The following is a 1,115,470-nucleotide window of genomic DNA, read 5'->3' on the forward strand; positions in this document are numbered from 1 at the left end:
TACCAAAACAGAGATATAGATCAATGGAACAGAGCAGAGCCCTCAGAATTAATGCTGCATATCTACAACTATCTGATCTTTGACAAACCTGACAAAAACAAGAAATGGGGAAAGGATTCCCTATTTAATAAATGGTGCTGAGAAAACTGGCTAGCCATATGTAGAAAGCTGAAACTGGATCCCTTCCTTACACCTTATACAAAAATTAATTCAAGATGGATTAAAGACTTACATGTTAGACCCAAAACCATAAAAACCCTAGAAGAAAACCTAGGCAATACCATTCAGGACATAGGCATGGGCAAGGACTTCATGTCTAAAATGCCAAAAGCAATGGCAACAGAAGCCAAAATTGACAAATGGGATCTAATTAAACTAAAGAGCTTCTGCACAGCAAAAGAAACCACCATCAGAGTGAACAGGCAACCTACAGAATGGGAGAAAATTTTTGCAACCTACTCACCTGACAAAGGGCTAATATCCAGAATCTACAATGAACTGAAACAAATTTACAAGAAAAAAACAAACAACCCCATCAAAAAGTGGGCGAAGGATATGAACAGATACTTCTCAAAAGAAGACATTTATGCAGCCAAAAAACACATGAAAAAATGTTCATCATTACTGGCCATCAGAGAAGAGATACCATCTCACACCAGTTAGAATGGCAATCATTAAAAAGTCAGGAAACAACAGGTGCTGGAGAGGATGTGGAGAAATAGGAACACTTTTACACTGTTGGTGGGACTGTAAACTAGTTCAACCATTGTGGAAGTCGGTGTGGCAATTCCTCAGGGATCTAGAACTAGAAATACCATTTGACCCAGCCATCCCATTACTGGATATATACCCAAAGGACTATAAATCATGCTGCTATAAAGACACATGCACACGTATGTTTATTGTGGCACTATTCACAATAGCAAAGACTTGGAACCAACCCAAATGTCCAACAATGATAGACTGGATTAAGAAAATGTGGCACATATACACCATGGAATACTATGCAGCCATAAAAAATGATGAGTTCATGTCCTTTGTAGGGACATGGATGAAGCTGGAAGCCATCATTCTCAGCAAACCATCGCAAGGACAAAAAACCAAACACCGCATGTTCTCACTCATAGGTGGGAATTGAACAATGAGAACACATGGACATAGGAAGGGGAACATCACATACCGGGGACTGTTGTAGGGTGGGGGGAGGGGGGAGGGAATAGCATTAAGAGATATACCTAATACTAAATGATGAGCTAATGGGTGCAGCACACCAACACGGCACATGTATACATACGTAACAAACCTGCACGTTGTGCACATGTTCCCTAAAACTTAAAGTATCATAATAATAATAAAAGTGGGTAAATACTTGCCTTAAATCATCAACAAGTGAGAAAACAATGGAAAGCAACATAGCTAGAAATGTAGAGAGCATGATACCCACTAAAAAATTATTATCATCATTATTATGCCAGCTTCAGATTACTAAAGTTTTGCACTGTGAAAAACCAAACTTAAAGATTTCTGAGTTCAGTCTCTGTGATGTAGCAAGGAGGAAAGTGGAGCAGAGGAATTTAGTATCAGAAAAATAAACTTTGGAGTCAGATGGGTTCAAATCATGATCTATTAGCTGTGTCATACTCTAATATTACTACAGTTAGTATCAGTTGCCTCACTTGTTTAAGAAAAATAGTTCTTTTCTCATGATGATGAAACAAAAAGAACTGGAGTAATCACATCTCTTGTTGTGCACCCTGATTTTTCTTGTCCATGTAGTTTAGATTGGACTATATCCAGCCTATCCACGGGGAATGGTCAGATGGACCATGCCTAAACCAATCACTGCTCTTCATGGCTTTGGCCATGATTATTGGATCAGGTGTGGGTGGATAACCCAACTTGATTCAACAACAACCCAAATGCTCAGTGATAAAGAGGCCCTCTCATCTTCTTTCTGTTGCTTCTGGAGGAAGGTACTCTGTAAGCTTGAAACTGCAACTACCATCTCATCATCTCAATTGAAGAGCCTGCCTGACATGGAGGCAATGGGAGCAGTCAGGGAAGCAGAGCTGGGAGATTCCGGGGTATTTCTTCCAAATGACCCATTTGAGCCCCTGGATCCAGCCATTCATTCTAAGAGTCAGCTCTTCACTAGTGTTTTCAGTTACATGAACCAATAAATTGCTTCCCATTTTTAAAAAGATATTTTGAGTTGCATTTCTTTTATTTGCAACAACAAAAAAGGAACAATTAACAGAGTAATTGGACTCAAGAGTGGGCTAGTAAAAGTTACAAACCCTAATAAGGAGAATGAATTTATCACTGGAAGTCCATAGGGACCCCTCCGTTCATGGCTGGGAATTTATCCTTTCATATCACACATGTAAGTGAATCACATAAGTTCATTTATACTCTGGGACTGGGACTATGCACCTACAGAGGCTAGAGTGTTAAGTGACTCTGTGAGGAATAAAACAAAAGAAAACTGCAAATGCTATCTTCTGGCTCTGTCTGCCAGTCTTCAATAAGGTTACATTGTTTTAAATCCCCTTAGTGCAGAACCAAAATGGAAGCCATTAAGGTCAGTTTTGAGAACACTGAAGCCTAAAGCTTCGAGAACAGAAAATCCTGGTGAAAGCTTTATATCCATGTAGTTATGTGAAAGAGAAGAACTAAAAGTGGCAGGTACAAGTCTGTGGTTCAATTCTCAGTTTCTAAGAGGATGCACTGCCTCCATGCCCCCCTGGTCCTGGGGGTCCCCCAACTTTACCTTGCATAGCCATTTGGTGCTTGCAGGAAAGCCTTCTTCTAAATCCCAGTAACAAAAGTTTTGTCTTCATTATTACTGCCCTTACCAGGTCCTGGAAGACAGGTACAGATCATTCTGTGGTCCACTTTGAACACGATGAAAACAGGACAAGAGAAGTGCAAGGAACCTATTTCCCCTCGGGAATTCAGTCAGGAGCCCACAGAAGAACTATGCCTAAGGGGGTATGCAATACCCACATGTGCCCCAGACATTCATGCTGAATCACAAATGAGTTTGCAATGAAGATACTTAAAATAAGTTCCCTGTAGCATCCAATGAGAGGAGGAAACAAAACTGTATAGTAAAAAGCAGCATAATTTCATGCTCAATTACGGCCAACCTTGAGAACAAAGCAGATTAAATGTTCTAATCCAACAAAGGAGATTTTTCAAAAGAACTTTAATAGTGAAACACGATGACTGACATCTCTCATACTTTTACCTTCAAAAATTTGCTTTCATTGGAAAGTTGACTGGCAGGATAATCAAGAACTAGTTAGAATCACTAACCATTGCCCATATGATGTGGGAGTCCCTTCACCGTCCCCACCAGAATTGCTTGTTCTCTTATGGTGGTATATTATAATACAAGTCATATCACAGAATTGAATGTGCACTTTACTTCTGCCCAACCCCAGGGAATGGTCAGCAGAAAGGATTAAGAGTTATGTTAAGGGGCTTAGCGCTGGTCCTTTGGAGGTGTGAGCATAGCTTGTTTAGCTTTTTCAGAGAGCTGAGGGAGAGAAAACACAGAGAAAAACACAGAGCTGAGGGAGAGAAACACAGAGAAAATTCTGCAGTTCTCTTCTTATCTCCTTGCTCTAGGGGTCCCACTTCCCATCATGCTGTGTGTCTTCCCCTGTGGTGGTGTACAAGATCAAGCAACTTCGTTTTTCCAGAACTATTATACTGCACCTTTGTTTTCAATTTATTCCTTTTTGTGAAAATCTGACTTTAATAATACAGGCTTTCAGTGCTGAAAGGATCCAGGAAAATCACTTGATACCAATGCACCTTCTTTTGCACTGTTGTTCAGCTTTGGAGGGCTGAACCAGCTTTGTGCAAGGCTGCAGAGCTGGGCCTGGAGTCCAGGTACTTTGTGAAATCAGCTCACTGTAATTTGCGCCCTGCCTCTGTGACCCTCTGTGACCTCCTGCTGCAACTGTCTTTAATAATCATGCTGAGGTGTCCCTTAACACTAGAAAAGGGGCATGCTGCTTTCCCACCAGGAAGTGTCCACTCATGCTCTCAAGGCAAGGAGGCGCCCAGGCTTCCAACCTGTGCTGAGGACTCTGGATCAAGAGAGGGGACCGGAACCAGGCCCACTCAATTCATGTAGCTGCTGCTTAGGGGAGCAGTCTGTGTAGGTCTGCATGGAGAAGAGTCAACCCCAGACCCCTGTCCTGAAGGGCTCATCAAATAAGGGAATCTTGTTTGCTGGGAGTCTTTCCAGAGAAATCCGACAGAGGTCAGTGGATCCTTTGACGCTTCCCATTGACTTTCCTCAGTGAAGCGAAGGAGATGGATCAACAGTGGGCGGGGAGATGCTTCCAGGCCTGTAGAACCTGATATTCAGCCCAGCCAGCCACCGGGAGACCCCTTTGGTTACCATGGAAACAGCTGCAGGAAGCCAAAGAGTAGATGGAATCCTTTAACTCAGTTTAAATGCAAATTCTGTGGGTAATTAAGTGGCAAACCACACTAAGAACATTATGGGAGATATACAGTCACTGGAAAGGTAATAAATGCCTGCCTTGAAATGGATATAATAAAAAATTTGACAGTTTGTCTCAGCAAGAAATTTTGTCTTTAAAACACCTCAACCTTTTCTACTTCCCCCTCCAGTTTTTGAAATTGTCATCTAGGTTTTAGAAAAAAAATACTAAAAATTCAGGCCTGCAATGCTTTTAAAACTCTCCTCATTAGCAGGTGTCTCCTATCTCCTCCACAGCTCTCACTGGAACTTTTCATGAGCTGGAGTTCCATGGACATTTCAGCTTCAATTTTCATGTTGTTTTTGAGGAATCAATTGGTTTGAATGGGAAAATGTTCTCTTCCGTTCGTCCTTCCTCAGACTTGTGCCTTAGGGTGAGCATGCACATGGAATCCTCAATTAATAGGCTCGGGGGGGTGCTCAGCCTTGTTCTTGAGAAACCCCACCTCCACCCCCAAACCGCCCTAACTCGCCTCCACAGGCCTCCGGTACTTTCCCAAGTAATTGAAAGTTTCCCCTCAATAAGCCCAAGCAGGAGCAGAAGAAAGAGTCTAATCAGGGTATATTCTGGCTGGGAATTAAAACTTCCACGATGTGCGCCCCTCCAGATGAACGGTCTGAATTAGGTCTGAAATGGCAGCAGGCTAGGCCTATGTGGCTGTACTTGAAAAAGTGGGCAGCTCCTTAACTAGAGTTTCATTGCTTTTTTACTGCTTTTTGACGCCTATGCACCTAATGAGGGGCTCTTCTCTCTGAGTGGCAGGGACTGTGATTGTGAGAGCACAGATTTCTGCAGAGTGGATCCCGCCCCCACACGCCTCAACTCCACAGCGCTCTACAGGTGTGATCCTTGCTGCCCCTTAGGCCTTTCCCAAGGAAGACCATGGCCTGACTGTGCCTTTTTTACATTATTAAGCCCACATTTTTTTTTAAACCAAGCTCTGCTTTCTGAGCTAAAATCCCACATTTTAAATTTCATATATTGAAGCAGGCCGCTTTAGAGCAGTCATAGAGTCCAGCTGAAAAGGTTGGGTTTTTAAAGGTGAATAAAATGATGGCGATGGAGAGAAGAGATTTTTTTTTAACTCCCTCCTTAGAAATCTCATTGCTTCTCTCTGCATAATTAAAATTTAAAAGGAGTCATAGGAGCTAAGAACTAGATGGGCTATTAGAATTTATCTAGCTGTGGTTTCTTAATTTAGGGCCCATATATTAGTGTCAAGATAATCATAAACACCTTGAAAAGTAGGATGCTGCCTGTTGCTGACATCAGGAGCTAAAATGGATCCATAACATTAAAAAATAAAAAGATGAGGAACTACTGCTCTATTATGACATCTAGTGCAAACAGGTGGTCCCCATTTATGAACTGTTGGATGAATGAATAACTAAAACTGTGTGATTAAGACTTCACTAATTCTCCTCCTATGCCTCTACATGTTCTGCTTCTACTTTTTCCTCTAGCGCCATCTCCTCCATCTATTTTTCTATTGGGCAGATTAACACATTCATTAACGAAAAGAGTGGGGGAAAGGCAAAATGGCAAATAAACAGAACTGGAAATAGGGATGTTGTTTCGGCATGTCATGTATGTCCTATAAACATACTCTCATCCACAGGGCATCTGACCCACTGTAGCTGGGAGAGTCCATGCAATCAAGGATGAAAGATTGTTGGTACAATCCTCAGGGCTGACCTCAGCAGAGATGTTTCCTGGCTGGGTGCGGTGGCTCACACCTGTAATCCCAGCACTTTGGGAGGCCAAGGTGGGTGAATCACCAGGTCAAGAGATCGAGACCATCCTGGCCAACATGGTGAAACCCCATCTTTACTAAAAATGCAAAAATTATCTGGGCATGGTGGTGCACACCTGCAGTCCCAACTACTTGGGAGGCTGAGGCAGGAAAATACCTTGAACCTGGGAGGTAGATGTTGCAGTGAGCCGAGATCACACCACTGCACTCCAGCCTGGCAACAGAGCAAGACTCCATCTCAAAAAAAAAAAAAAAAAAGATGTTTCCTTCCCCATAATTACCAAATGACGGCTTGAAATCATAGATGTCCCAATGTTAATGCATCTTAAAACCATCTAGGAAAAAAAAAACGGTTCTGGATAAGTAAATAAAATAGAAGTTAATGAAAACTGGCACCTTGTGTGGAGACTTCACGACAAGGGCTACATCCTAAAGCCCACCTGACCCTCTATAGCTTAGCATGCAGATGAGGATGGGATAGCCAAGGGAGAAGCTACGGTTTGCAGGTGAAAGCTCTTACTCCTGGGACCCCAAATAACTCATAAAATCCTCATGAAGAAAGACTGACCCAAAACTAGGTAAAGGAAATGGAGAGCAGCTCTGGGAATGACATTCTACCACCCTCGCAGGTGAGAGATAAATTGACCTTTGAGAGATGAGTGTTTCCAGTTACAGTGGATCAGAAACCAATGAAACTCCCAACCTTTATTTAGGCATAGATTCCCCCAATTTTACTTCTGCTTTGGTTTTGTCAACTGTCAGATGAGGATACTGTTATTTTATTTGTTGGTTTGTTTTGTGGACCAGATAAAATAACGCAGGGAGAGGGCCTTGAGTCTAGCACTTAATGGGTGCTAAATACTCACTAGAGAGCAGTCCACCTCATTCTTTGCCTGGTTGTCCCGAAATAACGCCCCCAAACATCATCAGAAACCATGTTTGGGATGGATTGTTTTTAGACTAGGCAGACCCTCTGGTGGCTCCAATTATATTAAGAGGATTTTATTTTTATGACACAAATTAATTTTCAATTGCCTCTACTTGTAGATAAACTAGTAAAAATAATTCTGAAGAGATGGCAGAATCAGATGAATAACAAGGAATCTATTCCCCTTAATGCTTATCATTATTACTATTAAATCATCCAACTCAAGGAGTTCCTAACAGCAGCAGCAGCAATGAAAGGGAACAACCAGGGCTCCCAGGAATGGAAGTCCCACAGCATTTTTTCCTTTCTGCCACACCACTCCCAGCACACTAGGGAGCTGTTTCTGTATTCGGCCATGGCTCTTGTTTGATAGCAGTGATATGCTCCCTCGCCTGTTATGTGCTATAGCCAAGGATGCAGGAGACCATCTAAGAGGACCAAGGCCCCTGGGGCAGGTTTCAGGAGCAGCTCACCATACTCATTCCCCTATGATCTAAGTAGAGGTCCTTGGTGCAACCGGACAGACATCTCTGTGTCTCTCTCCTCAAGTCTCCCAGAGCCTTTCTTTCCAGTCCCCGTCCCAGGTAGTATCTACACTTAAACAGATGAACAAAAAGGACCTAAGCCTCTACCTGTTCTGCTTCTATTCAGGGTGGGGTGTAGGAGAAAGAGAAAAATGGGACCTCCTCATAGACTTTTCCTTTAGGACTAGATCCATGTCGGCTGGGCACGAACTTTAGATGTACCTCTTTAAGATAACTAGAAAAAAGTGATGATCAGCATATCGGAAAGTACAAAATCCTGTTGCTTATTAGCAAAATGTGAAAGCACAGACGCCACAGCCAATCAAATAAAAATGATGTTGGAATAAGTAAAATGCGACTCTTCAGAGAATCAAACTGGTGACATAAAAGATAAACTTAAAGAAAACAGTCTACAGACAGCCCCCTACATCACCCTAAATCCCCCTATCTTCTCTGGTCCCCTGCATGGTGGACAAGCCACTGTGAAAGCCCTATTGTTCTGGGGATTCACATGGGTCTTCTTTTGTTTTGTTTGAGATGAAGTCTTGCTCTATTGCCCAGGCTGGAGTGCAGTGGAACAATCTTGGCTCACTGCACCCTCCACCTCCCAGGTAAAAGCAATTCTCCCTGCTTCCGCCTCCTGAGTAGCTGGGATTACAGGCACCTGCCACCATGCCCAGCTAATTTTTGTATTTTTTAGTAGAAACGGGGTTTCACCATGTTGGTCAGGCTGGTCTTGAACTCCTGACCTCAGGTGATCCACCTGCCTCAGCCTCCCAAAGTGTTGAGATTACAGGTGTGAGCCACCATGCCCAGCTGCATGTATCTTTTTACTATTGATATCCTGAATGGCCAACAATATACCTTATCTTTCAATCTCCAGTGTCTGGAAGTGTCTCTAGTGGGTAGGGATGTTTGGGGACTGTTTATTGAATGAGTTAAAAAATTCCCAAATAAAATAAATGAGTGGATTAGGAAATGAATGGCAAGACGGAACATAGAGAATCAGACCCTGATGGTCAGTATCCCCAAAGATGGACATTAATAATTACAGATCTAATGGAAGAAAACTTGGAAGAACTGAAAAAAAATATTAAAGGGATCTGAGATAAGAAATTGAGTGGGATCATCACATGTTCAACAGAGTTAATAATAAGAACATATGCCAAGGCATATCCTAGAGGGAGGGAGAGGAGCTTTCAATTTCAAAGATAAAACTCCTTCAAGCTTTTAAGTCAAAAAGCCAAAAAGAAAAAATATATATCTTACATGCTATCCTTTAAAAAGATTCTTTGACTTACAAGAATAAAACCCTGAGTGTTCCTGATTCAAAATAGAAGAAAATGGAGCAGCTCATGTTACAGACAGGGAAGATTTTAAGAAGAGATTGTCTTTGTTTTGGCATCAACTATTATCACTGGGAGGATCAGTACTCCCCTATAGAACAGTGTCTTCAAAGGCTCCAGCAAACATGGCTGAGGACCACTTTTCATAGCCTCTGTGGGAGAATGTGGTTCCCAAGGCACCTTGTCACACCTCTAGAACTCTGGGGTCCCATTAAATCACCAACTGTCCCATAGAGTACAGGATCCACAGCTGTACTGAAAATAGTTAACACTGTAGGTCTAAACTGCTATCTTTGGAAAGGCAAGGTAAGTCCCCGGCTAGTGTCTAGGAACTTAGAGTTCAGAGGGTTCCCATCACTCCTTGATAAGAGTGGCTCACTACACCTAAGCTGTTTTTTTCAAACAATGTCATTTATGCTGAACACTTGCTTTACTTCTGAAGTCTGGAGTTTTGGTGCATTCTAGGTAGAGGCTGCCTACATGACTGGCTCCCAGTAAAAGCCCTGGGTGCTCAGTCTCTAATGAGCTTTCCTAACGGCCAACATCACTTACCTGTTACTGGAGGAATTGAGTACATCCTGCATGATTCCAATGAGGGAAGATTATTGAAGGTTGAACTTCATCCCATGTGCTTTTCCCATTTGCTGACTTTGTTTTGTATCCTTTGATTGTAATAAATTATAGCTATGAATACCACTATATGTTTAATCACTGTATCACACAGATTATTCTAACTGTCATCATCCAGGCAAATATAATAACCTTTTAGAGTAATTGTCTCTATGGAATTCTACAGGCAGACAAGCTGGAGACCAGTGTGGTAAAAAATGGAGGAACGAGGAGAAGACCATCTCTGGGTCCCAAGACTATCATGTCTATCTTTGGCAAGAGAAAGGCCTGGAGATGATTCTGGAAAGCTTCATTGACATGTCAAATAGATGCTCAATATTCTTCTTGAGCACCCCACTGTCCTGCCAGGTCCTTGCCCATTCCTGCTGGGATGATAAAGAGCTTTATAGACCCTATAAAACACAGACATTTTTTTCCAGCTGTGCCATCTGGTTGTTTTTCTTTTTACAAACAGTCAGCAGAAAGACTCATCTGTTGAGACATAGATGTAGCAGTGTATGTGTGTTTGTGTGTGGGTGTGCATGCTCATCTCTTTATGCATTGGGCAGAGAAGTCTAATTATTGCTATGGCAGAGGAATGCATGGTGAAAGCATTCTGAAACATATGGGAAAGATTAAGACTCAGATGTTCCCCAAAGTGCATGTACACCAGCATCAGAAGCCCATCAGCCTCAGCCTTCTGCTGCCCCACCACCTCTGCTCTGACCTCCCTAAGGGGCTAGCTTTGCTCTTGTTCTGAAAGCAAATCAAGGGCAGCCCCGAGATTACCGGTAGTAGAACACACTGCACCCATGCCTTTGCAAGTCAAAGCTGGGTGCTCTGCTGATGAGAAAAGCTGTTGCCATTGGGATGGTGAAAAACATCGTGCCCGACTCTTGCAATCAACTGGCCATTATAATTTCATACTCTATGAGCACTTCTGCTGCCAATATCTGCCTATCAATGGGAACTGAGGCAACAGTTTTTTCTTAGAAATCTAATATTACAGATTCAAGAGGCTATCTTGTCTATCGCTCTGGGTTTGCGTATATATCTGAAGTATCTCTGAAATATCCAAAATATTTATCTGGATATAGAATAGATACTCAATAATGGTAACTGCTTTTCTGTTGGTCTCCAAGGAAGGCAGTTATTCTTCTACAATCATTCAATTGATATCAAGTATTATTGAACTTTCACTGCATATACAGATACTCTACTGGTCATCATTAGATAGTTCTCCAAAGAACAGAGATTCAGAGAGTCTTGTAAAGATTACAGCAATTAAGTGGAAAGATCATGGTTTGCTCCTTGGGCCACTGGACTGCAAACCTCTTTTCTTTCCCCTAGATTAGGATTTCTCCACTTCAGCACCGTTGACATTGTGGGCCAGATAATTCTTTGTGGCAAGCCCTGTCCTGTGCATTGTAGGATGTTTAGTGTTATCCCTGGCTGATACCAGTTGCAGCCGTCTAGTTATGGAACCCAAAGAGATCCCTAGACATCCTCAAATATCCTCAGGAAGGGGTGGAAAATCTCCTACCCTCCCACCTTCTGTTGAGAAACACTGCCCTGTAGCAAGCTGCCTGTGAAGCTTTGCTACTCAAAGTGTGGTTTGCTTCTCAAAGTATGCTACTCAAAGTGACCAGAAGCTTCAGCATCAGCATCACCCAAAACCTTGTTAAAAACAAATGCAGAATCTCACACCTCTTCTCAGGCCTACTGAGTCAGAACTGACATTTAAACAGGAGCTTCAAGGTGATCCATATGCATATTCAAGTTTGCAAAATACTGTTCCCTGGTATCTTGTGGTCACAGTTGTTCCTCACAGATTTTCCCAGACAAATTCAGGTTCTGAAAGTGAGAGGTCTAGCAAACTGCTCATGAAGTGAATCACATTCTTTCAATTACATTGTTCACTAGATTTTTGTTGAAATATTATAAATTTTTTTTATTTTACTTTAAGTTCTGGGATACATGTGCAGAATGTTCAGCTTTGTTACATAGGTATATATGTGCCACGGTGGTTTGCTGTACCTATCAACCCGTCTTCTAGGTTTTAAGCCCTGTGACCACTACGTATTTGTCCTAATGCTGTCTTTCCCCTTGCCCCCGGCCCCCAACAGGCCCCAGTGTGTGATGTTCCCCTCCTTGTGTCCATGTTCCATGTGTTCTCATTGTTCAACTCCCACTGCCACGGTATTTTCTTAAAAGCTAACTCCTGGGATAGGACCACCACTAGGATCCTAGGCTTTTTTTTTTTTTTTTTTTTTTTTTCGGAGACAAAGTCTTGCTTTGTTGCCCAGGCTGGAGTACAGTGGCGCGATCTCAGCTCACTGCAAGCTCCGCCTCCCAGGTTCACGCCCTTCTCCTGCCTCAGCCTCCCGAGTAGCTGGGACTACAGGCACCTGCCACCACGCCCGGCTAATTTTTTGTATTTTTAGTAGAGACGGGGTTTCACCGTGTTAGCCAGGATGGTCTCAATCTCCTGACCTCATGATCCGCCCACCTCGGCCTCCCAAAGTGCTGGGATTACAGGCATGAGCCACCGCGCCCAGCCGGGTCCTAGGCTTTAATTTGTGCATCCATTCATTCATTCATTGATTCTTGCTGAGGAAGTGCATTGTGCAGAGCACTGGGGATAAGGGATGCACGGAGCCTGGGTTGCCAACTGGAAGCCCATTCTGCAACTGCACTTTCTATGAGAGCCCGCATGGATCTCAGCTTCTGGACACAGATGCATCTGCTGTTCTCTGAGCTCAGCTAATGTTCACAGTCCATGCACTTCTGAGAACACAAACTGAACTCACTGTACCCGCATAGAATCAGCAGTGTAGGACCCCGCCACTGCATGGGAAGGGGATCTTGACTTTCAAGCTTTCTGTTGATTTATTTGAAATGTTTGATGAGGGCCAGCCAATAGCCTTAAGGTGAATGACTGTCTGATTCACAATGAGGAATGCTGAGTTAATCATACAGTGCTCTAGAAAAAGAGTAGTGGGGAGGGTTTGAGTTTGGAAATCAGGGTTATTCCCTTTTCCCTATCAGCAATTTCACAGAAGTTGTTTAAGCATGTCAGTTAAACGTTGGAATGTTTTTCAAATGAAACCTACAATAAGGAGGGGAGAACTGTGCCCTTAGCATCATAAGGCCAGGGTTGAAAAGAATTATGAACAAAGACTAGAGTAGATGGTATTTAAAATTCAATTAATTCTCATAAAAATGAATATTTTCATGCACAGCCCACTTTGAAAGTTCTCCCACTCCCTATCACCACCACCAATTTACCTGTCTGGAGATCATTCAAAGCCAACAGAACTGAGACCAGAGCCCATTCTCTCCTGGCCACCAGCAGAAACCGAGTAGAGAATAAACTCTCAGGCTATGAACCTTATAAGAGGACCTGAGAACTGGACTGAACTCTTCTCATGAAGTGGGAGGTATATGGCTTCCCAGGGCACTAGGAGGCAGGATCACCACACAGGGAGGGCTTAAAGGAAGAGGAACACAGAAAGAGAGAAGAAAATGAAAAGATTCATAGAAGTAGGGGGCAGAGTCCCAGGAGGATGGTGGTGAAGTGTTTTGCACCTTAGGAAGTTCAAGAGAAAGAGAGACCAGGGAGCCGTGAGCCTTCTACTCACACGCACAGACAGAATACTCACCCTGTATGGCTTTGAACACAGTTCTCTTCCCATATTTTCAGTCAAGACTGGTCTGACTTCCCTTGTGGATTAAGTATGTTTTCACTTCAAGATAGGTGGGAGAGTGGGAGAGGTATTTCTTTTTCTTTTTCTTTTTTTTTGAGATGGAGTCTCACTGTGATGCCCCAGCTGGAGTGCAGTGGTACAATCTCAGCTCACTGCAACCTCCACCTCCCGGATTCAAGTGATTCTCCTGCCCTAGCCTCTAGAGTAGCTGGGACTACAAGCACGCACCACCATGCTCAGCTAATTTTTGTATTTTTGGTAGGGACAGGGTTTCACCATATTGGTCAGGCTGGTCTTGAACTCCTGACTTCAAGTCATCTGCCCACCTCAGCCTCCCAAAGTGTTAGGATTACAGGCGTGAGCCCCTGCGCCTGGCTGGGAAAGGTATTTCTTAGAATGGCAGAAGAACAAGTCCATCCCACGATCATCCAATATATTGGATGATATCATACTCAGGAACCAATATGCATGGTGAGCTTTGATTTTATATATAAATCTAATTTTATATATTTATATATGAGTATACATATAAATATGTATATACTCAAAATGAATCTGTATTGTGTAACAAAATCTAATAAATAGAGAAGACATTTAAAATTAATTGCTGGACTCCCAAGTTAAAATTCCATTAAAAGTATCAATAATGTATCAATTTTTCAATTGCTGATTTAGACTGGTAAACATTTCATTGTCTTTCCTCAAAATTCAGGAAGAAGAAATGATGTTGTAATTTTCTTCATAAAACACAATATAATCTGTGCACATGCAATTTAGCAGACCAAATTTTATGAAAATTGATGACGATTAGCCAAGGACATTCTATCAGTGAAAAACAACAACAACAACAAAAAGATTGACTACCTGCATGCCAGGTTCTATAGTTAGCATTAAGAATGCAAATGTGAGAAAAGTTACAGCCCCATCTGGAGGGGGCATGATATTATGGGAAAGATTACAATGGGACGTGTCCATTCTGACACGTGTTCTGTACTCTCACAGAGGTTCAAGAGGTGTCACTGGCACCAGAAGCCCTCCATCCTCAACCCCACATGTTGGTGGTAAGGGCCCTGGAGAGTCTTTGGTCATGCAGAGATGATACAGACCAGTTTTATTTGTTTTGGTTCTCTCTGTTTGTTTGAACTTCACAGTACTCACTGTTATCATGGGAGCAGAGTGAGTCATGGCTCAAGTTTAGCTCAGAGTGGTACATTTTAGCCAAGCTTGTGTGTGTGTGATATATGTGTGTATATACATATTTACTAATATATAGTTTATATATGGGTGTATATATACTTTGTGTATATATGTATATTTACATATATGTACATATATAATACACATGTATTCATCTATATATTCATCCCATGATATATGTGTATATATATGTATAAAATCACACACCCATCATGAGATGTAGATATTAAAATAATGCAAGAATATACATATATATGTATAAATGTATGAGTAAATACACACACACACACTCTCACACATATGTACATCCCCTTCCCCTTCCAGTTGTACAATTCCCTCCTGATTGAGATTTCTACTATTATTTTAATACCCACACGCCATGGTGGGTCACTGGGGCATCATCCAGATGGGCAGTAGAGGTGAGCCTGAAACGTAAACTTTACCCCACCATTTGACAAGTTGTCTGTGCTCAGAACCTCATCTGGGATCTAATTTGCTAAACTGAAGGCCTTAGGCATTTTTGTAATGCAGCATATGGCCAAAAGAAATCAGGTTCTTTTTTTTTTTTTTTCAGTTGAATAAGGCTAAGAAGAGGAACTCACCCAAATTGAACATCAGTACATGAGAGGAGGATAAAAAAAATCCAAAGCTGTGCTTGCAACCTAGGCACAGAGAGGTGTAGACAAAGCCTCTGACACAAGGCGCTCTGATGACCACCAGGGGCATTCTTTAATGCGCAGGCAAATGAAGAATGATGCAGGGCTGTGCCAGAGCCTCATCAAAGGCAGAGGTATGCCAGGCACTGAGCTTCAGCACAGAGACTAGCAGAGCTTCCCTACATCTCTCTGGAGCCCTCTCAGCATGGAAACATTGCAATGGGATGAGAGGAAAGAATGTAATTGTACCTCAAAAGAGGTGACAGTTACAGGTAGGGGCTGTGATCCCTGGAACAGATTGCCCAATAAAAGCAAAGGCAGATTTCAAGTTGTCTGATCCTGAAAATTAGAAAAGTACATGACTTAGCTGATATCACTCTTTTTTCTCCCATTCACCTCTGGTGGCCTCAGAAAGCCCATAACCTCTAATGTAGTTTTCTTTTCCAAAATTTCTCCAGTTTCACCCCGACCTTCTTCCACACCACCCTTCCTACTAGCTCCTGGCTCACCTAGTGCAGTACGAGTAGTGCTGGAATCATCCTCTCCACATTGGGGTCAGTCTTTCAATCATCTTCCTTAGAATTGTCCCTTTTATCTGTTCCTTCTGCCCCAAACCCTGGTAACATTGCCCGATAACTGAAGTTCCCATGCAACTTTTGAGTTTTGTCCATGACTAGTGGGCATAGAAGGAGATTTTCTATTTGGTGGCCAAGTTTGCTGACAAGATCAGCTGCCTTTAGCATTTGTACGGGACTTTAATGAGTAAGGAGGGATGTGTTGTGTGGAGAAAGGAAGAAGGGCTTCCAGGCAGAGGAAGCAGTGTGCACAAAGGCACAGAGATACAGAGAGGGCACCAGGGATGGAGGCAGCATGAGTAACACTGAGGAGACAGAGCACAGTATGCATGGGGAGACAGTGGGTGATGTGTCTGTAAAGTTATGGCATCATAAAGAAAAGTTATGACATCATGAAGAAAAGCCACCCTGGGAGCAAAGCAAGTTAGGGTTGTAAGAGACATTTCTGAGATTAAAGCAGCCAGATCTATGATGGGGTGGGTACGGGTGGTTAAAGAGAAACAGAACGTGAGAATGACTCATGAGACTATTAAACTGACTTAACTGAAATTTTAAAAAAGGGGGAAATACCAACTACGATGCACCCCCCCCACCCCCACCACACCATGTTTTAATGCTACTCAAGGTCTATGGCTGGGAAAGGCCACTTGTTTTTCTTCAGTTAATGCTGAGACTGTTTGTCTGCCAGAGGTAAGAATGTCCTGCTTGGTCAAAGAACATGCTAGGATTTTGGAAAAACAGAGGAATGGTTTATCTTCCGAGAGAATAGACCTAGATTCTGATACGCTATATGCTATTCCACCAGATCTGGGGAAAATTACAGTAAAACCTTTTTTTTTTTTAGAATTATCATGGGATATTTAACATTAACCAAGTCCCCTAGTTACGCTGAATGTGTCCACTGGGCCTGACATGGACTTCTTGCATGGGAAGCGTACATGAAGTCAGGCCAAGTTGTCCAGCTGCATTGGCAATGGCTGGCCAGGAAAGGCCAGGCTGGATCCCATTTCATTTGGGCATTTCGCGCCAGGCTGTTGTCCCGTCTGCAAAGGGGCTGCTGGCAAGAAGCATCCCCAAACACTCAGTTGCAAGGATATAAATTTCAGTGAGCCTTTTCAATATTCATGCAATTACCCCGGAAAGCACATTTGACATTTCATAAATACAGCAGAATATTTAGCATTTGTCTCTCCCTCTCTGCTACCTAAGCATACATGGGAAAATATTCCCCAGAGACCCTGCTGTCTGAAATGGCAACAGTTATTGAATCCATAAATTTGATGGATCAAAGTCTTCCTTCTTCATCCCTTTTGTAATTTATAAATGAAAGTGTGACCATATAAATAAGGTGGCAGGGTGTCCTTCCTCATGGAGCACAACCAGCCATTTCTTGCAACAGGCCAGCCTCCCGCCAGCTCTGCCTGCAGCTTTAATCCTTCACGTTTGAGTCTCCAAAGTGAGCTCACAAACCAATAGACCCCACACAGACCTGTGCCATGGCATGGGGGCCTGAGTGTGGAGGCCCCAGACACCCAGGCAGCAGTAGACAGTGCCAACGACAGGCTTGTGTTCCTGCCTCAGAGCCACCGAACACGATTTCAGTTTCCCAAGGACTCTGGGGGCTCTGCAGATGGATTGAGAGAACTCTGGGGCCTTGCACACAGCCCTCCCCATCCTCCCACAACCCACACAGGCTCAGGAATAAAAACTGCAGCTCTTCAGCAGCTCACCTGAGGGTGTATCAATGAGAGAAGCAAACCACCTTGCTTGACCCAAGCCTGGCCTTTGTGAGCCAGCGCTGAAGATAGAGCTTCTGTATCAGAACAGCCCATCTCACAGCTGCCCTGTGGCATCCCAAACATAGGCCAGATCTTCATGGACCTGGCTCCTCTCCCCAGGCAGGAAAGTAGTATCTCTCCTGTGTGCCTGACATGAAACAAGGTCCTCCTCTGCCACCAATAGGCTTATGAAGATAAATAAGTAATGCATATTTTTCTCTAAAAGAAGGAACAGGAGCCGTTTTCCATACATGAGGCAATAAGGCTGACCTACCTGAGAGTTATTTTCAGAGCTATGTAGCGAATTATTTTGACTTTTTTCAATATTAGAGATGAATTCTTAATGTGTAAAATGTGTGTTTATATACATGCATGCATACATACATATATAATATGTGTATGTATGCATACATACATGTACATATAATATGTGTATGTATGCATCTGTGGATATATGTGTGTGTCTAATAGTGTGGTGTATCTGAGATCAAGTTGATATATGTTCATGAATGTGTATATTAAAGATTATATGTATAATATATGAATGAGCATAAATGTTAATGCTATCCACAGATGTGTATAAAATTATTGTGTGTATTGGTATTTAAAACTGGTATTGGTATTGGTAAACACGACTGGTATTGGTATGTGCTTGTATATATGCAATAATGTAATGTGTATAGGAATGCATATATGCACACACGCATTCATATGAATGAATATGTGTACGTGAGTCTATGTAAGCGTAGTTTAAATGTAGTTTATATTTAGTTTGAATTTCTCTATAGCAAAATATGTGTCGGGCACTGTATTTTACATATATTAGTTTATTTTCACATCTTTAAAAATCTATAATTACTTTCATTTTAACTGATGCAGAAAGTTACTGTCAGAGAGAGAATGGTTTGTTCAGGATCCCACAGGCGGCAAAAGGCAAAGTGGAGATTAAATCCTTGGTCTGACACACTGTAGATAGACAGGGCTCCTAATATATATGTATATACACAAATATTCACATATGTTGTGTAGGTATGTGGGGTAGGGGTGTGCATGTGCACATATGTATGAAAGGGGTCTCCTGTGCAGGGTCTATGTGCACAGGATTCACCTGCATGCATATGTAGTCTAAGCCACCTCCTCTCATTGATCCATTTATTTTCCCGAAAGCCCTTTCTTCACCATCAGTCTCTTCACAGGATGATTGTCTATCTGTGACCCTTTGGCCCTTTTAAGTGCTGCTGCAACAGCAGATAACCAGATATGGGACCAGCCACTTTGGCAAGGCCACCTAATGCATCTAGTATGTTCAAGAGACCTGCAGAGCCAGGGGTTAGGAGGACCTGTGGTGCTGAGTGGCTCCAAAGTAGGCCCATCAGATTTCTCCAGTTCATGAAGAAAGTGGGCACCTTCAAGTGGAATGTCTTCATAAGGTCCCAAACGAGTTGCTAATCATAAAATGGGGACTGCTGTGTCTTCCACTCAAAGTAGCTGATGGAAGAAAGCCAGAGAAGATAAAAGTGTCTGGCATACAGCTATACAGATGCAGCGCTTTAAAAGTGTCCTCTCCTTGCTGTGGAGACACAGTACACTGCAGTAGTGCTGGCCAACAGGCAGGTGGATGTTTTACTATTCATCTTCTTTCTTTGAAACCATTACATTTTGCACACATGAGTTCACTTCCAGCCTGCATCTCCCTCTTTGGGAACTGCCCATAGTGCAGCAGCAGAGGCCCTGCAGCCATGTGGACACCATGTGATCTGCCTCCACTCAGAGACAAATGATTGGAGGAAGGGGAGCCTCCCACAGTAACACCAGTGAGATTCAGGCTCCAGGAACCTGGACTGAGGTGGAGGGGCTCTTGCAGGCTTCTGGAGCCCATTGGAACTGAGAGCCTCACTAGAGCAGGACTGAGGCACCCCTGGCATGCTGGGGTGAAGGAAGTTGTTTATAAAGGAAAACAAAAAATTTAGCTGGAAGAAACAGAATCAAGATACCATGTGGCCCCTAGAAGACAAGCAATGACCTTGCTTCTTAAATTTTCATTTCCATGTTCATTCCCTCCCAGACCTGGCTGTTACTCCTCAGGTTCCTTCAGGTAACTGCTATGTCCTTCCAAAAGCACCTCCCTTTTGCTTATAATATTCTGGATGCATTTCTATTCCTGTATTTTGCTTATAATATTCTGGGTGCTTTTCTGTTCAGTGATGCCTGAATTTTAAATGCTCAGCTGTGTCTGAGGCACTGAGTGTTCTAGAACATTCCTGCCACCCCTTTCACTGTTTTGACATTCCTATGATCTTAGTCTTTTTCACTAAGACTAGTTTATAGTCTTTATAGTCTTAGTGAAAAAGAGGCTGGAAAAAAACTCAAAAGGTTGGGATATCCTAATATCACCAAGTAAGAAAGGTGGCCCTGAACATTTATGATACATTGAAAGCCCCCAATTCAAAATATCCTCCTAATCAGCCATCCTTGTTTCTCCTGAAGATGTAGTATCTGCACATAGGATTCTAAAAAGACATTATACATGCAAATATCATGGGTGACATATGACATACACATGTAGCCAAGGGTGACAGCTGGCATCTCTCTGTTCCTTAATATTTAAATAAAATTGGTTCAAAAGTATATGCTTTTCTGTTCTGAAGTTTCATATTTGCCCATTCTTTGTGATTTCCCAGGGACTTCCTTTATTATGTCACCCAGTTTCTGCTCTCTGCTTATATTGATGCTCCCCTCCTTTGGTGATTGTCTTAATCTCTCACCTGGAACCCAGGCCCTGTCCCTTGATTTCTGGAAAACACCATTCCTGCAGACATTTTGGATTTGCAGCTGCTTTTCCTGAAGAGGCTCAGCAGTGTTGCTTAGCAAACAACCTAAAACTGAACCACACATACCTCGTCCTTTTCTCAGCAGCCTTGGAACGCCCTTTCCCCTGCACCCACAACTGTGCCAATCCCTCTGAGCAGGACAATACCTCCTGCTGCTCCCTTCTCCCACTATCTCACCTGCTTCTCCTCTGCCCTGCATCAATCTCCTTCTCTCCCACCCACGCTTCCCCCTTAATTCCTCTAAGCATGAACATTTAGCTTTCTTTGATAAACCCCCAACCCACTCAGACAATCCCCACGGGGCCTCCAATCATATCCATAAAGTCCCATTAAGGCTTGTTTTTAAACAAGCACAATTCTCTCCCTGAGTGGAATTCTGCTCCCAACATCCAAAATAACATTATTTCCCTCCCCCTTACACAGGCAGCTGAAGGAAACAAGACCCTCTTGAAGAGCTCGGGGACCTCCTTCTGTCCCCAGTCTCTTTTTCAGCTCTGTCCCAACACCTCTCTCCTGACAGCCTGCCTGCCCTTCTGCCCAGCTTCTCTCCATGTCGGCCTACAACAGCCTGGCTCCTTCCTGCAGGCCCTTCCTTCTTCCTGGAAGACCTGCCCTTTTCAGCTGTGAAATTCCCCTTCATCCTTCTAAACTCAACTCAAAAACTGCCTTATCTTGAGACTCCTCTCCCAATTCCCTGAACCCAAGAGGAATTAGACACTGCTGTCCCTGGGCTTTCTCAGACCTCTGTTTTCATGACAGGAGCAATTGCCCCTGTGGACAACAACATGCTCATACCAGCACCTTCCCCTTCCCAACAAGGAAACTTTTCAGTAGAGGCCAGGTCTTTTCCATCCCTCTATCTTTGTCATGAGAGATGACAAGTAATTACTTCTCTGATAGTGTCACATAAACAGATGTATAAATGAAGAACAGGTGACATTTATTTAATCACTCCCACCACCATATGTCAAGCAGTATTCTAGGCACCTGATAATGTATTCAGTTGTTTGAGTACCTATGTGTACTTCCTTACCACAACACTACAAGGCAGGAGAGAGCATTAGGTGTTTTTTATACCTGTATCATGGGACTCATCAATGTTGAGTTTATATAGAATCATCCAGGTAGAAAGGGCTGGAGCTGAAACCTGAACCCAGCCTAGAATCCTAACAATTATAGTGGACTCTGAAAGAAATGAAATTTTTTAAGGTCAAGGGGAAGAAAATGAAGGGTTTCTTCATGAACAGTGGTTTTAGGTTCATACAAAAGACATTTACTAGGGAACCATATTGATACTGTGCTAGAATCAAAAGGCACAAAGACACCTGTACCTTACTATATCTGTGACTATAGCTGTGACTACTATAGCTGTGACTTACTATAGCTGTGACTGTTGTAGCTGTGACTTACTATAGCTGTGACTGTTAGGTGCTCCGGAGCCAAATAACTTTAGTGGGAATTCCTGACCTGTCTTTCAACTGAGGTAAGAAGCACCTGTCATAAATACTCAGGACTCCATAAAGTACAACCATTTTTAATCTCACTGCTGTGTAACATAATGTCAGGAACACACACACACACACACACACACACACACACAATAATTACAGTCAGGCCTGGTAAATGCCACAGCTCTGTAGACTAATCTGAGGCCAATGGTTGTTACAGGAACTTGGGAACTTGAGGTATGCCTTGGCCATCCAGACAGGTCAGTAACCAGAGTGCTTTGGCCGTAGCCACAAAACAGAAGGATAAGCTCAGAATCATGATTGTGGGCCCCTGGCCCTGCTGAACTGGCCAGGTTGGGAGGAAGCTGACCCTTTCTCTAACACTTTAATGGCATGTGAATTATGTTCTCTTTGCCAAAAGAAGTGTTAGTCTCTTTGCTAAAATCACACTCTAAAGCTCTCATAAAAAAGATTCTAGTTCCATAAGCTAATATTGACATAAGGACAACGAGAAGCATATGCAAAGAGAGTTTATTTGAACCCGTGGGAACAAATGTTTCCTGCTCTCACTCATTAGAAACATCAGCAGTAGCCAATGTGGAGTTCCTTTCATGTATGTACAAGGAGAACAGGAGCATGCAGATGAGAGCACACATGAAGACAAGGGAAAGGACACTACTCTGGATAAAGCTGATCATGTTTTTGAGCCTTTTCTAAATAGTACTGATAATATATGATTGTATTAGTTAGCTATTGCTGCATAACAAAGCACAGCAAAATTAATGACCTAAATAGCACTCATATAGAATTTCTCAGGCAACAAGAAGATGGCTGGGTCATCAGCTTGAACCCAGCTCATGCATCTGTGGTCAGCTGGCCAGTTGTCTGGGGTTTGCTCATCTACAGTGACCTCAGCTGGAATGACTGTTCTGCTCTGGGTGGTTTTTCATTTTCCAGCAGGTTAATCCAGGCTTGTTCTCATGGTCATGGTAAGAGTTCAAGAGAAAAGGTGGAAACATGCAAGGTCTTTTGAGGTGTGGAACTAACACACTGTCAGCTCTATCACTTTCTTTTTCCTAAAACAAGCCACCAGGCCAGTCCAGATTTCTGGGGCAGGGAAGTAAATGTCGTCTCCTGATGGGAGAAGCAGAGGTCACTTGGCAAAAAATTTTCTACCCTGCTCAACAGTAACATGGTGAGAAATTAACTAACATTTGTTGAATGTTGAAGACTCACTATTACCTAGTTATTTTTTATCTCCACTTTTATGATGAGGGAACTAAAATTTAGGAAAGCAACTTGGCCAGGACCGGAAAGCTGGAAAGTAAAAGAGCTGAGGTTTGAAACAAGCCTGTGCCTTTTCTGTTTCACCAAATAGGCCTGACAGCTCTCTGTGCTCTTTAATATTGATGTAAAGAAGCAGGCATGCTTGACTTTGGGTGTTCACAAGGGATGTGTGACAGGAGGGAGGATTAGCCGAGACGCTGGGGAATAGGCAGTGTCCAGGCAAACAGGCTGGCACAATAGAAAGAAAAACGGCTTTGGAGTTAGACACTCCTGGGTCCAAACAGCTATAAATCTGTTTCCTCATTTGCAAGATGGTGATAGCAGCCCCCTTCTCACAAGACTGTGTGAAGAATAAATATGCTCTGAGCTACCTGGTTTCAGATGCAGGACCTATCACTGGCTGGGTGTTTGACCTCAGATAGGTCATTCTGCTTCCTTGAGCCTTGGTTTACTTATCTGTAGAATGGGCCTATCAAGGGTCCTTGTCTTATAGAGTTATTGTGAGGATTAAATGAATTCACTTCTGCAGAACATTTAGAATGCCTGACATGTAGTGATATATAATAATCAACATGCAAATATGCCTGTGCATTTACAGTGCCTTAGAGACAAAGGCAGTCATACAAGGCCAGTGTGCTGAACTCCATCGACGATCCGACAAAGGATTTGCTATGGAGTGAGCACTTCATAAATTGCACCTCCGCATATAGGGGCTGAGGGGCCTGACAGAATCAGATCTAGAGACAAACTCTGACTTCAGGTCCTGTTTGAGGAGTCAGTGCTTCTGTCCAACTCAGAGGGAAGCAATGGAAATGGGTTTCAAAGCCATTTTATGTGCAGGTACTCAGAGAGAACTTGCTCTTCCAGAGATAGAATTGTCATGCTTTTGGAAGGCACACAGCCCAGAGGGCTGTCATGTGTAGTTGAAAAGTAGGGAGATAAAAGCATTATCAGGGAGAAAACTAGTCATTTTACAGTCACACATACATACACAAATATGCACACATACATACACACATATACACATATACATATGCACACTCACATTTCTATCTGGATAGTTGATGGTATTTGAGTGGAAAATATACCAAAAGAAATAAATAGGCTGAAGTGTATCCAACCCTCAAAATTCATGTGCCAAAATACTCATCCCCAATGTCTCAGAATGTGACCATATTTGGAAAGAAGGCTTTTAAAGAGGTAATTAATGGGAAAGTAAAACGAGGTCATATAGATGGGCCCTAATCTAATACGACTGGTGTCCTTAGAGGAAGAGGAGATGAGGACACAGACATACACAGAAGGAAGACCATGTGAAGACACAGGGAGAAGGTGGCCATCTTCAAGCCAACGAGAGATGCCTCAGGAGGAGCCAACCCTGCTGACACCCTGATCTCAGCCCTTCAGCCTCCAGGGGTACAAGAGAATGAATTTCTGCTGCTTCAGCCACTGTCTGTGGAACTTGGTTATGGGAGACTAATACAGTCAATAATTGGCCATTGACTTTATATAAAATGTCAATAAAAGAATGTGGGACTCCTAGACCTAGTTTGTTTTCCCCAGGCCAGGAGAGCTGTGAATTATTATTTTTAATTGTTGCATAATAATTGCCCATATGTATGGGCATGTGTGATATTTTGTTACATGCATAGAACATGTCATGATCAAGTCAGGGTATTTAGAATATCCATCTCCTCAAGCATTTATCATTTCTGTGGAGCTGTGGACTCTTCATGAAAAGTATGGAGGGGCTGGCCTGCAGAACCAGGGGCCAGGGTAGGGGGAGAGCTGGAGACACACTCCCATCCTTCTCCCCACACAAAGTCCTTTGGACACAACCATGCCGCTCTGGTTGAACCCTTATTTCTAGGACCCTCCCCAGTCTGTGTTCATGGTCAGCTTTGGCCTCAGCCCATGCCCTGGATTTTCCACTGTGGCATCCTGCTCCTCCCACACCTGCCTTCCCTCTCTCCTCCCGCGGGACTCACTCAAATCTGACTGAGAGACTACTGTGTGCCACCCCCTGCTGTCTCTGCATCTCCCTACTTTTGGGTCTGAAGAAGTGTGAGGACAGAGTATTATGTGCACACCCATAATGCCTGCCGAGTCTTCAGGGTCCCTTGGCTTGTAACTCACTTCACATGAATATGAACAAGTTGATATTTTTAAGGTTAATGACCCAGTTGCTTATGAGACAGGCAGGGTTTGAAATTAAGCAGCTCATATGAACCGGAAGCCTGTGAAACAACCTTTATTATGCGGCTCGGCAGTATCTGAGAAAACTAATTCATCCTTTGGCACCGATACAACCATCCAAGACTCGTGTTCTCCAGCTAATTTACACTTTGGAAAAAAATTCCCCAAGTCTTCTCACTTCAGCAAGTGTCTCACGTTTTTTTTTTTAATTTAATTGTGTACATCAGGACTCAACTGGTTGCAGTTGCTGAAAGTAAGCTTAGCTTACTTACCTATAGGGCAATAGAAATAAATTGCCCTAAACAGAATGGGCGGCAGTGAACAATATTCAGCAACTATGCTGATTTACAACACAGATAAAAATTGTCCTTTTTTCACCAGTCATAATTAACATTGGCAGGTTTTCAATTATACTACAAGTAGCATATCGTCTATTTTCTCATTTCTTCTTAATTTTAAGAGGCTGTGATTTTTCCATCTTTTTGCACATCTCCTCACTCTTGTCAGTCCACTTTCCTGTCTGTAAGATGGGTCCTGAGCTAATGCAGCCACCCCAAAAAGTGAAAATTAAAAATCCAAACTGAGTTCTGTCAAATACCAACTCTGTACAGGATTGGGCCTCGCCGGCTACCTGCTGTTTCCTAATGAAGAGGAGCATGCTGAATTTTACCTCCCTATTTGATGGTCTATTTTTTTCCTTTTAAAAATTGTTTTATTATTTAAAAATAACAATAATGCATAGTAGTTCTACCATATTCTAAAATTCAGAGTTATAAAAATATTATTGAATCTTCTCCCCATCTCCTAATCCCACCTGAGTTAAACAGCATTTGCAGTGTCTATCCTTGCCTTTCTCTCTAATCATATGAAGATAGATGATAGATAGATAAATAGATAAATAATAGATAGATATGCACATAAAAGCCTTTTTCATTTTTAATTGTTTTACAGAAGTGTGATGATGCTATTCACATGACTGAACCCTTTGATTTTTGTAGTCAATGACTGCTAAATCCCTCTGACCCACAAACATGCACCTCATTTTTCCCTTTTAACTGTAGCATAAAATTTGATAGTAAGAATGTTCTGTGGCTTAATCAACCATTCCCCTCTGGTAGATATTTAGGTTGTTTTTTTTATCTCTGTGCTTTCTCTTTTGAATACTGCAAACATTACTGTGATAAATGTTGTACTCATGTTTGTAATATCACCTTCCAAAAGGTCAACATATATAGATACTTTCAGCTGCACTCTGTACACTGATATTATTTTCCTTAAAAGTTACAGCAATTTACAGTTAATCAGCAATGTGTTCTTCATATCTTATTTCACTTAGCTATTATCTATCTAAACAACATATCAAGAGTGGGAGTCCTTGACATATTCAGGAAAGTGACCTTTCGTGCTACATGCAATTTGGATTTTCAGCTACCTATGAATGCCTCGAAATTTTCTTTTCACTTAATTTCACTTTTGTTCTTTCACTTGCAAGAGACTTGATTAATACATCATATATTTTGCCATACATAGTATTTTTATTATAAGTTTTCTTCTCTAAAGTATGCCCTCATCCAAAAATTGTACAATTATTCTCCTAAATTTTCATTTAGATTTTCATTTGTTGGGAAGTTTTTTTTTCCTCCATTGGCTTTAGATATAAGCACGCTAAAAGGTTAAGATTTTCTTGATAGCAGGGAGGCATTAGGAATGTTTACACATCTGTATCATCCTCAATGCCCTCTACTCAGTGTTTCACAAAAGAAGGGCTCAGGAGACATCTGTTTAAGAAAAGAAAGGAGAAAAGATTGAAAGAAGAAAGGAAGAAAAGGAAGAAAAAAATGGAAGGAAAGAAGGAAGAAGAAAAGAATGAAGGAAAAAGGGAAGGAAGGAAGGAAGGAAGGAAAGTTTCCCTAGAAAAGAAGGAAAAAAGATGAAAACATGTTTATAATCTTTTAGGAAAAAAACATTTTTCTATATTACCCAAGATGGTGATGTTAGTCCCTGGGTCTTTCATAACTCTTGTATTTGTTAAGATTTAAGATTTTCTCCTTTTTTCCTTGCTTTCTTCTATATTTTTTTCCTTTCTTTTCTTCAACAAGTATTCCTGAGTGGCCTCTACTGATGGTGACTATTCTTCTATATTCTCACTTCCCTCTTCAGAAGTTCTGGCATGCGGGTCACACATATTTGAGTTTAAAATCCTTGATCAATCACCTACAAGCTGGTTTTCCTTGGAAAAGTAGTCTGGCATCCCTGGGCTTGTTCCACCCACCTGTAAAATGTGGCTAATTGGCACCACCCTTACAGATCAGTCATGGGACTTCATTGGGATTACAGGGCAAAGGCCCTGACCCAGGAGGTGCAATACAGATGGCCCTAGGCTGACTTTGTTCAATTAGTCCTGCCCCCAGATTTCCTTTGACTGCCCCATTCTAACACATTGGGAAAAAGAGGAAACACCGGGCCCTGGGGATGTTCTCGCACATCTCACCTCCTTTTCCCCTCTCCTCTCACACCTCATGTGTGTTGGAGCCCACAGCGTGCCAGGGACCAAGCTGCTTTCTTCTGTGTCATGGATTGCCACATAGGATTTGCCATCCCTTCATGTTTTCTGGGTCATAGAACTCCTTGAGAAATCGACGAATGCTTTAGATCCTGTCCTCAGGAAAAAAATAAATATAAACGCCTCCATTACTATGTAATTTCTGTGTCACAGACACCCCATAGAGGATCCATCCTTAGACCTCAGTTAACGGCCTGGATCTGGAAAGTGGTGGCTTCAAACAAATCCAGCCCCTGCATCCTCCAGAGATCACAGCTGACATAGAATGTATGTGTCTGCGGCAGGCAGCCATGTGTGCATCAGCCAGCAGCCTCCCCATCAGCACCCTACAGTGGAATTGTGGGGCTTCCCCCAACAGCGTGAGTGGTAATGCCCATGGTGGGCTTGGCAGAGGTGACTGCCCATTCTCCATCAGCCAGGCCTGGACAGGGGTGGAGGGAGAAGGGAAGGTGCCCAGAGAGTTTCACATGTTTTTTCTCTCTTATGCTTACTTGGCAGTTTGTCAGTTAGTAAGGAAAAATGAAAAGTGGCTATCTTATTTAAGTGACTATATTATTTAACCCCCATAACAGCCCTGAATGAGCTTGTTATCATTCTTCCAGATTAGGGATGGAGGTGTCTGGGAGAGGATATGACTTGGTTGAGGTAACATCAATAGCAAGAGGTGGAAGGGATCATATCCATGCCCAAAGCCCGTGCTTTAATATTCCAGTGTGGTTTAGTCAAATCCAGACTGCTGCATGTTCTAGGACTCAACAATCTAATAAAATTAAGAAGCTAACCAAAGAGAAGAAAGGAGCCACCCACCCTCAGGAGCAGTTTTCTAAACATCTAGGGACATATCCAGAGGACCCAATGTTAAGGCAACACAAAAGAGGCCTTACTGACCACGAAGACTCTAGAGGCAAGGATCTAAATGAATGAAACTGAGTGTGACCTTGGGGAAAAGTCTCAATGAATCTCATTACAGACACAACGGTGCCTGTCCAAGTTCAATCAGACAAGTATTGGTGTGCGACTTCCCTCCCAGAGCCAGACCTGTGCTGGTGCTAGGGATAGAAGGATAAATAACACATGGTCCTGGTCTCCAAAGGGCTCACAGACTCACAAGAGGAAGATAAGTGCAATGCAAAGTAAGAAGGTGTCTGCAAGATGCTGCAGGGGGTAAAGAGAGAAAGTAATTGTGCTAAAGAGTGGTAAAAATCCCCTACAAGATGTTAATATGACAGCTGGGTATTTTCAAAAATGTAGCAGTTTGCCGTGCTTAGAAAAGAAAAAGGGAGAGACATTCCAGGCAAAGGAAAGATCATGAAAATGAATAGCTTATGCATTAGTAACAACATGTCTAAAATGTCAGTGGCTTATCACAACAAAGATTTTCATCAGTTGTAGATCCACATCTTCAAGGAGAGTCTGGGATGGGGTTGGCAGCCTGGATGCTGCTCCACACCACGATTAAGGGACCTAGGCTGAGTGGATGACCTCCAAGGTCACAGGCCAGGAAGAGTCTGGACAAAGAGAAACAGCTGTTAATAACTCAGCCCAGAAGTGACACACTTTATTCTCACTCTTCTTCATTGGCTAGAGCTAGTCATTGAACCCCACCTAACTGCAAGGGCACTGGAAAATGTTTTCTTCCTAGAGAGCAGAGCCACAACCCAGTGAACACTGGCTGTGTCTTATGAAGTTTTGGGAAAACGTGACTAGTGGGATTTGTTGGATCATGGTTATATGTTGTGTGCATACCAGGACAGTGTGTGCTTAATACATGTTTTAGAATCTTTTTTTGTCCATGCTTTCTGCAAACCAATTTACCCTGATAATTAGGAAAGGGTCATATATGTTTGTATAAGAAATGAGCAGCCGAGTGTGGTGGGTGGCTCACGCCTGTAATCCCAACACTTTGGGAGGCCAGAGGCGGTTGGATCACCTGAGGTCAGGAGTTTGAGACCAGCCTGGCCAACATGGTGAAACCCTATCTCTACTAAAAATAGAAAAATTAGCCAGGTGTGGTGGCACATGCCTGTAGTCCCAGCTACTCAGGAGGATGAGGCAGGAGAATCGTTTGAACCTGGGAGGCGGAGGTTGCAGTGAACTATCATGCCACTGCACTCCAGCCTGGGCGACAGAGTGAGACTCTGTCTCAAAAAAAAAAAAAAAAAAAAAAAGAAAGAAAGAAAGAAATTAGCAAAAACTAAATATTCTCTTTCATGTTCACAGACCCTCCAAAATCAAGAAAATATTTCAAGGAAATGACACGTGGAGAGGACATGCAGGACAAGTGATGAGAATAATCTTGTTCTGAAAAACCCTTGTTCTGAAGACAAGCTTGCTAAATGCTTGGAAACCTGGTTTCCAAACAGCACCTCTGACTGATGTCTGGAAATCATCCTACCCTCTCTGAATCTTGCAATAGGCTTCTCCAACTGACATCTTTCACTGCATCATGAGGTAGTAGCTCCTCTGAGTCACTTCCCAGCTGGGACTGGGTTTGCTCAGCCCAGCCACTCTGCCTCTCCCACCCCTCCTGCAGCACCACCATTACCCACTTTTTTTTTTTTTCTGGTTTCTGTAGAGCAGCCTGGTCCCTCATAGACTCGAATTCTCTCACCACCAAGACACTGGGCTAAGCAAGCTCTCTCCTGGCCTGCAGCACCTTGGTATTCTCAGCCTCACACTTGAGGGCATTTTTATTCTTTTCTTTGCAGTCATTTTGTCTTTTCACTGGAACTTATCTTCCCTGCTTCTCAAGTCAAGAGTGGTACCATAAGAAAACCATGCCTTGTTTCTGCCAGCCTCAGCTCTAAGCAACTCCCACCTGAACCGCTGCAAGAACCTCCCAACCATCCCCTCCACACCTAGGCATGCACTTTCTAATCTATTTTCTATACCTCAGCTACAACCAAAGCCACAGAACACAGCAGCTAAAGGTGCAGCCTTCAGAATCACCCCAAGTTCTAGCTATTTCGCTTCTTTCAGCCTTCCTATCTGCAAAGTAGGGATGATCATTAGATTTACCTTGTTCAATGGTTGTGATTGCTAAATGCAACAATGTGCAGGGTACTCAGCAAAGTTGCTACCACAGTGCAAGTGCTCCATATATTTTACCTATCATTATCATCATCTTCAACATCATTACCATTGCAGACCCCATGTGCTTAGAATTGGCCCAGCTTCTCCTGGCAACTGGACAGAGAACAGCATGAACCACCATGGCTTCTTGCACCACACTTCGAAAAAGGAAATATTATTGCTCCAAGATCCTGCCCACAAGACCCACACTGGCATGTCAGTGAGACTGTGATCATCATTGTGGGCACCATCATAGTTGCATAACAACAATTGGCCATTGGATTGCACAATATGGCACAGAGAGCCACCTCTAGGGAGTCTGAAACCCCATGTCCATGATTGAAGGTGATTTTGAGATGTGGGAAGAGCAAGCAGGTATCAATGATGAAATCTAGGTGCTCAGAAACAGGGCAGGCAAAACAATTGCATGAACCCACAAACCTCCACAGTGTCTGTAATGTGTAGTCCACTTTTGTGGCACTACATTTTATCTCAGAGATACAACTAATCTCAGTCTCTTTATCTGCCAAGTTTCCTGAATCCTTCTTTCCAGGATGAATAAATTTCCTGGCAAAACAAGACCCAGGGGAAAGTTTTGAATCCATATAATAATATATCACTGCATTTGTCACGAACTCTTGATTCAACAGAACTGATTTTGTGCGCTTAGTCCTTGCCCTGGGGATAGAACATGAACAAGAGAGAAAGGGGCCTGCTCTCATGGTCTTATCCTTTAGCAAGAGAGATAATAAACAGGTAAAGACATAAATAAATAATAGACCTTCGGAGGATGGTAAGATCTACAGATAAAAATATAACAGGGTAATGAGCTAGAGAAGGTTAGAGAAAGGGAGGATTGCTGGGAAGATGGAAGGGGCTGCATGTGGCCACTGGGAAGATGTAAACATTTGTAACCAGGTCTGTTGTGCATGGAACAAGGACACACAAACAGGGTAGTATGGAGAAAGGACAAAGTGACATGTGCTGGCACCAAGAAGGAGCTCCAGAAATGATGGGTGTTATGTTAGAATCTACTGGGTGTCATCAAGGGTGACCCAGGTACAGATCCTCTGGACTCGGGGGGAAAAAGAGCCAGACAATTAGACAAATTGGAGGCACCCCTTCCCAGGAGACGGCCCTTTTGAGCAAGCTGCCAGTGACTGTCCCCTACATTCAGAGATGCTGCTGCCTGAGCTGCCAGGTTTCAAATGCAAAGGGCTGGCTGGGAATCAAGAGGCCCTTCTTCTCACGTTAAAGCGTAGCAGTCTGTTCTGTTCTCCTGTCATGTCATAAATAAAGGAGCCTTGATCTCATAAAATGGGCATCTCTGGCTTTGTTGTAAGTGAAGTGCCTGAGGACAGATGATTGTAGCTGCACAGGATAACTGAACATAGAGGAATGCGACCACCTCAGTGTACCAGGGAGTGCTCTAGAGAGGAGTAGCCAGCAGCCTCCAGGGTGCTCCAGAAACCTACATGAAAACGACCAGGCCAGAACATCTGGTGAGGTCAGAGCTGAGTCCATGCACCTCAGAGCTTTTGTTCTTCCTGACTAATTGTGCTCCTGCTGGTGTCACAGATCAGAGAAGAGGTGCCAGGGACATGGGGTACAGGAAGCACAGGTTAACTAGAGCACATTCGCACACAAGCACAAGAAAAGCAATTAGGAAAGGCCAGCAGGCGATCCACCTGGCCTTCAGCCTCTTCTCTCGGTGTCTTCCCAGGGTCTGGGAAAGGTTTGCCTGTTTCCTGTGAACTGAATCACAGGCAGCTCTAAAGGCAGGGAGACCCCTGAAATGCCTGACTGAGATTCTGGGAGGAGATTCTTAAAAGTGAGTGTCAGCATTAATAGCTCAGTGTGATTCTCTTCTCAGGAAAATGTTCACAAATTTCATTTTGCTCTCAAAAGGACCGATGGCCCCCAAAAACCTTCAGAGACAGAGCTCTTACGACTTTACTGTGCCAGATGTCATCCCAAGTCCAGAAACCATGTCTCAGGGGAGGAATCTTTTTACTGAAGGGGCATGAAGAGGGGAAAGAACACTGGCCCTGGGTCCAGCATTGTATCAGCTGCTTCACATCCAGCATCTAATGCAGTTGCCCCATCTAATGCTCAAGCTGTAACGCTACCTTAGTTTCTCCAATTAACAGATGAGAGGGCCAAAGCTCCAAGTAGTTGGGCAGGTTGCCCAGGATGGATGCATACGTAGAAGATAGAACAACCCAGAGTGGTGTGATTCCAAACCATGCTTTCTCCATTGCATCACAGTGATCTTTAAGATCACCAGCAGAGTGGACTGGGACTTCAGGGTAAGATCACATCAAGATATCAAGTCCAGAGAGGCCAACCCCACACCGTTCACATGATCTCTGAAACAATTTTCAAGAACAGCACTGTGAATTCAACTCGACACTCTTCCATCAAGCAAGGACGGAAAACTCCAAATGACTGCAAGACAAGAGCTCCCAGGAAACACAGAATTCCAGAGCAGATTCTTCTTTTGAAGTTTCTGTGAATAAAATCTCATAATCAGGTGGGGCTTTGAGCTGCCCTCTCCTTAAAGGTAACTTCCAGCCCTGTGGTTCTAGATTGGGTTCCGACTCAGTGTGGGGATTTTTTTTTTTTTTTTTTTTTTTTTTTTTGAGATGGAATCTCACCCTGTCGCCCAGGCTGGAGTGCAGTGGCGCGAACTTGGCTCACTGCAAGCTCCGCCTCCCAGGTTCATGCTAGTCTCCTGTCTCAGCCTCCTGAGTAACTGGGACTACAGGTGCCCGCCACAATGCTCGGCTAATTTTTGTATTTTTAGTGGAGACAGGGTTTCACCATGTTAGCCAGGATGGTCTTGATCTCCTGACCTCATAATCTGCCCGCCTTGGCCTCCCAAAGTGCTGGGATTACAGGCGTGAGCCACCACACCTGGCCAGTGTGGGGGTTTTTTAAACATGTAAGTGCCTGGGTGGGTCAGTGAATAACATTCCTGCTGGCATAAGATTCTAGCAAAATTAAGACCTTTAAGAGTATAGCTTTTATCTCATTCAAATCCCATTTTCACAGATAGGAGAACTGGGGCAGAACTGGCAAACAACCTATCCAATGTTGTACCGTTTTTGGTGCCTGGAGTTGGCCAAGCTGGAAGTCAGATCTAGCTTTGACTTGTTCAGTGGGAAGGACTTCTTCCTTTTTGCATGCCTTACTTTCTCATACCATTTCCTGGCTCTGAGGGAAAGCTAGAGTGTCTTGTTTCACAGTTCAGTGTTATCTCTGCACTTACAACAAAGTACTGTGGAAAGAGCATGGCCTGGAAGTCCCAACAGTCTGGAATGAAGTTTTCTCTGCCAAGGCTGTCCACTGATCCGACCCTCAGTCTCTTCCTATGGTAATGGGAAAAAACAATGTCTATGATATAGGGTAGTTGTAAGGAGACAATGAGATCAAGCACACAGAGCACTTAATAGGTCCTCAATGGATGTTAGGTATCTCTTATAATATTCCAACATCAATTGTGACTGCAGCTCAGCCGGCAGGGCCAGCTTATAGTTTGTGACACTGCACTGCTGGCCCCAAGTGGAATTCCTTGCCCTTGGGCTGGTCACGTGCTCTTCCCTTGCCAGTTGCTCTTTAAGAGGAACCAATTTCGCACTTCCAGATAGATCCACACTCCAAATTGTGTTTGTTTTAAAATAATGAATAGTGGCATTATTATCCTCACTGCTCTCTGGGGAACTCTGTGCCAAATGTACGTCTTTTGCATTAGTAGAGCTTCACTGCAGCAGATAAATGGGCCAGCGCCTGAGCTCAAATGCACGGAAGCAAGGAAGACCCACCCCGCCTGTCTCCCACCTCTCTCGGTGAAACCTTCCCAGATGGCTGCCAGAAAGGCTTCAGATTCTTGGGGAAGCAGTCAAATGTTTCAGCAGCCATTTGACAAGTCTGTCATCCTCCTGCCTCTCCCTGACTCTCAGATGATGTCCATAGAGAATGGAGCTGTTGAGGAAGCCAGAAAGGAACTGAGGAAGTGACAAATAGATTCTTGTATAAAACAAACCAACAAAAATTTTATGGGTGCATTGAATGCCAGGTAAGCTCAAGATGCTCAAATGAGATATGGTTATTTCCAGTGATGTCAGCAATGAAATCCCTGATCAGAGCAATCATAAGCCAGGGGAGTCCTGGTTCAGCCAAGTTGCTTTTCCTTTTGTGATCTGGAACAAGATGCTACATCTCTTTGTTCTCTTGATAGTGAGGAATACATGAGGCTCACCATGAGACTTCTGTTGCTTTTTATTATTATCATTTATTTGCTTTTTTTTTTTTTTTTTTTTAGATGGAGTCTTGCTCTGTCGCCAGGCTGGAGTGCAGTGGTGCAATCTCAGCTCACTGCAACCTCCACCTCCCAGGTTCAAGTGATTCTCCTGCCTCAGCCTCCCGAGTAGCTGGGACTATAAGCACGCACAACCATACCCAGCTAATTTTTGTATTTTTAGTAGAGGCAGGGTTTCCCCATGTTGACCAAGATGATCTCAATCCCTTGACCTCGTGACCCACCCGCCTCAGCCTCCCAAAGTGCAGGCGTGAGCCACCGCACCCGGCCTTCTGTTGCTTTTAAGAGAGGAAATAGAGGCTCTTCTTCTTGCTTCCTAGTCCTTCCCCTTGGGTGGGTGAAGGTGAGAATCATCTACCATTAGTCTGGTAGGACAGGCCTGCCCAGTATGTGTGGTCCTATGCTGAGTTCAGGTCTCTGTGTTGAATGCCATCTTCCCTGCCACACTGAAAAGGAAGATTTGGCTGGGACAGGTCTGAGCCCATCATAAGGGTGGCAAAACAGAAAATCCATTCAGTTAATGCTTCTGATGATACAGAGGCTTCCAATGCACACTTTTTGACCCACACATTTATGTTCAGTACAATTACACACAGTCATAGAGCTAACTTGGCTGGCTGAAGGAAGAAGACACCCATCACACAACTTTAAATGTGAGAGAAGTCAAAGCTTTTTATACAAAAATACCTTCTCCATTCCCACACTAAGCCTCCTGGAGCACCATCTTGTAATATTGGCTACATGAGGTTTTTTGTTTTGTTTTGTTTCTTTAATTCTGGGATTATATTTTACAATTTTATCTTTGCCTTATATTTGTTAAAGACACTAATTTGTTTAAAGTAAGCATGTAATGTCTATAAATTCTATGACCCTCTTTTCAATTTCTTTGTGTTTTTGATGTATCAGGAGACTCAAAAATAGAAGTGCCTTGGATCTCTGTCAACCTCTAAGGGGTCCCATGGGAGTGTGCCTCTCCTCCTTCCTCTCAATTGCATTCCCCAGCATCTGTCTCCTGTGAGAGATGCTTCCCATCTCTGGCATTCTACTCTACTTCATCCTGTGTGTGACCGCCCCAGAACTGTGGAATGGAGTTCCAAGACACAGAGGTAGGTTTTCAGGTGGAGGTGGTAAGAGCAGGTGACCCGCCCAAGGTCAGGAATCTCCTTAAATTCTGACGAACATTCTGCACTTGTTCACCATAGTTGATCAGAGCTGTGCTAGGAATAAAGTGCTGCTTCGCTTGGCTTTTTGCTCTGCACACATATTTCCCGGGAGGCCCTTGCAGGGAAAGGTGACTTGTCAATGGCATCTACAGCGATTTGATTGTTCTTGGATCCCCTTGTCAAATATCACCAGAATATCAGCTGGAGATCTCCAAATAGCCCCACAGCCAGCATAGTGCCAACTATAACATGATCAACATTTTGCATCTATTCAAAATTCCCAATAAAAGGCCCACTCACCAAGCAGAGGGATTCTGAGGATGCAGAACAGAGCTTCTGCTGGTCTCTGCCTTAATTATCATCTGTCCCATGTCAGACATCAGTGCACAGAAACAGAGCTTCATCCACCTAATGAGACCCATGAGCCAGAAACTTTGGGCTGATGATGTGTCCTTGAGCCTCTTGCCTTTAATTTACTTTCCTTTACTTGTGGCTCCTGGGCTGTGAGACGCTTCTTGATGCCAGTGTCTTGACTCATACACTGAGATTATCTCTGCCTGAGCATCTCTCTCAAGTCTGTTCTGTTCTGCAATAGCTGGAGACTGAAGGTGAGGCAGGTTTCTCTAGTTTCTCAATCTCAGAAATGAGACATGACCCAGGTTCCCCCATGCAATCCTGAGCCGGGGGCTGGCAGAACCCCCAGTGCCAATTTGAATACAGGAGCCCAGAGTCCCTTCAGGACTGTTATCCACCCCTCCATTCTTGCTGAGAATCTCCCTCCCTTCAGCCATCCCGGACTCTAACACACAAGATTTAGATGAAATTTGAAGAGAGAAGTCAAAGCTTTTTATGTATAAATGCCTTCTCCATCCCCACACCAAGCCTCCAAGTCTCTCTGTGTTGTGCCATCTTTCTGGAGAGGCAGTGAAAGGGATACACTACTTCCACATTAGCCTACAATACCCACTAGTAGACCCTGTATACCAGTAGGAGTGATAACAACAGATTCCTCGAACTCGTTGCTCTCAAATACTAGCAAGCCTCAGAATCACAAGTGGGCCCTCCTCACTCAGAGATTCTGATTCCATATATTGGGGTTGGGCCTGAGAATCTGCATCTCTTAAAAGTTCCCAGGTATCCCTAATGCTGCTGGTCTAGGCTCATGTGAAAACTACCACTGGAATTCACTTCAGGACAGCATTGCACTGCACATCGAAAGCCATCGAGGGCTAACCCATCTCTCTCCATTTCAGACTACTTTCGTTGTGCTTCTTTCCAGAGACTTTGGCCTTTCACTGTAACAACTCCTCAGAAATGCTACTTACTTGCCCCAGTGCCATGACTTAGGACCTCTCTCAACTACTTTTCTCTTCCCTATAAATAACACCAGCATGGTCTGCAGAGCCAAAGTGGAATGGGCAGCTTTATGTGCCAGGCTGAGGGAGTGCTCTTTCTGGGGAGTTGCTTAACCACAGTCTGTCTCAGCCAAGAGCTGGGATTCCACTTCCCCAGAGATCTAGTTGTTTCATTCACTCAGCAGCCTCTTGCCTTGTCTAGTCTTATTTCCCAGAGAAGCTCCCTTTTCTGGACTGCCAATCAAATATTGCCATGTTCTCTCAATCCCAGAAAGAATCAAAATAGCCTTTGGGGAATTTCATCCATATAGGAAAACAGTGAAGTTTGGGCAAAAAAGAGATTATGTGACCCAAGTATATTATCCTGCCACTAGTAGTAGACATCTCTGAGTTCCAACAGCTATAGGAGAAAGAAGGACTCAGCCATGGGTTTGATTCCATTTGATTCCACCATCATTTACTAAGCAATCTCCATGTGCTGACAACTGTGGCATTCTAGAGATGCCTTCTAACTGTTGCCCAAGAAGTTCATAAGAAGGACAATACTGACAGCTCCCAGTACCATTACTGCAGGGCTCAGCAGCATCAGAAATTGCTTGCACATAGCCCACCCACCCTTACCATCAAAAGAGTTTGCTGGGTTCTACGTGCCAGACCCTGCATTAGGATACCCTCCAGTCTCCTAATGGGGCTTCGTATTGGACAAACTCAAACCGAAGCCAGGCAGCAAAGGAACCCATCAATACAATCCATATAGTTGAGCCCCTAGCCTCACAGAGCAGGGTGAAGAAGGGTTGGAAATAGGGTGAGAGAGGCAAATGGAAGATGCCCAGCGCATTTTCCAAAGAGTGAAACTGCATTTGAGAGAAAGGGGGCCCTGTGGGCAGGCATTTAACCCCGGATGGGAAGGTGGGGAGGGGTGGCTAACACAAAAAAATTCAGAAAACCCTAAAAATGGCTACGAACTGAATATCCCTAATATGCTTTCAAACTAAAGAAGTTCTGGCTACAAACTTGAAAGCTCATAAGGCACAAAATGACTCAACTCTTATTATGGGAGGAACTTGACTTTCATATTCAATATCGAAAAATAGAAGAGGGGCACATTAATTGAGAAGATAGACAGGGGATCTCATAAGGGTTTAGAAGGGTATTAGCATTTTCTTTGAGTCTAGAAGAAAAGGGAAGCAATTCAATAGAAAAAAGGTCATATGTAGGATAATCTGAATAAAGGCATGAAATCAGAAAAATAAGAGTGTATTCAAGTATTGATGAATTTCCAGGAACAGGGCAATGCACAGTATGCTGGCAGGAAAATGTGGTCAGATTCATATGAAAAAGTAGACTGGTGCCAAATCAGAAATACTTTGGAATGGCAGACAAAGAACAGACTGCTACGTATGCAGCCGGGCATGTTCGAAAGGAGAGTAGCTTGCTCAGTCCAAGATGCGCGTGGCACTAACCTGCCAGGTAATTCAGCTGCAGGACGGATTAGAGGACACTGAGGGCAGATGGAGAAGGCCAGTCAAGAGGCACACAGTAAAGATGGAAAATGGCTATGGACAGTGGGAGGGGGAGAAAGGAGTAGCTGCAAAATATGTTATAAGCTTAGCAACAAACACATGGACATCTAGACATCACGGTGAGTGGAGAGGGAGAACCAAGTGTGCCTCTGAAATTTCTCCACTATCTTCCTATGAAGATGTTTCTGCCATTCACCATGATTATTTGGGATGAGGCTGGGGGGTAATTCAGTTGTAGAAGTTACTGTAGGACATCCAAGTTTCAATGCTATATCTGGTAGCTGAGAGTATAGATCTGATGTGGGAAACTACAATGAGGTGCTGGGTTTTAAAACAGGGTGAAAATTGAGGCAAGAATTAGAGTCAGGGACCATTTAAGAAAAGAGATTTGCCTTGCCCAAAGTTGAGCTAGGAAGATGGGAGCTGGGAGCTGTCTGGCTTTTGCCACCATATTGTCAACCATGATCCCCTAGGTTTACTCCACCCCAGCCACACTGGACAGCATGCTGCCCCTACACATCACTCCTTCTCACTGCAGACATGTCACTCTTTCCTGCCACAGTGCCCTCATACTTGCTACTCACTCTGCCTGGAATATTCTCTTCTAAACATTGTCATACCACTTGCTCTATAACTTTAGGTGTCTGATCAAATGTCACCTCTCCAGTAAGGCCGTTTAAGACCAGTCTTTCTATAATAGGTCCTTTCCTCCAAAACACTCTTGAGCCCCTCACTCTGGTGTATATTTTATCAAAACACTTCTCACTAGTTGAAATCAAACTACACATATATAATGTGTGTGTGTGTGTGTGTGTGTGTAAAGGTCCAGGAAGGCAGGAACTTAATGCATTTCTGTGCCCCTAGAGCCTAAAAAAAAAATCTAGCATAGAAAAGGTATTTCTCAATAAATGTCTATTGAATGAATGTGTCAACTGCAGAATGATGAGGTTTATAAATTTGGAAAGGAGAGCTTTATTTCTCATAAAGCTTTGCAGCCTGCAGGGTGGCCTTTCTGACAACCTGTGTAGCACAGCTTCTGGTAGGAAGCCAGAAACAGATACTTAAAGGGAGGGACAGGGGAAGCGGGAATGCATGCTGAACGGGGTGGCTGAATATGCATATTTAATAAGCTATAGAAGGAGTTATTAGTATTCATGAAAGGAGAAACGTGCCCATGTTCAATTGAACTTTATGCCTCTTAATGGGACCCCTATACAAAAAATGGTGTTAGCATGATCTGAGGGTGGAGTTGTCAGTCCTCTAATGTCAAAAGATGAAACAGAGGACAAAAAAACCCTCACTACATATTCTTAGTGGACTAGCCAGAACAACTCCGTGGTGGGTGGTCTCTTATCAGACAAAACAGGAGGGGCAGTGTCAGGCAATTAATTGAAATCAGTAGGGAAGTCTTCTGAATGGGCTGGTCTCTGTTATGCCCTTAGGGAAGAAAGCCTAATCGTGGTTAGTGAAGGAGGGGAGATAATAAGGTGTCAAACATCCTTATCCCTTCATGGCTGAGAACTCAGTTTTCAAGGTTACTCTGTGGTTCCCTTGGCCAAGAGATGGTCTGTTCATTCAGTTGGGGGCTTAGAATTTTATTTTCAGTTTATAAATTAATAAATAAATGAATGAGGTGTGAGATACAGTAATGCTATAGAAATGTTGTGAAGGCAGGATTCCAGGAAACATGAGCTACAGAGGAAGAGCTATTATGGATAAGGTGGCATTTGGGGTGATTCTCAGAAACAGGGATGAATATCCCATTTGCACAGGGAAAAAAAGTATGGAGTTTGGCAAATGTGTGGGCCCTTCATAGAAAATAAAAGGCACATGTCAATGTGTACAGACATTTTATTCCTGAATGGCCTACTTCTACTTCATTGTGGTCAAAACGGGCCTGTCATTTCTGAAAGCAGGGGCCTATGGCTGAGGACATAGTTCTGGGGTCAGGCCAGCTTGTGCTTCATAGCCACACTCTGCCACTTACCAAACTTTGCAAATCAATTACCCTCTCTGACCCTAGTTTACTTCCTCAAGTAATTAAGATGATAAATCTAGTTTCCAGCATTGCCCTAAATGTGCAAACTAGAAAACATATGTAAATCACCAGGACTTAGAATGTGCTCAAGAAAACTCAGTTATTTCCTTGACCCCAGCTTTCCTAACTGGCCTAGACTAGGACTAGGTTTTTTTTTTGTTTTTTGTTTTTTGGAAATTGTGCTGACATTATTTTATTCTCAGTAATTTCTTGAAACTTCAGGGTTAGATCTAAAGATTAGTATTGTCTCCGTCAGCTGCCCCAGGGTGACGGCTGTGTTTTAATGGAGTCACATTTCTCCACAGAGTGCCCTGAGGGGCTATAACTTGGGGCCGTCATCAGCCCTGGCAGCTCCTTGTGACCTTGGGTAGAAAGGAGGACATGAGGTTCCCTTGGGCCAGCCCCGTACACAGGGAATCAGATGACAGGAGGCCAGCCTGGCTTTGCTTCCTGCCAGCAAGTCTGCCTCCAGCATCCATCCTCTCCCCACAGACCAAATGTGCGGCAGTGGGAAAATGTTCCCACAGAACCATGCAGGCCCTTGGGCAAAAAGCTGATCCCATTACCCATCAGTCTTCATTATAATGAGAAATTAGAGCTGGGAAGGTCCCACAGGGTGCCTGGAACTGCCTCCTTTCCTTTGCTGCAAAGGGTCACTCCCACAATCAGCCTGCAGCAACCGCTTCTCAGAGAATAACAGATATTTTCATGAAAAAGTCCATTTAAAGGAATCCAGCTCCAGTCCCCTTCCTTGGTTTCCTCTATCACTTTCTGCTATTTAATTGAGTCACTTGAAAGAGACCAATGCAAACACCAGTATCACTTCTAGTTGTGAGGTCAGACAACTAGCCCCCACCATAGAACTCAGGAAAATGCATATCCAAATTGCTGGTCCCCTCGGAGAATTTGACCCTCTAATATGGCAGAAACTCCTTCTATCTCTTACCTTTCTGAGCACTGGAGAAAATCAACGACTGTTCTCTAAGTGGGGTTCAGAATCGCTGGAGAACTTGGTAGAAATGCAAATTCTTGGACCCTAGTCTAACCTACTGGATCCAAAGTTCTGAGGGAGAAGTTGAGCCATCTGTGTTTTTGCAAGCCTTCCAGTTGACACTTCTGCACACTCAGAACCACTAGTCTAGAAATCTCGGCTCTTTGCAAAGACAGTAGTACTCTAGGAGATGCCTGGTATGGGGACAGAAGAAAAGAGGGAAAGGTTCATAGAGAAGGATGAGACCTGTCCTCAGTGGCTGAGAACTGGCAGACCCAAGACAGGCCAGCTCAAGAGGTCTCTGAAGCCCACTTGTTGCAGGTCTACCCAGAATGACCTCAGAAAGGAGGTGACTCTGGCAACCTTGGTCTAAGTCACAGCGAATTTCTTGACATTCTGGTGGTCCTAACTTTCAGGGTGGTAATTCATGATTCAATATCACCCTTGTGATGATCTTCATTAACACAGAAGCTAGAAAGAAATTATTTAGGCAGATAGTGAGGGTAAGAGAGTCCTTGATAAGATTTCCTTTTAATAAAAAGCAGCCCCCAAATCGTTTCTTTTGTAACAAAAAGCAGCCTGAGAAATCAAGCTGCAAGCATAAATAAGCAAGCAAAAATGCCGGCAGCTGTGCCAATAGAAAAGGGATATATGGAAGCCAGGTTTATTCAACATGAGGTTCCCTCATTCTTTTTCTTTGTCACCGTGTGTGGTAAAAAAGCAGACAACATGGCGCCGGCCAGGTAGTGACCCTATCTGCATAATACAAGATTAGGCTGGGATGGCCAGCTTCTTCACACGCTATGCAAACAGCACACCTGGTCCAACCAATCTTTTGGGCCCTGTGTAAATCAGACACTGCCTCCTCAAGCTCGTCTATGAAACCCCATGCATTTCACCACAAAACCGGAAGACCCACTCGGGATCCCCTCTCTCTCTCGGGAGAGAGAATTTTTCTCTTCTCTTTTCTCTCGCCTATTAAACCTCCACTCTTAAACTCACTTCTTGTGTGTCTGCATCCTCGATTTCCTTTGCGTGAGACGACGAACCTCAAATATTTACCACAGACAATGATGCCACTTCATCATGTTCCCAGCGCTGCACTACCAGATGATGGGAGGGGGCAGTGGAAAGTCCTAACTATCCCAGCCCTGACATTTACTTGGGCTTTCCCTTTGATTGTTTTAAGCTCTTTCTGCCTACATTTTCTTTGGTCTTAGCTCAGTCAAGACACTAAAGTATCTTAATCTCTCCTTTTACCTGTTCTATACGTTCTCTTCCTTTTTCAGAAGAAGAAAACAAAAATTAATATTTATTTAATATCTATAGATACTTTGCATTTTACTAAGCCAATGAAATACATCCCATTTAATGCCCAGATAACCCTGTTAGGCAGGCATAATTATTCGATTATGTTTAAATGAAGTAACTGAGGTTCCAGGAAGTCATTATTTGAATAAGGAGCCTGCCTAGTATGAGATGGAACTGTGTGTGACTCTACTTCCCTCTCCAAGTCTTTCCCTTAAGCACGAGCTTCTTTTTTATATTGGGAAATTTACTGTGTACACAAGGGTAAATAAATAAATCATGTAAGTTCACTGCATTAAACAAGACTAATTTATTTTGCAATAACAAATGTCTACATCTCACTAGCTTAGCACATAAATTATAGTTTTTCACTTACATGAAGTTCACTACAGGTCCAGAGGTTCTCCAGGGCACTCCCTTTCAGCAGAGACCCAAGAGGTCCAGGCTGTCTCCATCTTCTGTTTCAGTCAACATGACAGGGAAAAGATCTCAGGGAGATCATATGATAGTTTTTACCATCTCCGTCTGGGAGTGATGCTCCTCACGTCCCTTCACATTTTATTGACTAGAACTGAAGTTATGGGTTCCCCTAAAGGCAAGCAGGCTGGAAATGTGGAACTCTACGTACCCTGCAAGAGAACAAGTTTTAGTGAACACAGAGCATATATTCTGGCAAGCATGGCTTAAAGAAAATAGTAAAATCAATATACATATACCTACCACTCAGCTTGACAAATTCTACAGTATCAGAGAAGCCCATATGTGCCTTACCCATTGCACCACCCTCTCATAGCAAAGTTCTGTCTTAAATTTTGTGTTAACCATTCCATTCCTCCTTTGTAAATAGAACCGAACACTTGCTTGTATTTTTTTTTAAAAATATGTACAGAGTTCCTGTTCTTGAACTTTATATAAACAGAATCATAATGTATATATTTTTCTTTGGCTCAATATTATGTTTTTGAGATTTATTCACACTGCAACATGTAACTTTAGTTCATTTATTTTCACTAATGCCCAGTATTTTATTGAGTGAATGTACCAACATTTTCTATTCTACTGTTTATGTAAAATAGAAACTCCATTTGTTTGCTAATATGAATAATGTTGCTCTGAATATTTGTGTAAGTATCTTCTCACGAACTTTCTCAAGAGCATTTTAGGGCATATACTGATGGAATAAATTGCTAAGTTATAAGATATTCTCATTTTAAGTTTCACTACAAAATGACAGACTGTTTATCCATAAACAGAATTGGACAATAAGCAGTGTTGATGAGGATGTACAGCAACAGAGACTCTCATCTTCCTAAGTTCAGTGGGAGCAAATGTTGGTAAAATCACTTTGGAAAACAGTGAGTAAATGAGTCCCATGTTCAGAAACAATGTTGTTTGGGACAAAAGGATAATATTCTGTAAGTTTTTCATTGGTGATGCTGGCAGAAACGTTAAGATATTAAGGCAATTTCATATCCAAGGCAGAAGGCCCTCCAGTGAGCACAAACACATCCCCAATGGAAGTCCTTTCATGATGGAAGAGGTCATTGCAATCAACCTGCCACTAAGTAGCTGGTTGATTCCCCTGTAGAGTGTGACTGTATTGGGGGTACAATGTTGTTCTCTATCATTGGCTGGTAGACACACACACACAAAGTTGTCTGGGTTGGTATTGGCCAGGGAGAACCTATGAGGTTTAGCCCATAAATATTGTTCATTCCTGCTGCTCTGGCTGCCACTTCAACTCTTGAGTTCCGTAAACAACTATTTTAGCGGCTAAGGAAAGATGTTGACTACATCCACAATTTTGTCATTTTGACAACCTGATTACTGAGGATTTCCCTAGTGTGGATTCTCTTTGGTGTGAATTCACACAAACAACTATCTTCCAATTAGGGCCAATTTTGTGAGATTCACACATACATCTCTTTTTCCAGAACTCCTTGTCACTAATTCTCAAATCTTGTCATTCCAAGTCACTGGTCATTAGACGTAACCGTTAGCCATTGCCCATGAATCAGCACACATGGATACCTCTATTTCTTCTCTTAATCAAAGTGAGCAAACAAATTTACTGACCATAGTCTTGCCCAGTGATAAAATATACTTTCCCCACTGCAATTGATGGCTACCCCGGATTGGGGCTATAAAATTGGCTCATGTAAGCATATTATCATACCCATCTATAAATCAAGACTAAAATATTTGGTCACAGGGAACTCTCCCCGTTAAGTGGAAAATGTGAGTTGAAAGAGTAGTGTCGATGCAACATAAGTGAATGCCATGAAAATCTTGTTTCATTCAGGATCTGCTTCAGCCTGATTTCACATAAACTATTTCCAGGTGCTAATCAAGTACTTCAGAACATCATAGCGGCCAAGTGCAGTGGCTCACGCCTGTAATCCCAACACTTTGGGAGGCTGAAGCAGAAGAATCACTTGAGCCCATGAGTTTGAGGCCAGCCTGGGCAACACAGTAAGACCCTGTCTCTATAAAAAATGAAAAATGAAATAAAAAAAGAAAAGCATAATCTGATTAAGGTTTTTGACCAGGTGTGATGGCTCATGCCTATAATACAAGCACTTGGGAAGGCCAAAGTAGAAGGATCACTTAAGCCTAGGAGTTCAAGACCAGCCTGGGCAACATAGTGCACCTGTGGTCCCAACTACTTGGGAGACTGAGGTGGGAGAATCACTTGAGCCCAGGAGTTTGAGACCAGCATGGGCAACATAGTACAACCCTATTGCTACAAAAAATCTAAAACTAAAAACTAAAAAAAGGTTTTAGCCCAAGTGCAATGGCTGACACCTGTAATTCCAGCCCTTTGGGAGGCTGAAGTGGGAGGATTACCTAAGCACAGCAGTTTGAGTCCAGCCTGGGCATAGTAAGATCTTGCCTCAAAAAAAAAAAAAAAAAAAAAGAGAAAGTAAAGAAAAGAATTGGGCATGGTGGCATGTACCAGTGGTCCCAACTACTTAGGAAACTGAGGCAGGAGAATCATTTGAATCACTTGAGCCCAGGAGATCAATGCTGCAGTGACACATGATCCTGCCACTGCACTCCAGCCTGAGCAACAAAGCAAGATTCCGTCTCAAAAAAAAAAAAATTGCAAGCATTACACTGTGATGGATTATATAGCAAGAGTCTCATTATCATATATACAATTACTACTAGGTTCCAGAAAAAACAAAACAAAACAAAAAAAAGAAACATTTTTTCCAAAGAAAAATACTTGATGAGTGACATGAGCAAAATGGTAAAGTTGGTAGCTACACGCTTTTTTGCCTCCACAGAAACATTGAAAACTAAGCAGAAACTGTAAGATCCACATTTGTTGGAGCTCTTAAAAAATAGTTAAAAGTTTACAGAAACTAAGCAAATGCTGAATAAACAAAGAGATAACTTCAAAATAGTAGAAAAACATCATAGTATTTTTACTTGACCTTGTAAACCCTCCCAGTTTAGAGGTGGTCTTGAAGACAACAACCTGCATTTCCAGGAGGGGACCCTGGTTTATGCTTCCAGAAGGAGCAAAGAAGACCTTTTTACGAGTTATTGTATTTGTATTCTAAAATTCCTGGGAGTTACCTGAAGAACTTATACAAGGCACTCATTTCTGTTTGGCCTAATTCAGAACTTACACAAGATAGAAAAGTCACAGGCAGTGCTAGAAAATGTAAAATGAAGGAAAGACTTGCAGTCACCTGAGATAAAGATTAAGACACAAAATTGAGACACATAGTAGATCACCTAAAGTCTGTAGGAAGATCTGGGGAGGAAGTTTTTTGGGAGATGGGGGGGATTAGGACAGCATTTCTGGACCTGCCCTGGGCTAGAGGGGGGCCCACTGCCATAAAGGATGAATCCCAGACCAGGCCTACAAACTGGCTTAAGAGACCTTGGGCCTTAAGGGGACATCAGTGGTAGTCTGTCTGGAAGTTCTCCTTGTGGGCCTGTGGTGGTGGTGGCCATGGGGTGAGCCTCCTCTGCATTTGGAAAGGAGAAGGAAGAGTGGGAAGGACTGCATCTTGTGGTCTGTGAACCAGCTCAGCTGCAGTACCATAGAACACCAGGTAGACTTGTAATGTTTTTGACTCTAGTTGCTGACTCCTGAATTGCACCTCTGGACACACCCATGACCTGGGGGAACCCATCACCCTCAAGGGAAATACACTGGCCTGGCTGGCTTTGCAACCTGCTGATTATAGAGCCCCAGGGCCTTGAGAGAAAATTGGCAGTAGCCAGAGAGTGGTTATAGCAGGCATTGGACAAGACCCAGTGCTGTGCCGGCTTTGGGTCTGACCCAGCACAGTCACAGTGGCAGTGACCACAGGGGCGCTTGTGTCACTCCATACTCAGCTTTAGTTGGCTGAGGAGAGGGAGAGAGAGAGAGAGAGATCTTTGTTTGGGAGAAAATAAGGGTTGAGGACAAGAGTTACTGCCTGGTAATCCAGAGAATTCTCCCAGATCTTGTCCAATACCATCAAGGTGACACCTCAAATAGTCTGTAAAAACTATAGTTTACTGGGCTTGGGGTACCCCCTAAAGTAGATACAGCTTAGATCACAACACCCAAGTTGTTTTGAATGTCTGGGAAGCCTTCCCAAGAAGGACAGGTACAATCTCCAACAGTGAAGACTAAAATAAATACCTAACTCTTGAATGCCCAGACACAGATGAACAACTACAAGTATCAAGACATTCCAGGAAATAAACTAAATAAGTCACCAGGGACCAATCTTGGAGAAACAGAGATATGTGACCTTTCAGACAGAATTTAAAATAGTTGTGTTGAGGCAACTCAAAGAAATTCAAGATAATACAGAGAAGAATTTCAGAATTCTATCAGAAAATTTTAACAAAGAGAATGACATAATTTAAAAGAATCGAGCAGAAATTCTGGAGCTGAAAAATGCAGTTGACATACTGAAGAACACATCGGAGTCCTTCCTTTAATACCAGAACTCATCAAGCAGAAGAAAGAATTAGTGACCTTGAAGACTGGCTGTTTAAAAATACACAGTCACAGGAGACAAAAGACAAAAGAATAAAAAACAATGAAGTATGCCTACAGGATCGAGAAAATGGCCTAAAAATGGCAAATCTAAGAGTGATTGGCCTTAAAGAAGAAGTAGAGAAGAAAATAGGGGTAGAAAGCTTATTCAGGGAGATAATAACAGAAAACATTCCAAACCTAGAGAAAAATACCAATATTGAAGAACAAGAAGGTTATAGAACATCAAGCTGATTTAACCCAAAGAAGACTAGCTCAAGTCATTTAATAATTAAAGGTCAAGGATAAAGAAAAAATCTTAAAAGCAGCAAGAGAAAAGAAACAAATAACATACAATGGATATTCAATACATCTGGCAGAAGACTCTTCAGTGAAAATCTTACAGGCCAGGAGACAGTGGCATGACATATTTAAGTGCTAAAGAAAAAAACTTGTATCCTAGAGTAGCATATCTGGCAAAAATATCTTTTAAACATGAAGGGGAAATAAAGACTTTACCAGACAAACAAAAGTTGAGGAACTTTATTCCCAGACCTGTCCTACAAGAAATGCTAAAAGGAGTACTTCAAGTAGGAAAAAAAGGACATTAATGAAGCAAAAAGTAATCATTTGAAGGTACAAAACTCAACAGTAATAGTAAATACCAGTGAGTATTATATTATAACACTGTAATTGTGGTGTGTAAACTTCTATTATCCTAAGTAGAATGTCCAAATGATGAACCAATTAAAAATACCACAACTTTTCAAGACATAGACAGTATAATAAGATCTAAACAGAAGCAAAAAATAAATAAATAAAAGTGGGAGTAAAATGCTTTAAAGCTTAGAGGCTTTATTAGTTTTCTTTTTGCTTCTTTGTTTATGTAAACAATGTTAAATAGTTTTCAGTTTAAAATAATTGGTTATAAGATAGTACTTGCAAGACTCATGGTCACCTGAAACCAAAAAGCATACAACAAATCTACAAAAAATAATAGGCAAGAAACTAAATCATATCACCAGAGAAAATTGCATTCACTAACGGAAGACAGGAAGGAATGAAAGAAGAAAGAGCATACCACAAAATACCCATAATACAAATATCAAAATGTCAGAAGCAAGTCCTTACTTACCAATAATAACATTGAATGTAAATGGACTAAAATCCCTGATAAAAAGACATAGATTGGGTGAATGGATGAAAAAACAGGACCCATTGATTTGTTATCTACAAGAAACACACTTCACCTATAAAGACACACATAGACTGTAAATAAAAAGATGAAAAAAAGATGTTCCATACCAATGGAAACCAAGAAAGAGCAGGAATAGCTACACTTAAATCAGACAAAATTAATTTCAAGGCAAAACCTATAAGAAGAGACTGTCACTTTATAACAGTAAAAGGGTAAATTCAGCAACGGGATACAACAATTTTAAATGTATATGCATCCAACACTGGAGTACCCAGATACATAAAGCAAATATTACTACAGCAAAAGAGATACATAGACCTCAATAAAATAAAAGCTGGATACTTTGACACCCCACTTTCAGCATTGTACAGAATCTTCTAGAGATAAAATCAACACAGAAACATCAAACTTCATTTGACTACAGACCAAATGGATCTAATAGATATTTACAGAACATTTCATCGAACAACTACAGAATACACAGTTTTTTCCTCAGTATATGGATCATTCTTAAGGATAGACCATATGTTACATCACAAAATAAGTCTTTAAATATTCAAAAAATTGAAATAATATCAAGCATCTTCTTTGATCACAGTGGAATAAAACTAGAAATCAGTAACAAAGGGAATTTTGGAAACTATACATACATGGAAATTAAACAATATGTCTCCGAATTACCAGTGGGAATGAAGAAATTAAAAAGAAAAGTTTCCTGAAACAAATTACAGTGGAAACACAACATACCAAATCCTGTGTGGTACATCCAAATCAGTACTAAGAGGGATATTTATAGCTATAAGTACCTACGTCAAAAAAGAGTAAATAATCTAATGATGCATCACAAAGAACTAAAAAAAGTAATAGCAAACCAAACCCAAAATTAGTAAAAGAAAAGAAGTAATATCTACCAGATGTACAAAGAGCTGGTACCATTCTTACTGAAACTATTCCAGAAAGTGAGGAGGGAGTCCTCCCTAACTTATTCTATGAAGCCAATGTCATCCTGACACAAACTGGGCAGAGACACGACAAAATAAAATTTTAGGCCAATATCTTTAATGAACATCGATGCAAAAATCTTCAACAAAATACTTGCACATCAAATCCAGCAAGACATCAAAAAGTTAATTCACCATGATCAAGTAGGCATCATCCCCAGGATGCAAGTTTGCCTCAACATACACAAATCAGTAAATGTGATTCGTCACATAAACAGAACTAGAGACAAAAACCACATGATTATCTCAATAGAAACAGAAAAGGCTTTTGATAAAGTTCAATATCTCCTCAGGTTAAAAACTATCAAGAAGCTAGATATTGAAGGAACATATCTTAAATTAGTAAGAGCCTCCTACAACAAACTCACAGCCAATATCATACTGAATGCGGAAAAGCTGGACTTATTCCCCTTGAAAACTGGCCCAAGATAATGATGCCCTCTCTCACCACTCTTATTCAGCATAGTATTAGAAGTCCCGGCAAAATAAATCAGGCAAGAAAAAGAAATAAAGACCATCTAAATAGGAAGAGAGGAAGTCAAACTATCCCCATTTGCAGATGACATAATTTTATGTCAAAGCTCCTTCAGCTGATAAACAATTTCAGCAAAGTTGCAGGATACAAATTCAATGCACAAAAATTACTAGCATTTTTATACATCGACAACAGCCAAGCCAAAAGCCAAATCAAGAATGCAATCCCATTCACAATTGCCACAAAACAATAAAATACCTGGGAATACAGCTAACCAAGGAGGTGAAAGATCTCTACAATGAGAATTACAAAACACTGATCAAAGAAATCAGAGAAGACACAAACAAATGGAAAAACATTCCATGCTCATGGATAGGAAGAATCAATATCATTAAAATGGCTATACTGCCCAAAGCATTTTACTGATTCAATGTTATTTCTATCAAACTACCAATAATATTCTTCGCAGAGCTATAAAAAATTATTTTAAAATTCATATGGAATCAGTCAGAATGAATATTATTAAAAAGTCAAAATATAACAGATGCTGGAGGGGTTGCAAAGACAATGGAACACTTATACACTGTTGGTGGCAGCATAAATTAGTTCAGTCATTATGGAAAGCAGTGTGGCAATTCTTCAAAGAGCTAAAAACAGAACTACAATTCGACCCAGCCATCCAATTACTGGAAATATACCCAAAGGAATATAAATCATTTAAACATAAACAAACATTCAGGCAAATATTGAAAGGATCCTGAATAGCCAAGGCAATCCTAAGCAAAAAGAACAAAGCTGGAGGCATCACATTACCTGACTTCACACTATACTACAGGGCTACAGTAAACAAAACAGCATGGTACTGGTAGAAAAACAGACACATAGTTCAATGATAAAGAATAGAGAGCCCAGAAACAAGGCTGCATACCTACAACCATCTGATCTTTGACAAAGATGACAAAAACAAGCAATGGGGAAAGGACTCCTTATTCAATAAATGGTGCTGGGATAACTGGCTAGCCATATACAGAAGGTTGAAATTAAACCCCTTTGTTACACCATGTACAAAAATCAACCCAAGATGGATTAAAAGACTTAAATGTAAAACCCAAAACCATAAAAACCCTGGAAGACAACCTAGACAATAACATTCTGGACATAGGAATGGGCAAAAAATTCGTGATGAAGACACCAAAAGCAATCACAACCAAAGAACAAAGTTCACAATTGGTGTCTAAACTTAAGAACTTTTGCACAGAAAAAGAAACTATCAAACAACCTACAGAATGGGAGAAAATTTTTGTAAACTATGCATCTGACAAATGTCTACTATCCAGCATCTATAAAGAACTTAAACAAATTTACATGAAGACAACAAACAATATTATTAAAAAGTGGGCAAAGGACATGAAGAGACACTTTCAAAAGAAGACATGCATGTGGCCAACAAGCATATGAGGAAGAATTTAATATCACTGACCATTAGAGAAAAGCAATTGAAAACCACAAGATACCATCTCACACCAGTCCTAATGAATATTATTAAAAAGTCATAATATAACAGATGCTGGGGAGGTTACAAAGCAAGTGGAACATTTACACAGTTGGTGGCAGTGTAAATTAGTCTAACAGTTGTGGAAAGCAGTGTAATGATTCTTCAAAGAGCTAAAAGCAGAACTACCATTCAACCCAGCAATCCCATTACTGGAAATATACCCAAAGGAATATAAATCATTCTAACATAAACACACATGCACAAAAATGTTCATTGCGGCACTATTCACAGTAGCAGAGACATAAAACCAACCCAAATGTCTATCAATGACAGATTGGATAAAGACAATGTGATACCTAAACACCAAGGAATACTATTCAGCCATAAAAAAGAACAAGATTAAGTCTATTGCAAGATCATGGATGAAGCTGGAGGCCATTATCCTTAGCAAACTAATGCAGGAACAGAAAACCAAATACCAGATGTTCTCACTTATACTTGGGAGATAAATGATGAGAATTCATGGGCACAAAGAGGGGAACAATAGTCACTAGGGTGCACTTCAGGGTAGAGGGTGGGAGGAGGGAAGAGGATTATTTAAAAAAAAAAACATTGGGTATTAGGCTTATTACCTGGGTGACAAAATAATCTGTACAATAAGCCCCTATCACACAAGTTTATCTATATAACAAACCTGCAATGTACCCGTGAACCTAAAAGTTATAAAATAAATATTTGAAAATAAGTGCTGAAAAGGAGAAAAAAATAAATAAAAATAAGGATTGGTTAAGTTAAAAATAATAAGGATCAGAGCAGAAATAAATGAATTTGAAATGAAGAGAACAATGTAAAAGATCAATGAAACAAAAAGTTTGATTTTTGTAACATTAAACAAAACTAACAAACCTTTAGCCATACTGAGAAAAAAAAAAAGAAGATCCAAAGAAAAAAGCAGAGATGAAAAAGCAGACCTTACAACTGATATTGCACAAATTGAAAAAAATCACCAACTTTGAGCAACTATATGCCCCAAAATTGGAAAATCTAGAAGAAATAGACACATTCCTTGATACATACAACCTACCAAGATTGAACCAGCAAGAAATCCAAAACCTGAACACACTAATAACAAGTAAGGAGATAGAGCCATAATAAAAAATCTCCCAGTAAAGAAAAGCCTGGGTTCCAACGACTTCACTGCTGAATTCTACCAAACATCTAAAGAATTTATACCAATCCTACTCAAACCATTTCAAAAAATAAGGGAGGCAGAAATATTTCCAAATTCATTCATCCTATGAACCCATTATTCCCCTGATACTAAAACCAGACAAAGACACATAAAAAACAAACAAAACTACAGCCCAATATCTCTTATAAATATTGATGTAAAAATCTTCAACAAAAACTACTAGCAAACGAAATTCAATAATATATTAAAAAGAACATGCATCGTGATCAAGTGGAATTTATCCCTAGGATGTAAATTTATTTTTAAAAAAGATGTAGTATCTGAACTGGGCATGGTGGCATGTGCCTGTAGCCCTAGCTACTCAGGAGGCTGAGGCAGAGGATCTTTTGAGCCCAAGAATTTGAGGTTGCAGTAATCTATGATCATACCACTGTACTGAAAGTTGCAAGAGAAAAGCAACTCATCACACACAAGGAATTGTTAATAAAATTAACAGTCAATTTTACAAAAAAAAAAAACCTAAGGAGATAAGAAGTTAGTGAGAAAATATATTTAAAATGCTAAAAGAAAAAAAACGAAGCTGTCAAAAAAGAATGTGATTGTCAACAAAATTATTCCTCAAAAAATGAAGGAGAAATTAAGACATTCCCATATAAACTGAAATTGAGGGAGGTTGTTACCAGCCAATCTGCAAGACCTTTTAGGTATGCTAAAAGAAACCTTTAAGATAAAAATAAATGAACAATATACAGTAACTCAAAGATATATGAAGATATAAATATCTTTGGTAAAGGTAACTACAAAGCTAACGTTAAAGTCAATAATTTTACATTTTTGGTTTGCAACTCCACATTTTATATTCTACATGATGTAAAAGTAGATGTATAAAATAATTAGAAATTGATATATTAAACACATAATGTATAAAGACATAATATGTTACAACAACACAGAAGGGGACAGTGCTAGATGGAAGCAGATATTTTGCATGTTATTCAAGCTCTCTTGGTATAAACCAGATTGTTATAAATTTGAGATGTTTGATGTAATCTGCTACTGTTAATCAAAATTGTAAGCCACGGTAACCACTAAAAAATATTTAAAATATATATACAACAGAAGTGAGAAGAGTATCTAAATGGTACATTGCCAAAAATGGAACAAACACAAAAGAAGTTGAAAATTGAGCAAATGAGGAAAAATAGAGCTATAAGATATACAGAAAGGAAATAGAAAAATAGCAGAAGTCTTTTCTTAATTATTTTGTGTACAAATGGATTAAATTCTGCAATCAAATTGTAAAGCTTGGTAGAATGAATTTTTTAAAATCTTACTATTATTCAAAGTGATCTACAGATTCAATATGATCCCTATCAAAATTTCAACAGCCATTTGTACAGAAATGAAAAATCTAACCCTCAAATTTATACGAAATTTCAAAGGGCCACAAGTAGCCAAAACAGTCTTGAAAAATGCTCCACATTATTATCCATTAGGGAACTGCAAGCTAAAACTATAAAGAAGTACTACTTCATAGTCATTAGCTATAATTTAAAACAAAGAAAATAGCATAAAGAAAATGTGGCACACATACACCATGGAATACTATGCAGCCATAAAAAATGACGAGTTCATGTCCTTTCTAGGGACATGAATGAAGCTGGAAACCATCATTCTCAGCAAACTATCTCAAGGACAAAAAGCCAAACACCACATGTTCTCACTCATAGGTGGGAATTGAACAATGAGAACACTTGGATACAGGAAGCAGAACATCACACACTGGGGCTTGTTGTGGGGTGGGGGGAGGGTGGAGGGATAGCATTAGGAGATATACCTAATGTAAATGATGAGTTAATGGGTGCAGCACACCAACATGGCACATGTATACATATGTAATAAACCTGCACGTTGTGCACATGTACCCTAGAACTTAAAGTATAATAAAAAAAAAAAAATATATATATATATAAAGAAAAGAAAATAGCATGGATGTTGGAAATACTGGAATCATACATTGCTTCTGCAAATGTAAGATGATTCAGTTATTGTTGTCAATATTTTGGCAGTTTTCCAAAAAGGTAAACGTAAGATAACTATACAATCCTGCAAGTCTACTCCTGGGTGCATACCCAAAACAACTAAAGAGGGACTCAAACAAGCTTATGTACATGCATGTTTATAGCATCACTCAGGTGGAAATAGCTCATATGTCCCTCAATGGATGAATGGTTAAACAAATTTTGATTTATTCATTCAATGAAATATTGTTCTGCCATCAAAAGGGAATTAATTAATCATACATGCTACAACATAGATGGACCTTGAAATTATAATGCTAAATAAGGAAGTCAGACACAAAAGTTCTGAAATATTGTATGATTCCATTTATATGAAATTTACATAATTGATAATCCATAGAGACAGAATGCAAGTAGATGGTTGCTAGTGGGTGTGGGAAATAGGATGAAGAGAAACTGCTTAATGGGTAAGGGGTTTTGTTTTAGAATTACATAAATGTTTTAGAACTAAAGAGAACTGTTGGTATTACAATATTGTTAACATACTAAATGTCACTGAATTGTTCATTTTAAAATGATGGATTTTGTTATGTGAATTTTACTTCATTAATGTGTAAAGGAAAGGGAGGATAGTTGTCTATAGAAGACACACCTTTGCTCCAAAATCCTAATGACTTTGTGCTGTAATTCTACTATGGTCTGCCAAGAGGTCCATATAGCATCCTCAAGGATCAAAGACACTTCAAGTTCCATTGGATTTGCTACTTTGTAAGATACCAGTGGCAAGACAGGAGCCCAGCCCTGCTGCAGGACTTGTTTTGCTCTATGTTCCTCTGAACACCAGTGGATTTATGGGTTACTTATTAAATGGTTTAAAACAGACACTCAAATGTAATATACATGGCCTCCATAATCCAAAACAGCCCACACAAAATGGCTTGGAGTCTCTTTCCATGGACATGAGCAACATATCCTTCATTTTGGAGAAAATAACACAAATGTCACAGACCACTGGATCTCTGAAAACTTCAACCATGTGTCAGGTCTCCATTTTCACTGGGTTTGCTCCCCATTCCCTGGCCTTTGTTTAAATTCTACAGTGGGTACTATAATGACACCCTTGATCAGATAAAAGAAGACAAATTTGAATAAGCTTTAGCAGCAACTTCAAAAGTTACCAATCTCTACAAATGATGCCTATAGATTGATTTAATGCATTTACTGCAAAAGTTACATTTATATAATTTATATAATAAAATATGACTTTTCACTTAGATCAAATGACTGCTTTTCTTCTTTTTTTTTTTTTTTTGAGACAGAGTCTTGCTTTGTCGCCCAGGCTGGAGTGCAGTGGCGCAATCTCGGCTCACAGCAAGCTCCGCCTCCCGGGTTCACACCATTCTCCAGCCTCAGCCTCCCGAGTAGCTGGGACTGCCGGCACCCGCTACCACACCCAGCTAATTTTTTTTGTATTTTTAGTAGAGATGGGGTTTCACTGTGTTAGCCAGGATGAGGATGGTCTCGTTCTCCTGACCTCGTGATCCACCCACCTCGGCCTCCCAAAGTGCTCGGATTATAGGCGTGAGCCACCACGCCCGTCCAAATGACTGCTTTTCTAATTTCACTTATATTTGATTTCAACATTTCTTCTGAATATATGAAGAGTGAGGAAAAGTTGTTAACAAGTTGATTTAAATATCAGAAGGAAGATTTTACAAATAGTTAAATGAAGTGAGACTTTTATAAGTTCTATCAGATGCTTCAAACAAAAAATTGAGGTAACTCCAATAACAGGTCAGATTTTAGTCCACTTAGAGAATCTAAATAAAGTGGTTATAAGTTCCTTTTATTGAAGGAGAAACATATGATGTTATTGTAAATACAATTTTAAGTTCAGCTAAAAAATTCAATTTTGAGAATTAATTTGTTGGGCAGTAAAAATACAAATGAAAATTTTAGTGAAGCACAGCCTTATATTCTTTTGCAAAAAGAACAATTTTACTAAATTAATGGACCTATGTAATAAAAATGTACTTGGAATTGTTTATAGTACACACATAATTTCTAATTGCTCTCAAACAAGCATCAGTATTCTAAAGATGCAAATACAAAGCATAGCCAAAATATATCGATATGTGCATATATACAGAGAAACTGAATGACAATTAGCCTGACAAAAATACTGACTACAAAAATTCAGCTATGGCAGCACATTCTTTCACTCTGTGTTGCTTGATATCAGTCAAATTTTAGAAATGTATAAGCCTTTGAAGAAGTACTTTGTAAAACAACTTAAATGTCCTACAAAGGTATTGGACATTGTTCAGATAAGTTTTCTAAATCTTTCATGCGTTTTATTAAAAATCAGCTGTAAATCATTAGGCAGCATATTCAATAAATAGAGGGCAAAAGAATCAACTTTTGCACTTTCAAAAATTTGAAACTTTTGAAAGCAAAGCTTACAAACAGAAAGACATTTAAATTTAATTCTTCAAAAGAAAAAATGAAACAAAAAATTAAGCAAGAAGAATTCAAATAGTGTTCAAGATTTTTAAAAATTCTATAATTATGCTTTCAAATATCTCAGTTGTGGGGATAATTTTTTTAGTAAAGATTCTATTTTTATTTCAATAGGTTGATATTCAGCAACAGAGCAGAATGAAATCGAGATGACCTCTGGCTTTACAGCATCTGAATTTGATAAAACAGTCAAAAGAATTATAATTGCAAATAACCTATTTGATGAGATTTTGGTTACAAAACTATTTTTCAAAGAAAAGTACACTTGACAGAGGCCAAATAACAGTCCTTTGAAAATATATTATCTAAAATAGATACCAAATTTGATACAAAAATAGAATTATGACTAACCTCCATTTAGCAGTATTTTCTCTGAAATTATAAAGTTTCTCACCACTTGTAAAGAGAGAGTACTTTTTCATTTAAAAAAATTATGGTCTATAAAGAAAGATTAATTGAAAATGTCAACAGTTTGAAATGTTTTACTTATAAAAGGCAACTTTGAAAACTTTCTAGACATTTTATTATTAAAATATTTAATAAGTACATATTAAAAATAAAATCTTCTGAAAAATACCTATGACACAGGTAAGCTACAAAATTCATGAGGATACAAGAGTATTTGTCAAGAATAAAATTTTTTTGTTTCTTGTAATTTTAGATAATCAATAAAAAGTTTATTTTATGTTGCTTTAATGTATACAAAAACACATTATTAAGTTTTAGAAAAAGTTACAGAAAATCATTATAAAGACTCATTTTACACATCTACCAATACAATAAATTCAATTTATTAATCAATCGATAAATATTTCAAAATGATATAATTTTAATTCCATAAATTATATGGTCAGCCTATCACCTTCCTTAACCCTGACCCATTTATGCCTAATTCCTGACCTAGAGCTAGCAATCACAGGGTGCCAAAAATGGATCACCATGTTATCTCTAATGCCCACTAAACAAATATAAATAAATACACATTATGAGGAATAATATAACTTGGAGGTTAAGAGAATGGATTCTGGAGCCATATGAGGTCTGTGGTTCCAGAATTGCTATTCTGTAGCTGCCTGACCTTGCTTTAATTTCTTCATCTGTAAATGAAAATGATAGTCATAGCCTTGTCATGGCAATCAAATGAGTCAATATATGTACTTACAGCAGTGTAGACCTAATAAGAACATAATTATATCTTTTTTAATCTTATTTTTGCAATCTAAGTAGTAGTGAATTATTACAACTTCACTAGAATTCTGTTATCCACAATTTTCCTTCCATTTTCATTGATGTCCCCAAGTCCCTTGTTCTGAGCAACTTGAATTCCACTACCTACCTTCCCTTCTCTGTATCCCTATCCTTATTTCCATTCATACTGTATCTAATTCCTTTCATATTTCAGCCTGTCTTGTGGCAAACCAATCTTAAGTCCTGACTTTCTCTTTGCTCAATTTGCCAAACATAGCACATCAGCAGTAAGGACATTTCTGAATGCAATTCATCAACAGATTAGGTGGTGTTGCGATAAATCAAAATTTCCAGATTAGATTTCCAGAGCCTCAAAGGGAAACTCGGACGGGTTTCTCTTGCCACTGGTCCCTAAGGTAGAACACAATAGATTTATGGATGGTGTCATCTTCAACATGTCCACCAGATTACAGTCCAGTAGTTCTCTTGTTTGGCTTGAATCCATTGGCTGTACTAATTACTGAGATGGCTTTATGTGTGATCATGCCAAACAGCATCTTTGTTTGGATTTAGAGTTCTAGCAAAAAGGAAGCAAGAATGGCTTCTAGCCCAGAGATGATTTGCAAAAATACAAAGCAACCAAAAGGAGCAGAAAAATGACTCGCCAGAAATTTCAAACAAATGCTTCCCTCTAATAACATTTACTGGTGAAACAAACACAGAATAGGATGACAGTGCTTGGCTTGTAGGCAAAATTTTGGCTTAGTGTTTTTAGCCAAATTTCCATGTAACTTAAAGAGCTTAAGTTTTCCTGGGTGCCAAAAAGTGAAATCTCATCCACATTCCAAATCCTAGGGGCCTCTGGATAAAGGTAATTGAATCATAAATGACACGTAATTTCATGAAGATAAAGTCTGAATGAAGCAGAGATTGTTTCCTCCAAAAAACGAATTATGAGAAATACAATAACAAATTCTTTCTCCTCTCTTCCCACATGTTTCTGCCATGCTTGTTTTATCTGTGTTCAATATATTTACCTGATAGCTAATTGGCATCCTTCTCCTCTTCTCCTCCTTATGCTAGATCCGCACTCCGTATTGGGAATGAACCACCTACTTCTCCTACTGCTTGGCTTGATACTATGACTCTGTGATCTTCCCCCAACCACAGACATTGGTCATATTACCTCTCAGTTCCAGATATGATGCTACAACTCTTTTTTTTCCACATTTGTGCATCCACCCAACTCTCTCCATGACACCAAAGTAGGGAAAACATCCTCCTATCCTGTAGAGTCTTCCTTGTGAAGAAGGCTCTCATTAGGCCATAAATGGGGCTACCATGTACTTCATCGAATCTAATCTTTTGGGCTCAATCTCCATTACACTCAGCAAACTAGACTAAAAATTTCCCCTTTCCTCCAATAATCAACCATTGTCCTAGTACCAAGCTTACATGCAATATCTCCATCTTGCTTTGACCATGCATTCCACAATAATTTCCTGAGAACTTACCTTGTGCCCTGCCCTGAGTTACAAGCTGAATGCAGATATAAAAGTTTCTGACCTTGTTTGTATTTGTTTTCTAGGCTACTATTAAAAAAAAAAAAGTACCACAAACCAGATGGCTTAAAGCAACAGAAATTTGTGACTCACAGTTCTGGAGGCCAGAAATTCAAAATCAAGGTGTCAGCAGGTTAGTTCTTTCTGAAAGCCCTGAGAGAGCACCTCTTTCATGTCTCTCATGTAGCTCCTGAGAGTTGCTAGCTAATTATATCTGCAAAAATCCTTTTCAAAATAAGATCACATTCAGAGGTTCTGGGTGGACATGTGTCACACCATTCAACCCGGTACACTTTTCTTAAGAAATTCATAGTCTAGTGGTAGATAGAGATAATTAAAGAATAAACTACCACCCAGTTTAATGTGAGGTTTGAGAATGATAAGCTACTATGCTATAGAAGTACAAAGGAGAAACATCTAACTAGCTTGGGATTAGGAAAAATCTCTCCTATGGATTCTATGTCCTTCAATGAGGGTAGAAGGATAAATAAAAATCAGGTAGGGCAGGAGGATATAGAAAGGTTACCAGGATGTATTAATCCCCCAACAGGTGTTGGAGACCATGAATCTAAAGTAGCACCCATTTCTAGGTTTGTCTTATGTTCTCTAGATATACCAAGCAGTCACAATGCAAGAGAAAAGGAAGGCATATATTTGTATTTACCCAAGCTCATGGTATTAGGGAGGGGAAGAGAGAGAAGGAGATGAGGCTATTGGTGAGAATATAGAAAAAGAAGTGAACCTGAGAAGACATCGATAGATAGAACAGCATGGAAAATTGAGGGTCTTCTGCCTTATTAAACTGAAAGATGAGGTGAGGCATCTAGATGGCAGAAGACATAGAACTTCATGTTCAGAGCGTAGTAAGTTCCAGAAGTAGAAAGATCCTAGGTGTCAGGAAGTTGGATGGATATTTCTGCATGTGACCTAAAGTAAAATCAGGTCTTAGGGTAGGGTAGAAGGCTAGACTAGGTGCCCAAATTGCTTGAATTGTAATATGTGACCAAACGAATAGTAGAAAGGGAGAATTAGAAAGTTTTATGGTTGGATGTCATCAGCTTTGATAACCATTATAGTTGCTAATATTTATTAAGTGTCTTCTAAGAGCCAGGTATGGATATATATGTTAATTTAATTTTTGAAATATCTATATGGGTATATGCATATCTACCATTATTTACTTCAATTTACTGGTGAGCACTATAAGAATGAGTCAAATAACTGTTCAGTAAGTGGTATAGCAGCATTTTATTCAGGCCATCCAACCCCTGGTGGTTTTGCACACTTAATTACTACCTAAGATGAGGGGTATGGTTTATTTGGGTTCAGAGAAATAATTTGGAATGGGCAGTGAGGGCTTCCTACCTCGGAATGAGCATCTGCTGATGAAGACTGCCATAAATCATCATCAGCAGGGTATGTGGAACGTTAGTTTTATCACATAGAGGCAAGACTCAGTGAGGACTTTGATGATGGGCATGTGCTGGTTTAACATATAGCAAGACCTTAAAGGCTCCAGTGCTAGAGGAAGCGCAACAGTGTGAAGGTGGATTTTGGAAGCAGAAACTCTAAAACAATATGGAGTTAAGAGAAGATGTGCATTTTATTATAGAATAAAAAGTTGCAAGAATATGAGGCAGAAAATTTTGGCTAGTTCTAGGATTTCACAAAAGAATCTGGATAGAGCTGTTTACCACCATGATGGATTATAACCCAGTGAGCTATCAGAGGCTTGGTGATGCCACTAGACAAGGCATCATGTTGAGCATCTTTGCACAATGCACAATCTTTATGCTGCCAGGTTCACCGTGATATATTTATATTTATAATAAATTTTATCTTAGATTCTCTCTGGGCTACAGATCAAAATTTTAAAAAGGTAAGTCTCTACTCCATTTCGAGGCTGCTTGTTGACTGGTCTGGTCATTCTTTGTCTTTGTCATTGGGTGATCAGCTAAGTTTGGTGGTGGAAAACATACACCAGGCTTGCAGGTAGCTGAGGCTTGCTGGGGCCAGGGATTATCCTCCAAGCTGCCATTCTGAGCATGGCAACCCAGATCTTATTCATTCAACAGATGCAGTGCTGCAGATTCTGTGTGAATTCAAAGAAAGGAGGACTCAAACAAGAGGTAATAGACTTGTGGGATTTCAGATATTGATCACATCCTTGTCCAAGTGGAGAAAAATTTTCTACATCAGATCCCAGTGAATGAGCTCATCATAATACTGTGAAATCAAGACTTCCAAATCCGTTAAACCGGAAAACCTCAAATCTAAACAGACATTCAAAGCCACTCAAGACGCAGACAAAAGCACTATCTGCCGGAGTATACAGGCTACCAACTTGATAACAATTATGCATCCATACATATACACGTGCACATATGTGCATGAGTGTGCACACATACACACACATAAGAAAAGTGATTCATCTGGTCTAATGCAGGAGAAGGAAAACCCTTAGCATGATGCTAAATACAGAAGTAATAATAAAGTTAGAAAATCCCCACTTGTACTACAACTAGTGAATGAATATTTCATGGGGAAAAGGATACTTACATAGTCTCAAAGTTTCTTCCCACAATTTATTTTTTTACAAAAGGGAAAAAAATAATAATTTCACAATTGAGAAACCTGGTGAATTACCATGTTAAACAAGTGATTAAAGTTAATATAACTAATATTGGGTAATCTAGAATCATATGATATTTGATATAAATGCATTGAGAAGTATACAATATTGCTCCTGTTCCACAAGTGACAAGTAATAATAAAAGCATAAATAAATAAAATGAGAAGACATCAGACAAACACAAATTGATGGACATTCTAACACTGTGCCTGCAGTGTTAGAATATTCATATTAAAGGAGACTGAAGATTCATGACAATTAAATGCAATGCTTTTAATATTGGATTACTAAACTGAGAAAATAACTATACAAAGGACATTATGGGGAAAATGGGCAAGTCACTTAACCATTCTGTGTCTCATTTTTCTAAACTGACAAAGGGGGCTAAACCTATTCATCTCCAAAAGTTATTAGTGCATGAAATGAGATATCTTTGTGAAGTATGTAGCACAGTTCTGAGCATAATAAATATCTAATATATACTCACTGATAGCTTTCTTATTCACCATAGTCCCCTTTCTCCACTCCGTTATTTATTCTTACTTTGTAGTTGGGCTGATTCTGACAATGTTATTTATTTTTGCCACCTAATTGTAGCCTTTTGGGTAACTTTTGCAACTGCCCAATGCCAAGTTGTAATAAGTCAGCTTCTGGCCTTTGCTTTCTCTTCTACCTGCTTATAGTGTCTGTGTGTGAGTGCGTCTGAGGGTCTGAGCCTTCTCTCCTGATATTACCTACATTTGTTCTCAAATGTCACTGTCTGAGTAATACTTTCCCTGACTATCTGCCAGAGTATGATGACTACATTTACATGGAAATCTACATTTACATGGAAATCTACAACTACTCAGCAATTTCTAACCTCCTTCATTTTTCCTTATAATATGCATACTTTAACATACAACAGGCATTTACTTGATTGTTTTACTTGGTTATTTTCTGTCTTCCCCTCATTGGAATGTAACCTCCAGGAGGGCAGGATATTTTGGCTGTTCTTATTTGATATATCTCAAGCATCTGGAACAGAATTGACACTTCAAAGATGCCTGTTGAAGGGATCATAAAGGCATTTATGAAAGGCATTCATAAATACTTGTCAATGAATGAGTTTTTCTCATTTACCTGGGAGGTGCCTTCTCCTTTCTTAGATGAGGTGTGCATATGACACACATGGCAGCCACTGTGTGCCAAAGTGGGAATTTATGGCCATTATTTAGGTTAATTAGTATTTCTCAAACTGAGTTTCACAAAGAAGAACTCAGAAGTTTATGAATTCATGTAGAACTAAAAAGATGAATTCTCTAAGATTGTATTGGAGTAATTATAGAAATGAGAGTGAAAATTTGGGACATGTGAAATATAAGGAAATGAAACTTATCCAGAGAGTTTCTTGCCAAAAAAAAAAGATTAGATTACCTTGTTACACAGAAAAATGGGGCCACATGACAGAGTCCCCATTCAGAAACTAGGAATAAAAGGAAAACAGAAATAAAGGTATTTTAAGTGAATGTGAGGAGAAGTAAGTGTCCAATTATACCTAATAATTTAGGGTGTCACCATAACAAGTTTCTAAATATTTCAAAAATTACACTATATTGAATGTATACTTTTAAAGAAAAGTATGAATTAACTTTTTTCATGCCAAGAAAATGCTCATTCACAATTATAAAATTAAACTCAAAAAAGCATATTTTGGTAAGGACAGTTAACATGAGATCTATCTGGTTAACAATATTTTAAGTGTCTAATGAATTATTTTTTACTATAGGGACAATGTTGTGCAGCAGCTCTCCAGAGCTTATTTATCTTGCTTAACTAAAACTTTATACCCATTGATTAGAAACTCCCTATTAACTCTTCCCCCAGTTCCTGGCAATGACCACCACTCCCTGATTCTATTAATTTGACTATTTTAGATACCTCAGAGTAGGGTAATCACACAATATATGTCTTTCTGTGGCTGACTTATTTCACTTATCATTATGTTCTCAAAGTTCATCCATGTTGTTGCATATTGCAGAATTTCCTTTTTTAAAGGCTGAATGGTACTGTATTTTATGTATATAACACATTTTCTTTACTCACTTATTTGTCAACAGACAATAAAGTTTCACAACTTCATTGTAAATAAATATGCAATAAATATGAGTGCTAATATCTCTTCAAGACACTAATTTCAATTATTTGGACAGATACCCAGAAATGAAACTGTTGTATTATATAGTAGTTCTATTTTTTAGTTTTTCCATAAACCTCCATACTGTTTTATGTAGTAGCTGTACTAATTTACATTCCCGCCAATTGTGTGCAAGTGTTTCCGATTCTCTGTGTCCTTACCGGCATCTATTGTTTTTTGTCTTTTTAATAATAGCCATTCTTTGATAATAGCTATCCTGACAGTTATGAGGTGATACCTCATTGCAGCTTGGATTTGCATTTTCCTGATAATTAGTGATGTTGAGCATCCTTCATATATCTGTTGGGCAGTTGTATATCTTCTTGGGGTAAGTTCATAGCCCATTGTTTAACCTGGTTATACCTGTTACTTTACTATTGAGTTCCAGGAGTTTCTTATATATTTTGGATAATAAATCATTATCGGAAATATGATTTGCAATTTTTTCCCATTCTGTGGGTGTTCTTTTCATTCCATTTATTGATTTATTTTCTCTAGGGAAGCTTTTTAGTTTGACATAGCCCCACTTATTTATTTTTGGTTTTGTTCTTTGTCTTTTATTGTATTATTCGTGAAATAATTGCTGAGACCAATGACATGAAGTTTTTTCCCTATACTTTCTTATAGTATCATTATAGTTTCAGGTGTTATGTTTGAGTTTTTAATCCATTTTGAATTGATTTTCTTGTGTGTATGATGTAAAATAAGATTCAATTCCATTCTTTTGCATGTGGAAATCCAGTTTTCCCAGTGTCTTTTGTTGAAGAGACTGTCCTTTCTCCATTGTATATTCTTGGCAGCCTTGTCAAAGATCAGTCGATTGTATGCATGGATTTATATCTGGGGCCTCTATTTTATTCTTTGTTTTATATGTCTGTGCTTATGCCAGTAGCATACGCTTTGGTTACTGTTGCTTTGTAGTTTATTTTTTAAAATCAGGCCATGTGTTGTCTTCTACTTTGGTATTTCTCAAGATTCATTGGCTATTTATGCTCTTTAAGGATGCCATATTAATTGTAAAACTTTTTTAAATGTCTATAAAACAGTCACTGGGATTCTGATAGCAATTGCATTAAATCTGTAGATTGCTTTAGTGAATATGAATATTTTTACAATATTAAGTCTTTTAGTTCATAAAACTTTATTCCTAGGCATTTAATTCTTTTGAAGCTATTGTAATAGGACTTTTTCTTAATTTCCTTTTCAGATAGTTCATTGTTAGTGTATAAAGACACACAAAAAGTTGTTTGTTGATTTTGTATTCCGCAACTTTATCGAATTCTTCATAAGCTCTGACATTTTTTGTGGAATATATATATATATATAGTATATATATATTATATATATACACACATATATATATATATATACTATATATACATATAAAATTATCTGCAAGTATGGACAATTTCACTTCTTCCTTTTCAATTAGAATGTCTCTTAAATTTTTTCTTGTCTAATTGCCCTGGCAAAGACTTCCAGTACTATGTTGAATTGATATGGCAAGAGTGAATATCCTCTCCTTGTGGCTGATTTTGGAGCAAAGGCTTTTAGTCTTTCACTGTTGAGCATTATATTAATTGTGAACTCTTCATATATGACCTTCATTACTTTAAGGTTTTTCCTTCTATGCCTAATTATTACAAGTTTTTTTAATAATGAAAGGATATTAAATTTTGTCAAATGACAAAATACATTTTTCTGCATTTATTGATATAATCATGTGACTTTTATCTTTTATTCTGTTATCTTAGTTAGTCTACCTAATAGTTTGTCAATTTTGTCTTTAAAAAAACTCTTAGTTTCATTTACTTTTAAATTGTTTTTCTTTTTTAGACATTTTTATTTGTTCACATCTATGGTTTTCTTTTCTATTTTCTATTTTATTTATTTTTACTGTAAATTTTGTTATTTCTTATAATAGCATAAGAAGTATGAAACTCATTAATAGTGAATATATTAACAAACATGGAATACTTTCTACTATAATGGTGGTGGTTAAATAACTTTTAATTATATTATTAAAGTTAAAAGACAAAAGTATTACAAATAAGCATAACTATAAATATGTTAAAAGACACACAATATAAGTAGATGTAAATTATAACAATAATAACATAAACAGTGAGAAGAAGAGAAGTTAAAGTGTAGTCTTTGCATGTGACTGAATTTAAGTTGTTGTCAGCTTCAAACAGTCTGTTACAAATATGCCATTTTATATAATCCCCAAAGTAACTGCACACACAAAAATACCTATAGATGTTACACACAAGAAAAAGAGAAAAGAATCAAAGTATAACAATATGTAAATGAACAAAACACAAAGATGACAGTGAGAGGAAAAGGCAGGCAAAAGAACTATTTGACTAATGGAAAACAGCTAACAAAATGACAATGGTAAATTCTTCTCTATTGATAATTACTTTAAATGTTAATGGTTTGAACTACTTAATCAAAAGGTATAGAATGGATAAATAAATTAATAAACAAGACCCAACTATATGCTGCCTACAAAAGACTTACTTCACTAAGGACATGCATAAACTAAAAGTAAATAGATGAAAAAAGATGTCCCATGCAAATGAAAACCAAAATAGAAGAGGGGCAGCCATACTTAGATAAAATAATCTGTTTGTTAAAAATTGTGACAAAAGAAAAGAATGTTATTATATGTTGGTAAAGAGGTCAATTCATCAAATGTTTATACAAACATTTGTCTGTCTATCTATCATCTATATTTATCTATCTATCTATCTATCTATCTATCTATCTATCTGCAACCAACTTTGGAGAATCTAAACATATAAAGCAAATATTAACAGATCTGAAGGGAGAAATAGATAGCAATAGAGTAATAGTAGATGACTTCAATGCCTCACTTTAAATAATGGAAATATTATACAGATAGAAAATAAAGAAACAATGGACTTGTAATATACCTTAGAACAAATACACCTGACAGACATAAAATAAGTCTTCACTCCACATCAACTTTAAGTAAAATTACATGCAGTATGCTATAGGAACTTGACTTTTTTAATATTAATTAGCTTAGGGTAAAATTGATTTCATTATACAATCCACTGTTTTACTTAAAATCAGTTTCCAAGAACCTATCGATAACTTGGAATGAGGACTTAACTCTATACAGAAAATTTCTTTCAATAGCAGCAGAGTAAACATTCTTTTCAAGCATACGTGAAACATTTTCCAGGATAGATCATATGTTAGGTCAGAAAACAAGTCTTAACAAATTTAAGAAGATTGAAATCATATGAAGCATTTTTTCTGAGCACAATGGTATGAAACTAGAAATAAATGACAGCAAGGACAAAGCCAGAAAAATTACAAATATGTGGAAATTAAACAACACCCTGCTGAACAACAAATAACTCAAATAAGAAATTAAAAGCAAAATAAGAAAATATCTTGAGACAAATAAAAATGGAAACAAAATATATGAGATATACAGCAAAAGCAGGTTTTTTTTCAACTTTTATTTTAGAATCAGGGTACACGTGCAGATTTGTTACAAAGGTATAATTCATGATGCTGAGGCTCAGAGTATGATTGAATCCATCACCCAGGTAGTAAGCATAGTACCCAAGAAGTCGTTTTTCACCTTTTGCTCCCTTCCCTGTCTCCACCTCTAGCAGGCCCTTCTATTGTTCACATCATTATGTCCATGTGTACCCAAAGTTTAGCTCCCACCTATAAGTGAGAGCATGTGGTATTTGGTTTTCTGTTTCTATGTTAGTTCACTTAGAATAATGACTTCCAGCTACATCCATGTTGCTGCAAAGGACAAGGTTTTGTTCTTTTTTATGGCTGCATAGTATTCCCTGGCGTATATATACAGCATTTTCTTTATCCAGTCCATTTTTTATTTTTTATTTTTTTGAGACGGAGTCCCGCTCTGTCGCCCAGGCTGGAGTGAGTGCAGTGGCGCTATCTCTGCTCACTGCAAGCTCCGCCTCCCAGGTTCAGCCATTCTCCCGCCTCAGCCTCCTGAGTAGCTGGGACTACAGGCGCCTGCCACTGCGCCTGGCTAATTTTTTGTATTTTTAGTAGAGACGGGGTTTCACCGTGTTAGCCAGGATGGTCTCGATCTCCTGACCTCGTGATCCGCCCGCGTCAGCCTCCCAAAGTGCTGGGATTACAGACTTGAGCCACTGCGCCCGGCCTATCCAGTCCACTATTGATAGGCACCTGGGTTGATTCCATGTTTTAGCCATTGTGAATAGTGCTGTAATAAACACAAAGGTGCATGTGTCCTTTAGGTAAAACAATTTATTTTTCTTTGAATTTATACCCCGTAATGGGATTGCTGGATCAGATCGTAGTTCAACTCTTAGTTCTGTGAGAAATCTTCAAACTGTTCTCCACAATAGCCAGATTAATTTACATTTCCACTAACAGCGTGTAAGTGTCTCCTTTACTCCATAACCTCATTAACATCTGTTATTTTTTTTACTTTGTAACAAAAGCCATTCTGATTTGTGTAAGATATTATCTCATTATGGTTTTGATTTGCATTTATCTGATAATTAGTGACGATGAACATTTTTTTCATATCTTTGTTTGCCACTTCTATATCTTCTTTCAAGAAATATCTGTTCATATAGTTTGCCTAAATTTTAATAGGGCTATTTGTTTTAACAAAAGCCATTTTCAAAGGAAAGTGTATAATAACGAATGTCTACATTATAAAAAAGTAAGATGTCAAATACACAAGCTAAATTTAACTTCAAAAAAGTAGAAATAGAACACACTAAGCCCAAAATTAGTAAAAGGAAGGAAATAACAATCATAGAAGAAATAAATGAAAGAGAGACTAGAAAAACAACAGAAAAAAATATGTAAAAAGAAGAGCTGGTTTTTTGAAAATGTAAACAAAACTGATCAACTCTTAGCTAAATAGAAAAAAAGATATAAAACATTCAAATAAACAAAATCAGGAATGAAAGAGGAGATATTACAATTGATGCCACAGAAATACAAAGGATCCTAAGAGACTACTTATGAGTAATTATAAGTCAACAAATTGAATAACCTGAAAAGAAATGTATAATTTCCTACATACATGCAACCCAAGTTTAAATCATGAAGGCATAGATGTCTGAAGAGATTAATAATGAGTAAAAAGATTGAATAAGTAATGAAAAATCTCCCAACAAAGAAAAATTCAGGACTAGATGCCTTCGCTAGTAAATTTTACCAAACATTTAAAGAAAAATTAACACCAATCCTTTCCAAACTTCTCCAAAAAACTGAAGAGGAGGGAACACTTCAAATTTTATTTCATTAGGCCAGCATTACAGTAATACCAAAGCCAGACAAGAATACTATAAGAGAAGAAAATTATAGGCCGATATTCTTAATGAGCATAAATGCAAAAAATCCTCAACAAAATACTAGTAACTGAATTCAAGGTATATTAAAAGGATCTTACACCATGATCAAGTGGGATTTCTCTCTGGGATGTAATAATGGTTCAATATATGCAAATCACTAATCTTGATACATTGTATTAACAAAATGAAGGAAAAAATAAATATAATAATCTCAATAGATGCAGAAAAAACATTTGACAAATTCAACATCCTTTCACGATAAAAGCTCTCAACAAATTAAGTATAGAAGTAAATTACCTCAACTTCAACATAGTAAAGGCCATATGTGACACTCCACGCAGTTACCATATTCAATGGTGACAAGCTGAAAGATTTTCATGTAAGATCAAGAACAAAACAAGGGTGTCTACTTTCACCACATCTATTCAACATAGCACTGGAAGTCCTAACTAGGGTAATGGGGCAAAAAAGAAATAAAAGGCATCCAAATAAGAAAGGAAGAAATAAAATTGCCCTTGTTAGCAAATGACATTATCATATGTACAGAAAACTCCAGATTCCATTTTTTAAAAAACTGTAAAAACTAACACATGGATTCAGTAAGCTTGCATGATAACAAATCAACCAGCAAAAATAGTTGTATTTATACATACTAAAAACAAACTACTCCCCCCACCAAAAAATTAAGAAAACAGTCACGTTTACAATTACATCAAAAAGCATAAAATACTTAGGAATAAATCTAACTTAGGAGGTGAAAGATCTTACACTGAAAAATATGAAACATTATTGAAAAAAATTGAAGGCACAAATGAATGAAAAGTTATTTTGTGCTTATGAATTAAGAAGAATTAATATTCCTAAAAGTTATTACCACCAAAGCAATCTACAGAGTCAATGAAATCCATGTCAAATTACAATGGCATTTTTCATATAAATAGAAAAACAATCCTAAAATTCACCTGGAACCACTAAAGATCCCAAATAGCTAAAGCAATCTTGAGCAAGAAGAATGGAGCAGGAGGCATTACATGTCCTGATTTCAAAATATGATACATAGCTATAGTAATCAAAACACTATGGTTCTGGCACAAAAACAGACACATAGAGCAATGGAATAGAATCCTCTTGACATACATAGTCAATTAATTTTTAACAAAGGTGCCAAGCATACACAATGGAGAAAGGATAATCTTCAATCAATAATATTGGAAAAACTGGATATCCACATACAAAAGAATAAAATTAGACCCTACTTTACAATATACATAAAAAATTACTCAAAATTGATTAAAGACTTAAATGAAAGACTTGAAACTGTAAAACTCTTAGGAGAAAACTCCTTTACGTTGGTCTTGACAATAGTTTTTTAAATTTGATTCCAAAAGCACAGACAGCAGAAGCATAAGTGAACAAGTGGGGCTACATCAAACTAAAAAGGTTTTGCATAGTAAAGCAAACAACTAACAAAATGAACAGCCAACCCTTGGAATGAGATAACATATTTGTAAACCATATTTGATAAGGGCTTAATATCCAAAATATATAAGGTACTCATACATCTCCGTATCTATAAATGTATAAAACTGGATTAAAGAACAATTAATGAACCTTAATAGACCTTTTTTTTTCCAAAGGAAACTTACAAATGGCCAATAGGTGTATGAAAAGATGCTCAACATCATTAATCATCAGGAAAATCTAAATTAAAATCACAATGCGATATCACCCCACCTGTTAGAATTGCTCTTATCAAGAACAGAAAAAGAGGTTGGAGGAAGGAAAAAAAGGGGGTATAAGAATAGCCACCATTGATTTTGACCCTTTGGTCAAAAGATACAAACTTTCTTTTATAAGATGAATAAGTATTGGATATCTAATGTATAGCATGGTGACTATAGCTAACAATAATGTATCATATACTTGAGCTTTGCTAAGAGTAGAGATCTCAGATATTATCAGCAGAAAAAATAAATATGGTAACTATGTGACATGATGGATATGTTAATTACCTTGACTGTGATAGTTATTTCACAATGTACATATATCAAAATATGTTTTATACCTTAAATATATATAATTTTTGTCCATCTTCCCTCAATAAACCTGAAAAAATACTCTATGCAAAATCAAAAACATACAAAATGGCAAAAGTAAATTATTTTTTATCAATAATTATTTTAAATGTAAATGAATTAAACTCCTCAATCAAAAGACAGACTGAATGGATAAGAAACAAACAAACAAGGCCCTACAAGAAATTCACTTTTGATTTGAAGATGCATATAGGCTGAAAGTGAAGAGATGAAAAAAAGATATTTCATTTGAATGATAACCAAAAAGAACAATGGTGGCTATTCATATGTCAGACAAAAGAGACCTTTGAAACTGTCACAAGAGACAAAGAAGAACATTGTATAATAATAGTAGGGTCAATTTACCAGGAAAACATGGCAATTATAAATATATATGCATCCAACATCAGAGCACCCAAGTATGTAAAGCAAACATTGACAGAACTGAAAGGAGAAATAGGCAGCAATATAATAATAGGAGGCTTCAAAACCCCACTTTCAATAATGAACAGAAATTCCAGACAGAAGATCAACAAGGAAACAGAGGATTTGAATAACTCTATAGACCAAATGGACCTAACAGGCATATACAGAACATTCCACCCAACAGTGGCAGAATACACATCGTTCTCAGGTGCACATAGACCTTTCTCCAGGATAGATCATGTGTTAAGACACAAAACAAGTCTTAACTAACTTAAGAAGATTTAAATTATATCAAGTATCTTTTCTGACCACAATGGAATAAAACTAGAAATCAATAACAGTAGACAAACTAGAAAATTCACAAATAAGTAAAAATTAGACAGTATACTTTTGAACAACTATTGGGTTAAGAAAGAAATAAAAAATAAATTTGAAAATACAGCAACACAAATCAAAATGAAACACAATATATCAAAATTTATGGGATATGACAAAAGTAGTACTATGAGGGACGTTCACAGCAATAAACACTTACATTAATAGAGTAAAAATATCTCAAATAAACAACTAAGTTTCCATTTCAAAGAGGTAGAAAAAGAAGAACAAACTAAGACACAATTAAACTCTGGGAAATTTTTCCCATTGCAGGAAAGTTTATAAATCATAGTCCACATACATCTGGAATCCGCTCACTAGATAAATTGATGTTTTGGTGCTAACACCAAGAACAGTCTATCTTTTTTTTTTTTTTTTTTTTGTATTTTTCTCTTCTATGAGCCTCTAGATAGCAGGAAATCTCCACTATGATGTTTGATTGATATTAGCAATGTAAATCTAGATTATACCTGCACTGTGTTCCAGAAGCAACATTTTTATCAAAAACTAGAGATTTTCTTGTGTTTTCTACACTTTTTGTTATACAAACGCTGATTTTTATGTGATTTTGTGGGATCATCACAAATATGGGGCAAATAAGGGTCTAAAGATGGATAACTCAGCTTCAGAAATGCTAGTATCACACAGTGTTCATTATACCACTTTTCCCAGTGTTTTCTGTTGAACAATATGGATAGACTTAATGTGGAATGAAAACAGAATCGTGGATAAACCGTCTGATAAGGGGAAAATTTGACCTTAAAATTAAATTTAATTAATGGCCCTGTCTAACCCATTTCAGAGTTTCCTGGAGGTGAGAGATTCATATCTGAGCTTTCCACCTCTAATGAGGAGCGGCTTCATGAAGGAACGGACGGGATTGCTCCAGAAGGTCATTGATTTTCAGCCTCTAAAAGGACAACTGTAATCCTGGTTGATCTTAACTCTCAAATTTAATAAAATCAGTTTAAATATTTTAGACAGTGTCAGGGGAGATCCAGTATTTCTGTGTGTTCACTTTGTCCATGGAAAAAGGATTTTATTTTACTACTCAGGAGGAGAAAACATTGTAGTGAAAAATTTCAGCTTGTCTCTGCACTCTTACAAATTTTCTCTTTCCATACTTAGAGTCCAGGATACTCACTAGGTTTGAATGAGCACTTAATTTGCCTCAAAAATGGAATCAGATTTCTCCTTCTCTCACTTCCTGATATCTAGGCCTCTTACAAGGATGTTGGACTCTTTGCTTTCTCAATCCATGCACTAAAACCAGGGCAAGTCTCTGCCCCTCGCACCCCCCTTCATAGGAGAGAGAACTGTTGGCCCTATCTTGGTTTCAGTTACCTAGAACTCCTGTATTTCAAGATTACAGGCACATCCTGGAAACATATTAGTCAGATAGGTATCTGTGCTTTTTGTTTTTACCCATTAGTACTCAAGAGAGAAGGCGGAGTATCTTTGTCACTCCCTCCCAACTTCAACAAAAGCAATTCTATAATTTAAGCTTCCAGAGATTCCAAATAAAAATTAGCTATGCAACAGTATTTTAATATAGAAACACATCCCCATAGAGATGAGCTTTGTCTTCTGTGAAGACATGGAGAGAAAGCAGGGGAGGACCTGAGGAGGGGCTGCTGGAAGGGAAGGAGACGGGTCAGGAAGCCTATTTTTTAGAGAGGGTAGTGCTGCATCATCCCGGCTGGGCCAGCCCTGGAGGGAGGTACGTGGGCTGGCTGTAGAATTAATTGAATTTCACAACTTGCCTCACATTCCTGCTGACACAAAGTGCCTTGTAAGGAGGGAGGCATCACAGGATGCCAACACAATGGCAAGACCAAGGTTGGGCACTGCTGTGAGCCTTTCTTTATACAACTCCTGGCTCAAAATAGCTTGCCTGTTAGCACCCCAGCTGAGAATCCCCACTGGCAAGGGAAGAAGAAGTGTGCCGTCTCTAAGATACAGCTGGCCCTCTGCTCTGAGATGAAGCCCTGGACCTGCAGAAGCCCTTCCCCTCTCAGAGCCCTAGAGGCCTCACCTATATAGAAGGTATTCTGACAACATGAATTTTAAGTTCCTTCCAGCTGTGACACTGCATTCATCTAATGATCTGAGAATCAACTCAAGACCTCTTTTAGCAACAGTTCCCCAGCTTCATTCATGTGCAGAATCAGTGTATACTTAGGACCCAAGCTCCCTGCCTTACTTCTCCCTTAGATATTAACCAAGGGCAGAACAGAGTTTTGCACCAGGCACCCTACAAGTCTTCACAAAGGTCACCATATGCAGTCTTCACAGCAATATTGTAAGGGATTAAGGTTGAGTCTCATTTTTTTAATAAGGAGATAACAGCTTACAGAATTTGGGAGGCTTGACCAATGCCAATAAATTTGTAAACAAAAGAGTTAGAATGTAAGTGTAAACTCTACAACTCCAGTGCAAGAGTCTGTTTCCACAACTCTTCTACTCACATAAACCTGAATTGCTTCTGTGACCCTTCCCTGTCCCGTGGCACTGCCTTTCTCAGTACCTGGCATAACATTGTTACTAAATACATGTTTATTACTGAATGGCTGTCTAAATGAATCTATGATTTATCGGGTTAAATATATTAGAGCATTTGATCAGTAAGCGGAAGCATTATTGCAAATAACATTTCTTGCCAACAAATTCTGATTTATCAAATAATATTTCTAAGAATACTCCTGCACGACCTTCACTTATTCATGTATTCATGCATTCAAAAAATGGCACCTACAAGACGCTAGGCACTATGCCAGAGGTTGGTTCAAAGAAGAAATACTCCCAGAATACATAGCACAAACTGTCTTGTGGGAGGACAGCCTAAATAAAATGAATATGCAATTACAATGTGGATATGTGCTGTGAGGGAAAGTTGCCCTCAGAGCTGAGAATGTGCCCTGGGGAGTCAGAGTGTGCTTTCCTGCATACTTGGCAATTCCACTGAGATTTACAGGATATATAGTATTAGCCACGTGAGGGAGGCTGAGAGTATAATCATTTTATGCAGCAGACAGCATGGGCAGAGGTGCTCCAGTAGGATGAACAGTGGTCCACTATGTGAACAGAAAGAAGGCTCTGGAGGCTGAGATGAGCCTGACAACGTGCTGACACCCATAACTCACAGAGGACAGAGATAGCTTCTAATACTCATACCTGAAAAGCTTCTCATACTTATGCTCATCTGGACCTACTTCAAGCATCCTTTCTCTGGAGAGCTGATTTTTTTAAAGGCCAATCACTCCATTCATGGCCTGCAGCTCACGCCCACCATCTTCAAATATTTCAACATTTTTAGTTTTTTCTGGGTTCAGCCTCATTGATATCCCTTTCTCTTTTGCAGAATTACCATTAGTATATAAACATACTCTAATATCTCCTATCTAAAAGAAAGAAGAAAAATTTCCATTAATGCTTTTATTTCCTTAACATCTGCCATACAGTTGCTCCCCTTCCTTCCTTCCTTCCTTCCTCTTTCTTTCCTTTCTTTCTCTTTCTTTCTTTTCTTGCTTCCTTGCTTTCTTGATTTCTTCCTTGTTTTCTTGCTTTCTTTCTTGTTTTGAGACTGGGTCTTGCTCCATCACCCAGGCTGGAGTGCAGTGGCCCGATCTTGGCCCACTGTAGCCTTGACCTCTCTGGGCTCAGGTTATCCTCCAACCTCAGTCTCCCAAGTAACAGAGACCACTGGTGCATGCCACCACACCCAACTAATTTTTGTACTTTTTTATAGAGATGGGGTTTTGCCATGTTGTGCAGGCTGGTCTTGAACTCCTGGGCTCAATAATCCTCCCACCTTGGCCTCCCAAAGTGCTAGGATTACAGGTGTGAGGCACTGTACCTGGCTTCTCTTTCTTTTTATAAATAAAATTCATTATAAATTTGTCTTCATAAGCAGTTTCTCATGTCCCATTCTCTTTCTTTCTCTCTCTCTCTGTATGTCTGTCTCTGTCACACACACACGCGCGCGCGTTTTTAAAATTGGGAAATATTACACACATTTAGAAAAAGGCAACAACCAATTAATTGTCACCCAGGACGAAAATAGAACAATAGAACAGTGTCAGCTCTCAGAAGCCCTCCCTCTGCCCTTCCCAGTTCTCTCCACTTCAAAATTAATCACTATTCTTAATTTTACTTGTGCACTTTCTTACTTTGCTTTGTAGTTTTTACCACCTATGCATGCATTCTTAAATGCTATAGTTTAGCTTACCTGGTATTGCCTGATGTTTTAAATTTGCATAAACGTAACCATATGGTAGGAAATTATTTGTATTTAGCGTCTTTCTATCAGCATCATGTTTGTGGGAGTTATCCATGTTATTGCACAAAGCTGTAATTTATACATTTTTACTGATGAAAAGTCTTGCATTATATGAACATGCCTCTCTCTCCATTCTATTTCTGAAAAACGTTGGATTATTTCCAATTTAGGGTTCTTATAAATAATGCTGTAATGAACACCCTTGCACACATCTGTTAGTACATATCTGTAGACATTCATTTTGGATGTATGTAGGTGTGAAAGTGAGGGATCACAGACTTTACATACATTCAACTTTCATAGATAATAAAAAATGTTTTTCAAAATATTTATACCTACTTACATATCTACTGAGAGTGTTTGAAGAGTGCCTGTTGTTCCACATTATATTTGTCAGGACTTAGAATCATTACTCTTTTTTCTGTTAGTCATTCTGGTGGTGAAATGTTGTATTGCCTGTTATTTAAATTTGCATTTCTTTGATTACTATCTAAACTTCTAAAAATAAATTTATTTGCCAATTGGACACATACTTTGGTAACGTGCTTGTTCAGATCTCTTGTACATTTTTCTATTCGACAGTCTTTTTTTAATGAATTTGCTAAGAGTAGTTTTACATTCTGTATATGAGCTCAGCAGTGGTTAGATGGGCTGCAAATATATTCTCCCACACTGTAGCTCACTATTTTTGTTTCTTAATATTGCCTTTTGTAAATAACAGTGTTTAATTATAATATAATGCCATTTTACAACATTTTCCTTTTTACTAAATATGTATGTCTTATTTTAAATAGGTTTTTTGACACCAAGGTTATGAGCGTATTTGTATATATTATCTTCTAGAAGGCTTACCATTTTACAATTCATATGTAGATTTGCAGCTCCCCTGAAATTTATTTTTGTGCTAAGTACAATTTCGTTTTTGTTCATTTGCATATTCGGTTGACCCAGCACCCTTTATTAAAAAATGTTTTCTTTTCCTACTGTTCTATAATTCTTCTTTTGTTTAAAGAAACTGACAATTTATAAGTAGGAATAAATCTGGGCTGTTTATCATTTCTTTGGTCTATATGTATGCCTTTATAATAATACCATAATGCATTATGTATGATATTTGGGACAGAATTCTTTATAAATATTCTTTTTCAGATCAAGGTGATTCTGTTTTATTCCTATTTTGCTAAGACATCAAAGATGAATAAATGTTAAATTTTATCAACATTTTTGCATCTGTTGAAATGATCGTAGAATATTTCTTAGTCTGTTAGCATGGTAAATCACATTATTTGATTTTTTAATATTTAAACCACCTGGAATTAACCCAACATGGGCGTGAAGATTCATACTTTTCATATATGTTATGAGCTATATTTGCAGAAATATAGCTATATATTGCAGAAATATAGGCCTTTTGGATCTTTCTTCTTCAAGAATGAGATTGTACTTTATTTTTCATTAACCTAAGGTACATGTCAAATTGGAATATTAAGGTTATTCTGGACACAGATAACAAACACAGTAGTAATCCTTGTGTCTCTTTTGGAAAAATCTTATTCTAAATAACAGAAAGAAAGCTTTTAACCATTGTTATTATTTTTGCCTAAATATTACTAGAATTTTCTAAGGACATTCCATGTAAGTATTAACTTTTCTTTGTTGGAAGGTTTTAAATTGCAGGACTCATCTGTCTTAACATTTAGAGGACTCTTGATTGTTTTTCTTTCATCAACTTTAGCATTTTCTTTTTCTAGATATTTTACAATTTAGTCTACATTTTAAAATTTGTTATAATAACAAGTCATCACATATTCTTATTATCTAGTGTTTTGGCATTTATATCAACACTTCTTTTCGTTATTAAAAGCAAACCTTCGAGTCTTCTGTTTTGTTGTCAGAGTCTTAACAATTTTGTTAATCTTTTCAAAAAAAAACTTTTAACTTTTTAATCCCTTCCCTGCGTGTATTTCAATTTACTTATTTTCACTTGTCTCTTTATCATTTCCTTCTCTAAGCTTTATGTGAGTTTCACTTGTTTTACTCTTTCTTTCTTTCTTTCTGACATGGATGCTTAGGTCACCAGTTTTTCAGCTTTTATTCTTTTATGATATTTGCATTTTATATTTTACATTTATCTTTAATTATGTGTTGCTTATAGTCCAAAAGTTTGATATATGACAGTTTAATTATCATTCAGCTCAAATAATTTCTAATTATATTTGATCTCTATGTAGAAGCATACATTCAAAACCATGCTTCTTAATTTTTAGACAAATGGGAACATCTTAGTTATTTTTCTGTTATTGAGTTCTGGCTTAATATCACTGTGGTCAATGAGCCTACTCTGTAGAATGTCACTCCTTTGAAATTTATTGAGATTTCCTTTATGGCCCAGCATGTGGTCAATGTTGGTAAATGTTCCATGTGTACTTGAAAATAATGTTTATTCTGTATTTGTTGGGTGCAGTGTTCTATATGTTGCATATTCTGTCACATGTGCTGATTATTTTGTTTAAATCTTTTTTATCCTTACTGATTATTTTGCCTGCTTGTTTTATCAGTTACTGAGAGATGAAAGTTGAAATTTTGAATATGGTTTGGGTTATCCTATTTCTCTCTTTACTTCCGTCAGTCTTTGCATTAAATTCAAAGCTCTAATAGTAGGAGCATACACATTAGAATTGATAATTGAACTTCTGGCATGATGAAATGTCAATCTCTAACTGAATATCTCCAGATCTGACCATTCTCTTGAACTCCACACTCATCCATCCAATTGCTCACTCAATAGCTCCACTTGATGGCCTAGTGAGCTTTCAAAATATCACATATCTGAAACAGATGTCCTGATTATCTTTCTTAAACTCTTAACTTTCTTAAACTTCCTCCAGATTTCCTTCTTTCAATAAATAGCACTACCATTTCTCCACTTACTCAAACCATAAACTTAGAAATACTTCATGATGTCCCTCTTTCCCTCAAGCTTTTCAAGGCCTTATACTGTGGCCTGCAAAGCTCTACATGATCTGACATTTTGTCTTCTACCTTGTTTTGTGTTGTTCTCCTGTAATACTATATTCTACTACATTACCTTTTTCAAGTTTCCATAGTCTTTTCCAACACAGGATATTTGCACACACTATTCTGTATACATGGACTTCTCTTGCCTCTGTCACGCAACAGCATTATTTTTCTTCTTTAAAAGAAAGCCCTCAGAATGGACCTTCTTGTCCACTTGGGTTTTTTAATCATCTCATTATCTCATTGGCTCCCATTATTGTCAATATACCTTGAAATTATTTTATATGTCTTTTTCTTTGATTTTGCTTGTTTCTCCCAGTAGAAATAGCTTCTTAACAAAAGAATTGCATTTTATTTGCTGTTTTCTGTACCTCCATTGGCTTGAATAATGCTTCATACAGAGAAAGCTCTCAACAGATAACTGTTAAATGAAAAAACCAACAAATGGTTAAAAGTCCTTTTAAAACGTTGAGTCTTATTGTAATAAGGAGGAAAATTTTGAAGGCAGTAAAATTGCAGAGGGTTTGACATGATCTTTTTACATTTTGAAAAGATTATTCTGGCTGATGTGTGGAGAATGTTTCAGAGGAAAGCAAGCATGAATGTATGAAAGCCAGTCCACATAAGAATTGCTGTCCACGTAACCTAGGTTTATGATAGTTAAGATGGAGAGAACCTTTGGTGTGAGGGAGAAACTGGTTGTTAAAGAATGACAGTTACATTTTTTCTTTTTTTCTTTTTATTATACTTTAAGTTTTAGGGTACATGTGCACAACGTGCAGGTTTGTTACATATGTATACATGTGCCATGCTGGGGTGCTGTACCCATTAACTCATCATTTACATTAGGTATCTCCTAATGCTATCCCTCCCCCATTCACTCACCCTACGACAGGCTCCAGTGTGTGATGTTCCCCACCATGTGTCCAAGTGTTCTCATTGTTCAATTCCCACCTATGAGTGAGAACATGCGGTGTTTGGTTTTCTCTCCTTGCGATAGTTTGCTCAGAATGATGGTTTCTAGCTTCATCCATGTCCCTACAAAGGACATGAACTCATCCTTTTTATGGCTGCATAGTATTCCATGGTGTATATGTGCCACATTTTCTTAATCCAGTCTATCACTGATGGACATTTAGGTTGGTTCCAAGTCTTTGCTATTGTGAATAGTGCCACAATAAACATACGTGTTCATGTGTCTTTATAGTAGCATGATTTATAATCCTTTGTGTATATACCCAGTAATGGGATTGCTGGGTCAAATGGTATTTTTAGTTCTAGACCCTTGAGGAATCGCCGCACTGTCTTCCACAATGGTTGAACTAGTTCACACTCCCACCAACAGTGTAAAATTGTTCCTATTTCTCCACATCCTCTCCAGCATCTGTTGTTTCCTGACTTTTTAATGATCACCATTCTAACTGGTGTGAGATGGTATCTCATTGTGGTTTTGATTTGCATTTCTCAGATGACCAGTGATGATGAGGATTTCTTCATGTGTTTGTTGGTTGCATACATTTCTTTTTTTGAGAAGTGTCTCTTCATATCCTTTGCCCACTTTTTGATGGGGTTGTTTGATTTTTTCTTGTAAATTTGTTTAAGTTTATTGTAGATTCTGGATATTAGCCCTTTGTCAGATGGGTAGATTGCAAAAATTTTCTCCCATTCTGTAGGTTGCATGTTCACTCTGACAGTAATGTCTTTTGCTGTGCAGAAGCTCTTTAGTTTATTTAGACCCTATTTGTCTACTTTGACTTTTGTTGCCATTGCTTTTGGTGTTTTAGTCATGATGTCCTTGCCCATACCTATGTCCTGAATGGTATTGCCTAGGTTTTCTTCTAGGGTTTTTATGGTTTTAAGTTTAACGTTTAAGTCTCTAATCCATCTTGAATTAATTTTTGTATAAGGTGTAAGGAAGGGATCCAGTTTCAGCTTTCTACATATAGCTAGCCAGTTTTCCCAGCACCATTTATTAAATAGGGAATCTTTTCCCCATTTCTTGTTTTTGTCAGGTTTGTCAAAGATCAGATGGTTGTAGATGTGTGGTGTTATTTCTGAGGCCTCTGTTCTATTCCATTGGTCTATATCTCTGTTTTGGTACCAGTACCATGCTGTTTTGGTGACTGTAGCCTTGTAGTATAGTCTGAAGTCAGGTAGCGTGATGCCTCCAGCTTTGTTCTTTTCCCTTAGGATTGTCTTGGTAATGCAGGCTCTTTTTTGGTTCCATATAAACTTTAAAGTAGTTTTTTTTTTCCGATTCTCTGAAGAAAGTCATTGGTAGCTTGATGGGGATGGCATTAAATCTATCAATTACCTTTGACAGTATGGCCATTTTAACAATGTTGATTCTTCCTATCCATGAGCATGGAACGTTCTTCCATTTGTTTGTGTTCTCTTTTATTTCATTGATCAGTGGTTTATAGCTCTCCTTGAAGTGGTCCTTCACATCCCTTGTAAGTTGGATTCCTAGGTATTTTATTCTCCTTGTAGCAATTGTGAATGGGAGTTCACTCATGATTTGGCCCTTGTTTGTCTGCTATTTGTGTATAGGAATTCTTGTGATTTTCGCAGATTGATTTTGTGTCCTGAGATTTTGCTGAAGTTGCTTATCAGCTTAAGGAGACTTTGGGCTGAGGCCATGGGGTTTTCTAAATATACAATCATGTCATCTTCAAACAGGGACAATTTGACTTCCTCTTTTCCTAATTGAATACCCTTTATTTCTTTCTCTTGCCTGATTGACCTGGCCAGAACTTCCAACACTATGTTGAATAGGATGGTGAGAGAGGGCATCCCTGTCTTGTGCCAGTTTTCAAAGGGAATGCTTCCAGTTTCTGCCCATTCAGTATGATATTGGCTGTGAGTTCGTCATAAATAGCTCTTATTATTTTGAGATACATTCCATCAATACCTAATTTATCGAGAGTTTTTAGCATGAAGTGCTGTTGAATTTTGTTGAAGGCGTTTTCTGCATCTATTGAGATAATTATGTGGTTTTTATCTTTGGCTTTTTATGTGATGGATTACGTTTATTGATTTGCATATGTTGAACCAGCCTTGCATCCCAGGGATGAAACCAACTTGATCATGGTGGATAAGCTTTTTGATGTGCTGCTGGATTTGGTTTGTCAGCATTTTATTGAGGATTTTTGCATAGATGTTCGTCAGAGATATTGGTCTAAAATTCTCTTTTTTTGTTGTGTCTCTACCAGGCTTTGGTATCAGGATGATGTTGGCCTCAAAAAATGAGTGAGGGAGGATTCCCTCTTTGTCTATTGATTGGAATTGTTTCAGAAGGAATGGTACCAGCTCTTCTTTGTACCTCTGGAAGAATTCGGCTGTGAATCCATCTGGTCCTGGACTTTTTTTGGTTTGTAAGCTATTAATTATTGCCTCAATTTCAGAGCCTGTTATTGGTCTATTCAGGGATTCAACTTCTTCCTGGTTTAGTCTTGGGAGGGTGTATGTGTCCAGGAATTTAGCCATTTCTTCTAGAATTTCTAGTTTATTTGTGTAGAGGTGTTTATAGTATTCTCTGATGGTAGTTTGTATTTCTGAGGGATCAGTGGTGATATCCCCTTTATCATTTTTTATTGTGTCTATTTGATTCTTCTCTTTTCTTCTTTATTAGTCTTGCTAGTCGTCTATCAGTTTTGTTGATTTTTTCAAAAAACCAGCTCCTGGATTCATTGATTTTTTGAAGGGTTTTTTTGTGTCTCTCTCTCCTTCAGTTCTGCTCTGATCTTAGTTATTTCTTGTCTTCTGCTAGCTTTTGAATTTGTTTGCTCTTGCTTCTCTAGGCCTTTTAATTGTGAAGTTAGGGTATCGATTTTAGATCTTTCCTGCTTTCTCTTGTGGGCATTTAGTGCTATAAATTTCCCTCTACACACTGCTTTAAATGTGTCCCAGAGATTCTGATACATTGTGCCTTTGTTCTCATTGGTTTCAAAGAATATCTTTATTTCTGCCTTCATTTCATTACTTACCCACTAGTCGTTCAGGAGCAGGTTGTTCAGTTTCCATGTAGTTGTGTGGTTTTGCGTCTAAGTTGCTTAATCCTGAGTTCTAATTTGATTGCACTGTGGTCTGAGAGACAGTTTGTTGTGATTTCTGTTCTTTTACATTTGCTGAGGCGTGCTTTACTTCCAACTATGTGGTCAATTTTGGAATAAGTGCAATGTGGTGCTGAGAAGAATGTATATTCTGTTGATTTGGAGTGGAGAGTTCTGTAGATGTCTATTAGGTCTGCTTGGTGCAGAGCTGATTTCAAGTCCTGGATATCCTTGTTACCCTTCTGTCTCATTGATCTGTCTAATATTGACAGTGGGGTGTTAAAGTCTCCCATTATTATTGTGTGGGAGTCTAAGTCTCTTTCTAGGTCTCTAAGGACTTGCTTTATGAATCTGGGTGCTCCTGTATTGGGTGCATATATATTTAGGATAGTTAGCCCTTCTTGTTGAATTGATCCCTTTACCATTATGCAATGGCCTTCTTTGTCTCTTTTGATCTTTGTTGGTTTAAAGTCTGTTTATCAGAGACTAGGATTGCAACCCCTGCTTTTTTTTTTTTTTTTTTTTTTGCTTTTCCATTTTGCTTTCCATTTGCTTTATTTTGAGCCTATGTGTGTCTCTGCACATGAGATGGGTCTCCTGAATACAGCACACTGTTTGTTCTTGACTCTTTATCCAATTTGCCAGTCTGTGTCTTTTAATTAGTGCATTTAGCCCATTTACGTTTAAGATTAATATTGTTATGTGTGAATTTGATCCTGTCATTATGATGTTAGCTGGTTATTTTGCCCATTAGTTGATGCAGTTTCTTCCTAGCATCGATGGTCTTTACAATTTGGCATGTTTTTGCAATGGCTGCTACCAGTTGTTCCTTTCCATGTTTAGTGCTTCCTTCAGGAGCTCTTGTAAAGCAGGCTTGGTGGTGACAAAATCTCTCAGCATTTGCTTGTCTGTAAAGGATTTTATTTCTCCTTCACTTATGACGCTTAGTTTGGCTGGATATGAAATTCTGGGTTGAAAATTCTTTTCTTTAAGAATGTTGAATATTGCCCCCCACTTCTTGTTTGTAGGGTTTCTGCTGAGAGATCCACTGTTAGTCTGATGGGCTTCCCTTTGTTGGTAACCCGACCTTTCTCTCTGGCTGCCCTTAACAGTTTTTCCTTCATTTCAGCCTTGGTGAATCTGACAATTGTGTGTCTTGCGGTTGCTCTTCTCGAGGAGTATCTTTGTGGTGTTCCCTGTATTTTCTGAATTTGAATGTTGGCCTGCCTTGCTAGGTTGGGGAAGTTTTCCTGGATAATATCCTGAAGAGTGTTTTCCAGCTTGGTTCCATTCTCTCTGTCACTTTCAGGTACACCAATCAAACATAGATTTGGTCTTTTCACATAGTCCCATATTTCTTGGAGGCTTTGTCCCTTTCTTTTTACTCTTTTTTCTCTAAACTTCTTGCTTCATTTCATTCATTTGATCTTCAGTCACTGATACCCTTTCTGCCACTTGATCAAATCGGCTACTGAAGTTTATGCATGCATCATGTAGTTCTTATACCATGGTTTTCAGCTCCATGAGGTCATTTAAGGTCTTCTCTACACTGTTTATTCTAGTTAGCCATTTGTCTAATATTTTTTCAAGGTTTTTAGCTTCCTTGTGATGAGTTCAAACACCCTCCTTTAGCTCAGAGAAGTTTGTTATTACTGACCTTCTGAAGCCTACCTCTGTCAACTCGTCAAAGTCATTCTCCGTACAGCTTTGCTCCATTGCTGGCGAGGAGCTGTGATCCTTTGGAGGAGAAGAGATGCTCTGGTTTTTGGAATTTTCAGCTTTTCTGCTCTGGTTTCTCCCCATCTTTGTGATTTTATCTGCCTTTGGTCTTTGATGATGGTGACCTACAGGTAGGATTTTGGTGTGGATGTCCTTTTTGCTGATCTTGATGTTATTCCTTTCTGTTTGTTAGTCTTCCTTCTAACAGTCTGGTCCCTCAGTTGCAGGTCTGTTCAAGTTTGCTGGAGCTCTACTCCAGACCCTGTTGCCTGGGTATCACCAGCAGAGGGTGCAGAACAGCAAATATTACAGAACAGCAAATATTGCTGCCTGATCCTTCCTCTGGAAGCTTCATCTCAGAGGGGCACCCAACTGTATGAGATGTCAGTCAGCTCCTACTTGGAGGTGTCTCCCAGTTAGGCTACACGGGGGTCTGGGACCCACTTGAGGAGGCAGTCTATCTGTTCTCAGAGCTCAAACACCATTCTGGGAGAACCACTGCTCTCTTCAGAGCTGTCAGACAGGGACGTTTAAGTCTGCAGAAGTTTCTGCTGCCTTTTGTTCAGCTATGCCCTGCCCCCAGAGATGGAGTCTACAGAGGCAGGCAGGCCTCACTGAGCTGCGGTGAGCTCCACCCAGTTAGAGCTTCCAGGCCACTTTGTTTACCTACTCAAGCCTCAGCAATGGCAGACGCCCCTCCCCCAGCCAGGCTGCCGCCTCACAGCTCAATCTTGGCCTGCTGCGCTAGCAGTCAACAAGGCTCCATGGGCTGGGGACCTGCCGAGCCAGGTGCAGGATATAATCTCCTGGTGTGCCGTTTGCTAAGACCATTGGAAAAGCACAGTATTTGGTTGGCAGTGTCCCGATTTTCCAGCTACAGTATGTCACGACTTCCCTTGGCTCAGAAAGGGAAATCCCCAGATCCCTTGCACTTCCCGGGTGAGGCGATGCCCTGCCCTGCTTTGGCTTGCCCTCCATGGGCTGCACCCACTGTCCAACCAGTCCCAATGAGATGAACCAGGTACCTCATTTGGAAATGCAGAAATCACCCATCTTCTGTGTTGACCATGCTGGGAGCTGCAGACTGCTGTTCCTATTCAGCCATCTTGGAACTGGCTCCCTACATTTTTTTCTTTATGCAACTGAATGCTTATGCTTACTCTAAGGTAAGGAACACTGGGAGAGACTACTATTGGAAGGGAAGACTGTAAGTTTCAACTTGGAGATACTGAGTCTGAGGTATCTAAGAGATGCCCAAGGGAAAAAATGAAACAGGAAATAGGAGATTGGTCATACTTAAGTGGCCACATGTTTAGGTTTATTTCAGACAGTAAAGTTTATGCCAATTGTGCCAGTGAAATACAATTTATAGTGCCTTCCCCCACTCCTAAAATTAGTTCTTTAGGTATATGGCATCAGAACTTGATCAGAGCTGAAGACATATTTGGTAGTCTTCTGCATCTGAATTTAAGTACTGGGAATAGATTTTGTTACTTAAGGAGACAGCATCAAGTGAGAAAAGAAAAGAATCAAGGACGACGGCTTTAAAATTCCAATAACAATATTGAGAACATTGAGTCTACAAAGGAGGTAAAGATATGCCTAGTTTTGTGGAAAGACAAAAAAAGAGATAATAATTTCTACATGTTTCTGTAAAAAATAGCAAATGGCTCTAAGTTGACAGAGCCTTGATAAAAATTAAAATTGATAAATGATATTAATATGTTTGATTCTAAGATCCTCCCATCTCTTCCAAAATATTAGTTTCTGAGGCAGCACTGGTATATCACTAGAAGAGAGGAATCAAAACATGGTAAAAAGGAGAGAAAAGGCCAAGAAGGAGCAATGTTGATTGCTGCGCCAGGAAGGAGATCTAGTCATTCTATTTGGTGAAGCAGATTGTAAGGAGGTTTGGACAGATGTAAATTTCAAGCTGGAAATACTCCAGACCATCTCCAGAGCCACAGGACATCCACAACATGTACAATAATGCCAGGGACACAGCCGAATCTTTATGAATAGTGTCAATTGAGAAGCTAATTTATTTGCTTGGCACCTAATTCTTCTGTGTTTTCATACCAATTGTGGCAGGCAGAATAATGGACCCTCAAAGTTGCCCCCATCCTAATTCCCCAACCTGTGAATACCTTACACAGCAAATGGAATTTTGGATACGTGATTAGGTTAAGAAAATTGAGATGGGAAGGTTACTCTGCATGATCTGAGTGGGACTAATACAATCACGAGAATCTTTACAAGAGGATGGTAGGAGTATCAGGGTAAGAGACAGATTCGAAGATGCTAGTCAGCTGCCTTTGAAAAATAGAGGAAGAGACCCTGAGCCAAGGAATGTGAATGGCATCTAGAAGCTGGAAAAGATAAGGACAGGGATTCTTCCCTAGAGCCTCCAGAAGGAGCACAGCTTGGTTTGGCACCTTGGTTTTAGCTCAGTAAGACTCATTTGGAACTTTTGGCTTCCAGAAATGTAAGAGAATAAATCCATGCTGTGTTAGGGCATTACGCTTGTGGTAATTTATTACAATAGCAATAGAAAATGAACCTATCAACACACCCGGGAATGTAAACTGATAAGCACTTTTTCATGCTCTGAAATCAGAAGCAATGAATTCTTTTCAGAAAACTCTTTTCAAGTATTTAAGTTTCTGCATGCTAACTGGGACTGAGTCTCAGAAGATGACACAGGCAAATATTTACACACAAATTTAGATTTTTAAACCAATAATGAATGGAAAATTTGATTCCACAAAAGAATTACTTACCTTGAATCACATAGCCAGGCATTGATAAATTAGCAGTAGAATCCAAGTCGCCTTAAATCCCCACCAGTGCATATAGTTTCCTACTGACTTTTATTTACTGAACCTGTGTACGTTCTTCTAAATCAACTAAACACAGTTCACTTTGAAAGGAATGTTTCATTCCTCTGTAGAACTACTGGTTTATAATTTATATTGTAGGGTAAAACAATAGTTAAAAGGTATAGCCCATGGCATAGAGAAATTTCTATTCATTTATTCAGTCACTCATTTAATCCATAATTCATTTATTTATTCATTCAACATCATGCAAGTGTGAGGGGCTACGATATGCCAGACACTGCTATAGAGACTGGACATAATGTTGACTAGGACAGACAAGAGTTCTATTATCACAGAATTTTTATTCTAGGAGGAAAAGACAGATAATAAACACCCAAAGTAAATAATAAGCTGCCAACTAATGATAATGGCCGTATTGTGATAGGCGTACCGGAGGTCTGGAGTGGTCACAAGAGTCTCTCTAAGGAGATAATATTTAAGTTTATGCCTAAATGAACAGAAAAATCCAGACACAGGAAATAACATTTTAGGTAGAAGAAATAACAATAGCCACAGGGAGCTGTGTGGTCCCATGGATTTAATTTGCGTTACGGACTGCAATGTACTGAGTAAGACAGACATGTCTGTAAATTATGGTTTTATTACAAATTGGATATGTCATCGCAGGTAAGTTATTTATCTGAGACTCAACTTCTTTATCTCTAAAATGGGGTTATTAAACATACTCCAGTGAGTTGTGGTAAAGAATAAATTAGATAGTATTTGTGGACGTGCTTAGCATATAGTAGAAAGCTCAATGCATTGTATACTTTTTTCCTTTGAAAGAGAAGGCACATAATGCTTACTCTGGCACAATTCTTATTTCAAAGAGATCCTCTTAAAACATTCAAATGGATATAGGGGAGTGGAGTCAGAGGAAAAGATCCGGGGGAATTGCAGTCTATTCACAGCTGAGAGAAGAGAGTGAATGGTGCGATTGGGTGGTAGTCAGTCATGCTGAAGAAACATCTCCAATCAAGGAGAGAAAGGTTCAAAATAAAATACAGTGAATAGAAAATAGCGGGTTGTGCTGATCTGGTGGTGAAAATCACAGAATTTGGACATCACTCAACTCCAATTCATCAGTTTAAAAGCAATGTCCTTCCTTTGATTATTTTCCCAAACCAGCTAATTAAAAATGTCTTTGCCCAGTGAGAGACCATGATTGACAACAACCATCTCTTAAAGCTACAACTATTTAACAGTGTGTTTCCTTTATTCTAACATTTGCACTTATAATGGATGAGTTGTCATCACTGTGAAATTATCTGAGCACAACCTAGTGTATGTTGCAATGCCCTCCCTTGTCTCTCTGGGATAGTAAGCAGCAAGCCCTTACTGGTGAGCAGGCTGAGGTCAGCCACGGCAGAGTTGGGGCTAATGGCTCAATACCAACAGCTCACAATGTTGCTTGTCAAGCACCATTAGGAGGCACAGTCCCAGGGCTAGCTGCAGGAAACTCAACAGTCATTCCTAGGAGTAGTGCCCAGAGCAGTTCCCTGGAGAAGCCCAAGAAATCCAGGCTCCGAGGGGGCAAATGGAAATGTTATTAAATGTCTGTCTTGTGTCAGATCCTCCTCAGGGGACTATGAAGAATGCAAAATTCAGCAAGCATTCAGCATTTCTATGCTTTCTTTTCTTAAAGTTCAGACTTCTTTATCTCATGATCACTACTCAACCAATACAATCTATCTTCCATTACCACCACTCACCAAAACCGATCTCCCTAATGCCAAACAGAGTGCCCACATCTCAGATGCCTACAAAGGCAAGGTGTTGACCTTCTTACCACCGTCCTCTCCCTTGGACAATATGATAAACAAAATATCATTTTCTTGCTACTTCTTTGTTATGTATTAGTCTCCATTTCTAGGTGTTTGCCTTTACCTGGCCATTAGATATGTTGGTCTCCAAACAAGAATTTTGAGTCTCTTCTATTCTATCTTTGCATGCTCCTCCTGACAACACAAACATGACCATGGAACCAGTCACCAACCAAATGTTGAACACCCATTCTGGCAGAAACATTTGTGCCACCTCAAAATTCACAGACGTGCATGGGTTGTGAATAGACAAATGAGCATGGGTTTTTTCTCTTGACAGCTCAGGACGTCAAAGAGACACTACATCAGCTGTCCATCTTGCAACCTAAACACAGACTATACAAAGGGGATTATAATAAGTCTAGAGGCATTTTATCTAAATCTCCAACTTATTTGCAAATACTTTAGCAATTTTATAATTTGAATCAACATAAGTCCTGATCCCATGATAAGAAAAAGCACATGTAACTCACACATCAATTGGCATTTCCTGGCCTTTTGATACCTTGTTAAGATCATCTAGAATCTTCATTCAATATTTTGTGGAATATTAACTTTCTCAGAGATTGTTTTTAAATACATAAGAGACCAAGGCTTTCATGACAGCCTTTACCTAGTTTCATTACTTTCTCTCTCTTTTCTTTTTTTTTTTTTTTTTTTTGAGACAGAATCTCACTCTATCACTCAGGCTGGAGTGCAGTGGCACCATCTCCTCTCACTGCAACCTCTGCTTCCCAAATGCAAGTGATTCTAGTGCCTCAGCCTCCCAAGTAGGTGGGATTACAGGGATGCTCCACCACACCCGGCTAATTTTTGTATTTTTAGTAGAGACAGCGTTTCACCTTGTTGGCCAGGCTGGTCTCAAGCCCGTGACCTCAGCTTCCCAAAGTGCTGGGATTACAGATGTGAGTTACTGTGCCCAGCCAATTACTTACTCTTTCTATAAATGTTGTTTCTAGTTTCACAGCATGGTGTTGTGAAAAACAATCACTTAGATTTTACTCTCTCTCCTCTCTTCTCTCTCACACACACACACAGGCACACGCACACCACAAACTTACACACATCTTCATTCTTAGATACAGACTTCACTGACAGTTGTGTCTGTTTGAGTGTGTGATGAGCTTTACAAATGTTGGTTGTAGATGAGAATAAGGAGACTAAGAAAAGTTTTAACCCAGCAGCAGTGCAAAACAATAGACATCTTTATTCTTAAATTTTCTTCTCTTTGGTATTTCTTATCCAGATGAGATATCATAGGCCAGTGTCTCCTTGATTCTCTCCACTAAGAATAACTATAACTGCTGAAAATAATGCAAGAAGCACTCAACAAGAACTCTAAAGCATATAAAGAGAAAGGCATACTGGTGAGGGAACCCAGAACCGGAAGAGCAATCTACTGGCAGGGAAAACTTCAGTCCCCCTACCCCACCCAACAAAGGAAAGCAATCCAGGCTTAATTTCTTCCAGCCCTCATCTTAACAGCAGAGAGCAGCCCAGGTAGGATCATTCTTCTGCTGGGTTGAACGGGGGTCCCTCTGACAACAATGGTTGTCACTTTCTGAGTCATTATTATGCCTTGATGCAGACTGAGTACCTGGTGAGGGAAAGCAAGTGACCTTGTAAACGTCACAAACTGGGTACTTTGTGTGCAGCAAATTATTCCAGTTATAGCTGCATGCAGAAAGAGCACTGAAAGACAGTGGGGAAGGAGTCAGACTTCAAGTGATGCATCTGTTTATCTACCTTCACTTAAGGATACGTGGCTAAATGGGTAAATCGCTACTGATTCAAGGGCAGTGGCTAATAATTTGGCCAACTGGTTAGGACAAGTGAGGATACTTGTTTCCTAAATGCAAGGTATACTCTGCAAAGGAGGCTTTCCCATATCCGATAGGCAAGATAGTTCACTGCATGGATAACAAACCTCTTTCCTTAGCTATCCTTTTACTTGATTGATGGGTCCATGAGTAAAGTGGCTATGGTGCACTGACGGAAAGTAAGCACAGGTCTAACGACTTGAATTTCCCTTCACCAAAGCTGATCTGGCTTCTACACTTGCTGACTACCCAGTCTGCCAACAGCACCACCCAGTGCTGGGCCCCTGATCCAGCACCTTTCGCTATCAGTTATCAAATTCATTAGATCCCTTCCATTATGAAGGGAGCAGGGGAACAGGCTTTATCTTCACAAGAAGAGACATGTATTCTGGATATGGATCTGTCTTCCCCATTTGAAATGCTCCTTCCAATACAGCCTTTTACAGTGTCATATATGGTCCCTTCGTAGCATTATTTCTGACCAAGGACTTTTTTTTTTTTACAGCAATATAAGTTTGCCGATGAACTCGTGCCCATGAAATTATCTGCTCAAATAACATACTCTATCACCCAGAAGCAGCTGGTCTGATAGAATGGCAGAATGCCTGACTGAACACTTAGTTTAGGTGCCAACATCCTGTAAGTGAGGACTGCTGCCTGTAGGATGTGACATACACTCTGAACCAGCAGCCAAAATATGTTGTTGCTTCTCCCATCCCCACACAACATGGATCCAGTACCTACCCAAGGGGTACTACCTATCAATCCATTTGACTTGCAACCTAGTGACCTGAGATCTTCCAGGTGCAGAGGTCTTTATTTCCAAAGGAAAAACGCTGCCACAGGATGCTTACCAACAATTCCATTGAGTTGGAAGTTGAGGTCGTCTTCTGGACACCCTGTGCTCTTCAGGCCACTGTACTTCTAGGTGGAGAATGGGGTAGTGTTCCTAACTGGAGTTATTTATACCAATTAACATATGAGCAATGGTATACTTCTACCAAATAAAATGGAAGGTAAACTGTCTGGAATAGTCAGTGTGTATATCTGGAACCTAGGGGCATGACTGGAGCACCCATATCTAGGAGTAAAAGTTAATAGAAGGCAACAGCAATCCAGCAGAGACAGGTCTACTGAGAGCTCACACTTTTATTTAAATGGCAGGTTTACATTACCCCACCAGATAAAGAATCCCAACCAGACAAGGTGCTGGCCGGGGTAAAAGAGAACTTGAAATGTGTTTTAGAAGAAGAAACTCCAGCCCATGACCAGACACAGAAATGAAGACTGTAGCCACTATGCACATTTTTGTTAAATATATCAGTATGTATCCATCCACTATTTATTTTCTACTTTTCTCCTTCCCCTGTTATTTCCAGTGAGGGAATACCTGGTGCTTATGTTTACATTTCACTTCCCAGGCCAAAATCTCATACCAGGCCACATCTAGAACGAACAGGGAAGATGGTCTATTACCTGCAGATGGGAGGTGCCGAGATGGGCGCAGTGGATGAGAGGACGTTTTGTATCCTCTTGTGCCTCCTGAAGTTGCTGTTGTATGCAAGTTAAACAAAGGTAGAGTGTAAGAATAGCAGCTGAGAGGTGCTGTGGTGGACCCTGCAAGTCACATCTGTGTGCTTTCAGACCCATTCATAACCAGAGTTCAGAAAGGAAGCAAGGAGAAAGGATGGGAACAGGGTCAGGAAGAAGCAGAGCTATGGACAGACAGAAGGAAAGTTTTCAAACATAGGACATGGACTGAGGAGAAAGGGCCAGGGTTTAAATTTCAGTAAGATTTTCAGGGCAGAATGAGACTTCCGGCAACTAAGCCAAGAATGCATACGTCAGTCCAGGCAGAAGACTCAGATCCCTCTTTTTAGACAACTATGACTGACATTCTAAGCTAGATAGACAATAAATACCAGAAAGAAGCATGGTGTGTGATGGGGTGAGGTGGAGAAGGCTTGGCACAGTGGGAGGTGGCTGTAGGGAGGGTGTCATCATGGTGGGATGGAGAAAGAATGGAATTGGGGTCACGTAGGTCTAGAATGGAGTTAAAAGCAGCCACTCTGTTGTTGCTTACCTTACTTGCCTGCATTCTGTCTTATTCATGTTCAGATGGGCTCAATGGTGTGTGAGTAAAAACGAAGTATTGGGTATAAATACTGTGCAACTGCTGGCTCATGATATTAAAACATAGGTGAGAATTGGCATGATGATGGGTGACAATAGTAGGACTGCCTTAGCAAGACCAGGACTCTTGCCCTGCAAATCCAAGCACTTAAGTACAAAGGAAGAGGGATGGGGCACCATAGGTAAAAAAGAGAGACGCTGAAGAACAGACACGAGCTCACAGACAAGGATCAAAATAGCAAGAAATAGTGGAGAGAATTTCAGAGGCAAAGTTAGTTTCATTTAAAGATAAACTGCAGCCCCAGGGTATGCATAGATAAAGTGCTACCAAATGATATCAAATTCACAGAAAATATGAAAATCAAACACTTGGAAGAAAAAAAATAACAAAGGAAACTGACTTTCTCATACTATATAGCACAGAGCTTCCCAGCCCAAGCAAGGGAAATAGACTAGGGGAAAAAAGATCCAAAAAGACAGTGGGGAGAATAACACTCAATAGGACTGTCCAGAAAGAAAGATGAAATGTGTTACACGAGTCTTGAGCACAGGGCAGTTGTTTGCTTGAGATTTTCCCTGCTCTGGGGTAGCAGCTAAATGCATGGCCACAAGGATTCCTGGGCCTTGAGTTTGTGTTGGTAGAGCATGTTATTAGCTCTAAGAAATAAGGAAAGCTCCTAGAGCAACTACTCAGTCTTCAGAAATGGTCAAATGGAAAGAAAGTGTTTAAAGCTCCCTTTTACACAGTCATGGATCACATCCACTGTGCTCTTTGCAATGATTCCACTCACAGCATTAGGCATACACAAATTTCTCCCAAAAATAAACAGTCGCTGAGCTCCTATTGTTTGCCTGGTCCCATAGCCCTGCAGGGAGGAAGGGAGACTTAGAGAAAGCCACTGTACTCAATGAGCACACTGACTGAAAGAAAAATGTGACCAGTACTTAAATATACATAACAAAAAGTAGAAAGGGATAGCCCTCCTGCAGACAAGGGGAATAGTATTATTATTTTGTGAGCTCCTAGTGCATCTCAGGCTGCCTGGAACTTACTTCCCTTTGCAGATTCAGCTTGAGAGGCTGTTAGCTCTGTCTTGCAATCTAGACTCTATACTCATCCCTTGAAATCTTGCAGCTTTGCCATTGCATCCATATGCCCCAGCATCATCCAGTCTATAATCAGATTTTACACTGGTCCTTCATCCTGGAGTGATATTGCAAGTATCACCCAGCAGACCTAGCACTGTGTTAATAGGGGTTTGAATCCAGTCCTAAATGAACTTTTTAAATCTTTCTTCAGCCATGGCACATACAGCTTTATATAAGCCACAGCCTCAGGACAGGGTCTACAGCATCTCTTTCAGCCGTCTTGCTCAGATTCAAAGACGCTGCCTTTACCCTTGTTTCATGCACCCTGCTGGCTCAGGACCTGTACCCCAGGCTTGTGGGGTCTATTTGGTTCCCATGATCCTCCAGATGTCACACTCCAAGCTGCCTCTGCCTGCTTCCAGAAGCAGAGCTCAGTAGGGTTCAACTTCTGCTCAGCTCACTACAGAGGCTTCAGTTATGCTCTGGGCTCCCCAAGAGGTTCCTCTTGTTTGTGAGCACAGCTCATCTATCATTGCTGTGTTTAGCGCAAAGGGAAGTTCACTGCATGAACTCCCACTGCCATTCTGATCAGTGGTCTAGGTCACCTCGTTTAATCTCCACAATGCTCTGGAGAGGTCAGGAATGCCATAAATCATAGACTAGACTTCATATAAAAATTATTAAAATAAAAGAACCCACAGTCAGTTGGCCATGTTGAAAGAAGGAGGAGTTAATATCTGCATTTTACCAATAAACAAATTGGATCAAAAAATTATAACCTGACTATGCTTCTAGTAAGGTTAGAACAGAAACTTGACCCCATATCTGTTGAGTCCCAGAGCCTGTAAATGATGTTGCTTTAGTGTTTGGGGGAGCAAGAATTTATCCATCCATATGCACAAGGAGCTTATCAGTCCTCAAAAAGTAAGGAATGACAGCTTTTTAGACAGGGTGAACCAAAATGGGAAAAGTTCTGGATATCAGAAATACTAGATATATTCTCAAAAACGGCCAGTTCTCCAAACTAAAGCATTCTTCCTCCAGTTATCAGGCAGTGAATGCATCTACCCCGTCAATTCTAATAAATTTACAACTAGTATTGTGTACTACTACATGCCAACCACTAGGTACTGAGAATGCAAAAGATGATTAAATTTTGTCCTGTCTGTAAGGATCCCACAGACTGATAAAAGAAAAAGATATTTTAACAAAAATACTCACTAGTGTTTTTATGTTATGATAGCTAAAAGGCCAGGGTATATTAGAAGCACAGAGAAGAACATTATCAATGCTACTTAGATAAAAGAGAAGTCTTCAAAGAAGAGTTGACATTTGAGCTGGTTCCTGAAAAGTGTGTAGGATTGCAAGAAGTGCAAAGGGTGCAGGATCGGGGAATAGCGGAGGCAAAGGCCAATGGTATGAAACAGATTATGCTTCTTTCAGGAATGGTAAGTGGTCTTATTGGTCAGATCCCTTCTCTTGCCCAGGTGCAAAGACAGAGTAGGGAGAGAGAAAAAAAGGAACAGGTTCAAGCTGGAGGAGTAGTTTGGGGCTCATCTCCCACAGACTGAGTCCCAGCTGAAGCTACAGCTCAGGATGCGTTAGGAATCCCCAGGTCTGAAGCAGGCAAAATCTGTGGCTGAAGGTACAATGATACCACTCTCCAGTTGATCCCAGGCTTATTGCCAGCATCATCCAAGAGAGCTCACTCAGCTGTGTGTATATGCTACCTGACACAGAAACTACAACACTCCTTTCTCCAACTACTCATCCGTGTCTCCACAGAGTTTCAGAGCTACTGCCTTGTTTTCCTCGTCCCATTAAACAGAACTATGGGAAGAGGTGGCTTGTAACGAATGATCTCACACCACAGAGCTATCAAAGCACAGTATTTTGTCCTGGAGACTTGCCACACAAGCAGCAAGCCATCCAACTCTGCTTCACTCCAGGCAAAGGGTAAGGTGAGGACCTGCAGAGAGGGGACTCAGGAGCTGACACAAGCCAGAAGAAGGGCCTGGCAAGGAGAAAGATTTAAGAAGGTGTCGGGGAGAGGGTGGAGTGGAGAGATGAGAAAGACAGATGAGTTCTTCTTTTGGTTTTCTGTTTGTTTTCAAACTATTTACTTCTAATACCAATTGTTTTGTCATTTTTCTTTCAGTCTAGGTCAACAAATATTTACCCAACCCAAACCCAAATCCAAGGACTAGGCTGAGAGTTGGAATTCAAAACAGAAAAGGCATAAACTCTATTCTCATGGAACTCATAATCTAATAAGGAATAGAGTCTCTCAATGTAGCACATTAATAAAATATTATAAGTGCAACAATAGAATTAAGCAAGGAGGCAGAGGGGATGTGTAAAAGAGAAGCCTCAAGAACCAGGGCAAGGCTTATTAGGGGAGTTGGCCCCTGAACTAAATATTTAAAGATAGGTGGGAAGTATTTTTCATATTAATAACATAATTGATAATGAAAACTGCTCCAATAGACATGTAATGAAGTGTTTATGTTGAATAACACTGCATCAATGCAAATATAACAACTGCTATTATGCTGGGAGAAATTAATAAAACCATAATCAAGTCAGGAAACTAAGTCAATTATCTAAACTTTAGACAGATCAAATAGACAACCATAAATGGGTTTTAGGAAAACAATAATATAATAAATAAAGTTAATTTGCTAGATATATATGTTTTGTATTTCACAATCTTTTTAAAATGACTCTGGAATATTGAAAAGAAATAAAACATAAGATTACATTCTAAACACACACAGACCCTTAATTCAATCTAAAAGCTAAAATTATATTAAAATGAAACACAAATTAGAATACCTTTTTGAGTCTTTGTAAATATCAATAAAACAAAATTCTGATAGTGTTAACTAAGGGGCAAAAACAAAAAATAATCAACACTGGGATGATAAGTGCACCCAGCTATAGATATGATTGACTAATATTTTAAGAATTTTATAAATATGTTCATAAGGAATATTGGCCTATTTCTGTCCATTTATATTCTATGCAATTATTCCTATCCATTCGGTTGAAGTCTACAATCTTGCTATTTGTTTTCTTTTTATTATTATTATTATTATACTTTAAGTTTTAGGGTACATGTGCACAATGTACAGGTTAGTTACATGTGTATACATGTGCCATGCTGGCGTGCTGCACCCATTAACTCGTCATTTAGCATTAGGTATATCTCCTAAAGCTATCCCTCCCCCCTCCCCCCACCCCACAACAGTCCCCAGAGTGTGATGTTCCCCTTCCTGTGTCCATGTGTTCTCATTGTTCAATTCCCACCTATGAGTGAGAATATGAGGTGTTTGGTTTTTTGTTCTTGCAATAGTTTACTGAGAATGATGATTTCCAATTTCATCCATGTCCCTACAAAGGACATGAACTCATCATTTTTTATGGCTACATAGTATTCCATGGTGTATATGTGCCACATTTTCTTGATCCAGTCTATCATTGTTGGACATTTGGGTTGGTTCTAAGTCTTTGCTATTGTGAATAGTGCTGCAATAAACATATGTGTGCATGTGTCTTCATAGCAGCATGATTTATAGTCCTTTGGGTATATACCCAGTAATGGGATGGCTGGGTCAAATGGTATTTCTAGTTCTAGATCCCTGAGGGATCGCCACACTGACTTCCACAAGGGTTGAACTAGTTTACAGTCCCATCAACAGTGTAAAAGTGTTCCTATTTCTCCACATCCTCTCCAGCACCTGTTGTTTCCTGACTTTTTAATGATTGCCATTCTAACTGGTGTGAGATAGTATCTCATTGTGGTTTTGATTTGCATTTCTCTGATGGCCAGTGATGGTGAGCATTTTTTCATGTGTTTTTTGGCTGCATAAATGTCTTCTTTTGAGAAGTGTCTGTTCATGTCCTTCACCCACTTTTTGATGGGGTTGTTTGTTTTTTTCTTGAAAATTTGTTTGAGTTCATTGTAGATTCTGGATATTAGCCCTTTGTCAGATGAGTAGGTTGCGAAAATTTTCTCCCGTTCTGTAGGTTGCCTGTACACTCTGATGGTAGTTTCTTTTGCTGTGCAGAAGCTCTTTAGTTTAATTAGATCCCATTTGTCAATTTTGGCTTTTGTTGCCATTGCTTTTGGTGTTTTAGACATGAAGTCCTTGCTCATGCCTATGACCTGAATGGTAATGCCTAGGTTTTCTTCTAGGGTTTTTATGGTTTTAGGTCTAACATTTAAGTCTTTAATCCATCTCGAATTAATTTTTGTATAAGGTGTAAGGAAGGGATCCAGTTTCAGCTTTCTACATATGGCTAGCCAGTTTTCCCGGCACCATTTATTAAATAGGGAAAACTTTCCCCATTGCTTGTTTTTCTCAGGTTTGTCAAAGATCAGATAGTTGTAGATACGCGGCGTTATTTCTGAGGGCTCTGTTCTGTTCCATTGATCTATATCTCTGTTTTGGTACCAGTACCATGCTGTTTTGGTGACTGTAGCCTTGTAGTATAGTTTGAAGTCAGGTAGTGTGATGCCTCCAGCTTTGTTCTTTTGGCTTAGGATTGACTTGGTGATATGGGCTTTTTTTTGGTTCCATATAAACTTTAAAGTAGTTTTTTCCAATTCTGTGAAGAAAGTCATTGGTATCTTGATGGGGATAGCATTGAATCTATAAATTACCTTGGGCAGTATGGCCATTTTCACAATATTGATTCTTCCTAGCCATGAGCATGGAATGTTCTTCCATTTCTTTGTATCCTCTTTTATTTCATTGAGCAGTGGTTTGTAGTTCTCCTTGAAGAGGTCCAATTAAAAGAACTAGAAAAGCAAGAGCAACCACATTCAAAAGCTAGCAGAAGGCAAGAAATAACTAAAATCAGAGCAGAACTGAAGTATGAAATAGAGACACAAAAAAACCCTTCAAAAATTAATGAATTCAGAAGCTGGTTTTTTGAAAGAATCAACAAAATTGATAGACTGCTAGCAAGACTAATAAAGAAGAAAAGAGAGAAGAATCAAATAGACGCAATAAAAAATGATAAAGGGGATATCACCATTGATCCCACAGAAATACAAACTACCATCAGAGAATACTACAAACACCTCTATGCAAATAAACTAGAAAATCTAGAAGAAATGGATAAATTCCTCGACACATACAACCTCCCAAGACTAAACCAGGAAGAAGTTGAATCTCTGAATAGACCAATAACAGGCTCTGAAATTGTGGCAATAATCAATAGCTTACCAACCAAAAAGAGTCCAGGACCAGATGGATTCACAGCTGAATTCTACCAGAGGTACAAGGAGGAACTGGTACCATTCTTTCTGAAACTATTCCAATCAATAGAAAAGGAGGGAATCCTCCCTAACTCATTTGATGAGGCCAGCATCATCCTGATACCAAAGCTGGGCAGAGACACAACCAAAAAAGAGAATTTTAGACCAATATCCTTGATGAACATTGATGCAAAAATCCTCAATAAAATGCTGGCAAACCAAATCCAGCAGCACATCAAAAAGCTTATCCACCATGATCAAGTGGGCTTCATCCCTGGGACGCAAGGCTGGTTCAATATATGCAAATCAATAAATGTAATCCAGCATATAAACAGAACCAAAGACAAAAACCACATGATTATCTCAATAGAAGCAGAAAAGGCCTTTGACAAAATTCAACAACCCTTCATGCTAAAAACCCTCAATAAATTAGGTATTGATGGGACGTATCTCAAAATAATAAGAGCTATCTATGACAAACCCACTGCCAATATCATACTGAATGGGCAAAAACTGGAAGCATTCCCTTTGAAAATTGGCACAAGACAGGGATGCCCTCTCTCACCACTCCTATTCAACATAGTGTTGGAAGTTCTGGCCAGGGCAATTAGGCAGGAGAAGGAAATAAAGGGCATTCAATTAGGAAAAGAGGAAGTCAAATTGTCCCTGTTTGCAGATGACATGATTGTATATCTAGAAAACCCCATTGTCTCAGCCCAAAATCTCCTTAAGCTGATAAGCAACTTCAGCAAAGTCTCAGGATACAAAATCAATGTACAAAAATCACAAGCATTCTTATACACCAATAACAGAGAAACAGAGAGCCAAATCATGAGTGAACTCCCATTCACAATTGCTTCAAAGAGAATAAAATACCTAGGAATCCAACTTACGAGGGACGTGAAGGACCTCTTGCTATTTGTTTTCCATTTTTGTCTTTTGTTTTTGTTCTTCTGTTGATGTTTTCTTGCTTTTTTTTGGGGGGGGGGTTGGAGGTGGGTGATACTCGAACACAATCACATATTTTATGTCGTCTATTAACTTCTCATCAATATCTCTTTCATTATTTTTTATAGTTGCTCTAGGGCTAATAATCTGTACTTAATTTCCAGTAGCCAGACAGATTAATGTTTCCACTTCACACCTGACACTTTCCTCTTCTGATGCTTCCACTTTCCACTATGCTCTTCACACCTCCCACTTATCACTTTTCAAATGTAATAATTAAAAAGCAGTAAAGTTATATGTACATAACCCCTTTCTTTAGTGCTATTGTGCCACTTTTTATTTCTACACCATAATCCTACTTTATGATGTTAATATTTTGTGGTAAACAGTTATTATTTATAGAAATTATAAGCAGCAAAATGAATAGCTTTTTATGTGTAACTACTTCTTTTCAATTTTTGTTGCTTTCTTTTGCTTCCTAGATATCTGAATTTCCGTCTGATATCATTTTTCTTCAACCTTAAGAACATTTTGAATTTCTTCCATTGCAAGTCTGCTAGTAGCAAATTCTCTCAGTTTTATTTATCAGATGTCTTTATTAGCCCTTCATTTTTAGATGTTATTTTTAGTTTGTATAGAATTCTGAGTTGACTGACACCACCACCACCCCAGCACATTAAGGATGTCATTGCATTGTACCCTGGCCTGCTCTCTTCCTGATGAGAAGTTATTGGTCATTCTCCTCTTTGCTTTCCTGTATATAATGTGACTTTTTTTCACTGGATACTTTAAATATCTTCTCTTTCTCTTAGGTTTTCAGTAGGTTGACTATAATACACCTTGAAGCAGTTTTCTCTGTATTTATTCTGCTAGGAGTTCATTAAGCTTCTTATATCTGTAAGTCAATGTTTCTCATCACAGTTTGTAACTTTTCAGTTATTGTATTTCAAGCATTTTTGTATCATTATTCATCTAGTCTCCTTATAGAAATCCTATTTACACACATCAGACCATATTATATTGACTCACATAACCCTGAGGCTCTGTTGATAGTTTTTTCTACCTTTATTTTATCTCTTCTTTGGATTAGATTATTTCTTTAGATTTTGAGTCAAGTTTGATTCCTCAATTTTTCTCTACCTTCAATCTGCTGATCTGACCATGCAATAAATTTTTCCTGCAATGAATTCCTAAATGTGTATTTTGTTATTTGTCATAGTTTCCATTCCTCTTAGGTGATTTCTGAATGCCTTATTCATTAATATAATATTTTATTTTATTCCTTAAACATATTTCTTTATGTTCTTCCAGCACTTTATAGTAGCTGTTTTACATTGTGTGTGTGTGTGTGTGTGTGTGTGTGTGTGTGTGTGTGTGTGTGTGTTTCTGCTAAGTCCATATTAAAGACCATCTTGTGGTCAATCTCTATTGACTTTTTTCCCCCATGACTAGTTTTATCTATGTTCAGCAATTTTTGATTTCCTACTAGACATTGCTGTGTAGAGTTGTATGGACTTTGGATTCTGTCATCTTTTTCTAAAGAGTGTTGGCTTTTGTTCTAGTAAGTAGTTTACTTCTTGCTCACCTTGCAACTGAGTAAGTTTTCTTACATCTTATTATGGAAGATCTGTTGAAAAGCAGTTCTGTTTTCATGTCCTCTTTAACATGGCAAGATTCAACTTCCAAACACTGTCTCTTTTTCAGAATCTTGTTAAAGTTTGTTTTCAGACTTTTTAAAGAGAAATAAAATAAAACTTACTAAAAATTTAATCTTTCCTTATAAGGAGTAGTAGTCCATTCTCACACTGCTAATAAAGACATACTTGAGACTGAGTAATTTATAAAGGAAAGAGGTTTAATGGACTCACAGTTCTACATGGCTGGGGAGGCCTCACAATCATAGTGGAAGGCAAAGGAAGAGCAAAGGCACGTCTTACATCGCAGCAGGCAAGAGAGCATGTGCAGGGGAACTGCCCTTTATAAAACCATCAGATCTCATAAGACTTATTCACTATCCTGAGAACAGAAAGTGGAAAACCTGCCCCCATGATTCAGTTACCTCCCACCAGGTCCTACCCAGGATATGTGGGGATTACGGGAGCTACAATTCAAGATGAGATTGGGGTGGGGGGAAACAGCCAAACCATATCATAAGGGAAAGCCTAAAGATGTCTTAAGTGGATATCTCCAACATCCCTGAGCACTGCTTGAGCTCTAGTATCTGTTCCGTTCTCCATCCTATAACAGCTACATCTTCTAAGTTTCTCATTAAACTTGTACAGCCCTGGGTCCTTGTCAAGGACTCATGGAGACTCATGAGGAAACCTCTGTCCAGCTCTCTATCCTCTAGTGCCTGCCTATTAAATTCCAGCAACTTTGGTTTTCTCAAACCCTAATATCTACCTCCTCTGATCAGTGATGCTGCTGTTCTTTGCTTGGACTCCAGCTCACTACACAGCCATCAGAAAACTGTCCCCCAGGCAGAAACCTGAGGCCATGATGGGGATTACCGAATGAATTGCCCTTTTTTCCCAGTAACTGCCATACTGTTTTCAATAATGGTTGTGCCATTTCACACCCCTGCTAGTAGCAAACAAAGCTTTCAATTCTCCACATGACTTACCAACATTTTTTCAATTAAGTGAACATTTTAACTATGTTCATTATATCTTTCCCCTCCATTGCTTAAAATTCTTTGGCAATTTCCTACTGTACTCAGCAAAAGAACTAGACATTGACTATCAGGTCTTGGTCAAGCCCCTATCTGCCTCTCCAGCTATGGGATTTTATGAGGCTTCCTAGAACCTGGAAACTTTTTACCTCAGAATATTTGCACCGCCAGATTTTTGGATTTCAACTTCCTCAACTTTTCATGTAACTATTTCAATTAAAACTTTGAAATCTGATACAAAGTAAGATGATGTCAATGTTATTGAATATTCATCTGGAAGTGGAACTCAGTGTTATCAAGATCAAAAATAAGAGTTGTAAATATTAGAAAGAAGGAAGTGGCCAGGCCCAGTGGCTCATGCCTGTAATCCCAGCACTTTGGGAGGCTGAGGCAGGTGGATCACCTGAGGTCAGGAGTTAGAGACCAGCCTGGCCAACATGGTGAAACTCTGTCTCTACTAAAAATACAAAAATTAGCCCGACGTGGTCATGGGAGCCTGTAATCCCAGCTACTGGGGAGGCTGAGGCAAGAGAATCACTTGAACCCGGGAGGTGGAGGTTGCAGTGAGCTGAGATAGTGTCACTGCACTCCAGCCTGGGCGACAGAGCAAGACTCCATCTCAAAAAAAAAAAAAAAAAAAAAAAAGAAGGAAGAATGCTAACCAACATTACTTTACAGTGGGATGGGATTAACTTACCCCCTTTTTCTTAGAAAAATAGGTTAATAATCAAGATTCTATGCTCTGAAGTTAGCACTTTGGTTAAAATCCTGGTGTGCCACTTACTTGCCCTGCCACATTGGTAACTCAATCACTCCAAGTCTCAATGGCAATAAAATGTGTAATTTACTTTGCTCAGGGCCTAGCAACCAAGTAGGAATTTAGTAAATGTGAACTATTATCTTTTTGAATAATGTTTCTAGTATAAGCTTTTGTTTTGTGTATAAGAAGAAAGCCTATTAAAAACAAATATGCCAAAACAAAGAACGCAGACTGAATGATCTTATATTTTAATCTTGTCTGCTATAATCTTGTCTGCTGCAATCTGCCGTCTCTTCCTTGAGTCTTCTGTTTCCATCAGGGCTTCATTTTTTAATAGCACTGAATCTGAAAGATAACAACAGTAATTATAGGGGAGAAAACTGAGGCATAGCAAGGAGAAGGGCTTGTTAGTGTTAACCTGCTGTCACTGGAAGAGCTCTGATCTGAAACTGGGTCTGTTCTATGTTGTTCACTCTGCCAAGTGGCCTGTGAACTAGGGAAGGGTGTTGCCCTTGCTTCTCTCCTTATCCTCAATACCTGTGTGGTCTGAAAGACTGAAATAGATACTGCTTTATCAACTAAGACAGGCCCTAAGGTTAAGAAAACAAAAGTTACCCATGGATCGAGCATTCAGGGCCCAGCTGGTATGGCAAATTTCTAAATTCCTATGACCACAAGAAAAAAATCACACCCTCACAAAACTCCCCAGCAATAGGAGCTGTCAGGCTGATTTGCAACCCAGGCCGCTACACATCTGATTGGACAGACCACCAGCCTTACAAACATTCTTTTCTGATAAGTAATTGCAGAACTTAAACCATTTGCAGCAGCTCATAGAGGCTGCGCACAAATTGTCTTTGTGTCTTATAATTCACCTTTGATGTGAAGAGCCAAATTCCACCCCATTTCAATGCTAAAACCCTGCCCTAAAGTGAACATGGAATGTATGATACGTACTGGTTTACCCGTTATGCATGCACTTGGCTTCTCTCATAAATATGTATAGCTTTCTCCCAAATCTGCTGAATATGTATGATACTGGCCCTCTGAGCCATAAAACCCAACCTGTCCTTCCACTCTTCAAAGAGAAAGTAGCTTTAGTACCAGCCATAGAAAGTGTCTTCCCAGTTTGCAAACTGCTACTGCCAATAATTTCTACTATCCATCCTGGTGGTCTTTTGAATGACAGCTGCTACCTTCCTAGTGTCTTGTCCTCAGTACCCAGATAGTGACCTAAAAGAAAGGAGGGATGCATGCACAGGAAGAAAGGAGGGAGAAAGGACAAAAGGAAGAAGTTTTCACAAACCTATTCAGTCATGTTACTAGTGTGATTATATTGAATTCTTTGCCTTTTCTTCCTCAGTGGCAATTCTTAAAATAACCTAAACCTATGATCCATGAAACTGAGAAAGAAATGAGATCAGAGGTAATCTGATTTTCCCCAGACTCCCTTTTCTATTGTCTCTGAGGCAATTGGGAACAACTGAGAGACTGTTCCATGTAGAGGAAATGAAGTGTGTTCTGTCAGACACAACATGTGTGCTTTGTGACAGGCCTGTGTTTAAAGCAAGTGTCGTCAAAGTTTCTGGGAAGTATTTAGTCTCAGATCTTCTCTCCAGCTCCAACATCAGGACAGCCACACCTCTGTGTTGCTTTGTCCCCCTCTTCCTCACCACATGTATCCCATGCAGCTGAAGAAAGACTTTTCTATCAGACAGAATGGGCTAAGTAATTAGCAGGAGTCTTTGAGTAGCCAGACAATGACAACGTTAGCCTGAATTGTTTAGATAAATTAGGGCATGGGTAAAACCTGAATTCATAACAATAGAGACTCCCAAGAAGGTGCTTAGAAGAAACCAGTCACTAGGTTTTGCTGTGGTGAGATGGGGCAGCCAGTGCTCTGCTTTACTGAGGTAAAAGTGTGAGTTTGTGTATCTGTGCCTACAAATATGTGAGGCATGTGTGTTTGAGTGTGGGGCAGTGTGTGTGTGTGTGTGTGAGGGTTTGGGGAGAGAAACAAGAAGAAGAATATACCAGCAGAAGATGCAAAATCTTTCCCTCCCTTTCTTGTCCATATTCAATGAGTAGTTCTAGAATATTCTGGAATGGGAGCTGTCAGAGGGGAAGCACATGTTGACTGTTACTCTCATTAATTGAGGCTTGTATTCAGTTCTGCTGGAAAAGAAAGCTCCATCCTTGAAGGACTGACAATCCCTCAGATAAAACGCCCAAAACTGCTGGTATTCAGCTATTAGTGAGCTGCCAATGATAGTAAAAACAATAAAAAAGATGAATTAAGAGCCCTGTGGGCATTGAACTGGTCAAATGGGTGTTTTCTGAGATGGGAAAGAGTTTGGACAAGCAGAGAGTGGCAGAAAGGAGAGGGTTCCTGGGCATTGAACATGAGCCACATGTGCTTGTGGTGGGGAATAGACAGACAGGGAAGTGGAGGGCAGGTGGGCTCCCAGACCTTCCAGGCCAGGGGGCTGCTGAAGGAGGCACAGGTAGGAAGAGGATGGGGAAATGGGAGATGGGGTATACAGGAACTTCATGCGGTTCCACACTTTTAGATTTTAGACTCATTCTGCAAGGTGGAGCATTTCTTCTTTAAACCTTGATGGCACAGTGACAGATGTTTTAAAAATGTACTTTCATTTAATTTTTTCCATGCCCCTGGATGGCAGGTATTATTATTCCCATTTTACAAATAAGGGACCAGAAAAGGTGGAAGGAGGTTAGGAAACATGTCTATGGTCTATTCAAAACCTGTAAACATTTTATTTTTTTTTCTTTTTGTTTCTATCACATCACCTCTGTCTGAAAAACCTCTCCTGCTGCTAGTCTCCTTGTCACATAAAGCAATCCGAGCTTAGACCTTGGTTCCCCAGTCTATGAAGAATGGATACTGATTTGGTGGGAGGAGTTTGTAAGAGCCCATTTTGCCCCAGAGTTCAAGGCATCCCAGGTGGGGACAAGGGGGGAAGACTCAGTTAGCATGTATCACTAAAACATAAAAATTGAAGTTCATTCTTGTATTCCACACACACTGATTTGTCGGTTTCTGTGTGCTAGAACATGGTCATTTGAGTGCAGAAATTGTCCCCTCAGATCTCAGCTGTGTTGATAACTGTGTGAGCATGTGTAATTTTCTCAACATCTTCTGAGCTTCAGTTTCTTAATCAGGTAAATAGGGATAATTGTACTGACTTAAAACAGCGGTATTAAGAATCAAGTGAAATGAGCTTTCTGTTCTTTTGTATAAAGAAAACAACAATCTTTCCCTCCTATTGGCTGATCTCCATGAATCTGTGTCAGTCTGTTGTTAATGCAAGGGCAAAGGGAACAGTTTGCCTTCGTCCTCTGAAAGTACGCTGAAAAATAAACTGACAAAAGGCATATTAATAAGAGAAAAGGCATATAAATTTATTAACATGTACAGGGGGGAATCACAGGGTAATCACCCAAAAAAGCCAGTGTAGTATAAGAGCTTATGCATCCTTCTTCACACAAGAGGGAACAGATGGAAAATGTAGACAATTCTTTTGAGGAGCAGTCAATCATTAGAAAGAATGAATGGACCCAGGCAGAGGGAGTCAGACACTACTAGAATGGGAGAGGTGGCACTGTACAGGGACAAAGGTTGTTTTATTTTGCAGATAAAGTCCTCCAGGTTATCACTTGGAGCTGCTCTCAGAAAAGCAGATGATGTCTGGGTGTGGTGACGACTTACAGTCTCTTCTCTTCTCAGGTGGTTGATCTTCCCTGGTTATTTGATGAGATTCTTAGGGAGGAAGTCTTAAGACAATTGCATTACTTTTGGAAAGAAGTTTTGTTAATCATATAAGGAAATTCCAGAGACACTCCCTCCCAAGTGCTTCAGAGAAAAGGGTGAGAGAGACAGGGAGGTGTGGAAAAGATCAGAGAGAGACCATAGTTCTGAGGTTTATTTCTGAGTCCTTTCAATTCTCAAAAGCAATCAGCATACCCAAGCACTATATTTTGGGAAATTGTTTTGTGCACCCTAACAGTAACATAAAAAGAGCCCTATCCTGGTGGGTTCTGCTGGTCCAGTTCTCTGCAAAGTAAAAACGAGTATATCCATGTCTGCCAACCCTTGTATCTCTGAGAGAGATGCAGATGCACTCACAGTGAGATCTGATGACTGAGCGCTTATTCAGAATCCAGAATCACTTTTGAATTACAGGCAATGCTCATGCACTCTGAAGGTTGGTGTCTGGTAGGAGGGTGCCAGATTGGCAGACATACAGAACAGAAATGTTCAGAATGCCCACATATTTCCTCTTGAAGAGGAAGCCAGGCCCATGACATCATGCCCTCCTGTGCCACTAGGAGCCTAACACCACTGGCCGAGTGAATCAGGAATAGTCACTTAGAGTCACTAATAGGTGACAACCTCCAACCACATTCTGCCACAGGTCAGGGATACAGAGCTCTGTCCAGTGTCAAAGGAAAATATAATTGCCTATGGAAGAGGCAAGCAAATATCCTCTTCCTAACCCCAGAGGGGCCATCCTTTCTACACTTAGAACATCTGAGTTTAGAGGAAGTAGCTTTGTGAGTGGAGGGAAGCTGAAGAAGGAAAGGTTTTCTCCAGAAGTCCGGAGTGCTTCCTCTGAGATAAAAGCAAAGAAAGAGGGGGATGGGCCAGAAACCAAAGCTAGTGGGGGTGACTCAGCAGGATGTGTCAGCTATGAGACCCAGAGAACAATGTGTGCAAGGCCTGTGGAAACAAGTCTTTACCAGGACTGCTAGGAAGTCCTACAGAACCTCTCTCCACACTCTGAAAAGACTACTGTCCCCCTAGCCATGACTGGGGTTAGGAGGGCTCAGGCTGTGGTGAGGGTACATAATGGTGACTGCTGAGCAATGGAGATGTTACATGACCACCAGTCTCATTTGCTCAGTGTGCAGTAACAGACCAATACACTGAAACAGCAGGAGTTACAGCAGAGAAAGAGTTTCATAATCCATTGGGCAGCCAAATGAAGAGACAGGAAGAACCTCAAATCTGCCTCCCTGAGGGGTTTTGGGCTAGGGTTTTAAAGGGAATTGTGGAGAGAAAGGGGCTGGAAGATTGTGATCACCATTTGGTCAGGGTTAGGGGGTGAAATCATCAGGATGTAGCAACAACTGCATTCTTCAGTTGAGTGAGCTCCTTGGTGGGGACCTTCAGGTTAGCTAACATTGGTACTTTCACTGGAATATGAGTTCTGAAAAATAACTTAAATGGAAAACTTGACATTTCTCAATGATAAAGATGTTATCTATAGGAGCAACTAAGGAAAGTTAGTGCTTTGTGACCTGGTCTGTGACTTACGGGAAGTAAGTGACTATAAGCAAGTGGGCCAAAGGGTGTGCTGGTTAACCGTTACGTTGAGCTGTAATTGTATTCCAGGCGTCTACTTTTGTCAAAACACCTGGCAATTGATTTTACTAATTTTATGAGGATGGCTTCAGAACTAACTGGGCACATGTATTTTCTCATTAAATTTCACACTAATGTTGAAAAGAGGTGGTGAGGCTTCAAAGTCAGAAACTGACCCAGAATTAGGCGTGCTGTAGATACTCAATAAATATTCCTTGAATGGAAAAATTGGATTATTCTCAGTTGGGGTTCAGGCTCAAATGGTTGCCAGGTAGTGTTTTACTCCAATGGCCAGAATCTAAGTTGGCATGGGCTTGTGTCAGGGCTCAATGAGCCTGGAGGTGAGTCCAGGTTGTGACCAAGATCCAGGCTTAGTCTAGGATCTTGGCTGTGTCTGAAGCCAGGCTGAGATCAAACTGAGGGATTATCAGATTTGTGCTTCAGGATCTTCCTCCCACCACTTGGAGTCTGTCCTCGGGATTTGCGGTTCATCTTCCCCATGCCTCCTCCTTGCTCACCTCAGAGTTGGCATCTGTATCACTGTACCCAAGTCTCCTACATGCTTTCTCCTTCATTGCAGACCCTGGGCTCCCTGGGGTCCTCAGTGATATGCCCTGACTCATGCTCAATACAGACAAGACTCTGCACCAGAATGGCAACACCAGGATGATACGGGAGGCTGCCAGGTGATACAGGCCACCACATCTTGGATAGGCCATGGTATTCACATGTAAAGATGTGCGACTTTGAACAACAACAAGAGAGAACCTTGGGATATGGAAGCACCCACAATTAAAGTACAGGCAATTGAATTTCAGTTAAGCTTAACTGCAATTAAGCTGTCAGACTATCAAAATGGACCAGAAAGGCAATATTGAGTGGGTCTTTTTCCCAGTCCTCTTATGGACATGTCCTGGTGGCCTACAGGGATGGACGGTGCAGGGGGAGGCATGGGTAGTGGGCTTCCCACAGCATGATCCACTTCTCTGTTGGCTCATTTTCATTTTCTTTACCAAAGACACACAAAAAGAATTCAAAACTACCGTGACCCAAATGTGTAACATACGGTGCAATTAGTAAGAGTGCATTAAGAACCAAATTGGTCCTCCACTGCCACTTTTCTGATAATGAGAGGGAGGAAAGACTAGGAAAACAATTGCAAAGCAAATAGCTGAGACACAGTGCTAGCTTCCCTGAGGAGGAAGGCTCTCAGAATGGGCTCAGTCTCTGGATCCAGGGACACTTCTTGGAGAGAAAAAAAAAAAATCCTTTCTAGAAAACAGTATTTCTGGAAATAAACTTGACAGTATGGAACAAACATCCTAAAAATGTCTAAGACCATTGTTCCACTAAGTTCACTCCTAGCGATTTATTGTAAGGCAATAACAAAAAATGTAAACTGAGATTTATTTCAACATTAATCATAACAGTGAAAACTTAGAAAAAAACTTGAAGGAACAGCAATATGGGAATAGTTACGGAAATTATGATAGAGACAAACAATGGAAAATTATATCACCATCAAAAATTATGCATACAGAGAATCCTTAATAACCCAGGGTGATGCTTCTGACAGAATTGTTAAACCAATCACAGCACATAAATCTAAAAGTGCAGTGTAATCTCCATTGTTTTATCTACCAGTTTGTGTCTTCATCTAGCTTAAAAACTCACTGTAAATACATAACAGTGATAAATAGTGGTTATTGCTAGACATTGAGCTCTGGAATGAGTTAAACAGTGTTTTTGTTATTTCATGTATCTTGCAAATGATTTCCAAAGGGTATGTAATGCTTTGATAAGCTGAGAAAAAAAATTGCATCCTTTGGAATAAAAAAATACATCTCTTCCTCAGCCTCATATTTCTCCCATACGAAGTAAAGCTGCCTTTGAGACCAAGGGCTCTGGACTTTTTCTCTGTAAACAATGCTCTTCTTAGCTCCCAGAAAGAAGAATTCTGACACCCCATAATGCAGACTCTTGGAGGCTCTCCAGCCTTAGCTCAGGGATCATTCTTTGCCTTTAAATACCAGCTCACCTGTCCATTCAAAGCAGTTTCTTGCAGGATGGTCAGAACCAGCAAGATGAAGATCAGGTGGCAAAATGTCTCTTTTGAAAGTGTTTTCTTAATCTCATAATAGGGACTGAAGAAATTACGGTTGCAACCAGGATCTCCTAATGCCTTGTTACACAATGTGTGGTCCCTGGGCCCTTAGCATCAGCCTCAGCCAGGAGCTTGTTTGATATACAAATGTGTGGGCCTCACCCAGACCTACTACTGAATTGGAGTCTGTATTTAACAAAATCTGCAGGTGACTCTTAAACACATTATTACAGTTTGGAAAATGCTGTTCTATAAGTTAGGTTTGCAACAATCTGGTATAATACAACAAGCACAAGATGATAAGGCAGGGCACCTAGTCGTTGGTCCCAGCTCTATAATAGAAAAACTAAATGACCTTGAAAAGCTGGATGCCCTTGCCTGAGCCATCTATGTGCATATCTAGATTTTAGTCTCCACATCTGAAAAATGGGATTAATAAAATTTCTCCATGATAGGGTTTGGACGGATCAAATTTAGTGGTGTAAATAACCTTAGTGCTACATGGAACAGAATAAGAATTAAATTATTTTTGTCATCATTAGCATAATTATACATGACAGTTGTAAGGATCAAATGAGATAATGAATATGCAAACCTTCTACAGATGTAAGAGATTCTTACACAGATGTGAAGAGAAATTATTTTACAGATGTTAGGGATCATTCTCATCCAGAAAGCCAACTATGAAAGAACACTTGGGAAAAAGAGTGAAAATGTAGGCTCTCCTGGGAGAATTTTGATTCCATGGGCTCAATCTCAGAGAGAGAATCAGCAAAAGTAGGGTAGACCGGGTGGGGTAAGTTTTTACAAATGCACAGCTTCCTTCATTATTCTCAGTTCCCTCCCACTCAGGGAGGAGAAAAATGACACCCTTATTAGGAGAGTTAGGGGAAGTTTTAGAGCACCCGCCCTTTTACTCTCCCAGGCACCAAATCAGACAATCCCTCACCCCTGAGGCTGCTGGTGAATAATCTTTGCAAATTTTTTCCCATTTTCAGATGTTAGGAAGCTCTGCCTGTATGCCCTTGAACTAGGAGGAAGGAAAGCCTGCACTTCACACAAGCTGTGTCAGCTGTCAAGCAAAGCGGCCAAATGTCCTGGATAGGGAAATTCATAAAAGTTTTCAGAAATGGCTCGAATTACCTTAGCCTTGAACAAAAGCAGCAGGAAGGTATCCTAGGGAGGGAAGGGGAGCTTGAAAGGTGCAGAACAGACTGGGCCAAAGTTGGGGAAAGTGTATGTAAAGCTTTACATTAAAGGAGCAGAAATAGAAACCTATGGGAAATAACCAGTGTTCTTCCTTTAGACTTGGTTCTGGACCTTGTACACAAAATCCCAAATTCATTAATGAGAGTCCTGGTGAAGAGGTTAAAATAAAGCAAATTGACTCTACTGAACTTGGTCCTTACATTTCCAAATTCCTGGTGATGCCACAAGGATTGATTTTCTAGACAAGATCTGATTTGATTTTGTTCAGTGCTGCACCCAGCAGATGCTTTAAATGTGCATCTTGCCTGATCAGTCCCTGACGTCAGACCTGCTGTCTATGCCTTCCTCTCTCTGTTAAGTGACCACGTTGAAACTGCCTTTGCAAAATTATGAATGAGACAGTGAAAGAGATCTAAACTAACCAACTCCATCTTGCTTCTAACCTTTAAGCTGTCCTTCTTCATTCCTGTGCATAGACTGAACTAACTTTGGGAGGAACTTAGTTTATAGTTTAAAACAAAGACAATAATAGCCATTTCCAAAATCAAGCTGCCTTCTTGCCTAGGGACTAGGTTGCCTTTATAGGACTAACAAATTAGGCACAAGATTAGAAGTGATGGTTTAAGAGCCACACAGCTGGAAGCTACAAGATTCTGACCCTCTCTAAGCTGCTCCTAAGCTCAGTGCTTAGGATATTTTGCTCACCCTGCATTTGATGGATAAGCTGTCACCACCCAGATCAATAAAATGGCTCAACTGATCTTGTGGCCCCCACTCAGGAACTGACTCAGTGCAAGAGGACAGCTTCAGTTCCCTATGATTTCATCTCCTACCTGACCAGCCAGTGCTCCTGACTCATGGACTTCCCCTCACCCACCAAGTTGTCCTTAAAAACTGATAGCTGAATGCTCAGGGAGACTGATTTGAGTAATAATAAAACTCTGTTCTCCCACACAGCCAGCTCTGTGTGACTTACTCTTTATTGCAATCCCCTTCTTGATAAATTGGCTCTTTCTAGGCAGTGGGCAAGGTGAACCCGTTGGGCAGTTACAGTATTTTTTCCTGGCCTCCCTCACACCCCTGACTTTTTCTGTGATTCTTTTTATTTGGTCGGCCTCAGGCTGACCTGGTATCTTCTAGAGTTCCATAATCTACTCTCCAACAGAGGTGGTAAACTCAAACGCCTTGAGGGCAGGAAAGGAAGATGAATGTGTTAAAGGAGCAGAGTGGAATAGGGAGTGGTCTGGAGTAGGAAAAACTGAACCTTGTATGTTCTGCTAAAAAGGTTTCAGGTTTCTTTTACTGAAATCATCGTCCAGGCCAGATTTATCCACTTCCAATGTCTGGCCACTGTGCCCTCCAAATGTCCATCGCCAGTGTTTGAGTCAAGATCCTACCTGTCTCAAAAAGGAAGCCATGTTTGGATTTCTGCCAAGGTTAGTGAGGTCCTAGGGGCCAGAAAGTTCATCAGGACCTGAAATGCAGTCATTTGTCTGACCCTTCTCCACTTTATTGGCCCTTGGGCTGTACTATTTCAGGTCCCATCCAGACTTTTTCTTGACCTCAGCTGGGTTTCCTGGGCTTGTCTGGGTTTTCTGGCAATGTCTGGGGATCAAGGAAAACCTAGTCCCAAAGTCACATGCATGAACCACGTGTGGCAGATGTCTGCAGTGTTTCCCATCACATCCTGTGGCCTGTCTCTCATTTTGGGCCAACCACAGTGGTTAGCTTCATGCAAGCTTATCCTTACCCTACAGGGACAATGCCTAACTTCAAGCAGGAGCCGGCATCTGTCAGCTTTGCTTCTCTGCCAGCACCTTGTTGGGCACCATGGTTATCTGCCCAGCCCTTGTGTGAGCACAGCCTGAAGCACCTAGGAATTAGATGGACCTTTCTGTCTCTATCTTATGCTTTGTTCTCACACATCAGTCAGCCACATCTGAGCTTCCCAATCTGTCCCTTAGAATATCACACTCAAACGCATATGCTCTGTCCTTCACTTCTTCCCTATCCACCTGGATGATTCCTGTGTATTTTTCACACCTCCACTCATGCTTTGACTCCTTTGAAGAGCCTTTCATCATTCCCCTACCCACTTCTATCTCTGTTAGGTCCTTCCTCTGTGTTTACATTTCTTTTCTGAATTTTGCCAACATAGAAGTACTTATCATTTTTTCTTATAATTGTAGAGGAGAAAACATAATTTATTTCCTTTCTTAAGTTCTAGTTTTGGTTACCACATACTAGTCAGAATTTTAATTCTTAACCTTAATTCATAGTGAAAATCTAAGCAGTAAACAATTTTTAACTCAGTCACATACTAACAATTTGTGAATACATATTTTATAATTCTCAGAAACATAAGCTTTCTAATGGAGTCATTTTTCAGTGGAACAGGACGTACTTACTAATAGGTCTAGATATCTTTTGTTTCTCTGAAATAAGAAGCCTAAAGTAAAAAAGTTTACACTCATTTTTAGTAATATCTTAGCAATATATCTTATTTGGAAATGATCTAGATAGTCAATGAATATCAATTATTTAATTTAGCTTAGCAAAAAACTCTAAGGGTATAGTTACTAAAAGATTTGAGAGACTTTTTAAAGTAAACATTAAAAAATTATAATTATTTTTAAAATTTTACTTATAAACTTTTATTTAAATCTATTTTATTTAATTTTAACAATTATGTTTGGAAAATTTTATGAGACTTTAGGCAACTCTGATCATCATCTCAAGTTAAATTTTCTATTAATCATTTTTGTTTTATTATATGTTAGATTAGGCAAGTATCAGAAAAGCAAGAACCTGAAAGCTAAACATATGAATATTTTGCTGATAAACTCAGAAGACATAGTTATTTTTATTAAACCAATAATATTAAACTAGTCTTATTTACCCTTATTTACCCCAAATGATTTACTCAAGTCACATGAACTGGAAAAATATTTGGGCTTATTTATTTAATTTATGAGCACTCATTTATCTTTAAGTTAATTTGGTATCATGTAGAAAATATACAAACATATGTATAGACATATACATACATGTAGATACAACATACAACCTACAAATGTACACATGCATGCATATAAAAGCCAGATAAATCACAGAGTTCAATGTAAAAGAATATAAAGCTTTACAGCTGACAGGAACCTGTCCATTCACAACTCTTGGGGTTCCGGGAGGAAAAACAGAGGTTCCTCCCCAAAAGAGGAGCCTGTGGTGCCTTTTCTGTTTTCCTCCCAGGATCCCAGCGCTGTTAGAAATCTTTTTTAGGTCTACAGTATTGCAATCTTTCCTCTTGCAACATTGTGGGTGGCACGAGGAAAGAAGGACAGACAGAAGTAAATGGAAGAACAAGTCTTAGAGGCAAAAATTACATCAACAAGAGGAGAAACAGACAGAAGAAGTGCATATAGTTGTCATAGAGAAGAAGGGTGTCTTAAAAATATATGCATATACATATAGCCTAAATATCAGCTTTTAATTAAGGTGACTTTTGACTATAGAGCTCTTAAAATCTTTTTATCAAATTTTAGCTGGGCAAATAGCAAACATTGCTGTTTCTTGCCTTTTCCTTTCTTAAATTTACATAAAGAAAGAGTCTTGGAGGTGGGGTATATTTGTTTATTAGAGGTCTAGTGCAATCACTGTTTAAAACTCTTTGTCTTTAAAACGTTTTAATAAACTGTTTCTTTTGTTTTTCTAAGTATGTGGTTCCATTGAGCTTAGGAAAGAAGACTAAAAAAAACAAACAAAAAAGTTCCTATTATGCTCTAAATGTAAGCCAAAATTTAAATCAAAGGTATACCTTGATTGTTTAAAATGAGTAATTTTAGAAATGTTTCTCTCCTGAGCTAAAGGTACCCACTGAGGAAAGGAATTTTGTGGTTGGTTCAAAGCACTTTAACTCTATTTCAAATCCTATCTCAGTTGGAATGCTGCTTATCTAATTCCCTAGACATTTCAAAGTCATGGTTAAGATTTACATCTCCTGGAGACTAAGAAGAATCCCTTAAAAAAAATACTTCTAGATACAAAAGTCCCAATTTCCAAAGTAAACCTACTATAATTGTTACTTAAAATCAGTAAGTCTTTTTATGGCTTATAACCAGACACAAAAATTACATCCCCAAAGAGGATGCAAAAATGCAATCCCCTTCAAGATCTGAAGTTTTTCCAAAGATGGCCTAAGAAAGTAAAGGCCTTTATTATTAGCAAGGCAATGAAGGTTGAGACAATTAAGACAAATCCTGAGAGCCAGCACATTTAGACAAACAGACATTTTGGGCCCAGTGGGACTCCCAGCTGGCTACCTGACATAAGCCAGACAATTTATGCCCTCAAGGTGGCACAGACCACAGAAAAAATTTGCTGCTTACAAAGCCAAGCTTCCCAAGAAATAAAACAAGATGAAAGAAGAATCTTGCTGTGATCCTCCTATGACAAACCACTCAGAAAGTCAGAGACGAGGAAAACAAAGATCATCCTTACAAAACTAAAGATCAATAACCAAATAGGTACTTAAACAAATCTACAAGAGTCACAGATTCAAAGAATTAATTTTATTATTATTTGTAAATGTTTTCCTCCTATCAATCTGAACCTGGAAAGGGAAGGATGAGGAAAATTTTTTACCTTCTTTCTTGGCCAGGTACAACAGATAGAGACCTGAGAGAAGCTGACCTTGGTGAGAAATCTTACTCTTTGCTGCTGCAACTGCCAGGTCTCCCAGGATTTCACCTATAGGTCCTGCAGCAGTCAGGGTGTCTCTGTGGCCCCATCTTGGGTGCCAAATTGTAAAGGAGGAAACATAATTTCTGTCCTTTCCCTTTTTAGATTCTTAAAGAGATGCTGTTGAGACACTCTCCTGAAAACAAAAGTCAGATTAAACAAGTGAGGAAAACAAGCAGAAGTTTATTAACACGTGCTGTACCCATGATGCTCCTGATGAGACCTTTCCTAAGGTCTCAGTTCAAAAGTATTTCTTTCTCAAGGCAGTGGCTTAGGGTCCTTGCTTAAATAATATTTTAACAAACAGCCATAAATCCTACATAGTGACAAGAAAAAGAAGAAAGCATCTTCAGGCTTCCAAAAGGTGGGAAAATATGGGAAGGTAAATTGATGGGGAGAGTGAAATCTGCTCCTAGATCCTCTGGTGCCATTGTCTATGGGCTCTGTCTCTGAGTGTGTTGTTGTGTTCTCTTCGGCAGCACAAGTACTAAAATTGGAACAATACAGAGAAGGTTAGTATGGCCCTTGTGCAAGGATAACACAAAATAAAAAAGCAATAAAGAAGTAAAAGTCTAGTTTAAATTTAAAAAATATATGTATTTTTTTTAAAAAAGAAAGTGTGTTGTAAAGGAGCTTGTCCTTAGGTGGGAAAAGCAGAGAGGAGGGGCAGAGTCTACCTCTGTGTTTTAAACTTTTAACTTTAATTAAAATCCCCAGCATGTTAGAGAGGCATATTTTGCTTATAATTCCTCTTTCTCTCACACATGTATTGAAGGCTCTGTAAAGGATGGAAGACTTGTCAATCATCTCTGTGTTTGCATTCACAGTGTGTGACAAACAACTGGAACTGAGTAAATATTTGTTGGATGAATAAGTGAACACATGAATGTGTGGTTTACAGTATGCTCAGTATCCTACTGGCACCAAATATAACCTTTTGCATAAGACCAGTATCAAAATTAGTAAATACTTCATGGGAATTTATTTGCCACATAGAAATCATTTAATAAATGCCAAACCCTTATTTGAACTACAAAAAGAAAAAAAAAATCACTCAAGAGGGTGAGGGAAATGAATATAAATTTAACAAACCTGACCATAAGGGTTTTAATTATTTAATGATTTAATGAGTCCGAGAGTGGGTGAGTGCATGACTGATTGCTTCATAGAACCCATGGGGTTATGAGAAAGGACCAGAGTTAGCTACAGACCAATACTGTTAATTTGAGAAATACTTAGGGGGTGCCTACCTAATGCCAGGTGAAGTATATAGTAAGACGGAGCTTATGATGAATAGCTCAGTATTCACCAAGCTGTAATTACTTTGGAACGTAAAAGAATGTTTACCTGGTTTGAATAAAATTTAAAACTTTAAATAGTATCCTAAAGGGTAAAATTAGAATTTAGGGCAATTGGAGATCCTAGCAATGTATGTTCTCTACTTCCACCTTAGGTTTTGATTGAAGACACGCTACTCGCACCTAATGTCTCTCTGGATCAATTGAATCCTAAGTCTAACCATTAAGGATAACTATGAAAACTAATTATTAGGACCAATATCAATTTTATTAATGTATATAGGAGGAGAGGGTATCAAAGCACTTAGGAATCTTTTAGCCAAAATCTTGAATTTGTTGCAGCCCAGTCTGAGCCCTAAGGTCCCTGTGACAAAGGTAGAATTGCTCTTGCTCTAACGTTGATTTTGTTACTTCTCATCACTGGTCCACCTTTGCAGATGTCTGGAGAGCCAGCTTTATAACAGAAATGTCATGAGCTTTGGAACCAAACTGAGTCTGCCCTTTATTTAAATGTTTCATAAACTTGAACAAATTGGCTCTAATCTTGGAACCTTGGTTTATTTACCTGAAACGTCAGGGAAAATTGTACCTCGTGCAGAATTTAATGAGGTCATAGTCAAGTAGGCCTGGCATGGTCCTGAAAGCAGAGGACTGACAAAGGGTCCCCCTTTTCTCTTCCTCAGAATCAAGAGCCTTGCTGTTAGGATTTTTCACCTTAACTCCTGAGTTTCTTGATACTTCTCCCTCTCTGCTCCCCTGGTCAAAAGTTCAATGTTAGTAATCATTAAGAGGCAAAGTAGTTGGGAGAAAAGAACCCAAAGGCAAGAATTCCTTGTCTCTTCTTTGTACTTCTAAGGTCTCCTGAGCTGCAGTTTCCTACCTGAGCTAAATGTGGCTTGAAAGGATGTTGGGTGTAGATTCTGGAATTTTCATGTCCGGTTATGTAAAATGAAAAAATCTGAAATGGATGTGGAAATGTCCATTTGCTATTATTATAATCTCACACTTTATCTTCATTTCTGATTGCTATTTAGTCAGCAATAGCTTAGAACATTTCAGCTTTCAGTATCTTCCTCTGTTAAGCAAGTAATGATCTGTAAACAAACACTGCACTAAGTGCTCTTTAAAGGGAACTTTTCACTCTTTTGTGATGTAAAGAATCTTTTATGGCACAAATGAGTACACCTTCTAATTTAGTTTTTAAAAGTAGGATATTTGGGGACTCCATTTACCTATTCTATTTAGAACTTAATTAAAAGTGAAAGAATGTGTATTACTTTTCTTCTGTTAGTGTAAAAAATTACTAGAGGTTGGCTGGGCATGGTGGCTCATGCCTGTAATCCCAACACTTAGGGAGGCCAAGGCGGGCGGATCATCTGAGGTCGGGAGTTTGAGACCAGCCTGACCAACATGGAGAAACCCTATTTCTACTAAAAATACAAAATTAGCCGGGCATGGTGGTGCAGGCCTGTAATTCCAGCTACTCAGGAGGCTGAGGCAGGAGAATCACTTGAACCTGGGAGGCAGAGGTTGCGGTGAGTCGAGATCATGCCACTGCACTCCAGCCTGGGCAACAAGAATGAAACTCAGTCTAAATAAATAAATAAAGTAATTAATTAAAAATAAAAAATAAATTGCTAGAGGTTTAGCAGGACACAACTTATTTTCCTTATCTCACACTTTTATGAGTCAGAAGTCCAGTTCAGGAGGGCTCTACTAGGTTCTATACTCAGAGTCTCACAGGACAGAAACCAAGATGTGAGCAAGCTGGGCCCTTTTGTGGAGGCTCTGGGAGATAAATAGTTTTTAGTCTTATTCAGGGTGTTGGTATAATTTAGCTCCTGTGGTGATGGGACTGAGGTCCTCCTTTCCCTGTTGGCTGGCAGCTGGGGCCACTCTGTGCCCCTAGACACTGCCCACATTCCTTCTCATATGCTCACCTCCATCTTCATACCAGCAACAGTGCTTTGAGGTCTTTCTTTTTACATCTAACGTTGCCTTCTGCTTTCTACTCCTGTTAAAGAAAAAATTATTCAATGCCACTTATTAAAGCACATTAATGCAGACTTTATTCGGGGCCATCGCAACAGATATGGGGACTGCAGCAATGAGTTTTCTAACGAAGAGAGATTGGACTCATCTTTGAATACAACATGGGCAAGCGGGAATTTATAGCCAGAGAGCAGGGTGGGAACAGTGGATGAAAAATTATGAACAGGAAACATCAGGGGTAAGGGAAATTCTGGATGAACTGACCTAACAAGATTCTTGCTGAAGACAGTCCAGGATGTTCAGACATCACCTGGGAGATGGTGGAGGATGAGGAGTCCAGTCAGATATCGAGGGTGAGGAGTTCTTGCTAAATTCACTAAGCAGGGTTCTTGCTAAAAGTGGATTTTATAAGGAAGTGCATAGATGGGCCTGGGAGAAGATTCAAGAGACTGACTAATGTTTGGTCAAGCAAAGAAACTCTGTCACACCAGAGAAAGCTTTGTGCATTTCAGGACTTATGGTTAGATTGGGTCAACCCAAATAATCTCCCTTTTTCAAGATCACCTGTACTATATAACATAACAGAGCCATGGCAATAATATCTTTTCATAGTCACAGGTTCCAGCATGGAATCTTGAGTGCCATTTTTAGAAATTCTGTCCACCACAGGTACATCTCTACAGAAAAATAGTTTTCCGCTCTGTCTCCTCCTTCACGTACCATTCTCCTGAGCGTTCTTCAGAAGGATACTGATATCCCTAGGCAAGGAATCCTGGGAAGTTGAATAAAAGTAGACAAAGTAACAGAAGCAGAGGAGACATCAGATAAAAACTGGGATTTCTCAGCAATTTTCTTGAGTTAACATCATTGAAAAATAGGAGCTTCTGAGGTTGAACCAAACCCAAGTTCTGAAGTATCTCACTAAGACTGAAGAGGAATGTATACCAACTCATAGTTTCCTTGAATTAGACAGAATAATTTCACTGAGCTGCTAGATTATATAATAAAGTCTGCCAAGCCCCATTTGATTAGAGTGAGCACTCACCATTTGTCCATGGACTGTTAGATTGATAAGTGATACCAAACCAGGCTTATTCTGCCCACACACAGCAAGCCAATCACTGATATGAGTTTTACAAAAGGGAGTTTATTCATGAGGCAGCCAAGTGAGGAAATGGGAGAACATGTCTCCAGTACATCTCCCTGAAGATGGGGTTTTAGCGATATTTATGGGATAGAGGATTAAGGTGGTCCAGGCATGGGGAAAAGTGATTGGCAGTGGGGAAAGATGATGTAATCGATGGTCTTTGCAAGTGTAGCTGGGGGTCATGACTCTTCATAGGACGCATGTTCATTAGCATGATCTGAGGAAGGAGTTTTGTCCCTCTAATGCCAAAAGATAACCTTTTAGGCATTTCTGCAGGCCCAGTTGAAGGGTCGGTGGTCTCAATCAGTTGAAACCAGACAAGAGCTGTCCCCCAGCTCCCAAAAAACAAGTTAAAGCAACCGTTACCATAGTGACATACACATCAGATATATTATCTGTAAGGAAGCTAGTGAGAGTTGAGTTACGTATTGTTTGGCTACATGACTTTTAGCTATAAGGGTTTAAGATCAACTAGAAGTAAGCAGTTAAAAGCAAGCAAGGCAGGTTAATTTTGGCTAGCTTAATCAGGTCAGCCTTCAGTTTCACAAGGACAAGAGTACACAGTTATTGAGAAGACTGATAGGCAAGAAAGTTCTTAATTAAAACAAGATGTTAATTTCTTTATAGATTGATTTATATTTTTTCTTAATTACCCATTTATATTAAACTATATAACACAGTTTGTCATAGCTAAAGGTGAAAAAATTCATTAAAATCTTCCATGTGCTGTGGGCAAACAATACCTTCACAAAACACAGGATGAAAAGTATCTAGGCCATCATTCCTGACTGTACTCATTCATTTTTCAGTAAGTGCTGAGCACTTACCATGTGTCAGACACTGATGTGGGTATGAGAGAGACAGCAAAGAACAGAATGTGCCCAGATCCTGTCTTCACGAGATTTACATTCCAGGGCCCTGAAAAGTGCGCTGCTGCACAGGTGCTCCTGGGCATGAGAAGCAAAGCTGCTTCCTGCAGAATAGTGACTCTGCAAGAGCAGAGCCCAAGGCAGACACCCATCTCATGCCTGAGATCATGTGTCAGGGCCAGAGCTTGGTCAGAGTGAAGATTAAAAACGAGCTACTATCCCTGGTATACGTAAGAAGTGATTTATTGGCCTCCTGCAAATTCCAGAGTCCACCCGAGCCTGTTCTGGGAAAGTGGATACGTTCAAACAGGAAGACTTAACCTAGAGACTCCAAGGTTTATCTAGGGGATATAGGCACTCCATATCATTTAAAATATGTAACAAAATTTTTCTTTCATAGGACTTTGGGTAAGATAGTGCAATTTGAGCACAGGGTTTAACTGCCTTTCTCTCTATTAATTCCATTGGAAAGATTGATAGGTAATAAAAACAGGGGAAATTTTCATCAGGCCTGTGTTTCTATCAAAAGTGAAAAAAATAAACTGAGGGATTTCTAAATTATACCTTATTTCCATCCAGGGGGAAATAAAGAGGCATGACTGAACCTCCAGAGGGGCATCAATAGGCTGATAAGGCATAGTCAAAAAGAGCATTTGTTCATATACAAACCTCACAGTGAGTTTGGAATAGCTTCCTGGCTGATTGGGATTTGCAGATGCCCAGAGAATGTACTGATGAAGGAACAGTTGTGAAGTGCCATTGTGAGCAGAGCCCAGGAGGGAGAAGAATAAAGAAAGCCCCTGCCCCCAGGAAGAAAGCACATTTGCTCTTCTGAGACTGGAGTATGTCCCCAAGAGGGAGGTTAAAAAAAAAAACCTCTCCATAGTTACCGCAATAGAAAGGGCAAGGACAGGAGGCAACATCAGCCTCGGGCAGCTCTTTTTCTTCTTGACATGGGCAGCCAGTATTTAAAAACAACTGCACTAAGTTCCCTCAGGCTCATGAGCTTGGAGAAAGCAGCCAGTGCAGCCAGCCCAGACTCGTCCTTGATATAGTTAATGGCAACAGAAGCTATCACCCAGCACACACTGCATATATCTCGTTTTTGTCCCATTTAACAGATTATAAAACTGAAGCACACACACACAAAAACTTCCCTGTAGTACAAAGTTACAGAGCTAGGATTCTAAACACAACAATTAGATAAGGTATCATTTAGAAATCCCTAATAGTGAGTTATAGAGCTAGGATTCTAAACAGAGCAATTAGACTGCAGAGGCCAAATTCTTACTGATTATATCATATTACCTCTTTCAGGAAGAATGTTGGGCAATGCTATGACTTTTAGCCAGGTACAAGCAGAAGTGATTGAACAAAGCTGGCTGCATGCTACTCCCCAGTCGAAGATAATGAAGGGGAATATGTTACCCCAAAATATTCCACTTTGGTTTATGGATAATTTTGAGCTGAAGGCAATTGCGAATCAACAGATGCAGAAGGAAGCCTTCTTGGAGCTTCCCTTATCTGACTAAAAGCAGAAACTTCTGAGAAATGAGGACCACCATAAATCCTTTCTCCAGGGAAGTTTTATGGTCACGAAAAAGATGGAAAGTCAGCACCAAGATGAGTCTGCCCAAACCTCCCTAAAATAACACTTATCTTCTGTTAGTTCTGTCATATATTTACCTTCACATAATTTACTGCCCCTAAAAGCCCAAAACTCCCCTTTCCTTTATGTAGTCACTTCCCCACAATTTTTCACCTTTTGTTTAAATGGTATATAACTTTACAATTCTACCCAATACTTTGGGTTTTCCTTGCTTGTTGCTGTTTTGCTGTTTTTGTAAAACCCTATACTTGTAAAAATATTAACATCAATAATATTTGTATGTTTTTTCTCCTGTTAATTTGTCTTTTGTCAGCTTAATTTGCATACCCCAACCACTAAACCCAAGAGAGTAGAGGAAAAGGGGAAAGTGTTTATTTTTTTCTCCGCTACAATAGGAAGAATCACGGAGATGATACAATCCTGAAAGAATTTCACAAGGTGGTAGCTTCCTCCCCATTCTTCTCGAGCTGAAAAATTACAAAAACATACCTTTCCTTGCCCCCTTGTGTGAACTGCAAGGATTTGGTTAGAGATCATCATAATTTTCTTTTCTTTTTTTTGAGATGGGGTCTTGCTTTGTTGCCCAAGCTGGAGTGCAATGGCACGATCTCAGCGCACTGCAACCTCTGCCTCCCAGTTTCAAACCATTCTGCTGCCTCAGCCTCCCAAGTAGCTGGGACTACAGGCATGTGCCACCATGCCTGGCTAATTTTTGTATTTTTATTAGAGACGGGGTTTCACCATGTTGTCTGGGCTGGTCCTGAACTACTGACCTCAGGTGATCTGCCCATCTCGGCCTCTCAAATATCATAATTTTCTAATGGATTTCATATTAGTTACCATTTTGCTGACAGACAATACCAGCTAATTTCAGAATTTGGGCTCTAATGGTGAGCAAACCTAGGGAAATCGCACTTCTTGGGAAGATAGTACTGGAGAGTTAAGAAGAGAATCTCTGCCTGTGTCTGGTGTTTTAAACAAGGGAAGTGGCAATCCCAGATGGGGAGGAGAGTGTTCACCAAGGGTCATACTCACTTGATCACGGCAGTGTGTTTTCTGATGCCACCTGGGAGGGCACTGGCAAATGGAAATGTGGAGGGATATATGGGATCTAAACTTTAATCATGAGGGTGAGACAAACACATCTGGTCTCCATTGCCCAAGGAGGAAACAGAATGGATAGAGACAAGAATGCAGGGGCAATGACCCTTCCTGGCTCTCAAAAGCAAGGTATCCGCAGCCAAGCTGTTTCTGGGATAAAAGGAGAGATCAGAACTGAACCACCCCTGGGTTCAAGTGCCTGCTTCCTGTTTATTGCAAGAGTAAACTACAGCAGTTGCTGAGTCACAGACTATTCCGTCACATGGAGATTATTGTTACCTATCTACTGCATTGGTAGAATTTCATAGGAATAAAATGTAATGGGTATGTCAGCCTGGCAAGTGCTCGTCATGGACACACAGACTCATTCTTATGCTCACCTATCCCTGTTTATTCTCCACACATTAGCACAACACCTAATGTAAACTTTTAAAATCATGAACAGATTAATGCAGTTTCCCCATTTCAACCCTTCAATGACTTGCTATCACCCAGAGAACAAATTCACCCTTTTCCCCACAGTCTACATGGTCTGCCCATGGCTGATGTTCCAACCTCATCTTTAGCACCCACCCCCCACCCCCGCTTTGTCTCCTGGGCTTCAGTCCCACTAATGGATCACTGCCACTTCACTTGCCAAGAGTAAGCATAACCAGGGCCTTTGCATGTGCTGTTCCTTCTTACTCAAAGCCCTTCTCCAGATATTTACATGGTTCATTCCCTCAGTTCATTAAGGTCTCTGCTCAAAGGACATGTCTCAGAACATGCTTCCCTGGTTTATCAAAAATAACCATCTTTTATGCTTGATCTCCTTACCCAACTTCAGTCTCCTTCTGAAACATTACATTATATATTTATTTATTCATCTTTTGTCTGTTTTTTGTAACACACCATGGGTTCCAGTCCTCTCTATTCCAATGCCCAAATCAGTGCTGGCACATAGATAATAAATGTAAGTGATCTTTGCCTTCCTGCTTTCATTCCCTATCCTCTCTGAATGAGACTACAGAATCTCATTCAGAATATATGAGAATCAGAGTTGTATTTTTATAACTAAAGGAGTCTTGCTCCCTCTCCTACTATTATAGGCACCACCACCTTCGCCTATGAAACCCACATTAAGAGTGCATTCTCTGTTCACTTCCTCTTCTGTGTCCTTACAGCATGGAGCTTCCTGAGCTCTGCAACCACGTCCTCTGCTAGGGGGAAGCTGGAAGGAATCAATTGCTCCCCGGAACTGCCTGCTTCATCTTCAGATCTCCTGCTGCATCTCTCTAGTAAGTGCCTAAGCGCAGCTGTGTGCTCTGCAGCCAATGGCTGGTATCCTTATAGGCACCTGGAAAGCTTTATGAGCCTTTATGGCACTCGATACATAATAAATAATAATATACTCCAAGATGATCATTCTATGACTGCTGCTATAATGAACCATTCAGGGGGAAGTAATAACCATGAGCAAATAGAAAAGCAAACAAAGAAACAATATGTTTTGCTGGACCTAAAATGAATCTAGGAACACAGAGAGATTCATCAGAAATTGAAATATTTTGTTGACAAAGGCATGGAGATAATAGGTGTGTTTAAATGTGCCTTTTTCTGAACAGCTCCACTGTGGTCTGCCAGCACACTGTTCTCCTGACCTCACACTCATGGAGGTGGCACAGGGGGACAGGGGAAGAGAGGAGACAAGCGTGGTCTCCTCGTCATAGTTTGTGACCTGAAGCCATGAGTCCAGTGAAAGCTAGTTTTTCTCTGACTCCAACAGGCCAGCAGTTGGGCTCTCAGAAATGAACAATAATGAGGTATGTGATCCTTTAACAGAACCTAGTCAATAAATATATCCTATACTACAATAACTCTTTTTTCAGCTCCTGTACTGGTCAGAGGGACTTGAGGTACAGTGTTTTACAGTCCTTGTCCCATTGAAGGAATATTGCTGATGTCTGAATGTTTAATAGCAATAAAACACAAGGTGCCAAAGATCGGATTCTGTTAAAAACTAATGGCTATACTGTATAATTCCATTTATAGAGCAACCTTGAAATGAAAAAGTTACAATAATGGAGAACAGATCAATGGTTACCAGGGGTTAGAATCAGAGGAAGAGTGTGATTATACAGATATAGCAGCATGAGGGAGTTTTTTTGTAGTGCTGGAAGAGTTCTATATCTTGATTGTGGTGGTGTCAACAGAAATTTATACATGTGAAATTCCACAGTACTGCATATCATCATCAACATCACCACCACCAACAAAAGCTGATAAAAGTCAAATAATTCCTATGGTTTAATTAATAGTGTTGTAACACTACCGATTTTCTGGTTTTGAAAATGTTACTCTTGTATATAAGATGTTGTCATTGGGGAAAGCTAGGGAAAGTACACACAGGAACCTCCAGTATTATTTTTGCAACTTCTGTGAGTCTTAAATTAGTTCAAAATAAAAATTTGAAAAAAATGCAAAAAAAAAAAAAAAAAAAAACCCTAATGGATATATTCCAGTTCTGTGTCCTTTGGAGTAACTATGTTTTTGTTGTCTTTCCCATTGCTGTGACTACACAATCAGGAGAGAATATATGGAGGAGATATTTTAGGACAATGAAAAGCAAATAGTAGCAAATGGGTTGGAAAGAAGACCAGAATTCAAAGCATCACCACATGGTGGTGAGTTTATGCATTTTTTCCCTATGTTATCCTCTAGGCTGAATGCAATTCAAACTGAAACCAAGAGGTGGTCATTGGCACAAACAGAGAGGCCTCCAGGAAAAACTCTCCCATTCTGGCTCCAGGAGGTGAGAAAGGAACTCTGAAATCTCAAAAGGAATGTGGAAATCCTCTGTTGTCAATGTTGTGTTGCTGTTGTTTATCCTCCAAGTAATATCACAGCAGTAGTGGCAGAAGCCTCGCTATTCAGTGGGGTTGGGAACCCAGGAGTGTAGAGAGAGCTACCATTGCCTTTTTCCTCATATATCATCCTTCCACTTGACCCCAGACAAAATGTAGTCATGGAAGTGCATGGCAGGGCAGAAAAAATAAAGTCACAACACTTTCTCTGGAGGACCAAAAAGAGGAGTGCTAGGGACCCTTTGGAGTCTGTAAAAAGCCACTGGATATACTTTACCTGAGAGACTGTGAAAAGGGAGGACACCAAGAAGACATCCCCCATAAAGTAGTTTAAGAAATCCTGGGTTCACTTTCAGTCTGCACATGCGTGGATCTGATTCTACTGAGCATATAAAGATTTAGAGGACAGAACTAATAACGAGATCATTGACCAAGTCTCAAATCCACCACAGGGTGGCACACATGTGGGCAAAATCTGAATAGCACTGTGAGGCACTGAGCAGTGAACTGAGATTGAATTCACAGCCCACAGAAGGCAAGTTGAAACTTGTAGTCTGAACTTATTCAGGTTGCCTTGCCACTAAGAGAACCATATCAACATTTGCCATAGAATTTAGATAAGAACCAGAGTACAAAACATAATATTCAAAATATCCAGGAATTAAGCCAAAATTACTTGCCATGGGAAAAAAAAAAACCACAAGAAACTTTCAGTTTGCATGAGAAAAGACAATTAACAGTCACAAATGTCAAGATGACACAGATGTTGGAATTACCTGATAAAGACTGCAGAGCATCTATTATTCGAAGGGCCTGAGAAGCAATAGTAAACACTCTTGAAAAAAATGGAAAAACGGAAGGTCAACAAATAAATAACATATAAAAAGAAGAATCAAATAGAAATTTTAGAACTGAGAAGTATAGTAACCAAAATGTAAAACTCACTGGATGGGCCTATTAGCAAAAACAGAGAGGGAAAAAATGAAGAGAGCCCCAGAGATCTGTGTGACAATAATAAAAGATTAAAATGCATGTCATTGGAATTTTAGAAATAAAGGAGAATCTTCATAAATATAATAGGCTATTTTCCTCTTCTCTAGTTTTTAAAATTTATTACATGTTTGAAGCAAAAATTATAACATTCATCTGATAACGTTTTTAATGTAAGTTGTTGTAATATGAAAACTATAACGTAAAGGAAGGAAGGTAAGGGGACCTATGTGATGTTAAGTTTTCTATATAATGTACTAAAATTCTTAGAAGTTTACAAAAAAAGAAAGTGTATATATTTTAATTATAAGAGCAGCCAGTAATAAACAGATGAAGTAAAAACCATAATAGATCAATTAAAACAGAATAAAAGAAACTTAAATGTCACTCAATGAAAACAAAAAAGGAGAAACAAATGACAAATAGAAGTGACAGAAAGCAGACAATGAAATAGTAGAGTTAAATACAAATCTGTTAATAATAATCTTAAACACAGCAATTAAGAGAAATTTTCAGAATGGATTTTTAAAAATTACTCAACTATACGCTGTCTACAATAAACTCACTTCAAAGATAACAAAATAGGTAAATGAAAAGAAAAAGGATAGACAATTATGTCCCATGCAAACATTAACCCACAAAAGCCTGATTGGCTATACTAATATGAGAAAAGGATAGTTCAGAGCAGAGAAAATTACAGGGAGTCCTTGCATATGAAATAACAATAACAATCCTACATGCATGTGTATTTAACAACAGAGCTTAAATATGCAAAACTGACAGAAATTAAAGGACAAATACAAACATTTGTGATTATATTAGGAGATTTCAATATATCACTTAGTAATATAGAGAACTAGAAGGCAGATAGTCAGCAAGGACATTGAAGAATTGAATAAAACTATCAACCAATTGCATATAATTGATGTTTACAGAACACTACACTCAATGACAGCAGAATACCCATTCTTTTTAAGTCCACATGGTACATTTACCAGGATACTCCATAACCTGAATCATTTAAAAAACTTTATGAAGTTTAAAATAATTAAACTCTACAATGTTCTCAGACTTTCATGGAATTAAACTAGACATCAATAATAGAAAGATGACTGAAAAATCAGCAAACATCTGCATATTACCTACCCCACTTTAAAATAATCTGTGAGTCAAAGAGAAAGTTCCAAGATAAATTAGAAAAAAAATAGAACTTAAAGAAAATAAAAGCACAAATAGATCAAAGATGTTGTGTACAGTTAAGGAAGTGATTAGACTGAAATTCACAGCAATAAATGCATTTATTAATTAGGAAAGAAGAAAGTTCTTAAATCAATATTCTATGCTTCTAACTTAAAAAATAAGAAACAGAGCAAAATAAATTCAAAGCAAGTTTAAAGAAGAAAAGAGTAAAGATAAGAGTAAAGATAAAAGATAAGAGTAAAAAATTTTTTGTTTAATTCAGACAACAAATATTAAGTATCAATGAAAGTAAAAGCTGGTTCTTTGAAATAATAAATGAAATGGATAAATATCAAGATTGTTAAAAAAAGAGAAAATATATAAATTACCAACAGTAAAAATGAAAGAGGTGCTCTCACTAAAAATGACATACATGTAAGAAGAATAGAGAGTGAATAGCCAGCTCAACTCTATGCACTCTCTTCAATAATTTATCTGAAATGATACAATTCCTCAAAAACTGTAAACTACAAATTCAGACAAGATGAAATAGACAAATCTTCTTACATATATTAAATAATTCGAATTTGTAGCTCAAGAGTCTCCTGAAAAAGAAATTCCAATCTCTGATGATTTCCCAGTGTAGTTATATCAAATATTTTAAAAAATAACATCAGGTGTCGAAAATGTCTTTCAAATAATAGAATAAAAATTTTGTCTACATAATTTCATGAAGCCTGCATCACTCTGTACCAAAACTAAAGCAGGACAGTAGAAAAAAATGAAAACTACAGACCAATATCTTGCATTAAAAGATGCAAGAATTGTCAACAAAATATTATTAAATTTAATGAAGCTACATAAAAATCATCATAATGACAATGATAATCCACCATGATCAAATGGAATTCATCCCAGTAAAATATGACTTGGTTCAATGTTCGAATAGCAATCAATGTGATCCATCACATTTAGAGTTCGAAGAAGAAAAAATACATTATCAGATCAATTGATGAAGAAAAATAATTTGACAAAATTGAGCATTCATTTATGATAAAAATTCTTTGCAAACCAGGAACCGAAAGGAACTTCCTCAATTTGATAAAAGGTATCTACAAACAAAATCTACAGCTACTATCATACTTAATAATGAAAGTGTGAATGTTTTCTTCTTCAGATTAGGAAAAACAAGGAATCCTTTCTCACTATCCCTATTCAACATAGTACTGGAACTTTTAGCCAATGCAATAGGCAAGAAACAGAAATTATTTTTTAGAAATAAATTAGACATGAATAAATAAAACTGTCTTTATTCACGGGGACATGCTTGTCTGTATAGAAAATCCCAAAGAACAAAGATCAAAAACAAATAACAGATGTTGGAGAGCATGCAGAGAAAGGGAGTGCTTATACACTGTTGGTGGGAATGTAATTTAGTACAGCCACTTTAGCAAACAGTATGGAGACTCCTCAAAGAACAAAAAATAGAACTACCATTTGATCCAGCCATCTCATCATTAGGTATCTACCCAAAGGAAAAGCAATCATTATATCAAAAAGGTATCTGCACCTATGTTTATTCTAGCACTATTCACAATAGCAAAGATATGGAATCAACTTAAGTATCCATTAAAGGATGATTGGATAAAGAAACTGTTGTATGTATATACAATGGAATACTATTCATCCATAAAAAGAATGAAATTATATCTTTTTGCAGCAATATGAATAGAACTGGAGGCCATTAAGTAAAACAAGTCAGTAACAGAAAGACAAATACCACATGTTCTCACTTCTAACTGGGAGCTAAATAATGCGTACACATGGGCACAGGGTGTGGAATGATAGAAAATTGAGACTTAGAAAAGTGAGGAACTAGGAGGACATGGACAATAAGAAATAACTTAATGGGTACAATATATGTTATTCAGGTGATGGATACACTAAAAGCCCCGACTTCACCACTAATCTATCCATGTAACAAAATTACACTTGTACCCCATAAATGCATACAAGTAAAAAATGTCTAAAATAACAAAGTTGACAAGGTTGCAAAAAGTAAGTCAATACTGAAAAATTAACCATTTTTTATATACTAACAATGTACAATTAAAACCAGAAATTAAAACAAAAACAATACCATTTATAATAACTCCAATAACAATGGAAACACTTTGGCATAAATCTGGAAGAAAATCAAATGGAGAATCTGTATGTTGAAAACTATAAAGTACTGTTGAAAGAAATTAAAGAAGACCTAAATAAATGAAGAGACCTACCATATTCAGGCATTACAAGATTTAATATAGGAAAGATATTAATTCTTCCCAATTTGATCTGTAAATGAATTCAGTACTAACCAAAATTTCAGCAGAATATTTTGTATAGACAAGCTGATTCTAAAATTTATGAGGAAAGGCAAAGAAATTTGAATAACTAGAGTAATTTTGCAAAAGAAATATAAATTCATTCTGAGAAATCATACTGTCCAATTTTAATAATTACTATAAATCAAGTAATCAAGTAATCAAAACTATGTACTATTGGTAAGGATCAAACATGTAGATCAATGCAACAGAGTAGTGTCCAGAAATTAACCCACACAAGTGTGGCCAATTTATATTTCACAAAGCTACAAAAGCAATTCAATGAATACAAGTATCCTTTTCAACAAATGATGATAGAACAATTTGACATACACAGACAAGAAAATAAACCTTAACCTACATCTCATACCTCATATAAAAACTATCTCTGAATTGATCATACCTCTAAATGTAAAGTGCAAAACTAAAAATTTAGGAGAAACTCTTCAGGACCTAGGGCTATGCAAAGAATTAGAATTCTTAGATATGACAACAAAAGCCTGAAACATAAAAGAAAAAAATGATAAATGGGGTTTCGTCAAACTTAACAAACTTTGCTCTGCACAAGACATTATCAGAAGGATGAAAAGACAAGCTGCAGACTGAGAGAATATATTTACAATTTACATATCTGACAAAAGACATGTACCGGTAGTAAATAAAGAACTCTGAAAACTTGACAGTGAAAAAACAAACAACACATTTTTTCCCAATGGGCACAAGATGTTGACAGACACTTCACCAAAGAAAAAACATGGATGTCAAATAATCACAGGCAAATATGTTCAACATCATCAGTGACTAAATGAAAAATTAGGATCGTGATGAAATATCACTGCCACATACTGAATGTCCAGACTATACACTACTGTCAATATCAACTCCTGTCAATGATGTGGAGCTTCTGGAACTCTTGCACATTGCTAATAAGAATGTAAGATGCTGCAGCTGCTGTGAAAAATGGCTTCTTTAGTAGCCTCTTCTAAAGTAATCATATGCTTATCATATGGCTTAGCAGCTCACTCCTGGGTATTGACTCTACAGAAATGAAAACTTATGTTAACACACAAAAATCTATACAGGGATACTTATATGTCTTTATTACTAATTGATCAAAACTAGAAATAACCCAAATGTTTCTCAATTAGAAAACAAATAAACAAATAGTGACACATTCATACAGCGTGGGTATCCCTCAGCCATAACAAGAAACAATCACTGATACACGCAAGAACATGGATAAATCTCAAAAGCATCATGCTGAGTGATGCAAGCCAGTCTCAAAAAGTCATGTATTATATGATTTCATTCATACAGTAGTCCCCAGAAAAAAAAAAAAAAAACTATCATGATGAAAACAGATCAGTGGTTGTCAGAGGCTGTGTGTGAGTGAGAGGTGGCATATAAAGAGTTTGCATGAGGGAATTGTTTTAGAATAATAGAATGGTTGTGTATGTTAATTATGGTGGTGGTTACATAGATCTACACATGTATTCAAATTCATAGAAATGACAGTAGTAAAGACAGTGTGGTACGGACAAAAAAAAAAAAAAAAAAAAAAAAAAAAAAAGACCGATCAATGGAGCAGAATAGAGAACCCAGAAATAATTCACATAAACATAGCCTACTGATCTTTGACAAAAGAGCAAAGACAATTCAATGGAGAAAGGACAGTCTTTTCAACAAATGGTGGTGAAACAACTGGACAGCCACATACCAAAAAAAATGAATCTAGACACAGGCCTTATACCTTGCACAAACATTAACTCAAAATGAATCGAAGACCTAAATGCAAAACTATAAAACTTCTAGAGAATAACATATGAAAAAATCTAGGTGACCTTGGGTTTGGTGAGTTTTTAGATATAACACAAAAGCACAATCCATGAAGAGAAACTGGATAAGCTGAACTTCATTAAAATTAAGAACTTCTGCTCTGTCAAAGACACTGTTAGGAGAATGACTGAGAAAAAAACAATTGCCTATCAGCTATCCAATGGCTAGTATACAAAATATGCAAAGAACTCTTAAACTTCAAAAATAAGAAAGCAAACAACTCAACTAAAATGGGCAAAAGATCTGAACAAGTAATTCACCAAAGATTTACAGATAGCATACAAAAAGATACTCAACAACACGTCATTAGTTAATTACAAATTAAAATAACAATGATAAACCATTGCTCACCTATCAGAACAGCTAAAATTTTAAACTCTGACAACATCCAATGCTCACATGGACATGGAGCAACAGAAACATTCATTCCTTGATAGTGGGATTTGCAAAATGATTCAGCATTTTGGAAGACAGTCTGGTGATTTCTGACAAAGCTAAACATCATTTTACCATACAATCCAGCAATCACCAAGTAAATTTACCCAAATTATTTGAAAACTGATGTCCCACAAAAACCTGCATACAGACATTTATAGCAGCTGTATTTAGAACTGTCAAATCTTAGAAGCAGCCAAGGCATTCTTCAATAAGTGAATGGATACACTATGATACATCCATACAATGGAATATTATTCAGATTTTTTTATATGAGCCATCAAGCCACAAAAAAGACATAGAATAATCTTAAATGCATAGTACTAAGTTAATGAAGTCAGTCTGCAAAGGCCATATTCTGTACAATTTTAACTATATGACTTCAAATTAGAAAAAACTATAGAGGCAATAAAGAGATGAAGGGTTGCTAGGAAAAGGGTGGATGAGAAGAAGGTAGGCATGAGTAGGTGGAGCCCGGGGGACTTTTAAGGCAGTGAAACTATTCTGTATGATATCGTAATGGTAGATACATAACATTTATATTTGTCAACACCCATAGTACTGTGTAACACAAAGTGTAAACCCTAATGTAAAATATGGAATTTAATTAATAATAATATACCAATATTGGTTCATTAACGATAACAAGTGTACCACATGAATGCAAGATGTTAACTGTGTGCAGGGTATGGGGGAGAGGAGTAGTATATGGAAACTCAACTTTCTGCTCAATTTTTCTGTAAATGTAAAGCTGCTTTAAAAATAATGTATATTAATTTTAAAAGCATAGAACTGTACACTCTGAAAGAAAAACTCTACTGATAATTTCAAAAACAAACTGAAAATAAAAGCAACCTAGGTGTATAATAACAGGTGAAAGTTTATATGTGCACACAGAAAAATCCACTCGTTCATCATTCAACAAATATTTATTTAGATCTCCGTGGACTCTTTATGTCATAGTAAAGTAAAACATACATGCTCAGGATATTACCGTTTTTTCTTCTTCTTCTAAGAAAGAAGTTAATTACTTCTTTCAGTTAATTAATTCTTCTTCAGTTAATTACTGTTGCTTAATCTGTATCTCTTGCAACTCTCCAGTCTGTGGAACTGTTTTCCTTCTTTCATAGTCAGCTTAGGTTTTCTGGCTGAGCATTTTCTTCACTCTCTTGCTGCTACCCTTGCCTCACTTATCCTCTTGCCAAACTCGTGTGATATGTGTGCTGTCATTCACCTATTTTCCATCTTCGCCTTCTCACATAGCTCAATGAGCGCTGTGGGAGAAAGCCCCGAAGCAGCCCTTGGCATGGTGGTCACTGCATCAACTCTGACTTCAAAGAGGCGCACAGCACTAAGCAGTATTCCTCTTCTATCTTTCTTGAAAGATTTTACTTCGCAATTGTGATTTTTAAATTTCTCCATTTAAAAATAATAGCTGATCCCACCACCCTGTTTGCTCTCAGCAGTTAAGCTTTTGTCACAAGTAAAATAGGAGTTGTCCCATGAGCTCTACCAACAATTTCCACTCTAAACTGACAAACGTAGACTCATCCTGATTCATTGCTCTTTGTTACTGCCTGTTAAAATGGAAAGCTTCTTCCTCAAGGAGTGTTCTTGCTTTCTTGGGACCTCATCCTATCAATTATTTCGCCATGATTTGCTCTACTATTGTCAAAAAATCTCTGTCTACAAACTTTTCCTTAAAAGCATTCATACTTTATTAAATCTTTCCCAGCTTTGGAAGAAAAAAAAAAACTTCAAATAAACATTAGAGCTTACCTCCTATCTCAATAAGGGAAACCTTATCGAGAGCCCTTTTCATTTCTCACTTTCTATTCACTTCCTGATTCCAGTCATCTGATTCTTTGCCATGCAGCCATAAAATTGTATTCAAAAAGATACTAATGCTTTCTTTAATACCAAATCTAATTGACACATTTTTATCTTTATTTTCCTTGATCTTTGATCGGCATCTAAAATTTTCTTCCCTTGGTTTCTGTGACTTCATGCTCTGTTCTCTTCCTCATTTTTTTGTTTGCTCTTTCACAGACTCCATTGTCAGCTTTTGTTCTTTTATATTTCATTTATATGTTGGTCTTCATACTGTACACATAGTCCCTGAACAACTTCTTTCTTTCATTCTTACAGATCCGATTATGTATCTTAACTCCAGAAGTCTCACTCTTGAATTTGCTTTATAACCAACCCCCATCAGCATCCTCTACTTATATTTCCAAGAATACCTTAGAATTGAAATGAAAATCAAAACTCTTTATCTTCTCCCCTTCTTCAATAGTTTCTGCTTTAATTGTCTATCCAATTATCTAAACCAGAATCCTGGGATCTAGCCCTAACATATTCCTCTAATGCCTCATATCCAATCAATTTCCAAGCCCTCTTGGTTTCATCATCCAAACATCTCTTGAATGCGATATGTTACTCTGCAATGTCAATCACAGCCTAAGTCAAACTATCATCATATCTCATATAAATTATGAATTTTGTCTTTTAACTGGTCTCCTGGCTTCAACTTTGTTTGCCTCTGGTATATTTTTTCACACAGCAACCAGGGTTATCTTTCTCAAGCAGAGTTCCGATTAGATCACTCCTATGCTTAAAATAATTCAATGGCTCTTCTGGTATTTAAGCTAAAATATCATCTCCTTAGCAGAGCTCACACTCTTTCACAATTTGACCCCCATCGAACTCTACTGACTCAGCTTTCATCACTTCCCATCCACACTCTATTTCCCAATCAATCTGAACCATGTGCAATTTCCAGGATGCACACAGTTCTATCTCATGTCTACAGGTTCTATCTCAATGCCCTATTCTCAAAGAATGGAACACTCTTGAACTTTTTTTGCCATGCTATCTTCTATTTATTCTTTAATTCTCAGTTCAGATACCATCTACCCTAGATATCTTTTTCTGGGTAAGGACTGCCACAGTACTCTGTATTTATTTCTATCACAGCGCTTGTCCCACTATTGTAATAATTGGTTACTTGCCTACTCTTACACTAGTGGAACTTCTTGAGGGCAAATTTAAAATGCTGCGCCTAATTGATCTCCATGTTGCTGTCCAGACCCACAGACGATCAAGGAATGTTTAAAGAAGGAAGTTAGAAAATCAGAAAGAAAGGAAGAAAAGAAAGAAGGAAGGGAGAAAGGGAGAGAGGGAGAGAGGGAGAGAGGGAAAGGATGAAGAAAAAAAAAAAGGAAAGCAAAGAAGGAAGTACATGCCCTTTAAGATTACAGCTATGTAAAGGTGCATCATACTAACAGATATTTTGTTCCGGGTATGAGATTATGGGTGATTCACTCCTAGTTATGAAACTGTGTTTAAAGTTGTTACATTGTTTCAATAATTAAAATGTTACTGATTTTTGTTCTACAAGTATGTGACAGGTACTCCTGGTATGACAGAGACTGCTCTCTGTTCTTCAAAAGGTGTTTCTTCTTCTTCTTCTTCTAGGCGCAGGCCTAGACTGGGTTTCATAGCCTTCCTCTCTGCCAGTAGGGCCATAGGACCAAGTTCCAGCAAAGAGACTATGAACAGTAGTGACATGTACCACTTCAGGATTTGATCCTCAAATTCCTCTCACAGTGATCCTCTGCTCTTTCTTCCTGTCTGGAAGGTGGCCAGAGAGAGCATCATGAACCTAAAGGAGGGGAGAAATACAATTTAAAAAAGTCCAAGTCCTTGAGTGATTGCTTGAAAAGTCTCCCTACCAGAAACACTCGATTGGGCTTTATTTGGGTGAGATTGAGTTTCTATGGGGTGAAATTATTGAAGTTTGAGAATTTATCTATATGGCAGTTAAGCTAAAGTACTATACTTGGTGAACAGTTTAACATGGAACCACCTAGATACTGAGATGACCTTGATTTATAATTGGCTTGTTGTAGAGCACATGGGAAGCTGATATCACCAAAGCTGATTCCTACAGCTATGGAAGGATAAAATTTATCAGTTAGTAAAAATAATTCTATCACGAACAGTTTGAATGTAAGGGAATACTAGATACAATATTGTCCATCCCTCCATATTACACGTGGGAACTCGGAGGTGCAGAAAGGGAAAGCTGAGTCATGTGTTGCTAAGTCACGCTCTGCTTTCAACTTTCCCAACCACATGTCAGGATGCCTTGTCTGGGACAACTCACAGTTCATTGATTGTCCAGATAGCAACATGTGTGCTCTGGCTGCCTAGACGTGACACTCCTTTTCAAGCCTCCATGGGCACTCTTCCTGAAACTGCCTCTGTGGTTGAGGAGGATCACCTTCTCAGAGAGAGGAGAATAGTTCTTTGACGAAGAGCATTCAAGGAGCTGAAATTCCCTGCTAGAACATTTAGAACACTTAGTCCTCAGCCAAGAGGGTTCTTGTGACCTTGGACTAAGAGCAAACTTGCTTAACCAGATATGAAAAAATAAAATAAAATAGTATGAGGTAAAAATGAATTAATTAATTTTGTTATATTGTATTTTAAAATTTCTGTTTAGTAAAGAATGCTGTCGATTTTATTAACCAATGACAGACTGGGAGGTGATTGTGGAAAGATATAATCCCTTATTCATTTCTGGTAGAAGTGCAAAATGAGATGCCATTTGGGGCTATCTGATTTAGAAATATCTGGGAGTGTGCATGGAAGTTACATATGTGCACACTCTATGATTCATCCATATCACAAAGAAAATTTCTGCATAGGTCTACAAGAGGTTGAGTAGAAGAACAGAAGGCATTCAACTGTCCATTGCTAGAAGAATAAAAGTCAAATGGGAAGGATGAATACTGTAATAAAATGGATCACTGAGAATTTATCAGAACATTGATGATCTGCATAGTACAACATAAATAAATAGAAAACAAGCAAGCAAATCACTGAGGGAATTAAGTATAAAACTAAGCTGTATATTTTGTGTAAACAGATATATGTGTGTATGTATACATATCCACATATATATCTGCATATAATGTACACTTAAAAACATACAAAATAGCATAAGATTATTTTTCCTTTTTGTCAATAAAATGTTCAGGCATAGAAAAATATACATCATTTAACCAAAAACTTATAAATGTTTCCCTTGGTTTAAAAAATAAAACATTTCAAATAAAATTCAACCCCATAAGTAATTGAACATTAAACCTCCAAGAACATATTCTCTTATCTCTGGCAAGAGTTTAAAATTAGTCTGCCCTTGCTTATACTTTTATGCTCCTCCTACATATGTATTTGTGCAGAAACAATATACAGTATTATTTTATATGTTTAAAGCTTTCTAAAAAAGATATCATACTGCATGAATCCTTTTGCAACCAGCTTGATTTATTTAACTTTGTGTTTTTGAGTTTTCTCTCTGTTGTTGTTTGTACATCCAGTATGTTTATTTGACTGTACAGTATTTCATTGTGTGAATATACTACCTAGTACTTTCCTTGTCATCATGGGCAGATCATTTCAATTTTTTGACATTACAAGTCATTTTGAAATGAGCATTTTTGTATATGTCTTCTTGTTCACATGTGTATGAATTCACCTATGGTATAATACTAAATCTGAAATTCCTATAACAGTAGTGTTTGCATTTATCTAGATATTGTCAAATGATTCTCCAAAGTGGTGACTCCAATTATATTCTCACTGCTACCGCATGGATGTACCTGCGGTACATCCTTTTTCTTTACTGACATCTCTGCTAACATGTGGCACATTCAGATAATATTGTTAGTTGTTGCCTTATAAAATTTATTTATCTGATGAATACGAGAAGTCTTCTGAGGTTGAGAATCTTAACATGTATTTATTTACTCTTTGGGGTTTACTTCTTCATATCTTTTTTTTTGTTTTTCAATTTTCATCTATTTTCTTATTGATTTATAGTAATTCTATATACACTACTGAATGCTAATTCTTTGTCAGTTTTGTGCACAGCAAATATGCTTCCTGATCTGTGGGTTATCTTTTCCATTTGTTTGTATTTTTGATGCAGAATATTTTTAATTAAAAGTTTGAAATCCATCTTTTCTTTATGTTCACGTGGTTCTTGATGTATTTGAAAAAGCATTCTCCAATATCGAGGTCATAAAGATATTTGCTATATTTTCTGCTAAACATTTTAAAATTTTACTTTTTACAATTACATCTTTAACCGACTGGAATTGATCTGTTTTTACAGTATAAAGATGGGATTCAATTTTTTTTTCATATGGATAAGCTACTATGTCAGAACCTTTTACTGGAATGATCCCTTCTTCCCAACTGCTTTGTAATGCCAGCTCTGTTGCACGTCAATTTTCCATCTGATCAATATGTTTTCATTGTCTACCATGTATTCAACTGTGTTCTAAGCACTAGTTACGTATCAGTAACAAAATAATTACACCTGATTCTCATTCTGCATTTCCATCCTGTTTCTTAGAGTTGATATCACTATGTCTAAAACACTGTTTAATGACTATAAGGTTTATTTGGTCATGTTATCTAATAAAAAAGTTCCTCTCCTCTTATTCCTCTTTTTTTCAAATTATTCTGCCATTCTTGCTGCTCTTATCAAAATACACATATACCTAAAATATTAATATATATGAGTACAAATATAATTTCTATAACAAACCTGTGTCTTAGGTTGCTTTCCCCAAAAGCAGAGCCTGAGAAGAATTCTTGTTGAAGTGCTTCTCTTAAGAAAAGAAGAATGAGAGAAGCAAGAAGCAAGGTAGATGGAATACTATCCAGCTGTAAAAAAGAATGAAATCATGTCCTTTGCAGCAACATGGATGTAGCTGGAGGTCATTATCCTAAGCAAATTATTAACACAGTGACAGAAAACCAAAATACAGCATGTTCTCACTTATAAGTATGAGCTAAATATTGGGTACTCATGGACATAGACTTGGGAACAATAGACACTGGGGACTACTAGAGGAGGGAGGTAGAAGTGGGGGCAAGGGGCAAAAAACCAATTGTTGTGTACTTTGCTCACTAACTGGTGACAGGATCATTGGTACCACAAACCTCAGCATCACACAATATACCCCTGTAACAAATCTGCACATGTACTCCCTGAATATAAAATAAAAGTTGAAATTATTGTTTTAAAGAAGCAAGGTAGGGGTATCTCTCATACAGCTAAGGGCAATAATTCAGTAAAGGGGATTATCGGGGGTCTTACCAGTCAACATTCACGGCAGCTAGGGGATGTGGTGGGGCACCTGCATTATCCACCATAATCTGTAGCACTATTTTTTAAGAATAAAAATATGCTCCAAAACATGTAGATTTTACACACTATGGATAACCTGATGGGAGAGAGATGGAGTTAGAAATAGGTGAAAATTAAAAAAAAAAAAAACTAAAAGAATTTTCCTCTAGATTGTTGAATGATGAAGTTCTATTGCCCATTTCTGTATCTGTGACACAATAAAATATTGATATAAATAAATACGTAGTGATGAAAAAAATACACAATTCCATCCCCAAACACACTCTTACCCTTTAAAAACACTGCTTTGCCAAAACTGAGAAAGCCTTGTGAATAGCTATGGTCTATAATTTAGGAGGTTTTTGTTGAGCTTTTGTAAGTCTCTACTAATGAGTCAGTGTTCAGCCACTGTTCAGTTGTAGCTTTTAATTGCAAACTTTGGGACACTCTAAATTAGGGGTATATGAAGCCAAATTCACTAAAACCCAATGCATGCTGATGGGCTTAGTTATTTTTTCCCAGTGTGGACTTATGCTCAGCCTCAACTCTTACGTATATTTGCATTGTGAAGAAGAAAAAATTTTGCATTTTGATTTATTGATGCTTAAGTCCAAGGCACATTGTTTGCTAAGGCTTGCCTGATATTGAGGCTGTCTCAGGAGTAGTATTTTTATATGCTTGCTATCTTGCAAACAGAATAAAATTTATGTTACACAGTTTAACCATTTTGTCTTGTTTCCTGATCATCCAAATGCATAGTTACCTTACTATAATATCCAGGCTAATATTGTTATCCTCACTACCTCACTTGAAACACACAAATCAGACTCCAGTCTAACTTTTATAAAGGTAGACTAGAATCAGGAGTCCAACAATATTGTGGAAGCAGTTAGCATACATCTCTATCACAATGCAGCATCCAGTATCCAGTACACAACATACTGCAATATCCAATGCAGTATTTTAATGTCTAAAAGAAAAGGAAATCTAGAAACCATGAGTAAAATTAATGAAACAATAAGCCCTATAGATGTCTCTGTAGAAGTCTGGTGTGATAGCATGAAAGACTCAGACCTCAGAGGGAAGGGCTGGGGGTCTTGGTGCTGCCTCAGAAAGAGAACACTTAGCTTTTGGCTTGAATTTACCAGAGGATGAGCTGAGCAGCTCTGCTCAGAATCAGAATCATAGAAGGATTGTACCTAAGTGATAGGAAGAAGAGAATACTTACACTCTCTCCCCAGGACAATGAGAAATGAAAAGTAAACATGCTTCTGCCTAGGGCTTTGGGTGGGTAAAAATGTCTTCTATATCTCCTGTGGAATTAAACTCATAAACTGCTTCATGTATGCAAATGAAATCAAAAGTTTGTCTAATCCTATGAATAAAAAATAATTCACAAATAAAAAAAGGTTAAATCTAGCTCCAAACTGTTGAAACTCGTAGGCTATCTAATAAAAATAAATCAAAGCTATTCATATTAACAATTATAAAAATTAGAATATATAATATTTCTATAGACAAAAATAGCCTCTGCTGAAGATGTGCTTACATAAAATAAGATAATAATCTACCATGAGAGTCAGAAGACATAACAAACTGAAAATTAAATCGAAAAAGGAAGCACAAAGGAAGTATATGAAGAAAATCAATATGAGATCAAATTAATTAAATAAAAAACAAAATATGATCAAGAGGATTGACAACAAAAATTTATACTTTAAATAGAATTCAAAATTGATTTAAAAATTTGTTAATGCTAATGAATAGAAAAAAGAGAGGACAAATTTCCAAAATCAGAAATAAAAAATAAAAAGACATCAAATTTAAAAATAAAGGATATTATGGTCAACTTTTGGAAAATAAATGTAAAAATTTGAATAAAATCAAAAAGTCTTAAAAAATTATTACAACTGACCTAAGATCAAAGAAAACATAAATTGTCCTTTCTCTATTAAAAAACTGCATTCTTAAAAAAACACATAAAAACCTCTTCACAAATAAAAGAGCAGTTTCAGATGGCTTCAAAGCACAAGATTGGCAAACTTTAATAAAAGAATAACACCAAGCTTATAAAAATATTTCTAAAGAAGTAAAAAAAGTCAGAGCACTGACTATTTTATTTTAAGAAACCAGAGTTAACATGGTATTTAAACATGATGAAGGAATTATAAGAAAAGAAATGTACTGGACAATCCACGTATAAAAAAAATGAAAACTCTTAAAGATAATATTTGTTAAAAAGTCAGTAATACATACAAATTATAACATACTACGTCCAATTTAGGTTTATTTCTGGATTGCAATTTGCTTCAGTTTTCAAAAATTAATCAACATAATATATCTTGTTAATGGAATAAGGGATAAAAGTTTATTATCTCAATAAATACCTAAGTATAATTTGATAAAATTCAACCTCTATTGATGACAAAAATTAAAAAGAATTTGAAAATCTAGAATACAAGATTTTTCTTAATCTTTTAAAAAAAATCATCTGGTGTTTTAGCAACCAGAATGTTAACTCTCGTGTGTCCAATCAATTTTATACTGATTTTACCACATTTCTGTGTGATAAAATAAGGAAAGGAAATGAAAACAAATGTATATGAATCAGAAAGTGACAAATAAAACTAATTATTTGTAGATAATATGGAATTTTAAAGTATAATGACTAATTGCAAAATCTATGAAGAATAGAGTAGGAAAATAAATTTCATGATATTCCTATAATGGAATATTACATGACTAGACAAAATGAATGAACTAAGACTTTACATAAAAACAGAGTTGATTCTTTTATAAATACATTGTTGAGTAAATAAACCAGACATAAGAAAGTCTGTATAATTCTGTCTATAAAATTTCAAAAGTTGGCAGGACTAACTTGTGATGGTAAAAGTCTGGATAGTGGTATAATTGAGGAAAAAGAAAAGTGTAATGATTGAGAGGGGACATGAAGGAGGATCATGGGTTCTAGTAACATTTCTCGGAAAATGCAGTGATCATGCCAATCTGTTCATTTATAATTATTCACAAGGTATATTCTTATCATTTGTGTACTTTTCTGTATAATAGAATATGTTTTTAATTTTTTGAGTTTATAATCAAACAAGTCACAGAACAGATATTAGAATACTACTTTCTGTATAAGAAAGGATGAGAAATTAATACCTATTTATGTAATCTATCTACACACACAAAACAGGAAGCAATGCACAATTGTTATTTTTAAGAGAACAGAGTTAAAACAAAATTCTCACAGTATAATTTTTATACACTTTTGATTTTGAACCAAAAAAAATTTCACATATTTAAAAATAGACTTGAAAAAGTAAGCCTTAAAAATAAAAAAATCAACTGAAACAGACTTTCTTCTTTTGTTAGTATTTAGAAAATAGAACAAAACCATTGTTTGTACACTATCAACCAAAACAAACTGGTTAAGCAAAAAAAATTGTAGGTTTTATTTTTTTTTCACCAAAGCCTATCAGAAACTTATGAATGCAAATACACTGCATTCCAGAAAAAAAGATAAACATATTATGGAATAAAAGAGACCGATGGCTCACAGGGAAGTGTGAAGAGGAAAATTTCATCACTGGTGAGTTTTAAGAGAAACTGTAAGAACTTTTACAAACTTGCCAGGGCCCAGCGTGAGCCTGCATGATGGTGTGAAATTCTGAGGCACCTGGGCTGCAGAACAAGTCTGCCCCACACACCAATTCTTTCCCAAGTGTCTTCACTGAGTGCTCTTGGGTAGTGTGTGTCAGTGGCAATGCAGGGCAGTTGCTGAGATGCCATTGAGGTGCATGGACCCTCCCCCAAGGGCAAGGCAAGAATACTCCATAAGCAGAGAGGCAGGAAGGGAGCTGAGAGACATGGATTTATCAAGGCAGCCAGGCTTTCAACAACTGAACAGCTGAGAGCAGAGAAAGAGCTGGGAGAAACTATAGTTGGATATTTCACACTCCTCTCTGAGTAATTGATAGAATAAGTGTATAAAAAAGTAGCAAAATACAGAATTTGAAAAACATTGTCATGGAATTTGACCTAAGTGGTATTTACAGAACACTTCACCTCAAAACTGCAGAATACCCATTATTTTCAATTGCATATAGAGCAGTCACCAAGATAGACCAATATTCTGGGTCACAAAGCAAGTTTTAATCAATATAAAAGAATGGAATCATGTAGAATATATATATTCTCCCACCTCATTGCAAACCAAAAATAAAATGCTAAGCCCCCTACCCCAGCCATATGAATGGATGCCTCCTCTAGGCCAAAGACATTCCAAATTTAACCTAAAAAATTTGTTCAGGCCATGATAGAAGGGGCAGTTGGACATGCTTCATTATACCCTCCCCAGTTTTGCAATTCAGGAAAAGCCAGCCAGCATTAACATCAACACATATCTTAAATCTGATCAGACAATCTATTCTCTTTGAAGCCTGCTACTTGGAGGCTTCATCTGCATGATAAAAACTTGTTCTCCACAACCCCTTGTCATAACCAAGATATTCCTTTCTATTGATAATAACTCTTTCAACCAACTGCCAATCAGAAAATTTTTGAATCCACCTATGATCTGGAAGCTCCCACAAATCCCCACACCCCACCAGATTGGTTAGATCTAGAAGTTGTCCCACCTTTCTAGATTGAGCCAATATAAATCTTACATGTATTTGATTGATGTCTAATTTCTCCCTAAAATGTATAAAACTAGGCTGTGCCACAACCACCTTGGGCACATGTTCTCAGGATCTCCTGAGAGTTGTGTCACAGGTCATTGGTCACTCATACTTGGCTCAGAATAAATCTCTTCAAATATTTTACAGAGTTTGACTCTTTTGTAGACAATAAGGATTTTAAATAAGAAATCAGTGGCATTAAGGTATCCAGAAAATTCCCAAATATTTGACAATTTAGTAATACCACTTTAAATAACACATCAAACAGGGAATTAAAAAAATTAAAAAGTATTTCAGCCTAAGTTATAACTAAAACACGACATATCTAATTGTGCGGCTCATAGCTAAAGAAGTGCTTAGAGGAAATTAAATGGCTTTAAATGATTGTATTAGAAAATAATAAAGGTCTCAACCAAATTACCTTAGTTTCCAACTTGAGAAACTAGAAGTAAAGCAAATTAAATCAAAAATAAGTAGAAAAAATTAATAAATGTTGGAATCAATAGAAAAATGACATAAAAAATTGATAACTCAAAACTTTGAAAATAATAAAAAAATTAGTCAAAATCCAGCAATATTAGTTAAGATACAGTGAGAAAATGCAAATATCTAACAACAGAAATAAAATAAGAAACATAATTATAAATTTACCAACATTGAAAAGATAATAAGGGAATAGCATGAAGAATTTAATGATAATAAATTCTTTGACATAAATTAAGTGAACAAAGCCTTGAAGAGTAAAACTTACCACAGTTGATACAAGAAGAAATATAAAATAAAAAAATCCCAATATTTACTAAAAAATTCAACTCATACTAAAAAATATTTCCACAAAGAATATCCTAGGCCCAGATGATTTTTTTAACAATTCCATGAAATTTTGAGAGAGATAATGTGAATTCTAAACAAATGTTTTCAGAATAAATCAAAAATTCTGCACAATTTTTTGTAGTACTAAAAAGGAGTAAATGGTTATTCTAACATATTTTGTGAAACTCATAAAATACTGATATTAGTACCTGACAAAGACATTGGAAGAAAAAGTTACAGATCAATATCTCTCATGAACATGGACATAAAATCCTTCATAAAATGTTAGTAAACCTTTCCCAGCAATACATAAAAAGAATAATAAGTCATGACCAAATAGAATTTCTCTCAGGAATGCAAGGTTGTTTTAACATCTGTGAATCAGGCAATGTAATTCACCACATCACCAGAATGAAGAGAAAAAAATGATCACTTCAGTAAATGCAAAAAATCATTTGATTAAATTTACAGCCCCTTCATAATAGCTTTCAGGAAACCAGGAACATAAAAGAAATTCCTCATTCTGAATAAAGGACATTTACAAAACAAAACAAAACAAAAAAACATCTAGCTAACATCATTCTTAATGGTAGAATATTGAATGATTTTCCACTAAAATCAGAAAAAAGAACATATCTACTCCTTAGTTTGCATTCAGTGTTGTACTGGAAGTCCAAACTATTGAAAAAATAAAGAAGGAAGGAAAGAAGGGAAAAGGAAATAAAGATTGGTTGGGAAAAAAAGAAATAAAACGTTGACTGTTATTACTTGTAATAATGACTGTGTATGTAAAATACTCAATGAAATCTACTAAAAATCTACTAGAAGTTAAAATTACATTTAGCAATTTTACAAGAGGCAATGTCAATATACAAAAACCAATTATATTTTTAATACTAACAAATAATTGGCAAAAAGTTATCAATAATATAACTGTATTATGTAAAATAGGAAAAAATAAGTAATATTCAAGTCTCATAAATTGAAGACTATAAAATGTTGACTATAAAATATAACTTAAAAGTTAATATTATATCACTTTGCCATCAATATGAGAGCCTTATTTTGATATAGTTTGATATTTATCCTTGTCCTTTGCACTGTTATTGCCTATATATATATATATATATATATATATATATATATATATATGCATACACACACACATACACACATACATACACACAGGTATATAATTATTGCTTTAGAAGTTATGTCTTCTAAAGAAATTAAGAGAAAAAAATTATATGGGCTGTCATATTTCTCCATATGTTTTTTTATTTCCTGGGCTCTTTATCTCTTTCTGTTAATCTGAATTTCCATATGGTATCAATTCTTTGCAGTCTGAAGCAATTTCTGTAGCTTTTTGTGTGAAGACATGTAAAGACAAATTCTCGCAATTTCTTTCCCTGGAAATATTTTTATGCTGTTCTGATACTGAAGAATAGTTTTTCTAGTTGTATAACTTGTGTGTGTGTGTGTTTGTGTGTGTGCACTTATACACCCATGTACATTTCCTAGCACTTTAAAGGTGGTCTTTTTCTATCTTCTGGCCTCCATTGTTTCTTCTCACAAGTCAGCTGTCATTGAAATTGTTTCCTTGCATGTAATGTACATTTTTTTCTGGCTGCTTTACAGGATATTCAATCTCTCTCTTTCTCTCTTTCTCTCTTTCTGTCTTTCTCCCTCTCTCTCTCTCCCTCTCTCCTTCTTCCTCTCTCTCTCCCTCTCTCTCTCTTTCTCTCCCTACCCAATCTCTCTCTTTTTTGCAGCTGGACTATGATCTGAATAGATGTGGTATATTTATCCTGCTCCTTAGTACTTGTCATTCTGAGGAGTCAACTGATTAACTAAAAGCTCAGGATTTTCAACAGGATCCTTTCACTCTAGCTGTTTGAACCACTCCCTTTGACTCTGGCCATTACATAGCCAAAGAAATCTCTATTCAACCCACAGTTGCCCAGCAACTTTTGTCTACCTGACTGTGTTTCTGCATATCAGCAATGTAGTATTTGGCCAAAACCTTGAGACCTGCTGCTGATTTTTGAAGTTCCTTCTCTACACAGCTACCTTTTCTCCAGTACCCTGCTTTGCTGTCTCTAGCTGCCTCGAACTTTCAGATCCTCTGATTTCTGTAATCTCAGTTCCTCTAAGCCCCTAAACTTTCCTAGATCGCTACATCCCTGCAAAGCAGTGCAGAGTGCCCCTCTGCAAAATGCCAGGGCAATCACAGGGCTCACCTCATGTGTTTCCGTCTATCTCAGGAAGCATATTGCTGTGTTGCAATGTGATTCCATAATCTAGAAGCTTTGCCTAATATACTTCTTTCCAATTTTTAATATTTATTTACAGCAAGAGGGATTATCTGGTACCAATTGCTCTGTTATAGCAGAAGGAGAACTTTACAAATTTTTGTTTTTCAAGTTTTTAAACATTCAGAAATTGTGAAAGAATATTAATAATTGTTAGCACTTTTCTACTTCTAAAAAATTCTTTTCGTGTACAATTTTTTACAATGACATTTTAAAATAAGTTGCAGGCATAATAATAATTCACTCGTAAATGCTTATATATTTCCTCTGAATAAGGACCTTTTCCAACATAACTGTAATACCTTTATTATAGTTAAAATTAATAATAATCCCATAGTAACATATAATATGCATTCTATATTCAGATTTACCCATTTGCCTTCAAATTGTCCCTGTAACTGATTTAATTGTTTGGGAATTACAGAAAGGCCTTGTTTTACTGATTTAATTATTTATTCCGGATCCAAGGCCCAATCAAGGCTCACGCATTACAATGCATTTGTTCTTATTTTTCTATGATCTCTTTTAAACTAGAATAGTTTATTGTTTATTGTTTGTTTATTTGTTTCCTTTTAAAGAGTCAGGTTACAGTCTTCTAATTGAATTTTCCACAATTTGGACTTTTCTGATTGTTTACTGATGCTATTGCTCAAAGCATTCCTCTATTTCTGAATTTCAATTAAATTTAACCTTAGGGCTAATGATTTATTTAGATTAAGATTAGATATTTTTGTCAAGAATACATCATAGGTGATATCATAACTTCAAATAACATCTTATCAGAAGTCAAAAATGCCAGGATGTTTCACCATAAAGGATGCTAGTTTGGATCATTTGCTTAATGTAGTTAACACCATCTCTCCATTTTAAGATAATATTTTTCCCTTTATAATCAGTAAGTAACTGAGCAATAATATGTGTCACTGTGAATTTTTTTTCCAAAAACATTTCACCCACGGGTTTTTGTACCCATTGCTAGTATTTTCTCGAGTAAGTTTTTATATTAGGAATTGCAAATTCATGATTTTTAAATTATACATTGATTAGCTATCATTTTTGTAAATACTTTTTAAAATTCCCCATAATTTCTATACTTAGAGAAATTGAAAGCTATTGAATAAGAATTAGAAAAATGTCATTTTAAAAATCAGCATTTACAGGTCATTTGTCCCTTTTGGAGGTATCATATATAAAATTGTAAGGTTGGGTGTTATGAGGCCAAGGGGAAAGTTCCACTTAGCCCTCCTAAAGTTTGCTGAAAAATCAACTTGCAAACACATTTGTCTGATCATAGTTTTCTATGACACAGGAGCCTTCAGAAAAAAGGGCCAAAGATACAGGGAAATTGTCCATTTTTGTGGTTAGGTTTCACAAAATGTGGACAGCTGTGTAGAAATATAACTGGACTAAAAGGGTATGATCTAATGCTAAGAGCCTGAATGGGGAGGCAAGGCCTGTCTGTCTAGATTCTTCTGGGCCTCTCTGCACAGCATTTCTTCCTTCAAGGCATGGGGCAGGACCTTCTCTGGAATGGGGTCTTATGACTTACAGTGAAACATGGTAGATCACATAATTTCTTCATAGGCAGTTTTTACACAGAAAGGCGGAGGGAAAATTAGAGTAATATTTCTAGGTTTCACAGCTGGCTTTGAGGAAAAGAGGTTCTGATTTCTATGTCCCACCTCGGGGAGGAAGGATTCTGGCTTCCATGGCTAGCCTCGGGGGAGAATGAGGGGCCAGAGGTCAGGGAGAGACCTGTGCTTCTGAGGCTGCTTCTAAGGCCTTCATTTTGGGAGTTTGTTTCCTGAGTCCCAGCAGTGTCAAGGTCAGGCCAGTCTGGCTGGAGTTTCCTTCCTCAAAGGTGAGCTGGTAGCTCCAGGCCTCTGAAGCTCCAAGAGCCATTGCCCGGGTCTCTCCCATGGTCTCTGCACTTCCCATGGAGCTGGTTCTGGAGAGGGCCTTTCCTTGTTAATTTGGTTAAAAATGGCCAATTTCCCAGTGGGGACATGTGGGCTTCTGGTTGCAGTGGAGACTAAGGGGTATGTATCCCCAACTGACTAAATGCTTGCCAACCAGCTTCTGTAAAAGCAGATTTCATACCCAAGGGCACCTTGTCTTTTCGGGGCTGATTATCCTCTTTCAAGCCAAGGAGAAATAATCCCTGACAAGCACTCATGAGCATAGCTGCAGCACATCCTGTTCCATTTTATCTTTGCCTTATTTGCTTGGAGTGGTCAATTCCCTCCTTAACAGAAATTGAGAGGAATCAATACCTTCCTTCTTAAAACCAAAACAAAAAACAAAATATCAGGTAAAAAGGTCAGCTCTTCTGAAAATTACTCAGCACCCTGAAGCTCAGACAGCTTAAACTGGGGGAATGTCATCCTCAGCCATTTTTCCAGGCAGAAGGGACTCACCTGTTACTGTGAGCGAGGTGTGTAATGAGGCTTGGAGGAAAAGGGACAAGGAGCTAAAATTATAAAGCATTTTCTCTGAACTTGTTTGCACTGAAGCATCTCCTTTAATAGTCATTTGCAATATTCTTATTATTTGTCTTGCTTTAAAAATTAAAAAAAAGAGAGAAATTGTTGACAGACCAGGTCACTCGTCCCAAGTTATATGGCTGGAAGGCAGTGGAGTTACATTTGAAAATCAGTTAGCAGAGATAAGGGGCAGTGGGACTTCCAACCCTAGATTTTTCACAGCCCCACTGACAAAGACATTCTTTCAGCTCTGTCTAACTCCTTACCCCTACCACCTGGTTTTCAAATGTAATGCCACTGCCTTCCAGCCATATAACTTGAGACAACTGACCTGATTGCTCAATAATTTCTCTTTTTTTCTTATTTTTAAAACAAGATAAATAAAAAGAATATTGCAGGTGACTATTAAACAAGACGTTACAGTACAAACAATTTCAGAGAGAATGCTCTATGATCTTAGTTCCTTGTCCCTTTTCCTCCAAACCTCATTATACATTTCACTCACAGTAACCATACAAAAGAGAAATCCCTATTCCTACTTCATATTTAAGGATACCATGGCTGAGAGAGCTAATTGCCTACAGTGACAGGCACTAAGTCACCTTGCCCTCTCTCCTGACCCTTGTCATGAGCCTCTGATGGACTCTGCACTGTTAACTCATTCCCAACTTACTACCTACTGAGGTATTTTCCAGAAGTAGGACCACCAGTGCTAAAACCAGGGCAGTCTAGGGCAAACTAAGATGGCTTTTCACCCTAAATTCCCCCTCCTGGACGAAACTATTATTCCTTTTTTTGTTTATTTTTTTCTTGCTGAGAGGGCATCACATTTACTCTACTGGTTTATCTCAATTAAGTCCTTATTCTCCCCAGAGATAATCCCTGCTACCTTCATACACTCCATCCTGATACCATCTTTGTGTCCTCCTGGTCCTCAGCCATGGTCTCATTTAATTTTGGGTTGTTTAAGCCAAAGAGGAAGATGGATATTTTTCCTGACACGTAGCAATCTCCTGTTAGATTCAAGACTGATTGACCTTGCTCTTTGATCTTCTTGAAACTTGTTTTCCCCAGCTTTGTTAAGGTATAATTGGCAGATAAATGCATAAGGAAAATACGACATATGTGTACAATGGTATACTATTCAGCCTTAAAAAGGAAGGAAATCTTGTCATTCGCAAAAACATGGATGAACCTGGAAGCTATGCTAAGTGAAGTAAGCTAGGCACAGAAAGATCAATACCACATGGCTCACTTACATATGCAATCTGAAATTATGCTCTGTATGATTCCTCTTCATGAGAGGTTTCAAACCCAGGGGATCACGCACCCTAGCAATATGCATCATTACTATCCTGATAGGCTTTGGGCCCCTGAATACTCAGTGCTCTGCTCTGACGTTCCAGAATCTCACTTTGGTCTGGGACATTCCACACATCGGTGGACTGTCAGGCTATATGTCATTTGCTCAGATTTACTAATAAACCCTGAACAACAACAACAAAAAAACCCAACACTGGAAGAACACACAGCACACACACACACACACACACACACACACACACACACAAAAGAAAGGAGAAAGAAAAAGAAAGAAAGAAAGAGTGAGAGAAAAAGAAAGAAAAGAAAGAAAGAAAGAAAGAAAAGAAAGAAAGAAAGAAAGAAAGAAAGAAAGAAAGAAAGAAAGAAAGAAAGAAAGAAAGAAAAAGAAAGAAAGAAAGAAAGAAAGAGAAAGAGAGAAAGAAAGAGAAAGAAAGAAGAAAAACCTACTAGCGGTACATGGAGCATGTGGGTCTTATATTTCGTATCAGCTGGGTTCCTGTCACTTTGTGTGATTTTAGACAAGGCATTTACTTCGAGTCTAGTTCTCCTTGCTATAAGAGGGAGTAATGATTAAATGATTTGCTCTCAGGAACAACTTAGAATAGTACCTGCGATACAACAGGTGCTTACTAACACCTAACTTCCTTTTTTCTGTTAAGCTGAGAACCATGACTTTTCTTCCCCAGAACTTGCAGGCTGTGATGGGCACACAGAAGTGGGTTTTACTGGATTTCCAGCAGGATTGGATGGGCCCTCCTGGTACGGATGCAGTTGGTGCCTGTAGGGCCAGCATGAATGCCATCTTGTAGAAGCCAGAGTGTCTCAATTTCTTGTGCAAGATACGTGGTGACCAGACACCCCTGGGAAGAACCCAGAGTCACTCCCAAGTCCACCCGAGTCCTCACTGACTACATAGTGCTGAATGCAAACATGGGTACTAATTGAATAAAGCTTCCTCAGGATCAATATGGCTTCACTCCAAGTAAGCCTACTATTTAAATAAGTGAAACAAAATGCTACTTACTGGCCTCTGCTATTTATCTCCTAATTACGAGCATATTTGGCTGACTCAAAACCAATTTATGTGTAGAAGTCAAACAAAAAGGTCTCATTACTAAAACCTGGACATCCTTTTATGCAAATGAAGTGCTATGATATACAAGGATTTACTATGAACAAACAAAGCTGAACTTGGATGCACATGTGCTTCCAGTCAAAAGAAGTTCCCAACTGGGTAGAGCCCTGGACTGCCTTTGCTATGTGTCTTTTGTGGAGAGGGAAGCCAACAGCACCATCTCCAGCCTGCAGCCTGGCACACACAACAGCAATGGAGGCAGAGCAAGGATATTACACTTGATCTTAGCCAAAAGACTGAGAAGTGATAGAGAGCAAGAATATTGTTGTCCACCAAAACAGCCATGTGAATGGCCCTTCCCAATCCCTGGTCTTAGTTGCAAAATCTTCTCTACTCGAAAACCCTGCACATCTGCACATTTTCAGCCACTCACAGTCACAGCCACATTCTGAGGTCATATGTATCATAAAAGTATAAATATCCACCTACTCCTAGAGAGCTTACCATGTTCTATACTGTGCTAAGTGCTTTATGTGCACTACTACATTGAATTCTCACTACAAGCTTTTGACATAGGAACTATTATTATCTCCACTTTATAGATTAGGCAATTGAGTTCCAAGTTCACACAGCTAATAACTAAGAAACAAGACTTATACACAGATGTGTCTAACATCAAGGTATGTGTTTATATCAGTTGCACAATACGTTTCTTTTCTACAGTCTCTGTTTAACCTTTCAATGTCTGACTAAAGTGTGTCCCTTCACCTGTCCCAATAAAACTGCCCTGATGTGAGCTCACGGAGAACTCCAGCCTTCCAGTCCTGCTCTGTCTTTCCAGCCCATCAAACCCAGACCAGCTTCACTTCTTTCCTATCAACCTGGCGGCTGTTATCAATCATTTCAACTACGTGTTTACTAACTCCCTCAATTCCCCTGATCCCTTAATCTTTTTCTGCACAGGTTCTCATGATGTACAGGTCTGGATTAATACAATCACCTGTTTTTCCCTTTGCGGCCCAGGGAACATGGAGGCCATTGGACAAAATCTGCTACATGTGTTTGAATTCAACCTTTGTGGAGCTTTCAGTCTCACTGCAAACCCTTTATCCTGCTCAAGTTGTCTCTCTTTCCTCTTCCCTGCAGTGATGGCTCTCAGCCTTGTCTTTGTCTTCAGGCTCCCCACCAGGCCCCTGCCCTCATTCTCTCAGCTGATGAATAAGTGGTCTGTGTTGCTGGGAAAATTGAGATCCTTAAGGGTGAACTCCTTCAACTTTTCTCTGAAAATATCCCTTTATCTTCCCTCATTTTTTCCCCACCTGTTGCCAAGATTTCAGATATCACAGTTTTCAACAAGACCTTGCTTTGTCAAAAAGCCTCACCCAAACCTGTGTTGCCACTGAGTGTCCACTGTGTCTTTATGTTTACCATCCAATGTTCCATCGTTCCTCTCCTGAGTCCCCTACAACCTCCCTATGGCCCCTCTGGGAAGAGTCCACTCCTTTTAATGGAAATTGGAAGTTGCTGATAGTGCTTATCATACCTCCTTCTGAAACATCCTCCTCCCTTGATTTCTGTGATAACACACTCTTAATGTTTGGGTGGCTACTTGGGGTATTCCCTTTGACCCTTTTCTTACTCCACTCTCTCTTCACTGAATAGATTTCATCCAAAGACATGAATGCAAATACCATCCATACTCTGATGATTCCAAAATCAATTTCCGAATCTCAGATCTTAACTGAAAACTAGAGATGTGTACTTATATGGCAAAAATGATGTGCCAAGAAATAAACCCAGGCTCCTCCTTCTAAACCTAGTTTTTTGGGGGTAATCCTTGTTTTAAAGACATTAAATTTGATCGAATTACCCAAGGTAGAAACCTAAGAATTATATTTTAAGCCAGGAATGGTGGCTCATGCCTATAATCCCAGTGCTTTGGGAGGCTGAGACAGGAGGATTGCTTAGGCCAGGAGTTCAAGATCAGCCTGGGCAATGTAGCAAGACCCCATGTCTACAAAAAATAAAAAATAAATATCACATTTTATGTCTTCTTTTCAATTGCTCTCATACATATGCCCAATTGATATTAAATCCCACTGATTTAATTTCACTTATTAATTCACTCAAAAATATTTATTTGAAATTTCCTCCATGTGAAGTAAGTAATTTCAGCTGTAATAATGCACAGTGCCAGGGACACCATGCATTAGGTACAACATAATGACCCTGTGAGTCATGGTGCTACGCCATGACTATAATAATAAAGATAATAGGGATATAGATATAATAATAAGGATAATAATAGGTAATAGGGCCTGCCCTTATGGCTCTTAAAATGTACTGTAGGGACATGACCATAAACAAGATCAGCATCAAACAAGTGAAAAATTGCAAGAAAACATCAGAAAATGATGATTGAGCCAGGAACTGAAGAATGAGGGAAAGAGAAAGAATTGAATAGAAGTCAAATGGCTCCTGCACATAGTACTGTAGGCAAATGCCTCAGGCAGGAGCATCATGGGGCATAATTGCCACCAAAAGACCAGTGTGGCTGAAGCAGAAATTGGAGGAAAACTGTGCAAAATGAGACTGGAAATTAGGAGGAAAGCAGACCATGCAGAGCCTAGACCACATAAAGGAGCTATGTCTTTGTCTGTTCTAACAGCATTGGCAAGACAGTGAAAGCATTTGCAGATATTCAGCATGAGAGAGAGAAAAAGAAAAGCGAATTTGAATTTTGAAAAATTTTACTCTGGTCACAGTGTGGCAACCAGCTTGGTGAGGAGCAAGGGTCGAGGCAGGAGAATGTTGAGGCAGCAATGGCAATATCTCTGGCAGAAGGGGTGGTGGTCTCTTGAATGAGTAGGAAGGCAACTGGGCAGAAGACAGGTGGATGGGTTGGTGAGTTATTTAGGAGATAAAATCAACACAATGAAGTGTTGACTATGGAAGATTAAGGAGAAGAGGACATCATGTCAGGTTCCTGGCTTTTCTAAGTGGACGGATGATGGTCTCCTTCACTGACTTGGAGAATAGAAAAAGAAGATTATGCGATGGAGGACAGCACTGGGGACTGTATCTTAATTTCAATTTTGAACATATTGGTTTGCAGGGACTTTCAGCCTTCCAAGAAGAGATATGGATTACAAGTTTGAAACTCAGAGGAAGATGATGCTGCATATGAACGCGTGTACTGTCTGTATATAGATGATAAGTGATGTCATAATGTAGATGAGAATGTCTAGGGAGAAAAACTTGAGTGAACTGAGAAGACAGACAGCCCGTGACCAAATTCTGAGAACTCCAACCATTCACTGGTTGAGTGGAAGAGAACAAGCTCAGAAAATAAATGGAGAAAACATGGTAGGAGGAGCAGAAGAAAAATGAGGAGAATGCTGTCTCATGGAAGACAAGGTAAGAGAGCATTGCAAGAAGCAGAGAGTGATTATCAGGACCAAAGGTGCTGAGAATTCAAGAAAGAGGTCATATGGGAATACCTCTATTCAGTAGAGCTACTTGGATGTGGAATTATGAGAATGTAAGCCACAGTAGAGTGGTTAAGAAATAATGTAAAATGAAGAAATAAGATTTTCTTTAAGAAGCTCAATAAAAGAAGAGAGGAAGCGGAGCAATAGCTGGGGGAATGAGATTAGGATTTTATGTGTATTTAATGGAAATGGTTTGAACAAATTAAAGGCTAATAGACAAATCTAGTTAACAGAAGGAATCTATGTATAAGGAAAAAATAATTAATACCTGTTTCATTGCTCCTGGGAAAGTAAGAGTGGATAGGATCTGGTTTCCAGGATGAGATGTGGCTTTAATCCCAGAAGAAAGTCTACTTTATTATTACAGCAAAAAAAGGGGGCGATATTGAGGACAGATGCAGGTCATTCATATATTTATAATTGGGGAGATAAGTAAATTCTCATTTGAAAACTTTTACTTTATTTTTTATTTTTCTGTAAAGTGGATATGAACTGACAAAAACCAATCCTAAAAAAGCACATAAGGTATATGATTTCATCTATATAACATGCTAGAAATGATAAAATGATGAGAATGAACAACAGATTAGTGGTTGCCAGAGGCTAAGGAGAAGCAGAGGGAAGTGGGTGTGACTATACAACAGCAACATGAAGCATCATGTCGTGATAAAAATATACTTTATCTCGGCTGTATTCATGTCAGTATCCTGGATTTGATATTATGCTACAACTTCACAAGATGTTATCATTGGCAAAAACCGAGTAAAGAGTACAGGGAAATTCTCTTATTACAACTCCATGTGAATATGTAAGTATCTCAAAATAAAAAAGTTTAATTAAAAAATGTTGAGTAAAGGAGAGGAGGCGTGTTTATGCATTTAAAAAGTGTGAACAGTTTCTGGGGAAAGTAAAGAAAGAATTGGCCAAAAAGTCCTAGTGAGATTTCCAGGTCTCTTAGAGATTGGCAACCATGAATTTACAAGGACAGCAATCAATCTGTTCTGCTGTGTAGCTTTCATCACCTGCACTCCACCATCTGGGGATAAGAATAGAGAAAACAGGTGGTTGGGTTGTTCAGGATACGGGTGCACCAAGCCAGTGCAATAACAACAGCAAGAAATGAAGGACAATTTTTCTCAGATCCATGTCTGTCCTTTCCATCCTCCCTGCTGGTGCTTTGGTTTAGAATCGTGCTTTTGTATCTCCCTCCTCAACATGTTCAAGCTCTTTCCTGGGCTACTCCCACACCAGCATTGTAATTTAAACAGCTTATCCTTCAAATTCTTGGGCCCAGAAGTGACAACAACTGCAACTATGCCTTCATAGCTTCTTATACATTAGTATATTTTATTTATCAGTGTTCTCTAGAGAAACAGAGCCAAAAGATTGTGTGTATAGATAGATAGACAGATAGACAGAGAAACAGAGAAAGAGAGAGGGGACGGAGGGTTGTGGGGGAGGGACAGAGAGAGAAGAGAGAGAGAGAAGGAGAGAGATGTATTCGTTTATGTATTTTAGGGAATTGGTGCACATGGTATGGACCCCAGCAAGTCCCCCTCTGCAGGTCAGGTGGGGATCCAGGGAAGATGCTGGAGACCATGTTACAGCTCCAATCCAAAGGGACTCTGAAGGTAAAATACCCTCCTTTCGGGAAAACTCAGTTTTTTTTCTTAACACCTTCAATTGATTGAATGAAGCTAACCCTTAGTACAGAGGTTAATCTGATGTTCTCAAAAATCTATTGATTTAAATGCTAATTTCATCTAAAAATGATACCTTCACAGCAACATGTAGACTAGTGTTTGACCAAATACCTGGGCATCACGATCCTAGCTAAGTCAACACAAAAAAATTAACCATCACATCCATTATAACTAGAGTGATCACACCATTCATCATTCTAATGGAAGTTATTAATAATTGTTAGAACAATAAGCACAAACTGGGGCTGTCTCTGGCAAACCAGGACATAAGACCATCTTCATTACAGTCTCATCACAATGTGTTTTGATAGCTCCATGGGAGTTCCCATGGATCTCTGTGTCCCTAGAAAAAGTTGGTGCCCTGCACACTGTTGTATTCGAGAAATGTTGACGGCCCCTCCTGGCCTATCTTGGTTTTTATTTGTCTGTGGTCTGTCCTTACCACATAGTCCATTCCAGGTACTCCCACCCATCTGAAATCTCTCGGGTTTATCCAGAAGAGGATAGATTCATATTTTGTTAGCCTCTGCTGGCACATCTGAAATGCCTGAAAAGGAATAGTACCCAAAAACAAAAAGAGAAGAAACTATTATCTTCAACTTAAGTGTACACAGGACATGTCCCTGGGCTCAAGAGTAGCTGCCATTGGGCTGATGGCCACTCCACTTGGGCCCTGATCTGAGCAGGGTCTGAGAATCACACTCAGTCCTAAGACCCATAACTTGGGGTACCTGTATCCTGCCTTGGCATTGTTCCAGGCCTGCTTAGTTCTCAGTATTCTGGGTGTCCCTTCTCTCCCAGCTTTTAGGTCTTGGCAGGGACATCTCCGTAGCTAAGAACCTCTACCCCTCTACACTGCAGAATCTTTGTATAATCCTGAGTTCTGTTCTGCTAGTTCTATTCTGATCAAATTGCCTCTTCCTGAAAGCAGGAACTCTGGATCATCACCAAGTCCCAGACTGAAAAACCCACCTAGAACCTAAATTCCTTTGACAGATATGCATAGCTCTTGGAAATCACTCACTGTGAGTGCAGAGAACTGCCGCCAAGCCCCACGGGCAGGTTCCTGCTACTGCTGGCATGTGGCCATGTCATATTGCTGATTCTAGTTTCCTGTGTCATTGCACTATGCCCATCAGCCACAGATGCATCCAAGACTGGCTACTGCCTCCCAGCTTATTTGAGTTTGCTTTTCTGCTCACTGGGAACCTGTAGGCCCTGCCTCAGGGTCTGTTTGCATTGTCATATGTAGACTTGCTATGTGCTCAGTTCCAACACCAGTTCTTGGACTCTGCCATACTATGTTTTCTGCCCTCAGTAACTAAAAACCTCCCAATCCATTTAGTCTAGGGTTTGTCCTCCCATTTTGTGCAGCTGCAGGGAGAATGTTTAGTGCAGTAGTTAAGAACAAAGATGTGAGGACCAGACTGACCTAGGTTGCTCTGCGGTCTTAAGCAGGTTACACAAAATCTCCTACTCTCCATCATCTGATCTCACAGTTTTATTGTGAGGATTAAATGATGGAACACGTGCAAAGAGTTTGACATGATGCCTGTTACTGAGTCAGCCCTCAGCATACAAGCCTAATACAGGGTTTGAAATCTGGCCCTAGTGTTCTGCCATTCACCTCCTCTGGGTGGTAATATGCTGGCTAATGTTTTATAATCAGCTCTCTGAGTAAAACAAGGCTCTGATTTATAGTGCTTGCTGATTTCCATGGTGTAAATATTCCCATCATGGCCAATTTCATGGTGCTAATGTGATGTTACTGAACACAGAGTTGAGAAAAGATACACACAAGAGGTTTTCATGAGCTGGTAAGAGCAGGACGCAGCACACCAGTGACATTGGAGCTACACTGGCCCAGTGCTTATGCTCTGACCTGGATCTTTTATGAGGAACTCATTTCTGGCTCATGCTCAAGAAGCTGTCTCTCCGTGATGTATTAAAGAGCGGTCTCCTTCACATTCTTGGGAGTGATGCTGGATAAAGCATGTAGTCATTTCATCTCTTCAAATAAGATATTACAGATGATTCTGATCTGCTGAGATGCAGCAGCCTCTTCAATTGCAGCCAAGGGTCAGCTCATGATATTGATGGTAAGGACTGCCCTTCTGGGAACTTTCCAGAGTTCTCTACAGCACCTCTGCTTATTTCATTGGTTGCTATGAACACCTGCCTGAAACTTTTACTTCTTACAAGAAGTGGCCCCAGGACTCTCATTTCTGTCTATTAATACCAATACTTCCAAGAGCAACAACTAGAAAAGCTGAATGAAATGAAAGTAACATTTGTTTGCAGGTATTAGGGAGCTACTGAATAACCAAGAGTTAAAGGCCACAGTCTTGTGAGGAACTGCATGAGGCTTTTCCTATTGGTCATTGCCACTTTGATGTCTATCATGGAGATAAGTGCCTGCCAGAAAATGGAGAAGAACCCAACAAAGAATCAGCAGCTAAGCAGCGCTCTCCATGTATCACGAAAGTGGGGAAACGAAGGCTGGAGTCTGGACCAATCAAGGCAACCCAATCTTGAGGAACCCAAATCCTGGATAGTGAAATGGGGATATTAAGATGAGAGCCACACTGTGTGCCAGTCTTCCTATTGAGGGATTAGGCTATTTGTAAGTTGTTTAGGAAAAAAGACTAAGAAGCAGAGGAATAAAGACACTAAAATGATGAGTAGAGTTTTTGGCCATTTCACTATGCTGGGGAGAAAAAATATGGAGATGAGAATAAGTCATAAAAAGGGGTGTTGGTAAACATAACAGGTGTTCAGGTGTGATCCCTGAAGGGCTACAGTTTACTAGTGGGGATAAAACAGAAGTGAAACAGGAAATTTTCCTGGACCCCTTCATGGGTGGGAACTAGAATGTGGGTGCTGGAGCTAGCCAGTGGCTTCAGAGGCTTCACTCACTGGGATCCACTGCATTCCACCCCTTGTGAGAGGAGCAGTGCAGCTGAGCTTGTGCAGGAAGGAGCCAGGGCAAGTGCTTCTGGGCACTGTCAGGAGCAAAATGCTGTGCGGGGCCCATGGCAGCATCTATGGGAGAGTACCCACTATCCCCAAAGCCCCAGAAGGAGTGTTACAGGCAGTGCTCTTTCAGCTTTATCATCCACAGATGGCTTAAATGATTAACAGCTTAGTGGACGCTCTGCCTTTTTGCAAGGGTAGAGGGTCAGCGTGACAGCCTTCTGTATCTTGAGCTCTTGTTCAGCATCCAGGAAAAATCAGGTCACATGAATGAATTGAAGGATAGCAAATGTGGGGGATTTTATTGCCTATGGAAGTGGCTCTTAGTGGGAAGAGGAGTTGGAAAGGGGATGGAGTGGGAAGGTATTCTTCCCCTGAAGTCCCACCATCAAGCTGTCCCTCTGAAGTCAAACTGCTTCTCTCCAACATTCAGCCACTTCCTCTCTTCTCCCCTTCTCTGCTCTCTGCCAGTGGAGCTTGGAGTTTTTATGGGTACCAGGATGGAGTGCAGGGCAGTCCAGGTGTGGCTTTGGAAAAGGCAACATTCGAGCAGGAAAACGGGCATGTAAAGTTCTCACTTTGGGCTGTGGTTCCAGGCTTGAGGATGGGGCCCTCGCCAGAGACCCCACCCTTTTCTGCCTAGAATTTCTCTGCTTCCTGTCCCTATCAGAAGTAGTCAAAATCTTTTAAGAAGTGAAACCAGCCTGTAATCCCAGAACTTTGGGAGGCCAAGGTGGGCAGATCACCTGAGGTCGGGAGTTCGAGACCAGCCTGACCAACATGGAGAAACCTTGTCTCAACTAAAAATACAAAATTAGCCAGGCGTGGTGGCTCATGCCTGTAATCCCAGCTACTTGGGAGGCTGAGGCAGGAGAATCAGTTGAACCCATGAGGCAGAGGTTGCAGTGAGGCGAGATCGCACCATTGAACTCCAGCCTGGGTAACAAGAGCAAAACTCCATCTCAAAAAAAAAAAAAAAAGAAAAAAAAGAAAGAAAGAAAGAAAGAAAAGAAAAGAAATGAAAGCAGGCTCAAGTCAGTTCCATTCCTGAATAATTGAGATTATCTTTCTTGTTCTAGTTGCCCGCTATATGATAGAGTAAATTATCTCTGGGAAAAGAGAATGCGGTTCTGAGCCTACATAGTGTTTCATACACAATATCTGATGCTCCATAAAATATTACCGAGCATTTTTTAAAGCCTCTTCTGGATTCTAGACCTGCATGTAAGGAGCTTTGAGGTCTTCACTAACAACAAGTAAACAAAAGAAAAATACATAAACTGAAAAATCAACTCTTCTTAGATCTGTCATAAACGTAAGGTCACAGGATAAACCTCCTCCCCAAAAATAAGAGAGACACACGAGCGTATACAGAGAATCACAACTTGCCAGAACAGAGACCCACAAGCAGAAACCTCTGTGGGAACAAATACTGGGGCAGGAAAACCCAAACTGTAACTGGTGAATTGCTGAAAGCTCAGTGTGGATGAATCTGAGAGTTAGAAACTCCAGTGGGGGCAGGCATACAGAGGCCCCTCACTTTTTATGAGTTTTACTTCCAGGAGCTCTCTCAGGTTCTCAAAGTGAGTATCAGAGAAAACTTTCCTCATGTATTTGAAAATAGAAGGGAGAAGTAACCATTATGAAATATGCCAAAGCATTCTGTTCTTAAAAAGGCCTGTGGTCAATAAAAAATATCTTACCAAAGCCTACTCTTTTGTGGTTTTAACAGAGCCTAACCAACCTGGAGAAAGAGAAAGACCCAACTCTAGCCCACTCTAGTCAACCTGTCCTACCTGGAGCAGGGGTCAGGGAGACTGAGAAGCCCTTGTGAAGTTCATATTCAAGGGGCATAGGATCACAAAAGGACGAAAGCCTAATAATCACAGAGTGATAGAACACTTCACCTGCCCACCACATTACTAAAGATCTGTTATCAGAATTCCTTTTACTGAGTATGTCAGTCAGGCTTACGACAAAAAGTCACAATATATACTAAAGGCAAAATACAAAAAAAAACAACAACAACAAAAAACAGTTTGAAGAGACAGAACAAATATCAGAACCAGACTCATATATTTCAGACATGTTGGAGTTATCAGGCCGAGAATTTGGAACTATCCTTAATAAGCTAAAGGCTCTAATGGAAAAAGTAGAAAATACGCAAAGCAGAGGTAAAATGTAAGCAGAGAGATGGAAATTTTAAGAAATATTCAAAAAGAAATGATATAAATCAAAAACATTGTAACAAGAAGAATACCTTTGATAGAGTAATTCGTAGACTGGATATGGCTGAGGAATGAATCTCTGAGCTTGGGCATATGTCAACAGAAACTTCTAAAACTGAAAATCAAAGAGAAAAACATGAAAAAATAGAACATAATATCCAAGAACTGTGGGACAACTACAAATGATGTAACAAATGCTTAATGGGAATATACGAAGAAGAAATAAAGAAACATAAAATACTTGAAGTAATGACTGAGAATATTCCCCAATTAATGTCAGACACCAAATCACAAGTCCAGGAAGTTCAGAGAACACCAAACAGAATAACACGACCCTGCTTCTGAAATGAAGAATCAAAACAAGACAAAAATACACTACACCTAGAAAATTTATATTCAAACTGTGGGAAATCAAAAATTAAAAAGTCTTAAAAATAAGACAAATGTAAAAAACATCTTACTCATAAAGGTTCAAGGATAAGGATTACGGCCGGGCGTGGTGGCTCACGCCTGTAATCCCAGCACTTTGGGAGGCTGAAGCAGGCAGATCACAGGGTCAGGAGATCGAGACCATCCTGGCTAACAGGGTAAAACCCTGTCTCTACTAAAAATACAAAAGAAAATTAGCCAGGCATGGTGGCACACGCCTGTAGTCCCAGCTACACAGGAGGCTGAGGCAGGAGAATCGCTTGAACCTGGGAGGTGGAGGCTGCAATGAGCCGAGATCACGCCACTGCACTCCAGCCTGCTGACAAAGCGAGACTCCCTATTAAAAAAAAAAAATTACGTCTGATTTCTCAGAAAAACTTCAAGCAATAGAATGAAGTAAAATATTTAAAGTGTTGGAAGAAAAAACACTAGCCTGGAACTCTGTGGGTTGCAAAATTATCCTTTAAAAGTGAAGGAAAAATAAAAATATTCTCATACAAACAAAACTTGAGGAAATTTGTTGCCAGTAGACCTGCCATGAAAGAAATGTTAAAAGAAGCTCTTCAGAAAGAAAGAAAATGATATAGGTCAGAAACTCAGATCTACATAAACAAAGGAAGATCACTGGAGAACGAACAGTAAAGATAAAATAAAAACTTCTATTTTTCTTGTTCTTAATTGTTCTAACACGTAACAGTTTGTTCCAAATAATAGCAACAATTTTTTAATGATTATAGCTTATGTATAAGTGAAATGAATAAGGGCAATGATTCAAAGAACAAGAAGGAACAATTAGGAATATTTTGTTATTATAAGGTACTTGCACTGCCTGTGAAGTGGTATAATATTTCCACTTTCAAGTGGACCTGGATTAGTTGTAAATATATATTGCAAACTCCAGGGCAACCACTAGGAAAAAAAAAAGAAGTATAAATTATATGCTAAGAAAGGAGAGAAAATAGAATTATATAAAATGCTCAAGTGAAGCCACAAAAGACTGAAAAGTAAAAAATAAAAACAAAGGCAATAAATAGAAAAGTTATTAATCCAACTATATTAATAATCATTTCAAACATGAAATATCTAAATACACAATTAAAAAATTGTGAGAGTGGATCAAAATTCCACAAGAAACCCACTTTAAATATAAAGAAACATATAGATTAGAAGAAATGGAGAAAGGTATATCATGCTAACACTAATCAAAACGAAAAGGAAGAAGCTGCATTAATATTAAACAGAACAGACTTGACAGCAAGGAATATAATCAGGGATCAAGAGGGGTAAACATAAAGGGATAGATTTACAATAATATACAACAATCCTTAACGGGTGTGTACCTAAAATGAGAGCATCAAAATATGTAAGGCAAAAACTGATAGAACTTCAAAGAGAAGTAGATGAATCCACTATTATATTTGTAGACTTTAGCACTCCTTTATCAGAAATGGACAAATCCAGCAGGCAGCAAATAACTAAGGACATAGTCGAACTCAACAGCTCCATCAATCAACTTGATATAATTCACATCTATAGACTACTTCATCCAATAAAAGTATAGTACAAATTCTTTTTAAGCTCATGCAAAATATTTACCAAGATAGATCAATATTCTTGGCCATAAAAAAACAACAATTTTTTTTTTTTTTTTTTTGAGATGGAGTCTCGCTCTGTCCCCCAGGCTGGAGTGCAGTGGCGCGATCTCAGCTCATTGCAAGCTCCTCCTCCCAGGTTCACGCCATTCTCCTGCCTCAACCTCCCGAGTATCTGGGACTACAGGCGCTCGCCACCACGCCCGGCTATTTTTTTTGTATTTTTAGTAGAGACGGGGTTTCACCGTGTTAGCCAGGATGGTCTCGATCTCCTGACCTCGTGATCCGCCCGTCTTGGCCTCCCAAAGTGCTGGGATTACAGGCATGAGCCACCGCACCTGGCCCAAATTTTTTAAAAATAGAAATCATACGATGTTTTCTCTCAGAACAAAATAGAATTAAACTAGAAAACAATAATAAAGGTAGGTGAAAAATCCCCAAATACTTAGCAATTAAGCAATGCATTTCTAAATAACATATTGGTGAGTGAAAAAAATCTGAAGAGAAATTTAGAAATATTTTGAACTAAACAAAAATAAACAGTTCATCAAGAATTGTGGGATGCAGCAAAAGCAGTGCTTTGAGAGAAATTTGGAGCAGTCACTGTATATATACTTTTGTAAAAAGAAATATCTAAAGTGAATAATCTATGCTTCCACTTTAGAAAAGTGGAAAAAGAAGAGTAAATTAAATCCAACGTAAGTAGAAGAAAGAAATAATAAAAATTAAAGCAGAAATAAATGAAATTTAAAGCAGGAAATCAATAGAGAAAATGAACAAATCCAAAAGCTGGTTCTTTGAAAGATGAATAAAATTTATAAAACTCTAGTCTGCTTACCAAAGGAAAAAAAGAAGACAAAAATTTCTAATATCAGAAATGAAGAAGAGACATCAGTACAGATCTTATGAACATTAAAAGGATAATAAAAATACTATGAATAACTCAACACCTACAAATTTTATTATTTAGATAAAATAGAACAGAAAGGCACATGTGCCAAAACTCATACAAGAAAAAGTAGGCAATCTGAATACACCTATATCTACTAAATAATTTGAATCAAAAATTAATAACCTTTCAAAATCCAAAGCATCAAACCCAGATGGGTTCATTGATCAATTCTACCAAACATTTAAAGAAAAAAATTACAATTTCTACAATCTCTTCCAGAAGATAAAAGCAGAGGACAAACTTCCTAATTCATTCTGTGAGGCCACCATTACCCTAATACCAAAACCAAAGACATTTTACAAGAAAATAAAGGTACAGGCCAATATTTCTAATGAACAAATATGCAGAAAATCTCAACAAAATATTTGCAAATTGAATCCAATAAAAAAATTATACATCATGACCAAGTGTCATTTATCCCAGGTATGAAATGCTAGTTCATTCTATCAAAAGACTAAACAACAGCAACAAAAAGTTCATGATTATATCAATAAATGCAGGAAAAGTACATTTTAAAAAACTTGATGCCTATTCATAATTAAAACTCATGGCACACTAGAAATAGAAGAAAATTTCTCAACTAGATAAAAAAAAAACTACAAGAACCTATAACTAAAATTTTACTTCATGGTGAGAAATTAGAACGTTTCCCACTAAGATCAGGAAAAAGATGAGTATATCTCCTCTTACCATTCCTTTTCAAAGTGTTAAAACTATGCAATAAGCAAGATAATGCAGTAACACAAGAAAAGGAAATAAAAAGTATACGGATTGGGAAGAAAGATATAAAACTCTTTCATAGGTGGCAGATTTCTTTATGTTGAAAATCTGAAATAACCAACAACAGAACTCCCAAAACTCAAAAGCAATTATAGAAAGCCTTCAGATATAAGGTTAATATACAAATTAAATTGACTTTCTATATGTCAACAATAAATGGAATTTGACATTAAAACCACAATACCATCTACAGTAGTGCCAAAAATATTAAATTACTTGGCATAAATCTAGCAAAATATTACAAGATCTATATAAAAAATGAAAAACTTTGATGAAATAAATCAAAGAACCAGATAAATAGAAAGATATTCTATGTTCATGGATAGAAACACTCAATATTGTCAAGGTATCAGTTCTTCACAACTTGATCAATAGACTAAATACAGTCTCAACCAAAATCCCAGTAGTTATTTTGTGGATATCAACAAAATGATTCTAAAGTTTATATGAAGAAGCAAAAGACCCAGAATAGCCAACACAACATTGCAAATGAACAAAGTCAGAGAACTGATACTATCAGACTTTAAGACTTACTATGAAGCTACAATGCAGTATTAGCAAAAGAACAGACAAGTAGATCAATGGAAAAGAATATAGAGCCCAGAAGTAGAACCACATAAATAAAGTCAACTAAATTTTGATATAGAACCAAAGGTAACGCAATGAAGAAAGATACTCTTTTCAACAAATGTTCTGGAACAACTGAAAATCCACATGCAAAAAAAAAAAAAAAAACCCACAAAGAATTTAGACAGAGACCTTATACCCTCACAAAAATTAACTCAAAAGAAACCATAGACCTAAATGCAAAGTACACAACTATAAAACTTCCACAAGATATCATAGGAGAAAATCTACATGACCTTGAGTATGATGATGGCTTTTTAGACACAACAGCAAAGGCAAAATCTATGAAATAAAAACCCAATAAGGTGACTGCATTAAAATTAAAAATTTCTGCTCTGCTGAAGACACTGTCAAGAGCATGAGAAGACAACCACAGACTGGGAGAATATATTTTCAACAGACATATCTGATAAAAAGATTATTATCAAAAATATACAAAGAACTCTTATATTCAACAATAAAAAATCAAACAACTCAATTTAAAACATGGGCAAAAGACCTGAACAGACACTTCATCAAAGAAAACATACAGATATCAAATAAGCATATAAAAAGATGCTCCACATCATATGCCATTAGGGAACTGCAAATTAAAACAAAGAGATAGCACAACTATCTTTTAGAATGGACAAAGTCCGAAACAGTGATAGTATCAAATGAGAAGCAATAGGAACTTTCATTTATTGATGGTGAATACAGTCACTTTGGAAGACAGTTTGGTAATTTCTGACAAATTCGGTAAATTGTGACAAACACAGTCTTATTATCCAAACCACCAATTGCGCTTTTAGGTATTTACCCAAATGATTTAAAAACTTAATGGCCACCAAAAACCTACAAATGGATATTTGTAGCAGCTTTATTTGTAATTCTTAAAAGTGTTTTTTCAGGCAGAAGAAAAATATCTCAGAAAGAAACAGAGACATAGAGGAAGAAATAAACAGACACAGAAAAAAATAAATATATTGAAAAGCCCAAATGATTCCTTACTGTATGTAACAATAGTTAAAAAATTATTATTGAAGTTTTGTTGAAAATATATGTAAAATTACAATTATAAAAAATGGAATGGGTTAAATGAAGTTAAGGTGTTTTAAGATCCCGATTTTGTCTTGGACATGGTAAAATATATATTTATATCTATAGGATAATCCCTTTAAGAATATAAAAATGTACAACCAACAAGCTAACAGAGAGAGGATACTGAATAACAAAGCATTATTTTAACTACTAAGAAGGCAAAAAGGGGATAATTAAAATAGAACAAGAGGGAAAAATAGAAAAAAAGACTATAGATCTAAATCCAAATACATCAGCAATTATGTTGAATGTGAATGCACTAATTAAATATTTTAAACACCGTATTAAAACACACACACATACGGACACACACGCAGAGCCTCAAACTGCTTTCAAATGTCGCACCTTAAATATAAGAACACAGAAAAGTTGAAAGTAAGAAATGGAAAGGTATTAATTTTTTCAAAGTTTATCTGTGGATTCAATGCAGTTTTGGCCAAAATCTCAAGAGTAATTTTCCAGAAAATAGCATGATGTTTTAAAATTTATGTGTAAATGCAAAGGACTGACTCACATAACCAGATAATCAAGATTGATGACAAAGTTACATCAACTAAGACAGTAGGACGTTAGTGCAAAAACAGACAAATGGATCAACAGAATATGATAATGAAAACAGGCCTACACACATAAGATCACTATATTCATGATAAATCTGATGCTGCAGTGTAATGAGAAAGGGACTTTTTTCTATAAATGATTCTGTAATAAACAAATGTCCATATTAAAAACATGTTATAACCTCTTTCTGATATCATACTAAAAAATTGATTCCAGGCAGCTTGCAGATGTAAATGTAAAGGCAAAACAAACATCAACACAAAACACCCAGAAGAAAACAAAAGAATATCTTTGTGGCCTGGTTTAGGCAGTTTTCAGAAACAGGACATATCTAACACCGAAGGAAAAAAAAAAAAGTTGAAAATGAACTTACATTTAAATTAACAACTTCTGTTCATCAAAAGATACCACAAAGAAAGTGAAAAGGTAAACCATGCTATGGAAGAAAAGAGACAGCTCACAAAAGCAATATACAAATCGGCATATGTAAAATGCGCAATCTCATTAATCATCAGTAAATGCAAATTAAAATCACAATTAAGTGTACCACATTCCCACTAGAATGGCTGAAAATTAAAATATATGATAGCACAGGTGTTAATGAGGATGTGGGACAACTGCAGCTCTCAAACACTGCAGGTCAACTGCATAAATCAGTACAACTATTTCTGAAAACTGTTTAGCAGTATCTACATAAAATTGAACACATGCATACTTGTGACCCAGCAAACCAACAGAAAAGCATACATAAATTCACCCAACATGTCCAAAAAATGTTTATTGGGATACTGCTTGTTATAACCCAAAACGAACACAAATCAAAAGTCTATTGACAGTAGAATGCATAAATTGTGGCATATTCATACAAAGAAATCCTGTAAAACAATGAAATGAACTTCATGCAGAAACATAAAGTCCCTAAAGCCAGTGTTGAATTAAAAAAAAAAAATAGAAAAAAGTATAATTGATTCTATCTCAACGTATATCTAAAATAGATGAAATTAATCAACGGTTCTAGAATTTATAGTACTGATTACCTTCAGAGTTCCAGAGTTGTCAACTGAGGAAGTATACAAGAGGAAATTCTATTCTCATTTTGGGTTAGGGCCTACACAAGAGCACTCACACTGTTAAAATTAACCAACCTCTATACTTATGATTTGTGCACCTTTCTAAGTAAATTTTATAATTTTCTGAACAAGTATATTATAAAACTGTGACCTTGTAATTGGGCCTTCCATGACCATTTTCCTGTACTGCTAATGGTCATCATTACTGAGCACTTGCTGTATGTCAGCCACTGGCACTAGGTACTTTAGTCCGAGTTTTCTTTTCTTTTCTTTTCCTTTTCTTTTCTTTCTTTCTTTCTTTTTTTTTTTTTTTTTTTCCGAGATGGTGTTTTGCTGTTGTTGCCCAGGCTGCAATGTGATGGTGCAACCTCGGCTCATTGCAACCTCCACCTCTGGGGTTCAAGCAATTCTCCTGCCTCAGCCTCTCGAGTAGCTGGGATTACAGGTGCCCACCACCACACCTGGCTATTTTTTTGTATTTTTAGTAGAGACATGGTTTCCCCATGTTGGCCAGGCTGGTCTCGACATCAGGTGATTCACCCGCCTTGGCCTCCCAAAGGGCTGGGATTACAGGCGTGAGCCACCATGCCCAGCCTCCCGGTTTTCTTAGTTCATTATTCAAAATAAAATTGCTGCTCACGTTGTTTAGATTTCATAGATATGGAAGCTGATGCTCAGAGAAGTTAAGGGACTTACTCATGGTCATGTAACTAAAAACCTCCCTCCAAAATCACACCTTTCTGATTCCAACACTGACTCCTGTGTAATTCTGTGCCTTAGTATTCTTTAGGGATCCATTCAGAATAGTGGCCTCCCACAGCCAAATTAGAATTATGCAGGATACATTCACACTACCCCAACTGCAAAAAGGCTAACTAGTGTTTTCTCCCTGAATGCCACACCCTCCACACTGCCTGTCCTCACCTGCAAGCTTGCAGTCCTTGGTGGCTGAGACCAAGATCTGGGGAGGTGACCCTCTGTCTGATGTGTCTTGTGTCGCCATCTTCGGAACATGTGGGGCAATTCAGGGCAGAAAAAGCATGAGCTTTATTTAGGCTGACAGACAAGATGAATGGCCTTGAGCAAACCACTCAACTACCCTAAGTCTCATTTTCTGCATTTATCAAAAAGAGATTTCTTTAATTTTCCAGGGGGAGAAGGAATTAATTCTCCTGGGACATGCTAGGCATATGATCCATGTGAATTCCTTTTCTTTCCCCTCTCGACTCCCCTAGAGGAAATATATTTTATTTCTTCCCTGCCCCACACCCATTTTCCATCTTTCTCTACTCTGCCTCAGTGGACTCCCTTGCCATCTGCTCTAGGGATTGGCAGGAGATTCGCTGGCAGGAGACCAGTGAAGTCAGAGTATGCACTCCCGCAGCTGGCTGCTTGTAGAGTCACCATTGAATGGCTTATCTCTGGAGCTGGGCTCAGCTCCTGTCAGGCAGTCCTGACCGTAGTTAGAACATGTGCTCCCTCCTTCCACCTTGTTGGGCCATCCGTGGGTAAGGGTGTGCTCACTTTTTAACAGAAGTGAGGGCTGCTGTTACTGCCAGCTCCCAGTGGGAGAGTGAGACCCAATACACTCAGGCTTCTCCACTATGGAAGAAAAGAGACAGCTCACAAAAGCAATATGCACATAAGCATGTGTAAAAGGCTCAATCTCATTAATCATCAGTTCTCCTTGTGACTTTGCTTTGCCTGTGCACATCTTTCCAAATAGTCTCTCTCCCCAAATTTCTCAGTTTCCCTGTGCCATCTCTTTCTTACCATGCAGGATCCTTACTGACATAGCAGCTCACTGGGTCATTTTCTCTAGAATACAACAAGCACCTTCTATGTGAGATTACTTAGCCTAGCCAGATGACAAGTTGCCAACAAAAGAAGATTCAACTACCTTTGGGCTTCGGGCCTAAGGTAGAGGCAGAAGCTAAAAAAAAGCAGACATGATGGAATAGATGTAAAATAATCCCAGCACATACACAGCTCATTGCTTCAGGTGTGTGCATTTATTTCCCCCATAAAACACAAGGGGTTGGATGCTACCTGAAAAGCACAGGGCCATCACCCCAGGAACCTCTGAAGGTCTTTGTTTTTTGAACTATATGGCCATAAACCTTACCTCTCAAACTATATTCTGGAGGATGCATAGATATCTCCACCAGCTTTGGAGAGCTAGTTTCGCTGAAGTTTGCTTCTTTTCGGCTGCACTTCATCATGAGCATGTCTGAAAGTCAGGAGCTGAGAGGGCACTGACTGAGCCTCTCACAATCAAATCACTCCTCTCTAGGTAAGCCAGGCTGCTTTTCATTTGCTTTCTGATAACAATCAGAGTGATTACCTGAGAGGGTCTCGGGAACAGAAGTGAGGGCTGCTGTTACAGCCAGCTTCCAGTGGGAGAGTGAGACCCAATGCAAGCATTCCAGTTCTAGGGACGAAAATGGAAATGCTTCCTTCCTCTGTCTCAGCTGACAAGCTGGAAGGAAGTGGTCTGTACGTGAATGTTACAAATGAGATGGGTGACTAAGCTAAAAGCCTGAGCAGTTCACACCAAGAGGCAGGATGCTGTAGGTGTGCAAATCACAAGAGCTGCTATTTATAAGAGTGTGTTTGTGCAGGTACCTTACCCACATTATCACTGATCTTCAAAACAGCTCAGGACTCAGAATCCATTCTACAGGTGAGGGGGAGAAAGAAGGCTCAGAGACATTGGTAATAGGATCAAGGATACCCATCTAGTGAGTGGCAAAGAACAGATTTTTAAGCCAGATCTGTCTTTTCCTACTCTGATCTACTGAATCAGCACTAGGCCATGCTGTTTTGCAGGAAAAAAAGTAATTTGCCACAAAGCAAAAGGAAGCATGGCTTTGCTTGTCAAGAGCCAGCTCTGGTCTTTGGGAACTGTATAGGTTCTGCAAGAGGCTCAGCTGGCAGAAGAGGGGAGCTTATGAACTGGGAAAACATCATTTCAGCAATCATGAATCACACATATAGCTCTGTGAATTCATTCTTATCACTTCAAATCCAAAATCATACAACTGTAAAGTCCAGAGCCAAAATGCAAAAGCAGGTCTCACTTATTTTATTGCCATAGCATTTGTCTAGCATTTGTCTCCATCTAAGGTGCACGAATCCCTTCTCCCTGCACCCCTTGCCCAGGGAGCTAGGCCTAGGAGAACAGAGGAAATGTGGATATATCCCAGGCAGGGCACTGACCCTTCCCATCCAAGAAAGCCACAGGGAGGTAAGGGGTTGAAAGCAGGAGGCAAGGTGAAAGGAACCCTCTCTACTTAATGCCAGGGAAACAAGCATGAGAGCTTCAGGGGAAGACAGACCAGCCAAAATCCTCTGAAGGAAGATGTGAGCGAGGGAGGTCTCTGAGCAGGTCGACTTCACCACTGAAGTGCAAGCGAGAGGATGCTGGAGGGTGGTGGATTGTCAAGTGGCAGGGCACAGGCGCCAAGCTGGAATAGTAAACACAGTGGTGGGGAGTGGATCAGGTAATACTGGAGCATTTAGAACCAAGATCAGCCCAGGGACTGAGTGTGGAGACAGCCAATTCCCTGCCAGTCTATTATTTCTGAAGGAAGAGCTTGAATAAGTTTATTTCACCCATTTTTTTTTTGCTTGCCTCAAATTAAGGATGGGTAAAGCAGTTCTAAGGACTGCAAAGCTGTGTTGTGGGAAGCAACTCCCAATTGCAGCTTTTTTTTATGATTACTAACTATGGAATTTTCACCAAATAGAAGATATAGGTATTATTGTCACTAATATAAGAATGAAACAGAGAGACTCAAAGAAGTAAAAAGGAATGTGCTCAAGATGTCACCTCCAATAATGGCCAGACATAGGAATCCAGTCCAGACCTGGCCAGTTTTAGTGTTCTTTCCTTTGACTTATCTTGAGCACTTTCCTGGGTGCCAGGATCAGGTCACCAGCCCTACCCTGTTGCCCATGTATCTCATGGTGCCCACGGTGCCCTGCCAGTGGGATTTTCCCACCTCCTCTTAGTCAAAGCCACAACGCCCCCATCTGCAATGCATTTTCTACACTCCCTCCTCGGCTACTGTTCTGCTTTTCACCTCAGATGAGCATCAAAATAAGATTGCACCTAAACACTCACCTTGGAAGAGTGAGATGCAGAGGCTTGCCTGACTCACAACTCTTAACGGAAGTGGCTTAGAGCTTTTATACGAGAATTTTAGGAATATGTGGAAGATATGAACCAGGTTCCTGGAAAAAAGGCACATACACACATGCATACACACATGCACAAGCAATTTGGCAGATAATTTTTGGAGGTTTTCAGGCACCTCTGAGGTCTATCAAGGGACTTTGGTGAAGGAATTCCTGCCCGGGGGAGAATCCTAAAACTCTTTAGAGCACTAGTTAGTCTCAGAGTTTCCCTTAGCTTGATGCACACTTTACCTTCGGCAGAAGGAGGATATGCCTCTTGGGGAGTCTAGGGGAGGAAGGAGATATCCATAAAGGAACAGCCCAGCTTCTGAGTAAGCCTGACAGACTGATGCCCTGCCTGGCTTAGGCAACTTCAGGGGAGCAGATATCCAGCCCAACTCTGTGGTTACAAATGACCCTGTTAGCCCAGCCTACCTACAGCCACTGCAGGGGTGCACAAGCAGATACTCACCGACTGCCCTGAAGCCACTGGAGAGAAGGCAGCAGATGTGGAGGCTGAGGTACCTGATAGGCTGGTGACAGGGAAGGTCAGCACAGGTGCAGCAGCTGAGGCACAGTGGGTATGCTCTCTGGGAGGGAGAGCCAGCTGTACTGGCAGGAGTACTCACTAAGGACTCAGATAGACAAGAAAGTGAATCCCAGCACTGTCTCTCACCAGCTTTGGAACCATGTCTTTTTGAGTTTCAGTTTTCCTATCTATAAATCTATTTATAATATTTTTTTACCTTGCATGGCTGATCTGAGAATAAGAGAGTGTTTGTATGTGAGGGGTATAGCACAGTCTCTCAAACAGCACACCTGATCAAGAAACGGTCACTGATACGGATGATAATGGGTTTTCTTATTAGGAAGCAGGATGTTTTGGAGAATGCTTGGGGCTTCTTTGCATATTTCAGGGATTCTGGTTGCAAGTCAGGATTTTAGAGCAAGGGACTGATGACACAGGAGGGTTTGGTGAGCACACCAGGCAGCTTTGCAGACAGCAGGCCGCATTGCAGGAGGTGCTCCTCCCTCCTCGGCAGCTGATTGCAGAGCACCGCTTGGCTGATTGTTGTATTGAGACTGTGCACTGGGCAGGGAAGCCCTGAAACAGCCTCTTTTCTCCCCTGGGTTCTGTTTCTGATGAGCCTATCTCCATTTGCTTATGTCACCCAAGCGCATTGCCATGTGCTTTAAAACTCTACATGCATGTGCCTGATATGGTGACTGTGTTTGCATGGACTTCGGTGTTTGTGCATGAACATGTACATATGTGTATATGTGTCTGTGTATACTTATTTTAGATGTACAAGTCTCCATATGTTGGTGAATATTTTGTTTTCCTCTGAGTTTGGACACCCCTGAGCCCCTGGCAACTGTCTACTTGAATCTGCCAGCAACTGAGCTCTCCTTGGGTCACATTTGGTTGCTCACCCTAAGTAATCCAGATCTATCTAGTGCCCTATCTTGCAGATCCCAGCCATTGGCCATTGTAAACTTCTGTGCCCATCTTTTTTGTTTTTTGTTTTTCCTGCAGACAGAATTTCTATTATCTTTTGAGCTCAGTGCTCAATGTCAAGTTCAGAGGTGAGACAATAAAGACAATAAATGCTGGCAGGGGAGGGATGATCAGACATTACAGACAATTGTCCCTTCCTCTTTTGTAGGAGGTGACTATTAGCTCACCTGATTTATCTGGAATAGGTTCACTTCTCTCATAAGTAATCTCCTCTGACTAAATACCACCACTGAGAGACAAAAAAAAAAAAAAAAAAAGACAATGATTAAAGTTATTGGCATAGAAGAGGGTTATTTATGTGCAGTTTCTTGGTACAAAGGGTGAGGATAATAAGAATAAACAGTTTTATTAAAAACAACTAATGGCATAAAAGAATATTTTAGATACAAAAATGTTACATTAGGAACAGAAATGCTGCCTCTTTTATTGTGTCCACAGCAAGGAAAGGTCAGTTAAAATTGTCTGGAGCTTTTATCTCATTTACTTTTGCCAAGGCTAGGAGTACAAAACAAGGCTCTAGTTAAGACACAGATGCTAATTCATGAGCAGATACTTTTGGGAGTGAAAGTTTCCTGAAAACGAAGCTGGAGGCACTCAATTAAGTGACCCCTTCACCTTGGGAGCAGAAGGTCACATAGAGACCTGAGTTATCCGTTAGACCTTGCCCATCTCTGTTATTTAATAATATTTAAAATATGTTTAATATTTCAATTTTTTATATTTCTATCATCTATTATTAAATGGAATGACTTTTAAATGAAAACGCACAGGCCATAGACTGCGTCCCTCCATGTCCTCGTGGCCTTTAGGACCACTGGTCTTTTCTTCTTTAATGTGTCTGCTTCTCCTTTAGAACTTGAAAAGACAAACATTAGGTATGGAATTAGTTTTACCTTGGCACTATTCGGGGGATTTCTGATTTAGGAACTAGGCAGCTTCTTCTTAAGAAAACAGCCCTTTGTGGTTCCCTGCAGCTGCTCCTGTCCACCCATCTGCTCACAGAATCCAGCGGTGTCTGTTGCCCGCCCCTCAGCCCCAGTCTGAGGAGTGGCCCCAACGTGGAGAAGCCTGTCCTTGGTGCAGGGCAGAAGAACTAGGGCTGGGCATCCTCCTTTTGGTTTCTAGAAGAAGAAATTTTGATCATGTCAGACAGCCTCCTCAGATCAGCTTTACTGAGCTTGAGGCCGACAGCGGGGCTGTCCCCCACAAAGTCACTGAAGCCAGGGGACTTTTTCAGAGGTCGGCTGAAAAGCACACACATCTGGGGGTGGAAGATCAGGTTGATGGCTTGAGGCCTGTAGGATGACTGAGGGCATAAGATGTTCATTGGAGAAAGGTCTCCACAGATCCTGTAAGGGCCAAATTTTGAGAAGCCAAGCTGGGGGTCCAGCCAAGCTGTGCTCCACCAGGAATGACAGTCCCTTAGCTCTGAGACCTAAGCACAGGGAAGCAACTTATCTGAGGTCAGGGTGAGTGCAGAGATGAGAGTGGCAGCACAGTCAGCTGACAATTAAAGGGGTGTTCATTCCTCCAGGCCATGGGAGCACTTCTCTACGCATGATGATGACCCAGTTCTCTCCTAAGACACTTCCAAGAACGTAATATTTTAAAGAACACTGTTAGGTTAACCAAAAATTAGACTTGCTCCTCAGCCTGTCCCTCACACTGTCCCCTGGTTGGTTTCAGGGAACTCTGGATATGCACTGGGTGAGGAGGGCCTGCCCCCACCTCCAGGCATATCTGAGACCCCCTTGAGGAGAGGAGTTTTCCTCATGACTGTCCCTGCTGATAGCACAGAATTTACTTCATGATCTCAGCATGCCCAGAAACAAGCAGACAGTATTTCTTCACCCCAGAGAATAAGAGCATAGGGAGCAAAGACAAGATTTATTATTAAACAACTTTAATCCAAATGCTGATTATTATTTGCAGTGTCTGAAGGCACAAAATATACCTAAAATGTATGGAATAGTCTAAACAGAGTTATAAATCCAAAGAGCAAAGCATGAAAAAAAGATACATTCTGAGCTGACACAGAAATCTGAGTTGGGAAGTTTTTTTTTTTCCTAGAGAACTTGCTTGAATATCAATCATTTCCCCTCATGCCAAGGGTAGAAAATTCTAAAAAAAAAAAAAAATATATATATATATATATAAACATGGTGAAGAATAACACCATGAGGTGTTAAGGATTTTGTATAAGCAGAATACTTCTCTTGAAGATGCTGGTCTCTCTCTCTCTCTCTCTCTCTCTCACACACACACACACACACAAACACACACACACAGGCGCACAAACACATCCTCCATCTCCCTCTCTTTCCTCCTTGACACTCATTCTAAGCAGAACCATCCAAGAAGACATCCAAGCTATACCCCAGAAGACAGGCCATCTCAGGGGGCAATGAGGAAACAGAGTTGGTGTGAGATAAGGCAGTGAGACCAGAGTTTGATTAAAAAAATAGAGAGATATATATGTGAAAAATTGACCATTCAGGGCAGGGCCCCCAACGTGCTGATGGAAAACAAAGCCTGCTCTTCCTCGGGGTCATGGTAGCCCACCTAGGCTTCTCTGAGCATGCCTGGCTCCAAGGTCCACATGCTCTGATTGGAGAAATGTCAATGGATTGCCTAGGTAGCACGAATATCAGACCATTCTCAGCATCCAGCAATAAATAACATAATTATAAACACTCTCTTCCCCACAGTGCTTTTAGCTGACTGTGTGATTTGGCCGTTCTTTACTGCTCAATCATGTCACTAGGGACTTTAGGAAAGAAATCAATCCTGGGCTAGTTATCACCCTCATAAATACATCTCTCTAGAAACTCTACAAGGCTATAGAAGAAGCAATCAATAGGACTTTGTATTTCTCCATGATCACAGAACCAGGCTCTCAGCTCCCTGATTACTGCTGGCTGTGGGAGCTCCACCTCCTTCAGTGACAGATGTGGGCTGTGTATTCCATTCTGACGGGTCTGGAGATCAGACTAACCTTTGTCTTTAGGAGAGGAACTGAAGTGACACAACTCAGATTCCCCCAGTTCCACTCCTAATGGTTCTTTCCCTGATTCTGTAGTTTAGTTGCCTCAGAAAGGGCAACTGAAGGAGGGGGCGCTGTTAGGTGGTCCTAGGCTTAGAAAACTGGGCTTCCCTGCAGCTGTACCTGCACAGGGATAGGCCTGGAAATCTCAGAGGTTATCAGATGCCTGAGTGGGGAGGGCCCCTGCTCTGGGTTGGATTGCTGCTTGAAGAGGACTCCAGGTCTGGTCTGGAGAGGGTCGTAAAGGTGGAAGGGAGAGTTTGTGCTGGAGCCAGCCCTGTTTGTTGGACTGCCTGCAGGATTTATGACCCAGAGATAGGCCTTTACTTTTGGGGCTACAAGCAACTTCCCTGGTGGATGGGAGTTACACTTATGCTTCTCACCTAAGGCGCAAGGCAAGGCTTCCTCCTACCCAAATAAACATGGTCTCTTTTCTCTATTTCTCAGCATGCCCCATCACCTGGAGTACTGGTCCACCCACCTGGGCACCTCCCCCAACTCTTACTAACAGAGTCCGTTTGCCTGACACCACAAAGCTTCTACTCCCTGCATCTATGGCCTCACTTCCTTCTCTCACCTGGGACCATGGGTCCAAACCCAAGGGAATATTCTTCCTCTACCTGGCCTTTTGTTCCACCACCTCACCTGGTCCATGCAACTAACCCCACCTCGCAACTCCCTGCCCCCATGGACCTTCTTCCAGACCAACCCCACCTCCGCCCAGTCTCCCTGAGGAAACGATGGAGTCTGCCCTCCTTCCCCCAATATTCTATCACTTTTTGATTCTTCTAATTTTGAAAAGAAAATGAAAAACAAGGCCAACAGTATGATATGAGAACAGCTCAGTATCAAAGCCCTCAATTACCTCACTATGGGTAATTGTCAGCTTCTCTCGGGCCCATGGGGCAGAGGCACACTGCAACACACACAGCGGTGACTAACTCGTCCCGCAAGATCCAAGACAGGACAGGATAGCCCTGAGTCCAGGGCACCTCCTCAGCCCCAGGCTACCCAGAACAGCCGATCACCCTACAGCACAGCAACCCAGTGGGCCAGCCCAATGCGGGCTCCAAACTCACTCTTTATCAAGCTGAGGGACTAAAAGGGACGAGGTGCCAGGAGCAAAGAAATGGGGCAGCAAGCTGTGGGACAAGGCAGCGAGTGGCATGTGGGGTTCCTCGTCTTCCCTTCTCCCCCAGCAGAGAGGGGCTCCTTATCTGGTCGCCCCTCCTGCCCTCAGAAAGGCCCAGGAATGGGGGGGCTCCTTTGGCACTTCAGAATGATCACAAGTAATTTGCCTTTTTATTCATATAGAACAAAATTTACAAAGTCATTCATACAGTTTTTGTGTTTTTTTACTGACTTCGAAAATTGGGAATATTCAAAATACACTTTTACCCCACTCCATTCTGTCATTATTTACACATATGTACAAGAAAAATGAAAGAGTCTCTGTGTATGTGTGTGTGTGCGAGTGTGTGTGGTTTGTGTTGTTGTTTTCTTGTATTAAAAAGCTCTGCTGGTCGGGTGGGTGGGAGGGTGGGCAGGAGGGCAGGCGGCGCAGTCAGATGGAGGTCCCGTGGGAGGTGTCCAGAGCCTCTGGAAGGACGCCTCCAGGCACGGGCTGGAAGGACATGGGGATGGGGGTCTTCACCGGGCTCTGCCGGAACAGCCCCCCGTTGGGTGACCTGTGTTTGCACTGCATGGAGGGCATGGTCGCCGAGCTGCTCAGCGGCAGCGGCAGGTTGCTGCTGGGCCCTGATGAGAGTGTCCGGCTGGTGCCATGGCTGCTCTGCTCTGGCAGAAAGGTGCTGACCGAGAGCTGGGTGTTCTGGTACTCCCGTGTCGGCTCCAAGGTCTGGGTGGGAGCCAGGCCCCCCATCTCCAGGGCCGAGAGCTCAATCGACGCTGGGGAAATCTGCTTGTGAGCAATGTCTTCATCCATGAGGCTGTTCATGCGCCGGTGGACCTGCTCCAAGTTCACTTCTTTGTCCTGGAGGGAAGGCATAGGAAGGTCAGGTGGAGCCCTAACAGTGAGTCAAGGCTGGCTTGCTACAGCTCTGGATGTCTGTAGTCACCAGGCCTGGTCAGCCTGTTGGGCTGTGGGCGAGTATCCCTTTCATGTGGCTCCCACCTCCCCTCAATTATATGGCCAACCCTCAGTTATCTGGAGAAGCCAGGGGGGAGACATGATCCCTATGTAGCAAAGAAGATGCCATCAACAGGCCTTGGCTGCATCCTGCCTTGCCTCTGTACTCAGTTTAGAGTCACTGCCATACCCAGAACCAACCCTTAGGACAAGATGCTTTCAAGAGCAGGCAGAGACAGGAGAAGAAGTCCCACAGGAATAAAGGAAATAGTCCTTGAGCCCCTAAGGTGTCCCATGAATTTGCCACTTAGAGTTCAAGATGATGAAAAGACTTTGTATGATCATCCCCACCTTGCACAAAAGGAGGCTCAGGCTCAGGAAGGTTCAATGATTCATCAGAGTCACAGGACCATCAGTGTTAGAGGCAGCTTGGAGGCCTGGAGCCAGAGAGAAGCCCTGCCTCACCCAGTGACCTGTGTCCTCCCTGTGCAATCTCTTCAGGCAGCCCAAGGAGGGGGACATATCCCTGTCTGGAAGGGCAAGGGGGCGTGGGTTCCTGGGTGGAGATTGTGAGGAATGGGACTTCCCCAGGGTCAGCTGACCCTCCTGGTTTCATGAGGGTTCAAGGCTATCTAAGTGGGTGATCTCACACCTGATACTGTCTCACCACAGTGGGTGATATCACAGGAAATTACTTGGCTTGTTTATTTGCTTAAGAAAGAAAACAAAACAGAACAAATATTGTTCCTTTCAAATAACTTGATGATTTCCCTACAATGTCAGAATAATTAAAGGCAGACAAACTGCCTGAAAGCTCAAGGAAGACGTCATCTCCTTCCTTGGCTTCCCCGCTGTGAGGTGGGCACAGGACCTGGTGCTCAGCAGAGGAGCCATATGAGCTTCCCGGTGAGGTTGAGGCTGCAGGGACTTTGTAAGCAGCATGGGTGCTGATGCGCCAGGGAATGTGGTGACCTTTCCCTCACCTCAAACTCCTAGAGAAATACAGTCCCAAAGCTCAGCTCCCAGGCCACCCTGCAGGTGGTCTCATGTTGGCATCTTGTATTGGAGAAAGGAACCCATCCCCTGTCCACCTTGCAGGGGAGTTAGAAATATTAAGAAATGTAGAAGCCCTGAATATGCCTTCAGAAGGAAAAAGAAGGAATCACATGAATCTAAGAGCCATTCCAGTGACTGCTTTGAGCTTCTGTGGGGACAGTGGGAGAGGATTTCCACCCCCAGAAGTTCAACTGAATGATAGGCATGAGCCCTGACCAGATGAGTGCATGAATCACAGGGCTAACCCCCACAAAGGGTCAACTCAGTGTTCCTCAAGCAAGGAGGTGAAGTGCTCTGCAGTTCACTCCTTGCCTCAATGTCCCCTGGCATATAGAAGGTGGGACCACTGCTCTCTCCGCACCTTTATGAGTTCATGGTTGGCACACATGGTTTGGCTTCTGATGAGACACCTGCTGTCAGTCCTAGAATCTTTCCCAGGACAAGAAAACTGACAACACCCATAGGACAACTGACAAGTCATTCCAGGGCAGGAGGAAATCAAGACAGCCAACTAGTTTGAGAATAGAGGATGCTATGGGATGTGGCTCGCTGTCATAGGTGAAAATGACATCAGAAACCATTGGCACAGCCTCACAGGCACAGTCACAACTTCAGTGATCTGAAGCCCACCCACACAAGCAGAGCTCAGCTCATTCGTGCTGGGAGACCATCTCTGAGTTAGGGTCACCTCTGCATGGCAAGTGTCGTCGGGAAATTGTGGGAACTGGCTGGAGAATGCCAGGCTTCTACTTGTCCCAGCTAAATTATTCATGAAATGTTTATGCTGACTCCTTCAAAGGTTTGTAAAATATAGAGCAAACCAAATTCAAGTTATTTTCCTAATTACCTTACACCATGGTGGAGCCAGTTCTGTTCAACTTTGCTACTTTTTGTGTATTCTATTTTATTTGCTTTGTTTTCATTTTTGCATGTAAGACTACTTTAGGAATATTTTATAACCGTTATACAGTGTGTTAGTGGCTTAGCGCCACTCAGCATCAATGATCTTTTCCCAAGGAAGTCTATGGTTTATTGCTTTTAGGGAGTTACTATCCCCACCGGATAACAGTTTGACAGACTATCAAGAGACAGGTTACCTAACGAAGAGACAGGACCATGATCCAAATAAGGACAGTAAGACTGAAGCTGAATCCGGAACAAAGAGACAGAGAGACAGAAAGCAGCAGGTGCTTCATCTGCTGCAGCAGTGGGACTCTGCCAAACTTTCTTTTCCACAGCCATCCTCCTAGTGTTCTGGGCCTCCAGACAAGCCCTGACTCTTGCCCAGCATCAAGCCTGCATCTCTAGCATTCTTGGGGCTGCTATGAGCTCCTGTTAAACTGTGGATACAGTGTCATCTGTATTAGCCAGAATCAGTGCTACAATCGTTTTGGCGAATATTTGTATCTATAAGGCATGTTCATTTCAAAATGTATGAAGGGCACAAAACAAGTACCAGGGAGTCTGGAAGCTGAAGTAGTTGAGAAAGAAATTCAGGTACTTTTAGGGTTTAATAAGATAACCTTCTCTCTTCTTTGCAGCTAGCAAAGCTTGGAGAAGCCTGAACAAGCTGGTCACCCTCACTGTCAAAGACTTTCATTTCCACGGAAGGGAAACTGATGACCTGGGACCATTGGAAGAACTAGTTAGTAATTAATCAGTTGCATAATCTTCCCTTATCCTCTTTTCTAATTTCCCTTCAGGACTTTAAGGACCCCTTTGAAGATGAAAAGAAAGAAAGTTTGAGTGGACTCAATTAAAGTGGGAAGCAGGTGTCTAGGTTCCAGGGCTGCTCAACTCTGGATTCTGGCAGTTGATAGAGGGCCTGGCCTTTTTTCTCAGTCAATTGAGCACTAGCCCAGGGTGTTCAGGAGATGCTCCCATTTTGTTAGAGTTTGGAGAGAGGGAAAGCTTAACTTCCTGTCCAAGAAGAAAGCCACAGGGAGGTAGGAGGTTGGAAGTAAGGGACAAGGTGAAAGAACTCTCTCTATTTAATGCCAGGGAAACAAACATGGGAGCTTCGGGGAAGACAGACCAGCCAAAATTCTCTGAAGGAAGATGTAAGTGAGGGAAGTCTCTGAGCTGGATGACTTCACCACTGAAGTGCAAGTGAGAGAACACTGGAGCATGGTGGATTGTCAAGTGCCAAGCTGGAATAGTAAACGTGGTGGTGGGGAGTGGATCCGGTAATAATGGAGCATTTAGAATCAAGGCCAGCCCTCAGACTGAATGTGGAGATAACTAGTTCTCTGCCAGTCTATTATTTCTGAAGAAAGAGCTTGACTAAGTTTATTTTACTCACATTTTTTTTTGCTTGTCTCAAATCAAGTATGGATGAAGCAGTTCTAAGGACTGCAAAGCTGCGCAGCGGGAACCAACTCCCTACTGCAGTTATCATTCGCCTTTAAAGTCTCCGTGTCAAGACACACAGAAAGTGTCTACACCAAATGGACAAACGTTCCAGGGGGTTTCCTTCCCAACTGCTTATTAAGAAATCCATCCTCTTCACATCAGTGGGACTTCATTCTACTCAAATTCCATCAATTCCCAATAGCTCCAACACGAGGACAAACCCTAGGAGATGAGGGTGCCATCTCAAGTCTCTTATTTTGGTTATTTAACTGAATAAGAAAATGTGTATAACTGCAGCAAATGACTCCTATCTTTCCTGGAAAACAAACGCAGCCATTTGCTGTGTCTCACAATGTGTCCTTTAAGTCGCCTGCTCCTGCTGCTGTCTGTGGGAGCCAGAGCTGAGGTGCGCAGGACAGACCGCCTGGTTTGGAAACCTTGGAAGCATGGTCTGCTTGTATTACCTGGGGTCATAGATTTAGCACTCATAAAGTCATGTCTGTCTGTTCCTTCTGTGTCTCCAGCCAAGGAAAGAGGAGACAGGAGTAATCAGCCTACTCAAGGAAAGAGGCAGGAGTGATTTGAATAATTATCTATCTTTTAGACAAAATACTGCATTCTATTATGTTATGCAAATTCAAATAATGGGCTTTTTTATGTGAACTACATCCGTTTACATCCTCATTATCCCAAGGTTTCGGTATTCGGCCAGGTAATGACAGCTGTGAAAACAGACTTGGAAACTTACTGCTATCTTCATTAATTTACTGTAGGTAACTGACCTAGTCAAACATCCCTGAATATGATATAAAATTCACAGACTGTGTTTACCCGTGAATCCGGCTGAATTCCAGCTCTGCGTTTCTCATCCCATATTAAACATGACGACAGATGCACCAACAGAGGTTACTGGGGAACCTCTCCCAGGCATTGTCTTGCAGAGATAAAGTTCTGTAATTAAGCTGCTGTTCACCAATGTGGAAATAATACAGTGTATTGGAAAACGGTAATTAACTAAACTATCATCTTTGTAACAGCCTGTTACACATGGGACTCCTTAGAACAGACTTTGCTTGGAGTCCAACAGCTCTTATTGTAAGTTGGGCAGGAACAAAAATGGGGATGAGGAACTTCCCCCTGACTGAGCTGGCTGTTGGTGGCATTATCCTATTACCACTGACACCAATCAGGTGCTAAATGGGACCCAAGGGCTGGGAGAAATGCTACCAACACAATCTTCAGTGTTGTTCCCAAGACTTACCCAACCCCAACGGGCCGGGCTAGGGGTCTGAGAGTATTGGCTGGGTAAGGACAAAGGAGCTCAAGTACGTAAGTGAAATGGTCTCAGGAGATGGTGGGCAGTTTTTCAAAGCATCAGGAGAAAGAGTTCTGATCAGTTCAATAGCAGATGTTTTAGGGAGGGCAATGAGAGCGAACCGACAATGACTTCACATCGTGGGTGGTAGCAGCAGGTGCACCGAGGAATGACTGAGGCTAGGGGTAAGGCAGCTTGCTGAAGCTCAGGCAATTCCACAGTAAGTGGAAGGTCAGGACGAGAACTCACATCTACCAGGTTCCCAAACCTGGGCTCTTTCCTTTTCCTTTTTTTTTTTTTTTTGTTTGTTTGTTTGAGACAGGGTCTCCCTCTGTCACCCAGGCTAGAGTGCAGTGGCCCAATCTCGGCTCACTGCAGCCTTGAACTCCTGGGCTCAAGCAATCCTCTTGCCTCAGCCTCCTGAGTAGCTCGGACTACAGTCACATACCATCTCACCTGGCTAATTAAAAAAAAATTGTAGAGACTGGGGTCTAGCTTTTTTTGCCCAAGCTGGTCTCCAACTCCTGGCTTCAAGCAATTCTGCCTTGGCTTCCCAAAGTGCTGGGATTATAGGCATGCGCCACTACACCCAGCCCAAAACCTGGGCTCTTTTCCATGACACCAGTGTGTCAAGAAATTCATCCTCCCCATACCAGTGAGACTTCATTCTACTCAAATTTCATTACCCCCGTAGCTCCTTACCTTGGAATGTTGGCATAAATCAGTGGTTTTCATCCTTGGCTGGATATCAGAAGCACAGGTGGAGATTTTAGAAATTATGGCAGTCCAGATCTCCCTAATATGACCCTTTGGGAAACAGGGCCCAAGCATCTGTATTTCTAAAAAGCCCCAGAATTAATCACCTCTGACATGCAGCCAGAATTAAAAGCCATTGATCCAGGTGCAATGATTACACAACAATTTAACATTAGTAATGTCTTCTTTACGGGAGTCTTGACTAGTTCATTCATTCAATAAACGTGTTTGAGCTCCTACTACCAGATGAGCTAATGTTCTTGGTAAAGCATCTATCTTGGTCCCTGGCACATAGAAAGTGCTCAATACTTGAATTATATTCATCACCCCTTAATAAGAGCTTCCACTGTTCCAGAGAGAAGGCACATTGATGGCAATGCAGAGGTGAGGAGGCACTGGTGGATCTGAAGCAGAGACAGGCAGGTAAACCATTACTGGCAATGTGGAGCATACCCAGCAAGGGGGGCTGCTAGTGGTGGCAGCAAGCAGGGGAGGCTTTGCCAAGTGATCTGGTTTTGAGATACACAGCGGTGTATGGTAAATGTTCCATGGCTTCTCACTGGAGGCCGTGGGCTGAAACATGCACACTCACTATTCTTACTCTCATGCTAAGCCATTTGCTCCTGAGCATAGTTCTCAGGCCAGGCTGTTTCCAGCAGAAGGGAGAGACTGAGGTTCAGATAATGTAAATGTGTAGCCAGAAGCCAGGATCCAGGAGCCTGGCCCTGGGTAGAGCACTGAGTCACAACCTTCACTCCCAAGTCCTCTGGAAAATGCTACCTCGGAACCCAATGGGCTCATGCACATACCCAGAGGAAAGGACAGTGCCCTGGCCTTTTGACAAGCTTGCGCCTGGGAGGCAGCAGGGGTACAGAGGTAGACACATCATTCACATCCCATCTCTACCCTTCTCACTTCTGAGAGGGATTTCATCAGGGATAAGGATGCCTTCTTCAACTACTGAAGAGGGCTAACAAGATTGCTCAGCACAGGAAAGGAGCCCTAAGGTGTCACTTGTCTCTCCCATATTCCTCATTGCCTAGCCCAGGACCTTTGGATAGAGTAGCCCCTTGGCCACCAACAACCAAGCGTGTCTCTGGGCCAGGCACATCTTTAATTCACTTTATATGCCTTCCCTTGTTGAATCCTCAGTGCAACGCTGTGGGTTGGCATAAATGAAGAAGAAAAATGTGCAGACTGGCAAACTCTTTACATGCAGTTGAAGAAGACATCAAAGGAGTGGAGGCAAGAAAGGGTGTGGAGTTGAAGAAGTGAGGGCCCCTGGGATCTAATCTTTCACAGTGGGTTGGGGCATGCAGACAGAGGCTGCCCACAGCCAGAACAGAGGGGCCATCTGCTTCTCTGTCCCCTGCTGCCCGGCCACCCTGGCCTCAGCCAGCTCCTGTGTGCGATGGAAACCGGGCCAGGGGAGGGCAGGCAAGGCAGAAAGCAACAAGAATTCCAAACTCTGAGCCCAGTGATGGATGACTCATCCCTCACTCCTCATGTCGTCTCCCATTTGTGCAGTTCTCATCTTTATTTCATGAATATTTTATTCTCAGAGCAATGGCTCCACATCCCCCATAAATCTAGCGAGTGGCTCTTTACTGCATCCATGGAGTTTGGTGCATTCACCTGCATTGGGTAACTACATAATCGTCTGATTCCTTAGAAAAAATATGAGCTGAAATCTACATGAATATTAAGGGGTTGAAAGCACATTACTACTCTTCTTCAAGTAAGTGTCTAAACTGTGACGACATCCTAGAGCAAGCCATTAAGCACAACTTGGGCTCCACCCAAAGACAGGTTTCTGGCTCTTAAGAAATATGGCCAATGCCTCAAAATGAAACATTCAAAGATTAACCAGACACTCTCACCTAATTGCAAATGCTGCCCCATAAAACACAGGCAACCAGTAGCACAAAGTAGTTCCGGATTAAATACCATCATTATTTTTTGAAGGTTTTAAGAATATGCTTCTAAAAGACTGTCGTTTTGAGCCGTTTCCTGCCTATTCCCTGCATGATAAAGTCAAAACCTCTCAGTCTGGCATTTAAGTCCTTCGGAGCAGGCCCCGTATCCTTCCCCAGCCTCCCCTGCCAGCATCTCCTTCCTCACGTTGACACTTCAGCCCTTGAGCTCCAGGAGGTATGATGACTTTGTTCACCTCCAGCTGTTCACCCTGCCCAAAATGCAACTTCCTATCTCATCTTTAGTACCAGGGTTTGTATCAATGCTTCAAAGCTCAGTTCTAACAGCTCTGAGCCCCAAGTAGTCTTCAATAACCAGCACCCCTAACCCCTCTGACCCCACCATGCCCTGGCTGGGCTGGATGTCCTCGGTGCTTTTGTGATACCTGCTGATCACTGCAGTACAGCCTGCTCAATGAGTGGAGACTGCTGGGCCCAGCTCTCTGCCACATCTGTGCATGAGGAAGTAAGCTCCCTGAAGGCAGGGGCCAGGTCTCTATAGGCAGGCTTATTAAAGGAAGAAAGGGAGAGAGGGAAGAAGGAAGGGAGACATTGCATTTGAAATTTGGAAACCCATAAAAATATGAAAAAGATGGAACATTTCCATGCAACCCTTCTTAGCAACACCAGAAGGGGTTGGAGGACAGGCAGCTGCTGTGCTTTTCCAACCTGCCTCTCTCCATGTGTCCTCATTCCTATCTGGAAGCAGGTTGGCAACAGGGGCAGGAAGTCCCACATTCTGGAAGCAGGGCTAATGTATTCATCATTTCATAACTGAGATCCTGGACTTATGCAGAAGCCAGAATAAAAGGTAGGATGTTTTACCGGCAAGAAAGGAGCTGTTCCTCACAGCTAGGTTATCCCTTGGTCTCCTGGTCTCTCCATTTTTTTCTCTTTTCTTTTCTGTCTTCCTATCTATGTCTCTTTAACAATCACCAGTCTCTCTCTCTCTTTCTCTGTCTCTCTCACACACATAGACCACAACAATTAACTGTGGGTGGTCCAGGCTGAAATTGTCCAAACCGTCACTAAACTAGGCATTGTGAAGGGACAAAGCTAAAAGCAGACAATGACTTCCCATCCAAAGGACAAGCTCTCCCTGCATGTGGCTCACAGATGATAGGCTAGAGGCTGGGGCTGAGCCTGAACCTGTGTCTCCAGGCCCCCACCCTTGCCCACAGCTGCCCAGGAAGACAAATTCCTGACAGTGCAATTTTCATCCACCTGGAGACCCTCCCCTGCTCCGCTGACACAAGGGGCCTTTGCACAGAGGAAACCAGGTTGAAGACTTAGGGAAAACAAGCAAAATCCAAAACAAACAACACGGAGCGGGTGCAACGTGTGCCAATTTGGGGGCCTGGTCTTTCCCATCCTTCTCATCCTTCTTGGTTCTACTGGGGGTGGCTTTGGGGCCACCCCATCACAGCTGCCTACTGATGCTTCTGTGCATAGAGACCTGGGTGGTAACAAGCAGGTGAAGGGTGCACACTGGTCATGGCGTGGAGGGGCTGACATGATGAGGAGAGGTCAGATATGTGTAGCCCTTCCTTACAACTGCTAGTCAGAATAATTCACTGTCCCTCCCACTGACTTCTTTATACAAAATTTTCCAGTAGCCAAAGAAGCTTGGGACAGAACCATCAACTATTCCTTTCAGGGCCTTTTCCTCAAAGGTCTGTCTTCCTTCCCTTCTGAGCTCCAGGGGTGATAGGACAGCCACTGAGGCTGCAGCTGGCCCCAGCTTCACATTCCCTTACATGGAGATACACAGAAGGCCAGAGAGGAAGACAGATATCCCCGAACATTGCAGATGTACTGAGTTAAGCAGTGTCCTTCCAGGGAAGAGACAGCATAAGGACAGAGAGCTCACTACCTGGTATAATGCAGAGTCCTGTAAGGAGCGAGGGACGCCCACCCCTGTCCTCACCCCTGACCTGCCAGGAATGCCCTTATGGACCAATGAATGGAGGGTGCGATGTGGCCAGACACCCAGGCCACACACATGGTGGACCCAGCCTTGCTGTCCAGAGGTGCCAAATCCCTTCCCCAAATCAGTCTGAGAAGAGCCCGCCGGCTCTTACCTCCTCCTGGCTGTTTTTCTTTCCTGTCCCAGTTTATTTTTTGTGCCCCTTGGACCTTCTACCTCTGAAACCATTTAATGAACTGCCCTGTACTATCTGAGCCTCCAGTAAAAACAAAAACAGACAAAAAACAAAACAAAACAGAAGTGCTTTTGGGTTTGATGCAGGTTGCTTTACCACTTCCTGTTTGAGGTTTATATCCATCTGCACCCACAGAGTCTCTAAGCAGAGCTGTGGTTCTAGACATAGCTGAGGTCTATGTGGCAGAGAGTGACAGCCCCACGGATGGTGTGGCTGGGCATGTGGAGTTTCTGCTGGCAAAGCATCACCACCAAATGACACTACTTTCCACCCTTCCGTAGGGCAAAGGTCTCCGGGGGACCTTGGTGAAGGCTTTATTTCAGAAAAAAAAAAAAATTTAAAAAAGAGCTTGCAGAACACAAACCCAGTAAGAAGGAAGTGTGGAGGGGCAGAATCAGTTTGCAGTTGGCACACATGGGGAGAAATGTGTGCCCAGAACCCGGAGTGTGGACAGAGCTAGTGTCCCCCAGGCTGGGTGCACCCAGGAGGGACAGGGGCAAGGCTGGGCCCTGCAAGCAGGAGGAATATAGGGAGAAAGGAGTGCTGGGAGGGACAGGGATCCCCTGATGCGCTGGGAGAGCAGCGCCCTGTGTCCCTTGGTGAGAAGTAAAAGAGAATCAGGAAGGAATGGGCTCCTCTCTTACCCTACAGGTGGTCTCTCCAGGTCAGGGTGGAGGCACATGGGCGGGGCAGGGTAGGGAAGGGCTCTCTGGCGCTGCCCACGCTGTACCTGCTCTATAGATAAATACAGGACTTTAGTGGCTAAGGCTGGTACTGCAGCACTTTGTTCAAGCATGAAAACATCCCCTACATTTCTTCTCTAGTTTTAAAAACAAAATAAAACAATAACAAAATCCCCCAATATAAAACACTGCTGCCTCCAGACAAGATGACTCAGGTAAATACTAACTAGAAACAACCTGCCCTCCCAATGGCCCAGTGTGACACTCCTGCCTCTAGGCTGTGAAAGGGAGGGCAGGCCCCAGGGTGCTGACCTCCTTGGGGGTCTCCTGGTGGCACCGGTTGCTGTTCCACCACAACTCCAGGGCAGCCACCAGGCAGGCCAGGAGCAGGCCAATGGCCAGGATGCAGAAGACCCCGGCGAAGCTGTGCAGCTTGAGGGATTTGCCGTCGGCCTGGGCGCTGGCATGGCTGGTGAGGTCACAGCGGCCCATGTGCGGCCACCACTTCTGCTTCAGCACATCCAGGTCCCCTGTGTCCTGCAGCTCCAGGATCCTGTAAGACACAATCAAGGTGAGCTATAGCCACTGACGTCATCAACTCAGCCACCGGGGCCCTGGCCCCTGCCCCACCATGCTGGCCCCACCACAGACAACATTGAGCCATCCTAGCAGCTTTCTGCCTTAGCTCTTCTCTTCCCAGTCTACTCTCCACACTGCAGGTAAAGTGTTATTCCCAAAACGCACATTAGGTTTTGTCACTCCCCTCCCCAACAGCCCCTCTGCCCTCTCCCACCCTATTCCACTGCCCAAGGATAAAGTCTAACAGCAAATCACATAAGGCCCATTACATGGATTCTGTGGCAAGAGCTCAAGATAAAACTAGGAAATAGACATGAAAGAGGCAAACATTTAGGTTGTGGATTTAGGATATTCCTGATCATGAAAATGCTTTCTTTTGAGCTTTCATTACTATATCCTAAGTCTCTCCCACTGGGATTCACCAAATTATTCTTACAGTCATTTGATTTGAGGATCTTCTGTGCTTTGCCTAGTATGATGTTCAGCACTACTAAGCTTATGGTCTAGAGATACAATCACTGACCCTAAAAAAATTAGCTCAATCAAAGTGCAGGCAGAGCTGTGATTTAAAAAAATGAATCAAAGTAGAGGTTCCAGGAAACACCACATGGTGAGTGCTGTCCACTGGAGGACTAGAGAAACCCTCACTAAGGAGCTAACATGTAAGGGGAAGCTTGAAGGATGACTAATTATAAAACAGCTCACATGGGTCTAGCATGTTCTAGTGCCAAGGAGTATCCTCCATGCTTGGCAAATAGTGTTGAATCCTCATTTGCATGCCAGTCCTTTGAGATGGTTATTCCTATTTTCCCATTTTACAGAGAAGGAAATCAAGGCACAGAGAGGTGAAATGTCTTGCCAAAAGTCATTATGAGGCTGCCAGGGTTGGCTTTCAACTTGGGGGAGGAAGAAACTTCCTAAGACTAAAACCCCATGTGAAAGTCATGTCTGGGGTAGCACTTAGCACATTTAAGAAGCAGAAAAATGGCCAGTGAGACTATTGGGTGATATGGGAGCAGGCATTAGGTGAGGACAGGGAAGAAGGCAGAGCCCAGAACACAGGCTCTGAGGGGGCATGAGAGGCAGTTTCGATTTCATCATGTGTGCAATGGTGGGACAACCCATGCTGCTTCTATACTCCCCATTGTGGTTTTCTTTGGTTGTGGTATTTTGTCTGTAACCCAGAAGTCTTAACAGAGAGCCAGTGGTAGCTGGTAGTACCCAGACCCCAAACACCCAAGCTTTCATTGGGGAGTGGAGCTCTTTAAGCCTGATCCATGGTGATATTTTCGACTGATATCATCAGTAGAGGTCCCTCTGAGTTCTCTGGGTATGTGTCGTTAGAGAGCAACAGTTGTTTATAGCCAGGAAAAATTCACTGCCCACTGGACAGTTGTGTGATCTCTACCCTGGACCTGCATTCCAGGTCAGCTGTGACCACAAACATGAGGTCTTGCTCAATTCCCACACATGGGCTTGTGTCTGGTGGAGACAAGAGCCACAACCCTGAGGGGGTCCCAAGATGTGTCAGCATCATGGGTCCAGTACAGCATGGCCTCCTGATGGCTGGGAATGGCCTGGCTCAGTGCAAAGATTGGCTTTGGAGGCACCAGACCTCACCTGGACCAGGGACTTGCTCCTACTAAAGATCAGTGTTCTCATCTTTGCAACATAAACTGTTGACCGCCACTTAGATGAGCAGACCCTTCAGGACAGGAGCTGTGGGTTACTCTGTTTTCCCTGAGCAAGCACAGTGGCTGGTACCACTAAGGCTGTCTGTTGTGTCAATAAATGTGTGAATGTACTAATGAGTAATGAAAACTTGACTAAGATGGCTGTGGTTAGATATTGATATAATGTCCTTTAAGTGCTTAGGGCACTGATCAGCATGTAAGACACAGAATGTGGCTGTGCATTCAGTGACTTAGTTGTTAAGATACATGTGCATTTATATGGTTTGGGGTCATGCTTAGATTGCCCCAGAACACTACAGACCTCTCTCATGGCACACCACATGGTGAACTGGACAGCCGCAGTGTTGCACCACCTCATATGGATCATGTCGGGCCAACTCCGTGGCTACATGTCTGCCTGTTCACTGGCCTTAATAAGTCTCTGCTGGTAGGGGTGAGGAGGCTGAGCCTCCTGGCAGTTGCAGGAACCTCAGGGACAGATAGGCAGGACCTCAGGGCCTTTGAGGATGTCAGCAGTTGAAAAACTAGCTAGCTATGGATAGACAGTAGAGCTTCGTGTTCATGGATATCCATTCAAATCCAGGCTTGGAGCCTCTCAAATTTAGCTCTCTCATCACTAAAGCCTGAGGTTATAATAAATGTACCTACCTCACAGGATATTGCGACAAAATGAGAAGAGGGAACACATACAGACCGTTAGCTCGAGATCCAGCCAGTAATCAGAGCTCCATAAAAGCTGGTTAGTAGTTGTCAGCCTGATGGCCACATTGACCAGTAGCCTTATCCTGCCAGCACTGACATGAGCGACCTTTTATAGAGAACACAGTAGGAGCTGATCATATTACACTGTTTGAATCCTCATAACAGCCTGCAAAGTGGTTCTTATTATGTCTATTTTACATCTCAAAGACCTAAAGCTCAGAATCTAGATGACTTGCCCACTGTTGTAATTAGAAAGTGGTGATGCTGCTCATCAGAGCTGGGTCATTCTGACCCAGGAGGCCATGCTCTTTCCAGAACAGCAGGCTGTTCTTCCGGGGCCAGCTTCTGGCCCAGGGGATGGTGAGGCTCTGGCCAGATGGTGGTTGTGGGGTCAGATCCCCACTCCTCCGCTCATTAGGCAGATCCTGTGCAATGTCAGGCAAGTTGCTTAATTTTGCTGACCTTCTCTTCTTCCTGCTCCCTATAATTGTATGCATTTTTTATACCCAATCTTATCCCAGAATGATAGTAAGGCAATTTATACGAAAGCATAACATAAAACAAAAAACCTAAACAAACAAAGGAAATTTAAGTATGGAAGGGACAGAGGAAAGCTAAAACAAGTCACGGGTACAAAATGACTTTGAAAATGAGGCTAAACTAATGCACACCATAATAATCCATACTCTCGCTTACGAGGAAGCCAGAGGGATAATAGCCACTTCCTGAAGCCAGTTGTTCTATTTTCCAGACAGATATAATTGCAGGTGCTTTTTTTCATTCAATAGCTGTGGAGCCTGCTACACAGTAGGTGCTCAATAAATGGCTATTAAGTTGCTAAACATTTATTGAATGCCCCAACTGCATGCTGTGGTCTGCAAGCCTGTTTATAGCACATAAGCCCTACCACACACACACATACATCTACATCCTGTCCTCTGCCAAAGCAAAGGAGCATATCTTTATTGAAGGAAATAGTTTAGTTCCCAGGATGAAGGGGAAGACAGTTATAGCAGTTCCACATAAGGCTGGGACCTGTCATTTATACTAGAACCTGTTTTCTGCAAATGGCATCAGGCATTGCTCTCAGGACCTATCCCTTCATTCCTCTGAAGCTAGAGGCAGCTCACAGTTCTGCATGCACCATACAACAAAGCCCCCCCCCCCTTTTATTTTTTTTGAGAACAGGGTCACGTTTTGTCACACAGGCTAGAGTGCAGTGACATGATCTCAGCTCACTGCAATCTCCACCTCCTGGGTTCAAGCAATTTTCATGCCTCAGCCTCCCAAGTAGCTGGGATTACAAATGTGTGCCACCACATCCACCTAATTTTTTGCATTTTTAGTAGAGACAGGGTTTTGCTATGTTGGTCTGGCTGGTCTTGAACTCCTGGCCTCACGTGATCTGCCCGCCTCAGCCTCCCAAAGTGCTGGGAGCCACTGCACCCAGCCCAACAGAACCTTTTAAAGAACCACTGGCATCAGTAAGTTGGCAACCTGAGGTCTGAGTGTCCCCACTCAAGGGATAATTCCAGCCCAGGAGGAACTGTACCCTACAGGAAGATGAGGAAACTGTGGGAAGCCAGCACAGGCCACTGGTGACATTTCCTTATAATCACAGAGCACATGCCTTCTGATGAAAGCAAATAGTAATCAATCACTACTTGCCAAAATGACATGGAAACTGGACTAGCCACATTTGATTATGGTGACTATTGGAGTCAGGAGAGCAACCCATGGGGTCTCTGTTGGGAGGTTTCACACAGGGACCTCACGGTCAGTGAGTGGACAGGTAGTGGGCAGGCCTGTTTCAGAAAGCCTGGTCTCTGGAAACACACACCCCATGTTGGCCCTGGCCCTGGTCCTCTGAAGCCACACAAAGGACATCTCACTCCTTCTGCCCCCAGCAAGGCTTACGATATTGGAGGTGGGCAGCCACACCCCTCCCCACTCATCTCCACCTTCTCCAGGTTGAGTATTCTCAGGTTCTGCTCTGACCTAATGGGAGCCCCCTCTGCTCTGACTCCATTCAGCAGTCCAGCCAAGACCCGGGTTCCTGGACTAATGTCTGCTGCCTCTTCTCTCCAGTGTGTCAGTGTTCACTTCAGCAGACTCTCAGGAGCCATCTGAGCAGTGTGAGCACACGGGGACTCTAACCTTTCCTCGCTGGGGCCCCTGTGCTTCCATGAGCGCTGCCTTGGGGTACATGAGCAGTCTTGGTGCTGCTGCTGTGTTGGCCCCATGGGCTCTCTTACCATCTGTTCTAGAGAGATGCTCAGAGGTTGATGGTCTGTGGAATCATCCTGAGCCTCCCATTTCGGAAAACCAACTGGTGCGAACCTCAAGAACACCAACGTGTTATAAATCCTGGAGAGAAGCCATTCTTTCTTCATGCATTTAATCTGAGCAATTGATAAATCACTACTCCTCCTTCCCTCTTGTCATCTCTCTCTGCTCCAGAGAGCAGAGGGAGGAAAAGAATGTATACTTGATTAAATTTAAGGGAAAACCCAAAAGCCTCATTTACCTTAATTAGCCCTACTCTTTTCCTTAGTTTTGCAAAGAAGCCACTGAATGGACTGGTTGCAGGCCCTCCTCCTCAGCCTTCCCTTGGTGGGGCTGAGGTCCAGGTACTCATGAGCAGAAGGGCACAATCTGGACATCTAGAGTGTGAGAGAAGGGAGGTCGTGGTGCTTGGAGATCCAGCAGCCACATGGGCATAGCACTAGGGCTCAAGAGACCTGGATTCTACTCCCAGCTCTGCCAGCAGCTGGCTCAGCAACCCAGATATCCTAGTTGCCCTCTGAACTGCAGGATGTTAAAGAAATGGTTTATGAGGACTCTCACGTCTCCAAATAGAAGTTCCTTAGTACTGAAATTCATGCATTAATCAGTCAATGAGTGTTGCCCCTGAGCCTGGCACGATGCCAGCCTTTCCATTCAGATGCTTCTGCCTCATTTTGGATTTGGGTGGACTCTGGCAGAGCCTGCCCCAGGGCTTCTGCACTAGGCTCTGCAGATTCATCCCTTCACCCAGCAAAATGCCCTTCACAGATATGTGCAAGAAGATGGCCCAAGGCTTAGACACCTTGGCGACAGGAGCCCCTGTTTGCAGGCTGACTACTGGACAAAGGCCACTGAACTACCCATGCCCCACTTCCACCCTTCCTGGCTAAGGCCACATCCCTTCCCTGCCCCAGCAGACAGCATCTCCTTGGACCAGGAAAGTTCTGCCCTACAATCAGAGGCCCCATACAGCCACGTGCAAATAAATATGGAGACATTCTGCTTCTCTGACTCTACTTTTTTAAAGTCTCCACATTGACTACTGCCACATTACAGGTACATTTCTCTTTAAAAGTGATTAGTAGGCCCTTATCAGATCCTGCTAATTATTCATTTTTCTGGCTAACTCCTCCTCATTCTTCCAGCTTCAGGGGTGTCCCCTCCTCTGGGAAGTTCTCCCAGATATCCTGGGTCTGGTGAGATGCCGTTTTCTCCCTGCCTCTACCCTAGCATCCTGAAGACGTCCTTGCCATGTGCTAATATGCCCTAGGCTGGCATTACCTGCTCCTATCAGAGATCCCACAGAGACTCTGAGCCTTCCTGGCAGGGACCATATACTTCCACAGGGTCTGAGGGTAGGGGAGGAGGAAGCAGTGGGACATAGTATGTGCTTGGGAAAATATGACGAACAAAGATGTTTGCATTGGCTCTTATCTTCTAAGAGGTTATTCTCCTACCCTTGACCACTAGAGTCCTGAGGCAGCGGTAGTTACCTTGCTGCCCAAGCCTACCTCTGGGAGAAGAGGTCCCTGTAGGGGCTGCCATGCTGCAGGGCAATCCCGTAACCCTTGCTGCTGATGCTGTTGCCGATGACAGTCACCGAGCAGTCGTCATCCGTCAGGGCTGCGTATTCCACCACGGCCACATCCCACAGGAAGGCGTAGTTCCCCTTCTTTGCCTGAAAGATCAAAATTACCATGAAGTCAGGCAGTCCTGGCCAGCTGTGTCAGCTTTGATTGGTGAGCCATCTTGATGGTGGGATTTGAGGGACCCATCCTCAATGGTCTTCCTACCCACCAGACAGCACAGCAACTCTGCTACTGTTTTCTGGCCTACAAATGCCAGCATTGGTTGAGGCCACTCACTTTGACTAGACATAAAAGGTGCGCAGGCCAGCCACAAAACATCTCATGGAGAGGGGAAGGGCAGAGGAGCTAGAGGTGGGCTCTAAGACGAGCTTCCTGGTCACAGTGCTATGGGCCTATGTCTCAGATTAGAGGGCTCAGCCATGGAAAGTGCAGAAAATCTAGTGCCAGGTGACTGAGATTCTGAGATCAGAAATGTTGGGGAGAATAATATTTGGGGATGAGGAATAGGGGAGAATAGAACTGTGGCATATCTTACCCACTGATATTTCTACTTAGAACTTGTCTGAGCTCTGCTTAGGGTGAATGTGGAAAATAGCCCTGAATTCAGTGCTGCGGAGTAATGGTGACTTAATATCAAGCACAAGCACATGTCTAGAGCCCCCTGTGCATGAGGAAAAATCCATTAGGGACAGGGCTTGACTGTTATGGTGCCACGCCAGGCTTCTGCCACTTGTCTTTTACTGCCCACATATGAAGGTATGCACATGCCTGCACACACCCCTACACATGTACACACATGCCTGTACACACATGCCTGCACACAAACACACCTGTGCACACGCACATACATGTGTAATAAGCACACATATATGCACCCATAAATATGTGTGCACATATGCATGCACACACTCACATGCATATATGTTTGTACACACACATAAACATATATATGCACACACAGGTGCAGGTTTCTGGTGTCACTATCTCCACATCAGTGCAGTGGTGGCAGATTCTTCCATCAGGAACTTGCCTGCAGCGACAGCTAAAGCCCTACTCTGTCGCACTCATCCACAGCAGAGGTTCTCTTCTATCCTGAACAACAATTCTAACTTTGCCTGGAGTTTGGGCACTCGGAGGGAATGCAAGCTGCTTTACTTTCTGGAAGGAGATGCAAACCTGACACTGCCACCTGGCCATCTTAAAACAAAGTAGAATGTTCTTAATGCAGCAAAGTGCCTGCCTTTAATGCTATAGTGAGCACACAGACACCCCTTTGCCGCTTCTTTCCTTTTTACCATGGCTTGCACCAGATGATGGGGGCCTCATTATGGGCTTAGTGACAGCACTGAAACATCACAGACAATAATAGGTCATGCTAGCAAGCTACAGGCTTCTTGGCATTGTTGAGGACATTGTCCCTGGCTCCTGCCTTTGTTCAGTTGAGTCTTCATGTCCACTGAGACTTTCCAAAGAGTGTCGTAGCTACTTAGATGAAGTTAGTCAAGATTTTATTTCTTTCAAGACCCCAAGTGCTCATGGCCCAAGACAGCTTATTTCCTTGTCAGAAGTTCTCCATTAGAAGGATTTGTGGGCAGAGTGTGACCTCCTGCAGTGGGAAGAGCCTGTTCCCAGACATTCAGACAATTTTGCCCAACGACCTTGTAAGAAATGACACACACCTGTGCCACTCATTGACTTTCACCTCGAGGAGCAATCCAAATATTACACCAAGGCTTCAGTCCTCAGCCAATCCAATTTCAGAAGTCCTAAAGGACTTTGACCCAGGTTGCAAAATTACACACATCTCTCTCCTTCCTTGTAGGAAGATAACAATCCTATAAATTTTTCCTGCTGGCAAACAAGTTTTCTCACAAAAAGATAGACATTTTCAACCTCTTAGTAACCAAGTTTCTCAGCAAAATGTTGACTTATGACCTAATATTTGGCTTTAGTCAGACTTTGGAGCATTTCACATCCATGCTTGCAATTCAACATGACAATCAGACATTGTTATTTCTATGATTTCAAAAGGGTATGTCACGTTGAGGGAAAAATTAAGATAAAGGTTTGTTTCTACATTTCAAGTGATGCTCCAAGAATGAAAACAAAATATGCTGGCTTAGAGAGAATGGAAAGGGACTCCAAGGAAAGCCTGATGTGGCCACTCTAATGGGGCACTTGGCTTCCTTCAAGCCATTTGGGCATTTGTGACTCAGTTTGGGCTCAGGGACAGGTGAGCACAGCTGCATGAAAGCACCCACATTTATAGTCCTGCTGGCCTAAGCTGAGAAAGAGGGAACATCCAGAAGGGATGCTGGCAATGGCTCAGCCTCAAATCCCTGCTAACCAGGAAGGAAGTCCGGAGGAGACAGTAGGAGCTGCCTTCTGGACCTACTGAACACTCCATCTCCCCATTTGCCTATTTGTAAACAGGGACTAAGTTCATCATTATATTTATTTTTTCTTTTTTTTAAAAAAAATATAGACAGTCTTGCTATGTTGCCCAGGCTGAACTTGAACTCCTGGGCTCAAGCAATAGTCCTTCTTCAGCATCTTGAGTTGCTGGGACTACAGGTTCACGCCACTATGCCAGGCTGCCAATATATTTCTTGTGTCTGCTTGAGGAAGCATGTGGCTGGATCCTGAATCTGTCTGAAAATGCCAAAGCAGGAGCACCTGGAGAGGGTGCTATCCCACATTTTGTGATGGGAGCTGGAGGTAGGCTCTAGGATGAGCTTTCTCATCATGGCATGGGCTTATGTCTCAGATCGAGGGGCTCACCTTTGGAGACGGCAGAAAATCTAATGCCAGGGGATTGCAATTCTATGGAAATGTAGGGGAGTATAACAGTGTGGAGATGAGAAAGAGGGGAGGATGGACTGTGGTAAATCTTACCCATTTGATATTTCTACTTAGAACTTGACTGAGCCCTGCTTAAGGTGAACACAGGAAATGGCCTTGACTTCAGTGCCTCCAAGAACTGGTAACAATATCCAGCACAAGTACATGCCTAGAGCTCCCTGTGCATGGGGAAGAACACTTTATGGACAGGACCCTGACAGGGCCAAATCAGAAGCTCCAATAGTGGCAGGACAGGCCAGATTCTAGCTCTGTCCTTAGGAAATACCCTCCATTCCTAAATGTCGTCTTCACTTCCTTGGCATCCTAGAGCTTCCTCAGCCTTTCTCTTTCAACTCCATGCTGAGTAAAAGGCAGTGCTGAGGCTTTCTTTGGGTCCCCAAATTCATTTATTTCCAGAACTTTCTGGACTTGCAGACATCTCCCCAGTTTCCAGTGTGTCACAGAGCCTGTCTGAGACATAAGGCTTCTTAGGTCTGACCATACTGTCAGGAACATTGCAGACACCAGCTCTAAGAAGTTAAAATATCCCACCCATCATGGCCCTGTTGTCTTTATACAGACCCTCTTCTTGTTTCCTTGCAGAATGAGCTCCATCCTGCCCCACAAAAACTCTAAGCTTTGCTTCCTCCTTGTAGGGTCAGAATCAGTTTTCCACGTGGCCCCAAATAATGATGAATTCACCCCCTTATTCTGTGCTACTTATCCACAGGTCTGGCTTCCCCACTACGGGGGGCTGGGGGGAGGACACCAAATATATCAAGCATCTGCCTCCAGGACAGCCAAGCAACTCCTCTCTTCCCTGCCCCTCCTGTTGCAAGTTCACCCTCCTCCTTCCTTGAGTCTCAGCATTTCCTCCAATCCCACTCCTAGGTTCAGACCCCTCCTCTGTGGGTGCAACCTCTTATCTAGCCTCTAGTTCTATCAGGAAAGCATGTCTACCCCTTTCTTGCCTTGCTCCATCCCTTCATTTCCATTTCAGAGATCTTTCACATTAGGAAGCATTTGTCATTTCCTATTTATATTAACTCTTTTCTGTTGAGGATGTTTTTCAGGCTCTGGAAAGGACAGAGCATCAGCAGGAATCTAGCTTCCTTTCAACCTTGTGCTGTGGTCTGGTGCTTGTAGAGGGAGGAGGATGAACCCAGCCATCTCCTTGCAGGTGTCCCAGAGTCCCTTGACCAAGTGTCACAACAGATATTTAGATCTGCTATTTTTTGCCACTTCCTATTCAAACCAACTCCTTCTTCCTGTATCTCCCAGTACTGTCTTGTCCCTACTTACAGGTGGCTGTGGGGAGTTGAGGAGGATAATGTCTGAGAACAGGCATGATAGGTGGTGAGCTGTTTGCAAATAGATTATTGGCATTTATCTCATAATGCCTAAAAGATAAAAGGGATGCCACTGATTTGAGTTCTGCTATTAAAATAAAACAAAAACAAACACTGTATTTCACCTTTCAATGGGTTAAATTACCTTTATCTGGCCTGGCTAGTCCATTTATAATATGAAATGCATTCTGAATTTCCAATCGCTGACTTACCATGGATCAATGCCTTAGCATAAGGCTGGTGGAAACTTAGGCTGGAGACAAGGCTGTGGATACAGCCAAGCTTACTCCAAGCCTTGAGCTGTCTGCAGAGCCTAGGTGGGCATAGACACCCAACACTCCAGGCCCTTTTGACCCCACAGAGCCCTTCAGGACTAGATACGGAGTCCTGGGACTCCAGCCCCCACGTTTCTTCCAGGAGCTATGAAACGTATTTGCAGATCATCTAAGAAAGTAGAGGTCTGAAAACTAATATGTGTAAGTGGCCAAATTACATTTCTAGCGGTTTCTTAAAAAATTGATAATATCTAGTGGTAAAGAAACTGTGAAAAAAATGTGCGTAATCCTTCATGGCTACCGGCACCACAAAATGATGCAATCCTTTGGAGAGTAATACAATAATACAGAACACAAATGTTTAAAGCTGCTCATGTCTTTCACCTTTGCAAGTTGGGAATTTCACCGAAAAAGTAACCTAAATATATCTAAAATGCATGACAAATATTCTAAATTAAGAGTTGACTCTAAAGTAAACATAAGGTTTAAATATTTACTATTAGGGAAATAACAATAAATTATGATTCATAAATGTGATAGCATTTTATGTAACAGATAGTAATATAAAGACTTTACAAAAACACTATATATTTATATATAGACATATATATGAATACTTAAGGAAAGTGGCAGAAATAATAGGATGAACAGATTATTATTGATAGATACGGTATTATTACTGTTGTGTGTACATGTGAAATGTAATATTCTAAAAGATTGATCATCACCTAATAGAGTGGGATAAGTGATAATTTTCTAAACAAGTGGGTGAAAGTGTTGTGTTTATTTAACCTTGTTTCACAGTTTGTTCTATCATGCATGACACAGACAACTAATCCAATCTGCATACCCTGTGTGCCCCTGGCTCCACTGGAGCAGTGCCCTGGCCCATCAACAGGACACAAAGGCCTGGGAGAGCTCTCAGACCTCTCCAGGACACTGGCTCCCTGATAATACCCAAGCACTTGGGAAAATCTCCTTGACATTTTTGGCCTACTTCTAAACATTTTACTTCATTTCATTCTCCGCTTTTCCTAAAAGAAAAGTAAACAAACAAACATGGTCCAGACAAAAAAAGAATAGATGCAGGAACTTTAGTGAAAGGAGGAAGAATATCTTGGCATGAGAAAAAGTCAAAGGCATGTGAGCATCCATCCCTGGGATGCCAGGACAACAGCAGCTAGAGAGACCACCCAGCCTTGTCCCCCAGCAAACACCTTAGCAAGCAGATTCCCTTCTCAGTCTACCTGCTCCCTGGGTTGTTGCAAAAGGAAAAAAATTGACATGGTGAGGGAGTCTGGCTCTAACACTTACAGCATCCTCCCTAACATTTAGCAGAATATGATTGGCCTCTATTTGCTGGAGGAAGGTTGGGCTCTATAAAAGAAGCCACAAGTGAGCTGATTGGATGACTTGCTTGTGTTCCATGACTTCACACTGGCAGTAAAATGAGATGGCATTGCCTTTTGTTGCTCCACTGATTCCACCCCTTTTGGAACTCACTTGGAGCACAACCTTTCAGAGACATCAGCCTTTAAGGCAAGAACCTCATTACGCTATTCCATTCCATCCTAACTGCTTTGGAAAGGGACAAGCAACCACACTGCTCCCCCCAAATGAGAATGCTGGTGCTGCAAACATCAGTCAGAAATGCTATCTGAAAGGAAGCACAGAAGGAAGACAGGTGCCTGTAGTGCCAGGTGCAGGGTAGGTGTGGGGCACCCACTGGGTACCAAGGCCTTCAGAAACCTGATCCCTTTTTTATCCATATAATACTTCTCGAGGGCAGAAGATTCCACCCCATTTACAGACAAAAAGACTGAGGCTCCAAAAAATTAAATGACGTGTCCCAAACAAGCCTGAATTATGAACAGTGGAGCCATGTCAACCTGAGTTACATCTGGCTCCAAAGAAGTCTGTGCTGTCTCCTCTGCCCTGGTTAGACTTATGAAGTATGGACTGGGGAAAATTCACCTACTGTCTTTGCTCTTGGACCACTTCCTAGGGGACATTGCTGGTGACAGACCACACACAAATGGCAATGCCTGTCTTTCCCTAGCTTTAGAAACAAAAGTGTTTCATGGAGTCACTGAAACTCTGGAAGAAGGGAGGACATGGGGTCTGCCCCTTCTCTGTACATCAGGGACTCTTTGGAAACCTGACACATTCTCATGTACATTCACCATCCATGCAGAGTGCATTTTGCCTCTGCTTGCAGCCACCATTTATCCTAACGAAGCAGAGTTCAGCCTTTTCAAGCATCCCAAGTCTTAGTTCCTATAGTCACGTTCATTCAATGGCAACACATTACCACATGCAGCCTGAACCCTGGCTACAGTGTTACCTGTATTATGTATGTACCATGCCAAATTGTAAGATTCAACAGTAAAAACCCAGACCATCTGCAGAGAAAAAGACAATTTTGCAATCGGCTGGTGGGAGTGTGGCTGGCGTGATATTTCTGGAATGGCAATTTGGTGGGGAGAATTGAATGTTTTTAAAATGTGTACATGCAGCGATTCTACCCGTGGGATTTATCCTAAGGAATTATTCAATTTTCAAAAAATGTTTGCATAGAGATTTTTTCAGGGCTACACTGTTTAAACTAGTCAGAAGTTGGAAGCAACCTAAATGCTCAATAATTGGGAATCAGATAGGTGAATGATAGTATTAGATGGTGGAACATTATGTTACCATTAATATGGTGCTTTAAAAGAGCATTGATTGTTAAGGGAAATTTCCATGGGAAAAAAAAGAGGCACCCCTGAGCTATGAACCAGCCTGGGTTACTGAGTCCAACTGTATGAGTTTAAATGCTAGCTCCACGCTTGCTGCCTGTGCAGACAAGTTGTTTAACATCTCTGAGTCTCAGTTCCACTGGATAAACTGGTCCCTACTTCACAGAGTCCTGATGAGGATTAAATTCCTCAATATGTGTGATGTGCTCAGGATCTTGCTTGACATATGGTAAACGCTAAATAAATAATAATCTATCTTATATTGTTTAGTGGAAAAAGAACCTGTTACACTAGAGTATTGACATTGTGACCGCCTCTTAAATTATTATGTAAAACTTTATGTTTGTGAAGAATCAAAAATAAGTGCCAAATACAAGCCATGGTCATCTTTGGGAGGTGCCATCATGGGTGGCTTTTGTTGGTTTTGAACATCTCTGTGTTGCCTATGTTTCCTGCAGCTCAGCAAGCCTCACCTTTTGTGATTACGGATATCGAGGCTCGGCCTCCTTCCTTCTGCACAGTGCAGCAGAAAAAGCAGGGTGCCCATTGTCACAGCCCAGCTCTCCAGTGACCCTACTGTCTCAGGGGCTAAGAATTGTTTCCTAAAAGGAAGGTTGGGAGTGGGAAATTCCCGAAGGCAAAACACTGTACCTGGTACAGCATGAGGGCTCAACGCGAGTTCCGTTTCCTGCTCCTTCCTTCAGTTCCCAGATGGTCAGGAGATCCATCTGTCAGCTGTGATTGAAGCATTTTTCCTCCACCTACTCCCCTCCTGCCAGTCACTCCCCCACCTTCACCAAGTCAGCAACACACTCTGTGTGAGTAAGCAGTGTGTGTGCATGAGTGTGTGCATGCAGAAGAGTGTGAGCGTGTGTGTGTGTGCATGAGAATTGTGTATGTGCATATGTGTAAGTGTGAGGGAGATGTGTGTGTATAGATGTGTCCATGTGGATGCACGTGAGAATGTATGGGTGGGTGAGTGTGTGTGCATTCAATAATACATGTTAGTGTCTATAGGTATGTATTTATGTGTATGTGTGCATGGGAATGTGTGTGTGTATGGGTGTGTGAGTGTGTGCATGTTGGAATAATATATGTGCAGGTATGACTGTGTATGTGTGTGAATGTATGTGAGGATGTGAGAATTATGTGAGTGTGTACATGTGTAAGTGTGAGGGAATGTGTGTGTGTGAAGGTGTGTGTATATGTATGTGAGAATTGTATAAATGTGTGTAGGTTGATGAGTGTGTTTATGTGTGAGTGTATGAGTATGTGTATTATCGTGAGCACCATTGCCCCCAGGGAGGCAGCAGAGAAGAGGACTCAGGTACCAAGCTGCTGGAGAACCATGAAGGGTTCAGAAAAAGTGGACCTTCAGCTGGAGATAAAGAGCCCATCTCTAAAGAGAGAACAATGGAGAAAGGTGATGCAGAATCAAAATGATGTGAGGCTGTGAGGCAGACCATTGGTGGGCCCAGCTAGGAGGTTGTCAGGAAACCTGCTACCCAAAGAATGAAAGGTAAAGACTTTTTATCCAGATCAGACTCTGGACCAGCAAAAGGAGGCAAACCAGGACAGGCTCAGTCGGGGGACAAGAGATTGCAGCTGAACTCTCCACAAATACTGAAAAAGCTGCTTTCCTGAGGGTCCACAGGGTGCAAAGTTAATTTGGCTCCTGGCTGCAGCCCAGAGTGAATAGAATGGGAGTGGACAATGAGTTGACACAACCAAAGGGGAGCAAGGCCATCTAGCAGTGGGAAGGCCTCTGGCTTGTGTGGCATGCAGAGCACAGACATGAGGGCAGCCCTTAGCTTTGTCATGAAAGTCCCAGAGAGGCGGCCCATGACCTGGGCAGGACAACCGAGAAGATGGAGGTGTTCCCAGGCTACAACAGTAGGACATGGCTCCTGATGGCCAGGCCCCAGGATTTCTGCAAATGATTGCCTGTCTCATCCTGGTATTCCTGTGTCCTAGAGTAACATAGTCAATAGTGAGGAGGACAGCAGTGGATAGAGAGAATGAGAGTAATTTTGCATCTCAAAAAGGCCACCAATCCCTTTTTTTCCATGAGTTCCTTTTCTTTGTTAGAAAATTTGTACGAATTTAAAGGGTACAAGTGCAGTTTTGTTGCATGGATGTATTGCATAGTAGTGAAGTCTGGGATTTTATTGTAACCATCACCCAAACAGCCTATATTGTACCCTTCATGTAATTTCTCATCCCTTACCCCCATCCCACCCTCCCACCTTTCCAAGTCTCTAATGTCTATTATTCCACACTCGATGTCCAGGTGTACACATTATTTAGCTCCCACTTAAAAGTGAGAACATGTGGTATTTGATTTTCTGTTTCTGAATTATTTCACTTAAGAGAGTGACCTCCAGTTCCATCCACGATACTGCAAAAGACATTATTTTATTTTTGTTAATGGCTGAATAATATTCCTTTGCATAAATATACATATATATCACATTTTCTTTATCCAATCAACAGATTGATTTCATATCTTTGCTATTGTGAATAGAGCTGCTATAAACATATAACTACAGTTATCTTTTTGATATAATTTTCTTTGAATAGATACCCAGTAGTGAGATTGCTGGGTAGTTCTATGTTTAGTTTTTTGGGAAATCTACATACTGTTTTCCATAGAAGTTGTAGTAATTTACACTCCCACCAGCATTGTAGAAGCATTCCCTTTTCTCTGCATCCTCACTAACATCTGTTATTTTTTGTCATTTTAATAATAGCCATTCTGACTGGTGTAAGTGATATCTCACTGTCGGTCTAATTAGCATTTCTCTGATGACTAGTGATGTTGTGCATTTTTTTCATATGCTTGTTGGCCATTTGTATGTCTTTGTTTGAAAAATGTCTACTCATGTCCTTTGCCCACTTTTTAATGGAGGGACAGATAGCCAGAATTTGTAAGACACTCAAACAACTCAACAACAGCAACAATAGCAGAAATGCCTTTTCTCTTATGTTATCTGCCCTTTGATTTTTTAACTTCCTTTATAGAGTCTTCAATCCCACTTCACAGACAGCACGGCATGGTATGTTGGCAAGAACAAGGGTTTGGAGACAGGTGGACCAAGTCTTTCTTTAGCATCCTTGGCCAGCTATCTAAGCCCTCTGAGCTGAATGCCCTCACCTAGAAGACAGGAATAGCATGCCCACCTCACACACTTGTCACAGGAAAAGACAGTGTGGAAAGTGCCTGGTGCATTGAAGAAACGCAGACAACAACACGTTATTCTCATGGTCATGACAATCATTACCAGCATTACCTTACAGCTTAAAGTTTGGATCCTGATAACAACGCGAGTGCCTTGGAATAAATAGCACGTGAAATTGTCCTCAACCATCAGCCTAGTAAATTAGAAAAACTGTTAGACTAGGCTGGGTCACAGTCTTGGCCCAATTATTCATTTCATATCAATTTATAAAAATGGAAGAGGGGCACAGGTGGTCCTTCAAGTCTTCTCCAGATCTGGTATTCTCAAAGTCTATGCTATAGACTAGTGATTCTCAAAGTGTGTTTTCTGGCCAAGCAGCATCAGCTCACTGAAGAACTTATAAGAAATGTAAATTATCAGGTCCCATCCCAAGACCCACCAAATAAGAGACTCTTGGAACGAGGTCCAAAATGCTATGTTTTAATAACCTTTACAGGTGATCCTGATGCATGCTAAAGTCAAGATGTAATGACTTAGACCTCTGGGTCAAATAATTTCTGATCTTCTCTTGAACACAGGTTTATAAAGGGAGATAGTATTAAAGCTCTAGGGTGTTGAATTGGAGTACTGAATGGAAGAAGGGAAACCATAGAGTTGAGAGACCAAGGCTACTAAAAACAAATTTTAAAGGAAAGTCACACTGAATATCTTCCTGAAAAGAACTCTACTTTATGCTTTACCAGCTATTCTCTTCCCTTACCATCAATTCTGTTCCCTGAATTTCTTAGAAAGTTCAGGATAAACTTCCATAGTCCAAATTGTGTACATTTTCCACCCAGGGAAATTGAGGCTCAAAAAGAACCAAGGCCACAGAATTTGCTATTGGCAGAGCTTCAGTTCCTCCTCAGATCTCCTTGACTGCAAATTGCCTTCCTCTCTGTCACATCAAAAGTTTAATATCAGTAGCCCCAAACAGCCACATTGAGCCCCCTGACCATCCTGTCCTCATGCTGGTTTTTTCCCCTCTTCTGCTGCCAGATTCTTGTCAAGCTTTTGTTAATGACATCTGCCTCCAGCATCTGACCCTGTGGAGACATTATGGCTGCATTCCCTTTTGGGGCCTCCAGCACTTTGGGGAGGAATAGTTTTGTTTATTGAGCAAAAAATTGTCCTAGTAAAATAAGGTTTCTTATATTTTCAAGAAAAAAAGAAGCTGGTTTGGTATAAAGGAAAAAGAAAAGTCCTAAGTTGGAAAAATCAATGCCTCTTTTCTCAAAATCTGCAATTGTACACTATCAACAAAACTAGGGACTATAAACAACCTTGTCAGTAGGGCAAAGGGACACATTGATTTTCAATGATTTGTCAAAATTTTAAATTGTCCAAAGACCATGATAAACAATAATCTAATCTGAGTTATTCCATGGGAAAAATTAAGAATGACCTAAAAGAAAGAGCAAATTGGTGTGCCTGGATACAAAATAGATTACAAAGGGAAAAGAATACAGAATGAAGAATGCCATCCCAGGAAATTGAAACAACTTAAGAATACATGAATTCAGGTTACACAGATGACAAGCATACATGTGGTCAAATAGCCCATAAAGCACAGGAAGAGGACTGTGCAGATACTCCCTGTGTGCCATGTAAACACATATGCACACACACACACACACACACACACACACAAGAATGTAAGCTTGACCATGCATGTCCTGTTTGCTCCCCTAGCATGATGTCTGGCATAGAGTTGGTGCTAAGTAAATATGTGTAAAGTGATTGAATAAAAGATGAAAGGATGGCAAGTAGAATCTGGGAAGCCAGGAACCTTGGTCTTGGCTTGACTGAGCTGCTGAATGGGGCACATCCTGTTTGCCCCTCCAGGTCTGCCCTCCACCCTTTTCCACCCTGAAGTCTCTTCCAGAGGCTTCACAGACAGCATCAATGGGCACCCTTGGCCTCAGTTTCTAAAATTCAAGAATAAATAAAATACTAACAAAACAACAATCATGACAATAAGCACCATTTGTTCAAGCAAATGTTCTCAAATTCAGAAGCCATAAGGATCACCTGGAGGGCATTTTAAAACACAGACTGCTAACCTCCCTGTTGCCCAGCTTCTAATTCTTAGATCTGGAGTAGAGTCCAAGAAGGTACATTTCTAACAAGTTCCCACATGATGCTGGCGGTGTTGGAACAAGGCCCACCCTTTGAGAACTACACTGTTAACATATACTTTTTAAGGTTTTTTTGTTGTTTTGAGATGGAGTCTTGCTCTGCTGCCCAGGCTCACTGCAACCTCCACCTCCCAGGAACAAGTGGTTCTCGTGCCTCAGCCTCCCGAGTAGCTGGGACTACAGACATGTGCCACCACACCGGGCTAATTTTGGTATTTTTTAAAAATTATTTTATTTGAAGGTGTGGGATACATGTGCAAGATGTGCAGGTTTGTTACATAGGTAAACGTGTGCCATGGTGGTTTGCCACACCTATCAACCCATTACCTAGGTATTAAGCCTCACATGCATTAACTATTTATTCTGATGCCATCCCTCCATCCCCCAATAGGCCCCAGTGTGTGTTGTTCCCTTCCCTGTGTCCATGTGTTCTCATTGTTCAGCTCCCACTTATGAGTGAGAACATGCAGTGTTTGGTTTTCTGTTCCTGTGTTAGTTTGCTGAAGATAATGGCTTCCAGCTTCCTCCGTGTCCCTGAAAAGGACATAATCTTGTTCCTTTTTATGGCTGTAGAGTATTCCATGGTGTATTAATTTTTGCATTTTTAGTAGAGATGAGGTTTCACCATGTTGTCCAGGCTGGTCTTGAACTCCTGACCTCAAGTGATCCTCCCGCCTCAGCCTCCCAAAGTGCTGAGATTACAGGTGTGAGCCACCATGGCTGGCTCTTTCACATCACTTCTAATCTTTACAATAACTCTGATAAGACTTGGTATTATTATTCTTATTATTCAGGAGCCCATTAATTTTCCCAAGATCTCACAGCTGGTAAAAGATGGATACGAGAGCCAAATCCAGTTCTTTCAGACCCAAATCACATTCTCCATTCACTATGCTATGTTGCCTTTAACGGAGCGTTTGACTTTACTGAAACAAAGTTTGAGACCCATGAAACTGTACCCTGAGGCCAAGGTGGCTTTGCTGTCTGAAGCAGCTTCCTCTTAAAGTCTCTTTAGCCATAAAGGGTTGCTGGGAACTGGCAACACGAACTGTGCTGTGAGGATAGAGAAGCAAAATTGCATGCTATCCCAATTAATATTAACGAACATCCCTTCATGTGCTGGGAGACTGTCTCCAGGGGCTTATGTGGAAGAGCCTCATCCTCTAACTCCATTTGTGGCTAAGTATTCCTTTATAGCCTTTGCTAAAATGTCAGAGCTCACACAACAGCCTTGGAGCACTTTGAGGAGCTACAAAAGAGGTCACATTCTGACCAAAAAGATACAAATAGACTCTCACTCCTCACAGCTGAACAAGCTGTGGGCTCTACCTGTTGGAATTTACAGCTTTGTAAAGTCAAAAGAACCATAAAAGTTTACTGGTAGAGGGCTGGGCGAGGTGGCTCACATCTGTAATCCCAGCACTTTGGGAGGCTGAGGTGGGCGGATCACCTGAGGTCAGGAGTTCAAGATCAGCCTGACTAACATGGAGAAACCCTGTCTCTACTAAAAACACAAAATTAGCCAGGCGTGGTGGTGCATGCCTATAATCCCAGCTACTTGGGAGGCTGAGGCAGGAGAATTGCTTGAACCCAGGAGGCGGAGGTGGCGGTGAGCCAAGATTGCACATTGCATGGTAGCCTGGGCAACAAGAGCGAAACTCCATCTGAAAAAAAAAAAAAAAGTTTACCAGTAGAGGGGCTTTATAGGGGTAGTGGGGGAATTCCTGCACAGCCCTGATGGGGCACCTCTCTCTCTCTCTCTCTCTCTCTCTCTCTCTCTCTCTCTCTCACACACACACACACACACACACAGACTACAATTTCAAAATATAGGACCCAGAGCAAATCTTAATATCCTCATGTTGTAGAGTGAGGAGACCTATCAGCTGTTTATTGGAACACCCCATCCCGGTGGAAACCACTACTTCTACTCAAATATGTTTTATCTTATTGATGATGACAAGATAATGATGACAATGATAATAACAGTAGTAATAACAAAAAGACACAAAAATGGTAGAAAGAGACAGCTAATTTTCAGGAAAATAATTTAGTTTTTTGAGTTTTGCATTCCTTATTTGCAAAATGGAAACACGCCACAAAAGGTCCTCAATGGTGAAGATAAAGTGCATAAGCACAATGCCACACATATTAATTTCTTTGTGAATGTTATTTTCTTCATTTTCTCTTCCCTCTTGCTCCTGAATAAACATTATGCCAATAAAGTGGAAATAAAAATAAGCTAAACAAAAATTGCCAACAATCTGGCTGACATGATAAATCAAAATTATTTTCATCAGAAATTTCTTCTTGATTTTAATGTAATCAAATAACAAAACAATTCAGTTCAAAATGTAAAAACTTAAGTCATAAAACCCAAAGCAATAATATTCAATGGAACAAACAGAATGGAATCAGCCCACATTTACAGCCAGCACTAAGGTGAAGCGTATCAGACCTGGGTACAAAGCAAATTACAGGGCAGAGGAAATCTGAAAAAAAAAAAAAAAAAAAAAAAAAAAAAAAAAAAAATCAGATTTAAGAGAAGTCAACATCCTCCCACTTCCTCTAATAAGAAGTTTGAAAATAATCAAGGTTAGCATGGTGGCATGGATATTGGTTTGATTCCAGAGCTTACTCTATCAAATTATAAAAATCGTAAAAGAAAGTAATTGAAGAATTCATAATGAGATTTGCTTGGCAATGCTCAAAACCCAAAGCAGAATAATTTAATAAGGGAGGCACAGTGGGGGCTTTCCTTGACATTTGGACTGTATTATCCCAAACCAATCATCACCAAACAGAATTAAACAGCAAGGAGTTATAAAGGGGCCAACTCAGTCAATTGTATGGCAACTGGCTCTAGTAAGACTGACTCTGCCACCCAGGCCCAGGGCAGAGGACCCCCTGCCCTCCCCTGCCCCCTCCTTGCCCTTACTGCAAGTGGACCCCAGCAATTTTGCTGCTCACTCATGTTTAAGAAAGATGCATATGAATGCTATTTCTATCCACTCTCATTTCTTACTCATTGAACATTTACTTTGATTTTTGAAAGGTTAAGAGACATTGAGTAAGTGCTTTATCCATGCCTACCTCTGCCCTCAGCCAGCCCTGAGGACAAATAAATAAAAGGCAGGCCTCACTCTAGAGAAGCCCCAAGTCTAGCAGGGCTGTGACAGAGCAGGGCACTGAGGGTTGGATGGCATCTGGTGAGGCTGCACTCTGGGATGCACTGTGTGGTAAGGGGAAAGGGAAAGCCCAGGGAAGGCTCAGGAGACGTTAATGCTTCTGTTATGGCCTGAGGGATAACCAGGAACCAGCCTGGCAGGCAGAGAAAGAGACTGGTGCTCCAAGCAGTGTGGGGGAGCTGAAGTTTCATTCTGATCACGAGTTCCTTCCATTTCTGCAGACTGTCACGGGGTAACGACAAGGGCGCTGGAGTGAGAAGAGTTCAATACTGACTCAAGCTTGATTGTCAGCAAGTCCCTTGCCCTCTTGGAACTTCAGTTTCCTCATTAATGAACTGGTTGTGCTGAAGCACAATAGACTTGATGCATAGGAGAAACTTAACCTCACACCTGATCCATGCCAGGTTTCTCTCATGGTAGCTGTTGTGATTAAATTAATCTCCTGATTGTCCAAACATTGACATAAGGCCCCAGTGGAGGAAAGGAAGACCCCGGGTAAAATAAGAAAGGATACAAAAATCTTTTACTTTTGAAATAATATACTGTCCCAAGTCGGTTTTTGTCTTCTCTTCTAACTCAGTTTTAGGAGGAAAAGTGTCATGTCCACTTTTACATATTAACTGAGTTCAGCACTAGTAAATGAGTTGATGAATAAATGAATGAATAAATGGATAAAAGACAAAATACTTCACAGAGTAAATCACTGCAGAAATCTATATTTAAGGAAGAAATTTACATGTCCATCACTTCTGATTATTGAACAACCACAGACCGCTAAACATTCATGATCTTATTCAATTTCCCCAATTAGCCACAGTTTATAATGGCAACGCTCAGGAAAAAAAGATTGAAAAGAAAATGATTGCTGTTCCACTGTAGTCCCCAGAATTATAAAGCAAAATAAAGCAAAAATACATGCATACACAAATACCTATGTACAAATATAAACAGAAAAAGGAACAAAAAATCACAATGAAAGATATGAGAAAGTAGAAAAATACTAATTTATTTTTTAAATCTTAAGATAAATCACAAGGAGTTGATGAAAAAAAATCCACTGACAAATAAATATTCTTTTGATCCCAAAACTAATAATGTAATTCATTCAAAGCCCTGCTTTTGGTGATATTCAGTAATACTTCATCAAGGGCTTTAAATGTTTATATCCTTTTTGGCACCATAATTCTACTTTTGAGAATTAGACCTACAGAAATAAATGTAGTAACTGAAAAACATTAGGCATAAAGATGTTCATTACAATGTTATTTATAACTGTAAATAACTGGAAATGACCCAAATGGCAATCAAGAAGGGAATGTTTAAATAAAATTTTTACATCAATTTACATCTATTTGATAAAATACTAGTCACTAATTTTTATAAAGTTTTACCACATTGTCAGAAAAATCTTTTTTATAAAGTTTTACCACATTGTCAGAAAAATGCAGGATGAAATATTTTTATAGCATTATAATTATATAAAACGTTTGTAGAAATTCTAAAAAGACTAGACAGAAATATACAAGAGGATTCTTGGAACTGCATTTAGGTGGTGAAAAAAGAAATATTTTAAACTTTTCTTAATGGGAACTTATTGCATGTAAATCATAAATGTATAACCTAAAGATTTCCTCTCAAAACTGCTTATTATTTTAAAAGTTGATATGGACTGGGGGAGATTTGAGTGGATCTGCCGTTGGGTGGACTGCAGAGTCAAAGCATGTGAAAAAGGTTTAGGCACATTTTAATTGGTCAAGGCCTATAGAACTCAGGAGGCTGAAGCCCAAGACCATGGGAGGCATATTGAAGACAGCAACTGTGAAGCAGTGAAAAGACCACTGCCCTCATTCTCCTACAAGGAAGCTACACATTTAGTAGAAATAAACTACTGCTAAAGCTACACATTTAGTAGAAATAAATGTGGGTTTTGTTCACATGGAGTTCAACTGCTTTTTCCTGCCTCTCTAATTTCCTTTATCTTCCTGTACCTTTTATTTCTTGCTTGCCATTTTGCTCTCACATTCTCACACTTTTATCTTCAAATCAGAAAAGGAGTTGAGGCTTATAGATTATAAAATATGTGTTCCTAACATGACTATCTTGGATAGCTTCTTCTAACTTCACTAAGCAGAATGTATCCCCGCTCTGGGCATCCATATTCTTTCCCACATTAAATCAATTGCAGCCATTTGCTGTCCTCTAGAACTTAATTCCTTGACAAAAAGATTAAGTCTGGGACTTCATATTTTGAACTAGGTGATAATGAATACACAACATATAAAAATTCACAGGGTGGGGTTAAAACAGTGTTTAGAGGGAAGTTTATAGCTCTAATACTTATATTAGGAAAGAAAACAAGTGTAAAATTAATGATATAAGTTTTAACATTAAGAAGCTAGAAGAGGTAAGATAAAATTATAACCAAAGTAAAATAAGAAGAAAATATTTTATGCACAAAAAAGTTGAAATCAATAAAATATAAAAACAACAGTGAAAATCAGTGAAGACAAAAGTTGGTATTTTTGAACAGAAAAACCATGCTCATAGATTGGAAGATTCAGTATTATAAAAATATAAGTTTTCCCTGAAATGATCCTTATATTAAATGTAATAACGATCAAAATCTCAACAGGCATTTTTGAAGAAATTGACAAAATGATTCTAAAATTCAAGTGGAAATGTAAAGAATCTGAAATTGCCCAATCTTGTAAAAGAAGAACGAAGTTGAAGGACTTACAATACCTGACTTAAGGAATTATTTTAAAACTTCAATAATCAAGATTTTTTTATTGGCATAAGAATAGTTATATGGATCAATGGAACAGAATAGAGAGTCCAGAAATAGACCAACACATACATGGCCAGTTGACTGTCAATCAAGGCATGTAGTCAATTGATTAAATACAAATTATTTTAATAATGGTGATAGGTCAATAGAATAAAATGAATAGGCAAGTTACAGACTAAGAATTATATTTATAGTACTTATATTTGATCAAGGACTTCTATCCAGAATACATAAATTAATGAATATAAATCAGCAATGAGAAGATGGAAAACTCAATAAATATTAACAAAAGACTTAAGCACACATTTTATGAAAGAAGATACATGGATGGCCAATAAGCACATGAAAAAATGCTCAGCATCACTAGTCCCCAAAGAGAAGCAAATTAAAATAATAATCAGATTTCTGTTCATACCCACTAAATTGGCTGCAACCAAAAATACTGGCAACACTAATGCAGGATAGGACATTCAGCAACTGAGACTTACAAGTATATAAGGAGTATATTACCAGAGGTGATGCAAAGTAGCATAACCACATAGGAGGTAGTTAGACAGTTTCATAATGACCCAGGAATTTCACCCTTTCAAATTTAGCAAAGAAAAATGGAGACATATTTCAACAAAGTACTTGTATAATATTGTTCATATTGTCATATTTATGGTAGCCCTGAATTGGCAACAACTACAATATATGTTAATTGGAGAATAAATAAACAAATCAAGGTTTATTCATACAATAGAATATCATTCCCACACACACAAAAAAAGAAGTACTGATATGCACAACTCCATGAGTAAATCTCATATACATTTTGTTGGGTGAAAGAATGAAACACAAATACATATATTCTGTATGATTCCATTTATATTAACTACAAGAGCAGGTAAATTTAATGTGTGGTGCTAGAAATCTGCAAGCGGTTGTCTCTGCAGATGAGGAGAAGTGTAAAAAGTGACAAAAGAAAAGTTTTGCAGGTAATGGAAATAGGTATCTTGTTTTGGGTGATTATTACAGAATTGCATAAATTGTCTAAACTCATGAAATAGACACTATATGTGTATTTCAATTACACTTCATAAAAGACTAAAGGCTGTTGCCTTTTTAAAAAATCTTTTTCACGGTGGCTCACGCCTGTAATCCCAGCACTTTGGGAGGCCGAGGCAGGCAGATCACCTGAGGTCGGGAGTTTGAGACCAGCCTGGCCAACATGGAGAAACTCCATCTCTACTAAAAATACAAAATTAGCTGGGCATGGTGGCACATGCCTGTAATCCCCGCTACTTGGGAGGCTGAGGCAGGAGAATCGCTTGAACCTGGGAGGCGGAGGTTGCGGTGAGCTGAGATCACCATTGCACTCCAGCCTGAGCAACAAGAGCAAAACTCCATTTCAGAAATAAATAAATAAATAAAATCTTTTTCTAACATATAGTAGATGCTAAGATAGTTTGCTGATGCCTGCTGAACATATACCTTGTGCTACAATCGACACTGGATGCTTTAGACCCTATACATTGGTATACTTGCAACTAATCTGGACAGACCTTCCGCAAGTATCACAGATGGTACAGAAAGGTGAACACTTGTTCAAAGCCACAGACTAGATGGAGCATAACATTTAAACACACATTTTCTAACTCCTAAAAGGAAGATGCTACTCAAACTACATTTCTTGAATGGATGAGTAAGTTCATAAATGAATGAATAAAGAGAAGATAGCATCCAAGTTGCAAAATAGATATAGGGTCTTTTGAGCAGGTACAAAAGATATAGAGATGAATGATTATCCAATGTGAGTGGCTGAGAGGGAAGGAGGCTTACAAAATCCCCAATCCATACTCACGTGGAAGCAGAGAAAGAACAGAATTTCTTGGATCATGGCTACAAGGGCTCTTGCTGTTATAGAGAGCAGTATTTTTGCTTTGCACTACACAGGGCTATCTAGTCTACATCCCCTTCCATATCTTGGTCAAACTCTCTTGATCTTTGAATCTAGCATCCCAAAAGTGCACAGAAGTGCCCACCCATATAAGCCTCGCCCTACTTCTCAGTAGGAATTTCCAGCATGCCATGGAACCAGGAGCTGCCACATATGAGGCCAACTTCCTCACCTTGCCCTTTCCAAATGAAGGGTTATCTGGGTGCCAAAGTTCCTGATCCTACTGTGGAAGACTGCCATCCTTCTAGGGATCAGCTTCTCTGCCACAGGTGTAGTCCCTGACACTAAGCAGAGATTGTGTGCAATGAGAGCAACCCTGTTACAGAGCAGAAAGGAAGAGAAAGCGAATAAATGTTGGTGCTAAGAGGTGATGCCCACATGCAATCTAGTGCAAGAGCAAGCATTAGACCAGGAGTGGAAATAAGATTTGCGGGCCCATTTTCTTCCTGCATTTGCATTCACACTTTATGACTTCAGCTATATTTACTGACAGAAAAACACCACCTTTTGTTACCACCAAATGCTGGCCTAAAAAGATACTTCCCTCTGAAAAATACTATCTCCAGCCACAGGGTCTGAAACAAGCTACTCATCTATTTATTCAAAGGACTGAATAAGCTGTGAAGATTGACATTTAAACTATTAACGCTATATTCTACTTGACAGTGTTATTAAATATTAGGTCTGATTTATGGAAAGGCTTAATCAACTGGTGATCCAGGTCAGCCCTGGCACTGGGCAGAAATTGGGTTATGCTGGATGTTGCTTGATGAAGTTGATCAAGCTAAAGAAAAAAAATCCCATCAGCAATATTAAAGTCTGACTTCATGTGATGAAGTTATTATCATATAAATTTGAACCATTTGCCAGGCCAATTCTGCATCTCCAAGTTTCTGTAATGGATATTTTAATAGTTTGAAAATCAAAAGATAAAGTCACAGACTTCAATAACCTTTGCTATGACACATGGAAGGAGCAGTATGGCTGCTAAACATGGAAGTCAGGCATATATCTTGCCACTTTGGTGTCAGAGAGGGAAGGAAATAGAGGCACAAGCAAAATGTACACAAGGGGGTGGAAACACATTGAGGTGTAGAAAAGACGAGATTACCACCCCATGGGAAGAGGCACGAGTGGAATGAGGTTTTGGTGACCATGCCACTAATTACTCACATCTGTGTGAACCTTAGCCAAGTCACTTAGTTTCTCTGAGGCTCAGGTCCAGTTTCTACATCTTGGAGATAATAATCAAGTAGTCGGTTTCAGATGAAAGTATGAATGCATGTAAATGATCTGGCCCAGTGCCTGGGATGTAGAGATTGCTCAATAGATTTCAGAGGGAGGCCAGGCCAGACCAGCAGTAAAGCTGGGTCTCAGCGCAGTGAGGGAGAAGTTTCCAGGCCACCAGAGACAGACCTAGAGGACAAAAAGGGGCAGAGCCCGGATGCTATTCAACGGTGCAGAGCTGGATGATGCACTACTAGAGGCACCTATGAGCTGTTAAATGGTGCAGAGCTGCAGCAGGAGCTTCTTAGCAGAGATGCCTGTGCACTATTTGATTATATAGAGTTAGAGGATATGCTCCCTACTAATGGTGCCTGTGTGCTATGAGATGATGCACAGCTACAGGCAATGTCCCTGGGTTGCCCCTGTCCAGACCAGGAGTCCTCAAACTTTTTCTATAAAGGGCCAGATAATAGATATTTTAGGCTTTGTGGGCCACATATCTTTATCACAACTACTCAACTCTGCTGAAATAGCAGGAAAGCAGCCATAAACAGCATGTAAATAAATGAGTTGGGCTGTTGTCCAATAAACCTTTATAAAAACAAGCTGTAGGTCAGATTTGACCAGGAGTCAGAGTTTGCCAATCCTTGGTCTAGTCTTTCCTTAGGCCTGATAAGTGCATGTGGCTGAGAGAAACGGAAGCAGCCTCTCTCCTCTCTCTTTGTGACACATCTTTCAGGACCAGGAAAATCTTCTCCCTTACAGAAGGTTATCAAGAGACAAGCCTGACAGGAACCCTGGAGCTATTTCTCTTGTCCCTTCCACCATGAAATCTAAAGGGGGTAACCTGCTAACTGATGACAGGAATCTTGTCTCCGATTTATCTGCCTCTGCTCAGTCAGACAGCAAACAGATGACTCATTCAGGAACAATCCTGTATTTATTGAGACTTACTGGGTGCCAGGCAGGTTTGTTGTGAAAATGGTGTGTTGTCGTCTCTTAATAAATAAAAATTCCCTCCTGTTCCAAATTCTTTCATCTTTGCCTCATCAAAGCCTGACAAGGTCTCACTTGTCCTTATCTTAGTGGCCACTGGCATGGTAAATCCTTTATTTGCATCTTTTGCTACTGATTTTTTAACATTATTGTATTCATGAGTAAGACTCTATTTCCAGAGGGTTAGTGATTTCCTAAGTGCCACCAATGGACAAGGAGTAGCTAGAAAAATAAGGAAGTGTTTCTCTAATGACTCATCTCCAGGTTTATTACCCTCCAGAGGCTCAATGATGTGTATTGGCATGAAGGAGTGGATCTCAGAGGCGAGCCAACCATGACATAACCCTTCTCCAGTTCTGATACCGTGGACAAGTGATCACTCTAAACAATTCCCCACCTAAATTGGTTTCATGTCATTAAAAGCCTTAGGACTCCCAAGGAGAAAATAACAGCATACCATCCATACCAACCTCCTTGACTTTTGCAGCAATTAGACATTGCTCCACTACCAAACACTCCCTGAAAATGGAGCTGAGTCATCAAGGAGCAACTGAAAATCAGAAGTGTGATTATCTGTCAATTGCTAAAGAAGTTTCCAGGAGAAGCCCCTCGGTGGGCTTCTCCTCACCTTTGCCAGGCTGCCTACACTGCATGGCAGCAGACTCTGTTTGGGATTTGGAGAGGCTGTTCCTCCCTGAATACTAGGCCCATAATACCCTACTTGCTGGATTTGTTCTGTAGTTTCTGGATTCAAGTCGTCATCCTCACTTAGGGCACAGCCATCTCCAGACTGGTCTGCTCTCTGGGCTCAGGGATTCACAAGGTTACTGAAGCCATAGTCTGGGGGCAGGGAGCAGAGGGGCCGCTCCATAGGAGTAGGGAAGAAGACAGATTTCAGACAAGCATTTAAGTCCAGTAGTCATCCAAACAGGCACACGAAGAAGGAGGATTTGAGAGTAAATCTGAGCTTTTCTTCCACTAAAAAAAATGCAGCACACTTCATTGTCTGACAATACTATAAACTCACTTTTATGACACTAGTTATAAAACCCTTAACATTTGTCTAGTGCTGGCAGTCAGTTTTTTTTTTCTTAGAGATCCAAATGCAAGAGAGAGATTTGTGATCCCAAAGCCAGCTTGGGGTTCATAAAATGAAGGTACCATAAAACTAATCCATCTTATGTACTAACAAAGATTAAATTCTATACCATGAAGTGATAGGCATTGATAAGAAATCCTTTGTTTGCATCGTTTGCTACTGATTTTTTAACATTGTTGTATTCATGAGTAAGACTAAATATCACCAGACGGTGAGTGGTTTCCTAAGTGCCGCCAATGGACAAGGGGTAGCTAGAACAATGATGAGGTGTTTCTCTAATGACTCATCTCCAGGTTTATCACCAACCAGAGGGCTCAGTGGTGTGTGTTGGCCTTTCTGAGGCATAAGCAGGCACATGTCGCCTGCAAAGAGGGAAGGGGTGGGTACTTGTGAGGAGCCCAGCACTGCCTTGCTTGGTCTGGACTTACGCATTTGGAAGAGTAGGGAGGTGAGCAGAATGAGATTAATGACAACCTTTGCTTCAGGATACCCATACATTTCTCCAGGAATGGCTCACTTTTTGAATTAACTCATTAACTAATTTTCTAAAATCTCCTGCTAATCTAAACCTAACACCAACTCTGACTTACCAACAATGTCCTTCTCTCTTCTCTGCTGCTCTGGCTCTCCCACCTGTAGCAACCACTGTGGTGAATCTTGTATTTTATCATTGCTTTGGATGTGTATGTGTATATTTTATACATTTTTAAGAGGGTATAATATTCTGTGTTACCTTCTATTAGTTGACCCGTATGAAATTGCCTTAATGTTTTATTTTACTCAATATTATTCTGCTAAGATTCATCCATTTCATTGTAGACAACATCTTTCTTTATATTGTTAATGGTCATTTGGATGGTTTCCAGGGTTTTGGTTCTACAGGAAGTGCTACTATGGCCTTTCTTGTCTCCAAAAGTGCATGTGGACATTTATTTTGGGTGGATACATTGGAGTGTAATTGCTGGGCCATACAGTATGTAAGTGTCCCATTTTATAAGAGAATGCTAAGCTCTTCTCCAAAGTGATTGTACTGAGCACACCCCCATCAGCAATTAACCAACTGTTACTCCACGTCTTCTTCACCGCCTCTCATTTTGTGCCAAACTAATTGGTGTAAAATGATATAATCTTTATGGTCCTGATTTGTATTTCACAGATCACTAATAATTTTGAACATCTCTTCATTTGATTACTGGCCATTTGTGTTGCCTCTTCTGTGGAAGGCCTGTGCAAGCCTCTTGCCAGTTTTCTATTAAGTTGTTTGAGCTTTTCTTATTAATATATTCTTGACAGTAATCTTGCATTGGTTATATGTATTGTAAACATCCCCTCCCAGTGTGTGACCTACCTTTCTATTTTATTTAAAGTGGCTTGTAATGAATAGAACTTTAACAAAGTCAAAAGTAGCTATCTTTTTTTTTTCTAAGCAGTGCTTTTTTTTTTAGCATTATGCAATGAATCTTCTTAAGACCCTGTGTGGATGACAGTATTGGCTCTCTCTGAGAGTCAAAGAAAGCCAGGAAAGGGAACGCGAAGGCCATTTGGCCCAGGCCTCACATGCACAAAAGGCCTTAAATCAACATTGTGTTCATTATCTTCAAATGAGGTCACCTACAGCCACAAAGATTCACTGTCAGGGGTGAAAGAAGATCCTGCAGCTTAAGGCTAGAGCATCATCCTTTGCAGTGCAGTGAGAACTACGAGGTTTTAATAAATCTTGTAAGCATGAGAATAGCACAGTTACACTGCATTCTATTGTTATTGTCAAAGTATCACTTTGTTAAATCTAAACATTCAAAATTTATCATGATATGTATTTTCAGATCATTTAAGTCTCTAAGGAGACCACCAAATGGAAAGTTGCCCAGGTCTTTCTCAAATCCAAGAGTTCCCAAACAAGGAGAATGGTGTGCTCCATTTCACAATGTTGGTAACTTACGAAACTGGAATTCACACCTAAATATGTCAAGCTCCAGAGCCTAGACATCTTCTGCTGTTCAATGTGGCTAAATGGCAATGAAAAATCATCCTGAGCATGGGATCCTGTACAAGTCATCCTGTGCACGACCATCTTCCCAGTGGGCCTCACTCTACATGGCACCACAGCTAGGTGCCCCAGCCTGTCATGGGATAGAGGCTGCACTCTGCCTGATGCCCATGTGTTTCCAAAGCAAAGGGGGACTCAGGCCTCTCTCCCTTGACCCCTCTGGGGCACATCAGGGAGGGGCTGGCAGATTGCTGAGGACCATGAAGGGCAGGGCGGTGGGCTTTACTGGCCCCAGAGCTTGCCCCAGGCTGTCCTGACATCCACTGCTCTCTGCAGGAAGGCCAAGAAGTCACTGGAGTGGCTGGGGGGGCAGCACAGGGATGAGTGTGTGTGTGTGTGTGTGTGTGTGTGGCAAGGTGTTAGTGTGCCTGTGAGGGTATGCATGAGGAGACTCCACAGAGGTGGCAGGATGGGTCTGGGAGGGAAAGGATGGGAGGAGACACTGAGGCAGCCAGTCTGCTCAGAGAGGCAGCGGTCCTGGCCAGGGGGCTGTACATGTCTCTCGCCCCATTCTCTAATGACCTCAGGACAGTAGCCATTGCATGTGGGGTTCACTGGACAGGAGGACCCCACCACCAGCAGCAAAATCATAACACCTGCCTTCATCCCACCACATTCTTCTTCATTGACCTCCAAGGGCTCTACAGCTGCACGTGTTGGATAAATGCCAGTTCCCCAGCTTGTAACCCAAGGAGTCATGAGTCAGAGCCACCCGATCCTCAGCTGTATAAGAGGATAATGCTGAATTCGAGTCATTGTGGGAAATTGACTGAAACAAATGAGCAACATCTAACAGTGCTGAAGAGCATCATGGCCTTTCTCCTCCCTTCCTCCCTCTGGCACTGGTATCTTCCCATCTGGCCTCCTAAGGCTTTGCCCGGTAAGGCTCTCTGCCCTTATCCCCATCTCTGAGGTACAACTCTTCTCACAGTACGGCCCCAGAGATGAGTCCAGGCCACCTGGCTGACCCTTACCCCCTTTCCCCGTATGCAGACTTCCTCAACCAGACCCCCAAGCTAACCACAGTGGGCCCACCCTCTCCCCAACACCCTCCCTTCACTCCTGCAACTCTCGCTTGGCACTCTGCTACTGCTTTTGCCAATTGTTCTCACCTCGGGTGGACAGGCCTCTCTGTGTCACCCTCCTATGAGCCCATGAGGAGGGTGGGCCAAAAGTCAGGCTTAATCTGCCTGCTCCTCCCCAGCCAGCACCACTCTACAAAGTTGGAAGGTCCATAAGAAGCAGAGCAGCTGCTTCTGAAAGGGCATCCACCTAAAGAACGTGTGCGATGGATCGCCTTGCAGGTAACAGGGCTGCTCAGAGGCAGATGCCCCTGGAGGTGTCTCCCACCTGGGGGCTGACCACCCCGTGGCCCTGTTACAGTGCACGTGCCCAAGCGCCAGCTCCTGCCTACCTTCCTGATGCCTTCTGAAGGACTGGACACGCAGTTGTCAGCCCCTCCGTTCTTGCTGATGGTCCGCCAGAGTTCAGCAAACGTGCTGTCCTGCTCCAGGGGGTTGGTGCCCTTGGCTCGGAAGTACTCATATACAGCAGAATCCCGGACAGTGCCATAAGACATTTCCACTTGTTTGGACAGGTCCTGGAAAGTCCTGAAATGCAGAAAGGCAGCGAGGCATGAGTACATGCTGTGCATTGCACACTGCAAGGATACAAATGGGCTGCAAGGCCCTTCTGAACTCCAAGCCCGGCATGGCCCACTATCCACATTCTTCATTCCCCATCCCCCAAAGTTCAAGTCCTTCAGCCCAGAGTGGGACTTGCAGCGCCTCATTCAATTACAGGTGTGTTTTCTCAGTGCAGATTAATTCAATAAGATGACTGGGCACCTAAAACCAGGTTCTTTACTGAACTGGAGGGATAAAAGGATGAGTAAGACATGATTCCTGCCTTCAAGGAGTTTATAGTCCAGCTATAGAAGCAAACATATAGACAGAGAATCATAGTATCAAAGAGTCAGGGCAACATGGGAGGCTGTATGCTGCGGATCTCCAACTCAGACGCCTGCAGAGGCTGGGCAGGAAAGAGGCCTATGTTGGCAAGATGAACGATAATGATGGCTGGCCTGTGACACTCAGAGACAGCATGAGGAAGAAACGCACTCAGAGACCAACTGACTCAGGGTAAATTAAGAGGCATCCCCTCCAAAGCTTGCAGCTGTGCTGGGGTCTAGCCAAGTATTGACTTCGAATGCTCCCCTCCCCATGACCTCCTCAACCAATTTGGTCTTTGAAAAAATAAAAAAATTGGATTTTTATATCTCTCCTGATTTTAAAATGTTGATAATTATTTAAAAGATGATGAAAAAAACAAAGCACTTCTGAGGGCCTTGGGTTTGCTCTCCTTAGAGGAGTGGCAGGTGGCTCCAGCCAGGTGCACATTTGAGGGGGGATTTCACAAGGAACGGCCATCAGCAGCCCAAGAGCAGACTTCTGAGCTAGGGGCAGAGGAGGAGACTCCTCTGGGGAAGGACAAATAGTCACAGCAGGAAGGACCAGTCGCTATGAAGATTTTACTTGCCTCAGAAGAGCGTACTTGGCTCAGCGTGTTGACAGAACGTCATGTACCAAACAGAATTGCAAAATAAAAAAAGCCCAGTGGGGAGCCAGCCTCTCTCTCCAGGTTCCAACTTGATCACTCTTTACTTATTTCTCTTCTAGAAATCTCAGTCTCTCCTCTTTAACAACCCACATCATCATCCCTCCCTCTCTCTGAGTCACCATTTCCACAGGAAGAGCCAGTCTTCTCAACTGGATCTACACAACCCTCCATCTTCCGGTCTCATCTCTGGCTGTTCTCCCCACCTGCACACAGAACCATAGCCAACCTTGAAATGAGAAATCCCACACACTCCCCATCCATGGCACCAGGCCACAGTGCTCCCTCTGCCTGGAATCCCTTTATCTCCCTCCTCTAACAACACCTCTACAAGCCCGTTGAAAATCCAACAGCCAACAGCTGCCTCTTTCCTTGGGGAGCCATCCGCACCCCAGCCTCCCTGTGCCCTCTCCACACCTTGTGGGCTTCTATGGCAGCATGAGCTCACCGGGACTTCAGAGGGCCATGTGCCAGAGCAGAGACAAGCAAGGGCTCTGGAGTCCAATTGCCTACCTTGCCTGTCTGTCCCCCACAACCAACACTGTGGTCCAGAAAAGTTAGTTAACTTATCCGTGCCTCAGTTTCCAAATATTTTAATAATGGAGATAGAAGCAGAGCCTGTAGCAGAGGATTGCTATGAGGATTAAATGGGATTTGTGTTCAGCTCTCAGAGCAGTTCCTGATGGTAACCAGTAGTGATTATTCTGGGTCCCCAGTAGACTATAAGAATTTGGAGGAATGGAGCTGAAGGAGCCCCATTTTTGCATCCACTGCCCTGGACCAACGCTGACAGCAGCCTCCCCGGCCAGCACACAGAAGGCCCAGCTGTGGATGCCTCCCCTTGCTTCGGAGACACATGCCACAGCACTCCTTAGGTCCCTGCTATGTGGCCCAGAAACAGAGCTCAGTATTCGTTTCAATACATTACAGATGAAAGGAAACATAAAATAACAAATTCGATGAAGAAATCTTTCTAATTATTGTTCATTATTTATATCTAATTGAAGCAAGATGTTCCTTTGCCTGAAGGGCCCCAAGGGTTGTAACTCTGCCGTAATTTGCCTGTAATGAAAGGAGGGGGATCTTTTTTTTTTTCCACATTTTTAAAATTTTTTCTCATGGTAATACAAACAAACACGAGGCTTTGATGAATGAGAAACATCAGGATAAATTATACAGTTGAGTCTAAATACTGAGCTGCTCTAAATTGCTGCAGTTTTCATGAGTGTGGAATGAATGGGTAACTGCCAGGGATCTCCAAACACTGTTTCATCCCCACATTTGAAATGGAGATTTTCTCTCTCCACTTGGTATTATTCATTAAGGCGCCCACGGCCAGAGGCTCAGGGAACGTCTCTGGTTAACAAGCAGGCAGCCCAAATGTTTATGGCTTCATGTTCATTTCTGTTTTAGTAGACCTCACTGTTCCCACCCCAAAATGCCACCCCCATCTTCTTTGAATCTTACTGCTCAGACCCACGGCCACAGCTTTCATCCATCCATCACCTCTAATAGCCACAAATTTGTGCAGAGGAATCTCTCCCATCTCAGACATGCACTCGATCTTTCAACAAAGGTTTCCAGGCTCACTAATGCCCAGCACAGGGGGCACTACCATCTTATTCCAGGGTGAATAAACTTATGGAAGGCTATCTGGGGTGTTGAACACAAGGGCCCAACTATTCATCCACCAAAGCCATCATCTCCCTGAGGAAGTCATCCTCTTGTCACAGCACCCAGTTTTGGAGGGGACACACAGGGAGGAATAAAGGAGAATGGGGACAGCCAGGCATCCAGACTGCCAAGCCAACAGTGGTAGTCAGTGGAAGACAGATGTTGAAGTCAGATAGGACGCCCATTCTAGCAAGTGAGGGAGGCTTCACCAGGAGGAGGCTGTGTTATCAGCACACTCAATTTAGAACTTTTCTGAAGTCAGTCTCTTCAGCAACAACTGCTACAAAGTGTCCAGGTACCCCCACCACAGAGAGATGAAGGAGACGTGCCTATCACAGGTGTGGTCTCTATTAACCTCACATGCACGATGCAACTTGCTGATGTCATTCAACCAGTTATTTCACCAACAGTTCCTGAATGTCTACTAGGTAAGGCACAGTGCACACCAAGCAAGGAATACATGGCAGGCATCATCAAGGGGCGAGTGATCAGAGAAGTAAAGCAACAGTGACCAAACAATATGAGATATATTAAAATACAGGTCTGTATGGGGGATCCCAGAAGCACAGAGAAGTAGCTAACCCATGGGTAGGAGCTAAAGAAATGCTTCCTAGAAGAGGGAACATTAAGCTGAGTCAGAAAGGGTGAGTAGAGGCAGCGAGATGGAGAACCAAGGGGTAGAATGTTCCTGGAAGAGAAGATATTACCTGAGAAGGCATTTGGGTAATGAAAACACATGGCTTATTCTGGACACATACCAGGGAGCAATTCACATCAGCCAAAAATATGTAGGTGATGGAATTTGACAGTCCTGGGTGTGGATGCTGCTTTGAATGCCTTCACTGTTTGACATAGACCAGTAGCTCTCAAAGTGTGATCCTCAGAGCTGCAGTGTCAGTAGCACCTGGGGCCTTATGAGAAATGCAAATCCTTGGGCCCCACTCCAGACATACTGAGTCAGAAACTCTGAAGGTGGTGCTCAGCAGTCTATGTTTCCACAACCCTCCAGGTGATTCTGATGCATGCAAGCTCCAGAACCATGGACTGGGGCAAGTTCTATAATCTCTGAAGCCTTAGATTTCATAACTCATACCCAACTCACAGGGTTGTTGAAGATTAATGATCACAGACATATACCTGGTACACAGTTAATGTTTAATAAATGCTAGCCCTTCTAGTAGACTGCTTATCAGTAGTTCAAATGGTTGGAACACTGTGCTCATGTGAAGGAGTCATGGGTAACAGGCCAGAGTAGTCACACCCAGATGGAAGCAAGCATGGGCAAGCCGCATGTCTAAGCTTCCAGGCTCATGTGATTGGAGCCTATCTCCTCAACTGCCCATCTGTCTCCCCAGTGAGAAGCCTATGGCCCATCTTGTTTCCATCTTGCTGCCAAGGTACATGCAAATGCTCCCCCATCAGCCCCCAGTCTACTGCCTTGTCAACAACACACTTTAGGCACTCAGGATACCTAAAAGGATGACTTGCAGAAGTCTGAACCCAGGATGAGCATAGAGACACCAAAACTCCTCTGGCAGGCAATCTGGACTTTTGCTTTGTGGGTCGTCATAGTAACAGCCTAGCAGAGGCTACCCTGGGAAAGTAATGAACTCCTAGGCAAGGAACTGCTCAGGAAGAACGGCCTCAAAAGCATCAGCCCCAGGCTGCCTGCCAGAGTCTGCACTGGCTCATGAAATGTCATGGTGCAAGCATGTGTATCACTTGAGCCTCACTTCTGTTTGCTGCCTATCTTCTTACTTCAACTTTTGATAATATTTTGTGTTGGAATCCTCCCCTGACAAAGCCTACCCTCTCCTCCAATCTTACGTTTAAACCAATATCTTCTACTCAAGTGTGTCCTACCAAAAGTGGATTTGGGACCAATGCAAGCTGTTTCTCTGTATCTCCTGACCTGGATTACCGATTTTTGAAATTTCCACATGCTGAAAGCATAGCTGATACCTTTGAGCACATCAGATTGTCTTGCAAAAGGACTTTGTAAGCATCCCTTGCCTCTGAGAACACTGTCCTCTAATTAAACATGCACCTCTAGGGAAGACCCACCATGCATCCTTCAGCTGTGGCCGAGGATATTCTCCCCAGCTTGGTACCACCTCCTGTCCTCCCCACACCTTTCTCCGTAAATCAATCTTACTATTTCCTAGATATATGTTCATTAACAAAGAGATAAATGTGTTTGCAGTATGAGAAAAATCAATAATACAGAATTTATAAATACATCTTTGCATGTTACAAAAATATTTACATTGGCAATGGAGATAAACACTTGTAACAAGAGCAGAATCAATATTCAGTATACGTAAAACGGATTTCAACAACGGTGGGGATGTCATAAGCATGGGCCTGATACATGTGGATCTGGAAGTCCTATTATTCTTCCTTAAGGAGAAGAGAATGTGGTGGAGTGGCTCAAAAGACACGGGAGGGTGGGGATATCCATCCTGGTGACTTGAAACTTTCATAGCTACAGCCTACAGATGCCTTTACTATCATTCCAGCAGTCTTGATTTTCTATCTCATGTTTGGCTCTACAAGAGATGATGCTGCAATCATCAAAGCAATCTGGAGTGCCTGGATAGGGCTCCACAACTGGCTTCCAGAGGGCACCATGACCCACCCTGCTGCACACTGATAAGCCTCTCCTGGGTTTCTTCCCCAGCGCCCCCCAGCCTCTCTAATCTGTCACCCATGCAGGGGAAGGCTTCCTAGGTGTCTTCCTTCTTTCATTCACTCGTCATTCAAAAAACCCTATTTCCTGTGCATCTGTCTGCATTAGACAGTGCTCTATGTCTGGGGATAGGGCAAGAATGGCACAAAGTTCCTACTTTTGTGGATTTTACATAGTTGAGATGAGACAAAGAAACAAACATCAATGACAACAGCAACAATACAATAACTAGGTAATGCCAGGGTCAGCAAACTTTCTGGAAAGGGACAGATAGTGCCTATGTGGTCTCTGAGGGCCACACAAGACTCAGTCACATATTCTTTGCTTTTGTTTTTGTTTTGTTTTCCAACGCTTTAAAATGTTTTTAAAAAGGAAAAGCAGTCTTGACTTGCAGGCTGTGACAAAGCAGGCTGCAGGCCCTCTGAAGGCCTGTGGGGCATCGTCAGCTGACCCCTGCTGCTATGTAACAAGTGATGAAAAATGCTATGAAGATTAATAAAGCAGAGCAAGGGTGAGCCAAAATGATGGAGGCATTGATTACATAAAGTAGCCAGGGTGGATTTTGAGCCATTGGAGTTGACATCTAGGGCATGTGTTTCTCTAGTATGTCCTCGCACTGGACTAAGAGGAGCAGAGAGGAATGAACTCGCAGAGGATGGGGCTGAGGCCTGCTGGGGCTGTCCTGCCAAGGAGCTGAGACAGGGTGGCCAAGGAGCCAGCTTATGAGCCTCTCCTACCTTGCAACATTTACCTGGGGACCTTCCAGGAAGCCTAGGAAAGGGGATGCTGGGGTGTACACAGGAGCTGTGGTTAGAATACTGTCTCCGCCAAAACTCATATTGAAACTTAATACCCAATGTGGCAGTATTGAGAGGTGGGACCTTTAAAAGGTGATTGGATCATGAAGACTCTGTCTTGATGAATGGATTAACCCAATCATGGACTAATCAGTCATCATGGGAGGGGAGATGGTATTTTTATAAGGAGAAGAAGAGAGGCTTTAGCTGGGATGCGAGTAGGCTTGGGCCCCCGTCCGTGTGATGCGCTGCACCACCACATGACACTGAAGGGAGAAGGTGCACACCAAATGCAGCTGCTAGACCTTGGACTTCTCAGCCTCCAGAACTGTAAGAAATAAATGCCCTTTTTAAAAAAAATAAACTACCCAGTTTAAGGTATTCTGTTATAAGCAAGAAAAAAAAGACTAAGAAAACAGTTCTCCTTTGTATCCAAAGCCTAGTCGGTGTGATTCTGAGTAGTGAGCAGAGGGACTGCAGATCCAAACACTGTATGAGGACACTTAGTGACCCACAGGGTGAGGGTTGCAGAGCCCACAGCAGGAAAATGCACGCTTCCATAGGTCACAGAGCCCTTCTTCAAACCTATGCCTGAAAGCCAGCCTCGGAGGGCCAGCTGAGGTGTCCTCCCTCCTCACCTTCCTTCCCTCCATGGCGTTTTCTCTCCAAATCCCACTTCTTCAATTGCTATTGAAATTAAAAGACACCCAAAATAAACTGCTAAAAACTCAAAGCATTTGTATATATTTACATACTTGTAAAAAGTAACAATTAATAAATGTAAATAAATATAAAAACAAAAGTAAAAGGGATAAGCAGTGAATGCCTGCAAGACTTCCACTTCTTACAAACACATTTTTGTAAAATTTGCATTTTTATTACGTTATAAATAAAAAATGTGATCTGAACGATTTTAAATATCCTGCTGCTGCCCAAGCATCAGTTCTGGGCCTTGGGAACTGAGCTCTGTGCTCTCTTCTATCCTCTATGTCCACCCTTCCTCCTGGGTTAGCCTCCCATCAGCCAAGATCCATTGAGAGGCAGGAGGTCTCTCTACCAGCCCTATCAAACACCCTGTCCACCAGCCATGAGGAGGCTGTGATAGTTGTATCTTCAGTCCCTACAGCAAGACAAACATGTGAGACTAATTCAAAGTGGTCCGAGGCCATCCCAGGCACTCAGGGCCCATCAGTACTGAGGCTCCCACACCAAGGCAGGCTGGAGTTTCCTCACTTCTGCACCTTCTGCCTGGATTCAACCCAGGCCTGGTGCCCTGGTCCCAAATCAGACTGTGAATTCCTAAACATAGGCATATGTTATATGTGTTTCTGATTTGCCAAACTCAGCCTAGATCCTGTATGTAAGTAGAGCTCAGTAATAGGAGCTGTGAAAATCATCCTGATGAGGTCAAATAACTGTGGGCCAGGTGCTAAGCCAAGTCAGGAGCTCAATGTCCACACTATTCACTAGGTTAGTTCTGGGGCTTCTATTTCCCCCAGCAAAGGAGGCTTAGTGTAGAGCCTTCAGTGCTTCAGTGCTGCCTCCTCCAGCTCTTCTTGGCTACCCTGCTTTTGGTGTGCCAGCCTGGAAGACCTCTTGCACACTCAGGCCTCCAAGTCTTCACTCAGGTTCATTGCCTGCCTTCTCTGCTGTGCCCTGACTAAAACCTACCCACCCTGAAGGAATCAGCTCAGCTGTCATGTCGTATTGAAAGAGTGGATCCATGCCCACTGGATCCAAGTCCCTGTGTGTTCTGGGCTTGGTCCTATCCTAATGTTTTCCCTTTTAAGCTTCCTGTGCTGTCTGCCCACCTCAACCTTGAGCTCCCCCAGGGAATGGACTCTGTGTCCATCTCTGAATTTCTATCACCCCACATACAGTCTGACAGACATTAGGAGCTGAGTTCATGTTTTCTGGAAGAATGAACTCTGTTTCAAAACAATTTTGTGTTTAGAACTGAATGGCTGAATATGGCTGGGAGAAGATCCAAGCTAAACACCAGCATGGTGATTCTAACTTTAGAATCATGACCACTAGCCTCCAGGAGACCCTTAAAGCTGCTTGAGATCTTCTAAATCTCCCTGTGCACTTCCTCCTCCCACGCTCTCAGATGACTCTCAGACAATGAGGCTGCTTCTTTTTTCCTAAGAAGGGAGAAGCCATCAGTGGAGAACTTTGCTTTTCTAGAGAACTCCCTTCTCGAAAACTAGTGAATAGTTGCCTTCCATCCTTTTAAAATGACAGCTTTGTTTTTACTCCTATGCATGTCTAACTCTGTTTGTCTCCTAGATCCCAGACATTCTTGCCTTCTCAAAGTACATTGCTCTTCCAGTTGTCACCTCTACCTTCCTCACCATGAAATTATTTCTCTCTGCAGATCATTTCCATTGGCTTGAAAATACATACATACATCTTCTCTCTCTCAAAAAAAAAAAAAGTCCTGTGAGATGACATCCTCCTCCAACCACCCTTCCAGCTCTTCTTCCGGAGAGTTATCTATGATTACTGCCTCCATTACCCTCTTCCCGTTTCTCAGGAACCTGGCTTACTCCAGTTTTCATCCCTCTGCTGATCTGAAACAACTTTCATCAAGGTCATTAATGATCTCCCAAATACAGTGGCCAATTCTCAGTCTTCACATCCCTCCAACCAGTAGCATTTGACAGGTAGCACTCTCCTAGATGCCCTTCCTTCATTTGGCTTCCAGAAATCACTCTTGCTCAGTCCTCCTCCCACCTTGGAGGACCTCCTTATCCATTTCCTAATTCTTCTTTCTGTTCTCAGACTCTGAATTTTGGAATCTTCCAGGGGTCAGACCACTGATCCCTGGGTTGCAGGACTTTTGCCACAATCTCATCATGTCAGTTGTCTGTAGATGCATCTATACATTGATGACTGTAGTGGGACACACCAGCCCTGACCTACCTCATCCACTCCTGGCAATCACCCGTCTGACCACTTCATTTGGATGGCTAATAGATCTTCACACTAAACATGCTCAAACTTGAGCTCTTAAATCACTAACCCCTAAACCATGCCTGCTCTTCCTCTAGTTCTCCCATGTCAATCAAACACTGCTCTATTCTTTGAGATGCTGTAGCCAAGAGCCTTGAAATCACTACTGACCCTTCTCTTTCTTATGTATCGCACATACAAATTTCAGCATTTCCTATCTCTTCTATCAAGATACATCTAGAATCAGATCACTTATCATGACCTTCACTCTGCATCTTATCTGGACATTGAGATAGTCTCTCTAAGAATCTCCTTGCTTCCACCTTTAACCCCTACAGCTATTCCCTAGGAAGGCCAAGCAGAGTGATCCTTTAAAAATCTGTGCCAGATCATGTCACCTCATCATTCAAAGCCCTCCAATGACTTCTTGACTCCAAAGTCAAAGTGTGCATCCAAAGTCCTCACATGGCCTGAAAGGTCCTATGTTATCTGGACCCCAATACATCTGCTCTCGCCGTACCAGCCTCCCTGCCCTCCCACCTTGGGGTTTCTGTGGTTGTTTCTTAACCTTATCCTGGTTTACTCTTCCCTCAGATTTGTAATTGGCTCACTCTTTCAGTGTCTAGGTCGAATCAAATGTTACCTTCTCCAGGACGCCTTTGCTGACAATCTTTTACAAAACACAGCACCCCTTACATTATATGATAAAAATACAAAAAAAAATCACAACTTGACATATATGGCTGCTTAATGTTAGTTCCCCTCCCAGAATAGGACTTGGCTGTTTGTTTTTTTGCTGTATCACCAGTGCCTACAACTTGAGTGACCAATCACCCCAGTTTGCTTGGGAACTAGAGATTTCCTGGATGCAGGACTTTCAGTACTCCAGATAAGTTCTAGCCAAATTGTGATAATATGACCCCTACCTACAATAGTGACCAGCTCATGGTAGACACTCTAATGAACATAGGTTATATGTATGAATCATATATGAATGAGTTGGCCTTTAAAAATATCTAGATTTGATATTCTGTTGGAAAAGTCTTCATCTTGGGTTGACTAGTCTCCCTTCAGGACAACTGTGAGTCAATCATCTGCAGAGAAGCAGGCCTAGTAATAGTTTGAGGTGCTTGAACCAAAGAACTGTGGCCCTGAGCCAGGAGGCACAGCACAAAGCTACGTGGGTCCAGGCTGCCCAGGAACAGATTGCCAAGGAGTCTGGGAATCAGATCTAGTTCTTTGGGCTCCATCCTCAGGGTGCTGAAACTTCATGATCCAGGTTCTTTGTGGGTGCAGTGGAAATCAGCATCCACCAATTGGGAGAATTCTCCTGGGATACAGCCGTTTTCTGCTCCCCTGGCTCCTGTGTGCCTGCCATTCCATGGGAGTCCTGCCAGCCAGCAGGACCTGCATGCCAAGAACATGGCTAGCTCTCAGCTCTCAACACCCGCAAATATTTGCTGCCACAAATCAAGACAAAAGCAGGATGCACCATTAACCTTTAATATATCAGTGCTGGGGCTCTTAATCAATTATGAGGCTGTCACAAATGTGTCTGAAATGCAAATCAGGGCAGCAGCCCTTCGGGAGGCTGTGAAGGTGCCTTCTTCCCCTTCTGGCACAGCCTGTGTCATCCTGTGCTCCAGACAAACAGCCTGAGTCTCTTCTCTCCCTGCTAATATTAGTTTTCACCATCTTTCCTTCCCTCTTCTCCTTCCTTTCAAATGTCTGTCTGAACCCTCTAGTGTGTCAGCTTCTCCAGCAGTCACTTGATATACCAGAAGAAAGATACAATGAGACTAACTTCCAGACCCTCTGCTAACACTTGCTTTATACTGCTTCATTGAACCCTGGCAATAGCCCCTTCATAAAGTTATTATTTCTACCCCCCTCATTTTACAGATTAAAAAATCAAGGCTTCAGGAGATTAAGGAATTTATGGAAGGTCACAGAAGCAGCAAGTACAAGAGCTGTCTTCATACTCAGGACTGCTTGATACAAAAACCTGTCCATATTAGTATCATCCTATGGTGATATTAAGTAGCTCATAGCTAAGTGAGGAGGGCGAACAGGCACATGGATCATTAGAAACATCATGCAAAACACGGTGCTAGAATGAAGCACAGAGTCATGGGAACATGAAGTTGAACCTGTCCCAGCTTAGCAGACAAGGAACTGGGACTGTGGGCAAAGAGGGAGGGTTCATGGGAAGGGTGAGGCTGAGGCTGAGGCTTAAGGAGAAACAGGAAATGGACATATAGAAGAGAGAAATAAAAAAATGTTCTGGGCAAAGATAACATTGCATTGTTTAAATCACGGATGTGTGTGAGAAAGAGAAATCTTCTGGTAGCTAATAACAGTTTACTAGGAGACAGCAGAAATGGTATATTACTAAGCACTAAGAATAGGATTGCAGGACAATTGTCCATAAAATACTTAGAGGATTGTTATAACTGAGTTTTTGTGGAAGTGCAAAGATAATGGAAAAATGATAAGCTATCGATGTTCCCTAGACAATTATGGGGCTGGAGAATGTGTGAGCTGAGTGGGTGGAGACATTCTATACTGTGGACAGTTAAGGAAGCCACTGCAGAAAGTATGTCACACATATTTTAGAATGCAGAGCTGAGAAGCAGCTATGAATCCATGTGCTTGCACATGTGTGTGCATGCATAAATGTGCACACCTGTTCCGGCCTGGGTGTGTTCATGTAAGAGTGTATACTCAAGGGCCCCAGGGCAGGAAGAAGAGAGGAAAGATGGAGGAGAGTGCTGCTGGAGGGCCAGGACAATTGGATGAGGGTATGCCATTTGCTATGACTAACTTTAAAATAGAGGAGTGGTTGTGAGTTCCTCAGTGGTTGGATGGGGACCCCAAAGGAGGTGGACTCATGTGGCTGAGAACCCAACCAAAGCAGCTGGTGAAGGAATCACAGCACACAAGACATCTGCCTGCCTGAGTTTGTTTGTGGATCTGAGCAGTCAGCACTCATGGTGCAAGAAAACAGACTGAGGCTCTTCCCTTGTGGGACAGCTGGAGGGAAAATACTAGCACACATGGGCCAGTGATTGAACAATGCAAAACCAGCTGTAATTAAATGTGAAGCTATAAGATGCTAGCCGTTCTGAATCAGTTTGCAGAAAAATCACATTAGCAAGGATATAGACTCTGATGGGAAGTTTAGGAAAGGGAATTGGGAGGAGAAGGTGTGCTCTATCATTGATGAGTCTTGTCTGAGTTCAGAGAATGGGAGGATTCCTACTCTGTGCCATGTGCTGTTACATGGGCTAGCGCATTTCATCCTCAGAACCACCCTCTGTGATAAGCTATTCTTCCCACCTTATGGATAAGGAAATTATGAAGTTTTTGAAGCTGGTCCATGCCAGAGCCAAGTTGAGCTTGTTGAGCTGTTGATGCTAAGCTGTTCCAGGCCTGGATCTCCAAGATGCCTGAGCTATCTTCCCAAACCAGCTCCAATTAGGGATGATGTCCATGCCATGGAATGTTTGGTTACAGCTGTTTTTATCTTGGACACCATTTCGCTTGTGGCACCATTAGCAATGCCAGGTGCCAGCCACACCACCCCAAGAGCTCCACATGCCACATAACTTTCACCTGGCATGCTCTCTGGCCAGTGACAGAGACTATCTGCTGCAGGTGCCTGCAATGCCTGGGGGGCATCAATGGGAGCCCACCTATGCCCCAGTTAGGACCAGGATACTGGCAGGATAGAGCATGGTCCTGTTTTTTGTTCTTTGAGGTAATTATTCATCCCATTGACTTTTTAGGGTTCAGGCAAGACACTCAGGATAACTCTGCCAGTATTCAACAGTGTTTGTCCAATGGGAGCAAAACATCCCGCTACAGAACACCAGATACACCACCATGGAAAGGTTGTTGGAAAGTACACAGATGGACACAAACATCTGGGGATATCCAAACATATCCAGACCTGGTGCCAGTCCCTCTTTCATGGGATCCTTGTGACAGCCCTGGGAGAACAGTCCTAATTCTTAGGACTCTGGGAGGTAAGGTGAATTCCCCAGAGAATTAGAGACTCATACCAATTTATGCAGGACCCTACAGTGGATCATGAGCAGAGCTGATCACGTATGCCAGGCTGTTCTGGCTGAAGTCTGGTTCTAAACATCAAACCTCTTAAGCAGAGGAAACAAGGGAAGCAACACAGTGCAGTTCAGATGCTATCACACCAGGAGTCCAGGGCCTGGATTCTGGACCCTGCCCAGGGAACATGGCACTTCCTTGCTTTTAGGAGAACTCATGCTGGAGTGGCAGGGCAGGGAAGGAGTTCAGAACCTAGGCAATGGAGTCAGAGTGTGCTTTCAAATATCACTCTACGTCTTGCTAGCTCTGTGGCCGTGGATAAGCTACCTAACCTCTCTGTGCTTCAGTGTTCTCATCTACACAACAGGAATATTCATGGATTGAGTGAATTCAAGCAGAGCACTAAGCATAATGCCAGTCTGTGGGAAGCATCCATTAAGTGTTAGCTATCGTTATGAGCTTCAGTTTCTCCAATGATTAAATGAGAGAATGATGCTACGTCAGTGCTTGTAAACTGCCAACCTGCATGGCCAGTCAAGAAGTGGCTGGTTTGGCTAGCCTCCTGTTTGCCTGCTTTGAATCTGCATTTTTTTTTTTTTTTAGCCCGGGCCTGTGATTTCTGGGTCATCACAGTCTCAGCACTCTGGTCTTAGACCGACATTTACATTCTCTGCTTAGCCCTGTAAACACTGTGACAGAAACCCGCTGGACAAGATGATCCGTCAGGCCTTTTCCTGCTGTGATATTTCATGATTCTATGGCCTGGGCTGGAACTATAAGACTTACTTTGTTTAGGATTCTCTCTTCCAGAAAAGCAGCATCATGCACTTTTTTCTCTGAAACACAGCTGTTTTCTCTGAAAACTAGAATCTCATTTTGCAGTGTCTGTTGAGACTCAGAGCTACCACAGGGAGGATCTCACAGAGAACAGACCTCTAATGATTAAAATGTAGTGTGCTCAGACACCAGGAGCTTTGCCTCTGCAGAGTGCTGGCAGCCACCTCCTCAGAAGCAGGGACCCAGGGAGCTTGTCCCCAAGTCACACCAAGGCTACAGCCACAATGCACCCAGTGGGGCAAAGCAAAACAACCACCTTCAAAGGCACTAGCTCAGGTCACTATGGGCTTTTCTGACTCTTAACAACATAATAATGTCCCCACAGTGCCTCGGGATGAAAGGTAATGCACAAAATTTAGCCACAAACCCAAAGCAAAGCCAATGTCTTCCTCCGTGGGAGAAGAGAGACTTCCAGCAGGAAAAGCCAATGATTAATTTTAGGTGGAAGCTGCTTGCCATTCTTCAAGAGAAATGAGCATTCCAAGGGAACCCTCAAAGGACTGTATTATTCCAAGATGGTGCTCTCTTTGCCTGCTGTCTCTCTAGACTACTAGGTCTGCCAAAAACAAGGTTCTCCCTGGAATGGTTTCCTTCTGCCATGTTCACAGGGCATCCAGGCCAGGTAGGAGGAACACAGCCACCTGTGTTTCCTGGATTCAGAGCCGGGCACATCAGGACCAGGCTGTACCTGAATCTTTGCACTGAAATCCCAAGAGTCACTCAGCAGATGTTGCATCCTGATTTGTTTGAGTGGATGAATGATGTATAAGACACACATCTCACTGCCTCATCTGTGTTTTACTCTCCTTTCTCCTATTCCAGAGACAGTAGTCAGGTCAACAAACAGGGATACCTACAGGTCTCTGTACAGGTATTTCTGATGTTCCTTCATGGGTTTGGCTAAACAGGCTGGAAAAGTAAAAGCAAAAGGACCAGAGGGTGCTTGGCTTGAGGAGACCCCCAGGTAGGAGAGGGCTCCAACGCCAGGATAGGGGGCTTCAGGGACCACATGACTGCAGTGAAAGGAGCCGCTGGGCCAGCAACGCGGCTGTGGGTGGAGCCATCTCAGCCGAACCCTGCCTCCCTCCGCCCTGCACACTGGATCCCCAGCTCCCTCCGTAATACTCCTCCCCACCCACAAGGCCAATGCCAACCGGAGAGAGGCTCCCTTCTCCTTCCAAACCATAGGGCTCCTCTCCCAGGGAAGAAGCCATGTTCCCCCATGCCTGAACTGAGCCTTGTATGACATTTTTCCTGATGCCAGGGCCTAATGGGTAATGTGGCCTACCAGAAGAGGGCTGCACTGTGTCGTAGGAAGCACCATATCCACCATGCCGCCATGAAAAGGTTCTCTGTGTGAGGTTGGGATGAATTCTGACCATGAAGCTGTCTGGACAAGCCGTTCATGGGTCCCCACTCTCCTCAGGATGAAGGGACCCCTCCAGATCTGACTCTTTAGGCCTCGAAGGACTTGTCCCACTTAGTCCTCCAGCAGCCGCTCCGATACTTTATGTTCTGTCCTGTGCAAGATTTTGTTTCCCAAGCCCACAGTGCTCTCTCCTGCCTCTGGTCCCTCTCGTATGCCACATGGAACAGTTCTCCTTCCTAAACATGCGGACAACTCCTCACATTCCACATCTTGGGGAACACATCACTACCTTCAAAATTCTGTTCAAGACATTTCCCCTGTGATGGGTTGGAATGCATCCCCCCAAAGTAAATATGTGGCATCCTAACCCCTAGTACCTATAAATTTGATCTCACTTGGGGAGTCCTTATCAGAGGTCATCAAGTTAAATGAGGTCATTAGAGTGGCCCTACTCCAGTACCACGAGTGTCCTTATAAAAAGGAGAAATTTCTACACAGATACCTACACAGGCAGAATGCCATGTGTAAAATGAAGGCAGAGAGCAGGGTAATGCATCTACAAGCCAAAGAACACCAAAATTGCCAGCCACTGTCAAACGCTGGGGGAGAGGTGAGAACAGATTCTCCCTCACAGCCCTCAGAAGAAATCAGCTCTGCCCACATTTTGATCTTAGACTTTCAGCCTCCAGAACTGTGAGACAATAAATGTTGTCTAAACCACTCAGTTTGTGACACTTTGTTCACAGTACCCCTAAGAAACTAATACAGCCCCCATGTGCCCTGACAATCACAGAAACTTCCCTAATCATGGTACTCGTCTTGCTGTGCTGTACTGAGTCACTTCTCTGCCTGCTCCTCTGAATTGCCAACTGCCACTCCATGAAGGTGGAGACCATGCTTTCTCACCCACTTTTTATCTCCAGAGCCTGACACAATGTTAGGTGCATGACAGGAGCAAATGATCTCTTTATTATAGAAATGTAAGAATAAATGAGTGAATAAATGAATAGGATGATTTCTGGTCATAGACAACTGTTGCAACATGGTCATTATGTTGGTTACAAGGTAATGTTACTGTAGCACTGTTACTCCACCAATGCCCAGCCCAATCCAGGTATTGAATGTGCTCTATACTCCCTGCTGGATGAATAAATGAATAGATGAGTCAATTAACCTGTAAAGAGACACCTCCCAGAGTATAAAAGGCACAGTGTCCTTTCCAGCATGATTTCATTCCTGGCGCCATGCTTCTTGAGGGGAACCTTGCCATATGGAATAGTCACTCAATGTTGATGTGCAGCAGAGCATGACATGAAGGCACTGAGAGGCCCGGGAGGGAGCTTTTGACTGGGAGTCAGAGGATCATAACCTCCTTGGGCAATTAGTCTGAGAGTCAACATGTGAGAGCCTCCAGTAAGAAGAGTCATGCTTTAAAAGAATGCCTACTATGTGCCAAGCTCTGGGTAGAATCCTCATGAAACCCATGAAGGGCAAGTATGAGCATCTCTATTGTCCAATGAGGAACCCAGGCATATGAGATAGGTGACTTGTCTGTGGTCCTGTAGCCAGTAAGGGGCAGCAAAGATTTCTGCCTAGCAGTGCCTACCTCAAAATGCTCTTCCCTTAGAATCAGAGAATTACTTTAAGACTAACCTTACATCTCAGACTTTTCCATCTCTGTTTCCAGTTTTTTATCTTTTGTAATGTCTGAATGTATTTATGTCTTATTATCCTGCATGGTTTGAGGAAGCATTGTCAACGTACCAGCCAAAATTAGCTGTGCTTGGAGAACACAAGCAATGAGCTCAGTCTCTTCACTGACAGCCGAGCTTGAAGCCACAGGCATGGGTACCTTGGAAGTGGCAGTGGCAGCAATATTAGAATCTGAGGTTTCATTTCGCACAAAGGAAATGAAATCCAGGAGGGCGCAATAGGTCCCCTCTCTACTTGAAGTCTTTCCTTTCAACTTTTCAACAGGAATGTTTTATTGAGTGATGTATGTTAATGACAAGCATTGGATTTGATTCAAATAAGCTTACATTTGAATCCAAGTTTTGCTTCACACTAGGTATGTTAACTGTTTTCTGCCTCAGTTTCCTCATAAGCAATCAGAACTTAATGTGGTAAAAATTAAATGATGTAATTTGTGGAAAGCACTTAGGCAGTTTCTAGTACAGAATATATTGTATAACACAGTATATATTCACACACAGATTATACAGTATACACTGTATATTAAAATGCAAGTAATTCCTCAATAAATGATACGTCATTATTAGAACTATTATTATTAGTGCTACTGTTGTTGTTAAGGTAATTTCCCTTACAGGGTTGGGGAACCAGGTGTGACTGATATTTAAGTAGACTCCTTCTCTATTGGACAAATATATTCCAGTTTCCTTTCCACACAAGCAAACCCCAACAGCCCCAGGGTCACACCTGGGCAGTGACTAGCCCACCACACATGTTTACAGCTGTGGGGTTCAGGATGAAGGGCGTCAACCTACAGATCCAAAGTCCTCTAAAGAGCTACCCTGGTCCACCCTCCCATGTTTCCCTCCTTCTTCCCATGATCCTAAAGGGTTAACATGATAATTAAAGCATGGGATCCTAATTCTTATTATATTAATTAAACTGAAAACTGCAGATGGTGTTTAATAACAACTTAGTCCCAGCAGGTTCCAGGCACTTTACCTAAATCAAACATATCATAAAGCTGGCATGAGACTCACAGAGTCTGGCCCTGCCACATCTGGCCAGGGACACATGTTTTCACCTAGAGCAAAAGGAACATACCATCTCTATTACTTATGCAGATGTGGTCTTAAATTGCTTGACAGTCTAATTCCACCCCACCATCTTCTGGAGCCAAAAATAAAGGAGTATTGATTGCAAAGATTAATAACAGAGCTTAAGAAGGAAAATGGTGCAAAACACCTTTTTTCTCTCCCTTCGTGATATAAACGCCTGCCACCCCTGCAACCTAATTTTGTCACCCAGCACACGGGAGTGTATTAATTAAAGTGACACCAAGGACAGGAAAATCTGAGCTCTTGGGGTGATGACTGGAAATACATAAATATGCATCTCCAAGCTGTCTCGGGAAGGGAGGCACGTTGCCAGGCAAGATCAGCATAATTCCACCAAGGCGAGGGTGGAGAGGAGTGTGCACAGCTTGCACAGCTCACCCCTGGAGGTCAAGGCACTTATTCTGGCAAATGTCTCCTAAACCCAAAGAAAGAAACTAGACAAAGAGCAAATATGTGATTTTTCTACCTGGTTTGTAAAGAACTACACCACCACTTTTGTAAACGTCCTCTGATATGGTCTGGAGGGAGCTAATATGAAATGAATATTTATTATGCACTAAATTTCCAGACTATACTGACAGAGATAGAGTGGTGCCATTTTATAGGCAAGGACACTGAGGCCCAGCATGGTTAGTCAATGTCTCAGCCAGTATTGAAAACCAGGTTTGACTAAAACCACACCCCTACACTGATCTGCTGAAACAGAAAGCATGAAAGAACAGGGTGAAATGAACAGATGTTTCTCAGGGGCCAGCTCTAGAACAGTTCTCCTGGAGGGTGTGGATAGGGACCTCCCTCCAGGGTCAGCATGTCCTTTGAAAGGGCCATTTCTTGCTGCCATCCCTCCCACTGGCAGAGGGTGCACTGGGACTTTGATGCCTCTCCCCAGCGGGGGCAGGTACCTGCAACCTTGGGTGGAGAAGTAAGAGATTTAGTTGAGGTTGGCTTGTAAGGCATGAGGGGATGGGGGATGATTTTAGAGGTGCTCATTTTACACTTTTATTTAGGTGAACTTCACTGTAGTCAATAAACCAGTTTCAAGAGCCAACTGTACTTTGTGACTGATTTCGGTTACTACAGGGGACGTGACTTCAACTCATCCCGAGCTTCCCCACTGTCATCATTACCTGTTGGGCATCTCCACCTGGACATCTATGGGCATCTAACACTTACGTAGTCTCAACTGGACCTTGTTCTGCCTACCCAAGCTGGCTCCTCCCCCATACAGCTCACATCAGGTGCAGGTGTCCCCATCCACCCAGGTCTCGCACTAACACCTGGGCTGCCTTGCCCCTCACTCTGGCCTTTCTCCCACCTGTCATATTCCAACAGGCCTGACCGAGTTGAGCCCCACAATATTTCGCAGATCTCCCTACTCCTCCAACATCAGTGCTACTGCCCTAGTTTAGGAAATGCAGAGAACATTCATTAGGCTGTAAAGAGAGGGAACTAAGCAGAGGCAGAGAGGAGCAGACACACAGAAGAGAACCCAGGATCACTGATAACAGCAAAGTAGTGAAGACCTCGCTCTCTGCGGTTATGTGATTGACGTGACTGTCTCCAGTGTAAATCTGCACCCACATCTAGCACATGGGAAGCCCGTCTATTCTTTATCTGCTCTTCTTCCTGGGAAAAATTTCCCCCGCATCCTCTGGGACTTTCAGGTAGAGGCAGGCATTCTGATATGTAGCAACTCTTTCTAAAATCACACACACACAGAGAGAGAGAGAGAGAGAGAGAGAGAGAGACGAACAATGTCTTTTATTTGTTAGCCTACTCCCCTAGTAGGCTGTTTTAAAAAAAAAGAATAAACACAAACAATAGAAGATTATTAGTGAGTTCTTACTCTGTGTAGGGCAGTGTTATCAGTATTTACAGAAAAACCCTTTTAGGTTGTCCCTATTATTATTCTCAGTCTACAGAGGAGGAATCTGGAGCCCAGAAGGTTAATTAGCTTGCCCAAAGTCACATGTCCATTCAATATCGGATCCAGCATGTGAGCACAGGCTGTCTGGCTCCTGCACATGGACTCCTAACCGTGCTCCTGCACTTTAAGTTCATGAAGACATGCAACAGGTCTGGCTTCTTCCCCAGTGTGCCCCCAGAACTGAGCACAGCCCCTAGCACATGGTAGGTGGTCAAGAAAAACTTTGTGAGTGAATGAGTGGATGAGTCCAGCCTGTTCGTGTATATCATTGCTTTAAACCCTGATAACTGGTCTAGTAGTATTCTGTTCCCAGCTGTCTGACTAGGCTTCCCCGCTCTGCAGGAAATGACAGCTCCCCTTGCCCTCCATTTCTATGGATTCATGCTGAGCCAGTGCTCTCCCTGGAGGGCACCCACCATTCCCCATCCCTAAGCCCTAGGCAAAGGCCAGCCATGCAGAATCACATACCATCTCACCTGCTGAGTTCTCCCCTTTGTCAGAGGAAAATCCCCGGCTAACCTGCTGTGTACTGTGGCTGTTGTTATTATGAGATAAGGTGCATTAGCCATGTGAGGGCATTGGCACGTGCATTCCACAGCCTGTCAGACACAGGAGACTGGGGATGCTTCCACAGGGAGGCTCGGAGAGGGATCCCAGGGAAGGAAATGCAGTCTCAACCTGGCCCTTCCTGGCCAAAAACAAAAACCAGAGTAAAAGAAAGAAATGCACATAGACAACAGTCAGATTCATTCCATATGTGAGCAACGGAGCATGTGCCTCTGACTCTGTGTGTGTTTGTGTGTATATGTGTGGTTGGCTACCCTTGTGGGCATCTGTGGGCTGATGTGTGTCCTCTCTGTGTGGAGCTCTGAAGTGGAAGCAGGAAAATGTGCCTATTCTTGACTCCAAATCAAATTTGTCCTGCTTTTCTTAGTGTGTGGAGCCAAGAGAAGCCACTTCTGAGATGTTCTTTAGACGCTACTGTTTAAGGTGAGAGTTTGAACTAAGTTGTCAATAAGCTCACAAACTGTCAGAGTGGGAGGCAAGTTTAGAAATCTTCTTATAAAATCCCTTCATTTTATAGACCTAAAAAATGAGACCCAGAAAGCAGTCACTTTCCAAGGACACACAGCTAATGAGTCTGCCAGGACTCTGCCCACACTCAGTGGACTTTGCACAATGCCTGAGGGACTGCTAGAAAACCTGCCATTGCTTAAAGGAAGAATTTATCTCACAGTTCAGCAATGGCAGTAAGACACTGCTTCTAAAGGCAGGTCACCAATATTCAGGCTCTACGCTGCACATCAAAAAGTCACATTGGTTGCTGTGTTCTCAACAGCTCATGATCCTTCCTGTGAGTCCTCTAAGTCAGGACAATGGAGTGTGCTCAAGGGGTCCAGATCACAGGAAGACAGAGAGAAAAAAAGTGACCTGCAGGACACATTGGCAACCACTGTGGACTTGCACTGGCAAAGCCAGGTGTTTGAAAAACATTATCCAAGTTAGAAATCCCCTTGGTTCCACCAGAGGATGACACATGGGCTAATCACAGGGTTCCCCATTCTAGGCCTGAGTAAGCATGTGGCCCAAACCAGGCCTGACTTGTCTTCCATGTCCAACGGCTATTTCATAACCATTACCCAAATGCAGGGCACCGTCTTCTCTGTTGATTCCACCAAGCCCACTCCAAATGGGCAGTGGGTTAAGTAAGTAGGGGTGGAGGATGATGGGAGTTTCCTATTTATTGAGGGGCCCCCATGAGCCAGGCAATGTGTAGAGCACTTTACAGAGAGCATCTCTTCATAATCACCACCTATGGGGAAGTCAATATTATATCACAGAGGAGTGAACTGGGAATCTGAGAGGGCTCCAAGGGCCCCTTTGGGGTCATGAGGATGGGCATAAAAGGCAGATGATTTCAAATGTGGACAAGTTGGCTGGGAAAATTAGAAGCAAAATACGTCTACAGAGAGTGGAGTTCACACTTTCTGAAGCCCCTGGCTTCCTCCTCCATACCCACACCCTCACCCTGGCTCCGGACCCATTTTTCATCCATGACTTCCTCTTGAATCTCGTTTGACTCCCAGCCCCGCTTCTCATGACTTGCCCTGCTCTGTAGGTCCTGATTTGGCCCATCCTTAGATCAGGCTGTCTAGGGAAGGACTGCTAGCTCCCATCCCCAGACGGATCTTATCCTGAGGCCCCCTTCTGTGTCCTGCTCCAACTGGAAGCCACCTTTAATATTTTAATTCCATGCAGTAACTTAGATTACTAAAATGGAAGCTCTTTCAACCAAGTTTACTGTTTAACATCTGAGCCTGAAGTATCAGCAATCAGTGAATGGAGCTTAGGGAAAGTAGACTGCTCTGGCTTGATTCTGCTTTTCATGCAGCATCATATTCTGCTGTGTTTTGGCTTACAGTGAGGAACACTGACACACCTGCATCATAACAAGGTATTTTGTTTTCTTTAAAAATGTGGTACAAATATGTTTTTCTAGTTAGTTTATTGAATTGTCTTTCTTGACTTTTTTATTCAGAAATACATATTTATGATTTTTCAAAAATAGTTCATTAATAAATACATCTGGGAAATGCTGGACACGACAGCCCTTCTTGGAGACTTATGGTTCATAATAACACAGGAAAGACTGAAAAGCCCTTTAAAGAAAACTTTCAACTTTCTTTCACCCATCTTTTTCCATCTTCAGAAAACAGAGCTACTAGGAATCCACTTGGAAAATGATGTTGTGTAGACGATTCAAAGACCAAAATGCTCTGAAATGGGCACCAATGCTGAGACTTGCATTAGAAACAGAGCAGTGAGGATTCTGCCTGCCCCCTGAATGGGATTTCAATGGGCTTTTTAAACAAGCCCACTGTATTTCTATCTTGAATAATTAGCTGAAGGAACACTGCTTTTCAAGAAAAGGAGACCAGGGAAGAAAGATACCTCAGAAAAAGGGTCAGAAATGATATCAGAAGTTTAAAATGGCACCTAGACCCAAACAAACATGAAGGCACAGTCTCTTTTGTCTATAAAGACAAAATTGAGGATGACTGCAAGGGGGAGAAGAAACTGCGAGTTGCTTGAAGCCCCCTCATCTCAGGCCCTCCATCTTCATCTCCTGCTCGTGGCCAACTGGCTTCTGTTCCCACCCTTCAGCCCACAGGGTCCTCCATCTTGCTGGGTGGGTCACTAGACTACACAGACCACCACCTCTGGAAACTGCCCTGACCTACATGCCCAACTTGACAATGCTTGACCATGGTTCACCTCTTCATTTTCATTGCTTATTGCAAATTCTCTTCCCTCTGCTTTGCCTATGTGCATCCAGTCATAGATGGTTTGCCACTCCTCCCTTAACCTCTGGCCTTCTTACTTGCATAGGGCTGAGATAAGCGCCTCCAGGATGCCAAAACAGAAATCTCCTGCTCTGAGAATGCCATCAGGCAATCCTCTTTTTCTAAAACCAGCTCACCTCCTGACTTCCCTATGTCCTATGAGGACACTGCCACCCTCAATCCCCCAAATATAAAGTCTTAGTACTCTTTAATCCTTTCTTTTCCTACCTTTGCCTTGTTAAGTCAACAGAACTCTACTGCCAACACCCTCCTTTCTTTTCATTTCTACTGACACTCTCAGCTCAGTTTCTTTCCCTGTCATCTGACTATGGTAGCACAGGCTTGCCACCTTTTACTGCACTTTGCAGTTATTGTGTTTCTTACAAATTGAAGACCTGTGGCAAACCTGTGTCAAGCAAGTCTATCAGTGCCATTTTCCAATAGCATGTGCTCACTTCATGTCTCCATCACATTTTGGTAATTCTCACAATATTTCAAACTTTTAAAATTATTACTATTATTATTATTATATCTGTTACAGTGATCTATGATCAGTGATTTTTGATGTTACTATTGTGATTCTTTGGGGGCCACAAACTGCCCTTATAAGATGGTGAAGTTCATCAGTAAATGTTGTGTATGTTCTGACTGCTCCACTGACCAGCCGTTCCCTCATCTCTCTCTCTCTCTCCTCAGGCCTCCCTATTCCCCAACACACAACAATATTGAAATTAGGTGATTAATAATCTTAAAATGGCCTGATTGAGTGAAAGGAAGAGTTGTACATCTCTCATTCTTGATGAAAATCTAGAAATGATTACACTTAGTGAGGAAGGGATGTTGAAAGCCAAGAGAGGCCTCTTAGCCAGTCAGCCAAGTTGTGAATGCAAAGGAAAAGTTCTTGAAGAAAACTAAAAGTGAAACTCCAGTGAACATATGAATTATAAGAAAGCAAAAGAGCCTTATTACTGATATGGAGAAAGTTTTAGTGGTCTGAATAGAAGATCAACAGGACATTCCCTTAAGCTAAAGCCTAATCCAGATCAATGCCCCAACTCTCTTCAATTTTAACGAAGGCTGAGAGAGGTGAGGAAACTGTAGGAAAAAAAGTTGGAAGCTAGCAGAGGTTGGTTCATGAGGTTTAAGGAATGAAGCTGTCTCCATAACATAACAGTGCAAGGTGAAGCAGCAAGTGCTGATGGAGCAGCAAGTCATCCAGAAGATCTAGCTAAGATCATTGATATAAGTGGCTATACCAAATAACCAATTTTCAGTGTAGATGCAATGGCCTTCTATTGGAAGAAAACACCTTCAAAGCTTTGAAGAGCAGGTTGATTTCTTGTTAGAAACTAGTGCAGCTCATGACTTTATGTTGAAACTAATGCTCAGCAACCATTCTGAAAAGCCTAGGACCCTTAAGAATTATGTTCAATCTACTATTTCTGTGCTTTGTTTTTGGATGGAGTCTTCCTCTGTGGCCAGGCCGGAGTGCAGTGGTGCAATCTTGGCTCACTGCAACCTCCACCTCCCGGGTTCAAGCGATTCTCCTGTCTCTGCCTCCTGAGTAGCTGGGACTACAGGTGCCCACCACCATGCCCAGCTAAGTTTTGTATTTTCAGTTGAGATTGGGTTTCACCATGTTGGTCAGGATGGTCTTGATCTCTTGACCTCATGATCTGCCCACCTCAGCCTCCCAAAGTGCTGGGATAACAGGCATGAGCCCCCACGCCCGGCCTCTGTGCTCTGTAAATGGAACAACAAGGCCTGTGTGATAGCACATCTGTTTACAGCATGGCTTACTGAATATTTTAAGCCCACTGTTGAGACCTACTGCTCAGGAAAAAAAAAAAGATTCCTTTCAAAATATTATTGCTCATTGACAAGCACCTGGCTACCCAAGAACTCTGATGAAGACGTACAAGGGGATTAATGTTGTCTTCATGCCTGTTATTACAACATCCATTCTGCAGCCCATGGATCAAGGTATAATTTTGACTTTCAAGTTTTATCATTTAAGAAATACACTTCATAAGGCTGTAGCTGCCATAGATAGTGATTCTTCTGATGGATCTGGGCAAAGTAAATTGAAACCTTCTGAAAAGGATTCACCATTCTAGGTGCCATTCAGAATACTTGTAATTCATGAGAGGAGGTCAAAATATCAACATAAACAGGAGTTGGCAAGAAATTGATTCCAACCCTGATGGATGACTTTGAGAGGTTCAAGACTTCAGTGGAGGAAGTAACTGCATATGTGGTAGAAATAGCAAGAGAACTAGAATTAGAAAGGGAGCCTGAAGATGAGACTGAATTGCTGCAATGTCATGATCGAACTTAAATGGGTGAACATTTGTTTCTTACAGATGAGCAAAGAAAGTGGCTTCTTGAGATAGAATATACTCCTGGTGAAAATACTATGAACATTGTTGAAATGACAACAAAAGGTTTAGAATATTCCATACATATAGTTGATGAAGAAGTGGCAAGGTTTGAGAAGTGTGACTCCAACGTTCACAGAAGTTCTACTGTGAGTAAAATGGTACCAAACAACATCACATGCTACAGAGAATTCTTTCATGAAAAGAAGAGTCAATTGATGTGGCAAGTTTCACTGTTGTCTCATTTTAAGAAACTGCCACAGCCACTCCTACCTTTAGCAATACCACTCTGATCAGTCAGGAGACATCAACTTTGAGGCAAACCCTCCACCAGCAAAAAGATTACAACTCACTGAAGGCTCAGGTGGGGGTTAGTACTTTTGAGCATAAGGTACTTTAAAATTAAAGTATGTATATTTTTTAGACATAATGCTATTGAATACTTAATAGACTACAGTATAATATAAACATAACTTTTATATGCACTGGAAAACCAAAAAATTCCTGCGACTTTATTTATTGCAATATTCACTTTATTGAGATGATCTGGACTTGAACAAATTCCTCTCAGATCACTCTTCTCGATTAATAGATCCATTTTTTTAACCTTAGGTTAAAATGAGTTTGCTCATCTTTCACTTTTTCCACCTTTCTCTACCTGACATAGCAGGTTTAGATGGGACCAGTTTATTGCAATATTCACTTTATTAAGATGATCTGGACTTGAGCAAATTCCTCTCAGATCACTCTTCTTAATTAATGGATCCATTTTTTTAACCTTAGGTTAAAATGAGTTTGCTGGTCTTTCACTTTTTCCACCTTTCTCTACTTGACATAGTAGGTTTAGATGTGGCCAGTTCAGATGCAATGTCCTTTGTGTTTCCTTCTATCCATATTTCCAACGGGATGGGTAAGCTTGCTTTTCTCTCTGGGCTTCTTCTTTGGCTTGTGTGCTGTGACTTGCCCAAGAGTTACAAAGCTGTGGGCTCATATGTTCTCCCCCTGTGTTCGCCTAGGGAACAAAGCCTGCCTCTTTCTCCATTTGGTTCTAGATGTCCCATAGAAAGCCCCCCTCAGAACGGGTGCCCAAGAAATGTGTGTTAAGAAGAAATCCGATGAATAAGAACAGCTTCAACATACCCCACTGCACATCTCAAAGTTCAAGACAGAAAAATTACAACAGTCTTATTTGAGAGATTAATGGATTAGAAAAGCTTATATTATATCTTTTGTGACATTTTAGAATATTCCAGGGATCATCATATAGATTACATTGATTGATCAAGATGACTATCCTATGAAATCAACTGCAATTAACTATCCTCATTTGAAAGATGAGGATCTGGAGGCTCTGAGAGGTTAAGGGTTATTCAAGATCACATAGTTAATATTTTGTGGTGCCATATCACCTGTTCTTTCTGTCACACAACTTAGTACAAGAGAAGTTAAGAGTGAAAATTGCAGGTTTTTTTTTTTTTTGGTGTGCAGCATAAATCCATCCATAGCAGAGTCAAATGGATTACCTGACACTGACATGCCCAGTGTATGCTAATGAGAAGCTCAATCATTATTAATGCAAATTATAACCAAAGACTCACTATGTCCTTTATCTCAGGAGGAGACATATGTAGGACAAACTCTGGGCATGAAGCTCAGAAATTTAGAGTATCGTTCTGCTTAAACTGCTCATATATTCCATTGGAGTTTATTGGAAATTATTTTTTAGGGCTCATTTCTGGGTTCACGTTCAGTGCACTATCAATAGCTTCACAGCTGTTTTGGAGAAGATAAGAGACCGTCCATCAGGTTCAATGCTGCTGGTTTGTGTCATTTCCTCTTAGGAAAACATTTCCTCTTAGGAAAATTGCCCAGAAAAAAAGAAACCTATTCCCAGGGAAAGTTTTAAGAAATTATTCATACTCTTGGAGGGTCTAGAAGATACCTAGTGATGCTGTCTGCTCTGGAGCTGCACACACGTGAGCTATGCAGCCAGGAGGGATTGATGAGGCACATTAGGGCTAGCAATGAACTCTGCATGATAAGTCTAGAATGGCAGTGCCCTTCTCCTCTCCTTTCTTTTCCCTCCACCCACCAGCTATTCCAGATCCTCCTAGGCTAAAGGACAATGAAGATCTCAGCCTGGGGCAAAATAATGCAGGAGGAGCTTGAACCTACCACAGGGATCCAGGATGACTCCTGGTGAGAAAGGCTGCTTTCAGGAATGACAGACATCTTACGTGTATCACTTGGGGAATTCATTGATTCAGTCCTTCAGACTATGCCTCAAGTTCCTTAAGGGAGGTATCTGAGAAAATGACAAAGCAAGCTACTTAAAATGTGTTCATGTGGTGGAAAATGAGCTCGTACCTTTCTTCCCATCTTTATCTCTCTCAAACAGAGGGAGATCATAAACACAATGAATTCAACATTCAAACTTCAGAGAGAAGAATAATGTTCTTTCAATGTCCAGCAGGACCCCTGGTATAAAATTGCCATGCAGCCTGGTGTGACATTAACCCACATAGACTAAATTGGAGGCATCAGCTTCAGGTGTTCATGAGAAGGACAGGTTTGCTTTTTGACAGATTAGGCAAAGTCATAGGGCAGGGGTGGTGTCCATGTTGCTTTGGGTGTTCCATGCATTTTGTGAGGGCTGGGACCTGCATGTGAAGATGTAATTGGAAACTGAAGATTCAGTCAGGCCCTGGGGTCAGAATCCCCAAGGCCTTTGGCAAATTCTGCCTCCTGTCCTGCCTGTGTGACCAAGTGGTTTTCGCTAAAAAGGCTGTGCAATGCCACAGGGATCACCTCCAGCAAGGAGATTTTCATGGCAGCAAAGAACATGGATATATCTTGAGTTTCTTCTTATGGAAGGGAGGTCAACCAGACCTGTAGTGGATACTTTTAGTGTTTCACCTCGAATCTTTTTTGGAAGGTTGAGCCTGTTCCTTCTGTGAGTGCCAGCAGCTAATGGGGCAAGGACACTGCCCTCCATGGAGGGACCTGCCTCCCCTGGAGATGACCCCCATCTTATCTCTTCCGCAGCCCACAGCCAGCAACTGACTCACATGGGAATGTCAAAGGCAGCCTCTTTGCCTCAGGGTGGGATCAAATCTGTGGGGCCACTTGGAATCCAGAGTTCTTGCGGGATCAGGCTGGAGCTAGTTTCCACCTGATACCATATTCTTGCTTAGCACGTTTTCCCTGCCTCACTCTATTTCCCTCATTCTGCTTCTCCTGAGGTTCCCCCTCCACCCAAGAAACCATTTGTGCTAGAGTCCTCAGCTTAAGTTCTGTTTGTAGGAATCCCAACTACAGGCAAGAAAGCTTCGCAGTCAAACACACCACAATGGAGACGCAGCTTCCAATGAGCCTGCCCTAGCCCTAGAACAGCAAAGGGAAGCTGGGAAGCCATGGACTTTCAAGTTGCAGAAAGCAATGAGGCACAGCACTGAGCACCTTGGAAGCACCCAATAAATCCTGGAGGTCTGACTTGATTGATAAAGCTCCATATTTTCACATGCTTGGTTATTTGCACGTCAACATTTCTGTTCTCCTCTAAGTCCTCAGGGACCAGTCTCTGCAAGGACAATTAATTTCACTTGCTTACCAGATTTAAGCACAATTAGTCACTGGGTTTGCCATTAGTTAATGGCAGGCAGAGCTAGCAGAACCATCATTTTTATGTTTGGGGTAGTAATAAAATAAATAAGGCCTTAAGAGAAAACCTGACCCTACAGTGGCTGCTGTTTGCAGATGAGCTGAGAAATTAATTTTTCAGCCCCTGTATTTGGACTGAAGATTCTAAACTCTCTTGATGATTTGGGAATGTGTGACAGAGCTCCTCTGATAAACTCAAAATGGGGCAAACTGATCCCCAAAACAGCCAGAGCCTCCTTAGTGTTAAGCCTGGAATCTATTTCTAAAACAAAATCTCAAGGGCCAAACTATTCAACAGGATAAGAGATAAAGTGGGACTCAGGTAGGTAAGTTTTAATTAAGACCAGGGTCTGGGTATGAGGGCTGCTGGCAGGCCAATAATGCACACCCAGCCAGCATGCCTGGCACACAGTGGCCAGCAAGCAGTGGGAAAAGGGACAGGCATGAGGCATCCTTGTGATTCAGTTGAGGGGGAGTAGGGATCAGAGCTCACTTAGTTCCTGGATGCATCAATATGGGGAATTGAGAAGAGAGAAAGGAAAGAGAAACAGTAACTTCAATGGAGCACCTATCATGTGCTAGATACATTCATATAGTTGTCTCTATTAACCTTTTCAACAGCGTTGTGAAGAAGGGATTGATATTTCTATCTAAAAGCCAGGGGAAACAAAGCTGAGAAGATACAAACCTACATCAGATGAATACCCAAGTCTACATGATTTTCAGCCCACCAAGGTTGTACTCTCAATACTTTTCTGGAATTGTAGTTAGATGGGACCTTCCCTGGAGAGAATGGAGTCGTAAGTTTGACCGGAGTCTCCCCTACGAAGTAGTGTTTATGAGCTGAGCAGTGAGTGAAAAGAGGAGTGTTGAAGGAAAATAACCTCTAAGAATATTCACGGAAGTGAGAAAAGCATGCACAATGGGGGGAGGTGAAGAGAGACACGCTCCATTTTGTAGCCTGGTGAGATTAAAGGGAAGTGAGTTCATAGAGTGTATCTTGAGACACTAGGGACAGACATGGTGCCAGAAACGCCCCAGACACCAAGAAAGCACCTGTGTCTACAGAAGAAGGGATTTAACTGGCACATGTACAGGCAGGATGCTGTATCTCATTCTTTAGTGACTTGGCACTAAAAAGGCAGGAATCTCATTTCTTCACCACCAGCATTCTGCCCCCAACAACCCTCAGACTCTAAGTTGGCCAAAGCTAAGGCAAGACATGGGGTGGCCTTCCTGGCTCCCTAAGAAGCATTTCAATTGAGGCCTCAGTTGAGCAGGAAGGTCAGGGTTCTGCTGGGAGGAAAGGGGAATGATCACCTTCCTGCTCGACAAGGTGCCCCAGGAGAAAACCTCAACTGGGATGCTTCAGCAGAGGAGTGATTTTTTGTTGTTGTTGATATCCTGAAGGAAAAGACCAAAGGCTGGACATAATTCCCTAATCTCTCCTCCACCGGCCTCTTTCAAAGACACATTCAAAGAGAATTCTAGCTCTGGGCTGTGGTTCTCTTCAGCCCTTTCTCATGCCCTAGGAGCAGAAATTGTTAACTGGGAAGAGTGGACTTCCCCAAGGTCCAATACCCAAAGATGAGGTCTAAAACTTGGCTGCTGTAGTTGGTGGCCCAGGGAGAGGTCCCATCCCCTCATGTGGTCTCTGCACCATATCTCTTCTCTACTTGAGTCTCAACATTATTTTCATTTTCTCTAGTCTCCTTAGAGACTTTGCCCCATACATCAGCCCTTCTTTACCTTGCCTCTGGCTACCCTCTGTCTAAAGACATGATAAGGTCCACCTCATCCTAAAATAATTACTGTAACATCCAGATCTCCCTGGACACCTCCCTTAGCTCTGCCACCACCGCCTCTACAATCCTCTTCTCTCCCCTTCCTCTCACCATTAAAGTTCTCAATAATAATATGCCCTCACTTCTGCAACTTTGGTTTGTACTCCTTGTAATTTAAATTGCACCCTGAGCATGCAACTAAATTTTTCTCTCAATGGATAAAGGAGAGGGAACTAAACTCAGCCAAGTCCCACGCTGCTGCTTAACATGCATTATTATAGGTAATCTACACCTGACATAAAACAGACTCTCAAACAACACTGATGATTTAATTTGTCATTTAATCCAGTACTCTTTCTAGCTTCACATGCCCCATCACATCTAGGGATAGAACATTCTTCTGCCATAACTACCATGGCAGTAATTCTCAGTGGTGGTGGGAGGCAGAGTTTCAGAAGCCTCCAGGGAATTCTGCTTATCAACCCCAGACAGACACATCCTTGAAATACCTACTCATTGGAATAGCACAGCATCTCAGCTCCCAGGCTTCTGACCAAGCTCCCAAACCATGGATCTCTCTCATCTTCCTCTGCCATACCTAAAATATGACTCCTGTCGAAGGCTTTGTCTGAGCCCTCCTGATTTCTCAGTCTACAGTATATCCAGTAGGAATTCACTAACTCCCACAATGAAGAATGCATATTTTTGCAGCAGACTTTGAAGGCTCTGAGTTTAGCAGCCCTGACTTTTCCCCGACCAACAGGAGCACATTTCCAGCTGTTCCTCAACCCAACCTAAATGGATCTGGGGAGGCCTGCTGGAGGAGGGAACAATTGAATTGACACTTGCAGGACAGATACAGATATCAATGCCCTGGAGAAGCAGAGGACTAGGGTTTTCCAGGCAGAAGGAACAAGGATGCAGAATATAGGATATGGAGGTAGGGAGCCCTGGTCTGTTAGACTAAATGTCTTACTGGCAGGAGAATGGAAGTGGATGAGGCAAGAATGTTTCCAGAGAAAATACCATCCTGCTAGCTGAGAAGAAGCAACAAGAAGCTAGTGATAAAACCAAGGCAGAAAGTATTTAAAAACCAACATCAGGACCCATGACAAACCATCTGTAACAGTCAGTGGGGGGATATTAACACACTCCAGCGCCTGCCCTGAGGCAGCCCCACCCCCTGCAAGATGCAGCATGATAGAATTATGCAGGCAGTGACCATGATGGGCCTAGGGAGAGGTGGTGGCCAGTGAGTGCAGGCAGTCACGGAAAGAGTCCTGAGGCCGTGGGCAGGGCATCTCAGGCTCCTATGCATGCAGCACAGTCCCACGTCAGGCCTATACTAACAACCTGCTCCTGCTTTTGATGCCCAAGGCTTCCTCCAGCCATTCCAAGGAAGCCCTGGAGTTCCTGCAAAATACTGAAGGGTAAACATGAGTACAGAATAAGTGTGTGTGCAGTGGCAGGAGGTGCAGAATGAGGCTGCAGGCAGACCCAGAAGGGCCCAGCTTAACACCCTTTGCCCTCCTCCTCTTTCCAGGTCACCTCCCACCAGTGTCCAACTCCACCAGTAACCCTCTGCTGTATTTCCTTCCTCCATTCCAGCTGCCCCTGGCGACTACACCCTCACTCCTTCCCTAGCCCAGGAGTCTACAGCTTCCTTCTCCAGCCTATTCACGCAGCTCATCTTCCCAAAGTGCCACATGATCATGGCCAACTCCTGATGGAAACTCTCATCCATCTGCCATTCAGCATAGAAATCCCTGACCTAAAAAATAGCAGATGCTGGTAAGGATGCAGAGAAAAGGGAACGCGTATACATCATTGGTGGGATGTAAATTAGCACAAGCCCTATGGAAAACAGAATGGAGATTTCTCAAAGAACTAAAAATAAGACTACCACTTGATCTAGCAATCCCACTACTGGGTATCTACCAAAGGAAAAGAAGTCATTATATCAAAAAGATATGTGCACTCATGCTCATGTTTATCACAGTACTACTCACAATAGCAAAGATACGGAACCAATCTAAATGCCCATCAACACGGGCATTATCTTTGACCAGATAAAGAAAATGTGGTACATATACACCAGGAACTACTACTCAGCCATAAAAAATAATAAAATCACTTTTGCAGCAATGTGGATGGAACTGGAGGTCATTATCCTAAGCGGAATAACTCAGAAATAGAAAGCCAAATACCACATGCTCTCACTTACAAGTGAGAGCTAAATAGTGTGTACACATGGGCATAGAAAGTAGAATACCAGACACTGGAGACTCAGAAGGGTGGCACGGGGCTGAGGGAGGAGAAATTACCTTATGGGTACTATGTATTCTATTTGGGTGATGACTACACTAAAAACCCAGACTTCGTCACTACGCAATATATCCATGCATCAAAACTGCACTTGTACTCTCTCAATCTATAAAAGTAAAATTTAAAAAAGAAAGAAATCCCTAATCTCGTATTGCAGGCCCTCCATGATGTGGCCCAATCTCATGTTCAAGTTGGCTCCCCCCATGAGCCCTGTTCTCCACCTAATCTAAACCCAGGAAAAGAGCAAAGGAACTCTGAATCGGGTTCTCTGGCACCTTTTTCATGTCCAACATTGCACCAACATTTTAAAATGTATTATCTATTTTTTTCTAATTCAAACAACACCTATGAAGCAGATATTAGTATTCTTCATTTGTTTCTAGAAAAATAACAAAGAAAAGAAATAGGTTTGGAAAAGTTAGGTTGCCCAAAGTTTATTAATTCTCAAGGCTGGAGCTCAGACCTTTGTCTGACAGTCTCCACATCTTCTCTTCTTTCCCACGACCCGAGGCTTCCCCAGAGTTCACTGTGGGTCCCCACCCAGGTTTACCCCACATGCACTGCCTCTTAACCTGGAATGCTCCATGCACTGTCACTTTCTAAATCTTGCACCTTCTTCACAGCCCAGCCCCTTTCTGCCACCGCAGCTGAGGGTAATTATTCCCTCCACACCACCTTCAGCCCACGCACCTGACACATCACTCCAGGTTGTTCTGCTGGCATTTCCGCATCTCTCTCACTTCCCATATTAAACAGCAAGCTGCCCGATGGAGGGTCTTTTGCAAGGACCACAGTATATGGCCTGCCCTCCCCAGACATGCTCAGCGCAGTGTCTGTGCAGAGTGGATGCTCAACCAGAGTTGAACCAATGCTGGGGTACCTCAGGCAATTCACCCAACATGTGCACTCAGTTTCTTCCCCGGCACAGCACATGCACCAGCAAACACTGAGAGAGCACCTGTCCCACCCCTCATGTCTTGGAGTGTTCACTGGGTGGGGCAAGCAGCAGACAGCAACAGATCCTGGATAATAAGAACAAGAAAGACAGACATGCCTTCTCAGAACCAGCTGGCTTCTCTGCAGCAAGGGACAAGGGTCCCAGGGAAGGCCTTGCAGATGGAAGGAAAAGGCAACACGCTGATATGAGAAGGGTATAGAGATAAGTCCCAAGACCAGATCTTCCAAGAGCTGTCATATAACAGTGAGAAGTCTCTTCATTTCCTAGATCCTCTGTTTCCTTCAGTGAAATGGAAAAAAATGCAATCCCCACATTCCAGAGAGTTGGGAAGATGATATGAGATTTGTTTGTAAGACACTTACTATAGAGTCTAGTGCAGTGTGCAGCAATTATGGTCTATGATTAGTAGACCATAGACCTGGTCATAGACCATATGCCTGTTCAACAACAGGCCCTCCAAAAATAGGTAAATACATAAATGAATAAAAAGCCCTGATTTCTGTGGTGTCATTACTCCCACCATAGACAACTTTACCCTAGCAATGTGATGTCACTGAATTGTCACCAGCCAGCAGCACATCACTGCTTGCAGATCACAAAAAATTGCCAACTCACTTTGCCACTCTCTCCACCTCCCTATAAACACAGACAAACATCTTTGGTAGGTGGAAAAATAAGCTAACAGCTGTAATTTCCAACTAGGGTGTGGAGAGGAGATGGAGGCCTCAGACACCCTTCTCCAATGGAGGCCAAGGCCTTCCACAGGCCTGCCTGTGTGGCCTCAGCAACACAGCCTTGGGCAGATTGAGTCCCTGTATCTGATGTGCAGCCAAGCTCCTGGAATGTAGCTGCTTGGAAAGAATCACAAGCCTGCCTGTTGTGAGAATCCTCTTTAGATGTGCAAGAAGATTCGCCTTCTGGCATCCCTCCCCAGGGAAGATGGCACATGGCTAGGAAGCCTTTCATTTGTGGTCAGTTTTCACTTTCCAAGGATGTGAAGAACATCCTACATTTCTACTTTTGTTGTTGTTGTTTTTGTTTTTCAATCAGTACTTAAGTGATACCCAATTCCCATGGTGACAGCCTGGGCCAGTAGCCCTCGCACTCAGCTTACCATCACTCTCAGATACACAGAAATTATAACAGAGCTTCCTTCTCTGTCTGTCTGAAACTTACTCACCAAGAGAGACCTCACTTTCTAGCAAGTTCTAGAGGCTTGTTATAGGCATGCAGAGAAAAAAAATAGAAACATAAAATTTCACTGGACAAAAATGAAGATGATTATCTCTTACAGGTGGTTTGAGGAATGTGTGAGTGTCAAAGTGAATAGGGAGAACTCCATGTCTCTCTCAGTGACAATATGCCAAAACAATTGACGAGATCTCTATGCCTTAAGAGTGGAAATTTTTAAAATAGTGCTCTGAAAAAGAAAATAGAAATGAATCTTCACAATACTGTTTTAGAGCTCTTAGATTTGGCATGGGACATAGGCAATGCCTTGAGGACTGGTGAGCTGAAACATGGCACTGTGGGACATACAAAGGTCATGAAGTCAACTTTGAAGCAAACTGTTTTTCTCCTTTCCTCATTAAAAGCAGCAGTTGTAAAGAAAATTGCCATGAAATCCTTGTAACTTTAGCTTTTCATGCTCACTGGCCATGAACTGCATTGAAGAACTCTGGTAAAATCTGACCTGAGAATAAAATAGAAAACTTAAATATTCCTATAACTATTAAGAAAAACTAAATCCATATTTTGAAACCTTTCTACATTGAAAACTTTTGGCCCAGATAGCTTCACTGTAGTGTTCTACCAATTATTTAAGAATGAAATATTTCCAGTCTTCAACACACTCTTACAGATAATAATAGACAATGAAGGTTTTCCCTGTGATAAAGAGTGTCTAACTGCTCATCTATTTTCTCTCGCTGGGCACAAAGGAACACTACATTCCACAACCTTTCTGGCAGTTAGATTACAGCCATGTGACTAGATGCAAATTAATAAAATATGGGCAAAAATTATGTATAAAAATTCCAGAACAGGCCATAAAGTGTTATTTCCCTTTACGTGGAAACTTCAGAAACCATCCATTTAATATGGGAGCCTCACAATATGTGCAGATTCTGAATATCTTAGTCATTTTTATGCCAAGGGGGCAACCTAAACTATAATGGACTATGAAGCAAGTCAGAATTAATTGTGTTAAGATATTTTGGCATTTAATTGTTACCACAAAATAGCTTAGACTAACTTGACAAATATACATGCCCCTAAAACAATGTATACCACTATCATAACTTTCATAACAAAATCTGATAAAGGTGATAAAAGAATGAAAAACTACCAGCCAAACTTGCTTGTAAATATAGAGATAAAAACCCTAAACAAAATATTAAGAAAATTAATATAGCAATTGTAACCTGAGTTTCTTTCAGAAATGCAAAGTTGGTTTAAAATTAGAACTATCTATGTAATTTGTTATATTCATATATTAAAGTAGAAAAAACTATAATCATCTTCACAGATATAGAAAAAGCATTTTATAAAATGTAATATTCATCTTAAGGGAAAGAAAATCCTCTTAGCTTCATAGAAATGAAAGAATTTCTTAACTTAGTAATGGATATCTGTAAAACATATTAAACATCATCCTAAATGGCAAAATACTAAAAGCTTTTCCTTTGAGAGAAGAAACAAAATGCATAAGTCCACCATACTATTTAGCTCAGGCTGCCATAATACAATATCATAGACTGGGTGGCTTAAATAACTGCAATTTATTTTCTCACAGTTCTGGAGGCTGGAAGTCCAAGATCAGGGTGCTAGCCTGGTGGGGTTCTGGTGAAGGTTCACTTTTGGCTTGCAGACTGCCATATCTTCACTGTATCCCACATGAGAGAAATCTCTTTCTCTTCTTACAAGGCCACAGTCATTTTGCATTAGGGCTCCAGCCATATGACCTCATTTAATCTCAATTACTTCCTAAAGACTCTGTCTCCAGATATTTACCACACTAGGGGTTAGGGCTTCATCAGATGAGTTTTGGGGAGAGATGTAATTCAGTCTACAGCACCCATGATAGCTTTTATTCAACATTGTACTGGAGGTATTATTTCTTTCATTAAAAGGGGGATAAAATGCTAAAGATTGTAACAAGATCATGATTTTCGCAAATGATATGACTGTGCACACAGAAATTCCAGGAGAATTTATAGTTAAGTTATTAAAATTAATAAGCCTATTCAGAAAAGTAACTGGATTTAAAATCAATACACAAAATCAATTGTTTTTCCATACACCAGCTATATAAATGTAAAACATAAAGTAAAATTTACAAGATATCATGAAAATGTCAAATGCCTTGTAATAAATCTAACACAAGGTGTCTATATCTTTACAGTAAAAACATGAGATAAGTTAAATTGAGAAAAAGAATGCTTCAATAAATAGACTACCAATTACATGGGTCAGAAAACTCAGTATTATAATGATGTAATTTATTTCCAAGTCAATCTGTAAATTCAATATAATGAAACTATCTATGGTAATTTTTGGTAAAACTTAAAACACTGATCCAAAAACATATATGGAAATGAAAAGATCCAAGAGTAACCAAAATACTCTTAGAGACAAACTAGGTTGGAGACGTGGATATAATAGTTACATAGATTTACTAGGAAGTTAAATAAATTAAAACAGTTTGGTATTTTACAGAGATAGACAGACCAAAGGGAGAGAAATAGTAATTCTAGAAACATGCCTACATACTTTATTTATGACAAAGATGACACTGTGCTGAAGGAAAGCAGTAATTTTCTGATAGGATAGCAATATAGTGTATAGAAAATGTAGCAGAAATAAATATACTATTCATATTAACAATACAGATGTTATGATACATAGTGATGTATTTAATAAAAATGTGCAAGACCTTTATTGAAAAACAATATAAAAGTAACTAAAGAAAAAAAAACTAAATGGAAAGATAGATATACTATGTTCATGAATAGAAAAACCCATCGCATAAAGGTGCCAATTATCCCCAAGTCTATTTTGATCTTGTTTATGTGAAATATAAGAAGCTGATTTTCAATACATATAAAAGAATAATGCTTCAAGGAAGTTCTGGAAAAAATAAAAAAGATAAGTGTGACAAGCACAAAAGTATTATAGTGCACAGGGAAAAACAAATAGATCACTGGAGGAGAAAAGAATGCCCAGAAGGAGTCTCAGTTACATACACAGCCTGCTTATGTGATTGAAGAGATACTGGAAATCAGTGGAGATTGTCAAAGTCCATGGACTTTACAGCACAAAAAGTAAACTTGAATGCATACTTGAGCCAGTGATTCTATTTCAAGGTATGCATTACAAAGAACACATCCATGTGTTGTTCACAAGACATGTATAGGAATGCACACTGTAGCACTGTCAATATTGGCATACTGGCAAAATATTGAAACAATCCAAATGCCAGTGGTGAATAGATAAACATGATATGGTTGTATAGTTAAAATAAACTTTACTATATGGTATCTAAATAAATGGACTAGTCCTATATGTACCAAATGTTGATTTTAAAAGGCAATACATAGAAGATTTCCTACTATTTGTAAATTAGATACAGTTCAATACTACTTATACACATTCTGAAGATATTAAAAGTAAGATGATACATATATTAAATATATTTCTGATCTAAAATATCAAAGATATTAAGAAATTAAGAGATAAAATATTTAAAATAATCCTATATTTTATTTACAGATGCATATTATATATATTTTTGTTTGTTATATTACTTTTAATTTTTTTCACATTAAAGTGTTTTCTACAAAACATACAAAGATAGTTAATGAGATGTGAACTATGATAAAAAATACAGGTATTGAACAAGCACTGAATCTGTTTACACATAGGACCTAATATTTATCAACTCTGGATGATTATGGTTACAAAGAAGAAATATACATTCATAATTTTTGTAACATAAATATAACACCAAACAAAAAATGGAAAGTAATACTTAGGGAAATAGGAAGCTACTTGTTTATGTGTATAATAATCTTATCTTCCACAGTGGAGATTAAAATACTTGAACCCGATAGTTGAAAGTACTGCAACTTCTTCAGTTTTTCAGATGTGACTTTATAAGTACAGAATAACTTAGGATAATTTAGGAACCAATATTTCTTGTAATAAAAAATATTCAAACTTCAGCAATATCTTTAGTTTTACTTCTATTCATTGTTCCTCAAAGTCAAGTAAAAAAAAAAGTAATGATTTTATTAAGAACAGGTTTATAAGATGACACTATTTTATTCTCTAGATTACCTCTCTCTATCCATCCAAAAATAGGCAGAGCCAGACACCTGAAATGGTTTTCTCCAAACTGAAAATATTAATTACTTGGAGAGAGGGAAACATGTTAGTAATTGTTATTTTTTAAAATTTGAATTTGTATGGTAAGAATAAAAATATTTGCAAAAAAATAATGTAACCAGGACCAGGCACGGTGGATCATGCCTGTCATCACAGCACTTTGGGAGGCTGAGGCAGGAGGGTTGCTGGAGCCCAGGAGATTGAGGCTGCAATGAGCTAAGATGGCGTCACTGTACTCCAGCCTGGGTGACAGAGCAAGACTCTGTCTCAAATACCAAAAAAAAAGAAAAAATAGTACAATAATTATATTACAAAATATTTAAGGCAATAAAGTACAACATGGCAGAAACAGAGAGTATGAGACGAGGGATTTTAAAAAGAACACAAACGAAGTGGGAAAAGTTCAAGAACAATTTAAGGAAGAGCAGGCTTTCACCTGGAGGAAATATGAAATTTCAAAAAACAAACAAACAAATTGAGGAACTGAATGTGTGTTTTGGGGGAGAGGGGCTAACCTGAAAATAACTGGTTCACTGAGAGTGAAATGACTGTGTTTAAAAGTGTGGGGAATACAGTATATGATTTCAAATGAGGGAGTTGGCTGTGATTGCTGGTATGAGAATAGTGCTGGGAAATCCCAGGAAAATAGGATTGTTCAGTCTATTAAGTCAAAACAGATTCACAGAGGAGGGAGCACAGGTTATTGAATGGAAAATTCAAGTTTTCCAGGAAGATGAAGTGAGTAAAGTATTCCAGGATAGAAAAGTAAAACAACAAATGCAAAAGCACAGAAAGGAGACAACTTGTGATTGAAACATCAGGTGAGTGAGAAGGACTGGGAAGGGGGAAGCCGTGAAGGCAGGCAAGGCTGTCACATCATTGCCTTTGGTGTCTACTGCAGCAGCTTGGACTTCTCACAGGAGATCACAACAGACTTTCTCTTGGGGAGAAAAGGGGCTGCTGGGAAATAACTTGATTAGTCATTAAAAAGATACTCAGAAGGTATTGGGTGAATTTTTTAAAAAGAGACACGGCTGGAGTGCAGTGGCACAATCACAGCTCACTGCAGCCTTGGACTCTTGGCCTCAAGTGACCCACATGCCCCAGCCTCCCAAAGTGCTTGAATTACAGGCACGGGCCATCACACATGACCTAGAAATGGATAGATTTAAACACCCCCCAAAGCAGGAAGGAAGCTATCTAGGTGTGTGAACACCTGCTTCAAAAATGAAACAAAGAGGAGACTTTGAGGCATATTTATGAGGCATTCTGCATCTCTAGATGGCAAACGATGTCCTGTGGGAAACAAGGACAGGCTGGGGTTAAGGGTGAATGAGTGGCCAGGTGGATGGTGGTGCTCTTCCACTAATGAATAATGTTGGTAGAATGGTTTAGGGTCGCGCTAATGAGCTCAGTGTTGAACAAGTTGAGCCTATGTATCTGGCCTGGACCAGGACCCCACATGTCACACCTTCAGCATTTGGTGGTAATTGAAGCCTTCGGAGTGGGTGACACTGCTCAGGAACCACAGAGAATGGGCTAAGCAGGGAGCAGGATGTGTAAGCCTGGAAATACACATCCCCTGTCCTGTACTTAAGTGGCTGATTATTTTCAGGCAGCTTGTCAGGTTTCATTTATCCTCTTGGTTTTAGCACTTTGTTCCACCCCGTTGATATCATTTAGAATTTTGATTCTATCAGTCAACATATTAACCATCCCAGGCTTTTCAGTTTAAAATGTCTCCGTCGAGCACGCACAACTCTCCCAACTTCCTAATACAATAATCATAAAAATGATAAAATATCACACCATCATTCAAAAAATTACAACTTTGTAGAATAGCAAATGTGCCATTTCTTTATAAGCATTTTGGAACTGGTACAGATAGGCTAATAAGGAAAGAGCCAGGAACAAAAAGTCAACAAGATAAGATGTAAATGGGAATGGTTAATAGAATGAATTGCAAGGGAAAAATTGAAATTGCTCAAATGAATCCACATGGAAAGTAGAGAAAACAGGATAAATTGTAAGAAGGACACATTTCAAAAACTAGCTCTGAATCCAGAATAAAATAACAAAGAAATGGAAAAAAAAAAAGCAATAATAAAAGGTCTATAGTTATAGAGGCTAGAGAACACAGCACCACCCTCAAAAACATTCAGAAGTTGCTGATATACATGCAAACAACTATAGTAAATATTATTAAACAAAGCTATAATTGGAAAAAAATCCTCAAATACAACAAAAACCAAAAGATAGCATGGCAATTGAAAGAAGCCACCACATTCCAAGGAAAACCAATGGAAAGAAACAAATATTACTGGTACCCATGCTAACAAAAACCTGTCAAAAAATCCTGTAGGAATATTATTTTTAAAAGGAGGAGGAAGGACACATTCAAAGGAAGAAAAATAACTCAGGTCATTTCTCTCTTGTGAAGTCTTACATGGTAGAGAATATAAACTTGAATTCTACCAGTCAAGTTATTCTTCATATGTAGAGAACCAGAAATGAAACAAATCTTCAGAAATGTAGGAGTTTAGAAAATAAAATATCTATGTCCTTTTGTTGAAATATCTAGTGAAAGCACAATTCAACCAATCAAGAGTTAAACTGACAGTAAGAACCTAAATGCAGAAAAGCTGTATGTAAAATGATTCTCAGATTTTCCAAAAAAGATATCAGAAGGAATAACACCCAACTTATCAACATTATCTTATGGAGAAAGGTTTTAATACACCACATCTATTTGAACTGGCTATGAATTAAATCTGCAATAAAATAATATGTTAAAATATAGTCTTATATTTTTGTACTTTGATTTGTGCATTTTTCTTTTGCTTAGATTTAATTGTCTTTAAAGAATATGTACTTTTATAGCAATAAAATTTACATAAAATATATACATCCTTAAAATTGTATATTATCTGTGAAATTGATTAGTATGTCTTTGCTCTCTTAATCTAAGCCTGATTACTGTTGAATACAATGGTTCTAAGGTCAGCACTTTATGACATTCAACTAAGCAATAATCTGCCAAGTTAACCCAAATATATTTTATTAATGCACTAGGGCAGTTTTTAACCAATTACAAATCTATTTATTCATGTGCCACATTTTCCTTTTTATCCACAGGATCACTATCTAAGACCACCAAACAATGTACTGCTGAAATCAAGACATACCAGGTCTATGAATTATTCTGATTTGCCAGTCTAAAAAGTCTATCAAAAACAAACAAAAACAAATTGAAAGAGGTTAGCCTAACTCAAGATGATCTGTTCTTCGGGAATTGGTACCACCTTCTAGGGATCACTTTTTCCTTTCTAAGTGTTCACAGATCTTCTTCCAAATAAATCATTTGTAAATGTTGGCACAGTTGCACATCAAATTCACTGGCATATCAAATAAAAAAATTCAATAATTCAATGGTTTCTCAAAAAGTTAGATATAAAACCATCTCTGATACTCTAATAAGCCATTCTGATTTTCAAATATTATCAGCAGTGCAGACACACACACACACACACACATTGTTCCAGAGTCTTGGAATAGTTTTCTAATTGAATCTGGAAGCAGGCTTTTACAAGGCATTAAGGGAAAGATAGATTTATTCATTTATTGAGGACCAAGTGAATGCCAACACAATGCTGAATCATATGATGTCTAATTTAATTAATTGACATAATCCACCACTGAACTAGTTAATTCTATTTTGGAGGTGAGAAAGCTAAGACTGAGATCCATAAAGTGACCATCTAAAATCACACAGCCAGCAAGCCACTGTGCTAACACACAAAAAAATGAACCAATGGTTTTTACATGACAGCAGTGATTCTGCTTCACATTATTGTCTGTTAATGCCACCCAGTATTCCTTAAACACTGACCTCCTCTGCCAACGAGAGTTTAGAAAGCAATTCTGCCATAACTTTTGTTTTCTTTAGCATTTTTCACCAATTGAAGTTCATTCTTTCACTTGGCCCTATTTACACACACTTTTGAGTGAATATCCATGTTTTGTTTTATTATTCTGTGCATTACCTCTCAATTTCCTTGCTTGTCTCTTACCCCTCTGATTCCCCAGATCCTCGTAGTGAGCCCCTGGCATCTGCCTGCTGTCCCTCCTCACTGAGATAATTTGTGATTAGACCACTCACACTGCATGATTTAAAGACTTTCCCCTCTTCAATCATAGCTGTGGACCTCAAAATGTTCCTTTTTCTGAAAAATTTGGAATTCTGCTTACCTGAAGAATTAACTAACTACCAAGTTGTGCCTAACTCTGCCTTCTAGTTCGCATCTATTACAATCAATTTCAATAAGACAGTTTCTCTTTCTCCCAAATTTCCCACTACTTGCATTATCAACAAATTATTTTCTTTCCCTCATTTTTAAAATGTGAACAGCTCTGCATGGCCCCAAATGTGCCATACATATTCTGGCTGTTTTCCAAGACACTTGCCCTGGGCTTGTCAGAAGATTGATGGGTCCACAGTCACTGAACACCAAAAGCAATGACCAGCTCATCTAAACTACCTTGTTTCCACCTCAGAGGTTTCTGCAGTCGGGGTCCCACTGCACACTGGGAGACTGTCACTGTAGCCCTCTCGATAGTTCTACATCACACTGTGCAATGAGCTGCCAATGGGGCAGCTTGTTCTCAGCAGCAGTTATCCTTCTTGGTGGTTTCGTCAGTAGCTCCATTTATGCAGCTTTCTCTCTACATCTATTCTTTTCTTCTCACAGCTTTCACAGTATGTTTTCATTATTATTTATTCACCTACTGGCTCTAGGAGATCTGAGTCTCTCAAGCTCCACTGTCCGTTCATTTATGAATTTACCCAACCCTACTATGTGCTAAGCTGAGTGCCAAGCCATTTGTTTAGCATGGAGAACTATAAAATGAATGGAACACAGTTTTTACACTCAGTGAAGGCACAGTTTAATGAAAGACAGAACTTATAAATGAAGAGTAAAAATTCAATTAAATAAGTTCAGTGATAGAAACAAAAGGAGAGGATGGGTGCAGTGGCTCATAGCTACAGTCCCAGCACTTTGGGAGGCTGAGGTGGGTGGATTGCGTGACCCCAGGAGTTTGAGGCCAGTCTGGGAAACATGGCAAAATCTCATCTCTATAAAAAAATGCAAAAATTAGCCAGTTGTGATGGCGTGTGCCTGTGGTCCCAGCTACACAGGAGGGAGGCTGAGGTGGGAGAATAACTTGAGCCCGGGAGGCAGAGGTTGCAGTGAGCCAAGATTGTGCCACTGCACTCCAGCCTGTGCGACAGAGTGAGACCCTGTTAAAAAAAAAAAAAAAGAAGAAGAAGAAGAAAGAAACACAAGGAGGACAAATAAATAGTCAAATTTCCAATTAAAGAAGTTATATAGGAGCTGTCATAGAAAATCATAAGAAAAAACCTACAAAATAAACAAAACTGAATCCTGAAAAATTCAAACACTTGACTAACAAGCTACAGGAAGTAACTGTACTTTGAGATATTCCCCAAGGCCTAGCATTTGAGACATCACAGAACATGCATGTAGCTGTAAAGGTAAGGCTGTAAAGGTGGCTATGATCAAGTGAAGATGCTTTGCTAAGAAAGCTGAATTTTAATCTGAACACTAGAACTACTAGAGATGAATAAGCGATGACTGACCTTATCAGAATTTATTTTACAAAGAATTTTGTACTTACAATATGGAGAAAGATTTGAGGGAGTGAAAAGAGGAGAGAAAAAGGTAAGTCAGGAGGTTGGTATAATAAACTAAGTAGTCATCAAGATAATAAACTAAGTAGTCATCAAGACATAGAAATCACATGTATTTGAGAGATTTAGGGGGTAGAATGGATAGACTCTATTAACAGAGTAGTTCTGGGGTGTATGGAGCAAGTGGATATTTAGAATTATCCCAGTTTCTGCTTAGTCAATAAAATATTTGGGGAGACGGAGAGTGAGATACATAGGTAGAACATAGAGACTTTTTGTACAGTGAAACTATTATGTATAATACCATAAAGATGGATATATGTCATTATATATTTATCAAAAGCAATAGAACATACAGCACAAAAAGTGAGTCTTAAGTAAACTAAGACCTTAAGTTAATAATAAGGTATCAGTATTGGCTCATCAACTGTAACAAATGTGCTACACAAAGATGTTAATAATATACTACAAGGCTATAGTAAAAAAAAACAGCAGGGTACTGGTATAAAAATAAATACACAGGTCAATGAAACAGAATAGAGAACATGGAAATAAAGCCACATATCTACATCCAACTGATCTTTAGCAAAGTCAACAAAAACATGCACTGGGGAAAGGGGACACTTTTCAATAAATAGTGTGGGGAAAATTGGATTGCCATATGCAAAAGAATGAAGTTGGACCCTTATCTTTCACCATATACAAAAATCAACTCAAGATGAATCAAAGACTTACATGTAAGACTGAAACTACAGAAATACTAGAAGAAAACCAAGGGCAAACCAGACATTGATCTAGGCAAATAATTTATGTCTAAGACCGCAAATGCGTAAGCAACAAAATCAAAAGTAGACAAATGGGAATTAACTAAAAAGTTTCTGCAAAGCTAAAGAAGTAGTCAACATTGTGAACAGACAACATGCAAAATGGGAGAAAATAAATATTTGCAAAACATGCATTCAATAGGAGACTGATATCCAGAATTTACAAAGAACTCAAATTACTCAACAACAAAGCAAAGAACCTCATTAAAAAGTGGGTAAAGGAAATGAACAAACACTTTTCAAAAGGAAACATACCAACGATCAACAAACCTGAAAAAATGCTCAACATCACCGATTATCAGAGAAATGTAAATTAAACCTACAGTGAGTTACCATCTTACACCAATCAGAATGGCTATTACTAAAATGACAAATGTAACATGTTGGGGAGCATGTGGAGAAAAGGGAACACTTATACACTGTTGGAAGGAATGTAAATTAATTAGTACAACATCTATGGAAAACTGTATGGAGATTTCTCAAAGAACTAAGGATAGAACTACCATTTGATCCCACTACTGAATATCTAACCAACGGAAAACAAATCACTATATCAGAAAGATAACTGTTCACTGCAGCACTGTTCACAATAGCAAAAATATGAAATCAACTTAAATGTCCATCAACTGGTAACTAGATAAAGAAAATGTGGTGTGTATATATATATATATATATATATATATATATATATATATATATATATATATAATGGAATATTATTCAGCCATAAAAAAGAATAAAATCATATATTTTGCGGTAACACTGATGGAAACAGAGGATATTACCGTAAGTGAAATAACTCAGAAACACAAAGTCAAATTCCTCATATTCATTTTAGTTATAAGTGGGAAGTAAATGATAGGTACACATGGACAAAGAGAGTGAAATAATAGACACTAGAGAGAGACTTGGAAAAGTGGGAGGGTGGGAGGGAGGTGACAATGAGAAATTACTTAATGGGTACAATGTACATTATTTGAGTGATGGTAAGACTAAAAGCCCAGACTTCACCACTACACAAGATAGCCATGTAACAAAGCTGCACTTGTACCCCTTAAATTAATACAAATAAAAAATAATAACAATAGAGGAAAGTGGAGGGAAGAGAAGATGAATATATGAGAACTCTACTACTTTCCAGTCAATTTTTCTGTAAACCTAAAACTGTTTAAAAAAATAAAGTCTACTAAATTTTTAAAAACATAGAAGATAAGAGAAATACTAATTTGGGACTTTCCAGCACCTTGAATATGTCAACTTTAGGTTAGTCCTCAATGAGAGTCATCTTTTCAACAGTCTATAGAGTAAGCCTGTGGAAATGCTGTCTCTTGCCTTCCTTAAGAACTCAGCGTCTACTGCAGAAGGCTGGACTCAATGCCCTTGATGTTTCTTTGACAACCAGATGCTGTAGTTCTGGATGTGACATGAGAGAAGTGGGTATGCACCCATCATGGGAGTTATACAACTTGCTTGCCCCTTTGGAACCTAGCTTTCCTGAATTATATAATTCTCACTACTATATTGTGTATGCATAAGCCTGAACAGGAATACAAATTTTACAGCCAGGTTGTGCATATGGATGACTTATCACAGCTATAAAATGTGGATGCTATCAATTCATGAATCTCACTGTTCAAAGTGAAACAGTACATAAACTGCAGACTGCATTTCACACAATTCTAATGGATCTCTGGATACAGGAGGAATAGAAGAATAAAAAGAAGTAAAAAATCAAAAGATGTGGAATATCTCCAATTTGACCTTAAGAAAAAGATGTCCTGTCAACGCTTTGCCCAGTAGGATACTGATGTGTATGATGGACATAAACAATTGTCCTCAATCTAAAAATAAATAAGAAAAACCAAAACCAACCAACCAAACAAACAAAAAAAACAAGCCAGCTGCTCTTTGCATGGCAGAGCTGTAAAGAGCATGTAACCCAAGGAATAGGGAGCACAAAATACATGAATTCAGAATTTATAAGAGACATTCGTGGCTTCCTAGCTATTATGGACACAGCTCAGGGATGCATAATTTGTCACCTCCCAAGGGTGTTTATTCATCTTCAGACATGTCTGACACCAAGAAGGGACTTTATTTTATCCACTGAGCTAAGCTTTATCTTGAACTATTCTACCCAGTGTTCCTAATTCTTTATATATGGACCATAAAGCACAAGTCTGCCTTTAGTAATTAAGTAATCCAATTAACATATGTATAGGGTATATATACTGTCAGGCACTGTGCTAAGCATTGGTTCTACAATAGGGGAAATACAAATTCAGTCCTTAGATCCATGGATTTTATTGCCTATAGATATGAGTGCATGTTAAACAAAAGTAAGCACATAAGTACATAATTGCACAGTGTAATAATTGCTATGAAATAAAAGTATAGGGTCTATGACATTAAAAAAAATAGAGAAAGGTGATTTAAATTAAGGTGTATCTAGGAAGGCCATTCTGAGGAGGTGACCTTTGAGAAGGATGAGTGAAATTGGCTAGGTAAAAAAGCAGAGAGAAAGGTGCTCTAAAAATATGGACTAACTTACATGAAGAAGAGCAGAAAACTATTCATGATGTTCAAGGAGCATACAGAAGCTACTGGGAGATGAAATTAAATACACCTAGACAGAGACAGCGCATGCCGAATTTCCATTTTCTCTTATTTTTCTTGGTTAGTCTTGCTTGGGGTTTAATACCTTTATTAAAATTACCAAATAACCAACTTTAAGCTTTGCTAATTTTCGATGTTATTATATATATTCTAATTTTTTCTTTCAGATTACATTGAACTAAACTTGTCTTTATTTTTCTCTCCTCTTAGGAAGGAAACTAAGAATCCTGAATTTAAGCAAAACTCTTTTTTTGTTTCTAATATAGGCATTTAAAGCTATAAACTTTCCTTTAAGCACTATTTTAGCTGTATTAGATAAACATTTAGCTAATACTTTAGCTAAATATTTATTATTGATAATATTTAGCTAATACTTCAGTAATATTTTAGCTACATTATGTTAGTTATATTTCCTGTGAAGTTTCTAGATTGTTTATTTTTATTGATTTTTAAAGTAATTAATTGTAGGGATAGAACATGTTATGTATGATTTTACTCTTTAAATTTACTGAGATTTAATTCTATGGCTCAAAAACTGGTTATTCTTGGTGAATGTTTCATGCACACTAAAAAACTGCATATTCTGCAATTTTGGGGTATAGCGTTCCATAAATGTCAATTATGTCAAGTTAGCTGAGGGTATTGTACAGATTTATAAAGCCTTAATAGTTTTTTGTTTACTTGCTGTATGAGTTTTTAAGAGAATTAAGTTAAATTTTGACTATATTAGATTTTTCTACTTATTCCACTAGATTTGTCAGATTTTACCTCATAAACTTTGTTGCTCCATTTTGTGCATAAATATTTAGACATGTTTTCTCTCTGGTGAATTTGTTCCTTTTATTATTATGCAATGACCCTCTATCCTCTGTAATACTCTATGGCATAAAGTCCATTCTGTCTGATATTGATATAGCCTCACCAGCTTTCTTATGCTTACTGTTTACATGGTATATCTTTACCTTCTCTCTCAATGTATCTGTGTCTCTTTGTGTTTAAAATGCTTACATACAGCATATTTTTCCCATTTTATAGTTATTAATAATGAGAAGACTGGTCCTGTTCCTTTATCATAACAGGGAAGACCTGTTCCTTTATTATAACATGTAGAGAAATTTACACAATTTCTTTTTCATGAGTCCCATTAATATGAACCACCTTCCTTTACAAGTTTATGGTGGCCTGAAGGCAAGAACTGATATGTAGCTCCGTTAAAATGTATTTTGTTAGATGCAGCCAATCACTTCAGGCTATTGAAATTTTATAGATCATTTTTTTTCTAACCAGAGGCACTGCTTTCCAAAAATTAATGTGGATTAAAAACACTTAGAGATCTAGTCATATACGGATTCTGATCCAGGATATCTGAGGTGAGGTCTGAGACTTCACTTATGCCAGCGATGCTGGTCTATATGGTCCACTTTGAATAGCAAGGATTTACAGTACCCACTAACTTGCAAAGAGTCATTCAGATTGTCTATGTCCGAAGTTACTAACTTGAATGGCTTGATGGTGTACGGTGAGTATGTGAGGGTATAAAGTCAGCAGGTGACAAAAAATAAAAAAACGAATAATACCAAGGGTAATCTGGAGAGTGCAGGTACCACCGAAAATATCAAATTTACAAATTTAAAACATTGTGCTGTCAAAAAACCAAGGATGTCAGATAAATTCAGATCATATCCAACTGTTTATGATTCCTGTTCAATGTCACTACCCACATATCAATTAAAAGAATGAAAGGCTCACATGCAAAACGGCAATGATCCATGTATAAACAGAATTTAAGTTCAGTCTCCAAAGACTGATTTATCCACAGTAGCCCTGCCCAATTCATATTTTCCACACTTTATCCACAAATACATCTTTTAAGACCTTGACACAGGTGTTATTAAAAATCCATACATATTTCTGTTTATCATAAAATGTTCACTTATCAATGGGCATTCAAGTATCCACCATGTTTTTTCAACCTGATAGCTCATTTTTTTTCTTTTTAGCACTGAATCATATTCCATTGTCTGGATGTACCAGAGTTGATGTATCCATTCACCTGTTAGAAGATACCTTAGTTGCTTCCAAGTTTTGAAAATTATAAATAAAGCAGCTATAAACATTTATGTAAAGATTTTTGTGTGGGCATATATTCTTAATTCTTTGGGCTAAATACCAGAAGAGTAACTGCTGTATTATATGGTAACTGTATGCTGTGTTTTGTAAGAAACTGCGAACTGTCTGCCAAAGTGGCCATAACAGCAATGAATAAGACCTTTTGTTGCTTCATGTCCTCACCAGCATTTGGTGCTATTGGCGTCTTGGATTGTGGCCATGTTAATAGGTGTGTAGTGGTATTCCACTGTTGTTTTAATTTGCATTCCCTAATGACGTGATGTTGAGCATCTTCTCATGTTTGTTTGCCATCTGTAAATCTTTGATAAGGTGTCTGTTCAGAATTTTTGCCCAATTTTTAAACAGGTGGTTGGTATTTTTTTCATAGTTGAATTTTTTTGTTTGTTTGTTTTGGGGTTTTGTTTTGTTTTGTTTTTTGTTTTGTTTTTTTGAGATAGAGTCTCACTCTGTGGCCCAGGCTGGAGTGCAGTGCTGTGATCTCAGCTCACTGCAACCTCCGCCTCCCAGGTTCAAGCAATTCTCCTGCCTCAGCTTTCCCAGTAGCTGGAATCACAAGCATGCACCACCACACCTGGCTAATTTTTGTATTTTTAGTAACTATGGGGTTTTGCAATGTTGGCCAGGGCTGGTCTCGAGCTCCTGACCTTAGGTGATCCTCCCGCCTCGGCCTCCTAAAGTGTTGGGACTATAGGCATGAGCCACTGTGCCCAGCCTAATTGTTGAGTTTTAAGAGTTCTTTGTATATGTTGGATAACAGTCATTTATCTTACATGTGTTTTGCAAAGATTTTCCCCCAGTCTGTGACCTGTCTTCTTGTTCCCTTAACAATGTCTTTCACAGAAGTGTTAAATTTTAATAAATTCCAACTTAACAATGTTTTATTTTATGGATCATGCTTTCGATCTTGTATTAAAGAAGTCACCACCAAACCCACGGTCATCTAAATTTTCAGTTTATTAAAAGACTTTTAAAAATAATAATACAAAATTAAAAATCAGAGGCTTATAGTAAATTTTCTATTAATAAAGTTTATTTCTTTACATTGAGATAATTGGAAGGAATTCTACCTCAGGATAAATTAGGCTTCTGGTGAATTCAGTCTTTTTATTTTCTCCTCTGAATCTGTGCAGATTTGTGGACACAAGACAAATCTCTAATTATAGATTGCCTATCTTTCCTTAGTTTAACGCAATAATTTATCTGTTCAAAGTATTCGCTTATTTTAGTTTACAAATGTGATGTTTCCAGTGAAAATATGAGCAAACATCTTAAATTGCAGTTTATACCAACATGCCTATTTTACATATATGGAAACTAAACATCAGAATAGTTTCTAATGCCATCCAGCTATGTGGTGACAATTTCAAAATGGAGCTGCCTACTTCCTAGACTACAATCTTCTCTCCCACATCACCCAGGCATGCTGGCGTTCTTCAGCCCAGGACTCCAAATCTCAGAGCTGTTCCTTTGACTATGAAGGACTTTTTCAACAACCGTAATGATAATATCTAGCAGATGTATGGCCCTTTCTATGTGCCAGGTAACTTTATAAACTCTAACATAGATAATCTTCCCAATAAGCCTGTGAGATAGTTGCTATTCTTATCCCTACATATAGATAATAAAAGAGAAAAACAGACAGGTTAAGTGATTTTCCAAGATTACACAGGTAGTAAGTGAGAGAGAAAGGATTTGAAACCAGTCAGTCAATCTCCTGTGTCTATGCTCATGACAACTATGCCTTGTTGTCTTTCTTAGTCATGCCACTGTCCTCCTGCCTTCCAACCTGAGCCTCTGGGCCAAATATGATCTTTCTGAATGTAGGATGCTACTCACATAGGATTTTTAAACAAAGTATTTCCTAAATGCAAACATTAATGGGTTTAATGATGCATTTCCTAAAGGCACTATTAAAAGGTGCCTGTAGTGTTCAACCTCATGCCAATGCTGCCTTTTTCAAATGACTCTGCTGTCATCATTATAGCAGGTAAACATCTATTAGTAATTGTAAAGGAAATGAAAGTAATTACAGCAGCTTGAGACTGCTTAGTGAACAAAAATGAGATATTCCCTCCTCAATGAACATACCTCATACTCAACCCCAAAGAAAAAGGTAAAAATTGCTTAATGTAATTGATAAGTGAATCTCTGCTCTTTAGAAGCAGAGATTTAGATTTCAGTTCTCTTGGATGCTGGCATTGTCCATGTCTTTTAAGGAATGTATAGATTCCTAAGACTAAGACAGTAATGATGAACATTTATATGGACAGGGTGGATTGCAATCATTATTGAATGGTTTTATATTAGGTTGAAAATTTATAAGTTGAAGATAACTAAGAAAATATGTTTATAAAGAGAGAACAGATATTCATCCTTACTCTTTTCAGATACCTACTGAAATGAACAGGCCATTTTTTAAAATCTGGGGCATCATGTATCATGAACCAGGGAAGGCTGCTACCTACTTATTTAAACTCTTTGGGAGGTTTCTAGGGGAGAAGGAAAAAATTAATGGGATACAGCAATGGGAGATTCAAATTCTTCTCACTTTGAAAATGCATCATCTCCGTGGATTTCTTCTTATATTTACAGAGACAAAGTAATTCAGAGCAGTAACAACGGAAAATGCCTAGGTTCCTCACAGCTCTGCTGGGTACAGTATGCAGAAACCCTCATTTACCAGCATTTTTCTCTGAACAATAGTAATTTGTCAGTAAATAGCAGAGAATATGGACGCCAAGAAAAAAAAAAGGTTACAAAAAGTTACACAGTGGTTTCTCTTACTGTTGTTGAGGCTGTATCAATCCGAATGCTAGAAAATGAAACTTTGTCACTGGGGCAAAAAACTCAAAAGAAAAAATTCCACTAAGGCACAGTTTTGATAATGGGGATTTAAATTTATATCACAGTCTCCACCTGTACTCACAAGCCCAGGTTAAGACTTGAAAGGGTGATTCTAACTGCATCCAGATGTACTATTAGGAAATCCAAAGAGAATCAACCCACCTGTTTATGGAAAGAGCTCTCCACATTCAAGGAAGAGTAAACTAAACAAAAACTGATTATTCTAAAGGAAGTAACTCAGGAATGAAAAACCAAACATCATATGTTCTCACTGATATGTGAGAGCTAAGCTATGAGGAGGAAAAACATAAGAATGATACAATGGACCAGGGGACTTGGGGGCAAGGGTGGGAAGGGGTCAAGGGATAGTAAAGTGCAGTGTATACCGCTCGGGAGACAGGTACACCAAAATCTCACTAATCACCACTAAAGAACTTACTTATGTAACCAAACACCACCTGTTCCCCAACAACCAATGGGGAAAAGTACATGAAGATATTTCCAAATTAGAAAACAACAACAATATGGAGACATAAAGGAAGATATCATTATGAAAGAAATAATACATAAATATATTTACATAATATTGTGTTAAAGATACTAAAGAATATATTGTTAGAAAAGCATATGCTAAGGAAAACAAAGCCAAAATTTTAAAAATACTATAATTTACTACAGCAAGGACTCTTTATAACAAAACTATAAAATGAAATCCATAAAACATTGGCTGAGAAATGAAAGAAGTACTAGCAGAGTCAAAGCAAGAAAGAATGAAGGGGAAATAAAAATATATAAGTAGAACTTATATAGTCATTAATATTGCTAAAAGGCATGTGAAAACTAAAGAAAATCTAATCTGAAATATGAAAGACAAACCAAGGAACTCCCCAGAATGAGCAGGAAAAGGAAATGAATTGAAAATGATCAGAGAATGTGACAGATGTGGAGTAATCATAATACCAACATATGAAAAATCAATGTTCCTGTAAACAACATGCAAATAAATGGGATATAAATAATAAGGAAATATTTAATAGATGACAAAATTATTGAACTAAAGTGCAAGTTTCTGTTTGCATATACAAAGACCTCACTGAATCCTGAGAAAAATTAATGGCATATCAACCAACTCCGGAAGTTTTTAAGTTGAAAGACATTAGTAAGGATAACTACAAAGGAGAAAGCACAAGAGAGGAGAAAAAAGTGGAAGAGGAAGACGGACAACAGAAAAAGGAAAAGGAGAACAAAAAGAGAAGAAGAAAAAGAGCAGTATGAGGATAAACGGAGGCAGAGAGGAGAGATGAGAAAAAAGTGGAAAAGGAAGGGGAGGAAAAGAAGGAAGAAAGAGAAAAACAGGCATGTGGTAAGTGAGAAGAAAAAAGGGGAGGAGAAGGAGAAGGAAAAGAGGAGGAAGACGGTGAAAAGGAAAGAAAGAGGAAGAAGGGGAGCATAAGGAAAAAGAAGATGAAAAAATGAACCAGACAGAAGGAGAAAGGAGGAGGAAATAAGGAGATGAAGAAAAGAGGGGAGAAGAGAGAAAGTTGTGAGGGGGTAAGAGAGAAAGTAAAAGAGGAGAGGAAAATCAATAGGTGAAAGTTTCTCCATTGTATGACACACAGGAAGAAGGCAATCGAGCAAATTCTAAACAATATTAGAGAGGAAAGCTGTGACACAAGAATATTATATACAGATATGTTTTAATTAATGTATAAAGGCAACAGAAAATGTTCTCAGATATGCTGTCTCAGAAATCATACTACTTATTATATTGCTCAAAAAGCTACTCCAGCTGATAAAAAATCCATCAAAATAAAGAAATGAACAGCGGCTAAATCATAGTATAAAGAAACATTCAACAATCATTAAAACAATTGGAGCATAGAATTCAGTCTTAATTGTAACTATAGATATGGATGGGAAAAAATAAAAGAATGTGAAAGGCAAATATATATCTTAGAGACGCCATATAGGATGTTAAGAAGAAAAAAGGAAACATAGTAAACTGGGTCGAAGATTCTGTAAACAAAGATTAAGTAGGAGGAAGAAGGAGAGGAGGAAAAAAGGTATTTTAGTATTACCTTACATAAGGAGAGATATGAATATATAGTTTCACTGTTAATTCTGAAAGAGAAATGGAGTTGCATGTATTTTTAAGCCTAAAGAAAACCACTGGAGATTAAAAGAAAATGCTTAACTTCAGGTAGGAGGTAACTATAGTAATAATAATGGTAACAGAATGCTAAACACCATAAAAAATTTGAAATGCACAAGTGGACATGAGAAAAATAAAATCATATATTTATATTATAATAACTATCGATAGTTAAAAATTCTCCTTTAAAATACAAGATTACAATTTGGCATGTTTTTGCAGTGGCTGGTACTGGTTGTTCCTTTCCATGTTTAGTGCTTCTTTCAGGAACTCTTTAGGGCAGGGCTGGTGGTGACAAAATCTCTCAGCATTTGCTTGTCTGTAAAGTATTTTATTTCTCCTTCACTTATGAAGCTTAGTTTGGCTGGATATGAAATTCTGGGTTGAAAATTATTTTCTTTAAGAATGTTGAATATTGCATAAACTAATGAGCAAAATAACCAGCTAACATCATAATGACAGGATCAAATTCACACATAACAATATTAACCTTAAATGAAATGGGCTAAATGCTCCAATTAAAAGACACAGACTGGCAAATTGGATAAAGAGTCAAGACCCATCAGTGTGCTGTATTCAGGAAACCCATCTCACGTGCAAAGACACACACAGGCTCAAAATAAAAGGATGGAGAAGGATCTACCAAGCAAGTGGAAAACAAAAAAGGGCAGGGGTTGCAATCCTAGTCTCTGATAAAACAGACTTTAAACCAACAAAGATCAAAAGAGACAAAGAAGGCCATTACATAATGGTAAAGGGATCAATTCAACAAGAAGAGCTAACTATCCTAAATATATATGCACCCAATACAGGAGTACCCAGATTCATAAAGCAAGTCCTTAGAGACCTAGAAAGAGACTTAGACTCCCACACAATAATAATGGGATACTTTAACATCCCACTGTCAACATTAGACAGATCAACAAGACAGAAAGTTAACAAGGATATCCAGGAATTGAACTCAGCTCTGCACCAAGTGGACCTAATAGACATCTACAGAACTCTCCACCCCAAATTAACAGAATATACATTCTTTTCAGCAACACATCACACCTATTCAAAAATTGACCACATAGTTGGAAGTAAGGCACGCCTCAGCAAATGTAAAAGAACAGAAATTATAACAAACTATCTTTCAGACCACAGTGCAATCAAACTAGAACTCAGGATTAAGAAACTTACTCAAAACCGCTCAACTACATGGAAACTGAAAAACCTGCTCCTGAATGACTACTGGGTACATAACGAAAGGAAGGCAGAAATAAAGATGTTCTTTGAAACCAGTGAGAACAAAGACACAACATACCAGAATCTCTGGGACACATTCAAAGCAGTGTGTAGAGGGAAATTTATAGCACTAAATACCCACAAGAGAAAGCAGGAAAGATCTAAAATTGACAACCTAACATCACAATTAAAAGAACTAGAGAAGCGAGAGCAAACACATTCAAAAGCTAACAGAAGGCAAGAAATAACTAAGATCAGAGCAGAACTGAAGGAAATAGAGACACAAAAAACCCTTCAAAAAATTAATGAATCCAGGAGCTGGTTGTTTGAAAAGATCAACAAAATTGATAGACTCCTAGCAAGACTAATAAAGAAGAAAAGAGAGAAGAATCAAATAGATGCAATGAAAAATGATAAAGGGGATATCACAGAAATACAAACTACCATCAGAGAATACTATAAACACCTCTACACAAATAAACTAGAAAATCTGGAAGAAATGGATAAATTCCTCGAAACATACACTCTCCCAAGACTAAACCAGGAAGAAGTTGAATCTCTGAATAGACCAATAACAGCCTCTGAAATTGAGGCAATAATTAATAGCTTACCAACCAAAAAAAGTCCAGGACCAGATGGATTCACAGCCGAATTCTACCACAGGTACAAGGAGGAGCTGGTACCATTCCTTCTGAAACTATTCCAACCAATAGAAAAGGAGGGAATCTTCCCTAACTCGTTTTATGAGGCCAGCATCATCCTGATACCAAGCCTGGTAGAGAAACAACAAAAACAGAGAATTTTAGACCAATATCCCTGATGAACATCGATGCAAAAATCCTCAATAAAATATTGGCAAACCGAATCCAGCAGCACATCAAAAAGCTTACCCACCATGAGCCACCACTTGGGCTTCATCCCTGGGATGCAAGGCTGGTTAAACATATGCAAATAAATAAATGTAATCCAGCATATAAACAGAACCAAAGACAAAAACCACATGATTATCCCAATAGATGCAGAAAAGGCCTTCAATAAACTTCAACAGCATTTCATGCTAAAAACTCTCAATAAATTAGGTATTGATGGGACGTATCTCAAAATAATAAGAGCTATTTATGACAAACCCACAGTCAATATCATACTGAATGGGCAAAAACTGGAAGCATTCCCTTTGAAAACTGGCACAAGACAGGGATGCCCTCTCTCACCACTCCTATTTAACATAGTGTTGGAAGTTCTGGCCAGGGCAATCAGGCAGGAGAAAGAAATAAAGGGTATTAAATCAGGAAAAGAGGAAGTCAAATTGTCCCTGTTTGCAGATGACATGATTGTGTATCTAGAAAACCGCATCGTCTCAGCCCAAAATCTCCTTAAGCTGATAAGCAACTTCAGCAAAGTCTCAGGATACAAAATCAATGTGCAAAAATCATAAGCATTCTTACACACCAATAACAGACAAACAGAGAGCCAAATCATGAGTGAACTCCCATTCACAATTGCTTCAAAGAGAATAAAATACCTAGGAATCCAACTTACAAGGGATGTGAAGGACCTCTTCAGGAAGAACTACAAACCACTGCTCAGTGAATAAAAGAGGATACAAACAAATGGAAGAACATGCCATGCTCATGGGTAGGAAGAATCAATATCGTGAAAATGGCCATACTGCCCAAGGTAATTTATAGATTCAATGCCATCCCCATCAAGCTACCAATGACTTTCTTCACAGAATTGGAAAAAACTACTTTAAAGTTCATATGGAACCAAAAAAGAGCCCGCATTGCCAAGTCAATCCTAAGCCAAAAGAACAAAGCTGGAGGCATCATGCTACCTGACTTCAAACAATACTACAAGGCTACAGTCACCAAAACAGCATGGTACTGGTACCAAAACAGAGATATAGATCAATGGAACAGAACAGAGCCCTCAGAAATAATGCCACATATCTACAACTGTCTGATCTTTGACAAACCTGACAAAAACAAGTAATGGGGAAAGGATTCCCTATTTAATAAATGGTGCTGGGAAAACTGGCTAGCCATATGTAGAAAGCTGAAATTGGATCCCTTCCTTACACCTTATACTAAAATTAATTCAAGATGGATTAAAGACTTAAATGTTAGACCTAAAACCATAAAAACCCTAGAAGAAAACCTAGGCAATACCAATCAGGACATAGGCATGGACAAGGACTTCATGTCTAAAACACCAAAAGCAATGACAACAAAAGCCAAAATTGACAAATGGGATCTAATTAAACTAAATAGCTTCTGCACAGCAAAAGAAACTACCATCAGAGTGAACAGGCAACCTACAAAATGGGAGAAAACTTTTGCAATCTACTCATCTGACAAAGGGCTAACATCCAGAATCTACTATGAACTCAAACAAATTTACAAGAAAAAAAAACAAACAATCCCATCAAAAAGTGGGCTAAAGGATATGAACAGACACTTCTCAAAAGAAGACATTTATGCAGCCAACAGACACATGAAAAAATGCTCATCACTGGCCATCAGAGAAATGCAAATCAAAACCACAATGAGATACCATCTCACACCAGTTAGAATGGCAATCATTAAAAAGTCAGGAAACAACAGGTGCTGGAGAGGATGTGGAGAAATAGGAACACTTTTACACTGTTGGTGGGACTGTAAACTAGTTCAGCCATTGTGGAAGTCAGTGTGGCCATTCTTCAGGGATCTAGAACTAGAAGTACCATTTGACCCACCTATCCCATTACTGGGTATATACCCAAAGGATTATAAATCATGCTGCTACAAAGACACATGCACACGTAATTTTATTGCGGCACTATTCACAATAGCAAAGACTTGGAACCAACCCAAATGTCCAACAATGATAGACTGGATTAAGGAAATGTGGCACATATACACCATGGAATACTCTGCAGCCATAAAAAATGATGAGTTCATGTCCTTTGTAGGGACATGAATGAAGCTGGAAACCATCATTCTCAGCAAACTGTTGCAAGGACAAAAAACCAAACATCACATGTTCTCACTCATAGGTGGGAATTGAACAATGAGAACACATGGACACAGGAAGGGGAACATCACACACTGGGGCCTGTTGTGGGGTCGGGGGTGTGGGGAGGGATAGCATTAGGAGATATACCTAATGTTAAATGACGAGTTAATGAGTGCAGCACACCAACATGGCACATGTGTATATATATAACAAACCTGCACGTTGTGCACGTGTACCCTAAAACTTAAAGTATAATAAAAAAAAAAAAAAAAAACACAAGATTAGCCTATAATCCCCAGCACTTTGGGAGGCCGAGGTGGGCGGATCACGAGGTCAGGAGATCGAGACCAACCTGGCTAACACAGTGAAACCCCATCTCAACTAAAAATATGAAAAATTAGCCAGGCGTGGTGGTGGGCGCCTGTAGTCCTAGCTACTCGGGAGGCTGAGGCAGGAGAATGGCGTGAGCCCAGGAGGCGGAGCTTGCAGTGAGCCGAGATTGTGCCACTGCACTCCAGCCTGGGGCACAAAGCAAGACTCTGTCTCAAAAAAAAAAAAAATACAAGATTAATAAAATGGGATCAGAAATACAATACATGCTGATTCCAAGAGAAATACCTAAAGCACAATGATTCAAATATGACAAATACTTTTCAGGTAAACTCATAAGAATAGTAATCAAAAAGTGTCACACCAATATTCAATAAAGTAGATTTAAGGTATACAATGTTAAATTGGAAAATGATCATTTCATATTGGCAAAATATTGAGCCCTAATGAAGTTGTGGCTTACATAAGTGCATAAAGCAAAACTTAAGAGAAGATGGCCAAGCATGTGCCCAATTCAGTGTTGTGTATGTGTCTGGGTAACACATACACCCATTGCAGTCAGTCACTTGTTTGCAGAAGCAATTTTCAGAAAGGTTGTAATGAACAAAATGTTTCAGATATTTTGGAGGATAGACTGTGCAGTGACCTCCACATATGAAATAGGAAACCCTCCAGATTACAGGGAGGAAAATTGCATGAAGAAGCATGGTATGCCCATGAATCACATGGCTCAGCAGATTATCAAAGAAGACTTTACCACATTTGATTATATACCATATATCAATGAAAGCAACTTGAGAGATTTGAATAGAAAATTTCCTCAAGTTAAAAACTGCAAAGCTAAAATTGAACTACTTGGGTGCTATGATTCACCAAAACAACTTGTTATTGAAAACCCCTGTTAAGGGAATGACCCTGACTTTGAGATGGTATACCAGCAATGTGTCAGGTGCTGCAGAGCATTCTTGGAAAAGGCCCACCGAGGCTGGGCTTATGCCCTGCTGCAGCCAACAGTGACAAGACCCCACCTGAGGTTCTGCATTTCTCAGTCAGTGTGCTAAAGTGCAATAATGTTCTACAGCTTGATACCCCAGCTCTTCCTTCAGTTGACTTACTGTTTCTTATCTTAAAAAATAATTGTAGATGGAAATCAGTTGTGTTTGGCTGAACAATAAATAAAAATATTTGATTCAGACAGTTTATGGGGTATATTAAGCATTCTTGGACTAGTTGAACCTTTCACTTTGGCCCAATTACAAGACTAGTGGAACATACAACATATAGGGCAATAAATTAAAGCAAAATAAAGTAAAACATCACTTGAAGACCTATGTAACATCTAAGCCCATCAAGACTTAGAGAATTTAGTCTACCTCTTCAATTAATTTGTGTGAATAGCTTGATGAAGGACAAGTGCCCTCCACTCACCTACGCTGTCTCTCTCTTTTAGCCCATGGAGCTCATAGTCTGGATTAGAATTATTTTAATTCACTCACACCGATAGTGCACAATTGTATATTTAAAAGATAAGAAAGAGAGGAAAATGTATTAAATCAATATTTGGCACTTTTCATACCTCTTAATTTTTGTCTAGGTTATTTCATGAGGAGGAATATAGACCATAGCTAAACCAGAATAGAAGTATTCCTCTTTGCTGTTCTATATGTCTGTTGAGTGATATGTCTATATTTACATCCACATGTAACCCAAATGTCAAATACAAATTTACTTAGGTGATAAAAAACAATTTAAAAGTTGAAAAAAAATACCACAAAACATTGCTAAAAAGAAATTAAAGGCACAAATAAATAGACATCTTATGCTAATGGATTGGAAGACTTAATATTTTAAGATGGCAATACTGTTCAGAATGATCTACTAATTCAATGCAATCTCTAACAAAATTCCAATGACATTTTTTGTAGAAATAAAAAAAACTAAAATTGGTACAAGATTTCAAGGGACCCCCAAATAGCCAAAACGTCTTGGAAAAAAACACAATTGAAGGTCTCACATTTTATGATTTCCAAATGTAATTCAAAGCTATGATAATAAAAAACAATGTAGTATTGGTAGGAAGACAGATATATAGACCAGTGGAATAGACTAGTGATCCCTGAAATAAACCCTCTTGGGTATGGTCAAATGATTTTCGATGAGGGTGCCAAGACAATTCAAAGAAGAAAGGATAGTCTTTCAACAAATCGTAATGGGAAAACTGGATATCCACATGCAGAAAAATGCAGCTGTACCCTTGCCTTACACCATACACAAAAATTAACTCAAACTGGCTCAAAGATTTAAATTTAACACTAAAATCATAAAACTCCCAGAAGAAAACATAGAGGAAAGCTTTATGACGTTAGATTTGGCAATGAATATTATACCTAAAGTACAGGCAACAAGAGACAAAGGGATAATCTGGACTTCAACAAAATTAAAAACTTTTCTGCATCAAAAGACACTATCAGCAGAGTGAAAAGGCAACCTGCTAATAGAAAAATATTTGTAAATCATATATATGATAATGGATTAATATCTGGAATGTATAAAGAACCCCTTCAACTTAATAACAAAGAAAACCCATAAATGATTCAATTAAAAATAGACAAAGAACTTGAATAACATTTCTCCAAAGGAGATATGCAAATTTGACAATAAACACATACAAATGCACAAAATTTTAAATTGTGGAAATGCAAACCATAACCACAATGAGATGCTACTTCACATCCATTGAAATGGCTATTTAAAAAAACAGACAAACAAACAAAAAGCAGATAACAACAAGTGTCGGCAACAATTTGGAGAAATTGGATTTCTTGTGCATTGCTGGTGGGAATGTAAAATGATGCAGCTGCTGTAGAAAACTGTATGGTTATTCTTCAAAAAAATTAAACATAGGATTACCATATGATCCAGCAATTTTACTTCTGGGTATATACACCGAAGAATTAAAAGCAGGCATTGAACAGGTATTTGTACACCCATGTTTATAACGGCAGTATTTACAACAGCTAAAATGTGAAAGCAATCCAAGATTCCACTGATAGATGAATGGATAAATAAAATATGATATATACATTCAATGTGATATTATTCAGCCTTAAAAAGGAAGGATATTCTTACACAAGCTACAACATGGATGAATCTTGAAACCAAGAAAGTGAAATGGAAATAAGCCATTCATAAAAAACAATTGCCATATAATGCTATTAATATGAGGTACCTAGAGTAGTCAAATTTATACAGACAGAAAATAGAATGGTGGTTTCCAGCATCCAGAGAAAATGGGAAATTAGTTCTTTCATAGGTACAGATTATTAGTTATGCAAGATGAAGTTTTCTGGAGATAGATGGTAATGTTGATTGTGACAATGTGAATATACTTAGTGCCACTAAACTATACATTTAGAAATTCTTAAAATAATAGGTTTTATGTTATGTATATTTTACCAATAAAAATTTAAATCAGAATAAACACATAATTTAGTAATATCTTCTAATACCTAAAGTTGTTCTTAAAACTTGTGAAGTTTATTCAACAAGTAAAAAAATAACAAATTTAAAACTAAATATAGAAGATTATCTACTGAATCAATTAAAAGTATTAAAATTAACTCCTAAAAAAGAGCACATCAAACAGTTTTATAAAAGAATTAAGGTCAGGGTGTAGGTGGAACAGAACTATATAAGAGCATAACTTTTGTATATTATTGAACTAAAGTTGGTATTAATCCAACACAAATTGTTATTAAGATGTTAATTGTAGTGTCCTGTGCAACTACTAAGAATATAATAATAATAATACATATGATGTGTGTACATATACATATATATATCAAGGGAGTTAAAATGGTAAAGAAAAAATATCCATTTAACACAAAAGAAGGCAGTAACAGAAAACATGAGGAACACAAATGATGTAAGTCATATAGAAATCAAATAGCAAAATGGTAGAGCTAAGTCCTTTCTTAGAAATTATATTAAATATAAGTGGATTAAACATTTACTTAAAAGTAGAGATTAGCATAATGATTTAAAAAACATGATCCAACTATATGCTCTGTACAGGTGCCTCACTGTGGATTCAGACAAGCACACTGAAAGAAAAAAGATGGAAAAAGATATTCCATGCAAGTGGTGATAGAATAGGTTGACTATACTTATATCCAACAAAATAGACACATGTGTACATATACACATATGCACTCAACATTACAACACATAAATATGTTATGTAAATTTTGACAAAACTGAAGGGAGAAATAGCGATACAAGAATACTTGGGGACATCAATGCCCCACTTTCAACAATGGAAAGATCATCCAGGCAGAAAGTCAATAAGTAAAAGCAGACTTGCACAACAATATAGACCAGATGGACCTAACAAACATATACAGAACATTCCATCCAATAACCACAGAATACACATTCTTTTTCAACTTTCATGGAACATTCTCCAGGATATATTACCTGTTAGACCACAAAACAAGTTTAACAAATTTAAGAAGACTGAAATCATATCAAGTATCTTCACCAGCCACAATGCTATGAAACTAGAAATCAATAACCGGAGGAAAATAAGAAAATTTATAAAATGTGGAAATTAAACACATCCCTGAAACAACAAGTAGATCATAGAAAAAATCAAAAGGGATACTAAAAAAAATTCTTGAGGCAAATAAAAATGGAAACACAAACATACCAAAAATAATAGGATGCAGCAAGAGCCCCTCTAAGAAGGAAGTTAATGTTGATTAAAACTACATTAAAAAAGAAACCTTTTAAATATTCTAACTTTATATCTCAAGGAACTACAAAAAGAAGAACAAACGAAGCCCAAAGTTAGCAGAAAGAGGAAAATAATAAAGATCGGGGCAGAAATAAATAAAATAGAGACTAGAAAGACACTACCAAAGGTCAATGAAACTAAGATTGGCTTTTTTGGAAAGATAAACAAAATTGGAAAACCTTTAGCTAGACTAAGAAAAAGGTGGGAAGTTTCAAAGAAAAAAAATTATAAATGAAAAAGAAGCAACCAATACCACAGAAATAGAAAGGGTCATAAGAGAACACTATAAACAATTTTTCAACAGCAAACTGAATAATTTCGAAGAAATGGATAAATTTCTAGAAACGTACAACCTACTGAGACTGATTGCTGAAGAAATAGAAAATCTGAGCATACTAATAGTGGGTAATAAGATTGAAACAGTAATCAGAAACCTCCCAAGAAAGAAAAATGCCAATCCTTCTCAAACACTTCCAAAAAAATTGAAGGGAACACTTTCAAACTCATTTTACAAGACCACCATTACACCTTTATATCAAAGCCTGACAAGGAATCTTCAAGAAAAGAAAACTACAGGCTAATATCCCAGATGAGCATAGATGTGCAAATCTTCAACAAAATGCTAACAAACCTAATTCAATAGCACATTAAAAAAAAAAAAAACATATCCCATGATCAAGTGGAACTTACCCCCAGGATGCAAGAATGGCTTAACATACAAAAATCAAGATATGAGATACACTACATTAACAAAATGAGGGAAACAAATTATATATTCATCTCAAAAGATGTAGAAAAATCATTAGAGAAAATTTAACATCTTTCATGATAAAAATTTTCAGCAAATTAAGACTAAATGTCATGTACCTTAACATCATAAAGGCTATATATGAAGCCTATGGCTAACATCATACTCAGCAGTAAAAAGCTAAAAGCATTTCCTGCAAGATCAGGAACAAAACAAGGGTGCCCACTCTCACCATATCTATTCAACATAGAACTGGAAGGCATGGTCAGAACAATTAGGCAATACAAAGAAATAAAAGATAAAGAAAATGTGATACATATACACCACGGAATACTATGCAGCCATAAAAAAGAAGAAGATAATATTCTTTGCAGCAACATGGATAGAGCTAAAGGCCATTATTCGAAGCAAACTAACAGAGGAACAGAAAACTAAATACCACATGTTTTTACTTATAAATGGAAGTTAAACAACAAGAACACATGGATAGATACGAGAGGAACAACAGAACTGGGACCTATTTGAGGGTGGAGGTTAGGAGGAAGGAGCGTATCAGAAAAAAATGGCTATCAAGTACTATGTTTATCTGAGTGATGAAATTATCTGTACATCAAACCCCCATGACATACAGTTTATCTATAAACAAACCTGTACATGTACCCCGAACCTAAAAGTTTTTTTTTAAAAAAAGAAATAAAAGACATTCAAATCAGAGAGAAAGAAGTAAAACTGCATATATTTGCAGATGACGTGATCTATAAAGAAAATCCTTGACCTCACCAAACAAATGCAGGAACTAATAATAGTGCAGTAAATTTGCAGGATACAAAATAAACATACAAAAATCAGGAATATTTCTATAAACTAACAACAACGTATTTGCAAACAAATCAAAAAACAATTCTATTTAAAATAGCATAAAAATAAAATTCTGGTGTATAAATTACACCAAGGAGGTGAAAAATCTGTATGCCATGCTGTAAACTATAAAACATTGGTGAAAAAACTGAAGAAGACACAAATAAATGGAAAGATGTCCTATATTCATGGATTGGAAAAATTAATACTATTAATATGTTAATACCACCCAAAGTGATCTATAGATTTGGTATAACCCCTACCAAAATACCAATGACATTCTTCACAGAAATGGAAAAAAAATCGTAAAATTCCTGTGACCACAAAAGTCCTCTGAATACCAATGCAATCTTAAACAAGAGAAGCAAATCTGAAGACATCACACTACCTGATTTCGAAATACAGTATAGAGTATAGTAATTAAAACAATATAGTATTGGCATAAAAACAGATATATAGACGAATGAAAGAGAATACAGCCTAGAAATAAATTCACACATTTACAGTCAATTGATCTTTGACAAAGTTGCAAAGAACACACAATGGGGAAGACAGTCTCTTTAGTAAATGATGTTGGAGAAACTGAATATCTGCACACAAAAGAATGAAAATAGACTCTTATTTCACACCATACACAAAAATCAACTCAAAATAAATTAAAAACTTAAATGTAAGAGCTGAAGCTGTAAAACTTCCAGAAGAAAAAAAGCTTTTTGACATTGGTCTGGGGCGTGATTTTTTGGATGTGACCCAAAAGCACAGGCAACAAAAGCAACAATAGATAAATGGGACTGAATCAAATTTTAAAATCCTACACATAGCAAAGTAAACAATCTACAAAGTGAAGAGACAACTTGCAAAATGACAGAAAATCAAATAATGTGCTAATATCCAAAATATATAAGGAAATCAAAAACTCACTAACCACAAAACAAATAGTTTAATTTAAAAATGGGCAAGGACCTGAATAGACATTTCTCAAAAGAAGACATATAAATGACCAAAAGATATACGAAAAAATATTCAACATAACTAATCATCAGGGAAATACAAATGAAAACTACAATGAGGTATCACCTTACACCTGTTAGAATGGCTATGATAAAAAAAAGACAAAAGATAACAAGTGATGATGAGAATATGGAAAACAGTATGGCAATTTCTCAAAAACTTAAATATAGAAGTACCGTATGATCCAGTGATCCTACTTCTTAATACAGAGCCAAAGAAGATGAAATCAGTATCTTGAAGAGATATTTGTCTGCACTACCATGTTCATTGCAGCATTATTAGAAATTGGCAAGATATAGAACTAACCTTTTTTTTTTTTTCTTTTGAGACGGAGTCTAACTCTATTGCCCAGGCTGGAGTGCAGTGGCATGATCTCGGCTCACTGCAACCTCCACCTCTCAGGTTCAAGTGATTCTCCTGCCTCAGCCTCCTGAGTAGCTGGGATCACAGGTGCCCGCCACCATGCCTGGCTGCTTTTTGTATTTTTACTAGAGACTGGGTTTCACCATGTTTGCCAGGCTGGTCTTGAACTCCTGACCTCAGGTGATTCACCAGTCTCAGCCTCCCAAAGTGCTCGATTACAGGCGTGAGACACTGCACCCAGCCAGAATCAACCTAACTTTTTATCTGCAAATAATTGGACATTATTGTCCCTTTGTAGGGACATGGATGAAGCTGGAAACCATCATTCTGAGCAAACTATCGCAAGGACAAAAAAAACAAACACCGCATGTTCTCACTCATAGGTGGGAATTGAACAATGAGAACACATGGACACAGGAAGGGCAACATCACACACCGGGGACTGTTGTGGGGTGGGCGGAGGCGGGAGGGATAGCATTGGGAGATATACCTAATGCTAAATGACGAGTTAATGGGTGCAGCACACCAACATGGCACATGTATACATATGTAACAAACCTGCACGTTGTGCACATGTACCCTAAAACTTAAAGTATAATAATAATAAAATAAAATAAAAAAGAAAATGTGATATATTATATATGTACATATATAACGTATATAAATGTGATTATATATTATATATACACATATACAATGTACATAATGTAATTATTTGTATATATTATATATACATATATAATATATAAATGTGATACATTATATATAATTAATATATACAATATATAAATAAAATATATTTCCATTGTGACAACATGGGTGAACCTAGAGGATATTATGTTACGTTAACTCAAATATTATATTATGTTAACTCAAATAAGCTAGGCACAGAAAGACACATACTGAATGCTCTCACTTATATTTGGAATCTAAAGAGTCAAACTCATAGAAGCGGAGAGTTTATTGGTTGCCAGAGAATGGTGGTTGCCAGGGACTGGAGTGTGGGGGAATTATGAGCTTTTTGTCAAAGAGTACAGAATTTCAGTTAGGTATGATGAATAAGATCTGGAGATATAATGTACAGCATGGTGCTATAGTTAATAAAATTGTGTTATACATTTGAGATTGGCTAAAACAGCAGATCTTAAATATTCTCATCACATGCAAAAAACTGATAACTGTGTGAGGTAACAGATATGTTACTTAGCTTCATTTTAGTAATCATTTCGTAGTGCACATGCAAACGGTATATTCAATGGAAGAAGAACAGTCTTTTCAACAAATAGTGCTGGAGGAATTAAGTGTCTGTATTAGTTTGTTTTCATGCTGCTGATAAAGACATACCTGAAACTGGGAACAAAAAAAAAAAAGGTTTAATTGGACTTAAAGTTCCAAATGGCTGGGGAGGCCTCAGAATCATGATGGGAGGCAAAAGGCTCTTCTTACATGGCGTAGGCAAGAGAAAATGAGGGAGAAGCAAAAGCAGAAAGCCCTGATAAACCCATCAGATCTCGTGAGACTATTCGCTATCACAAGAATAGCATGGGAAAGGCCGGCCCCCATGATTCAATTACCTCTCCCTGGATCCCTCCTGGGAATTCTGGGAGATACAATTCAAGCTGAGATTTGGATGGAGGCAGAGCCAAACCATATTATTCCATTCCTGGCCCCTCCAAATGTCATGTCCTCACATTTCAAAAGGAATCATGCCTTCCCAACAATCCTCCAAAGTCTTAACTCATTTCAGCATTAATCCAAAAGTTCACAGTCCAAAGTCTCATCTGAGACAAGGCAAGTCCCTTCCACTCATGAGCCTGTAAAATCAAAAGCAAGCTAGTTACTTCCTAGATACAATGGAGATACAGGTATTGGGTAAATACAGCCATTCTAAATGGGAGAAATTGGCCACAACAAAGGGGTTACAGGGCCCATGCAAGTCCGAAATCCAGTGGGCAGTCAGATTTTAAGCTCCAAAATGATCTTTGACTCCAGGTCTCACATCCAAGACACACTGATGCAAAAGGTTGGTTTCCATGGTCTTGGGCAACTCCGCCCCTGTGGCTTTGCAGGGTACAGCCTCCCTCATGGCTGCTTTCATGGGCTGGCATTGAGTGTCTGTGGCTTTTCCAGGCACACGGTGCAAGCTGTTAGTGGATTTACCATTCTGTGGTCAGGAGGATGGTGGCCCTCTTCTCACAGCTCCGCTAGGCAGTGCCCCAGTAGGGACTCTGTGTAGGGACTCCACATGACACATTTCCCTTCCGCATTGCCCTAGCAGAGGTTCTCCATGAGGGCCTCGCTTCTGAAGCAAACTTTTGCCTGGGCATCCAGGCATTTCTACACATCTTCTGAAATCTAGGCAAAGGTTCTCAAACCTCAACTCCTGACTCCTTGATTTCCACATATGGAGTCCACACCCCAGTAGGGACTCCAACCCCACATTTCCCTTCCACACTGCCCTAGCAGAGGTTCTCCATGAGGGCCTTGCCCCCGCAGCAAACTTCTGCCTGGGCATCCAGGCGTTTCTATACATCTTCTGAAATCTAGGCAGAGGTTCCTGAACCTCAATTCTTCACTTCTGTGCACCTGCAGGCTCAACACCACGTGAAAGCTGCCAAGGCTTGGGGCTTCCACCCTCTGAAGCCACAGCCCAAGCTCTGTGTTGGCCCCTTTCAGCCATGGTGGGAGCATTTGGGACACAGGGCACAAAGTCCCTAGGTTGCACACAGCACAGGGACCTAGGGCCCAGCCCATGACACCACATTTTGCTCCTGGGCCTCTGGGCCTGTGATGGGAGGGGCTGCCATGAAGGTCTCTGACATGGCCTGGAGACATTTTCCCCACGGTCTTGGGGATTAACAGTAGGCTCCTTGCTACTTGTGCAAATTTCTGCAGCTGGCTTGAATTTCTCCTCAAAACATGGGTGTTTCTTTTCTACTGCTTTGTCAGGCAGCAAATTTTCTGAATTTTTATGCTGTTTTCCTTTTAAAATGGAATGCTTTTAACAGCACCCAAGTCACCTCTTGAATGCTTTGCTGCTTAGAAATTTCCTCCACCAGATGCCCTAAATCATCTCTCTCAAGTTCAAAGTTTCACAAATCTCTAGGGCAGGGGCGAAATGCCGCTAGTCTCTTTGCTAAAACATAACAAGAGTCACCTTTGCTCCAGTTCCCGATAAGTTCCTCATCTCCACTTGAGACCACCTCAGCCTGGACCTTATTGTTTGTTTCACTATCAGCATTTTTGTCAAAGCCATTCAACAAGTCTCTAGGAGGTTCCAAACTTTCCCACATTTTTCTGTCTTCTTCTGAGCCGTCCAAACTGTTCCAACCTCTGCCTGTTACCCAATTCCAAAGTCGCTTCTACATTTTTGGGTATCTTTTCAGCAATGCCCCTCATTCAGTACCAATTTACTGTATTAGTTTGTTTTCACACTGCTGATAAAGACATACCCAAAACTGGGAACAAAAAAAAAGTTTTAATTGGACTTACAGTTTCACATGGATGGGGAAGCCTCAGAATCATGGTGGGAGGTGAAAGGCTCTTCTTACATGGTGGTGGCAAGAGAAAATGAGGAAGAAGCAAAAGCAGAAACCCCTGATAAACCCACATCAGATCTCGTGAGACTTATGCACTGTCATGAGAATAGCACAGGAAAGACAGGCCCCTATGATTCAATTACCTCTCCCTGGGTCCCTCCCACAACACGTGGGAATTCTGGGAAATATAATTCAGGTTGAGATTCGGGTGGGGGCACAGCCAAACCATATCAGTATCCATAGACTGAAAAAAAAGCCCTCAGCCTATGCCTCAAACTTCATACAGAAATTCACTCAAAATTGATTGTGGAATGAAATGTAAAATGTAAAAATATAAAAATGTTAGGAATTTTAAAACAAGAGAAAATCTTAAGGATCTCTGGATAGACAAAGACTTAACATCAAAAGAATGATCCGTGAAAGAACAAATTTCTAAATTTGACCTCATCAAAATTAAAACATTTTCTCAGTGAAAGACCCTGTTTACATCAAAATATCATGTTGTATACTGTAAATTTTTATTTGTCAATAATACCTCAAAAAGAAAAAATAAATAAATAAACTTAGCAAAAGATCAGGATAATAGTAAATGGTTACTTGCTTTATCAATGTTTTTGAGGAAAATATTTAGCCAACTAATTATTGAGCTGGGTTCAAACTCAGTCCACTATTAGAGTCACTGATACTTTGTTATTTATTAATTATTAAATGGGAAAATTTTAATTAATTGTGTTCTGTTAATTTTTCAGTTAGTCGATTTGCTCTGAATACAATTCTGAAATCCTTTAGGTGATAATTTTGAAAATAACAAAAAATACAAATGAGAAAAAATTTATATATATAGATGCACGTCCTAGAATAGCTAAAATAATGCTAACAAAGAAGATTAAAATGGGAGGAATCACTCTACCCTATAGTAAGGCTTACGCTATAGCTACTGTAATCATGATAGTATGGTGTTGGCAAAGGGACAATCACATATAACAATGGAACAGAATAGACAATTTAGATACATACAAATATGTCCAACTGTTTTCTCACAAAATACAAAAGCAATTCCATGGAGGACGGATAGCCTTTTCAACAAATAGTATTAAAGCTATTGGGCATCCATAGACCAAAACAAACAGACAAAAAAAAAAAAGAAAGAAAGAAAGAAAAGAAAAGAAGAGAAAAAAAAACCCCAAAACTCTCAACCTAAACCTCAAACTTTATAAAATTATCTCAAAATTGATTGTGGACTGAATTGTAAAATGCAAACGTTTTCAGTAAAAAATAAAAGTAGAAAATCTTCGGGGTCTCAGGCTAGGAAAAGACTTGACATCAAAAGCGTGATTCGTGAAATAAATAATTCTCTAAATTGAACCTCATCAAAATTAAAACCTTTTCATGGTGAAAAGACAAGAGTTTGAAAAGACAAGCTATAGAGTGGCAGCAAATATTTGCTGACCGCATATCTGACAAAGAACTAGTGTCTAAAATATATGAAGAACTTTCAAAACTCAAAAGTAATAAGCAATCCATTTAGAAAAGATAAAAACAGATATTTTATTGAAGGGGATATATACATAGCAAATAAGCACAAAAAAAGGTGTGCAACATCATTAGTCATTCAGGAATTGCAAAATAAAACCACAATGAAGTATGACTCCACACCTATCAGAATGGTAAAATGAAAAATAATGGCAACACCAAATGTCAGGAAAGATGCAGAGAAACTGGATTATTCTTACATCACTGGCAGAAATATAAAATGATACAGACACGCTGGAAAGCAGTTTGATACTTTCTTACAATACCCAACATGAACTTGCCATATGATCCAGCAATTGCACTCTTGGGTGTTTATCACATGTAAATGAAAACTCATGTTCATGCAAAAACCTGCACGCAAATGTTCATGGCAGCTTTTTTCATAATTGCCAAGAATTGGAAGCAACCCAGATGTCCTCCAATGGGGGAATAGTTAGACAAACTGTGGTATATGTGATATTACTCATATGTGGTATATGTGATATAATCAAAGCAGTGAACTACTAATACACATGAAAACGTGGACGAATCTCTAAGGAATTATGTTGAGTAAAAAAACCAAAGCCAAAAGGCATTATTCCATTTATATCACATACTGAAATGACAAAATTTTAGAGATGGAGTACAATTAATGGTTGCCAGAGTTGGGGACAGAGTGTCAGGGGAAGAAATGTGAAAAATATTTGGGTGGTTATAAAAGGACAACACAAAGGATCCTTGTGGTGATAGATCTGTTCAGTATTTTTACTGTGGTGCAGATACACAAGTTTATAAGTGATAAAATAGTATAGACCCGAATGCACACATACATATACACAGACACACAGAGAGATGAGTACAAGAGGGGAACAGTGAATAAAATCAGTCAACTGTATCAGTGTCAATACCCTGGTTTTGATATAATATTAGACTTTTGCAAAATGTTACCATTGAGAAAAGTGGGTAAAGGATCCCAGGAGACCTCTCTGCATTATTTCTTACAACTACATATGAATCTATAATTATCTCAATAAAAATGTCAATTTAATAAAGATATTAGACAATATCATACTGAATCTTGAATCCTAGGCAAGGAGTTTAAACTCTTTTCAATAGCTAGTTGAGACCCATAGAGGCTGGTTGAGTATGGACGACTTGATTAAGAGCTATGGATCAAAAGAACCAATATGATGACAGTGAGTGTGATGAATTAAAGGGATGTTACTAAAGGCAGTGAGTCAAAAAACCATAATCAGCGATCAAGTTAGAGGCAATATTGAAGCCAATATTGTACCCAATGAAGTGTACAACAGATCCATGCCTATGACCACTTCAACAACCACACATCCAACCAAATTCACTCTGTCCAAGTTCTTTTTTTTGTAATTTACACTATTTTTGGGAATCTGATCATAAAATACAGTCACTTCCAAGAGTTATTTCGCTATATTGAGCTCATTCTTTTATGCCATAATCTTAACATTTTGTAAACATGAAGACACATTTTTAGTCTTGGTTTCAATAATTTTATAATCATATAAATGTGCATGAAATATGTTTTCTACTTATTGTGGCAATTGGCATTTTTGAAAAAAATTATTTTAAGGTGTTCGAAGATTGAAAAAAGCATATATTAGACTTCTGGTTTAAATTAATTTTAACTAAATATTTATAAAATTTTGATTAAATAAGTTTGTAATCAATGTTTAAATGTCTGAGAAAATGTAATTTGTTAATTGATTTCTTAGCTTTGTAGCCAGCATTAAATTTTCAGGAAATATTATTTAATGAATTTATACATTTATGTAATTGTGCCTGAGATAAAATACAACAGGAGTGAAGCTCTTCTCCATGCACTAAAGATTCCAGGAGACCATCAGTTTGCAGATCAGGGCTCTCTCCATCATACCACACTGCCCTGGAAAGGTTTACATCCTCTTTAAAGCCTCTCTGAGCTGCTGGCTCCAGATCAAGGAGGAATAGGCTTACCTTATGGGGTTGTCCATCCTGGACACTGTGAGGAAGGCAGCAAGGTTGGCTGTGTAGGAGGAGCACACAATGAGCGTGAAGAGCCACCAGCTGCCCATCACGATGCGCATGGCCATGGAGTTCACGGAAGATTCGCCACCTGCGGGAGGCAGACAAAGTGGATTGGCCAGTGGCTTCTGCTCTCCCTCCTATCCCCAGGGAGGTGTTCTGCCCTGCAGCCAGGCACACAGGCCATCACTCGTGATGGGCTGGAACCAGGGAGGTGACTGTCAGCTGGGTCTGGGCATCTGTGCCAATTCTGGGATAGGATCCTAAAACCATGGATCTTGGACAAGGGCAGAGGACCACAAAATATGAAAAAGTTAGGACTGGGCTTCTAGTGGTGCGAAGGTTGTCAAAACACCAAGGGTTGGGGTCTGAATATCAAAATCTTTCAGTTAGAAGATTCTACCTCACAGTGGTAAGAACTTCTAGGGCTGCAGCCTTATGTAAGATCCCTTTCCAATTTCAAATTCATATATAGCAGACTCGGGAATTCTGTAAATATAGAAATAACTCCTACTACATGGAGGGATCCCTGGCTTTCTTTTAAACCTGAGAAATGAGATGTCCCATATCACTTTTATTAGTATTCAGCCCTCATTAGATGGCTTTTCTTCCCCCAGAATTCTCAGAAATCAGGGCATGAGACTTTTAGTTAGAAGTTTAGCCTCTTTGAGGCCAATTATTTCTCCTTGGTCTCTAAAGTGTTAGGAGAAGAGAGCTTCTCACTGCTTATTCTCCTTACATAACCTCACAAAGCATTTGCCATGGTGCAAACAGGATGAAGACTCACATTAGAAACTTTGCAATTTGTTGCTCCAGTCAAAATGGCACAATCCTATAACTCACTAGTGGATAGAAGTACCATCCAGACCCCTCAGAGGTAGGAGAATTTGTACCTCAAGAATGGCTGAAGTACTGCTTAAATGATTGCAATACAATTGGGATTTTTTTTCCCCATTAAGTCATCAAATTTAAGCAAGATTCACAGTTTCATTGACAACCTCATGTGCATAGCAATCACTTTAATGTAGGAGGAGAGAAAAGTGCAAAGCAGGACTCCAAAGTTAATTTTATCTAAAGTGGAGAATCAGGAATTGAAGTTGAGCTCCTTATTGTTGTTTCATTTAATTTCTCTCTGATATTATTCAGAGAAATTGGGTGCAGCATGACATTTGTACTGTCCTAGAGATTAAGTAAAATTGCATTTGGAATGACTTTGGTAAAATGCACCTGAGAACTTTGCCAATGGATAAGTTCTTCCAGGCCCCTAGAGCTATTCAATGATCAGGAAACCAGAAAGGTACCTTGCTGTACGAAGGCTCCATAGACAATCCAGATGGCGCTGTGCAGAGTGGCAGAAGCTGACGGCCTGGGCTGGGCAGCACTCTGAGCCCTCACAGCCTGTATCCTGTTCAACACAAATATCAGCACACCAACCACAGGGATGGCTGCTGCAATGCAGGCCCACACAGCGAAATCAAATGGAGCAAAGAGGGAGAAGATGCTGATTTTCTCCTCGGGCTTCTTAATTAGAATCCCCACTGAATAGTCCATGTACCGCTTGCTGAAGTCCACAACGCTCTCCCTCTCTGGGGTGATGGTGATGGCAGAGATGGCCAAGTCTGCTCTCTGAAAGGCAAAGCCATCTCATTTAGACGGCAGTCCTCAGCTTACTGCTGGGTTCTGCCCTGGGTCAAGGTCCACCCTCTGTCCTTTGAGTTGCTCTGTTCAGAGGAATGGATTTGAGAGCTGGCACCCTGAGAGTCTGAATATTATAAGGAAAATCCAACACTAAGTTGTCTGTTACTATTTCCTTCACCTTACAAGTCTCTCTCTTCTAAAAACTTCAGGAAACTGCTTCTACAGAAAAGAGCCGAGTAAAGTATCTTCATTTCTCTACGAATTATAGTTTATCTTCACTTTGTTGTTTTCCTACCAAACTTTAGCTATCTTCTTTTTATTTTCCCTATGTTTCCCTCTACCCTCCACCAAGAAGGCCCTTCTATCTTCTAGGCCTGTGTGCATCCTCCCTACATGTTAAGACCAGAGGCACACTCCATTTCTTCATCACACCTCTCAGACTCTATTATCCCACATTGATCTTTCTCTTTTCTAAAACACTTCAGAAGTTATATGGTGAGTTCTACAACTATGTTAGACCTCATTAACATATTAGCCAGTGAGTGTTTCATATGTAGACTTCATGCCAGAGAGTAAAATACTGAAAGAATAAAGGGGTCATATATTTATTTCTATCTTCCACCACCCTTAATTCATGGCTTGCAAACCCACAGGTTTATTCTTCCATGGTAAAGCCATGGTGTGAAGAATCTCTCTGGATGTGCCCTACTATGACCTTAAAATTACCTCCCAAGATGTTTGCTTTCCAAAATGGGCTTCATTTTAAAAACAGACAGAAACCCCATTAAGATGGATCCAGACTGTGAGGAGAAAACTGCCAAGTTTGGGGCGATTACGGGTTTCATGTCCGGATGGGTGGATGCCAGGTGACAATGGGGCTTAGGGTCCTCCTTTAGTCACAAGAGCACTGAAAGGCAGTCATCATAATGATCTGGCCTCTTGACCCTCAAAGTGGGAGGCATCAGCAGAACTAGTTTCTTTTAGAATGACCAATAGTGACAACTGATTCAACCTCCAAGCTCAAACTGAGGAAACACACGTGGAAGGATTTTTTCAAGGTTTAATATGTAGGCTAGGGACAGATATACTCATGTCCTAAACAGAAATCTAATACTATACCTTGAGTAAAGGCAGCAAATAGGAAGTGACCCTATCAACACTCTCCTCTTACACTTGTCACACTGGCATCTCTGGTTCTTGCCTCTCTTCTAAAAACTCTAGCATCCAGGGACAATTTTTAGGATTAGGAAAGTTTGGAGCATATTTAAGGGCTTAAAAAGAGATTTAATGGAGCAGGATAGGCTTACAAGACAAAATGAAGGGAAACTAATTTATGAAGCAAGGTTCAAAGGAGGCACAAAGGAATCAACTCATGACACAGGTGGAGGGGTTGTCCTGTGACAGTGGGACAGACTGACAGGGGACAGGGGACACTCCCTTCTGTGGGAGATGGCAGGTGCCTGCAGATGTAAATTTCATAGGAATTAGAGGTACAATTTTATGCCCCAAAATCTCAGTTTATTTCCCCAATATAGAAGTACAATCATTTTTTTTTTTTTAGTTGGGAAGGATAGAAGATTCTTAGGTAGCTCAAGAAGAAAGGTAAACTTTTTAAACGGTCTCTGAGAGACATAGCCAAGGAGCCCAACAAAGGACAAGTTAAAAGATTCTGGCAGTACTGAAGGGCCCAGCTGATTTTGGAGACCACACAGGGTTTCTAAAGCAATCTGGACAGATTCACAATTTCCTTCTCTAATTTAGTGTAGCAACCTGGATTTCAGAGTGAAGAGGATAGATAATAGAATCCATTCAGGCTTAGGATGCAACAAAAAAATTAAGAACAGAGGGAGTCACAAGGGATGAAGGGAGGAGGGGTTTGTCTGGCCACCCATAGAGGACGCAGTATCAGAAAGGCACAGAAGCTGCAGAGAAGGATGGGCCTCAAATACACACACTACGTGGAAAGAACCAGACACAAAAGACCACATCTTGTGTGACTCCATTTACACAAAATGTTCACTGAAGCAACTCTATATAAGATAGAAAGTAGATTAATGGTTGCCTAGGGCTGGGGGTGGGAATGGCATTAACTATAAGTAGGTATGAAAGATATCAATGGCGTGACGGAAGTATTCTAAAACCAGATTATAATGAAGGTTGCACAACCCGGTATCTTTACTAAAAATCATTGAATTGTATATCTAAAATGGATAAATTTTATAGTATGTGAATTTATCACAGTAAAGGTGTTTCTGAAAAAGATTAATAGAAATCGGACGAATGACAAGCCTAGTGTCTGCCTTTACAGATTTAAAAAGCAAAGGGCCTGTGCTGTGAGAGTAAAAGTTCAAAAGAGTCAGAAGGACAACTTGTTGTGGTCATGCAGTGGGCTAGTGATGGTGACATGTAAGATGCTAACAAGATGCATGGGGGTGAACACTGGAGTGGAGTACAGCAAAGGTCCCTGGAGGCGAGGAGGTCAAAGTATTGGGAGTCCAGGGTTGTCCACAGGGATGTCAGAAATTGTCAGAATGGTGGCAGGAGAAATAATGGAGATGGAGGATTTGAGTCAGATGCCACCATGATAAATAATCATGGGGAAATGACCCAGTGTCATGAGATGACAAGAATGGGGACATGGTAAGTTGGCCTCATGCCACGAGTTTCAATGAAGATGCAGTTTCTACGGGAGGGAAGAAGAGTACAATTTAAATAAGTATGAGGACCTGGGGGATGCCACACCATCAACACATAGCAATGTAGACATACACACATATGTATGAATATCTAACCTGTGGTCTATAAGGGATAGGAGAATGAGCACTCATCAGTACCCCTGGTGGGAACTAGGTTTCTGCTTCACCCTAAACGTAGGGTAGGTTCCTTGAAGGGTGTGCTACAGAGTAGGCACAGTGGATGATAGACTTCAAAGGAATGACAGCAATGGGCAGGGAGGTAACATAGAGTGTCAGAGACGAGGAGATACAAGAGCAGAAATGGATGTAGCAGGGGATTTGAAGACAAAAGAGCCTTTGTGTGGGGAGAATGGTAACTGTGGTCTGTTTAGCTGGTCCCAAGGTTTCCACTGTGCAATTGGTCAAGTTTAGATATTACCCCAGAGGAAGACTAGGGTGCCCCTCCCCCTGGATCTGCTATGGGGACCTACCTTGCTGATGAGCTCCCCGATCATCCCGTTCCAGGAGGTGTTATGGAGCTGGTGACCGTACCTGCCATCAGGGGCTTGGTAAATCTCATATTTAAAGCCCAGAGCCTTGGCCAGTGCATCCAGGACATCTATGGAGAACCCTTTGTAGCGCTTGGGCTGTCCTAGGATGTTCTCAGCCACCATCACGAAAGGCTCTTCCTGAGGACAACAGAATGAAGGTTCTCCAATTAAATAACAGGTTCATCAACACATATTTCCAGTGTAATGTTAGAGAGAAAGATCTGATTAGAACATTTGCAGTTCCCCAATTTAGGACTTCAGGCTCAACTTCTCTGCCTTTTTCTAAAAGCAGTTTATGGACACTCAAGGAACAGTGCACAGGATGATCACTCCAATCAGTAGGTCCATACAGAGGAGTGGAGATTCATTTGTCCCGTGTCATCCCAGGCTCTGCCCCAACCCCTAGTTCCCTGAATAACATGGTTTGTTTTCCTTCCTCCGTTTGTAACATCCATGCAGAGCTAGGACTGTATCCTTAGAATATGCCAAAATTATATGAGGCCCACATAAGAAACATGCAACTTCTCATCCAGGATAGTAAGTGGCGATAAAGCTCTGTGACATTAGGTTGAGAGAAAAAGCATTATATCTACAGGCTATACTAGAAAGTGGATATGGATATGGATTAACTGACCAAGGCCAGACCAGAAGCCAAAGGGTAGGACAGAATTCAAACCCAGAGTTCCTAGTTCAAAGCCATGCCATGCTCACACCTGCACATGTTGTGCTATGCCACATGTGAGCGAGGTGGTCATCTGAAAAATGTCTTGGCACTCCCTACCATTCCCCTTCCTTCTTGTGTGAAACTGAACAAGGGGCCTTTGGCAAACAGCTCCAGGGAGTATAGCTCATTAATTTAGTTGTGTTGGGAAATAGGGTGTAAAGCTTATCTGTGGTGTGCAAACAGAGAATGCAGAAATACTGTTGCCAAAGGTTTCTAAGCCAAGGGAATGCTAGTGTCTGCTGGGAGAGAGGGGACGTTTGGGCACGTGTGACTCAGCCAATAAGAGGCAAGTCTATAATGTCTCCTGCAGTTTTTATAAAAATGTGAAAAAAGCAATTGAAAGGAAGATGCTTTTAAAGTCTCTTACAAATGCAAAAGTCTATGATTCCAGGACATCCATGCAGAAAAGTTGCAACTACCGAATGGTCTTCATTCTGAACTTGTGTCACTGTCACATGAGCCCATCACTGGTGTTGGGTGCTAAGAGAATGTCCTCCTCCAGCATCTATCTTGGGGTTCTGGCTACCAGAACAACTCTCCTAAGGACCAGTAGTGGGTCAAGATCCATTTTACATCCAAGAACAAATGGAGCAGCTTGGCCCCCTCTGGTCCTCAGAGGAAGCTGTGAATGAGAAGTCCTTTTCTAGAGCAGCTCAGGGACTTCCTTTGGAAGGCACAGAGGTCCTGGGGCAGAAACTTCAATCTCACTCTTCCTTTCATTATTCATACAATTATTTGAATGAAAGGCCTTATGAAAGCTCACAATACTCCTCAAGATTCTCTTCTCCCCAAACCCAGCATTAAACAGAAAGCAGCCTCTGATTCAACAGCCTGGATGGTGTAGCTCGCTCCCAGAATGTCCCCATGATCCTACCAAGACAGTCACCACTTTAAGAGTCAATCCTTGGAGGCGGCTGCCCATGGGCCTCTCTTGCAAGCTGCCATTCAAGCCCTTCTCTGAGTCCCATGTCGCCAACTGTGAAGGAAAAATAAAGATTGTGAGGGATGGAACTGGCACCCGTGCACACCATAGGACCTCGGCTCCTACACTGGGATCCTGAATTAGGCAGGTAGGTGAACAGTAGTCCCCTGGAGTTCCCAGAGACCCAGAGCCATTTTAAAACCCTAAAGAGAATAGATATATGGTAGACAGAGTTACATGTCCTCCTTCAGCTCGCCTGGATCTCTATAGAGCTCAGCACAGCCCTAAAATGAAACCAACTGGTGAGAACTTGTCTCTAGAACAAATGTTTATGTCCAGTTTTATTCTGTTCACCCACAGAGGCCATGTCACTGTGATGCCTGCAAAATACCCTCTTTCTTTAATTACTCCTTTGACTTGCCCAGGCCACAAGGCCCTTGAGTTCAGCCATTGCTCCCTCCATGGGTAGGATGAAGCTCAGCAGTAAAGCAAGTAGCAAACACTCAAGTGTACAGCTTGTCTTGCACCCCGGTGCCTATGGCAAGCAGGGTCAAGAGCTTCCTGCCTGTTTTCACTGTGGTGCCAGCTCCCTCATTTTCCTTGACAGGCAGGTAGAGGCTAATGGCAGAGTAAATGTGCTCTGAATCTGCTACATTCTCTTAAGCCTGCAGAGTATATCCAATAGCCAGAGGCATCTCTGATAGTCACCCTAAGGTGGTCAAGGAGAACCTACCTTGGCTCAGAAACAATGAGGAGACACAGTTGTTCATGAGACTGCTTCCCCTCCCTGCATCCTTGCAGGGTCTATACAACGACAAAACTTTTGTCTGGGAAACGATTCTCGACTATTAATGGGGAAGACATAACAAAATGCAGATACCCAGCCCCATCTCAAGTCAACTAAATCAGGATCTCAGGGCCTGAGCATAGGAAGTGTTAATGCCTCCTGAGTGCTCCTGATACTGCAGCCAATGTCGAGAACCCCTGCTCTTCTAGGTCACTGGGCCTCCAACTTGGCTGCATATTAGTATCTTTTAAGGGGGCTTTATAATGAAGTGTACTGAAAGTTGGGCCTTACCCCCAGAGCCTCTTATTTAATTGGTCTGTAGTGGACTAGAGATGGATATTTTAGCTCCCCAGGTGATTCTAATGCACAGCCAGAATTGTGAACCACTGCTGTAGATTAAAGCCATGATGCTCAAACTATGATATCCACACAAATCACCCAGGGATTTTGTATGCACTTTCTGATTCTGGGGCCTGAGATTATTCATGTCTAACAAGCTCCCAGGTGATGCTGCTGCTGCTGCTGCTAATCCATGGACCACAATTTAAATAGCAGGGGGCTAAAGGGTCAAACTGCCACAGGCAGTATATACTGTTGTCAGGGAAAATCCATAAGACCCCCTAGTTAACCTGAAGAGAAGAAGAACTCCAGTGGAAAAGTGCTACTGGGGGCCCTAAAGTAAAGAATGCTTCTACTCTGTCAGCATTTCCCATGGTCCTGACATCTGCAGCAGGGTCTGCACACTAAGCCCTGACTATAAGGCCATAGAACCTGAGGAGTCATTCCTCCTGGAAGAGACAACAACTCTGAGATGTAAAACCATCAGAATAAGAGATGGAGTTCTAGAGTCAGTTTTAAAGAAACCTGGAATTTCCTGTTGTCACCTTGGACATGATACCCACCAAGACCCACTCCATCCTGAATAATAGGGTGCCTTGGTGTGATGAATAAATAAATTAGTAAAAAACATGGCCATGTACCCCAAAGAACCACCCACCGCCACCACCACTAATTAATTTGGGGGCATTGAGATAAAGAACAAGTGAAGATCTACCCAAAATTCTGCTTAAAGACCTCGAAGATACCAAAATACCACACTTTGGGTAATGATACAGTTAAAAAAAAAAAAAGCAAAAATCATGGCTATTTCTCCATTGGACCTTAAAAAATAGGCTGAGAGCTGTGGCTTATGCCTGCAATCCCAGCATTTCGGGAGGCCAAGGTGGGTGGATCGCTTGAGTCCAGGAGTTCAAAACCAGCCTGGGCAATGTGGTGAAATACTGCCTCTATAAAAAATAAAAATAAATTAGCCAGTGTGGTGGCATACTCCTGTAGTCCCAGCTATTTGGGAGGCTGAGGTAGGAGGATCAATTGAGACCAGGAGGTCAAGACTGCAGGGAGCCACAATTGTGCCACTGCACTCCAGCCTGGGCAACAGAGTGAGACCCTGACAAAAAAAAAAAAAAGAAGAAGAAGGAAGGAAGGAAGGGAGGGAGGGAGGGAGGAAGAAAGGGAGGGAGGAAGGGATAAAGAAAGGGAGGTAGGGAGGGAGGGAGAAAGAAAGAGAAAGAAAGAAAGAGAGAGAGAGAAGGGAAGGGAAGGGAAAGGAAAAAGGAAAAAGGAAAGGAAAGGAAGAAATTGCATTAAGATACAGAATTGGTTCCTACAGCTGGATTAAAATGCTTGTCAGAGGGAAGAGGACAAATTCAGACAAATGGGGTCAAGGGGTTGATTGCCTCTATTCTTTGGATGTTCTACTATGGACTCACTGGGGCAGGAGTGGATATTTATTTGGGGTGCCTGCATCTGCACTCCCATAACTGCTTAGCCCAGGTGCTGGAGCTGCTTAGCCCTGATGTGTGTCCTGCTACTTCTCCTGGGTGTAGGTGGAGTTATAGAGGTCTTCTTGACCATCCCAATGGCTCACAGAGTCATAACAGAAGACATCTTGTCCTAATGATGATGTGACCATTCCAGGCACTCAATACTCTTATCCTGCACCAGGACCCAGATTCGTAACATCTGCTGCCAAACCTTCCTGGTACGGTGAAGGGGCATCTTAATTCTCTACTGTCTTGGCTTGGATGAGTGTTTGGAATGGAGCTCTGTGCATCTTGATCAACAAGGCTTTACCTGTCTTTCTACTGGGATTATAATCAGAAATTAGAATGGAGGATGGAGGCAGGAAGAAACAGTTGGGATGAAGCCCTGAACATCATTCTCTGCTTCTGGCTCACTGCTTGGCTCCAGGATGCACCACCTCAGTCCCCCTAGACCTTTGCAACAGCTTTCTCATTGGTTTCGCTGCTCTCAGCCTCTCTTATAGCACATCCTTCAACAGGCAAGTGGGTACCCTTACAACAAATAAACTCAAATATGAACTATATTAATTAAAATATTCTAATGAATTCCTTTTTCTTACAGAATAAATCCTAAGACTTTTCAGCTTGGCCTAAAAGAAAAGCCTTCCTCATCCAGAGCCAATCCTGACTCTCAACCTCACTTTAGTTTATGTAGTTACAGTACACTAAAATCCCCAAAATCCCTCCTTCTTTCTCAGGCACACCACATTCCCTCCTGATATTTGTATCTAGTTTTTCTCTGCCTGGAATGCCCTTTCTCCTCTTCTGGGTCTGGTAAACTCTTACTTGTTTGTTGAAATAAGATTTCACTTTAGAATAGTTTTAGATTTACAGAAAAGTTGTAGATATTGTACACAGAATGTCAATAGATCCATAAGCCAGTTTTTCCCATTAAGACATAACATTAGAATGACACATTTATCACAACTAATGAATGTTCAGCCCAATATCCATGATTTATGCAAATCTGCAATAGAAATGAAATAGAAGGACCTCCAGTTCCTTCTACTCTTGGCATAAGTCAGTGAGTCAGCTGTGGCATTGGGGTTTCTTGCCATGTTCTCTGGGGTCAAAACTCTGTCTTCATAAGCTGTCTAGAGCCTCAGGCTCTTGGGCTAGACCTGGCCTTGCTCATTCCCATCTCAGGATCTCCAACCTTGCCTCGAATTCCAGGCTCTCCTCTCCAACATTAACTTCTGTAACTGGAGAAGAAGATGGGAACTTGGAGGTGTGAACTTAGCAGATGTTCATGAGTCAGTAGACCTATGTTCTAATTGTTGTCACCACTTACCTGAGTGACCTCAGATAGCACTTGACAGCACAATGCTTGAAACATAGAAAGAGTCAACAAATATTTTTGTATACAAAAAAATACAGAAAAATGTGTTGAGATTACAGGCGTGAGCCACTGTGCCCAGCTGATTCTATTTTCTTATCTATGAAATGGGAAATAAAAATCTTCCTTGCCTACAAATTGAGGGGCTGTTCAAAGAAGAAAATAACTTTGAAACAGTCTATTATAAAATAGCTTAATTAAGAATCACAAAGTAAAGAACCAGGATATAAAACTGTATACAATATGACCTCAATTATGTTTTTTTAAAAGCAGTGGTAAAAACGGGAGAAGACACGTTAAAATGTGATACGTGGATATATGTGTTACATATAGGTGATGGAATTATAAGTAATCATTATTACCTTCTTTATCCTCTTCCTGATTTTAACAGGATTTTCACTAATAGGAAGTAAAATAAGCTTTTGATAAAAATAACTAGCATAGATGATTAAGCAATATCCTATCACATGCACTTGTACGACTCAAAACTGCATGATAGGGGAGCAATTGGAGTCAAATTACCTGTCAGTATGTCAAGGCCAATCTGAGAGTCAGAACCCAATAAATCAGTGCTTTGGCTGTAAGGAATTTTGGTCTAGGGGTGCTTTATCTCCTAGAGGGGGCATATGGCTAGTTTGGCCAGCACAGCATCTCATATTCTAGGATCTCTCCAAGATGGTGGGAGCTCTGTAAACTGTTGAGTTGGGAGATAGGAAGTGGCCACAGCTGAGGCCCAGATCCATGAAGATAAGCAATCCAAGTAATCTTTCTCTGCTGAGAAAGAGGAGCAGCTTCAAATCATTTTAGTTAATATTCAGACAACCTTAATACGAGAAGGCCATGTAAATTAAAATGGAATTTCATGAAGGAAAAAAAATTCTTCCAAGCCTATTATCATGCTTCTCTCTTTATCTAAAAGTGGTTAGGAATTAAAAGTATTTTTGTTTTGTTTTGCTTTAATACAGACTTCTGTCTCCCTGGCCTTTAGGCATCCTGTACCCTGATAAAGCAAGAAAAAAAATACTTCAAAGCAAAAAATCAAAATTCTGCCTTTCAAACACATCAAAGTTCAACTATGTTCCAGGATTCAGGATCCTTCATATTGGGTAGGAAACTTTATTATTCCCTCACATCAGACAGAAGCCAAGTGCCCCAGGCTGAGTGAATCTCCCCATTTCCACAAAACTGTGTGATCTTGCCCAAATCTTAAGACAAGAGTGGTAAACCTCCATCATTACTGGTCAAGGCCATCCGTCTGCAATCCAAAATATAAGGCCAGAACATAGAAAAGCACGGTTCACAAGAAATAATCCAGTGGAATTTTTTTTATGTAAATGAAGGCTTTAAATGGATCACCAGCCTTGTAGTCACCCAAGATTAGGAGAGACATGCATCCCTCCCCCATCCTGAGGGGGTCTGGCGCTCGCCACTCTGAATGCTCAGGAAAATGTTTCAGTCAATAAAAGCCAAACGAGGCCGATGGGCTTGATAAGTGGGAAGCCAGAAAAAGCTTTCATCCAAAGAAGTCCCAACACTTAGTCATACAGCTCCAGACCATTTCATTTGTACATGAGTGAGTCTACTCTGACTTCCCCTTGTATTTTGCAGACAGAATTTTGTTTACAGGATCGATGAATTTATGGCCGCACACACCCACTTTTGACAGCTGACCTGTCAAGATCAGTGCCTGAAAAACTAATTTCCAGCACTATTAAACAAAACAAGTACTGCTGCTATTTGATAAGACAGCTACGGTTTTCATTCATTGCTGAGATCTGCTCTACCCAAACCAGAAATGTGGATGGAGCCAGAGGTTATAGCACAATCATCACTTGAAAGGAGATATATGGCCTCAAAATCTGATTATGACAAACAACTGTGCAAGAGATCAGCCAATTGGAGAATATATTTCACAAACCACTGGTCTCAGGAAAATATATTTCCCAAGTCAACCAGGATGTTCTTCAAGTTAGTGTTTCTGAGTTGTAAGATGTGGGCATTTGGGACTCTGTGGCCCTGTCCTTAATAAATGCAGGGTTATTAACCCTAAATGGGACAGGCATCCTTTGGAAGATTGGGCTTTGTGTTCTGTAGACTAGTTATAAAGGTGTCTTAAAGTGTCATTCTCTTTTCATGGGGAGGAAGAATAGAAACGGGTGGCAATCTTACTGTTTTACAGCCCAGAGACAAAATATAACCAATTTCATATAGAGAGCATTGTAAATTCCTGCGAAGGGAAGGAGAGAGGAAGGGAGGAAGGAAGGAGGGATGGAGGGATGCAGGGAAGGAAAGAAGGAAGGGAGGAAGGAAGGAAGGAAGGAAGGAGAGAAGGATGGAGGGAGGGAAGGAGGGAAAGGGAGGAAGCAAGAGAAGGAAGGAAGGAGAGAAGGCAGGAGGGAGAGAAGGAGGGAGAAAGTGAAGAAGGGAGAGAGGGAGAAAGGGAGGGAGGGAGCAAGGGAAGGAAGGAGGGAGGGAGGGAAGGAGGGAAGTAGGGAGGGAGAAAGGAAAGAAGGAAGGAGAGAGGGAAGGAAGGAGAGAAGGAAGGAAGGAAGGAGAGAAGGAAGGAACGAAGGAGGGAGGGAGAAAGGAAGGAGAGAAGGAAGGAAGGAGGGAGGGAGGGACACAGGAAGAAAGGAAGGAAGGAGGGAAGGAAGGAAGGAAGCAAAGAAGGAGGGAAGGAAGGAGAGAAGGAGGGAAGGAAGGAGAGAAGGAAGGAAGGAGAGAAGGAGGGAGGAGGGGAGAGAGGGAGAAAGAGAGGGAGAGAAGGAAGAAAGAGGAAGGAAGGAAAAAAGGAAGGAATGAAGGAAATAACCCCAAATCTCATGCTTAATAATATCCAACAAGACAATGGATCAATAAGCTACACTGTCACAATTTTACAGCTCAGTTGGTAAGCTTGTCTCAAGGTAGTATTGGAAGGCAAAAGGTGAAGATTTTATGGCCATGTCTATCAGACCTCATCTGAAATCCCATAAGAGCTATGTTCTCATCAACCAGTGACTGCCATGATCTGAGTGCAGATGGCCCCAGCCTCAATGATGATGGCCATAGTGGGTCTGTCATTATGTCAGTGCATGGGCTTTTCTAAAACAATAAGTCATCTACTAGGGTTTTTTTTCTTTGTTTACTTCTATTGGAAAGCAAATGGGCTCAGAGTATGTTTCAAAGGATCACAGCCTTAAATAGGGGTAAGGTGAAAGGGAACTCACTATCTTGAATCAGCTTGATTTGGACATTCGGCCAGCACTGATATCAGATAATCCATTGCAAGCCTTAACCTTCAGCTAAATGCAGGAACAACATGTTTAGATACAAACACAGCACCTTGGAAGGAGAGTGTGAACATCTGAGGGTAGAATATTAATATTGGTAGCCAGGATTCCTGAAGTAAGGTATAACTTGAGAGGTCATTTTGGGAATCCCAGCATATCAGAGCCAATGAACCTGGGCCTTGGAGGGTATGAGTCACAGGAGTTGGCAGTCAGAACCTAGTTAATACACCCACTGAGGAAGAGGCTAGGACCACTCTTGAACATCTCAGGCATGTGTATAGGAAGGAGTGATTATCGCTGTCTGAGATGGAGAGAATTGAGAGTATCCATCTCAGTTAGGACCTTTGCACAAGGAATTGAGCCTTTGGTGAAAGACATACTTTCTTAAAAACAAGTCCTAGAAGGATGTGTGTTAAGTGTCCAGAGGACAGAGCTGTAAGAAACTAAAAGAAGAGTGAAATGGAAAGGAGAGCTATCATATACAGGGGCTTTTGAAAAACCTTTAGCAAGGATGGGGAAAAGATACTTCCCAGTGGTGCTGGAGAGAAAGGCAATGAAAACCAGCAGAAATACCTTCTGCACTGGCAAGAGATCAGTCATAATGAAGGCAATGGAAATGCTCAAGCTCTAGCTTCTACTACCTTAAAGCCCAGGCCACAATGGTCTCAGTGGGCTCACACAGGATAAAAGGACTGACCAACTCCAATAATGCCATCAGTGGAGACTTTTGTCATATTAAGAGCAAGGATGGAGGCAGGCAGTTCCACTTCTGCTTAAGATATAGAAAGGAGCGAGAGGATTTTTGAACAACAACAACAGTAAAGCCAGATATATATATATATATATATATATATATAAACATATATGGTTATATATATATATATATAACATACATGTTTATATATATATAACCATGTATTATATTCATATATATACAACCATATATATATGTATAACCATACATATATACATATATATAAAGTTAGCCTATAAGAAACTTGCAATTGCAAAACCACCCTTTGAACTGAATTTCAAATGGTACAAAACCACTCCAAGGAGAGACAGGATGCAAGAAGTGTTTCTGCTCTATGGCAGAGCATGGATCAAAAGCAGGTGGTAGTTATTAAAGTGGGTAAGAAGAAAAAACCCTGGAATTTTAACAATCTTAAAGGTCAGATGTGGGCCAGCAGGACAGTCAGGATCCCCGGGCCCTAGACTCAAGGGAGGCCACATCTACTCATCAGCTCTTCTCCACCAAACCTCCACTGGATGGAGCAGGAAAAAGAAAAATATAAGCTACCATCCAAAAGTTATAGGAAAATATCAAAGATGTGTGTACCCAATAAAGGATATGTATCAGGTATACATAAAGAAAACTTACAAACAACTCATTTTTAAAAATACAGAAAGGACTTATTTTTCCAAAGAGGAAGACATGTGATAGGCCAATATGCACATGAAAACATACATGCTCCATATCATGAGTCATCAGGGAACTGCAAAGTAAGGTCACAAGGCAGTACACTAAACCTCACTAGAATGGCTAAAATCAAAGACTGATGTTACCAAGTGTCACTGAGAATCTGGCAGGCAAAATCTGCAGCCACATTGGAAGACACTTCGGCAATTTCCTATAAAGTTAAACATATGATGTTAAGCCCAGCAATTCCACTCCTAGACATTACATAAGGGAGATGTAAACCGTGTCCATACAAAGGTCCATATGTGAATGTTCATTGAAGCTTTATTCATAATAGCCAAAAAATTGAAACTCTCCAAATGTGGATCAGCTGGTGAATAGATAAACAAAGTGTGAGATATTTACACAACAGAGTACTACTCAGCAATAAAAAGCAACAAGCAACTGACACACACAACAACATGGATAAAGCTCAAAAGCATTACGCCAAGTGAATGAAGCCAGACATAGGAGACTGCGTGCTTTACGATGCTGTTAATATGGCATTCTCGCAAAGGCAATATTATAGGTACTGAAAATAGATCAATGTTTGTCTGGAGGTGGGGATGGGAGAAGGGTATCAAATGCAAAGAGGAAGGTGGGACATTTGGGGCTAATGGAAGTGTTCTATATTTTGAATGGCCTGGTGCTTACATTACCATATACATTTGTCAGAGCTGATCAAACACCATATACCTCAAATGGATAGATTTATTGCACATACTAAATAAACCATATGGTTTATTTAGATACAAGTATGTGCAATAAATCCAGCCATCTGAAATCATTATGTATAAAATCATTATATATATATATGGCACATACTTGTATTTAAATATAGTTAAGGTTTATTTAGATACAAATATGTGCCATACACACAAACACACACACACATACAATGATTTGTTAAATGATGGGCCATGTGCTGAGGAGGTAGGTAGTGGCACTAACCTGTCACATGACTAAACGATGACCTATTGGCAAGGATGATAAGAGAAAATGATTGCCAAAATAACATTATGGCCGGGCACAGTGGCTCATGCCTGTAATCCTAACAACTTGTGAGGCTAAGGCAAGAGAATCACTTGAGCCCAGGAGATTGAGACCAACCCAGGCAACATGGCAAGACTCCATCTCTAAAAATAAACAAATAAAAAAAACAGCCAGGCATTGTGTCATGCACCTGTAGTCCCAGATACTCAGGAAGTTGAGGTGGGAGGATCACTTGAGCCCAGGAGTTCCAGTCTGCAGTGAGCCATGATTGAGCCACTGTACTCAAGCCTGGGTGACAGAGTAAGACTTCAACTCAACTCAAAACAAAACAAAACAAAACAAAAATAACATTATGATCAATTTTAGTACTCTCAGGTGACTGTGCTTTAATTACATGGAGCTAGATGGTATCAAGTGGCCAAAAAATTATCGATCTCAAAGAACTAGATGCATCATTGTAAGGGTTTAGGAAGAATATAAGTACAGTTTTAACTGCAAATAGCTCCATGGTGTGTGGGGGGAAAAATAGATTACATAACATTATATATAGTATGATCCAACTTTTTAAAAGCTTATTTCTTTTTGTGAGATGGTGCACATATAAGCTTAAGCTCAAAGGTAGTTATAAGTAGCTGTTTCTGGCATTGGGTAGAGCAATGGGATTATAAGGAATGTTCATCTCTTGCACTACACTGTACTATAAGGTTTGAACTGTTTTACCTAGAGGAAGCATTGTTTTTATAATCAGAAGAAAAATGATAAAGCAATTTTCATTTTGAAACTGCAGTGCAATCTAGCTTATGACTGTAATGTTGATTTCGTACCTCTCTTTAATTGTTTCAGGTGTATTGGTTTTTTTCTCTCTAAATAAACTGCAAGTTCCAGCAAAGGCATTCTCTATAGTGGGACAAGCCAGGCTGGAATTCTGTTTCTTCCACAGATGAGCTTGGGGACCTTCGGCAAATTGTGAACTGGTCATATTTGTTCTCTGGGCTCAAGTGTCTTCATGTGTTGCAAGTTCCATCAGATATTAGTTATTGTTATTAATAATATGATCTCTCCTCTTAAGTCTCTATTATGCTCAGGCTCATACTAGCAGATTAAGAGATTCTTGTTGGTTTTAATTGACCCGAATTAATGACCCTATGTACACTATACCTCAGTCTGAAGTCTGACAAGACACTTCTGACAGTCAATTCTATGAGTTCTTACATAGAAAAAAGTGGCAGGTGTCTCCCATTACACTCTCTCAAACTCTGGACTGGCTCCTCTCTCTGGAACATCGTTCCCTTCCTTTGTCCTCTGCCTCCTACTCATCCTTTCAATATCATTCTAGAGATTTTTCCTTGTACCTCCAGGAAGTACAAGGTAGTTATAAGTAGCTGTCTCCCTTGGGTGAGCCCATGATATCCTGACCATACCCCTGTGGAAATGCCTTTCATAATATATTAAAATTTTACATCTATCTGTTCACAAATACACTGTACTTTTTTTTTTTTTGCAATGGAGTCTCGCTCTGTCACCCAGGCTGGAGTGCAGTGGCACGATCTTAGCTCACTGCAAACTTTGCCTCCCCAGTTCAAGCAATTCTCCTGCCTCAGCCTCCCGAGTAGCTGGGATTACAGGTGTGTGCCACCACACCTGGCTAATTTTTGTATATTTTTAGTAGTGACTGCGTTTCACCATGTTAACCAGGCTGTTCTCGAACTCCTGACCCCAGGTGATCCACCCACCTCAGCCTTCCAAAGTGCTGGGATTACAGGTGAGCCACTGCGCCCAGCCCACATAACTTTTTGTTAAGGCAGAGACCATCTCTTCTTCATTTTGATTTGCTCAATAAAATCTTGTTTGAAAAACTAATAATATTGATCATCTTCTGGGTGCTTCCTCATTAAATGGCTGGAATTTCATTCTTTTCTTAGACTCAGGGTCCCAGATTATGCCTCATATTTGAAGCTCTGCAAAAGGTTTTCTCACTCAGTGCTGATTTACTTAGAGTGGTTGAAAGTTCCTGGGTTGGATTTTGTCTTTTGCATGATTTTGTGTTGGAAACTTACTTTAAGACTTCTAGTCATGGTAAAGTATTTGAATAATAAATATATATTTTTTTAAACTCGCTTGATATGTCTTTACCACTAGGCCCCTGTTAGTGTGTGGTCAGTGGGCCAGGAGCATTGCAGCATGTCTCCATCCCACATCTACTGAATTAGTTTCTGCATTTTGACAAGAGTCCCAGAAGAACATAGGCACAGTAAAGTCGGAGAAGAACAGTTTCTATATCAGGGTACCATCATTTTTTGCTTGGGACCTTTATGAGCTGCCTTAACTATCCTTCAGTTTCTTTTTTATGCACTCCCTATCTAAGCCTCCCTCAATCCAGCTGCCAGGTTTCTCTTTTTCTTTAAGAAAATTGCTTTATTTCATTCTTCTCAAAATTCTCAAGTGGTTTTCAACTACAGTTGGGTCCTCCTTTTCATGGCCTGTAAGACTCACCAAGACCTGATCCATGTCTGCCTTTAACCCCAACCATCACACTTTCTACCTCGCTCACTACACCCCACCGACACTGGCCACCTTTCACTTTCTCTTTCAAGCCAAGGTCCTTCCTGATTAGGAACTTTGTGTATATCCTTCACGTTCCCAATAAATCTTATCTCTGACATTCACATCTCATGGTTGGCTCTTTCTCATCTGGTGGGTCTTGCCTGATGAGGTTTAATCTTGATAAAGGCCTTCTCAGGTTCAATCTTCCTAAGTATTTTAATATTTTTAAACACAAGACCTTGCTATTTTCTTCATACTTCTCAAATATTGAAACTGTGAAAAGCACCTTCCACGATAGGGAGGATGTCTATTTTGCTCACCAGCATCCACTAAACATCTGACACACTTTCTGGCACGTGGCATGCACTTAACAAATTATTTGTTGAATCAGGAAATAAATTAAAGAACTAGTTGATGGATAGTTCTTTAACTATTCCATAAAGGACCATGTTTACCATACAGTAAATATTTTAAGTTGTCTGGGCCATATGGTCTCTGTGGTCAACTACTCCACACATTGAGTAGTGGAGTTGGGTTCTAGTAGACTTTACTTAGAAATTAAGCGGCAGGCTGCATTGGGCCCAAGGGCCATAGTTCGTTAATTCCTGAATGTTGATACCTTTATTATATTGTTCCCACTGCCTAGAATGTTCTTGCTTCAATTACATATTTAAAAGCACTACCTTTCTTTCAAGGTTCAATTGTCACTTTAAAAAAATTGTTTAATTGCCCTGTTTTCAGGAAACCCCATTTTATCTCTCCAACTAGAAGTGACAGATCCTCCTGCATCTTTAACGCATTATGCTTACCCATTTTCACGGCACTGATCACATTCATATTTCCCTGACAGTTCCTGCAGCAGATTGTATTTTCTAAAGATGGTTGTGACAATATTCCCCATCCCACATGCTCTTCTGTAATGTGACTTCTCCACCTCCTATCAGGAAGAGAAGTCTAATTACTCTTCCTTTAAATCTGGGCTGAATCTGATGCTGTATGTCTTTGGGACTAGGTCAGAAAGGGCCATACAGTGTCTGCTTAGTTCTCTTGAGATACTTGCTCTAGGACAAAGCTTTTCAACCTGACACTATTGGCATTTGGGGCCAGATAATTATTTGTGGGTTGGGTGTGGGGGCTATTCTGTGCATTGCAGGATGTTTAGTGGCATCCTTGACCTCTGCCAACTAGATGCCAGTAGTGCCTCTCCCCCGACTCCCCGGCCCCCCACCAGTGTGATAACCAAAAATATCTCCAGACATTGCCAAAAACCCTTGGAGGATAGAATTATGCAGCCCCCCCCCCCACCACCCATTGAGAACCAATTATCTAGGAGAATCCAGCTGCCCGCAAAAAGTACAGTAACCCTGAGACCACCATGCTGGAGAGACCACCTGTGGGTCCCACATGGATCCCATATGTGTCCAGCCTTCCAATCACCTCTGCCAAAGCACTAGACATGTGAGTGAATCCATCTTAGACCCTTAAGACAGGTGCATAAACTAGCTGAGTGTCATTGAGTGACTTTAGTTAACATTAGAAGAATCCCAAAGACAAGCCCTGACCAAATTTCTGACATACAGAATCCATTAGACATTTATAAATTATTATTTTACAAAATTTGGGGTTGTCATGCAGTAATAGTAACTTGAAAAGAAGTTGGTCCTGGAAATACAGTGTTACAATAAAAAAATATAAAATATGTGGAATTGGCTTTGAGACTGTGTCTAGGAAGGAAGATAGGAGAACCTTAAGGAGACTTTTAGTGGAACCAAAACTCAAGAAAACTACTGTAGGAGTTTAGGGGAAAATATTGGAAGCTGAAAAAGAAGCTACTTTTGTTATTAGGTTGATGAGAAAGTAATTGTGGTTTCTGCCATTAAAGTCATGGTAAAAGCCACAATTAATTTTGCACGAACCTAATATCTAGTGGCAGAAAATTTTAGAAATTTTTCACATGCAGTAATATGGAAAGTAGAAAATCTATTTAATAAACTGGTGAATCTAACTACTGAAGTGTCCAGGCAGAAATTTGAATGATCCTTTGGTTTCTCTTAATTGCATGTCATAATGCATGCATAGGTGCATAGATAGTTCATAGATTAAGTAAAGAAGGGATTCTGTTTTCAAGCAGAATTTAAATAAAGTATATAGAAGATAGAAGCCAAGATTTGTTGGATTCAAAAATAAAATATTTTTTATTCTCAGTGTTTTCTAGCAGAAAATTCCAAAATAAGAGAGGTTCTCAATGCAAAGATCAACTCCTGCAGACTAGCCAGAAAATGTGGACCCATGAAATGAAGGGTATACCTGTAAACCCTTTCTTAAGACTTCATACATATTTAAAATGCTGCCTTGAAGACTTCTCAGAAAGACAAAAGACCTTCTATAGTCTTAAAGATGTACCTCACAGACCTTCTCTGTTAGACAACAGAAATTCTAAAAATCCCTAGGAGCCTGTTTGGGAATTCAAGCTAAAGAAGAGACTGTCAGAAATATTTGCAAGTGTGGCTTTTATCTAATGTGGTCAACAACTGATAAGCTTAATTTTAAAACCCACACAATTTTTAAAATGGAACAGAACAGAGCCCTCAGAAATAACGCTGCATATCTACAACTATCTGATCTTTGACAAACCTGAGAAAAACAAGCAATGGGGAAAGGATTCCCTATTTAATAAATGGTGCTGGGAAAACTGGCTAGCCATATGTAGAAAGCTGAAACTGGATCCCTTCCTTACACCTTATACAAAAATCAATTCAAGATGGATTAAAGATTTAAACGTTAGACCTAAAACCATAAAAACCCTAGAAGAAAACCTAGGCATTACCATTCAGGACATAGGCACGGGCAAGGACTTCATGTCCAAAACACCAAAAGCAATGGCAACAAAAGCCAAAATTGACAAATGGGATCTAATTAAACTCAAGAGCTTCTGCACAGCAAAAGAAACTACCATCAGAGTGAACAGGCAACCTACAACATGGGAGAAAATTTTCGCAACCTACTCATCTGACAAAGGGCTAATATCCAGAATCTACAATGAACTCAAACAAATTTACAAGAAAAAAACAAACAACCCATCAAAAAGTGGGCGAAGGTATATGAACAGACACTTCTCAAAAGAAGACATTTATGCAGCCAAAAGACACATGAAAAAATGCTCATCATCACTGGCCATCAGAGAAATGCAAATCAAAACCACTATGAGATATCATCTCACACCAGTTAGAATGGCAATCATTAAAAAGTCAGGAAACAACAGGTGCTGGAGAGGATGTGGAGAAATAGGAACACTTTTACACTGTTGGTGGGACTGTAAACTAGTTCAACCATTGTGGAAGTCAGTGTGGCGATTCCTCAGGGATCTAGAACTAGAAATACCATTTGACCCAGCCATCCCATTACTGGGTATATACCCAAATGACTATAAATCATGCTGCTATAAAGACACATGCACACGTATGTTTATTGCAGCATTATTCACAATAGCAAAGACTTGGAACCAACCCAAATGTCCAACAATGATAGACTGGATTAAGAAAATGTGGCACATATACACCATGGAATACTATGCAGCCATAAAAAATGATGAGTTCATGTCCTTTGTAGGGACATGGATGAAATTGGAAACCATCATTCTCAGTAAACTATCGCAAGAACGAAAAACCAAACACCGCATATTCTCACTCATAGGTGGGAATTGAACAATGAGATCACATGGACACAGGAAGGGGAATATCACACTCTGGGGACGGTGGTGGGGTCGAAGGAGAGGGGAGGGATAGCATTGGGAGATATACCTAATGCTAGATGACACGTTAGTGGGTGCAGCGCACCAGCATGGCACATGTATACATATGTAACTAACCTGCACAATGTGCACATGTACCCTAAAACTTAAAGTATAATTAAAAAAAAAAAAAAAAGTAATTGTAGTGTCACAAACATGACCAGGTTAGACAAAATGGGTTAGAGACAATGCAGAATAAGAGAGACATTTAGATCCCTGAAGTATGGGAAGGAAATCAGCTGCAAAAAGAATCTACATTTTTTTCTCTCAAAAAGTAAGGATGATTTGGGAAGAATCAAGAGCTCAAAGAGTAGAGTGAAGAAACAAAGAAGCAGTAACAAGTTTTAATTGAGGAGTTAACGACATGAGACATGAATAGCTGGATATGAAAATTGGTATTGACCAGTGATCACTATGTGCTTTCCAACTACTCCTCCTTACAAATGGTAATCCTTATTGCAGTTATCCTATCACTGCCTTACCTTCATATATTGATTGCAAGGGAGTTATATCATTTGTCTCTTTGGATTTAGGTATTCAGGTTGAAAACCATACTTGGGGAGATGTATCCAAGAATCTGTACTCAAAGAGCTTCATCTGTACCTCAACCTGACTTAGATGATAAGATCCTAGACTTTGGGTCAATGGCCTAAATGGTACGAGTCTTTGGGGTCCTTTAGAGAGGGAGTTGAGAGTATTTTTTCCATTCGAGAGGGGTGTGAACCATTATAGCCATCAGAAGCAGGATAGCAGGTTGCATGTTCCAAGTCTAGCAATAACATCATCCTATGCTCTTCTAGAAAGTGACCTTGTCGCTTCCACATTTACATACAAAGCCTAACCTCACCCCTCTCCCTTCAATATTGATTGGTTTTATTTGTAATTTCTAATTGTTGTGGAGGTGACATTTTGTGACTTCTGAGTCTACATTCTAAATGGCCTTCAATTTCCACTTATGACCGTTGCACTGGGGCAAGCCAGCCACCATATAAGAGATTCAACAGCTTGAGATCAGCATGCTGAAGAGGCTACATGTAGATGTCCTGGAAGATAGTTCCAGATGATCTCAGTCTTTCAGTAACTCCCACCAAGGTACCAGGCATGCAAGTGAAGCCCTCTTGAACCCTCCTGAGTACAGCTAAGTGACCTCAGTTAAAGTCACCCATCCAATCCTGCAGAATCTATGATATATAATAAAATAAAACATGATGAATATTATATAAAATAATATAATAAAATTATTGCTCTCTTAAGCTGTTAAATGTTGGGGTCATTTGTTAATGCATCAATAATAACAGTTTCTCATGCATTTGCCTTTATGCTCATCTTAAAAGCCTGGGCTGGTTTATTCCTCTCTGTATTCCCACATCATCTAAAATGCTGCCTCCCATACAGTAGGTGAACTTGTTTACATTCAACAAAGTATTGTCACACATAATATCTCATTTGAGTGTCACCAACACTTTGTGAGTTAAACAGAACAGAAATTTTTATCCTCAATTTTGCTGGTGGAGAGACTTGAGGCTCAGAACGGTTAGGTGATTTGTGTCAATTAAATAATCCAGAGAGCCTGTAAACTCAGAACTTCTGAATCAAAGCCCATGGGGTTTTCCTCACAAAATGCTTCCTATGCACATAGCAGTGACTGTATAGGCATTTCGTTATTTAATGGAGGAAGAAATAAAGGAAAGGCAAGCAGGAGAGAAGAAGGAATAAAAGAGAAAAATGTTCCAAAGGTGGTTAACTTCCACAGTGATGAAATCTCATCTGGACTGGGACTGCTGATGAAGCCCAGAACTTTGACACAATCCTGAGGTCAGCATTTTGCAAGCTTCCATTCCCCTTACATCTTATTTGACATTCTGGGAGCCAGATCATTGCACTGGCACAACCTAGAAACCTCATAGGGCTCAGGCCTCCTTCCTCCTGCCCCTTCCTCTTAGCCCCATACTATAGAGGTTTCTCCAACTGCACAGAAGGAAAATGACTCTCATTCACCCCCAGCACCAGAGTCAAAGAGTTATTCTTACCCAGAAAATGGATATAAGCATAACAATAATAAAGCCTACACCAGAAAGTGATTAGTCTATGTAACCTGGGAGTGATATTAGGCAATAGGAACCAAGAGACAGAGATTTTGAAAGCATTTTCTGTTACGGGATAGCAGAAGCCTTGAGCCCAGATGATCTAGCTACCAAGACAGTGTAAGGGGTAAAAGATGGGTCTTCCCATATCTAATTTTACCTTTCATAGTCCGTAATCAGAAGGTGAATAGTACTTGCTTTCAGTACCAGTAAGTCTTCTTTAGTTTATACATGTAACTCAGATATGAAGATAACCAAATAAATCACCTTTCTTTCTACAACAGTTAAAAGAGAAAATGATCAGTACATTACTTTGTAAGATTAGAGGGGACTCTGTTTCTGATAAGCTTGAAGGCTGTGTTCAGGGAAATGAGTCATAGGAGTGAGGTGCACCTGCCCACCGTGACTGTGTACATCTCAAGGTCGGCAGCCAAGAGTGTCTGCCTCTATGTGGCCTCCAAAGACCCTGGGCTCAGACATTCAAACATTCAGTAAGAACATCTGCAACTGAACTGAAAGAAATGGAATGGAATGGAGTAGAACATTCACATAATTCCACACTGATTGAGAAGCAGTACAGTATAGTGTAATGTGCTTCCACTAAAAAACCTGAGGCTCAAGGGTGAGATTGCCTGAGAAACATCATGTGACCTTAGTCAATTCATGTGACTATCCTATGTTTCACTGTCATCCCCTGAAAACCAGGAGCAGAAGTTCTTAATATCTAACCTCTTCACCAGTGAAATCATATGGGTAAAAGAGGGTTGAGAGCTATAAAACTGACCAAAAATTGATATCGTATTAGCAATATTAAAATAATTATTATCTTTGGCAGAATGAATTTGGGCAGACTTCAGTTTGAATCCTACCTCAATCACATACTAATTATGGCTTTAAGGAAGCTAATTAACCCTTTTTAGCCTCAAGTTTTGTTTCCTTAAATTAGAACACATATTAACATTGATAGCAGGTCCTCGTGAATTTCAATCTTCATCAATGCTCTAATCGCTTTGAAATTTATATTTCTATATCAGGTTTCTTCCCTGAGCTCCAGACTGAAATGGCCAGGCTCCAGCTTGACATCTCCACTTGAATACCTAATAGACAACTCAGAGTCAAAAATTTCAAATATACAACCTTCCATCCCAAAACTCCTCAAACACATCACACACTAATCTTTTATTTTCCAAATATTCCATCATCTCAGTTACAAACACCTTTATCTACCTCATTACTTAAGCCAAAGATTTCAGAGTCATCCTTGATTTCACCTTGCACACAAAAGCCATCTGCTAGCCATGTTTACTCTACTTCAGAACTCTATCCAGAAACTGCACCATATCTATTACTACCTCCCAAATCCCAGCCACCATTATCACCTGGATCACTGAAACTGCTTTGTAACAGATATCCCTATTTTTACTCGGGCCTCAAGGTGACAGGCAGTTACTATTCATCAAATATCAATATGTTCTTCTAAATTTCTCAGCTTCATTCCAGTGAGTTTGGGGCCATGTGCCTGAGTTCTAACAAATGGGAATGTTAGCAATGGGGTCTCTTGCTTCTGGCTCAGAGCACTTAAGAGCCTGTGTGCTTATCCTTCCATCTCTTCTTTAGTGGCAGCCATATAGTTCACAAGTTGATGGGGTAGAATAACAGGATAGATGTTGCCTGGATCCCTGAGTCACTGCATGGAGAAGACATTCCCTAGAGAAACACCTGGCCACATCAGGCTTTCTGTGAACAAGAAATAAACCTCTATTGCATTAAGCCTCTAAAAATAACAGTCTAGCCTATCCTGACCATAATACATCCCCTACATAGGACACAGAGTGACATTCCAGAAACATAAATCATGTTATACTACTCCTTCATTTAAAATGTTCCCTTGGCACCCATTTAAAATAAGATCCAAATTCCCAAGCATAACCTACAACATTCTATACGATCTGACCACTGCCTAGCTAATAATATCCTATCACTTCCTCCTAGTAATCTAAAACAGCCACACTGGCCCACTTTCTGTTCCTCAGACAGTCCAAAACTATTCCCAGTTTAGAGCCTTTGTACATGCTCTCCTTCTGGAAACATTTTCACCCTAGAACTACTCTTAATAGACTTCTTGCATTAGTCAGTTATCATTTTCCCTAAAGGGATTCCTTATCATCCTAAGTAGACTCCCCTACTAAGTCCTTCTCTGTCCTGTATTCCTATTGTAGTTTTCAATAGTATTCATAACTATATAAAATGATCCAACTTATTTTATTATTTAGTTTCTAAACTTTTATAGATTTCTTGTCTATCTCCCCTCACTGGAATATAAGCTGCATGAGGACAGAGTATTGTTTGACCTATTTTCAGCAGGTCCTTCAGCACTTATTAAAATGCCTGGCACAGAGCAGGCACTCAATAAAAATGAATGATTATTACTATCATTACCATAAATTATAAAGATATGCATACCTATTTTTACAGTTAGCTGAATTCCAACAGGAGCATCTATTCTTAGGTGACTAGGGTGTAGATCTGGAAGAATCTTAATACATGATCATACAGCGCTCTCCCTCAACAAAAATTCAGAGAAGATTCAGCTGTGCTCAAAAGCACACAACTCTTCTGACCCATCACCAGGGAAGAATTTGGTCACCTGATCATCAGCTGTGATTGGCTGAAAGATATGATTACTCCTATTTTAAGAGCAAGGCTTCTGCCCAACCTCATAGGCAGAACAACTTGCAATGTAAAATGTGAATAATTGAAAGGAAAGAAAACCAGAGCAAATACTTTCACAAAGAGAATAAGTAATTAGCTAGCAAGCATGGAAATATGTCCAATCTAATAACATAAAAAGCAAGTTGTCATGTTATGCTATTTCTACTTCGATTTTTGCTTATAAAATATTTTTAAAATGAAATACCTAGCAATGATATCTAGAAATGAGCACAATGACAATACAGGGTAAACTGATACTCTGTGGAAGGTAACATAGCACTATGCATCAAAAGCCTAACAAATATATCTCTTGATCAGTAATTTAAATTCCAGGGAACTATCCTAGGGAAGGACTCCTATAGCTTAATGACAGAAACAAAAGTAATGCACAAAGATGATCATCAGAGAACTAAACATAATGGCCAAAACAAACAAAAAAGGAAACTACCCAAAATCCAATTATATGAGAATTGTAAAGTAGTTACGGTCCACCTCCTGGATATAACAGTAGGCAGCATTAAAAATAATGATCAGAGATTGTATTAACATTAGAAAATATTATGACCCACAATGTTGGATAGTAATTGAATAGGAATCTTGTAACAGTTGAAGAAATGTTCAGGTTGATAGAAATAGAATGTGTTGGATAGGTGGGCCCAGAGGGGGCTCTGGGAGAAAAGGACATGAGATGAGGGAGATTCTAGGTGTTTACATTCTTGCAATCTCAGGAGAGAAGAGAGCCATGAATGTATAAGAATCTAACTAAACGGAGCAGAAAGTCTGGCTGAGCCAGAATTTCGAAGGCACCTCTTCTGGTTGCCCTGGTTACAGGCCCCCTTCTCTTGGTAGTGTTATTATAAATGACACAAGTCACATGCAAATGAAATGAGCAGATATTAGGGTAGCGCCAGGTTGGCTCTAAGAAGCTTTGCCTTGGGACCAGATTTCAAGAAGAGTTTGAGAAGGGTTTGCACAGGAGACAAAGGTGATATTAGAAAGAAAGCATCACATCCAAGATAAGAAAAGACTGCTGCTGAAAGCTTGAGAAAATCATGTCTTCTGCAATCCCATTGAGATAGCCCTCATCACATCAATGGGTCCACATGGCTTCCCTTGTTCAGTCTGGTCCCTTTCGTCACATGGAAGAGGAAGCCTCAGGACCAAAACTTAGTAGAGCTCAATCTCCCCAGTGGCTTTTGAGGGCCCGTATAGGTAAAAGGTGGGGAATGAAAACTATATTATTTAAAAAAGAAAAACATATATTCTTATTACAACCATATACACATTTAATATTATACATGTGTGCACACATATATGTATGGTATGTGGCATGAAGATATATAATAGACAGATCCAAAAATTAATGATTTAAGTAAAAAAATTATTGTTAAATTTATTTAAAATTTAATGCATTTAAAAAACTTTCCATAATGAGCTTGATGTGCTTTTATAATGAGCAAAATTAAGTATGATTTTAAATAAAGTGAAATTTTAAATAATTTTATGCAAGCCCAGGGTTGTGAACTTGCTATGGCCAAGTCAATGACTAGCTGAAAGTAACCATCCCCATATTTCTGCTAGTCAGCCTACTCTGACTAGTCAGGTTAGAGCCACATCTGCCTTCCCAAAATGGCCTTTCTTTAATCCACATTATTTAATGAAGCTTGGAATAGACAAACTGTAGAAAGAGTCGATGACCCTCTTGAGTGTATCTTTATGAGCCTTGTAATTGGTATAAGACCAAAGCACATACAATCTCAGCTCTCCGGCCCTTTATGAGTTAGAATTGGTGGGAAACACATCCCAGAGCTGGCCCTGAGTTCACAGTCTTGGAGACACACTCAAACTGGAGAAAGTCCAGAAATGATGACTTGCACTCACAAGGTAAAATTTGAGACATGACTGACTACCTTTGTGATGTGGAAGGCCTTGGAGGTGACCTCATGCCAAGGTCAAAACATTTCCTGTACATGACCCCTGTGAAAAAATGCTAAGCCTCACACCAATATACGACTGCTTATTTACAAATGATATACATATATATACTAACATATTGTGTATATTACAAAATAGATATAAAATGGAATTTTGACAAGTGGAGATACAGATAAATTTTGTTAAATGTCTTGCCTGACTTGAGAGATCATATTGTAATTAATGAATATTTCAAGACCCAATATATACTTATGGCAAGGTTCATTATTAACCACTATAAATTTGATTTGATATTTTAAATATTCTATTGCTAACTTGGAATTTTTAACCAATTTCCTGTAATACCAGAATATACTGTTATTTTTTCTACCTCATAATATGGCTGACAAGGAGCTGAGACTGAGAGTTAAAGAAATGTCCACTCATCCATTTTCATATTGTAAGCTATGTTTGCCTTTATTAATATTTTCAATCTGTCCATTACTAAAAGGTAACTTTTAAGTTTTTTTCAAATTCCTCTAAGGGTTATTTTAGTTAAAAATCAATATTATACATAAATTCCCTACCAGGTGGATATAAATTATAATACATTACAGCTTATAGAAATCAAATAAAAACTTAGGGCATTCTGGCAAACCATCTGTGTTCTGAAATCCTACTTTTCCCTCGGGTATCTCATGTCCCACACTTCAGTGCTGCTGAGAGTGTGATCCACAGATCGGTGCCAGCCTTCAAACTCTTCCTAGTCTTCAATGAGATAAGCAGAGAAATCAAAAGTGTTTATAAACATCTAGCAATTTCACAGATTACACTATGTCATCTGATTTAACTAGAAGAGGGAGGGACTTGTATTCTGTGTATCTTTAATGTTTTAGAAATTCATTTTATTATACTCTATAAAAATATGGGTTGGTGGAAGATTGAAAATTAAAATAAGTGGTCCTTTACTGCAAATAGTTGAGAAGCACTGCCATGTGTGGCACATGGGCAGACTGACATGTAGACAGTGAGGGCACTGTCAAGCACACAGCAGGCAAGGCCAGGACCAAGGCCTAAATGATTCGGCTGGTAAAGAGATGACAAGCCACTTAAGGATTCAGAGAGTTTATTACTTATATGGACAGAGAGAGGAAGAATAGCCAAACATGCCCACTCCCTGTGTCTTCCTACATGCCAGAAAAGATGACACTAAAACCAAAGGGTCTTGGTGACTGTAACTCCAGCTGTGAGATATCCCATTGCTGGGGAGCCAATTCTAGACTTTATCTGGTCTAAATTACTATAACTTCAGTTGTGGGATACTCCATTGCTGAGAAGCCAATTCTAGACTTCACTTAAGCACTTTTATAGCCTACAGCTATGTCCTGATAGGTGTAGGGCAGAAAGCCTCACACCTCATGAAGTGTAATGAAAAACTGTCTCAGGACAGCCTCCCACGGGGAATAGGAAGGGGAGTGGGAGATGGCCTCATAGCAGCTCCTCAGAGGCCTCCCTTCTTCTTGTGTTCCGGAAGGATTGCAAGGTGATACACCAAGACTTTCATTAGCTGTAGTTTAAGCCTTTGCTTGTATGGCCCTTCTGGACACATACAAGGTCATCAGGCAATCATGGCAAAGCCATTCCCCTATAAGCACCAGTGCTAATGCACATAGCAAATATTGTAAAGCTTAAATTCTTTTCTTAAGTTTTAAGAAAAAAAAACTAAAAAGAAATTTCTAATTTTATCCTCCATCACCCAGTGATGTGACAATTTCACTCATGAGAGCACTGATCTTGTGAAATCTTCATACAAAGCCAGAAATCACATGCCACCAGCCTAAATGACTACCCAGACACTCAACAGATGGGGGGAGGGGACTCACTTCCATCAGAAATGTCATTTTTCAAATGTGGGCAATAGTTCACAGAGTTGTTTCTTCTATCAAAGCATCAATATATTCAGTAATTAAACAAGCATTTATTGAAGGCTGCCACATGCCAGAAACTGACAGGCACAGGTCACAGAAATGAAGTATAGATCCTGTCCTAGAGAAATGTCTGGTCTAGAAGGGAGAAAGATAGAATAAAAGAAAGTAATTAAAATCATGAGTTACATATGAGAAAAAGGTTTGTAGAATGCACTGAGGAGAAACAGAGAAAAGAGTGATCCTCTGAGCATATGAGACTAGGGAAAGGTATGACAAAGAGAGTGAGATATGATTAAAGTTAAAGAGTGAATAGAATTTCCCCAAACAGAGACTTACATAAAGCTCATTACTGATCAAAGAAAGAGCATATGAAAAGCAATGGTGGTAAAAAGAGAGCATACTATGCTCAGAGATACTCTTTTCCCCAAAAACTTCTCATTTCCTTGACTTACATCCAGTGGGCCAAGAGAAAGACAACAAGGCATAATAAATAGAGGCTGGGTTTGGGGGTCAAACTTTGGTTCAAATTCTAGTTCCTCCCCTTGCAGACTGTGTGACCTTGGGCAGGAAACTCTTTGATTCTATTTCTTCACCCACAAAATAATGGAATTAATGCCTACCTACCTTAAAAAGTTATTTATAGGATTAAGAGTAGGCTGCATATAAAATGACTGGCATATTGGAGGTACTAAATTTATTTTTATCATTGTTACAATTTTTCTTAAAGAGCTTGGGATGCTTTTGAATCAGCCTAGTCTTTCTGGTACAGGATGGCCCTCTTGGAATATGAAGCAGCCCGATCATGAGCCTGTGGGTTTTTAGTCTTTTCTTCTCCCTAGTTCCCCCCACTATTCCTTATGAAGCCTGTTTTGGCCGGCCCTTTTTCATAGGCTAGTAGAGGGGCTGCTAGAAAGGGTCCTAGGACTCCAGGCCTGGTCAAACTTGCGCAAGCATTTCAGTTACCTATTGAAGCAAAACAAACCACCCCCAAACCTAATGGCTTCAAGCAGCCACAATGTATTATTTCTAACAGTTCAATGAGCTAATGGAGCCTGCTCCTGGGATTTCATTCAGCTGGAAGATCAATAGGTCCTGGGTTCAGCTGAGCCGGCTGAGATGACTTGGCCTTTCTCTCCACGTGGTTTCCGTCCTTGGTTCTTCAGCGCCTGCCCAGTTCAGGATGGCGTCCAAGGGAACAAAACAGAAGCTGCGTGGTCTCTTGAGGCTCCAGAACTTCTGCAACGTCACTTCTGCCACATGCTAGTGGTCAAAGCAAGTCGCAGGAGTGCCAGGATTCCCAGAGTAAAGCAAAGGACTCTTCTGAAAGGTAAGAGCATCAAATTCACATTGCCAAGGAGGGCGCTCATGCTCTGCTGGCGTGAGAGCGTGAGAAAACCTGAGGCAGCTGGTACCACTCTCACTTCTCAGCCCTTGAAGTGGCACTTCCGCTCGGGCACCCCTGGGCACTCTGCTGGGGCCATAAGCACACGTGTTGGGGCCCTGACACCCTTGCCCAAGAACCCCATTTCCTGGTGACCTAGATGGAAAAGGTCTGGAACAAACTTGAATTACACAGGCCTCTCCCCTGACCCCTGAACTTCCCTCATCTCATCCCTAAAACAAGGAGGTGGGACTCATACCTATCAGAGCCCTTCCCACAGGCCAAAGACATGTTGAGACCCTGCCATGCGCTGGACGCCACTGGTAACAGCTCAGGAACCTTCTCTCACTGTGGTCATCTCTCTCCTACCCTCAGCACCCATTCTCCTTCAACCCCCACCCACATGCAATAGTCCTCCCTTATCTGAGGGGGATACATTATGTTCCAATACCCCCCCTAGTGGGAGCCTGAAACCACAAATAGTACCGAACCCAATTGCCATCAACTGGAACACGTTTCTGTTCATGTTCTTCTCCCATAAATTTAATCCCCTTTTCATCTTAACTAAGCACTTATCATGCACTGTGGCCGTAAATTTGCAGTTTGAGCTGTGAAGAATAAATTTCTTTTTCCTTCTTCACAATTTCATGGATAGAAGATTCGTTCTCGCCGTAGATCTTAGCAACCTCAGCATACAACTTTTTTCTTTCCTTATTATGTCTAGAGCTTTCACCTTTTCACTTAAAGGAAGCACTTTATGGCCTCTCTGTGGCATATCTGAATTGCCAGCAGCACTAATCTTGTACTTTGGGACCATTATTAAGTCAAATAAGGGTTACTTGAACACAAGCATTGAAATCCTAAGACAGACAATCTGATAACCAAGACAGGTACAAAGTGACCGACTGGTAGGCATTATCTACAGTGTGAATACGCTGGACAAAGGGATGATTCATGTCCTAGGTAGGATGGAGCCAGATGGAGTGAGACTTCATCACGTTACTTAAAACAGCACTGCAGTCTAAAACTTACAAATTGTTTATTTCTGGAATTTACCATTTAATATTTTGGGGCCATAGTTGATTGGTTGACTGTGGGTAACTGAAACCATGAAAACTGAAACCGCAAATAAGGGAATACTACTGTATAGACACAGGCATTTGGCCCTCTGTCCATTTGTCACTTACACTGAGCTAACAGTTTTATAGGTTATGCCAGGTATTGCTCTGAGCACTGTACCAATATAAACTCCTCTAATCCTCAAGACAACCTAATGAGGTAGGCACCATTACTGATTCCCTGTACAATGCGGAGACTGAGGCAAAGTGTAGTTTTATAGCTTAAGGATTAATGACCGCCTTTTGGATGAAAATGTTCTCATAGTCTGTCAGCTGCTTTTGTATAGCCCCTCCAAGGATCTACCTTCTAAAATGTACCTGAGTTAAGCATAGGATCTAAGGCATGGTAAGCAAACCAAGCCAACAGGGGGCAAACTTGGGGCGGCAGGGTTCACCCACTCAGCAGATGCTCCTCTACTGAGCTCAGGCACAGCCTCAATGCCTTCAACTCCCCTTCAAGGTTCTACTACCTAATCTCGCTTGGAAGAACAAGCCTCTCACTGAGGAACACCTTCCTGGTCATTATCTGTGGATGAGAAGGAAAGTTTTCCCTATGGCCCAACCCAAGCCGAATGCTTATATGGCTACTGCTGCTGCTGTTGTGAGAACTGTCTTCAGGATGCTGAGAGGATCTGATGCCCAATCTGCACATGGGTGGAGTGAGGGCAGAAAATTCTCCCATCTGTCCATTCTGGGAGTTGGCATGCACAAGAAAACAGACATAATGATCTCTGATCAGGGAGGCAATAAGAGACCACCAAATCTGGGTGGTCTTACAAACATTCAAAGCATCCACAGGATTGTGACTGACATTGTTGTTAAGGGAAAGTGGGAAGAAGCTCACTTTGAGCAGAGTTCAGCAGCATCCTGAATAATGTGACAGAGCCTACTGGGGGACACTAAAGACGAGGAACAGGAGCTGAAGTTGGTCCATGTACTATGTATGGTGGTTGAGCTGAACCAGGTCAAATTCTAGCTCCATCCAAACACACTGTGTGAACCTAAGGATCTTACTGAAATCTCCAAGCCTGCTTTTGCAACTCCAAGGTGGGGACAGTCATTCCTACCTGCTATAAGATTCAATGATAAGCCAACTAAAAAGGGTCTGGTACATTCTTGGAGTTCAGTAAATATTGCAGCATGCTGCTACACTGGCAAGTATTCTAAGGGAAGTGTAAGCTCCAACCAGAACAGAAAGGCCAGGTAGGCAGGGGCCAGGAATTTTATATCGTAACACTCCTGGCACAGCCTCACACAGGCTGACCTTCCTTGGACATTGAGGCAGTCCTTGCAGATACACCAACAGAGGGAGTAGAGCATGGTGGTTAGAGTGCTCCTCTGCACTCCCACTCCTTGATTCCATTTCTGCATCTGTTACTATCTAGCTATAGCATTTGAGGAAAGTTTTATGGCCTCTTTGAACTTCAGATTTTTCATCTGTAAAGTGAAATCTATAACCATTTTAATTATCTTTTGCTGCATTATCAAATAATTGCAAAACTTAGTAGCTTACAACAACAATCACTTTCACTTGTTTTATTTATTTGCTCACTCTTTTGCAGTTTGGACAGAGTTTGACAACAGCTCATCTCTGCTCCATGTGCCATCAGCCAGGGAAAACCACTAGGGGTGGGCAATTTCTTTCCAAGTTGACTTCACTCACATGGCTGGCAAGTTGGTGGGGCTGTGGTTTAGGAGCTCATCAGAGGGTAATTGTTGAGGCCTCAGTTTTCCTCCACATAGCTTCTCCTCATTGTTGAGCCTGGTAGCTTCAGGGTTTTCAAACTTTTTACATGGCATCTGGGTTTCTCCAGAGGGCAAAGTGCAGACTGCCAGGGATCATAAGCACTGTCTCATAGTGTCTCACCATCAGTTCTACCATATCCTGTGGATTAAAGCAGGTATAGCCCTGCCCAAATTCAAGGGTAGGGTACTGCAAAAGTGCGTGGGTACTGGGAGGTATGATTTGATGGGGACCATCAGAATAGTAGCTCACCACAGCCTATCTTCCTCATAGGGCTATGGATAGGATTAAATGTACTAGAGCATCTATGGCACTTGTCAAGTTGTGAGTGACCTGCTAGTACTGAAAGGCAGCACAGTGGAGAGCCTCCCACTATAAGCTGGTGGAACAGACTCCAGACAAGCTGCTCCATTCTCACTGCTCACTAGAGGACAAGCTGCTTAACCCCTGTGTGGTTCGAATTCTTCATCTATTAATATAAAACAGAGATAATAATAGCACTTGCCTTGTAGAATTGTTGTGAGGATTAAATAAGCTGATGTTTGTAAAGTGTTTAAAACCATGCCTAGGACATAGTAAACATGATGGAGATCCCTGCCATTATTATAATCCTAATCAGAGCCAACTCCAGTCTCTGAGTCTTGGTCATGAATCAAGTCCCTGGCATCAACACTTCCCATGAAGCAAAGTGATGACTACAGAGGTGTTGTCTTCCACCTTGTTCCTGGCTGCCCCTTGAGGTCACTGAGGGCCTTTCCCTCTCCCTGCAACCCTGGTGCTCCTTTCCAGGCATCCCAGTATGATGGACCATAGACATTTACTGTTGGATTCTGGACCAGTCCTTGGGCAGCTGCACCCTTAAAACCCTAGAGTCTGGTCAGGTGCTGAATGCAGCTGCTCTTGGGAAAAGACCTGGAGCCCCACTCAAGCTGATCCCCACCACTCTGTCTTACTGAAAAGGATCACACTTGTTGTCTTCTTTTGACTTTATGAACAACCAACTCCCTCTTGGAATATATCTCTCTGACTTTTCCTTGACTGATCAGTGCATGGAAACAACTCTCACTAATCAGAGAGAACTGTCCTCCTGGGTGGTAAAAGGCGATTTGCACAGTGATTGGAAAATAATATTTTTTTATATCTAATCCATAATTAGGTCTTGGAGAAACAAATTAAGTGAAGGCGAAATCATGTTTCTTTAAAGCATGAATACTGATCTGCATAATTATGTACATTTAATGGTTTTAATTTCCAAGGGAAACTATTTTTAAAATGAGTTCGGAAAATGTATTTTTCCCTTCAATTCTATGTCTATAAAGTTAAGTCCCCAGGCTTGATACTGCATTGACCCAACCTGAAATCCTAGCTAATTAGTGATGACATTTTAAACCTAATACAGCAAAAGTATCTTCCACCTCTGAGGGCATCCTGCCATGCCAGGTAAAGAATAAATGCAAGAAAGAGAATCCCCAAAGTGTGGTGCCTGGGGACTTGCTCTCTCTCGCCCCATATCACCATTACATTCTCAAGTCTCCAGGCCTAAGTCTTCTCAGTGGGGCTCTTGATGGTAACAGTTGTGTTATTATGAATATATAAGACAGCATTCTGACATCCATTTTTGTTAGTAGCACCCTATTTTACCTCAGTGAGAGGTGGTGTCATAACAGGAAACTTGCAGTCAGACAGCCCTGCTGACTTAAGTTTGTTTAGGCACGAATAAGATACATGAAAAGTGCTGACCATCAGTTGTTTTTGACCTATATAAATGGCAATTTTATATTGTTCAGCTTTATTAGATGCCTGACATATGGCAAGAACTCAGTAGATTTTAGGTGTTATTATTATTGTCATTGGCCTGATTTGTGCAACTCACTGTAAGTGGAAATAGTGCTACTGCCTACTTTCTAGGTTGTTGGGAAAATTAGATTAAAGTAGATAAGATAATGTGTCTGTCACTCCCCCTGGCACACAAGCCAGTTTCAAAACAATTTAGCTCCTTCTTTTTGCCCATTTTGGGTTTCCACCATTCATTTTCTGCCAGGTAAACTATAACAACTCAACAGAAGTCACAAAGAGCCCTGCATCCTTTAATCATCAAGCCTTTCAGTGTCTTGGAAAAACATATGAGACTGGTCACACACACACAGTATTGGCTAGTGAGACAGAAGTCAACAATGTCAACAATAAGTATACATTTGCAACACGTTCTATAGTGTCTCAAGCACAATTTCCTCAATTTTCCTGTTTTATCTTCCCTAAGGGCTCCAGAAAGTGAGAATTATGCCTGGATTTCCTGTTCAGTAGCCATTCTGCTCTACTGCAGCAATTTGAGGTTCCCTGGCTTTGGTAAAATGTTGTTGCCAGAGCATCAGCAGGGCCATCAAACTTTACCCAAAGCACCAAGATTCTCAGATGATAACACAGGTCAGAAGGCATTTCGTCAAAGTGGACAAATCTGCACTCACACCCATGAGCTGTGGCTTCAGCACCATGCACTGAGAACCCAATAACAGCACCTCTAACCTGAAGTTAAAGCCTTTGGTTTTTCAGTCCTTGATGAATTCTTGGCCAGCTCTTCAAAAAACAAAAAGGCTCTGAGCTCAGCTGAGCAAATTAAAAAGTAACTTTTTACGGGTATCCCAGGAAGAAGGAAGCACTTGCCATGCACTATTTCAATTTTTCCACTCAACAGTGCCTGCCTCCAGTTTTACAATTCTCAATGAGCTCCAAAGAAGCTAACCAGTTAGCTCCTGGTCATATATCAAGTGTCATGTGTTAAACACTAATGGTTTTATCTCACGTCCCCAAACCAAAGATAGCAGCTTTAGAAACAGCTTGTTTGGGCTTCAGCACAATTAGGGATGTGTAGAGAGGAGAAATTGACTCCTGGAGTTCTTTCCAGTTTCTGATCACCCATTCAAACAAGTATTTACTGAGCCCTTTCTATGCAGGTGCTGCATTGGGGACTAGAGAGCCAATGCTAAGCCAAGGACAAGGTCACTGCTCTCACAGTGCCCACGGTGTGCAGAGGTAACAGGCATACAAATTAGCAATTACACCGTTGTGCTGTGCAAGTAAGTGCAGGGCAGCCAACCTAACCCAGCATCATCAGGGGAGGCCCCTAAAGAAGAGGCAATGACAAGGAGTTCTAAACGGTGCTAGCCAGCTTAAGGGAGGAAGCTGGGATAGAGGCCAGGAGACAGATAAAACCACTATGGGTCCCCAGTTGGTCAGCATCCAACAGAACACACTCTGAACACTTTAGGGTGCAAATTGCCATGGTGGCCCCTCTGTCTGCCAGACAGTCCCTATGCCATGCTCCCCCCACACCCCCCAAAACACACACACACTTTCAAAGTCTCATTTGGCGGTTTACTGGATTATTCCAAACCATTCTGCAATTCAGAATTGTGAAGCTACCACAGGAACAGAAAACAAAAGAAATGCTTAAGACAGGGAAACATTGTTATCAGCCTACTTGAAATGTAGTTTGCTCCTCTCCAATATGTTGAAAACATTGAAAAGCCTTCCCAAATATCTCAAACATCTGCTGAGTGGGCCAAATACTTCCTCCCATTTGCTCCACCCACAGTCGCTGTATCCATCATGCTTCAGATTAAGTGACACTCAATTACAACATGTACAATTTTGCACCGCATTCCTCTATCAAGGGCTCATGCTGGAGCAGTCCTTTCCCCACTGTCTCCTGGGTGTGCACAGTGATGTCGATGAAATGCATATGCATGATAATTAAATTTGACATAATTACTTTTCCAAATGATCACTGACACTCCATTGTTCCAAAAGGACTAATCCTCAGAGCTTCCAAACCCAGTCTGGAAATTTCTGGATCTAAATGAGATTTCAAATAATGTAATTTATAATAACCAAGATCCCCAATGAACATTTTAATATATTCTTTCTTTGTTACAGTCATTTGATGGTAAATCCAACTGAATTAGAATTCTCCTAGGGTGTAGAGCTTCCTGTCTGGGGGTGCCAGCTGGGATGTCCCAGACATTCTACTGTGGACCTTGAATTTGTGAGTTGCTCCCCAGTCTGCCCCAATGTGGGAACTGTGCCTCAATCAGCTTTCTCCTTTCAGATAAGCCCTAGACTGCTGCGTGTGCCAGAGAGAGGGCAAAAGGCTGCCAGCTCCCTATCCCTACCTGCTGACCAAAAAAGCGACAGAGGCTTTCACAGACATGAGAAACCAGGAAGAGAGAGGGCAATGGGGAAGAGAAGAAAGTCCCCCTGTCTTGAAGTCGTAACAATGCACAAGTGATCAACTCAGTTTGGAGCGTGGGAAGAAGTGAGTGCCTGTTGTGAGCCAGGTGACTTGTCAGGTGCCTGATACACATTTGCTCACTGATTTAGCAGAATCATCCTAGGAGACAGACAGGAGGCCCCTGAGTAGCCTCAGGGTTAAAACCTAGTCCAAAGTCACAGCTAGGATTTGCAACTATGTGTATAAGACTACAAACCCCACACTATTTCTGGCAACTGGGAAACTGCAGCAGAGCACAGCATCCAGGGATAATGGAGGGGTGGACAGCAAACAGGCAAAGTCCTCCTGTGGTCAGAGCAAGAGTGACGTCCTTCTCCAGAAACTGAGACTTCATTTCTGGGAGAATGGGCATGGAGGACTAGAGTCTTGGTCTTTTTGCCAGTGACCCCAAGTCAGCTGCCCACCTTGCAGTCCTCATCTCATTTTCTTAATTTTCCTACTTGTGCTCTCTGTATTTTACATCTTGGAATAAAGGAAGGCACACCCATCTGCCCAAGGATGCCCACTGAGATAACAGGTCCCAGATACATTTTCTCTTACGAGGAAGAGCAAGCAATACCATCAACTTTTGTGAGGCTGTGAGAGGGCAGGCTGTAGGGGGACCCTTTTGTTCTTCCTCTCACCAAAGCCCCTGGCACACTGATGTCTGACACTCCATTTTCTCATCATACTCTATCCCACTACCTTCTGATTTACATAATGCAACTTATCTCAGGAAATGTTTTCCAAATCCTATGTTGATTTCTCATAACTGTGACAATTTATCTGGTTAGGAAAACTTCAAGTGACAAAACATGACCTGCAGACATCACCAACATGGGTCTCATTTGTAATGCACATTTTTACCTTACTCACTGGAAATGGACAGCACAAATGGCACTCACATGGTGATGCAGGTATCCCTCCTATTTTTAAGCAGTGTCCTCTGCATTTGTTAGAATCATCAGTAGACAGATTTGAGTATGTATAACATTTATTAACTGTAACATTAGCTCTGACATTTCAGTTTAATCAGTGTTACTACAGACAAGTGAAGTAATTCTCTTCTACTCGCACATAAACAGTATTATCTTTTCCTTTCCAAAAGGTACCAATTCATGATCTAAGGCACTTGGGAAATAATTTCATCTCTGTGTGGGGAGGCAGATGAAAAAAATCCAGCAAAGTCTCTGAGAGACTCCATTTAAAGATTAAATAATAGATAAATTACAGATGAGGCCACAGAGAAGGAGCCCTCTGGAGACTGCTGGATTTTTCAATATTAGTTCTTAATAAAAGCCAAAGAGATGCGTTTTCTGCCTGTAAAACTCCAGTTTGTTCAGGAACAGGATGATGAGCCCCTGAAGTGGTGAGTCTTTCCATGAAGAGTGACAGGAGGTGACCAAAATGCTCAGTAAATCCTTCCCAGGCCAAGGGGCAACTGTGTTCAATAATCAGAGGGATCCAGTTTCATTCTAGGCTGCCAAGCACTGACTTCCCTGCAAAGTGATGGTTCTCAAAGGGCAGCACAGAATCCCCCCGAGGAGTGGAATTTTAAGTAGGGGCACATCTGGCAAATGAACTCACCACAGGGCCTCAGGATAAATTCAGAGCCTTCAAATGGCCCCGCATAGCACTTTTTGGTAGCATTCACAAGTCCTCAGTGAAGCCCAAAGTGGGCAGAGAGAGTAAGCCCAGAATGGACAAGGTTCCCCTGGTCCCTTTAAGAACCAGTCATCTTGATGTGGGGAAAGTCAGCCACCTGGGCTGCTGCAGGTGAACCCCGTGCCCTGCAGGGGTCCAGCACAATACAGGGCCCAGGAAATGATGGTTAGACACAGGCACATGTTCTAAAGTTATCCGAAAGCCTCACAAACACATGTGGGCTTTATTTCTGAGTCTAAGTTAGTAAACCCATGACTTCAAGTTTATCTTCCTCTCCACTAAGTTAGTACCTTCATGTCACTCTCAAAAAACAGCTGTTTGTGAAGCTACAGTTTACTCTGCACATAGCTTGCATTGTGTTTAACATTGCATGCATGTCAGCCATAGTACAGGCCCATACACAATTCAAGGAAAAGAGAATGGGAAAATTGAAAACAAAACTCAGGGTTACTTAATTTAAAATTCCACTTGTCTGAAAATAGAAAGGGTCATCAGACTATATAACAGAAATGCAGCAGGGATTTTTCTTTGCCCCAAAGAGGACAAAGCAAGTGGTTAGATGGTTTCTTTGAGGATTCCAGTACATCTTTATACCTGATATTTATTTAGAATTTAGGATGGTTGCAGGTGCTGAAAAGAGTAACTGATGTATGAATATATCCCATTTAATCCTCAAAACAACCCCATAATTTTGTATTATGTTGTATTATCTCAATTTTCAAGCAGATGAAACTGAGGCTCATAGAAGTTGAATAACTAGTCCATGGTCACACAGCAAGAAAATGGGTCAACTAGGACATGGTATTTGCTTCTGAATTCCATGTGTAAGTGATCATGATTACCCTTAGAAAGCTCTGCATCCAGAGGGAGATTTAGCTGCACGGGCTGGCTTAGGCCTCAAGACCCTCCTGTTGCTCTGGCAATGCTGATTATCAGGGAAGGTCCTAGCAATGTGTTCCCATGTGTCTCCAGTTTAGTAATATTTGAAAAAGTAGGATACAAGTTGAGCACCTCTAATCTGAAAATGCAAAATCCAAAATGCTCCAAAATGTGAAACATTTTGAGCATTGACATGACACAAATGGAAAATTCTATACCTGACCTCATGTAACACATTGCTGTCAAAATGCAGTCAAAATTTTGTTTCATGCAGAAAATTATTTATGATATTCTATAAAATTACCTTCAGGCCATGCATATAAGGTGTATGTGAAACATAAATGAATCTCATGTTTAGACTTAGGTCCCATCCCCAAGATATCACATTATTTATATGCAAATATTCCCAAATCAGAAAAAATCAGAAATCCAAAACACTTCTGGTCCCAAGCATTTCGGATAAAGAACACTCAATCTGAACTTAACTGGAATCAATTCAGACCACTGTTCCACCCAACTTCCTGTTAGCCACACTTTTTCTTGTATCTACTGCTGTAGGATCCACTGTCAGAAATTTTAGGAAGCTAAGTTTTGGGTCTGAGTTTAGTGGGATACTTTCCCATGGTCTAGTTTCACTTCCATGCATAGAAAACATATTGCTGGCTGCCAGAGGGGGACGATTTTAACTGCTGTCATGCTGACTCAACTGGTCTCATACCACAGAGGTGCACAGGTGAGGTTGTGTCGTGGCAGTACATGTGCTGCAGCCCTGGCATCACAAGTATGTGGTGGTAGAGGAGAAACAAGGTTTGAAATAAACCAAGTAAGAAGCCAGCCATGGAAAAATCTTCCAAATCTTCCACCTCACAAAAGAAACTTGGAAGGGTTTCCTTAAATTTGACAATAGGGACTGGGCACAGTGGCTCACGCCTATAATCCCAGCACTTTGAGAGACTGAGGCGTGAGGACTGCATAAGCCCAAGAGTTCGAGACCAGCTTGGGCAATGTGGTGAAACCCCATTTCTATAGAAAATTTAAAAATTAGCCTGGTGGGGTGGCATGTGCCTGTTGTCACAGTTACTTAGGAGGCTGAAGTGGGAGGATCAATTGAACCCAGGAGGTTGAGGCTGCATTGAGCTGTGCTCACCCCACTGCACTCCACTCTGGGAAACAGAGCGAGATTTGTCTAAAAAAAAATGACAATAGTTTTAAATTTACAACACATTACCAATGATAAGAAACCAAACAAAACTTTTCTAAACAACTACTAATAAAAAACTTTCAATCAACCATACCAGAGGAAAGATGAAATAATCTTGCTCTTCTCTCTATGGGACATTAAATTCAAAAGGATTATCATATGAGGAGAGGATCAAAGAGTAGCCAAAAATGACAGGGGAGAAATTATTATGGAACTGTGTGAAAGGCAGATGATTGTGTGTGTGTGTGTGTGTGTGTGTGTGTGTGTGTGTGTGTATGATTTTGTTGTATCTGTCAGGTTTTTCATGTTTTTTAGTATATTTTATTATAATTTTTTCTCATTAAATATTCACTTTCATACCTGATTTTACATTCACAATTTCATATTCTTTTCCTTAAAGTAAAACCTTTGAAACTGCATACACTTCAAGTCTTAGAAAGCCTGGATCTGCCCTGCCTGTGTGTAACTAGAGGGGAAGAGCCTTCCTCTGTATATGCCAAGAATATATCCATGCCCCTCTTGTTTCCTGTAGTCAAATCCACGTCTGTCATTGTCAAATTCCAATAAGGTTTATAATTTCTTGGGAATGAACATTAGCGCATTTGGCAGAGTTATTCCCAGAACTCGAGATCAGGAGAAGCTGGGCCACTCAGGCACAGCTATTTGTCTTATGAAAGTTGTAGCTAATATTTCCCTTTTTACTTTGACCGCTAGGAAATGTAGAGCCAAGTTGGCGAAATGTAGCAATTGTATAAACTCATATAAGTTACACTTCTATGAGCCTATCCTCCTCCCACACCATCACCCCCAATCCTATCCCCAACTTTATTAATTTCTTGTCCTCCATTACCCAGGCTGCAATTCCACCAGTTATTTTTTTCTGATCCATTTTTGGGTGTGTTAGCTGACTCAAGTTCTTTACTGAATCATATTCATTAAAAATTCAAATAATTTAAATAGCATATCTAATATACAAGCAGCATGCTTATTTTTATGATGGGAAAAAGAACTTTGTTAAATGAATAGATAGACAAATACGACCTGAAAGTTCTGAGTCATTTTCATTTTGCTGAAGTTTTGGGCCTGTTGTTAATCATTCCATGGGCAAGAGTCACTGGGTCAGGGAGATGGAAAAGGGGCAAGGAGGAATTCAAGGGAAAGCGGTGGGCATTTCTTCAGTTGTCTTTTTGTCTTTTCATATGCTTGACAGCTGGCAATTTCCTCTGACTTCATGCACACACTTCCCAAATGTGGCTCCTATTCCACCTTTGATATTTCTTTTGGCTGCTGCACCCATCCCGTCCTGATGCAGAATCATTTGGCAGAAGTTGAAAAGCATGAGATGTTTGTTGAGAGCTCTCTGCTCACAAAAGGCTATGGCTGGTGCCACAGCTATAGTGACTACACAGGCACATTAGACACATTGAGCCTTTACATTGCTGTTTGCAGAAAAAAATCCTGTTGACAAGGGATGCAAACCACAAAAGCTTGGAAAGCAAAATCACAGAGTTAAGAGATGCATAGTAATCCCCAAACAGAACAGGAAATGCAAACCCCAGAGACTTTGGTGGAAAGTTTTCTCACCTTCCCAGGAAATCCCGAGCTAAAATCGATTAAAAGGAAATGAAAGCTGAGAATGTTTTTTCCATGACCAACCCCTAAGGAAGTGTGGAAAATATGAAGTATTCAATAAATGGTGTTGGAATAACTGGATGACCATCTGGAAAAATATTAAGTGGAATCCATTTTTCACACAACACACAATACACCAGGATGAATTCCAAAAAATCAAGGATTTAAACACATCAAATTGAAACTATAAAATTTCTAGAAGGTAACATTGAAAAATTATTTAAAATGTAGAGAGCATAAAAGAAGAAAATAGTAATTGGACTACGTGAAAACCTTCCAAGTGGTAAAAAAAAAATGATAATAACAAAAAGAAAATCCAAAAGACAAACAATATTCTGATGAAAATATTGGCAATGTCCAATGCAAAGGGTAATCTCTTTGATGTATAAAACTCCTATAAATAAACAAGAAAGGCACAGATCAACAATTCAGTTTTTAATCTGGAAAAATTATAAGACTAGCCATTAACAGAAAAGGAAAACAAATGCCTCTAAAACATTTGAAAAGATACACAGCCTCATACAGGATAAAGAAAAATACATTTTTCAATTATTCTGTGTTACCATTTTTCACCTAACAGGTTGGCAAAAATCCCAGTTTGGTAAAGCACTGCAGTAACAAGGCTATAAGGAAATTGGAACCCCAATGCATTGTTGACAGATATAGAAATTGACCCAACATCTGTGGAGGCAACTTGGCAATATTTAGCAAAGTCACAAACACACATATACAAATCCTTGTAACCAGTAATTATATTTTTAGGTATTTTTCTTAAAGTTATTCTCACACACTTGTGAATTAATATATGGTCAAAGTCATTTATTCAATACTCTTTTCAGAAGATTGGAAATAGCTTAAATGTCCATCAATTGGGTGTTGGTAAAATAAATCATGCTCTATTCACTCAAAGGAAAGTATTGTACTTGTAAACAAACAAAAAGACTATAGTAATGTACCTGTAAAAAAAAGAATCAAGAAGTTCTTTCTGAACTAATATGAAAATAACTGCAAGAAAAATGGTGAAGAGGCCATGGAATATTATGCAGCCATAAAAAGGGAATAAAATCATGTCCTTTGCAGCAACATGGGTGCAGCTGGAGGCCATTATCCTAAGCAAATTAATACCAGAACAGAAGACCAAATACTGCATGTTCTCACTCATAAGTGGGAGATAAATGTGGGGTACACATGAATATAAAGATGGCAGGAGCTGGAGCCAAGATGGCTGAATAGGAACAGCTCCGGTCTACAGCTCCCAGCGTGAGCGACACAGAAGACGGGTGATTTCTGCATTTCCATCTGGGGTACCGGGTTCATCTCACTAGGGAGTGCCAGACAGTGGGTGCAGGACAGTGGGTGCAGCACACCATGTGCGAGCCGAAGCAGGGCGAGGCATTGCCTCACTCGGAAGTGCAAGGGGTCAGGGAGTTCCCTTTCCGAGTCAAAGAAAGGGGTAACAGACGGCACCTGGGAAATCGGGTCACACCCACCCCAATACTGTGCTTTTCCAACGGGCTTAAAAAATGGCACACCAGGAGATTATATCCTGCACCTGGCTCGGAGGGTCCTACACCCACGGAGTCTCGCTGATTGCTAACAAAGCAGTCTGAGATCAAACTGCAAGGCGGCAGTGAGGCTGGGGGAGGGGCGCCTGCCATTGCCCAGGCTTGCTTAGGTAAACAAAGCAGCAGGGAAGCTCCAACTGGGTGGAGCCCACCACAGCTCAAGGAGGCCTGCCTGCCTCTGTAGGCTCCACCTCTGGGGGCAGGGCACAGACAAACAAAAACACGGCAGTAACCTCTGCAGACTTAAATGTCCCTGTCTGACAGCTTTGAAGAGAGCAGTGGTTCTCCCAGCATGCAGCTGGAGATCTGAGAACGGGCAGACTGCCTCCTCAAGTGGGACCCTAACCCCTGACCCCTGAGCAGCCTAACTGAGAGGCACCCCCCAGTAGGGGCAGACTGACACCTCACACGGCCGGGTACTCCTCTGAAACAAAACTTCCAGAGGAACGATCGGACAGCAGCATTCGCGGTTCACGAAAATCTGCTGTTCTGCAGCCACCGCTGCTGGTACCCAGGCAAACAGGGTCTGGAGTGGACCTCTAGCAAACTCCAACACACTGGCAGCTGAGGGTCCTGTCTGTTAGAAGGAAAACTAACAAACAGAAAGGACATCCACACCAAAAACCCATCTATACATCACCATCATCAAAGACGAAAAGTAGATAAAACCACAAAGATGGGGAAAAAAAAGAGCAGAAAAACTGGAAACTAAAAAGCAGAGCACCTCTCCTCCTCCAAAGGAATGCAGCTCCTCATGAGCAACGGAACAAAGCTGGACGGAGAATGCCTTTGACAAGTTGAGAGAAGAAGGCTTCAGACGATCAAACTACTCCTAGCTACAGGAGGAAATTCAAACCAAAGGCAAAGAAGTTGAAAACTTTGAAAAAAACTTAGACGAATGTATAACTAGAATAACCAATACAGAGAAGTGCTTAAAGGAACTGATGGAGCTGAAAGCCAAGGCTCGAGAACTACGTGAAGAATGCAGAAGCCTCGGGAGCCGATGCGATCAACTAGAAGAAAGGGTATCAGTGATGGAAGATGAAATGAATGAAATGAAGTGAGAAGGGAAGTTTAGAGAAAAAAGAATAAAAAGAAACGAACAAAGCCTCCAAGAAATATGGGACTATGTGAAAAGACCAAATCTACGTCTGATTGGTGTACCTGAAAGTGACGGGGAGAATGGAACCAAGATGGAAAACACTCTGCAGGGTATTATCCAGGAGAACCCCAGCCTAGCAAGGCAGGCCAACATTCAGATTCAGGAAATACAGAGAACGCCACAAAGATACTCCTCGAGAAGAGCAACTCCAACACACATAATTGTCAGATTCACCAAAGTTGAAATGAAGGAAAAAATGTTAAGGGCAGCCAGAGAGAAAGGTCGGGTTACCCACAAAGGGAAGCCCATCAGACTAACATCGGATCTCTCGGCAGAAACTCTACAAGCCAGAAGAGAGTGGGGGCCAATATTCAACACTCTTAAGGAAAAGAATTTTCAACCCAGAATTTCATATCCAGCCAAACTAAGATTCATAAGTGAAGGAGAAATAAAATACTTTACAGACAAGCAAATGCTGAGAGATTTTGTCACCACGAGGCCTGCCCTGAAAGAGCTCCTGAAGGAAGCACTAAACATGGAAAGGAACAACCGGTACCAGCCACTGCAAAATCATGCCAAATTGTAAAGACCATCGAGGCTAGGAAGAAACTGCATCAACTAACGAGCAAAATAACCAGCTAACATCATAATGACAGGATCAAATTCACACATAACAATATTAACTTTAAATGTAAATGGACTAAATGCTCCAATTAAAAGACACAGACTGGCAAATTGGATAAAGAGTCAAGACCCATCAGTGTGCTGTATTCAGGAAACCCATCTCATGTGCAGAGACACAAATAGGCTCAAAATAAAAGGATAGAGGAAGATCTACCAAGCAAATGGAAAACAAAAAAAGGCAGGGGTTGCAATCCTAGTCTCTGATAAACAGACTTTAAACCAGCAAATATCAAAAGAGACAAAGGCGGCCATTACATAATGGTAAAGGGATCAATTCAACAAGAAGAGCTAACTATCCTAAATATATATGCACCCAATACAGGAGTACCCAGATTCATAAAGCAAGTCCTGAGTGACCTACAAAGAGACTTAGACTCCCACACAATAACAGTGGGAGACTTTAACACCCCACTGTCAACATTAGACAGATCAACGAGACAGAAAGTTAACAAGGATACCCAGGAATTGAACTTAGCTCTGCACCAAGTGGACCTAATAGACATCTACAGAACTCTCCACCCCAAATCAACAGAATATACATTCTTTTCAGCACCACACCACACCTATTCCAAAATTGACCACATAGTTGGAAGGAGAGCTCTCCTCAGCAAATGTAAAAGATAAGAAATCATAACAAACTGTCTCTCAGACCACAGTGCAATCAAACTAGAACTCAGGATTAAGAAACTCACTCAAAACCACTCAACTACATGGAAACTGAACAACCTGCTCCTGAATGACTACTGGGTACATAACGAAATGAAGGCAGAAATAAAGATGTTCTTTGAAACCAACAAGAACAAAGACACAACATACGAGAATCTCTGGGACACATTCAAAGCAGTGTGTAGAGGGAAATTTATAGCACTAAATGCCCACAAGAGAAAGCAGGAAAGATCCAAAATTGACACCCTAATGTCACAATTAAAAGAACTAGAAAAGCAAGAGCAAACACATTCAAAAGCTAGCAGAAGGCAAGAAATAACTAAAATCAGAGCAGAACTGAAGGAAATAGAGACACAAAAAACCCTTCAAAAAATTAATGAATCCAGGAGCTGGTTTTTTGAAAGGATCAACAAAACTGATAGACTGCTAGCAAGACTAATAAAGAAGAAAAGAGAGAAGAAGCAAATAGACGCAATAAAAAATGATAAAAGGGATATCACCACCGATCCCACAGAAATACAAACTACCATCAGAGAATACTATAAACACCTCTACGCAAATAAACTAGAAAATCTAGAAGAAATGGATAAATTCCTCGACACATACACCCTCCCAAGACTAAACTAGGAAGAAGTTGAATCTCTGAATAGACCAATAGCAGGCTCTGAAATTGGGGCAATAATCAATAGCTTATCAACCAAAAAGAGTCCAGGACCAGAAGGATTCACAGCCGAATTCTACCACAGGTACAGGGAGGAACTGGTACCATTCCTTCTGAAACTATTCCAATCAATAGAAAAAGAGGGAATCCTCCCTAACTCATTTTATGAGGCCAGCATCATCCTGATACCAAAGCCGGGCAGAGACAAAACCAAAAAAGACAATTTTAGACCAATATCCTTGATGAACATTGATGCAAAAATCCTCAATAAAATACTGGCAAACCGAATCCAGCAGCACATCAAAAACCTTATCCACCATGATCAAGTGGGCTTCATCCCTGGGATGCCAGGCTGGTTCAATATACACAAATCAATAAATGTAATCCAGCATATAAACAGAACCAAAGACAAAAACCACATGATTATCTCAATAGATGCAGAAAAGGCCTTTGACAAAATTCAACAACCCTTCATGCTAAAAACTCTCAATAAATTAGGTATTGATGGGATGTATCTCAAAATAATAAGAGCTATCTATGACAAGCCCACAGCCAATATCATACTGAATGGGCAAAAACTGGAAGCATTCCCTTTGAAAACTGGCACAAGACAGGGATGCCCCCTCTCACCACTCCTATTCAACATAGTGTTGGAAGTTCTGGCCAGGGCAATTAGGCAAGAGAAGGAAATAAAGGTTATTCAATTAGGAAAAGAGGAAGTCAAATTGTCCCTGTTTGCAGATGACATGATTGTATATCTAGAAAACCCCATTGTCTCAGCCCAAAATCTCCTTAAGCTGATAAGCAACTTCAGCAAAGTCTCAGGATACAAAATCAATGTACAAAAATCACAAGCATTCTTAAATACCAATAACAGGCAAACAGAGAGCCAAATCATGAGTGAACTCTCATTTACAATTGCTTCAAAGAGAATAAAATACCTAGGAATCCAACTTACAAGGAACGTGAAGGACCTCTTCAAGGAGAACTACAAACCACTGCTCAATGAAATGAAAGAGGATACAAAGAAATGGAAGAACATTCCATGCTCATGGCTAGGAAGAATCAATATCATGAAAATGGCCATACTGCCCAAGGTAATTTATAGATTCAATGCCATTCCCATCAAGCTACCAATGACTTTCTTCACAGATTTGGAAAAGACTACTTCAAAGTTCATATGGAACCAAAAGAGAGCCCGCATCGCCAAGTCAATCCTAAGCCAAAAGAACAAAGCTGTAGGCATCACGCTATCTGACTTCAAACTATACTACAAGGCTACAGTCACCAAAACAGCATGGTACTGGTACCAAAACAGAGATAGCGATCAATGGAACAGAACAGAGCCCTCAGAAATAACGCCGCATATCTACAACTATCTGATCTTTGACAAACCTGAGAAAAACAAGCAATGGGGAAAGGATTCCCTATTTAATAAATGGTGCTGGGAAAACTGGCTAGCCATATGTAGAAGGCTGAAACTGGATCCCTTCCTTACACCTTATACAAAAATTAATTCAAGATGGATTAAAGACTTAAATGTTAGACCTAAAACCATAAAAACCCTAGAAGAAAACCTAGGCATTACCATTCAGGACATAGGCATGGGCAAGAACTTCATGTCTAAAACACCAAAAGCAATGGCAACAAAAGCCAAAATTGACAAATGGAATCTAATTAAACTAAAGAGCTTCTGCACAGCAAAAGAAACTACCATCAGAGTGAACAGGCAACCTACAACATGGGAGAAAATTTTCGCAACCTACTCATCTGACAAAGGGCTAATATCCAGAATCTACAATGAACTCAAACAAATTTACAAGAAGAAAACAAACAACCCTATTAAAAAGTGGGCAAAGGACATGAACAGACACTTCTGAAAAGAAGACATTTATGCAGCCAAAAAACACATGAAAAAATGCTCACCATCACTGGCCATCAGAGAAATGCAAATCAAAACCACAATGAGATACCATCTCACACCAGTTAGAATGGCAATCATTAAAAAGTCAGGAAACAACAGGTGCTGGAGAGGATGTGGAGAAATAGGAACACTTTTACACTGTTGGTGGGACCGTAAACTAGTTCAACCATTGTGGAAGTCAGTGTGGCGATTCCTCAGGGATCTAGAACTAGAAATACCATTTGACCCAGCCATCCCATTACTGGGTATATACCCAAAGGACTATAAATCATGCTGCTATAAAGACACATGCAGACGTATGTTTATTGAGGCACTATTCACAATAGCAAAGACTTGGAACCAACCCAAATGTCCATCAATGATAGACTGGATTAAGAAAATGTGGCACATATACACCATGGAATACTATGCAGCCATAAAAAATGATGAGTTCATGTCCTTTGTAGGGATATGGATGAAAGTGGAAATCATCATTCTCAGTAAACTATCACAAGAACAAAAAACCAAACACCACATATTCTCACTCATAGGTGGGAATTGAACAATGAGAACACATGGACACAGGAAGGGGAACATCACACTGTGGGGACTGTTGTGGGGTCGGGGGAGGGAGGAGGGATAGCTTTAGGAGATATACGTGATGCTAAATGATGAGTTAATGGGTGCAGTACACCAGCATGGCACATGTATACATATGTAACTAACCTGCACATTGTGCACATGTACCCTAAAATCTTAAAGTATAATAATAATAAAATAAAATTTAAAAAAAAGATGGCAACAATAGACACTGGGGACTCCTAGAGGAGGAAGGGAGGGGAGAGTGGCAAGTGTTGCAGAACTAACTATTGGGTACTATGCTCACTACCTAGGTAATGAGATCCATCGTAGCCCAAACTTCAGCATCACACAATATAACCATGTAAGAAACCTGCACCTATACCCCCCGAATCTAAAATAATAGTTGAAATCATTTAAAAATTTTAAATTTTTTGTAAAAGAATATTGTTGAAAAGGGGGTTGAGAAATATCTATTCCAATTTATTTGGTTTAAAGAACTGTATATGAGAAAATAACAACATTAGGCATCTCTTCAGGCAGGGTGGAAGTGAGGACTAAACACAAAAGAGTCACTCTCTTTGTGGGTGGGGAGCAGGACTTTCACTATATAATAGTTTTGTTCAAATTTTTGCACCACATGAATATATAATATAATCAAATAGTTTAACAATCAAAACAGATTTAACCTAATGAATTTTTTTAAATATATGTAACTGAGATCAGAAAAAAAAAACATACTCAAAAAAGCATTGGTGGTCTCATTAGTTAGCCAGATGGTCTAGTTAGAAGCCATGCACTGAAGAGACTTGGGTTTGTGTCCCAACCTAGGCACAACACCTCCACGTTCTTAACTACGATGCCCTTGCCTGCTGGAGGAAATGGTTGGTGTAAGGCCTTTGCTGCTCCAAGAGAAGACTACAAAGATAAGCAAGCAGCTCTTGATGTTATGGGCCCAGGAATAAGCACTTCACCTATGCAATGTCAAATAAAAATTAATCCTAAAAACAACCCTTTTTATAAGGGACAGAAGTGAGGCTCAGATCAATTTCATGCTTTCCACAACAAAGAACGTAGAGCAGACAATTGATAGCAGAGAAAAATATAAAAGGTTACTAAATAAATATGAAATACTCTCCCACCTTCTCCACTTAGGAGAAAAATAGAAACACACGCAAGACAGTGCCAGGGTCCTGGCTGGGGCAGAGCTGAGGTCACCTCTCCAGGGAAGTGGCAAGAACTGGGGTGGCCTGTGTTGAGACCTCCACATAGCCAGCAGCCGAGGGGAGGCAGCAGAAGGGGAGATCACTGCTTGGAAGCCACACCTTAGAATGGAGGACTCTACCAAGCGCAGCGACCGCAGCCCTAACTCAGATTGTCAAGCCTCTATGTCAACAAGCAAATGCTACCGGTGATCCAGGTGCCCAACATCCTCTGCCAACGCAGAGGAGGTTGGCCTGCAAGGGCACTGGCTCTCTGAACTGAGTAAAGTGAGGCAGGGATGAAGCTAACAGCCATGTTCTGGCATAGTCCTCAAATCTCTGCTGTGTCCACTGAATCTCAAGTCTGCTAGTCCTTGTGTGGCTTGCTCACTAGCCAAGCTTTCTGGGGACACAGGGAGGCAGAAAGCAGACCACAGTGAGAGGCTAGCAAAGAAATGCATTTGCTACCTATAGCTACAACAAACTGTGGTATTGGCAGCTGAAATCATTATCTGGATAAAAACAAACAGCAAATTTGACAATAAAATGCATTACTTCCCAGTGTAATGGGAAAGGGTCCTATATCAGCACAAACCTCCACCTTCCTCTCTAATTCTCCAACCTAATGTATAATTACAGCTGGGCACCTTCTCCTCTGGCCTACCAACCATGCCCTCTGCCCTAATAAGTGGGCATCTAAATCAGGGAGGTGGGGATGTTCCCAGAATTAGCAGTGGGCAAAGGCCAATGCTACAAAAACCTGGGGTCCACTCTCTCCCCTGGGCCCTCCTTTCTCCCAGCCTGTAATATTTCCAGAAGAGCTTTGCCTACCTCCAGCCTACTGTCCACTCAACAAATCCATTCATATCTTCTAGGAGTCCCCATAATGCCTGTCAACTTTGCTGAACATTGGTATCCTTGGAAGACTTTAAAATAGACTGATGCCTGGCTCCCACACCTGGGCTTATGATTTAAGTAGAATGGGGTAGGACCTGGGCACTGGGATTTTTAAGAGCTTCCAGGTGATTCTAACATACAGCAAGGACTGGAGACCCATGTCATATTGTTGTCTTGTTTTGTTTCTTTGAAGTTCTCATCATGTGTCTTCATAGAAATTACAATCTAATGGAGAAAACAGCCATGATTTCATGTAAAAGGAAATTGCCAATTTACTTGCTTTTTGCCTACTAAAGAGACTTCTCAACTGGTCATAGCTCAGGATAGGAGGATGAACTGACCATGGGACTCTCCCAGTTTTCGCAGTGAAAGTCCTACCTCCCAGGAAATTCCTTAGTCCTGGGCAAATGAGGAATGTTGGTTACCACAGCCAAGGACACAACATCACTCAGCAGTGATAGACAGGCATTCAGCAATCATCAGACACTCTTGTACGCAGAAATTTAGTCCTAATTAAAACTAGGGGGATGATATTGAGGAAAGAATAAATCCACACCCCAAATGTATTTCTGTACATGGTCTATCATCTCAAGACTCATTAATTAACAATTCTTGGGCATCTTGGTGTCAGGTTCTGTTGTCCATGGGATCTGTTGGAAGACACTATGTTCTGTTGTGGAATTCAAGAGATAAATAAAAGATGAAGCTGGAATCAATGGGACTAGAACTACATGGACGAGAAAAGGGGTTCTGAGGAGCACACACAGGGAGCATTGGCACTGGCCCTGGAGGGGCTCTGGAAGTGTCAGAGCAGCTGTGAGAGCTCAGGGGCATGAGATGAACCCGTGTCTGGCACACCTGCTAGACAAGCAGAAACTCCAGTGGGAATCATGATGGGGACCAGGGCCATGCAGTGACAAGGTGAGGAACAGGTGGCTCAGCAAGGTAAGAGGTAGGCCAGAGCAGGGGTTGAGAGGTGGGGACAGCATTGAATGAAGTGTCACTGGGAATGAAATGCCACTCCAGGGCTAGGTTGTCAGGAACCATGTGGTATTCACCCCCAAAAAATAATTCATTGTGCTTCCCTTTTCTGCTCATCATTATAGCGCCCCAGGATAGTGTGATAAGCAAAAAGATACAGTTCCTGACCTCGGAAAACTCACTTTCTAGTGCATGGGAAGAGGAAAAAACAAAACAATTTCAGGGCAAGGAGACAAGTTTGACCTGTGTGCTGTGCTGATGATTTGTATTTTAACTTACACTCAACAGAAAACCAAGAATTCCCAGCAGTAAAAACAACATAGCAAGGTGTTTTAGAGAAACTTCTGAGACAGAAAAAGTATACAAAAAGCCTTCAAAGCTTCTGAGCCAGCTTCCTGAACACCCAGCCTGGAGGCAGATAGTACAGGTCAGACCCTATTTCCAGTCTGCCATGCTGTGGGATCCTGGGTGAGCTATGCCTCCCTTCTGCAAAATGGGGCCAATATCAGTGCTTAATCATGGAAGACCAGACAGATATAGCTGGGAAGAGTGTGGAATAAAGACAGCATCTCCAGGAAATAATAATATTTAGAGGAGGATGAAGGAGAAGAAAGCAGCTATGAAGTCTGAGAAGCAGCCAAGCCTTTAAACAAAAAACAGTTCTGGAAATGATTTAAGTTGTCATTTTTCAAAATGTCTTCAGTGAAGTTAAATACTTTTATTTCTTCATGCTGTTCATGCAACCAAGCTGCTGTTGGAGAAAAGTTGGGTGAAAAAGCTCTGCTGCCTGTCAAGGAAGGAAAATGTAGCTCGGAAGCCCCGGCCCAGGAGGACCTTGTCGAATTTGCTGCTGTTTCTCAGTCTACGAAGGCCTCCAGGCAAACACATAAAGCACATCAAATGGGAACAAGACTCAATTTTTGTTCCCCTGCTTCACTCTACTGGAAAAATCCAAAACCTGCCTTAGGAGAGTGAAATCTCTCTAACTTGATGGGAGTCTTCTCAGTTCTCCTGCCAGGGTTTCATCCCTACCATGTAGTGTAGGCATCAGATGCTCACTGAGTACCCACTGGCTACTGCATGCCAGGCCCTGTGCTCCCAGCAGACATCACCACTCCCAGATGTTTCAGAAGGACAGACACCCAGGTAACGATAGACTCCTTTGCAAATCAGAAAGGACAGGCTCAACTGATCCTCTCCCGGCCCAGGCTGGGCTTTTCTGTTTTAATCAAAATATGTTGAATACCAGAAAGATTGGACAGCATTTGACAGCATTATCCACTCTACAAGCAGAAATGTGACGAGGTTAATTACATCATCTAAAGAGGTCCTAACTGCCCCTTCCAGGCATGTTCTATGAGTTTGCCCCTGAATGAGCAGTCACTAATACCTCCTAATCTCACACAACAGGCACTGGCAATGCAGCCCTGTGGAGATGAAGACGGAAAGGGAAAAGGAAAGTTACACATGGAAATGATGGGTGCTTTCTACGAAGGCACCATGTGCAGGGAAGCAGTCCTTTGCATTTGGACCTGGTTGGCTTTGCATGCTAGCAGAGTCTGTGGGATGTTGGAAAGATGCCTGCCGGAGAAAGGGAAGGGGTAAATGACTAGGGCAGGTGCAGCACCATGCAGATTCTCCATCCCATCTTCTTTCCAGGCACTAGCCCATGTCATGTGCTCCCTTAAGGCTCAGCAGTGCCAAGTCAAGATTGGATGAAATAAAAGGGGCAGAGCAGCTCTACCTCGCACCATGCTTGGCATTGGGAGGACATCTTGAGATCGTTGTCTAATCCCAGCCCTAGAGCATCAGAGCAAATTTACCAGAGAGGAGAGGAGGATCTGCGAGGCCACTGTCCACTCAGAGCCTTGCTGCCATGGGCACTGCAGTCCAGATAGACCAGAACCACAGCCATCAGCAGCTGGGATTCAGAACATGCCCAGATGCAATGGCCACCACATCCCCCACAGATTTACAAACCCAGGCCTACCTGGAGGAGGTAGAGGAGGAAGTGGGGCTGGAGTGAGAAGAACTGGTATAATCTGGTGTTACAGAGAGCCCTGTTTCTCATCCTGCACCACGGGGCAGAAGTCCTGTTTCTCCTAATTACTATTCTGTGACCTTGAGCACATTACTTAACCTCACTCAGCCTCAGCTCCCCCATCACTAGGATGTGGATGATAATCCCTCCTATGGGGCTGCTGCTTACCAGTACTGAGCCGATGTTTTCGAAATGCCTGGCACACCATGGGCCTCATACAAGGTTAGTTATGACAATGGCACTTCTGAGCCAGCTTCCTGAACACCCAGCCTGGAGGCAGATAGTACAGGTCAGACCCTATTTCCACTCTGCCATGCTGTGGGATCCTGGGTGAGCTACGCCTCCCTTCTGTAAAATGGGGTCAATATCAATGCTTAATCATGGAAGTCAAGTCACAGTGGTGTTCTGAGGATTAAATTAGGCATTTGATGCAAAGCCATTCAAAAACTTCCTGGCACATAGTGTTTTATAAATAGTTGTTGCTATTATAATTGCACAAGTGTGGTCTTGTAAAGAGAGACCAGAAAATGCCCTGCTTGGCCCAGGGGTGTGTCCATGGTGAACACCAGAGTGCTTGGAAACCCAGTTTCCAAAGGAGGGCCAAGCAGCCACTGGGCTCAGGAGCCCACTCCTGGGAAGGAATGATTTTCTCTATTACATGAAGTTTCCTCCAATCTCTACAGAGTTTTGGAGGGCTCGCCTGATCTCCCCAACCAGAAGGGGAAATGAAGTAGGTGCTTCTAGGATTAAAAGCTGGCATTTGAATCTCTGCTCACAGATGGAAAGTAAAAGTAGCAGAACCCAATTTTAAAAAATCAATATCAAATTAAGGATAATTTTTCCTCTGCTAGAAGGAGACTAAAGCTAATTCCCCTGGACTTCTGAGTCATAATATCATTTGGGGAAGAACATTTCCCTTCAAATATTGAGACATCTCTGCGTGCTCCCACTATGCCACATAAGCATGATTAGCTCCATCAGAAATTAATCCTTTGTTCCCTGAAATCCATATAGTTACTTTTTTGTAGTATGTTTCTGACAAATGAATAATCTACTTTTGTAAAATACAACATTATTGATTACATGAGCTGCAGTATAGCAGTGGCTGGCCAGTTGCAAACGTGGTGGTTGAGATGATAAAATGCCTGTGTGATGCTGGAGCGTAGGTAACAAGTGGGTGACTGAGGGTCAAACTTTCAGACCACAGCATGTGACTCAGGAAATGCTAACTCATTCCCTCAAGCCTCCTGAGTAAAATCTGTATTTAAAGAGCATCTACTACATGGCTGGCCTCATGTTGGGCATTTTACACAGAGGACAGTGTTATATAAGCCTGTGAAGTAAGTATCATGGCCTTCAATTTCCAATGAAGAAAGAGAGATATATTGTACATTTGAAAAAAAAAAAAACCAAAAACTAGTTCAAGATCACACAGTCAGTAACTTGCTGGGCCTGGATTTATACACAAAAATGTCTGGGCTTAGAATCCATCATCTTAATCACTAGGCCCTGACAAGCTCTTCCAGACCTCAATGGTTATTTAGGAGGCCAGGAATTCTCAACAGTTTAACATTGGTTTGATCTATTTTTGTTAGTCTTTTTTGTCAAAATTAATCTTCCTAAAGGCAAAAAATTTAAAGTTTAATTACAATAAATCCAAATTAATGTTCTCATAATAATTTCATAACATTTTTAAAATGTTTACAAAGCCAGCCAGGTCTGGGAGCTACTGCAATTAGCCCAAAATCACAATAACAGCAATAATACCAATTACGACACTTAACAACTGACCCTCAGACAAGAAATGTGAGTGCACATGCACACACACACACACACACGCACTTACACAGTAATCAGAATCCACATTGTAACATCATGCAAGGAAAATGTTTGGAAAATTGACAATCAATGCCTTTTATGAGATCTCTGTAGGACGGGCAGTATCATTGTCTACTGACAGCTTGAAAACAGAATTTCTTCATTCATTCAACAAATGTTTATTGAGCATGCCAGGCCCTGTTCTAAACCTTGGGGACCCAGCAATTAAAAAAACAAGTAAAAATCACTGCTGTCTTATATGTTACAATTTAGTGAAGGTAGTCTAATACAGGTGTTATATGGGATGAGCAATGGGAAGTGTTAGAGTTGAAATGTTAAGTGAACAAAAGAATCTCATTGAAGAAGAGTTATTTGAGTAAAAACCTTGAAAGATTGGGGGCAGTAAGGCAAATGAGTATCAGGGGAAGGGCATTCTGGGCTGAGGGAGCAGCGAGTGCAAAGGCCCTGACGTAGATGCATGCCTGGTGGGCATAAAATGAGTGCAATACTGCCAGGGCAGCTGCTGTGGAGCCAGGGATGTCACAGGGGACTGGGTCACATGGGCCTCAGAGACTATTCTAGAAAAGATTCAAGTACAAATTAGTGTACGTGCACGTCTAAATCTTCTTCCAGGAGGAATTTTGGGCAGCTGACCCAGTTAATTGCAATAAAAGACACACATTGACATGGGATCAAAAGAAGAAAGAAAATGAATAAGGATGGAAATAAACTACAGCCAGAACGGCACTAGAAATGCCTAAAAAGATGATCTCTCCACGTCTCCAACAGCTGGGCCTCATTTTTCTTCTCAGCCTCCTAGGAGTCACAGTTGGCACAAACAGGGAAATGCTATTCATCACCAAATGCACCATCCCCAGAGAATAAGTGCCAACAACTCAATCTGAGGGATTAAAACTGTTTTTGGCATTGTAATTAGAAAAGACTGTCTCCCGGGGGATCATATATCCAGACTCTGTGAAGCAAAGTGGACAACAGCATCGCTAGCAGCACCCTTGCAATGAAGGCGACAAGAAGCTTCCCAGACCCTGTTTCTTAGGTAAAGTGCAAGGTGCTCAAACCAGTTCTGCCAAGGGTGCAGAGAGGGCTGGGCATCTGAAGGCGCTACTCTCTGACAGAGAGACTGACCACACACAGGTTTATAATATCAAGAAGTGGGGCAAGACCTCTCATCCTTCATGTAATCCTCACCGAATGGAGTTCCTCGAATCTGATTTTATGGACAGAAAGATAGACAGTGAGCTCAGGACTGTCGTGGCATTGCCCAGAAACCCACTGAATATAGCTCTTGTGGTTGCCAGGGGAGGACTAACCTCTGAGGATTCACAGAAAATAAACCAGAATGAAAATGACATACCTTTGTAGGAGCCAAGGATCTTGCTAAAAACACTTCGTCCTTGTGTCATGAGGTGAGCTGAGGATTACCACTGGTGGGAACAGGGATCACTTTAGAAAACTGCCACGAGTCTGCTTCAGTGCACAGACAAATAGGCAATCAGGGACCTGCCCAAAACTCCCTCTCATCCAGCATGGCCAGAATTGTTTTACTCCAAAAAAATATATAAAGCTGTTGTCACCAGAAGCTTACTTGAGCCAAAATAAAACCTCCCAAGAGTACCCAGAGAAGAGCATTCTTTGAGATAGCCTGGCCACTCCCAGGATGCTGCATGTCATGTGGGGGTTATTGGTTAGTTGAGGTTGGGAGATATCGCTGGCATCAGGGGGCCCAGGGCCTTTTAAGAACAAGAGCATGTAATGTTCAGCTTCTTCGTGATTTCCTAGGTGGGGCTGTGATGTAACCACTCTCCAACATGTCAAACCTTCAGCAAAATCTGCTACAGATTAAAAAGGAGCTGGGGAACATCTTGCAAAGGAAATAATGTAAATATTAAGAAAACTGAAACATGGACCTTCTCTTGCAAGAATTATTTTGAGGGTCTAAACAGGAATCATCTAGCTCAAGATGTTAAAAGCATGCCAGATGTAAATTAAAGAACTTTTACTTTCAATAGTGGGGTCTTTGCTCATCTCTGAGGCTCTGACTACATAAACCAATCCTCAAGCCCATAAACACTCCACAGCATGCACCTCAGGTGTGTCCAGGAGGCTAATGGGTAGTACAGACCTCTAGACAGAGGATCAGAGGCCACAGAGGACAATGGGTCAAGGGAGTTCTTCCTAGGGGACAGAACTAGAGTCTGTCCGGGGCACTCTGTCCACCGCCATGGCTAATGTGCTCATGGGGCTTCCCAGGAATTCAGCAACGCCCTGAATGATGGCCGTGCATCTCCCTTTCCCCCTTCTACCAAGTGGGATGCTTACTGCATTTATCCTGTCCCAATTCTAGGACCGTGTCTGGTGTGCTTTGGGAGCATGGACTGCAGACAACCGTGAGCATCAGTTTGCTTGTCTAAGCTCCTGAGTCACAGTACAGCAAGGAGCCCATCTTAAGCTGATGGAGTCCAGAAGTTCTGGGCTTTTGAATGGATCTAGAGGCTGGGTGGGATTTGAAGGTTGTCTGCTTTAAGGACGAGGTGTGCATGCTCTATGTGAGCGAAAATAAATGAAACATTTGGTAAACACAAGGGCTAACTATGGAATAGTGTTTTCACTGGTTATCAAGATTCCTTTTTTTTCTCTGAGCACACAATTGGACTGCATTTTCAGCCTCACTTTCCTGTCCCCATGGCCATGTGACTGAGTTCTGCTCAATGAGATGTGACAGGTGACACTTCTAAGTCTGGCTACACAATTGCAGAGGAGATCCCCGATGCTCTCCCTTGTATGTAGATAGCATAATGTCACCCAGCATGGCTTCTGAACCAGTCATTTGATCTGGGGCCTGGCCTGACTGAGAGGCGCATGCACATGCACACACTTGTGCACCCTAGCAATCAGGAACACTCATTTTGGATTTTACACGAATGAGAAATAAACTGGAACGGGATGGAAATGCTTTTAAACTTACAGGCTAAATATTCAGGTAAGGAATTCACTATGCTGGTCTCTGAACACTCCAAACCTTCACTGAAATTCTGCTGTTGCAGCAGCCCTGTGTTAGAAGCTCCTTTACAAATCAAAGGAAAAGAGTTTGGTTCCACAGTGGTTCAGAGCAAAGCAGAGGAAACAGACCCACAGCAGGAAGCAAAATAATCATAAGATGAATTCCACGGACGCGGAAAGAGACAAGAAAAGTGGGGACTAGGAAGGGGCTTCCCTGAGAATGACCACAGCTCTGCCGTGGCAGGCTTTGGGTTCCCCTCCATAAGCTGGATGAAATCTCAAGCTGTTTTTAAATATTGAAGGGATCATGACTTCTGGAGTCTAAGGCTTCTAGGCTAGACTGAAATATCTGTCTCCTCCAGTCGCCAAGGACAGGCACTGACTTCCTTTTTCAGTGTTCCAGGGACCTAGTAAATTCAGTAAAGCAGCCTCATTGGACTTCATGGTGAAGCCCCGGTAATAAATGGTTTACACCCAACTTTACCACCACAGCCATCTCCACCCCCAGACTCCCAAACCTGAAATCAGGAACTTTATGTGACTCAGGATAAAACCAAAGACAGATTGGCTCTCCTCCACCAGAAGAACAGGCAACAGCAGCCCAAAGTGCATTAAACAAATGCACACACACACATACCCCCACACCCACACACTACACACACCCCACAGACACACACACATCACACGCACACACCACATACACACACGTGTACATACCATACCCACACACTACACAGACACACACACGTACACATACTATACACATACACATACACATGCACATACCACAGACACATACACACCATATACATACATATGCACACACAATCTCTAGCCCAGCTACATCATGCTGTATAAAATGAATTTTTTTCATGATATTCCCCCAAGTAGTTATCTTTCCAAATTACAGAGGCAGTGAGACCTGATTCATGAAGGGAAAGCTGCCTGAATCAATAGCCAGCCTAAGTGACACGATATGATTTTAGTGTGATTTCTACATCATTCACCAAGCACTCATTAGGCACCAACCACACACCAGACACTGCACTTGGCATCTGAGAAACTGGGCGCTGAGGGCATGATCCCTGTTCCCAAAAGGGTTTGTAGCAGCTGCCATGCTGGCTCTAGGATTCAAGATAACCTGTTCCGAGGGAAGTCACTAAACTCTAGCATTGATGTGACAACCCCTGCTCTTTCCTGGTTGCTCAGTGGTCCACCCCCTGCAGGCATGCCGGACTCCACAGGGCAGCAGGGTGCCTCAGGAGGGCAGCAAAGGGCTGGAGAGGAGCACATTGGAACCACGTGGGCCCGCAAGGCATAGCTTTCTCCCCGACATCCCTCCCACCCTGCTGCCTCACCCAGGGGCTTATTTCTATTGGCAATCTCAGTAGTGCACATCCACATTTAGATAAGCGGCACTAAAATAAAATGGACTGTAATTATTGTTATAGATTACAGTAATTACAGATGGGAAAGGGCCGATTAGATTAGCATGCCCCACCCCCCGCCAGGACCCGGCTGATAGGAAGGAGATTTGTGCAGAAGGCAATGAACCTGCTGCGAGTGTTGGGTGTCACTATGGCCTCCCAGGGCCCAGGCTGCAAAGGGCAGGGCGTGGAGGAGGGGTGGTGGGAGGGAGAAGCTTTCAACCTGAAAATAAACCAGCCATTAAGAAATGGGGCCTCTCTCCAGCCTGCCTGGAGGTCACACCTGTGAGAGCTGGGGGCAGAGCCATGGCTGGGGCTTGCCCCAGGGCTCCCCCTCTGCCTCCCAGCTGCCATCCACCATCTCCCATCAATGCCTTGCAGCCCTGGTTAGAGCACAGCACCCATGGAAGACGACTGTGACATTGAGTGAGTTACTTATACACTCTCTGAGCCTTGTTCCCATTGGTAGCTGAAGAGACCATTCCCATTCATGCAGTGTGGTGGTGAGATCACAGACATAGTGAATCCAGGACAGTCCTGGAAGGGTTTGGTAAATGTGCCTGCCCCTGCCCTGGCCACTCCCAGGTATCCAGTTGGGCCTACTGGTGCTGACATCCTCATTGCCTGGATCTGAACACTCTGTCCTCAGGTCCATCTTGGCCATGCACTCTGCTTTTTCCTCTGAGTCTGCTGTCCACCTGGACCCAGTTCATAAGAGGTCCTGTGGGTGAAGCTAGCGGCCTGAGTAGCTCCTGCCATGTCCTGGGGCTGGGCACCCACCTCCCTGCTGGATTTGAAAAATGTAGGCCTCATTCCTCTCACTCATCCCTCCCACAGGAACTGGAGCTCTGCTTTGAATCCTGGGAGGGAACAACAAGGGGCTGATGTCGTGGGTGTCTCCTGCCCAGCCAGCTCCATTTCCCTTCCAAGAGCCTGCCCAGCTCTGTGACATCCACTGCTTCTGAGACACACAGGACCACCCACTCGTGTGGACCACAGTGGAGCCAGGTAAATCCTCAGCTCAGCACACTGCCCAGTTGCATCCCCACCATCACCCAGCCGGCCTAAATGGGTGGGTCTGCTGCCAAGCCCACCCCGCCTTGCCCCTCTCTGCTGCTGTGCCCTGCTGTCATCTGACAGCCAGGGGCCCCCACACCACCAGCCACTCCCTCTCTCCGGTTTCTTTCTACTCCCGATGCTTCTGCTCCTGGGACTGAGAAGGTCCCCAGTGGCTCACAGAATCCATTTCCAAATCCCTCCCCAGGGTCTGGCCCTGGTTCCGCTCTTTGCTCTTGTCTCCTGTTACCCCTGCAAAATACTGAGCACATCACAAGGATCTGCTAACTCATCGGTCACCCTCTGGAGACTATAAACTTCACAAAAAAAAAAAGAAAAGAAAAGAAAAAGAAGTTATTTTGCCTTTTAATTACCCCTTAGCAGAATGTCTGACACACAGCAGACACCAATTAAGAGCTGATGAATGAGGGGGAAAAAAAATCAGGAATTATTGACTGCCTAGATGCTTGCCAGCCTTTTCCTTTCATGGTTTGCTCTTTCTCTGTGGGAGAAACTTTTCTTATAAAACATGGCCAAGGCAGGGAGGCGCAGTGAGCCTGGCCAGAAGAGGCTCACGGTTGTCCGCAGTCCATGCTCCCAAAGCACACTTTGGAAGCCCCTCTATTCCTACTTAGCACTTAATTATTATGTTTAGGTGTGTTCTTTCTTATGGTCTTGTCTCCCCTAAAGAGTGGGGTCCCCATTAAAGCAGGGATGAGTCTGTCTGCCCACGGTCTTATCTGTAACATCAACCAATGTGGCTGGCCCACAGTGGGGCCAGTGAAGTTTTCTTGGCCAACCTCATGAATTTACTCCACAGTGACAGGCAAACCCTAATTGTCCCACACATAAGTCATTACCCACAGACTTTTTCAGGCCTGAGTAGAGGTCTGGGAAGTCTCGTCATCTTCTGGGTCACTGATTTATTCTTCCGTTAGGAAAGTCTTGCACTGTGAAATGGGACCTGTTTGCCTCCTCACTGTGGCTAGTTGGAGGTGCACAGGCACATATGGAGTGTCTGGAGCTGACCTCTAGCAACTAATCAAGTCCTTCGCAGATGAGTTGCTGAGCACCAGACTGCACCAGCCAGGAGGGCTTTCAGCTGCTTTGGAGATGTCAGCCCAAGTTAGGACTTGGCTGAGAAATAAAACTAAGCTAGAGAACTCGGGGTCAGTGGGAGGTAGGGTGGGTACATGCATTTGTATACTTAGCTTTCCACCAGTTTCATCTTGCATCTCTGCCCTCATTTTCTCTTTGCCCTAATTTCCCCCATTTCTTGATTAAGAGGGAAAAAAAACAAAAGATACCTCCCATTGTACATTAAGTGTTTCTGTAAACTGTCAGAAATCCTTTTCGGGAAGGAGGCAGAATATAAATAAGTAAATATAAATAAATAAATGAGCTTTGTCTTCTTCCCCCAGGGTGCCCCCTCTGCTTGGATTCAGGTCATCTACATGTCTATTTATGATCTATTTTCAAATTTCAGGATTGTGACTGTGTAAGCAGGAACCACAGAGCTGGCTCTGGAGCCAAGACACCTGCCAAAGCTGACACTGCACAGAGTACCGCCATCCGTGTGCAGGCTGGTGCCCACCCAGAGGGCCCTGGGGAAGATGCCAGAGCAGCCGCAGTGTGGAGAGGACCTGTGAGCACTCCAGACTGGGCAGCACTATCCAGGAGAATCATGGATAATATAGAGGTGTCTCTCTCCCTGGGTCTCAGCTTGAATTTATAGAACATGGCAGCTTGGAAGAAAGACCACCTCTTAGGGTGAAAATGGGTCTCAAAGCTCCCTGTGCAGTGCCCAGATCCAAGTATGCTTCCTATTATTAAACAGCCCCTCTGGTGACACAGGCAGGCTTCAGAGGATGCCCTTTCAGCTGTAGCTTTATGAATTCCTTTGCCACAATTAAAGCAGCAAACACTTTCAGGTTTCACAGCTGAGAGGAAGGAACCAGGCTGGCTTCAGAACTGCCCATGGATGGGACAATCCCCCAGGAACCCAGGAGATTTAGGGGCCTCACAGTCAGGGTAGCAGAGGCCAAGAGCAGGGGGTGGGTCCTGAACATCCCCACACTGTGGCACTGTGATCTCATTCAATGCAAACCTACAGTCCAAACACAAGTGCAGTTTGCAAGTCTGAGTGATCAGGCCCTGGGACCCTCTGGCTTCCCCCAGGCTGAAGAGCCCCAAGTTCTGCAGTGGCAGCACCCGCCCTCATGGCTCTTGGCATCCACACCTGCTCTTCCATCTCCGGAGAGCCCTCTCCCTTTTCCTGACTCTGCCTCTGGCCTCAGCTTAGATTTACTTTGTCTGGAAGCTTTTCCCAGTGGGCAATTCATCCTCCTCCAGCCAGGCTGGGACCACTGCTGCATGTTCCTGGGTCCACCCACCTCTCCTATCACAGCGCTCCAGCATGACTGAGCCTGTCCACCAAAGCGGGTGAGGGCCAGCCCCAGATGTGGGAGGACAAGGCTGTGTTTCCCTTCGTCCCCTGTCATTCCCCAGCACCTGAATCCATGACTGGCAGATACCAGGAACTCAATAAATATAGACGGAACAAGAGAATGATTAAATGAGATGACACAGAGGCTGCCAAGCCCCAGCAGTTTGTCACTAGGCAATTGTCCTCAGGGGACCTGGCTCCACACCCAGAGGCCATTTCAGGCCTTGGGAAAGGGAAACTGGAAAGAAACAAACAAGGTCTGCATCTGTGAGGAGACTGCAGGACAGGCAGATGATGAAGGAGATTCAGAGTGGGGCAAAAGGATGTTTCTATCAAAGGAAGGTCCTGTCTGGGCAGAGGGAGTGGGGGGAAGGGTGTGGAGTTCAGGCCATGTCAGTATGGGGCACCAGGGGATGCTGGGGTCACTAGGTTTGGGGCAGGCCCTGTCCTGAGTCAGACCAGGAGCCTCCTGGCAGGGAGCAGCCAGGCCCTTGGTCCCCTCGCCTTCTGTCTGGGTCAGGTGCATATGAGAATGGTCACCTCCCTGCTCTATGATTGGGCATCTGAGACAGAGAACAGCAGTGGCTGACTGTGCAGGGCCACCCGGCTTCTCAACCACCCGCTCCTCACAACCTCTCAAGTGCCTTGACCAAGCCCTTGTCCTGGCTGCACAGGACCCTCTCTCCCCAGCTCCTCTGCTCTTTAGAGACCAGGCACAGCCCCGCTCTCTCTGAGCAGAGTAGAGAAACTTGCTGGGATTTGGTTCTAGCCTTCCTGAGGGCCTGGGGGCAACACACTCTACTGCCTCCATGGTTATCTACTCCCCTTCTAATCCTGCCTTTCCCAGAGACAACGAGTGACTTCATCCCTAGCGATGGCCACCCATGGTGACAGAAGCACACCAGACAGGCAGTGACACCCAATATCGATACCCACCTGGCAGCTCAGGTCCGAGCAGAACACAGATGTCCTCAGATAAGAGCATTTCAGGGAGCCCACAGACGACGTGACTGAGTCCAGGTTGGCCCCCAAATCCAACAGGAGGCCAAGCAAGGCAGAAACTGTGTTGTGGTTTCCAGCCACACCCAGGCCATGAAAGATGCCCCATGGCGAGATGGAGCACAGGACCTGAAGGCAGAGGCCAAAACCCTGACTGGCGCAATGCAGATCTTAGAAGAATTTTCTGAAAGTTCCCTTCCATTTTGAATCCTGAAAATTATGGAGAGATACACATCCAGGACAAAGTGAATCAAAAACTTGGAAAGAGAGAACTCACCAATTCTCACAGAAGCCAAGGACGGCCCCAGCAAGCTCCTGACCCTGGTCCCCAGTCCCTCCCTACACTTTCTGAAACAGGGAGCCAGCTCTCTTTGAAGGTGAATGATAACCAGAAAGAAAGTGACAATATATATATGAACAGAATGTCCCCAAATCATGAGTAAGGGAGGGAGAAGCCAGCATGGGGAGAAAAGCAGATAAAGAAAATGTAACAATCGATCACAAGGAATTATCTCTTAGGGGAAAAAAGATTAATAGTTCAGGCAAATATTCTCCCCAGTCTCAAAAAAGTTACAGAGAACATGGTCTCTTGAAGGAAAAAGAAATCTAAGAAGAGATACAAGAGTTCAAAGAAGAGATTATAAAACAACAGACAGAGATGAAAAGCAAATAGTTCAGCTTAGGGAAGAGACAAAGCCAGGGGACCCTGGGCTTTTGTGCAGGGGGCATAGGGAGAGGGCTGGGCTGTGGTCCAATGGGGAAGATGCAGTGTCAGAAATAAGAGAAGCAGCTGAGTCCCTGGGGCCCCCAGGCAGGAGGCCAGGGAGCCAGTCCAAAAGAGTGTCCTCACCTTAGGTTCTGGAAGCCTAAGTGTATTCATGAGCTAGTGCATAACTTAAGTTATCTACCCAAGCTGGCCAAACCACAGAGCATGGCTTTCCCCAAATCCTCCTGCCACAGGCCTGGGACCTCAGCCTCCCTGAAACCATCATCTACACCATTGAAGGATTATGCCTCAACTGCCAGTGCCACCAGAGATCCGCCCTGATGCTCGAAGCTCCTGACGGTGGCAGCAGTCGCAGCCACAGCAGCAGGAAGAAACAAGTTGTAGCTGTCAGCTCTAAAATGCAGACAGTGTTGTCCCCATCTCTGGATGATGCCACAGCACTTGGGGCCTCAAATAAATCCTGTATTCATATTTCCACCAGTGGAGGGAGCCCTGGCGAGGTGCCTTTCAATATTTTTAAAATGATTTTCACTCTTGGCTGCACTTCATAAGTCATCAGACACTGGAAGCCAGAATCCTCTTTCTTGCTGGAATGATTTGTTCTCTGGCAGGATATAGGGTTTATGACTCTGGAGGAATCCAGCTTGAGATCTGAGCTGAGAGGTGCCGAAGGCCTCAGGATCCTGGTCTCTCTCTTTCCACTCCTCACAATGCTGGCTAAATGAAGTGACTGCTGCAGCTCTGTCCAAGCACCCAGATCCATGGGGCAGGTTCAAAGGCAGGGCCACTCCAGACCTCTCAGGAAGCTGTGTTCTTCCTCTCAAGCTCGAAGCCTCTTCCTCCTGGTATCCCAGTGGAATGATGGAAATGACACCCAGAGTCCTGCAGGGAGTAGGCCACAATGACCCTTATTCTGAGTTCCCGTCAGAGTACTTACAGGGCTCTGAGAAGGTGGGCCAGCAGAGCAGACAGAGAAGTGTCAGCAGGAGCACTTGCCTGTCACAATGATGGCAGTGAGGAAGGCATGAAACATTTCAGATTAAGTCAGATGCCTACTCCGATGTCATCAGTACCTGCTTCAGGGCTCTGCCACACCCTTGTCCCATCCCTCCCTTAGCTTTTTCATGATACAACTTCTGGCAAGTGCCACATATTAGCTCCAGAGTGCAGGCATGCCTCCTTTCTGGAGCTCAACACTCTCGATGGGCTTTGAAGCCTTTCCACGTCCAATTTCCATCTTCCTCTCCCAAAGGGTTCCATGATCCAGCCATGCGAAATCCACTGCCTCAACCAGAAGCAACTCCTGGCACTTCCATGTGCACTCCTTGAGTGGCATCCTGCAGGGACTCTGCTGGTGCATCTTCTGCTGGATCCTTAGCCTGCCCCCACCTAGCAGCTGCTGTCCATCCAGCAGCACAGGTGTGCTCTCCGCAATCAAGCTGCACTTGAACCTCCACTAAGCAATCACTTTCTCTTCTGGAGTCTCTTACCCAGCTCCTCTTACATGCATTGTCTGTCAGTGATCTCAATTTTAAGCTCTTGGAGACAAAGACCATATTTCTTACTCATAACTTTATCTGCATAACCCAGCCCAGGCCTGGAAGAAGGTCAGGAAAGACATGACTGGAGGAATCCAGTTCTGCCCTTGGACCAACAGCTATCATGTGAGTTTTCCAGCCTCTTCAGGGTCTGATGGTCTCTGCAGGGCTTCACCATTTGGCATCTCTGCTACGCTCACTGATAGTAACATTTACAAGGTACGGCACATACAAAATACTCCACAAATGATAGCTATTACTACCATGGTAAAGGTAATGAAAACTATATGAAAAAATAAAAGCATTATTATAGTGAGAATCAATCAACAGTGGGAAGGAAAACTCACTGGTCTTAGGTTGAATGATTTAACCTGGCATTTTCTAAAATGAACTCTGCAGAGCATTCCTGGGATAGTCCTGGGTCCTACCAGGAATGACAACAAGAACAAAAGCCCTGCATTAAATGAATTTAGGAAGAAAAACTGGAAACAACAGAATTAAACAGATTTCTTTACTACAGACTTTTAATATGCTAATGTGTATTGTGAATCATGATAAGATAGATTTAACATGCAGCATTTCCCATACTTAGTTCTCTCCGGGGTCTTTCCTTCAAGAAGCATCTCCTTGAAGGACAGCATCTCCGAGCACACTTTTGGAAATGCTGAATTAATCTCTCTGTCAGAACAGGTGTTTCAATGGATTGTTTTTACCCAAATGAAGGCTGTAGATTTTCCACTGCTGAGGTTATTTGGTTAGCCTCTACCCAGCCTGCCATAATGATTTAAATATCAACTCTGTTATCCATCATTTTAGCTGCTTAATATGATCAGTAACCTAATCATTTATATGATTTATAACATAGGACAAAAACAAGCACAGCTATTTCCGTCCCTGAGATTGAATCTCAGAGCATCGGTGCTAAAGAGAAAATGTGTGTCAGGCAGTGAATGTTTTCAGGATCATGTTCACAATAAAGTCAATAATGAATTTTATAAGTGTGTTTCTAATCATGCTCTTGAATGAAAGCCAGTGACATCACACCAAAAATATTTGATTAAATGGATCTTCACAGAGGAAAGCAATTCTCCACTGGAAGAATCTTGCTGATTATAAACGTTAGTGTCCAAAGGATTGACAGATTGAATAGCTGTCAGGTAATCTACTAAAAGTGTTGTTTCTCTCAATCTACCTTTGATGGGGGTTAAGTAATGGCAATGGCAAATTCAAAGTTTTACTTCTAAGCCAGTGCCTGCGGTGCAGCCAGTAGTATTTACCACTGGGTGCTAATAGACCCAAGTGATGTAAAGGCAGCTGATGTGGAGATAAGACCCTGCATTTGCCTCCTGTAATCATAAGACAGTATAGCCATGCCCTTGAGGTCAAACACTGATGTAGAAGTGTGAAGCTGACATACTGCCAAGTGATTGCTTTTCCTGCCTGAAAGACACAGCAAATTCAAGGTGGATTACTTACCAACCTCTTGCACTATTTACATAGGTCTCCAGTTGAAAATGGCAGATGACACATTCTCCCCCAACTTCTAACTAAATATTTATAAAGACACAGAAATGATGAAAATATAGAAAAAAGATGAAGACAATACTGACAGTCATCCCACTGTAAATATTAGGAATTTCCCTTGAATATAGGTAGATGGATATGGATCGAGAAATATAATCACTGGACTACCTATGCTTTTGTTCAAAAGACAGGACAGCCTCGCCACTCTGAATCACCACAGAAGGATATTCTAACATCATTCATTCCTTCTTTGCTTGTTCTTGAAATTGGAGGCCCAAGGTTTATGTCAAATTGAATAGTACATAGCAATTCCTCTACTGTGTGCTTCCTGTTCCTGGGGCAGCCAGACCATTTTCTGCATCTCCCCAAACATATGACAGCAAAAGATTCTAAAAGGTGTTCTGCAGCATGTCAGTCTTACAAGACGCACCTCAGAGAGCTTCATCTAGTCCTATCTCAAAAAGCCACAGTCATCAAAGGCTCTCAGAAGCCATTTAGTAAACAATCCTGTAATGATTTTGTTTAATTCAATATTTCTTAAATGCACTTGAATACAAGGCATTTTTATTTTTCATTTATCATCTATACACATCCTGAAGAACTAGTGTTCCCTGAAACATATTTTCAGAAAATGCTCTAAATTAATTTAGGGAAAACAATTACCAGGAAACAGGAAGACAGAAAACAGGAAGTGGAGGAGAAAGGAGACAGGCAACGGCACGTCGAATCCTGGCACCCATAATGCCCACCAGCAAAGCACATTTGGCCAAGACAGATTACAAAGAATCTCAACATCTTACAGCAGGGCTTGCAGTTGCTTGCTGAGCAATCTAGAGAAAGTGACCATGGGTAGAACAATGCACACAACAGTAAACAACATCTTCCAAATGATTCAGAGGACATGTTTATAATGAAACTGTTATGAAGAACTGAAGGAAGAAAACAGACTGAGATGGAGAGTCACAGGAAGAGACAGAAAAAATGACAAGCTGAGCTTAAAAGGGGAGCTGGGGAGTTAAGGGAGGGTTGCAAACAAAACCAAACCTCTAATCCCAGCATTGGAATTGACGAAGAAAAGACTGGATCAGTCATGGGAAGCCTTCTCTTCCTGACAATGTGAAAGGAATGGTCAGAGATAGCAATGACAAGGACAAGGGGAATGGTGTGGAGAGAATAGAGAATAAAGATCAAAGCTGGAATCACAGATAATTCTGGGAAAACTAATGCACAAACCAGAAAACCCACAAAACTTTGACAGGCTCAAAGAAGACACCATTGGAGAAATACTTTTGAATTTCAAAATAATCAACTGTAAGCCAAAGGGACTTATCACACTCTAAACAAAGTTCTTAAAATAAACCTAGACATATTGTGATTAAAATATTAATTGGACAAAGAATACATACTATAACAAATTCTTACAGAGAAAAAATGGTATTAACTAAAAATCTGCTTTATTTCAGACCTTCCATTTTATACCCTAGAAACAACAACAGAAAGGAGTAAATGTCTCCAACTTATGTAATGCCACAAGAAGTGCATTCCGGACTAAGAAGCCCATTGCAAGATATAAAAGGCTCAGAAATAATCAAAAGTGGCTTGCTTGGAAAAACAGCGTGAATATATAATCTAGCCACTCTGAAAATTAAGAGATCTAGATGGGCAAATCATGGTAGAAAAGCAATGACTTTGAACACTGAAATAATTTAAGCTCATAGTTAAAATGATCTAACTCAAAAAAAAAAAAGAGCAAATAACCTTTCAGAACAATTTGACATCAGACTTTTCAAGAGCAACAGAAGCATTAGTTTCAATAAGACAATGGAGTAAGGTATTTTAAGGCATTTTAAGTAAAAGAACATTAAATCTGAAATTTTATATCCAGACAAATTGCCTTTCAAACGTCATAAAAATATTTTCAGACATACAAGGAAGGCTTCATTGGTTTTGTCTAACAATGACCCATTTTAGAAAGACTTTGTGATAAAGTATCCAAATAAGAAAAGAAACAAACCTAACAAATGCTGCAGGAGATACATGAAGTAGGAGTGATAAAATACCTGGAAAATTTTATTTTGTCTTTTAAAAGGCTAAGAGCACTCCCAAATGGAAAGGATAAAGTGTATATATAAGAAACCAAAATGGGAATGAAAGAGAATAGCAGGATGATATGGTATGAAGCTGTTAAATTTCTTATTATTGAAAAAGAGTTTTTTAAAAAACCTCAAAACACTGGATAATTTAAATCAAAATTTCAAATTTCCTTTTTTTTTAATTTCAACTTTTATTTTTAGATATATGGGGTATGTGTGCAGGTTTGTTACATGGGTATTGAGCTCACTACTCGGGTACTGAGTATAGTACACAATTGTTGGTTTTTCAATTCACATCCTCTTCACCACCTACCAACTCTAGTAGTCCACAGTGTCTATTATTTATTTCTGTACTTATTTTTATTTTATTTTATTTATTTACTTTTTTGAGACCAAGTTTTGCTCTTATTGCCCAGGCTGGAGTGCAATGGTGCAATCTCAGCTCACTGCAACCTCCACCTCCCGTGTTCAAGTGATTCTCCTGCCTCAGCCTCCTGAGCAGCTGGGATTACAGGCATATGCCACCACACCCACTGGGGGCTAAATCTGTATTTTTTTTTTTTTTTTTTTTTAGTAGAGATGGGGTTTCTCCATGTTGGTCAGGCTGGTCTCTAACTCCCAACCTCAGGTGATCCACCCGCCTTGGCCTCTCAGAGTGCTGGGATTACGGTGTGAGCCACCACGCCCAGCCCACAGTGTCTATTACAACACATGTTTCTTTCCATCTGTGCTCAATGTTTAGCTCCCACTTATACATGAGAATATGCAGTATTTGGTTTTCTGTTCCTGTGTTAGTTCACTTAGCATTATAGCCTCCAGCTTCATCCATATTGTTGCAAATGACATGATTTCATTCTTTTTTATAGTTGCATAGCATTCCATGGCCAATGAAATACTTTTTAGTGGTGCATAGTATTCCACAGTATATACATATACCACGTTTATCCAATCCACCATTGATGGGTACCTGGTTGATTCCATGTCTTTTCTGTTGTGAATACATGGTGATGACCATATGAGTACGTGTCTTTTGAGTACAATGATCTATTTTCCTTTGCGTATATACCCAGCAATGGGATTGCTGAGTTGAATGGTAGCTCTATTTTAAGTTCTTAACAATCACAATAAATATTATTGTCAGTTTGAAGGCAGTGATTGGAAAAAATATCTGCTATGTCTTCTTTGCAAATTTTGCTTTAAGGAGGCTGAGGCTTTAAGAGTGAAGGTAATAAGAAGAGATATGCAAAGCAATTCTAATAAAAAGAAAAACTAAGTCACTATCAGACAATATAGAAATTAAGGCAAAACAGTATAGAGAATATATAGACAGTAGTGGAATTGTCGGATTATATGGTAGTTCTATTTGTAGTTTTTTGAGGAAACACCAAACTGTTTTCCATAGTGGTTGTACTATTTACCTTTCCACCAACAGGGTAAAATAATTTCACTTTCTACTCATCCTCACCAGCATTTGTTATGTTTTTTTTGTAATAGCCATTCTAACTGGAGTGAGGTGATATCTCACTATGGTTTTGATTTGCATTTCCCTGGTGATTAGTGATGAGCATTTTTCATATACATACTGTCTCTTTGCATATCTTCTGAGAAGTTCATATTAAGATCTCTTGTTCATTTTTAAATCAGATTTTTTTTTGTTATTGAGTTGTTGAGCTTCTTGTATATTCTGCATATTAACCCCTTGTCAGATGCATAGTTTATAAATATTTATTTTCTCCTATTCTGCAGGTTGTCTCTTCACTGTTGATTGTTTCCTTTGCTGTGCAGCTTTTTAGTTTGATTTAATCTCATTAGTCTATTTTTGTATTTGTTGTCTTTTTTTTGAGGTCTTACATAAAAAGTTATTGCCTAGACCAATGTCATGAAGTGTTTCTCCCATATTTTTTTCTGGTAGTTTCATAGTTTGGGGGTCTAACATTTTAGTATTTAATCTATTTTGAGTTGATTTTTATAAGAGATAAGGGTCTATTTTCATTCTTCTGCATGTAGATATTCAGGTTTTCCAGCATCATTATTGAGAAGACTACTTTTTCTAATGTCTGCTCTTGGCACCTTTATGAAAACCAGTTGGCTGTAAATGTGTGTATTTATTTCTGGGCTCTCTCTTTTGTTTAATTGGTCTACATGTCCATGTCTACATTGGTACCAACCTGTTTGGTTACTATTGCTTTGGGGTATACTTTGAAGTCAGAAAGTGTAATGCCTCCAGCTTTGTTCTTTTTGTTTAAGATTGCTTTTGCTATCTGGGATCTTTTGTAGCTCCATACAAAGTTTAGAACTGTTTTCTTCTATATATGAAAAATGATTATGTTGAAGGAATATCTGCACTCCTATGTTTATCTATGCTTATTACAACACTACTCACAATAACTAAGATATAGAATCAACCTAAGTGCCTACCAATGGATGAATAGATTTTTAAAATGTGTTATACATACAACACAACATAATATTACTTAGCGATAAAAAAGACTTAAATCTTGTCATTTTCAACAAAATGGATGAACCTAGAGGACATTACGTTAACCCAAATAAGCCAAGCACAGGAAAAATGTCACATGGTCTCACTCGTGGAATCTTAAAAAAGCCAATCTCATAGGAGTAGAGAGTAGAATAGTGGTTACCAAAGTTGGGAGAGTAGTGGGGAGGTGGAGAAGGGCAGAGGTTGTTTATTGGGTATAAAATTAGTTAAAGAGGAGTAATGACTTCTGGTGCTCAGTTGCATAGTAGGGTGACTACAGTTAAAGATAGTGTGTTGTATATTTCAAAATAGCTAGAAGAGGGAAGTTTGAATGTTCTCATCACAAAGAAATGACAAATGTTTGAGGTAATTAATATGCTAATTATGCTGATTTGATTATTATACAATGTATATATGTATCAAAACATCACACTGTACCCTATAAACATGCACAATTATTATGTGTCAATTAAAAGACAAAATTAAAAAGTATAGGGAATATAGAAAATCACTACAGAATGTTGAAAGCATTTAATGAATCAAAAACACATATCTAATTCATGCATGTCTAAACAAGTATGTGCCTAATAAATTAGTCACAAGATATACACATATAGAATTACAAAAAAAAAAACTCTAAAACTCTATTAAGTGAGTAATTTCTAAGGAACTTCCTCATTGGTCAAGCAAACCAATGGCCAAAATTATAGAAGATGTGAACAACACAATTTAATGAGCATATAGTTGCGTATCAGACAATATAAAAACACACATCATTCTCAGGCATTTATAATACAGTCCCGAAACTGGATTACATACTAAACAAGAACAAACTATGTTCTTAACCAAAGGTTACAAGATAGAAACAAAAACATAAGATATTGTTACATAGAGAAAAATTTTAAAGTACTTGTAAATAACTCCAAGATCATAGAAAAATCCATAATGGATAGTTCAAAACCATCTAGAACTATAACAACAACAAAACCCCAAAACGATGACCACATAGCTAAATTTATAGAATATAGCAAAAGTGGTAATTCGAGGAAAATATTTAACTTCCAATTCTTATATTAGAAGAGAAGCAAAACCTAAGAATCTATAAAGAGAGTAACATTAATTTCAAAAATATACAAGGAAGGAGATAAGGACAGAAATTAACACAATTATTTATTTACTTAATAAATCTTTATATATTACTTTCTATGTGTCAGGCAGCACGAGTGCTTTGCAGTTATTAACTCTTCTAATCATCATAACAACCTATGAGGTGGATATAATTCCCACTTTACAGAGATAGAAACGGAAGCACAGAGAGTTTAAGTAATTAACACAGAACCACACAGCTAGTAATTGCTGGAGCCAGAATCTGGCTACAGAGTTTGAGCTGTTTCGTTAAAATAGAAAGACTCCAATATACATAAAAGTCAATTATTTAAAAAGAATAATAAAATAGGCAAACCTCTGGGATTATTGATTTGGAGAGAGAGAGAAATAAAGAGTGACAACAAACAAACAATATTATGATTTAAAAAGTGACATAATTAACAACAGAGTAAAAACTAAAATATGAGAGAATATTATTAATTCCTTTATGCTAATAACTTTTAGAAGTTAGAAAATTTGTTTGTTAAAGTTAATGTAAAATAATTCAATAAGAAATAAAACATGAAAATTCTGTTAGCTTTTGAAAAAAATTAAAAGAATTAAAGGTTTTCCCACAAAGAAGTTCTTAACATTTTCATAGGCAATTTTTACTAAATTTACAAGATGCATGTTCTTTTTAGAAATATAAGCAAAAGGAGCATACTGTAACTCGTCTTATAAATCCACTATAATTTTGATCTGAAAAGAAATAAAAATTATTCAAGAAGAAAATTTTACAGGACTATTCATTTTATTTGTCAATATAAATGTAAAATGTCTAAATAAAAGTGTTAAAAATCTTTAAAACAAATTCTAAATAACTAAATACAACAGAATTTATGAATTTTGTTAAACAAATTAATAGAGAAAACCCATGTCATCACCTCACAGAGACAAAGAAAACTTTCCATAATATTTAATATCTTATTTATGATAAAATTATATTAGGAATGGAAAGAAAGTGCTTTATTTTGATAAAAGGGATCTACAAAGTACATTTAATAAACATAACCATAAGTGGGAAAATGTAAAGCAACTGCTTTAAAATCAGAACATAAAATGATGTTCAATATTAACAAATCTATTCAACATTATACTACATGTTCTAGAATATACAATTATAGGGAAAAAAACCTAAGAATTAGATATGTGAAATTAAGAGATATTATTTTCAGATTACGTGTTTATATATAAAACAAACAAAAATAATCTTGAGAAAAACTATTAGCTATAAGAGATGAATTTAGATAAACAAATATAAAATCTCTCTATAAATGTTACTTGTTTTTCTATACACCAAACAATTAGAGAAAACATCTTTAAAGGACAGCATTTACAATAGCAAATAAATCTAACAAAAATGTGCAACATCTGTAAGAGGAAGTTATAAAAATTACTGAAAGTCATTAAAGAATTTTAAAATGAACTGTTAACCCATGATCAAGGAAAACAAGACATAATATGGTAAGGATATCAACTGTCGCTGAAATTGTTCTATACAGCCAAAGAAATGCTAATCAAAAAAGCAACATTTCACAAGGAACTTGGAGGGAATAAAGAGCCAAGAATAGCTAAGACATTTCTGAAGAAGAACTGGGAGAGAGAACCCAACTTAACAGATAATATGATTTATATGATTTATTATTAAGCCATAGAAATTAAGATAGTTCAGTATTGGTACAGTGATAGATCAACTGACCATCACAATAAAATAGAGAACCCAGAAGCAGACCCACATATATATGAATATGAAAATTTGCCTATAGAAAACAGGAGGCATGATAAATCATTAGGCAAAGGACTACTGGATAAATAGAACTGTGGTAAAATGCTTATTCGTAACCTTTTAAAAATGAAATTGTATGCCAACTCATATTATGCACAAAATTTATCTCCACATAGATTCAGATCTTATCTTTAAAAGGAAAAAAAATTAAATTTTAATAGGAAGAACTCCTAATCCTGGTCATAACAGAGGAACTGGTACTAGCACTTCCACCAATAAATAACTTAAAAGCAGAAATAAATATACAAAAAAAAACTGTTTTCAAACACTGGACAAGAGGCAGGGCAGAACTGTGACCGTTGAGAGAAGAGAGACAGATGAAGAGAGTCCTGCAATCTCACCAGAACTCCAAGCATCCAAGCAGAATAAACACACACACACACACACACACACACACACACACACACACACACACACCAAGGAACATTCAAATCAAATTGCTTATTTGCAGGATCTAAAAATCAAAACAATTGAACTCATGGAGACAGAGAGTAATTGGTACTAGCACTTCCACCATAAATAAAAACAGGAATAAATATACAATAAAAATTGTTTTCCAACACTGGACAAGAGGTTGGTTGCCAGAAGGGTGGTTACCAGAGGCTGGGAAGGGTAGTTGGAGGGTAAGTGGAAGGTGGGGATGGTTAATGGGTACAAAACATATAGTTAAAAGAATGAGTAAGAGCTATTATTTGATAGCAAAACAGTGTGACTATAGACAATAATAACTTAACTGTATATTTAAAAATAACTAAAAGAGTATAATTGGATTGATTTGTAACACAAAAGATAAATGTTTGAGAGGATGGATACATTCCCCATGATGTAATTATTTCACAGTGCATGCCTGTATCAAAACATCTCATGTATCCTATAAATATATACACCTATTATGTACCCACTAAAAATACGATTAATTTATTTTTAAAAACCCCACATACAAACTTAACCTAACTGACATTTATGGAACACCACATCCAACAACTTCAGTGCAAATGAACTACTCACCTAGATTAACTATTGTTTTTCTATCAGACAAGTCTCAATAACTTTAAAACAACTAAAATCAAGCAGAAAATATTCTGTGACCAAAACAAAATTAATTAATAAATTAATAACAAAAGCATTTTCAAAAAAAAAGCTCTAAATAAAGAAATTTAAGCAACATATGTGAAAATAACCAATTGGTCAAAAAACTGTAATGAAAATTAGAAAATATATTTTTAGATTTTAATTTTTGTGGGTACATGGTAAGTGTATATATTTGTGGGTTACATCAGATGTTTTGATACAAGCATCAATACATAATAATCACATCAGAGTCAATGGGGTATCCATCACCTCACACATTTATACTTTTTGTTATATTTTGAGCTAAAAAATAATGCACACTCAAATAGCAAAGTTTATGGGACACAGTCAAAGCAGTATTTATTTAAAAAGTTATAGTTCTGAATATTTATATTTTTTTAAAAGAGAAAGGTATACAGTCACTAACCCAAGCTTTCAATTAAGGAGCTAAGAAGAACAAAGTAAGCACAAAATAAATAGAATTAATGGAACACTAAATAGGGGATATCAATGAAATTGAAAAAAAACAGAAAATATATAAAGACAAAAATTCATTCTTGACAGTAACAATAAAAATTGATAAAACCCTATTTAGACTAGTTAAGGAAGAAAAAAATGAAAAAAAAGCATAAATTACCCATCTAGGGAGTAAAAGACAGGGTATCACTACTGATTCTACGAACATGAAAATGATAATAAAAGACTGCTATAAATAATATGCCAATGAATTTGAAAAAATAAAGTGAAAAAAAAAGTTTTGAGATCCAAATGACCAAAACTGACATTAGAAGAACTAAGAATTCTAAATAGACCTGTAACAATTAAAGATATTGAATTCATAATTCAAAAGCCTCATACAAAGAAAATACAGGTCTACATGGCTTTACACAACCATATGGGAACAAACAATACCAATTTCACACAAACAACTTCAGACAGAACAGGGGAAAGGGTACTTCCTAACTCATTTTATATGACCAATGTTATACTCATTCAAAATCAAAGACATTACAAGAAAAAAATCATAGATTAATACCCTTCATCATAATAAATCTAATTCACTTATATATAAAAAAGATATAGCATTATGACTATGTACGTATTTGTCATAGAATTGCAAGGTTGTTTTACCTTTCAAAAAAAATCAGTCAATATAATTCACTCCTCATTAACAGAATAAGGCAACAAATTACCATAACAATCACAGTAAAAATTGTATTACATTCAAAGCTGAATTATGGTAAATGCCTCAGCAACAAAAAAACTGGATAAAGCCCATGTTCAAAAAAACCTTCATTTCACAACATGCTTAATAATAAAACCTGAATACTTTCTAATTAAGTTTGGGGACAAGGATGTCAGCTCTTACCACATCTTTCCAACATTATAGTAAAGGTACAAAAGAAAAAACCACAGAATGAAAAGAAAAGAAAATGAAGGAAAAAAGAGGATGGGAGGAGAGAGAAGGGAGAAAAGGAAGGAAGAAGTTGACTGCCCTTTTGGTCATATATCTAAAAAATGCAAAGAAGATAAGAAAAATATACTAGAATATAGGAACATACTATACATAATATATAGGAATATAATAATAAAATATAGAAATAAAATTCTAGATCTAATACATATTTAACAAGTTCACAGGATACAAAAACCTGGTATCTGTCTACACACCATTAGTTAGCCACTGAAAAATGAAATTTAAAACAACTTTTGAAACAGTGTACAAAACATAAACTACATAATACTAAATTTAATAAGATATATGCAAGGGCTGTGTACTAAAAAACTATTGATGAGAAAAATAAAATAAAACCTAAATAAATGAAAAGATTTGGCATGTTCATGAGTGAAAGACTCAATATTGTTAAGATGTCCAATAAACCCTAAATTGGTCAAAAGATTTAACAATCCCCCCCAAAAAATCCCAGATGTTTTCAGACAATTTGACTCTAAGAAATTATGTGATTCTAAAAATTTAAAGGACTAAGAATAGACAAAATAATGTTTACCAAGGCAGTAAAAGTGAAGAATTTACATCATGTGACTATAAAGCTTCAGTAATGAAGAAGGTGTGGTATTAGCTTAAAGATAAGTGTATTTTAAAAACTAAACAGACTAGAGAGTCTGGAAAAAGATCCACATATACATGCTGAATGCATTTTCAACAAAGATCCCAAAGTAATAAATTAGGGCAAGAAATGCCTTTTCAATAATTAGATATCATATGATAAATAAATAGGTAAATAAATACCTTGATACCTCCCTCACAACACATACAAAACAATAATTCAAAATCAATCATAGCCAGAAAAGTAAAACATAAAACTATAAAATTTTAGACAAAAACATAGGGAAAAATATTTGTGACTTTGGGATGGACAAAGTTTTTTTAATAGGAAACAAAAAGCCATAAAAGAAAGATTGATAAATTGGACCCCATAACTATCATGCTTTAAAAAAAAAAAAGTCCATTAAGGAAAAGACAAGCAAGCTATGGTCTGGGAGAAAATATTCACAATACATACACCTAATTAATGAATGGTATCCAGAATATTGAAGAAATTATATAACTCAATCAAAGAAGACAAGCAATCCAATGTTTTAAATGGGCAAAAGATTTGAATAGACACTTCACAAAAGAACACATTAAGAGTTACCAACAAGCACATGAAATGATGCTCAATATTATTAGTCTTTATAGAAGAATTTGAAAACACAAATACCACTATATGCCCACCAGAATGACAAAAATTAACACAGTCATGCCAAGTGTTGGTAAGAAAGTGGAGCAACTGGAAATTCCATATATTTCTGGTGAGAATACAAAAGGATATAGCCAATTTGGAAAACAGTTCAGCAATTTCTTAGACTGTGTTCTTAGACTATGGCTAGACATTTATCATAACCCTAGATATTTAATTAAGACAAATTAAAGCATACGTCCCCATCCACACAAATAATTGCATGTGAATGTTCTCAGAAGCTGGATTTATGATAACCCAAGTTTGGAAAAAAAAACAAATTTTCATAAAATTGTGATAATATTCATATAATGAAATGCCACTCAAATAAAAAGGAACAATTCAATAAAAAGGAATAAACAAAACAACGTGGAAAACTCAAAAACATTAGGCTAATTAAAAGAAAATTGATATAAAAGATGACTGTGTACTTTATTTGTATGTTCTAGAATAGATAATATTTATAGTGACAGAAATCAAAAACTTGCCTACAATGAAGGGGGCATTCAATTCAAAAGGGGAATGGGAGAACTTTTTAGTGTCATGGAAAGGTTCTAGTGCTTAAATAGGGTGGTGGTTACCTGTATGAACATATTTATCATTACTAATCTAATCATGCAATCAAAATGGGTGCACTTTAATATTTGTAAATTACATCTCAACAGATTTTTTTAAACTTTACAAAATGTAAGAATATATATTTTACCTTGGATTCAGACAAATAGTACTGCTTTTAAAAGTAAAAAAAAAATCTTGGTTTATTAACTGTAAAGAAAAATAATCTTGGGCTGGGCATAGTGGCTTATGTTTGTAATCTCAGCACTTTGGGAGGCTGAGGTGGGTGGATCATCTGAGGTCAGGAGTTTGAGACCAGCCTGGCCAACATGGCAAAACACCATCTCTACTAAAAATACAAAAATTAGCCAGGTGTGGTGGCGCGCACCTGTAGTCTCAGCTACTCGGGAGGCAGAAGCAGGAGAATCACTTGAACCCAGGAGGCAGAGGTTGCAGTGAGCTGAGATCACGCCACTGCACTCTGGTCTGGATGGCAGGGCAAGATTCCATCTCCTCAAATAAAAAAAAAAAAGGAAAGAAAAAGAATCTTGATTTATTAAGATTAAGAATTAGTAATTTTAGACACCTTAAAAATATGGAGGGAAGAATGATACGAATATATGAAAGATAATCATGTGACTTAAAATCAAAAAGTTAGAAGTTTCAGAAACTACATGAAGAACTCTCATTAATCAGTTAGAAAGAGATAAATATTCCCGTAGAAAAAATGAGAAATGGAAATGAATATTAACTGGAAAAAAACATATGTTAAATTAACATATGAAGAGCTGCTCAGTTTTCATAGTGATCAGGGATATGCAAAACATGATCAAAATGTGATACTATTTTACATTCTCTCGAGTGGCATAAATAAGAAGCCTAAAAAATAGTAAGGGGTGAAGAAGATGAGGATCAGTGGAATATTGTATTCACTGCTGGAAGTATAATTAATATAACCACATTGGAAAACAAATAGATATTATAAGTTGATTTTTTAAGTTTATTATTCACAAGACTCAGGAATTCCATTTCTGTACATAGTCAAGAGAAACTCTTGTACATCAGTAATATAAATTAAACAACATAGTTGCACATATAATAAACTTTATTAACATAACAGTGTTGAGTTTAAAAGTAAAGCCCAGGAGATACCTTTATTTGAAAGTTCAAATCTATTTAAACTGAACAACACTTCAGGGAAATGGCATGAATAAATATATAATAGAATCATAAAAATAAGGGAAGTTCCCATAGTAAATAATTATAAAATCTATCAAAATGTAGAAAATAACTGATTTCAGGCCTTAGATATAAACAATTACAAGGTTACTCCTGCAATAACAAGAAAAACATGGCAGGAGGCCCATATTCACACCAGACATTATTACCTGCAGATATTTTTAAATCAGTTTTGCATGGAAATCAAACACAAGCACGGAATGAGAGTCTCACTAGGTGAAGGGAATAGAAATAAGAGTTTGTGGTACCAAGGTGAGAAAAATTTGTGAAGTATGTTAAGAGAAAGGAACAATTTGAAATTAAAAAGAAGTCCAAAATATCTCTGTAAAAATTGCAAACTCTTGGATGACTCCTATGACACGTAACTAGCTTGCAAAAAGTCTAAGATGATGTCACTGACCAACTAGGAAAATGGAGAAATTAGCACATATTTCAGAGGTCACAAAGTTCTGGAAATACGTTAAACTTTAGGCCCAGGCAAAGTATAAACATCTCGATGAATAAATGTCAATGACTTTTAAGTGACACATAAGGGAGGTTATGCCTTCAGTGCAAGCATGATCTAAGTAAGAGTGAGGAAAAGGCTAAAATAGAATCCCACAACAAATTGAAAATCATACCTCAATAGGACCAAGATGATTTGTTAGCAACAAAAATGACTTTTAGTATAGCATTTTACAATAATCAGACAAAACTAACATAAACCAAAGATGGTACAACGTATCTCCCACAATGTCCAGGAAACGTAAAAATGTACTATTACACATATTAAAAAACAGAAAATGACTGATAATCAAGAGATAAAATAGTCAATAGAATTAAGACCTTAAAAGGTAAAGATATTGAGTGAACAGACCAGCATTTAAAAATAAATATTATGTCTATATTATGCTTGTATGTCAAAGAAAACAGAGGAAATGAGAGACAACCTGAATGAAAAGTTAAAAAATTTGAACAAATAATTTAAATCCACAAAAAATTATAAATACAGTCGAGAATTGTAAAATAAAATATAAAATCGAATATTCACTAAATCAGAATAAAATGGACCGGACACAGCAGAAGACGTGACTCGTTAACCTATAAATATGTTTATACCCAATATTCAACTGATTCACAGAGAAAAAAATAAAATGAGGAAAAAAACAGAGCATAAAAGATACAAGTTCCTGTTAAAAATGTCTAATAAATGTTTAATTGTTGTCTCAAAAGAAGAGAAAGTATCACAACTTAAATTATTAAATTTAATAAAACACATCAAACCAATCCCTCAATAACTTCAGTAGGATAAAAGTAATAAAAGCCACACCTACTTAAACACATTATAGTCATACTCCCAAAACCACACCTACCTAAACACATTATAAACATACTCCCAAAACTCAAACACAGAGAAAATTTTAAAAGCAGCTAGACAAAAAAGTATGTTCCTTTAAAAGGAGCAGCAATAGGATGGATGACTTTCAGAACAAAAATCTGCCTAGACAAAAGGAGTGCTATCAGCAAGATGGGTAATTAGAAAGACCTGCCACACATTTCTCCTTATAAAAAAGGACCAAGTAAGTAAATTAACAACTAAAACTTTTACTGAAACTTCAGAGGGAAAGTGCTGAAGTGTAACAAAGGAGTAGTGAAGTCATTTCAGTGTTCAGAGACTCAAGAGGGTAGCAGAGAGGGGAGCAAGGCACCCTCCCTCTGCTGAACCATCTCTCTTATTGAGATCAGCTCAGAGTGGAGGGACTTCTTCCTGTGGGAAAGGGAAAGCAGAGGACCTGCAGCAGCCCTCACTGCCACTATAGCCCCCCTGTAGTCTTTACTACAGAAGAATCCCACAGTCTTCACAATCCCTCAGCTCAGTCTGGGAGCTGTCTGGAATTCACATGGCTGCTTTTCACTGGATTAGGAGCACAAGTTTTGTACTTCCATTATCCAATTACCCAAGCTGCTGGGGTGTGGTGCCATCTTAAAACCAGAGCCACTACTGGAGTGTGCTCTGCCCTGGGGGCCAGTAGCAACTTTGGGCCTCCAACCATGGGATTCCACCATCTTTCCACCCACATGGGTGGCTGTAACACCATGACCCCAGCTGCTGGGGTGTGGTGCCATCTTAAAACCAGAGCCACTACTGGAGTGTGCTCTGCCCTGGGGGCCAGTAGCAACTTTGGGCCTCCAACCATGGGATTCCACCATCTCTCCACCCACATGGGTGGCTGTAACACCATGACCCCAGCTGCTCAGAGCCTGGGCCCAGGAATGGCCCTTGCTCCCTTACCACACTGCAGGTAAGCCATCCTGGGTCAGCTGAACTGCTGTGCACCCATGTCCCTGGCCAGATAAACAGTCCAGCAGACCTGACCCTGGCTAGACACACCCTTGAGCTGCTAAGCAGCTGTGGCCAGAGTTGGAGAAACAGTCTAGCAGACCTGACTCTAGCAGAGAAGGCCCCAAAGCAGATGAGCAGCTGTGTGCCTGAGTCATGGTAAGAGAAACACTCCAGCAGACCCATTCCAGGCAGACCTGGCCTTAAGCTGACCTAACTACCATGCACCCTCACTCCCAACTGGAGATGAAGCCAGGCAAACCTGCCCCGGCCGACATGCCCCTAAGCTCCCAAGCATCTGCATCATCATATTCCCCATCAGAAAAACAGCCTGGTGGACCTGCCCCAGGCAGACATATGCCTGAACTGGCTTAGTGGCTATGCACCCATTACCCTGACCACAGAAATAGCTGAGTAGACCCAACCCTGGCAGACCCACTCCAAGCCAGCCAAACAGGCATGACTCATGTCTCCAGTTGGAGTAATAACCCAGAGACCCTGACCCCGGTGAGCCAGTCCCCAAGCCAGCTGACTCATCCTGAGCACCTGCACCCAAAGTCCAAAAAACATCCTGGTGGCACAAACCTTAGTGAACCAGCCCTCAAGTTGGCTGATCCACTGTGTTCATGCATACACCCTAGCCTGAGAAACACTTCAGCAAGCCCACCCCTGAAGAAGCTGTGTCATCACCACCACAAATCCTCACAACCTAGGCCACTGAGGCACTATCAAACATCACTAACATGGATTACATCTGAAGAAACTGCACTACTTTATGTACCAAGAACCAAAGTCAGTACATCCCAGCCAATCGACATATAAAAACCCATCTATAGGAATAAGGCTTTTCCTATGAAACCTATTCTATAAAATTGGAAGAGGCTACTATTCCCTCAGGTGCATAAATATCAATGTAAGGACACAGCAAACTTGAGAAAGCAAGGAAACATGACACCTCCAAAGTAACACAATAATTTTGCAGTAATAGACCCCAAATCAAAGGAAATATACAAAATGCCAGTGAGATACAAGATAATATAAATAAACGATTCAATTAAATTAGGAAGCCAACTTAGTATCTGCATTAAAAATTAAACAAGAGATAGATATTATTTTTAAAAAGAACCAAACAAAAATTCTAGACCTGAAAAACTTAATGAATGGAATAAAAAATACAATCAAGAGCTTCAACAACAGACGAGACCAAGCAAAAGAAAGAATTTCTAAACTTCAAGACAGATCTTTTGAAATAACAAAAGCAGACAAAAAAAGAGAAAGAACAAATAAAGAAAGCCTACAGAATTTATGGAAAACCATTAAGTGAATAACTATTTGCATTATGAGCAATCAGAAGGTGAAGAGAAGGGAAGAGGTGAGGAAAACATTTTTGATAAAATAATAGCAGAAAACTTCCCAAGTCTAGAAAGAGAGAGATGGACATCCAGGTCCAGAAAGCTCAAAGGACCCCAAATAGATTAAACACAAACACATCCTCTCCCACGTACATTAGAGCTAATCATCAATCAAAGACAAAGAGAGCATTCTAAAAGCAGCAAGAGAAAAACAGCAAGTCAGGTATAAGAGAATTCCAATTAGACCAACAGTAGGTTTCTCAGAAGAAATCTTACAGGCCAGAAAAGAATGGAATAATTTATAGAAAGTGCTGAAAGAAAAACATACTGCCAGTCAAGAACTAGGCAAAACTGTTATTTAGAAAGGAGGGAGAAATAAAGTCTTTCCCAGATAAGCAAAAACTACAGGAATGATTCACAACTTTACTGGTGTTAAAAGAAATGATTAAGGGAGTCCTACATCTGGAAGTGAAAAGATGATAACTACCATCATGAAAACACACAAAATTACAAAAATCATAGTTAGAACAGATACACAAAGGAGAAAGAGAAAAAAAATCAAACCTTACTATGACATGAGAATAAGATTACATACATAAAGTATTAAAATAAAGAAAATTACAAACCTGGAACTTGATAACCTGTGGAAATGTGCTTCAAAAAATGATGATCAGGGTGTATGTACAAAGGTGACATATATGTTGTGATAATGGCAGTGATGTATAGTGGCTGTAAAAGCCCTCTTGGAGATAGCAATGATTAGCATTTTATTATTTTTTAAACCTCTTAATTTACTTAAAAGACATAACTGGAATTCCAATTCCGCTAGGCTGGTAGGAATCCATTACAGCCCAGCCCTTCTGCTAGTTGGAGCTATAATTTCTGGAAAAAAATGCAGAAAATAATTACCTGAGGACTCTAAAGTGTGAGGTAATGCAGGCAGATTGTGAATGAAAGTCAAAACTAAACAAGCAAACAGAAGTTCTCTCTCTCTCTCTCTCTCTCCCTCCCCCCAATCTCTCTCTTTCACTACATATTTGTGTGTGTCTATATATACATATATATGTGTATGTATGTGTATTAATATGTGTATATCTGTGTGTATATTATATATATATACACACACATATGTGTGTATATATATATTCCCCTGCTCTCTTTCAACTTAAGAGGGCTCTTGCTGTGTATCAGCATGGTGGTAATGGCAGCATTGGTACCTAAAGTTAGCATGGAAACTCATGTATTGCTTTATATTTGGTGAACTTGAATAGAACAATAGAAACAATTCAATCTGAAGAGAAAAGAAGGGGGAAAAGATTGAAAAAGAAAGATCAGAGCCTCTAGGACTCTACATTAAATGGTTTAATTGATGTGCCATTGGAGCCCCAGAAGAAGAGAAAAACATTTTCATGCAAAAATATTTAAAGCAGTAATTATAGAAAACATTCCAAATTTGATAAAATATATATATATATAAATTACGGATTCAAGACAGTCAGTGAACTCCAAAAAGTATAAGCACAAAGAAAACCATGTCTACATACATCTTAATCAAATTGCTGAAAACAAAATAAAAGGAAAAATCCTGAAAGCAGCCAGAAGAAAACAACACATTATACACAGGGGAAGCAGGATTGGAATCACCATTGATTTCTCATCAGAGGATATGGAAGTCAGAATAAAGTGGAACAACATCTTTAAAATGTGAAACGCTGAAAAAAAAAAAAGAACTGTCAAACCAGAATTTTATATCCTATAAAAATATCCTTCAAGAACAAATGAAACTTACAATCTTCTCACAAGAAGAAAAACAAATAGAAGTTTTACAGCAGGCCTACAATATTAAAAATGTTTTTTAAAATTTGCTTTAAAACATTTTTTAAAAACTTATGTTTAAAAAAATTCAAGGTAAACAATACCAGAGGGAAACTTGCATCTTCAGAAATTAAAGAATAAAATAAATAGTAAATATCTAGGCTATTTTCTTATATCTTAAGTACTTTTAAATGTGTGCAACTGAATGTTGAAATAAAAAATTATATCATCTGTTAGATCTTTCAGTGTATGCAGATATATATGACATCTATAATGCAAAATAGCATAGGGGTAAGGGAGGAGAGTTATAGGGACCTCCATGCTAGAAATTTTCTAAAGTTTACATAAAGTGATACAATATTAATGCTACGTAAATCCCTTAAATATTGACAGAAAATACATACCCAAAATGTAAATAAATAAAATGAAATATTTTTAAAAATTTAAATAATTCAAAAAAGGCAAGAAAAAGGATATGGAGACTGAACAACCAAAAAATTAATAAGAAAATTGTAGACATAAACCCAACTCTATCAATAATTACACAAAATTATACAATGTGCCAAACACTCCAATTTAAAGGCAGATATTGATAGAGTGGACAAAAAGCAATACCCTGCCATGGGCTGCATATACAAGCAACAATTTAAATATAAATGCCAGGCAGATTGAAAATAAATGGATGGATAATTATGCAACTTATGTAATGTTGTGAAATGTAGCCAAAGCAGGACTTAGAGGGAAATGTGTAGAATTAAATGCTATGTTAAAGAAAGAATAAAGATATAAAATAAATAACCTAAGTTTCTAACTTAAGTAATTAGAGAAAGAATAAATTAAAGCTAAAACAAGCAATAGAAGGAAAATAATAAAGGTAAAAGCAGAAATGATTGAAGTTAAAAACAGAAAAACAACAGAGAAAAATCAATGAAACTAAAAGATAGTGTCTTTGAAAAGATGAGTAAGATTGATAAACCTCTAGTCAGTCTGTCCAAGTAATGAATAGAAATAACACAAACTACTAACATCTGGAATTAAAATAGGACATTACTACATACTTTTAAATGATATTAACGGAATACCATTAATAATTCTATGTCTATAAATTAAACAACTTTGATGAAAATAATCAATACCTTGAAACATACAAACTACTATAAACTACTTAAGAAGAAATAGATAATGAGATAACCCTCATATCTATTAAAGTTATTAAATTTGTAGTTAAAAACCTTTCAAAAGGCCCTTATAGTTTCACTGATGGATCAGGAAGAAATAATACCAATTCTGCACAATTTCTTCTAGAAAACAGAAGAGGAGAGAATATTTACCAACTCTTTTTATGAGGTCAGCATTATGCTCATACCAAAACCAAATGGTCATTACAGAAAAACTGGAGACCAACAGTTCATGTGAACATAGATGCAAAATTGTCAGCAAAATACCAGCAAACTGAAAGGAGCCACATATAAAAAAGATAATACATCATGACCAAGTGATGTTCATGCCCAAAATGCAAAACTGCTTTCACATACAAAAATCAATTGCTGGAATTCGCCATATGATCACACTGAAAACCTGAGAGAAAAAAATCATAATCATCTCCATGAACCATTCAACAAAATTCAACATCTATTCATGATAAAAACTCTCAAGGAACTAAGAACAGAAGGAAACTTCCACGACTTAATAAAAGACATCTTTTTAAAAATCTGCAATAATATCTCATTTAATGAAAGACACTGAATGCTTTCTCCCTAAGAGTGGGAACGAGGAAGGAATGCCTTATTTCACAATTCCTAATCACCATCATATTGGAAGGCATGTAATAAGACAATAAAAATAAACAAAAGAAATACAAGAAATATAGATTGGAAAGAAATAAATAGAACTGTCTTTATTCACAGATAAAATGATTCTCTATGTAGAAAAAACTAAACAATTATATTAAAATCTACTAGTAAGTAGTAAGTTAGTAAACTAATAAGTAAGTTTAACAAGGTCACCAGATACAAACTCAAATTGGACCACAGACTTAAATGTAAAACTTTAAAACTTCTAGAATAAAACATAAAGAGAAAAATCTTCTTGAACTTAGGTTTCTAGAAGGTTTACATATGACACCAAAATCACAATACACCAAAAAAATGTAATTTGAAATTTATCAAAATTTAAGTACTGATTCTTCTGCAAAAATACACTATTAAGTAATGAAAAGGCAAGTCAGAGATGGGGAAAGATATTTTAAAACTCTTATCTAATGAACACCTTCTATTAAGAATACATCTATAGAAAATTAATACTTCAACAATAAAGCAAAACAACTCCTTTTTTGTAAAAAAAAGCTTACATCATTAGTCATTAGTTAAATGCAAATTAACACCTCAATTAGGTACTACTATATATTTATTAGAATGGCTAAATTTAAAAAAATATATATTATGATAATAAATTGGCAGCACCAAATGCTGGCAAAAATGTGGAGCAAAAAGAACATGAATTCATTGTTGGTGGAAATGCAAAATTATACAGCCACTTTGATAAAAAGTTTGGCAGTTTCTTATGAAAATAAATTATCTACTTATGACATGACCCATCAATTCTACTTCAAGGTATACATCCAAATGAATTAAAACTTACTTTTACATAAATATCTTTACAAAAATTTTGATAATGCCCTTATTCAGAATTGCCAAAAAGTGAAAATAATCAAGATGTCCTTCAAGAGTTGAATGGATAAACAAACCCTGGTACATCCAATGATGGAATACTATTTAGCAAGAAAATGAAGAAACAAATTACAGAACAGCATAAATGAATCTTAAATAGATTTTGCTAAGTGAAAGAAGACAGACCCCAAAGGCTACATACATATCATGTAACTCACTTATAAAATTCTTGTAAAGTCAACCTATAGAGACAAAAATTTGACTAGTGGTTGGTTGCCTGGCTGGTTTTTAAGGATGTGGGGTTGAATAGAAAGAAGCCACACAAGACAATTTTTAGGGTGATGGAACTATTCCACATGTTACCATGTTGGTGGATACATGACACTGTGCATTTGTCAAAATCTATAAAACCGCACACCACAAAAGTAAACTTTATTGTATAATTTTTTCATGCTTTTTGTTATCATTATTATTTTAACGTTTATTTGAGGTTCGGGTGTACATGTGCAGGTTTGTTATATAGGTAAACTGTGTGTCAAAGGGATTTGGTGTTCAAATAATTTCATCATCCAGGTAATAAGTATAGTACCTGATAGGTATTTTTCTCTGATCCTCTCCCTCCTTCCACTCTTCACCCTCAAGTAGACCCCAGAATCTGTTGTTCCCCTCCTAGCAGCCATGTGTTCTCATTGTTTAGCTCCCACTTATAACTGAGAACATGCAGCATTTGATATTCTATTTCTGTGTTAGTTTCCTTAGGACAATGGCTTCCAGCTCTATGTTGCTGCAAAGGACCTGATCTCATTATTTTTTATGGCTGGATAGTATTTCATGGTATATATGTACCACATTTACTTTATCCAGTCTGCCATTGATGGGCATTTAGGTTGATTCCATGTCTTTGCTATTTTGAATGGTGCTGCAACAAACACACACATGCATGCATCTTTATGGTAGAATGATTTATATTCCTCTGGGTATATATCCAGTAATGGGATTGCCGGGTCGAATGGTAATTCTGTTTTAAGTTCTATGCCTGTAATCCCAGCACTTTGGGAGGCCAAAGTGAGAGAACTGCTTGGGTCCAGGAGTTCCAGACCAGCCTGGGAAACACAGTGAGACCCATCTCTACAAAAAATACAAAATTAGCCCAGCATGGTGGCATGTCCCTATGGTCCCAGCTACTCAAGAGGCTGAGGTAGGAGGAGAGCCTGAGCCCAAGAGGTCAAGGCTGCAGTGGGCCATATTTGTGCCACTGCACTCCAGCCTGGATGACAGAGCAAGACTCTATCTCAATAATAACAACATTAAAAAAAATTATAGCCAGAATGTCAAAAGATTCCAGGATGGAAAGTTGGCTATAAAAAATAAATTTCAGAAGGCCAGGTGCAGTGGCTCACGCCTGTAATCCCAGCACTTTGGGAGGCCGAGGCAGATGGATCACGAGGTCAAGAGATCAAGACCAGCCTGGCCAACATGGTGAAACCCCATCTCTACTAAAAATACAAAAATTAGCCAGGAGTGTGGCATGTGCCTGTAATCCCAGCTACTTAGGAGGCTGAGGCAGGAGAATCGCTTGAACCCAGGAGGCAGAGGTTGCAGTGAGCCGAGATCTTGCCACTGCCCTCCAGCCTGAGTGACAAAACAAGACTCCGTCTCAGAAAAAAAAAAGAATTTCATTGTAGCACAAATGAAAGGCATAACCTCACTGAAGGCAGTGGGGGAAAGGGAGTTGACCTAAGTAGCTTTTGGAAACAGTGATTTGCTTGGATACTCTGAACCTAAATACCAAAAGAATTGTATTTAAATGCTGTTCTTTAGTTGGTAAATTTGGTTCTCACATGCATGCTGATTAGCAGTTCTGATACTCCATGTATCCAAAGGTTGGACAAATAAGTAAATAATTTGTAGATAATGGAAGCCAACTTTCTCACTGTCAAAGAGTGAAGTAACAAATAAGTAAAAAGAGAAGACTAGAATGAATCCTTCCTGATGGATGAGTTAGAAATCATGATTATTTATACATACATGTATGTGTGTTTATATCTACCTATGTTTCCATCTATTTGTATCTACAAATATACATCTACACACACACATGGATGGATGAATGGATAGATAGACAGACAGACAGAAATAGAGATGTGTGTGCATACATGAGTTAATACACATGCATATACTTCCTCACTTTGTCCATTAAAAGGTCCAAGAAGCAGTGATAGCTCAGTAAAAGCAGATACATTAATCACCCATATTTTAGTTTCTAAATACCACTGAAATAAGCCAGATACCAATAAAATAAGCCAGAGCTCCTTGGAGACATGGCTAATTCTAGGTCAGAGGCAAGGAAAATACAAGATGGGAACAGAGCATCTTATAGCATGAGAAAATAAAGAAGTCCTCAAAAAGGATGAGGGAGGCATGTCCAAAGGAGATAGGAGGCTACTTGACACAGTTCCCAGTAACCAAAGCCAGAAAAATGTAGCAATAGTAATTTTTTTTTTTTGACAGAGTCTCATTTTGTCGCCCAGGCTGGAGTGCAGTGGCACAATCTTGGCTCACTGCAACCTCTGCCTCCCCTGTTCAAGCGAGTCTCGTGCCTCAGCCTCCTGAGTAGCTGGGACTATAGGCACATGCCACCACACCTGGATAATTTTTTTGTATTTTTTAGCAAAGACAGGGGTTCGCCATGTTGACCAGGCTGGTCTCAAACTCCTGAGCTTGAGTGATCCGCCCGCCTCAGCCTCCCAAAGTGCTGGGATTACAGGAGTGAGCCACCATGTCCTGCACAATAGTATTTGATTATAACTCAAAGATTGGCATAAAAAAATCCATGAGTTCATACTGATATAATGCATGTTTGAACAAATAAATAAATGGGAGGGAGGGGAAGAGTCAAATCCTCATTACGTAAGAATTCCAAGTAAAGTAAGAGGAACAAGGGAAACATCAAATCACCACAAAAAGCACAACAGCAACAATTGCTGCATGCAGGATTCGCTGATAAACGCTAAAATTAGTGGGAAAAAATTAAAGGAGAAATAAGATATTTGCACCGTTTCAAAGCATATTCCCCCAGAAGTTTATTAATTATTGTGATTTTGACAAGTACCCACAACTTTTTGTTACTCCCCACACCAAGTGATGAATGTTAACTCCCCTTTCCTCAACATCTCAACATGATCTGGACTTAGTAACTTGCTTCTAATAAATATCATATGACAAAAACTAGTAACTTTACATTGGGGAAACCTCACAGACACCACCTTAAACAGGCAATCAAGGTTAACATCATATGGATATCATGTATCCCCTGATATGATACAATGAGAAGGGTACCAGGTGGTGTTCTTCCCCAAAATTCATAACCTCCGTCTAATCATAAGAAAACTTCTGGCCAGACATGGTGGTTCATGCATGTAATCTAATCCTAGCACTTTGGGAGGCAGAGGCAGGCGGATCACTTGAGGTCAAGAGTTCGAGACCAGCCTGGCCAACACGGTGAAACCCTGTCTCTACTAAAAATACAAAAATTAGCCAGCCATGGTGGTGGGCACCTGTAATCCCAGCTACTCGAGAGGCTGAGGCAGGAGAATCACTTGAACCCAGGAGGTGAAGGTTGCAGTGAGCCAAGATCACACCATTGCACTCTAGCCTGGGCGAAAAGAGCAAAACTGTCAAGAAAGAAAGAGAGAATGAGAGAGAGAGAGGGAGGGAGGAAGGGAGAGAAAGAGAGAGGAAGGAAGGAAGGAAGGAAGGAAGGAAGGAAGGAAGGAAGGAAGGAAGGAAGGAAGGAAGGCAGGCAGGCAGGCAGGCAGGCAGGCAGGCAGGCAGGCAGGAAGGCAGGTAGGCAGGCAGGCAGGCAGGAAGGAAGGGAGGAAGGAAAGAAAGAAGGGAGAAAGAAAGAAACAGAAAGAAAGAAAGAAAGAAAGAAAGAAAGAGAAAAGAAAAGAAAACTTCTGATACACTCAAAATGAGGAGCTTTCTACAAAATACCTGATAAATACTCTTCAAAATTGACAAGGTCTTTAAAAAAAGAAAGAAACTAACAATTTGTTATAGATTGGAGGAGGAAAGAGCCACGATGACTAACTGCTATGTGGATTCCTGGAAAAGATCCTGAAAAAGGAAAAGAACATTAGTAGGAAAACAGGCAAAATCATAATAAAGTCCATAGTTTACTTCATATGTCTAGTGTTCCACTATTGGGACGCTAAGGATGTGGGAGTTCTTCATATCCTACTGCTCAAGGTCATCGCCAAGGTCTGATTTTTCAAATTCAAAAAACTGCAACCTCAGGAATAAATGGGTTAATATATTATTCCAAGGTTAATTTCCCAGATTCGATATATTTATAATTATTGTGTGAGATGTTAAAAATAAAGGAATTTGAGGGAAGTACATCAAATAATTATTTGTGCTGTCTTTTCAAATTCTAAAATTATTTTTTTAATTATAAAAGCCACAACAAGATACCACTATTATACCATTATACCATTTATAATGGCTAAAAATTTTTAAACTTATCTATACTACACGGAGGCAAGGCTGTAGAAGAATTGAAATGTTAATACATTGCTGAAGGAAATTAAAAATCAAATATGCAGTGTGGAAAACAGCATGGACGTTTCTTTAAAAATTAAGCATCAACAATATGACCCAACCATTCTGCCTTTTTGATATTCATTCAAGGGAAATATAAATATATATCCACATGAAGACATTTTTTACACAAATGCTTGTATCAGCTTTATTAAAAATAGCCAAAATCTAGAAACAATGCAAATGCTCATCAACGGATAAGCAGATAAAGAAATATGGTTTTCCCATATAATGAAATTACTCAACAATAAAAAGAAAAGACCTCTTAACAAACATTAACAGTGTAGATTAGTCTCAAAATCACATTCTAGAAGAAAGAGTAAAAAAAAAGCAAATTATATATTATATTTACATAAAATTATAGGAAACACCAAATAAACCATTGTAACAGAAAACAGATCAGGCTGGGCACGGTGGCTCATGCCTGTAATCCCAGCACTTTGGGAGGCCGAAATGGGCAGATCATTTGAGGTCAGGAGTTGGAGCCCAGCAGACCAACATGGTGAAACCCCATCTCTACTAAAAATACAAAAATTAGCTGGGCATGGTGGCAGGTGCGTGTAATCCCAGCTACTCAGGAGGCTGAGGCAGAAGAATCACTTGAACCCGGGAGGCAGAGGTTGCAGTGAGCTGAGATTGTGCCACTGCACTCCAGCCTGGGTGACAGAGCAAGACTTCATCTCAAAAAAAAAAAAAAAAAAAAAAAAAAAAAGAAAACAGATCAATAGTTGACTGTGGGTGGTGTTAGAGGGAGACATGGATTGCAAAGAAGTACAGGCAAATTTGAGGGTGATCCAAATAATTGTTTATCTTGATCGTAACAAAAATTTGGGTGTCTGTATGCATATATATATGTATATGTGTATATATCCTGAAAATTATTAAAATGTGCCAAGTCAATCCTAAGCCAAAAGAACAAAGCTGGAGGCATCACGCTACCTGACTTCAAACTTTACTACAAGGCTACAGTAACCAAAACAGCATGGTACTGGTACCAAAACAGACATGTAGACCAATGGAACAGAACAGAGCCCTCAGAAATAATACCACACATCTACAACCATCTGATCTTTGACAAACCTGACAAAAACAAGAAATGGGGAAAGGATTCCCTATTTAATAAATGGTGCTGGGAACACTGGCTAGCCATAAGTAGAAAGCTGAAACTGGATCCCTTCCTTACACCTTATACAAAAATTAATTCAAGATGGATCAAAGACTTAAACGTTAGACCTAAAACCATAAAAACCCTAGAAGAAAACCTAGGCATTACCATTCAGGACATAGGCATGGGCAAGGACTTCATGTCTAAAACACCAAAAGCAATGGCAACAAAAGCCAAAATTGACAAATGGGATCTAATTAAACTAAAGAGCTTCTGCACAGCAAAACAAACTACCATCAGAGTGAACAGGCAACCTACAGAATGGGAGAAAATTTTTGCAATCTACTCATCTGACAAAGGGCTACTATCCAGAATCTACAAAGAACTCAAACAAATTTACAAGAAAAAAACAAACAACCCCATCAAAAAGTGGGCTAAGGATATGAACAGACACTTCTCAAAAGAAGACATTTATGCAGCCAACAGACACATGAAAAAATGCTCATCATCACTGGCCATCAGAGAAATGCAAATCAAAACCACAATGAGATACCATCTCACACCAGTTAGAATGGCAATCATTAAAAAGTCAGGAAACAACAAGTGCTGGAGAGGATGTGGAGAAATAGGAACACTTTTACACCATTGGTGGGACTGTAAACTAGTTCAACCATTGTGGAAGTCGGTGTGGCGATTCCTCAGGGATCTGGAACTAGAAATACCATTTGACCCAGCCATCCCATTACTGGGTATATACCCAAAAGATTATAAATCATGCTGCTATAAAGACACATGCACACGTATGTTTATTGCGGCACTATTCACAATAGCAAAGACTTGGAAACAACCCAAATGTCCAACAATGATAGATTGGATTAAGAAAATGTGGCACATATACACCATGGAATACCATGCAGCCATAAAAAATGTTGTGTTCACATCCTTTGTAGGGACATGGATGAAGCTAGAAACCATCATTCTCAGCAAACTATTGCAAGGACAAAAAACCAAACACCATATGTTCTCACTCATAGGTGGGAACTGAATAATGAGAACACCTGGACACAGGAAGGGGAACATCACACACCAGGGCCTGTCATGAGTTGCGGGGAGGGGGTAGGGATAGCATTAGGAGATATACCTAATGTAAATGACAAGTTAATGGGTGCAGCACACCAACATGGCACATGTATACATATGTAACAAATCTGCACGTTGTGCAAATGTACCCTAGAACTTAAAGTATAATAAAAAAAGAAAAAAAAAGTACATTGTCAAAATCTCAATTATTTTACTTCAATCATCTCTCAGTAAAGTTGCTAAAAGTCACTGAAATATACACTTGAAATGGGTGCATTGTGATTTGTAAAATATGACTCAATCAAGTTATTGAAAAATCCATGATATGTTCAAGAAACTTTTTTAAATTACAAAAAAGAGAAAAATAAAGATAATTTGAGAAATAATTAGAATCTAATTAAAATATATATAAACAAAAATAAACAGAAAATTAAAAATGCATAATGACTAAAACCAAAGAGGGGGTAAAACAGTAACATGTGGGTCATGCTTAAAAGCTCCAATGTGTATAATTAGCATTTCAGAGAGAAGAGAGGGAATTCACCAAAAGCAATATAAGATTAAATACAAACTGAGAATTGTCCAATACTGATAATATATTTAAATGCAAATAATTAAATAATTCTGTGAATATCAAGCTTGAGAAATGAAAAAAAACTATATCTAAATACAGTAAGACTACTGAAAACTTTAAAACAGTCAGGGGAAAAAATGTTACCATTTTACTTTCAAATGAGAAATGATAAGACTGACAGTCCCAGGAATGATGGAATCAAGAAGAAAGTAGAATAATACCTTTTAAAGTTATAAAAGAAAAATAACTACTAGCTTAAAATTCCACACCCAGTAAAAATAACCATCATCAATGAGTGCTGGAAAAAATATATTTTCAAAAGAATACTGAGAGAATCCACTGGGCACCAATAAACCTGCATTGAAAGAAACACTAAAGAAAGTTCCTTGGGTAGGAAAGGATCCCAGAGAAAAGTAGAAAGGACTAAGAACAATTGAAAAATTAAGTGTGTGAATAAGTATAACTAAATAGTGATTAAATGATCATTATTCAAAAAATAGCAATGTATTAAGGGTTTTAAAATATGCACAATGAAAGTATATTACAACAATAAAGCAAAAGAGGAAAAGACTTAAAAAGAGTTGATTTTGTTTGTTTGTTTGTTTGTTTGTTTGTTTTTTGAGATGGAGTCTTGCCTTGTCGCAAGAGTACGATCCGGCGAGAGACTGGAGTGCAGTGGTGCGATCTTGGCTCACTGCAACCTCCACCTCCCGGGTTCAAGTGATTCTCTTGCCTCAGCTTCCCATGTAGCTGGGATTACAGACTCACACCACCACACCTAGTTAATTTTTGTATTTCTAGTAGAGATGGTGCTTCACCATGTTGGCCAGGCTAGTCTCGAATTCCTGGCCTTAAGTGATCTGCCCGCCTTGGCCTCCCAAGGTGCTGGCATTACAGGCATGTGCCACCATGCCCAGCCCTTTTTGGTTGTTTTTTAATTCATTTTTTCACATTTTTGAAAATTGCAATAGCTTTTCAGGTACAAGTGGTTTCTGGTTACATGGAGAATTGTATAGCTGTGAATCTCAGATTTTAGTGCATCTGTTACCCAAGTAGTGTACATTGTACCCAATATATAGTTTTTTATCCCTCACCACCCCCCCACCACCAACCTTCCAGTCTTCTGAGTCTCCAATATCTATTATACCTCTCTGTATGCCTTTGCATACACATAGTTTAGCTCCCACTTATAATTGAGAATGTATATTTGGTTTTCCATTTCTGAGTTAACTTCACTTAGAATAATGTCATCCAGATCCATTGAAGTTGCTGCAAAAGACATTATTTTATTCTCTTTTATGGCTCAGTAGTATGCCACACTATATATATACCACATTTTCTTTACCCACTCATCAGTTGATGGATACTTAGGTTGGTTCCATATCTTTGCAAATTGTGTTGCAATAAACATGTGTGAAGGTGTCTTTTTGATGTGATGACTTCTTTCCCTTTGGAAAAAAAATCCAGACATGGGATTGCTAGATTGAATGATAGGTCTACTTTTAGTTTTTTGAGAAATGCCCATATTGTTTTCCATATAGGTTGTACTAATTTACATTCCCACCAGCAGTGTGTGTTTCCTTTTCACCACATCCATGCCAACATCTGTTGCTTTTGACTTTTTAATAACAGCCATTCTGGCTGGGGTAAGGTGATATTTCGCTGTGGTTTTAATTTGCATTTCTCTGATGATTAGTGATGTTGAGCATTTTTTCATGTTTGTTGGCCATTTGTGTATCTTCTTTTGAAAAGTGTCTATTCATGTCATTTGTCCATTTTCTGATGGGATTGTTTTTTTTTTTCTTGCTGATTTATTTGAGCTTCTTGTAGATTCTGGATATTAGTCATTTGTCAGATGCATCATTTGCAAATATTTTCTCCCATTCTGTGGTTTGTGTGTTTACTCTGATTATTCTTTTGCTGTGCAGAAGCATTTGAATTTAATTATGTTAAAATAGGCTAATACTGAAACTTTTCAGTGTTAGTGTGGAAAAGGTAAAAGAATAATTTATGCTAGATTGTAATGAGTCAAATGTATTAGTTAATCTCTAGGGAATTCACTAAAGGAATAGCAAAAGGTAACAAGTTAATACAGGGGGCAAAAGAACTAATTTTTTAAATGGTCAATCAAAAATATGGTAAGAGAGAAATGCAATAGAAAACATAATCACAAAAAGAGAATGGAAAAAATAGTAAAAAACAACTGGACAAAAAATATGTGTGTAATGCACAGAATATTGATTCACAAACTGATTATCAATAACTTATATTTTCAAATATATATAAATTTAAGTTATGAAAGAGAAAACAGAATAATATTCTTCAATAAATTAAGGTAAAAAAGAAGAGGAAAAAAAGATAAAATAACAAATAAAAAAGAGAAAAGTGATAACCATAAACCCAAATAAATCAGTCACTATATTGACTGTAAGTAGATAAATACCCGCAATCAGGCTAGGCGCGTTGGCTCACGCCTGTAATCCCAACAATTTAGGAGGCTGAGGCGGGTGGATCACCTGAGGTCGGGTGTTCCAGACCAGCCTGACCAACATGGAGAAACCACCCTCATCTCTACTAAAAAAAAAATACAAAATTAGCTGGGCATGGTGGCACATGCCTGCAATCCCAGCTACTCGGGAGGCTAAGGCAGGAGAATCGCTTGAACCCTGGAGGCGAAGGTTGCGGTGAGCCGAGATCGCGCCACTGCACTCCAGCCTGGGCGACAGAGCGAGACTCCGTCAAAAACAAAACAAAACAAAACAAAACCCAAGCAAAAGTCTAGAATTGTCAGATTAGATTTGATTTTTAAAAACCAATAAAATGACTAGCATCCCCAATGACATAACTTCAGACTAAAAAGAAGGGAAAATCCCTGTGAACATGTTCACAGATGCCAGCAACTGTGACCCTCCCCCGTCCCCCACCCTGTTGTTGCGGGCGTAAGCATGTGCCGGAATGCTGTTACTCCATTTGTGCCAGTGCCCCACACTTGCCAACACATGCACCCTGCCACATTCACCCTGCCACACTGCACCCTACACCCTGCCACACTGCTGTGGCTACTGGCAGGCACAAGTGAGCAAGGATCCTGCTGCCACCATTTAAATGAAGCACTCTGGCCAGCATCTCCCATCAGATCATTGGGCCAACAGAATGGGAACACCTCAGTTCCTCCAGCACAGCAGGTTCCTAACTTCAAGGGGCCAGAGAACAAAGCTGGGGGCCTGGCACCAAGCCTCAAGAGTTAGAGCAGGCAGCCCAGGAGTGCTGAGCTGGGGCTTGATCCCCTAAAATCTTCCCGAAATAAAGCTAGTTGACTGAACCCACATTATGCCACAATCAAACCCCCAAGGGCATCAAAGAAAATGAAAGCAAAAAATCTCATTCAAAGGACAACTTCAAAGATTGAAGGAATATGAGTCCACACAGTTGAGAAAGAACCAGTGCAAGAACTCTAGCAACTCAAAAAGCCAGAGTATCCTCTTACCTCTTAATGACTGCACTGGTTCGCCAGCAATGGTTCTTAATGAGGCTGTAATGGCTGAAATGACAGACATAGAATTCAGAATATGGATAGGAATGAAGATTATTGAGATTCAGGAGAAAGCTGAAACCCAATTCAAGGAGTCTAAGGAATACAATAGAATGATATGGGAGCTGAAAAATGAAGTGGCCATTTGAAGAAGAACCAAATTCATCAGATAGAGCTAAAAAACTCACTTTGAGAATTTCATAATACCATCACAAGTATCAACAGCAGAATTGACCAAGCTGAGGAAAGAATCTCAGAGCTCGAAAAAAAAACAATTCTCTTAATTAAATCAGTCAGACAAAGACAGACAGACAGAGAGAGAATTAAAAAGAATGAACAAAACCTCTGATAAATATGAGAAAATGTGAAGAGACCAAATCTATGACTCATAGGCCAAATCTATGACTTGGAGTCACTGAAAGAGAGGAAGAGAAAGCAAGCAACTTGGAAAGCGAATTTGAGGATACTGTCCATGAAGGTATCTAACCTTGCTAGAAAAATGCAGGGACTGCGATTTTAACTTCAGACCAAACAGACTAAGCCAACAATGGTTAAAAAAAAAAAAAAGATGAAGAACGGCATTACATAAATGGTAAGGGGTTCGATTCAACAAGAAGACCTAACTATTCTAAATATATATGCATCAAACCCAGAAGCACCAAGGTCTTCTAAGACCTTGAAAAGAGACTGAGATAATCACATAATAATAATGGGATAGATCAACAGCCCACTTATAGTATTCGACAGATCGTCAAGGCAGAAAACTAATGAAGACATTCAGGACTTGAACTTGGCACTCAACAAAATGGACCTAACAGATATCTACAGAAATCTCCATTCAAAAACAAAAGAATATACATACTTCTCATTTGCACATGGCACATACTCTGAAATTGACTACACAATCAGCTATAAAACAATTCTCAGCAAATTAAAAAAAAATGAAATCATACCAAACACAACATTCAACCACAGTGCAATAAAAATAGAAATCAATACTAAGAAAATCATTCAAAAACCATACAATTACATGGAATTTAAACAACCTGCTCCCGAATGCCATTTGGGCAAACAATGAAATTAAGCAACAAATCAAGAAATGATTTGAAACTAATGAAAATAAATATATAACATAGCAGACAGAATCTCTGGGACACAGCTAAAGCAGTGGTAAGAGGAAAATTTATAGTGCTGAATCCCACATCAAAAAGTTAGAAAGATCTCGAATGAACAACCTAACATCATACCTAGAGAAATGAGAAAAGAAAAGAGATCAAAACAACTCCAAAGGGAGTAGTAAACAAGAAATAACCAAAATCAGAGCTGCACTGAATGAAACCGAGATGTGAAAAACCATACAGAAGATCAACAAATCCAGGAGTTCATTATTTCAAAGAATAAATAAGATTGATAGATCACTATCTAGTCTAATAAAGGAAAAAAGAGAGAAGAGCCAAATAAACACAGTCAGAAATGACAAAGAGAACATTACTACTGAACTGAAATGCAAAAAAAAACCCAGTGACAACAACCCTTAGAGACTACTCTGAACACCTCTGTGCACACAAACTAGAAAACCTAGAAAAAAATGAATAAATTCCTGGAAACATACAACCTCCCAAAATTGAACCAGGAAGTAATGGAATCCTTGAACAGACTAAAAATTAGTTACAAAATTGAATCAGTAATAAAAAGCCTACCAACCAGAAAAAGCCCAGGACTAGATGGATTAACAGCTGAATTCCACCAGGTGTATAAAGAAGAGCTGGTAATATTGCTACTGAAACTATTCCAAAAAATTGAGGAGGAGGGACTCTTTCCTAACTTATTCTATGAGGCTGGCATCATTCTAATACCAAAACCTAGCAGAGACACAACAAAAACAGAAAACATCAGGCCAATATCATTGATGAACATAGATGCAAAAATCCTCAGCAAAATACTAGCAAACTGAATCCAGCAACATATCAAAAAGCGAATCCACCACAAATGGGTAGGCTTTATCTCTGGGATGCCAGGTTAGTTCAGCATATACAAATTAATGTGATTCGTCACATAAACAGAACTAAAAACAAAAGCCACATGATTATCTCAATAAATGTAGAAAAGGTTTTGATAAAATGGAACATTCCTTAATGTTAAAAACCCTCAACAAACTAGGCATTAAAATAACATACCTCAAAAAAAAAAGTCATATATAACAAACCCAGGGCCAACATCATACTGAACAGGCAAAAGCTGGAAGCATTCCGCTGAGAACCAAAACAAGACAAGGATGCCCATTATCATGACTCCTATTCAACACAGTATTGGAAATCCTAGCCAGAGCAATCAGCAAGAGAAAGAAATAAAGGGCATCCCAATAGCAAGAGATTGGAAGTCAAACTATCTCTGTTTGTGGATGATTAATTCTATACCTAGAAAACCCCATAGTCTCTCCCAAATGTTCCTTGATCTGATAGTCAATTTCTGCAAAGTTTTAGGATACAAAATCAATACACAAAAATCCGTAGCATTTCTATACAACAACAATGTCCAAGTGGAGAGCCAAATTAAGAACACAATTCCATTCAAAATATCCCCCAAAAGAATAAAATACCTAGAAATAAAGCTAACTAAAGAGGTGAAAGATTTCTACAATGAGAATTATAAAACACAACCCAAAGAAATCCAAGATGACACAAACAAACAGAAAAATATCCTATGCTCATAGATAGGAAGAATCAATATTGTTAAAATGGCCATACTGATGCCATGCTACTGTGCAATTTACAGATGCAATGCTATCCCTATTGAACTACCAATGGCATTCTTCACAGAATTGGAAAAAACTATTTTACAATTCATATGGAACCAAAAAGAGCCCAAATAACCAAAGCAATCCTAAGCAAAAAGAACAAAGCTGGAGGCATCACATTACCTGACTTCAAACTATACTACAAGGCTACAGTAGCCAGAACAGCATGGTACTCAAACAAAAAGAGACACATAGACCAATGGAACAGAATAAAGAGCCCAGAAAGAAAGCCATACACCTGCAACTATCTGATCTTTGACAAAGTAAACAGAAACAAGCAATGGGGGAGGGCCTTCCTATTCAATAAATGGTGCTGGGATAACTGGCTAGTCATAGGCAGAAGACTGAAACTGGACCCCTTCCTTACATCATATTTAAAAAATTAACTCAAGATGAATTAAAGACTTAAATGTAAAACCAAAAACTAAAATCACTGGAAAACAACCTAGGAAATACAATTCTGGACATAGACCCTGGCAAAGATTTCACAAAAAAGACACCAAAAGCAATTGCAACATAAACAAAAATTGACAAAGGAGACCTCAGTAAACTAAGGAGCTTCTGCACAGCAAAAGAAACTATCAACAGAGTAAACAGACAACTTACAGAGTGGGAGAAAAATTTTGCAAACTATGCAAACTATGCATCCAATAAAGGTCTAATATCCAGAATCTGTAAGGAACTTAAATGAATTTACAAGCAAAAGACAACCCCATTAAAAAGTGGGAAAAGGACATGAACAGACACTTCAAAAGATGATATGCACATAGCTAACAAGCATATGAAAAAGTGTTACATATCACTAATCATTTAAAAAATGCAAATCAAAACTATAATGATGTACCACCTCACACCAGTCAGAATAGCTATTATTAAAAAATAAAATAATAACAGATGTTCGTGAGGTTGTGGAGAAAAACAAATGCTTCTACACTGCTGGTGTAATGTAAATTAGCTCAGCCATTGCGGAAAGTAGTGTGGCGACTTCTCAAAAATTAAAACAAAATTACTATTTCACCCAGCAATTTCGTTATTGGGTATATATCCAAAGGAATATAAATCATTCTATTATAAAGACACATACACATGTAGGTTCACTGCTGAACTATTTACAATGGCAGACATGAAGTCAACATTAATGCCCATCAATGGTAAACTGGATAAAGTAAATGTGGTACATATACACCATGGAATACTATGTAGCTATAAAAAAAAAATGAGATCATGTCCTTTGCAGAAAATTAGATGGAGATGGAGGCCATTTTCCTAAGCAAACTAACACAAGAACAGAAAACAAAATACTATGTGTTCTCACTTATAAGTGGAAGCTAAACATTGAGTACAAATGGACACTTGAGTACATGAGGGTGGAGGGTGGGAGGGAGAGGATTGAAAAGCTACCTATCAGGTACTATGCTAATTACCTGGGTGATGAAATAATCTGTACACCAAACCCCCATGACATGCAACTTACCTATATAACAAACCTGCATATATACCCCTGAAGCTAAAATAAGTTTTATAAGATATAAAATAAAAATAAGAAAAAAATAGGTAAATCCACAACCACAATATGAAACAATAAAATGAGATACCGTCTTTTCAAGGGCACATGAAATATTTACCTCTATGGTGGTCATATAGTAAGCCAAGATAATATTTAAAGAGCCAAAATCATTTACAAATTTGCTGATCACAGTGAAAATAAGTTAGAAACTATTAAATGACTAACCAAAAAAACGACTAGAAAAACTTCTATGCTTGGAAAATAAGCAATATGCCTCTAATAAACCCTGGGTCAAAAACAATTTTGTTTAGTAAATGAAATAATGTTTGAGCTGGATAACATTGAAAGTAAAATATGTCAAAATATACGGAATTCAGCTAAAACAGTACTGTAAAGTAAATTCATAGCTTTAAATGAAAGAAAAATAAACACAAAAATAAATTATCTAACCACACATAGCAAGAAGCCAGAAAAAAGAACAAATCATAATAAAATATATTGGAAAATAAAATAAATAAGAACAAAGATTAATAAAAATTTTAAACAAAACAAAGTAATAAGGCCAAAATTTGTTTTTTGAAAAGAATAAAGGGATGAAAACAACAAAAATCAGGGTAAGAAAACAATTTTTTTTGTGCCATGATATTTGACAATTTAGATGAAGTGGAAATACTTATTGAAAATCACATCTTAACAAACTGACTCAAGAAATAATATAAAATCTAAATGTATATACTAGCATGTGTGTGTAAATATACATATTCAATGACAGTTTGCTTCACTAGTGAATTATTCTGAACATTTAAGAAAGAAGTTGCAGCAACTTCATACAAACTCGTTCAGAAATAGAGAAAAATACACACTTTTTATCTCATTATAAGAGCCCCAGCATTCAATAGTCTTAATAATAAGACTATTGAATACTAAAACTGAAAAGGACATTGCCACATAAGAAAATTTCAGACAAATTCTCCATGAACATAAAGAAATTATTAACAAAATGTTAGAAAATCAAATGTGATACACAACAAGGATAATAAATTATTACTAAGCATAATTTGAGCAATGAAAAATGGCTCAACTTCCAAAAACCCATCAGTGTGAGAGTTTCTGAAGAAGATGATGTAGACTCATTTCTCCCTGCTCTTCTCTGCTATGTACAACTACAAACACTGGAAATAATGCAAAAGGCAATGAAAGGAGAATTCTGAAAGATGGGAAGAGGAAGACAAAATAGTAATGGAACTCAGCGCTAGAGGAAAAACATAGTGACAGGGTGTCTTACGGCCCCCAACAACATAAAAAATGCAACAAACACAGACCTAGAATTTTCTAAATTCCAACCAAGCAACAGAAGATGGTCCGGGTAGGCTCATTCTTCTCCCAGCCAGACCAGACAAGCAATACCAAAAGGACAATCAATCAGAAGTCCTGCTGAAAAGAAATGGCCCAGCCCTAGAAGCACTACCCTTCCACACTAACTACCCTCCACACCAACCTGGGACTCCCCTGAACCACCATGAGAAACCAGGCACCAAGAGCAGCACTGGCAAGGAGATCTCATCATTATTGGACACAGCCCAGGAATCCTCTCTGTCATTGAGGGTCCAAGACTCCACACCCCCACTGAGAGATACTCAGGCAGCTGGGCAGGACCAGCAAGGGTGATTCCACCTAGCCCATAAAAACTCTTCATCCCTATAGGCTGGAATCTTTTCTCCTCCACCCAGTGTCAGCAGGTGGCATTGGCAAGGGGGATCCTGCCACAAGCAGTCCCCAGCCAGGGAAGTGCCCTCCTTTCCCTAGAGGCAGGATAGTCTTGTCACAAGTGCCCTGCCTGGGAAGTGTTCCTCATTCTCACAGGCCATTCTTCAACTACAGAAACCAGGCGGCCCAGCCTGGAAAATCCCTGTCATACTTCTTGGGAATCACAAAGAAAGATCAGAGGAAGCCCCAACAGCACCAGATAAACTAAGTAGACCAAAATAGTACCACAAAATAACACCAGCTCCTAAAATTAAGTAGTCACTGAAAGCACAGCAGATAAAAGTAGGCCAGACATGTGTGCTAAAACTAACCAGGATATAACTCCCAACAAAAAAAAAAAAAAAAGATTTAAGCAGAACACACAGCTTCCTAAGACAATATCACAATGTTCAAGATATAATCAAGAACTAGGAAAACCACAACTTGAATAAGAAAAAATGATCAACTGATGCTAAGACCAGGATGGATCAGATGTTTTAATTATCTGACTATAATTTTAAATAAATAATCATAAAAATGCTTCAACAAGCAATTACAAATTCTCTTGAAACAAAAGGTAGAAAATCTCATCAAAGGACAAGAAGATATAGAATAGAACTAAATGGAAATTATGGAATTGAAATATAGAATAACTAAAACGAAACACTCACTGGATGAAATCAATCATAGTGTTTAGATAATAGAGGATACAGTCAGCAAACTGGAGAACAGATGAATAAAATGTACCCAATGTGACAAACAGAGAGAAAACAGATTGATAAAGAAATGAACAGAGCCTCAAGGGTGTATGGGACAATAACAAGAGATCCAACGCCAACATTAATTCCACTGAAATTCCAGAAAGCGAAGAGAAAGAGACTGAGGCTGAAAGACTATTCAAATAAATAATGATTAGCAGTTTGACAAATTTCGTGGAAGATGTAAACCTGGAAATTCAAGAAGAATTCAAACAAGATAAGCCCAAATAAATCCATGTCAAGACATATCATAATAAAACTTCTGAAAACTAAATTTTTTAAAAGAAATCTTGAAAGCACCTAGAAAGAAACTACCCAGAAGAATACAAAACTACAGTGAATTGAGAATATGAAACTATGGTAATCAGTAGAAAATGGCATAACACATTTAAATTCCTGAAAGAAAAGAACTCTCAACCATAAATTCTGTCTGTCTTTCTGACATAAAGAGGAAATAAAGACATTCTCAGATGAAGGAAGACCAAAAGAATATGTGCCTAGAAGACCAATCCTTCGAGACTGGATAAATAACATTTACTAAGCAAAAAGAAAATAAAAGCATTATTGGAGCTTTAGGAAGTAAAAACAACAGAAATATGAGTATATACTATCCTTCTTCTTCTGAGTTTTATAAATTTATTTGATAATTGAAACAGAAACTATAACACCATTTGATACTCAGGACAATGACATTTAAAAGTATGAAAGGTAAAGGTACCTAAATGGAAGTAAGATTTCTACACTTCACTCAAAGTGGCAAAATGTTAACACCAATAAACTGATAAGTCACATATGTGTATTGTAATAGTCAGAGCAACCACTAAGAAAACTACACAGAGATATACACTAAGAGAAACAGAAAAATTAAAAACAGAGGAAATAAACAATTATGATTTAGCACTTACTTAAATGCTAAAACAACAATACTTATCTTAAGGATGTAAATATGCCAATTAAAAGGCAAAAATGGGAAGAATAGATTTTTTAAAAATCCAACTAAATGCTGTTTGCAAAAAAAAAGTTACTTCAAAGGCAATAACATGGTGGGTTAATGTCAAAAAATTCAAAAATATACCATGCAGACATTAATTTTTAAAAAGTAGGAGTGACTATATTAATATCAGGTAAATAAAATCAACAGAGATAAAGAGGGACATTACAAAATTTTAAAAGGAAAAATCCATCAGGAAGACATAATGATCCTAAATGTGTATGCTCCAAACAACAGATCTTCAAAATGCATGAAGAAAAAACTGATAAAGCTGAGAAGAAAAATAGACAAGTCCATAATTATAGTTGGGGACATCAACAACCCCATCTCGGCATCTGATAGAACCAATAGATTAACAAGGATATTGAAACTCTGAACAACACAATTGATATGGTTTGGCTGTGTCCCCACCCAAATCTCACCTTGAATTGTAATAATCCCCACATGCCAAGGGTGGGGCCAGGTGAAGATAATTGAACGATGGGGGCAATTTCCCCATACTGTTCTCATGGTAGTGAGTAAGTCTCATGAGATCTGATGATTTTATAAATGGGACTTCCCCTGCACAATCTCCCTTGCTGACCGCCAGGTAAGACGTGATATTGCTCCTCCTTTGCCTTCCATCATGATTGTGAGGCCTACCCAGTCATGTGGAACTGTGAGTCAATCAATTAAACCTCTTTCCTTTAAAAATTACTCAGTCTTGGGTATGTCTTTATTAGCAGTGTGAGAACAGACTAATACAACAATCAACCAATAATATCTAATTGACACATATAGAACATTTATCCCAATATCAGCAGAATATACATCTTTTCAAGTTCCACTGATTATTCACAAAGATAGATCATATCCTAAACAATAAAGAGACTTCAATGAATTTTAAAGAACTGATATCATACAGAGTATGTTATCTGATTATAATGGAATCAGACTAGAATTCAATAAGAGAAAAACAAAAGGATGATCCTTAAACATGTGGAAAGTAACAATAAAGTTTTAACCTAAGCCATAAATCAAATAGTAAATTTCAAAGGAAATTCTTAGAAAATATATAGAACTGAATATAAATGAAATGCAACATATTAAATTATGTAAAATGCAGCCAAAATAGTTCTAATAGGAAAATTTATAGCACTAAAAGCTTATATTAGAAAAACATAAATGTCTCAAATAATCTAAGGTTCTACTTCAAGGAGTAAAAAAAAGCAAAATAAATTCAAAGCAAGCAGAAATAAAAGATGAGAGCAGAAATTAATAAAATTGAAAATAGAAATATAATTTTTAAAATGAAACAAAATATTGTTCTTCAAAAAATCAATAAAGGAGGGGAGGACAAGATGACCAACTAGATGTAGACAAGTGGAATAGCTCCCATGGAGGGATGGAAATGACTGGTATGCTTTTAACAGATCTTCAGAGGGAAGGCACCGAGAGTGGATGGAGGAAAGACACACAAGCTAGATTGAAGAGGGAGAAAACTGTTAACCCCACAAGGGCTACTGAGCCCTGGGATTCATTTTTGACCTACAACAGCTCTAGGGGAATGGATGAATTGAACTGGCAAGAAGCAACCCACTCTCACCACAGGCCTCTGGATTCCAGGCAGGAGAGGACCCCTTGACCATCACGGACACTTGAGATAGCAGGGATAGCTGATTAGAGAAGTGGTGGGGCAGCAGCCAGCTGATGTAGAGTATAGAGGCTTTGGTATAGGTGCAGCTGTAGTGGAGCATGGCCAGGTACAGCTATCTCCCTAGGCTCAACTTCCTCCTAAATAAGAGACTTTAGCTTTAGGGGAACTGTCAGACTTGATCTCTGTAGGGTGGTCTTGCACATCAAACAGGACTGGTCCAACCTGAGCACTCCTTGGCCTGCTTACCTCTCCTGGGGCCCCAGCATCACCATGCCTGCTTATAAGGCAGCGTCAGGTGCCCTGGTGGCACACACCATAGCTTCTGCACCAGAGGACCAAGCCCGACAGGTGGAGAGCTCCAATGAAGTGGCTCCTGTGGCTGCACACCAGCCCACATGCCACCTCCCCATATTGCAGCTTCCCCTGAGCCCACAGCAACTCCACACATCACATTGTTAGCATGTGTCTGCACAGGTGGGTTTTGCTTTACTTGCCCTGCCAGCATGTGGGAGTGCAGTTTGTCTCCCCACCCCCACCACCGACTGTCACTGCAGACAGAGCCTTCGTGGCACACAGCCAGGAAGCCCTGCCTCCACTAGTGTCCCATACTTGTGCTAATGCTGCACAGAGAACAAAGGATCCTCCCACAACCTGAGCAATCACTAGCTTATGGGGGCACAGAGAAAGCACCCAGACCTATGCCAGCCAGCACCTTGTCCCAAACCAACTCCACCTCCAGCACAACAGTGCACATAGTCTCCATCAGGGTTCCTCCTACTACCAGCTGCCTTGCCTCTGCCACTATGGTGAATGCCCACAGTGAGGCTGGCACCCCTGCCCATGCTAACACTCTGTTGCAGCTGTCGCACCTTGGCATCCCCAGCACAGTGGACTCCAAACCTCTAGGAGTCAGAGAACAAAGTTGGGGCCCAATACAAGTTCTCCAGAGTTAGAGCATGCAGTCCAGGAGTTGGGAGCTGAGCACTGGCCCCTGAAAATCTCCCAGAAATAAAGCAAGTTAGTGAATCCACCTTATACTACAATCAAGTCCTCAGAGTCATCGAATAGGACAAAAGGAGAAAAAAAAAAAACCATCCAGAGGTCAGCAACCTCAAAGATTGAAGTTAGATAAGCCCACAAAGATGAGAAAGAATCAGCACAAGAATGCTGAAAACTCAAAGCCAGAGTGTCTTCTTTCCTCCAAATGACCGCATCATCTCTCCAGCAAGGGTTCAGAACCAGACTGAGGCTAAGGTGACTGAAATGACAGAAATAGAATTCAGAATATGGATAAGAACAAAGCTCACGAAGCTACAGGAGTAGGTTGAAACCCAACGTAAGGAAGGTAAAAATCATGATAATATATTGCAGGAACTGACAGACAAAATAACCAGTTTACAGAAGAACATAACTGACCTTATAGAGCTGAAAAAACACTACAAGAATTTCATAATGCAATCACAAGTATTAATAGCAGAAGACAAAAGGTGGAAAGAATCTCAAAGTCTAAAGACTGCCTTTCTGAAATAAGACAGGCAGACAAAAACAGAGAAAAATGAATAAAAAGAAATGAACAAAACCATCAAGAAATATGGGATTATGTAAAGAGACCAAACCTATGACTGACTTGTGTACCTGAAAGAGATGCAGAGAATGGAACCAACTTGGTAAATATATTCCAGGATATCATCCATGAGAACTTCCCCAACCTAGCTAGAGAGGTTAACATTCAAATTCAGGAAATGTAGAGAACCCCAGTCAGATAGTTCACAAGAAGATCATCCCCAATACACATAATCATCAGATTCTCCAAGGTTAAAATGAAAGAAAAAATGTTAAAGGTAGCTAGAGGAACAGACCAGGTCACCAACAAGGGAAGCTCATCAAACTAACTACAGACCTCTCAGCTGAAATCCTACAAGCCAGAAGAAATTGAGCACTGATATTCAACATTCTTAAAGAAAGAAATTCCAACCCAGAATTTCATATCCAGCCAAACTAAGCTTCATTAGCAAAGGAGCATTTTCAGATAAGAAAATGCTGAGGGAATTTGTTACCACCAGAACTTCCTTACAAGAGCTCTTGAAGGAAGCACTAAATATGGAAAAAAATACTTACCAGCTACTACAAAAATACACTGAAGTACACAGACCAGTGACACTATAAAGCAACCACACAAACAAGTCTGCATAATAACCAGCTAACATAATGATGACAAGATCAAATCCACACATATCAATAATAACCTTAAATATAAATGATCTAAATGCCCACAATTAAGCACAAGTGGCAAGCTGGATAAAGAACCAAGATCCATTGTTATGCTGTCTTCAAGAGACCCATCTCACATGCAGTGACACACATAGGCTCAAAATAAAGAAAGGAAAAAAATCTACCAAGCAAATGGGAAACAGAAAAAAGCAGAGGTTGTAATCCTTGTCTCTGACAAAACAGACTTTAAATCAATAAAGATAAAAAAAGACAAAGAAGTACATTGCATAATGGTAAAGTGTTCAATTCGGTGAGAAGATCTAACTATCCTAAATATATATCCATCCAACACAGGATCACCAAGATTCATAAAGCAAGTTCTTAGAGACATTCAAAGAGACTCAGACTCCCACACAATAATAGTGGGAGACTTTAACACCCCACTGACAATATTAGACAGAGCACTGAGAGAGGAAATTAAGATATTCAAGACCTGAACTCAGCACTGGATCAAATAGAACTTATGGATATCTACAGACCTCTCTACCCAAAAACAACAGAATAAACATCTTCTCATTGCCACATGGCACATATTTTACAATTGATCACATAATCCAAAGTAAAACACTCATCAGCCAATGCAAAAGAACCAAAATTATAACAGTCTCTCATACCACAGTGTAATTAAATTAGAAATCAAGACAAAGAAATTCACTCCAAAGCCTCCAATTACATGGATCATATGAATGACTTTCTGGTAAATAATAATATTAAAGCAGAAATCAAGAAGTTATTTGAAGCTAATAAAACAAAGACACAATGTACCAGAATCTCTCAGACATAACTAAGGCAGTGTTAACGTGAAATTTATAGCACTAAATGCCCACATGAAAAGGTTAGAAAGATCTCAAGTTAACAACCTAACATCACAACTAAAAGAACTAGAGAACCAAAAGCAAACAGATCTCAAAGCTAGCAGAAGGAAAGAAATAACCAAAATCAAAGCTAAACTGAAGGAAAACCATTCAAAAGATCAATGAATCCAGGAGCTGGTTTTGTGAAAAAAATAAAATAAAATAGATAGACTGCCAGTTAGACAAATAAGAAAACAGAGAAAATTCAAATAAACACAACCAGAAATAAAAGCAGCATATTACCATTGACTCCACAGAAATACAAACAACCATCAGAGAATATTATGAATATTTCTAGGCATATAAGCTAGAAAATCTAGAAGAAATTGATAAATTCGTGTCACATACACCCTCCCAAGACTGCACCACGAAGAAACTGAAACCCTGAACAGACTAATAATGAGCTCTGAAATTGAGGCCATAATAAATAGCCTACCGACCCCAAAAGCCTAAGACCAGAGAGATTCACAGCTGAATTCTACCTGAGGTACTAAGAAGAGCTGGTACTATTCCTACTGAAACTGTTCTAAAAAATTGAGGAGGAGAAGGGACTCCTCCCTATCTCATTCTATGAGGCCAGCATCATCTTGATACCAAAACCTGGCAGAGATACAACCAAATAAGAAAAGTTGAGACCAATATCCTTGAACCTCAAAATAATAAGAGCCATATGTAAAAAACCCACAGCCATCATCATACTGAATAGGCAAAGGCTGGAAGCATTCCCCTTGAAAACTGGCACAAGACAAGGATGCGCTCTCTCACCACTTCTATTCAACATAGTATTAGAATCCCTGGCCAGGGCAATCAGACAAGAGAAAGAAATAAAGTGCATCCAAATAGGAGGAGGAGAAGTTAAACTATCCCTGTTTGCAGATGATATGATCCTATATTTAGAAAACCACATAGACTCTGATCAAAAGTTTCTTAAACTGATAAAGAACTTCAGCAAAGTCTTAGGGTACAAAAATCAATGTGCAAAAATCACTAGCATTCTTATACATCAACCACTGTAAAGCAGAGAGCACAATCAAGAACATACTCCCATTCACAATTGCCACAAAAAGAATAAAATACCAAGGAATACAGCTAACCAAGGAAGTGAAAGATCTCTACAAAGAGAACTACAAAACACTTCTCACAGAAATCAGAGATGACATTAACAAATGAAAAAAACATTCATGCTCATGGATAGAAAGAATCAATATTGTTAAAATGGCCATACTGGCCAAAGCAATTTATAGATTCAATGTTATTCCTATTAACCTACTATTGAGATTCTTCACAGAACTAGAAGAAAACATTTTAAAATTCATATGGAACCAAAAAATAGCCTGAATAGCCAAGGCAATCCTAAGCAAAAAGAACAAAGCTGGAGGTATCAGGGTACCCTACTTCAAACCATACTATACAGCTACAGTAACCAAATCAGCATGGTACTGGTACAAAAACAGACATCTATACCAAAAGAACAGAAAAGAAAACCCACAAATAAGTCCACACACATACAACTACCTGATCTTCAACAAACCTGACAAAAACAAGCAATAGGGAAAATTCCCTCTTCAATAAATGGTGCTGGAATAACTGGCTAGCCATATGCAGATTGAAACTGGACTCCTTCCTTTCACCATACACAAAAATTAACTCAATATGGATTAAAAATTTATATGTAAAGCCCCAAACTACAAAAACTCTCTAAGACAACCTAGGCAATATCATTCAGGACATAGGTATGAACAAAGATTTCATGACAAAGAGGCCAAAAGCAATTGCAACAAAAGCAAAAATTGACAAATGGGATCTAATTAAACTAAAGAGCTCCTGCAAAGCAAAAGAAACTACCAATAGGGTAAACTGACAACCTACAGAATGAGATAAAATTTTTGCAAACTATGCATCTCACAAAGGCCTAATATTTAGTATCTATAAGGAACTTAAACAAATTTATCAAAAAGAAAACATTAAAAAGTGGGCAAAGAACATGAACAGATGCTTTTCAAAAGAAGACATACAGGTAGCCAAAAATAATATGAAAAAAAGCTCAACATCACTGATCATTAAAGAAATGCAAATTAAAAGCACAATGAGATACCATCTCACACCAATCAAAATGGCTATTATGAAAAAGTCAAAAATAACAGATGATGGCAAGGTTATGGAGAAAAGGGAACACTTATATACTGTTAGTAGGGGTGTAAATTAGTTCAACCATTGTGGAAGACAGTGTAGCAATTCTTCAAAGACTTAAAGAAAGACATACTATTCAACCCAGTAATCCCATTACTGGGTATATACCCCAAGAGTATAAATTGTCCTATTGTAAAAACACATGCATGTGTATGTTCACTACAGCACAATTCACAATATCAAAGACATGGAATTAACCTAAATGCCCATCAATGCTAGACTGGATAAAGAAAATGTGGTACATATATACCCTAGAATACTATGCAGCCACAAAAAAGAACAAGATCATGTCCCTTGCAAGGACATGGTTGGAGCTGGAGGCCATTATCCTTAGCAGAATAGAAACAGAAAATCAAATACTGCATGTTCTCACTTATAAGTGGCAGTCAAATGATGAGAACACATGGACACATAGATGGAAACACACACTGAGGCCTATTGGAGAGCAGAGGATGGGATGAGGGAGAAGAGCAGAAAAATATCTAATGGGTACTAGGCTTAATACCTGGGTGATGAGATAATCTGTACAACAAACCCCCATGACACACATTTACGTATGTAACAAGCCTAAACATGTATTCCTGAACTTAAAATAAAAATTTAAAAAATCAATAAAAGTGATAAACCTCTAACAAGACTAACAAAAATAATAATAAAGAAAAGACAAATCACAAATGTCAGGAATAACACAAGAGATACTATTACAGATGCTATAGCCATTTGAACAATAAAAGAAAATACAAACAACATTACACTCATAAATTTGACAAGTTAGAAGAAATGACCAATTATTTCCTACAAACTACCAGAAGTCAACCATGATGAAATAGATAATCTGAATATCCCAATAACCGTTAGAGAAATTTAATTTGTAATTTAAGAGCTCCTGTAAAAGAAATCCCCAGACTATAATGATTTTACTAGAGGATTATATCAAACATTTAAACAATTAAAACCAAATTCTACAAATCTCTTCCAAAAGATGAAAAACAAGTGTGTTCCTACATATTTTATGAGGCTAATACTACCCTGATGCCTAAAGCAGATATGATAGTACAACAGCGAAAAAACAAAAACAAAAACAAAACAAAAAAAACCCCTACACCTCAATATTCTCATGAACTCAGAATAGCAATATCCCCCATAACGCCTTAGCAAATACAATCCAACAATGTGTAAAACGTTTTGGTAATCAAGACAGGGTCATAAAGATAGGCACATTGATCAATGGGATAGACTAGAGAACCCAGAAATAGACCCACACAAATATGCCAAAATGATTTATGGCAAAGGTCCAAAAGCAATTCAATGGAGGATGGACTGTCTTTTAAACAAATGGTGATGAGGCAATTGGATACCTATAGGGAAAAAAAAATGAACTTCAACCTAAACTTCACAATGTCTAAAATAATTAATTCAAAATGGATTATAGACTTAAATATAAAATATGAAAATATCAAACTTTAAAAAAATAGGAAAAAATCTTTGGAATATAGGGATAGGCAAAGAATTCTTAGACTTGACACCAAAATCATGATATATAAAAGGAAAAATTGATACACTTAGCCTCATTAAAATGTAAAACTTTAGCTTTGCAAAAAATCCTCAACAGAAAAGGAAAAGCCAAATACAAATTGCAATAAAATGATTGCAAACTATATATCCAATAAGAGACTAGTATCTAGAATATATAAAGAATTCTCAAAACTCAACAGTACAATATAAGCAATCGTCTTAGAAAAACAGGCAAAAGACTTGGACAGACATTTCACTGAAGAGGGTATCCAGATGGCAAATAGGCAAACATGCACATAAAAAACATTCAACACCACTGACCATCAGTGAAGTGCAAATTAAAGCCACAATAAGATATCTCCATGCAATTATTAAATAAAAAATAGTGATATCACAAAATGCAGGTGAGGATGTAGAGGCATTTTCTTATGCATTTCATGGCTGAAGTATAAAATGGTACAGCTACTCTGGAAAACAGTTTGGCTGTAATTTTTTTTTAACACTACACATGTAATTACCATATGACACAGCAATTGCACTCTTGGGCATTTATCCCAGAAAACCTGTACACAAATGCTCATAGTGGCTTTATTCATAACTGCCCTAACTGCAAATAATTCAGATGTTCTTCAGTGGGTGAATGGTTAAACAAATAGTGAGGCATCCATTCTTCGAAATAATACTCAACTATAAAAGAGAGAAACTCTTGACACATGCAACAACTTGGATGGAACCTCTAGAAAATTGTGCCATTTTTTTCTAGAGTTAGAAAAAGCCAATAAAAATTATAATACTGTGTGATTCAACATATATAATATTTTTTAAATGACAAAATTTTAGAAATGTAGAATAGAAAATATTATGGTTATCAGGAGGTAGGAACAAGAAGGGCAGGGAGGTATGAGTTAGGTCCATGTGGTCATAAAAGAGAAAATGGGGAAGGAATCTTCTTGGTAACAAAACTATTCTGTGTGTTGGATGTGGTAGGGGATATATCAGCTCAGACAGGAAAATACTGAATACAACTAAATACACACACACACACACACACACACACACACACACACACACACACACAAATGAAACTGGGAAAATGTGGATCTGAATGAGATCCATAGCTTGTATCAATGTCAGTATCCTTATTGTGTTATTGCATAACAGTATCGCAAGATGTTATCATTGGGGAAACTAAATAAAGGGTATGCTGGATCTCTCTATACTATTTATTAAAACTGCATGTAAATCTATACCAACTCAAAATAAAAATTTAATTATAAAATATTCTGAAAAGGAAGAGAAATTAGATGGTATCAAACTTAGCAAATATTGGAATATACTATAAAATAATAATAACAGCATGGTATGGTATTGGTGCAATAAAGAGAAATGAGCACCAACAAAAAGGAATACATCAACATAATTTATCATATTAACAGGAAAGAGCAAGAATAAAAATTATATAATTATCTTGATAGATGCAAAATAGCCTTTAAATAAATGTAACACTCATTCTTGATAACACTATTAGTAGACTAGGAATTCAAGGGAATTGTCTTAATCTGAAAAAAGAACATCAACCAAAATTATGTAGTAAACATATTAAAGAATAAATTATTATAAATTATCTTCTGATATCAAGAACAAAATAAAGATGTCCACTGTTATTACATCTATTTAACTTGAACTAAAGACCCTAACTAATGCAACAAGACAGGAGAAAGAAATAAAAAAAAAACAATTAGAAATGCAAATATAGAAGTTTTATTAGTCATAGATGACATGATTGTGTATACAGAAAATCTAAAATAATCTAAACTAGCAAATACAGTTAGTTCACTAGAAATAAGTTTGATATGCAAACCCAATTCTATTTCTATATACACACAGTAACAAGTAGAAAAATCAATTTGAAATTTACTACATATAATAATAAATCAATATCCAGGAATAAATCAAACAAAAGTTATTCAAATCTCTACAGTGAAAGCTACAAAACTTTACTGAGAGAAATTGAAGAAGCCATAAATAAATTGAGGGGTATACTATATTCATGAATTAGGTTACTCAATATTGGTAAGACATTAACACTTCCCAAATTGATCAAGAGTCAAGGCAATCTCAGTCAAAATCCCAAATTTTTTTGTGGAAAATAAAAATCTAATTTTAAAATGTATAAGAAAATACAAAGAGTCAAGAATCACCAAGTCTGTCTTGAAAAATAAGTATGAAGCTTGCTCAGGTTTTCCTCCACCTCCTGACTGACCCTGTGGCCCTGTCTAGTGTGCTTCGCATGCCCCTCTGGGGAACTGTAACAACCTATCTTTTCAATGGCAGTCGTCCCCTGATTTGTTGGCCTCTCTATACCTGTATGATAATAAAACTTTCCTTGTAAAACCCAATAATGAATTATCTAAAACTACATACAACAATAATGATGAATCTTACTAACATAATGTTGAGCAAAAGAAGTACGATACAAAAGAGTATGGAACATTTGATATCACTGATATCAAGTTAAAAACAGGAAAAACCTAATTAAGGGCATTAGATATCAAAACTGGTTCCATTTGGTGGGTGTGGTGATGAAAGGGGTGCACAGGGGAGAGCTCTGAGGGTGCTGGTGATGTTCTTTGATGTGAGTGTTGTCTGTATGTACATGTTCACTTTTGAAAATTCACTGTGATTCACGTAAGATTTAGAAATTTTTCTGTATAAGGGTTACACTTCAGTTTATATTAGTAAAACCACTAAGAATTCAGTCACAACTATATTCAGAATAAAACAAGGCATTCCAAAACAAGAAAGAATAAAAATAAAATCTACCACCTCATATAAAAAGTTTTTTAAAATAGCAATAAAATTGGCCAGGTGCAGTAGCTCACACCTATAATCCCAGTACTTTGGGAGACTGAGGGGGCAGATCACTTGAGGCTAGGAGTTTGAAATCAGCGTCACCAGGATGGTGAAACTCCATCTCTACTAAAATCAGCCAGGCATAGTGGCATGTGCCTATAGTCCCAGCTACTCGTGGGCCTGCGGCACAAGAATCACTTGAACACAGGAGGCAGAGGTTGCAGTGAGCCATGATTGTGCCACTGCACTCCAGCCTGGGCAACAGAGTGAGACTGTGTCTCGAAAAGTAATAAATAAATAAGAATAAAACAATTATTATGCAGCAGGCAGACAGAAAAAAAATACAAAACATGATTAAACAAATTAGACCTAGTTCTTTGAAAAAAAATCAATAGAAAAAACTGCTGTCAAGTCTAATCAAAAAATAAAGCAAGACAACACAAATATGTAATAATAGGAATGAAGAGGGAGATATGTCAACAGCTCAGTATTTTTTAAATTGTTTACAAGTACTATATAGAGCTGTAAGTAATGAATTTGAAAATTCCAGTGAACTGCAAGATTTTCAGTGAAGCAGATTGCTAAAAATGATTAAATGAAATGTAGAAACCAGGAAATAAAGTTTCCAAGATACAAAAGTAATATCTCCAAAACCAGCAGCTAGCCCAGAAAATTGTACAGTCAAATTCTTTCCAGCGTTCAAGAGCTCTGCCTATGCAAGTACAAAAGAATGAGCAATTTCTTTCCCATGTTATGAAAAGAGCACAAGCCTAACACAAGCTGAACACAAGCATCTGAGAGAGAAATTCTGCCAATGTTACCTACGCATCTAGCAGGAAACCCTCACCTGCTATAACAAAAAAACAAAATGATATAAAATAACACAGTAAGCCAGGACCAATTTCTAGGAAAGGGCTCTTCACTTACAGAATGGAGACACACAGAAAAGATACTCTTCTTCTACTTACTGCTATCTTTCTGGGTATGACAGTTTGAACTGCCATAGTCATTCTGAAATTATGAGAAAAATTAAGACTATGCCCTGAGAATAGCCAAGTTGAGATATGAAAAAGACCTGGGCCTTTGGGCTCAGCAGGAGTGTCTGAATTGGCCAACCCTGAAGCCTTCCTAGTTGCAGTCCTCTTTAATGTGAAATAGTAAGTCTTCCTTATTGTTTAATCCACTTAAGGTGGACATTCTGTTATCTGAAGCCACCACATTCTGAAAATGTACAAATGTGAATTAAATTAAAGCTCAGAGAAAAAAGAAAAATGATTAATAATTTCTAAAAATCAATGAGGAGATATGCAAATTTATATAGCTTATAATAAAATGTGATATTCAAGTCAATAGGGAAATGAAGGTCTGCTGTATAAATGGTAGTAGAAAGCATTTAGTGGAAAAATGTAAAAGCTAGGCCATCATGTCACAATTTATCCCAAATCCATCCCAGTTAGATGGTAGATTTTGTTGAAAAAAAAAAATCAAGCCACAAAAATAACTGGAAGAAAGTATGAGTAAACAGTATCTACTTTGTGAATTGGGTATAAGTTCCTAAAAAACACAAATATAAGAAAATGCAAATGAATAATCTAATTATTTGACCACATATATTTTTTAATGTCTGTATGTGAAAATATTTTTAAATTCAAAGGCAAACTATTTATTGGAACAAAATATTGAACACAAATAACTATCAATTCCTTTCTGAAAGAGAGGTTATATAAGTTTACAATGTGCAAAGAACCTGAGGTATAATTTACAAAAATGTGAAATACAAATGACCAATAATTATACTTTAAAATGTACAATCTCACAAGAAATGCAAATTTAGTATATCACTTTTTCATCTTGCTGCCAAACTAGCAAAAATGTTTAATATATATCAACCATATTTTTTAGCATGTGATATAACATAGACTTTATATACTACTCATGGATGTGAAAGTTATTAGGCCTTTCTATAATCAATTTGAAAATATGTATCATGTACATCAGGAGCCTAAAAGAATTATTATTCTTGTTCTGGTAATTCTACTTCTTAAAAAATATAGTATGGAAATAAATATAGATATAATTAAAATTGTATGTATTTTAGATGTTTATGACAGCACTATTCTATAATAATGTGGTGAAAATACCTAAATATTCATCAGATAGGAAGATGAAATAAATGATGGCTGCCTGTAAGTTGAGTAATGTATTTCCACTGAAAAAATCATAGTTGTAAAGCATAGTTAAAGAAATGAGGAGATATTCCCAATATAACATTTAGTAGGAAGGTCAGGATATAAAATGTATTACAATAAAGAGCAATTTGATAAATATACATATCATGATCTCTATGTATGAAGGGAGAAGAAACAACAAGAAAATACAACAGAAACATTAACAGTATTTAATTCTTGGTTTAAAGATTGTAGCTGACTTTTACGTTCTTCTTTTCATTTATCTGTGTTTCCTGAACATTCTACCCTTAATGGGTATGTATTGATAAAAACACTACCTAAAATGAAATACTTGATTGCATCTTTTCCTTATTCCTTTACTGGGATGAAGCAGCAGTGTTTGTTTCAGTTCTCGGCTCTGTCAAAAATAGTTCTGCACAAGGGTTCAGAACGGTTGACATTTTACTTTGAAAATACACTGGAAGAATGTTAATCCATGAAGAGACTCAAGTTTATTTCTCTTCTGCGACTCACTGTGCACAGCTGGAAGTCTCTATGGGAGCAGCTTAATAGAGACACTGCACAGTCCTCAGACTAGATCCTCCCAGCCCCACCTCCACCCATATCCCCCTCCTCACTGCTGTGCCCACTTCCCAGGCTCCTAGCACCAACTGCTGGAGCCACCAGGTAAAGGTAGCTTCTACTTCATTACGAGTTAGCCTTTTCAACCTGGCTTCACCTCTTACAACTTCTGAACCCGAGAATTTGGGGCAATTTGTAACACTGCATAGCAGATCTGCACGAGGATGTTAATGATGCACTTTCAAGCTCAGGGAGGACTGGGGTCCTATGGCGTGGCAATCCCTGCACAAAGAGCAGTTATTACTCAGTGAATTATCAGCAGACACAAGGCTCTCCCAGGGATGCAACATCAAGGGGGGCATTTGATTCCCATCCAAAGCCAGCTTTTATGAAGAATCAAAATTGACAGAGAAGTTAGAAGAAGCGTCTTAAACTAGTAAAGGAGAATGAGGCCCTTCCATTTCCCTGGGAAATCGCTGGAACAGGGAGGCTGAGCCAAGGGCAGTGGTGGAAATTTCAATTCAGCAGGCTCCCAGCCAACAGGAAGGGACTGTGATGCCCTAATGCTGGCTGGGGAAGGTTGGAGCAGAAAGTGAGCTGAAGAGGAGACAGGGAGTCACAGAACTGCATCGCCTCAAGTTCAGAAATGATGTTCTGGGTCCTCTGCCAAGCCCCCTCACTCCCAGGAAATCTGCCTTCCAAGCCCAGCACAGCATCATGCTTGCTGGTGCTATGCATCTCCCCAGTCTCTGGGCCTCTGTTTCCTAAACTTAGCTGTGCAGACCCCAATTCCCCACCTATTGCAACCAGCACATGTGCTTCTATGACTGTTTAATACATTTGGGTCCCAGCAAGATCCTGCTTGACCAGACTTTGTAGGGCCAGAGTAAAGCTTGACCCCCTGGACAAAATACTCCTTCAGCCTCTCTTGGTCCTAACTTGATTCTAGAAAGGAGAAGAAAACAGCTGTGTTGTCTCACACCACATCAGGGTCTCCCTCATCCAGGATGCAAGGCATAAAACAAAGCCACAGGCTGCCCAGATGCTCCTGTCTACCTCCCCCACCCTCCTGCCCAAGGACAGCTGCTGCCCTCCACTGAGCCACTGAATCGGGTGGATGCCACCCACGGAAAATGAGGTTCAAAGGGCCTGCGAGCAGTTGGCAATTCTCCCAGGGTTTTCCTGCACAAGGGACCCGGAGATAGTGGAAGAGAATGAGTTGCCTACACCAGTGCCATTAGGATGGAGAAAGGCGAACAGCTTCAGCAATCAGGTCATGGAGAAATGTTTCCTCTGGGCTATAACTAGTGCTCCTATCCAGGCAAGTCATGCTTGTGGAGGAAAAAAAAGACAACCATGTTTTTCTTCTTGCAATGATTACACCAACACCAAAACAGCCCTGAAAATAAAATCTTATCAGAGGTGAAGTTCCACAGATCCCTCTCAGCCCTTGGTCTTTATATGGAGTGGACATCTGCTGCCAGGCATAGAAGGGGAGTTTGGCACTGCCCTGGCACACAGGGCTGAGTGATCCCAGCTGCACCAGCTCAAGGCTGCAAGAGGGAGCCTCCCATCTCTGGCCTTGGCTTTGGAGCTATAGTCTAGGGCACTGTCAGGCTGGAGGCTGTGTTTTAGGCCTTCCTGTGCCTCTCTGCTCTTGTGGAGTCTGAGATAGATACGCTCAGAGAAAACACACAGTCCCATTTGCCCAAAGCTGATGCCCTGTGCCATATGAGCATGCTCTCACTGCCAAGTGCTGCACAGTGTCATTACACTGACTGACCCCTCCATCCAACAATTAGGCTCATATTACCTGTAACTTTCCTCTGAAGAAACAAAGGTTCAGAAAAGGGAAGTTGTGCAAAAACTCAGGAGAGGCAGAGCCAGGAGCAAAGCAAAGGCCCAGGTCAATGAGACAACATACGTACAATGCACTTTTGGATACTGTGGATGCTTAACAGTTCCTGCCCGCTCCCTACACCCAGCAGCTTCCCACACACACCACCTTTGGAAACTTAACTACAGGTGGCCCTGACAGATCTGTCAGAGCTCAATCATGAGCTAAGGACATTTACATGGACACGTTCATGGAATCCTCTTTTGGAGATTCCTGTCTGAACAAAGAGAAACAAAGCCAAGTAGAAATTTGTGGAGGTCCTGTTACAGTTCTGAGCCCTGAAAAAAACATGACACCAACAGGATAAAAGAAGCATATACCACCCCCCACCCCCAAGACAAATGTCAGGCCAATGCCTGTGAGAGCTGGAAGAGTTTCCAGCAAACCTTTCCCCTGGTGGCAGACCCATGCCAGACAGCTCCAAGTACAAAACAGACAATTAATATTTTGCTTGTAGTTACACAGCAAGCTGATGATATAGACCTTTGATTTTTCCATACAAAGCTCACTCACTAAAAACGCACTTCCTGGATGAGATAATTGAATTAGTATTTGTCCAGCACCCTGCAGTTGAAAGGCGATCACCCACTCCTTCCCTCCAATGAAGGGGCTGAGTAATCTACAGTCTCTTGATGCCACTTAATCTAAAATGTCTGGGTGACTCACCATCCCTGAGATTTCCCTCCAGGGTATTTAAGAAAATATCTTGCTACTTAATTTAAATGATTCCTCTTGGTTTAAGTCTGAAAGAAACTGTTTTGTCTGTGTCTGGTTTTGTTCATATATGACATATATAATCTTTGCAGGGAATGCTGCCCCTGCCCAGCATCACAGGATCTAGGAGTCTGCCCAGTCGGCTCCTCTAGCAGCTGTGTACCTTGCATGGCCAAGAGAGCTGCGACTCCTTGGACTCTGACCTTGGGCACTCCTTAGATGACTGATCTTGGCACTGTTTTGGTGTGGCTCAGGACCCTACCCTCAAATTTGCCACCCATCCTCAATTTTTTTCTCCCTTATGTGAATGTCCTTTATTTTTAAGTTACCCCGATTTCCCAGCCCCACCCTTCACAGCCCCGTCTCCCACCCGAAACTACCACTCAGCTCTGCCTCCAAATGCTGCCCTACCCCCATGATACGGTCCTAATCCCTTCTCCTTGGTTCATCTGAAACTCCCTGGACTTGCTTTAATGCACCCTAGGCCTGAATCACAAACATTTGCTACAGTAAATCCCACTCCCTGCTTTCCAGATAACTTCCCCTTAGCAGCGATAAGCTGCTAGGCAGACAGATAACAACCAGGATATGCAGTTATTAAGGGCAGATTTTAAAATGACAAAAAGATACATTTTAAAATAAAGCCGACTTGAAAATCAGCTTCCCTTCCAACTCAATTACATTCAGGCCTCCTGCTCAAAGCTTCTTATATTGAGAGATGCCAGCTCCCACTGGCTTCAGGGTTTTTGAGGCGCATTGCCTTGGCAACGTGGAAGGTCCAGACACCTGAAACAGGAAGTGGAGGACATAGTGCCTCCCCCTCTCTCAGGCACCTGAGGTGGCCAGCCTGGCGCCAGGCACAGGACTGGAGGGTCAGCTGCTTGAGACAAGGCAGGGACCTCCACAGCCAGCATTCCCACCAAAAGAAGTAGGTGGGAGACGGAAGGAGCTGGCAGGCAGGACCTAACTTCAAAATAAGACTTGGGGATGAAGGCAAGTGCGCCAGGACCGTGGTCGATGTGAACAGTTATTTTGGCAGCCAGCTACACTTGGCAAGCTTTTTCACACCAGAGTGATTGAAAGAGCCCTCCTTACCTGGTGGGAGTCCCAATGCAAGCCCATATCTCTTGTGGTCATGACCCAGACCAATGCTGACCACTCATGCCCATCCCCTCACCAAGTCTCACAGCTTTGGGCATTCCTAACAGACATCATAGGCCAGCCCTGGCTTCCTGGACATTGCAGGTCACACCCTGGCCCTACATGGGAAGTCACAGAATAGTTGCTAGCCGACTCCCTCTAGGATGCCACCAACAAACCTCTGAGCTCCAAAATGCCATCAAGCCATGTATGTCAGATATTGTGTCACAACAAATTATTGAAACTTCAATTATTTATATGACCAATCCATGACTCTCTCCTCCATCAGAGTGGGCTAAAAATCCCCCGCACCATCCCCCACATCACACATGGACCCAGGCCATCCCAGTCTCTCCCTGGGGAGCTTGTCTTCTGCCCCATCTGTCACTGATGAGCTCTACACGGCTCCCTCCCTGTTCCCCAGCTCTCACACCCTCCACCAGTCCACACATGCATCTTTCTACCCTGGCCCTCAGGAGCAAAACCAAAGAATTCCCCCACCCAGATTCTCAGTACCCCAACATCATTTAGCCCTTGCCTCTCCCTCCACTGCTTCTAGCCAATGGTGACATCAGGCTAGAGGGCTCTTTGCTGAGGGCTTATCCAGCCCCTGCTGAGAGCTTATTACTTGCGAGGACTGTCCTTCATGCTCCAGGCACCATCATTAGTAGAGACATCTTCCTTCGAAGTGTGTGAAGTGTGTACGTGTGTGTGTGTGAGCATGTCTGTGAATACATGAGGCTGTGCCTGAGTACATGCCAATCAGTCAATGCTTTCATTATTTCCGGAGAAGACCAAGCCACTGTGGCCCATCTACACCATGAGTAGTCCCATCTCTGGCCTCTCCTGTACAGGCTATTTCTGGAAGTGCATCCAAGCCAGTAGAGTTGGGCTGGCCCAGGACAGCCAGCCACTGACCACACCAGGATACCCACCATCAGCTCCACATTGGCTCACAGTGACCACATCCAAGGTCCTTCACTTGGATAATTGTTCTAAGCCCTTACTTGCCATGTCGGCCTCTTTGTCCTAGCCCTGTTAGACTCTTTGTGTCATGAGTCCACTTAACTTTGGGGATCCCCACCCTGGATAAAAGGCCACTCTCCACTATCCACAGTCCTGAAAACTGTTCTCTATCACCCATAAGAGGTGGAAGAAGAGGAAAAGTATCACTGGGAAGACCCAGGCTGCCACCTGCACCAGCACCAGCACCAAATAAAAAAGCCAAACCTCAGTCTGAGTTGTTCAACTCCTCTGTCTCTCATTTATCTTTCCGCTGGCCTCTGGCATTTTCCAATTTCCACCCTCCTTGCAGCTCCATTTTCTGTTTGTGGCCTTGTCTCACTCCTGGATCTGGAGGACACTCAGGCTGTAACCTCTGCCTCCTGCCTCAACCACAATTCACACTTGTCCCTGTGGTCGGGCTGATTTCACTGCTCTGAGAAAACACATTGTCCTTTATAGCCTCCATGCAGCCCCCTGATCCAAGCAGTAGGACCCAGTTGTTACCAGGTACCCCTGCTCTACTCAAAGAGACTCCATTAGAGGCAATTTCTGTTTGGAAACCTCTCTGCACCTACTCCCTAGCATGCCCTATAAACACCAGCCAATGGTAGCATCAGCAGAGAGAGACTAGGAGGGAGGATATCTGTGCTAGTTAACAGTTGCTGGGAGCTCAGGGACCCTGTAGCTGTTGCTGTCTTTGGTGGCACCATAGCAGGAAGATTGGAAGACAGGGAGCCTGAGGCTTACCTTGCGCATGTCTTTGCCAAAAGTCTCACTATAGGTAGTGCCAAGGATTTCAAACTGGACATAGGGATTCGAACTGTCCTCCCGAAACTCCATCACCCCAGTGAGGCCAGTGATGTGGCCCTGCAGAAGAGGAGAAAAACCCATTGGAAAATCTGGTTAAGGTAGAGGATGGAGTCCCAAAGGCTAAGAGGAGCAAGGAAGTGGTCACCAAGAACGGAGCAATCAGTTTTGAGACCATGGACAGGCTGTAATGAGGACAAGATGGGCTAGTGGTCCTAGGCCCTCAGAGCAGGATCAGTACTTTCTAGGATATTTGCTTATGGGAGAAATCCCTAAGGCTTGCACCTGTCATTCATACCATCTATATGCTTAGAGTCCCTGCTATGTGCCAGGCACCATGCTAGCCATGAGATTAAACATTGGTAGCTTTTGTTCCTGCCCTCTTGAAGCTTAGTCCTCCCCTTGCAATCAGTTCCAGGGGCTCACCTTAGCCTAACCCAAGAGAAAATTCAAAGGTCAACAGGAGACATATCAGACACATGATGGTAAGTTGCAGGGCAGCAAACATGTGCATTGGAGGGCACAGCAAGATCCCTAGCTTGGATCCTGGCTTTGCCACCTGTGCCACCTTGGGCACATTGCCCATCTCCCAGCTTTGGCCTGAAGTTAATTAACTCCACATCATAGAACCCACAAAGACTAAAGGAGAAAATATGTACAAAGCACAGCATCCAGCATAGACTGGCTGTGGTCTCCATGCCTCTCTCTACTGGCTCAGTGGGCTTCATAGGAGAAGGAGGCAGCAGGAGGCTGAGGGAGCCGTGGTGAGCCCCTTTCTCTCTCCAAGCCCAGGGTGAGATTCTCATCAAGATTTATCTCTCATAGTCCCTGTGACCCTACAGAGTCCCAGAAACACCTGGCCCAGAAGGGGCCCTGGCTCTGCCCTGGGCTGTAGTAGATTCTCACCTACACTAAAGCATGTTCCCTGCTACTGAAACCACATGCAATTCATTGTGACTAAATTCCTAACGCTATGGATTTCCCTAAATGCTCTTTTGAAGCCTCTAAAAGTGAATTCACTCTAACAAATCATCCATAGATTACTCAATTCACTTCAAATCCAGCTTTCTAATTCAGTATCCCTCCTCAGCACATGAGATACATCACAAGCGCACATACAGGTGCACTCGTTTCTTGGGGAGTGGTGTTCTGCATAGAGGGGTACCTTGCAGACACGGGATAGGCAGCTGCCTCCATTTCATACCTACTTGCAGCCAAGGGCAAGTTGCTTAACCTCTCAGAAGTTCTTATATTAAATTGAAGACAGTAATGATAGTATGTATTCATGGACCACAGCTCACCTGGCCTGCAGATGCTGGGACAGGAAGAGTGACAAGGAGAGAGGAATGGGGAGGGGCCTACTGGGGCAGCCACACAGAGCCTAGCTTCAGGCCAGCTACTAGAGGGGAACACAGTGGAGGTATAAGAAGGGGCCTGTCTTTGGCCAGGTTGGGGGTGCCCCCTCACACGTACCTTTTTGATGGTATCCAGCATGGACCTCCCACCATTCCATGGCTTAGTGGATTTCCGTATGCAGTTGAGGCTCGCCATGCTATGCCACTTCCGGTCCTCCAGCTTCCTGTGAAAGGCGTTGGCCAGCATCAGAACACTGTCATACAGATAGAGGTTGGAGATCTGCAAAGACAGAGGCAGTGAAACCCTTTCCACAGGTGCATTTCTAGAGAGCTTTGGAGAAACCCACAGAAAGGAGGAGGAATGCAGGATGCCAACATTAAGCTGTGGTGCCCAGTATCTATGCCAAGATCCTCGGCTTTTAGGTGTACTTTCAAAAACCCAGCCAGCTTCTAGAGTCCTGAATGGAATAAGACCTTGCCCTGCCTCAGGAACTAGAGTGGGATGTGCATGTGTACATCAACAAGGAGAACCCTTATCTGTAGCTGATTGAGATGTGCACACAGGTAAGTTACCTACTCAGGTAAGGGAGGATGGAGGGAAGGATAAGCAGAAAGCTCAGCGTTGAAGGATTAGTAGGATAAAGGGAGGGCACAGCATTTGCAAGGGCATGAAGGTGTCAAGAGACAGGGCCAGGTACAGCACAGTCCACCAGAGTTTTTTGTAAAGGACCAGCTCATAAAGATTTTGGGCTTAGTAGTCTCTTTTGCAACTGCTCAACCCTACTGTTATAACTTGAAAGCAGCCATAGACAATATATAAACATATGGGTGCTGCCATGTGCAATAAAACATTATTTTCCAAAAGAGGCAATATACTGGATTTGCTCTATTGGCCACCGCTGGCGGATCCTTGGGTTAAAGGAACTGAAAGCAGTTCAAGACGACTGTGTCAATGGGTACAATACAGAGGGAGCAGGATCAAGAGAGAAGCAGGGATTGAGCCCTGCAAAGACTTAGGGACTTACTAAGGAGGACTAGCAACAGAGGTGACTGTAGGGAGAAGGACGCCTTTGTTGGGTCAGTGTACAGGAAGCTGGAGATCAGATCTGGGCCTCAGAAAGACCACTCTGGTCGCCGGACACGCCTAGGGTGAATGGTGGCCTGAGTGACGAGGTAACAGTGAGGACGGTGGTAACAAGAGATGAGGATTCTGGTGCCTGCTCTGCAGTGGAGTCACTGCCACCCAGGGAACACATTTGGGATTTGCAACTGTGCCCATCTGAGGACCACCCTTCTGCTTAGTTGTCTGATGTGAGCTCAGTGGTAGAGGAGACACATCCCTGTCTCAGTGCTCTGGAGGGCAAGGCCATGACTGAGAATCTAGGGTAGAAGTGTGAAGAACGACACTACAGCATTGGGGCCCAACCCATGTGTGGGGTCCAGGGTGGGCAGGCCAGGCTCAGCCTCCTGAGTGTGGCTATAGACCCCGATCTGGATGTGGAGGAGCTAGAAAATGGCACCCACCCTCCCAGGGGCCCAGCGGGAGCCCAATGGGGGAGAAGGACAGCTCTGTTCTCGGATGTCACCTTCACACCACCCCAGCCCTCCATGGGGACATTGGAGCACAAAGGAGAAGAGGAGGAGAAGGGAAGGCGGTGAGGGCGAGGTAGCGTCCACCCTCAGTCAGGTTTGTGGCCCCCCACTGATAACTGTTGCACAAACAACCCTCAGCCAAAGTGGGTCAAGGGGACCATTCTCTGAACGCCTAAGCAGCAAGTCGTCTGCTAAAAATATTTTAGAAAAACAAAATCACCAGATAAAAATAGGAGATCATGTCAGCCTCACAGGACTCCTGGGAAGATCAAATAGGCTCCTTGGGCTGCAAAAAGAACCCCTCCTCCCCCAGCCTCACCCCTACTCTCCTCAATATGTCCCTGTACCACAACACCTCTGTGCCTTGTTCTCTGCCTGCAATTTACTTCCTCATGTTTCTTAGTCCAGGTGCTCCAAAAGCAGAACCTTAGATCAGAAGTTAGGTGGCGCGAACTCTCCAGCAACTGAAGCTGAAGTCTGAGATGAGCCAATAGGAGGTGCAAGGCATCACAAACATCTGCCCCGTCATGCCTGTCCAGCCCTCAAGGGCCATTCCCAGCATGTCACATCCAGGCAGAGCTGACTGCCTCCCCTGTAGGTATCCTTGTGCACAGACCATTGCTGAAGAGCTCTGTCCTGTCTGCCACTGTCCTGTCCCCCAGCTCTGACCATTGTGGGCTGTATGCCTAGGGCCTCTGCATTCTGTAGGTGTAACAGGTAGGTGGAGGATGGCCAGATGTTGCAGAGGTGTCAAGAGTGTGCTAAAGCAAGAGCCTTGAGCTGAGGGGGAGTAGAAGGTCAGTGCCTGGTCTGACCTTCTTCAGGGGCCTGCAGCACACAAGAGCTTACTTGACAGCAGAGGGAAAACTAAGTACCACCACCCACTGGGAGCTCACCCCCTCACTGCACAGGGAACACCATGACAGAACTGTGCCCTCAGCCACTTGAGGCCTAGAGGAGCATTTCCTCAATGAGCAGGACTAATTCACTCTTTGTTGCTGTCAACTCCCCAGCCCTCAGGAGCCCCCACCACTGCATGTGTTGATAAGTCTTCCTCCCCTCTGGAAAACAAACCCATGATGGAGATGTTGTTATAAGGAATACAAGCCATTTAGAATTGGTTTGTTGTTTTTTTCTTTCTTTTCCCAAGAGAATAACTTGAAGCTGAGAATCCTTAACGATGGGAAGATTTCTCTTCTCAAGACATTCATGGGTCTACCAGCCACCAACTGATAGCTGATGCTATTTAACCAGCCAGGTCTCTTTGACCCCTACTCCCACCCATCCACACACTCACACATCAGGGCAGAGTCCACAGCACCAGCGCATCTGTGGCTCTGACCAGAACCCAGTGGAATCTCCCTTTCACTTCAGCACTTCTATTCACAATCAATTAAGGTACTCAACAAATGTATGAATGCAGAGAGGTCTTGAACAAAGAGGAAAAAGCAGGACATGACTCAGAAAGGCCAAAGGAAGCCCTCAGTCTTCCCACAAGTATGTCTGCTTGGAAGGGTGAATACATCCCAGTTCATGGGAACAGGCTTGAGCAATGCTCTTTTCCAGGCATAGATAGGCAGGCCTTCCCAATGCCCACATATCACCCTAGATGTACCCCTCTTCCATTATATATGTTGCCAGCTCATGAATGTGTTTATCTCAGCAAACTTTGAGCTCTTTAAGTACTATCTCTAGAACTCAGCACCAATCAAAGCACATAGCTGGTGCTTAATGTATGTTTCATGGCCGAACACATGGTAGACACATGTATGCACAAATGGAAGGATAGATGAGTGTGTAGATGTATAGGTAAATGGATGGATGGATGAAGTAATGGATGGAGGGATGGATGGATGGATGGATGGGTGGATGGAGTGATGAAGTGATGGATGGATGGATGGATGGATGGACGGATGGATGGATGGATGGATGCATGGAGTGATTGATGGATGGATGGATTTTCTCAGAAGGCATACACTAACCATGTTTTACAAAAAAGAGAAATTATAGAAAATGGATAGCAGATAAAAGAGATTTTATCCCTCCAACTTTGACTTTGGACAGAGCCTCCTTTGTTCAAACAGCAATTTGTTCTTGTCTAAAACCTCCTCAAAACATCTTCTTGATCTTCCCATGGAGCTGTTTCCATCTACTCCACTTACTCCTAACTCTTCCCTGGTAAGATATTGTCTCTCCCTGCCTTGGGCATAATCTAACACTGCAGTAATAATCTGTGGCTCCCCCATCTTCTCTCCAACCTCAGCATCCTCACTGAGACGACCTACTTTGTGCAAACTGACTTTAGCTGACAGTTCACTGGTGGGGATGCGGAGGGTAGGAAAGGCCCTAACCTCACAACCTATTCAGAGAAGGGATTCTTGGATGAAAAAAATCACAAGTAGATGGTAGAAAGGCAGTTTATGCTTGGGGCCCTCTCCAGAGCCTGATAAACATAAAAGAAGCCTTTCCTCAGGGAAGATGGCTGGATATCAGTGTCAGGGTTGGTCATGCCAAGCCCCTGAGAAGGAAGTCTGGAAGGAGAGAGGCTCCCAGATGCATGGATGCTCACTCGTCATTGACCACCAGGGGCCAACAGCCCAGGCTGGAGTCACAGGCCACAGGTGCAGAGAATGAGGCCCGGCTTGGAGAAGTCCTTGCCTCCCTCCCTCATATTGTAGGTTATGCACAGTACAGAGTCCATTAGCAAAGGTAAGGCAAGCAAGCAGATGCTGTCACTATTTAAACACTCATCCCCATGCAAGCAGGAGCCCAGGGCTCTGGGTGACCTAGGAACACTGCAGCATAAAATTCCAGGAACCAAAAAAGCATTCCAGGTAAGAGTAAATTTGAGAAGCAAAAGAGAGGTCAGAGTGTCAAGGCCATGGGCATGGCAGAGGAGAGACCTGGCTGCAAAGCAAAATACCTGGAGCCAGGTCAGAGATGCTAGAGGGAGTGAAGTCAAGGCCAGACAGAAGCCAGGAAAAGGGCTTGAGGCCTTCCTGGCAGCTCATGGGCTCTATTGTAAGTGAGGAGAGAGCTGGAAGAGGGACTGGATGGTTTCATTTAGCCACTCCAGAGATTTTCGGCAAGTTTCTCTCACTAATTACCATACAGTACGACTCTCACACTAGGGTTGCAGCTTAGGCAAGTGGTCTAATAGGAACAGCAACAGCTTTGGATTCATTCCAGCCTGGACCAGCTTTGCTCACTGCTGGACCCCAGGTCTCCACAGTAGTGCGTGGATACAGCAAGCACTCAATAAATGTTGATGGAACGAGTGAAGTAGATCTCCACTAGCATCCATTTGCTGAGTGATGTTGAACAAGCTGTTGAACACTCTGAGACTTATCTTGATAACAATAAAATACAGTGTGATCTGGGCCCCTGGAGAGGTACAATGTGGCAGCCCTGATTTACCCACCTGTGGAATGCAGATGGTAATACCCCTGTGTGCCAAGTACTATTCTAAGATCTTTGCATGCATCTTCATCTTTAGAGGGAGCAGAGACAGAAATGAATAGAAGAGGCAAATAAAATATCTATGCAGCTTCCAGATTTCAATATGTATGAGCTGAGAGCTCCTCCAGGGATGTCCCCAGAAGCTGGGGTCAGCACCAGTCTGGATGCAGAACATGAGGACTACTGTGAAAATGCATTTGTATCCTCCAACACCACTCGTTCTCTCCCACAAAGCCCCTTGGGTCCCTAAAGCCTTCCAAAGGCACAAAGGGATCATGTCTGACTCCTATAGCTTGAGGGTCAGAGATCAAGCAAGAATCAGCACTGAATATTAATTCCCAGTCCCACCTGAAATCTGCTCACCTGAGCACCCGTGTACATGTCCCTGGCCTCCTCCAGGCCCCAGCAGCACAGCCACAGCTGCCACAGCCCCCAGGGTCTGAGCCACACCTTTCAGGGCTACATGATCTGAGGTGTTGCAGGGCTGCCCTTTAAGGGAAAGGCCACTTCTCTGCCCCTAGGATGTTTCATAAAAGGTACAAACACAGGAAGGCTCAGAGAGTGTGTGTTGTGTGGTGGAGGGTGGAGGGGGAAGCTTTATAATACCCTGACTCTGGTTCCTGAGAGGGAGACAGTGTGGCCTGCTGCAGTCAAAGGCCAGACATTCACATAGCAAGGCTGGCTCAGCCACGGGAGCCTTTGGCACAGTGGATTCTGCAATGAGATCAGCGAGGTGTGCAGGGGAGGTGGGGAAGGCAGGCAGGGTATGGCTGGAACAAAGGCCAGCTGCAGTCCAGCATCCATGGAAGGCATGTGCTCTGCACTCCACCCTCTGACCAGCTCAGGGGTTTCAGTCCTGGAGAAGCTTCCAGATGAGGACTCAATTGAGTGAGGACTCAATGGTCACCTCCCATTTTGGGGGTGGAGTTCAGGTGCCCTTATTTTTACCTAGGGAGATGGTAACCACTGGTTAACCTGTCTCCAGCCTCAGATCCTCCCTTTCCACACTGCACAGAGTTGCCTTTCTCAGATACACGTCTTCCACATCACATCACCAAGGGCAGAGCCCCAGTTGCTGTTGTCCCCTCCAAGTTACTTCCCAACTTCTTGCCTCTCACCCCTTGCCCCAGGCACAGTGAACTCTTCCCCTGCTCTCTCAGGCCTCTGAGCCTGTGCACATGCCAGTTTCCCTAATCAGGACCTGCTACAACATGGAAATTAAAATTCCTAATTTTGAGAGGTTTATAAGAATTAGGAAGGAACATTTATGAAAGGTCTAACATAAGAAGAAATGCATAACAAATGCATAAATGGGTATTTATGCAATTACTGAAAGTTGAATAACAGTTTTAAACATGTTCTTAGAAACATAAAGTTAAAGAGATGTCAAGGCATTTGCAAAAAAGATGCCTCTTCTTAGAAGACAAGTGGTGGTGGATAGAGGCTGCTGGGGAAAGAGATGGGAGCTCTGTGTGAATAAATGTAGAATTGGCCATCTCCCACCAGAATCCCAGGCTATGCATTTCCCTGAGATAGCAGGATCCTGGCAAGGTATAAATTTCCAACATCAGTTGCCCATGCAGGAGGTGGGTCCTCAGAAAGATAATGGGAAAGGTAGGAGGCGTCTCTGGGAAGCAGGAGAGAACTCAGCCGTGAGCTCTTGTTGGGGGCTTGCAGCTCTTGAGAGACCCAGATGGACACTCTCGGCTGCTGGATAATTAGAGATGAGTCACAAGAAGTTGACTGAGGACCAGGGATGGAAAAATAGATTTTTTAAAAAGTTATTACCAGAATTTCTATTACATCAGTGACTATATTTTATTTAGGAAAATACCTTGTGGCAGCAGGAGCAAAGGCCACCAGTGAGACTTTAAATTGATCTTCATGAGAAAATAAGGAACCAAGACCCAGAGGGAGGAAATGGAGGGAGGGCAGGGAAGCAAGCAAGATGAGGAGATAATGGAGCACTGGGGGCAGGGAAGCAGTGCTCAGAAACACTGCACATTCCCCAGCGGGGAGGGGCTTCAAAGGCTGAATCCTGCTTGAGCAGCTACAATGCAAATGCCCCACCCAACTCCCCATCGCGTACAACACCGGCTCTGGGCTCTGAGGCTCCTGAGGAGACGCGAAGGCTGCCTTAGTCCACTCAGGTCACTGTAACAAAAAAACACAGACTGGGTGGCTTATAAGCAACAAAAATTTAACTTCTCACCGTTCTGAAGCCTGGCAAGTACAAGATCAAGGTGCCTACAGATTCTGTGTCTGGTGAGGACGTGCTTTTTGGCTCATAAGTGGTGCTTTCTCATCTTGCCCTGGCAGAGTGGAAGAGGAGAAGTCTGGTCTCTTCAGCTCCTTATATGGGCACGAATCCCATTTATGAGGGCTCCCCCCCTCATCACCTCCCAAAGGTCCCACCTCCTAATACTGTCACCTTGGGGATTAGGTTTCGACATGGAAATTTTGGAGGGATACAAACATCCAGACCATAGTGGATGTCTTGTGCAGAAGGGAATTTGTTGTCTTGTTGAAACCAGGAAGGCACTGACTTTCCACCTGGGCAAGCACTGGGCAGGGTAGAGGCAGGCACATTGGAAGCCCAGGTGTTCTGGTCAGTTATTGAGTCCCTGGGAGCAGGATCAGGACCAGAGATAATAAGCATATAAACCCCCCATGAAGTGTGTTGAGCTCCTCAGGAGTGCTGCAGGCTGCCAGGTCGATCCAGCTAAGACCTCTGCCCCTATCAGTGGGGGAGAGGCCCCTGGAGGACAGGAGGGTGTGCCTGCCGGGTGGCCAGGCTATCTGCCTTCCTGGCAGCAGCACATGCCTTCTCTGTAGTAAGTCTGAGACTTCAGTCACGTTTTATTAGGGTATTCCAGCCTAGTATTTGTTATGCTCTGGGGCCCAGGGAATTGTTGTGCATCCGCATTATCAAGGTAAAAATCATTCTTGGAGGAGAAGGAAGATGAATCACAGGCCAGGGTCAGAACCAGACCATTATCCTCCCAACACCAAAGCTGGAAGTGTGGAAAATGTTTTCATTAAGAAAGGCTGCATTTCCTCCAGGCTTCTGAAGAACCCAGCTTTCTCTTCCCTCTGTCATTAATCAAGCAAAGTGGACAGTTCAGTGAGACATCACAGAGGCAAACAGTAGGAACTGACCTCTGACCAAATCCTCAGACAGGTTGTGGTTGGCCGGCAAAGTTAGACAAGCAGCTGACAGAGGGATCAGCGGGGAGGACAAGTTGACACCCAGATGTCACAGCTTGAGAAATCCATGCCAGGTGTAGTCTCTGCCAAACTGCTGCCAGTCCAGCTGTCCTGGGAGAGGGCACCACAGCCAAGCCTCAGGAGGAAGCAGATGGTAAGAGAGGGCACAGTGGATGCAGGGAGCTCCACTCACTGCTGAATCTGAGGCGACGGTGTGAAAGTGAAGAGGGCTATCTGTCCACACCCAAGGCTTCCTGGGCTCCAAATGCACACATGGCTGCCTGCAGCCAGAATAGCAGCCAGTTGCAGCCAAGGAGAACACTTGCGCAATTGTCTCCGACAAAGCCTTCCCCACTCTCCATGTTAAATGCTCCCATATGGGTTTTTAGGGCTAAGTAAACCATTGAAAGTGACATGAAATCCAAGGTAGCTGGTATGGGGAGGCTCAGTGAAGCTCCAGAGGACAAGCTTCTACCAACAGGTTGACAAAAACCTTTTAGCCATGGAAGAGTACAGAAAACCCTAAAAAATAGGGATGTTAGAGGGAGAGGGGTTGAAATCCTCTAATAGAGTGTGTGCAGCACAGAGGAGGAATGATTCAATCAAGCCATTCGACAATTTTAAAATGCACAAAGAAGAGAAATTTCAACCTGAGGGAGCATTTTATGGTAATACCACATTAGCCCCCAAAGCTTAATTCAGGGATCCGGCTCCACAGTGACCACACAACACAGTTTACATCATTTGCCTGTCACCCCTTAGAAACACATTTGAATATAAATGGGGGGATGGCTATGTGACAATACGCCTCTTACTTCAATTGCAGCCCTGATGTCACAGGGCAGTACAGTTCCAGAGACAGAGTACGTTACAGATTCTCCTCTGAGCAAAGATGTCTGTGAAATCTTAGCAAAGTCTCAGGGTTCTGAGGGACTGGTTATCACTTTTATTACTGGCTGAGTCAGACAAGTCCTAAACTAACTTGTCAAGGAAACAAGAATCAAAAACACACAAATAAGACAGTGCTTTGTGGGGAAAAATAAACAACAGTGCTGCATGCTGGCAAATGCAAAGCTTTTGGAGCACTAGGGGTCACATATTTAGGTATTTTTCTTCCCAGGGACTTTCCTTCTGCTAAATAGGAACCAAACTGATTTGCTATAATAGTTCTTGGTTGGCTTTAGAGCACAGAAAGCCCTGACCACAAGCCTCATAGAGGATGACAGAGTTTCTGAGGCCAGCTCAATAGAGAAGCTAAGGGATGGATACTCTTGCAAAAATTCCCTGTTCTTCTTGGTCCTCCCAGAAACTTCTAAACCAGAATGATCTTCCCAAGAGCAGCCATTTGGTGGGGGGGAAGAAAGATGGACTGGAGAGCTCCATTTCCAAAAGGATCTTCACTAATTTCATCAAGACAAAGTTAATAATCCATGACATAATTTTTTTTTTCCTTGAGTTGTTCTAAACATGTTAGAGTCTTCTCGATAAATCTCACAGCTAGAGGCTAGTAGAAATTAGTTTGCCTTCCACACTGTCATTAAGAAAGAAAGAAGTGGTAATAGCTATGGAGGAAACTGGAAGGGAATGGCTTGTAAATGAGATGAATCTACCAGCTGCCCAAGTAGTTGTTGGGCAGGATGAATACATAAATCCACATTTTCCTCTCATGATACCGCCTTGCAAGGAAGCAGATGCAACAAATGGAGACAGAGATTCCTTTAATAAAGTGTTTTACATATATACATATATATATATATATATATATATATATATACACATATATATGGAGAGAGAGAGAGAGAGAGAGAGAGAGAGAGAGAGAGAGAGAGGCATCTAGGGTCAGTTTAACTTGTACTGAGACCTGCATTCTTAATAGATTCATCCTTTAATTCCTTATCAAGGGTCTTCAATGAGCAGGGTCTTGTGGCCTTGTATAAAGAACTACATGAGCCTAAAATACAAAGCCTCTCATCTCCCAAGCAAGGAAGCTATGATTGAGTACCCATGGGAGAGATGTGGACAGTAAGTGGTACACAAAGCCTGTGATAAGGGGCTGGAAAGATAGAAACTGCCCTCCCACCTGCAGTGATGCCTTTAAAAAGCATGCTTGGAGATAGGTAGACTAAATCACACCAAAAAAAAAAAAAAAAAAAAGGCTATGTTCACCCTTTCCATGGAAACCCTGAATGTACCTGTCCACCTCCACAGTAATGATGATAATAGGTTAAGTATCCCATATCTGAAATGCTTAGGACAAGAAGTGTTTTTATTTGGGATTTTTTTTTTTCAGATTTTGAAATATTTGCATTATATTCCAATTCCAGTTGAGCATCCTTAATCCAAAAATGCAAAATCTGAAATACCCCAATGGGCACTTTTTTTAGTGTCATTTTGGCACTCAAAAATTTCAGATTTCAGAGTACTTCAGATTTCGGATTTTCATATTAGAGATACTCAACTGTACTGCTAATAGCCAGCTCTGAACTGAATGCTTTCCGTATGTTCTCCGATTTAATTTTAATTATGACTCTGGGGGATAATATTCTAACCCCCAATTTAGAGAGGAGGGAACTGAGGCGCAGAATGATAAACAAATAATAATAATGAAATAATTGGCTAGTAACTAGAGTTATCAGGATTTGAACCCAGGTGACTTGATTCCTCTTTTACTGTTGCTGCTATTACTACAAGATTCCTGTAGTGTTGCACTTCAGCGTTGCTCTTTATGCAATGCCTGGGTCTCAGCAGGAACAGAGGGAGGCATAGTGTCCCAGGGTTCCTGGATCTGACACTGCATTTACCTCATTTGATGATGTCCGGCCACATATCTGGGAGCTGTGCCTTTGTTTCTCCTCTCCATGGGCACGTGTCATTTAAGTAGGCCCTCAGCTAGATTCCCCTTTGAACCCCTCAGTCTCTCTTTCTCTCTCCTCCAGTGAAAAGACTTTTTGCATCCAATGTGTCTGATATGCAACCAAAGGGCCCACCTGCGCCTTTCACCCACAGCAAAAGGGGGCATCACAGGCCTCAACAAGAAGCACTTTCTTCTTTCCCCTGCTCTAACCTTTGCAGACACTTCTGTGCCATGGAAAGTGGCCCCATCTTTGTTCTTCAAGGAGACTGAGTGCAGTTTAACTAAGACCTAGAGAATGATTTAGGGCATATGAGGCAAGGGTGCCATGTATTTGGGGAGGGAGGAAGCCCTTCAAAGGAGAGAGAAGCTAGAAAGACCCTGCAGGGAGTGAGACCCTCACAGGCTCTGGCCCCACAGAGAGCAAAGGGATTCCCCTCTCCCGCTGCACTGGGTGGGAATGGGCACACACTCCCTGAGCCCCATTGTTTAAGGCCATTTCCACCCACATGGAGGCTGGGAATCATGACTACAGAGGCACAGTGAGAGGAACTTACTTGGCCTTCGCCATTTCTTCCAGACTCCACATACAGGAAGGCAGAATAAACCAGCAGCATCTCAACGTAAACTCTTGCCTTTCACTCTGACTCGGGTGTCCAGGGCTCTTGAGTCCATGAGTGATGCGGGGGCCTTGGGTCCACTCTCTTGGCCACCCCTCCACCGCCTTAGAAAGACCCCAGACACTCTGGTGGGCTCCCTGGAGCACAGACACTAGTGGAATGGGGATTATTCCAGCTAAAATCAATGTCTGCTGTGTTTCCACCTCAACCAAGAAAACATTTCTCATGTTTACCATCCGTTGAGGCATGTTTCCTTTTTCTCTCCACATATGAGATTATAGAGTAGATTCATTCCTTTGGCAAATTTGACACATGTCCACACCCTACTCAAGATTCCACAAATTCCCTTCCACAAAATGTGCAGCCCCTGATACAGTGAGAGCAAAATGTTATGGGGTGGGGCTGATACTCAGGTGGCAGATACAGCCGTCTCTGTTCTGCAACCCCAATTTCTAACCCTCATGCCTGGCTGGGTAAAGATGGTGGAACTAGTTTCAAATGCTGAATGGCAAGCATATCACATGTACAAACTTCTGTGCAATTTCCACAAACCCAAGTGGAAGAAATTTCCTTCTGTCCTGGTGCTCTCACTAAGCATCAGTGAAAGTTTTCTGAGGCACCACATTCCTAACCTAGAAGTGGATTTGAGGCTGCCAGTGGGTACTCTCCACACTACTTCCCTGTTGCTCCCAAACACCCAGAGAGAAACCACCTCTTACACTAGGCACATAGCTCTCCATCGTATTCCAAGGCCCAAGACAAGCTAGTGCCGACTGCACATACTTAGGGTTGAAGGACTGACCAGAAACACTTGGTACCTCTGGGCCTTGGAAGGAACCATGCGGGTGGGGTTCCATGTTATGGTCCTGCTGTCCTGCCCCTCCCTGCTCAGCTGAGCATCCAACAGTGTCCTGGGTGACCCAAGCCTCAGCACTCAGCCAATGTGCTGGGATAGTCCCATCTTGCTTTGCAAGGGTCGTGTCTATATTAACAAGAACCTAAAACAGGTTCAAAATGATCACTTCCCAAAGAAGACTCCACCCCCAGCCCTGCCAGATGAACACATTCCCACAAAGAAGTCATCACAGAGACATAAGAGACAGGAATCTCTTTACCCTCTATGCATGTGACTTTTAAATACCAGAGACACCCGGTGAGCCAATAAGCCCTGTCTGCTGACAACAGGCATAATTGCCTGCTCGTGCTGTTCAGAGACACTGCCCAGTCAACCGGTTTCAATTTCAACAAATGACAGAGCTCTAGTAATTGAAGTTGGTGGCAATAGGAGGCCCCCACATGTCTCCCTTGGCCAAGGGTGTGGGTGAGACTCTTGGTGGAGGGGACTGGAGAGAAGAGGCTGAGCACTGACCTGCAGCATCTGGAGGTAGCCTTCCTGGGGGTCGCAGAGCAGGGAGGAGATGCGGTGGTTGTTCCTCGTGCATTTCTGATTGTCCTTTGCAGACGGAAAGATTTGCCGGACCACGGTCATCCTTCCAAGGGCACTATGGACCAGATCCAGGATCTCCGGGTCACTGATTTCCTAGAAAAATAACCAGGCCCATGCTTACCATCCACTCATGAACTATCTCTGCAAGAGACCTATCAGGAGGCATCTAGGCCAGCAGCCTGAAAAGCTGATGCCAAAGAGGGCAAGGGATTGGGCCCAGGTCACACAGTTCATTAGTTGCTTATTCACAAATAATACTTGCTATCCCTTAGAGGCAAACAAGATTAGTCAACATTTTCCCTGAAGGCTAGAAAAAGACGTTTGAGACTAAACCACTGGTGCACTGGTTTCCACAGGTGTGAAGCTTTTAGGAACTAATGCCATAAAAGGTCATGGTAGACATTAGCAAGACAGAAAGGCTAACTTTCCTTTTGGGAGTCACCTACCTGATTCTGACAAGGAAAGCTGGGTTTCTCTGCCATAGTTGATCAATATACAATGAGTTTCCATGAATTCTTCCAGAATTACATTCATTTTACAAAATATTTGCACACGAATTTTGAGAATATATCCATTCATTTATTCACTATTCATTCCACAAAATCTACCTATATCTCTGAAGTTTGTTCTGTACTAAGCACTGTGGATACAGCCAGAAAAAAATCAGGCCCTATCCTGTCCCATAAATCTCATGGGCATCCTAGGATGGATTATGCCAAGTTCCAGGGCTAAGGAAACCTATGTGCTGTCTATATTGACTACAAAAAGCCCTTTGCTCACATTAGCTTATTTAGTGCTCACAACATCCCATCCTGGTATGATCCACTGTGGAGCATAGAAATAGCAGGGGGAGGAGACCACAGGAGCTCTTTCCAGAACAGGGCTTCCATGAGGAATCTGACAAGGGGTGGACTTGTGATGGTTAATATTGAGTATCAACTTGATTGGATTGAAGGATGCAAAGTATTGTTCCTGGGTGTGTCTGTGAGGGTGTTGCCAAAGGATTTTAACATTTGAGTCAGTGGTCTGGGAGAGGCAGACCCGCCCTCAATCTCAGTGGGCAACATCTAATCAGCTGCCAGCATAGGTAGAATAAAGCAGGCAGAAGAAGCTGGAAAGAGCAGACTTGCTGAGTCTTCCAACCTCCATCTTTCTCCCGTGCTGGATGCTTCCTGCCTGTGAACATCAGACTCCAAGTTCTTCAGCTTTTGGACTCTTGTACTTACACCAGCGATTTTCCAGCCGCTCTCAGGCCTTCGGCCACAGGCTGAAGGCTGCACTGTGGCTTCCCTACTTTTGAGGTTTTGGGACTCAGACTGGCTCCTCAGTTTGCAGACAGCCTATTGTGGAACTTCACCTTGTGATCGTGTGAGCCAATACTCCTTAATAAACTCCCTTTCATATATACTTCTATCCTATTAGTCCTATCCCTCTAGAGAACCCTGACTAATACAGATTTTGTTTCTGGCTAACAAGTTCTGGAGGAGAAACTTGCTAGCCAAAGTGCCGCTGGTAGGCAGGGCACAGTTGCAGTTGAGGAGTTGGTGGTGCTGTGGAAGGAAGGTGGAGGGAGCTGCCAATAGCTCCCTGTTCCAGGTAGAGGGTAGAGGCAGCAGGGAGTGTGAAATGCTAAAGCCTTAGATGACCTGGGGAGGGACAGAGCAACTGGTCCCCTGCAGGGAATGCTTGTGGGGCAGAAGGAACAGTGGTCAGTGGCAGGGCTAGAGCCCCATTCAGGGCCAGATGGGAGAACAGAGGGTCAGTACACCCCACAAAATGCTAATATTAAGGGAGACAAGGAGCTCTTGAAAGGATCTGGGCTCAAACAAGCCATAGATTTACATTTTTGAAAATCTCTGACTGCGGTAGGGCGAGAGGATTAGAGAGGAACAAAACTGGAGGAGGAGAGAGCAGAGAAGAGAGCACCCTTCTCTGTAGCTGTGTGCAACATGGGAACTACAACAAAAATGGAAACTAACACATACAGACGCCCCTCAACTTAAGATGGGCTTACATCCTGACAAACCCATCATACGTTGAAAATATCATAAATAAAAAATGCATTTAATCCTCCTAGCCGACGAACATCGCAGCTTAGCCTTGCTCAGAATGCTCACGTTAGCCTACAGTTGGGCAAACTCACCCAACAGAAAGCCTATTTTATAATAAAGTGTTGAATATCTCACAGAATTTCTTGAATGCTGTACTGACAGTGAAAAACAGAATGGTTTTATGGGTACTAAACTGGGTATTCTACTGAATGTGTATCATTTTCATGCCATTGTAAAGTCAAAAAATTGTAAGTCAAACCATTCTAAGTCAGGATAAGTCAGCCTGTATAAGCCAACAATTTCAGTGATGGAAGAGAGGGCTAGCCAGGTTAAGAAAAGCTCTGGTTCACTCTTTCTAAGAAGGGACTAAGTCAGCGGTAAATTACAAGACAAAATTTTAACTACAAATAGCTACATTTTGAAATAAGTCTTAAATCTTTCTCCTTGCATGTGACACATTCTAGCTTTGAGACAATATGATGGTAAAAAGGAAGCTAATGAGGTTGGGAATTAGTGATGAGGGTTTCAAAATCATTTAAACAAGAACATAACATTTTTAAGGGTAAGATGGTAAACAATGTATTTCAGAAACTGTCTTAAGAAGCTGATATGTGTGTGAAGCCTGGTCAGTTGAAACTGGGTGCTGGGTCTGGGAGAAAGTAAAATATTAAGGATTGTATCCTTTTAGGATAATTAATATTTCCTAAATATACTGAATTACAGGGATTTCAAAAGAACTCAAATGCTATTACATATTGGATTTGGGTTTAAACTACTAAACTGTATTTCAGACAAAAGTCTGTTCAAGGGAAGATGATTTTATTAGATTGGAACCGACAGACAGTCAAAGGTGGGGAAATTGACAATGTCCATATCTCAGGACTACCAGATGGAATGGGCCTAGAACACAGCTGGGCTTCAGGGAGGGGAGCAGAGGGCACAGCTGAGCCTGGATGTGCATGCTCAGCTCTGCTCTTAGCTGCCTTGGTGACCAAGGCCCTGCCCCGAACACAGGATACAGAATAAGAGAAATCACATTCTAATCTGAGACAAAGTAAGAATATAAGAAAAAGCAATGAGTAGGTTAGTTAGTTTTACCTGAAAGACAGAATATAAAGGACCTGGGGAGGTCATGAAGACCCTAATTTAAATTATGCACAAAAGAGAGAATCAGAGCCAGTACACCTCCAAGAGGAATTGGATGTGTCTCATGCCTTTCGTTTTTCCCATATTCTCTTGATGGCTGAGGGCACTGTAGGAATAACAGGCCATTTTCCTAGAAGTCCTTTGATTAAACTTCTCCTGCTTCCTCAACTTTCTGGAGGGAGAATCTGCAGCACTGAGCTCTCCCCACTACACCCCAAGCAGGACCCTGGAAATCTGTAGTGGAGTTGACTTACAAAGTTGCACAGTACGTTTCTGTAAACACAACCATCACTTTCCCTGGCAACCTGGGGCAGCACCTGGAGTGAGTGGCTAAGTGGGCCAAGGGCAGCCACCACATCAAGTGGGCTCAGCCCCTGCCCCCAACTCCCTTAGTCTGCACTGTTTCTTTTCCATTCTACCCACCTGGGAATTCTTGAAGGCTCCCTTTCCAACCCATTAGCTGCCATATGTCTTCCTCACAGTGAGGGTCTGCAGGTACCTTGCAGAACTTCCTGTTTCCCCTAATCCAGTTTTCATCCATGTGCTCTGGGTCAGAGCATGTATGCTGGCTGCCAATGTACTCCTACCCACCTCCTTGCACTTGTGGGATTATTCTTACTGTACAATCCAGAGATATTTGCAATCAGAATCTAACAAGCCACAGAAGCAGCTTCCCCACTTCCTTGGGGTCAATTAAAAAGGTCACTTTTCTCCTTGCGTAAGTCCCAAACCTGTGTGATCAGTCAGTTCTAGAAGTTTCATGCCAGGCCCTGCTCTTGTCCTGTTGGTCCTCCTGGGTCTCTTGTAGTGCCACAGGGGTGAGTATAGGGATGCATCCACTCCCTGCTCACTGATGTCAGGCTGCACACACCAGGCTGCATTTCCTGGCTGCACACATCAGGTCAGTCTCTGTACTACTATGAGACACCCCGACCTCGGGACCTTCTTAAGTGTGCAGAGGGCAATCCAAGTGGCTTCTTGGAAAACAAACTTTCCCTTTGTCCTGGGCAAAGATTCCCTCCAGTAGTGCAGCCAATGAGCAGAAGAAGCAAGATAATGTATATACAACACTATTAGAAGTCAGCAAGTCAGCAGCACAGACAAAAGTAACACATCATACACAGATGCTCACTGAGTGCACGGGCTCAAAATAAGCCTTTTGTATTTTATTACTTTTTAAGTTTATATTGTGAAATATATCTTATGTACAAACATTACATACATTAAATATGAATAATAAAATGATTTCAGTGCGCCTTTCATCAAGCTAAGAAATAAAATATTACCCACATCTTGGTTGGATGCCTCCTTCTCAAAAGCTTACTCCTTCCTCCTCACAGAAGCAGCCTTCATCATGCTCTGATTAGTGTAGCGTAACCCAAATAACATACAGTTTAGTCTCATTTATTCTGTTTAGCTTTGGGTAAGCTAAACAATGTGTATGCCTCTTGCAACTGTGTTCTAACACGCTGTTTCTCAAACTTCGTTGTGTATCAGTACCACTTGGGAACTTAATAAAATTACAAAACTCCAGTCCTGTCCCACTTCAACAAGCAACGTCTCTGGGTACCCCATTAGCTTTCCAGATAATTCCAATACTCACCACCATTTAATAACCACTGGTTGAACATTAAGCATTAGTGATTGATTCATGGCTGATAGGTGCAGCTCAGCTCTAGTTTATTCATTTTCAAAGCTGTGCACAATCACATTGTATGACTATATTACAATTTATTCACCCTATTGTTGATTACCATTTGACTGTTTTGTTTGTTTGCCCTTACAAAGTTTCCATGTACATTGTCTTGTGCATGTGTCTTGGTGTGCTTGAGTAAGAATTTCTTTAGGATATATATCTAGAATTAAAGTTCCTTGATTAGAAAATAGGAACATATTCAAATTTACTAGGTAACAGCAAATATGTAAAGTGTAAAATAAATTTATATATTTGGGTTGATTTCTGTCATATTATTTATATTCTATATTTTGCTATTTTTTCATTTTTCCTTTTTATAAAGTGGTTTTACAAAGTTATAATCATATGTGGTAAGGGAGTTTCTGTTGCTCTACCTCCTTGCCTACACCTGATATTGTATGACTTCCTAATATTTGACAGTCTGGTAAGTATGCATTGGAGCATTGTTAAATTTTATTTTCACTTCCCTAATTCTTAATAAGGTTGAATATCTTTTATACACTTATGAATCATTTGTATTGCCTTTCCTGCATTTGTGCTTTTGTCCAATTTCCACTGAGTTGGTTCTCTTGCATGTTAATTTGTGGGAATATATTTTTTTATTCTAGATACAAAGCCTTTGTCACCTGCTACGGGTATCTTCTCCACGTTCAGGAATGTTTGTTAGAACCAGGCTACAAACCCATCTAACTTTGGTTCTTTGTGGAAAGGCTGGCTTTGTAGCTTACCGTGTGGTCAGTTTGTACTACATGAACGTTTCATGTGCATTCACTGTTCATTTGTTGGTGTCAATGGTCATTTTTAGGTCCATTAAAAATCTGTGTATTTCTCTTTGAATATTGGCTATTTTTAATATATTTTGGGGTTATGTTATTTTATTTTATGTATTTATTTATTTATTTTGAGACAGAGTCTCGTTCTGTCTCCTGGGCTGGAGTGCAGTGGCACAATCTCGGCTCACTGCAACCTCCACCTCCCGGGTTCAAGCAATTCTCCTGTCTCAGCCTCCTGAGTAGCTGGGACTACAGTCGCATGCCACTACGCCTGGCTATTTTTATTTTTATTTTGTTTGTATTTTTAGTAGAGACGGGGTTTCACCATGTTGGTCAGGCTGGTCTTGAACTCGACCTCAGGTGATCCACTCGCCTCGGCCTCCCAAAGTGCTGGGATTACAGGTGTCAGCTATCGTGCCTGGCCAGGGGGTTTTTTTATTCGTTACACACAGTATAGAAAGACAGCCCTTGCTGAATTAAATGTTACCATCATATAGATACCCTATTTATTTCTAGTAACACATCTTGCCTTATGGTCTATTGTGTCTGATATTAATATAGCTACATGAGTTTTATTTGGTTAGCATCTGCCTGCTCTAACGTTTTCCATCTCTTTGCCATCAGTCTTTCTCTGTCTCACATTTTAGTTGGAATGCCTGTAAACCTAATATACTAGATATTTTACATCCATATTTGAATTTTTAGTAGAAATTTCAATCCATTTATATTCATTATGATTATTTATATATTTGGATTGATTTCTATAACATTATTTATATTATACATTTTGGAGTTTTCTCTTTATTCCTTGTTTGTTTCCCTTTAAAATGATTTGTTTCCTATCTTTACTTATTTACCTACCCTTGGCAGTTATGTTTTCTATGTTATCTTTTATTGGTTATGCTAGATATTTTAATATGCATATCTAATAAAGTGTGAAGTTAATCAGTATTTTTACTCTCTTCTTTAATGTTTACTTCCAATCACCATTATCCCAACTAACACGCTAAAAACCTCCAGTATTTTAATTCAATCTTTCTTTGTATTTTCCCATTACACATTATTTCTATTGTTTGATACAGCCAATATTTATCTATGTAACCAATATTCATTAGTTTATTGGTAAGGCTTCTTTTAGAGACCTCAGACCTTATATCTGGGGTCATCTTCCTTCTCCTGAAGTATATGATTGAGAATTTCCTTTAATTTGGGTTTGTTGGTGATAAACTCAGTTTTTGTTTGCTGGGAAATGCCTTTATTTTTATCTCACTCTTGAAAGATATAATTCTAAGTCGACTACTATTTTCTCTTAGACATGGAAAGTAATATGGCACTGACTTCTAGCTTCCACTGCTGTCCAGTGTGTAAGTTTCCCACAGCTGCATTAACAAATTATCATAAACTTAGTGCTTCAGAATAACAGAGTTTTATTCTATCATATTTCTGGAGACCATAAGACCAAAATCCATTTCACTGGGCTGAAATCTCGGTGGTGGCCAGGATGCCCTCCTTTGGAGACCCTGGGGGAGACATGTTTCTCACTTCTTCCAGCTTCTGGTGGCCGTCAGCATTCCCTGGCTTGTAGCTGCATCATTCCAAGCTCTGCCTCTGTGGTTGCATCACCTCTTCTTCTTTCATACAGTCAAACCTCCCTTTGTGTTCCTCTTATAAAGATGCTGGGATTGCATTTAACACCTATCCAGATAACCCAAGATAATCGCCCCATCTCAAGATCATTAACTTCATCATATCTGCAAAATGTCCTTTGCCATATAAGGTAATACTAACAGGTTCTAGGATTAGGCCTTGGATATCTTTGGAGTCCATTATTCAGCCCACTGCATCCAGATATTAAGAATCATTTTGGGGTGGAGCCAAGATGGCTGAATAGGAACAGCTCCGGTCTACAGCTCCCAGCGTGAGTGACACAGAAGACAGGTGATTTCTGCATTTCCATCTGGGGTACCGGGTTCATCTCACTAGGGAGTGCCAGACAGTGGGTGCAGGACAGTGGATGCAGCGCACCGTGTGCCAGCCGAAGGAGGGCGAGGCATTGCCTCACTCGGAAGTGCAAGGGGTCAGGGAGTTCCCTTTCCTAGTCAAAGAAAGGGGTGACAGATGGCACCTGGAAAATCGGGTCACACCCACCCCAATACTGCGCTTTTCCAATGGGCTTAAAAAATTGCACACCAGGAGATTATATCCTGCACCTGGCTCGGAGGGTCCTACGCCCACGGAGTCTCGCTGATTGCTAGCACAGCAGTCTGAGATCAAACTGCAAGGCGGCAGTAAGGCTGGGGGAGGGGCGCCTGCCATTGCCCAGGCTTGCTTAGGTAAACAAAGCAGCAGGGAAGCTCCAACTGGGTGGAGCCCACCACAGCTCAGGGAGGCCTGCCTGCCTCTGTAGGCTCCACCTCTGGGGGCAGGGCACAGACAAACAAAAACACAGCAGTAACCTCTGCAAACTTAAATGTCCCTGTTTGACAGCTTTGAAGAGAGCAGTGGTTCTCCCAGCACACAGCTGGAGATCTGAGAACGGGCAGACTGCCTCCTCAAGTGGGTCCCTGACCCCCGAGCAGCCTAACTGGGAGGCACCCCCCAGTAGGGGCAGACTGACACCTCACAGGGCTGGGTACTCCTCTGAGACAAAACTTCCAGAGGAACAATCAGGCAGCAGCATTTGCGGGTCACCAAAATCCACTGTTCTACAGCCACCGCTGTTCTGCAGCCACCGCTGCTGACACCCAGGCAAACAGGGTCTGGAGTGGACCTCTAGCAAACTCCAACAGACCTCCAGCTGAGTGTCCTGTCTGTTAGAAGGAAAACTAACAAAAAGAAAAGGACATCCACACCAAAAACCCATCTGTACGTCACCATCATCAAAGACCAAAAGTAGATAAAACCACAAAGATGGGGAAAAAACAGAGCAGAAAAACTGGAAACTCTAAAAAGCAGAGCACCTCTCCTCCTCCAAAGGAACGCAGCTCCTCACCAGCAACGGAACAAAGCTGAACGGAGAATGACCTTGACGAGTTGAGAGAAGAAGGCTTCAGACGATGAAAATACTCCGAGCTATAGGAGGAAATTCAAACCAATGGCAAAGAAGTTAGAAACTTCAAAAAAAATTAGACAAATGGATAACTAGAATAACCAATGCACAGAAGTCCTTAAAGGAGCTGATGGAGCTGAAAGCCAAGGCTTGAGAACTACGTGAAGAATGCAGAAGCCTCAGGAGCCGATGCAATCGACTGGAAGAAAGGGTATCAGTGATGGAAGACGAAATGAATGAAATGAAGCGAGAAGAGGAGTTTAGAGAAAAACGAATAAAAAGAAAGGAACAAAACCTCCAAGAAATATGGGACTATGTGAAAAGACCAAATCTACGTCTGATTGGTGTACCTGAAAGTGACGGGGAGAATGGAACCAAGTTGGAAAACACCCTGCAGGGTATTATCCAGGAGAACTTCCCCAATATAGCAAGGCAGGCCAACATTCAGATTCAGGAAATACAGAGAACGCCACAAAGATACTCCTCAAGAAGAGCAACTCCAAGACACATAATTGTCAGATTCACCAAAGTTGAAATGAAGGAAAAAATGTTAAGGGCAGCCAGAGAGAAAGGTCGGGTTACCCACAAAGGGAAGCCCATCAGACTAACAGCAGATCTCTCAGCAGAAACTCTACAAGCCAGAAGAGAGTGGGGGCCAATATTCAACATTCTTAAAGAAAAGAATTTTCAATCCAGAATTTCATATCCAGCCAAACTAAGATTCATAAGTGAAGGAGAAATAAAATACTTTACAGACAAGCAAATGCTGAGAGATTTTGTCACCACCAGGCCTGCCCTAAAAGAGCTCCTGAAGGAAGCACTGAACATGGAAAGGAACAACCGGTACCAGCCACTGCAAAATCATGCCAAAATGTAAAGACCATCAAGGCTAGGAATAAACTGCATCAACTAACGAGCAAAATAACCAGCTAACATCATAATGACAGGATCAAATTCACACATAACAATATTAACTTTAAATGTAAATGGACTAAATGCTCCAATTAAAAGACACAGACTGGCAAATTGGATAAAGAGTCAAGACCCATCAGTGTGCTGTATTCAGGAAACCCATCTCACGTGCAGAGACACAAATAGGCTCAAAATAAAGGGATGGAGGAAGATCTACCAAGCAAATGGAAAACAAAAAAAGGCAGGGGTTGCAATCCTAGTCTCTGATAAAACAGACTTTAAACCAACAAAGATCAAAAGAGACAAAGAAGGCCATTACATGATGGTAAAGGGATCAATTCAACAAGAAGAGCTAACTATCCTAAATATATATGCACCCAATACAGGAGCATCCAGATTCATAAAGCAAGTCCTGAGTGACCTACAAAGAGGCTTAGACTCCCACACAATAATAATGGGAGACTTTAACACCCCACTGTCAACATTAGACAGATCAACGAGACAGAAAGTCAACAAGGATACCCAGGAATTGAACTCAGCTCTGCACCAAGTGGACCTAATAGACATCTACAGAACTCTCCACCCCAAATCAACAGAATATACATTCTTTTCAGCACCACACCACACCTATTCCAAAACTGACCACATAGTTGGAAGTAAAGCACTCCTCAACAAATGTAAAAGAACAGAAATTGTAACAAACTGTCTCTCAGACCACAGTGTAATCAAACTAGAACTCAGGATTAAGAAACTCACTCAAAACCACTGAACTACATGGAAACTGAACAACCTGCTCCTGAATGACTACTGGGGACATAATGAAAGGAAGGCAGAAATAAAGATGTTCTTTGAAACCAACGAGAACAAAGACAAAACATACGAGAATCTCTGGGACACATTCAAAGCAGTGTGTAGAGGGAAATTTATAGCACTAAATGCCCACAAGAGAAAGCAGGAAAGATCCAAAATTGACACCCTAACATCACAATTAAAAGAACTAGAAAACCAAGAGCAAATACATTCAAAAGCTAGCAGAAGGCAAGAAATAACTAATATCAGAGCAGAACTGAAGGAAATAGAGACACAAAAAACCCTTCAAAAAATTAATGAATCCAGGAGCTGGTTTTTTGAAAGGATCAACAAAATTGATAGACCGCTAGCAAGACTAATAAAGAAGAAAAGAGAGAAGAATCAAATAGACGCAATAAAAAATGATAAAGGGTATATCACCACCGATCCCACAGAAATACAAATTACCATCAGAGAATACTATAAACACCTCTATGCAAATAAACTAGAAAATCTAGAAGAAATGGATAATTTCCTCAACACATACACCCTTCCAAGACTAAACCAGGAAGAAGTTGAATCTCTGAATAGACCAATAACAGGCTCTGAAATTGTGGCAATAATCAATAGCTTACCAACCAAAAAAAGTCCGGGACCAGATGGATTCACAGCCGAATTCCACCACAGGTACAAGGAGGAGCTGGTACCATTCCTTCTGAAACTATTCCAATCAACAGAAAAAGAGGGAATCCTCCCTAACTCATTTTATGAGGCCAGCATCATCCTGATACCAAAGCTGGGCAGAGACACAACCAAAAAAGAGAATTTTAGACCAATATCCTTGATGAACATTGATGCAAAAATCCTCAATAAAATACTGGCAAACTGAATCCAGCAGCACATCAAAAAGCTTGTCCACCATGATCCAGTGGGCTTCATCCCTGGGATGCAAGGCTGGTTCAACATATGCAAATCAATAAATGTAATCCAGAATATAAACAGAACCAAAGACAAAAACCACATGATTATCTCAATAGATGCAGAAAAGGCCTTTGACAAAATTCAACAACCCTTCATGCTAAAAACTCTCAATAAATTAGGTATTGATGGGACATATCTCAAAATAATAAGAGCTATCTATGACAAACCCACAGCCAATATCATACTGAATGGGCAAAAACTGGAAGCATTCCCTTTGAAAACTGGCACAAGACAGGGATGCCCCCTCTCACCACTCCTATTCAACATAGTGTTGGAAGTTCTGGCCAGGGCAATTAGGCAGGAGAAGGAAATAAAGGGTATTCAATTAGGAAAAGAGTAAGTCAAATTGTCCCTGTTTGCAGATAACATGATTGTATATCTAGAAAACACCACTGTCTAAGCCCAAAATCTCCTTAAGCTGATAAGCAACTTCAGCAAAGTCTCAGGATACAAAATCAATGTACAAAAATCACAAGCATTCTTATACACCAATAACAGACAAACAGAGAGCCAAATCATGAGTGAACTCCTATTCAGAACTGCTTCAAAGAGAATAAAATACCTAGGAATCCAACTTACAAGGGACGTGAGGGACCTCTTCAAGGAGAACTACAAACCACTGCTCAATGAAATAAAAGAGGATACAAAGAAATGGAAGAACATTCCATGCTCATGGCTAGGAAGAATCAATATCGTGAAAATGGCCATACTGCCCAAGGTAATTTATAGATTCAATGCCATCCCCATCAAGCTACCAATGACTTTCTTCACAGAATTGGAAAAAACTACTTTAAAGTTCATATGGAACCAAAAAAGAGCCCACATCACCAAGTCAAGCCTAAGCCAAAAGAACAAAGCCAGAGGCATCACACTACCTGACGTCGAACTATACTACAAGGCTACAGTCACCAAAACAGCATGGTACTGGTACCAAAACAGAGATAGCGATCAATGGAACAGAACAGAGCCCTCAGAAATAATGCCACATATCTACAACCAGCTGATCTTTGACAAACCTGACAAAAACAAGCAATGGGGAAAGGATTCCCTATTTAATAAATGGTGCTGGGAAAACTGGCTAGCCATATGTAGAAAGCTGAAACTAGATCCCTTCCTTACACCTTATACAAAAATTAATTCAAGATGGATTAAAGACTTAAATGTTAGACCTAAAACCATAAAAACCCTAGAAGAAAACCTAGGCAATACCATTCAGGACATAGGCATGGGCAAGTGCTTCATGTCTAAAACACCAAAAGCAATGGCAACAAAAGCCAAAATTGACAAATGGGATCTAATTAAACTAAAGAGCTTCTGCACAGCAAAACAAACTACCATCAGAGTGAACAGGCAACCTACAGAATGGGAGAAAATTTTTGCAATCTACTCATCTGACAAAGGGCTACTATCCAGAATCTACAAGAACTCCAACAAATTTACAAGAAAAAAACAAACAACCCCATCAAAAAGTGGGCAAAGGATATGAACAGACACTTCTCAAAAGAAGACATTTATGCAGCCAAAAAACCATGGAAAAATGCTCATCATCACTGGCCATCAGAGAAATGCAAATCAAAACCACAATGAGATACCATCTCACACCAGTTAGAATGGTGATCATTAAAAAGTCAGGGAACCACAGGTGCTGGAGAGGATGTGGAGAAATAGGAACACTTTTACACCATTGGTGGGACTGTAAACTAGTTCAACCATTGTGGAAGTCAGTGTGGCGATTCCTCAGGGATCTAGATCTAGAAATACCATTTGACCCAGCCATCCCATTACTGGATATATACCCAAAGGATTATAAATCATGCTGCTATAAAGACACATGCACACGTATGTTTATTTTGGCACTATTCACAATAGCAAAGACTTGGAACCAACCCAAATGTCCAACAATGATAGACTGGATTAAGAAAATGTGGCACATATACACCATGGAATACTATGCAGCCATAAAAATGATGAGTTCATGTCCTTTGTAGGGACATGGATGAAACTGGAAACCATCATTCTCAGCAAACTATCGCAAGGACAAAAAACCAAACACCGCATGTTCTCACTCATAGATGGGAATTGAACAATGAGAACACATGGACACAGGAAGGGGAACATCACACTCCCGGAACTGTTGTGGGGTTGGGGGAGGGGGAAGGGATAGCATTAGGAGACACACCTAATGTTAAATGACAAGTTAATGGGTGCAGCACACCAACATGGCACATGTATACATATGTAACAAACGTGCACATTGTGCACATGTACCCTAAAACTTAAAGTGTAATAATAATAATATTTTTTTAAAAAATCATTTTAACTGTCATTCCCTTGTAGATGATATGCCTTTTCTGTTTGGATGCTTTTTTAGGTTTTTGCTTGTCTTTGGTGTTCTACAGTAGCATGTTATGCTATACCCAGATATGGACTTTTAATTTTTACTCTGTTTCTGATTCTTGGGATTCCTGAGTATGGAGTTTGATTTCTTTCAATAATTCTAGAAATTAGAAGCCTTAACATTGTTTATTATTTTTTCTTCTCCATTATGTCATATTTCGTTTTAGAAGTCCAATAAAAATATGTAGGACGTTTTCATTCTACCTTCCATGTATGTTAACTTCTTCATATTTTCCATCTCTTTGTTTCTCTAGGCCTCATTCTAAACAATTTCTTCATATTTTCCAGTTCACTAATTCTTTCTGCGTATGTATCCACTTTGGTGTTCAACCTCTAAGATTTTTAACTTCAACTGTTAGATTCTTAATTTTCTGATGTTCTGTTCATTTCCTTTTCTATTTTGCTTTTTAAATGCCTTTTATTCCTTGCTCATATTTTCCAGTATCTATTTTTGAAACATATTTAAGCACACTTATTTAATATTCTACGTCAGATACTTCTAAATACGTAAAGTCATTTCAGATCTGATTAAACTGCACTTTATTGTTTCTTGGTTCTCACTCATGGTGACTTTTTTCTTTCCTTCGTTTTCCTTTGTCCTTCTCTCTCTGTCTCTCTCTCTCTCTCTGTCTCTCTCTCTCTCTCTCTGTCTCTCTCTCTCTCTCTCCTCTTCCCTCCCTCTCTCCCATCTTCTCTTTCTTCCTTGTTTTTTTCCGTCATGTACGTAATCTCATTTTCCTTAAAACTGCCTTATGAAGCCTTTGATTCACATTACTTCAAAAACTATTTATGCTGACTTCAAATACCTAACTAGGAGCACTAGTTATCTATAACCACTACAAATCTATAACCACTACAAATTTAAGTTTTCCTTTCAGCTTTTTAAAGACACCGTAAATAGTGGAAACTGGGATCACAAACCTGCATGGGAGTTATCAGTTCTGAAGAAAACTCCCCGCTCCATGCAACTCCAGTCAAGACTGAACATTTTCCTTGCCATCTCCTTCTGCATAGTGTGTTCATTTCTCATAATCCTTACACTGAAGATAGAAGTTTCCAGCTTTATGTAGAAATCTCTCATCAGGCTCCACATTTGTTTAGTTCTTAGACTTTATCTCATACGTCCTATTCCTTGCACAATCATAAGAAAAAATCTCAGGGTTTTCACAGTTGGGCAAATACATGCAAGGCAAAAATTAAATCTGAAGCTCACATATTGCTGGGAGTTCCTATTACCACTTTACATTTGGCCTTCATAGATGTTACTCTTGATGGACTCTATTTTTAAGTATTTTTAAATGTATTATATCTGGCTTTTTTGGTCATTTTTCCTTTTGTGAGTGTCATTCAGGCTAATTATTCTTCCATGAAGACATACTACTAAACCTTTTGTATGGAATTTAAATTCTTTAGCTCATGACCCTGGTCTTTTTCTGGGACACACACCTGCCTCCCAAATAGCTCCCTATATGTTTTGACTTTGTGACTGACTAAACCTCAGTTATTATGCTATAATTTATATTTGTTTCATTTGGCTGTCTCTTCTTAAGTTTCTTGTCATTAATATTAGAAAGAGGGCTATTTCTGAGGGGCCCAAGAGAAGCATGTGCACTCTCCTCCATTTGGCCAAATCTGAATTGTATTCTTGAATCATCTCATTATCGTGACTGAAAGAATGTAAACATTCTGCAGCTTCCACCTTATTTTGTTTGTTGCTTCAGAAATATATCCCTAAATTTCTGTTACTTCCTCTCCTACAATCTAATAGGTTCCACCCATAAATCCTATTTCATCAGTACTGCTCATTAAAGAGATCAGCCCTGTGAGAGATGATGGTAACTTAAGCTAAGGTGGCTGCAAATGGTCATCTTTAGAACTAGGTAAAATTTAGAATTTGGGGCATTAACTGTTGATGAAATTGGAATTGACTGATGGCAAAATACTGATGGATCTACCTCCATTTTCAATGGGAGAAGTATTTGCAATTTAAAAACCAGAATATTGTAACAACAAAAACAAGTAGAGAAGAAATGAGGGATGGAGTTTCAAGTTAACATCATATCCTTTTTACCAGTCATCAGAAAGTAAAAAAAAAGACTCTTTTATTGCCTTATACCATACTTAATAAAAGATTTCTGTGAATACACTAAAATATGAGAAATTGCTTCATGCACTACATAATAAAAAGAATCGCTGTCTCTAATTCTCTACTGAGAATGCACTGAATCTTAGAAAATCTGCATTTTGAATCAAATAAATTAAGAAACCTCTGCAAATCTCTACTTCACTTGCAAAGTGTTAAGACCAAAGAAAAGTTAGAATTCTGAAGAAAAGCCAATCCTCACATCCTCCCAAAAGGTACATGCTTAATTCACTGATTCGAAGCAAAACTGTCCTTTTTATAGTGTGCACTAAGGAAGGGGATAAGATGTGATTTCCCCTGTTCAGAGGAACATGTATATTCAGCCAGGGTATATGGCTGGCTTCAGGAGGACTTGCCATTCCAAAAAGTGTAAAGTGTGTATGTGCATTTTCCTGTGGAGAAAGCCCATAGACTATATTGGATTTTCAAAGAAGCCTTTAATCAAAACAAAAATGTGATGAATTACTGATATGGAGGCTAGTAATGGTTTCTAAAGTGCTCCTTTTTGCTAATTATGAGAACAATAAAAATGATGATAATACCAATGGGATAATTTGGAGACACAAGAGTTTCACTAACTGTCAGATTCAGCTATTTCTTCCTCACATCCATTCAGGCCTCTGATGTAATAACAGAAAAAGAAATAATAGAAGAAGTAATTGAATTAATATGATGGACTACCATGCAGCTAGAAAGATGACTGAATACATCTGCAGTGTTACTTCGTCACCTGCACAGATGTGGATGACAGAGTTAAGGAAAGCAGAAAAGAAAGGAAAAGAGGAATAAGTTACAGAGTGATAAATAAATACATTTATAGTAAAGATACATGTATAGTATAATATAATAAAAACTTAGATGAGGACACACCCAGCTTCAGGACAGTAGCTGTCCCTGGGGGAAAAGAGGAAGCTAACCAGCAGATCTGGTGCCTGCCTGAGACTCTTGCCCACTTCCTCCATGCTAGGGCAACCCCAGGGGGCTCTCCCCTCCAGGATACCCAGAACCAGAGCTGTGTCCTGCCTGGTCCCAGACCCAGAGCTGTGTCCTGCCTGGTCCCAGACCACCTGGGTTGTCCCAGTTTTAAGAGACAGCCATGGCCCCACTTCTGGTTGTTGAGACATAAGGGGGTTCTCCATGCTGGATTTTTTAGATGGTTTTCTGAATCCTAAGAAGAAGACCTAGAAGAGACAGCACCTTTCTGCCTCTGGATGTTTGAGTCCTGAGCAGAGTCCACTTGAGGGCCAGTCCATCACACTGCAAAGATCAGGGAACCCGAAGATGCCACTTAGCCTCTGAATTGCCCTACCTTGAAATCTTATGAATTGTCTCTGAACCATTTGTAAAGTGAAGTAATAAATTTTTAGACCATTCAAGGAAATTTGACTCATATTTTTCTGTTACTGTAGTCAAAACAACCTTACTGATTCACACTCTCATGGGACTTGAAATGGGGTACAGGGCAGATTTTCACTGTATCCAAAACAGCCAATTTCTCCAAATACGAGATCTCAAATATGGCAAAATTTCAATGATGGACATGTGGGTGTTTGTTATATTACTCTCTGTATCTTTTAAGCTTCTTAGAAATATTTCATTGAAAACAGAGAAAGAGTAACTGCAAAGGTCTCACTTCAAGCCAGGTTGAGGGACAAAGAGGATAAATTTTTATAATGAAGGGAAATTTTCAAAGCCACAAATAAAATAGTAAGGATCTCTTTTTTTCAAAATATATATTTTGGCAAACCAGGTGCAAAACTCATGCACAGATAAGTTTTTGTCTGATCTGCAAAACTTCAGTAAAATTTTGGAAAGTTCCGATATCAGAGAAAAATATTATTAAACATTTATATAAATCTCTAAACTTATACAGGGCTATGCAATCACATTATTAGTCATTTCCTTTTATTCCTTAGGAAGACCTAGATCTATCAAACATCTGTGTGATACCAGCATTACTCCATTTCTGGAGAAATAATAAAGTTTATTTTCCTCTTCCAAACCATGGTGTCAGTAATCTAAGTTGATGACAGTAGAGAAACTTCAGGCAAGGCCAGCTTAAGAAAAGTTGAGAAAATAAAAGAATTCAATAAAGACGTGATGACAGAATAACTCCCACTGAAGTCAACAGGGTTTTCAGAATGTGTGTTGCATTCAGGTCCCTATAGACCACCTAGGGCAAGGCAGACCAAGGCTCCATGGAGATCAGGACATCCTGAGTAGGAAGAGAGGGTGGGAGACAAAGCTTGGCACTGATTACATCTCCAGGACAGAGGACAGTGGAAGAAGGGGCATCTTCTGAGTAGTCATCCTGACCAGAGGCACATCATCTCATTAGCTGCCCCCTAAAAACTTATGGGGTATGCATGAGTCTCCCTGGTTTGCACAGGCCACAGCAACTTGCCAAAGAGGGTTCTTTTGTTTCCTAAAGTGAGATCCATGGGCCAACAGTATCAGCATCATCTCAGAGCTTGTCAGAAATGCAAAGTCTCAGGCCCCACCCTAAACCTATCTCATCAGAATCTGCATTTTAACAAGATCCCCAGGTGACTTATGGGCACATTAATGTTTGAGAAGCCCTGGTCTAAGATATTATGCAGAGAAGTGATGAGCGTAGGGTCTGAAATCAGATGGATTTGACTTCCAACCCCGCCTTCTTCTCTTCCTGATGGTGTAACTTGGACAAGGCACTTAATTTCTTTGAGCATCATTTATAAATGGAATAATAGTACTTCCTAGGGTTTTGACAAAGTTCAGTGGCTTTAATTCAATAGGATACAATGTGTCTAGCCCGAAGTTTTGCAGTGAGTCCTCCTTATCCATCTAACTTAAAAACTAAACGTCTTTCTACAACCTTTGATGCCCATCAAAGACCTGCCTCTACCTGGCCTCCATGCAAGCCAGAGCAGCCCTTTTTCTGCCCTTCCCATCATCCCATTCCTCCTACAGCCTCTTCTACACCCTTAAGGAAGCCCATAGCAGACCATCCCAATTTTCAATTAGCTCTTTACTGTTCCTCACCTCCAGGAAATCTTAGGTACCCTTGACCCCTTGCCAGGACATCAAAACAGGACTCAACAATTCTGTTATGAAATAAATGAGCCATTGTTTGAAAAGTAGTTCAGCTTCCTTTGTTTGTATAAATGACGCAATAGCTTCTGCTCACTGTAGAGCCAGCACTCTGCCTGCCCTCATACTCTGGCTGCCCAGCATTCAGCTAGCAGAGCTGCCTCTCATCCACCTCCTCCATCACAGCCCATTCCCAAGCGTGGGCCCAGTCAGCACAGACAGCAATCTGCAGCAGTCTCCTCTCCCTAAAGACTAGCACGTGGAGGAACAGGCTCTCTGCTCAGTTCTGGCAAACCCTTCCCAGATCTACTGGTTTACAAGGAGAACCTGGTATACCAGCCAGAGAAGTCCAAAGTCCTAAGAACTTTACATTTTGAGAAGCTTACCCCATTTTATCAATCAACTTGTATTTCTTCACATTTTACTCTATTTTGTTCAATCATATTTAACCATAAGCACAAGGTGGACATCTCCCTGCCAATGAGACTAGGGACCTACACTGAGGACAGTGACTCGAGCTCCTCTGGCTGGTTGGTTATTTATAGGTGATGGACGTGTTTAGGTGGGCTGTCTGTGAGATTTATCCATCTTCTCCTCAGTTCTCTCCTCATCCCTTTTTTCTTGTCACCTACTTTTACTTTCTGCTTTCCTTTTGTTTTTACTATTTCCTTTGTCTCTCACTCTTCCTCCCTCTCTCTTTTTCTTTTCCCTCTTTTTCCTTCATCTTCTCTGAGCTTCCTGCTTCTGCCATAGAAAATTCTACCTAGCAAATTCTAAATTCTCAAAACTCCATTTCACCCATCCCTGCTCATTCAATTTCCTTTAATTCCAATGGACTCAGAACATTCAGGGTAGGTCAAAGCAATTCCCAAAAGTGGTTTATCAATTGCTAACCTTACTCTGACTTTTTCAGATGTGATATTCCTGAAATATGCTCTAAGTTGCATCTGAAATGTAAACTTCTGCAGGTCTACTTGGATTTTAAAAGCACTGGAATAACTGTTGGGACAAGTTAAAACAGCTTTGCCTGGCATTTGGAGGGACGGCAAATCTAGAGTGTTTGCAGTTCAACAATCAAGGCAGAGGCTGAGTGGGAAGTTATCCAGGTAACGGGTTTCAGCAGTCACAGGCAGAGACATGCCCCTTTCTGCAATCCCCTGCACCCAACAGAGCAATGTGGAAATAGGCCCAGAAAAGGAGTTTCAATTTTGTAACATTCACCAACTTCTCTCCAATCTCCCCTTACCCCTCTCCTCCCAAGATTCTGGTAACCACTGTTCTACTCTCTACTTCTACGAGATCAATATTTTTTAGATTCCACTTGAGTGAGATTATGCAGTAATGGTCTTTCTGTGCCTGGCTAATTTTACTTAACATAATGTCTCCCAGGTTCATAAATATTGTCTCAAATGACAGAATTTCACTCTTTCTTATGGCTGAATAGTATTCTCTTTTGGTTTTATACTACATTTTCTTTATCCATTCATCTGTTGATGGACACTTAGGTTGTTTCCATAGCTTGGCTATTGTCAATAGTGCTGCAATAAACATGAGAGTTCAGGTACTTTGGAGATGTTGATTTCCTTTCTTTTGGATAGATACCCAGAAGTGGGATTGCTGGTTCATAGGGTAGTTATATTTTAATTTTTTGAGAAACCTCTATACTGTTTTCCATAATGATTGTACTAATTTACATTCTCACCAACAGTGTGTTAAGATTCCCTTTTCTCCGCATCCTCATCAATACTTTTTATCTTTTATATTTTTTATAATAGTCATTTTGATAATGAGTGAGGTGTCATCTCATTGTGTTCTCTTTTTTAAATTGACACATAATGCACATATTCGGGGGTATATAATGATGCTTCAATTCATACAATGCATAGTGATCAGATCAGGGTGATTAGCATAGCCATCACCTCAAAGTTTATCATTTATTTGTCTTGGGAATGTTCAATATCTTCCTATTAGCTATCTGAAATGATATAGTATATTATTGTTAGCTATAGTCATCCTACAGCGCTGCAGGACACTAGAACTTATTCCTTCTATCTAGTGAGCCATTGTGGTTTTGATTTGCAATTCTCTGATGATTACTGATGTTAGGAGAAATAAATTCTGGTAATCTATTGACCATCGGGCAAACTATAGTTAACAATAATATACTGTATATTTCATAATAGCTAGAAGAGAGGTTTCTGAATGTTCTCACCACAAGGAAATTACAAATGTATGACATGATGGATATGCTCATTACCCTGATTTGATCATTATACAACGTATATGTGCATGAAAATACCACATTGTACCACCCATAAATATGTACAATTATTGTGTCAATTTAAAAAAAGAAAATGGGTTTTAAGAAATGCATAAAGAAACTCCATTAACTCAGATCTAAAATTCATAAGGATCTTTTGGTCATTCACTGTATATACCCACAATTTTCATTTAGTTCAGGACTACTGTAAATTCTCACTGTGCCTCCAAAACCAAAAGGAAATTGTAAGTGATAATCCATTGCTCTGTCTATGCTGGAGTTAGAACCAGAACCAGCTCTTCCACGGTGAGGTAAATGTCTCCTGTTGTGCTATCTTCCTAGCTCTGAGCACCAGGCCTGGTAAGTACTCATGAAGGAAGAAGGGAAGGGAAGGAGGAAAGAGCAAAGGAGCAAGGGAGAGAAGAAGGAAGAGAGAAAGAAAAAGGGAGAGGGGAGAAAATGAGTTATTTAGAATTACACACACATACACAAAAAGTGAACCTCAAAATTTTTAATATTTTAAACTATGACCTGAGTAGCTATCTCCATAACACAAAGCCAATTCTTTTCATTCTGTTGTTAAATTATTAAAAGCTGGCTGAGCCCTTTAATTCACAGTTTACTCCCCAGGCAGATATTCAAACAGAAAAATAAATATAATAACAGCTGATCCTTCACAGTCCTCATTTGCTTGCCTGTTGCAAACCACTTTAATTATTTTGTTTGCAATACCTATTTGTTTATCTCAGGAGAATATTTAAATCCACTTCTGTTTGTGCACAACTATCCCTACCACTAGGAAAATGAGACCTTATGTTTCACATTAACACCTCATTTTTTTTATCCCTGAGGAGCTGACAGAGAATTATAATTTTAATTGCATATATAATTTAAAATCCTAAAAAATTACCACAAAAAACTTTCCAAAGATGATTTAGAAATAAAATTGCATGGCCCAGAGCCCTTAAGTGTCATGATTCTGGAGTTTATAGCCCTGTATTTAACATATCCAATCCTTACATCTGAACAAGACCCAATTTTGTAGACCCAAGTGTAAAGATAAAAAACATACATTCAGAAGGAAATATAGCATGATAATTAAGAGTGCAAATGCTGGCTGTGGTGGATTAATAAGGGCTGAATTTACCTGTCATGTTAAACAACTAAAAACAAACAAAATATATGCAACAAGTTTTCAGACATTGGATAACAGGCATAACTAGACATACATAACTAAACCCCCTGAATCCAGGGAAAGGACCATCTGAAAGGAGCAGGTGCAGCAATCCTTAGAAATAGGCCAAATTAGCAACAGACTAAAGAGATCTGCATAACAAAGCTCCAAAGCAAGTCTTGAAACATCAAAATATTCAAAGTAATTCAGCTGTGTCCCAAGGAGGGAGAAAGTCTTTAAAGGACTAACAATGAATCAAGCACCCAACCATGTAAAAGCATAATGTCTGGCATCTAATCAAAAATTATCAGGCACATAAAGAAGTAAGAAAATACAATCCATAATGAGGATATGTCAATATCCTCAATCAATCCTCAATCAATCAATAGAAACACACCCAGAAATAATGCAGATGGTAGATGGTAATTAGGAAAACAGGACATTAAAATAGATATTATAAATATTATAAACATATACCATATGTAAAGAAGATAGAGCAAAACATGCATGATAGGGAGAAAAATAAAAGGCACAAATTGGATTTAACAAATAGAATATGTAATGCCTGAGATGAAAAATACACTGGATAAAATTAACAGCACATTAGACACTGTAGAAGAAAAGTCGATGAACTTGAAAGTATGGCAACAGAAACTACTCAAAATGAATCATGGAGATAAAAAAAAAACAAAAAAAAAAACAGGAAAAAGATCAACAGAGCATTAGTGAGAATAGAATAATTTCAAGCAGCCTAATATACAAGTCATTCAAGTCCATGAGGGAGAAGAGAGAGAAGGGGATACAGAAAAAAGTACTTGAGAAAATAATTGCCAAAAAGTTTCCAAGTTTGATGAAGAACACACATAATTAAGCACATAACCAAAGAGAGGCAAAGAAAAAATCCTAAAAGCAGCTAGAAGAAGAAGATCCGATATGCAGGGAGAAATAAAACTAAGATTAAGAGCTGAGTCCTCATCAAGGCAAGCCTGAAGTCCGTGATACATCTTTTAAGTATGAAAAGAAAAAAAAAGAAAACTATGTTTTTCCTAGATTTTTATACATGCAAAACTAAAGCAAAGACGTTTTTAGAAAAATAAAAGGTAAAAAAAAAAATCTTCAGGAAAAAAAGATAATCTAAATAGTCCTAGATCTGCTAAAAAAATAGAATGTGTTCTTAAAATCTTTCCATGAAGGGTATTCAGAGGAACCTTTTCAGACCCAGATAACGTCATTGGTGAATTCTACATGCATTTATGGAAGAAAGAATACCAATTTTACACAAACACTTTCAGAAAATTGAAGAGGAGGAAACATATTGCAACTCATGTCAGGAGGCCATCACTACCCTGATAACAAAACCAGACAAAGGGTTTACAGGATAAGAAACTGAAGCCAATTTTTGTATCTCTGGGCATAGATACAAAATTTACAGATTTAAAATTTCTTTAAAATATCTTAGCCAATACTTTAGCTAAAATATTTTAATTTTGAATCCAACATTTTCTTGAAAAAAGACAAAAATATTCATCCCAGGACTGCAGGTTGGTTTTACACTTGAAAGTGAATCAATTTAGTTCTCCACCCTAACAGAATAAAAAAGACAAAACGTGATTATCTCAATAGATGCACAAAAAATATTTGGCAAAATTCAAGATCCAATTATGTTAAAAACTCTCAGCAAACTAGGAATAAAAGAAAACTTCTTCAACATGATAAAGGATATCAACAATCAACCTACATCTAACATCATCATTAATGATAAAAGGCTGAATTTTTTCCCCTAAGAGCAGGAAAAAGGCATAGATATCCGCTACTATTACTTCTACTCAACATTGTGCTGGAGGTTCTAGTCAGGGCACCAGGGCTAGAAAAATAAGTGAGAGAGATCCAGATTGGAAAGGAATAAGAATAGTTCACTATATTCAGGGATGGCATGATAGTCTATATCGAAAAATCCCAGGAAATCTAAAACAAAAACCTACCAGAACTAAGAAGTGAATTTAGCAAGATTAGGAACACAAGGTCAATATCCAGAAACCAGTTGTATTGCTACATGCTAGTAACAAACAATTGCAAATCTAAATGAAAAAAGAAACACCATTTACAATTATAGGAAACTTATTAGATATTTGGAGACTAATTTAACAACAAGACCTGTACACTTAACAGTGTAAAACATTGCTAAAAATAATTAAGAAAGACCTAAATAAATGAAAAGATATGCTTTGTTCATGAATTAGAAGACAATATTGTTAAGATGCCAATTCAACACAATTGAAATTAAATCCTAGCAGGATTTTTCTAGAAACTGACAAGTTAATTCTAAAATGCGTATGGAAATGCAGGGCCTCAACTAGGGTAAGGCACTATCACAAACTTCAGAGTGAATTCCTCTTAAATTTTGTGTCCTGAGTGCCTCACTTGTCTCACCCTAGTCCCACACCTGTGAAAATGTGAAGAACCTAGAAAGGTGAAAACGACGTTTCAAAAACAGGACAAGGTACAGAACTTTCTCCTCTTGATTTCAAAGTTAACTGTAATGCTACAGTTATTGAGATAGTGTGGCACTGCTGGGACAATAGACAATCCTTCCACCAGTCAATGGTCAATGAAACAGAAAAGAAAGTCCAAGAATAGATACACATACTGAAGGGCAATTGATTTTTGACAAAAGATCCAAAGTAGAAAGGATATTTTCAATGGCTGGTGCTGGAAAAATTAAATAACTATATAAAAAAATAAAATAAGGATTAATCTTAACCCTTACCTCATATCATATGCAAAAATTAACCGCCAATATACACAACAACATGCGTGTGTCTCAAAATCAATATGCTGAGTGAAATAAGCTCCACAAAAAAAGAGTATAATACAGGTATGATTCCATTGATATAAAATTCTAGGAAATGTAATCTACAGTGACAGAAAGGAGATCAGAGGTTGTCTTGAGATTAGGTAGAGGTAGAAATTATATGGGGCAGGAGGAAATTTTTGTGGGTTATGCAAAGATGCATTATCATGATTGTGGTGATGATTTTACAAATGTATATTTCAAAACTCCAAGTCGTACTTATCAGATTGTGCAGGTTTTTTAAGTGTCAATTGTACTTTTAAAAGTTTATAAAATAACAGCAGTGTAGGCATTGGAATCAGACTACTTTTGCTCAGATCTAGAGCACTCCAAACAAAACAGAACTTGGCCGGGTGCGGTAGCTCAAGCCTGTAATCCCAGAACTTTGGGAGGCCAAAATAGGCAGATCACTTGAGGTCAAGAGTTCAAGACCAGCCTTGCCAGCATGGTGAAACCCCGTCTCTACTAAAAATACAAAAATTAGCCCGGCATGGTGGTGTGCACCTGTAATCCCAGCTATTTGGGAGGCTGAGGCAGGAGAATCGCTTGAACCTGAGAGCTGGAGGTTGCAGTGAACCAAGATTGTGTCACTGCACCACAGCCTTCAACAAACTGGGACTCTCAAAAAAAAAAAAAAAATATATATATATATATATATATATGTAAAATATAACTCACCCTGCACAGAACCTATAACCTTCATCTCCTTTCAACACTTGCTACTTGAAGGTGCTTGTTTTTGCACTAACCGTTGGTCCTCCCTGACATCAGTTTAATCAACTCTCAGCAGCTCCTGTTAGCCCCACCTTTGAAACTCCTGAGCCTGAATCCATCTCACCACCTCCATTTGAACCATCCTGGTCCACATCCCATCATCTCTAATAAAGGCTCCACCTTTTTTCCTTTTTCCTACCCCTTCTCATCCCAACCCCCATGATATATCTTCAACACGGATGTCAGGGTGGTCCTTCAAAAACATAATTCACATCACATCATTTCTCAATACAAAATGCTCTAGTGTCTCCTCAGCTCAATCAGAAGACAAGCCAAGTCCTTGTGGGAGCAGATGCCACAGAATATCCTCCCACCCATGCTCATATGTTATCACCTTGGACTCTAAGCCACTGCCCCATTATTAACTGTCTGTCCACATTTCATCCACAAGCCATCACCACATTTCCCAGTTCTTGTGGTTCCTGGCTATGACTGCTTCTCATCTGGGGTACACATCTCTCCCAGTACTGTGTGGTGTGAGCTGAGGGACAAAAACCTAATGGTTAACAGAACCCATCTTCCTGCAGCCAATATTTGGGTGGAAGAAATGGCTTTTCATATTAAACTGAACCATTAAGCTAAATTGAAAATTTTCTTTGAGGCACATAGTCTTAATGATATGAAATTCCATAGTGAAGTACCTGACCCAGATGCAGATGATCCGAGGAAAATGAGAATCAGTTTCTTGACTCCAAAAATGCTCAGCCACAAGGAGGATATAAAAGGGCCACAAGAGTCAAAATTATGGGAAAGAGGATTTAGTGAGAAACATCTCTCTGGGGGAAAAACGAACATGGACATGTTGTCACTCCCACAAGGGTGAGGAGAGTGCCTGCCCCTCACTGCAAGTCTTCTTGGTGGGGCCATTGAAAGTTCAACATAAGACAGCCAGGACTTTAAACAAGCAGGATTCTTTGCAGTAAATCATAAAAGCTACTTTACATTGTCTTCCACTGGCTCTTTGAATCTGTTCATTCATTCACTTCTATTGGATAAGAATTTCATCTGTCGGATGAAGTTTCGTGGCTTTTCTGTCTATTTCTAGTTAACAGGAAGTTCTGTCACTTTAAGTTGCAAAGCCAAGTTTTGATTCAGCTATTAAAATGATCTACCCAATATAATAATCAGAACTTTTACTTGGCTTGATGCGGAAATTTTGACCCTTTAAGGACAAAAATCAACATGTATCTTCCATTAAGTTAGAGCTGGGCTGGTTCAAAGGCAGTACTGCATGAAGGTAACACAGGGTTTGGAATCAGACCAACTTGAGCTTAAAATTCCAGCTTGTCTTTATATTGTTGTGATACCTCAGACCTTTTCTGAACTTCAACTTCATCACCTCTACTGGATTTTTAATAATCTCTCTCTTATAAGGTTGTTGTGTGGATAAAGCTATATAAAACTAACACATCTGTGCAAAGGACATAGGCAACCATGTCACAAAATAGAAGTAGACGTGATGATCAATCAAGAAATATTAAAAGTGTTTGACTTAGCTAATAAGCAAAGAAATACAAATTAAACAATGCAGTGCACCTTTTTATCTAAAATATTGGTAAAAACAAATAACAATTTATTATATTCATGTCACAAGATGCAAGAGTAAGATGAGACAGGCACTATGATAAAAGCAGTTCAGACTCTTTGAGTTTCCATACTTTGAAATAGTAATATTATCATCAGAAGGAGACATCAAGAGATCTAGGTATAAGGATGTTGATTGCAGCATAATTTACAATAGCATTAACCAAGCTAAGTTTCCAACAAAGGAGAAGATTTGCATAAATTATGATTCCTCCAATGACAGAATACTAGAAGGTCATTAAATATTATTTCAAATGCTATTTACTGACATGATAAATTGTTAATGATACATTATTAATTGAAAACAGTGAGACACAAAACTGAACATAACAGTAAAATCTCAATGAGGCAAAATAAATGACGTATATAAGGCTGTTTGAAAGGATAATTTATTGGTATATTAATTTGTATTTTATTTTATTATTATAGAAGGAGCAGAAGGAATTAGAGCAATTTTTCTCTGCTTTGCTTCTATCCCTGCCCCTCCCACTTCATTATACACACACCCAGACACACCTACACAGTGGTAAGCAGCACTTATGCCCTAGAAAGTTTATGCTCTTCTTTCTCCCAAGATATTTTCTTTCAAAAAATAGGCAAACTGTCATAATGGTTGGCTGGGAAGTTCTCTGTGGCTTGGAGAATGGGGATAGGTAAAATGGCCTGAGCCAGGAAACCTCCAGGGAAGATGGGGAGGGAACCAGAGGAGAAGCCTTGGATTAACCCATCCCCAATACACTGGCCCCTCAGGAAGGCTTGGCCATAGGCATGGGGTCTCTCATGCTCGGAAAACATATCATCATGCCTGAGGCCCAAAGTGGCTTGGAGTTAATGTTATTGAGTGCCTACAGAAGTCTTTCTTTTTATGATGATGATGATGGTGACAAATAAAATGTTATATATTTATGATGTACAACATGACATTTTGATATATGTATACATTGTGGATTGGTTAAATCAAGCTAATTAATTGATCCATTATCAATTTTTTTGTGATGAGAACATTTAAAATCTTTCTTAGCATTCTTCAAATATTCAATACATTCTTGTCAGCTATCGTAACCATACTGTACAATAGATCCCCTGAACTGGTAATTCTTTCTAACTGAAATTTTGATTCCTTGGACCACCATCTCCCCAACCCCCCACTGTCACTCTGGCCCACGGCATCTCACCCTTCTTCTCTCTGCTTCTATAAGTTCAACTTTTTTGGATTCCACATGCAGTCACACATTGCTTAATGACAGGGATATGTTCTGAGAAATGTGTTGTTAGATGATTGTGTCATTGTGAGAACATCATAGAGGGTACTTACACAGACCTAGATGGAACAGCCAACTGCACACCTAGGCTATATGGCATAGCCTACTGTTCTTAGGCTACAAACCTATACAGCATGTTACCGTACTGACTATTGCAGGCAACTGTAACCCAATGGTATTTGTGTATCTGAATATAGCTAGACATAGAAAAGGTATAGTAAAAATATGCTATGAAAGATAAAAAATTGTACAACTGTATAGGACACTTACGATGAATGGAGCTTGCAGAACAGGAAGTTGCTCTGGGTGAGTTAGTGGGTGAGTGTTGAGTAACTGTGAAGGCTCAGGACATTACTGTACACTACTATAGAGGCTATGAACACTAAACATAGGCAACACTAAAATTTATTTTTAAAATTTTTCTTCAAAAATAAATTAACTTTAACTTATTATAACTTTTTTACTTTATAAACTTAACTATTTTAACTTTTTGACTCCTATAGTAACACTTAGTTTACAACACAAACACAATGTATAGCTATACAAAATATTGTTTTCTTTATATACTTATTCTATAAGCTTTTTTCTATTTTTAAAATTTCTTTAAAACTTTTTTGTTAAAAACTAAGACACTTAGGCCTACACAGGGTCAGGATCAACAATATCACTCTCTTCCACCTCCACATCTTGTCTCACTAGAAGGTCTTCAGGGGCAATAGCATGCATGGAGCTGTCATCTTTTATGATGACAATGCTTTATTCTGGAATATCTCCTGAAAGATCTGCCTCAGGCTGTTTTACAGTTAACTTTCTTCTTTGTAACTAGAAGAGGTACACTCTAAAATAACAATAAAAAAATACCATAGTAAATATATAAACCAATAGTATAGTCGCCTATTATTATTCTCAAGTATTATGGACTGCACCTAATTGTATGTACTCTACTTTCTTTACATGACTGGCAGCACAGTAGGTTTGTTTATACCAGCATCACCATGAACATTGGAGTAATGTACTGCACTATGACATTAGGATGGCTACAAAGCCATTAGGTGACAGGAATTTCTCAGCTCCACTAAAATCTTATGGGACTGCTGTTGTACATAGGGTTCATGGTTGACAGAAGCATAATTCTGTAACACAGAAGTGTATAAGTGAGGTCATGCCATATTTGTCTTTCTACGCCTAGCTTATTTGACTTAACATAGTGTCCTCCAGGCTCATCCATGTTGTCAATAACAAGATTTCCTTCCTTTTTAAGGCTGAATAGAATTCCTTTGTGTAGATAGACCACATTTTCTGTATCCATTCAACTACTGATGGACACTTAGGTTGATTCCATATCTTGCTATTGTGAATAGCGCTGCAATCCACATGAGAGTGCAGATATCCCTTTGATACACTGATTTCATTTCCATTGGATGTATACCCAGTAGTGGGACTGCTGAGTCTACAGACATCTTTCTATGATTGATCTTGTTAGTGTAAAATCCAGGAACCTTTGCATATCCTTCAGGAGGGCAGAAAGGAAGCAATCCTATTATAACTGAGATCAAGTTTCTTGCCATCCCTTTAATTGGGTAAATTTAATTTGTTTTAAGATAATATCTATAAAGCATCCAAAGCAGGGCCTGGCACACAGTAGGCACTCAGCAATGTGTCTTCCCTTGCTTCTGAGGGCAACCCCTCGGCTTGCTATTCTTGCCATGCCCACAGCAAGCAGAAACCTAAACATGGGGAGGCACTTGTTCAGATCCCCATGGGCCTCACACAGTGGGCTTTTCAGCAATTCTTGAGTAAGAGGAGTATCAGGCGTGAAAGTACCCAGAAGGTTCAGCCCCTCATTGCCTCAGTAGCTGACAAGCTGGCCTCTAGGGCTGCTGGAAACTGCATCCTAGTTCCAATCACTGGCAGTTAAACTGCCTCCTCACTTTCCTTTCCAAAACTGCATAATATTCATTTGGGATTCTCCAGCCACCTCTAAGAGACAGCTGCCTCAATGTATGTAGCATCCCCTGGTTTGAGGCAGTAGGAAAGAGAATGAAAGCTGAGACTACAGTCTCTGTAAACCCTCAAACATCCCTTAAGACACTCACAGAAAGAGGTTCTGGTGGTTTGAACTATCTCCTGCCTCTGCTTCTCTGTTCCAGCTTTGAAAGGACCCTTCCTGGGGAGCTCCACCAGGGGCCTGTAATTTCCCATGCTGTGTGAAGGCAGCAGCCACGTGTGAATGTGTGTGTGTACATGTGCGTGCAGGCGCGCTTGCTTCTCCTCTGTGTGGTGCATAATGATTATCCAGACTGGCGAAGGAGGTGTAATAACAGGGTAGAAGGCACAGATAATAGGGCCTTTCTGGCACAAGCAGCAAGTTCATCTGAATCCACCAGAATCCATTTGCTGGAAGACAGATGGATAGGAATGCGGAAAGGTAGACACCAACCTTTAGTTTTCAAATACATTTGCTGCATATGGTAATTAAAGCTATTTTTAAAACTCCCTAAGTGTCAGCACTCCCTTTCCCAAGCATTTTTCTGTCAAAACTCTGCAAAACGGCAATACACTTGTTGGGAACAATTGATTCATATCTAAAAACATGGAGTCTGATTCCATAGCAATGGCAGGTTGTCTGTCTACAGGGAGTTGGAACTTGAACTGTAGAGGATCTGGAGTGGCTCCCACAGCCTTGGCTGAGCTGTAATTTAGTGATCCATGGACACATGTTTCTCATCCATGACACTCTAAGCTCTCTGAGGGTGAGGGACTCATCTTTCAAATTCTTATGAGCATCCCTGGTGCTTCACAGGTGTTCAGTACATGTATGACGAATGAACAATAGCTTGTCAAGAGTTACATATCATGGGAGGGAGAGAGGCCATGAAGGAAAAAGATAAGGATCACTGAAGAATCACAGAGTAAGTTATATGCAGTGTGGAAAGAAGGAAAGACCATGGAAGACATTAATAAGTATTGCAAAAAGTGGAGGAGGCAGTAATTTGAACTGTCTTAAAGGATGCATGAGACTTCAGGAAGAACTAGGGTCGCAGCAGGCCCAGAACAGAACTATAAATGCTGCGACGCGGATTCATAACAAGTAACAAGAGGAATTAATTCCTCAAGTCAGTGTGTTTTTATTTACTAAAGTACAAAGGCAAACTTTCCCACAGGATGTGAGTCACTTGTTACAAAGAAGAGCTATCTTTTATTTATTTATTCATTTATTTTATTTTATTTTATTTATTTATTTATTTATTTATTTATTTATTTTGAGACAGAGTCTCGCTCTGTCGCCCAGGCTGGAGTGCAGTGGCATGATCTTGGCTTACTGCCAAGCTCTGCCTCATGGGTTCACGCCATTCTCCCACCTCAGCCTCCCGAGTAGCTGGGACTACAGGTGCCCGCCACCATGCCCGGCTAATTGTTTTTGTATTTTTAGTAGAGACGGGGTTTCACCGTGTTAGCCAGGATGGTCTCAATCTCCTGACCTCGTGATCTGCCCGCCTTGGCCTCCCAAAGAAGAAGAGCTATCTTTTAAGCGTGCTTGCTGTCTGCCTGACACTGTGTTAGGCCACTTCCTATATGTTAGCTCATTTAATCTTCATGACTGTCCTAGGAGGTAACTATCACAAAGTCTACTGAGTAAATGATGAAAATATGGCTCAAGGAAGGAAATAAAACAGTCACAGAAGTGGTCAGTATTGCAGCCAGAATCATATCCATGGTGTGTTCCCAAAGACTGTGATCTAAAGCACAATGGTATGTCACTTCTTCCTCGGTCCTGCTCCCAAAACCCATCATCTGTGCAGCTGCAAACACCGTCTCCACAGGGCTTTTCAAAGGGCTAAAGAATGATACTGCAGAACAACGATGACCTCATATATCTGCAACCATAAATGTTAAATCTCATAGGTTCCTTTACGGCTGAGAAAGAAGAATAGATCTATTGTGATTAACATATAGAAGTGCATTTCCAGTAAATAGGGTTTGTTTCCTTCTGGTATTCCTCATGGGACATACATAAGCTTGTTTGTGTGGGCTTTTGCAAGGTTCTTTCACGTTTGCCATAATAGATTTTAAAAATAAGGCACTAATGTGCAAAATAACATAAAGGGTACAAATCTAATCAAGCAGCTCCCTCTTATCCTCGGGGAATGCATTTCAAGATCCCCAGTGGATGCCTGAAACTGCAGATAGTACCAAACCCTATATATACTATAGTTTTTTCTATCTGATAACCTAGTAGTAGGTGACTAATGGGTGGGTGGTGCATACAGTGTGGAGACCCTGGATAAAGGGATGATTCATATCCTGGGTGGGACAAAGCAGTACAGCGAGAGCTTTCATCACACTATGCAGAAGAGCATGCGATTGAAAAACGTATAAATTATTTATTTATGGAATTTTCCACTTAATACTTTTGAACCTCAGTTGACAGTGGGTGACTGAAACCATAAAAAGTAAAACCGCAGATAAGGAGGGACAACTGCAATAAATTAACAAAAGTTTCATAGTAGGACTTTCCATAATACAAACTATATTACTGTTTCTAAGTTATGAAAAATTCAGATATTGCTGGGATTCCATAACTTATTCAGCATTCAACCAGTGCTGGGAGTGAGAGGGAAGATAAGGGGGGAGCCGTGTGGCATCGGGTATGGAGTTCTTAAATTCGAAGTCACTCAGATCTCAAGTCCTGATTCTGCCACTTACTAATTATGTGACATCAAACTGTTTTCTTATCTGTAGGATGGTATAATAGAAGTTGGAGTTCTTGAGGGTTCTGTCCTCCCACCTTTCCCGGCATTCCCCTTCTAGGTCACGCACCCTCCTGGCAGCATCACCAGACATCATTGACCTCTCCTTCCCTTTGAAATGGTTTCTTCACTTGGCTTCTGGGACCCCCCCACAACACCTGTCCTCCTCCTCCACCTCAGGCTGCTCCTGGTCAGCATCCATGGTGAGTTTCTCCTCCTTTCTCTGGCTTCACATGCCCCAGAGGTGCCAGGGTTTGGGCCTCTTCGCATTTTTAGTAATGCAACCCCTCTGTGGTCTCATCCAGTCACATGAGGTTCAATATCCCCTATATGCAGATGGTTCCCAGATTCATATCAACAGCTTTACCCTCCCTCTGAACTCCAGACTCATAGAGCCACATGTCTAGTGTCTACATACCATCTCTGTGTAATGGTCTAATAGGTATCTCAAAATTAACAGATTCAAACCAAATTCCTGATCTTACCCCTGAAATATTCAATCTCCTCATCTCAAGAAATGTCTTCTCTTTTCAGTTCCTGAAGCTAAAAACAAACAAACAAATGAAAACTCTAGAATCATACTTGATGTTTCTCTTTTCTCATAATCCACATCTAATCCAACAGCAAATCTTATCGGCTCCCCACCCCAAATATATTCAGAATCCAACTACTTCTTACCTCCTCCATACTACCCCATAGTCCAAACCACCACCCTTCCTTTCCTAGATAATCACAATAGCCTGATAAATAGTTTATTTCATCCCTACCCTCCTCACCACCTCACTTACTCTTAAGGCAGCTACCAGGGTATAGTTTCAAAAAAATATATATATATATTGCCCATCTTTTGCTCAAAACCCTCCTCTTGCTTCCAACTTCACTCAGAATAAGAATCGTGTCTTACAAAGGCCAGAAAAGTTCTACATGACCTGGCCTCCTGCCATGCCTCTAACCCCTCTCCCACCACTCTCTCCATCACTCACTCTGCTCCAGCCACACTGGCCTCTGTGCCATTCCTAAAGCCTAGCCACAGACTCCCACTCAGAGACTTCACACCTGTTCTCTCCTTCAACTGGAATGCTCTTCCTCCAGAAATATGCACAGCATCCTCACTTCCTCACTTCTTCAAGTCCCTGTTCAAATGTTACCTCATCAAATAGATTTCTCATGGGCACCCTATGTAAAGTGGAATCCATTCCTTCTCCCAACAGATTTCTCATGGGCACCCTATGTAAAGTAGAATCCACTCCTTCTCCCTCTTTTTGCCTTACATGATTGTATTACTCTACATAGTATCTAACAAATTCATCAAATTATAAATGTAATAATTATCTGGTCATCTGTCTTGCCCCATTGAAAATGTGCTCCACAATACCAGGAGTTTTCTGAGAATTAAATAAGATAATAAAGATGATGCCTATAATTAACCAAGATGGAGTAACAGGGATTGGATTTACCCTCTGACCTGAAATAACCAAAAAGACTAGGAAAAACCTATGAAAAAATAGTTTGCAAGACACTGGAAAATAGGCAATGAAGAATAGCGATCCTTCAAGACAGGAAACAAGGTGAGTTTTATGACTGAACTAAATCTCTGCCTTTAGAGAATTTCCATGACACAGTGCAGGTGGGGAGAGGAAGCATGCAGAACCCAGTGGACTCCATGTGTTAAGGATATGGACCCAAGAGAATGGAAGAGCAAGGCAGTTAGAGTTTGCAGGAAAGACTACTAGAGAGAAGAAAACTGCACAGAGAGAGAAAAATGTGGTCACTTCCAGAGGGTCCCCCATGACAATGCTGAGCAGAGTGCTGACCCAGAACTAAAACAGAATTAGAATTAGCAGATAATTACCCTAAACAGTTATTATAACTACTTTTTTTACATTCAAAATATAAGTAGAGACATTGAAGATTTAACGAAAAAACTCAAAAACTTCTAGAAATCAAAACTACAATGTATGAAATTAAAAAAAAAAACACTGGACAGAATAGTTGGCAGATTAGACATCGACAAACAAAATATCACTGAATCTGAACACATAACAATAAAAATTACACAAAATAAAATAGAAAAAATAAGAGAAAAAGAACATCAGTGACGTGTGGGATAACTTCACAAAAACCTAGTATCTGCGTAACTCAAAATCTCAAGTAAGAGGATATGGAGGCAGAAAAATATTAGAAAATATAAAAGATTTTTTTCACATTTTGCAGTAATAATGGATTAAAGTTTTGATGAAAATTATAAGTACACAAGTCCAAGAAGCTCAACAAAGTGCAGGCACACACACAAAAATAAAAACAAGAAGAAAACCATGCCAAGGTACATGATAATCAAATTGATCAAAACCAGAGAAAAAGAAGAAACATTAAAAGAAACCAGAGATAAAGAGCATGTTATATACAGAAAAACAAAAGTAAGGACAATATCAGATGCTTATCAGTAATAATATGAGGAGGAAGATAGTAAGGCAACATTTTTAAAGTACTGAAAGGAAATACTGTTAACCTAGAATTCTGTACCTAGTAAAAATATCTTCCAAAAATGAAAGTGAAATGAAGTCATTTTCAGACATACAAAAGCGGCAAGCATTCACCACCAGCAGAACTGTACTATAAGAAATGTCAAAGGAAGTCTTTCAAGCAGAAGAGAAATGATACCAGATCAAACTACGGATCTTCGCACCAAAAATATAAATAGCACCTGAAATGATAACGGCAGAGAAAAGTATTTAAGATTATTTTCTTATTACTTAAATCTCTTTAAAAGATAACTGACTGTTTTAATAAACATAATAACTATGTATTTTTGTGTATATAACACATATGAAAGTAACATTTATTATAACAATTACATTGAGTCGGGAGGGTAACACGGAGGGATACTATTGTAAGATACTTATACTGAAATATATGTGGTGTAGTATAATATCACTTAAAAGTAGATGGTGGTGAATTAAAGATGTATACTATAAATCCTAAGCAACTACTAAACTTTTTTAAAAGAGTTATAGCTCATAAGCCAATAAAAGTTAAAATAGAATCATAAAAAATTCGCAATTCACCCATAAGAGGTTTTAAAAGAGAAAAAAGGAATCAAAGGAAATGAAACAAATACAAAATGGCAAGAAGACAGCCTTGAACCTAACAATATTGATGATTACATTCAGTATAAATTATCTAAAATTCCTCAATTAAAAGGTGAAGACTGTTATAATGGATAAAATAGCAAGACCTAAATAAGTGCTGCCTCCAGGAAATATACTTTAAACATAAAGAAACAAGTATGTTAAAAGTAAGACAGTGAAAAAAGGTATTATACTAACACAAGTCAAAATAAATATAGAATGGCTGCAGTAATCCCAGATAAACTATATTTCAGAGCAGAAAAAAATACCAGGGACAAATCCTAATTTAAGTCCTAATGATAGAGGGTTAATAAATCAAGAGAACATAAAAATCCTAAGCATTTATGCCCCTTGAAATAAAGCTTCCAAATATATTAAGCAATAACTGGTAAAACTGAAAGGAGAACAAACAAACTCACAATTAAGGATGAGTATTTTAATACTCCTCTCTAAATAATTGATAGAAAAAGTAGACCAAATAATCATAAAGGATACAGAAGGCGCAATCAACACTCAACTAAAATGACCTAATTCACATTTATGAAACATTCCACACAACAGCAGATAATGGATCCTTTTCAAGTATACTTGAAATATCTAGCAGGAAAGACAATATACTGGCTATCAAATCAGTCTCAATAATTTTAAAAGGATCCAAATAATAGAAACTCTATCCTCTAACCACAGTGGAGTTAAATTAGAAATCAATAGCAGAAAGATTTCTTTAAAATCCCCAAATATTTGGAAACTAAAAACATACTTCTAAAACCCATGGGTCAAAGAAGGAATCCAAAAGTAATATAGAAGTATTTTGAACTAAATAATGAAAGCACAACATATCAAGATTTGTGGGATGTCACTAAATCACTTAAGGGGAAACATAGCAAAGAAAAAGACAGGTCTTAAATCAATGATCTCAGCTTACTCCCTAGAAACTAGGGGAAAAAAGAGCAAATTAAAGCCAAAGTAAACAGAAAAAAGAAAATAAGGAAGACAAAACAATAAATTAATATAAATGGAAATTGAAAAACAATAGAGAAAATCAATGAAATTGAAAACTGGTTCTTTGAAATGAATAACGTCAATAAACCTCCAATCAGACTGATCAATAAAAAAAGAAAAGAGACAAGTAATGAATATTATATATGAGAAAAATCACATGTCTACAGATTCAACAAATATTGAAAGGATGCTAGTGGGATATTATGAACTTCATACCTATAAGTTTTTTTGTTTGTTTTGTTTTGTTTTTTTGAGACAGTCTCACTCTGTTGCCCAGGTTGGAGTGCAATGGCACAATCTCGGCTCACTGCAACCTCCACCTCCAGGGTTCAAGTGATTCTAATGTCTCAGTCTCCAAAGTAGCTGGGATTACAGGGGTGTATCACCACACCTGGCTAATTTTTGCATTTCTAGTAGAGATGGGGTTTCGCCATGTTGGCCAGGCTGGTCTGGAAGACCCAACCTCAAGTGATGTGCCTGCCTCGGCCTCCCAAAGTGCTGGGATTACAGGGGTGAGCCACCATGCCTGGCCCATACCTATAAATTTGACAACTTAGATGAAACGGAAAAATTTCTGGAAAGACACAAATTACCAAACTTACTTGAGAACAAATAGATAGCTCTATCTCTAATACATAAATTTAATTTGTAGTTAAAACACTTCCCTAAAGAAAACTCCATGCCCAGATGGCTTCATTGGTAAATTCTAACAAACATTTAGTGGAAAAAATAATAATTATTTATGAACTCTTTCAGAAACTGTAAAAGAGAGAATACTTCCCAACTTACTTTTGAGGCCAGCATTATGCCAATGCCAAAACTAAAGACAGACATCAAAAGAAAAAAAATTAAATACCAATATACCTGGTGAACATAGGAGAAAAATTCTAATCAAAAATTTAATGAATCAAATATAATCAAATAGAACAATATATACAAAGGATAATATAATATGAAAAGTAGGTTTTATCCCAGAGATGTTGGATTGCTGTAATGTTAGAAAATCAGTCAATGTAATTCAGCATATTAATAAACTGCAAAAAGAAAAACCATATGATCATCTGAACAGATGCAGAAAAAGCATTAGATAAAATCCATTATCATTTCCTGATAAAAACTCACCAGTCTAGGAATGGAAGAGAACTTTCCCAATCTGATAAAGAACATCTATAAACAACTTACAGCTAACCTGATACTTAATGATGAAAAACTGTGTGTGTTCCCTCTAATATCAGGAATACGAAAATGATGTCTCCTGTCACCACTTATATTCAATATTGAACTGGAGGTACTAATCAGTGCAATCAGGCAGAAAAAAGAAATACAAGGTATCCAGATGGAAAGGAAGAGGTAAAACTGTCATATTCCCAGAGGACATGATAGTCAAGAATATTTTCTCTAAGAAAATCTAATGGAATCTATGAAAAACTCCACTAGTTTTGGTAAGTGGGTTTAGCAAAGTTCTAGGATACAAGATCAATATGCAAAAATCAATTGCATTTGTATGTTCTACCAATGAACAACTGGAAATTAAAATTTGTTTTAAACTATAATTTTCAGTAGCACTGACAATATAAAATTCTAAGGGATAAATCTCACAAAAATATGTGAAAAATCTGTACACTGTAAAAGATAAAACATTGAGAGAAATTAAAGAAAATCTAAATAATTAGGAAGATATGTCTTGTTTGTGGGTGAGATGACTCACTATTTTTATGACATCAATTCTCCCAAAAATGGAGTACAGATTCACTGCAATCCCAAATAAAATCCCAGTCAGCTTTTTTTAGAAGCTGACAAGCTGATTTTAAATGTATACAAAAATTTCAAGGACCTAAGATAACCAAAACAATCTTGAAAATGAAGAACAAGGCAGGAGCCTAACAAAATGTAATTTCAAATCGTATCGTAAAGCTAAAGCTATAGTAATCAAAAGAATGTCGGATTGGCATAAAGACAGAAAAAAATAGATCAATGGAATAGAATCAAGAGTCCAGGCAGTTTTCAGATACTACACGAAAAACATAATTCTTAAAAGAATAAATTGATAAGTTAAACTTCATAAAAATTTAAAATGTCTGTTCTTCAAAAGACAGTGCTCAACTGAAAAGATAAGCCACAGGCTGGGAGAAAATATTTACAAAGTATATATCTGATTTTTAAAAAATCTTTTATCCCAATGTAAAAAGAATTTTCAGAACTCAATAATAAGAAAACAAAAAATCCAATATAAATGGGTAAGTTGTTTAAACAGATACTTTGCCAAGAAGATACCTAGATCTAAATGGCAAATAAGCACAAGAAAAATGCTAGGAAGTATTGTCAGTTATGAGGGAAATGAAAAATCAACATCACAGTGAGGACCATTACACACCCATCAGAGTGACTATAATCAAAAACCCCGACCATACCAAGTACCGAAGAGGATATGAAGCAACTGGAACTCTCAGCAACTTGGCAGTTTCTTGAAAAGTTAACATAAATCTACCATAGGGGTTGGCAATTCCACTTGTAGGTATGAGCCCCAGAAAAAGGAAAGTATATGTCCATACAAAGACTTATACATAAATGTTCATAGTAGCTTTATTTGTAATAGCAAAAAACCTAAAACAACCCAAATGTCCATCAACAGCGGAACAGATAATCATATTGTGGTATATCCATGAACAAATAAATATTCCTCATCAATTAAAAGGAAAGAACTATTGCTACACATTGCAACATAAGATGAATCTCAAAATAATTTCATTGAGTAAAATAAGCCATACCAAAAGCAGAAGAGTACACACTCCATAATTCCACTTACATAAAACGCAAAGATACAAATAATCAGTAGAGCCAGAAACAGATCAGTAGTTGCCTAGAGAGTGGGTGAGAGTGGGCCAGGAGGGTGGCATTCCTGAGGACCATGAGGGCACTTTTGGGGTGACAGATACGTTCACTACCTCTATTGTGGTTATGGTTTCCTGGGTATATACATATGCCAAATTTAACAACTTGTACACTTAAGTATTGTATGTATTGCATGTCAATTAAACCTCAACAAAGCTGTTACTTTTTCAGTAATAATAATTAAAAAAACATAATGAAGGTGATACTCAAAAACAATGTCTGGCTCCATCTAAGGTCTGATAAATGGCAACTCCTGGTCTTCATTCAAGAGTTCTGAGCTGGGACTACAGAGGCAGTAAGATATGCTCCCTGTCCTCAAAGATTCCTCAATGAGGCTGGGAGAGAAACAAGTAAAAAGATTATGACAAACGTAATTGTTTTCGAGTGTTACTAAATTAAATTTGAAGATGGTAAATGGTATAGGGACTGAACAGTCCAACAGAATTGGAATCTTCAAAATAAAAGGAAGAAAAAAATCTTTTCCTTCCCTCTCTTTCTCTGGGTCCCAAATAGAGATTTCTTGAAGCTTTGTGATTCAGCATTCATATCATGGTCTTTTTCTTTGTTTTCTTCAATTAGAGCATTCGCATCTTCCTCTCCCACATTATATATGTGGTGCATAATCTTATTTTCATTTGTTTTACCTTGGTGTGTGCTTTAGGATAGGGAAGATTTGAAAGTCTGGAGTGATGTCCCTGGACTGTTGACAGAGGCCACTCTAAGGGCAAGGACTGATCCCTAAGGATCCTCACTGAGTACTCGTTGGTGACAAACTAGTGTAAGTGATAAGATGGGGGCTGGGGCCTGAGACTCAAAAACAGGAGAGCATCTAGGCAGAAGGTGCTGAAGAAGACCACACACTGGGATGACTTTGTCCTTTGGGTGGCAGATGGGGGGTCTCTTAGGATACAGTCAGATTGTTTAACCCAGTGAGCTCTTCTGTGTGTCAGACCCTCATGCTAGGAACTTTAGGGAACCTCAGAGAAAAGAGATCAGCTTGTTCAGGGAATCAGGCATGTGCATCAATTCCCCAACACAGCAGAACTGGGGTGAGGCTGTGAAAAAATCACCCTACTGGGGAAATACAGAAGTCCTTTTGGCAGAGGCAATGTTAAGCAGATGTCTGCAAGAAAGGGAAGTCCTAGACAATCACAGATTCAGAAGGACATGGCAGGTGGAAAGAAAAACCCTGCCAAAACCCCAAAGCTAGGAGGGAAAAATAAATGCAAGAAAGAAGTCACTCATCCATTTGCAGGGATGACCCATGAGATATGAACGCAATAGTAAGAAGTAAATAAGGGTATAAATGTGGGGTCAGGGTCATCCTGCAGAGGGCTGCAGCAGGCTGGATGAAGTGGGCAGATTTCTTAAAGCTATGTGATTCAGCATTCATATCACAGTCTTTTTCTTTTATCATGCCTTTGTTTTTTCTGTGTCTGAGGAGCCAACCAGAAGGATGGGGACAGTGGTCTCTGAGATCAGGAGCACCAAGAGAGAACCAGTTTTGGGGAGGATGGTGAGTTTGGAAAGAAGTACGCTGAGTTCGAGGTGGTGATGGAGCTTCCAAGTGGCCAAGTCAAGAGGATCTTGAGTCAAGCTGGATCTCTGGATCTGGAGCTCAAGGGCAAGGTTTGGAATGGACGTGAGATGTGGAGTCACCGACTTACACTGACAATCGGGAAGAAGTGGCAAGGGCCTGCTGACTATACCTCCTCCCTTTTTAGAAGTCACCTCCTCCTGGCCGCTGCTGACCCACAGATCACCTCTTAGAGACTCACTCTCTGAGAAAACCCAGGTGCAAAGGTTATGTGTGCATACCCACATCATCTGTTAAGCATCTTAAACCATTTCCAACAAAGTATGTGTGTGCTTTGGTTCAATGTCTGGAAGAATTCATGTAACAATGGAAGCTGCCCAGCAACAAACACAGTGCTTCAAGTCCCCATCAACCTTGGTTCTTCAAGAGGCTGGAGAGTCATACTGATTTTTCTATAGGAGAATTCCCTGCACAAAGTTCCCAAGAGGCCAGACCCACAGGGATCACTGACTCTCCTGGCATCTGCTGGAGGATGTGTGGAGAGGAAACATTTTACCTCAGCTGCTAAAGAGGCTCCAAAAGCCACCCAGCTCATCCAGAGTCAAGGCTGACTGGGCTTGAACTTGGCAACATCTAATGAATGACCCAGAGAGGTCCTTTCCATCGCTGAAACTCAGGACTTAATTGTTGCCTTTGTCTTTTCTCTGAGGCAGACAGGGAAATGCTTGTCAATGCAATTTGCTCTACACTATGTACATTGACCTGCCTTCAAACAAACCTTTGAAGAATCTATTCCTTGCTCAGGGCATTGAGGATTCAGTGATGAGCTGAATCTGGCCATGCCCTCAAGGGACTCACAGTTCAGTGGCCACCTTGACTAATGGTTCATTTTGTTTTCCACAAGTTCTTTTGAATCCCCTACCCTCTCTAAGGTAATCTGCAACCTAATCAGTCAATAAAAATATTCTTTAAATACTTCTAGCAGATATAAAAACACATCCGCTCTCCAGTGTCCCCACAGTAGTGCCCAGAGGCCTATAGGAACTGTTGGTAGGACTCACACTCACAAAGCTTCCTCTGCGTGCAATTATTTCGTCTCCAAATAAACCAGGTCTGTAATACGTAGCACCAATACTCACCAGAAAGAAAAGAGGGTAGATGTAAAGAAAGCAAATAAAAACGTGTGCCCTCAAGTGTTTATTCTGAATCCAGGAAAATGCATAAAACAAATCAAATACAGAGGAGGAAACTGAAAGGCAGAGCCTGTAAGGAATGAGAGGGAGCTGGGGGCACAGCTGGAGGGCCATGCTGGAGGCCCCAGAGACACCTGCGGTGGTCGGGGAGGCACAGACCTGAGCTTGTTTGAGGAACTGAACTTCCTCCAGAGAAGTGGGGAGCAGTTTCAAGAGGTGGGAAGACAAGGACCCAGTGAAGCAGCTGAATTCTGGAGCATGTTGGAAAGTGAGCCAGTAAATGCCTGCCCCTGACTTTCTCTTTTTCTTTATTTTCCCCCTTATTTTATCTCTAGTGATTATATAAGACAAACAGGAAGGTGGCTGAGAAACCATTTGTCTGTGGCTCTATACTTGGATAGCTTAAAAACTGAGCAAAGCCTAAAATGATATCACATTATAATAAGAATAACAGGACTTTTGTGTTCAATTGGGGCCATGCTAAAACCGGAAACAGTAGTCCTGAGTATAGCTGGATCCTAAGGATAAGCCTACTTGTAATTTGGAAAACACCACGGTCCTTAACCAGAGGCTACCCTGGGGTGCCTGGGTGAAAGCTTTCCAACAGGCCCTACCTTCTGATAGAAGACTTCAAAAAAGTCCCTGAGCTGGCACCAAAGGCCAGCCCAAGAGTATTCCCCATCAGTGTGCATACCTGACCCCCACTGACTGACTTCACTGAATCAGATACTGACTGTGAGTTATAGATCTTTGCCAAGGCCATGTGCATGAAACTACTGTTTGATGGAAAAATTTGGAGCCAGACAGTCCTCAAATAGGATCCCAGATACACCATTAATAGCTGCATGACCTTGAACAAGTGATTTAACCTCTGGAGACTCTGTTTTCCCATCTGCAAAATGAGGATAATGACAACCGCCACACAGGGCTGTTGATGAGGACTAAGAAGGTAACAAATGCACTGACAAGTGCCTGGCACATAGTAGGTGATTAAGAAATATTAGCTGGCTGGGCATGGTGGCTCACGCCTGTATCCCCAGCACTTTGGGAGGCTGAGGAGGGCAGATCACTTGAGGTCGGGAGTTCGAGGCCAGCCTGGCCAACATGATAAAACCCCGCCCTACTAAAAATACAAAGATTAGCTGGGTGAGCTGGCACACGCCTGTAGTCCCAGCTACTCAGGAGGCTGAGGCAGGAGAATTGCTTGAGGCCCGGGAGGCAGAGGTTGCAGTGAGCTGAGATCACACCACTGCACTTCAGCCTGGGTGACAGAACAAGACTCCAGTCTCAAAAAATAAAAAATAAAGATAAAAAAAGAAATATTAGATGTTGTCCCTTGCCTCATAGAAAAGGAAGCCAAGAAAGGAGGAAGATGAGGCTCCCTGGAGGCCCCTCACATTTGGAGGAGGACACACTCAGCTCAGAGATATTCACACCATCCATGTGCACTGCCGGGCTGGCACAGGGTACACTGCTGGCCATGGTGAGACACCACAATCCTCTCAGTAGAAGCCGCTCCAGTGTGGCTCCAACAGGTATACCCCATATCTGACTCCTCCTGATGACACTAAACCCTGGGTTCCAGCTGCCCCAGTAATGCCAATGTGCCTACCAGTATGGAATGCCCTAGGGGCACCGCACACTGGTTAGTCTGAAGTTAACGCCAGCCCTGAAGAGTGAGTCAAGAGGGACAGACAGGGGGCCCCTGAGGGTGGGTGGGGATTTGGAGAAAGAAAAGAAAACAGGTTAGGAATGTAAAAACGGAGTAATTCTTTTGAAGACTGGCAACAGAGAAACACTGGCTATCCAGTTTGGAGGATTCATCAAAAAAGTAAAACCAGCATCAGACATTTGACTTCAGGGCCACATGGAATGCATCGTTTCTTTGGAACAAAGAAAACTGGACTATGAAGAGCCACAGAGAAGTCAGCAAACCCCAGAGAATCCAAACTTCTCAAGGATCAAGGCAGTCTCTCACAGGCTCTGAAAACAGGAGGCGGCAGTCATGTCCCTTCTAATTACCAGCACAACCACCTGCACCCCACGGTAAATGGACGGTTACTGCACGTCCCCAGCTGCCCTCTGTGGACATGGAGCTAATAAGATGTGAATTCATGGAGGAAAATCTACGAAAAGTGGACTTTGCAAGTAGTTACAATCTGATACTACCTGCACAATTATTAAAATAAGCCACCCAAGACTATTTCAGCCATATTAGCAAAGAACTAATGAGGAAACAGACATCATAAAAGAATGAATTACCTACATAATAAACCTGCATCTTCCAGAATGAAGCCATTAGAAATTGATCAGTAATTTAGGAGCAGCTGAAGGCCATAGCCATGATGAAAGCTTGCACCAGGAACACATTCTGAGTCAGCTTTTAGTGAATATAGTGCACTGAGGTCACACAGGCCACCCCGGTAGTGCTCCTCAAAGGATATGTGGGCAGAGGGGATTCTTTGGGAAAGCTAGAGTGTGTGATTTCAGGCCACTCTTATGCAATGCCTGCAGCGTGGAGGAGGCCAGGGCCAGACAGGGTACAAGTAATGAAAAGCAGGCCAGGCCACCACGATCCCTGGTGTTGCCATTCCTCCCTGGGGCCAAACTGGTGGGATGGTCAGTCATGGGAGAGACTTTCTATTTACTCCCTTTACATGGGTACACTTATCCCTACACGTACTGGTTGCACACACAAACATACTTACACACACGCATGCACACACAAACACACATGCACATACAACCCACACAGCATTCACACAAACTCATATACAGATATATGCACTTTCATACATACACACCCAAACATATACATACACAAACTCACGTATACACACTCATGCACACACACTCATACATACATACACACTCACATGCACACATAAAATTTGCACATGCACACCCCTGTACATACACTCAACACATTCAATTCACACACAAAGACACATACACACTTGTACATGCACAATCACACACATATTCACACATACATTTATACATGCACACACACACAGACACACATATACACACACATACACTTGCACATGCATGCACATACCTGTCACACACTCAAACACATCCACACACATATACACACACCTGCACACACACATCCACGAACATGCATGTTCACACACTCACACCTACACACCACACAACTCATACACAAACACACATACACACTCACATCATAAACACAGACATACACACACACACCTGGATTCACACTCTCGCACGCATGTGCACACCCTGCATACACACTCTTGCTCACACTCATGCACACCCTTACCATCTTGCATGAAATTCAGCCTTCCTCTCCTACTCATTCCTTTGCCCCACCCCCTCTGCATCCCAATTCATGACCTGCCCTAATTGCTCCAGCCCCTGGCTCCCACTGGCTGCCTCACCTCACCTAGCACACCTCATCCCTGCCACCACTGCCCTCTGACTTTTGACTTCCTCATGGACCCAGGTCAGGATTCTTTCTCTCGTTCCCACCTGCCAGGTGAGCACCCTGCTAGGTCAAGTTCAACTCTTTGAGTTTTTGCCTGGGCTAGGTGGAGCCCCAGGATTCACAACAGCCCCCTAAGTCAGAATTGAACTGAAAAGAATCACACTGAGCTTTACAAGGGGCTAGGGGCTCAGTCCAGGCCGTGCTCATCACATTTCTAGAGCCCTTACCTCATTCACAAAGACCCAGTGGCTGTCCTTGGAAGCCAGGTTGGTCTCCACGGCCTGCAGAGAGAAAAAGAACGAACATGAACAGAAGCAAGACAGAAGCTGGCAGACACAGGATGATTGCCGAGACAGAGTTTTATAAACATTGTTCTTGGAGAATATTTTCCTCACAAAACATGCCATCCCCCTGGGGCCTGCTCTGGCTGCCTTAGCTGCAAGAAGCTTCATCTGAACACAGACATCTGATTTCCTGCTCTCCCTCCACGCACTCCTGCACCAGCCCAGAGCAAGATTAGACGCTTGGGTTCCTGCAGGCAGCACAGGGTCACAGGCACAGGCACAGGCACAGCCCCCCTTCCCTAGGAATGCCTGCAAACACCTTTCTGCAGGGGCGCTTAGGGGATGAGTGTTATCATTACTCCAGGCTACAGAATCAGGAAACTGGAACGAGGGATTTATGGGGGCTTGTCTAGTCCAGCTGTACTGAGTGACATTCAGGAAGACAGCAGCTCACAGCAGCTCTGGGGCTCCGAGTTTCCTTCAGTTCTTTAGGATCCATAGAACAAAGCTCTTTGTAGCTCCTGGGCCGTAGCCCCATCCCGTAACTCTCTATTAGTGTTTTGTTCTGTTTCTTTATGGCACTTGCCATCTTTGTGCTTGAATGGCTATCAGTTTACTTATTTCTTATTGTCTGTCTCCTCTGCTAGAATATTTCTTATTGTCTATCTCCTCTGCCATTATGTCAAAGGCCATATCTCCTAGGTCACAGCTGTGTCCCAATAGCTGTAACCAGCACACAGCAGGTATTCAGCAAACATTGTTGATTATGCAAATGAAGTGGAAGGCCAAGGCAGACAGAACTCAGTTAATTATTTTGTTTCCTGTATGTGTTTATGAGTGCTTTCCCTCTCCTTCAATTGAAAAGCCAACAGATTGGAAGAATTGGAAGAGACTGATGGTTTCCAAGCATGTCCTGTATGAATACATCCCGTGAGCAGGTGCCAAGTGCTTGCTGAGCCTGGGCACTGAGCCAGGCTGACTATGAACCTGGACAAGAGCTATCAGATTGGAGTCCTGTTTTTTTGTTTGTAATGTAATTTTATTATTCCTTTTATCAAAAAAAAAATGCAGAAACATAAAAATGCTCAACATCCCATAATCCCATCCCATTAAAAAAAATATGCTGACATAGTGAAAATTCCCCCTTTATCCCTCCAAATTTACCCTCTAAATGTTGTTTGAGGTGTCACCTTCTAGAAGATTTTACAGTTACCTCCGCAAGTAAATAGCTACAAATAGATATCAGACAAGTGTTTTCATTAAAATCAGACCATGAAATACATATCCAGTTAAGACTCTAGTTTTTGATTTATCAGTGTAACACAAATATCTTTCCTCATCAGTACACAGAGATCTGACTCACTCCCAACAAATGAGGCATGGAGGTGTCGGGGCCTGTGCCAACGACCCCACAAATGACCCTAGGTCTGCATGGTGCTGCAGCCTGCAAACTGTCATGCACAGGGTGCATCTCTCTTGCACTGGAAAGAAAAGAGGCTGCAAGGGATGCTAAGCCATGTACCTGGGTATGCTACAAGGCTGTATCCTGAAGACACTTTCCTCCCCTTTCTACAAACTCAGTTAACCGGGCTCTCTCCAGAGAAGCTGCAAGGGCTAAAGAGCCAGAGCTCAAAGGAATCTTCAGTCAGGATAGAGAAAGGAGGACACTTCAGCGTGGAGTCTCAGCCACCCCATCCAGAGCCTCTCTCCTGTCAACATGCAGACTTTCAGGGAGGTCTTCAAAAGCCTGGAAGCACTGATGAAGAGGTGGAGGGAGAAGTGGAGACAGGGTGGGCTGAGAATGCTCTGAGCGCATCGCTGGGCTCTAGCTCACCTCGATTCCCAACAATTCAACATTTCCTTGACACTCATGTGGAAGACACTGGCAATACTCTTATCAAATGTGCACAGATGCAAATCTGGAGGATGTCATAACATCTCAGTGGCTGGAACACTGAACTGAATCTAAAGACTTGTGGTTTAGCAAGACCAAACTCAAAGTCCTACACTCAGTTTCCAGGAGCAAAAAGGCAAATGGGGAAATGAAGTTTGAAAGCAACACTCTTGAGGAAAAACCAAAGGGGACTGCCTCCACCTAGCTGTCACTTAACCACTCTGGTCTCTGTTCCTTCGTAAAAGGAACAGATAACACTTGCCCCTTCCCGTCTCCCAAGGTATGTAAAAGCACATCGCTGGGCTCTAGCTCAACTCATGGAAAGGAGGGTGTGGGAGGAGTTTGTTCCACCCCTTGAAGGGTTGACCTAACCAGGTCACCCCACTTGATGAAGGACAATGCACACTATAGCCCAGTCATGGAGAGGGACAGTTAAAGTGATCAGGGATGCTTACAGGTGGGACAATATAGGTGTCTTTAAATTGTCATGTGCAAGAGAGATTGGAATTGCTCTATGCATCCTCTGAGTGTTGACCTACAGCCAATGGCTCCCATAATCAGGGAGGCAGATATCAATTCAATATAGGAGACAACTTTCTGACTTTCCAAGTCATTCAAGATGAAATGGGGTGCCTCAGGAGTAGCGACGTCCCATCCCAGGAAGTGCCTGAGCAGAAGGTGAGCAGTGCTCTCTTTACAGTGCCGTGTTTTCTAAGAAGGTTGACCATTTGTGAGAGGTAAAGCTTTATCATGCACTGACATTCTTCAGCAATGATTCTCCAGTCCGGCTGTGTTTAAGAACCTCCTAGGGAGCTTTAAAAAAGAGGGTCCCCAGGCCCCACTGCTAGGGATCCTAATTCACTGGTAATTGTGCTGTGTCTGAGGTCCTGTGCTGTTTCAGAGCTCTGACCCTGCCTCTTGGCTTCAGGGGCTGAGAGCCCTGCTTCAGAATATGTAGTTCTGTGAATCTGAAGGTCTGGGTATACCTGTGCAGGTGAGAGGTTCTCTGCTTGTCCTGGAAGAAGCCAGCAGTGCAGACAACCTGACTCAGTTGCTGGGAGACCCCAGGGAGCAGGTGGGAGCCTTGGCCACCCTAAGAAGTACTTCCACCTAGTATCAGACCCATGCAGGGAAGATATTGGTGGAGACAATTGATCAGAAAACCCCACAGGACAACTGGTCAACTTTTCTGTCCTACTTTTCCTCACCAATTAAGCATCAGCTAATTTGTTAAGCCTCTTTTCCCCACATGGAGATAAATAGTGCTTTTCTGCAGCCTTTTCCAGAGGGTGCCACTCGCACAGAGGCTGAGATAGATGGAGAGAAGGAGAAGCTACAGCAGATTTAGCAGGAACACTGCCTGCCTCCCCCTGTCCCCCATCAACCCGCGCCACTCCAGCAATTACTGGAGGGCTGCCAGCTCTGTGGGAAGAGCCCTAAATGCTCACACCCCAGTGGGCAATGTCCCTCCCAGCACCATTAATTCCCCTTCTAAGTGCTGCCCTTTTCCTTTTCCTCTCCAGCTACAACTGCAGCAGGTGGAGGCAAGTCCTCCCTTTCGTCTGCAGAGTGAGAACACTATAGAGAGTTCCAGCAGGCAGGCAGAGTACATTGGAATCCCAGTTCTGCCACTTCCTGGCTGAGTGCTCCTGGGTGAGCCTTTTCACTTCTCTGAGCTGCAGTTTCCACACCCATAAGGCTTTTGAATACCAACAGTGCTACAGGGGGCTCTGCCCACAGTCCCTGTGAATCCTGTTAGCATTTTTTATTACACTGACTCAGCATGTTTGCTCACTCCCAACACCAGCCAACACCCCCAATTCAGGCTGCCTGAACCCTGCTTGGCACTCACGGTGCCTTGGAATGCACACCCCTAACCAGGGGCCCAGAGTGCCACGAAAACAAATCCCAGCTGCCTTGCTCCCTACTGGGGACTTCTCCAGAGTGTGATCTCAGCTTTTCAGGATGGAGCCAAAATCACCTTGTTTGGCTTCCTTTATGTTCCTGTTCCAAGTCCCCACTTCCCTGCTGTCTTTCTTTTTTTAAGTCCCCATAATTTTTAATAAATCATTGTCACACACAAAAATTCATCTCCAAGTCTACTTCTGCGAAGTCAACTTGAGACAAACACCTCCCACTTAGGGTTATTGTGAGAGTCAAATGAAATTACAGGTGACACTTCCAGCCCAGGAAGGCTCTCACTAAAGATGATCAGTCAGCGCAAAGTTCCTCCCGTTCCTTCTACTGGAGTCTCCAGCCTGCTCTTGATTCGATGGTCTCTTGAAGTACACGTGCATAATCCCTCATTCCTTCCTTCCTTCATTCAACAGACAGAGCCCACCCAACCCCAACAGGCCATCCTAATTCTCCTGGGTAGGGGAGTGGACCAGGAGCCTCATCTCTGCCATCATGGATACACCAGGGCAAAAAGACCAACAATCAATACAGCTTTGCAAAGTGGTGGGCACCACCACCTCCATGTGCTCCCCTTCAAGGCAGCAGGACGTGGTGTTTCCCTCCCATCTTGGCCACAGTGTGGATCGAGCTGCATAATGCTGTGGGCATCAGCACAGAAGTGATGACCCGGTCAGACAAGCAAAGGGCAGCCCCTGTATCCTGTGGGCGGGGAGGGAAGGGGGGCCGGCCTTCTGCTCAGGGTGGGCTCCCAGCAGGTGGGGTGGCTGGTTCCCTGCTGTCTGCAGTTAGACTTCTCTCCTGAAGCTAGACACTGTGGCTGAGGGACACAAACCCCGTGGGAGCTGGGAACTAGGGCCCAATAAGCCCAAAGGAATTGCTGCGGTGGCCAGATGCCTGCACCCCTCTAAATTGCTGTGAATCCCACGAGACCTAGCCAAACCACTGGGCCCATCTGCCTGGCTCCTGTGGCCATGATACATTGGCAAACACAGAACTTCAGAAGAAGAATTAAGGATGTAAGAAGTTGCAAAGCATCCAGCTGACTTCTCTTCTAGCCCCTTTTGAATGGAGGAGACAGCAGATGCTGATGGTGGTACTGGCACATGAGACAGCTGCGAGGCTGGGTGCAGTCAGCCAGGGGTAAAAGGCACAGCTGAGTGTCCACACGTGTGTTGACTTATGTGTATATCCACATCTTGACACCCACATTCCACCCTCTGGAAAGAAAAGTGTGCTGTTATAGGCAAACTCCAGCTAAAGAAGGCCGAAGGCAGCTGTTCTTCCCACGTCTGGGGAGCCGACTGTGGAAGGGAATGTGTCTCCCTGCTCGAGAGCAACAGCCCCAATCTGAACCTCAGGTGCCTTTTCCCAGTGACACCCAAGAGCTGAGTTGTAAGTGACACAGGACACCAACAGGCCATTCTGCAGGCCCACTGAGGGCCAGAGGACATTTGGGTCCTGCCCTGGCCACCCTGATCTCACGATTTTCATAGGGAAATAGATGTGGGCCACGTACTGGCTCCCAGCTTCCAAACAGACTCTGCACAGAAAGGAGTCCCTGAGCACTGACAAGAATGTCAAGGGTGGAGGCAGCTCTCCTAGACTGGTGCTGGGGAGAGCTGACAGCTGCCCCTGGACCATATGGTGGTGAGGATTGGTTCTAATATCCAAGAGCCTGGAAGGAAGTAGAGAAGACAGTGAGGCTGAGCGCATTGGAGGAGGCATCTCCAGTCTGGGTCCCCTTCCTCTGTGTCCTTGGCTTTTCACTCAAGACTAAGTTGGAGCCATTTCCAAGGGCGACGAGAGCTTGCTTTTATTAACCACCCCCCAAGATACTTCAATACAACATCTCCTCTGCTTTACAACCCACACACCTCATTTACTCCCAACAACTTAACAAGCCATGCAGTGTTCTTATCCCTGCTTCACAGATGGGGAACTGATACCTCAATCTAGACTCGTATCTTGCAGAAGGTCCCTTAGCCAGTATTCAGCAGAGGTTAGATTTGAACTACGGCCCAACTGTCTCCAAAGCCTGTGTTCTTTCCTTTGGTCATGCTGCTCTCTGAAAGCCCCAGATAACTGTCTGAAAAAGTTTTTGGGTCTGAACCTGGCCCCGTAACAATGGGAACAAAATGGTCTTTTTTCTCATATCTGAGAAAACACCATTATAAGTCACGGTGCTGTCCTTCTCCAGGTTAACTTGTTCTCATAAGCCTGAAACCATTATTCCACTTGCATTTCTTAAGTGTGAGACTGTTTCTCTTTATCTTGGCCTAAAGGAATAGTAAATGGAGTGGAAAAAACCTCCACATGGAAGCCTTCCAAACACATCCCTGAGGATTTATTTTACAAAGTGCAAATGCCACCAATTATTTATGTATGTGTTAATTGTTGACCACTTATCTAGGCATCCCCCCAACACTGGGAGCCTGAGATAATGAAAGCTTGTCAGCAATTAGCATCTTTTTAAAACCCCAACTCTAACATTTGGGAACATTCCCCCCGTGAAGCCCAGGGCCTGGCACTTTCCCAAGGACAGATATTGAGCTCACGTTAAAGGCCCACCGCTGCCTTTGCAACAACATGTCATTTAGGAACAATGCTCTCTGTGCAATGTCACCCCTCCAAAGCATGCAGGAGCGCAACGCCCCTCCATTTGCAAGGAAGGGGTGTAGCTAGCTGCAGGAGGATGGATTATTTGAAGAGCCTGTTTAAAAGGAAATCAGCAAAGCAGACACCATGAGGCCCGAGTTTTCAGAAGTTATGCCGGGAAGCATGAGGAAACCCCTAAAGAGCGGTTATCACAGAACTTTCTCAGCCACCCTGTGTCTCCTGGGGGCCTGCCTGCTTGGAAAAACGTCCCAAGATGCTGACTCAGCTGCTTCTCCTTGCCCCAGCCTTGTCTCTGGAGCCTCTTTGGTCTTTGTTTCACCAGAAAACTGCCCTGAAGTTCTCTTCATCTCCCAAGACTCCTAATTCTGGCTCCATCCTTATTCTTAGATCCCACTGGGGAATCTTGGATCCCAGAAGGTCTCTTTTCCAGTATTTTGTCCCAAGCCTTTCCCAGGAGCCAGCCCCTCCTTGATGGTCATCTGTTCCCATCTCACCCATCTCTTTGCTCGAGGATCCTTGAAGTCCAAGGCCCCCACCCTTGGCAGGAACAGGAAACACCCCATCTGGGCAGAGGGAAAAGCAGTTGAACATGGGGGAGTGCATGGGCTCAGGTCACTGAAGGATGGTGGAGACAAGGCAATCACTCCCAGCTCTAGGAAAGCCATCTGAGAAAGCTGTATCAGAATTTACCCTGTGAAGCACTAAACCACAGCTCTGGGGGAGGCTGAGAGGGCTGTTTTCCTGGAAGAAAGCTGAACCTGCCTCTTAGGAGTTCAGGGAAGGCACTGGCTGGGAAAGGCTGGAGGGGAAGGCTGGTTGCAGGCTGGGGGCAATCGCTGGCATTTACAGAACACCTCATCCAGCCCAGACCCTGAGCTAAGCCCTCTACACACGATCCCTCCCTGAGTCCTCACAATGGCCTACTGAAAGAGGCTACTGAGCTGCAGCCTACAAATGGAAAAACCAAGACTCAGAAGGATGAAGTGATTTTCCCAAAGTCTCCCAGAAAGTCAGTGTAACCAGGCCTTTCCAATGCAAAACCCATATGGTTTCTACCGTGTTCCACTGACTTGGGCACCAAGAAAAGACGAAACTCAATCTCTGCATGTTTCATAGGTGTTTGGTGCAAAAACAACAGCTAAGCCAGAAGGTGATTCAGGCGACAGTGATAGTGGTGACTGGATAGTGGGGGCCTGGAGAGCTACAGGGCCTTCTGCAAAATCTGATCCTGGTTTCCAGAGTTTCCTGTCACCCCCTTTCAAAATTCCTGGATCACATGCACCTCTGGTTGTCAAAGGATTTTTTTGCATATGGGGAGTAGCCTCTAGTCCCTCACTAGGAAGTGAGCTCCTGGAGGCCAAAGCCTGGTCTAATTACCACGAAGCCACTTGTGGGACACAGCACCTGGCAGACAGTGAACTTCAAAATGTGCCTACAGAATGAATGAATGGGTGATTCACATTTCCAGAGCTGAGTAGAAGGAAGGCCAGGAGCATAAACAGAAACCTTACTACAGTTAAAAAGAATATGAATGTACAGGTGGCCTTTGCTTTGCATGGTGCATGGTACTCTGGTAAACAAAACCCATGCATATGGAACTAGTGTCCTCACTTTGCACGAACTTCATTATACACTTGATTTTTGGTTAACATTGTGCCATGCAAAGTTAGTGCTGCCTGTATTTGCAATTAACACCCCCTTTCTACACATCTGAGAGGATCTGAGAAAGAAACAAAGTGAACTTAAAGTGGAGGAATGCAAGATGCCCTGACCTTTAGGAGGTGATGGAAACATGATCAAATTCTAGAGCTTTTCCTCCAGGATACAATTGTTTCTTCATTTGTACTGAGCGTTGAACCTCCTGATGCTAGTTCCCATATATCATGCCTAACAACATAGTAAGTTCTGGACTAGTTTGGTCAATGACATTTAAAAAGATATTACTGAAAGAGAGTTCACTGGAAGAGAGAGTGTTCAGCATTAGACTTTTTTGACATTGGCTCAGATCTCTGAAAAACTATTATGTTGCTATGGAAAAACAAGAAAGAAAGAAAGAATAATTGACTAAATTCATGTAAAATTCTGATAGATGTGAACAATTTCTAGTAAATCATTAGACCTCCCTGGCCTCAGTCCTTCTTGTTGACCAAGTCTGAGCTCGACAGCCAGTCTGAACTGCCTTCCCTGTTCATGTGGATGGCAGAAGCGCCCGCTCACAGCCCCGGGGGAATGAAGATTCATTACAGATCATTTGTGGATCCTTCAGATGAAATAGAGGCAGCTTCCAGGGCTGTGCAGGGAGTGCAATTTACTATAATAAAAAGTGAGAATATGCTACATGTGGACAATTTATAAGGAAACGTTAATATCAGCAGAAAAATGAAATGGAGCCTGCTCACAGGCACGATCTGTTTAATAAGATCAACTTGGAGAAGTGAAGCCAGGAGGCGCCAATGAGTATTGGCCAATGGATACTTGGATTTTAATCAATGGTCCATAATTTCCCTGCCACCTGGAGGGCACAGAAACCAAATAAGGCCCCCCATGTTCTTGTTCTTACAGGCATTCAGGCTAAGTCCTGATGGGAGGCAACGGAGCCCAGCTTTTCTATCCGATCTTGTCTCACAGAGGAGCAAGACATTCAGGCCCTTGGCCACATGGATGCTGTCACACAACTTCTTTAGAGGACCTGGATGTACAGTGGAACAAATCACTTCTGAGATTATTTATGCCCACCCTGGTTTGGCGGGGGCAGCCACCAGCCTCTGCAGTGTGCACTGTGAACAATCTCATGACTCGGTCCCTGAGGGCAGGGGACACGGCCCTGGGGTGGCAGGTGGCTGTGTTGAGCCATTTCTCATACACTCTGCTGTTCAGCTCCAGCTTCAGGTGATTTTCAAATACAAGCAAAGTCCAAAACTGATTAGAAATGTTTTCTCCTCCCTCATACTGGAGCTTGAGAAGCTGCTGCCTGCATCCAAAGACCAACTCCAGGGACCACAGCACCAGATACTGCTGAAGGAGGGTGTGGAGCCATTTTGGACAGGAGAGTCCCTCCCTCCCAGTGCAGCTGTCAGTCTCAGAGCTCCTGACCCAGAGCGGGTACATCCGCTGGGAGAATAGCTACACCTTCCCAGCTGCTCAATTAAAGCATTAGCGCTCAAGGTTAATGCTGTGACCCCTTCAAATCATGCTCATGCAAGCCACTTCTGCACATGAATCAAATTCCTTCCCTCAACCCAAATCATTTTTAAAAGATGGAAACATGTGAATTCTTCTTAAGGCAATAAAGTTGAAAGTAGCAATTCTTTACCAAGCTGATAAGAGCTGCTGAGTATAATTTGTATTCTTTTTTACGAGCCTGACTTTTTGGAGAATGGAATAGAAAGAAAAATATCTGCTTTTTAGTTCTGGAGATATAAGCTTCTTCTACCTCATGGTGCTAGGGAGGAACTCCTGGCCCAGAAACTGTCAGGAAACAAGTCTCTGGATTTGTGACACGGGAAAACTAGGGGAGGTGGCCAGTACACTGGGGGAGAAGAGGTGGATGGTGCGACAGCTGGGGCATAAACGATTGTTTACCTCTTACCTCGGCCACCTGGGCACTCAATTTGGGACTCTGGCTCCACAGAAAGTGACTGAGAGACCACGGGGGGCTCTGAGGTCTTAGGGAGTAAGGAAGAGAGGATATTGCAAATTCAGCAATAAAAGTGTGGGGAGAAGGAAACTATTTTTAGCATCCACAATGTAAATTTTGCTTCACTTTAAGACAGCCCCTCTCCAAGCACAAAGCCCCCAAGCAGTTGGGTCCCAGACCTGGGAATGGCCAAGAGCTTAGTTTTTCCCCAAAGCTCTTGGGGACCTCACAGTAAGCCAGGAAATTGCATTTGGCCCTTATAGAAGGTAGAAACAGAATCAGAAACCAAAGATGCCTGCTCTTAGTCCTCAGGGGTGTGGCCCACCTGCCCAACGCCCACCCCATTGCCAGCACAAAGCACCTGAAAAGGCCCCACCCACAGAATGACATGGCTTAGAGAGAAAACTGTGATACAGGGCTTCTAAGGAGACAGTGTGCAGAAGCCTGGAGGTGTGAAAGGGCATTCGATTTGTAGGGACTGTGGTGGAGCCACATCCTCACATCGTGTGAGTGAGGATTTGAATCTAAAGTTACCAGATGAGGCAAAAATCAATTAGACAAAATTAGCCATAAAGATTTCTTAATTCATGGATATGAAATGGTACAGAAAACATCATTTGTGTAAAGAACCCTGTATCTGTTCCCCTAACCTTTATCAATCACTATTTCTCTACAGCCCTCAATTAGCTTCATTTTCTTCCCTGAGTGTATTAACTAAATCATCACCCACTTACCTAGCCCTGGTCTCTCAGGCCACTGCTCTAATTCAAATGCTCAGACCACTTTGGAAACTCTTCCTGCCTTGCAAGTTAGGACAGGAAGTGTGTGGGCAAGCTGACCACGTGAGAAGCCCTCTAGACCATGCATGCACTCTCCCCAGCAGGTCCTGGCACACAAACTATGTCAGGCTTCACTATGCCGACTGCCTGTTGAGGCAGATGTGGCATCATCTGGCCTGAGAACCAATGGACTGTGAGTTAAATGTGCACATGATGCATCTCCACTGTTGGTCACCCCATGGCTTAATACCCGAGGTGGGAGGATCAGTGGCATGAGGCATGAGTTATTACCTGAAACACTACCAGGTCCCAGTCAACAGGGTCTTCTGCCAGGCAGCAGAGCCTGGCTTTTACCCCATAAGCTGCGAGTTTCCAGATTGTGTTCCACAGGATGTGAGGGTCTTAGAAGATGTAAAGTTTCTTGTAAAAAAAAAAAAAAATCTGTGGGAAAGTTGGAGATATACTGCACTTATATCTCCAGCTTGAGAATGACAAAGCATACTAAACAAACAAGTCCTCTTTTCCCAGAAACTTGTCAAAATTGGCTATACCCGGTGTTTATTTTTCAAACGAATCTCCCCAGAATATTCACTTTCTTTGTTCGAGAAACACATCAATATTTCACAGGACACTGAGGTTACAACAGGAACAGAATCAGGTAAATGGAGATGCAGACTTGGGCATCCATGGAAGGAAGTTAGGATGGAAGAGTATGGTCAGATCTGGATTCCAGATAGGCCAGCCTGGCCATGTGGAGGTGAATTTCACAAGCGAGAGCATTTTAAAAATTTGCTGAAAAGTAGTTACAATAGTCCAGAAAAGAGGCAATGAGGACGACAGCAGGGTATGGGGCATTGGCCCAGGAAGAAAAGGATGGAGCTTAAAGCGTTTAGAAAGAAAACATTGATGGGATGGAGTCATAGGTTGAAAACTGAGTAAGGTACAAGGAGAAAAAGGAACCTGATGTGACTTCCAGATGCAGCTGCATAAAGACAGATGCTGGATAGGCTCAATGAGGAAGATGATGATTCATCCCACTAAACTCCCTCAGGCAGCAGGAAGTTGGAGAGGACAATCTTAACAGTTTGGGAGAGACCAGGTGTGGTGGCTCACACCTGTGATCCAGCTGCTCTGGAGAAAGAGGCGGAGGATCGTTTAGGGCTGGGAGCTTGAGACCAGCCTGGGCAATATAGCAAGATTGCATCTCTAAAACACTTACATAAATACATAAAGTTTGGGAGAGATGAGTAATCACAGGAGCGGACAGGGATAGGGCAAGGGCTTCACTCAGGCAAAAGGGAAAGGTCTGCAAGGATAAGGCAGATTATGCAGCAGCAAGGCAGCCTGCACAGTCCCCGTCCTCCAGTGTGGGAATCGGCACTGGCAGGCTTGGCCTGCAGACACCAAGTCACTCCAGCTGCAGAACTGGTGACCTGTGAAGGCTGGGAGCTGGGCCAAAAGTGGCACGACAGGAAGCTCCCTTTCCCCCTTGCACCACGACTGATTCACTATTGCGGAGCCCTCACATTCCTGGGGACAGCACAGCTCACATCCAGCTGCCCCACTTTCAAGCCCCAGGGATGTATTTTTAAAATAATGAGTTATACACACAAACATACACCTACATTCCCTGTACTGGTTCAGGGGGTTCCCAGGCCTCACTGGAAGCCTTCATCTTTATCCTTGTAAATGTCATGTTACTGGAATCAGTTCACTGCTCTACACAAACCATTCAGAATATTTTGGAACCTCTTCTTGTCTTCCAACATTACCCTCTTCACCTTAGATCGTGAGCAAAGGTAAACTTTAGCAGACTAGTACCCTGTTTGATCAACCAGGGAAATATATGTGAAGAGGACTCCAAACCTAGTTCTTGCTTTTCCTCTTTTGCTTTTAAACTCCTTGGATTTCACTGTTTTTTCATCTGCAAAGTCTGGGAGATAGATAGACAAGACTGATGCTTGGGTCTCAATATGTTCGAAAATGCTATGGGGGCAGGTTCCCAATAGTTTGAGGAATCCAGTGGTTTGGGAGAAAAGGAAAGGGTGTCCCACATTGGGGTGTGTGAGAAACAGTTGTAGGATTTTGTCTACCCCATATCAGAGAGTCTTTGGTGTGTGGAGATGCCCATTGTGTGCAAGGCCAGCACAGGACCTAGGCTTAGCACAGCAGATCCCCTTGAATCTTGAGATAGTGACTCAAAGGTTTAACTCACTCCCCACGAGAACAGCAGTGTTGGGGTCCACCGAAGGTGTCTTATCCAGACTGACCCAGGGTAACCTCAGCAACATCTGTTCCATCCAGCCTCCCATGGCTTTCTGGGCCTAGTTCTCCAGCATTCAGCCCACCTCTGTGAGTTGACCAGTGTCATTTGAATAAATTACTTTTATTTCTTATTAACTCCATTCTAAAACTTTATACAAACAATAGGGAAGATAATATTTATTTTTAAAATTTAAATATCAAAAACTGGCAAGAGCCTTGTGCCGTATAAGGGTACAATCAAATGTTTTAAAAGGGAGAATAAACTGAGTAATTTCAAAGCACAATGTTACAATTACAGACAATAGTTTCTAAGCCTATTATTCTATACTAAATCTTAATTTTTAAAAGGCAGAATTAAAAGCCTTCTATTGACAAATGGCAGTCCCTGGTCCTAATGCCACTCCCAGTCCTGCTCCCCAGAGGCAAACACTTATAACTCTTTCATCTGTTTCTTTGGGATTTACTTCCATATTTCTTAATCATATTTAATCATGTTCACACTGCTATACTTGGTTGATCAACTTTAGCACTATCTATTATGTTCCTGATACTGCAGAGAGGACTTAGGTCTCTTAATCCTCTCATCCTTTCATTTCCCTTCCCAGTATTTCCAATCTACCTGTATCACAATTTGTAAATTAAATCAAATGTATTGACTCCATTATGGTTATGATACTATTCACTACTAAGCCAAATAGTAGACTATGATTATATTATTTCCTTGCTTATACAACTTTTGCTTTTTTGCATTAACAATTGCTCTGACTTGTAGTTATTTATAACTACAAATAACTTGCGGTTATTTATAACTACAAATAACTTGCGGTTATTTATAACTACAAATAACTTGCGGTTATTTTTAACTACAAATAACTTGCGGTTATTTTTAACTACAAATAACTTGCGGTTATTTATAACTACAAATAACTTGCGGTTATTTATAACTACAAATAACTTGCGGTTATTTATAACTACAAATAACTTGTGGTTATTTATAACTACAAAATTGTTTTATTTATATTTATAGTTATTTATTTGTAGTTATATATTATATTATATTTATAATATAATGTACTTTTCCAAATGCTCAATGCAACAAAATAAGCTTTCCATTTCCTTAAGCCCTGGAGAGAGCCCATTCCAGCTCTCTCCCTTCTCTTGTGTGGACCAGTTGGTCTCCAGTTGGATGAGCAGGGGCTGTCATGAGACTTCCTTTCTGCTCTGCTGGTTGGATTCTCTGTAACTGCTATTATGCTTACTTTTATCTTGTTTTGGTATTTTGACTTTATTTTTTTTTTCTGAAGCCCATCCTACCACAGAAACTTCTTAAGCAAAGATTCACAGTGTGTAAGTTTTTGAGTATTTCCATGTATGAATTTTTTTAACTTTGCTATCATATTGATTGATAGCTTCACTTAGTATAGAATATGTGAATATTAATTCTTCCTCAGAAATAGCACCTCTCCAGTATCTTCTAGTATGGATGTTACTTTTTCTATTTTATTTTTTTAGACAGAGTCTCACTCTGTCATCCAGACTGGAGTGCAGTGGTGCGATCATGACTCACTTCAGCCTTGACCTCCGGGATCAAGCAATCTCTCACCTCAGTCTCCCAAGCAGCTGAGATTACAGGTGTATAACACTATGCTGGCCTAATTTTTGCATTTTTTGTAGAGACTGGGTTTTGCCATGTTGCCCAGGCTGGTCTCAAACTCATGTGATCTGCAGGCCTTAGCCTCCCAAAGTGCTGAGACTACAGGCATGAGCCACCAGGCCTGGTGTTACTCTTAAGCATCCTAATGCCACTTTGATTCCTGTTCTTTTCATGTCACCTACTCTCCCTCCTCCCCTTTCCTCCTTCTCCTTTTCCTCCTCCTTCCTTCCCTCTCCCCCTGCCCTACCCCTCTACCCAGTGCCTTGGTGTGGTTGTTCTTTTCATCTACTTTGAGTAAGAGCTACATGGTTGGGAGGACTTTTTAATCTGGAGACACATGTCCTTTAACTCTGAAATATTTTGTTACTTATTTCTCTGATATTTGCCTTTTCTTTATTTTTTCTGTTCTTGCTCTAGAATTTCTACTAGAATATTAAACTTTCTAAATTGAGCCATGCATTTTTATCAACTTTTCTCTCTCATTATATACCTCTTTGCCTTTTTGCTTTACTTCAATTGAACTTTTAAAATTTCAGTCATCATGTTTCTCTTCAATTGCTGCTTTGTGCTCCCTGTTCTTTTTCATAGCAACCTGTTCATGTCTTAAGGGTGCAATATTTTTTAATCTCTTTAAGACTAATAATAGCATTTTTGAAGTTTTCTCTTTTTCCTTACATTATTTAGTTTGTCCTGGATCCCTTTGGTATCCCTTTGTGTTGTACTCTCTGTTTCATATAAAAGACATTCCTCAAATGCATAATGATCCTTAATTGTCCTTTCATGTTTAATATGAAGCATTAAGAAGCTCATTGAAGGGTATGGGTGTGACTTGTGGATAGGGGGACTTCCTGTCCTTTGCAATGGAAGATTCCCCAATGTCAGCATTTGGAGGTATTTTCTCCAGAGTCCTTCAGTTTCTCCAGAAAAGACTCCTATTATATCCTGCCAGAAGAGAGCACTCCAGCCGCTGGCATCCTGGGAGCAGGTCAGAAGAAGCAGCCAAAGGTTCTACTATCGAACATGTCAATCTCTGCTTAATTTTTCCTGGTTTGTACCACCTGCCTAACCTGGGCTTTCTGGAGTTTCTGGGTGCTGAGGCTCTCAGAGGCCTGCCGGCAGAACCAGGCTCACCCCACAATAGTATCTTTATTACCAAGCACTAACACTGTAACATCCTTGCATCTGCTACATCAGTTACCCTTCTTCCATCCACTTTTTTAAAAATTGAGACAGGGTCTCCCTCTATCACCCAGGCTGAGTGCAGTGGCACAATCCTGGCTCAATGCAGTCTTGACATCCTGGGCTCAAGTGATCCTCCCACCTCAGTCTCCTGAGTAGCTATTACTACAGGCACATGCTACAAAGCCTGGTTAATTTTCTTTTTAATTTTTTGTAAAGATGGAGTCTCATTATGTTACCCTGGCTGGTCTCGAACTTCTGGACTCAGGGATGCTCCTGCCTCAACCTCTCAAAGTGCTAATATGAGCCACTGTGCCCAGCCCTCCATCCACTTTCTATTTTCCAAAAACTGGCCCCAAGCACCTATCCACTGTTGTCTCCTCTTATGAATTCTTTGATCTTGTAGATTTGCAACACTTTAACCCTTTGCCATCATTTTAGAATAGTTTAGGGGAGAGCAGGGATAAACATGGGCAACCAATCAGACTTGTCTAATCAATTAGAAGTCAATAAATCCAAAGTCCATCAGAAGTCAATAAATTCTCCTTTTCCTTAAGCTAACTAGAGCAGGCTTCTGTTGTTGATGACTAAGAACACTGACTGATGCAAGGTGGCTGGACCAGGGCACAGCAGGGATGAGCATGGCTTGTGCAGGGGCTGACAGAAGAGGGAAAATCGGCAGCAAAACAAAATAAAAGGAATATCGATTTTCTGCACCAAGCCTGGAAAACTAGCTGAGAACCCAAACTCCAAAACTTCTTATATAGAACTTGCTATGGTTCGAATGTATCCCCAAAAAAACATGTGTTAGAAACTTAATTCCCAATGCAACAGAGTTGAGAGTGGGGTCTAATAGAAGGTGTTTGTGTCATGGGGCACCATCCTCATGTATAGATTAATGTCAGCATTGCAAGAGTGGCTTCCTTATAAAAGGGTGAGTTTGACTCCCTCTTGCTCTCCTGCTCACTCTCTCTTACCCTCTCTTGCCCTCCTGCTTTCTGACATGGGATGGCACAGCACAAAGGCCCTTGCCAATGATGCAGACTCCTCAACTTTGGACTTCCCAGCCTCCAGAAGTATAAGAAATAAATCTCTGTTCTTTAAAAAAAAAAAAAAAAAAAAAAAAAAACTTATTTTAGATTCAGGGGTATATACACAGGCTTGTTATATAAGTAAATTGCATGTTATGAGGGACGGGTATACAGATTATTTCATCACCCAGGTAATAAACATAGTATCCAACAGGTAGTTTTTCAATATACTACCTAATATCAGGTATTCTGTGATAGCAGCACAAAATGGACTAAGACATAACTTATTTTCATACACTTTGGAAAGGTGGACCTTCTGGCCAGACTTTGGGATAAAACAAGGAATTCTCTGCTCCAATCTTCAGGCCCTGGAGGCTGTTTGGGGCTGTGTGTTCTTTGGAATCAAGCAGTGAAACAGACACAACTTCATAGAGAATTCTTGATCAAGCCCACAAGTCCATTTTGGGCGCAGGCTCGATTTATCACTTCTAGAAGGGAAGAATGTCAAATGCTTATCCTACAACTTCATTCCACAGCCCATTTATATGAACATACATCAAGCAATCCAAAGAAAGAAGAGGTGCGGAACCATCAGTAACCTCGGGATTGACATTATATCAACAGGATGTGCATGAGGGCTGGAGATTTATAATAGTCTGCTCAAAGAAATAGTTCAAACATACTGGCTCACTTTGATCAACACATCTTTCTAGAAGGATGAATGATTTAAAAATGTACAGAACAGGAGATCTGAGCTCCTTCAACATAAATATAGGCTGAGGGTTTCCTAGGTACCCTGTCCTCAGTGAGGGTGAATTTGCAGGCAAGAAGGGAAGCCACTGATGCTGTCTCTTTCCTCAATCAGATTGGGCTCCACTGTGGGGTTATGTAGGGAGGAACAGATAGTGCATGCAGTCTGTGGATGGGCAAGCTGTCTGGAGGGACCTCTGACGGGAGAAGTGAGAGCAAGCTGGAATAGTAGGAATGGCTTCATGGAGGTACTGGGCTGAAAGAGTGAGAGGTTTGGGTAGACCTAAAGGAAGAAGTAGGTCATTGAAATCCTGTGAAGTCAAGAAAGAGCAAAACATCTCCTTGCCCTCAAAAATAACGTAAGTATAAAGAAAAGTTACTCTGAGTCCAGTGTGCCCAAAGTATGCCCCAAAATATGGAATGGAAGAACCCTAAGCTGCAGAGATTGGACACACACACACACACACACACACACACACACACACACACACAGAGCAAAGATAAATAGCTCATCAAAATGACACACCTCCAGGCTAGCTGTGGATTGGAGCCAGAGTCTGGGCTATATTCTAAGAGTCTAGATTCACATTTAGTGCTCTGGGACAAAAATCATATGTTGTTCTCAACAAAACCACTTTACACATCACTTTCAGTACAAATATGATGAAAAGTGCCTAATTTGTCTTCTTTCCTAATCCTTTTTTTGTAAAATACCTATGTCTTTTAGAGCAGAAAATGAAGTTAGTATGAAAAGGGCAAGGAGAAGCCACAAGCAGACAGGATGCCAGTCACGCTGGCTGGGGCCACTGCCAGGCGTGGCCTGAGTGCCAGGCAGCTCCAGGAGGGAGGAGGTGAGTAGGGACCTCCTGCCTCTTCAGGAGCAGGTTAGTAAGCACTGATCCCCACCCACAAGTAAGTCCTGTAGACTTTGGTTGGGATAAAGCCACCTCGGTACTTTAAGGCCTCCAGAGCTTTTCTGGTTATTTTCATAAAGATAAATTCTAAAGAAAGTTCATGTCATGGAAAAAAAGACCAGGTATAGACTTCATAGAAGTAAGTTTCACAAAGTCAAGAGCAAAAGCATCTAATATTGATTACATGCTGACCATGACGGGTCCCGGCTAACAGCTCTATACAGATTACTTCCCTGAATCCTTACAGTAGCCACTTCATCAGGGGTACTATTGTCTCAGTTATTAAAGATGAGACAGCAGATGCTGGAGATGTTTCCTTATTCACCCAAGATCATACAGAAAATAAGAGGCTGAGCCAGAAGAGGATCCCAAGTCTGCTCGTGGCCAAAGACCCCTCAATTGCCTCCCAAGGGAAACTGAGGCAGGGTGAGAGGTCACCTGAAGAAGGTAGAAAGCCTCAGAGATGGAGTTCTGACCTAAAGATTACAAATATCCTCCCAAAATCACCCCAGTGTGGCTGGACAGGGAGCTCTGAGAAGGATGGATAAGGTTGCCCAACCTCCGAACAGAGGCAGCCTGGAGGGCCAGTATACACGCAGAGTATCAGCCTGACCCTCCACATGCCTCAGAGCTGGGACATGGGAGCTGCTTTCGAGTGAATAACAAGTATCTGTGTGCCAGGCCCAGCCAGGACCACAGCTCAGCCCCTCTGTACATTCACCCTGGCAAAAGAGCCATGGGGACATCAAAAACACCAATCATCATAGCCAATTGCATAGCAATTTCTATATGCCAGGCACTGTACTAAGTATGCTTCATATGTCAATTCCTTTAATCCCCTCAGCAACTCTGTGAGGTAGGTGCTGTTGTTAGCTCTGTATTTCGGATGAGTAAACAGAGGCACAGAGCAATTCTTTCACTTGTCCAAGGTAACAGAGCTAGATAGTGGTAAAGGCCTAAATTTCAACCTGGCAATCTGGTGCCAAAACCAAGACTCTAAACTCTCTGCACACTACCTTGCCTTATACCAAGAACTACTCTAGTTTTGGCATGCCTAATAAATATTTATGAGGACCTACTATGTGCCAGAGCCAGTGTATGAGCTGGGAATACAAACATAACTGATATCATGCCTACCTTTCAGGGTCCATCATCTGCAACACAGACACATACACAGGTATAATGGTGTAGGGGTTCTATGGAGGGGTGGGGTGCACAGGATATTATGGGACCACATATTAGGATACCTAACTCAACTTCAGGGAGTCAGGGAAGGTTTCTTGGAACAGATGATGCTGAACTACATCTTAAAAATTAGATGGAAGTTAGCTAGAAAGACAGCCTAAGAAACACCAAATTTTAATTCTTCTAAGGCTTTTAAGCTCTGCCAAGTCAAATCCCTGGGAAGCTCTAAGCCTGGATGATATCATTTCAGCTCTCCATGGAAAAATTCACACCAAACTAGAATATCACACTGTTTATGCCTTTGGCTTCCAGCCAGAGCTGATATAAGAGGCAGCCACATGAATCGCATTTGCATTGTTTGTAAAACTGCAAGCAAAGACACTATCCATTATGTTGTTCTATGTCCCTTATCTAGAAACTCATGTGATAAATGCCTTCTAAAAAAGCACCAAACTAAAAAAAAAAAAGAAAAAGAGAAAAAATAGAAGCCTCACTCCCAATGGACTGGCATTCTTCCTTATAGTAAGCATTGAGGGTCATGCATTCTATCCAGTTCTGTTTGTTGCCTTGCCTACTGGGAAGCTCAGAGCAGAGGGCAATGTTAAGAGCTTCCTTTAGCCTATGTTTTTTGGCATAAGGATCCCTTTGCCCTTGTTTACTTGCCTCTATTTTGACAGAAAAAGTGGACATTTAATATTTTTATTGAGTTATTTTGATGTTCAATTAAAAAGTATTTGGCTAAGAGACGGTGAGTTTTAGAATGCCATTAATACAATCTCTTCTTGCACTAAGTTAAAAGAGCAGTTATTAAGTTAATTTTAATTCACATTTGTTTTTCAACTCAATAGAATTTGATTTTATAAATTAAAATAATGCTTTTGTTTCCTAGATGTGGCCATTACCCAATTTTACTGATGTGAACCAAGCCCAGACCGACCTGGAGAGCAGCTTCTGGAGGCACCACCAGCCAATATCCTGGTTTGTTCCACTCAAATCCTCACCCAGGCTGTTTTCCTTTACATGAGACCAGTGGTTTTCAACCCTGCACATCTGATTCACCTGAGCAGCTTCAGAAAATCCCAGTGTCCAGGCCTCATCCCAACAATTCTGGCTTAATTAGTCTGGGGTGTGGCCTGGACAAGCATTAGTACTTCTAAAGAAGAGCAAAGATGCTAAAGATAAAGATGGCCTGTGCAACAAGATGTGAAAACTTCCCAGTCTAACGTGAAACACAGATGCAGGAGGTCAAAATGTAGAGCAGCCTGGGCCCATTTTCAGCAGGGGAAAAAGGTAGCACCTTCTGACTGGCCCCGGTGGGCATCAGAAAACTAAAACTGTTATTCAAAATACCCACCTGTGTTCATCAGAAAAGGACCATTTCTCTCTGTATCCAGCCGAGTAGCTGTGTTGAAGGTATCACCTGCCCTACCCTGTCTCATCTCAGTCTTATGTTCTGCTCAGAGTTCACCTTGTGGTTGACCTGACTATATTATCATAGCCCATTGCTCTTGAGGGTCTCCCCTCTTAAACTGTAAGATTCTAGATGATAGGAGCTGAGTTTGATTCATTTTTGTAACCCCAATGCCTAACCCCATAGCTTTTAGCCAGGGGCAATTTTACCTCCACTGCCCTCCTCCCACTGGAACATTTGGCAATGTCTGGGGACATTTGGGGTTGTCAAAACTTGAGGTGAGGGGGTCAAGGGTATCAAATGGGTAGAGGTCAGGAAGGCTGCTAAACATCGTACAATGCACAGTTCTGCCCCCACCACAAAGAAGTGCCCAGCCCAGAATTCCAACACTGCCGAGGTTGAGAAAACCAGGGCTAGCTTAATGTTCAACACAAAGTTGACACTAAATATCAGAAAGATATTCACATCAAGAAGTTTCTTCTTCCCATACTTATTCATCATTCAGATAAGGCCAATGTGATCTATCAACATCTAGACTCTCCATCCCAGATTTATTAGCTATCTGGTCTCAATTTGACAAGCCTTTGAGCTTAATATATTCTACAAAGCCATCAACCAACAGAGTTTCTTCCAGAGGTATGAATGCCTCCTTTCCAATTATGATCCCAAAGATCTTGCCAGGGGGAATCTGGATGGGAGAATCCAACTCTCTAGGGCAAGTTCTCCAGGAAAATCCACCTGAATTAAGGAGAAAAATACTTGGACATATTTTCTATAAGTAAGACCCAATATTGAGGGAAAAGTTCAGCCACAGCCATTCCTCCCTAGTGGATTACCAGCATCTAAGTGCTCGGATGGGGTCAGAGTCCACCCTCTACTCTTGCCCTGACTTTCAATACAACGTTCTCCAATTTTTCATCTTATATATTTCAAAATTAGAATAACAATGAGATAAATCAATATTTTTATTTGAGCACTTACTATATGCTGGGCAGTGTGCTCAGAGTTTTACATGGCTTGTCTCCCGTAACTCTCACAACAACGCTATGGGGTAGTTTCTCTCATGGTTCCTATTCTACAAATGAGAAAAGTGAGCCTCAGAGACATCATAAAATGCCACGATACAAACGAGCCAGGATTTGACCTCAGGGATAGTGAGTAAACATGCTGAAAATATACAAAAGGCTCTCCAGTTCTAATCAACAGTATTCTGGGGGCCAATTAAAAACCCAGTCCTCTATGGGTCATCACCAGTAACAATAGATTAGAAACAGGCCAGAAGCTAATTTGGCCAGCCTCTAGCTGGGTAATCGCAGGTAGTCATTTAACCTGTGATTTGGAAAGCTTTAAAAAATTACAACTTGATAATACCAGCAACAACAATCTCTCATATTCAACCGAAAAAAGTCACATGAAAGTATATTAAGTAAAATCCCTTTTTAAAGTTAATTTCTTCAAAATAAATTAATCAAGTAAATTTGAGCATAGTTGTTCAAACCTGCCAAAGTTTGATTAGTTTGTAAACGGATGCTGACACTTGTAGCCTCCTGGAAAACCAAGCCTTGTCAAATGGTTGTCCCTGGAGGCCAACCCTCAGCAGGTGGGTCATTGCTCAGTCCCAGGCCGCCTGGTGCCTGGTCTGTAGGACAGCCTCTCTGCCAGCCTACCTGGACTGCCTCCGGGGGACCCCTGATTCCTCCAACCTGAGTTCAACAAGGAGGTCAAGGTCAAGTCTATGCTTCCCCACCTCTCCCTACCCAAGTAGGTCTTACTGGGCCCCATGATCCAACAGAGATTGCTTTCTTATTAGCTTATAGACAGGATACAACCTGTATTAGCTCTTTATTGATGCTGCCATAAATTACCACAAGTTTAGTGACTAAGCACACAAAGTTTAGTGATTTAGCAAAAACCTACAAAGTTTGGTAGAGTAGATGTCTCACTAAGCTAAAATCAAGGTGTTGACAGGGCTGCGTTCCTGTCTAGAGGCCCTAGGATAGAGTGTGCTTCTTTGCCCTTTCCAACTTCTAGAAGCCACTCTCATTCCTTGGCCCCTTCCTCCATCTTCACAATCAGCAGCAACACGTCTTTCTGGGCCTTTCTTGGGGAGTCATGTCTTCCTCTGACTCTTTGTCTCCCTCTCCCACTTTCACAGTCACTTGTGATTCCATTGCGCCCACCTGGATAACCCAAATAAGTTCCCTGTTTAAGGTCAGCTGATTAGCAACAGTAATTCCATCTGCAACCTTAATTTTCTTTCGTCCTGTAACATAACATATTCATTGGTTCCAAGAGTTAAGACAGAGACAGGCTGAGTGTGGTGGTTCATGCCTATAATCCCAGCACTTTGGGAGGCCAAAGTGGGAGAATCACCTGAGGTCAGGAGTTCGAGACCAGCCTGGCCAACATGGTGAAATCCCATCTCTACTAAAAATACAAAAAATTAGCTGGGCATGGTGGTGCACACCTGTAATCCTGGCTACTTGGGAGGCTGAAGCAGGAGAATCGCTTGAACCTGGGAGGCGGAGGTTGCAGTGAGCAGAGATTGCACCACTGCACTGCAGCCTGGGCGACACAGTGAGACTCCCTCTCAAAAAAAAAAAAAAAAAAAAAAGAGAGAGAGAGAGACAGCTGTGGGCAGGGGGCATTGTTCTGCCTGCCACAACTCTTAGATGTAGTAGCAAACTGTCAGAGGAATTATCATAGTAGTTTCTTAACTGAATGTGAATGCCTTTTGATGGGACATGCCTCTCCAGTTGGTTCAGTCCCCAAGACTCTCTTGTTTTTTCCAACACTCTGCTCTTATTTACCTTCTCTGTCTGGCCCACAGAGGCAGCTGAGTTTCTAACCCATGTGTAGTGAATCTTCAAAGGAGGGCCCATCTCACTTAGCTTCAGCTCTGCTCTTAGGAAGCTGAGCTGAGAGTAGTGATATCATATGCAGACCCCCAGAGCTGCTGGCAACCCTCTCCAAAGCTATTGGGATGAATAATAAATGCAGATTCCAGGGTGCACACACTGATGTGGCTTCTGAAAAAGAAATTGGAGAAACATCCGTTTCTATCGATGTCTGGGTGACTTACAGCTCTGGAAATATATCTATGGAATGATTTATCTGAATTTTATAGACCCTAGGCTTCTCCCAACCAAAACCCAGTTACTGCTTCCATAATAACTCATCCAATGGATTGCTTTAAATTTAAAGGGTGCAGGGAGAACTTTGACTGCCTGCAATGTTTAAATCTTGTCTTCTGTGGAGGTTCTGTTAAACTTCTGGATGGCCTGGACAAAAGCACTGTTGACCCATGGGGACAACTGGGTTCAGTGGCATGGGAAACACAAAGAGGCAGAGCCAGACCCTGGCTGAAGAAAGCATCAGCCAGAACCTTGGAGAGGAGAAGAGACCGAGGCAGGGGCTCAGGGTGCCAAAGCAGCCGCTCAAGCTCCAAGAGCTTCCTCAGAAGGGTTGCTATAAACCAAGACTGACTACCAATATAAGAACCATTCTGCTTGGGGAAGGCCAGATCACAGGATGGGGAGACTGGAGAAGAATTGTATGTATTAAGGACCCACATATATCAGGTGCTTTTCATCAATCTGTGATGTGTGATGTGTATTCATTTATTCTTCCCACCTTAGGAGGGTTGGTCTTCATAATCAGGAAGATATAGGTTCAAATCCTGGCTGCACTATATGCCAGCTGGGTGTCCTTGGGTAAGTTATTTAACCTTTCTGACCCTCGTTTTCTCATCTGTATTTAGAAATTATAGTCTATACCTCACAGAGCCTGAACCTTTTAAAGTGCATTTTTGAAGAATGTTTAATAGCATGGGAAAATGCTCATTAACAGCATTAAAAGAAAAAAATATAGGATGACACACAAAAACCACATAACTCTAGTTCTGTAAAAAGAATATATACATGTTGAATATATGCATATCTATATGCTGTGAACATATATGCATAGACAGATGAAAGAAAATAAATAAAACTATTAACGATGGTTATATCTACATGGTGGGAATTCAGATGATTTAATTTTTAAATGTACTTTTTATATTTTCCAAATTGCCTACAATGAACATGACATACTTTGAAATATTTTTCTAGATTTGCATTTTTATTGCAAAAGTGATCCATGTTCAGTGTAGGAAATTAAACTTTGTTACCACTGGGAACAGCTTGTTATGAATTCTTCCAGATGTTTTTCTGTGCCTATCTAAATATATATGCACAAGGCATGAATTTCACAGGTCACAAATTCAGGAGGTGTGCAAAAGAGGGCATCTTTAGTTTTTTGTGATTGAATTTTATTTCTATCCCAAGCCCCATTCCACTTAGTGGCAGAAACGTAATTTTAAGCAATGGAAAGTGAGATCAGGCAAATAAGAATGCTCCCAGACAAATAAGAGTTTTCCCTGTGGCTTTAACTGCCTCCTGTCTCCTACTTCTCCCTGGAATTGCATCTTCATCCTAGGGAGCTTACACGGTGCTGAAGTGTGCAGTGGGGCACTGGAGGGGTCATCTTTCCATGCTAGCTTGAACCTAGATATACTTTTCCCCTGCCCTCCGTCTTCAGGATCTATCCCAACTAATGGACTCTTAGATATCCAAGTTTCTCAAATGTACTGATCAACCCAAGCCAAACACACTGGGGCACCCCTTTCTCAGCTGTGAGCCTTCTTCTGGTCCAAGAGACTTGGGTCCTCAGTTTCTCAAAGTCCCCCTCAAGGGGACACGTGGAAAGCTTCCAGATGCTATCCTGTGCTCCCCTGGGAGGGGCACTCACAGGCTTTCTCTGTCTAGACCTGCCTCCTACCCCCACCCTGCCAATTTCTAATCTTCTGATGCTGCCTATACCTGGTTCAGAGGATGTTGGTGGGGGTCTCCACCTTCACAGAGTTCAGAGGGGTCTCTGACTCTTATGTCTCCAACTGTCTGGGGCCTGTGATCCAGACCTTCCTTCCCCACACTAGGGGGATCCCCACCCTAAAGATCACTTCACAGATACCCATCCAAAACTTAAATGAGAACACTCAGATTCTCCACCCAGCTTCCTCTCCTTCCTGCAGCTACTGTAATCTTTATCTCTTTTGCATGGACCTGGCGGACAGTGAGCCTCGGTGTTCGTGTTCAAGGTTTAAGACATAAACCTGATGCCAGGGGTCCTTTATCTCTGCCTTGGAATGGAGACTATGCAAGCCTTCTCCTCAAATCAATGTCTCTATTATAGATTACAAAAGTCTATTTTGAAATTCCAAAGCTGAAATTAACTTTTGTCCTGTGGTCCTATGTGTTGCCTGAATACTGGGAGAGGAGAGGAAGTGAGGCATAGAAAGAAGAGAAAAGAGCAGCTGTTCATATTCAAAACTATTAAATACTACACATGTCTTTGGTTGTGTGAAATAAAGATACACAGCTTAGTAATAGTATGACAGTAGAAGCATATCATACATACTTTCTACAATATTCTTATCACCACTGAAAAATATGCCTTTGAGTTATTGGGCTAATAAATTCTTTGCAATAGTTGAAAACTATTCTATTATTCCATTTTGATATCTAATCATTTGTTTCAAAAATAGAGTTGCTTCCAATTTTTCAATATTTAATGCTTCAATGAACATTCTTGTGCATATCTCTTGCTCACTTGATAAACTATTTCTGGCAGATAAATTCCTAGAGGAAAAATTGTTATGTCAAAGGATATTGCCAAATAGCCCCCTACCAAAAAATTATATATGGGAACTTTACAGAAATAACATTTGAGTTCTGTGAGGGAAAATGATTATTTAATAAGGAAATTTAATAAAGAATGCTGGAATAAATCAAAGATATATAAAATATATGCCATATTTTTTAAAACTATATGCCAAACAGATTAAAGCTCTAAATGGAAATAATAAAATATCTATACTGGGAGGGAAAAAAATACCAGAAACATAAGCATTACCTCACCATGGAACTAGGAAGAATTTCTTAAGCCAGATCATCTTTAATATAGTGAAAAATACCATAAAGCAAAAAGATAAATGAAAGATTAGAGAAAATATTTGCAATGTACTGTCCCTTGCTATACTTGGGGATTGAATCTACCCCCACCTATACCAAAATCCAGGCACACTTAAAATCACAGCTGGCCCTGCAGAGCCCACCTCTATGAAAAGTCAACCTATGTAGTTCAAACTCATGCTGTTCAAGGGTCAACTATACATGCCAAGCAAGTGGTTAATATCAGTAAATAAAGAGCTCCTTTAGTATTAATAAGAAAATAAAGGAGAATGGGGCAAAGGATTGCAAAAGCAATGCAGAGAAAAAGAAATTGAAAAGGCTAATGTGATAGATCGCAAACAATGGCCACACGATTCTCCCTCCCATCAGGAGAGATATCTACTTCCCCAAGCCCGGAGTCTGGATTGGCTGTGTGACTTTTTTGGCCAATGGGAAATGAACAAACATAACCTGAGCAGAGACTTTAAAAGTTCTCAGCACTGGGGCTTGTCCTATCTTGCTGCTCTGAGGAATCCTGCCACAGTAGCCTGTGAACAGTCTCTGTCTAGCCTGGTGGATTATGAGACACACATGGCCCACTGGCCTCCATTGCCCTAGCCAACAGCCACCCAACTGGCAACCACAGGGCCACCTAACTGACCAGTAGCTGACCACAGATCTGTGAAGGAGCTAAGCCAAGACCAGTAACAGAACTTCCCGGCTGAGCCCAGCCCAAACTGGTGGCCCACAGAATTGTGAGCTAAAATAAATGGTTGTTGCTTTAGGCCACTAAGGTTTGGGGTGATTTGTTATGCAGCAAAAGCGAACAAAAATAGCTAATAAACAAATAAAAATGTGCTCAAGCTCACAAGCAGCAAATTTAAGCATGGTATTATTTTTAACCCCTCGAATTGACAAAAATGAAGAAAAATAATAATTTCAGTTCAGCAAGGATGGAAAGAAATAATATTTCTAGTCATTGCTGAGTGAAAATTGCTGCAAACATATCTGAAAAGTAATGTGACAATAGCTATTAAAACTGAAAATACATATAGCCTTTGACCCTAGAGTTCGACTTTGAGAAATTTATCTTACAGCAGTAAAAAATGTATAAGGATATTTATTGGCATATTGGCTGTATTGGGGGAGGAGGAATCATCAAAGAAAGGAACGGAGGGAGGTAGTGAGAAAGAAAAGAATGGAAGAGAAAACCTGGGGCAAACATGTATATCTCTCAATAGGAAAATGCTTAGTAAAATGTAGCATGTGCATATTATGGGTCACTAGATAAATACTAAAGGAGTAAATTAGACTTACATTTACTAATTTGGAAAGATGAATGTGATTTACTGTAGAGTTTTTTTTTTAAGTAAGTTACAACGTAACGGATATAGTACAATTCCATTTTTTCTAAAATAAAAACGATGATATAGTTATATGCGTTTTTGCAGAATATTATAATACTGACATGTTTTCATTTTACTAATTTCTTTTATACAGTGGCCCTCCTAAAGACATGGAAATAATGGGTACCCCAGCAGACTATAGAAATAAAGGTTAACTCATGGCTTTGAGTTTCAAATGCTGAGGTCCTCATCCAAACTATGACTGCCAAGCATCCTAACCATGAACACCTATCAGCAAAACCTTTGAAGCAGGTGCTCCGTTATGTGTATACTTAGGTATTTAAAAATTATGCACATGAATTACTATAGATTATAAAACATATTAGAATATATAATACGAAAAGATCCAAAAGAAGAAATAAATGATTTTAATAAGTTATGATTTACTGTGATTAATAGTACAAAATCTTTTTGGTATAATTAAAAACATATATGCTCCATTATAAACAATTTAAGTCCAGCAATGTAATTGAAAATGCTTTAATTTTTTTTAAATCTTGGTTTAACCCTTTGTAATACAGTAATTCAAAGCCTGCTTCCAGTTTCCATTTATTTCAATACTTGATTTTAATGGGTACTGTACTGTAGCTGAAAGTGGTATCTGTCAGATTTCCATATGTCCAAACTGAAGAAGTTCTTTGGGGTATTGCTTCCTCAATCTTAGCAAACAGAATTTGTCAAAAAGTTGACTAATACATTTCCATCTTCCCAGATACTTCAAACACACTAAAATTTCATGTTTTTAGAAAGTCATTTCAAAGCACATTGAAACCCTTCACTCTGAAAAGTTCCTACACATGGGCTAGAAAATTCTGTTTCCCAGGTTTTTAGGATGATAAAATTTTCATAGTTTTCATAAGCACTTTCAAAACATCCTGAGATACTTCACTGTGGAAGTTTTTTATATACGGATTAGAAAATTCTGTTTCCAAGGTTTGTTTTCTAGTAAGCAGATATAAGGGCTTTAAATTATTATTTATGAGTGACACATATGGTTTTCAGCAACAACAATTAAAAATACTGGAAATATTTCCGACCATTCATTTTCAAAATGCTCTCTTGAACCAAGAATTTACTTCAAAAAGCAATTACTTTCTTATGAATTGTTAAAACATTGAAGGGACAGATAAAATATGTTTAATTTTTAGAAGAGTATCTGCCAGGTAGCATTCAATTGACATTATCTCATTATTACAAATAGGGTCAGCAATCCTCAAAGTTTGTTTTTTAATGAGAGAAAAATGTCTTAGCATCAAGTCCCAGACTTTTAAGCACTTTGCCAAAAGATCACCAGTGAAGCTCTGGGTAGTACAAAAGATTTCAAAATTTTCTCCCCATTTCATTACAAGGTACTATAAAGAGTCTGCCATTGAAAGGTCTTGTGTTTTAAAAAGTAATCAGCTAATGGTATCTCATGGCAGATTAAATAGGTTGTGCTCAATGCCCTGAGAAGACAAGCAGCCAGGTAAGGTCACTGCTCTGAACCCTGCTCAGTGTCCACTCCATTCGACCCAAGTGTCAACTCGTGTTAAATATTAGGAAGCTTCACTCCTTTGCTTTTTGACTTAAAAATTAGAAACAGAAGTTCTAATAATTTTCTTTGACACACCAAGGAATCAATTGTGTAACCCACTTTGGAAATCACTGCTCTAAATAATTTATTCGGGAAAATACTTTTGATGCCATGAAGAGAGAAAAATGCTCAGGCAAAAAGAGATGACATGAGAGACTTGAGTAACAGAGTCCAGTGGGGGCTTGGAAAGGGATGCTGTCCCTGCTCCCAGGGCCAAGGCCAGCCCCGGGGATTGCGGGGGGAAGAATCCCCAGGTCAGTCTTGGGCGGCTCTGAGAAATTGTCTTCAGTTTCATTTTGCACTGTGATGCCAACAAGCCCAGTGTTCTCAAGCATCCAGGAAGGTAGACATAAGGGGCCTCCCAGAACCCCACCCACACTCCCCAGTGTGGCCTGTGGAGCTGCCTGGTGACCTGAGAGTCAGGGACAGGCCAATAGTAGGTGAATATGAGAAGCACACAGTCATAAGCTCCAATGGCTCACAATGCGGAAATGTGGATGACTTGGCAAACACAGCAAGAGAGACAACAGCAAGTCCAGAAGGAACAGTGTATGGCTCAGAAGAGGCGCGACAGTGATGACAATGAACCAGGGCAGTCCCCACCAGCACTGTCCACCCGCACCATTATTCTCACTGCCAAATCAGAGAGGCTCCTCCAGGAGAAGGGGACAGGGGAAACACAGCATGGCCGTGGCTGCATTCTCTGCCCCCACACAGAAGGGGAAGTGCAAAATGAAAATTAAGTTCCGCTGCAGTCAAAAAAGGCTGTGTTGTTTCCACTTCTGAATTTGTGGTTTGAGGTAAGTACCCACCACATGCATTGGTACCTTGTTACCCACACAGAGCTGTGCAAGGATACACTCCAAGCTGTGAACACGGAGCCTGGGACTGGAGGTGGTGTGGGGTGGGGAGAATACTGCTTTACACATCTTTGAACTGTTTTTCTTATTATAATGGCCATGGATAACTTTCGTATCTCAGATAAAATATAATTTAAAAATATGTATGTAGAGCACGTATGAGCAAGGCAGCCAGTTTTGGGAATGAAGCTATGGCTACAGATTCCCCTAGAAGACCCAGTCATTGTCCCAGGGGCACTGTGGTCACCACAGACCCACAAGTGCACGTCCATGGAGAGTGTCGTGACTCTGCAGGATGCTGTGCCAGAGAAAGGCACACAAGAAGCAGCACCTGATGCTTCAGTCAACTTCACAGAATTTTCTAAAAAATGCTTCGTAAAGAAGACCACCAAATCTGCTGAGAAGAGAGGATGCTGAAGAAGTGGCAAAAGCATAAAGCCACGCTATGAAAGCCTTATTTCCTTCTGAAGGGGAAAGAAAGAGGGTCAGACGTCCCAATACACTCAATAGCCTCCTTCGACCTTGTTCTTATTTTGTTCGGTCTATCCCCAGAAATCAAAGGAGAGCATCTTGGATATGTTGCAAAAGAATTAGGAGAATGTTGAATAACACTGCAGGTGATAAGCAACCTTACAATAAGCCTACCAAGCTGAGGAAATTTTTGAAAATGGTATTGCTTTGCCAGGTTAAAGCCTACCATAGGAGAAAAAGAAGTTGTCCTAAAAGCAATGTGGTATCTTAGACTAGAACTGAGAGCAGAAAAGGGACATTAGTAGAAAAACTAGTGAAATTCAAATAAAGTCTTGGGTTTAAATAGTAATGTACCATTGTCAGTGTCTTCGTTTTGACAAATGTACCATGGCAATGTAGGATTTGATTAGATGAGATAATCAACATCAAGGGAAACTGAGTAAGGGGATAGATAAGAACTCTCTGTCCATTGTTTAATCATCTAAAATTATTCCAAGTGAAAAGTTTATTTTTAAAAAACAGAGATACTTGCCAAGGATAAAACATCTAGTCCAAGGAAGAGGAAGATGAGGATGAAGTGGTTGAGGATGGAGTTGAGGAATTAGGTAGTCCTTTTGGGAAGCTGCATTGTCACCTGGAGTGACAATTTCCCAACTTAGAAGATGTTCTCTTCTCTGAAGGAATTAACTGCCCTACACACATCTCACTTGGTTTTTTAAAAATTGAAATAATAAGGATGTGTAGATAATTTTTGTGTAGTAAGCCTAGTATTAAGATTAAAACATTATGAACCTATCTTTTAGAGGTATTTGCAATAGACACTGACTTTGTATCTTACAGTATGGGGCTGTAAATTGACACAGAAATTTAAAGCAGGTCACATATAACACAAACTATATTTGGAGTAGTAGTTTTGTTTTTGATGCAACTTGTATTAACTCTTCTATGAACTTAATACCAGCTTATAATTGCAAGAAAAAAGATCCTGTTTTTTTGACATTCTGAATGCTTCTAAGTATATACAGTATTTTCAAATTTTAATAAAAACATGTGCTTTAAGGAAAAAATAAATATATGTAAACTGCTTCCAAAAATCTTGACCATTCTGAAAGGTAATACGATATTTCATTGTTGTCTGAATTGATGTTTTTATTATTAAGTATTAACTTTATAATCAGGAACATGAACAGAAAAATACACTTTAAGCCCACACAGGAATACACAAACTGGAGAGGAGAGAAACCGTCTGGACATGATGCTTAAATTTGGGTGGAGAGGACAAAGGAAGCACTTTCTATGGGAACAGAAGACGTGCTTCTCCCAGGAGGGTACTCTGACAGGTGTGGGGTGCGGGAGGGGAAGGGCAGCAGATAGCCTTTTGTACCAGGGTGTTGTATTGGTTTTTACATTTTTATAACAACAATAACTGTTATTAAAATAATAATAATTGCAAAATTTTCAAAAAAGTTTTAGTTGAAAATTCCTTTTTATTCCCCAATCTCATTTCCCAGAAGTAACCACTGGTAACTGCATATTTTTGGGCATCCTTCCAGACCCTTTCTATGCATATATAAGAATATAACTTTAACAGAAATAAATCAGATTGTACATAATATTGTATAATTTGCTTCTTTTTGTCATAAAACAATACATCATGAACATTTTCTCACTCTTTGTGTATGTAGACCTAATCCATTCTTTTGGGAAGTGGTATTGCATTTCTTTTTATGGATAAATATTCAATTATTTATCCAAACACCTATTGATTTTCATTTACAGTGTTTCCAGGTTTTTGCTATTATGGATGGTGCTGCCACATTGTTTGTGCTCTGATGAGCACAATCTTTACATCAAACCTTCTAGGCTTCCATCCTGGCATCTCCAAAGACTAACTATAATTTTGAACACATTATTTAACCTCCCTGAAACTCAGTGAATAATCACTGAGAGATAATGTCTACTTTATAGATATATTGCCGGGATTAAATGCACTTATATTAATGACTAAAATAAAATTAGCAAAAATGTCTAGTTGTTCCCCTGATATCTATGTGTTTCTTGTGTGTGTGTCTATAGGGAGAGAGACAGAGAAAAGAGAGATACATATAAAAAGAGAGAGAGAGAACTATAGGGATGGATGGATGGATGGATGGATGGATGGATGGATGCATGGATGGATAGTTGGATGGATGGGTGAGTAGATGGATGGATAGATGGGTGACTGGATGATAAATGGATGGGTAGATAGATAAATAGATAGATAACAGAGAGAGAGAGATACCTGGTAGGTAACAAAGCCTAGCATCAAGGCTAGGAATTTTATAAATTAATGATCTTAAATGAACTTAAATTCCTTCCTTTTACTTTCATGGAAATAGGGAGCAGACAAAACACAGTGGCAATGGGAGGTTTACATTCAACTAAAGTATATGCCTGAAGAGCCATTAAGCCCAGAGCAGTGCACCTGGAGTGACAATTTGCCAACTTAGAAGCAGTGGAGGAAATGCCGCTATTCTGGAGCTAAAGAGACATGGTTCCGGAAATGGAGTGGCAAGAACATTGAGAGAAAGTGGTCCTGTCATTTTAATAGCACGTGCTAGCCAGAGAGGGTACAGCTCAGTGTAATCACAAATGTATCCCAGACTCTAGCCAAAGAGACTGTGAAATGTCCAAAGAAAAGCAAGATGTAACTCCATGTCCTAAGACTTTTAAAAATGATACAGCTACAGATAAGGGAGGCTCTGAGAATCCAAGCCTGACCAGACTGTGATCAATGGTCTTGTCAAGGAGCAGAGGGGGAGAACATCTCAAAAGGCCTGTAAGATAACAAAATATTTAAAAGTAGAAGCACATCCTTGCAGTCACCTTTGATTTGTCCTCTAATTTTAATCAGTTCGCAAATCCAGCAAACATTATGCCCCGTACAAACTTCCTGCCAGAGTGATCTTCCTACACCCCGCTTGGCACACCAAGCCCCTTCATCCTCTGTGGCTCCCAGAACAAAGGCTACAGTCCTGGTACAGCTTCAGAGTCCTCTCAAATCAGGTTCCAGCCGGATATGCACCACTCCTCTCCAAATGCCCTGTGCTCTGACAGCACTGTCACTGATCATTCAAGAGTCTCCTTCCAGGAGTAATACTGTACCATCATCTGACTTGAACCCTGGGCCTGGAGTATATGTGGGAGACGTCTGGAGTTAGGAGCCTGTCTGGCATCCCCATTCCATTGGGAAATGGCCCCTGCAGGACTCCATCTGGCTCTGGTTAGATACCACTCACTAGATCCCACTCCTATCCCCGGTCATTGGATGTTTCTATCCTCTTGTTCACAGTGACCAGCCCACAGGATGGAAACATCTCAAGCAAGACCAAACCAGGTCACTGTCTTCCTTGGGCTGGGGCTGGCAGTTACCATCCTGCCTACCATGAGAACCAGACTCTGGGCTCCAGGAGGGCAAGGGATTTTTGTCTGGCATATAGTACATGCATGTTTGTTGAATTAATAATTGAATGTGATGGGATGGAATCAGAGCAAATAAAAGGACAAGCAGCACCAGTGTGCAGAGGGAGTTCTAAGCATGCACCCTCAGACCTCCCCATTAAGTGTGCTCACATGTTATATTTCTGTATTTCTGCTTATACTAGCTTTAGCTGGGCCTGGAGTATAGGTGGGAGACGTTTAATTGGGGTTTCTTTCACATACAACCAAAACACACTTCCCTACTCATGATCAAAAAGCTCAAATCTCTCCAGGTTCATTTCGTATGCTGGTTCTCCCATGCAGTCTTCCCAGATGCTCCCAGGTCAAGCCACCCTCTATGCCTTATGAAGTTTCATTGCACATTATCTCAAACTTCTAGTAACATGTCTTATTTTCTACCTTTATCTAAGGCAATTTATGTACACAACTGCAGCAGACATTGCTGGTGCCCACCCAGACACACCCCAGGATCCCTTTCGCTGGCCCTGCCCCAGGGCCCGCAGGTGCTGGCTAAAGGCTCACGTTCACAACCTTCCCTGGAGTAATCAAAGCCCAGAGGTGCCCACAGGGCCCTGTTGCCACCCCATGGCCAATGCTGCTGGAGAACAAAAGCCCATAGGACACTCTGCAGCATCACCTGTGTTCCTGGGGGTGAGGCCGACGCCTTGCCTGAGTAGGTCCATACCATCCTCCATCCCATCTCCCTAACTCCTTTATGAGCATCTCCCTTTCTCAATAAATAAAGTGCTCACAAATCTCCATGTCAGGCCCTGCTTCTAAGGAACACTATCCGAAGCACTAAACATTCCATCTTCCCAAACAAACCTTTCAAAAACAAGACTTACGTCGATTCTCCTTTCTGTCTCTTATAGCACAGTGCCTACATGGGAATGGCATCCTCTAAGAAACAAACAGGAAGGAAATGCAAGAATAAAGACACAACAGAGCAATTGAACAGAGTTAATAATTTTCAGTAAACAAAGAGGGGCACATGTTACGACATCAACCTGAAAACAGCATGAGGAAGCAAACTCCTAGAACAGGCTAAATCTTCAAAACAATTCATAGAACAACCAAAAATAGCCTGGTTTTGTTTGTTTTGCTTTTAAGATCCATCCAGAGGAAAAGCTAGACATGAAAAAATTAGCAATGCCATGTTTTAGAAATTATTCTTTTATTAATCCTCTTCAGTGTTTCCCAAACTCCTCAACTCATCTGTGATGAAACAGGCACTTTGATATCAATTGCAATATTACTGCAATGCCTTCAGGTTTAAGTGTGGGATCTGCAACAAACCCATTTTTTAAGGAGATTTTTTGTGTTTGTGTTTTTTTTTCTTCAAGGCTTGGCTCACTCCCCAAAGAAAGCCTTCTGCCACAAGAGGAAAAGAGAGAAAAAATAAAGAAAAAGAAACAAAACAGGGCCTTGCAAATTGAACAACATCTCTATTTCATGGGTTCTCTCTGGTATGATCCCCCCCTCCAAACCAATGATCTAGGCTATTATCTTGGGAGAACTGTACACAGTTGATCCTTTAATCACATGGGTTTAAACTGCATGAATTCATTTACACTCAGATTTTCTTCTGCCTCTTCCACCCCTAGAGAGCAAGACCAGCCCCTCTTCTTCTTCCTCTTCCTCAGCTACTCAATGTGAAGACAACAAGGGTAAAAACATTTATGATGATTATTTCCACTTAATGAATAGTAACTATATTTTTTTCTTATAATTTTATCAATAGCATTTTCTTTTCTCTATTGTAAGAGTATAATACATAATATGTATAACAAACACAGTATGTGTTAATTTTTTATATTATCAGTAAGGTTTCTTATCAACAGTAACCTATTCATAGTTAAATTTTAGGGAAGTCAAAAGTTATATGTCTGCATAGTATTCCATGGTGGTACATATGCACCATGGAATACTATGCAGCTATAAAAAAGAATGAGATCATGTCCTTTGCAGGGACATGGGTGGAGCTGGAGGCCATTATTCTTAGCAAACTGATGCAGGAACAGAAAACCAAATACTGCATGTTCTTACTTATAAGTGGGAGCTAAATAATGAGAACACATAGAAGGGAACAACACACACTGGGGCCTATTAGAGGGTGGAAGGTAGGGCAGGGAGAGGATCAGGAAAAATAACTAATGGGTACTAGGCTTAATACCTGAGTGATGAAATAATCTGAACAACAAAAGTTATATGTAAATTTTTGACTATGTAGGGAGTCAGCACCCCTAACTTCAACATTGTTCAAAGGTCAACTGTAATTGCTAGGATATTTTGTGAGAAGAAACTTCCAGACTATGTATAACTAAAAAAGCCTTCTCCACTTTGCAGAATCTGTGGACTCTATAATATTCCTGGCCTCCCAACATCACACTCAATTGCAAACCCCTCTCTGCTGCTTCAGCCTATGAGGCGTTAAGTGCTTAACCATTTCACAGTCTCTCTGTATAGGTAGTCTCTGATGTGCATGAAGGTACAGGCATAATTCCTCCCCAGAACAATTCATGCACACTTTCACAGAAACCCTCACACAGAAATATCACACTGTCTGGTTTTAATATTCATCTTCTTCTTCTCTGCCCTGAGTTCCTAATTCTTAGTGTGGGACAATGTTTTCCTATTAAGCTTTTTCCCCTAAGCCTCATTACCTCTCTGTGGTAGAAAATCATTGCAGTTCTTTGGCTGTCTTAGCAGGAAAGGAAATTAATTTACAAAAGAGGGCAAAATAATCTCCAAATAACAAATCCTTCTGAACTTGGAATTTGGCACTTCATAATCAAGTCAAATGAGAGGAGGGGAGTCTATTACTGTTTAACAATTTACAGGAGTGTCTGAAACTGCCTTGAAATTAACAAACATAAAATGGTGGAAAGAAGGGGAGCCAGTAGGAAGTTCTGGTCCCAGAAAACAACATCATGAAATGCCATTAATGAAGATAGTACCTGGATAGCACTCAGGACAGGAGGATGGCAATAGAGGATGTTCAATTAAATATGAAATCTAACAGAAAGAGGTTTACCATCACTTCTACTATAAATCAATGACTTCCAATTATTGTATCCAGCAAGCATGCCAAGTTACTCTAAACATTGTCTCTCTTTATCCTATGTCCTAACTATTTAATGGACTGAGAGTAACTGGCAGCAATAGGAAATCTTCAGAAATTAAGTCTACATGAAAGCCTAAGTCACAAATATAGGAAATACTAATGTTCCTTTTATCAGCACTCCAGGCAACCAAAAAAAGCCTTTATACTTTCTTTATTATAAAAGGAATCATTATAAAAGGGCCAAAGATAGATGGCCCTTGATATATGTAAGGAAGCTGCCACTAAATTTGACAACATTACTGTATCATATGGTTCCTCATAAGCAGTGTACTCTAGCATAAGCATAAAATAGCAAAATCAGGCAATACTTGTCCTTATACAGCCTCCCAGGTCCTTCCGAACTGGCAGAACTGTGCTAAACCCCCAAAATACAGATCAAGGCAGTAAATTACACTAATAAGTGTTGAAGTAGTGTGAACTCAAACATTTACTAATCTTGTGATCTAGAAGAAGTCACTTAATCCCTCCGAGCCATAGTTCAGTTCCCCACGGTGTTGTGAAATTTAAATGAGATCATGGATATAAAATGTCAAACCCACTGCAGACACTTGTTGAACTTGTGTTTTTTCTCCTTTTCTAGTACATACTTTGAAATAGGTCTAAAGGATTGGAGTCTACAGGTACAAGTATACAAAAAATACAAAAATACAAAAAACATGCCATTGACTAAGACTCTTCCCAATGCTGGGTAGAGCAGGTGCAGCATGGAGTTATGAGAACCACCGGATTCCCCCTGGGTGACTCCCAGCTTCTGGGAATGAGATTCCAGGGCCTGAAGGAAAGACTCCATCTCCCTGTCCCTTGGATGGTGCAGGGAAGAACTTACTCACTCAGTAGAAACTGAGACAAAGAAGCTTTTCTGCCCTTGCTCCAGAGTCCCAGCCCTTAGGGTCAGCATCAAGATGGCGAACCTGTAGCCATGATTAAACAACATATGGAGACACCAAGAGGCCCCTCAGAACCTGCATCAGGATAGCCAGCCTCCAGCATGCGAGACAACTTATGGAAGTGCCAAGAACCTGGACGCAATGGCCTCCTCTGGGAGTAAAATGGGTGGAATCAGTGGTAGAGGGTCCAGCTGGCCTCTGCCCGGTCCCCTACCTAGGAGGGTCTCTGTAGTCAAAGCAGAAACAGCAGGACCTGAGAACATGAATTCAGCCTCATTAGGGGTACTATCCTATTCAAAGATGTAGGGCATGTTGAAGGGAAAGTGCTTCCAGGCCTCCAGCTGTGCCTGGGATAAGAAACAACTAGCAACTGACAGGGTTCAATGGGTCAGAAAGGTCTCTTTCGACAGAGCAAGTGGAGACTCCAGGCTGTCCTTTCTCCATGATTCATTTAGTCATCAGACAGTCAGTCAGCACCTTTCCTGAGCTCCCTACAAGCCCACGCTTTGCCCCTGTCTGCCACAGTCACAGTGGACAGTGCAGCTGACCTATGCCCACAGTCCTAGAGTGGGACTCTTCCCCTTCTGACCCCTGAGGCTTCTCCAGCTCAGCCTCCACCAGAGGGGAGCTGGCCATTGTGCTCCCCTCAGCCCTTTCTCTTTCTCAATTTGATAAGGAAATTAGGATGTGACATTCACAGTAATTTCTCATGAGCTTGACCCACTCGAGTCACCTCCAGGCTCCCTGGCAAAATTGATTCGAGGCCCTCAAAGTGGATGGCCATAGTCCTGATGTGGTTACTCAGGGCATGCAATGTCCAAGCCCCTGGGCAGCCTCACTGGGCAGCCTCTTTCTTTCAGCACTCATTATACTCATATCTTGTTTTCCAAATATTTATTCTTATTTTAATTTTAACCCAAATCATTTCCTGAGTCAGACTGTAAGCCATGGTGTCAAACGGTTTGCACCTGCTGTGCAAGTCCTGCACTCCAGGTGTAAGTTCCTTACACCTGGGCACCTTGACCACTTGAATCTCTAATTGGCTGTGCCAACTCCCTTTCTCAACCCTTCCTATTCCAGCAAGCTTCTGCTAGCCCAACCTCCCCAGCACTCTCTTCTGGAAACTTATAAGCTGCCAATGCTCATTCCTTTCAAAGTTTATGAGGATATTTCCAACTTCAAAGAGGTGAGTTACATAAACGTCATATCTTTAAAAAGTTTAAAATAGATGCTCAGGATTTCTCTTTTCAAATGGGGCAGGTGGGGATTAAGTGCGGTTTTGACCACAAGGGACCATCTTGGCCTGGTTTGGGCTCATGCATGTGGTCTGATTACTCTAAGCTACCCAAACATTCAGTGGTAGCACAAGGAAAGCCCCTTCACATCCCAGCACTTTGCAAACTCTAATCAAAAAAGCCTCATTGAGATTAATGGAAAATGCCCTTTCTCCCATTTAGGAGTGCAGAACAGAGTAGGCATGGGAAGCGTCAATTTGAAATGGATCCAGCAAGAACCACTGGGCTCTTTAGTGCAAGCAACAGAAATTGATTCTAATTAAAGTTGGGGAACTGTTGGAAGGAATCTGGCAACTCACAGAATCACTGTGTATCAGTTCGTTTTCAGGTTGCTATGAAGACAGGGTAATTTATAAAGGAAAGAGGTTTAATTGACTCACAGTTCCACATGGCTGGGAAGGCCTCAGGAAACAATCATGGTGGAAGGGGAAGCAAACACATCCTTCTTCACATGGTGGCAGGAGAGAGAAGTGCTGAGCGAAGCAGGGAAAAGCCCCTTATAAAACCAACAGATCTCTTGAGAACTCACTCATTATCACGAGAACAGCATGGAGGAACCGCCCCCATGATCTAATCACCTCCCACGAGGTCCCTCCCCCAACACGTGGGGATTACAATTCGGATTACAATTCAAGATGAGATTTGGGTAAGGACACAGAGCCAGACCATATCACACTGCCAAAGCTATAGGATGAAGCTGGGATGTGAGGCAGCTCCAGGGGTTTGGAGAACAAACTACAAAAATAACTTTAGAGTAGAAATGGTGTGGCCAGAGTATCCTCCAGCCTCACACACCCCATGAATGATTTCCAGCCAGGTCTTTGGTCCTCAAATTTTTAGAGCCCCACGAGAAAGCATTTAAGTGGCCAGGTTAGGTCTTGGTGTTCCCCCCGGTTGTATTAGGCAGTTAAGAAGGCATATCTGGCCCCTTTGGCTTCTGTAAATGGGATAATCCCCCCAGACTACACATAAGGGCAAGATGGAACTCCCCAAAATGAAATCAGAGAGCAGTAGGAAGGAGGAAAGGATGAATATTCTCCCCGGTGAAAATGCAGAAAAGAGAGTCTTGACACCCTGAGCCCACCTGGTAGGGTTGCAGCCCATCTAGAACACCCTGAATCCCAGACAGGATTGGTACGGCAAGACTCCAAGCCTGCTCTGCAGGCCATGCTCTCCCTGCACCCATGCTGAAGGTCAGCAGCCACCCATTCCCAGGTAACTCTTCCCCTAAGCTTGGGAGAGGAGAGGTTAATGGAAAGCTAGGCTGGGGATGTCTATATGCCTGGTCTGGCTCCTCAGGGTGAACGTGACATGGAAAGGCAGCCTCTGCAAACCTGGCTGTCACCTATCAAGGTGAGACAAGCTGCAAGTAAGGACCTTCCCCAAATTGAGCTACTTTTAACTAAAGCAAGAATGGAACACGTGAAACTCCCCCTAAGGGAGTCGGGAGATGTGCCAGCTACTCAGGGCCATGATGGCAAAACCCAGCAAGTGGACAACAAAGGCAAACCTCACAGGCCCAGGGCCAATAACCTCTAGAAACCCCTCTGACCCCTGCTGGGTCAGGTCAACCTGGGCCTCTCCTGGACCCCACATGCTCCTTTGTAAATATTACTGCAGTTTGAATTTTACTTCCATGAGTAACTTTTTTACTGATGACAGTCTCTCTCATGGCACCATAATCTCCTCAAAGATAGGAATGCCAGGGGTAAGTCACAAACTACCTGCCCCTCACCCACAGGTGCCCTGCTACACTGAACCCATATGAACACACTAAACAATACAATACCCATCTGTCACCTCAAGGCCCCTTGGTGACACCTGTGATTGTTAATTTTATATGTCTATTTGACTGGGCCACAGGGTGTCCAGACATTTGGCTGAATATTAATCTGAGTGTGTCTGTGAGGGTGTTTCTGGGTGAGATTAGCATTTGACTGGGCCACAGGGTGTCCAGACATTTGGCTGAATATTAATCTGGGTGTGTCTGTGAGGGTGTTTCTGGATGAGATTAGCATTTGAATCAGTAACTAAGTAAGGTAGATCACCCCCACTAATGTAGGTGGGCTTCATCCCATCAGTTGAAGATCTGAATAAAACAAAAAGAAGCTGAGGGTCCAGGCGTGGTGGCTCACACCTGTAATCCCAGCACTTCGGGAGGCTGAGGCAGGCAGATCACCTGAGGTCGGAAGTTCAAGAGCAGCCTGACCAACATGGAGAAACCCCATCTCTACTAAAAATACAAAGTTAGCCAGGCATGATGGCACATGCCTGTAATCCCAGCTACTCAGGAGGCTGAGGCAGGAGAATCACTTGAACCCAGGAGCCAGAGGTTGTGGTGAGCCAAGATCACATCATTGCACTCCAGCCTGAGCTATGAGAGTGAAACTCCGTCTCAAAAAAAAAAAAAAAGAAAGAAAGAAAGAAAGAAAAAGAAAAAGAAGCTGAGGAAGCGGGAACTTTGTCTGCCTGACTGTGTTGAGCTGGGGCATTGGTATTTTCCAACCTTCAAACTTGAACTGAATCCTCTTTCAGACTGGAACTGACACCGCTGGCTCTCCTGGGTCTCCTGTTTCCTGACTGCACATCTTGGGATTTGTCAGCCTCCAAAAGTGCCTGAGCCAATTCCTTATAATGAATCTCTTCTTCTATGTGTATGTGTACTGATTCTGCTTCTCTGGAGGACCCTGACTGATGCAACACTTCTCAATGACACTCCTGCCCTGTCCTGGCCAAACTGAACCCTCCTCTGGGAAACTTTGGCCCTCTCTGTGACCTGGCAAATAAAGGGAACAAGACGAGGTGCAGCAGGGTCTCCAGAGTGTTGCACCAGTGCCTTGGCAGCATCTGCCTTGAGATGTTCAGGGCAATGAGTTGGCAAGGACATCCACCTGTGCACCCACCTGCTGATCCTGATGGAGCACATTTCCATCATCCAGGAGAGTTCCCTGTGCACTGCCAGCCAGTCTCCCACCCGCCCCCACCCGAGGCAACCACTGGTCTGCTTTCTGTAGCTCAAGATCAGATTCACTTTTTCCAGGGTTTCATAGACATAAAATGATACATAAGGTACTCTTTTTCCGGTCTGGCTTCTTTTGCTCAGCATAATGTTTTTGAGATTCATCTTTGTCACTGTGTGTATCACCAGATTGTTTTCTTTAATTACTGTCTAATTTCTATTACTGAGAACATCACTATTTGTTTATCTATTCACCTGTCAATGAACATTTGCATCATTTTCAGTTTTTTGCTTTTTCGATTAAAGCTGCGCTAAACATTCATGTCCAAGTCATTGTGTGGATATATTTTTTTCATTTCTTTTGGGTAATTTTTTTTTTTAAGACAGGATCTCACTCTGTCACCCAGGCTGGAGTGCAGTGGCACAATCTCGGCTCATTGTAACCTCCGCCTTCTGGGTTCAAGTGATTCTTGTGCCTCAGCCTCCTAAGTAGCTGAGACTACAGGCATGTGCCACCACTCCTGGCTAATTTTTGCATTTTTTGGTAGAGACAGGGTTTCACCATTTTTTGGTAGAGACAGGGTTGGCCAGGCTGGTCTCAAACTCCTGACCTCAAGTGATCCGCCTGCCTCAACCTCCAGAAGTGCTGGGATTACAGGTGTGAGCCACCACGCTCAGCCTCTTCTGGGTCAATATTTAGGAGCAGAATAGCAAAGTCCTAAGGTAATTTTATGCTTAGCTTTCTAAGAAACAGACAAACTGTCCTCTGAAATAGTTGCACAATCTTCCATTTTCACTAGCAAAGCTGGCAAAGTTTTAACATCACTCTGCCCACACAGACAGGTGGCGAAGTGTTCAGGTGCTGCCTGCAGGATGCAGAGTCAGGAAAAGGTTGTGATCATATCATAGTACAGCAGGCCTTCCCTGGCCAGGTCTAGAGCCCTCTCTTTGCTAAAGCTTTATAAGCTTTCTCTAGCCTTCAACACTGAGCTCCCCTCTGCATTTGCTGTGGGCATGAGAGCATATATCCACACAGCACAGCCATGCTAAGGTAGAGAGAGCACTATACATTTCCACCAGCCAAGGCTCAAGGGCCGGACCTCGCCCTACTGACCTGTATGTCTCTCCCCTTGACCCCACCTGCAAGAATCTCTCACCTGCCTTGCATTAACAATTGCCGCTACATGTTGGCGAACAACCAAATGAATGAATCAATGGATTGAGCCTGGTTTAATCACTTCTATCACGGCCACACCAGCCTTGCTGGAATTGGAGCACTGCATTCCACCCATGGATGCACCATTGTGAGCACTGACCTCACTCAGGGAAAACATTTCTTTTGATCTCTTGAGAACTTTCCTGCTTGTTGCTGGTGGCTTCAGGAGGGAGGAGGGGCTTCTGCAGACCCTGCTATTAACCCTGGCCTTCACCCTGAGGACTCACAGAGAGAGGCTCGGTGGTAGAGTCGCACGGAGGCTGGCAAGGAGCTCTCTGTGGTGTCTAGGCCTGGAGTGAAGGGCTCCAGGGCCAGTCTCAGGAGTCTCAGAAGTGGGCCCTGCCTTGTTGAATGGCAGTACATCCTAAGCCCAGATTTCTACTCTGAACAGAACAGAGTGATAATAACACATTCACAGTATCGCTCTGAGGATAGAATGAAATAATGTACATGAAAGTGCTTTGAAAACACTAAATTGCTCCCCAAACACAAGCCTCAATTATCATGCGGCACTGGGTTCTCCTCTGAGCCTGCCCCTGCCTCCCTTCACAGCTGGCACCACCAGGCACATTAGCTATGCCCAACAAGTCTCCCGCATCTGTCAGCCCGGGAGCTATGAGCAGATCCCCTGTAGAGCCCACCAGGGACCCTGGTATCATAAGCACAGTGAAGCCCAGACCAGTGAGGAGGCCTCCCGCCACTTGGGTCCTGAGGCAAACGAAATCAACTGGCTTGTGTCCAAAGACCTCAGGACCCACCAACCACCGTCTGTCCTCCCTCCCTTCTGCCTTTCTTCCTTCCTCCCTTCCTTCTTCCCTTTCCTCCTTCCTTCTTTCCTTCCTTCCTTTTTACCTTCTCTCCCTCCTTCTTTCATTCCTTCCTTTTCTGCCTTTCATCTGTTTTTCTCTCTTTCCCTCCTTCCTTCTCAGCTTCCTTCTCTCCTTCCTTTTTTCCTTCCCTGCTTCTTTCCCTCCCTTCTTCCTTTCTTCCTTCCTTCCCATCCTCCTTCTATCTTTCCTTCCTCCCTCTCTTCCCTTCTTCCTTCTTTCCTTCTCCTTTTTCCCTTCCTTCAGGCTTCCCTCCCTCCCTCTTTCCTGCCTTCCTTCCTAAGGACAAAAAGGATGGAAGGAAGAAAAGAGAGAGAGGGAAGGAGGGAAGGAAAAGGAGAAAGAACAAAGGAAGAAAAGAAGAAAGAAAAGAACAAAGGAGGGAAGGAAGGGAAGAATAAAGAAAGGAAGGAAGAAAAGAAGAAAATAAGGAAGCAAAAAGAGCAGAAGGAAGGAAGGAAAGAAGGAGGAAGGGAATGAAGGAAGAAAGGCAGAGGGAGGGAGGACAGAGGGTGGTCTGTGGATCCTGAGGTCTATGGCTTGGGCCACTCGCTCTCCTTTGGTCAGGCCTCCTCACTGGTCTGGGTTTCACTGTGCTCATGGTGCAAGGGTCCCTGGTGGGCTCCTACAGGGGTCTGCCACCCTTCCCTTCCCTCCTTCCCTTCCCGGCATTCCTTTCCAGCATCCCCGGGTTCATTGCTCTCCCCTACAAAGTTGCTTAGCATCTGGTGACTGGATGGAAGTGATCTTCCCCTACAGCCTTCTTTCCCAATTTCCACCTTGCTTCTCTACTTAAGGAGACAACCTGAAGCTGCCAGTCCCTAAAAATCAGAAAAAAGCCCCAGCTCAGCTGCATAGACCTCCCAAGCACCTGACAAACGTTAGAACTGTCCAAAAGCTCCACTTGAAAATGATGCCCAGAGAAGTTACATTGCCTGGAGCCATGTCAGCTTCCTAAATGGAGAGGGAGGGAAGAAAACATCATCACAGATGTGTCCAGCACAACCTGGCCTCAAGGCACACTAACAGCTCCCAGTGGGGATCCTAGAATGCAAGATGGTGGCTCAAGAGAAACCATCTTGATCAAGGTGCCACCCTTGCCCCAGGGAGACTGAGTGTCTAAAGCACTGAGCAGGGCTATGACAACTGAACACTCTGCTCAGGTTTGGGAGGTACTGGGTTTGGGGAGAAATTTAAAAATTTATGAAACCACTCAGTACTACCCTTCCAGATATCCTTTCTTCCTAACCCTCTACACCCATCCTTAATTCAATACACAATTGTTAATCCCGACTCTGGGACAAGCTAGGGAAGCAATGCTGAGTGAGACTTGGTTCCTATGCTTAAACCACTCATGGTTTACAGGGAAAGACAGGCACATAAATGGATAATTTTAAAGTAATATGCTAAGTGCTCTGCTAGGCATAAGAAGCAGGTTCTGTGTGAGCCTAAGAGGAGCTGCCCAACCCAGCCAGGGAAGTCTGGAAGAATGACATGTGTTGCTGATGCCTGAACTGGAGGTTATTTCTTTATTTACTTCCCTTGCTGTAACTATATCATGGATTCCAGAACATGTTCCTGGAGGCAGTTGAAACTTAGAAGGCTCATGGCTTTCTTCATGGGAACAAGCTACATCTTTCAGCCAAAAAAAAAAAGATTCTTCTGACCTTTCTTTCATATGAAATTGGGTTTCGGGTCCCATGGATTCTACTACTGAATTATCTCTTCACTCCAACCCTTCCTTCCTTTCTCCACTGCCACTACCTTACTCCCAGGTATTGACCATCACCTCTCTGCCAAGTTAAGAAACCAGTCCTCTTTCCTAAGACTCCCATCCCATTTCTCACTTACCCTCCAATGCACTCGCCACACAGTGGACAGGGTGACTTTTGCTCACTTCCATCTGAACAAGTCAGACTTGTGCTCAAACCTCTGCTAAGGCTCTCATAGCTTTTCAAAAAAACTCTAACCTCCTGACACCAGGCCCCTGATGATCTCCCCATCCTCCACTCTTACCACGCCCAACCTGATTCCAAAGCAGCTTCCCAAATCCGTGGGGTTATTTCATGTCCATATGTATAAGACTACTCCTTCACCATGATTCTCCTGGTCACACCTTGCCTCAAAGGTAGATATAGCCACTACATTCCTTGAGCCATTACTTCACCCTGGTCATCCTTCTATGTGTGTAACATTTTGTTGCTTTTGTATGCAACTTGTCCCTCTCCTTTTCACATTATGAGATGAAAACAAGCCCTATATCTTATTTCTCATTCTAGCAGCAGCACCTGACACAGCACATGCAGAAATTACTTAAAAGGTCCTCATATCTAACTGAAAGAGGATTTATACATGGCAGAGTAAGGACTTCCATAAATAAGCCCTTCCATAAAAGAATTAAAAAATCACAAGCATCCCTACAGCAATAACAGACAAACAGAGAGCCAAATCATGAGCGAACTCCCATTCACAATTGCTACTAAGACAATAAAATACCTAGGAATACAACTTAAAAGGGATATGAAGGATCTCTTCAAGGAGGACTATAGACCACTGCTCAAGGAAATAAGAGAGGACACAAACAAATGGAAAAACATTCCATGCTCATGGATAAGAACAATCAATATCATGAAAATGGCCATACTGCCCAAAGTAATTTATGGACTCAATGCTATCCCCCTCAAGCTACCATTGACTTTCTTCAAAGAATTGGGAAAAAACATGAAAAAATAAATTTCATATGGAACCAAAAAAGAGACCACAGAGCCAAGACAATCCTAAGCAAAAAGAACAAAGCTAGAGGCATCATGCTACCTGACTTCAAACTATACCACAAAGCTACAGTAACCAAAACAGCATGGTACTGGTACCAAAACAGATATATGGACCAATGGAACAGAATAGAGGCCTCAGAAATAATGTTACACATCTACAACCATCTAATCTTTGACAAACCTGACAAAAACAAGCAATGGGGAAAGGATTCACTATTTAATAAATGGTGTTGAGAAAACGGGCTAGCCATATGCCAAAAGCTGAAACTGGATCCCTTCCTTACACCTTTTACAAAAATTAACTCCAGATGGATTAAAGACTTAAATATTAGACCTAAAACCATAAAAACCCTAGAAGAATACCTAGGCAGTACCATTCAGGACATAGGCATGGGCAAAGACTTCATGTCTAAAATACCAAAAGCAATGGCAATGAAAGCCAAAATTGACAAATGGGATCTCATTAAACTAAAGAGCTTCTGCACAGCAAAAGAAACTATCATCAGAGTGAACATGTAACCTACAGAATGGGAGAAAAATTTTGCAATCTATCCATCTGCAAAGGGCTAATATCCAGAATCTACAAGGAGCTGAAACAAATTTACAAGAAAAAAACAACCCCATCAAAAAGTGGGCAAAGGATATGAATAGACACTTCTCAAAAGAAGACATTTATGCAGCCAACAAACATATGAAAAAAAGCTCATCATCACTGATCATTAGAGAAATGCAAATCAAAAGCACAAAGAGACACCATCTCATGCCAGTTAGAATGGCAATCATTGAAAAGTCAGGAAACAACAGGTGCTGGAGAGGATGTGGAGAAAATGAATGCTTTTACACTGTTGGTGGGAGTGTAAATTAGTTCAACCATTGTGGAAGACAGTGTGGCAATTCCTCAAGGATCTAGAACTAGAAATACCATTTGATCCAGCAATCCCATTACTGGGTATATACCCAAATAATTATAAATCATTCTACTATGAAGACACATGCACACATATGTTTATTGTGGCACTGTTCACAATAGCAAAGATTTGGAACCAATCCAAATGCCCATCAATGATAGCCTGGATAAGGAAAATGTGGCACATATACACCGTGGAATACTATGCAGCCAGAAAAAAAGATGAGTTCATGTCCTTTGCAGGGACATGGATGACACTGGAAACCATCATTCTCAGCAATCTAACACAAGAACAGAAAACCAAACACCACATGTTCTCACTCATAAGTGGGAGTTAAACACTGAGAACACATGGACATAGGGAGAGGAACATCACACACCAGGGCCTGTCAGGGGGTGGGAGGCTAGGGGAGGGATAGCATTATGAGAAATACCTAATGTAGATGATGGGTTGATGGGTGCAGCAAACCACAATGGTACATGTATACCTATGTAACAAACCTGCGTGTTCTGCACATGTACCCCAGAACTTAAAATATAATAAAAAAAAAAACTTTCTCACAACCCTAGAAATTAACCAAAGCCATATAACAACCTAAGGAGTGTTTATTCAAAAAATCCCAGCTAATCCTTGGTAAGAACATCAGGATTTATGGTACTTTAACTAGATCTACTCCCACCACCTCCTCCCCAGCTCCAGAGTAGCCTTAAAAACCAGCAATCACTCAACCCAGGTGGTTAAGAAGACCATCTTCCTTGCAGCTACAAGATGGGGTGGGAACTGAGTTTGGAGCGTCTTAAAAAGTTCCATTCTCCAGGGCATTGTCACAATTTGACGTGTTTCCTGGAAGATCCTTATGCACACGGTGTTGTCATTATTTGACCTGGCTTAAAGCTCACTAGGTAGGAAAAGCCCTGTCCTTAGAGCACTTGTTAAAAACAATTAGAAGCAATTGTTTAGCATCACAAATACCTGAGTCTGTAATAACAGTTAGGAAAAACAACAGCCTGGCCAAAACCTTAAAAGGAAAATAGAGAGAAAGATGCCCATAGGGACATTGGGAAATCTCTGATCTATTCCTGGATATTTAGGACACACCTGGAAAGATCTCAGAAAGCTCCAATATCTTACCTCTGGCTGGCCTTGAGACCATATATAAGTAGAAAGTAAAGAATACAGAGAGTTGTAAGTACCTACATGAGCATCTAAAGCATGCCCCATCATACATACAGAACCCCCAGGAAAGGGTAAAAATTATATTGATTAAAGGCATCTAAAGAGATATCTGGCCAGATACGGTGGCTCACACCTGTAATCCAAGGACTTTGGGAGGCTGAGGTGGGTGGATCACCTGAGGTCAGGAGTTTGAGACCAGCCTGACCAACAAGGCAAAACCCTAGCTCTACTAAAAATATAAAAATTAGCTGGACATGGTGGTGTGTACCTGTAATCCCAGCTACTCAGGAGGCTGAGGCAGGAGAATCACTTGAACCCGAGAGGCAGAGGTTTCAGTGAGCCAAGATCATGCCACTGCACTCCAGCCTGGGTGACAGAGTGAGACTCCACCTCAAAAAAAAAAAAGCAGAAAGAAATATATGACCACCAAGTATTAGCTGACTACTAAGAAAACTGAGCAGAGACTTAAATGGATACTGACATGGTTTGGCTGTGTCCCCACCCAAATCTCACCTTGAATTGTAATAATCCCCATGCCTTAAGGGCAGGGACAGGTGGAGATAATTGACTACTGGGAGCAGTTTTCCCCATACTGTTCTCATGGTAGTGAATAAGTCTCACAAGATCTGATGGTTTTATAAATGGCAGTTCCCCTGCACAAGCTCTCTCACCTGCTGCCACGTAAGATATATCTTGCTTCCCCTTTGCTTTCTGCCATGATTGTGAGGCCTCCCCAGCCATGTGGAACTGTGAGTCAATTAAACCTTTTTCTTTATAAATTACTCAGTTCCAGGTATGTCTTTATTGCAGCATGAGAACAAACTAATACAGATACACACTACAGGTAATAAAGACATCACAAAACTAGTCCATCAAAGTTACTAAACAAGTATATAGCAACAGCAACACCACCAAAAGAGAAAGAAAGAAAGAAAGAAAGAGAGAAAAGCAACAAACCCAGGATAAAGGGGACTTATTTCCAGAGTTGCCACATCATATTATCTAAAGTGTTCAGTTTTCAACAAAATATATGAGACATTCAGAAAAATAGGAAAAAATGCATTCAATATAAATTGTCCCATGGGGGACAGTTGTTGAAATTAGTACCCAAAGACTTTAAGTCAGCTATTAAAAATATTTTCAAGGAACTAGAGAAAATCGTGTCTAAAAAAATTAAAGTATAACAATAGTATCTCACCAAATGGAGAATGTCAATAAAGAGACAGAAATTATATTTTTAAAGAACTAAATGAAATTCTTGAATGAAGCTCAATCAATGCTAAGAAGGAGAACTCAGGGAGACTCATGCCTAAATACATCATAAAACCAAAGCCAGAGATTCTTGAAAGTAGCAAGAAAGAAATGACTCATCACTGATGAGGAATAAGATTGTCATCTGACTTCTCAGCAGAGACCATGGTGGCCAGAGGTAGTAAGATGACATGTTCAAAGTACTGCAAGTAAAAGACCGTCAGTCAAGAATTTTATATCTGGCAAAAACTAGCCAGCAAAAATGAAGGAGAAATTAAGACATTCACAGATAAATGAGAATGGATAAAATTTGTTATTATATTGGCTTTACAAGAGATACTAGAAGTCCTTTAGTCTCAAATGAAAAGACAATAGATAATAATCTGAATTAACATACAAAATAAAGAGCACTGATAAAGGTAACAATATAAGTAAAAATGAAGGTATAAATGTATTTTTGTAACTCTGTCCTCCTATTTGATCAAAAGACAACTGCCTGCCAGGTGCAGTGGCTCACTCCTGTAATCCCAGCACTTTGGGAGGCCGAGGCGGGTGGATCACAAGGTCAAGAGATCGAGACCATCCTGGCTAACATGGTGAAACCCCCGTCTCTACTAAAAATACAAAAAATTTGCTGGGCCTGGTGGCGGGCACCTGTAGTCCCAGCTACTCGGGAGGCTGAGGCAGGAGAATGGCATGAACCCGGGAGGCGGAGCTGGCTGTGAGCCGGGATCGCGCCACTGCACTCTAGCCTGGACGACACAGCAAGACTCTGTCTCAAAAAAAAAAAAAAAAAAAAGACAACTGCCTGTAATAACACTTTTAAATCTGTATTGACAGGCTTCAAATGTATAAATATGCAATTTCGACAGCAACAATAATATAAAGAAGGGGGAGGAAACAGCTACACTAAAGCAAAGTTTTTGCATAACATTTAAAATTATCTACCATTAATCTGTTCCAGTTTGTTTTAAGGTAACATGTTAATTGTAATTCCCAGGGCAACCACCACAAAAATAACTAAAAAATATATACAGAAAAAGAAACAAGGGAATTAAAATGTTACATTAGAAAATATATATTGAATGCAAAATAAAGCAGTAATGGAAAAAGGAACAAACACATAAGACATGTAGAAAACAAACAACAAAATGGAAGGTGCTAATCTACTTTATCAGTAATTACATTAAATGTAAATGAATTAAATACTCCAATCAGAAGGCAGAACGACAGAGTGAATTTTTTAAAAGATGCAACCAGATGTAATCTACAAAAAACACACTTTAGTTTCAAAGATATAATAGGTTGAAAGTAAAACAATGGGAAAATATGTACCATACAAACAGTAACCACAAGACAGCTGAAGTGGCTGTACTAATAGCAGACAAAATAGACTTTAAGACAAAAGTGCTATTGAACACAAAAGGAACATTTTATAATGATAAAGTGTCCATCTATTAGGAAGGTATGTTTTATAAACCTATGTTCATCTAACAATAGCACCCCAAAAACACAGGAGGCAAAAATTGACAGTATTGAAGGTGGACATAAATAATTCAATGATAATATTATAGTTGGAGACTACAATATCTCACTTTCCATAATTGGTAGAACAACTAGACAGAAGTTCAATCAGGAAACAGCTTGAAAAATGCTATAAACCAACTAGATTTAACAGATATCTATGGAACACTCCATTCAACAAGAGGAGAATTCTTCTCATGCACACATGGAACATTTCCCCAGGATAGGACAGACTATGTGCTATGCCCTAAAACATGCCTCGATAAAAGTAAAAGGATTAAAATCACACAAAGTATGTTATTTGACCTAAATAGAATTAAAGTAGAAAATCTATACTAGAAGGAAATTTCGAAAATTCATGAATATGTGGAAATTAGACCACAAACCCCTCAATAATCAATGAGTCAAAGAAGAAATTACAAAGAAAATTTTTTAAAACTTTGAGATTAATGAGAAAAACATACAGAATATCAAAATTTATAGGATGTGACAAAAGCAGTGCCTAGAGGAAAATTTGTGGGTGTAAACACCTACGTTGAAAGAGAAAGAAGGCCTCAAATCAGTAACTTAACCTTCTCCCTTAAGAAACTAAAAAGATAAAGAGCAAACTAACACCAAAATAAGGAAAATTAAGGAAATAATAAAGATTGGAATGGAAATAAATGAAATAGAGCATAGAAAAATAATAGAGAAAATCAATAAGCAAAGAGTTGATTTTTTTCAAGACTGACAAAATTGATAAAATTTAACTAGATTTATCAATTAAAAATTATAGAAGATTCAAATTACTAGAATCAGAAATAAAAGAGGGGATTTCACTACTGACCTTAAAAAAATAAAAATAAATAGCTGTGTGACAACAAACTAAATAAGCGAACTAGATATATTTCTAGAAAGACACAAACTGCTGAAACTCTCTCAAAAAGAAACAGAATTCCTGAATATACCTATAACAAGTTAAGAAATTGAATTGGTAATTTTAAAACTTCCCACAAAGTAAAGTCAAAGCCCAGATGTCTTCACTGGCGAATTCTTTCAAATATTTAAAGAAGATTTAATGCCATGCCTTCACAAACTCTTCCAAAAAATAGAATAGGAGGGAACACTTCCAAACTCATTCTAAGAGGCTACTGTTACCCTGATACTAAAATCAGACAAAGACACCACAAGAAAAGAGGACTACAGACCAGTAACCTTTATGAATATCGGCACAAAAAATTTCAACAAAATGCTAGCAAAATAAATCCAGCAGCATATAACAAGAATTATACATGACCGTCAAGTGAGATTTATCCTAGGAATGCAGGATTTGTTTAACATCTGAAAACCAATCAATGTAATATGCCATAGTTAACAGAATAAAGGACAAAAAACATATGATTATCTTTACAGATGCAGAAAAAGCATTTGACAAAATTCAAAGCTTTTCATGATTAAAAACAACAACAACACTCAACGAATTAGGAATAGAAGAAAACTCCTTCAACCTGATAAAGGACATCTATGAAACATCTGCAGCTAACATCATACTGAATGATGAAAGACTCAATGTTTTTCCCCTAAGACAAGGAACAAGACAAGGATATCCACTTTTGCAACTTCTACTCAATATTGTACTGGAGATTCTAGTCATGCAAATCAGGCAAGAAAAGGAAATTTTAAAACATCTAGAAGGAAATAGGGAGGAAGAAGTAAAACTATCTATATTTGCAGATGACACAGCTCATTTATTTTTTTTAAAGTCCTAAGATATTCACACAAAAAACTATCAAGGCTAATAAATAAATTCTGCAAGGTTGCAGGATACAAGATCAATATGTAAAAATCAACTCTATTTCTATATACTATCATGAAAATAAAAATAAAATTAATGAAACAATTCCATTTACAGTAGTATGAAAAGGAAATCAAATTTAGGAATAAAAATAACAAATCTAAGTGAAAACAGATGCACTTAGATGGTTCCCCAGTGACAACCTTTCCCCAGGAGTCATTCAGCTTCAGATCTAAATGTAAAAGGTAAAATAAAAATAAATAAGCTTCTAAAACAAAATATAGGAAGATAGCTTCCTTGCCTTAATGTAGGCATAGATTTTTAAAATAAGACAAAAGGCAGTAACCATTTAAAAATAATCAATCATACTTTATTAAAAAGTAATAACTGTTGCTCACCAAAAGACACCAAATTTAGATAGTGAAAAAGATGATACAAATGACAAGGTATTCATAATACATATGTCCCAAAAAGACCCATATTCAGCATTTTTAGTTTTAAAAATTATCCTGTAAATCAAAAAGAAAAAGTCCAACAACCCAATTGAAAAAGTAAAGTGGGAGAAAGTTCTGAACAAGCCTTTTACAAAACAGGATATCCAAATGGCTGGTAAGAATGTGAAAAATGCTCAACATCTTCAGTCATCAGGGAAATGGAAATTAAAACCACAGTGAGACTCACTCCTGCCTTTGGAATAGCTGAAATTAAAAAGACTACCAACACTAAGTGTTGTTGAGAATGTAGAGTATCTGAAACTTTCATACAGTTCAGGTGGGAAAAAATTCCTGCAATCATTTTGGGATAATGTTTGCCAGCATCTTCTAAGACTAAACATACATCTACTTTATAATCCTGCAATCCCATTTCTAGGTATATACCCTAGATAAGTGGGTGCATATGCCCACCAAAAGACAAGAACAAGAATAAAACAATAAGAGCTTTATTCATCATAGCCAAAAATTAGAAATAACCCAAATTTCCATTAACAAAAGAATAAATAAATGACCGTATATTCTTACAAAGGAATTCTACATGTCTACGTGGTAACAAATGAGAATCAACCCCTAACAGACACAACAACATGGGAAAATGTCAAAGACATTATGTTGCATGACAGAAGCCAGACATCTCCTGTGGATCTCATGTTGTGTCTCAGAAAAAGCGTTCAAGGTTTTCCTGACCATTTTTCTTTTTTTTTTTTAACTGACCCATAATTTTGATGGCTCATAGTGAGCTTGAATACAACTCACATTCCTAAGTCTCTTTTTCCCCCGGTACAGCTAGGACTCATTGTTCTCATTCCATCCTTTGGCACATTTTTTAATCTAATGTTATTTTTACTTGTTTACTGAAAAATGAAACAACCCTAATGGAAATCAAAGGCAATTGGGAAGAGCGTAATTTCCCACAGGCCAGCCATCCCATGAATCGTCAGATTCCAGGGCCTTAGTCATGTATATATTTATATAACTATATTAAATATATGTATATATTTATATAAATATATTAAATATATTTATATATTTAATTTTTATGTACTTTTAATCACTACATAGGTATAATTCTGCTATTTCAATACTCATGATCATATCAGAAATACTTTCTCAGTGCCTTTGCAATCATCATGTTTATTGGCTACACAATAGTCTATTGCGTGGCTATTCCATAATGTACTTAGCTATTCCCTACACTGAACATTTAGGTTGTTTCCAATTGTTCAGTATGGAAGATAGCACTACAATACAATCCTTATATATTTATGTATTTCTCACTTAAATTACAAGGTTAGGATAAATTTTAACAAGTGAGATTATTGGGTCAAACAAATGAACACATTGATGATTCTAGGTATGTTTTACAAATGGTTTTTCCCATTGACACAGCAACCAGCAATGTATAAAGTCACCAGTTTTATCACAACCTTGATAGCATTACTACTTTTAATCATCTATAATAGATATAATAGATATAAGATGATTGCATGGATTTCATTTTATTTTGAAATTCACTGGTTATTCCTGAAGATGTTCATTTTGCTATGTTTGTTTTGAAGTCTTGGTATTTAACATAGGGCCAGGCACAGAGCAAGGTGGCACCACGTGACTTTTCAGGTGAACTGAACCTTATTCATTCCGATGTCACTTGTTCATTCATACCTTTTGTCCAGTGTTAACCAGGTTTGAATTTGCCTATTAATTTGAATGAGGCAAGGTAAATATTCCCATTTTGTATATTTGTAACAAATAATTTTCCCTTCACTTTTTTTTCTTTATTTTTTGTCTTTATAAAGAAGTTTTTACTTTTTGTACATTGGATCTATTTACTTTTTAAATATTTTTACCACTTTAAAATTTAGAGTGTTACCTGAAAAATCATGTAGCCTACTTTTTGCTATTTGTAGTTATTTTTTTCCAAATAACTAATACATTCTTCCAACATCCTTCATTACAAATCCTTCTTTTCTCCATGGTATTTGATTCCTCCTTTATCTTCTCTTATTTTATGTATAAGGAACTCTTTCAGATTTGTCTTTCGTTGCTGGAAGTCTCTGTTTGTACCAGTGTTTCTCAGATTTAATTAACATGGGCTTCTATGTTCTAAAATCTGTTAATACTGGCCCCCTTCATTATTTGCTATTTTCTAACTATTTCTATATAAAGTAGCTTTTCCTTTCCAGTTTTATTTTCTAATCATTTTGTAAAAATCTAATAAGACACTGAATGGAAATTTTGATGAGGATTAGGCTACAATTATAAATTGAGAATAGACTTTTTAAGTATTTAACCAAAAGACTACAGCAGGGAATATATTAAGTCTCCTTGATTATTCATCTCTTATTTCTTTCAATGAAATATGGTAAAGAGCCAAAGAGCATGGGTTCTGAAGTCAGATTATGTGGATTTGAATCCCAGCCCAGCTACAAACTGGCAACATATATTAGTCATGCTGCTAAGTGGCAAACAACCACAAAATCTCATTATCACCCAATATAAGAGTGTATGTCTCATATTCGCAGACTGGGGAGTCACCTGGATGGCCCAGCTCCACACGTCCCATTCTTGGGCTCAGTGTGAGGGCAGTGTATACCTGGGGCATATTCTCTTTATCAGAGTAGATGGGTAGGTGGACGCCTGCTTTCTACGGAAAGTCTATGCTCAGAACTTGCATGCTCACTTTTGCCAGCATGCCATTGGCCAAAGCAAGCTCATGACCAGATCCAGTATCAATTGTGCACATAAATAAATTCATCAGTCAATATTTAGGAAAGAAATACCGAGGGAAAGTCACACAAAGCCCAAGCCTCAAGTTTTTTGTTTGTTTTGTTTTGTTTTGTTTTGTTTTGTTTTTTGTAAAACAGAGATTATCACCTGCCTCTCTCAGGGGGCTGTGTGAGGACTAAATGGGATAATGTCTGAAAACCACTTGGCATTATGCCTGATAAGTAGCAAGAACACAAGAAATGTCAGGTACTATTATTGTTTTTAATTATAGACCAAATGCTGCCATTGACCTTTTGAATCTAAGTGGAAGACTTTCAATTTTTCCACATCAGATTTTATCTTGTTATCTCTGACACACTGCACCAGTCATTGGAGATATTTGGGATCCTCATCTGTCAAGCAAATAAATATGAGAGCACTATGCTAAATATGCTCCCCTATATTACCTGGCAGGTTGTGCAGCACTAATGAAATAGTGACCCTCTTGACTTTCTGCAACCAGTCAGTGCTCCACCACTTTTCATGGATGATGGACATGTTGAACGCTACCTAATGCTTCCCAAGTAGCTGGGACCACAGGCACGCACCACTATGCCTGGCTAATTTTTTATTTTTGCAGTGACAGGGTCTCACTATGTTGCCCAGGCTGTTCTCAAACTCCTGGCCCCAAGCCATCCTCCCACCTTGGACTCCCAAAGTGTTGGGATTATAGGTGTGGGCCATGAGCATGGCCTAAAGCCTTCCTTTGATTGACTTTGATCAGTGAATCAATAACTTCTAGGTACATGTGTTTAAAGTTACACATCAACCTAATTGCCCTGCTTAAAATTCTGTGTTTCTCCATGTTCTCTACAAGGGTTTCATCCAGAGCCTCATGCAAATCTAAATATGCCACCTTAGACATTCCCATTCTCATCATTTGCCCAAATGAATTTGTCCAAAATCTCTACATGTGGCTCTGTTAGTCTATCCAAACGTTCTCTGTCTCCATTAGGGACATTCATAATTACTTCCCCACATTCAGTTTCTAATCTGCACAACCCGAAAAGCCATCTTCCCTTATTTTGACAAAAACACTGAGATTTCTCGGGACTTTTTGAAATCCTCCTTGCTGAGGTGCAGGGTGGACAGGGCTTGCGCAGCCTTTCCTGGCTGACTGTGGGGAACTGAAGGGCCATCAGTCGGGCCAGCCTGTCACGAGGCTACTCTTACTTCCACTTCACCAAGTGGCTCCTCCAGGCCATCCACATTTAGGGCCAAGAGGGCGATTGTCCTAATTGGATCCTCTACCATACGGGAAACAAAATAAAATAAAAAAGCTATAAGATGCTTGATGAGATCTAGTGGATGGCTCATCTGTGGTTGGGATCAACTGGAGTTTGCAAACAAGAAAAGCTGAATGGCCTCCCTGCGGAAAATGAGCAGTGTCCAGTCTATAGTAAGCTACCCCAGAACCCAAACTTTTGGAGACTGACTCTTTTTGGTCCAGGCCTATGGTCAAGGGGTCTCCAAGTTGCCCTCTTTCAACTCAGCTCCAGGAGGCAAGGACTGCCCAGCAGATGATCAAGAAAATCGACCCTCAAGGTCAAGCTCTCTCTCTCAGAGGCCACCTTTCCCAAAAACTTAATTCATGCACCCAAAAAGGACAATAGTGGTTTCTTTCCTATAAAATATATTTCATCTACATGAAAAATATTAACATATTTATGTGGTTTTTCCTTATTATTCTTCCAAAATCTGTCATTTAGAACTAGCGTGCCATCTGTGAGAACACCAGGAAGCCCCAGGAGAGCTCACCTATGGCTCAGGCACCCTCTGCCTCTGTTCACCTTACCAGCTCATCACGGGGTGGGCAAGTGTTGTCTAATAGATGCCAACACTTCCGTGATGTGTGCCTTGTCTTTCTTACGATCTGAACATCTTTGTACTATTCTCTTCTCTTTTTTCCCCTTAATTAATAAGAAGCATTTATTTTCTCTAATTTGATTATTGTTTTTTTTGTTCTGTTTTCAAATAACAACAAAATGACCAGAGATCAAACTGTGATCATTTCCTGTAGCAATTAATCTATCTGCAAGGCTGTGTTCTGCTGAGCACTTTGATCCGAGTTAATCACAACTCTGGATGGTGCTCCATCAATACATCCCAATTACTAGCATGACCTCAAGTCAAGTGATTTTAAGGCACTGCCCCCAGGGAGTGGGGATGCCTCCAGACTGAGTGAAGGCAGGCTGAGCTCCTGCTCACCAGACCCATGTCTGGCTCTCTCCAGAGGATGGCACCTCCTTCAGGTGAGTAGAAGGAAGGCTACAGATTCTAGCTTCTGCAAGAACTCACCTATGGGGCAAGCCACTGCTTCCTTGTCTTAGAAAACCTGACCTACCCATCTAGCTCCCCGGCCCCTTGCCCCCGTGGCATCCACCTGTGCGTGCACCTCCAGGAGGGTCCCTCACATTCCAGGATGATATGCAGGAGACGTAGCCCTCGTCCAGTTCCCCAGTGTCCCTGCAGCAACCTGAGGAGAAGCAGCTGCTGCTCTTGGCTGCAGACCTGAACAGGCTTACCTGTTTCCCTCTGTGTATGCTCTTTGCAAAATTCTGCCTTCAGGACTGACAGTCTTCAAAGGCCCCACAGGACAGGCTAAGACAGGAGTGCTGTGTTTCTAAGGCCTCAGGAAAATATATCACATGGGTGCAGGTTTACTCCAACCATAATGGGAACTTGTCTGCAACTACCAGAGATGGTTTTTCTTCTCCTGCTCCAAATGGAAGGCAGTTAGGAAGGACTAAGCACTGGCCTGTGGGTTCCAGCACAGTCTTCTACCTCTGACAAGGCCCAGCTTCACGGGAGAGGTGAAGCCCATGAAACCTGTGTAGGAGCCAGGGCTGCTTAAATCCTGGGACATACTCTCCTGATGCATTTGATTTGGAGTTCAGCCCCCTCTGCTATAAATGTGATTAGTGTCTACCTTATAGGGTTGATGCAAAGTCTGAAGAAGACTAGAGTTCCAAAAACGCTTAGAAAAGTGGCTGGCATGTAGTAGATGCTCAATAAAGCTTTCCTTCCATCCTAAAGCCTATTGTGGCCAAAGTGTAAATGCTGGAGGTAGCACAGAATCTGTCCCAGGCAGGTAATACAGTGGTGAGAAGTGAGGGGAACAGGTAGGAATGAGCCCATGAGGAGAGATGAGACTTGCCTGACTCAAGGGTGCAGACCCCACCTAAAGGGACTCTGATGTTGTAGAAAATACCATGCCAGCCACACAAATACACCTCTGATCTGAATTCAGCCCATGGGCAGTGAGCTTGAACTCTGGAGAAGAAAAAAATATGAAAAACAAGGGCATATTCATAGCTATGAAACATTTCTAGCAACATAAAGTGAGCAATCAACCCCCTAGGCTTAGATTAGAGCAAGGCTCCATGCACACCTGCAGAGCCTGGGAGTGCTCCCTTGCACTCACACTCAAGGCTGTCCCTCTCCAGACACAACGCAGTGGGCTGGTCTTCCTTACTGCCCTGGATTAGATCACAAGTCCCTATTTCACATCCAGAAATACCCAGCCAGTCCTTACGTGGCAGTCACTAGCCAGTTGAAGACCTCCCCGCCGACCCAGTGAAAATGAAATCCTAAGCTGCTGTTTAAGCACAATGCCAAGCCCAACACTAATCATGCCCTGATGGAACATGCTTAGGAGCCTGGCAGAGGTCTGGTCTATCTAGTGCCCTGAATGATGGACATGATGGCAGCTGTGATCACAGACGCCACTCCAGGGCCCACATGAGAGTGCCGAGGTCAATTGGGCCAGAGGGCCAAAAGAGCCTGAGAATGTATCCAGCTCTCTGAAAACATACTACTAACTTTCCAGGGATCCTCACATACCTGGGTTATCCTTATAGTTCTTGCTTAAGTTCATGCAAAGCCATCAACAAGTGGTCCCGCAGTGGACATTTTTCCAGTCCATGCAGCGTCTTCCCTACCTAACCTGTGATTTTTTTAAATCCCCCAAAGCCACATCCTTGGGGTTCAGGGTCAACACCATGCAGATGCCAAGGCTATTCCATTCACCTCTGACTATCTACCAGGCCAAAGGACCTAAAGCAGCCAGATGATATGTTGCCCAAGCCGAAAAACATATTGCATTTACTTAGAAGCATTTTCTCCAAAGGGACTGGGTAGCTTACCACAAAGAACATATTTAATCAACTGGTACAACATAAATAAGGCATAATAAATTAGAGCCAGGGAAAAGTGAATACATTTGTACAAACCTAAGCATTAATGGACTTGACCTTCCCAGCAGTAAGAGCAAAAAGGGAAACACATTGTTACACTGATCACATTACCAGGAAGGAGGAAGCAGACATTCCCTAAATTCTGAAAGAGGTTCCTCCAAATTGTGTAATGGACAATTACTTTAACAGAAAAAAAAAAAGCTAACACTTCTTGAATGTCTACTACATGCTAGAAACACTGTGAGACATTTGCCATACAGGGTCCTCCCTGCCTGCATGAGCTCTTATTCAAATTAGAAGAAAATGCCCCAGTGAGGAAGGCCTGCTGAGCAGCAAGCAGTGTGCTGATGAAGTCCAGACTCACCTCCCAGCCATCCAGGTGCAGGATGCAACCTGCTCAGCTGCATGTGGCAACCCTGTTTACTCACATCCTCCTGGAACGCTTACAGTAACCCTCCAGAGACAATGGTTCCATTTTATATACAGAGAAATTGGGGCTCAGAAAGCATAAGTGTCTTGCCCAGTTCACAAAACCAGTAAGTGACAGCCCCATTCTCTGACTCTGCATGACTTGTTTCTTCTTGTAGGACCCTTGACAAGAGCTGAACTTTGTGTGTATGTGGTGGGGTGGGGGGCTCTAAAAGGGGCCTGTGAGCATAATAAAGGCCAAGGACATAGCTTTCTGGAGGTCTGGCTGCACACAGCTGAGGACCAAGGTTGTGAGTGCACAGAGGAAAGCCCTGCGTGAAACCTGTGTCCTCCAGCCCCCCTCCCATGGCCTCCAGTGCCCATCAGCATCATCTGGAGAGGTCTGACCACCACCTACCCTGTATCTGTGCATCTCCACCAGTGGGACCCAAGAGTGGTGAGGTCTTGGAGGTCCCCAAGTTTTCTATATAAAGAGATGAGGGTGTGTTCATTTGCTAGGGCTGCCATAATAAAATATCACAGACCAGGTAGCTAGATCAAACAACACAAATGTATTATCTCCCAGTTCTGGAGGATGGAAATCTGAGATTAAGGTGTCAGCAGGGCTGGTTCCCCTGAGGACCAGGAAGGAGGGATCGCTTCCAAGCCCCCCTTCCTGGCTTGTAGATAGCCATTTCTCTCTGTATCTTCACATCATCTTCCCTCTGTGTATGTCCTGAATACAAATGTCTCCTTTTCATAAGGAAATAGTCATATTGGATTAGGGTCCACCCTTATAACATCATTTTAATTTGATCATCTGCAAAGACCCTGTCTCCAAATAAGATCACATGCTGTGGTACTGGGGTTAGGATTCCAGCTTATCTTTTTGGGATGGGACATAACTCAGTCCATAACAGAAGGCTGCAGCACTGCTGTCCTTGGTGGAGGCAGACACTGGTCCACAGGGCTCAGGAAGAGGCCAGGAGGACAGGCAAAGAATGGGTCTATCCAGTGGCCTACTCCAAGTTACCTTCATCTGTTGCCAAAACAATTTCAGTAGCCTCCTAGCTGATCTTCACTCATGCACAATGGTTACCTTCTATCCAGGCTCCACACAGCAGCCAGAATGAACTTTTCAACCAAAACACAAATTTGATAAAAGCAGTCACTGCTTAGAAGCCTTCAATGACGGTTCATTAGTCTCAGGGGAGAGAGCAAAGCCATTCCATCCTCATTACCTTCCAAATATTGGATTGGTTCCTGGAACGCTCTCCCCTTCCTCCTTCCCCACCTGGGACTTACCTAGACCTGATAACAATGAATTTCTCTTACCCGTCAGACCCCAGCTGGATGGGCTTCTCCCCAGGGTGGGATTCCCCCATGCCCATCTCCTGTGCCACCCACAGCCCCTGTTGGATAGTGTCAGGGCTGTTTTGCTCACCTCTGGGCCCCTACTCCTAGGACAGTGCCTGGCATACGGCCAGTGCTCAGTGTTTGTTAAGTGAAGAAACAGTGGGACTGTGATGCCTTATCCTGCAGTAGGAGTTTTAGATACAAGGAAACTTATGTTTCCATATAATAGATGAGAAACTGTCTGTCTACAGAAATGACTTGTCCAAGGTTGCACAGCTAATGCCATTTGATTCCTGATGCTGAGCTCTCAACCGCAAATTTCTGGTTCCCCAAGCTGGGGCTGGGACAGATCCAAGTCCTCCTTCTGCAGCATCTCCGGATGTTTCCTGGCCAGCAGACAAACCTCCCTGCTCCTTCTTCCCTATGGAAAACACACTCGTGTTCCCATATGAGGCCCTGGGGTGAAGGGTTGGTAAGAGAGTAATAAAGAAAACAGCAAAGAGTGCTGGCTGTCCCCAAGTGGGGTCAGAAACAGGGATGTGTCTCCTACATGCATTGTAATGAATTGAGGCCCAAACTTGGAGCCTCAAGATAACTCCTCAGACCCTGCATCTGCTTCTTAATAGAAACAGGAACTTATGAGAGTCACATGGCTTCTCTGTGCCCTGCTTTCCTCCTCTGTAATACATGAGAACAATGAAGCCCATTTCACAGTGAGGATTTGGGAAATTATGAATACATAAATGTCTAGATTGATGCTGGTCACTGTGGGCACCCAGGAAGTGACAGCTATCTCTTGCCTTCCTCCCAGGTGAGCCGTAGCTTGGACAGCCTCAGCGTGGAGGGGCCACTAGCTCCCAATGAAGCCATAGGACAAGGTTGCATGTGGGGATTCACCTTGGTAGCTCACAGCCCGACAGAGGCCCATGAGCACAGAGAGTTGGGAACTGACCAACAGGCTCCAGGCTCTGACCCAGGCCCTGGAAGAAATGCACCACCAGCAGCCAACAGCAATGAATATGCCCCTCCTGCCATAGCAGGTCTAACCCACACCTCTTCAGGCACAAGCTTTCAGTCTGACACACAAGCTGCCAGGACAAGACCTGTTTGGTTTTGCTCTATTTTATGCCTTGAAATATGCAGGCAAAGGACACGAACTGCAGTCACTCCAGGGAAAAGCCTTCGCAGATCATCAGCCTTTGTAGAAGGGAATCTGGAAGCAGCTGGCTGCCAGGGATGCTAACTTCACAAGGGCTACAATGCCTACTTGGCTTTTGATGGGAGCCCAGCAGCCACTAGGAACCTTGGCAAAGGACTTAATGTCGGCCTCCTTCAAATGTACATCAATGTTCATCCAAGCTCTGCCTTCTTGCCCCGGGCTCTCTGGCAGGCTGATGTCCTTACCCTCAGATGCACACATCTGAAAACTTTGTCTAAAGCTTCCCTTTCCTTCACCATTGCTCTCCGTCTTTCCCCACTCCCACTGCCCCTTTGATTCCTGTGTTAGTTCAGTGGGTCGTTCATTCACTAGATGCTCCAGGCACCTACTATGTGTCGGATGCTGTTGCAGGCATGGAGAATAGAGCTGCAGCAAAACACACATAGCCTCTTTTGTTACAAATGCCAACCACCCACTTAACATATGAAACAATGTCAAGTCATGACAAATACGATGAAGTCAGGCGGGAGAGGGACCAGGGAGAAGGAGGAGTGTGCTACTTCAGGCAGGGTGGTCAGGAAAGGCCTCTGTGATGAGGCAGCATTGTGCAGCAGCACCAAGAAGGCAAGGAAACCAGCCATGTGGGAATCTGGGCAAAGAGTGAGAGTGATCCAATGACAGGGAACAGCCAGTGCAAAGGCCCTGAGGTGAGCGCTTGTTTGGCATGTTTGATAACCAAAAATAAGGCTCCAGGTGAGTCTGGGGAATGAAGTTGGAGACCAGGACAGATGGAAAAATGGCCATTTAGTGAGGGCCTTGAAAGTGATGAAAAGGGCTCTTGCCACAAAAAAAAAAAAAAAATTGGGTAAACTATGTGAGATGATGAATGTGTTAATTTACTTGGCTATACAGTAGCCATTTCACTATTTGTATGTATAGCAAAACATCATGTTGTACACCTTAAATATATACTTTTATATTAAAAAAAAACTTTGGATTTTATTTTATGAAACAAAGGCCACTGGAAGCATTTTAAGCAACAGTGATCTGACTTATACTTAAGAGGATTAGACCAGGTGCTATATGGAAAATTGACTCAAGGGGTCAAGGGTGAAGTGCAACCATCCCGAGGACGCCTGTGGCCATTGTCCATCAGGTGAGAACCAAGGGTGAATGGGGAGTATTGCGGGAGTATTGCAGGGGAGGAGGTGGGGAGGGGACCCATGGTGAGCCCAGCCCGTGGCAGCTCTGTGATGTGGGATAAGTTGGGACATCTCTGAGCCTCAGTGTCTTCCTCTATACAGTGAGAGCAATCCCAGTATCACATGGGTATCCAGTAGGAGCATAACAGATAATGTATGCAAAAAGCTGTGCACAGCACCTGACTCATATCAGGACCTCAGCAAAAGTGACTTTCTTTCCCCATCCGCTATCATCTCTATGTTTTGGGAAGAACTTTTTCCCTAAGTGGCTATTGTCACTGAAAAAGAAACTCCCTCAGCCCAAGTTTCTCAGCAAGGGCAACCCACAGGCAAAAACAGGAAAACTCAAGAACCTCTTAAATCAAGACTGTAAAAACCTGCATAAAAAAGACAACCTGGCACTTTTATGGCTCCCTAAAAACACTTTAGAAACCTACATGGCATTTCCTCTCAAGACCCTCTATTGTTGATCCAATTAGCCAATTTGGGGCCCAGAAACACACAAATTTCTGGAAACTGGAGTGTGGAAAGCTGCCTGAGTGGAGAGCCAGCCATGGCCTGGACACAGGTCTCTGCCGGGGAAGCAGGTGGGCAGCCTGCTCCTGAGCCCACCCACCACCTTGTCTGAAGTGAGGATGACCGGACAGCCTCTGTTGAGTTCATGAGTAAGGAAATGGAGTCTCTGTCACACGTGCTGGTTGGCCCTGGACCTGGTATAAGATGTAGTCCAACCAGAAAAGCTGGGGGAGCCACTCACAGAAGGCCCAGAGGGGAAGAAAGGAGTGAGGCACATGTGCAGATTTATCTGGTGAGATTATGCTACGTGTCCACTGCCCACTGCACGGGACCCCAGCCTTGAGCAGGCTCCACCCGGCCCTGTGGTAACTCCCCAGTTCACAGTGCTGCACAATCCCGGAAATTAGCCTAGTTAATTTTTGCAACTTCCCTTTAAGATGAACAGGGTGGAAATGATTATCACATCTTAAAGATGAGAGAACTGAAGTTCAGGCAGGGGATGTGGCCTGGAGACTTGAACAGAAGGGACTTCCTTCTGAGACCACCCACAAGTCCCAGTTGCCCATCCTCTCCTGGGCCAGGGTGTCACATCCAGGGTTATCAGAGCTGAATGAGCCTCAGGCCCTGTGGATGGTGAGTAGGAACTGGCCAGGCCAAGAAAGCTCCCATAGAGTCTCCAAGGCAGGCCCCAGATGCTCCTCAAGGCTGCACTCCATTGCTCAGGGGCTCTCCCTCCCCAAGCCCTGGTCAAGGGAGGGAGGACCAAGACTCACCATGGGGTCATGAGCTTGGGGGTTGCTAAAGAAAAGGCCCTTTCTTTTCAGGCTTCACCTCACAATATCATTCTCTCCCATGCCCACAGGACGCTCACCCTCATCATGGCCAGCTGAAGTCCTCCTCATACCTGCTCCTTCCCTGCTCCTCCATCTCCTCTGGACACGTGAGTGTCAGCCTGTCTCCTCCCCACCCTGGCGACTGGACTTCAGGAATGTAATCTGAATCCAGCCCTCCTCTCCATCTCTCCTCCATGACCTCCCAGCAGCCTCCTCACCTCTCCCTGCACCACAGAGAGAGGCTCCAACCCATCTCCCTGGCTTCATCCCTGCCTGCTCATCTCCCTTACTTTCTCACAAGGCTCCTAATAGGTGTCCTGTGCCCCTGAGCCCCCAATCTGGGGGCCTCAGTAAAGACCTGGAACCACTCAACATGGAACGAGAAAGAGACATAACAGTTCTCCTTCCTCTAGACTCTCTCCAGATTAAGCCCAAGGGTCTCCTTCAAGGCCAAGCCAGCAGGCAGGGTGGGAGATTCTAGTCTCCATCTACCACCTGGCCACCTGGGGCCAAGGCATGAGCTGCTTATGTCAAGAAAGCACCCTGGGTGCTGAGAGGTCTGGGCGGGAGAGCCTTCTCCCACGGCTGTGCTGCTCCCCAGCACCTGCAGGCAGGTGGAATGGGCCTGTGTCCAGGACCTGGAGCTGGGAGAGGTGGGCAGGAAACTCACGCTAGTGAATAGAAGTGCAAGGAGCCTTGGTCCTGGCCAAATCCCAGCATATCCCAGCACCTGGAAAGAAACATCAGAGCAAAACGGCCCTCAGAAGCTCTTTCAGACACCAGAAGGATGCAGGCAGAGAGGCTCAGGAAGGGGAAGGGAGTGTCCTTCACAAGCAACTGATCAAGACTCCTAGTCCCCTGACAAAAGCACATAGGTACATTCACAGCCCCCACCTTGAGTCCCAGGAGCAAACCATGGGGCACTGGAGCACCTGGTAGGAGCCCCAGTGTTGAGAGTCCTCTGGCTCTTAACACTCTGACTCTTAATTCAATTAGCCCTGATTAACACTCTCTTGGGTGCCAAGCGCTAGGTGATGCTTACTCATTTACACCAGGGTTTCTCAACCTAGCACTACATTTTGGGCTGAATAATACCTTGTTGTGGAGGGTTGACCTCTGCATTGTAGGATTTTTAGCAGCATCTCTGGGCTCTACCCACTAGATGCCAGTAGCATCCCAACCCCCCAGCTGTAACAACCAAAAATGTCTCCAGACATTGCCAAATGTTGTCTGGGGAACAAAATTGCACCCAAATTAGAACCACTGGCATACACCATTTAATCTTCACAATAGTAATAGATGTTTCTATCTCAAGTTGCCAAGTGAGGAAACTGAGACTCGGAGAGGGTTCATTGACTTGCCCAACGTCACTAAGCAAGTAGCCATATTCATGTTTGAGCCCAGGCCACTCTGATTGAAAGTCCAGGGCATTTTCTGCCATAAAACTCTATTTCCTGATGCAAAGATCAACACTAAGTGGCTGCCCACCTCGGTCTCCCCCAACTGTAAGCTAGCAGGTGACACCTGAATTTGATCGATAAATTAGGAGCAGCCCCTGTGAATCTAACTAGACGGTCACCTTCAGAGGCCAGAAGCAGGGTTTACCGCATGGTACATGAAGCTCATGGGGCAGGCTCTCCTTGTAGGAGCCACTAGCCATCCTGGAACCCCAGATGCAGCAAGAACCTACATCTGGGTTCCCAGGATGGCCTCTCAGTGCCTAAGGAGCATCTGAAATGCTACCTGCACTCACAGTCACCTCCTGGTTGGGCAGCTGTCTCCCCTGTATGTCCCCACTGAGATCCCCTCTGGTCAGGCCATCTTTCTACTGGACCTCAACCAACACCTGGGGGTGGTGGGGGTCCCATGTCTAGACCATGGCCCCATTGGATCTCCCGGATCTGGCTGCCTGGCCCACAGGGAGAGGCAAAAGAACAACTCAGCTGTTGGCTGTGTTGTTTCCCCAAAGTCAAGTTAGAGATGCAAGGCCTGGTCTCTTGGTACAAATCCTGACAAATTTGGAATATGTGGTTTCATCTCTCAGAACATGAATTCACTCCTCCAAAGAAGAAAAATATTAATACCCACCCCACAGGGATGTGGTGGAGACAAAGCAAGAAGTTGGAGGCTAAATGCCTGGCACAATGTCTACTGCATTCAAGGTGCTCAATAAATCCTGTTTAATAAAATTCTGTAGCACTAAGCACAACGAGGAGGGAAGTTCTGCATGCCTCCCAGGTGTTCGTAACTTACGGATGGATTGGGTGGATGCATAAATGTACGCTAAGAATTCCACGGTAAGTCAGTCTCCCATATTTGAAGCAGCCCAAATTTAACCAAGAAAAACCTGAAAGGTAATGAAGTTGTCTCAGACCGCTTTTGTCTTAAAGGCAACTACCTGCAAATAGCAAGCCCAGAATGTTTCCAAATGAGATGCCCTGGGAGAGCCCTTGATGGGCACTGGAGCAGTCAGTCCAAGAGGAAGAAAATAATAATAATCCAGTTTGTTGTCTGAGACATTTGTCTGTGCATTCTGCTGGGGAAATTGTGTTAGTTGCAGAGACAGGCCTGATAGGAGGCCAGCTGGGAAGAGCATCACGTAACAATCAGGTAAATACAGCAGCAGGAAGGAGCCTGCATCATCGCCAGACCCCAACTGCAACCTGCCTCTCCCGCCAGCCACATTGGAGAAGGGAGTGGTCTGAGCAGGCAAGAGCAAGTCTGTGCCAGGCCCACAGAGGTGAGGAAAGAGACTGAGATGCCAGGCTTCCAAAATGTGCCCTGGCTGCCTGGTCAGCTCAGCCTGCATCTGCTCCTATGTCTAAGAGAGGTGCAACATTCATTTACTCACCAAGTGTTTGCAGAGCTCTAGTTCCAAAGAATGGTTCTAGATACTGAAGATACTGCAAAGGACAGCACAGATAGAGCTTCCTTCTCTTATGAAACCCAAGTGGAGTGTTATAAAGAACCAGAGTCTGTTCTGCTCTGTTCATTCCACAGATGGCCCCATTCAGCACTCTCAGAAGCAGCAGCTCCATCACAACCACTACAGCTCCCAGCCTCAGGCACTGACTCCTAAGTGAGGATCCCAGTCTAAGCTGCAGATGAGTCAGGACTTTCCTGCCCCACCCTAACCAGCTCCTCCCCATCTAGGACCAGACTGAAGGCTGAAGGGGACACCACGGGCACCTAGCAGACCCCAGGGCAGCCTCTCCATGCCCAGGGCTCAGAGTTGCCCCAGCTTGCCAGCCACCCAGCCCAGTAGCCTCAGGGGTATCTTCAAAGCCTACCCTGGATTGAGTCACGGTCCCCACCTTGAACAGCCTGGACTGCCAGGATCGACCGGCTGGTCCTCACCTTGGCTGAGATGCCTCCCTCACAAGAGGCCTTACCTCCCCTCCCCCAGTCTCACCTCCCACCTCCCACTCTCACTTCTTCCCATAGCCAACCTAATCACCCTCCCAGCCTTACCTCCTCCAAGCCTTACCTTCCCCCTAGCTATATCTTCCCCCCAACCTAATTACCCCCCAGCTTTACCTGCCCCCCAGCCTTATCTCTCCCCAAGCCTTACCTTCCCCCTAACCTAATCACGCCCCCAGCCTTACCTTCCCCCTAGCTATACCTTCCCCCCAACCTAATTACCCCTTTCCCTGCCAGCCTTACCTCTCCCCAGCCTCACCTCCCCTACAGCCTTACCTGCCTTACCTGCTCCTACCCTTACTTCCCCTGCAGCCTTACCCTGCTCTACTCCAACATATCCCTTCGTCCCTCTGGTCCTTGGCACCTCCACTTCCTTCTTTCCAGAATCCAGGATGCTCCTCCCATGCCAGTGCCCTTTTCCCACATTCTCACCTTTTGCCCCAAGTTTGAGTAGTGCTTCCTCAGGGGCCTTCCTATACCTTGCATCTGAATGGGGTCCCCCAGCAACACCATTTCACATCTTCACATCCTCACCTTTTTCTTCATAGACATCATAATTTGTGACTCTTCAGTGTGACTGAGCCATTTTTTGTGTAATGCCTACCTCACCTCTAGCTGAAAACTCCATGAAAGTGGGTAATCATCAGGTTTGTCACCACCAAATCCCCTGTACCTAACACAGAGACCCGCATTAAATTCCAGCTCAAAAACAGAAGACCTGCTGAATAGAAATGAATATCTGGCATGCCCCCTCCATCTCCAATTATTCATCTTATTCCTACTCATCCCTCACAACTCAGCTCAAGTGTTGCCTCCTCTTCTGACTTCCACCTCCTGCTGGATTTAAGTGACCCCACCCCACTCCCCACTACTCTCCCAATACCCTGCATTTTCCTCTATTGTTGCAGGTGTCACCCTGAGACCCAATCATTGATTAATCTGTCTGATCCTCAGGGGCAGAGGTGGCTTCATTGTACTTTGTGTCCCCTACCCTTCACACAGAGTCTGGCAAAAGTCCAGTGAATGTTGCATGAATGAAATATAAGGATGAATTAAGTAAATATGTAGGGAAGCTTTTTTCAGTCACTTCAGTCTAGAAGCTCTGTAACTACTGGCAGAGGCTCTGTGATCAAATGAATCATTTACAAGAAGAGAAGTAACATTTTCACACTTGCCTGAAAGTCTGCTCCCCAACCTGGGCCTTCCTAGACCCCTGGGCCTAGGGGGACTAGGGAATGACTTTAAGCAGAGAAAGTGTGATCCTCTCAAGGTCACCGTTGCCCATAGGGGATGAACAGCTCAAGCACTAAGTTCCCGGGCCTCGGCTGTGGGTTTCTGTCCCCGGGGTGGCTGAGCCACAGGTTGGTGGTGTGGCCTCTAGATGCACGTGGGTATGGGCGCAGGAATCTGTAGGGACTTCACAACCAAAGCCACTTTGACCAAGGGATGCTATCTGTTTATACAACTTGGGAGGATTTTTAACATATCCCCAGGATTTCTTTTAATCAAGGATGGTGAGATACACAGACACAGAAATGACTCCCATGAAGGAAGAAGTCTGTTGTGGTCACAGAGTCACAGATCCCTAGAAAGAGGAGGCAGGGCACACCTTTTGGGGCCACATGGGGAAGCCCCAGGGTGAGTCAGGTCACAGGGAGCAGGAGGAAAATGTGGACAAGAGCTTTTTGTGCGGTTTGTGAGGGAAGAAACAGGAGAGGCGGATTACGCAGGTTTAGGATTGGCTGGTGTGAATAATTCTAGCAGGCTCTGGGTGTTAGGGACTATCGAGAGTTGCCTGCTACCTGGCACTGGGGTGATCAGGGCAGGGGAACAGTGGCTTGGCCAGTGAGAGTTCCACAAAGGCTGTTGTTGGAGTCATTGGCTTTGGACAGGTTGTTTGGCATGCAAAAAGTGTGTCACAGGTGGGTCATTTGCTGTCTGTAGGAATTAGCTTGCCCTGAGGGGAAGGCTTTCCCTGGTCAGTAAAGCTCCAAAATGTCAAAGCATCCTAAAATCTGGGGAATCAAAAACATGATTAATACAGAGGGGTCCACAGCAGGGGTCCACCCACTGGCCACGGACTGGTACCTGCATTTTCCTCTGTTGAACCCAATAGAGGTACCAGTCCATAGCCAGTTAGAAGCCGGGCCACACAGCAGGTGGTAAGCATCAGGCCAGTGAGCAGGACCACCTGAGCTCCGCCCCCTGTTCAATCAGCATCGGCATTTGATTCTCACAGGACTACAAACCCTATTGTGAATTAAGCATGCGACAGATCTAGGTTGTGCACTCATGAGAATCTAACTAGTGCCTGGTGATCTGAAATGGAACAGTTTCATCCTGAAACTAGCCTTCAACCCCCACTGGTCCGTGGAAACATTGTCTTCCACGAAATCTGTCCCTGGTGCCAAAAAGGCTGGAGACCGCTGTTCTACAGGAAGGGAAAAGAAAGCATGATTTTCATCTAACTGCTAGGATCTGACAGTTTATATCTCTGCAAAATTTACATGTTGAAATCCTAACTCCCAAGACGATGGTATTAGGACATGGAACCTTTGGGAGGTGATTAGTTAAAGAGAGTGTATCCCTCATAATGAGTGCCTTATAAAAAGAAGCCCCAGGTTGCTCCCTTGCCCCTTCAGCCCTGTGAAATTACAGCAAAAAGACAGCCGCCTGTGAACCAGGAAGCAAGCCCTCACCAGATTCTGAATCTGTCTGCACTTGGATCTAGGACCAGTCTCCAAACTGTGAGAACTAAATTCCTGTAGTATATGAGCCACCAAGTCTATGGTATTTTTGTTATAACAGTTCGAACAAACAAGACACCTTTGCAAATTATTCAAAAACATGACCTGTTGATCACATTGCCTTAGAAGGAACCCAGGCAAGCAAATGGCCCTGAAACTTAGGCATCGTTAGCTTCACAATACACTCATCTCTGCTCAGCAGAGAAGAAATAGCCCTTCACGTGACACCAGTAAGCCAGTAAATGAATTTTATTCTTACACTCAACAGGTATTTATCAGTGGCCTAACAGATGCAGAGCTTGTATGAGGCTCAGGGGGAATAAGTGTGATCAAGGCAGGAATGATCTGCCTTCACACAGGACTCACTTAAAGGAGACAATATGCAGTGAAACAAGGAATTCAACAAATACGTGATAGGTGCTAAGACAGAAACATAGAAAACAAATCATGAGAGACGACAGCCTTTCAACCGAGGTGCCCTTAAGAAAAACCACAAGGAAGCAGCCAAAACCTTTCCAGGAAACCAGAAGATCATGTGCAAAGGCCATGGGGCTCGAAGAGCTCAGAGTGCTGAGGAAGGAAGGAAGAGAGGTCCCCTGCAAGTGGAGAGAGGTGGGCACCCTGCAAGTGGAGAGAGGTGGGCAGTAGAATGCATGGAGGCCTCTAAAAGGAGCTTGGGTTTTATTTTAAGTTGAATGGAACACCTTTGAGAAGTCTGAAACAGGAAGTGATGTGCTCACATTTATTATAATTAGTTTGTTAGACAATCGGAAACCAATAGAATAAAAATATAAAGACTTTTTTTTTCCTTCAGTCATTATCCCTGGTCCCAGAATGATACCCATAACTTTAAGGTCACTTTTAATCATTAAAAAGTTCATGTTCATTTTACCCCATTTAATGCTTACCTCCACTGTCCCCCAAGGCATGGGTAACCTTTGTTCTGGGGTAGGAAGCACGATCTTGTACCAAGATTCCTCTTGCGCCCTCCCTGCTCCTTGGAGCCTCCACTCCTCTGACCCATGAGGGAAGGGGGCAAGAGTAGAGAGATGCCCAGAGTTGCCTGATTGTCTGTGGATGAGGTGAGGTCCCTGGCTTCCTTCTGGCTGGGTCTAGTTCCTTACGATGCTGGTGGATCCACTGATTGAATGTAGAATACAAGGGAAAGGGGGAGATGTGGATGATTTCTATTTTGGACTCAAGCAACCAGCTGCCTGTAGAGTCATTCTGAGAGGTGGGCAAAGTAGGGGAGGAGCAAAGTAGAGAATTCTTTTTGGGATATGCTAAGGCCAAGTTGCCTGTGAAACATCCAGGTGGATGCGAAGGCTCACAGGAAAAGCCTGGGCTAGAGGCTAACATTTGGAGTAGATTAATGTGCAAGTACTTGAAGCCATTGGTGGAGATGAGACCACCAAGAAAGGAGGGAAGAGACAGAGAAGAGGTGCGGGACTGCCCCTCTGGGGAGGTGGACAGTGGGAGTTTGGGCAAGAAAGAGGAGCCTGCGAAGGAAACTGCCAAGTCAGGAGGGCTCTGGGCTGATGCTGATATCATAGACCAAAGAAGCAAATGTGTCAGGAGGCAGTGCTTCACTGTGTCAAATGTCACCAAGGTGGCAAGGAAGAGGGGAAAGAGCAGAAAATTGGAAAATAGGAAGATGGTTAGCCCTGACAAAGGTCATTTCAGGAGAAGGAGGGTGAAATCAGTAGACAAATTGTGGCGGGTGGAAAATCAGACAAAAGGAGAGAAAACAAAATCAGGAGAAACAGAGCAATCACTGAAAGGGGATGTGGAAAATGTGGGAGGAGGGTTGCTTTCTTAGATTAAATGTTCTAAAACAAGTTTCTAGGCAGAGCAGCAATGCAGGAGTGGATAGGAAGAGATCAGTAATGCAGAAGAGAAATGTGGAAAAGAAAAGGCAAAATCCTAGAGGGGAAATTGGGATGGATTCAGGGCAGGGGGCAAGTGGCTGTTGCAAGAACACTTACTTCCCTGGGTGTGACAAGATGGGGCAATGAGCCAGCTGGTGCAAGTGCAGGTGGGCTTGACTTTGGAGATGGGAGATGAGGGGGCTCCCATCTGATGGCTAAATAAGGAGGGAGGAGGAGGAGGGGTTGAAAGGAGAAGACAAAGCATGGAAAAGGGGTTTAGGGAAGTACAGTGCAAGCCATGGAGATTTGTGAGGAGCAATACCAAGGAAGACCAGCACCCTGGCTTTGTCATTTTCTACAGCAACACTCAGCACTCAGGCACAGGTATGCAAAAGAGGATGGTCAGGCTTAGCTCATGTGGGAGTTTTGCCTGGTGAATATCACAAAGAAAAGGGAACAGGAAAATTGAGTAGGCAAGGGAGAGATTATTATGGGTCAGTATCTTGAAGCCTCACTAAGAAGACATGAAGATAAGGGTTTTGTGAAAACATGTGGGGTTGGAGGTCTCACTAGGAGGTCACTGGGCATGAGCCAGATTGGAGGTGGGAGGAAAGAGTGAGCCAGAGTGTTCAGGGAATGATAACAGAGGGGACAGAGCTGGCAGTGAGGATGAGGAGAGGTGGGGGGGGAACAAATGGTAAGAGCTAGAATAAGCTAGAAAGAACTAGAAAGAGGCCAGGCACAGTGGCTCACGTTTGTAATTCTGGTGCTTTGGGAAGCTGAGGCAGGAAGAGTGCTTGAGCCCAGGAGTTCAAGACCAGCCTAGGTAACATAGTGAGACCCTGTCTCTAAAAATAATAATAATAATAATGAGCAGGGCATGGTGGCGTGCACCTGTAGTCTCAGCAACTTGGGAGGCTGATGCAGTAGGACTGCTTGAGCCCAGGAGCTTGAGGCTGCAGTAAGCTATGATTGCACCACTGCACTCCAGCCTGGGTGACCAAGTGGGACCCTGTCTCTAAAAAATAACAATTTTAGAAGTTTTTAAAAGAGCTAGAAAAAGATAGGGTGGTGCAGGAAGGGAAAGAAATGGTTTGCAGGAGATAAAGAAGATAATATAAAAAGGACACCTCCTGAGGGACACGGAATGTGAAGGGAATAAGACTTTCAACTTGACAGGCTATCCCCAGAGGACAACCGGTTTGAGTTAAGGTAAGTAAGGTAAGAGAAGAGGAGGAGGCCAGGGTATTTGCTGGCCTCAGAACAGCAGGTACAGAGGACAAGGGGAGGGATGTGGGAGAGGACAGTGGGCAGAATCTGTGCAGGTGCAGGGGCAGCTTTGGCCAAGGTAAGCAAGGCAGTAGGATGGGAGCTGGCAGATGTGTAGTGGGGAGCAGGCCTCTAATTCTCCGATCAATGGTATGGGCCATCCCAGGACACTGCCTCACATAGGCAAGCCACAGTGCAAGGGTCACTTGTATGTGTAAATATTAGCAAATATTTTAAAAGCATGGACATTTATATCAATCAAATGGGGTCAGGGAAGCAATTAGTGTTGGAAACCCACTGGTCCTAGGACCATTTAATCCTCCTACTGTCCCATTTAATCCTCCTACAAGTCTGCAAAGGAGCTACTACTGCTCCTACTCTATACACAAGGAAAAGGTTTAGAGAAACTAGGTACCCCAGCCAGGGCCCATGACTAGTAATAAGAGAAGAAGAAGGAGAAGAAAATGATGAAGAGCACCATTTAAATTTACTTAGCATTTTACTTCATGTGAGCCTATGGCTAATTGCTTTTACATGAATTGTCCTATTTTATCCTAATGACAAAACTGTAAAGTAAAATTACATTATATACCCATCTTATAGACAGGAGAATTGTGCCTAGGAGAGTAATGAGACTCGCCCAAAATCAAAGCCAGGGACCCCTTTCCGTCTCTGATGATGTTCAGTAGATGATGTTTCCTTGCATGGCAGCCTGACACAGAAGTCATGTCCAAGCCCTGTCAGGCAGCTGTCCCATCAAATAACCAGTTTAAATATGGAGCAGGTGCCCCTTCCACGGAGATGGACATTGCAACTTTTAACCTTGTTGGACTCCTGCCCTGCTGAGCCATCTTCCCTGATGAACCAGCTAATCAAACATGTCCTGGGCCAGGAGCTGCAAACGGCTTTGATTTTTCAAACACACCAAACAACAGGAAAGAAAAATGAGCAAACCAGACCCAGAAAGAGGCTTGACCCAATGCCTCCAAACAGCTCTTCCAGCTCAAGAAACAGACCCTCCATCTGGGTTTACAGATGCTGTGCAGTGACCCACAGCATGGCAGCCTGACCTGCCGGGTCTGCTGTGAGGATCCCACAGTGTCAGCATCTGTGAGTGGACAGAGGTAAGGCAGGGTGCTTTCCAGAGGACAAAGCTCACCTGGCATCAGGCCAACTTGAGATTAAAATTGTTTAAAATCCAGCCCATTAACAGCCAATAATCTCAATCCTAGCACCCGACATCTCTGCCCTTAAATCACACACCTGGAATTAGATGCTGGGGACCACACAGAACCCTAGCTGCCCACTTCAGTGATAACCATAAAACTGGCCAAACCCAAGGGATGCTGGGAGGCCCTGAAATGAAGAAATAGAGGTCCATTCTGGTTGGAATATGGATACACACATGCTGCCACTTATTGGTGAGCTGTTAGATACTCAGCACGTGATTACGCAGTTGTGGCAGTGGACAGAATGCTGGGGTCCCCCAGCTGGTCGCCTGGTAGTCCAGAAACCATGGCTGTAAACTCATCTCCAGCTGTCAGAAAAGAGTAGGTAAGATGGCCTATGCTTTTACAGAGACAGCCTACTATGGACCAGAATTCCCTACTTTTGAATTCAGTTTAAAGGTTATTGAAGCAATCAAAAGCACCTAATATATAAAATTTATTGAGAATGCAAGACAGAATCTTTAGTCAAAATGCCATTTGGCTTATATTTTTAAACATTTCCACCTGGCTGAAACAACTGCAAATGTAAAATTAACCTTCATAGACACTGTTTGCCTTCACATGCTTACTATAAATGTTTTTAAAGGCACATAGTTGAGTTTTATGTTCTTTCCATTTATTTTCATGTTAGACTTGCGGATTTTTATGTTAAAAGTTATTTTTCAGAAGTGGAACCCTGCACCTATAGAAAATAATGCTACAGCCATAGAAAATAGAAGCTTCTCTTATAACAATTCAACTTAAAGGCATTATTCAGGAACAAAGTCGTTTCCAATAATCTATCACTAGTCGTGGAACTTTGATGGGACGGCCACCTATCAGCAATCCTGTATTTTATTTCTGGGTAGAGCAAGTGTCCTAAGAGAATCCTGGAAAGAGAGGAAGTTCCCAACTAGCAGGCAGCCGGATGCCTCTGCTCCCAATCTGTTGGCTCTGCCTTAGTTTTCAGGGTCTCCAGCCTTAGGGGTGAGGAAGAGTTTCGGACCCCCACTCACATGACTCCATAAAAACTATGCAAGGGGAAAATGTTCCCCAGTTGACTAGGTGTGCATGTCTGATTAAGGAACACTGACTAGGTGTAATGGAGTAAGAGCACCCACCATGATTCTCCCCTGAACATAGTCATAAAACCTGGACAGAATGCATGTGGCAGCTATTCAAGGAGTCTGATGAGTAAACATGAGCAGGCAGATAGGAGAAGAAAACAAGAATTCAAAGAATACCAAACTGGCTGTAAGTTTACCAAGCTTTTATCCTCTAACCCTCTTGACCCCTTGCCCTAGAGGCAGATGCAGCCACAAAAGTGTGCAGCAGAGCAAGAACTCCAAAGCCACAGCTGATTGGAGAACCATCAAAGAGTCCCTCAGAATAGGAAAAGAGTGAGGATGTCACAGAGAAGGAAAATCTCAGGAAAGCAACTCTAACAAGCGGTTTATGAAGTCCTGGGCTCACTCCTGAGCTGCTCATACGTGGATAGGATTCTAATCAGTATATAAAAGCTGTGAATAAAAGATAAAAGACAGATTACCATTAGGTTCCAGACTGGCCACTGGGTGGCACACACACCAGAATGATTAGAAGAGCACGGCAAATGCTTTCAAACCTGAGCTGACATTGGTAACAGCCCACAGGCAACATGCTGGAGCTTGTGGCCTGAACTTAACCTGCTAAAACAAAAATATCAACACCTTTCACAGAATGTAAGTGAAACCAAGAGTCATAATATTCAAAATTCCCAAGATAAAATCCAAAATTGCTCAGAATAAGAACAAGCAAAATCTAAACTCACATGGGAAAAGATAATCAGCAAACATCAACCCAAAGATGACGTGGATGTAATTTTCTGGCAAAGGCTTTAAAGTAACTATTATAAAAATGTTCCAACAAGCAATTGTGAACACTCCTAAAAGAAATGGAAAAATAAAAAGTCCCAGCAAAGAAATACAAGAAACTTTTAAAAAACCAAATAGGAATGTTATGCTGAAGTATACAATAACTAAAATTTAACAACAAAAAAAATTTCACTGGATGGGCTCAATGAAGAACGATGATGACAGAGGAAAGAATCAATAAACTTGAAGACACATCAATAGTAATGATTCAGTCAGAACAAGAGAAATATATTTTTAAAAATGAACAGAGCATCAGGGACCTATGAAACAAAAACAAAAGATCTAATATTTGTGTTATCAGAGCAACCAGTCTTGCCAACATGGTGAAACCCTGCCTCTACTAAAAATATAAAAATTAGCCAGGCATGATGGTGGGTGCATGTAATCCCAGCTACTCAGAAGGCTGAGGCAGGAGAATCGCTTGAACCCAGGAGGTAGAGGTTGCAGTGAGCTGAGATCATGCTATTGCACTTCAGCATGGGCGACAAAAGCGAAACTCCATCTCAAAAAAAAAAAAAAGAAAGAAAGAAAGAAAAGAAAAGGAAAAAACTGAGAAATAATGGCTTAAAACTTATCAAATTTGTTGAAAGACAAAAATCTATAGATTTAAGAAGTTCTGCAAACCCAAACAGAATAAAACTAAAGAAACCCAAGTTCAGACAAATCACAATTAAACTGCTAAAAACTAGAGACAAAGAAAAAAATCTTGAAAATAATAAAGTCTATATACAATAGATTCTTCTCCTTTTGAGTTCTCTAAAACATGTGATAGCTAAAAGTAAAAACCATAACATAAGCTGGGAATGGTGGCTCACGCCTGTAATCTCAGCACTTTGGGAGGCCGAAGAGGGTTGATCACAAAGTCAGGAGTTCAAGAGATGCCTGGCCAAGATGGTGAAACCCCATCTCTACTAAAAATACAAAAATTAGCTGGGTGTGGTAGTGGGCACCTGTAATCCCAACTACTCGGGAGGCTGAGGCAGAGAACTGCTTGAACCTGGGAGGTGGAGGTTGCAGTGAGCCAAGATCGCGCCACTGTACTACAGCCTGGGCAACAGAGCGAGACTCCATCTCAAAAAAAAAAAAAATTATAACATAGTTGGATAAGGTTTTGATGAACGTAGAGGGAACTAAATGGTGGCAAGATTTCTACACTGCACTTAAAGTGGCAAATTATTGATTCTCAGTACACTATAAAAACGTAAGTATGCATATTGTAATCTCCAAAGCAATATTATAAAAATAATCAAAGATACATAGTAAAAATCACAATACATAAAACCAAAAGGAATGGTAAAAAATGTTTTAATAACCCAAAAGAAGGCAGAAAATAGCAAAAGACAAAAACAGAGGGGAAACAGAAAACAAGAAAAGGGAAGACGTAAATCTAAAGAAATTACTAAATGCATTAAATGTAAATGGTCTAAACATATCGATCAAAAATTGATGGAATATGTTTTGAAAAAAACAAGCAAACCAATTACATGTTGCCTACAAGAAACTCACTTCAAATATACTGATATAGGTAGATTAATCATAAAAGAACGGAAAAACATATTGTGGAAACACTAATCAAATAAAAGCCAGAGTAGCTAAATTAACATCAGACAAATGAAATATCAGAGCAAAGAAGATTATAATGCATAGAGAAATATTATCTAATGATAAAGGTTATGTGAAGCAAACACTGGAGGAACTAAAATGACAAATAAATGCATAATTTTATAGACTCCAACACAACTTTCTCAGCAATAGATAGATTTAATAGACAAAAAAATTATCAAAGATAAACATGAACTAAACAAATCCATTAACCTACTAGATCTTATTGACATTTATAGAATACTTCACACAACAACAGCAGAATATGCTTTTTTATCAAGAGCCCACGAAACGTTCCCCAAGGAAGTCCATATCCTGTGTCATAAAGCAAATCCTAACAAATGTAAAATAAGTGAATCATATAAAAGTTTTCTGACAATAATGGAATTAAATTAGAATTTGGTATTTGAAAGATAATAAGAAAATATCCGAACACTTGAAAGCACACTTATAAATAATCCATGGGTGAAAAAAAGTCTAAAGAAAAATTAGAAAATATTTTGAATTACATAAAGATGGAAAACACAACACTGCACAATTTGTGAGACACAGGTAAACCAGTGCTTAGAGGGAAATGCATAGCAATAAAATACTTATACTAAAAAAAAGAAAGATTTAAAAAAAATTAACTTAAGCTTTTAGCTTTTATCTTAAGAGACTATAAAAATAAAAGCATTTTATTAACTCCATAACAGGCAGATGGAATAAAATAATAAAGATCAGAAATCAAAGAAATTAAAAACCTAAAAACAACAGATAAAATCAACAGAACCAAAACTGATTCTTTGAAAACATCAGCAAATTTGATAAAGCTCTAGCAAACCTAACAAAGAAAAGAGAAAGAAAAGACACAAATAACCAATTTTAGAAAAGTAAGATAAAACATCACAACAGACTCCACAGCTATTAAAATGATAAGAAGGGAATACTACAAACAACTCTGTACACTTAAACCTAGCAGCTTAGATGACATAGAACACCAACTCATTGAAAAACACAAATAAGGCCAGGCACAGTGGCTCACGCCTGTAATCCCAGCGCTTTGGGAGGCCAAGGCGGGTGGATCACCTGAGATCGGGAGTTCGAGACCAGTCTGGCCAACATGGCGAAACCCTGTCTCTACTAAAAATACAAAAACTAGCTGGATGTGGTGGTGCACGTCTATAACCCAGCTACTTGGGAGGCTGAGGCACGAGAATCAGTTGAACTTGGGAGGCAGAGGTTGCAGTGAGCCAAGATTGTGCCACTGCACTCCAGCCTGGCCAACAGAGCAAGACTCTATTTCAAAAAAAAAAAAAAAAGAAAGAAAGAAAGAAAAACACAAACAACAAAATTTACCCAAGATTAACTCAATAACCTGAGTACTCCTATAAGTATTAAATAAATGTAACACAGTTAAAAGTTTTCCATAAAAGAAATATTCAGTACTAGATGATTTTACTGAAAAATTCCACCAAATGTTTAAAAAAGTAACAGCACCAATTCTGCATAATCTCTTCCAGAAATAGAAGAGAGAGGTACACTCCCCACTCATTTTATGAGGCCAGATTTGCCCTGCTACCAAAACCAAGGACAGTACAAAAACAGAAAACTGCAGATGAATATCCCTCATGAACATAGATACAAAAAATTTTAAGAAAATGTTAACTATTAGCAAATTGAATCTAGCAATATGTTGAAAAATTAATATGTCATGGCCATGTTGGATTTATCTAAGAAATGCATGACTAACTCAATATTTAAAAATCAAGCAATATAATACACTATATTAATAGTCTAAAGAAAAAAACCAACTTGATTACATCAATGGATGCAGAAAAAAAGCACATGACAAAATGCAGCTTTCTTTCACAATAAAAACTCCTTGCAAACCAAAACTAAAAGAGAACTTCCTCAACTTGATAAAAGGTATCTATTTCTAAAACCTATGTCTAACATTATACTTAATAGTGAAAGATTTAAAGCTTTCCCCCACTAAGAACAAAAAAAGGTAAAGATGTTCACACTCACCATTCTTATTCCCCATCTTACTGGGAGCCCTAGCCAGTGCCATAAGGCAAGAAGAAGAAATCAAAGCGTGTACAGATTGCAAAGAAAGAAGTAAAACTGTCCCTATTCACAACCAACAATAATGTCTATATAGAAAACCTCAATTAACTTACAAAACAATTTCTTGAAACAAAAATGAAATTTAGCAAAGTGGCATGATACAAGATCATACACAAAACTCAGTTGTGTTTCCATATACTAGCAATGTAGAATTGGAAAACAAAATCTAAAGACAATACTATTCCTAATAGCTTGGAAAAAAAAGTTATAAAACTAACAACTCATGCAGAATCTGTACAAAACACTGATGCAGGAAATCAAAGACATAAGTAAATGGAAAGACAAATTGTGTTCACAGACTGGAAAACTCAGTTTAGCAAGGATGCCAATCCTCTCCAAATTGGTCTATAGGTAACAAAATCCCAAGAGGATTTTTCATAATATGGACAAGCCATTTCCAACATACATATGGAAAGGCAAAGGAATTAGAACAGCTAAACACTGTTGAAAAATCAGTTGAAGAAATCACTCTAATCAATTTTCAGACTCACCATAAGTTATGGTAATCAAAACAGCATGGTATTGGTGAAGGGATAGACAAATGTATCAGTGGAATAGAATAAAAAGTCCAAAAATAGACCCACACAAATATAGCCAATTGGTTTTAACAACAGTGCAAAAGCAATTCAATGGAGAAAGGATAGCGTCTTAACAAATAGTGTAGGAACAACTAGAAATCCATATATCAAAAAAATTGAACCTGAAATTAAGCCTCACACCTTTCCCAAAATCTAACTCAAAATGGACCGTCATTCTGGAAAAGTTTGATAGTTTTAATAAAGTTAAATACACACTTACCATACAACTAAGCAAACCCACTCCTGGGTGTTACTCAACAAGAATAAAAAATTCATACCAGAAAAAGCTTTTAGTGGCACTCTTCATAATTACCAAAAACTAGAAACAACCACTTGTTCTTCAGCGGGTGAATGGAGAAACCAACTATGATACACCAATGAAATACTACTCTGCAATTTTTTAAAAAATGAACTACTGATACACATATCAATGTGGATGAATCTAAAAGGCATTATTCTCAGTAAAAGCAGCTGGTCTCAAAGGCTACATACTGCTTGCTTCTATTCATATTACAGTCTCAAAATGATAAAACCATCATGATGGAGAACAAATCAGTGATTGCTAGAGGCTCAGGGTAGGAAAATGCTGTCACTGTAAAGGGATAATATAAGGAAATTTTTTGATGGAGCTGTTCTGTATCCTGATTGAGGTGGTGATTCCATGAATCTTTATATGTGTTAAAATTTAGAGAACTGCAAACAGCAACAAAATAAGCAAACAAAAAAAAATGACACAAACCACACAAAACACCCCATCAATTCTCACTCAGTCTCTCAGAAGATACAGAAGGAAGATTGATAAGACATTGAAAGGGCAGAGGTGGACCTTGAGGACCCACCTAACTTCATGTCCAAATTCCTCCTTCTGAGCCTGGAGCACTGTTTAGCCACTTTCCCTGAGCTTGGTGACTCCTTAGAGTGCTGTTCTTCAATCTTTCTTGTTTGTCAGAGTTTGGGAAAGATTTCCTGAAGGAATTTGGCCTTGCAGAGAAAGGGCATCTGTTACAAATGCAGATTCAGCTTCAGAGGCATCTGTGATTCTGCTACAAAGTTTAGCATCCAATGATCCAGAAAGTTTCCCTAGCATTTGTGGGAGATGCCTGACAATTAGCTTGATTGTTGTAACTGAACAGCTGCATCGAGTGTATTAGTTTGCTATGGCTGCTCTAACAAAGGACCACAAACTGGATGCCTGAAAAAAAAGAAACATGTTCTCCCACAGTTCTGGAGGCTAGAAGTCTGAAGTCAAGGTGCCAGCAAGGCCGTGCTCCCTTCAAAGTCTCTAGGGAAGGATCCTTCCTTGCCTCTTCCAGCTTCTAGTAGCCCCAGGCATTCCTTGTCCTGTGGCAGTATAACTCCAATCTCTGCCTCCCTCTTCACATGGCCACCTCTCTCTGTGTCCGTGTCATTACATGCATTTCCTCTTTGTGCATGTCTGTCTTCAAATTTTCCTCTTCTTATGAGAACACAAGTCATACTGGATTAGGATCACCCTCATGAGCTCATTTTAACCTCACAGCATCTACAAAGACCCTACTGCCAAACAAGGTCACATTCACAGTTACCAGGGGTTAAGTCTTCAACACATCCATGAGGTGATACAATTCAACCTAAAATACCGACATTTCATAGAAAATAGACAATGACAGGTAAAACAAGAATGCTGGCATTCATTTGCTTAATGTACTAATAGCAACTGATTCTAAAGCTCACTGGCATTCAGTCCTTTCTCCCTTTATCCTGAATTGCATTTTTTTAATTGCTTGGAAAAACAGAGCTGCCCCTGAGTTGTATGTTTTCCTATAATACAGGCTGCACCTCTTTATGAAGTTTTCAAACCAGCACTCACAGACGTAAAACTTAATGTCTTTTTGCACTTACATTCTCCATTTCCTAAGTATCAGCAAAATGCCTTGTTTAACCTCCTAGCCTTTTCACAAAATTATTACAGTGGTTACTGGGCCTGGGAGGAGTATAAACAAATGTCTCTCCACTTACAACCCCCCAGACTCAGCCACATGTCCTACAAAAGAAAGGAGCCATAGTGATTGCTGTGTTATTTTGTTTAAAGGGACTGTGTTGAACTACGCACATATTTTTTAAAAACTGTGGAATTAAGCCTTTTAATATACAGATACAAAAGTGGCATTTCAAAACCGTGGTTAATGAGAATCATTGTGCCTTCCTCCATTGGTTTGTTTATTCCATCAGTAAATATTCATTGTGCACATACTATGTCCACACCTCATGTATTGTGCTGGGGATACAAAGATAAACAGAAGAAAGCCATAAAGACTGATGAAAATTCAATGTCTTAAATGTTCTCAAGGTACAGCAAGATCTTAGGGTTGGCCCTAACTCCGCTTGCAGAGCAAGGGATGACTGTCCTCCAGCTAGTTTGATTCATTGCACAAGTCAACAGCAAACCCACAAGAGCAAAAAAGGGCTTCCCTTTCTTCTGTCTCCTGAACCCAATGAAGCCCAGAACCAGACTAACCCAGAACCTCCTGGGCATCTGTAGACACTTGACACATTCATTTAACAAATGAAAATGCATACCTACAATGTGTCAAGCACGTGTTGAGCCATGGGGATAGAGTTGATGATGAAGAGCCAGGAGGCAGCTGCCCTCACTGAACTTTGTCTAATGAGACTTGCTCTTGGGAAGTCAGGGAGCCAGGAGAACGGGGAGCCCTTGGCACATCAGCTGGATGGGAGAGCCCATGAGGCAGCTGACAGCTGTTCATCCAGATATAGCCCTGATGTCCTAAGAACATGTCAGCTTCTTATTCAAAAACAAGAAGTATTTTTAATTCCCTGGCACTTGTGCCCCATTTAGAATATTACTTCAGTGACTAATCAGGGAAGCCCAACTAATCCAGACTCCTGAGAGCTCAGGCAGCTTCTGAGAGCTGCCAAGGCCACCAGCAGCCAGCAGGACATGTGGCAGCCACTCGTGGAGCCCAGGTGTGCATGAGTACTTCCCATATTCACCCAGCCCAAGTACGCGAGGAGGCTGCCATCAGCAGACACCAAATGTGAGAGCAGCTCTCTTTCCATAAGGGTTTAGAAGCCAATGGCCAATGGGTACCTAAGAAGATATTCAAACATCTATAAATGGAGAAATGCACATTATAAGGAGACACCACTTATACCCATCTTACAGGCAGAGATTTTAAAGTGTAACAGTGTCAACCAAATATTTGCCAGGATGTGAAAAATAAAGTGTAACGAACTTGGAGATCCCTTTGGCAATAGCTAAGAAACCTGCCAACTTGCCTGCCCTGTGCCACATACATAGGGCACAAGGAAAGCAACAGGATACTGTTCACTACAGCACTGCCCATTTCAGCAAAACATTAGAAACTCCCCAATGTCTTGCAGCAGAGCAACAGGAAGAAGGAAACTGTGCACAGGAATCCAATCAACAGATAATCCTCACTGCTACCCTGTAAGAGAGGTATACTATTTACCCTCATTTCCCAATGGGGAAACTGAGGAACAGACAGGGTAAGTAACTTGCCTAAGTTCCGTACTAGGCAGAGCCAGAGTTCAACCCAGGCCACCTGACCCCACATCTGTGATCTTACTCATTCTGTAATCCTGCCTCTGCAGAAATGTGCAGAATGGACATGGAGGAATATTGCAATTCTCCTGGAGGTTTACACATGTTTGAAAAATGTCCCAATTATCAAAGAAGAGATAGATATGCTGCCAAAAAGAGCTTCCCAAAGTCCCTCTGTAATGGTTAATTTTATGTAAACTTAGATGGGCCACAATGTCCAGATACTTGGTCAAACATTCTGGCTGTTTCTGTGAGATGGATGGTTTTGGGATGAGGTTATATTTAAATCCTCTGACTTTGAGTAAAGCAGATTGCCCTCCATGATGTGAGTGGGCCTCATCCAATCAGTTGAAGGCATGAATAGAACAGAAGGCTGGCCTCTCCCAACAAGAGGGAATTTTGCAGCAGATGGCCTTCAAACTTCATCTGCATTATTGGCCCTCTCCTGGGTCTCCAACCTGCTGGCTCACTCTGCAGATTTCAGTCTCTGTAATTGTGTGAGCCGATTCCTTAAAATCTCTCTATCTCTCTCTGTCTCTCTCTCTTTCTACACACACACACTCACACACACACACACACAGACTTGATTCTGTTTCTCTGGAGAACCCTAGCATCCCCTCCCTCCAGCGCTTGCCCAGTATTGCAGCAGCTGATGGACAGATGAAAAATGACCTCATTGCACTGTTCCTACTTTCTCCTTTCTGGAATCTTGAGACAAGAAGGACAAAGAAGACATAAACTACTGTAACATCACACTCTGAGGAAGCTATCATTGATTCCATTTTATAAGGAGTAAGACTGAGGCTTAGAGGAGCTGAATAACTTACCAACGTCACATCAGGAAAGCAATGAAATATTTTCAGGCTCAAATTCTATATCTTTTCTCCCAAAGTATATGGCAAGGACCTGGATGGTGGGCATGCCTCAGCTCTGCTAGCAATCAAACACAAGTGGACAGATGCCATGAATCCTGACAGCTGGTCGGTTTTGGTACTAGGATCACTGAAAGGAACAGTTCTCCTGCAGAAGACTCTATGATTGACCCACAGTTCCAGCCAGCCAACCACGATGGCTCCCATCTTATACTGTGTGATACCCCCTCCCCCAGGGCATACATTTGTAATGCTTCCCAATAGCCAGCTCCATTCAATAAGTACTTGTAAAATAAATTGAAAAAAAAAAGGCAAAACTCTTTGCCCTCTCATAAAAGGCTACCCCTAAGAGAGTAAGGAGAAAGATCATGAGCAAGGGTAAATGTTGTTGGAGAGACTACTGGTTAATCATGTAGATTAGGTAGCAGGGGAACAAGGGTGTGAAACTAGAATATCTAATAACAAAGCACAGGATACCTGAACTACCAAAAAATGAAAGCAAGCACTCATAAAAATCACTGATAAATTAACCACCAGGATGAGATAAGGGATCCCACACTGTGGTCAAATTTTGGTGGGGGTCATAGTGATAGCTCCAAAGCACATATCCAGACTCCTTGATGTCAGACAACCATCGCCATTATCTTGAGTAAGAGCAGACATAGAATTCAGACAAGATACAAGAATGTATAATGTTTTGGGGGATAGCTCACAGTATGATATGGAAGGGTAAGTGACAAAGATTTGCCTGACAGCAGGCAAGAGAACTATTGAAACACAGGCCCTATCTGGTCTCTGAAACACTTAAATAAATGAAGATATATAACATACTTGTGGATAAGGATACATAATCTTATGTAGACATAAATTCTTCCCATACTTATCTGTATATTTAATGCAATTCTATTCAAGATTCTGACAGAATTTTCATGAACCCTAATAAGCTAATTCTAAAATTTACATGGAAGAATAGCCAGTACACTTCTGAGAAGGAAGAGTGAAGAGGTTTGTTTTATCAAATATCAAAAATTATTATGAATCTATAGCAATTAAGCAATGGTAGTACTAGTGCAGAATAGAATACAAAGTCCTAAAACAGATATTATTCATAAGTAAAAAGGTTCTAGATGTCCAAAGTGGCAGGTCAGGTCATCAGACAGATGAGGACTATTCAATAAATAGGATAAGAAAATATGATTATCCACTTGGGAAAAAAGGTTAATTTCAAAACCTAACTCATTCCAAACACAAAAATTAGCTGTAGTTGTATTAAGAACTTAAATGACAGGGCTGGGCATGGTGGCTCATGCCTATAATCCCAGCACTTTGGGAGGCCGAGGTGAGCGGATCATGAGGTCAAGAGATCGAGACCATTCTGGTCAACATGGTGAAACCCCGTCTCTACTAAAAGTACAAAATTAGCTGAGCGTGGTGGCGGGCACCTCTAGTCCCAGCTACTCAGCAGGCTGAGGTGGGAGAATCGCTTGAACCCGGGAGGCGGAGGTTGCAGTGAGCTGAGATTGCGCCACTGCACTCCAGCCTGGCGACAGAGCGAGACGCCGTCTAAAAAAAAAAAAGCACTTAAATGACAGAAGCTAACTTTAGGACTTTTACATAGGTGAATATCTTTCTGATCTAGGGGTAGAAAAGGATTTTTTTTTTCTTTATGAACACAAGTACATGAGGTTTATTTGAAATTCCAATTTATTACAAGTTCACCCTTTAATGGGGCCCTTCCTCCTTGAAGACAATTAAAAAAAAAAAAACAATTCGGGTGTCACTGAAGTGGGAACACAGGATTCTCACTATGAACAAGAACAGACTGGATGTAGGAGGCAGGGGAAGCTGGCGGTGGTGGGGTTATGAAGCTGTGATGTCAGTGCCAACTCCATGCCTATAGAAGGGATGGTAAACTACCCAGCAGCTCTGGAGCAATCCCCGTCGTCCTTGGGCGGGAGGATGGGGGAAGCAGGGGTCACACTCCGCAGTTTAATATTGAGAGGCTTGATTCTCATGTTCTAGGAGCTGCAGTCCCCTTGGTGGACTTTAATTTAAATAGGTACAGAAGAGCTTGTGTGCTCAAAATTTCCAAATTCAAAGGTGATAAGAAAATTAAACGCTGTTTTGTATTTTATCAAAATCCATCATAAAAGGGAAAGAAGACTACAAAGTTTTGCCTAAATATAACAACTAGAACTAGATTTGTTGTGGGAAGGGGCTCTCAGAGCTTCTCTGCCGCTCTCTCCTCCCACCCCCCACTGACACTGACCGCTGGAATCCTCAGGTTCTTGAGTTCCAAGTCTGAGGTCAGAAGGGTCATGGGAGGCAGTGGTCGCAGCACCGCTCCGCACCCCCCCACCTCCAATATTGCTGCTTGCCTCAATGAGCCTCCAACCCAACTGCTCTGCAGGAGAATGGATGGGCTGAGGGAGAAGCCAGGGAAGTTAGAGCAAACACATTATCATAGAAACTGTACTGCACATGTGCCAAAGCGAGATGTCAGGAGTATCTTACAAGATGTTCTTTATACAATATCACTGCTGAAACAAGCAACTTTTAATAACTAGAAAAGTCAATTAAAAAAATTAAATATTTAAATTCTTCCTGCTTTTCTTCTGCTCCCCTAAGAGCTTGTCTGGTATGTGGGAGGGCTGGGCTCCAACACCCCTCTGGCCAGATCCATCAAAGTAAAGGTTATATGCATGATTATAAGCAGGACCCCAGTTTCTAAGTGAAGTGCCTCAGTTTTGTTTTTTTTGTTTTTTGTGTTTTTTTATTTATTTATTTATTTATTTATTTATTTTTGGTTAGGGGGAGTTGTCACAAAGAAGGGGAGAGAGATTCAAGAATGGCTCCAGGACATGTCCCTTTACTCTGCCAAGATCAACTCAAAAGACCACAAACGTTTCATGATGCTGGTGAATACAGAATTCTGTATGGCACTCACTGATATTGTCACCTGAGAGGAAGATGGGGTAAGAGACAGTGTATGGGCTTAAAGAAATAAGACTGTATATAAATACAGATTAAAAAAGAAAAATTGCCACCATCTCCCCTGTTGGCCTGATTACCCCTGATCCTGCTATGTAACAGAGCAATCCCTCCCCTGGAGACCAGAGGGGCTTGGCACTGTGGTGGAAGCCAGAGTGAGCAGGGCCTTAGGAAAGAAGGCAGGAACAGGAACTGGGTTCACCAGAAAAGCTAGACCCTCAGACTCCTCCTGGAAACCCTCAGAAGGAGGGTTATAGCCCTCTTCATCCCTTAATATTTCTGGACAAAGACCACCAACCCAGTATCAAGCCCCAGGATTTCTTAAACAAACCAAAAAAAAACTGTATAGAATAAATAGTAGATAAATTTTACAATATCCAAATTAATAACTTGTGTTTATCAATGAAAAGCTTCAAGGAAGTAAAAAAGACAAATGGAAAAATAATAGTTGTAACACTTATAATTGACCATGAATTTATGAATAATATATAAAGAGCTTCTATAAATCAATAAGAAAAGGATCTTCTACCCAACAGAAAAATGAGCAAAGACACAAATGGTCTTCTCACAGAAAAGGAAACACCTGTGAAAAATAAAACTAAGTTCTTTAGTCTCCTTGGTGATCAGAGAAATGCAAATCCAGAACACAATAAAATGCCATTTTATACACATTTTATGGACACAGATTAAGAAACCTCCATGTGTTTCAGAGTATGTAAATCAAGAACATCTCCCATATTTTGCTGGTAGAAGAATAAATTGATACAATCAATTTGGGAGTTTTTTGGTTTAATTTAAATATTCATGTCCCCAGCGATCCAGCGCCACTCCAAGAGAAACTCTTGCACATGTACAGCAGGAAGCAGCACAAAAATGTTCATAATAACACAGTTCACAATAGCAAAATCTTGATATCATGTCTAATGCCTATCAACAGGAGAATGGATTACAAAGGAGACACCATTCACAACAGCGTCCTATTGTAATATTATATAGCATTCAAAATGCTAATGAGCTCTGGCCACACACAGCAATGATGAGATTGTGTCACAAACCAAGGATTATGAATAATCCAATTCTGAGGTCCAACTTATAACCGAAAAAAAAAGTGGACAATTTTTTTTGAAAGGACACCCATTTCCCTGGTCAGACAAATGCTGTGATCTCATCCTTGCAAGAAGCGTAAGTGTTTGTTGCAGAAGAATTTTTTTTTAACAGCAAGCCCCTCTTGACATTTCTCAACTCAATACCACAAACGAAATTTCTACCCAAGCAACCCACAGTGAGATAAATTGGGATTTAAATGGCAGAGGCTGGGGGTTTAGCTGCAACCAGTTTTATTTATGCATGAATTCAGGCAGCTAGGAGAGGATTCTACAGCCCTGATGATAAAAGTTAACAGGAACATCAAGCAACAGAATTTGGGAAGGAAATGGCTTCTAATCAATCCATCTGCTGGAACCAATTGCCTGAGATAAAGCCAGGCCACGCTGTTGAAGATGGATAATCGGGAGTTTATTGGACAAATGAAACAGCAGTGATAGAAGAGGTAAAGTCATTGCCAAGAAGGAAGGTAATTATAGCAGGAACAGCAGAAAAAGCTGCTATTAGATTTCAGTTTTCCCAACACTGTTTATGTTCTTTCCCTGCAAAGGCTTTCTCACCCTCCTACAAGAACTTTGGAGAATCAGGGACATGAACATGTTATGTGGAATTTTCCTAACCCAACCTAAGCAGAGGTCTGTAAACTTCCTAAATTCTCTGCATCAGACACCGGAATGGAGAAAAAGGAGAACTAACCCAAAAAGATGGGTCATAGTCATTAGCAGATACATAGGCAAGAAAGTTACCAGGCTGAAAACCCATGTCTCAGTGATCTCCAAAGGACTGGTACAAAATGAGACCTCTCCACTTCCTTGACTCCAGACAGTGACTTTAAACCATCAGGTACCTCATCCAGGTTTGCATATCAGACACAGAATAGGATCCAGGGCAAAAATAGCCAGGCAACTCTCAAACACCCATGAAAAGACAAACTCAGTTCTCTTCTCAGCTCAAACTCTTTCTCCTCCAGGAAGCCATCCTTGACTGCCCCTGGAATCCTTGAAGGGCTTCTTATGCAATTGACAACAGTTTTAGTATATACTCCTATTTTGGCACTTAGAGAATGAGCAAACATTACAATGGCTATCATGATGTTATTAATTCATTAGACAAATATCCATTGAATACTACTTCATACTAGACAGTGTGCTGAGCATTGGGGCTATAGCAGCGAACACAAACACATGCCCATTTTCTTGGGGCCTACTTCATAGGAAGGGAAAACTGCTTCACCAGATGGCCATAATACTGTATGTTTGATTACAAATCAAAGCGAGGGCTATGAAGGGCAGGCAGGGTGCCCAGGGACCAGACCATGTTGGCAGGAGTGGGACTGGGATTCCAGAAAGTAAAGTTTAAATTGATTTCTGAATATGGAAAGGAAGTAATGAGGCCGGGTATGGTGGTTCATTCCTATAATCCTAGCACTTTGGGAGGCCGAGGAGAATGGATTGCCTGAGCTCAGGAGTTGGAGACAGGCCTGGGCAATGATGAAACTCCATCTCTACTAAAATACAAAAAAATTAGCCAGGTGTGGTGGTGTGCACCTGTAGTCCCAGCTACTCGAGAGGCTGAGGCAGGAGAGTTGCTTGAACCTGGGAGGAAGAGGTTGCAGAGAGCTGAGATCTTGCCACTGTACTCCAGCCTGGGCAACAGAGACTATGTCTCCAAAAAAAAAAAAAAAAGTAATGAGTTGAAGGTGTGAAGGCGTGTGTGTATGTGTTTGTGTAGAAAAAAATAAGGCAGAAGAAATATGCGCAAAATTAGGCGGCAGATGAATCATGAAGGCTATCAAGATTCCAGTCTTTGCCCTAAATTCTATAGAAACCTTTAAAGGAGTTTGGGATAGGGATCTTTAAAGGACAGGGTAGGTGCAGGAGATGACTTTCACATTTTGCATTTTGAAAAAAACTCACACTGGATGAAGAATAGAGATGGTCAAAATGAAAATGTGAGGATTACTTAATAGCCGATTGCAATAAGAAGTAAGGAGAGAAATCTGGGGCTGATATTCTAATCTCATTGAGGGCAAAGATAATGAAAATCTAATTTGGATTCAGAAATGAGGAGCTGGAAGCCAATATTTTTGCAGTGACGAAATAACTCACTAAATTAGCACATGTGATCATCTGAAATAAACTTTCTACTAGATTGGGAACTCCATGAAAGCAGAGATTTTTGTCATTTTTTTTCATCTGCTATACCTAACACCTGGAACAATACCTAGCAAATAATAAATGCTCATTAAATATTTGTTTAGTGAATAAAATGAATTAAAAGCAAAATTTTGGGACAGTAATGCTCGACTCCCAAAGAATATTATGAAAAGCATGAAGAGATTAATGACAATGGCATGGATTAGGATGGCAGCTTTTAAGTGCTCTGTATAAATGAAGGAAAGAGGAAAAAAAAGTCTCAGATCTCTAAATCTGAGGCTCGATGTATGAACTGAACATAAAGGACTGGACTCTGAGAAGACTATTCCAAGGAGGAAAGAACGTAATTTCAGATCAGACTAAATTCACTGATATGGAAGCACTTGCCAGAATTCTAAATTCAATGTCCTAGTACAAGCAGCTGAGAGTGGTTCTAATTGTTTGCTCAGCTATTTAACAGAAATATAAACTCAACAGTGATGAACTCTAAATGAAGTTGAGATGCCAAACTTCTCTGACATAATGTAGAGGAAACAGTCCAAAGACCAAAAAAATATTAAAGTTGATGTATGTCGGCCGGGCATGAGGGCTTACGCCTATAATCACAGCACTTTGGGAGGCCGAAGCGAGCAGATTGCTTGAGGTCAGGAGCTCAAGACCAGCCTGGCCAACATGGTGAAACCCAGTCTCTACTAAAAATACAAAAATTAGCCAGGCGTGGTGGTGGGCACCTGTAATCCCAGCTACTTAAGAGGCTGAGGCAAGAGAATTGCTTGAACCACTGCACACCAGCCTGGGCAACAGAGAGGGACTCTGCCTCAAAAAATAAATAAATAAATAAAGTAGATGTACCTCACCCTACTCACCTATAACCACATTCCCAAAAGCCACTCCCTTCGGCAAGTGTTGATAAATACAAAGATGAGGGGAGTGCTAGCATTTTGGAAAAACATGTTAGTGCCTGGTCTCCACAGGCTGTAAAGTGTTGGTCAACTGCAGTTGAAACTAGTGCCCTGATTTCAACAGAGATGGGCAGAGCACCCACACAAACACCAGGAGTAAAGTACCTAGCACCTAGGTAATCGGCAGAGCCAGAGGGGTCGTCAGAATGTTCTAACCCATGGAGAGAGCTGGCAGAGGTTAATTGACCCTGACCCTGAACCTTTTACAAGGCAGGAAGACCTCAACTCACATAAAGCATCACAATTAAGTATCATGAATACTTAATACTTCTTAGCTTTCCCTAAAGGGACCTGAAACTATTTGCTGTGGGCTGAGTGTTTGTGTCCCCCCCAAAATTCAGGTGTTGCAATCCTAACCTCCAGGGCGATGGTATTAAGAGATGGAGCCTTTGGGAGGTAACTGGATCATGAAGTGCTAGAATAGGACTGGGGCTCTTTTAAAAGAGGCTCCTGAGAGCTTTTTTACCCCTTCTGCCATGTGACAACTCCATGACAAAATGCCTTCTATGAACCAAGAAGTAGGCCCTCAGCAGACGCTGAATCTGCTGGGACCTTGATCTTGGACTTCAGTCTCCAGAACTGTGAGAAATAAATTACTATTGTTTATAAGCGAAATCATTTATGGTATTTTGTTATAGCAGCCTGAATGATCTAAGACACTATTTATCAGGATAACCCTTTGCACTGAAGGAAAGGAAATAATACCACGATCTTTGGGGTATCATTGAATGCTGGATCTTGACTAATCCTAATTCCTGGACATCTGGATCTACCCATGGGTCAGAGTAGGGGCTAATGCAGGTCAAATGAAAAATAGAGTTTCAACCCTAGTCAGTCCAGTGGGACCTCAGACCTATTCAATAGCTGTTTTCCAATTTCCCGAGTGTCTGTTTGGAATAGATATCTTCAGCAGTAAGATAAACTTCCCGATTGACTCTCCCTGAAAATCAAGTGAGGGCTAATAAGGCCAAAAGGGCAAAATGTAAACTATTTCCCTCTTCCTACCAAAATAACAACAAAAAAACATGACTACATCCCTAGAGAAATCAGATAAATTTGCTTCCTCATTAACTATTTGAAAGGTACAAAGCAGAGGATTCCACTCACATCCCTATATTAACTTTCTAAGTTGGCAGATACAAAAAGTAATGAGTTATATAGATTGACAGTGGATCATCATAAACTTAATCAAGTGGTGACTCCAATTGCATCTGCTGTTTCTGATATGGTCTCTTACTGGATCAAATCAATACAGACCCTAGCAACTTGTACATGGTTATTGACCTGTCAGTATGTTTTTCCCTTTATCTCAAACAACAACAAAAATTACTAGAAGCAGTTTACTTTCTCCAGATAGCTATAGCAATAAACCTTCACTATCCTTCCTGAGGTCCATAGCAACTTTCTGTCTCTGAGCTACACAGTCCATAAGAATTTGACCGTCTGACCAGTTAAGAGAAGAACATCATGCTAGTCTAAAACATTGATGACATCATGCTGATAAGACAGACATAGAGGGCATAAGTTAGCAGGTATGAAGTGCCTTGATAAGATACGTGTATATATGGTAGAAAATAACTTGTATGAACCTGCAAAACTTAGTTAAGTTTTGTGGAAGCTCAGTGCTGTATGGTTTGTCAGAATGTACTCTGCAGAAGAAAAAACAAGATGCTGTCCCCTGCATCCCATGTTATTCACAAAGAGGCACAACACTAGGTGAGCCTTTCTGGATTTGGAAGCAACAGATGCCATATTTGGGTGTGCTGCTCTGATCCACTCACTGGAGAAGTTGAAATTCTGACAACTTTTAATGGGGCCCAGATAAAGGGTAAGCTCTCTACTTTTTCCAGGCTACAGGACAGAGGCTCTGACACTCAGCTCCCACAAGTCAGGATTTAACATGACTCCACTGAGTGAGGATGCTGTATGGAACTCACACAAGTTAAACATGCCAGACATTTATAGGGCTTGGGAGCCAAGTTATGCCCTACTTGGCAAGAAGCTATTCTCATTTTTCAAATTGGGCCGTTCCTGACTTTCTAACAGACTTAGGAAAGAAGAAATGCCTAATAATGGAAACCATACTAAATGGAAACCATATTAATGCATAGGCTGAGCCACCCAACATAGACTGGATGTTTTCAGATTCACTAAGTGAGTCAAAAAGTTAAGGATATGCATTAGCATTCCATCATCCAGTACAAGGGCATATACATGGTCATGCCTGTTCAGGCCCTGGAGCCACAAGAAAGTCACCAGAAGGCTTCTCCTTGCCTGCACATTCTGGCCACACAGCAGGCTCTCTCTCAGCCCACATCAGGACTGCCTTTAGCATGGATGGGAAAAGCAGATTTAGGCATACCACAAAGATCACTCGGCAAGTATGTAGATGCCATCCAGAAGCGCACTGCCATAGCACTACAATTACACTCAGTCAATGGCTCACTTTCTAGCCAGAATGTCATAGACTTAAAAGGAGCAAGTTTTCAGGCTGGGCACTATTCCCTCTGACTTCATCTCCTACTACTCTCCTTCTGGTTCATGTGACTCTGGCCACGCTGGCCTCTTATCTGATTGGAGGACATTCTATTCGAGCCCCATTTCCATGTAAGCCCCCACATCTACTCAAGCCCTCACTTAAGGTCTTTATGTTTACTGTCCTCTCTGCCAGGAGCACCCTTTCTTGAGTTATTCAGATACTTTGTTTCTTCACCTTTTATAAAGTTTTCGCTCAAATGCCCACTTCCCAGTAAGCTTCCTCTTACCACCATATTTAACATTGAGTCCCTCTCAACATGTTACAGCTCCTTTTCCTGTAATGTTGTGTGGCACTTATCATAACATACCATATACCTATTCATCCTGTTTATTGTCCATCTCCTCAAAGTCTCATCTGAGCAGAGAATTTTATATTTGGTTCACTGCCTCAGCCCCTAGAACTGTGCCAGTTCCATAGCAGGTGCTCAAAAATATGGGTTGAAGAAACGCACACGGGTGTCAGTCAGCCAAAAAGGAATAATGTCGTGAACATTTGGCTTTCCTTTGGCTTTCCAGCCACCAAACTCCCTTTCAGTTGGTTAGAAACTCAACCACAGCTTTAGTCTTCTTAGAAAGCTCATTCCTCCTACCAAAGATGCTTAATGGGGTTAGATATTTTCTCTCCCAATGCTCTGGCAGCTATGGCAAAAGGTGGAAACAGGATAATCTTACCCAACTTTCTAAATATGATGAAAACTGATACAAAAATGCAAGCACTCTAAGAGAATATTGACACCATGCTAGTGCAAGCCAATGTCCAGCTGTGGAGGAAGTGGCAGGGCGAGTGGAAGTGGCAGCCACGTTCAGCAACAGCCCTACTGCTCAGCCCTACTGTGGCTGAGGGGATCCAACTGCTCTGGGGCCCAGACTCCCTTGGTTGCTGCTCATTTTCTTAATCTTGTTCTCTGGACTTCCCATTGACTCTGTGACCTGCCTAGTGTCTTAACAATCCGTCATTTTAGCTGATTAAGTTAGTGGGAGCGGACTTCATCGTTGCAATCTGAACCTGACAGTACAGAAGGTGAGGCAGGGGAAATTATTACAGATATTATTACAGATGTGGCCAGAAAGCAGGAGCTGGAGTCATTTCAGATGATGCTAAGGACCATGATGGGGCTGTGGAAGTAGGAAGCTGAGGGACAGTGGAGGAGTGGGTCACTGGAAATCAGGAGGTCAAGGAAATGTGTTGAGGGGTTGCCACATAGACAGGGAAGTTACCGAGCATTATGTCTGGACTTGGGCTGGTGAGGAAGACAGTTATCCAGGGACCAAAGTCTCAGAAGAGTGGTAGGAAGTAAACAAGAGGCTGAGTTAAATAGTCAGACTGACCCCAAAGAGCACCATCTTTTTTTTTTTTTTTTTTGAAACAGAGTCTCGCTCTGTTGCCCAGGCTGGAGTGCAGTGGCGCGATCTCAGTTCACTGCAAGCTCTGCCTCCTGGGTTCTTGCCATTCTCCTGCCTCAGCCTCCCAAGTATCTGGGACTACAGGTGCCCACCACCACGCCTGGCTAATTTTTTGTATTTTTAGTAGAGACGGGGTTTCACCGTGTTAGCCAGGATGGTAAGAGCACCATCTCTTATAAGAGTAGCAGCAATCTCTCTTTCTGAATCCCTAGAGTGTAGGGCGGCAAATGTTTGCTAAGGAATCAAGTGAAGCAAGCCTTCTTCATGTGTAACCATGTAAGTGAGAGTTATGAGTAAGAGTTAATTTCTATGAATTCTCTCTAAATTGGGTAGACTTTTTCTGTCTTCTTCACTCCTATCCCCCAGCAGCCGAGAACAGCGTCTAGCACAAAGTAGTCCTCCATAAATATTAGTGGAATATACAATGAATGAAGGAACTTAGTCTTTCTTTTCTCCATTTCACATCTTTCCTGCTTCTGTGATATTTTATTTTCAATGGCTCTAAAAAATAGTCTTATACCACAATTGCTCTCTCAGATCTCTGCCTCCCATTTCTAAACCCAGCACCCTCTTTTATGTGTATTATTCCATCTCCCCGCAAATGGTGAGCAGCTGGGTGGCCAGAACCACATGGTTGAGGGACCCTGGACTTTAGAGTCAGGGGTATTATCTCTCACACTCAGCATCCACAGAATGAGGGTGCTCTGATAAGAGGAGGCATTGGTCTTGAGTCTAGCATGGCCTAAGTCATTCGTTCAATGAACTTTTACTGAGTGCTGTTGTGTGCCAATCATCTGCTAGGCCCTGAAGCAGAAATAGTCTGAAATCCCAGGAAGAAGTTACACACATGTAACTACAGAGATCAAAGGTTACAGACACAAAGTATTGGACCTGCTGCTAAGTATTCCTGGTTTCCAATTTGACCCCAACCACTTACTTGCTATGTGTGATAAAACATTTGTTTGAGACAATAACTCAAATCTCTCCAAGGTTCAATTCCCTCATTTTACCTATGGGAATAACAACTGAAAATAGAATTCCGGGCACATGGGTAAGTATCAAGAGACATGTATAACCTGTCCTTATTCTCCATCTTCTTTCTCTGCTTCTCTGGGCAGTGTGACCAGGCACACAGCAAGTGCTCAGAATTTGAATTGTCAAAGAAGGCTGGACTACAGGGTCTCATGTTATATTTTAGTAAGCACTGACCCCACCCCAGTAAGTGCTGACTTTTGCTACAGAATTGCAGCCATCAGCATGCGGAGACAGAACTACGCACCAGGCTGCCTGTTGCTCCAGCCTTATTTGCAGAAGCAGGGGTTCTCCAGCCACCTTCCCCAAAACCCTTGAGCAGGCACAACTGGGTCATGGTTCAATGTCATAGCCCATTTGGCTGTATTGGCCCTGGTGTCTCCAGGACAAGGGGCAGGTATGGCTGGCAGACATTCAATCCAGAGGGCCACAGTATCCAGCTGACAACACAAGTGTCCTTCCACCCTTGAGTTATTTGTGTGAATCAAAGTAGCTCTCCCTGATGATTGTGAATGATTAGTAGTTCTGAGCATGTTGCAGGTAGAAAAGCAGGTGTGGGGATTCCAAGTAGGAAAGAGAAGGAAGATTTGGGAGAGGATGCAGGTCCAGCCTGGGCCTTGCAAAGGAGGGAAAGAGAGGAGGTTGGCCTATCCCTTAGTGCTCACGTGTGTGGAGGCACTTGCCCCATCTCTGAGCCCAACAGACCATGCCCAGACTCAGTGCTACAGCTGCCTCACCGCAGATTTCCTGTGCCACGTCCCTCCTCCTCACACAGACTCTCCCAGGCACTTCACACCCACTCTCCCAGGCACTTCACACCCAGCTGCAAGGTGCTGTACTTGTCCCACAGCTCTAGGAAAAAGAGAACGATATGGAGCAACAGTTCACATCCAACAGGGCAGTCTGCTCGCCTCTGTTCCAGTGGAGGGGTGATCCGGCCCTGGGCCATGCACCGCAGCCTTCTGATGAGCTCCTTCATGAGCACACAGACTTCTGATGAGCTCCTTCATGCCATGAGCCACAACCAAACCCTGGCATCAGAAAGCTCTCCCTGAAACACACCAAAATTGCCCAGCTTGGTCAGAATTCTGTAAGTGCCTGTAGCAGGTGTGAGGAAAGCAGACTGGCTCTCTGGCCTCCCATAACCCTGTCAGGGGAGATAAGACAGGCTTATGTAGCAAATGCTACAAGACAGACGGCAGCCCATGCCAAAATGTCTGGGGGAACTCGAGTTACACATGCAGTGTTCTCACACAGCATGACAACCTGTCTCTCACTCCAACAAGTCCTAGGTTCTTGATTGCAGCTCCGAGGCCAAGAGCAAACAGCTGGCTTTGTTACATGCACGTGACTGCAGGTGCCCACGCCTTCCAGAGCTGTTTCTTCCAAACCTCCTGTGAGTGCCTCTGGAGACTACCAGCCCTAAACAGCCAGCCAGAATGCTGGGGCCACAGACAAAGACTTGCTGCTCGGGGAGCTCTGGCCTGTGGTTGAGAGGATCAGCCCCGCCTTCCAGCTCCATCTCCCTGCCCCACCAAAGGCTGTGTGGCAGGAGGCTGCCATGTGTTTCAACAGTTACCACAGACTCAGGGTTTTAACACCACCCATACAATATTGTCTTCTTTTTTCTCATGATGCAACCAAATATTTTTCTGCACTTGGGTAACTTCAAGAGAGGATGCAAATTCCATCCATGATGGGCCTTCTCCAAAAGATACTGACAATGTGGGCTGAGGAGTTTGCAGCTCCAAATCAGAAGGCACAGTCAGGACACCTAACACTGGATTCTGGACTGTGCTTACAACCCAGGACCCAGTGCCTCTTATAGGACAAGATGGTGCCTTTGATCAAGGTGAAGCCTTCCCTCTCCTATAAAAGTACAGAGGAAAAGAGATAGGCAGCTTGAACTAGAGGCCTAGCAGCTGCCTCAAAGCCCACTCAGAAACACAACCAGACCAGTTTGGCATCTGCACCACAGAAGGGCCTATGGACCCCTGCACACCCGCATCCCCAGCGCTGACAATGCTTGTCCTCACACAGCTGCCCCCTCCACCCCAGCTGTGCTCTGCACAGGCATGTGCCCCCTTGGTATGGTGGTGCTCCCCTGGGAACCTCTCTACAAACCGCATAATGCCTCAGCCACCTGCTCTCATCAGGATGTCCATAGTGCCCCCATCAGGGAGAGGGCTCCTGGGGACTGGAGGGCTTCGGGGCATGGGGCATTTCCCCTTTCCTGCCCATGACCCCCCTCCATTCCAACCACACCCTGGCCAGCCAGGAACACAGGTGGAATCTGTGTTCTCAATTCACAGTTGAGGAAAAGCAATTCACATGCATGCTAGGCCCTTTGCAGATTGTCCATTTAATCCTCCCAGAACTCCACTGGGTGGAAGTTGGCATCTCTGTCTTTCACAGATTAAGAAGCTGAGGTTCAGAGAAGGTGTGTGACTTGCTTTGAGCCACACAGCTAGTGTGATAGCTAATAGTGGCAGGTCAGGATTCAAACAGAGGTCTGGCTCCAAGCCAGGTCTTCATGGGCCAAAAGAAGGCAAAAATCTATTTGGCCAAGGCCACGAGGCATCCTCAGCATGTATACCCAGGGCCAGGGTGGTTCGAGGAGCACACTGATGGCAGCAGCCAGCTCACTGGCAGCCCTGGTACATTGCCAGCTTCATCCTAGTGATTGCAGAGGGAAATATGGCCATGCTAGGCACAATGAAAGCTTGGAATGCCCAATCTGAAATAAATTAGCTCTCCTCTAACTGACTTACCATGGGGAAAACCATGACAGACGTCATATATCACCTAAGCCAAATTCAATTTGTACCCATTTATAACACAAACATGTCTCAGGTGTAATGTCAACAAGCACGTTTAGCATTCTGCACACTCCCCTCAGAGGGCTGGCAGTGCCCTGGCCAAGGTGAGACAGTGCACATCCACTTATGAGCAAACTTGTTCCAATGTGAGGGAAAAATCAGTTTCCTTTAGATAACAGAGTGGGACCTTCACACATTTGCAAAGTGCCAGGCAGGAGCAAGGATGGAGCCTGGCACAGGAGAGGAGCAGAAGCAGAGCCGGCTGCCTAGATTCTGTGTGACTGACAGGATGGTTCCTGGCGCTGACCGACTGAGCCATCCATGCTGGATGTGCAGGAGTCGACACTCGCCCATGCAGCTCCAGCCTGTGGGCCCTTGTGTGCATATGGGCACAGCCCCAGCACAGCCTGTGGGCTCAGGGGAATCAGGCTGAACTGAGTTCCAACCTTTACTGCTTATTTGCTCAGTGACCTTGGCTTCTCTAAGCCTCAATTTCCTGCCTATTAAAATGGAGTCAAGAGTGTGGAGGTGACTGTAGGTCAGAGGAAGTAACAGATGGAGTGGGGAGAGTGGAAAGTGCCTTGTAATTCATCATTAGCTCCATTTCTACCATTTGCAAAATCCTAAAGCATCATCTGAGGTCAGCCAGCACTACAGGCCTCCAGCATCCAAAGCCCACAGGACAGGCAGGCCCCACAGGATAAGGCCTCCCTGGGGAGAAGGGAAGCCCTTCTGGGAGCAGCATCTTCCTGGTTCCTTGTGGGTTTGATGACAGTGACAGCTGACTCTGGAGCCTTTTGTTAAACTATGTTTACTGAAGTTATAATAGACATATAGAAAAGTACAAAAACCCTAAGACTAGTGAATTTTCATAAATGAACACACAGAGATGAGAAAACAGAATATTAGCAGCCCCCCAGAACTCTTGGAGACCACTTTGCAAGGCGTTTTTGTCTTTTCTGATTCTCATATGTGGTTAATTCAACCTGACCTGCCTGCCTGCCTGCCTGCCTGCCTGGGAGGACGATAAAAGTGTCTGAGAGCCACTCTACAATGCAAAGACCATCATCAAAGCTTGGGAGGAATCCACTTGCAATTGCAGGTGTGATTTAAGGCCTTAATCTCCCAAATGGAAGCCAAGCAAATTTTTAAAAGGCATTAACTCCCTATCTGGGCTTCTCTGGGTTTCCTGGTAAGAATCTCAGGAGAGACTCCTTGGCGAACAGGTGTCTCCTCCCTCCAGCTGAGCCTTTTATTATAATACTATAATGTGCTCAACAATGCTGTGATCTGATCTGATCAGCAGACACCGCCCCTGATGAGTAGGGATTAATTGAACAGATTTCTTTCCCCCAGAAAAAGATATTGATGACACCCTGAGATGTCTGTTTAGGGTTTTTGTTTGTTTGTTTCATTAATTGTTTTTCTTACTCTTTTCTTCTGCTTGAGGCTTTTTGTTTTTTAAAAGGACTTCATTTTTAAAAGCAGTATTAGGTCCACAGCAAAACTAAACAGAAAAGACAAAGATTTCTATATCCCCTCAGCCCCCACACATGCATGATCTCCACATTATTACCATCCCATGCCTCAGTACCATGTTTGTTACAACTGATGAGCCTACACTGACACATCATTTTCACCCCAGGTCCATAGTTTATATTCAGGTTGATGTCTGGTTTAAACCTGCAAAATTTTCCCATTCACCTGCGTAGTATATTCTGTAAGTGAACCCTGGAGCCATCGGCTTCTCAGACCACAGGCTACGCTAGACCCTCCCCAGAAGATTTGGAGAGCTTCACCCTCAGGTGTGTCTGCAAAGGGCTTACTAGCTCTTAGTCAGCTGAGGGTGAGCTGCAGCCTGGGTCCCGGGCTGTCTAGAGCAGCCGCATCTAAAAGAAGTAGAATGCAAGCTGCATATTCAATTTAAAATTGTCTAGCATCCACTATAAAAGGGTAAAAAGAAACCGATTAATACCACATTTTACTTAGCCCAATATGTCTAAAATATTATCATTTCAACATGTAATCAATATAAAAACTATTAATAAGACACTTTACATTCATACAGTCTTCTAAACCAGTGTGTATTGTACATTTACAGCATATCTTAATCTAAACGCTAAATTTTCATCAGAAATACTTGATCTGATTTTATATTTTATAAAATGTATCTTTAGAAGAGTCACATAATCAAGTTGTTCCAAACATACTTAAAATTTTTTCTAATACTTGAATCAAGTGTCAGTTTTTAAATTTAAACTAATTTCAATTCCATATTATTAAAATTTAGGTGCTCAGTAGCACCGGCCCCATTTTAAGCCCTCAATGGCCACCTGTGTCTGGTGGCTCCTGCGTAGGACAGTGCAGGGCCACAGGGTGAGGCCAGGGAGGTCCCCTGGTCAGCCATGCTGCCTCCTGCCCATAAGGGTCATTAGCCCCAAACCCCAAAGTCAGTTAAAGGATGAAAAAAAAACACAGGGCAGTTCTGACGCTCTTTTTTTTCCCCGAGGTCTCTGTGAGAGGCTAGCTCAAGGCCACTAATCTACTGGGGAATGGATGGTGTCAAAAATTCCTTTTTTGGCCAGGTGCAGTGGCTCACACCTGTAATCCAAGCACTTTGGGAGGCCGAGGAGGGTAGATCACCCAAGGTCAGGAGTTCGAGACCAGCCTGGCCAACATGGTGAAACCTCATCTCTACTAAAAATACAAAAATTAGCCAGGCATGGTGGCAGGCGCCTGTAAGCCCAGCTACTCTGGAGGCTGAGGTCGAAGAATTGCTTGAACCCAGGAGGTGGAGGTTGCAGTGAGCCAAGATCGCACCACTGCACTCCAGCCTGGGTGACAGAGCGAGACTCCATCTCAAAAAAAAAAAAAAAGATTAAAAAAATTCCTTTTTTAAGACCTGCAAGATTCTTGAGAGACCAGCACCCAAACAAGGGTCATATGTTGGGGGGCCACAGGATATTGTAATCACTGCCTCCTGGGCAGAGCGACTGCAGCTCTCCCAGCCTCCAAACCCCAGCCCAGGGTGCTTGGAGGTCCCTGTAACTCCTCACGCTGCCACCTGCCACTCTGTCCTCAGGGGTTCCCAGCTTGGAGAAATAGAGGCCCTGCGGAGGGATGCAGTAGAGAGACCCTGCCCCTTTCCACACTAAGATCTGACCTAGTCCGAAGGTGAAATGTATGTCCCAAGAAAGACTGAGAAAACTAATCAAGGCAGAATAACAGTCATCACTGCAATCCACACCAGCAACCAATATGGCCTGCGGGCTCACTGTGTCCTGTGCTTCACTGTAAGCCCTTACCTCGTTGAACTCTCACAACCCCACAAGCTAAGTACTAATCTGATCCCACTTTCAAAGGGTGCTCTTGAACTCCTGCTGTCTTTGCCCATCCCGTCTCCACTGGCTCAGTCCCTCAGTCCAGTTTTCCCTCTAAACCTTCTCTCAGCAACCTGCTCCACACCCACTGCTTCTCCAGGTCCCTGTCCAGACCCCTCTCTTGAACACCATTTCTTTATTACCCACTGCTTGCTGACAATACCTGCACACATAAACCGCACCAACACTACACACCCAGCATGCCCAAGGCCAGACTCACCACCTCCCCCTGACCAAACACATTCTTCTTCCTGACTTCTTGTGCTCCCTGAATCATGTATGATTTACACAGCCACACACGAAAGAACCCAGGCCTCCTCCCAGACTCCGCCTTATATCTCATTGGTCTCCTACCTCTCTAAGTTCAATTGCATCTATTCCCTTCAGATGAATCAAGTAAGTTCCCTTCCTGTCCCGGCACTACACATGACAAGGGCCTCACCATGTCTCACTTAGGCTGCAGCAAATAAACAGATAAGTATACAAAAATAATAATCATCATCACAGCCATGTCTGTATGCCTAGGCCATGAGTGAGTACTCATTAATTATGTTAAATTAATGCCTTCCTCTTCTTCCTCTTCATTCTCTCCTCTACAGTGCCTCTGAACCAAGGCCAGCCACTTATGTCTCCAGTTGCTGAGGATGGAATAAGAGCTGTCAGATTTCCCTAGTCAAGGGCCCCATGAGCCATGACCAGGGTTGGAATGGGCAGTCCGGGATGAGATCATCCAGTTTACAAATGAGTATGCAGAGACAGCCAGACCTGGTTAGCATCCGCAAAATAACTTGCTTATTTCCTCTTTCCCATTCTTCTTCCGCTATCACCCAGCCGTCTGGTGCAAACGACCCATTTAAACACCTCAGAAGTGATGATAAGAAGCAAGATAATAAGGTAGCCAGCCCCCAGTTCCCCAGGCAGCAATCACGGTGTGTAGGATAGAGTGCAGGGGCCTCTCTGTCGCTCTCATCTGTCACACATCAAGTGAGAAAAGATCTATTTTTTCCCTAGGCAGCATGCCTACAACTTCAATTGGCCTAAAATAAGCTTGGCTAAATTTTCTTGTGAGACGCTCTAAATGGTACACAGTGATCCATGCAAAGTCACTGCGAGGAGCCTCACCATGACGTGGATGGTGCCGGGGCTCCATAAGATGAGCAGATCTGAGCCAGGTGAGGGCTCCCCCCAAAAGTTAGTTTCCCTTGTTCTGAGCCCCACCTCTCTGGCTGGCTGCAACCCAGACTTGCTTCTGTCCACAACTCTGCTTCCCAGCAGCCTCACAGTTAGCCGGCTGGGCAGAGCCTCTCCTCCCTGCCCCTAGTGGTTTCCTGCCCCATCACTCACTTCTGGTCCAGCATGCAAGGGTCTGCCTGCCCCTAGCCCAGGGAAACAGTGGGTGGGTATCCCCACCCCTATCTGCCAAGAAAACACCCAAACAGGGAAAACATCCACAGAGTAGATAAGATGAGGCCAGTCATCCTAGGATGTCATCTGGGCCCCAGGAGTCTTTATACCAGGCTAATTCCAGGAAAGCTAGCCTGAGGAGTTTGCAGTGTCAGTCCCAATGTTAGTCTCCCAACCACACACATGGTTTGAAACTGCTTTAAACAGGAATCATGTGATAAGAGAGGCTCAAAATGCAGCAACATGTCCCCATGTGGCCAGAATAGTTTGCGAGAAAGCAGCCCTGATGGAGAAGTCAGTCCACAGAGGCTGGACTCAAATCCTGGCCCCCTCTCACCAGCTCTGTGACCCGGACACATGGCTTCCCCTGGCTGAGCTGCAGACCACGAATAGTAACAGTACCAAGTCTTCCTTTTGGGAGCACTAGGTAATATAATGCATGTAAATGTAGTGGTTATGGTGGTTTGCTCGTTTCTGAAGCATTGTCCTGCTATCAAAACTATGCAGCTCAAGTGCAGAGACCAGGCCTTGAATACGAGTGATTCCAACAAGAGTAACTTGACTCACTTGACTCCTCACTTCCTAGTGATCACAAGCAGCCTTATTAGAATTGGCTTCCCCCTTGTAGCTTTCCTACGATAGTAGTCACAATCAAGGGGTTCCACCAATTGGGAGCACATTCTATGTACCACGTGCTTTCCAAATGCTGTCCTTTCTACCCCAACCACAACCCCAGAACAGGAGCCATTATCTCCTCGGTTTACAAATAAGAAAACAGACTCAGAGAGGGTGGATGTTTCCTTCAGGTGTCATACATATAGTAAGTGGCAGGGCTGAACTTTGAACCTGGAGCAGAACCTGATATCTGTGCCCTGCACTGTGTATACAAGCGGATATCATGCAGCTCAGCCAGTGTGAGACTTCAGCCTGGACAGTGGGGCTTCTCCCTGTGAATAGATAATCAACCCAGTTTTGGGACCTGGAATAATGCCTCTGGCCCAATCACTCCCCTAGAACTCCAGTAAAATTGAATTTTGAGCCTGCAAAATTGAAAAACACACCTCTGTTCTGAGGAACCTGCCTCTAAGCTCTGTGCCTCAGGGTATAGTCCTTCTGTGCCCTGGGGCAGGGGAGCAGCCACTTTCCAAGGCCACACCACCCTCTGGCTTGTTCCTACAGCAAGACCTTCACTGGCACTGCCCTCAAGGCCCAAGGGGGTGTTGCTAACATGCACAACACAAACCCATCCAATCCCAGAGTTTTGATGATAATTCGCTCCAACTAACATATGTGCAACATCTATATTATTGCATAATTTATATACGTTTCACACTATTTGTTTGGGATATAAGCGCCACACCACAAACTATTTGCATATAGATGGAGAGTTATAAACATATGCTTGTATTTGATGAGTAATATCTGAAACACACACGCATACATATTGCTCTTACAAGCGCAGAAATGCTTGCTTTCTGCCACAACTTCAAGTGCACAGTGATCCTTTAACAGTTTGTTAATTTTCAAAATTTACAATACTGAATTGTCCATTTCTGAACATATAAATGATTTTCAACTGCTTGATGAGCTGTGGCTGTCAAGTTTCAGAGGAACGGAGGATGAGGGTTTCAAGCAGCTTTACTTCAGAGAAGCTAGGACTCAGGCTCGCTTTTGTTGAAATCTCCACTGGTGCTGGCTGTCAAAGAGAAAGCCATTCCTTCGATACAGTTTGCCATCTACAACCAAGTCAACTATGTCAGTGACAAAAACCTAATATGTACTTAACAAACACACACTCAGCTTCTACTCTTTGCCAGACACTGTACTCAGCATAGGGGACCCAGAACTGAACCTAACTGGTGAGAAGCAACCCAGACCTACCCTGGAGCCAGCACATAGTAAATGCTCAATAAACAACAGTGGCTATGCTGGATGACCAGAGACTGGTGCTTATGGTGGCAGGTCCAGCCCTCATGTGGAGACGTGTGGGGTGTGAATCCCAGTTCAGCACATGCTGGCCTGGGACTGGAGAAAATGCATGACATGCTCTCAGCCTCTGTTCCTGGCCTGTAAAGTAGGAGAGCACCACTCTCACAGCTGCGTGGAGACAAAGAAACAACCTGTCTAAAGCATGCTGGGCTAAGTCTGGCTCACAGTGGGGCCATGGGAGGCAGGACAAAGAGCTCCACTCAGAAGGAGCAGCCTGTCTTGAGGGTCTCCTGGAGTAAAATCCCAGACTTCTCTATCTGATTATTTTCTAATTGTGGGAAAATATACATGACATAAAATCCACAATTTTAATCATTTAAAGTATAAGATGCCACAGCATTTAATACATCAACTGTGTCTAGTTCTGGAATATTTTTATCACCCCCAAAGGACAATCTTATATCCATTAGCAGTCACTCTCCATTTTTCTTTCTCCGCAGCCCCTGCAACCACTCATTGCTCTCTGTCTCCATGGATTTGCCTGTTCTGGACATTTCATATTAATGCAGTCATGGGATAGTAGTCCTTTTTTGCCTGGTTTCTTTCACTTAGAATAATGTGTTCAAGTTTTATCCAAGCTGTAACATGTGTCAGAACTGCATTCCTTCTCACGGCTAAATACTATTTCATTGTATGGATATGCCACATTCTATTTATCCATTGAGCAGTTGACAAATATTTGAATTGCTTCCATTTTTTGGCTGTTGTGAACAGTGCTGCTATGAAACCCTTATCTGATTTTAGTGGCTGAGACAGCTTTAGTTCCAGTTTTTCAGGTGTTATATTCCTGAACTCAGATCATCATATCCTGCTTAGGGAGTCTGCAGCTGCTTCTCCCAAGGTCCATTTGAGACCAAGTTTCCTTCAGGAAAAGCCACAGCTGACGGCTTCCAGTCACATACATTGTTTGCCTTTGTTTTGCCTACACATCAGACATCTTGTTTCCTCAGCTCAGGTTTCCTAATTGATTTATTGGCATAAAATCAACACTCACATTATCACAACAGTCATTACAGAAACTGCTCATCATTAACCTGTACCTATTACCATCATGAATTTCTCATTGGCTGTATATAGACAAGAGAATAAACATTGATGAACACTGGGTTTGTACCAGGCTGTGTGCTGGCTCCTTTATGTACATCATCTGACTAATCCTTCTAACCACTCCTGGAGGTAAGAGTTAATACCCCGTGATGTATGGATGAGAAAATTCGGCTCAAAGATGTGAGGGGACTCTTCTCAAATTACACATCTCACAAGACGCTGAGATGCCATTCACCCACCAGGTGTGTGTGGCTCTAAAGCTGCCTCCTGCATCTCCACCCAATACTTCCTTGACAAATAATTATGAGCAAGGAGCCACCCTAGCCTGCTCCCACTGCATATGTGTGCTGCCCCACCAAACTGTGCACTACAGCAGCTGTGCAAGTAATCAAAGCTTCCATCTTTGTATGCTGTTTGGGGGCAACTCTACCCCTTTCATTCTGGGAAGGTTATGGAATTTTATATACTCATCAAGGCTATGGAATTAAGGTCCCAGGCCATGGGATTAGAAGCCAGGGTCACTGGTATGGACCGATTTACTGTCTGACTTCAGGTGAGTCAGTCCACCGAAGTGAACTGGCCCTGGTCTTCCTACAACAAAACAGGTATCTGTTATCTGCCCTGGAATGCTCTAGAAATGATGAGAACTATCTTTAGATATTGGAATCTTTAAATATTCATGTGCAGATTCACATGGAATAGCTGGGCTCAAACCTAGAGAAGGGGGGAGCATGTGATGCTCAGTCTTTACCAGAGATGACTTGCTCAGGACAGCCAGGGCTCCCCTCAGCATACCTCTTAGCCAGTGCCCAGGGCACTGGAGTATCCACCCTTCTCTCTGAAAAGCCACCTGGTAGGAGGGACTCTGGGAAAGGGCCATTTTCATCTCAAATGACAGGTTTGTAACTAAATAAAAATTGTGTCATCATGAGCAAAATATTTATACTTAAAAAAAAAGTCCCAGCTCTTCTAGTAGACTTCCAAATTGTAAAATCTAAAGGTAAGAAATGTCCCATGAATTCTGAAGGATGGGAGGCAAGAAAGCTGATTGCTTTATGCTCCCCACTTAGCCCTTACAGCAACCCTTCTGATGCCAGTCCCCAGATCCCTTCTCCTCCCTTAAGCATCCCTCTAATGCTATACTATGGCTATCCACAGTGTCTGTGTGCTGGTGAGTCCCCAGGTGTACCTGCAGCTCCAGCCTCTCCTCTCATCTCCAGCATAGTAGATCCAGCTGCCTCCTTCAAGCTTCTAATTGGATTTCTCAAATTTAACATTTCCAAAAACACACTGGTTTCCACTTCCCCCCAAAACCCACTCCTCTGTCCTCCTTGTCATTGTAGCAAATGGTCTCACCATTCTTATAACTCAGGCCAAAAGTGATGGCACTGTCCTTGACTCTTCTCTGAAGACTCACATCCAAGCTCTAAGAAGATTCTGTCAATCTGCCTTCAAAATACATCCAAAATCTAGGAGAGGATCACCCAACTCACAGGTATTTGAGAATATGAACCCATGTCTGAGCTCACCTTTAAGAGGTCTTATCTGAGATTCCTTGTGGAACAGAGTTCCATCAAAGCCAATCCAAAAGGCCTAATAATCATTCTTGTACTTTATGCAAATAATCACGCCAAGTATAAGACTAAAGTTTATTCTATGAACAACATGTCCCATCATAATTTGTTTTTACCAAAAATGAGGACTGGAGAGAGAAATTATACTCCAAAGCTTATCATACATTTGTCATTAAATCCTAGTCACATTAATTATTTTTAAGCTTTTTGCCTATATTTAGACTAACCTTGCTTATTCTTGTGAATCTAGTGGTGATCTTCTGAAGCTTGAAAAAAACAAAAAGGGATGGGTAACATAGAAATCTGGATCAATATGCTAGTTCTGGGCAATTAACCTGCAAATTCTGCCAGGTAATGAAAGTGAGTAGGGTGTCCATAACCCAGAGGTTTCTTTGTTTGGGAAAATAAAACCAAGGAACTTCATAGACCCCCAGAGGGAAATTCTATATCTTGGCAAGTAAAATTTTAGAGGGAAATAATCTACTATGTTACCCTTGCAGGAATTGCTATACTTACTCTACTATTTGCAGTAGAGCTATACATGGTAGCACCTTCTAACTGAAATATTGGACAGAGAATTTCCATTGCTGTAGAATTTTGCTTAATTCTTCTCTTTAAAGAAGGGATAATAGTTACCAACAAAAAGGAAGCATGAAAGTTTTACTATCACTGAGTCTACTAGAACTTCTTTTTGGTTTTGGTAGTATATCACACCCTGGCTATGTAAAGAAGGTTATAAAGGAAAGAGATTTTATATAAGAAAGGATCTTGTATGGTAAATGCTTTTCCTAAAGAGAACGGTTGGTTTAAAACAAGGATATTTAGGACAAGACAGAAGGTTTAAGCATGTCTTAGATGGTCTGTGGAAGTCACGAAGGGATTAATAATTGCAGGAAAGATTCCCCAAAGGTTAACAATAAAGTTTCTCTAACTACCCAAATCCAATACCATTTATCCTAAAAGGAATGTTACTTGTATATTAACGTTTCAGCTACATCTGGTGGAGGCAAAACAGTGTTACTACCCATCAGAATGGTTGACAGCAATCAAACTCCAAATGGTGCTGCAGATAGAACCATGCATGGGCATGCCTTCTTCCAGGGACCCTTAGATCAACCCCAGGAGGAGCCCTAGCTGCTATTCTGCACATGATGCCCCTTTTCAGCAGTAAGTAGCCAGAAAGAGTCATCATCCAACACTCCCTAACAGCAGTTAGGGTTACCACTCCAGAGTGGGGAATGATATAGGAGTTAAGAAGAAATCATTTAGGCAGATAGTAAGGGTATGGGAGTCCTCAGTAAGGCTTTCCTTTTGAATGAAAGGCAGCTCCAAATCATTTTCTAACAAAGAGCAGCCTGTAAAGTCAGGCTGCAGACATAGACAAGCAAGCTGGGAGCTTGCACAGGTGAATGCCAGCAGGAACTAAGGACTAGACATGTTCAAGATGGTGGCTCCATCTTCCTTCTCTTTGCCAGCCACGTGTACAGTAAGGAGCAAACAAGATGGTGCCTTCTGCGTGCACTATGTAAACATCATACCTGATCAAACCAATCTGTGAGCCCTATGTAAATCAGACACTGCCTCCTCAAACCCGCCTATAAAATCTGGCACATTTGCCACCAGCTGGTCCTTTCCGCTTGGAGACCTTCGTTTCCACAGAGAGAGCTGTTTCTCTTTCTCTTTTCTTCTGCCTATTAAACCTCCACTCCTAAATGGAAAAAAAATCCAAAATATAAAGAAAATATGGTACATATACACTAGGTAATACCGTGCAGCCATACAAAAGCACAAAATCATATCCTTTGCAGCAACATGGATGCAGCTGGAGGCCATTATTCTAAGCAAACTGATGCAAAAACAGAAAACCAAATATGGCATGTTCTCACTTGCAAGGGGGAACTAAATGTTGAGTACACATGGAAATAAAGATGGGAACAATAAACACTGTGGACTTCAAAAGGGGGGGCAGGAGGAGGGTCAAGGGTTGAAAAACTACCTATGGGGTACTATGTTCACTACTTAGGTGACAGGATCATTAGACGCCCAAACCTCAACATGATGAAATATACCCACATAACAAAGCTGCACATGTACCCTTTGAATCTAAAATAACAAAAATAACAAAAAAGCAAAATGCATCCAGAACCTGACCACTGTTTAGGTTTTCCACCTCTGCCCCCCCTCATCAAAGCCCCTACCACCTCTTGCCTGGGTTGCTTCCACAGTGTTCTCAAAGGCCTCCTTCCTTTCCCTTCTCCCACCATGGTCTGTTCTTCACAGCAGCTCTGCTCAAAACTCTCTAACAGCTTCCATCTTAAAGTACATTTCTTTGTACTTTTGTAATTTCTTTACAAAGTCCCACAAAGCCCTACCTGACCTGTTGCTGAGGTGTTTCTTGCATATGGCAAATACACCCCTGCTCAGAGTCTTTGCACTGGCTGTTCCCTCTGCCTAAATGTTCTTCCCCTACGTCCCATTGGTTCACTCTGTCACCACCTTCAGGCCTCTCAAATGCCCCCATGTCAGAGGGGCCTTCTCTCCCCTCCCCACCTTTCTGTAATATGACCCTCACCCCATCTTTTCCCCTTACTCATCTTCACCATATTTATATCTATGTGGTTATCTGGTTGTTACCTGTCCCACTTCACTGCAATGTAGGCTCCATGACAAAGGGGGCTTAGTCTGGCTTGTGGCCATCTCTCTCTGAATGGCATGTAATAGGTGCTCATTAAATATCTGTGAGAGGGAGGGAGGTGGGGGGGCAGCCCCCGCCCGGCAGCCACCCTGTCCTGGAGGTGGGGGGCGCCTCTGCCCGGCCACCCCGTCTGGGAGGTGGGGGGCCCCTCTGCCCAGCTGCCACCCCATCTGGGAGGTGTACCCAGCAGCTCATTGAGAACGGGCCATGATGACGATGGCAGTTTTGTCGAGTGTAAGGGGGGGAAGTGTGGGGAAAGGAAAGAGAAATCAGATTGTTGCTGTATCTGTGTAGAAAGAAGTAGACATGGGAGACTCCATTTTGTTCTGTACTAAGAAAAATTCTTCTGCCTTGGGATGCTGTTAATCTATAACCTTACCCCCAACCCCTTGCTCTCTGAAACATGTGCTGTGTCCATTCAGGGTTAAATGGATTAAGGGCGGTGCAAGATGTGCTTTGTTAAACAGATGCTTCAAGGCAGCATGCTCCTTAAGAGTCATCACCACTCCCTAATCTCAAATACCCAGGGACACAAACACTGCGGAAGGCCGCAGGGTCCTCTGCCTAGGAAAACCAGAGACCCTTGTTCACATGTTTATCTGCTGACCTTCCCTCCACTATTGCCCTATGACCCTGCCAAATCCCCCTCTCCGAGAAACACCCAAGAATGATCAATAAATACTTAAAAAAAAAAAAAAAAAAAGAGTACCTCCTTGATACCAGCTAATACCCATTCAGTATTCAAATTTCCCTGATTATCTCAAAAATGTCATTTCTATCAGGTTTTTAAAGAATAAATCAGGATCCAATTTAAAAAATAAATATAAATAAATAAATAAATAAATATCTGTGAGAGGGAGGGAGAAGAAATTTTGCAAACATGAAAATTCAAGCCCAGAAACTTAAGCTTTCCAAGATTCAAACAGCTAGAAGACAGAGAAGCTGGAATAGAAGCCTGGCCCACCCAGCTTTGTGGCCTTTGCTCTTTCTTCAGTAACGAATTGCCTCTTTGGGCCACATTCTTTGCAAAAATTGAAATCACTGTCCTGAGTCAAGCAGAAGAGCTGGAGACAGATGTAATTTCCAAGAAAAATGTGAAAAGTAAATGTTATGGTAACAAATTGCCCATGATCTAATTATCATCATCAAACATTTCTATTAAGAGCCCATGAGCACTTGCTGCCCGGCTTGGTACGCTCCTCAGAGGGAGAGAGGAGCTAGAACAGCTGGTCATGGAAGCCCATGAGGATGAATGATGCTTCAGTCTCTGGGTCATCCAAGGGGTGGGAAGAAAACAAGAGTTGGAGAAGGCTGGGAATTAGGTGTAGATGAGATAAGAAGTGGACTTCACTTTCAAAAATACAATCAAACTCTGCAGGGAGACCACCTGAAGCCCTTGCAGGGGGGCAGCAGTCTTGCCTGCAGAAGTGTGGACTATAAGACAGCCCCAAGGAACATCCAGACAGAAAGGAACCTCTGTGTCCTCCCCATAGTCCCAGGAAGATGGGCCACCCGGAGCCCTCTCAGTTGGCCACTGGGCCTCCAGGCTGGACAGGGCTCCAGGCCAGCAAGAATGTCAGCTCTCTCTCCCATCACACCCACAGAACCAGTGGCTCACTAGGGGTCCTAACAAGATGGAAATGGTAACCACTCCTACCACAGCAACAAGTGCCCAATTCCCACCAACCAGCTCCAGTGTTAAACATGCTGGCTGCATTCCCCCTGAGTTAAGGAAAAAGAAGGATGCCAATCAGAGGGTGTCACCCTGTGTCACCTCATCCCCATTGACCCTGGGGCTGCCCCTATGGAAACTGAGGATTCTGTGTCTACACTTGGATTCATTGAAAAAAGTCTTCAGGGGACAATGTTATTCAAATTTACAACTTCAGAATTATAAATTAGCTTATTTTAAGTAAACTTACCCTTCAGAGTAATCAAATGGAAAGCCTACAGCTCCCGCTATGTTGTTAATATTCGATTTTTTTAATGAGGTACTTATAGATGTGCTAACGTAGCTAATGGCATCGAGGTAACAGATGTCCTTGTGAGTTGCCCAGAAAAAGGGAGAAATTTAATGCTGAATTGAGAGTGTTAAATTCCATGTGTGTGTGTGAGTATGTGTGTGCAGAATATCAAATATATAAATATTTTTAAACAAGATCTGTATTTCATTTTCAAAAGTAACCAAAGAAGGCAAATGGAGGGAAAGACACCAAAATTTACCCACCAGCTGCTAATGGCAGGCATTCTGTCAGGCCCTGCACAGAGATCACCTCACTGAATCTTTCCAGAAGCCTGGTGGGTTTAGCTGTCTCCATTTTAGAGGGGAGGAAAATGAAGGCTCCAAGCAGTTGCCCATAGTCACTCAGATTGTAAGTGATAGAGCAAGAATTCAAATCCATTTCTGACTAGTTCCAAAGCAAACATTCTTTCCGCAATACCACACTGCTTCCCGGGAACCAGTTGAGGCTTTGCTTCCTGGTAAGGGGCCTTCCCTGGGCTCCCCTGGCATCTAGGATGTCCCCTGTAATCATTTTATCATGTGATTACAATTACAATGATCTGTTTCCTCTTTGGCCTGCCTCATTGGCGTGTGAGAGTTTCTGAAAATAAGGGCCTTGTCTATCTTTTCCTCAGATTGTGCCTGGATGAACAGATGTATGATGGATGGATGGACCTACTGATGAATGGATGCAATGAATGGACAGATCAATGGGTTGGTGGATGGATGGATGAATGGATAGATCAATGGATTGGTGGATGGATGGATGGATGGATGGATGGATGGATGGATGGATGGATGGATGGATAGATGGTTGGATGGATGGATGGTGGGTGGATGGATAAGTATACAGGTACATGGAATCACTGGGGACTTACTAAATCTAGGATCTAGGCTCCAGGGAGCACAGTCATTTGGAAAGGAGGTTTTTGGGACTGGGCTGTCTTTGGGACAAGATCTCTCTCCCTGGTCAGTGTCTATAACCACCCTCTCACTAGCGGCCTTGATTTTACCTAATCAGTTCTAATAGGCCTGTTATCCCTTCATCATAGCTGGGGCTGAGACTTTACCTAACAGTTCAGGGGTGGATTTCTCTGGAAAGGGAAGCTCCATGCTAACAGATGTTATTCTTATTCGTAGAGCTTTCTAATCTCTTCCTTAGTCGTGCTGAATTATTTGACTCAATATCCTGAAGGATTGAGTTCCAAAGGTTGATTAATAATATGTTGCCAAAAAAGGGTGTCTATTTTAAATTTGCAGCCTTTTAATTTCATCAAGTGCCCTCTTGACTATGAAAGCATGGATGGTAGAGAGTGTGCTGTGCAAGATCCAGCTCCAGACATGTGCTCACAGGTCCCAACAGAGGAGGCACTGGCCACACAAGCACCATCCACTGTGTCCAGAGTCAAAGCAGGCTGGCAGCACAGAGCAGGTCTATGAAGGGTTCCCAGAGTCCCCTCTCAATGCAGGACTTTTTGTACATTGAATAAATATTTTATTGGTGACCACTGGTGCCAGGCCCTGGGCTAGGCACTAGGTGTGCTTTGGTGAACAAAACAGCATAGTCCAGGAGGGAGACAGATAATGAGCATTAAAGTAAATAAATAAATATGTTTATAATATAACATAATATGGAACATAAATCTATAAATAATAATAAATAGATATAAGGTGAGATACACAGGCCCAGTGAAAATAGCAGGTGCTTTAAGAGAATAAAATAGGGGTGGTAAAATATGGGGAAATATCAGCACACTGGCACCATCAAACACTTGGAATGGGAGGCTCAGGCGAAAGCTTTTGAGAGCCCCCTGCAGCCCACCTCAAGTGGACCTGGGCGTGTCTTCAAAAGGCAGGGCTGTGAGGGCACATCGCCAAATGCATTACAATCAGTTAGGAAAAAGGGAAGGCAGGTGATCAGCCTGGTATATGGAGAAGGAAGCCCAGAGAAACAGAAGTCACAGAACTCATGCAATGCAGTTGGGGGAAAGGTGTGTAGGACCCCAGGCCTAGCCTGCTAAGCCCTGGGCAGACTGGTACTGGGTGGCTACGACAAGGGACATTACCACTCTAAGACAGTCCGCCTTGGGCTGGGCAGACTCTCCATGAGGCCATCAGATGCTGTCCTGGGATTTCTGGCCTTGGGTCACACATGGGTTTTCTTGGCTGGTTGCTGTGGGTTTGTCCCTGGAAAGGAAGTCCTTCTAAATGTCCTGACAAAATCGAGCTTTGAGGCTATCAGTCCAAATGCCCAACCCTGCACCCTGGCAGATTTCCCAAGGAATGCTGCCATCTGAGAAGTTTTGGAACGCAGCCGCAGGCACTGTGACCACATCGCCGTTCCCCTGTTCACCTCGAGCCTGTCACCTCCAGCCCCAAGAAGGACCAGCCAGAGGTACAGAACTGATTTCTCCAGAGGGCCAGGATACCCTCCTGTGGCCCTGTCCTGCCTCCCTGTCCCTGAAGGGCTCAGAAACAAAAGGCTTCAGTGCCACCTTGTGAGACCTTCTCACTGCAGCACGGTGAGAGTGTCCACCAGCTGATAAGCAGGAAGGCTCTCCACCGCCCACTTGGTGAAAAAGGAGTGGACGGGGACTTCCAGCCTTACAGAGCAGATGAGGATCGACTGAAACACACACTTGTGACCCAGGTAACCCAGACACCAGCCCACGGCTTCTGCAGCCTGGAGGGAACACTCCAGTCCCCCACACTCTGCCACTTCCCATTAGTGGTTAAAACAATGTAGGCTACATTACAAATCAAAATAAGCAACAAAGCATTTTATAATTAGCCATAACTTGACAAATTAATTAGTACAACAGCACAGTGTGTTCCCTGAAGCATGGCTCACTATATTTTGCTTAGAGAATATATGTCACAAATTACAGATGTGTTATTCAAGGTACTTATGCAATCAGAGTGAGTTCTAAAGGTGCCCTTTTGATACCACTTTCTGGAACGGAAAATGGGGCTCGAGGTAGCTAGAAATATCATCGAACCTGCCGTCCAAGCTTTGAGCAACAAAGGTACTTGCAAAGATGTGCTTCTTTTCCAGAAAGGGGAACCAAGGCTGTCAAGGACCAAGATCTGGCTTTGGAAAGAGTTAATCACACTTTGTTACTTGAGGTGGTATGAAATAAGGGAACATCCGGGCCTCAAAAAGCAGGGAGCCTGATGATCAAGAACATGCAAGCTTGGAATCCTCACTGCCATCTAGCAGCTGTGTGGTGTCAGGCAAGTTTCTCATCCAGAAAAGGATATAGTAATAATAATACCCACCTTGCAGAGTTACTGTGAGGACTGATGTGCTACTTTATGCAAAGTGTTTAGACCAGGGTCTGTTCCATAGGAAGAAATCAATAAAAATTGCTACTATTATTCTAAGATGTGCTTCCCTTAGAAGGTTCAAGAGGTTATTGTCTTAGGAAGCCTTGAGGTTGGGGCTAAGATGCACTACAGAGACATCCCTTTCCCCAGGGACAGGCCTAGTATTAGCCTTGTTAGTTCAGAAACTCAGAAACTGTTTATCTTTGAGGAATAACCAAGTTCAAAGAAATGGATGCATACACCAAAAAAAAATGAGTGGGGTGGCAGTGAGAGCTATAGTCAATGGTGTGTTGGTAAATGTTTAACATCCAGCTCTCGGGTGGGCGTGGGAAGCCCTGAGTTGTGCATTTGCTGGTTTCCATGCTATAAATACTGCCATTGTATGGGCTGAATGTGTCCCCCCAAAATTCATACGTTAAAGGCCTAATCCTCAGTACTTTGGAATGAAACTGTATATGGAGATAGGATCTTTAAAGAGGTGGTTAAGTTAAAATAAGGTCATTAAGGTGGGCCCTAATCCAATATGACTGGTGTCCTTATAAGAAAAGGAGATTAGGACACAGACACTCATAAGGAAGATCGCATGAAGACATAGGGAGAAGATAACATGTACAATCTAAGGAGAGAGGCCTCAGGAGAAACCAACCCTGCCAACACCTGGATTTTGAACTCCTAGCCTCCAGAACTGTGAGACAATAAATTCTGTTGTTTAAGCCTCCTGGTCTGTGGTGCTTTGATATGGTAGCCCCAGCACACTGATACTCCCACCGTGGCCAGTTTCAAGCTATCAGTGTAATGTCTCCAAGTGATACACCATTGGAAGAGATGCATATGATTGGCTCCCATGAACAGCTACAAGCCAGGTACGATTACAAACACCAGCTAAATCTGAGACTCAGATTGAAATCTTGCATCCACTGGACATGCTACAGTCTTTTCTTGGAGGTACAGCTCTTGGGCTGCTGAATCAGAAGCAAGAGGTGACTAATGGGACAAGGGGACTTAGCCAAATGTACAATCATGTGCAGAGCTGCCATGTTTGCTCATGAGCCTCAAAGCCCATTAGCTTTCAGGTGCTGTGCCCTAAACAGGTGATGGCACTGCCAGTGAAACCATACCCTGGAAGTCCAGGGATCAAGCTCCAGGCCCCTTTGCACTGTGTTCAGACACACATGGCCAACATTGGCCTCTGAAATTCCTTTGTCTTTTCTTCTGGGCAGACAAACCTCTACTTCCACTTCTCAGTCCTTCTAAATATCCCATTGTGTCACTTCTCTTTAACGTAACTTTGTGCATGTCTGTGAGGATCTATTGTGTGTTGGCTAAAGTGATGACTTGCAGAAGATGGTCTTATTTCTGATTTCCTAGTTCTTGAAGTAGGGGAGTCATCTCACAACAGCCCCTACCCTTCTCTTCAACAGGCTAAATCTGTAACTCCAAGCCCTAGTCCAAGCCAACGTTATTCTTGTGGTGAGCAAACCAAGCAACAAACAAGCCCAGCCAATTTCGCTTTCCAAGCAGGTCAGAAATCCACCCCTATTCTCTTCCACCTCTACGGTATATCCCTACCACCACTTCTTTCCTTTAGGTCTTGAACATCTGCCAAGACTATTCCATTGTCTCCTAGCTAACCACTTTTCTTTCATCTCCCCACTTCCCTTCCTTCCCTCATATGCTCAACTAGAAAGAGAATCAGAATGCAAATAGGACCTTGTCATTCCTCACTCCTAACCTCTCTATGGTCATTTTCCCCTATTCCTCCACCCTCAACCTTGGAAGTTCTGGAGTTCATGACACAGCTCATGTCAATTCACCACTCTGTGAATAAATAGTTCCACTTAAAATTCCCTTTTGGTACCTATTGGACTACCTGGAACAGCTCCTCTTCACCCTTCAAAACCCCTTTCTGAGTTTTTCTAGCCCATGTTAATGAATCATTATGAGGGACCACTTGCTCCCTTTCCCCATGTTTTATCTCAGATTTTAATTAAGAAATTTTACCCCTTAAATGTATTTTTAAAAAGCTGTTGTCCTTTTCTTCACCTTTCACAAGCTTCTCTCCTTGGGAAGAGAAAGGTTTTACCTGCTTGGTGAGAAGGGAAGAGTTTGACAGCCACTGGCTCACCTAACTCTAGTGGTGGCCAGCAAGAGTGAGTAGAAGGGCGAGCTGAGGCCCAGGCTGGGATCCCCCAGCAGTTGACCAAACAAGGATCAGATCTACAGACCAACTGTCTCAACGCGTAGGTCCTAAGCAATGCATTTGTCGGGAAATAGTGGAAAATCCATTTTTGGTCTCAGCTCCAAAACAGGTCTTTAATCCACCAATAAAATAGAGACGTTTCTCTCTATCTCACTTGTATGTATGCTTCTGAATTAGTGCAGAACTCACAGAAGAGTCAGGTATAAATAATTAGCCCTTGGAAGCCAGAACTTGTGTGACAGGAAAAGACTAGCACATGGAGTGGTAATTATCTGTCAACTTGTCACTCTCCCCCTGTGGATCAGAAGCCCCTGGAGGAGAGGTCTGAGTCTTTTCTCCACAGAACGGGATGCAATCTGAGAAGCACTGAGTGCCTGCCGCATTTCAGGTAGGGCATCCACTGTTGTGGGGCCTGAAAAAGCAGAGTTAAGATGGTCTCTGGAAATGGGAATCCTTATACACTGTTCATGGGAATGTAAATGAGTATAGTCATCATGAAAAACAGTATGCAGTTTCCTCAAAAACTTAAAAATAGATCTACTGTATGACCCAGCAATCCAACTACAGGGTATATATCCAAAGGAAATAAAATCAGTATGTTGAAGAGATGCCTGCACTCCCACGTTTATTGCAGTGCTATTCACAATAGTCAAGATAAACTTAGTGCCCATCAATGGATGAACAGATAAAGAAAATGTGTTATACATAAAACAGAATACTATTCAGCCATAAAAAATGATGAAATTTGTCATTTGTGACAACATGGATGAGTCATTACGTTAAGGGAATTAGCCAGGCACAGAAAGCCAAATACTACATGATCTCACTCATATCTTAAAAAAAAAAAAAAAAAAAAGCCCATCTCATAGAAGTTGAGAGTAGAATTGTGGTTACCAGAGACTGAGGAGAAAAGGGCAAGGGGGAAATGGGGAGAGGTTGGCCAATGAGTACATTGTTAACGTTTGTTATGTTAGATAGGAGGAATAAATTCTTCTGATCCATTGCAAAGTAGGGTGACTATAGCTAACAATAGTGTATTGTATATTTCAAATAATTAAAAGAGAGAATTTTGAATGTTCCCACAACAAAGAAATGACCAATGTTTAAGGTGATGGATATGCTAATTACCCCGATCTGATAATTACACAATGTATGCAAGTGTTAAAACATCACACGGTACCCCCAAAATATGTACAATTATTATGTGTCAATTTTTTTTTAAAGTTGGTCTCTGGGCAACAAGATCCAAGTGCTCAGCAGCCCAAGGTGGGGCTGTCTCCACAATGGTAGAATTCAGGTGCAGCTGCACAACTTGGCTCTCTCTGGGCTCTGCCTCCTTCTGCCTCTCCTCTCCTGCGCAGTTCCTGATACTTGTCCTCTTTCCCACTCAGCCTCTCTCTCACACTTGCTTACATGTGTCATGCAAGATGTGGCTGTCCATTTGTGTTGGTGCTAACCACTTCACTCCACCTATTCATCCACACGGAGACCTCCCAGAGCTCCTTGGTCCAGCCATTATTAAGGCAGGTCTGCTGACATCTGTTTCCTGCAAACCAACCCAGGGTGTGAGTGGTTGGGCAGGCCCTTGAGCCCTAGTGAGGCCTCCTGGAAGGCGTGAAGTCTTGCAAACACCACAACAACAGAGCAAAATGTGCATCTGCTTGCACCATTACTGCCTCCAAGGGCTTAGGGAGAAATGCAAGCATGTTTGAGCTGCAAGTGCATTAGCCACATCCTGTTCCATGATCCACAAGAAAGCTGACCTTATTTAGAAACCTCCCTGGCCAGTGCTGTGTATTGGGTAGAGACCTGAAAAGAGGGGGCTTGCAGGTGCCGATGGATTGCTTTCCATAGTGGGGCCAGTCAGGGGATGCACCTGGAGCAGCCTGAGTATCCTGAGTACAGGCTTGGGAGTCACTCTTCCTGGGTTCAAAGCCCAGTACCCCATCATTCTAGCTAGATAACCCAGGACAGGTCCCCTGACCATCAAGCCTCGGTTTCCTAATCTGTAAAATCTGTTGTGTCACTCAGAGCTATTACAATGTGTGAGACAGAACACTAACATCAAGTCTGTGACCCAAGAGTCACTATGTAAACCCCAAGATTATCAGCTTTGTCATCTGAAAGGAGGAGCGTGAGTGTAGAGCTGCCTGCTGGAGCCCTGACAATTTCCACCACTTTTCACCCAGGATGTTCACATGTCCCTTACCATGGATATCTGGCCTCACGCTGCCTGCTACTGAGGACCCTGTCAGGCCTCCCACCTGGGTAGGTGAACCTTCCTATCTTGCTGCCAGCTTTAACCTGGGGATTTATTTAAGGGGACCAATCAAAGCCAACCCTCTTGCTTAGTGGCAGCCCTTTCCCAACCACCAAGCTGAAAGAGGAACAGGTCCACCAGCTCCTCAGACAGCCCTCGCCATGCAAGGGGGAAACTGGGAGGGTCTCCAGAGGGGCCTTATGAGGGCTTCAGCCAAATTCTCTAAAGAAGTTCATCCAGTCCTTAAAGCCACCTTCCTTCCAGAAAGATGGCTTTCGCAATCCCCCCTGGGACAGACAGGAGGTTTTTCTGTGTCCCTGGGGTCTCTCCTCAGCTGAGAGAAGTCAGCCTGGCCTGATACTCACGCCTCTGGCCCCACAGACTCCAGGCTCACAGCCCAAGAGGATGCTGAAGACTGGGAGGCTCCATGAGAGTCAGGGAAGCCTCTGGGTGCACAGTGTGGGCCACAGTACCTGGAGGAAAGGGATACCAGGAAGAGGGGCTTCACCAGGAGAGATAAAGCCCTACCTGAGCAGAGTCCCAGGACCAAGGGGAGAGCAGGGGCTCTGTGGGCATCAACTGGAAGCTCAGTGGTCCAAGAAGCTTCTGGAGCATGGGGGCCTGGAAATAGCAGGGGGTATTGTAACACCCAAACTGTAGGCTAACAGCAAACTCAAGACCTACAGGATGCACCAAAGAACTCCACAGGAACTAGGGGACTTGCCAGGAGGAGGTGGTGGCCCTGCCCTTGCTTGAATGGCCAAGCTGTACTCAGAGCATCTTCATCTTTACCTCTAAACATCATAGAAAGCCCAAGATGCCAACACAGAGAAAAAACTTTCTGAGAAGCCATCAAGATGTTTATTCTAGCCTGGGCACAGTGGCTTACACTTGCAATCCTCGTGCTTTCGGAGGCTGGGGCAATAGCATCACTTGAGCCCAGGAGTTCAAGATCAGCCAGGGCAACATAGTAAGACCCCATCTCTACAAAAAAGTAAAAATTAGCTGGGCATGGTGGTGTGTGCCTGTATTCCCAGCTACTCGGGAGGCTGAGGTGGAAGGATCCCTTGAGCCAGTGAGGTCAAGGCAGCAGCGAGCCGAGATCAATCACTCCACTGCAATCCAGCCTGGGTGACAGAGCAAGACTGAGTTTCCAAAAAAAAAGAAAGTGTCTATTTTATTAGACATCAGAGAGTGGAGTTACATACCTTCGTACACACAAAGATATACCTGAAATCCCCAACTGGGGAACATTCTCCCAAGCCCCAAGCCCCTCATCACAGGCAACCAGCCAGGGACTTTCTCCCGGAACTCTCCTCTCTACCAGCCCTTGTCCTCCATCTTGCCAGACCCCTCAGAAGAAGGCTATCAAGAATCTGGGGACAAGACACTGGAAAAGAGCTCCCTCTATACCTCGATGGAATTAGACTGACATAAGGCAGACCTTCCTGACAGCCAGGGGCATGGAGCTGCACCTGGAGGAAGCCAGGGAGCCCAAGGCAGTCCTCCCCTGGGAGTGCATCCTGCAGGCCTGAGCCTGCAGCTCTCCTGCGGGCCTGTTGCTGGCAGCCTGGTGATCCTTGCCCTCATTACTGGCAGGCTGGGGCCTGGAGGAGCAGGAAAGGGCACAGGTGGGCAGGCTGCAGGCTATAGGTGACCTACCTTGGCTCTGCATCCAGCCAGAGCTTCAATCTGATCTCTGGCAAATTCACAGCTCAATTGAATTCAATAAAACCGCTCCGGAACTGTACAATGCATCATAAATAATCCAACTACAGGATTTTTGAACACTTTAACAAATACAGTTTCTTCTCACATCCTCCATTTGTTTCCCAAATGTCAGCCCTTACACTGAATCTCACAAATCTACAAAAACTTGCATTTTCTAGAACTTTAAATAACTGGATCTTTACCTACAAGGTGAATTATCCCCAAGCGATATGAGCATGTGAGATTTCAAATTTTAGTGATGATTAATGCATGCCAATAGAAAATGAAAATGAAGCTCTTTTAACATGATCATTGAAAGACTTAATAAACATTACCTACATGTGCTCAATAGTAAGAAAGTGAGTTACAGATTATTATATAATACCAGTTTTACATCTGTTTTCAATAGTCCACTAAAGAAATGTCAGATATTTTACCAAGCCCCCACACAGAAACACTGCTCAAGATAGCAGGGTTTTCAAGGTCAGGAAATGAACTACACTGTGTTAAACTCCATCCCCAGAGTCTAGCAAGTGGCAAGCACATAATAAGTGCCATATAAATGTTTGCTGAATGAAGGGGTGAAGTGGCTAATGGCATTTCATTGCATTGTTTATTTTTAAAATTCTAGGTAAAGACCTGCTTCGTTTCCCTACTTGCTTGCTAATCATAGCACATAAACTTATAAACCAGCATTGGCTTAATGGCTTTTGACATGCTAGTGAGTGACTTTACCTCGGTTACATTTTAATTGCTGGTCTTTTTGCTGGTCTTTCTGCAGTGCTAGAACTGGGACATTGCTGATCAACAGAAGATACCCGATTTGCTTAGTAAAGAAGAATTAGGCATTCATAAAAGCTACCCTCTCATCTGCATGTCCACCGAGGGTGAATTATAGCCCACCTGGTTTTCCCAGGGTCCTGAGACCTCACCTCCCCTAAAAACCTTACTCAAAAGAGGCACATCTATTTATCATATCACAGAGGTGCCGTTACAGGGTCCCCCATGGAATCCCCAACTCTTAGAGATGTGCAACCATAGTATGTGGCAGGGGAAGAGAGCAACATGAGTGATTTCCAGGCTTCGGGGGACCTTGCAGAAATCACACTTTTCTCTGCTAGAGGAGAAGCAATACCCTTTGTTCTTGGGTAGAACTTGGTGGCTCGTTTTGCAGGTTATCTCATACAGGCCAAAAGTACATTCTGTGTAGACTGCCGAACTGGATGCTGTAGCAAGGAGCCTTGGTGGAGCGCAAGAGCATCCCAGGGCCCTGAGTCAGTGCCAGGCAGAATCACACAAACTCATTGCATATTCATTCCTCAGATGTTTATTGGCAACTACTATGTACCAGGCCCTCCTCTTGACACTGGGATGCAAGGACCACAAATCCTTGCTCCGGCGCAGCCTGCAATTTAGGGGAAATTGTTCATATGCAAAGAGTATGTAGCAAGTGTTGTCAAGAGTCAATACTCTTGATTTGTATTAACTCATTCAATCCACACAATAACACATTGTGGTAGATTCTGTTATTGCTTCCAGTTTCACATGAGGAAACTGAGGCATGGGGAGATTAGGTTATTTGCCCAGGGTTATGCAACTATTAATGGCAGAGTTGGAATTCAAACCCTGACTCTGCTTCGGAAATCTTCACTTGCAACCACTGCAGTGGCTTTTTGGACCGAGGTCTCGAAGCACTGGGTGACCACATCTACACATGCTGGAGCAGTACTGTAGAGCAAAATGGACATACAATGTGTCGATCAACAGAGTAATATGGTAGGGGAAATTATTTTGACAAGCGAGACTGCGATTTTCCTTAGGAAGAGACACTTAGGGCAACAACAGACGAGTCACGTCAGTCCTCAGGGTAGCCTGGCTCCAAAGCTTCAGAGGAGAGGAATGTGGCTTATATAATACAAGAGAAGCATATGGGGCTCCTGAGACCCTCTGGGAGGATGAAGATAAGCAAAAGAGATGGAGAGAGAGTGGGGAGAGAGAGTGAGAGAGTGAGATGGTGGAAGGAAGGCGAGGCACCGAGTGGTGGTTGACTGTCTCTGAATACTCCATCCAGCAAATCTTAAGGAACATCTATCAATCTTCATGACCAATTGTCATAATGACTGGTCATTGGTGTGAAGGCCGTTGTTATGGTTGGAAACAGAGGAGGACTAAGGTTCACATTGGGAAAGGTGTGGTGCAAGACAGAGGCTGCACTGGCTGAAACCGTAGTTTAGAGAGAAAGGATGCCAGTGGTTTACAAACTCTTGGGGAGATCTCTGAGTGAGCTTTGGACTTCCACTGGCCATGGACTTGAGCAGGGGATTTTCAGGTGATTTTGAAGTAGGAGGTGGGACTCAACTCTGGAGTCAGGGCTCAGACACCGGACCAAATTGAGGACTAGCTAAAACAGGGATGGGGCAGAAGCATGCTTTTCATAAGACACACCCACCGTTGTGCCATGTCAGTTTACCATTGCCATGGCAACACCCAGGAGTTATTGCCCCTTTCCATGGCAATGACCTGAAGACCCAGAAGTTACTACCCTTCCCCTAGAAATTTCTGCATAAACCGCCCCCGAACCTACAAGTAATTAAAAGTAGGTGTGAATATGACTCCCGAACTGCTCTGAGCTGCTAATCTCAGCACACTGCCTGTGGAGCACCCTACTTTGCAGGAGCAGTCACTGAGCTGCACCACCACCAGAGCTGCAACACTGCTGCTTCCATAAAGCTGTTTTCTTCTACCCTACCACCAGCTCGCCCTTGAATTCTTTCCTGGGCAAATCCAGGAACCTTCATGAGCTAAGCCCCACTTGGGGCTTGCCTGCCCTATATCAATTTCACCTAGATCTTAGTGGCCTGTGGCTGAGTTCCAGGTTAATAGTCAGCATGATCACATCAGGTAGACAATTACAAATTTCTCTCTTCATTCTCCTCCCAAAGTTTATTGCCCCCCATGAGTTGGTCTAATAAAGATTGGATATAACAGTTAACCCTAGATTCACCTTGACACCTGGATTCATCTCCCCATCCCACCAGAGGAAGAAGGGATTGTTATCTTGACAAGTGAAACTATCAAAAAAGGAAATACCAGTTGCTCATCTCTGGACAATTATCCCTACAAAACTCACAACTTTTGATCACTTATGTGCAATCTCTTTACATCTGTAAGTGCTTTGAATCCCAACAATAATGCCACAAATTTTTAAGCCCATTTCAAAAAAAAAAAAAAAAAAAAGACAGAGACTCAGAGAGATCAAACGGTTAGCAAGCAGTCAAGTGGGGATACCACCTAGGTCTGCAGGGCAGCAAAAAGGCCACATGCGCTCCCCCAGCTCTCTCTAGTCAGGCAGTGGCCACACCAGAGGTTGCAGGACTTCTCCATGGCTCAGTACCATGTTCTCTGAGCATCAGAACAAATGATTGCCTTGAAACTAATTAGCTGCTCATTCTCAAAACTAATTAATCTTTGTTAAGCTCACTGAAGTCTCACCTTCAATGACTGAAAATACCAAACTTGAGTTCATCATCAAAGACAGCTCCCCAGCAGGAAACATACTCATCTAAATGACTCAGCCTCCTGAGCTACCTGGGCCCTGGTGGGAGAAGGTAGTCTGGCAACAGGCAGAACTGTAATCCACAAGTGTGGAGCAGAGCCAACCCCTGCTTACACAGACTGGAGCTGGGCACACATTATTAAAACATAAGCTGAAAATCACTTATTCTGCTTTAGGTGATTAATAGAGTTGGCTTTTTCCTGGGACATAGAGGCAGCCCTGAGAAATGAGGCAATTATTCCCAGTGAATGGGGATGTTAAGGGACTTGTTGCTAATAGGGTGGTGTGTACAATTTCATGGTTAATTAGTACTTTTGCGGGGAGCACCGCTACATTGCCCAGCCTAAACAGAGTTCCTAACCCTGCCCTCTCCTTGCCTTCAAATTGTTATGAAGTAAACATTAAGGACTGAGGAGATCAAAGAAGCTCTGGGTTAATTGGAACCCAGCAATGATGCTGGAGATGATTTTTGGGTTAATCTCGGAGGAGCCACCTCAGTGCCCTCCATGGTGCAGCAGAAGCACTCAGAGATGTGGTTTCTAGGGGGAAAAAAATGACTTTTAATCAAGACTGCGAAATGAAATTACGTGTCTAATTAGATAGAAACAACCACAAAACCACAAACTAGGGAGCTCGCTGTAATATTGAGCTTCTGTTCTCAGAGGTTAGCAAGAACTTAGGCGTAAACTCTGCTGATGAAGGCATTTGGATTTTTGTTCTCTGGCCGACTGAAACTTCCCAGGAGGAAAATAACGGTTGTTTTGTCCTCATTGGAAACACCTGATGTGGCAATGCGGTGACTGCATTCCCTTTGTCAGCTTCTGCTTTTTGCTCTCCTGGCCCTGACCTCAAGTTCACCATCCTTGCACACAAATGAACATGTGTTCATTTTCCTCACTTTGGGAAGCAAATTCCAGATGCCCAGTGAAGAAGTCAAAGTATTTTGAGGTTCCAGGATCAGAGATCACCAGGAAGGGGCTCTAATTTGCATTTATTTCATTTCAAGTTCATAGGCATACGAAGCAGAGTACCATATTTTTTTTAATAGAGAATAGAAGACATTGACTTCTTTGACCTCTAGAGGATCACTTGAGTGCCCATCTTAGGTAAAAGTAGGGCAGAGAGGCAGCCACTCCCTTGGGATTGTGAGTCTATTTACGTAATTACTTCCTTTGGAGCCTTCAAAACCTTACAGAGGCCTCTAAGAGAAGAGGCACCAAAACTCCAATACCTGCAATTTAATATTCTAAGTTACAGGCACTTGTCAGGGGAGGCCAGAGTGGCTCTTCCAGGCCCAGGAGCAGAGGCATGCCAAAAGATTTGGGAATAAAATCATTTCAAGGAAAAGGAGATCCAGGCTAGGGGCCTGGGCTGAAGCCCCAGCACATGAGGCTCATGGCAACACTCCCAGCTGATGCTAAAGGCCTCTCCCCTCTGGAGCCAGGGTTCTGGGTGAGTGCTTGTGTTTGGAAATACCATGTGAAGGGGTGGAAGCTGAAAATGGTAGATCCACATGGCTTAAAGCCACACTCACTTTTTATTCAGGACACATCCCACTGAAGACTCACCTTATTTATAGTGTCAACATGTAATAATAATAACATTATGGGACACTGGAGGACATGCTGGGAGGTTTGCAAGCTCAAAGGCCCTACAGGCTTTGGCTCTTTGGTTCCTTCCCCTTTCTGAAGCTCAGTCCCTTCTCTACAAAATGGAAATGGTAATTGACCTGTCTCCCAGAATGAGTGCAAGAACTGAAACCAGAAAGAGCCCTTCTATGCATCAAGCCTTGTGCCAAGTTCCTACCTATGTTGTCTTGCTTTCTGTCATTCCATGAGGCTGGAGCTACCACTAGCCCTGTTTCACAGATGAGGAGAGGAGGCTCAGGGAAGTTAAGCAACTTGGTACTGAAGTCATTAGCCAGTAAACGGCAGGACTGAGAAGTGAACTCATGTATTGACAACAGGCCTGTCACCATCACATGATGCTGAGTGTCTGAGCAATTGACCAGGCCTCCAGCAGCCTCTTAAGTGGCAGCCACAGCCTCATCCCCCTCTACTCCTACCAACATACTTTGATTAGATGAGTGGGATGGTGCAGGAGGATCTCTTACACATTGTATTGATCCATATCAAATTGTATCTTGTTAGACTTGACCCAACGTTCCAGCAGTGTAGATATTTTTGACCCATAAAATTTCCTCTTAAAGATATTATTTCCTGAATAAGAATAACTGGTGGAGATGCGGCTACTATATGGCCCAGGAAAAGCCTGGCCTGATTGTGAGATTGGGGGACTGAACTAGAAAGCAAGTCCGGCTATGCCACACCAGGAAGAGACGTGCTTAATCCCTGGATAAGGCAAAGGCTGCTTCTCACTGGCACTGAGAAAATCCAGCCATTACCCAGCAATGGGAACCCTGCCAGAATCAAGGTGACTCTAGATGACATGCATTTTCCAGGGCACTAGGCCTGTCAGTGGTTATGGCTGCATTGCTTGGCTTTGACTACCTCTGGGACCAGATTCATCCATGATTCTTACTTGTCCAAGCCTTTGAGAAATACATAACCTCCTCTTGGAGACATATTTGGGCTCTGCCTGCAACTCACCTCTTCTTCTTCTTCTTTTTGTCATCGTTTAAGCCCAGCAAGCTATTGTCAGTGTTTCTTTAATAGAATGTCTATGTTGCCCCTTCCACAGCTGGTTTGCAAAGGTGAGACTCTCCTCCGTTCACAGGGACACATGTGTGTACATGTTAAACACCCACCAGAGAGCTCAATCTGATTTTCTGATCATCCATCTTTGTCAAAATGTGTGGCAGGCAAAGGAGAAATGATGGCATCCATGCACACACACAAACCCAGGTGTGTTCCTACCAGACTCAGCCAGGCGTGATTCCACAGATGGCTCACAGGGATCACTGGAAAATCAAGTCAATACACTTAAGAGGGGTGACCAAGGAGACAGGGCGTCAGTAACACTTTATAAGAAATGTCTGTGTTTCTAACATTTAGCCACTTAAGCATTTTAAAAGGAGGCACACAATTTCTCTATTGGCAAAACCTACTTGGAATTTACAATGCTCAAAAGTATTTGTAAGAAGTATGTGTGTGTATATATGTAGTGTTTAGTATTAAATTAATAAATAATTTTACACATTTTAAACATTTATTTATTTAATAATGTGTGGATAAGTTTTCAAATGTGTACCCATGGCTGAACTTGTATAAGAACTCTGAAAAACACATGAAGAAATGCTGATCCACTTCTGGTAAGCAAAAACCAGAAAATTTAACAAGAGTGCAGTACAAAATCAATATTAAAAGGTCAGTAATTCTCATAGTCAAACAATGATGAATTTGAAGATTTAGCAGAAGGGGAAAAATTTACAAACCCAGATAGCAAGATAAAATACCTAGGAATAAGCTGACCTTGACTGCATAAATCTATATGAAGTCAGTCTCTTAAATAGCAGCAAAAAAGTGCAAAAAAAGGAATGAAAAACATGGAAAGATACACCAAGTTCTTGGGTAGAACTCAATATCATAAAGATTGGTTTTCCCTAAACTATAATAACTTATAAATGTAAAGCAATTGCAATGGAATGTCAATAGGCTGTGTTTTGGGCACTAGATGAGCTGATTTTAAAACTCTAAAGGAAAAACAAACAATCACAAGAACCAGGAAAAAAAGTTAAAAAAAAAAAAAAAAGAATAGCTGGAGGTGCACAGAGACCTAATCAGACCAAGTATTAAAATATACATATTATTGGGAGGCTGAGGCCGGAGAATCACTTGAACCCAGGGGACAGAGGTTGCCGTGAGCCAAGATTGCGCCATTGCACTCCAGCCTGGGCAACCAGAGTGAAACTCCGTCTCAAAAAAAAAATGTGTATATATATATTTAAAAATATATAGAATAAAGCTACAATAATTAAAACAGTGTGGTACAGACATGTGAAAGACCTCAGAAAGATCAATGAAACAGAATACCATTTCTAGAAACAGACTCACATATACACAAGATTTTAGTATACTATAAAATAACAATGAAAATCAATGAAGAAAAGATAAACTTCCAATAAACGGGATTTAGATAATTATATACCAAAAAAAAAAAAAAACCTTTAACAGGACCTCAGATTTAAACGTTTAAAATGGAACCATAAAAATACTTGTAAGAAAAGTGAGGGAAATATTTTATAACTTTGTACTAGGGAATGTTTTCCTATGAACTAAAATTCAGAAGACATAAAAGAAAAAGGAACCAATGATTTTACCATATATAAATCAAACCCTGTTTCATGAAGGGAAAAGGCAAAAAAAAAAAATCAATGAACTGGTTCAATATTTTCAACACATGCCAAAAATCAAGGTATAAAACCCCTGCTATAAAGATTTCCCAAAAATCAGTAGAAAAATAGGCAAAGTACATGAACACATGTCTCGCAGAAAATGAAATACAAATAACTCCTGAGCATGTGATAAGATGCTTAATCTTGTTCAAAAGAGAAATGCAAATTAAAACTGTGCTCTCATACTATTTTTATCCATCAGATTGGCAAAAATCCAAAAGTTTGATAACGCATTCTGTTGATAAAACTATGGAAAAACAGGCACGCTTATACATTGCTGGTGGGAATATAAATTGGCACAACCCTTCTGGAAGAGAATTTTGCAGTATCTACCAAAATTACAAATGCAAAAATCCTTTCACTCTGCAATTCCATTTTTATGTATTTATCTTTATAGATACACTTGCAAAAATGCAAACTGACCTAATTGCAAGATTATTCTATGCAGCACAATTTTTCATAGCACAAGAATGGGTGGAATCTAAATGTTATCATTAGGAAGCTGGTTAAGTAGGTTATGGCACATCTACACAATAAACTACTGTGCACCTGAGAAAAATAGGCAAGCCTTTCTAATACGGAAATACCTCTTAAGACGTGCTATGGAATAAAAAAAAATCAATGTGAAGAAAAAGTATACATAGCATACCTGTATTTGCATACAGAAGTGAAGGAATGTGAATTTATACTCTTATCTGCTTATAATTATTTTAAAAATCTAGAAAATCCCCCTCTAAAAAATTAATAATATATTTATCTGAGGGAGTGGGGAGGGGTGAAATAGAGTGAAGCTTGGGAGAATTTTTACCCAATACCTTTTTACACTGTTAATTTTTGAAACTTTTCAAAAATTAAATGAATATGTTAAAGTTATTTCTTCAAAGACAGATGATGTCTGTGGCCCTACCACCCTGAACACGCCTTGTCTCCTCTAATCTTGGAAGTTAAGCAGAGTTAGGCCTGGTTAGTACTTGAATGGGAGACTGCCTGGGAATACCAGGTGCTGTCGGCTTTTTAAATGAATAGACAGATAGATACATATGTTTAAAAAAAATGAGATAACTAAATGTTAATGGAACAGATCACAGAGAACACAAAAATAAAAGAAACTCTGGTACTACAGAGATAAAGAACAAACATAGAGAAGAAGAATGGGAAAGGGAGTCAAACTCTGTGGAACTAAAGCAAAGTGCTAGAGGCAGATAATTGGGATTGTGAAGGAATAAGGCATACAATTATACACCACAACATGTTTGAACTATTCATATACATTACATAAAACTAATATGTATGTGCACACATATGCAGATTTCATAATTCAAAACATTTCAATAGGCAATGAATGCCCTTTGTCCCCAGCAATTGTAGATCTAGAAATCTTTTTAAAGAAAATCACTAAGAATGTGCTCAAAGACAGGTACAAAGCTGTACCTCACACACAAATGCTCAGAAACAGGTGATTAATTTAGTAAGTCATGGCCTCCCATACGATGGAATGCCAAGGCACCAAATTTATGCTGCAGCATATTTAGTGATACAAAAAGATGTTTACCCTCCGCTGCAAAGGTATACACTAACATATTCACTGCAGTTATCCCAGGGAATGGGGTAATGGATGACTTTTATTCTTTTTGCACATTAATATTTTCTAATTTTTCTACAATTAATATATATTCCTTGTGTAATAAAAAACAAAAGTTATTTACAAAGAAAAAAGAAAAAGCTGAGCTTTGTTGATTGATATCTGAGATAGCTACTCTCGTGGACATCTACTTGTCTCGATTCTTTGCTCCATTTTTTTTTGTTTTTTTGTTTTTTTTTGAGATGGAGTCTCCCTCTGTCACCCAGACTAGAGTGCAGTGGCGCAATCTTGGCTCACTGCAACCTCCGCCTCCCTGGTTCAAGCAATTCTCCTGCCTCAGCCTCCTTGAGTAGCTGGGACTATAGGCATGCGCCACCATGCCTGGCTAATTTTTTTTGTATTTTTAGTAGAGATGGGGTTTCGCCGTGTTGGCCAGGCTGGTCTCGAACTCAGGAGATCCGCCCGCCTCGGCCTCCCAAAGTGCTGGGATTACAGGCATGAGCCACCATGCCTGGCCTTTACTGCAATATTTTTAAAACTGTGCTATGGTGAAATCCAAAAGCTTTCCTCAGAGGCTTTCCTCAGGGGCTGCTGAGGGCAAGAGAGACAGGGAAAGGGGAAAGATGCAGGATTTGAGGCTGTCCTCCACATGCTGGCCCCCATCCCTACACAGACACACACACACTTACACATGCATGGGCACACACATGCTCATATGTGTGCATAAGCACATGCTCACACACGTGTGCACACATGCACACACACGTTTACACACATACACAAGCTCTCTTACACACACAGTCAGCCAGAGTAATTCCACTTTCCCATGTTTTGTAAATAGGCCTTCTGCCTAAAATGGAACCTTAATAAAGGAGTCTGTAGATGGAAAAAAAACACAAATACTATGCCATGAAGTTCTGTCCTTATGCCTAGTCCAGGCTCCAAAAAGCCACTTAACTCTCATGACCCCCTGAAAATGCCTTCTCAGAACTCATATAGTAAGCCAGAAGTGTTATCATCCCAGGCAGGCAAAAGAGCAACTCTGAAGGCCCAGAGTGCGATACCACAGGACTCACAGGGAGGCAGAGAGCAGGCTTTTCTGTCTACTCGAGTTGGGGCTGGGGGTTGGGGTGGGTAGCACCCAGCAGGCAAGGTGAAACCAGAGTGGGCATCAGAGACAAGAGAAATTCCTGGAAGGGAGTCAAGCCCCCTCCAGCTGATGCGGTTGGTCTTTGAGAATATGCTGACCCTCTTCTCTCATCAAAGATGACTTGTTGCTGGATTTAGGCAACAAATTTAGGCTGATCTTCCCCTAACTCTAAAAGAAGATCAAAAGCAGTGTCCTGCCAACCCCCTTCTGGGTGAGGGCCCCTCACTTATCCACAGCTTTCCTCCCTGGGTGTAAAGGAGAGAGCAGTGTGCCCTGCAAAGGCTCAGGCCAGAGGGACTTCTCATTTTGGCCCCTGGCTGCATAAAGTGGCTGACCCTGTGTCTAGCTCTGCAAACTCTTAAGTGTAATAATAACATAATAGCAGCTATCTCTTAATGTGTTTTCACTATCAAGCACTATAAGAACACAATCTTATTTAAGCCTCACAGCAAGGATATGAGGTGGTGTAGAAGATTCACTGTAAAAATGGTCCCACTTCCCAGTCCTCTCTGTATCCCTGCTCTTGGCCATGTGACTTTGCAGCTTCTCCCATTAGGGGGTGGGGTCTACATTTCATCCCTTGACTTTGGGCAGATATTGTGACTTTCTTTGGCCAATAGAATGAGGCGGAAGTGACGTGCCACTTCTGAGCCTAGATCTCAAGAGCTCTTGCCCATTTCCACTCACTCTCTGGGAATCTTGCCATTTCCATGAGAATGAGCCTGGGCTAGCCTGCTGGGGATGGAAGACCATGTGGAGAAAAGCCACATGAGCCAAGGCCACCCTCAACCAGCCAAAACTTAAGCTGACCACAGACATCAGTGACCTCACCCACGATCAGCCAAGCCTGACCCAGGAAAGCAAACCTACCCAGCTGACGTGTAGTATCACGAGAAATAAAACGTGGTTGTTGCCTAAAACTGCAAGTTTGGGGAGAGTTACACTGCATTATTATGGCAATAAATAACTGGATACAGGTGAGTACCATTATTGCTGCTAAACTCAAGTTGAGAAAGAAACTTTTCTGTTATGGATTGAATGTTTGTGTCCCGACACCCAGAATTCATATGTTGAATCCTTAACCACCCAGTGTGATGGTATTTGGAGATGTAGCCTGTGAGAGATAGTTAACATTAGATGAGGTCATGAGGGTGGGGCCTTCATGATGGGATTAGTGCTCTTTTAAGAAGAGACCCCTGTAATCCTAGCACTTTGGGAGGCTGAGGCAGGTGGACCACTTGAGGTCAGGAGTTTGAGACCAGCCTGGCCAACATGGTGAAACCCTGTCTCTACAAAAAATACAAAAATTAGACAGACATGATGGTGCACGCCTGTAATCCCAGCTACTCAGGAGGCTGAGACAGGAGAATTGCTTGAACCCAGGAGGCGGAGGTTGCAGTGAGCCGAGATTGTGCCACTGCACTCCAGCCTGGGCAACAGAGTGAGACTTCATCTCAACAACAACAAGAAGAAGAAGGAGAAGGAGAAGGAGAAGAAACGCCAGAACCAGAGAGCCTGTGCTCTCATTCTCTCTCTCTCTCTCTCTCTCTCTCATGTGAGGACACAGAAAAGAGGCAGCTGTCTGCAAGCCAGAAAAAGAGCCCTTGCCAGAAACCAACAGTGCTAGTACCCTGATATCGAACTTCCCAGCCTCCAGAAATGTGAGAAAAACAAATTTCTGTTGTTTAAGCCACCCAGGCTATGGTATTTTGTTATGGCACACTAAGCAGACAACGTCTCACAGCTGGTAGGTGACAAAGTTAGATTCCAAAGCTTAATAAGGAGTTCACAGCTTCCTGCCCAGCCTCAGGGCTGTGACCAGAGCAGGTGGACTCCACTCCACTTCAAATTTCTCAGCCACACCCTTGGGGCTGCCTCCTGCCTTGAGTTGTCCCAGAATCCTAAATGTTCTAGGCACATGGAATTCCAAGGCTGGAAACAGACTTGGAGGGCATTAACTCCAACTTCCTGGTTCTATAGATGATGATGCTGAAGACCAGATGATTCAAATGAATTGGCCAAGGTCAGACTGTATAGAAAGGCAAAAGAAATGTTGCAACAAAGATCTCCCAAGGAAGTGCTCATTTGTCCAAACCAAGCTGATCTGCTTTTCCAGGTGTAATAAGAACAAGGAAGAATTGTCCTTCAAGAATTCTCATCTCATTTCCAACCCGTGTCCCAAGGGTGCCAATCTTGAGTTCCAGAAGCCAGAACTCTTAGGATCTGCTTATGAATTCCTACTCCCACCTGTCCCCATTCCCAAACCCTTCCCCATAAATCAGACTGCCGAGCCACACAGTTAACATAGCACAGACAGATGGTAGGACCTGGGTGTCTCCTTTACAGCCAAAGAAATGAAGTTGCTTCCGCCCACCAGCATCATTGAGGCAGCAGCTCCCTGCATGCAGCAGACAGAGCCCCCAGGTCACACGCACAGCCTCTGCAAAGCCACGTGGTGGATCTTATAGCAGAGACTGTAGCTTAAGGAGGCTATTTGGCTGTTGCCCATACATATGGCAGCCTGGCAGGCCCTTCCAAGGGCTTGAAAACCACATAGCAATCAGGAGCCCCTAGGGCCTCGGGCCCATCTGCAGTGCAAAGACAGAGCCTCATTTGAGATGCCACGAAGCATCAGAAGATGCCTTGTGCTTCCTGCAGAGCTGGCGAACTGCCCCTTGCCTGGCTTTAGACTGTGGTAGAACTCTTAGCGAAGGTGAAGTTCCTTCAGCACATCCATAAAGGGCTGCTGTCCCTGGGACTCAGGCTGCATTCCAACTAACAAGACATGGTCCTGGCCCTCGAGAACCCTCCAGTGAGTGGAGAGGACTCTACAGAGGTTTCTACAGGGTTGTGAGCCCACAGAGAGGGCAACTAATCCTGGCTTGGAGAGAGAGACAGAGTAGAAGGAGCATTAAAGAAACCTTTTCAGAGAACAGGACATTTGGGTCTTCAAGGAGATCCCTCCTGCAGTCACTTCTCTGAAGATTTCACAGAAGTCACCTAGGATTCAGGTCAGGAATGAGGTGGATGAGAACTCTGCCTTCTGTGGTACCACATAGTAACCTCCCAGATGTGCCAGGTTCCCCAGTGTCTGGGATGACCTTCTTCTGCAATGGCCAGACATGGCCTGTATCCCCATCCTGCTTAGTGCAGCTGCACTGCATCAACCAAGCCATGGCTCTTCTCTGTTCTTAAATAAAGATGATAACCTTTGACGACACCCTGCAGTCTCAACCTTTGCCTACTCCATTGGCCCTCGGGTGTTCACTGTAGCCTTCCCTTGCTGGGTTCCCAACATCCCAATTTCCTTCAGTTCCTCGACTAACATCCCTCAGCACAGAGGGATCAGTTTTCCCACTTGGTTCAGTTTTCCCACTCTCAGGTCTCACCTCAAGGACCACTGCCTCAGGGAAGTCTTCCCTGACCCTCCAGTTTCGGGCCATTTCCTCAGTTACTCCCTCTCAGAACCACATCTCTTTCTTTCTCCACACTCTAATGCATCTTGACTTTATTCTCCTGGCCATGGAACTGTTTAGTTAATGTCTGTCTTTCCCACAAGTCAGTAAACCCCAGGAGAGTAGGAGCCATGCCTGCTTTGGCTTACGCATGCATGTTGATTATCTAACACTATGCCAGGCATGCGGTGTGCGCTCCAGAAATGTTCGTGGAATTCTAACTAGGAGTTTTGCCTTGGGAAATGGAGGATCCATTGTGTCATAGGTTAGGTGTCCCCAGAAGCAGATCTTGGGATCAAAATTTGAGTAGAAATCAGCTTTGGGGAAGTAAAACCAGAAAAATCTGATATGGAAGTGGGGAAGAAAGGGAGGAAGGAAGGGAGAGAGGAAGGGAGGAAGCTGGAGTGCACAAATGAGACCCCTGGGCCCCCCTTCCTCCCCCAGCCCTCCTATGGAAAGGAAGAGAGAAAGCAAGAGGCTGGATGGAACACTTGTGTGCAGAACAGGTCAGGTAGAAGCAAGGTAGAACTCAGCTCATTTCTGTGTGACCTTCTAGTTGGTTTGGATGGTTCCGGCCCCAGGTTCCAGGCATGCTGACATGAGAGCTATCAAGTCCAACCTCTCCATGTTCATTACAACTGGTTCCCCATTAGCCCACAACTTCAGCTTCTCCAGTACAGTGATCTTTTAAGATAACTTTCAGCCCACACTCCTGAGTCCCAGAAATACCAAAACTGGCTGATTAAACTAAAAGGTCCAACTCACTCTCTCCAGAGAAAGAAGTGACACATTGTATAGAGACAATGACCACAGCTCGAAGTTCTGGGCATCCATGTACCTTCATTTCCTGAGCCCATCAGATCTGTGCAAAATGACAGAAACTGACATCTGCCAGAGACCTGCGGGAGGGGATTCAAGACCCAAGAAGCAGGTCAGGATGTTAAGATGCCACCCTTCATCTTCCATTAAACTTCTTAATCTGCAGGCACCATGAACTCAGCCAAACATGCAGCAAATATTTTCTTGAGCACCCGCTGTGTGTCTGGCACCATGCTCAGCATGGGGATCACAGCTGTGAAGGGACACCAGGTCCCAGCCCTTGAGGAGCTTATAATTTAGGGGAGGACACATGCATCAATCAAATAATCACCCAAATGCATGCTAAACTGCAGCTGGATAAACGCTAGGAAGAACAGGTACTGGGCCCTGTGAGGACATAACACTGGGCAGCAGATGGAGTTTGAGCAGGGATGACTGATCTCATCTAGGGACCAGAGGAAGTCACCAGAGATGGATATGAGCTCATGAGGAGGAGGAGGCAGGGGAAAAGCATTCCAGCAGAGGAAGCAGCACGTGCAAAGCCCTTGAATAAGTCATGACAAAGCGGACCCATGGAGGATGAGGATCCATGTGGTCTCAGACAAGGCAGGCAAAGGGAGCAGGTGCGGCTGGTCCACAAGCGTTCTGAGTCTCGCTGTGTGAGTGGATATCAAGAGGTCTTGCTTGTCAGGGGCCTGATTACATCATGAGTGAGAGAGGGTAGACAAAAGTAACCTGCAGGTCACTCCTTAAATGCAAAGATGGTAAAGATACAGTGGGGCTCAGGAAGAGAAAAGAACTGTCTTCAGTTCGCACCTACTATGTGCCAGGCATTCTGCCATACACAGGTATTTATGAAATCCTTAGATTTGCGCATTCATTCAATGTAACAACAATTACCTGTGGAGCCACTGCTACTCTCTGTGACCAAGCAAAAGGCAAAGGTAATTTTTTTTCCAAAATCATCCTTCAATAAGAAGAGTGAGTGAACTTATATTCAAATTCCTGACAAACTCTCCTGTTAAAGGGCAGTTCTCTCATTTACTTTATTTTAACCAACAAAGTACCATTTGGGGAAAAAACATTAGCCTGAAATGACCTCAATCAATGCTAGTTTTGGATGCTCATAAGAGTTTGCTTGATGGAATCGTTAAAAGAGAAGGCAAAGATATTTAACCCCTATTTAATAATTATTCCTGGGTTTGACCTTAGAATTACAAGCTGGGGATGTTGTTCTAAACAAGTCTTTTACAAATCACTTTAAAAAGCAATATCAGAAGTAGTTACACTATGAAGATCATAGATATATACCTAAAGAAAAAAATGAAAATAAAAAAAACACTCTCCTAATATTATGCAAACGAGTATACGTAGCTTGTGATAAATTCTCCAGTGACAGCATTTTACACAAAGCCACAAAGTGTTGGGTCTCAAACAACTATGATGGAAGTGGAGATTCTGTGCCCTGGAAAATTGTGTTCAATGCTACGCACAGTGGCTCTGGCAATGATGGGGCCTGGGAAGGCTTTGAATAAAATTGCTCCATAACTGCCAGAAGGGGAAAAAAAGCAGATTTCTAAATTAAATACTATTTTACATGGCATGGGAATTTAAATATGTATGTGTAACTAAATTAATAAATCAAATGCTACAAATAGACATAAAGTCTTTCATCTGCTTCCCTAAGAGTTTTTATGTTCAACTACAAGTTGACCCCCTCCCCTAAATATAGGATTTCCCCACTGGGAAAATGCATAAAGCACTTTCTATTAGGAGATGTTCTGTATTCCAGCATTTATAGGAACTAGCTACAGGGGCGAAGTGGGAAGCTTGCCCAATTCTACCCACAAGATAGATCTGAACCCACCAGCCAGAGCACCCAATGTGGGCACCCAGACTTTGGAGGGAGCATATCCCCAGTATATTGGTGAGAGATCACATCCAGGGAGGCCTTGGAGGCTGAGCAGCTCAGGGGCACAGGCACAAAAGTCACAGCCAGGATTATAGCCCCATCTGCCCCGCTCTAAAGCCCGGGTCACTTAACCATGTCAGGTGTCCCCGGGTGTCGGATGCTCCACCACAGCAGGGCGCTGGCCTGGACTGGTTTCAGCACATGAACAGTGCTCCTGAGTTTGTGGGGAACAGAACCTCAGGCTGTGTCTCACTCAGTCCCTCCAGAGGACACGGCACCTAGTCCAGGCTCAAGACTCCAGCCTCCAGGCCACAGCTACTGCACCATGGCCAGCAAGCTCCTTGGATGCCTTGTACTCTCCATAGACTGGTCCCCTGTCCACAGGCAGCTCCCTCCTTGACAGATGTCAAGGCCTCTGGGTATCCACCTCCCAACAGAGCTGGCAGGCACTAGCAGATCAGTTGACTCTACAATGCGCCCCTTTCCAAAGAGAAGGCAGAGCAGCCTCCACCCCGCAGGACTCCCTATGCCTCCCCAGTTGCCTGCACCATCCTTCTAGTGGTCTCTCTCACCTTGGCCCCCATGGCACTGGCCCTTCCTGGTGCCTCCACTATCCTTCTCCCACCCCCACCTCCTGGGGGTACTCTACAGGCTTCACTTTCCACTCACATCTGCAGCACTGGCATCTTTCTCTGCAGAGCTCAGGACCCTCCAATCCAATTACCTTCCAGCAGCTCCGAGCAGCTCCACCACTTGAATTGCCAAAGGCAGCTCAAGAGAACCAAATAACAACTCCCAGCTCCCACTATAGTTCCACGTCTGCAGGGCACTGCAAAGAATCCCTCAAGCCTTGGCCTGGCCTCTGACTCTTCCCTCTTCCCTGGCCCCTTCCCAGGAAGGGATCCAGAGAGGATCCTGTCTGTCTAGGACTCCCTTTCCATTGTGAAAGCAGCCACCTCCCAGTAGACATCAGCTTCAAAATAGCAGCCCTGCCGTCTGGCTCGCCCTCTCCAATCTGTCCTGCTCACCACTGCCAGGTTCCTATTCCTCAAAGAAAAGCCAGTGAGATGCAGTCAAGACCCCTCTCCACTCAGCAAGGTGAAGCAAAGCCTGGCACTGTGATTCCAGATGGCTGCTGCTCCCCCAGACCCCTCTGGAGGTCCCCATCATGCAGGACTCACCTGCCTCCCTCAGACCCAGCCTGCTTCTGTCCCTCCTGCCAGTGCTCCAAGGGCCATCCCTGCATGCTCAGGCTTCACCAAGACTCCTCCTGCAGGAATCCACCTGGAGTGCTCCCATTCCCCAAAGGCCAGATTCACCTCTCTATGTCACGAGCCTGTTCAACCTGCCTTATTTTGTTGTTGTTCTGTTTGGTTTTGTTTTGGGCTTTTAGCAGGCTGAAGCAGGGGTTCTTAATTTCTTTCTCTAGTGATAAGCAGAAAAGAGATGAGGAAGCAGCTTTACTGGCCCAACCAGAAATAGAAACTAAGAGCCCATGACTGTATTCTCTCCCTTAGACACCCCTATGGACATCAGAGAAAGCACTCAACAGGCTGAGCGACAATCCTGGCTTTCCCACAGTCTGCAGATGAGCCCACCATCTGTTCTGTGCTTTCGCTTCTCCAACTGTGCAATGGGGATAGCAACATTCTGGTTAAATGAGGGCAAAACTTTGTTGTGCTTTGCATCTTACCCCCGGCACCTACCTGGGGCTCTTATTCAGAGAATGGCTTTCTGGCTCCTGGAGCCATGTTGCCCGCAGGCAGAGAGGCCTGGAAGGGCCTGAGCATCTCATACACACACACAGACACACACACACGCACACTTAAGATGAGGGTGAGGGTATGATGGCCCAGCTCCCTTTGCCTCGGGGACATTCCAGGGTGTAACTCACCCCCCAGAGCACCCGGAGCTCGGTCTGACATCTAGGGGTCTTCTCCGGAGGTCCCACTCAGATTCGCTTCCACCCCTGCTTCTGGCCCTTCCCTGTCCTGTTTTCCCCACCCTTCCCAGACTCCTCTGCGAGCACCTTCTTAGGAAAGACTTGTACCAGAACCCTCATTTCAAGGTCTGCTTGGAAGAAGCCTGCCCTAGACAAATGCCTACCTTGCTGCACTGTCATGGGGAGTCTGTGTAGGAATACAAAGTACCTGGTGGAGTCCCCACCATGATTATTAGCTCCCAGAGCCATCGCCACTATGCCAGTCACCAGCTTCACTCATATCCCACCAGTCATGTGCTCTCACCTACCCTTCCAGACCGTAAGCTCCTTGAAAGGGGAGACTATGGCTTCCACATCTGTGTGAACCCCATGCCCAGCACCCGTCTGGCACAGGCAGGGCTGTTGTGGGTCCTGTGGCCGTGGCTGACCACATGCCCAGGGCTAACAGCAGCCTCTCACTGGGGCCCAAAGCTTTCCCTCACTATCGCTCACTGGGGACAGATCAACAGGACCCCTCTCCCCTTGCCTGAGCATCTCCAAGGTCTTCAGGGTGGTGGGTCCTACCCAGAACTTGGGAGGGACCCACTCTGGGATGAATACAGGGGTCCGTTCAGGAATCTGTCACAAGCCCCAGCCCAGGAAGAGAGACAGGATGGAGCCTCCACCTCCACCCCACCTGGCACCCATGTGTCTTCACTACTGAGGGCAACAATGCCACTCCCTCTTGTCAGAGGCAGGACAACTGAGGCAACTGCCCTGGAACACACTTATCAAAAGCAAGGAGAAAATAAAGCCTGAAGTCCATATGCTTGTGCTCAGGTGGAAATGGTGAGTACACACAATGTACATAAAATTGACAAAGTAATAGTGGAAAACCCACAGGTGCTAGAGAAACATACGCCAGCCGCTGGGAAGCATAAAGGAGCTCATGGTGAACTGGACAATGGAGAACATGGACTGATGGGAAATGCCAGAACGGGAACCTGAGAGGGCCCAGAGAGAGCAGCCTGCACTTCTCCAATAACTACAGTGCCCAGACTCCAAAAAGGTTATTTCAAAACTGGGCAAGTGTGCAACAGTGTAAGATACATCTTATCCTCAGCATCATGTTTCAGTAAAAATGAATTGGAAAAGCATCCAACAGTACCAGATGCTTAAATAAATTATGAATAGAACCATAATGTGCTTAACCAATCTGCTATTGTAAGATATACTTTGCAGCTTTTAGAAATAAAAATGTAAGTGAATATATATTGATATGGAAGACTTCCATGATATACTGTGATGTGAAAAGTCAGACCAAAGAAGAAAAAGTAGGAATACTTCCATATTTATAAAATAAAGGATACATGGAACTTTGTAGAAAGTCTAGAAAGAGGGTCAACAAACTCAACTCAGGGGCCTGTTTTTATAAATAAAGTTTTATTAAAGCACACCCATATGCATTTGTTCATGAACTGTCTGTAGCTACTGTCAGGCCTAAGTATAGAGATGAAGAGTTGCAGCAGAGACCATATATGCTACAAACCAACGCTATTTACTACCTGGCCCTTTAAAAAAGAGTGTGTCAACCCCCGATCTAGAAGAAGAGATACAAAGATATTAATGATGTTTATCTCAAGGTACTGGGAACTTGTGTAATTTTAAATTGTTCGTTTTTTTTCCTTTATGGCTGTTTATATATTTATGTTTTCTCTGCCATGATAATGTATAATCTCCTAAAAAGCACATAGCTTAGAAAAACAATCTATTGGCCTACTTACATTAAAAATAATTTTATCAATGTTCACAAACATTTTTCCCATTTTATAGCTGAGGAACAGAGTTTGAGAAAGTTCTAGCAACTTGCCCAAAGTGCACATGAGACCCAGCCTGAGTCTGTCTGATCCAAAGACCCTCTCAGGACAAGATGTTGAGCACAACGTCTGTGATGAAAAAAGGCCTCCTGGTTCCTCTTCTGGGGAGACAGGGACAAGAGGTCCCTCCCCTAAGGGAGGCACCGCTGCCTCACAGAAGCTGGCCTGGAAGGGATGCAAGTTACCAGAGGTGCTAGGCATCAGAACTCCGCATGGCTCCCTGAGGGCACAGTGCCTGCCTCAGTGTGCTGGGCCAGCTGCAATGGGTATCAAATGTTTCCTCCATCCCAGAACACAGAGGAACCAAGGTTGGTAGGCAAAGCTGGCCATGCTGGAGTCAGAAATCAAATCTAAACCTTCTCCAAGCTCCATGGGCCCTTCCCTGCTACCTCTCACCTCTCCGACAACTCCTCCTTTCCACTCCCCAGTACCCAGCAACCATGATGCTCCAGCCAATCAGAAAGCCTCACACTTCCCCACTCAGAGCATCTTATTCCAGGCATTTGCACCTGTGGATTCCTTTGCATAAAAGTCCTTTCCCTCCCCAGCTGCCTGGAAAATTCCTATTCATTCTTTAAAAGAAAGAAGACAAACTGAAAACTCGCTGGCCACATGAAGCCTGCAAATGCATTTCCTCAGACCCATGTGGCATCATAAAAATAACATTTTATATTAAAAATTGAGATTCCCATTCTTTCCAGACTGAGCAGAAAATCTAGTAACGCTCATCCCACATTACCATGTAGCAGCCAGAGGCTGTGGCTCAGGAGCAGCTGTTCTCTTTGCACGGGGTGCATGCTTCCCACTTGGCTGAGCACCCCACTAGGGCCACCACCCGGCCTCCCTCACTGGCCTCCATAGACATCTATCTGAGATTGCAACCCTCTGGCAATCCTCTGGCACAGTGGTTCTCCAAGTGTGCTCCTGGACCAGCAGCGTCAGCATCACCTGGAAATGTGCTAGAAATGCAAATTCCCAGGTCTGTCCTAGATCTACTGAGTGAGAAACTCCAAGGTTAGAGCCCAGAAGTCTGTGCTGCAGCAAGCCCTCCAGGGGATTATGATACCTGCCCCTCTGAGAACTTCTGCTGCAGCTCTGTGGACTCTGGTCCAAGCAGCAAGGCCAATCTGTGCCCTCTGCCACCCTTCTCTACCTCATACCCCCATCCTTCCGGCCTTGGCTCCAGCACAGCTGAGTCCTGGGCCAGCTCCCAGCCACATGCATTCAAATTCTGTTGCATGCACTCCCCTGCCCTGTGGCCAGGTGCTCTTTACCTGTCTATTTCCTAGCCAGTGGGATCTTTTGGGGCAGGAGCTATTTCTGATTCCTGCCTCCCTAGCACCTAACACAAAGCCAGGCCCTTAGTCAGGGCTCAGGAACTTCTGCAGAATTAAACTAATTCACTTGGTGATTATTTATACCCCTCTAATTTGGAGCAGCAAGACTGACCACGAGGCAGCCTCAGCCCTCTTATGTCTGGCATGACAAGGATGGTGACAATCAAATGCTTGCAGCTCCAAGGAGAAGTGATATTTCAGCAGAAGATGAAGTAATTCCTATTCAAAGCATCTGTTAATCACTCAAGATCCTTCTAGATGTGAGGGGCTACAGAATGAAAGGTGTTATTAATGAAACTGTACAGACTGGGAGGCAGTTCTGAATAGCAGCCCTCCTTCCTAACAATGCCTTTCCCTGCAAGTTAATCCCCTGACATTATTTTAAATTCTTCAAGTGCTGGAGAAGTCATGTAAGTTGTTTTCCTGAGTAGTCACTTAGCTGACAAGCATTTTCTAATTGACAGAACATTCTGAAAAGACAGATTAAAGAGGGGGAAGAGCGGTATTAAGATGGTGCAATTGCCCACACATAGCAGGAGGCTGAGTTGACTGAAATGTAAGACTCGATTCGGAAGAAAGTTATTTATCACATCCCCCAGCCCGGCAGCCCCTTCCCAGAGAGACGAATTCAGGGATGTTGCTCCACGGTGGCTCCGACCCAAGGACCTGCCAGGAGGGACTGCACACATCCCACAAGCTCAAACCCAAGCTGGGAGTTGAAATCCAGGAGTGATAATAAGAACTGTTACTGACAGTTGAGCAGCTAATATGTGTCTAGAATTTTCCAATGGGCTGTGTGCCAGGGGTATTACAATTTTTAGCCCTAAGAGAGGACACTCATCCCCATTTTCCAGATGAGGAGACTGAAGAATGCACCCAAGTACCCAAGTTCACACAGTTTATAAGTGGCAGAGCTGAGGGAGGTCAAACCCAAGTTTGTATCCTGGCTCTGCCCATCATGCTATGGAAGCTCAGCAAGTTCCTTAACCTCTGAGTCTCTGGCCCATCAGCTGCAAAACTGGGTCCACAATACTCTTGCAGGTGTGATGTGATATAATGTGATATGCTCAGCAAATGATAACTCAGTTAACAGCCTCTGAAAGCAACACTCTTCTGCAAATTCAAGCCATTGCCTAAGTTAGGAGGCTCTGTGTGCTCTTTCCTGTCATCAGGCCACCTCCTCCCCTTTAAGGAAATGTGCCTAGATGTCACTGCAGAGTGGCAATGGGCTTAGATGGCAAACACCAAGAGCCACAGCCCAGAACGCTTGGTAGGGGCCGCGCCGGCACAAGCATCCCATAGGTGCTGGTAGGGCCTGGGGCTTTCCGCGGGCCACTGTCACACCTGTCATGAAGCCCTTGAAACTACAAAGCCTCCAGATAGGACTCACCTATCAATCACCCCTTCCTTAATAGCGCATAGAGCTGATGGAATCCCCCTTAATGGTCCTCAAACCATGCACACTTTGAACAACTAATGAGGCACGCAGGATGCCTTCGCCATCTAATGTTTTCAGATTTCCTAGCGTGAGATAATGCCACTGACAAGGGAGTATACACTGAGCCGTCCCAAGTACTGATAAGGTGTTAATAAACCTTAGCAAATGCTGATTAGAGGCGGCTCCAGCAGTACAGAGCCTCCGCGCTCTGCATGCACGCTGGAGGGTTGGCCAATTAAACCTGGGGAGCTTCTCAATTTGGAACTGATCCTGAGACAGCAGCAGCCTGCATCTCCACCACTTTTGAGTCACGAGGCAGGTCAGGCTTGCCCTGTGGCTAGTCCAGGATATTGCGCACCAAGGGACTGCGTAAGTAAAGAGCGTTTCACAGACCTCACCCCAAAAAGCCAGAGAATCTACAAACTGGGAGGCATCAGGTATTTGGGAATGTAGTTAAAACTTTCTTGAGCATGCTTATATTTACAGCTGATTTTTTAAAACTCTTGGGATAAAAGGTTTTAAAATAGGCAAGGGGAAGGTGACAGGCACTGCGGTTCCCCACCCAGATCCCCTCCACCACCGGGTGTGCCCATCCCCAGCGGCTGGGGCAAAGGCCCCTGAGAACTGCAAAGGCCTCTGCCTCACACAGAAAGGCCTGGAAGGCTATGCCCTCCAACTGGGGTGGCCCACAGTCAGTGAGTGAGCACTATGGGGCACAAAACTCCAGCCCTTTAGCCTCAAGCCATGATGACTCTGTGGTGCCATTCCTATGCCAGAGCTCCCCTTAAGATCAGGCCAAGGCCTGAACTCAGCTGAGACCCCGCTGTGCCAAGCTTCCTCCCCTGCCCCATCCTGCTACCTCCACATCCTTAAGGATTTTACCAGAGAGCTCTCCCTGGATAAATCACTTCTGCAATGCCAGGCTCTGCTTCCAAGGAGTCAGACTTAAGCAGGGAGAAAAGGAGAGGGGATTAGAACTACGATTTTTGGAACACTGTTTTGTGCCTGGCTCTGTGTTAGACACTTTCCATTCACTATTTCACTAACGTTCCTCAGCAAACTTGTGGAGTATGGGAAAACGTCGCCATTTACAGATAAGGAAACTGAGGCTCGGAATGGGACAGTGACTTGGCCAAGGTCACATGGCTCCTCAGTGGCAAAGGCAAGATGTGACCCAGGTGTGGTTGATGCTGAAATTCATGCAAACATATTTGCATGTCACCACGTTACTTCCCCATGTTTACAAGGGGCTATGTGAAGTCAGGAGAAGAGAGAATGGAGCTCTAAAAAAAGATCTGAAAATATATACCAGACTGAAAGCTGAAAGACCAGCAGGGAGAGAGAAAACTTCCCCCCACTGAGGAGTTCAAATCACCATTCTGTGCGTTCCTCGCCATCCCCAAATAGAACCTTCACATATTGCTTGGCAAGAAACTAACCACTTGCCACCTCTCTGATTCCCAATTATAAAACATACCCTACATTTTAATTCAGAATGTATATTTCACTGGTCAATAGATTGAGGCAAATGTTCCCACGTGGGGCTCCTGCCTAAAGAGCTAACAGCTTCAATAAAGGTAAAGAAGCCTACTGCCAGCGACGGTGCCTCAGATACTGTCACACACGCTCCAGCTGAATTAAAATGTGCTCTGTGATGAGCGTCTAGGGAGGCAACTTGCTCAGATGGTGTCACCCAAGGACACAGGCATCCTAAGAAGGCAGATAGCCTCACTCCAATCAAAACAAAACCAACAGTGAAATGTGCCACCCCTTTGTAGGTATTAATTACTGTCCAAGTGCCCTCTCTGCTGGCAGGCAGCATGCGTGATCAGGAGTTGGGAGGAAAGAGAGGCTCCTTTCTCACGGGCTTGCCATTCTGCCTCCAATCACCCCCTGCCCAGTGTCCAGCAAGTCCTGCCACAGTCAGAAACTCCAATCTGCTCCACAGGCCCCTAGTCTCCAGCTTGATTAGACCCAACAATTTCCTGGAGAAGCTGTGGGAAGGGGGAGTATATGCAGACTGCTGGGGAAGGTTAGGTTGGGAGGACTGAGGATGGGCCAGGGAAGGGCAGGGCGTGGAGGTGTTTATGCACTTCAGGCTCTCTAATGACAGCTGCTGGCAGGAGGGGGCTCTGCTCACCTGGGCCAGGTTTGCTGCAAACCTGCCACTGCAGACACGATGATGTAACAGTTGCCAAGGGGAGGTGATGTGAGCAGAATTATAATCAGAACCCAGCTTTCAGGGGCTGGGGACCAGGGGATGGAGCTGCTCCAGACCAGAGAGCCTCGCCCTGAGAGGGCTGCAGTCAAGAGTGCTTCCCGGCCAGGCACAGTGGCTCACGCCTGTAATCCCAGCACTTTGGGAGGCCGAGGCGGGCGGATCATGAGGTCAGGAGATCGAGACCACCCTGGCTAACACGGTGAAACCCCGTCTCTACCAAACATACAAAAAATTGGCACGGTGTGGTGGCGGGTGCCTGTAGTTCCAGCTACTCAGGAGGCTGAGGCAGGAGAATGGCGTGAACCCGGGAGGCGGAGCTGGCAGTGAGCCGAGATCGCACCACTGCACTCTAGCCTGGGAGACAGAGTGAGACTCCGTCTCTAAATAAATAAATAAATAAAAGAGTGCCTCCTTCCCCGACATCCTGAACGGCCAAGAAGCTTCATCAGTAAGACCATGCTGAACCTTGTTTTCAGTGGAAAAGATGTCCGGGAAGTTACAAGGCAAGCTAGTCCAGCCAGCGTCTTCATTTCCTGTTAGCCATAACACTCCTCTATGCCTCAGCTGGGGTGTGATGTGTAGATAAAAATCATTCCTGGTGCAGAAGACCCAGAAAGCCCCAAGTGAGTGGTGCATGGGTGAGGGGAGAGGGGCCACTCACTCTTGGCCATGGGAAGACAGGGATGCCGAAGAAGAAACTCCTGGGTCATTGTGGGTCGTGATATGGTGCCTGTAGAGGGCAATGAGCTTGCAGAAGGAAAGCCAGGAGCCTGGGTAGAGAGGTGCTGTGGTTGTGCCAGCTCTTTGGAGTTTGAGAGACCATCTCTCAGAAGTGATGTGGAATGGAAAGCCGATAATTTATGCTTCCTGCATCTCATGCTTACCTCCCCATTGGCCTGTTATTCCTCCTCAGAGCTTGGAAGCGTTTCTGGAATTAAATTCCTCTGGGCTGGGCTAACCAGAGGAGTAACAGCCATCCAGCCTTGGAAGAAGGCATTGGGGCACTGGGAGTGTCTGTGCCAGTTGTGGAAATCAAAGCATGCACCCCTGATGGGAGCAGGGTCAGACTGTGTGGTCCATACCCCTTGCCCAGCCCCATCTCTACCAGAGAGTGTCTTTCCAGAATCAAACCTTCCATAGGGAGGCTATTTCTTCCTGGCATAAATTAAGATTATTATCTTAAATGCTGCCCTGACCAGGCTGGGATGGGCACAGGCACCAGATGCCTTTTCCTGACATCCATCCTGCCTGCCATTAGTGTCTGGAACAGGAGCTGGTGAAGGGAATCCTGCAGGGTGCCGAAGCTCCTTTCTCTCCACAGTGGACACTGGGAACTATCCATCAGCCTTCTCAGAACCTTCAGGACAGCCCACAAGAAAGCATCTCTGTGATATGACCCAGACACTTCTTCCTGGCCCCTCATCCATCCCTGCACACATGCCTACATCCACCCACTCATCTGTGTGTTAAGTAGTCTTTCAACAAACATTCATTGACTATTCCAGGCACTGAGCTAGGCCCAGCTGATACAGAGAGTAACAGGATTAATCCCATCTTGCTCTTACCCTGGAGGAGCTCTCAGGCTAATGGAGAGAAACCAATAAAGAGGGAAGCATCTGGGAAGAGAACCACTGCATGCACATCTCCCTCCCTGCAAGCCACTGAAAAGGCATTCATCTGTGACCTGCATCTCCAGGGGCCAATCCTGCACCTCACCCTGACCCCAAGCTGACACACTGCAGGTGAATTTGAAAAAAGGTGGCCTCTGGGTGTGCAACCCTCAGCTTATCTGCTTCCAGTATTGAGGTAACTTATGTGAATGTTTTTCATTGCTTTGGCTGATTTTAAAATTCCAACAAGAATAACTGCTTAGGAACAGGCTCAATTGGAGAATGCCCCCGCTTCACAATAGGCACACACAGGTACAGACAACCCATATCCAGCCTGTGCTGAGAGAGCTCACTGGGACAGCAGGGAAATGGGCTCACTGTCCTGGGAAGATAGAGCAGACCTGCTGCCACTCAGAATGTCCACCCCACCTGGTATAACTGCACAGATCTCAAATGCAACAGGCTGGTAGCACAATGACTTGCATCCTGGCTCTGCCTTTCATGTTATAGAAGCTCGGCAAGTTCCTTAACCTCTGGGTCTCTGGTCCATCATCCACAAAACTGCGTCCACAATACTCTCACAGGTGCAACGTGATATAGCGTGAGATGCTCAGCAAATAATAACTCAGATTACAGCCTCTGAAAGCAACACCTTTCTGCAAATCCAAGCCATTGCCTTTTTCTAGTTTTGCCCTTGCTCCATTAAACTCATAAGCCTTCCTTTTTTAGTAAGCCAACATTGACATCTTTCTTTTTACAGATGATAACAAATATTTTCAGAGCACTCATTACCTGCCAGGTTCTGTGCTATAGGCATGCTGAGGGAGGTGGTGGGGAGGTGGGGCAAGTGCAGCCTTGAAGAGCTCATGGTCTACTTGGAGATACATAAATGATCCATATTGTGGTGCATATAATTTGGGATCTAGTAAAGGAGAGGGAAACCCAGACTACCATGAGAGGAACTGCCCCAGCCAGTGGGAGAGGTGGTCAGGAACAGCTTCCTGGAGGAGGAGGCAGAACCTGAGTAAATGTTGAAGGGTGAAAGGAATAGTGAAGTGAAAGAGAGTGGGAGGCAGAGACACCTGCGTGAGCAGATGCCAAGAGAGGGGAGAAGGGGCTGGTGCGAGGAAGAAACTGTGAGTCATTTGCTGTTACTGTCAGGTGAGAGGAAGATGGGAGGAACCGGGGGTGAAGGAAAGGTAGCCTAGTCTCTAAGGGCCTTCTGGGAGCTAAAGGAGCAGGACATTATTCTGGGGTCGTCAGGAAGTGTGGATATGTTTTATGCAGAGGAACAAGGTAAGTTTTATATTTCAGACGTTCAAGTTTAAGGTAGTGTCTGGCAACAATCCATACCTCAGTCAACTTTCCTCCAAAAAAAAATCTATCATAGCTCACACGAGGATGAAAATGGTAAACTAAGATTTATCACTAACCAAGGGCCAGGTGCCAGGAGAAGCTTCTGCAATTTGAAACAGGTAGGGAGCTAAAAGAAGACTCATGGGAAAGGCAATGTCCAGCCATTTTTCGGGCCAGTCGATGTTTTTTCTCAGACAATACAAGTTATTTCCTCATCTTACCCAGAGGAGTCCATAACTACTCTTTCGTTTTTTTTTATTTTATTGGGTAAAGAAATGTAAACACATCTCAGGAAATACAGATACGTTTTCAGTAGCAGAGGTAATTAAAGATAGCAGTATAGAAATAAAGTAAGATGAATTCTTTCCAAATTAGTAAGGAGAAAATAATTACCCTCAAAAGCCCAAGGGAGCTCGGTCTGATTAGCACATTGAACATCTCTCCTTTTTAACGTCAGCTTTTCTTCATGGGTTTTCATCCACCTACCCCACCCCTTTCCACGGTCTCAGACCTAACTCTACACCAAGGAGATAGTATAGGGCCTTTGCTAGTGTACAAAAACAAGTGGTTTACTTGTCCTCACTGCACACACACTGCTGCAGTCTAGGAAAGGCGCAGGTGCCTGTATAGCACACGCTAGTGCCTACACAGCACGGAGGTGAGATGAAATGCTTTTTAATTCTGTTATGTCATCTACCCAATGCCAAAGCCATAATATTTGGAAACATGAAGATAGCTGATGGAATTTTTCCAGAAATTCTCATCCAGATGTGTGGCTTTGTGAGTATTGAGAATAAAGAATAAATAAAGAGCTACAACCTCCACTCATGTTTCCAGTTTGTAAGTTGTTTGTTAGTAATTAAAAAATCTTTGTTTGTTGAAGGGATTTAGGAGGAGGCATTAACACCCCCAGATATTGCAGTAAGTGAAATAAATTCTGATTAAAATGATTAGCCAAATGGAGACTCCAGAAACATCTAAACAGACGAATCCATACTCATCACACAGCCTTTCTCTCCAACAGAGCACCCCTGAGGGAGGGACCAATTTATTCAGCACAACCTCCTTTCAGTTACACTCCAGCTCTGTGCAGCAGGGGGACTGGTGTTTATTCCCTGTTACACACTGGGGTAGGGTGAAGCCAGACTTCATCTGTGTGCTGGGAGAGTAGCCATCGCACAGAAGCCACTGGCTTCTTCCTGGGACAGTTTTGCTTTCCATTGTGCACCCCAACAGTATAACTGTCTGGTGGGTTCCCTGGGGGTGTGGTTATGCAGCCTGGAAACAGGGTTTGCTAGTGATGATGTTTTCTTGCCTCCTGCTGGAATGATCCAGGGGGTGAAGGAGGCTGGGCCCGGCCCTGCTGGCAGGAAGCTGGCATGCACACCTGTCTTCCAGGGACAACTAAGGGCACTCTCAAGCTCCATTGAGCTCCGGATCATAAGGTGGGCACCACTTGATGCCAGGGTGAAGCTGCCCAAGGCACCACGATCAGTGATGAAACATCATCACTTGGCTGGAATCCTCAGAGCAAGATTAAGGACCTGGACACAACAGAGGGTCAAAAAGAAGAGACCCACATGCCCTGCCTGGCTGACAGGACTGAGCACCTGGGCTCTCTCTCCTCTTGCTCAGAGATATGGACAGTCAGGACCGCAGCAGACAGGCGCTCTGGTTTTAAACAAATGCACCCAGGACAGAGCTCTCCATCTGACCAGTCTGGGGGAGGGTGGGGGAAATTCCCATTATTCTGAGTAGAAGTAGCCAAGAAATCAAGTGACAGCCACTTTGAAGAAGTGGAGATAGCTCAATAGTCCATCTGTTCAAAACAAATAGTAGACAAAAATAAATCCCTCTCCACTTTCTTTTTTATTATTTTCTTACGTGCGCAAATGTATGGGGTGGGTGAGAAATTTGGTTACTTGCATGTTATGTGTAGCGATCAAGCCATGGTGTCCATCACCCAAGCACAATATGTTTTTGTTAAGTATAGTCACCCTGCTCTGACATCAAACATTGAATTTATTCCTTCTATCTTTCTAAATGTTTGTACGCTTTAATCCACTTCTCTTCATCCTCCCCTCTCCCTCCCACTCGTCCATCTCAGTCTCTGAGAACTATCATTCTACCCGCTACCGCCACGTGTTCAAATGTTTTCATTCCCACATATAAATGAGAACATGTGATATTTGCCTTTTTGTGCCCGTCTTATTTCACTTAAGATAATGACCTAATTTATGCAATGACATAATTTCATTGTCATTGATGATGAAATTGACATAATTTGCAAATGACATAATTTCATTCTTTTTATGGCTGATTAATAGTCCACTGAGTATACCACATTTTCATTATCCATTCAGCCACTGATGGACACTTAGGTTGATTCCACATCTTTGCTATTGTGAACAGTGCCACAGTAAACATAGGGGTCAAGTAACCCTTTGATATAATGATTCCCTTTCCTTGGATAGAACTCAGCAGTGCTCCCACTTTCTGAGCCCTGAAGAGCACTCTGATGGAAAGGAATGTGTTATTAAAATTTGGCTTCAGCTTTTACACAGAGATGGTGCAGGACAGGGCTCCATCTGCCCTTGAGAAGTGTTCAAATGAATGAATGATGGGATGAGTGTCGATGTATGAATGATACAGGGAAGGAGGAAGTCATTGAATATTATTGTAGTTGCTGAATGAATGAACAAATGAAGTGCATAATGTGTGAATGAGCAAATCAGTGTGGGAATGAGCCACTGAGTATCACTGTGCAGCTGAATGAATGACCAAATGCACAAAAGGAACGAGCAAGCTTCACTAAGCATGACACCCCACAGTGAGAGGCCTGGGAGGAGAGTCCAGCTCAACTCACCCACCATGGTCCCCGCGGAAGGCTCCTCGTTTGTCACTGTCCCACCCTGCCAGTTTGACTCAGTATGAGTTGAATTGTGTCCCCTTCCAAAATTCATATGCCAGAGTTCTAACTCCAGTACCTGCGAATTTGGCCTTATCTGGAAATAGGGTTTTTACAGAGATAATCAAATTAAAATGAGGTCATTAGAGTAAGCCCTAATCCAACATGGCTGGCATCCTCATAAGAAGGAGAAATTGCGAGACAGACACAGGGAGAAGGCCATGGGAAGAAGAAGCCAGAGATCAGGGTGATGCTGCCACAAGCCAAGGAAGGCCAAAGGTTGAGCAAACCCTCAGCAGCTAGTACAAAGGCAGGGACAAATCCCCCTCACAGCCCTCAGAAGGAACCAATCCTGCCAACACCTTGATCTTGAACTTCCAACCTCCAGAACTGTGAGATGATACATGTCTGTTGCATAAGCCACCCCATTTGTGGTACTTTGTTACAGCTGCCCTAGCAAACTATCCCACAGGCACAGCAAGGTTCCTCCAGGTGCTTCCCATGCCTAGACACTGCCCGTGGCCACCATAAATCAACAGGATGGAGGGCTTGTATTGGAAGAGATGTCCAAGGGGAGGCAAGCATGAGGCACATGGCACTTCCTCAGAGAACACGCAGAGGACCCTCTGCTCATAGGCAAACAGAAAACACCACATACAGTGAGTTTGGCCAGGAATGTAAGGAAACTTCAGATGAAATTGTATGTGAAGGGCACCATAGGGCAGCTAGAAATAGGCCTACCACTGGGCCTCCCCAGCACACGAATGGCTGGTGTCTTGACTCTCCCCACGGAGCCAAGCAAGTTGGGGCCAAGACTCATGCTGGTATCCCCAGCTCATGCCCTAGGCATGGCACCTAGTAGGTGCTTAGTAAAGTTTTAAAGGAGAGAGGGAAGCAAGGAGGAAAGACTTGTGAAATCTAAATCAAATGGCCCCTATTTTCTGGGAAAGGCTCACCTATTCTCAACTTGTTATTAGCTGCCACAAGTTCTATCAGATTAAACATGGGTAGGACATGGGCAAACATTTTTAATAGTGATCTATCTATTTTAATTAATTATAATTGGGTAAACATTCCCTGCTAGTATATCCAAGCCATGATTTCAAGAAAATTATGATTGAGGATGAGACAACATTTAAGTAATGAAACAGTAAGTTTAAAGAAAGAAACAGTAAGTAATTAACAGGTGATATGAAGATATGATAAAAATGTGGAAGTCGGTCATGAATCACTGGAGTTCAGGCCAGCTGGTCTGGGGTACCTGAAGCTCGGCAGCTGCTGCTCTCAGCAACAGTCTGGCCAAACCTGATGTATTAGTCAGGCTTCTCCAGAGAAACAGAACCAGTAAGAAGTGTGTGCATTGAGAGAGGAAGAGGCTTATTTTAAGGAATTGGCTCATGTGATGGCGGAAGCTGGCAAGTCCACAGTCTGTGAGGGGGGCTGTCAGACCGGAGACCCATAGATGACCTCATGTTGCAGTTCAAGTTCAAAGGCAGTCCTCCGGCCAAAATCTCTTGTGCTGGTTGGAGGTCAGCATTTTGGGCCATTCAGTCCTTCAACTGATTAGGTGAGGCCCACCCACATCATGGCGAGCAATCTGTTGGCAGGATTGGTTCCTTCTGAGGGCTGTGAGGGGGATTTGTCCCTGCCTTTGTACTAGCTGCTGAGGGTTTGCTCAACCTTTGGCCTTCCTTGGCTTGTGGCAGCATCACCCTGATCTCTGGCTTCTTCTTCCCATGGCCTTCTCCCTGTGTCTGTCTCGCAATTTCTCCTTCTTATGAGGATGCCAGCCATGTTGGATTAGGGCTTACTCTAATGACCTCATTTTAATTTGATTATCTCTGTAAAAACCCTATTTCCAGATAAGGCCAAATTCGCAGGTACTGGAGTTAGAACTCTGGCATATGAATTTTGGAAGGGGACACAATTCAACTCATACTGAGTCAAACTGGCAGGGTGGGACAGTGACAAACGAGGAGCCTTCCGCGGGGACCATGGTGGGTGAGTTGAGCTGGACTCTCCTCCCAGGCCTCTCACTGTGGGGTGTCATGCTTAGTGAAGCTTGCTCGTTCCTTTTGTGCATTTGGTCATTCATTCAGCTGCACAGTGATACTCAGTGGCTCATTCCCACACTTGCTCCAAATCACCTACAGAATAAGCCTCAACTCCTCAGGACAGTCTCCAAAGCCCTTCCTGATCTGGTCACCACCAAGTCTTCCAACAAACCTTCTGATTCAAGAATTCCAAAACACACCCACTGCCTGAACACACCCTGCAGTCTGCAGCAACCACACCTTTGCACACCCCATTATTCCAACCTGGAGTGCCCTTCCCACTTTGAGCTCGGTCCCACCTAAACCTAGTGCACTAGGGCTCCTCTTCCAAAGCATTCCCTGCTCCCTGCAGACGCAATCATGCTATCTGCTACGTCTCCATGTGTGTAGACATCCTGCACAGACCTCCATTCGAACACATATTGTGTGGCTATGGCCAGTGATTCGTGTGCGTTGAAAGAAAAAGGAGTCTGTCCCCACTCTAATTTGACCACTGTCCCCACCTGTAGACTGAGAGCTCTTTGCAGCCCTCTGAGAACCTATATTGGGAGCTGGATATTAGGATGGGAAGCTGAGGAATACATAGATTGAAAGCAGACAAATCATGGATGGGAAAAAAAACTCAACCTCAGCCCCACACACAGTCTGCATGAAACAGGGCATGGACATTAAGTGACTGAAGGGACAGTGACAGTAAAATGGTTCACTTGGCCTGGCCTACAAAGCAAGCCTAAGAAGCTTTGACTCCAAGGCTCACTGGGAAGGATCCTGTGAGGCTGCCCAAGGGGCTTTCAGGAGCCAACATCCTGATGCATGGCCAGCCTGGCCGCTTTGAGACTCAAGGGTTCTCCAGGACCTGGGCTTAGAGGGAACTGGCAGTGCCAGGGCCGGCACTCATGCCTCCCTTGGCAGGCCTGATCCTGCCCATCCATGGGCCATCTCCAAGGAAATGCATACGGATTGATTTTCATCTCCACAGCTAGAAGAGGGCTGTGATCATACAGCTTATCTTTCCCAGAGGCCAGGAGACAGCGACAACTCCAGGGATGTGCTTAGCAAAGCCCTGGAACGATTTTAATGGACAACACAATTGATCCATTTCTGCCTGGGCTTTTTGCCTCCTTCCAGTTTCCTGCTAAAATGCACAGCTGCTTCTTTATTGCAAAGTGTGAAATCTGTAAATTAGAAATGTCCTCTTGGGGACGGTCAGCAGCTGGCTGCCCTGGGCACAGACAGTGGGTGGAACGGGTGCTCCGCGGCCTGCAGCAGCTTCTCCACAAGCCATCCCCCTGCCCTGCCTCCTCTCACACTCTCATCTCTCTGTCACATAAACCTGGGACTCATACCTTCTTTCTCAAAAGACTTCATGTTCTCAAAAGCCTTGCTTCCTGTCTTGTCTTCCCTGAGCAAGGAATAAGACATGAGATTGATAATGGGAACACACAGCCCTGCCTTCAGCACCGGACCCTTCCACTGTTCAAAGAACGCTTGGGGGCCTAGGGCTGGCTGGGCAATGGGAGCCAGGCATGAGGGCTCGGGAGAGGCAGGAAGGTGTCTGGCCCCAGCCTTCTCCATGGAACCTAGGACCCCCAGCCCCCTGGCCTTGCAGCTAAATCCCTGGGACTGTGTTTGCCTTCCCCCAGCACCCAGCATGGATGCCCCTGAGGGGAGCCAGCAAGGGTTTCCTCTCTTGTGCAAACCTGACAGGTAGACTCCCTGGACCCAGCTCTATGTCAGAAGCTGTGTAGACTCAGGTCCACCCTTAAGGGGGCTCAACAGGCATAAGGGAGACCTCCTCTGGCTGGGACGGAGCTACCCCCGTCAGCACAGCACTCAGAAACTGGGTAACAGCCCAGCAGCTGCTCATCCCCCGCACACAGCATAAACAGACTCCCTGTTGTACCCAGTACCTTGAACTGAAGCAGCACAGGTTTCAGAGAGGTGAGTGTGGGGACATGGGGCCCAACACTTCCAGGAAGCCCATTAGCAGCTCAACAGCACCAGCTGAGTCACAGCAGCCTCCTGGAGCGGCCTGTTGAATTACTCAGCCCTGTTTTAGCAAATGGCCTGGATAGGGGCTGATTACCCTTTGAACACAGTTCCGAAAAGGAATCTCTGAAGTCATCCTGGTTCTCCCTGATAAAGGCTGAATGTTCTAGGCTGGTGGGGGCAAGGGCTGCCTGCGAGTCCCTGGGGCTCCTCACTGTAGATGATTTAATCATGCATTTCGCTCCAGGGCTCCAGGGCTCCAGGGCTTAGCCAAATCAAGGGGCTTGGGCACTGGGTTGGAGGGAATAAAACATCCATCAGACCAGGAAGTGAGGGAAATAGAAGCCAAGAAAGAAACCAGGGTCCACTTTGAACACAGCTGTCTCAGTCAGCAGCTCCTTAAAAGAAATGGAATGTGACAGACACCCGGCTCCAAATCCCAGCACCAACCCTGGGTGCCCTTGACCAAGTCATGCAACCTCTCTGGGCCTCCGTGTCCTCCTCTGTCCATGGTGATAAAAAGCACCTCCATCATGCGGCTATTTTCAAGATCAAACGAGTTAATGGGTGCAAAGTGACCAGAGCATGTCAGACACTTAAACAGGGTCACTTCCCCCTTTGACCTAACAGTTATAGAGTAAATTAACTCCCACTCTTCTTTAAGCGGACGTTATTTCCTTTCTGTAGACAATACTCTGGTTAACCTCCCTAGCAGTGGGTGCAAGGGGCAGGAAGGTGAGAAGCAGCTAGCAGGGAAATCTGAAAGGACCATTCGGTAGAGGAGGAAACCCAAAAGGGAACCATGTCCCAAAGGACAAGTGCAAGGAAGTGACCACCATGGCCGAAGGCTGTTAAGAAACGGAGTAAGGGCCTGGCACGGTGGCTCACGCCTGTAATCCCAGCACTTTGGGAGGCTGAGGCAGGTGGACCACCTGAGGTCAGGAGTTCGAGACCAGCCTGGCCAACATGGTGAAACCCCGTCTCTACTAAAAATATAAAAATTAGCTGGGCGTGGTGGCACACACCTGTAATCCCAGCTACTCAGGAGGCTGAGGCAGGAGAATTGCTTGAACCCGGGAGGCAGAGGTTGCAGTGAGCCAAGATCGTGCCACTGCACTCCAGCCTGGGCAACAGAGCAAGGCTATGTGGAAAAAATAAAAGAGAGAGAGAGACAAAAAAAGAGAGAGAAAAAGGAAAGGAAAGGGAAGGGAAGGGAAGGGAAGGGAAGGGGAGGGGAGGGGAGGGGAGGGGAGGGGAGGGGAGGGGAGGGGAGGGGAGGGGAGGGAAGGGAAGGGAAGGGAAAAGGGAAAAGGGAAAAGGGGAAAGGAGAAAGAAAGAAGGAAGGAAGGAAAAAAGGAAGAAATGGAGTAAGATGAAGCCCAGGGTTTTTCACCACTAGGTTTGGCCCCCAGGAGCAACATCTGTAGGATGCCCGGCATCCTCCTGATTGGAGAGTGGAGTGTCTGAGTGGGAGTCCCCAGAAGCAAACTCTGACACAAGGAGTCAAGTGCAAGAGGTACATTTGTGCTACGCAGGGAAAACTGGGGGGATTAGGCAAGTGGGAAGGAAAAGCAGCACACTAAGAAATCTCCACACAGACGACTGGAGCTTCCTCTAGTAGGGAAACAATGCAGAATTTGGACCGCCAGATTTTACCACCAAGGGACAGGGGACAGGGTATCTACACACCAACTCCAACCATCTCTGATTGAAGAATGCTCCCAGGTAGACTAATTCCCTCACTTCCAACCTGCTCTGAGTGCAAGCAAAACATGGCCTTTAAGGTTCCAGAAAAAGCCCCAGACACAGAGAGGCAGATGCTGCAGAGCCCACTGACAAGGGAGAGGAGGAGGATGGGCGGTGATCACTGCCAGCATCTGCTGCAGAGGGGTTCCTGAGAGAATGGGAAGAGCTGCAGTGGAAACAGCAAGTAAAGGTAACTATCTCATTATTATTATTATTATTTTGTGATGGTCTCATTCTGTCGCCCAGGCTGGCCCAGGAGTTCAAGACAAGGTTAACTATTTTGAAGAGTTTTGCTCAAAGAGGAGCAGAGAAATGGGGCTGGGGATGAAAATGGATGCAAAGAGGGCCGTGCAGAGATGGTGGGTATTACAGTGTGCCTGAGAGCTGACTGATATGATCCATTTGAAAAGGAGAAACTGACAATGCAAGAATTCCACCCTTATGTAGGTGACAGGGAATTATTTCTAGTATCCAAGGGGTTGCCTTTAGAAGGAGCACACGGTGTTTCTGCTCAACATCAGACAGAAGAGGAGGCTCATGGCCACAGACGATGGAAGCTGATAGACATGGCAGTGAATGCACAGATCAGCTCTGCCCTCATCATTCCCGTTTTCTCAGTAAATTAAAAAGCAAAGTCATTGTGTTTATAGCAGCTTTGTCCACAATTGCCAAAATGTGAAAGTAACTAAAATGTCCTTCAGTAAGTGAATGAATAAGCTGTGGCACATCCAGACAATGGAATATTATTCAGCACTAAAAATAAATGAGCTATCAAGCCATGACAAGGCACGGAGGAAACTTAAATGCATATTGCTAAGTGAAAGAAGCCAATCTGAAAAGGCGACATACTATATGATTCCAACCATATGACATTCTAGAAAAGGCAAAACTATAGAGAGAGTAAAAGAATCAGTGGTTGCCTATGAATAGGCAGAGCACAGAGCATTTTCAGGGCAGTGATATTATTCTGCATACTACTAATAATGGTGAACTTATGTCATTACACATTTGTCCAAACCCATAACATTTACAGCACCAAAGAGTGAATCCTAATGTGAACTATGAACTTTGTTAATAAGAATGTACAGATATTGCTTTATTGGTTGTAACAATTATACCACATTAATTCAAGATATCAATAATAGAGGAAATTGGGGGAAAGTGAGGCAGTTACATGGATCTCACTGTACTTTTTCCTCAATTTTTCTGTAAACACGAAACTGCTTTAAAAAGTAAAGTCCCTTAATTTTCTCAAAAAAGGAAAAATAATAGCAAGACGTAACTACAGAAGAAGCAGTTTCAGAGGTTTGAGGGGAGGGAACACGTGATATAAATAGCCCTGGGCAGTGCAGTAGAATAATCCTGCAGCATGAAGGACCCATTTGAGGGCAGGTGGAGTTCCTAGAGGCCAGTTGCAGCCTGGCTATGTGTTTTCTGCCAACAGCATTCCATTGCCCAGGGGCAGCGGCAGGTGCAGAGCAGGGAGGGAGTTGGGTTTAAGCAAAATTGTGGTTGCTCTAGGCAAGCATGCCTCCTTGGAAATTCCCCTGCACCCTGTCCTCATCATCTCTCACCTGGGCCATTGCAATAACTTCTAACTGGTCCCTCAGACTCCAACCCATCCCCATGTTACTGCCAGAGACAGCCTCAAAGAAAACTCATCCAACAGGGCCACTGCCCCTCTTCCCAAGTTCTGGAGGTGCCCCGTTTCCCACAGGATAAAGCACAGGCTCCTTCACACAACCCACAAAAACTTTTTAGCCCCCCAGGCCAAAGCTGACTCTCCAACCTCAAGTCCCCACCCTACGCCTCCCTCTGCCCCACCACTCAGTGCTGCCCAAACCATGACTCTGCACCTGTGTACAGATTGTCCCCTCTGCCTGCACTGTCCTGCCCCCTTTCTTTGCTTCCATTCTCTGAAATGTGGCTCAAATGTTTCCTCCTTTGTAGTGTGTTCCCAGCAGGCAAGGACAGAGCGGGTGGAAGCAGCTGATGATCTCAGCTCTGGGTTTCTGTTTCTATTCCTGCAAGGAATTGTCTGCCTTTTCACTCCACTAGACCAAGAGTTTCTGGAGGATGAAAGATGTCACATTGCTCATCTTTGTCACTACACCCAGCACAAAGCCAGACACATAGTGGGGGCTCAGTAAAGTCTGTGAAATGACTGAGTGAACAGGTGAGTGCAAGTGGACTGAAATGTCACGTGGCCTGGCTCCCATCTGAACTTGGAATTCAAAGCAGCATTTTCTTCTCCCCTTGAACATTATATTCTCATGCAGTTGTATCTAAAGCATCACTTATTGGGAGATGCCCTTTCTTAGAAGGGTACCAGGGCTCTCGTAGCGGTTGAGGACTGGCGGGGAGAACTTGTCCCTGAGTGTGTGGCCACCTGGGAGCTCCATGCCATCGTTTCCATCTTCTAAGCCCAGCGTGGTGTCGCTCATGCTATCTCCTGTGCTGCTGTAGAACAGCAGTGAAGTGCATGGTGGTTTTGCACAATGTGACACACAGTTGGTCTCAACCGCAGCCAGTGAATTTCGCTCCTCGCTGTCATGAGACAACTGTTGTCAAGAAGTCTGATCCTTAAATCTTGTTTCAGAAGCGGACATTGCACGAAGCGATGGGGAACAACTACAACTTATATTCCTTTTCCAAGTGATAGTAAAAGTCCATCCTATCTTCAGATCCAAGTCTCTGGTCCGTTCTGAGAAATGAAGGGTCTGTCATTAAATCACAAGGAATATAAGTTATGTCGCTATCTTCATCCCTAGGAAGAAGAATGATAAATCTGCCAGCATTACCTTCAGGAATCAGGTCACCTTGGCCAACACAGCCAATGACCTCCACTCAGCATGCACCCTGCAGGCAGCTTTCCACCTGAATACCCCAATCCAGTGCACACCAAACTCCAGTTCAGCTCGTAAGTTGTACTTGCGTGTTTTCAGCCATGAGACTTTGCAGCAACAGGAGGCTGCTTTCTAGGGTTGCACCCACACCCACAAAAAGCTTTCCAGGTGTCCCAAGGGAAGGGGCGAGGCTTCTTTCACTGCATCCGGAGTCCCTGCTGGACATCAGCCTCGGTCTGGTTGTTGTGCATCCACTCCACAAAGATGTCCTGTGTGCCTCCTGTGATCAGGCCCTGGCATGGCAGGAAGGACATGCACTGAATATCTGGTGTGTCCCTCGGGACTCACAAAGCAGTGACGGGGTAGTAGGTACACACACAAATGCAATCGAGGGAAGCCTAGGGCACTGAAGGAGGCGCCCTAGGTGCCCAGCCAGGCTGTGAGCACCACCGAAGACTTCCTGGAAGAGGTGATGACTGACCTGTGTCTTTAAAAATGAGGAGGCCTTATACTCATTAGGATGGCTACTATCAAAAGAAAGAAAGGAAGGAAGGAGGGGAGGGAGAGAGGAAGAGAGGAAGGGAGAAAAAGAAAGAAAATACGTATTGTTGAGGAGGTGAAGAAATTGGAACCCTTATGCACTATTGACAGAAATGTAAAATTTCTATCAATAAAAATTCTGCTGTAGAAAACAGTACGGCAATTCCTCAAAAAGTTAAAAATAGAAATACCCTATGATCTAGCAATTCAACACTGAACATATACCCAAAATAAGTGAAAGCAGGGTCTCAAAGAGATACTTGCACACCTACTTTCACAGCAGCATTATTCACAATAGCTAAAACAACTCAAGTGTCCATTGACGGATTAATGAATGGATAAACAAAATGGTGTCTATCCATGCAATGAATATGACTTAGCCTTAAAAAGGAAGGAAATTCTGACATATGCTACAACATGAATGACTCTTAAGAACATTATGCTAAGTGCAGTAAGCCGCTCACAACAGAATACTGTATGATCTCACTTACATGAGTTATGTAGAGCAGTCAAATTCACAGAGACAGAAAGTAGAATGGTGGTTTCCAGGGACTGAGGGGAGGGAGGAATGGGGAGTTATTGTTTCATGGGTACAAAGTTGCAGTTTGGGCTAATAAAAAAGTTCTGGAAACGGATGGTGGTGATGGTTGCACAACACTGAAAATGTACCTAATGCCCTAAAAATGGTTAACGTGGTAAATCTTATGTTATGTATTTTACCAATACGCATGCAATGTATATTTAAACAAATAAAGAAAGAAGAGGAGTTTCCAGGGAAGAGCATTTCAGGAAGAAACCCCCGTGATAAGCCTCTCTCTCACTGCTTCGATGAGCCCCAGACATGGGAGGGCAGAGACACCTACCTTTGGAGTGAGCAGGAAAAACCCCTCCAGGAATAGCTGGAGAGGCAGCCTGGAACCTTGGGTCCTCGGCTTGTTTCCCTGGGCTTTCGGGGCTCAGCCAGTGTCTGCCTGCCCACAGGGGCTCTGCCCTGCCACTGCCATTCCGTGGACCTCCAGTGCCAGCCTCAGAAGGACGGCGCAGGCACCCAAGGGCAAGAAGTTAGGGTGGAACTGGCAGATGCAGGCAAGTGTGAGAAAATGTGGAAAACAGGCATGAAAGCAGGAAAGGTCGAGAGAGCACAGCTGGTTGGGCCGGCTGAGACATGTGTACTCTCCCAATTGTACTCTCCAAGAGTCCTGGTGCTCCAGGGACCTGGGTGGGGAAGATGAATACCCTCAAAGGTAACCTCCTGCCTGACCCCTAGGAACAAAGTAAATAAAGTTGAGTCTTCTCACAGAATGAAATGGACAGTCACAGGGAACATCTCCTTTATTTCCTGGTCACCAGGAAGGCAGGTGGCAGCTCAGAGCTGTCACCTCCATCCAATGGTCTCCATATCCCTGGGGATCCCAGGGGTCTTCAGGACTTGCAGGCAGGGGACATCAGTCCGAAGGTCCCTGCTGATCCCACAGCCCGTGGCATCAAACCAGGAACAGGCTGGGGAATTAGGAAGAGTTCTGATACTCACCGAGCCCCAAGAGCAGAACCCAGGCTCTCCCACTGCCATCGGGACCCATGGCCTGGGCATTGCCCAGCATCCCGAGCTTGCTTCAGCCCATTCTTTTCTCAGGTCTCCACACCCCAGCCCAGCTGGGCCTTTCTGTTCCTCAAGCTCACCAAACTCTTTGGAGCCTCTAGTCCTTTGCACTCACTGTCCCTTCCCATCAGAGTGCTGTTCCCCATGTCCCCAGGGCTGACCTATGCTCTTCCTTCAGGCTTCAGCTCAAATCACCACCCCCAAGAAGCCCTCCCTGACCACCTAGCTATTCTCCATCACATCCCTTGGCTCCTTCCTGCCACAGAACTCACCACCCTCCACAATTGTCTGCTCCACTTATACCATCTCTGTTTATTCATTTACTGTCTCTCCTCCTTCTACTTTGTGGTTCCATGAGGGCTGGGGTCTGCTCTTGTCTGTTATTTTTGGCCTGGCACCCAGATTTGGCACTAGACACTTAGGAGTCAAAAATATTTGTAGAATGGATGAACAGATGAATATGATCTGCCAAACACTTCCGCACCCATTGTTTTATTGGATCTATCAGGAGATTGCTTTTAAATAGGAACGACTGTTCCCACCCTACAGATGAGGAAAGCGAGCCCAGGGAGACTGAGTGCCACCATCACACAGATAGTCAGCGACAGGGCTGGGACTCAAAGCCACACCTGTCTGAGGGTTCTGCAGAACCCACAGGGGGTTATAAGCAAATGAAACAATTGAGTGTGCCTGTGTGCGCAAGTGTGTGTGTGTGCAAGCATGTGTGTGCATGTATATGTGCAGGAGTGTGCACAAGTGTCCATGTGTGTGCATGGGCATGTGCAGGTGTGTACTTGTGTGCAAGTGTCTGTGTGTGTGCATATGTGCACAGATATATGTGTGTGGACAGTGTGTGTTGGTGTTTGTGTGAGTGTGTGTCAGTGCCCCCAGGCTCCTGAACATGACTTCACTTTGAAAGTCCAGGAGCTCATGGAACAGAAGGAGCTCATCTTTTTCACAGCTGTATGCCCAGGACATTCCACAGGGCCTGCAGTTGAGCATCAGTAAAAGTTGGCTGAACTAATTGCAAACTCAAGAGCTGTACATACATGCACTGTCGTTGTTTTAAGTTCCTTTGCTTTCTTGCCTGTGTATGTCAAAGGAATGAACACACCTGAGTCTCTAGAGACAAAATTACCAATAGTTTAGGGTTAAAAAATGAATGTATTTACATGGAAGGCATGGGGCATGGAACCAATACAAGCTTCTGATTCCTTTGTAATGGCTATACACACTTATACACACTTCCCATCTGGGTCTTCTCCATCCTGCCTCTATGCTCACCTCTATATTAGAAGATGGATGGATGTGTGTGTGTCTGTGTGTCTGTCGGGGGAGCTCTTGTGTCTGAGCATCTATGTGTCTGTGTGTAATATGTTAGTATGCCAGTATATGGCATGAATGTACATGTGGGTTTGAGTGTGTTTGTGTGTGTGTGTGTGTGTGTGTGTGTTGTGAGTGTCTGCATAATGGAGTCTGTGTGTGTGTGTCCGGGGTGTCTGTGTATGTGTGTGTACAGACCTGTTGTGATAGGTTGTTCCTGAGACTGTTTATACCTGTGTCTCTACAAGAAGATCCAAGTGTGTGTGTGTGTCTGTGTGTGTGTGTGTGTGTGTGTGTGTTTTCTGCCTCCCCTCCAGAGTGAAAACTGACAAGACAGAGACCAGGCCAGCTCTTTCTGTTTTCCTTCACTGGCCACTCCTATGTGTCCAATAATCACAACCAACTAATTTGTTCATTAACAGAAGGAAAGCTCAGAACACCCTTGGGTCCCTGTCCACACAATCTCCCAGTATCACAGAGATGTGCAGCCCAGCACAGATAGCACAAGGGAGAAGCTCCCATTCTCTACCACATGGCTGCTGGCCCACCTCCCTCCCAGCCCGCAACCACTGAGACCCCACCGTGCAAAGGCAGCCTAAGTTTTCATGGCTCTGCTCAGGATGGTGGTGCAGCCACCAGCTCTGGGTCAGGCCCCTATAGTGCTAGTTCCTCCCCACCCCCTCTGTCCTCTATCTGCTTATGCAGAGCACGTCCTACAGTCAGTGCAGAAGCAGGAACTGTCTGCAGAGCTCCCAACACTGGCCGCCTCTGTCCTCGCCAACAACCGCGGACTGTTCCAGCCCCACAAACGCTTCCGTGGCTTTGTATCCATTAAAGGCACAATCTTGCTCAACCAATTAATGAAGCACCTTCTCTCACCCAATTCTCAAGTTTCCCCAGAGCCAAATGTAAAGTCTATACAATAATTAACACAGCCCGCTGTTTGATAAAGGAAGGCTTACATCTTTAATAATTCTCAATGAAGGAACATCCTGTGAAGGAATTGTTTAATTAAAAGACAACAATGGGATAAAAGGTAAATAAGAAGGAAAAGAGAGAGAGGGAGAGGGATAGAGAGAGAGAGAGAGATCACATCTGTTAATTCAGAACTAAATAAATATCCCCCACTTGAGATTCCTTACTTTCTTAGAATCCAGATATACTTGTTTAGCATGCAAATGTATTCTGTCATTAAACATGTTTGAAAAATGAGCAACTGTACTTTGACTAATTTTGTATCTCTCTGCTTAAAGAACAGCTGTCACGTCCCAGAGAGCATGGGGATCCCAGCTCTGAAACAGTGACTCCACTTCTCCAGGGCAAATTAGAGATTGCTGGGAGGAACTTCAGATGAAAACTTTGGGGGTTCATGGTTGAGGGCAGGCCAGAGTGGGGACTTCTGCTCCCAGGGAAATGGAGTAGACATACTTTTTCCTTATTCTCCCCACTAAGTACAACTAAAAAGCCCAAACATTGTACAGAAAACAAACATAAGAAGAGTCTGGGGATTATTCAATGAAGAGAAGAAGGCAGACCAGCTCAGGACCTCAGGACCTGAGGAATGACATGATGTTGAGGTCTGGAGTTTTCTTTTTGCCTCATATTTTGCAGACTTGCAGCAGAAAACTCAGCAACCCAGAAAGATCAATAGATGCAGGCAAAAAAAAAAATGCTATCAACAGAAGTCCTGCTCTATCTAGCCAAAGGTCCAGGAAAGGGGTAGGCTACCAAGACAGAAAACTTTCAGATAATTGCCACCACACTCCAGCCAAACACTCCAGAAAGGAAGTGCGGTTTCACCTCCCCAACACCAGCAAAGCCCGAGTGCAGATCCCAGACTCCCCATCTTCACCAGGCTGAAATGAAGTCCCCATTTGCCCAGCTGGGTCATATCCAAAAGGGTTTAGTATAGAGTCAGAATTTATACCACTGCCATAAAGAGTTCACAAACACACCGCCCCCCTACATGGTGTCAGTGAAGGCCATCTGGGGAGCAGTAACGATGCATCCCTACTTCTCCCAGCCAGGGAAGGGTCAGTGGTGGCTTCAGTAGGGAGCCAGAACTTCCACATCTTCCCAGCAGCAACACAGAACCTCCACCTCAGGTTTCAAAGGAAACCAAGAGGAGAACCTGGACTTCATTTGGAACCTGGAACCCTCATTTGACAATAATGAGACAGCAACCCCCTCACCAGAGTAGTATCAGAAGAAACCAGCTAAAACAGAAGGCGTAAGGAAGACCCATGAGCCTCATAACGTAATTCCCCAGAATTTCCAGGTTTCAAATGAAGATCACTATTCACACAAAGATCCAGGAAGAACTCAAACTGAATCAATCAATAGATTCCAGCGCTGAGATGATGAAATCATAAAGAACAATCTGACAAAAATTTTTAAACAGCTAGCATAAAAATGCTTCCATGGGCAATTGCAAATGTATTTGAACCAAATGAAAAAAGAAAATCTCAGCAAGGAAATACAATATATAAAGAAGGACCAAACAAAAAAAAATTTTTTTTTTTTTTGAGACGGAGTCTCATTCTTGTCACCCAGGCTGGAGTGCAATGGCGTGATCTCGGCTCACTGCAACCTCCACCTCCCAGGTTCAAGTGATTCTCCTGCCTCAGCCTCCCAAGTAGCTGGGACTGCAGGCACACGCCACCACACCTGGCTAATTTTTGTATTTTTAGTAGAGATGGAGTTTCGCCATGTTGGCCAGGCTGCTCTTGAACTCCTGACCTCAGGTGATCCACCTGCCTTGGCCTCCCAAAGTGCTGGGATTACAGGTGTGAGCCACCGTGCCCAGCCTGGAAATTTTAAAACTAAAAAATACAATAACCAAAAATAAAGCTCAGTTGAAAGAGGAGACAGCAGAAAGAATCAGTGACTAAAAGATATGGCCGTGCCTGGTGGTGACGCCTATAAACCCAGCACTTTGGGAGGTCGAGGTGGGGGAATCACTTGAGGCCAAGAGATCAAGACCAGCCTGGGCAACATGGAGAAATCCCATCTCTACTAAAAATGCCAAAAAAAAAAAAAATAGTGGGCATGGTGGTGCACACCTGTAGTCCCAGCTACTTGGGAGAACTTCTTGAACCTGGGAGGCAGAGGTTGCCGTGAGCTGAGATCACACCACTGCACTCCAACCTGGGCAACACAGTGAGACTGTGTCTTAAAAAATAAAAAATAAAAAGATATAATAATATACATTACCCAGTCTAAACAACAGAGACAGAATAGACTGAAATTTTAAAAAAATGAACATAGCCTCAGGAACCTGTGAGACTATGAAAAAAAAAAAAGATCTAACATTTGTGTCATTGGAGTCCTGGAAGGAAAGGAGAAAGAAGATGGGGCTGAAAAAGTACTTGAAGAAATAATGGCTACAGGGAAACATGACAGACAGGAGGCAGGTCAAGACTGCAGGTCTAGACAGAGCAATACAGAGGCTTGCATTGTGAATTTTAGCTCCAGATTGACTCCAAGAACAAACCAGCAATTCCGAGAGGACCCACAGACCCTCTGAAGGAAGCAAACTGCTTCTGCAGGACCCAAGAGACACCCCAAATACTGTGAATATCCCAACTCCAGAAGTGGGAAAGGGAGACCCTCCTCTCCTGAACACACCCCCACTGGAGAAGCTGAAGGTCTGTTTGTGGGAGAAGTTTCCGCCTTTACCTGGAGCTGAATCAAGTTAGAGGACCGAGTGAAATACAGGGGTATAGGAAGCAGCAGAAGGCCCTGGGAGCTCACTGGGTCCCCTAGTAGCCCATTCCTTCCTGGAACCACAGGGATCCATCAGGATGGCAGACAGAGAAGCAGGGGGTAAAACTCCACAGGGAGAAGGAATTCTCTAGCTGAACTTTTTAACAATTTGAGCGGGGTGAGAAGACTCCTGGCCAGAACTTGGGGAAGGGCACAAATCTGGTGTTCAGACTTCACAGGCTGGGCAAGAACCAAGCCCTTTTCTCTCCCAGGTGGGAGGCAGATAGCCTTGGGCAAATTTTCAAGCCCATCTCGCACTCTGCCTGGAAACAGACTCAGGGCTATTGTGGCGGGCACCGTGAGAGTGAGACCAGCCCTTCAGTTTGCGTGGGAGTTGGGTGAGGCCTGTGACTGCCAGCTTTCTCCCGCTTCCCTGACAACCTGCATAACTCATCAGAGGCAGCCATAATCCTCCTAGGTACACAACTGCAGTGACCTGAGAATCTCACCCCCATCCCCCACAGCAGCCACAGCAAGACTGGCCCAAGGAGAGTCTGAGCTCAGACACGCCTAGCCCCGCCCCCACCTGATGGTCCTTCCCTACCTACCCTGGTAGCAGAAGACAAAAGACATATAACCTTGGGAGTTCTAGAGCCCCGCCTAGCACCGGTCCCTCTCCACAGTGCTACAGCTGATGCTTTCCAGAAAGCATCACCTCCTGGCAGGAGACCAACCAGCACAAAGATAGAGCATCAAACCACCAAAGCTAAGGAATCTCACAGAGTCCACTGCACCCTCTGCCACCTCCACCAGAACAGTTGCTGGTATCCATAGCTGAGAAACCCACAGACAGTTCACATCACAGGACTCTGTGCAGACAACCCCCAATACCAGCCCCGAGCCGGGTAGACTCGCTGGGTAGCTAGACCCAGAAGACAGACAGCAATCACTGTAGTTCGGCTCACAGGAAGCCACATCCACAGGAAAAGGGGGAGAGTACTACATCAAGGGAACACCCCATGGGACAAAAGAATCTGAACAACAGCCTTAAGTCCTAGACCTTCCCTCTGACAGACTACCCAAATGAGAAGGAACCAGAAGACCAACCCTGGTAAATGACAAAACAAGGCTCTTCAACACCCCCAAAAAAATCACACTAGTTCACCAGCAATGGATCCAAACCAAGAAGAAATCCCAGATTTACCTGAAAAAGAATTCAGGAGCTTAGTTATTAAGCTAATCAGGGAAGGACCAGAGAAAGGTGAAGCCCAATGCAAGGAAATACAAAAGAATGATACAAGAAATGAAGGGAGAAGTATTCATGGAAATAGTTAGCTTAAAGAAAAAAAATTCAGGAAACTTTGGACACACTTCTAGAAATGCAAAATGCTCTGGGAAGTCTCAGCAATAGAACTGAAAAAGTAGAAGAAACAAATTCAGAGCTTGAAGACAAGGTCTTTGAATTAACCCAATCCAACAAAGACAAAGATAGAAGACTAAGAAAATATGAACAAAGCTGCCAAGAAGTCTGGGATTATGTTAAATGACCAAACCTTTATGTGCATAAAGACTCACATAAACTTAAAGGGTGGAAAAAGGCATTTCATGCAAATGGACACCAAAAGCGAGCAGGAGTAGCTATTCTTATATCAGACAAAACAAGCTTTAAAGCAACAGCAACTAAAAGAGACAAGGAGGGACAGTGTATAATGGCAAAAGGCCTTGTCCAATGGGAAAATATCACAATCCTAAACATACATGCAGCTAACACTGGAGCTCCCAAATTTATAAAACAATTACTAATAGACCTAAGAAATGAGATAGACAGCAACACAATAATAGTGGTGGACTTCAATACTCCACTGACAGCACTAGACAGGTCATCAAGACCGAAAGTCAACAAAGAAACAATGGATTTAAACTATACCTTGGAACAAATGGACTTAGCAGATATATACAGAACATTCAATCCAGCAACCGCAGAATACACATTCAACAGCGCATGGAACTTTTTCCAAGATAGACAATATGATAGGCCATAAAATGAGTCTCAATAAATTTAAGAAAATTCAAATTATATCAAGCACTCTCCCAGTCTACAGTGGAATAAAACTGGAAATAAACTCCAAAAGGAACCTTCAAAACCATGCAAATCCATAGAAATTCAATAGCCTGCTCATGAATGAGCATTGGTTTGAAAACAAAATCAACATGGAAATTAAAAAATTCTTCAAACTGAATGACAATAATGACACAACCTATCAAAACCTCTGGGATACAGCAAAGGCGGTGCTAAGAGGAAAGTTCATAGCCCTTAATGCCTACATCAAAAAGTCTGACAGAGCACAGACAATCTAAGGTCACACCTCAAGGAACTAGAGAAACAAGAACAAACCAAACCCAGAAAGAAAATAACCAAGATCAGAGCAGAACTAAATGAAACTGAAAAAAAAAAAAGACAAATGAAACAAAAAGCTGGTTCTTTGAAAAGATAAATAAAATTAATAGACCATTAGCAAGATTAACCAAGAAGAGAGAAAATCTAAATAACCTCACTAAGAAACAAAACAGTAGATATTACAACTGATACCACTGAAATACAAAAGATCATTCAAGGCTACTATGAACACCTTTATGCACATAAACTAGAAAACCTAAAAGAGATGGATAAATTCCTGGAAAAATACAACCATCTTAGCTTAAACCAGGAAGAATTAGATACCCTGAACAGATCAACAACAAGCAGTGGGATTGAAATGGTAAAAATTACCAACAAAAAAAAGTCCAGGACCAGACGGATTCACAGCAGAATTCTACCAGAAATCAAAGAATTATTGGCATCAATCCTTCTGACACTATTCCACAAGAAAGACAAAGAAGGAACCCTCCCTAATTCATTCTTTGAAGCCAGCATCACTCTAATACCAAAACCAGGAAAGGACGTAACCAAAAAAGAAAACTACAGACCGATATCCTTGATGAACATAGATGCTAAAATCTTAACAAAATACTAGCTAACCAAATCCTACAACATATCAAAAAGATAATCCACCATGATCAAGTGGGTTTCATAAATGGGATGCAGGGATGGTTTAACATATGCAAGTCAATAAATGTGATGGACAACATAAACAGAATTAAATATAAAAATCACACAATCATCTCAATAGGTGCAGAAAAAGCATTTAACAAAAATCCAGCATCGCTTTATGATTGAAACTCTCAGCAAAATCAGCATACAAGGGACATACCTTAATGTAATAAAAGCCATCTATGACAAACCCACAGCCAACATAATACTGAATGGGGAAAAGTTGAAAGCATTCCCTCTGAGAACTGGAACAAGACAAGGATGTCCACTCTCACCACTCCTTTTCAACGTAGTACTGGAAGTCCTAGCCAGAGCAATCAGACAAGAGAAAGAAATAAAGGGCATCCAAATCGGTCAAGAGGAAGTCAAACTGTCACTGTTTGCTGACAATATGATCATTTACCTTGAAAACCCTAAGGACTCCTCCAGAAAGCTCCTAGAACTGATAAAAGAATTGAGCAAAGTTTCCAGATACAAGACTAATGTGCACAAATCAATAGCTCTTCTATACACCAACAGCAACCAATCAGTGAATCAAATCAAGAACTCAACCCCTTTTCCAATAGCTGCAAAAAATAAATAAAATACTGAGGAATATACCTAACAAAGGAGTCAAAGACCTCTACAAGGAAAACACTGCCGAAAGAAATCACAGACGACACAAACAAATGGAAAAACATCCCATGCTCATGGATGGGTAGAATCAATATTGTGAAAATGACCATACTGCCAAAAGCTATCTACAAATTCAACGCAATCCCCATCAGAATACCGCCATCGTTCTTCACAGAATTAGAAAAAAAAAAAAAATTCTAAAATTCATGTGGAACCAAAAAAGAGTCCACATAGCCAAAGCAAGACTAAGCAAAAGGAACAAATCTGGAGGCATCACATTACCTGATTTCAAACTATACTGTAAGGCCATAGCCACCAAAACAGAATGGTACTGATATAAAAATAGGCACATAGACCAATGGAACAGAATAGAGAAACCAGAAATAAACCCAAATACTCACAGCCAACTGATCTTTGACAAAGCAAACAAAAAAATAAAGTGGGGAAAGAAAACCTCCCTAATTCATTTTCAACAATTGGTGCTGGGATAATTGGCTAGTCACAGGAGGAGAGTGAAACTGAATCCTCATCTATCACCTTATACAAAAATCAACTCAAGATGGATTAAGGACTTAAACCTAAGACCTGAAACTATAAAAATTCTACAAGATAACATTGGAAAAACTCTTCCAGACATTGGCTTAGGCAAGGATTTCGTGACCAAGAATAAAAAAGCAAATGCAATAAAAACAAAGATAAAAAGCTGGGAACTAATTGAACTAAAGAGCTTTTGCATGGAAAAAGGAACAGTCAGCAGCATAAACAGACAACCCACAGAGTGGGAGAAAATCTTCACAATCTATACATCTGACAAAGGACTAATATCCAGAATCTACAACAAACTCAAACAAATCAGTAAGAAAAAAAAATGAACAATCCCATCAAAAAGTGGGCTAAAGACATGAATAAGCAATTCTCAAAAGAAGACATACAAATGGCCAACAAACATATCAAAAAAATGCTCAACATCACTAATGATCAAGGAAATGCAAATCAAAACCACAATGCAATACCACCTTACTCCTGCAAGAATGGTCATAATAAAAAAAAATTTTTTTAAAAGTAGATGTTGGCGCAGATGTGGTGAACAGGGAACACTTCCACACTGCTGGTGGGAATGTAAACTAGTACAGCCACTATGGAAAACAGTGTGGAGATTCCTTAAAGAACTAAAAGTAGAACTACCATTTGATCCAGCAATCGAACTACTGGATTTCTACACAGAAGAAAAGAAGTCATTACTCGAAAAAGATACTTGCACACACATGTTTATAGCAGCACAATTCACAATTGCAAAATCATGGAACCAACCCAAATGCCAATCAATCAATGAGTGGATAAAGAAACTGTAGTATATATATGCAGCCATAAAAAGGAATGAATTAACAACATTTGCAGTGACCTGGATGAGACTGGAGACTATTATTCTAAGTGATGTAATTCAGAAATGGAAAACCAAATGTCATATGTTCTCACTGATATGTGGGAGCTAAGCTATGAGGACACAAAGCCACAAGAATGATACAATGGACCTTGGGGACTTGGGGGGAAGAGTGAGAGGGGGCAAGGGATAAAAGACTACAAATATGGTGCAGTGTATACATGGATGATGGGTGCACCAAAATCTCACAAATCACCACGAAAGAACTTATTCATGTAACCAAATAACACCTGTACCCCAATAACTTATGGAAAAAAAAGAAATAATGGCTGAAGGAGTTGCCCACAACCACAGACTGTTCCAGCCCCACAAATGTTTCCATAGTTTTATCTCCATTAAAGGCACAATCTTGCTCAACCAGTTAATTATACTGGACCACTTCCATCAGAGAAGTGGCAGCATTTTGCCCTTACTGGAATAGCCACTTAGTCCAGATACGGATTTGCTATGCCTGCACACAATGCTTCTGCAAAAGCTACCATCCGTGGACTTATCCTCTGTCACAGTATTCCACACAGCATTGCTACTGACCAGGAAACTCATTTCACAGCCAAAGAAGTGTGGCAGTGGGCTCATGCTAATGGAATTCACTGGTCTTACCATGTTACCCATCATCTTGAAGCAGCCAGCTTGACAGAATGATGGGATAGCCTTCTAAATACTTAGTTACACCACCAGCTAGGTGACAGTACCTTGCAGAGCTGGGACAACATTCTCCAGAAGGCTGTATATGCTCTAAATCAGCACCCAGTATGTGGTACTGTTTCTTCCGTAGCCAGGATTCACGGGTCCAGGAATCAAGGGATGGAAATGGGAGTGGCACCACTTACCATTACCCCAAGTGACCCACTAGCAAAATTTTTGCTTCCTGTTACTGCAACTTTATGCTCTGCTGGCCTAGAGGTCTTAGTTTCAAAGGGACTGTCCTTGGGCAACAACTCCAGGCTTCCCAGCCTTTGGACTCCAGTACTTACCCCAGTGGCCCCCTGGTCTTCAGGCCTTTGGCCTTAAAGTGTGAGTGACACCATCCACTTCACTGGTCCTAAGACCTTCAGACTTGGACTGAGCCACACTACCAGCATCCCAATGTCTCTGGCTCAAAGACAGCCTGTCATGGGACTTCTCAGCCTCCATAATCATGTGAGCCAATCCCAGACGATAGATATATAATAGATGATAGATAGATGAGAGAGGATTTATTAGGGGATTAACAAATATATCGAAAACTGCTAAAACTTCAGTTGTAATCAAAGCAATGCAAATTAAAAGAGGATGCCATTTTTCACCACTCAGTTAAAGAACATGCAGTGCTGGGGAGACTGGTAAAAGGAACACTTTTATCCCCTCTCATCTATCTATCATCTGTCTACCGTCTATCTATCTACCACCTATCTATCCATCTGTCTATCCATCTATCTGTCTACCTATCTATCTAGCTATCTGTCTGTCTATCTATCATCTATCTATCTATAATCTATCTATCTGTATCCTATTGGTTCTCTTTATCTGGAGAACTTTAATACAAACTCAAATAGAAAAATGCCCAGGATATATAGCTAAATGAAAAAAAAATGCATACTATAACACAATCTTTGTTTTAAAAAAAGAATAAATAATAACTATATGACACCATGTATGTGGGAAAAGGTGGACAGATACATATTGAACTCTTGACAGTGGTTATCTCTGAAGAGGGTGAGACAAAGCCAAGTCCACTTTCAACTGCATGTGAATCTATCATGGCTGAAGTTAATATAACTTTCTCTTGTTTTTCAACAGAAGAAAAGCATTCCAATCACTTCTTGAGAAAAAGAGACAGTAATAAATAACCAAATGTGAAACAAAAAAAAATTCCAGACATGAAGAAAATACAATCGAGTGGTTATTTTCCAGCATGGCTTATCTTCAGAAATCATCCCTTTGTTTTCCACAAAGTGGATTTTAGATAAAAATACCACACAAGATAAGTAGTTCTTTGACTCAGTTTTGCTAACCATGGCACCTCTGTTCCAGTGGCATCTGGCCTCCTTTTATATCCTCAAGTCAATGTAGTTACCATATTATGGTTCTGATATGAAAGGAGTACATGCTTACTATTAAAAGGATGATCTTAAATCACTCATATTCATCCCACCATCACACAACCATTGTTAACATTTTCTGTTTTACCTCTTTCCATATTTGGCTTTATGCAAAGATCCCTACAGAATCTTACATAGTTGTAATAAAATATGTGCATTCTTGTGTCTTGCTTTTCCCTTAGAGCCTACACAGTCATCTGATGCGATTTGGCAAGCACTCATCGGTCCCTGCAGGATCCTCTATAACTTGGATACTGTCATTGCCTTAACCACACCCCTAACATTGGCTCCTTAGATTATCACCCATTTTTTATTCAGCTGTTTTGAACAACTTCATGCAGAAAGCTTCCTTAGAATAATCCCTCTGGAGAGACTCCTAGAAATTGAATTACTGGGTCAAAAGGTACAAACATTTTTATAGTTCCAGATACTCATTACTAATTTACCTTCCAGAACATCTCCACCAGGTTACGGGCAAGTGTTCATTTTACCAAAGTCTCCCCAGCACTGCATGTTCTTTAACTGAGTGGTGAAAAACGGCATCCTGTTTTAATTTGCATTGTTTTGATTACAACTGAAGTTTTAGTGGTTTTCCATATGTTTGCTAACAAGCTGCATTTCCTCTTGTGATTTGTTTGATCATGTTCTTTGCACGTTTACCTACTGGAAATGATCAGTGTCATACTTAAGCTTCTCTAAGCCCTCTCTTTTGTCACACTTCTGCTACAACTCCCCTATTTATTGACTGCCATTGATGCCCACTTGAAATAATATTAGTAATAAAATTTCAGACCTAAAGAGCACTCAACACAAGCACACTCTGGTTTGATTTTCACAACCCTCTTCTTTGTAAGACTAATGGGATTCGTAATCCCCATTTTACAGAGCAGAAAGCAAAGGTCCAAAGTGATTACACTGGCTTTTCCAGGGTCACATAACCACTAACCACCAGTGTTGGTACCAGAACTTCTTTCAATTTCAGGGGACAAGGTAGCACAGTGGTTCTGAGTCCACATCTATAACCCAGCTCTGCCATCCCCAGGGATAACAGCAATTTCCTCCTGGGGCAGGTAAGAGTCAAATGAATCATAGATGAGGGGTGCTGAGCACCCTGCCCATGGTGACTGCTCTATAAATCCTTCATTTCACAAACACATGCAGATGCTGTTGGGGCCAAGCATCCTGATGAGCACTGGAAATACAGAGACCAGTAGTTCAGAGTCTGGCAGAGAAAACAGACGAACACACCACTACAAGAAAATCATCATGGCAGGGCCCTCACAGATGTGTGTACAAGGCACCGAGAAGCCACGACCCAGGCCCCTTGTCCCTTCACCAGGGCAGAATCTGCCACTCAAGGTCAAATTCATCTTTCTGAAGTTTCACATTGGAGCACAGTCTGGCTCCTCCAACCCAATGTCATCCATAAAGGGTCACAGACCAAATGAAATGACTCTCATAAATTTCCCCACATCCCATCCATCAAGCCCTCCCTCTGTGACTCTCCCCTGGCAGAAGGGGCCTATGCTTTTCCTGAGCATGTGTGTCTGTGATCTCCTTAGACCAGAGGCCCAGCCATCTGTCCATCCTCAGGGTCCGACTGCTTCAGAGTCTGCAGACAGCAGCTTCTCTGGGGTCTCCATGCACAGGGGCCACTGGTGGCTGGGGGTGGCACAGGACAGCCCTCAGTGTTCCAGAGGCCCTGCATTGCAACTGGCTTCCAGATAACTGGGAGGGGTATCTGGGGCCAACTTCAGCACCCTCATGGGGCTGGGGCTCTAATATCATCAGTTATTTTGACTCCTCAGGGATGCTGGTGCAGGGAAGGAGGCCAGAGCCTGGTAACTAGCATGCAGGAAGGTGTGGGGGCAGCATAGCATGGGGAGAAGTGCATGAGCTTCAGGGCAAAGAGACCCTGACTCACCAAGTGACTCTGGGCAAATAACAGCCTCTCCATGCCTCAGCGCCTTATCTCTGAAGCCAAACTTAAAGCAGATCTGGCTTCAAAGGCTTATTGTGCAAAGTATTGTAATCACACACATAACTGAGCCTTGACTCTCCCAACAGCATGCAGGCTGTAGAATATAAGAGCCTCCAATTACCGAGCACTTCTTGTGTGCAGGACTGTATTTGAAACATGTCTCATATATCATCTCAATAAATTCTTAGCATAACCCTATTCAATCATTTAGTCAAATATCTACTGAGCATTTTTCTTAGGTGCTGGAGATATAGGATTAAAAAAAAAACAAATAAATGTCCTTGTGCTCTGGTGAAACTTACACTCCAGTGAGTGGAAGACAGAAACTAAACAAGATTAATCAATGAAATGTATAATAAGTTATACAGTCAGGAGTGTTAGGAAAGCAATAAAGCAGAGAGGAGGGAGAGAAAATGGCAAGCTGGGGGCTAAAGTTTTCACAGGTTGGTCAGAGAAGCCCTCATTGGGAAGGTGATGGGGACTGTTTGGATTATTGGTAATATTCACTCCCCTCCCTGTAGGTGGCGTATACTGCACAGCTTGACTTGCTGTAGCCAATGGGATGTTAACTGGCATAGCACAAGCAAAAGCTTGAAATGTGCACACGCAGGACGTGTCTTCTTGTGCTTGTGCCATGGCCAAAAGAGAGTGTCTCTTGGGTAGCTGCTGCTCTTCCAATCTTGGCCTTGCCGAGATGCTGGCAAACAGACCCACAGCTGGAAGCAGAGCCCACCAAGCCCAGCCTGGATGAGGCACCTCCACCAACCTGTAGGGTGCATGAGATGCTGGATTCCAGTGAGACTTGAGGCTGTTTGTTATGCACCATTAAATGGTCACTGGTGACTGATAGGGGGACTTTTGGGTAAAGACTTTAAGGAAGTGAGAGAGAAGGGGCTCGTGACTATCTGGAAGTCGATTTTTCCAAGCAGAGAGGAAAACAAGTATAGAGATCCATATGCAGGGGTCCACCTGGCATATTCATGGGACAGCAAGGTAGCCTGGGTGGCTGGAATAACAGATCCAGGAGAGGAGCAGCAGGAGGTGACATCAAAGAGAGGATGAATCAGGTAAGATGTTAGAGGTTGAATGACCGTATAATTTATCACCCTAACTAGGACTTGTTTTTTAAATCAAAGTGTAATTTACATAGCAAAATGCATTATTTTGAATGTATAATCTTATGAGTTTTATAAACTTAGACAGTAATGTAACCAACACCATAATCAAGATACGGAACAGCTCCATTGCCCACAGCAATTCCTTATGGCTCTTTGTAGTGAATCCTCCTATCCCTAGGCCTGGAAAACACCAATGAGTTTTCTGCCCCTATAGTTTTGCCAATCAGGAACATCACATAATTGAAATTATGGAGTATGAGGCCTCTTGAGTGCAGCTTCTGTCACTCAGCATATGCTTTTGAGAATTATCTCATGTTGCTGTATGTAACAGGAGTTTGTTCCTGGTTTGTTTTTCATTATTCCTTTTTTTTTTTTTTTTTGAGACAGAGTCTCACTCTGCTCTGTTACCCAGGCTAGAGTGCAGTGTGGTGCAATCATAGCTCACTGCAGCCTCAATCTCCTTGGCTCAAGAGATCCTCCCACCTAAGCCTTCTGAGTGGCTGGGACTACATGGCATGCACTATGCCTGGCTTGGCTAATTTTATTTTATTTATTTATTTTTTTGTAGAGACAGAGTCTCATTATGGGGCTCAGGCTGGTCTCAAACTCCCTTTTTAATGCTGAATAATATTCCATTGTATGGCTGTACCACAGTTTGTTATCCATTCACCAGCTGAAGGACATTGGGATGGTTTCCAGTTTGCGGTTATTACAACAAAGCCGCTATAAGCATTCACAAAGAGCAAACCAGGATGATTCTGAGAACGAATATTTCTTCTGGAACAAAAGGCATAAGTGGGGACCATCCCTCATAGACCAGGAAGTGTGTTCGCCCTGCTTTGTCCACACAGGGACTCCAGCTATAACCCCAGTGAGACAGGAAGACTCTGAGCAGGGTAATGACATGATCAGCTAGAATTTTAACAGGCCACTCTGGCTGCCTCAGAATGACAAGCTGCATGGAGCAAGGTGAGAAGCAGGAAGGCAGGTCAGGAGGCTGATGCCAGCAATGGCTTAGACCAGGGACATAGCCATTGGGGTGGTGAGAAGTAATCAGAATCCAGACACATGGTGTCAGAACTGCTAATGGACTAATTATGAGGGGCATGAGGAAGAAGCAGCAAAGACAGCATCAAGATGTTGGGCCTGGGCAGCTGAAGAAAGGGTCACAGGCCCATTTCACAGAGATGGCTTAGTGTGGACAAGGCATTACCCCATGCCCACTCATTGACAGGGAAAACTGGGGCTGGTGTTCCAGAGCCCTGCCCGGCGCTGCCACACCATTTGCTTTATGTTAAACAGAGAATAATCATTCTTCCTCTAAGGAGGAATGCAGGCCTGATCCCCACAACATAAATGTGCCCAGTCCTGGAAAGGCCCTACCTGGGAGCAGTGCCAAGAGGCCCAGGGGACGGGAGCCAGGCCTCCCCAGCCATGTGGAACCGTGAATCTATTAAACCTCTTTTTCTGTTCAAAACCAGACTGCGAGGCCTATGGAAGGGCAGGTGATATGGTTTGGCTGTGTCTCCACCCACATCTCATCTTGAATTGTAGTGCCCATATTCCCCACATGTCATGGGAGGCACCCAGTGGGAGGTAATTGAATCATGAGGGCAGGTTTTTCCCAAGTTGTTCTTGTGATAGTGAATAAGTCTCATGAGAACTGACAGTTTTATAAAAGAACAATTCCCCTGCAGACGTTCTGTTGCCTGCTGCCATGTAAGACATGCCTTTGCTGCTCCTTCACCTTCTGCCATGATTGTGAGGCCTCCCTAGCCATGTGGAACTGTGAATCCATTTAACCTCTTTTTCTTTATAAATTACCCAGTCTCAGGTATTTCTTCATAGCAGTATGAAATGGGCTAATACAGCAGGAAAGCAAGAGGACAAAGTCAGCATGGGCAAGCAGAAGGGGCTGGCAGCTATGACCACACCCCTCACTGGTCAGCCCACTAAGCCCCTGTGTGCAACAGAGGTGGAGCCAGGATAGAGGACAGCACCAGAGTCGGCTGCCACTCTGCCACCTGAGGCTGACCTCCTGGGGCCAGAGACCAGAGCTGGCCATCAATTCCCTATAGGGCCCAGGTGGGGAATTCTGAGGCCCTCAGTCATTCCCTGTGAGCCTGTGATGAGGCCCGCAGTTCCCTGCCACCCTCTCAGCCTCAGCTTAGTGCCCAGGGCTAGATTCACATTATGCCATGTAAGGAGGCTCAACTGCACCCCCAGGCCACAGGCCTAGGCTCCCCCAAGCAAGCGTCAGCCATGGGAGCTGGAGCCCATGTGGACAAGCAGTGAAACTGCAGACAGGCCCCGGAGGAAGAGGACTCCCGATGCTGCTTATGTAATGCCTTCTTAGGGGACAGGAACAGGCTCCCCTTCATTCCACAGCATCTCACGTTCTGCTCCAGCCATGGCTCTTAAACGTTTGCCACAGTGGGGGGCCCTTAGGAAAGGTGTGTGCCTTGTACCTCAAGGGTAGCAAGGACAGAGGGTAAGGCCACCCTGGGACACTGCCCACCTCCCCTGGCCCAACCATGTCACGAGAGAGAGAGAGAATCATTACTAACCACTGTTGGGCTGAACCCTGCACATGGGGCAATCAATCAGTCATCCAGTGACAGATGCTGGGCACAGCCCTCATGGTGTTGCCTCCCAATCTCATTCATCACAACTGTTCCTCCTGGCCTCAGGAGGACAGCTCCCCCTGCCGCACTTCCCTCATAAGCATGGCTCTCTGATGTGGCCTTCAGACTCTCTTCAGCTACACACATGTGTAAGGGTGCACATGTGCATACTTGTTCCAGTCTGGCAGAGAGGTAGGTGCCTTATCCCACGGGGTAGGCACCACTCCACTCTCTGCCCACCCTGTTCTTTAACAAGAACAGGCTTGGAGACATACGGACCAGGGTTCAAATCCAAACCTGGCAGGTAGAAGGGGCTAGTTCCTCTTGCAAAGCTGCTGGCCAGCCCAGCTCAGAGCTCAGGGTGCAGTTGGGACCCCAGACCCAACCACGCCTGCTCTGTGAAGTTCCCTCCAACTCTGGAAGCCAGGCCTCAGCAGGTGCAGGGGTGGCCAGACACCCACGAGAAGGCCCGGCACAGGCATCCCACACCTGTTTCCTCCAACCCACGAGGGGCACAACTCACACCCACTTGCTTAGCCAGGGCATAGGATTCCCTCCCAGGGTAAAGGTCCCTGCTGCAAGGATGGCCCAGACAGGTGCATGCCCACCATGCTCAGTGCTTCACAAGGCCCCCAGCCCTAGCTGGCAGCAGACAGGCAGCATGACACAAAGGGAGCACCAGCTCCTCTGCGGCCAGAGAACATTTCCATGCCATACATCAGGGGCAATCCTCGGCAGACTGAATGCCCAGAGTCATTCCTGCCTTGTTCCATAGGGCCTGGCCCAGCTGCCCCACCCTCCAGGCCCTCAGGACCACAGGGCTCTGCCTCTGTCCCTTCAATGTTGGACACAAACCCACACCCTAGCATGCACCATGGTCAGGTCCAGCTGAATTCAGCCTGGTATCTTATTCCCAGGACCCGGCCTGAGACAGTGCACTGGACCTTCATGCATGGCCGATGAAGTGCCTAGGGTGTGCGACAGCGGACAGGGGGGCAAAAGGTACAGCATTGAGAGCAGGAAGCCAGTGAAGCCTGCAGCAGGTGACAAGGCTGTGACAGGCCTCGTGCCCCCATGTGCCTCCACTTGCTGTGGAGATTAATTCACCTGACAAATCAATCCTACCCACTTCTGACTTCATTACATAGTCACATAATTACACACAAGTTTGGGATTTTTAAGGAAGTGATTTACGGTGGCTCTGAAGATCTGGACAGGGTTAGTGCCATCCTCTTTCCCAGGAAGTTGGAGAAGCACTTTTCAATTTAACGAGCCATGTTTTCTCAAGAACTGTTACCCCAAATACCTGAGGAAAGAGCTGCATGAAATAGGCACTGGGATAGCTTCAGTCTGCCCAAGAAGACAGTGAGGGTGGGCAAGGTTATGCCTGTCCATTAAGGCCTGGAGTGTGCCCACCACAGAGACCAGGAAACTGAGGCCCAGAGGGTGTAGCGCTCTGGCCAAGGTCTCACAGTTGTGGAGCACAGAGCCGGTCAGAAGCATGGTCTGTCTGTTACAGATGCCCTGTTTGATTCTGCACCACGCTATCTCTTCAGAACACACAGCACTGGCTGTTCTTGCCTCCTGTGGCTCTCACACAATTCCCACACTTGAGTCCTAGCCTTCTGAGGCACACATCTAGATTGGGTGGGGAACACGCTCTTCAATGAAAGCAGAGCCCTAGGGGCCAGCTGCCCCTCCCCAGCAGTGTCCGGGGCACACGGAGCCTTCATTCCCCATTCAGCAAGCACTGAAGCCTCTTCTGTGTGCCAAGCACCAGAGCCGGCACTGTGGAGAGAAAGATGCCATCCCCCCTCTCCAGCAAAGGTTGGAATCTAGGGGAGAGATTGACATCAGTCAAATAAGCCTGTGACAGACAGATCATTGCAGAGTGAAGTCTGCACCCTGAGGGAAAAGCACGGGCACTGTGCATGTGTCTAACTGGCCTGGGCACCACAGGTCACCCAGGAATGCTGCCCTGAGGAGCCGCGATGGGGAGAGGAAAATGATGGTAGAGTTAGCATGGTATGCAAGGGGGACAAGAGGATGGGGGCTGCTTCAGGGAGAGGAAGCCTTGTGAGAGAAGATGTTGGAAAGGCCAGTGTTCCCAATTGCAAAGGAGGATGATGATATCCACTGCTCAGCATGGCAGTCAAGACCACGGTCTTGGGGACCATGAGCTCCAGGGTCTGAGAGCTCCCCAAGTGTCTGTCCTTCCCTGACCCTTTGCTCCTGCTCTAGGAAATTTCCTGTCAGCAATAATCCAAATGAGAAAAATCAAACACTGCACATGCAGGTTTACACTGAACACCGTCAAAAAAAAATTGAAGATTGGAAACAGTCACAATGTCCAACAACAGGAAACATTAGGTAGGGTATGCAATAACAATTCTTCATCTCAATGCAATCACTAAAAATGACGATTAGAAAGGCTTTGCAACCACACAGGAAATGTTTATCCCAGGATGTTAGGTCAAAAAAGCAAAACACAAAATCTCATCTAGATTATGGGATGGAGGGAGGGGCCAGCTTCAGGTGTGGGAATACAGGGAGGTTCTGGCTTCAGGTGTGGGGATGGAGGGAGGGGCCTGCTTCAGGTGTGGGGATGGGAGAATGGGCCTGCTTCAGGTGTGGGGATGGGAGAATGGGCCTGCTTCAGGTGTGGGGATAGAGGGAGGAGCCTGCTTCAGGTGCGGGGATGGGAGGAGGGAGCCTTGAGTTCAAGTCAAACATTTCTTCCTGGGCTGCACACTTGGGCCAAGTCATTCACTTCTCTGATTCCTGATCATCAGAGATGATCAGGAATGTGCAGTGAGAAGAGGGGTCTTGGTGAGGTGCACGGGCATGTCTACGGAAGCAAGGGAACGAAGGGCAGGACTGCATGGCCGCTGGCAATGGAGAGTTCCGGGAATGGGCAGGCTCCAGGATGAGGCCGTTGGAGGTGGCGGCTAAGATGGGATAGAGAATGGAGCTGGGGAGGTGAAGGAGCCCAGGGGTGAAGAGGAAAATGAATTGACAACAAGGAGGAGGTGAGGAGAGAGGTGAAGTTCTACGAGAGAGGACTTCTAGATCAGAAGCCTAGATGGGTCTTTGTGGTGACAGAATCCAGACTCCTGTGGAGAGTGAGGGCCAGACCTGCCTACGGAGAACACCAAGTGACACAAATCCTGCATGACAAGTCTAGGAAAAGGAAGCTTTCCCAGTGCAGGCACAGCAGGAAAGCCCAGCCTGGAACCCAGATATTAGGCCTGGTGACAGCTCACTGAGTATTAGCGCTTTGCCTTAGGTGGCACCACGGCACACCTGCATCCTATCCAGGTGCCTTCTTCTCACTGCCCGATAGCTGCTCTGGGAGGGAACCTGGAGCCCTGTGGCCCTGCCCTGGCCCAAACAGCTATTCTGCTGGAGACCTTTGACTGCTGGAGGTGTGCCCTGATAACAATGCACAGCCATGAGGACCGTGATCTGAAGGGCGTCCCTTGGCAGGTACGATGTACAAGCCTCACAAATGTCAGTGGCAAACCCCACAGGGTGGCCCAAACCTTGGCCTAGTTATATTGATACAGGAGGTGGGAAGGGAAGGGCATGGGCCCTTTAAATGATACAGAATGGGGGAAGGGAAGGGTGTGGTCCCTGGCTAGGGCTCCACTCCCTGGCCTGTGCCCATGGACCTAAGTGAAGACAGGCATTTTTGTTTTCCTGCCCAAATGTTGCATTTCCCAAGACCTCCCCTGGCCTGCCATGCCCCTATCCTGTGCCCATAAAAATGCTGAGACCCTAACAGGCAAACACACAGGCAGCTGAATATTGAGAGGAGCTCATCATCGGGGGAACACACAGGTGGCTGGACATCGAGAGGAGCACTTCAGCAGGTACCGGGAGGCCAGCCAGCCACTGACCAGCAGAACAACGCAGAATTTGGCCAGGGCACTCAGAGGAGAACCCAGGCTGCCAAACAACCCAACTCCAGGGGAAAACCATCTCCCTTCTTGCTCCCCCATCTGCTGAGAGCCACTCCCACTCAATAAAACCTTGCACTCATTCTCCAAGCCCACGTGTGATCCAATTCTTCCAGTACATGAAGGCAAGAACCCGGGATACAGAGAGCCCTTTGTCCGTGCGACAAGGTAGAGGGTCTAATTGAGCTGGTTAACACAAGCCGCCTACAGACAGCAAACTAAGAGAGCACCCTGTAACACATGCCCACTGGGGCTTCAGGAGCTGTAAACATTCACTCCTAGACATCGCCATGGGGTCGGAGCCCCACAGCCTGCCCGTCTGTATGCTCCCCTAGAGGTTTGAGCAGCGGGGCACTGAAGAAGCGAGCCACACCCCCATCGCACACCCTGCGAGGGGGACAAGAGAACTTTTCCCACTTCAATATAACCTCTTTGCATCCAGCTTCCCCCAGTAAAACAGAGATTTTAACAAAACCCTACCTTGTGGAATTTAGGGGATTCGACAAGATAAACAAAAAAAGTGCTCAGAAAAGTGGTAAGCCTCAAAAGGTTATTAGCTGTTATTATTCTGCGTGCTTGGAATGGAGCTTTGTCCTATTTTTCTCCTCTGGGACTGGAAACTTCCATGACAGAAGGTGTTCACACATGCATGCACATACACATGCACACCCACACATGTGCACACAGACATGTATACACAATATTCCAGAAGGAGCTCCATCTCCCCAAAAGAGCAGAATCCCTGGGATGGAGCAGTGCCAGCCCTCACATGCCATCCCCAGCACCAGACTCTGCTCTGCTTTTCTCCTTGGGATTGTTTGCATTTCCTTATCTGCCTCCCTTCTAGTCTTTCTGATTTCCCACTTCCTTTGATTTGCAGGTCCTATGTTTAACAAGAGAGGTCTTTGATCACTTTCAGAATTTCACCAGCATGTTTTGAAAAAGGCCCAGGCACCTAAGGGCACACCAATGCCTGTGAGTCTGGCAGTTGTGTTTCGATCACTCAGTTTTCCTGAGTTGTCTTAGGGCAGACCCCACCGAGGTTGGCTATCATAAGTGCCCACCCTGTCCGGCTTCCCTCTCCGAGCCCCTCCCCAACCCATGCCATCCCTAGCGTGTGCTGCCTTCACTGAGTTCTCACTGCAGCCCAGCCTGCACACCTCCCACATTAAAGAAACCCAAACATTCGTTCCACCTTCCCTTCATCGACCTTTTCTTCTGTTCTCCTGACCCTTTTTTAAGCAAACGTTCTTCCAGCTGTGGTTATAGATTGAGTATATTTCACAATATGTATCTGCTCTCCTGTTTATCTTGCTTCAAGGTAGTTTCCCTCCTCTGTAAGCCAAAACAACCATTCCCTTAACTCCAGCGAGGGCCTCAGCCTAGCAGCTAATAAGACATGGTGAACAACAGAAGGAAAGAGCAAATCTGACGTGCAAAGAAAATGAAACACTGAGTGTTCAGAAGATGATATGCTCCCGCCACCGCCCAGGGTGAACAAGGCTTACAAAACTCAGCACAGGTCTTGAGCCCCCAACACAAGGGGCCTTGTTAATGGGCTCTAGGAATTGCTGTCATCAGGCTGAGGAACAATGGCCTGCCTCAACATCTCAGTGGCCAAACAGGGCTCTCTCCAAGCCCATGCTGGCTCCCTCTCATGTCTCAACTCCACAGGACAACCACACACATTGCTTTGTGCCAGGTTGCCACTGCAGGCACACCCCAGCTATAAGCCAGGCCTGCCATTGGACATAGCATGATAGTCAGGTCGCAGAAGGCCTCTCTATGTCATCAGATCATCTGGGGAGATGTTTAAGCATCTCATTGACTGGCCTCCTCCCTAGGGATCTCACTTAGTTGGTCTAGATGGGATCTGGGCCTTGATCCTAACTGAAAGCTCTCCAGGTGATTCTAACCTGCAGGCCAGGATGAGACCATGGGCTTTCAAGAGCTGGAACTCTAGAGGAAGATGGCTGGGGTCCAAATCCTGCTTCTGTGGTCCAGCCTCACTAGGCTTCAGTGTCCTCAGTTACAGCACTCCTCATAGGTAAAGAAAAAAATGCATGTCAAGGGCCTAGCACAAAGTAAGCATTCAATAAATCTTAAACTCTGCCATTCTTTTTTTTTTTTTTTTTTTGAGGGGGAGTCTCACTCTGTCACCCAGGCCGGAGTGCAGTGGAGTGATCTTGGCTCACTGCAACCTCTGCCTCTCGGGTTCAAGCAATTCTCCTGTCTCAGCTTCCTGAGTAGCTGGGATTACAGGCACGTGCCACCACGCCTGGCTAATTTTTTATATTTTTAGTAGAGACAGGGTTTCACCATATTGGTCAGGCTGATCTCGAAATCCTGACCTCAGGTGATCCACCTGCCTCGGCCTCCCAAAGTGTTGGGATTACAGGCATGAGCCACCGCCCCCGGCCTTCCATTCTTTATTCACCCCCTGGGTCACCCATCCCAGGTCCACTTCTCTCCCTGCTCTACCATGTGGCTCTGCTTTTTAGAGAGAAATGGAAAGGGCTGCTGGGTCTGTCTGTGCTGGCTGGCCCAGGAAGAGGGGAAGATGGCTTGGGGCAGAACACCTGCCACAGGCCTCTTTGAACACCTCCCTACAGCAGCCACCTATTGAGAAGGAGGGCACCATTGCGAAGAGGCAATGGGGGGAAAGCTGGGCATCAGGGGGACTTCCAGCCTCTACCACCCAGAAGCCTGGGGCTCACTACTGCCCTCCTTAGGCCATCACTGAGATGGCCATCCCAGGACCAGGCTTAGCATTCCATGTCTGCTCTCAGGCACCACTCTTCTTCCCCTCTTTCCCAGCTGTAACGTTGGGAAAGAGGCTAGCCCACAGCTTTCATCCTAACAAAACTTGGAAAGAGTTAATCAGATGAGGTGGGCACCCCAGAAGACCCTCAGGTTCAGAGTGTCCATGTGTGTCAATGTAAAGAAAGAATTAACACAATAAAATTTAACAACCAAATAAAATTCTTCACTCATTGATTCATGTGCTTATTCAGTAAACAATTCTAAGAGCCTCCTCTATGCCAGGCACAGATTTGCTGGATGTGGAGAATGCAGACACAAATAAAGCCCAGCGTATCAGTTAGTAATTGCCAAAATAATGCTGCATAACAAACAACTCAAAACTCAGTAGCTAAAACAAGCATCATCTATTCACACAGATTTGTGGGTTGCTTGGGCAGATCTGCTCCTCACTGCAAGTTTGTAGCTCAGCTCAGTGGCTCCTGTAGGCCCCTTATGTTTCTCATCTGCCTTGGACCAGTAGATTTTCAAGAACATGAAGGTGATAGAAACTCAAGAGGACAGGTGGAAACATCCAATATCTCTTTTTTTTACCCAGGCTCAGAACTGGAAGTTTGTCATCTCTGCCTACATGCCCTTGGCCACAGCAAGTCACAGGGTTTTTAATTCCCTACTAAAATCCACCCACCATGAGAACATAGCAAGCATGTGGATGCAGGGCTGTGTGAGGAACTTGGGGCAACCATCCAATCAACCATGCCCAGCCACTGACCTTAAAGACCTCCCCCTGGCCTGGATAGAGAAAGCAATGCATCAGGAATAGTTGCAACACAACATGATTTTGCCCCAATCACTGAAGTTATTTGGGATCCAGAGTATTTTCTAGCCTGAAAGATACCTGTATGTATCTCAGGGAAGGACACCTGTTCCCTGATATATGTGTTCTATAAATTAAACTGGGCAAGAGCTGTCACTCACTTAACAGGTGGAATATAAGGGACTTGGAGGGATAAAGGGGTTAACCCAAGCTACATTCAACTGCCTTCATTATTATTTGCACCTGGTGAAAGTGTTCACATGAAAGAGGATGAGGATCTGGTGTTCACAGCTTCCCAGGCTAACAGATATCAGTGTTTGGCTGGTCCAATCAGTCATGCCATTGAAGGAAGTCAAAGAACTCAACCTGATAGGAAGAGGCACTGAGGATTAGGTGCAGCCTTAACCTGCTGGAAAGTGCCATTGTTTGCAAAGAAATAGAATCTCTGGATGACATTCCATGGTCTGGGAATACTACAGACGTTGTCTTTTCCAAGTCCTCCAGGAATCTAATGAGGTGTAGTCTCCACCCGACAATAAAGACATGGGCCACCATGAGGCTACAGTCCAGGCCCAGAGTCCCACACTGGTGAGTGGCTGAGGCAAGGCTGCAGGTAGGCACTTTCAGGTGTAAGACCTGAGTTGCCACAAAGTGTCTTAGATGACTCAACACAGGAGTTGTCCAAGTCATCCCAGGTGAGGACACAGCACCTCATCCCTATGACTAGGGACAGGGGACACAGTGCTGGGACCTAGGACCCCAGGTCAAGCCAGGCCAGCCAGGAGCAGGCAGGCTTAGCAGAGATTCCTCACGCCACATCTGCAGGATGAGGCGTGGCCCAGCTCTGTCTCAAAACCTCCTGGAACTAATCTCATTGGCCAGTCACAGGGATATGTATTCTCTTCCCAGCTCCTCAAGTGAACATCTGTTTTTCTCAAAGCTGTGAATGTCACGTCAAGAATCTCCAATTACCTTCCCCTTGGTTTTATTTAGCATCAGTGTACTGGAGGCATAATTAGTCTGAGATGAAAACCTGTATTGTTCCCTTCTCCTCAGCAATGAAATAGGTTCCAAATGTGCTAACAGAGAGGATCCTTCTCCAAAAATGACAAACAGCAAGTGAAGGATGAAAGCAAGAGTGAAATACAGATTAATGACAACTGCGGCCGAGCAGGGGTGGGGGTGGGGGTTGTGATTGTGGTGTCTGCCAGGGGGCTCCTGCTGCAAATCTCACCTCCTCCTCGGCTCCTAATGAGGACGGGCCTTCTCCACAACACAAAAGTGATGCTGATGAAGATGAAAGAGCAATTTCCACTGATATGTTTTCTAACGATACATCATGAGAACCAAGGCAACTCCAGGGACTGCTGATGAGATGGTGTCATGCAGCATTCTTCTCCCTGTGAGCCTGGCCATGCTCACAGCCTGGGGGCTTTGGCTGAGGGATGCATGTTTTGCATTGGCCAGGATTACCCAAAATTAGGGGGGAAAAGATGCACACAAAGTTTATGAGTAGAAGACACCCCTAGAAGTTGGGTATTTAAAGTACCAAGACTCAGAAGCCCTCAATGACCCAGCCTTTGCCAGAGACTAGACCTTTAGCCTCCGATTTGTCCAATACTTGTTAAAGTGAGGCTTTAAGGGTCTTACTCATCTGATGCATGCAATGATATTTGTTCTGCTTTCATGCTTGCCTTCTTAAAGACTCTTCACAGATCAGCCAGAGGGTTCACTAAAGAGGAAATGGGTCATGTCATTGCCCTATACAAACCCTCCAATGACTTCCCATCACACTTAAAATAGAACCCCAACTCCTCGTCTAGCCCACATAACCCCAGGTGGCATTCTCTCACCCACCTCTCTGACCCCACCATGCTGCTGCCTCCCCTCCTTTCATTAAGCTCAAGCCACACAGGCATTCTCTCTCTGTTCCTCTAACAGGCCAGCTTTAATTCCATCTTGGGACTTTTGCAATGGTAAAGGTCTCCCTTACAAAAGCAAAGGCCTTCTCAGGCCTGACTCCAGCAATCAGATGTTAGCTGAAAAGTCAGAGTGGTCACATAGCCGAAAGTAGCCCCAGTCATGTCTCATTACATGGTTCTGTTCTAATTCCTTACAGAACTCTTCACCACATGATATTATTTTGCTTTTTTGCCTCTCCCTCTCTCACATAAAATGCAAGTTCCATAGGTGTGGTGGCCTCGCCTGGTTTACCCCCTGCCAGACCCCCACACCCTGCAGAGCTTCAGGGCATCTGACACACAGGAGGTGCTCAGTAACTACTGATGAACTCAGGCCAGTGGGTGAGCTGGTGGGGCTGGGCTCATCAAGAAGACCACAAAGTTCATGCATCTATCTTCAGATAACCGAGGGGCTGACGGGAAAAGAAAGTAAAATTGCCGTGTAGCCCAAGAACACCCATCCAGAACTAATGGGTAGAAGCCACAGGACAGCTTTTGCCTAACATAAGGTAATTTTCTCACTTCAAGCTACCCAACAACAAAATAGGTTTCCTTAATCGATGGTGAGTTCCCCATGTGCAGAGGTTTGTAAGCAGAGGCCACTGCTGGAGCCTGTGTAGTGGAGAGATGAGCATCCTTCTAAGCACCTGAGTCCACAGCATTCACATTGGTTTCCTCCATCTCGGTGGGATCATAACCCCCTGAAGGAGGGTGGGGCCTCATTCCCCAGCAGGGGCTCTCTGCACAGGGTGGGGCGGGGGTGTCAGATGGAGCACAGGTGTCCACCAGACATGGAGTGCAGTATACGTTCCTGGCTCCTGTTAAGGGGTAAGCTGGAGGCTCCAGGCCAGGCTAAATCCATGGGGCCACCATGTGGAGGCAGGCACCTTCCTGGAGGGACTAACCTTGTGGTCTATGCTTTCCTCCAGGGACACAAGCCTGGGGAGTGGACAGGGAAGGCAGTGGAGAGGTGGCAGTCAGGGAACACCACAAACTGCCCTCTAACTGTTCCTCTGCCAGTGCTCCCACAGCCCTGTGAAGGAGAACATGACTTCCATCCCACAGATAAGAAACTCAGGGCTCAGGAAGGTCACATTATTTGTCCAAGTCCTACAGCGGGTCTGGGAGATGCTGGGAGTTGCGCTCACATCTGACTGATGCCACAGCCTGCATTCTTGACAGCTTGACCCCCGAAGGTCAGGCAGCTCCCCTCAGACTGCAGACCTGCCAGTTGGAAACATTCTCAACTCCTCCTGTCTTTCCCTCTCCCCTGTCTTCTGAGAAAAGGAAGCCCCTTAAACCTCCTAGATCAAGCCCTAACTGGAACCCCACTGAGTTCCGCACTCTGTCATCTGACACAGACCTATTCGGAGGGAAACTGGTAGAACCAGAGCATTGGCAGGCTCCCACCTCCCAGCATTAGCAGGCACAGAGCTGTGATGCCACAGTCTCCTCCAGGGCATGGCTCCATCATAAACCTGCATTTCCATCACCCAGTACAGGTACTCTCACAGGAGGCACTCAGCAGGGATGTAGTGACAGCAGGTAAGAATCCACCTCTCTCCCTGCCTGCTCCTGGGATCCAGTATTGGCCCATGTATCTTCCCCATTTCCTCAGGCTTCCTGGACTTTTGTTGGAGGGAAAGAGGAACAGAAAGAGGAGCAGGCAGGAGAAGCAAGAGCTCCCGGGGGCTATGAAAGGTAACATACCTGGAGAGTTTGGGGAGATGGCGGCTTGTGAGAGACAAGGGGAAGAGACAGAAACAGGAGTATTCTAAGAAGCATGGCTGTGAGTTATGAAAAGGATCCTCTTTGACATTCTTCAAAGAACACCAGTAAAGGATTGCTTTGCATGCCACTACTTTCTTTTTCTAATGTGACTCTACATAGACATTGAGGCACCACTGCTGCATGAGGCACAACTACTTATATTTGGATTACAAATGAATGAAACAATAGATGAATGAATGAATGAATGAATGAATGAACAGATGAATGAAAACTTGGAATCCACTGTTCAGTTCCCTAAGTCCCAAGTCTCTCCTGCCTATGTTAAACACGATAGCAGCTAACACCCCTAGGTAAATGTGCTAGGCACACCTTTAAGTGCTCTACATGTCCTAACTTCTTTAATCTGCCACCTACAAGGTAGGTAATCTCATTACCCCCATTTTTCAGGTGAAAAAAGTGAGGCATTCACCTAAGGTTCTACAGTTAGTAAGAGGTGATTAGACAGAATTCCAACTCAAGCCTGGGTCCTGACCCATTTGCTTAGCCATTCTGCTAACCCGTGAGGTGATCTACTTGCCTAAAAGGACCGACAGAGCCAGCGACCCCAGCACACAGGGCCAGCCCCATCCCAGCTGCTCCTGGCAGAAGGAGCCTGCTGGTCTATTACCTGGGAGGCCAAAACATGTGTACGATCAGGCACTGCTTAACAACATTTCAGTTAACCATGTACTGCATCTAAGACAGTGGTCCCAGAAGATTATATTGCTGAATTTTTACTGTACCTTTTCTGTTTAGGTGTGTTTAGATATACATATACCATTAGATATACAAATACCACCGTGTTACTATTGCATTCGGCACAGTCCCATGCTATGCAGGTTTGTAGCATAGGAGCGATAGGCTGTACCATAAAGCCTAGGTGTGTTGTAGGCTGTACTGTCTAGGTTTGTGTAAGTACACTCTATGGGGTTCGTACAATGATGACATCGCCTAACAATGCATTTCTCAGGATGTATCCTCATCGTTAAGTGATGCGTGACTGTATGTCTTCTAATAGCTCAAGAGTAAACAGCAGAAATATCAACCAAGTGCAGTTGTCACTTTCTTGGCTGTAGTCAGTAAGTGCTTACAAAATTTTATTTCACACAAACAATAAAATAACATGAAAAATAAGTATCTGGAAAACATTGAGCCTGGAGTGTTAAGGCCAAGGCACATCTGCAATGCCTCTACCCCTAGAATCTGTCAGGCACATACTCAAACAGCAACAAGGCTGCTCTCTCCCGCAACTCCCCAGATGAGCACTCAGGGAGGAGCCCAGGGTGAGAAGCTGCCCTTCCCAAACAGCTGGAAGGATCAGGTGGCCAACTTCAACTTGTCTTAGAGAGAGGCCAAAGGGTCAGAGGCTGCTTGTGGGAGAACGATGGCCATCCATAAGTGGTAGACTTCTCTAGGGCTGAGAGTACCTCTGACTCATCTATTTCCAGAGGTGAGCCCTAGATCTGACACACAAGCAAAAGGCAACATGCAAAAAATGATTGTGGGGTTGACTTGAATTTAATTAAGTTAAATCAAATGCCCCCCACCACCACCATTTATGGGGAGAGGAGCACCAGCAGCCTGAGGACAGACTATGTGGCCAGGGGCTAAGGCTCACCAACAGGGAACCCAAGCCTTATTCACCTGCCAGCCCAGAATGTAGCACAAGCCTTCAATCCACCACCAAATAAATTGTCCCTTAGAGCCAGGTCCAGAGAGGCAGAGGTGGCCCAAAGAATGATTCTCAGGGAAATTTTGAGTCCTCTCCTGCTAGCCTGTATACCACCACCATCACTGCAATCACTATCACCATCACAACCTTCATCACCATCACCACCATCATTACCACAATCACCAATACTACCACCATCACCATCACCACCATCACCACTACCATTGCCACCACCACCAATAACAACACCTTTACCACCACCACCATTACCACCACCACCATTACCACAATCAGCAATACTACCACCATCACCACCAACATCACCATCACCAACACCATTACCAGCACCACCAATAACACCATCACTACCATCATCATCACCACCACCACTACCATCACTATCACCATCAGCACTACCACTATCACCACCACCAGCACTAACACCAACACCATCACCACCATCACCACCATCATCACAGCAATCACATCACCACCATCATCACCACCACTACCACTAACACCATTACCACAATCACCAACACCATCATGATCAACACCAACATCACCACCAACACCATCACTATTACCACCACCAATACAAACACCATCCTACCACCACCACCATTCCCATCACCAACAATAACAACACCATCACCAGCATCATAATCACTATCACCACCACCACTACCATCACTATCACCACTACCATCATCACCACTGCCATCACCACTGCTATCACTATCACCACCATCATCAACATCATTATCATCACCACTATCACCACCACCACCATCACCACCACCACCATTAACCTCACAGATCACAACTAATTTGACCTTCAAAAAGTGAATTAGAATATCCCAGCTGAATGGAAAGATGCTCAACATCATTAATTATCAGAGAAATGCAAATCAAAAGCACAATGTGATACCACGTCACTCCTGCAAGAATGGCCATAATCAAAAAATAATAGATGTTGGCTTGAATGCAGTGAAAAGGGGACACATTTACACTGTTGGTGAGAATGTAAACTAGTACCACCTCTATGGACAACAGTGTGGAGATACCTTAAAGAACTAAAAGTAGATCTACCGTTTGATCCAGCAATCCCACTACTAAGTATCTACCCAAAGGAAAAGAAGTCATTATACAAAAAAGATACTTGCACACGCATGTTTATAGCAGCATAATTTGCAATTTCAAAAATATGGAACCAGCCCAAATGCCCAGCAATCAACAAGTGAATTAAGAAAATGTGAGACAGATAGATAGATATATATACACACACACACACATCACCATGGAATACTACTCAGCCATAAAATGGAATGAAATAATGGCATTCACAGCAACCTGGATGGAACTGGAGACTGTTATCCTAAGTAAAGTAACTTAGGAATGAAAAATCAAACATCGTTATGTTCTCACTCATATATGGGAGCTAAGTTATGAGGATGCAAAGCCATAAGAATCATATATTGGACTTTGGAGACTCGGGGGAAAGGGTGGGGGCTGGCAAGGAATAAAAGACTATACACTGGGTACAATGTACACTGCTCAGGTGATGGGTGCACCAAAATCTCAGAAATCACCACTAAAGAATTTATTCATGTAACCAAACACCACCTGTTCCCCCAAGAACCTATTGAAATAAAACAAAAAAATTTTAAAAATTAAAATAAAAAAAGAATATCCCATGCTGAAGAATTCCAAACAACGGATGTAGATACTCCACTCTTGAGAGATGGAGTGTAGTTCTCCACTCTTTAAGTGTGGGCTGCAAATAGTGAGATCTTTCCAAAGAGGGCAGCATGGGGGAACAAAGGGTCATTTTTTAGTGGAGAAACCTTGACAAACACTGCCTCAGCCAGGTGGTCAAGGTCTACACCAACAGTGATAAGTCATGTTAATAGTAAGTACCCTTGACATGGTGTGATGAGAATGGCACTACCTCCATGGTCTTCCTTCCCAAACCCATAACCCAAATCTAATCATGAGAAAAACATTAGATAAATCCCAGTTGAGGGGAATTCTACAAAATACTTGACCAGCACTGCTCAAAACATCAAGGTCATCAAAAGCCAAGAAAAGCCTGAGAAACTATCACATCCAAGAGGTGCCTAAGGAGACCTGACAACTAATGCAATGTGGTATCCTGGATAGGATCCTAAGACAAACAAAACAAAACAAAAGGACATTCAGTAAAAACTAAGAAAATATAGGCCGGGCACAGTGGCTCATGCTGTAATCCCAGCACTTTCAGAGGCTAAGGCAGTGGATCACTTGAGCTCAGGAGTTCAAGAGCAACCTTGGCAACATGGAAAAACCCTGTCTCTACAAAAAATACAAAAATTATCCGGGCATGGTGGTGTGTACCTGTAGTTCCAGCTACTTGGGAGGCTGAAATGGGAAGATTGCTTGAGCCTTGGAGGCAGAGGTTGCAGTGAGCTGAGATCAGGCCACTGCACTCCAGCCTGGGTGACAGAGTGAGACCCTGTCTCAAAAACAAACAAACAAACAAAAACTAAGAAAACATAAATGAAATATAGACTTTAGTTAATAATGTATCAATATTGGGTCCCTAATTATGACAAATGTTCTATAATGATGTAAGAAGCTAAAAATGGGGAAAACTGGGTGTGGGGTATATGAGAACTCTCTATAGTATCTTCATAATGATCCTAAAATTTAAAGTTTATTCAAAAAATTGGAATTTCACCCTAAATTCTATAGGATACACTTCTAAAATACTCCTCTAAAATGTTTCTTCCTCCCCAATTATCCCTTCCTTAGCTCGATGTTATGTTGACGCTCACCCAAATATTAGCACTGCCCTTCCTCCTGGCCACAGGCATCCCATCTAGGGCATCCTGTTTCCTGAGGCCACTCACAGCTTTCAAGAACACAGATGTGAGGAGGCACATTTATGCTGCAATGGTTCCCACTGTTGTGTTTTTGTTTTTTTGGGTTTTTTTGAGACAGAGTCTCACTCTGTCGCCCAGGCTGGAGTGCAGTCGCGCCATCTCAGCTCACTGCAAGCTCTGCCTCCTGGGTTCACGCCATTCTCCTGCCTCAGCCTCCCGAGTAGCTGGGACTACAGGTACCCGCCACCATGCCCGGCTAATTTTTTTTTTCTTTTGGTATATTTTAGAAGAGAGGGGTTTCAACGTGTTAGCAAGATGGTCTCGATCTCCTGACCTCATGATCCACCCACCTTGGCCTCCCAAAGTGCTGAGATTACAGGTGTAAGCCACTGCGCCCAGCCAGCTCCCACTGTTTTAAGGACTGATTCTAGCCTCTAGCATGGCATATAGAGTCCTTCCCAGCCTGGCCTCCTGTTCCTCCACATGCCTCTTTTGATGTTGCCATATTAAAATACCAATTGCTCTTTCCTCTAGAAACTTCCTCTAGTGCCCATGCTCTGACCATCTATGCTCCTACCCTTGCTGCCCCACTGTTTTCTGTGGTTGGTCCTTGCCTATCCTTTAAGACTCAGCTCAGATGGTGCTTCCTACAGAAAGCCTTATTTTGCCCCAGGACAAATGTATTGGCTTCAGAGGACGCCCTCACAATCCCTGTACTTATACCTATTCTGTATTATCGTTGATTGCTTACTTTCCCTAAGGACAGACAAGTGCTCTCACCTATGTCTCTCTATTGCCAACCTTCAATAAATGTTTATTTAATGATGAGTAAATGACTTTGGAAAAAAAGGGTGGCATGAAAAATCATGGCCCACAATCCAGGGCTTTTGTTCCTGGGTTTTAAATTACAAATTCTGCTCTTCAGAATTCCATTATCCTCACTAGAGTCCTATATAACCACATCCATTATATGGCAATGTAATGGATTACTAGATTTAATTATAACAGAATAATTAATGTCAAGGTATTGTCAGTTTGGACATAAATATTAAATATCACCTTCTATGTAACTATTTTCTGACTGTGATTGCAAGGATTAGAAATACCAGTTTTTGATGAGAAGTGCCTTTGTCGTGGGGGGAGTGATGCCAAGTGGGACATCTGGTTTGCCGGCTGCCACCAACCTCCAAGTAGAATGCCTCCTCCCTGGCTTGAGGCTGGGCTCCCAACATACCTGGCTCTGCCACAGCCTGTCTCTCACATGTCCTAGTGCAGACCACCACACTTGGCCCTGTGAGTTTCTGGAAGGATCTGTTCAAGTCTCTTGGGAGATCCTCAAGTTGCATATCCCCTTATGCCCTCCATTTCCCTCCACAACATGAAGTAAGAGCAACCACAAGGAGCAAGGGAGACTCAGGAGTTATGACAAGGTGCAGACAACATCGTAAGTCAGGGAGGGGAAGCTGAGCTGCTGTGGACCAGGAAGTCTCCTCCTGGGCCTCCACCTGTCTACCACATCTTCTCCTCCAGCCACCTCTCAAGCTGTGCTTTGGCTCTGTCCCTAAAGTTGCAATTTCATTCTGCACCTTAACAAAAAATCATCACCACCATCACCATCATCACCACATCACCATCATCACCATCACTACCACCACCATCATCACCACCAACACCACCATCTCACCATCATTTATCTCCATCGCCATCATCAACACCATCATTATCACCATTATCATCATCATTAACATAATCATCATCATCACCATCACCATCATCATCACTACCATCATCACCATCATCACCATCACCATCATCATCACTACCATCATCACCATCATCACCATCACCATTATCTCACCATCATTATCACCATCAACATCACCACCATCACCATCATCTCACCATCATTATCACCATCAACAGCATCATCACCATCAAAATCGTCATTATCACCATGACCACAATAATACCAGGGACATTTACTGAGCACTTAGAATGTACAAGGAACTATCCTAAACACTTCAAATGACTGTCTTGTTAAACTCTCATCACATCTTATGATGTAGTCCTGCCACTATCCCTACTTTAGATATAAGAAAACAAAGGTTTGGAGAAGTTTTATAACTTGCCCACAGCCACCAGCCATAAGGGCAGTGCTTGGATTCTAACACCAAACAAACAACTCCAAAGGCTAGATATGCTCTTACCTGCTCTGACATCTCTCCCCTCAAGCCTGCTCCTTACCTTGATTGCTTTAGAAACGTTCCACTGGATACCCCCGGGCCCCAAATACAACCCTGCAGGGCCTCAGTCTCTGTATCTGAGAAATGGGAGCAGTGACAACAGCCTGGCTGTGGACAGAGTGACAGACCTAAGGGCAACCTGTGCCATAGAAGGGAGACAAATGCAGTCATTTACTAACCTACTCCAAGCCAGGCACTTCCCCACACATTACGTCCTTTAAACTTTACCACAGCCTTGGGAGTAAGCAGGCACTAGCTTCTTTATTTTACCAGTAGACACAGGTTCAGAGAGTAAGCAGAGCTGAGTAACTCCCAAAACCCTGCTCTTTCTGCTGGCCCCAACTGTTCCCCGCTCCCTACCCTGAGGACAGGTACCACATGCTGAGCCAGGGACAAGGTCCCTCTGTCTGACCCTGTCGGAGAAGCAGGATCATTCCCTGCACATTCACTTAGAGCAATTAATGAGCCAGGGATGTGCTTGCTTTGCATTTCCAGGGGCTGACGGCCATCCTGGGCATGGCCCCTTATGCGTAGGAAGAAATACCCAACAGCTGGAAGAGGAATGAGCAGCCCTGGAGCTGGAATTCCTGCTCAGCCTCTCCCTGGCACTGGAGCTCCACTGGGTGCCTGGATAACTTATACAACTTCCCTTTACCTATCTTCCTTTGGAAGCTAAAAGTAGCCAGATTTGAAAGGACACTGCCCCTCATAGAAAGAAACAGTCATGATTTTTTAAATTGGTCACTGAATTAAATGTGCAAATAGTGTTCCCCATTTCACAGATAAATTTATTTTTTCCTCACCTTTTAACTGGCCTCTGAAGTCTCCCAGTATGCCTGGACCACAGCTGCTACCTCTGATGGGACTGACCCTGAGGGCCACCCCTGACGTGTGAGCACACATGAGGGAGGGGTGGAGACAAGGGGGGAGCCCAGTTGGAACTGTTGGGCCCCACTTTCTGCAGCTTAGTGCCCTGCCGTGCAGGCCTGGGCAGTGCTCAAGTCCAGAGTCCAGGGACACAGGACTTCAGAGCCATGGCAGCAGAACCAAGGGACCCAAGCATCATTGCAAAGGCTCTGAAAGGTGCCCAGCTTTGAGGATGAACCAGGCAACTGCTTGAGTTTTGAATCAAGTCATGTCATGATTTTGGTTCCGTGCAATGCCAGGCCTGACTACTCCGCCCCAACACTGCCAGTGCCCCGGGGGATCTGGAATGAACGGTGGGGAGGATTGGAGTCTACTGGGTCACAGGAGGAGAAGGGGGACCTACTCAAGACCACCTTGTCCTAAAGGCAAAGCTACAATCCAAACCTAGGGAACAGAGGGCAGAGGGCCATAGCCTGGAACCTACCGGTGATGCTGAGAGTGGAGGGGAAGCAGTTGGGAGCAACAAAGAATGGGATGTGGTGTGGGATGTCCCATATCACTATCTCCCACAATGTCAGTGAGTCCTTTATGGTGGAGGTAGGGGCATCACACAGTTTCAAAGGCCAGTGTGGAAACAGGCAGACAAAGGTGGAACACATGCAAACTCTGCACCCACCCCCACACCCACACATGTCCACACACTGGCATCCCTGATTTGTTTACCTATTGGCACAAGGGCAAACAAATCGCAGCCCTGGGGAGGCGAGGCCCTGCACTGGGCTTGGTAGCAGCCCTGCCTGATTCTCATTAGGTGATGAGCGGAAGGTTTGTGTGGTTGGGGTTTGTTATTGCTGTTGCTTTTGCTGCTTCTCCGAATTCCCTGCTGAAAGAAAGAGGAAAGATGCACTGAAAAGGGGCACGTCCTCTCTCAGCCCTTCCACAAGGAGAGTCCTTGGAGCAGCAAGGCAGGCCCATGTGCACACACATTAATAATGTGCAAAGCTCTTTAGGCTGATTGCTTGCTCCTCACAGGAAGCTGCCACGGTGGCTGCCATGAGGCTGAGCTCACCCCTGCGAACTTGCTCTGTGAGGCACAAAGCAGGAGCCAGCGTGGCTTCCCACACCAAGGGCCCATGCAGGCGGCCTGAGTGCAGGGAGCCCAGAATGAGGCTGCCAGGCAGGGAGCTACCCATCCAGGCCTCGTGGCCCAGGCAAGCAGGGAAACAGAGGGAGCACCTCCCCAGGGTAGCCATTCTCAGCTCCCAGGCTCCCTGTCAGCTGACAACTATAGAGTACAATTCCCTTAGGATTTCTGTGTCCCTGAGCTGCTTCCCATGGAGTCAGAGAGTGGCAGAGACAACACCTTAACCCTGGTCCCTTTCCAGATCATGCTGCTCACCTGCTCACAAACCTCCAGTGACTTCCTATTCAACTGAAACCAAACCCAAAATCTGACAAAGGCCTGAAAGCCCCCAGTGCTTTGATCTTGGACACCTCCCCAATGTCACCTGCCACCACTCTCCCCCTGGCTCACCTGGCACCAGGTACATCCTCCTCCTCAGTGATGCTCCAATGTGCTGAGCTCATTCCAGCCTCAGGACCACATGACATTCCAGATGCCACAATCTCTCTGCAGCAGATCTTGTTTTGGGGGCTCCATCACATCCTTCCAGTCTCTCAATAAACGCCTACTTCTTGGCATCATTGTCCCTAACCACTGCTCTACAGTGGTGCCCCCACGAAACCACTCTCTTCTTACCTTACTGTATTTTTCTTCATGGGGGTTGTCACTACCCACATGACTTTTGGTTTACTCATTTATTTGTTTAGTGTCTGACCACCACCTCCACTAAGATGTCAGCTCTTGAAGACAAGGACCTTGTTTGTCTCAGTCCCTTTATATTCTCAGGGTCTAGAACAGAGCCTAGTCCATATTCACTGCCCAATTAATATCGAATCCATTTCAAGACAGACAAATGAAACCCAGAAAGGCAAGACAGTGCCCTATAGTCATACAGGGAACTGGACAGAGCCAGGGCGGGAGCTTATGGAAACCTTAGTCCCAGGCTCTGGAGAGCCCCTGGGTGTGATATGGGGAACTGGGCAGTTCCCTCCGGGCCTGGCTGATACAGCCAGTGACTTGCTGAGCATCTACTCTGCATAGCCCTTTCAGTGAACTTCAGGGAGCAATCATAAGATGAGGTTGGTCCCTCCCTGCAAGTGAGACATGGTTTTAGAAAAACATGAAAATTGAGGCCACAGCCCAATGCAGTAATGCCTGAGCACTGGCATGGACAGGCTCCCTGGACGTGCTGCACCCACAGCAAGGACTGGAGGAAGACAATCTGGCAGTCGAACATAAAAGCACCATGGCTTCCACGTGACTGCCAATGGGCAAGGCTTTGCCACTCAGGCCCTAAATAGGAAGCTACTTCTCATGCTAACGGTCAGGCAGGCCGAAACCCTCCCCACCTCAGCACAGAGAGTGAACCGGCAGAGTCAGTGTGCCCCAAATGCAGAAAGGAAAAAGCTATAAGACCCACGAACTGAAAGCTGCCAGTCCCAGGATAGTTAACAACCAGCAGCAGCCTTGTGGAGTACTGCTAGGTAGAGCAAACCAATACCAATGATCACCACCCATCTAAAGAGCTGGCCTTCACACAGGAAAGACCAAAAGTGCCTGTAATGGTTAAAGAGCTCAGTTCACATTTAGAGTAGAATTTGAGCAATGGTGGATAAAAAGAACATGAGCTTCTGGCAACTACAGTTGACTCTTGAACAACACAGATTGGAACTGTGAGGCTCCACTTACCTGTGGATTTTTTTCAATCAATGTTTCACTGAATGTGACTGCCTCTCCTTCCTCCCCTTATCCCTCCTCCATCTCTCCCGCCTCGGCCACCCATGAGACAGCAAGACCAACCCTTCCGCCTCTTCCTCAGCCTACTCAACATGAAGATAACAAGGACGAAGACCTCTATGATGAGCCGCTTCCACTTAATGAGTAGTAAATATATTTTCTCTTCCTATGATTTTCTTAATTCCATTTTCTCTACTTTACCGTAAGAATATAGTATATAATACCTATAACATACAAAATTTGTGTTGATCAAATGTTTATGTTATCGGTAAGGCTTCTGGCCAACAGTAAGCTTTAGGAGTTAAGTTTTGGGGGAGTCAAAAGTTATACACAGATTTTTGACTGCATGGGGGGTTGGTTCCCCTAATCTCCACATTGTTCAAGGGTCAACTGCATGAGGGAGACCCCTAAGGCAGGTCACACCCACCAACAAAAGTAAGAAGGATGTTGGAATCACAGAAAACAGGGGTGGTACCTTGAGGAGCCAAGGAAAGAAACAGGAACTCGGCCGGGCGTGGTGGCTCACGCCTGTAATCCCAGCACTTTGGGAGGCCAAGGCGGGTGGATCATGAGGTCGGCAGTTCAAGATCAGCCTGGCCAAGATAGCGAAACCCCGTCTCTACTAAAAATACAAAAAATTAGCCAGGCGTGGTGGCACGCGCCTGTAATCCCAGCTACTCCAGAGGCTGAGGCAGAGAATTGCTTAAACCTGGAGGGGCAGAGGTTGCAGCGAGCTGAGATCGTGCCTCTGCACTCCAGCCTGGGCGACAGAGTGAGACTCCGTCTCAAAAACAAAAAAAAGAAAAAGAAAAGAAATAGGAACTCCTAGGACCACTGTGCTAAGAATGACTGCCTATCCTCAGCAAGAAAGAACTGGGAAAGGAGAACAGGGCTCGCTTCACACTATTCTCATAGTTAATGAGCTTAAGTTGACAGTATATATGCAATAAATCAGACATTACCACTTGGCAGCCTGCAAGCCTTATCAGCCCTGCCACAGGCAGAGTTGGCCAACAAAGAGTTCAGAATTTTTGTAATTAGCTACAAACATTTAAAAACTAAGAGATTTCACAGGAAGTCCAAATTTCTGGCTCCTCTTGAGACACAAGAAATAGTGACCACACCAGGCCTTCTCAGGGGAATCTTGGCAGAGCCTGACAGTCCTCTTCAGAGAAGGATGTTTCCCCCAGGTGCCTGCAGCTGCAATACTCTCAGTTCTTACAGCCCACCTGCTGTCTGCCTTAATATCCCTGCCTGGATGCCATAGGCATTTGGATTTATGACCTGGCTGTCACGCCAAAGGGTGGCTTTAGCCATTCTTCTCTGACCCTTTGATTGTCTTAACAAGCTCCAAGTTACAGAATTATCCAAGAGTAGTTCATGTGGTAGCCTGGATGGGATGGTCCCATTTGATCATTATAGGGCAGAGAGAAGGGGCAGCTATGCGGCCCCCTTCCCACCCTGCTTCGCTAGGCACAGGGCAGTCTCCAACTGAGTAGTCGCTGTTCTTCCTGAGTGTATGTTTTCTCTCTCTAGTGTAGTCTGGCGGTGCTTCAGGGGCAGAGACCATGTCTTTCTCCCCCAAAGCACCCAGTGTAAGAGGTCCAGGGATGGAGCCCATTCTATCTTAGTGGCGTACTGGCCACCGACAGGCTGCTGAGAGATGCCTTCTCATCTGAAGAGTAACTCTGCAGGCAGAAAGCACCCGCGGCTGTCCCTCCTTCTATCAGCCCAGTAACTAGCACTCCTGAGAAGCCACTAGTAGCTGCTCCTGCTCATGTGCTCCAATAACAGCCCAGATGGGAGGTGCCCTGTGAACTCTCACCCTGCTCCTGAAAAAGATCCGAAAGTGCCTAGCCAGCATCTGGAGCCCAGGCAGCACTTAGCCCTCCTCTTCTCCCGCTCTCTCTTGGACTCTAACATCCTCTCCAGCTGAGTGCTGGACCACAAGCTGGTTCTCAACCCCAGCTGGGCTGGCTGGAGATCGTGAGCACTTTGTCACTTTTTCCTAGCCCCTCCTTACCACCCGAGGTGCACCCCACATCTGGCTTTCCTCACTTGGCTCTGTGAGCTATGCTTCCTGACACAGAGTGAGTAGGAGCTATCCTTCTGCCAGGCTGGCCACAGCTCCCCATCTCTGAGCCACTGATACCTCCCAATGTTTGACCCCAACAGCCCCAGATTGGTTCTACAATCTCAGCCAAACACCATCCACAGGCACAATAATGAAACTACGATTTGCAGAGCACCACCCCTGCACCAGGCCCTCTCAAGAGCATTCCCTCATTTAATTCCCATGGCAACCCTCTGGGAAGGTGTTAATACTCCAGCTTATGACCAGTAAATAGCCTCAAAAAGATGGCACTGATAGAAGAGTTGGGCTCTGATTCTGTGTCCATTTGCTCCAAGGACAATGCCCCTTCCTCTGTGCCACCAGCAGCCCCAGCCCTGGAAAGAAAAGCATCATCGTGGCCCCAGCTGAGCATCTGAAAGCCTCAGGTTTCCTCTGTGAGAGGAGAATGGGCAGAATGGGTGTGGGAGGAGAGGGACATCCTTGGGTGCTCTGCCCTGCCTTTTCTTATTTAAATCGAAGTGGTTCAAGTCCTGCATCTCCCTGGGGTAGGAAACCCTCCATCTGCCCTCCCTGTGCCCATGTACCCAGGGCTTCTTGGATGGGGTTGGGGGAATTCATGTGTGCTTTTCCTGTGATGATCTACCTCCCTCCAGTTCTTTTCTCCCCTACCTTCACACTTGTCTCCTACAGCAGCTCCTTTCCCCCAGGCTCCATGACTCGAACTGTGGACCACAACCCTGTACATTGCTTTCCCCCTGACACTGCTCACAGCATACTTTGGTGATAGTGCAGATATGTGAGTAATGCACTGGGGAGAGGGAGAGGCCATACCACGCCCTGCACAGCAGGCAACAGGGAGGTGAAGCATACACACGCCTGGTAACGGCCCACCAACCTTGCCACTTCTCTCCTAGGTCCACCGACCTAGCAGCAGGTCACCAGCCCAATCCCTGATGTCAAGCACTAGCACATCCCAAACTTCAGAATGTTGACCTTGCCCAGGGTCACAGAAGATTTTTTCACTTTTCTCAACGCCCTTCATGCCCATATCTTTACATTTTCTGAGACTCATCGATCTCCCCACTCACACATCAGTCACTGGGCATGTTCTGGGTACCCATACCCATGTCAAGCACTGTGAGAAAGGAAAAAGGAAAGCCTACACCCCAAAATACCCTGTACTTAGAAGAACGTTGTGAATCAAGTATTGACTCCATTGAGCAGATGAGGAACCAGAGCTCAGAAAGCCACATGGTGAGAAAGCGGGGCAAGAAAGGGGCTGGGTCTGCCTGGACTCTGCCCTTCCCTGCCCTGTAGACAGAAAGCCTATATAAAATGTCCTCAGACTCTCGGGTGCCTGGGAGGTTGTAGAAACTGCTCTTCTAGTTGACCATGGAGACACAGAGGCAGCCAATCCATCCCCTCAGGCTCTCTGCAGATGTGTTGGCCGAGAGAGGACTGGGGGTTGTCCCCATCTCCATATGAGCATTCAGAGGTGTCCAGTCCCCCTCCTCATGCTACCTGCTACTCCGTGGCAATGTTCACCTAGTCTGCTCTGTGTCACACTCCAGGAGAAAAATGGGCTCTCCCTTGATCTGTCAATGGCAACAAGCCTCCTCTCCCAACAGCACATAGTAGAAAAAAGCTGGGCTTTGAGTCAGGGTGTTCAGCATTCATAGCCCAGCTCTGTCATTTTTCATCTTTTAGACCATGAGCAAACCCCAAAATCCCCACAGGCTCAAAGCTCCATCCTAGCCCTTCTCTTCCAGCATTGTTGAGAAGATTCGGTGAGTTTCAGGGTCTGAATATGGTGAACTTGATAAATAAAGCCTGTCTTCATCCCTCCCTCTGCTCCACATCCCCCTCTTTACCATGTTCACCCCAAAGTTGAACAATGTTGAAGCAAAGTAAGAGTGAGAAGGCACATGGCCCCAGGTCACCTGCAGAACTGCCACCATCTGCTTCCACCCAGGAAGCTCATCTGCACACTAGGGCCTATGCTAGATGGACAACAAAATGGTCCCAACTCTCTGTCCTTCAAGGCAGCCACTCCCTTGGCAATGTGACTTTCCAGTTCCCCCCTCAAGAGCAGTCTTCCATCTAGAGGAGGAGTCTCTTTCCCCTGCCTGTTGAGCTGACTTCATGGCTTGCTCTGGACAAGAGATTGCAGTAGAAGTCACAATGCACCAGGTCTGAGCTCAGGCTTCAAGCAGCCCTGAGCACTCACACTTGGTCTCCTGGAACTCCGCTGCTGCCACATGAATAAGCCTGGGCTAGTGTGCTTGTCAAGGGGCAGGCTCATCACCCCAGCTTACAGCTGGCCAGTGCCATCCTCACCAGCCAGCCCAGATGCATGAGCCAGCCCAGCTGAGATCCAGTGAATCTAACCCAGGTCTGCTGACCACTAGGTTCATGAGTAACAACACATGCTTACTGTTGCATGACACTGAGTTTTAGGACACACAGCTAGCTGATGCAGAGCCCTTCTTCTCTCCAAGGGGACTGGCAGCTCAAGCACAGATGGCAGGTGACCAAGGCCAGATTCCTACCAGTGATGTAGACAGGAGGCCAGGAAATACTGGGTAGAAGAGGGAAGTTCCCCAGCAAAGGCTCCACCCTCAAGCCTGGAAACTCACAGCCCTAAATGGGAACAGTCATTCCTGTTTTCACACACAAATGTTGCCTTTTGGCCTGCCATGCCTGTACCCATATAAACCCCAAATCCCAGGCTCCATAAGCAGAAGGGCAGAGGAACAGAAGAGCGACACAGTAGAGAAGGAGAGGAGAGAAGGAGCATCTGAATGTCGAGAGGAGTTCGGTTGGAGACAGTCAGAGAGAAGATCAGCTGCAGGATGGTAGAATTCCAGGGGAATATAGTCTTCCCACTCCAACCCCTTTCCAGCTCCCCATCCATCCTACTGAGAGCCACTTCCATCTGGCAATAAAATCCCCTGCATTTACCATCCTTTAACTTGTCTGTGTGACCTGATTCTTCCTGGTTGCCAGACAAGGATCTGAGTACCAAGAGGGCGCTGAGCTGGTTAACGCTTAAGCCATCTGCAGATGGCAGGAGCTAAAAGAGCACTGTAACATGCCCACTGGGGCTTTGGGAGTCACAGGCACCCACCCCTAGTGCTACCGTGGGGCCAGAGCCCAAAAGCGCTCACCCCAGTTCCTGCACCTGCCCGTCTGCGTGCCCCCCATCCCGTAAGGAGCAAGCAGCCAAACAAAGGAGCCACGTCCCTATCACACGTCCTGCGAGTGGGGTCAGGGAACTCTCTTATCTCACCGGCACCAGGAGAGGGCTCTGTTTAGGGATGCCATGTGCAGAGAATGGCACCAGATGTGGACTACATGGCACAGATAGCTTCTCTGAGATAAATTCATACCAATTTAGATAATCTCTCTCATTTCTGCCTCTCATGACCCGCCCCCTCCCCCTGCATCCCACCACGTCTTCTTACAGCTTCCCCGCTGAGCTCCCCAATCAGCTCTTCAGTCAACAAGCAGGCTGACTCACCTCAGGCTCAGAGGCGAGGCCCCCCCAAGGCTGAACACCCTTGGGGATCCGGGAGCAGAAAGGGTAATTGAGCCATTTCGGCTGCTGCAGGCTGTTTCCCTTTGTAAATGCCTATTTCTCATGTCTGCTGCCTCCTTGGCCAAAGGGGCTACCTGCTAATAAGCCATAGATACTCTGCAGGGAGGAGCTGACACTCTGCTCCGCTATTTAATGACCCACAAAGGAAGGAAAGGCCACCAGGTGTCTTCAGGCCCATGCTTCAGGTTCACAGTTCTCTTTGACCCCAGACAGGCCTCCCAGACAGTCTCTGTAAGGCTTTCAGCACCCCAGAGCACCAAGAATGGGATGGCATGATTTGAGATGGAACTCAAAATAGAAACAACAGCCAACCAGAAAATAAACACCAGAAAGTCCAGCGGCACTCAGGCCTTTTTCCCTGATGATTGCTTAGATGCTCCTTTGAAATATCAAAAATCAAACATTAAATTCTTACAATGTTTTACTTGGGCACTCCTGCTTGGCTGGAGTGTTAAGAATGTGTTTCATTTGCCCAGTGGGCAATCGAAGTTCTAGACAACGTTTGTGTGGGGACAGAAGTCGGTGCTCCTGGGGTCCCACCCTCCATCTGTTTACCAACCATAATGCATGGCCCCTGAAAATGTGATTAAGAAAGATTAACAGGCCCCAGTTCCTGCCCTTAGCATTCCCAGATCACACAAGGAGGGAGATGCAATAGAGGGTCACAGCACAAGCAGTGGGTGCAGGGCTAGCTCTGGGATGAGGTGGCAATGGAGGTGTGTTCAGGAGGCAGCAGGCTCTGAGGGATGTGACAGTGCTGTCATGGAGAGGGGACAGTGGACTAGGATGCCAGAGGCCTGCAAGACCAGTGCTGGCTGACACCGGGACAGAGCTCACAGCAGCTTCCCCAGCACTCAGGGGCTTTGGAAAGATGAGCAGGATGGTGGGGACAGAGGAGGAAAGGGACAGAGCCATGTAGAGCCTCAAACACAGATCCTAACAGGACAGCTCTCTGTTCCCTTCCTGAACTCAGCCAGGCCCCGCGTTCTGGCTGCCTCTTGAAGCCGCTGAGTTCCAAGCCCATCTGAACAAAATCTAGAAACATTTCTTTCTTGTGACCTTATTTCTAAGAATTTCTAAGAGAAAATGTAAATTTCTCAGACTGGAAGCACTTTTGCTAAAGTGCTAAGGCTTTAAAATCTGTAAACAGTGGGATATAATTAAATGCAAATGCAGGGCCATATTCAAAAATTAATCTCCTATAATTAATTAGTAATTTAAAATATTCTGGTAAATGATACTTAAATGGCACAGAATTATCCTAGCTCTGAGTGATAAAGTCGTCTGCTAAAGATTTACCTTGTTAGAGTGAGAAATATTTGCATATATCATGTGGGACAACAGAACGTTGAGATTGCTAATTTACCTTTGCTATAAATGTATTAAAAAGCACAGTCTTTATATTCAAATTGCGGGAGCTTCACTCACTGCAGCAAACTCTGAGAAGCAATTGATTTGAAGACAGGACTAAACCCAGGCTGGGCTTCTATGAAGGATCAAATTGACCTCCAGGCACACTCCATGCCTGGGAAGCCAATCTGGGAGAGGTGTTGGGAGTGGCCCCTTCCACCTTTTTCCTTAACCTAACTCCATCCAGCCTGGATGAAAAGTGACATCTTGTACCAGAGCAACGGAAAGCTGTCCAACTAACCAGCTTTTCTCTCTGCTGTTCTTTCTCCTGTTCTTCCCTCTACAGAAAGAGATCACTGGTATCTAACTGCAGAGGTCAATGCCATCTGCTGCAACTGTCACTGGGTAGCTGCCATTTCTTTTCCAAAGACAGAATACCTCTCCCAGACTGTTCTGCCACCAGCAATGCTCTCCTCCTGGTGGATGTGTATGCATATTGATGTGTGGATCTGCACAGGTGCATGTGTTTGTGTGTGTGTCAGTGCCTGTTGGGCTGTGCCAGTCTGAGGGTCTGGTTGTACCAGTGTATGTGGCTGCTGGTTGTATCATTGCATCAAGCTGTGTCCATGTGTGCATGTGTGTGTGTGTGTGCACAAATGCATGCCTGGTCTCCCACACCTTTCTCCACTGCTGCTTACCACCACCACACACGCTGATCTCTCTGCACCCCACACTCCACTGCCATGTGCCACAGCTGGGCCCAGGAACGTCCCACCTGCAGGAGCAGCCCTGGCCTCATTTGCTGAGCCACCCAGGCCTAAGGCAGCACTCTTAGGCAAATGTAAGCCTTCCCACTAGCCAAAGTTTTCAGACCAAAGCCCTTGCTGATGTGCTGGCCTAGGAGTTGTTTACCAGCCAAACAGGCAACCAAAGTACACACACACAAAAACAGCTGACCCCATTTCTATTGGAAGTAAGAAATATTAAATTCCCATTCATTTAGTCCTTCAACACTACTGTAGACAAGGTCCCATGCTGCTCTCAGGAAATAAAATGGTGAACATCACACAGTCCCTGGCCTACAGGCAGCACGTTCTAGTTACAGGGACAGATTATCCAACATCTGCAGGACATACAGAAACGGATGGTGCCTGGACATCAGGGCTGGGCAGGCTGCCCCGCCTCCTTGTGAACTGGAAAGAAGGAGCAGCAACTCTTCTCCATAAAGAAAACAAACAGTTTAAAATCATTTAATTTTTCCACTCTTTCCAGTGGAACAAAAGACTAGAAGGGAGAGGAGGAAATACAGAGGAAACAAAAGGAAAGAGGGAGGCCTATGTACGGTAGAGACAGTGGCATAGAACCAATAAATAAGAGGTGAAAGGACAAAGCCCTGGAGTCCTCAAAATGCCCATGGACACTGAGAGAGGCCTTAGTGGATGACAGCCCTGGGGCACAGCTGCTCTGCCAGCCACTGGAATGCCCACCAGTGGCATGGTGTGTGGCCACGACTTTCCATATCATAGCCAGTCTTGGAGAGGAGGAGGCACTGCCTCTGAATTCCATGCCCCTCAGCATTTGATAGGGTTCCTCATCCATAGGAGGCTCCCAATTGGTACTTGCTGGGTGAGTAAGTGATTGGATGATGGATGAGTAGATGGACAGATGAATGGATGAACGGAGAGAGAGGTGGATGACAGATGAATAGATGAACAGAATCCCTCCAGGAAGTTGAGATGAAGCCCAGGGCCAAATGACTGTGGACTGGAGTTCTCCCCATCAAGCCTGACCTGGAGAAGAACAACAATAAGACATGTAAACTGTAGGGCGTTAACCTCTAATACCCTGAAAAGGACCCCAAGAACACATCAGTCCTGAAGTCTGGATTTCCTGCCCCAGGCTAGGGAGCCCTCCCTGCTGACATCCCAGCCTCAGCTCCAGCCACTCCCTCCCCTGCACACCCATGACTGCAACTGCATCACACACAAGTTCCTGAATACAGTAGGGATCCCCTGACCCCTCTCTCCAGCCCTTCCTTGTTCACAGAGTTAGTGCAAGTTCATTCCTACAGACCCAGACCCAGAGTCACCTAGTCCAGGAAGCTTCCGTTGACCTTCTGATGATCCCATCTCTCCCTGGCCAGAGGACATCACTCTGTCTTCCGTGCTCTTACAAGACTTGGCCACACCTCTGCCATTACAGGTAAAAGGGTCTGTTCATACCTCAGTCCTCCCCACCAAGCTGGGAGCCCTGTGAGAGCAGGGACAACAGCCTACATGCCCACATAGAACTTGGCACAGGCTGGGGCTCAGTAAATGCTGGAGAAGTGACAGGAAGAGCCATGAGCAGAAGAGAGAAAGCTCCAGCAGCCACCAGCAGGATTCCCAGAGCAAGGCCCCTCTCAGCAGCTGCTGCCTTGGTCACTTCAGCAATTGCATGGGCCATGATCCCCAGCTGGTGAGGAAGCTGATGGGCTTGCATGAGGAGAACATCATAGGTAGTTGTCACTGTGCACTGAAGTCCCACTTAGCAACCTGTAGCCCAGAGAAGAACCAAGGCCCAACTAGGATCCAATGAGTCCAATCCACTCCCCAGTTAGGGTATGATTGGAAAGAGCCACCCACACTCACATGGAGGGCTCCAAGGTCAAGCTCAAGGCAGAACAGGCCCCCCTGGAGGAAGGGACATTCCATGGCCTGTACCCTTGGCAGTCCCCAGAGCAGCCCCATGGTGCCCCCAGGCCTGGGATCCGGAGACCTGAGTTCTATCACCCTCAGCCCCATCCTCCCTGAGGGGAGCCTCTCCACACCTTTTTAAGATGATGCAGTGTTGTGGTGGCTACTAAGATGGTGCTGAGGAGGCCTCAGAGGATGAATGTGGAATAAAGACTGAGCGAGGGATGTGAGGGGTCTCTAGGTGGGGCCTGACACACAAGCCCACAGGGTCCCCAGGCAGGCCCCAGCACCTTGGCCTGCCACAACTCTTCCACTCACCCACTCACTGCCAAGGCCAGGCTCACAGAACCTGCAGGCCCCGACAGCAGAGCCCCTCGTGAAGCGGAATCACAGAGAGGCTGGTGGTGCCATGTGCCCCCAGGCCAACAGCCACCTTCAGTGAATGAATGCCATTTTGCAAAATGTAAAAGATTCAAGCAGCTCCGTCTTCCTCACTCACTCCCATTTGGCTAGGCTTTTTGAGTAGGGAAGAGGAGAACTTACAACTAGGAAAGCCCCATAGCCCATGCCAACTCCAGCTCATCTGTACCATCCCGGATGCTGCATAACATTGACATGCAGTTGATGTGTTGGGGGTGCTGAGGAGACATTTACTCCTCCTTAACTGTGCTTTGGGCTTCATAAAATTCAGGACATGTTCTGGCAGTGTGTCATCCTTGTGAACATCGTTTGTCCTTGTCACAACAAAGAGGAGGTTGGGTCAGTCTGCTCAAGAAGCCCATGCAATGCCTCCAGGTGGTGAGGAAGGCTTCGTGCAGGGACAGCATTCCCAGGTGTTCCTAGGGGACCTACTGGGCTAGCCAGTCAGATAGCTCATGTTTACTCCAGAATCCACATTTCTTCCCCACCACACTTAGGAGATACGTTAAAATGCTTTGCGTATAAGCACCCTGAGAACCTCTGCCAAACCCTGGCCAGAGACAGTGGAACCATATCTTCCCCGATGAAGCCAGCATGCCCTATTTCCCCACTCCAGCAAGTGCAGTGCTGTACACTGATATTCCTGGAATCATCACAGATGGAAGAGAGGGGCTCTGGAGGGAGTAAAATCCGGACTTGAATCCTGTTCAATGCCTAAGTGGCTATTTGTGTGACCTTAAGTAAGTCATTTAACATCTTTAGCTTTTCCATTTCCTCTGTCTGCAAAGTGTGAGGATTAGAGAATGCACAAAGGGCCAGAGCCATCGTGGGCACCCAAGAAACCTCAGCTTCCTCCCTACTAATGACAGGCGCATGAGAACAGGGATCAAGACTCTTATCATCGGCGGAGACTGAAGACTACGGTGGGAGCTGTTGGCCCAAAGTCCAAATGCCATCGTTCCCCTCAATCTCCTGCCAACAATCCCAGGGACTTGACTGACGTTAAGAGTCCAGCAAAAGAAACTGTAGAATACTAGAGGGTGGGGGATTTAGAAATGACCTATTGGATACTATTCTCACCACCTAGGTGATGGGATCCGTACTCTAAACCTCAGCATCACACAAGATTCCCATGTAACAAATCTGCACATGTACCCCCTGTACCTAAAATAAAAGTTGAAATTTAAAAATAAAATAATGGTCTGACAAAAAAAAAAGTGGCCACCCCAGAGCCTTCCCCATTCCCATCACACCCAGCAATGCAAGCAGGACAAAGCAAGCCCAGCGAATCCACCACTGCAGGCGTTTGCATAATTAACCACTTGGCAATAACATCCTTAGGCCAGTCTTAGTTATGTGTTAAATCCTCACAGGGCTAGAAACAGGAAGGGGCTAAAATCCTCTAGAACGAAAATGCATGAATATGTGCAGTGAAAAGAAAACAGATGCTTCTTGAAAAGCTATATGCTAAATGCTTTATCATAGCTGTCTCCTTCATCCCTTTTAACAGATGAAGAAACAGAGGCTAAGACGGTGATGCAAATGGCCCAAGGTCACACAAATAATAAGTCAAGGAGCTGGGACTTGCCCCCACATCCATTCAACTCCAAAGCCAATAGTCTTTCCACCCCCAAGCTTCACAGCAGAGCAAGAAGGAAAGGAAGCAAGGGGAACGGGCAAGGAATTGGCAAGAAGCAAGAAGGGAGGGGGCCAGCGATGAGATTAGTCGATACCATCACCAGTACAGAATCCAGCTGGGGAAATACTGCAAGAAGAGCCATCCCCTGAGCAGACTTTTGCAAACACACAGCTGGGTATATTCTGAGAAAGAATGGACATGTTAGTGCTGCTAATCCCAGGCTGTCCATTACTGGACTGAATCACTTCATACAGGGCAACATGTTCTGGTGAAAATGCCGGGAGCCGACAGGACATCACAGCCTGGCGGACCACCGGCGTGATTCGGGGCCTGATTAGCAGAGAGCATCAGGGCTGCCGGCCAGTTGTACCACATTAAGCATTCCAAATTTTAAGTTCCCCAGCAGTGGGCTTTGGGCTGGCTCCTGATGCATGAGGTAGCATTCTGAGTAATAATTAATTAGAAGGAAAAGCAGAATAAGCAAGCAAAGTACATCAAATGGAATTAGTATAATGTCATGTTTCACTTCAGTTTACTTTCAATCAGAGAGGGCCAACAAGGTGACTGGGGTTGTCTGGAGAATCTGCAGGGAGCCCTTGGCCACCCTGTGACCTGTTCAATCTGCCTCTGCTCCCAGGCATACCACATCCCCAGCTCACCCCCCAAAACCAACCCAGGCCAGAGGGAGACCTGCCAACTCCAGCCTCTCACCTCTCTGCCATTAGACTACCTGGGCCAGCGCCAATCAGCCAACTCATAGGTTATTTCTAGTTTCTTCTCAAATTAATGGATTCTTTACAAATGAATGGATTCTTTACTAACCAATGGATTCTTAAACTGATGGGCCCTGTCTTCATTAGAAGGCTCCAACCTCGAACAGAGATGTTTTTAAAAGAAATTCACACTGATTATTAGCCCAAGTGCCAAAAAAATAAGAACATCTAATGTATCCTTCAACGATAGGCAAAGACACCTCCTCCAGGTGCTAAGAAATCCCAAGGCAGACCTACCCACCTCTGCAGAAAGCTGGAAATTTATTTTATCCCTAGAGGCTTACACCTGTCAACAAAGAGAGGAAAATTAAAAAGAAAAAAAAAAGGGCTGAGTCTTGCCTCAGAAATCTCTGTCAGTGACTTGTAAACAGGCTTCCACCAGCCTCCCCACAGCTCTTCAGAGGCTGGGCAGGCCTTGACTCACCTGTCAGGGAACTATCAGGAGCCAAGTAGTGCTCAGAGAATCCCCCCTTACAGGCTGAGTGCTGTGGGCCGAGCACCTACGGGTCTCCATGTCCGTTTAGGCCATGCGTAAGACGACTGTGCCCTGCAGCCCACCTGAACCATCTTCTGCAGAGCCCTGGGCACCAGGCCCCTGAGGCCTCAGGCCCCCATGACCTACCTCGTTGATGAAGGAGTGGGCTCCCTGTGGGCTGAGCAGCAGGATGGCGCGGCGAAGCGTGTCCCGGTAGCGATTCAGCTCCTCTGTCTTCATCGTGGTGAAGAGGCTGGTGAATACGTGGCTAATGTTCTTGTCCACCTTTTGTAAAGAGACGTCAAGGCCCAGCCGCGAGGCCTGGTCCAGAAAGCTTTGAAGCCCACGGATATCTGAGCAGTGAGAGAAGAGGAGGAAAAGAAAAATCATCTTTAAGTGGGAATGCACCCGGGAGGGTGTCTAACTGCAACACGTTCCACCCATGCAGGCCACCACGAAAAATGAGGGTCCAAGTCAGCCTCAGTGATTCCCGTAAACAGAGGTTGGAGGACGCCGGCGTAGACCCAGCAGCGTTCACCAGTGTCCAGCCCTGGCTGACTGTCTCCCCCTACAGGTTGGATGCCATCCAACAGGTTCTATGGCCAGAAAGTGCCCTTGATTCATGACAAGCTCTCTTTCTTTCCCTATATGGGCCCAATCACGGCAATTCTGGCCTTCAGGTCACATTTGCTGGCAGTCCCTGGCCCTAGCATCCCCAGTCCCCTTCACCTCCCTCTGCTCCCAACATGAGGCTCCTAGACCAACCATGGCCAGCTGAGGCCCCTGACTGGAGCGGGCCTGGCCTCAGCAGATAGGCAGTGCAAGCCCTCAGTCCCTGCACCAATCCTGCCAACGCACAGCCTGTATCATGGCACCCCAGCCTGCATCATGGCACCCCAGCCCTGAGGCATGGGACCCTGTCTGGCTTTAGGGACCTGATTTTCCTTGATAAAACATTCCTCCTGCCTGTTTCCAGCTGGAGTGACTCTCACTCCAAGTCCAGTCAGAAGCCCACATCCTGACTGGATCAGGGATGAGCAGGGGGTTCAAGGAGGTACAGAGAGAGCCCATCCTGGCACGTTGGTGATCACTGGGAGAGAGGTCTGTCGGCACAAACCACCCAGGGATGGACGATTCAACAAGAAGGGACCTGGAAGCCAATATAGTTGCACTGCACACTGCTACAAATCTATCCTTGTGAGGCCTGAGGGTGCTAAAGTTTTTTCATCCAGTGCCAAAATCATCTCTTAGCAGCAGCCTTGTAGAAGCCATTTGGCTTTCCCAAAAAGAGACATGCCCAGGAACAGAGGCAGGCGGGTCTGAGAGTGAGACACGGTCCTGACAATGTCATTTTCAGCCCCTGGGTGCATGTGAGGCTGAAGCCTGTTTCTCCCGAACTTTCCAGTTCCATGAGCCAGTGAATGCCTTTGTTTGCCTAAGGTGGGTCACGTGCAGCCCAGAGTCTCAATCCACAGGCCATTTTTTCACAGCCTTGGATGTTTCTTGTGTCTGGCCCATCCTTGCATTCCACCTCCCATAAGCAAGAGCCGTGCCTGAGTCACACCCTCCAAAGGATACTCTAGGTCTGCCCAGACCCACAAGCTGCACTGTCCCCATGCCCTGGGATGCCCACAGGCACGGCCTGGCCCATGCAGTCACCAAGAACAAAATCCAAATAAACAGTGTTAGTTCCACCAGGGTTTGTTCCTAACCTGTCCCTCTCCAAAACTCTCTCTGTACTAATTTTGCAAACTTTCTGGTATACACTCATGCCAAGTGCCATGCAAGCTGCTGCAGGAGTCCCAGGCTCCCTGTTGTGCCAAGAGGACAGGCTCACCACTAAGCGTAGTCCCAGCTGGACTGTGTGACAGGAGCCATCATGGGGAACCAAGCAGCGCGAGGGAGAAGAGCAGAGCACCATGGCCATCGTAATGAGGGTGCTGGGGGCTGTGCACAGGGCCCCCCTTACCACTACAAAGGGAAAGCCCTAGACTAGGGCCTCAGCACCTGCCACGAACTCCGACACTTAGGACTCAGTACAGTCTCTGAAGCCCTCAGGCAAATCACTATCCCTTTTGAGCCTGAGGGGCTGTCTGTAAAATGGGGTGAAAATCACCAACTACCATTTTCCTGGGACTCTGAAGAACCACACTTCCTGTGCAGGCCACCTGCTTGTGTCTCAGGAGCCTGCACCTGGGAGTACGGGGAGCCCACCTCCTGTTGGTGCATGGGGAGGGCACAGCAGCATACAAATGAGAACCCTGGGGGCTCTCTAGAGATGGCAAATGCATGATCACCCAACCATGACCTCAGCCAGCCCCTTGTCCATCAGCAGCCTGGTCCCTGGAGCACAGCCATGTGACCAAACCCACTGGCTTCACAAAGAACAAGGGTCTCGGTGTTGCTCTGCCCACTGTGTCAGACAGGAAGGAGAGCCAGCCCCAGGGCCGAGATGAAGTGGCCAGCACAGGGCTCCCCCAAAGTGAAGAAAGGTAGCCAACTGAGGACAATATGGTGCCTTACACCTGCCCCAGTGCTCCAGGCCCCCAACACACAAGCCCCAGGCTGTCAACACCCTTGGGGTTCCCAGAGAGGCAACTCAGTCTCCATCAGTCTGTTCAGGGCCATGGGGATCTGTAGCTCCCAAGCTTCTTGAAAGAAAAGGTGAAGAAGATAAAGACCTCTTCTTAACCAATCAGAGGGAGTAGCAGGGCAAGTGTGCAGAGATGGCTCAGGAGCCCCAACCAGAAACACCAGCACTGGTATCAGCCCCAGTCCTGCCCTCTCTGGAGCACAGCACAATGCAAATCTGTCCATCATCAGCTGGAGGACATCTCAGCACCCAGCGGCCACCCACACCAAAACCAGCAGTGGGCAGCTGTGCTGGGCACATAACAGCCTTCCACGGGTGCCAATGAGGGTTTCTCCCTGGATCTAGGCTGTACATAACACAACCTCTAGCCATATATGGCCATTAAAACGTCAATTAATTGAAGAGAAACACAATTACATGCTCAGCTCCTCAGGTGCACTAGCTACATTTCAAGTACTCAACAGCCACATCTGGCTGGTGGCTACCATGTTGGACAGCACAGATATAGCTCATATGAGATGGATCATCACAGAAAGTCCTATTGCCTGGTACTGCCTGGAGAAACCGCCTTTAACCAGTGTGGTGTAAACGATATTCCTAAATATGGGAGACTGGCTGCCTTCAGGCCCCTGGCAAAGGCTCCTAATCCCAGGCTTTTTGTTCTGTCACTGTGAGGACTCCTCTAGCTCCAGCTCCAGCTCCGGCCTCAGCCAAGTGACCCGCTTTGACTATGGGACAGTAGTAAACTTGACGCAAACAGAGGTTGAAAAAGTGTTTGTGCATTTCCATTTCCACTCTTGAACCATGCCACCACCATGAGAACATCTCCAGGCCAGCTGCTGGAGGAATGTGGGGACACATAGGGGAGAGTCAGGCAGGCACCCAGGCAGCCATCCCCAGCTGCAAGCCAGCTGAACTCAGATGCACAAGCGAGCCCAGAGCAGAACTGCCCAGTTGACCTATAGACTCATAAAAAATAATAAATGACTGCTGTTCTAAGTTTTGGGACGGTTTGTTTCCCAGCAATAACAAAGTGATAGATCGAGGTCATTGGATGCATTGTATCTGGTATAGCTTATGAAAACGTTAAGTGAAAAAGCAATGCCTTTACCTTAAAAAACTGCCCTGTCACAGCTTACCTGTGGCACTGTCCACACGGGGCTGAGTGCTAGTCAGCCCCAGGGCAAGGCCACATGTGCACAGGTGGCTTCTGCAGCCCTGCCTCTTCCTTAGAACACCAGTGGTCCTCACTGCCCATGGCCTTGACTGTGACACAGATCCGAGCACAGCTGCAGGATGGGCATAAAGGTGGGACCCTGAGACCTGTCATTTACAAGCTTCTGCTCCTTGCAGCACCTTCTAAGGCCACTGCAAGTCTTTAAAATGGCAGAGACTGGCCATGTCTACAGAGCACACCTTTCTGCACGTTTACATAAGCATGTGTACCATGAGGGCTTGCATGAGTCCATGAGTATGGTAGGGACACCCATGTGGCCCCAGGGACCTTATGCCTCATGCCAGCATGGCCAGTCCTCTCAGTCTGGGGGAAAAGTCTCCTTCAGTCCCTTCCCTGAGCTCCCTCTACCTAAAACCATCTCAACCCACAGGACGGTTTTATTTCTTCAGGGAATAGGAGATGCCATGGGCAAGTAGCAACTGTCTTGGCACCCATGAGTACACAAGAACATGCAAACGGGAGGACATAAGCCCTCAGAGCTCCTCTGCACCTCCCACTGCTGCATTTCTGGCTTCTATTCCAGCAGCCCCTAATGGGACTGAGGGTTTACGATCCATCAGAGACAGTTTATGCTCCTTGCCAGCGGTGGCTCCTCACACCTGAAATCAGTGATGCTGGCTGAAGCCAGTGTTCCTGAGGGACAGCAGCCCCTGGCTACCACTGCCTGCTCCAGTTGGCTGACAAGGTCAACTCTCAGCCTCCTTTCCCTGAAGCTTCTGTCCAGCTGCACTTGGGGTGGGGCTGGAGGCAGAGTAACAGTGAGGAGCCCAAGCCCATGCTGCAGCCCTCCTGCCACTCTCCAGGAATGGGGCCACGGAACCCCACTTCTCCCGCAAAGTCCTTTTCTCCCTTCAAGAAACCAAATTTGTAATCCCACCCTACCCCATCCCCCCAAAAAACCTGACTGTCTGCTGCTGCTGCTCACACAGAGAGAACTCCCCAAGCAGGTAGACAATGAACAGAGCTGGGACTTCCCCCACTGGGCCACACAGTTAGTGCCCCTTCCCCAGAATCCCTTGGCTCCCACAGAGCTCTGGACTTTGTCCCAGGGCCTCCCCAGCAAGCTCCCTGTACACACTGGCCAGCCCCATCCACCATCACCAATGCAGCTTCCACCAACCACACGCACCTCCACCTGCCCCTGGGGAAGTTTGCTGACTGAGGCCTTGTCAGGCCTCGCATCAACCTGATCCAGAAAGGGCATGAGAAAGGCAAGAGCCACCAGGTCTCCAGGCACCCAGGAGAGGCATGGACTCTGGAAAAGGCCACTGGACACTGCAGGGACAGGGAGGAGCTCCCTAGAGAGGAGTCCTGCGCCTTAGAGAAAGGAGGCAGCTCGGGGTGCATGGGCCAGTCCACTCCTGCAAGGAATGCAAGGTGACGGTGCCCAGGTCAGGCCTTGACATCGCCTCTCTGCCTGCCAGCCTCACTGCACCCTCTTTGGGCTCTCAGGGGCCCCATCACCAGGCCTTCTCAATACCCAAGCCTGCCGGAGTCCTGCCAGCACCCACCCGTTCCTTCTTCCCCTAGTACTCACTGAGCACTCTGTGTCTGTCTCTCCCCGGGTACAGGAAAACAAAACTGAATGAACCCCTGGGGTTCTTTATCGCAGAACTTAACATTTCAGAGGCTGAGAACAAGCCAGAACAAATCAATAGCAGGATAGACAAGGAGATAATTTCCAACAGTGAGAAGAGCCCCAAAGAAAATAAATGCTGGATGGGAGGGGACTTCAGGGTGGGATAGGAAAGACCCTGCCTCGGTGAGGAGAAGCAGCTCTGGAAACCCCTAGGAAGAACATTCCAGGAGAGGGGAACAGCACACAGAAAGTTCCAGAATGATGCATCTTTGACATCAAATGAAGAAGATCCTTGCTCGCCCCATGACAAGGCTGGACTGTGGAACTGCCAGGAAAGGAAGCTGAGGGTCAGTGGGCACCAGGGACCATCCATGGGGAGGAGAGGACACAGGTCCCTCCCCGCCTCCACACCAGCTTTCTGACACCTGGCCCTGCTTGCCCGGTACATCCCGGCCGCTCGCCCTCTCCCCCTGCATCAGCCTCCATGACTCTGCTCTAAAGCTCCTGCCAGTCATCAACAAACAAGGGCCCTCCTCGGTCTTTGTCTTCCACGGTTCTCCAGCATCCAGCCTGCAGTCCTGCCTAATGCCCTCTCCCCCTGGGCTTGCAGGCACAATCATATGCCCCTCTGCTCCCACCCGCTCCCCTTCTCCTCCTTCACACGCTCCCGGTCACACTCCCACTAGTCCTAGGTTTCCCCCTGGTACCACCTGCCATGTCTGTTCTCACGTGTCTGAGAACAGCATCACCACACATGTGCTAAGGAAGCCCACATCCTGGACTGGCGGAGGCCTTTCAACTTCTCCTCCTAAACATTTCCCGAGTTCCACTCTCCCTTCTCAGGTTCAGCACTATCACCTCCTCCCTAGGACTCATGCAACAGTGTCCTGCAGGGTCCCCTGACCCTAGCATCTGCCCTCTAATACATTCCACAAGAATGTTCTCTCTTGAGATCATATCTGCTCACAATACAGCCCTCCTCTAAACCTTCAACAAATAACACAATTTATGTAACAGTTGCCAAGAAATTAATATCCTCAAAAGCATCAGTCAATCAAGTTGCAAACAAAAAGTCTTCTAGAGACTTCATTATTGTGCACAAAATAGACTCCAGACATTTTGGGTACCTAAGAGACTGTGGTCCTAACAGCATTTTTTTGAGACAGAGTCTCGCTCTTGTTGCCCAGGCTGGAATGCAGTGGCATGATCTCAGCTCACTGAAACCTCCACCTCCCAGGTTCAAGTGATTCTCTTGCCTCAGCCTCCGGAGTAGCTGGGATTACAGACACCCGCCACCACGCCCGGCTCATTTTTGTATTTTTTGTAGAGAAGGGGTTTCACCATGCCTAACAGCATTTTCTATTTGTTTTTACATTCATCACCTGCCTCCACCACGTCCTCCTCAAACCATGTACCTTGGGATCCAGAAAAAGAAGCTCTTTGCCCACTCCTGGACATCCTCCACATACACACACACACACACACACACACCCTCCCTCCACTGGGATGCTCCCAATTTGAAATTTACAGAGCCCTACTCCTCCATCAAGACCCAGTTCAAACTTCCCCTCTGAGGCCATCTCAGGTCCTCAAGTTGAAATTCATGCCCCCTTCAAATTTAATAATATTAAACAATATTAATAACGTTAAATCATAATATATGGGTAACAGGAGCTAGGCCTTCCTCATTTGTGTTCTTTATCAAACCCCAAGGCTTGGTGCCTAGAACAGAGTCAGAAACAGTAAAAGTTTATGGAATCAAGTTGAACCACAGCGGGAACCTGCCTGAAGCCCGGCGTGACTTCAGCAGCCACACGATGACCACGTAGCCGGTGGAGGCAAAGCCCTACTTGGTAAGGAACTGAAGTTGGGGAAATAATTTTTTCAAAATCTAAGGTTATAATTGTGACTATCCCTCCACTCCCTCTGAAAAAAATCAGATAGTCACTGGGTATTTTTAATACTTTCTTTCTGAAAAGTAATTGAAGCGAAAGAAGACATTTCAAATTGCTTCCCCTACTATTTTCAATTTCTGAGAAAGGCCCAGGCACTGAGAGTACTTATAGAGAATATTTTACCATCTGTAATGTACATATATATACATGAAGGCTGCCACCTCACACGCAGAAGAAATTCACAGTTAAAAGTGTTTTTGGATTATTGGCAAATTTTCCAAAGGCTGAGACACAACTTTGATTCCATAGACTTTTTATTTTTACTTCTTTCTTACCTGAGCCCCCAAAGATATGCTTTGAATTTCTTCCCAGATGTACTTTACCCATAATTCAAATTCATTTCTAAGAGCCCTACCCAGCCTCCTCTCTTTCATTGCACATTCCCCTCCCACCACCAGCTCCTAATGTCACCATAGTTGTTGCAAGCGGAGCAGGTATGATGGCAGCAGCGTCTGCCATTTCCAAGGGAACCCAAAGAACTACCTGCTGTGGCTCCAATCACAGGGATACCCTTGCCCTCTGCCCGCTGGAATCCATCTGGAGCCTCACCTCCCCACACCTCACACCTCAGCTTCTCAGCTATGCATTTCCTCTTCCTCCCTTCCCGCCCTCTTCCTTCCTTCCTCATATATTTCCTGAACACTGTCCTGGGCCAGGCCCTATGCTTGGTTCCAGAGCAGCAGAATTTTAAAACTTCACAGCCCTGTCCTGGAGGAGCTCTGGGTCCTGAGGGTAAGACTGACGCTGACCCTGAAGAAAGGAGTGGCTCCCTTCTGCCACTTACTGAGTACCTCCTATTGCCAGAATGTGTTCCATTTGCAGACAGTACTTCATAAATAAATGAAGTCCCTGCAATCGATCCATGCAGGCGACTCTCTGTGGAAGTCAGCGGGGCACCAAGCAGGCCCAGGGGCAATTCAGCAAAGGTATGGCACATCCAGCAGCTGTTGGTAAAATTGGAAGCAGGCCTCCCCCATCATAGGGTGACAAGGTCCCCCAGAGCCTAGGCAAGGGCTGCATTCAGGTGAGTAGAATGATGGTGTCCTGCCAGATTCAGCAGCAAAGGGCTACTGCTCTAAGTCTACTTGCCCAAGGTCTCATCTGAGAGCGTCTTGTCTGGGAGGGAGGGCTCTCCTGTCCCCATCACAATCCCAGCTCCCCAGACAACAGTCATGGCAGGCCTGGCCCTGAGGTCCTCCAGAGTGACATCCCATCCCTCACCACAAAAAGCTCTACCCTCTGTATTAACCATATCATTTTTCCAAAGATACGTACTTATTTATTTTATTTAACTTTTGTTTTAGTTTCAGAGTGTACCATATGGAACCAAAAAAGCCAGAAGAACCAAGACAATCCTAAGCAAAAAGAACAACGCTGGAGGCATCACATACTTGACTTCAAACTATACTATAACGCTACAGTAACCAAAACAGCATGGTGCTGGTACAAAAATAGACACATAAACCAATGGAACAGAAAAGAGGGCCCAGAAATAAAGCTGCACACATACAACCATCTGATCTTCAACAAAGCTGACAAAAACAAGCAATGGGGAAAGGACTCCCTATTCACTAAGTGGAGCTGGGGTAACTGGCTAGCCATATGCAGAAGACTAAAACTGGACACCTTCCTTATATCTTTTACCTTTTGATGCTTTGACATCTGGGGCCTCACTTACCCTGGAGGGCCTGTCTCTCCCTGCGTTAGTAAACAACTTGCTCCAGAGCATGCCTTTTATCTGCAAACCAACCAATCCAGAGCCCAGAACCCCGACCACATTTTATATTGGGATCTCACACTCAGGGCCACTATATACTTGTCCTAATCACCCCAGGGCCAGGTACCAGACAACCAAGGACACCTCTATGCCCCAGAGCCCACTGGGCTTACTCCCACCAGCCAATCCTAAGCCCACCTACTCTGCCTCACCTGTTCCTCCCCATGGAAAGCACAGCCGACTCTTGACCATAGTTTCCCCCCTCCTCCTTTCTGCCTCCCTGTGGGACCTGCTGGCAAGGCAGGCCCTCTTCTCTGGGAATCTGCAAGTATAACAAACAGTCTTTTCAATGGTAGTCATCTCCTAATCTATTGGCCTTGCCATACCTAAATCATAATAAAGCCTGTATTAAAACTCCCATACTCCTTGCAGCACTCTGCAATAGCCAAGACAGGGAATCAGCCTTGGTGGTCACCAGCCGATGGATGGATGAAGAAAACGTGGTGTACATGCACAATGGAATGCTCTTCAGCCTTTGAAAAGAAGGAAATCCTGTCATTTGCAACAATGTGCATGAGCCTGGAGCAGATTATGCTAAGTGAAACAAACCAAACCTAGAAAGACAAATACTGCATGATCTCACTTATAAGTGGAATGTGAAAAAGTTGAACTCAGAAATAGAGAATAGAAAGGTGGTTACCAGAAGCTGGGGAGTTAGGGGACTGGGGAGATGCTGGTCAAAGGAGGTGAAATTTCAATTAGACAAGAGGATAAGTTCAAGTGATCTATTGTATAAATGTTGACTATAGTTAATAACAATATATTGCATATTCGAAAATTCATAACAGACTCGATTTTAAGTGTTCTCACCACAAAAAAATAAGCATGTGAGATAATGCATATGTTGATTACCTTGAGTTAGCCATTCCACAATGTATGCATACATCAAAACATGTTGTATACCACAAAAAAAATACAACTTTTACTTGTCAAAAAAAAAGGAAAACACTATCTTCCATGGTAGTCTGAGATTCAGAGATTAGGAAAAGGCACGGAGAAGCAGCCCCACTGCCCTGCTCCCCCAGGGGTGCACAGAATAAGCACAAGCCTGGGTTCACTATCTGGGTGATCCTGGACAACCACCTCTCTGAGCCTATTTCCTCACCTGCAAAGCAGAGCCAACCCCACCTTCCTCCTAGGAGACCTTAGATCCTTCAGCAAGGGGCATACATCACAGCTGGCACAGTGCAAAATAGATGTTCAGCGGCTGTCAGCTCCCTTCCAACCTTCTCAACAGCACAGGGAACGCCCCCAAAAGGGCTCTCAAATGAGCAAATCATCTCTCTTGTTCTAGAGTCTCATCAAGAAGGGAGGTGCCATCCTGACAATCGGGTGACACAATAGAAAACTAAAAAGGTCATCTCTCCCTTCTGTGATAATGGAAATTCCAAAGTTGTAAAGTGGCTTGAAGGGGAAGGTCTGTCATTGAAAACTCTTTGAGAGGGGAAACAAGTTTCTGCCTCTAATAAGGGCTGATAGTACCCAGGAGCCTTCTGCTCAGACAGGTTTCAGAACCAGCCACAGAACCACATAAGAGCAGATTCAGGAAAGGGAATGGGTGGTCTGGATGACTCCGTATGGGCACGTTCACATGGTGTGTTCACACATGTGCTGTTTCAGACACAGGGACCTTGAATGAGCCGTACCCACACCCCCTGCCTGGGGCACTAACAATGGAAGGCTTCGGCTAATCCCACCACATTCCAATTTCCCACCAAGCTCTACTCCTTTCCATTTAAAAAACAAACACAGGGAAAAACATTTTAAATAATCAGGCTGGAAGATCGAGATTAAAAACAATTTAAAATAAACGTCTACTCTGGCACTTTCGAAAAAACACACCACGCTGCATTAAGTGCTTTGAATTAAGTAAATTATGCCAAGTAACTAATTTACATAATTATCAAGATTTGCATTTTACACATGTTATGATGAAAATGGGTTTATAAAATAATTCTTCACCAACTTCTGTTCCAAGTTGGGTTCCAGTATTTGGATAAAATTCCGCGGTGTTTATCTGCTACTGTCTTTCATGTTTCAAATCTCTGGCTCCTTCAATATTTTCTTTTAATCTGGCAGGTCCCTTGTTCCCACTGCAATAAATAGTCCCTTTGATTTGCAATTCCCTTCCATCAGCTAAGTGAGATCATATTTTTAAGGAATCCATAATATGCTAATGATTTTTAGAATTTTCACAAATAAAGTTTGATTTTCCTGTCACCTTTCACTTACGAGGTATTTGGTAATGATTTTAGCAGTTCTTCCTCTATGATTTGCAGGGATGGTTTTCAGAGTCCTGCTGCTTTGATGCCATTTTTTCAGGATGAGGAATTGGCATGGCATTTCCCCACAAGCTTCTTTCCTGCATCAACAGGCCTCTCGGGGCAGGAGCAAGACCCCAGCTGAAGTCGCCCAGTGAGAGGCTCGCCTCCAGCCCTCAGGTGCTTGGTGCCCTCTCCCTGAGCTGCTGGATTCTTCAATGCTTCATTTCTTTTCTCCCTCTCTGCGGCTTGTGAGGAAGGCTAACCATACCATGAAAGATGAAAAAACTGAAGGCCAGAGAAGTTGAGCTCCTCCTTCAGAACACAGAGGAATGACCCACATCATTGCTTTGAGGGAGCTCTGGGTATTTTTCTGGATTCCTCTTTCATTTAAGTAGAGAAGCAAATCTAGAGAAGTAATTTCCAAGTGTTTGTCCAAACAGCCACATGTGAATTTCCAGGGGCTCCAAAGCTGATGCCTTTGGATTTTGTTAATGCCACAGCCAGATGACATCTCTCCATGGTATGGCCAAACCAATGATGGCGTAATCGTAACAGCATGCTACAGACTGAATGTTTGTGCTCCCCCAAAATTCATGTGTTAAAATCCTAACCCTCAAGGTGATGGTATTAGAAGAGGGGGTTTTGGGAGGTAATTAGGGTTATAAGGGCAGAGACCTCCTGGTTGGAATTAGTGGCCTTATAAGAAAATAAGAGACTCGAGATCTTTTTCTCTCCACCAGGTGCGCACACTGAGAGAAGATGGCCAACTGCAAACCAGGAAAAGTGCCCTCACAAGACGTCAGATCCAGCACCTTGATCTTGGACTTCTCAGCCTCCAGACTGTGAAAATTAAATGTGTGTTGTTTAAGCCCCCCAGCATGAGGTATCTTGTTAATGCAGCCCAAGCTGACTAGCACACAGCACGTCTTATCCAGGTCTGACTTCTAGCCAGGCACTATGTGAAGTAATTTGCATATACTGTCTCATTTAGTCCCCATGACACCCTCATGTCTTGCCCGAGTTTATCTAGCCTAGGAAGGTGCTCAAATCCAGGGCCTCTGACTCCAGAGCCAGAGCTCTTTAGTCTTATTCACCAACAAGCTGAAGGCACGTGGGAAGGGATGAGAAGGAGGCAGGTTTGCAAACCCCATCATGTTTGCAATGGTCTGGTTTGCAATGCTGAGGTAGGTGCCTGGCACACACATTTCCTCTGAGCCTGAGCACCTGTAGGGAATTACCAGAGTATGCCCATTTCACAGATAAGTCACTGGCTCAGAACAGAGCTGGGATCCAACCCTGGATCTGTCTACTATAAAGGGCTCTGCTCTCTGTGCACCAAGACACAGCAACTCCCATCCCCACCCCAGACCTATCTAGTGGCCACCGCAGGCATATAGAGCTCCAGAGAGACCGTGCAGCAGGCTGGTCAAATGCTGGAGTTTGGCATTTAAGAATGGCAAGAGGAAAACATGATGCATGCCATTACCAGCTGTTAATTTGCAATCAGTATTAATAAGTGACATTACACAGTGAAATGTAGCATCTTCATTAGTTCTGTAAATTATCACTCTGAGTAAAGCCCATTCTACTAGAAAGAGCAGCCCCAACCGAGTTAACCTGGAAGCAACCTGGGACGGGTTCCCCCTCTGCAGACCTGTCTGAGGGCCACCCAGGGGCTGTCACCCACCCACCCAATGGGACCTCCTGATCCCTGGGACCAGCAGTGTCTCGGGATCTGCGCTGGTGGGGAATGTGTGTGGGGCTGCCCTGGTCACTGCCCACAACTCCCACCCTCTCAGTGACAGGCTGATGGGACTGCCCCACACTATCTTACCCACTCAGGCTTGCTCCAAGCCTATGTCTGGTGCCCAACCAGGCCATGCCCTATCGTGGATACTAGAGAGAAGGATCAGACCCTGTCCCCAACTTCAAAGGAGCCCAACAGGAAACAGACAAGAAAACAGTGTTTGAGGATGTACTAGGAACAGCAGGGAGTGCACGAGAAGGGGTTTGTTTCTCCAGACAGAGGGAAGGTCTCAAGAAAGCCTTCAGAGAGTGGGGAGTTGGAACTTGCAGGATGAAGAGGCATTTTCTGCATGGACAAGAGAGGGAGTATTCCAGACCAAGAGGATGTCAGGATCAAAGGCCTCATGGAACCCAACAGCCCAGCTGTAGACCTGTGTGTGGTTCTGTTTGGGTATGAGGGGTGTGGGACCTTGTGTGCCCACAGAAGGATAGCCACAGTGGCATTTCTGGGCAGGAGGGATGCCAGAAAACCCTGAGACCAGGGCCTAGGGCCCAGCCATGCCAAGCCCACCACTCCTGCCCACTGCCTCCTGTCTCTGAGGCAGAGAAAGGATGACAGCAACGGAGACACTGCACTGGAGTGAGCCCTGAAGCCCCGCTCTGCGCCCGAGAGCCCCCATAGCTGGAGCAGATGCTGCCTAGCTCTCAGGGAGGCCACTTCAGGGCAGGGCTGTGGCTCCCCTGTGGGAGAAAGAGCCTGGGCTTTGGGGCCTGCCACAGGGGAGGTGGACTCATGGGTAGCCATCTCTGGCCTGGGCACGGCTCTTAAGCTCCCTGAGCCTCAGCCACTGCCTCTAAATTGGGCAGAGTGAGGCTGTCTAGGGGTAGGACCACTGTGAGGGGCACACAGAAGGACAGACATGAAGCACCTGGGACAGAGCCCGTGTGAGGGGCAGGCTGCTCGGAACAGCAGCCCATCCTCTCCAGTGCGGCTGCCACCCCTCACCCGCCTGTGCCTTGCCAGCCCTGACAGGGAGGCTTCTGCCTTCACAGCTTTCCACTGACCTCATGACAAGTGTTCTTTAAATTATGTATTTAATTTACATAATTACTTTCTGATATTTACTCGGGTTTAATTTGTTTCCTCGGGAACCTGTCTTTGAAGGGACAGTGGCAACCAGAGCCAGAAGTGAAGCCACAGCAAGGGGCCCACAGATGCCACCACCCCTCATTGTGGGCCTCCTGACGCCACTTCTGCAGAGGAACCTCACTCTGCCTGAGCTCCAGGGTGCCACAGAGCTTCCCGTGCCTGAGCCCAGTGGGTGCCAGGTCAGGTGGCATCTGGGACTCCACCCCATGCCTGAGTCTGGGTGCAAAGGAAGGCCTCCCTGACTGACACATTCACTCACACACACACGCTCAGGTATTCCAGCTCACCAGTGCTCACACTCACCTGCACTCACACACACTCAGTGGGCTGGAGCCCATCCTACCACCTTGCCAGAGCCTATTGTTAAATTTTCAGGAATTTGCAAGCCAGTTATTAAACATAGCCAGTATGGATTAAATTATATAAACCTATAATTAAATTATATTAACAAACAAAATTGATAAATACACAAAGTTCATCATTCCCTAATTATTTTGCTGCATTTTACTATTATCTGCGCTCTTGAGGCTATTAATGTCTATCCTATCTGAAACACCAGAAATAATGGGTGTCATTGCTTCCCAATTCCATGTCTAGGGACATCATGCTGCTCAAGATGGGGCTGGTGGTCAGCAGAGGCCAGGAGCTCTGCAAGAACAGCATGGGGACATGGCTGGATACCCCAGCCCAGGCAGCCAAGCCATGCTAGGAGCAACACAGATGGCCCAGGGCCTCTGCAACCCCACAGAGCCCCGCCACCAAAACATGCCTGCTAAGCCCCCAAATTAAAGCCACATCAATATTAATTAAGAGGCAGGATCTGCAGGCCTAATGGGGCTGCCTACCCATCCATCACAAACTCGTTACCTCCTGCCAGAACCTCTTGGGCCAGATTACAAATGGGATGTAGGGTGGGGGCGGGGAGGCAGGGTATTATCTTAAAATATAATTTGAATTTTCCTTCCAAAATACCATCCTCGGGCTGATCCATCACATGCCGCACCCGCCCAGGCCTGGCACAAGCATGGACTGGACGGTGGAGCCATCCATCACAGGCCGCCGGAAGGCCCTGGAAATGCCAGAGTTGCTCTTGGGCTCCGAGGAAGGTGCAGACAACTGGACTAATAGTATGATCAATGCCAGTGGGGTGGGGCTGCAACCATGGGAAATACCTGCCCAGACCAACACTGTCCCCTCTCCTCCTCCCAAGGGTAGATGTCCTTCCTGCCAGGAACGCTGGGTGAGGGGAGTAGGGAAGTGAGCCCCCATTTATGGCTTATGAAGTCCCTTCTTTGCACTGTCCCACTCTCTCCCCTTCATTTCCTCCTCACAGCAAGCCTACGGGAGCAGGATTTTCATTCCTTCTTTACAGAGGAAAAAACTGGGGCCTAGAGAGCTTCAGGCACTCTAGTAACAAGGGCTGAGCCAGGAGGTCTGATTCTGTCCAGCTCTGCCACCTCCAGGAGAGTGATACAACAGAATGTCGAGCCCCAAGGGCCACAGTCCACACCCTGGTCTCCAGAAGGGCCCCCGGCTTCTTGACCAACCTCCATATCCAAGGGGGTCCATCCCAGCAGGAGCAGGTGTCTCTAGAGAGTGGCTGCAGATCCTGGGAATCTTTCTCACCACTGCATACTCCCAGGTCCAAGCATGGAGCCTGGCATGCAATAGCAGCTCAGAAAAGTCACATGGAAAAAATGTTCAAATTAATTACAGAAATGCAATTTCTTGTCCAGGAGTAGAAGCTCGAGTCCAACAGAAGCCCACACCTGAGCTAGGCTGTGCAAACTGAAGAGGAGGAATTGACAGAGCTGCCATCGTAAGCTGGGCAAGAGCACACACCTCTGCTCGCTGCCACCTCTCCGGGAGCAAAACCAGGGGACACCCCAGCAGTGCACCCAGCACTGTACCAAGCCCCACACACTCCCCGTCTCATTTACTCACCCCAGCAACCCCAGGAGGGCAGGTCTATTATTATCCCCACTTTACAGATAGCAAAATTGAGGCTTGGAGAGGTGAGTGCCAATGCCACAATTCAAGTCCAAGTCAGTCTGACTCCAAAGCCCCTGCCCTGAGTCTTTCTGATATTTAGGAACATGCCTCCTATACAGAAGCCCCTCATTATTGTTAGCCCCCTTCACCTTCCAGAAAATCCAATAATCAAAAATAAATCCACACTCTGCCAGATGCCCTCTGCCCAGGCCAGCACCACGGGCTGTATGGCTTGCTGAAGGCTGGGGAAGGCCCTCTGGTGGCCCTGGGTCTGTGCAGCCCCTGCCTGCAGCCAATAGCTGGTGATCACTTTGGCTGTCGACGGCCAACCTGCCATTCTTCAAGATGTCAACCACACAGCCTCTGCCCGGGACACCAAATGGGCTCTTTCCTAACCCACATCTGCCTTTTTATTTTTTTAACCAACTTTGCAAGAGCAACTGAAAGGGCAGATTCAGATTCTGAGTCAGAGTTTTCATTGCAATTATAGTGATTTCCAGTTTAGAGGGAAATGAACACCCCAGAAAGCATTTAGAGTTAATCCTACCATTCTGGAATAGCAATAAAACTTCCTGAGGAATAAAATATGAGCAATTCATCACAAGCCCTGTCACCAGGATAAAGGGGAGATCCAATTGTCTGTGGGTTAGCACAGGTTCCTGGGGCAATCAGAGGTGTCAGAAGCTCTGGAGGAAGTCCCCCATTCTCGTCTCCACTCCCCTGCCTTTTTCACTGAATATATACATCAGCCCTAAACGAGGGGACAGGTTAATAGTCCTCAGGACTCTCTAGTGGGTGTAGGGGAATAGGGAGGGCAGGAGGGAGGAAAGTCATGAATCTCTAGCCGGGGCTGGGCTGTGTGCTTGCCTCCAGGAAGCTCTGAAAATCCACTGGCAGGATACAGGCCTGAGGAGGATGGGAAGGCAGGGAAACCTCTGAGCAACAGGATGGGTGCAAGGCATCAAGGGTGACCATGCCTGCTGATGGGGAGGACAAAGCCCCCAGACATCCAAGGCAAGTTCCAGTCCGCAATCTGACCTTCCTAGCTGAGCACTGTCCAGCAAGCAGGCTGGAGAAGGAGTCAGATATAGAGACAGCTGCAACAAGCTGCAAAATTCGGAACTCCATCCACATGTAAATGGTAGGAGAGCCCAAAAGAATGCCTGGCCTCTAGCGAAGGTGTGAGCAAGGGGAGAAGAGAGGGGCAGCAGATGCATGCACAGCTTGTTGCCTGCCCAGCACATCCGTCTTCCTCTGGAAACAGCTCCCTGCTCTTGTTTGGGGGAATGACTCCTTATCCTGCTCCAATCCGATTTTATAGCTCTAGTGGGTGCTGCCATCCATGCACCCTGTGCCCCAGGCACTGGCCACAGCTCATTAGTCCAGAAGAGGTCACATGATTCAGGCCCAGCCTGTCAGAGCCCTTCCCTGATTTTTTTCAAACTGTAACTAAGAGAAGAGGGATGGCGCTCTAGACAAAGCTGGTAGGAGACTCAGGAGGTGAGAGCTGCCATGTTTCTTGTCCAATGGGGGAAGCTGGGGTGAGGGAATTGACCGATCTACAGGTGAAGAAAACAAAGGGCCACATTTGGGTCCCTGGTTTGACAAAGCCAGAGGCTCAGATGGCCCTGGCACTTTAACTAAGGTAGCTCAAGGTGAGTTTCTGTCACCCATTGCCAAAAGAGAACCACAAGAGCAAAAGCACAGAAGCAAGAAATGTGTGGCTTGTGATTAATGGTGCTATGTGGCAGCAGATGAGGAAGGGAATGTCAGAAGAGACGTCTAGAACAAGTCATGTCCAGGTGATCTCACGTCTCAAAGGCCAGCATGATGGGTCTGTACCCTCAGATAGGAGGGATACCCTAAAGTTGTGGAAGGACATAAACAGGGCTGGGCCAACAGAAGTGGTCTGGAGAGAACAGTGGACAAGAGTGGGAGGTGTGGCAACAGACCAGGCAAGAGAGGATGACAGGCAGGCTCCAAGGGGAGGGGCATCAGGAGTGAATGAGGATGAAGGAGAAGAGGCACTCAGGGGAAGAGTGAACAAGCTGACTGTCTGGATGGAGAGAGGGGAAGAAAAGGGAGGCTAGGATGGCTTGGAGGCTTCCAAACAGGACCTCTGGAAGCCTGAAGGTGGCAATAGTGAATCCACGAAACAGAGAAGGAGGAACAAGCTTAGGATGGAAGCTACGAGTTCTGATGGGGGCTTGTTTACTGTGAGGTATTAAAGCACATCTTAATCAGATGCTTGAAAACTTGAGTCCAAACATGATCAGGACTACAGATGTAATTTGCTGTGTCCTCACCACAGAGGAACAACTGAAGCCACAAATGTGAATGTTGGCCCAGGAAGAGATACAGAGCAAGACAGAATGAGGGCTAAGGACATGGCATGAGACCCAGAAGGCAAATGCCCTCCAAGCAGGAAAAGGGGGCATTTCCAGTAAGCAGGGTGGCCAAGACCACTGGGTACTCGGAGGGCTCAAGGGTGATGAGCACAAAACGGTGCTGCCTATGCCATGCATGCTGGCGAGGCCCCCAGAGAACTTCTAGTGGAGTGACAAATGGAGAAATGTAAAGAAGGGCTTGTATGCCATGCTCAACCTTTTCTCTCCCTAAACACGTCTCTCCTCCAGGTGCTCACCAGCAGGACCCCTCCCACGGACAGCTTGGAATTGGGAGTATTTCCCAGTAACCTGAGTTCTTAGGCCACCTCTGTGGGCCCCATGGAAGAAAGCAGATGGAAAGTCCAGGGAGTGACAGTGAGGTTACCCTAGGGACAACCTGGAATCCTCCTAAATTATAAACGCAAGTTGACAGCCAACGCAAGTTGAAAGCCAAGAGTCAGTGAAGGTGTTGTCAGCACCCTCTCCATCATTATGCAAAATATAGGAGATAGTAGCCTCCTCGGGACTGTCCATAAGTGTGGCTGCCTGAGCTCCGGCTCCAGCTGCTCCCACAGGTGAGCTGTGGTCTCCCTGAAAGGATGTTGAGCCCCTGGAGCATGGAACCAGCACAGCCTAGACAATAATCAAGAGGATTTTCATAAACAGCATGAATTCTCAGGATTTTCTGCTGTGTCATTTCATGCCAGACTTGTCCCCCAACGCAGTGCTTCTGCTCTGACACAGGCCTGCTCACAAGCCTCCAGGGCTCCGGGTCCATGGAAGAATTTCCATTCATCGGCCTGAGACTAAGCACCTTGACAGAGGGGAAGGGCCTGGCCCTGGGAGTCAGACAGCCCTGGCCCCAGTCTTGGCTTCACCATCCATCAACTAAGGTGCCTCTCACCTCTCTGCACCTTAGTCTCCCTACCAATGAAAACACTGATTACAATTAAAAGGGGAAATGTATCTCCATTACAGGGCTATTGTGAGAATTAAAGGCCAGGTATTTGTGGAGGTGCCCAGTGAATTGCAGCTACGATGACCATCATCAGAAATTACTCACTCACCTACTAAGCCACTGGAAGCAGCTGATGTGCCACTTACCTGTCCTGGTTTTCACCAGCACCCTGACTCCTGACCTTTCCAAACTCTCTCTGCTCTGTAGGACTCAGCTCCAACCCCACTTGAAAGGGCTCCCAGACCAAAACAAGCACATGTGTGAGGTCACGGAGGTACCACAGAGATGGGAAATTATTCAAAGAGGCAATCTGGGAGGCCATGGGATGAGTCAGGAGACACTGAAACATGGCTGAGAGGTTTGTGTGACCAATGGGAAGCAAAATATGAGCAGATGTCCCCACTCAGACTGTGCACCCTGAGACAGAGTCTGGGTGATCCCACACTATCCAATGTGGCAGCCACAAGCCACAGGGGGCTTCTGAGCATTTGAAACGAGGTGGAATCAACTGAGATCGGCTGTAAGTGTAAAGCCGAGGTTGAATTTCAAAGCCTTAGTACAAAACAAAGAATGCAAAATATTTCATTAATTATCTTTTTTTTGAGACAGAGTCTCACTCTGTCGCCCAGGCTGGAGTGCAGTGGCGCGATCTTGGCTCACTGCAAGTTCCGCCTCCCGGGTTCACGCCATTCTCCTGCCTCAGCCTCCCGAGTAGCTGGGACCACAGGCGCCCGCGACCATGCCCGGCTAATTTTTTTGTATTTTTGGTAGAGACGGGGTTTCACCGTGTTAGTCAGGATGGTCTCAATCTCCTGACCTCGTGATCCGCCTGCCTCGGCCTCCCATTAATTATTTTTATATTAATTATATGTTGAAATGACAATAATGGGCTAAAAGAAATATACTAAATTAATTTCACCTTTTACTTTTTAAATTTTAAATTACATATGCGGTTCACACTATACAGTCATGCACCACAAAATGACATTTCAGTTAACAATGAACGTGGTAATCCCAAAGGTTATAATGGAGCTGAAAAACTTCTATTGCCTGGTGATATCATAGCCACAGTAACATCATTACCTTTTCTATATTTGTTTAGATACACAAATACTTGCCACTGTGTTACAGCTGCCTACAGTATTCAGTACAGTAACATGCTGTGCAGGTTTGTAGCCTAGGAGCAATAGGCTATCCCATATAGTCTAGGTGTATAGGTGGCTGTACCCTCTAGGTCTGTGTAAGTACACAGTAAAGACAACAATGAGCCCACCTAAGATGCACTTCTCATTAAGCAATGCACAACTATATTTCTGTTAGAGCTGGGCCAGAGCCTTGTCTGTGCCACAGGACACAGCTTCGCTCAGCATGCCTGCTCATCATTCATGGGACAGAGGCAGGGGGCACAGGGCTAAGTCAGCCAGGGTTCAACACTGGACTCCACCCCTTACCAACCATTTGGCAATGAACAATTTTAACCTCTCTCTGCCTTTGTTCCTCATCTATAAAATGGGGATGATAACAAAGCCAACCTCAGAGGATTCTTACGAGAATTAAATCTACATTCAAAGCAGGTAGAATAGTACCTAGCAAGTGGTAAGAGCTGAACTAGCTCTATCACCACGACCATCATTATCATCACCTTCACCATCACCTTCATCATCACCACCATCATCATCACCACCACTACTACCACCATCATCATAACCATCAACATCACCACCATCAACACCAGCATCATCATCATTATCATCATCATCATCGTGTGAGCCAAAGCACAACTGTCCATGCCATACCTCCAGAACACCAAGCCCTCAACTGGGGGATTAAGCCAGGATGGGTCTGATTTCTACACAAAGGAGCCACCCATAGATGTGTATGCTATGCTTGGTCTTGCCAAAGCCACAGCTGAGTCCTAAGGCATCCTGCAAATGCTCACTGTGTGCCTGTCCTCCCTCCTGCTGCATGCACCTCACCAAAGCACAAATTTCATTTCAACCATGTAGAATTCCCAGTTCAGTCCAGATCACCTATTCTTCCCCTCCCCTCCCAGCTGCCATGCCTCCTGCAGACCAACTAGCTAGCATCGCCACTCTGGAGTAACTCTTTAGGACCAGTGACATCAGGAGTTTGCAGAATTATGCCAACAAAAAGAAAGTTCACTATGTACTTTCTGGCATTCAGAGTGGAGGGGAAGAAGGAGGCATGGTCAACAAAGGGTCAGGAGGCTGAATGGCCAGAAGCCAGCAACCTGCTGGTGGTCACCATTTTCAGACCCAAGTGCCTGCCCAGACATGCTGAGCAGAAAGAAGCTCATCATCAGCAACCCCCAGTGCCATAGGAAGAAGGCCACAGCATGTGCTGAGGGCCTATGATGTGCCAGGAACCATGTGCTCCCTCATATAGTCCTTGCAAGAGTCCTTCCAGGGGGGAATAATAACCCCATTTTTACAGATCAGTAGCCTAAGGCTCAAAGATGTGAAGTGACTTGCTCAGGGTCACACAGGGTATAAGCGGTAAAGCAGGGAATGGAGTCTAGGAGACTCCAGCCCAAAAGCTGTTCTCTTAAAACGGTATAGCCCACTGTCTGAGCACACGCTCAGTGTGCTGGAAACAAAGCATCCTTATTATTAGAGGCCAAAATCCTGCCTTGATCTCTCAGCATCTGTTTGGGTGCTCCCCTAAATACTCAAGAATGAGGGTGTTCTTGTGAAAAAGTGTTTACCCAGCTGGCTCTCAGGAAAGCTGTGCATTGTCCCAGGCCTCCCACCTCTCAGCTGATAGCACCAGCAACAACAGACAGGCTACATGATGTGAAATTCCCACACCCTGGCCGTCCAACCCCGGTGACCCAAAGAACTAAGGTGTGAGCCATGCTTTTAGGAATAAGAGACAGCATGAGAAAATAAGCTGGTAGCAAGGAGTGTCAGGAGGGAAATCCGGGGCCTGACATCCTAGCACATTCAGGCACATTCAGGTAGCTAGAGGTTTCTGAAGCCTGCATAGGGGGTGGTGTAAGAGGGAAGACAGGGCACTTGGAGAGTGACTCAGCCTGAGAAGCTGAGTCAGGACAGGCAGCTGCGGGAAGGGAACAGCATTTACGAAGCTCCCACCTGGTGCCAGGCTCTGGGGCAGGCTAATGTGTGCTACCCCCACCGAGCGCTCCTGCTCCTCCCATGAGAAATGCCCTAACCCCATTACACAGATGAGAACAGTGAGGCTCAGTGAGTGCCCTAAGCCAAAAAGTAATCTTAGGAGCTGAGGCTGGGGAACTGAGGGTCTCTGTAGGCCATGAGTGCTTGAGGGAGTCTCCAGGAGGGCTTATCTCTCATCAGTCAGAATCTGCCTTCCCAAAAATGCTGCACATCTCAGCCACATCACCCTGGTTCTGGGCAGGGTTTTTTGCAAGCAGGTGGAGATGACTTGCTGGCTGACTTGCCTGAGCCACAGGCTTGCAAGCAGGTGGTGGTGGTCACAATGGAACTGGATCACTGAAATGGCCGGAGGTGGAGGAATTGATAACAACATCTCAATCCACTCAGAAACCAAGAGGAAATCAAACAAAAATTACATCCAGCTTCTCCCTGCTAAAACCAAATCAATAGAGAAGGCAGAAAAACAAGTGTGTTGTATTTTGTACAAATTTCCGATTGTCACTGTCTGTTTACCGAAGGAAAATGCTGGTGGTCACCCAGGGAGGGCTCCTGGCAGCTGTCCTGCTCTGGAGGGACGGCAAGACACCCAACCAGTGGTAGGGCAGTGGCAGGGTGTTTTTGCAATGCCATTTCACTTCTAATTAAAATTAAATATTAAACAAATGAATATGTATAAATGTGTCCTGGGGTTAGTAATTTATCTAGATGGACCTCCACACCTTTTGGGGCTTTGGGTGGGTGGTGTCCCAGGCAGCAAGGCCCAGGGAGGAAAAAGGGAAGAGGGTGCAGCCATCACAAGGAGGGAACTGACCCAGAAGCAAAGACAGGAAAAGGGCAAAATCATGGGGCCATCATTACCGTGTCCCTGCTGAGGCCCAGGGACCCTCACCCCATGCAGGGAACAGGAAGAAGAGCCATACATCCCCATCCCAGCCACCCAAAGCCCAGCCACACAGCTCCTCCTTTCCCAAGCCCACTAGGGACAGCTAACTGCAAACTGTGTGTTCTCTCACCTAAAAGCAAGGGGCAGCCAATCTTGTTTGTCTTCAGAAGCTTTCCATGGATAAGGCACATAGTAGCTCAGACTCAATTTCCATTCCCAATTCTGCAAATCCAACCCTAAAAACAGGGGTGTCCTGTGCATAAAAAGGGTCTTGGGGCCAACTTTTCAAAAGTATAGAGGCAAAAAGTCTGTCTGGATCTGGAGCCAGCAGGGTGCACACTAGTGGACAGGTGAGGGTGTTGGGTGGGGTTGTCCATGACCCACTGCTTGGAGAAATCATTCCTCTTGGCTTTACTATTCTTTGGAAGTGGCCTTTGGGCATCTGTCCCAACACCCAGAGAGAACCTTCTGGGTCATGCCCTGTGCACAGGGCTGAGATGGGCTCCTGCGAACAGAGTCCTGGGGTTGCAGATTTCTCTCCAGGAGGGCAGCCTGGCAGGGGGCATATATCTGATCCATCATCATGGGCATGGGCCTGAAGGAGCCTTCTGAAAGCCAGTGTCAGGGGGTTGTTGAGTTGGAGAGGCCTGTACTAAGTAAGTAGCACATTAGGGTATAAGAACCTGAGGAAACACAGGGGCTGAGATTCCAAAACTGAGGGCCAGGATGCTGGAGAGGTGGAGGCAGGGAGCGGGAGTGACTCTGTGGACCTCCAATGGGCCAGTACCCTCAGTGCCCTTTATGCATCCCAGGTTGTCATGGGGCAGGCTGGAGCCACTTGAAACAACGGGAGTGGGAGCAGCACAGCCTGGCCTGGCACTTGCGTCTGAGCCTGTGGCTGCCCTGGGCCATGGCACTGCCAGCTGTCTCCATCAAGCCCAGGTGAGGCGCTCCATGGCCCATCCTGTCCTTGAGGCCCATAGCAGAGACAGAGCTAGGGGCTGTGGGGTGTAGCTGTCCTATGAGCATGAGCCCCAGAGCAGCATGTTTTGACGCATTTCTTTTTTTTTTTTTTTTCATTATACTTTAAGTTCTAGGGTCCATGTGCACAATGTGCAGGTTTGCTACATATGTATACATATGCCATGTTGGGATGCTGCACCCGTTAATTTGACGCATTTCTTAAAGATCCTCTGTTAACACGTCAGCTGTTAAGCCAGTGATGAAGACTGTGAGCATGATACTTTGGACTGATAGCGTCAGCCACCGACCAGGCAGGCAGAGAAGCGGTCAGAGGCTGAGACTTTGAGCCTTGCCCCTGCAGTTGGCCTCTGGCTGCTCTTCTGGCCCAGAGCCACAAGCAGGGACTCTGTGTGGGAGGCCTGGGTCAGACAATGTTTGTTGAGTCCCCACTCGGTGGCAGGGATGGTGGGGGCAGTCCATCTGTGGTCTCTTAATCTTCTTTCTAGAGAAGTATGATTATCCCCACCAAATGGCTGAGAGGATGAAGAACAGAGAGGAGGAAGAGTGGCCCAGCACCCCCCGCTGGTATGTGGTCGCCTGCTCAGCCTCACCCATCTGCTTACATCACCCTGTCCATCTCAGAAGCTACTGGCAAGGCAAGGAAGGGTCTCAGGCCTGAGGCCCCTGCACCACCCGGTGCTGCTCACTCCAGCTGGCCATAGTCCTAGGACCCCAGGTGGGGAACAGTTGTCAAAACAAACCGGGGCAGCACTTTTGCCGGTGCACCAGGCTGGGCAGAGTGGGAGGGGCTGTGTGAGCTCAGTGAATAGATTACCCGCTTCAATTATTTTATCTAACGATGACATTTGTACTGTAAAAGTCAGCACAAAAATCAATGAGTTTTAAAGGACAAAATCTGGGGGAGGCTCCAGCCCAGCGACCTGGAACAGCAGCCCAGGAACCAGAAGGAAAGAGAGGTTCAGAACCATGGAGGTGAGCAAGATTCCCAGGATGCCAGCGCTGGGGTGGCCCACCCCCAGCAGCACCAGGGAGCAGAGAACAAAAGCGCTCAGTGCTGAGGCCCAGCCCTGAACCCCGCAGCCTGAAGCATTCATTCATTAATTCATTCATGCACAGGATAAATATCTACTAAGTGACACTGTGTTCCAGGCAGCCTGCTGAGCACAGTCTTAGAGGGACAGTCCCTGCCCTCACCCAGCACAGTGGAGGAAACAGAAGGGTAATTAAGTCCATAATTGCGCAATCAAATAGTTAAATTACAGTTAAACAAGGACAAAGTCTAACTTCATCAGGGGGTCAGGGAGAGTTTCCCAAGAAAATGAGTTTAAGCCAAGGCATGGAGGAGGAGTTTGCAATGGGTACAGAGAGGTGGGAGAGGGAACAACATTCAGGCAGATGGAATAGCATGAACAAAGCTGAAGGTTTGGCTTCCTCCAGGACCGATGGAAGCCATTCCCTCCAATGTAGTCGGCCCTACACTCACTCAGCCTCTCTCTTGGGGCCCCAAGGGGTAGTGGATGAAGCTGGGGGCACATCAGCAGCATGGAGGAGGCAGCATGGGTGGTGATAAAGCATGTCCTTGGGTGATGGGGACCAGAAGGCAGACCAGGCATCCAAAGGCCAGAGAGATGGAGCAAAGAACAGTGGACAGAAGCGAATGTTCAGTGGGGGGTAGGAAATTTGGGGAGTCCAACAATGGCAGAAGTACCTTCAGCTGCCCTGCTGTGTGCTCCAGAGGCAGACTGTGCCTGTCAGGACGAACAGTCATGGAGCAGCCACAGGGGGTTTCAATCAACCCCAGCTATGACCAATAGAGGAAAAAAAAAATCTGTGATCCTGGAGGGATACTCGCAGTGCACATTTCCCATGCTCCTTTATTACATCCTGGTGGTAGGAGGAGGAGCAGAGTGGGCAGAAAGCCCTGATGAAGAGCTAGATCTGAGATGAGGCCAAGACAAATGGTTGTGTCAAAGCATCTGCAAGTTTCTATGTTGCTCGGCGCTCAAGGTTTCTGGAGGAAAATGCCTGAATAGCCCTTTTTCTGTGTAAAGGACCAGGCCCAGTCTAGACCAAGGCAGAGAGGGAAATGGGAGCACACGGACCCTGCAGGGCAGAACTGCAGCATTGCTTGCTGGCCTCCTGGAGACAGAGGGCTGGGAGAAGAGGGGAGGTGTTGAGCCAGGGCTGAGGGCCCACCCCTGCTGAAGCCCAGGGCCAAAGAGGCGGCCTGTGGCTGGCCTAGTCTACAAAGAGGGAGATCCAATATTGGGTGGTAAGTCGTTTCCAGTTCTGGGTTGGGTTTAAGGTTATAAAGACTGGGCCTGGGGTTCTAAGGGTTAGAATTCTTGGAGTTGAGATCAAGGTGAGTGGCCATCCCTCCCTGTTTTCCCAAATTTTAAGTGACAAACTGTCCCACTGACCACTTCCCAGGAGGTGCTCAGGGGAGGAAACCAAGGGAAGCTTCTGTTTAGGGCAAGACGGCGCTGTGAGTGGCTGGCAGGAACCGACATTCAGCAGGGCCTGGGATTCAGGAGGTAAGACTCACTCCTCATTCACACCCCCAGAAATCCTGTGCAGAGCAACGGTTCCCACCACAATCGGAGGAGGCTCCGGTCATGCTGATTGGACATTAGCGCAAAGGGAGATGCCAAAATGCTAAAGACACGGGAACATTTCACATTCATTACGGCTTGGCTAACTATGGAGTAAATGAGACCCATGGATCAGCCTCCATCACGTGCGTTCTGTTGTTCTCAGCGGTTCTTTATATCACTGTCACTATCTTTTTTTTTATTATTATACTTTAAGTTCTAGGGTACATGTGCACAACATGCAGGTTTGTTACATATGTATACATGTGCTATGTTGGTGTGCTGCACCCGTTAACTCGTCATTTACATTAGGTATATCTACGATCAGAGTGAACAGGGAACATACAGAATGGGAGAAAATTTTTACAATCTACCCATCTGACAAAGGGCTAATATCCAGAATCTACAAAGAACTTGAACAAATTTACAAGAAAAAATCAACCCCATCAAAAAGTGGGCAAAGGATATGAACAGACACTTCTCAAAAAACGACATTTATGCAGCCAACAGACATTGTCACTATCTTAGCAGCATTTACTGAGCCAGGAGGTGCAGCTTTACCTGTGTTTTGCAGATGTTTTCTCACCTAGTCCTCAGGAGAACTTGCAAGGCCTATATTACTATCCCATTATGCAAATAAGCACAATGAGGTTCTGAGAGGATGAGTAACTTGGCACAGCTGGGAAGTGGCAAAGTAGGACCTGCTGCCACAACAGCCCAGTTCCTGGCGCCACAGCATAAATTGGCCTGGCTGACACTTAAAATTTAGGTGGGACCAAATACTCCATCTCTGCTTTCTCAAATCAGGAGGTTTTATGTGAGCAGAATGCAGTTCCCCTCAGTCCTCACAGCCATGTCTAAGCTTTTGCTGGGCAGTCTCTATTTCCACACTATTTGCGGCAGGCTTTGTTGCTGCTCTGGCCCAAGTACCTCCTTACCTCCCAAACAGTTAAGCCAGAGCCAGGCCCCAAGACCAAAGTCCCAAATCTCAAGTGCAAAACCTTCCTGCCTTTGCATTCAGGAACTTACGGGCATTGCTACTTTTCTTCTGCAGCAAGGAATCTGGGGCCTATTGGCAGAAAGGCTGAATGGGGAGCACCCCCCACCCAGCCCAGAAAAGACCCAGCCAACAAGGGTAGAAGGGGAAGGCCTCTCCCTCCCTGCAGCTCTGTCATCTTCCCCGCAAACCCCAGCACAATCTTATCAGGGAGACCTGAGGTTTTTCCACAGTTCTGAGAGCACTGATCTATTGGGGGACCAAGGAGCTTCCAATAAAGCAGGACAGAGGGGCCTGGGCCCTGGGAGGGTGTCCATCCAGTCAGGAGGCCAAACCCTCCCTGCTGCTGTCTTCCTGAGGATGAGCATCAGGGAGAAGGGGCCACAGAGGAAGACTGAAGGCCTGAGTGCAGGCCCCACCAAGAAAGAGTGCCTGCCTTCCAGAAGGAACCACCGAGCTGGTCCCAGAATATGTGCTTGCCCACTCTGGAAGAGAACCAAGCATCTCCCCAGGAAGTAGAGGACAGATCCCATAGGCCACAGACACCCTGCCCCTGGCTGTTCCCAAGGACCTCAGGATCAGGCAAACGGTGCCAAGGTTCTGTGGGGACAGTGGTTGCTGGGGGAGTGGCGGGCTTTCCAGCAGCAGCCTCACACTTTGGCCAAGATGTCAGGTGTGCACCATCTTAGCTGGTCCTCCCCACGGCCAGGCAGGGTCCATAGCATTGTAGCTGTTTTACAGATGAGGAAACTGAGGTTTTGCTGCCTTCCTGCCCCACCACCACTGCAGAGTCGGCCCTCCTCAGCATGTTCTAGAGACTCTGATGTTAGACACAAAGTAGGACTGATTCTGCCTTTCTCACAGAAGCACCAGACTCAGCTCGGGCAGCTACCACCTAGGATTCCTGCCTGAGGCTCTCAGGAGACATCTGTGAGAAGAAGACGCTGTGCTCCAGCAGAGGAGGCCCAGAGGCAAGCAGTTGTGACCGAGGGAGGCACCAGGCCAGGCTCACAGTGGGTTCTCCAGGACAGAAGGAGCTACAAGAAGCCCCATAGACCCCCACAGCCTTGAGCACACTGTGTGTGGTGAAAACCAAAGAAGAGGGGAAGCTGTTAGGCAGGCTGCTTGATGGAGGCAGACATGGCATCAGTGGTTTGAAATGAATGCAGCCCAAAAACATCTGGACTCCACCAGAGGCACTACGGGGCAAGGTGAGCCTGCATGAGTGGACCTCCATTCCCTGCCTGAGGCAGTGTGGTGACAGTGAGACAGAGCGTGGACCTTCGAGTCTAAGGCAAATCTTTCTCCTGACATTTATGGGCTGTGTGACTGTAAACAGGTACTTAACCACTTTGAGCCTCAGTTTCTACTGAAAAATAGGCACACAATCTCACCAGGCTGTGTGTGGAGCCGAGGAGACAATGCAGGCAAGGGGCGTGACCCCAGGCTGGGAAAAGTGAAACTCGCCCGCCCTCGTGCACTGCACTGAGATGGGAGGCCCTGCCCAAGCTGTGGGCTGTGTTTACCGAGGGCACATCTGAGCCCTGGGAAGCCCTTAGAAACCGGGATCCCATGACAATCTCCAGAACCCAAGAGCCTGCTGTCCACACAACACCTGTGGATGCAGAATCCCCTCTGCCAGGTGTGGGAAGGATTCTGAGCCAAGTGCCCACTGCACCCTGAGGAGCTGCCCTTCTTCACACACCCCAGCCCTGAGGGAGCCTCAGCAAGCCCAGGGCAGAGCGGTGAGTAAGGCTGGCAGGGAAAGAACACACTCAGGCTTTGCACACAGAGACACATAGAAATACCCAGTCACATACTCAAAGACCCACAAAATACCTGCCTCTGGAAAGACCTTCTTCTAACTCACCCACTTACCCTGGGGGACAGGGCAGGGCAAAGACCCAAGGCAGGTGTGCATCCCAGGCAAGGGGCACAGGTGACAGCACCATTCAGGGAGACTCCCTGGGCACAGAGTATGAGCTGGACCTTGTGAGTTCAGCTCGGTCTGTGGGGAAAGAAATTGAAGCTAGAAAGGGGACCCAGGCCCACAGCTCCAGCCAGGCATTGCTCCCCACTCTCACACACCTGCATGGGTGCACAATGCCGGTGCAGAAAGGCTGAAGGACAGTGTGTCTGACGTAAAAGATGCTTCAGTGCACTGGTTCAGGCCAATCCAGGATCATGGCAAGAGCTAGACCGGACTGCAACAAGAAGGCCTTGTGTCAGACCTAGGGATTTGGTCACAGCAGACCAAAAGGGCCACAGTGGCCTCTGGAAACACTGCCCTGAGATAGATAGGTGCCTTCCGGCAATGACCTTAGGCCAAACAGATAGAGAATGAGGCAAGTACTGTTGAGCTTGTCAAGCCACGCTGTAGCCCCAGGGGCAGTGGTATGCTAGGAGAGGTTTAACTGGCTCTCTGGAAGTAAATAAACCCCTGACTTGTAGCATTTACCAACTTCCTTGATGTAAATATTTCCACCATGGTAGATTTCAAGCTACCAAGGGATATTACTAAGCATGGAGTTAGGACGCCAGCTTCCAGCATGCCCCTGCACAGGGGTACCCACATGTGCCCAGTTCCATCATGGGGGTGGTGGAAGGGATGCTGCCAAGGAGAAAACGAGGGTGGGAACCAAAGCCTGAAACCTCAGGGAAAGCACACAGGGCAACCCATAAGGCCTGGTGAGTCAGCAAGTCAGAAGAGCACAAAATTCCTCTAGCAGTTTCCAGCAGCAGTCCAGCCTGGGATTTCTGAAACATGGTCACTTTCAATCCCCAGGCAGAAGACCCCCACCAGCCAGTTCAACTCAGGAGTCCCCAGAAGATGTCCCATTGCTAGAGGCAAAGCCCTGCCATGGCCTGCAGGAGGAACTCCCCAAAGATGTCCCATCCTGGGAGATTTACCGCTGAAACAGCCCAGCGGCAGCCCATGTGGCTCCACTGGGTCTTCTGAGGATCCCTCTTCTTCAAGGTACAGTCACTTCCTCTGTCCTGCTCAGAGCACAGCTGGAGCTCTCAGAGGCCAAGGCGGGGCAGGAAAGCGCCCCGTGCAAGCCACAGGCACCTGGCCCTGGGGTTCTGAATCAGCACTGCCATGGACTCTCAGAAGACAGGCCTTTCCGCCCATCCTTAATGAAAAGCATTATCCCAAGCCACCTCTCCCAAGAAGGTCTCCAGGCAAGCCTGGGGCTTGAGGGAATCACACAGCCAAAGAGGACCACAACGGTGCCCAACGTGACACCTAGAGCCTGAGTGGCTCTGGCCCAGCCCACAGGACTGGGTTTCTGTACCAGCCCTCCCAGAGCATCTGGGGGTGTCAGCTCCGCAGCAGCCACCTCAGAGCCAGCAGGCGGATGGCATGGTCCAGTGGACAGCGATTCTAATCAGGTCCCTGTCGCCCACCATCTGTATGTCCTTGGATGCACCACAAGCCTCAGTTGACTCCCCGGTAAAGTAGAGCTTCTCATAGGATTGTCGTTTGAGGCCTACAGGAGATAATGGCCCTAGCACAGTGCCTGCCCTCCATAGGCCCCATCACAAATGTGAGCTCCCCCAGGAGAGGGCAATGCCCTGTTCTTTAATGAATGGACCTGCTCTTCTCCCTGCTGGGCCTGCCCATCTTTAGGAGGGTCCCCACTTTGCTCCCCAAGGGACCAGTGAACCACAAAGAAGCATTGCAGAGAGCCTGCCATGGCTATGCACAACCTTTCTATTGTCTCTCTCCTACACACACAAACACACCCACACACATACACACACACACGTGCGCATGCACTCCAAGTGCCAGAAGACAACTGCTAACATGTTTGGCTGACAAAGGAGGAAGAGTCCTTCTTGGGGATGTGTCAGAGCAGGAGTGAAGCTATTTGGGGTCACGTTCTAAAAGCTGAATGGATTTCTGGATCCGTGCTTCCTGTCTATTTTCAGCCAAATGCCAACCCATTTAAAATAGCATGTTTACTCACAGGTTCTCCTCTACACTCAAGTCAAGAAAAACGTTTACCCCCCACGCTTCCTCCCCCAACTCATTAAGCACTTCTGCTTTTCCCTGCCTTCAGACCGCCACCACCCGTTCAGCGTGACTTCCTTCTGAGGCAGTGGTTCTCAGACTTCAAGGCATACTAGAATCACCTGGAAAGTTTTAATACTCTCTACCCTATACCAGTTACATCAGAGCGTCTAGAAGCAGGACTAAGGCACCTGTATTTTTCGAAACTTCCCAAGGGATCCCAAGGTGCAGCCACTATGAAAAGCATGCTTTGGACCTGCCAGGGCAGCAAGAGCTTAAATTAAAGGGATGGTTCTCATCCTTCTCAAGCTCAAGAGAACCACTAGGGAAGGGACCTGGGGCAATAGAAGCGTTTCTGCCTCCAGCCCAGGGATTTGGTATGCAAGCCTGAAAGTTGGAAAGGAAGAAAATCCCCAAGTGCAAGGCCAACCCCACCAGTTCTGTGGGTCAGCTAGCTCTGTGTCTCTCCCATAACATTTTAGGCAATTAAGGAGGTATTGAAGAAAGAGAGATAAACTAGGACATCATGAGTCCATTAGATTAGCTACTAACTGGCTTTATCTCTATTAACCGAGGTGGGGACCCAGAGGGTGAAGATGTCAGCAGGGCTCAGGCGTTCACATAAGTCCCATGGGAAAAGAGGAGGTTCTGCAGAGGCAGGTAGGGTGGGGGCTGTGCAAGGAAATGCCACACTGTAGACTGTCTAAAAGATTTCCAAGCTTCAAAGACAGATGGTTTTAAAGACCAAAAAGTTGGAGCAATATGAATAATCTACTTTAGGGCCATTTAGAAGCCTTTTAATTCCAGACCAGTATGTGGTCATTAGAAACTTGAAATAGTAATTCTACCTAAACCACTCACTTCCAGAGTCTTCATAGCATGATTCATATCAAGCATTTCAGAAAGCAAACGCCGGAGGAACACGCTCTTCCCTAAAGATTTCAGCGAAGCACCTGGAGTTAGAAACCCTACGCGGCATGCCAGGAAATACGTTACACACAGTTTTTCATTTAATCCTTAACTCTGTGATGTGGTTGGTATATTTTTTTCAAGCAGCTTTATTGAGATATAATTTACATGCCAAAAAATTCACCTGTCTTAAGTGTACAATTGAATGGCTTATTATATTCAGACTCTTGCAACCACCACTACAATCTAATTTCAGAACTTTCCCATCAACTCAAAAAAGGAACCTCATTACCATCAGCAATTACTCTCTACACTCCCCTACCCCCATCCCACCCTAGCCCCTGGCAGCCACTTTCTGTGTCTATGGATTCAGCTATCCTGGACATTGCATATAAGTGGAATCATACAATATGTGGTCTTTAGTGGCTAGCTTCTTTCACTTGGCATAATGTTTTCAAGGTTCATCGCTACCCTAGCACTCATCAGTACTTCATTACTTTTTGTGGCCAAATAATACTCCATTGTGTGAGTATACATCAGGTACATATTCATGCATACACCTACTTTATCATCATTTTGCAGATAGGGAGTTACTGCCCCAGGTCAGAGGATTACTGAGTGCAATGCTAGGCAGTCTGCCTCCAGAGCCCACACTTAAGCCTCTATAAACCTCCCTCCCACCGCAAAGTACTGCCCTACTTAATCCCATGGTATGAATCATTTTCTAGCAAAAAATAATATGACTATATTATATGCATGTAATTTTGCAGAAGTATCCAGGGATAAAAGCAATCTGTCCAGGAAACTCGATTGATAGTTTCCTGTTCTCATTAATATTTGCTCATTACTTATCCATCCATCCTGCCATCTGCTCCTCTCTCTAGCCGGCAAGTGATAACAGCACCTAATATTCCAGAAAAGTTAAGGCCGTAAAACCTAAAATAAAAAGCACACAAGATTCCTGTATAACTAAGAAAAAAATGCTATTATATGATTTTATTTTACTTGTTATTATAAAAAAATTTCAAACATTGGAAAAAAGGGTAGTGGGCCTTGTGTATGTCTTACCCAACTTCAGTTGTTACCACCTACACCTCACCCACCCTCAAATTAAGTTGAAGAAAATCTCCAGCATCACATCTTTCACATGTATACATTTCAATTGTGTCTCCAAAAGACAAGGATTTTTCCTGTTTTTGTTTTATTTTGTTTTTAACAGACAGAATATCTGTCACCCAGGCTGGAGTGCAGTGGCCCAATCACGTCTCACTACAGCCTTGATCTCCTGGACTCAAGCAATCCTCCCACTTCAGCCTACCAAGTAGCTGGGACTACAGGTGTGTGCCACCATGCTTGGCTAATTTTTATTGTTTTTTGTAGACACAGGGTCTTGCTATGTTGCCCAGGCTGGTCTCAAATTCCTGGCCTCAAGTGATCCTCCTGCCTCGGCCTTCCAAAGTACTGGGATGACAGGCATAAGCCACTGCACCTGGCCTGACAAGAATTTTTTCTAAATGCAATGCCATAAGCATACCTACAAAAAGTAAACAAACCCTTACTATCTTCCAATATCCAGCCAGTATTCACATCTTCCCATGGTCACACACATTTTTTTTTATAATTTTTTCAAATCAGAATCCTGACAAAGTCTATACATATAGCCAATTGTTTGATACATCTCTTAAATCACTTTTAGTCTAAACTTTCCTCCTCAGTCTTCTTTTCTTTTTTTTTATTTTATTTTATTATACTTTAAGTTTTAGGGTACATGTGCACAATGTGCAGGTTAGTTACATATGTATACATGTGCCATGCTGGTGTGCTGCACCCATTAACTCGTCATTTAGCATTAAGTGTATCTCCTAAAGCTATCCCTTCCCCCTCCCCCCACCCCACCACAGTCCCCAGAATGTGATGTTCCCCTTCCTGTGTCCATGTGTTCTCATTGTTCAATTCCCACCTATGAGTGAGAATATGCGGTGTTTGGTTTTTTGTTCTTGTGATAGTTTACTGAGAATGATGATTTCCAATTTCATCCATGTCCCTACAAAGGACATGAACTCATCATTTTTTTTTGGCTGCATAGTATTCCATGGTGTATATGTGCCACATTTTCTTAATCTAGTCAATCATTGTTGGACTTCTGGGTTGGTTCCAAGTCTTTGCTATTGTGAATAGTGCCACAATAGACATACGTGTGCATGTGTCTTTATAGCAGCATGACTTATAGTCCTTTGGGTATATACCCAGTAATGGGATGGCTGGGTCAAATGGTATTTCTAGTTCTAGATCCCTGAGGAATCGCCACATTGACTTTCAAAAAAGAGCCTGCATCGCCAAGTCAATCCTAAGCCAAAAGAACAAAGCTGGAGGCATCACGCTACCTGACTTCAAACTATACTACAAGGCTACAGTCACGAAAACAGCATGGTACTGGTACCAAAACAGAGATATAGATCAATGGAACAGAACAGAGCCCTCAGAAATAACGCCACATATCTGCAGCTATCTGATCTTTGACAAACCTGAGAAAAACAAGCAATGGGGAAAGGATTCCCTATTTAATAAATGGTGCTGGGAAAACTGGCTAGCCATATGTAGAAAGCTGAAACTGGATCCCTTCCTTACACCTTATACAAAAATTAATTCAAGATGGATTAAAGACTTAAACATTAGACCTAAAACCATAAAAACCCTAGAAGAAAACCTAGGCATTACCATTCAGGACATAGGCATGGGCAAGGACTTCATGTCTAAACACCAAAAGCAATGGCAACAAAAGCCAAAATTGACAAATAGGATCTAATTAAACTAAAGAGCTTCTGCACAGCAAAACAAACTACCATCAGAGTGAACAGGCAACCTACAGAATGGGAGAAAATTTTCGCAACCTACTCATCTGACAAAGGGCTAATATCCAGAATCTACAATGAACTCAAACAAACTTACAAGAAAAAAACAAACAACCCCATCAAAAAGTGGGTGAAGGACATCAACAGACACTTCTCAAAAGAAGACATTTATGCAGCCAAAAAACACATGAAAAAATGCTCACCATCAGTGGCCATCAGAGAAATGCAAATCAAAACCACAATGAGATACCATCTCACACCAGTTAGAATGGCAATCATTAAAAAGTCAGGAAACAACAGGTGCTGGAGAGGATGTGGAGAAATAGGAACACTTTTACACTGTTGGTGGGACTGTAAACTAGCTCAGTCTTCTTTTCTCCCCACAAGGCAGCACACCAGTATTCCACAGGATCTTTGGAAATCATTGAAAGTTCTATAAAGATGTGTGTGAATATGCGTGGCAGGGGAAGTATATGTGTTTAGATATAGATACAGCAATAGCTATAGGGATGGGTACAGGGAGTAGCCGCAGATAGACTGTCTCAACTTGTGGATCTGGTTATTCTCTGTGTATTTCTCTCTCCCCTTTCTCACTCACTTACTCCCAAAAGGCCATTTCCTCTACCTCTTTGCCCTCAATAAAGCAAAAAAAAAAAAAAAGACTCCAAGAAAGTGGTGGCCTAAGTTACCCTCTGTCTTTATAAAAACATCTCCCTCTTGATACCATGATCCCTCCTTCAATGGCCACCATGCCTCCATACCCTTTGACAAAGAGAATTCCATATGACCTAGCCAGCTGGCTCCACTTCCTCTCTTCCTGCCATCTCTCGAACCCACCCCATCTGCCCACTGCCCCACTGCAACGGCTCTTGTCAAGGACATCACGGACCTTTCCGCTGTTAACCCGGTGGTTGACACTCACACCAATGCACCTCCAGTGCCCAGAGCTGTGCCTGGCACAGGGGAGTGTTTGGTAAATGTTTGTGGAATGAATTCACTTAGGGGGAATGAGTCACTATTTTTTTTTTTTTGAGACAGAGTTTCACTCTTGTTGCCCAGGCTGGAGTGCAATGGCGCAATCTCTGCACACTGCAATCTCCGCCTCCCGGGTTCAAGCGATTCTCCTGCCTCAACCTCCTGAGTAGCTGAGATTACAGGCATGCGCCACCATGCCTGGCTAATTTTGTATTTTTGGTAGAGACGGGGTTTCTCCATGTTGGTCAGGCTGGTCTCGAACTGCCGGCTTCAGGTGATCTGCCTGCCTCGGCCTCCCAAAGTGCTGGGATTACAGGCGTGAGCCACCACACCCGGCCTAATTTTTGTGTTTTTAGTAGAGACGGGGTTTCACCATGTTGGCCAGGCTGGTCTCGAACCCCTGAAATTGTGATCCGCCTGCCTCAGCCTCCCAAAGGGCTGGCATTACAGGCGTCAGCTGCTGCGCCCAGCCAGAATCAGCTGTTGGGCTGAGTTCTGGGCTAGATGCTGGGGATACAGAGGTGAACAAAGCGTATTTCCTGTCTTTGAACACCACGTTCTGGGGCTGAAGGAGGAGGAGAGTAGGATATGGAAGCAAATGAATAATAGCACAGTGTTGGAGCATGATAGTTGTCATCAAAAAAAGAACAGAAATAGCACAAGGAGAGTGTATCTAATGTTACCTAAAAGAATGGGGAACTTGGCCTTATTATATTCATCATGGCACGAGGTGAAAGAAAGGCATTTCCAGGCAGGAAGATCAGCATGTGCAAAGGCACTGAGGCCTGAAAAAATGGAGGCATAAGCAAGGAGCAGCCTGTGCATGCGCTGAGAGCTAAAGCAGTTCAGCACTGCCGGAGACCAAAGGCAAATGAGTGAGAAGACGAGGAGATGATCGTGCAAAAGAAGGGAGGGGCCAGGTGGGAAAGGGTCCTGGATATGAAGCTGCAAAGCTTGAACTTGACCCTGAGGCAATGAAGAGCTACTGAAGGTTTTCAAGCTTGGATCTGACTAATCAGACTCATATTCCCAAGTCTCCTCTGGTGACCAATGGGGTGAATTAGAGAAAGAAGACATTGGTGACAGAAAGCCTTGATAGGTCGCTATTGTGCCAGTCTAGGTAAGAAATGATGAGGGACTGTAATGGTGCAGATGGAGGAGTAGATGCAAGGATGCTTGAAAAGGTCAGTGTTCAATCACTGAAAGCTGTGAAAAGGTGTCAGCTTTCTCAGTGGCCGTGGCAAAAGTAAGAAACATCATCCAGTGGCAGTGATGTCACCAGCCAAGACAAAAGTAGACCAGATCTGGAGGAGAAATGGTGAGTTCAGATTCAGCATCTGTGAGACAGCCCCAGGCATGCACGGTACAGTTTCCACCGTATCACTGTCTGGTGCCCTTCGCCCCCACCCCCTACAGCAGCAAACCCCAACAGCACCCAGGATCCCGACCTCCCCCGAGAGAGATGAACACACCCTCCAGGAACAAGCACTTCCAAACAGCAAGAAAATCCTAGGGAGGAAAAAGCCAGGTCTGCTCCTGAGAACTTACTTGCCTTTAACACTCAGCGAAAAGGGTTATTTAGACCAATTACAGTGCATTGTCTTTTCCCTACTCCCTCCAATTACGGCTGCTTCTGAGCCACCCCGTGGGAAAACCCTGCTCAACATTCAACTTACTTCTCTGGAGGCTTCAGGCAGGAGAGAGAGAGAGAGAGACAGAGAGAGATCCCAGTGTGTGCATATGTGCATGAGAGACAGAGACTGTGTATGGGGGGGTGGGTGCATGCATTACAGAGAGAGAGACAGAAGCTTTAGCGTGTGCATGCATGTGTGCATGAGAGAGACAGAGATTTTGGTGTGTGTGTGCATGCATGAGAAAAACAGACAGATTCCAGTATGTGTGTATGTGCATGAGACAGAGACAGTGTGTGTGTGCACATGCATGACACAGAGAAAGAGACTTTAGCATGTGTATGCATGTGTGTGTGAGAGACAGAGATCCATTTGGTGTGTATGAGAGAAAGAGACAGAGGCAGAGAGAGATTCCAGTGTGTGTATATGTGCATGAGCGAGACAGTGTGTGCGTGCGTGTGTGTGCCTGTGTGTGCATGCATTACAGAGAAACAGAAATAGAGACTTTAGCGTATGCACGCGTGTGTGCACGAGACAGACAGAGACTTCAGTGTATGTGTGTGTGTGTGCATGAAAGAGACAGAAACAAAGGCTCCAGTATGTGTGTAAAAGAGACGGAGAGACAGTGAGACAAAGAGATCCCAGTCCACCACCGTGAAGAACATACTATGCTCCCCTCCGTGGGGACAAAGCCGAGACACAGCCTTGAGGGGCACCAGGGGTGAGGTGTGAGTTTTCAAGTGAGGAGGACTCTGGCTTCCTGTAAACCTCTGTGCTGAGATTTCACTTCAGAAATCAGCTCCACTCCACAAAAACCAAATCTCCAAAGTCAGTTCCCCAAGTGACAAAATCTTCGAGTGAGCAGTTCTCCTAGTGGCCAACTCACCAGAAACCAGGTCACAAAATCACTTGTCTCCCAAATGACCTCTGGCTGATTTTCCAGATGACCAAATTATTGAGCATTTTTTTTCTTACGTTTTATATCCATCGTGCCCTTCTTTTGGACACAGCCCCAAACCTTCCCCTGCCTGCCTATTTGCACACAAAAGCGGGAGCAGTGGAGGGAGGACAGGGGGAGAAGAAGCAAGGCTGGGTGACAGCAAGTCACTCAGTTAACAGGCTCTCCAGAGGCAACCTGGCCTGATTTTTGGCAAACGGTGCTGGGTTATTAGTGAGGACATTCAGGCCCAGGTTCAAGCTCATAGGCCATTTCATGAGGGTGTTAGGCCCAGGAAGGGCCTCTGCCACAGGGGACAGGCACAAGAGAGCCCATGCGCCACCTCCAGATGACCAGCAGGCGGCTCGTGCATCCACCCCGGGGCGTTCTACACACAGAGAACTACGGTCTCCTTAAACTAAGCGACTCCTCATTTCCATGCATCAGACCCTGGGAGCCACCTCCAGGCCTCCTGGCCCTTTCTGCCTTTGAGAGGCTCTGATTTCACTCCCCTCCCTGAACCCATGGTTTCTCCCCGGCCTCCCTGCTTGATTCGGAGTGAGACCATTTAGCCCAGAGACCCTCAAAGCCAGTGCCATGTCCAGGGAAGCCTTAGAGTGTTTCCTGATGGGGAGAATTTTCTCTGTCGCTTTGAGCCAAGAGCCTTGACCTTGGGCAGGCATTGCAGAGGCTGGAGGGTCTGGTTTACCCTCAGGCCTTGCCCCAGCTGCACACTCCTGGGGCTAATAGGAGAGCTGGGACTGGAGCCATCCCAGGTCCCAGCCTAGCCTGAGCCAAGGATGGGATGGAATGCCTGGGGCTTAGGTCATCAGACCAAAGGTGTTTCCAGGCTCCAGACCCAATCCCCACCCAGAAGGGAGAAATCCCCCCAAGACAGTACACAGGCTAAGTTCCCGGGCCTCCACTGGGGCCCACAGCACACACATTCCCAAAGCAAGCCCAGCTACCTTCCTCTTCCTGCCACCAGCTCACAAAGCCAGACTGGCCAGGCTTGTCTCACAGCAGCCCCCACCCATGCCCCAGCCCCGGACTGCAGCCCTCCTCCCTCTTCCCCTCCCTCCATCTTTCTCCTTGCTCTCCTGGGATCAGCCAGACATTTACTCATTCAAATTTCTCTGAGGCTCTCCCCGATGGCGTGCCAGGCAGCTTCACTGAGGTGACCTCCTCTGGTCCTCCACGACCCCAGCAGGGAGTCACTTCCATCCCAGCTTTCAAGGACGGAAACTATGGCTCAGACAGTTCTACTTACTTGTCCAAGGTCACACAATTTGCAAGTGGAAAGCCACAGAGAACTGCATTTCATTTTCTCTGACAGTTTGTGGGGCCTCAAGTCCCCTTCTGCTCCCTGGGTCCCCAGTCACTGCTCCAACTGGCCACGGGACAGTGTCCTACCCTCTATGGGAACATCTGTACGAACCTCAGGGCCACAGCCAATCAATCACAATGACTCTCCTAGCCCAAACCAGTGCATCATGTCTAAATACACATAAACGTCGGCTAGGATTTCAGCTACTTCAATCCAGGGAGGTCTAACAATGAAACACCACCACAACATGATCCTCCCCAGGGCATCCTCCAGAGGGTCATGAGGAAGCCCATCTTCCCCCGTAAAGTGGAGAGAAGAGGAGGCCCACATTTATTACACACACACCTCAGTCTGAATCCCATGCTGCACATGGGCGGGAGGGAGCCAAAGAATGAGTCCAGAAAGACGCAGAAGGGTCTGAATCCCTTGCAGAGGCCTGAGGCACCACAAAGAAACCAGAGCTCCATCAACCTATGGCAGAAGCCAAGTCAAGAGTCTGGGAGCCAGTGGGCAGGGCGGAGCAGGAGCAGGCTGGACAAAGGGAGGCCAGCCCAGTGGTGGAGTGGTGGAGAGGTGCAGGAGAGGTGGCCGCCAGCTAGCTTGTGAGCAGAAGGCTCCGGCTGGTGCACCAGAAGGACACTAGAGAACACCAGGGGTGGGCACCATGCCTGGGGCCCGCAGTGATTGGCTCAGCAACTCCTCTCCTCCATGCCACAGGCAGGAGCCCCTCATTTTACCGACAAATGGCATAGAGGCCCAGAGTGATCGAACAGCTGCCCAGGGCCATGCTTGGGCAGGTGTGACAGTCCTATATGATACTCTGTAAGAAAAGTGACTCTAGGACCTCAGAGGTTGTCCTCAGAGTGCCCCATACTGACCACGTCCTAACCATAATTAAAACTGGTGGTCTGCTGAGCAGAGGACAGGTCCTGAGGTCAGGGGCAATGATGCTTTGAAGGACCAAGGTTGCCAGCTCCATGTGCTCCCTGTCCCAAGCTGGGCTGGGCAGAGGCCTGAGCACCCAGGAGCTTTAAAGAACAAAACCCAAGTGCACCCACTTCCTAGGCTTCCCGACATATGCCAAAAGCTGCTCCACAAAAGGCTCCCTCTCCATGTGAGCTGCAGGCAGGAACAAGGCGCTGCCTGCAGCTCACAGGAGCAGGGCTGGACAGAGGGAGGGCCTGCTCCACCACCTGCGGCCAGGCCCGGGAACTGGGCTGTGAACATCCTCAGAGACTGTGACACAAATGGCAATAAGATCCCTGTAGCCCCCTCCTGAAATAGGACTTGGGGAGACCAGTGCCAGACCAGAGAGGCCAAAGGCTCTGTAAGGGAACTGGCAAGCTCTGGGCTCAGGGAAGGCTAACCTGGAGGGGCAGAGATGGTGCTGAGGACCAGGGCAGGCAAGTGAGGGTCCTCGCTTGGATGCTGGCCATGAGGACAGCCAAGCCCAGGCTGAACCTCCCCCGAACACACAGTGCTTGGGCAGGATACAGCCACGAGGCTGTACAAGCCACACACACCCCCAACCATGCAGGTGTGCAGAGCAACCCCCAGTACAGGTGCCAGGAGCAGGGCACGTTCCCTGGTATTTGCTTACAAACCTTCACTCTTATCCCCACAGGTGAACTTGGTTAGCTGCACCCACCCAAGGCCTCCCACTGCAACCATCACTTTACAAATCCAGGAGATCAGGCTGGCGGTGCAGGGCTGCATGGTCTCCCATCCAGCTGCCCCTGAAGCTGTGGCCCCCAGGACCTGGCTCTCCCCTGGGAAATGGAGTGCTTGTTCTCAGAGGTGCAGAGCAATGCTGATTGAATGCAGGTAGGTTGCCTCTTCCAGTGGACACTAACATGAACCCAGAGAGGGAAGCAACAGCTCCCAGCCCCGCTAGTACATGGGAACAGACTTCTCTGGGAGTGATTTAGAGAAACAAGGAGGAGACAGTCACAGTGGGTCCAGGAAAGGATTAGGAAAGAATGCCTGTGCCCATGGACACCTGAGGGGTGAACTAGAGTCATCTGTCCACCCTTCCTTGAAGTATAGACACTTTAGGCATATGGTGAAAAGTATGGACTTTCCCTAGAGAAAAAAACAGAAACACAGACACACACATACTTTTCCATAACTATTTCAAGGAGCTTATGGGGTCTATGAGCCCAGGGGAAGAACCTCTGATTAAGAGAGTCATGTTGTATCCAGGACATTACATAATAACAAGTTTTCTTAATTACTCAGTGGTACTTATCTTGTTGGCTTTCTTAGTTATTTATTCTCTGTCTCCTATGCCAGGCTATAGCTCCATGAGGGCAGGAACGTTGACCCCCTCATTCTCCATGAATCCCCAGAACCTAGCATGCAAAAGGTACACAATAAATACTCATTGGACGAATACATGAATTTACAACTTAGTGTTGCAGTACTTAGAATTTGCTGGCATGGAGCAAACAACAAAAAGTGAAGTGGGCTTCTTTAAGAGCTTAATGACTTCAGACTCCGCACTCGACCCCTGCATCAATTCCACATCAGTCTCCGTGGGTGCAGACAGCCTTAGAGCTGTGTGCTCGCCCTTCCATTGAGACTATGGGGTGAGACCATGGCTGCATGCAGAATTCCAGGGTCTGCGGGTGCTTCCCCGTAGCCTAACCCTGAGGGGCTGCCCAGTGGCCCTGGTGAGCAGCCAGAGAGCTGGCATGGATACCTCTCTCCCGGCCCCAAGCAGGGGGCGACTCCGGGCCACGGAGACTCCAGGCATCAGTGGGGGAGCCTCCACACTGCATGCCATTGATCGCCACTAATGAATTTCTTTGTGGAAAGGAACAAACTGCTCCACAGTGAGACTGGCCAAGGCCGCCCCAGCACGGCAGCCTGGTGTCTCGGGCATGCTAATTACCGTGCTGTCTGAGTTCATCTGATCGGCTTCTGCCTACCACTGTTCCATAACCGACACACTAATCTGTCCCCACCTGATGGCTTCTGAGCAGGCCAGAGATGTACTAATAAACCTTAATGCAGACTGGTGATAAAGGAAGAAAATTATAACATGGAGATAAAAACTGTGATGTCAGCTTCTAGATTGCAATGCACTTAGCTTCCTTTGTCATACATTTCAAGGACTATTCGTTGAAACTGCTCATTGCATTTCGGGTCCCTGCTATAATATAATCCTGACTGCTCCACCCTTTCTCTCTCGTGTGTGACAGGAATTCCAGCAAGTCAGCACCGCTTGCTTATGTGGTAGATGTTACACAGATGGATTCTCAAACTAACAAGTCTTTGCAGACCATAAGGGATATGCGATTATTTGAATGAATTCAGGAGTGATGGTTTCTTTGGCATGGACAAAGAACCCCTGTGACGGGCAGCATGGTATCAGGAAAAGGCAACGGAATTTGTTCAACAGCTTTATTGAGGTAATAATGTGCAACATACAATAAACTGCATGTATTAAAATGTAAATTTTTAATGCATTTTTGACACATGCATCACACAATCAGGATACTGAACATACTCCCCAAATTTTCTTGTGCTTCTTTGCGGTCTTTCTTTCCCTATCCCCCACCCCAGTCCCCAGGCAACCACTGATCTGCAATCTGTCACTGTAGATTAGTTTCTATGTTCTAGTTTTGTATAAATGTAATCACATAGTATATACTCTTTTTGTCTTTTTTCACCCAGCCTAATTATTTTGAAATTCATCCATGTTGTTGCTTGTACCAATAATTGATTCCATTTTATTGCTGAGTAGTATTTTATCATATAAATATACCACAATTATTTATTTATTTATTTATTTATTTATTTATTTATTGAGATAGAGTTTCACTCTTGTTGCCCAGGCCGAAGTGCAATGGCATGATCTCAGCTCACTGCATCCACTGCCTCCCAGATTCAAGCGATTCATCTGCCTCAGCCTCCCAAGTAGCTAGGATTACAGGCATGCGCCACCATACCCCGCTGATTTTGTCTTTTTAGTAGAGACAGGGTTTCATCATGTTGGTCAGGCTGGTCTCAAACTCCTGACCTCAAGTGATCCACCTGCCTCAGCCTCCCAAAGTGCTGGGATTACAGGCGTGAGCCACCACGCCCAGCCCAAAATGTTTTAATTCATTCACTTGCCAATGGACATTTTGGTTGTTTTCAGTTTGGGGCTATTATGAATTAAGCTGCTACTGAAATCTTCATGTGGACTTGTGCCTTCATTTCTTTCAGGTAAATACCTGGGAGTAGAATGACTGATATGATAGGTGTATGTTTAGCTTTTTAAGAAACCGCCAAACAGTTTGTCAAACTGGTAGTGCATTTTACATTATTCCCAGCAGCAGTAAATGAGAATTCCAGTTGCCTCATAAACTTCCTGATGCTTGGTATAGTCAATCATCTTTAATTTTAGCCATTCTAATCACTGCTATGAAATAGCATGTTCTGTGGCTTTAACTTGCATTTTCCTAATCAATAATTAGCATTTCTCCATGTGCTTGTCATCCACGTATCCTCTTTGGTAAAGTGTCTATTCAAATATTTTGCCCAATTCTCACTGTGCTGTTTATTATTACTGAGTTTTAAGAGTTTTTATACTCTATACATGATTTCTTTATCAGCTATGTGATTCATAAATATTTCTCCTCAGTTTTGGCTTTTTATCCTCTTCACAGAATCTTTCAAAGAGTGCAAGTTCTTAATTTTAATAAAATCTGGCTGATCAATTTTTTTATTTTATGGATTGTGCTTTTACTGTTACATCTAAGAAATCTTTGCCTAACCTAGGGTCACAATGATTTTCCACTGTGTTTTCTCCTAGTAGTTTTATATTTTTAAGGTTTATTCTTGTGTCTGTAAAGTATTTTGACTTATTTTTACATACAGGCAAGGTGATTGTAGTATATTTCTTTTTTCTTTTTTTTTTTTTTTTTGCATACAGAAAGTTAATTGTTCCAGCACCATTTGTTTAAAAGACTATTTATTCTTTCTTCACTGAATTGCCTTTGCAACCCTGTTGAAATCATTTGTCCATATAAGTGGGGGTCCATTTTTGGATTGTCTCTCCTCTTCCAGTGATCTATCTCTCTATGTTCACACAAAAACACACTGTATTGATTATTGTAGCTTTTTAATGTTTTGAAGCTATAACTTTGAAAAACTAAAACTTTTAGTTTACTGATCATATGATGATCTATGTACAAAACTCAATGGAATCTACAAAAAAGCTACTAGCATTACCAAGTGAGTTTAGAAACACTGCAGTATAGAAACATCAATATACAAAAATCCATTGTATCTATAAACTAGCAATGGACAATTGAAATCTTGTAGTCATGTAGTGAAATCGAAATTGAAGTCATGTTGTGTTAGTCCTCCAAGTTTATTCTTCCTTTTCAAAGTTGTTTTGACCATTCTAGGTACTTTACATTTCCATACAAATTTTACAATTAGCAATTTCTACCAAAAAGAAGAAGCATGCTGAGATTTCTATTGGGATTACATTGAATCTATAGATTAATTTGGGGAGAACTAATATTTTTAACAGTAATGAGTCTTCCAATCCATGAACACAGTATGTCTCTCCATTTATCTTGATCTTCTTCAATTTTTCTCAGCAGTGTTTTGTAGTTTTCAGTGTACAGATCTTGCTGATTTTTGTCAGATTTATCCCTAAATAATTCCCATTTTGTATGCTATTGTAAATAGTATTCTTCTTTATTTTGATTTCAATTGTTCATTGCTAGTATGTAGATACAATGGATTTTTGTATATTTTTTAGACTGCAATGTTGCTAAACTCACTTGTTAATTCTAGTATTTTTCTGTAGATCCCACTAAATTTTGCACATGGATGATCATATAATCAGTAAATTTAAAGTTTTCATTTTTTTCTTTCCAATCTGGGCATCTTTGTTTCTTTTTCTTGCCTAATTTTCTGGCTAAAACCTCAGCTACAGCACTGAATAGATACAGTGAGAGTAAATATCCTGTCTTGCTCCTGATCTTAAGGGACAAGCATATAGTCTTTCACTATTAAGTATGATGTTCCTCATGGATTGTTTATAAATTCCCTTTATGAAGTTAAGAAAGTTACCTTATATCCCCAGTTTGCTGAGAGTTTTAACATAACTGAATGTTGGATTTCATCAAATGCTACAACATAATCATACGTGTTTTCTTTTTAAGTCTATAATAATGGTGAATTACGTCACTTGATTTTTGAATGTTAAATCAGCCTTGTATTACTGGACTAGGCCCTGCTTGCTCACAATGAAGTATTCTGTTTATATATTGTTACTAATCTTTTGTTGAAGTTCTTATGAAGGACATCAGTTTAATTTGCTTGTCACGTTTTGGTCAGTTTTAGTACCAGGATAACACTGATCTAATAGTATAAGTTTGGAAGTATTCTCTTCAGTTTTCTGGATAAATTGGCATAAATTGGTAATATTTCTCTCTTAAATATTTGGCAGAATTAACAGTGAAGCTATCTGCGTCTGGAGTTTTCTTTCTCTGAGGTTTTTAAACTAGAAATTCAATTTCTTTAATCAGTATATGACCATTCAGGCTTTCTGTTTCTTCTGGAGTATGCTTTAGTAATTTGTGTCTTTCAAGGAATTTGTCTATTTCAGCTTAGTTGTCAAATGTGTTGGCATAAGGTTTTTCAAAACATTCCCTTATGATTGTTTAATGCCTCTCACATCTATAGTGATGTCACCTTTCTCATTTCTGAAGTTGGTAATTTGTGTCTTCTCTCTTGTGTTTTCCCAGTCAGTCTGTTCAGAGGTTTATCAATTTTATCTTCATGAAAAACCACTTTTTGTTTCATTTATTTTCTCTACTGTTTTTCTGATTTCCACTTCATCATTTTCCACTCTAATCTTCATTTATTCTTTCTTTTACTTATATTGGATTTGATTTGCTCTTTTTTCCTAGCTTCCTAGGTGGAAGCTCAAGTAATTTGAGGACTTTCTGCTTCTCTAAGGGACAATGGGGCTTCAAGCTTCATAGCCACCAGTGTTTGTCTTTCTTGATGGGTGACCTTAATCAAGTTCAATAGCCTGCCTGAACCTCAGTTTTCCCATCTGGAAAATGGGGCCAAAAGTACCTAACTTACAGAGGTGTTACGAAAACTCCATGGGGCCAGTTTTTTTTAAACACTAAACTCAATGCTGGCATGCAGTGATTATTCAAATGCTTCTTCTTTCCTGTCCCCATGACAAGCAACCACTTCATCACTTCCTTGGGTGACAACCCCAGAGCACATAAGAAGCACACCATAGCCACAAAACACAGAGATCAATGCAGCCACAAGAGAGTCCAGCAGATCTGATCTATTCATTTAGAGAGAAGCAAACTGAGGTAGAGAGACTAACTCCCAGGCAGAAGCAACTGTTCCTCTGGACTAGCTTTAGAGGTTTAAGCTGGGGAAACCAGGTTTTCTATGACACTCAGTGCCTTGGTGGACATCCCAGAGAAGAGCCAAGGAAAGGCAGCCCCAAATCCCTTTTAGCTTTTACCTTATCATTTGACCATCCCCAGAGGACAGAGATCCAGGTGGGTTGTGGTAGGAAAAGTATGGTCATTGGGGGCGGGGCGGGGCTCAGACCTCTTTTGCCACTTGCTGTCTCTGCGACCTCAGAAAAATTACTTCACCTCCCTGAGTCTCCATTTCCTCATTGGTAAAATTGGGTTGATAATAATATCAAGCATCTGATAAGCACTTTCTATGAGACAGGCACTGAGTGTTATTCTGGTGCCAGCTCTCTATACCTTACAAGAAGGCTATGATGTAGACGCCTACAGGCAACCTGAGACATGGAGACATTGAGTACCTCACCCAAGTTCATGCTACCTAGAAAGGCTGGAGGCAGGATTTGAACTCAGACAGTCTGCACCAGAGTCTGAGTGCTAAATCATCATCCAGTGCTGCTAATTACACTATCCTCCCAGGGTTTTATGAGAATTAACGAATATCCCTAAGGGACCCAGCACTGAACGAGACCAGGAAATGTGAGATTCCCAGGAGCAGCCAGAGGCTGGGGAGCCCCAGGAAGAACAGGTAATGTTCTTGGCATCTGTGCAAGCTGAGAAGCACTGGGGCTACTCTTGGGGCTGCGCTAGTTCCAGGGGAGGTATTTATAGTGCAAGAGGCATCACGCCTGCTCAGGCTGAGCTGAGCCCAGAGCTGATTTGCACATGGAATTGGCCATTATCGGCTCATTTCCATAAGGCAGCTACATGGGAGGAATAATTCAAGGAGAAGTTCCCACCACCCATCTCCTAAGGAGCTTTAACTTCACAGTTGCTACATAAGACACACAACTAGAGATGTCAGAGTCACAGGGACCACCCCCAGCCCTGTCCTAATTGATGGAAGGGAAATAAGTCTTGAAGGAAGAGACCCACCAAAAGCCCATTGGTGGGTGATGGAAGGGCTGGGTGAAGACTCCAGGAGGACTCCAGGCCTTTGCCCTGCCCTGCCCTGTCCATCCTCTGCAGCCCCTTATAGCGCAGATCCTCAGTTAGTACTGATGAGTGACACACATGGTGAAGTGAATAGAGGCGTGAGCGTGTATGGCTCCTACATGGACTGCAGCAAGTTGGGCACTAGTTCTTCATTGCACAGATGGAAAGATAAGTTAATTCAAAGGTGCCTAGAAAATAAGCAGAAAAGCTGCATAGATCTAAACCCCACTTTTCCCCTAGCACAAGGCTGAGTCCCTGCATGGCTAGAATGCCCGTTCAGCTATGCTGATGCCATCCCCATGCCAACAAGGGCTCAGGCTCTGCTCCCTTCAGGGACCAGCTCATTCCCCAACAAACCAGGCCAGAGGGAAAATGGGAGCTGCAGCCCACCAGGAGAGCAGCCCTTGCTAGGCCTGTCCTGTCCATACCTTCCATTCTGCCAAGCTACCCCATCCCCCTGCCAGCCCGCTGTCTAAGCCTAGAAACAGGTTCCTTTGCCAAGACCCACTCCCTGAGGAATAGAGAAGCCTCTGTGCCCAAGGCATACAGGAAGAATGCCAGAGGGCTGGGAGGGGTGGGGACAAGCATTTACAGCACCTCCCTCTCTCTCGGGGCCCGAGCAGGTTGGCAGGGCTGCCCTGGGGCTACAGGACACATATCTATTCTTCTCATCATCCATCACCCACCACTGCCAACATCCCCTATTAAAGAATAACCAAAACAGAACCCCAAATGTGCTAGGCACATCAGTAATCCCATTTAATCCACTATCTAAGCTATGGGGATGGTGCCAGTGTTATCTCTGCTTGATAGATGAAGATGCAAAGAAGGTCAGAGTGGTCCAACTAGACAAGTGGCAGAGCATAAGTTGAGCCCAGTTCTGGAATTCTAACCACAAGGAGCCACAGCGGGAACCAAGTGTCTGACACAGGGAGATCTGTGGCTGAAGCCCCACTCCGCCAGGCCCAGGGCTCTCCTGATCCACACCAGTGAAGAAGCAGGCAGATTTGTGAAACACCCATTTTCCACCATCCAAAGCCACTTCCCTCTGGTTTCCTGCATCTCAACACCCACAGGCACCTGCTGGCACTTTCAAAGCTCTACTCCCCTTCTCTAAAAGTGGGGGTCATGTCTGCAGCTCAGATATTATGTGACCCTGGAATCCAGGACTCAAACCAGACTCACTGTCATTCCTTTCAACTCTCTCGTGTTCTTTGGTATGATGGAACCCCTGGCCTCCTAGGCTAGTGATGGGACCTTTGGGGAACTTCTGATGTCAACCTTCCCACTCCACCTGGCCTAACTAGTCGGCTTCCAACTCCCGTCACTTCCTGCTACAAAGTGGCCCCATGTGTCTTCTATGCTGTGGTCTCACTGCTACCACCCCCAGTAAGCCCTCATCACCATCCCAGAAGTCCTGACACAGCCTCCTCATTACTCCCCTGCCTGTGGTCTCCTTTTCCCCAGCATCCCTACCCTCTACACACACACACACACGCACACACACACACATCACATGCACACATTTCCACTCTATTCCACAAACTGCACTAAAAACACAACTTTATAGATCCCTGACCATGAACCTGCAATAGCTCCCTATTACCTATGCCCTGTTACCTACTATTGACACTTGAGGCCAGAAAGTTCTTTACTGTCAGGGGCTGTCTTAAGCGGGTGCTGTGCGATGTTTATCAGCATCCCTGGCCTCTACCCACTGAGGCCACTAGTACTCCTCCCTATCCCCTGTTATGACAGAGAAACACAAATGTCCCCAGACGCTGCCAAATGTCCCCGGGGCCAGAGGTGGGAGGAGGCTCTTGTGCCCACTAAGAACCCCTGCCCTGCAAGGACAAAGGTCAACTCCTAACATGGCTTTCCAGGCCCTTCTCTTTTGCCTGAAAACTCACCTAACCCTCCTTGCTAACACCCCACTCTCTGACCCTCGTGCTTCTCTGTGCTCAGGCTGTTACCTCCTGGGACCTCTGTCTCCCTCTGCCCAAGCCCTCCCTGCCTTCCAAAACCCAGTGCAAGTCCACCGCATGCCTTCCGTGACTCGGCCCCAGGCTCCTGCCTTCCCTTCAAAACACACCGTTACCTTGAATATCCTCTGTGTCACCATCTAGTCGCCCACCCCCAAGCAGGTCACAAACACTATGTGAGTGGGACACATGGTGTGATCCTAACCGGCCCTCCAGAATAAGAAGCTCTGACATGTGGCACTTACTGGCCTCCATGAAGTAAATATTCCCACCGGGACTGATTTCTAGTCACTGAAGTGCTGTGACCAAACACAGAGTTGGGAAGAGGTGGCCCAGTGGCTCACACGAGCCCCTGTGCACAGGCTCCAGTGCACCCCACATACCTCCTCCCTTTGCTGCCCCTGGGCCCCACAACAGGTGTGGGGGCCCATGAAGCCTGGCTGTGCTGGTGTCAGGGAGGGGCTGGGCAGTGCCCCATGGCTACAGCCTGGCTCTGTAGCCAGGTCCTCTGACTGCAGTGGCAGTAGCCAAGACCTGGTTAGGTCCCAGATGAACCAAAGGCACCCCTGACATGCCCATCCCCATCCTGCAGGTGTGCAGGGCCCCTGGAGCTCACCTGGCTCTCCCTTCCCTGCACAAGCCAGGCTAGAAGGAAGGCCTCAGGAAGAACTTCACCTTGAGCTGCCGAGGCCCTCCAGTGAAACCTCATGCCAACTTAGAAGAAAAGAGTTAATGTATTGATCTTTCTTGGTGACTGTTAGTAAGATTCATAGCTAGCCTCAGACCACATTCATCTGCACCTCTAACTTTAATGACTACAGGCACTTCAGATGTGTGGGTGTTCACATGCATGTGTCTATGTGCACATGTGTGCATAGTCGTGCATGCATGCATGAGTGTGTACGTGCATGCATGCATGAGTGTGTACCTGCATGCACATGTGCATCTGTGTGTGCTCAAATGCATGTGCCTGTGTGAACACACATGCACATATTGTGTGTGTGAGAAAGAGAGCTCCAGATCTCTGGGCTTTTTATTTCTGTCACCTCTAACCTAGTTGCTGAATCGCACAATAAGCATCTGCTCAGGCCTGTTACATGCATTTGATGCCACAGACTCAAAGTCAGGTAAAGCAGGCTTTTCACCCTGGAGGAGCTTACTGTCCAGAGGGAGGGAGAAAAGGAAGTCAGTAATTATGGCCCAGTAACCTGGGGTGAGATGCACAGAGGGCATCTGTGGAACCCAGAGAAGGGACAGCCCACCTGGCAGGGGAACAAGGAGAAGAGAGGAAACTTCCAAAACAAGGAGACGCTCAAATAAGTCTTGAGGATGGAGGAATAGCTTTCAGGCAGTGAGGTGGCTGGTCCAGGTCGGGGAGCCATGTGGGATGGTGGGGTGTGACTGGGACACATTCAGGAAGGTGAGTCCCTGGGTGTGGTGGGGAGTGCAGATTGCAGTCACATCCATCCCCCACCCTCCCCTGTTCTTCCCTCTAGAGTGCCCACCCCTCCCCTTCCCAGACTCCCTATCCTGCTGATTACCACTGACCACTGAGAAGCATGGTCAGGAGACTCAGGCACAGGAGGAGGAGGAAGCCAGGTATTTCACCCTCTCTCTGCTTCCAGTGTCTCTGGCCATGGTTGGGTCTCCCACATGCTCCCAGTTCCCTCAGGGTGGCCCCTCTATGAGGTCCCAGTACCCACTGGACAGTCATGGCTCCAGGACCATCTCTCCCATTCATCCCTCGAGCCCTGGGAGTCACTCCAGCCCTGCCCAGTTGTTAGTCTGGGCTGCTTCCACTCCACCTGTCCTCAACTCTGCCAGCACTTGTCAGTAGTTCCTCATGTTAAATCCCCTCCTCTGAATGACCTGGAGTGGGCCATGTGTTCCTGATGGCACCCCTGCTGATCCATCCTGCGTCGCTGGGACACAGAGGTCTTGAGGGAGTGATGAGAGAAAGGCCAGGGAGAGACAGACCTTGGAGGCCCTGTGCACTGCGAGAAGGGATCTGAACTTGATCCTTAAGGAGAGGGGGAGACATTCAGGGGTCTAAGCAGGGCAGTGAGTTAAGGAAGGTGACTTTGGTGGCAGAATGAAGGATGAATGGATGTCTTCCAAACAGTGTGGCACAAAAATGCCCACCACACACAAACACATACAATCCCATTGCAGCAACACACACCCACAGACACCTGCGCACACACACACACATGGAGGCTCCAAGAGACGACATTCCTCTCCCAACACCCTCAGAAAGCCAAGTGGACCAAAGGTAGAAGCAACCCTTAAGTGTCCATCGATGGATGAATAGGTCAATAAAATTCTGTCTATCCACACAATGGAATATTACTCAGCCTGAAAAAGGAAGGACGTTCTGATGCATGCCACAGTGTGGAGGAAAGTAGAAAGCACTATGCTAAGTGAAATAAGCCAGTCTCAAGGAACAAATACGGTACGAGTCCACTTATATGAGGCCCCTAGAATAGTCAAAGTCAAGAGACAGGAAGGAGAACAGTGGGTGCTGAGGGCTGAAGGGAGGGGGGAGATGGGGGTCTTTGTTGAATGAGTACAGAGTTTCGGTTTGGGAAGATGAGAACCTTCTGGAGATGAACGGTAGTGACTGCAATATGACTGTACTTAACACCATTGAACTGTGCGTGAAAATGGTTAACATGGTAAATTTTGTGTTGTATATATATTTTTCCACAATAAAACAAAAAACTACAAAAGTAAAGTAGGAACTTCCCAGAGCACAGGTAGAATCCAGCACACAGGACCAGGGCCAACAGGTGATGTTCACACCGATATATGTGGTGATTCCACAGAACCACAGGGGTCTCCAGCAACAAAATCCTTAAAGGCCCCACAGTGAGGATGCAGCCTCCCAGAGCCTGAGTCCCAGGCCTAAGGCTCCACTGTGTGTGGGTCCCTCTGCAAACAGAATGTGTGAGAGGCCAGAGCGTGTGTCTCAGGAGAGCCCGGGAGGATGGGAAGCAAGGAAGACAGAAGAGAAGGTGAGGCAATGAAAAAATGCCTCCCAGTTCCCTTAGCCCCATCCAGCCTCAGCATCTCCTAACTTGGGGCCTCAGGAGCTCACCCTACCTGCACCCTCCACTCTCTCCTCATTCCCAGGGCATGGTATCCAGAACGCACTCACCTGTAGCTCAGGGTGGTTGGGGTGCAGTCAGGAGAGTGAGGGCTTGAGATCTGAATCGCCACCTGCAGCTGGGGTCCCCCCAGCCTGCTCCTTATGTGACCTGGTGGCAGATGCCTACCTTGTTGAGTTACTATAAAGACCAATACAGGAACTGTGGTTGTGTGCCTGGCACAGAGTAACTACACAGTGAATGTTTGATTCCCTTCCTTTAGGAGAAGCAACGCAAGGCACGTTATTCTCTTTATGATCCATTAGCAAAGCTCAACCACGTGGCCTTTGGTGGGCCTCTAGGCCTGAGGAAACCATGCCAGGGTCTCTAGGGAGAACCTCTATCTCATGATGGCCAATCATCCAGGGGCTTGTGGGCACACCAGAGCTAAGAACCTTCCTGCCATAGTACCCAGGGTGGGTCCCTGGGGGACAGAGGCAGCCCCTTCCAGCTCAGGTCAACTCTGACAGTTGGAAAGTTCCTTGACATACTGCACCCTATTCTCTGCACCATTTCCTCATTAGTCCCATTCCTGGGACCCCTCAGCTCACATCAGCCCATCCCCCAGCTCCAGGCCTGTCAGAGACCTCAGAATCCCTCCTTTCTGAATTCCTGCCAGCTTGTCTCCATTCCACCAGAGAGGCATGTCCCTCAGTGCAGGATACACCAAAGGGACCACCCAGCCCTCACCACCTCCCTCCCTCCCTTCCACTGCTCACTCCCACTACCGCTCACTCCCACCAAGCTGCAGATAATTCAATCCTCAAATCGCTTCTCACAAGAGCTGCTGCCGACCTAAGTGGGCCCTTGCTGCATTTTATCTGGTTCTCTGATTTTGGATTTTGTCCCTGACTTTCTGCCCAATCACACTTCTCAGCAAGATGGCACCCAAGAATGGAAACAACAGGGGCCAGAACAAGGTCTGTTCTCCTCCAGAACACTTCTCCTTTCTCTGCCTTATTTTGGTAACTGGCATCTCATCACTGTATTCTAGCTTCCTAATTTGAAAACAGAATCTCCTGCAGCCCAGCCGCTCTGCTTTCTAGCAATCCAACCCCTAGAAGTACTTAGAGATACATGCATGAGGATGTATCCACGGCTGCGCACTACAGCCCTGTGTGACGGCCAAGAACTAGAAGCCACCTGAATCAAGACATGGAGGAATAAAGCCCACTCTGCAGAATGTTGTGCAACAGGCAAAAAGAATGGGGTAGAACCAAGTGGGCAATATGGAGCAAAAGCTGCAAAGCCCATCAAGTAAAAGCATGTCACCAAACAATGCCCGGGGCATGGTTCCCCTTCTGCGTCTGCAAAGCACTGTATCTGTGTGCACATGTGGCATGTCCAGGCAAGGCCTTTACTCACCTCAAGAGAGGAAGGCAGATAGGTGGGAGAGGGAGAACACGTGCCTAATGGGTGCTTGCTTTGTGTTTTAAATGTGTATGTTGTTTTAATTTTTTCAACAAGAGTATATTCATTTTGTGTATGACTTATGTATATGATACAAATAATTTCAAAGCAAAAATCCCAAAGCAGGGTGGTCTCCCCTTCCACATCTTCCCACTCCCCTTAGAACACAAGGCAGCCCCTCTGCCCTGCTGGAACCCCTCACATTGGGCTGGTCTCTGCTCAGCCCTCCTCACCCCAACAGGACTGCACTCGGCCACCAATGCTTATGAAGGCCTCCCCCAGCTCTGCTACGGCTCTATGGTGAGCACTGCACAGCCCCCCTCACACCCCTTGTCCCACTTACAGCAGTTCCTGTCAGGGCAGGGACCATGCCTGCCTTGCTCTCCTCCTGAGCCCCACCCAGCACCTGGGACTGCAAAGGCCTTTGGTGGACATTTGTCCAACAGAACTAAACTGAATGGACACATGAAGCCTCACTCCGTGGGCAGCAAGGAGTGCCAGAACGCACAACCCTTGCTATGACCCGCTTCAAGTCTGGCCCAGAGGAAGCTTAGGCAGAGGCAAGTCCTATCCCTACCCTTCCAGGAATGGTAAGTTCCAGCTTGGGATCAGCTGAGCCATGAGAGGGCCACACTGCACAGTCAGCGACTGTGCTTGACTGAGAAACAGCCAAGCAAAACCCACTTCTACATTTGCTGTAAAGGTTGAGCTGGAATTGCCATCCATTCTGTCCTTCATGGTCTCCTGTAGAGATCAGGTCCCTCAGGGAGGATTCTTTGCAGTGCTGAGGGGGGCCTGGTCCCTCTGCTTCCTCCCACCCTGTAACCTGTGGCTGCCAGAATAGCATGACCACAGCCGTCCTTGGCACCTCTTGATTTTCTAATGCAGTTGCTTTCTTAACCTCAGTGTCTCTCTAAGAAGACATTAGAAGCCTCTGCAAATTCTCTCTGGATGTGTGAAGGAAATAAACAAATAAGCAAACAGGCAGACAATGCAACCTGAAACAATCAAACCAAAAATCAGAGGCAGCGTGCCAGGTTCATGTGCAGCCTCCTACCCTGGCTGGGGGTTGGCAGCAAACAAGCCCCCGCGGCGACCACGCCATCAGGTGGGTAAGAGGATAACTTCCAGCAAGGAACTGGGTACGTGAAGGGCTGAGAGGAGACATAATGTTACCCACATGGCTGTGTCTGGGCGTGACCCCCACCTTTTGGTTCTAAGTGGCCTTGTCACCACTCCCAGAGCCTTCCACAGAAAATACGGGGCAGGCAGCTGCCACCTGGATCAAAACCACCAGGCTTCCTGCAGTCCAGAACTAGTCACACAAGATACAGGCAATTTCATCCTTTTAACATTCCAGAGCAATGCAACCAGAGAGAACGGGCTTCCGTTCTTGAGCATCCTTACTACACAGGAGAAAGTTCACACAGAGGACAAGCCTCGACGTCACAGCACATGCCTCACATCAGAAGAGGAAAACCCTATGACAGACACGACAACCTGGCCTCTGAGACCGCTAGCACAGCTTCCCTTCCATGGACCCCTTCATCCTTTCCCATAAGCTGCTGACCCTCCATCCCTCCTCCCTCTCAAATATGCCATGCCATTCACACCCTGGCATTTTAGTCACAGGTTTCCTCCATCTGCAGAAGCCCTCTTGCTCCCAGCTGTAATTCAAAACCCACTGCTTCCCGGGACAGAGTTGGGGCTCTAGGCTTCAGGGCTCCTAGCACAGTTTGTTCAGCGCTTGGCTCAATCACAGGCCTTGTACCCAGCATTGTCCTGGGTACTGCGGAGGAGTAAGAAAAACGAGAAATGGTCTGGGACCTCAGGGAGTGCAATCACTCTCAAATCCATCACTTCATTTCATTTCATTTCAGCCTCACAGGAACCCTCCACGGTAGGCGTTTTTATTATCCCCACTACTAAAGTGGGAAAACAAAGGATCAGAAAGAGTTGCCAGTGTGCCCAGAAGCACGTTAGAAAAAGATAAAGCCAGGAAGAGAACTAAGTCTTCCAACACAAGCCAGGCTCACCCACCAGACCTCAGCAGCACCATTGCCATCTCACTGTGATTCATATGTGTTTTGTAGTCATTCTTGACTTGAAGCTATGGGAAGAACTTTCTCAGGGGCTGGCCACATCTAAACTACATTCCAGTCCTGACCCCTGGCATACACAGGCAGTCTACACACTTGACAAGGAGGAAGGTATAGACAGAAACACAGCAGGCTGAACAAGCCAGTGCTCTACTGAAAGTGGAGGAGGGAGGGGCTTTGCCTTTGCACATACTTGGACTCCATAGGAAGCATATATTACTGCTGTAATTGGTAAACTCAAGGAAAGAAACAAATGCTTCTGGGCCAATAAATGGGCAATGAAACACCCCCAAAATATCAATTCACTCATTCACTCATCAAATATTTAATGAGCACCTACTAAGCTTTAGGTGCTGTTCTAAATGCTGTGGGTCCAGTATCACTCAACCAAGCAAACAAAACTGCCTGTCTGCATGGAACTAGTTGGGGAAAGACAGACATCAAAAGATGAGTAAATGGGAATAAATTCAATGGAAAAAGGGAGAAAGAGGTGCCAAGAGAAAATAGAGTTCCATTTTTAAATAAATTGGAAAGGGAAGGCCCCACGGGACAGATGGAATTGAAGCAAAGCCCCGAAGGTGCAGCTTGCAGACGTCTGCACGTGCAGGAAGAGTGTCCCAGGCAGAGGAAACAGCCAGCCCAAAGCCTCTGCAGCAGGTTGTGCCGGGCACGCTCATGGAGCAGCAAGGAGCCGGAGCTGGAAGGCAGCAGACAGGGAGCAGGAGGAGGGGAGGTCCCATCTGGACTAGTGGTCCTTCCAGAAGTCTGCAGCCACATCTCGCTGGTACCCTTCCTGGAATTCTAGTATTTAACAACACAACATCTCCCTTGTTCCCTCTCATGTGTGGAGCAAAGGAGGTCTGGGGAGTGTGGGTCTGGCAGGAGGGGGATATCAACAGGAGCCCGCATCGGTCCTGCAAGGGCACAATGGTGTGTGGTGAGAAGAGGAAACGGGGGACGATCTGGACAAGTTCTTGCTCCCTCAACTCCAGCAGGACCCAGCAGCACACCGGGGCATGTGTGGGAGTCGGCATAGCCTCACTTTCCAGTCCTTTATGCAGGCCTGCATCAGGCATCTCCTCATGTCTCCAGACGCACTCTGGAATCTGATGGAGGGGTGAGGGAACTTCAGAGTTAATAAACTTTAATCTTCTAGGGCACACTGCAATTAACACACCCCAAAGTACAGTTACTTTGTAATTAGATCGAAGAACAAAACCCAAAACACTCATCCAGGTAAAGTTATTGTCAAACTTCTTCCATAGGTTTCCTAGCAATTAAACTCACTTACTCATTTTGTCTGGAAAAAGTATGTATTACTTCAATTTAAACTAATGCCATAATGATCCAATGTGTATTATTAATGAGATCAGCATGGCAGTTCAGTCATCTGGCCTGCTTTGCCAGGGGCCGCAAAGGAGACGTCAGCAAGGGGCATTGATTAAAGTAACATTTGCCCCGATAATTCCCTTTCTTCCACGGAATTTTACTTCAGGAAGACTCTGGGGGTGAGATCCCGACAGATATTTTCTATGAAAACCAGTTAAGCTGTCCAGCTTAGAAGGCATGATGGCTCTTCGGAGCCACCTGTGACTGTGCAAGGAGACCTTGGGGAAGCCTTGGCAGCTCAGCTCCTCCATAGGGCAAGGTGTGTAACCTGCAGGTGAAAGAGCTGACCCCCAAGCTCTCTCTGTTTCCCCAAGCACCAAGAACACAACCAAAATACAGCTGTGTTCTGGGCTGCTGAACAAGCCAGGACTGGGATTCACCAGGTCTGCCTTGGGAAGCCAAGGAAGAATGGACAGCAATGGGACCACTGCTGGGCACAGCTCCAGAGTAGTAAGTGTTACTGAGCAGTTACCACGCGCCAGGTACTGAGCTAAGCCCCTGACATCTATTGACTCATTTAATCCACACGTTAACCCCATCAGGCAGAAAGTAGTATTGTATCGCAATTTTACAAATGAAAAAACTGTTGCACAGAGAGGTTGAGTAACTTGCCCAATGTCACACAGATATGGCAGCGGAGCTGGGATTCAACAAGAAGACTGCTCTGGAGCCCATGCCCCTAACTATTAAACGCAAAGGTTATCCTGAGCCTGACTGGAGGAGCAAACTGCCAAATCTCTTGCACCAAGATTCTACCAAGGTTGCCTAGTGCCCACACGCACTGCCATGAGGGAAGAATGTTGGTTCCTACCACTCTTGGTCCCCATGCATGGTTTGTTGTGATCATATAGACCACTTACCATGTGCCAGGCACTCTACTAGTGTTTTGCCCTTACAGCTCAGAAATTACCCTATAGATGAAGAGGCTGAAGCTCAGAGAAGTCACCTTGCACAGGAAGCAGGAGGCAGAGAGGAATGGCGATCCATGCTTACTTTTTTATTTACTCATTTATTTTTTGCACTTGATGCAAAACTCAAAAAGTACAAGAAGTTATGCAGTGAAAAATTCATCTCCCATCCCAGTCCAACCCACTGTGTTTCCTTTCCTTAAACAGCATTTCCTTGGAGTGACCATGTGTGTCCACTCAGATACACACACATAGAAGCTCACTTGTACACAAAGCAACACCCACGTCACCATTCTCACTTCTCTATTGTCAGCTAACAGCACCATGTTTTGGAACTACTTCTACTCAGTACATAAGGAACTAGAGTTTTCCATTACATGTAAATATCATAATATATTTAACCAATTTGCTGAAGATGGACCTTTAGGTTGTTGCTAATTTCTGATGTCATCAAAAATGCCACAATAAATCTTTGTACATCAAGCAAAGACTCTACCACGGTGTTTGCTCCCCACAGCTTTGCCAAGAGGCTGTGAACAGAGCTGTGGACCCTTTGGGAACCAGAGCTGGCCAGCCCCCAACTCTCCAGCCATATGGCCTAGAGCAAATCCCTTTACTTCTCTGAGTACAGAACCCACCATGTGGGGTTGCCATTGGGATGATGTGAGCAAGGGCAGCTCCACGCTCTTTCAGGGCACCCAGCATGAAGCAAGGGCTAGAGGGACTTGGAGCTGTTACCCGCTGGCATGACGCCTGGGTCATCTGGGAAATTCGGGTCCTACCTCTAGCTTAGACTCTGGGACTGTGGTTTGTCCTAACTCGGATCATCATTCCTGAGAATGTGTCAGTTTCTGCCCTTTTGTTTGCAGAGAATGACTTCAGACAGGACGCAGTGAAAGGACCAGAGCCTTCTAGAGATGAAGGCTTTGCCTTTGTCTGTCTTCAAATCTCTGGATGGGGTATAAAGAACAGGACCCAAGAGTGCCACCCGAGGTAGCAAGATATGGCTCCCAGAGATTTCTGGGGATCCTGAGCATCTAAGGCCTCCTCCGACTGTCTCTCCAGTCTTATCCCTAGCCAATTCCCATATTCCAGCCATATGATCTTTCCTCCTCTCCATTGCCCCCAGACCTTTCCTCTGGAAAGAGGGAAGCAAGTTCTTCCCTCTGCTTAGAACACTCTTCCTACAGCCCTCAGTGCCCTTTGCTTGCCTAACAAAAAATAAAAACTACTCCTATTTAAGCACCTGTTTAAATGTCACCTCCAGCCCCCAGTGCCCTTTGCTTGCCTAATAAAAAGTAAAAACTACTCTTATTTAAGCACCTGCTTAAATGTCACCTCCTCCAGGAAGCTCTTCCTAACCACCTTGCCATAGGCTGCACTGAATTTGCATGAGCTTTCTTCAGTTGCCACCAAGGAAAAGACTGGCCCAAAGGCATGGCAAAGTGGAGCAGTGTCAGGGTGGAAGGAATATCAGCCCACAGATGCTGAGAGAGGTAGGCTTGCTAGGCTCGCAGAGGGGCAGGGGAGGGCAGGCACAGCCTGGCCAGGCCATAGCTGTGGACACCTAGCCAGGTGGACAATATCTGCCCTCCATATAGAGAGGGAGGTTTCAGCAGGAAAATTTCTTTCTGACATTCAGGTAGGAAAGGACTTCTTAAACAAGACAAGCAAAAGAGCTAGCCATAAAAAAAGATGACTACATTTGACAACAATACAATAAAGAATTTCTGTTCACTAAGACAAACAATTAACTTAAAGAAGATATTGCCACACTTAAAAAGAAAAGGCTCGATTTTAAAAACAGGCAAAAAAATCAACTACAAACAGGTGTTTCACAAAAAAGAAAATAAAAATAGCCCATAAAGATGTGAAAAGATACCCAACCTCATCTATCATCAAGAAAATGTACATTAAAATCAAAATAAAATTACATTTTACACTAGAAACCTAAAAGTAACAAGAAGACAAGTGTTGGTGAGGTTAGGGGACTTGGGGAAATCTCATATATTGCACATGGTAGTGTGAATAGGTAGGAATGCTTTGGAAAACAGTTTGGTCTAACCTAATAAAGTGAAATGTGCACTGACCCAAGAGTCCAGCAATTCTGCTCCTCAGAATAGACCCTGAAAAGCTCTTGCACACAAACACCAAAAGACAAATATGAGAATGTTCCTATCAGTATTTTTGGTAATAACAAAATCCTGGAAACAACACAAATGCCCACAGACAATAAAGTAGATAAATAAATCAGGGCACACAGTGCAGCAATAAAAATGATTAATACATCCACCTGCATCAAACGGATCAATCTCAAAAACCTAATGCTGAGTGAAAATTAAAAAACAATCTCAGAAGCATGCAGAAGTGTTATTCCACATATATGAGTCGCAAACCAACCATGGGTCCCATACTTGTATGATAAAACTATCAAGGAATGGAGCTGCAAGCCACTATCCTGAGCCAACTAACACAGGAACAGAAAACCAAATATAGCATGTTCTCACTTATAAGTGGGAACTAAATGATGAGAACCCATGGACACACAGAGGGCAACAACACACACTGGGGCCTATGGGAGGGTGGAGAGTGGAGGGTAGGAGGAGAGAGAGGATCAAGAAAAACAACGAATGGGTACTAGGCTTACTGTCTTGGTGATGAAATAATGTATACAACAAACTCCCATGACATGAGTTTACCTATGTAACAAACTTGCACTTGTACCACTAAGCCTAAAATAAAAGTTAAAAAAAAAAAAAAGACACTGGCTTGGGATCCTCTAAAACAGTGAAATACATGTACAGTGTTTTAAATATATGAGGCATAAATTTAAAATTTCCATGCTTAGATACAACTTGGCAAAACTTCAGACACATAAAAAGAAAAAAAAACTATCAAGGAAAGCGAGGGTCTTGTTAGCACACAATCGGGAGAGTGTTTAAGTCCCTCTGTAGGGGAGACATGGTCAGGTGAAGCACACAAGGGCTCCTTGATATTTTTCAAACTGATTGTGGGTTCATGAGTCTTCAGGTTATTAATCTTTTAATTAAACATATACATCGTAACCATGTGTAGCTTTCAATTAAAAAATAATTTTTAAACTAGCACAAATAGACAGTGGCCACTCAAACAGAGCCCTGATGTTTTGTTTCTGTGGAATCCCAGCTCCCAACCCATCCCAGGTCTGCGAGCTAGCCCAGAGACCAAGAAAGGACTGCCGTGCCCTGGAGATGCCCCTGGGCCCCTGGGGCCTAACTTCCAATGCCAGCCCATGCAACATTAGCCAAGTTACTCCACCCATCTGTGTCTTCACTGAAAATGAGTGCCTAGCAAAATACCTGGCATGCGGTAGGGATTCCGTGAATATTTTTTGAATGAAGGAGTCAATGATATCTAAGAGCTCATCATAATTACAACCTTCATCCAAATTTATTCACTAGAGGGAAATTGTGGATACAGCTACTAGCACCCCCCTCCCACCTCGGCCCCTGCCAATGCATACACACATGAATATCCCAGCATTTGAAGTGGCAAGTCAGAAAGTTCTCCATTCTTTTCGATCCAAACTTTTGGTATTTTAATGTTGCAAATTTTCTCTCTCAAATGTCGTCTTCTCTTTTATTTTTCCTTTCACTGTCATAACAAGCATACAAGTATTTTCAGTGGAATTTTACCAAATAGCACATCTTGTAAACCATATACATACCAACTCCTCTCTCACCCTTCTGCCAAATTCTGTCTTGGAGCCCATGGCTTTTCCTGCTCTGATTTCTAACTCCTGGCTCAAATGCCCAGTCCTCAGGCTCTACCTGGGGCAGGACATTCCAGGGTTTAAAGGGAGGCTGATGGGCAAATGAGGAAGAATCAGGCCTTGCCCCACAAAGGAGGGAGCCTATGTATGATGCTCACTAAAGTGACTGCATCAGCCTAGAGCATGCCATGTCCTTCCAAACTACCTCCCTCTTTCTTGGCATCAACTCTGACTGGCTGGGGACAGGAGCAGGAAGCTAGAGCCTAGTAAGTCCAAATTACAGAAATAGGATGATGCCTTGGCTAAATGCATGGGTACTAAAGTCAGGAAGAACCTTTCTGAGCCTCATTTTCCTCATCTGTAAAATGTAGCAATAATCTGACCTCAGAGGGATGTTGGGTGGCTAGAATGAAGTAAAATACATAAAGGTACTTGCAGATCAGCATTGAAAAAAAGTTGCTATATTTCCAAACCACTTCTGTTTGACTTTGGAAAGAACAGAATAGTCTTTACACTTAATTTGCTTTTGAATTGTGCTCATCTGCAGCTAGTGCTACAGTGAGTCAGTGGGAGGAGGGGCCCTGAGGTGTTCCAGAGGCACCGTTTGTCTTGGCTGTATTAGCAATGTGTATCCACCTAGGAGTGACACTGGGACAGGCCACAGCCAGCCATGCCGAGGGAGCAGCCACACTTGCACTCCGAGGGCTGGATGTGCTGCATCAAACAGCAGATAGGCTGAGCTGCCTTGGCTCACTTGACACAAGCATGTTGGAAATGGGCAGCAGCTGGGCTGGGCATGAGGGGAAAGCCAGGACGAGCACTGGGCACCGGGTTAAAATTTTACAGAAAATGTGTAGAGGCAGAAACCAAGCCTCAATGCTTGTCATATCAGGAGGCCGATGACCAGGGCAGGCAAAGGCAGGAGGTCCTGCACAGAATCCAATAAAAGAGTTCTCTGGCCTCCAGCAAGCCGAGAGCCAGAAGGGCTAGCACCCTGGACAGCGCCATGAGCACACCACTCTGACGCTGTCTTCTGACTGAGAACCCCAGCTCTGGGGTTCTCCGCTCACCTCCACCCTCCAGGTCTGAACCAGCAAACATGACAGGTCTCTGCCAATCCCTCTCTTGCACCATGGAAGCCTCACAGACTGATCATGGTGTTTTCTGCTGCTGAGCCCACACACGGCCTCAGAATCCTTCCCAGCACAGCTCCCAAGCAGCCTCAACCAACCAGCTGCAGTGGTCCTCCAGATGAAAGCTACTGGTCACTTGGCGACTTTATGGAATTACTGATAAGGAGCAGTCTGGTTGGAAACTAACTTCAACCCCACCAAAGGTAGCAAAGGTGTCCATGTCAGAAAAGAGGAACACAGCTTTTGATCACATTGGAGATTCTGGGTGGAGGAAAGAAGAGGGGTGGGGGAGTGTGACTGTAGAATACAACCTGTTTCCTAGCCTACACCCCTTCCCTGCTACCTCATAGTCAGAGGTCAGACCATCCAGTACCCTTGTCCTTCTCCCCATTCCTCCTTTGTTTTGTGTGAAAATGGCTTGAAAACTCCATGTCCCCATCCATGAATGTGTCGAGGGGCTACTCTATGCCAGGCACCATGCAGGCTGCAGGGCCATGGTGGTGGGAAGCACACAGCCACTCTCCCGGACTTCACTGCATCACCAGGCAGTCCAGCACTCATGGAGGACTAGCCCTCATGAGAGTCAGGACAAGCCAAGAGCAGGCTGAGGGCAGGACGAGCATGTCTGCGAGAGCGTGTAACCAAGCTGCCAGCTCTGTAGGACAGGTGGGGCTCAGGGACACCTTTCTTTGAGGACCTGCATCTTGAGAAGAGTGAGGGTAAGGAGGGTAATAAGAAAACAGGACTTGGGCAAGTGCCACCAGGCCTTGTTCAGTCTGCAGGAGTCACAGGAGCCCAGGCGGGTGGGCAGGCTAGAGAGCTGATCACCTGCCCTCCCAGCGGCTGAGGCTCCCATCAAGGTCGCCTCCCAGGCTCTAGGGGAAAACTGTGTCTGCAGGCCAGATTGGAAACAGAGCAATGGTGCCCAGAGAAAGTGAGATGGGAAGGGCCTGGGCACACTGGACCACAGCACCCCCATCCCTGGCAGTGTCCATGCCTCTCCACAGGGTTCAGCCTCAGAGCAGGCTGGACTTTGGGGTTGAGCCACCAGCCCCAAGGGTTCTCGGGGAAGGCCTGGCCCCTAAGAGATCCCTGCAGGCAGCTCGGGGCTGTTACAAAATCTCCAACTCCTCACCAAGGGCCAGGGACTGAGCAGGAGTGGGAGGGTGGGAGGGAGAGGCCAGGTCCTGGACTGAGTCCAGTTCAGGTCCTGCCCTTGTCCCCATCCACCTCATCTTTATTTCAGCACAGTGACTGTTTGCTCTTTCAATTCTTCCTGGAAGACTCCAAACAGCATATTTGCTCAAGAGCTGAGGACAACATTCCAGTCTTAGAGAAGAAGAGTATTTAGGCAAATGCAAACATATGCTGATTTCTTTTCTTAGTTACATTCTTGGCAAAGAAATTATATCACCCAGAGACAAAATGGGACTTTTGAAGGTCCACCCATTCCATCCTGGCACCAGCCGTGGGGCTGCCAACCCTCATCAGTCTCCCACACCCTCTAACATGTTATGGAGGTGGCTGTGGCTATAAAGAGGTAGCACAGGGATCCTTGTGAAGGAACTGCTCTGTATCCTGACTGGTGGTCATAGGAATCTACACATGTGATTTTTAAAATGCATAGCAGTAAATCCACACCTGCAAGAACACGTGCACTACTGAAATATGAACAAGGCCTACAGGCTGTATCAAATCCTGGTTGCAATATTGTACTACAGCTATGCAGGATGTTACTGTGGGGGAACCTGGGTGAAGGGCACGCTGGATCTCCCTAGGTTGCTCCTTATAATTGCATGTAAATCTAAATTATCACATAATTTTCAAAAAAATTGTTTAAACACTAAACATGGAAACCATTCTATCTCAGGATTAAGACTAGTCTGTTTTTACAGAGCAGTCATAAGAAAACCTGAAGCCATTTCTCCAAAGCCCATTTTTGTGGTTTCCTAACAAGCAAATTATGATTTTTTTTCATATGAGAGGTCTTCAAAGAAGCCATGCCCAGCCCTACCCAGTGTTCCCAACCCCCAACCCCAGCCTGGCTCCATGACACTCAGGGCATTCCGTCCCCTGACCTTTGCCCCAGCCTGGAACCCTGAAACTGAAGGCAGATTGCGATGGATGGAGGCAAGGAGCCAGGAAGGCCAGGCAATCGTCCAGTGTGAAGGGCACTCTTTGGAGAGGAGACCTCCAGGAGGAACCATGCTTTCCAGCCTCCATCTGTGCCAGCATACAGCCCTTTGGATCCCTGCCAGCAGTTTATTAATATTTTATTGAAACCTCTAAGATGATTCAAACTTCAGCCGTCATGATAAGGTGTTGTTGCTAGGCAACTTTATACCTATCTATGGAGCTGTTGTTGCAGCTCTTCCTGACTCATGAAGCTCGAGGTTTGACCCTATCACCTGGAGGCCCACTCAGCACAGACCACCCCTGACCGGTCCAGGGCCCCACCCACTCTCAGGTCTCCCAGCATCTGGCCATCCCTGTCCCCAAGCAGCCCCAGCTCGCCTGCCGGACAACTCACCATACTCGCTGTCGTAGAACATGACGAACTTCTGCCAGCGCAGCTCCGTCACCAGCCTGAGCATGACATCATTGAGGCGGACGGGTGGTCTCGAAGCCAGTGTGTAGGCCTCACCATCGGGGCTGGGGTTCAGGTGGCATGCGGTGCGTGGCGACCCTCCCGGGTTGCGCTGGACAAAGAGGTGTGGGATGTGCATGGCATCCGTGAGGGACTGCAGGGCATTGGCAGATGCACAGCCAGTGGACGTGACCAAGGCCAAAATCCCCTGGGTCATGAGGTCACAGGCTAGAAAGAGAGAAGAGAGAGAGGAAGGGGTCAGCATCAGGGCGATGCTGCACCAGCTTCAACCTGCAGGCCCCATGCCTGGCAGCTCATGCCCAGGACTCCCAAGAGAGGCTGCCTCCCTCCAGGACCAAGAACCATCCTGGGCAGGCCAGTGGCTCTCATAAGCACAGCCTCACTGACATCCTTGGTGAAAATGCCAGCTATACATTCTTGTACCCATTTAACATGAGAAAATAGAAGTCAAAACGGGCAAAACCATTTGCCCTAGGCTAGTCAGGGAAGGATGGTAGAGCACAGATCCATCCCAAATCTGCCTGATTCACCCCCACTGAGCTGTAAAATTAGCCATCCTGTTTCCCACCTAGGACTATAAGCCCTTTAAGAGCCAAAACGTCATTGTGTTGATCTGTGCATCCTCATGCCTAGCCACAGGCAGAGAATATACTGTGTGTTCTACAACTGTTGACTGAACTGAACTGATTGGGACTGAAGGGACTAAATGGCTTCTGAAAGTCAGAGAGGTACTTACCCAAGAGGACCCAAGATGTAGGAAAAAAATAAAAAAGAAAAGAAACCCTAGGTCTTCTGGCCAAATCCAAGTGATCCATATCACAAAAATACTGGGCCAAACCCCAGATGAAGCAGTTGTTCCAGAAGGATTATTCAAAAGCCACTTGACAATAACAAAGAAAGACGTTCCCGCCACTCAGGCAGTTACCACGGGTGTGGAGGAGGAACACAGCGGACGCTCCAGCAGCCGCTTCTAGGGCTGACACGCTCAGGGGCTCATCTTTACAAGTTCTCCTGTAACTGCAAGAGGCGCCCCTTGTAGCCACGTGCGTACACTTTTTTGGGACATCAACCAATTAATAGAAAGATGCACCTCCCAACGCTGCAACCCACTGCACCAGTTTTGAAGCAAACATCTCTTACTAATGGTTTATGCGATGGCAAGGATGTGGAGAAGCAGATGCAGTTTCTTTTTTTTTTTTTTTTTTTTTGAGACGGAGTTTCGCTCTGTCGCCCAGGCTGGAGTGCAGTGGCGCGATCTCGACTCACTGCAAGCTCCGCCTCCCGGGTTCACGCCATTCTCCTGCCTCAGCCTCCCCTGTAGCTGGGACTACAGGCACGCGCCACCATGCCCGGCTAATTTTTGTATTTTTAGTAGAGACGGAGTTTCACCGTGTTAGCCAGGATGGTCTCGATCTCCTGACCTCGTGATCCGCCCGTCTCGACCTCCCAAAGTGCTGGGATTACAGGCGTGAGCCACCGCGCCCGGCCGCAGATGCAGTTTCAAAACACAGGCTGTGAATGGCAGCAGGCCATCTGCTGCACACAGCAGACTTTGAACAACTTTTGACAATGCAGTTCTTTTGGTCAAGAGCCCTTGGGTTTATGTAATGCCTCAGATAAGGCTGGGAGAGAGAGAGAAGAAAAGGGGGAACTGACCCCAGGGAGCAAGGCAGTGGGAGGCAGGGGAACATGTGGGAAGGGGAGGGTCCCCCCACACTCTCCAGCAGCAAAGACCGGCTGCCCTCCATGCAAGGGCGCTCGCCTTGCACCTGCATGAGCACCAGCAGGAAGAGAACCCAAATCCTACGGTTCTCTCCTCTTCAAGGCCACCGGCAGGGGGTAGCTAAACAAGAGATGATGAGATCTTGTGAATCTCACAGTCCCCCAGATGCCCTGGCCCCCTCCTACCCCAGCTCCAGTCTGCTGAGTTCTCTCCTAAACAGAAATCCATTGCGTGCCCTGCTGTGCCCCCCAAGAGCCTAGGGATAAAGTAAAAGCCCACTCCTGAAAGGGTGGTCTTGCAAGCTCCCATACCTGCAGCCTCATGCTCCTCACCACACCCTTTTCTGCTACATCCCAACCAACTGCCCACCCTGGACCCTCAAACTCACCTCTTCAATCCTGATGCTCACTCTTGCTTCAAAACTCAGACTCAGCATCCCCAGACTGGCTCATAACCCTTGTGGCATTATCCCCCTTCACTGCACTTCCCTGTCATGAGCCACATGTTGCCTGTGTTACTGGCTGGCTCTCCAACTTGACCCCAGGCTCCAGGAGGACCAGGGTCATGCCTGCTGTGTTCACCATCCTTTCCCAGACACAGGCTAAGCCCAGTTCACAATAGCAGTAAAGACTCGTGCAAGAACACCATGCAAGAATTTCCATGGCCCCAGTCAATAATTCCTCTCTGGGTACCTGTCCAAACCGTAGGAACAGCACTCAATCCAAAACCATTCAGAGGACACTATCCATACTCTTGGAATATTGCTAATGATCTAAAAGATGCAAATAGATGAGTGGTTATGAAAGTGCCCCATTTTCTGAAAGTATATATAGCCTTTAAACTAGTCAAGAAGATACTACAATAACATGGGAAAGTGCCTGTCATAAAAAAGGTAGGTGAAAGTGATACAAAATTGTATGTATTTTATTTTATCAATTAAATAAAACATCAACATGCATGAAAGAAAAACCAGAAGGAAATATTGCAAAATGTTAAAAGTGACTGCAATTTAGAAGAAACCTGAAAGTGGTTTTCATTCTTTTCTATATTAGCCAAAATTTTGTGACATAAACAGATAATTCCTTTTAAAAAGAAAAATAATCCTCTGATAATGGATAAGCAGGAAAACTACACAGGAGGAAGGACTATTGTGTGAGAATTGCCTCTGTGCCAAATTCTCTTGGCGTCCTTTGTACATGTGAATTCACAGTATTCTCAGGACATTTGTGTAGAGTAGGTATCATTGCATCCATTTTCCAGATAATGAGATGTGAGGCCACACAACGAACACTGCCACAGACATGGGGAAAATGCTTCTGAGAGATGGTCACGTGAAAATACCAGGGCACAAAATTATATGCTAACTATGATTACAGCTAGGCAGAAAGCACACCCATGAAAACAGCAAGAGAAAACACTAAAAGCTAAGGCACTATGACAATACGTGGATATTTTTTCTTATGCATGCTCTCTTTAATGCCAATACAATACATTTATAATCTTAAACAGCAATTGTATAAAATAAACTGTATATCCCTGGGACGTAAATTGTCCAGGAACTCCAATGCTCAATTGTGGAATTGTCCCATCCCAGGACTCCCACGGAGAGTCCTCCTTGCAGCCATCAGTCACTTTTGGCTCTTGTTGCCCCACCTGCCTGGCTCCCTCCCAGGTCATCATCTGTCCCCACTCCATATATGTCAGGTTCTGAAGTGGCAGAACCTCTCTGAGCCTCAGTTTCCCCATCTGGGCATGCATGCCACTGGCTCCTGCCCTCCTTGTCTCATACATACACTTGGTATCCCTGCCCACACCCCACAAGCCAGCCCCTGCCCTAAGCACTGTCAGGGGGAAGAGCAGGATGACCACAGGTCCCATCTTTGAGGAGCTTAGGATCCACTGAGGAGACAGACTCTGCAACTCAACTGGAGGAGAGAGAAAGGAAGCTCCCTGGGACACAGAGGAGGGTAAATTCATTTGTGGTTGGCACCAGGGCCTCAAAGGAAGGAAGGGACTTAGAACCTTTCAGGGTCTCAGGAGAGCAGCACAAGGTGGGTGCAGAGTGACAAAGACATATAGCCGGGCTGAACCCTCACCAGCTACCACCTCACCAGGGGTGGTGGGAAGAGCATTCGGATCTCAAGCATTCATTCACCCAAGTTCCAGTTTTGGCTCCTCCGGTCAGTAGCCACACAGCCATGGGCATGTCCCTTTCTCAGCCTCCATTTTCTATTAAATAGGAATAAGAATCTCTACCCAGCAGAGCTACGAGAGCACTGACTTAGGACGCTGATAGCAAGTGCCAATGCCTCACAGTGCACAAGATGCTGAACAGATGTCAGCCTCCTGCCCCTTCCTTGGACATCCCATCTCTCCACCAAAGTCATGCCCAGGATCTTAAGTACTAGTAGTCACAGGCAAGAGCCATCTCGCCCTCCCCGTGGAGGTGAGCACTGCCGGCCCACCCCTCGTGGAGCCACCTGCAGCGTTGTAAGCGCCAGGCCTCCACAAAAAGGGTGGGTAATTAAGGCTGGAAGCCTCTCCCAGGCGCTAATGGAGAGGCCCGATGTGAGTCAATTTCCAATCCACTGTGAATGGCCTGCTAATTGGGGCACTGTTGAAATGATGGTTATTTGGAGGCTTCTAACATAAAAATAATAAGATCAAAATACATCAGATCAAAGCCAAATCAGCTATTAGCTTAATCAAGGTTGTGTGTGATGGGATGTTACACAATGCATGCCCTGGTTGTTGTGACAGATGCTGAACCCCAGGACTGGGACTGGCCACCTGGCCGGAGTCCGGGGCCTGCCCTGGTCACAAGCTGGGACTGTGGGTGAGGGCTGGTCCTCTCTGGGTTACTGGTTGGCTTTCTCTTTATTTCTTTCTGTCTTTCTTTCTTTCTTCTTGGGGGGGTCAAATAAAGATGATGGCTCCCTCTTCACAGGGCTGCTCCATGTGTGCCATGAAAGGTCTTTATATGTGGACAGCCATTCATGCTGCCTGGCACATAGTAGCAACTCAGAAGTCATCGCTACCTAGGATGATGCTCAAAGATGTTTTTACAGCTCTCTAGAGGATAACAGCTTTTGTTATAATTCTTTGCCTCCATATTATATGGTCACAAAGCTGATGTCTCTCTTGATTACAACACAGGCTTGATGGACTGATAAGGGCCCCCTGAGAATGACCCATCCATCAGCTGGGAAAGTAAGTAAAGACAAACTGTAATGAGCGGCTTCCAGCCCCCCCACCTGCACCCTGTGTCCTGGGAAAGTGGAGGGTCCCCACAAAAGAAAGGGCTACTCAGAGCTCGGCATTGGGGGTGTGGGGGGTGCCCAGACAGCATTCGCAATACAACTGCACAATCCACAGTCACATTCCCACCTGCTTCCCTGGAGAAGATGTTCACATCCCACCCATCCAGGCTTTTCCAGACAGCGGACTCTCAGGGGTGGGACATGTCAGGTGAGGTACTGGCCACTTCACAGAACAAACTCTCAGTAACTCTCACCCCAGGTGAGCTTTCTGATTTCCCTGGTTAAAAAAAAAAAATCAGAGCACAGAGAGTGCTAGTTGCTTGGCCAGGGCCACACAGCCAGAGAGCAAACAGCAAAGAGAACACCAGACCACCAGGCACCTCTACATCCAATGCTGCAAAGAGAAAGTGGCCAGCAGGGGACAGAACCCAGGATTCCAGGCTGACTCTACCCAACTGTCCCTGGATAGAAATCCCCAGGGCACCTCCCGGCTCAGTGCAGGCCCCAGGGAAGGAGTAGGCAGGCAGGAACAAGGCCTGTCTCCCCTGAAAGCAGATCCTTGACTCATCAAGTCACTGGGTGCCTGCAGGTGGGTGCTGGAGGTGAGAAAGGTGCCCTCAGACATTGAGGTCACTCTAGGCGCCATCACTAATCCATGCCCACTATTCTCCATCCCCGTGGGGATTTCTGGAACATTCTCAGAACAAGGCTGTGGGAAGCAATACCCCAGAAGGCATGTGTTAGAAGAGACCCACGGTTCCTGGTGCCACCCCCCAGTCACGACACTGGCCACTGCCAGCTCAGCCTTTCCCTCTGTCAGGTGCCCTGGAGGCATCGCTCCGCAGGCTTGCTCACCCAGGAAGAAGATCTGCCCATGCAGCCCCTGCAACTCTGAGGTCCCAAGCCCCCTCAACCGGCAGCTCCTGTGTTAGCTGGCCCCTGGGTGCCACCTTAAAGAACAGCAGGACATTTCCAAATGGATGAGGCAAGAGAGAGCCTCCACCTGGGGAGAAACAACCTGATGCCCTAACCTCAGAGGAACCCAGCAAGGCTCAGCTCCTCTCCACGGGCAGCAGAAAAAAGAGCCAGGCTCTGGGCAAACCCGGGCTCAGCCCTGCCTGCCCAGAAGGAATGGTCTCTCCCCAAGGGAGTCCAGCACCTCTGCCGCCCCCAAGGCTGCTCCACGAGCCACCTCGTTCCTCCAATAATCTTAACCTCCACGAGCACCCACCTGCCCCCAGCCACCCTCATTATCTGTACTCTTCCTTTCTTCCTTTAAATGGGAAACAGCTTTATTAATATTTGAATTCCAATGGCTAATGCTTTAAATTAAGGTAGCATTTATAAATACTTTAGAGCTGATAAATAATTGACCAAATTTAGTATTGTCATAACTCATAGTAAATTATTGATCTATGGAGAATAAATACGTTTCATCTTTTATTAAGACATTTAAAAGGTAACCAAAACCATAAAATGGTGGGGGGATGGGTGGTGGTGCTGTAAGAGGCCAATGCTAGAGCTCGGGCCCTGGAGTGAGCTGGCTCTCCCGTCCCTCCTGCAGAAGACGCCTCCCTCCAGAGCACAGGACACACACTTGACAGGCATCCATCCTGTCCCACAGACTGTGTTTCAGTGATTCTCTGCCCACTTTCCAACTTCCCAGAGACCTGCAGCAACCCCACCTCCTGCCTTGGAGCCTGCTTTCCTCCTCTCCAGTCACTCCATTACAGAATCCCTCTCTTTCCTTATGTAGCCTGGCTGCTGAAATCCCAACTAGGAGTCAACTCAGGGTGGATCAACCTGCCCACGCTCCTCCACACTGCCGGCAAGCAGTGCAGGGCCACAGAGAGTACCACGCACCTGGCAACTTGGTGACCTTGGCCACATGGCAGTCACCCACCTCAGCAGGGCTCCCCACGCTGACACATCTCTACCACCTCCCTCCCCGTTCTTCTTGAACCACCCAGGTTTATTCCCCAAGTTCAACGAATGACTTACATCCTTTTTCATGAATCAGAAGCCATCATCACAAGCTATCTCGCATGACTTCCTGCCTCCAGAGCTCCACACCTCCCTGTCTGTGCTGAAAGCTCAAGAGAAAAGTTTCTCCTAAGGCTGGTCCCTGCTCCTGAGCTCCGAAGCCTCCCTCCTCTGGCCTTTTCCCACACCCAGATCCATCATGTATACCCTCTCTTTATGGAATCATCAACATTCCTTGCATGTTTGACCCACCCCACTGAACACTAAGCCCGGCCCTATTGAGGGCTCTACCGTTATTTCTCAAGCCCACAAGGCTCCCCCTGGGGTCCTGACCCCCACCCACCCATCTGCCTGAGTTCTCCACTTAATGAGTCCCTTGGCAGCTCAAACTTGATGCATCAACACTGAACTGCCTAGGGTGTGAGTCTGTTCTTCCCGGTCTCCCAAACTCAGTAAAGTGGTGTCCCATCCACCCACCAGTTCCTAACCCTTCTCTCTCACTGGCCCTCTGCACCCAAGCCACCACCAGGCCTGAATGCTTTATCTCCCAAATATATCTTGAGCCTGTCGACTTTCCTCCACTCCACTGCCATCACCTTGGGCCAGAACACTGACACCTCTCCAGTGGACCCTTACACCTCCAACCTCCCCACTTGTCCCAGATGGACACACTGTCCATTCTACACACTAGTGGACTGGCCTTTATAAAGCACCAACCAGACAGTGCTGTCCCTGCTTAAAATCACATGAGCTTCCCACTGGCCTTAAAACAAAACGCACACCCTAATGGGACCCACAGGCCCAGCATACTCCACACCCTATGCCCTGCGTTCCAGGTAGCAGGCCTTTGTGCAGTAACTCAAGCGTCCCAAGCTCTTGCTCACTGCCAGGACTCTTCCCACACTCTCCCCACTGCCTAAAGTACTTCTGCTACGTCTGTCTGGCTAATTCTCCTTCTCCTGTGTGCTGGGTAGGTAACCATCATTCCCTCTAGAGAACCTTCCACACCGTCCCCAGTCTTCCCTCACCATGGTTTGCCTTCCTGGCACTAACAAACATTTGCCATGTTGGACTATTTTGTGTGGTCTCATTCTGCCCATAAGCAGAAGCACCTTCACTGCTTACCCGCCCCCCTGACCCCCAGCACCCAGCACAGCACAGCAGAGCAAGAAACTATGTAATCTGTGGCTCATGCCTGTAATCCTAGCACTTTGGGAGGCCAAGGTGGGCAGATTGCCTGAGCTTGGGAGTTTGAGACCAGCCTGGGCAACATGGTGAAATCCTGTCTCTACTTAAAAAAAATACAGAAAAATTTACTGGGCATGGTGGCCCATGCCTATAATCCCAGCTACTCGGAAGCCCAAGGTATGGGAATTGCTTGAACCCAGGAGGCGGAGGTTGCAGTAAGCCAAGATAGTGCCACTGCACTTCATCCTGGGCTACAAAGCAAGACTCCGTATCAAAAAAAGAAAAGAATCCTCCTAACAACTCTGGAAAATAAGCACAACTGGAGTCCAGATTTCGTGGGTGAGACACAAAGTTTTCAAACTTGCCAAGGTCTCACAGTGATCATGTTCACCAAAAGGCAAAGCCATATCCCACAATTTGGAGAAAGGGAGCCAGTTCCTTAAAGCCAACACTCCTTCTAAGGAGGGGTTCACTGAGAGTTTGCAGAGAACCAAGGGGACAGTGGGGAGGGAAGAGGTATGAGCCTGAGGCCTGGCTCAGGCAGCAGCAGCTGTGCAAGTATCTCACCAGGAGCACTACCAGGCTGGGAGCCCCAGCCTCTCTGGCCTCAAGCTCAGCCTAGCCCAGAGAGGCCCAGGGGAGCAGAGCCGAATGGTCCTGAGGAATGACGGACTGTCGTCCAGGGCAGGTGGGCAGCTCATGCAGTCAGGATGCACGAAGCAGACCAGGAGGGTGGGGAAGAGCTGGCAGCACCATGGGATCTCTGGGGCCTCATTCCTCTAACAATTAATGAATCAAAACCAATTCCCTGCTCCTGCAGATTGGAAACAGGGAACACTGGGTGGGATCATGCTCGCTTATTTATAGCTCTCCAGCTCCTCATTAATGACTTTTACTGCTCCGCCAATGAAACGTTAGGCTCCCCAGCCAGGATTCACATGGAAGCCTACACTGTGAAAGTTAAATCAGGACAGTGATGAGTCCTGGGCATGCCTGCAGGGAGCGTCTTGGAGAACCTCGAAAGCAACTGAGCAATGGGGCTTCCTGAAGCACTCCCAGGAACCCAAGCCCAGACAGCTCCTCCTGGGCTCCTCCTCAGCCCCAGGCCAGCCCACAAGATGTCACCTCCTCACTCTGCCTTTGAATGTCTGTATTCCTCCCCTATCAGCCAACTGGTCTCCCTGCCTCCCAGCCCTTCTTTCTCCAACCCACTCTACAGACCAAAGTCAGTGACAAGCACGCCCTTGAAATATTAGCCATGCTCCCCACTGCAAGTGATCAAAGTCCAGTTTGTGAGATCCTCCACCGCTCCCCAGCTCCACACATCACAATGGCACCAGTGTACTTGCCAACCTTCACGTGCCCCATGCTCTCTACATGTAGACATGCCCATTCTAATCTCTATCTTTGCACGTGCTGATTCCCTTTTCCTGAAATGCTCTTCCTCCCCTACTTTGCCTTTCACACTTCCACTCACTCCCGAAAATCCACCTCAAATGCCTCTTGCTCTTTGGCATTATTTGACTTTTCCCCTGCTAGGCAAAGTTAACCATTCCTTTTCCTGCATGTCCAGGAATACTTTATCCTAGCACACTTCTATTGCATATATATCATATTATCTCATGCTTAATCCCTAAGGTCACAAGAGGAGGAGCTGAGGCTCATGGCTTTGTGTATCTTCAGGGTCAGGGCCTGAAGCAGAGATATTCAGAAGATATGGAACAATTGAATGAGCTGAGTGAAAGCACAGAAACATCCATACTAGGGAAATCATTTGAAATATCAGTGTTTCAAGGTAAACGAGTAAGTCAGAGAATCAATGGGATGGAACTTATGTTAGGAATGAGGCAATGGAAAATTCTGTCTTGTCCAAGACTAGAGTTAGCCTTCAGCGCACAATGAGAAAAGATCTTGGAATATGGGGCCTCCTAGACTTGGTTCAGAATCCAGTCCCTGCATGAATGAGTCAAGAGTCCTGGGCAATTCACTTTATCTAATTCTGCCCAAGAAGGAGGGAGTGGTTCGGGGTCAGAAAAGGACAACGAGAAGCTTGGGAGAAAGCAACGGTGCTGTCCTGGGGCTGGCAAAGGAAGGGAGAGACAAGCAGCCAGATGTGAGAACCCTTGGTTCCATGGGGCCCCAGGCAGGACAACTCAGGTCCCAAGACTATGAAGCACAGCTGGCTCAGAGAGGGTGGAGACTTGGGCAGCACAGGGAGCTCTCTGAGGAGCTCGGCTATGCCCAGGACATAGACTAAGGGGGAAAGAAAGGGACAGGTGTGGCCACATCCAGGGAAGGCTGGGGCCAGAAAAGGATCCCTAGGGTAACCAAGAAGGTGCTTCCAGCTCTGTTTAGAAAAAGGCTGAAAAAGAGGATAAGGTTATGGCAGTGCTCAGGGTGGGGCAAGGACATGCCTTCTGCTGCAGACAAGTGGGAGAGGAGGAAGGGAGCTGTGCCAGGGCCCCCTCAACTAATCACTGAACCGCATGGCCTCCCTGGGAAGTGGGTACTACTACCCCATTCTAGACAGGAGGAACAGGAGCAGAGATCCTAGGTTACAGCATTGCCTAAAATCACAGGGGAGCCTGGGTTCAAACCCTGAGCTGTCTCTGATCTCAAAGTTAAGAGACCAGCCCAGGAGACAGTCAGGCCACTGTGGTAGCTGTGTGCCCTCAGGCAAGCCACTTAACCTCCCTGAGCCTCTATCCCTCACCTGTAAATGGATAATAACAGTCCCACCTCCTAGGGCTGACATGAGAATTAAATGAACTAATTCATGTAAAAAGTTTAGAATAACGTTTGTTACATAGTAAGTGTTCAAAAAAGGATCAACTTCTGTTGTTATTCACAGCCCTCTCATATGGGATCCTGTTTTTAGAGACTCGGCCAAGTAGAGAGTGGAGGAGCTTGGGGCCAATTCCTTCATTCAGTCTGGGCGGGCAGAGGTAGTCTCAGCACTGTTGAGCAGAAAAGCTCTTGGCCAGACACCAATCATGGCCTGGCCCTAGGAAAGAGGCAGCCGGCTTCCCAGAAATTCCACATGCCTGCGGGTTTGGTGCTCCTGTAAGCAACACCTCGTAAGCAACACCTCTCCAGAAGTCACTGGGCCATGGGAACAGAGAATGTCCACTGCACCCTAAAACAGGCTCAGGGAGGGAGCTACACGGTGGTCTCTCCTCCTGCTGGCCTTTGGGCCAGCTGGTCTCCTGGTAACAGACCACTGAGAAGCCCATGAAGGCCAGGTCTGAGGAACCGGAGCCTGCAGTTAGACTCCTATGGACAGGCCACACCACAGAGCCTGCCTCAGCCCTCCCTGCAGCCCCGGGCCACCGGGCCTGATCCTGTGTCCAATTCTCCCCTACCCCACCTGCATTTGTCTCCTGAAAGACAAGAACATCCAGACAGCAGGCTCCAGCATCCCTCCCAGATGGAGAACTGAGGCTCTGTGAGGTTTCTGGCTCTCCCTCTTCATCTCAACCTATGTCTGACTTTTGTTTTTAGCTTTCTCTGGCTCTCTCATTCTCCTTATCATTACTTCTGACTTTCTGAGTCTTGGTCCTGTGTGTGTGTGCTTGTGCGCGTGTGTGTGTGAGTTCATGCACGCACCAGCAAAGGTATATGCAGGTGTATGGGTGGAAATTACTCCCCCCACCGCAGCCTATGTCCTGCCTCCCTGGTAGGGCTGACTGCTCCAAAGCTCCTGTCTGTGCCAAGGCTCTCATCTCCACCCTGCATTTGGAAGCTGACCAGGATGCCCCCTGCTAGGCCCTCAGCTGTCTAGTCTCTCCCACCCCAGGTGATTCATGCAGCAGGAGCAAAACTCACTCCTTGGCCAGCAGCCCTTCTAGGAAAGGTTGGAGTGGCCCACCCTGCCAGCCTAACCAGCCCCAAGCCCCAGCTCCAAGGCCTTGCACTAATCCTGCAGCATAGCCAGCAGACTTCCCAGGGCAACCTCCAGGCTTCAGGATATAGCGCAGGGTCTGGAGGCTATGCTGTGTCCTCATCTCTGCACCTGCTGTTCCCCTGCCAGAAGCTCACTGTCACCTGTTGGCCCCTATCTACCTGGTGAATCCTTCTCATCTACCCAGACAAGTGCCTCCTCCTCTCCAGGGACCTTCTTGTTTACCCACAATCAGGACAACACAGGCCCTTCCTCTGATGTCACTTTCTGCTTTATATGTGATTGCAGCTCAGTGTCATTGACTGCTCCTTGGTCCCTGTCACCACCTGCACTGAGCACCCTCAGGACTTGTGTCTCCCTAGCACCCCGCATGGAGTGGGACCCCCAGCTCTGGATGCCTTGGAGCAGCAGGCAGCAACAGGACAATGCGGGATGTACATCATCCTGGCCTGGCCCTGGTCCACCCACTATCGACAGCACAGCCCGAGACAGCTGTGCTCACCAGGCAAACCATAGGCAATGGCAGCCAGTCATCACCCTGTGGGTCTGTCTCTGGGGTAAAAGTCACAGGGATGCCCACACCCACCTCACTCCCTCTACAACTGCCTGGGCAGTTCAGGTGGGAGTGCATGCAGCCCTCTGTGCCGCTCCCTGGCCTGTCACCTGGTGGGGACCAAGACAGAAGCACTGGCCTGAAGCCTGCCAATGGGCAGGTCTAGCCCATTCCCTCAAGGGGAATGTGCCACCCCTACACCCCCAGCTGCTGGGCTCTTGACCCAGAACCCCCAATCCATCGTCCACCTTTCCTGACTCCATTACCAGGGGACTGTGCCCACCCTCCAGTGTGAGTTCAACGCTGCCAACTGCCCAATGGCCCTTAAACCAGGTATTTGGGCTACAGGTCCCTCTTCAAGGGCCATCCCTCCACAGACGCCGCCCCTCCCTCACTCTGCCCAGCCTAGTTGTTTACCGACCTTGGCTGCCAGCAAGCCCCCAGCATGCCTTGCAGCCAAGCCCAGGGAGATGACCTATGAGGGGCAGCACCCCCGCTCCCCTTCTCCCTGCTCTGCACACTACTCCCCTACAGCCCTGGTCACGTGTGGCCCCCCGTCCCAGAGTGAGGGCAGGAGGGAGAGAGCTGGGGTGAAGCTGGGGAGGTAGTGGGGGTAAATGGAGCGGGTTCCCCCATCCCAGGTCCTTTCTGTTCTTTATATCTTTCTTGTGATTCTTATGTGGCCAAGTGCAAGTGGACTGTTGTCCACATTTACTGGTCAAAATGCTAACTCCAGGGGACTGTGAACAGAATGAGGAAGAGGCAAAGTGACACTACGGAAGCTGAAGGCATCTCTCACAAACTAACTCTGTCCAGCCAGTCCACAGATGCTCCCCCCGGGAGGCAGCCTGGGCTGTGCAAAGAGAATGGACTTGGCAATCACGAAGCCCAGGCCCCAGCCCACCTCTACCACACAGCAGCCCAGAGCCTGGGTTGGTCATGCCTCATGCCTTATTTTGTAAAATGGGGGAAGGGCAGAGAAGAACAAGTCATGGCACCTGCACCACACACAGATGTGAAAATATAGCCACTGGCACAAAATAGATCTTGAATAAGTTCTAAAATGCTAATTCCTCCTCCTCGGGAAGTGTTCATTCATTCATTCATTCATTCATTTACCAATCAAGTGCTAAACACACTCCTTCTTGGCCCCTTTGAAACTAAAAGCCACATTAGTGCAGAGGACGCCGATTGACACAAGAGAAAGGAGGCTCTCCAGAACTCTCAGAGAGAAGGACTGGCCCAGCGGTAAGAGGATAGGTTCTGGCACCGAACTACCCGGACTCGAATCCCTGCTCTGCACCTTACTGCTGTGGGCAAGTCACACCTGCTCCATGCCCTACCCTGAAAACGCGGTTATGATAGTCCTGACCTCATGGAGTAATAATGAGAGTCGAGTTAGTACTGAGGAAGCACTTTGACCAGCACCAGTAAGTACAGGTAACTTACCACCCACTGCAAGAAGAGTGAGAAGAAAGCAGCCTGGCCAGGTTCAAACTCAAAACCAAGCTAGGAGAGTGAGGTCTGGGCTGATGGTCAGACGCCTGGGCATGTCCAAGGCCATCCTCTGCTCATCGGTGCCATCTCTGAGCAGGATGCCCAGGTGCAATTCTGCAGGTGAGGGGTGAGGGGTGCCACACCCAGCCTGTGTCCCACATGCTGCAGGAGCTCTTCTCATTCACCCCAAGTTTTGCATGGGCTTTGCTTTCCAACACCTCATCGCCGTCCTAACAGCCAGCATGACAGCACACAGCCTCTGAAGTTGTTGACATGAGGCCTGTTTTAGAGAATGAGTCAGCCAGGTGTCGGGGGTGCGCCATGCACCCAGCACCAGCATCTGAGGGGACCACCCTGGGGGCAAGGGTCTCTCAAGATGGAAAAGTGGATACAGGTGCTGACTGGCCCCCAAAGCCAGCTTTCTCAGCTTGATCAACCCTGCGCCTCCAGGAGGAGGCAAAGCCATCACGACATAAGCCATGGCCAGCACCTCCCTGGCCATTCAGCCTGGCCCTGCTCCTAATATTTTCTGAGACAGAGCCCAGCTGGCCCTGGGACGTTACCATCTCAGCCCCCAGGTGCTTCAGAGCAGTCGGGGAGAGAAATCGGAAATCTCCTGCAGCCAGCAGGGATGAGAGGGGCTCTTTGCCAGTGATAATGAAAATTTTCACAGTAGCAGATGCTCAGAGAAAATTGAAAAATAATACAACAAAACTCACAAACCAGAGAGGAACTTTAGAGAATCCTGGTTGGTGAGGCTCCATCTTCCCACCAGCACATTTCTAGCCATAATAGACAGATTGGGAGCCACGTTCTCCCAGCAGGTTATCAAATTGCCTCCCGGAAACCCCCCACAAAACTCCTCAAGCACGCCGTGCTGGGAACACAGAACTGAGGCAGATCCCAGCACAGGCCCCAGCAAAGGCTATCTGGAGAGGAAGCCTTTGTGGGCTGTGGGCTGTGGGAGTGGTGGAGGTCCAGCAGGTGGAGTGGGGGTGGACAGTCATGTAGCCTGGGGTGTCAAGGGGGCTTCACAGAGGACAGCAGCTGATGCTGGGGCAGAGAAAGAGGACAACCCAGGCCAGTGGCTGCTGTGAGCCAAGGCCCAGCACCCTCCAGGAATGGCCCGCTCACACTGGGGTGAGAGGTTGGGTGACGGCTGTTAGGAGGAAAGGGAGGGTGGAGTCCCCAGAAGTCTTTGGATGATCAGCTGAGGGGCTTTGTTTTGATCCCAGGAGCAGCAGGGAGCCTTGAAGGCAGGACCTGCTCAGAGCTTGCTTCTGGGAAAGTGGCCACAGGGAGGATGCAGCCAGAGGGCTGGAGGTGGAAGCCCCCTCCCCCTCCTCCTCCTTCTCCTCCTCCTCCTCCTCCTCACCCGGAAGGAACAGGGGTAGGGAGGGCAGGGGGTGGGAGGCAGCAGGAACAGCATCAGGGCCATCACAGAAACAGGGGACAGAGCCAGCTAAAGCATGGGGGGAAGAAGGGGACAGGCCAAGGACAGACACCAAACCCCAAGAACCCTGAAGCTGGCAGGACTAGGGAAGGGCACCTACCACGCGGTGGTCCCCGAGGGTCCTGCATGCCATCTCATGGCATCCTCCCAGGCCTAGAGGGGGGGCCACCCATTTGCAGAGGGGGCACCTGAAGCTTGGCGATGTGAGCCCTCTTGCCAGGTATGATCCACTGCATGGCTAGTGGGGAGTGAGCTAGGACAAGAACTCAGGGCTTCCAAGGGGCACACTCTGCCCACCCCAAGCCTGGGCTTCCAGGTGCCTCCCAGCCCAGGGGGAGGGCGTGGTCAGTCCTTCAGCCTCCAGTCAGCACCTTAGCTGCCCTCAGAGCCTTGAGGGACTCGGTGCCATCTGAGTGCCCAGGGAAGGGGTGGTGGGAGCAGTGGGTCAGGTGGGGAGGAAAAGCGGGGCCTTCACCCCACTCTGTCCTGAAGAAGCCCCATAGAAACCATGCATGTTGCAGGCCAGGCTGAGCTTAGGGGCCACCCAGCAGCTGGGGAGCAGGCCTGTTCACTGAAAAATGGAGGGGCCTCTGAAAGACGCACCCCAGGAGAGGCAGCCTGGCAACCCAGGGCAGTGGAGCTGTAGGAGCCCCTAAGTGCCAGGGCCAGCCACTGGGACAGATCAGATCCAAGACCTCTGAAGGGGAGAAGGGGTGTAAGCATGGGCAAAACTGCATTATGCCATTCCCCAAGTTGGAGTGGACACAAGTCACAGAGCCCGAGCACTTCCCTGGAGCCCAGCTGAAGGGGGGCAGGGCACCCCCTTCCTCACCACAACACCAAGCCACAAGGGCACTAGGGCCACAGTCAGGCAAGGGCTAGGAGTGTCAGGTGCACACCCAAAACAGCACCGTCACCCCCTGGGGGGACATGCGAGACTGCATCCCCCCCTCCACAGCAAGCTCAGCTGGGGTCATAGGGTCCCCACCCCACTGTGAACTATGAGCTCCTGCTGGCTGGGAGAGAAGCCTGGGCATGTATGCTCCCATGCCACTGACCTGCTTCTGGGGAGCACTATGGTATACCAAACCAAGGCAGAGGGGCTCTGAGAATCCCCCCAAAATACCACATACTGCTCATTGCTCTCTGCATTCCCTAAGGGCCTTTTTCTGCAGGGAAAGTGGCTGAGAGCGGGATGGCTAGGTCTGGAGGGCACAGTAGGTTGCTCTGGTGCTCAGCTCCAGCCCTGCCCTGCGCATGGAAGATGGTGCTCCCTTTCTCCACCCCCTGCCCAGACACCTTCCCTGGAAAGAGACAAAGAGATGACAGGCAGAAGGACACAGCTGCCAGGACACACACCAGAGAAGGAACAGGAAGCTGCGGAGCTGTGGCTGGGGGCTCGGCCCCTCCAAATGCCCTGCCTGGCACGCATGCAGGCACACCACCCACAGGCACATGGCCCCCAGCACATGCACACATGGCTGCTCTGTGCTGAGGAGGCATTCCCATGATGGTGCAGGGAGCTTTCCCAGTCACACCCAAGGCCACTGAACCTCTCAGGAGATTTGGAGGGATGATTCCAGGCAGTTCTGGAGGTATGGGGAGGGGCTCTGAGGCCTACCTCTGCACTGTCTCCAACAAGGGCAGCTCAGCTCAGGCTTTGAGGCAGGGGCACTCCCTCCCTCAAGCCCATGGGAGTGGGCAATCCCCAGCCCAGCTTGGGTCGGCTTTCCAAGAAGTGACTGAGGTAGCACAGACAGCAAGTGACAACTGCATGCTGTGTCTATCACAGACGAAGGACCAGCAGGTGATAGACCAGGGACCAGCAAGTGATAGACCAAGGACCAGCAGATGACAGACGAGGGACCAGCAAGTGATGGACCAAGGACCAGCAGGTGATAGACCAGGGACCAGCAAGTGATAGACCAAGGACCAGCAGATGATAGACCAAGGACCAGCAGGTGATAGGCTAAGGACCAGCAGGTGATAAACCAAAGACCAGAAGATGACAGACCAAGGACCAGCAGGTGATACACTGATATTCCAAGTCACATGAAAGAAGGAAAACCTTCCTGGGATGCCAGGCACATGTTCCCTCCAACTGTACTCCGGTTTCACCCCCTCCAACCTCTTGAACTCCCGGAATCCCCACCCTCCCAAGCTCCCACCCCCGACACTCCCAGCATACACAGATGCACACACCTATTTTCTGCATCTGCTTAAGTCACAACAGCATTGGTTGAAGGAAAGTGTGCTGACTGGCTAAGTGAGCCCAAGTGTCCACACCTACCCAGGCAGAGCCTTACCAGAGAGGGGTAAGCCTCCTCCTCCCCCAGTACATTCTTGAAAGGTGGCCCACACTCCATTCAGCTCATGAGAAAAGAGACCAACCCAAGGCTCCTGGGCTTGGGAGTCCCCAGAGGAGAACACAAGGAGTCCCAGGCATGAGGATGCTGCCACCCACTGCCCTGCCACAGCTGGATCCATGGCTGCTTCTGCTCTGACAGGTTCTCATGGGGACTGGGCAGGATGGGATGTGGGGAGCACAAAAATAGGGGAGACGCACTCTACTCTCAAAGACCCCAGCCCAGATGGCAGCTGTCCTGCACCTCCATCAACCCGTAGGGGCTCTAGGAAGCTAAAGGAAGGTGTAAGCTGAGGAGACAGCCAGCTGCTATCCTTAGTGCACCCAGGTTTCACCTCCCTCTACGCAGCCATCCAGAGCACTGGCCACTAAAATAAGCTCAGCCATTGTCACACCAACCACCAAGCCCATGGCTCTCTGTCCCTTCCTCCTCACCCTTCAAAGTTCAATTCAAGTGCCCCTTCCCCCAGGAAGCCCTTGAGATTTTCCCACCCTCGCAACATCCAGAGCTCAGCTCAGCCGGGGCATTATCACTCTGAATCATCACCCTCTGCCTCCACCACCAGGCTGTGAGCTGTTGGAATTTAGGAACCGTGTTGAGGCCACTTCAGGGTCCCCAAGGCACAGGTGCCGGAGGAATGTTTACTGAAGGAGTGAATGAAACTATTGCATTAGATCAAGCCCAGGTGCAGAGGACTGGTTTCACATAGAAAGCATCGATTTTGCCCTACAGAACCCTGACTCCAGTTTTCCAGCAGACAACCCTGGTGTGAAGACAGAGGGGCGGGGAGGAAGGTAGGGGCTGACATTTCCCAGCCCCTCCCAGGCCGGTGGGGAGCTGAATAGCTCAGTGACTTGTCCAGGAGCCCGAGGTAAACCACAGACTAAGAGCCAAGAGTCATGATTCACTACTTGCATTTCTCCAGCCATGACACCAGCAAAGGAAACTGCCCAGGATGAGCTCAGCACTTTTTTGCCTTAAATGGTTGAGTGTTTTTTAAAAGGATATAACACCAAGGGAAGCAGTACTCAAGGCTGAGAATTACGAATATTTATAGCGTTTAAGCATAATCGTATTCAGATGAGGACTATATATTGCTCACGGCAATTTGCACTCTTCTCAAAGCGTGTATTTCTGCAGGGAAGGAGGCCCAGTGGCTGGATGTCGGCCTGGAGACAGCAGGGTCCAGAAGGTACAGGAGAGCTGCTAGCGTCCCAGCTCCAGCCCCACCTAGACATGAAAGACAGCATCTGCCAGACACCCTGCCCTGGAGGGGGACCAAGAAGGCCCATGGGCCTCAAGTTGTTGGGGAGAGGAGCAGAAAGAACTGCTAAGGACCAGCTCAGAAACTTAGAGGTCCCCCAGCTCTTTGGGTGACAGGACCCTTTTATAAAGTTCAAAACTGGCTCCTACATGAGGTAGCTGTACTTTAGTACCTGCTGCTGGAGAGCACTCATTGTGACCTCAAGCCAATGTGCCCTCAGCAAATGAACCTGCATGTTATTACAGCAACCATGACATCACGGCCGTGTGTGAGCATCAGGTCACCATCAAGGCTGCAGGCATTCGTGGGGTCTTTTCTACAGAGCTGGGGGCCTCATGGGGACCCACTCATTGGGGCTTTGGAATTCCACAGGCCCGATTCAATTAATAGTCACCTAATGAAGGTGACAAGACCCTGCAGGTGGACAGGTAGGCTGATGGGGCAAAGGACAGAGGCATGAGAAGCAAGAAGAGCGTAAGAACGAAAGGGAAGAAGGACATCCCGGAAGACCTCAGAGCCACGTCTCTGGACAGGGGACCTGCCTGTTTCCCGCACAGACCTACTGGGGATCCTACCCACCCACCCCTGGCCGTCACACGTCATACGCCTCACTCATATATGCAAAGCTATTGAAAAGCCACCTCCCTGAGCTGACACCCCATGAAGCAGTGGTCAGAGCCCACCCCAGCACACCCTCCCACCCCAGCATACCCTCCCACCCCAGCATACCCTCCCACCCCAGCACACCCTCACTCCCACCCCAGCACACCCTCCCACCCCAGCACACCCTCCCACCCCAGCATACCCTCCCACCCCAGCATACCCTCCCACCCCAGCACACCCTCCCACCCCAGCATACCCTCCCACCCCAGCACACCCTCCCGCCCCAGCACACCCTCACTCCCACCCCAGCACACCCTCCCACCCCAGCACACCCTCACTCCCACCCCAGCACACCCTCACTCCCACCCCAGCACACCCTCACTCCCACCCCAGCATACCCTCCCACCCCAGCATACCCTCCCACCTTCAGTTTTCCCATTGGAGTGGGGTGTTGGCAGCAACAGGAGTCACCTTGGACAAGTGCCCCAAGTCCCAGCCCGGCCTCCTCACCCACTCCCTCCAGAAGCAGCAGTCCCAGCAGAGAGGCAGCCAGGCCTCCCCTCACCCGCAGCCCCCTAAACCAGCTGGCGGTCCTCCCTGAGCTCAGCCAGCTTGCACACACTAACTAGGAAATGGAACTGCCAAAGGCCACCTGGAGACAACTGCAGGGAATTACCAGGCCTCAGCCTTGCTGCTTTTCCTGATTTGGTGCTGCATGCCCTGCTGGCACAGGCCTCCTGCCCTGCAGTTTATCCTTCACTACATTATCAAGCATCTACCAGAGGAGCCACCCTGAGCTGTGCGCCTGCAGCTGGTGGAAAGGGGAAGCCTCCAAAGCCACAGAGTCAAGAAAGGGAGCCTCCCTCTGATATGGGCCTGGGTGAAGCCACCTGCTCTACCAGGGCAGCTTCCCAGTGGGGAAGAGGCTTGAGAGGAGGGACTGAGCCTGGGGAAAGGAGAAGCCTGGAAAGGTGGAGTTGAGAAAAGGAAGACGAAAGACAATGGCAACTGGGGCCGCCCCTCCCCTCAAAGGGGCCCTTCTGGGGTGTATGGTGGGTCATAGGCACTGAGGTGGCCCATGAGACCAGCATTAAGGCAGGGGTGGTGGAGAGCTCATAGTACTCCCTAAGAACTTGCTCATAGTAGTGGGGGGCTGCAGCCCCAGCACCAAGGCAGGAGCTCCTGGTCTTTTCATTTTCCTGCCTCCAGCCTTGCCTCTTGGGCTAACTGCTCACAGGAGCAATCTTCCTAAAACCCACACCTGCTTAAGACTCTCAAAGACTCCCATTCTCACAGAACTAGCAGCCAGAGACCCAGCCCCAAGACCCTCATGAGCTCAGCCAGCCCAGTTCCCCAGTCCCTTCCCAATACCTGCTCCCACCCCATTCCTTACTCTGCTGTCCTTCCTCACACGTCTGAGCCCCAGCCCATGCCAGCCCTCTGCCTGGAGGATGCTCGGCCCAGCTCCCACCTGTGAAGTCCCTGCTTGGTCCTCAGCATGGCTCCCCTCCCAAGGTGAGCTCCTGTGGTGGCCATCCTCCCTCCATCATGGGTGCTCCATGCACCGTTCCCACCACTAGACTGTGAGCCACTGCAGGACCTAGGCCATGCCTCATCTGTGCTTAGCCCCAGGCCCTGCATGGTGCCTGACACATGGTAGATACATAGTAAACACTGAGGAAAATGCTGAATGATGGCCACAAAAGAACAGACAGATGGGTAGGTAGATGGGTGGGCAGACTGATGGGTGAATGGATAGATCAACAGATGGGTGGATGGAAGGATAGTTGGATGGATGGAAGGAAAGATGGTTGAATGCGTGGATGGATGGGGGACCGGGTTGGGGTGGATGGATGTGAGGTGAGTGGGTGAGTAGGTGGGTGGATGAATATGTAGGTGGTTGGGTGAGTAGGTGGGTGGATGGATGTGTAGGTGGTTGGTTGAGTAGGTGGGTGGATGGATGTGTAGGTGGGTGGGTGAGTAGGTGGCCGGATGGATGTGTACATGGGTGGATGGAGGGGTGGGGGAGAGGATGGTGTGGTGAGGAGTGAATGGGGGTGGCTTGGTGCATGGGAGGGGGTGGGTGGGGTGAATGGGAGAGGAAACGTAGACAATCAGAGGAAGTCTGACCTTGCTCTGGCCTTGGTCCCCCATCCTCACTCCACACCACCCAACCACAAAGGCACTTAGAAGGATTAAGCCTCCTTGATACAATTGGAGCAGCTGGAAATAGCTTTGCGCAGCCTGCAGCCGCTGCCTTCCAGCAATCAGCCTCAATCAACACCCACCTGGCCCTGCTGCCAGTTAATTCCACCTGACACCCTGGCCAGGCATCCCAGAGCTGCCAGGTGTTGGCCCCGTATGAGGGATGGCAGGAGATGGGCCTACTCCACCAAGGCCAGCAGAAAAATCACTCTCCTGGACCCCCCAGTACCCAATGAGAACAACAGTGTCCCAGGAGCTCCAGCCCACAGCAGAGCTTGGAGACACCAAGAGACACCCACACACACACATTCAGGGAGCTGGGTCACCCCTCAGGAAGTGGATGTGTGGGTTCCCTCCTGGCCCGGCCACTCTTTTATACTCACTTGGCAACCAGTTCATTGCTCTAAAGAGCTGGGACCCCAGGAGGGACCCCTAAGGGCATCTTGCATTGGTCTCTTCAACACCAAAGAGGCAACAGCAGAGACTGAGGGAGAGAAGTGTGACCCCTCTAAATGCTCCACTTGCTCAGAGGCACCCTGAACAAGGGTGTGGGTGTGGAGGCAGTGGGTACTCACAGTAGGGAGGGGCTGCCTTGGTCCAGAGTGGGGCTCCGTGCCCTCCGAATAGGGACTGCTTGTAGCTGGGGGAGGGTCCCCACATGATCTCCTTTGGGCCTTCTACTTTGTGAACCCTGACTCAGCCCCATTCCCTCAATCTCTCTAGCCATGTGCCTCTGTGCCTCCCATGGGAACCTCAGTGCTTCAGCCTAAGCCAGGCCACCCCACTCTCTAGCAAGTGCCTGGGGCCAGCACTGCCAGTCCCCCTCCTCCCAGGGCAGAGGAGCAGCTAAGGCACCTGCTGGGGCCTGAGGCCACCAAAACACCAGGCAGCACTGCAAGCAGAGTGTGGGGTTCAGAGTAAGGATGAAGAAGCCAGGCTGCCAAGGTTAAAGCCACTTAACTCTGTGACCTTGGGCAAGACACCTAACTTCTCTGTGCCTAATTTCCTCATTGGCAAAACGGGCTAATAATAGCCCCGCCTCACAGGCTGAGTGAGTAAATGGTGTAAATTGCTGAGAGCCGAGCCTGACTCACAGGGCACCCTCTATGAGTTTCAGCTATTCTCATGATCTGGGGGTGGCAGTGGGTGCACTTCTGGGAGTACACAGGCCCCAGTCATTCCAGGGACCCCAGAAGCTTCATTCTTAAGCAGGTTTGTCATAGCCCAGCACTGCCTGGAGTTCAACTCATCTGGCTTCAACCCTTCTGATGGCGTGGCCAGGGCAGACAGCCGGGCGTGCGGGCCAGCCAAGTCCACCTACCCATACCTGGCATCTGCTGTAGCCTCCTCCACAACCTCCCCCACTTCACTAAGTCCTGCCCAGACACCTCTCCTTCAGATGACCTGCCCTGAACCCCAGGCTAGGCTATGTCCTCTGTAAGACACCACCACACATAGAGTCCTGTCCTCAGGCAGTCACTCCACCATATGGCCACACCTGTCTGCCTCACCTTGGGATCCCCAGAGCCTGGCCCAGAGCAGGCCCTGAGGGTGCTTGTTGACTCAACATGGGACCATTGGTAAGTGAAGGAGTAACAGCCTCCAGGTATCCCCAGCCCCTGCATCCTGCTCCTGGTAGCAGCAGCTCCTCCTCCCGGCCTTAGCCCTCCTGCCTATGGTGACCAGCCAGCCTCAAGCAGCCCACCACGAGCCCAACTTGCCCCTGCCTCCTAAACCTGGCTTCAGGCCCTGCCTGACCTCACCCTACAGTCCCGCCCCATCCCAGAACCACCACCCACCCTACCCCAACCCAGACTGGGCAATCATATCAAGAACTACGGAGGAGAGAGGCCACCACAGGTCTCCACTTCTCTGGTCACACAGTTGCCTGGGGGAGTTTCTATCACAGATGAGGAAATGAGTCTCCAGTGGGGACAACACCACCAGGAACTCCTGTGCCACATTTGGCTTCCCTCGGAGCTGGAAGTCTCACCCCTCCCAGAAGCCACTCAGTGACAATGCACAACCAAAGGACAGCAGACAGAGCTCAAACGGCTTCTCCTGATCAGCTCTGGAGAGGCCATCATCAGCACTAAACCTGGCTGAGCATTGAGCCTGGAGCGAGGAAACATGCATTTCTTTCTGTCTCCACACCTGAACTTCCCACTGTTCCCTGAACACATGTCACCTTTCAACATTTTGTACTTTTGCATACCCTGTTTCCTCTATGTGCATAAGTCTCCTCTGACCACTATAAATTCCTACTCATACTTCAAGAGTTTGCTCAGTTGTCACCTCCTCCACGAAGACTCCCCTGATTTCTCCCAGATCTCTCCTCTGTGTTGCCAGAGCTGTCTCCCCCTCTGGTCTGTGAGCGCCTCCAAGCAGGATCATGTCCAACCCATCTATCCATCTCCCACCCAGGGCTGGCAGATGGGCTCCCTCCATGGATGGTGACATGAGTAATACACACACATCTCTGTGCCCGGCGGTGTGGGCAGTGACAGGCCCAAGTGGCCACACTTCTACCCAAGCTGCAATCCCTGGTTCCATGAGACTTTCCCGAGGACCAGGCCTCTCAGCACTGGGCTGTTTCCAAGGTCTCTAAGCACAACTCTGGCTCCAGCAAACCCAAACATCTGTGGTGGTGGCCAGGGACGGAGGGAGAACTGCCTGCCCAGCTAGGCTTCCAGAAGGGGCCTGTGATACACATTTTGCAAATGGCAGGAGACATGCATGTCAGAAAATTGTCCACAATCAATTTCAAATTCCAAGCGGAAATGGTTGGTTTGCTGCTAATCTGCTGGAAATCTGAAGATAGTGTCTCCCAGGAGGGAGGCAGGGGGCCCGGGCTGGTTCCTGGGAGGTCAGAAATGCCCTCTTGACCCCCACCATCTCTGCACACTCAGGGCACAGCCATCTGCCTGGGAAGCAGGGCCAAGTCATTCTGCACTCCGGACAGAGGCTCTGGCTCTAATGGCCCCTGATCCAGCAGGCCACAGGTAACCCTATTCCAGACCCCCTAAGTGAACCCTTGTGCCCTGAGCCAGGGCATGCTGAACCAGGCAGGCCCATGGCCCTACTGTCAACCATTCTCTCTCTCCACAAGTATTCAAGCAATGAGACAGCAAAAGCTTTGGATGAAGAGCACAGTCGGGGTCATGTTATCTCTGTAGGCCTCAGCTTTCCCATTTGATAAATGGGAAGAATAACCTGTCCAAGTGTGTCTCCAAAGGGTATTTGCTACCACAAAAGGAAGCAGAGTGAGCAGCTATTATTAACCACCACAGGAGTCATTAGACAGCTGACCTCAATCAGCACCTAGTCTGTGCCTCCTATTGTATTTGGAGACGCAGTGTCTTCAGTTACTCATCAGCAAACCTCTTCACAGTAACATGCATTTAACTGTCTGTCTCCCCAAGGAAGCAAGCAGTCCAGGACCTCCATGTGACCATGATTCCCCGAGGCTGGCACACAGAACACACTCAACAAATGCTCATTGGGTGAGGGATGGGGTGAGGGTTGCTCCTATACTGCAAACCCTCCCGTGTATCCGCATGGACATTTTTTTTTACCTCCCAGAGACTGGGGTACCCTCTTCTCACTGCACTTGGGTATAAGAGAGGAGAAACAAGGGTAGAGAAGTGGGCCAGGAAGCCCTGAATCCCAGCTTCCCTTTCCCTGTTTTCTCCTCTCTCATCCCTAAGTGCAATGAGAATAGCGCATCCCAATCCCACGAGGAAGAAAACTGGGAGGCCAGGGAGGGCCCCAGGGGAATAACGCAGCCGTTGTATTAGGGAGCCAGGAGAAAAGGCAAGCTGAGCAGCACTGTTCCCGCATGCTCTGGAATGCCGCTCCCGCTCCCTCAGGAACTGATACACTGAGGGTTCTCTGGCTGGCAGTCACTGGGCATCTCTCTGAGCCTCAGTTTTCCAGTCTCTATAATGGGGACAGACTTGATGCAAAGACTCAGTGAGGTTTCACAAGCCCAAGACTGCACTGTGTCAGGTACAGTCAAGGCAGGAGTCGATACAGCCCAGCTGCCTCTCCTGTTGTATTTCCCACCCATCCTGAACCTACCCCCACCACCACCTGGACAGATCAAACTAGACTCCAAAGAGATACTGCGAAGTGACTGGAATAAGAGGAGGGAGAGAGTTTAGTAAAGGGAAGTAGAGAAATCTAGAGTACAAATGCCCATTTTTAAGTTTTTCTCAAAGAATAGGGAATGCTTTAGCAAGGCTCAGGATGAGACTTCCTTTTCAGGGCATTAACAATTTGTATTTTTCACTATCCATCTTCCTTGCAGTCTTTTGCAGGGAGGGAAAGTCTATAAATATTTTTTTTTAAGAAACGACTGCATTTTGATGAACTCAGCTTAGCAAGTGCTTTGCATATGAATGGGACCTGATTAGCTGGCACTCTCCCACAGCAGAGTAGCCTGCAACTTCAAGCTTTCCCAAGAGTTAAAAAGTTGAAGCAGCCACATTTATGTGGCTCCTCTAATAAAAAAATCAGGCATCATTTATTATTAATGCTTGGCTCTGATAAATACCCTCATCTAAAATTCTTCACTTGCAGGAACCCTTCAGGATAATTTCTCAGGATAACCAAAGAGAGTACTTCAGCCAGGCCTTTGCAGGAGAACGGGATGTCTATGGCAGAGGCTGGGGGACAGGATGTGACACCCACTGAAGTGGCCGGCTGGAGCGTTTTAGGGAAAGCTGAACAGTCTCAGCCACCGAGAGAGGGAAAGCCGTCAGCTGCAGAAGGGGCTCTGCCTCTGTTGTGACCACCTCAGCCAGGTTCGGTGCAGCTTCTGAGAAGACTAGCACTCATATTAATTCCCCAGATGAGATGGCTGGGAGCAAGGGGCCAATTTCTATAATCCAGAGGTGTCTGCTAATTGACATCAGTCCTCCCACAAAGCCAGGCTGTGGTGCGGAGGCTGTTCCCTGATGGAGTCGCAGATGCTATTAGTGTCCCAGCCAGGCCCCCTTTACAGATGGACACTCCCATCCCCTCTTGCTCTAAATGTTAGGCAGCTGGGCCTCATAGGTGCCCCCTTCTCCAGCAAACTTCCCTCACCCAGGGGAGCTGCCGGAGGGGATGGCCCACTCCCCACCCTAGGGTAGCTCACAGCCAACATCAGACAGTGGTGGTGGTAGAGGAGGTCACCCCTCCTTCCCTCCAGAGGGAACAACTCTATGTTCCAGAGTCCCTGATCAGGACAGGCTAGACTTACATGATACCACATCCTTCCTTGTCTCTTTTTCCTCTCTAACCTGCTTCCCTCCATAAATCTCAGACACCCAACCCCTGTCCCAGGCTCTGCCTCTAGGGAACGTGACTGGAGACAATTGGGCCCTCCAGATCCACTACTGGGACTCTGGAAGGCTGACTGCTGTGGACGGCATGGCCAAGACTCCCTTGTCCCCAGGTCCCTTGGTGATTTGACCAATGGGAGACACAGGCAGGAAATGAGAGGGTGGAGAGGGGGTGGGGGTGGGGAGGAGGGTGGGTGAGGGTGGGGGTGCTTCTCCCCTGGCTGCCTCCTTGCTGGGTTGACTGTGGCTGCACTACCTGCTCCAGTTGCTGTCCCCTCTCTGTGCCCCTTCAGGACTAGGGACAGGAACACCTCCTGAGGCCACTTCAACATAGCTGGTGCCCTAACTTTGCCCACACTTCTAGGAAAACTCTGTTCAGGGTCTGTTTGCTACCAGACCTTAGCTGGCCCGGCAGAAATGCTCCATCCCCCTTTTCCTTCCTCCAATTTAAAATGGGAGGTTTCATCAGAGCCACCCTAGAAAGAGAGAAGTGGCCAGCTTTCAGGGTTATTGAGAAACAAACATCGGGCACGTCTGCCCCCAGCTAATCCCTATACAGGCAGCAGCTCCCACGCTATCAAATGAGCCCTGCTCCCCAGTGGAGCCAAAAGAATGAAAGCCAAACAACGGCATTGGTTTTTCCAGAATCCCTGTGTGCATCCAGACACACGGAAGGGTCTGCACCTCTCACTCATCGGCTCCTTAGTAACTAACAACTTAGGAAGATCCAATGTGAAGCAAGAGATTAAAATTTCATGCATTTTGCTTCAAATATCTACAAAAACTAAGTTTCCTGGGAGAAAAGAGAAAACTCTTTTCTCTAAGCAACACAAAAAGCAAGCCATGGCCCAAGCCCCCCCAGGTTGGTGTTGCGGTGTAAATCTTTAATTTCACTTGCTGCTCTCATCCTCTGACCCCAGCAGCATTCCATAAATATTTAGGCAGCAAGCATCAGGCTTGTTTTCTACTTTGGAATGCTAATGATGAGAATGGGAGGGTGAGAAAGCAGCCTCCATGGTCCATCCAGCTCTGGGCCCATCAGCAAAATACAGCAGGCATACTGGCGACACAGGGAGCCACCGGCTTCCTTAATGAGCCGAGATGCAGTTCATGGGGAAAATCACTACCTGCAGGCGCACTGATGGTGGAACCACCAGCCAAATCAATAGAGCTGGAGAAACCTCAAAGGGAGGGAGGTGCAGGGGAGAGGAGAAAGCACAGTGGAGGGGAGAAAGCTCCACGGACGTGCATGCAGATAGACTTTTTCCCAAAGAAAATGCAGCTGCCCAGTTCAGCCCTCTCGGCCTCCCTACTCCCCGGGCCAGAGCCTGGCCAGCTCTCTCCTTGGGCCTTGCACACTCATACATATGCCCTCCTCAAATATTCAGGCCCTGGAGAAGGCCCAGTCCCAACCTCCTAGTCCTCCACCCACCACCAAATGCAACTGTCACCTCCCCTGCGGCTCCCACATTGCAGAGGGCAGAGGTCTCTCAACTCCTGCCCGAGGCTGACCTCTCTGTACCTGGCAGTGTGGACCACAGACCCAGGCCTGGAGAAGGCTGGTCTTGCTTTGAATTCTGCCTTGACCATTTTCTAGTTATGGTCTTCAGCAAGATCATTTTAAACAGCTTTATTAAGGTACAAACTACATACTATGAAATTCACCCATTGCATGGTTTTGAGTTTTAGCAAATTTATACAATTGTGCAACCATCCCCACTATCCAGTTTTACAATATTTCCATACACCCCAAAGGTCCCCTCATGCCTGTTTACAGTCAATCTCTGCTTCCACCCCCAGCTACAGCCAGCTACTCATCTGGTTTCTGTCTCTATAGTTTTGCCTTTTTTGGAAATTGCACATAAATGGAATCATACAACACGTAGTCTTCTGTGTCTGCCTTCTTTCACTTAGAATAATGTTTTGAGGTTCATCCATGTTAAGCGTGTATCAGTGTTTCATTCTTTTGTATTTCTGAGTAGTATTCCACTGAATAGGAATATCCAATTTTGTTTATCTATTCACCAGTTGATGGACATTTGTGTTGTATCCAGTTTGAGGCCATCATACATAATGCTGCTATGAACATTCATGTATAAGTCTTTGTATAGACATATGCTTCCTTTTCTCTTTCGCAAATTCCTAGGAGTGGAATTGCTAAATGATATGGTGAAGTATATGTGTTTATCTTTTTAATAAGCTGTCAAACTGTTTTTCGCAGCAGCTGCATCATTTTGCATTCCCGCTGGCAGTGTATGAGGGTTCCAGTTGCTCCACATTCTCAAAACACTTGTTACTGTCTTTTTTATTATAGTCATCCTAGTGGGTGTGAAGTGGTATCTGATTATGTTTTGATTTGCATGTCCCTAAAGACTAACATTATTGAACATCTTTTCTGCATGTTTATTTGAAATCTGTATCTCTTTTTTGGTGAAGTATCTATACAAATCTTTTGCCCATTTTGTATTGGGTGGCTTGTCTTATTGAATTGGAAGACTCATTTATATGTTCTGGACAGAAATTCATTATAAAATATGTGATTTGCACGTTTTTTCTCTTAGGCAATATTTCAACCTCTCAATGTCTTCACCTGCAAGTTGAAGTATGCCATAACACTTTACCATGTTGTAGTAAAGAACAAGGATGATGAGTGCCTAGTGTGTCACATAGGCCATTGAAAAACGGAGCCACCACTACCATCACTGTCCCCACTTCATCCCTAGAAGTCAAGGTCTGCATGGTCTTGGCCTTCAACTTGAAGTACCCAGTGCAATACAGATGAGGACCCAGGACAGCTTGAGCCCTAGGCCATTCCGGCATCCCCAGCATGTTCCCTCCACCACCTGCATACATCATCAATGACACTAGCTCCAGTCTTCACACAGCAAAGTGCAATATCAGCAGGCAGGACCCATTACGGGAGCACTGAGAATGGAGCACAGTCTCAAAGGGGACAGGTGTGAGTAGGGGGAGGATGACAAGACGTCTTGGCACAGGGGTCAGGAGGAGCAGAAGCACAGAGAAGGAAAATGTGCATGGCAAATCCTGGGTGCCAGGGAAGGGCTACACGCCTGACCCAGCGAGTGTGGCCAGGCCTGGCTCTCAGGGTTAGCAGGAGAGCAGAGAGCAGGAGGCAGAGTGGCACTCTGGGGGCCAGGCCATGCTGGAGCCCCTGAGCACTGCTGCTGGGAGGTAGACGTGGTGAGATACACTCAGGAAGAACTTCTAATTCCATGGGCAGGCACGACACAGTCCTCTGCTTCTGCTTCCACACTCCTTCCCCTCAGAGACCCAAAGCCCAGGAAAGCCAGGGAGACCTCTGTGCCAGGATCTGTGTCATGAACACTGTGCCATTTCTCACTACGCTCCTGGGAGGAGGTGACATTACCTCCTATGTTAAGGGCTGAACTGTGTCTCCCTTAAAATGCCCTAACCCCCAGTACCTCAGAATGTGAACTTATTTGGATACAGGGTCTGATATGGTTTGGATTTGTGTCTCCGCTCAAATCTCATGTCAAATTGTAATCCCCCCAGTGTTGGACGGGGGGCCTGGTGGGAGGTGACTAGATCATGAGGGTGGATTTCCCTCTTGCTGTTCTTACAATAATGAGTGAATTTTCGGAAGATCGGGTTGTTTAAAAGCATGTAGCACCTGGATGGGCACAGTGGCTCACGCCTGTAATCCCAACACTTTTGGAGGCCAAGGCGGGTGGATCACGAGGTCAGGAGTTCAAGACCAGCCTGGCTAACACAGTGAAACCCCATCTCTACTAAAAATACAAAAAATTAGCTGGGCATGGTGGCAGGTGCCTGTAGTCCCAGCTACTCAGGAGGCTGAGGCAGGAGAATGGCATGAACCCAGGAGGCGGAGCTTGCAGTGAGCCAAGATTGTGCCACTGCACTCCAGCCTGGGCAACAGAGCGAGACTCTGTCTCAAAAAAAAAAAAAAAAAGCATGTAGCACCTTCCCCTTCTCTCCTTCTCCCTCTCCTGCCATGTAAGACATGCCTGCTTCCCCTTCGCCTTCCACCATGATCCTGAGGCCTACCTTAGTCATGCTTCCTGTACAGCCTGTGGAACTGAGTCAATTAAACTTCTTTTCTTTATAAATTACCCAGTCTCAGGGAGTTCTTTAAAGCAATTTGAGAACCGACGAATACAGCAAATTGGTATTGAGAAAGGCGGCATTAGTATAAAGATACCTGAAAATGTAGAAGCGACTTTGGAACTGGGTAATTGCCAGAGGTTGGAACAGTTTGGAGGGCTCAGAAGAAAACAGGAAGATGAGGGAAGCTGAATATAAAAGTTTGGAAAATTTGCAGCCTGGCCACGTGGTAGAAAAGAAAAACCCATTTTCTGGGGAAGAATTCAAGCAGGCTGCAGAAATTTGCATATGTAAAGAGGAGCCAAATGTTGATAGCCAAGATAATGGGGAAAATGCCTCAAAGGCATTTCAGAGACCTTTGCAGCAGCCCTCCCATCACAGGCCTGGAGGCCTAGGAGGGAAGAATGGTTTTATAGGCAAGGCCCAGGACCTGCTGCTCTGTGCAGCCTTGGGACATGGCACACTGCATCACAGGCACTCCAGCTCCAGCCATGGCTAAAAGGGCCAAGGTGGCCAGGGGTGGTGGCTCATGCCTGTAATCTCAGCACTTTGGGAGGCTGAGGCAGGCAGATCATGAGGTCAAGAGATTGAGACCATCCTGCCCCCCGTCTCTACTAAAAATACAACCCCATCTCTACTAAAAATACAAAAATTAGCTGGGCATGGTGGCACATGCCTATAGTCCCAGCTACTTGGGAGGCTGAGGCAGGAGAATCACTTGAACCTGGGAGGCAGAGGTTGCAGTGAGCCGAGACTGCACCACTGCACTCCAGCCTGGTGACAGAGCGAGATTCCATCTCAAAAAAAAAAAAAAAAAAAAAAGCGTTTGGCGGGGCAAGGTACAGCTTGGGCTTCAGAGGGTGCAAGCCATAAGCCTTGCTGGCTTCCACAGGTGTTAAACCTGCAGGTGTGCAAAGTGTGCGAGTTGAGGCTTGGGAGCCTCCACCTAGATTTCAAAGGATGTATGAAAATGCCTGGATGTCCAGGCAGAAGTCTGCTGCAGGGGCAGAGCCTTCATGGAGAACCACTACTAGGGCAGTGTGGAGAGAAAATGTGGAGTTGGAGCCCCTACACAGAGTCTCCACTGGGGCACTGCCTAGTGGAGCTGTAAGAAGAGGGCCACCATCCTCCAGACCCCAGAATGGTAGATCCACCAACAGCTTGCAACATGTGCCTAGAAAAGCCACAGGCACTCAACACTCCATCCTCCAGAGCTGTAGAGGCTGAGCCCTGCAGAGCCATAGGGACAGAGCCGCCCAAGGCCCTGCGAGCCCACCCTTTGTATTAGTGTTGCCTGGATATGAGACATAGAGTCAAAGGAGATTATTTTGAAGCTTTAAGATTTAGTGACTGGGTTTTGGGCTTGCATGGGGCCTGTAGCCCCTTTGTTTTGGCTGATTTCTCCCTCTTGGAATGGGTGTATTTAGCCAATGCCTGCACCCCCATTGTATCTTGGAAGTCACTAACTGGTTTTGAGCTTGCAGGCTCATAGGCAGAAGGTACTTGCCTTGTCTCAGATGAGACTTTGGACTGTGGACTTTTGAGTTAATCCTGAAATTAGTTAAGACTTGGGGGACTGTTGAGAAGGGTTGATTGTATTTTGCAATGTGATAAAAAATGAGACTTGGGAGGGGCCAAGGACAGAATAATATGGTTTGGATTTGTGTCCCCACCCAAATCTCAAATTATAATCCCCGTGTTGGAGGAGGGGCCTGGTGGGAGGTGATTGGATCATGGGGGCAAATTTCCCTCTTGCTATTCTTGCAATAGTGAGTGAGTTCTCACAAAATCTGGTTGTTTAAAAGCAAGTAGCACCTGCTCTTGCTCTCTTCTCCCTTCTCCAGCTATGTAAGACATGCCTGTTTCCCTTTCACCTTCCACCACGATTGTACGTTTTCAGAGGCCTCCTAACCATGCCTCATATACAGCCCAGAGAAACAATTAAACCTCTTTTCTTTATAAATTACCCAGTTTCAGGTAGTTATTTATAATAATGTGAGAATGATCAAATGCAGGGTCCTTATAGAAGTGATTAAATTAAAACGAATCAGGAAGGTGGGCCCTATTCCACCTTTATAAGACTGGTGTCCTCATAAGAAGAGGAGATGAGGACACAGGTACACACAGAGGGAAGACCATGTGAAGACACAGGGAGAAGACAGCCATCTACAATCTAAGGAGAGGGGCTCAGCAGAAACCAACCCTGCCAACACATTGATCTTATACTTCCAGCCTCCAGAACTGTGAGAAAATAAATATCTGTTTTTGAAGCCCACCAGCCTGAGGGACTTTGTTATGGAAGCCCCAGGAAACCAAATATCACATTTCCAGATAAGGAAACTGTGGCTCAGAAGCGGACACTGTACCTGAGGCCCATGGCTGGGGAGAGGCAAGCCTGGCTGTCTGGTTTCAGGGCCCTGGGCCTCCACACTTTCCACCCCCATCACTCCAGCACACACATCACTAGGACATGAGCTTCCTGGGAGCTAGAACCTGGCCTGGGATTGTGCCTGGCTCACAGGGGCATTCTGGGACCATCTGGAGAATGAGAGTGGAGTGCTGCCTCCTCTGCACTGAGCCCCATGCTGGAGGGCCAGGGGCACTGAGAGGAAGGTGCAGGGAAGGCAGCAGGTCAGTGAAGCAGGTGCTGAAAAAGAGCTGTGGCTATTGTACGCAAGAGGGCAAGATATGTCCAGGGGCCCACCTCTTGGGTGGGTGCGGCGGGGGCGGGGGTGGGCAGGGCAGAGCTGGGACCCTTGAAAAGCAGATTTTAGCTCCAGAAGAGAAGAGACCAACTGCTCCCCTATGGAATGTGCTGCCCAGATAAGGAGTCCAAGCAGCAGCTGCACGCAGTGGAGCAGCCACCAGGTGCATCAGGGTGAACCTAACAACATGTGGCTTTCCAGCCATGGCATCAATGCTGCCGCCAAGCAGTGGCTCACTGGTGGTCACCTCAGGTCCCCATCCTCCAGAGATAGCAGCATGGGAGCCCCAGACCAGCCTCGGGGAGCCAAGCACAGAGCAGCAGGAGCAGCCAATGTGGAAAGGCGTGGAAGGTGTCCCTGCCAGGCTGGGTCAGAGCCCCTGAGAAGGCCCCACTGGCCCTGGGGACATGAAGCCTGAATGGACACTGCCTCTTTACCCAAGCACACAAGGAGACACAGCCTGATGCTAAAGTCTAGGCAACAGGGTCTGGGGAGAAGCCACCATTCTTTGGAATCAGTGGCCACTGCCCAGTGCTCTGTGAGGGGTCCAAGGCCCTGTTGCCCACAAGATGCACCAGCTCCCACTTGTTTACCACTCTCAGCCTTGGCTATGAACTCTCACCTTATCTCTGACCCTTCAGTCCACCATGCCCTGGCCCCCCAGCCCCTCTCCTCACCTCACCCAGGCTGTCTATTCCCTGAAGTGACTTTGGCTCCTCTTTGTAACTCCCTCTCTGTCCTAGCCCTTCAGGGCAAAGGCTCCACCCGCTGGCTGGCCCTGGCCATCAGGACCCCTCCACTTCTGGCAAGTTAAGAGTGAGGCATCTTTACAGGGGGGCCCCCTACAGCCGCAGGCTGAGTCCCTCTGGGCAATGCCCCTGCCAAACGAGCACCACCCATCAGTCCACACCACCTCAGGCAGGGCCTCCAGGCCTCATCTGGGCCATGCTCCCCTTAAGCAGAACTCCCCCCCACCGCTATCTGGTCACCAGGGAGTTAGTATCACTAACTTAATCCTAGACAGAGTTTGCATAGTTATTTCCACATTTTTATTCAATTAATTATTGCAATATCAATAGATCTTTAATTTTCTCATCAGTGAATAATAGGAATGAGCCTCAATTCCACAATATAATTAATTAGTTATGAGTGATCTAGTGCAAGTTCCTACTCAAAGTCCTGCTGAGACAAACCCCCAACCACTGCCCCTGGGAGGCCATCACCTGCAAGAGCCCAGACTGCCTGGATGGAGCAGAAGACACCCCCACCTGACCCAGCCTGGTCAGAGCCCCGGGTATTTTGCTGAGCTCAACAGACCCTCAGGAAGCACCTCCTGTGTGCCAATGCCTATGCTGGGTCCCTGGATGCAAGGATCGAGCTTCACCCCACCCTCAGGGGAATCCTGGCCTCAATGGCTCACATGGAAGAAGCAACAGAGACGTGAAGCAGATGGCTTGTAATAATGTACACTAATTCAATTACACAGATTTTTGTTGAGCATTTACTATGTGCCAAGCCCCGTGCTAGGTTCTGGCAACACAGTGGAACCTCATGGAAACAATGAGCCCACCTGGCAGGGAGTATGTGGTTGCTAAATCATGAACTGAGCCTTTTGAAGGCAGAGCAAGATTTACCAAGGAAAGAATAAGGTCAGGTGTTCCTGGCAGAAGGAACAACACATACGAAGATCGGAGGAGGACAATGGCATTCCTAGCTTTTGGATCATGGAGTGTTTGGAGCAAAAGGCCCCACAAGTTGCTGATGAGGGTATGGAGGAAGAGGGAGACTGCCTCCTGACCCAGACGCTGACCTTGAGAGCCTCAGGGGGCTAGGCTGAGGGCTGCCACACTTCCCCTCCCAGGACATCCAAGAAAGGACAAGGGCTCTTGACGTATCCTGAGCTGCCTGCTGGTGGAGGGATGCCCTCATCAGGCATTCACAGGCCCTGGCTCAGCCTGGGCTGAGGCAGGGGGTACTTTTAAAACTTTTGAAAGGGATATAGGTAAGGCAGCCAACTTAAAGAGTGCAAGGGGCTAAGGCCATATAGGAAGAATGGCCAAGCTGGAGCCCCTGCCCATGCCCACCTCCAAAACCCCTGTCCAGGCCACCTCGTCCAAAAGGGCCTCTCCAGCAGTACACTCTTCACACCCTACTCCCAAGAATCAGAGCTCTCCATGTGCCAGATACTGGTGCTTTGCATGGTGACCTTGCTCCATCCTCCGAGTAATGACATCCAGGCCACAGATGAGGAAACTCAGGCACAGAGAGGTAACATGCCCACAGTCACAGTAACAAGTGGTAGGACAGGGATCTGGTACTGACAGCCAATGGACACTGCTTGTCCATCAGCTCCTCACCCAGCCCCACCTGCCTCACCAAATTCCCCACCTCCAGCAGGCCTACGCTGGGCCCAGGCTCAAGCTCCCTGTGTCTCAGCTTCCTCGCCTGTAAAACAAGAGTTATAATAATGCCCACTTCCCAGGATGGGTGTGAAGATGTCAACTCCAGCAGAATGCATATCAACTGTAATTCTCAGTGCTGCTGCTGCTATCTGACAGTGGTGGTGGTTCATATCAAGGAACCCGATGCAGGTGTGGGTGCCATCAGGAACAGGTGCAAACCCAAAAGAAGAGGAAGAGGACCTGCCAGTAGGCAGTACCACCAAGGCCCAGAGGCCTGGCTCTGCAGACCCGTGCTCAATAGGGTAGGTCTCCTCTGGGGGAGGACAGGATAGGGGTCAGCCATCCTCAGATGGAGTCTTTAGGGGCTGAGTTACTCCTGGGCCCTAACCAGGCCTGGAGAGCCAAGCACTGTCAGGCTGTGCCCACCCCTCCTCATTCATTGACATGGCCCAAAGCCACTCAGCTGTCTGGGTCCTGTGTGTCAGATGCCAATGGGAACTCAGCTCCTCATAACCACCCTGTGAGCTAGACAACCCCACTTAACAGATGAGGAAACTGAGGCTCAGAGTGGTAAAGAACAAAAAACAATAATGAAAACAGCTAACACAGAGGGAGCAGTTCCTCTATGCCAGGCCCTGGAGAAAGAGTGTCAATTCTATCATCTCCCTTAATTTTCAAAAATAGTCTGAGTGAGGGATTGCTGCTGCCAGTATACAGACGAGGAAATCAAGGCCTGGAAATGAAAGTTGCTTGCCCAAAATGCCAGCGCCACCCATTAACAGCATGGGGTTCCCACCTTCCAGTCTGATTCTGGCCAACCTCCATTCACCCGCAGCCCCCAGCACAAGGCGGGCAGATGTCACGGCCGAGCAGGGGTCAAGCCGATCCCTCAGGACATTTAATCCAGCCTTCCCCAGTCCTCGCCACCATCTCTGCACACACGTGCCACACATGTGCACACAAGCACATGCATACATACCTGCACATACATGCACACACGTGTGCTTGTGTGCACTGTGTGTACACATATATACATACATGTATACATGTATGTGTGCACACCTGTATACACATATACACAGGCATGCAAACACAGCTCCTCTCCTTATCTCTCTTCCTCAATTGGGGGCATAATCAGGGTGAGGGCTGATAGTGGGACCTGGCCAGGGAATTTTTTTTTAACCAACTGCACTTCCTACCAATATCCACCAAAAGATGACAACTATGCAGAAACCCTTAGCAAGGTCAGTAATCCTGTCATAGCCCCAAGTTGGTGGGACAGTGGCACAGAGGAGCAGCCCTTCAAGGGGGCAGAGTTGCGGGGCCTGCTGTGTGTGCAAGTCCTGGACACAGATTCAGCAGAGCCAAGGCCTCCCTAATTCCCCTCAGAGGCCCCAGGCAGGCGCCAGAACAGGAACTATTGTCTGGTAAGAGACACGTGGATCTGATGCTCCCGCCCTAATTTCTCTAACTATTACAGATTAAATCGGGGATAATGTCTCTGATCTAGAAATCGGATTCGATGCAGCTTAAAGCCTGCTCAGACACCGCACCATTATGCTAAGCAGCGCGCCTGCAAGGAGGCTGCCACCCCCTCGTTAATCATCCCTGGCAGCAGGAGCACAGCCAGTCAGCCCCACCTCTGGCTCCAGCGGCGAACACAAGAGGCAGCGAGGCCTGGGCCCCTTTACCCTCTCGTGGATGGACAGACAGAGGGCAGCCATGGCCCCCTCCCTAATGCCACATGCCCAAAGAAATAGCCAAAGTGAGAGGTTTCCTTTCAAGACACCATTTCTGAGAGCCTAAGCTGAGCTAGTCCTCGAATATCCTCAGAGATGTAAATTATGTGGGTTGAGCTAATGAGCTATATACGTATCTTTCATCCCCTAATTAACTGTGGTTTAATGAATTTCTCAGTGCATTGCTGCCAGAATAGCCTTGCAGCCCAAAAGATTTTTTCCCCTCCATTGCAGGTAAATATTTAAACACCCCAAATTAAAAGGAGCACCAGGGCCCAAAATTGGAGGCTTGATGCTACCCAGGGTAATTAGACCCCTGTCGCACTGATTCCATGTTTTCATTTTTTCCTTTCTCCTCCTGAGGCGATGGCGGGGGACCTTAGGCACTAAGAACCTGGCCTGGTACAGAGCCTGGGGCTCCCTGTAGACCAACTGGCCTGTGTCCAGCTCCCAATACCTGGAAACTCCTCTCCTGGGCTCTGGGGGAGTGGATTAAGCCAGGGGAGGGAAGAGGGGACACTACCCGCCTGCTTCTCCCAGAGTTGGCACAGAAACCCCTTACGGCAAGTGGGCCAGTGGCCTGGGGAAGTTAGGAAACTGCCCATGCTGGGGCTCATGTCCCAGCACCTACCCCTCAGACAGTCACCCATTCCTATGGCCTGTCACCATCATCACTGCAGCTCCTACTACCATTCGCTTTACTCCATTCCTCTTCTACCATTCGCTTTACTCCATTCCTCCTCTACCATTCGCTTTACTCCATTCCTCCTCTACCATTTGCTTTACTCCATTCCTCCTCTACCATTTGCTTTACTCCATTCCTCCTCTACCATTCGCTTTACTCCATTCCTCCTCTACTATTCGCTTTACTCCATTCCTTGGTGGCCTCTGCAAAACAGAGAAGGCCCCACCCAAAGGAACTGCCTGTGACAGTGCTGTCCCCAAGTGGTGAATGGGCATCTCAGGTGGTCCTTGAAGCCACATGAGTGAGCAGCCACCACTCACCTGCCCCAAAGCTGTCCCTGCCCCACTTTCCCATGAGAAGTTTGGGCAGAAAGGAAGCCCCCGCTTCCCACCAGCCACAGCTGGCCGGCCTTGGGCACTCACAAAGCCACAGGCCAGAGGTCAGCAGAAGAAGAAGGCTGGGGCAGCACAGGAAGCCAGGGAAGGCAGGAAGAAGGAACCCTCATGGTCCCCATTCCAGCTGCAGCAGCCAGCCTCCCTGAGGCAGATGTCAAGAGTGTGCACGCATACTCCCAAACCCACCATGATCCATACAAAAAGGAGAGGTGAACCAAAAGCTGGGGCAGGCACCCATGTGCCTGGGGGCCAAGACGACCCAGGGTCAGGGAAAAACACAAGGGTCCTTCCCAGCTCTGCTCTCCCAGGGAGCCACGAGGCTGAAAGGTCAGTGCCACCAGAATCTGGGAACCAGGGCCTGTGCTGCTCCAGAACCTCTCTGGCCTTGACTTAGAGCCAGCCTGGAGGGCAAAGGATGCTCTCCCCTCAGCTGCACTCACCGGCCCTGCCACTCCCTGACCCCACTAACCACAGCCAGGCAGGTAAAGCCACAGGGCCTTGTGAAGCCACGGCCCACCTGGGCTCCCTGAGGGCCCTGTGTGGACACTTCTCGCTCTCCCGTGGCCTCTCTCTGAGGACAGCCTGGCCTGTCTGCTATCTGAGAGGAGCCCAGCCCTGGCCACCAACAGAAGGAACAAGCAAGGGAGCTCCTGACAGTGACTCCAGCTGGGTCTCAGCCACCACAACCCGGCCGCACCTGGGCCAGCTCACAGGGAAGAGGAGGAGCCTGAGAATCTGCCCATCCACATGGGGACCACTGAGCCATCTCCCCTTGCTGGCATTCCCTACCATTAACCCGGGCCTCCTCAAAGCCCCTGCCTCCTTTTCCAGGTCCCTCCATCCACCCTCCACCGCCCAGAACCCTGTCCCACCCCCACGTACCTTGCACAAGAACCCCCTCTTGTCTTCCTGACAACCCTGCCACCCACAGGGAATGGCACAGCCTGAAAGCTTATTCTAGGCCTGGTGTTCTCACAGCAGCCACCTCTCCAAAGCCAACCCCCTACACAGGGCCTCCCCCAGCCAGTGCTGGCTCCTACATGCCCCTCCCCACTCAATTTCAGTAACAATCACTGTGATGACTGTACTGATTTGTTCAGAGCCCTTGGACAGCTCACCAAGCTCTGTGGCATCCTTGGATCACTAAATATGGCCCCATAAGAATGACTGATGTCTCCTCTGCACATTGCTTATCCAATTAGAAATGAGCCTCATCTCTTTTTGGGTCCATGCTGCCTGACACCGTGCCTGGAACACCACAGGTGTCAGTAAATACATGTTGGCTCAATGACTGGATAGACTGATGGTCAGAAGGACAGATGGACAAGTGGGCAAGGGGGTAGGTGGATGGATGGATGAGTGGATGATGGATGGATGGATGGATGGATATATGAGTGGATGGGTGGGTAGATGAATAGATGGGTAAGTAGATGGAAGGACAGAGGGATGGACAGATGGATGGATAGATGGATGGATGGATAGATGGATAGACGGATGGATGGATGGATATATGAGTGGATGGGTGGGTAGATGAATAGATGGGTGGGTAGATGGAAAGACAGAGGGATGGACAGATGGATGGATGGATGGATGATGGATGAATGGATGGATGGACAGATGAGTTGATGAATGAATGGATGGTTGGCTGGGTGGGTAGAAAGAGTATAAAAGGATTGACAGATAGATGGATGAATGGATGGATAGATAAATTCTCAAACTAGTCACCAAAAAAGAGACCAAACCAGCCCCATAACGGTGAAAGTTTGGCTAAGCAGTCTCCAAGGGCAGAAGGCTAGAAGGAAAGGCTCTGGGTCTTCCAGTAAGGGGCCATGACTACCCCTAAAAGTTTTTTCAAAGTTGGGAAACTAAGATGAGAGAGGTGGGAGCTAGAGTCTGGGATTGAGAGGGGGAAGTGCCAAGGAATGTGGGAACAAGCACACTAGACAGAGCAGAGACTGGCACCGGCTGGGCCCCTGAGACCCCAGGGAGCACCCAGCCATGAACTAGAGAGGGGATGGCCCAGCACTCCTCCTTCAAGGAGGCCTGGCATAGGCACAGAGCCCAGGCAGAGTCTGAAGGGACCAACTTGAGCCCAAGACCAAGCCCTCTGAACACCAAACATGTGTTGGTAGTTGTCTCCAGATCCACCAAGCAGGCCCAGAATGTGGTTATGACCACCCTGACAACCAGATCCCCCCACAACCTCCACAGAGATGGGGGATCAACAAGAGCTGCCCCCAAGGGGCCCAATAGAGGGAGCTGCCCACCCCTCAAACTGCCTCCCACTTCCCCCAGAATGTTCAGAATCACTGCTTGCTTATTAAATTCCTTCCCAATAAACCAAAGCCACTTCCACAAAGTAGGCAGACGGTGCAGACACAGTGGCTTCAGATGGCAAAGGCACCATCTAATGAGGCAGCTCCTGCCAGCGGGAGTCACCTTCACCCACCTTCACCCCCGCAGCAGGCTGGGGCTGCCTGAGCACTGAGGCCCCACGCACAGCACCACCCACTGCCATGCTGGGCCCCACCTCAGCAGGTGGCCATATTCAGACAGATCTACAGAACCAAATTGGGAGAGGGAGGGCGGAGGGATTGCAACCTGGAGTGGTTAAAACAATAATATATTATCAATCAACAAAAAATAACTATGAGCTTCAGAATCAGCAGACTTGAAAGTTTTCTTTCTGCACTGGTCGTACAAAACGTTGGATAAATCCCAATCTCTCTAGACCTCTGCTCCCTGTCTGCAAATCGGGCATGACAATTCTTTTTTTTTTTTTTTTTTTTTTTTTTTTTTTTGAGACAAGGTCTCACTCTGTTGCCCTGGCTGCAGCGGCACAATCTCAACTCACTGCAACCTCCACCACCTGGGCTCAAGCGATCCTCCTACTTCAGCCTCCTGAGTAGCTGGGACTACAAACATGCACCACCACACCCAGCTAATTTTTGTATTTTTTGTAGACATGGAGTCTCACTATGTTGCTCAGGGTGGTCTTGAACTCCTGGGCTCCAGTGATCCACCTGCCTTGGCCTCCCAAAGTGTTAGGAATACAGTGCCCAGCCTGGGCATGACGATTCTTACCTCTCAGTTGCTATCAAGATTGAAGGAGCTGAAAAAGCAAATCAGCTCACAACACTTGAGCCGTGCAGGACCTAGGAAACAGGGCCACCCCCACCCTCAGTTTCCCAGGGAGAAGGAGCCAGCCTGTCTGATAGCTGCCTCCCTCACTGGAGGAGCCAAGACTGCCAGGGGGCCGAGATCAGCACTTAACTTTGGTGCAGGGCAGTCCACAAGGGCTCCCAGAAAACCCTCCTGTTCCCAAATACCTTCCCCTTCTGACAGCCACGATGCCTGGAAAGCCACGATTAGGTGGGGAGAGGGTCCCATACTGAGATCTCCCTATTTCTTAGAGGATGGGGGATCCCAGGATGCCCCTCCCTTGGCAGCAGGACCTATGTCCTGGGGTTAGACCTGGGAGATCAGAGAGGGCTTGGCATTTGGCCACCCACAGGCTAGTGAGTCCCAAGGTCACCATCAGTCCTACCTTCAAGGACTTCTCTGGAGTTAAGTCACAGTCTCCTCTGGATCCATCCTTGGACCCTCATATCCCACAACTCATCCTCTCCAGTCTCTGACATCAGACAAATCTACTTGAACACAGACCTGATTGTGCCCCTAGCTTGGCCCTCAGACCAGCCGCACAACAGTTGGCATCCCCTTTGAGGGTCTTGACTACCACCCAAGCTCCTCTCCTACCACACTCCACCTCCATTTGTCTTCCACACACCCCGACTCACCTCCATTTCTACCCCCCCACACCCTCCCCCACAACAGGAAGATAGCTGTTTCAGGCCTCTATGCCTTTGCCCAGGCAGTCCCTTCTTCCTGAAACTCCTCTCCCTCAACCATCACTTTGCTAATGCTCAGATGGCCTTCCTTGAGAAAGCCTCCAATCACCACCTCCATCACTGGGCCTCCAGGTCCTCTAATATATGTGTTCTTCTATGTCTATCTCCCCACAATAGAACCTTCCAATCCCCAGTTCCTGGTACAGTAACTCCTCATCAATGTTTGATAAATGGATGGATGGTGGAAGGATGAATGGATGGATGGTGGGTAGATGAATGGGTGGGTAGATGGATGGATAGGTGAGTAGGTGAATGGGGGGTGGGTGGATAGATGGATGGATGCATGGATGGATGGGTGGGTGGAAGGATGGATGAATGGGTGGGTAGTTGGATGGGTGAATGGATGGATGTGTGGGTAGCTGGGTGGGTGGATAGATGGATGGGTGAGTAGGTGGATGGATGCATGCATGTATGAGTCAACAGGAAGGTCACATAAAGAAGAGGCAAAGGCAAAAGTCAGTGGGGACATTGCTTCCAGTGGCCAAAATCTCCTCCATGCAGTCTCCTCCAGACTGGGAATAGGGCAGGTTTCCCTCTGTTCCAGGCATTCAAGGTGGCCCTAAGCAAAGGCAGAGGGTTGGCTGAGGTACCTCTCCAGCTTCCCCTCAACATTAAGTTTTCCCCTCCTGCTGCCTTTGAGCAGCCCCTCCGTTTCTACAGTTACCATCCCCATGCACAGGTCTTCTTGGAAGAAGAGCCATTCAGGACAGTTTCAGCATTGCAGTGTATTCATCAGCCAAGAGAAATGGTCTCAGTAAGCAGCAGGCAGCTTGTGTGAGTGTGCTGTGTTTTGGCTCCCAGTGGGGCACTCAGCAGGCTAATCTAAGGAATGCTTAAAAATTGCATGTGTACTGGGGGGCAGCCCCCGCCCGGCCAGCTGCCCAGTCTGGGAGGTGGGGGGCAGCCCCCGCCTGGCCAGCTGCCCTGTCTGGGAGGTGGGGGGCAGCCCCCGCCTGGCCAGCCGCCCAGTCCGGGAGGTGGGGGACAGCCCCCGCCCAGCCGCCGCCCCGTCTGGGAGGTGGGGGGCGCCTCTGCCCAGCCACCCGGTCTGGGAAGTGGGGAGCCCCTCTGCCCGGCCGCCACCCCGTCTGGGAGGTGGGGGGCCCCTCTGCCCGGCCACCACCCTGTCTGGGAGGTGTACCCAACAGCTCATTGAGAACGGGCCATGATGACAAAGGAGGTTTTGTCGAATAGAAAAGGGGGAAATGTGGGGAAAGGAAGGAGAGATCAGATTGTTATTGTGTCTGTGTAGAAAGAAGTAGACATAGGAGACTCCATTTTGTCCTGTACTAGGAAAAATTCTTCTGCCTTGGGATGCTGTTAATCTATAACCTTACCCCCAACCCCGTGCTCTCTGAAACATGTGCTGTGTCCACTAAGGGTTAAATGGATTAAGGGCGGTGCAAGTTGTGCTTTGTTAAACAGATGCTTGAAAGCAGCATACTCGTTAAGAGTCATCACCACTCCCTAATCTCAACTACCCAGGGACACAATCACTGCGGAAGGAAGGCGGCAGGGCCCTCTGCCTAGGAAAACCAGAGACCTTTCTTCACATGTTTATCTTCTGACCTTCCCTCCACTATTGTCCTATGACCCTGCCAAATCCCCCTCTCCGAGAAACACCCAAGAATGATCAATAAATACTAAAAAAAAAAAAAAAAAAAAAAAAAATTGCATGTATTTTTATATGCAATATGACATATTTATGCCAAATTACTGACAGCATTGGGGCCATGGCTGGTCCTCATACCCGAGGCTCAGTTCCCTCATGTCTGCGGGAGCTGGTCCCTCAAGCCTTGCAGGGCTACTACCTCAGCTTTTCCTGGAAAACCCTAGATTTACAGCCCTCTGCTTGCCTCCCTAGAACATCAGGCCCCTGACAGGAGTGGCCTGGGGATCTGGGATCAGGGCTGGGCACTGACCCAGGAAGGGAAGCTCAGAAGCTCCTCCTCCAAAGTTGTCACACTTCAGAATCTGCCAATCACTGCTGACAAGTGTCAGAGCCAGGACCAGGCATCAGCCAGATTGAAACAGGCCTTCACCAGGGGTCAGGAAGCACAGATACCTAGCACCTGTATGGCCTGACATTCATATCTAAAAACACTTTTGATGACCCTGAGCAGCTCAGGGCTGGGCTGTCTTAGAGTGCTCTGTGAGCACAAACCTCCCACAGGAATATCCTGTGAGCACAAACCTCCCCCATGGGATAGGCACTCTCATTGCCTAAAGGAGTCATCTGCAGCAAGACCAGCAGTGGCACCTGCATCTTGGGCTATGGTTAGATGTCATCCTCACTATCACTTGCAGAGGTTGGTACGGGTGTCCCCGTTCCATACATGAGGAAACTGAGGCTCTGACCTTACCTGGAGTTGCTCCACTACTAAGTAGCAGAGCCAGATACAGAGCCCAGGTCCAGCTGACCCACGGCCCTAGGGTGCTCTCCTCTCTGCCTTGGACCTGTGAAGCAGTACTGGATTCTAAGGGAGGCAGGGCAATGCCAGTCCTCACTCCAGCAGAGACCGGGATGTGGCCCAAGAAGAGCGTTAATATCACGCCCAGCCTGCAGTGTCTTCCTTCAGCCTCGGGCTGTCCAACTCAGTCACATCCATCCAGGCCTGGTCCAACATCACCTTCGTTGTGGGCCTCCTGGGACTCCCCAGGCAGTTCATGTGCCTCCTGCTCTGTGCTTCCTCCACTGCAGCAAGCCTAGTACATCCCTCCATTAGAATACTCATCACACTGCACTGTAAGGATTACTTACGGGTCTGTGTGAATGGATCCACAAAGTGCATGAATAAACAGATGAATAAATAAATACGTGGTTTGACACCATCTCTACTTTGGTGTGCAAATTCTGTATGTCTCCAGGAATGGAGAAGAAACTCATCTTCCCCCTAACAAGCTACAGTCAATGACTTCCATTTTTCTACACCAAAGACACTCAGCATCTGTCACCTTTGTTGGTAGCCAAGTGACACCATCTGATGCCTACTGTGGTCGAGTGGTGGAAGGATGTATTTACATAGTTTGTGCTCCCTGAGATAACATTACCGTCTCTGGGGGCCTCCGGCTGAGTGTGAGATATTGGTGCACAGCCTGAATTACCTCCACAGTGATTTCATGCTGAATTTGCTGAGTCTCCAAGCAAAGTCATAAATGTAAAGGAGGAGTGTTTCTCTGGGCCTTTGCCACATCTTTCATCCAGAAAATAAGTGGTGATAATATTTGTAATATGTTTACTGACAGAACCAGGGGCTCTGGGCAGATAACTCTTTTATGACACAAAGTACTTAACTAAGATGGAAAATGGCATTACTCATGTTAAATTTAAAATGAGCATTTTGTCCCAGATTGCTAGAAACCCAGTAAATGTCATTAGCTCTCTGAGGTTACAATGAAATCCGAAAAGGGTTACTTTTTGGTAATTACATTTACTGTAGCTATAGAAACCAGGGACATCAGACACAGCCAGGCTGACAGCTCTGTCTTTTCCCCTAAGATCAGCTCATCTGCATGTGGCCATCTCCAAAAGCCGGGTTCCACATCCTGCATCTCTGCATCGGAGGCCTGCTCTTGGGAGAACTGTTTTCCCCACAGGCACCAGGCTGGAGCCCCAGGACACAGGCTGCTGTGATTCTTCATTGGAAACTGATGATAAAAGACAGAGATAAGAACGCTCTTCCTGTGGCTTCTGCATTGAAATGTGCCTCCTGAATGTGTGCAGGGAGTGAGGCTTCCTGGGGCCATCGTTCTGTGGCAGATGCATTACTGAAGGCCAGCATGAAATTGTGCAAAGCACTTCCTCAGCACAGAGCTGTACATTGCCGCTCCCCAGCCCATCCGAACACTCCTCCCTCCCAGGCCCAGAGACACACCCACCCAGCCAGGCCCTGAAGCTCCACCCGCCTTCTTGGACTACACTGCAGCATGGGAGGACAAGAAGGCCAGGCCCCGAGGGCATCAGGAAAGGGGATCAGGACAGACACACGAGGGAACTTGGGAGCTGGAGCCACCTTCAGCCTCAGTGGGAAATAGGCCAATGTCCGTGTTAGCCAGCTAGAAGGGCCAGCCCCTTCCCTCTCCACCTGTAACCACCTTCCCTCACGATCCATGACACAGCAACAACTCCCTCACCATCTGTGACACTTGACACCGACCCTCACATCTATGACAAAGCCATACCTTCCCTCACCTCAGGTATGTGACTGCCAGCTACTTCCCCTCCATCTGGGACAGGCAGCACCTGCCCTCACCACCTGTACAGAAAGCCAACAGCTTTCCTTACCACCCACCAACACTAACACCTTGATTTGTCACCTGTCACCGCCACCCCCTTCCCTTGCCACCCAGACCTACAGCCAACAGCTTTCCTCATTACTGATACCAGGCAACACCCTCCTACACCACCTATGTGCATGACAGCAAACACCTTTCCTTAGCACAGGATAGCAACCAACACTTTCCCTCAGCACCTGTGACAGTCAGCCTCCTCCCTCACAACCCCATGAGACAACCAACACCTGTCCTCACCACCTGTGAGTGCTGACACCTGCCCTCACCAACTGAGGGAGCTAATGCCTGCCCTTGCCTTCTGGAGGTAACCAGAATTTCCCACATCATCTTCATCTAGGCCAGAGGTTCTCAAAGTGGGGTCCCCAGACCAGCAGCACCAGCATCTCCTGGGAACTTGTTAGATTTCAATTTCTTACAAATTCTCAGACAAACATAGCAAATCAGAAACTTTTGAGGTGGGGCTCTGTAATTGTGTCTTTTGACAAGATCCAGGTGACGGATGCACATAAAATTTGAGAACTACCGTAGCTGCTCCTTAGAATCACCTGGGTAGCTTTCAAAACCCTTGATACTCACGTTGCAGCCCCATAGTGCGGGAGCCTGGAGTCAGTGTTCACACACTCCTGGATGATTCATGCAGCTGGGGCCACACCCTGGCCCTGTGTGCTTCTCCACAATGGCAGGCAGGGCCCAGTAGGCTTCCAGCTGTGCTGCCACTAAAGCAGAGCCGCTGAAGCCTGGGGCTGCCCATCACCTGTCAGATGCCCAGCAGCTCCCCACTGGACCACAGAAATGCCTAGGAGACAAGAGTTCCTGCAAGCGAACCTGGCTGAACCAGTGCCGGCTGCACAGCCCCAGCCAGGGATCCCCAAGCAGGCTGGCCTTGCCTGAGGGACCCTCACTAAAGCAGGGGAAAACCTCCAGGACTCAGGAAGCACAGATAAGGACCAGCCCCTGGAGAAAGCCACATGAGGAAGCCCAGGGCAAACAACTCCAGCCTGAGCCTGGCCTCCACACCCCCAAGACCAGGCCTGCCCTTGGTCATAGCCACTCTCCCTGATCCTTTCCCACTGTGTCTCCTGCTCCATGGGCTCCCCACCCACCTGGATGTCACCCCACACCCTTGTCCCCCACTCCCTGGGGAATCACAAGTATTTAAGAAGGGCGTGCAAAGAAGCAAGCCAAGATGCAAACATGCTTTTCTTTTCTTTATTTTCAAATATTCTGTCATGCATCTATATTGTATCTGTACTTTAAAATTAATAATTAAAACAAACTGTGTCCAGAGAAGCTGGACAGAGAAGCTGTCTCTCCATCCCAAGGGATCAATGCCTATATAATTCACAAGACTCTTTGGGACATTAACAAGTAACTGAGTGCAGCACAACTTGGAGGCTGGGTAGCACTTTTAGAGAAGCGCACTAAGGCCAAGGTCAATGTCCCCTGACACTCATATACTAGCCCCTCAGGAGGCCCTCCCTGTGCTCACCACCCTTGGGATGCAGTGGCTGAGCTCCCTTGCCACCTGTGTGCACATCTGGCTAGGCTCTGTGCACCTGTGGCTCGGGTCACCCTTTTCCTCCTGCAGTCGCAAGCTCTCTTGCCCGGTGCCCAGCCTTGTGGCACTGGCAAACTGACACCTGTCATCACCTCAGAGAGGACGTGCACTGCCCCCTGGGGACCTAGGGTGTCCCCAGCACTGTCCCCATAAGGATTTGGTTTGGTCCTATCAGCTAGGATGTCAGAGCTAGAGAGATGGCTGCGTGCACTCACTTGTGCTGGGCTGAGTCGGCAGGTGGACAGACCACTTGAGCAGGAGCCCCAGGGGCCTCGCCTGGGCTGCCCAGCTCCACACACACCACATCTCACCTCCCATGTCCAACACAGTCTGCCCTGTCTTCTGAAGCTGCCGCACCCCCAACCACTACACGGCCTCCCCCATGGTGTGCACAACAGCCGGTAACCAGGGCTCCTGGAGAGGATCCCAGGGTCATTCGGATCACAGCCCTTGCCTTTCCTTAAAATACAGGCATGAAACAGAAATCTTCCAGCTCAGCAGTAGTTGGCACAGCTTTTCCAGACGCACAGGTGGGTCTGTGTGAATTTTGTCTGTGTGTCTTGCTCAGGACAGCCCTGGACAGAAGGGTGACTCCATGGGCCCCTACCCAATAGCTCCAACTCCTAGGAACTCTGACTGCTCTTCTTTCCCCTATTGTCACCCTGAGGCTGCATCTCTGGCCACGGCAGGGGCTCTGCTCCCACAAGGAACAGCCCAGTTGGCTCCCATGGGCACTGAATTTGCTAAGATGATATCAATGTCTCAGGGTGCTGTGGTTCACACCTGTAATCCCAGCATTTCAGGAGGCTGAGGTGGGAGGATCACTTGAGCCCAGGAGTCTGAGGCTACAGTGAACCATGATGGCACCACTGCACTCCACCCTGGGTGACAGAGTGAGACCCTGTCTCTAAATAATTAATTAATTAAATGTCGTCATGTCCCCATGACTGCAATTAAACTCACCCTGTTGGCAAGAGGGTCCAAAAGTGACGATTGACAGAGAAGCTCTCTCTCTCTCTCCATCCCAAGGGATCTCTCTTTGTCTCTCTCTCTCTCTCTTCATATATGTATATATAATTCACAAGACTCTTTGGGACATTAACAAGTAACCTAGTGCAGCACAACATGGAGGATTAGAGAAGCACATGAGATCACAGCCTGACCTGGTGAGCTGCCTATTCTGCTGGTGTCTCCCGTCCACTCTGTTGTGTGCCCTTCAAAGCTGGCCTCTATGGACTCAGCTCCTGGGCTCCCTTGCCCCTTGGCTTCTACCTGGCTTCAGCCACCGGGAAGCATCAGCAGATCAGAGGGCTGAGCTGGGCCTGGGTTTACAGTAGCTGTGTTCCCCAGTGAAGGACACAGTTCCCACTGGCAGCCCCTCTCTGCCTGCTGCATCCTTCTCTCAGGCTCAGCAACACAGCCCCTGTCCCTTCAGGCCCAGGGATAGTGCATCTCCCTAGCACTGATACCCTCTGAGTGCTTCCCTGTCCCTGCTGGGTTCCTCTGTATTCAAATCTGTTCAGTGCCCCTTTGGAATACGTGATCTGTTTCTTCCCAAACACTGACTAAAGCACCTCAAGAGTCAACAACCTTAGGCTTTGACGCAGAGTTGGATTTCAATGAGGTATTCACACAGTCCTCTCTGAGGTGGGCTGGGTGCTAGTGCAATTAGGTGCATTCAGAGATAACAACTGGCAGAGTCTCTAGTGATAGGCCTTAGGGCTCTATCCTCAGACCTGTCTGCTCAACAGTTTTATCAATGACTGCAGAGGATATTGATTGCTACTGATTCCACTTGAGAGAGACTTAATACAGTGTGTGGGATACAAAAAGATCTGGCCATCTGGACCAATGGGCCATAATGAGCAAAACGGAGCTCAACAGAGATGGATTGAGAGTCACAGACATAAGAACAGGTGGAAAAGACTCAACTAGGAGCTTGTGGGAGAAGATCTGGATGCAACTACCTTTAAGCTTAATATAAGCCAACAGACTGATGTGGCCACCACTGTGTGAATTCATGATATCATACCCTAGATAAGGAGGGAGAGATCCCCTCCAAACAGTCCAGATGGCAGCTGAGCGCTGAGATCCATTCTGGGCTCTACATTCAGTAGGGACAGTGATACTATGGGGAAGAATTAGAAGGGAATAGCCAGGCAGGTGTATGGGACACAGAACTCATCATGGGGCATGGCTGAGAAACACAGAGAGGGCCTGGGAGAAGGCAGACTAAGTGTGAAGATGACATGAGCGCCAACTCCAGACACCTAAAAGGATTATCTCCAGGAAGATAAAGAACAGGGGAGCAATGCCAAGGAGGTTCCCCCTTTAATCCAATTAAAACAGTCTGTAATCCACTGAAACAAAGACTTCCTCAGCAGCACCAACAGCAATGAGCAAAACACATGCCCAGTCTCTAACTGCAGGCTTCCTGCCACCAACCATGGTGCTGGTTGGTGTCCCGCCTCCAGCCCCACAACTTAGTTTTCTACCCCAGTGAGGCTTCTAAACCCCTCAGCAAAACAGGAAGAAACAACAGAGAAAACTCAAAGTGCAGTAAATAGGTAAAGGAAATAAAAATCCCTACAGTCCAGTTTCAAAATTTCATGAGAATAGCCAACCCTAAAACAGACTCACATATAGAGCATAAGATTTTAGAAAAATACTACCAATTATTTTCAAAGATAAAAAAATACATCAGCTGAATGATATAATTCAAAACAAAATTAATATCTGTATGATTCTAATAGAATCACTGTTGGAAGCTGTAAAAAACAAAATTGGTATTGCCAAGAAACCATACCAGTGAAACAAAGAATATATTTGAGAAATGTATTTGTCAGTTTAAGCTAAGATATGCTACTGTAACAAGCAACCCCAAAATCTCAGTGGCTTAAATCAGCAAAAAGTGATTTTCCTCTCACACTTTTTTTGTAGGTTGTTTATGGTAGGTTGGCTGCAGCTCTGTCCCACAGCATCTTTATTCCAAGACCCAGGCTTGAGGGAGAAGCCCCCATCTCTCATGGCAGAGGGAAAAACAAACCATGTGGCAGCTCTTAGAGCTTGTTCAAAAGAGGCCTCTGTCACTTTCACCCTCACTTCATTGGCCCTGGCAAGTCACATGGCCAAGGATGACATCATAAGGGCAGCTTGTAAATCCTCCCACAGAGAGAAGCAGTGGATATTTTGAACAATGAAACAATCTACTCCACATATCCAGACAACAGACTAAGTAAGTGGAGGCTTTTTGTAATGTGAAAGATGACACATACAAGAGAAAATGCAGGGAGAACCCAATTACAGGGACACGATTTCCAAAGAAGACATAAGAAACTGATCATAGCTGATCATCACCTCAATAGAAAAATTCCTGGAACTGAACGAAGAACTGAGATTAGAAATCAAAAGGACAAAACCAGTCTTAGTTTATGCACAGAAATTAATGCTAAGTTTCATAACTGAACAATGCTTAAATTTCAAAGAAAAAGAGAGAACCTCTGATGAGGAAAACAGAGCAGCTGTGGCCTCAAAAAGGTGGGCGCTGATGGCTGGACACAGGCCAACATGTGCTGCCCAGCTGTGCCCTTAAAGCTGCAGGAGGAGCTATAAGAACATGAAGCTGTTTCCTTTGACGACCCAGCCCCCTGCCCTAGGGCAAGTGGCCTAGCCTAGCCTCTTTGCAAGCTGTCAGCCCTAACAGTTTAACCCAAAAATGTAAAGACAAGATTCTGTTTCCAGACCTCTGCAGTCTTTACCTCTCTCTCTACCTCTCTCTCTCTCTCCTCTCTCCTTAATCTGTACCTATCCATGTTCACTGATGACAACTAATGACTTTCCTCCCTTGTGTGCGTGTAAACAATGCGTACAGAAAGTTGAATGTCTCTGAATTATTAAAGAATATCATTAAATTATGTAAATACATCTATATCATTACATACGAGGTTGTATATTAATTTAAAAATACAAATTGTCAAGGAAAAACTTGGGTACTGCCAACATAGGGGAGTGGGGAATCTGTAAGTTTCAAATCAGAAATGAAGTCAATTATTTCAAATTCAATCAAGTGCAGAGTCCAGTTGCATTCCTAATAACACATGTCTGTGTGTGTGTGTGTGTGTGCACGCACATGCGTGTGCAAGTCTGCACAAATGGCAGGGGCAGGGAAGGAAAGACAGCAGAAGGCAAAGGGAAGAGAGTCCAGTAAGGAAAGTGAACTGAGAGGAAGAGGCCAGATAGAGGCCACACTCTGACCTCTTCCATAGCAGGCTCCAAATAGTGATCAAGAAGTCCCTGAGACCCACCAGCAGTCCCTCTGAAGGTTCCTCCATTCAGTGGGAAGCACCTAGTCACCTGGCTCACTAGGATTTCTCACTGGGGAAGCACATGAGAGCCCAGGCAGTGGTTTCTCCTTGTGAATTAATACGCTGGCTTGTGTTCAGCCAAAAATCAGTCTCTTCTGAGCTTGGTTAGTGTGAACTGGTCTCTAGCTGGTCCTGAGATAACAGTGAGCCTGCCCTCACCCCATGGAACACCTGTGTGGAGTAGTCAGGGCAACAACCAGCATTCCTCTCCTGCACCTTGTTCTCTGTTCTACCTTCAACAGGGAAATCTGAGTACCAACCACGTGGCTTCCTTCCACTTTTGGGCCAGCATTGGAAAGCACTGATTCCATCCCAGGCACTCAGCTACAGACTGTGGATATTACTTCATGATAATACTTACACCAATCTTTACAAACAGCACGTACCAGTAACACCTTCATTTTAGAAATGAGGAAAGCCAGGCTCAGAGAAGTTAGGTAACTTTCCCTAGGTCACACAGCAAGTGACAAAGCTAGATTTACAAGCCAGATCTGCCTCTAAGAACTTCTATGCTCCCACCACCCCAACCATGTGTCCCACTCTGTCTTCCTGGTTGGAGCTTCATCAATAATCCCTGGACTCTAATGGGACCTTCAGGAGCTCCCGGTCCTCATAGGGATGCAGACAGACACAACTGGAATGGACACCAGTAGCAGATGACATCCTAGAAGGCTCAAGGCAGAGGCCAGGGAGGGCTGTTAAGAGCTGGGCCATCGGAATGAGTAAGAAGGCAGAGGTGGGATGTGAGCCTCCAGAAAATGGAAAATCCTCGCCCAGCCCCACGTCCCCTGAGCCTGATTGGGAATGAGATAACCATGATAACAGACACGGACAGTGATGGAAAGCATGGTCCCCAGAGACACCCCTTCATTCAGACTCCACAATTACCAGCACACACATGCCAAGCCACTCGGCTCCAGAGCTGATAAGACAGCCGGTTCCTTCACCTGTGATGGAGGAAATGTTTTGTATTTTCTGCTTTAGCTTTAATTTGGAGCTAAACAAAGACCCAGCAGGTGGGAGAAGGAGTGCTGCCTGGAGAGCCTTCTCCTAGCCTCCTAAACACACGTTCCTCAAACCGAAGAAAAAGCTGGGTGTGGGCTGCAAAGCCCGGAGAAGCCTCTGTGCCCACTCCACAGGGAGCAAAACACCCAGCCATGAGGGCTGGGGCCCCTGTAGCAACCCAGGTTCTATGCTTGGTGCTTCCTCCCCACAACCCTGGGAGGTGGTACTATGATTATCTCGATTTTATGGATGAGGAAACTGAGGCTTACACAAGTTATGTGACTTGCAAAATAACAGGACAGAACCAAATTTGAAGCTACCCCTATCTGAGCCCAGAGCTCTATGCTAGCAGGGCCTGCAGGACCCCTGGGGGAGAAAAAGGGCCCCCAGGACCTGCCGGCATGGCAAAGGGGTGAGATTCAAAGCTGGCCACAGACTATCCATTGCATAGTGAGGATCGGATGTGAAAAGCACTTAGCACAGAGCCTGGCACTGGGCAAATGCTCAGTAGCTGTCATTACTCAGAAGACTGCAAGCACCACAAGGACAGAGACCTCATCTGCTTTGCTCACCTGGAGAGCACCCAATGTACTGGGAAGGAGGTGCTCCACTAACCGCTAGGACCCATATTCCTGCCCCAAGCCAGGGGCGTTTTCCTCTTCCAACCTCTTGGTTAGGTCAGTGAGAAACTCGAGTGGATCAGGTAAGAAGGAGCAAGGCCAAAAGGACAAGGAAAAGGCAGCGCAAGACAGAGGCAACCCACCATCCCAAAGGCCAGATCCTGCTGGATGCAGCAAAACCCCAGGTCACCCACTCTCACCTGAGCAGGGGCATTGAGGTGGCACACACACACATACACATCCGGGCAGCCACCAGCATCCAGGTCATCCTGCTCCCCAGTCAACCCCTGGAGGTCACACAAGGCTTCATTGCTTACCATTGTATCTCAGAGCCTGGCACAAGTATGTGCTCCATAAGCATTTGTTACAGGACATTGGGGCCCAAAGAGCTGTGTGCCAGACATCAGCCCAGGAGCTTCACTCTTCATGCCAGTCTCACAAAGTGAAAGCATTATTCTGGCATCGGCAGGTGAAAACTGAGGCTCGGATAGGTGAAGCAGTGTGTCCAGCGTAACACAGCCAGGAGGTGGCAGTGGTGAATCTGGCCCCAAAGCCTGCGCTCTTTACACTGTGCAAGTCACCTTCTAGAAGGAGGAGGAAGCAGGGGAAGAAAGGCGCTGATCTGAAAGCAGTTAGTCTGCCCCTCAGCAGCCTCTCGGAGCTCTGCTCCTACTGAGCCCAGGAAGCCAGGCAGAAACCAAGCACAATGGCTCCTGGAGGCAATGGCTGTCTTTAAGTTTGGCCCAGAGCAAAGCCAAGCTCTCCACTGAGATTCTGATCCCACCCAGCCAGGGGCTTACTAGGCACTGGCCAGACCTTGGGCACCCAGGAAGGGAGGCTTTATTCCCCCACCCACCTCGAAGAGCTTGCGTCCTTCAGTTCGGCCCCCTGGTCCATGCCACAGGGTCTAGGCCCAGCCGGACAGCAGCCTCCTGGGTCCCCACACCCCACCACACCATCTTGGGCATGGATGCTGGCAGAGGGCCAAGAGTGGAGGGCGCCTTCTGGAGGAAGGGAACGTGGCTCCACCCCCAAGCGTTCTCTTATTACGTGCTCTGGACCACAGCCCTGTTAGGAAGGGCCCCTTCCCCACTTCACTGTTAACAAACTGAGCTCAGAGAGGTTAAATAACTTGCCTGAAGATCGCCCAGCTGGCCAACGACACGCAAACCTAGGGACACAAAACGCAAAGCCCTAACCAAGGAACACTGCCTCTCAGCGCACCCTAATTCCAACCCCGATTCTGCCAGACTTCTGCGTTGTCCACACAACTAAAGGTTTGCTCCTTTACCATGGAGGCTTGGCGACAGAGAGCCCAGGAGCCAGAAGCCCTGAGCCCGCCCCCGCAGGAAGCTCCCTGCGCGGCGTTCCCAGGCCGGCATCGCCCGCCCTCCCTCCCCCGAGAGCATAGGCTGCGTTTGTGGGAAACCAGGGCTCAGCGCGCTGGGAGGGAGTCAATTTATTCTGGAGAAAACATCTTTGTTCTGCGAGTGAAGGGGAGCCATTTCCAACAATTTAATGCTCTGTTCGCGGGCCCGGGTGCTGGGGTTGCAGCACGAGGCTTGTTCTTCGAGGCAGAGCCGCACATAATGAGGCTTCTCACTACTGCTCCCCGTCATCGTGCCAAAAACCAGAACGGTTATTTATCCATTAATCTGACATTACACCCCCTGCATTTTATCTGCTTAAATAAATTTGGTGGTTAGAGTGTGTGCCTGGCGGAGAAGCTCCCGCATTCAATTCCCTTCGCGCCACGGCGCGCAACGTTGCCATTGTAAACCGGCCTTGGAGTGGCGGGGCCGCGGTGGGCCAGCTGGGAAATGAGACGGCAGCGGGGAGGATCCCGCCTCTCCCAGCTCGTCAGAATCCAGGCCCAACGGGACGGTTCCCCAGACACTGACTTCGGGGTTCCAGCGTGCAGCACCAAGTCACGTGGGCGCCGTGGCCTTTCACCTGCAGAACAAGCCGCCCCCTTCGCCAGCACCTACAGGCAGCGAGAACAGAGGCCAAACCCCGTCCTAGACCCCACTGCCTGGGCTGGAATCCTGCTGTGCCACTCACTAGTTGTGGGACCTTGAGATGTCACCTCACCTCTGATGCCTGTTTCCCCACCTCCCTCCCCCTCGGGTTGTGAGAATTGAGTCACTATTTATAAAGTGCTTAGAACAGTGCCTGGTACATATCAAGTGCTCAATAAGAGTTGGTTTTAAAATATTAATTTTTAAAATCTAGGACAATTGTTTATGTTTGGAAGTAGGCTTTGGAGATGGGCTAGACCACTGGGTTTCCCCACCTCAACCCACTTCACTAAGTTAAGAAAAGTGGGTTTCATGGAATATTTCATTTGAACAAAGAGTGCCACTGCTTGAAAATATTTGGCTCACATTTTGCAGAGGAGCAAACAGAAAGCCAGAGAGGGGAAGGGACTTGTCCAGGAGCCTCTGCAAGTTCACAGCAGAGCTGGGAGCCGAATCCAGGCTGCCCACCTGCCGGGTCAGGTGTTTTATTGGCAGCATGAGCTCCTGGGATGTTCATTCACCTCATTTTCATTGCCAGTCACGCTGACCCACAGAAGGTACTGCTGGGCACCCTCCTCTCCCATCCCAGCAGCTGCAGTACCACCCCACGCTGGAGCTAAGAGCCCAGCCCCACCAACAGGTGAGACCCATGACCCTCAGACTTCAACACGCCCCACTCTGGAGCCTGGCCAGGCCTTTTCATTTGTCCTTCATTTGTTCTTTCCTATCATCCTCTGGTTCTCTACAACATTTCCTTGGCCCGGAAACTTGCTGGAACTTCCTGCCTGTCCTCCCTACATCTGTCTGCCCCTTGTACCCTGTACCCCTGCCCCATAGGCTGGAGACTACCCCAGAGGGAGGAATCCCACCACCACTCAGTCCCTTGGATGTGGGCCCCCCTTGGAAGCAGTTTTGCCCAGCTCAGATCCAGCCTGAGCTCACCACACTCTCTAGGAGCCCATTCCTGAACACCTCCCAGAGGCTGGCCACTCCACCTGGAGAGCAAGGTTTCCACAATCTTCTCTGGCTCAGGAGGGCCTGGCCTGATGCCCCACGCTGACTGTGGAGGTAGGTTGGGAGCGAAGTGGTGAGTCTGTAACCAGAGAGAAGAGCCATGTCCCATGCAGGAGCCGCTCTGCCCAGGCAGCTGCAGGCCCAGCCCCTGCCTCCTTCAGAGCAACAGAGAGGCAGGCATGCGGGCAGACAGACGCCCAACACAGAGACCTCCCACACGCTCGTCTGTGTCACCGCCGCCCCTTCCTGGTTGGCCCTGCAGACGAGGAAGCCCTCCAACCTGCAGCCAAATTCACTCCTTGCTGACAAGAGGCTCCTAGAGGAGAAGGGCTACTCCCCGGCCCCCAGGAAACTCTCTGAACATAGCTATCTGCCATCAAGGCCTGGATCAGCCAAGCAGGAGCTGCACTTGCCCAGCCTTTTCCTTCCTAGCCACACTTAAGCAAGACAAGTGGCATGGGCACGGAGAGGCTCCCCTGGCCACACACTGGGCAGGGACAGACCTGGGCTACTCATCCTTTCTGAGCAGCTAGCCTGGCCCAGGCCTGCAGACTGAGTGGCCCACCCTGCCCGGCCCCCCATAGGCATGAGCTCCCATACCCCCACCTCAGGCATGGTTCCATTATAACAAATTATCCTCGTTCACCTCCCACTCCACTTCTCTGACGGCTCCCTCTCTTGACTCTTGTCCTGCCTTTGTCCCATCCTTGCCCCCGACCGATGGCTGCTATTGCAAAAGTGATCCGAGTTCTGAATTTCAGCAGCATTTGATCATTTCAACTGGACCCAGCCCTGATAACCTGTGCCAGGCACTGTGCCAAGTGCTTTAAAATCTAGGACTTAATTAGGTATGACCCTTCTATTTTACAGATGAGGACACTGAGGCTTGCCCACAGGCATAGAGCTATTAAGTGGCCCAGCGTGGATTTGAATCCAGATGTGTCTGAATCCAGAGCCCCAGGTCTTACCACCAGCCCTGCCACGTGGCTGGCACACCCACAGATGTGTTCTCACCCCATGAGTAAAATCAGACACTCATTCTTGCTCTTGCAGCCATAGAGGTTGGAGGGAAGAGGGCTGAGCCCCTCAGGGGATGGTTTCTGCAAGTTCTGTTCAGGGATCTGTCTTCCTTCAGTGCCACTAACACTCACCTGTCATTGCAGGCAAGAGGAAATCAACATTTTACAGCAATAAAAGGCTGCTCCTGGTTAGGCATCAAACGAATCAATCTTCTCTGACAGTTAATTTTCATTTTGCAACTTTCCCCAGCAACAACAGCAAGTAATGACCCTGAGGATCTGCAAAGTCGCTGATCAGCAGCCCAGCCTCCCATACTCCTGACTCATCCACTGCCCTGGCTCAGCCCCTTGCCACCCATGCCCACCATTCACCTCCCCCTTCAGCCCTCTGAGATCCAGGGGTCTCTCTGCCCAGTGACCCCTCTCAGAGGCTCAGGTCTAAACTTCCCCGTGGAGCGCTGAGACAAGAAACAGACACACCAGAGCTCACAGTTGAAGCCACCCTGCTGGGGTAGTCACTGAGGACCCCCTGGCCAACAGCACCATTCCATCCTCGCTGCTCCCACCTCCCACCTCATCAGTGATCCTCCCCCTCCTGATAACCCATCATCACTGCCTCCCTAACACACCTATGACCCCAGCTATGACTCCAGGACCTGCCACCAACCCCCAATGCACAGCACCAGTGACGCCATCAGAAAGCTCCTCCAGCAAATCCCTCTAATTCCTGCAAACCTCCTCCCAGAGCATTCACACACGGCATCCCTGCCTACCCCCAAATTCCATCAATAACCCCAAAACTACCACATCTGACCCCCAAATACACCATGCCTTCCCAGCACTTCTACACAGCTGAGGAGCCCCCAGGCTCTGCACCTGTCCCCAGCCCTGCCCTAATCTGGTTCGAGGCTTCCTGATCTTTTACACACCACAGTCAGATGAGAGGATTCTTTCCCAGGGGAGGGCCCTCCTGCCCAACTCCCATGATCCCAGGTCAGTGATGAGTGTCAGCCCAGCTCAGAGCCGCCAGGCCCAATTCTCCAGAACCTACTCTGTGGCCTGGCAAGAGAGATAAGAAAAGGCCCACTGGGCCCCTGGACTGTGGCTCCATGGTGGCCTCTACACCAATTGCAGCAGCTTTCACAGGCTTAGGAAACCCTCTTGGTCCCCTGAACCCTGGGATTCACAGGCAGCATGGAGCTTAAGTCCCCAGAGTTTTCTCATGAGGCCTACTACTTCCTGCCGGGCTATAGGATTGGGTAGTGGGACTCCCCCTACCCCTCCACTTCCCCAAAATGCCCAAGACCAGGCAAACACCAAGCCAAGGAGGACTCTTCCCCTATCCCCACAGAGCCTCTGTCCCCAAGAACAAGAGTAAATACCATTTAGTGAGGCTCTCTGTGTGCCTAGCATGGTGCCAGCCAGGCTGACCACTCAGCACAGGGCCACGTCAGCATCACGTCACGGCATGGATTCCCACCCCGGGAAAGTGCTTGGCACACAGCAGACAGCCACAAACATGTATTAAATAAATGAATAGATGGAATGCCTTCCAACTGTTACCTCATGAAATATCTCAGCCCCTGCAAGCTGGATATTATCATCCCAACTTCAATTTGAGGAAACAGGCTTCAAAAGGGCAGCTTGCAGCTGAAAGTCATGTAGCCATCAATGGGCAGAGCCACATTCAAACCCAAATCTGTGCAAACTCAGAGGCTCTGCTGTCTCTGATCCACATACGGTCCCATTCAACAAGGACAACAGCGGTGATGGCAGCTCAACCCAGCCCCGCCCTGGGGCTGCTGAGTGCCCATCTCTTCCTGACACCAAACTGCAGCTCCAGGAAGTACAGGCGGCAGCCCCTACATCTCCCTGGCAACCCAGGAGCTTTTGTTCAGGAAGAATGAAGCTGATTCATCCCCCCAGGGTGAACAGCAGGGTCTAGACCTGTGAATGCAGCCTAGAGCCACCCAGGCTGGATAGATGCATGCAGGGACGGGGCCCTTGCTGGAGTTTCTGGGCAGGCAGTTCCGAGTGCCCACCACACCCACTAGCCAGAACTCCACGGCCATGGCTCAGCTGAAAGACAACAAAAGGGACATGACATCCCACCCACAATGAAGAAAGCCTTACTCCTGGCCCTGCCCAGCTCTCCAGCCTCCTCCTCTGCCCACACACTTCCATAGGTCCCCAGAGCTCCAGAGACACAGGCCACTAGCCTGCACCCAGCACTGTGCTCTCTCATCCCTGAACCTTTTCACACTTTGTCCCTCAAACTGCAGAGGCCCTTCCATTCTTGCACCTCACTAGGGATTTCTTAGCTTCAAACTGGGGGTTCAGACACTGTTGCCTCTGCAGTTCTCCCTGTGAAGAATGTGTCACTGCTCTGCGCACCCACAGCCCGGTGCTCGCCTGTGTCATGCACAGTCATCTTACCCGGAGGCAAACCTTTCCTGGGTTATAACTGTCCCTTCCCTAGACAGTAAGCTTCTGGAGGGGCCCCTCTCCACCAAGCAGCCCCAGTTTCAGCACAGAAAGACACACACGGGGCATCTGAAAGTCACCACTGATGGGAGCTTTCAGGGTATCCATAGTTAACTGCTACCCGGTATGCTCCCCAACTCCTCAGAGCTAGGCCTGCCAGGGACCTGCTCTGGCCAATAAAATGGAAGCCGTGTGATAAGCATTTCTTCCCGGCAGATGTTTCCAAGCTGGTTCCAGCTTCCCGGTTCCTCTCTACCGGTATCACCAACAGCATTTGGATACTGGCTGCTTGTCAGCCTGTTTCCTGGAGGAAGAGGATGGCAGGGAGCATAGCCCAGGACCGTCCGTGATGGACATGCAGCCTGAGCAAGGAATCAGTCACTGAAGTGTGGGGGTTGTTTGTTACCACGGGGGCTAGCCCATTTGAACCCATGCAAGGCGTGAGAGAACCATGCTTCCTGCAGCATCCAGGCCAGCACAAGGGTCAGGGACTCGAATAGGAGGCCACCAACACCATTTGCTGGCTTTCTACATAGGCTTAGTGCCAGATATGTCCCTATGATAACCACATGATGAAATCTGAAAAAGTAAGAGGCACGTGAAGCATGTTAGAAAGATTGGGGTTTGGAGCCGGGCGCAGTGGCTCACACCTATAATCCCAGCACTCTGGGATGCCAAGGCGGGCTGATCACTTAAGGTCAGGAGTTTGAGACTAGCCTGGTCAACATGGTGAAACCCCATCTCTACTAAAAATACAAAAATGAGCTGGGTGTGGTGGCACATGCCTGTAGTCCCAGCTACTTGGGAGGCTGAGGCAGGAGGCTTGCTTGACCTGTGAGGCGGAGGTTGCAGTGAGCTGAGATCACGCCACTGCACTCCAGCCCGGGTGACAGAGTGAGACTCTGTCTCAAAAAAAAATGAAAAGAAAGATTGGGGTTTGGAAAGCAGACTTGGGTTCAAATCCAAGCTAAGTCACGTCTGTGACCTTGGACAAACCCCTTCACCTCTGTGAACCTTGGTTTCCTTATCCTAAAGTAGGTGCAACAAAACCTACCTCCCAGTGCATTCTTAAAATAACAGGAGCACAGACATCACATAAAAAGTGTCTAGAACATTGAGAATTTTCCATTGCTCAGGGTGGCTAACCTTTGATTAGCTCCAAGATGCCTGGAGGGGTGGGGGCAGAATGAAATGGCCTGAGTCCCAAGCCCTGGACTGGGCAGGCTCCAGCACGGCCAGGTAACTGAGGATAGGCTGTATCTAAGATGACACTCACTCACACAGGGCACACAGAGGCCCCAGCTCCTGCTGTGTGGCCTCACTGAGGCCAATACTCCAAGTTATGCACCCAGCTCCCTTGCCCCTTCACCCACACACATTCTGAGAGACACCATTTCTGGCTCTGCACACTGGCTGACATTGACCCCTGCTAATTAGGAGTTCTCTTGGCCTCGGCCTCTGCACACTGGCTGACATTGACCCCTGGCTAATTAGGAGTTCTCTTGGCCTCGGCCTCTTGCCTCTCCTGGTTCTCAGTCCTTCCTCTCATCCTCCCTGGTCACAGCTGGCCCTTTCCTCAGGCCCCATCTAGGGCTGCTTTCACTCCCCTTTAGTCTCAATTCCCAAGCTGGACTTCTGAGGCAGATTGGCAGCAACTTCTTGGAGGTAGGGGCACATCCTGTTTGCTTTTTTGCTTTTTGCTGTCCCTCTAAGCCCTCTAAGATATGGGACCCACATTTATTGACCATCGCCTAGGTGTACTCCATGGAAACCCTGAAAGATGCCTGTAATACAAGGTCCCATTTCACTGTACTACGGGCACTAAGACCCCCTGTAGGGAAGGGGTCTACAGGGCTCACACATGAGTCTTCTGACCCAAGCTCCTCTCTACAGCCTCCCTCACAGAATTAAACATCCCCTTCCCTTAATACTAAACAAATCTATCCTTATTTGTAGGTCTTCCTGGAACAGCGTTTATAATTGCATTCAATGAAAACATTTTAAATGAATCTAATTCTTAATAGTTTGGAAACATGGAACATCTGCTTTGTCTGAGCAGCCGAATCTTCTGATTAAAACAATGATAAACTCTTTCCCTCACCCCTTCAGACTGTGGCCTCCTTGAGGGCAGGGGCTATGCATTGTTCCATTCAGTACCCACTGCAGCCTGGCACAGAACAGTGATCAGTAGCAGATTAAATCATTAAATCACTATCCACCTCACTCCAACAATTGCCTCCTCTCTACCACCCCCACCCTTCATTCTCTCCATTCCCTCCATCATTAAATGAGCTCAGATACAACTATTTAAAAAATAATAATAATTGGTCCAGGCGCAGTGGCTCATGCCTGTAATCCCAGCATTTTGGGAGACCAAGGCGGGTGGATCACTTGAGGTCAGCAGTTCGAAACCACCCTGGCCAACATGGTGCAGCCCTGTCTCTAGCAAAAACACAAAAATTAGCCAGGTGTGGTGGTGCGTGCCTGTAATCCCAGCTACTCAGGAGGCTGACGTAGGAGAACTACTTGAACCCAGGAGGCAGAGGTTGCAGTGAGCCGAGATTGTGCCACTGCACTCCAGCCTGGGCAATAGAGCGAGACTCCGTCTCAAAAAATAATAATAATAATAAAAACAATTTGTACTTCTGCTTCTAACCCAGCTAAAGTAAGAGGAATCTAGTTTGCCAATCAGAATTTATTCATGGAATAACCAAATAAAAAAATGAGCAAAATATATGGAGCAATGGTTTTTCAAGACATTGGAGAGAAGGCAATGAAGGACAGTGATTCCAGAGGCTAAGATCAAACAAGGCAAGCCCTACAATTTCTTCAGCTGTCTTTCTTCCCAAGGTGACACAGGAGGCAGAGTCTAGCAGATGTCCTGAGTTGCAGATTTGGAGCTCAGAGTCTAGAGACAAAGGCTGCCAGAGTTCACAGGACAGAGTACCAGAGAAGAGTGATGGGCACAGAGAAAGACACCTGGCGAGCTTTCAGAAACTCCCACTCAAGTGTTCAGCAGAGTGTGAGCAAACGCCCCAAAGCCAGGAGAAGAATCATCCAAAAGATTTGAAGGAATAGTATCTGGTACTCTCAAGAACAGTGACTGTTTTCAAACCCTCATGATTCACAGGACATTGGGTAGAGTATGTAGAAAGGTCCTGCCTCAGTAGTAGTAGCTCTGTCCTGCCTAGCCAATAGTAAAAACAAGACCCAAAAGGATCAGACTATTTCCACATAACTGCATTCCAGAATAAAGCCCAAGGATATTTCTACGAATGCAAAAATATCCATCACAATGTCTGGAATCCAATCAAAACTGATTAGGTATGTAGAGAAGCAGGAAAAAAATTTACCCATGTGAAGAAAAAAATCAATCGATCAAAATCAAACCACAACTGAAACAGATGTTGGAATTAGAAGACAAAGATATTAAAACAGTCATTATAACTACATGCCGTATGTTCAAACGTTAAGTAGAGACATGGAAGATTTAAAATAAGATGCAAATCAAGCTTCTAGAGATGAAAAGTACAATATGTGAGATTTAAAAAATAAACTGAATTGGATTAATGTCAAATTTGATACAGCAGGAAAAAATTAGCAAATTTAAATACATGGAAAAAGAAACTATCCAAAGTTAAATACAGACAGAAAAATAATCAAAAAAGAGAAAAGAAGAAAGAAAGTAATACTGGTGAGCAATGGGACAACTTCAAGTGGTCTAACATATGTGTAACTGGAGTCCCAGAGGGGAGGAGAGTGGGAGGAAACAGAAAAAATATTTATAGAAATAATTCATGAAAAATTTCAAATTTGACAAAAACCATAAATGCACAGATGCAAAAATTTTAAGAAATCATAAGCACAAGAAACATGAAGAAAAATACATCAAGACACATTATAATCAAAATGCTCAAAATCAAGATAAAGAGAAAATCTTAAAGGCAGCCAGAGAAATATATTATGTTCAGAGGAACAAGGATAAGGATGACAGTAAATTTCTTATCAGAAACAATACAAATAGAAGACAATGGAGAAACATCTTTAGTATTGAAAGAGAGAAAAACTATCAACCTAGATTTTTATACCATGAAAAAAAATCTTTCAAAAATGATGGTGGAGGAGAACGGCAGAGTAGACAGCTCCAAGTTCTAATCTTCCTACAGAAACATTCAAAAAATGAACAAATAAAAAAAGCAGAAACTGCCAGAGCCAACTTTGTCAAAACTCTGGAAAACAGTCAAAGGTTTACAGCAACCAAGAGAACACTTAGTCAAGAAAAAGGCAACTTTAGGAAGGTATTGTGGCATTTTTACTTGCCCATGCCCCATCCCTCCCCCAGCATGATGTTATGTTGAAGTGGTACCATCTTGAAGTGCCATCCCATGTTCCCAATATAAGACCTTCATCTCTAGTTCTAGAGGGAGCAGAGCAGATATTATTCACAAATTATTGTGACTATCTGTTATAGGCTGTCTGAGGGATACCTGAAGGATTGATACAAGACACTCTTCTATGTTCCCCCTAACTTGGAACTTAGACCAAAAAGTGACAGGCATTACTCACAACATTGCAAAGCAAACTAACAACTCAAAGACACTTGGGACAAAAGACACAGTTGAGACATACAATAGACTGCCTAAGACCTGTGAGGAATAGCTTGGAACATTCTTTGGGAAAGTGGTACACTCAAAAGTACCTATTTATACTGAGGAATTTAGAAAGCTACATTAGGCATAGGGCAAGATGCATGCTAAGAAAAGAAATAAGAAGACCCTAAGCTTTCTCTAGGCACACTAATCTCTTTTTGTTTGTTTGTTTGTTTGTTTTTGTTTTTTATTATTATTATACTTTAAGTTTTAGGGTACATGTGCACAATGTGCAGGTTAGCTACATATGTATACATGTGACATGCTGGTGTGCTACACCCATTAACTCAACATTTAGCATTAGGTATATCTCCTAATGCTATCCCTCCCCACTCCCCCCACCCCACAACAGTCCCCAGAGTGTGATGTTCCCCTTCCTCTGTCCATGTGTTCTCATTGTTCAATTCCCACCTATGAGTGAGAACATGCGGTGTTTGGTTTTTTGCCCTTGCGATAGTTTACTGAGAATGATGATTTCCAATTTCATCCATGTCCCTACAAAGGACATGAACTCATCATTTTTTATGGCTGCATAGTATTCCATGGTGTATATGTGCCACATTTTCTTAATCCAGTCTATCATTGTTGGACATTTGGGTTGGTTCCAAGTCTTTGCTATTGTGAATAGTGCTGCAATAAACATACGTCTGCATGTGTCTTTATAGCAGCATGATTTATAGTCCTTTGGGTATATACCCAGTAATGGGATGGCTGGGTCAAATGGTAATTCTAGTTCTAGATCCCTGAGGAATCTCCACACTGACTTCCACAATGGTTGAACTAGTTTACAGTCCCACCAACAGTGTAAAAGTGTTCCTATTTCTCCACATCCTCTCCAGCACCTGTTGTTTCCTGACTTTTTAATGATTGCCATTCTAACTGGTGTGAGGTAGTATCTCATTGTGGTTTTGATTTGCATTTCTCTGATGGCCAGTGATGGTGAGCATTTTTTCATGTGTTTTTTGGCTGCATAAATGTCTTCTTTTGAGAAGTGTCTGTTCATATCCTTCGCCCACTTTTTGATGGGGTTGTTTGTTTTTTCTTGTAAATTTGTTTGAGTTCATTGTAGATTCTGGATATTAGCCCTTTGTCAGATGAGTAGGTTGCAAAAATTTTCTCCCATTCTGTAGGTTGCCTGTTCACTCTCATGGTAGTTTCTTTTGCTGTGCAGAAGCTCTTTAGTTTAATTAGATCCCATTTGTCAATTTTGGCTTTTGTTGCCATTGCTTTTGGTGTTTTAGACATGAAGTCCTTGCCCATGCCTATGTCCTGAATGGTAATGCCTAGGTTTTCTTCTAGGGTTTTTATGGTTGTAGGTCTAATGTTTAAGTATTTAATCCATCTTGAATTAATTTTTGTATAAGGTGTAAGGAAGGGATCCAGTTTCAGCTTTCTACATATGGCTAGCCAGTTTTCCCAGCACCATTTATTAAATAGGGAATCCTTTCCCCATTGCTTGTTTTTCTCAGGTTTGTCAAAGATCCGATAGTTGTAGATATGCGGCATTATTTCTGAGGGCTCTGTTCTGTTCCAGATCTGTATCTCTGTTTTGGTACCAGTACCATGCTGTTTTGGTGACTGTAGCCTTGTAGTATAGTTTGAAGTCAGATAGCGTGATGCCTCCAGCTTTGTTCTTTTGGCTTAGGATTGACTTGGCAAGGCGGGCTCTTTTTTGGTTCCATATGAACTTTAAACTAGTTTTTTCCAATACTGTGAAGAAAGTCATTGGTAGCTTGATGGAGATGGCATTGAATCTATAAATTACCTTGGGCAGTATGGCCATTTTCATGATATTGATTCTTCCTACCCATGAGCATGGAATGTTCTTCCATTTCTTTGTATCCTCTTTTATTTCATTGAGCAGTGGTTTGTAGTTCTCCTTGAAGAGGTCCTTCACGTCCCTTGTAAGTTAGATTCCTAGGTATTTTATTCTCTTTGAAGCAATTGTGAATGGGAGTTCACTCATGATTTGGCTCTCTGTTTGTCTGTTATTGGTGTATAAGAATGCTTGTGATTTTTGTACATTGATTTTGTATCCTGAGACTTTGCTGAAGTTGCTTATCAGCTTAAGGAGATTTTGGGCTGAGACAATGGGGTTTTCTAGATATACAATCATGTCATCTGCAAACAGGGACAATTTGACTTCCTCTTTTCCTAATTGAATACCCTTTATTTCCTTCTCCTGCCTAATTGCCCTGGCCAGAACTTCCAACACTATGTTGAATAGGAGTGGTGAGAGAGGGCATCCCTGTCTTGTAGGCACACTAATCTCTAGGCACAATGCCAGCCTGGCTAAGTGTTGAAGGATTTCCCTAGCACAGAGAAATCTGCAAAGACTGAGAGAGATGTTTGGGGTATTTTTGTTTTTCTTATTTGTTTGTTGTTGTTGTTTTGTTTTTAGCTCATGGCATTCAAGGAATTATCTGTCAAAACATTAGCCAAACACAGGCTAAAGGATCAGAGACTTCAGTGATCACACAAGACAATGAATACAATCTTTGAGAAAGTTACTAAACAAAGAAGTATACACCCTTCAACAACTAAAAAAAAACAGCAGCCTCTGGGGAAGGAAGACAATATGTTTTCTAGAGTTAACACATTATAATATTCAGAAGTCCTTTTTTAAAAAAGGACACAAAGAAACAAGAAAACATGGCCCATTCAAAGGAACAAAGTAAATTTACACAAACCATGCCTAAGGAAGCCCAGGCATCAGACTTACTAGATAACAACTTTAAAACAACTGTCTTAAATATGCTGAAAGTGGTAAAGGAAGACATGGACAAAGAACTAAAGAAAATTGGGGAAATTATACATAAACAAAATGAGAAAATCAATAAAAAGATTAACATTAATTTTTAAAAGAAGCAAACAGAAATTCTGGGGCTAAAAAGTACAATAACAAAATGAAAAATTCATTAGGGGGTTAAAGAGCAGATTTGAACAGACAGAAGACAGTGAACTTAAAGATAGGACAACTGAAATTATCAAGTCTGAGAATCAGAAAGAAAAGAGAAAGATGAAAAGTGAACAGAACCTAAATGACCTATGAGATACCATCAAGCAGACTAACATACTCATTATGAGTGTTCCAGAAGGAGAAGAGAGAGATAAAGGGGAAGAAGAATATTTGAAGAAATAGTGGCTAAAAACTTCCCAAATTTGATGAAAGACATGAAATTAAAATCCAAAGAGTTCAGTGAACTCCAAGTAAGATAAACTCAGAGACCCATACAGAGATCCTTTATAATCAAACTACTGAAAGACAAAGACAAAGAAAGAATCTTAAAGGCATAAAGAAAGAAGGAACTTGTCATGTACAAGGGATTCCCAATGCATTGGTTTACTGGGAGTGTCATAACAGAATACCACAAATTGGGTGGCTTGAGCAATAGAAATGATTTGTCTCACAGTCTGGAAGATAGAAATCTGAAATGGAGGTGTCAGTAAGGCTGGTTCCTTGTAAGGACTTTGAGAGAAGGATTTGTTACAAGCCTATCTCTTTGGCTTATAGATTGCCATCTTCTCCCTATGTCTCTTCACACAATCTTCCCTCTATATATGTTTATCTCAGTGACCAAATTTTCCCATTCTATAGGGATGCAAGTCATATTGGATTAGGGCCCACCCTAATGAATTCATCTTAACCAATTATATCAGCAATGACTCTATCTCCAAATAAGTTCACAAGTTCACATTCTGAAGTACTGTGTGTCAGGACTTCAACATATGAATTTTTTGAGACACAATTCAACACTTGATACTCAATACGACTTTTTTTTTTTTTTTGGAGATGGGGGTCTCACTTTGTCACCCAGGCTGGAGCGCAGTGGCACAATCTTAGCTCACTGCAACCTCTGCCTCTTGGGTTCAAGCGATTCTCATGCCTCAGCCTCTAGAGTGGCGCCCACCACCACACCTAGCAAATTTTTGTAGTTTTAGTAGAGACGGGGTTTCACCATATTGGCCAATCTGGTCTCAAACTCCTGACCTCAAGTGTCCCACCTGCCTCAACCTCCCAAAGTGCTGGGATTACAGGCGTGAGCCACCGCACCCAGCCATCAATAAGATTCGACATCCAATTTGTCATCAGAAATCAAGGCAGAAAGCAGTGGGACGACATATTTCAAGTGCTGGAAAAAAAAAACTAAAAAACTCAAGAGTTCTAAATCCAGCAATACTGTCCTTTTTCAAAAGAGAGAGCCATTGTGTTAAATGAAAAAAGCCAGTCACCAAGGACAAATATTGTATGATTCTGCTTATCTAAGATACCTAAAGTCATCAAAATCATAGAGACAGAAAGTAGGATGGTGGTTTCCAAGAGCCGGGGGGAGAGGAAAATGGAGAGTTATTGTTTAACAGGTACAGAGTTTCAGTTTGGGAAGATTAAAATGTTCTCAAGATGGAGGGTGGTGAAGGCTGCACAGCAATATGAATGTACTTAAGGCCACTGAACAATACACTTAAAAATAGTTTAAAATGTAGAGTTTAGGTTATATAAATTTTACCACAACTTTTAAAAAGAGAAATTAAGATATGCTTAGATAAACAAAAGCTGAGTGCATTTCTTACCACTAGATCTTCTCTGTAAGAAATGCCAAAGGGAGCCCTTCAGATTGAAATGAAAGGACACTACACATTAACTCAAAGCTGCATGAAGGAATAAATGCAAAGGTAACTACACGGGCAAACATAAAAGCCATTCTTGAATTTTTAGTTTATAACTCTACTTTTATTTTTTACATAATTTAAAAAACACATGCATTTTTAATTATAAATCTATTTTAATTGGCACATAATTGACAAAGATGTGATTTGTCATAATAACATAAACAAGGAAATAAAGCTATATAGGAGCATAGTTGTGTATGCTGTTGAAGTTGGTATCAGTTCTAATTAGATTGTTATAAATTTAGGATGTTAAGTGTAATCCTGAGGGTAACCACAAAGAAAATATCCAAGGAATATACACAAAAGGAAATTAAAAGGGAATCAAAGTGTTTCACTACCAAAAAAAATCAACTAAACACAAAAGAAGCCATTAATAGAGAAAATGAGGGACAAAAAAGTAATTAACAGACATACTGAAAACAAATAGTAAAATGGTACAAGTAAGTATATTCTTATCAATAATTACTTTAAATGTAAATGGGTTAAACTATAAATAGTAAAATGGCAGAAGTAAGTATATTCTTATCAATAATTATTTTAAATGTAAATGGGTTAAACTATAAACAGTAAAATGGCCAAAGTAAGTATATTCTTATCAATAATAACTTTAAATGTAAATGTGTTAAACTATAAATAGTAAAGTTGCAAAAGTAAGTATATTCTTATCAATAACTACTTTAAATGTAAATGGGTTAAACTCTCCAACCAAAGACAGGGGCTGGAGTAATAAATTTTACAAAACATGATTCAAGGTAAATGACTCATTTTACATCCAAAGATATAAGTAGCTCAAAAGTGAAAGGATGGAAAAAGATATTCCAGACAAATCATAATCAAAAAAGAAGTGGGGTGGCTATAATACTATTTTTTAAATTGACTGTAAGTCAAAACTGTAAGAAGAGATAAAGTTTCATTGTACATAAATTTTAAAGGGTCAATCCAGTGACCTGGGTTTCTACTTTAAGAATTTGTCTTAAGAAGACCAAATTAAACCCAAAGTAAATAGAATAAAGGAAATAATAAATATCAAAGCAAAAAAAATGATAAAATAGAAAACAGAAAAACAATAGGAAAATCAAGGAAACCAAAAGCTGGCTTTTCTTCAAAGATCAATAGTATTAATAAACCTCTAGCCACACTGATCAAGATAAAACAAAAAGACATAAATTACCAATATCAGAAATAAAAGAGATGATATTACTACAGATACTACAGGTATTAAAAAGATAATAAGGACATATTATGAATAAGAATAAACTCATCAGCATAGATAGAATGGACCAATTCCTTGAAAGACACAAACTACTAATGCTCACTCAAGAAGAAACAGATAACCTGACTAGCCTTATTATCTATGAAGGAAATGGAATTTGAAGTTAAGAACTATCCAACATGGAAAACTCTAGGCCCTGATGGCCTCACTGATGAATTCTACCACATGTTTAAGAAAGAAATGATACCAATTCTACATAGCTTCTCCAGAAAACTGTAAAGGAATGAATACTTCCCAATTTGTTCTATTAGGACAAAATTACCACCATAACAAAACCAAAGACGTTACAAGAAATAATAATAACAAACCACATGTGTAATGGACTGAATGTTTGTGTTCCCCCAAAATTCACATGTTGAAGTACTACCCCTAATGTGATGGTATCAGGAGGTGGGATCTTTGGAAGGAAATTGGGTCATGAGGGTGGAGCTCTCATGAATGTTATGAATTCTTTATAAAAGGAACCCTAGAGAGCTCTCTTGCCCTCTTTCCACCATGGAAAGGTACCACAAGAAGTCAGCAGTCTACAACTCAGAAGAGGGCCCTCATCAGTGCTGGACCATATTGGTATCCCCCTCAGACCTCCAGCCTCCAGAACTGTAAGAAATCAATTTCTGTTACTGATAAGCTTCCAGTTGACAGTACTTTGTTATAGCAGCCTTATAAACGAAGATAACCTGCCAATATCCCTCATGAATTTAGATGCAAAAACTTTAGCAAATCAAATCCAACAATATATAAAAATGATAATACATCACGACTAAGTAAGATTTAACATTTAACTTAACATTTGCAATCAAATCACCATATCACCAAGCCCAAAAAGAAACACATATGATCATCTCATTGAACATGGTAAAGGCATTTGACTATTCCGAAATCAATCCTAATAAAAATTCTCAGCAAACTAGGCATAGAAAGGAACTTCTTGATTTGATAAAGAACATTTATAAAAACCTACAGCTAACATCATATTTAGTGTTGAAAGACTGAATAGGATGGTTTCCTCCTAAGATCAGAAAAAAGGATGTTCACTGTCATCACTTCTAACATTTTACAAGAATTTCCAGCCATTGCAATAAAGTAAGAAAATGAAATAAAAATCATCCAAATTGGGAAAAAGCAAAACTGTCTTTCTTCACAGGTGACATTATCATTTACTTAGAAAATTTGATGGAATCTACCCTTTAAAAAAAGGCACTAAAACCAATAAGTAAGTTTAGCAACATTGCTAGATATTAATATACAGGCTGGGTGCAGCAGCTCATGCCTCTAATCTCAGTGCTTTGGGAGCGACAGACAAGAGATCACTTGAGGCCAGGAGTTTGAGACCAGCCTGGGCAACATAACAAGATCTCATCTCTTCCACAAATTTAAAAATTAGCCAGGCATAGTGGTGCACATCTTTACTCGCAGCTACCCAGGAGGCTGAGATGGGAAGATTGCTTGAGCCCAGGAGGTCAAGGCTACAGTGAGCTATGATTGTGCTCCAGCCTGGGCAACAGAGCTAGACCCTGTCTCTAAAAATAAATTCAAATAAAATTAAAGATCAATATATAAAACTCAATTGTATATTACAAATTTAAAATTTTAAAAATATGATTCACAATAGCATCAAAAATAGAGTATTTAGGGACTAGTCTGACAAAATTTCCACCATGACAACTTATCCTTCATCTTCTCCCTCCTCTACTTGCTGCTCCTTCAATGATTCCTTGTTCTTCATTTCAGGAGCACAGTCAATGCCAAACTCAACAAGCTCCTCAGTATGGCCAGTAGATTCAGAATAGCAATGGTATCACTTGCAAAGAGAGTTTTAATAGTTAACATGGAGACATTCATTATGGAGAACCCTTGTGAAAGCAGGAGGAGCAAAGCCCTCCTAAGTCATTGTAGCAGGGGCTGAGTGGCTTCCACCTCTCCTCCCTTCATTTATTTTACAAAAGCTTTCATCATGCCTTTCCCTATGGAATCAAGCCCAGACTCTTCAGCACAGCTTTCAAGGCCATGACCTGGCCCCCTACCTACTTTTCCAATGTTCTTTCCCCTAACCTCCTTTCACTGACCCTTTCTGCCAGCTAACTGGATTCACTGCTCCCCATACCTCCTCTATAGTTTCCCCTGTCAGTGCATAACATATCCATGTATTTTCTCTCCCCCATTTTCCCTTCCTCCTTCTTTCCTTTTATAGCTCATTCTCCAGCCTCGATTACTCTTCCTTCTGCTCACATCCAAATCCTTCTCAACCCTTACAGACAGGCTGAAAATACCTGCTTTTCTAAGAAGCGCTCCCTGATTCTACCAACCATGGGGATCACCCTTCCTCTGAACCTCGCCTGGAGCCAGGGGCATTTTCCCTTTGGGACTTGTTCCTTGTCTAATTCCTGTACTGACTGAGAATGCAATAGGGAGGGGGCAGAGCCTACATCTGGCTCATCTATACAACCCAAAGCACCTCCATCAGGGCCTGGCACAGCAAAAGAAACCATTGGTAAGTGTTGGAAGAGGGGGGAGGAAGTGGCTTCATCTGGAAAAAGGAAGGAAATGGAACACTTGGATAAAGAGAGGCAAGAAATGGTGTGGTGAGGGAAAGGCATCTTTCATTTACTTCCTGCCTGACGCTGAGCTGCTGGGATTGCAGAGGAGATTGAGGTGCACAGCAGAGCTGCACCTATTGCAGCCAGTGGCTGCAGAGGGGTTATGGGGTACAGCAAGGTGGGCTGGCTCTTCAGGGAGAATTTCTCACCAGAGCTGTCCTGGGCTAGAGGAAAACTGTAACATTTCTGCTGCCTCATCTACCCTTCTCTCCTACCCACTGGGCAGGCGGTTGTGCCTAACCTTGGCTTATTTGGAGTTCATCTGAAAATCAGCATGGGGAACTATGGCCAAAAGCAACTTTGTTGTTCATGAGATCTTCCAAATTCAGGAGAGCCATGCCCAACAGTTACAGAAAGGAAGCAGGTGCTCTGGGCTCCTGTTGCCCACAGACCCATGGCCTGAGGCCTAGGACAGTAGTCCTAGGCCTTCATTGGGCATCAGGATCAGCTGGGGAGGTTTTTTAAAATGTAGATGCCCATGTCCCATCTCCAGAAATGCAATTTCAATTGATCAGAGCTTGAGCACACTTTAAAAGCTCTCCCAGATGATTCTGCTGGGCAGCCAGGTTGAGACCCTGGCCTGGGAAGGACTCCTTCCTCCAGCCCACAGTTGTTCTAGGATGGGGGTAGAGCACTGCTCAGGGAGGGGGCCTCCTGCCTTCTGTAAGGTCTGCTTAAATGCCACTCCTTCCCATACTCCTCAGTGGAAAGCACAATAGCCCAGTGGTTAGGTTCAGACAGACACTGGCATCCAGTCATCTGGGTTTGCATCCCCATCCCACAGAGTGGCGCCTTGGACAAGTGATTCCACCACTTAGAACCTTGGTTTGCTCATCTGCAAACTGGGAAGACCATTCTCAGCTTGCATGGCTACTGGAAGAATGAAATGGGAAAGTGAATTCATGAAGCCCCTGCAAATCCTAGCATACAGCAGATGTTCAAGCAGTGCCCTCCTGCTCCCATCCCAGCCTCCAAAGGTAGAGGCAGGAGGCTTGGGTGTCCCTCTCTCTCCCTGGGTGACTTGGGCAAATCATTGGACCTCTCTGGGCCTCAGTTGCCTCATCTGTAAAATGCAGAAAACCACAGCAGGAGCCGAGCCTTTGTTTTCTTCACTCCACCAGGGAAATCAGAGGCAGGGAGTTTTCAGAGCACAGCCCTTCCATGGATCCAGGTGCCGGCTGAGCCTGTCCTCACAGGGGATCCGTGGTCCATCTCAGGGAACAGTTCAAAGAGTGCAATTCCCCAGCAAGCTCTTGAATCCTCATCAGCCCAGGAAAAAAAGGGGCTGTACTGGAGCAAGTTTGCATGTAAGTAAAGAGCGACCATGAGCAGCAAGACCATTTAAGCATGGCAGTACCCAAGGGTGGGCACGGAGGGCTCTTCCCAGGGAGTTACAGAGAGTGCTGGCCTCTATCACTAGACACCCCCTAAATTCAGGGATTGTGGCCCTTCCCTGGGGGCTCCCCTCCCACATCCTCTGAGCCCCCCACTGCCATGGCCCAAGGTCAGCCATTATCTCCCTCCTAGATGTCCACACCAGCCCTGCCTCCAACCCATTCTCCACCCTCAGCAGAGAAACCCTCCAAGAGTCATGTCTGTCCATGTCACTCTTGCCACATGTCACTCTGAAGCCAATCAGCAGCAACCCACTTGGCTCACAGTCAAGGCTAACCTCTCCCCGGTGGCATAAGGACCCTTCACAGTCAGGGCCAGGCCTCTGCCCACCAGTGCACCCTTACCCCTGCCATCCCCTACACCTTCTGAACTGCTCTCACTTCCTCTAAGACACCAGCCCCCTACCCTAGGCACCTATCTGCCTGTCCATGTGCCCTCATGGCCTGGAATGCCCTCCCTGCCCTGCTGTGTGCCTGGCCAACTCCTCCAGCTCATCCTCCAAGGCTCTGCTTTGGCACCATCTCCTCCAGGTAGTCCTCCCTGGAGATTCCTCCCCACATAGGGTTAGGAGACTCTCCTCTGGAAAAGCCCAGCCCCCACACTATCCCTTCCTCTGTGCTATTTGCACAGGTTGGGGAGGGGGAAGGGAGGACTCAGACCTCCTCAAGATAGCACCCAGGCCTTTCACCTCATTCAGCTCCCCACATGTGGTGAGGGGCCCCAGTATCTAGCCCACTGCCTGGCTGGAAGGAAGGATTCAGCAGGACCAAGCAGATTTTAGTGAAACTGTCCTGCTAGAGAAGGAGGGCCTGGCATCAGGCACTTGGTTGGAAAGAGCTGTGGCTGGGTAGCTTGCCCACATGACACACACACACACACCTGCCCTTACACACACATGCACACACACACCTACCCTTACACATGCATACACATATGCAAATAAGGTGTGTACCTGCATACACATATCTGCCCTCACACACACACCTGCACATACAACCTGCCCTTACACACACATCTGTATATACACATCTGCCCTCACACACAACAGCAAATACACACCTGCCCTCATACACACACCTCCATATACACACTGCCCTTGCACACACACCTGCATACACACATCTGCCCTAATACACACACCTGTATATACACATCTGCCCTCACATACAAACCTGCATATACACACCTGTCCTCTCACACACATCTGCACATACACACCTGCCCTCACACACCTGTATATACACACCTGCCCTCACACATCTGCATATACACATCTGCCCTCATACATGCACCTGCATATACACACCTGCCCTCTCACACACACCAGCCCATACACACCTGCCCTCACATACACCTGCATATATACACACCTGCCCTCATACACACACCTGCATATACATACCTGCCCTCACACATACCAGCACCTACACACCTGCCCTCATACGCCTGCATATACACACCTGCCCTCATGCACACACCTGCATACACACATCTGCTCTCACACACATACCTACACATACACACCTGCCCTCATACACACACCTGCATATATACACCTGTCTTCAATCTGCCTTCACACACACACCTGCACACAACACATCTGCCATCACACACACTTGCACACACATTCACCCCTACACACACACAGCCCACCCTTGTCTGGTCATTGCTGCATTTTCAATTACAAATGGAGGCTCCTCTAGCAGCTCAGCCACCTCCTAATCAGGCTCTGATTCACTGAAGCACACAGGAACTGAGAGGTTCCATCTCCAAGCCGTGGAGACTACAAATGCTCCTCTGTGAACAAAACCAGAGCACCAGCTCGCAGGACACACCCACTTCCACCACTGCTGAGCTGGGGGCTGCCCTACCACTGCGGAGTTGAACCAGCTCTTCTGCCAGCTCCCAGGTGGGGGCCAACAAAGCTGCTGTGCTCCATCACACAGCCAGGCCTCTCAGAGCAGACCCCAAAGCAGCGAATGTGGGCCTGCCAGGCCACAGGCTCTCAGTATGGCAGTCAAGGCAGGCAGAAAAGCTAAGAGAGCGCCCTCAGTAAACGTGGATGCTGTGGGGAAGGCCACAATGCCATCCACTGTCAGGAGCCAAAATCCCAGGTCAGAGTCTGAGGACGGGGCATAGGGTCGCAGCAGAGGGAGATGGCAGAGTGGGCAGTGGGCACTGTGGTATAGGGGAAGAAAATTGGGCTGTGGCCACTCAGGTCTGGCTCTACCCTGGTCTGCAGAGTGGTTCAGGACAGCCTTGTCACCTCTCGAGCCTCCATGTCAAGACCTAAACCATGGGGACAACAGTAATGGGGTTGCTGGAAGGTACGAGACCATGCCATGCCTCTCCAGCCCACAGGTGGACAGTCCTCCCTCCACAGTGAGGCAGTCAAGAAGAGGAGAGGAGCGAGCCCCCCAACCCACCCCCCATGGCCAGGGACCTTTGCCTCTACCCCTCCTCAGCCCAGGGAAAGCATCCAGAGTGTCCCTGCAAACACCACACCAGCACCAGTAGTGTCAGACTCCACAGCCTATGAGGCCCTGCTTCCCCTGAGCCAGGTGAACATCAGTTGACAGCGATGGCTCTGAAGCCAGACACCCTCTCCCGCCTCTGTCTCAGGCTGCTAGCAGGGACTTCCTGGATGGCATGCTGAGGATCGCCCTGCACATGACACTCATGGTGAAGCCCTGTGGTGACATGCTTGCCTAAACCAAATGTGACATTCTTAATGACCCACAAAGAGGATGCAGCCAGGGAGACTCCAGCCACCGCCTGTCACAGAAACAAAAGGCGCAGCTTCTCATCAACATGCTGTTTAAATGCCCCAGCCCAGGGCCCCTGCCGACTGGGTCAACAACACAGGAACCCTGTGCCACCTCCAAGAGACCAGCACTGTGCCCACCACCTGGCCTGCAGTAATAATAACCATATGTCAGCACGCCCACACAGGGCTTCCAGGATGCCAGACACTGCTCTGAGATATGTACCGGAGATGAGGGCGCAGCTGTAGGTGCTGGTGTTGGCATGGCTGTAGGTCTAGGAATAGGTACAGATTAGATGTAGGAATAGGAATAGGAGTAGAAATAGGTCAAGGCATAGATTCGATATATGGTAAGTCCTTACTTAACATCACTGATAGGACTTTAAGTGAAACAATGTATAATGGAAACCAAATTTTTTTCTCATCAACATTGTAATGAAAAGACGTTTGAGCAAAACCGTATTTGAGAACCTGCTGTACATTGTTTTGCTTAAAGTTTCCAATAACTTATCAACAACATTAAGCAAGAACTTATTGTAGATGTGGGTTTAGGTCTAGAAATTGGTATAAGTATAGGTGAGATGTAGATACAGATATAGATTTAAATTAGATGTCGGGATAGGGATAGGGATGGGGATAGGGATACGTTAGATGTAGGCTGTAGGTGTAGGTATAAGTAGAGGTTAGAGGTAGCCTGTAGGTATAGGTATAGGTAGAGAGAGGTATAGATGAGGCATAGATATAGGTGCATAGGTATATAGAAGTGTAGATGTATAGTTATAGGATCATCTTGTTCCTCACCACAACCCTATAAAGGGACAGATATTTACAGATGAGGAAACAAGCATGACGGTGAGCCTGGACCAACCCAGCACTGACCTGAGTGCTGTGCCTTTATTGAGGACCCAGGAAGGACGCCTGAGGGAGCAGCCTGTGTCTCCGTGGGTGGAGATGAGACCATCTCCATGGCTCCTTCGTCAGCAAAAGATTCCACACTTGGGCATCTTTCCCTTCCCTGCCTTTTTACTAGGTTTGGGGGAACCACCATGGGCTCCACGAATTCCCTGCGTCCTCCCACGAGTGAGGCCACGAGAAGCCAGGCAGGAATTTGCAGTACAGGATGCGCTCCACAAATGGCTTCTCCGTGGCATCACGAGGCAGATAGGAAACACTTCTCAGTGGCTCAGCAAATTGTCAAGATCCTGGAATCAGGTCAGATAGAGGCAGGATTTCATCATAGTCCTGCCCTGCCATGTGACCGTGAGGGAGTTACCTGCCTTCTGCACCTCACTTTCTCATCTGTAAAATGGGACAACAACGGTACCTACCCCAGGGGCAGAGCCTGACAGCTCTCCGCTCTGGGCGCCGGCAGGGTTGACAGCTATCTACTGTGAGTGGGAAGAAGTCAGCACCCATGCAGAAAACCAGAGGAGCAGAAATCAGGGCCCTCAAGACCCATCCCAGCAGAAAGCCCACTGTGGTATGACCACCACTGCCTGGGCACCTGCAAGATCCTGGGCCACAGACATGGCCACCTGGTGTTGCTCCTATGAGCCATGCTCTTATAGGCTGGTCAGGGAGGCAGACACGTGACTCCAGGCAGTTCCGTAGGGACTTGAGGAGCACAGCAGAGCAGGACCCTAAAGGCTGAGAAGGTGAGGTCCAGAAGGATGCACAGGACAGCTCTGGAGGCACGGAAGTAGATGGAATGCCTGGGCACAGGAGGTCCCGTGGGGAAGGAGCTGCAGGTGAGGCTGGGGTAGAAACAGGACCAGACAGAAAGCAACCTTGTCATATGAGAAGCCTGAACTGCAGTCCCCAAATTCCCCCCTGTATCCCTGAGGGACTGGAAGTTCCTCTGAGTCAGGTCATTGACTCAATTCTCTCGTAACTAAAAGTTGGGTGCCTACCTCAAAGCAAGAGATAATCAGGGGAGAGCCCTGGGCACCATTCCTGGTCCCAGTAACGCACCACTTAACTAAAAGCAGCTGCTGCTATTGTTTTACCAAGTGTCTTCTGCAACAGAGAAAAAAAATGAAAATGAACTACTGCACAGTGCTTGCACTGGCACCCTGGATCAAATGGGCTTGTGCACCAGGACCAGTCCTGACATCTCAATACTCAGGCCAACCTGCCACGTTGGGTCCTTACTTCCTAGCCCCAGCCCTGACCACAACCATCAGAGTCCACAGGAGAGGGCTGGTTGTGCCCCTCCACAGAGCCTTCCCTGAACAGGTGACCGCGTATCCTCGTTTGCCCAGCACAGCCGTTGCACCTGTTCTTTAGTGAAATTATTAATTTCACTTTAAAAAGTTTCACAGTTTAAATGGTTTCTCGGTGGTCAGCCTAACTTCTGAGCCACATGGTTTCAGCCCAAAATTCCTGTTGCCAGAGATTTTCTGTGGTTTCCTAGACACTCATATCTAGGATGGCAGAAGGTGGCTGGCATCAGGATCACTAGAGGATGTACCCACAAGACTCCAGGAAATTGCTCCTTAGCCAATAAGGGTCTCTTCCTCCAGCTCCACATGCTCCATGCAGGCCTAGCACCACCCTTCAAGCCTGCCCAGCCCCTGCCATGCTCTGCCTCCACCAAAGATGCTTGTTGCAGAGTTGTACCATTGCCTCCTGGGGAAAAGGCAGCAGGAAGATGCCAGGCTGCCCGGCAGAAGCTGAGTCTATGGGCACAAAGTGAGGGCAGAGACTCACATCTGCCCACCTGCCACATTCCCCACAAGTCAGGATCTCACTGGCCACGAACCTGTTCACCTGCGAGAGCAGAGTTCAGCAGCGAACACCAAGAGTCCCTCATGTCTCCTGAACAGTAACTCCTCAGCTGGAGCGTTCAGGCATGGCTGACCAAGAACATCCCCAGGGAGCCTGGGAGAGCCCACAGTCTCCAGTCTCCAGAGACAATAACGGCACCTGCTGTTTGGACAGTGTGTGATCAGTTACAGTTTTGAGGGAGGGGGTTCTCTCTGGCAATGTTCATTCAGCTTAATATGCCTACAAGTAAGGCTTTTAGGAAGCAACCACACTGCTATTCTAGAATGTGGTCAACATCCACTTCAGCAACTTGGTCTTCAGTTGACTCAGAAACCAGAAACAAGGTGGAACTCTGTGAGAACCCAGGAGTCCTGCTGAACAGCCGTGCTTGCCTCTCGGTTGCGTTCTGGGGGAAAAGTAGCTTAGTTATGTTGGAGCCTCCTCAAAGCAGCACCTGGGTCTCTGGGTTCCCTCTCAAACATCACCATTATCACCCCAAACCTCAAAGCGGCAGCACTCAAATTGCCAGATAATGTCAATCTGACAGTGGGTGGCCGTCACCTCTTCTTCAGTGTGCAGAGACGGCCAGAGCGCTTCTATGAGCAGGGCCGACTGGCTATGCCAGCCTCATGAACACAGCAGGCAGCGCAGGCACCAAGACACCCCACACAAGCATGGGGTGAAGGCTGCAGGAGAACAGAGGCCCCACCACTCCCCAGCACTTAGTGGCCTCCTGCTCAGCAATAGGACATGGCCCTGGACACAGCTCACCCCACCATGTCTGTCCAGGCTTCTATGTGAACAAAAATATGTGTAGACACCACTGTTCTGCCTCCCATGCCTCTTCTCCCACTGGGCCCCAAGAGCACAGTCACTAGAGCTACACACTTGAAAGATGGACTCAGAAGATCCCTGTCACTCAAGGTTGGCAGACCAATGGACCCCCAGTGCTGGTTGGGAGAGACACAGTGAGGCCCAAAGCATCCTCAACTCTCAAACTGTCTAATGAAGACCAATTAATGCCCAGGAACATCAGCCCCAGCCATGAAAAACAGAGGGCCCCAAGAAGCATGAAACTGAGTGAGGAAGAGGGGAAGGGCCTGGAGACCACTGCTGGCAAGGTCATCCCTCATGTCATTATCCTAATTGTGAATCCCTGAGAAACAGAACATCGGCCAGCTGAAGCAGTCATCACCCCTTCAGACCCCTCGGCTGCCCTTGGTGATTCAGCACAGGCCAAGCCAAGCTCTGCTACCTCAGCCTCTTCCACCTCTGCTTCCAGGGAACCCAGGATGCTGCCTCTCGGTGGCCCAGCCCCCATGCCCCCAACTGCCCCGTGCCACTCTCCTAACTGCAGTTGGCTTAATCTTTCTAAAATATGGCTCTGATCTCCCCAGCTCCTGCTTACCAAGCTCTAATGGCTCCTGTAGGGGGCAGCCACTCATCCATCCTGCCCAGCCTCCCACCCCGATTTTCTTTTGCAGAGCCTCCTCCCTCTACTCCTAGTCCATGACTTCTAGTGAGCTGGCCAGACACAGTGGCAGCCCACCCCAACGAAACAGAGTGTCCTACTCACCCCAGTTGGTTCAGGGATGGGCAGCCACCCCAGCTGGGCCAATACTATATCCTTAAAGCCTTTGCCTGAGCTTTCCAAACAGGGACTCTTACTTGTGCTGAGACTGTGGACACCAAAGACCAGACAAGCTGGAGTTGTGGTGGTTCCTCTTTGTCATTGGGTGGGAAGGACATTCCTAAGAGTCAAGCCAATGAGAGAAGAAGAGAAACAAGACACCGCGAGGGAGCAAGAAAGAGAAAGCAAGAGCAGAAGGCGTAACCGCTAGATCCAGCCATGCCTGAAGCTAGCCCATCCTTGGACCACTTTGTCATATAAGCTAAAACGAATTCCCTTTTTTACTTAAACAAGTTTAACTGGTATTTTTATCACTTTCAACAAACAGTCCTGATTAATACATCTCCTCATGCCTGCAAAAATAAGTGGACTCAATTATAGATAAATGAATAATTATCCTAAAACATGGAGCCTAATAAAACTAAGAGGAACTGCAAATTGCTCTTGTGAGCACTGAAGAGGCAGTGCCTCATTCTGGCTGAGAGCGTTGGGGTGCTCCTGGGGAGGACACATCAAAGCCATCATTTAAAAGATGTTCCCGGCCAGGTGCGGTGGCTCATACCTGTAATTCCAGCACTTTGGGAGGCCAAGGAGGCAGATCATTTGAGGCCAGGAGTTCGAGGATAGCCTGGCCAACATAGCAAAACTCCATCTCTACTAAAAATAAAAATAAAAAAATTAGCCAAGTGTGGTTGTGCACACCTATATTCCCACCTACTCAGGAGGCTGAGGCAGGAAAATTGCTTAAACCCAGGAGGCAGAGGTTTCAGTGAGCCAAGATCATGACACTGCACTCCAGCCTGGGCAACAGAGCAAGACTCTGTCTCAAAAATAAAATAAAATAAAATAAAATAAAATAAAATATGTTCCAGGTAAGAGAGCCACAAAGATAAAGCATGAAAGACCATGATATGTTTGGGAGAAATAGGAAGTAGTATGAACAATAAGGCAAGAGGCAGTTGTGGAAAGCCAAGAATGAGTCAGCTTGGATCATGAGGTGAGGGTCTTTTCCCGCTGTTAATGAACCTAGGCTTTGTTTAATAGACCAGCAAGAGAGAACACCTCCTCAGGCCACAATGCACCCCTGAAACCCAGGACAGAGAGCTGTCCTGGAGAGGAAGCGGCCCAGGGCAGCAGTGAGATTCTGACAGTCCAGGTCCCAGTCCCTGAAAGGCTCAAAGGGAGGAGCAGCAAAGCTCCAGGTCCCAAGAGCTTCCCAGGACCAGGACAGCTTGTGAAGATCCTGGAAGTCTGCGCTGCTCTGCTCCCAGCAGCTCTGAGCCCCCAGAGAGTGTGGCCACCATGGGCCACAGGCACAAGGCCCAGGGACAAAGCAGAGAAGGGGACCTGTGGCGGGGGGTGGAAAGCAGAGCCCAGAGGGCCTCCAGATCCACAGCGCGGTGCACAGAGCACACAACAAGAGGCAGGAAGGGGATGAGACCCCCACTTTCCATCCCCATTGACCTCCATCCCCACTGACTCCTCGCCCTAGCCTGGCCCTAGACTTTGGCCCAGAGACCGTGTTAGGACCAGGCTAGAGGAAGGGAAGCTGAGGAGCCCAGGGAAAGCAGAAATGAGTCACTCCCAGGGAAGGCACAGGCTGAGTGAGAGGGACTCCCCAACCCCGGGCAGTACCAGGCTCACCCCACAGCAGCCTCGCCAGTACCAGCCCTGCCTCAGCCCAGGGGCACAGCACAAGACTCTCACTCAGCCTTTGGGCTTCAGCACAGGCCATCCACCTCCAGGAAGCCCTCCAGACACCTTCTCCTGAATGTTGGGCTGCCCTGGGCTGCTGTCCCCAACACCACTCTCTCTGTTCATCTCAGCTGGTGCAAGATCACACAGCGCTAAGTCTCTGTTTCTGTGTTGGTTCCCCCACCAAACGGAGAGCTCCGTGGGAATGAGTACCACATCAGCTCATCTCCAAGGCTGATGCAAAGTGACCATTCCATCAATGCTAGCACCATGCCCTGAGCCCATGACACACGGACACAGCACAGCAAGGTCTGGGGCGGGGGCAGGTGGCAGCAATTCAACATGCGGCCCTGATCGAGGGGTTATCATGCCCACCTGACAGAGGAAATCAAGGGCAAGTTACCCAGCCAGGGCCCTTTGAGAAGGACTCAAACCCAGGCCAGTCTGATTCTCAAGCCAGGGCCTATTCCTCTCCTTCACTGTCATCATCACCTGGAGTCTGGGGCTGCCAGCCCTGGAAACCTGAGCAGAGGAGGCACTGGGGCCCACACACAGGGTCAGGGAAGCCCCTCCACAGACACCCTCCAGGTCAGGCCCACGACAGAGGCTGCAGGCTTGTGCAAGAAAAAGCACGCACGCCCCAGCACAGACTCAGGGGAACCTGACCAAGGGGAGAAGCCACAAGGGCGCCACCTCTAGGCTCTGCCTCCAGCCCTGCTTCCTGCTTTGGGAAGGATGGCACATCCGCAGGCCTCAGAGCTGCAGGAAGCTCTTCTTTGCTCACCTGCAAGCTTCATTTCAGGAGATTGTCAGGACTGACAGCAGCCAAGATGCACAGGGTGACATTTCCCTGTTGGGAAAATGGATTCCCCTTTTGCCCTGCAGCCACATGCCCTAGGGAAGCATCACCATGCCGGGAAGAAAGTCTCAGTTCTCAGGAAGAGCAGCTCCTACAGCAATTGTTGGTAAACTGGAGTTGAGCTCACAGATAAGCGTCGCCCCTGGCACCTCCTCTGGTCCCATGGAGCAAACAGCAATCTGCTGCCCTGAGGCTGGGGAGGGGTCCCCCTGTACCTCCCTTCACCCCTGCCTTCCTCCCTCTCTTCAGGGCCAAGGCATTTCCGTGTGTGCATGTGAATGTGAGGAGTGTGGCTGTGTGTGCAAGTGTGGGTGAGTGTGAGTGTGGATGTGGGTGGGTGGGTGCGAGTGTGCGCAGGTGTGAGTGTCGGGAGTGGGTGTGAGTGTGACGGTGTCTGTGGGTGTGTGTATGCAAGTGTGGGTGTGAGTGTGGATGTTAACGTGAGTTTGTGTGGGACTGTATATGTATGAGTGTGTGAGTGTGGCAGATGTGAGTGTGGAATGTAGCTCTGTGAGTGTGGGTGTGAGTGAGGGTGTCTGTGTGAAGAGATGGATGGGGGCAGATGGATGGGCCCTTGTGAAAAGAAAGCCAACTGGGCCTGGACTCTACGAAAATCACAGACCTCAGACTCCCAGAGGCCCTGCTGCAGACCCAGTCTCTCACTCCTGAGCCTGGCACCATGCCCAGCCCAGAGCTGTGTCCTGTGCCCTAGCTGTGCCGGCGCTGCCTCTGCCCAACCCATGTGCCATTGCAGGTTATTGTGGGAGGGTCTCAAGAAGCCCAGGGTCTTCCTCGAGCTCCAACCTTTCCCAGCTTTGTTATCACTCCTTCTTTCTTTCCCTGTGGCCCATGCAGGGCTGCCATGGCTGGGGGGCTACACACTCCAATGCCAGGGAGGGAGAAGGAGCCATCGCCTACCTCCCCATGTCTTTCCCTGGCCCAGGCATGCCAGTCACTGAGACTTGAGGAGAAGGGCCCCCACACTGCTCAGGCCCCTGCAGCTACCCCCACAAGCTGACTATCAAAGCCCCAGAGGAACTTCCTAGCGCCAGCAATGCCTTGGGGATGGGGTAGGCATAGAAGAAGAGCCATTTGATTTGATTACTTGGCTCTGCCAAGCAGAGCCATTTACATGTTAAAGACTTTTTTTGTTATTATTCTGCATATTACATTTCAAACAAAAACCCCAAACCAATCCTCAGAGCAAAGACCCTTTTGTATTCCCCACAAAGCAACCTGCTGCTTCCAGCACCAGGCCCTGGATTCAGGGCTGCAGCATCAGGGAACCTGCATCCACACCAACCTGTCAGCACAGAGACACAGACTCAAACGATAGGGAGGGGTGGGGGAGGAGACACTGCAGCTGGGGTGGAATGCATTCATTCATTCATTCATTCATTCATTCACCACTCATTCCTCCCACAAACGTCGTCAGCGCTGTCTCTGGTCCAGGCACTGTGCTGGGTGCATTTGCACCAGACAAGGATGTCTGTATTCTTGGAGCTAAGGCTCTAGTAAAATTAAAAATGGCTGATGGATAAAAAATAACAATAAGATAATAAATAAAAATTTATTGCAATAAAGTCAAATAAAACATTTTAAGTCAATTCAAAAATATGGCTGAGTGGATGATAGAGTATATTCGCGGGTGATCACTGTTATGGGTAAAACTAAATCGAGGCAGAGGATCAGGAGAGCCTAGTGTAGAAGCTGGAGGAGTATGGAGAGGAGGCTAGGCAGGCCTGGTCAGCACCAGAAAGTGAGGGTAGAGGCTTCACGGAGTCCTGGGGCAAGCTCTGGGGTTGAGTCTCTAAGAGAGGTATACCGGTTCTGGTGAAGGCAAGGAGAACAGCATAAGGTGGCCCAGGGCAGTGAGCCCTGAGGCCTGGGGGAGCAGATGGGCAGCACAAGGCCTGGCGACTCCTGTGTGGACCCTGACTTTTCCTCTAGCGAGATGGGAGCTGTTGGGAGCTTTGATCTGAGTGAGCTGTGTGCACCAGCATCTTTCTGGTGCCATGATGAGAACAGACCAAGTGGGACAGGGCGGAGGCAGGGAGACCTGTCAGGAAGCCATTCCAAGAATCCAGGGGAGAGACGATGGTGGCTTAGCCATGGGGGTGGTCAGTGGGCTGAGCTAGAAGGGTGGGCTCCTGGGGATGGGAAGAGGGGAGAGTGCAGGGGACCCCAAGGCACTGGACCTGAGCACTGGAGGGAGGGCAGATGGAGAAGCCTCACGGGGGCTGGTGTGGGCTGAAGCACCCAGCTTGGGGACATGCTTGTGTAAGAAGCCTATGTCATCCCAGTGGAGAAGCAGTGGACAGAGAATCCAGAGCTAACGAGAGAGGCAAGCTGGCAGGACTGCAAAGTCCTCCATGGGTAGGTGATATTCAAAGGTGTGAGACGGTCAGAAGTCATCAAGAAAAGGAGTACAACAGAAGACAGATGATTAAAGTTGGGGACATGGGACATGCCAGTGTTTTGAGGTCGGGAGATGAGAAGAGCCCAGCAATGGGACTAGGAAGGTGCACCCGCCACAGAGCCAGGAGGAGGGAGGCTGCAGTCCTGAGCCCGGGGAACAGTGGGGGCGGGACAGGTAAGGAAAGGACTGAGATTGGGCCACTGGACCAAGCTACACATAAGTCATGAGAATGCTCATTGGAGCAGCTCTGAGAGTCGTGAGGGCAAATGCCTGACCACAGTGCGCACAGGAGCAATGGAGAGAAAGGCATGGGAGACAGAGCATACAGAACGGCCTTTTCAAGAGCTTCGCTGTAAGTGGGTGGGGGAGCGGCAGAGGAGACGCAGAGGACAGTAGCTGCAGAGGAAGTGGACCAAGCGCAGGAATCTTTAGGGCAGGAGATAACACAGTGTCCTTATGAGCAGATGGAAATAATCCACTAGAGAAGGAAACTTGATGATGAAGGAGAGGAGGGAGAGAACTGCTGGGTGATGGCCTGGAGCAAAGGAGGCGGACGGATGGGATGTAGTGCCCAAGGAAAGGGCGTCTCAGACAGGACATGGGCAGGTCAGCAGTGAGCCCGAGCGTTGTCCAGGACACGGGTGGGTAGGCAGGCAGGTGTGGGGATGGAGCATCGCCATCCACTGCCACCTTCTCTCTCCTCAGTGAACTATATAGGGAACAAAACTCTGCTGCTCGGGGCTGTGGCCAGCATGGAGGAGAGAGGAGGTGTTGCAGATGCGGAAAGAGAGGGGAAGGTCAGACGGAGTGGAGAAAGAATGGCCCGGAGAAACGCGATATGACGGCCAAAACTGGTCACGTGGGTGTTCTTTTTTTTTCCACCCTTAGCTGCAGGTTGGGGTTTTGCCCAGTGCTACTGCAGTTCATACCTGAGCTTGGCTTGGTCATCCATATCCCCAGCATCTAACGACATTCTACGGACACTCAACAGGTATGTGAGAGACAAAAGGACCAGGAGGAAGACACCAATGATGGGTAAACTTCGCCCACCTGGCACCAGCACCAACAAGATCTAGAAAGCACCTGCTCACCTGCACTGTGGAGGGGCAGTTCCTCAGCTGACTCAAACACCTCATCCATCCCCCCTACAGACAGTGTCCCTACCTTCTTGCTCCTCCTGTTGCCAGAGAGGTTTGAGGGGCTTAGCTCAGCTCGGCCCTAGCTAGTGCTACTGGGAAGTGGCCAGTTTCCCCATAGCACTGGCCCCACCAGCCCTGAGTTAACTACAGTGGCTCCCACACCATGGCTGGCAGCCACAGCCCATCTCCAATGTCCCCATACACTCTTCAGGGCATCTGAGAACCAACACTCAGTCCCAGTGGCTCACCGTTAAGTGAAACCATTAGCAAAATTCTGTGACAAGAAGGAAAATGCTATGGTATTATAGAAGAAGCCACTGGAGGCAAAACAGATCATCACTGTGGTTATAGCTGTGCCCAATGTCTGTCTGTTTGAGGACAAGTTCTAGAAAGAACCACAGAAAAATTAAAACCATTTGCTTGTTAAGGTGGTGAGATGGTGGTTCCTCCTTTGTTTTCTTTTTAAATTCTGCAATGCTGTTGCCATCTTGGTTATACAATAAATTAAAAGTATGATTTTAAAAAAATAGGCTGGACACACCTTTAATCCTAGCACTTTGGGAGCCTGAGGCAGGCAGATCACTTGAGATCAGGAGTTCAAGACCAGCCTGGCCAACATAGTGAAACCCCGTCTCTACTAAAAATACAAAAATTAGCTGGGCATGGTGGCATGTGCCTGTAATCTCAGCTGCTTGGGAGGCTGAGGCAGAAGAATCGCTCGAACCCGAGAGACAGATGTTGCAGCGAATCAAGATTGCACCATTGCACTCCAGCCTGGGCAACAGAGGGAGACTCCATCTCAAAAATAAATATATAAATACATACATACATACATGCATACATACACACATACATACATACATACATACATACATACATACATACATACATACATAAAAATGATTATTCTACTGTATTCTACACAGGCAAAAATACTTTTAGAAATGAACAAGAAGATCTCATTCACAGAAGCAACAAAGAGTATAACTATTTAGAAATAAACTTCACTAGAGATGTGCATGACCCGTGTAAAGAAAACTACCAAACTTTATTTAGAGCTATAAAGATGGCTTGAATAAATAGAGAAAATAACTGTTCCCAGATGGGACTTTATGTTATAAAGATGTTACTTTCCCAAAAGTTAACTTATACATTTAATTCAATCTCAATCAAAATCTCAAAAGGATTTCTCCAAGGAATTATATAAAGTTATTCTAAAATCATTTTGAAAATAGATGAGAAAAATAAATAAAATTCAATAAATGAAAAGAAATGAGAGGAAACTAGATATAAAAATTATTAGAAAGCAATAACAAAGTACTGTAGAACTTGCACAAAAATAGAAATATGGATCAGAATTTAAAAATCTAGAAATAGACCTAATTGCATACAAGAATTTAATGCATTACAAAGCAGGTATCAACAAGCCATGGGGAAAGGAATTCTTGATTAATAAATTGCGCTGATAGTTTTGAGGAAAAGTAATTAGTTCAGAAACACACCTTTCCTCACACATCAGAAAATAAACGGTGGAGAGATTAAGGAGTCAACTAGAGAAGTCAAATGAAAGAAACCTAGCAGGAAATAGAAGGAAAAATTTATCTATTCCTTGGAGGGAGTGATAATTTCTCAAGTTTCATACTGATAAAAGAAAGTATAAATAAAAAGATAATTCAACAATATAAAAAGTACAAAAGCTTTGTAGGAAAGAAACAAGATAACTAAAATTAAAAATAGTCTATGAAACACATTTGTAGCAGTGTGTCAGGCAGCGTTGATAACTATAATATAAGGAGTTCACACAAACCGTTATAAAAAACAAAACTCCCAGAGGCCAGCAGATGAATGGGCTGGACAGAAAGTCCACCCATGGGAAGGTGCTGTTAGCAAACACAGGAAAATCCACCTCTCCGGGAATCCAATGGGAGGTCACTTCACATCTATTAAATAGCAGAAAATGAAAAACAAAGGCTTAATTGCCACATCAAATGCTTGTTGAGTTGTGGTAAAACCAATCTTCTTGCACACTGACAGGAAATGATCTTTTCGAAAGCAATTTGGCGTTACCATTGCAAGTACCATAAAAATGCCCACACTCTTTGACCCAATAATCTTCTTCTGAGAAAATAATTCGTTAGAAAGAAATGACTGCTTCAAAAAGATGTTCAACATGATTTATAATAACCAGAAACAGAAAACAATCTAAACCTCTAACAAAAGGTGATGTTTAAATAAATTAAAGAACATCAATTTAATGGCCAATTTATGCAACCATTGAAATGATAATTATGAAAACTGTAGCAACAGTGAAAAATGTTTACAGTATAATAAAGGAAGTTGCAACCAAAGCTGTAGTTGTGCCATAATTAAAAATATGTCTATGGACCAAGGACTGGAAGGGAATATAGAAGATGAAAATAGAACCATGGAGTCTGGCTCTATTATTTCCATTCTAATGTAATAGCATTTTTGTGTATTACATAAAAACTCAGACAAAGGAGTCTCTTTAGCTATAAGGTCAGCCTCACCTGACGTTCACTCCCTGCACTCCAGAACCCCTGTGCTGGGGGTGTGGGGCTATGGGCAGCCCTGGCCGTTCTTGTGAGGACTCACCCAGGCCTGGAGACCCAGGCTTCTACTGTGCTTCTCCTGGGGTGGCTGAAACGCCCTCCCCACCTCCCTGGAAAGGCCCCTCCTTCAGGACTCATCCTGGAGCTAAACATGCCCCCGAGGCTTCCTCACCTCCCTCTCTGTTTCTCAATCCCACTCCACCCCTACGGCACCTGCAACTCTCCCAGACACAGAGTTGCCAGAGTGTCCTGTGCCCTGCTCCCAGCCTGGGGTTTCCTTGAGGGCAGTGGTTCTATCCAGTTTGTGTCTGGAGGCCCGGTGCTGAGCTCTGGCCTGGTATAAGGCTGACATTGGTAATGGTTTGTTCACCACTCACGGATCCCTGGCCTGCAATTTTATGCCAAGCCTGGGTGGCACGTGAGGAAGGAGTGGACAGCATCCCGTCTTCCAGAAGCTCCCGGGCTAGCTGCAGAGGAAAGGAGCTCACATATCTGAGGCACTGGGGGTAGTTCCATGTCCTATTCCATTCCACCCCCACCCGGCCCTATAAGGGGAGCTATCATCACCTCTACTTTATAGATGCCCTCACAAGCTCAGAGAGGTAACGTCACATACAACCAATCCTGCCTGCCTGTTCCATGTGGTACTGCAGGACAACAACTAGCTTTCCATGTGGGCAATAAGATTTCTTTTTTTTTTTTTTGTATAATAAATGTCTACATTTATTCATCCTACATAACATAAACTTTATATCCTTTGACCAGCATCTCCCCATTCTCCCTTCTTTCCTGGCCTCTGGTAACCATGTCCTGTTCTCTATTTCTTTTTTTTTTTTATCATTATACTTTAACTTCTAGGGTACATGTGCACAATGTGCAGGTTTGTTACATATGTATACATGTGCCATGTTGGTGTGCTGCACCCATTAACTCGTCATTTACATTAGGTATATCTCCTAATGCTATCCCTCCCCCCTCGCCCCCCTCCCCACAACAGGCCCTGGTGTGTGAAGTTCCCCTTCCTGGAAACCATCATTCTCAGCAAACTATCTCAAGGACAAAAATCCAAACACCACATGTTCTCACTCATAGGAGGGAATTGAACAATGACAACACTTGGACACAGGAAGTGGGCAATAAGATTTCAATAGCGCTTTGCCAATGTGGATTGTGAGGGCTTAGCAGAAAGCCAGCAGAAAATCCAGGGCTTGTGCCTGTCCCTCCAACACCAAGCAGAGTCAAGGGCCCATGAACCACACTCCCTACCCCAAAGACCCTGGTTCCCACTGACACTTGGGCCACCAAACTGCAAATGGGACAGACCCACGTGCTGGAGTTAGTCTTGGGGACACTGAAATTCGGCACTGCTGACAATCTCCATGAGGCCTTTCCAATCCCCTGCCTGGACCTGGCCCAGTGGAATATGTACTTGGCTAAATAGTGTTCTCCAAAAAGTCACATCCACCCCAACCTCAGAATATGACCTTATATAGAAATAGTGTGTTTGCAGATGTCATTAGTTGAGATGAGGTCATATTAGATTAGGGAGGGCCTTACATCCAACACCTGGTGTCCTCATATGACGAGGAGAGAACACACAGAGACATTGCAGAGAGAAGAAGCCCATTTGAGGATGGTGGCAGAAAATGGGGGATGCATCTACAAGCCAAAGAAAGCTACGGCACACCAGAAGCCACAGAAGCTACAAGAGGCAAGAAAGAATTCCTCCCAAACTGGGAGAAGAATACATTTCTGTTGTTGTAAGCCATCCAGTTTGTGGAAATTTGATATGGTAGCCCTAGAAAACTAAAACAGTGGGCTCGATGGCGCAAGCTGGTGGTCCCAGCTACTCAGAAGGCTGAAGCAGGAGGATCGCTTGAGCCCAGAAGTTTGGGACTGCCATCAGCTATGATTGTACCACTTTACTCCAACCTGGGTGACAGAGCCAGAGGGAACAGGGGAGGGAGGAAGGGAGGGAGGGAGGGAGGAAAGACAGGGGAGGGGAAGGGAGGGGAAGGGAGGGGAGGGGAGGGGAGGGGAGGGGAGGGGAGGGAAAAAACAAAATACCTGGAAAGAGCTTTTCCTTAAATAGAGTTCCCTGCAGCCTCCACCCTCCCAGGCTGATCCTGGCCTGGGAATGGCAAAGACCAGCTTCTTCTAGGTCCACCTGAGCTATCCAACACTTATGAATGAAGCTATGGTAACTGGAGCAGGAGGAAAGAACCCTCCTGAGCTTGGCCTGGGACTCCAAGCACAGCATTTCCCCGGGCTCCAGTCCGCTCCACCCTGATGCAGCCAGCCACTTCCCACTCCCACCTGGAGAATGCACCTAGAGTCCAGGGTGCAGTCCGGGAAGCCTGGGCTAGGAAGAAAAGACAGAAGAGAAGACAGAGCTACAGCATCCTGGGGAATGGGAAGGGCAGAGAGTGGGAGCTTTGGAAGCAGAAAGACTGGGTTCAAATTCCATCTCCACCATTTACCAGCTAGGCGGTCTTGGAGAAGTTGCTGAACCCTCTCTATTGCTAGTCCATATGTTTAGGCCAAAATGCACAGGCCCTGGAGGGTCCCCTGCCATCCAAGGAAGGCTAAGGGAATAAGTGCTTAGCTTTCAGGTGCCCCCCACCCACCAGCCCATGGGAGCAGAAAAGAGACAATGAGGCCGGCTCACCACGAGGACCAAGCCACAGGCCACAGACCAGCTGAGAGGTACCTCACCTTGGACCTGCTGCTGGGGGCCCTGGCAGACTCTAGCTCAGAGTGGCTTGTCGATTTTCTGCTTCAGGTTGCACTGAAGAAACATCAAAAATCAATCAGCTCCATCTATCTATCTTTGCCACTGACACCCTTCATTTCCATTCATTTTCCTTCCTGTTGTGCTAATGGTGTGTGGCTAAGCCACAGCATAAAAGAAGATATAAAATTACACAGCATTATCTTTCCCCTGAGCCTGCACACATGTGCTTTTCTCTCCATCTCTGCCAGCTCTTTAAAGGGGGAGCAGACACACATCTCACCCAGATCTAGACCCATTTTCAAGGGGCCTACCATCCAGCAGATGGACCCTTGGCCACAAGGAACTGTTCCAACCTTGTATCCCCACCTTCCCAAGGAAAGGGGGAGCAGGGACCCCCAAGGCCCGAGAATGAGAAAGCCAGTGCATCCAAAAGCCAGTGCATCCAGCCCTCTGCCTCTGAGCAGTGTTTGCCTGAACCATTGTCACCATTGGTCCCAGGATGGACAATCATCACTGATAAAGGACCCCAAGGACCCCTTCTGCAATCAGTTTCTTTACCCTTCTTAAGGCCTCAGTACTATTAAAAAGAGCAGATGTTCACAGCCCTCGGATAACAGCTTTCTGATTCAACAGATCAAACACATTTCAGGTGTCTTCATTGGTTTTGTACCTGAAAGACCCTCTTAAGTCATCAAGGCTATATTTGCACCCCCAAAAATGGGCTCAGACACAGCCATGATTTGCTGCCTGGCTCCCAGGCCACCTGACTGGCCCTCACTCTACTTCTGGCCTTCCCTGGCTCCCAGCCCGCCACCTACTTCTGTGCTAAAAGCCTCACTTGGCTCACACAGCTCCATTTATTTGACCCTTAGCTTCCCTCCTCACCCTGGCACATGGTCTAGGTCACAGCCAGGTGAGGTCTCTGCAGGATGTGGCCCAGCCTGGCAGGCAGATCCTGGACATGAACAGCAGCTCCTCCTTGAGACTCACTCCACAGGGGCCACCATGCCTTCTTGGGAGACACATCTGCAGCAAGAGGCAGTAGTCCTCGCCCAGCAGAGGAAAAGAAAGGGGAACCAGGGGCAGCACTGATGAGCCTCGGAGGTTTGAGAAGCACTCTGGGGTACTTTTTGTGAATGAAAACTTCTAACACCTCCTTGGGAATTTGATGCAACCAATGAATCCTCTCCCCACCTCCCCACAAGGTCTATGCTCACATCCACAGAGCCTCTGCCTACAACCTCACATGGCCAAGGATGCTCAACCATGAATCGCAGTGAAAGGTTTGTGGATGTGCTTCTTGATATGATGATATTTGAAACACACAGCACCCCCAATCCTGTATGCTTACCACAAATGCCTTCCCTGGATCACACTCACCTCCAGACCCAACTTCCAGCTTGCAGGCAATACAGGGGACAGAGGAACAGGTTAAATGTCACCCTAAGGAAGCAATTGGCTAGATTCAGTAGCTGAAACATTCTACAGGACAACTGGCCCATGCTATACAAGTCAATGTCATAGGAAAGAAAGGGGGTTGTTCTAGACCTTAGTTACTCAAGGTGTATTTCTTGAACCACCAGCAGCAGCGCCAATTGAGAGCTTGTTAGAAATGCAGAATCTCAGGCCCTCCCTGGACCTAGAAGCAGAATCTGCATTTTAGCAAGATCTCCAGGTGATCTGTGTGCACACACAGAAGTCTGACAAACACTCGTCTAAATAGGAAGAGATTTATGTGAAATAATGAATCACATGTGTTGTCCTGGATTGAATCCCAGCTGGAACCAATCAGGTATAAGAGATATTTTGGGGGCAATTAGGGAAATTTGAATATGGATTGTGTTAGACTATATTAAGAAATTAGAATTATTCTGCTAGGCATGAAATGTAGGAAAATGTCCTCCAATTTTTAGGGATGCATACTTAAGTGTTTAGAAGTAAAATGCCATGATGTCTGTAATTTACTTTGAAATATTTCAACAACAAAAAATAGATGAAGCAGATATATGACAAATGTTAACAATGTTTAAATCCAGATGTAAATGGCTATGTCCATTACACTAGTCTATACTTCTCTGTATGTACAAAAATATTTTTAAAAAAATTAGAAATATAAGGAAAGAACCTCTTACTTCATTAGAGTTTTTCTGAACAAAGAGTGGAGCACTGCCCAGGAGGATGTCAGCACAGGTTCTCTCCCCACATGACAGAGACTGTGCTCAGCAGGAAGGAGGGGCACAGGGAAGAAGCAGGCAAGGGGAGAGCATGCCTCTCTCGAGCACTCACTATCTAAGAGGCATGACAGCTGCAGATATTTATTTTCCTCATTGATCTTCCTGCCATTCCATGAGGTGGTCTCATTAGCTCCCTTTTACAGATGAGGAAACTGAGCCACCTAATGGACATCGCGTTGCCCCACATCACACAGTTATTAAGGGTTGTGGACAGGATTTCACTGACAGCCCTGGGCTCTCTCCAATCCACCAGCAGCTCACCCAGTTGCACAGGGAGCTATTTGAGAAGCCTCACCTGAATCTCTTCTGGGCACTCAGATGTCAGCAGGAGACGCCAGCAGGGCTCGTCCTGAGCCGTTCCTGTCTCTCCTGGGGCTTTTCTGGGCACACCCTCTAAGATCTGCCTCCACATGTTATCTCCAGGCTTAATTGACCTCACTGCCTCTGACCTTTTAAAGACACACCAGTTTTCCCTTTTTAGTCTCAGGTCATTGGTCATTACTTCTCGTTGCCATGGTTTTTCCTATCTCCATCATTTCCTCCCCTCCAGCTGGAGACTCTTGCAGGCTGTGAAGCCCCCAACCCTGGTAGTGACTCTCTCTGCTCTTACCCCACTCAGAGGAGGCATCAAGAGGGGCCCAAGGGCCTACCCCAGCTCACTCCATTGCACTTCTCTGCACCTCCTACCTGTCCTGCCTCCTCAATAGCCTGCTTCAAAATGCATTCTGCCCCTCGGCTCACTGTGTGATGTCTCCTGGGAAGCCCAGAAGCTGTGTGTTTAAGATGCACCAGGACAAAGAGAAGGCAGGAGCCCCAACATACTTATGTTGAGAAAGACATCTGGCAGAGGGGACTCCTCCTCTTCCTGCCCCTGGACACATGCTCCACATGTCCCACCCTCAGCTGCCTCACTCAGCTCCCTGTGAATCCTGACCCTTGCTCACCCCTGGCTCTGCTGCTGGGGTTCCACAGAAGAACACTTCTGCTCCTGGACCTCTGAGCAGGACCCAGTAGGCACCTGCTAAGCCCCACAGAACTATGCCTCTGTCCACTATCCTGAGCACAGAAGGCATGGCAGATTTCAGGGCTGCTGACAGAGGCCCCCAAAGGCAGAAAGAGAAACTGGGAGGAAGCTAACACACTGGTAAGGTATGACTCATGGCCTGGCACTGTGCTCAGTCCTGCCATATCCATCATCTCTGTCGATCTCCAACACTCCTGTAAGATATGAGCTACGATCTCCATTTTACAGATGGAAAAATGAAGGCTTCAAGAGGGACAAGGAAACTTGTCTTTGTCAGAGAAGCAGGGGTTAGAACTCAGGCTGGCAAACTTCAAAGCCACACGCTTTCCATGGTCAAGGTGTGGGTGTTCTCAGCCCTGAGCCTCTTGGTCTACATCTGGGTTAGAGCAGTACTTTAAAGCATCTGGGTGGCGTTGTCCCTGTCTGCGGTGGTTAATTTCATGGGCCAATTTTTCTAGGCTATGGGGGCCAGTTATTTCGTCAAACATGAGTCTAGAGGTTGCTATGAAGGTATTTTTCAGATGTGATTAACATTTAATCAGTAGATTCTGAGTAAAGCAGATTACCTTCTATAGTGTGGGTAGGTCTTATCAGCTGAAGGGCTTAAGGAAAAAAAAAAAAAAACTGATGTCCCCTGAGGAAGAAAGAATTCTGCCCTAGACTGTCTTCAGACTCAAGACTGCAACATCAACTCTCCCCAGGTCTCCAGCCTGCTCTGCAGATTTCGCACTTTGCCAGAGCCTACACTCATGTAAGCTAATTCCATCTCTTGGGGGAAGCCCTCCCTCAACTTCCCATCATTGGTCAGGAGCACACGACAGGTGCTGAGAGGCAGGGCCTGTGCCTGCTCTGAGATGTGTCCCATAAGCCTATCTCTATTTCTCTTAAACTGATGGGAAGTGACATGGCTGGGCATTGATCTTGGCTTTAGGATTGTGTAAAACCCAAAAGAAAGAGTTGTTACTGCATAACCATGTGATTCTCAGACCTCACTGCCTTCTCCTTGGTCCCTCATGCCTGGGAAGCACTAGAATGTCTAACATCACATCTGAGGCCCCAAAGGCTGTGGAGGCAGCAGCCAGTGGGGAGGAGTGAGGGCCTCTGCATGCAGACATTTCTCGGTTTGCCCCCCACCACCACCATAATAGGAGGAGTGGCAGCATTATCTCTCAGGAACAACAGGAACTGGGGATTCCAATAAGGTCTTCCCCTGGGGCCAGAACAGATGGCTCCCCTGGGATTTCAGAGAGGAGGATCACACAATGCCTCTGGCCCTCTGGGGAGAAAGGAGGGGCTGAGCCTCCCATTGAGCACTTTCTATACTTTGTCTACAATCTTCACAAAAATTCTATAACATTGTCTCCATTTTATAGTTGAGGAACTTGAGGCTTAAGGAGTTAAGACACAAGCCTTCTCTTTCTGAAGACCTTGATACAAGACATTTACAAATGCACATTCCTATGTTCCAGCCCAATTCCGCCCACCATAACTTGGGGGTGATCAGTGCCCCAACATCTACCCTGACTACATTTAGAAACACTTTTTCCTGCTGTCTCTCAGCCATGGAAAAGATGACTCCACCTGACCTGTGGATGCAGAGAGGAGGAAAAGCCTTCAGGGATCGTTCCATCAAAACCCTTTAGTCAAGGCTTTGGGCAAACAAGTGGGTACTAGCCTCTTCTCCAGATCTTAAAAGAAAGAGTCCTCCTCTGAGCTTAGGGACCTAGCTTGGGAGCCCCTCATGCTGGAGCCCCAGGCCCCAGTTGGTCCCCTGCTACAGCTCTGGCTCTCACAAGGACTGAGTATTCATGGGCTCTGGTGGCTTATACAGGGCTCTCTTGAGCCAAAACCAGTGGAGAAAGCTCTTTGTTCAGGTAACATTCCCCAATAGCTTCCTCCCAGTGATTTAAAATAGCTCCTAGTCACATTTGGCACTCCCTTATCTGATTCAAGGAGACTTCCAAATCCCAGGGACAGACAGGGGAAACTATCTAGAAATTTCCAAGTAGAAACCTGTGGTAACCTGGGCTCAGAAACCAAAGGGACTTCAAGATGAAGGCCTCCTATACTGGGCTCAGTTCCCTCCAATCTCTCCCTCCTGTGATTGCCATGATCTGGCTTCCAGAGGCCAGCAGTCGGAGCAGTGAAGAAAGGAGGAAGGGAAAAAGAGAGAGGGGGAAGAAGGAGGTCCAGCACCCAGGCTAGAAAACAAAGGTGTCCTCCAGAAACAGAGATCCAAAGTCCCTGAGGACCATGTTGACATTAAAGAGTCCTAAGGTACCCTAACAGCTAAAAGTTCCAGAGAGCCAGACAGTTCTGCCTTACCAGAGCTTAGGATAACTGTGTCTTCCTGGCGCTGTCCGAGGTACTGATCCACCTTTGTTGCGATACAGTTGGTATACCTAACACTGCACATAATCAATATCTATAGTTTGGTTAGTTTGGACATGTGTAAACAGTTGTGTCGCCCTCACCACAGTACAAGTAATAAACATATCCATTACCTCCAAAAATTACCTTGTGTCCCCAGATGATGACAAGTATTGGTGAAGATGTGGAGAAAATGGAAGCTTTGCACACTGTTGGTAAGAATATAAGTTGGTAATAGCCATTATGGAAAACAGTATTGGGTATTGGCAGTTCTATAAAAAACTAAAAATAGAACTACCGTATAATTCAGCAATCTCACTTCTGGACATGTACCCAAAGGAATTGAAATCTGTATCTCAAAGAAATATTGCACTCCCATGTCCATTGCAGCATAATCCACAATAGCCAAGGTATGCAAACAGCCTAAGTGGCCATCAATGAGCGAATGGATAAAGAAAATGTGGTATACATACACAATGGAATTCAGCCTTAAAAAAGAATTAAATCCTGCCATTTGCAATAACATGGGTGAACCTAGAGAACGTTATGCTTTGTTATAAGCCAGACATATAAAGACAAATACTGCACAATCTCACTTATATGTGGAAATCTAAAGAAGTAGAACTCAAAAAAGCAGAGCATAGAAAGGTGGTTGCCAGGAGCTGCTGTGGGGGGGAATGGGGAGATTTTGGCCAAAAGGTACAAACTTAGTTGCAAGATGAATAAGTTCTAAAGATCTAATGCACAGCACGAAGATTATAGTTAATAATAATGTACTGTATACTTCAAATTTACTAAGAGAGAATTTCTTAAGTTTCCTCACCACAAAAAAGAAAAATGTTAACTATATGAGGTGATGATATGTTCATTAGCCTGATTCTGGTGATCACTTTACAATGCATATCAAAACACCATGTTGTACACCTTAAATATTTTTATTGTCCATTATATCTAATAAAGCTGGAGGAAAATCAAGTAAAAACAAAATGTCCTTTGTTCCTTTGTTTTTGTTGATGTTTTTGTGCATATGTTTGTGCACTAAACATGAGATCTACGCTCTGAACAAATTTCTACATATACAATCTCCTGTTTTTAACTACAGGCACCATGCTGTGCAGGGGATCCCCGGAACTTACTCATCTCATACAACTGTAGGTTTATACCCATTGAACAACAGCCCCCTACATCCCCTCCCCCAAGGACCACCATTCTTCATCCCCACTCCTGGCTTCCACCTCAGTGTGAATTCTGCAGTCCAGAATTCTGCTCTCACTCCCTGCCATCCTGCCCATCTTGACTGTGCCACCCTAGACACTCACTTTCCAGCCTGCCCCACCTCCAGAAGCAGTTCCTCTTTATCCTCATGGATGTGCAAACTGAGCCCACCTCTGAGTGGCCAGCTGGGTCCGTCTACCTCCAGACCTGAACTAGGGCCCACCAGACATTGGGATGAGGCCCTAGCCCCTGGTCCCAGCCCCAGAGCCACTTCCAGAATCTGTGGATATTTGGTTGAAACAGGTCATTGCTTCTGTACATCCTGACAGATTGGAGAGGCAAGGAAGTCTATGCCCAAAGGAACTGGTGAAATACAAACACCAAACACCCAGCCTCAGAGTGACTGTGGGTCACTGTTCACAAGCCACAGACTCTCCCATGGGGTGGTATTGTTCAAAAGAGAAATCTACTATGCTGCAGAAGGAAATGTATTAGGTCCAATGGGAAGTATGTTAAATACACTTGGTTAGAGGATCTCTTAATCCATCTCATGTTGCTGTAACGGAATGCTCGAGACTGGGTAATTTATTAAAAAAACAGAGATTTATTCCTTACACTTCTGGAGGCTGGGAAGTCCAAGGTTGAGGGGCCCACATCTGCTGAGGGCTTTCTTGCCACATCATCTCATAGCAGAAGGCGGAAGGCACAAGGGCAGGAGAGCACGAGAGAGCACGAGAGGGCCTACCTCACTTCGGTAACAACTCACTCTCAATAATGAACCCACTCCCTCAATGACATTAATCCATTCATGAGAGCAGAGCCCTCACGACCTACTCGCCTTTTAATGGTCTCACTTCTTAACACCATCATAATGGAAATTAAATTTCAACATGCGTTTTGGAGAGGACACTCAAACCATAGCAGATGGTTTCTAAAAATATATTTATCTAGTAATTTATGTTTGGATATAGCCTATACTCTATGTCAGTAGGAAGACAATAGAGTAAACTAGTGAATTTAGGAAAACTTGTCTTAGTACTTAGGGTTTATAAAGTCACAATAGAGATAAGGGGCTAGGAAGCTTCAGAGCATTAATTTTCTTAAGACAACAGAGTAAGGTGAGTCCCAAAGACACAGCTGGAGTTTGACAAAGTGAAAAATGGGGTCCAGATGAGACAAGAGCCTACAGACAGCATCCTCGGTCATCCATTAAGGGCCCCCCTCCTTATACTAATGATACAATAATTAACAAAACCATAGTAGATAAAGTAACTGAGCAGTGTTGGGTCTTGTCAGAACTACCCTGGAAGAAGTACTGGCATAGTTTGCAGGGAGTTAAATGGTGGGCCAAGAAAGCGGTCATACATAAAAGGGATCATGCCTGCATGCTCATGTGTCCTGGGCACAGTACACAGCTGTTGTGGCTCCCGCAGGCATTGTTTCAACACAGTAAAGAATCGGAGAAGTCCACATGGCCTTCTCTGTTCTACCTGGCAGCATCCTGTCCTGGCAGCACCGCGTGGGAGGAACTCTGAACTAGAGATGGCAGCTTTTGTTCTCCCAGTGATCTTTATGGGGGACTTGAATTGCTAGCAGTGTGGCCTCTGACCTCCATGGTCACTGCCGTCAAAGAACCATCTAAGGAACGTCCAATAAGTAGAATGGGATCAATAGCCTTCAATGTCCTTCCTTCTGAAGTATATTTGTCCAATTAGCACACAAAGGTTGTACTGAAGTCCCTCCTCCTACAAAGCCTCACTGCTGGGAGAGACATCCTAAGAGAGGATGCCAGTGCCTCAATGATTTCAGCCTCTGAACTGTGTTTCCTCCAGCCAGGACACAGCTGGCTCTTCTCCATCTCTCCCTCACCACCTTTCCAGAACTCACAGCTTCAAGCCCACTACCACCCCTTTATGTCCAAGCCGGCTGGCCTGAGGCCACCTGCTAGGGTCAGCAGCCTCAGCTCCACCACCTGCACTGCTTGAATCACTTCTGCTGTTTGCTGAGCCAGAATCCTGTGCCCAGGGCAGTGCCCTCACCCTCACCTGGCTCTCCTGCTGGCTCTGACCTGACCCTGAGAAATTTTGAGGCAGCCCTCATACCTTCCTGGCCCCATCCCCAAGCCCAGATTCTTCTAACCAGGCCCATAGCCACTAGTGGGTCTCATGGTGAACAGACATAGCCCAATGCCCCCAAAGCTTTCTCCATCATGCTCTTCTCAATGGACTGTACCTCAAGGGGCTGCTCAGGACAGAGCCACACTGAGATTCTTTATATACTTGGCCATTGTGCCTCTCCATCCCCAGCACTTTCACCAGACCAGCATCTGTCATGGTGGTCCCCAGCCCTGTGTGGGGTAGAGGGGTGGGCAGCAAGACCCCATCAGCTTCCAACTTGTGTCTGACACCACCAATATGCCTTGAGCCCTCAGGACCCCAATCACAATTGGGTGCATCAGCCAGCCAGTGCCCTTGCTGAGGAGCAGGTACCTGAGTGTTGGGGAGAAAGGCATATATCTACCTGGTCTCCAGGCTTCCCACTGCGCCACGCATGGTTTCTGCAAAGAGGATGGAGACTCCAGAAAAGGCAGCTGATGGCCCTCAAACCTAGACAGACATGCCTGCTGCCCCTCTGTCACCTCAGCCCAGAGACTCCACATCTGCTGGAGCACCCCAGTCTGCTGGAGACTGAAATGCCCCCACATTTATTTTTGGAGCATCCAAAAAGCCAAAGTCAGAGGAATTTACAACTTGGCTGTCTTTGGTAACACCATGCAGCAGTCTGTTCAGTAATAGCCTGTTATCTCTCAGCTCAGATCTCTCCATCCCAGACAGCAGAGGGTACAGGAAGGTGAGCATGACAGATTTCCAGGCAATCCATCCTGAAAGAGCCTCGTGGGTCAAGATGGAGGAGGAGCAGAGTGAGGAGGACATGGGCAGGAGGAAGAGGAGGGGCAGTGAGGACAAGGAGAAAGGAGAGAGGGAGGAAAGGTAGACTGATATTTTCTGAGACTCTCCTCTGTGCCAGCCACAGAACTAAGACACCATATAGTGGTACCTTGTTCAATCCTCCAAGAGCCTACTGAGCCGGAGTTATTCCCTCATTACCATTGACAAAAGGAGGGCTCAGAGATATTAAGAAATGTCCTTAAATCACATAGCCAGCAAGTACAGACTCAGACTGTCAGACGTGAAAGGCCATGCTCTTTCCACTGCACGGTGCAGCTTCAGCAAGCAGGAGGAGGATATCCTGGGGCAGCTGGGAGACCTAGTCGGGGCAGCTGGGAGACCTAATCAGGACAGCAGATGGGTGTCACCCATATACTTGCTCCCATAATGCTTTGCTGTATCATGGGGTGTGGCTCCACAACAAAACTTGCCTCCACCAAAGCCTGAGGGAGTTACTGGTTCCCATTTGGGCCTCTCTAGCCAGGCAGGGCAAATGCCTAGACCACACTTGTATGATAAATGCCTAGAGAGGTGCAGGGGCTCCTGAGAACACTGGGATGCCAGAGTGGAAAAAAAAAAATGCACTGCTGCCTTTCTTTTTCTCTTGCTCTCTCTCTCTCCCTCTGCCCTTCCATCCATCCAACCTGAGAGTTCAAAACTTAACTCAAAAAACTACTGGCAGTTTAGGCATGGTGGCTCACGCCTGTAATTCCAGCACTTTGGGAGGCTGACGTGGGAGGACCACTTGAGCCCAGAAGTTCTAGGCTGCAGTGAGCTATGTGACTGAACCACTGAACTCCAGCCTGGGCAACAGAGTGAGACCTTGTCTTAAAAGAAAAGACAAATTGGCAGCCTCACAATCTGTTTTAATTAGCTGATTTTGAAACCCTTGATCTATAGGTCTGAGATTCTCACAGATTATTCAAACCAGGGTATCCACCAATGTAAACAGAACTGGGGAGCCCACTTCTGCATTGGGGGCTGGCCTTTGTTTCCCAGCACTTGTAATTTGTGCAAAGTGCCTTGTGGCTGACTGCCACCGCACAGGCTCTTTCTGCTGACAGGGCACTTCTGTAAAGTTCAGGCTGCCTCAGCTACTGTGAAGTTAAATGTGGGTGAAAACAAGGCAAACCTATCTCCAAATGTTTCTAGATGGCTTAGCTCCTTCAAGCCCAGATGACATCAGAGTCATTTCACTTTCAAAACAAATTCCCCCATGCTGGAAAAATGACTTTCCACAGTGGTGCCAAGAAGTAGCTGGAGGAAATGCACTCTTTGGTCTCCCACCCCACCCTAAACACACCGTCCCTTTCTTTGCTGGAGCTAATGACAAGAGCACTCACCCATCGCCTCCCAAGGAGCAAGTTCACCCTTCATTAGTCAGCAAAGGGAGGGGACTGCTTTCCTTCCAATCCGCTCCTCCAAAAGGATTTCTTCCCATCTGCCTCTGGCAGTGGATTCAAAAGCCTTGGTTCTGCCTCCCCGAAGTCCATGGAGAGGCCCATCTTAGACCCCAAGGGCCAGTGAAATAGGAAGCAGTGGGTGCCATGGAAGGAAGGTTCCGATCTTGGTTCCAACACTCACTAGTCCTGCGACTTGGGCAAGATGTTCCACCTTTCTTCAAATCACTGTCGATCACATCTCACAAGGTGACTTGGGAGACTGAGCCTTTTATAAACTATTAGGAGCTATCAGGGCTGTGACCTGCACCACCCCAGGGGATGCCATCCACATAGACTGCAGTGAACAGAGCCTGGAGTGTGTCTTCTGCAGTAGGGGGGTGTCAGTGGACAAACCCCAGTGGCCACATTAGCGGTGGCCCACCCACTGAGGGAGGAGCAACAGGACACCCAAGAGGCTCTGCAGCACAGGAAACCAGGACAGAGGATCCCAAACTCAGGCACGCCTCAAGGATGCCTAGCATCTTGCAGAGCTGTGGCAACGAAACAACAGAGCAGAGCACAGGCAGCCTCAGGAGGCCCCAAGCCTTTAGCCACAGCTCAGCTAGCACAGGCTCTAGGGCTGAGAGAGGCCAGGTGGGTTGGACAGAGCCGCCAGTCAGGGCTGGGGGAGGAGCCTGGGCAAGAGGAAAGTCCTGTGGAGGGAACTGGGGTTGAGACTATGCAGTGGGGAAAGGGGGATCAGAAGCTGGAACTTGGCAAGCTCTGTTTAATTCCTCTGCCATTAAAATAACCATGAAAATACTAACAGCGATCATTACCCAGCACTAACCATGTGCCAGGCACCAGGCCAAGCTCCTCACACATATCTTCTCAGGTCATCTTCACAACAACCCTGAGATGTTGACAGATAAGGATACAGAGGTTCCTAGAGGCTCAACAACTTGTCCAAATCACTCAGCCACTAATTTATGGGTCTGGAATTGGAACCCAGTCCCTCTGGCCCTGTCATGCATAGGAAATGTTAGTGTAATGAACAGAGGACTCTCCAGGCCTCTGAGCTCCCCTCCTCAGATCCCCACTCCCCAGAACTTGAAGTGTGGCACAGGGGCAGGAAGAGCCACCAGGGGAGTCTCCGTGGCAGGGAAATCTCCCTCTTTAGGCTCAGTTCAGTAGGTCCTTGGCACAAGATATAATGACGTCCGGGAACTTGCCCGCCTATCACCAAACCCTCTTCCAATCCAAAACCTCAATGTCAAAGCCCAGGAAATTCGTGGGAGAGGAACAGCCTTCTCCCCAGCTGAGGAGCAAGTGAGAGCTGGGCTGCACCCTGCGCTGGGGCGTCCCACTCTTCCCACACATCCCCAGCCCCCAGACTGGCGCTCCTGGTGGCTGGCTCCCTGAGGGACAGCTGGGCCTGTCGGCGCTTGTTGTTTCTGCCAAACTCCATGCTATTACAACAAAACCCCTGTATTTCTTGCAAACAATTTTCCCCTTCGCAATCTCATAAATTAATTCCCTCCTTTCAAGCTGACTGGCTTCCTGCTAATCTAACCACTAACCTATCACCATCCATAAACTAAATGATCCATAAACACTCTCCCATCTCTAGCCTAATGCACTAAAATTAGTTTTCGGTTTTTCCTGCTTTATCTTTCTTTGTTAAGGGCAGATCAGGTCCAGCTTCCTCTCTTCTTCCTCCTGAACATGAGTGGCTTCCAGCTCTTCACTCCTGAAGCTCCACTTCCTTGCCCCTCAGATACTGTAGCCAAGAGGTGGAACTGGCTGCTTTCAGCTGGTGCTCAGGGCCTGAGCTGCTGAGGGCTGACTCCTGCCTGCAACCCACCATAGAATGAGCCCCACATGAGCATGGATGGGACAGGTCCCAAGGGTTGTCCCAACCATGAAGTCAGAAACTCCAGATGATGGTAGGTGGCATAAAGGTGGCTCAGATCCCTGAGACAAGGGCTCCTCCCACTCCTTGGGCTCTGGTGATCAGTGGCCATCTGCCTCCCTGACCCCTCAGGGTGGGATCAGCTGTGCTTACAGAGCCTGGCCTGGGGAAATATCAGAGGAATCCCTGGCCTAGCTCAGAGATGGGCAAGGAAGCTTCAGGTGTTCTGGGGGCATTTCCTGCCAGGCCTGGGAAATGGTGGCACAGGTGCCCTTAGAAGGACAGGGTCAGTGGGCTGCAAGAGGTGCCTGCTGCTCACCAGAACAAGACCCCCTGAGGAGGCTGCTCTCTGAAGGTGGCACCTCTTATGAAGTCAACCTCAGCTCTTGGGCCAACAGTCCCCTTTCCCAGCACTCCTCAGATGTGTGCCAGCTGTCCTAGCCCTCTAGGCAGGGCCCGGAATCTGAGGCTGCCATTTGGAGCTCTGCCCAGTGCCCTGAGACCTACTGCAGGAGCATCAGAAAGGCCACATGGTGCAGAGCCAGAGCCCCCAGGATCCATCACAGAGCCACCAAGGCTTTGTGTTAGTCCATCCCATGGGAACCCTCCCTGAAGCCCTCCCCTGCTTGGGCCTGCAGTCAGGACCTCCATGTAACCTGTCCTTCCCAGGACTGACCTTCTGCCCCCGCCCACTGCTGGCATCCGATCCTGTTGTGCCGCACCCAGTTCAGAGCCGCCCTGCTTCCATCAAGCTTCCAGGCTCTGCCTCTGTCAAACAGCATGACCTTGAGCAAGTCACCTTCAGACTCCTCATCTGTGGGGCCCATACCTCCCCAGCTGTCACAAACATGAAACAGCAACATGATGAAAGCACTTAGCACATTGCCTTGTGGAGACCCCATAAAGCAAAGGCCCATTTTCCTCAGCCTTTGTCCTCCAGCCCCCGCCCCCAATAGCCACTGCAAGGTTCTTGCAATTTGTCACCCTGGCCAGGCATAGCCACACGCCAGCCAGCACTCCTGGACCCCAGGCAAGGAGGGCTGAGGCATCAGCACATGGAGCAGAGAAAAGCCCAGGGCAGGAACATGGTCTATGTGGCCCAGGAAGGGGGCTGGGGCTGCTTCCTCTAATGAGTCCAGGGCTGGGGAACTCCTCTCAGAACTACTACAGCCTCTGAGTCACACAAGGAACTGGATTTTGGCATATCTGGCCACAGTTTAATTTTGTATCAGTGAACCTGGTCACCCACCTGATCTGCTTCCTGCCCCACAATGCCTCCTTCCAGCCACATTAACCCATCCACCTGTGACCCATCCATGCACTCACCCTCCCCTTCATCCATCCATCCTCCCACCCATCCATTCATATGCCCCCATATTTTCCTTCAGCCACCCATATACATCTGCCTCCAACCATCCACCCATCCATCTATCTACTCCCACTCACACTCTATCAACCCAACCATCTATCCAACCATCCCCAACCTCCAATTCATCCAGCCACCTATCCAGCTCCAATCCCCAATAATCCATCCATCTACACATCATCCCACTGGCCACCCACCCACCCAGGCAGCTATAAACTCAGCCAGGTTTTCATCTATCCATCCATCCATTTACCCATTTTTCTAACTCCTATCTGTCAACCCATCCACTCATCCATCTATCCATCTACACATACACCCATCCATCACCTATTCACCTACCTACACACCCATCCCCCACTTTGATGAGACAGAGCAAGACCATCACAAAATATAAGACTAGATAGCCAGGGAACTAGAACTGGTCACAGACAGCACAGCAACCACTCTGGTCCACACTGGGGACCTCCACTCGACCAACACTCCCCATGACCTTCTGGTGCTGCACTCTGGGACATGCCACCAGGTGTGCCCCAGAATCCCCCAGGCAGACTTTGAGCTGCCAATACATTCTGCACATTTGGCCAGTAAGGCAGAGATCACATCACGCTCACTGTCCACCCTCCCACACACCCTCACAGCCAGGACTGACAGCTCCTTCATGTCAGGGGCTTTGCAGCCCTGACTTGCAAGGGAACCCAGTCTAAGCCAGTGTTCTCCAGAGTCTCCAGAGATACAACAATCCCCCCCATCAGGCACAGCCTGGCCCCTGAAGCTCTGCACATGCCTGAAACCAGACAAAGAGCCTTTCTCCAGTGCTGGACCCAGAGGCCCCTCAAAGCTGCCCCAGCCTAGGTGGAACAGCCCAGGCAAAGCCTCCAGGCTCGGGAGGGCAGAGCCCCAGTGGAAGATGGGACACAGGGTGGAGATGGAGCCAGCTCCTGAGACAGCAAGGGGTACCTAGCCTAGAATAAGCCAGCACTGTGAATTTAAAGCCCCAGGGCTCCTGAGCACCAGCCTTGCATCCTCCGAGGTCACTCCTGGGCGCTGCTCACCAGACCCACAAACCCCAACTGACCTGTTCAGCCTCCCTCCCATTCAGCTGCCAGATGAGATGGCTGTCTTGCTTTTATATGATTTTCCATGAGACATGGACAGGCTGGCATTCAGAAGCACATTATTACAAGCTAGTGCTTCTCACCCTGAGTGTGCACAAGAATCACAAGAATCACCCCCACTAAAATGCATATCCTCAGCCCCTTCCCCAAGAGATTCAGTCCAGCTGGTGGGGGTGTTGGGACAGGAATCTGTATAAAAGTACGGCCTTGGCAATTCTGATCCACGTGGCCCTAGGACCACTCAGTACAGAACAACACACATCTGAATCCCCTCAGAAGAGAGCTGCCTAGCTCCCCACCCCTTGCCTCTCTGCAGAAGGCAGAACTCCCCCCGGACCTGCCCACCCTGGGCATCTGCTCAGAGCTTCAGGGCTCATCCCAAGTCTGCATAGCCGCCCCTTTGTCCTGACCTCCTCATACTCTGATTCTAGATACTTGGCTTGCAGCTCCCTCCTGGGAGGGAGGCCGCACCTCCAGGCCTGGCTGGCTCATCCACAAGCCCCCTTCCCCACTCTGAGCAAGACAGACTCCTGCAGAGTAAAGGAAAGCATGTGAGTGGGTGTTCTGTGGACCTGTGAGTTTCTAGAAGTGTTATGAATGACCCAGGAAGAAAGCATTTGTAAAAATTATGACAAATAGCTTTGATGGTGTTTTTCAATTACCCACAATTACATCTCACCTGCTGAAAGTGTGGATTCTCCATACTGCCACATTTCTTGGGAACACACATCTGGCATCCTTGCACCCCACTTCTGCTGGGATGGCAGGAAGAAGAAGAGGTGGGCAGGCCTCGGGCAGCAAGGACCCTACACTCGATTCTCTCAGCCAGTGCTTCTGGCTGGGCCATGAAAGCAAGAGGGTCCCCATTCCTGACTGACTTAAAGAGCAGGAGGTCAAGGGATCCTCCACCAAACTGTGTCATTTTTTAATTTTAATTTTTATTTTTATTTTTAGACATGGTCGCACTCTGTCATCCAGGCTGGAGTGAAGTGGAACAATCATAGCTCATTGCAGCCTTGACCTCCTAAGTTCAAGCGATCCTCCCACCCCAGCCTCCTGAGTAGCTGGGACCACCAGCAAAAGCCACTACACCCAGATAATTTTTTAATTTTTTTTGTAAAGACAGGGTATTGCCGTTGCCCAGGCTGGTCTTGAACTCCTGGCCTCAAGCAATCCTCCCACCTTGGTCTCCCAAAGCACTAGGATTACTGGCACAAGCCACTGCCCCTGACCTGCATCCTTTGACTTATATAGACTGAAGGGCTGGGCTGGGCTCCCCAAGCAGAAAAAAAGGCCCAGGTGCTTGGGGAGCCTCACCCCACTGCCTGCCTCCTCTTCAGAGGCATGAGAAAGGCCAAGGCCCCCTCCAGGCAGGCAGGAAAAGGCAATGACTCAGCACCTGAGTGCTGGTGCCAGGAGTGGCTGTCTAACCTGCTGCAGCTGCTAGAACACAGTGGACCCCAGAAGTCATGGCCCCACCTTGGCTTTAATTCTGCACATCGCATGTAACTCAGACCTAGTCATGGCCACTGCTGCCACACAGAAGCCATGCCAGAGCTGAAAAACACCTTCTGTCACCAGTCAAGCTCCGTGCTCTGCTGCAGTGGCTACTCCGAAGGTCCTGCCCTCTGCCTGCCAGGGCCAGCCCACACCAGGGGTCCACACAGGCTGACAGGTTGGGAGTAAAGCTCAGATTGCAGCCCCCTCCTGCTATGAAAAGCCCACTTCTGATGTCCTGGGGATGCCCCAGGGCCTGAGGACAAGAGAACCCACACAGGCTAGGCCTGGCATCCTCCCTGTCCGTTCCCTGGAGCCAGAAGTTGAGCCTGAGGACATGGCAGGGTGAGGGACAGCAGGGAAGAGGAACTCACCCTTGCTGAGACCCTACCATAGGCAGGGCAATCTGCTAGATACTCATTCACTCATTCACTCCCTCATTCATTCATTCATTCATCCATTCATTCAACTAAGCACCTACTGGTCACCAAGCGCTTAAGATTCACCTGAGAACCAGACTTAGAACCTGTTCTCATGGAGCTCCATTCTAGCAGGAGAGAAAGCACTAAAAACTAAACAAGTAAATACATATACATCATGAGTGCCAGGTGAGAAGCTCTATGGAAAAACAGATCAGGAAATAGGAAATTGGGGCTTGTCATGGGTTTTAAGATGGGGCTTAAGATAGGTCTCACGGAGACAGTGAAGGTAGAAGGGAAGCCATTTGAATGTCCCAGAAAGGGCGTTCAGGGTGGGGGGAACTGGGAGTGCAACGACTCTGAGGTCCTGAGGCTGGACCATACCTGGGGTGCTGCAGGAGCAAGGAGTAGGCCACTGTGGCTGAAGGGGAGGCACCCAGGGAGAAAGGGAGTAGATGAGGCCAAAATGAGACAAGATCATGAGGGTCTCTTGGGCTTCGACTCTGAGGGAAATGGGGAGCTATGGTGGGTTGTAAGCAAGAGTCACAGCCTCCCTTTATTTTCAAAGGCTCACTCTGACAATTGTGTTGGGAATAGAAGTATGGAGACCAGCCTGAAGTGCTAGCTTCACCCAACCTGGCCACAACCTAGGGGTGTTACAGTGAGAGGGCCAAGGTCAGAGAGGTTAAGCAGCTCATCCCAGCTCACTCAGCCAGGATTGCAGAGCCAGGAATGCAATCCAGGTCTCCAGCTGTTGCCTCCACCCTTTTCTGCCTGGCATGGGATGAAGGGGTGGGATCCCCTCCCCCTGCCCCAGGCCCCGGGAAAACTCCAGCTACCCTCCCCTCTCCCCCCAACTCCTGTGGGTAAAGCACCCATCCCACCATGGGGAGCACACTCCAGCTATGACTTTAGGCAAAGAGGTTCCAATAAATAGTAGCAGCTGCCTCAGAGGCTTCCATGAGATAATCTGGGAGGTGGGCAATCCTGGTGTCTGCAGAAGTTGCTGACGAGGACAGGGAGCGTGGTGAAAGCACTGCTGATGGCTTTCAGGAGGATCTGCTGTCCAGGGTGCCCAGGGGCTGCCCCTCCTCCTCTCCTCCTTCTACTCTATCAAATTCCCTCCTAGGATCAGATATTAGAACATGAACTGCAGTGACAAGCAGCTGTACCAGGAGCTCCCTAGCTCCCTCGGTGACAGCAGCAGCAGTAATCAAGTAATGAAATGCAATTACATGTTCAAACCAATCACCAATCCCTGCTGCACCTCCATAAGCACAGAGCATCCTGGGGCCTCCCCTCGTGCCTGGGCCCAGAGGCCCAATGTGGCAATACATCTGGCAGAGGTGGGAGAAATAGAGCCGGCAGAGCGCGAAAACTCAATTTATAGATTACGGTAAAGCAAGTTTATGAGCACAAACTTTCAAACTAGCCCTGCTGGGAACGAAATCCATTTCATTTGGCTCTAGCTCTGAGATGAATCACTAAGCGAATGAGGATGGCAGAGTCTCCAGGAAGAATCCTTTTGCACAGGAATGAAGAGGGACACCCAGGCCACCTCCTGAGAGATTACTGTGCATTCCCAAACATTGTAGAGGGTGGATCTCAGGGAGGGCAGCCAGGAGGTAGGGGTGACAGAATGGGCATTTCAAACACACACTTGCACCACGGATGAACCTTGAAAACCTCATGCTAAGTGAAGTAAGCACGTCACAAAAGTACTATATGATTCCACTTGTATGAAATATCTGGAGTAGTCAAAGTCAGAAGGAGAGAAAGGAGAATGGTGGTTTTGCGGGGCTGGAGGAAGAAGGAATGGGGAGTCACTGTTTAAGGGCTATAGTATTTCTGTTTGGGAAAATGAAAAAGTTCTGGAGATGGATGGTGGTGATGGCTGCACAGAATGTGAATTAATGCTATTGAACTGTACACTTAAAAATGGCTAAAATGGTAAATGTTATGTACATTTTAACAAACACACACACATCCTTAGGACTCTACCTTAGGAAAATGCTCCAAATATGGACAAAATTTCAAGCACAAGATGTTCATTGTGGCTTGTTATTATTATTATTATAGTAAAATGTCGGAGAGAGCCGGGCGCGGTGGCTCACGCCTGTAATCCCAGCACTTTGGGAGGCTGAGGTGGGTGGATCACGAGGTCAGGAGATCAAGACCATCCTGGCTAACACGGTGAAACCCCGTCTCTACTAAAAAACACAAAAAATTGGCTGGGCGTGGTGGTGGGCTCCTGTGGTCCCAGCTGCTTGGGAGGCTGAGGCAGGAGAATGCCGTGAACCTGGGAGGCGGAGCTTGCAGTGAGCCAAGATCGCGCCACTGCACTCCAGCCTGGGCGACAGAGTGAGACTCCATCTCAAAAAAAAAAAAGAAAAAAAGCAAAAAAAAAATGTTGGGAAGAAAAAGGAAACAGCAAAGTCAATTCAGATGTACCCACCAGCAGAAATATTATGCAGTCATTAAAATAGTGATTATGAAGAAATTTTAATGACCCAGGAAATAATTACCATGGCATGGTAATTATATGAAATGATGTGCCACATTATAAATCTCTTCTGCAACAAGGTCACCCAGTAAAAATGAATAGAGATCGGGCCAAAATGGTGGCCTGGGGTCACATTCTGCCTCTTCCCAATACAAAACCCTAAAAGTAACATAAACACTTTTTTAAAAATCCATAGCAGTGCTGAAAAACCAGAATGGGGTTCTTTCCTGCAGGAGCTGGATTTTTTAAAAAAGAAGAAGAATGAGGTTCTTACTAGGGCAGGAATCATGAAGAATGCTTGCAAGGCAGAAGGTTGATGGGTTCGGATTGGAAATGGTACCACAGGGCAAAGCATATCCGGGAGAGGGCTGCCATGAAGCTGGCAGCTCCAATCTGGGAAGCCCAGCAAGTGAGGACCCAGAAGAAGCCCCAAATCAAATGTGAGGGTGGCTGGCAGGGCCATGATGCCAAGCAGTGACCTGCAAAAGCAACTGCCCGCAGGCAGAAGCAGGGAGTAGGGGAGACAGCCCTCGAGTGGCAACAACACACAGGAGGTCAGTGGAGCCCATACCCAAAGACTGGGATCTGCTCCAGCTGGCACAACAGTGCAGAGCTCTTCCCATCCAGTATGTGAGTTCAGCCTCACAGATAGGACAACAGAAACCTTCAAACACAAAGACAAGCAGGCAACCCAGAATCACCCACCTTATTAAGAAGATTACACGTCGAAAGAGGCACACCAAACTCATCTGCTAAACGAACGCACCCCTGAGGACTTGGGTACTAGGACAAGCAGAATGACACTTTGAACGAGAAAACAGAGAGAGGGGAGAGGCTATCACATCCATTTAAAACGAATGAACTAGATCTGGGAACCAAACATTTCATCATTAAAGTTTAAAAAGGGGCTGAATAGCAGCATGGAACAGATGAAGATCAAATTAGTCACCTAGGGGGCTGAAACAGGAACTCTCCCAGATGGCACAAAAACCCAGAGATGGAAGGATAAAAGTAAATTAAAAGACATGAAGGATATAAGCTCCAACCACCACCTAAAAGGAATTCCAAAAAGAGACCTGAGAGAATATGGGAAATTAGAAAAGAAAATGCAGAAACACACAAGTCCTCAGATTGACAGAACCTACCACATGCAAAGTAGAATTATGTTTTGTTGTTGTTGTTGTTGTCGTTGTTGTTGTTGTTGTGACAGATTCTTGTTCTGTTGCACAGGCTGGAGTGCAGTGGCATGATCTCGGGTCACTGCAACCTCCACCTCCTGGTTCAAGTGATTCTCCTGCCTCAGCCTCCCAAGCAGCTGGGACTAGAGGCACACGTCACCATGCCCAGCTAATTTTTGTATTTTTAGTAGATGTGGGGTTTCACCAAGTTGGCCAGGCTGGTCTCAAACTCCTGACCTCAGGTGATCCACCCACCTTGGCCTCCCAAAGTGATGGGATTACAGGTGTGAGCCACCTTGCCCGGCCTTGAATTATTTTTTTTTAAATAAAAATAAATAAATAAATAAATAAATAATAAAAATAAATATTGGGCACAGAGTGGTGAAATTTCAAAATCCAAGGGACAGCCAGGCACGGTGGCTCATGACTGTAATCCCAGCACTTTGGGAGGCCAAGGCAGGCAGATCACTTCAGGCCAGGAGTTCAAGACCAGCCTGACCAACATGGTGAAACCCCGTCTCTACTAAAAATACAAAAAAAAAAAGCTAGGTGTGGTGCCGCACACCTGTAATCCCAGCTCCTTGGGATGCCGAGGCAGGAGAATCACTTGAACCTGGGAGGTGCAGAAGTTGCAGTGAGCTGAGATCGCACCACTGCACTCCAACCTGGGTTACAGAGCAAGACTCTATATGAAAAAGAAAACATAAAAATCAAAGGGAGAAAGGAAAAATGCCAAATTATCCCAGAAAACAACACAGCCTGCCTACAGAGGAGCAGAAGCTGCAGCAGTAGATGGCAACTTCTCGAGAGCCGGGGTGGCCTCTTTCCTAGCTGAAGGGATGTGGGGCTTCTCTTCACTCAGCCTCACTTTCTCTGCCTGTTAAGTGGGGAGCAGCCCCGACCTCACAGAGTTGTCAGCAGAATTAAATGACTTACTATGTATAAAGCACTGGTGCAGAGCACACACTGTATTTGACTTAGCAGTCACTGTTCCTGAGGACATGGATGCATACAAGTCAATGAAACAATATCTCCAAAGAGCTTAGGAGAGAAATGGCATAAACCTTAAATTCTCTACTCAGCTTTTAGGAAGGAAACAGGCATTTTCAGAAATGTGAAGATACAGAAAATTCACCACCACAAACCCTCTTGGAAAGAATTACCAAACGGTATGCTCCAGCAACCACAAAAATGAATCCAGAGAGCAGAGAAGTGAGTGGCTGCCAGCGGCCGGGGGAGTGGAAATTGGAGTGACTGCTCAATGGGTACAGGGTCTCTTCTCAGGATAATGAAAATGTTCTGGAATTAGGTAGTGGCAATGGTTGCACAACATCGGAATGTACTGGAAGTCACTGAAGTGTATACTTTAAAATGGTTAAAATCATGTGATGTGCATTTTACCACAATTTTTAAAAATGAATCAAAGAACATAATGTGGAATGCAAAAGCAGTAGTGAGAAAAAACTAAAACTTATCATTAAAACTTTATTGAGGCCCAGCATGGTGGCTCACACCTGTAATCCCAGCACTTCGGGAGGCCAAGGTGGGCGAGTCACTTGAGGTCAGGAGTTTGAGACCAGCCCAGCCAACATGGTGAAACCCCATCTCTACTAAAATTACAAAAATTAGCTGGGCATGGTGGTGCACACCTGTGGTCCCAGCTACTCAGGAGGCTTAGGCAGGAGAATCGCTTGAACCCAGGACGCAGAGATTGCAGTGAGCCGAAATTGTGCCACTGCACTCCAGCCTGGGTGACAGAGTGAGACTCATCTCAAAAAAAAAAAATTGGTTTTTATTAACTATTAAAATTTGGAACTAAAATCCCAGCTGGCCTCATGTTAGGTAGTGATACAGCTCGGGGCAGAAGGACATTGAGGCATAGAAAGGTCTCAATTTGTTCCAGGAGACACTGATTATACGTTGAGAGACACGTGTAAACATAAAGGTATCTTTAACATATAAGCAGTCACTAGAAAAACAAACATGTAATGTATTATTGAACCCTTAGTGGATGGCTCTCCACTGGGAGAAAGGGGGAGGGGACTTTTTGGTTGTCACAAGACGGTTGGAGTCTGCTGTAGCTTAGTGTCCAGGGTGAGGGATGCCAAACGCCCTGTGGTGCAGCAAAGACTCCCACAGCCCAAGGAACAGTCCCACCCAAAGGACACAGGGCCGCTGTTGAGAAAACTGCTTTAAGGAACAAAAACCTGGACAAAGAAAACACAGTTGATTCAATAAAAGGCAGGAAAGGGCAAAAGTAGCACAAGAAAGCATAGCAAACAAGAAACACAAAATAAAATGGCAAGGAAAAGTCCAGGCATATCAATCATCTCAATAAAAGTAAATAGATTAAGTTATGCTAATAAAATCTTCAAAAAAAAATGAGATTTTTTTCATCATGACATAACTTTTTTTTTTGACATAACTTTTTACAAAAGATACAAAACAAACACCCAGGAAGGTTCAAGATAATAGGATGAGAAAAACAACACCTAGCAAAAAATAACCAGAAAAAGGGGCTGTTTATCAGACAAAATAGAATTCAAGGTGGAAGCACTCAAAGGAACAGGGAGAGTTCATTTTGATAAAAGACACCATCTACACCAAAAATATAAGTCATGACACTATATGAACCTTGCAACACAGCTTCAAAATAGATAAGGCAAAATTAACAATAATTGAAGGGGAAACCAACCAATCCACAATCTTAAAGATGATTTTAACATTTTTCTTTCAGATTCAGTGAGCAAAAAATAATATGAAAGATTTGCACATCTCACTTGTATACGTTTACCTAACAATATTGTATTAAATACTTACATTCTAAGTTCTGGTTTAAAGTTCTGCATATATTAACTAATATCATCCTTACACACTACCATGAAGTAGGCACTACTGTCCCACGCATTGTACACAATGAAACTGATTTCCAGCAACTCACTCACCATCCTGCGGCCAGCAGGAGGCAGGGCTAGGGTTCCAGTCAGGAACTGGCCCCAAAGCCCGTACACTCAACCTCCACTTATGCTCCCTCTCGAGACCCAAAAGAGACAGCACAGTCTTCCATGTACACCCAACTTTCCACAGTATAAATCTCAGTAAAATCCTTAAGAAAAAGGTATTCAAAAATTCATTGTGCATTAATGAAGTCCAATGCAATAAGACCAGGAATTAACAATAAAAGAAACCTCCTTCCCAATCTATCTACTTAGAACACTTAAAACATTCTTTTTTATACCTGCTGGCTTAAAAGAACATAACAAGAGAAATTTCAAACTATTCAGAAATTAATTTGAATTGAGCACCTATTGGAATGTGGCTAAAATCATACTCTTTGTAAAATTCTTGGTAAACTAGGGATCAAAAGTAACAACCCTAACCTGATAAAGGACATCTCCTAGAAACCTACAACAAGCATCACACTTAACTGGGAAACTGTAGAATGTTCTACCACTAAAAATATTTAGCATTGTCCCAGACAACGTGACAGCACCTGAAAAAGAAATATGGACAAGTGTTGAAAAAGGACAGACAAAATTGACATAATTTGTAGCAAATATAGGTATCTACCTATGAACTCCAAGAGAATTAACTAATAAACTATTGGAACTCATACAAGAGTTCAGCAAAACTCAAGGATATAAAATCAATATGCAAAAATCAATAGCTTTCGTGTATGGGAGCACTCCCAATTAGAAAATGTAATCTAAAAGAAAGCTCATTTGTATTAGAAATAAAATCAATAAAATCCCTGGGGATAAACCTAGTAAGAAATGGGCAGGACCTACACAAAGAAAAACATACAACTTTACTAAAAGCATTAAAGAGACCCAAAATAAATGGGGAGACACACTATGCCCCGGGTTGGTAACTGTTCATATTATGAAGATGGGAGCTCCTGCCTTATCTATGTATTCAAAGCACCCACTGACAGACATATATTTTCATGTATAATTGCCAACAGTAGTGGATGAGAAGTAGCTAGTGTCTACTCACAAGAATTGCATGTGTTTACTGAGCACTTATTTACCTAATCAAATGTATGAAAGTTTGAAGAAGGGTAAAACGGTCTGAACCACATGAACAAATTCTGAAAAATCGGAGGGAAACTTTAATGAAAAAGTAGAAGGCAGCTCAAATCGTCCATAAGACCAAAATTAAAATTTAAAGCCATAGAGAGACCAAAGAGCATCAAATAAAGAGAAGAACAATTTGCCATTGGAAGAGAAGCAATGGAGTACTGTTGGACCAAGCAAATGGTGCCAGGTTGCAATAATCAGGGAGCTGAAGTCCCATGGATGCACATAATGTCGGAGGTGTGGGCCACAGCTGTGGGCACATCACGTGGTAAATTGGAGACAAGAGTGGAGCAGGTGCCAGGTTACCCAGGAGGAAACCAGCCAAGTGGGGCCCTAAAACAAGAACACATTTTTAAAAGAATTTTATTTTGGCCAGGCGCAATGGTTCGCACCTGTAATCCCAGTACTTCAGGAGGCCGAGGCGGGTGGATGACCTGAGGTCAGGAGTTCGAGACCAGCCTGGCCAACATGGTGAAACCCTGTGTTTACTTAAAAAAACAAAAATTAGCCAGACATGGTGGCAGCGACTGTAATTCCAGCTACTTGGGAGGGTGAGGCAGGAGAATCACTGGAACCCAGGAGGCAGAGGTTGCAGTGAGCCGAGATTGCACCACTGCATTCCAGCCTGGGCGACAGAGCAACACTCCATCTCAAAAACAACAACAAAAAGAATTTGATTTCAAAGTAAGTCATCCTGCGAAAATGAACACCTTTGTTGGACATCCTTACATTTATGCTATAGTTTACTGCTGTTGTTATTTTGAGTTAGATATGGAGCCTAAAATCCCACTGCTTAGAGGATCCAAGGGTCTTGCTGTAACACTGGTTATATATTAGTTATCTCTACCCAGCATGCCCTCATCAGGACGGCAGACTTTACTCTGCCCACTGCCAGAGACCCCACCATTGGACAACAGCATCTTAAAGAATTTCCCCAAGCAGCCAAAAAGCAGAGCAAACCCACATGAGAACAATAGCACTCACAATCAATCAATGCCAATATTGAGTCATGGACACCTATATACTGCTCTTTCGGAAGTTTTATCACTGAGCTCATTAAATGCTGTATCTTACTGGAGAAGAATGCCATTGTTAATTGTGTTTGCAGTGAACTCTTAGGATAAATAAATTAAACAAGATGATATTTCTGTTAACAAGATCTGCTAGAACTGCATGTGTTAGGTAGAAGAGAAGGCTCACAGTAATTAGGGAAATGGAAAAGAAAATAACAATGAGGTACCGCCTATCAGCCATTGGACTGACAAAAATTAAGACTGATAATATCAAGTGTTGGCAAGAATGTGAAAAAGTGGGTGCTCTTCTTACCCTGTCGCTGGGTGTGCAAATTGATTCCACTTTCTGGAAGACAATTTGGCAGAAGCCATTTTTAAATTAAATGTGCATGTTATTCAGACAAGCAATTCCACAACTTAGAGTCCACCTAGATACATAGGCATATATAAGGATTTCCATGACAATATGGTTTGTTATTGTGCAAATTAAAAACAACCTAACTATCTATTAAGGGGGGGTATCTGTTAAATATGTATTCACAGTTTCATGTATGTCATGAAACTCTGTTTGAAATGTGGTGGATTTATATGAAATAGCACAGCAAGCTCACCAAGACATTGGTGCATGAAAAGAAGCAAGTGCAGTAAATAGGTGTAGTCAGCATTATTTATATATACAAAACACACAAAAAGAAAGCAAAACTCCTTATTCTGTTATGTGTGTAGGTTACATTTCTCTAAATGTAAACACAGAGGGAAAGTTCTGCTGGAATATAGAGCAAGCTGATTTCAGTTTTCCCTCTGAGGCAGGAAACGGGCCTTTTGTTTCTTTTAATTATTTCTTCAGTCTTTCATAATGAGATGTGTTTGTGTATTATTTGTGACATTTAAAGAAATAAAAGTGTTAAAGTTGAAGGCTGAAGACAAAATTGAGTGAATGGTATGCGCTCAGCCATGTGAAGAAGTCTGCAAGAGGAGAGGCTGGAAGCCATGAGCAGCGGTGCTCTGCATGGCTGGGTTCCTGGCAGCATTTATCTTGCCAGGTACCGAAGCACTTTCATGGGCTTTTCCGCATGTCCTCATTTTTCCGTGATCCTCGCATATTGCTTTTACAATCAGAAAAATTCAGGAAGCACTTTTATGTGCAGCTGGCTGGTGCCCCACTCTCCATTAAGGAGAGGTTCCCTATAGATTATCTCACATCCCCAGAAATGATTCACAGGTCAAGAGTGAGCCTTGGAACTCTATGTGTGCTTGGCAAGAACCCCGTTCCCCCCTCCACCCCCACCAACATGCTCAGACTCACCTTTCCTGTAAGCTGTGAGACTCCCAGGACTTGGGGACTCTGCATGAGGCCCTTTAGCTCTAAGGCCCTCCCAGGACCCCCGGGTCACCCCACCCCCAGCCTCTACCTCCCTGTATAGCACTTGACAAGAGAGTAAGTCCAAGACCTGGGATTTTGAGGGCTGAACTGGGGACACCCAAGGCTATAAGGACTGAGTGTCTTTCAAGCCCAAAAGCCCTGTCACTATGGGCTGGGTGACCATATCCAAGAAGGCCAGGAGGAAAGCAAAGCCCTGGCTCAGAGAAAGAAGCAGGGGTGTGAGACAAATATCCGCCAGCATTGCCTCCCACATGCAGGGACAGCTTCAGGGCATCCCTCCCGAGCCCTCTAATGTAAAGTGATAAAGCGGCTGCCTGGTTCCCTTGCCCTGGCCAGCCCCGCTGACCACAGACATGCATGCTGCCTGCTGCAGGGTCCACAAGGTTGCCTTGGCCAGGCTGCCTCTCCCCAGCTGTCATACCATGGGCCCTCCTCTAGGGCCCTCCAAGGCAAGTGAACATGCTGTGGTTACAAACAACCGCCAACCCCAACTAGCCAGATGTCTACAGCCCATGTGGTTACTGGGTGAATACCCCAATATGCCTCCATGGAAGCCAGGAGGAAGGGGGCCCGCTGATGTCCATGGACCAGAGCCTGAGAAGGGCTTTGGCAAGGAGCCCCCTGCCTACTGGTGAAAGGATAGGGGTGGGCCGAGTGTGCAGACTCCCTCAGCTGGCAATGAGAGAATGACCCAAATGACCTTTCTGAACATATATGCTACCTTCTGTGACCATCCCCTGGTCCACACTCACTGACTGACCCCTGACCCCCAACCAGCCAACTGGCAGAACCCAGAGGTCCCAGACACAAAGTCTCAGCAGAAGGGCCCTGCTGGGGGTCTCTGCTCAAATTGGCCTGCCAGTCTACCCCTGCTCATGCTCTGGACAACTCAGAATCCAACCCCAAGGACCCAGAGCCTGGATCTTCCTTATGAAGTTGGAGGTGGCCACCTCCCTTGAAGCAAACCAGGCCACATCACAGTTTGGCATCACTGGTGCCCTTCCAGGCCAGCCTGTGAGGCCAAGCATGACCCACCCCAGATACTGACCACCACAGCCCTCTCCTCAGCTCCTGTGCCACTTCCCACACTCTGATCTCGAGGATGGGCTCCCTCCCTGCATGCTGAGCTAGCCAGCAGGACTTTCCTCCCCTCATTGCCTCCCCACAAAGTCCTTCCCCTCCCCCATCCCAGTAGCGTCAGGCATCAGGGCCTGTATCATGGACGAGACCGTGACTCCCCCAGGGCAGGAGCGCATCTCTGTTTCCTCTGCATCCCCAGCCCCGGGGAGGGCCTCAGCCCTTCCTGCTGACCCCAGACTCACCATTCCCATCTCGGGGGTGGTTCACACCCTTCCCTCTTGCAGTGCGCCAATTTCCCTTCCTCCCTACCTTCTTACCAGCCTTCCTTGGGGCTCCTCTCCCCTCAAGCTCCTCAGGCAGGCAAAGGAGGCCTCTGCAGAAGGCAGGAGGTCCTGGCCACCCCACAAGTTTGGACGCTGGGTCCAGCAGGCTGGCAATGCCACCAGGGCTGGACACGTTTCCCTCTTTCAGTTCCCCTCCAGCAAGCCCACCCACAGCCCAGGGCTCAAGACAGATGGCCAGGAGCAGACCCCTGGAGACTGCACAGTCACATTGATGGTGGATGCGCCCATTTCCAAGCCCTGACCAAGCACCGGGAACAGCATCTCACCCCGTTCTTGCCCCAACCACAGGCTGCCATCAGGATCCGTCCCCACAGCGCCGAGCAGCAAGTAGAGGCCAAGATCACCTTCATACTTTGTGTGAGGCCACATAGCCAGGAAGAGGAGAAGCTAGAAAATAATCCTGGTGTGGCTCACAGCAAATCTCAGGTGAGGCCAGATGCCGAGGGAAGTAGGTTTCCTGGCAAATACAAGCCACATAAGACAGGAGCAGCACGTCCAGGAAGCCCGCTGCACATGGGCACACCACAGACCTGGTACAACTGCCCTGGCAGGTGATGGCTCATCTCACAGACGTCACCTTGCAGGAGCTTAGCCTCAGAGAGCTAGGGGACCACAGCAAGTTCCCGCAGCCAAGGGGCAGGAGGGCCTGGAGGCCAGGACTAGTGAGCAAGGAAGGAACAGGAAGGGCAGGCTGCATGCCCCAGGCCTCCCCAGGAACACCATGAGAGAAGGGCCACCAGGGTCCCACCATAAACAATCCAGGGAGGCTGTGGCAGGGATGGCACATGCAGGAGGCATCTGGAAGCCCATCGCTGATCATCGTCACCCATGTAGAGCTGCTGGCTTGGCCTGGCCCACGGGATGTGTTGCTAATTCCACCTTTCCCCCATCCCTCACCTCTCTGCCAGCCGCCCAGAGTATCATGGCCTCTTTAAGTGGCTCCTAGGTTCTCACTGGGCATTCCAGCCTTGGACTCCCATGCTAGACAGCCCTGGCTGGGGCAGGAGGCACACAGAGCCGTCCTGACAGGGCCTCCCAGCCTGCAGAGCCCCCCTTCCCCAACTACCCAGGGAGGCCACTACCTGCTGAGCCTGAGCAGCTCCGTGTGCAGCCAAGGGGGTGGCCCAGAGCAGTATGTGGGCTTGGTAGCAATTGTGATGCCCCCACCCTCTCCACAAGGTGTACAAAGTGCCCACAACCCCATTGGAAGCTGGAGGGCTGGAGTCAACACAGTGCCAGACATTCCACCAGTGCCCTCCACTGGACAGGGCTGGAGAGACAGAGACTCCTAGTCTCCCCAAAACACTGACTTGGGACCCCAGGAGCAGGGGGAACAGAAAGAGTTCAGACTTTGGGGTCACCAAGCCTGGGTCCCCAGCTCAGCAGTCACTTCTATCCCAGTTCTGGTCCCTGGGGCAGGTACCAAGTGTCTGAGTTTCCATTTCCTCATCTGCAGACAAGTTGCCATGAGAAACATACACCTACTGCTAGTAACTGGTCTGGCACAGAACAAGCGCTCAGTAAAAGCAAAGCCACTGCCTATTCTCCAGTGATGAGCATCCAGCCGCTGTCTCTGCCAGGTCAGACTGGGAACTGTATGGTGTGCAGAGATGTATCAGACACGGGCCTACTGCCTGAGACACTGGCCATCCTGTTGGACAGGAATGACACAGAAAGCAGAAACCGACAGTCAGGACAGACCAGACGGAGGCTGCAGGGCTCAGGGCACGCCTGCAACACCACAGCACCTGCCAATGTGAGACCATTCATTTCAGAGATGGGAAACCCCGAGTCCAGGCCAGGGGTGACTTCCCCGAGGTCATGCAGCTGGCCAATGGCAGGGTGGGGCCCAGAGGGGCCGTCCCTGGCCTCTCCACCCCCATGGCTGGATTGGCTTCCTAACAGCCCCTCCTTGACCCCTCCAGAATCCAGGCCAACTTCCTGCTGGAGGAGGGGGCTGCCCCAGGACGGTGAAGGGAGGGCAAGAACAGCCCCTGGAGAGGAAGAGGATGCATTCCTGAAGGAGAATTCTAGACGGACCCCCTAGGATTCAGCGGCATGAGGTATGAAGGGTCCAACCCTCTCCCTGCAGCTCAGAACGCCTCTGAAGGGCCACTCAGCCTCAGAGCTCCCAGGGGTCTGCTGGGGCTTCCCCTGGGATGGCCTCTCACCCCTTGGCTTGTGTCCTGCCTGGCCTGACTCCTTTCCCTGCCTTCCCCAGGTGAAGATCCCAATGTCACCCCCAATAAGCCTCCTAAAAGCCAAACTCCCACTTGAACTCAGCTCCCTGGAATTGACACTGTGTCCCAGGCCCCTGCCTCATCCCCTCTGGGGCTTCCTTCCCTGCCTTCCCACAGTGACTCCCGAAGTGATGCCTCCAGCACACCCCTCTCCTCCTGAGGCTTCACCCAGGTCCCCCAAGTACCCCAAACTCCATGGTCTACACCGACCTCACATCTTCCCCTGCTCCTCCCTGACTCCTCATCTCAAAGATGGCCTCCCTGAGGCCCAAGCGTAGACGTGACCTTCACCCTGATCTTCCCCTTCCCTCACTCCAATACCCAGAAGCCAACCTCCAAGCTCCTGCTCTGACCTTCACACAGCCCCTCCTCGCTTCTCCGCCTGGCTGCACCATCAGCCTGTCCAGCCCACCTTCCACCAGGGTGGCCTCCCAGAAACACAAACCCATCACATCACCCCCAGCTTCAAATCCTTCCAGCTCCTCTCTGCTATCAGTATGAGGTCCAGCTCCTGCTCCTGGGAGACCCACCTACCACTCAAACCTCCAGCCTCATCTTCTACCAAATCTCCCATCAGGCCAGTGCTCCAGCAAACCACCAGGCACTCCCTGCACACCCCACAGATGGAGGTTTCTCATCTCTGCTTAGAATGCCATCTCCCACCACCATCTCTTATCTCTCATCTTAGGCAACCTGGTCAACTCCTATCCACATTTCAAAACCCCAACTAAAGTGTCTTTCAGGAAGCCTTCCCTAACTTCACTAGAGAGCAAAACTTTCCTGCCAGTCTATGCTGCTTCTAGGATAATTTCCCATTTATTCCATGAACTATAAATATTTGTTTCCATATCTATACTTTCCCCACTAGACTGGGAACATTTTGAGGAAAGGAGTTGTGCTGGAGCCATCCTGGAATCCCCTGCATTTAGCAGAGAGCCTGCCTTGCAGCAAGCTGTGAACAAATGTTTGTTGAAAGTACAGTTGACACTTGAACAATGAGAGGTTGGGGCGCTGACCCCTCATGCAGTCAAAAATTTGAGTACAACTTTTGACTCCCTAAAAACTTAACTACTAATAACCCACTGTTGACCGGAAGCCTTACTGATACCATAAACAGTCTATTAACACATATTTGTGCATGTTGAATGTATTATATACTGTATTCTTACAATAAACTAGAGAAAAGAATCATAAGGAAGAGGGAAAGTATATTTACTATTCCACTATTAAGTGGAAGTGGATCATCATAAAGATCATCATTCTTGTTGTCTTCACATTGAGTAGGCTGAGGGGGAGGAATAAGAGGGGCTGGTTATGCTATCTCAGGGTTGGGAGAGGAGAAAGAAAATCCTTGTGTAAATGGACCTACACAGTTCAAACCAATGCTGTTTAAGGGTCAACTGCATAGCTGAATGAATAAATGAATCAACCCACTAGCACTAGATGCCAGCCGCCACCCCCTCCCTTCTCTCCTCTTCCCTCAAGCTGTGCGCTGCCTGGCCAGGGGAAGCCCCTCACCTCCTACATCACTCATGGCAAAGGCTGCCTCCCCACACCTGGCCCCCTAGTCCCCTGGCCTATCCATCTGCTTGACTAATGAATAGAACAAACTGTGTTCCATTTCCGGGGACTATGCCTGCCTTAAACTGCTTTGAAGAGCATAGCACCTGCTCACATATCAATTAAAATTATAATTAGGTGGTGAGAGTATATAATTAAAATAACACGTTCCATCTCCCTCATTTACTGCTGCTGCTGGCTGTCTAGATGAAGTGAAGCAGTTCCCAGAGTGGATGGGGGTGGGGATCGCCTTTGTCTCCGCATGCACCATGCTTTCCTTCCAGGTGTCTCTTCTGGCACAGAAAGCAGATCCCCAAGGTTGCCCTAAGCAACCCAAGTGAAAAGGGTTTTCTGTCACTTGCTCAATTATGACTAACGCTCCTTGCCTGGTTATGGTTCGTGTCACATGTCAGACTTTTTCAGGCCTCCACACCTTTTTACCTGAAGTAGAAGAAAGGCATTTAGGGCTATCTGTCTAAATGCCCTTCTTCTACTGTATGCATAAGAAACTCCTACTCATCCTTCAAAACCCAATTCTGACTTTCATCTGTGCTGGGTTCTGGGGACATAGGGGAGAAAAATGCAGTCCCTACTTCAAGGCACACACAATGCTGGGCATAATCATCCCCATGTTCCAGAGGAGGAAACCGAGGCTCCCTGATAATGGACCATGGTTGGGAGGCTGAGGATGTGGCCGGGTCTGCAGAGCCCTCCCACAGCCTCAGTCCCTCCCCACTTCCAGAACACAGGCCTGTTAAATCCACTGCCATCTCCTGGCCAGCCAGCGGTGCTGGCAGGTAAACCTGTCAAGTGGCATGTCCTGCTAAACAAGAATAGGAGTGTGGTTTGGGAGGAGCCATTTGCTGCTGCATGGTGCTTTGCAGAGATTTTGCTCAACCAGGAGATATGCCCACCACCTAGCACATCCTGCTGTAATATTTATGAAGTCCCATTTTGGCAGAGCATAGGGGAAATCACTCCTTGCCTTTTAAAATTAAACTCACTTAGACTTTCATTGCTATAACCATTAAAACCAGAGTGTTAGCTACTGTCGGCTCCTCCGAGTTGATTTGCAGCCAGCCAGGGCTGCCTTATCCCTCTGCCTCCTCCAGGATGCCAGGTGGGGGAAAGACTCACAGTTATTGAGTACCTCCCAGGTGCTGGGCACTCTGTGGGGTATTTTACCTATGCTGCCTTGGCATTTCCAAAATGGGCTTTGCAAAGCACTAATTACACAGGATGTTAATAGGTGCTCTGCCAAATAAAGTTCCATGTTCAACTGAGCCTGCAAACACTGAGCTCACAAAAGTTAATGGGCTTCTTTACTGCAGGACTTCTCAGAGCCTTAAATATGCTGATGTATGTGGTGATGTCCTCAAGAGAAGCATCTGGCTGGGTCATATGTATTTGGCCACAGAGGCTGTTTTCTCCTGCAATATTCAGTAAAATCAGTTGTACAGAATTCAATCTGGGACATACTGCTCTATTCTTCCCCAGCCTGGAAAGTGGCCATTGCTGTCCCTATTTTAGATATGAAGAAACACACTCATGAGGTCTCTCTCATTCACTGCTATATCCCCTGCATCCAGCATGGAGACCTCCACACAGCAGGCCCTTGACAAACAGCTGAGAGCTATATGAAGAGATGCCCAGCCAATGGCCATGGAGGGGAGAGCTGGGACAACACTCTGAAAGTATCTGACTCTTTCAAACTCCTCACACTTCCCATGGCCACTTCTCTAAAGCTCATGAAAGAACCCCTCTCCAACCTGCCCCACAACTGGGTAGACTGTGAAGGGACTGGGTATGCAGGAACCTGGCCTGGTCCCAACACAGGGTAAACCCTTAGAGGGGCCCTCTCACCCTAGTCCAGCTGAGTATGGTTTCCATGGGGCCTAACCAGCCAGTGAAGGGGCAGGAATCCAGGAGTCACATGAACATCACACCTGTTGATCCCAAACATTGAAGACAGAAGGGCGGCAGGGGCTGCTCCACTCCACCTTTCTGAAGGCTGTGTCTCTATCACAGACAACTCCAGGTTGCTCTCCTAGGAGTCTGATCACTGGACTTACTTGTCCAGTGTTGTGTCTAAGAAGGAGATTGTTTCACAGTGTTTGCAATAAAATGTACACAATAACACATAGAAACACTAATAGGGTGCACAATGGCAGAGGCAGAGGCTAAAGGCTGATCACTGTAATCCCCAGCCCCTGGCCAAGCACACGCTTAGGAATTGGACAGGATTTCATGATGGAATGGAAGAACCGTGACATCCAGGAAACAGAAGGCTGGGAGTGGGGGCCTCTAAGGATGTCAGTGCTCCTTGCAGCAGTGGCACCCTGAGCTCCGGGTCTCCTCTAGAGCCCAAGCAGGCAGCTGAAGAAGAAATACAAGTGTATGTCCACAACCCGGCCTCCTCCACGGTGACAATTAACGCTGTTTCCCACCATCACCCGGTCCACACCTCCCCATACCCCTGCCGTCCTCTGGGTGCCTGGAACCCCGTGGTGTCCCCACCCAGTAGGCTCCAGGGCTGGTTTTCATATCAGGTACTAAAGCGCAATGATTAGGTGACAAACCTCATTTGCCAGAAGGCAACACGCAGAGTCATAACCAGACCTGGCTCCATGGGAACATGGCTATAAATTGTTTCTGACAGTTGTGTTATTTCATGTAAGCGTCGCCCACTCATCTGTAGGCATTTCCAGAAAGACCCTGAGCCCTGCTGACTGCCTGGCCCACTATTTTTTTTTTTTTTGAGACGGAGTCTCGCTCTGTCGCCCAGGCTGGAGTGCAGTGGCGCGATCTCGGCTCACTGCAAGCTCTGCCTCCTGGGTTCACGCCATTCTCCTGCCTCAGCCTCCCGAGTAGCTGGGACTACAGGCGCCCGCCACCAGGATGGCTAGTTTTTTGCAGTTTTTTTTTTTTAGTAGAGGCGGGGTTTCACCGTGTTAGCCAGGATGGTCTCGATCTCCTGACCTCGTGATCCGCCCGTCTCGGCCTCCCAAAATGCTGGGATTACAGGCATAAGCCACGGTGCCCGGCCAGCCTGGCCCACTCTCTATCTGACCGACTCATCGAACAACACTAACCACAAGCCAGCCAGCAGGAACGCAGCCCATCCCCTGTTAGGGAGGCCCCCCACGAGCCCACCGGCCACTCCAACCTGCATGTAGGCAGGACAGGACCAAAGGCTGCCTGGGAGAGTGGCTGTGCCGCCCCAGGCAGGAGCTGGGAGGCTTTGATCCTTGACTTTGTGCGCTCAGGAGTCTGTAGCCCGGGCCTTCCCACAGGGACACCATCCTGTAAGGGGCAGACAGCTTCCAACCACACTGGGCCCCAGCTACAACACCACAGAAAGCCAGCACTCGGGGAGGCACTGACCCTCCCACGTCCTGAAATCGGGGAACTCCCATCAGTAGGGGTGGCCTAGACAGCCTGAAAACCACAAGGGAGAACCCCAGAGGTCAATGTCTACAGCCACCAAGGAAGAACTGCTCCTCGTGGTGGCCTGGAAGTTACAGTTCTGAATGTCCAGCGCAGTTTATTTGCTCACCTTATCCTGCTAACAGCCTTTCTCTTCCCTTTGGGAACTTTTTTTTTTTTTTTTTTTTTTTTTTTGAGATGGAGTCTTGCTCTATCCCCCAGGCTGGAGTGCAGTGACATGATCTCGGCTCACTGAAACCTCGGTCTCCCAGGTTCAAGTGATTCTCCTGCCTCAGCCTCCCGAGTAGCTGGGATTACAGGCGCCCGCCACCACACCCGGCTAATTTTTGTATTATTAGTAGAGACAGGGTTTCGCCATGTTGGCCAGGCTGGTCTCAAACCCCTGACCTCAGGTGATCCATCTGCCTCGGCCTCCCGAAGTGCTGGGATTACAGGCGTGAGCCACCGTACCTGGCCTGGAACTTCTTTCTAATTCCACCTGGTTTTGGAAAGAAGTGAGACACGTGGCTTGGGCTGGCCAATGAAAATACTCCTCCCTGATAACACTGATTGGCTCTTGGATGGGCACATGACCCAGGCTGTGCCCGTCAGGATACTCCCATCCCTGGTAACACTCATTGGTTCATGGATAGGCACATGACCCAGGCTGGGCCAATCAGGATATCCATTCCCTTGTTGCACTGATTGGTTCATGGATAAGCACATGAACCAGGGTGGGCCAATCAGAGTCCTCTGAAGACCTCTTTCCCCTCGAGTGGAAAGGGAATGTGGTCTTTTCTCTGCCATTTTTGCTAAGCCCGAATAGTGGATGACGTGGAAGGAGCCTGTACAAAATGAAGTCAAGCAGAGCCACAAAGAGATACTCTACAGCCCCGAATCCAGCCTGCCCTGAATCCCCTTTTGGCAAAGGCCAGGGTGAATTGGATCTTTGTCCTGTACAACCGAAGAAACCACAGCTGGAATTCATTTGGGAAACTTGCTGGTCCCTCCCACCTAAGAGTCCACAGTAACAGCCCCCCAGGGGAGGGGGGAGTCTCGCTCTATCCCCCAGGCTGGAGTTCAGTGGCGCAATCTCGGCTCAATGCAACCTCCGCCTCCCGGGTTCAAACAGTTCTCCTGCCTCAGCCTCCCGAGTAGCTGAGATTACAGGTGCACACCACCACACCCAGATAATTTTTGTGTTTTTAGTAGAGACAGGGTTTCGCCATGTTGGTCAGGCTGATCTTGAACTCCTGACCTCAAGTGATCCGCCTGCCTCGGCCTCCCAAAGTGCTAGGATTACAGGTGTGAGCCACCGCGCCTGGCTCCCATTTTAATTCACACAAATACCCTGGGTATTTAATTCACACAAATACCCTGGGTGGCAGGGCCTATGTTTATCCCCATTTTATAGATGAGGAAAGTGAAGCTCAGAGAGCTTCAGTAAGTTGCTCAAGGTCAAAAACTAGTCGGTGACAGAGCTGGGGTTCAGATCCAGCTGGTCTGCCTCCAAAGTGCTATCTCTCACCTCCTCTCTCAATTCAAAGGCAAGCTCCACGTACCATGTCCACCCTGAACCCCAGCACCCAACACAGTGCCTGGTGCCTGGCCCAAACAAGACACCAGTGAACATCTGTGAAGTGAACAAATGCTCTCTGCCCTGCCACACCTGGACATCTCCTAGGAGCCTCCCAGGAATCCTGCACTTTCGAGAAACATCTCCTGAGCTGCAAGGGAAGGCAGGGGAGGAGGAGGAGGAGGTATGGGGTGAGAGAAGCCACCAAGGCTGGCAGAGGCCAGGCCAGGGCACCTCAAAGCCCCATGCGGGAAGCCTGGGGATTGGCACGGGCCTGCCCATGGGGAGTGGATTCGGTGATTACCCAGTGCTGGCTCCACCTACACTAATTAACTTGCAGCTCCCAGGGGTGTGGTAGTTCCCACTGCACCCTGTGGCTGGGCTAGGCAGGCAGAACCACACTGCAGGATGCACACCGAGGAAGAAAGCTTAGGCCTTTGCCTCCCGCTGGGGAGGAGAACCTAGAGCCGGCCCTCAGGCATGGCCATGTGAGCAGCCTCACAGGCAGTGAGGAGGCCAGCTGCACCTTTCTGAGGAACCCACGACAGCAAAGGAGGGAACGAGCAGAGTGGGGAGGCTGGGAGTCAGCAGACCAAAGTGACCTCAAGAGGAGGTGTCAAGGTCTGGGGTCTGGCAGCCAGCTCAGAGGTATTTAGTCCTCCATGCAACCTGCATTGATGGAACACCTGCTGTATGCAAGGCACGGCGCTAGAGATGAGGACCCAAAAGACAGCAATCCCTGCCCTCCTAACGCTTCCACTTGGGATAGAGGTGAACGAGCAACAACAAGGTTAACCCATCGTCCAGCCAAGTGGCCTATTAAAAGGAGATGAGAACTACGGAGAAAGACAGGCAGCACCAGGAGGACGGGAGGGGCGGCAGTGGGGTGGGGAGCAGGGTGAAATTCTGCATGGATCCCAGGGAAGAACTCACAGAGGCGGAGACAGCAGGGACTGGAGGAGGGGAGAGTGAGCCTCACAGATGAGGGAGAGTGCCCCTTGCAGCAGTTGGGAGGCTCCAGGGGAGAAGGTCAAGCAGCCAAGCAGCGGAATGGAAAGCCCAGGAGTTGCTGAGCAAGGATCAGAGCAAGGGGACACTCAGACGCCCAGCTGAGAGTGCGGGGATGAAATGAGGAGAGATGCATAGCAAGCAAAGCCCCGAACCACCAAAAAGTCAGTCAGCAACTCCAGGGGAAGCAAAATATCGGACAGGAAAGGCTAAGGCAACGCTTCCCTAACTGGGCTGTGCTGTGTGTTGACACAGGCCTAATGCAGAAAACGTGCACCACGGATCTGACCAGACTGCAGAGCACCGTCATGACCTGCCACCCAGAGGGCAGGATGCAGGGCACAGAGGGAGAGAGAGCCCACAATTCCCCTCCTCTGAGGCAAGAAGCCAATACAGACGTCCACAAGGGGAATATCAAGGGGTGGAGCCAAGCATGCACTTGGGAACTCTGCAGGTGAATACTCCAGGGGCACAGGGGCCTCCGGGGGAGTAAGGCAGGGGAGGGGAGTCACTGTTTCTCTAGACCATAGAAGTCACGGGCTCTTGAAACTATCTGCATGAATAACTTTGATACAACCAAAAACTAGAAGGGGAGGAGGGAAGAAGGAAAAAGGCAAGATGGCCCTGCCTGCTGAAGTCCCCATGGCAGCCAGGGCCTACAAAGAGGGAGCAGAGCAACTGGATGAGGACTGGAGCGGGAAGCTGCCTGGAGGCGGTGGCCCTGGACAAACACCTGGAGGGTGTCAAGGGAGGAAGAGAAAGGCCTTCACTCTGCCTCTCAGGAGCCTACTCCTGCTCAGGCCTCCTCCTAGTCAAGGACCACAGGCAGCCCCCAACCCTGTCCCCCTTGACAGTGGGCCTGTCTGTCCAGTCCCTACAGCAGACAGATCCAGGCTAGCTACTGTAATCCCCTGGCTCTCAGAGGGAGCCCTGCCTTCCCCGACCCCCACTCGCCCTTCTGTCTTTACCTCCTCCTGGGCACTTGTCCTTTGGCCTCTGGCGTTTGCATATGCTGTGTATCCTCCCTCCTCCTTATTGTTCAGGTTTCATTTAAGAAACCCCCTGCTCCAGGGACTGTCCCTGATCCCCCAGGTCCATCCTTTCAACTTAGTCCCCTAAAACACAAAAACAAAGGGAGCAGAGTGCTTCTAGAGATAGCAAGAAAACCCTACCACCGACAGGGAGCTCTGGATGCCCCAGAGCCTGCACTGCCCACTAAACAGTCCCGGAGGATGGAGGAGAAGATGGGACTAGGATGAGGCCCTGGTGGGACCCTGGGTACTTACGCGGGTGCCCCTCCCTCACACGTTTCCAGAAGGGCCCGCTTAGGGAAATGCTTAACCAAGGACCTTAAAGGTGGCTTTTCAGCAGCCAGTGAGGGTGAGCATCCTCCCCCACAGGGCTCCCGGCCACGGCTTTCCCTCAGCCTGAGCACTCCCTCTCCTGCGGCTCCCAGAGCTAGGCCCTCCTCACCAGCTGTAAATAACAGACACACTGAGAGAACATGTCACAAAACCACGGACACATTTCACAACACGTAGTCTCTTGCTATGAGCCTGGCATTTACATCTGCGGAGTTGGTGCCTCGGGCAGTGGGGTAGACGCACAGCTCTGCCCCTCTTCCCAGCCCTGTCTGCCCAGAGAGGGGCCCTGGGCTCAAAGGGCCTGGACCGAGTGGCTTCCAAATGGGGTTTCCAGGCTCAAGAGCTGTGCGCCTGCAGTTCTTAGTCTGTGGAGCCCCAATTTAGGGATCTGGCCTCAGGGACTTTCCAGGGAGCATCTTTGCCTTGGATTCTGTGCCAGAGTTTCCAAGCCCAGCCCAGGGATTGGGATTTTTAGGGCACTAATTCTAGAAGTTCTATCGTGAGATGGGGAGCAAGTCCTGAGCTTGAGGTTCTCATCTGGGAGCTTTTAAAGAAGAGTCACCCTGGGCCCCTCCAACTGAGGGGCTGGTGTGACCTTCCGGGCCTCATCCACCTCTGCTTACTCCCTAGTTTTTGCAGAGACTTCCCACACTGTTGAAGGACCCTCAGTCAGTGGGGGCTCCAAACCAAGTGCCCCATGTGTTCAGGAGCAGGGATGAGAGGGGAGTACTCAAATAGGCAGGTCACACGGCCCTCATGCTGCGGGCACTGCTGCACACAGCCAGTGTCAGAAACCAGAGAGGGCTGTAGCTCACAAAGGCCACACAGCAGTGCTGGGCCAGCCAGCAGGTCCAAGTCCAGGTCCCAGTGATGCCTCTACCCCAGGTCCAGAGAACCAAGAAGGAAGTGAGGTGGAAATCAAGATGAACCCAGCTCCTTTCCCAGTACACACACACTCCACTATGTCCTCACCCAAGGTCTGTCAAGCCTCAGAAGTCTTTTGGGCAACTTGGCTGGCCTAACTGGGATAGCCCAACCCAGTTAAGGGGCTGGCTGGGCCCTGTTATATACCCAAGGGGGACTGAGACCCACGGGCTGGCCATGCCCCCAGGACGGAGTGGGAAGGGCAGGCCTGAGGGACATCCAGAGAACAGGAAGTTTGGCCCAGCTGGGCCCATCCTCCAGGAAGCCCTAGGGAGCCCACGCTGCTTCCCTGCCCAGGAGCAGCCTGAGTCGGGTAGCGAGCTACCCCCTCCATGGCAGCATACCCCTCAGCATTGAGGGAGCCCCAGCAGTGGGCAAACCCTGTGCGCTGTGAGCCCCGGCCCGACAGCCCATTCCGGAGAAGGGCTGACCATTGAAAGGTCTTATTTGTCATAAATACAAATGTTTGTTCCTGTGAAAAGCACAGGCTCTTTAAAGATAAAGATCCTGGCGTTCCTTGGTGTATATGCCCAAGGCCAGGGCCAGTCCACAGTAGGCACTCAGGAAATGAATGAACAAATGAATGGACATTTCCTTTATACTATCCCCACTGAAGGATCAACAGAGGACTTTATGCAGCAGCCTTTCAGCCACACGAATGTTCTCTCTGCTGATAGCACTCTCCATCACTTGTGCTCTTAAAACCTTGTTTTGGAGATGTTCAGAATTCCATCCAGGAATTAGGGTTGGGTTTTCTGCAGAGGGTTATTCACCTTCTTCTAACAGAACAGAACCTCCCAGTTCTCATCTTAAGCTACCTCACAGCAAATTTTCTGGATTTCTATATATAAAATAAATCATTTAACAAAAAAATCTGTATCTACAGTGTATGGAACAAAAGAAGATTTCAAAGCCCATTAACTCACAGAGATGGTATGTTACTGGGAGAATATGGGCTGTATAATTAAAACAATTTAAATCCAATTATAAGAAGACAGTGGGCTTTACTGCCTGCCACCATCTCACTAATGGAAAGAAACCCAATATCTTGAGTTTTCTAAAATTACTGTAAAATTATGAATTAGAACACATAGGTACCATCGCTCCACTGCTCTGTATTACTGATAAAATGAGATGAAATATTCCTTGCAGAGAAATATTCCTTGCAGAGAACATAAGCCATTGTTGGCTCAGAGCTCTGCTGGGCATACACAGCCTCTGGTGGCTGAGGCCCCCAAGGTGGGAAAGGAGGTGGTCAGCCAGTGTGAGAGGGTATCCTTTCTGGAGATCCCAGCCTTGAAGTTAATGAGGCGTGAATCCCCACATCTCCCTAGTGAACCATGGCACCCTGTGTCTGATGAGAGAGAATCGCTGTCATGCAGGGGGATGGACAGAATGACAGTCATGGCCCAGCCAGGGACCCCGCCTTGTGCAGCACAAGTGTGTATTTCAGTCTGAACTGGGGGAGAATGTCCAGAGCTGTGATGAAGGAAATCAACAGTGAGAGCACCCCCACTAGCCAATCACCTGCTGGGAGCTGGGGTGGGAAAGCACGTGGCCACGCCTGGCCCTTGGCGTTCCATCTCTGTGTCATGAAGGGCCACCGTTCATTGGCTGGCCCTGGCCGCCCCTTGGCACCACCCAGGAAGCTCTTAGAGAATACCAGTGCCTGGGCCCTTGCCCAGCTTGTTAAATCAGGCTCTCTGGGGTGGAGCCTGGGCACTGACACTTGACTGAATTCCTGGGGCCTGGGTCTGCTGTGCCCACAGTGGCTGGCACTGGGTCAACCCTCAAGAGACATGTGGGCAGGGAACAAATGGGCACCCACTGTATGCACACCATGTCTTCAGACTCTCAAAACAATTCTTCAAGGTAGATGTGAGTATCCCCATCCTACAGATGAGGAAACTGAGGCTCAGATATGTAGAGGAACATGCACTGACTCGCACAGCCAATAAGAGGCAGAAGAGGGACTCAGCCCAGCCACAGCACTGTCCAGTGTCAAAGATGATTCAGAGACTTCGCCCTATCCCACCTGCCTTCCCCCCAGCCAAGACTGGCCCACATGTGCCCCACACTGGACCAGAAGCTAGGGGAGGAGCAGGGACCAGCAAGAGCCAGGTGCTGCCTCTGAGGCCGTGGTGGTCTAGCAATGCCACCAGGTGCTGGGGAGAAATGGAGCACAGCCCCTCCTATACCAGCCTCTTTTGGAGCCAAAGTACACTTGTAGGATATAATTTACACACACCAGGAAAGCCCTGTCTTGACACCTGAATTTTACCATTAGGTCATTCTAAGAAGTCTAGCAGAATTTGGGTCTCTAGACAACTCTTGTGGCCCATGTCACATCCTCTCAGCCACCTCTCCTCCTGTTGCTGTGGTGACTGGCTGCATACGGGCATCCCTGGGCAGCCCTCATCTCTGCTCAGCAGGGGGCTCTCTGCTGGCACCAGGCGGGAACTGCCCAGCCAAGCTGCTGCACAAACCTGGAATACCTGGGAAGGGAGCAGCACCGGGTCCCTCTGACCAGTGAGGAGTGGGCTGGTGGATAAATGCTCCCACTTTCCCTGCCCGGATGGACAATCCAGATGCATTTTTTTGTGGTTCCCTGGAGGGCCCCAGCAGGAATGAGCCCCAGTGGCCCACGGCAGTGACCAATCAGACTGGCCTTCCCTCCCGCCCTGATTCACACTTCCTCTTCCCTTGGCACATGTTCCAAAGTCCACTGCTGGTGCATGAGCCTTCATCTCAGATGTCTGACATGAGACATCTTCATCTTCATGTCTGCATGGAGGGGCCTCGAGCTGCCATATGTTATGAAATGCAGGTACCCTTGTCATAAGCCAGCACCATCTCAACAGTATATGTAATAAAGTCACTCAGAGTGGTGCAGCTTGGGTGGACAGGAACAGGGGACCCTGGGGTGGAAAAGAGAGAGGCCTGGGTCTATCAGACCTACCACCAGGCCTTGGGCAAATTTGGGGGTCTAAGCCCTGCTTCCCATCCAGGGAGAAGCCAGCTAGCCTAGCAGCCTGGTCCTCCTCTCCCCTCTCTGTGGCAGACCAGGCATCTGTGGCCATGGGAGGCAGAAGCCAGGCTTAGGGATGGGCCTCAGCCATGTAGAAGTCCTGAAACCTCCAAGAATGGTACGCGCTGCACCTGGGATCCTCAGGGAGCGGCCCTGAATCCAGAGCACAGATGCCTGCAGAGGCAGGGGTTGGGGGAGCTGACTAGCCTGTGCAATTCTGCCATCCCCACAGGCCTCTCTCCTCACAGCTTAAGGGCCTAGATGGAGGCACATGGCTCTGAGCCCCAGCGATGTCCCCTCCAGTGGCCCACATCCTAGATCCTTTGATGCTCAGGGGTTCAGTCCTGAGCCACTTCTGCCTGTACCAGAGGGAAGCCCTAAGGCCCCTGCAGACTTTGCCAGGATGTCAGCACCTCCTCCATCTATGCCCAGGGACCCTGGACAGCTCACCTCTGAGCCCTAGCTCCAGCTATGCCACTGCCTGGAGTGCCTGCCTCCCTTTCTTCACCTGACCAACCACTGTTCCACACTTAAGACTCAGCTCAGAAGTCACTTCTTCCAGGAAGCCTCCCCTGGTTAACCCCAAGCCCAGGCTAGGTTAGGCACCACCCCTGTGCTCCCACACCCCTGGGCAGGCTTCATTCTCTTGTAGCATGCTTCACATTCTTAGGCCACTCGTCTGTCCCTGCCACACCCAGCTAGTGGCCATAGTATGCAGAGTGTCCAGACACGCTGCTGGGTGTGGCCTGCCAGGGCAACTCCAGCACATGGGTTCTGCCAGCTGGAAACACCGTCTCCGCCCCAGCCCACCTTACACCCCTTAAGAAGGCTCACGTTTCTTCTTGGACCACCACCACCTGCTTTCTCCAGCTGAAATTAATAATTTTAAAGTAATTAAGTCCAGCAAACCATAACCGATTAAGTAGGGACTGGTGCTGGCTGGCAGAGCTGCCATAGCCTTATCTCTGCCCAGGCCTGTGTTTGGAGGGCAGCTGGGTGGGGCCTGGCCCCAGGTCCACCCCCTCCAGGCCCTGACCATCCTGTAGCAGAGATAAACGTCTCTGAGTAGCCAGCCGCCTAATGAGACTGTCAGGGGACTTCTTAATGAGATTAGGCAGGGCCCTAGCTTTGCCTCACAGTGCTAGGACTTCTATTCAATTAATCGTTCAGAGCGGAGCAGACGCTGCCCAGGAGGCAGGAGCCAGGCCTTTGCTGATAAGGCAGCCACCTCCCAGCAGCAGCCCAGCTTCCCGAAGTCCACGGCAGCCCCAGGCATTGGCCCCACTAGGCAGAAGGATAAACAGAGGCTGGCCAGGAGGATGGGGCAAGGCTGCTGGCCCAGGACTCCTCCTTGTCCCTTGGAACCTGGAGGGAGCTCTCAGGGTTCCCCACAAATGTGCCTATTGGGAGGAATAAAGCAGAGATCCCCACCCACAATGTATGCATGGGGTAAGGAGAGGCCTCCCGGCTGGGGAAGACTGAAACCAGGTACAAGAGCATACATGGCAGCTACATAGTGAGGGCTATGTGTGAGAGGCCCAGGCCCGGTACCCTGCGTGAACGCTGAGCACAGGTGTCATCCTGCGGGCTGGCACATGTCCCTTACCCCAGAAAGCCTACCCTAACTGCCCAGCCCCACCCTCCTGCCCTGCCCCACCCACCCATGGACATACCACAGAGCTCAAAGCCTGGCCCTTCCCCTCCTTACTCTCCTGTCCCCAAAGAGCTTTCCAGCCAGCACTGTTTGGGTCTCCTGGAGCTCTCCGGAACAACTGTCACCAGGTGTTGCCCTGAGGCTCCCAGTCCAATCCCCCCTTAACGTGACAGGCCACATTCCAAGTGCCTGTGGCAGAGAAGCCCCCAGCTGGACACTGCTGCAGTCTCGGCATCCTTTCTCTTCCTCTCCAAGTGACCCCACCCCCATCTACCGTGCCTCTTTCACTCTCAGTCCAGGGACTGGGCAGCCCCCACCAGTCTGACAATCAGGGTGTTCTACTCCTTGGGCACCAGGATTGATTCGGGGAGGAAGTGATTCAGCCCCATACCAGCCCAGTGAGCTGAAGTCCTGGGACTCCTGTGAGACTCTTGTTAAATAATCCCCCTCTTCCAGGGGCAAGTGGCCAGGGGGCTGGGCTCATTAGACATCAGCCTGCAACAGGCAGGAGGCTGCCCAGGAAGGAAACCACACAGGAGAGAGCAGGGACAAGGGGTGTGGAGACGGAGGCAGAGTCCTGTGGATACCATTTGGGCCTTGGATCCAGCCATGCCTGAAGCGATGCAGCCTCTGGCCTTTTCTATTACATGGCCTAATAATGATCCCTGTTTTGCTTAGGCCCAAATGAGAGTTTCTGACACCAGCATGATTATTATGACTCACATGGAGGGTGATTTCAGACCCACAGCAGGTTTCCCTGGAGGTGATAGTCTCAGATGGTCCGCTTTAGCATTCTGACAAACACACACGTGGGCCACAACTTCCCCACAGGCCATGAGAGGCAGAAACCCCTATGTGCCACAGGGTGCGAGGCCCGGCCACCTTCCCCATGGTCCCAGTGGGGACCTCCCAGCATATCTAGACAGGCTCCCCCAGGAAGGGACTCTCTGGGAAGATGACCCCTGGACCACCTATCACTGGGGTCTCAGTCCAACAGCCGGTGTGCACTGTGAGCTCTCTGGGACACACAAGTGTGCATGCAGTATGTGTGTGCAGGTCCTCGTGTGTACTTGTCAGAGGTCCAGTCAGGCAGCCACTCAACAAACATTTGCTCCACCCCTGCATGTGCCTAGGCCTGTACAGGCCTGGGAGTCCCAAGATGAGGAGTTCATGGTGCTGGTGCTCACAGACTTCAAAGGTGCATGTAGAAGCCAGACACCAAAGATACAATGAATGGCATGACAGCAATGAGGCGGCCCCGGCCCGGGCAGAGGAAGCAGAGCGGCCAGGAAAGGCCTCCTGAAGAGCGTACAGAACTGAGACTGGGATGAGACGGGGCTCTGCGGCACAGGGTGGATGGGTGGAGGCAACCAGGAGAGAGCAGACTGGATGCCAGGCCAGAGGCCAGACCACGAGGACTTGAATGCTGAGCACAGGTGTGACCCTGCAGGCCAGCAGCCACAGGGGCCTGGTGTCGGGAAGATGCCCTGGGGAGCTCTGAGGGGCAAGGCTGAGTGGGGGCCCATCTGCTATGTGCCAGTGCCTGGACTGGCATGCAAGAGTCCCAGCACATCCACGCACGTAGCACGTCCACGTGACAGCGTCCCAGGGCAAGGCCAAGGCAGAGCCACATGCATGCCCCTGCTGGCTGCACCTGACATCCAGGAGCTCCCGGAAGCATTCACCAGTGCCGATCAGTGCGTACTGAGACTCATCACAGACCTCGCTGTCCTGCCTTTAACAATGTTAATTTTCTTGGCAGGAGCTAAGTAGCCTAAAGCAGTGGATCCCATCCTGGCTGCACTCATGCAGGCTTCTCCTAAGAAAGCTTGAGCATGTACAACTACAGAGCTTCAAAGCCCTTCTAGCCCCTGCTCACCAGGAAGGGTCCAGCTCCTGCTTCCTCAGAGGCCCGCGTGGTGGCAGCAGTGGCTGCTGGCTATGTCCTCACAGACAGGCAATGGTCAGCAGCTCCTGGAGTGCGGAGGGAGGCACTGGTGGGAGCTGGTGGGCAATACCTCCCTGCCAAGCTCACGGCTGTCAGGCTCACTGCCCTAGACCTGCAACAGCTCCTCCCCTTCCCGGCCAGGGACCCTTTCCCCTGCCCTGGCCAGAAAGAGGCAGTGGCCAGGACCATGTCAGCCCCATTTCACCCATGGAGGCTGCTGGGGGAAGAGGGGCTCCTAAGCCACCAGAAAATTCCCAGGTGGGAGAAGAGAAGAGAAACCCAAGTTCTGGTGCACAAGCTTATACCGCCAGCACCTGGAGCCCGGGTGAGCTTCTATTTCTTCTGCACGACTTCTCCACTCACCCCCAACTACCCTCTCCCGCCCACACAGGCACACCTCAGGCATACAGAGGCATGGGGCCTCCAGAACTTTCCCACTCCAGCCAGTGAGTGTTGGAAACATCTCCAGCGTGGTTCTCCCCTTTGCACATGGCCTTGGAAGCCCTCATATAAATAGCCATTACCAGGGAGAGGCAGTGCCATCAGCTCTCATCTTTTCTTGCCAGAAAGATCTTCAGTGCAGAAGCTGACCAGGAGGGAAGGGCTAGCACAGGCAGACCTACAGGGGGCAGGACAGGGCTGCTATACATGCAGCTGTGCGACCCCAAGTGGTCCTGAGAAAGAACACCGGACAAGGAGCAGCAGCATGCAGAGGTTGCAGAGAGCAGAGTTCCCATGAGTCCCTCCATCCTGTTGCCCATCCAAGGACTTTTACTGAACACCTCCAACCAGCCACATACCAGGCTTGGCTCTGGGGACTTGGCAGTAAACAAGACAGACACTTCTCTGCCCTCACAAACCTGATGGCCCTCACAAATAAATTAATAACATCATTGCCGACGAGGACGCCTACAAAGAAGGAAAAGAACATTTTGGTAGAGTAATAGGGGCCCTACTTGGAGCCAAGGGGAGCTTCTCTGAGGAGGTAAGATCAGAGGCATAGCCAAAGGCCAAGAAGGGGCCCAGCATGCAAAGAGCCTTCCAGATAGTAGGAACAGCATGTGCAAAGGCCCCAGGGTAGATGCATGCTTGGGTTGTTGGAGAGATGGGGAAAAGGCCAATGTGGCCAGAGCAGTGAGGTCAAGAGAAGTGGCGGCTAAGACACAGGTAAGTTCAGCTTTTGTCGGGGTCCTTGGGGACTTGCAGCCCTGGCAAGGGGTCTGGATTTGATTCTTAGTGCAATGGGGAGCCATTGAAGGGTTTCAGCAGGAGAGGGAGGTGGTTAGGTTGATTTTTCAGATAACTCTGGCTGCTACATGGACAATGGCCTGGAGGGAAGGGCAGAGGCAGGGGGACACGGGGAAGTGACCTCAAGTGTCCAGGCTGGGGCTGGGGAGATGGCACTGGAGGTGGAGAGAACCACACAAAAGCCAGGTGCGTAGTGGGAGGCCCAGCACATACAAGGAGAGCACCGGCTTGGCTGCCAGTCCTTCACATTCCCTAAGCAATCCCTGCTTCACTTTGCTTTCTGTGTCATTCCCTGTACTGCCCAGGATTGTCCTGAGATGATGCCCAGACAGCTCTGGGCAGTTTGTAATGTATTGGTAGACACCTCTGCCTTTTTTAAAATTGATGTTTAGTAATTGTACATATTTATGGGGTACAGAGTGATATTTCAATACATGCGTACAATGTGTAATGATCACATCAGGTAATTAGCATATCCATCACCTCAAACATTCATCATTTCTTTGTGTTGAGAACATCCAAATTCCTCTCTTCTAGCTGTTTGAAAATATACAATAAATTGTTGTTAATTATAGTCACCCTGCAGTGCTCTGGACCACTAGAACTTATGCCTTCTAACCAGCTGTAACTTTGTGTCCCTTAACCATCTTCTCCCTATCTTCCCTCCCCCTGCCCTCCCCAGTCTCTAGTAACCTGTATTCCACTCTCTACTTCTATGAGTTCAATGTGTTTAGCTCCCACATGAGTGAGAACATGCAGATGCCTCTGCTTTTGAACAGGCAATCACCAGGAGCCTGCAGTACAGCAGATGCTGCCAAGCTCACTGCATTCCTTTACCCAGTGAGATTCCTGGGCCAGCTGCAAGCGCCACTCAGGTGACTGTCCATGAGGCTTCTACAATGAAAGGAGGATCAGCTGAAATGGCTCCAGGACCCCAGCCGACTCCGGCATCCTGTGGCTCCGTGAAACATGCACAAGACGGTGTATGTGGATAGAAAAAGTGCGCAGGACTGAGTCAGGTACAGACACACACGGGCTAATGGGATTTCTGGGATTCTTGCAGCACACATAGGAGCTGGTCTGTGACCCAGGGTCAAGCCACAGGGCAGGCTGGGGAGGTGGGCTGAGGGATCAATGGGTCCAGCCTGCTGGACATTTCTGAGGTCGGTGAGGGCAGCACAGGCCCCCCTACAAGGTGGCTGGGGCTGGGAAAGACAGCCAGCCCTCTAGAAAGTAGGCATGAGATTCGCAGAGCTCTGAGCACACAGGACTAAAGGAGCCAGTGTACAGACCGCATTTGGAGTCAAATAGCCAGCTGCATGAGCATTGGCAGGGGTGTCTGATGCACCCCCTTCTCTTGGGAGAAGATCCCAGGGCCTGAGGATCAGAGGCTCACCCACAGCCACAGCAAGCAGTGATTTGGGAAGCCAGTGTCCTCTTGGGCTTCATCAACATCAGCAGAGCATCCAGAACAAGCAGTGACCATCCCCATCCCTCTGCACTGGCCAGGTGACATCATGAGAACAATAACTGTAGCTGTTCTTTACTGAGCACCTCCTTGGTGCCAGGCACATGCTAAGTCCTCTGTAATCATTACTTCATTTGTTCCCGAAGTCAGCCCATTAAGTGGGGGCACCAGTATCCCAAGTGTACAGGAAGGAACACTGAGGCTCTGTGAATTACGTCCCTTGTTTAGGTACACCAGGGACCCTGTGTGTAAAGAGGGGCAGTGACAAAAGGGGCCAGGCGTGATGGCTCACGCCTGTAATCCCAGCACTTTAGGAGGCCGAGGCGAGCGGATCACAAGGTCAGGAGTTAGAGACCAGCCTGACCAACATGGTGAAACCCCGTCTCTACTAAAAATACAGCTCAGCATAAAGACTGGTTCGAGATGAGAGTCACCCATCCTCAGAGGTACATGGATCTTCAGCTCATGTGGTCCAAGGCTGGATTTGAGAAATTTGGGCACTGTAGCCCTAAGAAGGCAGGGCTGGTCCACGCTCCCTCAGGCAGTCAGTGCCTGGCCAGGTCTAGCCCCAGGCCAGGGTTTGCTCACAGCCCTTCCCCTCCTGTCTTAGTCTGCTCTGGCTGCTAAAACAAAACACCATAGACAGGTGGATTAAACAACAGACGAATTTATTTTCTCAACAGACAGTTCTGGAAGCTGAAAGTCCAAGATCAGGGTGCCAGCATGGTTGGTTCCTGATGAGGGCTGTCTTCCTGGCTTGCAGATGGCTGCCTTCTTGCTGCATCCTCACACAGCAGAGAGACACAGCAAGCTCTCCGGTGTCTCTTCTTATAAGGCCACTAATCCCATCATGAGGGCCCCACCCTTATGACCCCATCTAAACCTAATTACCTCCCAAGGCCCTGCCTGCAATGCCATCACATTGGGGGTTAAGGGCTTTGACATCATATTAGGGAAAACAAACATTCAGTCCATAACACTTCTAGACCTTCCCCCAGTCTGGCCTTGGTTTTGCATGGCCCCCTCAGCTCTGGACACAAGAACTCTGGCATCTGCTGACCTGTATAGCTGAGACCCCAAGAGGGCCACTCCCTGGGGTGGGCAGGCAGACTGGCTCCCTCTCATCCCACTAGCATGATGCTGAGATGCTACAGGGGACACTGACAATGAAAAAACACCTAAGGTGCTGTCCACAGCCTCCTCCTGACCTTGGCCAAGTTAAGTGACCACCACTGCAATGACCATCCCATTGGATGATCTCTGAGAGCCCTGAGGTCAGGCCTACACATCTGAGGCCAGGAACGTGCCCCAGGAGGGAAAGGAAAATGTGTTTATTGAGTGTGCACTACAAACTGCCCTTAGAGCTGAGGATACCACAGGGAACAAAAGCGACCAAGTCCCTCCCTCCCCACAGCCCACAACCTCCAGAAGACGTCACCGACAAGTCAAAGGAAACACAAGGCAAGGGGAGCACATGACCAGGCCAGTCTCCTGTGGGTGCTGGGATGCACCCTGAGGATGCCACCTCCCAACTGGGACCTCACGTGAGTCCAGGAGGAGTCTGAGGGGGCCAGCGGAGCTCTGAGCAGCAGCTGGAAGTCTTGGCTCTTTCTGCTAAACATGCCCAGGCAGCATGGGTGTCTGCAACAGTCTCCTTGTGTATGTATGCATGTGTGTACATACACATCTGCTCAGCACTGCCCACCACACCAGAGCCCCCAGAAGCCCTTTGGAGGGCTGAGCCATCACACTGCTGGACTGTCCAGGGCACCTATGGCCATGTTCCTCCCGTTCCAGCAGTGTGATGGCTCAGCCCTCCAAAGCCTTTATCAGGTGCACAGTAGATATGCCCTGAGCTGAGGCTCAGGTCCCTTCACAGAGCTGGGCCCCAGCAGCAAGCCTTGGGCCAGCTCCAGTTGGGGTTCTGTGATAAGGAGAGACCCACCCTCAGCTCTCCAGGCCCAGGCTGGCAAACTGCAGGACTTGGGGACGGCCCACGGGGTTGTTTTAGTTACGAGAGCCCTGTGGGAGAGGTGAGTGAGGGCAGGTACCCTGGGAGCCTCCTGGGACACAGGAGGACCAGCATTGGATGTTACAGCCATGGCAGGGAAGGAGTTAGGAGCCCTAGAGCCCAGCCAAATCAAGGCCACCTCAGCATCTGACACTGGCCACTGGAGATGGGGCACTGTTGGGAGGGGGGCTCGGCCCAGAGCTCAGGTCAGGTCTCAGAGCTTTGAGCCCAGAGCCCAGACCAGAGGCCAGAGTGGGGCCACTCCATGGCTCACCACACCTCTGGGCACTCAGATGAAAAGGCAGAAGGCCCACGGCCCCAGGCCAGGAGCGGACCCATGGCAGGACCTCAAGTCTCCACCTTGGACTGAGAAGGAAGAGCGCCATGGGGGACAGACAGCAAGAAGACAGCCTTCCAGGCCAGGCCAGGACCCAGTTTATAGGGGCACAGGCCACAGCAGAGCCAGACCATGGGTGGGCTGGGCCCAGAGCTCCAGGCAGCAAGGCCGGTGTCTCAGCCCGGACCTGGGGGTTGCTAGCACCCAGACAGGACCCAGAGACCAAGAGGTGTCGTGTACCTTGGCAGGGTCCCAGGAGGATGGAAAACATGGTGGCCGGGACACAACAAGAACGAATGCCTGCTGAGCATACTATGTGCCGGCACCCACGCCCTCAATGGGAGAATGAGCCCCAAGGCGCTAAGCACCCCTCTCTCGGGCGCCATGGTGGACTGTTGCTCACCACAGCCTCCCTCCTGCTGGCCATACGTCCTCTCTAGATCCACCACCACAACCCCAAGGCAGGCCCATTTCACAGATGTTGAGACTGAGGGTCAGAGAGGGAATGCGATCTGTTCAAGACCACACAGATAATCAATCAGATTTGGGAACTGAACCCACACCTTTCCACCTGACCCCTTTCCACCAAATAGAGCAAGGTAGGCCTGCCCTATGGCCAGGTCCCGGGGAGGCAGGGGCAGGCCAGTGGGATTCTGGCCACTCTATGCACTCAGAGCAGACAAGGCCACAGTAAGATGGAAATACCGTGCCGTGACAGGCCACAGGTTCCCAGAGCCCCAGCCTATACAGATGGCTCCGAGCAGCCTCCATATGAGCCATGTCGTCAACACTAACCTCCTTCCCTGCTCTCTTGAGACACCCAGAATGGCTGGGGCTCAACTCCAAGCTGCACATCTCCCCCGCCCTAAGTGGGGCCAAGGCTGTGGGAACCTGCTCACACTGCCCAGCCCAGAACAGGAAGTGAGAGGAGGACAAGTCTCCACCACAGACCACTCAGGCTAGTAAGATCACAGCGACCTCCACCTCTTCACCCAGCCACTGCCCTGTGCTCACCCTGGGCTGGGCTATTCTAGTGCATTTCCTCAACTGATCCTCTCAGCTGTCCTCTATTCCATTTTACAGTCAGGGAAACCGAGGTTGCCCACCCAGAGTCAGAAAGCAGAGCAGGGGTGGGAGCCCCAGTCTGTGTGAGACAGCCACCACACTCCCGCCTCTTCAGCTCCTGGACACCCCACGGATGCTCCAGTGGAGGCATGGGGAAGGGCCAGGCTGAGCACAGTGGGGGACCAGGGTGGGCCAGGTGGAGATGCAGTCTCAGAGCCCAGCTGCCTCATCTAGGGTCTGTTGAGGGATGAGTGTGAGGGAAAACTGGAAAGATGGGGCCATCAGGGCCACATGTCCCACACCTGGGTGGAGGAGAAGGGGCAGCCTGGGCTCAGGACCACCCTAGTCCCCCAGCTAACACCCCCCACCTCACCCACTGGTAACCTACACTGCCTACAGCTTGGACCTAGAAACGGAAGGGGCATCTCATACCCTCCAGACCACTCTGCCCACACCTCAGGCCCAGAAAGGGGAACTCTGGGTTCTCCTTTCTTCAACCGTGGCCATCTGCCAGGAAACTGGCTGTTTACAGGCTGGGAGGAAGGGCTCAGAGAGTCTAGCTGAGTTGTTGGACACAGACCCAGCTGTCTTCCTGGGCCCAGTGCCTGTCAGAGAGGGCAGCACCCCAGAGAAAGGGGCTGTCACAGGCCAGCAATGGCAGAGAGATGCGTGGTCTCTGCCCCAGCCCACTGCCATTAGCAGGAGAGGGCTGCCACTTCGTGGGGCAGCAGGGGCAAGACGTGGGAGTCTATATGAGGGACAGGGCCACAGGGCTGAAGCCGTGGAAAGTGCAGACTTGCCAAAGTCCAGCTACGGGGACAGGGGGAGGTCATGGGTGCTGGTCCTGTCGGTGGCTGGGCAGAGAACCCAATCTTTACCTCATGACTAGCTCAATGGTCCTGAGAGCTGGGCTTGTCCAGGCACTAGTTTACAGAGCACAAGATTGGCAGACATGGAGAAAAGCAGAGGTGCAACCCCAGCCTAGGCTGGGGACCCAGGCTTCCTAACTTCCCAGCACATGGAAGGGCTGCCCAGAGGTCTGCAGAGGAGGGACAAGTCGCTGAGTACACAGTGGGGTATCAATGGGAGCCACAGATTCTGCCCAACTAGCATCCCGTACCCAAAACTGTTTTTTGCTTTTTGTTTGTTGCTGTTATTTTAATGAAACGCCAAGGAAATAGGAGGGCTGTTTAGCCATGAATGGTAAAGAGGCAATTCTGTTGCTCACCAGTTGTTTCCAGTTCTCTCTGCTTCCAGGCACATAGTAGGGCTGTGCTTCCTGGATCCCTTGTGACTGGCTGTGGCCACATGGCTGGTTGTGGCCAACGAGTCATAAGCAGAAGTGATGTGAGCACATCCAGGCTGAGCCCCCCAGAGCTCTCTTTCCCTCTGGCACAGCAACTGGCAACAACCAAGTGAAGTGACCATGAGGGACCAAGCTCCCCACTGACCGGCAATGGACACACAGCAGGAGGAGGAAATACTGTGTCATGAAAGCTGCTGGGAGTTTTGGATTGTTTGTTACTGCAGCATAACTTAGTCTCCCCTGACTCATACAACGGGAAACACAGAACAAAACCAAAGGGTGGAGACCCACAGGCACAGCCATGGGTAACCAAGTGTAAAAAGAATCACATCCAGGGATGGAATGGGTTAGAAATTATCTGGGAAGAGGCAGGGCAGAAGGGATGCTCTGAGTTGTTAGGCGACAGCATTTCCTGGGCAGTAGAAGGCTCAGTGAAGAGGGAAGACAGCTGCTATGAGGACAAAGCTAGAGGATTTCAACCTCGCAGCTACAAGAATTGGGAAAGAGAGTCTGTCTGCCATTACAAGAGGTGACTGTGAGTGCTGAGGGACAGCCTTAGCTGGCCCCCAAGAGAAACCTGGAGAAATGGCTCCAGGAGGAAAATTGTCAAAGTACTCATGTCCTAGACCTAGAAACAAAAGGGGCCACCTCATCCCCTCCAGTCCACCCTGCCCACACCTCAGGTCCAGAAGGGGAACTCTGGGTTCTTCTTTCTCAACCATGGCCATTGGCCAGGAAACTGGCTGTTTCCAGGCTGGGAGGGAGGGCTCAGAGAGCCTAGCTGAGATGTTGGACACAGACCCAGCTGCCTTCCTGGGCCCAATGCCTGTCAGAAAGGACAGTATCCCAGAGGAAGGGGCTGTCACAGGCCAGCCCAGGACTAGGAACAGCAGCAGCTCAGAGGCAGTATGACCCGTGGCCTCTCCCACACGCCTGGCATAAGGTATCCATCTGCTCACTGCCAGTTAAGTCCAACCTCCCAATCTAGAGGGCTAAGCCATGGCAATAAGGAATGAAGGGAGCCTCTTGAACCCAAAATTTGAGGAAGTGGGTGGTGCTGGAGTGTAGTCTATAAAATGAGAAAGTGTGTGTGCCCTCATGCATATGTGCACGTGTGTGTGCTCTTGAGTACAGGTGGATGTGTGTGTGCCTGAGTATATGCATGCATGTGTGTGTGTGTTGCACATGCCTGTGTGTGCACCTGCACAGGAGTGACTCCAGAATGAAGGAGAACCCTGACACCTGTGAGTTCAGCACCCTGACACCGTGAGTTCAGCACGGGCTTGTGGGGAATCCAGAGAGGGGACCCAGGGCCTAACTCCAGACTATCAATGCCTGCAGCCTCATCCACAGCTGTTATCACTGGCAGTAGCCCTTGAGGGGACCAGGAACAGCAGCTCTCTGTGGGACCCCGGGCGGCAAAGCAAGATTGACTTCAACGAGGGCCGTCCCTTGGGGTGTAGGTAGGCATGGGCCTAGACGGTGAGGTTCTGAAGAACAACCTGCTCAGGCAGAAAAGAGGCCCTGGGTCCAAGCGGCAGCACCAACTTACAGTCTGACTATTCGAACAGCAGTTTCCTCCAGGAACTTCCTTATGCACAAGCAGCAGCCAAGCCCAGGAAAAGAAGCTGACATGTCATTGGAGAACACAGGCAAGTCTGTGGAGGCTCCACAGGCTTACAGTGTGATGCTTCCAGGGTGAGCTTTGTAGAAACAGAAAGGAAACATAGCCATCCATCCCAAGTGACTATAGCAGGCCCAGCGAACAAAAGAGGATGCCCCGCAGTAAGCAAGAGTGCAGTCAAGCATGCAAAAGATTATCAGGGTGGAAGGAAAGTGGAGGTGGACAATGCATATTGGGCACAGACAGGTGTGCCAACATGGTAGGAGAATAATGGCCCTCAAAGATGTCTACATCCTAATCCCCAGATCTGTGAATATGTTAGGCTACATGGCACAGGTAGCAGACAGCATTAAGCTTGCAAACCAGCTATCCTTAAAATAGGGAGGGCCGGGCACGGTGGCTCACATCTGTAATCCCAGCACTTTGGGAGGCAAAGGCAGGCGGATCACGAGGTCAGGAGATTGAGACCATCCTGGCTAACACAGTGAAATCCCGTCTCTACTAAAAATACAAAAAATTAGCCGGGCATGGTGGCGGGCGCCTGTAGTCCCAGCTACTCGGGAGGCTGAGGCGGGAGAATAGTGTGAATCCGGGAGGCAGAGCTTGCAGTGAGCCAAGATCATACCACTGCACTCCAACCTGGGTGACAGAGAGAGACTCTGTCTCAAAAAAGAATAAATAAATAATAGGGAGATTATCTGGGATTATCCAGATGGGCCCAATATAACCACAAAGGTCCTTGAAAGAGGGAGCCAAGCAGAAGAGTCAGAGAAGGAGATGTGATGACAGAAGCCAGGTCAGCATGAGAGGATGTGAGAAGGCCTTGACCCGCCATTGCTGGCCTTGAAAATGGAGGAAAGGGCCAGGGGCTGAGGAATCCAGCAGTCTTTGGAAGCTGGAGAAGGCCAGGAAACAAATCTTTCCTCCAGCCTCCAGAAGGACCCAGATTTTAGCCCAGTGAGACCCATGTTAGGCTTCTGACCTGCAGAACTGCAAGAGAATAAATGTGTGTTGATCTAACCAACTAAATTTGGGGTAAAATTTGTTTCCGCACCACAAGAAAACTAACACAGCTGAGAGGATGGGAATAAGGGGTCTACAGGCATCTTTAGGAAGACACGGACATCACACTCAGAGAGCCTCTGATGGTGTCTGGTGAGGCTGCCAGGAGGACTGCAAGAGCGTGGCCTCGATGGGACCTACAATTCTCTATAATTCTGAATGGAGCCAACGAAGATGCCGGAAGCCATCAGAGCTAGGGATGGGGAGCCTCTAGCAGAATGTCTAGATACCAGTGTGGCCAGTGAGGGGCAGGGTGACCACCTAGGAGGTAACGGATATAAACTGAGCAAGGCCTCCAGATGGGCACCAACAAGCTCTCTGTGTTTCATTTTTATTTTATTTCATTGTTTCATTCTGTGAACCACAAGCTATTCTTGGTAATTTTTATGTCTTCCTAGAATCCTTTTGTGCTTATGATAACTAAAAGGAATATTGCCTCACTTGCATGCATTCCTTTTTTCTGCCTCTTTCCTAAACTGTTATCCTTCCACACTGCGACAGGTATATCTACAGCATATCTAATAACTCTCGTCTTTTACTCACAGTAAAAAGTAATGCTGGGAAATGAGAAGACTCGTGCTCAGCCAGTTCTTTTATATAAATTATATGCATTTATATAAACTCCTACTTGAGCAAGCACTTTACAACAATCTGAAATTTTTTTATTTAACAAATTAGGATCTCTTTTAGTACCTAGAAGACAAATTTTCACACTATTTGTTAATATGGACTTTGCCAGCTAAATCTAAGATGCAACATTTTAGAGATTTAAATGTCCTTTCTGTGTTATTTGCTAACTTTCAATCCTTATCAAATGGATATTTTATTGTGTGATCCATTGTTTTCCATACATTGACCAAATGTCCTAAAAGGCAGTGCTTGTAAGGAGCTTGTTAAAAGTCATCCTGAAGAAATTGTAAGTATAAATCTTAGGACCAACATATCCAGGCCGAGTTTCTTGTTTTGTTCAGGAATACTTGATTCTGCATATCTCAGCATAAATAGTTCCCTTTTATAAAAAAAAAAGTTTTGAATATTGAGAAATGTATGCAGTTACTAGAAGTAATGTTTACAAATAGTTCATAGTGATTTCAGAAAAGGCCAATGATGTTAAATAGGAAAAAATAACAGGATATAAAACTGAACAGAATGGGAGCTCTCAAAATGTATAAAATACAGTGGTGGGGGGAAGACTGGAAGGAAATAACACTAGTGCAATTCAGAGTGATTTTGTTCTGCCTCTTGACACTTTCCTGTACCTTCCACATTTTATATAATAAGCACACATTGCCCTTTTTCTTTTTTATATTTTTATATTAATACATGCTCATTGCAGCAATGCATTTCTTTTATAATCAGGGAAAAAAGTAAGAGCTAAAAATGAAAAGGTCAGTTTAGGTCCTCTCTCAAGGAATTCACTAGCTTAAAAAAATAATGTAGCTGAAAATATCAACGGCCTCAAGAGAAGCTGAGATGGATTCACAGTTGGGTCAAGGAACGGAAAGGGAATTACTGTTTACAGAACACCCACCGCAGGCCTTATGTAGATGATTTACACATGTCTCATCTCATTTAATCCTCACAATCCCATGAGGCAAATCCTATGATTATTCCCTTTGAACAGATCTGGAAACAGAAGCTCAGAGCAGAGCTCCAGGGTCACACCACGAGTGAAGACAAGCAAGATGGGAACTGAAACTCTTTAAGCTCCACCAGGCTCTTATCACTGCATGGCACTGCCTCTCAGACCAAAACAGCGACAGCACCACTCCACTGAGAGGTCACTGTGGGCTTGTCCAGTCAATGATGGAGATCAAGCCCCCATCTGCCTTTGCTCTCCATCCCTGACCACTCCGCTACTAAAAGTCTTTTTCTTTCCTACTCAACCTGTATCGACAACCCATGTCCTGCTGCAATGGATGTCCAGGCCCAGCAGTGAGATATAAGGCATTCATCAAGCAGGGATCAAGCCCAGTGATGGAAAAGCACCCCACAGAGTACATCCAAGGAAGGACATCCAGAGAGCTGAGCACCTGCAGCAGAGCCCCAGGCAAGGGAAAAGGAGGCTGCTGAGCACTGCTCTGCCCCTCACAGAGGCCTTCCAGGGCAGGCTCCTCCCATCCCTTGTAGGCATCCAAGGGCTATGCAAGGTCACAAGATAACAATGGATTTCAGTCCACCAGACTCATAAAATGAAAGTACATGCCAGCTTTCACCAGCACAAACTCTCTGGGCAGCAGGCAGCCCACCAACAATACCTGGCCAGTGTCTCTCTCCCTAGACAACTGTCAACCAAGAATCTAACTCCCTAGTTCCAGACATGCAGAAACACTCACTCTCACACCCCACAGAGACTGTGTCAGTCTGCCATCCTTGGAGCCTGACACATTTTTCCAGCTATACAAACAGAGAAACCAAGACCCAGAAAAGGCCCCTGGGTGGAACCTTTGTCCCCAGGACAAAGTTGCTTTGGGGCGCTTACAGGTTGAATCACCCATAGCTATGTTTTGTTTGGCTTGTACTGTGTTGTTTACATTATTTTATTAGTTGGCAATAGCTTTAAATCAAAATTTACATTAAGGTCCAGATTTGGGGCTCCTCTTAAAAAAATAAATCAGCACATCTACAACAGTAGGATTTTCACGCCCAATGGCAAAATCTGTTAAAGCTGTGTGACAGCTTCTCCTTTTAATGGAGATGACCTCTTCAGACCCTGTACTCCAGGTGCCACAGGAACCAGCTGCCCGGTTCATCCTTGTGTGTTACCTGCATGAGGTGGCAACCTTGTGCAAGAGCATCATGTTTAGTCCCTGGGGAACTGCTGATGGGAGCGGACGGGCATCATTCAGAGGCAAAATGAATGAGCTTGGATACTCAACACTGCAGAGGGGAGCCAACAGAGGTGTGTCACCAGACATGGAACACAGGCAGGGTCCCCACCACACTGTGAGCTCCTGGGTCCAGGAAATATGTGCTTCCAAACTGTGGCTTCAGCTCCCAAGCACAAAGAATGAATGTCAACAGAGATGGGGTTTGTGGAACCAGTGTCAAGGGAACAGGTGGCACTGTGAAAGTTGTAGCTTGTCACCCCAGGTCCCCACCCCATTTAGGGTTCCTTCCGCTAAGAAGGCCCTGCCCTCCCCTGGCTGGAGCCCACCCCAAGCACCTGCAAGGAGCTGTGATAAGGGCACACTGAAAAGAAGTCCAGAGGCAGGGGGTGTCTGGAGATAGAGACTGCTGGTGGGACACGACCAGACACCAAAGAAGGGCAGGAATTCCTCTTCCCTGTACCTCAACAGACATCTGACAATGGACATCTGTCACAGCTGGAAGCAGCAGCTCCCATAATAGGCAGTGTTAGCCTCACCCCCCCTAAAAGAAAACACTTGGGACTCCCGGTTTGTAAAACCACCTCAAGAAATCCTTGGACCTTCAGTCCCCAGAAGTAGTCCCCGGTCCCTGCCCCCAGAGCTGGCCCCTTTCCTTCCTCTGCTGCACCCAAGAATAGGAGACCCCCAGAATTCCTCCTTCCAACACAACGACCTCCCCAACACCAGCTCTGACCCCCCAGACCCAGGCCAGAGCCATCATCGAGGCATCCTGTCCTTGCAGGCACCGGGGAGACTAGCAACCCATGTGTACCAAAGCAGCAGGAGGACTCTCGGCTCAACGGGCTTGAGGAGAAAACACCAGCCAGGAGCTCTTAGCCAGCCCACCTCCCACTACACCCACTGCCCCCTCTACACTTCTCTACCAGTTCCTCCAGCAAGGAATCCCTGCATCCTGCGCCACTAACTTGCCCCAGCACTGAGGGGCGCTGGCCCCAGAGTCCCCATGGTTGCGGGGAGCAAGGCAGAGGGAAGGAGAAGGGACTTAAGCCGGGTAAGTGTCAGAGGCGGAGCCTTAGGCCTTAACCAGGAATCTGGAGGCTTGGAGAAGGAACCAGGGTTCCCGAGCTGAAAGGTTGAAGGGGAGGGACTAGCAGAGAGGAGGGAAAGCAGAGGGGGTTGCTGTCGTGAACGCCCTCGCCTCGCACCTGTGGCGCCTGCCGCGGGGCCCGACCGGAGGCAGTGGCTGTGGACAAGGGCGGCCCCGGCGTAGGCCAGGATTTCCCCGCAGCCGGACCGGCCCAGCTCCGCTCCTTTCCTGGGCGAACAGCGCCCACCTCCGGCCCAGGCGGCGGCGCCTCCGCCCGCGGCGCGGACAGCGAGAGAGAAACCGGCTCCTCCAAACCTGGTGGAGGAGCGCTGCAGAGAAGCGCCGGGCTGAGGCTCTGGGGGCCGCGGGGCGCGAAACGCCGCGCCTACCAGGTTATGCCCGGGAGAAGGAGACAGGTCGGGCTCCAGCCGCTGGGCGCTCCTCACCTCGAAGCGAGGAAAACACCGGGCCACTGAGATCAGGGGAGGTGCGCCCGATACAGGTACCCGGCACGCAGACACGCCCACCCCCAAACACCGAGAAACAAAGACTGCCCCGAGCCACGCACGCCTGCGCGGCCAGCGCTGGGCGCACACCCGCGCCCACACAGCCCGAAGGGCGCCACGCAACCCGCAAGAACACCAGCTCCCCGCGCTCGCAGGCTCTCCGTGCCGGCCCGCAGCGCAGAGCAGTCCCGGCGCCGCTGCCTAGGTGGGCCGGGGAAGGCGCGCCACCGCGCATGGCACCGCGGCTGCCGAGGAACAGAGGGTGCCCTGCGCAGCCCAGCTCGTCCCAACCCCTCCGGTGCCCACTGCTGCGACGCCTCGCAGGCCGTGTCCCAGTGGGCCCTGGGCACAGCGGTCACTCACCTTCCTGCACAGCCTGGAATGGGTTGTTGGCCTCGATGACCTTGATGGAGTAGGTGATCTTCTCGCTCTGCAGGATGTCATCGTTGAGGCTCAGGTCGGATACCGCCAACTGGAACACCCTGTCGTCCTTGGCCGCGTTCTCCTCGAAGATGGCACCTGGAGGAGAGAAGGGATCAAGACCGGACCTGGACAAGAACCCTCTCCCCGCTTCCCTTGGCCCGAGGGTCAAGGCACTCGCAGACCGATGATTGCCGGGTGGTGGGAAGTCTGAACTGGGATTTCAGCTTGGCGGGGTAGATTAAGGCTCTCCGATCTCCACCTGCACAGGAATATGTTCCCCTCCCCCCACCAGCCCTCAGCGCACACGTGCACACAGTTGACATGAGTTACACATGCACATCCCACAGGCTGCCACCAGGTCACACACGTGTCTCACAACCAAGGCACCACATGTCCTAGCCATGCTCCACACAAGGGACTAAGCCAAGCTGGGGTGGCCCCAGGCAGCGCCCAAATGCCTTGACATGGTTCCATAAATCCCATCCCAGGAGCCAGGAAGTTCCCCGGGAGGGTGGTGTCCCCCACCCAAATCCCAGGACAGAATGATGGGTCCTTCTCCATGCACGTCCCCTGCTGAGTGGAGCTGAGCGAAGCAGGTCTACAGTTGGCTTTCCTGCGCAGAGGGGTCTTCCTTAGGCAGGGGCTTCGGATGGCCTGCAGCTTGGATGACTGTGACGCTGCCCGGCCTGGCGCCCTGAGCTCAGCCTCCTACTCTCCATCCTTCCCCACTCCCATTTCCTGTACGTCTGTCGAGGGGAGTGGGGGAAGGGGACTTGTGTCCTAGGCGCCTCCACGTTCAGATCTAGCGGAGCTGGGGGTCCCAGAAGGAGCTGCTCTTGAAGGGCTTTCTAGAACCGCGGACAGCTCCTCCAGGGCGCCCTCCGGCTGGCGCTTTGTGCGCCTAGCACAGCTTCCACGGACCCTGCGCTTCCAGCCGAGATCAGTGCGACCAGCCCGAGCCTAGTCCTGCAACCTGGACAGCTCTGGAGTCAGCCACCCACATCCCGCCTCACCAAGCCTCGAGGGTCCCTGAGGTCCCGGAGCTAGGCCCAGTGATCCCTCGAGCTGGGGGCTGGGTAGGAGGAGGGAGGCCCGGATTCCTCACTACACCCGGAGCCGGCGCCGCAATGCTGACCGCGAGACCCGCACCCCTCCAGGGCGGGAAGCAGGTTTGGTCACGGGCCCCTGAGGAGGAATCGTAGCTCTCCGAGCCCAGGCCTAGTCCTCACCACCCCACTCCACCACCCACCCTCCCGCCTTGTCCCGTCCTCCTCGCCTTCAACACCTCCCAACCCCCAGTTTCCCTGTGCTCGCTGGTCTTTCCCAACTTCCGGAAAGACGACTGCGGAGGGACTCCCCCAAAGCGACCGCTGTCAGCCCCCCAACTCGGCCCAACTTCCCGAGATTCCTCCCGTGTTGCTCCCAACTCCCACCCACTCCCCCTCGGCGCGCCCACTCCCCCTCGGCGCGCCCCCTCCTCCTCTGCGCTTTCATCTTCTCTCCCGGTTCTCTCTCTCTATCCATCTCTTCCCGCTCAGCATCCCCCTACCCCCCGCTGCCCACGCTTCTTCCCTCGGCTCCCACCACCCAGACCGTCTGGGCCCCCAAGACTTGGACCACGCAAAACTCTAGGACTGTCCAGGATGGGGATGCAGTCGCCACAACCAGATACACACGCACTCACACATACACCAAGGGCTACACAGACACACACCGGAGAAGCAGGCAGACACTGTGTCCACTCTAACAGGCTGACAGACAGTCGTGCACGCACCAACACACGCTCAGATGGCCCCACACACCCCAACACCCTCTCACAGTAACACCGACACCGTGCCAGGCGCACACAGCGACACACGCTGACAACACGCACCCACACACATTCACACACGGTTCCGGTCCGGCCTCTTTGATCTTGCCCTGCCAACTTGGCGAGCCCCCCGCTGTACCTCCCCCTGCCCCCCGCTGCTCTGAGCTGCGCAGAAGGGCCCTCCCGACCCGCCGACGGCCCCGCTAAGGGCGCGGGTCTCGACGCGCGTCCATCCCGGTGTTCCCCGAAGCGTCGGCCCTAAGTGTCGGTAGAGGCCGCGGGGCCCCGCGCGGAGATCGGAGCCCCGGGGAGCGGCAAGCAGCCAGCGGGAGCGCGGCGCGGCCGGTGCACAGCTCCTCCGCCGGGCGGCGCGGCGCGGCCCTTCGGGGGAGCACCGCCCGCCGAGCCCCTCGGCCCAGGGAAACGCCAAGTTTGGACGCCGCGCACCCCCTGCCCCGTTGGGGCCCCCGCCCAGCCTCGGCCCGGCCTCCAGCCGCGCTTACCGATGTGGATGATGGAGTCGGCCCGCACCGACACGCACTGGCATATCCAGGGGAGAAGCCACAGCGTCAGCGCTTCCATGTCCCCCGGGCGCGCGGCTCATCCACCCGGGCCCGGGGCGAGGCCGAGGGCAGCGCGAAGCGGGGAGGCGCTGGTCCCGGTGCAGTCCCGGGCCGCTCCCCGGGAGAGCCGAGCCCGCCCGTGCGTCTTCCCCCGCGCGCCCGCCCCTGCGCCCTGCGCCCGCCCCAGCCCAGCCCAGCCCAGCCCAGCGCGGTCGGGCTCCCGCTCCGGCTCCGGTGGCGGCTGCGGCGGTGCTGGCAGCTTGAGCCCAGGCCGGCGCGGCGGGGGCGGCCCGCGGCTGTGGCAGCGGCGCTTCCCGCGGCTAGAGCGGCTTCGGGGGAGGCTGAGGCGGTGGCGGCGGCGGCCGGGCCGGCGTGGCGGCTCTGGGCTGGCTGTGTGTCTGAGCCCCGGCGAGGAGCGAACTGCGGAGGACGCCCCCTCCCCTCCCCCTCCCCCTCAGCTCCGCTCCCCCTCCCCTCCCTGCCCGCCTCCCTCCCCTCCGCCCGCCTCTCTACCACGTGACTGCGGAGCCTCAGCCTCGCCGCGCGGCTCTCGCCCGCTCGCGGCTCGGAGGGGGCGCCGGGTGCTCCACGCTCCCGGCTCGGGGGACGCTCGGAGACCGGCACAGCGGCGGGGACCGGCCTGGGCTGCGGCGCGCCGAGCTCTGACGGTTCGGGCCTCCTTCTCCGGTTCGCCAGGGGCGGGAGAATGGAGGAGGGCCGGCCGCTAACTGCCCTCGAGGGGCTCCCGAAGCGCCCTGGCGACCTCAGCAGCCGCGCGTCTCGGGTCATGTCCCCGGCCGAAACAGACCGTTCCTCGTGGAGTGGGACCTGGGGAGCAAGAAGAGAGACCGGGGCGGGGCGCCGGGCCAGGCCCCAGGACAGCTGGGGAGCCAGAGGGGGCCGGCCGCCGCAAGCATCTCAGAGTAGAGCCCGGGCCGTGGGCTCGAACCCTGGCTGGCCGCGCGGACCTCGGCGGGCGCCCATCCCCCGCTCCATGGGCAGCGCGCTCAGCCGGGAGTCGGGCAAGAGGCTCGGACTCTGAAGCCCAATTCATGGCCGGAAACCAGCGCAGCCGTGACCGCGGCGCCTGGACGTGAGGAGCCTTCCAAGCGGCCGGCGGGCTCAGACTCCGACCCTGCACGGAGCTTTCATGTGCGAGCCCGGGCGAAGAGCCCGCTCCTCGCGGCCACAGCGGAACAGGGCTCCCTCCGCCTCCGGTGCCTGCCTCGGGCCGGCCACCACCAAAGAGAGCGTTAAGCTGTTGTGGGCTCGTGCCTGAAAGGGACTGGGCTCCATGTGGCACCCCCAAGATTTCGAGGAGACAGCTGAGCTTCCTGGGGTCTGGGACCTGGCAGAGCCTCGTTCAAAAGCTGCTCCTCCAGCAAGCCTGGGAACGTCCCCGGGCCCTGTTGTCCGCGGAGGGGCCCCAGGACTCCCGCCACGCACCAGGGGGAGAGGCTCCCACCACAGCCCTTGCCCAGAGCTCCCAGCGCAGTGGGCGAGGCAGACACCCAACCAAGTCATCTTTTAAATGTTGGGGGGGGCTATGAATGAGCTGTGTATGCTCAGATGCCTGGGCTCTGAACCAGCCTGGGAAGAAGAGCAGGGATGACTTCCTGGAGGAGATGACAGTTGTAAAGACTGAGTGGAGGTTCCCAAGGGAGAAAATAAGGCTTCCAGGCATTGAATAGTGGTGAGCCAAGGCAAAAAGAAAGAAGTGTGTGTCTGTATGTCTGTCTGTCTCTCATGTGGCCAGAGCCAAAGAGTAAGCATTGGTAGATTTCACTTTGGAAAGAAAGATTGGAGAGGATGGGCTGTGCAGAGGGGGCCAGTGGAGGCCCATAGCACTGTGAGGGAACCCTGGGTGGGCCAGCTCAGCTGGGCAGGGACAGCCTGTTGGAGCGGAGAAGCTGGATTGCAGAAGTATCAAGGAATCCCATGAGCCAGCAAGGTGACTTCTAGGTTAAGGAGGCCAGGGGGCAAGAAGAGAGGAGTGGTCATATGTCATACTTGCCCATGGGAGTGGCTGAATGTGGTCCTACACACACACACACACACACACACACACACACACACACTTCTTCCAAAAACCTGTCTTAGGGTCCTTGAGTAGTGAAACCTGACCCACCCCGCATCTCAAAACCCTCTACACCTCTAATTCTTATTCCTGCAAAATTCTACCATTCACTGGCTGAAATGCTGTAGGGAGAAGAGAAATAAATGATGAGTTTTATTATACATCAGTTTGGTTCCTACGGGGACTGTCTCCACCTTGAAAGGATGGTGGGTGTGGTCTTGACCTGAAGTCCCTGTGGGTCAGGGACTCTCCCCGGGCCTCCTGTTGTTGGGGGTTCTCCAGTGTGTTAGTACAGTGGGCATGTGATATACCCAGTTAGAAGTTTTTCTTTGATGTATGTTTTGCTAGGTGTAGGTAGCATGATTTCAGTGGGATAAGTATTAAGACCTCCTTCCAAGTATTAAGAAGACAACCCACCAACACATAGTTGTGGAATGATTTCCATCAAGTTCCAGTTTGGATGATGAGGTGGGTGATGAGGTTCCTGTGGCTTGGCATCTGAGGATCATGACTCAAGGTGGATCTCATCTGGAAGTTGTTGACCTGGGGCAACCTCACCTTCTGTCCTGGGTGCCTCCTTCCTCTCCAGCTTCCAGGGCGTGTGGTAGTCTGCCATCCCCATATGCTCATTCCCAGATCCTCACCCTGGGACAGTCCACTCAGCCAAGCCAGTTTTCCTATCCAGGCTAGAATCCCCTGGACACTGTAGGCAGCGTGGTGACTGTAGGCACTTGCTCAGCTCCTGTTCCTCACAGAGCTGGAAGGCAGGCCCAGAGACCACTGGGGACCTGTACAGACTCACCTTGAGGCAAAATGTGTTTAATCCTCTGCCACCTAAAGTTGGAGTTGCCAGGTTCCAGGGGCATTGGATGTTATTGGTCAGTTGCTCAGACTCATCAAGCCCTTAACAGTTTATTGCTCCTGGCCCAGCTATTCTTGGCCCAACACCCTTATCCCTGATAGCCTCTGGGGCTGCAAATGCTGCCTCTCCAAACCAGGGGAAGCAACTCTACCCAATGAACAAGTTCACCCCTAATGCAAGAATCTAGCTGGAGAAGATAGATTAGAAATCTCTGGGTCATATGACACACATCCACTTCAGAGAGAGAAAAACTGAGGCCCAGAGAAAGGCATCAGGTGAGTTGCTGGCAGGCCCAAGGCTCAGTCCTCTTGGTTTGCTCCTCACTACACAAAGGTGTATTCACAGAAATTAAAACTGAGTCAGTAAATCTTTCTTTTACACAAGCTCAGCCAGCACAGGTGACTGCTTTTTCTAAAGAGTTCTTCAGTTTTACTGATTCTAATTACTTTTCTTTAGCACTTACCACATGCAGGCACTGTGCTCACCACCTGACATCTTACCGAGGAGATGGTCATCCCATTTTACACACAAGGAAATTGAAGGAGGGTGCAAAAAGATAAAACTGGGCTCATCAGGAATCTCAACTGAAACAACACTGGACGCTAGTAGTTGGCCACAGAAGCTGTAGATGAAATGTCAAGGCAGAGAGAGGCCTCAGTGGTCTACTTGGAAGCTACAATCATTGTGACTTAAAGCTTTGTCATTCCAGAAATGCAGACCTTTCCTTTCTCCATTGCCTTCTTTCTCACCCCATCCAAAAGCTGGACTAAGGAAAAGCCAGCTGGAGTCCTGGCCCTCCAAGTGACCTGCCTCCTGGGCACAATCCTGAGGAGCTGCCTGCCTGATGTGGAACCACCAGTGCCCAACCCCTGCAGAAGTGCCCCTCCTGAACCATGCGTCTCCAGGGAGGGCCCAAAAACTCTATCTTCCTCATTCCCTCCTCAGCACAGAGCCCACCAGTGATATGGAAGACAATTCGGCCCAGGCCCTGCCTGCAAAGAAAGATCAAGTCCAAGCCTGGGGAATTCTCTGCAGGCTTTGGCATGGAACCCAGCTGTCCCGTGTACACAGGGTGGAGGCCAACCCAGGTCTTAAGGTCAAGCCCCCAGGGAAGAGTCTGTAGGCATCTGGGAAGGGGTCTTGCTGCCAGCCTCATCCGTCACTACAGGCTCCAGGGAACCCACTTTCTGCCAAGATCCAAGCTCAGAAAATCTCACTGCTGCCTTCCTCTCTTAACCCATTGGGTTTTTCCTGTTTTCAATTTTTTCTTGGAGACAGGGTCTTGTTCTGTCACCCAAGCCGGAGGACACTGATGTGATCATGGCTCACTGTAGCCTAGACCTCCTGGGCTCAAGCAATCCTCCCACCTCAGCCTCCTGAGTAGCTGAGACCACAGGCACATGGTACCATGCCCAGATAATTTTCTTCATTTTTTGTAGAGATGGGGTTTCACCATGTTTCCCAGGCTGTCTTGAACTCCTGGACTCAAGCAATCCTCCTGCCTCGCCTCCCAAAGTGCTGAGATTACAGGTGTGAGCCACCACGCCAGATTTGTTTTTTGGTTTTTTTTTAAAACACCCTTGTTTATTGCTTATTTCGTCTGTTCTCCCAGCGCTGTGTTGGCTCTTCAGTTGAATGTGAATTCTCTGTCTCTACTTTGTCTTCCTTACTACCCTTTCTTGCCAACCTCTTTCATCTTATTTTTACTGTTTCTCAGCTTGTATTTATTTTATGTGATGTTCTTTTATATTACTGTATTTTTTAGTTTACTTTTACTCTTGGTAGCCTCGTGGGTTGTTACTTTAAATTTCCCAGGCCAGCAATCTTTTGCATTGCTCATTCTATTAATTCGAGACTTCTATTGATTCATTCCTTGGTTTTCCCGAGGTTAGGGAGAAGGAAAATTCCAGCACCAGCTTGCCTCAGCCACCAGGGCAAGACCCACTGTTATGCCCCTTTGCACCCTTCCCGTGGCATGGTGCAGACACCCATGGTGGGCAGCCCAGGTGAGGGAGGGCTTCTGCGGGCCGGAGCCGTGCCCCATGGGCCAATGAGGAGAAAGGAAATTACACACCGTGTGTCCACCCTAGATAGGAATGCCTCATCTTTCCAGGGCAAGGACCTCTTTACCCCCATTATACAGTCAGGAAACTGGGACTCAGGACTGGGTCTTCAGTCTGCTTAGAATCAACTAGTCCAAAAAGTTACCTGTGTGAAAAACTGCTTCCTTTGCAAAAGCAAGGACCTCCAGAGGTCTCTTTCCTGGACCCAGGCTCTCCAGGCAGGATGGGTGGCAGGACTGAACAGAAGCTCAGGCTCATCTGGGGCTCTCATGCTAACATCCAGGATTCCCCTTGACCCCCTGGAGTCCAACAAGGTTCATTCCTTCCTTAGAACCCTGCAAAGGTCAGATAAGGCAAGCTGGAGTGTGCACAAAGGCATCTCCAAACGCCAAGGGAGAGCAAAGGAGAAGGAAGGCTCAGATCCCAGGAATGACCCCCAGGAGCTGTCATCTCAGTCCCAGGCCTCTGGGGGCAGCCTGTGTCTCACCTCCTGCTAAAGCAGAGATTCTCCAAGTGTGTGCCCCAAAGCCTGGATCTAAGAGGCTCTTCAGAGGAAGCTCGGGGCTTCTGAGGACCCCACTCCACGTCCATAGCCAGCCTTGCACATGGGCGTTCTGAGTCCACCGTTGTGTGGAGAATGGGCTTCTGCTGCTGCAGCTCACACATGTAAAACCACAGCCCTGAAAAGCCTGTCCCAGAGCCCACAGGCTGGCCCAGGCCCTCCCAGGAGACCTGCTGGGCTCCCTGCTTCCCAGCCCCAACGCCTGCCTGGGGTGGCTCTTCTCCTCTCTCTCCAACCTGGGCTCTGCAACTTTGCTGTTTTTGCACTTTGGGGACCACCCTATTCCGCAGGTGACTGGAAGGACTAAGTGGCAGGGTCCTGAATCCTGGCCTCTCTGACCCCAGGGCTGAACTCAGGCTCCTGTACCCTCAACAGTCACTGCCTGACTGTCCCAGAACATGAAGTGCCACAGAGGCTCCTGCCCCTCCCACCACTGCCCAGGGCTCCTCCTGCCCCTGTCGTCTCCTGCTTTGGGTTCCAGGGCTCCACACAGGTTTAGCTGAGACCTTGAGCTGAGTTAAGGAAGGGAGTGTACATTGCAGGTGAAGGGAACAGCGAGAGGAAAGGTATGGAGGCGGAAGCAAGTAAGGGAAGGCTGTGGGGAGAGCAGCAAGGTGGGAAGAAGGAGGCAGCAGAGGGACCAGGGTAGAAGTTGACAGAATGGTCCTGGTGGGAGATGCTAAAGCCAGACATGCTCCTTCCCAAACACATCTCTACAGAGTGGGCCTGGGGTGGCATCATAGCAGCCAGAGACCTGTCAACCATCGTGTCTTCAGTGGACATCCTGGGCAAGAGAGCCACCAATCCACAAAAAGGAACTTAAATAGTGGAGCGAGAGGACTTTGTCCCCTTTGCTACCAGGGAACTCATCGGAGACTGTCCCACCCTGGTTCTACACACAATACTTTATGCCAGTCATATGTCCTCTGCCCTCCCAGGAATGAGGCTGCAGGTGTCCACACATAGAGTGGGGCCTTGTTGCTCACCAGTCGCCCCCTGCTCCTTGTTTAAGATGAGATACCTAAATGTCAGCCTGCACAGCAGGCCAGGAGCTGCACAGACATTTTGTTCAATGGATGTGACAGGTCCACCCCACCACACCCCTCCTCATCCCATCCTAAGTTGGGAGCAGCACAGGGGCTCCCACCAGCCCACAGCCTTTCAGAGCCGAGTCCCCGACTCTCCCAAGGGATCAGGGATGGGGGAGCTGCATCCACCTGAAGCCCTTGCTCATCCAACAGAAAGCCCCTTCCCCAGACCCAGCCCTCCAGCTAAACGCAGCCCCTAATGGATCTGGGCACCCTATATATGGACACACCCATTTCCAAGAGCAGGTTATCTGGTCTGTAAACCTCCTCTTCCATCCGGCAATGAAGTGAAATTGTGATTGATTTTTCCTATCTGGTGCACCATAGTGCATTTAGCACCCTATAAACCTAAATGGGGGAGGTACTACCTCCCAGGAGGCTCCTGGAGACTTGGCTTGGAGCAAGGGCTGCCTGGCACTCCTTCAGATGAGGCAGGGACATGGCAAAGGCCCTGAATCCACTGCCAATGTGCTAGGCAACCTTGGGCAAAGTCCCTGACTTGCCAGAGATCTGTCTGGAAAATAGAGAGGGACCCAGAGATGTCTTTTGTTTTTGGGCTTCGTTTTTTTTTTGTTTTTTTTTTTTTTTTTTTGAGACGGTCTTGCTCTGTTGCCCAGGCTGGAGTGCAGTGGCATGATCGCAGTTCACTGCAACCTGCACCTCCCATGTTCAAGTGATTCTCCTGCCTCAGCCTCCCAAGTAGCTGGGATTGCAGGTGCGTGTCACCACGCCTGGCTAATTTTTGTATTTTTAGTAGAAAAGGGGTTTCACTAGGTTGGCCAGGCTGGTCTCAAACTCCTGACCTCAAGTGATCCGACTCCCTCAGCCTCCCAAAGTGCTGGGATTACAGGCCTGAGCCACCGAGCCTGGTGGGAGCTTTGATATGAGAGAACAGAAGAGGGAGTGGGAGGAGGCAGAAGCCCCCGGGGAGGCTCTCAGGGAAGGAGGGGAACCTGCATATGCTTAACCCTTGCCAAGCACAAGGCCTGTGCCCCACGGCAGCACACATGCCTCACTGTGGGGACAGGCAGTGGAAGGAGAAGGAGGTGGAAATGGGGAAAAAGGGCCTGCGGATCAGAGGCCATCGGCAGGCCTGCCACCCAGGTCCTCTCACTGTCTCCAAGACCAGGGCAGATCAACCACCAAGGGAAAGGGAGGGAGAAGCAGCCTCAGCGGTCAGAGGGGAGGGGCAGGGCTCAACCACTGAGGAACATTCACTGTTGCCTGCCGAGTGCCTGCTCACGGCCTGTTGGTGATTGACTCAAGACTTTGTGAGAATGGGACTTTTATCCCCACTCTACAGATGAGATCATCAAGTCTCAGAGCAGTAGTCACTGAACAGTTAATGAAAAATAGCCCCCAACAGATGTCCACATGCTAATCCCCAGAAACTGTAGATGAGACCTTATTTGGAGAGAGGATTTGCAGATTTGATTAAGTCAAACATCTGCAGATGAGGAGATGGTCCTGGATTGTCCAAGTGGGCCCTAAATGCCATCATGAATGTCCATCTAAGAACGACTCAGAGAAGGACGACACAGAGAAGACCATGTGATCACAGAGGCAGGGATGGGAGGGGTGCGGCCCCCTGCCAAGGAACGCGGGCAGCCACCAGAAGCTGAAATTTCATACAGCAGCCACAGGAAATGAACACAATGAAGAGGCCAGGACGCAGACTGAGATTAGCCTGACATGGCCCACCAGCCCTGCACATCGGAACAAATCCCAGCTCCTTTTGGGAGAAAGGCCCCAGGGCCAGTGAGTCCAGCCAGCCCAGCATGAGCCCAGGCTGCACACGCTCACCCCAGCAGCCACACAGCCCTCCTGGACACCAGCAAACAGAGAGAGTTAGGGCAGCCAGCAAGGCAGCCAGCAGACAGGTAAGGCCCTCCCAGGGACAGCCATGGTCCTGCACTCCACCGTGTCCTCTGAGGACTGCGCCAGCCTGCAAGGGCCTACAGGACCCAGGCGGATGGAAATTAGTGAGAGAGACCTCCAGGACCGCCGCACCCATAGCAGCTGTGTCTGAGCCTGGCTGCGACTGCCTGCCCTCTGCCCTCCATTCCCACATAGCAATCCACCCCAACCTTGTTTCTTAAAACACAAAAAGTCCTTTATTTCTTACACACAGAAGCTTGTTTTAATGTCTTGTTTGATTTAGAAAATGCCAGAAAATGTGAAGAAGAAAATGATGATAACCCATGACACTGCCTCCATGTTCTTCCCAAGTGGCCCATTCTGACCAATGAGACCTTGGCTGAAGCTCTGTTCACATAAAATAAAAGGCAGAGCCTCCGGAGGAGAAAGAGTTTGTTCCTCTGCCTTCCCCCTTCTTCCTGCTGGAAGGTAGACAGGAGACCCGGAGGAAAGCCTGCCGTCCTGTGACCTTCAGAAGCCAAGCAGGGCATGCACAGCCTGCGTTCCAGGAGGGCAGAGCGAGGCTGCTTTATCAGCCCAGGACACAGGAGCCAATCAGACCCTGGTCTTTATAAGCTTCTGCAGTGAATTTCTCAGTTTTTCGTAACTTAACACAAATCCTACCTGATACCACCAACCAGAAATAACCGCCGTTGACATTGTGATGCTCTTCTTCCCATCCTTTTTTCTATTCAAGTATAATTTTGAAAGAGAAACAGACAAAAATATTACTACCTGAAATTATTTTTCACCTCTTTCTTGCCTGTCTCCACCTATAGAAGGAAAGCCCAATAAGGAGGACGATAGTATTTATCTTATTTACAGTTGTATTCTCAGTGCCTAAAAGAATACCTGGCATGTCTCAAAGATACTCAATAAATGTTAAATCAATTAATTAGTGAATGAATGAACATTTTAATGTGAGCATTTCTCTCTGCTATGAAATTCTCTTCCAAAAATGTGATTTTTTTTTATGGCTGATTACAGTTCTATTCCATGGAGCTATCATACATTATTTAATCATTCATTTGCTATTGAATATTCTCCCCAATTTTTACCATTATAAACAGTGCTTCGGTAAAAAATACTTACACATGCATTTTCAGCTTTTATGCAATTATTTCCTTAGTAGAATAAATACCTAGCAGTGGAATTGCTGGGTCAAAGGTTATGCGTCATTTAAGTCTCTAATACATAGTTCCAAAATTGCCCTCCAAAGCTGTTTTTAAAACCAGTCTACGTTTCCATGGGCAATTCATGAAAGTGTCTGCTTCTCTGCACCTTCAGCAACACTAAGCGTTATTCTTTGTTTCATTCTTGATAAATGAAAAATTGCATCTCTAAGTTGTTTTAGGGTGCATTTCCTACCCACTGGGAACACTGACTGTTCTTTTGCCAGTGTGTGGCTCTTTGTGGGGTCACCTGAGGGTAGCGGCCTGCATCTACCATCATCTGTTGAAGGTCTGTGACCATAGAAGGGAGGGTCTCCTTGGCCTATGGGCCAGTGATCAAGCCTCTCCAGGAAATGTTGGGGAGAGTAGCCAAAGGCTAGACTTCTGGAGTCCACGAGATTTCCAGACTGGAATCATCTGGAATCATGGAGCTGACCTTCCTTCACAGGAGGCCGGGCCATCCCCGTGATCCCCTGCTAAGGGTCATGGTGGGCAGGACAGACACAAGTCCTAATGTGGACCCAGAGCCTGGTGGTTGGGGGTGAGGGGAGACCTTGGGTAGGCCCAGGCGAGGACTGGACGTTTTTGGGGACTGGCAGGGAAGGGAAGCTAATGCCAGGCCCTGAGACCTGGAAGGCTGTTACGGACTCTGAGATGCCCGAGGGAGTTGAATAAGGAGGAAGGAGGGGCCATCCAGGAAGCAGGCTGAGCACAAGCAAAGGCCCAGAGCAGGTTCAAGCATGGGGTGGGCTCAAGCCCAGATCAGGACCACACGGCCCGCGCATCCTCTCCGCCACACTCCCTCCCCAGAGGCCGCGCGCGCCCGCATGCCCCGCTCAGGCCCAGCTCGTCCGCAACCTAATGAAAGCCGAGGTGGGGGTTGTCCAAACATCTCCCGACCCTCACTCTGTGCCTGACCTGGGCCGCGCCCTGAGCCACCGCGCAATTGCCCACATTTCACAGATGGGGGGATTGTGCACGGACCAAGAATGGTCAAGGGCCTCCAGGCCCCACGAGGGGCCGAGAAATAGCCACGCGCGCCGGGGGTTTGAGGGCTGGAGAACCTCATGGAAGAGGCGGTGGGGCGCCCTGCCCCAAGAGACCCCGGGCTGAACAGAGACAGCGGTCTCCGGCCCCCGTGCCCGCCCTACTGGGCTGACGGCTACACGGGCTGGTCTGCCGATTCCGCAGGTGACAGCGCGAGGGACGCAGCGAGGGCGCAGGCCGCCGCGAGGCGCGGTTTCCAAGCCCAGTCGCCGGCGCCGCCCAGGAGCAGCCGCAGTGCAATGCTGCCCCCTGCCGGCAACCGCGGGAACGGGCCCCAGGCGCTGCCGCGCGAGCCGCCCCAGGAGGGAGGACCTGTCCCAAGGATAACCGCACCTCTACGTGGTCCGGAAGGCCTGCACGCTGATGGGCGGTGGGAAGCCCAACAGGGCCTGGTCTCAGTGAAAATAACAGCAATAGCCCACATTTACATAGCGTTTACTACGAGACAGGCACTATTTTAATGCTTTGCATACATTAACTCATGTAATCCTCACCCAATCCTTCACAAGGGAGGCGCTCTTATTATTCCCATTTTACAGAGCAGTAAATGGAGGCACAAGAGAGTTATGTAACATGCCCAGCTGGTATGTGGCAAAATAGGATTTGAACCCAGGCATTCTGGCTCCCCAGCCCACGTCTTTGAACTATCTGCCAGTCAGAAAAGCCAGTGGGGGATCCACTTTACACAGCCCAGCACCCCTGTGTAAATTCCTGCGGATTTCTAGAGCCCAACCCCCATGGTCAGCCCCTGCTGCAAATAACAGGCAGGCGTCCTATAGCGTGGATCATTAACCATTCTCCGTCTGGACCACACACGGAGGGACTGGGACCCTGGATTTCCCAGGGGTCTGTTGGAGACTGCCTGAGCCTTCCCTGAGAGCCTTAAAAGGCCAGGATCCAAAGAGGTGACCCCAGTGTCCTCCTCCTCAGGCCATCCAAGATCCGAAGCAGGAAGAGGGCCTGGGTGAGCTCAGCTTTTGTGAAGAGCTCACTGTGTGCAGCATCTGTCCTGGCAGCCCCCAGTTCTTGCCGCTTCCCCCTCACCCTGATTCCTGCCAAAGTTTCAGGCTCAGCTCTGTCAAAACAGTAAGTCAAATTGTGACAGTCCTACTTAAAGCTCTTTACTACAACTCAACAACAAAACCAACCTGATTAAAAAATCAGGCAAAGGACATGAATAGACGTATCTCCAAAAATGAGATATAAATGACCAATAAGCACATGAAAAGATGCTCAACATCACTAGCCATTAGGGAAATGCAATAAAAACCACAATGAGATACCACCTCACATCCATTACACACTAATCACAATCAATCAATAAATCAAGCAAGGATGTGGAGAAATTGGAACCCTTGTGAATTGTTTGTGGGAACGTAAGAGGGTGCAGCCGCTATGGAATACAGTAGGCCATTTCTCAAAAAATTGAAAATAGAACTACCATATGATTTTCAATTTAACCGAAAGGGTCAAAATCTCACTTAAAGAGTATATTAAGTGCAAAGTTCAAGGACAAGTGGTCCAGGAAGCAAAGATTCCAAAGGATGGAAGTCAGTGTAGATCCAAAGTGTAGAAGTTTAGGATCGTGCATACAGATAAAGTTTAGGGAAGCTTAACAGAACATTTAACATCTTTTTATGTAAGACTTAATACATAGTTACAATGATCTGATTAGTCAAGATGGTCTTTTTCTTCTGGGAAAGGTACACTTAACATTCCACACTGAAGATATAACTATCATGGGGTCTTGGCTGCTATCTGGTCTAAGTTAGGTACAGGACAATAAAAAAGGCAGTTAATTTATAACAAAGATCAGTGACTGGAAGGGGGGAGTTATGGTCTCTGGTCTCCCCTAGTCATTTACAGAACAAGAGCAATGAGTAAGAGAGTTAATTTCTTTCTTTTCTTTTTTTTTTTTTTTGAGAGAGAGTCTTACTTCGTCACCCAGACTGGAGTGCAGTGGTGTGATCTCAGCTCACTGCAACCTCTGCCTCCTGGGTTCAAGCAATTCTCGTGTCTCAGCCTCTCAAGTAGCTGGGATTACAGGCATCCGCCACCACACCTAGCTACTTTTTGTATTTTTAGTAGAGACGGGGTTTCACTATGTTGGCCAGGCTGGTCTCGAACTCCTGAACTCAAGTGATCCACCCACCTCGGCCTTTCAAAGTGCTGGGATTACAGGCGTGCTCCACCATGCCCGGCCTTAATCTATAATCTAAGAAGCAGGATTGCAAACAAGTTACATGAATGAGCCTTCCCCCTTGGTATAATAAATTTAGAGGATTCTGAAATTGTATTTTCTTTTACATGATCGAGCAATTCCACTATGGGTATATATCCAAAAGAATTGAAAACAGGTCCTCAAAGAGATATTTGTACACCCATATTTATAGCAATGTTATTCACAATAGCTAAAGGGTGGAAGAAACCCAGGCGTTCATCAACAAATGATGGATAAACTGTGGTCCATCCATGCAATGGAATATTATTCATCCTTAAAAAGGAAGGACATTTTGACACATGTTCCAACATAGACGAACCTTGAGGACATTATGCTAAATGAAATAAGCGCATCACAAAAAGACAAATACTGGCCAGGCTCAGTGGCTCATGTCTGTATCCCAGCACTTTGGGAGGCCAAGGCAGGTGGATTGTTTGAGCTCAGGAGTTTGAGACCAACCTGGGCAACATGGCAAAACCCCATCTCAACAAAAAATACAAAAAAATTAGCCGAGCGTGGTTACACACACCTGTGGTCCCAGCTTCTCGGGAGGCTGAGACAGGAGGATGGCTTGAGCCTTGAAGGCAGAGATTGCAGTGAGCCAAGATCATACCACTGCACTCTAACCCGGGTAACAGAGTGAGACGTCATCTAAAAAGAAGAAAAGAAAAGACAAATACTGTATGATTCTCTCATAGGAGGTACCTAGAGTAGTCATATTCACAGAGACAGAAAGTAGAATGGTGGTTGCCAGGGTCTGAGGGAAGATGAGAATGGGGAGTTGTTTAATGGGGACAGAGTTTCAGTTTGGGAAGATGAAAAAGTTCAGGAGATGGATGGTGGTGAGGGTTGCACAACAATGTGAATGTACCTAATGCCACTGAACTGTATGCTTAAAAATGGTTAAGATGGTAAATGCTATATTATGTGTATTTTATCACAATTAAAAATAAAAATAATATAAAATCACACAAACCCTTTGCTAGGCCCTCTGTCTGCAGAACAATGGTCAAGTTCCACAGCACTTAGGCTGTAGTGAATTTCTGCAGGACCGGCCCCAGGCAATGCCCCCTGCCCTGAGAGCTGCGCCATCAAAACAACACGGGGCTGTAGCAGGAATGACCGAGGTCGTAGAAGACCCAGGCCCTGACTATGTCTGATTGGTCTGAAGATGGCCACCTACTCCAAACTAGCCAATCAGCACCCTCCTCCAGAATGCTTTAACTAGAATAAAGAGAATCCGGCCCTATAGGTGATGGGTATGTAAGATGTGAAGTCAGGCTAGGTGGGCAGACATGATCCCTGATGGGTGGAAGGAACCAGAGAAGCACAGGCAAGAGGTGGTGGCTGTTCCCCTGCCCTCTCTGCCTTTGCAGTGTGAGTTTCTGCCATGTGTTATGGTCACTGGCAACAAAAAGATTACTGGCTAGAACAGAAGCCCTCCAAAGGGCTCCCAACCCCAAAGTGTAAAACAATTCGGTAACACTAATGAGCCACGCTGTTTCCCACCTCTCAGCCCTTGCTGTTCCCTCTCCTAGGAATGCCTTCTTTCGTGGATGGCCCCCTAGAAATGTATGTGGCTTTTAAGATGAAGTTGAAACTCCATGAACCAGGAAGTCTTTATTACCTACACCCCCAACCCCATGTGGAAGTGACCCATCCTTGGGCCACCTGTGGCTGCAGCACCCACCATCATATATGTCTGTTCTCACACCTGCCTCCCCTTCTAGCTGGAAGAGTCGCAAAAGCTGAGACTCATCTTGTGTTCCCATTACCCAGGAAAGGGTCTAGCACCTAGTGGGTTCTCAATCAATGCTTACTGAATGAAGACGGAGATGCAAAGTAAATATCATCAACCCTCTTTTACAGAGCACACAACTGAGGCTTAATGATGTGGCATCCCAGATCAATCCCCTACAAGCTGTAGGCATCTCCTTGTCTGATCCTACCTCCCAGCCCTCCCCAACTGCTGAAATCCACCCACGTGACTTTAGAACTCCTGGTCAATAGGAAATTCACACCTGGATCCATCATAGTGAAACAGCAGAAAACCAAAGATACAGAGAAAAATTGTAAAAGCAGCTAGAGAAGAAAAAACAGATTTCTTAAACTGACAGCTGACTTCTCAACAACAGTACACACATAACAAGGCGGAAGATAGTGGAGTGGTAGCTTCAATGAGCTGAAAGAATGTTTCTACCCTAGAACTCCACACTAAGGAAAAAAATGTCTTTCAAGAATTAGGATGAAATAAAGATTTTTCAGGCAAACAAAAACTCTGAGAGTTCAATTAGAAGCAGACGTTCACTAAAGGAAATGCTCAAGGAGCTATTTCAGGCAGAAGGAAAGTGATCCCAGATGGAAGGACCTATGCACAGGAAAGAGTGAAAAGCAATGAGCATTTAAATGCATGGGTGAATATAAATGAACACTGTCTAGAACAGTGATGCCTATGGCATACAAAAAAATAAGAACTAAAATATAAGACAATACAGGGATTGTCTGGGGAATATGGCAAAAGTATTCATTAACTGTAAACTTTGGTAAATTAAGTATGCAGATTTTAATTTTGAAGGAAAACACATACACAAAAAAGGAGACAATAACTTTGGATGGAAAAGTGTATGATAAAGTACAGTGAAGTCCAAGAAAATACAGTTGAGCCCAAGAAAGCAAGAAAGAGAAACAGAACAGAAAGCCCAAAATAAAGTGATATTTTAAAAACAAAAATACATTAATAAGTATATTAAATGTAAGAGAATTGAATGCTTTAGTCAAATTGCAAATGTTAGTAAATTGGATTTTTTGTGAAAATCTAGATGTGACAAAAGTCACATTTAGGATATAAAAATAAAGAAATATTGAGAGTAAAAGGAATAAGGATAATGTGCCATGTGAGCATTAACCAAAAAAGAGCTACTGTGGCTATAGCAATATCAGACAAAGTAGACTTTAAGGCAAAAAAGTATTATTAGAGATAAAGAGGATTATTATGTGATGATAAAATATTTCATTTACAAGGGAGACATAAAAATGTTATACTTGTATGCATTTAACAACATAGTCACAAAATATATAAAGTCCAAAATTATATATCTACAAAAAGAAAGACAAATCCAACATCACAGTGAGAGAATTTAGCACAAGTCTCTCAGTATAGACAAGAAAAGCAGTAAAAAGCCGTCACAATTCAGGGAAGAAATAAACCATCTGTAAAATATTATTAACATATTTGATCTAGTGGACACATATAGAATGCTGCACTCAACAAGAGCAGACTACAGTTTCTTTTCAAGCATACATGAACATTTACAAAAAGATAATGTTTAGGCCGGGTGCGGTGGCTCATGCTTTTAATCCCAGCACTTTAGGAGGCCGAGACGGGCGGATTACCTGAGGTCAGGAGTTCAAGACTAGCCTGGCCAATATGGCAAAACCCCATCTCTACTAAAAATACAAAAATTAACCCACCATGATGGTGCATGCCTGTAATCTCAGCTACTTAGGAGGCTGAAGCAAGAAAATCACTTGAATCCAGGAGGCGGAGGTTGCAGTGAGCCAAGATCACACCACTGCACTCCAGCCTGGGCAAAACAGCAAGACTCTATCTCAAAAAAAAAAAAAAGATAATGTTTGATTGAAATAGTATTAAACATGATTTCTTTTTTTTTTCTTTTTTTTTTTTTTTTTTTTTTGGTGAGATGGAGATTTACTTTTGTTGCCCAGGGTGGAGTGTAATGGCACGATCTCAGCTCACCGCATTCTCCGCCTCCAAGGTTCAAGCAATTCTCCTGCCTCAGCCTCCGGAGTAGCTGGGATTACAGGCATGTGTCACCACGCCCGGCTAATTCTGTATTTTTAGTAGAGACAGGGTTTCACCGTGTTGCCTAGGCTGATCTCAAACTCCTGACCTCAGGTGATCCACCCGCCTTGGCCTCCCAAAGTGCTGGGATTACAGGCGTGTGGTGAGCCACTGCACCCGGCCATTAAACATGATTTCTGACAACAATGTAATTAACTTGGTAATTAATATTAAAAATAAAACTAAGAAATACATTCCTAAACAACTCAGTATACAAAAAGAACATGATAAATGAAAATTAGAAAATATTTACAACAGGCCTGTAATCCCAGCACTTTGGGAGGCCGAGGCGGGCAGATCACGAGGTCAGGAGATCGAGACCATCCTGGCTAACACAGTGAAACCCCGTCTCTACTAAAAATACAAAAAAATTAGCCGGGCGAGGTGGCAGGTGCCTGTAGTCCCAGCTACTCGGGAGGCTGAGGCAGGAGAATGGCATGAACCCCAGGAGGCGGAGCTTGCAGTGAGCCGAGATCGCGCCACTGCACTCCAGCCTGGGTGGCAGAGCGAGACTCCGTCTCATAAAAAAAAAAAGAAAGAAAGAAAAAGAAAAAAGAAAATATTTACAACAGAAGAATAACAAAAATGTCACATATCAAAACTCATGCTTCTCTCTAAGTAGCCTTTTATGTATTTGGAAGATTTATAGTCTTGAAGGAAGGCAGAAAATTAATGAAAAAGTGTCCATTTCCGACATTAGAAAAAGAAACGTAAAATAACCCAAAAAGGTAGAATAAAAAAGTCGAGAGTATAAATTAATAAAATATGAAAGATAATACATGCAATAGAGAAATCAAAATAAAATTTAAAAGTCAAAAGTCATTTCTTTGAAACTATTAACAAAGTTAAAAAATCCTGGCAAGACTGATCAAAATGGAAGAGAGAAAAAGAGAAAGAGAGAGAATGAAAATAACTAAGCAAGAGTAAGAAAAAGAAGTTAACCAAGGATCCTACAGACATCAAAAAATAAGAAAATAGTATGAACATATATTTGAAAATTCAAATGAAATGGATAAATTTCTCTCTAAAATACAATTTACCAAAATTTATACCAGAGGAAATGGATAACTTGGGCAGTCTTACAATTATTAAAGAAATGTAAATCCTTGAAGCCCAGATGGTTTCATTGGTGAATTCTACCAAACATTTAAGGAAGAAACAATGTCACTGTTACACAAACTTTTCCATAGACCAGAAAAAGAGGAACCAGGCAGGGCGCGGTGGCTCACGCCTGTAATCCCAGCACTTTGGGAGGCCGAGACGAGCAGATCACCTGAGGTCAGGAGTTGGAGACCAGCCTGACCAACATGGAGAAACCCCATCTCTACTAAAAATACAAAATTAGCCGGGCGTGATGGCACATGCCTGTAATCCCAGCTACTCGGGAGGCTGAGGCAGGAAAATCGCTTGAACCGGGAGGCAGAGGTTGCAGTGAGCCAAGATCGTGCCATTGCACTCCAGCCTGTGCAACAAGAGCGAAACTCCGTCTCAAAAAAAAGAAAAAAAAAAGGAAAAGAAAAAGAGGAACCATCCCAACTTCTTTATGATGCCAGCAGAGCAATATTAAAACCTGACAAAGACATTAGAGAAATGAAAATCACAAGCCACTCACTTTCATGAAAGTAAATGCAAAAATTCTAAATCAAACATTAGCCAACCAAATCAAAAGATATGTAAATAAAATATAAATATATTACAAATATATAATCCATCATGACCAAATTTTATGTATTCTAGTAATGAAAATTGGCTTAACATTTTAAAAAATCAGTGATATTCACCACATTGTAAAGGATTGAAGGAGGAAAAATATTTGAAAACCTGTGGATTCTATGGAACAAAAAAAGGTGCAGTGAGAAGCTTTAAGAAGACCTACATAGATGAAGGGATACACTATAAATAAATATTGGAAGAACAAATATGATACAGATGTCAGTTTAAATCAGAAATTCAAAAGATGTTTTGTGGAACTTGTAAAGTGAGTCTAAAATGTATTGAGAAGTATAAAAAAATAAGATAGCCAAGACACTTTTAAAGAAAAGCAAGATGGGAGAACTTATTCTGCTAGATGTCAAGATCTATTATAAATAGAAATTCAGACAGTGTGGTATTGACTCAAAGATAGAAGATTAGAATGGAACAGAATAGAGAGCCCAGAAAGGACTCTTGCATACACAAACATTTGCTATCTGGCCAAAGTGGTGCTGCAGAGCAGACAGGAATGGACGTTCTTCTTAATAAATGACACTGACATATCCATATGAGGAAAAAGTTAAATTGGATCCCTACTTCACACCATACATTAAATTCCAGGTTGATTAATGACCTAAATAGAAAGAGAAATTCAGAAAGCTTTAGGTGATTAGAAAGTTAGACAGCTCTTATGACCTTGAGGGAGGGGAAAACTTAAACAAGACTTAAAAAGCATTAGCCACAAAGGGGGGAAAAGCTATAAAGAGAGCAAAAACAAAGCCATGATGGGAGAATGTATAAATAAAAAAATAACTCTCCAAAATAAATACTTCTAAACAGAGGGAATATATATCGAACTACAAATCAATATGAAAAAAAGCTACAATCAGGGGAGATGAAAGTTGACTACAAATTCTTTGCTATTCCTCTCATTGAAAGGTGGAATCCAATTCCCCTTTCCTTGAATCTGGGCTGGCCTTAGTGACTTGCTTGACTGAAAAAACACATCTGGGACATTCAACACTAAGTCAGAAGAAGTCCTGCACTTCCACCCAGTGCTTGCAATGCTTGTTCTGGGGCACACCTGAGACTGCCCCACTGTGACGAAGCCATTCCCCAGCTAGCCCTGCCCCTAGCCATTGAGTCATCACAGCTGAGGACAAGTCCTGCTCAAGCTGAAGACCCATGAGCAAAAGAAATTAGTGCTGCTTTTTCCGGTCACAAAATTTTGGGGTGGTTGGCTATGTAGCAGTACGTAATCAGAATAACAACCTAATAGAAAAATGGACAAAACGTTTGAACAGGCACTTTTCAAAAGAAAAAATTCATTTGTGATTAGAGAAATGCAAATTAAAACTAGAATGAGATGCCATTACACATCCATCAAAATATAGGAGTGTAAAATTATGTATCCACTTTGGAAAGAGTTTGGCATCACCTATTCAAGCTGCAGATACACATGCCCTCTGACCCAGCATTTCCACTCTACCCTAGGGAGACTCCTGCACAAGGGCACATGTGACAGACCTATGAACATTCACAGCAGCACTGTTTGTGAAAGGCAGAATCTGCAAACAACCCAAACTTCCATCTTAGTGGAGTAAGTAAATAGATCATTGCAATATGTTTCTACAATGGACCCCTATGCAGCCATGAAAATGAACAAGCTAAAACTATAGAAAACATGAATGCTATTCACAAACATGACATTGAATAAAAGGCAAAACCAATACAAAACAAAAAACAACCGTATTTAGTGGCCTTCTATTCAAATGAATAGAAATAACAACCAAAACAAATTTAGGAATGCACTGAGATAGTAAAAAACTACTTTTTAAATATTATCAGTGTCAGCTGGGCATGGTGGCTTATGCCTGTAATCCCAGCACTTTCAGTGGCTGAAGTGGGAGAATCACTTGCGGCCAGGAGTTTGAGACCAGCCTGGGCAACATGGCAAAACGCCATCTCTACTAAAAATATTAATACAAAAAATTAGCCAGGCATGGTGGCACACACCTGTAATCCCAGCTACTTGGGAGGCTGAAGCAAGAGAATCGCTTGAACTCAGGAGGCACAGGTTGAAGTGAGCCAAGATGGTGCTACTACACTCCAACCTGGGAAACAGAGTGAGACTCTATCTCAAAAATAAAAATAAAATAAAATACTATCAATGTAGCCAGAATGGTGGTTATATCTAGAGCAGAAGGAAAGGATTATGATTGCAGAGCAGCACTGGGAAGATGTGTGAGGTGTTAATCCCCTTAATTTTTTTAACCTGGGTGGTGGTTACATAGTACCTACTTCATTCACAGAATGGCATATTTGTGTTTTATGCACTTTTCAGAAAATATTGTTAGCCTAAGGAAAAAAGGAGAACTTCCACAAGCTCCACCTAGCTGCAGCGAAGTGCACATAATTCGCACCCTCCTGCCCGTTGCTGTGGGTGAAGCACCTCCTGACAGCCAGCACTAGGCCTTGCTCCGCCAGGCCTCCCTCTCCTGCATCAGCCCACCTGCCTCTGCAGGACCTGCACTCACATATCCCTCCAGATGCTCCCCATCTTCCCTTCAAAGCGCACACTGTGGGAAGGCTTGTATAGACTCGCTGTCTCCAGCTGTTCTCTTCTCATTCTCTCTTGAACTCACTCCAATCAAGCTTTCCCCCCACCATTCACCCACACTGCTCTGTCAAGCTCACTAATGACCTCATGGTGTTAGATCCAATGGTCGCCTCTCAGTCCTCCTCTTGAACTGTCAGTGGCATTTAGGACAGCTGAGCAGCCCTCCTCTTAAACACTCTTTTCACTTGGCTTTAGGGGCCTCCTCCCACCCTCCTGGTTTTTCTCCAGCCTTCCTGGCTGCCCCAGCTCAGTCTCCTCCAGTCCCTCCTTCTCCTATCTCCCCTACCCACCTTTTCTCGGTCACTCTTTGGATGATCTCATCCAGTTCCAATGCTTTAAAATGCCATCTCTACGTTTATGACTCCCAAATCTTGATTTCTAGCCCACCACCCCCAACCCTCCCCCCGTGAAGTCCTGCCTCACTGATACAGCCAGCATCTAACCAGCATCTCCACTTAAAGGTGGAATATTCATCTTCAATGGGAGGTGTAGAAAAAGTGAGCTCCACATCTCCCCACCCCCAAACCGGCTTCTGCTGCCGCCTTCCCCACCCGGCAACTTCCATCCTTTCTGAAGCTCAAGCCAAAAACCTGAGAGTCATCCCTGATTTTCTGTTTCCCTCCTTCCACCCCACATCCAAGCCAGCAGCAAATCCTGTCTGCTCTGGCTTGGATAAAGATCCAGAATCCAGCCCCTTCTCACCCCTCCGCGACCACCCCCGAGGCCTCCTGCCTCATTGCAAGAGCTCCTAACTGGTCCTGGGATCCACCCGTGCCCCCTGCGCGTGTTTGCAGCAACAGCATCCAGACTGACTCAGTTACACAGTGTGTCGCGTCCTGTCATTCCTCTGCTGAGAACCTTCCGCCTCCCGCCTCCCTCAGAGGAAAAGCTCCCTCCGCAGGAGGGTTTCCTCTCTATCCTCATCCCCAGACCTCTCACCTCTGCCTCAGTACAGTGGCCTATTTATTTGTGCCCCTGGAACACACCTTTGCACCTACCGATTGCTCTACCTGGGAAGCTCCTCCCCCAGACAGATACCTGCATTCAAGTTTTCACTCACTTGCCCTTCTCAGGGAAGCCTCCCAGACCATCCTACTTAAAACTGCAGGACCTCTTTCCTGCGGTCCCTATCCCCTTTCCTGCTATGTTTTCCCCTAAGGAATATCACCACCTAACAGTCTATGCTTTTTTTTTTTTTTTTTTTTTTTTTTTTTTTTTTTGAGACGGAGTCTCGCTCTGTCGCCCAGGCTGGAGTGCAGTGGCGGGATCTCGGCTCACTGCAAGCTCCGCCTCCCGGGTTCACGCCATTCTCCTGCCTCAGCCTCCCAAGTAGCTGGGACTACAGGCGCCTGCCACTACGCCCGGCTAATTTTTTGTATTTTTAGTAGAGACGGGGTTTCACCGTTTTAGCCGGGATGGTCTCGATCTCCTGACCTCGTGATCCGCCCGCCTCGGCCTCCCAAAGTTGTGGAATTACAGGCGTGAGCCACCGCGCCCGGCCCAGTCTATGCTTTTTAAAAACCTATTTGTGGCCAGGCGCGGTGGCTCACGCCTGTAATCCCAGCACTTTAGGAGGCCGAGGTGGGCGGATCACTTGAGGTCAGGAGCTCGAGACCAGCCTGGCCAATATGTGCAACCCCCTCTCTACTAAAAATACAAGCTGGGCGTGGTGGCACGCGCCCGTATTCCCAGCTACTCAGGAGGCTGAGGTAGGAGAATCGCTTGAACCCGGGAAGCAGAGGTTGCAGTGAGCCAAGATTGTGCCACTGCACTCCAGCCTGGGCGATAGAGCGAGACCCGTCTTAAAACAAAACAAAACAAAAACCTATTTGCTTGTTATCTATCTGCCTACACTAGACTGTAAGCTCCAGGTGGTATGCTCAGTGCCTGTAATGGCGCCTGGCACGTGGAAGAGGGTCAATGTTAATTAAAGGAATGAGGGTGACTTGCACACGCCGCATAGTAAAGCGGCAGAGAACTTGCATCAGGCGTCTCTGACCACCGAGCCTGCGAAGACCTAGCTGATTACGACCAGGAAACAGGAGGGGACATGGCCCAAGGTGGGCGGGGCCAGTGCTGGGAAGCCCCGCCCCGCCCCCGATCCTGTGCTCCCAGGTCTGGGCGTTAGGATTCTCTCAGTCCCGGAGCCACGCCGGCTGACCGCAGGGCTCGGGGAGCGCGGCTGGGCCCCTTTTCCCGGGTCCGGGAAGCGCCGGGCCACGCCGGGTCCGCTGGAGAGACTGAGGGCCAGGGTCGCCGCTGCCGCCGGGAGGCGACAGAGCCAGCTGGGCGCACCTGGGTGCTGGCGGCTGCGGAGTCGCGGGGCCCGGTCCTGAGGTCACCTTCCCACCCCGACCTCACGCCCCTTCCTGGTCTGACCCATCACTGCGGCCCACCCGGCTGACAGCGCCCGAGACCCGCGGCGAGCCATCAGGGAGGAGCTGCGGGCTCAGGGTGCAGGAACCTTGGGGACGAGCTGAAGAATGGGTTAATAACCAGGCAAAGAGCGAGGAGGTGGCTGGGCCTGGGGCGTCTGAAGCTGGGGCTTGGGTTGTTCCTTGAAGGAGCAGACAGAAGGCCAGTGTGGCTGGACTCGCCAGGAGGGCTGCTGAGAGGAGGAGGGGCTGGAGGCCCCAATGAGGATTTGGGCTTTTCCTCAAAGTGCCACTGCTACTTTTAATTGTTTGTCACCAGAGAAACAGGATCAAATTTGTCTTGTAAACACCTCTGACTTGGATGGGAGGGAGAGGGAAATGGAAGTGAAAAGCGTTATTCAGGAACAAGGCCAGAGCCGGCCTGGACCAGGGAGTGGAGGCAGGTGTAGGCGTAGAGAGGGATAGATTTTGGAGTTAGAATCGATGGGACCTGAGGATGAGTTAATTGCAAGTGGGGGCGATTAAAAAAAAAAAAAAAAAGCCAACACAGACTCCAGGGTTCTCGCTTAAGCAGCTGCAGAGAGGAGCTGCCGCTTCAGGAAGCGGGAGAGGTCGTTCCAGAAGGCAGTTTGGGGCCATTAAACTTTGACACTCATGAGATTAGAGCAAATCTGTTCCAATACTTAAATCACTGGGAGAAACCGCTTACCAGGGAATTTCCAGTGAAGTTGCCAGTAGAGGGTCTTACTCCAGATCACAAAAAATGCTACCATGCCTGGTGGGGCTGGACTCCGTCTATGTTGGGTTTGGGCCTGGATAAATGTTGCAGCCAGCCTTGATCCTGGGGAGAGGTATTTAAGGATGGGAACATAAAGGCAGCAGCAAAGGAGATTGTCACATGTATGTGGCGATGACAGTCCCATTATCTGCCTGCCTGTCCCTGTGGCCGTGTGTGCCCAGTCCAAGGAGCCAACCTTGCCGGCCGCTGTCCCCTGTGAAGGCAGCAGGACTCACTGAAGCTGGACTGTGGTTATGACCCTGGACTGTTGAGCCAAAACTGTCTGGGTTTGTAATCCCAGCTCCACCTCCTGCTACCTGCATGGCCTTGGGCAAGTTTCTGTGCCTGTTTCCTCATCTGTAAACTGGGAATAATAACATCTAGATCATATGATTGTGGTGAGACACTCACCACCTTATAAAGGATTTACTACTTGATTAAGAAGAACCACGAGCCTGTGGGGACCAGCTCGGAGTGCAGCCACAGATTCCTTAATAAGCTCGTTGGATTTTTAAGTAACATTTTTTTTTTGCTTCCCATGCCAGATGGAGCTGTCACACTGGCAGGTGGTGCTCAGAGGAGGGGTCAGGCTGGAAGGCACCTGTGTAGGACACGATGCTGGTGCCTTGAGAGTGGAGGCACCACCCTGGGTTGGGCTTCTCAGCCCCCACAGAGCACTTACATCACCTGAGAGTGTTGGAAAAATGCCAGTGACCCTGGCCCTCCCCTGGACGCGATCAGCCTGGGCATCAGCATTTCGCAGAACTCCCTGATGATTCTCGTGCAAAGCTAAGATTGAGAACCTCAGGTCTAGGGAGGTCAGGTGGCAAGAGAAGGGCAGGAGCTGAGCAACTGAGCAGCTGAGCAGGGGCAGGGGAGGGTAGGGTGCAATTTCAGAGGCCAGGCTGAGGAGGAGGAGTGAGCAAGGAGACTGAGACCATGTGGCCCTGGTGCGGGAGTGAATCCAGGAGCAAACTGAAGAGGCTGGAGCTTGAAACAAGGGAAGAGGCAGAGCAAGGGACTGCAGAAGTCAAGGACTGAGATGTGGTGATTCCACGTGGCCCGGGAGGTCCCTGGTGACCTTAGCAGACAGGATGCTGGGTGAAGCTAAAAGCTAAAATGGACAGTAGAGTCACCAACTAAGATTAGAAAACACCTGTAGATATAAACAGGGGAAGGAGAAGAGATAGTAGCCGGAAGGAGTTGTGGAGTCAAGGGAAGTTTGGTTTGTTTTCTTTTTAGGGCCTCCTGGGCCTGTTGGGAGGCTGGGGAAGCCCCCAGGAGAGGGAGCAGAGGGAAGCAGGAGGTATGGGAACAGGTCCTTGAGGAGAGAGAAGATGCACCAGAGCCCGGAGGGGCCACTTCTGAGGGAGGAGGGAAGAGGAAGGTGCCAGCCAGAGAGTGGACTCACAGCTGTGAGACAGGCTCCACGGTCCTCCCAAGACCAGAGTCAGGGGTTTAGAGAGAGGGAACAGCTGGAAGGAAAGGAGAAATGCTCTAAGCGGGGGACAGAACTTAGAGACCTGTCTCTAAGGACAGACTCCACGTCTCCCAGGCCTGGGTTGCTGATAGCAGGAGAGGAAATGGCGTCCCCACACTGGAGAAGACTGAAGAAGGGGCAGGGCCTAGGCCAGCCCATGTCTATCAAAGCATCAGGGTGGGATGCTCAGAGAAGTGTGCGGACGCAGGGAGCTTGGGGGCTAGAGTCCTTGAGAGTGCCCTGGAAGGGGAGGGGAGCAAGGGGAGGCTAGAGGTGGGGTAGGTGGAGGGGCTGCAAGCGGCAGGGTGGGAGTAGAGGAGAAGGCTGCGACCTGGGAAGCGTCATCACTGAGGTTGGCCGTAGCACTGGAGCCCACCTCCCCCACCCCAGTACCTGGCCAACTCCAGGCCCAGCCTGGCAGCTCTTCCTCCTGGAACTCTTTCCATACACTTCTAGAAGAGCTTGGTTCTCCTTCCTGGCTGTGCTCTGTGACCTGAGCCCACCTCAGGTAGAGCCCGCTGAAACCTAACCCCTAAATCACCCCTGGGTGCCAGTGCCATCCTGAGCCCAGGTCAGACATGGTCCGGCAGGGCTGGGATGGACGCACGAATGATGCTTAGGAAGTCACGTCTGCATGTCTCAGGGAGTCTGTCAACCTGAACGAGTGAAAGTAGCAAGAACTAATTTAGAGTTATTGAAAGAGGAAGGTCAAGTCCTGATCCCACCTGCCTCTGCTGGTCTCCTCCCTGTGGGTCCTGGGCCCCATGCTGTCACCCTATCCTGGCAGACTGAAGCTGGGGAAAGTGTGCAAGTGACACGTGGTCAGCAAGCACAGCGCCATCCAACACTAAGATGTGGGGCCAGGAAGGTGGACCCAGCTATCAGAGGGGAGGGGGGAATGCTAATTTTTCTTTTTCTTTTTTTCTTTTTTGTTGGGGGTGGGGGTACGGAGTCTCACTCTGTGGCCCAGGCTGGAGTGCAGTGGCATGATCGCAGCTCACTGCAGCCTCTGCCTCCTGGGTTCAAGCAATTCTCCAGCCTCAGCCTCCTGAGTAGCTGGGATTACTCCCAAGTAGCTGGCAGGCGCATGCCACCACACCAGCTAATTTTTGTATTTTTAGTAGAGACAGGGTTTCGCCATGTTGGCCAGGCTCCAGGCTGGTCTCAAACTCCTGACCTCAGGTGATCTGCCCACCTCGGCCTCCCAGAGTGCTGCGATTACAGGTGTGAGCCACTGCACCCGGCCCAATTCTTCTTTTTAAAACGCTCATTTTGTTATTGTATTCTGACAGTGAGATGCACAATGACATCACAGTGTGTGTGCAGCACTGCTTGGAATATGAAGCAAGAATGTGCAATGGAGGACACGGAGGCCAGGGGTGGAGCTGTGGCAGCAAGGGTGGGGCGGGCACTGCTGTAGAGTAGGACATCAAGGTGCAGTGTCGTGAGCATAAGAAGCAAGAGGAGCACCAGGGCAAACAACCACTGGGCTCAGCCGTGCCTCTCACACCTCCTCCCAGGCGTTCTCCAGCACTGGTAGGGTGGGGGGTGATAGACAGTCAGGAATTAAACTTCAAATTATACTCAACTGCAGAATGATAAAGTTATTTCCTTCTTATTTATTTTCCAACTCTTCTGATTATTCACAGGGGAAATAAAAAGTGCTCGTGTAGAGATAATACATTTTCATTATAAAATTTTTAAACATACAGAGAAATAATGAAGTAACAGACACCCTTACTGGCCATGCAGAAATAATCCATGAAATCCCTTTGCTTTGGAGCTGTTTCTCTGTCTGCTAGAAATAAACCACTATAGAGAGAGCTGAGGATCATCCCTTCCCTCCCCTCCCCTCCCCGTGCCCCAGCGGCACAGCTGTTGACGTGTAGTATTGGTTATTGTGTTAGTCAGCTGTAAGGTCTAACTGACTTTTCTACACTTTGATATATGTGTATATTTCCATTAATGATGTATATTATAGCTTCAGTGTCTTTCACTTTACATAAATTATGATAATACTGTGTATATCGTGTTGCAGCTTGCTTTTATCTTGCATCATGTTTTTGATGTTTAGATGCGTTGGCAGACGGAGTTTCATACTGTCTGGCTTTGCTGCTTTGGAGTATTCGATGATAGACAATGCCGCATCTCACTCTCCTGTTCCCCTTCCAGGGCAGAGTCGGTTTTTTTCCACTTCTTTAGAATGGCCAACAGTGCCACAGTGAATGTCTTGGTACTTATGCCCTTGCGAACATAGGAACAGGTTTCTCTAGAGCAGTTACTTACAAATGTCTCTACCTAGAGCAGATACTTACAAATGTCTCTACCACAAAGTATGCAGATATCTAAGTAGGATTAACAAAGTGTTCTCCACATAGTAGGCTGATTCAGATTCCAACAAACGGAGTACACAATTTCCTGTTTCTGCCCGTCTCGCCAGCTTCCCTATGGTTCCCTCTCTGAAAATCTTGTTTTACCCTTACTCCTGAATGATAGTTTAAAATGAAATGTATCATCAGGGCTGGGCACAGTGGCTCAAGCCTGTAATCCCAACAATTTGGGAGGCAGAGGTGGGTGGATCACTTGAGGTCAGGAGTTCAAGACCAGCCTGGCCAACATGGTGAAACCCCATCTCTACCAAAAATATAAAAAATTAGCTGGGTGTGGTGGCACGAGCCTGTGTAATCCCAGCTACTCAGGAGGCTGAAGCAGGAGAACCACTTGAACCCAGGAGGCAGAGGTTGCAGTGAGCCAAAATCATGCCACTGCACTCCAACCTGGGCAACAGAGCGAGACTCCGTCTCAAAAAAAAAGGTGACTTCAGACTTTTTAAGTTGTGCAAATCTTATGGGTTTACAGAAGTAAAGGTTTGTTTTTCTTTTTCTTTTTTTAAGGCAGGGAGAATTTTAGCCTGGTTTTTTGTTTTTTTTAATTGTTGCTGTTGTTGTTATTTTGTTTGTTGTTTTTTTTTTTTTTTTTTTTAGACAGTCTCGCTCTGTCATCCAGGCTGGAGTGCAGGGGTAAGATCATAGCTCACTTCAGCCTCCACTCCCAGGCTCAAGTGATTCTCCCACCTAAGCCTCCCAAGTAGCTGGGACTATAAGCACACCCCACCACACTCAGCTAGTTTTTTTGTATTTTTAGTAGATGAAGTCTCACTATGTTGCCCAGGCTGGTCTCAAACTCCTGAACTCAAGTGATCCTCCTGCCTCGGCCTCCCAAAATGCTTGGATTACAGGCATGCACCACAGCTCCCAGCCTACATATATATTTTGTTGTTATTGTTGTTGAGAGAAAGTCTCTCTCTGTCAGCCTCTACCTTGCAGGCTCAAGTGAGCCTCCCACCTCAGCCTCTGGAGTAGCTGGCACTGACTACAGGTGCATACCACCATGCCCAGCTAATTTTTTTTATTATTATTTTTGTAGAGATGGGATTTTGCCACGTTGCTCAGGCTGGCCTCAAATTCCTGGGCTCAAGCAATCTGCCCACCTCGGCCTCCCAAAGTGCTGGGATTACAGCATGAGCCACCACACCCAGCCTATATTTTATTTATTTGAGATGGAGTTTCTTTCTGCCACCCAAGCTGGAGTGCAGTGGTGTGATCTCAACTCACTGCAACCTCCACCTCCCAAGTTCAAGAGATTCTCCTGCCTCAGCCTCCCAGGTAGCTGGGATTACAGGCGCCCACCACTACACCCGGCTAATTTTTGTATTTTTAGTAGAGATGGGATTTCCCCCATGTTGGCCAGGCTGGTCTTGAACTCCTGACCTCAAGTGATCCGCCCGCTTCAGCCTCCCAAAGTGCTGAGATTACAGGTGTGAGCCACTGTGCCTGGATTCAAAGTATCCTTTTTAAACAAATAACTTCATTTTTAAAATGAACAAAAGACCTGAATAGACATTTCCCAAAAGAAGGCATACAAACGGTCAGCAGGTATATGAAAAAATGTTCAATATCACTAATCATCAAGGAAATGCAAATCAAACCATGATGAGATACCATCTCACCCAAGTTAGAACGGCTATTATCAAAAAGACAAAAAATAACAGACGTTGGCAAGGATTCGGAGAAAGGGGAACACTCATACACTGTTAGTGGGAATATAAACTAGGACAGCCACTATGAACAACAGTATGGAGGCGCTTCAAAAAACTAAAAGTAGAACTACCATATGATCTAGCAATCCCACTGCTGGATATATCCAAAAGACAGGAAATCAGTAAACCTAAGAACTATCTGCACTCCCATGTTTATTACAGCACTGTTCATATTAGTCAAGAAGTGAAATCAACCTAAGAATCCACCAATGAATGAATGGATAAGGAAAATGTGGTATATATACACAAAGAAACATTATTTGGCCATAAAACAGAATAATATCCTTTCATTTGTAGCAACATGGATGGAGCTGGAGTTCATTATGTTGAGTGAAATAAACAGGTACAAAAATACAAATATCACATGTTCTCACTCAAATGTGGGAGCTAAAAAAGTGGATCTTACGGAGGCATGGAGTAGAATGATGCTTACCAGGGCCTGAGAAGGGTAGAAGGGAGAAGAGATAATGAAAAGTTGGTTAGTGAATACAAATATACAGTTAAAAGAAATAAGTTCTAGTGTTTGATAGTACAGTAGGGTGACTATAGTTAACAATAATTGATTATATATTCCAAAATAGCTAGAAGAGAAGAATTGGAATGTTTCCAACACAAAGAAAAATGTTTGAGGTGATATATAATCCAATTACCTGAATTTGATCATTACACATTGTATACATGTATCAAACTATTGGGTGTACCCTCAAAATATATACAACCATCATATATCAATAAAACAAAGTGTCCTTTTTAAAATACATTAAATTTAATCTGAAAAATGGCAGTGGTGGTGAAAACATAACTTTGTGCTTTCTGAATCCCCACATAATTATAGTCAGAGCAACAAGACATTAAAACCAAAACCCGTGGACAACATTGCAACAAAACTAAGTGATAGGTTATCCTGTCACCACAAAATGCAAGTGGGTGGACAACAACCATGACACCTGCACAGCATCAGCATGCGCTGGGGGAAAGCCGAGGGAAGCAACAGGTTACCTGGGCACCTGAGGGCCCTGTTCATCCACAGTGCAGGGGCCGGGTGAGAACCAGCAGTTTGTCTCACTCCAGATCTTACCAGATCTGCGGTAAGATCTGAAGGTCTGTGAATTCTCTCACTGATCTGCGAGGGCTCCCTTCCGGACTGCACCCCACAATGGACAGCAACTGCTGGAAATTGAATCAAAATTAAGCAGGGGCCAGGCATGGTGGCTCATGCCTGTAATCCCAGCAATTTGGGAGGCCAAGGGGGGAGGATTGCTTGAGGCCAGGATTTTGAGACCACTCTTGGCCACATAGTGAGACCCAGTCTCTTTAAACTCGCCCGCAGAGTTCTTTTTTCTTTTTTTTAACAGGATGAGAAAAATAGGAGCTTCAACTCATCTCCAACCAGGGTGAGGCAGGTGAGCAAAGAAAGGTCCTGGCTTGCAGCAAAGAATTTCAGAGCATACTAAACAGTTAAGGGATGCAGAAAATGAGATTTTAATGCAATAATTTTTTAAACAAAATTCAATGCCAAAAAATCCAGGATGAACAAAATATCAACCTTTTAAATAAAGATAGGATATTAATAGTCTTGTACTGAACCATACTGGAGCCTGAGGCCAAAGGAATAATCAGTGATGCTGATCCTGTCTTTATTATAGTGAAACAGTAACACGGTCCATAGCCCTTCTTGAGGATCTACTAAAGCACCAGTCGCAGAGACCAAAATAACTAGAGAAACATCACATTAATGATTGGTGATGATTAACAAATGTATAGTTATTTGTGGAGTGAAGACTAAATGAGGGTTTAAAAAGAGAGATTATGCTATCTAATGGCTTTACCATCTGAGAATGTAGAGTACAAACAAAAATAGGGGGTAGGCTGGGTACAGTGGCTCACGCCTGTAATCCCAGCACTTTGGGAGGCCAAGGAGGGCAGAACACCTGAGTTCAGGGGTTTGAGACCAGCCTAGCCAACATGGTGAAACCCTGTCTCTACTAAAAATACAAAAATTAGCCAGGCATGGTGGCATGTGCCTGTAATCCCAGCTACTCGGGAGACTGAGGCAGGAGAATCGCTTGAACCCAGGAGGCAGAGGTTGCAGTGAGCCAAGATTGTGCCACTGCACTCCAGCCTGGGCAACAGAGCAAGACTCTGTCTCAAAAAAAAAAAAAAAAAAATGGGGGGGATAAAAATAACATATGCAGAAAGAAAAAGTTTTAGGTGTTTTCAGAAATTATAGCTAGTTATGGTATTGATATTGTTATTCTGAACCTGTAAGTATATAAATTGAAATAAAACAAATGACTAATTGGATTCTAATTCAGTTATTCCTGGTGTCCTTAAGAACCAGGATTCCCAGTGTGGAAGAAAAGAAATACAGGTGTAATCAAGAAGTCCTCCACTTAACGTAGTTACATCAGTATAAATTCCCAGTGTATTTTATCATATATGTAATTTACAGCTCCTCCATTGAAAAGACCTAGAAACAAAGATCAACCAAGAAGTGAAGAGGATTCCTAGCACCCCAAACTGGTAAGATGTCTTGTCATTCCAGATAACAAGGAAGTGTTCAAAGGCTACTAGGGTCACATCTAAAGGACCCAAGGATTAACCTGAAGGGCTCCAGCTGCCCAAAGAGGGGACAATTTGTATGTTACTACTGACAGTAACTGCAACGTATTGAAATCCATCTAGCACATTTAAATCCTTGGCATCGTGATGGTATATTTTTTTAACTCTTCATTTTGGGAGGATGACAGGGTAGCAATTCGTCATCTTGAAAACGGATAAATAAATGCAAAGAAACAAGCATTTACCCGCCTTTCCTCTGTGAACGGTTCCACTGGGTAACCAAATAGCAGATGAGGAGAAGAGTCTCTTTATAAAATCAACCCAGATGATAAATGAAAAATAAATTATATAATTAGTATATCACCATTTTCATCCCCCAGTGAATTAATGAATGTAAGCATTGGACATCGTCTCTCCTCAGATCTCAAAAAATAGAGACAACCAGACATTATGTGCCTCCTGACAAAACAGCACTCCACCACCTGGAGTCTCACCAAAAATCTTGAACCTGAGTCTGATCAAGCCTTTGGATCCAGCTGTCAATTTGCAGGAAATGCAGAAAACAGGGAGATGTGTTGAACTGCACCAGGAGAATGCAATCAGTGAAATCCAGACTAGAAATCTCTTCAGATTCTTCCAAGGATACATTGCAAGGAAAAGAAAGTGATGGAGAAAGAAACTACAAATTAAAGAGACTTAAAATATATTAACAAAATGAGCAAGTCTAATTTATAGCCTCTAGAGAGGCGAACTTGGGTGACAACAATTTTTTAAAAACTCGGGTAAGTAATTACTATGAAAGGCAGGAGAGTGGCTACTTTGGGAAGGAGGGAGTCGAGTGAAATCGGGAAGGAGCACGGGTAAGGTATTCTGGGGGAAAGTACTGTTTCTTGGCTTGGGTAGTGGTTACAAAGGTGTTCATTTGATAATAATTCACAAATCTTCACATTTGTGTGGCTTTCTGTGTATTGGCGATTGAATTCAAACTCAGAACTGCTAAGGCCAGCGCCCAAGGCAGCCGACCGCAGAGGCGGGTGGGCAGAGTGGATGAAAAGCAGGCGCTCGGGCCTCCAGGCCTGGCGGGGACAGGAATGTGTTCCGGGCCCCTTGCAGGAGACGCACTGCAGGGGGCGCTGCGGGCACACTGAGACCTCGGAGAGGATCACAGCTCCTGGACCTAGCCCGCGACGCGCCCAGAAGCCTCTATCGCATTCAACTCAGAGCACGACCGCTCGGGAGGAGCGGGCCCATCCAGCCCAGGGGAGGGACCAGGCCGACTTCCGCGCAATGAGCCCTAGGCGGCCGCGCAGCGGTGCAGTGGGCGCGGAGCTGGCAATCAGCGACGACCCGCGGCTGCGGCCCTGCGGGAGCTGCACCATGCGGTCCGGGGCGAGTCGGCTGACACGCGCGCTCACGGCGAGTGGAGCCGGGAATCCAGACCCCAGACGCACGGCCGAGGACCGGCAGAACCCGCTGGATTGGCAGCTCAGGAGCGGGAGGGCGGAGGCGGCGGGCGGGGCCGCTGGAGGCCTGCAATCCCAGCGCATCCCGGGGAAGACCGCCCGCCGGTGTCCGTGTGGCCCCGCGCTCCTGGGGTGGGGCCCGCCTCGTCACCCCGCCCCGTCTGTCTCCTGGTCTCGGCTCGCCGCCGCCTCCGATGAACCTTCTCGGCCTTCCGCCGAGCTCGCCTGAGCGCGCTCCTAACCTGGCTCTGGGCTCCGCCGCTGGTCGCACGGGGATTGTGTCGGCCTCGCCCCCTCCCGCTCCTCCCACACCCTCACCTTCCAGGCGGGGAGGAAGGGCTGCAGCCCCACGGCCGCCGGAACGCCCTCCCGACCCAGGGAGAATCAAGGCCAGGGCTCTCCACCGCCCCTTCCATATCCGGGTCCCCGAGGCGGGCTAGGGTCTGTGGTTTGGGGACAGAAGAGGTCGCGATTGGAGCTGGTGGGCTCCCCTAGGGGAGAGCAGGGAGTTGGAGACGCAGCTCGGCCGAGCTTTCCTTCGCCCACCCACTTTTCGGGTTGGAAGACTGAGGCAGCGGGCATGACTGGGGCCCCGCAGTGCCGGCGCCTCTGGAGGCAGAGAGAGCGCCTGGAAGGCGGCGCCGACGCCGCGGTGCGTCACTCGCCCACCTACTTACCAAAGCAGGTGACACTCGCAAACCCTGGCCCCGCGCCGCCCGCCCCAGGGTGCGGGGGAGAATAAAAAGGGCAGAAGACAGGAGTGGGGCCTAAGGGCGCGCGTGTCCCCCCGACCCCTAGCCTCCTCTCCAGGTGAGCGGCGCGCCCCACCCGGGCCTCCGAGGCCACCGCTGGGTAAAGGGAGCGAAGCCGAGGGGGGCGCCCGTGCTGGCTGGGGTCCGAGACCCGGTTTCCTCCGTGACCCAGCAAGTGTCGAGACGCGCCCAGGGACAGGAGCTGGACTTGGAGTCCACTAGGGGCAATCTCCCGCCCTTCCCGCTGCTCCGTGCCAGGCCCGAGCTTGTCTCGAGCCAGAAGGGCCAGCCTCGGAGGAGGTTACAGCGTCCGGGCGGCCGGACGGGAGCTGACAGCACACCCGTGGCCCTGAGCGGCGACGCGCCCTAGAAAGCCCGTGGGCCCGACCCCGCGGGGGGCCCTCCCCACCCCGCCCGGACGTCCTCCTCACGCCGATCCTTTCCCTCTTTCTTCCCCTTGGACCTCTGTCCTCAACTTTCTTCTGTCCCTTTCCTCGAAGGACACCTCTCCCAGGACTGGGGCCGCGCTCCAGGGCTCCCCCTCCCCCGCCACCCGCGCAGCCCGGCATATGCCTCGACCCAGCACCCGGGCCTCAGAGGAGCTGGGGTGAGGCCTGGGACGTGACAGACTAGGTCCCTGCCCTCTGGGGCTTCCATTCCGTGGGGGAGCAGCAGAAACTGGCGCGTCTACCTTTGCCAGTAGCTAGGAGTGCCATGAGAACAAGGGAAGGGGTGGGAGGGCGTCGCCTACGGAGACGAAGGAAGGCCTCCCGCGCTCATCCGCCTCCGCCTTCGGAGCACTGTGCTTGGTGTCATAACTTTTTACTGAAAAAAAAATTTCAAAGAGAAAATATTCTAAAATAAACAGCAATAAATCAGATGAAGGGGGTCAGCAATACATAAAACGTGGTACAATTTATGGTAGAAAGAGGTAAAATTTTATTTCTATTATCCAATGCCAAAGGACACCCCAAATGGTTCTGAGGATACCTTGGGCAGGTGCCAGATTTGGGGAGGCGAGGGGGAGGGAATCAATGGGACTCCAGTTCAATGACTTCGGTTCTTTACTTAAAAAAAAAAAAGTACTTGATGCGTTGTTGGTGAAACTGAATATATACAAATATATAGATATCTGGTAAGGAGAGCTGAAGACACAAGGAAAAGGCGTTGTCCTGGAGGGGATCCCTGAGAAATGGGGGCGCCTGCCCTGCCCAGAACCCTTTTAAGGAAAGCATATGGGCAAAGCTTCCACAGACTGGGAGGAACAGCAATCAGCAGAGAGCTCAGGTGCTGGCAGGGGCTTCTAAAGAAAGGAGGGAGGGCGGTGGCAGGAGGAGGCGTTCGGTGCAGCAGGAACAGCCTAGGCAGAGGGCACGGGCGGTGGGAATGGCAGCACCATGGCAGGAAATCCGAGGACTAGTCACCACCGCTGAGATGTGTTCTGATGTCCCTGAGTCTCCATCCCTAAGAGACCTGAGAAAGTCGTCCTTCCGTGCAGCCTGGGAGGACTTCATAGAGCGAAGAGCAGAGGCAAAGGCTGGTGCGGAGAGTGACACAGCAGGGTCCAAAGCAGGACAGTTTGCTTGCAGGCTGGGTTGCCTGTAGCCAAAAAGAGACATAACTCTGAGAGGCAGTGAGACTGAATCACGTGGGTCCTTGAATGCCAGGATGAGATGGTCAGACTTCCAAGGGGCGCTGGCAGCTGAGGCGGGGTGATCCAAAGGGCAGGGGCGGTTTTGGAGCTGGGCTGCAGAAAGCCACATTTGTGTCTGGAGAAGGTGATTTTCCTAAAGGCAAGCCAGAGACTGATTTGCCAAGAGCAGGAGACGCCTCGTGCTGCACGATAAGGACCTGAATGTGGTGATGGGGATGGAAAAGCAGAGGTCAATGGGACAGGTGGTATGCAAGCCAGTGCCAGGGGATATGGGTGTGGCTCCTTTAATCACGTGGGGAAGCCCACTCAGTCTGCCTGGAGGAAGGGGGAGTTTCCTTAAGGGCAGAGATGAAGCCCAGCCAGGTCTTACAGAAACGAGGCTGAGAGCTGGGAATCATTAAGATTGGAGAAAGCTCCTCTTTCCATGTATGTGTGTCTCTCCTTTCTGCGACTCTACCCTGTCCTCTGTGGCTCCGGTTTCTGTTCCCTGTGACTTCATCCTGCACTGGTCTTCCGTTGCCCTGGAGCCAATTCTGACCTCTCATCTCTGTGACCTGGAAGCTCCTGTGTTCCACACTTCTGCTCACAGTTAAGGATCTTGACATTAAAATAACTGGCCGGCACTGGGCCATGAATACACTGGATCATGTGTCCACTCTTGGGTGAGGTCACCCAAGGCTGCCCCTTCCTGAGCTATGGCAAAGCAGATTAGTTCAGAAATTGACTGACAGGTTTGGTAGAGATGCCAAAGAGAAACAATCAAAGACAACAGTAGGGACAACTCATTCTTACTGGAAAACACTGGTGCACTTCACTGAAAGAAAAGCATGAACTTGGGCATTTGGTAAACTTCAACACCAGGTGTTGTTGTTGTTGTTGTTGTTGTTGTTGTTGTTGTTGTTGTTGTTGTTGCTGTTGAGACGGAGTCTGGCTGTGTCACCCAGGCTGGAGTGCAGTGGCTCAATCTTGGCTCACTGCAACCTCCATCTCCTGGATTCAAGCAATTCTCCTACCTCAGCCTCTCGAGTAGCTAGGACTACAGGCACCCGCCACCACACCCAGCTGATTTTTGTATTTTTAGTAGAGACGGGGTTTCACCATGTTGGCTAGGCTGGTCTCAAACTCCTGACCTCAGGTGATTCACCCACCTTGGCCTCTCAAAGTGCTGGGATTACAGGCATGAGCCACCACGCCTGGACAAGAGTTTTTAAAAAATCAACATCCCGTGGCCAGGTGTGGTAACTCATGCCTGTAATCTCAGCACTTTGGGAGGCCGAGACAGGTGGATCACCTGAGGCCAGGAGTTCAAGACCAGCCTGGCCAACATAGTGAAACCCCATCTCTAGCAAAAATACAAAAATTAGCTGGGAGTGGTGGCTGGCGCTTATAGCCCCAGCTACTTGGGAAGCTGAGGCAGGAGAATTGCTTGAACCTGGGAGGCGAAGGTTGCAGTGACTAACATAGCACCACTGTACTCCAGCCTGGGCAAAAAAAAAAAAAAATCACACATTATTCTCAATGAGAAATGTCAAAATTATTTTTAAACCAGAAGTATATATAGGATGACCTCTATCACTATCTCTATTCAGTATTATACTGGCAATCCTAGCCAGCACAGTAAGAGAAGAAAAAGAAAATGGACGTATAAAAAAGTGGAAAGCCAGAAATAAAACTCATTATGCAGGTGATATTCATATCTAATAGAAAACCAAATAAATCTGTAGATAATTTATTATACTAAGAGCTTATATAAAAATCAATTGCATTTTTATACAACAGCAGTTAGAAGGCATAATCTTTTAAATGTTATGTATAATTTTTAAAATAATACTATTTCCACTAGTAACAAAAAAATACAAGGTATCTAGGAAAAAGTCTTACAAAAGATGTGTAAGAAAAAAATTTAAAGACTTTATTATAATATATGAAGGACATAAATAAATACAAGAGTATAATGTGTTTTTAGAAAACTCAATACCAAATGAGGTCAATTTTTCCCAAATTGATTTCTAGAATCTATGTAATTCTAAACAAAAACCCCAATGGCCATATTTGAGGAACTTGATAAGCAGATGCTGAAATTTATCTGGAGGCTGGGCACGGTGGCTCATGCCTGTAATCCCAGCACTTTGGGAGGCTGAGGGGGGCAAATCACTCAAGGTCAGGAGTTCAAGACAAGCCTGGCCAACATGGTGAAACCCCGTCTCTACTAAAAATACAAAAATTAACCAGTCATGGTGGCATATATCCCAGCTACTTGGGAGGGAGGCTGAGGCAGGAGAATTGCTTGAACCTGGGAGGCAAAGGTTGCAGTGAGCCAAGATTGTGCCACTGCACTCCAGCCTGGGAAACACAGCAAAACTCCATCTCAAAAAAAAAAAAAAGAAAGAAATTTATCTAGAAAAGCAAAGGCCCAAGAAGAGTCAAGTAGCCATGACACAGGTAGGAAGAGGAGGATAAAGGACCTGATTTACCAGGTCAATATTTATAATGAAGCTACTATAACTAAGAGTGTGGTGTTGGCAGAAGGATACATAATAGACTAATGAAACAGGATAGAGAACCTAGAAGCAGCCTCAGAAAAATATGAAAACTTGACATCCAACAAAGGTGATTTTGAATACTTTATTAGTTCCCTATTGCTACTGCAACAAATTACCACCAATTTAGTTACTTAAAGCAATACACATTTATTATCAGGCAGTTCTGGGGGCCAGAATTCTAATGTGTCTGCAGGGCTGTGTTCCTTTTGGAGGTTCAAAGGAAGAATTCTTTTTCAGCTTCTAGAGCCAGCCTACATTCCTTGGCTTGTGACCCCTTCCTCCATTTTTAACGTGCATCACTTCAACCCCTGAGCTACTTCTGTCTTTACATTTCTCTGATTCTAACTTCTCTGCCTCCCTCCAATGAGGACCTTCTGATTATACTGGGATCACTACGTAATCCAAGATAATCTCCCCTTCTCAAGATCCTTAACTTAATCATACCTGCAGATTCCTTTTCTCCTTAAAAAGTAACACATTCACAGTTACAGAGATTAGTATGTGGACATCTATGGAGAGCCATTGTTCAGCCTACCACAAAGACCAACAGGGAAAGGACAGAAATGGTGCTGGGACAATTGGTTGTTCATATGGAAAAAACACAAAATTTATATTTTTAATACAAAAAATAATTTCAAAAAGATCACTTAAATGTGAAAATCAAAGTTTAATAGTTTTTGAAACTAATGTAGGAGAATGTTTTAACAACTTCGGTAGAGAAGGATTTATTAAATAATATATTAAAAATTGGAATCATAAAAGATTGGGCCGGGTACGATGGCTCACACCTATAATCCTAGCACTTTGAGAGGCCGAGGCAGGTGGATCACTTGAGCCCTGGAATTCATGATCAGCCTGGGCAACATGGCGAAACCTCATCTGAACAAAAACACAAAAACATTAGCCAGGCATGTTGATGCACACCTGCACACTGGTAGTTCCAACTACTCAGGAGGCTAAGGTGGGAGGATTGCTTGAGCCTGGGAAACAGAGGTTGCAGTAAGCCGAGATCACGGCACTGCACTTTAGCCTGGGGAAAAAAAAAAAAAAAAAAAAAAAAAACCTTCCAGAACATGAAGGCACATTTCATCGTCATTTTAAAACAAAAAAAGAATAAGAAGAAAAGAAAAGATTAATAAATGCAACTGCATTAAAATTTAGAAGCTCTATTTCATAAAAGACACTGTACAGAAAGTGTAAAGTCAAGCCACAAACTGGAAGAATATATTCACAACATTATAATCAACAAGGAAATCATATTCAGAATACGTAAGTATAAAAATCAATAAGAGGCTGGGCATGGTGGCTCATGCCTGTAACCCCAGGACTTTGGGAAGCCGAGGCAGGCAGATCACTTGAGGTCAGGAGTTCAAGACCAGCCTGGCCAACATGGAGAAACCCCGTCTCTACTAAAAATACAAAAATTAGCCGGGCATGGTGTCAAGTGCCTGTAGCCCCAGCTACCCAGAAGGCTGAGACACGAGAATCTCTTGAACCCGGGAGACAGAAGTTGCAGTAAGCCAAGATCATACTATTGCATTCCAGCCTGGGCAACAGAGTGAGACTCTGTCTAAAAAAAAAAAAAAAAAAATCAATAAGAAAAAGATAAACAACTCAATAGAAAAATGGACAAAAGACCAGTGGTCTGTAAATATGCTCAACCTCATCAGTAATCAGGAAAATGGAAATAAAGATGACACTTGAGATGCTAATTTATGTCTACCAAATTGGCAAAAGATTTCAAATCTGATTGTTCAAAGTGTTGGTGGAAAGATAGAGCAGTAGGGACGCCTTTAGCTACACATAGGAGTATAAATTGGCACAGTCACTTTGGAAAACAAGTTGACAGTATTTTAAACTGAATATGCACACATCCTATAGCCAGATATTTCACTCTTAGGTATCTATCTAGAGAAACTCTTGTACATATGCATGAGGAGATATTTACAAAATAGATCATAACAGAATTCTTTGAAATTAAAAATCTTCGGAGGGCCAGGCACAGTGGCTCACACCTGTAATCCCAGCACTTTGGGAGGCCGAGGTGGGCGGATCACTTGAGGTCAGGAGTTTGAGACCAGCCTGGCCAATATGATAAAACCCCATCTCTACTAAAAACGCAAAAATTAGCCAGGCATGGTGGTGCACGCCTGTAGTCCCAGCTACTCGGAAGGCTGAGGCATAAGAATCGCTTGAACCTGGGATGCGGAGGTGGCAGTAAGGGGAGATCATACAACTGCACCCCAGCCTGGGCAACAGAGTAAGACTCTGTCTCAAAAAATAATAATAATAATTAAAAAAAAATTCTGAGAACATTCCATATTTCCATGGATGGTCTACTGCATAGATAAACTGTAGAAATTTCATGTAATGAAATATTATCCAGCTGTGGAGATGGATGACCTACAGCTACATGTTGCAATAAAGATAAATCTCAGAAACATAAAAGTGAGTGAGGAAGAAAAAGAAATCCTTAAGAAGATAGCACATTATAAGGTACTATTTTTATGCATCTCAAAAACAGGCAAAACCGAGCAACATGTTGTTTACAGATCATGTTAGTCCATTTTGTGCTGCTGTAACAGAATATCTGAGGCTGGATTATTTATAAAGAACAAGAACTTATTTCTCACAGTTTTAGAGGCTGGGAAATCCAAGATCAAGGCACCAGCTGGTTTGGTCTCTGGCTCCAAGATGGCACCTTGCTGTGTCTTCCAGAGAGGAGGGACGCTGCATCCTCACATGGCAGAAGGTGGAAAAGGACAAACCCACTCCTGCTAGCCCTTTTTTCTTTTTCTTTTTTTTTTTTTTTTTGAGATGGAGTCTTCCTGTGTCACCCAGGCTGGCATGCAGTGGTGCAATCTTGGCTCACTGCAACATCCACCTCCCAGGTTCAAGTGATTCTCTTGTCTCAGCCTCCCAAGTAGCTGGGACTACAGGCGCACACCACCACGCCCAGCTAATTTTTGTATTTTTATTAGAGACAGGGTTTCACCATAATGGTCAGGCTGGTATGGAACTCCTGACCTCAGGTGATCCACCCCCCTCAGTCTCCCAAAGTGCTGGGATTACAGTCATAAGCCACAGAACCTGGCATGCTAGCCCTTTTTATAGCAGCATTAATCCAATCGTGAGGTCAGAGGCCGAATGACCTAAACACCTCCCATTAGGCCCCACCTCACATATTTTGGGAGACACATTTAGACTATTGCAGAGATATAGTCATGTTAGCTAACACTATTTTTAAAAGCATGAAAATGATAAACACAAAATTTAAGATAGTCGTTACCTCTGAAGAGTAGAGAGGGAGGCAGGGGTTGGCATAAGGGAGAGGCATGCTGCTCCAAATGGTCACATTCAAGAGCTGAAGTTTGGGGCAGGCTTGCCATGTTCACTATATTATCATTATAACTTACATATGTTATATGTTATATGTTATATGTAAGTTATAATGTTTTTTGTTTGTTTTTTTGAGGCAGAGTCTCACTCACTCTTGTCACCCAGGCTGGAGTGCAGTGGTGTGATCTCAGCTCGGCTCACTGCAGCCTCTGTCTCCCAGGTTCCAGCAAGTCTCTTGCCTCAGTCTCCCAGGTAGCTGGGATTACAGACACATGCCACTACACCTGGCTAATTTTCGTATTTTTAGTAGAGACGGGTTTCACCATGTTGGCCAGGCTGGTCTTGAACTCCTGACCTCAGGTGATCCACCCACCTCAGCCTCCCAAAGTGCTAAGATTACAGGTGTGAGCCACCGCGCCCGGCCTATTTTTTTTTTAAAGGTAAATCTTGATTCGTTAAAATTAAGTACTTACATTAAGCAAAAAACATCATTATTAGGCAAGCCAGTGACTGGGAGAACATGTTGTCAACACACATATCTGACAAAATATTCATATGCAAAATATATTTTAAAACACCTATATAGCAATTAAAAAACAACTCAATTAGAAAATAGGCAAATGGCTTGAACAAACACTTCATAAAGAAGATATCCAAATGACCAATAAGTGCATGAAAAAGTGTTCAACCTCATCACTCATGGGAGAAATATACATGAAAACCACAGTGAGATGCCACCACATACCAGACAGGACGGCTGAAATGTAAAAGTCTGACAATATTAAGTGCTAGCAAGGCTATGGAGCAGGTGGAAATTATCATTAATTGTCAGAGGGAGAGTAATCCATGTTTCTATTTCAGAAAACAGTTGGACAATATCCACTGAAGTTAAACATATGCCCAACTCCATGACCCAGAATTTCACTCCTATTTACCCAAAAGAAATTAGTGCATATAGCTATAAAAGACATGCATGCAACTGTTCATGAAAGCTTTATTCATATAGCCCCATACTAGAAACAATCTAGAACATATATCTATAAAAGACATACACGAAACTCTTCATGATAGCTTTATTCAGAATAGCCCCAAATTGGAAAGAAACTAAATGTTTACCAACAAGGTAAATAAATTGTGGTATATTTATTATACAATTAAAAAGAAGAAACTACTGATACAGTGACATGCATGAATCTCCAACATTATGTAGATCAAAAGAAGTCAGACACATACATGCTGTATGGTTCTATATATATGATGTTCTAGAGCAGGTGAATTAATCGATGATGGTAGAAGTTGTAATAGTGGTTGCCTTTTAGTGGGGAAAGGTCTTGCCTGAGAAGAAACAAGAGGGAAACTTCTGGGATGATGGAAAATGTTCTAGATATTGATCTGAGTGGTGGTTACATTGTGTATATATATGAAAATTTTTATTGAGTTGTACATTTAAGATTTGCATATTCTACTATATAGTGTTTTGTTTTTTTTTTAAGTCCACTAGTTCTCTCTTTCAAGCCAATTTCCCCTCCCCAGCATTCCCTGTATAAGAATTTTGGACTTCTTGACATTTGGCCTAAGGAAAGCCACTTGAATCACAGTGAACAAATATAGCAAAGACACTATTATTAGGAGCATAAAATGACTCACAGGGCCGGGCGCAGTGGCTCACACCTGTAATCCCAGCACTTTGGGAGGCCGAGGAGGGTGGATCACTTGAGGTCAGGAGTTCAAGACCAACCTGGACAATATGGTGAAACCCCGTCTCTACTAAAAATAAAAAATTAGCCAGACGTGGCGGCACATGTCTGTAATCTCAGCTACTCGGGAGGCTAAGGCAGGAGAATTGCTTGAAGCCGGGAGGCGAAGGTTGCAGTGAGGTGAGATAATGCCACTGCACTCCAGCCTGGGCAACAAGAGCAAAACTCCATTTCAAAAAAAAAAAAAAAATGGCTCACAGGATAAATAAGAAACCAGGTGACACAGTTGAGAGGAATGTATTTTGCTGAAGGAATGAAGATAAGTAGAACAGAAAAGCTGACTGCCTCATGAATTCATTTGTTTATTCCACAAACACTATTTGAACTTCGGCCACATGCAGACATCATGCCAACTTCTCCTCTAAGGATCAGGCCATCTGACTGATGACTCGGAAACAGAACTGGCTTTATCTTCCCCTTCATGTTGACTCAGTTTATCTCTGCTCCTGCCTTAGCCTCTCGCCCTTTCTTCTGTGGACCTTTTCCATCTCATGAGTTTAGCTGACTTGAATCTGACCATGGCCTGTGAATCTGTGAACCCTTCATTTTGGTTCTTCCTAATAAGTATCTGTCTCAGTCAGCTATAGCTGTGTAACAAAGTACACCCAAACTTGGTTGGTCAAAACAGCATTTGTTACTCATGATTCTGTGGAGTTTGGCAGAGCTCAGTGGGCATAGCTTATCCTTCTCCACATGGTGTCCTCGGGTGGTTCAACTAGGGCTGGAGGATCCAACACACCTCCCTCCCTGTGTGGGCCTTGAAATAGCTGTTATCTACCAATTCTCTCTGACTCTCTGCCCTCTTCTCAACAGCTCGTTAAGAATTGCCTGAACACATCCTCTCCTTTCCCATTGAGCTCTTGTAAAACTTTCAGATAGTGGCTACCACTGTCCCTATAACAAACATAAACAGGTACTAAAACCAGGATGCTGAGTTCCACACCAGCGTGAGGAGTCCTCTGTGTTTCTAAGAACCAGGCTTCAGGAAATGCACGGGGATTGTGTGCAGTCTAAGAGACTAAAGCTGGGCTAAAAATATTTTATTGTCATTGTTAAGAAAGAGAAAAAAAAACCCTATCTTGGGTAACCCCAGGTTAGATAAATAAATCAGTCGCTTCTCTTGACACTTTCCCACTCCACCCGGCTTCTTCCTGGATTTCCCATTCCGGCTAAATCTTCATAAATCCAAAGCCTCCGTGCAAACGGAGGTGGAGCAAAACAGAAATAAATGTCAAAGACTGCACAGACAGCATGCATCAGCCTCTGACCCAGCAGATTATTTCAGGAAACACCCACAGTGCTCAGACAGGAAATTCTGTGCACTTCAGAGCTGTGAGCTCACAGATGCAGGGAGCATTGCTGTTACAGTCCAGACTAGAAGAATTGAGGTAAAGCATGGACTGGGCCCTTATCTGCTAGCTGTGATCCTTGGGAACTTGTAGGCCACAGTTCCCACAGCTGTAAAAGAGGAGTGACAATGAATGAGACAGGGCACATAAACCACCTAGTAGGTATTCAGTAGACATTGGCTCCCACTTGGAGCATGGTGCAACCCAGCCCTGCAGAAAGTTGGCCCTGTCCATCCACTTCATCAGCTGTCATGAAACCAGGCCTGGCCGGGCATCGTGGCTCACACCTGTAATCCCAACACTTTGGGAGACCAAAGCAGGAGGATCACTTGAGCCCAGGAGTTCAAGATCAGCCTGGGCAACATAGTGAGACCCCATCTCTACAAAAAGTAAAATGTTAGTCAGGCGTGGTGGTGCATGCGTGTAATTTCAGCTACTCAGGAGGCTGAGGTAGGAGGATTGCTTGAGCCCAGGGATGTTGAGGCTGCAGTGAGCTATGATCACACCACTGCACCCCAGCCTGGGTGACAGAGCAAGACTCTGTCTTAAAAAAAAAAAAAAAAGGAAATCAGGCCTTTGTGGGCTGTCTGCACCTGGCACTGTTCCTTGTAAAGAGGTTGGTTGTTCTTTTTTTTCCCCATGCCAAGCTGTATACACCTGTGGCTCACCCTTAGTACATTATATCACCGTACTCATCATTTGACCAGATAGAAGAAGATTTGATTAAAATGCCATCATGTTAATTTGCTGTGTATGAGACACCTACATGCTCCGCTATAAACAATTCATACACTTCCAGGCAGTGTCCAGAGTAAACCTGTTGTTTCTTTACAAACTTCACACTGCCTTGAAAATTAGGTAAGAGTTTGTCTGTTCACACATTATGAACTCTTGATGCATAGACCTGGAAACCCAAAATTGAAACATAAACTCTTCTGTAAGTATCTAAAAATTGAAGACAGTCCAGGCACGGTGGCTCACAAACTGTAATCCCAGCACTTTGGGAGGCAGAGGCAGGCAGATCACTTGAGGTCTGGAGTTCGAGACCAGCCTGACCAACATGGAGAAACCCCGTCTCTACTAGAAATACAAAAATTAGCCAGGCATAGTTGTGGGCACCTGTAATCCCAGCTACTCTACTCAAGAGGCTGAAACATGAGAATTGCTTGAACCCGGGAAGCAGAGGCTGCAGTGAACCAAGATCACACCACTGCACTCCAGCCTGGGCGACAAAGCCAGACTCCGTCTCTAAATAAATAAATAAATAATTGAAGACTGCCAGGCACATTCTAAGTGCTCAGTAAATGTTCACAATTAAAATTAAAAACATTCCTCAGAACATCATCCGGGGCTGGAGAGGTGTGATCAGGCAGTCGTTGGAACAGTAACAGGTGCTGAAGTAAGATGGTTTGCTTTACTCCATTTTAGTTTCTCTTGTGTATGGGTTCTCTGCGTCACTCTTACAACCCTAAAAATAAATGCTATATTTAATATTAGTCCACTTTAACTATTTCTGTCTGGACATGGTGGATTGTGCAGTAATTCATGCTTACCATTTCAGAAACTGTTCAGTGATCCAAAGGTTAAATGCAGGATGTGGTTTCTGCAGACTCTGGCATATATACAGCGCATGTTCAGTGCAGGCGAGCTATTTTTATGAAAGCTATGCTTAAATTTTCTCCTTGGATGACAGTAACATAAAACAGAAGAAGTTAGAGTAGCAATATGTGCTTATGTAATATTTGGTTTGTCTTGTTTTATTTTCCATGGGGTGCTATGTAAGTACAGTACTGACAACTATAGTACTGAAACCCTGCAAATTTACTTTTTATTATTTCAGTTTAGTTACCAAAAATTATGTGATGCATCACATGACCAATCATGCAAAAATTCGTGCTTAAGTGCCTCAGAAACTTCTCCATGGTCTAAAGGTTCAACTCAGGATGTGGTTTCCACCCCAAAGCCAGTCCCAGCTGCCACTCACTTTATTTTTTTCTTTTTTTTTTTTAAGAGTTGGGGTCTCCGCCGGGTGCAGTGGCTCACACCTGTAATCCCAGCATTTTGGGAGGCCGAGGTGGGCGGATCACCCAAGGTCAGGAGTTTGAGCCCAGCCTGGCCAACATGGTGAAACCCTGTTTCTACTAAAAATACAAAAATTAGCCGGGCATGGTGACGTGTGCCTGTAATCCCAGCTACTCGGGAGGCTGAGGCAGGAGAATCGCTTGATCCCAGGAGGCGGAGGTTGCAGTGAGCCAAGATGGCGCCATTGCACTCCAGCCTGGGCATCGCAGCGAGACCCCGTCTCAAAAAAAAAAAAAAAAGGAGCTGGGGTCTCGTTCTGTCACCCAGGCTGGAGTGCAGTGGCACAGTCATGGCTCACTGCAACCTCAACCTCCTGGGCTCGAGCAGTCCTCCTTCCTCAGCCTCCAAAGAAGTTGGGACTACAGGATCATGCCACCATGCCTGATTAAATCTTTTTTAAATTATTTTTTGAAGAGACAGGGTCTTGCTATCCTACCCAGGTTTGTCTCAAACTCTTAGCCTCAAGTGCTCCTCCTGCCTCAGCCACCCTAGCCTCTGGGATTTTAGACACAAGCCACTGTGCCTGGCCCCTCACTTTCCTTTTATGGCTTGAGTTTTATCTCTATCGAAGTAATAAGTGTGCTTATCTTTAAAAATCAAACGTTTTACAGTGAAAATGCTTACAATTAAAAATAATGGTCCCCTAGCTCTGCAGTTCCCCATTGAGCTCTGTTCCTGGGAAGCACCCACTTCCAGCCCTGGCACCTGCTTTTTTTCTGCCAGTTGATTTAACTCCATATTTTTATTTTATTATTATCATTATTTTTATTTTATTTTATTTTATTTTTGAGTCGGAGTCTCGCTCTGTTGCCCAGGCTGGAGTGCATTGGTGTGATCTCAGCTTACTGCAACCTCTGCCTCTCTTCAAGCAATTCTCCTGCCTCAGCCACCTGAGTAGCTGGGATTACAGGCGCCCGCCACCACAGCTGGCTAATTTTTGTATTTTTAGTAGAGACGGGGTTTCACCATGTTGGTCAGGCTGCTCTCGAACTCCTGATCTTGTGATCCACCTGCCTTGGCCTCCCAAAGTGCTAGGATTACAGTCATGAGCCACCGCGCCCGGCCTTAACTCCATTTTTTTTTTTTCAAGTTGGAGTCTCGCTCTGTTGCCCAGGCTGGAGTGCAGTGGCACAATCTCGGCTCACTGCAAGCTCCACCTCCCGGGTTCACGCCATTCTCCTGCCTCAGCCTCCAGAGTAGCTGGGACTACAGGTGCCCGCCACCACGCCCGGCTAATTTTTTGTATTTTTAGTAGAGACGGGGTTTCACCGTGTTAGCCAGGATGGTCTCGATCTCCTGACCTCGTGATCCTCCTGCCTCGGCCTCCTAAAGTGCTGGAATTACAGGTGTGAGCCACCAGCCCGGCCAACTCCATATTTTTAAACAATATGCTTATACTGCTCTTTCTTGACTTTTCCATTGACTGTCTGCCCTAGAAGACTGGAATTTTCCTCTCCTGTGCTGCACACATATCTCCCCAATAAAGCTCTATCACAAGTTTCGGTGAGATCAATACTCAGTATTCAACATTCATGATTACAGCTGTGTAAATATTACCCAGTGAGCCATTTATACTATACTATGATTGCATTTATTTTCTCATGAAACTTTATTTCCTCTAGGTTAATAATTTGCTTATTTTTCTAAGTATTTATCTTCCCTTCATCACAAGGTGCCAATTGACTCAAGAATTGATTCCTAGAACACTCAAACCCGTGAGGTCCATTCTCTTAATATATTTTTCTTTACTATGTCTCTCCTGAAATTCTCCTGCTTCTAATGTCTCTCTTGGAACTTTAAGTGGTTTCATCCTTGCTATGAGGAATCAGAATTTATTTTAGCAATTGGTTGAGATAAAAATAAAAAGTTATTTTGAGATAGTTTCAGTAGGACACTGAGTATTCAAACATGAATAAAACCAACTTCCTGCCCTCAACAAACTTTATCTGAACAGGAAAAACCATGAAACAGAAAAATTCGGGAATGCGTACACAGAGGCTACAGGAGTGGCCACCCAGGAAGGACAGCATGGGGTCTCGGAACCCCCAGCTGCTGTGGGAATCAAGCAGACCTGGTTTCAAATTCTGATCCTGCCTGCATGTGACCTCAGGTGGCTAACCCAGACTCACGACACGGGATTTATTTCTCTGTAAAATGCAGATACCACCCACCCATCCTCCTAGGATGCTGGAGAAATTATGTCAGAAGAGTTACGTGAAAGCACTCAGCACACGCCAGACCCTTGACATGGTCATGCCCTCCCAATCTCAACAGTTGAGTCCAGGAAAAAACTCCTCAAATAAAACCCCAAAAGCCACATACCTTAGGATTTGTGCTGATTTTTCATTTCATATTGCAATTGTCCTCCCCAAAATCACCTTAAATTTTTTTTTAAGCACTTTCTTTCTGTTGGTATCAATAGCATTGTTACTTAGAAGGGGTCGGCAGAGGGTGCTGAATATTGAGTCATATCTGTTGCCTACTCTGTTGCCCAGGCTGTTGCCCTCACTCTGTTGCCCAGGCTGGAGTGCAGTGGCATGATCTCGGCTCACTGCAACCTCCGCCTCCCAGGTTCAAGCGATTCTCCCGCCTCAGCCTCCTGAGTAGCTGGGATTATAGGCGTGCACCACCATGCCCGCTAATTTTTGTATTTTAGTAGAGATGGGGTTTCACCATATTGGTTAGGCTGGTCTGGAACTCCTGACCTCAGGAACTCCAACCTCTGCCTCCCGGGTGATCCACCCACCTCAGTCTCCCAAAGTGCTGGGATTACAGGTGTGAGCCACCGCGCCCGGGCTTTTTAGTACATTCAAAGGCTTGTGACTAGGAAAGTAAAAAGCTCAGTCTCACTGGAAAGTGATAACTTCATTTCAGTACATCCCCATTTCAGAGCTCAACTCTCCAGTTTTGCAAATCAGAAATTCCTCGGGGTGGTTGTGAGAAAAACCCGCAGTAAAAATTCTGTTGTTTTCTATTCTCAGAGAAGTTTAGGTTTTCAATCAGGCGATCAGTTAGTGTTACTGGACAGCTAAAGGGATCATTTTCAAAGCACACCAATCTTCTTTACAGGTGGGCTTAGACTGTCTCACCTGCTGCTTCCTAAGTCTTGATTGTTAATCAGCGGACAATGGCTACATTCTCACAACATCTTTGCGCGGTTTGAGTTACTCCCCTGTTCCAGGTGTCTTTAAACACTTTAAATACCCTGAACAGACTAATTTGGATATTGACTGTTTTCACTATTAGCCACTCTTTTCTAAGATCATTTTATTATTTATGTATTTATTTAATTATTTTTGAAATGGAGTCTTGCTCTGTCACCCAGGCTGGAGTGCAGTGGCACAATCTCAGCTCATTGCAACCTCTGCCTCCTGGGTTCAAGCGATTCTCCTGCCTCAGCCTCCTGAGTAGCTGGGATTACAGGCACGTGCCACCATGCCCATCTACTTTTTTGTATTTTTAGTAGAGATGGGGTTCACCATGTTGGCCAGGCTGGTCTGGAACTCCTGACCTCAGGTGATCCGCCCACCTCAGCCTCCCAAAGTGCTGGGATTACAGGTGTGAGCCACCATGCCCAGCCATGTATTTACTTATTTTTGAGACAGTCTTGCTCTGTTGCCCATCCTGCAATGCAGTGGCACAATCTTGGCTCACTGCAGTCTCTACCTCCTGGGCTCAAGAGATCCTCACACCACAGCCCCTCAAGTAGCTGAGACTACAGGAGCACCACCATGCCTAGCTAATTTTTTTTAATTTTATTTTTAGTAGAGACAAGGTCTTGCTATGTTGCCCAGGCTGGTCTCGATCTCCTGAGTTCAAGCGATCCTCCTGCCTCAGCCTCCCAAAGTGCTGAGATTACAGGCATGAGCCACTGTGACTGGCTGAGGATTGTTTTAGAGAATCAAGACGTTCAGTAAACAGATCCAAGAACCATTCTTAATTTTGCTCATATTCCTAAAGAATGAAGGAGTGGGCTCATTTTAGCATTAACTCATTTGCATGATGCTTGTTGAAATATACATTACCTGTAAACCACACAGGAACTGTTAGCTATAGATAACATGGTTATTATATCCACTGCCTCTGGCAATAAAGAATACTAATCTGCTTCACAGAGGTCAGGTTTCCACTGAGCTATCAGGACTATTCTAACTAACCTAAGTGTGGATTTCTAGCTGCTCTTGAACGTAAGCAGGTCATCATTTAGATATGACTCAATATTCAGCACCCTCTGCTGACCCCTTCTAAATAACAATGCTAGTGATACCAACTTTTTGTCTGTTCATTTGTTTTCCTGCCTTTTTCAACTTATTTTTAATACACAGGAAATGAATAGGTATATTCTCATTTAAAAGAAGTCCAGGCTGGGTGTGGTGGCTCACACCTGTAATCCCAGCACTTTGGGAGGCCAAGGTGGGAGGATCACTTGAGCTCAGGAATTCAAGACCAGTCTGGGCAACAGAGTGAGACCCTGTCTCTACAAAAATAAAAAAAAATTAGCTGGGCGTAGTGGTGCATATGCCTGTAGTTCCAGGTGCATGCCTATACTTCCTATAGGTGGGAGAATCACCTGAGTCCAGGAGTTCTAGGCTGCAGTGAGCTATGATAGCACCACTGCACTCCAGCCTGGGCAACACAGTGAGACCCTGTCTCCACAAAAAAAAAAGAAGAAAAGAAGAAAAAAAGAAAGAAGAAAAAGAAGAAAGAAAGAAAGAGAGAGAGAAAGAAAGGAGGGAAGGACGGAGGGGAGGAAGGAAAGAAGGAAGGAAGAAAGAAAGAAAGAGAAATAAAGGAGGAAGAGAGAGAAGGGGGGGGAGAGAGAAATTAAGAAATCCAAATCAATACAGAATAAACACAATTTGCCTTGTATCTCCCTTCATCTCATCCCCCAGAAATAGTAACTATGAGTCTGATATTTAACCTTTCAGAATTTTTCCATCTATGCACTCACAAGCATGTATAGAAATTATATACATATACTTTAACTGATAGAACACACTGTACATATGACTATGCCACTTAAATTTCCCTCTTAAAAGTATGACTTTCTCTTTCCTTGTCAGCACAAGAACGAGCTCTTTCTTTTTACTGCTGTGTGATATTCCATGCAAAGAAGGACCACACTTTGTTCAGCAACAATCTCCTTACTCAGGGGCATTCAAGGAGTTTTCATTTTTCACTATTTAGATGTTGCAGAGAACATATTCATATTTATTCTTTGTGTACAATGCAAGTGTTTTCTCCAATGGATTACAAGAAATAAAATTTCTGGGTCAAAAGATACACATCTTTAAAATTTCAATAGATACCCTCAAGTTGACCTCTAAAAAGGCTGTCACACTGAGGGAGGATAAATAGGTGGAGTACAAAACATTTTTAGGGCAGTGAAAGTACTCTGCATGCCACTAACATGGTGGATAGATGTCATTGTACATTTGTTCAAACCCACAGAGCGTAGAAGGCCATGAGTGAGCCTGCTGTAAACTTGGACTCTGAGTGACAATGATGTGTCATGTTTACTGATTGTAGCAAATGCACGACACTGGTGCAGGATGTTGATCATGGGGGAGGCTGTGCATGTTGCAGGCACAGGGATACCTGGGAAATCTCTGCACCTTCCACTCAATTTTGCTGTAAAACTAAAACTACTCTAAAAAATAAAGTCTTTTTTTTTTTTTTTTTTTTGAATCTGAGTCTTGCCCTGTTGCCCAGGCTGGAGTACAATGGCTCGAACTCAGCTCACTGCAACCTTCACCTCCCTGGTTCAAGCAATTCTCCTGCCTCAGCTTCCTGAGTAGCTGGGATTACAGGTGTGAGCCAGCATGCCCGGCTAATTTTTGTATTTTTAGTAGAGACGGGGTTTCACCATGTTGGCCAGGCTGGTCTTGAACTCGTGACCTCGTGATCCACCCACCTCGGCCTCCCAAAGTGCTGGGATTACAGGCATGAGCCACCATGCCCGGCATAAAGTCTATTTTTTAAAAAGCTGTAACAATTTACACTCACACACAGTTTATGAATGTGCACCTGTGGCTCAACATCCTTACAAAGGAGATGGTATCAATCTTTTAAGATGTGTGATGTATTTAAAAACACTATAGGTCATTATTTGTAAAAATATTGAAGGGGGCTGGGTATGGTGGCTCACGCCTGTAATCCCAGCACTTTGGGAGACCGGGTGGGTGGATCACTTGACTCCAGGAGTTCATGAGCAGCCTGGGCAACATAGCAAACCCTGTTTCTACAAAACACACCAAAAAATTAGCTGGGGTGGTGGCACATGTCTGTAGTTCTAACTGCTTGGGAGGCTGAGATGAGAGGATTGCTTGAGCCTGGGGAGGTCAAGGCTGCAATGAGCCGTGATCACGACTCTGCACTCCAGCCTGAGAGAGTGAGACCCTGTCTCATTTAAAAAAATTACATTGACGGGGTTCCTACTATGTGTCAGGCCCTGTTCTGGGCACTGGAATTTAGCAGTAATGAAAGACATAAAGCTCCTGCCTTCATGAAGCTTACATGCTAGCAGATACATAATAAAAATATGCTATCTGGCAGTGAGAAGAGGCGGTGAGAGGTAGTCAGATTCTGGGCATAATTTGAAATGGAAGTGAGAGGGTAATAAATGAATTATATAAAGGGAGGTGGTGTCAAAATTGTTCCATGTTTGGTGCCTAGGAGCTCAATGAAGGGAACTGAGCTATGAAAGTCTCATGGGTTACATACAGATTGTTTGGGAGGGTCTCAGAGTATAGTTTCGACAGGAGTTAGGAGATGCCTGTAAGACATCCAAGGGGAAAGGGTGGATGGGCGCCTGGATGTGTACAGTTAGGAAAATGTTAGGATTGAAGCTACAAATTTGGGAGTCATCAACACATAGGTGGTGTTCCAAGTCATGAGTCTTGGTGGTCTTATGGGTTATTCCAAGCCATTAAGACCACCAAGAAGTGAGGGAGGGAAAAGAAGAGGCCACAGGCTGAGATCAGGGGTGTGCAGAAGCTTTTTTGCACACAGATGATGGGCTGTTTTCCTAATATAAAGGCAACTTGGTTGTGAGGTGTTCACTTTTTTTTTTCTTTTTTGAGACAGAGTCTCGCTCCGTCAACCAGGCTGGAGTGCAGTCGCGTGATCTCAGCTCACTGCAACCTCCACCTCTCAGATTTAAGCAATTCTCCTGCCTCAGCCTCCCAAGTAGCTGGGATCACAGGTACGTGCCACCACACCCGGCTAATTTTTGTATTTTTAGTAGAGACAGGGTTTCACCAGGCTGATCTCAAACTCCTGACCTCAGGTCATCTACCTGCCTTGGCTTCCCAAAGTGCTGGGATTACAGGTGTGAGCCACCGCGCCCAGCCACATTTTTATATATTGCTGTAATTTACTGGCTAACTTTTTATTAGCATTTCACGTCCAAGCCATGAAAGATTGGACTACAGTACAATCTTTCTTTCTTACAATGTCCACGTCAGGGTTTGGTGTCAGGGACAAATGGGTCTCATAAAATGGGTTGGAAAAGTATTTCCTCTTTTTCTATTTCCTTAAAGAGTTTTGTATAACACCGTTGTTACCTTTTTCTTAAAATGTTGGAAAACTCACCAGTAAAAGTAAATGGGCCAAGTGTTTTCTTTATAGGAAGGTGCATTCATCTGTTTTGCATTGCTATAAAGCAGTACCTGAGGGTGAGGATCTCACTCTTTCACCTAGGCTGGAGTGCAGTGGCTCAATCCGGGCTCACTGCACTTTCCACCTCCTGGGTTGAACTGATCCTCCCCCATCAGCCTCTCAAGTAGCTGGGACTACAGTTGCATGCCACCATACCCGACTAATTTTGTATATTTCATAGAGATGCGGTTTCACCATGTTGCCCAGGATGATCTCGAACTCCTGGGATAAAGTGATCCACCCTCCTCGGCCTCCCAAAAATACTGATATTAGAGGTGTGAGCCACCACGCTCAGCCTAGTTCTAATTTAAAAAAAAAAAAAAAAAAAATTATGGCTGGCTGTGGTGGCTCATGCCTGTAATCCCAGCACTTTGGGAGGCTGAAGTGGGCAGATCACAAGGTCACAAGTTCAAGACCAGCCTGGCCAACATGGTAAAACTTTGTCTCTACTAAAACTACAAAAATCAGCTGGGCATGGTGGCATGTACCCGTAATCCCAGCTACTCAGAAGGCTGAGGCAGGAGAATCACTTGAACCCAGGAGGCAGAGGTTACAGTGAGCTGAGATCAAGCCATTGCACTCCAGCCTGGGCCACAGAGCAAGACTCCATCTCAAAAAAAAAAAAAAAATAAGACTTAATTTTTTAGAGTAGTTTTAGTTTTACAGGAAAATTGAGTGGAAGGTGCAGAGATTTCCTAGGTACCTTCGTGCCCGCAGCATGAACAGCCTCCCCCATGATTAACATCCAGCACCAGCAAGTCTTTGTATGACAATGTGCTTTCGTTTGTCTTCAGTAAATACCTAGCAGTGAAATGTATGGGTGATATACAAAGTGTGTGTTTAAGAAACTGACAAACAGGCCAGGGCAGTGGCTCACACCTGTAATCTCAACACTTTAGGAGGCCAAGGCAGGTGGATTGCTTGAGCTCAGGAGTTCGAAAGCAGCCTGGACAAAATGGTGAAATCCTGTCCCTACAAAAAATACAAAAAATTAACCAGACGTCATGATGTGTGCCTGTAGTCCCAGCTACTTGAGAGGCTGAGGTGGGAGGATCGCTTGAGCCTGGGAGGTTGAGGCTGCAGTGAGCCAAGATCATGTCACTGTACTCCAGCCTGGGTTGCAGAGCAAGACCCTTTCTCCAAAAAAAAAAAAAAAAAAAAAAAGAAAAGAAAAAGAAAGAAGAAAGCAGAAAAGAAAGAAAGAAAAAAAAAGAAACTGGCAAAGAGTTTTCTGAAGTGGTTCTTCCACCTCACATTCCCCACCAGCAGAGTACAAAATTCCAATAAATCCATGCATTTACAATCAACTCATTTTCAACAAAGGTGCCAGGAACATACATTGGAGAAAGGACAGTCTTTTCAACAAATGGTGCCTGGTAAACCAGATATCCATATGCACAAGAACAAAACTAGACCCCTATGTCTCGCCATATACAAAAATTAAATCAAAATCGATTAATGATTTAAATGTAAGACCTGAAACTATAAAACTACTAGGAAAAGACATTGAGGAAATGCTTCAGGACATTGGTCTGGACAAAGATTTCTTGAGTAACACCTCAAAATCACGGCAATCAAAGCAAAAATGGGTAAATTGGATCAAGTGAAGCTAAAACACTTCTGCACAGCAAAGGAAACAATCAACAAAGGGGAGAGACAACCTACAGAATAACAGAAAATATTTGCAAACTATTCAACTGACAAGGGACTAAAATAACCAGAATACATAAGGAATCTAAACAACCCAATAGAAAAAATACAAAGAATCAGGTTTTTAAATGGGAGTACACCTGATTACACATTTTTCAAAAGAAGACATACAAATGGTCATCAGGTATATGAAAAAATGCCCCCCATTTCTATTAAAAAAAAATTTAGGTCAGGTGCAGTAGCTCATGCTTGTAATCCCAGCACTTTGGGAGGCTGAGGCAGGAGGATCGCTTGAGCCCAGGAGTACAAGACCAGCCTGGGCAACATGGTGAAATCCTGTCTCTATTAAAAAAAAAAAAAAAAGAAAAAAGAAAAAAGAAAAAGAAAAAAATGCTCAACATCATCGGAGAAACACAAATCAAAACCACAATGAGAGATCATCTCACCCCAGTTTAAATGGCTATTATCAAAAAGCCAAAACTGACGATGCCGGCAAGCCTGTCTCGGAGAACTGGTACACTGCTGGTGGGAATGTAAACTCGTACAGCCACTATGGAAAACAGGTTCCTCGAAAAACTAAATACAGAAGTGCAATATGATCCAGGAGTCCTGAAGTCATCCTCACAGGGTTAAGAAGAATTCTGGACAGAAATGGAGTTATAATCAGGCTGCACTTTGGTCCACATCCTTGTAACTGGAAGTCCCTGTAGCACCGTTGTCTGACTATTTGCATCCCCATTGTTCCTGCAGAGACAGAACTGATGTTAAAACCATGAGGCTATTGTTTAAGAATTGCTCAAGATGTTTTTCAGATCCCCAATTCCACCAAAACACCAGTTCAAAGACCCCCACAGAGGAATAGAATCAACATGAGAATCGTTTCTTCATCCTATCCTATGACTTCACCCTTCCCTCCTGGACCAATCAATGATCTCCACACTTCAGCTCACTCCGGAACCCTTAAATACCTTAGCCCAAACTCCTCAGAGAAATGCATTTGAACTTTCTTTCCATCTCCTCGTTCGGCAACCCTATAATTAAACCTCTTTATCTGCTGCAACCCAGAGAATATTAACATTCTCAGGGTATTAACTTGCTGGGTACATCAGGTAACAGACCTGTTAACGGTTTCAATCCCACTGTTGGGTATCTACCCAAAAGAAAGGAAATCATCATACTGGAGATATATCTGCACTCTCATGTTTATTGCAGCACTGTTCACAATAGCCAAGATATGGAATCAACAATTCCACTGTGTCTACCAACGGATAAATGGATAAAGAAAGGTGGTGGCCAGGCACAGTGGCTCACGCCCGTAATCCCAGCACTTTTCAGGGCCAAGGCGAGCGGATCACTTGAGATCAGGAGTTCAAGACCAGCCTGGCCAACACGGAGAAACCTCATCTCTACTAAAAATACAAAAATTAGCCTGGTGTGGTGGCACGCACCTGTAATCCCAGCTACTGAGGAGGCTGAGGCAGGAGACTCGCTTGGACCGGGGAGGCAGAGGTTGCAGTGAGCTGAGATCATGCCACTGCACTCAGCCTGGGTGACAGAGTGAGACTCCATCTCAAAAAAAAAAAAAAGAAAAAAGAAAAAAAGAAAAGAAAAAGAAAATGTGGTATAGATACACAGTGGAATATTATTCAGCCATAGAAAAGAATAATATTGCCAGGAACGGTGGTTCACACCTGTAATCCCAATACTTTGGGAGGGTGAGGCAGGAGGATAGCTTGAGCCTGGGAGGTCAAGACTGCAGTGAGCTGTGATCACATCACTGAATTCCAGCCTTGGCAACAGAGCAAGACTCTGTCTCGAAAAAATAATAATAAAAAAATAAATAAAATCCTGTCCCTTGCAACAACATGGCTGGAACTAGAGAACATTATGTTAAGTGAAATAAGCCAGGCACAGAAAGACAAGTGTCTCATGTTCTCACTGATGGGGGAGCTAAGAAAATTGATCTCTTGGAGGTAGATAGTAGAATGATGGCTACTAGATGCTGGGAAGCATAGCATTCAGGGAGGATAAAAAGGAGCTGGTTAATGGGTGATGGAACTAAAGCATGTGATTAGTGCTGCAAAAATATAGTTAGATTGTAGGAATAAGATCGAGTGTTTGGTAGCACAATAGGGCGACTATCATTAACAATAATTTATTGTATATTTCAAAATAACTACAAGAGTAGATTTGGAATGTTCCCAGCACAAAGCAATGCTAAATGTTTGAGTTGATGGATATTCTAATTACTTTGATTTGGTCATTACACAGTGTACGCTTGTATCAAAATATCACATGTACCCCATAAATATGTAAAACTAATATGTATCCATGAAAATTAAAAATTAAAAAGAGAAAGTTCCAGTTGCTTCACCTTTTTGCCAACGCTTGGTGTGGTCAGTCTTTTAATTTTAGACATTCTAATATGTATGAGTTATACACTATCATGGTTTTAATCTTTATTTCCCTAAAGACTAATGATGTTTAGGATTTTTTCTTGCACTTATTTATCTTGCTTATATTTTCTTTTGTGAAGTACTTGTTTAAATATTTTGCCTACTTTTTTTTTTTTTTTTTTTGAACTGGAGTCTTACTCTGTTGCCCAGGCTGGAGTGCAGTGGCACAATCTCAGTTCACCGCAACCTCCACCTCCCAGGTCCAAGCGATACTCCTGCCTCAGCCTCCCGAGTAGCTGGCATTACAGGCGTGCGCCACCATGCCCGGCTAATTTTTGTATTTTTAGTAGAGATGGGGTTTCGCCAGGTTGGCCAGGCTGGTCTCCAACTCCTGACCTCAGGTGATCCACCCGCCTCAGCCTCCCAAAGTGCTGGGATTACAGGCGTGAGCCACCATGCCCGGCCAATTAAATGCTTTTTGTGCAGTCACTGAGAAGGCCTCATGATTTTCCTCACTTATGTGATAAGTTACATTTGTTGATTATTCTAATGTTAATTCACCACTGCATTCTGTGATAAATTCAACTTGGACATTGTATTAGCTTTTTATATATTTCTGGACTCAATTTTCTAACATATTGTAAAGGAATTTATTATCTATGGTTATTAAGGAGATTACCCTGAAATTTGTCTTTCTCTTCTTGTCCTTTTCTTATTTTTATCGTTATATAGCCTTCATTGAATATTTAGGGGAGTTTCTGAGTTCCCTCTTTTTCAATGCTCCAGAAGAATTTGTATAAGATTGAAATTATTTCTTGATAATTTAGTGGAAATAACTTTCAAAACCATGGACTTTGTGTCCTGTGTGTTTAGAAATCTTTTAATAATACTGATTCAATTTCTTTAGAAATTGTAAAACTCTATCCCTTTTTGTGTCGGGTTTTTTTTTTTTTTTCTTTTTTGAGACAGTCTTGCTCTGTTACCCAGGCTGGAGTGCTGTGGCATGATCTTGGCTCACTGCAGACTCTACATCCCAGGTTCAAGGGATTCTTGTGCCTCAGCCTCCCAGCTAGTTGGGATTACAGGCGTGTGCCACCACGTGAAGCTAATTTTTGTATTTTTAGTAGAGACAGAGTTTCACCACGTTGCCCAGACTCGTCTCGAACTCCTGATCTCATGTGATTCACCAACCTCAGCCTCCCAAAGTGCTGGTATTACAGGCATGAGCCACCACATCTGGCCAGGTTTTTCTTTTTTGCTATATTATTCTAGGAATTTGCCCACTTCATTTAAGTCATAAATTCATTAGCATGCATTTATTCAGAGTAGTTAGTTAAAACTTTTTTAATCTCTAGTGTTTCTGTACTCATATATTGTCTTTTTAATATTTATTTATTTCATACAGGATAGCATGTATTGATTTTTTTTTCTTTTGAAATGGAGTTTCGCTCTTGTTGCCCAAGCTGGAGAGCAATGGGGCAATCTCGGCTCACTGCAACCTCTGCCTCCTGGGTTCAAGCAATTCTCCTGCCTCAGCCTCCCAAGTAGCTGGGATTACAGGCATGCACCACCACGCCTGGCTAATTTTTTGTAGTTTTAGTAGAAACAGGGTTTCACCATGTTAGCCAGGCTGGTCTCGAACTCCCAAGCTTGTGATCTGCCCGCCTCAGCCTCCCAAAGTGCTGGGATTACAGGCGTGAGCCACCACGCCTGGCCCACATGTATTGATTTTTATACTTACTTTTGTAATTTGTATTTTATTCCCTCCTTCTTGGTGAGTGTACTCAAAATTTAGACTTTTCAAAGAATCCATTTTTCACCAATTTTAAAAAATTTGCCATTATCTTCTTCCTTCTACTTATTAAGAGTTTATTCTATTGCTCTTACTCTGTCATTAAGATGAATAATATGTACTTTACAATTTTAGTCATTCTGTCTTTCAAATATAAGCATTTAAAGATAAAAATTTTGCTGTATCCCGTAACTTTTTTTTTTGTTTTTTGAAACGGAGTTTTGTTCTTGTTGCCCAAACTGAAGTGCAATGGCACGATCTTGGCTCACTGCAACCTCTGCCTCCGGGGTTCAAGCGATTCTCCTGCCTCAGCCTCCCAAGTAGCTGGGATTACAGGCATGTGCCACCACGCCCGGCTAATTTTGTATTTTTAGTAGAGACAGGGTTTCACCGTGTTGACCAGGCTGGTCTCGAACTCCTGACCTCAAGTGATCTGCCCGCCTCAGCCTCCCAAAGTGCTGGGATTACAGGCGTGAGCCACCGTGCCCTGCACCATGACTTTTGATATATTTTATTTTCATTGTCATCCAGTTCTAATTTATTTTTTAAATTAAAATTTTTATTTTTTTGAGACAGGGTCTCACTCTTTCACCTAGGCTGGAGTGCAGTGGCTCAATCAGGGCTCACTGCAATCTTCGACCCCTGGGTTCAAGTGATCCTCCCCGCTCAGCCTATCAAGTAGCTGGGATTACAGGCGCGTGCCACCACACTTGGCTAATTTTGTATTTTTCATAGAGATGGGGTTTTGCCATGTTCCCCGGGATGGTCTCGAACTCCTGGGCTGAGGTGATCCACCCGCCTCAGCCTCCTAAAAGTGCTGAGATTACAGGTGTGACCCACTGTCACCAGCCTAGTTCTAATTTAAAAAAAAAAAAAAAAAATTATGGCCAGGTGCGGTGGCTCACGCCAGTAATCCCAGCACTTTGGGAGGCTGAGGCGGGTGGATCATTTGAGGTCAGGAGTTTGAGACCAGCCTGGCCAACCTGTGAAACCCTGTCTCTACTAACAATACAAAAATTAACTGGGCATGATGGCATGCACCTGTAATCCCAGCTACTCGGGAGGGTGAGGCAGGAGAATCACTTGAACCCAGGAGTTGGAGGTTGCAGTGAGCCAAGATCATACCACCGCTCTCCAGCCTGGGTGACTGAGCAAGACTCCGTCTCAAAAAAAAAAAATAAAAATAAAAATAAATTATAATTGATTTAACCCATGAGTTATCAGGTTGTGTTTTTTACATTTCTAAGCATATAGAGGTTTTCATTTAACTGCTTATTACTGTCTTTTAAATAAATTGTTCTGAATGTTTTCACCTTAGATAACATTGCCTGTTCTACAATTTTGTATAAATTGATGCATATTATAGGTCTCAAACTCGTGGTCTCAAGCGATCCTCCCACCTTGGCCTCCCAAAGCACTGGGATTACAGGTGTGAGCCACTGCACATGGCTGTATTATATGTATTTTGAAAATTCAGCTTCTTCCACTGAGCGTTATGAATGTGAAATTTCTTCATGTTGTTGATTTAAAAAGTAATTCGTTCCTCTTTATTACTAAGTAGTATATTATTGCATAAATCTATCAATTTGTTTATTGTCTGCGGACGGACATTTGAGTTGTTTCCAGTGTTTGGCTATTTGTTGATAAAATGACTGTGAACATTTTCCACAACTTTTTCTGTTGAATATTTTCATTTCTTCTGGATAAAGTGAAATTGTTAGGTTGAAGAACAGATAAATATATATATAATATATATTATATATATTTTATATATAAATATATAAAATATAATATATATTATATATAAATATATAAAATATAATATATATTATATATATAAAATATAAAATATATATATATATATATTTTAGCTGTGGCCCAGGCTGGAGTGCAGTGGTACAATCATGGCTTATTGTAGCTTCAACCTCCTGGGCTCAAGCAATCCTCCTGCCTCAGATGGGACTACAGGCATGTGCCACTATGCCCAGCTTTTATCTATCTATCTATCTATCAATCTATCTATCTATCTATCTATCTATCTATTCATTGGCAAAGATGAGGTCTCACCACATTACCCAGGCTGGTTTTGAACTCTTGCCCTCAAGTGATCCTCCTGCCACGGCCTCCCAAAGTGCTGGGATTGCAGGCATGAGCCAGTGCACTCAGCCCAGACAGGCATAACTTTATTCTCACAAGGAATTGACAAAACTCGTCCAAAGTGGTGTTATGATTTTACATTCCCAACAGCATTAAAAAAAAGTTCCAGTTGTTGATGTGCCACCATTTGGTGCTGTCATCTTTTGAACTGGCCATTCTACTGAATACACAATAGCATCTCATTGTAATTTATGGGTTTTTTTATCTTTTTTTTTTTTTTTTTTTTTTGAGATGGAGTCTCACTCTGTCTCCAGGCTGGAGTGCAGTGGCAAGATCTCTGCTCACTGCAACCTCTGCCTCCCGGGTTCAAGCAATTCTCCTGTCTCAGCCTCCCCAGTAGCTGGGATTACAGGTGCATGCCACCACACCCAGCTAATTTTTGTATTTTTAGTAGAAACGGGGTTTCACCATGTTGGCCGGGATGATCTCAATCTCCTGACCTCGTGATCCACCTGCCTCGGCCTCCCAAAGTTCTAGGATTACAGGCATGAGCCACCACACTTGGCCACTTTTTATTTTATTTATTTATTTATTTTTGAGATGGGAGTCTCCCTCTGTCACCCAGCCTGGAGTGCAATGGCACGATCTCGGCTCACTGCAACCTCTGCCTCCGGGGTTCCAGTGATTCTCCTGCCTCAGCTTCCTAAGTAGCTGGGATTACAGGCATCTGCCATCACGCCCGAAGAATTTTTGTATTTTTAGTAGAGATGGGGTTTCACCATGTTGGTCAGGCTGGTCCTTGAACTCCTGACCTCGTGATCCACCTGCCTCAGCCTCCCAAAGTGCTGGGATTACAGGCATGAGCCACCACGCCTGGCCAATTTTTATTTTATTTTTGAGACGAGGTCTGGCTCTATCTCCCAGGCTGGAGTACAGTGGCATGATCTCCACTCACTGCAGCCTCCATCTCCTGGGCTCAGGTGATCCTTCCACCTTAGCCTCCCAAGTAGCTGGGACTACAGGCACAGGCTGTCACGCTCAGCTAATTTTTTGTGTTTTAGTAGAGACGGGGTTTCATCATGTTGCCCAGGCTGGTCTCGAACACCTGAGCTCAGGCAATCTGCCTGCCTCAGCCTCCCAAAGTGCTGGGATTACAGGCCTGAGCCACCACGCCTGGCCTCGTTCTTTCTTTTTGTAGTAGCTTTATAGTTTTAGCTTTTACATTGAGATCTATGATCCATATGGAATTAATTTTTATGTTTAGCATAAGGTAAGGGTCAAGATTTTTTTTTTAAATATGGGTATTCACTTGTTTCATAACCATTTGTTAAAAATATTTTAATTTCTACATTAAATTGCTCTGGTGCCTCTGTCAAAAATCAGTTGACCGTGTATCTGTTGACCTATTTCTAGGCTCTGCCTTCATTGTATTGATCTTGTCCTCATGCGAATACATGGTCTTGACCATTGTGGTTTTATCGTGAAACTAGAAGGTCAATAGTGTATGTCCTCCAGCTTTGTTATTCTTCAAGATTATTTTTACTATTTTATGTCCTTTGCATTTCCAGGTGAATTTTAGAATCAGCTTGTCAATTCTACTTTTATACAAAGTAGAAGTGTTGATATTGGAAATTTCTGCCTTGTTTTTGATCTTCAGAGGAAAGCATTCAGTGACTCATCAAGTTCAATTATTGTACACTTTTCATACCTGCTCTCTTCTGAGGGCGGGGATCAAGATTAGTTCCTATTTCTTTCTCTTTTTTTGAGACAGGGTCTCATTCTGTCACCCAGGCTGTAGGGCAGTGGTGCAATCACACCTCACTGCAGCCTCGACCTCCTGTGCTCATGAGATTCTCCTGCCTTAGTAGCTGCTAGTAGCTGGGACCACAGGCGCACACTACCACACCTGGCTAATTTTGTATTTTTTATAGAGACAGGGTTTCGCCATTTGCCCAGGCTGGTCTCAAACTCCTGTGCTCAAGCAATCCACCTGCCTTGGCCTCCCAAAGTGCTGGGATTACAGGCGTGAGCCACTGCGTTGTTGCTTGTTTCTTAACCATGAATAGGTGTTGCATTTTGGAAAATGGTTTTTCTGTATCTAAAGGATAATAAACCAATTTTACACTCCTTTGATAAATACCTTGTTGTGATGTATTATACTTTTTACATAGTAATGGATTTGATCTTGTAATACTTTGTTAAATATTTTGCATCTATAAAAATGTTGCTATTTTTTTTCCTTGCAATATCTTTGCGCTTTGTATTGGAGATATATAGGTAAGGCTTATACACTGATTTGGTAAGTATTCTCTTCTCTACTTTCTGTGTAAATGGATATTAATTCTTCCTTGTGTTTCATGTAATGCATCAATGAAGTCTTCTGGGACAGGACTTATATGTAGATTTTAAAGTACAAATTCAATTGTTTTGAATATAGGGCTAATGAGGCTTTCTGTTTCTTGAATTAGTTTTGGTAAGTTTGTTTTGCAAGGAATTCGTTCATTTAATTTGTAAAATTTACTGGCTTAAATTATTCATAAAATTCTTTATCTGACCGGGTGTGGTGGCTCACGTCTGTAATGCTTGCACTTTGGGAAACCAAGGCAGGAGGATCAGAGCTAAGTAGTTCAAGACCAGCCTGAGCAACAGAGTAAGACCTTGTCTCTATTAAGTAATAAAAATATTTTAATTATAAAAATTTTAAAATTATTTATCCTTTTAGGCCTATAGCATCTGTATTCCATCTTTTATTTCTGACGTTGATAATTTGTGTTTTTTTCTTTCTTGATTAGTCTTGCTAAGGATTTATCAGTTTTATTAACTACAAAGAATCATCTTTTGGCTTTGGTAAAATTTTTCTATTACTTGTCTTTTATTATATTAATTTCTGCTCATATTTTTTTCCTTGAACTTACTTTAGGTTTAATTGTTCATCTAGCTTCACATAGAAATTAGGATAATTTAAGCCTTCTTAATTTTCCTCTAAGCACTGCTTTAAGTGTATTCCACAAATTTTGATATGTTGCATTTTGTCATTCAGATCATTAAACTTTCTAATTCCCCTTCAAAGACTACTAGGAAGTGTATTATTTTTCAAAGTTTTCTAGATCTGTATTGACTTCTGATTTAATTCCTTGGGGTGAAGATATATCCCCTTTAAGATTTCAATCATCTTAAATTCATTGAGACTTGTTTTATGACCCATCAGATGGTCTGTGAAAATTTTTTGTGCAGTTGAAAAATATGCTCCGTGTAATGTTTTATAACTGTCAATTACGTCGATAGTTGATACTGTCATTCAGAACTTCTCTATCTTTACTGATATATATCATATATATATGTATCCTATTAATTCCAAAGGGTGAAATATCAAACTATGATGTGACTTTTGTCTATTTCTCCTTTAAATTTTTAACTGCATGTAGTATAAAAGGTCTATCAGGTATTAGATGCACAGGCAGAATTGTTATTTCTTCCTGTTAGAGACCCTTTCCCCTTAACAGATCTGGTAATATTCCCTTGTCTTAAAGTCCATCTTGTCTGATAATACAGCCACTCCAATTTTGTGATTAGTATTTGCATGGTACATCTTTTCCTATCCTTTTGCTTCCATATCATTTGTATATTTGTAGTTAGTGTCTCTTGGCTGTTCAGTTTGACAATCTCTGCCTTTGTTTAGTGTATTTACATTTAATATAATTATTCATATCATTAGGCTTAGTGGACATCTTTGGCTTGTTCCTTACAGGGAAGTGTTTTTTGCTTATTTCTATTCGTCCTGCTTCTCGTTTTCTACTTTTCTTGTTTGTTTTTGTTAGTTACTCCTTCCCTGCCTTCCTTTGATTAATCAAATATTTTCCAGTGTTCCTTTTAATTTCCTCTGGCAGCTCTAGCTATATGTGTCTGCATTATTTTTTACTCGTTACTCTAGGGGTTATGATAGGCATCTTTAATTTAGGACAATCTACTTAATATTAACAATTTTTGCAAGAGGATAGTTTCATTTACCTACATTTGCTATAATACAATTCTAGATAGCAAGACAGGTTCTTATGACTAATAACTAGGCAGTATATAGTTTTATAAACTATACTAGGCAGTATATAGTTTTATAAACTCAGCTGGCTCCTTACGCCAGTACATGGCATTTGGAGTATTCAAACTGCACACAAAGGTTAAACAGGGAAAGAGGTTTGACAAAAACACTCAGTATTTATTCAAATTCTCTGTTCAAAGACATTACCCATAAAGTTATGCATCTACACATCCAATGTCAGGAGACCATGATAGTGAATTGTGCAAGCCTCTTTCAAGACTTTCTTCTACATCCAAGAAAAAACCTGAAGGACATACTTAAAATACTTTTTGAGACGGAGTCTCGCTCTGTCACCCAGACTGGAGTGCAGTGGCACAATCTTGGCTCACTGCAACCTCTGCCTCCCAGGTTCAAGTGATTCTCCTGCCTCAGCCTCCCAAGTAGCTGAGACTACAGGTGCACGCCACCAGGCCCAGCTAATTATTGTATTTTTAGTAAAGACACGGTTTCCACCATGTTGGCCAGGATGGTCTCGATCTCTTGACCTCGTGATCCACCCACCTCGGCATCCACCCACCTCGGCCTCCCAAAGTGCTGGGATTACAGGCATGAGCCAACGCGCCCCAACCCCATGCTTAAAATACTTTAATGATTACTGAAGTTTGTTCAATTCCCTCGTTTATTAGTCATTAATATTAACAAGATCAATTTGAAAACAGCAATTGTAGAATTGCCGTTAAAGTAACCCAAGCCCCACTGACCTCAGTAATATAACAATATGCTACTCCATTGTTGTTTAGAATATTTCACCTTCCTGATACAAAATAGTGAAACGATAAAAGCTACCATTGCCAAATTAAGGTTACTTATTTTTATTTATTTTTTCAGATGGCATCTTGCTGTGTTTCCCAGGTTGGAGTGCAGTGTACAATCTCAGCTCAGTGCAACCTCCGCCTCCTGAGTTCAAGCAATTCTCCTGCCTCAGCCTCCCAAGTAGCTGGGATTACAAGTGTGTGTCACTACACCTGGCCAATTTTTGTATTTTTATTAGAGACCGGTTTCACCATGTTGGCCAGACTGGTCTTGAACTCCTGACCTCAAGTGATCTGCCCGCCTCAGCCTCCCAAAGTGGTGGGATTACAGGTGTGAGCCACTGTGCCCAGCCATCCTAAGTTTAGAATATTGTGCTAATGCTTCACATGTACTTACTTTTCACAACCATGAGGTAGGTACTATCCCTGTTTTTCCTGTTTTGAGGAAACGGGCTTAATGGTTCAAGAATTTACTCAAAGTCAATAAGCATGTATCAGAAAAAGGATTCAAATTTTCTGTGTGATTTGTCTTTCTATATCCATAGCCTGCATCCTGAAACCACTCTTACTCATGTTTAAGTGGGGAGAGTAATGGAAACTCCCAGGAGAGATCCTTCAATCTAGTTTTGTGGCTAAAAGCAGTAAGGAGAAGTTGAGGAATCTACTTGTAAATGCAGGATGCCTAAGGGCTGACAATTAAGAAGAAAACTGAAAAACTAAAAAGCAGTGTAAAACCTCAGAAGCAAAGATGTCTTGGATCATACTCATAGGAGCAAAAAATAACCTAAATCAAAACAGTTAAGTATGCCAAGGGCCTAACTGAAAATCCAGTCCCTAATTGGCCTGAGTTGTTGAGTTCACATTATATTCAGATGAGTATTATTAAAAACATGGAGAAATAATAAAATATTTAACAAAAACTGGTTAAATGTGTTAAGTGATAGTGTATTTCCCATTAGAGTCGGCTATATATAAAGTTTGTGACACTTCTGTCCTCCAATAGACTTATGTTAAAGACAACATGTGTATTGAAAGTAGCAATTTTATTTGAGTTAAAATTATTTACAAAAACCCAAAGACATACTTCATGAAACTGGTACAAACTATTTTTTCCTGCCGTTGGCTTTTGCTCCAAAGATCACAGCTGAGAAATACTGTATAAAATAAAAATAGGATTGGATTCAGAAAAGTACTCTACTGTTCTAATTTCCAATTGGTAGTATTTACAGAAATATTTACAATGGAAAAAAGGTTACTTTAAAACTTTTAGTTAAGTCAGCCTCAAGTACCCTAAAATGCAGAGTTCTCTGAGGGTTAAAAACACACAAATGCACTGCAGTTGGTGAAGTGATTATCTCCCCCACCACCTCCCCCCACCAAAATCTGCATCTCTATCAGTGCTCGACAATTAGTTATTATTTAAAAAACAAAACAAAACAAAAAACTGTTAAACACTGAGGTAAATCAATTTTCAAATGATTACCAGTGTAACAGAAAAATGCAGTTCGCCCTGATTGTTCTCATCCAAATGTTTTATAATATTCCTTACCATCTGCCACAAGTCAGGTTCACCAAAAATCTGTCCCTTTCCCTAAATCCAATGATTAATAAATATCAATGTATTTTGCATTTTAAAATAAAATATAACTAATTTAATTTTACGGGTATCATTTACCAATATGTTTTTAAAAGTATTTTGCTAAGCTAGCTTTAATACTCAGGGCAAATACAATCTCAATGGTTCCCACGTTACACTGGCGTACTATGTTCTTAAAAGGTGATGGGTAGGGGTTGGGGTGGGTAGAAGGAAGAAAACAATTTGCCTGGAATCAGTTACTTCCTTACAGATTTCCCAACAATCTGCATTATCAAAAATAGGAAGACAATAGAAGGCAGCCACTGCATTTAAAAACATTACAGCTGGCACTGATACAAGAGCCCCGATTTGTCACTTTATACAAGGAAATAACAAAGTCTAAATGGGTAAAAATTAGACTTTTAGCTATTTTCCCCAATACACACCAAACTAATATTTTTATGGCTTCAAGTTTTACAAATCCAATGAAGAAACATGATGTAACTACCTGAAAGGTATTTAAAAGTATTAATGAAAAAGATCTCTAGAAAGCCTGTATTCAGGCCCAATCAATAAAAAAGGAAAAAAAAAAGTATAACCAGTGGTGTGAATAATACAAGAAAAATTTGCAATGTTATGATATTAAATCTATAAAATGTTTTGTGTTCCATAACTGTTTTTCAAATAACTGCTCTACGAACAAAGAATCTGAATGAAAAAAGGGTCTTCTCTAAACCAGCAATTTAAGGCTTTGCGCTTATGCAATTGATCCTGTCACTCTATAGAAGAATATACATGTTATCTGGAAACAGGAATTCCACATTGGTGTTTTAGCTTCCTTATATTTATTGTACTGAACATTAGAAAATATATCTAGAGAGTCTTTCCTCAAAATCTAATAATGTTTTAAGAGCCTCCCTAGCATTAAGTGTAAACTACCCTGGGTTTGACTATTTTGCCTCCTCCTTTTAACAGGGCACATCATCTTATATAATATTCTCTCAAACTGTTGTTTTTCTTGTGCCTATAGCTATGACACATTATGGTATGATATTGAATATGGTTGTGGTCTCAAAAGTAAAAAATAGTTCAATAACCCAAACCTAATCAAGAATAAAAAAATATACTATTAATCCCGTGTATCTTTGGATTCCATCTAATTTTAAATATAGACAGTAGTTCAGGGAACAACAACCAAAAAATTCACAAAATTATTAAAAGCTTTATTTACGATTGGAATCATTCAACAAAAAAGCAAAAGCAAATGAGCCTGAAAAAGGAACTAAGCTGTTGTCTAGAATGTCCTCAGAACATTCGCTACCTCAGTAGCTAAGCTGCCTTTGCACCTGGCTGGCATGACAACAGTGGCTCAACATACACAGCAGTTGCACTAACAGCAGCACAAATTTTCCCCTTCAAACTTGCCCAGAATAAAGCAAGAAAACAAGGGGAGGGTATAAACTCTGCCAAAGTAAATGTATTTAAATACTGCATGGAATTGTTAACAGCCTGAACCTTTTCCCCTCATTTTTGATAGTTGCAGATTGATGTAGTAACTGTCATTTAGCAAATGCCGAATGCATGACGAAGAAATCAGGTGGCCTTAAAAATCCAAACACGAATGATACTGATGAATGTTCTTGGTATATCTTCAAGGACTTCTTTCATGACTTGACTTTTCTTTGTCTAAGGATAGCTCCAGCATTACCGAGCACCTGAAGCAAAGGTAAAGCAGCTAGCAATGTTCCAAATATTCAATCACTCTAGAGATAGATTTCTGGCCAGTTGTTCCAACAGCACACTGAAAGCAGGGTGAAGGGGAAAGGAAGTAACAGTTAATATTTAACAGATTTTAAGAAGTATAAATAAAAGTTTACCTCTAGATTTACTAAACTGAACACTACAAATCAAAGTACACCGAGATTAAATTGTGGGTTTGATAAAGTTATTTGCCATAACATGCAATGATTACCTTGAAGAAATAGAACACGATTATTAAAATTAAAAGAAAATCCCTTTTTGCTCCCACTTACTATGGCCATAGTATTTTTATGTCTACTGTCAATGTATTATAAATTTAAAATCATATAAGCTGTAATAAAAGCTACTTACAGTGAGATTCATAAAACTCAAAAATTTTTTGAGCATCTCTGTCATTATTGAAAAGTCTCCTTCTGGCAGATATTCCCGCACAGTGGTTACATTGATCTGAGGAAACAGAGCAAGAAATATTGGTCAGCTGGCAGAAAACATGAGATTGCACCTCGTACAATGTTGTTGGTTTTGACACACATCTTGGTGCAAATTTTTAAGATCCTTGGAACACGTGGTTATTTATTCTCTTTCCACACTCACTCTGCATGTGATTTCCTACCTCACCCTCAGAAAGAAAGGAGAAAGGTAAAGTTGGCAAAAGCTACAAAGAAATATTTGTGTACACATTTACTTTTTTTTTTTTTTTTTTAAATGAAACAGTCACTCTGTTACCCAGGCTGGAGTGCAGTGGTGTAATCTCAGCTCACTGCAACCTCTACCTCCTGGGTTCAAGTGATTCCCATGCCTCAGCCTCCCGGGTAGCCGGGATTAAAGGCACGTGCCACCATGCCTGGCTAATTTTTGTATTTTTAGCAGAGACGTGGTTTCATCATGTTGGCCAGGCTGGTCTCGAGCTCCTGGGCTCAAGTAATCCACGCACCTTGGCCTCCCAAAGTGCTGGAATTACAGGTGTGAGGCAGCATGCCGACCTACTTTCATAAATGCAAAGAAAAAGGCCTGAAATAACAAACTGCACTGTTTAATGTATGTGTGTGTTTCACTGGGGGCCCTGGGGGAATAGGAGAAGAGGGTGAGGACTTTAGACCTGAGAATGTACTCACAAAGCTGCTCATGAAATAAAAAGATCAAAGAAAAATTCACATCCTTCACAGATGAATTCAACTAATTATATAGGACAGGAATTAACTAGAAGCATCTTTCCAAAGGCAATCTAACCTCATCTATGATAGATTCTCAGACAATATCAGGAGAGAAAACCCTTCATTATTAGCAAGAAGCAGCCAAACTATATATAAACCAATCTGTTACATGGAAAACATTACACAACCTGCTTAAAAAACTATTTCATTAAAGAATGCTTTAAATGTTTTACGGAGAATAAAAAGAAAAAATCTTTTAGGAAGGTTCACCTGTAGTAAGGGGCAAAAGAAAGTATACTGTCCCAAGTTTGGGGACACAAGGTAAAGGGTTAAACAAAACCAACCAAAAAACAAAAAGAAAACACACAAAAGCTCCCAATTCGACTTTTGTTAGCGGGGGCAAAAAAGGAGAGATGACATATTTCTCTTCAGAAATTTGCCACTACCCACCCCCTTTTTCCTATTCCCATGCCAGGGTACTCGCAAAATTAGAAAGCAGCAAAAAAATGAGATGAATACAGCTTCAGAAAAGATCTAATCAAAACACTGCTAAAGTACTCATGTGCTGAAGATATCAGTTACACACATTCAAACTGATCCTCCCACCAAAAGCTATCACAGTGGTGGGCAAAATAGTGGCTAAGGTGTCTCTGGAGAACTGCTCAGTAGAAAAGTACGCCTCTGTAATAGAGAATATATGATTAGCTCCTATATTTTGGATGAAAGCCCCTCATTAATCCAAATCAAACCCTTCTCTATCAACACACTACAGAACATGACATACAGCGTTTCTGAGGCAATGGGAGGGACAGTGACAGCATTTTTTAACAGAATATAGCAGGTACAAAAAGAAAAGGCATGATACAGCATGGCCTATTTGAAAAATTTTAAAAGTGTCCAGTAGGTTTGGAAATTGGAGAAGCAGTCTTAAGTCCAGGGTCTTGCAACACTAAACAGTCATGAGTCCCCTTCCTGGCTGTGAGCCAAGGAAGACTGGGCAAGGAGCTACGTGATCAGTAAGTGCTCTGAAGTAAGTTAGCTCCAGTGGCAATGTGCAATGTCCCAGGAATGGAGGGGCAACAAAGCAGGAAGAGCAGTGAGGAGACTGACCACTGCAATGCACCAGCTGCAAAGTGAGAAGACATGGAGGGCAAGTGAAAATGGGATCAGACCACAAAGCAGCATTTACTGCAACAACCACATGCTTTCTTGTCTATCTCTTTTCACTTACACATTAGGTAAACCAAACTTCCTTTACATTTTGTGGTATCAGCTAGCTTTTTGGTGTTAATCATAATAATCTCCAAGGCAACAAATAAATCTGGGGCTCTATGAATTCACAACATTTCCCACAATTTAAGAACATTCTCTTTTTAGAGACAAGATAGATACAGGCAAACACAAATAGGAATTAGCATGGGAAAGATGGCCCAAGATAAATCATATGTGGTAATAACACAATTTCAAGAACGATTATGTAAGAAAGAACGTGACTGAAATATGACTAAACCTATAGTGTGTAAAAAACAGAGTATCTAAAAATCTTTAAATTTAAATATTATTTTCATTGCTTTTTTTTTTTTGAGATGGAGTCTCGCTCTGTTGCCCAGGCTGGAATGCAGTGGTGCGATCTCCACTCACTGCAAGCTCCGCCTCCCGAGTTCACGCCATTCTGCTGCCTCAGCCTCCCGAGTAGCTGGGACTACAGGTGCCCACCACCACGCCCGGCTAATTTTTTTTTTGTATTTTTAGTAGAGACGGGGTTTCACCGTTTCACCGTGTTAGCCAGGATGGTCTCGATCTCCTGACCTTGTGATCTGCCCACCTTGGCCTCCCAAAGTGCTGGGATTACAGGCGTGAGCCACTGCGCCCGGCCTTTTTTCACTGCTTTTGAGGCCTGCCTCTTCCTCCTTTCCTGTGTGTGATGGGTTTCTGATTTGCTCTTAAAATCTTGTCATTGGAAATAAGAAAAAGGGATATAAAGATCTTGCGGGGCCTCCAGAGCCACGATGAGAACTTTGGTCTTGATCCTGAAATCGGCGGTACCCAGAGGGGCCACACAGAGTGGGCTGTTGTATTTAGGTTAGTTAAAATGTTAAGTATGGAAGAGATGGACAAGATGGATTCAGAAAAACACACAGGACTTAGATACACAAAGTGAAAAAAAAAAAAAAAGGCAATACAAAGAATTAGATGGCTAAAGTAAGGAAACGTGGGGTGGGTAGATGGGCCCAGGTACACAGAGCCAGCATGAGTTCCTGCTCAAATAAAGCCATTCATTTATCATTAACTCTGTTCTTCCAGTCCTCCAGCTTCAAAAAGAGATGGCCCCTGCTTCCTGCTGAAACTAATGCCCCCCTCCTATAGGTCTCCACTCTTTCTTGTTCCCTCAATGCCCTTGCTCCTAGAAAACAATCTGCCTTCCATTTCAAAATCTGGCTTTACAAATGGACTTTACACTTAAAAATAATCCACCTATGCCCAACCCCCCATCTGAAAGAGAACACTCACAATGATTCTGCTGGACCCTTCTTCAACAGTTTTACCCTTCATATTTGTTTTTCCCAAGGCAGCAGACTATCCCCATAGTCACAACCTTTCACTTTCAGGCTGACTCAGCCTGATTGTCTAGACATTTGTATTTCTCCTAAGTGAATCCTGATGATCTAATCCACTCACAGTAATCCCATGTTCCCAGCCAGTGACTGGTTCAGACAAAAGCATTGTGACCCAATGCTGGCCAAGATGAGAAGTCTACCTGGTGAGGGGTGAGAGTGGCATGGGGTCCCACAGGGGAAATAAACAAACAGTTGTCTTAAAAAGATATGTATTTCCAGCCAATGCACCTATGAAAAAAAAAAAAAAACTATAGAGGAAGAGGCCCTATTACTGCTAGGCACTACTTAATTTGATGAGACACCTAGCTGTAGTCAGCACGGGACCATAAGGGCTAGCAGAGGACAACATGTGGAGGACAGCAGTTTAAAGAGAGAAATGGGGTGGGCACTGTGGCTCACACCTATAATGCCAGCACTTTGAGAGGTCGAGGCAGGAGGATCACTTGAGCCCAGGAGTTCGAGACCGGCCAGGACAACATGGTGAAACCCTGTCTCTACAAAAAAATACAGAAAAATAATAAAGACAGAAATGATCTGAGTCTCTGATGACCTCAGTGAGGCACTGACATCACCCAAATTAGACTCTGCCATCTTGTTTAAGCCAGATGAGTACAGGTTTCATACTATCCCTTCTTTTACTCCAACCAAAGGCATGTGAACAGATTCATCCATCAAACAACAGCTTTTTCTTTTCTTCTTTTTTTTTGAAACAGTCTCACTCTGAAGCCCAGGCTGAAGTGCAGTGGCACGATCTTGGCTCACTGCAAACTCCGCCTCCAGGATTCAAGCGATTCGATTCTTGCGTCTCAGCCTCCCGAGTAGCTGAGATTAGAGGTGTGCACCGCCACGCCCAGCAAATTTTTATATTTTTAGTAGAGACATGGTTCTGCCATGTTGGCAAGGCTGGTCTCGAACTCCTAACCTCAAGTGATCTGCCCATCTCAGCCTCCCAAAGTGCTGAGATTACAGGCATGAGCCACCATGCCCGGCCACAAGAGCTTTTTCATTAGTATTCTGACCTTTGGGATGTACCTGAAAAAGCTCAACAAGTATTTTAAAGTTTTTAATATTATATACTATTTTGATTTTTAATTTTATTTCATGTATGTAATTCTTCCTTTTTCATGAGATTAAAGCACTGACTAGCTTGTTTTCCAGAACTGCTTTTTCTTACATCTTTAACAGCCTAACTCTGACAGGCACATCCTTCCTAATAAAGCCATAAAGATCAACTTTATTTCACTTTTTAAAAAGTGAAAATCAATTTAATTTACTCCACTCCAGGCCTTACTTAGTAAAACCTATATTGGAAAGGATTAGCATGTAAAAAATGCTATACATTCCCTTTCCAATACAGACTGTACTAAAGTTTTTACTTTAAAACTATTTAGGTAATTTAAATAAAACTACTGGAAATGGCCGGGCACGGTGGCTCACGCCTGTAATCCCAGAACTTTGGGAGTCCAAGGCAGGCGGATCACGAGGTCAGGAGATTGAGACCAACCTGGCTAACACGATGAATCCCCGTCTCTACCAAAAAATACAAAAAAAAGTTAGCCGGGGGCGGTGGCAGGCGCCTGTAGTCCCAGCTACTCGGGAGACTGAGGCAGGAGAATGGCGGGAACCAGGGAGGTGGAGCTTGCAGTGAGCCGAGATTGCGCCACTGCACTCCAGCCTGGGTGACAGAACGAGACTCCGCCTCAAAAAAAAAAAAAAAAACTACTGGAAATGTTAACACATTTTCTTGCCATTTTTCCTCCATAGGAAACAAACAATTTAAACAACCCTATAATCAGCCAATAGCCTTTGTGGAATAAGTTGGACATTAAGGGGGAAACACTGAAGAAATAAATAAGTGAAACATGTAAAGGTATGAAGTCGTTACATTGGAATCTTTCAAAGATACATAAAACATCACTGAACTATGTACTTACTGGACTTTCCTGGCAGAGACACCCAAGAAGTAGTGCTGTGTAGGAGGCCACAATGCAATCCTCCATGTGTTTGCCGGCATGCTGAAGGGCTGAGAGAATTGAAGTAAAGAATTGTAACAGTATATTAATTAACACAAACCTCACAAAACCAACCATTCTGTTAGTTATCTTTACTTTAAAACTGCTACAAATCAACGAATGATGCTAGGACAACTGGATATCCACAGATTAACAAAAATTTAATCAAAATGAAATAGGGATCCAAAAGAAAAGCTGAAACCATAAAACTTTTAGTTAAAATTTTTGTGTTGCAAAGGACACAATTAACAAACTGAAAAGATTAATCCACAGAATGAGAAAATATATTTGCAAATCATGAACTTGATAAGGGTCAAGTATCCAGAACATATAAAAAACATTCTTACAACTCAACAACAAAAACAACCCAATTAAAACTGGGCAAAGGGCCAGGCGTGGTGCCTCACACCTATAATTCTAGCACTTTGGAAGGCTGAGTTGGAAGGATCACTTGAGCTCAGGAGTTTGAGACCAGCCTGGGCAACATAGTGAGACCTCCTCTCCATTAAAATTCAAAAACCTTTAATGGGTGTGGCGGTGCACGCCTGTAGCTCCCAGCTACTTGCAAGGCTGAGGTGGGAGGATCGCTTGAGCCTGGGACGTCAAGGCTGCAGTAAGCCCTGATCGTGCCACTGCTCTCCAGCCTGGGTGACAGAGCAAGACTCTGTCTCAAAAACAACAAAAACAACCCACAAAACCGGGCAGAAGACTTAGAGATTTCTTCAAACAAGATACACAAATGGCCAATGAGTTCATGAAAAGATGGTCAGCATCATTAATCACCAGGGAACTGCAAATCAAACCACAATGAGATATCATGTCACGCCCACTAGGATGACTAAAAATTTTCTTTTACAATACAAGTAACTTGGAACCTTCATACGTTGCTGATGGGAATGTAAAATAGTGCAGCCACACTGGAAAACAATTTGGCATTTTCTTAGAATGTTAAAACACACAGTTACATACAATCCAACAATTCCAACTCCTAGGTATAAATCCAAAAGAAATGAAAATGTATGTCTACAAAAAAACTTGTAGATAACTGTTCAAAAAGCTAAAAAGCAGAAACCACTCAAATGTCCATCAGTAAACAAATAAACTATGGTATAACAATATTATGGAATATTATTTGTCTAAGGAATACAGTATTAACAAATACTGTATCACGGATGAACTTTGAAAACATTCTGCTGGCTGAAAGAAGCCAGTCATAAAAGGCAACATATTGTATGACTCCTTTTTAAATGGAATGTCCAAAACAGGCAAATCCATAGACACAGAAAGTAGATTAGTGGTTGCCAGTGCCCAGGGAGGAGGGGAAAATAGGGGTGATGGCTGCTAATGGGTATTGGGTTCCTTTAGTGGTGATAAAAACAATATTTGGAATTAGTGGTGATGGCAGCACAACCTTGTGAATACATGAAAAACTACTGAATTACTCATTTTTAAAGGATGAATTGTACAGTCTGTGAATTCTATCTCAATAAAGCTGTAACTTTTTAAAAGACTGCTAAAAAACCAAAAATGTTATTACGCCAAAAAAAAAAAAAAAAAAAAGAAATGCATCAAAACCTAGTAACTGAGAAAAAGGAAAAGACAAGTATTACAATATTAAAACTAATGGTGATCAGATTTGGGGAGGAGTGGGAGTAACAGGAGAAAAGGCTCAGAACGAGACGTTGCTGCGGCTTGCTTCCTACTGATGTGAAGCTGAACATATGGTCGTCCCTCTGCATCCAAGGGGTATTGGTTCCAGGATGCCAGCACCCTCCAATACCAAAACTGGAGGAGGCTCAAATCTCTGACAGGAAAGGGTGCAGTATTTGCATATAAGTCACACACATCCTCTGGCATACTGTAAATCATTTCTAGATTACTTATGACACCTAATAAAATGTAAATGTTATGTAAATAGCTGTTATACTATATTATTTACTAACCTGTATTATTTTTTCTTCCTCAAATATTTTTGATTTGTGGTTGGCTGACTCTGTGGATGTGGAACCCACATGTATGGAGGGCGGACTGAACTTAAATTCATAACCTTAGTGATACAAAGTTACAAATGGCTATTTTGCAGAACTTGTATAAATGGCAAAAGTTGTATCACAAATTCTGACAACAGTAGATACTCAATAATGTATGATTAGCGAAGATATTACCTCTAGTATCTTTTTTTTTTTTAATGAGAAAGGGCCTCACTCTGTCACCCAGGGTGGAGGGCAGTGGCACAATCATAGCTCACTGTAACTTTGAATTCCTCAGCTCAAGCAATCCTCCCACCTCAGCCTCCCAACCACCTAGGACTACAGGCTTGTGCCACCATGCCAGGCTAATTTTTTATATTTTTTGTAGGGATGGGGTCTTGCTAGATTGTTGTCTCAAACTCCTAGCCTCAAGTAATCCTCCTGCTTCAGCCTCCCAAAGTGCTGGGCTCACAGGTGTGAGCCACCAGCCTACAGTATATTTCTTACTGTGTTTACCATCTAGTACTTACACTTTGAGAACTATTACTGTAATCTGACAATAGATCTTCAAGTTTAAAGTGAAGCTGAAAAAACAATCTCAAAAACTGAAAACTGAAAAAATCCTATTATGTCTCCTATATGTCTCTTCACAGATAAGTAAAGGAAAGGAGGGCCCCGGAAGGAAGAGTGACTTAACTGGATCTTTCCCGTCACTAGCATGCCTGCCACTGGCACGCACCTTCCTCACTGTGGGAGAACTACCACAAGCACTTAAGTATCAAAGCTTGTCTGGACTGAACTAGAGAGGTCCTCAAGCAATAGCCAGATTAAGACAATCTGCAAATTAAAATAGTTTGAAGAAAAAAACAAAATCAAACCACTATCTTCAATTTAAATACACCATTCAAAGTAAATATACCTTTATTGAGGTCAAGTTCTTCATCCTCCTCCTCCTTCTTATGTTTCTCTTCTGTACCATCAGTCTTTTCAGTTGACACCCACTGTATTTCTCCACTTGTTTCTTGCCACTCTCCACTCTTATCATGCTGAGTGGTGGGAGCATCTTTGATCAACTCATCTGTTTTACTTTCTGCTAGCTGGGCTGCCCGCTCTCGCTCAAGGAATAGCTGATAAAAATTATTTTTGAAGATCATTAAAAAGAGATTGCCAATCAATATGCATATATGCAAATATAAAGTTATAGTTGCTTTTAAATCTATCACTAACTCTAAGATGGTTATGTGATAAAAAGAGGTGAGTATAAGTAAAAGCTTTTGCTCTACACCCTACTGAAAGCCAAAACGAAAGTATAAATGCTGCTAAGATTCAATGAAGTCATCTAATAATGATGCAAGAATGAGTCTCAATAATTTCCCTTAATTTGCATAATACAAGAAATTCAAGCAAAAAAATACAAAATTGGAAAATTCTTAAGTCAAAAGGGAATATGCTAAATTCCTTGCCTTCACTTACTTTATTTTCCCTATGCTGGTATAGTACTGACACATAGAAAAAACACTGACACAATTTGGGAAATGCTCCAAGTTACTAGAAAGAATTGCCTGAAAATCAAATGCCAAGTAGACCTCAAAGATTTGTTGAGTATACAGAAGAGTGGTATACAAACTTCAAAGAGAGATTATATAAAATAATATCTTTCAGAAAATAAAAATTAAACTTTATAGAGAGCAGCAATTCTCAAAATTGGTCTAAGAATCCCTACGGATCCTTAAGACCCTATCAGGGAGTAAAGGAGGTCAAAATTACACTCATACTACTACTAAGGGGTCTGCTGACTTGTTTCTTCTTTCACTGAGTGCACAGTGGAGTTTTGGAATCTACATGCCATGTGATTATGTCACTGCTCTAACAGCTAATGTAATGTCTCCCAGTTTCAATTTCTAATTCAGTAAATATAGACAGATAAAGCACATATAAACAACAAAAGCTCTCTGGATTTCCCAATAATTTTCAAGCCCTGAGATAAAAATGTATTAGAAGAGAATGATGGACTCCTACTTATGACTCCAGGAAGAACTGAGTTGTTGGGGGTTACAGGTTACTCTGAAGACACAACTTCAAGGATTACTGCTTTTGAAAAGGCCAAAAAAGGAAGCTAAACACAGCAAGGGCTTTGGAAAAATAAAAAGAATGAACCACTACTGTTTCTGGACATATACAAAATGCCATTTAAGGAAATACCAAAAACATCCAGGAACCTGTTAGACTGGCAAAAATCTTGGCAAGAGTATGAAAGAATGGGGACTCTTATAAAAAAAAAAAGTTTTAGGGGGAAGTATAAATTAAGGGCACAGGAAGTATGTGTTTGGTGATGAGGGTGGGAGGAGTTAGGCATATCAACTTTAAATACAGTACAATATATTCTGACACAATTCCTAAACCAGGAAATTATGCCCACAGACATACTTTGAAAAGTATGGCCTGGCCATGCAGGGTGGCTCATGCCTGTAAATCCTAGCACTTTGGGAGGCTGAGGCAGGCGGATCACTTTAGGTCAGGAGTTGGCGACTAGCCCGGCAAACACAGTGAAACCACCTCTACTAAAAATACAAAAATTAGCCAGGCGTGGTGGCGCAAGCTTGTAATCCCAGCTACTTGGGAGGCTGAGGCAGGAGAATCACTGGAACCTGGGAGTCAGGGGTTGCAGTAAGCTGAGATGGTGCCGCTGCACTCCAGCCTGGACGACAGAGCAAGACTCTGTCTCCAAAAAAATTTAAAAAAAAGAAAAGTATGGCCTAAGATTTAGATGCTATGGTATTTATTTCTGTAATTTTTGTAACAAAATAAAACTTAAAAAAACAGAAAACCATCAAAAAGTGTATCAGTAGAGGTTTGGTTAAATAAAGTACTAAGGCAGGGCATGGTGGCTCATGCCTGTGATCCTAGCACTTCAGGAGACAAAGCAGGAGGATCACTTGAGTGCAAGAGTTTGAGACCTCAGCTCTACAAATACGAAACTTAGCCAAACGTGGTGGCATGTGCCTGTAGTTCCACCTACTTGGGAGGCTGAGGTGAAAGGATCACCTGAGCCTGGGAGGTAAAGGCTGTAGTGAGCTGTGACTGGACCACTGTACTTCAGCCTGGGTAAAAGAGTGAGACCCTGTATGTATGTATGTATAAATCAAAAAGCTACTAGTTTGCAGTCATTACAAAGAATGTGATGAACCTACGTGTTGACATGAAGAGCTCAGGAAGACACATTAAGCAAAGAGTGGGTATAGACTAAATACTATGTACAGTAAGAGTCCATTTATATAAAACACATTGCACATTTTTTTATTTACTTTTCGGACAGGGTCTTATTCCCATTGCCCAGGCTGGAGTGCAGTGGCAGGATCATGGCTCACTGCAGCCTCAACTTCCTGGGCTCATGTGATTCTCCCACCTCAGCCTCCCAAATAGCTGGGACTACAGGCACATGCCACCACACCTGGCTAATTTTTTAATTTTTAGTAGAAACATAATTTTGCCATGTTGCCCAGGCCAGGCTCAAACTCCTGGGCTCAAGCAATCTGCCTGCCTCAGCCTCCCCAAGTGCTGGGATTACAGATTACAGGCATGAGCCACCATGTCTGGCCTGCACATTTATTTTGATATATGCATAAACACTAATTTCTCAGGACAAACACAAAACTATTACAAATGGTAACGTTTTAGGAAATAGATCTGTGGAGTTTAAACCTTTCTGGATCTGACTTTTTTTCCCCCACTACGTATGTGAATTATGTTTGGTTTTTAAAAAATAAACAGATCCATAAATAGGTAAGAAAAGAACAGCTAGAAAGAGGAAAGTTCATGTCAGTAATCAGAACTACCTGTAAGATTCCATTTATACAACATTATCGAAAAGATACGTAATTTGAAAATTACTGGATTCAGGCCAACGTTATCAGTAGCATAAACGATATAAATCTGAACATGGATTTTTCCACTCTATCTTTGAATAACAGAATTAAGAGCCATTTCTTGACACTTTAAGGTAACTGATGTGAGTACAAGGCAGCACAATTTTCTAAAATGAGTAACAGAACCCATCACCCAAAAGGTATTACAATTGAAAAACAAAAACTTTAAACTGATTTAAAAATGACAAACCATAAACCATAGCAGATAAAAGAAAGACAGAGAAGATATAGGATGATACCCTGAAGGACAAGAGGCTTCTATAACACTAAGTGCAAAAGAGGAATACTGGAAGTGATATTCCCAGGTCAATTAGACACAGTAGGAAAATTTGAGACTATCCCTGAAACAACTCACAAACAGGGATCTCTGAGGGTGTGGGGATGGCTTCTGCAAATGAACCCCTATTATGTGGATAATGCAGATCTATCATCTGTGCCTTCAAACACAGCTCCTGAGGCGACTGACGGTAAGTTTTTATTCATTTCTAGGTTCCATTTGAAGAAAAGTCAATTTTTAAAAGAAAGAGACTAGAATGATAGAAAAAAATAAAACAAGAGATGGAAAAAGATAGAAAACACGTTGGTGGTAGCTAGGAGACAGGGAGGGCAGGTAGGCTGTACAGTGAGCAGCAAAAGGGAATTCTTTTATGGTGACGGTTCTATATCTCAATGTAGTGGTGAGTACATGAATCTATACACGTAATAAAACTGAACAGAGGTACATATGTTACACACAAACATAAATGAATGCAGATGAAAATGGTGAAACTGAATAAGGTCTAAAGTGCAGTTAACAGTAATGTACTAATGTCAATTTCTTGGTTTTGCTATAGTACTACAGTTATATAAGATGTCACCATTTGAGGAAGTTAGGTAAAGGGTAAATGGGAGGGATTCTTTGTACTATTTTTGTAACTTCCTGTGAGTCTATAACTATTTTGAAATAAAAAGTTTAAAAACAAGTCTACTGAACAGAAAAAAAGAATACTTTTTTTAAACGTTTTTGAGACAGGGTCTCACTCTGTTGCCCAGGCTGGAGCACAGTACTGTAATCACGGCTCACGACAACTTCAAACTCCTGGGTGCAAGCAATCCTCTCACTTCAGCGTCCCGAGCAGCTGGTACTATGAGCATGCACCACCACACTCAACCAACTGTTTTATTTTTTGTACAGACAGGATCTCACTATGTTGCCCATGCTGGTCTCAAACTCCTGAGCTCAAACAATCCACCCACCTTGGCCTCCCAAAGTGCTGGGATTATAGGTGTGAGCTACCTTGCCCGGCCAAGAAATGCTTCATTTAGCAGAAAAATAAATGTTGTCAATGGGATCAAAGCGGTAGGTGCCAAACATTTTCAAATGTTTTTTGCATTAAATGAAATCTCTAAATGGTATCTGGAGACTAAAAGCAGTCTATTATCAACTATTGATAGTAAATTACTACTACCATTTACTATTACTGTTACTGATAAGTAATGATAATCTATCACTAGTTTCACATTTAATTTTGTATTTTAAATAAACTAAAACTTCAAGGCTAGTCAAAACGGAGTATTCTGAGTCTAAGAAGAAAAGCCTAGGGATTAACTACCTCTTATCTATAGTCAACATTCAATCACACATAATAGAGAACAAAAGAGGATAATAAAAAATGACTTTAAATGGCTCAAAGAAACACTCTCATTCACAATTTCCCATGCTCGGCTACTTTGCCACTTTCCAGACTGGGTAAGGGAACAGGTGACAAAGGACTTCCAGTTTTCTGTGGTCCATAAGGTCAAAGTTCTGGACACAGATCAGACGAGTAAATAAATACTAGAGGACACGAAGTGGATGTGATGGGCCTGGATTCTTGACTTTTTTTTTTTTTTAATAGAGATGGGAGCTCACTATGTTGCCCAGGCTGGTCTTGAACTCCTGGACTCAAGTGATCCTCCCCACCTCAGTCTCCCAAAGTGCTGGGATTACAGGCGTAAGCCACTGCACCCAATTTCATTAATAGAACAAATGTGCCTTTGTCTCTGCTTTTTGGTAACAATGCTTAAGGAGTGATTATAACAGTCGAAAAAAAATCAGCAAAATAAAGTAAGAATGCATTCTAAGCAGTGTACCTCTTACTGATCTACAGAGAAATTATACCACCTTTTTTTTTTTTTGGAGACAGAGTCTTGCTCTGTTGTCCAGGCTGGAGTGCAGTGACATGCCACTTCGGCTCACCGCAACTTCCACCTCCTCAGTTCAAGTGATTCTCCTGCCTCTCAGCCTCCTGAGTAGCTGGGATTACAGGTGCATGCCACCATGCCTGGCTAACTTTTGTATTTTTAGTAGAGATGAGGTTTCACCATATTGGTCAGGCTGGTCTTGAACTCCTGACCTCAAGTGATCCACTTGCCTCAGCCTCCCAAAGTGCTGGGATTATAGGCGTGAGTCACTGCGCCCAGCCTATACCACATTTTTAATTGGTTACAAATTCTGGTTTAAAATAAGCTTTCACCCTAGACGCTGTGAATATTTAAAAATTGGTCAGGTGTAAAACAGTCCCTTTCTACCCCAGCAGAGACATGCTTCAGGAGTTCTAACTAAAAAGGCCGGGGGAGGGGCAGAGAGGGCCAGCAGTGGATGGGCAAGAAAAGGAGGTAAAAGGTGCAAATGATAAAAGAAATTGGACAAATCCAACAAACTGCAGTTATGAGTTTGTTTTTAAAGTGGTTGCTTACCTGCACTAAAGCCTGGACAGCATGAACTTGTCCACCTATCCTTAAACTATCATCCCCTTCTCCACTACAGATGGAAGAATCAAAAGAGCACGATGTTTCCATGTTGACAAGACAGTGCCGATTCCGAGCACTATACTCCACTAGATTTATCAGCAGACCTAAGCCCTTCAAAAAGTTTAAAAGACACATATTATCAGAGATGAGTACTTAAAACAAATGAACACAATATACACAATTTTTAATGGCAACTAAAAAGCTGAATATCAGTGTTCTACCACCTACAAAATGGCTAAAAACCAGTATGAAAGGCCAAAAAGAAAAAAAGAAAAAAAAAAAAGAAAAAAGGCCAGGCACAGCGCTCATGCCTGTAATCCCAGCACTTTGGGAGGCCAAGGTAGGTGGATCACTTGAGGCCAGGAGCTCGAGACCAACCTGACAAACATGGGGAAACCCCATCTCTACTAAAAATACAAAAATAAGCCAGGTGTGTTGTCAGATGCCTGTAATCCCACCTAATTGGGAGGCTGAGGCAGGAGAATAGCTTGAACCCAGGAGATGGAGGTTGCAGTGAGCCGAGACTGTGCCACTGCACTCCAGCCTGGGCAAGAGAGTGAGTGAGACTCCATCTCAAAAACAAACAAAAAAAGAACAAAAAAAACAAAACAAAAAAACCACCGATTTTCCCAAAGAATCATTCCTTTTATTTTTAATTGCCAATTTTAGCTTTCGTACTTTTTATTTTTACATAGGGTCTTTTCATGGCTTTCTTTTGCACAATAAGAAGTACGTTCAGCCAGACGCAATAGCTCATACCTGTAATCCCACCACTTTGGGAGGCTGAGGCGGGCAGATCACTTGAGGCCAGGAGTTTGAAACCAGCCTTGGCAACATGGCAAAACCCCGTCTCTACTAAAAATACAAAAATTAGCCAGGCGTGGTGGCACATGCCTACAGTCCCAGCACCTGGAAGGCTGAGGCAGGAGAACTGCTTGAACCAGGGAGGCGGAGGTTGCAGTGAGCCAAGATGTTGCCACTGTAGACTCCATCTCCCAAAAAAAAAAAAAAAAAAAAAAAAAAAAAAAAAAAAAAAAAAAAAAAAAAAAAAGAAACACACACAGTAAGTTCATAAGGAAATTCATGAAAAAAAACCCACAATATATTAAAGGGTTGGTTCTTAAACCCAAACTAAGGTTAACATTTTGCACACCTTATTAGATATGATACTCATTTCTGAAAAAGTCATTTCAACTTACCAGCACTCGAATATCAAATCTCTGCTCCTGAGGTAGGTACTTTGGAACCTGAAGCACACAGTTCAGCGCTGTGCCTATGAGACCGTCCTGCTCTCCTGTTTTGGTGCTGCCCCACTCTGAAATAAGAAATGGATACAGGAAAATGGTTACTGATTCTTCCTTAGAACACTAATAATGGAGATTTATTAACATGGATATTAACTTAGAATTGTATAGTCATTCCTCTATTGAAACATACTATTGATACTTCTGGGTCAAGCTACTAGGCTTCTAAAAATATCAACTCTTAAAAGCAATTTAAACCTACACATGAGTAAGTCAAGTACATTATGACAAATAAAAAAATCACTACCCCAGGAAAAGGAGAAACAAAAATAACTTGTTTTCACATGCAATATACATCTTTCAATGAGAAAAAAATGGAAAAAAATCTTACCATTATCATTAGTTAAATTAAGCAACACCCCGATGATGGCCCTCATGCAGTCCTCCACTGCTTTGCCTACATGGTTAGTTACATTCTGGTGAGGCAGAGGCTTACTGTCAGCTAAGCATATGCTGTCCTCAGCACGGTTGTACTGCTGAATCAGTTCTTCACAATGCTGTAATGCTCTTAAAAGGAAATAAAATATAGACTATTATAGTAAATAATAATAGGTACACAGCAAATTTCTATTTACTTGAACCTAAAGGCTATCGGATGAAATTTCACTTTATTTTGGAAAAATCTGATACCTTAAAAAACTTATTCAAGGAATGTTAAAATTAAAAACTTATGGCAGAAGTTTATATCTGTACTATCTACATTTACCACTAGTAATCTCTTTATTTCCAAATTGTCTCGCATGTTATTGATCTCTCCAATATAAGAGACAGACCACAACCCTTTCTCAAACAGGGCAAATGGTTAACAGCTAATGTTGGACACTTCTGAGGTAGTAAATGTTATTACTACATAACAAATGTTAATGTAAAGACAAGTATTAAATATTTCATACGCATTAGAGCAAATCATTATTTTTATTACCTTCACTACCAACGTTGACAGTATAAATCATTATTTTTTAATTTAAGTTCATTCAAATTGACATGTCTCCTCGACAATTTTCCAAGGGGATGAGCTACATCTAAGGATTCTCGCTCTCCCTCTCCCTCTCCCTCCACAATCTCCCTCTCCCTCTCTCTCCACGGTCTCCCTCTGATGCCAAGCCGAGGCTGGACTGTACTGCCGCCATCTCGGCTCACTGCAACCTCCCTGCCTGATTCTCCTGCCTCAGCCTGCCTAGTGCCTGGGACTGCAGGCGGGCGCCGCCACACCTGACTGGTTTTTGCTGGAGTGCAGTGGCGTGATCTTGGCTCGCTACAACCTCCACCTCCCAGCCGCCTGCCTTGGCCTCCCAAAGTGCGGAGACTGCAGCCTCTGCCCAGCCGCCACCCTGTCTGGGAAGTGAGGAGCGTCTCTGCCTGGCCGCCCATCGTCTGGGATGTGAGGAGGCCCTCTGCCCGGCCGCCCAGCCTGGGAAGTGAGGAGTGCCTCTTCCCAGCCGCCATCCCGTCTGGGAAGTGACGAGCGTCTCTGCCCGGCCGCCCATCGTCTGAGATGTGGGGAGCACCTCTGCCCGGCCGCGACCCCGTCTGGGAACTGAGGAGTGTCTCTGCCCGACCGCCACCCCGTCTGGGAGGTGAGGAGCGTCTCTGCCCGGCCACCCCGTCTGAGAAGTGAGGAGCCCCTCCGCCCGGCAGCCGCCCGGTCTGGGAAGTGAGGAGCGTCTCCGCCCGGCAGCCACCCCGTCCGGGAGGTGGGGGGCAGCCCCCGCCCGGCCAGCCGCCCCGTCCGGGAGGGAGGTGGGGGGCAGCCCCCGCCCGGCAGCCGCCCCGTCCAGGAGGTGGGGGGGTGCCTCTGCCCGGCCACCCCGTCTGGGAAGTGAGGAGCCCCTCTGCCCGGCCGCCACCCCGTCTGGGAGGTGTACCCAACAGCTCACTGAGAACGGGCCATGATGACGATGGCAGTTTTGTCGAACAGAAAAGGGGGAAATGTGGGGAAAAGAAAATCAGATTGTTATTGTGTCTGTGTAGAAAGAAGTAGACATAGGAGACTCCATTTTGTTCTGTACTAAGAAAAATTCTTCTGCCTTGGGATGCTGTTAATCTGCAAACTTACCCCCAACCCCGTGCTCTCTGAAACATGTGCTGTGTCCACTCAGGGTTAAATGGATTAAGGGCAGTGCAAGATGTGCTTTGTTAAACAGATGCTTGAAGGCAGCATGCTCGTTAAGAGTCATCACCACTCCTTAATCTCAAGTACCCAGGGACACAAACACAAGGAAGGCCGCAGGGTCCTCTGCCTAGGAAAACCAGAGACCCTTGTTCACATGTTTATCTGCTGACCTTCCCTCCACTATCGTCCTATGACCCTGCCAAATCCCCCTCTCCGAGAAACACCCAAGAATGATCAATAAATACTAAAAAAAAAAAAAGAAAGAAAGAAAAAAAAAGAAAAAAAGAAAACAAATAAAAATTTGCTAGCAGGGTGAGATGGGACAGAATAAAAGATAGAGCGTAAATCTATAATTGTAAAATACTTAACAGCAGGTGGGTTGCATAAAAAATATAGCATCTAGATCAGGGACAAATGGAAAAGAAGGCGATATTACTGCATTAGGTTCCCAGAGGTGCTATACAAACAGAAACATGTTTTCTAAATGGTGAAACAGGTATTGAAATGACTCTTTATCAGAACTATGAGTCTTTTTCGCAAGAGAAATTGGATTTACTAGTTGAATGTTTTTCTCTTCCTCTGGCCACAAAGGATATTGGGGCAACTTGAGAGAGGAATCAATAATGTAGAGTCTGATGGACACTCAATGATCAGCCTCATAATCTGACTACATAAGCACAATAAAACAAAGTCAGAGTGTCTTGCAAGCTGTCACAGGGGTACTAAGCTGAGAGAAGGACCTTAGTTAAGGCAGCTAGCACTGAGAGGTTTTGTTCAAGCATTCTATCTTTCTATATTCCATTTCACGTCTACTAAATGGTGTCCAAAGTTGCAAAGGTGGTTCTACCCTAATAAGGTAATGGCAAGAAACTATTCTGTATATTGCATGATGATCAGAATAAAACCCAAAGAAATATTTGTAAGGTAAAGGACAAAATGTGTGTGTCATTAAAAACTTTATGATACCAAAAAAAAAAAAAAAGGATTCTCAAGATACTACCCAAAATAACAAGGAAATATAATCCCTAATGGGTCTAGTATTTCTAAAGACACTATTTAAATCACCAAGTCCACGATTTTTAAGTTTAATACAAATCAAGTAAGCTCACTCTGTCAGTTGATTCTTCATGCATTATATATCACACAAAATTCTTAAAGAAACCGTATCTAATCTACGCCTAGTTGCCCTTTAAAACATACTGAGGAAGTTCTGTAAAAGTTCTTAATATTTTACAACCCTTTGGTCAGGAAGGTGTTCCTCATGTCTAACCTAAAATAATTTGTTCTTCTGGTATTGAATGCTGGTCAGGATTACCATACTGTCACTGGTAACTCAACTGTTTTCAGGCTGGGCTAAACTGGGGCTTTGAAGACAAAAGGAGGTTCAGCATATGTTATTTAATCTTTCTGTATGCTATCTCCGAATTGATCATGGTTTCTGCTGAAAAGCTTAAAAACCTAGAGATAAGTGCTCTTTTACAAACACTCAATTCTGACCTCTACTGCCACTTCCAAGACATTTGGCCTGAATTTCCTAATCACAACAAAAGAGCACCTGTCATATCAAATACTTCCTCTTACAAGGTAGTTGTCAGAGGTTATGAAGTATACAAAAGAGATATTTTTAAATCAGAAACAACATACACAATTTTTCTTAATTTAAAAAAGAAAATGAAATCAGAAACATTTAACTTCAATAATCTTTGGTAAGGAAGGGTAAAAACATGGTAGCAAACAACCAGAATGCATGCGGTAAGAGCACTAAATACAGGCAATGCACAGTGGCTAATGCCTGTAATCCCAACATTTTGGGAGGTCAAGGCAGGAGAATCACTTAAGCCCACGAGTTTGAGACCAGCTGGGACAACATAGCAAGACCCTGTATCTATTAAAAAAAAAAAAAAAAAAGAGAGTGCTAAATATATATAAAATAGGCCAGGCACGGTGGCTCACATCTGTAATCCCAACACTTTGGGAGGCCAAGGCGGGTGGATCACCTGAGGTCAGGAGTTCGAGACCAGCCTGGTCAACATGGTGAAACCCCGTCTCTGCTAAAAATACAAAAATTAGCCAAGTGTGGTGGCGCACACCTGTTGTCCCAGCTATTCGGAAGGCTGAGGCAGGAGAATCATGTGAATCCAGAAGGCAGAGGTTGCAGTGAGCCGAGATCATGCCACTGTACTCCAGCCTGGGCTCAGAAAAAAAAATAAAATAAAATAAAGAAAAATAAAATATACAAATGCAAGATACAAAACGTACAAATCCAAGACAAAAAAAGGAGATTTTAAAAACCTACAGATTAAGAAAATCTACTGAGACTAGAAATTTGAGACTACTGAAAATTAGAATATTGACTAAACATAAAATATTAAGCAACTAATAATGTGTGGCATGAAAATGGCACTGGGGTTATATTTTTTAAAAGAGTCCTTTTCTTCTAGGCATTATGTACTTAAGTATTTATGGACGAAATAATATCTGGATCTGTTTCAAATAATACAGGAGAGGGAATGGATGAGGTTACAGATGGAAACCAGACTGGCCATGATTGATAATGTGTACATTACAGTTTATTACACTATTTATATTTGAATTCCTCCAAAATAAGAGGTTAAAAAACAGATAAACTAGAGTAAGACTGCAATGGGCCTTTGATAAGGCTGACTTCAATAAGAAAGTTGTACATATATCCAAAGACAATAAGGAATCAGAGATTTGAGAAATTAAAATTATTTTTTCAAAGCAGCGATTTGGAGAAAGTTAACTCCATGTGGTATTGTTCTGGATAGGCTAAAGGCCAGAGAACTAGGGCAGATATCAAGAACTAGGACAGAGATATCAGGAAGAGGTTGCTGTAATAAGACAGAACCAGGACTGGAGACATACTTGGGAATTTTACCTGCAAGGAGGTGACAGCATTAGCCTAATTGTGATGAAATGTGGGAAGAAATAAATGTGGAATGGAAGAAGCTACATACAGATATAGAAAAACAGGTCTAAATAAAGTGCAGAAGAACAGAGAAAAGTCCATTTAAAACAAGAATGAGGAAAAATGCTTAGTATTTACTATACGCCAAGTACTGTTCTAGGCTTTGCACATTAACTAATTTAACTCATTAATATGTATCACAAATGATACAAAAGATACTTTAAAAATCATTTAAATTTAAATTTTTTATATGTATTTTTAATATACACATATTTTTAAATATCTACTATGTATATATTTCTTACAAACATACAAATTAACTCATTTTACTGTAATAAAAATCCTAGGTGGGTTAGCCACTATTATTATCCCCCTTGTAAAGAGCTTGATTTGTACATTACAAAAGTTATACAGCTGAAATTATCAAGCTGGAATCCACACTGTCATTTTGTGTCCAAAATCTGTACTCTTAAAACTTTTGTTACACAATGTGAACCAATTCACAGAACTCAACAGAGCATTTCATGGAGGAAGCTAATCCAAATTTCTTTCATTTATGGTCAATCCAAATGTTTAAAATAAGTAACAATGTTAGTTGTTAACTAATAAACAAAAAACTTACTTAGCTGATGAAACAATAAGTTGGGAATCTTTATATGCTATCAAGTAGCTTTGATTTTCGGGATTATGCACAGTTACCTAAAAAGGAAGAATATGAAATAATTGTGGCAATCCAAAACTTTCATTCATTCATGTAACACCACATTCTGCCTGGTGCGTAAAAGATACAAAGATGAGGAAGAAACAGCCCTTGTTACCAAAGGGAATAATTTCACAACCTACAGGTTCCAGGTGTAAAATAAGAAAGCTAATGCTTTATGAAAAAATTAAGACATCACTGTTATATTCATTCATAATTAACATATTCTACACTACATATTCACTGTAACGAATTGCCAAACACACTGAATGTCAGAATAGAGCAGTCCTCAACTTACAAATAACGTAAAGTTCATAAGTAGATTCATTTAGAACACATTTTTACAAAGAAGTATCTGTTATCTACTGTGCCCAAAGCACTCTAGAAGACACATGGAACGCTACAATTTAATCTATGCCAGGAGCTTTTAATTTATACTATACTACTTTTAAAATAACCTGGTGAACAAACCTATGCATCCTGAAATTAGCTGGCAGTATAAATTCTAATCTATACGGAACTGGGTTAAGTCTTTCGTAAGAGTCAAAGAACAAAATATACTCGCTGCAGTTCAACAGTATCATTCTCCAAAGCCAAATATTATGACAGGCCATGCCTATAAACAATCTGACTCAAATAAAAGTCAAATAAACAAAATGCTAATAACAATTTAAAAATAAAACCTGATTGCATTTCACTATTGTTATCTACAAACAATGTAGTCAAGTAGAAATTCACATTAAGGAAAAAACAATAAAGATTGGAGGGGCCCAGCAAAGTGTAACGCCTGTAATCCCAATACTTTGGGAGGCTGAAGCCGGCAGGCCACTTGAAACTAGGAGTTTGAGACCAGCCTGGCCAACATGGCAAAACCCCGACTCTACTAAAAATACAAAAATCAGAAGGGCATGATGGCACATGCCTATAATCCCAGCTACTCAAGAGGCTGAGGCATGAAATTGCTTGAACCCGGGAAGCAGAGGTTGCAGTGAGCTAAGATCATGTCACTGCACTGTAGCCTGGGTGACAGAGTGAGACTCTGGCTCAAAAAATAATAATAAAAATAATAAAATCTTTAAAAAAGATTGGCATATGTAAACAAACAAGCCTAACATTTCATTTGCAGCAATAATACATGTACTCTTAAAATATAAAACTACTCATTTAGCTTGTTTATTAACAACTGGTTGCTCAAAAAATGTACTGCTATTTCTATCTGGATTAACAGAAGTGAACCTCCAGGGGTATATAAAATATTTGGCAGTCTCTCTCTTACACACACAATCACAATTAAGACTGAATAATTTTTGCCAAATAGTCATCCATACTTACACTTTCTAAAACTCGTAAACATCTCTCTGCTCCCCATAGTGAGGCTACCAGTTTCTCTTCATCCTCATCTCTACTTAAATGATCCACACATTCTTTTACTAGGTGAAAAGAAACAAACGTAAGTTAGTATTTATCATCGATACTTACCAATAGAATACTTTTAGCTAACATTAGAAGCCATCTGTACACACGCTATGAACATGCTGGAACCTCTCTGAACATTTTTTATTCTAGGTTTCATACTGTGAGATTTTGAAATGCATACTCTGTAATTATTTTGTTTCCATAATCCCCCAATATCAAAATGTTAATGGCCTCTTCTTTTTTTTTTTGAGATGGAGTTTCGCTCTTGTTGCCCAGGCTGGAGTGCAATGGCACAATCTCGGCTCACTGCAACCTCCACCTCCCACATTCAAGCAATTCTCCTGCCTCAGCCTCCCAAGTAGCTGGGATTACAAGCATGCACCACCACGCCTGGCTAGTTTTGTATTTTTAGTAGAGACGGGGTTTCTCCATGTTGGTCAGGCTGGTCTCAAACTCCCGACCTCAGGTGATCCGCCCGCCTTGGCCTCCCAAAGTGCTGGGATTACAGGCATGAGCCACCGTGCCCGGCCGGCCTCTTCTTTAAATGTTAGAAATTTGCAGGATGCAACTAAAAAATAATAATGATAATAGACATTTCCAAACTGATACAATTATTTTTTGAAGTACGTCAATGGAGTATTTTCTTCAGGCTTTAAATAATATATAAAAACATTCTAAATGTAAATATCATACCTTTATCTACAATATGATCCAGACCACCCAAAAGCCGGAGTTCTTCTTTAAACCAGTCTCCTGCTCGTTTAGAAGTAAGGGATAATAATGTCTCCATAGCTAAATGCCCAGTCTAAAAACCAGAAGCATCATTAATGAATATCAACTTTTAGCAATAACTCTAGAAATTGTTTCTCTTTACAAAAATTTACTGCATGCTACATGTAGTTTAACACCACTTTTATACATAAAATTGAACTAATTTTCAATTTTATCAGAATAGTCCACATTGAACAAAGTTTTTTAACCAGCTTTTCATAGAGAAAATGTGCTATTAGTCTATCATTTGTCAGTTTAATATTATACATATATATAGGTACTCTTATTTCTACAGTATACAGGTCAAGTGTGGAACTGCTAAGTCAAAGGGTACATGTATTTTTTAACTGTAAATCAATATTGGATTAATTTACCACAATGGATTTAACAAGTAACACTCTCAGGAGCAAAGTGTGGGAGTGCCAGTTGCCCTGAATCTTCAAAAGTACAAGTTATCACTTAACATTTTTGTCTGAGGGTACAAAATGGTAACATACTGCTTTTGTTTGTATTTTTACAACGACAGTAACCTTGAACAGTTTTTCACATATTAACTATGTTTCTACTATGAGACTCCTGTTCATTATTCTTTCCATATTTTCCTGCAAGACTGATTGTCTTTTCTTATTATTTGGTGTATTTTGTCTATTCTGCATACAAATCCTTTGTTCACTTTAGTGTTGCAGACTGACTAGTTTTTAAAGGGCATACTGCGGGCTTAGCAGCTCAGATATTCATCATGTGGCCATGATGACAAAACTGTATACAAATAATGCTTTAGGACCACCACCAGAAGAGTACAAAAGCTAAGAGCCACACTCACAACCTGAGTAAAGTTTTTATTGCCCTTTATTTCACTTTGGCTGTTGTTTTTCTTTTTAAAGCAGACAGCCACTTCCCAACAAAGAGCAATTTGGTTCCTGCTGCAATAAAGAACTTCAGCATAACAAAAGAAATGCTTTAACTAGCAAAGACTGACAAGATCTGGTTTTTCTCCCTAAGTTTCTCCCCTTCAAAAGATGAGAGTTTACATTAAGTCCTTCAGGTCTATTTGAAAAATGCACATAAATTAGATATTTAGAAATACAAATAACAGATATTACCAGTGAAAACCTTAAGACTGCACATTTAGAAAAGATCTAGAAGATTTTAATCTACTTCTTTTAAAAAAGTTGTTCTCGGCCAGGTGCGGTGGCTCACACCTGTATGTAATCCCAGCACTTTGGGAGGCCGAGGCGGGCTGATCACCTCAGGTCAGGAGATTAAGACCAGTCTGGCCAACATGGTAAAACCCCATCTCTACTAAAAATACACAAATTAGCTGGGCGTGGTGGTGGGTGCCTGTAATTCCAGCTACTCGGGAGGCTGAGGCAGGAGGAATTGCTTGAACCCGGGAGGTGGAGGTTGCAGTGAGCCAAGATTTGTGCCACTGCACTCCAACCTGGGCGACAGAGTGAGATCCCGTCTCAAAAAAAAAAAAAAAAAAAAGAGTTGTTCTCCAAGGTGACAAATATAGAACTAGAATCCAATACCACAAAAACAGATACAATTGTGCCCATTTTTCATTCTGTCCCTCAAAGAGTAATTTAGACTGGTTCGTGTGTGTTAATTCATGAGTCATACAGGCAAAGCTGAAGCCTAATGAGGCATTCTTTGTTTAGAAGAAAGGTGATGGTAATTTGATATTAATAATTAAAACTCGAGCCTTTTTAGGAAGTTTTGTTTTTGTTTCTATTGGCATAAAAAGGATTCTTTGATATTTTAGGCTATAGTCAGTATACTATAAGCTAGCATTTAAAAACAGCCTACTAATCAAGCATTTTATTTGAAAACTGGAATAGTACTCAGAATTAAAGCACAGCCAAATCACTAATCAGAAAATAAGAGGAACAGGCCGCAAGATGGCTCACACCTGTAATCCTAGCACTTTGGGAGGCTGAGAGACAAGGATCACTTGAACCCAGAAAGTGGAGGTTGCAGTGAGCTGAGATCGTGCTACTGCACTCCAGCCAGGTTGACAGAGCCAGAGAGTTTCAAGGCAGTGGGGGGGACCCCCGAGGCAGGTCCTTCAGGAGGTATTCCAAGACAAGACATTGTTATCAAGGGAGATGACACCTCCATGCCTGTTTTACTGCCCCTAAAACCTTCCAATGGGACAAGATGTGGAGGTGGAAGACAGTCATATTGATAATCTTGACCCTGTGTGGACCTTGGTTAACGTGTGTGTGTCGCCTTCATTTTTAACAGAAAAAGTTTTAAAAGTTAAAAAATAATAATTTTAAAAGCAGAAAAAAGCTCACAGAATATTTTTGTAGAGCTATACAATTTGTGTTTTAAGCTAAGTGTTATTAAAAAAGAGTCAACAGTTAAACTTTGGGAGCCAGTGTATGGTGTTTATCAAGTCTACAGTAGTGTGCCGTCATGTCCTAAGCCTTCACATACACTCATCACTCACTCACTGACTTACACAGAGCAACTTCCAGTCCTGCAAGCTCTACTCATGGTAAGTGTCCATATGGGTGTATCTTTTTAAATCTTTTATACCATATTTTTACTGTACCTTTTTTATGTTTAGATGCACAAATTTTACCACCATTGTGTTCCAACTGCCTTCAGTGCTCAATACAGTAACATGCTATACAGGTTTGCATCCTAAAAGCAACAGGCTGTACCACATAGTCTAGATGTGTGGCAGGTTATAACTTCTAGGTCTGTGTAAGTACACTCTGATGTTCACACAGCAACAAAATCACCTAACGATGCATTTTTAGAGCATATCTGTCATGAAGCAAAGCATGACTATATTACTATTTTAAATTATCTTTTCATGGCACATCAGCCATACCAATATATTCAAGAAATTAAGCAACTAGTAACAAAAACGTGTAAAGGATATTCATTGTACAAAACAACACAGTAAATCTACTGTACAATTTAAAACAAAAATATTCAAGGACAGCTAACATTAGTGGGGAAAAGAGGAATCCTAAAATTGACAAGTGTGCTCTGGCTTAATCATATGAGTAAACTATTTAATAGAGTGTAGGAAAGTTTTTATTCTGGTATTTATCATCCTAATAAATTCAACAAAACATAAGACAAATTCAATTATCAAGTTTATCATGTTATTTAACAGCATACCTGAAATGAATCTAAATGTTGAATATAGAAGACAAAAAAATAAAGTCATATTCATCCAACTATGCAGGCAAATAAAAACTATAGGCTCAAATTTATTCTTTTATAGCATGAAAAAAATCAGTAGACACTGCAAAAATACAGAAGTAAATAAAAATTATACATGTTTTGGACAGGCGTAGTGGCTCATGTCTGTAATCCCAGGAAGGCCGAGGAGGACAGATCACCTGAGTTCAGTTCGAGACCAGTTTAGCCAACATAGCAAAACTCTGTCTCTACTAAAAATACAAGAAAATTAGCTGGGCGTGATGGCACACGCCTGTAATCCCAGCTATTCAAGAGGCTGATGCATGAGAATCATTTGAACCTGGGAGGTAGAGGCTGCAGTGAGCCGAGATCACACCACTGCACTCCGGCCTGGGTGACAGGGGCAAGACTTCGTCTCAAAAAAACAAACAAACAAACAAAAAAAAGTTTTACATGTAGCATACAGACGATGTGATGACATGGAGGATCATTGATTTGCCATCTGGGCACAACACCTCTCTCCACAATCTTATAAAGTGAAAAGTACTGAATACATGTCAGTTTTGTATCTTGCTGTTTAAAGTTAAATTGCTCTCCCATCCTCCACCATAACCAGAATCTATTACCACCTCTACCTTAATTAAAATAGAGAATAGAGCAAGAGCCTAAGTCACATCTGGCTAGCACAAAGCATCCTATAAATTTTTGTGGCACATGCTGCAGTCTTCAGTTAAGTAGATGTGGAGACACTGGCTTTTGTTTTTTTGTCTTTTGTTTGTTTGGTTTTTTTTGGAGACGTAGTCTTGCTCTGTTGCCCAGGATGGAGTGCAGTGGCGCCAATCTCGGCTCACTGAAACCTCCGCCTCGCCTCCTAGGTTCCAGGTTCAGGCGATTCTCATGTCTCAGACTCCCAAGTAGCTGGGAATACAGGCACCCACCACCACGCACAGCTAATTTTTGTATTTTTAGTGGAGATGGGGTTTCACCATATTGGCCAGACTGGTCTCGAACTCCTGGTCTCAGGTGATCCACCCACCTCGGATTCCCAAAGTGCTGGGATTATGGGCGTGAGCCACACCGCCCAGCCTGGCTTCTGATTAACATCTGTTCTGGGAAAGCCTCTAAAATTTCCAGTTTACCCATTGATCCTAGTGTAAAATCAGGTACTTACTGTATATCCTGCCCTTATGTCAAACAACCTTGATGTACACTGCAATAGCCCTACACATCCATTCTGAATTATGCTTTCCATATAGCATATAAATCCCGGATGTGGGGTGTAATGGCATGGGGATCCCGAGACACAGATACGGCTTTTGTTCCTAAGTCCCTATTAAATGTTTCTTTCTAAAAAACTGGATTTATCAGACTCTTTGGCCTCTCAGCTTCCTTGGACTCTGGAGGTACATTTGCATGGACTTGTCCATTGTGAACAGTAGACAATAATAAATGTTTATAGAGTTTTGATGTTGGAAATGTCTGAAAACCAGGTTATTATACAATAAACACTTATTTTTTCTTTTTTTCTTTTTTTTCAAAACCACAGGCCAATTATCTTCTACTGGCCTAGAAGTGGATGGAATCACCAATATGTGAATGGAACATATTGATTCTACAAGTAAAAAGCCAGAAGAAGGCAAAACTGAACTAAAGCAAAAATGGAATAGCCATCTCACACATGGGGCATTGTGATGAGCATTAAGAGCAGCCACTGGCCATGACTGTATTATAAGGAACACCACCTCAGGGGAGGTGAGGTGCCTAGGAATCTTCCTTGTGGTGTCTTCAGGGTTCTTCAAGTCCCATGAAGCAGTTAGACACCCTGAGGTACTCTGGGATAAATAGATGCTTGCTCATTGAAAAGGCAGTTATGGCGGGGGTGGTGGCTCACGCCTGTAATCCCAACACTTTGAGAGGCTGAAGGAAGATCGCTTGAGCCCAGGAGTTCAAAACCAGCCTGGGCAACATGGCGAAAACCCCATCTCTACTAAAAATACAAAAGTTAGCCAGATATGGTGGCATACACCTGTAGTTCCAGCTACTTGGGGGGCTGAGGTGGGAGGATCACTTGAGCCCAGGGGTTTGAGGCTGCAGTGAGCTATGACTGCACCACCGCATTCCAGCCTGGGCAACAGAGCAAGACGCTATCTCAAAAAACAGTAATTATTACTATTATTATAAAATAAAAATTAAAAAAGAAAATGGTGGATGTAAATCCTCTGAAATGTTTATCCCTGAAATCCATGGAGAATAAGAATTCAAAATTCCTAATATACATGTAGTTTCTACCTTTTTTTTGAGACAATCTCACTCTGTCACCCAGGCTGGAGTGCAGGGGCACGACCTCGGCTCACTGTACCCTCAAACTCCCCGGGCTCAGGATATTTCTCTGACCTAAGCCTCCTGACTAGCTGGGACTACAGGTGCACACCACCATATCTGGCTGATTTTTTTGTATTTTCTGCAGAGCTGGGGTTTCACCATGTCACCCAAGACGGACCCAAACTCCCAGGTTCAAGCAATCCACCTGCCTTGGCCTCTCAAAATGCTGGTATTATAGGCATGAACCACTGTGCCCGGCCCCTTTTTTTTCTTAAAAAATAAAGAGAAAAGGATTAGACAAAATGCAACAGAAAATGTGCAACTATTTATTGGGCAAAAAGCCTAAATACAGATAAACTAGTTTAGGAAGTTCAGGCAAGGAATGAAATTATGCTCAGATCTAAACATAAGAAATTTGCCAAACTGTAAACCAAGGTTAGAATTAAAATAATTTGCCCACAGTCACACAGCTACTGCAACTAACCAAAGACTTTCTGAAAGTAATTCTCATCTTAGAAGGAAGGAAGAAGGAACCCACCGTTATATTTTCTAGATCAAGATGCTTGTTGTGTACAGTTTCACAGAGCCTTCGGATTTTTTCTTTAATTTTGTTCATGTCTTTTTCATTCAGTAGCTTGGCTGATGAAGCATCTTGTTCCAGTTCCAAAAGTCGAATCATTAGATCTAAGCTAGCTCTATCAAGATCCATGTTCAAACGATCTCTACTCAGTATATACATGAGGGCAGCTGTACAGAGGGACAGATTCTTCAACAGGCCAAAAAAAGAAAAGAAAAAAAACTTCATGTAAGCAACTCCTGACATCTCAGGAAATAAGACTATTAATGACTTTTGTTTACAAGTTAATGCTTAAAACTTATATTACTAACCATGTTGGAAACTTCAAAAACGTTTTATTCAGCGGTCCCTCTAAAAAATTTTTTTTTTTTTTTTTTGAGATGGAGTCTTACTCTGTCGCCCAGGCTGGAGTGCAGTGGCGCAATCTCGGCTCACTGCAGCTTCCACCTCCCAGGTTCAAGCGATTCTCCTGCCTCAGCCTCCTGAGTAGCTCGGACTACTGGTGTGTGCCACCACGCCCAGCTTATTTTTTGTATTTTTTTAGTAGAGACGGGGTTTCACGGTGTTAGCCAGGATGGTCTCGATCTCCTGACTTCGTGATCCGCCCACCTCGGCCTCCCAAAATGCTGGGATAACAGGTGTGAGCCACCACGCCCGGCCCCTCTCTAAAAATATTCTGAAGAAACATGTTTAAAAAAATAAAATGCTGTTGCTTAAAATTTACCTTTCAATGGATCCTCCATATATGAATGCCTGATAGCTCTAAGAATATATGCTGAGTTACATATTTCTTAGGCTATACTATGCTAAGAGTTTATAAAACATTTTTGCAGATATGTGTGTGTGAGTATATATATATAAAAACCTTATTATGATATACCTCATTTTTTTTCCTTTTGAGACAGGGTTTCACTTTGTCATCCAGGCTGGACTGCAGTGGCACATATCAGCTCACTGTAGCCTTGACCGTCTGGACTCAAGCAATCCTCCCCACCTCAGCCTCCCAAGTAGCTGGGACAACCGGCAGGCGCCACCATGCCCAGCTGATATTTTTGTATTTTTTGTGGATGGGGTTTCACCATGTTGCCGAGGCTGGTCCTGAACACCTGAGGCCAAATGATCCACCCACCTTGGCCTCTCAAAATGCTAAGATTACAGGCGTGAGCCACCACGCCCAGCCTATTCTTTATGATACAGCAGATAGTCATATTTCAGTTTAAAATCAATAATTTAAATAATAATTTTAAATCTATATCATACCCTTAACACATTTTTTCCCCTGGAAAACACAGCTGTGTTTACATCTGTATATAAACCCAGGATGCTGAAATATACATATTTGGATTTCTTTAAAATAAACCAATCGCCAGGCGTGGTGGCTCACACCTGTAATCCCAGCACTTTGGGAGGCCAAGGTGGGCAGATCACCTGAGGTAAGGTGATCAAGACCAACCTGACAACATGGTGAAACCCCATCTCTATTAAAAATACAAAAAAATTAGGCCGGGCGCAGTGGCTCACGTCTGTAATCCCAGCACTTTGGGAGGCTGAGGCAGGTGGATCACCTAAGGTCGGGAGTTTGAGACCAGCCTGGCCAACATGATGAAACCCTGTCTCTACTAAAAATACAAAAAAAATTAGCTGGGCATGGTGACGCACCTCTGTAATCCCAGCTACTCAGGAGGCTGAGGCAGGACAATCGCTTGAACCCGGGAGGCAGAGGCTGCAGTGAGCCAAGATTGTGTCACTGCACTCCAGCCTGGGCGACAGAGCAAGACTCTCTCAAAATAAATAAAATAAAATAAAATAAAATACAAAAATTAGCCTGGCGTAGTGGCAGGAGCCTGTAGTCCCAGTTACTTGGGAGGGTGAGTTGTGAGGATCGCTTAATAAAATAAAACAATCAAGTCTGGTTGAACCAAATAATTTTTTTTTTTTTTTTTTTTTTTTTTTGAGACGGAGTCTCGCTCTGTCGCCCAGGCTGGAGTACAATGGCACCATCTCAGATCACTGCAACCTCCGCCTCCCAGGTTCCAGCAATTCTTGTGCCTCAGCCTCCTGAGTGGCTGGGATTACAGGCAAGCACCACCACGCCCGAGTAATTTTTTGCATTTTTAGTAGAGATGGGGTTTCACCATGTTGCCCAGGCTGGTCTCGAACTCCTAAACTCAGGCAATCTGCCCACCTCAGCCTCCCAAAGTGCTAGGATTATAGGCATGAGCCACCGCACCTGGCCAGGACACTCTACTTACACAATCTAAATACTGAAGGTGAAATATTTTAGATAAATGTGAATATAAAAAAAGGTCTTACATTTGGGATATTCCAACACTTGAGATATTCTGTACTTAAACCTATTTCAATATACAGAAAACACAACCATCTAAAGATTTAAACTTTGAGCCCCCAGAAGTAGAGAAGCATCAGACCAGGTGTCTGATTAAATGTTTATACAGCAAATTATTTTTGGAAATTAGGATGCATTGTAAAGGCCATGGGGGATCCACTGCCCTTAAAAATCACACTGTAATGTCTAAGTTCACTGTTAACTGCATAACAAAGCAAACGAATTCTCTTTTTTGTTTGTTTTTAAGAGATGAGGTCTCACTAGGTTTCCCAAAATGGATCTGAACTCCTGAGCTCAAGAGATCCTCCCTTAGTCTCCAGAGTAGCTAGGACTTACGAATGCACACCACCTTGCCCAGCAACAAACTAACTTCTTTTTTTTTTTTTGAGACAGAGTCTCGCTCTGTCTCCCAGGCTGGAGTGCAGTGGCACAACCTCAGATCACTACAACCTCCACCTCCCGGGTTCAAGCAATTCTCCTGCCTCAGCCTCCCAAGTAGCTGGGATTACAGGTGCCTGCCACCACACCCAGCTAATTTTTTGTATTTTTAGTAGAGTCAGGATTTTACCATGTTGGCCAGGCTGATCTCAAACTCCTGACCTGAGATGATCTGCCCACTTTGGCCTCCCAAAGTGCTGGGATTACAGGCATGAGCCACCGCGCCCAGCCCAGAAGATGCAGTATTAAATTAATTATCACCTAATCTGTATTTAGAACATAATTTCTTTAACAAAAATATAGTAAGGCCATCTCAAAATACTACTAATGCTAATAATTAGCAATGATGGTTACTTTCTTCTAATTTTGGAAAATGTTAAACCTAATAACTTTTGTTATGTTTATCATTATGCAAAAGCATCAAAGGCAAGGAAAATGAAGAAATTATTCCTTATCACAATGAGGCCATGTTCCAGATTCAACACTGGACAAAAACGTTTCTAAAAAATTAGGGCTGCATTTCCAAACCAGTTTTTTTCCATTCATTAGTATCAAATAATATTAAAAGATTCTTCTCAGTGCTTTCTGATTATAGAGAAAATTATGCTTACAAAATTCTGTATCAATATACTACATTAGCTAAGATAACAAAATACAATTTTAAAAGTATAAAATGACACATTAAGAAAAAATGTTTTCACGTTTTCATGATAAAATAAGTATTAAGCAAAAGCTTCTGGCCATAAGCACTACAAATTTAGCAAATAAAATGAACTCAATCTATAATTAGGATATATTTATAGAATATTCAGTGAAGATATTTTTGATAGCCAAATAGACTAGTAGTTTTCAACATAAGGCTTCTCAATCTCAGAAACTTAAAAAATACCTGATGGTGCTGGGAATCATCCAAGGTTTTAAAGACCATTGCTACCATCCCATGTGCTCTCAGGTGCATTCGAAAACTGGGCATGGCACATTTAGTAGCCAAGCTAATAACACTACAAGAAAATAGAGCAGGTTAGGGGGGCTGGAAACAGCTAGTACATTAGTTTTGAGTTTGTGTAATACCAAAACCAGCAAATAGGAAGGGGGTAAAAGGGTCAAAGCATTGCCCATACATGATCACAATATAAAAACCATAGGCAAAACACATTATTAAAAATATACTGATGCCTAGTGCATGATTAGGTACACTGTATTTTAAAAAAATAACGTAATTGTCTTTAGTGCATTCCTTACGTTACTACTACCACCATTAAAAGCTTAAAATCTGAGCTGCCTTTCATTAATACTTCTGATAAAAATCACAATTAATTAATTATATTTGATTGGATATACTCCAAATGACTGAAAAATTTAATCAAAATTATAGTATTCAATCAATCCATTAGGAAATACAAAAGATCATCTTTTTGAGCATTTGGGTACAAATGTAAGCGTCCAGATCACAATATGCTTAAATAAATCTAACTTATTACTTGAACATCAGAGGTAAAAAGAACTTAAAAGATTTTTTTTTAATTATTTACTTTATTTCTTTCTGGTAATTTTTTCTTTCTTGTTTTTGGAGACAGGGCCTCACCTCACTCTATCATCCAGGCTGGAGTGCAGCAGCATGATCACGGGCTCAAGCCATCCTGCCACCTCAGCCTCCCAAGTAGCTGGAACTACAGGCATATGCCACCATGACTCATTAATTTTTTATTTTTTGTAGACATGGGGTCTCACTATGTTGCCCAAGGTGGTCTCGAACTCTTGGACACACATGATCCTCCCAACTTGGCTTCCCAAAATGCTGGGATTATAGGTATGAGCCACCACACAAGGCAAAAAGATGCTTTAGCGTAATTTTTTTTTTTTTTTAAGCTCTTGAAAACTGAAGCCTATGCTATATTAAAAAGGCTCTCATCACCCAGCTTTCCCTCTTATCATGCAGAATCAAATTCTTTATAAAGAAATGGATAGCATTTTAACATATCACTGGCTATACATACTACCCCATCATAACAAAATAAAAAATGTTTGGCTTTTTGGACAACACCTAGTTGAAAAAATTTAATACAGCATGCACATAATTGTAAAATATAAAAATAAGATCTTACCTAAGGCAACGTGTGTTTAGAGGCTGAGTGCTCTTTAAGCCACTTAACAAGTACTCAATGTCATCAGTGAACTCTTGATTTTCACCAAATTCTACAACATCGTTGAAGTGCTTCACGTGCTGAACAACAGTATATAACTGCCAAGAAAAAAAAAGTTCACCCCTTTTTAACTAGGAACTAGCATATTTAAATCTATGGGCTCACTGTACTTTACATAAGTGCATAAAATAGTTCATTAGATGGCAACAAAAATATTTTTAGAACAAGGATGATGGTAGGACAAAAGAAGTTTGTGGTTCAAAACTGAGTATCAGTATACTGATATTTGTTGAAGATATTAAATGGCTAAATGTTACATACAAAAATCTATCAACATGCAGTAAACACTGTATATGGCTGCTTACTTCTTTGTCTTCTCGTCTGCATTTCAGTGCAGTAACTATATCTTGGTAGGGCTGAGTAGGTATTGTCACAGTTTTTATCACTTTGGATGGTGGTGCAGGAGCCTTAAAAACTCCATCATCTTTTTGATTTGGTTCCTTTGAAGACAGCCTCACCTATTAATAAAGGTATTAAATTAGTTGTTCTAAATAAATATATAAAAATAGGAACGTCTCATCTATCTGGCAAATTCAGCTTCAAAAAAAAGTAAATAAAGCTTTTTAAAAAGCAGGGAGCAGGGAGGCCTCTCAAAGGTCTTTAGAAATACTTTGAATTCCATGCACTAACAGGTAAGACATATGTATATCTGCACACAGAAGAACCACTCAAGGATTTCTTCTGGTCTTTTTTAAACTTTTTATTTCACACAATTTGTCGTTTGTCTCTAGTACCATTAGAAAGACTAAAGAACCACAACTGCATGCAAAAATAGCTTTCATAAGCAGAAAGGGACAGGACAGAAAAACCAGACAGAGTCAAAAGAATTTTAGTAGCACAAGAGTGTGAAGTAGTTTAGGGTAAAAATAAATAGCTATAACAGGAGCATGCTATATTACTACTAATATACAAAATGATTTCTTTATACTATCAAAAGGAGTCTAATCAGTTTAAGAAGACAGGGAACTGTACATTATACTTTAGAAAGACTTCTATCCCCAAATTTCTTATTGTTATAAAGAACTAAGTTACTTGATAACTCCAGATGACTGAAGCTTTACTGTTAACCTAGAAATCATGTATGATATTACCAGTCATTCTGGAGAAAATAAGTTGCTAAGAATCTTTTTCCTAATGTTTTGGATTGAAAAGTATTACTAGAATACAGGAAGAGATTTGTCTCTGAAAAGCAAATTAAGCACTGAAAGCCACTTAGAAATATATATAGGATGTAATACACAACATAGCTCTTATACAAACATCAAATATGGACAATCTTGCTCTTAAACACTAAATACTATAAATTCCATGAAATGTGGGTCATGAGTAACAAGAGCCTTATTTTTTATGGCTTTCATTGTTTAACCTAGCAGCACTAGAATTTCTGCTATCTTACTGACAATCCTCAGTTTTCCAATGAATTAAACTGAAACTAATAAGTTTCAGTAAAGAAAGCCAAAATAAACTGTTAAATAGAAAAGTCAAAGATTTACAAATTATGAATTAAAAGAGTAACTGCTTAATTTATAGCTTATTAAAAAACACAAAATAAATAAGTACAGTTCACTTACTGTGACACTCTGAGGTTTTACTACTGGTGGCCCAGGCAGTTCTTCTGAATCTGGATGATTCCAATGTCTGGCATTATATACAGCTTTTGTGGGTGACTAGAGAAATGAGAGAAAGATCAACTGCTTCCATCCTTATAAAAGACTCTCAACTAAAAATCATAAAGAATAATTTATATGCATAAACATGTCCTAGAAACAGCAGGATGGATACTATCTGGGAACAGTCCCACCATAATTCCCATTCTCATGTCTATGGCAAATATAATCACTGTAGTACTAGGTCACAAAATCAGTAATTAGTGCTCTGTGCAACTATGACTAACCAAGAAAAGATGGCACTTGAAAGTAAACCTAGGCCAGACATGGTGGCTCACACCTGCAATCCCAGCACTTTGGGAGGCCAAGGCGGGTGGATCACTTGAGGTCAGGAGTTTGAGACGAGCCTGGTCAACATAGTGAAACCCCATCTCTACTAAAAATAAAAAAAATTAGCTGGGCATGGTGGCAGGCATCTGTAATCCCAGCTATTTGGGAGGCTGAGGCAGGAGAATCACCTGAATCCGGAGGCAGAGGTTGCAGTGAGCTAAGACTGTGCCACTGCACTCCAGCCTGGGTGACAGAGTGAGACTCCGTCTCAAAAAAAAAAAAAAAAGGTAAACCTCTTGCTAGGCTTACTAAGTAATCAACACATTTAACTCAACATGGGCTGGGCATGATGGCTCATGCCTGTAATCCCAGCACTTTGGGAGAGTGAGGAAGGAGGATCACTTGAGTCCAGGAGTTCAAGACCAACCTGGGTGAGCCCCAGAGTTCAAGACCAACCTGGGTGACAAAGCAAGACTCCGTCTCAAAAAAATTTAAAAAATAGTAATGATGATAATAATAATAGTTCAATGGGTTCTTTGGCAAAACTTTATTCTTCCTACTACCAATTCATGCCTCACAATCTTCCAACAATGGGAATCCAGCAGTTTATGACAGACAATGCGCTCATTTAAAGCAAACCACTGCAGCCAGCTGTGTGCCACCACTCAAGAGTTCTCAAATTTTATCAAGGTAAATATAATACATATACCACATATTCCAAGACACAGTGGGATCCAAAAAAGTACCATGTAATAACATACATGATTTCTGCAGCAAAATGTTACACTAAGCAGGACAAAGATGTAAAGTCCCTCACACATCAATTGAGGTTATTGTGCTGCCCTATCAATTTACTTAAACTTCCAGGGGATTTTCAGTTTTAACACTGAATTTCCGAATTGAGAATAAATGACAGTAAACCTACAAAATCAAATCAAGTAAAAGAACAAAACCCTCACTTTCAAGAGAAAACTGCATAATTACAAAGACAAAATAGAAAGGTAACACCTCATCCTCTCTATCCTCTACAAAAGTGACGTTAAATTATGTTTTGAACTTCAAATACATGGTTTGGACAAATTAGAGATTTTCTCTTATGAAACACATCTTATTTTCAGTACAACAAAAATAAGAAGACAAGTGGAAAATCATACTTCAAGACCGTCAAAAAATCTACATTAAAAAACTTAACTATATCCCCTTACTAGCTGCACTGAAGCAACATAATTAGCATTAAGCATTAGTGTGAACTAATCGTTAGCTTTTAATATATTATCTCTAATAAAGTGGAAAAATTCTCATTTGGATTGTGTACACAAACCCATCATTCATAAATGCCAGGTTTGCATAACATGATGATGCATTAGCAATCTGAAACAATTTATGCACTCATGCAATGACTTGATCTGGCTTCCTGAGACACAACACATAAAGTGGACTGAACATAAATTTTAAAACCAACCTCTCTATTCCTTCCATTCTTTTCAAAGACCAGCTATGTAACTTGTGTGTCTGCTAGTTATGGATCCCTAATTTGAACTACCTTTAGTACCTCAAGCATACTCAGAGCCCAGGCTCTGGTAACAACAGCCTTTTGGCAAGAATGAGTGCCTCAAAGCTCAAGCATTTTACTTCTTTTTAAAAAGCATTGATTGGGCTAGGCACAGTGGCTCATGCCAGTAATTGCAGCACGCCTCTAGGCCGAGGCAGGAAGCAGATCACTTGAAGCCAGGAGTTCACAACAGCCTGGGCAAGAAAGCAAGATCCTGTCTCTACAAAAAATAAAATTAAAGAAATTAAAGAAGCAAAAAGAGAAATTATTTTTAAAAAGCACTGACTAGGCCGGGCACGGTGGCTTACGCCTGTAATCCCAGCACTTTGGGAGGCTGAGGCGGGCGGATCACGAGGTCAGGAGATTGAGACCATCCTGGTTAACACGGTGAAACCCCGTCTCTACTAAAAATACAAAAAATTAGCGGGGCACGGTGGTGGGCACCTGCAGTCCCAGCTACTTGGGAGGCTGAGGGAGGAGAATTGCTAGAACCCGGGAGTCGGAGGTTGCAGTGATCTGAGATGGTGCCATTGCACTTCAGCCTGGGCGACAGAGCGAGACTCTGTCTCAAAAAATTAAAACACTGTAAGAGTGCCTGAAAGAATATGTGCTGTCGGGTGTGGTGGCTCACGCCTGTAATCCCAGCACTTTGGGAGGCCAAGGCAGGCGGATCGACTGAGGTCAGGAGTTTGAGACCAGCCTGGCCAACAGGATGAAACCCCGTCTCTACTAAAAATACAAAAATTAGCCAGGCATGGTGGTGAGTAACTGCAGTACCAGCTACTCAGGAGGCTGAGGCGGGAGAATCAGTTGAACCCGGGAGGTGGAGGTTGCAGTGAGCCGAGATTGCGCCACTGCACTCCAGCCTGGGCGACAAAGCGAGACTGTCTTTAAAAAAAAAAAAAAAAAAGTGCTTTGTAAGTATTAAATGTTATTATTAATTGTTATGTGATGATGTGCTGCTAGGTTTAAGTCTAACACATTCGTAAGAAAACAGAAATATATAGCCTACCTACCTAATAAAGAATATGATAAACAAATGGAATAACTGATGTGTCTATTCATCTCAAAAGTCCTTGAAGCATAACAGCATACAGAATAATTGAACAATTTATATTAAAAGGTCATATTAAAGGAACTTTTGGTTATGCTGTTGAACAAGGCAATTTAGTAATACTATTAGTTTTAAAGCTTTTGATGATGTTTTACCATTTTAATACTAATAAGCAATCTAAAGGGAAGTAGTCCAATTAGAACTTTTTCTTGACTTTTATTTCAGTGTCTTACAAGATTAATATAGGGTTTATTATGGGAGGAGAGATATTGAAGACACATCTAATTAAAAATTAAAATAAGTAATATCTGTATATGGCTAACATACACATATGGCAGGGAGAGGAAGAAACAGGGAAAGAGAGAAAAGGGAACACTGACTGAGCTCTTTACATCATTCCAAAACAGTACAGTAATTCCACATGCTCCTAAGTGAACTGTGTATGTAAAGCACAAAACAGTGGTATGTCACAGGCTAATTTCACTCAGTGGAAGTGATTGTGTGTACAATATATGTAAAAGTATCATACAGCAATCAACTTTCCATGGAAAATCAAAAATCACCCTTACCATTTAGCAACCTAGCTAAATGTTAACAGAGTCATTCTGATTGCACCACCAGGCTTGTCTTTAATCTTCTTAATTTTATTCTTGTTTGAAAAGCAGATACAGGGCCAGGTACCGTGACTCATGCCTGTAATCCCAGCATTTTGGTAGGCCGAGACAGGTGGATCACCTGAGGTCAGGAGTTGGAGACCAGCCTAACCAACATGGTGAAATCCCATCTCTACTAAATACAAAAAATTAGCCAGGTGTGGTGGCAGGCACTGTAGTCCCAGCTACTTGGGAGGCTGAGGCAGGAGAATCGCTTGAACCCAGAAGGTAGAGGCTGCAGTGAGCCAAGATTGCACCATTGCACTCCAGCCTGGGCAACAGAAAAGCAGATACAGGCCGGGTGCAGTGGCTCACGCCTGTAATCCTAGCACTTTGGGAGGTCAAGGTGGGCGGATCACTTGAGGTCAGGAGTTTGAAACCAGCCTGGCCAACATGGTGAAACCCCGTCTCGCATGGTGGTAGGTGCCTGTAATCCCCGCTACTCAGGAGACTAAGGCAGGAGAATTGCTTGAACCCGGGAGGCGGAGGTTGCAGTGAACTGAGATCGTGCCATTGCACTCCACCCTGAGCAACAAAAGCGAAACTCTGTCTCGGAAAAAAAAAAAAAAGAAAGAAAGAAAAGCAGATACAGCATATAAACCAGATACCTAAACTTTTTTCTGTATTAAAAAAAAAAAAAATTGTGGCTAAGCATGGTAGCTCTCACCCATAATCCCAGCAAGTTGGGAGGCCAAGGGAGACAGATGTCTTGCGCCCAGGAGTTTGAGACAGCCTGTGCAACACGGTGAAACTCAGTCTCTACAAAAAATACAAAAATTAGCTGGGAATGGTGGCACGTGCCTGTGGTCCCAGCTACTCGAGACGCTGAGGTGGGAGGATCACCTCCTGAGTCCAGGAAGTGGAGGCTGCAGTGAGCCAAGATCACACCACTGCACTCCAGCCTGGGTGACAGAGCGAGATCCTGTCTCCAAAAAAAAAGGATGGATTCTGTGTGCTAGGTAAATTAATGAGAAAAATACTTAGAACAAAATAAGCAAAAAGTTCATAATAATAATCTAACATTCTAAATATTCAGAACCATTTTAGCATATTTCAATACTAGTAATCTTAAATATATTATTCTTTTGTATTCAGTGCTCCAGGGGCATAAGCAAGAAAAACCTCAAATGTGACATTCCATTAAAGCTAAAGAAAAAATATTCCACTGACAAACTGATGGGGCATTTCTTCATGAGAGATAATATAGTTTCTATAAAAACAATGGATAAAAGTTGGTTTTTACAATAACACCACAAAGGTTGTTGTTAACAGACTGGATTACTGAATCACAACTATAAACCAGAGGAAAAGGCCGGGCGTGGTGGCTCACGTCTGTAATCCCAGCACTTTGGGAGGCCGAGGTGGGCAGACCACTTGAGGTCAGGAGTTTGAGACCAGGCTGTCCAACATAGTGAAACCCCATCTCTACTAAAAATACAAAAAAATTAGCCGGGTGTGGTGGCACACATCTGTAATTCCAGCTACCCCGGGAGGCTGAGGAAGGAGAATCACTTGAGCCTTGGGAGATGGAGGTTGCAGTGAGCCAAGACTGCACCACTGCACTACAGCCTGGGTGACAGAGTGACACTCCATCTCAAAAAAACAAAAACAAACAAAAAAAACAAAACAACAACAACAAAAACAGAGGAAAGAAAGCATTCCTTCCTGAAAATCTAAGAGGAAATGACATGTTATCCCCCACTGGGCTGGCTCATAAAAGCCAGGAAAAAAAGGAATGGGTTTCTTTTGTTCTTGTTTTGTTTTGTTTTTGAGACAAAGTTTCTCGCTCTTACTGCCCAGGCTGGAGTGCAATGGTGTGATTTCGGCTCACTGTAACCTGCGCCTCCCGGGTTCAAGCGATTCTCCTGCCTCAGCCTCCCGAGTAGCTGGGATTACAAGCGCCAGCACGCCTGGCTAATTTTTGTATTTCTAGTAGAGATGGGGTTTTGCCATGTTGGCCAGGCTGGTCTTGAACTCCTGACCTCAGGTGATCCACCTGCCTTGGCCTCCCAAAGTGCTGGGACTACTGGCGTGAGCCACAGCGCACAGCCAAAAAAAAGGAATGTTTTTAAGCCATAAATACTTTATGAACAAGAAGAGCAAATTTATTTATACGTTTTAAAAACTATGTGCTATATGAAGACAAAATAGTAAGCTGATAAGAATTCATCCAGCTTTATCCACCCAAGGATATCACCAGTAATTCAATCAATCAGCACGAAGTACAACTAAATGAACTCTGAAGAAGTACTGCAATGCATAACTATGTGTGTATGTGTGCACAGTACTTTAGCGGCAATTCAAAAGGGGGAAGTAGAAAAAAACAATTTGGATCTGGATTGTCAAAAATTTCTTTAAAGGATTTATAAAAATCCTTTAAAAAAGACAATTGGAATCAGAAGCAGGAGAAGAAAAGTCTTACAAAGAATCTTTGAGCTCTTTACAACTTCCTTTTAAGCATAATCATACAATCTCAAATGGTCTTAAACTATAAAAAACATAACACATGTTAAATATCCAGAGTATTGAATTATTTGAAGGAAGACTACAGAAACTCCTAAATTAAAACCAACAGCATCTGTACTATCAAGAATTAGAAATTGTAATATGCAATATGAAACACTGTAGAGAATCTAATCCACATCTAACGAGAAGAAATAAAGCTGCAAAGTCTTTCTTCTCTGCCCGAATCAACTGCATACAACAGGTAGTAATGACTTTTAAAGACAGCTGCCATTTTTATGAAAAAATTGTCAATTCCTATCTTCATGAAGAACAATGCACACCACTACTGTGAGTAGAACTTCAAAAGCATAATTGGTAGCCACGGTTTTATTAAAAGTAGGTAACTGTCACTTCAGAATATCACCAGGAAATAGCATAACTTGGTCATAAGTTCTAAAAAGTCCATGCAAAAAACCATAAAATTCAGTAGTTGGCATTTTGTGAGAACATAACTTAGCCTATAATTCAACAATTAAAACTAAAAGATACTAGTATGAGAGCCATGACCAAAATCAGCTAAAATAACAGTTCTCACAACTAAAAATACCATTAAATATTGATGACAAGTTGTATTAGAAAGATGATTATCAAATTTAGAAATAAAAAAACCGGAAGCTATAAATATCTTGAGACAACACCACCTGTGATTAGAGAATATCCATTCTCCCCTTCATTTTCCTTTAAAAACATTTAGCTGGACAAATGCTCACATAGATTTCTCAACATCTTGATGCTTGCATGGGCATGTGACTAAGCTCTTGCCAATGAAGTGTGAAGAGAAGTGAGGTACACCTTCTGGGTCCTGGCTTCTAGGGATGGTTCATTGCCTTCCCTTCTAGTTCCTTCTATCTTAATCAATAGTCCAGAAATGGTAGAATACCACCACACAAGGGAAACTTGGGTCCCCTACACTGCAGCAATTTGAAAATTGTCCAGAGATAAACAACCAGAGACTGGTAAGCCAGAGAAAAATAAGCTATCTATTAATAACTAATTTGGGATTTCTTTTACAACATCTGAACCAGATCCTAAGAAGCCACCTTTGAACAACAGTAAATTGAGATTAGAAACAAATAATAACAGGACATGCTGAAAGTATAAAATTTTGCCAATACTGGATGTGGGTAAACTATGCACATACAACGTTAAAAAGAAACAATTTAAAAGATATAAACAGTCAACATGTAAGAGAATGGAGGAAGACAGAAACTAAAGAAAAAAAATCTAAAACCAATCTTTAGAATTATAAAAATATATACTGGGGAAGATCTACATGAACTGATAGTGATTTCCAAGAAATATTACTAAATTTTAAAGGAGAGACAGTGCAAAACAGGACATATAGATGCTACTTTTTATGTAAGAAAAAAAAAATTTTTTTTTGAGACAGCGTTTCGCTCTTGTTGCCCAGGCTGGAGTGCAATGGCGCGATCTTGGCTCACTGCAACCTCCGCCTCCCAGATTCATGCGATTCTCCTGCCTCAGCCTCCCGAGTAGCTGGGATTACAGGCATGTGCTACCACGCCCAGCTAATTTTGTATTTTTAGTAGAGACGGGGTTTATCCATGTTGGTCAGGCTGCTCTCGAACTCCTGACCTTAGGTGATCTGCCTGCTTTGGCATCCCAAAGAGCTGGGATTACAGGCGTGAACCACCGCGCCGGGCTGAAAAATTTTAGTCTGTTTATTTTTATATAAAAAAGAAACATAGAAAAGAAGCAGCAGAAAACAATAAAATTGGTTCCCTACAAGGGTGGGTGACAGACTGGAACACATCTCAGATGAAGTGACCTCATTAAACTTACCTTTTTATATAGTTTTGACTTTTATAATGTTGTACACATTAAAAAAAAAAAAGTAAGAATGGAAACGGAAAACCCCAACACTTAAAGCAAACCAGAACAAAGAAACCTACTCATATTTCACATGGACAGCAAACACTGTGAAGAGAAGCCAGACAAACCACCCAATGCACTGACCAGTCAAGAGGCAGGCAGGCAGAAATAATCCCAAGTAATTTGTGAACATATTATTTGACTTTATACCCTCAATCTTGGGCAGGGTGGAGTAGGGCAAGGGCAGAATTGCCAAACAATTCCTGAAAATTTTTGTAAATTTACTTATTGTAGTGGAATGGGCAAAGCAATTCTGTACCTATTTAGATATAAGTTGAGTAAATGTGCTGCTGCTGTTGTTCACTGTGAAAAAGACATAAGGCCAGAAAGAACCCTGGGCTCTCACTGTGAAAAAGACAGAAGGCAAGAAATAATCCTGTGAAAATGCATGGATACTGAAGATTATGTGTGAATTCATGATTTCTAGATCACTTATGTACACAGGCATGAATCCACATATATATGTGAAGGTATATTTGTATGTGAATGTATGTGAATATATATGTATGTATGTAATATATGTATACGTGCATGTTTCCTATGCCCGTTTGCTAAAAGCGCCAAGAAGCAAAGGACACACCTAGGGCCCATTATCATAGTCTCTAATACCATTCTCCACTAAAGAGAATCATTACTCCTCGGAGAATGGACCTGATCCCGAGCCTACAGCTGACCAGGTACAAGATGAACCTAGAACACTGTGTTACACCAGGAAGAAAGAAGTTTTCACAAAATGATGGGGACATGGCAGACAAATCAAACAGCCAGCTTAATGAGGCTCTACTAGCCAAATCAGGACAAATTTAGGCCCCAAATAATTAAATACAGTAATAGATTATAAACCATTTGGGAAAAAGTAGGGATTCACTAAAGAAGTCAAATTCATAGGAACAAAGAGTGGAAAGGTGGTTGCCAGGGGCTGGCAGGTAGGGGAAATGGGATTTTGGTCAAAGGGTAGAAACTTCCCATTATAAAATGATTAGCTTCTGGAGATCTGACTTATAGCATGGTAACTACAGTTAATAATAATGTACTTTACAGAGTTATGTACCACATAACAAGGTTTTGGTCAATTACAAACTGCATATGTAACGGTGGTCTCATAAGATTTTAATGGAGCTGAAAAATTCCTAACATTTAGTGACATCTTAGCACAATGCATTAGGCGAGTGTTTGTAGTGATGCTTTTGTAAACAAACCTACTGTGCTGCCAGTCCTATAAGGGTACAGTACATACATGCCAGGTGCGGTGGCTCACGCCTGTAATCCTAGCATTTTGGGAGGCCGAGGTGGGTGGATCACCCGAGGTCGGGAGTTTGAGACCAGCCTGACCAACATGGAAAAACCCTGCCTCTATGAAAAATACAAAATTGGCTGGGCGTGGAGGTGCATGCCTGTAATCCCAGGTACTCTGGAGGCTGAGGCAGGAGAATTGCTTGAACCTGCGAGGCGGAGGTTGCGGTAAGCTGAGATCCCACCACTGCACTCCAGCCTGGACAACAAGAGCAAAAACTCCATCTCAAAAAAAAAAAAGAGTATAGCACATACAATTAGATACAGTAAGTAACACTTGACAATGAATGACTATTAACAATAGCAGTTACTGGTTTATGTATTTACTATATTTTAACCATTTTAGAATATACTCCTTCTACTTGTAAAACAAAAAAAAGTTCATTGTAAAACCGCTTCAGACAGGTACTTCAGGAGTTATTCCAGAAGAAGGCTGGCATCATAGGAGATGACAGCTCCACGTATGTTAGTGCCCTTGAAGAACTTCCAGTGGCACAAGATGTGGAGGTGGAAGACTGTGAGAATTATGATCTTCACTCTGGATAGGTCTAGGCTGGTGTATCTTAAGTTTTTAACAAAAAAAAAAAAAAATTTTTTTTTCTTTTTTTTTTTTTTTTTTTTTTGGCAGTCTCACTCTGTTGCCCAGGCTGGAGTACAGTGGCGCGATCTCGGCTCCCGCCACCACGCCTGGCTAACTGTATTTTTAGTAGAGATGGGGTTTCACCATGTTGGCCAGACTGGCCTCAAACTCCTGACCTCAGGTGACCCACCTGCCTCAACTTCCCCAAGTGCCGGGATTACAGGCGTGAGCCACCGCACCCAGGCAACAAAAAAGATTTTAAAGTAAAATTAAAAATAATTTTAAAAATAGAAAAAAGCTTACGGAATAAAGATATAAAGAATGAAAATATTTTTGTACAGTAGTACAGTGTGTTTGTTTTAAGCTATGTGTTATTAACAATAGCCAAAAAGTTTTAAACAAATTAAAACGTTTATAATGTTAAAAAGTTACAGTAAGCTGGTTGGCCACAGTGCCTCACGTCTGTAATCCCAACACTTTGGGAGGCCAAGCTGGGAGGATTGCTTGAGCCCAGGAGTTCAAGACCAGCCTCGACAACATGGTGAAACCCCACCTCTACAAAAAATACAAGATCACCAGGGTGTGGTGATGTCCACCTGTAGTCCCAGCTACTAGGGACGCTGAGGTGGGAGGATCAGTTGAGCCCAGGAGGTCAAGGCTGCAATGAACAGTGTTCACACCACTGCACTTCAACCTAGGTGACAGAGGGAGATTGTCTCAAAACAAAAAGCAAAAAGAAAAAAACAAGCCATTACAGTAAGCTAAGGTTAATTTATCATTGAAGAAACTATTATAACTTTAGTGCAGCATACGTGTACAGTCTTTATAAAGTCTACAGTAGTGTCCTAAGCTTTCACATTCACTCACTGACTCCCAAAGAAACTTGCAATCCTGCAAGCTCCATTCATGGTTAAGTGTCCTATATAGGTGTACCATTTTTATATGTATTTTTACTGTACCTTTTCTAGGTTTAGATACACAAATACTTACCACTGTGTTACAACTGCCTACAATATTCAGTACGGCAACATATCAGAAGCAACAGGCTATACCATATAGCCTAGGTGTGTGGCAGACTATCCCATCTAGCTTTGTGTTCTGTGTGCACAATGAAATCGCCTAATGATGCATTTCTCAGAATGTAACCCTGTCATTAAGTAATGCGTGACTGTAGTACAAAATGGAAAAACAAATGAAATTCCAAACTATAAACACCCTAACACACACACAGGCACACACGCATGTGCGTGTGCTCACTCGTGCTCTCTCTCTCCCCTCCCCCGTCCCTCCCATCTCCCCCCACTCACCCCCCAACCCCTACCCCCCTCCTTCCCATCTATAACTATCAAATAGATGTCAGTGCTTTCCAGCTCCTGATAACCCCTGGCCACATTTTCTCACTTCAAGCCTCATTTCCTGGGAAATAAGAGTAAAATACTTTGAACTTTCAAACTTTAAAGGCACCTATACTAAAGAAAATACGATTAGGCAGGGCACGGTAGCTCACATCTGTAATCCCAGCACATTGGGAGGCCGAGGGAGGCGGATCGCTTGAGATCAGGAGTTCAAGACCAACATGGTAAAACCCCGTCTCTACTAAAAATACAAAAATTAGCCCTAGGACATGGTGGCACCCACCTGTAGTCCCAGCTACTCAAGAGGCTAAGGCAGTTGAATCACTTGAACCCAAGAGACAGAGATTGCAGTGAGCTGAGACTGCGCCACTGCACTCCAGCCTGGGCAACAGAGCGAGACTCCATATCCAAAACAAAAAAAAAGATTAACAGTACTTTCATTACTTATTAAAATCCTTCCAGAATAAAGTATTAAAGGAAAAAAAAGCACAAGAATTGGATCACAGAGAGAAAATAATTTACATTTTCCTAAGCCTTTTTGACTTATACAGATCAATGATTTTAATTACCTGGTTTAATATTTAAGTTAAATACTACCTATATAAAAGGAAGCAATATGCTTCTGGTTTGGAACAAACACACTGAGGAAATACTAAGACTGCTCAAAATTCCAGTAGGAAAAAACAATTCTGCCTTTTTAAGATACTCTTCTTATTCATTTTTGTATCCCTAGCACAGTGAAAGTCATGTAGTAAACACCAAACAAAAACAATGATGAAAAAAAGCCAACTAAAACCGACTCCCTCTCTTCCATACCTAGGCCCAGCCAGAACCTGCTCAGCTTCAACAACTCTTTGGATCACCCACCCAGGAGCTGTAAGTGAATGGCAGCAGCTATTAACTTCCACACTTTTGCCAGTTTCCCTCATCACCAATCCAATTGCTACAGTCATTCTTTTTTTCAGGCTTCATATCAATTAATATATCAGGTTTCTAGTACTTGAGAATATAGTGGATCTCACAATACCACATGATGACTGGATCTCAAGATAGTCAGTGAGTCCCCATACATATAACAAAGGTAACACTGGGTAAAACTGTTCTGACAGAAAAATATGCTATTTCATGAGAGTGGGTTCTAACTGCTAAAGGAAGACACTGTGTGGAAGGAACATTTGTTCTTGGGTGAGATGTGGGAGTACTTGTCCTTTAAAGTCTCTTCAATTGTAAGATTTTGCTAGTAAGTTGACAACCCGTATAAACTCATTTTATAAAACAAAAAATGAAGTTTATCAAAGTATAAAGCTATATTCAACTTTAAAACTGCAGGTTTATGTAATTACAACATTCTAAAACAACTAAATATGTAACCATGATTTATACTGATAAATTTTAATTGCCCAGAAGCCCCCTATCCAGTGTCATATTGAAGGACAGATGGGAAGAAAAAATTAAGTCCAGAATGTTCCTTAAAGAGTTAGACAAAAGATAGTGCTAGAAGGGCCTAGCTTTAAACCACAGGGGAATGATGAAAGTAAAGGTATAGGCTGGGCATGATGGCTTATGCCTGTAATCCCACCACTTTGGGAGGCCGAGACCGGCAGATGGCTAGACTCAGGAGCCCGAGACTAGCCTGGGAAAAATGGTGAAACCCCATCTCTACAAAAAATACAAAAAATTAGCTGGACGCAGTGGCGTGTGCCTATAGTCCCAGCTACCCTAGAGGCTGAAGCACAGGAATCACTTGAGCCCAGGAAGTCGAGGCTGCAGTGAGACATGATCACACCATTGCACTCCAGCCTGAGCAACTGGAGTGAAACCCTGTCTCAACAACAAAAAAAGAACGTAAAGGTATAAATATTGGAGAATTGAAACTGAGATTGACGTTATGGTTAGTTTCATCAATGACCCAGCAGCAGTCTTAACTGCAAAACAAGATGGCCAACATCCCAGGTAAAACACAACCAACCCCGCAAGCACTGAAAACCTGTACAGTCAGCCTGACTATACAGACAATGAATGCTTACAAGCAGGGATGACAGGCAGCAGCTGAATGAAAAGGTAGAAGTCAAACCACAAGCAGGGCAAGCAGAAGAAATAATCTAAGTATATCAGCACACATATGACAGCTACAAATAATGGCATGTAGGGAAGCTGTAGCCAGAAATCAGAAACTGGATGACATTTCATGAACGAAAGTACCAAGAACTGCTCAATGATCAAAACCTTACCTAGAAACAATAGGTAGTTAAATCCAGGTATGTTTCAACCCTATTTATCAAATCCTATCTTTCTTTTTCTCACCAGCAAGTGACAACTTTTCTGAATCATCATTTCAACTATGTTCTTACTACAAGTTTTCTTCACCCTCATCTTCTTTCTGAGTCAGCCCTCAATCCTGATATTAACAACTCTATATTCCTGGGAGACACTAAAGGAAATTCTCACAGACACGTATGCTTAAGAGTTCATGCTTTCTGGGCCAGGTGTGGTGGCTCACGCCTGTAATCCCACCACTTTAGGAGGCCGAGGCGGGTGGATCACGAGGTCAGGAGAGCAAGACCATCCTGGCTAACACGGTGAAACCCCACCTCTACTAAAAAATACCAAAAAAAAATTAGCCGGGCATGGTGGTGGGCGCCTGTAGTCCCAGCTACTTGGGAGGCTGAGGCAGGAGAATGGAGTGAACCTGGGAGGCGGAGCTTGCAGTGAGCTGAGATCGCACCACTGCACTCCAGCCTGGGCAACAGAGCAAGACTCTGTCTCAAAACAAACAAACAAACAAAAAAAGAGTTAATGCTTTCTAACACAGGGTAGAGGGGTAGGTAGAGGGAAGGGGGACCTCTTGGCCAGACTATGTCAGCAGAACTAAGGTGAGGAAGATGGTCAGCATAGTCAAGAAACTAGTTACATACATGACGATTGTGAAAATAAGAACACATGTGGAGGATAATGGAAACCAGATTTCTCTCGGCGAAGGGAATTAAAATATGGAAAATGAGAAGTCTAGAATAAAACGTGGTATTGGAAATATTAGTGTGAACTCATGGTTCTAAACATACACAGAATGACCATGAAATAGACATGTGTCTGTATATGAAACAGTATATGCATATTTTTACATGTTTCCTAGCTGTCTACTCAGAGAGGGCCTAGAAGCAATGACACTTCAGAAGAAATAACCATACCTAGTGAACAAGTATTTATTTCTAAATACCATTCTCCATGAACTGCAAACAGGAATCCTTGAAGAAATGGCTGACTCCAGGACTGGGAAAGTATAGGATGAGCCTGGAACATCTTAGAATGTCAGTAAGGTGCTCGCTTCGGCAGCACATATACAAAAACTGGAACGATACCAAGATTAGCATGACCCCTGCACAAGGATGACACACAAATTCGTAGAGCGTTAAAATTAAAGAAAATAGAATGTAAGTAAGAAAATGCAAAATAGTGGGACACATCAAAGCCAGCTTGAAGGAACATCCACCAACTAAATCTAAGAAGATCAAACTAATGACAGAACTATGATTTAAATAAATACAGTAACAAATGACTGAATAAAGTAGAAATCCATGTTCATACTGTAATAACTAAATGAATACATATAAAAATACATGCATATACTCTAACCTACATGGAGGGGAAGAAAATATCTACCTAACACTACAAGGCCAAATACTAATAACTGTAGAACAAATGCTATAATTAGGAAATCACATTTGGCAACCAATGTTGTAAAAACTGACTCAGGCAACAATCAATGCCAAAACTAGGGGGTGAAGTCTAATGAGGAAAGGTGACGAACCTGAAAAATACCATCTTAACCAAGTGATCAGTTAACATCAGTAGTAATGGTACAAGCTGACATTAAGTACCACCTGATGTGATGCAGCAAGAAAATGGCATCTCCTCTGTATTGCCATCAAAACTGTCTAATCTGAGTCTAATCATGAGAAAGTATCAAACACAAACTGAGGGACATTAGACAAAATAACTGGCCTTAACTCCGCCAAAGATGTAAAAACCATGAAAAGACCAGGAAACACAGATCCCATGGCACACTGAAGGAGAGTAGAGACTTGTGACAACTAAACTAACATGTGATTCTGGATTAGATCATGGGTTCTTTGTTTAGGAGACATGGGGGTGTAGTTTAGTTGTTTTGCTATAAAGAACATTACTGGGACAAATGCTGAAATTTGAATGGGATCTGTGGATTAGACAATGGATTACATCAATGTTAACTCTTTGGTTTTGATGGGTATTCTGTGGCAGTAAAGCAAAGTGCTCTTGTTTTTAGAAAGTACAAACTAGGTATTTAGGAGTAATGGGCATCATATCTGAAATACTATCAAGTCACACACACATACATATACAGCAATGGGAGGAGGATGCATTTCACTCCCCAGGAAACATTTGGCAATGTCCAAAGACATTTTGGGTTGTAACAACAAGGCAAGAGGGGGGTGCTATTGACAACTAATGGAAAGAGGCCAGGGATGTTGCTGAATATCCTTCAGTGTACAGGGCCAGCCTCCAAACCAAGAATTATTCAGTCCAAAATATCAATAGTGCTCAGGCTGAAAAACTGTGATAGAACAGGAGGAAAACTCCTGCCACTACAAGTCACAGACTACCTCTTTACCACCTGGAAATGGGGCCACTGGAATTCTTAAATCTAATCAGATTAGAGAGCCAGAAAATCCAGATACTCTCACTGGCCTACCATTAAAATGAATAAAGGTTTTGCCTTGAAAAAAAAAAAAAAAGGCTACTACGTTAAGACACAGCTTAAGACACAGTTTTGGCTTGGCACGGTGGGAGGCCAACTTTGGTACTTTGGGAGGCCAAGGTGGGCGGATCGCTTGAGGTCAGCAGTTCAAGATCAGCCTGGCAAACAGGTGAAACCCCATATCTACTAGAAATACAAAAATTAGCCGGGCATGGTGGTGCACGTCTGTAATCCCAGCTACCTGGGAGGCCGAGGCAGGAGAATTGCTTGTACCTAGGAGGCAGAGGTTGCAGTGAGCCAAGATCGCGTCGCCACACTCCAGCCTGGGGGACAGAGTGAGACTCCATCTCAAAAAAAAAAACACATACACACACACAGCTTTACTCATATTACATTTTTCAAATAAGCTCAGTCCCATAGCTCTTTTTGTTTTATAAATTAGCAATAATTTTCTTAATTTTCTGACACTATCACTTTGCATCCATCAACAGTAAATAGGTTTGCTGCTGACTCAAGTTGCCATGACCTGATTTACTTTAGGCCAGATAGATTCCTTTGTAATCAGGTCAAGTACATGTACACTGCTGCCTTCTAAGCTATGTTACTAGCAAAGAAATTACTCCAACATTAAGTTCATAACTAAGTTAAAAAAACAGAACACAAATAGGTACAAATGACTTCAACTGAATATAGAATTAACATATAAGCAGACAGTATAAAAATCATTTCAACAAATTTTAACACAGTACCATAACTGTTCATCCTAAGTAAACTAAAATCTAAGGAAAAAACCAATTACAAAGAAATTAAAATTCACTCATATTTATTGCTCATATTATTGGAATTATAATTTTGATATATATGTATGCTGTAGGATAAAGCAAATAAGTATACAATTCTGTGATGTTAAATTTGAAGGCCGGGCGCGGTGGCTCACACCTGTAATTCCAGCACTTTGGGAGGCCGAGGCAGGTGGATCACCTGAGGTCGGGAGTTCGAGACCAGCCTGACTAACCTGGAAAAACCCCATCTCTACTAAAAATACAAAAATTAGCTGGGCATGGTGGTGCATGCCTGTAATCCCAGCTACTCTGGAGGCTGAGGCAGGAGAAGCACTTGAACCCAGGAGGCGGAGGTTGCAGTGAGCCGAGATCATGCCACCGCACTCCAGCCTGGGTGACAGAGCAAGACTCTGTCTTAAATAAATAAATAAATAAATACATACATAAATAAATTTGAAAAAGAAACTATCAATAACATAAACTCATGGTTCTTTTTTTTTTTTTTTTTTTTTAAGACGGAGTCTCGCTCTGTTGCCCAGGCTGGAGTGCAGTGGCATGATCTCCGCTCACTGCAAACTCTGCCTCCCGGGTTCGCGCCATTCTCCTGCCTCAGCCTCCCAAGTAGCTGGGACCACAGGCGCCCGCCACCACACATGGCTAATTTTTTGTGTTTTTAGTAGAAACGGGATTTCACCGTGTTAGCCAGGATGGTCTTGCTCTCCTGACCTCGTGATCCACCCGCCTCGGCCTCCCAAAGTGCTAGGATTACAGGCGTGAGCCACCACGCCCGGCATGGTTCATTTTTCAACATTATCTCCTAACTCTGTCTGAAGAAAGGCCCTTGATGCGATGAACACACTCAGCACTCAGATCTTGGTTTCTAAGTACTAATGTCCACAAAAAGAACCAAGGTTCCTAGAAAAACACATGACTCCATGACTTAAAACAGGGAATCTATAAGATGAGCCTGAGCCATCTTATTGTACAGAAGGCAAGGGAAGTGCTCAAAGATGACAGGTTATTTCAAAAGGATACAAGAGACCGCTTGAAATGGTTCACACTGGCCAAATATAAAACAACTTCAACTTAAAAAAAAAAAAAAGCAAAATCAACTATAAAACATTTAGTAAATAGTATTTATTTTTATTACATATATTTAACATGCAAGATAACGTTTTAATACACACAATGATTACTGCAAGCATCCATCACTTTCCAGTTACCCTGTGTGTGTGTTAAGAGCACCTACAATCTACTCTCTTAGCAAATGTCCTATATTATTAACTACAGGTCTCCTACTGTACATCAGATAGCTACATTTATTCATCCTATGTAACTGCAAGTATGTACTGTCTGACCAACACTGCCCTATTTCCTCCCCCTCCTCATCCCTGGTATCCACCATTCTATTCTGTTTCTACATATTCAACTATTTTTAATTTGACACGTTAAGTGAGATCATGCCGTTTTTAATATTCTTTGTGTCTGAGTTATTTGACTTAGCATAATGTCAGTAAGTAAAAATGTTATCCAATAAGCAAAAATTACTGAATCTATAGTGATGGAGACAGCTGGAAGAAGGAGAGGGGAAGAAGGAGAGATGAAGGTTCCTCTTTACAAAATTCCAGCTATTAAATGTGTAAGAAATAACGATTAGAAAACTCATCATTCTGTAACTCGAGCAATAAATGATGTAGGCAAAGCTCAACAATGGATACGAAAATGAGGTAAGACAATAATGGGGAACAGGGCATGCACGTGGTACTGGACTAGCACTCTGAAGTTTCCTAACTAAATTATAAAATGAGATATGTACTTTTATTTTGTTGAGAGCTGGTGATCACAACCTTAACTAGGTGGTCAAACAATGCTAAGAGTGGAGTAACCAGGTATCATGAGACTTCTGATGTAAAGCATCATACACAATGCAACCGGTGAAATAGCCTCCCCACCGCCCCCCACCAAAAAGTCTAACCTGAATTTAATCAAACTTCCAGACTTAAATTCTGGTACTTTAATGCAGTGAGGCAACAAATTAAATGACATCAGTAGGAAACAATCAGATAAATTCTGAATGCAGAACTTTCTGTAAGACAAATATCCTGGCCTCTTAAAAAACCATCAGGGCCATCCGGGCGCGGTGGCTCACACCTGTAATCCCAGCACTTTGGGAAGCCGAGGCGAGCAGATCACGAGGGTCAGGAGATAGAGACCATCCTGGCTAACACTGTGAAACCCCGTCTCTACCAAAAATACAAAAACAAAATTAGCCGGGTGTGGTGGTGGGCGCCTATAGTCCCACCTACTTGGGAGGCTGAGGCGGGAGAATGGCGTGAATCCAGGAGGCGGAGCTTGCAGTGAGCAGAGATGGCACCACTGCACTCGAGCCTGGGTGACAGAGTGAGACTCCGTCTCAAAAAAAAAAAAAAAATTCAGGACCAAGGGGAATTTTTTTCAAAGGGGGGTACTGTTCAAAACTAAGAGAGACATAACTAAATGATTATGGTTTGGGAAAAAAAATATGAAAAGACATTTTGAAGATGGGGAAAACTGAATACAGTGATTATCAGATTATATCAAAGAATTACTAGGAATTGACTTAAGTGTTATATAACCACAGGTATGAGACCTTTTTCTTAAGAAATGCAGGCAACTTACTTTCAAATAAGACCATATATATATTTAATAAAATAAACTTTCAAATAAGACTGTACATATACTTAATATAAGTATTATACAGTAAATATATATTATAGAGAGGGAGAAAGGAAAGGGACTATGTACAATTATGGTTAAATGCTAACTGGAAAACAATCTAGGCAGAGGGATATGGGTACTCATCTTACTGCTCTTTCACATTTTCTGTATATTTCAAATTTTCATTTATTTATTTATTTATTAAGAGACAGGGTCTCACTCTGTTGTCCAGGCTCCAGTGAAGTGATGTGATCATAGCTCACTGCAGCCTTGAACTCCTGGGTTCAAGTGATCTTCCTGTCTCAGCCTCCCAAGTAGCTTGGACTACAACCAAGCCACCATGCCCAACTACATTTTTTTTTTTTTTTAAGAGATGGGGCCAGGCACATTGGCTCACGCCTGTAATCGCTGGACTTTGGGAGGCCAAAGCAGGTGGATCACCTGAGGCCAGGAGTTCGACACCAGCCTGGCCAACATGATGAGACCCTCCCTCTACTAAAAATACAAAAAATTAGCCAGGCATGGTGGCGCTTGCCTGTAGTCCCAGCTACCCAGGAGGCTAAGGCAGGAGAATCACTTGCACCTGGGAGGCAGAGGCTCTAGTAAGCTGAGATTGCGCCACTGCACTCCAGCCTGGGCAACAGAGCAAGACTCTGCCTCAAAAAATATTTTATAAAGATGTTAACTGGCTTTTTTAATGCATTGACATTTGTATGGATGGTGCAAAAGCAATGGTGGGTAAAACTGCTGGTGCCTTAGCACAAATAAAGGTAGGACTTCTAACTGCTACATACTATGTAGCAGTCAAAAAGTAAAATGCCAGTTTCACTTAAAGCCCTTAATGAAGGAATAAAAATAGTTAATTTTATTAAATCTCTATCCCTGAATACACTAATAATCTCTGTGACAAAACAAGTATGCATAAAACACTTCTGCTGCATGCAAAGTACAGTGGTTGTATGGAGAAAAAACCACCACTGTTTAAGTTGCAAGCCAAACTAGCTACTTTTTTCTCAAACATCATCTTTACTGGAAAGATCGACAAACTATGCTGATTCAAACGTGGGAATGTGGCAGGCATTTTCTCGAAAACAAAGAGTAAATCTGTTACCATCAGTTGTTTTCCTTGAAGTATTTGCTTCCAATAAAAAAAAATTGAACTTTTAAGCAAAAACAAATTTTAGAGAACTTGTATCTACCACTGTGAACTTGATAGGTTCCCAGTACTTACAAACTTTTCTGAGTTTGGCAGTGGTATTAACATGGTTTTTCGATACTGTATAATGAAATGTGTCATCATTTGAAAGATTTGCATAATTCATCGTAACCAGTATTTTGCAAGTGACCAGTGTATGATGTTACAAAGCATGTATGGGTAAATGCCCATTCAAAATGCAAGATAAAGCAGCAGATTTTAATGCAATGTATGAAAGGTTACTGGCACGGTTTCACATTCCAAGTTGCAACTAATCATCAAGAAACTCCCATTTCTTGAGTTTTGGGGTAGTACTGTAGAAGAATATCCAAAATTACCTGAAAAGCTTATTAAAACACAACTACGTATCACTGTGAAGTCATACAGTTTTCTAGAAATTCAAAGTCTCACCTAAGCACCTGGGAGTGCAAAACTATAGGACAATTACATTGAAAAGATCCCCAGTGGGCTCTTCAGGTAAAATAGGAAAAATAAGGCCATAAAAATTGAACACACTCATTCTTTAGTTATTTAAAAGCAATTCAATCTACAAGAATAAAAGGTACTGGCAACCTCTAATTTTAACTTTAAATAACAAAACACTATAACAAGCTATTTAAGGAATTTTTTACAAAAAAGGCGAAGTCAAATTATTCTCAATACCCATGCTGGACCATATTACATTTTGGGAGGCCAAGGCAGGCAGATAGCCTGAGCCTAGGAGTTCAAGACCAGCATGGGCAACAAACTGAAACCACGTCTCTACAAAAAATACAAAAATTAGCCAGGTATCATAATGCACGCCTGTAGTCCCAGCTATTTAGGAGTCTGAGGTGGGAGATCACCTGAGCCCGAGGACGTCAAGGCTGCACTGAGCTGGGATCACACCACTGCATTCCAGCCTGGGTGAGAGTGAGACCATCTCAAAAAAAAAAGAGGAGGAGGAATAAAGTTGGCCCTAACCTTACACCATATACAAAAATTAACTTAAAATAGAACAACGATCTAAACGTAACGACCTAAAACTATGAATTATAGGAAAAAAACATAGACAAAAATGTATGTAACACTGGATCTGGCAACAATTTATTGGATATGACACCAAAAGCACAGACAACAGAATGACAAATTGAACATCAAAATTAAAATGTTTTTGCATCAAAGGACAATATCAATACAGTGAAAAACAACTAATGAAATAGCAGAAAATATTTGTAAACCATATTACTGCTAAGGATTAACATACTACTACAACTCAATAAAAACAAAAAAACTCAATTCAAAAATGGGCAAAGGGCCGGGCACGGTGGCTCACACCTGTAATCCCAGCACTCTGGGACACCGAGGCAAGTGTATCACCTGAGGTCAGGAGTTAGGGACCAGCCTGACAAACATGATGAAACCCCATCTCTACTAAAAATACAAAATTAGCCAAGCATGGTGTCACATGCGTGTAATCCCAGCTACTTGGGAGGCTGAGGCAGGAGAATTCCTTGAACCCAGGAGGCGGAGGTTGCAGTGAGCCAAGATTGTGCTACCGCACTCCAGCCTGGGCAACAAGAGCGAAACTCCATCTAAAACAAACAAACAAAAAAACTGGGCAAAGGACTTAGACATTTCTTCAAAGATACAAAAATAGCCAGTAAACACATAAAAAATGCTCAACATCACTAATCATTAGTGAAGTGCAAATCAAACCACAATGAGATACCACTTCACACCCATTAGGCTATTATCAAAAAACAGAAAATAGAAGTGCTGGTAAGGATACGAAGAAACTAGGGCCCTCATATGTTGCTGGTAGCAATGTAAAATGGTGCAGACAACCACAGAGAACAGTTTGGCAGTTCCTCAGAAAGTTATAGGCCTACCATACTGACCCAGGAAATCCACTCCTAGGTATATATCCAAAAGAACTGAAAGCAGAGACTCAAACAGATGTATCTGTATGCCAACCTTCACAGCAGCATTATTCACAGTAGCCAAAAGGTAAAAACAATCCAAGTGTCCATCAACAGATGAATGGATAAACAAAATGTGGAAGGCATGGAGGTGTGGTGGTGTGTGTATGTCTCACACACAATGGAATATTCTTTTATATATATACATATATATCTTACATACAATGGAATTTTATTCAGCCATAAAAAGGAATGAAATTTTGACATACCGTAAAAGACAGATGTAACCTTAGAAAAATCAGGCTTAGTGAAATAAACCAGATTCATACAATGTTCGTCCTTTTGTATCTGGTTTATGATGGATATTGTATGATTCTATTTATATAAGATACTTAGAAAAAGCACATTCCTAGAGACAGAGTGGAATAGTATTGACTAGGTGTGCAGTGGGGGAGGAAGTTATTGGTTAATGGGTACAGAGTTTTTGTTGGATATGATAAAAAGGTTTTGGGTATAGATAATTGTGATGGTTACATAACACCGTGAAAGTAATGCCACTGACTTGTACACTTGAGAATGGTTTTAAAAATATGTATATTTTACAATTTTTTAAAAAATGGTTATATCTGAAAAAACGACTTACACATATCCTTTGAAAGACAGTTGCTATGATGTTTATTAGTAACTTTCAAATAAAAAATTAAGAGTTGAGCCCTCCAATAACAAATAAATAATAAAAATCACTGACAGTGCTTTACTTACCCGTTTGGGGCCACTAAAAATCTTTCTGGTATTTTCCTTTGATTTATCTCCTTGTTTATTTATGGGCTTCTTCACACTTTCAGGCACACCAGGCAAGTCCTCTGTAAAATCCAAGTTTTCTGAAATGGTAATCAAAACTATCTAGCTTACTAATATTTCAAATTACCTACCAGACAACCTATCAAGATTATATATACATGAATGAATGAAAATGGGAAGAAAAGAATAAAGGAAATCACAGCACCACAGAGCTGACAAAATACTCCCTAGAATAAGAAGTTTCATTCTGCCATTCTCCCTTCCTGCTTGTCCCTCCCGCAAGAGAAATCATAAACCTGGTTGCTGTGTATGTGTTCTAGTCTTATTTTATGTCAAATGGAAAAATCAAATCTTTTCCAAAATAATTTTCTTACTTCCGAGAGGTCACATAACTGCTGGATATCCATGGATACTGACACTGGAATGGTAAGGTTTATACACACACAAAACATCATGCGTATCTACCTGTAACATTTTTCAGAACTTTAAATCCACTAAATCATGTTGGCCTTCAAAGAATGCCTGCTGGCAACTACAAAAGCCACATTTAAAACACCAGAAAAGGAGGACAGTTATCCTTGGCAAGAGATTTAAAATGACCTAATATAACAAAGTTTAATGATTTGTCGGTCTTCAAACACAACTAACCAAAGAGTCAGTTTATTTCCCAACTGGTTAAAAATATGTATCTTTTTCTAAGCGAAACAAAATAGGAAACATAGAAAGACTCTTCTCTATCCCAATGCTTAAAATTTTTTGCTGTTTCACTTATGGTATGAAGACTCAAATTTCAACTTTGGGTAGATCAACCAAATGGCCTCTAATTTTCAAATGTTATTTAGCATCTACTTCAAGTTTCTCAAAGGGAGTCTAATTTCACATTTTACATCTTTAAAAGTTGTATTACACAAGATGTAAATTTCAGCCACAGATTCTCAATTGCAGGGGATAACTTGCTATCCAGGTTAGAATAAAAGCTTATAAGTAAACTACAGCAGGACAAGGGCGCTGGTATTGTATAGCAGTATTTATCATTCTACTGAGGAAACAAATGCCTAGCTGTTCTGCCTAGCCAGATCTTAAGTGACTATAGTAAGGCTGCTGCAAATTTCCAGTCTCCAGAAAAGATTCAAAGACAACACTGGATGTATTTCTTTTTTCTTTTTTTTCGGGGGAGGCAGGGGTGAGCCCCTAGGGGTACTCCTGTGTATGTCTAGTTTTGAAGAATAAATTAAGCAAAACTATTTTCAGGCCAAATAAAGCAAAATGGTAGGTAATCTCAAGAATGACTTATATTCTACAAGAGAATTTGTATTTCAAAATACTACTGTAATTCTAATTTACCATAATGACACTTCTGTGGCCCTACCAGGAAAAAAGCTTTATTTAATATGTAAACCAATCCAGAAAAACTATATTTGGTTAAGAAACCATGTATCCTAGAAGCTTTCACAAATTCTTCCTCACTAGATAGTCAATCCACTTCACAAAGCCCTTGTCAGGTAATGACTTAATTATGGCAGAGCTAACCTATTTCTTTTGTTTGTCTCTCACAGTGGAGACTGAACTCCTTGAGGACCCTTAGTCACTACTGAGTCTACAATCTCGGCACAAATTAAATTTCCACAGTTAAGAGGGAATGCATACTTACCTGGCACTTTTCAATTTTATTAAACCAACTTAGGAGGGTTTGAGAGTGTTTTGAATGTTTATTAGTTTTTAGCCAACCACAAAGAGTTTTTAAATTCTAATCTTCTGGTATTTCCCTCATTATAACCACCTGTTATCAGTACAGTTCCAAAGGCCCAAAATCTAATCTATGTTTTCACTGCATTTGCATTTGTCAAGTGGAAACATCACGATGTTTGGTGTCCCTGCCCCATACACATATATGCTTTAAAATTCTCAAGTGCTAAAGGTTAAATTAAAACTCAAATATGAAGACTCTCCAATCTACAAATTGGTTCCTTACAACTTGGGACCTGATCATTAACACTTGAAATGCTGTACCTTTAGATAAGGTGATTTACGGTTCTAACAGGTACTTTTAATAAATATAACAAGCTAAACTTGAGTATCTAGGAAGAAACTATGCAGCTGTTGATTCAAGCCTGAAAAACACATTTAAAGTAGCCCCCCCAGCCATCAACAGGGAATACATGCCAGTTCCTAGTGGATGCCTGAAACCAGGAATAGTACACCAAAACCTGTATATACTATGTTTTTTCGTATACATACCTATGATAAAGTTTAATTTATAAATCAAGCACAGTAAGAGATTAGCAATGACTAAGAATAGAACAATGATTTTAACAATACGCTATAATAAATGTTATGTGAATGGGATCTTTATCTTATTATACTGTACTCACCTCTTTTCAGAATATGGTTGACCTTGGGTAATTGAAACCACAGAAAGTGAAACTGCAGGTAAGGGGGAACTATTGTACTTATTATACATATTTTTTAAATTCTTACCTGCATTGTTAGTACCAGACTGACTGTCCTGGGAATTATCATTGCTTTCTGGGGGAGGCTGCAAGGAGGGTGATGGAGCTGTTTTAGTTCTTTTTTTGCTTGTCTTTCTTTCTACTTGACAGTCATCATCTTCATCATCTTCGCTTTCACTGAGATCATCAAAGCCAAAATACTTAATTTTGTAATTAGAACTTCCAGAACCTCCTTCATCACCTCCTGTCTCATGATCTTCAAAACCAAAAAATTCAAGTTTAACATCCTTTTTGGATTTAGTATTACTAGGTCGAAATCTAGTAGTAGTCTTAGAAGTTGCAATATCTGCCTTTTTTCTGAGACGACCAGCTTCTCCCAAATCTGCAGGAGTGGATGCAGTGAACTCATCCATGCTGCGTTCCATAGTATCCTGTATGGTAACATTACAAACTGACAAGCAAGATGGATGTAAAACAGTGTAATCTCTAGTCCGTCCAACTGTCCCTCTAAAACTGGTCCCACAACTTACACCCCCTTTCTTTGCCTGATTCAGGCCATCTTTACTCGATTCACTGTTTGCTTTGGCTAAGGCCTGACTGGTGCCGTCCATCAGCTTATCAAAATTTGATGCTCCTTGGGAGGATTTCGTTTTATTGGCCCTACAGTACGTCCTACAGTTGGTTGGCCTAAGAACACTTTGTACAATATCTTCCTCAATGGCTTCATTCAGATTTTCCAATCGATTTTTAAAATCGTCATCCTTCATCTCCAAAAGGGGATCACTATCCAAACTTAAAATACAGTCTTCTGATCTGATATCTTCAAAATCATTATCCCATTCAAACAAACCAGTTCTAACAGATCCCTTGATTGGAGATATTTCTGATGGTGATTCTGGCCTTTTCCCAAACTGGGAGTTCCAAGTATCATTTGTTTCCTTGATTTCAGAAGCCACTGTAGTTTCTGCATTGGGTTTCTTAGTACTGTCATCAGCATTTTTGTGAATATGGTGACTATTCTTTTCATGTTCTTCATGAAAATTCTCCACTTTATCTGTAAAAATAAGTCAAAGGATAAAAACATGAGTGGTATCAACATAAAAGTTAATAAATAACATATATGTGGTTAATCAATAGTATATGATCAATCTTGGAAGAACTGCAAATAATTTTAAGTTGTGAAGAAATTAACATTTACATATCAGACATTTCCTCTCCTATCTTTTCAGTGTATAGCTCTCATGCCTTCTACTGACCTTTCCTCAGGCAACCAAGTCCCTTAAAATTGTAAACTCACAAGAAATTTCAGCAGGGTTAAGCAACTGAATCCATTCAGAATGACATGTAAATGACTCAGCCAAACCTTCTTAGGGGTATTATGGGCTTTTCAAATAAAGATGCTTAAATTAAAAATCATTTAGTAAAACCTAAACCAACTGAACAGTTAATAAAAACCTTCTACCAGTGTTTTTATTTATCTGGGATAGGGCTGCCCATAAGGTATGCTAGTTCTATCCAGAAACCTGTCCATAGGATCAGGTTTCTCTAGCTATTTCTGTTCTTTCTTCTAATCCTAAATGCCATATAATCTCAAGGGAATTTTTAGCAGTAGTTCTGGTGTGTTAGTTAAATGGCTAATAGTGGCTATTTATGCATATCAGCCAGTAATAAATCCTCAGCCTGCCTATTCATCTGGTATGTGGAGAATTCATTTTTGTTGCCTTCAATTTTTACTATCAGAACATTTTTACAACCTTTCCAAATGAGATACAAATATGATTCCAACTGGTATTATTAATTCCCTCAACATTTACTTGTAGAAAAACACTGACAAAATGTATACCCTATGCCAAACAATAAAATTACTTCTACAAAATACATCTACATTTAAGAAAAGCTATTTACAAATCTCAATTAGCATCATCAAATACAGGTGAGAGGGATGCTTTACATGGACAGATTCACTGCATAATTTTTAATTCTACCCAATAGGTTTTCCTGCCCTCAAGACAGGATCTCACTGTCACCCACACTGGAATACAGTGGTGTGATCACAGCTCACTGCAGCTTCAGAGACCTCCAGGCCTCAAGTGATCCTCCCACCTCAGCCTCCTGAGCAGCACTCCCAAACAGCTGGAACTACAGGTGTGCACCACCACACCTGCCTAACTCCCCTTTTTATTTAACAGACAGGGTCACACTACGGTGCCTAGGCTGGTCTTGAACTCCTGGGCTCAAGCAAACGTCCTGCCTCTGCCTCCCAAAGTGCTACAATCACAGGCATGAGCCACCACGTCCAGCCTCCAAAGGGTTTTAATGTAATTTAACAGGTTAAGATTTGGTAATATCTTTTAAAACTAAAAATGTACATGTGAAAGAAAGGACTTACTCTTGAAGCCAGCAGTTTCATTTACAAGTATTTAGAAATAACTTTCCACGAACACAAAATTACATAAGTAACAAGAAACTCAATAGAACACTGTTTCCTGGTTTTTGCTTTCATAAACAATATACCAATTAATAAAGAATTAAATTACCATATAGCAACACACCTGAATACTATGCAGTTGTTAAAAAGAATGAGGCAGCTCTACATTATGTACAGATATGGATGCTCTTAGAGATGGAATGACTAAGGGATAAGGAACAAGAAAAGACTTTCATACTTCTTGAATTTTATACTGCATGTAAGTTGTCTATTCAAAAGCCAAAACATAAAAAATGCCAAAATTGTATATTTTTGGAGTCCTTATCTGTTAAAAAAATATATTTATGAATCAAATACAACATCTTGAATTTACTTTAGTGAGGATAAAAATGAAACAAGACTGGCAATGAATTGTTTGTTGAAGATTAAACAGTTGAACTGTTTAATGGAGATGGAGATACAAATAGACATTATTTTTGTAGACATAAACACACAAATGTATACATCTGTGTAACTGTATACTAGTCTATACACACAAATATATACAGACTTCCTTTACCCTCTTATAAGAAAATGAAGATACTTCCTTTGATTTCTTACCAAACCCATCATTACACAGATGAGAAAAAAAGGCCCAGAGGGGCTAATGACTGCAGAGGTTCTCAATTAAATCAATAGTCAAAAGAGACTTCATAAAAAAGACCCATACCAAACTATATTACACTACGTCTAGTGGTGGCTGCTAAACACTAAAATGCTAGGCCAGGCGTGGTGGCTCATGCCTGTAATCCCAGCAGTTTGGGAGGCCAAGGCGGGCGGATCATGAGGTCAGGAGTTCGAGGCCAGCCTGGCCAACATGGTGAAACCCTGTCTCTACTAAAAACACAAAAATTAGCCAGGCGTGGTGGCGGGCGCCTGTAGTCCCAGCTACTCAGGAGGCTGAGGCAGGAGAACTGCTTGAACCCGGGAGGCAGAGGTTGCAGTGAGCCAAGATCATGTCACTGTACTCCAACCTGGGCAAAAGAGCGAGACTCTGTTTAAAAGAACAACAACAACAAAACTAATTCACTGGCTGGGCGCGGGGGCTCACACCTGTAATCCCAGCACTTTGGGAGGCTGAGGTGGAAATAGCAAATGTTTATCTCACGGTGTGCTGAGGACTAAACTTAAACAATGCCTTTAACCTGTAAGAAATCTGTGCAAATGATACAAAGTGGCTTGGAGACCATAACCCATGAAATACAGTTGAGGCAACTAGAAAGGTTTAATTGGTGCAGGGATGGAAGAAAACTGCCATTACATGAAACCTGCCTTTAAATATCTGAATGGCTGTCATGATAAGAAAACAAACTTCGCCGGGTGTGGTGGCTCATGCCTGTAATCCCAGCACTTTGGGAGGCCGAAGCGGGTGGGTCATCAGGTCAGGAGATTGAGACCATCCTGGCTAACACAGTGAAACTCCGTCTCTACTAAAAATACAAAAAAATGAGCCAGGCGTGGTGGCGGGCATCTGTAGTTCCAGCTACCCGGGAGGCTGAGGCAGGAGAATGGCGTGAACCCGGAAGGCGGAGCTTGCAGTGAGCCAAGATCACACCACTGCACCACGGCCTGGGTGACAGAGCAAGACTCCATCTCAAAAAAAAAAAAGAATACACACATGAAAAATGCTTATCATTAGTTGCTAGGGAAACACAAAAGGTAAATTCCTTAATATACCAAGAATCCTTACACATCAGTAAGTCCAATGTCCCAGTAGAAAATGGCGCTAGGGGCCAGGCACAATGGCTCAGGCCTATAATGCCGGCTCTTTGGGAGGCCGAGTCAGGCAGATCACTTGAGGCCAGAAGTTCGAGACCAGTGTGGCCAACATGGTGAAACCCTGTCTCCACTAAAAAGACAAAAAAAACCCAGCCAGGCGTGGTGGCACATGCCAGTCGTCCTCGCTACTTGGGAGGCTGAGGCACAAGAATTGTTTGAACCCAGGAGGCAGAGGTTGTAGTGAGCTGAGATAGCACCACTGCACTCCAGCCTGGGCAACAGAGCAAGACTCTGCCTCAAAAATAAATGAATAAATAATAAGCCAAGAACACAAAGAAGCAATTCATTAAAATATATATCTATAATGAATTAAATAACTTATGAAGGATACTCAATTTCACTCACAATTAAAACTCAAAGTAAAACAAAGCTGAACTATATTTATATAAGCCCTCGGTATGTGCCTGGTAGTATTCTAAATACTTTCTATTAATTTATTTTATCTCAAAGCAACCATCAGGCCAGGTGCGGTGGCTCACGCCTGTAATCCCAGCACTTTGGGAGGCAGAGGTGGGCAGATCACGAGGTCAGGAGATCGAGACCAGACTAGCTAACACGGTGACACCCCATCTCTACTAAAAAATACAAAAAATTAGCCGGGCGTAGTAGCACACACCTGTAGTCCAAGCTACTTGGGAGGCTGAGGCAGAAGAATCGCTTGAACCTGGGAGGCAGAGGTGGCAGTGAGCCCCGTCGACAGAGCGAGACTCAGTCTCAAAAAAAAAAAGAAAAAGGAATAACAGGGACATAGCAGTACGTGCTTATAGTCCCACCTAGAGCTACCCAGGGCACTGTGGCCAGCGGTTCATTTGAGGCTGCTGTTATGATCACACCTGTGTGAGTAGCCACGCACTCCAGCCTGAGCAACACAGCGAGGCTCCATCTTGACAACAAAAAACAACAAAAAATAGGAATAAAATTGATGCCAAAGAACTTTTTTGTCCAAAACCTTTATATACTTTAGCAATAACATTCATTCATATATATATAAACTAACTGAAAAAAGCCCACTCATCTCTTAAAAGATACATTTCCAATAAATTTTATCTTTAATATATACAGCATTCAAGTTTGATTATAGCATTCAAGTTTGATCAAATATTCTGAGAGCATTTGATTAAAAAAATAAAAGCACTGATAACTGTGATCATGATGTAGTACAGAATTATTTTTAAAACAGTTTAGAGCACTACAGTCACATAAAATTCCTAAAAGCTGTAGAGTTTTTTTTTCTGTAGAGACAGGATTTTTTTATGTTTTTTTTATGTTGCCCAGGCTGGTCTCAAACTCCTAGACTCAGGCGATCCTCCCATCTCAGCCTCCCAAAGTACTGGGATTACAAGCTTCAGCCACAGTGCCCAACTCTTTTTTTTTTTTTTTTTTTTTTTTTGGAGACAGAGTCTTGCTCTGTCAATAAGGCAGTGGTGCAGTCTCCACCTCCCACGTTCAAGTGATATTCTCCTGTCTCAACCTCCTGAGTAGCTGGGACTACAGGCGCGAGTCACCATTCCCAGCTAATTTTTTTATTTTTAGCAGAGACGGGGTTTCACCATGTTGACCAGGCTGGTCTCAAACTCCTGACCTCAAGTGATCTGCCTACCTCAGCCTCCCAAAGTGCTAGGATTACAGGCATGAGCCACCGCGCCCGGTCACAGCCCTTAAAAATTTGAATTTAAATGCATATACATATTTTTGTACCAGCCTCGGCTCTTAAAAATTTGAATTTAAATGCATATACATATTTTTATACCAAGAATTATGAAAAGGATGACCACTAAAAGACTAAACATAAATACTATAATCATTAGGATAAAATTCTGAAGGGGAAGTAGGATAGAAATACAATTTCAAAAAGAACAAGGAACACTATATTCTGGCTATTGAAGAGCATGTTCTTGTATTTTTTTAAACATACGAAAGTGAACAGTTTCTGGGGCATAATGGGGACTTGTAAGAAAGAAAAATTATTAAAGAAAAAATTTTAAAAAGAGAATGAACAGCAAGTAATTATGGCATTTGCAAGCAAGAAAATAATTATGGGCCAGAAGCACTGGTTCATGACAGTAATACCAACACTTTGGGAGGCCAAGGTGTGAGGACTACTTGAGCTCAGGAGTTCAAGACCTTGTCTCTACTAAAATCAAAAAAAATTAGCTGACTGTGATGGTACACACCCGTGGTCCCAACTTCTCAGGAGGCTGAGGCAGGAAGATTACCTGTGCCCAGAAGATTGAGGCTGCAGTGAAACATGATTGCATTACTGTACTCCAGTCTGGGCAACAGAGCGAGACCATCTCCAAAAACAAAAACAAACAAACAAACAAACAAAATACTTTGAGGGTGAGGAAGGAGGAAGTGATGCATGAAAGAACTTCTAAACTGGCTGGCACAATTCTATTTCCTAACTTAGGTAATGGTTACAGGAGTGTTCCTCTTCTAATAATTAATTAAGCTAGACCCTTTTGTGTGGTTTTCTGTTTTATTTTACAATTTAAAAAAGTTAAAAGAAATCACTATGACATCTAAACTGCATGTTATATTTTAAAATGTCAATATTGGCCACGTGTGGTGGCTCACGCCTGTAATCCCAGCACTTGGGGTGGGAGGGGCGGCAGGCCAAAGCAGGGGGATCACTTGCATCCAGGAGTCAGAGACCAGCCTAGGCAACAAAGCAAGACTCTCTCTACAAAAAAAAATTTTGAAAATCAGCCAGGAGTGGTGGCACGTTCCTATAGTCCTAGCTACTCAGGAAGTGGGGGTAGGAGGATCACTTAAGCCCAGGAGTTTAAGGTTGCAGTGAGCAATGATCGCACCACTGCACTCCAGCCTGGGCAACAGAGAAAGACCTTGTTTCTAAAAAAAATTAAAAGGACACCTGGGGTTCATTCTTTCTACCACTTCTTTGCCCTACACTGGACTAAGGGTGCCTCTTTTCCTGCAGCCCTCCCTACTATTTCAGAGCAGGACAGTTTGGGGACACTGATATGCTGACTCTCCAGAGCCTCTTTATAAAATGATTACTCCTCCACCCTGTTATATAAGAGCCCCTTCTTGGCTTCTCTGATTTTCTTGTGTAAGACTAAACAAATAATAATAAAAAGACAACAAAAATAAGTAAGGAAAGATTTAAAAAAAAAAAAAAAAAGTAGTGGCCGGGCATGGTGGCTCACACCTGTAATCCCAGCACTTTGGGAGGCCGAGGCGGGCGGATCACCTGAGTTCAGGAGTCCAAGACCACCCTGGCCAATATAGTGAAACCCCGTCTCTACCAAAAATACAAAAATTAGCCAGGTGTGGTGACAGGCGCCTATAATCCCAGCTACTCGGGAGGATGAGGCAGGAGAATCGCTTGAACCCGGGAGGCAGAGGTTGCAGTCAGCCAAGACTGTGCCACTGCACTCCAGCCTGGGCGTCAGCGAGACTCTGTCTCAAAAAAAAAAAAAAAAAAAAAAAATTAAAGCCCCTTCTTTTAAGGCTTGTGCTAGTTACCCTCTAATCTTCCTAATACTTGTCATCCAACAACCTCTTATTCAACCTCTTATTCACTGTTCATGTATTTAAGGATTTTACACCATATTTATAATCTACTCCTCCATCCCAATTTTGCTATCACACTGAATTCCACCAAATTCCAACCCTCTGATTTCCCAGTTCTTTAACCTTATCTCATCATCAACAATCTTCCGCATTCCATCTCAGCCACCAGTTCTCAGTTGCATCCAGAAGCTTGCCGTATATCCTAAAATGCTTCACTTCATAAACATTAAAATCAGATAGCCCACTGTTTTTTTTTTTTTAATCACAACCTACCAACCATCCAACTTGCTTGTGCCAGTACTCCCATTCTTCATTTTTATTTAAGAAGATTCTCAGTATACTAACCCCTTTCTCCCCTTTCTCCTATTCATTAGCCCTGTCCGGGCACTCAGCATTTTAAATTCCACAGTCTATCTTCTCAATCTCTCTCTGGGCAATAACACCCTAAATTCCCTTGCTTCTCTATCTCTTCATTCCACATGCTGACTGACAAAATGTCTATTGAGGACAATTCTAATAATCTTATCCAATATTCTGTATTCTGTCCAGGTTCCAGATAATGGGGCCTACTAGAGGAGGAGGAAAAAAACATACACACTAGGTAGATTAGTGACCATGTGTTTTTAGTGACACCAACTTCAACTAAGGCCTCAATAATGTCCAGAAATTCTACTTTGTCTCTAGACAGCTCATTCTCCCACTTTAAGTAACATCTATCTGAACTCTTTCCTGCTCCCCCAAACCCCCCAAGTTACCCTGCCTTTCTTTGTCCCTTTCAGTAATAACCTCTTTGGTCATTTTATGGGATAAGGGAAAACACACTTTTAGCTATAAACCACCTTCTCTTATGTCCTCCCACTAAGCTCATCTTTTTACTCAACTTTCCTCCTTCCAGCCAAACATAGCACCCCTTCTTCCAAAACGGTTCTCTTGCGCTTTGGATCCCACGCATTAAACCATCTAGAATCCCTCACATCCCTCTAGCTGCCCTTTTTCTTCTCCTCCCCTTCGAACATCTTTAACAAGTTGTAAACACTTGTTACCCCCCATTTCCTCACCCCTTGGATCACTCCAGTCCAAGCTGCAAATCCAAGGTCTGCCTTGCAGTCCTCACTTAAGTTGATGGCAGCAGCATTCCGCGTCAGTCAATACTTTCTGAAATACTTTTACATTGGCTTCTATAATATATCACTTCTCTGGTTTCCCTTAAGCTGCTCTAGCTGCTCCTACTGAATTTCCTTTTCTAGTTTCTTCCTCTTCTCCCCCTCCATTAGTATTGAAAGTTCTTTTTTTTTTTTTTTTTTGAGACAGAGTCTCTGTCACCCAGGCTGGAGTGCAGTGGCGCGATCTCGGCTCACTGCAAGCTCCGCCTCCAGAGTTCACGCCATTCTCCTGCCTCAGCCTCTCCAAGTAACTGGGACTACAGGCGCCCGCCACCACGCCCGGCTAATTTTTTGTATTTTTAGTAGAGACAGGGTTTCACCGTGGTCTCGATCTCCTGACCTCGTGATCCGCCCGCCTCTGCCTCCCAAAGTGCTGGGATTACAGGCGTAAGCCACCGCGCCCGGCCAGTATTGGAAGTCCTTCACAGCACAGTCCTAATACTTTTTCCTCTTACACTCTCTTTAATGACTTCAACTAATCCTTTCTTTCCAGATAATATTTATATACTGAATTTCGAATTAATTGTCTCTAATCAAGGCTTCTTATCTCAGCTCCATTCCAGCAAATCTGCCACTGAAACATATCTTACAAACATCTCAAACCCAATGTACCCAAAACTGAACTCAAACTTTCTGTCAAAATGTTCCCTATCTCAGTAAATGACACTACCATCTGCTCAGCTGCTCACATTACATAGCTGGGAATAATTCCTGATGCCTCCTTCCTCATCACTCATGTCACCAAACTCTGCCACTTCTATCCTTTCTCAGTGCACCAACAGGTCCCAGGTTAAATATCAGCCTTGCCTACGTACCTGCACCCCTAGAACAAGCAAGTAAGCCCATAGAGTGCTACACTCCCGCACCACTCTATATATTTTTTCCTTTTCAGCACACTTGTGATTGTTTATTCTATCTTCCCCAGTACAATGCGAGAAATGCAAGTGAGTCCATCTTGTTCATGGACACTAAAATAATAGCTGGAAGGAGGCATCCCCGTAGACCTTCCTATGAACAAACTCATCCTCCTCTACCATCAGGGGTCTAGGAAAGTTGAGTACTACTTCCTAAAGGCACAAGTGCTGGAAAAGAAAAATTCATGAGGTATCATCTGGCTCGAAGCTCTTTGGTTTTTTTTTTTTTTTTTGAGACAGAGTCTCGCTCAGTCACCCAGGCTGGAGTGCAATGGCATGGTCTCAGCTCACTGCAACCTCCACCTCCCGGGTTCAAGCAATTCTCCTGCCTCAGGCTCCGGACTAGCTGGGACTACAGGCACCCGCCACCGTGCCTGGCTAATTTTTGTTATTTTTAGTAAAGACCGGGTTTTACCATGTTGGCCAGGCTGGTCTCGAACTGCTGACCTCGTGATCCGCCCGCCTCGGCCTTCCAAACCGAAGTGCTGGGATTACAGGCATCAGCCACTCCACCCGGCCTTTTTTTTTTTTTTTTTTTTTTTTGAGACAGAGTCTCGTTCTGTTGCCCAGGCTGGAGTGCAGTGGCATGATCTTGACTCACTGCAACCTCTGCCTACCGGGTTTAAGCGATTCTCCTGCCTCAGCCTCCTGAGTACCTGGGATTATAGGCACACGCCACCACGCCTGGCTAATTTTTGTATTTTTAGTAGAGACGGGATCTCACCATGTTGGTCAGGCTGGTTTCGAACTCCTGACCTCGTGATCCACCCGCCTTGCCTCCCAAAGTGTTGGGATTACAGGTGTGAGCCACCGCACCCGGCTGTCTGGCTTCAAGTTCTAAAAGCATAAAATACTTAGGGAAAATGCTCTGAAAAGCATAATGTATTATATAAAAGTGTTGTCATGTTAGAAGCTAGTTCTTTATCATGACCAGCAGAAGTCAGTAACTCTAAAGTACAGAGGCTATGTTTATAAATTTCATATTTTACCCCATAGCTGGTATTCAATCTGGATCTGAGAAGAAATTTGTTAGTGGTCTCCCATGCGTTTGTTAATATACAAACCTTGAGAATAATACTCCTTTTCCTCAGAAAATCTGAGTAAGAAACAAAAGTTCTGCTTTAGAACAAAATGAATTTACTTAAAATTATAATGCCTCTTTCATAATTTACATAATGTTGAATTTCCATTTATATACACATATGAAAATAAGTAGTAGAAAATATCTATAAAAATCAAGTCAAAAACTTTATTCGGTAAGTATTAAAAATAGTTTGGTCATCATTCTTGTTTTGTTTTGTTTTTGAGATGGTATCTTGCTGTGTCACCCAGGCTGTGACCCAATCATGGCTCGCTGCTGCCCTGAACTGCTGGGCTCAAGTGATCCTCAACTCAGTCTCCCAAGTAGCTGGAACTACGGGTGCACCCCAACACATCAGGCTAATTTTTTTTTTTTTTTGAAGAAATGGGATGTCACTATGTTGACCAGGCTGGTTTTGAACTCCTGGGCTCACGCCATCCTCCCACTTTGGCCTACCCAAGTGCTGGTATTAACAGGTGTGAGCCACCATGCCTGGCCCATCATTCTTATTAAAAAGAAAATTACTTAAGCCAGGTGGCATGCCTGTAATCCCAGCCTCTCAGAAGGCTGAGGCAGGAGGCTGAGGTGGGAGCACTGCATGAGCCCAGGAGTTTGAGGCCAGCCAGGGCAAGACAGCCAGATCCCACCTCTTTACAAAAATCACATCTTTAAAATTAAAAAAAGCAGAAAATTACTTGAACAGAGACAAGAGGGAATCCATAATTTGCCCCTTGCAAAATAACTTTATTTCCAACATCAAGATAAAACTGCTCTTACAGTGACAGTCTCTTCTAAATATACAGCTTTGAAGATGACAAAATTTATCTCATTCACATCAGAATACAACAGCACTGTATGAAAAGAACACTTTGGATGTTTCCCAGATCTTCCACTTAACAGTTCAAGTTATTCAACCTCTGAACTGTGCCTTACCCTCAATATAATGGAAATAAAGCCTCCCTTATACAGTTGTGATTAAGGATCAATTGATATGTAAAAGTAGGAATTTAAGAAATAACAGGGCCGGGCACAGTGGCTCATGCCTGTAATCCCAACACTTCGGGAGGTGGAGGCAGGAGGACTACTCAAGCCCAGGAGTTCAGGACCAGGCTGGGCATACTGAGACACGGTCTCTACAAAAAATATAGAAATTAGCCCAGTGTGGTGGTGAACCATTGTACTCCCAACTACTGGGGAGGCCGAGGAGGGAAGATGGCTTCAGCCCAGGAGGTAGAACCTGTGATAAGCCATGCACTCCAGCCTGGATGAGAGAGTAAGACCCTGTCTCCAAAAAATAAAAATAAAAATAAAAAAAGAAATAATAGGTCTTATCCACTTCTCTTAAAAAGAAGCTGATTTTCGGTATGATTTAAATATATTCTACACAACAAATACATTCAATAAATAAAGGCAGGTAACTCTTGCTGATACTATCCTTTCAGGACTTAAAAAATAATAATAATCCTCATATCATCTGTACTTTATCCAATGACAATCTCATCTCAGATCACAAGTTCCTGTCCTACTTTAAACTTTCAGTAATAAAACATTTCCCTTTCTAAAAAATCACCTTCAGTTCTAAATCCAAGTTCAAAATCTCCTGACAATACCATCCCTCTAACTTACACAAATACTCATTACAGCTTTAAGCAAATTAAAAAAATTTATTGGCTACAAAACCAGTCAGGCAAATTAAGAGCCTATGCTGTAGTTATCTCAATATTTGGCAGGATATGTAGACTGAATCCCAGCTGGCTGGCAAGAAAAGTGTGCCAAGCCGAAATATAAGTCTTTGCACACTTTATTCTAGAGTCCAGATTAAAAACCTGTAGCAGAACAAAGATGAGAAATGGAAGTAGCCTTGCATAAAAGGCAAGAGAAGCCTTCTTTTTGCCTCTACTACCGACGGCATTGATTCAAACCATTAAGGAATACCTGGAGATCTCTTAGAAGGGTGGACCTTTAGCTCCTGCTAACAGTCATTTTTAATTGGCACACCTGGCTGAGAACTGACTGGCTTTAATAGCAACTGCAATCAGAAATTTCTGTTTTCAAAATTAAAGATTAGATACAGAAGTATTTGCAGATAGAAACAGAAATCTTAAACTAGCTTTAAAATCCAGGGAGTAAAGGATGGGAAGTGGAGAGAGTAGCGTGCAAAACAGATGCAACAAGATCTGCCAGATACAACTATTGGAGGTGGACAATCAAGTACATGAGGTTTTTTTTTACCATTCTATTTTTGTGTGCCTGAAAAGTTTCATAATAAACGTTTTCTTCTTGTTTAAGGAACAGGACATTTTAGCAACACAACCCTTCCCTGCAGTACCTATTCAGTTTGTAATCTTGTTTCTGGTTCCCTTACCCACCAAGCATCTGTCTGGAAAATGGGAACTACTGTAGGTTTTGCGGGGTTTTTTTGTTTTTGTTTTTTGAGATGGAGTCTCGCTCTGTTGCCCAAGTTGGAGTGCAGTGGCACCACCTCGGCTCACTGCAACCTCTACCTCCCCGATTCAAGCAATTTCCGCTAATTTTTTTGTATTTTTAGTAGAGATGGGGGTTTCACTATGTTGGCCAGGCTGGTCTCGAACTCCTGACCTCAAGCGATTCACCCGCCTCGGCCTCCCAAAGTGCTGGATTACAGCCACTGTATGTTTTATAGTGACCTCATCCTAAGTTTCCTCTTCAAGTGAAACACAATTTATTTATTTACTTATTTATTGAGTTGGAGTCTTGCTCTGTCACCCAGGCTGGAGTGCGGTGGCATAATCTCAGCTCACTGCAACCTTCACCTCCGGGGTTCAAGCAGTTCCCGCCTCAGTGTCCTGAGTAGCTGGGATTACAGACATGCGCCACCACACCTGGTTAATTTTTGTATTTTTTTTAGTAAAGACGGGGTTTCACCATGTTGGTCAGGCTGGTCTCGAACTCCTGAACCTCCCCCAAAGTGCTGGGATGACAGGCATGAGCCGCCACACCCGCAACAAAATTTTTAAAAGTACTATCCGTTATAAAAGTACTTAAAGAATTTTAACAGTGTCAAAAAAATCAACCACATACTCCCCTATAGAGAAAGAGATGCACTTAAAAACGTAATGCCAGGACAAATGACATAATAATTCTGAGCCTGGATAAGCCCTTTTCACTGAGGTGATATAATTCTACAGCAAAAAAATAGTATGAACGAGAAGGACACTCAACACTCCACTGGAAAGATATGACGGAACTTCACCTGTGCACTTTGAATGAGTTGTTAAAATTTGCAACAGGTTTTTAAATAAAATGCCTAACCATGACCTGCAAAAGACTGCTAAGATTTCTGAGACCCAAGTAGGTACATGAATACTTGCATCTGGAGAAAAGAGTTCAAAACTTTATCATTCTCAGAAGGGTCCCTAAAGCAAAAAAGGTTAGGAACCACTTGAGATTTAGAGAGGCCTCTTTTATCAAAAATTTAGGTTTGGGTTTCTAAATTTCAATTAAAATTACAAGGTTTTCTGAGTGAGAGTAAAGGCAATGAAAATTGACAGACATAATGCAAGAAAACAGTCTAGGCACAAGAGAAATGACCAGTTTAGAGGGGAGAGACAAAGGAAAAGTCACAAAGTACAAAAGCATCCCCACAACTATAACAAACTTACAAACATACAAACTTACAAATGGTTTATAAGAACAACTAACTTGCACACATTAGAGACAGGATAAGTCTACCATGAAAATTAAATGCACTCCCTCAAATTCACTTCTTATCCTACAGGGAGCTGCCAAGGTTGTTGCAACTCTGGATGACCAAGGGAGAGGAGAAAAAAAGAAATATTCATAGTGCTACACCATTCCCTGACCACTAAGAGACCCTTTGTGAAGGAGGAAGGAAGATGGACAAGATGTTCCTGAACATCTATTTACCTGTATTTTAGTATGTATTTTCCCCTCACAGACCAATTAAAATGGAGTTTGGACTCAGAGTCAGTCCACAGTATCAGCATTAGAACTACATTTTAGCTACATAGACTGGGAAGCAATTATCCCACTTAGCTGGTTGGTCTCACCAACCAACTTCCAACAACAGATTTAACATAAAGATATATTGTCCGCAAAGCTACAGAAACAATTACTTATGAATAACTTCCACATTCCTTTTCCCCCTTACCTAAACGTTCAACTTTATTAATACACTCTGCCATCAGGGCCCCTGCCTGCCAATGATGCCCCATTCCTCAAAAGACCATACACTTAAGGAAGATGGAGTCAGCCCTGAGCACTTTCACCACTTGCACAGTTTAATCTTACTTCCTCCGGCCCACCCACCCCACACTGTAGATTATCTGAAAACATCAAGAAATGTCAGGCTGGGCACAGTGGCTCACGCCTATATTCCCAGCACTTGGGGAGGCCAAGGCGGGTGGATCACATGAGGTCAGGAGTTCTAGACCAGCCGGGCCAACATGGTGAAACGCCGTCTCTACTAAAAATACAAAAATTAGCAGGGCATGGTGGCAGGTGCCTAAAATCCCAGCTACTCGGGGGGACTGGGGCAGGAGAATTGCTTGAACCCGAGAGGCGGAGGTTGCAGTGAGCCAAGATAGCGCCATCGCACTCCAGCCTGGGGGGACAAGAGCGAGACTTCATCTCAAAAAAAAAAAAGAAAAAAAAGAAATGTCAGTTGGAACAACAAACACAAGCAGAATAGCATTCGCAGAGCCTTGTACAGTGGTTTGACGGACAGTAGGTGCTCAATATGTTGATAATAAACGAATCTCATTCCAGTTCTGCCACTAGCTGACCTTGGACAGTCATTTAACCTCTTTGAGCTTCTTATATAAAATGAGAGCTGAGTTAAAATTCATTTTAGTTCAAAAAAAGTTTGATGGGCCAGAAGCGATGGCTCACGCTTGCAATCCCAGCACTTTGGGAGGCCTAGATAGGCAGATCACTTGAGGTCAGGAGTTTGAGACTAGCCTGGCCAACACGGTGAAAACCTGTCCCTACAAAAATACAAAAATTACCTGGGCATGATGGCAGGTGCCTATAATCCCAGCTACTGGGGAGGCTGAGGTGGGAGAATCACTTGAATCCGGGAAGCGGAGGTTGCAGTGAGGCAAGACTGCGCCACTGTACTACAGCCTGGGCAACACAGCGAGACTGTGTCTCAAAAAAAAAAGTTTGATGATTTTAATATACATTTATACATTTTTAGGAGCTGACCTGGAAACAGTTTTTATGCTGTCTATGCCTTTTTTTTTTTTTTTTTTTGAGATGGCATCTTGCTTTGTTGCCCAGGCTGGAGTGCAGTGGTGCGATCTCGGCTCACTGCAACCTCTGTCTCCTGGGTTCAAGTGATTCTCCTGCCTCAACCTCCGTAGTAGGTGGGATTTAGAGGCACCCGCCACCATGCCCAGCTAATTTTTTGTATTTTTAATAGAGATGGGGTTTCACCATGTTGGCCAGGCTGGTCTTGAACTCCTGACCTCAGGTGATCCAACTGCCTTGGCCTCCCAAAGTGCTGGGATTACAGGCATGAGCCACTGCACAGGTCCTTTACGCTGTTTTTTAATGGAAATTTAACCTAAACTTAACTTGTCAACAACGCCTGAGGAGAAATGTGGGCAAAGCAGGAAGGACAGCCAAATTAGAATTAACCCTGAGGATCAAGGGAATGACAATAACAGCTGGCTCATCGTCTCATCCAAGAGTGAGAAAAAGAGTGAAAAAATGCTCAACATTTTTAGTAAAACTATGCAAGGCCCAGTACATTGTACTGTTTCACATACCTTAACCTTCAAAGGACAAATTTGCCTTAAGAATTCAGTACAGCCAAGTTTTGTCTGTGTTTACTTCCTTTCAAAATAGGAGATTTTTATAACCTCTCATTATTGCTAAACTTTGCCAAGACGTCAAGAACTAAGGTTTCTTTTCAATTACAGTATACTGCCACCCTTATCCTAATGCTGATAGAGTGCTCCCACTTCTCCACCCCACCTCTTCCCTGCCACCCTCAATATTAGCTCTTCAGTCTTTTAATTAATTGCACCTTTTTCACTTATTATAAATCTCAAATCCCTTACAGAAGACAGAACAAAATATATCGTTTTAGGAGAGAATACTAGATGCTATATTTACAAATTAACATTTTTAAAATACAACCAGTTTTGTGGTTTAAAATCTATCAACACAGCCGGGCACGGTGGCTCATGCCTGTAATCCCAGCACTTTGGGAGGTGAGGCGGGCAGATCACGAGGTCAGGAGATGGAGACCATCCTGGCTAACACAGTGAAACCCTGTCTCTACTAAAAATACAAAAATTAGCCAGGCGTGGTGGCGGGCGCCTGTAGTCCCAGCTACTCGGGAGGCTGAGGCAGGAAAATGGCATGAACCTGGGAGGCGGAGCCAGCATGGGCGACAGCGAGACTCCTTCTCAAAAAAAAAAATCTATCAATACAAGTTGATACTGGCCCCAAACTAATCTCAATTTGGAATCAAGTTCAATTCTTTAAATGTCTCCACTCAATACCCCCTTAATCTTTCTGAACTAGTTTTGGCAGAGAGTCTACCATTGGTAACTAATCCTCATTTTAAATACTCATCTCATTTTCATTATCAATAACCATCCAAATCCTCCACAGTAATAGAAATGAGATACTTTGTGATCCTAACACAACAAAAAGAGATATTTCTTATTGGAATTGGGGTTATAAACTTATGACTGTTCCCAAAACGTACCCTGCGCAACAGTCTATAAATGTTAACATCCAAGTTGTTTATTTCAACCTCCAACTGGTTTCTTTAAAGTTCTTAAATGTCTTTTACAAAACTATCAATGGTCCCCATGTATCATAAGTGCAGAAAGAAAACACAATATATATTTTAGAATTTAAATCATTTAAATAAATTGGTTGCACAAAGCTCTCTTGGCGGAGAATAAAGAAAATCAAAACTTACCTGAAGTTATTAATTTATTACAGCTACTTATGCTTGCATCATCTTCTACAATTCGGTTTGTGCTCTTTTCTTTCCCAAGTAAAGTGTCCTCCAAAGGGAAGCATTTATCAGAAACGACAGTGTCTTCAACGACCACATGACTAATTTTGCTATTAGCTTCAAGTACTGAAGTGACCTCTTCCAACTGAGCAGCTTCACTAGATTCTGAATAAGAGGAACACTTAACCTGGGCTAAATTCTTTGAAGAAACTGGTAGAGACTCATCATCACTATCAAATCCAAAAGGATCTCCAGTACTTTCTTCTTCCACTTTAGGTTTCTTCGGAATTTCTTGGATATCTGGTTTGAAATTGGGCCTCTTCTGCCCTAATTTAGCCATAAATGTGGTCTCTCCCCATTTTGTGCTAAGGGTAGTCCGTTTGTTGGAAAAGACTTCATCGAATTTTGAACTGCCATTTCCACCTTTCCTACTGTATGTTTTCCCAAATCTGGATGTCATTTTGACACCAGTTTCATATTCTCTGTGAAAAAAAATTTAAGAAAACATATAATCATCAAATACAAGTGTTAAACAGTGCATATAAAAATAAAAACCTAGGGATTCTTCCCTCATGACTTTTGACACTCACCACACAGACTTTTAAATAAACAAATATGAGGAAGGGGTATAAAGAAAGGCTGATTTATTACCCTACATGCTTCCATGTCAATTTTCCTCCACAATGAGTACATATTCCTACGCTACTTACAAAGTAAAAAAACTTAATGATTAACCAACTTATAATACGATATCCATAAAGCTAACTTAAAATGAAGCATATTAAGTTCCAAATGAATTAATTTACTATTCTTATAAACATCATTTTTACCTTAAAAAATTATCTGTATAGAGGCTGGGAGGCCGAGGCAGGCAGCTCACTTGAGGCCAGGAGTTTGAGACCAGCCTGCCCAACACGGTGAAACCCCATCTCTACTAAAAATACAAAAATTAGCTGGGAGTGGTGGCACGCACCTGTAATCCCAGCTACTTGAGAAGCTGGAGCAGAAGAACCGCTTGAACTCAGGAGATGGAGGTTGCAGTGATATAATGATAACCTGTATAGGGTAATTACTTATATAAAATCTTAAGCACAGAATGTTAGTTTTTTTCAGGGCCTCAGAAATATCCAATACTTGATTAAATTTAGTTCTTTGAAATTTCATGGCACTAATTCACATGAGAAAAAAGGTCCCCAAAATGGTGCTTTTTCTCATGTTTTACAACCTGCAGCTTTTAACCCAATCTTGAAGATTCTGCTTCTTGGTGTAATGTAATTTGCGCTGTGACTTTAAAAATGTTCCTTAGATGGTCATCTCCCTAGGGAAAGAAACTATCCTTATCCTATCTGCCTTGTCCCGATAGTGCTGTGCTCATTTGCTGAGTTATATTTTCTGGGGCTAGTGAGCTCCAGCATATTACACTGTTTCATGGATTAATACAGACATAGAAACATACAACTTTTATTTTCCTTTTCAATTTATAAATGGCAAATCGATTCACCTGATTTATCTACTTCACAGGACAAAAAAAAAAATCTTTAGGGCAGTAAATCAAGAGTCAAACATTTTTTAAAACAAGTTACTTGCATTAGTTCTGTGCCTATTAAAAAGTTATAGTACTTTTTAAACATGATCAATCAGTAACCGTTTGTCTAACACTTTGACCTTTCTACAGTTCAAACATGAATACATCGAATATAACTTTAAAAAGTGAACAAGGGCCTAAGGAATGAAAAATCATTACTTTGAAAGCTACAAGAATTGAAATTATATTTGACCTATACTTTTGAATATGTTTTGATCTACACTTGTTTTCCCTTGATTAACTTAAATTCTTACCATTTATAATGAGTCACTGTCTGAGTTTTATATAAATTCAGTAGTAGACCCCCCCCCATGTTTGGTGAGAACCCAATTTTAATTTGACAAGGTAATAATTTAGTCATCATACATATCTGCGTTAAGAGAAAACAGTGTTCCTGAAGGAGATGTATTTCATCTTCCACTGCAGCTCTAACACTAACAAGTCTTACTGTCTTTCTTGTTAAGTACAGCCTAAACAAAACAGGATACTGGGCAACTACCACGGACAACAAAATAAAAATCGATTCTCTGTTCCTTCAAGAATGTAAAGCTGAGATCCTGCAGGTCTGTAAGTGTACGTACACATACACACCAACAAAGATGGAATGTTTTGGATTCACTTATGTGCTAATCATCTAAAAATACTAACCAAAGGCCAAACCAAAAATCTAGACTTGAGTTCCTTTATGCCAACATCAGAAAAACTGTTAAAATGGTTCTATAACCACAAAGCATTCACTGTTGAAAGTTTGAAGTCTTCAGATGAATACCTGACACTAAGGACTTAATTATTTTATGTGATAAAAAATAATTTTGTGCTGGCTGGGGGCGGCAGGTCACGCCTGTAATTCCAGCACTCTGGGAAGCCAAGACGGGCAGATCACCTGAGGCCAGGAGTTCGAGACCAGCCTGACCAACATGGAGAAACCACGTTTCTACTAAAAATAGAAAATTAGCCGGGCGTGGTGGCGCATGCCTGTAATCCCAGCTACTCCGGAGGCTGGGGCAGGAGAATCAATTGAACCTGGGAGGCGGAGGTTGCGGTGAGCTGAGATCGCGCCACTGCACTCCAGCCTGGGCAACAAGGGCGAAACTCCGTCTCAAAATAATAATAATAATGATAATAATAATTTTGTGCCAAAAGACCACGTCTTTTACAAATACATAGTGAAATACTGATGAAATAACGTCAGCGATTTTCCAACATTAAGGAATGAGAAGTGTATAGATGAAATAAATTTGTTTAATAGTCACTGCTAAATCCAAGCGATGGGTACAGAGAAGTTCATTATATAATATCTCCTCCTGATTGCCTTTATCGTTTCCCACAATAAAATGTCTTTGCAATGGCATTATCTAAGCGTAAAGCACTACAGATTCCAAAATAAGTGTGCAGACGTCCTTGAAGTTAAATTTTAAGTGTTTCAAGTACACAATCTTGCTCAACCTTTAAACTCCAAAGACTGTCCTAACTAAAAAGGAAAGAATGATTGACGACTAAGTCTTTTCGGTCGTTCGGCTTTTGCCCTAGCCCAAAATCAGGTCGAATTTTGAGAGAAGTGCGCTGTGATTTAAAAAAAAAAAAAAAAAAAAAAAAGCAAAAAGCCTTTATACTTCACTCCCACCCTAATCTAGCGTCTTCCCGATCCCCAAAGGCTTTAAGGGCTTCCATTAAAGATGGAAAGCGGACGGGACGAACCTGACTAACCAGAAATCCTCACCTGGGGACAGCCGGGGCGCCACGGGCAGTGGGCGCGATGGACCCCTCGGACTAGACACTCAATGCAACTTTTCTCCTCCCAACCCGCGCCGCCCAGGAAAGGGAGGTCACTTTCGACGCCCCGGAAGCCTCTGCCACCGAATCCTTAAGGCAGTGCAAGGCCCCAGTGGCGGCCAGAGGCGGATGAAACCACGGGAAAGGACTCGGGGCTGAAATCAACACACTTGACTGGGTTTGGGGAGCTAAGTCAATCAGCAGTCGCCCGAAAAAGAACTCCGAAAAAGGAAAATAAAAGGGGAAAAAAAGAGTTCCTCAGGTCATTCCCCTGCCCAACTTCCTCAGCGGCCCGGTGGGCGAGGCAGTGAGACTTCCACCGCCCGCTCCCAGCCTCTGCCTCCCCCACCCTCCCGGCTCCCTCCCGGCCTAGGCGGCCGCCCGACACCTCACTTACCCTCGGAGCCTGGCGGGTGCTTTGGCCACGGGCCGCCTCCGCCTCTCCCGCTCCCTACGGCCCGCGGGCGGGCGCGGAACCCTCGCGCGGGAGAGCAGGGCCGGCAGGTGAGAGCCGAGAGAGGCGAGGGACTCTGCTTTCGGTAAATAGGAAGCCCGGTTGGGGGGGCAGGAGCGGCGGCCCCGCAACTTCCCTCCCCGCCTCGAGCGCCGCCGGCCGGGCCCAGGCCTAGCTCTCGCTGGCCGCCACTGCTGGAGCTGGTAACAGAGCCTGCTGTGTGCCCCCGCTGGGCCGCCGCCGCCTCCTGCGCCGCCGCTTCCGCCGGTGAATGGTCAGTGCTGGAGTTTGAACAGGGCCCTGAACCATCTCAACGCCATTTGCGCTCCCGGCCCCCACCTCCTTCCTCCAACAGCCGCTCGCTCCGTCACTCCGCTTCCCACAGTCCCCGCGCGGCCGCCCGACCCCGCAGCCAATCGCGCAGCCGCTTACTCAAACCGCCGCGCAGGCGCTGCGCCCCGCATGCTCCGGCGCCCGCCATTGGCCCGGCCGCGGAGCCCGACGGGAGTTGTAGTCCAGGTCCGCGAGGTCGCGGGCCGAGGACCAGGCGCGGGAGCGGGAGCGGGCGACTGGCCGGGCCCTCCCGGTCTCGGCAGCCACTTCTAGCTCCCGGCCCAGCCGGGAGACGCAGGTGCCACGGAGATGGGCAGCCGGGCGGGTGGCGCAGTGCAGGCAGCTGTATCAATCGCTTCCCCTCCAGGGACCCGCCGGTGCCTGGGGACCGCGGGCTGTGCAGCTGTGCCGGGCCTGCGGAGGCCGCCGCCCGGGAGCTGGGAGGCAGGGGGCGCGTGGTCAAGAGCCGCCCTCGACCTGGCCTGGTCGGTCCTGGCCCGGCGTAGGTGACGATGGCGGGGACCGCGAGGCGCCGGACACCCGAGGCCACGAGCAGCGTCGCCCCTCGCTTTTTCGCGCCCCTCCAGCCCTGCAGTCCTTCCTCTAAGTCCGTCTGCCCCTCACCGATTGAAAGTGGCCCCGAGAATATTGGATGGTATTGAGCAATTATCATTAACTTTGTTGGGTGTGGTAACGGTAATGTGGTTATGGTTTTTTGTTTTTTTTTTTTTAAGACCTACTGATGTGTTGACAGAGTGATCTGGTGTCAGGACTGTAAAATACGCCTATGAAAACTGGGGGAGAGGAATAAAACAAGCTGGCAGAACGTTTTTCATCGTTGAAGCTGCGTGATGCGAGCATATGTGCTCATCATACAGTCTCTTTACTTGTGTATCTGAAATTTTCCATAATAAAAAGTTTAAAGAAGTGAACCAGCGATTGCCTCTAGGGAGGACAGTGAGGTGGCGGATGACGGGAGGAAGGAGTCTTAATTTTTCGCTGTACGCCTTTTTGTGCTATCTTAGGTTTTTCCCATTCAATGTGTTACCTAATTCAGAAAATTGGTAAGTTTTTTTTAAGGCTACCATGGGAAAACAGCGTTCTAAAGAGTAGCGCAACCAGTTCCCCCTAAGAGAGGTGCATGATTCGTCGGACTCCGACAGCCTTGGTGTTTGTTAGGCGGTTAATGGAGACCCACCTGGGAAATTAGAAAACTACTAATTGCTTTCAGTGAGAAGCCCGCCCTTCTCCCACAAATGGATAATTTGCTTTTAATGCACCCAGAAGTTATCCAGCTCCCTCCGGTATAATCGGGGAAACTCCAAATAAAGGAAAAATAGTTCAGAGACCCTGCAGCTCTTCCCAAGAGGAATTTAAGGTGGATTTTAGTGTGGTTGGATTGTTTTGCCTACCTGACTGCAGAATTTATATTCTGACATTTACAATTTCCTAAATACTGAATCAGTACTTTTTCTTGTTTCAAAATAAATCAACTTCTTCTGTAGTTTATATGAAAAACAAGTCCATGTCTTCCACTGTGGGTGGGATGCACATGACTGTTTTATTTGGGTCAGTTTTGTCTCTTTTTTTAATTGGCAGTTTAGGAACTTGTTTTTATCATTTTGTTTAAAGATCTTCTGGCAGAGGTGCAGGCTGCACTTACTATAATTATTTAGATGACAAGGTGGTGGGTGGTAATTAAAGGGTAATTATCATCAGAGGCAAAAGGTAAGATCAAAAAACCAGAAGAGGTGAGGAAACAATTGCAAGATCTTCCTGTAGGAGGGTGTCGTGATCCTCCCAAGACCAAAGGATATGTCTATTATGCCTGGCCTCTCTAGTGCTGGACACTTGGCAGGGTCAGTGCCTGCATGAGGCTGAAGTGGAAGGGCTTATTGTTTAGACTGGTGCCTTTTGAGGGCTTTTATGTGATGGTTGTGTTAAGTAATGAAACTTAGTAGTGTCAAATTCTTGCCACTCAAAGAATGATCCCCAATCAGCAGTGTAGCATCACCTGGAAGCCTGTAAGGAACGCATAATTCCTATCCCTCACCCCAGCTCCACTGAATCAGAACCTGCATTTTAACAGGATTCCCCCAGCTGATTGGGCTGCACATTAAAGTTTGACAAGCACTGATTTAAAGTATACCCATAGCATTTGACAGCAATCTAGTATTTTTCGTTAGGATGAGGGAGAGGAAGGGAGATGATTAAGAACCTCCTATGCATCAGGTAAGATGCTAGGCTGTTCAGGGGCCTTGTCTGCTTCCCAGTCCATTACTCTATCTTACAAGTAAGGAAATGGGAAGACTTGTATGTTACAACTAATGAGGGAGTCAAACTTTTTCTTGACGGTTGGATACCCTTTAGTACTTCTTGGTGTTCTTGAATCTGGTAGAAAGTGGTACATGATTTGAGAAGTAAAGTGTGTGTGAGTGTGTGTGTGTGTGTGTGTGTGTGTGTGTATTTAGTCTGTGGAAGCTTAGTATATGAATATTAAGCAGAGCTCTTCTGGGCTCTGTACCCTTGTGTGGCTCACACTAAAGACACCCCTCGGGCCCCTCCTGGAGGGAGTTCAGACTCCTGGCCCTGCAGGCTGTACCACCACCTTAACCCCTTACCTCCCTGCTTCCACTGAGGCAAGCAAATGCCCTGAAGTCCCCTCATTCCCTTACCAGGGCCCTGGGTTCCACACCAGAATGAGCAAACAGAACTCCAGTGTGGGTAACACATGGCTGAACAGCTTTTTGTTGTATTGTTTTTGTTTTCTTAGTTCTCTCAGCTCAGGCTCCATCCCCCTGGCCACCTCAACCCCTAGAATGGTTGTCTCCATTTCATGAGAATCTTCACACTAACATCAAGTAGCCAGTAGGTGCTTTTGGTTTTGCTAGAATGCCTGTGTGCAAGCTCTCAGATACCTGATTTTCTTTCCCCCACTGAATGTTGTGTTTGTCAGAAACTGAAATCATGGATCAGAGCCAAGTTTGTAGTACCCTTAGGAGGGGCCTCTGCCCTCCTGTGTGCTGCCTGGGTGAGGACAGAACCCCCTAACCTGGAGCTCCACTTGAGTGGGCCCATACCTGTACTTTCCTCTGAAAAAAGAAAATCCTGCAAAGAAAATAGAAGACATCTGTTCTGCCATTGCCATGCCCTTGTTCTAGCCCAGACATGAGAACTGTCAGAATTGGAGTTACTAAATAGAACTTTTAGTCTTTTTCTGATAATGTGTAGTAAAGTGTATTACAACTTATAGAATTCTATTTAGGGAACTACAGGTCAGAAACTACCATATTGGTAGCAGTCAATTTTTCTTTGCCATCGGATGTGGAATAAAATGTTAAATTGTACACTTGCATGTTGTGGTTATATTACAAAGCTCTACGAGATGTGGGCCAGGCCCTGCCCTTTGCTCATGCAGCCCCAACTTTCTGCTCTGCCCACACCTGACTCCTTGCTGTTTCCCCACCTTAGGGCCTTTGTATTTCCTATTCCCTCTGCCTACAACTCCCCCAGATACCAGCCTGCTTCAATTCTCTCCTCTAGGTTTTCACTCAGATGGGACTTTTCAATGAATCTCCCCTGACCAACCTATCTTAAATTGTTGCAACATCCTCACTCCTAAATGTCACTGTCCCTGCTTTACTTTCTTTAAGGGCATTTATCTTCCCATCTAACATATCAGGCATTTTGCATGTTTATCTTAAATGTTGTGCTCCCTCTGAAGGCAGGGATCTCTGCCTGTCTTGTTTTCTGCTGCAACCCTAGCACCTAGAAGACTGCCTGGCACAAGAGTAGGTGCTCAATAAATATTTGTTGAATAAAAGCACCCATTTATTTCCTTCTTTCATGTAAAATTATATACATATATTATATATATATATATATATATTTTTTTTTTTTTTTTTTTAGACGGAGTCTCGCTCTGTCACCAGGCTGGAGTGCAGTGGCGCGATCTCGGCTCACTGCAATCTCTGCCTCCCTGGTTCAAGCGATTCCCCTGCCTCAGCCTCCCCAGTAGCTGGGACTACAGGCGCACACCACCACACCCAGCTCATTTTTTGTATTTTAGTAGAGATGGTGTTTTGCATGTTGGCCAGGATGGTTTCGATCTCTTGACCTTGTGATCCGCCTGGCTCAGCCTCCCAAAGTGCTGGGATTACAGGTGTGAGCTACCATGCCTGGCCACATTTTTTTTTTTTTTTTTTTTTTTTTTTTTTGGTGACAGAGTCTTGCTCTGTCGCCCAGGCTGGAATGTAGTGGCACGATCTCCAATCACTGCAACCTCCACCTCCAGGGTTCAAGCCATCCTCCCACCTCAGCCTCCCAAGTAGCTGGGACTACATGTCCATGCTATCATGCCCCACTAATTTTTGTATTTTTGGTAGAGATAGGGTTTCACCTTGTTGCCCAGGCTGGTCTTGAACTTCTGGGCTCAAGCCATCCACCTACCTTGGCCTCCCAAAGTGCTGGAATTACAGGCATGAGCCACTGCCCCTGCCTATATCTTGAAAGGAAAGTGATAAAACTATCAACAGTTTCACATAACCTGGTAGCTCTAATAAAATGTTAACTGGGTTTTCACAATTGGGAGGGGAGTGCTTTCTGGAGAACTTTTGTTCTTGCCTTGGATAGGTTTTCATTCTGAGAATTGAGAAAATGAGTACTGTTATAATCCCAATTATCATATTTCCCAGGATAATTGGAATATGTTCTCTGGAGATAGTGACGTCCTCTGGGGAATACACTGCTGTCTAGGTAGATGAAACACAAAGCAAAGGAAATTCTCTAGGAGCACATTGCCTGACAAGGACCGGTACAAGCAACCTCGAAGAAGTCTGGCTTCCTGACCCTTGTCCTGGAAACAGCCCTTTTTTATTCAGGATCCTCACCCTTAATACTGTATGATACCCGCCTAGTCAAACACCCTGAAGGGTCCTCCTGTAATACTAAAATCCAAAGTTCTTAACGGTGAAAAGGCCCTGCATGATCTGGCCCCTGAGTACTCCTATCCCTTCCTACCTTGCCGGGCCTGCCTCTGTCTACTACTAGAACATGCCAAGCCAGCTCCTGCCTGTGGGCCCTCTTCGTACTTGTTCCCTCTGTTAGTCCTCAAGAGACACACACAACTCATTCCCTGCATGCTTTCAGGTCTTTGCTCAAGTGTGTCTCTCAGTAATGTTTTCCTTGGCCATGCTATTTAAGGTCATCCAGCACCCTGTATCTCCTTTTCCCTGCTGCTTTTCTCCATAACATAGTCATTACGTTTGCTTTGTGTATGAACTTGTTTATTATCTATTTCGTTTCACAAGAATATAAACTCCATGAGGACGAGGATGGCTGACTTTTGTTCATTTTATATGCCAAGCACACCTAGAATAGTGCCTCACACACAGAAAGTGTGCTATAAATATTTGTTGACTGAATACCTGGATTAATTGAAGCTTTAAATTGTGTTCAGCGGCCAGGCACGGTGGCTCACGCCTGTAATCCTAGCACTTTGAGAGGCCGAGGCAGGCGGATCATGAGGTCAGGAGATCGAGACCATCCTGGCTAACACGGTGAAACCCCGTCTCTACTAAAAATACAAAAAAATTATCTGGGCGTGGTGGCGGGCACCTGTAGTCCCAGCTACTCAGGAGGCTGAGGCAAGAGTATGGCATGAACCCAGGAGGCGGAGCTTGCAGTGAGCTGAGATCACACCACTGGACTCCAGCCTGGACGACAGAGCGAGACGCCGTCTCAAAAAAAAAAAAAAAATTATGTTCAGCTTACACTTGTAATCTCAGCGCTTTGGGAGGCCAAAGCAGGTGGATCATCTGAGGTCAGGAGTTCGAGACCAGACTGGCCAACATGATGAAACCCCATCTCTACTAAAAATACAAAAATTAGCCAGCCGGGTGGCAGGTACCTGTAATCCCAGCTACTTGGGAGGCTGAGGCAGGAGGATCACTTGAACCCAGGAGGTGGAGGTTGCAGTGAGCCAAGATCACACCATTGCACTCCAGTCTGGGCAACAAGAGCAAAACTTTTTCTCAAAAATACTAATAAGTTATGTTCAACTCTTCTATATCTTTAATAATTTCTTTTGTCTGCTTGACCTATAATGGCAAAACATGCATGAAAACCTCCCACTATAAGAGTAATCTTTTTCATTTCTCCCTGTAGTTCTATTTTTCTTTCTGCATTTTGAGGCTATTTTATTGGGCACATACTGTACAAGTTAGAATTGCTATCTCTTCCTGGTAGAATTGAAAGCTTTTAAAGTAATATGGGAGATAAATTGCAAAAATTGCCTGAATTTTCCACTCACTCCTCCCTGTAGCCACACCTTTTGCAATGTGACTTGGCAGCTCCTCCCAGAATCTCAGCTGGATTTTAACTCACCTTGGCCTAAAGAAAATGACAGAAGTGATAAAGTCCTCAGCCTGAGCCTTAAGAAACCTTAAACGCTTCCACATTCTCTTTGGGATCCCTGCTTCTGCCATGAGAACAGGGCTGGGCTAGTTTGATGGAAGATGAGAAGCCACATGGAAAAGAGCTGAAGTCTTCCCTGACCTGTGAATAGCCAGCAGACCCCAAACATGTAAGCCCAGCCAGGAGCAGCATGGCCACCCACCTGACCTGCAGCCACCCAAAGATGTAGATGTGAGCGCACCTGGGACTAGAACTGTCCTGATGACCTGTAGGCCCATGAGTAATAATAGCTACTTATTATATTAAGCTTCTGAATTTTAGAGTGATTTGTTATACAGCATTGTGACAATAGATAATTGATAACAACTAGTGATTTTCCCGTTGATAATGCCTCCTTTTTTGGGGTCTCAGCCTCCAAAAGGCTTTCCTGACTACCTAGGCAATCTGAAGCAGCTTCTCAGTCTCTATCATAACACTGGTGTATTATTAACACCAGTCTCCCAAATTATCTCTCTTTTTTTTTTTTTTTTTTTTTCAGATAAGGTGTCCCTCTGTCACCTAGGCTGGAGTGCAGTGGTGCACACACACACGGCTCACTGCAGCCTTGCCCTCCCAGGCTCAGCCTCCTGAGTAACTGGGACTACAGGCAAGAGTGACGCCCAGGGAAACATTCAAAAAATGAATTTTTTTTTTGTTTTTTAGAGATGGGGTCTCACTACATTGCCCAGGCTGGTCTTGAACTCCTGGCCTCAAGCAATCCTCTCACCTGGGCCTCCCAAAGTGCTGGAATTGCAGTTGTGAGCCACCACACCCAGCCTGCTTACTTTTGTTTGTTTGTCTGTTTGTTTGTTGTTTGTTTTTGAGACAGGGTCTCTGTTGCCCAGACTGGAGTGCAGTGGCACAATCTCGGCTCACTGCAACCTCTGCTTCCCAGGCTCAAGTGATTCTCCTGCCTTAGTCTCCTGAGTAGCTGGGATTACAGGCATGTGCCACTACCACCCGGCTAATTTTTCTATTTTTAGTAGAGACGGTTTCACCACGTTGGCCAGGCTGGTCTTGAACTCCTGACTTCAAATGATCCACTGCCTCGGTCCCCCAAAGTGCTGGGATTACAGGCGTGAGCCACCACGCCCGGCCGCCCAGCCTAGTTCTTTATTATCTGTCTTCCATGTTAGAATGTCAACTGTGTAAAGGCAGAGACCTTGTCTGTTCTGCTCTCTGCTGTATGCTCAGCACCCAGAACAGGCTGCACAGTCCAGTGTGGTAGCCATGAGCTGTGTGTTCACTGAGCACTTGAAATATAGCTAGTCCAAGTTAAGAAGTGCTGACAATGTAGAACACACACTGGATTTCAAAGGCTTCCTACAAAAAAAGAAAATAAAATATCTCGATACTTTTTACACTGATTAAATGTTGAAATGATTTTTTTATATCAAGTTAAATAGAATATGTTATTAAAGTTAATATCACCTGTTTCTTTTTACCTTTATTTAATGTGGGTACTAGAAAAAATTAAGTTACCTTTGTGGCTTGCCTTATATTTATATTGGCAGCACTGATATCAAAGCTCAGTAGCTGGGCGCAGTGGCTTATGCCTGTAATCCCAGCACTTTGGGAGTCCGAGGCAGGGTGGGTGGCTTGAGCCCATGAGTTCAAGACCAGCCTGGGCAACATGGTGAGACCCTGTCTCTACAAAAACTACAAAAATTAGCCAGGTGTGTTGGCACATGCCTGTAGTCTCAGCTACTCAGGAGGCTGAGGTGGGAAGGTCGCTTGAGCCTAGGAGATTGAGGCTGCAATGAGCCGTGATTGTGCCACTGCATTCTAGCCCAGGTGACAGAGCAAGCCCCTGTCTCAAAAAAAAAAAAAAAAAAGCTGGGTAAATATTTGTTAAAGAAAAATATTAAAAATGAATTTACCAAAAGAAATGAGCTGTCAGGCTGTGAAAAGATATGGAATCTTAAATGTATATTGCTGAGTGAAAAAAGCCAGTCTAAAAAGACTACATACTATATGATTCTAACTACTGTATATGATGTCTGGAAAAGGCAAAACGATGGAGAGAGTAAAAAGATCAGTGGTTGCTAGGGGTTCAGGAGGAGGGGAGAAGAGAGATGGATACCTGAAGCACAGGGGACTTGTGGAGTGGTGAAAGAATTCTGTAACACTCCAGGCACACTGGCTCATGCCTGTAATCCCAGCACTTTGGGAAGCCGAAGTGGGCGGATCACCTGAGGTCAGGAGTTCAAGACCAGCCTGGCCAACATAGTGAAACTCTGTCTCTGCTAAAAATACAAAAATTAGGCATGGTGGTGCATACCTGTAATCCCAGCTACTTGGGAGGCTGAGGCAGGAGAATTGCTTGAATCTGGGAGTTGGAGGTTGCAGTTAGCTGAGATCACACTACTGCATTCCAGCCTGGGCAACAGAGTGAGACTCTATCTCAAATTAAAAAAAAATAGCTGTAATACTGAATCAGTGGATATATGACATTATAAATTTGTCAAAACCCATAGAACTATACAACACAAAGAATGAATTCTGATGTAAATTAAGTTAATGATGTATCAATATTTTAACAAATATACCACACTAATGCAAGACTTTAATAATAGAGGAAACTGGCCGGGCACGGTGGTCACACCTGTAATCCCAGCACTTTGGGAGGCTAAGGCGGGCAGATCACCTGAGGTCAGGAGTTCAAGACTAGCCTGGCCAACATGGCAAAATCCCATCTCTACTAAAAATGCAAAAAATTAGCTGGGCATGGTAGCGTGTGGCTCTAGTCCCAGCTACTTGGGAGGTTGAGGTGGGAGAATCGCTTGAACCTAGGAGGCGGAGGTTGCAGTGAACCAAGATAGTGCCACTGCACTCCAACCTGGGCGACAGTGCAAGACTCCATCTCAAAAAAAATAAATAATAGAGGAAACTGGGGAAGGGGGTTGGGGAGGGAGGTATATGAGAACTCTGTACTATGTGCACACTTTTTCTATGAATGTAAACTTGTTCTAAAAAAGTCTATTTTTAAAAAATGAGTGTACTGTTCTTGCACAGCCCCCAGAATGATATTTCTAAAACATACATTTGAGAAATCACTTCCCTCTCCTAAAAAAAAAAAAAAAAATTTTTGCTCCCCACCATCTATGGGAAATAAGTTCATATCCCATAGGCATGAGTAATTTGCACTGGCATTTATGGTTATGTTCCACCCTGCCATACCTCTCTTTCCCTCCTCTCCTGACTAGCTGGGCTAGACTACTTGACTCCATGCCCAGCTCATGCAGTCCCCTCTGTCTAGAACTTCTTTCTCCCTCTGCACTTGTGGAGCCTCACACTTATGGAGTCATACACTCTCCCGTAAATGAATCAGTCATCCTCTAGTCCTTGGTTCCACCAGTTCTATGTTAAAAGAAGATACGGGCCAGGTGCCATGGCTCATGCCTGTAACCCAGCACTTTGGGAGGCCAAGTTGGATCACTTAAGGCCAGGAGTTCCAGACCAGCCTGGTCAACATAGTGAGACCCTGTCTCTACTAAAAATTTAAAAATTAGAGCCAGGCCTGGTGGCTTACACCTGTAATCCCAACACTTTGGGAAGCCGAGAAGGGTGGATCACGAGGTCAGGAGATTGAGACCATCCTGGCTAACACGGCGAAACCCCATCTCTACTAAAAATACAAAAACAAAATTAGCTGGGTGTGGTGGTGGGCGCCTGTAGTCCCAGCTACTCAGGAGGCTGAGGCAGGAGAATGGCATGACCCCGGGAGGCGGAGCTTGCAGTGAGCCGAGATCACGCCACTGCACTCCAGCCTGGGCGACACAGCGAGTCTCTGTCTCAAAAAAAAAAAAAAAAAAAAATTAGGCCAGGTGCAGTGGCTCATGCCTGTAATCCCACACTTTGGAAGGCTGAAGTAGGTGGATCATTTGAGGTCAGGAGTTCAAGACCAGGCTGA

The 1,115,470-nt window shown here is 43.7% G+C and overlaps 2 protein-coding genes, 8 long non-coding RNA genes, 1 other non-coding gene and 4 pseudogenes across 19 annotated transcripts, besides 67 other annotated features; 8 read left to right on the top strand and 7 right to left on the bottom strand.

Moving 5' to 3' along the window:
- Positions 1-15,292: 15,292 nt before the first annotated feature.
- Positions 15,293-16,122, bottom strand: LINC02647 (long intergenic non-protein coding RNA 2647). Its single transcript, NR_120669.1, has 2 exons — positions 15,753-16,122; positions 15,293-15,582 (listed from the first exon to the last, which is right to left on the bottom strand). It is a non-coding gene; the product is annotated as a long intergenic non-protein coding RNA 2647 (long non-coding RNA).
- A 90-nt stretch (positions 16,123-16,212) lies between these two features.
- Positions 16,213-32,306, top strand: LOC101929662 (uncharacterized). The gene is made up of 3 exons (NR_120670.1): positions 16,213-16,508; positions 28,075-28,280; positions 30,142-32,306. It is a non-coding gene; the product is annotated as an uncharacterized LOC101929662 (long non-coding RNA).
- Positions 32,307-32,941: 635 nt separating this feature from the next.
- LINC01520 (long intergenic non-protein coding RNA 1520) lies at positions 32,942-75,351 on the top strand. The gene is made up of 6 exons (NR_120671.1): positions 32,942-33,526; positions 34,751-35,071; positions 36,221-36,420; positions 44,946-45,047; positions 61,361-61,467; positions 75,175-75,351. It is a non-coding gene; the product is annotated as a long intergenic non-protein coding RNA 1520 (long non-coding RNA).
- Positions 75,926-76,735: an enhancer, noted in NCBI's record as "OCT4-NANOG hESC enhancer chr10:87252333-87253142 (GRCh37/hg19 assembly coordinates)". NCBI's record gives its function as "activates a minimal SCP1, AML or CMV promoter by ChIP-STARR-seq in naive H9 embryonic stem cells {active_cell/tissue: H9 hESC(naive)}" and the evidence as "EXISTENCE:reporter gene assay evidence [ECO:0000049][PMID:30033119]".
- Positions 120,429-166,757, bottom strand: LOC105378404 (uncharacterized). Of its 4 annotated transcripts, XR_946157.3 has the most exons (6): positions 163,757-166,757; positions 145,108-145,234; positions 144,553-144,671; positions 141,505-141,594; positions 123,504-123,577; positions 120,429-120,752 (listed from the first exon to the last, which is right to left on the bottom strand). It is a non-coding gene; the product is annotated as an uncharacterized LOC105378404 (long non-coding RNA). The 4 variants fall into 4 exon arrangements; XR_007062220.1 differs by lacking the exons at positions 120,429-120,752; positions 123,504-123,577 and adding an exon at positions 142,099-142,273 and having other exon boundaries at positions 138,841-141,594; XR_001747523.2 differs by lacking the exons at positions 120,429-120,752; positions 123,504-123,577 and adding an exon at positions 163,468-163,572 and having other exon boundaries at positions 138,841-141,594.
- On the top strand, positions 120,729-120,833 carry RNU6-325P (RNA, U6 small nuclear 325, pseudogene; annotated as a pseudogene).
- Positions 141,294-142,493: an enhancer, noted in NCBI's record as "P300/CBP strongly-dependent group 1 enhancer chr10:87317701-87318900 (GRCh37/hg19 assembly coordinates)". NCBI's record gives its function as "activates an origin of replication core promoter dependent on BRD2, BRD4, P300/CBP, MED14 and CDK7 cofactors, with strong dependence on P300/CBP, by STARR-seq in HCT116 cells {active_cell/tissue: HCT116}" and the evidence as "EXISTENCE:reporter gene assay evidence [ECO:0000049][PMID:35650434]".
- GRID1-AS1 (GRID1 antisense RNA 1) lies at positions 161,081-190,565 on the top strand. The gene is made up of 3 exons (NR_038986.1): positions 161,081-161,248; positions 162,841-162,953; positions 188,745-190,565. It is a non-coding gene; the product is annotated as a GRID1 antisense RNA 1 (long non-coding RNA).
- GRID1 (glutamate ionotropic receptor delta type subunit 1) lies at positions 182,902-950,145 on the bottom strand. 3 transcript variants are annotated; one of them, NM_017551.3, is made up of 16 exons: positions 949,664-950,145; positions 947,291-947,446; positions 789,714-789,998; positions 722,169-722,374; positions 499,536-499,589; positions 452,360-452,530; positions 439,379-439,540; positions 437,846-437,965; positions 312,863-312,964; positions 311,205-311,402; positions 307,702-308,026; positions 306,353-306,491; positions 230,552-230,747; positions 203,217-203,383; positions 196,757-196,997; positions 182,902-186,051 (listed from the first exon to the last, which is right to left on the bottom strand). In NM_017551.3, the coding sequence occupies exons 1-16, from the start codon at positions 949,740-949,742 to the stop codon at positions 185,623-185,625; spliced, it is 3,030 nt and encodes a 1,009-aa protein (NP_060021.1). In that variant the 5' UTR covers positions 949,743-950,145; the 3' UTR covers positions 182,902-185,622. The 3 variants fall into 3 exon arrangements, with proteins under 3 accessions (NP_060021.1, XP_047281078.1, XP_047281079.1); XM_047425122.1 differs by lacking the exons at positions 437,846-437,965; positions 439,379-439,540; positions 452,360-452,530; ... (3 more) ...; positions 947,291-947,446; positions 949,664-950,145 and adding an exon at positions 374,804-374,909; XM_047425123.1 differs by lacking the exons at positions 437,846-437,965; positions 439,379-439,540; positions 452,360-452,530; ... (3 more) ...; positions 947,291-947,446; positions 949,664-950,145 and adding an exon at positions 374,464-374,778.
- GRID1-AS2 (GRID1 antisense RNA 2) lies at positions 227,415-231,432 on the top strand. Of its 2 annotated transcripts, NR_199154.1 has the most exons (4): positions 227,415-227,538; positions 228,914-229,016; positions 229,775-230,017; positions 230,342-231,432. It is a non-coding gene; the product is annotated as a GRID1 antisense RNA 2 (long non-coding RNA). The 2 variants fall into 2 exon arrangements; NR_199153.1 differs by having other exon boundaries at positions 228,914-231,432.
- RN7SKP238 (RN7SK pseudogene 238) lies at positions 233,362-233,610 on the bottom strand (annotated as a pseudogene).
- Positions 352,666-353,167: an enhancer, noted in NCBI's record as "H3K4me1 hESC enhancer chr10:87529073-87529574 (GRCh37/hg19 assembly coordinates)". NCBI's record gives its function as "activates a minimal SCP1, AML or CMV promoter by ChIP-STARR-seq in primed H9 embryonic stem cells {active_cell/tissue: H9 hESC(primed)}" and the evidence as "EXISTENCE:reporter gene assay evidence [ECO:0000049][PMID:30033119]".
- Positions 353,168-353,667: an enhancer, noted in NCBI's record as "H3K4me1 hESC enhancer chr10:87529575-87530074 (GRCh37/hg19 assembly coordinates)". NCBI's record gives its function as "activates a minimal SCP1, AML or CMV promoter by ChIP-STARR-seq in primed H9 embryonic stem cells {active_cell/tissue: H9 hESC(primed)}" and the evidence as "EXISTENCE:reporter gene assay evidence [ECO:0000049][PMID:30033119]".
- Positions 530,213-530,552: an enhancer, noted in NCBI's record as "active region_3682". NCBI's record gives its function as "activates an Ori minimal core promoter by ATAC-STARR-seq in GM12878 lymphoblastoid cells {active_cell/tissue: GM12878}" and the evidence as "EXISTENCE:reporter gene assay evidence [ECO:0000049][PMID:35858748]".
- RNA5SP322 (RNA, 5S ribosomal pseudogene 322) lies at positions 635,798-635,916 on the top strand (annotated as a pseudogene).
- Positions 641,906-642,112: a silencer, noted in NCBI's record as "fragment chr10:87818313-87818519 (GRCh37/hg19 assembly coordinates)". NCBI's record gives its function as "represses an EF-1alpha promoter that drives an FKBP-Casp9 reporter gene in an ReSE screen in K562 erythroleukemia cells {active_cell/tissue: K562}" and the evidence as "EXISTENCE:reporter gene assay evidence [ECO:0000049][PMID:32094911]".
- Positions 674,682-675,206: an enhancer, noted in NCBI's record as "H3K4me1 hESC enhancer chr10:87851089-87851613 (GRCh37/hg19 assembly coordinates)". NCBI's record gives its function as "activates a minimal SCP1, AML or CMV promoter by ChIP-STARR-seq in naive H9 embryonic stem cells {active_cell/tissue: H9 hESC(naive)}" and the evidence as "EXISTENCE:reporter gene assay evidence [ECO:0000049][PMID:30033119]".
- Positions 687,894-688,394: an enhancer, noted in NCBI's record as "H3K4me1 hESC enhancer chr10:87864301-87864801 (GRCh37/hg19 assembly coordinates)". NCBI's record gives its function as "activates a minimal SCP1, AML or CMV promoter by ChIP-STARR-seq in primed H9 embryonic stem cells {active_cell/tissue: H9 hESC(primed)}" and the evidence as "EXISTENCE:reporter gene assay evidence [ECO:0000049][PMID:30033119]".
- Positions 718,455-718,993: an enhancer, noted in NCBI's record as "H3K27ac-H3K4me1 hESC enhancer chr10:87894862-87895400 (GRCh37/hg19 assembly coordinates)". NCBI's record gives its function as "activates a minimal SCP1, AML or CMV promoter by ChIP-STARR-seq in primed H9 embryonic stem cells {active_cell/tissue: H9 hESC(primed)}" and the evidence as "EXISTENCE:reporter gene assay evidence [ECO:0000049][PMID:30033119]".
- Positions 761,886-762,387: an enhancer, noted in NCBI's record as "H3K4me1 hESC enhancer chr10:87938293-87938794 (GRCh37/hg19 assembly coordinates)". NCBI's record gives its function as "activates a minimal SCP1, AML or CMV promoter by ChIP-STARR-seq in naive and primed H9 embryonic stem cells {active_cell/tissue: H9 hESC(naive and primed)}" and the evidence as "EXISTENCE:reporter gene assay evidence [ECO:0000049][PMID:30033119]".
- Positions 762,388-762,887: an enhancer, noted in NCBI's record as "H3K4me1 hESC enhancer chr10:87938795-87939294 (GRCh37/hg19 assembly coordinates)". NCBI's record gives its function as "activates a minimal SCP1, AML or CMV promoter by ChIP-STARR-seq in naive H9 embryonic stem cells {active_cell/tissue: H9 hESC(naive)}" and the evidence as "EXISTENCE:reporter gene assay evidence [ECO:0000049][PMID:30033119]".
- Positions 789,289-789,813: an enhancer, noted in NCBI's record as "H3K27ac-H3K4me1 hESC enhancer chr10:87965696-87966220 (GRCh37/hg19 assembly coordinates)". NCBI's record gives its function as "activates a minimal SCP1, AML or CMV promoter by ChIP-STARR-seq in primed H9 embryonic stem cells {active_cell/tissue: H9 hESC(primed)}" and the evidence as "EXISTENCE:reporter gene assay evidence [ECO:0000049][PMID:30033119]".
- Positions 789,814-790,337: an enhancer, noted in NCBI's record as "H3K27ac-H3K4me1 hESC enhancer chr10:87966221-87966744 (GRCh37/hg19 assembly coordinates)". NCBI's record gives its function as "activates a minimal SCP1, AML or CMV promoter by ChIP-STARR-seq in primed H9 embryonic stem cells {active_cell/tissue: H9 hESC(primed)}" and the evidence as "EXISTENCE:reporter gene assay evidence [ECO:0000049][PMID:30033119]".
- Positions 810,356-810,855: an enhancer, noted in NCBI's record as "H3K4me1 hESC enhancer chr10:87986763-87987262 (GRCh37/hg19 assembly coordinates)". NCBI's record gives its function as "activates a minimal SCP1, AML or CMV promoter by ChIP-STARR-seq in primed H9 embryonic stem cells {active_cell/tissue: H9 hESC(primed)}" and the evidence as "EXISTENCE:reporter gene assay evidence [ECO:0000049][PMID:30033119]".
- Positions 816,590-817,255: an enhancer, noted in NCBI's record as "H3K27ac-H3K4me1 hESC enhancer chr10:87992997-87993662 (GRCh37/hg19 assembly coordinates)". NCBI's record gives its function as "activates a minimal SCP1, AML or CMV promoter by ChIP-STARR-seq in naive H9 embryonic stem cells {active_cell/tissue: H9 hESC(naive)}" and the evidence as "EXISTENCE:reporter gene assay evidence [ECO:0000049][PMID:30033119]".
- Positions 845,312-846,295: an enhancer, noted in NCBI's record as "H3K27ac-H3K4me1 hESC enhancer chr10:88021719-88022702 (GRCh37/hg19 assembly coordinates)". NCBI's record gives its function as "activates a minimal SCP1, AML or CMV promoter by ChIP-STARR-seq in primed H9 embryonic stem cells {active_cell/tissue: H9 hESC(primed)}" and the evidence as "EXISTENCE:reporter gene assay evidence [ECO:0000049][PMID:30033119]".
- Positions 846,296-847,279: an enhancer, noted in NCBI's record as "H3K27ac-H3K4me1 hESC enhancer chr10:88022703-88023686 (GRCh37/hg19 assembly coordinates)". NCBI's record gives its function as "activates a minimal SCP1, AML or CMV promoter by ChIP-STARR-seq in primed H9 embryonic stem cells {active_cell/tissue: H9 hESC(primed)}" and the evidence as "EXISTENCE:reporter gene assay evidence [ECO:0000049][PMID:30033119]".
- Positions 847,657-848,157: an enhancer, noted in NCBI's record as "H3K4me1 hESC enhancer chr10:88024064-88024564 (GRCh37/hg19 assembly coordinates)". NCBI's record gives its function as "activates a minimal SCP1, AML or CMV promoter by ChIP-STARR-seq in naive H9 embryonic stem cells {active_cell/tissue: H9 hESC(naive)}" and the evidence as "EXISTENCE:reporter gene assay evidence [ECO:0000049][PMID:30033119]".
- MIR346 (microRNA 346) lies at positions 848,044-848,138 on the bottom strand. Its single transcript, NR_029907.1, has one exon. It is a non-coding gene; the product is annotated as a microRNA 346 (primary transcript).
- Positions 853,499-853,668: an enhancer, noted in NCBI's record as "experimental_17795 CRE fragment used in MPRA reporter constructs". NCBI's record gives its function as "activates a minimal promoter by MPRAs in K562 erythroleukemia cells, with activity observed for the introgressed 10:88029991 or rs2607857 variant allele {active_cell/tissue: K562}" and the evidence as "EXISTENCE:reporter gene assay evidence [ECO:0000049][PMID:34662402]".
- Position 853,584: a transcriptional cis regulatory region, noted in NCBI's record as "Neanderthal adaptively introgressed variant 10:88029991 (GRCh37/hg19 assembly coordinates) or rs2607857 in the experimental_17795 CRE". NCBI's record gives its function as "modulates activity of the experimental_17795 enhancer by MPRAs in K562 erythroleukemia cells {active_cell/tissue: K562}" and the evidence as "EXISTENCE:reporter gene assay evidence [ECO:0000049][PMID:34662402]".
- Positions 874,754-875,568: an enhancer, noted in NCBI's record as "H3K27ac-H3K4me1 hESC enhancer chr10:88051161-88051975 (GRCh37/hg19 assembly coordinates)". NCBI's record gives its function as "activates a minimal SCP1, AML or CMV promoter by ChIP-STARR-seq in naive H9 embryonic stem cells {active_cell/tissue: H9 hESC(naive)}" and the evidence as "EXISTENCE:reporter gene assay evidence [ECO:0000049][PMID:30033119]".
- Positions 875,569-876,383: an enhancer, noted in NCBI's record as "H3K4me1 hESC enhancer chr10:88051976-88052790 (GRCh37/hg19 assembly coordinates)". NCBI's record gives its function as "activates a minimal SCP1, AML or CMV promoter by ChIP-STARR-seq in naive H9 embryonic stem cells {active_cell/tissue: H9 hESC(naive)}" and the evidence as "EXISTENCE:reporter gene assay evidence [ECO:0000049][PMID:30033119]".
- Positions 881,539-882,039: an enhancer, noted in NCBI's record as "H3K4me1 hESC enhancer chr10:88057946-88058446 (GRCh37/hg19 assembly coordinates)". NCBI's record gives its function as "activates a minimal SCP1, AML or CMV promoter by ChIP-STARR-seq in naive H9 embryonic stem cells {active_cell/tissue: H9 hESC(naive)}" and the evidence as "EXISTENCE:reporter gene assay evidence [ECO:0000049][PMID:30033119]".
- Positions 913,048-914,012: an enhancer, noted in NCBI's record as "H3K4me1 hESC enhancer chr10:88089455-88090419 (GRCh37/hg19 assembly coordinates)". NCBI's record gives its function as "activates a minimal SCP1, AML or CMV promoter by ChIP-STARR-seq in primed H9 embryonic stem cells {active_cell/tissue: H9 hESC(primed)}" and the evidence as "EXISTENCE:reporter gene assay evidence [ECO:0000049][PMID:30033119]".
- Positions 915,144-915,645: an enhancer, noted in NCBI's record as "H3K4me1 hESC enhancer chr10:88091551-88092052 (GRCh37/hg19 assembly coordinates)". NCBI's record gives its function as "activates a minimal SCP1, AML or CMV promoter by ChIP-STARR-seq in naive H9 embryonic stem cells {active_cell/tissue: H9 hESC(naive)}" and the evidence as "EXISTENCE:reporter gene assay evidence [ECO:0000049][PMID:30033119]".
- Positions 915,646-916,145: an enhancer, noted in NCBI's record as "H3K4me1 hESC enhancer chr10:88092053-88092552 (GRCh37/hg19 assembly coordinates)". NCBI's record gives its function as "activates a minimal SCP1, AML or CMV promoter by ChIP-STARR-seq in naive H9 embryonic stem cells {active_cell/tissue: H9 hESC(naive)}" and the evidence as "EXISTENCE:reporter gene assay evidence [ECO:0000049][PMID:30033119]".
- Positions 929,222-929,516: a silencer, noted in NCBI's record as "tiled region #9256; K562 Repressive non-DNase unmatched - State 24:Quies". NCBI's record gives its function as "represses a minimal TATA promoter and a strong SV40 promoter by Sharpr-MPRA in K562 cells {active_cell/tissue: K562}" and the evidence as "EXISTENCE:reporter gene assay evidence [ECO:0000049][PMID:27701403]".
- Positions 946,226-946,739: an enhancer, noted in NCBI's record as "H3K27ac-H3K4me1 hESC enhancer chr10:88122633-88123146 (GRCh37/hg19 assembly coordinates)". NCBI's record gives its function as "activates a minimal SCP1, AML or CMV promoter by ChIP-STARR-seq in naive H9 embryonic stem cells {active_cell/tissue: H9 hESC(naive)}" and the evidence as "EXISTENCE:reporter gene assay evidence [ECO:0000049][PMID:30033119]".
- Positions 946,550-946,669: a silencer, noted in NCBI's record as "silent region_2555". NCBI's record gives its function as "represses an Ori minimal core promoter by ATAC-STARR-seq in GM12878 lymphoblastoid cells {active_cell/tissue: GM12878}" and the evidence as "EXISTENCE:reporter gene assay evidence [ECO:0000049][PMID:35858748]".
- Positions 946,740-947,253: an enhancer, noted in NCBI's record as "H3K27ac-H3K4me1 hESC enhancer chr10:88123147-88123660 (GRCh37/hg19 assembly coordinates)". NCBI's record gives its function as "activates a minimal SCP1, AML or CMV promoter by ChIP-STARR-seq in naive H9 embryonic stem cells {active_cell/tissue: H9 hESC(naive)}" and the evidence as "EXISTENCE:reporter gene assay evidence [ECO:0000049][PMID:30033119]".
- Positions 949,454-949,603: a silencer, noted in NCBI's record as "silent region_2556". NCBI's record gives its function as "represses an Ori minimal core promoter by ATAC-STARR-seq in GM12878 lymphoblastoid cells {active_cell/tissue: GM12878}" and the evidence as "EXISTENCE:reporter gene assay evidence [ECO:0000049][PMID:35858748]".
- Positions 949,634-949,833: a silencer, noted in NCBI's record as "silent region_2557". NCBI's record gives its function as "represses an Ori minimal core promoter by ATAC-STARR-seq in GM12878 lymphoblastoid cells {active_cell/tissue: GM12878}" and the evidence as "EXISTENCE:reporter gene assay evidence [ECO:0000049][PMID:35858748]".
- Positions 950,064-950,113: a silencer, noted in NCBI's record as "silent region_2558". NCBI's record gives its function as "represses an Ori minimal core promoter by ATAC-STARR-seq in GM12878 lymphoblastoid cells {active_cell/tissue: GM12878}" and the evidence as "EXISTENCE:reporter gene assay evidence [ECO:0000049][PMID:35858748]".
- Positions 950,134-950,523: a silencer, noted in NCBI's record as "silent region_2559". NCBI's record gives its function as "represses an Ori minimal core promoter by ATAC-STARR-seq in GM12878 lymphoblastoid cells {active_cell/tissue: GM12878}" and the evidence as "EXISTENCE:reporter gene assay evidence [ECO:0000049][PMID:35858748]".
- Positions 950,634-950,843: a silencer, noted in NCBI's record as "silent region_2560". NCBI's record gives its function as "represses an Ori minimal core promoter by ATAC-STARR-seq in GM12878 lymphoblastoid cells {active_cell/tissue: GM12878}" and the evidence as "EXISTENCE:reporter gene assay evidence [ECO:0000049][PMID:35858748]".
- Positions 960,424-960,966: an enhancer, noted in NCBI's record as "H3K27ac-H3K4me1 hESC enhancer chr10:88136831-88137373 (GRCh37/hg19 assembly coordinates)". NCBI's record gives its function as "activates a minimal SCP1, AML or CMV promoter by ChIP-STARR-seq in naive H9 embryonic stem cells {active_cell/tissue: H9 hESC(naive)}" and the evidence as "EXISTENCE:reporter gene assay evidence [ECO:0000049][PMID:30033119]".
- Positions 960,444-960,642: a silencer, noted in NCBI's record as "fragment chr10:88136851-88137049 (GRCh37/hg19 assembly coordinates)". NCBI's record gives its function as "represses an EF-1alpha promoter that drives an FKBP-Casp9 reporter gene in an ReSE screen in K562 erythroleukemia cells {active_cell/tissue: K562}" and the evidence as "EXISTENCE:reporter gene assay evidence [ECO:0000049][PMID:32094911]".
- Positions 960,602-960,896: a silencer, noted in NCBI's record as "tiled region #15258; HepG2 Repressive DNase unmatched - State 4:PromP, and K562 Repressive DNase unmatched - State 8:EnhW". NCBI's record gives its function as "represses a minimal TATA promoter and a strong SV40 promoter by Sharpr-MPRA in HepG2 and K562 cells {active_cell/tissue: HepG2 | K562}" and the evidence as "EXISTENCE:reporter gene assay evidence [ECO:0000049][PMID:27701403]".
- Positions 960,746-960,795: a silencer, noted in NCBI's record as "silent region_2561". NCBI's record gives its function as "represses an Ori minimal core promoter by ATAC-STARR-seq in GM12878 lymphoblastoid cells {active_cell/tissue: GM12878}" and the evidence as "EXISTENCE:reporter gene assay evidence [ECO:0000049][PMID:35858748]".
- Positions 960,806-960,865: a silencer, noted in NCBI's record as "silent region_2562". NCBI's record gives its function as "represses an Ori minimal core promoter by ATAC-STARR-seq in GM12878 lymphoblastoid cells {active_cell/tissue: GM12878}" and the evidence as "EXISTENCE:reporter gene assay evidence [ECO:0000049][PMID:35858748]".
- Positions 972,897-973,286: a silencer, noted in NCBI's record as "silent region_2563". NCBI's record gives its function as "represses an Ori minimal core promoter by ATAC-STARR-seq in GM12878 lymphoblastoid cells {active_cell/tissue: GM12878}" and the evidence as "EXISTENCE:reporter gene assay evidence [ECO:0000049][PMID:35858748]".
- Positions 973,527-973,626: an enhancer, noted in NCBI's record as "active region_3683". NCBI's record gives its function as "activates an Ori minimal core promoter by ATAC-STARR-seq in GM12878 lymphoblastoid cells {active_cell/tissue: GM12878}" and the evidence as "EXISTENCE:reporter gene assay evidence [ECO:0000049][PMID:35858748]".
- Positions 975,035-975,134: an enhancer, noted in NCBI's record as "active region_3684". NCBI's record gives its function as "activates an Ori minimal core promoter by ATAC-STARR-seq in GM12878 lymphoblastoid cells {active_cell/tissue: GM12878}" and the evidence as "EXISTENCE:reporter gene assay evidence [ECO:0000049][PMID:35858748]".
- Positions 975,355-975,734: an enhancer, noted in NCBI's record as "active region_3685". NCBI's record gives its function as "activates an Ori minimal core promoter by ATAC-STARR-seq in GM12878 lymphoblastoid cells {active_cell/tissue: GM12878}" and the evidence as "EXISTENCE:reporter gene assay evidence [ECO:0000049][PMID:35858748]".
- Positions 983,124-984,117: an enhancer, noted in NCBI's record as "H3K27ac-H3K4me1 hESC enhancer chr10:88159531-88160524 (GRCh37/hg19 assembly coordinates)". NCBI's record gives its function as "activates a minimal SCP1, AML or CMV promoter by ChIP-STARR-seq in naive H9 embryonic stem cells {active_cell/tissue: H9 hESC(naive)}" and the evidence as "EXISTENCE:reporter gene assay evidence [ECO:0000049][PMID:30033119]".
- Positions 983,181-983,230: an enhancer, noted in NCBI's record as "active region_3686". NCBI's record gives its function as "activates an Ori minimal core promoter by ATAC-STARR-seq in GM12878 lymphoblastoid cells {active_cell/tissue: GM12878}" and the evidence as "EXISTENCE:reporter gene assay evidence [ECO:0000049][PMID:35858748]".
- Positions 983,222-983,516: an enhancer, noted in NCBI's record as "tiled region #13981; HepG2 Activating DNase unmatched - State 1:Tss, and K562 Activating DNase unmatched - State 4:PromP". NCBI's record gives its function as "activates a minimal TATA promoter and a strong SV40 promoter by Sharpr-MPRA in HepG2 and K562 cells {active_cell/tissue: HepG2 | K562}" and the evidence as "EXISTENCE:reporter gene assay evidence [ECO:0000049][PMID:27701403]".
- Positions 983,321-983,370: an enhancer, noted in NCBI's record as "active region_3687". NCBI's record gives its function as "activates an Ori minimal core promoter by ATAC-STARR-seq in GM12878 lymphoblastoid cells {active_cell/tissue: GM12878}" and the evidence as "EXISTENCE:reporter gene assay evidence [ECO:0000049][PMID:35858748]".
- Positions 983,521-983,750: a silencer, noted in NCBI's record as "silent region_2564". NCBI's record gives its function as "represses an Ori minimal core promoter by ATAC-STARR-seq in GM12878 lymphoblastoid cells {active_cell/tissue: GM12878}" and the evidence as "EXISTENCE:reporter gene assay evidence [ECO:0000049][PMID:35858748]".
- Positions 983,761-983,810: a silencer, noted in NCBI's record as "silent region_2565". NCBI's record gives its function as "represses an Ori minimal core promoter by ATAC-STARR-seq in GM12878 lymphoblastoid cells {active_cell/tissue: GM12878}" and the evidence as "EXISTENCE:reporter gene assay evidence [ECO:0000049][PMID:35858748]".
- Positions 984,118-985,111: an enhancer, noted in NCBI's record as "H3K27ac-H3K4me1 hESC enhancer chr10:88160525-88161518 (GRCh37/hg19 assembly coordinates)". NCBI's record gives its function as "activates a minimal SCP1, AML or CMV promoter by ChIP-STARR-seq in naive H9 embryonic stem cells {active_cell/tissue: H9 hESC(naive)}" and the evidence as "EXISTENCE:reporter gene assay evidence [ECO:0000049][PMID:30033119]".
- Positions 984,501-984,550: a silencer, noted in NCBI's record as "silent region_2566". NCBI's record gives its function as "represses an Ori minimal core promoter by ATAC-STARR-seq in GM12878 lymphoblastoid cells {active_cell/tissue: GM12878}" and the evidence as "EXISTENCE:reporter gene assay evidence [ECO:0000049][PMID:35858748]".
- Positions 984,621-984,670: a silencer, noted in NCBI's record as "silent region_2567". NCBI's record gives its function as "represses an Ori minimal core promoter by ATAC-STARR-seq in GM12878 lymphoblastoid cells {active_cell/tissue: GM12878}" and the evidence as "EXISTENCE:reporter gene assay evidence [ECO:0000049][PMID:35858748]".
- Positions 984,791-984,850: a silencer, noted in NCBI's record as "silent region_2568". NCBI's record gives its function as "represses an Ori minimal core promoter by ATAC-STARR-seq in GM12878 lymphoblastoid cells {active_cell/tissue: GM12878}" and the evidence as "EXISTENCE:reporter gene assay evidence [ECO:0000049][PMID:35858748]".
- LOC124902473 (uncharacterized) lies at positions 985,331-986,538 on the bottom strand. The gene is made up of 2 exons (XR_007062221.1): positions 986,440-986,538; positions 985,331-986,014 (listed from the first exon to the last, which is right to left on the bottom strand). It is a non-coding gene; the product is annotated as an uncharacterized LOC124902473 (long non-coding RNA).
- Positions 985,912-986,464: an enhancer, noted in NCBI's record as "H3K4me1 hESC enhancer chr10:88162319-88162871 (GRCh37/hg19 assembly coordinates)". NCBI's record gives its function as "activates a minimal SCP1, AML or CMV promoter by ChIP-STARR-seq in naive H9 embryonic stem cells {active_cell/tissue: H9 hESC(naive)}" and the evidence as "EXISTENCE:reporter gene assay evidence [ECO:0000049][PMID:30033119]".
- Positions 996,076-996,425: an enhancer, noted in NCBI's record as "active region_3688". NCBI's record gives its function as "activates an Ori minimal core promoter by ATAC-STARR-seq in GM12878 lymphoblastoid cells {active_cell/tissue: GM12878}" and the evidence as "EXISTENCE:reporter gene assay evidence [ECO:0000049][PMID:35858748]".
- Positions 997,426-997,475: an enhancer, noted in NCBI's record as "active region_3689". NCBI's record gives its function as "activates an Ori minimal core promoter by ATAC-STARR-seq in GM12878 lymphoblastoid cells {active_cell/tissue: GM12878}" and the evidence as "EXISTENCE:reporter gene assay evidence [ECO:0000049][PMID:35858748]".
- Positions 1,006,851-1,007,605: an enhancer, noted in NCBI's record as "OCT4-NANOG-H3K27ac hESC enhancer chr10:88183258-88184012 (GRCh37/hg19 assembly coordinates)". NCBI's record gives its function as "activates a minimal SCP1, AML or CMV promoter by ChIP-STARR-seq in naive H9 embryonic stem cells {active_cell/tissue: H9 hESC(naive)}" and the evidence as "EXISTENCE:reporter gene assay evidence [ECO:0000049][PMID:30033119]".
- Positions 1,014,815-1,014,984: an enhancer, noted in NCBI's record as "experimental_17841 CRE fragment used in MPRA reporter constructs". NCBI's record gives its function as "activates a minimal promoter by MPRAs in K562 erythroleukemia cells, with activity observed for both the introgressed and non-introgressed 10:88191307 variant alleles {active_cell/tissue: K562}" and the evidence as "EXISTENCE:reporter gene assay evidence [ECO:0000049][PMID:34662402]".
- WAPL (WAPL cohesin release factor) lies at positions 1,018,606-1,105,142 on the bottom strand. Of its 2 annotated transcripts, none has more exons than NM_001318328.2 (19): positions 1,104,715-1,105,142; positions 1,100,921-1,101,441; positions 1,083,068-1,084,093; positions 1,080,551-1,080,651; positions 1,057,228-1,057,323; positions 1,055,962-1,056,114; positions 1,055,558-1,055,694; positions 1,054,342-1,054,453; positions 1,050,629-1,050,856; positions 1,044,526-1,044,637; positions 1,043,749-1,043,846; positions 1,042,339-1,042,415; positions 1,037,006-1,037,181; positions 1,036,570-1,036,685; positions 1,035,317-1,035,481; positions 1,029,592-1,029,799; positions 1,026,625-1,026,713; positions 1,021,270-1,021,365; positions 1,018,606-1,020,958 (listed from the first exon to the last, which is right to left on the bottom strand). In NM_001318328.2, the coding sequence occupies exons 2-19, from the start codon at positions 1,101,417-1,101,419 to the stop codon at positions 1,020,893-1,020,895; spliced, it is 3,555 nt and encodes a 1,184-aa protein (NP_001305257.1). In that variant the 5' UTR covers positions 1,101,420-1,101,441; positions 1,104,715-1,105,142; the 3' UTR covers positions 1,018,606-1,020,892. The 2 variants fall into 2 exon arrangements, with proteins under 2 accessions (NP_001305257.1, NP_055860.1); NM_015045.5 differs by having other exon boundaries at positions 1,080,551-1,080,669.
- Positions 1,021,362-1,021,656: a silencer, noted in NCBI's record as "tiled region #10398; K562 Repressive non-DNase unmatched - State 16:ElonW". NCBI's record gives its function as "represses a minimal TATA promoter and a strong SV40 promoter by Sharpr-MPRA in K562 cells {active_cell/tissue: K562}" and the evidence as "EXISTENCE:reporter gene assay evidence [ECO:0000049][PMID:27701403]".
- Positions 1,045,237-1,045,843: an enhancer, noted in NCBI's record as "OCT4-NANOG-H3K27ac hESC enhancer chr10:88221644-88222250 (GRCh37/hg19 assembly coordinates)". NCBI's record gives its function as "activates a minimal SCP1, AML or CMV promoter by ChIP-STARR-seq in naive H9 embryonic stem cells {active_cell/tissue: H9 hESC(naive)}" and the evidence as "EXISTENCE:reporter gene assay evidence [ECO:0000049][PMID:30033119]".
- Positions 1,070,208-1,070,377: an enhancer, noted in NCBI's record as "active region_3690". NCBI's record gives its function as "activates an Ori minimal core promoter by ATAC-STARR-seq in GM12878 lymphoblastoid cells {active_cell/tissue: GM12878}" and the evidence as "EXISTENCE:reporter gene assay evidence [ECO:0000049][PMID:35858748]".
- Positions 1,070,388-1,070,437: an enhancer, noted in NCBI's record as "active region_3691". NCBI's record gives its function as "activates an Ori minimal core promoter by ATAC-STARR-seq in GM12878 lymphoblastoid cells {active_cell/tissue: GM12878}" and the evidence as "EXISTENCE:reporter gene assay evidence [ECO:0000049][PMID:35858748]".
- RNU6-780P (RNA, U6 small nuclear 780, pseudogene) lies at positions 1,071,796-1,071,899 on the top strand (annotated as a pseudogene).
- Positions 1,087,062-1,087,562: an enhancer, noted in NCBI's record as "H3K4me1 hESC enhancer chr10:88263469-88263969 (GRCh37/hg19 assembly coordinates)". NCBI's record gives its function as "activates a minimal SCP1, AML or CMV promoter by ChIP-STARR-seq in primed H9 embryonic stem cells {active_cell/tissue: H9 hESC(primed)}" and the evidence as "EXISTENCE:reporter gene assay evidence [ECO:0000049][PMID:30033119]".
- Positions 1,104,636-1,105,055: a silencer, noted in NCBI's record as "silent region_2569". NCBI's record gives its function as "represses an Ori minimal core promoter by ATAC-STARR-seq in GM12878 lymphoblastoid cells {active_cell/tissue: GM12878}" and the evidence as "EXISTENCE:reporter gene assay evidence [ECO:0000049][PMID:35858748]".
- Positions 1,105,196-1,105,755: a silencer, noted in NCBI's record as "silent region_2570". NCBI's record gives its function as "represses an Ori minimal core promoter by ATAC-STARR-seq in GM12878 lymphoblastoid cells {active_cell/tissue: GM12878}" and the evidence as "EXISTENCE:reporter gene assay evidence [ECO:0000049][PMID:35858748]".
- On the top strand, positions 1,105,297-1,108,451 carry WAPL-DT (WAPL divergent transcript). Of its 2 annotated transcripts, none has more exons than NR_186499.1 (2): positions 1,105,297-1,105,759; positions 1,105,839-1,108,451. It is a non-coding gene; the product is annotated as a WAPL divergent transcript (long non-coding RNA). The 2 variants fall into 2 exon arrangements; NR_186498.1 differs by having other exon boundaries at positions 1,105,859-1,108,451.
- Positions 1,112,581-1,112,739: a silencer, noted in NCBI's record as "fragment chr10:88288988-88289146 (GRCh37/hg19 assembly coordinates)". NCBI's record gives its function as "represses an EF-1alpha promoter that drives an FKBP-Casp9 reporter gene in an ReSE screen in both phorbol 12-myristate 13-acetate-treated (for megakaryocytic differentiation) and untreated K562 erythroleukemia cells {active_cell/tissue: K562 | K562(+PMA)}" and the evidence as "EXISTENCE:reporter gene assay evidence [ECO:0000049][PMID:32094911]".

The sequence above is a fragment of the Homo sapiens genome, chromosome 10, assembly GCF_000001405.40.
Source record: "Homo sapiens chromosome 10, GRCh38.p14 Primary Assembly".
Taxonomy (NCBI): Eukaryota; Metazoa; Chordata; class Mammalia; order Primates; family Hominidae; genus Homo; species Homo sapiens.

Bases quoted from the DNA above. Each gene is read 5' to 3' on its own strand.
- GRID1 (NM_017551.3), bottom strand. From the start codon at position 949,742: ATGGAAGCGCTGACGCTGTGGCTTCTCCCCTGGATATGCCAGTGCGTG. The intron at 311,403-312,862 runs GTAGGATCATGG...TGTTGTCCTCAG, and splicing joins TTAAAGTGGTGACTGTCTTG to GAAGAGCCTTTCGTGATGGT. The intron at 186,052-196,756 runs GTCAGCACCCTG...CCTTCCCTCCAG, and splicing joins ACCAGGAGACCCCCAAGGAG to GACAAAGAAGTGAACTTGGA.
- WAPL (NM_015045.5), bottom strand. From the start codon at position 1,101,419: ATGACATCCAGATTTGGGAAAACATACAGTAGGAAAGGTGGAAATGGC. The intron at 1,054,454-1,055,557 runs GTAAGATCTTAT...ATTTTCTTGTAG, and splicing joins CTAAACACACGTTGCCTTAG to TGTTATTAGCTTGGCTACTA. The intron at 1,029,800-1,035,316 runs GTAAGCAACCAC...AATTTTTATCAG, and splicing joins CTGTCCAGGCTTTAGTGCAG to CTATTCCTTGAGCGAGAGCG.